General features: G+C 41.9%; 10 protein-coding genes across 28 annotated transcripts; 8 read left to right on the top strand and 2 right to left on the bottom strand.

Annotated features, from left to right (window-relative positions):
• The first annotated feature begins 18663 nt into the window (after positions 1–18663).
• ZNF148 (zinc finger protein 148) lies at positions 18664–59014 on the top strand. Of its 3 annotated transcripts, XM_082057335.1 has the most exons (7): positions 18664–19118; positions 38042–38387; positions 39597–39722; positions 42710–42833; positions 43507–43590; positions 49394–49512; positions 49838–59014. In XM_082057335.1, exons 2-7 carry the CDS (start codon positions 38058–38060, stop codon positions 51428–51430), a joined length of 2376 nt encoding a protein of 791 aa, XP_081913461.1. In that variant the 5' UTR covers positions 18664–19118; positions 38042–38057; the 3' UTR covers positions 51431–59014. The 3 variants fall into 3 exon arrangements, with proteins under 3 accessions (XP_081913461.1, XP_081913463.1, XP_081913462.1); XM_082057337.1 differs by lacking the exon at positions 39597–39722; XM_082057336.1 differs by lacking the exon at positions 43507–43590.
• Positions 59015–70238: 11224 nt separating this feature from the next.
• SLC12A8 (solute carrier family 12 member 8) lies at positions 70239–119413 on the top strand. 2 transcript variants are annotated; one of them, XM_082054899.1, is made up of 13 exons: positions 70239–70450; positions 71313–71459; positions 74323–74514; positions 78198–78429; positions 95553–95666; positions 103510–103597; positions 105342–105429; positions 108293–108439; positions 111164–111833; positions 112705–112802; positions 113812–113929; positions 116115–116175; positions 118057–119413. In XM_082054899.1, the coding sequence occupies exons 1-13, from the start codon at positions 70379–70381 to the stop codon at positions 118220–118222; spliced, it is 2193 nt and encodes a 730-aa protein (XP_081911025.1). In that variant the 5' UTR covers positions 70239–70378; the 3' UTR covers positions 118223–119413. The 2 variants fall into 2 exon arrangements, with proteins under 2 accessions (XP_081911025.1, XP_081911026.1); XM_082054900.1 differs by lacking the exons at positions 70239–70450; positions 71313–71459 and adding an exon at positions 74105–74170.
• An 8888-nt stretch (positions 119414–128301) lies between these two features.
• On the top strand, positions 128302–182515 carry HEG1 (heart development protein with EGF like domains 1). 3 transcript variants are annotated; one of them, XM_082057100.1, is made up of 23 exons: positions 128302–128629; positions 147894–148169; positions 149208–149438; positions 149794–150087; positions 150661–150858; positions 151359–151667; positions 152078–152392; positions 153455–153781; positions 155024–155332; positions 156148–156468; positions 156918–157217; positions 157744–158070; positions 159524–160891; positions 163122–163241; positions 164823–164917; positions 166156–166214; positions 166677–166837; positions 168590–168724; positions 173202–173244; positions 173356–173393; positions 173937–174024; positions 175490–175664; positions 176315–182515. In XM_082057100.1, the coding sequence occupies exons 1-23, from the start codon at positions 128449–128451 to the stop codon at positions 176462–176464; spliced, it is 5820 nt and encodes a 1939-aa protein (XP_081913226.1). In that variant the 5' UTR covers positions 128302–128448; the 3' UTR covers positions 176465–182515. The 3 variants fall into 3 exon arrangements, with proteins under 3 accessions (XP_081913226.1, XP_081913225.1, XP_081913227.1); XM_082057099.1 differs by having other exon boundaries at positions 156145–156468; XM_082057101.1 differs by lacking the exon at positions 150661–150858 and having other exon boundaries at positions 156145–156468.
• A 5111-nt stretch (positions 182516–187626) lies between these two features.
• Positions 187627–213314, top strand: MUC13 (mucin 13, cell surface associated; the record flags this gene model as incomplete). Of its 2 annotated transcripts, XM_082056825.1 has the most annotated exons (20): positions 187627–187684; positions 192488–192544; positions 192960–193016; positions 193803–193859; positions 194273–194329; positions 195116–195172; positions 195571–195627; positions 197092–197148; positions 197565–197621; positions 198702–198755; positions 200075–200194; positions 201119–201225; positions 202802–202860; positions 204569–204714; positions 206019–206144; positions 207754–207865; positions 209456–209493; positions 210158–210245; positions 211039–211216; positions 212389–213314. In XM_082056825.1, 20 exons carry the CDS (start codon positions 187627–187629, stop codon positions 212437–212439), a joined length of 1593 nt encoding a protein of 530 aa, XP_081912951.1. In that variant the 3' UTR covers positions 212440–213314. The 2 variants fall into 2 exon arrangements, with proteins under 2 accessions (XP_081912951.1, XP_081912952.1); XM_082056826.1 differs by lacking the exons at positions 193803–193859; positions 194273–194329.
• Positions 213315–225179: 11865 nt separating this feature from the next.
• On the top strand, positions 225180–286709 carry ITGB5 (integrin subunit beta 5). Its single transcript, XM_082055492.1, has 15 exons — positions 225180–225446; positions 229442–229527; positions 237345–237549; positions 241350–241599; positions 245417–245585; positions 251230–251391; positions 253044–253139; positions 254194–254283; positions 258191–258325; positions 262055–262484; positions 279418–279640; positions 280301–280404; positions 284131–284247; positions 285423–285589; positions 286191–286709. Exons 1-15 carry the CDS (start codon positions 225341–225343, stop codon positions 286284–286286), a joined length of 2436 nt encoding a protein of 811 aa, XP_081911618.1. The 5' UTR covers positions 225180–225340; the 3' UTR covers positions 286287–286709.
• Positions 286710–298399: 11690 nt separating this feature from the next.
• On the bottom strand, positions 298400–304318 carry UMPS (uridine monophosphate synthetase). Its single transcript, XM_082055114.1, has 6 exons — positions 304132–304318; positions 303629–303782; positions 301410–302078; positions 300558–300733; positions 299883–299997; positions 298400–299099 (listed from the first exon to the last, which is right to left on the bottom strand). The coding sequence occupies exons 1-6, from the start codon at positions 304270–304272 to the stop codon at positions 298918–298920; spliced, it is 1437 nt and encodes a 478-aa protein (XP_081911240.1). The 5' UTR covers positions 304273–304318; the 3' UTR covers positions 298400–298917.
• Positions 304319–305594: 1276 nt separating this feature from the next.
• Positions 305595–818757, bottom strand: KALRN (kalirin RhoGEF kinase). Of its 8 annotated transcripts, XM_082056725.1 has the most exons (60): positions 818670–818757; positions 657549–657623; positions 644544–644658; positions 618231–618423; positions 615608–616120; positions 593873–593995; positions 583836–584027; positions 576711–576842; positions 571242–571472; positions 548026–548148; positions 525039–525230; positions 510537–510706; positions 501755–501929; positions 489636–489831; positions 483756–483922; positions 478402–478521; positions 476159–476377; positions 472673–472822; positions 471616–471730; positions 468886–469001; positions 468194–468316; positions 465505–465687; positions 464274–464392; positions 463007–463073; positions 462030–462139; positions 460543–460612; positions 458851–458940; positions 453896–453988; positions 453522–453633; positions 451699–451889; positions 451178–451279; positions 450329–450471; positions 448864–448966; positions 406241–406487; positions 365069–365352; positions 364104–364208; positions 360068–360163; positions 358346–358476; positions 354580–354646; positions 353169–353272; positions 350729–350798; positions 350060–350146; positions 349186–349278; positions 348038–348088; positions 347621–347698; positions 346530–346715; positions 344070–344241; positions 339207–339445; positions 338034–338281; positions 334649–334772; positions 333285–333344; positions 323283–323310; positions 322719–322890; positions 320424–320545; positions 319055–319186; positions 317119–317283; positions 315664–315742; positions 314264–314464; positions 313204–313342; positions 305595–310984 (listed from the first exon to the last, which is right to left on the bottom strand). In XM_082056725.1, the coding sequence occupies exons 1-60, from the start codon at positions 818740–818742 to the stop codon at positions 310439–310441; spliced, it is 8922 nt and encodes a 2973-aa protein (XP_081912851.1). In that variant the 5' UTR covers positions 818743–818757; the 3' UTR covers positions 305595–310438. The 8 variants fall into 8 exon arrangements, with proteins under 8 accessions (XP_081912851.1, XP_081912844.1, XP_081912845.1 ...); XM_082056718.1 differs by lacking the exon at positions 360068–360163; XM_082056719.1 differs by lacking the exon at positions 360068–360163 and having other exon boundaries at positions 364104–364205.
• A 34114-nt stretch (positions 818758–852871) lies between these two features.
• On the top strand, positions 852872–862864 carry CCDC14 (coiled-coil domain containing 14). Of its 2 annotated transcripts, XM_082055687.1 has the most exons (13): positions 852872–852969; positions 853631–853686; positions 854167–854242; positions 854910–854982; positions 855077–855217; positions 856035–856274; positions 856374–856468; positions 857464–858019; positions 858558–858699; positions 859322–859401; positions 859840–860058; positions 860136–860268; positions 861521–862864. In XM_082055687.1, exons 1-13 carry the CDS (start codon positions 852937–852939, stop codon positions 862503–862505), a joined length of 2829 nt encoding a protein of 942 aa, XP_081911813.1. In that variant the 5' UTR covers positions 852872–852936; the 3' UTR covers positions 862506–862864. The 2 variants fall into 2 exon arrangements, with proteins under 2 accessions (XP_081911813.1, XP_081911814.1); XM_082055688.1 differs by lacking the exons at positions 852872–852969; positions 854167–854242.
• A 26257-nt stretch (positions 862865–889121) lies between these two features.
• MYLK (myosin light chain kinase) lies at positions 889122–1097492 on the top strand. 4 transcript variants are annotated; one of them, XM_082056742.1, is made up of 32 exons: positions 889122–889329; positions 951114–951271; positions 976793–977000; positions 978719–978767; positions 980156–980321; positions 983627–983792; positions 986584–986620; positions 988552–989126; positions 991194–991397; positions 992531–992665; positions 998183–998335; positions 1015799–1015936; positions 1016605–1016802; positions 1017996–1018242; positions 1024794–1024874; positions 1025230–1026329; positions 1035989–1036105; positions 1038059–1038142; positions 1049479–1049529; positions 1050719–1050846; positions 1054058–1054211; positions 1066448–1066753; positions 1070203–1070238; positions 1070335–1070428; positions 1071428–1071631; positions 1076481–1076698; positions 1081948–1082071; positions 1089902–1090054; positions 1091072–1091195; positions 1092424–1092553; positions 1093424–1093543; positions 1095383–1097492. In XM_082056742.1, the coding sequence occupies exons 1-32, from the start codon at positions 889167–889169 to the stop codon at positions 1095637–1095639; spliced, it is 6078 nt and encodes a 2025-aa protein (XP_081912868.1). In that variant the 5' UTR covers positions 889122–889166; the 3' UTR covers positions 1095640–1097492. The 4 variants fall into 4 exon arrangements, with proteins under 4 accessions (XP_081912868.1, XP_081912867.1, XP_081912869.1 ...); XM_082056741.1 differs by having other exon boundaries at positions 991182–991397; XM_082056743.1 differs by lacking the exon at positions 889122–889329 and adding an exon at positions 892008–892094 and having other exon boundaries at positions 991182–991397.
• Positions 1097493–1099862: 2370 nt separating this feature from the next.
• HACD2 (3-hydroxyacyl-CoA dehydratase 2) lies at positions 1099863–1123705 on the top strand. Of its 2 annotated transcripts, XM_082056073.1 has the most exons (7): positions 1099863–1100034; positions 1106123–1106240; positions 1106591–1106609; positions 1110767–1110855; positions 1116736–1116857; positions 1117504–1117682; positions 1119916–1123705. In XM_082056073.1, the coding sequence occupies exons 1-7, from the start codon at positions 1099904–1099906 to the stop codon at positions 1119996–1119998; spliced, it is 741 nt and encodes a 246-aa protein (XP_081912199.1). In that variant the 5' UTR covers positions 1099863–1099903; the 3' UTR covers positions 1119999–1123705. The 2 variants fall into 2 exon arrangements, with proteins under 2 accessions (XP_081912199.1, XP_081912198.1); XM_082056072.1 differs by lacking the exons at positions 1099863–1100034; positions 1106591–1106609 and having other exon boundaries at positions 1106139–1106240.
• Positions 1123706–1132348: the final 8643 nt, after the last annotated feature.

Below are 1132348 nucleotides of genomic sequence, written 5' to 3'. Positions count from 1 at the left end.
ACAAGAGAGAGTGAAAATTCAAGAGCTATCAAAGACATGAGTATATGATACTAATGATAGTATCTAGGTCTGAATGAAGCATGTGACGATGCCAAGTTCAACACTGATGTTGTAATGTTTCTCTTGAGCTCAGAAGAAGAGATTTAATTTGTCTAATATTTTGTATCTATTTTTAATATGATGACTTTGAATTTTTTGGATAAATGAAGTAGGAGAAGAAGGTTCAGTCATCAAAACACAGCATAATTGTTGCAGACACCCTGATCCTATGAACACCGGCATGATCAGCCATATGATCTGGAGGCCTGTGGGCTGATGCAGCCCTAAAAACAGGTTGCCCCACATACCACAAACATCCCAGGGACTACGATTAATAACTAGCTTCTTCATCTGCAGTAAACGTTTTCTTTTATCTGTATATATTGTGGCATATGATAACACTAATTACATTCTCTTCTGTGGCCACTTACAGCTACTCTCTGAAGATGAAAAGCGACTCCGTGGTGAGCCTCCCCGGGATGCTAACGTGGAAAATTATGTAGTTGAATGGAAAATGCAACCCCGACCGCCCTCTTGTGGGTCTCCAGCCTGGGCTCGCAGGGGCCAGGATAAAAGTCTGCAGCAGGAGGGAGGCAAATGCCACCTATTCCCCTCCTGCTGCTCAGAGGTGTAAGGGCCATCGCAACAGCTGTGGTGTGATGGATGCTTAAATACAAAGGGATGGTTATCCTGGAACAGAAATCCATGCAGAATTTGGTGATGAGTTTGTGTCTTGCTGTAGGCTGCTAATGCTGATGTTACGCTATGATTTGCAGCTTGTGTGCAGGTTCCTTGGGCAGCTTTCACAGCTGCTGCGAGTTGGACTTAGAAGGTTTCTGAGCTGGCAGTATTTTTTTTCCTTAAATAACGGTGTGGAAGCAGTACTGGCTGTGTGGTCAGAAGGAGTGCTCTGTGACCGTGTAAGCTGCACTCTGCTATCAGAGATGGGAAATTCACCTTTGCCCAGAGCTGCTTTGAATTCACTTCTTCTGAAGCATGTCCTCTCTGATCCCAGCTTTGAAACTCTCTGGTGACAGAGAGGCTGAATTTCGTGATGGTTATTCCAGAGGCTAAAAGCATAGACTTTAATTCCAGTCTTGCTTGTCTGCTTTATCTTCCAAGCTAAGTGTGGGTAGGCTCCTGAGATGCTCAGGGGGCAGCTCTTGCCTCTTGTTGGCACGATCCCTCCGGGGCCACATGTCAGAGCCACATGTCCCTCTCTCCCTGTGTTTGCCAAGCTGTAGCGGGCATTGCAATAGCTACAGCAGCGTTCCTGCTTCTGCAGGTGACGTTCCCTGCTCTCCCGTGTGGATCACATCAGCTCCCCCGGCTGTCACTGCTTGTTTCAAGCCACGTCTGGTGCTTCTGTCTTTCAAAATGGCTTTGGGGCTGGCACCGAGCTACTGACCATTTGTTTCCATCGGGTGACTTGTCACTGCTTCTCAGCAGCACAGCCCCCTCTTCCACTAGTGACTCCTTCATCTCTTCATCTCCATCACCCGTGTGATGCTCTGACTGCAGCTGTTAGTAAAGATGCAACAAGCAGCACAGAGCCAAGGTGAGACTCTAGCGGGACCCCACTGCCCCAAAGAGCTCCCATTTCCAGTTACATCCTGAAACCTTTGGCCAGATTTTAGTTTAATAGCTTGGCTCTCTGCTTTCTTACTCAGAGCAGAACTGGCCTAACCTGAGTGAGGAAAGCTGCAGTAAGTTGGATTGCTGCATTAATAATATTGCTCTATCAAGAAAACAGTAGTGTATTAAAATGAGTATCGATTTGACAAGATCTGTTTTCCACGAACATGTTGATTTGCATTAATTTATTTTAATTCTTTATCAACTATTGTTTTCCCAGGGATATCTTTCAATCTGAGACAGGACTATAATAATCCAATGTCACTAATTATACATTATTATAAATAGGCAAAATGTTAGCCTTCTTCTACCCTTGTGGAATTTCTCCTGAAATTCAGGACTTGTTGAAAAATCAATGTCTGTGGTTCAGAGGTCTCGTATGTTGGGACTTCCATAAGCTTGAGAAGAAGCTGTATGGATCCATAGATACAGGGAATTTAGGAAGCTGAATTTTAGTGCTACACCCTGGGTGGGACTCAGGAGAAATCAGCTCCTCGTGATGGAGCTAACGCACAGCTGTGGTTGTGACGAGCACACACAGAGTATGATTTGGTTTTAGCATGCTCCTCAATGAAGTGAAAATAATATCCTTATGTAGTTTAACATGTTATTACATTATAACTCTATGCTGTTGCTGAAGTTTGACCAAACTTTCAGACATCTCCAAACCCAAGTGCTGAATTAACCTTTGAGCCATGTAAAGTGTTAGGAATATTTGCTGGCAGAAGGGTTTCATTTGTGGACCAGGAGATACCATTTGCTCTGGGAGGCTGAACTATTAGAGGAGATGAGGAATCCTACCTTCAAAATCTAAAATCCTTCTCAGTGTTAAATCTCCTCTAAGTACATCTTGCTTCCTTATAGATAATTTTTTCCTAACCTCTAACTTCTCTTTATGATTAGCTTTACCCTTCCTCCATAACACTTTACCTGTTTCTGTTTTGCCAGGATAAGGGTTTTGACATGTGTTGCCTTTTTCAATTCCAGGGCACTTACTTAAAATATTCTGAAATAATTGTTGGCGATCATTTGCTTTCTGTTCAAACTCCTCCCTGCTGATGTAGTCACTGCTATTTATAGCTTTAAAAACCTAAATACATAGTGCTTAGCTGGGTCTTTTTCTATTTCCTTCCAACAAATACAATGATTGCGATTATGAGGCAATTTAGTGGTTGCTTGGTTTCATGTTACTTTTAAATTTGAAAACATTTCCTCTTTCTCATGTTAATGTCCACTATAGAGCTTCCTGTGCTGGAGTTAAATAAAAAAGATGGTAAGTAGGGATTCAGGGCCCTATTGCCAGCAAACCTGTGTGTGCAGGACAGACACTGCCTTGAAGGTCCTCAGCAGATTGTCCTGGAGAGTTTTTGACTTGATTCAGGTGGAGCTTCTCCTTCCTCCCTATGCCCCACTACCAGAGCGGGGTGTTTTTGGTGCTGTGCTACTGGATATTCCCAGCAAACAAGAATCAGGGAGCTCGGTCTAAGGAGGATGCTCCTGGAGGGTCATGGGGCACCAGGTTGCTGTTTGAGGGTGTTGGTGAGATTTTTGTCCGGTCTCATGCAAGTGGAGGGTGGTGGAACCCAGCTGAGGGGAGGTGGCTTCAGGAGCTGAGAACCTCTGTCTTGCAAGATCCCACTGTGGGTAGTCAGATAAGGATGTAGAGGGGAATTGAGCTGTTTAAAAGGAGTAGGTCTGGAGGTAAGCACAGGGAAAGAAACCACAGAGCTCTGCAAGCCCAGCTGGAGGTTTGGGTAAGGCTGGGTTTGGCAAACACAGGCTGAGCAGGTGGAAGAGTTTATTTATAGATTTGGCTTCCAGGACTGACTTGCACACGAACATGCCATAGTTAGATGGCTCAAGAGCTGAGCTGGGGTAATTTTTTTCATTCAAGGAGCAAGACACGGGATGCAGGTGCCCTGGTTCTGAGAGACAGAGTGGGGTTTGGCACCTCAGGTGAGAGCAGCCTGTGTGGGGTGAGAGGGCATGTTTTGGTATCCTGGGCAGATTGAGCTGCCTGGGTAGACACAATTTTTGGTTCAAAAGTGGTTCCTATCCTTTTTACCAGAGGGTGTATCTTCTCTTCCTCTCTCAGAATCATAGGACAGTTTGGGTTGGAAGGGACCTTCAAAGCTCATCTAGTCCAACCCCTTGCAACAAGCAGGGACATCTTCACCCAGATCAGGTTGCTCAGAGCCCCGTCCAGCCTGGCCTGGGATGTCTCCAGGGATGGGGCATTGACCACCTCTCTGGGCAACCTGGGCCAGTGTTTCACCACCCACACTGTAAAAAATTTCTTCTTAATGTCTAGCCTCAGTCTCCTCTCCTTTAGTTTAAAACCATTACCCCTTGCCCCGTCACAACCTGCCCTGCTAAAAAGTCTCTCCCCATCTCTCTTACAGGCCCATTTTAAGTACTGAAAGGCCACAATAAGGTCTCCCAAGAGCCCTCCCTTTTCCAGGCTGAACAACCCCAGCTCTCTCAGCCCGTCCTCACAGCAGAACTGTTCCCACCCTCTGATCATTTTTGTGGCCCTAATGATCAGAGGGATGGAGCCCCGCTTTGTGCCTTCCATTGGTGTCAATGCTCTGGCATGTGACTCTTTCCACTAGGTGTTGGTAATGCCTCTGTGCCAAGTCTGTGCCTGCAAATGTGTCACAACAACTGATTTTTGTGCATTGCCTGTGCTGTGGCACTGCTGTGTCAGCAACTGGCCTGTTTCCTTCATTGTTTTTGTTCTGAACAGCCTGGCTCAATGGCTGCTCCCTTCCAACCTCCCTTTACACCAGTTAAACACCATTCAAGTTGTTTAGTCTGCCTGAGGCTGCTGCTCAGAAAATTGGGGTGGCTTCTCCTGATGTGGTGCTCATGCAGGATATACAGCCTCCCATCCCATTGGAACAGTGTGCCAAAACCTTCTCATCTCTCACTTTACAATGCAGCTTCGTTGATTAAGGATAAAGAGGGTCTCAAGAAACCCGTCTGAGCTACCTGCTTCTTCATGTGGTGCAGAGTCCTGTAAAGTCCTCACCAGCACACCCAGTCTCCTGGGATGTACATTGGCATTGTCAGCACTGCTGCTCTACAGATGCCTCCATAGCCAAGTGTCCTGGGAAGTTTAATCTTAATTACATAAGTATTGGCTCTAGAGAGGCAGGAACCGTATCCCTTGAAGGCTGTTCTTCTGTTATCCAGAAAGAAATGTTTTTGCAGTGGCTAAAGAGCTTTCTCTGTTGGCAGAATGCATTGCCTCTCAGGTTGGATTGAACAGCCATGTTCAGTAGTGCGTTTCCATTCACCATTTGTCATTCTGCCCTTTCCTCTTCTGTCTCCAGCCCACAGTGCTTTGTCCTTTTGTCTCGTGGTTAAAACAGACCCCTGCTTAGCTTTGACATGAGCCATGACCCTTGCAGACACTTTTTCCCTGTCATTTTTACAGCACGGGTGTCAAGGCCTCTCCAGCTGGATTGTCCAAGAATTTTCCAGTTGCTGAGTCAACATTTGCCTTCCAAACCACCGATTTTCTTGTAGTACAGTGACCAGTGTTCATTTATCAGAGAGGAAACCTCCTCCGCTGCAGGTGGAAGATGTGGACGCTGCAGCAGATGAGAGCTGCGCTTCCCCGGCTGGCTGTCAGGAGTGTGTCCTGTTCTCTTTGTGTGCTGGCACCTGTCCCTCAACAGGGGACATTTCTGGATCCAGTGAATGGAAAAGCAAACTGTTGCATGGCTGTACGGGAACACTAAATCCAGTTATTAGATTGCCATAATCTGGGGGAAGGAGGAGGAAAACGAAGCACAAACCATGAAATTGGTTCCTCTCACTGACTGATCTCACCGTTGCTGCCAGTCCCTTGGGTCAACATACGCCAAAGATATTTCTTCAGCTCCAAGTGTCTGCAGTGGCTAATATTTGGAAGGATAAGCTGCTCTGCAATGTGTAAAGGGGCGGTCTGACCCATGCGTTGCGGAAGATAGGATCTGGAGTTACTTCTGTGTAGCATCCCTGGATGCTGGGCGTGAGGATTCAGTCACGTCCCAAGGTAGGTGTTCAAGGTAGGCTAAGGAATTGCTCCCTGGAGATCCTTTTCTGTCTGCCTCAACTGCACAGGGAGTTGCAGAGAGATAATTAGATTTCAGATGTGGTCTACCCTAAATAAGGAATAGAAGCTGCAGTGGATTGCTGTGTATTTGCTTTTGAAGATTTTTGGCCTCTTTCTCTGTAAAAATTAGAAACTGGGAATTTTACGGATCCTTCTTGGATTTGGGTCAGAAACACCAGCTTTGCTGTTCTGTAGGAAAGGGAATCTCTTAGAGATGTTTCTTTCTCTCTCCCTCCAAAATAATAAATAAATAAATAAATATAATAAAAATCGGAGGTCAGTATGCCTCTGGTGCCTGGATTTATGTGCTTGATGTGTAGGGCACTAATCCCCGAGGCAGCAGACGCTGGCAGGAGAGCTGGCTGCTGCTGCTGTGTAGGTGTTTTGCCCAGCGGGACGGCTGCAGGCTGGCAAGAAGAGTTATCTGTCGGTATCTGGAGTCAGTGTGTTCAGAGCAGCTGTTAATCCGCAGACGAATGTGTTCCAACAAGAAAAACAAATTCTTGTCCGTACCTGTGCTCGTTTGCTCCAGAGCCAAGTTGCAGCACCAGCCACGTTTCTTGCCTGGTCCCAAGTCAACGTCATTCCTTGTGTCGGAGGCTCTTGTGCAAGTGGGTGCAGCTGGGGGGTCAGTGCCAGCATGTGAAGGCACCAGGATAAAGCGACACATTTGGGGTTTTGCAGTGTGATCTCTCTCTGCTCACGCGTCCGTCAGCGCTCGCTTACCTGCCCCATCGCGTCCGCAGCACGGTTTGCTCATCGCTGCTTTCCAGCTGTCTTTGCAAACTTGTAATTCACAGCCGTGTCACCGTTTCTTTGTCTCCCAGGTGTTCACAAGCGTATTTGTGAATCCTCTCAGATCTCAGCACTTTAGCACAAACGCTGGTTGATGCTGCTGTCACACCCCTGTGCCGCTCCCGGGGTGGGTGAGCCCCAAGTACGGCTCTGGTGACAACGCACGTGGGCAGCCAGGGAGCATGTGGAGCAAACCCATGCTGCACACCGTGTTCAAACAAGTGCCTTTTCATCCAACACGCTTCAGCAGAGAAATCCAAAACTAGACTAAACAAAGCAAAAAAAAAAAAAGTAGAGAGGTTTAAGGTGTGTTTTCCACAAGGTGAATGGTTGTTTCTGGGTTTCTTCTTTGTCTTTCTTAGCTAGCCCTTAGCTTTTCTCTGAAAATCAGACTACTTGTCATGAATTTGGGGAATTTAAATAAATCTGAGGACCTTGCCCCAGTGCGCAGCAGCCGCTGTTGCTGGGTGAGCATTTGCAAACGGCAGCTGTTCCATTGGCATCGGTGTGGTGGGGAACGCAGGGGAGGAACAGCCGCCTCTGCCCCTCACCGGCACTCACAGGGTAGAGGTGCCCGCCAGGCAGGCTGGTTTGTGAAAGAGGTAAAACAGCAACAACAAACGCTCCCCCCTCCAAGTCCTCTAAAAATAGAAAATGTCATCTAAACCCCAAGAAAAGCCATCTAATGCACACTTATTGTTGGCTTTGCCTTGCAAGCTGGTATATTGTCTTTGCTATAACCATGAGAACAAAATCTTTTAGCTCAAATTTTTCCTACTGGACAGTGTCTCTGAGAGAAACCATTTCCATTTCTGGGCCTGGAGAGTTAAAATTACAGGAATAGCTCCTTTGCCTGTGGCTAACCTGTCAGAGGAGACGCAGATCTTGGCCATGATGCTCCCAGCCCCATCCAAACTTCCTCAACTTTCGGAGCAGACAGATTTCAGCTTTTCTGTTGTATGTGGCTCCAGATGCAAAACTTAATTCCAGCTGCTCTGAGATGCCTTTTGGATCTCCTGCTTGGCTGCGGACCATCTCTTGACAGGAACTTCAAGAGCAGAGTCTGGACTTGTACCTTCTGTTTAGAAAAAAACCCCAGCAAACCAAACGAAACATCCCGGGGTGGAGAGCATGTAGTCAAGGTGCCCCTCTCTCCTGCAGCCTTCTTCTGTGCTGCCTTCTTCCAGCCCAGTGGGAGATGCTTCTTCCCCTCCTCTTCTTGCATAACATCAGCTGCAGTCAAGCCCTCTTTTTTTATTATTTTTCCCATCCAATTATTTGATTATTCATCCACTTGTTCCTTGTGACATGCTCCTCCACAAACAGCTCCTGGCTGCAGCCTCCTCTTCATGCCCACCTTCAGCAACCCTTTATTTCATCCACAAAGCGGGTGCTGCAGCCAAGCCTGACAGTGTTCAAGAAGAGACTGGACAACACCCTCAGACACGTGGTGTGAGCTGTGGGATTGTCACATGCAGGGGTAATAGTTGGACTTGATGTCCCTTGTGACTCCCTTCCAACTCAGGATGTTCTGTGATTCTATAGTGCCATGTTTGCTGTACCCTGGCTATGCGTATTCTTTGGTAAGTGCAAAATCAAGGGTCTGGAATAAAATCCAGCTACAAGTTAGTGCGCATAGTGGTGTGACAGCGGACAGTGTCTTATCCCACCTTTCCCTGGTTGGAAAAGGTCCCTAGGGGAATAAATCTGGGTCGCTGGTAGCTTCTGGTGGGCTGTGATGTGGCCTGAAATGTCCCTGTGGGAGGAAGCAGTTTAAAGAGTGATTTGAGGGCGTTGGGGGGAAGGCTGGGGACAGGATGGACCTGCAGCCATCTGCACTGCAGTGCGTCCGTCTGTGAGGAGCTGCAGAGGAGTGAAGCATCGCAGGAGACCGGTTCCCATCTGCTGGGGAGCTGTGGGAGCGGGGACACGATGTGGGCTATGCAGGACCTGGGCACGGCGCAGTCAGCAGTGTACAGGGCGTTTCAAAGCTGGCTCCAGGGGTTTCACTCCTCAAACAGGGCTTGTGAGCACGTTTTGAGGCTTGGCTGCTGCATCAGTGGCTCTAGGATCAAACGGGGGCATGTTGTGTAGTCTGAGTGTTTTGTGAACAATTAAACTGCAATTTGTGCCAGTGTGATTGCTGTTACAATGTGATGACAATTAAATGAAGTGCAATGTTTAATGACCAGTATCTCGTTTTCTAGAGGGCAATGGAGATTTCTTTTTCACACTCTGATGCAAGTTTCTTTAAACTTAAGATCTACTAGGAGGAAAAGGGAATGATTCCTCTAAGACAAATCACAAAAACTTGCTAATTTACTTAGGTTGTGTGCTCTGTGTTGCTGCCGTTTTGCTACTACAGACTTTCCTCTAGATCTGAAAAAACTTCCACCATGCAAAGAAGTTTATTTTCCTGGACACAGGAGCCATGACCCTCACGAGAAACTCTGCAAGCATGAAGGGACGGCCTGACCATGCAAGGTGGTGCTTTTACCAGCAGCTGCTGTCCGGGGTCAGGCACATCGTGGGGAGGACCATGGCAACTCCCCGCTCTGCCTCTCTCCTCCCCAGATTCCCCAGCTGCGGTAGGTGATCTAAGGTTAATGTTCCTTTACTCGTTAATTTAGTTGTAGCTATAAATATAGACATCTTAGAGGGAATGGTAAGAGGATGTGCAAATTCAGCAACAAGAGATCGAGTACATTATATTCCTGTTGGTGGTCATGCCTTTATGTGCTATAACAGACTTGAGGATGGACAGACCTCTCTATTTTGATGGTAGTGTCCAGTGTGGGCAGGTCTTCAGTTCTAGCAGGACCTCTCAGGTAGTACCACAACACCAATTAGTCAGGAATGATTTGATGTATTAAAAGATTTGACAGGTTGAGACTATCAACCATTTCCAAAAGTAAACAGCACCTGTGGTTTTTTCGCTCTTTGTTGTTTGTACCACCCTGAGCCTCTACCTGTAAGAATTTGGATCTGGTGTAACTGGGAGCAGCTGGTGTTTGTCATCGGCTTCAGGTTACTGCTCCTGCAAAGCCAAGTGAAATTATTATACCTTGGTCTTTCTATTTTAGTTTCAAAGAATACTTTCTTGTAGCTCTAAAGTATTATGAAAACCATCTTTCCCTAGACTAAACTTTGAAGCTGCAATATTAACCATTTTATATGCCTGTGATCAGCATTTCTGTGCTGAAGACACGACATTCACTTTCTGTTTTAACCCACCCCATTTGCTATTTTTGCATTCAGTATTTTATCTCTCACCCTATGCTACACCTTACTCTTCTAGTTCTTTTATTTGTGATTCAGATCACTTATGTATTACTAACATAATTATTTCGATAACAGATTCTATTCAAAAGAAAAGCAATGTTTCGAGCTTGCATTGTGTTTTTTCACTATCTTCCCCCCCCTAAATTTTATTTCTCTGCTTTGGCACTAAGTAAAACCTGGTTTTCTTCCTTTTTAAGGACATTGACTTACTAATTTCTACATGAAAAATTCACCAGCATTAGGACTACTCATTAGTATGCACAGTTACAGCACAGGATGTTTTATTTTTTGACAGCTCGAGCTTTGTAAACTTCTCTGTAAACTGTGGGGAAAAAGCAGCCATTTTAGTACATAAGTGGGCTGTACTACAAACAGACACATTTCCCAAGCAGAAATGGATCTGCAAAATATTTCCACTCTGCATGGAATAAGGAATGAGATTGACTACCGTATATTAAATATGCTGAGTGGATCACAAATGGCCAAGCTAACAAAATGAAAGTATCCTTGATCTATATCTAAATATACTTTTTTTTCCAAATTAAAACATAGCTTTCTATCATGCTTTCATATTCCAATAGCTGTCATTGATTTCAGCCTGTCAGCTTGCATCTACTGGTGTTGATTAAGAGTCTTAGACAATATGCTGATTTTTAAAAATAAAGCTATTTTCCCCCTCTCAAGTTGTATGGATTTTGGGGTCACCTTGTTGTTTTTGCCCTTTGGTATTCAATGAGTGGCCCAGAATCTCCTGCTCCCCCCCCCTTTTTTTTCAATTTTGCAAGGTTATCAGCTAGATATTTCATCAGGGTGTATTTTTCTCTGTGCCTCTGGGTTCTGAAAATTGGGAGTTAACTTTGTCTGGCAGTTTGGACCAACTGCACAACTGCCAGCAGCTTTGCAACATTTGTCAGATGGGGCTGTGGAGGAAAGGGAGAGGAAAGGGAGAGGAAAGGGAGAGGAGAGGGAGAGGAAAGGGAGAGGAAAGGGAGAGGAGAGGGAGAGGAAAGGGAGAGGAGAGGGAGAGGAGAGGGAGAGGAGAGGGAGAGGAGAGGGAGAGGAGAGGGAGAGGAGAGGAGAGGAGAGGAGAGGAGAGGAGAGGAGAGGAGAGGAGAGGAGAGGAGAGGAGAGGAGAGGAGAGGAGAGGAGAGGAAAGGAAAGGAAAGGAAAGGAAAGGAAAGGAAAGGAAAGGAAAGGAAAGGAAAGGAAAGGAAAGGAAAGGAAAGGAAAGGAAAGGAAAGGAAAGGAAAGGAAAGGAAAGGAAAGGAAAGGAAAGGAAAGGAAAGGAAAGGAAAGGAAAGGAAAGGAAGCTGCCTCTGCTCTTGGGACAAGGGTTCTCCACACAGCTTGAACTCAGGTTAGAAAAAAAATCCAGTCCATCACAATTTACTGGCAATATTTGTTCTCTCCAGTTATATGCGTTTATTCCCTCACCAGCTCCTTTTCCACCTGCCCTTTGAAGCAGTGATGGGACATTTTCTTCCACCATATACTTCTGCTCCTCTCAGGCTGGGCAGTGGTCCCTTCTTCCACCCAGGGACCGGTTTTTCTTCACCCACACACATCCAGCCAGCAAACGAGGCCAGTGCAGTTTACAAACAAACACAGTTTTATTTATTAAAAGCCATTTAAAAACATTCATTTGACTTCTAAATTATCCTCAGCATTGAACCCTCATCTGCTTTGCAGATGGAAGGCAGCACTTAGCAAACAGCCTTTATTGTCTGGTATATCCCCAGCCCAAGTCCAAACTGTTTTGATGTTCTTCCGGCCACTTTCATTTTATGTCGTTCCTAAGGCTCAGCCAGGGTCCCTGGATTTCCCAGGTGGGCGGTAATTGGTATTCTGGAGGCTTTTTGAGCTGGCATTATACGTCTCAGCCTCCTGACAGACCTCTGAGGCTTTCAGGGCATCAAATTTGATGGTGTGCTGTCCTTCTCCGGGGTCTCACCTCCAGGACACAGGTTGTTCTCCTTGTTCTTTGCCAAAGCCTTCTAGAGGCTTGAGCCAGGGTTTAAAAACACCATGCCAGACGTGATGCTCTGGAGCCTGTGAGCTCTATGAGACCAGGAGAGATGGTGCTTTTCCATCAAGCTACTGTGTATGGTTTGAAAACCACATTGGTGCTGTTAACTTGAAGTAATTTGGTGTTGCAACATCACCAGCTCTAATGTTAAAAAACAACTGCTGCCACTAATGAGACCACCTATGGAGAGACTGGTTTATGTGCAGCATTGCTGCTTTAACCAAAGTGGACCCAAGGAGAGAAGCTGAGGAGGGACCTCTTTTCCTATGTAAAATACTGTGATGTATCAGCATTAAAAAGGTCCCATTTTTCTTAATGCCCACACACAGCACCATGTTCCTTCCTAGAAATTGCTGTCTCGATGTCTGTTTTCTATTTTAAACAAATTTCTGGCAAAATTTCTATTACATCTCTGAAATGTGGCCTTAAACTTACCCCACTTCGAGCTCAGTTCTTCACAAGCACCAGCTGAGATGTACAAATAATTGAAAATTTAATGGTTGGAGTTATTCAGTAATAAATAGGTTTGTTAAGTTAACTTTGGGTAAGACTTTGCAATTAAGGCCTTTGCTCTTCCTTTTTATAAGTGCTGTTGATGCTGTCATCCAGGTTGGAAATCATTTGTCAATCTTTATTTGTTATTGGATAAACCAGACACACAGAAACAGCTAGATATGCCTCCTTGATACATACACTCAGTTTTCTTAGCATGATAACAAGGCCACAACTTTGCAAAGTTACTGCTTTGGGGCAAAACAGTCTTTCTGGTCCAGGACACATTATGTATCTCAGGCAGAAAGCGCTTGGATCAGACCTGTTCTCTGTTCTTACAGTGATGTACAAGTATAACCAGCCAGTCCTCAGCCTACTGGGATGAAGTGTCCTCTAAAAACAGATAGTCCTCCTCTTTGGTCTTTTAAAAGAGCAGTGTCTGAAACTTAAGCTTTTTGGCTGCTTTCCCCCATTTTATTCTGTGGTTCAGGGGGCTGCTGGCTGGGGTGGGTTTGGTGGCTCTTGCCTCGGTCCTTGGGCTGGTGGGAGCACCATGGCTGGTAGCAGAAGTCCGTGTGTCCTTCCTTCAGCGACTCCTCTTGCTTGGCTAAGGGAGAACTCTGAAGGGACGGAGCACAGGCATGAAGGGCCCAGGAGGGACAGCACAGAGTGGTGCAAAGGGCTGATGGCAGGCAAACAGAAGATAACATTTTTTCACAGATTTTTAACGTGTCGCATATAGCTATGTTGGCAAGCCATTTTCTTTCTCAATCGTTTTGGTTTTAATGTCAATACTTTGGATATACCACCGCAGAGTTCTCCATTTTAATCTCGTGTTGTCCAATTACTTTTTCTTTTTTAAAAAAAAAAAAAGTTTGTTTGTTTGGTGGTTTTGTTTGTTTTTCCTGTAGTGTTTGCTGCTGTTGTTGTTTGGTTTTCTTTTTGTTTGGGGTTTTTTTGTTGTTGTGTTTTTTTGTTGTTGTTGTTCTTTTTAAAAAGATTTTTAATATTAGTTTGATAGTTCAGATAAGGTTCCTTTATTCTACAGAATGAGACAGGAAGAACAGAAGTTCCTGATCAGTCTGTACCAGACATTACTTCATGTACTTTTACTTGGTCTCCTTTGTTTTTCTCTGAACATAATAATCCCAATCTTTTCAATCTTTCATGAAGTGCCATGACCTTCATCCTACTTGTTGCTCTTCTTTGAATCCTCTGAAGTTCTCGGTGTCTTGGAGATGGCTGGACCACAGCAGTCTGCTTGAAGTTTTACCACAGATCTATGCCCATGCATTCTTTTTATTGTTCTTCATCCTATTGTTGCTATTATAAAAGCTGAAAAATACCAAGCCTAAAGCTTCCTTGCTGCAATTTACATCTTATATACCTCCCATGGGCAGGGAAAACAGCTTTTTCCACTCATCTGTGCAATGGCCTCTTGCATATTTGAAGCCTCTCATCATGTTTCCCTGTTAGCATTCACCTCAGGAACAAGTGCTGTTCAGTTCGGCCTTTTTGGTCACGTTTTGTAGATCTCGTAATTCCCACTGTCCTCTCTGACTGAACCGTGTATTCCCAAACCAGGCTCAATACTTCTAGCTGAAATCATAACATCGCTATGTAGACTGAACAGAAATGATTCCTTCGTGTAGCAGCCTGGTATCCTACCTGCTCTTCGAAGCTTTCAGTCTCGCTTTTAATCAGGTAAATGTTAAACTCATGAAGAGATGTGAATCTGAATTTTAAATGCAGTAGTTGCTTTGCACAAATGCTCAGCGCATGTCAGGTGATGTGATGCAGCCTACAACATTTTAATGTAAACCAAGAGTATCGACACAGAGTAGATATGAAGTAGCTGGTGACTCTGCACTGAGTAACCTCCCCATGCGGACAAGCCTTTAGCTCATGGTTCAGCTAATGCCATCTTTCAAATTAGATCCACTGTGATGCTCCAAACTAAAGAACTTGGCTACAGTGGGACACTTGGGAAAGATTAAGATGAATTAAGTAAAGGTGTGACATTAAATTGCATTAGTTGAAGCCCACCAAATCCCTGGATGGGTGCTCCCTCTTTTACAGAGGAAATATCCCTGTTTTCCTTTACATTTAATTCTGAAGGGCTGAATTCTAAAACGCTCGTGCTGGGGTTTAAGGCCCTCTTAATTTCCCATCTGCAGTTAATTCAACTTAAATGTCTTAGGCAGACAGTGGATCTAAGAGTGGATGGTTTTCTGCTCTGCTTATAACTTGTGTTTTAGCGCAGAGAAATGGTTCTCTAAATTCTGCCTCATTGTGTCATTTGACAATTTATGTTAGGCAGAGTATAATAATTATTGTTGCTTTTTCTGCCTATTAGGCATCTCAGCATGGGACATTAAACATACTCTTTTATTTTAATCTGGAGATTTATAATGCCAGTATTACAGGAATGCCATGTGGGACCAAGTCAAACACATTACAGATATCTGAATATCTCGCATCTACACAAAACCATCCTGACTGACACTGACTTACTGTCTTTCTTTTTTCAGACAGGTATATCTCTCATCAAACTATTACTTTTCATTTTCTCTGGGGTTTTTGCAGTGACTTCAGCTCAAGTTTTAAAGCACTTCAAGCTGCTGTGTTATTGTAAAATAAGTGAACGAGTCAAGTCAGGTATATTTGTAGCATTAGAAACTAATCTGATATGAAGGCTTCTTCAGAGCTCAGATGGAAGCTAAACAGTGTTCTCCTCGAAAGAGATTTGGGAGCAGAAAATATTTTGGAACAGAGCCAGGTGACTGTCATGTACCCTCTCCTCCTGACCAATATTTTCCATAATGAATTCTTTCTGTTTACAAGCATCAGATGCACAGGTATTTTCACACATACCATATCATCCCATTTCTCTGCGTTAATTAATGCCAGGACCAGCATACCGTACAACTCTGCGACTGAGAGCATGACGATTGATTCCTGATCTGCTACCACCATAGGGCAATGCAGACAGTTAAGTCAGGTTTATGTGGGATCATGAATTGCAAGCCTGCTATTAAAAAAAAACATAATTTAAACACAAATCCAATCAGGGATGCTGAAATGAAGAGGTGCAATTTACAGACAACATGAGTGGATGCTCAGACAATGGACTAATTTAATTTTCTGCACTGAATATTTGTGCTAGTTAAAGCCCTGGTGAAATATGTGAATTGGAAAAAAAAAAGGATGGAAGTAGATTTTCTAGCTTTCAATAGCAATCATTCCCTGATTGCATCCCCTGTTGAAACATCAGGCGTCCATCTAGTCATTTCTGAAGCATCCTTCATTGTATTGCTGGCACACACCAGTATGAACCAGGGCTACACAGACCTCAGTGCTCCAAGGAAGAAGGAGAGAATTTGAAGGAGGCATTTAGTTTTTTTGTGATTCAGTATCTCATAGCTCCATTTAATTCAATGGGATATTTGCATGTTTGAAGCTACAAATGTGTTTGGCTCTGTTGCTGAACATGGAATGAGAGATAAATCTGCAATGAGGATGAAGTAGTGTTCATCTCCACTTCAGTGGCAACAAGCCATTTTACAATAAACTAGTTCATATTTACCTCTTGCTTTCTATCCTGATTTAGTTCCAACAATGATTACTGTTCCTTCATGCAGTCATGATCTGGTACTCATTTTTGTCAGTGTTTCCAGACAAAATTGCAGGTGGTGCCCAGAATGTAAACTGGTGAGACACACAGACACTAAAGCTTAAACTTTCACATTGAGAGTAACTCAAGTGAGTGGGGGAGAGCACATCTGTTATCTCTGAAAGTCAAGTTAATCATCCTGCACCCAAGTTATAACCTGCAATTGTTTGATGATCCCACAAGCACAGAAAAGGCTGGTTTAGCATTGTTTGGGAAAATGAATTGTATATTTCCACACCTTAATGCCCCATCCTTTCTCTTGGATTTACCTTGGTTTTGAAGTTTCTGTTTGCAAATGCCTTTTTCGGAGAACATAAAGATTTTTCAGGCAGTATTCTCTTATCTATAAATTATTGACACAAATTCTTCACTGATAGTCTTAAAGTCTATTTCTTTCAAGATTTAGTGTGGTTCAGTTTGTCACGCAGGAGGCCAAATGAGACGGTTCTGCTTGTGCTAGAGTTGTTTCTGAAGCCACTTCCTCTTTAAGACCTTTTAAAACACATGTATATTCTCCAATGACTCCCCAAAAGCCACTCTTTTTAATATATAGCCTACTTGTACTTCCTGCTTTTCTTGGTTTCTGGATTTATATAGAAAAGGGGGGAGAAAAAAAGTGCCTTTCACTTTCCGTTATTAGCCCTCCTAAAGAAGGGAAACCGAAACGTACTGAGCTCCACGCTGTCCATATGTTGCCTTTTAGTGGGTTTCTCATGGGTGGGCAACTTCTGGAATTCAGAAGGGAGAGGGAAAATGATATTAAGGACTATTAAATTTTTCCCTAGGGAAAAGCAGAATTTGTCTGCTATTTACAGAATAGCATTAAAAAAAAAAAAAAAAGGTCAAAATGCAAGCACTCCTTCGGGCTTCTCGAGCTATGGGCTTTATCTAGTCCTTTTCTATTTTGTTATGTCAAAACACTAATATAAATAAATAAACACCGCAGTACTAAATGTGTGTCAAAACACTAATATGAGCAACAACTGTGACTTGGTGAGGAATTACCATCATTTGAAAATGTGGCCGGCAAAGAGGTAAAGGTCCAAGGTCTGACACATCCTTTTACTGCTCCTGCCTCTGTGGGGACTTCCAGGTGAACGAAGCGCTTCAAGATCCTCATTCAACCTGACCATTTGTAGGTGCTCAGTTCATCTTAAAACAACGGAAACCTCCAGCCCAAACCGAGATTTGAAAACTGGGGCATGCCTTGATTAAGAACAGTAGGAGAGTAATGAACAGAACCCAAATTTGCTGAGTCTTACTTTGTTGCTTTAAATACAAGACAGTCTTTCTTCTTCATATTATGCTGCTAATTGCCAAACAACATTTTTTGAAAAGCAGGTTCCAATTGATGTGTCCTTGGAGAAAGACTTGTGCTCATCCTGCAGAAAGCTTTAATTCCTCAGTGTATTTTAAAAGAGGTTTTAGCGCCAAGCTTCCTGACTCAGACTTAATGAAATTCAAAAGATTTTTTTTGACAGGTAAAAATGAATAGTCACCAAATTAATTGTCTTTGAAGGGGAAAAAAAAATAAAAGCTGCATAAATGTACATCTTCCCTCAGTCTCTAAAACTATTTTTGGAAAATAAAAGTTTCCCATTTTATTCAGCAAGCATGTTAATGACACTTCTTGTATTTATGCAAAACTGTAGATGACTGCATGAAATTTAGCCACATTTTATTAACTCCATCCTCTGTTAGTACAGACTGAGTACTCAGTGAAACGATTTTGAAATATACACATCACATAACGTCAGGGCAAACCTTGAACCTGGGTCTTAACATCATTACTATTTTCTTCTTAATGCAATTTATCACACTGTAACTGTATGGCACAACCTCCGACCTGCATGAGGATGCAGAACCTTATTGATGCATCTTGTTAGAGGAACCAGAAACCCTACATGAAGCTGACTCACCAGTCAGATGCATCTTCTAACAGGACCTGAACAAAGGGCATTGGCCTTGTTGCAGAGACAGGGGGATCCTGTAGGACAACCTGGGAATAACTAAGCTTGTAGCAAAAAGCTTTGGGCCACTGCTGATTGAATGACTCACGAAGCTAAGCCCTACGAAGCTGCTAAATTTCACCCAATAGAGCTTATGCAGATTTTGGCTTCAATCCAGCAGAGCACTTAAGCACATGCTTAATTGTAAGCAAGTGACATAAAGCAACTTAGTTAAGCACGCACTTAAGTACATTGCCGGGCTAAATACTTTAGAGAAACGCAGAAATGCTGGTAACCGCTGAAAGAGATGAAGTTGAGAGACACCAAGGCGCAGCCAAGGCTGTGAAGGCGCAGACGGTTTGGGTGGAGAGCTATCCCCAGGAATGCACGGGCTTCAGAAGACCTGGCCTCCAGCTACTCTCCGAGTTGTTTACTGTGGGGTCATGGCGAACACCACGATCGTGGAGATCACACCGCAGGAAATTCACCTGTGGGAGTCACTCAGCCGCTCCTCCGTGTGCGCACCGGGGCCTCCTGAGGGATCGGGTTTGCTCCAACCTCCTCCCGGCCACCGGCCACGGCCCCTCTCCTCCCACAGCCCGTGCTGGAAACGCAGGCGCGGGAGCGGCACCGGGGGCACTCGCCGCCCCTCCGGCCCGGCCGCCCCGCAGGCCCTGCCCGCCCCGCCTCCCCGCAAGGCCAGCTCGGGGCAGCGCTCGGCCGCGCCGGCCTCCTGACCCGCGCGTACCCCGCGCCGCCCGCCCCCGCCGCAGCCCCGGCAGCAGCCCGGCCCGGCGCAGCCCCGCTGCATCTCCTCCGCGCTTCGCCGGCCCGCCGGTCCTCCGGGCGTGTTTCCCATGCTGCACCGCGGCGCGGCGGCGCTCTGGCCGGGCTGTCGCTGTCACAGCCAGCAGGAGGCTGAGGGAAGGCGCCGCTCGCCCCGCCGGAGCAGGAAGAAGCCGCCGCCGCCGCCAACTTCCCCTCGGCCTCCCCTCCCCCGCCGCCGCCTCCCCTCCCCCGCGCCCCGCCGCCGCCCCGCCATGCCCGGGGCCGCGGCACGGGCCCTCTGAGCCGCCGCCGCCGCGCCCCGGCCCGGCCCGCCTTCTCTTCGCAGCTCTGCAGCCGGTAAGTGCCGGCGGGCGGGAGTGGGGAGCTGGCCGGGTCCGGTCCGGCCCGCCCGCCCGCGGCGGCGGCGGCGGGAGGTGCGCGGAGGGAGGGCAGAGGGAAGGGAAGAGAAGGGAAGGGAAGGGGGGGCTGCGGCGCGGCGCGGCCCGGCCTGGCGCGTCTCGCCCGCATGGGCCGCGCTCGGCCCCGCCGGCGGAGAGGCCGGTGAGCGGGGGATGAGCAGCGGGGCGGCGAGCGCCCTCCTCTCCCCCTCCCCGCCGCGCAGGGGGGCGCCGGGAGCTCCCTGCCGCTGCCCCCGGCCGGCGGCGGGGCTGCCCCGTCAGAGCCTCCCCCGCGCGGCGGGCCGGGGCCGCGGGGCCAAGCAGGCCTCGGCGGGGCCGTGGGGACGGGGCCGGCGCTGCCGGCGGGGCCGTCTGACAGACGGACAGACAAAGGGCTGGGGGAGCCGCGGACGGACGGACCGACAGGCGGGCGAGCAGCGTGTCCTCTCGGCCCCGTCCTCCCGGGCGGCCGGATCCTCCCGCTGCCCGCCGCTCCATTGTTCCTGGTGTAACATAGGTGAAGTGTGCCGACTTGTGAAGATTAGTTTTATTCTGTGGGTTTTTTTAACAACCTTTTCCGAGCCTCCTTTCAGCTGCTCGGGGGACGCTTTTGCAAGGGACCTCTCTGCAGCATCGGGAGCTGGTATCAAGTGCCAGGCTGGAAGTGCCTGGGAGGGCAGGGGGGACCAGCAGGAGTTGAGGAGAAATTAGTTTGGCTTCAAACACTTTCACTCTTCATCGTCTTTCCTCCCCCAATTCCTGCCAGACCTCAGCTGAGATGAGTGCAGCAATGTCTGTATGAAGCTGGTTCATAAAAAGGGAAGACATTTACGTTGCAAATGTAAATCATCTCTCTGATCACTTCATTTTCGTAAACTGTTCAGAGCAGCTGTGAGGGATTTTGCACAATGATGAAAAAAGTAGATAGGTGGAATCTGGTGATCACAGCTTTAGTCTGGCTTTGAAAGCCTCCCTGTGGCATGACCTGTCTCTCTGCACACATGTGACATTCTAGTCCAAGAAGTTTTCGATGGGAGAGATGCCTTATTTCTGATGAGCAGCATCTTTGCTGTTGGTATATGACAAATAACAGAGGACTATGTTTTTTCTTTTGAGTAAGATCTCAGTTGCGTTGTTGATTTGCCATACTTATTTGCAGATTTCAGTAATGCTTTACAAGCTTACTAGGAATATGTCCCTGGGCCTGTCATGCTTAAACTTTTTGGAGTGTTCAAATCAGATTTCATCCTTGTAAATGATATAACCTTTGCGGTTGTTCTCCATGTATTTGGTGAAGCCAGGCCTTATGAGGGAAAGAGGTGGAAAAATAGACCTAACCTGTATCAGTTTTTGCAGGTCTTCTTATGCTGTACTCAAAATCAGACAAGATAAACCAATGGTCTGATTTAAAACTTAAAATCTGTCCCGCTATGTAGAAAAATTGCGTACCTTTGGGCAGCATTAGTTTTCCAGTGTTCCAGTGTTTGGGATTCGCGCACGTGTCCAGTGACAGCTGTCACCTGCGGGAGCTTTGGCTGCGCTGGGCAGCTCTGGAGCTCAGCCGGCTGCTTTCCTGTGGGTCTCACGGCATCTGCAGCCTCCTGGTGCAGGGCAGGGATTCACAGCAGAGGCAGGCAAACCCCGCTGTTGTGCTGATGATTCAGGAAAACTCTACAAAATTAATTTTTAGTTGCATGATTTCCTGCAAACTGTTGTTGTGGCCTTTCTTGATGAATATTCAGCTCTATATGTGTGTGTGTGTGTGTGTGTGTGTGTGTGTGTGTGTGTATTCAGTTTCCAAAAGTATTTTCTTTATAGTTGTTTCTGGATGTCTGCATGCCCCTCTTCCTCAAATATACGTATAGTTGGCCAGTGAGCGCGTATAACAGAATAAAGTTAAAAAAGATGCATCTGACCTCTTGTATTTAACTGTCATGCGCACGTGTACTTTTTCTGTCTTCACTCCTCAGTCCAGGGCCTGAGAGAACAGGTGTATATGTAATCTGTGTTTCTGTTATTGTCCTTCTTGTCCATAAGTGCTTAATTTCTACTATATTGCAAACATATTCTATTTATGGAAAATCCCTAATATGATGGATCATGAAATCAAATCGTAAGTAAGTAAGTAGCTACTTGAAGAACCACAATGGTTAAAAACAATGGATGAAAAATTATTCAGAATGCAAAAAGTTGTATTGCAGGCTGAATTGTTCACCCGAAGGAACACATAGTTCTGTAATATTATTATGGAGCTTCTCAAAAGATGATTTTTCCCTTTCAGTTCAGTGTATACAAGTTTGTGTGAGGATTTAAGGCTCTGTGGAGTGTGTGTGTGTTTTCTAGAGACAGTATCATAAAACCATTCAGGTTGGAAGTTCTCACTTCCAGCCAAGAACTTCTGTGTACCACTAATGTTAAGAGTTGAACTATGAGAATATTAAGAATATATTATTCTAGTGAAAGATAGTGACAGTACACCTAAAAGAATTTAGGTAATTTCTAGAAGAATTCTTTGCACCACAGGCTCAATAATGTAAATTTGCAAATAGTGAAGTTCAAGGTATTGATTGTTAGTGTATGGATTTGGGTAAAAAAAATTAAAATGTACTATTGGGGAGGAAGGGTTTGTTGTATTCTAGTATTTTGGGGAAAAGCAGAGTGGGATTGTCTTCTGTATGTGCTGCTGGAGATTTGTGATGTTTTTGTGATGGGGATCTTTGTGGATTCTTCCTCCAGTCAGGACTGTTATGTTTGCTGTTGTTGCGTTGCAAATATTACAGATAGAGACCTGGCTGCTTGGAGGAGGTTGATGGAGTGGGCCTTAAGCTATCAAAACCACTTCAACTGTTTAGCACAATTTGGGATTAAGTTTTATTTAGTTTAATTTTGGCTGTAATATAAAATACATTTTTCTGTGTGAAGTAACAAAAGTTAAATAAGAAATAGTGATGTTGGTATAACGTCTTTGATAAATAAACATACTACTATTGTTCTGGAGACCCTAAACATAGAACTGAGGTGTCCAACTTTCTTGTCCAAACTTAACAATGTCTTTTATATTAAATGAATGGGACAACAAATGAAAAGTGGATGCCGTTGGAAATGCTTTTTACTTTGAAGACTCTTATGTCGATCTAACAGAACAATAGGAATGTTTTATTTAAAATAAGTACTTCTTGTGCCTTTGCCTGACATTTTATTGATAGCTGCCTTTCAAGCCAGCATCATTTATGATGAAATAGATTCAGGCCTTCAGCCTGCAGTCTGATATGCATAACTGAGTGTTTAAGGACAAATGAAGCCCCACAAAGCCTCCATGGATCTAAGCCGGCATAGGTGGCTGCTTTTTGCAGGTTGCAGGGCTTATTTGAAGGATAAGTACTGTGATTAACTTGCACTTTAATTTGTGTGGAGTACTGAGATTCATTAAATATTCTTTCCTTTTCTGTGTACTGGAATTTATGCAGAAACCCTTGAACTAGTATTGAGTTTACACCTCTAACTTACTGGTTTTTAAGAGCTCAGACATAGTTATTGACAGGACATGTCAGCAGAACACAGTCATTGGCTATAATATAGCTATATGCCAGGCATAAATTTCTGCCCAGCAAAAGAAAATCCATTCAGGTTTTCATGAGATTTATTTTCATTTACACAAACGCTGTTAGTTACTTTATTACAGTAATTTCCAGTGAAGTTAAAAACACAGCTCCATCTGTTTAGCTCATTAGTACTCTATAGACATTTTAAATGTACAACATTTTTAATCATAGAATATTTTATACATCAGCAATAATGCCATAAACTATACAAGTGACATAGGTTTAACCTATTTAAATTTCAAATTAAAATACAATAACATATGTGAGTTTTCCAATATTATGAGTGATTAAATTGTCTTCCCCTGATTTCATATACAGATATTCTTCATATTCAGACATTCAGCATGTTGGATAAAATATCTGGAAAAATCCGTAATACATTCTCACAGAACTTGATTATAAGCGTGTCCTAAGGGGAAATTCAGTGTCTTTTAGAAAGACTTTGGAAAGCACAAGAAGCAGAAGGGTTAGAATCTCCTGATAACTTCTTCCATACTGTCAGAACTTTATTTTGGGAGCTAATGTAGAGACTGATACTGGTTTTGCTCAGAAATAATTTTTAGTCTACTCTTACGATATTATCAGTGTGTTAATGTATTCAAGGCTGCAATATCAAGAGATAACAGTGTGAATACTGTAATACAGTTAATGTATTACTTATTTCTATTACTTTGTGATTTCATTGCACTTTGGAAAACAGCAAGACATAGCTCTTTAACGGGGTATGGATATTGGCCTGATCCTGCATTAGATATACTCTAGTGGCATATTAGTATTACAGTATCTGCATCTTGTCACCGTTTATGCAGAAAACTTTAAGGCAGTATTGTCTAATTCTTCCCTGCTGACTAGGGTGACATTTTTATAGGTGCAGAATTAAACAGTCTGATAAAATGAAATCTGTGTGGGAAGAAGTTCCAACCTGCAAACAGCAGTAGGGTATAATTTATGAACAGGCTATCAAATATAAACTGTCTAGATCTCTGGTACTGGAGGATGAGGCGGGGAGGGAGCAGGGGGAAAAACACACAAAAAGAACCAAAAATCAAGTTGCCTGTAAAATGTCTGAAAACAATTTCTAGATGTAACATGTGATATTACTAATACATAAAGCTGTTGTGCTATCTGTGTGAGCTCGGATATGTGGTTGATAAGCCTTCTGCTCTGAAGTTATTTCAAATGGCAGCTACACTCATAAGGTAAAAATGTCCATTCATAAAATTTTTGACAAGTATCAATGCTTTGTAGTAATTTCCCATAAAGTTTGTATTAACTTTTCCTACTTATCTATCCGCAAATGGATATGAAAGACATCATTAAAAAAGGTTTATGATGCCAGTGACATAATGACCAGGCCATGTTACCTTAGTGCAAGAGGTAAAGTGAGAAATATTGATGTTGAGCAGATTGGACATTGTTCACTAGTGATGTTTAAGAAAGGGAAAACAAATGTCTTTGTACACTCTCTGTAATTTAACCACTACATGTTTGCCCTGAAAAATTGTCAGACTTCTTTTTTTTTTTTCCTGTTGTTGGGGTTAGATCTGAAATGAGAAAGTGGTGATATACTCCTAAAAGGTATGTGTGTGTATGTAAGTATATATAAAGCTCTTTTAGAAGGTATTTATGGTGATCTCTGGCCTAAAGCTCTGATCACTGAGTATGAGAAATGTTCAGCATAAAGTGAAGTTTATTTTACCAGACAGTAAGCAACATGTTATGCGGGTTAGCTGCCTGGGATGGAGCTTTGTTTTGTAGTTTACTGGGAAAGGGCAGAGCAAACACACAACTTATACATTCACCGGCTTTGTGCAGATTTCCTTTGGTAGTAAAAACTACTTAGTCTTGCTTTCAACAGTGAATCTGTAGTATTGCATTGCAAACATTCTTCAGTTTTGTGAAGGGAGGGGAGAAGGAGCAAAATGAATATTAAAGCCAAGAAATGAGTGCATTTCACGGGATCCATGGGTAAAGTTTTAGTCTATAACCATTAAAACAGTCAGAGTTTCCAGATGCAGTAGATGATTTCAGAGTTTTTCAAGTAGGAGTACTCTAAAGCGAATTACCGTCTCTGTTGCTGACCTCCTGAAGTACTAATCTCCTGTTTTTAACCACATACACAGTGGTTCCCAACATAGGTCATTGTTATATGTGAGTATCTGTCAGATGAAATATATGTGAAAAGGATTACAATTGTCAAGCTTTTAAGTCAGGTATAGCACTGAGCACTTCTAGATACAACAGTAGCTATATAAATACGTTTAAGAGATCTTTTCAGTTTGTGTCCTCAACGTTTTGTTTAACAAAGAAGTTCTTCATGAAAGATTAGTAAATTCAACCAAGTCCTTTTTTCTAGAGTAATCTTACCCTTCTTACCTTGAAGAAAATTTTGTATTGACCACAGTAGATCAACTGTAGAGGGAGGCCATCAGTCCTCAGGGTACCAAGATGTGGCACAATTATTTTAGACCACAATTACTTGCAGATTTTCTAGAGGTTTCTGTGGAATACTGGTTTTCAGCTTACGTTTTGACCTTATGACTTATTTTTGGGGGTTAAAATCTAGTGTGAAGGTTCCCTGTGTGGGTATCGCTTTAATGATATCGAACAAAAATGAATCATTCTTTTGGGAGAAAGACTGGCGTCATCCCTGAAGGAGGAAAGCTTTATTAGGCTGCTGTTCTCAGGAGCTTCCTCCGTCACTAGTAAACCTGACAGTTGTACTCTGAGATGAATTTTTGTCCGAGTCAGCAAAAAGATGTGAAAGTTATGGGATTGTTTTCTGAGGAGCGGGAAAGCTTGTGTTGTTAGGGGGTATAAGGAAGGAAGGGAAAACTACTTGGCTTTAATGTTGCTTTTCCCTTCCAGAGATTAAGGATTTTTTAAATGAATGGTAGAAAATAATTGTTATGTATTTAAAATGTATTTTTATGATCACAAATTATTTATCCCCAACATGAAATTAAGGGATTGGGAGGGGGAATAAAATAGGGTTTATAGGAAAGGACCACACAGAGGATGATCATCCAGTTGTCATAGTATATTGCTTGAGTATATAAAATAAATAGGAATTTGTTGGCAAAACCAGTGGCCTTGTTGTCTTAATCTGACTGTTAAAAGTAGATCACGCAAAGCAGATGTGCTCCGGCTTTTCTGGTGCATCTTAGGAACCTGTGCTCCATCTTATATACACCGTAATGGATTAAATATTAATACAAGGCAGATTTGAGTCTGACTTTACATTGCTGTTCTTGAAAAGTGACAGTCAAAGGACAAACTGAGAGAAAACCTCTCAATTCTTTGCATGACCTTGCAGTTTACTCTCTAGTGAGTTGTTGTGTTGTCCCCAGCTTACATTCCTTATAGGTCACAGGGCAGGGGCTTTCCACAGTTGTGGTGATGAGAGCGTGGCTGCAAAACCAGAAAGCATGGGATCCATCGTAGCTAAGTGTTAAATGCCTAAAATTTGCTGTAACGTTGGGCAGCTCTTCATTTCCCATCTTCGGTTGGACACAAGTTCAGCGCAGCGGTTGTGGCTCCAGCGTTTGCATCTTGGGCGCCTGGAATTGCTGCCCTGTTACCTGTGGGACACGTCTGTGCATCAGGGGAACCTGGGGAGTGCAGCTGCACCTGTGATTTGAGAGCTTGAGGACTTGAGACTCTAGATATGGTTGGATGAGAAATTAGTATCTGGAAAGCAGTCCATAAACACAGGACATGCTGGGTTTTTCTTTTACCAGAGTCCTGTAGGAATGTTTACTTGTTAGATTGCTTTGCTGCTTGCTTTGTAACATGGGTTGTATTGAACGTGTTTCGTTAGGACTTGGCTTCATTGTGAAGTTTCTTGACTATGGATTCTCAGAAATTCCAGGCCTATTTGGGATGGCAGCTCTTAATTGTTGGCCTGTGAGTTAATAGCATCAAAAGCTTTCAAGATTTTTGTTCCTAATAATTACAGCAGTTATTATAAACACGAAGCATATCTTTTGATCAATCTGAATTTCTGTTTTAGTGTATTCTAGCACTTAATTAGCAAGAACTAGCTGCAGGGTACCAAAGTCATTGAGGTAGAATCCAATTTTCTCAATCTTTTTATTCAAAAGGGCACAGTCCTGAGAGGTCTGGGTTTTATTTTTTGGATTATTTTCAATATTGGTTAATGGGCCAGGATTTCTCTGTTATTATTGCTCTTATAAAATGGCTTCTAGACATCTCATGTCTTGGCTTGCCTTGATCTGAAGATGGGTTGAAGTGTTTTAATGTTTTCTGAGAAATGTAGAACTGTAATGAGGAGTAACCACCTTGGGGTATGTGATAGAAGTCAGCGGGATTCCTTGTTCATACCATTCTTGGAGTATCAAGGTGAAGAGTTACCTGGCAGTTCTTGTTGAGGTTGTAGATAGTGTTTTGAAGAGGATACGCTGCAGCAGCACATGAGATTTAGTAGTTACCTGATTTGACTTTTTTTCCTTTGGCGTGAGGATCAGCCAGGTTAAAAGAAGCTGACTTACAATTCTGGAATTTTATGTAAGCACCATAGGAGTAGTTCTTAGTTGATTTAATCTGACCATAAATCTTGGTTATCAGTAGGGAGGTGGTGGATTTGTTGCAACAAAGTGGGCAAAAAAATCCTAACTGTACAGAAGTGTACTCTTGAAAAACTTCTTTATTGCTTTGATAAATTGTACATGGTCTGTGACACACTTATGCTCCAAGAGGGGGTTTTGAGAAAGTGACCTGGTTGCTCACTTCCATGGATTTAGAGTTTATTTCTGCTCCTTTCCCCTCTGTATGATTTCGTACTGTCTTTAAATACTAATGTGTCCCTTTATGTGCTGACTCTTCTGCTTATTCTTGATGAAGATGCTCAATACAGTTGTGATGCTGTTGTAAGTGTGTTGGTCAGGCCACAGCAAGAACTGATTCCTCCTTGGTGCCCAGTTCATAACTGGTTGAATATTTTGAAGAACAGTGATAATTTTTTTCTTGTTGCTCACCGTTGGTCAGTGGTCTCTCTAATGGAGCATCTCAAGATCCTTTGCTCCTTATTTTTTGTCGTGTTGAAGGAAAGGGCTACACCAGAGCATATTGCCTGAGCTGCTGCTTCTAACGATACCTAAATCATTGTGACTTCACTGTTTTTATGTGGTTATACAGCTGCCATCTCTGAAGGGCACCTTATGGAAATGTCTTGTGCGTTACGATTAGGAACGGTCACCTGTGTTCTTTTTTCTCAGAGGGTTATTATATGGCCTTATTTTTTCCATCAGCTGTGTTATATGTGTGTTGCCTTGTGTTTATGCTACCAAAGTGAAGTACATAAGCTTATTTATGTGTGTTGAAGTAGTTTATTTTCCATGTTTCATTTTTAGTTGCTGGGTGTATTGGTCTTATGGAATAGGTCCCTGAAAGGCCTTTTTTATTGTGAGGATGGCAGACCTGTGGTGTTTGAGGAGTGGAGTGAAGCAGTCAACTCAGATCTATATTGTTGGGCTTTAGGGAGGGCTCTTTCAAATCTTCCGGTCCACACCGCTGGTGGATTTGAAAGATAGACACTGAAGCTAACACTGTTGTTTGAAAAACAATATAGCAAGCATAGGATTTGCTTGGTCTGCCTGCAGTGAATCTTTTTAATAAAGAGGTATTCATTCTATCACGTTTTGGACTAACTGGGTTTTTTGAGTTTACTGTTCCACATGTAGGTAAAAGCTATGTTTGAAACACAGCTGAAAGGCAATAAATATACATTAAAAATTTATGCTGGGATATGACACTGCTTCCTCAGCAGGTTTAAATGGGAAAATGTTCCTTGCCTGTACCACCACTTGAAAAGTTAGTCTACAGAGAGCCAAGGATATTTCTCAAAACTTTTTAATAGGTGTTACACAGAATGTACTCTAACCCTGGATGAGTTTACCTTAATGAAATTAGGGAAAAAGATGTCCACTTAGTGAACACCGATGTCCTAAAATTGAAATTGCAGCTTAGGAGAATGTTTCCTATATTGTAAAACACTTGCATTGTCCTCACAGCCTGAGAGCCTGTGTTGAAATACTGCTTTCGAATGCTGAAGTAAGATCTAGAAATATTGTGTGTGCTCTGTAAGATCTGTTTTGCATCCGTTATCCACATCCTTCTCACCTGGGGTTTAGTGTTGGTATTTCCCTGAAAGTTTTCCTTACACTGTAATGTATATTAATGAGGGTCTGTCTTCCACAATCTCTGAGATGGCTTTTGCTGATAACTTCAAAGCTTTTGGATCACAACTTTCTTGATTATACTTGAGTTAGCTTATTGTCCAATGTTATTTAGTGTACGTGGGCATGTTAAGGAATTGGTTGAACTTTTCTGTATTTACTATTTTTCTGTAATACATATCCACAGCCTTTTAGAAAACAATGAAGCTGAAGATATTACAGGCAAGAAAAGCATGCCCTTTTAAAAAAACAGTTTTAGGTGTAAGTCAAGCACGCAAACATTAAAATTGCAGCATTGAGCTATACTTATGTCACCTTGATTTTGCCATCCTAAGTGTATGTACGTCACTATATTACTAATATATTGTACCATATTATTATATTGTAGTCTTTCGTGCTACCCAAACACAATATTTTCCCCCTCCAAAAGCCCCTACCTTTTTGACTGCACAGGATACATGCTGCTCATTAACTGAGCAGCTGCTCTGTAATTTGCTTTCTTCTCATTGCATAACTTGTGTTCTCTTCCTGTGCTTTGCTTAATCCTGTTCTGAAGGCAGAATGAATATATTTCTTTGTGAAATTTCCGTAACTGTTACCAGTAGGCTTGTGAGGCCATAGATAGTTCCTACTGTTCTCTTCACGCTTAAATCCTAGGTAGGTCATTGCCCCCATTTCGGGGACAGGGAGGTGGCAATACAGGGTGGGGAATGATTTGCCAAGATAACAGATTTGCCCAGCAGCAGTGGCAGAGCTGAGAAAAGGAGTCAAATCTCTTACAGTTCTGTTACGACATCATGGTGGTAACCACCATTTCTCTCTTCAGTCTTACCCTCATGCTTACCTTTTCTCGATCACAGTCCTACCCTTTGTGCCCTCATTCCTCTAGTGATTCTCCACCAAAGTAGCTACTGTCTGTTAGTTGGAATCCTACTGATTGTGCTTTCTGATCAGTGAATAGGTCCAAGGAGAGGCCGGACCCCTCTTGCCCACCTTCTGCAAGTAGTTACCAAAGGAACTGATGTGGGTTTACCTTTCCATTGACGTGTGCCACGTGGCCACAGGAACATGAGCACTGTAAACTGATTAGTTCACCCTTATGACCTATATTGAATGTTGCTTATTCTTACAAGTATTCCACTATGTCTCAGGGAGAGGAAATGGACACTTCTTATTATATAGTTGGAGAACTGATACCTGGAAGTAAGATGAAAATTTGTGTTTGGTGTGGATGTCCATTGGGTCTCTTTGTTTGCCTTTAAAAAAATAAAAAAGAAAGGAATATATAGCAGTGCCTCCATCTTTGCATTTTCAAACTGTTCCTGTCATTGATTTAATTGCAGCCTTGCATACTCAACATTTAGAGTAAATCTGCCCCAGATGTGTCAGGGTAAGCACCCAGAAAATAAGGGAAGTGTAATTATTGATCATCTATTACAAAATAAACCAAACAAAACAAAACCAAAAAAACCAAACAAGTTTGGTAGAAGTGGCTTGTATGGACTTGTGCAAGATCTCTGACAGGATCCTATTTTGCAAGATAGCATTCAACTGCTTAAATGGTCGTGACTTTCTTTTCCTGCTCTCTGTGTCTCATTTACATGTTTCAGCACTTGCAACAAATGGAGCAATGATATTATAAACTATCTTACGAATTTCACCTGCTTCTATGGAGCAGTTCTATCCAGTGTGCTGAAGGAAATGATTCTTTGTAGAAAAAAAAAATATATATATACAAATACACACACATATATTATTAAAATCACAGTGCCAATAGGCTAGAGAGGTGAATTTTGATGAACCAGGGTACCTTAGATGTGGTAGCCCTGAAACTTCCATATGTTTGCATGCAACTTTTTATATTCTTCTGGGGGTTTTAGTGTATAATGTTTTCAGGTTTTTTAAAAAGCAACCTGGAAAGAAACACCAGAAATTCTGTTATATATACAGACCTTTGCCATTTAGGCCACTAGACAGAGTAACTGACAGCAACAGTGGGTTGTCATCTTCTGTAAAACGCAGCATAGTGCTAGTGACGAGGGGAGATGCTTCACAGACACTTGCAGATAGTAGAGGAGTGGTAAGACCCAAAGAATTTAAGGGCTAGTCTAAAAAAAAACCCAAAACAAAACCAAAAACCCCCACAGTTTTTAAAAAGCAACAATTTTTTCTTTTCTGTTTATTTTCAAGGTGAAATTAAATAAGAGGGCCCACTCCTGCACCCTGTTTTGAGCTGCTTCTGACACACTGTCTTTATGGTAAATCCAGTCAGTGAGTTAATCTGGCAGAAAATTAATAACTGGGGGAAAAAAAATTGCCAGGCTGATGGAATGTATAAACCAATATGTCTTGGCATGAGCATCAGAGTAGGCACAGAAGACAGAGTGAACTCTTGACAGAGCAGGGAGCAGGATTGCCCCTTGCAATGACAATTGGCTGTCAGATTGGCTTGGCTTTGTCATACAACTGCACTGTTATCAAAATCAAATAAACATTTGATCCAGTATCTGAAATATTTTTACAAAGATTCAGCTTGAGGCTTGCATGCAATACATGACATTTCACAAAATTTTAAGCAGTTGGTCTGAAGTTATAAACTACTAGAAGTGCTTAGAGTATGCTGGGTAGCCTTAGTTGTGTGCAGTGCTTGCTTTTATGTGTATAAATTTAGTTGGAAATCTCTGGAGTGAGCACATTTGAGTGCCTGAGTTTCATAGCGTAAGGGCAGAAATTCTGCCATTGTTCTTCTGAGGTTTACTATACAGTGAAAGAAATTCCCATAAAAATTCTCAGAATTAACTGTTTTCTAGTAGTTTATAATTTAGTGCCACAAAATCAGTGGGCTGTTTTTCCAGCTAAAAAGTAACATTGCCTTTGGGTTTTGGAATATTTAAAGTATGTTTGCTAGACTGATGACATCCCTGTGAATTTTGACATGTACCTGTGGCTTTGTGAGTATGGTGTCGAAAGCTTTCTGATACACGTTTGATATTAGATTATCGTTATACTGGTGATGATCTAACACTTATTTGAGGATAAACAAGGTGGCAAAGATTTTCACACATGGGTAATTTTATGCATGATAAGTAGATTTTCTGCGAGTAATCTTGTTGATTGTAATAGGACTATTCACAGCTCAGTACGAGTGTAAATCTTGGGGGGATCAGGCCCTGTACTGGCACATGTTCAGCAACATGGAGCATTTAGAAATAACTGTGCAACTAGTCTAAAGAGTGTTTGTATCATATGTTACATTTTAGAATGTGTTAATTTTATGATCTGTGAACCTTTTCACAATGACTTATATTTGATTATTTTCTTTTTGCAAGTCAACACATTTTAATTTGTTCTTACAAACACTTGTCTGTTAATTTCAAAATCTTTCTTTTAGCTGTCTTATTTTCCTGAGTAGGGAGAAGAGGTAATTTTATTTAACATTTTTTCTTTAGAACCATTAAGTAGGGTATTATTTTTTACTTTTGAGTATGCAGTATGTTAGAAATTGAAATTTTGATATTATGAAAGCTATTTCCTTTTATATTGGACTATATCCATATTTTAATAGTGCAAATATATTTTCTAATGTGAAAATATTCAATGGTTCATGGTCTGGTAGGGTTGTTAAGTGTATATTAGGAACTTCTGAAATTCTGATTTTTTCTATTGGAGAAGGTTGTGTTGATGGCTGTTTTATTCGTGGTGGTGCTTAAACATAACTAGTTTTTAATGTGCTATTAAGCCATGTTGCTTTCTCTATCTTTATTAGCATTAGGTATTGAAGAATTATTTGTGACTTCTAGAATTCCTTTTAGGAAGAAGGCATTTGAGAATGTAGATGTATGTTTTTCTCTTGATCTAATTTGGCATAGCTGTAAGGTATGTTTGCACGGCAGCTCTACCTCCTTCATTTGTGTTGTGTACATTGCATTTGCAGAGCTGTTTCACAATAGGCTTTGATCTAATCTAACCACCGACTGCTGCTGAAAGCCGCCGTCCTTTTCCCTCCTCCCCGCTGCCTCACTCCTGCATCTCCCATCCACTCTGCCTGCAGTGTCCCACTGCTCCAGAGGAAACCTTGTGGCTTTTCTGGTGGGCACATTGTTTCTCGAACTCCCTTCTGAGTTGCGCAATGCCGTGCTCAACCCACGGAAGGCAACAAGAAGGTCTGACAGGGGGAGAGGTGCAGGGTATTACTTTAGGCAGGTAGCCCATGGATCAAATTGTTTCCTGCAGCTGTATCCTTGAGAGCTGGGTTGACTTTTTCTAAATAACAAACCACACCAAATGTCCCATTGGAATGGCCTTTGGGTTGGTTGAATTTTATTTTTAAAGTGAATCCAATTAATATCTCTGGGCACTTGCTCATTAAATTAAATAATGCTTTACAACTTGCTTAGGAAAAGAAGAGAGAAGACAGAATAACCCTTACCTGCCATCAGTCGAAGTGGAGAAAAAGAGCTGGACAATGTGTTGTCCTCCGGTGGCTAAAAAGTTCTGCCACATTCCTTCAGGGTCTCTGTTCAGCTTTACTTTGTAGCAACCACCATCCCAGCAGGCTTTCTAAAATCCATTAATATTTTCTTTCGATTGTATTTTAATTTTTGAATTGGAAAGGTTGTCACACCTTTCATTTAGTATATTTTTGTTTAAATGGCTGTTTCTTCACTTACGAATACTGTTTTTACTACTTAGCTCTCCAACTTACTGCACCAGGAACCTTTGGAAAAGCTGGTGTCAGGGTTACTGAAATGCACAGTTCTGTATTACCGCCACAGGGTTTGGGGTGGCAGCCGTTTGTGGTTCTCTGACTGTAGATGTTCCACAAGCAACTGTGGGGCACTGAACAGAAAAGGTGCTGGGATGATCTGGGAGACTTTTTCTGTGCAGTTCCGCCCCTTCTCCTTTCTCCTCCCCCAAAATGTCAGCACACCAAGGAATCTCTGCCTATGGATGTCTCTTGTGAAATGCTTTGCCTAGAGTAAAGGTGTTGAGAACCTCTACCAAGTTTGAAGATTTAGTTGAAAGCTTTTTCCCCCTCTTAGTACACAGAGAAACTATAGATTGAAAGAAAAATCGTGATTATTTGGCGTAGCTTAATAAAAGTTCTGAAATTCTTCGGAAAACATCTCTGCAATAAGGACAACAATGTTTTATGCCAAGAAACGTGCTTGTGTGTATTAGCATGTGGTTTTTATTATTGTAGCTTCCCTGAAGATAATCTCAAAATACATTGATCTTTATTTCACAGATGCATCTTGCACTTAAAATATTTATTTAATGTTCTCAGCCTTGGTAAAGTGAACTTGTTTGAATGCTTTTAACTTACATTTTCTTTATCATGCTGTCATTCTTCCAAGAAAACTTCTTGTCATCTTCAATTTAAATGATAGGATTCCTTTTATGTGAGCCAAAAGGAGTCAGTTGACAAATTACACATTCTACTGAGTTGATTGCAATTGGGGTACTTCTTGTTTGGATGAATAGCTTATTTTCGTTTGTGTTTCTTAATTTTAGAACAGTACCTGCATGTCATAGAACTTACATTGTGTTTCATCACTTAGAATATGCAGCCTAACACGTATGAGCTCTCATTATTTTTCAATGAAAAGCCAGATGTTTGCAGGCCTGGTTTAATAAGCAGAACACTCGCTGTACCAGCTGCTGATATGACTCAAGATTACGACTGGAAAACAACTTGAGTGCTTTCAGTTGCATGACTCTACTAAGCCTACTAGTCAGGGTGAGAAAGAAAACGTTTCCATATCCTTGACAACTGAGAGAACTAACAAGACCAATAAATACCAGTACCCTGCTGGCCTCGTTTCTGGGCAGCTGCTGGATCTTGCCAGCTGTGCTATGATTCCGCAAGTCACGAGTCTTCCCGCTGCTGTTGGTGAGAGCAGGAGGCTCTTCTGCAAACACTCAGCCCCTCGGTTTGCACTCGCCTGCCTACCTTCCTGCCAGGAACTAGCTTTACATCCAGGATTTCTGTAATTCATACCTAATTTCAGAGTGATATGGCAGCATCCTCCATGTGGAACAACCTTCCGCGCCGTTCTCGTCAGTGGCTTGAGCAGACAGATTAGGGCCACCGCGTTCTCACACTTGGTGCTGTTTGTTCTCCCCTGTGAATATCTTTCAGCATTTTGAGTTCTTGTATTCTAGTACCTGTCCACGTCATTCCTCTTAAGAATCTGCAGTGAGCTTATGCTGTCACATTTCTGTAGTGTGGAACAAAAGCATAGTGCGTGATGATCTGTGTGAGATGTACTCTGAGTATGGATTAACTTGGGATAAAGGCTGAAATGAGTAAATATATGTGCTTGTTTTCCTTCAAGTCTGTCTTTCATGCTGCATATTTAAAATGCCCTACCTAAGAAACCAGTCTCAACCTTAGATCTTTTGCATGTTCTCTTATCAAATAATGGCTCCACAGGAGACAGATTCTTAAGAACTTCTATTCCTTCTCACATTTCTTAGTTGGCACAGGATAATCCACACTGATAAGATGATAAATTAATCCTCGTTTTCTTCTTTGAGGAGCACTAAGGTCTTTTGTTGCAAGATCTCTCTGGGAGATCTGCATTGGTGGAAAAAATACAGCCTTAGTGCGGTGCCAGGCTTGCTTTTTGTTTGTTGTTGTTATTGCTGAGAAACTGTGAGTATGGTATCCCAGTTATCTCCACAAAATACTTCATGATTTACACAATGTCCACAGGTGGCTGTGTGGCATACCGTACGTGCGTTTTCCCTTGGAGACATGCGGAATCTCATTCTCTTACTATAAAGTGGATTAACTTGGGGGTAAACTTGTCACCTAGCACTACCTGAACTCACTTAAGGCATTGAAGAATTGTTGTCTGTATTTGAAGACAGTTGTTGTGAAAATCAAGAGTCAGATTTCAAACTTCTTTGTGTTAGCATTGCAGGAGAACAGGAAAGGACAAATCGCAAGCAAAAATGTTCTGAGCAGAATTTTTCCCCATGCTCTCCTCTCGTCACAGGCTTTTTTTGATCCCTAGAATGTGCTAAGGAAGAATATTACAAATTTAATAACATGGTCATATATAAACACATTTAGCTTGATGACTCTGTCCTCCTGACTTAGAGCAGAGGAAGGCTCACTAAAAAAAAAAAAGTAATTGACTGAAAAGCTTCTTTCTTTGGCTTGGCTCTTAAATATTTGAAACTTGTGGAAGTCAGACCATCCTGTCTGTCCACCTTCCTATGTTCAGAAAGTGAGAAGCTGTCACGATAGAGAATAGGGATAGCACATGAGTTGCTACCAGAAGGTGTTAATGGGCCTTTTTTTTAATTTGTTAGGGTGTGCGGTGAGTGAATTTGTTTGTTTTTAAGAAATTGAGTGAATTTCACTTTCAGAACTTTAAGAACTATTAATAGTATTTGAAACAAATTATAATGTAGCCAAATGTTGAGATCTTTTTCAGCTGTCTCTACTGGTGGCTTGCATTCTTACTGAGTACTCTAGGATCTCATCTGAAGACAGGCCACTATTTATTTTGTAAACTCAGTGTAGTTTGGTATAAACAAATCTTCACAAATGTTTGGATAGCTGCGGGAAGATAGAGGGATGAAGGAGGGATGTCTGTCTGTCTGAAGGAGCAGACTAGAGCACTGTGGAATGGGTAGGAATTATGGGCCTGGGGAGCAGGGTGCAGGAGGCTGCCTGCTGTGTACACTGAGGAGAAGAGACTTAGGACTGTCTTGCATATATAATAATAAGTAGAAGAAGAAGATGCTGCCACTTCCAGCTTCACAAAAGCCTGCCGCGCTGTCTTAAAAAACAATAATGTCATGACACTTGTTGGAATATTATTTTGTATCTGTGTACCATAAGTCAATGTAATGGTATTACTATTCATGACTGGAATTCATATTTCCTGACTAATGTTCCTGCTTAGTGTGTGTGAAAGTGAACGCGTTTTTCATAAGGAGATTTGACATCTCTATAGTCTTCATTTGGCCTTTACCTTTAGCCAGAAAGTTGCATTTTCATAGAATCATAGAATAGTTTAGGTTGAAAGGGACCTTCAAAGCTCATCTAGTCCAACCCCCTGCCATAAGCAGAGACATCTTCACCCAGATCAGGTTGCTCAGAGCCCTGTCCAGCCTGGCCTGGGATGTCTCCAGGGATGGGCCATCAACCACCTCTCTGGGCAACCTGGGCCAGTGTTTCACCACCCTCAGTATAAAAAATTTCTTCCTCCAGTCTAGCCTGAATCTCCCCTCCTTTAATTTCAAACCATTACCCCTTGTCCTATCAAAACAGGCCCTTCTAAAATATCTGTCCCCATCTTTCTTATAGGCCTCTTTTAAGTACTGAAAGGGTGCAATAAGGTCTCTGTGGAGCCTTCTCTTCTCCAGGCTGAGCAACCCAAACTCTCTCAGCCCATCCTCACAGCAGAGCTGTTCCAGACCTCTGTTCGTCTTGGTGGTCTCCTCTGGCCCCTCTCCAGCAGGTCCATGTCTCTCCTGTCCTGAGGATCCCAAGTGAAGCCTCACTAGAGCAGGGGGCCAGAATCACCTCACTCGACCTGCTGGCCATGCTCCTTTTGATGGAGCCTGTTTTTTTCTCATTTCTGGCTATTAAGATGTTCCAGCAGTGACAGTGTGCCCTGGGCAAGCAACAGTGAAAGGGCACTTAAAGGACAAGGAACTAGGGAAGACACCACCAGTGTGAATGAGGCATTTGTCAAAGACAGTCAAGATAGAAAAAGGGAACGGAGTAAAAAGGGTACACAGGAAAAAAAGTTTTCTAAGAAATGAGAAGGGGAAATTAACTATAATTTAATTACCAGTATTTTGCCGGTAATCAGAAGGCACGTTGATTTGAAACTTTTTATTTGAAAGTGTTCAATTGTGTACACATGCATGTATGTAAAAGGAGAATCTTTTAATGTTGAACCAAGATATGCAACTTTTCGCTGTTATTTAGCTACCACTTTGAGGAGTGCATGTGTGTGTGCTGAGTACTGACTGAGTTCTTATAAAATGTTTTTAAGTAAAAAATTTTAAGCAAGAGCACCAGTTGTAGATGTTTACTATTAAAACTTTCTTTGTAGGTTATTGCACTTAAGAATGAACATTGAAGACAAGCTGGGAGGATTATTTCTTAAATGCGGTGGCATAGACCAGATGCAGTCACCCAGGGCTATGGTAGGGATGGGTGCAGTATCTGACCAGACTGGAGTATCGGGAGAGCGGCAAGAGGCAGTGCTGCAAGATCGGACTATGGCGCACCAAGAAATTCTTGCGACGGATGAAGTGTTACAGGAAAGCGAACTTCGACAGCAAGAGATGATTTCGCATGATGAACTCATGGTCCATGAGGAGACGGTAAAAAATGATGATGACATGGATACGCCAGATAGACTTCCTCAAGGGATGCAGTATGCTGTTAATGTCCCTGTAAGCAATTTCTTTGTGAAATATTGGAGAAATTACTAGGCAGCTTGATCTGGTAGTCTAGTGCTACTCTGGCAAGAATCTATTAATTGCTTGTTTGGATTTTGATTATCAAAATATTTATGAATGGATGCTATTTATGAAAATGTCATTTGCCTCTGGCTGTGGATAAGTTTTACCAATTAAGTATAATATTTAAGTGTCTGTTTTATAAATATTTTATAAGCAGGCTGTTACCATAGAGTTAATGCATTACAATGTGCTCTTTTAAATATATTTAATGTTTAAGGGTAACTACAAACCAGAATAAATAGCGTTATTAAAAGGTGCATACTGTTTATGCTGTTCATAGTACTGTTTAGTTTCTTTTGCTATAGGAAGCATCTTGTATGTTTTCCAAGTATGTGGACGCTTAGCAATTGCATTCACGCTGCAGGTTGGACTGTGACACTTCATACATGACCATAAATTTGCCCCTCCTCGATGTCTCATAGACAGTGTCCCTCAGCTTTCCCAGAGAGAATGTAGATGACTTCCTTTTTGAAAACAGAGCATCTGTCTGTAATGCAGCACATCATCACTGTTACCCTTCAAACATCAAAGCTAATTACCAGGACTTTAAAAGTAGACAGCCGTATATACGAAGAATAACCTTTAGAAAGGTAGCATTGTTAAAACACTACTCTGTTAGCTGTAGATCAGGTGATTCAGGTGTTAGAAAAATGTAAGAGTATCATGCTCTTTGTTAAAGTTTACATTAGATTATTTTTTGGAAAAAACCCTTCATCAGCACTATTCTTGTTTTCTTAAAAAATACTTCTGTCTTAAATATAAAATAAACTATTCCGTTAAATATTGCATTGACAACACATGGACTAAAGTAAAATAGGTATGAAAAACTGAATGGTTTTACAGATGGAAGTGATTTTAATATAAGAACTGATCTCAAAATCACCACAGGTCAGAAGGAAAAAAGACTTTGGAAGATGAATGAAAGGATACATCAAAATGTCACTGTAAAAATTAACTGTGCCCTTTTTGTTTGAGATACTTATTATTCCTTTCACTTAAATTTCTGAAAGAATGAAGCCACAAGATAACTCCCTTAGAAAAAGGTTTTCTGTTTTCAGCAGTTTGTCATCTTCTAAAATTGAAAAATTGCTTTTCTGTAGTGAGAACCTTACCTGAAACTGGCACTTGGTATCTTAACAGATCAGTGTAAAGCAAGAAATTACCTTTACTGATGCATCTGAACAACAGAAACGAGACAAAAAACAAATACGAGAGCCAGTAGATTTGCAGAAAAAGAAGAAAAGAAAACAGCGTTCACCAGCAAAAGTAAGACATTGATTTGGCAAAACCAAGATTAAAAGAACCTGAAGATTTGGTTGACTATGACTAATTTCATTAGCATTTGAAGTAGTTAGGCTGGAAATTGTTTGTTTGCTCAGTAAAGATGCAGTTCTGAAGTTCACCAGAGACCCAAATCAAAACCTGATATAACAGTGTTTTTCTTTGAACTCCTTTTAGCAACATGAACCCTTGACATACTTTAACATCTGTCTCTCCAGGCAGTTCTCTCTCCAAATATTTTTTTTGTAGACAATTTATAAATTGTTATTCTGTACCTATCTAATAATAGTTGTGCTTTTCTGTCAGCCTGATAATTTTACATGCTTCATGCATAGTAGTGAAAAGTTTTTAAAAAGAAATCTAAAAGGGTAGTTTTGAAAATTCTAAAAAGTTTACTAATATATATAAAATAATTTACCAGTAAGGAATATTCCTGTGGTCATAATCATCTTCATATATGTATTTATTTATATCAAAAGATTCTTACCATAGCTGCTGGTATGTTACTTCAAAATTTGTTTTGTAGATCCATTCATGAAGAGTATGTATCCCTGTATGTCTGAAAACAATTTTCTTCTATTGAGACGCACGTCAGATAAAACCAGAATCATTTCACCTCATGAGGTAGCAGTGTTATATCTTCTAGTAATTCCCCAAATCAGTATTAATTTTCAGACTTAAAATAGAACATATACAGGCTGCTCTGATAGGCAAAACCCAGTTCTACATGATCACACAGCAGCATTAAAATAAGCCTACTCTGAAACCAACCCAGGCTGTGTATACATTGAAGGAAAACTCACCTTAACACCAAAAAACCTCCAAAACCACCTTTTTGTTGGCCTGGGAGTGGGAGCCCTCAGTCCTCCTCAAAGCACTGCCAAATTAGGTTGCACCTGTAGTATTCTTGGAGAGTTGAGTAATTGTTTCAGATTGGGTGTGGAAGCAAGTTCCAAATCCTGTGCTTGGAGATACTTCTCCCTTCGGTAGGAAAAGGAGCTCTAGGTTGAGCACCTCCACAGGTCACTTCCATGGAAACCCGGCGAGGTAGGCGAGTTATGTGTCCCTCTTTCTACAGACTCGTATTTGCATGCTTCCTTTTTACCTCCCAGTCTGTCAGTGTTAGTCTTTTGAGGTGACAAAGATTGAAAAATGATCAGGAGTATCTCTAAACAGGTTCTTTTTCAGTCTCTCTTCCCCTTTTTTCAAACTTGTCAGCATAGAAAGGCAGAAAGAAGCTGAAGGACTGACATAGGTGAGAGCCTACTCCAGTTTTAGTATTCCCAGAGTAATGGGATTGATTTTCCATGCAAACAGCAACTGGGACTTTTACAAATGGAAGTCAAATAACATACTGAAACATTCTGAATTCTGTTTTATATTAATGTAGTCATCACATAAATAAGAAGTCAACAGCTTTCATGAATCCTCTCTACTTTTCCCTCTTCCATGCACGCAAACACATGCGCACACACACACACGCACAAGCTTTTTTGTTGCTTTTATTAGGAAAACTGCACTGGCAACGTTAACTTTCTTCATTTAAGAGGTGGTACAATGAATGGATGCAGTACAAGAGCCCACGTTTAGGATAACTGTGAAATTAAATGTATTTTCTGCACAGTTATTAAAAAATTGCCATATAGTCTATGAAAAACATTTCATAACATGCATTTAAATTTATTTTAAATAACCAGTCAGTGTTTCATTAGCTGCATGTTGTTACAGAACAGAGCTTTTATAATTGTCTGTATCTGTGACTTACTGGAGCTGTAACATACCACTCTTACAAACGTATGAATGTGCTTGTCCTTCAGAGTGAATGCACAAGACTTTGTTAGCTCAAGACTTTCACTCTTGCTCAGTTTTGATGCAGCAGAATTAAGAATTGCTTAAGTAGATGCTACAGTATTTGCTGTTATTGTAGAGATACTATTTCAGTTATTGACTCTCTCTTTCTCATCACTGTCATTATCATAAAGCCTAAAACATTGTAGGTAATCAAATTGCAGCTGTGTTTCCCCAGCAGACTTATTTTTTGTTGATAACAAGGGACTAAACTGTTTTGTTTAAGGTTACTTAAGCTCTTCTTTATAGTTATGCTTCTAGTTAAGTAAGACTATTGGAAATGTAATTTGTTTACTGGTTTTCTTATTTTCTTGCCAGAGATAGTAGAGAGTTGGGGCTTTTTAAAAAATTATTTTTGACAAATTAGAGAAAACATATGATGAACTTTATTGAATAAGGTAGATATTATGTAATTTTTTTCATTTCAGTTTGTTCAACTATATATGAAAACAGCGGCTTTGTTTGACAGCAAAGCAGTTGAGTGTGGCAAGCTGAATTTGTCAAGGAAATGCTCTAATATGTATATTGAGTGAGCAATACTTCTCTGAGTGAAAAACCTGAAAGGGGAGAAAAAGAATATTATATTCTTGATTGTTTGGTTTTGGGGTTTTGTTTTTTAAAATATAGTTTTGTCTCCGAAACTATTGATATTATGTAGATTTAGAGAATTTGTATGACTATCCTGGATAAGTTTCAATGCCTTTTAGCAAACGTCAGCTATCATGACTTGAAAAAAGAATATAACTTTTCACTTCTGCTTTAAAATATGATTATCCATGGTTCAGTGCCCAGAGGTGATTTGGTTACTTTGCATCCTTTCCAACAGACGGACAAAGTAAATAGTGGCATGTAAAGTGACTCAGCTGTGAATGGGGGAGCCCTAAGCTGATTTTCCGTGAGCTGCTTTTGTGTCCGTCCTGTTGAAATATCTCTTAATACACAACGAGGCACAAGTTGGATTAGACTGCAATTGGAAATGTATACTAGAAGCCTAACACATAGCTTTGTAGAAATTAGCATTGTTTTACCTGAAATATTTAAATTTGCTGCTTTTTTTTTTTTTGTAGTTAATAAGGTATCTTTAGAGGGTAGTGTGAGAACAAATTTTACTCTTTTTAAAATAGATCCTTACAATAAATGAGGATGGATCACTTGGTCTGAAAACCCACAAATCTCATGTTTGTGAGCATTGCAATGCTGCCTTTAGAACCAACTACCATTTACAGAGACATGTCTTCATTCATACAGGTACTGCTTGACTTCAAATTTGTCTTTTCTACTATATAAAGAGTTGTTTACTTATGTTAAACATGTTTTCAGCTCTATGCGAATTTCAGTTTTAAGAGTGTAGCTAACTTGGCATCTAAGCTTAGAGATTCCATGCACCAAAGTGTCAAAAGAATACCAGAAAAAAAAAAAAATCAACATATGTTTAATAAACTGAAGACCTAACTGTTTACAAGGTTTCTTTTCTTTCTTTATCAGAAAGTAATGGGTTGACTTGTAGCCTAAGTGCCAAAATTGACCCCTTTGTAAAATGTGCTCCGGCTGCTTATTTGCCTGATGAGGTATCTCTCTGGTTCGGAGAAGTGAAAAAGGTACTTACCATTATAATAGCTTGCCAGTATCCTGAATGCAGACTTATGCCAGCATCATGATTGATCTTATTCATGAGGAAATTACAGCCATTTCAGATCACTCTTCCGTCTTAGTCTTAATGTGACTCTTAGGATCATGGAAAGAATTCTGCAGTTCATATACTTAGTAAGGCTAATGTGGGTTTTTTTTGGTATTAAGAGTATTTTTGGAATTCGCTCAGATGCTGGTTTTTTAGTAGACATTTTAATATTCCTCAAAAGTAGTTATCAGAAACAACAGTGTGTAGTTATTAACTTATGGATCTGGAATTATATTGTTCAAGGTGAAAAACCATTTCAGTGCAGTCAGTGCGACATGCGTTTCATACAGAAGTACCTGCTACAGAGGCATGAGAAGATTCATACTGGTGAGTATAGTGCCTTGAGTATCTTTACTGGCGTGCTTAAAATCTGTTTCCCCACTCAGGCAAGGTTTCTGATCATAAATATGCAGCCTAAAACCCTGTTGTAGTTTGTTTTAAGTTTACGTATGTTATAAAACTATAAAAAATAAGTTAGTTTTGTGCTTTCAACTTGCTCCACTTTTCTTTGGCTGTAAAGTGAGTATAAAGTCTAGTAAGCAAATCTGAAAGTAGTATACTATGAGTAACCCCAAAGTAGCAAATCCTGAAGCTTGTGTATTCATCAGTCAAAGGTTTGTTAAGCAGTTCTATCTTTTGTTGTATCAAGTTAATTCAGACAACGGGGACTTCTAAATTACATTTCAGTAGATTTATTTATTTACTAATTTTGAATTTGATGGAAAAGTGCCAGGACTAAAATGGCCAAAATGCCTAACCCCAAAGGTATTAGTATCAGCTTTCCTTTTCACTTTCTTTTTTTAAGTTTTAATTCAGATCTGTTCTAAAAATAAGAGCCTTAGTTTAAAAATATGCAATATAGGTCAAATAAGGCCCGAAGTTTTAAGCCAAAGAGAGTTAAAGTTTATACATGTTTATTTTTTTTATCTTCTTGCACTGCACAAAATCACATTCTTTAACAGGTTTGGCTTCGTTGGGTTTTTGGCATTTTGGTGCATGGCCTTTCAATCCCTCTTTAAATATTTTGTAATATGGTCCCTTTGGACTAGATGCCAATTTCTCAGCCTCTTTTCAGAAAAGCAGAGCTGGTGAATGTGCACAGTGTTTCTTGGCTGTCGCATTTAAATGGATATGAAAGCTACTAACACGCAGTGCAGTGTGTGCATGTGTACGAGTCGAGAGGGAGAAAAAAACTCTGCAAAATGAATTTTCAGAGCAGTGTACAGGGAGTTACATGCACAAATGCCCTGTTGTTGATGGGATTTTTGTATCCTAGGTTGCCATGAGTCCAGACTAAGTAGGTTTCCTTCAGCCAGTCAGCCACAGAAGAGTCTGCCATTCTTCTGCCCAGTGTCTTTATTCTGCTCCTAGTCTTCCCTCTGGCTCTGAACTGGTGAACCATGCTGCCTTCACTTGGTGGAGATATTATTCCTGACAAGAATGTTCATTCATTCTCTTCCATCTGTCTGCTCACTTCTCCCTCCCTCCCCAAAAAAGGCAAAAATTTAAGTGCAGTCTTCACATTTTTCAGGAGATTTTTTTTTTTTGTTTAAATGAGGATTATTCCCTGTACGTGGCTTTGAAAATGAGAGTCTTGATTGGAAATATTTTTAAATGGATTTAATTATCTTTTAAAATTCAACTTGTAGCTCTAACAAGAATTCTGTGTTGATTGTAAGCTTTGGAGGGAGGGGGTGTGTGTGTGTTGGGGGGGATTACAGGGTGTTTTGTCAGCTCTTACATATACTAGTCTTTGTTTAGCAGAAGAAAAGCTGCCATTTAACAGATTAACCATATTGTTATCTGACCTTTTTAGATAACTGTTTTCTTCTTTTCCTCAGCACCCTGAGGTATAGTTTGGTTGTCAGAAAATTGAACATGGTGATTATGCTTAAATTGTTGAATTAAGGGTGTTTTCCTAGGTGCCAGCTAGTAGGTGGTTAGGAGAAAACACGTAAGACCCAGCTTCCAGCAGTGGAAAAAGCTTTTTTGAAGTACATTCCGTTAGCAAGTATTTGACTACTGCTTAATTTTTTACTTGGCCCAATTATAGTACAGCTAATTGGCATTCTACATACCTGTCTGTGCTTTCATTTCTATATGACAATATCCCCTACGGGGCCATAGCTGTTTGTGTTGCTGTTCTTCAGGGCTGTATAACTGGACCCATCCAGAAAAGCTGCATTTCCAGCTTTGCTTCTCTCACCAGAAGGTGAGCGGTGGGTCTGTCTCTCACTTTGATGGAAGTAAAGGAAAGGTCTCTTTGTATTACTCATACTCTTTTAAGAAATATTCCTTATGAATTCGATACTATATTTTTCCTTTTTCTTTTGCGTTTTTATCTCTCCGAATGACTGCTTTTAGCGCCAGCTTTTGTACGGTGTTCGAAACACTGACAAAGAACAGGATGTTTCTTACTCTTTTAAATATATCAATTTTCCAGTTTGTTTTTAGCCAATGGAAGGCAGTGGTAACACTTAGAAACCCCATTTTATGACTGTTACAAGCCCTGAATTTACACTCCAGCTGGTTCCAGTGTGGTGTGAGTTTGGGCTCCTTCAAGTGAAATGTTATGAGGGAGTTAGGAAGCAATCAATGAACAGCCTTATTCTGTGTAAATAATTAAATAGTTGCATCTAAAAGCAGACATTGCATTAATACAAAATTCACTTACTAGAAATAATTGTATGTAGAGGAAGGCAGCAATGCTGGAACCCCGCGGCTAAAAAATATTCTCATATTTTTAGTTCACTGGGCTCATGAAGATGCTGAATGTTTGGTTGTGGGTTGGTTTTTGTTTGTTTTGCTTTGTTTTGTGTTTTTTTTTTTTCCCAATATGTCTGCTTCTTTTTGGTTTGAGATGCTTCCATACACCTTACCCACTCATGGATTCATGTGTCCTGATTCTGTAACCCACCCTACTTTCCATTTTAAATACAAAAAAATGAGATTACATTTAAAAAAAATAAAGCAACATTGGGGCTGACAATTCGAGCACCTTATTATTCAATCATGCTGCTTTTTTATTGCCTCCCTTGGTATTTTATCATTTGTATTTTGTCTGTTTGAATTTTAAAATGCCTGGGGGTTTATAATTTTACAGCCTTCCTACACATAGTATTTGTACCACACTTTACAAGTGGTTCTATTGCTCAATTGTCATAGATTTCCAATGTAAACACAAAACATAGTCTATTTTTGTAAATAATTCATATAATTATTGTATTGCACTTTTAAATTTTGACTTTTTTTCCTATATCGGATTCTTTCCCACTCACCAAGATATTTTAGAAAAATATGTGCTAGATTCTCCCTACATTAGCAAAGGGTTATTATTAATGATATCCTCCATTTGCAATAGGTACTGTTTGAAAAGTACAGCAAAGTTTTAGAAGGCCTCTGAAGTTCCAGGCTTCTGCTGGGAGAAAATTATTATAGGAAGCTTATCTTCACATTAATTTTTAATCTTTTTTCTTATACTAACTTGCTTATTAAAGCAAGAATTAAGTATGGTATCGGTTTCACAAAGTGTTTCTTAATCTCACTTCCAGAGTGTTCTGGAATTTTACTGAAAAGTATCATTTTCTGTGTTGTGCCCAGTAAGGCAAGGGCAGTGTCCCCAACCTCCTTCTCCTGCTGAGGCACAACCAGCAGTGCCTTCCTGCCTGCTCCCAGCAGCTCCAAAATTGCTGCTGGTGGTTGTCCTCTGCAACGAAAAACCTCGGCAGCCCTATTTGAGCCTTGAGAAGGGAGCAGGTAGCTGGGAGAGTCTTCTGGCAGCAAATAGTCAGCCTGAGGAGACAAATGTTAAGGAGTTATGTGACCATCTGAGCAGGGGCGTGGGTGTGAGGCTGAAGGTAAGTGCATCGGTGACAGCGGGATGGCTGTTGCAGGGCTCTTCACAGCTAGAACAGGACCAAGCTGTCTTGCTTCTCTAGCTTGGTTTGGCTGCTGTAAGGCTCAGGATAGTTTTCATCCCAAACAGCTGCTCCTTTCTCTGAAAAACCTCTAAGAGAGTGAAAGCCAAGTTCCAGATAACATAAGGAGAGTCGTTCGAAGGGGTGATATAAAAGAGACCCAAAGTAGAATAGTGAAGCAAAGGGAAAGAAAAGAGGATGAAGTGGTTGTCTTTGGGAATGGAAAAATTCCTGCGTATTACACGAGAACAATGAGACCTGAAAGTCTTGCCTTGTCTTTAAAAGCAAAGACAAGGGTTGGAATTTTATTCAGACAGGCTTGGTGCAAGTGAAACACCATAGCGTTAAGGGTAACAAATGGATTAAGAGAACGTGAAGAATGAAACTGGAGTTTGCAAGTTAAGAAACAAGTGAGGGAGTAGGTTTTGCTTGTAGACAGTATGAGAGAGGGTTATATGATAGGTGCGATAATGTATAAAGGGTGCTGAAAAACCCAAAATTTTATGGTGATTATAAATAGGGAAGAAATGGTAAAAGTTAGTCTTTGACTAAATGTGAAAGAAGAATTTGAATGCTGAGGCTGTGGGCCTGGAGAAAAAAGAACTGATGGAAGCTGAGAATCTTAGGAGATAATTTGATTTAGAAGAGAATAAATTGGAATAATTTCATCTAAGGAAGGGATTGGCTGAGAAGCCACATGGAAAGGTAAGAATTAATAATTAGAAATAGGGCATAGGCTTACAAAGAGAGAGATTTAGAAATTGCTTGGAATTAAGAAGGTTGAAACTCTGGGCATTAAAGACCAGTCTGGGAGCAAACGAGTGGGTGATACAGGTATTTTCCATTCTAGTTTCTATAAATACCGGTGTCTTATTTTAAGGTACCATATTTCCGTTTTTAGAAGGATGTGGCTAAATATCTCTGTTCAGAAAGGAAAATATACACTCCAACAACATTTCAAAGAATAAATTAAAATGTATTAACATTTAATTAATCATTAGTAATAATTTAATAAATCGGTTAATAAAATAAATTCTAAGAATAAAACTACCTTAGAAAAATAGAAATAGCTTGCATGTTTCTGGAAACAAAAGATAGATGGTTTATATCCCCAAAATCAGTGCAGTACAGTATCCAGAACAAAGAGGATGTTGCCAAGACAATCCCTGATCTCTGTCAGTTCAAAAGATTTCATAGTAAATATTGAGAGGAAAGTTTACTGTTGTTCAGGGTGGGTTCTGTTAAATAACAGTGAACTTTTCTCAAAGCAAAACTTGAAGTCAATGCACTTGAACTTTTAGTTTTTTTCAGAGAAACCTAGATAATAAAAATATCAGATGGGAGATGCAAGGTAAAAGTTAAACAACATAAAAATAGAGTTACTCCATGTTCTGAAAGCATTGATGCAGGGCTTCTGTGTGAGGAAAAATAAGGGGAAAGCTGAAGATTAATTCAGGGCGATGAATATTGTCTGAGCAAATATTTCATGAAAGTGAAAAACAAAAACCAAACCAACAGAAAGAAAAACCTGTAAGTATGCAAATGCAAGTTCAGCCACAGGAATTCCTTGTTTTCAGCTTAATTTTTAAAATTAAATGCTTTTAAATTATTTTTTTTAAATAAATAAATCTGGTTTCCAACCAAAATAGGATTTTTTTTCAGAGCAGCTATTTTAGTTCTACAGACAGATATGGGGGAAAAAAAAAGAAGTGAAAAATACAGAGCACCCTATAAAAATGCTAAATTAAAAGCTTGGAAATGCATAATTCTGTTGTAGAAGGGATAGGTTTGAGTTAAATAAGTTTGTGAGAGAACTGAGGAATTTTTATGCAGTCATCTGTCCTGAAGAAAAAGATCGTGTAGTAGCAGTTGAGGAAGGCTGCCTTTGTAGTACTTCATTTGCTGGGTTTAAGGCAGATATCTGCACCTATATTAGAAAGAAGGGGCAAGAATTTAGTTCTAAAGTTTGTGGGGTTTTTTGTTTTTTATTGTTTTTTTTAATGTAAAAGCTTAAAATAATTTTAATGCATCAGCCACTGAGTACTGGGAGAATAGTGATGTGAGCAACCCCTATGCTGTTTTTCAATAGCAACAGATTAAATTATCTTCTTTATTATTTCTAGTAAAGAATATAGTATATGACCTGGTAATTTTTTGGAAGAATATTGATTTATTTTTTTTAGATTAACATTGCTATGTGTTTTTTTTATCAGGTGAAAAGCCATTTCATTGTGATGAGTGTGGTATGAGGTTTATTCAGAAGTATCACATGGAAAGGCACAAAAGAACTCACAGTGGAGAGAAGCCTTACCAGTGTGAATATTGTTTGCAGGTAAGATGACGTCGTGAAATCACTTGCAATTAAAACCAAAACACCAGTCAATTCCCAAGTAGTACAGATGGGGCTTTCTTCAAGTGTTGTAGTACAAATAAATGTATAAAGAATGTTTTTTCTGCTCTGGCGGGCCGTCTTGGTGCGCAGGCGGAGCAAAGTCACAACTGTCTGCACTTGATTTTATTGATTATGTACTGTTGTTTGACACTTCATTAGAAATCGGTAAAGTGGATAAATTGTCAAGGAAATGAGTTAGACAGCAAGGTTTATTTTCTTTTTGCTAATGTATTTATTTTTGTATAATAATAAAAATCTTTTGCAGTATTTCTCCAGGACTGATCGGGTGCTGAAACATAAACGTATGTGCCATGAGAACCGCGACAAGAAACCGAACAGAAGTGCCACCAAAGTTGGCTTTTTGCCATCGGAGGAAGATTCTGGTTTCTCTACGCCTATGAAAGACAACTCCTTGCCAAAGAAGAAAAGGCAGAAAACAGAAAAAACAAAATCTGGGGATAAGGAAAGTGCAGATAAATCAGAACAGAAGAAGGACAAAAATGACTATTTGCCTTTGTACTCTTCTAGTACTAAAGTAAAGGATGAATATATGGTAGCGGAATATGCTGTTGAGATGCCACATTCTTCGGTCGGTGGGTCGCACTTAGAGGAAGCAAATTCTGGAGAAATACACCCGCCTAAGCTCGTTCTCAAAAAAGTTAACAGCAAGAGGAGCCTGAAACAGCCGCTTGAGCAAAGTCAAACCATTTCACCTTTATCTACATATGAAGACAACAAGGTTTCAAAGTATGCCTTTGACCTTGTGGATAAACAAAGTTTACTGGACTCCGAAGGTAATGCTGACATTGATCAAGTTGACACGTTACAGGAAGGGCCCAGTAAACCTGTACACAGCAGCACTAATTATGATGATGCAATGCAGTTTTTAAAGAAAAAGAGGTATCTACAAGCAGCTAGTAATAACAGTAGAGAATATGCCTTGAATGTAAGTACCATAGCATCTCAACCTTCAGTAACGCAGGCAGCTGTGGCCAGCGTCATTGATGAAACTGCTACAGCCTCGATATTGGACACACAGGCGCTGAATGTTGAAATTAAAGGTAACCATGACAAAAATGTCATTCCAGACGAGGTACTGCAAACTCTGTTAGATCATTATTCGCACAAGGCTAACGGACAGCATGAGATTTCTTTCAGTGTGGCTGACACGGAGGTGACCTCCAGTATATCAATCAATTCTTCTGAAGTGTCTGAGGTCACCCAGTCGGAGACAGTCGGAACAAGCTCGCAAGCTTCCTCATCAGATAAAGCTAGTATGCTACAAGAGTATTCAAAGTTTTTACAACAAGCTTTGGACAGAACTAGCCAAAATGATGCCTACTTGAACAACCCGAGCCTTAATTTTGTGACTGATAGCCAGACTCTTACAACCCAGCCAGCATTTCCTTCCATGGAGAAGGTCTACACGTCTATACCCGTCAATAGCTTTCGGTCGGGAATGAACTCTCCGTTAAGAACAACTCCAGACAAATCTCATTTTGGACTAATGGTTGGTGATTCGCAGCACCCTTTTCCCTTTTCAGGTGATGAGGCAAATCATTCTTCTTCCTCCTCTACACAGGACTTCTTGGATCAAGTAACTTCTCAGAAGAAAGCAGAGGCACAGCCTGTTCATCAAGCATATCAAATTAGCTCCTTCGAGCAGCCCTTTAGAGCTCAGTACCATGGGGCAAGAGCTGGAATATCATCTCAGTTTAGCACTGCCAATGGACAGGTGAACCTTCGGGGACCAGGGACAAGTGCTGATTTCCCAGAATTTCCCTTGGTGAATGTAAACGATAGCAGAGCTGGGATGACTTCTTCACCTGATGCCACAACGGGCCAGACTTTTGGTTAAGAAATCTTTGTAAATAATACTGGCACTTTAGAACACATTTGTCAAGAGGGGGTTGCTCTGTATAAGATGGAGTTCTGTACAGCTTTTAAGAGCACTATGTTAAAACAGAAGTAAGATGATATTAGCAAGACCAATAACTGCTTCTTTCTTGTTCTTTTTTCTTTTTTTTTTTTTTAATTTTTTTGGTTAGTCACCAGTCATTGAACTGCCTGTTGTTGGTGCCCCTAGCAGAGGCAGTTTTTTATTCACATGTTTGAATCCAGAAAATATTTTATCTTCTACGAAATTTAAAGTAAAAAAGCCAGTTCCCCAGGTGAGGCTTTCCCCAATGATTATTTCCTGCTGGTTTCCTTGTATGCTTTGGGAGGACAATTTGCTGTCTGATACTATTCATATTGTCATTTCTAAGCTTGTCAGCATAGCCATTGCTCTTCAGCAGGGAGTTGACATGTACTAAACACACAAAATAAACAAGAAGTTTTAAAGTCAAGTAAATATGGCTTTAAAAGATGGCATTTTCTAGAAAAATAATCTTTCTTCCATCTCTTTCAAAATCAATTTTAGACCATGTGCCCTTTACTTCTGCTTTGCATTACCTTGAGTTGTGTTTGGAGGAAAAAATGAATTCTGATAGGCTAGCTCTACTATTTAAAAGTCTAATTAATTTAAAATACTTTAAAAACTTTTTTAAGCAAAATGCCTAACTGCTAAAGCCTTTACTTCGTTCCTGAAGTAATGTGTATTTCTTTGTACAGCTGAATCTAGATGTAACTTTTTAATGACTTTTTCATACGCAGATATCAAGATTTTGAAGTTTTAGTTAAAATACTCTGTAGATTACATTCCCAATTGCATAATGCTTACACAAACTGTGTATTCCAAGATTTAAAAGCTTAATTGTACCTTACCCTACATACTCATAATGATTAACATAGAGCACTTAGTCAACTTGATAGTTTTTTGATTTCTCAAAAAATAAAACCATGTTTAGATTTTTAGGTTTGACACGGTTGCATCATTTTCATCTCATACAGCTCCAATAATTCTTTTCAATATACTTGAGATGGGGTGTTCTTCGCTTCTGTAAAATCTGTTTTAATTCTCTCTCTAGAATTTTGACAATTCAGATCATTAAATTTATTGAAGTATTCCCAAAAGCTGAAGAAGTGGGCATTCAAATTCCCTCTTTTTAGTGTTTGCTTAAGTGAAAGTCATTACAATTTTACCAACCAAAACCGCTGATATGCTAGTGAACAGGGTTTCTTTTTCCAGCGTAGCTGAGTGATCAAAGTTTTTGTTGCATTTCACTTTATAAATAAACTGCAAAGTTTATCCCTGTACCATGAATATGTTTTTTTGAATAGTACTTTGTCTTGAAGTATACAGTATGGTACGATAAGTAGTTCTGTGTGCATTTTTAAGGTGGTAAGATTTGAGTAGCATAACTATTGTGTAGTTTAAGTTAACAAGTTACAGATTTTTGAACTGTATGTTCATTCTATTGCACCTTCCCTAAAGGGACACTGTCTGGTAGTTTAAGGCAGTTTAAGCCTAATGTAGGCTGATTAACCAGGGAAAAAAACACACACACACGTGTATATATATATGTAGGTATGTATTTATAGTTGGGGTTTTTTGAGGGTCTTTTTTTTTTTAATAGGATTGCATACATCCTTTTCCAGCACTATTGCTAGCTGGTATCTCTCAGATGAAGCCATCAGCTAGGAGAAAAGACTGCATCTCAAGGGGCTAAAATATATCCTGTGTTTTAAGACAGGACTTGAGCAGGACATACAGCAGTTCCCACCTCTTCCCAAAGCAGTAGCAATATTTTTCTTTATTTGTCATTACTAGGAAACTGATCCTGCTCTGTCTCTTTTCCCTTACGGTACCACTATTACAGCACTAAGGTCACTGGGTGCAGTTGAGGGAGAAAGTGCATTTCTTATCCATAGGTTGCTTCTTGTATTGACAAGAAATACAATTTACATGAAATTCCTACTTAGTACTTTTGTATAAGGAAGCAGGTTCTGTTCTCATTCATTGACCCTGTGTATAATATAGGAACGTGTTCAAGCGTGCTATGTCTTACCAGCAAATTTGTCTGAATATTTGGCCCTGAGTTAAGAAGAATGAGCCTCAAGGGAGAATAGTAAATTCCTTATGGATTATTAATGATACGTGTAAATGAATGTCTTTGAAAGAATATTTTTAAACTGATCCATGTGTGTCTGTTTTTCTTCCTTTATGGTCAATTTGTTTTTTTGACTTTCCATTCTGTTTTGCACAGACATCATTTGTATGGCCCCTATATGCCAGGAAGCCACCTCTTGTAACGCATGTTTCGTTTTCAGCGCTTCATTTCCACGGCACCCTAGTTTGTGCTGCCTGAATGATGCTGCGTTGGCATCTTTGCTCTCGTGTTCTGTTTTTGCAAGTAGATGGCTGTTAATCGTACTATTTGTTAAATACAACAAGCAGCAAAAGCAAGAGTTAAAAAAAAAATGAAAAGGCTATATTATTACTGCACTTCTCTGGCCCCATAGGGAGGCAACAGGAATAAAGTCACCTTCCTTGTAAGGAGACTGACTCAGCCTAATTTTAAAAAGTTATCGCATTGATAGTCTGCGGTGAGAAGGTGCCTGAGGAGGAGGAGGGAGCAGCTTTTGCTCTCGCTCCATGACGGCTTCTCACAGTCGCTGCTTGGGGTGCGAGTGAGCGAGATCTTGTACCGAGCGAAGGAACTTGCTCTTCCCCGGAGCAAAACGGGAATCATCCGAGGAGCTGTTATTCCTCATGGCGCAGCTGGTTCCCCGGCCAGCTGCTGAGCTGTTCCAGCTGTGCGGTGCCGTTCCAGCTGTGCTGTGCCTTAGGACAGGCTGTGGAGTCCCAGTCTGGCCCACGGGGACTTCTCGTGGGGTTCTTCTTCCTGTACAGTTAATGTGGTGGGGTGAGTAGTCGATCTGCTGGTGCTTGAAGCTTTCTGTACGAGAGGATTTAACCAAATATACTGCTCTGATTTCCTGAGTACATGCCCTCTTATTCTGGAATAAGCCTGTGCATAGTTCTGGGGGGGTTAAACTATGTAAAAAACTCTTGCTTGTGTAATAATTATATTATTTAATAACATTTTCCACTGTTCCTGCTGCTTTTAATTTGCTTTAGATGCACACTCTTCATCTTGATCTGGTCAGTGTTCATTTCTTTCGGTTTTCTGTGTATGTCTGGAAAAAAAGTGACTTTTGCTTTCAGTTCTGTTCTTGTACTGATATTGTTCAGTCGCTGAGCATGAGGCTGGGGTGAGCATTTCTACTCCCCAGCGCTACCAACAGATGTTCTTGGTTAAAGGTCATGCAAGCACTGAATATGTATGTATGTGCCTATATGTGTGTGTGTGTGTGTGTGTGTGTGTGTGTAAGGTGGAATTTTTGGGGATATCTCCTAGTGACAGAGCAATGGTGATTTTAAAAAAAGAGGAATTTGATGACATTTAATACCAAACTATATATATATACAATATGCATATATATATATGCACATATTAATAGGCCATATGTTGGTCCTAAATTACTTGACAGTGTCCCTTTTAGCATGAATCCTTTGATATGTTTTACCATTAATATAACAGACAATGAAGGAATCAGCTTGTAATGGTATACTAATAGGCATTTACATTTTCTCCATTTGATTTGAGAATGAATTAAACATAAATTACAAGGTTTGGGGAGAAGGATTAACCATGTGTATTACTGTATGTTGGTTTGCTAATAACAACATAAACAATTTCAATTGGATGATAAAAGAACTATGTTTATGATTTTGTGTCTCCTAGCGTTGTCTTTAGGAAAATTGTATTTCAAGAAGAAAATAGGACGAGAAAGTATTCATGTGAAGTAACACTTGTATTATTTTTGTATTGTACTTGTCAATTTTTTGGACGATGAGAGCTTTTCATTGTTAATTGAGAAGTACAGTAAAATCTTGCTAATTCGCTGACCGCTAATCCGATAGGTTTATACATCCCCGATGGTCTCTTCCTCACCTCTCTGCAATGGTCTAAAAAGTACTGTAGCGAGGTCTCATGTTAGTAATCCTGTACTACTTCGCCCAAGTACACTATAGAATCTATATGAGTATACGGGGAGGTACAACAAGTATTGAGAACTAAATTGCAGTTGTCAAAATAAATGAGCAAAGTACATTTTGTGATGTGACATCCTTGCTTTCGTTGCCTGCTTCTTCACTATTTTCAAAATTGTCATTTGTAGAGGGTTTCTAAGGCATTGCTGCGAATTATTGGGGTTCTACTGTAACTTTTGGAGTTTATATTCCTGTTCTCCTATGAAAACTTTCCAATTGGACAGATAACAGTATATTCCATGCTTGTTCAGAATATTTTTATAGTATTTGTATCGTATGTAGTAACTATTTGCAATGAACCAGAATATTTGGATGAACGCACTCTGAATTTTGCAGCATTGGATTACATTATGTATGTATATTTGCTAACCAAATTTTATTGCGTTTGAGAGCTTTGATTTTTATTCTTCTTTCTTTGCTTGTTTTAATACCATTACAAACCGCAGGGAAAATCCTAATACTCCTGGGAGTCCGTTTGGAAATTTTAACAGGCAGAAATATGCTTATGCAGTCGGTACCAGTACACATGTGAACTTTCAAATTACATGGTTGGTACTGAAGCAAATGAATAATGTTACGGTTTCCTGGTTTGAAACGTTTTACTGAAGTGAAGCCTTGTAACTTTGAAAGTTCATTCGACTTTACGGTAATGCATGTTTATGTTAGGCATGTAATGCGTTTAGCTAAAGCTCACTTTGCAAAGGACAAGTACTAAGAAAGTATTACTGCTAATGAAAAGAAATGTCTAAGTTAAAATTAAACCTCTGTTCAGTTTTAAATTGCTTTGTGTCAGGGAAATAAATTTATAGTCGCTTTTGCTCTACTCGGCGTATAAAACCTTATGTTTCCTTTTTAAAATGGCATCTTTTGGTAGGAAACACAAACTGAGGCAAGCAAACATTTCTAAGAGTTGTTTCTTGCTTTCCTTAATCCAATGGATGGAAAGGTAATATTGTGTAAACAACATTATTTTATTTTTTTATGCAATATCATGCTGTAAATATGATTTATCAAATAAGGATGTACCTATGATTGAATCTTTGATTCTGCACAGCTAGAGTTTATATATAAATATAAATGTGTCTTGACAATCAAGGACTTATGTCAGTCTTCCTTTATGACGTTTCTTATTGTTATGCATTCCATTTGTTTGACTTGAGTATTTGTATTGTCTGTAAAGTATGTAATGTTTTTATAGCTTGTTTAAAAAGACAAACAAAAAAGCCTGTAAATGCGTAGGAACTGATGACAGTACCGCTCTGTTAGAAGGCACACGATGATGTCCTGTTTGTAAGCAATAATACGTGACAGTGCTAACTTTCCAAGTAGCATGAGGATAAGTTCCAAAAAATACCTTTGGGAGTTAATAGCCTTGTTTGAGTTCATGAATATTCTTAATCAATTTTTTAATCAATCAATTCAGCTGTCCTCCTGCTGGAGCATATACCACTGTTTACACAGCACAGTTTCAGTCACAGAGGGGACAGGCTTTAGATCTCTGGCTCCGTCCGTGCACGCTCTGAGTAAGAGATGAACGGCTGGGCTGCACTTGTGCGGGAGGAGGGACACCGCGAAAGTCGGAGAGCTGTGTCTCTAAAGGAGGAGAGATCCTGTTCTGCTTCTGTGCTGATCCCTGGCAATTCCGCTACTTAAACGTGGAGTCTTTAAGTCCTGATATTGAACTGATGAGACTTGGCACTCCAGTAGAAAGGAGTAGTCCTCTTCTTATTCCATATGCAGTAAACAGTGAACTTACAAGTCACCTCGCCATTTGAGTTGTGTATTTTTCAAATTAGGAGCTATGAGATGGGTTTATTCCGATAAATAAACTAAATGTCAAACTTATAGTTTGAATTGAATAGGTATTAGACTGTACAGAGCAGCATAACTATTTGAACAGTCATCATTGCTTTAGAACCCCCCAGCCCCGGTTTATAAATGTATATGACCTACATTTTATAGAAAAAAAATGTTTTTAAATGCTAGTCATTTATATAATATGTGCTTTGAAGGATTTGCTAGTCCACTTCTGTCACTTTTAGTACACTGGTATATTTTATATGTAATGTATGCTTTTTATTATTATTATTATTATTATTATTGTAGTAAAGCATTTCAGTAGGAGGAATTTTGCAACGGTATGAGGAGTTGAAATTTTCATTGTCAGAAATGAATTAATTATACTGGACTTTGTCTGTGTAGTCCTGTCTTTCTTTTAATGCTCTCTGGAAGGGAACTTGGTATTCAATAAAGCAAGTGACCTCCTTTTCTTTTGAAGGCATACTATGTACTGCTGAATTGGACCTGGAAATATGGATTTGGAGACAGAAGAGTTAGTACGAAGTTTAGTGTTACAAAAGAAACTGTGTTAGGAAAAACGTGATGATCTATTTAGTGGAACACTGTTACAGTGGATTTTCTGATATAGTGTTATTTTCCTGAAGTCCATATGCCTTCTTTGTATTTCAATTATTAATAAAAAAAAAAAAAAACATATAGATAAATTTAGGATAATAGGTTTATTTCAATTATTATACAGTGTTTCTTTATCCTGCATCTATTCCGTCCCTTCATTACCAGACAAAAGACCGTAGCCTGAATTCCATCAGTAAAAGTATGTATATAGGTGAGAGACGGTTTTGTAGGAACGTGAAAAGTATGAATTTGTATATTCCTTATGTTTCTGACAGAAATCAGTACGTGAGTCTTTCTTAATTCCTGTGAAATGAGGATTTTCCTGATATCAAGACTGTGTGTGTGTGTGTGTGTGTGTGTGTGTGTAGGTACATGAAAGGTGTTTGGCAAAAATGATACAAGTATAAAAGGATTTAACGTAGTTCAACACATCGCTTACATTTAATATGTAAAACATTTAAATTTCATAATTCAAAAAAGACAAAAATAGTTTTGCAGGAAACAAAACTATTTGGATAGCAGGCTTGACCAAATGATTTTTTTTTTTTTTTTTGGTTAAACTTGATATATTTTAAATGATTCTATTTCTGCCTTTATTTCTGCCCTAAAAGCAACTGAAAATATTTTGGGAGTTACTCTTCCTGTTTATTTGACTGTGAGTGTAATTTATATCATGGTTTACAAAATGTGGCATGAAGGATTTGATTGTTTTATCTGTATAATACAATGAAAGATTGGTTTTTTTTTTTTTTTAACATAATCATGGTAAATGGTATTGTATTCTTAGGATTGATTTATTCATTAAGTGACTTAATGAGTTTCATCACTTTTGACATTATTGTTTTCTTAATGGTTAACTTAGTATTTTGGGGTTTATAATACCCTTCTATGTATTGTGATACTAAGGGAAGTTATGTTTTTGCTTTATTTTTAATTAAACTAATAGTTTGATAATTTATATTTGCAAATGATGCATTTTAAATGTGGTCACTTGCTGTTTGAAAAATAAAAATATAGAATACTGTTTTATGAATAGACTTAGCAGCATTTTTCATGTTAGGTAATTTCCAACAGAATCTTAATGAGACAGATGAAGGCGTGCAAGGATACGTATCGTTGTGCAAGAACTGAAGTGGATACTTTCAACAATTGAATGAAATCTTTAAATATTGGATTTGAGACATATAAAACTTAGTTCTGAGTTTTCTTCCCCTTTGGATATCCTTCTTGCCTGCTTTGGTTATAGAAAACGGAATATCTGACCTTAATTTTAATCCTGGACTTCTTGAAAATTGCACTGGAACCACTTTAACAGAAACACCTTGTATTAGACCAGCTTTCCTTTGGTGATCCCTGTTTGCCCCGGAGGGCACGTACTCAGTGTCAGCAACTCTTCAGGTGAATGAGAATCAGGACTTTGTTTTAATCTCAGTTGTAAGAAAGTTCTTAAGTCTATTGGATGACAATATGTCATGTGTGCACTGCATCATTTTGTAGCTGTGTAGTATAGAGTATTTGTTACATGAATTTTTCTATCGTTGAAGGAAATATTTTAAAAATCTTGAAGACGGTAGCATTTATGCACTTACAGAAGCAGAAATGTGCCCCCTAGCACCAATTACTGATAATTTAGTTTTCTCACCTTTATTTATTCATGTGTTAAAGGCATTGTTTTCCTTGAATCTTTTGGTAGGGTCCCTTCTGATAAAGACTTGATTTTTGTGACATGTGTGACTCTGTTGATTTTCCTTGGCATGAGAGCAAGTTTTGTATAAGAAAACGTTGAAAGTCGCAAAATACCTTTTAAAAAGGGGAAAAAAACAAACCAAAACAACAACTTGATGAAGTTCTGTGCTAAGACTTGAGCCGTGATCAGACAAGTGCAGAGTAAGTGGGGTTGGGTGCCAGGGGCTCCCCATGTGTGTCACAGCAGGTCTGGGAGCCCCTGGGGCTCCATCAGCCCCTTGAGCTGAGCCCAAGGAGCTTTTTGTCTGGGCTTGGCCTAAACCCCTTCTGAGGGGGTTTAACCCAGGTGACGGAATTGGTGTGGGAGCAGAGAAAGGGCGCTCGGGAGATCTGCTCTGGTGTCCTCGCCGGGAACAGCAGCCGCAGCAGAGGCGGCCGCAAGGCAGCGAGGGATGGAATGGGCACGGGGGTTTCTGCTGGGACCGGCCTGGGGGAAACTGTCCCACTCCTCCCGTTCCCCTTCTCCTGTCCCCCTCTTCCTGTCCCCTTGTTGCTGTCTTGTGGTGCCTTTACCTACTTCTGAAGTCCGGAGCGAATGCGGCAACGTGACTTGGTGTTGACACGGAGCAACGTGACTCGATATGACTTGGTTTCACTACTGCTCTAGTGTGCCATGTTTTGGTCTTGTTTTGAAAATAACCTCTCAAGAACTTGCTGTGGTGTGGTAACATCCAGCCAGTATAGTAACTGCTTTTAATTGTGTCGTGTTTAATAGTTTTAGATTGTGGCTGCACTCTGCAATATACCTGAGCGAGCAGTGCCTGAGTACTCAGCCACCCTGCTTGTCTTTAGTTTTGTTATGTTTGCTTACATTAGTTATACTGATTTTTTAATTTGTTTTTAATTATGCAGTGGAAATAAGAAATCAAAGCTGATAGTTTCTGCGTATTGAATTTCATTATTAAAATTGTTGAATAGTGAAGTGATAGAGAAAAGACGACATTTTTCAATATGTTGATGTTAAAAAGAATTGCTAGAGCGTACATTTTCTGTTGAGTGTGAAAAAAAACCAACATTAAATTAGCTTTACTTTTTGCTAGGAGAAGGAAACAGTTTTCAGTTAAAATGATTGGATATTTGTTTATTTACAGGGCTGAAAAAATCTCTCTCTCTCTCTGAAATGAGTATTTTTTTGCACTGTGCAGGATAAACTATTTCGTAGTTCCAGGATAGTCAGAAGTTTATGAAAGTAGATTTGGAGGCGGGTTGGTTTAGGGAGGTGTTCTGGTAGAGTGTCCATTTGTTGATTATCTTCTGCATTGCACTTGCCGAAACAACAGAAGATAGTTTCCTATAGAATGCTGTTTGCTCTTTTGTCTGCTTTAGTTGTCGAGATACGGAGTTTAGAGAAGAGAGCGTTGGGCTTAAAGCAGAGCCGGTGCGTGTTGTCCGCAGACACCGGCCCTGCCCGGCTGCTCGGGTACATCTGCAGCACCTTTCCCCTCTCGCATCAGCGCTGGGCTTCGTGTTCGTGACATCCCTCCTGCAGCATCTTTTCTAACACAGTCACATGCACATATGCATCAATCACTGGCAGAAATTAAACATGATGATTTGGTGAGGTTCTGTCTTAAAATGGGGGGGCGTGTGCATATCTTCTGCAGTCTGGCAAACTAGCTGGCCGGTGCCTGTGTCGGCCGCGGTGCACATTGTACAAAAAGCACGGCATCCCCTTCTTCCCTCTGTTCTTTGTGTTTCCTTCTGGGTGTTTGCTGGGTGAACAGGTAACTGCTGGTTTTGCCACTTGGAGTCCATGTCCTTACACAGGAGAGCCAGAGCACGTTTCTGCGTGATAATCAAACCCCGCTGCCTTCTGGTAGCAACACGGCTCAGCTTTGGTGTGGCAGCGGCTGCACCTTCCACACCTCAGCTGGAAAGGTGGGTGCCTGGTCCCAAACCAAGCTCTGTGCTGGTATATTTGGCGGTAGCTTGTATGTAGCTGCCTTCATTTAGAAGAGGTAATACCTGCTCTGAGAAAGGTCAACTGGCCCAGTTATAGAAATGCAGGCTGTGCCACTGAACATGTTTTCACTTTCATTTATAGATAGGTTTTTCTGGTTTTTTTCGTGGCTAGGGCCATTTCAGAGAGGCAGAAATAACAAGAGTTTTTCTAGCTGCTGTTGGTTCAAAAGCACGAGCCTGGCTTAAGTGAAACCAAGAGGATTCCATTATTTTAGCAGTGTAATTTATAATATATATTTATGCATTTTAATAAGAATAACAACCGTTCAAGATGTATATTTTTTTATACTCTGAAAGCTCTTCAGGAGCAGCACTTCCTTAATCAGTCTGTCTTGTCACAAGATAAACTGAGTCACGAGAGATGATGAAGTGACGACCAGGAGCGCTGAGAATACGTTCGGGGTAATTGCAAGGTAATCGCGACCCTGCGGTAATGTGTGAGAACAAAGCAGGGGATGTCACCAGAAGCTCAAAGGATGACTTGTTTGTTTTCTCTCAAGGCCTGTATTTTCCATTTGTCTTGCCAGTTCCTGAAAGCTTCTTTTGTTATAAAACTAATGATAGATCAGAACAGCCTAAGAAAGTTACAGCTGGGAAGACGGATAAACAAGGTAAGCGATACCAGTGTGCCAAAGTGATCTTTTCTTCCAAAACAGGACTCAGGAGGATTTTCTTTAAGATGGTGATTTGTTAGCTTAAAGGAAAGTGTCAAATCAAAATAAATGGGATGTTCAGTCACCTACTCAAGTATGTAGCTGGAATGGTGGATGTTGCAGCTAATTGAAAATGAGCCACGAGTGCTCCCGTCGGGTACGGAAACACACCTTGGCAGTGCTGGCTCTGAGAGTCATTCTTGTTGCCTGGAACTCTCTTTTAAGGAGTTGAAACAAGAATGTTGTTTGTGGCGATGCTCAGGTGCTATATCGATAACCGCTGCATCCACGAACTGAACAAAATCGGGTAAAATGCATTTTAAAAGCAAATTATTTTACAGATTATAGCTATGAGCAAACTTGAACAGAAAAAGGCTGGGTCTTCATTTTGTCTAGGAATATACTCTCTATGTGTAATGGCCCATTTTACTGTTGATGTAGGGTTTGTCGGCAGGTCACAAAGAAATGTGATTAGCTAAATGGTGCAGTTTATTCACAGTTCGTGCTGTGTGTGTGGATGGGAATCAGCTTGCTTGTTGCTGTGTTAGGAAAGACGGGCATGTCTGGCAACTGAAGAAGATGTTGATAAGGTATGTGATAAATCCATTCTACTGAGAATCAATCCTTCCCACGTTTCACGGGATGGCCCAGACCTGTGCGTGTTCCAAATTCACACCTTCTCTTGCTGACTGACCCCTGTGCTGCTACTTTCTCTGTTTCTGGGGTCCATGTTTGTATCTTTTGACACTCCTGTATTTTACACTTCAACTGTTTTATCCCACATAAGCTTTTGTCACCTCCCTCACTCTTAAATCCACCTCTGGTTGCCATCCCCTGGAGCAGTTTCCACCAAGTGACACCACATGGACTATCGAAAGTTCTCAAATCACAGTTCGGGATGTCGAGTAGTCAGGTCTGCCAGGCTTTGGATGCTGCACCTGGCAGTCCTGAGGACCTGTGTAACCCAAGGGGAGGGATTCCTGCCGGTCTGTGCAATTTGCAGCATTCACTGCAAGCCGTAAAAGCACACAGGATAAATTGATAAAACCATTTTAGCTTTTAGTTGCATTTTTCTGCCCTTTTCCTCCCAGTGCAGCTCAGGTACGTGGCATAAGGACAGAGAATTTTTCATTAGGCCTTTTCTAAAACTTTCTCAAATGGTTTGCGATGGTTTTCCTGGAAGGTGGTGTAGACCTCGGGGCAGTGCAGAGGAAGGCTGGCATGAGCACAGCGGTGGCCAAACCCGCTGTGTGTCACACAGCCATCCCGAGCGTGTGCTGAGGCAATTTATACCATTCCACATCACCACATATTTGTTATGAATAATCTTGGAGCTGCTTCTCTTGCATTCAGGTTACCTCTGTATGTGCAAAGCCCGTTCTCTAAAGAAAGCAAACCGCTTTGCACAACTGCCACTTGTTGATGGCCCTTGGAGAAGTGACGGCGTACGTCACTCTGCGGTTTTGCTCGTGTGCTGAGTATGGAAAAGCAGCGTGTTCCTCAGGAGCGCAGGCGGCCCCGCTGCAGCAGTGCTGCCTATTGGGTTCTTTTGCCAAGAAGGAAAGCGTCGAAAATTGCCGTGGCTTACACAGGATCAGATGGAGACCAAGGACAAGCACTCCTGAAAGTGCTTTTAAACAGCGGTACTTGGTGAAGAATAGTGAGGACAGCAGGACCAGGGCAGTGATCATCCCCCTATACTCAGCACCAGTGAGGCTGCACCTCAAATCCTGTGTTCAGTTTTGGGCCCCTCGCTACAGGAAAAACATTGAGGTGCTGGAGAGAATTCAGAGAAGGGAATGGAGCTGGTGAAGGGTGTGGAGCACAAGTCTGATGAGGAGCAGCTGAGGCAACTGGGGCTGTTCAACCTGGAGAACAGGAGGCTGAGGGGAGACCTTGTCGCTGTTTACAACTACCTGAAAGGAGGTTGTAGCATGGAGGGTGTTGGTCTTTTCTCCCCAAGTAACAAGTGACTGGACAAGAGGAAATGGCCTCAAGTTGCACCAGAGGAGGTTCAGATTGGATATTAGGAAAAAAATTTTCAAAGGGTTGTCAGGCATTGGAACAGGCTGCCCAGGGCAGTGGTGGAGTCACCATCCCTGGAGCTGTTTAAAGGCCGTGTAGATGAAGTTCTTACAGATGTGGTTTAGTGACAGTGTCAGGTTAACAGTTGGACTCCGTGATCTCGAGGTTCTCTTCCAACCAAAATGGTTCTGTGGTTCTATGATTTTAATGTTGATGTGTTCCTTGAAAATACCTTTTGTGGGATTCCCGCAGTCTCTATTACCTGTTTGGCTCTTGTGTAACGTGCGCACACATGCGTAGGGGCAGACGTGCCTGCAGGCAAGTCCCAGGGCTCGGTCCTCAGTGAATTACTGACTGTTCACCAGTTCTGCAAGAACTGAAGATACTTACTGCACATTTTGCACTGTCCCTCAAGATGAGATAATGTGGTTGAACCTGTTCCTGGATAGTTGTAAAGAGTGTAAAGATAACGAAGCTGGCGGACAGCTTCCACAATATTGCAGAAATGGCATGTCTTGGGGAGATACCTGCTGATTTCCTCAGTTAGGCTTCACCCCCCTTTGAGAAGCACCTGTCTTCTCTGAACTCTTGCTTTCCTTTTCTGACACTCGCCCGTCCTTGCTGTGTCTGCCCAAGAGTAAAGGCTTGTTTACATGTTGCCTCCATGGGACACTGGAAAATTCAAGTGGGTTCACTAGATTACGTGATGTCTTGTGTGGGTACTTTATTGAAAATTAAAATGGCCCTAACTCATTTTGGCTGACTTCATTTTGGAAGTAAAATAAGTCAGTGACTGCTATTCAACCTCTAAGGAAGGGTGTCTAGCTTTAGATTTAATCCTGTTTACATTGAGACTATCCAAAATTCGTGCCTTTAATTCAGACGGAGCTTTGTCTATGCAGGGTCACAGGGCTTCTTGGCAGCCCTGAACAGGGAAGTTACGCTGAAGTGAGTTCGTATTGAAACCAGGTTGCAGCCGCTCCTGTGCAGAGCCGGAGCCCCATGTCCCCGCGGTTGGCAGCTTTCCCTCCTGCTGAAACCAAGCAGCTCTGAATTTCATTATTTTTATTTTTTGCTGGACTCCTGAGAATGTCAGGTTTAGTGGAATTCTGCTCCTGAACCCTAATTAGTTCGGCTTCCCGCACTCAGCGACACGTGTGCCGCTGCCCACCGCTTTGGCACCGCCGTCTCAGCCCCTCCTGCAGGAACCACCCGGCGCTTCCTCCGGCCCCGAGTGGAAACGCTCGGAACCGGGTCGATCAAGCGGCCCCGGCGGGCAGGGGCTGCCCGGGACCGAGCTCCAGCGCCCGGCCGGGGGTGGCAGCGCTGCCCGGGTAGACGTGGCAGCGCCCGGGGCGGCCCCGCTCGGGAGGCGGCGCCGCGGGGCAGCGGGCGCGGGGCGGCGGGCGGGCCCGGGCGGCGCAGGTGAGTGGGGGAGTGGAGCCGGGGGAACCCGCGCCCCAACGCGGCGGGGCCGAGCGGGGGTGCGGGGGACACAAGGCCAAGCGGCGGGGACCGTGCGGGGGACACCGCGCTTTGCTTTACTTTGCGTTGCTTTGGCCGCTGCTCCGTCCGGTTGGGGTGGTGCGGTAGCTCGCTCGGGGCGGGGGGGGGGGTGTAGGAAATGGGGGAAAGAAAAGCTGAAGAATAAAAGTGGAGGGGGGCGGGGGGGGGGGGAGAGAAAAGAAAGGCGAGTTAAAAGGAAAAAGGCAAAAGGAAAAAAAAAGGTAAATTAAAAAAGGTAAAAGAAAAAAGGCGAATTAAAAGGAAAAAAAGGCAAAAGGAAAAAAGGTGAAAGAAAAGGGCGAATTAAAAGGAAAAAAAGGCAAAAGGAAAAAAGGTGAAAGAAAAGGGCGAATTAAAAGGAAAAAAGGCAAAAGGAAAAAAGGTGAAAGAAAAGGGCGAATTAAAAGGAAAAAAAGGCAAAAGAAAAAAGGTGAAAGAAAAAGGGAAAAAAGGCAAAAGAAAAAAGGTGAATTAAGAGGAAAAAAGGCAAAAGAAAAAAGGCAAATTGAAAAAAGGCAAAAGAAAAAAAGGTGAATTAAGAGGAAAAAAAGGCAAAAGGAAAAAGCTGAATTAACAGAAAAAAAAAGCAAAAGATGAATTAAAAGGAAAAAAAGGCAAAAGGAAAAAGGGCAAAAGAAAAAAGAAGGGCAAATTAAATGTAAAAAAAGGAAAAATAAAGGAAAAAAGCAAATCAAAAGAAAAAACAAACAACAAACCAAAACAACCAAGCATACAACAACAACAACAAAAAGCAAAGGAAAACAAAAAAATCAGGGAGAAAGGCAGGAAAAAAAAAAAGGCAGAAAAGAAAAGGAATTAAAAAGAAAAGGAAGAGCGCGCAGGTGCTGCCGTGTTCTCCGGGAAGGGGGCGGCGCAGCCCCGGGGCAGCGATGGGCCGGAGGCACGAACGCGTTGGCAGCACCGCAGCCTCTGCAAAACCGAAGCCGTCTGACCGCACCGGGAAATTAAAGCTGCTGGGGTGAGCCCGGGCTTGTTTCCTGCCTCTCGTGTTCCGCAGAGTTAGTTACGCTGCAGAGATATGTAAAAACAATAAGAGTTTGGTAATTCTCCTGGCTATTGGAGTAAATGAATAACTGGGAATAACCGAGCGCTCCTGTGCGTGGCATTACCTTCTGGCTGCTTTATTTCCCTTTAATTCCTGCCTTCTTCAGGGTCCCCTAAATTAGATGTTTTTAAGAACTTGACCTGGAGAGGAGTTGAGGGGATTTATTAAAGCTGAAGTGCTGTTGGCTGCTGGGTCCCTTGAGGAAGGAGGTTTGGAAGCAACTCCTCTGGCAGGGACGGGGGTCTTGGGGGTTGCGGGACCACCCGCAGTTGTGCTTGGGAAGGCGTTAACCTTTTGTCTTTAAGATCAGCCAGCTGTTGAGTAGCTCAGAGCAGCGACACTTAGCTCAGAAGTGGCTTTAATGTTACAACTGATAATATATTATTGCTTTGAAAGGAAGGCAGGGAAGTTTCACCTGTAGGAACCTGGTTTTGTAATTAAACATAGAAGCGTTGCAGGAAAAGGAGATGAGGCTGTGTAGTGTTTCTACGAGGAGCTTTGCTAATGCTGTTCTGCTTTCTCGAGCGTAAATGGTATGGAAAGGTTAAAACAACCATTCTTCTTTCATTTATAGACCAATTAGCGTCTTTGGCAGAAACTTCATGGAAAGTAATGCAATTAACTTGTGAGTTAGACACTCACTTATATTAGAGGAAATTTGTGCCTGTTTGGCTTTTTTGGCTGGCTGGTGCGTATAGCAGAAAAAGCTTCTGCTGGGTCGGTGACCTAGATAGATAATACTGCCCAAAACCATCTCTCTGCTGTGCAGCAACGTAAAAACTCTTCTGTGCTGGTTGAGTGCTGCGTGGAACGAGAGGAAGGCTCCTGCCCCAAGGACTTTCCACTTTCAGACCCCAAGATACGTGCATGTCGCGTGGACTGGGACGTGGCTGCATGTGCAGCTGCCGTCTTGGCATGTTTGCTCAGCTCTCCCTTCTGTGCTTTACACCGCTCCTGTGTTTGCTTCGGTTGCCACGCAGGGCTGAATGGATCCATACATTGAGGAGGGATGTAAACAATTTCAGAATTGAGTAATAAGTTATTAAGTGGCTGGAAATGCTGTGCAGGTGCAATAGTGGAGGGGTAATTTCCTGTGACTTCAGAGGAGAAAGCGCTTACACTGACACAAGCAGGAATAAGCTGAAAGAGCACAGGAGCACAGGGCAGGAGGGGTGTTTTAACGCTCAGAAAATGGAGGGAAATTGTGACATAGGGTGTTTTAAATGTCCAGGAGGGTAACATTTAATGGTTGGACACAATGATCTTGAGGGTGTCTTCCAGCCAAAATGATTCTATGATTCTATAATTTCCTGCAAGGTGAGTTCCAGGTGTGAAATCCATGCAGCCTCCCTGGGCTTTGCCCATCCAGGAGTTTGAGTGGCCACAGTGAGCCCTTTACTGAGGGAAATCTCTGTCGAGGAAGGGCTATCTTGGGGAATTTTAGGAGAATATGGCTGTTATAATCTTGTTTCCTGTTGTGTATTTTTTTTCTTTTATTACTACGGCTATTTGCATAAAAACATGAGCTTTGTTTCTTTAGCATTCATCTGCTCCTGCTGCTTTTGCCCTGCTTGAAGCCCCAGTCTCCCCATAACAGCAGTCATTTGTGATACTGTGAAGGGTTATTTGCTTCAAAAAGAGGGGAGGGAGCAGCAGGGAATCAATGAACCCTTACGGCTTTGGTGCTGCTTAACCGGCCACGTAGACAGGGTGAAGAGGAACCTCCTGTGCTGGCCATTGTATCCCAGCCACAGGAGACCTTCTGCAGCTGGAACACCGTGGTGGAGCAGCAGCAAGCACTGGTTATTTATTAATGGGTATTTAAAAATAGAATAATAAAGGCAGGATGGTGCAAGTGCTAATCTGGGAGCTGAGCTTCAGGCCTTGATGGAAAAATCCTGAGTGACCCGAAGTAGTTTCTGTATGTCTGTCCCTGTGAAATAGGAAAAGCACATTTCTTTTGGTTGTCTTGTCTCTGTGGGTTGTAAGCTCGAGGAGTCAGAGATTCCTGCAGTGTGCCCATGGTAAATTTGGCCTCTAGTCTGAAGAAAGGTGTCCATCCACTGGTACAAGCCGTGTGTGACCATGGTTGGTTCTTATAAGTGTGTGAGCTCAACTGGATGGGAAACTGACAGCCCCAGGAGAGCCAATGATCCAGACAAGCTGCCCTCTCCACAGCTGTGGAGCACGTCTTGCTCGCCCCTGGCTGCAGCCCTCCTTGTCGTACCTGGGCAGGATCTACCTGTGCTGAGGAATGGCCAGAAAAGCTCTCTTGGCAATTGTCATGGGAGACGGTGGGCAGCTGCTTGCTGGCCATCACAGAACCATTTGGGGAAAGTTAAGACTTGCAGCCGCCTGGAGAGAGGTATAGAAAAGCAGCTCTCCACAATTAGAGAGAGAACTTAATGTAAAAACCACCCCAATGAGGAGAGGAACCAGCAATTTTGAGGCAGAGGAATGCTTGTGCTAGCTTTCCCCTTCCATAAAGATGGTTTAAGTTGTCCTTGAAATAAAGCCTGATGCTGCTTTCTTGGTACACACATGGTGTGTATAAGCCTGACCCACTGCTAGAGTCTGCCTGTGGCAGGTAAAACTCTGAAGCTGGGCCACTGCAGACAAGACGACTGTACCTCCAACGTGGGTATGACCATGGAGAAATGCTCCTGTACATCGGTGCAGGGGATGTGGCTGAGAGCATCAAGAAATCAACATGTGGGTCTGTGGTGGTGGAGAGTTTCAGCTGCTCCAGTTCCAACTCTGCCTTATACTGGAAGAGGGACAGAGTGGGGTAATGAGGTCACTTGTCAGGGGAGAGATTACATTGATAGGACTCTAGTCTGCAAAAGGTATGGCTGAAGGGGGTACGACCAAGGCAGTGAGGTATTTAGTGGTGCTGGGAAGCGAATGGTCCATGTGTCCTGTGTCACCAGAGAATGGAATGAAATTATCAGGTGCGAGATGTGAAACCAGCCAAAGGAAACACTTTTCGCAGGCAGCACACAGTGAAGCTGTGGAGCTGGTGCTGCAGGATGCTGGGAATGCCAGGGGTGTGGATAGATTCAGAAAAGGCCACCAAAGACTGTTAAATGTGGGGCTGATGATAGAGCCTGTGCTGTGGGCAGGCTCTGGGATGGTGCTGGGGGAGTATCGCTCTCTGCTTGCTCTGCTGTCACCCTGTGGTTCAGCATCTTCTACAAGCTGCTGTCAGCTCTGTCTGGGTAATAACTTTGTGCTTCTGCAGGCTAAGAAAGTGACAGTGATGTCTTCTGCCTTCCCTGCTTTCACAGTGACTGCAATAAAATAATGAATCTTCTACAACGGAGGATCCAGCACTGCAGGAATTCGATGAAGGAGAATAGCTGACCTGCTGGGATCAGCCTCACCCATTGTAGTGTTAGAGCTGCGTGTTGGGCAGGTGGAGGCAGCACCAAGGATATGATGTTCAGCCAGAATGGTGCCAGAAGTGAGGGATATGTCCAAGAGCTGTTCCACGAGGAAGCACAGCAGGTATGTTGGAGAGCTATTTCTCCTCATAGCCCAATTTTCCCTCTCTGGTGGTCTCTGTACCCCCTCCTGGTCTCTGTGGCTGGTAAATAGGGCTGAAATAACAAGGCCACTCTTCTTGCAGCGATGTAAACCTGAGAGGCTTTATTTAGAAAGGGAGAAGGGAGGTTTGACTCCAGAGTTTTAGTGGGAAAGCTGCACTTTCCCTATAGTTTCAGCTCTTGGTTCCAGCACCTCCGAAATCCGCTGGTGTCCTGAGTACCAGAGTCCTGTATCTCCTCTAGAAACGTAATGTCCTGAACCCCAGATCTGTGGGAGATGGCTGCGTGTGGTGGCCAGGCCATCTTAACCTACTCTGTCAGTCCCAGTCTGTCCAGCCTGGTTTGTCATCTCACCTAAGAGACTTTTCCAGTGCACTGAGGACCCTGCCTGTCTTGGTGGGGTGCTTGGCAGGGACAGAAGGAAAAGCACAACATACAGCTGCAGGCTTTGTGAAGGACCCCCTTGAATGGTGTCTTTGATTCATTCAACCTCATCTAGGTGTTTCTGCTCTGGCAGGGAATTGGACTTGATCTTTCAAGGTCCCTTCCAGTCACTAACATTCTGTGATTCTGTGATCATCAATGGGGTTAATTTGCTGGTTCTGCTATAAGAATATAAATAGGATATTGCTGGGAACCATCTCTTCCAGGGCCCAGGGATCCCAGCAACTCTACTACCCCTTCATCTTGGAGATAATTTGCAGCATTTGATGTCTTAGCAGCTCATGGCAGCCATCCCGCTGCTGGTGCCTGCCTGTTCCACCTCTTCAGCAGCCTGCCTGTAAAGCACAAGAAGTAAAACCCAAGGCTTTGCTTTCCTCTAGGTATCTCAAACGCAGACCAAGCCCTGGTGGAAGATCCAGCTCTTTGTGTGGGAGCCAGTGCTGTTTGGAACATGGGATGGTGTCTTCACCTCCTGCATGATCAACATTTTTGGAGTGGTTCTTTTCCTGAGGACGGGATGGCTTGTGGTGAGTGCCGACTTGGTTGAACATGTGAATAAGCATTTTCCTCCTCACCTCCTTACTTTGTACCTCTATCGCCACCCAGGTGTTTTGTGTTCTGTGCCGCTCACTTTATGCATTGCTTATGTCCTATGGTGTTTTTTAGTATTTCAAAAAGTTCCCCTAGAATGGAAAGCTAAAATGGTCTTTGTAAGTGGTTTCCTATTTTAGCTTTAGGAGAGAGAAAGAAAAACACAGCCAACCTTGACAATGAACAGGGACACTATTGTGTCATATTGTTGAGATGAAAAAACTGCTTTTCAGGTAGTATATTGCTGTAGTCAGAGCTACTCTGCCATCTTTGCAATGCCACTGAAGCGGATCTCTTCTGAACACAGCAGTGTTGGAGTCCCTGATGTCTTGAATGACAATCCTTACTGAGGGTAAATTGTCATTGCCCTCAAAGGGATGTCAGCTTATGGATCCAGAACAGCATCTCACTGAGGGTCAGAGCCTGGAAGAGTGTCTCTGTGTCCCTCCGGATGCAAAATGTTGTATTATCCCTTAAAACTTCCCCTTAGAAGAAGGAATGGTCCTCCAGGGACGACTGGAATTTGAGCTTTGGGCAGAGTTCATGTCAGAGGCATAAGTTCATGTCACAGGCATGGTGGACATCTTCCAAAAGGAGCAGGAAAACACTTGCTTTCTGTATTGAGAATGTCTTTGCTGGAGGCTTTGAGGGGAGCTGTGGCCATCGTGGTGGAGAAGTTGGGATGATTTTCCTAGCTCCCTTTTCCACTTGATCTTATTTTCTCCACATCTCCTTTGAAAGCAAGTTACTGCTGGAGCGAATGCAAATAAAAATAAAGCCAGTAAATAAAAGAAAAACTGAAACAGCTGGAAGCAGCATGAAAGGGAAGGGAGGAGAAGTTGGGGTTGGCAGGGAGCTCCCCTGGCAGAGGACGGTCACATCTCCAGGCGTTTGCAGAGTCAGGCTTTTGCTATAAATTTCCAGAGCTGGGGCTGGTAAAGCTTTGCAATTCCAGGAGACCCAAATCTTGCCGAAATGTCCAACAACTATTGTAATGCTGCACTAACCCCTTCCAGCACGCATGCATAAATAGGCATTGGTGTTTAATGGGGCTTTTTCTTCTCACTTTCTCTGCTGGCTGGTGTTGCTGTGGGTCCAGCCTTCCACCCTGGTCTTTGTGTTAACCCTTACTTCTGTGGGAATGATTGCATTGCCCATGGACTTGCTGCTGCCATAGCCTAATGCCACCAGCAGATCCTGGAAAAGCCCAAGGCTACGTGTATGTTTGCCTATGTGTGGTATTTTTTTTTTAACTGAAGCGTGTCGTATTTATTAACCCTTTTAACCTAAGTGTAAGTTCTTGAAGAAAAAGAACAATTGTCCTTTTAAAACAGGAGTATGGGGTTCTAGTGGGCTGCGGTGCTGACCCAGCCAGCAGCTGCATTTTTAGCAATCCTTGGCTCCATTCCCTACTGACCAGCTAAAGCCCCTGTCAAAGGCAGCGGGATGCTGAACCAAAATAGGATTTTATGAAGATAGCAACATCCTGGATATGTTTCTGTTTTTTCACCAAGAAAAATTAAAAATCTGGGATTTCAACCAACCCCAAAGTTGAGAAGCAGCCTTTTAGTGCTGGCGATAAGCAAACCCCATCAAGACTTGCATGACCTCAGAAATGAGCATTGCGGGAGCGAGGTTGGAAAGGAGGGACGTGGAGATGGGCTGCGATATGAGTAAAGGCAGGGGAAGGGAAGCCAGATGCTAACGAAGCACTGGGCACTGGAGGAGATTTCTGATCGAGCAGTTGGAATTGCTGTACACGGGACTGAGCGATTTGTCAGCAGGGGAAGGTGGGCTGGAGCACAAGGGAAAACTTTTGACCCTGGAAAATAAATCACAGCCATGTGCAAGAGGGTTGGGAGGTCCCGAGCTCGGAAGAAATGCTTGAATGCTTTTGGGGATACTAAGTGACTTCTCTTTCTGAAAATCTGACCCAAATGGCAAACTGAACCCCCAAAATAGGGGTGATTTTGCTAACCAGGGACCTGCTGCTGGGTTTGTTCAGAGGCTTTTGCTCCTCACCCCGCAGTGGGACCATGGCTGGTGCAGCAGCTGCTCCCAGGGCTCTCCCTCCACTTCAAGCAGGATGGTTGTCTGTTCAGTGGGGTGAATCCTCTGGCCAAAGCTTTCCTGTGGACCAGGAGAGCGAGAGCCACCTGCCCCTTGGCTTATGTCCTGCAGAGAAGGGCCAGCATGTCCTGGTTTGTGAGACTGTTATTAATCTTCCACACCGTGTTGCTTTTGGGCTTTTGTTCTTTGGTGTCTCATTGTTTGGGAGTATCAGAGCTTTTAAAGATAAATGTTCTGAAAAATTAAAATGCAAGCTTGATGCTGTTAATAAATCAGTTGTTGCAACTCCCAAAGGTTCTATTTTGAAACTATTTTTCGTTATGATGGTGGCTTTTTTTTTTAAGCATGTTGTTCTAAAACATGCAAAAAGGTGGTGATCCCCTGCCCATGGTGGCTGAATCATTGTTTGACCTCCTTCTTTTTGAACCAGAGGACAAAATGAGTGATTCATGCAAGAGCCTGGTGGCGGAGCACAACCTGATCATGCAAAGGTCTGTCCAGCCCCAGGATGAGTCAGATCTTCTTCAGAGGGGTGTTAATTTGATCTGTAAATCTGGCAATTGGTTACATTAATTAGGTGAGTAGGGGTGTGTGGTTTTTATTTTGATCTGTGGTGACTCCAGTTTCATTGATGTGACTAGGAGCAGATAGGTCCTTTATCTTTCTTGACTGATATTCATGGTGTGAGTTGAACTTTACTTATGGGTGTTCTCTTTTTTTTCATTCCAGGGAAACACAGGCATTGTAATGGGCATGTTTCTGGTGTCCTTTGTCATCCTGGTTGCCCTGGTGACAGTCTTATCTGGAATTGGGGTGTGTGAGAAGTGCAGCATCGGAAATGGAGGAGTCTACTCTATGATTTCTACTGTCCTTGGAGGTCAAGTGGGGGGGACCATTGGCCTCCTTTATATTTTTGGCCAGGTAACAAAAAAAAAAAACCCAAAACAACAACAACAAAAAGTTACTTAAAGAAAATTTAGAAACTTTGCAATGACGGTATTAATCTTGTGCTTTCCTGGCACAAGTACAATCCCAGTAATGCTCCAGCAAGGGAGAGCAGCGCAGGGACCATTCAGCCCCGCTCTGCTCCCCACAAGCAAGCCTGTGCAGGGCAATACACCACCTGGCATGGGTCACAGTGGTGGAGGAACTGGGTGTTTGAACATGCAGGACCTGCCCTCCCATCCCAAATTACCCCTAGTGCCAGGACATGTCCTTGCTGGTGAGAGATTTGATTTAAAGCAAAAGGGGAGAGGCCAGGGTGGCCACCTAAAGCCCAGCGGGCGGCTGTGGGCTGGCAGGTTGGTCTTGGCGTGTTCCCGGTGCCCTCAGAACCAGGCAAGCCTTGGCTGCTTCTCTGCAGGAGCCGCAGGAGTGGAGCTGGTGTGGGAGGAGAGCTGGGCAGCGGTGAGGGCCACAGCTGAGTGACTTCTGGAGATCCAAAAGTCACAGTTCTGGGTTTTCTGAAAGGAGCCGTCATGGTGGTGGAGCACTGAAATACACAAGTACTAAATATAAAGAATGGAAAGTAATCTCTTAAACTCACAGTAACTTAACCCCCTCCCCCTATAAAGATATTATGAACAGTATAAAATGTGGTGAGCAGAGAAGCATTTATATTAAGGTTTGATTTTAACTGACTGGCTTGCAGCAATCTCCAAAAACCCTTAAAAAGCCCCAAACCAAAAATAATCCCCTCTTGTCCTTTCACTGCAGATTAAAAACAAGTGTCCATAAAACACAAACTGAACGCAGTTACAAGCCAAGATATGGAAATGGGCCACACATGAGAATCCTTCCTGTCATATTTTCCACTCTGGCTCTCCGAGCAGACCCCGGCTGGGAAAGCAATCAGGCTGCAGCCCGTCCTGGGGGCTGTAAAAGCCATGGCTGCCGCAGCCCCGGCCCAGGCACCCCCTGTGTGCAGGGGGCTGTGGGGTGGGAGCTGGCAGCTTGTTCAGGATCACTTTGTCTGCTCCCGAAAGTTGATGCCTTTCCCTTCTCTTTGGCTGTGCTTTCTGCCTGACGTGCTTTGCACCAGCTGCAGGCTGCTCCCCTGCTAGAGATGCTCATGGAGCACTGTAACCTCCCTCACGAAGTGAGTCTGTCCAGCAATGGGCCTGTTCCCTATCACCTGGTCTGACTGGGGTGAGTGGGGCATGACCGGCCACATGCTGCTGATGCCTTGGGAGATGGGAGGTGGCTCAGTGCCCTGGGGCTGCTGCAGAGATCATAGAGTCATAGAATAGTTTGGGTTGAAAGGGACCTTCAAAGGTCATCTGGTCCAACCCCCTGCCATGAGCAGGGACATCTTCAACTAGATCAGGTTGCTCAGAGCTCCCTTCAGCCTAGCCTTAAGTATTTGTTTCCAGGGATGAGGCATCAACAACCTCTCTGGGCAACCTGGGCCAGTTGTTTTACCACCCTCACTGTAAAAATTTTCTGTGCTGCATTAGTCAAGGTGAGCTGAGACCCAGCTGGGCTTTGCTGTCCTCCTGGGATGTTCCATACGAGAGGCTTAATCAGATTGTCCTAAACCATCCAGCACACGTCTACCAGGTCTTATGAGACTGACGTGTTTGGTCACTGCAGCTCTAACCACGAGGCTGGGGTTTGGTGCCTTTCTCCACAGTCTTCTTTCCTATAGTGGTTTTCAGTAAGACCTATCTGTGCAAGCAGAGGTTTTCCAGTGTCCAGCCCTGAAATCTGAAAAGTGAAGACAGTGGCAGTGTTTGTCTGTGTGTTGAAAATTGGTTATGTTCCTCACCCAGCAATTGCGAAGCCTTGTAAGGGACTGATTTCTTCAAATTTCAGCCTAGAACTCAGTTCTCATTTCAAGACTGGTAGTTCGTGTTGCAGTGCTGCTTGGCCATGGCTCTGTGCAGAGCAGTGAGGGTTTGTGGGCACCCAGCTCCTCTGTTCTGCTGGTGCTCCTGGTTCATCAGAGGAAAGGTTTCAACATGGCTTGCGTTGCTGAGGCTGTGTCAGTGTCTCGCTCTGCTCTTCAGAGTGTCCTTGCACATTGCTGTCCTTGGCATGAAAGGAAAGAAAGCTTATTTAGTTAAGAAAATTTCTTCAAAAGCTGACATGGGTCAGGTGGGGTTAGGTGATACTGCTGTCTGTCCACAGGGCTTTTCCTCATGTGAGAGGCAAGAACTGCACCTGGTTTTAACGCATTTATCAGAGTTGGATTCTGTTTGGGGCTTTTTTGGCTTCAGGTCAGAAGTGCAGCTTTTGTGGATGCCCCAAGAGGAGCTGTGCCGGTGTGGGGTGTTGTCCTCTGCCAGCTCAGGAGGAACCCATTGTCCAGAGAGAACACCTGTGTAGGACGTGCATGGTCCACTCAGTGGTGGTGTGGGCCATGCTGAACACAAATAAACAAGAATACTTCTACTTACCTCGGGACTTCCTTGCAGAGTCTGAGGCTTCTCTGGTGGAGATGTTCATAGTGAGGCTACCAGTGAGAAAAAGGAGAGACTTTCAGCATTTTAGTTCACCCAATCTGTGCTAAGTGTCTGTCTCTAGAGGTGAATCCTTCTCCAGGATCTTCGAGTTGTAGGTGTCCTAGTCTGAATAGGTGAGTCCCACACACCTTGCTTGCTGAAAACCACACTCGAACCCACAGCTCTTGGTTATGGGTCAGGTCGCCCTGAACACTCTCAGTGGAGCAGTGCTGGGTCAGTCCAAGAGAGTTCTGCAGCGAGGGAGGGGGCTGCTCTGAGTCTTGCTGGCTTGGGTGGAGGTTTTCTCCCTTCCCATCGTGTGGGAGCTGTGCTGCACATCCCTTGTCTGTGCACGGGGACAGTGGGGTGGCAGGACCCGAGGTCACACCACCCATGTCAGTGTGCAGCCATGTGCCCAGACCTGTTTTGCCAGGGATGCTGTGCACTGGAGAAGGTTGTTGTTGAGATGTCAGCTGGTGGGAACCTCTGGAGGGAAATGTTCTGGTATTTAGGATTGCCCTGCAGTGGGGTTTGAGGCCCGAACCTGTGTTGCAGATGTCCTGTCCTGCAGACTCTCAGCCACCTAGGGCACAGCGTGTGTCCTGCTCTGCAGCAAGACAAACAGACAGCTGTCCCGGCAGTGCGGGAGGCATGGTTTGCACAATGTGCACTCCTCCAAAGTGCAGGCTCTGTTCCAGCAGCGAGATGGGGAGCTGGTGAAACCTCAGACTTTACATCCAAACTAAACACTGAGTTAAAAATAACCCCTGGGAGGCAGTGAAGGGGGAAGCAAACTGCTGTTCTTCAAGCAGGTGTTGAACAGAGAAACAGAAGAAGGGAAGAAACATAGAGGTTGACTCATCCTTTTATCCCTTGTAGAAGCCAGTGTGGTTTCTCCTGTAGCATTAATAGAGGGTTAATTTTAAAGCCAGTGGAAAGTTACTGGGCTAGTGCCCAGCCTTCTCTGTTAGCCTGGGCAGTAGGTGTGCTGCCCTGGCAGCATGCTGTCTTACAGCAATAAGGTTCAGTCCCTGTAGGCCAGAGTGACATTAAAGACTGTATTGTGACAGCAAACATCTGTCTGTCTGAACAGAGGCCCCCCAGCCTGGCATGGAGGCTGTGGATGGGGACCTCTTGTTCTCACAGAACTCTGTCCTTCAGTGCGTTGCAGGTGCCATGTACATCACTGGATTCGCGGAGTCCATCGCAGATGTCCTGAGCCTCAGCAACATCTGGGCGGTGCGCGGGATCTCCCTGGCTGTCCTGCTGGGCCTGCTGGGGATCAACCTGGCCGGGGTGAAGTGGATCATCAGGCTCCAGCTCCTGCTGCTCTTCCTCCTGGCTGTCTCGACACTTGACTTCGTCATCGGGTCCTTTACACATCTTGATCCAGGTAAAACTGGGGGTCAGGAGGTGTTAATCCTCCAGGGCTTTCTCCTTCAGTGTATTAGTGAAGTTACACATCTGGGCAGAGGTGGAGTTCAGTGCTCCCAGACATGTCCCCTGTCCTTTTATACCGAGCTTTTAGAGGCAACTTGTAACTTTGCAAGGAATAAGAATTTCCAGAGCATGACTGAAAATGCCGTATTAATTTAGGTGTTTAACCACAGGAACAGGTCTCAGGGTGTGCACTTGCTATACTTGTATAAACTCGGAGGTTTTCTAGCAACAGAGAACGGCTGCATTAGCAATCGCTCTTTGTAGCCTTCTGCTGTCTAACTCTGAGCGTCGTGTCCAAAAAAAGGAAGAATTGTGACTGTGGATTAAGGAGCTGTTCTTGTCAGAGACCCTTGGAGTCACTCAGACCCTGGCAATGGTGGGCTGTGTCCCCAGCTGCACACTGCTGGATTTACTTCCCCAGCCTGACTTCAGCCTACAGCAGCTGCTCTAGCTTGGGCAAGGCAGAGGTTTGGGGCTCCCACCTGCAGCCCTGCTTGCACCCTGAGCCCCTTTTCCCCTTCCTCCAACCTCATCCATGAGAGGCGTTTGCAGGGAAACACATCTCAAGACGTGGGGAGTTGTTGTGGATGGGGTCCATGCGGGCCGCACCGGCCACTTTCAGCAATAACGAAGTGTAATTAGCTGAGTAAACAGAAGGTGTCACCTTTTTCTTGGCTTCCCCTGTGTCCAGCAGCAGCTTCGGGGGTTGCAAGGGGCCTGTTAAAGTCGGTTTAAAGGAAAGATCTTGACTTTTGATTTACGGTCAGGATTCAGCTGCCGAGTGGGGCAGCGAGAGGTGAATCTCATAGGAGTTCACAGTGCCCATGGAGCGGCTGCCTTTCACACTGCTGGGGTTTTATGCTGCTGGGACGGTGTGCAGGGACACCGGGGTGAGCGCAGGAGCTGCTGCCCCAGCAACTTCTCCCCTCTCAGAGAGCCTTGTGGAAAGGCATTTGCATTTTATACTTAACAATTAAGAAATGCCCCAAAGGAAAGCTGGTAAAATTCCCAGCAGACACTTGCAAATGAGAACGAAGCGAGGACGGTTGTGGTCCCTGTGATGTGTCCTGCAGAGAAAGCAACTGACCTGCTCCAAACAGCTGCATTTCATAGGAAGTTGTTTTCTAAAGGAAATGGGGCGGGGGGGGAGGTAGTGTTTTGGTTGTGCTCAGAGGAGAATTTTAATGTGGACCTAGAGACCTTTCTAATAGTAGAGAGAAGATGAATACTCAGGGTAAGACCTGATGGTAGGAAAGTAAACATGGGATCAGGAGGAGAGAATTAGAGGAATACAAACGTCAGCAGGAAGCAAGCCCAAGTTGAGGTCAATGTAGTTGTCTTTGATTTCCTCCACTGCTGAGCACTATGTCATTTTCTTCTCACTGAAAATAGAGAAAGGAAGGGAAATGAGGCTGTTGAGCATTGCAGATGCTGCAGTTTAGCTGTGGCTGGCTAAAGAGAGGATTTTCAGTGTATGGAAGAACGTCGGGCTGATGGTGGCAAGATCCAAGCTCCAAATGCCAGTATCCCAGAGCAGTGCTGCCCGTACAGTGGGACCTATGGCCATGAGACTGGCTGGGGAGACCTGTGGGTTTTTCTCTGCTTTTACAGACAGCCTCTGTGTGAGAAAACTGTTCCGAGCCAGGCTGAGTGCTTGATTCCTCACAAGTCCTGCACTTCCCCAGAAGGCCTCTGAGTGGTGTGTCAGCACCAACCGTGAGAGCTGGGCTTCAAGAAGCCTCCTCACTCTGTCTTGCACGCTTTCTGCACGGCGTGGATGGATGCTCGTCTCTTGGGCACAATTGCACCCATCAGGAAGCATCCCTTCTGCGAGGAGGCTGCGGGTGGGATGTGCAGGTGTGGGTGAAACTCCATCCTCGGGAGGCGGCTGATGGCAATGGTGGGGTGCAGTGCATCTGAGCCCAGCACCTGGGGTAGCATTTGGGACCTTTTTGAGTGAACAGTCAAGTGGTCACCTCTCGGCAGCCTTCACCTGCCTGCGGTTGTTTTGGGTTTGGTTCTTTGGATGCAGCCGTGACTGAAATGCAAAGGGCAGCATGCAGGGAGAGGTAATTTTTGAGGATGGACCTATGAGCTGGAAAGAGTTCAGCTGACGTCTAGTTGTATCCTTGTTTAATGACAGGTTTATGGCGTTTCAGTTCACAGACTCAGGTCTTGGTCTCTGAACCTGTAGAATGGGCCTTGTGCGGTCACCCTGCCATTCTCACTCCTGCCATGGCAGCCTTTTCCATCACTTTGCATTTCCAAGTGCTGCACACATACCAAAGGACTGCACATCTGCCAAGCAGCAGTTATTTGGATTGAAATAATCTCCAGGAATGCCTGTCCATCTTGAAGGCCTGAAACGGCTGCCTTTGTGCGGTTGGGCTGGGTGGAGTCCCCAGCTCTTCTCCCCGTTCCCTCAGCGCACACCCAGGCACACACCACATCGGATATTGTCCAAGCACTCACTCCCTTCCTGTGGTTTGCCTTTATTTTTAGCCTGAGGATGGAGCGTGTTTACACAAAAGGGGGCTTCTCAGCAGGGCTCCCCGCTGCTTTTGCTCCTTTTATTTTTTTTTTCCTCCCAATTGCCATGGGTTGCTCCTGCTCTGAGAGCCATCCAGGCTCTTGCAGCCTGGAGCTGGGGCTGGAGGAGCTGAGCAGCTCCAACAAACAGGGGATGCTCTGGGTTGTTTGTCCAGATGCTGCTGAGACCGCAGGCAGACCTGCCTGCTCCCTGCCAGGCTGCAGCATCCCTCTGCCCGGCCCTGAGGGCTTTTGCTCCTTCCCGCAGGGTGGGGTGGGACTGGCTGAGTTTTTTGGAGTTAATCCTAAATCCTCCCCTTGGCTCTGGCCGACGCTTCCCCTGGGAATGGGTCACAGTCCCAAGCTGGGATCTTGGCCAGGGGTGGGTATTGAGGAGAGGGGCTCCCTATGCCGTCTGAAATCCAGCCTCATTGAGCTGTCTCTGGCCACTAGCCTTAAAATTCAGTCCCATCTGTAGAAACATGTGCTCTTTCCTGGGGATGGAAAACATCTGTATTCCCTTTCTCCTTAGGCCCAGCTTACTTTTTTTACCAAACTTAACACAGGTAAATTGAAATTGGGCAGCACTCGAACTTCTCAGTCCCTCACCAAGACCCAGCACTTGCTACAGGTTTGCACAGTAGCAGCACAGGGGTTTTGTGGCTTGCGTACATTTGTGTTTTAATTCTAGAGGTCCATACCTCAAAATCAGCCTGAGTCATTTTGGGAGGAGCAGTGAACGTGAAGGAGAGGATGCTCCTCTCCGTGACCAGCTCCTCAGAATGGTATGTGAAACTTTTTGGCCTTTTCACGTCCCGAACATTAGAGTCACGGAAAAAGAAGATAAGCCCGCTGTTAATGCCCACTCTTTTATTTTTCTAGCATATCTCTGCTAATTTTTGTGTAGGGTGACTCCCAAATACTCCCTTTCAATTAGGCGCCTGCTTTCCTGTTTTGGCAGTGGCTCTCAGGTGCCCCGTTGAAGCCAAGCGGCTGCGGGAGCGGATCGGGGTGGGGGTTATTTGGGGAGGGCTGGTGTTAATTTGGTTGTGCTTTGTTGGGGAGATGAAAAGAATTGCAACACGCAGAACGGGCCTGACAGCAGCTTCTTAAATGCCTGGGGAAAATAAATAAATCTGTTGGGAATTCATTAATTTCAATAATTGGGTCCGGTTGGCCTGGGACTTGCCAGTCCTGCAGCACACGGTACTGTGTGGCTGGGGCAAGCATGGAGCCTGGCGGTGTGGGGCTGAGCCCTTCTCCTCCCGGCTGGGAAACCCAGTAGTTCCTTTCTCAGGGATGCGAGGAGGTTTGAAAGGCATCTTGCTGTCACAGTGCTTCTGCTTGGGATTATTTTCCATGCAAGCCACATCCTTCATGTCACTCACTTGGGTTTTAGCTTTCCAAAGTTGCTCACGCAGAGCCCAGAAAACTCATTTATCATCCTCTCCTCCTCATCCTCTCCTCCTCATCCTCTCCTCCTCATCCTCTCCTCCTCATCCTCTCCACTTTTCCCTCCGAGGGTGAGTTCTTTGGAGGCTTCATCCCCCTCAGGTGTTCTGTGGCTGAGCTGGGGAGCTGATGCTCTCCCGTGGGTACCACTGGTGAGGAGCTGTGGGAGATGATCTTTGCCAGGGGCTGTTCCAGCAGACAGGGAACCTGCAAAATTGTTAAAGTGATTTATGTATATAAACACTCTGGTATCGTAAAGATCCCTCAAATGGAGCCTCAGGGGCTTTGATGTGTTGAATTAATTAAATATATACTCACATATTTGATATAAAAGTGATCAAAGCATTGTAATTGGGGGCTTTTGTTTGGCTCTGGATTGTTTTGTTTTATTTTTGGGCATGAGGGGTGTGCTCCAATTTCATAAGAGAGGGTGCAGGAAGGATGTGTGTGTCAGAAGATGATCTGCAGCTAATCCCAGAGGCTTTATCCAGGCTGATTGCTGACTTCCTGGCCTGAGACACATCTGGAAACTGGCATCGAATTCCACGTAAAAATCATTGAGTGAGCGGCAGCAGAAAAAAAAATCCCACTTTGCTACTGAACAAGGTAGACACCATGGTGAATAAAAGCAGGAGGCTGCTAATATGCTCTTTATTTATTAAAAAACACGGAATTGCTTTCCCCAGGTTTTTCCAATTATAGCACATTGAATGGCCCTGACATCACTCTTGAGCCTGGGCCAGCCTATTCAACAGTCTGGCGAAGACATTTATTAACTGGTTACCTGCCAATTGTCTGGGCTAGGAGCTGTGGGACAGATGTGTTTTGAAAAGTGATAACATTGTTAGGGGCCTTATTTAGATAGTGAGAGGAAAGCTACACCACTCTGTCCAGGCTCTCTGAAGTACGTATTTAAAGCAGTTTATTTAGAAAAAAAAAAAAATCAGGTTGAGATGTAATTCTGCTGTGATAGTTCTACTCTTTGTAGGTAGGTTTTCACAGTGTTTCCTTGCTGGAGGACACCCGGCGGTCAGGCTTTGTTGAGGAGCTGTGGTCCTGCTTGCTGGGGGATGCTCAGGGTGTTGGTACAGCTGCAGCTCGCTGGGGGCCGGGGCTGCATCTCTGTGCCCCGCTTTGCTGAGGCCGCCACCCTGAGGCATCTCCCAGGAGGTGGGTGAGGAGGAGGGGAGGAAGGCTCAGGGTCCTGCCCTCCTGCACCCATTGGGCTGTGCTGGGGATGCCATCTGCATGTAACCTGCTCTTCAAAATTTCCAGTGATGGATCCTCCGCTGCATACCTGGGGACTCTGCACTGGTCACAACTATCTCAGGCTAACCCCTCATTCCTGCAGCCAAAACCTTTGGGTTGGCTTTGGGTCTCTCTAGGACTTGGAGACTAGCCGATGTCCTTCCTTTCTGTGTTAAAGCACCTTGCTTGGAAAACCTTGTATGCTCCCCTTCAGTCTCCCTTTCTTCAGGCTGCACCGTCCAAGTGGCCACGTGGAGCTGGGAGCGAGCTGCCCCCTGCCACGTGCTGCTGAGGAGGAGGAGGGTCCTGGTCTCATTTGACACCCAAAACATGCTGCTGCACGGTGCCACCAGGGCTGGGCTGGGCTGTATCCATCTCTGGAGCAGGAGAGGGTTTGCTGAAGCTGTTGCAGGTTTAAACTTGCTTATTAGATAATACTGCTCCTGATTTATGTACGAGATTTTGTATGCGGTTGGTTCAACCTGTAATTTCTTCACTGTTGCCCTGCAAGGCAATGCTAAGCTTGTCTTCCTAGAGCTTGTAAATAAATCCTGGAATACCTCGTCTGGCTCTGTCCCTGGCTAGGCACTGCCTTCCTAGGGGCTTTCCCCACCCGCTCCCCCCATAAAACCCTCCCATTCAGCAGCGACTTGTTTAATGCTAGAGACCTAATAAAACTGACTGGCTCGAGGAAGATATATGTCATCCCATAATCTCTCCATCTCTCCCCGTTGCTTTGTTTAAACTGGACAGCTTTATTTAATTGCATTGATTTTTTTTTTTTACTTTTTTTTTTTTGGTGCCACTACATAATTGCTTTTAAATGGTGGAGATATTTTAAATCCTCTTTTTTTTCATTCCCCTGGTGTTTAACTCCAGTCACACTTCAGCTGTGCCCTCAATCAGCTTTCCTTATTCAGGTACTTAATTTATGAAGATGATTTCTAGAAATTAGATTCTTTCTGCAGCTGCTTTGTTTCTAGTTTGCATTCCTCCCCTAGGCTAAAGAGAAAACTTTGCGTGGGGCATGGGTCCTTATCTGCTGTGCATCTTCTCTGCTGGCTTGTGTTAACAATTTTGGGCCTTTTTTGGCTGTAGGTAAGAGATTTTAGCCTGGTTCTACCTTCAGTGGCCTGGATAATGATCTGGTGATTCTTGCTGGTTTTCTGTTCTACTCAAAGGGGAAATACATTCATTGAAAAATGTGATTTTGGTAGGGAAAGTGTATTCTCTGATTTAAACTGAATTCAATTAATAGTTTCAAACAAACAAAACCAAAATTCTTTTAGGTGACAACACTTCGCTCAACCTTTCCAAAATCAAACACTGTTTGATTTCCAGTTTGATTTGCATTCTAAAGTCAAAGCTGTAGCTGTGTGTGGTATGGAAGATAATGAAAACCTCCTGAAAAATAATCAAACTATCATTTTGGACACAGAATCAAAAAAATCACTGAATGGAGTAGTTTTAATTTGAAAAAAAACGTTGTCATCTGGATAATACATCCATAACCTGGAATAATGGGATGATCCAGTGATGAGTATGGCAGAAGACTCTGTAGACCATGGCAGCGTCTGGTGGATAATTTTGGTTAACTGCTTTCTTTTGAAAGATGGAGATTTGGTGGACGTGGATTGGGATGTGTCCCAAGCAGTACATGGAGTATCTCTGAGTTAGAAAGGAGGTCACTCCAGTGGGCCCAAAGGATGTGTGTCATTGTCACTGCCACTCAAATGCTGTTCATTTTCCTCCAATTGTTGTGCCTTGACTCAGCCTAAATTCTGATTTCTCAGAGCTGGGGTTTTTCATCAGAGAAGTTCTGCAGAACCTCCCACAACCAGGGACTCTGGGCAGGACTTCCAAGAAATACCACTCCATAATTAATAATAATATCCCTTTGCTGCAAACTATTTTCCTAGAAAAAAAGATGAAGAAAGGAATGTTTTACTTCTTGTCCTCTTTGTAATGAATAAAACCATTTCCACTGGCTGGTTTGAATAGCACTGAACAAGCCAGGTAGTGAATACCACATCAAAAAATAAAATAGTAATGGAAGGATTTTATATATTATGGCAAGTCTGGTGCTTAGCATTAAATAATATAAAACATGAGTGGACTTTATAGAGGTGAAATACACATGTTAAAATATCTTCCTTTTTTCTCCTAACCAAAATTTCAGATTTTCCACTTGCAGAAAATATACATTTTTTGTTTTTTTTGCAAAAAGTAATTAAACCTCACCAACCTGCAGAGACAGAACAAGTGCCAAATAGCTCTGCTAGCTAGTCCCACAGGCACGTTTCTGAGTTTTCTTTTATTTAAGCAGTACTGAGGTGCTGTGCTTTTGCGATGGGGGCCTGTGTGTGCTCTTGTGTACTCCGGTGGTTTTCCACTTTTTCACCCTCTTGGGAAGCCGAGGTGGAGATAGAGCAGGTGCATGGGGAGTTGGGCAGAATTTAGTGTTTCCTCCCACCCAGTCCAGTCCCGCAGGAGATGTGATGTGGCTGGGGAGGGCTTGGGGGAGCATAGGTTGCTTCATGATCTGAGAGGGGTGACAGCATCCTGCAAATGAAATTTGCCCCGTTAGCTAACTGTGAATTTTGGAGTCCAATTTAAGCAGCTCCCTTTGTATATTCTGCCATGTGCCCTATTTTTAACTGTTGGCCAGAACCCCTTATTGCAGGTCAGTTGGCTTTAGGAGGAGTAGGATGCTTGCGACCTGATGGTCGGGATGCTCCGAGGTCTTTGGACCGTGAGGAGGTTGGTGTGGGGTGTGAGTGCATTTACTGACTGTCACCACTCCTGAGGCTTGAGTCCCCATCTCAGCGTCCCCAAGCCTGATGAGCTGGGCAGAGGGGGAGGATGTGGATTCTTGGGTTTGTCACATATACAAAGGACTGATGGTCCCTGAGCGTTTTTTTTTCAGGTTTCTTCAAACAGATCACCCCCCCCAGCACTTCTGCTGTAGGTTTTCTTGCTCGCTCGAGGATTTTCAGAGCACGAATCCCTTGCTCCTCCATGCCTTCTGTAACGCTGCAGACCATCGCGCTGGTTGGTGTTAAACCTCTTTCCGAGAGCACCAGGCTGCAGGACGCGCTGCCGAAACCCCCAGCAGCTTGAGAAGAGGTCGCCTGCTATGTCCGGAGACTTGGGAGAAGAGCGAGATGGGAAAACAGCCAGCAGTTGCTTCCCCTCGACAGGGCTGTCAGTCTCCACGCTTGCTGATTTGTCTGCTCAGCTGAGAAATATTCATGCACGGGGGTGATTCATCGCCCTGCAGCAAGGTTGCTGGCAGCCATCGACGTGATGCCTGTCTCCATGCTGGTGCTCCAAGTGTGATCTAAACACCCCGTTTTCGTCCCCGCCGGTGGTAGCCGGGACGGACAGGTGCGGTGAAGGGTGTTTTTCGGGAGAGGGTTAATGGTGGGATCCCTCGGAGCCCGTCAGCAGCAGGAAGCCGTATTGTGTGTTGACTTTAAACAGGAGGTTTGGGAGATCAGCTCTGGAGCAGAAAACAGGGGTTGGGAGGAACAAACACTTGCTGCTTCAGAAGGGCGGCGATTTCCTTTCGGGTAAACACGTCATTAATCTCAGGGAGCACATTCTTTTCCATCGAAAGATAAGGGATTCAAGTTGCCTTTCTCAGGGCTTGGCCTTTTTAGATTGTTTTAACTGTGGCTTTCACTCCTTCAATTACAGACTTTACATAATCTCTCATTTTGGGTTTGCTGGGCTTATTATGGGTGCAGAGAAAGTCTTGGGCAAGGGAACTCCTTTCCTTCTTTCTTTGAAATTGCTCTGATCCTCCTCCCCCCTGCTGCCGTCTTGCCAAATTGTTTTTTCACTAAAAGCTATCTGGTTTTTGCTACTTGCAGCTCTGACGAATTTGAAACGTAAGCATGTTGTTTGTCCCAATGTATGAAACCATCTCCTGGTGCTAGCGATAGAATAGGCGGTTATTTGTGCACCACCACTGGAAAAGCAGCAATGGGCTCCTGTCCCCACCCCTCTTGCTGCTGCTCAACTTCAGTTTGGTGTTTTTAAAGATGCTGCTTGCAGTGGGGAGATGTGGGCTATGGCACCCAGGGCTTAATTTTAACCTGACACCCTCCTGCCATGGGAGGAGGCAGCAATCACTCCTGCTGCCTGTGGCTTGGGGTCTGCAATTGCTCTGAGCTCTTTTGATAGTAAATGTGTTTATCTGGGATTTCAGGATGAAATTACAGAGGGAATTTGGTCCCTTCCCGTTCTTACCTCCTCTTCTTCCCAGGACTTTGTGCTTAGGGCTGCCAGCAGCTGCATGGGTTGGGGTGGGGTAGAGCAGGACCTGGGAGCTCCCGCATCCCCCATCTCTCAGTGTCCCAGCAGCTCAAGCAGATGCTCTGCAGTCTTTCTGCCCTGATCTGTCAGCGTGGCCATGTGCCTTTGCGTTCGCTGCATAATAGCTGCGTTTTTATCACTGCATAATCATTGACCTGACTGTATTCCAAACAAAAATTCCTCTCTATTTTTTCCTTCGCCTAGTTTAAGACTCCCACAGCAGAAATACCGAGGCTGTGGGAGCTGCCAGCAGGTAAGATGTGATCCTGAGAACACAGATGAACCCATCATTTGTGACCTATGGAGGGTGAATCTTCAGGGACAGGTCTCAGAAGTTGTGTGTTTGCTTTTCTCCATCTGAGCTGGGCTGCACGTGCCCCATCTCCAGCTACAGGGCTGTGCTGCTGCCCGCAAGTCGGGCACAGAGCAGATGTGCTGTTTGCTGATCTGTGATGACTCACATGGCACACGCGTGGCACTGAGGCTGCAGAAAAGGGCAACCTGGGTTTGGTGAATGCAGTTCCCTGGGTGGATGAGTCCAGGAGACAGAAAAATCGATCTGCTCGGTCTGTCCCATCCTCCTCCAGCTCTGCTCCCCTGCAGCTCTTCTCTTTTCCTTCTGTTTCTTCCCAGCCTTCCAGCCAGAGCTTGTATATCCCAAGGCGAAGCAGGAGATGTCCTGGAAGATGTTAAAACAGTTTTGTATACCTGTACAAGTTCAGCGAAGGTTGTGTTTATTCTCTGTACCTGCCAGCACAGCTCTGCTTCTTACTGCACTTTGCTTTCATGACTCATCAGTTCCTTGTCTCTTAGAGGACTGGGACTTTCTGGTGAGAATCTGTTCATGCATCTCACAGGCCCAGACTCAGCCCACAGCAAGTTGAGCAGTGGACTGGTAGTACAGGAAAACCACCATACTGTCCATCGACCTCCAGTGCTGCTTTCCTCTCACTGTTTTCCTTCCCAACCTTTCCATGTTCTCTCAGACATCTCTGCCTGCCCTGTCCCAAGCTGTCAGGCAGTGCCTGGGGGCAGAGGTGGTTGTGTGGGACTGGCCTGGGAAGAAATATTGGGAGGACCTCGGGAGCTGGTGCTGGGTGGTTGCAAAGGCAGGGCTGCAGAAGCACCCTGGCCTTGCAACAGCATTGGAAATGCTTTGATGATTGTTGATGTCAGTGCTAAACAAGCCCAAACACAGGAAGCCAAGTGTGTGCACAGAGGGATGTGCAGGGATGGGGTTTGCGACTGCACCACTTTGATTTTTTTGTTGTGTTGGGAAAAGTGATACAAGCATTATTCATGACCCCAGTGCCCTTTTCATACCTCTTTGGTGATGCCAGACTACTGGAGAGGTGCATCATTTTCAGTGACCTTCCTTGGGTGTTCTACATGACGTTGCTGGGCTGTGGTTGCAGTCAGCTGGACCCATGTCTTTGTACATCCTGTCTGAGTACCCCCTTTGCTGGGGAAGCCCAGCACCATTTGGAGCATGGCTATGTCAGTACAGAGCATCCTTCAGAGCTGTTGTGTCAGAGGATCCTGTGCTGCTTGTTGCCTCAAATTAAATTTCAGTGTTTGCATAGCATGGGGGGAAAATGAAGTTAAGAAGATCATGGGGTTTGGATGACATTCATGGCTTTGCACCCATCTCTTCACATCCATAGTCTCTATGTGGAGGGTTAGTCCTGGGTTTCTGCAATTGCACACCGAAGTGCTGAAAAACCTATTGCTGATGGTGGTTTGGCATAAAAATATTGCTTCATTAAAGCCAGGCGTGCCTGACTTTGCCTTGGCAAGTGAAGATGCTTTTCTTGTGTGGCAGGCGATGGGTAGTAAATATGTTTTGGTGAGTTTGGTGACCACTATACCATCCATGGATAAACTTCTGCAGGCAGGGGAAGAAGTAGTATTGGGCTTTGGGTGGGAGAATTTCACTCCTTATGTGCTGTAGAGAACTTCAATCTGGGTAGAAATTAATTTGGTTTACCCCCCCCCCCCCCAGCTGTCATTTGATAGACCATAACTTCTGAGAGTTACCAACCTGACAGGGCTTGACTTGCCCACTGGAGAGTTAACAGCTCAGAATTCCTGGCCTTGTACCTTGCCCTCGGCTAAGAGTTTGGAGGAGGAAAATGCAAGCATGTGGCTGGTGAGGAGTGAAATGTTATCTTACTTCAGAGGTGTGTGTTCAGGTGAGGATGCAGCTGTGGGACCAGGCTGTGACCATTCCTGTTTTTTTCATACTGATCTGCCTGGGTATCTCCAACACCTTCACCAGAACCTCGCTCTGGGTGTGCACTTGAACTGTTGTCCAAGGGGAATGACTGGATTTTGGAGCTTATGCCAGAGGGTTTAGAAATGGAAGAAGAAATGGCAAAGAGAGAGAGGGGAGATAATTATGCCAAGGATATGTAATTACTCTTTGGCTCTCCGTGTCTTACATCGCACAGGATCCTGAAAACGCTGGGGTCAGACCTGGGAAATGTGCTGCAAGGCAAGCACTTCCAGCTGTTCCTCTGAAAGCAAATCTCAGCAAGTACCTTCCAGGCAGGAACGTGTGGGCTTACTTATTTAGGAAAAGAAAAAAAAATCTCACCAATTCAAGACTTCAGCATCCACCTTCATAATTAAAATCTCTAATCACAAGCAGAGTGCAATACGTGACTGTCTTCTGGGAGCTGTTTCTTAAGGTGGTTTTCCATTTTTGCATTATTTAGCCCCTGCCTCGATGCCAGGGTTTACTTAACCTTAAGCTTGCGAGCAGGGTTATTGAATTTGGCCAAGATTTGACTAATCTGTAATGAACTCCAGGTTGCCTGGAACTTGGCAGCACCGTCATCCTCTGTGCCGTTGTATAATGGCCTGACCCCACATAACCACGGCTTCACCTCACGCCCCCTTCTCCAAACACCTCAAGTCCCGCTCTGAAACCTTGGGCTTCACGGAGGGGTCACCTTGCTAAGGTGGGTCCCAGGTGCTGAAAACAACCTTGGCTGCTTTCATCCTCTTCCATGGGATGAGAGGTGGGATAAAGTGCAAGAAAAGCTCAAATATGGAAACCAGTTGAGATGGAGGGGGGATGCAGCGGTGGCGGCCAGGGCTGGTGCCTCCTCCCATGCATCTGTGGTGGCCAGTGGGACAAGAGAATCCTGGCCATCTTCCTCCTCCTCTTCCTTCTGCATCAGGCTGATGTGCAGCCCGCTGTGGTCCCCCTGCACTTGTGAATGGAGGATGCTCATCCTGAAAACTCTTCCATTTGAAACTTGCTAGATGGTTTTTATTGTTTATTACATCATTTTAATAAGGGCAACTGGAAGGACTGAATTTGTAAAAAAAAAAAAAAAAATCACAGGAATAATTCAAGTGTTGCTCTAAGTCAATTTTTTCCCTGTTGTTTATTTACTTCAGCTCAGCCACTTGAGAAAACCATTATTTGCCTGCTCCTTATTGAGTATCTAATGATGAAAATAAATTGTTACCACTCTTTATTGTGCATTTCCCATAAGGCTGACACGGCACAGAGAAGGAACCAGATTATTTTCCTTCTAGCATGACACTGGGAAGATTGTTTATAGCACTTCAGCTCCAGCTCTCTGCAAGCCAACCGAGAGCAGGATCATTAAAGGCAGGATTTAGAAGCTGTGAGGTTGCATAAATTAATTGAGAGCAAAATTTGTCAAACAAACATTTTGTAATGAGTGAGGAGGGAGAAATCTGGCTTAGGTCTCATGTACCCAGCAGTAAACTGGAGGAAAAGATCCTCTAACACACACACACACACACACACAAAATAATTGATAAAATGATCTTGCCTTGTTTGGAGATCAGAGAGCCAAATATAGACCCTATTGCGTTTCCTTCCCTCCTCCTTCCGAAGCTCGTCCTTTTGAAGTGCCCTTTCAATGGGATGTGGATAATTGACTCTCTGAACAACCGACTGAGTGCTCTGTTGGTTTAACCGATTGGTCTCAGTTGCCGATTACTGTTTTGTTTTGGATGATTTTCAGTCCAATTGCCCTGTCAGCCACAATTAGTCCCATTAATACAACAGCGGAAAGGTCGCAGATGACTCGCTCCGGTGGCAGGCGCGAGGGCGGCCGGGAGATGCTCACAGCGAGTTGTTTTCAGCCCCGCGGTCGCGTGCTGGTAGCTTGGTTAATTTGATGGCTATTGCGAATCCTGGTAGTAAAACCTGTCAAAAGGGACGTGAGATTTGCTTCATGACAGGGTGATTGACTGAGAGATGAGGTTGCAGTGACAAGTAACATTTGGATGAACTTTTGTTTAATTAGAGAAGAAAGCTCCTGGTTCTGTACAAAGGGGAAATGTGGAATGGCCGGGCTTCCTCTCGCCCGCCAGAGCCGTGAGGAAAGGAAGCAGAAGTGGGAGAGAGTTGTAGGTGCATCCTGTGGCACTTTCAACAAATCCACATCTGTCTTTTTTGTGTGGTTCCAGTGACATCTACCATGGTTTTGGGATTTGTCTCTTCCACCCAGGATTTACACTTTGGGGAATAAAGTGGGAAAGGGAACAGCAGACGAATGGTGGAGCACAAGGGATTGTTTGGCTTCTTCAGATTAATAGGGCCAGATGCACACAGGTGCGGGTCAGACGTTGGTCTCGTGGGTTTCATGATCTCTCTTTGGCCATGGTATGGCCAAAACAATATCACGGAAAATGTAGTCTGGTTGTACACTCGTCCTTTTGTATGAGAAAGGCGACATAAGGCACCCAAAGTGCCTGGATCAGGTCATGGTTGGATTATATACCTCAAAACTTGGTTGGAAGATGCTGTTTGGAGATGGTTCACTCTCAAAGCAGGACGCCGTGCCTGGTGAGGTTCTGCAAGCGTCTGGTTTTGGTTTGGTATTATTTAGTATTTTCCTTAACCGCTTGGATTATGGAAAGAAGAATATGTAGATTCAATTTGCAGATGGCTCCCAGCTGGAAAGGGCTCGCAGCAGCCTGGGTGAGAGGGTCAGACTTCCATAGGAACTTGCACAAGCTGGGGAAGTTGTGTGAAAAGGATGATTTGTGGTTTGATTAAGGCAAATGTGAAATTTAATAGACAGCACAAATGGTTGACTGTTGCAGTGCAGAATGGGGACTGTTTCCAGTAGGTGAAAGAATGCTATTAAAAATGCAAATAGCTTGTGGATCGGGAAAGAAATCACATCGTGAGCTTCAAACAGGGTGATTTTGGCTGGACAGCAGGGGAAACTTAAATGATAAAACCAGGAAAATATGAGAGTAAACCATCAAAAGATGCTAGAGTCCACTTCACAGGCGATTTTAAGAGTCGGTGGGGCAACTTTTGCCAAGAGTGACAGATATATTTGATTCTGCTGCTGCAAAGCATGGGTTGGAGAAGGTCTGCAGATCTCCTCAGGGTGAGAGGAATATTTTACCCACTTCTTTTGTTTTACTTAACATTTCTATGAGGAGCACAATCTTGGTGAAAAACCCCTTGGCTAGGGACCAACATTTTCCCCAAGCAGTTTGGTGGGAGCTTTGCAGCCAGGCCCTGTGCCGTGGTGGGCATGAGTTCCAGTTGAAGGAGCTCAGCTCTGGTCTTGTGCAAACATACAGCCTACACAAACCCCCCCTTCTGTTTCTCCAGAAGCCACACCTTCTGCGGACATTGTGGGGTCCTGAGGTCAGTGTGCTGTGCTGAGCTTGTTCCCTTTAAATCTCGCCTGGGACTTGTTCTAAAAAGCCCAGCAGCAGGAGACCTTTTCTATTAGTGTGTTTCCATCCATGTTCGGGCAACACAATGAATGCAGATGTAGTAGGAAACTTTTGATTATCTATAGGATTTTTCTGTGGCAGCTTCAAAGGTCTGTGGTTAGTTATATTCTGAGACTTTAAATGGGTATGTCTTGCGTTTGGAACTCTGATTTAATTTTCCGGTTTAATCTATTGTCCAAACATCATTAATGTTGTCTTTGAGGCATGGGACAGCTTTGATGGATCTTTTTTTTTTCTTTTAATTTCTCGCCGTCACCCTGTGCAGCCATAAACAACATCCTGCCTGCTAATGAGAAAATGCAAGTTATTGCAGCCACATGTCTTGTGGAAATAGATTGTAGTGGCTGGAGGAAAAAAGGAACCGACTTTGCTCACCTCCCACCTCCAGCTGGCACGAGGATTTGGATTACTGACAGGGAGGAGAAGTTTCCACAGATTAACATACTACATTAACAAAGTTGCCTGTTGAAAAATGAATTATTAATTTTTTACATGTATTGTTAATTCCTTAACCTGCTTTCATGAGTTCTCTTTGCTACCTATAAGCATCCAAAACCTTTCCTAATGAATGCTCGGCCAGCATGTCAGCTGTCGGGCTCAATTACTCCTAACAAATCCAAGTTTATGGAATAATTTGACCTTTCCTTCCAGCATGAACTGAGGGAGCAGGATCCTCCATTACATACCCAGTAAACCAGTTGCATGATGTCGATATCTTACCCATTGCTCTCCCCTCTCTCCCATCTCCTGTAAAAGTTTTTATTTGGGAAATAAAACTTGTGTGTGTGTGACCTTGGCAAGACTTGGCAGGAGTTGGTGTGGGGAGCAGGGTACAGCTCCAGCTCTCGGCATTTGCTCCTTGTTGCACCATGAGAAACATCTGCAGGAGATTTGGGATGGGGGTGGCTGGTTGTGATGCTCAGCCCTGTGTTTAGCCCTGGTTTAGAGATAACACAGCAATGGGAGAGCAGTGGCATCAGGAGGGTAAGTGCACCATGTGGCATCAGAGAGCAGTGGGCAGTTTTAGGGCACGTTATTCCTTCTCCACTGGGAAACCCATCTTGTAGGGGAGACCCCCTCTAACAAACTGTCTGCATTGGCTCTGGGCTTATTGGAAACCAGTGTATAAATTTGGTGTGTTGGTAGCATCTTCACAGCGTGGGCACATCTCAGATCTTGTCTGTGCAGGAGCTTGACTGGCAGAAACACGGAACTGGGGTACAGTGTTAGGGCTTGCTCAGGATTGCAGTTGTCTTGTGGCAGCATAGAATCATGGAACACTTCGGGTTGGAAGGGACTTTCAAAGGTCATCTAGTCCAACCCCCCTGCAATGAGCTGGGACATCTTCAACTAGATCAGGTTGCTCTATTTGGAAAGAGCGTTTAAGTGACATGGATAAATATGTATAAATATTAGCTGATCCTTGTGGCCGGTTTTCTTCTGTGGACAGGTTTTACAGGAAGGCATCCCACTTGCTCACGGAAAGGACTCAATATGATCCGTGTTTTGTCTTGGTGAGAGCCTCCCAGTCCAGTGGTGCTGCTCAACACGCTGGGCTCCACTGCTGTGCCCATCATCAGCTATGCCTTGCACTGGCATCGACACACTTGCAACCACACTGACCTCTTCCCTGCCAGTCACCCTTTCAAACCATCCCTGGAAACAGACACTGCTGTCACACATGTTTAGAGCATGGGTGGTTGCCAGGACCAAACTGGAGGGTCTCCTGCGGTCCTTATGATTTCTGAAGTTCTCCTCTTGCCCTTTGTCTCTTCACAGAGCATGGCTTCGTCGGCTACTCTGAAGAGCTAATGTTCAACAACACGCTGCCAGACTACAGCCAGGGGGAGTCCTTCTTCACTGTTTTTGGAGTGTTTTTCCCAGCTGCCACAGGTACCGTATTTTTTATCCTTCCTGTCTTTCCTTCCACAGTCACATCATGGAGACAAGCAGAAGCAAGGGGAGTTCCTCTGGACTGCTTGGCGGGGCAAGCGGGACCGTACTTGACTGTAGCAGACTCAGTATGATCGATCCCAAATGTTCAGGCTTTCCTGCAGCACCTCAAATTTTGCACACTTCTGTTCACCTGAATGTGCTCTTCTGTGTCTCTGTGGTCAGAAACTGCTGGTCAACTCCATGGGTTGATGTGGTGGTGTAAATCCCTCCCCACTCAGGACAAGGCTCAGGCACTGATCTTGGCCAATGCTGTCAGGTATCAAGCCTTTTTAAAAGTGCCATTCAAGCTTTAGCTTACTAGATAAGCCGTATGATTTGATTGCCCTGGGAGGGTGAGAAGAATTGGGCTGATGCCATCGCTCACGATACTGACCCACCACTCTCTTCACAATGTCATGGATGCATCCTTGCCTGTCAGCAGATCTCAGCTTTATGAGCTTAACTGGATGCTTTTTCATATTATTCATTCCCTTAAATTCTCAGGGAGATCCATGTCCCCTTTTCAAATGTGGCAGTCTCCAGTGGGAATGAAATCACTATCGATCGCAGTTATAATACCTTTTGTTGACGCTGGATTTTTTAAGCTATAAAAAGTACCAATTATAAGCAGTTTCCATAGCGAAGAATCCTTGGATTACAGAATGAATTTTCAGAGGATTAGCTCTAAGCAACTCGCTGGAAGTTGTTTGCAGAATTGCTGCGGTACAGGGAGACAAACTAAAAGTTTTTGTGAAGCAGATGGGTCTGGAGGAATCATCTGGTAGCAGAAGTAGTCACTTCGTCACGTGCACCTAGTGCAGGACTTCAAATTTTCCTTTGAAATCCTCTTTCCCAGCCTATCAGGCTGGCTATTGCCTCCATGTAGACTTCCTCCTGGAAAACTCACCTGCCTGAACTATAGGCACCATGGAGAATTTGGCTCCTGCCCTCTTTATTTGTCATTTCTGCCTGGCCTAAGCAAGACCCTGGCCAAAGAAAGAAACCTTCCCTGTGAGCCCTGCCTCTGCAGGAAAGCAGATTTTTTCCAGCTCCCTGATTGTAGAAGAAGGAATAGTTATGACAAAGCTGTGCAGAAAATTACCCTGATTAGCCATATTAAATGGTTCTTCATCACTGCTAATGCTTGGCTGCTAGGAAGAAGGCCAAAGCTAATAGATATAATTTATTTAAAGCTCTGGCAGCCTGTTGCTTTGTTAGTTAGCAGTTGTAATACCAGTAGTAATGTTAAACATTCTCTGAAAATACAGTCTGGGCTGATGTATAATTACTTTGGTTGCTGCACAGCTTTTTCATGTGTTCTTTTTAATTGCTTGGTTATTTACAGGATTTAAATTATTCCTTCGGAGTAGCGGTGCCAGTAGTACCATATAACATCGCTATTGCTCCCGTTATTGCTGTTTGTAGCACTGCGGAGTTCAGGAGCCTCATAAAATGTAGGGTTGGGTTCGGTGCTCTACGTGGAAGAACTTGCGATTTGATTAAGAATTTTGTAAGAAGGTGGGAGTCAAGACTTCTCTGCTGGGGGTCACAAATGGGGAGCCCGGTGCAGCTTCAGAAGAGCTGGGAATAAAGCTCACATCTCCTCGGACTGGGTCAGTGAGTGAGGGCTGGTTCCTCCGTGTCCCTCCGGACCCATGCTGGCTTAGCTCGCCTCCTTCCACATGATGGGGTGCGATGCTGGTGCCGCAGAAGGGACCCTGGATGCTGGATCAGAGCCGCTTCCCACCACAGTGCAGGGGCTGCCTGGGCGAGCCTGAGCCCGCCAGCAGGACAGGTGGTCCATGAGGTTGGAGATGACAGTTCAGGGGTGGGTTTGGCGGCAGCACTGATGTCATAGCAGGCTGGGGGGATGTGAAGGGATTGCCAGTGGCTCTAATGCAGGGCAGGCAGAGTGATGCAGATGGCGAGCGAGCGGCAGTGTCCATCCTCAGCACCTCCAAGTGAGGAGGAATGGCAGGGACACCTGAACATCACCCCCAGGCTATCGCATCCAGCCCGTGCTCCTGCCCAGCACCATCCCAAGTGGTACCTGCCTCTGCTGGGACCCCCACAGTGATCCGGCCGAAGCAAAATCCTTTGTGTTAAGATGCAAAGGAAATTTGGGGAGAGTTTCAGTAAAACAATATGTTGTTTAGTTTTGAGGAGTTACTTTGAGGCAGTCTGAAACATTTCTTTGACCCAAAGCAATGTTCTGTTTATCTTTGATTATTAAATGTTGCGTTTACACTTTTTAATTTTTAGCATATGCTATTTACAATCTAAGATGCTGTTTTGATAAGGAAGTTTTTAAAAAAAAATGTTTAGGAAATTGTGAAACAAGATGTTTGGGCCTTTCTGAGATGAAATGTCCCTCTTTGAAGTGAAACTGTTTTGATCTCTTTGGGATAAGCTCTTTCCCTCTGAAATGGTTGTCTGAAATCAACCGTTTTGTCTCTGGGATGTACTGAAAAGTGGTTTTCAGTTACCCGTTTCCACCAGAAATCGCAGTGAAATGGAAGCTTTGGATAGCTGTAGAAGCAAAGAGGGGCAGCCACTTTGGGAAAGGGGAGCAGGACCTGCAGGGAGACCCTTCCCGGGACCGGGTGGGCGGGAGAAGCAGCCAGATCTGTGCTTTGTCTGGAGTGGTGGGATGGTTGTCCCAGCCTGCCATAGACCAGCAGTGACATGCTACCTCCTGTGAGCATCCTCCTTGGATCGTTTTGCTCCAGGTCGGGTTGTTTTCTCTGTTTCTCAGTATTTTACGATTGAATGGTGCTAAGCAGAGGCTGGTCCGTTTGCTTCCTGGGTGAACGCTGTTTAAACTATTTCAGCTGGGTGTGCAGTGCAGCTGGCTTTATTCCCCCGAGTTTGTCATTTAATAATAGAGAAGTAGCTGAGCGATCCAAAACATACATCTAGAGTTGGCCTAAATGCGAGCACATGGGTATGGAAGACTCGGATTTGCTGGCTTCAGTCGAAAAGACTAACATACTCGCTACAGAATGTACGCCTATAGATATTCTGTGCATTAACCAGATATTTTTCTGTGTTTGTAAATACCTTCTTAATGCGTATATTTTGCTGCCATTCTGTGATATGCAGACACCCAGTTACTCATCTAACCAGGGCTTTGCACGGAGAAGGAATCTTGCATTCAGCTCCTGGCAGCAGCCATGCAACCGTCAGTGCATTTTAAAAATGAAGTTAAACGTCGTTTCTGTTGTGCAGAGAATGTTTTTCTTTTTCTGCTAAATCCCTGAGGTTTTCTGTCTAATGAAAGAAGTGTGTAGTCATGTGATACAAGAAAGTAAGACCACGTTTGAAGCGGCATTAGTGGAAAATATCATCATACTGAAATCAGTTCTGAAATAAACCATATTTGGCACTAGCAAAATGACAGCAAATTGATTTAGAAGTTTTGGGCTGAGTTATCAGATGATGTAAACTGGCACAACTCCATTGAAGTTGATGGAGAGGTGCCAGCTTACATCAGTGGAGAATTTGGCCCTTTTAAAAAATTAGCTACAATTCTTAGATAAGATTTTCCATTCTTCATCTCTTGGGTGAAGGAAAAAAAAAAGCCCTTTTATATTTTATAGTAAATTCACTGGAAAATGCTATGGGTGTTTGAAAGCGGTCATATCTACAGTTATAAACCATAGCTGGTGGAGCTGATGGTCATATCTAATGTACAATGTAGGTGGTCCCCTCGTGCACATATCCACCGCCTGGATGATACCCAGGACAGGATTACGCTGGGAATAGCAGCGATGTACAGACTGTCTCAGCCATAATTTCCTGGCTGAGTTGACTGTGTTTTAATGCTTCCTTGTCCAGAAGCTTTGTCATTATCTGCTGCTCTCTGAGATAATAGCCAGTGTGGAAAATCCAGCCTGCTATCTCACCGAAGCAGAGAGGTGGATAATTTTCTCCATGGACAATCTGCAGATATGATTGCTTGAGTTCAGAAGGGATTGGCCATTTCCCTAGGGACAGGTCTGTGTCTGGAGGAAGGCACGTCCCAACTTCCCTACGTTGTTGAGTTTTATATACAAGTGTTGGGTTTTTCTTCTGTTGAGTAGCTGGGGTCTCTGGAAAGGCAGTCTGTGGCTATTGAAAAGTCAGACCAGTTCTCTGAGTCTATGACTCAGTCTATGGATGGTGGAGATTGTTTAGGTCTTTTTTGAAAATTAATCAGACTTTCTTTAAATTGAAAAGTGGGGTGGTTAGTCTGCTGCTTGCAAAAGACCTCCTCAGTACTGCTTTTTGGCAGCTGTCATCCTCTCTGGAAAATTACTCTTTGGCTGGTGGTGGAGAGGTGGCTTCGGCATTGTCCGTACATCTGTACTACCAGGCTGTCCATACTTTTGTAATAGTCAGGTCAGAGGAGTAGTTGCTGCATGGAGGAGATGGCTTTGGCCTGAGCGGCTGAGCTGTGTTGGTTCTCTCTGTGGTGGCCTTGTCCTTTGACAGTGGAAGCCATGAGACTCTGGTGACCTCCTGGTGGTCATGACAAAAGCTAATGGTGTGCACTGGCCTGAGTCTGACCCCTAGTTGCTGCTGGGCAGGAGGTCAGTCATTGATCTCAAGATCCTGTTTATGTGGGCTCTGGCAGGTCATCTCCTGGCTGCTCCTGGATATGTGTGGATCTGTGGGAGGGACACAACAAGATGGCCTGGGCTGTGCAGTCATTGCTGTGCTGATGACTCACATCTTCAACTTTTTTAATATTCAGTCCAGAAAATGTCATTTTGGTGCTTCCCCAGTGCTTTGCTGAGGCAGGAGTTTGGATGAGGAAGAGGTGAGTCAAGCTCAAGCTCAGGTTTAGAGGTGGTGCTAGATGTTTGGGAAACTCGGCCAAGAGGCACATGAGATTAACAGCTGTCCTTCTGACAATAGTTTCCTCCCTTTGGAAGAAAAATTCAGAGTATTCTCAGCTTTCTGCTTTGCCGCTGATTGGCAAAGTAGCATGTAACTGAAGAGTGCTTCGTAGGGACTTCATTCAGCATGAAGGCCAGCAGGACCAGGGCAGTGATCATCCCCCTGTACTCAGCACTGATGAGGCTTCACCTCGAATCCTGTGTTCAGTTTTGGGCACCTGACTGCAAGAAAGACATTGAGGTACTGGAGAGAGTTCAGAGAAGGGCAACAAAGCTGGTGAGGGGTCTGGAGCACAAGTCTGATGAGGAGTGGCTGAGGGAACTGGGGCTGTTTAGCTTGGAGAAAAGGAGGCTGAGGGGAGACCTTATTGCTGTCTACAACTACCTGAAAGGAGGTTGTAGCATGGAGGGTGTTGGTCTCTTCTCCCAAGTAACAAGTGATAGGATGAGAGGAAATGACCTCAAGTTGTGCCAGGAGAGGTTTAGATTGGTTATTAGGAAAAAATTCTTCACTTAGAGATACCAAACATTGGAACAGGCTGCCCAGGGCAGTGGTTGAGTCACCATCCCTGGAAGTCTTTAAAAGACGTGTAAATGTGGCACTTAGGGACATGGTTTAGTGGTGGACTTGGCAGTGTTAGATTAGTGGTTTGACTTGATAATCTTAAAGGTCTTTTCCAACCTAAACAATTCCATGATTCTATATTCATGACCATTTCCATGGACTTCTGCCTTCCTAACTTTTCTCACCTCCAGCTAGGCCTATTGTGTAGCTGTTTAAAATGAGCAGTGCTTGAAGAGCACTTGGAAGCTTTATTTAAGGGAAAAGCACACCAGTTGATGAACCTTTAGCAGTGCTGTTCAGAAATACATCCACAGAATAGTCTTCCAGGAGAAAATTAAGAACTCACATTGATTTGTAATGTTTTTGGTATGGTGTCAACGGCGCAAATCTGGTCTGAATCTGGAAGACAGCTCTTCCAGGAGCTGAGGAATGGTGAGAGTCTGTGGGGACCAAGAAGCGGCTCTTGGGGCTCTGGCTCTGTGCTGGAGAGGAGGACAGAAAAAGATAGCTGGTGAGTGGAATGATCAAGGGAGAAAAAAAAAAAGATGATAAAAGGAAAAATATTAATAATAAATACATAAAGCTCTGGATGTTTAGCTGATGTGTTTGGCAACATGTGAGTGCCTTGTGCTCATTAACGTGCTATCCTCATGGCAGCACAGCGAGGAGAGGAAGTATTACGATTCCCATTGAGCAGATGGGGAGATGGAGCTATGAAGATGCACAGCAAAGCCTGGGGCAGAGCAGGGAGATGAGCCTCTGTTCCTCAATTAGCAGCCCAACCATTGCTCCCTGTTGGCAACCCATAGGTGGCCAAGCAAGGTCTGTAGGGAAAGCATTGATCTGACTGAGCTGGGTTTGTCCCCTTCACCCTGAGGTTTGTCCCACGGCTCTTGTCTACACTTCATCTTGGGAGAAAACCCTCCCAAGCAGCAATCAGTGTTTGAGCCTTAAAATGCAGTGAGTTTTTGCTGATTTAGAGCTGTAGTCACTCAGTTTTGCAGCCTCAGAGGCTGACTTCGTCATTCTTGTGCCCCCTGAAAATGAGGAATGACTGCTGGGCTTGGCAGCTGAGCAGCAGGCTGACGTGTGGCCGGTCCCCTGCTGCTGGGGCTGGCAGATGCTGCGAATGCTGTAGCGTTGGCATCCTCCTTCTCATTGTTGTTCTGTGGTGATCTCACCCCGGCTCCCAGGGACCGTCCCATGAGCACTGCTGGCTGGCACCTGGCCCTCGCATCCTTATGCAGACATTAGTTTGACATCTGAGGGGTGGGACAGTAATGGGCAGAAGTTAGTGTCTTAAAGAGGCGTTTCTGTCCTGCCTTCAAAATGCCCAAATTCTCATCAGGATTCTAAATCACAGGGTTTTAATTTTTTTTTTTTTAATTTATAGCAGGTATCTGAAGTCTTCTAGGAACACTTTTGGAATAATATGACAAGAGAAATTGTGTTTTCTTGCAAGTCTGGTATGACTTCACCTTCAACTATAGGCAAAGCCTCTCAACCAATTTGTACCTCAGGTTCCCAGCCTCAACGTGGAGACTGTAATCCTTCGCTCCATCCTGTTTCCCTTTCTTGCTTCTTTAGATGGTAATTTTTTAGGCTAAGAACTGTCCCTGATTGTACAATACCATGTACTCTGGCTTAAAACAACACTTCAGTACTTTATTCTTAGTCCTACCACGTGTTTTCTGCGTGACACTGGGAAAATCACTTGCCCTCTCAGTGCTTCTGTTTTCCTATCTGCAAAGCAGAGATAATGCCCACTTCCAAAGCAGATCCCTTGGCTGGAAGGTGCCACCTACGTGTTGAGCACTGTTGTTCCCTCTGCTAAATGTGCATGTGATTGTCATTAAACATGGACAGGACAGGACAGGACATTTTGTGACGGCAGTTGTCCCCCGTGAATGCAGGGACCTGTAATGGATCTGGTCTGGGGAGGTTGTACCACCTGCTGAATGCGCTGCCCTGATGAACGGTAGCATTTTTCTTTTCAACAATTAGACAGCATTGTCTTCTGTGGGGTTTGCTTTAAGATAAGGTGGGTTTTGTTCAGATTTCTGCTTTTTTTTTCCTTCTTTTTTTTCCTTCCCCCCAGCATTGTTCAAACTGGACAAAGGGCTCTTTATAGATGTGTTAGTGGTGGCTTGCCTCTATTGAAGACACGAACAGTTTCTTACCAAGCAATTGATGAGGGCCAGTGTTCGTATGTGCGCAAGTGCAATGAAGTGAAATAGTTACTGTTCTGAAGCAATCAATTAACTGATTGATTAATTTTTATTGCATATTATAATGTGTATTATATATGTTATAACTTAGATTAACTCTAAATTGCATTTCTATCTACAAAATACAGGTGTAATGGCTGGGTTCAATATGAGTGGAGATCTCCAGAAGCCTGCTACCAACATCCCCCTGGGGTCTCTGGCTGCTATTGCCACCTCGTAAGTCATAAATTGAGGAAAATTCACTCTTTCGAGGCTGCCCTGGATGTGACCAATCCATTTCATGTTCCCATCAACCTTTTATTACTCAGCCATCTGGATAATTAAAGTCTGGCTTTCATTCAAATTATCATCTGTTACCACCACCTACTCTGGGTGGGTTAGAGGTTCATTAGTGTGACTGTAATCAGTCCTTCCTCTGATGGGTGGGATGTGTGTTGGTTCTGGAGCGGTTGTGCTACTGCAACCTGGCTGTCCCAGAGCGGGATGCAAAGTTCTCAGAGGCTTGGGGAGCGTGATTTTATCACTTATTGATGTTGACTTCCAAGTGTTTTCTTTTTCTATATACATAGAAAATATAAAAGATATAAAATGCATTAAAAATATAATTCTTAGTATTGGGAAAATGGGGCCAAGACAAGTGATATGACCTACGTACCTGCAAAGCCAGGGGAACACAGGAGCCCGGGATACCTGAGCAGCGCTGCTTTCCAGGAGTAAAATACTGTTATGCATTAAAAAAACTCAGTAGGTTTTCCTGCCTGCTTTCATTGTCACCTAGATTGCTTTTGAAATTATTACTTTTAATTGTGTACCAAGGTTCAGAAAGAAAGGATCTTCAGAATTCAGAAGGATTCCTGCTGAAGAGGGTTCTTGTTTTAAGTGAGGTGATGCCACAGGACACAGAAGTATCACAGATGGATGGACTGTGGTCATTCATATCTCTGGTGCCTGGGCTTTGCAGACAGACTAGCTTATCCCTCCACCTGATTGCTGGAAAGGCCAGAGACACCAGAGGAGGATCATGACTGAAGTGGTAGATCAGGCTTGCTGCTGTGTTTTTATGTCACTGCCAGATGAGGGGACCTGTGTATCTACAGAATCATGGAATGGTTGGGGTTGGAAGGGACATTTAAAGGCCATCTAGTCCAATCCCCTCCAGTAAGCAGGGACAGGAAAGACATATTGAATAGAGTCTGGATGAGGCCACAAAAATGATCAGAGGGCTGGATTACCTCTCCTGTGAAGACAGGATGAGAGAGTTGGGTTTGTTCAGCCTGGAGAAGATAAAGGCTCCAGGAAGACCTTATTGTGGCCTTTCAGTACTTAGAGAGGGCTTATAAGAAAGATGGGGACAGATTTTTTAACAGGGCCTCTTGTGATAGGACAAGGGGTAATGGTTTTAAACTAAAGCAGGGGAGATTCATGTTAGATATAAGGAAGAAATGTTTTACAAAGTGGGTAGTGAAACACTGGCCTTGGCTGCCCAGAGAGGTGGTTGATGCCCTGGAAACATTCAAGGCCAGGCTGGATGGGGCTCTGAGCAACCTGATCTGGTTGAAGATGTCCCTGCTCATGGCAGGGGTTGGACTAGGTGAGCTTTGAAGGTCCCTTCCAACCCAAACTATTCTATGATTCTATGATCTTCAACTATCGCCTGAGGCCCTACTGAAAAGTCTGTTCCCAGGACTGGTTTATTCCCCCCATGCACACATCAAGAAGGCAGGTAGCTTCTCTTCAGGGGTACCGTATGGTCATGCTGCAGCTGTCCCTGGTACATTGTGGTGGGTAAGTAACATGGACTGATGTTAACTTCAGCCCTGAGGCTAAATCTTGCAGGAACAGCCCATGCAGAGTGATTGATGACCCAGCTTGTAGGTCCTTGACCTGGCTCTGCTAATGGGCAGAATTGTCAATGGTCTTGTCTTGCTGGAGGAAAATAGTTTATTTTTATTATTTACAGGTGGTTTCTCTACATGGTCTTTGTTTTTTTGCTGGGAGCCATTTGTACCCGTCAGTCGCTCCGCTATGACTTTATGATAGCTGAGAAGGTAAGTTGTTTCAATAATCCAATGTGGTTTTGTATAATGGTGCTTTTGGGTTGTCATCTGCCTTACTAAATGCTTGAATTTTCCAAAAGCCTAAGGAATTTGGGTACCCATCCCTCATTGAAATTCAGGGGGATTTTCCCATTGCAAATCCCAGTGTACAATTGATTTGAATAGCTTTGCATTCACCAGCATATCCAGTAATGCTGAATCTTGGCATAATCACCCAGCAATAGCTTTAAGAGCTAAAATATGCTAATGTGGCCTAATGATAAATGCTGTATTTTATTCATTGTATCCTTTCTCATTGGTGAAAGCTTAGACCAAATTGAAATCTCTAAAGAACCCCACTGCTTATCTTTACTAAGTCAAGCGAAGCTTACATTTCCATATCTAGTGGGCTGTAATTGCAGGGTGAGCAACAGGATTATTAAACTCGAGACATTCCACATGGGTGTATATATGTGAGGGAGGTTTGTCATTGCAAGCCTTTAAAAAGAGAGATTTTGATATGTGCCATTGTCTTCCTTTAGATGGGATACGGAAGGGCTAATTTTCTGTTGTCAGCATTATCCAAAACCACCGGTTCACCATGTTTGACGCTATTTCTTGTGATTAATTTAAAATTAGGTGTTTGTCATTTATTTGCTTTGTAACATGGTTTTAATCTAAAATATCAATTTGAAACTCTGGCTTTGTTTTCTTCTAAGTAATTTGTAGCTCCAGCTCCTCAAAAAAAACCTCCAAATAATTAGTGTGGCTCCTGCCACTTCCTCCTAAAGTAAAAAAATCATTTCTGTTTCAAGGGGAAAAAGGAATGAGCCTACCTTCTTTGAGGCAATGTCTTGTATGTCAGTGACTTAATGGGTGAAAAGTACAGTAACTAAATGAATCAGCTGAAGAGAAAGAGATGGTTAAAGCTGTGTTTTAACTTCAAAACCCTCGGGGTGGGGGGGAATGAAAAACCTCCCAGGAAAGAATGTGAAGATATTTAATAATGTTAAATACAAAAAAACCCCAAGCAAATAAACAAAACCCCCAAAAAGCAGATTCAGTTTTCTTTTCCCTAGTATGGAACAAAACAATGGTGTAGTCCAAATATTCATGTTGCTTGTTTGAGTTATTACAAGCTGCTTTAGATTTTAGTGACTTTGGAGAGAGGGAGGGGGGAGAGATCATTACCCATCCACACTCTCCCTTTCTGTCACTCACAGGTGAGTGAGGGCTTGGCTGCTTTTCTCCCTTACAATACTTGTTTGGCTTTTTAAACATAAAAATGAGATTCAGTAATTTCACTTCTAATGAGCTCGAAGTGCCAATTTCTTACAAAGTATTCACACTCTCTGTGCTCACAACTCCCAGCAAAGCATTTCATCAGCCTCGGTGAAAAGGACTCTTCCCCTCTAACACTGATTTGAATGTCAAGTAGTACATTTAAATGCAAGCATTTTTGGCAGCTAAAGTAATATATGATGTCTGGCACAACTGATTGTTTCTTCCAAGTATTTGTCAGGGCAGGATTAGAGGCAAGGGAAGGGAAGATTCCCCATCGAGTGTCTGTCTGTTGTTCTAATGGAAGCTGATATCTGCTCATCTTTGCCTCAAGTTTCTTCCGTCCCACAAAATAAAATTCACAAGGCCAAGTGGATTTTCATGGGAAAATAAACGTTGTGGTAGGAAGTTTGTGTGATTCTGGACCACAACATTAATTTTACATGACTTCCCCAAACACCAAGCATTTTATGGCTTTTTACCCAACCTCCTTTTTGCTGCATGCAGATTTCATAGATGAGGAAAAGGCAGATGTAGCTTGAATTGTCTTTAGCCACATAGATTTTTGTAATTCCTTCCAATAAAGCATGTGCCACCTGACTTCAACAGAGGCAGAAGCTGGGAGGGCCTGTGTTCATTTGGCCTTTATTTTCTGTGAGAGGAGAGGTGGGAGCAAAGGACTTGTGGGATGCAGGGCACCCTGCCCATGTCCTTACATCAGGGTACCAGCAGCACTCCCGTTTCAAAGCTTTCTTGCACACTGTTCATATTGTGGGGTTCTGTGTATAATAGTTGGGTGGGGGGGGGTTGTTAGATATGGTGTGTGTGCTTGCAGCTCTTGACAGTGGGGACCCCAGTCCTCACTTCCATGTGACAGACGCTGAGCTGCCCTCCTGTTCCTCCACGCCCGCAGGAGATGCTCCCGATTTGAAAGGGCACTCACTAAAAACCAGTAATAAACCCAGCCTTGTTAGCACTGCAGCTTTAAAGTATTTTTTTTAAAGTTTCGTGTTGGCCAAAGGAAATTCTTTTCTCATTGAAGACAGGAAAATAAGGTCATTGTATTATATCCTTCAGAGCGTATTTTTTGAGATGGCATTTGTTTAAGTGGCAATTTTGATTTGGTTTCACTGTGTATTTTCTTTCAGGATTGGTTTTCCCCGCTGGGACACAGGGGTTTGTCTTCCTGTTTTGGATGATTGAAAGCCTGGGCAGCTTTTCCTGTATGATGTGCTCTGTATATAAGTGATTTCTCCTGAAATAAACTCACTTCCAGTTACTTAAAGGGAATCTAATAGCTGCTGCTTTGCTACAATTGCTCTAAGTGGCAAAGAATTTCTTGGATATGAGCTTGTCAAATGGCTCTGTCGGTACAGGATGTTCAGTATTAAATTACTTCTATGGGATAATTTTCCTGTGTTAATTACTTGCACTTTATACCACAGACCAGTTAAATTGCTGCTTTCCCAGGGCTTGCTCTGTTTGTTTAGCAAGGTCACAAAATATATGAGATCTCTTAAAACACATGTATTTAAGATTGCTTGGAGGGTCTTTAAAGAACAATATAATTTTGTATTGTTTACGCTTCTTCCAGGTATCCTTGGTGGGTTTCTTGTTTTTGCTAGGGCTGTACATCTCATCCCTGGCCTCCTGCATGGGCGGGCTGTACGGAGCACCCAGGATCCTGCAGTGCATCGCCCAGGAAAACGTGATCCCCATGCTCGCCTTCCTGGGACGTGGGGTCAGTTGTCCTTTCTCTGAGATTGCTGTCAAGCCTTCACCTGAGGGAGAACCAGTGATTTGGGAAACTGGGGTTTCTGTGTGTCTGTCTGGAGAGATGAGGGGTCTATGAAAATTGAGGAGGGGAAGGCTTGGGATCTGGTACCCAAGAGTAGGCAGAAAAGCTGGGAAATGAGTGATTTTTATAAAAATGGTCCTTTCCCACCCTTCGACCCACTAAAAGGCTCTTACGATATAACTTTACCTGCGATTTCTTTTTTGGAAACACCTTATCTATGCTGGTGCTGATCCTAACCATGATGGAGGGAGGTACCGAGCTCTTCTCTGCCCTCCCATCCAGGGCAGAGGCCTGAAGCTTTTGTCTGAGCACTTTGATGAAATAGCAGCTGCCTCTAAATATATATTTCTTTTTTTTTTTCCTTTTTTTTTTCTTATTTTTTCATTTTTCTCTATTTTCCTTATTTTTTCCTTTTTTCTCCTTTCTCTTTCCTTTTTTCTCCTTTTCCTTTTCCTTTTTTTTTTTTAGTTTTTCTTTTTTTCTTTTTTATTTTCTTTTTCTTCCCTACACTTTTTCTTTGAGCTCTTCCTGTCCTCTTTGGTAACCTCATAGCTGAGTATGTGACTTGTCCCAGTGCAGCAGATTCAGTCTGCGTGCACTGGAGGGCACTTCTTTGTAAGATAAGGTGCCTTTTGGACACGATAAAATAAAAACAAAGAATAGATTTGAAAGGTTAAGTTAGGGGCTGCTAAGCTTTAGATATGCTTTGAAACAAAGCCTTGCTTTGAGTACGACAAGAGGCTTTTTCCTTGTCCTCATAAGTAATCCTCGTTCACATGAGTCGTTCCACTGAGATCAGTCAAAGTACCAGTCACTAAGGACTTAAGCTATAGATTCAGAGCAAACTATTTTTTATGTCTTACTCTTCTTCCAAACAAGGAAGAAATAATTCCCTTGCTCTCAGTAACCTGCAGCACCTGTCTCTACTGAGCAGCTTGAAAAATCTTACTATGTTTTGCTCCTTTAAAGCAGCTTGTAACTAGAGAAACATATTTTACAATATTGGTATTTATTAATGTTTTAAATATTTAAATGTTGTATAGTTATAATAATTTTCTAGACATTTTTCATGTTTCTCAAAGTAATTTTCTAAAATTGAAGTAATAATAATAGCAATAATAATAATAACAATAATAATAAATTGTAGTAATTACAGGTGAAGCAGGAACAATAACAGTAAAACCTTCCAGCTCCTGACAGCAGTTGTCAGACGATCTCAGAACAGGCTGTTCTCCACTTGGCAACCCTTTGCAAATTCTCAGTGAATTAGGAAATTTGTCTGCAAAGCTGATTCCTTCTCTTCTCTGATAGTTTTCTGTCTTTCTGTCAAATTTTCTGCTCTGAACTCTGTCCGGGCAGGCTGCCACAATGGGAAGGGCTCAAAAAGAGGTGAGAAATCAAAGGCAGATCACTTCCCTCATCCTTCTCTCTACCACCATGAAAATTGTCTAGATTTGGTTTATGGAGAGTTAATAAATTTAGTTTGCCCTCAGCACTCTGTTGCGCATCAGTTCTTCTTTTCCATGGTTGAAAAAAGTGTTGTAGTCACCATAACCCCAGCTGCTGTGAAGAACACGAGTTTTTTCTGTAGGGTTAAACCCAAGCCAGAGGTATCACGAAGTGGTACCATCTGTTCCCCATCTCAGTATGCCTTTCTGATGCTGAAGATGCTTTCTGAGAATGGTGTTCCTTTATCCCTGAGTTGCATTTCTATTTCATTGTGAGAAGGTGTAAGGTCCAAGACTGGTCCCTTATTTTATTAATAAGTAAGAGTGGAGGAAATAGAAATAGTTTCCGTTTGAGCTGTGTGTTTATTAAAGAAGTGCATGCAGTAAGTGAAAACCTAAGATATTTTGTAAGATGTCTTGTGAGATGTTTTCCAGTGAGGCCTCTATGCAGCCTGCACAAGCTTCTCAGGTACTGAAACAGCAAGACCATGTCTGGTCCAAGGGAGGGAAGATTAGACCTGAGATTAAAGTTCAAGAGCTGATAGCTCAAGTCTTTCCGCCCCCCATGCCCTTTGCTTTGTCTCTCTTTTTCTCCTCCCCTCCCTGCCTTCACCCCACCCCGAAGGAGAGGAGCAGGCGGTGTTTCTCCTGCTGCCCTCCAGCATCCTCGCTGCCCAGCGTCTCTGCTGCTCTCCTGCAGAGGCTGGGTGGGTGCGAGGAGGGAAAGCCCAAGTGTAGAGGCCCAGCAGACAGTGGATTTAGCTCAACCTGTTGTCAGGGCAGGGCCAGAAGCTGCTGATGAGGAGGTGGGCAGCGATGCAGAGTGCTGAAGACAAATTAGAGATGAACAGTTAACTTTCATTAGCACGTTTTATTGCCAGACTTCCCATAAGCCACACAAATCTCTCCGAAGGTTTATTGCTGCTTTAACGACATTGTTTTACCGTGAAGATACAGAGTAGGAATGGATGAATTTTCCAAAGACAAAGCTTGAGTGAGGCTCAGTGGTGAGGTGGGAACTTGGCAGCTTTGGGCTACCAGCCTGTTCTTTAATTTATTAAGCTGGAGTCTCTGCTTGCACATGCATTGCATGTATTTCATGACTGAGGGGGTACTGCGGACTGCCCAGGTAAACGCCCATGGCAGCTGAACAAGTGGGGAATCTTTGTGGTAAGACTTACGGTAATTTAAATGTAAGTTTGTTTTATTTGTGAACTAGAAAGGACCCAACAAGACTCCAGTGGCTGCGATTTGCTTAACCAGTCTCATCACCATGGCTTTTGTCTTCATTGGCCAAGTGAACGTTCTTGCTCCCATAGTCACCATCAACTTCATGTTGACATATATTGCGGTAGACTATTCCTATTTCTCAGTCTCCTTGACTTACAACATTCAGCAGAAACCCGATGTGACCCAGATGGAAAATGTTAGACCTGCTCACCCTTCCCAGCCTTTAATTTTCAACAAGCCCTCCGGCCGTGCAGTAGATGGAATAATTCAAACCAGATCAAATGGCACCTTGCTGGAATTCACAAAAGACATGGACCAGCTTTTTAAACCATTTCGTAGTGAGCCAGGTACTTGCAAAAAGGAACAAGCCGAGAACTTAACCCGAAAGGCCAAACAAAAGAAGGCAAATAAGCCAGCCAAGCAGACGTTACAAGACAGCTTTCTTCTGGATCTCCATCACGATGCTCTCTCAGCTTCATACAGCTGGGATGGGACCATAGAGCCCCACCTCAAGAGCCAGCAGGACCTGGATGAGCAGGTCCATCAGAGTGACGTGAGTCCGTCCTCATCACTTGCTATGGATGCCCAGCGGACTCCTGGGCTGCTGGAGCCGGGGGAGCAGCTCTGCAGCGAGGTTCTCCCTGGCCAGCGGGGAGAAGGTAAGGGCTGTAGGAGATGGACATCTCTGTGCTGACAGGGGAATGCTTTATAACTGCTGTCCTCTTGGTACTTTTTCAGAAGCAGGCGTGAAAACAGTGTCATACGGGGCTGTCATTCAGTGATTCATAGCAATAGTATCATTTATTCCAGGTGAGGGTAGAGTTCAGCTCAGCGCATCACAGGAGAAGCTCTGATGCAATTTCCTACGGAAGATTAATCACAGGAAAGCAGGCAGGACTGCATTTAGTGTAGGGTTGTTTACTATATACTCATTATTCTACACATGCACACTTAGTGCTGTACATTAAAAAGATTCTGAGTGTATCTTGGGGTTTACTTCAGCCTGTCATAGTGTAGAAGAAATGGAGCCATGCGAGTCTAAAGCTCAGGCTATGAAAATGCAGCGATCCCTGTGCCGCAGGTGGGGTCTGTGACTCCACATCCACAGCTGCGAGTCTGAATTGCTTTTGTTGACAATGTGAGTATTTGATACCGTGTGTTTACTTGGAGCTTGTTATCTCAGTGCTGTAGTGTTTTATCAGCGTTAGTCAATTAAGCTTCATAAAACCCTGTGGGAGAGAAAAGTATTATTTATCTTTTTTCACTAATATGGAAACTGAGGCAGATGTGGCCTACCAATGGACTCAGCACCAGAGCTGGACACTTCTTCTTTTCTTGAACTTCTTTTCTGGTTTCATTTTAGAGGTTTTGTTTTAACTCTGCTCTACCCAGATCTCAGCTAGAATTTCTGCTTTGTTGTTGTTGGTTTTGTTTGTTTGTTTTTTGCTTTGTTTTGAATCTGGTAATGTAAAGTAGAAGAACAAAACCCAACATTATAGCTCCTTTCTATATTTTTTTCTCCCCATGCAGAATCATCTATAAAGCAACAAAGTCCAGAGCTGGGAATTCAACAATTACCAGAATCCTTCTACTCCAAATTCTGCAATCACTGGGTTTCCTTTGCTGGTGTAAGTAATTTTCTTTTATTTTGAGGACCAGTTTGTGATTGTAGAAAACAGAAGGAAGTTCATCACTTACTACAGTGTAAATACACTCTAATATTTTAAAATGGCTTTTGATTCTAGTATTCCAGGTCACCTGAGTTAAGTCCTCAAGGTACCATGCATCCAGCAGTTCAAATTCAGAGGAAGCAAGATGGCATATTAATTACAACAACACCAGGAAAAAACAAACAAGCAAACAAACAAACCCCAACACAAAAGTAAACAAAAAACAACCCCCAAACAAACAAACAAAGCCGAAGCCAAATTAAAATTAAAAGTCTGACATCTTAGGACTTGAGAGTTGCTTGGCTGGCTGGAAAAAAAAAGATCAGTGTCTCTCTTTTCACCACGTGCCAGCCTGCTTCTTCTTGCCCTGGGATGGAGTGAGACAGCAGCTTCAAAGCTGTTTTGCTTTTATTTATGAGCTGTTTTCTGCAAGCTCAAGGTGGGTTTTTGTTAGTGCTGACCTCCTGATACCAGCAGTCCAGCTGTGAAATTCCACCTTTTGAGGGAGGAAAATGGAGCATTCCTCCAGCACGACACTTTAAAGAATAAATTTTCGATAGCTTCTGTCTCAGGCACTGAGGAGTTTAAGACATTTAAATTCATCTTGGGAGGATGGATTAATGGGCAGATGACAGGGAGAGGGTCAGATATGCATAATGAATGAACCATATGGCTTTGCTGCATGGATGGGGATTTTGTGGCTGTGTGTAAAATGTAACAAACCTATTCAAACAACGCACCAAGTCCTTTTAGTTTAATACTTGGAGTTGTAAAGTGCGCTCATCTTGCAAGGCTGAGGAACAAGCTGTTGACCTGGTGTGAGGCTGTGTGAGAAGGTGAATAGTCCTTCCCAGACACTACCAGGTCAACAGAGCTGCTGAGCTTTGCAGAAAAAGGAATGTCAGCTTGTCATCAATGTGTTCTCCTACAGACTCAGGGGTAACCCCAAGCCTTGTCTTCCCAACAGGCGGTCGTGTCCCTCATCATCATGTTTGTCATTCAGTGGATCTACACCCTTGTCAGCCTGGGTGCTGCTCTTATTCTGTATTTCTACATCGGCCAAGTAAGCCCAGGACTCCCCCTTGGTGAGCTTTTCTTTTTTTAGTGTATAATTAAATCTGCTTAAAAATTCATTAAGCTTTAATTTAATTAATTAGGAATCGGGACTCTTGTGTTTAATATGCAGGTGACACAGTGAATAATAAGGTTTTGTTTCATTGCTAGATTTAATACATTTTCTCTCTGGCTCTTTAATTATATATTGGATTCTAACGGTAACTAGCATGTGTTTGATACTATGAACCTTGTGCTTATTGCTTTAATATATTGTACTTTAAATGGCAAAACCAGATACTAATACTAAGACTTAACAGGGATGGCAGATTGTAAATGTATCACAGCAACGAGAAAAATCTGCCGTAAATACATTTTAATAAAATTAATCAATCTAAACCCACCTGAGAAAACTTTAATGAAAATGGGAATTATGAGTAGTATCTCATTAAATCTCAGCATTCATAACTGCAGAACAAGAGAGCCTTTTGATTCCAGAACTAAACAGGTTGAATGTGTTGGGAACGTAATCTGGGAAAATACTCTTAGGCCGAGGGCATTAGAAATGTCTCCGCATGTGATCAGCTTAAACAAGTTCAAAATTAAACAGCGAAGCACATTTAGAAAGAAGCTTGTGAGAGTCTGCAGCTCCCTGGCACGACCATGGGAGGGGTTTGCATTGGGTTGTGTCTCTGAAGGGAGAGGGTGATACACACGCAGTGTGCATGTACTCGTGTATTTACGCATAAATATATATGTAGGTGCACACAGACCTAAGTACCTGCACGTGTGTACATGCAATTTTTTGTCCAGGATGAGAAACCAAGACGAGAAGAGTCAAAAGAACCTGAGTTTCTGTCTTCTAAGCAATGTAGAAATAGCTGCCTGGGTTTATTTAGATGAAAGGTTATTAGACTCTAGATAAGTAGGTACCAGGTTTCAGAAACGCAAACAATAAGAAACCAAAAAATAGCTGTCACTTGGTAATGACCAAAACACCTCTCACCAATGCTTCTCTCTGTACTCTGATTTCTTTTCTATTTATCTGTATAGGGTAGTAGAAAATTGCTGACACTGTGGATAGTACTTGCTAATTTGGATCTTTTGAGAGATATCTCAGTTTAACAAAGTTTTTTATATATTAAAACACAAATAAGGTTTTCAGACTTTGGACTTTTCTTTGCCTTTGTATATTCACTATGTGATATCTCTCTTATCTGCTTTTGAAATATTTACCAAAGGTGACTTCAGAAAGAATTTCCTAGTCAGTGTGCAGAGGATTTTGGAAGGTGATCTAGGGAATGGCAGCATAATTAGACATTTTTTTTCTTGGTACCCTTTGCTCATGCATTCCCACACATAGAGTAAAACAACTCACAGCAAATAAGTTAGAAATGAACACTCAAAGTTCAGCCTAATTTTTATTTGTGAGTGAACCTTATTTTGCAGCCACATAGCATCCAATGATCCATGAGTTTGTTCTCCAGAAGACTGAATGACCCTTCTGTCTAGAAAGGTTGGGAGACGCTGGCTTGAGAGATGCTCTGGATTAAGGACTAGATTGAGACCTTGGGAGCAGAAATGCTCTGGGATTTTGACACATCCTTTGTCCTCTCTCTTTCTCCCCAACAGCCTAAGCCAAACCCAGCAGACACTGCCAGGTCTCTGCTCTCTTCCCTATCCCTCACCACAAACTTCTGTTGCTTTTGCTGCCAGCTCCGGCACTTCCCTGCCTCTGCAGTGAGCCAGTGCAAGGAACTAATTCTACAGAAAAAAATGGCATTGGTGTAATAAATTAAGCCAGCTCTCCATGGGGTGAGAGAAGAGGGGACAAGTGGTGAGACCACAGCCACCCTGGTTGAGGTGGGTCGAATGGCTCCTTCTGTCTCCCCATCCCTGCAGTGGGAACATCTTTGCCGTCCAGGGAGGACAAGGTCCCGCAGCGGGTGTGTGCGCTTTGCTCACGGCTTTACTGGGCTTTTCACAAGCTGTTGGTCTGGGAAAGGATAGGGAAATTGGGGTTAAATTTCTTGACAATCGTTTAAAAGCCGCAGTGCATGGGGAGATTGCAGGATTGTTCTCACCATCACGAAGCCTTTGTGTGCTGAAGGCTAACAACAAGCATATTAGTTTGAGATTTTATGCAAAAATTCAATGGCGTAATGCTATTATGAGAGAATTAGCAGCACACTGACTTCTCGTGCCTTTTCTCTGCAGGAGCAGCAGCAAATTTCAGTTTCTTCAGCTGGATTAAGTCGGTTTTGATCACCTCGTGCAGGTTGGTACCAGTCACTTGGCAGTGCCGGGGTGGTGCTCATTGTTCTCGTGACCCACTAATGTGCATAGCGAGGGGTGGCAGGGTTGACTTGCTTGTGACCTTACACAGTCCCTTCTCATGTACTCAAAGTAATTCTTAATGGCAAAAATAACTGTTTGCTCCCATTAGCCTGGCGTATGGCTAGCCACATAAGTGGGGCACCTGGAGACTCTGCCTTATGGGTGGACACATCAGCTGCCAACCGTATCTCGGCGTCTGAAGCTTTATCCTACCCCAAAGGTCTGTGGCTCAGGTTGAACTGGAAAATCTGGTAGGAAATGAGGCACAGGAGACTCCATTCTCCATCTCTTCCACCGACCATCCATTGAAAGCAAATTACTGGTGGTAGTGGTGGAACAGGAGCACATGGCAGCTGTGCTGGAGTTTCAGAGTGGAAGTCCAAGGGGAATCTGCAATAGCTACGGGACAAATACAATAAACAAGGTCTTCAGTGAAGGAACCGTTCAGTATTGAGTCTGTATGGGACTGCAGTAACAATGTCTTGGGATTTTCCTTCCCAGAAGACCTCCAGGTTTTTGTTTGTTTGGTTATTAACTAGTTTTTTTAATTAGTTTTGATCCTCTTAGTTATTAATTCCATCGCATTTGAGTTTCCCACGGTGGGTAGTGACCATCTCTGCTGCTGTACAGTGCAGTGGGATTTAAGGTTCTCGGCCTGCTGGGTTGCTTTTTCATTGTGAGTGAGCACTATAGTACGGACTGTACAGCACAAGCTGCCATGCATTATGTGGGCAAATTCGGTGGCTTGTTTGAAATAAATGAAATTCTAGGCATTTAAGCACATTGGCATATGCCTGCACCTGTCTTGCCAGCTCCTGCCTCTGCCTGCAGTCCCTATAGTGTGGCCACATGCCTTTGATAGCAGAGGTGTTTTGGAGAGAAGCTGAGGGTGACGGGACCTCTTTTAGGTGCCCAGGGCAGGTCTGTGGCATGGCTGAGAACAAGCAAGTCTGTTCTCCCACGTCACATCCATCCCTCTCTCTGCCAGAGCGGTGGATGTTTCTGAGTATGAACAGAGACTGATCCCATTTCTCTCCTCACTGGGTGCAATCTCGGGGTCAACCAGCCAGCTTGGTCACCTTCTCCTAATGCCAGGGCTTCTGCTCATGCTGGCATAAAGACAAATCTGGCTCTGCTTGGGGGGTTGGGTGGGCATTATGAAGCCCATCTTTGTTACACAGCAAGAAGTTGCATTGAAGTTCTTTACAGGTTTCCTAAGCTCTGTTTTCTTGCAATCCAGGGAAGATATTTGAATGAGTTAGAGGTAACGAAGAAATCCCATTAAACTGCAAGAGAATTGGAGCCAACCAAGGATCCTTGATACCTCTAAGGCTCTTAGGTGTTAAACAAAGTTTGAGTCAGTGCTACAAGCTCTTACAGTTTCGATTTTCAGGTGTGCAATAAGCTTTTCTTAAAATCAGCCTCTGGGACAAAGAGATTGAAGGAAAATCTCATTCATTTTAAAGAGTTACAAAAATAATTGTACACTAAAGCTTAGGAAATGATAAGAGTATTTTTATTATAAATGCTTCAAGCTCCTTCTCCTGCTGCACAGTGTGGGAAGTGTTTTCTATAACCAACGTCCAAAGAGGAAACTTATTTGTTAAGAAAATGCATATTTTCCAGTGTTTGCTGGGGGAAGGGGATAGATTTCTTGTGTGCCTTCTAAGAAGAGTGTTTTCAGATTAGCTCCCTGCCTCCCAAGGGCACTGAGAAGGATTTAGCCTCTTCACAGCAGTGGTTTGGGCTGGTTTTGTTTGCACAGCCACTAATGGATGGCAAACAAGGGCTGATGCGGGCGCCTGTGCTGCTCTGTTTGCAGGAGAAGGCCATCTCCCAAGGAGCAGATCGTGGTGACACCGTCCTTTGCAACAGTTGGCATGGAGACCACGCAGCTCACCGAGGAGAATGCCGACTTCGCCTCGCGGGACCGCTATCACCAGTCCTCGCTTATCAGCAGAGAGGAGTTTGGGAATCAGTTCCAGTAAAAGACACACACACAAAATAACAAGCCATTACTTGAAAAAGCATTTAGAAATGCTAAATGGCTGCCACAGTGCCCTGTGAAATACTTGAATATATATGGAAAGGATGTGAATAGTTATTTATATATTTGAGGCTTCTTTGTGAAAAGTACATTGCTGGGTTTCAAATGTTATCCAAAATGAGGGAAAAAAATGCAAATGAAAGGGCCAGTCCAGGGAGGTGATGAGTTACTGAGGACAATATAATCCTTTTAAAGAATTCAATTATAAGCGCTATTGAGCTCTAAAGAGCGTTGCTGCTATAAAAGCTTCCAACACCCCATTTCAAACGTCCTCTGGGTGACAAGGGATGCTTTGTGCCTGGGAGCGGTGACCTCGGCAGCAGGAGCCAGCGCCCCGTTCCCAGCTGTGCCATGGATGGATGCGACCTTCCAGGTCAATTCACTTCTCGGCATGAATTTGCCTGCTTGTAATACAGTAATTTTCTACCTCAGCATTTCAGTTTCCAAGGTCTTAGAAAGTACTTTAAGGCACTAGACAATAGGCCAGAATCAGTGGCAAGTGCAAGAAGATTATGAAGTATATTCACAATTGGAATCACACATTTAAATGCAGTAATGCAGTCTAATGACCTCTACTGTGAAACTGTAAAATGATGTCTTAGAAGCTGTTCATAGTGTTTTCCCACATCCTTTCTGATGTGACACCTGGGGCCTGACAGCATAGCTGGGTCTGCATAGAGCATCTCCTGGCTGAAGGTACAGATGATACAGAAGTGCCTTAACAAAATATGTTTAGCCTCATCTTTGGTAATTTTGCTTGAAGCCCATCCCATAGTGAGCTCCCACAAGGAGCTGTTTCTCCATCTGCTGTGATTTGGGATGCTGCAGGGTTTCCCACGCAGACCTTAGTGCTGGCGGGGTGGGGTGAGGTCTTGCATGGACACCCCAGTCACCATGGCTTCTGCTCCCCGGGGAAAAGCCCCTGGCTGAGCACTGTCCTGCCTACGGGCAGTGGTCCTGGCAGACACTTGGGGAGGTGTGAAGGAGGGCTCAGGGTTGAAGCAAGCCCCAGCACTACAAATCAGTTCTGATGCTAAAAGGAGGGGGAAATCACTGCCTTTCACTTTATTTCATCTCTCATAATTTCAGATTATTTATTTTTCCTTCTGTGCAATAAAAACTCGAGGCACCAGGAACTTGTCTCTGTGCTTGCTGTGGTGACACTCAATGCCTGTGAGCACCAGGGCTGCTGTTCTTGCTGGCGTCCTGGTGTTGGTGGCTGTGGGGGACCCCCCTTCCTATCTCATGGGACGGATGCAGCTTTGGCTTTTCCAGTTTTCTTACAGAGGGAAGCAAAGAAGGCTTTCTGCTGAAGTGAAGAAGACAGTGATCCTGGTGTGCTGCAGAAAGCATACTCATTTTTCAAGGTCACAGGTATTTTATTAAGTGTTTTTAACCTTGATTATCTCAATAGAGGCAAGAGGGTGGTTATGCTTTGTGTGGCCAGATCTGAGCCACATCAAGTCGGTCGTTCTGTGTTGGAAATGCTCCTTCCAGGGTTCTTTCCTTCCATTGCTTTTTGCCTTTGGTTTCCAAAAAGTCTGGATCTCCTGTGGGGATGTGGCTCTGTACTGAAGCTTCTCCTGTGTTCCCTGGGACCAGTGGGTCCAGAGAGCCTTCCCTGTGCTTGTAAGCATCCTTGTATTTGACAGGTGCTGCTGTTGTGCAAACTTCAAGCACTCCTCGGTGCTGATCTACCACTGGCAGGCTGCATTGTGCTGTGTTATCACACAGTTTGATACACAACCATAAGCCCTTTACTGTAAAATCTTGTATTTCATGAAGTCTTGTCACATCAAAATATTGCCTGCGACAGGAGTTGCCCAGAAATGCATTTATCTATAGGTTGAACAAAAGAAAACTCAAGAGCATGGAAAGAAGTGATTAATGGGCAGAAATTCCTGGGTTAACTTTTTTTTTTAGCTCCTAAACAATGTAATTCCCTTATTAAAAAAAACCACAGCGATCAGGAGATATAAAGAGGGAGGATGGGGAAGGTCCCTTGGCCATGTATGTACCTTGCCTGGGAGCTGTGCTGGGTGAAGCCAGATGACTCAGTGGTGGGGAGTGTTTGCCTCTGCGAAACTGCTGTCCCTGCTCATCCCCAAAACTGGGATGTGATGGGCCAGAAATGAAAGCAGCTTCTCCCTTGGGCTAGCAGTATTAGGAAGGTGCCCTCTGGCTTCGCTTTCAGCTAAGTTCACAGCAGCTGTCCCCTTCCACCACTGGTCCTGCCCCTTTAACTCCAGCAGCCCTTTGCATCCGAATGTCCTCTGGAATGATTTTGGTTGTGTTCACCTGCTGGTGAAGCCTCCGGCTGCCGAGGAGACTAAGGGGGGACCTTATTAATGTTTATAAATATATAAAGGGTGAGTGCCATGGGGATGGAGCCAGGCTCTTCTCGATGGCAAACAATGATAGGACAAGGGGTAATGGGATCAAGCTGGAACACAAGAGGTTCCACTTAAATTTGAGAAGAAACTTCTTCTCAGTGAGGGTGACAGAGCCTGGAACAGGCTGCCCAGGGGGGTTGTGGAGTCTCCTTCTCTGGAGACATTCAAAACCCGCCTGGACATGTTCCTGTGCGACCTCACCTAGGTGTTCCTGCTCCAGCAGGGGGATTGGACTAGATGATCTTTTGAGGTCCCTTCCAATCCCAAACATACTGTGATACTGTGATACTGTGCTGTGCAGGGGCCTCGTGAGAGGCTGTCCAGTGGGTTCTGTGATGTGTAGGGCTGGGTCGTACCTTGGTATTTCTGGAAAAAGGCAGCGGCAGGGTGGGCATCAGCTCTGGGTGACAATAGCTGCTATCGGGGCCTGGCAGTGGCAGAGATGCTCTGCAGAACACGTCGTGCCAGGGAGTTCTGGTCTTTGGGCTCCAATTACTGCTGCTGATGGAGAAACTCTGCCACCTCCTCCCCAGGCACCACCAGCACAGCAGGAACCAGCTCCCTGGTCCTCAGCTCCCTCTGCCACCTGGTGCTTTCCTTCCCTCTGTCTGCAAGTGAGGAACGTGTCACGTGGGGCTGGTTTATTTGCTGCTGTTGCAGGTGATGAGTAGAGCAACTTCCCTGTTTAACGCTTTAAAAGGGTCATTCTGATCTTTCCTGGAGTGTTAGCTCTAGTGTAGTTAACAGTAAGAGTGGAGGGAAGCCTTGTTTTAGCACCAATAACCCCACAGACTGGGTAACGTCTTGATGAGTTCAGTCTGTACAGGTATGCAGGGCTTTGCACATCAAGGAAGCTTTTCCAGCAAGAGAGCAAGCAGTTGCATTGCCAAAGATCGGGGTGTTATGTCAAAAATGTTTGTAGCTTCTGTAGCACCCTAAAAGTTGGATGAAATTAAGCGTATGAATTTATCAGCTTCACATTTAGTGGCTGAAGGGAAGCAATGCAGGTGGAGATTGTTGCTGCGAGTGGGAATGTCCTGCCTTCACCCCCAGGAGCCAGGATGTGACTCCAGATCCTGCAGCTTTTGTGAAGCTTCAAGTTTCCTGAAGGTGGGTTTGGGACTCAGCTCTGAGCATCCAATGTCCTGTATAAGTTGCAGATTTGTTAATGTCATAATGAAAGGACTCCTATCTTCTAAGCCATGTGAACTTTCTTAGCATCTATAATTCTTTTCAGTTGGAAATTTCATTGGTGAATGATGATGATGATGAAAGAAACAAGAATGTTTTACAATGGCTCAGAGCGTGAAAACATTTGTTTTCAAGAGAGATATGGATGTAAAAGCTCTGGTTTTGTTTCTTTTTGAAGATTTCAGCTGTAAATTGGTGGCCCTGGTTTTCATGGCTTCCTCTGCAGAGCACACAAGCACAAGAAGGCAGTGAGGGATAAATATTTTATTACTTGCCTTTCAGTATTGCCTGGAAGCTCATGCTGTGTTTGTAATCCCACAACTCTAAAAGGGTCTGGAAATCAGAATCTTCTGCCTCAAAAAACCTGCAGCATAAATAGTCAACACTAAGAATGGGCAGGAGAAAAGTGAAGTCTTGTTGTGATATTGGCATTAAGAGACAGTTGCTCAGTATAAATTGTCATCATCCACCTGGATCTTCCTCTGTGTCCTGTTAGGAGCCTGCAAAGGGAGAACCAAGCACCTTAAAGCCACAGCTTAGCTCAAACCCATCTTTTTTTTTTCTGCCCTCTTTGCTCTCTCTTGATCAGCTTTGAGTCTCCTTGGATGTTCTTTGGTGTGTATAGTGGCCAAAAAAATCACACGCCTGCCGTAGGCACCTATTCATAGCAGAAAGTTATGACCACAGTGTTGAAGTAGCAAAGGATGACGACAAAATATGAAATGATGCTTCTGTGCAGGACCAAATTTAGGCATGGGGGGCTCTCTGTGCCCTGTGAGCTGGTACGCTCTGGTTCACACAGGCAGAACTTTAACCAGCATCGTACCTACACCTGTGAGGCTGTAAAAGATTTGCTGAATCACAGGAGCTAGCCTAGGATTAACATTTAGGTTAGTGAGAAAATGAGGTTATTTGAATTATTGCCCTTGCCTAGTAAATTTTAGAAAAGGTAATTAATGGGACAAAACAGAGAAAATTTTGTAGGCAACCTATAAATTGGGTAATTCCATATAAAAGAGGTGTATATTGGACTTCCTTGTATTCTGCAGCAGTGTGTCTCTGAGACCCAGATTTGATGTAGCATCACATAAACCTGAGACGAGTTGAGCCCTCAGCAGTAACAGCCTTAAATCTGTGGACCAGAGGCTCTAGCAGCAAACTGCAGGCTAGAAATAAATAGCTTTAAATCCCATACGGCACAGGAGGGGCTCCTTCCTTTTCCACCTTTGGCTTCTCATGGCTTTTTTTCCACGTGATTTTCACACACATACCTCCCAATGCCTGGGATTTGACTAACGAGAGCGAATGGAAGCATGGGCGCACTCCCAGAAACACAGCGGTGAAAGAGCGCACCTGTAACTCCGTTGGATCCAAATGTTGCTCGTAAACTTTGGCAGGGGCTTCTTTTTGCATTTTAAGGGTGCTACTGCTCAGTGTTTTGCTCAGCTCTGAAATGGCTGAGTTTTTCTCGATGCGCTCCAAACTGGAGCTGGCTGAAAAGTGAGCTAAAAGAGATAAATCAGAAATTTAGAATTGCTTCTTCCCAGCTAGATTTAAATGTCTGATTTATTTATTTATTTCCCCCAGAAAATACAGTATTTGTTTCCAGTGACAGGATTCAAAATTCAACGTAATTTTAAATTGTTGTGCATTTTTCTGTGAGGGATGAGAAGAGATCACAAGACCTGTATCCATCCTGACTTCCAAATGTCAAGTATCTGGAACAAGTTGCTTCCAAGGGAGGTCAAGGCAAGCAGTTCTTATAAAAATAAATCAATAAAATACCACCACCCCTAAACTGTCAAGAAAAATGGTCAGGTACTAAGTGTCTTTTGGATGATTGGGATCCATTAATGGATGGCTTACGGCATTGAGAGGAGATGGGAAGGTAATTAATTACTCGGTTAGGAACTATCTGTCCACTTTGGAAACTGGAGACTTTTAATAACAAATTCCAGCAGTAGAAAATATTCACTTTGTACCTTAATTCATCATCAGCTTAAAACTTGTCTGAGGTTTATGAGCCTGATCCAAGTTTTGGACAGATCTGGGCTGAGTTTCAAGGGAGCTGCAGGAGTTTCATGACATTGGCCGGGGCTGTGAAAGGCTCCTATGGAACCAAAGAGAAGGGTCCGGTCAACATAATCCTGACAAAGTGCTACAGAAATGCTTTTTCTGTAGAGACTTCTGGGGGTTTTGGTGATTTCAGACCAAAACAATGGAGAATTGGGCAAATTCAGCCATGTGTCTCCAGCCCTTCAATCTGGAGAGCAGAAGTCTAGGTGAAATAAAAATATGCCATTTTTTTTTTCTCCTCAGACAAGGTGATGGGTGGGATTCAATTAATCAGCAAATGATATCAATCCATGTTTTATGTAGTTATGTCAGAGGCTTCCTGTGTTGACAAGGTTGTTGTTGGATTGTTGGTTTGTTTTTAACTCCTTTGCGTGTTGAATGTGCTGGCTGCTTTCAGATGAAAGTGTTAAACGCATTTTATACATAATTTGGGGAGACATTTAAGGTCGCAGCCTCTTTCAGGAGGATATGGTGATATTATTTTACATCAGGGTTTGCCCGGTCCAGCCGACTCCGCAGGCATGATTTCATGCATTTAAATCTCCTATTTTGTGCTCCGAAGGAGGAGGGGAGCACCCTCAGCCCCGAGCTGCCCTGTAACGATTATTAGCGGGATGCAGCAGCGGAGCGTGCAGTGGTGCCAGGGGGATAAACAGCTCCAGGACCACGTGAGGTAAAGCCAAGTGCCGGTGGCCGTCACTCAGCTCTTGTGCAGCTGCCTTCATCCTGCTGCTGTGCATCTTACTCATCCTCCTCCCACCACCCATGCTGCTTCTGTGGCCTCCTAGTAGGGTGTGTAATGTGGCATGTGGGTGGTGTCCTCACCACACTACCCTCCGCAGTCCCAATGGATTTAAAAAAAAAAAAATCTTTAAAAAAAGTTAGTGTTTTTTTCTCACCATGTTCTCATGTGGCTATTGAAGCTGAAGCAACAATATCAGTAATAAATCTATTTCTTTGGTGCAGGAGTATTCCTTTGAAGCGATGAAAGTTGGAATAAAATAACATGGCAGGAAAATACAGTAGCTTTAAATTTACAGCCGCTAAACCTTGGCAAATTAAGCACCTGGCGGGGGAAGGGATCGCATTTGGGAAGCCTGAAACTGCCTGAAAATATCGGTGTTTCCTTTCCAGGTGCTTGTGAATAATGTTCTGCTCGCGACTGGAACCGTGACAGCAAGAGAAACGATTTCCTCATGGTAAATACTGGTTTAAACACAGGGGGCCACACCGCGGAGCTTTTGCCCCGGTGGGGCAGCGAAGGCAGCAGCCTCACCGCTGCTGTGTGTGCTGGGGGCTGCAGCGGGCCATCTCTGGCCCGCCAGTGGGTTTTCCCACCTACATTGAGCTCTGCCGGGATGTGGCCGGTTCAAGGGCAGTGCAGGGCCGGCGTTTCCTGGCGCTGGTGTTGCGTATGGGTGTGCGCTCCTCGTGGTTACCCCGTCACGGTCAGAAATGCCTTGTTTGGTTCAGCAACCAAACCTTACAGCAGGTTTAATGGCAATTTGGGAGAGGGTCAGCTGCTCCCCACAGGAGGGGTTAATCCAGGTCTTTGCTGCTCACAGCATGGTGGGTCGTGCTACAGCTGTGCTGCAAGAGCAAGGGGAGATGGGGCCATTTGATACGGAAACTGGTTGTTCTTTCAGCAATATTTGTTTTTCATTTGCCTGCTTTTGCTATTGCTCTCGGCGTGCCTGTTGAGTAAAACAGTAGGAAGAATTTATTGATATTTTTTTGGAAAAGCATTTGATACCGTGCTTCCAGCTGGTTGGATTTACAGCTTGGGAGGATGCAGTAAGAGCAGGGAGCTGCTACATAGCTGAGATGTTGAGGAAATCTCTTGGGAAATGTGGTAGGAAAGGAATGGGAGCTGTAGGCTTGGTGTTATGGCCCTCACGCTTGAGAGTAAGCGGACACAAGAGCATCCGTTTCGCGGCAGGGCTGGGTTTGGCTTTGATTTGCCCCACACAGCCCTGATGGTGTGTTATTGATTTTGGGGAGGTTTCTCTGCCTCTGCTGCCTCACCTGTATTGCATAGTTAAAGGATGCAGAAAAGTGTCAGATTTGCTTATTGGCAAGACCTTTGTTTCAGGGACTAACAAGACTTTCTGAAGAATCATTATTATTAGTGATACTACTTATTTTCTTGGGAATTGGTAACGCAGAGTCCTGTGTTTCATGTATAAAGATCCACAAATATTTAAGCTGCTGCTCTATGCTCCCTGCGCCACCTCCTGAAGTATCAAAATACTTCACAGCTCTTCACCTGAGCTTTAACTCAATCCCATGATGGCACATTACTTAGTTTTGTATTGGTCTCTCTGTCTTATCAATGAGGAAGCTTTTTTTTCACACAAACTATTCCATAAAGAATGGATAAGTATATTGACATAGGCTGAAGGAGCCTAAAGATGCCCTGTGTGTATTATGCACCTTGGTGGTAGCTGCCTGTGGTTTCTGGGTCACTCAGGTCACCCCATTTGCCAGGACTGGGATGCTTCCTTGTACAATTGAAGCGACATCGTGATTTGTTTGTGTTTTATGTCCCAAACTGACACTAGCTTGACTTGTTCCTTGGGTTTAAGCGAATCTGAAGCAAGAAGGTGCCAAAAGTTGTGGGGAGTAGAATAGAGAATGGGTTGACAGAGGTATGCCTCAAAGGGTGGTCTTTTCCTGGGCTTCCATCTATGATTCTGCAAACATCAGAGTGGAGATTTCCAGTGTGCCTCATCACAAAGCTGCGTGGGAAGGTGCAGAAAGGACCCGCATGTTGTGAGAAACGCACAGTAGCAGGGAAACCAAGTTCTGTGCCTGAGTAAAGCCAAGGCATTAACATGCTGGTACGGGCTCATGAGTGCCACCTTTTGGGTGAAAAGAGGCTTTCAGGAGAGTTGGTGTTTGTCAGCTGTCGACTTCTGGTTCTGGTGAGGGCAGAAATGGTGAGTGGGGGGCTGTGGACCAAATCCCGGTTTTGCTCAAGGTTGCAGCTGTCTGGATGTGCTGTATTGTCACTTGTCACCCCACTTTAAAAGCTCAGATTCTGCTTGGCTTGTGGAAATTAAGCCTCATTCTGAAATAGCTCAAGAGAAAAGGGCCCAGGAGCATCTCAGAGGGGAGAGGCTGCCCAGGATGGGTTTCTGTTCCGCAGGGAAGGAGAGCTCAGCTCAGGATGCCAGCAGCCTTGGCAAAGGCCGACCTGCTGCTCCATGGCATATTCTCTTAGAGAACCAGGAGCATGAAATTATGAAAGGGAATTTCAGAACAATGAAGGGAAATCCTTTGCCTCCCATACAGCCCAGCCTGGGAAATTCACCACTGCAAGAAGTTGCAGGCTCAAACGCTGCTGCTGGCATTTAAACCAGAAAGGGTTAGCTTTGTAACCAATAAAAGGTTTGAAATTATTTGGCAAAGGCTTTATTTCGGTGGGCATTAAGTTTGGGGCTATCTAATTCTCACCAGTTTCATCTGGAAAGAAACTTTTCAATCTTGCAGTGCAGCAAACAGCCAGCCAGGGTTTCATGCGCTTCAGCAGCTGTATTGGTGGCAAAGCAGAGACGCGATAACGCACTCGATCCATCGGTCTGTGGCTTTGTTTCCCCGTAGCTCAAACAAGAGCGCGGGAGCGTAACGGAGCCGATTTCCCGGTAGCTCCGTGCGGGCCCCGGGCAGGGCGGGACTCCCTTCCTCCAGCCGGCTGGGTTTGGCCCGTTCTCCCCCCCCCGACCTCCGCCGCGCCTGGGGCCTGGAGCACGGAGGAGGGGAGCGCTGCCCTGGAGAGCAAAGCGGCTTCGTGCGGCAGCTGGTGCCGCGGGGCGGGGAGGGGGAGCGGGGCCGCTGCGCGGGGTGCGGGATTTGCGCGCTGCCTGCGTTGAAGCGCGGTAGTGATAAGGCTGCGGCAAAGAGAACATCTCCTCGGCGGCTTGCGGCTGCGGGTGGTGGGCAAAGCGGGGGGAGAGGGTTGCTGCTCACCCGGCGCGGCTGGGAGATGCATCAGGAAAAATAAAGTAAAAGTAAAAATTAAAAAAAAATATGTATATATAATAATAGTAACGATAATAATGATACTGATGCTGCACACAGCCGGGTGAGGGAGCGGGCGGCCCGACGGCTGCGCGGGGCGGGAGGGGGCGGCCGCTCGGGGCCGGGCCGGGCCGGGGGGGGCCGTGCGGAGCCGGGCCGTGCCGTGCCGAGCCGAGCCGCGGCTGGGTGATGTCAGGCTTGAGGAGGAGCCTCCGCCGCCTGCCCTTTTACTTTCGGGCGCCGGCACTTGGCCGCAGGCTGCTGCCGCTGCTGGCCGCCCCCCCCACTCCCCTTCACCCCCTCCACTATGGGCACTCCGCACTTTTAAAGCCGGGGCGGCCGCCCTGTGCGCCGCCCCGGCGCGGGGAGGGGGGGGCACGGTGAATTGATTAAAAATCGCTATTTACGTGGTTATTCATTGCCCCGCTCCGGGCATGTGAACAACCACCCCCCAAAACACCCCCCTCCCCCATCCACCCCCAGCGCCATGCCGGCAGCCTGCACCCTGCTGCTGCTGTTACTGGGGCTGGGGCTGGTCCCGCCGACCGGGTCGTTGCCCCTCGCTTCCCCCCGGCGCCTTCCTCCTCCTCCTCCTCCTCCTCCTCCGTCCCGAAGCTGTCTCGACCGCCCTTGCTCGACTCCCGCCGCGGGACTCGCCGGCAGCTCGGGTGAGTGGGGATGGGATTTGGTCCTGGTAAACAATCGCGGGGTCCCACGCCGCGCGGGGCCCCGCGCACTCTCCACCGAGGGTTGCTGAGCATCCCGACATCACCCAGAGCTGCATCTGTCCCCCCAAATCCCTTTTTAACCTTGCCCAGACCATCGTGGTACAGGCAACACTTCAGTGGGTGAAGGTTTGGGATGGGAACCGTGGGTGGGAAACTGTAAACATGTCGTAGCTGCATGGACTTACTTGAAGGTGAGCAGTAGAAACTTCATAGTGGAATTTAAGGAAGGCTCTAGTGGGTACCAGAGGCATGGCTGACACATGTCCACCCACCAAAATGTTTCCCAGGTGGGAAATCGGTGGCTCCCATACGTCATCTTCAGGATCTGAGTCGCCTACTGTTCATCTCTAGATGTGCCCTCATCTCACCTTGGGTGCTGACCCACATCCAGGTGTGGGGACAGATGCCATCAGCTCTCTATAAATACCCTGTCTCTCTGTGTCGCCTACAGAGTGTCAGATTAGTCATGTATAAAGTCACATTTTTCCTTGCATGTCGCATCTAGTGTTGCTATCAGGAGCAATGACTGGTTTGGTGCTTTACAAATGATGCTGAATTTGGTTTCAGCACAGGATAAACCATATTTTTCCCAGAACAAGCAGGGCTCATTTCAAATGTCACCCAGTAAACTGGTTCATTTACTTGCTGAAGAAGACACATAGCTCTAAGGATGACTAATTCTTGATGAGTTTGCAAAGTGCTGGGTGTCTGCAGGTGATATAAAGAAATCCAATATGTCAAATTAGTCCTGTGGAGGTTTTAATTAGGTTTTAGGATTGATCATCTGCCTGAGCTGAACTGTCAAATTTCATCTTTTAATTCCCAATGGGAAGGCAATATCATGCTTTGCTTCTTGGGGTTAAGTTTACTTTCATGGAGCTACATAATTTCAGGAAATGTGACAAAACTATATTTATAATATTTTAGTTTTCCTCACAAAAAGCATGCCTTTGTAAGATACATCCATCTTAAAAAAAAACGTACAGTTGGGGATAACAACTCGGAAGTACCCTGCAGGGGATTAGAAAACTCCTAACAGCGTTTGTGTGAGAACAGCCTGTTAACTGGGATTCTACACCGGAATTGAGGAGATTTGGGTCTATTCCCAGCTCAGCCACTTCTTTGTGCCACTTCAAGTGTCAGTTTGCCCTCCAAACCAGGAGAGAATAACGCTGTCTTACCTGCTATCAACCCCGCGAAGATAAAATCTGCAACTTGCCAGCAAACTCGCCTATTATTTGATGAGAGCTGCGCAAGTTCCTTGGTGGACAGAAAAAACTATTTCATTTCATCTCAGATTTCAATCTGGCATCTTTTCCTGTGACCTTGATGACTCCTGAGAGTCAGCGGAGGAATGCGTTTCCTTTGTTAAGAGTCTGAAAAGCTCAAACTCTCTGTCTGCAGGCTGGAAAAGCCATTTGTTTGGCTACCAGCGCCTGGCCGCCCGGCTCAGGATTTGCTCCATGCTGCCCGTGCTCGGCAGCCACAGGTGCTCATGAATCATGTCAACCCCATCCAGAAGGAATGGGGGATGCATCGTGAAGGAGTGATAAATAACCCGGCAGTAGCTCACTCCCCAGCAAACGGCATCATGAATTACGCGGGGTCCTGACAGCCGCGATTCACTTGCTGTTAGCTACAGCTCTATGCTTGTCAGTCAAGGGAATTGTTTGGTGTTACGGGAGTGGGCTGATGGGATCTCCTGAATCATTCTCAGGTTGAGCTGTTGACGCTTGAGAAATCCCTGTTTGTCTCACTGCTGCTCCTGCCCTTCTGAGATGTTTTTCACCTTTGAAAACACTTGAAGCAGGGGTGAGAGCATTTCTTGTGAACCCATCACCCCGGCGCTACGTGGAAATGAAGATTGCGTCTCTGAAATGAGTCTGAGGTTAGGCGGCAAAAGCCCTTTCTCAGGCAGGGCTTAGTGAGCAGATGGCGAGGCAGTAGGTGTAGAAATGGGGCTTTTGAGTCTCTCACAAAGCGTGGGGCGAGGGGTTGGGGCGGGAGCCGGGCTGCCCTGCGGAGCCTCCTGCCTTGCCGGGCCTGCCTGCGCCTCCACACATCTGCCGCCCCTCCCGGCCAAACCCACCGGGGGCTTGTCTGGTGAAGAAATGAGGACAGATGGCTTTCGTGTGTTGTTTAAAGTACAGGCTGAACCCGGGGAGAGGAACATAGGAAAAAAAAGTAGGTAAAACAGGAAGAAAGAAAGCTGGTGAAAGTGAAGTTAAAGCATCATCAAACCTCTCTGTGCAATTCCTCCTGGCAGCTGTTTTACGTGGGCACCGGGTGAGCCAGAGGGCATCGTCTGCTGCCAGCCTGGGTCGGATGGGGGTTTGGTTCCAACCTCTGTCCTCCTGCTGATCTCCTTATTTCAGGTTTGCCATCTGTAAAATGGGAATAATTCCAGTGAGACCACAGGGACAGTGGAGGTGGCACTGCGCCCTCAACAAAGTCACTGTGGCTGGGATCTCCTCGTGTTTCTGCAGTGTCCTTTTCCCCTTTACTTCTGTCCACGCTGATGCTCTGCCATGCTGCCTGGCATAGCACAGGGCCACTGGCAATGGACTTGCCCTGAGAAGCTGATCTACTTTTCTGCCATCTGTGTCTGTCCTTCTGTCCTTTCTCCCTCTCTCTCGTGCCAGCTGCCGCCTTTCTTTGCAGCTTTCCCAGTGGGAGACCTGGAAATAAGGTGTGAAATCACCCGAGAAGGAATCAGCTTAGCTTGCAGCAGAGATTTAGGCTGGCTGCTAGGAGGAACTCTCCCAACCCTCTTAGAGGGACAGAACAGTCTGCATTTATTTATGGTTTTGTTATTTTATTTTAACTTTCTATCTTTGAAACTTTCTGTGTGAAGAAGCAGCAAATTTGGGAGGGAGGGAAGAAGATTATGAGGATGCTTGTTTGCAGTGATGTATGGTGTTGCCTCCAAACCTGCCTCAAATTTCACTGTATGTATTTTGTGGCTCCTGAGGGGCAGAATCCCGGCTCTCTGTGCAGTCACACTAATGCAAAGGTAGAATCAGAGGATCATTTGGGTTGGAGACGCTGCTGTTTAGCTTTGGTATGACTTCAGGTGACCGTGGGTGGTGCAGGAAGGATGCTTCCTCCCCCTGTGGTGTGGGGACAAGGAAGGATCCCGCGCCTCTGCATTGCTGTCAAAAGACCCATAGGCTGCAGGGTTTTCCTGTCTTGGGCATCTTCGCTGCTCCTCTCTGTGAGCTGTCAGTGGATTTGGTTGGTGTGCTGCGAATGTGAAGTCCCTGGGATTGTATAGATTTAGCTTTTCTTCTTTGGAGTACATAATTAAAAGCAAAAAAAGAAAAGAGAAAAAAAAAGGTGTTTAGAAAAGGAGGGAGATAGGAGATCGGCTTCCCTGCCTGTTCCCCATCCTGAGCCCCTGAAGATAATGAGGGTCATGCGCTGACCAGCTGGGTTCGCATCAGTCTGTAAAAGCACTTTGCATTATATTTAAGTGGTAAATGAGTATGGTCCAAGAGATAATTGTGTAATCTGGCTGGCAGGGAGCACATAGTGCTGTGTATTGATTTACACCTCCGTACGCACTGAATGTGAGTGCTAAGCTGTGACCAGGGCACAGCGGGTAAGGGGAGAGCTGTAGCTGAAGCCTGTTACTGGGCTCTCCGCACAGTTTAATTTCCCAGTAGCAAACCGCCAGAGCTAGCCCACACCTGTTCGTCAGGTGTTTACAGCTCACTCTGCTCCTGCAGCCATCGCCACTTCAGAGGGATCATTAAATTTGCTTTAATTTTCTCCCATGGCTGGGAGGACGAGGGAGATGGGCAGTTGCTTCTGTGTCTGCAGGGGTTGATGCCAGCCTTGCTGGTGCAGGCGTTCCTTTCTCACAGAATGTTATTTTCAGTATCAAAAGTTGCAGATATTGGTGAGTTTAGAGGAGCATGGGGTTTCTGGGACAACTTACTTCCTTCACTTGCTGTTACAGATCCCAGTTTTGGGGCTGACAGCCAGAAACCCTCCGTGATGGAGCTCCCAAGCTGTTCTGTGTGCTGCCTCTGTCATCCCCATCCCATTCATCTATAGGGGACATGTCACAGCAGCTGAGCATCGTGCGGAGGCTGATGGCTCCATCTCCATCACATCTCTCACAGGTGGCACAGGATGCTCACTTACCAGAGGGATCATGCTACCAGGCTAGAAGGGCAGCTGGTCTTGGTGGTGTTGTAGTACAAAACTCGAATGGATGCTGCTGTGGCTGGAACTGTGTCTGTGCAACCAAAATGGTGCTTCTTCAAACCTGAAGCATTTCAGGCAATCCTGGAAGAGGGGTTTTGGGAGGTGTCTGGGCAACAGGAGCAGGGAATTGCTCTGGCCCACTAGCTACCAAACCAGGCACTGAGCCCTCCCTTGGGTGAAAGCAGAGGTGACTGTATGTGCGTGCTGGCTGCTTGTTTGGTTGCTGCCATGGCCAGGCTGGGCTCTGGAGCCGGGCATGGCTGTGTGGGAGCTGCTGCTACCCCACTCACTGTTCGGCAGTGGTAGCATCAGTCTGGTTGTGATGGCTTTAATGAAGCATTCATCCCAGCTAATAAAGAAACCCCAGAATAAAGAACTATTTCAGTTAACAAGTTAATCAAGCCAATAAAACCTGTCGGCGTAGCAATAGTGTTTCAGGGCTATGATGTAGAGACTGAGGCACCACCAAAGTGCTGCAGGCTCTCCAGCAATGGTAGCTATGTTTTATTTCCAAAATAAGGATAGTACAGGGCTGCCTTTTTGCAAGACAAAAATGCTGTTGTTCTGCCTGTGTCTGTGCTGCTGTGGGGAGGCAGGAGGGGGCATGTCGTGCTGCACCTCATCCGGCTGCCCCTGACATGCATGGGGTGCTCAGGCCAGGGCTGCAACCTCCTAAATACACCCTGGGGAAATGATCCAGAATTGGATGGATCACAGATAACCCGTGTGAACTCTCTGCATTCTGACTTTGCTTCCCCATGTAGTTTGAAGAGAGTTTCTCAGATGTGGGGAGTAAGGAGGGTCTGGTGGGTCAGGGTGTCTCCACACAGATGCTCATGCCTGGGCTGATGTACTCAGACATGCACGGAGCTCCCCTGGGAACAGACATGGTCAGATCCTGGCACCTTCTGTGGTGTCTTTTCTGCTGTTGCAATGCTGCAAAGAAGTTTGCGGGGCACTTTGACCAGCCAGAGAGTCAGAAGGTGCTCCAAGTGAATCACAGGTTGGTAGTTTGTAATATAATATTCCCCTGATAATGTCCAATACAAAATCCATAGTCTGTAGCTTGTGAGCAAGCTCATCACGAGACCTTGATACCCCAACCACAGGCCGTGTTATTTACATTTGATTGAAGATGTAGGTCATACGATATTTTTTTTCTCTTTCCTGATCAGCTAAGCATAAAAGGCAGAATCCAATTTTCAGTGGCAGCAGGCCTGATTACAAATTCAAATTTTTATTTCTCTGAGCTGTTTTGTGACATTTGCATTGTAATTTGCTGTTTCCATAAATATTAGTGGTTCTTTTGCTGGGATATTCACCCAGAGCAGATGCAAGATGGCTACGAGCACAGGCTTGGTGAAGAAATGAAGTCTGTGGGGACCTGTCAGGAGAAAATGGTTTTGTCACGTCTGGCCACCCTTCTCTCTCACCCTTTTCCTCATACGTACAGCTGATGCATGTACACCCATCACCATATATTTTTTTAATGCCCAGGTGTTATACCGTAACATCCCGCTGGTTCAGCAAGGGGCACAGTTCGTTTACAGCTCTTTGATTATGCAGAGAGTTCGCATTCATCCTTTCAGGCTGAAATCATTCGCACCCGAGGACAAGGAGAGAACTTTCCCACCCAAAAGGGAAATGATGTTGCATTACTGAGTGGCCAGCCCAAGAAATAATATAATCTTAGAAAAATGCAGTTCCCTTGAGTAAAGGAAGCTCTGTAAACTTCAGCTCCTCCAAGCTGTTAGCATAGCTGTTGCCTGTGTTATAGTAATGCTGCTGTCAAACCCAGTCTTCTGAAATGCTGAGGAAAGAACAGAGAAAAAAGAGACTTAAGAACCAGTTCCTGCTTAAAATTAGGACCTCCTGTAGGATCTGAATACTGTAATGTTTATAATGCAGATTTTAGGACTTTGCGTCATGTCCCTTTGCTTTTCATCTGAGTTGGGTGCTGGATGGGGTGATGGTCACCCCTGGTCTCAAAGAGCTTGGAGAAGGGGCATGCAGAGCCAGGGTAAGCAGAGAATGATCAGTTGGAAGAATGTGAGGTTTCTACTCACTGGGTGCTGAGGTCAAAAGTCTGTTTGTGTCAAACCAGGAGAGAAAGAGGCTCATTTTTAGAACTGTTGGTGTTTGGGCAGACCCATGCAATGGAGATAGATGTGATAAAGTCACATCTACAGCTGCAGCTGTGGCTTGCTCTCCTCTGCTTGCCACAGGGTGGGTGGCACTAGCGTGTGACATAGTTTATTCTGGGCTCTGTGAGTGCTGAGTGTGTACAGGTCCCGTGGCCACAGTGACCATCCTTGGGCTCGGTGCAGCAGCTTCTCAAGCTGCACACTCGAATCATGGAATCACAGAACAGTTTGGGTTGGAAAAGACCTTCAAAGCTCATCTAGTCCAGCCCCCTGCCATGAGCAGAGACATCTTCACCCAGATCAGGTTGCTCAGAGCCCCATCCAGCCTGGCCTGGGATGTCTCCAGGGATGGGGCATCGACCACCTCTCTGGGCAACCTGGGCCAATGTTTTACCACACTCATTCTAAAAAATTCCTTCCTCATGTCTAACTTGATTCTGCTGTCCTTTAGTTTAAAACCATTACCCCTTGTCCTGATGTAACATGGCCTGCTAAAAAGCCAGTCCCCATCCTTCTTGTAAGCCCCTTTTAAGTATGGAAAGGCTGCAATAAGGTCTCTGCGGAGTCTTCTCTTCTCCAGGCTGAATAACCCCAACTCTCTCAACCACTCCACTCAATAGAGTCTTCTTGAGCAAAGTGCCTGTCTTCATGGAACCTGTAGGAACTTGCTGTCCTGGAGGTCTCTGCCTTCTAGGCTAATTTGTTTCAATGTGCTGGGGGGGATAGATAGGAGGACAAGACTATGCAGTCTCAGGAGCTTCATCTCTTCAGAAACCCGTATAAAATGTGTGAGATAAAAAAAAGTCTTTTCAAAAGTGCCTGAAATGCAAAAATCCACCTATTTCCTATAAGCAGGGCACTTACAGGGATTATTGTACATGCTGTTGCTGCTCCTGTGCTGCTGCCCCCGTCCCTCCTATGGCTTTGGATGAAGGTGTTCCCTGTTGCCTGTCCTCTGCATGGGCAGGGCTCTTGAGGAGGGTTGTATCTGCTTCTGCATCTGCTGTGCCCTTGACTTGGAGTCATTTGATAAATAGTTTTGCAGTTGGTTACTTAAGTATCTCCCAAGCTGCAGTGAGCATCTCAGCTGTGGGTGAGGAAACGCTGCTGCCAAAAGTCAGGGTCTGTGCTGAGAGCCTCCTCAGATTTGGCTGCCTTTCCTTAAAACCCCAACTCCTGGAGTTGTCGTTACAGGAGAATCGCTTAGAGGGGGAGAAAAAGAGCTTTTGGCTGTCCAGGTGGTAGATAAAAACTCCCTGAAAACGTGAGCTGCAAATCCAGGAGACACACCAGAAGTCCAGGTTGGCTGCATTTAAAAATGCCTCTAGTTCAAAGCTGATCTCCAGAGGCTTCTGAGTCCAGACAGAGGGGCGGTTTCAGACACCCTTGCTTGATGGGGCTCTGCCTGCGTGTCTTCAGGAGAAGTGCAAACAAACCTCAGCTGTCTTAATTGTCCTGCTCTGCTAGGAAAACAGAGGGTGTGTAAAGAGGTGCTGGACAATACAGCAGGAAAATTGGGTGCAAACTTAGTGGTTTTCTGTCTAGCTCTCCAAATACCTTGACCTTGGCTGATCAACTCTCTGCTGAGAGAAGCAAACTCCATCTGCCTTTTCATTCTTTGTGAGGATGTGAAGTCTAGGAGGACTTTTAAAACTGCGTTTGCAGAGTCCTGACTATGGTCTGTCCAGTTTAAGCTGTTTGAGGGTGACTGTGTCACTCACAATGTGACCAGGTCCTTCTCTTTGCCTTTCTGCGTGCACACCCTGTCTTGGGGTCCCAGGTCAGTGCTTGCAAAAAGTCCTCTGGAAATGCCATGACCTTTGTGGTTCTTTCGCCAAGGCAAACAGGGAGATGTTTGAGGGACCTTTTGCACAGAGGTTAGATGGCAACGAGGATCTTGCAGCTGAAGTTTGGGAGAAACTGCCCTTTTCTTTTTAACCCTGAGCTAATTTAGCTCTGGAGTGAAACTGGCTGGGAAAGGAGTGAAGAGAAATTTTGAGTGATCTGATAGAAAGGCATGCAAACTGTGCATAAAGGGTTAACTCAGCAGGGTTAATGGTTGTCCCAGGGGTGCAGCCCAGGCTGCATCTCCCAGAGGACATTGTGTTGCACATGCATATTCAGGGCATTTTTCTCAGCATTTTTCAGCATGCTATGATGGCAGAAGTTTTGAAGGCTTGCCTCTGAAACCAAGCGGACATCATTGTCATTTCTGCTACCAGAACCACCCTCAGATTCCCTCAGGGATCTCTAGACCATGGAATAAAGCCCATGCAGGAGTTTTGGACTGATGGACAGGTTCCTTTGAGTAGCAAAGGAGGGTTCTTTTTATCCTGAAGAGCAGGCTAAAAAGCACTTCTGCCTCTGGAGTGACAAGAGGAATTTGGATCTATAGAGCACAATTACCCACATCACCGGTTGTTAGGACACTGGCGTTAACACCCTTCCTCTTGTGGAAAATCTCTTAAGCCCCGAGGACCAGTGTGAAACATCATGCTCTGTTGAACTTTGCTGAAATGGGGATGAATCACACTAAGTTGAAGATTTGGCTTCAATATATTATCAGAAAGATAGCTTCTGTGATAGCCGAGCAGGAGGGTACTGCTGCCCACCCAGGGTGGCAGGATGTGTTTTGGGGGGAGAACAGCACTTTTTGGACTATACGTATATTGGGGGGATATAGGTTGAAATGTGGATATTTGAGGGCTTTTTCATTTGGTTTTGGTTTTGAAGGCTCTGTAAAAGCAAAGGGCCAGTCTGAAAGGGGTCTCAAGACATCTCCCAAGGGATTTCAAGATGTCTCCCCTTGCAGGATCATCTCAGAAGATGTTTATCTAATACATTTTAAAAAAATTACGCCAAAGGAGGGTTTCACAGCATCTCTGAATAGCTGTCCTGCTACATCTGAGCCATTATAGGTAAGAAAGCACTTTCTTATCAGGGAAACTGTAGCTGGTAGTTAAACCTTCTGCAAAGAAAGATATCCCATACAAGTGGTGGCCAGGTTTGACCCTGCATAACTTGTAAGATCTTACGAACTGACAAGTTAAGGTAATTTAGCAGTCTGAGGAGGTAACACAAAAGGTAACCCTGTGTATTGAACTAATTTCTAGCCCCGTGATGAGAAAGAATTTCCAGGTGTAGAAAGATCAGCAAACCCACTGCGCATGATTTGCTTTCCTTGTCAATCGGAATCAAGGACCCTGATTGTGGAGCATAATACTGCTCTTGTAATTCAGCTTTTATCATTGTGCCGGAGCTGGGCATAATCGTATCTGTGTCTGGAGGGACAAGGCGAAGGCTTTCAGTAGCTGGTACTCACAAAGGCATCTTTGGAAAGCTCCATACCCCTGGTACAAGCTTGGAAGAGCTCAAATGAAAATACCCCTGAGTAGCTTTAGGCATTTGAACAGTCATCATTGTTTGATTCGGATTCAGTTACAGGACTAACATCTAAATGTTAATTCTTTTTAGGACATTATCAGCTCTTTTAGCGAATACAGAATGGGGCTGCAGTATTAGACTGGCAGCCAACTCTGCAGATAAAAGCCCTTTGAAAGGATGTTTCTTAGGAGGGAAACTTGATCAGAGGGTGCAGAATAATTGTGAAGATGATCTTTTCTGAGGGGCATGAAACAAATACATGTGTGAGGAAATCCAAATGAGGACCAGGAGGCTTCTGACCAAGGCAATGGGACTATGAGCAATTTTGTGGCCTCCAAGAACTGTGCATACTGTGCAGACAGAGATCCCCATAATCCTGTCCTGCAAATTGCTGGTATGTCCGAAGATTGTCTGGTGCTGGGTAAGGTAAGACCAAAGTTAATGGTCACTTGATGGCAAGAGCGTACCAAGGTGGTCGGTGTGAAGTGGCTCTGTGCTAGGTCAGTGTGTGGTAAGATGGGGTTTGGGTGCAGATTTCTGTCTTGTTATCCTCTGCACTGCCTTTCTGAGCACGCAGTGCCCGTATGCACCAAGGCTGTGACCTAACCCTGACTCCTTAGTGACAGCTTGGAGGGTGACAGCCCAATCCTGCCCTTCTCCATCACCCATTTCCACTGCTGGCCACAGTGCTTGGTGACGGGGCTGCCAGCTGCAGAGCAGGGACACAGCCAAAAGAAGGCGTCTTGTTTACAGCCTCTCCAAAATGTGGGCAGAAAGGCACTGGAATTGGTAAACCCCTTCCCCGCACCGGGTTCTCAGAAAGGAAACGTGTGGCTGCAGAGGCAGCGAGAGAGCGGTGGGGGCAACAGGAGGGACACCGGCTCCAGCCATCCTGGGTCATGCTGCTCCTCCACGGTGGCAATGGTGACCGGCCAGCGGGTGCCAGCGGGGAAGGACCTGGCTCATCCCCTGGAAGGAGGAGGTCCCGCACCATCCTGAGTGCTGCCACCACCACTTCCGGCAGCAGATCAGCACGGTGTCATCTAGGAAATGCGATTTAGATCATCATCCTTTCGCAGCAGATGGGGGGAAGGGAGGTGGGGGCCCTTATCTCGTCTGATGATTAATTTCTCTTTAAGCTGCTTTATTTTTTGCCTGTTTACCTTTTTCTCCATCGCCTCTCAAGTCACACCATCCCTTGCTGGAAGAGCAGGAGCCATGAGAGGATCTATGGTTCGCACTGCTGTGACACCATGCCCTGCACCCCACCTTCCTCTGGGAGACAAGACCTGGGTATAAGGCTGGGACTGCTATCATTTTTCCCCTGGGGTGAGGCTGTGTTTTGCTAGGCCACATGAAGGGAAGAATCCAGTGAGCCTTATATCTGTGTGTCACCAAAACGCGCCCACCCCTTGCTGGCCTCGTGATCCTCCTGCATCTGAGAGGACTCTTCATCCCCACAACATCCTTGAGAAGTTGTTCACTTTCCAGGTTGGTCATCATCCCCAATGTGGCTGCTGGCCAAAAGAGCTCTTTGGTGTGTGCTTAGCGTTAAGCATGGAGAATAGTTCCCCGAGGAGCTTTTCTTAAGTGCATTGCTGGAGCAAGGCTCTGGTCAAGACACTTGGACCAATGCCCACCCCACAGCGATGGGCAGCATTGCTCTGCTCCTGGGAGCCCATGGCAGGCCCTGGCTGCTCCCAGCATGGCCTTTTGCCATGCCAGTACCCCTTTTCCTACTCCCTCCTCCATCTTCGCAGTATTTATTGTCCCCTCCTGGCTGTGGGAAGCAGCTCCTGGGCTCAGACCAATTTGGAGCATGGACCTGTGGTTTTGTTTCCAGTGTCTGACATGAAAATACCACCTTTTTTTTCTCCAAAGCCCTTGGCTCCTGGGGCAGACAGCTCCTGCTGCACATGCACTTCGCACCGCTGGGCATCACTTCTTGATGCACGCTGAGGTTTTGTGCAGAAAAATCTGTGCTTTGGCCTGTAGTTTGGGTGGTTTTAAGCACATTCCCAGATAATCACAAATACCAATTGCTGGGTGTTTTTCCCCTGCAATAACCATTTAAGTCAAATACAAGTCACTGAGCTTATATTGGGAGTAAATAAGCTACACAGAATGTCTTTGGTTATACATGAGGTCAGACAGAATGAGCTAATGCTCCCTTCTGGCTTTGAAATTAAACTTTTTCAGAAAGCAAAATTTCATCCTGCAGCTTCTAAGCTGCCTGTGCCTTTCCTTATGGAGGAGCCCGAGCCCTGGGGCCGCACAGCTCTCTGCACCTTGTGAGGCTGCTCATCCTCTTATCACCCAAAACCAGCCCTGCTTGGAGGTAGTTTTCTTATATTACCCAGTTTAAATGAGCATGAGCAGGTACTGGGGGTGTCTGATGGTGCGAGAAGGCTATACGATGATGGACTGTGATGCCCTAGTTAACGTGCAAAGGGTAATTAACCTCTCCGTAGCAGCGACAGGCTAGCTTCCCTGGAAATATTGTTCTAGCAAGCCCCGTGTGAGATTTTTACAATTGCAAGCCTTGGAGACAGATTCCAATTTTCTGGAGTTATTCATGTGAGAGCTCTGGAGAAAGGTCCATGTTAGAAATAAAGCTGTGTGCTTACAAAAGCCAACAGCGGCATCGTCCTGCTCTCTCCAGCCCAGTTTCTTTCCACTTAACCAGTACTGTACACACTACCATGGCTTTTTTCCTTCCCACCCCCCTTTTTTTTTTTTCAGCCAGGATGTTTTTTCTTGCCTTTTTATTGTTCCAGTGACCTAGCAACTCCACTTTGGTGGAGCCCTGCCAGGAGACTTCCTCCCTGAGCCGTCTGACAGTCTCCAGCAGCGCTGCCCTCGGATGGGAGCACCAGTTAAAACCACACCGGACTGGGTCCCTGCATGGTTTTCACTCTGCCCTTGCAAGGACCGATGTGGTTACCGCTGCCTTCCCGCCGAGTAAAGCTTCCAGGGGACTTCAAAAACCCTGGAAAGAGGAAGGAGAAGTGTTGCGTGGGTGATATTTTCTGTAACTTTTTTGCAGGATGTTACTGAAAAGCCTGGAGGGTTTTAGAAGTAAATTAGGTGGTGCTGGGATTTGGGCTCTGCAGTGCAGGCAGGGTGGCTGGAGACAATTCAGCATCGCAGGGTGGTGGGAGATGGGACAGAGAGGAGGTGCAAGTGCTCAGAGAGCTGTGACATTTGGGAGGTTATTTTTTTGGCTTATTTTTATCAATGTTTGCTGAAAATGGTGAGAAAGATATCCCTTCAGTAAGTGTTCCTGGGGCCTGTCAGCTGGTGCTGGGGCAAAGCTGCCTTCCCACCCCTGGGGCTGCAGGGGCTTTTCCTGCATTGACACGGGACAGGACACATTTGAGGTAGGAAATAGATGAGCTGACAAGCAAATGAACACAGCTATTTTGGGCTTTTTGCTCAGGAAAGTCATCAGGGACATGGGTTCCAGGGCCTCTCTGGGGCTGGAGGCTCAGACACCTCTACACTGGCTGTAAGGATGGATTGCTTGGGATTTTACTAGTGTCTCTGCATGATTATGGGGTTTTTGAGGAGGGAGGGTATGGGTAGTCATGAGACAGCTTACCCCTGTTGGAAGCGGACTTGTATTTGAAGGTGTTTTCCAAAGACTCAACAATAGAACAAGACTTTTTTTTTTTTTTTTTAAATTCAGTTGCCAAAAGGTATTTGAAAAAAAAAAAAAGCTCATGAAAAGAGGTTTAGGGGACTGCTCTGAGCCCTGGGCTGGTGGTTTTCAGGCAATGTAGGTCTGTACGATCCCAGGGATTTGTGCATTGAACCCAAACTGCAAGAGAGATAAATAAGAAGCTCGGTATTTCGTAGGCTTGGGCTGGTGATCTGGGACCCTGCACCTCCACTGGGAAGTGTTTAGGACACCAAAATTAAGAGACTGGAAACCACTGGATAAGCAGGACAATATTCTGTCCTCCACTGTGCAGGTTTTATCCCTGGTTGCAGGTGGGCCATCTGCTTGCACCCCCTGTTTTTGGACATGACAGCAGCTTTCTGTGTGCTCTGTATTTTGGAGTACCTGTTTCTCTGCTTTAGGGTACTGCTCTTAAGAGCAATAATTGGGTCATTTTTCTTTTTTTTTTTTTTTTTTTTTTTTTATGGCATCTCCAAGCATCAGGCCCTGGTATCACGAACACACCACAAATAAGAAAGGGTAGGAAGCAAAAATCGCCTTTAGCATCCTCCGTGGTTTTACAGGTCCCGGAGGGGAGGTGTTGTGGAGGCGCAGTCTGGTTTTGTCTCATAAAGCAGCACTGCAAGCAAAGTGCCATGGCCTGGCATAGGAGGGGCTGAGGATGATGCTGATGTCCCCAGCCCCGTGGGCATCTCTCACCCATAGCAGCTGGATGGGCATTAACCACCTGGACCTTGGCACTTGGTGCTTGCAGGGGCTGCTGCTGGCATTGAACCCCCATCACCTTTCTCCAGCTGACATATTAAAGCTCCAGTCACCTTTGGTGGCTGTGTAAATCTTTCGTATTATGGTTAAAATGATTTAATGTGCTGTGAATTGCTGTCCTGCTCTGCCGGGGACCCAACGGGCAGAGGATGAGGAGCAGGAGGACCACAGCAAGGCTCTGCCAGGGGATGTGTATTAGGGCACCCCATCCAAACCCAGCCCTGCAGCATGGTGGGAGGTGCTGGCAGGGCTTTCCTGCACCTCTTCTCTTCCCCACCCACCCTCTCTCACCACCTTTCTTCATCCAGCCTGCATAATTCTGTTTATTAATATCGAAAGAATTAGCAAAGAGGGTTGACCACATGTGGTTAAAAACCTCTCGTGTTCTTCCTGTGCTTAGTGCACTCAAGGGACCTTCCCCAAGCAATATTATCAGCATGTTTACACTGAACTGACCCATCTCAAGTATGATTTTTTTTTCTAAGCTCCATTTCACACACCCCCCATCCTCCCCCCACCTCGAACTGCTTCTTTCAGGGCAAGAACAAGGAAGGAAATTGAAAATCCCAGAGAGCCCTGGACAGTCCAGATTTAGGGCTGTAGCTTTTGTTCGCACAAACTCACTTGGCTCCGAACTAGCCTCCACCCATGATCCCGACATCCGCAGCAGCCGTTCAAAACACGGCGCAGAGCCCGGCCCCGGCAGGGACCGGCAGCCACCCGTGTCACCCGCCACAGGGCCACCAGCCCCGCTTGGCTCCCTACTTCTCCTCCCTCACACCCTGCCTTTCTTCCTAACCTTTACCTACAGCCGGCAAGGAGTTTTCTAAGTTGCCATGAGTTTTTTTTCCCTCCGCGAGCCTCGGATGATATTAAGATTATGCAATGTTAACAGATGTGGGCTTTATAATTATAGCTGCCTGTCCTCGGGAGGAGCATGCTTTAGCTTCACACGTGCTCAGCTCAGCATGGGATGCTCCCAAGGTGGCCGCAGCTTTGGCAAAACAGCCGCTGCATGGGCGGCCGTACTGGGAATGGTCCCCAGGGAATCGCCACCCTCCCGAGCAACCACTCTTGACTTTCCTTGTGTGCAAACACAGATTTAAATTGCATTCTGTGGTTGAGGGAATATTTTTCTGCCCTTTGAGGAGAAAAAAATCCCTTCTGCAGGAAAGCAGCGGGGCTCGGATGGCTCACGGTGTACTTTGGCTGGCTGCGATGCTCCTGCCAAATGTTGTCTGTAGGGATCCTGCTCCCCCGGTATTGGCAGCATACACCCCTCCTCACTCCCTGCCCTAAAATGTCTGTGAGAGATCACGGCCACTGCTGAAAATTTACAGTATTGTGCTTTTGGTGTTGTGTTGTTCCACGGTTGAGCCTTGAGCATCCCCCTGACATTGTCCTGGCAGCAGCCACCTCCTGGCCCGTGCTGCACCCAGGGATGGAGACAAAAGTCCCTGATGCAAAGGGAATTTCTCAGGAGCCTCACAAGGTAGACATCCAGCCGGGCTGCCAGGGGCAACCCCAAAGCCTTGAGAAATCAGCTGGAACTTGATCTGTTTGTCCTGGCCGCGCTATAACTCAGCTCCCAGCAAGCCATGGACTTGTTATGCTTACGAAGAAAAAGTGACTCCAAGACTCGACCTGTCTGGTGAGCATCACTGCTAGTTTTAACTGGGAAGGAAAACACCAGTCTGGTGGGTGGCTGGAGGGTTTTGTGCTGGAAGTCAAATAATACCCATGGCAGCTGTGGTTGTGTGAAGCTAGAATGTGGAAAGCAGTTGGCAGCTTAGGATGTGATGACATTGTTAGTGACAAATCGGTACCTGAGCTAAAGGGCCATTCTGCTTTAAGCCTTTAATGTATCAGGCAAGGCCATACGGTCCCGTGTATATTTTTTTTGAAGAAGTTTGCATCTGGTCCATCTACTTCAGCAGAGGGCCATATTTGAAGGCTAATTTCTGCAGGCAAGTTGAAGAGGAGATTGTGGATGTCTTGCACTTCTGGCAGGCTTGATGGCTCTGTGATCAGCTGACACTACATGTCTACTTTGTTGAGCAGACTGATTGTTTTGAATTTCCTTAATACATGCCGTAGGTTGGGTTTTCCAGCATGGCTCGTGCTCTGCGCCCACCAAACCAGGGAGCAAGCCCGTGCTGGCATGTGGTTTTCCTCCCTGCACTGGGCCTGGCATACCTTGCAGGGCAGAGTTAAAAATGCCAGATGACTCTAATAAAACACGTGTAAATAATACCTTTGTATTCAGCCCATCCACTCCCTGGCTGCACTCAAAGCCAGGTTTGCTGGCGCCCATGATAAGGGAAAGAGTTTTGCTTCATTTTAATCCCAGCAGCTCTGCAGAGCCAAAAGAGGAGAGAGAAAACTTCGGGGTGGATTTGCAGGGAGAACAACAACCAGACAAGCAACCAGCAGCGTTATACTTTCAGACCAGTTGCTGTTCAATCAGGGGTCATAGCTGAAGGTACTGCTTGCTCCTATTTCCAGGGTTATTTTTAAGAAGTGGCAATTAAATGCCTGCTGCATTGCCCCACTATATATTTTAGCATGCCTGGCTGGAATGCTTGTTGACAAATGACTTGGCAACCTGAGAAAGCAAATTTCCCTCTGTCTACTCTCATCCCCTAAGGGTTTCTTTGAGCAACTGCTGCTTCTCCTTTATTCTGTGCAGCCAAGCCGGCTGCTGGGGCATGGTAAGCATGGGTTGCACAGCTGAAAGCTTTTAGCGAGAGGGGAGCAGAGGGAAATTCAGTGTGCCGCCCTCCAGCAGCACACCCAAATTTTTCAGCATCAGGGCTGCTATAAATGGACTTGTGGGCTACAATTACAGGCTGGGCACTGGCTTGCAAATGAGCATAGTGAGCATCCCCTGAGACTTTGCATCCCTTAATCCAAGGGGCAATAATGAGCAGCTTGTTACGTGGGACAGGAGTTGGCTCATGGGACGGGGCATGATCCAAGTGGCAGTGAAGATGTTTGGAGGGATGGACATCGCTGTCATTAAAGGCATTCAAGGGGGCTCTGCTCCACTGCAGCTCTTGTCTTCTTGGGCCTCATGGTGCTCAGACTCCCAGGATGAAATGCAGATTGTCCTACCTACATACCTCTCTTTTCTTGGTGTGTTCCTGCTGAAGCTATTGCAGAAGGAGAGAAGAGACCGCTCCTGAAATTGCCACCTCTGGTGTGGCAGGTACAGCACCCCAAAAGGAGACACGAGGCAGGGAAAGTGGGTGTTCCTTGGGGCTTTCTCTGAGGCACAGCCTTTAGCCACTGCCTGCGTTTCATCTGCAACCCAGTTTTGAGATGCCATGGGTGTGCCAGGGAGTAGAGCAATGTGGGCAGGAGGTGTACCATAGCCTGGTGGATCTCCGAGCTGCAAAATGGGGAGGGTTCACCTCCCTCTATTTGACTTTCCTCGATTTCCTGAGGGGCTTCCAGCCCAGAAATTGTGTTTTGGTTATAAGGAAGATGGGCAAAATGGGGATCTTGCCATTTCAGATGACACGGCCATGATTTGAACTCGCTTTGACTTGCAATGGACTGGCAGTGCCTGTAATGTAGGGCAGGAACAGTCGCTGCTGGTTTTCACATGACTGATGTGCAGGGAAATACTTGTGCAGCCCTGGCTGGTACCAGAGCCTGGAAACCCTGATTCCTCCAACAAATCTCACTGGAACCACTCATGGGAGTGAGTGAGTGAGATGCTCTGCTCCAGGTGGTATGGGGCTGGGTGGCAGACCCAAGGCTGAAGCTACAGCTACTGCACTGATCCTGCTGCTGCTGCCGGTGGTCAGCATTAATGATTGAGCTGAGAAGTTGCCTGTCAAGTAATGTCTTCAGTCCTTGCTTAGGGCCTAATTTGAAAACACGTTTATATTGTACTGTAAAGCATGTGATGCCTGTTGACTTCCTTGTGAGAAATCACTTTTGGGTCCGTGAGATACTGCAGGTGGTAGAAATGCAGGAGAAACTTGTGGAAAGAGGGGATGAGATGATTGCTTGGTGGGGAGCAAACGGAGGGAAGAGCTAGCTAAGCTAAAGGGTAATGCTGGCTTGAGAACCAACATTTCTTCCATAAAAGTGTTTATTCATTTTCTAATGAAATGAGAAAATTATTCTGGGTGATGGAAGGGCTGGGAGTTCTGTGCAGCCTTCCAACAGGAGCAAGAGAGCAGACCCAAATGCTTTTAGGATGAAGTAGGGACTCTGGCAGTGTTAGCTCACAGAAAATAGACCTGTAGGTGCACAAACTTCTCCATCTTGTTTCTCATTTTCTGGTAGACATTAACATCAGGTACACCAAAATGTGCCTTGTCTTGGGGTGCTTCAGCACCTGGGTGGCCAGTGTGATCCACACCATACATTGATCTCTTCTGTCCTGGTGCCCTGTGGTGGCTGGATGGGTTATGCCAACCCTCCTGTTTGCCCTCCAGTTCTCAGGCAGCCTCACGCTGTCTCACTGGAGGCAGTGGGATTCGAGGCCAGTGTCCAGCAAGCACTGGACAAGTGGAGAGAGGGGAAGAGCTACGGGGCCGTCCCTGCCCCCATCACGCCCTTGGGATGGGGCACACAGGCTGTGCTGGTCTCCAGCTGACTGTCAGCTCTGGACACCTCCACACTCCTCCATGGACTCTCCACACCGCACATATCTCCATCAGTTATTTGTTTAAGGATTTTTTTTTCTTCTTTAAAGATTTGTTTCTCCAAACACACACACACACACACACACACACACGCAGACACACACACACAAAATCATGGGTGTGCTGAGTTGAATTAATCTTGCTCACAAAGGTGAGTTTTGGCATTTGGCCCCAAAGACCAAGAATTTCCACTGGTGTGAATCCAAAAATAAATTTCATGTCTGTGTTTTGATTATGCAAAATTTTCTCTAGTGTACATGAGATCAGAGCTTGGCCTCAGTGTTACTGCAATGAACTGAGCCTGCATGTCCGGCACTGATGGATTTTTAATTTTTTTTTCTTGTATTTCCTTTCAGTCATCAAAAGCAGCCATCAGGCGAGAAATTTGCACATGGAGATGAGGACTTCTGGGACTCTCGTGGACAGTGTGGAGCTGGTGACGATGCTGGGCAGGAGCGGGGAGCGAGCATCACTGCCTGCCAGGCACGGTGCGGTGCTGTCAGAGAGTGGGGTAATGAGGCACATTGGTCACCCCCCCAGTGATGGAGATGTCACCCCACCAGGAGCAGGACCCCCAGGCAGCTCTTCTGCTGGGACAGCGACCCTCCTGCCCACCCACAGCCATCCTCCTGGTGAGTTTTATCAACGCGGGAGTCTCCATTTGCCATACCCATCCCGTGGACCGAGCGTACCTGGTGGTTAGGAAGTATTCTCGCCCCGCTGCTAGAAATTCAGATTTTTAGAGGAAATCCAATCTCAGGAAAGCTGGTTTTTTTGGTTTTGTTTTGTTTTTTTAACGCTACAATGAAGGTGATTCTTGGGAGCTGCCCCTGTTGTTATTCACCACCAAGCAGCATCCCAGGGAGTCCCTGTCCATCCGCAGAGCTCAAAGGCTGCGAGCAGAGCTGAGCCCCCCAGGATCCCCAGGGCTCCTCCTGTTGGGACCTGAACCCCATCACGAACCCAACAAGTACCCAAGTTAATAATATCTGACCAACTGCATTGGGATTTGTAGCTGAGGTACTTGTGTGAAAATCCTGCAAGTGAACACTTAACCTTTGGGCTTTTTCATAATCTTCACCACATTAGGTGGGACTGTGTTCATGAGTAAACCAGTGTAGTGTTTTTAAGCATGCATGAAATTAAAGTCTGTTTCCCACACCAGTGGGACAAGGCTGTGCTGATTGCCCTTTCCCCACTTTGTTTTTTTTCTTAATATTCCTGCATGAAATAAGTGTCTTGCTGAGATATGACCATAGAGATTTTCCTTAATTTTTTAATTTCTCTTTTTTTAATTACTTAGGGATTAGCATGTGGAGCTGGCATGCCCAGGCTGCCAGCTGCTGGCTGTCCTGGCATAAGCTCCTTTCTGCCTTCTGCATTTTTAATTTTTTTTTTTTTTTTTTAAATCTATGTTTCTTTTTTCATGCACAAATGAAGACAGATTTTGAAATACTGATATTTTTTGATGATGGAAAAGCTCTGTTCCCAGCAGTCCCTCTTGCAGTACTCTCTGTATTAAATAGAAGGAACACGGGGGATGCAGCTGTGACCCTACCTATTGCATATCCTAGGGCTGGGTACCACTGTGGGTGATGCTGCTGCCACCCCGATGAGAAAAAAATTAACTTGTCCAGTGGTAACATGACCATCTCTACCTTGTTTTCCAGCCACTGGAAGCCATCACCATGCTGCAGGCAGCTGGGAGAGAGGCAAGAGGGCTCCGGCTTCTCCCAGCACCCCTGTAGATGCTGAGGGGACACCATGGGTTTTGACAGCCATCAGCACCAATTCAGCTGAGAGTATGCTGGACAGGCACCGAGGGACCTGGGACGTGGCAGGGTTCAGCAATGCAACGAGGACAGTGCTGCTGCCTCCATCCATGGAGACTCGTTCCCCAGGTGAGCCATCCCAGTTCAGCCTAGGAACAAGGTGGATGCTGTTTGCTGGAGAAACAGGGCACTGGTTAAGCCTGGCTTTCCTGCATCGCTAGAGCTTTTTGCGCTGGATCCAGCCCTCATTCCTCACTGATATGCTCAGGCAGTTTTCTGTTTTGCTTCATGCACGAGGGTGGAGAGGAGGATCCATGTGGCTTCTCTTGGCCTTGAAAATTAGGAATTACTCAGTGCAGCTCCCAATACCAAAGTTACTGTAGGCAGAGTACAGGCAAGGGGACTACAGGCGGAGAGGGAGGATGCTGGGTGGGCAGCTCAGCCCATCTCGTGCTCTCATTCACTTTCCCCCATTGCCTTGCAGGCACTGGTGGCCCTTCTCGACCGGAGAGAGGATGGACAGGCACGGAGCCACCTGGCAACCCAACCACGGGCACCACAGTCCCTTCCCCCAGCCCCTCGGGGAGCGGCAGAGGAACACTGCGGCCCCTCCCCAGCACCCCCCTCCCTGGCTCTCCAGGACAGCCCCAGTCATCCCCCCAAGCTTCCAGTACCCAGACCGGTGCAAAGCACATGGCGCTACACCCCAGGGATGTTACGGGGGACCCCACAAGCTCTTTGCTCACAGCATCGCCTGCCACGGACAACACTTTCAGAGGTGAGCTTTGCTGGCTCATGGGTTTGTTTTGGGGCTTTAAAATGTCTTTATATAGCTTTTATTCTCTTGAAAGAAAACAAGGAAGATGCTGTGTTTTGTACACTCTCTGTGTTTGTTACAAATATGCATGGTTAGCTGAAATGCCCTGCTGAAAGCAGCATAAAGCAATGGGAAAAATAATTTAAAAAAAAAAAACCCTCAATATTTTCCATAAAAAAAAAAATTAAAAGGTTAAAATATTTGGACCTTATGACCATGTTTCTACAGAGTGGGAAACCCTCACTCATGGCCACGCCGGGTGGGTTTGCTCTCAGCTACACAGGGTGAGATGTCTGCGCTTCAGTAACCTGTATGGGACAACAAACCTGAGATCCTTGGGCTCCATGTCTTCCCCTCACTTGTTTTGCAAGCAGCTATTTCTGAAGCTCTCAAAACTAGAGACTTTGCCCCACTCCACATGAACTTATTGAAAACCTCTAAGTTGCTGAGTCCTTATCCAGTGCCCAGGGCTTTGCAGGAGCAAACACATCTCCAGAGTTCTCACATTGACATGTGACGTTCCCTTTGCCACAGCTGCTGGGAGCAGCAGTGGGGCTGCAGAAAACCTCAGCTTCGGTATCCGAAGGGCAGCATCCAGCTCCGCAGCTCAGCCCCCAGCGTCGGCATCCTCTTCGATGGCCCCAGCATGGAGACGTTTCCCTGGGCTCTCCACAGAGCACCAACTTGGCCGTTCTCACCCAGCCGAGGAAAGCACTGGCACAGATGAGCTCGGTTAGTCTATAATACGTTGTTTTATCCTATTCTGTGCTTCCTTAAGCATTTTTCCCCATGTCCCATTAAGCCTTGGGGCGTGTAGTGAGCTGCAGGCTCATATGGGAACGTGGCCATGCTAAGGTTTCTCCCCTTTGCTGTTTGATGCTGTGTTCAAGCTCCAAAAAATTACTAAGAGAGCCTTGGCTGAATTCCACTAGTCTTAGAGCAAGGTGGGATTTAAAGGCAAGTCCCTTCAGTCCTTGTCCCTTGGGGTTTCCTCCGGCCGAGCCGCCCCAGCTCTCACAAAGCTGTGCTGTCCTGGCAGCGAGCCCCGGGTTCTGTGCAAGATCTTCCTGCAGCAAGAGGATTCAAGCCTTTCCAAAAGAGCACTTTGTCCAGATTGAAAACTTCCTATGCTTAATATCCGTATGTGCGCTGTAAGCATCTGGGAAGAAAATGGTTCCATCTGTTTATAATTTCATATGTATAAATTTAGGTTTTTTTTTGTTGTGCCGTAGCCATTGGAAGCAGCTACCATCCGTCCAGCATCTTGGCCATGGAGAGAGGAGTTTCGGATTTCCCCACCACCAGCACCTCTGTTTCCACAACAGCCACCAAGGGTGGAGGGAGGACGTTGAGGTCTCTGCCAGCCAGCACCAAACTGGCCGGTTCAGCAGAGATTTCCACTGCTGGTATTGAAATCACCAGCAATTCTGACCAGACCTCATCCCCTGGGGTGTCTTTGGGAGCCCAGGGTGGTGGTGGCAGAGGTGCCACAGACCTGTTGCTCACGGACTCGCCGTCTGCTTCGGAAAGCGCTTCCATGAGTGAGTTTTGATAGCTAGCTGTATAACTCAGAACATTATTTAAAAACTCTTTTTATAAACAAAATACATCCTTTTTATTTTAAAGAAAGGAGGAATAATATTGTATTTGGCAGATTCTGTACATTTAAAAACATTTCATAGAAATGAAAGTATGGATAAATATTATTCTTGTTGGAAGAGGAGGATAGATTTTCCTTGAAAACTTTCAGTTGAATTTTGCAAGCAATAACTTGAGGAGTGCCTATATAGAGACTATTTTTTCCCTGTCTTAATGATTTCCCAGTATTAAATATTTCCGTATTGAATATTCATGTATACGTTGTCTAAATCTACTGATAGGGGATTGAAACCTACCCAGCTGTTTTCATTTATGTGTATGCAGTTCTACATTTCTGTTCTCCTTTGTTTAGCCTCTAGCAGCCATTATGAACCCAAGAGCATCTCAGCTGCAGAAGAGGTGACACTGAACTCAGATCCCCACGGTGCTGACGTGCCCAGCGTGGCAATGGGAGTTCCAGGATCCCCTGCAAACAACAGCACAGCTGTGGTGACAAGGGGCTCTGCCACCAGCACCAACCCCACCAGCTCTTTCGGGGAGACCTTCTCCTCCTTGGGGACCAGGACGCACCGTCATACCAGCTCACGGGAAGCCACCGATCTCCCAGCACCTCCTGAGAAGCCTTTGCTCACAAGCTCCCTCTCTGCCTCCGAAAGTACTTTCAGAGGTAAATTTGTTAGTCTGAAAGTTGGCTGCTTTGTGGCTGGATGGGATTTTGCATCCCCATGCTGTTTTTCTTCAGATATGGCCATCAGTCGCTATTGGCTACGTGGATGTTTTTGTTACTGGCTGAATGGGGCTGGCAGCGGGGCTGGGGGGAAGGGTGGGAGCGGGTCTCAGCTTTTGGGTGAAAAAGTGAAAAAACATCCATGTCCTCATTGCCGATGAAACTCCTGTGATCGGAAAAGCAGCCATTGCTTAGAAATATGTACATGCACTTTTTCCCTGTCGGAGACACTTTTGCTGGGGATTTGCAGCCGTCACCTGGCGCTGCCTCTGCTGTGCAGGTGATGTTTTGAGAGCCCCCACAGCCATGACAGTGCTGACTTGCCCTGTGCCCTTGCAGTGGTCCCTGCTATGTTATTTTGCCCCATAGTTCACCATTAATTCACAATTAAGCCCATCACTTTGCGAGTCACAGTGCAGCTCCTGCTCCCGGTGAGCTGTTGAATATCGGCATCCCCAGCTCGGGAGAGCACTGGGGCAGCACGTCTCCTAAACATGGGGAAAATCAGGCTGGGTCCAGCACCAGGTTGGGGTGCTGGGGTGTTTCTGGGCTGTGTCTGACCCCCGCGTGGCCCTGGGTGCCCAGTGCTGCAGGGAGCAAGGTCTCTTGGCTGTGCCATCAGCCTGGCACTGACATGGCAGCTTGACTTTCTGCACCATCACTAGAAAACCTAAACTGGGCCTTTTTTAGCTCATCATCTAGATTTGCTTTGAAGCTAAAGGTATACACTATTGATTTAAACAGGCTCAAAGGCACTTTTAATGCATATATCCAGTATAGTGCACAGCCTGCAGTTATAAAACTTGTTGAGATTTTCATGGCTTTTTGTAAGCCACATGTGCCTGAATGTAAAGAATTCACATCTTCCCAGAAGAGTGCCTTTCCCAGACTGAGAATTTGATCTATTCAATGTCTCAGCAAGCAGTGTACAAACATAGACTGTGCGAACAATCCCTCAAATGTATATATGCATAAATCAAACCTGGTTTTATTGTATCTTAGGTGTCAGAAGCAGCCACCGCCCAGTTAACAGCTCAATGACAGAGAAAAACCCCCTTGCTTCCTCTCCCACCAGCACTTTCATTTCAGCCATGGCCTCCAGCAGTGGTGGGAGGCCCCTGAGGTCTCCCACGGGCAGCAGCCCATGGGCAGCAGAAGTCTCCACATCCAGTAGTGGTACATACAGGACCTTGGGCACAGTCCAGTCCTCATCCATGTCTTCTATGGGAGAGACCTACAGAGGTCACGAGGCCAGAGACACCACAGATTTCACCGAGTGGGTGGCAGACCCTTCGCTAACACATTCTCCTTCAGAAGGTCCTTCCACAGGTGAGCTCAAGTTAAAAGTGAAAAACCATTTCTCTTGCAAGTAAAAGGAGGACAGTTATTGTATCTTACACTTGCCTGACTCTTTTTTGCTGTCAAAAGATGAGACTGCTGCACAGAGTATATTGTTTGGAAGGATGCAGTGTGATTTTTTTGTGTCTGAAATATTTCAGCTCTTGCTTGACCAAAAATTGTGGTTTTGGATTTTTACAGAAAGGGCACATGTGTGGAATCACAGAATCACAGAATCGACGGGGTTGGAAAAGACCTCAGAGGTCATCGAGTCCAACCCTTGGTCCAACTCTAGTCCATTTATTAGATCATGGCACTAAGTGCCATGTCCAATCTGAGTTTAAAAACCTCCAGGGCCGGCGAGTCCACCACTTCCCTGGGCAGCCATTCCAATGCCTGACCACTCTCTCTGTAAAGAATTTCTTTCTAATATCCAGCCTAAATTTCCCCTGGCAGAGTTTAAGCCCATGCCCCCTTGTCCTATTGCTAACTGCCTGGGAGAAGAGACCAATCCCCACCTGGCCAATCCCCACCCTTATGCCAATAAAAATAATTAACTTTCAAATAATGATTCTTTTTTAGCTATCGCCAGTTGCTATCTCCATTTTATAGGCAAGAAAACTTGGCAACCAAGGATTAGCTCATGTCCCTGCAGTCCCAGGGACCAGACTTGAGCTCCTGCCCTCTGTCCTGCCCCTTGGACCATGCTGCTTCCCAGGAACTGAACCAGCTCAACAAATTTAAGGCAACTTTGAATGTGATCTCTGAGGTCCTTTATGCTGCTGTTTGGTCCTAGACCCTGCTGCGGCACTGAAGGGGTCTGATCCTCCAACCCCATTCTTCAGACTTCTTTACTAAAATGTGCACACTGCTCAGCGTTTTGCCTTATCTGAACTGATTTTCAGGCTTTTCTGGGCTGTTACAGTACTTGTTTGTTCTAGCAGCATGGAGTGCATTCAGACACACAATGGTGAAACCAAGTGCACAGTATCTGTAGTTCAACAGTTTTTATGTAACAGCACTTTTCTCAGCATCAAACAACATTTTTTAGGAGACAAATGTCTGTCTGTAAGGAGGTTTCATGCCTTTGGAAATTTTGTATTTACTCTGGATTGACATCTCATATTTTCTACTTGTGCGTGTACTTGCTGCTTCTGGGTGCCACTGAAAGAAAGCTTGTCTGTTTATTTCACATATGTAAAACTGTAAATTTTTTTCTTTATCACATCTTAGCTACTGGAAGAAGCCATGTGTCGTTCAGCATCCCATCAAGAGAGAGAAGAACTGATTTCCCTATCACCAGCACCTCAGTTTCCACAACAGTCACCAAGGGTGGAGGGAGGACGTTAAGGTCTCTGCCAGCCAGCACCAGACTGGCCCAAACAACAGAGATTTACACCACTAGTACTGGAACCACCAGGTCTCCAGACAATACCCATTCCTCCTTAGGAGCCCAGGGTGGTAGTAGCGGAGATGCCACCGTGTCATCCATGGACCCATTGCTTATGGGTTCACCAACTGCTTCAGAAAGTGCTTCTCCAGGTGAGCTCTGACCTGTGGAGCTTCTTCCCGTAGACTGCAAACATCTGCTCTGTGTGGAGTGAGGGCACGTCAGAAGATGCTGGATGATGGCATCAGGCATTATGGAGGAAAATTTCATGCATTACGTGTTTTTCGCCTTTGGTCACCAGAAAAAAACAGCCTTACTGCATGAGTAGTCTGTAGTACTGCACAGTAGTAGTGTGACCCCAAGATTTGGAAAAGTGGAGGGGTAATGGGCACAAGTTACTCCTGAAGTGTTTCTGATTGGACACAAGAGGGAAATTTTTCATGATGAGAACAATCAGCCACTGGAATAATTTCCTCAGGTGGATTCCCCAGTATTGGACACTTTCAAAATTCAACTGGACAAGGCACTGGGCTATCTTGTCTAGATGGTGCTTTTGCCACGAAAGATTGGCCCAGATGATCCTTGAGGTCCCTTCAAACCTGGTATTCTATGATTCTGTCATTTGGTGTGTTTTGTGTGGTTGTGCAGTGGTGGTGTGGGCACTGCAGAGGTGATGTGGGCCCTGTGCTGCTCATGGCTGGACTGTAGCTCTGGGAGCAGTGCCCAAGGGAAGCAAACCTAACAGTGCTGCCACGACTTGTTCTTAGTGCCTTCTTCAGGGTGTCCTCCTGCGAGTAGCTCTTCCTTGCACAGGAAAGGATTGTGTCTTCACAATTTCCTCCAGGCTTAGATCTTCTGCCATGTTATATCTGTACTGTCAGCCCAAGGGTGGTGATTGAAGAGGGTGTGCCTACCTGTTTATGGCATAGTGTGTATAAATCCATTTGCCTTTGTCCTTTCCCAGCAGAAGGCACCTCAGGAGGACGCCTGCCCAATGCTCCTCTCACCAGTACGCCCAGGTTGGTGATGACCACCAGCAGTGGGGAGAGGACCATGATGCCTGTGTCAGACACCCGTGCAGCATCCAGTGCAGCAGGGAGCTCTGCTCCTGCTTCAGCCCACACCATGTCATTGGACGTGGTCCTTCTGCCATCCTCATCAGCAGCAGAGCCCGACAGGCAGAGTGATGTTTCACAAATCGGTGCCGGACTTGGTGAGCTCACCACAGAGCCACTGCCTCTGTTTTCTACCAACAGTTCCATGCCTTCGCCTTCACCAAGTGCTTCAGGTGGGTCTTGTGGTTTACCAGTTTGCCACAGAGGCATCAGTAGAACTTTAGCCCTTCCTTAAACCCCAAGTATCATGTGTTTCTGCCTCCACTCTGCTTTCAGGGTCCCACTAGAGCTGGTTTGAAACTTGCTGGTCCTCCTAAGGGAATTTTCTGCATGATGTCCAAGACCAGGTCCTACCTCCATGCCACCATTCTCTTTCAGACATGCCATGCATCCCAATCCATTTTATTTTTCTGGTGTAAACGGGGAAAGTACAGATCACCTGGGAACCTCACTTAGCAAATAAGTGATGTTGGTCACCAAGTGCCACCTCTGCTGTGGGAATTTAAACATTCAGATTTTAGTCCCTGTAGAGGCCTCAAATGTATTGTTAATATATAAAATATATAAATTTTTATATATTTATATAAATGTATGTATGTGTATCTCTGCTTTGCAATTCCAGAGAGAGGAAAAAGAGTTTCTGGTGCTCCTACTCAGACCACGTACACCTCGACTGCACTCTCCAGTCATGAGGAGGGGACATCTCAGGCTGCTGCTCACCATGGCACATGGAGCACAGTGGCAGCAAGCCCCATGTCTCATGTGGACATGGCTGGGGAGCCCCGCACCAGCCCCCTGCCATCCTCCACGGCATGGCCTGGAGCAGGACACGTCTCGTCTGGCCGTGCGGGGTACCCGGAGCCGGAGGTCACCCTTTCATCCAGGGTCTCCACCTACTTCTCAGCTGCTGGTGAACCTTCTAGTGAGTTTTTCTGAACTTCAGGATGGCATTTGAATTAGGAAAAAACCCACTCCCTCTCCCTCTTTTGTGAGGTTGATATGACCACATGTTAGAGCAGCTGTGGGTGTCATGGACAGGATTTATAAGTGGTGGTGATTCTGCTCTTTGGTGTTGTATGTCTGCAGCTGTTGGTGCTTAACAAAAAAAGTCTCAGGAATGAGACATGTGTCTTCTTGCTGTGGGAGACATCTGCTACCTGCCTGGGTTGGAGTAATAATTATAAATAACACAAATATGCTATTATGACTCTAATGGTACTGCTTGTCATACTGTATTTGGAGAGTCCTGTTTCCATGGAGTAGGCTTTGTGTGTTAAATCCATATTTAAGGTGATAGATATGTGATATCTTCTTAACCTGTACTTAATCTGTGTTTATCTGTGCAATTTTACTAATCTGCCTTTCCAAACAGAATTACTGTAGAACTCCCAAGTGCTCTCTGCTCTGAGATGATAAAATCAAATGCCTGCTTTTCGATGCTATTCCAGCTGTGGGCAGCAGCCATCGCTCCCTACGCAGCTCGAGTGCTGAGGAAAGGACATCCAGCCCCATCACTGACCCTGTGTACAGTTCATCCGCGTCTGCTAGTGGGAGAGAGAGGACGCTGCACCCGGTGACAGATGGCACGCTGGCTGGTGGCATGGAGACCTCCGTATCCTACGCTGAGACCTCCAGCTCTCCAGGGCCAGCTGAGCCGGCATCAGTGGAGCACAGTGGGATGGCCAACACCTCGGTTGGCAGCGTGGGCTTTGCGACAGAGACGCTCTTCACACGTTCTTCCAAGATACCCACTTCTTTCCAAAATGATCTCACAAGTAAGTTAGTGTCTCCCAGTGTATACTTTTTTGGGGAAGTTCATATTGTCCTGAATTTATCTGTATTGTATACAAAGTTTTGAGAGCCCTCAGGCACAAGAAAGACGTGGACATGTTAGAGATGGTCCAGAGGAGGCCACAAAAATGATCAGAGGGCTGGAACACTTCTTTTGTGAGGACAGGCTGAGAGAGTTGGGGTTGTCCAGCCTGGAGAAGAGAAGGCACTGGGGAGACATTATTGTGGCCTTTCAGTATTTAAAAGGAGCCTGTAAGTAAGATGGTGACCTGTTGTGATAGGACAAGGGGTAATGGTTTTAAACTAGAGGAGGAGAGATTCAGGCTAGACATGAAGAAGAATTTTTTGTAGTGAGGATGGTAAAATACTGGCCCGGGTTGCCCAGAGAGGTGGTCAATGTCCCATCACTGGAGACATTCAAGGCCAGGCTGGATGGGGCTCTGAGCAACCTGATCTGGGTGATTGCAGGGGGTTGGACTAGATGACCTTAGAAGGTCCCTTCAAACCCAAACTATTATGTGATTCTGTGATTAGTACATGTAATGCCACCTGCAGTGCACTCAGTGGGATGTTTTCATCAAAGGACTCAAAGCCAGACCCCACCTGGTTGGCAAACCATTCTAGAAGTGAAACTATGAACCCAAGCAGGGAAACTCTTATGTTTTGATGGCCACATAATTTTTTTTTGCAGCCTAACTGGTTTCTGTTGGATAATGTTTTCAGAAGTGTTTCATGATGACCTAAGTCAATCGCAGAATTAAACCACATTTTCAATACCCTAGTTTTTGTTTTTAGACATTGCTGAACTTAGCTGTACATCCTGAAATTCATATTATAAGACTGACTGCACCTTTTATGGTGAATAATCTGATTTTTTTTCAGAATGATGTGGTACTCCTTTAGGATTTCCTGACTGCAAAGCTTTCAATCAATGAGTTCATGATAAGCTGCAAATTAACATAATGTGATAATTTCATCCTGCAGAGGCATGAAGTTTGCTGTGTCTAAAAACAAAGTGACTGAAGTAGATGGATGTTCTTTATTTGGAGATAGAGGATAGGAGGGAGACGATGTGAATTTTATGAATTATGAGTGATAAAGAGAACAGATGGGTTTTCCTGCTTAGCTTGCTACAAAATATCACAGAATGCTAAGTGCTCAGTCCTGTTAGAAAATCAACACTGGAAGAATAGTATTTTAGAAACCTACAGGATTCATGGGAGCTTTGTGTCTGTCTGAGTTCACCATTTTAGAATGAGCTAAGAAGTGCAGAAGGCTCCTAATTCGATAGCCTTGCGTGGTGCTCTAAATTGTTAGAAGAGCATGGACCAGTTCACAGACAGCACATTTAATGTATTTAGCAAGTGATTTTAATATGACACCCAAATGCTTTCCTATTACTCTGTCTTTCTGATATGTTTTGTCCTTTTACTCCAGGCTTTTCAAGTAGCCATCAGCCAGTTGGTAGCATCGATGCTGAGAAAAGGACCTCGGTTTCTCATACGGATGGCACATACATTTCAACCACATATACCAGAGGAGGAGAAAGGACCCTCCTGTCTATCTCAAATAGCAGCACCTCGGCTGACTCCTCGGAAAGTTCCACCTTTTTTTCTGAAATTTCGAACCCTTCTGATTCATTGAAGTCTTCTGTGGCCCAGGACAGGAGGAGGAACGTATCCAGCGATGGCAGTTTTGTTGAGCCATCTACAGAGCCATTGCTGGTACACTCTTCCAAACAGCTGACTTCTGCTTCTGCAGGCAGTGTACAAAATACAACTCTTTTCAACACTGACTCCGAGTTGTTGACCACTGATAGATCATCTCTATCTTCATCAGAATTTCCAGCCTCTTCCTCAGTGTCATCACTGCATCACTCTCTGTCATCAACACCACCCCCAACTTATTTGTTTACATCATCAGAGTCATCTGAGCCACTCTTGTCCTCTGTGATGGCAACCTCACCCCCTCTGCAGGCTTTGTCATCCTCCTTGCCTACTTCCTCGTCACTTTCCCCATCTTATTCATTAGCATCTTTATTGCCTCTGTTTTCATCATCATCATCTGTCTCACAGCCCAGCGATAGTGATCAAGCAAGCACCTCTGTGGCTACAACTGTGGTCAGGCGGGTACCCTCCACAGCTGCTGTGGCCAGGAGCTCACCTAGAGGGACCAACAAGAACAGTGTTACACACCAGCCCCAAAACAACACCACCTTCACCTCCACCAGGTCTCCTCCTCTCCCCACGTCACCCATGGAACAGCTTGGTGGTCATATTGTGTCTGTGTCCACTCCCATGACAGTAACAGAGACTGCCTCACTGAGAGCCAGCACCATCCAGGGAGGCAGCTTTGCAAAGGCAACATCGCTGCTCACCACAGCTGGTGATGCCCCAGGGACTGGGCTGACAGATGCACCCCTTAGTCCCTCACCAAGTGCGACAAACCACAGCGTCATTGTCCCTGCATTGGCAGTGACCACAGTGAAACCTCCTGTGCTGACAACACCAGCCAGTCACTGGCCAACCCCAGGTGATGCTAGCACCACGAAATCTCTCAGAACTCAAATGCCTGCTACCACTAAGCACATGTATACCACTGGTGAAAGCACAGAAGCTGTGGATCCCACCACTGCAAGGCCTGGTAAAGTCACTGAGGAAAACAGCCCTGTTACGAGTCCTTCTGAAACTCCTCCAACCAGCAAGACCACTGTGAGCATTGCAACTACTTTGGCTGCTACCAAACCAACCACTGTTCCTCTGTCAAGTAGCACAACTGGGCTGAGGACATCATCTCCAGCAACAGGTAACATGTCTAATGGCACTCATCAGTGGTGGGGCCAGAAACACCTGGGTCCCACTTCAGGGGTTTTTGAAGGGTTATGTATGTATGTATGACAAGTCTGTTGTCAGCAGGGTTTGAGGATAAGAACTCAGTCTCCACGTTGGTATTTTTAAACTAAAAGTTTAGCAATCAAGTTGAACTGCTAGAAAAGGCAAACATTTCTGATAGAAACATTGGGTTGAAATTTGAGAATTTCAAGAAAATAAAGCTGGCTGGTCTTCCAGATAAGCATAGGATGAATTTTATATTTGTCAGTCTCTCAATGATATTGATTAAAAATTCATGAGAAAAGGTGCTTGACCAACACTTGGTATTCGTGTTGGAACTTCTTCTGTTGTTATGACGTAAGGTTGTTTTCTCCGCTCCTTACTAAATAATTTCCTACTGATGGGCCTGTTGCTTCTCCTGGTAGGCTATGTATTGCAATCTTGCTGAGTGTGGTGGTACAATAATTTGTTACTGCTCCAGGTTTCTTATCTTCTCAAGTGAAAACACTGACTGAAGTTTTATACAAATGGAAATCGATTCTGTGTTTGATTTCAAGAGCCTGGCCCTCAGGCCACTGTGGGATACTGTATGTGCTAGTCGCTTTAATCTCAGTGAAATACTGGCAATAGTATACATTCAATGCAATAATTAAGTATTTAAAGGTTATTTCTCAGGCTGATTGATTTTAATTATAGCTATGGCTTCATGCAAAATAATTAACTGTAAGTGAATGGATTTTTTTTTAAATCAAAAACTAATGTAATGTATCCTTTTTACCAAGTGATTCACACTTTTCCCGAATTACTCTTTCCTTTAAATACCAAAATTTGCATTTAGCAGAATGAAAAAGATCCTTCTACTGCTTGAGATGTGGTGCTTTGTACGTGGGGGCACTCACTGCCATGAGAGAAGGTGCTGCCTCGCTCCCCACTGAATAAAGTGCAGACTGAAGGACGGCAAACTGAAAGGCAACGTTTTAAAATACACCCCCTCATTTCTGGCTGCTTAGATTAGAGACGCCAGATCTCCTTCTCACTGATGTAGCCATGCCAGGCTAGTTGAGACACGAAGATCGTGACAAGCAATGTGTCCCAATGCAGATATTGGCTCAGGACTGTGTGATGCTACGGGGTATATGGTGCTGTCAGAAATACACACACACAGCTGTCCCTCACACTTTGGGCTTTAACCGCAAAGCCCAGCCTCCCTGCCTCTGCTACAGCACTGGGCAGCAGCTGCAGAACAGGTACAAGTGGCATGTAAGCTGTCTTGCTTGCCCTGTAGCTCCTTGTCACCAACAAGTCCACAGTCCGGCCCACGCTCTGCACTTGCATGCATGTGGGATGTGCATTTGTGCCTGCGTGAGTCATACACATGGCAAGAGGAGCATTTTTGACCAGGACTTTTTCTTTTTTTCAAAGGGAGGTACTGGATATCTTCTCCAGAACTTGCAGGTTGAGTTATCTTATCACACACACAGAATGGTCGTGGTTGGAAGGGACTTCAACCCATCTAGCCCTAACCTCTGAAGCATCCGAGACTACCACCATTAATCCCCTGAAACACCATATCTCACAGCTGGTGTCGGCTCGCCAAGCCCTTGCTCACCTAGCGCGTGCATTGTGAGCAGTGGCACAGGCAGATATCACTGCTGTCACCATCCCCAGCCTGGCGTGGAGGAGGCTGCAGCCCCAGTGAAGGAGGTGACAGCAGCCAGGGCTGCCTCTACCATTACTGGGTTATCTCCAGACTGCATCAGTATTCAAGCACTAGCTTTGGATCATGGAAATAGGCATTGGATGAAAAGGGCAGGACCTTGGTGAGGAGCCTGTGCTCCCATGTCTAGCTCTTGGTGTCAAGGTCCATTCTTCGATCTCTCCATCCATAACTGTATGGTTGTTTGTCTTTGAAAAGCACCCTGAGGTGTGCATATGAACAGTGCTGTAGGCAAGCTGGGTGTTCATATTAACATGAATCAACACTGCATCACAAGAGCTTTTGAATGAATATTCAAGAGAAATTTCAGCTCCAACAGAATAATTAGGAACAGGATAAACAGTAAGTACAAATTATGCAATGAAGCATCCAATAATGCTCAGGGGGTCACAGAACAGGAGACAGATTCATCATTTTTAGCCCAACCATTGATGATTTTTTGTGATTCTTTAACTATAGCCTTTTTTTTTTTTTTCTACTTTTCTAGATGTGGATAAATGTCTTTCCAACCCTTGTCCTGCACTGGCCACCTGCAACAATACCCGTGGCTCCTATATCTGTCAGTGTCCTCTTGGATATGAACTGGAAAAAGGAAAGTGCAATCTAGGTAGGAAAACAAAAGTGAAAAACCAGGGGGAAAAAAAGATGGAAACAATTATCTTTAATCTAAAATAAATTAACCTAGGCTTGGACTAGTTCAGGAGCTTAATGTTCCTCCCAACCACGACTTCTAACAAGAACCTCATAGTGTTTATACAAGTGCATTGTCTAACACCTGTCATGTTGGGGTGCCCTGGGGAGCAGGCACAGTGATTAAAGGTTTCTTAAAAACACAGCAACAGAATGATGGGCTCAGACTTGTTAGTAAGGATGTGCCCCTTCTGTCCCTAATGTGTTTTACAACCCCCAAAAAGCATTCAGCAGTTTATCGTATCTCCCGGCTCTGCAAACCCTTTAGGAGAAACGCATGGAGCTTCTGCGGGATTGGCCATGTGCAGAAAGTTAAGCAGCCGTGAAAGTCTTTGTAAGATCAAGGTCTCGTTTCATACCTTTAGCATTTTTCTTGCAGCACAGTTATTAGTTGGGACTCAGATTTTGACCCCGTCCTTTCAATTAGAGGACTCTCAATCTCAAGGACTTACAATGTCCCATTGTAAAGGGGAATTTGTTTTCTTACAATTTCTTCTGACCCTTAATCAGCAAGGATTAGAGGCATGGAAATTTTGCTAAGGAAACATGAGTGAGGCGTCTCTGAAGGGTGTTTTGAAACATTTATTCAAGTTGGAATGTGACAGCTTCTAATTCAGAGAGTTGTTTTGATTATGCCTTGAACTGGGATACAGGCAGATTATGTAAATACTGTGAAGGTGATTCTTATCTTATTTTTACCCAGAGTTGTTACATTAGAGCTGTCCGATATAAAATTTGTGGTGAAGATAGGCTCTGTGGATGGGAAAAAATGGGAGGCTTTATAACGTTGTCTGCAACCATATTTGTTTTTCTGGTGGAACATAAAACTGGAGCTCTGAGTTCTAATTTCCACCAAGTATCCCATGACACTTAATCCAAGATTTAGGGATATTATCTCTCTAAGTCTGGACAATTTAGATGATTGCATTCTGCTGCCATGAATCAAGTATGAATCTAAGCACAGAAAAATGCATCTTTTGGACCTCTTTTCAAATGTCATTGCTCATTCTGTCCAACAATTTGAAAAATGAAAATGTCCTTTCTACAGTGCTTTATTTTGACTTGCTGATTTGCTTTCTTTCCATGGGAGGGAGGAGAAAGAGATTTAACACCTTTACCCCAAATTATTTCAAATAGCTTTGGTACCTGAAACTGTTATGCTAATAAACTTACCCAACTCTTTCTGTGTTCAGAGATCCTTTTAAATCAGTTTGTGTTTCCATTAGAAACGTATGAATGCTGCAGTGAAACACTGGCTGTTCAGCAGCATTGAGCTCTGGAATTTGACTGGGGCTGTGGGAACATCACAGAAACCCTTGGGAAAAATCCCACAGGGTCTTTGCTTTATTGGGGCAGTGACTCTCAGGGCCAAGTTTTCTGTCCGCTGTATGAAGGGGTTTTCCATGCAGACAGCCTCTCATGTAAGGCAGATGAAACAGCAGCTACACGTGCCATGGGGGCACGTGTTGTAACTAACTTGTCTTATTCTCCTTTCCAGTAAGAATGTTTATCGGCCAGGTCCCCCTGAAACTTAATATTACGCATGGGAAGTATGCAGAGCTCCTCCATGTCGAAGGTGAAATCCTGGCGATGGTGAGTGTCATTCTGGGGATTTTGGCATTGCTGATGGGCAGGTCCCCTTTGCTCCTCCTATGGTTGTTATGGGAAGCCACAAGACTCTATAGTGTGGATTTAGCCTTTTTAATTGTTAAACTATCCTGGTCCAGTGTAAGTAAGACTGGTGAGATGTACATTTTTAAATCCTGGCATACCTCTCTCGCCTGCCCTGCCCAGGCTGTCAAGCCGGCAGGTGCGAGATCTGTCTCCTGTGGGGCTTAAGACAGCACGTCTGCCCAGAAAATCCTACAGCTCTTTTGTGAAGAGGTGAGGCTGGGGTCACACTTCTGTAGCCTCCATCCTTTAGGCTGCACTGTCTTTTCCAGACCTTGGAAGGGCATTAGTGCTTCTCCAAGCTCAAACATTAAAACAGTAATTCTGGGCTTCATCGTTCATCAGTAAATCTGATGATTCTGGCCTGCTGGGACAAGTGTTGGACTGCAGCTGGTGCCATCTTGCTTGTAGCCAAACCCTGTGGGATGAAGTGGAGCAGCAGCAGTGTCCAACCAAGTGTATCTTCCTCTTGGTGGAGTTTTCCAGCCATGCTGTCATAGACACATGGCACTTGATCAGTTCAAAGGAAGTGCTGGGTCACCTTGTGACTTCCCCATACTCAGTGCCATCGGTTGATCCAAAAATATCCCTGGGATGGGGATAGGTGCATCTCTGATGCTTTATTTCGCCAGATCATTGCATGCATGGGTTCATCCTGTTAGCAGTTCTGGGGCTGGCTGCAGTTCATTCCAACTCTTTTTGGAGTAGGTGATTTGGAGATGCCATCAAAGGAGACAGGGTATCCGGGGTGAATTGTCTCTGTGCTGCCTGCATGGCTTGTGCTGGGGAGAGAGCACAAACAACTGCATGGATCTGGGGAGAGAGAAGCTCCTTAGAAGATGCACAATCTCTGAGGGTGCTGCTTTGAGCTCGGCCTCATGCAGAGCTCTCTCCCTGCTGGCTTCTGGTCTTCATTCTTCTCCAAGGGTGTGTGATGGTGACTTCAACTGTCCCTTGCTGGCAACAGGATGGCACATGTTTCTTACTGAGCAGATGAACTGCTGGGATGCTCAGAGCTCCCTCAGCCTCGTCAGGCAGCTCTGGTGAATGCAGGGGATGGTGTTGGTGACCTGGAAGGGCTGGCCTGAGCTGCATCCCACTGGGCTGCCTCCCTCCATCGTCCTCCAGGGCACTAACAGCTGCTCTCTCCTTCCTTGCAGCTCGATGCAGCACTGTCAGCTTTGCCAGGCTACCACCGCTCCACGGTTAAGGTGACCAGGTAAGGCGAAGGCTACCAGGGCAAGAGTGAGGAACTCAAGCATTTGGGTTCTTCAACTTGAGATCCACATTCCTCATTTTGAGTCTGTGCTGGGCATGATGCAATCTGGCCCAGTGGTCGTGCGGGATGGGGACATGCCTGACCGCTCTGCCCAGCTCACCCTGTACCCTCCTCCTGGCCTGAGCAGCCTTGTCATGGGCTTGTGAGCTGCTATTGGAGGGATTCGTGGCTGGTTTCAAAGTGACCCACCAGCACCCCTTCCAGGCCCAAATTTACCTCTCTGTCTGTAATTTTGTCCTATTTTTAAGGTCTTTTACAGTGCACGGCTGTTTCAGTATGTGTGCAATATTGTGTCTGAGTGAAGCATCGCTTGTGTTAATAAGAGTCCTATGTATAACATGCTAATGATGACATCAGACTGACCTGTGATACTCAGGGATGTTTTGTTTTGTTTTCTGTTAGGGAGGCAAATTTTGTGCACGTTTCAGTGCAATCCACGTTCTCTTTAGCATCCAATGTGACTTTCTACGATGTTGTCAGCAGTGTGAAAAGCTACATTCGAGCATGCAAATCCCCCACTGAAGCCTGCCAGTTCATCTCCAGCCTGAAACCACTCCACAGAGGTAAATGGCATCTGGAGGGATTGTGATGGGAAGGGAAAAGGATGTTTTATTTGGCTTTTTTTATAACAGGGAGAAAGAGAAAGATTTTTGGCATTTAGAAAAACCCCTCTGGATCTTTTTAATCTTATTTAAATGGGAGTCATCTTAAGAGCCCCGCAGTACAAAAGGGATGCAGATATCGAGCCTGATCTTTGCCACATGTGTGAGAAATCTGCCTCTCTGTGAAAACAGGGTACAGCACAGGATTAGAGGCATTGTAGGGCAGCCTTTCATCTCTGGGATGTGACACTGGGCCTTGCCCAGATCAAAAAAACATAAGTATTATTCTGCCTGTGCAGCCGGGAGCCAGGGAAACAGCGTGAAAGCCAAGAGACAAAACCCCCCAGTCAAGTCGATTAGAGCTGGTGGAGGCTTTGCAGGGAGCTCTGCTCTTCTGCCTGCCAGATTTCAGTGCTGCAGGCTGTAAGAATAGTTCACAATTAAGAGCTTTCTATTTCTGTACCGAATCCTCTACCTGCTGAAGGGCAACGTGGGTACGGAGCAGAGAGACCTGGAGAAGCACACCAGTATTGTGCAGGACCTTCTCCAGGTGGGCCCCATCGGTGCTGGTGGCCCAGTGTCCTCCACCTCCTGCTCCTGGCTTTCTGAGGGAGCAATAGTGGAGATTTAGCCAGGAGAGGTACCAGTGGGATGCAGGCAGTGAGCATCCTTGGAAGATGGGCCTCTGCAAGGAGCTCTGCAGCTTTGGGGTTTGAGGCTTCGGGGTTTGGCTTTGAGGATGAAGGGTGGCAGCATTTAGCTTGGGTATAGTGGGAAACCCCTCAGATCATTTTGGCGAAGTAAACATGAAGATGAGAAATTTAGCATGTGCTTTTGTTTTAACGTGCTGTGTTTTAAAGCCACACTCCACCACGGATTGAATTAAATTATTTTGGTAGACCCATTCAGATTCTGTCTAGTTGTTACCTCTGACACAATACTTCTGGTAAAGTCTACTTCTAACATGAAATAACCAGCATAAGAAACAAATTATTTTCTTGTGTAAGTACTTAAAATAAAAGATGTTAGATTAAAACAAAAAAGATGTATCTAACAGGGAGTGGTTTATAAAAGGTGAGTGCCAAATGAGTGACATGTTTTCAAAAAAATTCTGTTTCTCATGAATATTTTTTCGTTTGTTCATTCTGTTTAGTCTGACCTCCTAGTAAAAAATGTAAATTTGGTGACATGATTTCCATAATTTACCCACAGTTTTGCTGAATGCTCTTTGTAACAAATCTGTCTTTCTAAAGTAAAACACCGCTTCGAAGTAATGTAAATGAAAGGACAAATTCTTTGTTTGAAAAATGAAAAAATCCGGTGCTTAATATTAAAATGGAAAAAAATTGTTTTAGGCTGAGCAAAATGTTTTGCTCGATGTGAACTTAAAAATTGATTTGTTGAACTGTCTCGGGGAGTGAATGTCTTTCAGCTTGAGCCAAACCAAATTTTTCTTTTCCATTTCTCCTTCTGCCTCCAAGCTGAAACATTTATTATTCGCCTCCTCTATTTGCCTGTACAAACGATGGTAGATATGCAAGAAATTGTGACATAATGTAATGTTGACTGGCTCCTAATGGAACAAATATTATTAAAAAAAAAAAGAGAGATTAAAGCAGCACATGAGCTGAATGTGATGCCTGGGGAAAGCAAATGTGCATAATGGTGTGTTCAGAGAGAACTGCGCTGATGTTGGCCGCCTCTTCCCGGCAGTTGGCAGCTTGTGCAGGCAGAAAGACCCTGAGTGTGACAAGGAAACATCCGAATGCACCGACTTCGATGGGGTTGCCCTCTGCCAGTGCAAAAGTGGGTACTTCAAATACAACAAGATGGACCACTCCTGCAGAGGTATTGCTCTTTTTATGGTGTGTGTCTTGCCTGAATTTTGCTTAATTTTTTTTTGTTCCAGTGGAAATGAGTATGTCTGCGCATGCAAGAAGCTCAATATTATGAATAAATATTAGCAGCTCAGGTTTCTTTCATTTAGTTAGGGGACTTTTCAGCAGACACTGGAGATACAGTCTCTCTCTAGGAATAATATTATCTCTTTCTGGAGCACGCTGTGAGTCACAGTGATCAAGGAGAGGGTGAAAGGGGCCCAACTGCTTTGGGCTCCAGTTCAGTGGCATGGAGCAGAGATGACGTGTGGCTTTGCCTGTTTTGATTGTGTCTGAACTCTCAGCGAACTTAGAAGTGCTTGAAGCTCACAAGCTTGTATTAATACATCATTGATATTTTTAAAAGAAGTATCTGAAAATGATTATTAATTCATTTTTCAGCTGGGTTCCTAATAGAAATTTTAAGCTTAAGGCTTATGATATTTTTTAGCTACTCCTTATATCATGAAATGTGGTTTTGTTACATTTTAAACAAGGTCTTTGTCTATGTGCCAGTGGTCAAAATGACTTCTGTAGGATCAGGGTGTACATTCCCTAGTTCCAGCAGTTGTTGTAGGATTTCTTAAGAAGCGCAGTTTTCTAATGACATATCCGTCAGAATTGCAACAGTGGTTATATATTGCTTCTGACAGTGTCTGCTGGTTTGCTTTTGAAGTAGGAGGAGATGCTTTGTTGATTCTAAATATCATCAGAGAGTGACAAAAATGTGCCTGGAAATAACTCACGTTCTGCAGGCTCTGGGTTGGACATCTCAGAGATGGGCATCTCTGGGTCTTGTGTCATGGTCCTGCCTCTCCTCTGCTCTGTGGCTCCAGGCTAAACCTTTCTCCTTTGTGTTTTCCTTCTCTACCTTCATCTTATATGTTGGGGGAAGGATTTCCATGAGGAATTTCTATGAGTATCTCCACTGACCCTTGAGAGGCAGAGAGGGGCTATGTAGCTGAGCTGAAACCCCGGAGGCTTTTGCCTAATTCTTGTTCCACCATTGACAATGGGGATGCAGGGCGAGTTCCTCCCTTTTTCTTGTCCATACCCCTTGCCAAGCAGTGTTGTGAAGATAAATACCTGCAAGACTGTGAGGAACTCAGATGAGATGGTTACAGAAGGCTAAGAGATCTAACTTTGTGTAAATGTGGTTACTCCCTACTTATGGGTCTTGTTTGCTCTGCAAAATGTAAAAAACCCTGCCTGCACACAGTGAGGCCTCAATTCCACCTTCAGCTTTCTGCTTGGAAACATCTTATTGACCAGCTTGAGAGTATCTGAGGGATAGATTTGATGTGGGATTTAGGCTGCAGTGCAATGGTATGAGGGTAGCACCGAATGCATGGCGCCACACTTGGGCAAAATACCAGATTTTCAGCATCACTTTGTTCCCATCTGGGTAAGCCAGGTGGTTGAGATTTTTAGAGGCTTTTTCAAAAGCCAAGGTATGGCCCTTGTTTGACACCTAGGGCTATTTTCTGATAAATATAGCATACAATATACCAGCCTCTTAGAAAATATCTGTCCTCTTAGTGACTAAACAGGAACTGAGGTCTCCTGAGTATCCGACCCTCATTGTGGGTCATGAAAATGTGGCGCGGTAACTCCAATTATAGTATTTGCAAAGAGGGAAACTGCTATTGTGCTGCCCTGTCCGGTCTCCCCCGTGGGAAGGTGGGTGCGGCTGGGAGAGCTTGTGGGGCAGGGGGGATCCACTGCAGATTGCATTATTGCCTCACTTTGGTAGAAAATTTGTTCCATAATGTTTTCAGTCTCCTTTGTGAGTGAAAGGAGCAACCCATCCAGTCCTATTTTGTCAGTGGCTCTTTGTTATGAATGAGCCAGGCAAGCATCCTTTGGGATTTACTGCTCTTGCCCTGGCTGTTGTTGGAATGAGGCTCTTATCTCTTGTCCGGTTATCTCTGGTCTCTCCCTTGACTTCAAAGAAACCATCTTAGAGAAAGAGAAATAAATGCAGTACAAAAAGCATCATGAAGAGCTGCAACAGGGGACCTATGTAAAGAGCCTCACCATCGCCAGCTCTGGGAGAAAAAATTGAGCAAAGAGGTGGTGGAGGAGTAGTGAGGCTATATAGGGCAGAGAAAGGGGTGCAAGACCAGCTGCAATGGAAATCAGCTTCCCCATCACCACTGGTGCCAATTGCTATCGCATGTTTGTGCCCAGAGTTGCAATATTCACAATTTGAATGCATCACCCATCTGCACCCACACACCCCACAGGCAAAATGGCATGTTTGGTGACAAGGTGCTTAGTAAAAGATATAGGCAAATGGCATTTCAGGATGACCACAAGCAAGGCTGGGCATCCAAGAGCAGAGTGCCAAACACACGGTGGGTCATGTCTCCTGGATCACAGGGGCTTGGGCAGAGCTGTGAAGGGAGCTTGGAGGGTAAAGAAGAGGTCTGGCTTGTAAGGCTAATATGGTCCCTGGGTGCATTTATGGGGCATGGGCGGGCAGAAGAGGAAAAGTTCTGTTACCCTTGGGCTGGTAACATCTTTTTCTGAGAATGAGAAGTCAAAAGGGCCAAAGAGAACCTGTGAACATTCAGAGAAAAGCTGCAATAACCAGGGAGACTCAAAGATCTCAGTGCCCTTGGCTATATTAAAGGAAGATGATGTGATGGTAAGGAGGAGAAATGTAATCATATAACCTTTCCCAGCATAGCAAGAAGACATCCAAAGTCTGGAATTTGACACTGGGTTAATTCAGACCAGAAAGAAGGTGAATGTTTTTAGTGGCTGGAGAAATTAAGTTTATGAGCATTTGACCCAGGGTTGTGGTTGATTGTCTGTCACTGAAAATATTAAAATCAATCTTGGCTAGTTCTCTAAAATGTAGCTCCAGTTCAACTATTTGATTTGAGACTGGAATTAAATTTAGAGAAGTTCTATGACCTGTATTATGAGGGGGAGGTCACAGTCATATTGCTCCCTGCTGGCATCAATATCACTTGTTATTGGTGCTGGAAGAGCCATAAACTTCTGAATCCAGCCAGACTACTAGTGCTCCCTCTAGGTTTACTATATGATACTGCCAGCCCGTCCTTGCAGACAAAGTTGCATGTATGTCTGTCTTTTCTTCCTACTTCCCCATCTGTGCTAAGTGCTTCTGAAAATACACAGTCATGAGCCATGCAAGAGGGGAAAAGGCATTTGATGTGCTGGGATCAGTGGAGGAGGAGAGGAGGCACAGGCTTTGCTGTGGCTCATCTGAGACCTCTGCTGGAAGCCTCCTCTGCTCCCCCAAAATTTCCTCATGCTTGCTGGGGCCAGAGACCACCAGAGCTTTCGGCTGTGGGTTGTCTCTACAGTTAGAGAGCAAGGCAGAGGGAAAAGGACTTAAGGGGAAAAAAATCCATAGGCATGTTTTATTTTTCTTAACAATCTAGTTTTGTCCTCTGTGGAGTGAGTTGCAGGGATTTCCCAGACCCCTGGGTGATGCCTTGCCGACTCTTGAGGGTTCCTGCACATGCCGGCCCTGGCTTGTCCCTCTGCCTAAAGTGACTCAGTCCGTGTCACTCCTGCCCAGGTCTCTGAGCTGTCTCAGGTGATCACCCTCGCTGACTCCGCAAAAAGCAGGGGGTCTGCAGGAGCTCTGGTGAGAGTATTGCTGAGAAAAGTGGTGATCTTATCAGTAGTTTGAAGCTTACAATTGTATGTTCAATGTATCATCACCTTTGCTGTTCATCACAATTTTCTCAGCTAATTCAGGTGATGAGATTTCTGTCCTTTGAGCGCAGCAGTTATTTGGAAGCAATAGTTTCAGGGTTTTACCCACATTTTGTACATAGCAGTTTTTCTGCATTGTTTAGTCTAGTAAAAAAAATAAATTTATCTTCTATAGTAAAATATGATATTTTAAAATTTTATTTAGCTCCAAATTTGAAACAAATATTTAAAAAGGTGACATTTTTCATGAGGCAAAGCATAACATATCACTTTGGGTTAACCGTGAGTGTTTGCATAACATTTTGTTGCAGCACTAACATTTGAAAGCAACGAATAACATGTATCCAATTCTAAAGTAGCACTGTTAAAATGAGGTTTCAAAATAAACACTTGGAGACACTCGCAGGTGTTTTACACTGCTATTTAGTGGGAAGCAAGACAAGTGGGCAGTGAGTTTCCATTTGGGCAAAAAAATTGTTCTGCTGGGAATCACATTACCAGCTGCTTACCCTCTGCCAGGAAGCCCTGAAATGATCCCGTCAAAGCCAGCGGGAGGTGAATTTAAGTGCATGGTGTTTTGCCTAAACCAGAGGCGATATTGCATCACACCAGAGTGCACTGTGTTCCTGCTGTGCCGGCTTGTCGGTCCCCGAGGTGGTTTGTGGTGAGGCTGGGGTGGGAAGCAGCGCAGGGAAATGCTGCCCGGCACCACTGCGCGGTGCTCACGGACCTTCTCTCTCCCCTGCTTTTAGCCTGTGAAGATGGATATAAGCTGGAAAACGACACCTGTGTGAGGTATGGTGACCGTTCTGCCCTTCTTCTACCCCATCGTCCTTCTTAATGTTGCTGTGATGACCTATCAGCACAACTGAGCCACTGAAACTCCCTCTTGTTTTCTGTTACCAGCTGCCCCTTTGGTTTAGGTGGATTCAACTGTGGAAACCGTAAGTACTGAGTTTTGTTTCTTTTGAATTCCACAGTGTCAGAAATGGGAAATTTGAAACAAATAATTGCAAATTACTGTGCCTAAAATGCAGTAGTTACATGCCACTCTTGTCAGTGTGGGGTTTTTTTTCTTAATTTCTATTGAAAATTACTTTGTTGACCTCCTTTGACAAAGTTGACTTCATATTATCTCCTAAGGATAGGCAATCTTCTTTCTCTGCATACTCTGTCATGATAGCACATATAGAGGGCACTCTTGAAGTGAAATATTTGGAATTGAATCCGTGAAATATTGTTTGAATTATTCTGGTCTATCGGTGAAGGGAATCCATCCCTGAGGGAAACAAGAGCTTGTTCTTCCTTTAGCAGATCACAAACTCCACCCATTTCACTTGAAAATTTAAGGCAATATTGCTTACAGAGGGAGGGAAGATGGGAAATAAACAGTTAATCCCTTTGCATGAGGACTGTGGATGTGTTCACATCAGTATTTACAACCACATCGCTGTTTCTAAGTGAGTCTCTGTCTTTCTCCTCTGTAGCGTATCAGCTCATCACTGTGGTGATCGCGGCTGCAGGAGGGGGACTTCTGCTTATCATGGGCATAGCGCTGATTGTCACCTGCTGCCGGTAGGTACTGCCACCAGTCCTGGCTTGTGTGGCATCTTTTCACTGGGTTACACCACACTTAATGCTCCACACGTGAACCCCGAAGGACCAAAACATAGGTGAAAGCATGGGATAGCTAAGCGGGTGGGTTAATCAGAGATTCTAAAGTATTATGTTGTGCTTTCGTTTGGGACATATAGTTTTTTTTCCAGCAACCAGGCTAAAAAATTGGACTGGGTGTCTCTTAAGGATGTGCCTGGCAATCATGTCTTCTAAGGATGGAGAGGCAAAGGAGTCCTTCCGTCTCAGAGCTGTAAGGCAGCCAGGGAGCAGCCTCCGAAACTGCAGGCTAAGTAGAAAGGAGAAGTTTAGGCAACAGGAGGGGTTACTGGCCATTACTAAAGTGATGTTTGGGTGTATTTAAGGCTATTTTCATTTTCCTTTATGGACAAGTCCTGCATGTGCTCTCACTCTGTGTGTCTCTCCCTCTCAAATGAGCACACACACATATACACATGTAGTTCCCATACCAGCATGTAGTTTCAGACTAGAGGCAAGAGGTGCTGCTGAGAAAGCTCTAATTTATGATTTATAAATCCTGAAAAGGGCTGCCTTGTGGTAACACCCTCTGCCCTGGGTTCCAACTCCAAATCTAGGATTTCAAAGCTCTCTGACTAAAGTCAGCAGCTGGATTTATCAGTAATGTAGATGTGGTTGTGGCTGGGTTGGCACAGTGGTGTGCACTTCTTCCCATGTGTCTTGAACCAGGGGCATGCCAGCAAGCCCCAGACAGGACACGTGATGGCAACTATACCTCCAGGCTCCAGAGTGCAGATCTCTGCAGGGCTAGACTGACTTCTGGCTTTTGGCAGGTTATGTGACATCCATGAGGGTACTTTGCTTTGAAATGAAAGTGTTGCCAAAGTCCTCTCATACGACTCAGTAGTCATGTAGGGGCATTTGGTCTCATTCAGACAGGCAGCTTGCAGGTCTTCCTTCTTAGGAATTAACATAGTGCCCAAAAGCGCTATAATTATGTACTTGGAGACTTGAATAACATGGGGGCTCCCATACATTTTTCTTTCTTCCTAGGTTTCCATTACTTTTGCATTGACTCATGTGAACACATGCACCTTTAAAAGGCAATGGGCATAAGTTGGAACAGGAGAGGTTCAAAGTGAATGTAGGGAAAAACTCGTACACCAAGAGGACAGTAAGGCAGTGGAACATGTTGCTCAGAGATGTTATGCCATCTCCATCCTTGGAGATTTCAAATCCCACCAGATAATGCCCTGGGTAGCATGATCTGTCCTCATATCTGATTTTGCCTTGGAGCAGAAGATTGGACTATGGCCCTTTTTAAGTTATTTTGTTCCCAGTCAGGGTTCATAACATGAAATAAATCTCCTGAAATCAAATCAGAAATGCATACAAGATTGCAGGATAGGCTGTATGTTTTAACTTTCCTTCATTCTTCTATAAACAGGAAGAATAAAAACGACATAAGTAAACTCATTTTCAAGAGTGGAGATTTCCAGATGTCACCATATGCTGAATATCCGAAGAACCCACGGGCACAGGAATGGGGCAGAGAGACCATTGAGATGCAGGAGAATGGAAGCACCAAGAACCTGTTGCAGATGACAGATGTGTATTATTCGGTATCTATCTATAGCTTAGCTATTAACCTTTTGTGCTTGCTACAGCAAAGACACATTACTGCTTAAAAGGATTGTACAGTCCTGCTCTTAGACATGAAAGTTCCTCAACTGAGTGTCCCCAGAAGATTTACTTAAGAAAAGGAAAGAGAAAAGAAGGTCAGATCACTTTGTATTTGACATATAATTCAAGTGGCGGTGTTGGGAGAGTAGGTAACTATGGTTAATGGGGAGAGAAGTGCTCCCAAGTAATACTCAAAGCAGGACCCTAACTCTGATTTTCTAGAAGAGTTTCCTTTAAGTATGGCTCTGTGATGACATCATTTTCATGAGAGTTGTTTCGATTCCTGAGCTCATCAGCACAATTCTCTTGGATTAAAAATTAACTGTGCACTTATACTGCGTGTGGTGGAGTCAGTTAAGTAAACTTCAAGTCTGCTAATTGGCAAGATGTCGAAACTAGATTGCATCAGAGCAATCAGAATAATCCCTTCAGGCAATGCATAACTCCTTCTGGGTTATGGACATCATTAGTGATCATGTTGTTCCTTCTAGCTACTGAAATAACTGCTGGGAAAGGTGGTAAGGCTGTCCCTGAAGGGGGATTTGAGTGTGAGAATAAGACCCTTTTTTTTTGTTTTTTGCTAATACAGCCAACTGGACTGAGAAATCCTGAACTGGAAAGAAATGGACTTTATCCTCCCTACACTGGTTTGCCTGGATCTCGACATTCATGCATCTACCCTGGACAATACAATCCATCCTTCATTAGTGATGAAACTAGAAGAAGAGACTATTTTTAGTGGGGAGTGGAGAGGGAGCAGCAGATCGACACAATTTTGTGGCCCTTGATCCCCAGGTACAATCTGTCTCCTGGGTGGTTCGGCCCACATCACTCTGACTCTTCCCATTTAACAGGAAGGACTTTGAACTCCACGCCGAGCGTTGCTGTCCCGAGGAACAGTTACACTTGCTGAGCAGCAGGAAGAAGGAGGAGGGAATGACTCAAGATGCACATCACTGAAAGACCCAGATGGAAGTTAACACACGTACTCCGGATTTGTTCTGTGCTGCTTTTTCCACTCTTTACGCTACATGGCAAGCATGGATCAGCACAGACAGATGAACTGTGCCCAGCACTCTGCGTTGAATACCACTAGGGAGTGTTTTGTTTACAGATCATGCTCACTGATGACTGTGCTTGTTGTCTTGGCCAGCCTTCATGCAAAGATTCACTGTGTAACTCCTTTGGTAGGGCAAGTTTGTCTACTTATTCCACTGCTGCATTGCTTTCTGTTTTGTACTTGACAGGCAAGCTAGCTGGTCCTCTGGCCCTCATGTTCTTACTGGTAGAAGTTCTCCAGATGGCTGGGTCCTTGCTGAAGCCTGGTGCCTGACAATGTTGGCTGAATTTGTGGGCTGATTGTCTCCAAGGAGTACAGGAAAGTTAGTCATTCCACTGCAATTCTAACTGAAAAAGACACAGTTGATCCTATGGGCCACTTTGAAAACTTCCTGTACATAGGGAAGAGTCCAAGTACATTATTGTTTTGTCAGCCAGAATTGTTCAGAAGTGATGTCACTACATGCCGTCATAGTGCTTCCATGTAGGATCTTTTGGGGCTCTGTTTCCCTGCAGGGTTTTAAATGCCTGTAGAAACAGAAATATCATTTTAAATGGTTGCTCACAGGAAAGAAAAACATGAGCTGGGAATTCAGCGCGCTCTTTACAAGGAATCTGTGAAGGAGCAATAATGCTATAGCCCTGGCTGAGCAGGTGGAACCTGAATTCTGGGCACTGCAGGTGGGACATAGTTTTCAAGCCTCCACAGCCCCCATCGACTTCAGTCGGTGCTGTGGAGGCTTTTGATATGTTGGAAAATGAGGCTCGCTGCAGTCAGTTCCATTTAAAGGACAGAAAAACATGATGCCTTCAGTTGTATCACAACAAAGATCACTTATGTTGAACTGTTTTGCTTTCTTCCATCATAGTTTCGATTCATTCAAACCAGATAGGTTTCCTCACCTAGGTATGTTATTTCATATTAATCACTGTGGCAAAAGGTGAAGAATGTAAGATATTACATTTCTCACCAAAGATTAGATTAAAAGCTCATGGACTGTATCCTGATCTGAACTGGGTGTTGAAAGAGATCTTGTTAATGAAGTATATTTACCACTTATGTAGTACACCTACTGCTGTGTGAACCTGAGTCATCCAAACCCCGTCCAGATATGGATCCTTCCCGTGAATGTGACTGTGCTTTTAATTCAAGATGGCTACTTGTGTGAGGATAAACCAATAGCTCAATTCCTTAGCCATTAACCCACCATCTCTGTAGTGCACACCTAAGCTAATTTCACCAAAGGGCACATACTGTCCAATATTCCCTTCTCCCTTGCAGTGCTCAGAAAGACACGCTGCCTACAAGCAAGTTCATAAGGTAGGCTGCCGAGGACAGTTTGCACTTACATGATTTTATGGTGACGATACATGCAAGTTCATGTCTGTCTGATCCATAATCAACCTTGCAGGTGGTAGTACACAGCTTATCTTAACTGCAGGGAGGAAATGAATGGATGCTCGTGGAAAGTACAGCTGCCAAAGGAGCTATATTTAAGGAGAACTCTAGTTACAGTATCCAAAATAGTGTAACAGGTAAACTAGGTGTTCCCTGCCAGGCTGGTCAGTGTTGCTAGTCCGTGAATGATGTTCTTCTCCCTTTTGTTAGCAGCCAATATCTTAATTACACAGGATCCATTGGATGATGTGAACTAAGGGCCTGACTGCTGTGCCATGGGGTCCTTCAAAGAGGACATTGGCAGGGTCACTTCTGTGCATGTGAGTTGCCTCTGTTTTTGAGAGTGCCTGAGACAGAAGGAACGGCCTTCCCCGTGGGACAGAGGAGGGTTTTGTCTGTGTTACAGGAAAAAAAAAAACAAACGGGGGTATCTGGCATTCATGCTAAATCTAAATCCAAAGCATATAGACGAGCACTGGGATCTGCCTCTATTTGCTAAAGCAGATTAGCAAAAAGGAAGGGTATCCCAGCAATGGTGATAGGATTTAACCACGTGCCAGTGTTTCATCAGATAGAAAGGAGTTTAGGCACATGTTTATAGGCAAATTCATTTAATTGCTTGGTTAGTTCAAGGACTGGGAAATGTTCCTGTGTGTGCCAAGTACGAATGACAAAGTAGGAAATATTAACTCACAATTGCAGATAAATCCTTCTATACAAAGAGTAACAGGGATTGTATGAACAAATTTCCTGGTCTGTATCTCACAGCAAATTGTGGATCACAAGGGATTTGAATGGAAATCAGATAGGACTATTTGTAATTGAGATTACATGAAAGTTTGCAAGTAATTAATTTTCATTTCTTAGTGATCTTCAAATTCTTCTTAATGCTATATCTGAAGTGAAAGAGTCTCCGTTAACTCGGGAGGATTTTCTTGGACTTTGCCAAGCGAGAAAACTTTATTACAGTGAAATTTTCTCTCTGCTAGAGCAGGTAAACTTTGGAAGATTTCTTATAACAATGTGTCTATTGCAGCCTGACCTTTCTGTTGGCTTTGGCAAGAAGGGGGTCATGGAGCCAATGCAGGAGGAGAAGGGTCTCTTCTGACCCGCAGCACCTTCTCTGGGTGTCCGAGGAGGCCCCGCTCAGCAGGCAGGAGAGGACTTTGGCAGATGTCAGCGCCGGGGTGAGCAGAGGTGTTTTCCCACAGGGTGCTGCAGGAAGTCTCTGTGGAGCTGGCAGATATAGCCTGGGCTGCTTCAGACCCCGTGGCCTCCACCAGCCCAGCCGCTCCCTGGGCTGCGATGCTTCCGTCTACACAGCAGAAAGCCTGGCTGCTGTGCGGTGTGTTTTGACATAACTCATGACAGTTATTTTACAGCAGTTATTTACAGCCACATCCCAGCAGCGATGGGCTTGGTCAGCCTTGGCACAGATGTGACCTGTTCCTGTGCAGCTTTTCTCTTCAAGCTTCCACCAAGGTCTGCTGCTGTCTCTGCCATAAACTCAGCACTGTCTGGGAGCGGAGTGGGGTTTACCACTCCTGTCAGATGTGAGAGGTGTCTTCACATGCCCTCAAGCCCACTTTCAAATGCAGATGCCTCTCTGTTCAGTACCTAACTCCCTATAGCATGTCTAAATAAATGCAGCTTATTTCTCAGGCTATTTAGATTACTTCTGGCTCCCCCAAATTGCAAATTTTGAGCATACTGTATGTTTTTGCTGAGGGGAATTGCTGTCTGCTGTCCAAGAGGATAAGATAGAAGTGGCATGTTTCTTGTAAGGAGGATGCAAGTGGTTCAGTCGGACGTGGGGAAAGGAAGAAAAACTACACCAACACTGCACTGAAATTTGCTCTTGCTCTTGGCTGCTGTGGAAAGATAGGGCAGCAGTCGGCAAGGGCCCACGGGCAGTTGTGTGGGTGTATTTTTTATCAACTTTGGAGAAAAAGTGCTAATTCTTTTGCTTGACAGGAAAAGATATGGGAGGCGCATGTTTGCTGCAATGGTGTTCTGCTGATTGTGCTGACAAAAGCCCCTCACCCACAGAAGTACCCCCAGCAGTCAGCCCAGGAGAGACAGTCCCAGCAAACAGAGCAGAAAAACGTGGATTTGAGGGGTCAGTCAAAGGGACATTTGTATGTGCAGATTTCCAGTGCTGCTGCTTATCCTGGCCAGCTGCACTGCAAGAATCAGGGGGCTCTTGCACACTGTTGAAACCTCACAGCACCGGGTTGGGCTATATGGGGAAAGAGCAAGACGGGCATTTGGATGCCCTCTGCCCTCAGCATTTAGAGCATTGGGTGACACAGCAGCAATGAACCTCATTGCTGCTGTAGCATTTCCAGTAAGTGCCACTGTCACAGTCATGTATTGAGTCATCCCTTGTGACCAGCCTTTTAAAAGGTGTTTGCCTCCACACTGAGCAATAGCAATAAGATAGCAATAAATAGGAGTTAGAGAGAGGTGTTTGTTGTTGCAAAATTGTTTGTTCCGTTACTGGTAAAGGTTGTTTGTCATGAGGGGAGCGAGCAGCAGGGCAGTTTGGACATTGCTGCAGGCACACCAAGTGCTTCCCCAGGACTTGTCTCTAACGCTGGTCACTGGCCATATCCCATCCAAATCCAGCTGGACTTCTCATTCCCTCACAGTGATGTTTAATCTTTAGTTTTCTTCATTAAATTAGCAAGAACAGATGCATTTTACTTAAATGCTCTTCCTATGCTGACTTATGTTTTTATCTCTTTACACACAAAGGACCTAATCCAGCATCTATTATAGTGACCAGAGTAACTCTCACATGGACTGTAATGAAGTTTTTTATAGGCCTGAATTATTCCACCACCAGGGTCACCAGTGTGTAGTACATGCTCTGTGTTCTGCCTATTTCTGTGATAGTGTTGCTGGCTTTCCATGTTGCATTTATTTTTTAAAAGTATCTGTATTACTGGAGCAGGACCTGTATTATGTGGGATTGAACAAAACAGGTCCAAGAAGAGAATGAATGTGAATTTTGTGAAGTTCTTTTACTGATCAGCCAACCTGTTTGCTATTGTGTAAGATCTTCTAGGGACATAGAGGTGCTTTCTGCAGCCACAGATAAGAACTACTCGTCAGTTCACTCTTACTTTTTCATTCAGAAATGGAGCAAGATCTCCCAGTTTTGAAAGGGGTATGCACTGTGTGCTTGTAAGATTTTGGAAGCTTTGCAAGGTGTATTTAATTCTTTGTTCCCTTGAACTGTTGCAACTGAAAAGCGGGACAGAAATCCATGAAAGAGTAAAAATTAAAAAAAAAAAAAAAGAAGAATGGAAGGTGCTTACTTGTTTTGCAGAAGTAAACATCTAAAGCGATTGTGGCTTCTGTACTGTAAGGTGGTATATGGGATGACACCTCCTCTGTGTCTAGTTTGTGTTGCATGAGTGCGATATCCTTGTTGAGGGAAAACCTAGAGAGGGTGTCCAATGTTCCTCAAACGTAGTAGGTAAATGCTAAGTACCATGGTCTTTATTCTGGTAAAATGCTAAAAGGGATGAGAGTCTTGCTTAGGTTAACGACTGCAGCAGGCAGCCTCCAGATCTGCAAAATCCTATATCGAAAAGTAACGTGAAATACATTAAAACCTGATAACTTCTCTTGAACAATTCCCCTGACATAAAAGGTCTCGAATAAAAACAAACCAACCAACCAAAAGAAAACCCAATGCAAACAAAAACCAAAACAAAACCCCAACAAACAAATAAAACCCAAACAACACACAAACAAAACAAAACCAAAGTAAAGCAACAAAGAACCCCCACAAAACAAAACCAAACAAAAACCCAGAAAAAATATTAAATTGTTTCCTTTTTTAAAAGGAAATTCCGTTAAGCTCAGTCATTTGTTTTAAGCCCTGTTAAATTCTATAGGACTTTCCCCTAACAGAAGGTCAAACCTGGTGTGTAAAATTATAATGGTTTGTTTGAGCAGCTTTCAGAATTGCAGTAGTAAAGCTCACCTCTTGTGAGCTTTATTTAAAAGGTAAATTTTCAGCATTTGTTTGTGCTTCTTTTATCAACCTGGATGTAAACCTGCTTTATGTTCTTGACGTTGCCCTGTTTCCTTCCCTGTATCGCTCAATGTTTGCTTCCCAGTTGCTGGGGTTCTGAGGACATTTTTCAAACCAGTATTATTTAAAGTTGTATCATTTTTCAGCCTCCACTAATTATACAGTACTGTAGTAGCAAAATATAATTTTTAAGGATTGGATTATTTTTATACCTGCATCCAATATTATTAAATCTGGCGTTCTAGTCAGTATTATAAAAGAATACAATAAAACTATGAATGTTACTCTGTCTCAGCTTCTTTATTGTGTTTAGCTTTCCCTGTATAGAGTTGCATACGCAATTATAGATTATTTTAATGATAATTAAAAATCTAATCTATAAAATAAGAAACTTTATCGTTCTGGTTGTGCTCAGTGATTGAATAACTAAAATGAAAAGCACAGGGAAAATGCATATCTTCTGTTATTTGTGCTAAATGAACTTCTGCTCACATTAAATACAAATTCTGATATTTATTTCAGTAGCATTAAGCAACCCAAAGTTTAAAAATTGCATCAATTTCCTGCTGGAAATGCAAGAGAGTTGGTGAAGTTGTGTTTTTGCATGTGTGAGTGCATGTTTGGAGGGGACGAAGAGCTTGGTGCAGCAGGGCTGTTTGCGAGGGCAGGGGACTGGACCTGACCACAGTGAGATCCATCCTACCTTGTTACGTTCCAACAGGAACATCCGAGTGTCTCTCAGAGGAAGAAGGAGGGTACCTTGGATCCAGATGAACCCAGTGTCCAGCCCAGGTGGCTGGGCAGAGGCGTGATGTGGAAGAATATCTGGAGGAATGGCAGGTATGTTTATGTGAGACAATCTTTTCCTGTGTTGCTCCAAAGGAGTGCAACACTCAACTGCGACAGCAATCGGTGGGCTAAGGTGAAATTCATCTGCCCTACCAAAAATCAGGTGGCTAGTTTGAACCCATGTCTCCTCCAACAGCCATGAAAAGAGACAGAAGGTAGCTCACCCCATGGTAAGGTATCCCTCGCCCATGACAGAAGTGTCAAAAGACCCCACACTAGATAGCTGCCTAGATGAAGTGAGTGCCACTTGCAGAGAAATGGTCACTCTACAACATATTTCTCACTACATCCTGAAATTTTAGTCTACTTTCTATGATGATATAGTACAGAATTGTGTTATATGCCTGCTCTTGTCTAGTAAGACCCTGGTGGGAAAATAAAGCAGAGAGTAACCTGATTAAATCCTGAGGTTGTGTTAATTTGCAAGAGCAGGACTGTTACAGTGCCTCAGTTTTATTACTGATACTATTACCAGGGGTTCTGTTTTCTTAGTGACATTGACATCTTTTAAGGAAATTGGCAGTGCAAAAGGACTGGTCACAGCATTGCCATGGGACTAGGTAAAAAATCTTTGCAGTTATGGGCAATCACATGATTTAGTAGTCCTGCCCACTTCAGATTTGCATACCAGTGCTTCTGAGACCATGGAATGCATCCATAGTGTGTGTCCTCAACCATCTTGGGAACCACCTGAAAAGAAGGCAAAGTGCATCTGCTTTCCCTGATTATGGGTGCATCTGTATGTATAGCACTTTGATTTAGACTTCCTGGAGGTTTTTCTTAAAACTTTTAGCTAATTACAACATATATTTCTACTTGTGTATGTAATATGCAATGGATGAACCAAATTTATGAGAAAACAAAATGTATAGGAGTCCAGTAAGGAACAGGATTGAAAAAATACACATGAAGAATTCAGCTGATACACATGATGAGCTATAAAAAGATGTTTGCTCCTACTTTAACGTGTCTTCTGGCAGCAGGACTGCCCCTTGATTGCATGCAATTTGCAGGTAAATGGGCTGTGCAGGACTATGTGCCTTCTAATAGATAAGCAGGGCCTTTTACCTTTGTTACTTCTTTTTCCTGCCATAAAAAAAAAAAAAAAAAACCCATAAAGAAAAGAGAACAACTACTGTGTTTGTTACTAAATATAACACACTTTTTATTCCATTATAATAATTTGTCAGTGTTCTTGATAGCCGTATCTGAGCTTTGACGCACAACAGTTTGGTTTTACAGCTTCTGGAAAGTTATTTAGTTATTTCTGCAAGGGATTTCTCTGTAATACTTCAAATGACATCACAACTACTGTGGTTGTGCAAGTCTGTCTGAACTAATGGTCAGCTATCTGGTCTAGCTATGTGCTTAATAACGTCACTAATAATTACATTAGGGTCCCTGATGTTTCACTGACATCTGTTCTCCTCTTTTCGTAATTCTGTATTTCTGTTCTAAACCATCAAATCTCTATTACTAATTCCCCAACAAATTGACAAGTAATGGGGCACAATACAGCCTGTCACCCCTCTTCTCTCCAGGGAAAACCACCGGTGTGTCACAAAATCAACAGTGAAGAGTAAGCAGAGATTAAAATATCTGGTATATGAAGGTGTATTTCTGTTCAGCACATTATTTCCTGGAGGAACTGGTGCCTTTTGCATTGCAAATGATTTGCACTTCTCAAAGCTGTGATGGTGATAAACAGGAACGATCAGGTAAGAATGGAAGTGAACTCTAAAATTATGGTTAATACACTCACTCCTGATGTGCATTCACTGTAAAGAACAGTTTTAATGTACAAGACTGCACCCTCAACCAGTGTAGCCAGCAAAGCTGCACCACTTACACCTGCTGAAGACCTGACCCTTGTTTTTCATAGTGCTCTGGGAAGTTCTCTTGGTCCTACACACTCACTTCACAGCCAACAGGGAGGTTTTAAGACCTAGATTAGTCTACTTGCACCTTGAGGCAGCATTGGAAAATTGGGATGTATCACGATGACTGAAGAGTCTAGATGTGGGAGATGAACATCACCAGAGGACCAGTGGCACAGAGCTCTGCCAGACACCTTCCACAGACAGGTTTGTTCTCCTCCAGACAACAATTCCAGCTGAAGCACATGCTGTGGCTCCCCAAATGGCTGGTGTCCGGGGGTGCTGGGTGTCCCTGGAGGCTCACAGCAGTCTGCTCAGGACTAAAATTCTGTATTCGCACAAGACTTCAGGTTTAGTTCTTGGGTGCATTGCGTGAGGCGAAGCTGGGAGGGTGGTAGTGACCTGGGGCAGAGGGTGGATGCTGCCCAAGCAGAGACAGACAGGGCTTTGGTGACAAACACCTCCCATGCATTCCCTTCCCCATTTCTGTCAGCTCCCTGGCAAAGAGGAATTTTAAGGAGGGGCTCAGAGAAACTGAATGGGCTGGCATGGGTGACTGGCATGGGAGTGAGCAGCAACAGGGGCAGGAGCTGGATCCAGCATGGGCTGGAGGGGTGGCTGGAGGTTGAGGGGGGCTGTGAGAACCTCCAGCACACCCCAGGCCACCCAGGTCTGGCTCTGGCTCTGGCCCTGGCCCTGGCCACCCTCTCAGGCTGGTTCTCTGCATGAAGGCAGTGGGACAGAACCTGGGTGGCATATTGAGATGCCAATACCAGCCTCCCACCACACACAATGACCCTGGTGACCATGCAGGGTGTCCATCATGGGGCTCCCTCAGGAGCCAGGACCAGGCTGCCATGGGGCAGGGCAGGTGCTGCTGGGGGGTCATTGTGGGAACTGGGTGTACGTGTGGAGAACAGGCTGCACTGGAGGGGCTTTAAAGCCCGAGGGACAAAGGAAGATGCAGCCAAAACACCCCATGGTTTGGCTCAGCACACTGGCAGAGTGCAGAGGGATGAGGCTGGCAGAGAGGCACCGAACCATTTTTGCTGTCCATAAATCCACCGATGTTTCCTGGTTTGGTGCAAGGTAACAGTTTATGACAACTCTAAGCCCAAGAGTGACTTGAATAATACTTCTGGTCTCTCCCACCCTCCTACATAAATGAAGAGCCACCCTCTGAATATATGAGATTAGTACACAAGACTGCATATCTTGCTTTTGAAACAGCACCATCAAACAAAGGCAGGTGAAGGAAGGGGAGAGGCGTTTAACACACAGAGCTGTTACTTTGCATTCAGAAATGTATTCATGACCTGCCAGTGTTGCTCGCAGCAGAGTTTGCCAGAAGAGACAAGCTCCACAGCCATTAGAAGTGGCTTTGCAGGGAATAGGCTGATGGGTTGCTCATCCTTCTTGTCCGTGTCTGATAATGATAGGGTAACCTGTGTTTATTTCACAGAAAGACTTTACTGGCAGTTGTGGCAGCATCCAGGGTCACCCAGACCTTCAAAGTGAGAGAAATGACACCTTTGCCTGAAAAAGAGGAATGCAAAACCACCATGGGGCCTTCCTATTTCTAATGGTCTCCAGCAGTGCATTTTATTGGAGCACAAAGCAGAACAAACACAGTGATCAGCTAGAGAACTTGTGCAGGTGAGACAGCTAAAAGTAAGAGGGTTTGGGAAAACCAGACCCTACCCACAGAGACTTTTTTCCCCATCCTGGTCTCTATCTAGCAATTTTCAGAGGCTTCCTGGGATACAATGTTAAAAAGTCTCTGTCTCCCACCTATTTTCCCTGTGTCACAGGTATATTATCTGCTCTATGGTCTTCTGGGCTACTTCCCATTTCTAGATCTGCTGTAGGCTCCCTGCCTGAGCCTGACCATCCCTGCTTCCAAATGTCTTCTCGGCATAAACACGCTCCCTCTCAAGGAAAGAGGATTGCCACCCAGATAAAGTCAAACACCTGCCAGCTGTCCTGCCCGCTCCTCCTTCTCTTGCCATGTGGCTTTAGGGAGCCCATAACACACATAAGATAGCTGCAAACAAACTAGCCATAATCGGTGCCAGAAGGGCCAAGGTCAGTCCTGTTTCTTTGATGTGAAAGATGCAGGTGTTGCCTGTTGCTTTTTACCCTGTTGATTAATAAGTGTTTGGGCATAAAATTTTGCTTATAAGGAAAGAATAATTAGGGTCTGTACTGGTAATTTATTGCGAAGGAAGTGAGTATGTGTGTTTCAGGTACTCTACTCCAAGTACATAATTAGCATACCTTGGAATGAGATGGCTTTTTCCACTTTAAGAACAGATTACACAGCACCCTCCATTGAATTTGCACTGAGGGTGTCTGTATGGAGAGCTGCCAAGGGAAAGCTGGTGTGCTGTCAGTTCCCACATCAACTTATTTAGCAGTAACTTCCTTGTGTCAACAGGTCTCAAGCATTTATGACTTAAAGGAAGAACACTGCAGGTCCAGAAATCTCCTCCCATCCTGAGGAGGAAGAAAAGCATAGCTTGGATCTACCATTTGCCACCTGCCACCATGACGTCATCTCGGGGCTGAACTCTCCACCTGTAGCTGGGACCTTAAATGAGCTGACGACAGAAGAGAAAAGCAGTTTCTCTTACGTTTAGCAGCAAGTGGCAGCAGCAACAGAAGCGGCAATGAGACGCTGTGTATTCCTTGCTGTGTTGCTCGCCCTGGTGTTGAGCCTTTCGAAAGGTAAGAAACACTATCTTCTGGTTTGGGATTTATCAGGGCAGCTATTCTGTGACAGTGAATGGATTGCTTAGTACTTTCAGCAGCTGCTGAAAGGCTGAAGGTCAGTGGCAATACACAATTCAGCACGTCTAGATTTTGATTAATCAATGATGAAAAATGTCGCTGCAAGACAACGGTTTTCCTTGTTCACAGAACAATGCAAAAGCACTGGTGCTTATGATTAACCTAAGGTAGCCTATTCCAAGAGCAGTTTTCAGGACCTGCATGCTAAATCCAGGTAATTCAAGCTCTGTTACAGTCATCACAAAAGGTGCGACTGTTCCACCCCAGTACCCAGGGAAAGGAGCGCAGCCGCTGGCCTTCCGGCCAGAGGCTCCTTAAATAACCGGTCTGGAAAGCAGTACCGCCTGAGCTGGCTCACAGAGAATTTGTTCCCTCCCGTTGAAATTGATTAATGGGAACTTCACCACCAATCTCGGTGGCAGAGGGTTGCACTGTGGTCTATTCAAAACAGAAGGGCAGGTGTCATTCCTTAAGCCGCTTACTGTTTTTTCTGGCATTGTGACGAACTGGGTAGTTGTGGGCCAGAACCTCTGCCCAAACTTGCCTGTCCCTGATATTCAGTGACAGATACAAGGGAGTGAAGGCATTAGCAGAAGTAGAGTTAAGGCAACTATATGAAGAGTTTCATGGTGACTTGAAGCAGTGAGAGGACTTGGAGTCTCAGCGAGTATGAATATAAAGTTACAGAGATATGAGCCAAATTCTGGTTCATGGCAAGTTCAAAATGAGCCAATAGTGTGCCCTGGCAGCCAAGAGACCAACCGTGTCCTAGGCGCATCCAGCACAGCATTGCCAGCCGGGCAGGGAGGTGATTGTCCCGCTCTGCTCTGCACTGGTGTGGCCTCACCTGAAGCCCTGTGTGCAGTTTTGGACGCCATAGGATAAATAAGGTTATAAAGCTACTAGAGAGTGTCCAGAAGAGGAACGAGGTTGGTGAAGGGTTTGGAGGGGAAGCTGTATGAGGAGCGTCTAAAGTCACTTGGTTTGTTCAGCCTGGAGGAGATTGAGGGGAGACCTCATGGCGGTTACAGCTTCCTTACAAGGGACAGAGGAAGGGCAGGCACCGAACTCTTTCTCTCTGTTGACCAGTGACAGAACCTGAGGGAATGGCAGGAAGATGTGCCAGGGGAGGTTTAGGTTGGACATTAGGAAAAGGTTCTTCACCCAGAGGGTGGTAGAACAGGCTCCTCAGGGAGGTGTCACAGCCCCAAGCCTGACAGTGTTCAAGAAGAGAATGGACAACACCCTCAGACTTATGGTGTGTACTGTGGGGTTGGCATATGCAGGGACAGGAGTTGGACTCGATGATCCTTGTGGGTCCCTTCCAACTCAGGACATTCTATGATTAAGAACTTCACTGATGTTATTAAGCTTTCCACTGGTTGTGGGTCTCTGTTGACTGCTGCAAGTGAACATATGCATTTCTGGCTACAACTACAATGTGCTACAGACCAATTTTTAGCTATAAATTATAAGCATAGGAGTCTTCAAGATTGTCAGTTGGTTGGTTTTCTGTTTGGAGTCTTGCAGTTAACAACAAGATATGAAAAAACGTGACCCAAGAGATACTGAAAGCAATGTGAGTCTTTCACTTACTTGGAACAGACTTACATCTGGATGGTCCTTCCCAGAAACCTTTTTCATTCTAAGCAAACATTGTAAAAGCTTCGCAGGATGTGTCCATTTGATTAGTACTGGCACAGGCCCTGCCCTGCTCAGCAGCCAGATGTCTCTGTTATTCCATAACCTTGCTTATAATGCCGTCCATTTCTCTATCTCCGTAGTAAACGCCTAAGTCTATTAATGCATCCTGTTTCCTTACACAGAGGTTGGGTCTAGGCAGAGTGAGCTGTAAAATGGCCACCTAGGCTCAGGTTACCTCTCACCAGCCTATCAGCAAGGTTCAATCACAGCTCGTGTGCTCTGTTATCACTACAGATGTGATTCTTCTTGGGTCCAAAGGGTACTCCGGGACAATGGCAGCCAGAGCCTCTGCAAGGCTAACAGTTGTTGTAGGCTAAGGACTAGCTCTCTAAGAGGATACTGGCCCAATATCCATTTTGACAAGGCAGTCTAAACCTCTATCGGAACTAGCGTATCCAGCAGGACCAGGGCAATGATTGTCCCCCTATACTCAACACCGGTGAGGCTGCACCTCGAATCCTGTGTTCAGTTTTGGGCCCCTCACTACAAGAAAGACATTGAGGTGCTGGAGAGAGTTCAGAGAAGAGCAATGAAGCCGGTGAGGGGTCTGGACCACAAGTCTGATGAGGAGAGGCTGAGGAAACTGAGGCTGTTTAGCCTGGAGGAGGCTGAGGGGAAACCTTGTCTCCCTCTACAACTACCTGAAAGGAAATTGTAGCGAAGTGTTGGTCGGTCTCTTTTCTCAAGTAGCAAATGATAGGAGGAGAGGAAATGGCCTCAATTGTGTCAGGGGAGGTTTAGGTTGAATATTAGGAAAAACACCAAAAAGATTGCCAATGATTGGACCAGGCTGCGCAGGGAAGTGGTTGAGTTGCCATCCATGGGGGTACTTAAAAGACATGAATGTGGTACTTAGAGACGTGGCTTAGTGGTAGACTTGGCATTGTTAGTTTTACAGTTGGACAAAATGATCTTAAAGGTCCTTTTCAACCTAAATGGTTCTATAATGCTAATACTCCAAAACCATGGCCTCTGGCCAACATAGATTCACATTATCAGGGTTATAGGAAAAAGGCACATTTCTTTACATTGATGGGAACAAATAATGCTGCCTATAGGACTCGGTAACCAGTGGAGGCAGAAACCTTGGCAGAGGACTGGCACAATTGCTCATATCTCCTCTTCACCTAGAGGAGACCAATGTATTACTTCAGGAGTTATCTTTTTGATATACCTTTTCTTTATTGATCAGAAGAACAAAGTTTGTAACATTTGCCTCACTCTGGATTTTCAAAGCCTTAAAAAGTGGGTCTATTTTTCAAATGTTTGTTGAGATTTGCAATTTTTTTTTTAATATACCAGCTTTAAGAGTGTGTTAGTGCCAAGGATTTTAGCCACAAATATATTACCCTTGCAGCTGCATGCTGTTAATGATTTAGATTGCATTATGATTGTAGTGGCATTAACTCTGACTAAATATGTTTATTCCTAACTCATATATTAACTAATTCAGATTAAAGTTAGATCATATGATCCCAACTGGCCATTTGTCAGTATCACATGTTTAACAGCAAGGCTGGTGTATTATTTAATCTCCTTACTTGTAGATAAAAAGAAACCTCAAACATTCCATATGCCAAGAGTTAAGAAAAACACCATTTCAATATTAAATAAACATCTTAAAAATAAATAGATAAAATAATTCAGAAGACTGAACACAGTAACAGATAATGCTGAAACCAAAATAAGGGGAAAATTTTCTTCAACTATTGCCTGGTGTCAGCCAGGTTTATCTTTATTCAGAAAAAAAATGTATAACGAGGAAGAAAAAGAATGACAAAAAAAAAAGTGTACTGTCATAACCAGATAGAGGTGTAGTCTTGGCAGAAAGGGTCTTGATACCACTGATAATTTGGCAGTATATGCATTCTTTGAATAAAATAATCTGCTTTTATTGTTCACTTGAATTTATTACAGCATAATTGAAGGTGTTAGCAGAGGCAGCCATTCTTCCACTGCTGCTCTGAAAGAGTTCATATAGAGAGTTTAATGATGCTTCTCCTGAGAGCACCTTCCAAAGTTGAAAAGTATCTATGTATGTATACCTTGCAGTGATTGAATTTTTGTAGATTTAACTGAGCTATAGAGCATAATATGAAGGGTCACTGTGAACATGTTAACTGTGGAGTGCAGTGTCATGTAAATCTATTTAATATAGGTGCAACAAATGAAGATGAATTATGATAAAAACACTGCTTGTTTAAAGGGCTGAGAAAAGCAAATTGACATGACAAGGGAAGCGGGCAATACTGGCACTAGGTCAGGCCAGAGCTCTGCTGGCTCTAAAGCTGAAGTATGAGCACTAGAGATGAGATGTCTCTGACTCTACTCCAGCAGTCAGTGCTGGGTTTGTGGTGCTGCCTTGGGCAGGCGGAGGGAACTTTCCTGCAGGGAGACACACGTGTGCCCATGGCTGAGCCGGCCGCGGCCAGGGAGTGCAGCTGAGCTGGGGCAACACACTGCCTGTGTGGCGCATGTGCTCAGGCACTGGGATGTGGTGGGAGAAGGGACCATGGAGACATCAGACTGCCCAGGTGTCAGCACCTGGAGACCCCAAAGGCCAGGCAGGGCTACCCTGGGCTTTGGCTGCTCAGCCCCTTACCTGCTCAGAGTTTGTCCTGCACACAAATAGGGTTCCCCAAGACTTTTCCTCCGCACTATGCTAAGCAGTGCTAACAGCTCTCTTCTCTTCATCAGGAGAGAATGCCACCACACCCACAACAACAGACACAGACACTTTAGGAGGACAGATTGGGGTCACCCATCCTGGGAGCTCTGCAGTCCCCACAAGAAGTAGGGATGTGCTCCTTGACCCAGGTTTCCCTGGGTTCATCTCCCATTGGAGACAAAGTTGCCCGGATCATGGCTATGAATCCTGTCATCATTTCACTCTTTCCCTGCTGGCCTTTCCTGCGAGGGAAAAGGGCTGGGGAAACTTTGATGAGGCTGCTCTTTGCCACCTGCACCAGTCCCAGGTACAAGAGGGTTATGGCAGATGAGGTGCCCAGAGCAAAACAAATCTCTTCTCTTCTTCAGGCTCAAACTCTGACACAAGTGCTGCCACAAATTCGACAACAGCCACAGAGAATACAGGTAAGGAGCAAAAATCTCTCAGTCAGACCCTCAGTATCATAGATTGGTGTCCCTCATCATGGGAGATCTACAGTCCCTACAGGCAGCAGGAATGTACTTTCCTGCCTGGGTAACCCCAAGTTCGCCTCCCCAAGGAGAAAAAAGTTGCCCAGATCAAGGCTGTGAATCCTCTCCACTCTTCCCTCATTCCCTGCTGACCTTTGCTGCCAGGGGAAAGGGCTGAGAAATACTTGAAGAGGCTGCTCCATGGAGACCCCAAAGGCTGTTCAAGGCTGCCCTGGGCTTTGGGTGCTCAGCCCCATGCCGGTTTCCCACTTACCTGCTCAGAGTTTGTCCTGCACGCAGAGTTTCCCAAGACTTTTCCTCCACACAAAGATAAACAGTGATACCACATGTCTCATTTTCCCTTCCTCAGAATCAACATCTGGAACAGATTCTGACCCATCTTCTCCAACAACCACAGAGACACCAGGTAAGGAGTAAAAAGCCCTCAGACAGCCACTTACAAGGACATTCTGGAATAACTCAGTTTCAGGGAGCTCTGTAGCTCCCACAGGCACAGACATGCTCCCCTGACCAGGTTTCCCCAAGTTCCTCTCCTGGTGGAGTCGTAGAGCCCCAGATCAAGTCTGCGACTCCCTCTCTGTCTTTCTTCTCTGACCCCCCTGCCCCTTGCTGTGGGGGAAAAGTGTTGGCGTTGATTTTGGCAACTCTGCCTCCTCATGCTTGGTGCCTTGTCCTCCTTCAACAGACCTCAAGACCCACATATGTTTCCCACATCCTTGCCATGCAGGAACAATTACTACCTCAGATTTCCCAAAACAGTGTTGCCAAGCAGGCCATCATGGGTAGCATTTTCATGGGATGATGGTTGCCCTCAGCCTGCTCTGAAGCTGTGCTGAGTGTGTGGTGCTGCCTTGGGCAGGTGGAGGGAACTTTCCTGCAGGGACACAAACATGTGCTCATGGCTGAGCCGACTGTGGCCAGGGAGTGCAGCTGAGCTGGGGCAATACACTGCTTGTGTGGGGCACGTGCTCAGGCACTGGGATATGGAGGAGAAGGGATCATGGAGACATCAGACTGGCCAGGTATCAGGAGACCCCAAAGGCTGGGCAAGGCTGCCATGGGCTTTGGTTGCTCAGCCCCAGTAGGTCCCCCCTTACCTGCTCAGAGTTTGTCCTGCACACAAATAGGGTTCCCCAAGACTTTTCCTCCACACAGTGCTAGCTGGTGGTACCAAATCTCTTCTCTTCTTCAGGCTCAAGCTCTGACACAAGTCCTGCCACAAATTTGACAACAACCACAGAGAATACAGGTAAGGAGCAAAAATCTCTCAGTCAGACCCTCAGTATCCTGGATTGGTCTCCCTCATCATGTGAGATCTACCATCCCTACAGGCAGCAGGAATGTACTTTCCTGCCTGGGTAACCCCAAGTTCGCCTCCCCAAGGAGAAAAAGTTGCCCAGATCAAGGCTGTGAATCCTCTCCACTCTCCCTAATTCCCTGCTGACCTTTGCTGCCAGGGGAAAGGGCTGAGAAATACTTGAAGAGGCTGCTCCATGGAGACCCCAAAGGCTGTTCAAGGCTGCCCTGGGCTTTGGGTGCTCAGCCCCATGCCGGTTTCCCACTTACCTGCTCAGTGTTTGTCCTGCACGCAGAGTTTCCCAAGACTTTTCCTCCACACAAAGATAAACAGTGATACCACATGTCTCATTTTCCTTTCCTCAGAATCAACATCTGAAGCAGATTCTGACCTGTCTTCCCCAACAACCATAGAGACACCAGGTAAGGAGTAAAAAGCCCTCAGACAGCCATTTACAAGGACATTCTGGAATAACTCAGTTTCAGGGAGCTCTGCAGCTCCCACAGGCACAGACATGCTCCCCTGCCCAGGTTTCCCGAAGTTCCTCTCCTGGTGGAGTCGTAGAGCCCCAGATCAAGTCTGCGACTCCCTCTCTGTCTTTCTTCTCTGACCCCCCTGCCCCTTGCTGTGGGGGAAAAGTGTTGGCGTTGATTTTGGCAACTCTGCCTCCTCATGCTTGGTGCCTTGTCCTCCTTGAACAGACCTCAAGACCCACATATGTTTCCCACATCCTTGCCATGCAGGAACAATTACTACCTCAGATTTCCCAAAACAGTGTTGCCAAGCAGGCCACCATGGGTAGCATTTTCATGGGATGATGGTTGCCCTCAGCCTGCTCTGAAGCTGTGCTGAGTGTGTGGTGCTGCCTTGGGCAGGTGGAGGGAACTTTCCTGCAGGGACACAAACATGTGCTCATGGTTGAGCTGACTGTGGCCAGGGAGTGCAGTTGAGCTGGGGCAATACACTGCTTGTGTGGGGCACGTGCTCAGGCACTGGGATATGGAGGAGAAGGGATCATGGAGACATCAGACTGGCCAGGTATCAGGAGACCCCAAAGGCTGGGCAAGGCTGCCATGGGCTTTGGTTGCTCAGCCCCAGTAGGTCCCCCCTTACCTGCTCAGAGTTTGTCCTGCACACAAATAGGGTTCCCCAAGACTTTTCCTCCACACAGTGCTAGCTGGTGGTACCAAATCTCTTCTCTTCTTCAGGCTCAAGCTCTGACACAAGTCCTACCCCAAATTTGACGACAACCACAGACACTCCAGGTAAGGAGCAAAAATCCCTCTGTCAGTCATTTAGGACAGATTTGGGTTACCCATCCTGGGAGCTCCGCCTTCCCCACAAGCAGGGATGTGGTCTCCTAATAGGGTTTTCCCAGTTCATCTCCCCAGTCAGGAAAAGGATGCCCAGATCAAGACTGTGGGTCCTTTCCATTCTCCTCTCTTTCCCTGCTGACCTTTGCAGCCAAGGAAAAGGCTCAGGGAAGATTTGAAGTGGTTGCTGCGGGGAGAGCCAAAAGGCTGGGAAAGGCTGCCCCTTGCTTGGCTCCTCAGCTCTGCAAGTTCCCCCATCACCTACTCAGACATTTTCCTACCCACCCCGAGTTCCTCAAGACTTTTCCTCCTAAGCAGTCCTCCCACATCTCTTCTTTTCCATTCATCAGATGGTCATGATCACCTCAGTGATACTTCAAATACAACGAAAAGCACAGACACTCAAGGTAAGGAGCAAAAATCCCTCAGCCCCTTAGGAGGGTAGATTTGGGTCACCCATCCTGGGAGCTCTACTGTCTCCACAAACAGGGAAACAGGGATGTGCTCTACTGGCTGGATTTCCCTGATTTCATCTCCCAGGGGAGAAACTGGTGCCCTGCTCGAGGGTGTGAGTCCTCTCCACTCTTCCCTCTTTCCCTGCTGCCCCTTACAGCCAGGACAAAGGATTAAGGAAGATTTAAAGAGGCTGCTCTTTTCCTGCTTGATGCCTTTGCCTCCCACACCAGTCCCGGGTGCAAGAGGATCATGGCAGCTGAGGTGCACAGGGCAAACCCATGACCAGCAGGGAGTTGTTCTTATGGCTTGTTGGGGCATGAGCAGGGAGGGATCTGAGGCTCAGACCAATTGGACTGAGTGCTAGAAGCTGTGACCTGGCACCATAGAGTGGTCTCTGCCAGGAATCTTCCATGCCCTGCCAAGCCACCTGTCCCACTGTGGTGTTGGGGAACCCAATGCAGGTGGGTCCAAGCTCCTGCAGGTGTAACACTGAGGAGGGAAATCCTGCCCAGTCCTTGAGCTCTTGTTCCATCATGGGCACGGACAAGCACATCCATCCTGCCAGCACTGCACCTTCCCATCATGTCTACCCACCGTCTGGAACGAGCAGCTGACTCACACTTTCCCCAAAATGATCATGGGTAGAATGGCATTGTGGGGGAATTGCAGGATGCAGTCTGGGTGCAGTCTGATGGTGTCCTTGACCTGCTCTGACATCCAGTGCTGGTGTGTGGTGCTGCCCTGGGCAGGTGAGGAAACTGCAGGGACACACACGTGTGCCCATGGCTGAGCCAGCCATGGCCAGGCCAGGAGTGCAGCTGAGCTGGGGCAATACACTGCCTGTGTGGGATACATGCTCAGGTCCTGGGATGTGCGGGAGAAGGGACCATGGAGACATCAGACTGCCCAGGCACCAGGACCTGGAGAGCCCAAAGGCCAGGCAAGTCTGCCCTGGGTTTGGCTGCTCAGCCCCAGCAGGTCTCCCCTTATTGCTCAGAGGTTGTCCTGCACACAGAGGGTTCCCCAAGCCTTTTCCTCCTACAATGCTAAGCTGTGCTAACAACTCTCTTCCCTTCATCAGAAGAGAATGCCACCACACCCACGACAACAGACACAAACGCTACAGCTAAGGCGCAAAAGTCCCTTAGTCGACCCCTTAGGAGGATAGATTGGTGTCACTCATATTGGGAGCTCTATAGTCCACACAGACAGCAGGGATGTACTCTCCTGCCTGACTAACCCCAAGTTCATCTCCTCGGAGAGAAAACATTGCCCTGGGCTTTGGCTGCTCAGCCCCAGCAGGTACCCCCTTACTTGCACAGAGGTTGTCCTACACACACATAGGGCTCCCCAAGACTTTTCCTCCACACAGTACTGAGCAGTGCTAACATTGCTCTTTTTTTTCCCTGCCTCAGAATCAACATCTGAAACAGATTCTGCCACAACATTAACACCAACCACAGACACTACAGGTAAGGAGCAAAAATCCCTTAGTCAACCCCTTAGGATCATAGATTGATGTCTCTCATCCTGGGAGCTCTATAGTCCCCATAGGCAGCAGGGATGTGCTTTCCTGCCTGGGTAACCCCAAGTTCACCTCCCCAGGGAGAAAACGTTTCCCAGATCAAGGCTGTGATTCCTCTCCACTCTTCCCTCTTTCCCTGCTGACCTTTTCTGCCAGGGGAAAGGGTTTGGAAAAGACTTGAAGAGGCCACTCCAGGGAGAGCCCAAAGAGAGGGCAAGGCTGCCCTGGACTTTGGCTGTTCAACCCTATGTGGGTCCCCCCCCACCTGCTTAGAGGTTGTCCTGCACTCACATAGGGTTCCCCAAGACTTTTTCTCCACGTAATGCTAAGCAGTGCTAACAGTTCTCATTTTCCCTTCATCAGAAGAGAATGATACCGTAAATACTAGCACATTCATGACAACAGCCACAGACACTACAGGTAAGAAGCAAGAATCCCTGTCAGCCCTTTAGGAGGGCAGATTGGGGTCACCCATCCTGGGAGTTCTGCAGTCCCCACAAGAAATAGTGTCTCCCAGTGGAGGCAAAGTTTCCAAGATCATGGCTATGAATCCTGTCATCACTTCATTCTTTCTCTACTGGCCTTTGCTGCAAGGGAAAAGGGAGGGGGAAATGTTGACAAGGCTGCTCTTTGCCCCCTGCACCAGTCCCGGGTGGAAAAGGATCCTGGCAGATGTGGTGCCCAGGGCAAACCTGTGACGGGGCCCTGCAGGGAGTTGTTGCTGTGCCTCGTTGGGCATGAGCAGGGAGGGATCAGGGGCTCATAACAATGGGGCTGAGTGCCAGGGGCCGGGGACCATATCGTGGTCCCTGCTAGGAATCCTCCATGCACCACCATGCCCCTTGTGGTGCTGGGGAACCCCATGCAGGTGGGTGCAAGCTGCTGTTGTGGTAACTCTGAGGAGGTGAAGCCTGCTCATCCCCTCAGTTCTTCCTGCATGGTGGGCATGGACAAGCACATCCTTCCTGCGAGCACCGCACTTTTCCATTATGCCTGTGTACTATCTGAAAAGAGCAGCTGCGTCAGGCTCTTCTCTAAATGACTGTGGGGACAAGGCGACTGTGGGGGAGCACAGGGTGTACTGGCTGGGTGCAGACTGATGGGTGCCCTCAAACTGCTCCAGCAGTCAGTGCTGGTGTGTGGTGCTGCCTCAGGCAGGCAGAGGGAGCTTTCCTGCACGGAGACACACGTGTGCCCATGGCTGAGCCGGCCATGGCCAGGAGTGCAGCTGAGCTGGGGCAATACACTGCCTGTGTGGGACATGTGCTCAGGCACTGGGATGTGGTGGGAGAAGGGACCATGGAGACATCAGACTGCTCAGGCATCAGGGCCTGGAGAGCCCAAAAGCCAGGCAAGGCTGTCCTAGGCTTTGGCTGCTCAGGTCTGTGTGTTTCCCCCTCACCTGCTCAGAGTTTGTTCTGCACACACAGAGTTCCCCAAGACTTTTCCTCCAGAGAATGCTAAGCAGTGCTACTATCTCTCTTCTTTTCACTTTGTCAGGAGAGAATAACATAACTGCTACTACACCCACAACGACAACTGCAGGCACTACAGGTAAGGAACAAAAATCCCTCAGTCATCCCCTTAGGAGGGTAGATTTGGGTTACTCATCCTGAGAGCTATGCAGTCCCTTCCTGCTCAGGTTTCCATGAATTTGTCTCCCAGGAGAGACAAAGTTGCTGAGGCTGGAACTGTGAAGCCTCTCCACTCTTCCCTCTTTCCCTGCTGGCCTTTGCTGCAAGGGGATAATGTTGGGGAAGATTCCAACAAGCCTTGTTGTCTTCTGCTTTGGATCTCTTCATCCAGAAAAATAATTTGTCTTCAGTAGGACCTCTGGAAAGTCAGTATCTGGAAATGAGCCCTCTAGTAAATGAAAGTTCATCAAATGTTTTGCTTTCCATTTTTTGGGGGATGAAAGAGTGTTAGTGCATTTTTCCCCACTACACATAAAATCTCTACCTCATCTATGAGAAGGTACCGATGGAGTTAAGTGAAAGAAACCAGGCAGGGTGAAAAATAGAATTTAGTGACTTGGAAGAGAACTGTAATTACCATCCTATATTTAATGTCTATTGAAATATAACTTTTAATTACTTATAAACATATAAATTATGTATAGATATGAAATACATATTATAAAATCCTTACAGAATATATAATTACTTAACAAAAGTATTATGGAGACCATTTTAGGCAAACCCTGTAAAACGTTACTTCTCCCTAAATTTCTTTCTTCTGATGGATTTACTATCACATCTTTGTGTTTTCTCTTTCTTATTGCTGTGCATGTTTCCAGGCTAATCTCTCAGAGGATGATTTTCAAGGAAGGATTAGCTGGAAGTTTTCCTATAGTGCTACTCCTCTTCCAAGTGTATGAACAGATTGGAATTGGGGACGACCCAGGTTGGCTCAGAACAGTGACATAAGCTGCAGGATTCTCTGAATACACTGAAGATGCTGTGGGAGCAGAAACAAGAGCCTTGCCCTGGTCTTGGAGTAGCAATGGCAAGCTTGGCATTGAGGGAGAAGGGTAGATAGGTGGAGCCTGCAGGGCTTTTGGACAGAGGAAATTTGCAGGAAGAAGGCAAATCAAGTGGAGAGAGGTTGCTGGAGAAGAGGTATCACAAGCAGGCGTACAGGTTAAATCACACTAAGCAACAGGTTATAGGAAATAAGGGTAAGACACCGAATAGGCTAAAGGGGGAGGTAGAAGGAGGTTTGGAAAAGGTTTTGAAGCACCATATCACGCTGTCCTTGATGGCCTCAGCATACTCTTTAGTTGTATTTATTATCTATAAAACATACCTGATAGTAGAACTGGCTATTGCACTTTCATAGAAATTCTGACATCAATATCTTTATCTTTGTATCAGGGGATTTCTGCAAACCAAACCCTTGTGGAACAAATTTGGCTACCTGTGTTCTTTTAAACACCACTTTTACCTGCCTGTGCCAATATGGATTCTACTACAGGGACAATGATTGTCACAGAGGTGAGCTGCAGAAGGGCAATCTATATTTTGAATTACTTCTACTCAGGTGAATTTTTCTTTCTGTATCCCTTGTTCTCATGTTATAACTGAAAACATAATCAGTCTGGGAAAGTGGCTGCTGAATAATGCCTGGCTTTGCAGACAGCCACCAATGCAATGACCTAGATTGTTATCTCACAAAACAGTAACAGCCAAATAGGTTGATGTGCGAGGAAAAGAAGGTGAGGTCTTTGTCAGAAGTGCTGGAGATTAAAATGAGTGAAAAGCAAGAAAAAAAATGCAAGTTTAAACCTGACATCAATATTAATGGCCAGGATTTAAAGGGGCCCAAACACATGAACACCTCTGAACAACCATCTTGATTTTCCCAGTTGCTAAACACTCATCACAATCCTGTTAAAGTGTATCTCTGAGATGCTGCTAATGATCAAGTGTGTGAGCAAATGGAGCTTCTCATTTAAGTCCCAGCAGGCAGGATTCTCAAATATACTATGAGCCTAAAGAAGGAGGTAGATACCGAATCACTTTCTCAGATATGGTGAACCACATTAACTGCTTGGTGGCTGTGACTGCAAATTTAATGTCCTTAATATAGGTATTCTCTCACCAAATACTGTAATATCTCAGATGAAATATTTTATTAGCTGCAGCCATGCTTACAGTTTAACATAATTCAGTTTCATAGTCTGACCGGTTTGGTTGAGCCCAGGATCCTGCCTGCTTCCCATTAGCCAGAGTACATTCCTCATTGTAGCTGAATTGACCAAGCAAACATTTGTCCCCTGCTGATTCCTCCAATACATGAAAAACAACACTGATTTCTGCATTGTGTTTCCACATCTCTGACGGCCTGAGAACCCTAAGGTAAAACCTGATTTACTTGCATGCTTTCTAATTAATTCATATTCTCTGTTCTTATTCCAGGGAAAATATTCCCAGGAGTCATCACACTTCAAGGACCTTACGATGATAGTGTTCTAACTGTAAATTTTATGCAGTATGAAGAAGTTTTAAATAATATAACACAGTTTGTGAGTGATAATTTTTCAACCCTTTCTGTATATTTAATGCTTTCTTGAATCTCATGCAGACAGGGGATACACATTGCTTTCGAAGTTTAGCCTAGGAGAGTTTCACTTGAGAAATCTACTTCTTTCAAAGCATGCTTCATACTAGTTTAGACCTATTCATGAAAAACTTGAATTTTGCCCTCAGATGAGTACATGCATGGCTCTTGCTGAAGAGATTCACCTGAAATAAGTAATATTTGCATTTAAGTGCCACTTGTATTCTGGGAAGTTCTCACATCAATTGCTCTGTATCTTTCACCATTCCTGCTCCAAAAACCATGGGGTTGAGCAAAGTTTTCCAGCCCATTTAGATTCTGATCTCCGGTGTTTGCTGAGGAATCAGTAATACTCATTGGTATAATAAAAAATAACTTTTTTTTTTTTTTTTAAAAAAAAGAAAGCTATCATTTCCACACAGCACAAACTTTTCAGAAAGGCTGTCCAGCTGTGTCTAAATACCTAGATAATAAACCTCTTCCATAAGTATACCAGTATTAGTATTTCGTTAGTGAAATGGACATTACACATTTTGAGCATTCTATGATTAGAGGCAAAATCTTGTAATGGATTTCCTGGAGAAATAAGATGAACAGTTACATTTATGCTATGAAGTTCAAAGAAACAGATTTACTTATGTTGAGAAGAGGTATGCAACTCTACCAGACAGCTGATTAAAAAATATTCACCAAAGATTAATCAGAATTCATCAAAAATGGTTATCAAATTCATGTTATAATATTACTTCCTATGAATGTTTTATCAGAAAGTAACCAAAAATTGTTTCTCCAAAATGTTAAAAAGTATTTTCTTCAATTTACTTGTCCAGCATTTTTTCATGACATGGCTACAGAAGTGCATATTTTGCAGCATTAGGATATATATGTCATAGTATGCAAAAGCAAAAATAACATAGAAAATAATTTTTATTTTATTACAAAGAAAGGATAGCTTATTTTTTTGGTCAACCAAGACATTTTATCCTTTTCTCATGGTTCCTCCTGCTTGTGTGGCAGTTGGAGGCAGCTACCTCCACCAGTTGTTCCCTGCTTCACATGGGATGAGGGAGAGAAACCCCCAGCGCTTTCATTGGTGCTGCACTTCTCCCCACAGGATCAACCTCTGACAGTCCCACTTCACTGCATCTTAGGGACACATGCCATCTGTAAGGATGCTCACTTGTCCCTCTTCCCTCTACTTGGACATGGGTTGGTGATGAAGGGACGCCCTTTTAAGCGATGAGCCTGCAAGGCTGTATCTGTTGCTACCTGGCCAGGCAACCCTAATGCGCTGCCTGACATTCATTCAACTCATGTCTCTCCATCCCTCCACTGCGCTCCTGTATTCCCTGTTCACGGCACCATGCTGCTGCTCCTCTTCTGCAATACTTTGCACAGTGGATGTGACAGATCAGCTTGCTTTATTTGTGCTGACAGTGGCATATTCTGGATTAAAATTTACAGCTGAAGCCTCAATGCTTAGTGCAGTTTTGGTTTATGTTTCTGCTTGCCTTTAACTCAAATTCATTTATTTTTTACAGTTCAAGTATGCCTTCGAGAATTTAACAGGCTATGAACAGACGGTCATTGTGGAAATTCAGTAAGTTTGCCAGGTTGGGTTTTGCACACTGTGTGCTTCACACACACCTCATTTTAATCTGTTCCCCATGGAGTACTCAGCTCAAGAAAGGATATGGGATGAGTTCAGTTCATAGAATCATAGAATAGTGTGCATTGGAAGGGACTTTCAAAGCTCATCCAGTCCAACCCCCTGCAATAAGCAGGGACATTTTCACCCAGATCAGGTTGCTCAGAGCCCCGTCCAGCCTGGCCTTGAATGTCTCCAGGGATGGGGCATCTACCACCTCTCTGGGCAACCTGGGCCAGTGTTTCACCACCCTCATTGTAAAAAATTTCTTTCTTATCTCTAGCCAGAATTTCCCCTCTATTAGTTTAAAACCATCACTTCTTGTCCTATCACAACAGCAGTATGCCTCCTGTTAAACGAGGGCATTCTTTTTGTATTTTTAAAGCTTTTGGGATGCTGGCCCCATTTTTACCCCATGGATTTCCAGTATGTCTGTGAAGTGGGCTGTGTGAGACATCTCCACAGTGGATCTCCCACTTACAGCACCATGTAGGATACAGCACTGTGCTATAACTAGCAGTCCCTGTGATATCTGACATCTCTGAAATTGTGACAGTTAATGCAGATGTTCCTATGAGCAGGTCTGACTTGGAGTCTCACTAGTTTAATTTAAGAAACACCTCCATTACGGAAGCCCACTGCATCTCATTGTGCATTTGCTGGTCTCTCCTGATGGCAGGCTGTGCAAAGATGTTATTTAAATGGGCTGTGGTTACTGTAGCTGTGGACATAGGTCCTCTGCTGATGCAGGTGGACATCGTGAGATGTCCCTCTCTTCCCATCCCCACCTGTTACAGGTTACTGTGCCCAGAGCTCTGCCAGCTTCTCTGTGAGTGCTCCCTAACCCACATTAAGCAAAGGCCGGCATGCTGGCACACACAGCAGTGTAAACCCTTTCAGCGAACCCCATGCGTTAAGCAGAGAAGCAGACTGCTGTTCTAGCAGAGATGTGAGGGCAGTAACTTCCAGCAGAGTGGTTGTGACAAATAGATGGGGCACAGTAACATCTTGAAGAACTACAGCAGTCTGCCACTTAGAGATACTTGCATGCACATCCCAGAAGCATGAAGTTCAGCTGAAGAACAAGGTAGTCACTGCTGTTCTGCACCTCACCGCAGGAAGATTGCTGTCCAACTGAACCCAACCCAGCTAGCATGCATGTAGCATAGATACCTCTACATTTCAAAGAGATCCTCCCAGATTCATTGCAGACATACCCTGAATTATCCTCACCATGTTCAGGATGGGTTCTCTATGTCATGCCTGGATGACACCACATGCTGATGTGACCATGGGAAAGTTAGGGTCTAATAGATGAGGTCCTCCATGCTGCAGCCAACTTGAGGTTAGCCCAGTAAAAAAAAATATCAGCACACAAAGGAGGGATGTTGTCAGCACTAAATCCAACAGCCTTTGCTTACCAGCTACCTATTTACACCTGGATCTACCAGAAAGATGGCCATTAATGGATTCCTAAGCAAGGCTTGAACTAATTTTCAGATAAATGAGACTTGAGCTCATTTATCAATACCTGCTTGTGGGATGAAAGAAGCTGGGGAGAGAGGTGGGTTAGGCAGAAATCTTATCTTGTCTTTGCATCTAGCTTGCTATCCATATGGATTATATGAGGCTTTAAAATGATGCTATCTGTATTTTTCAGACCTCTAACAGAAAACAGAGCTTCTACTAAAATAAAGGTAACAGTGATAAACCTGTTTATGAAGAACACAACTGCAAACAATGAGACAGTTAGTTCTGCAGTAATGAATGCAACAGATCATTTTTCCTTTGTCGTTGGGTACACAGGTATGTGATTCCTTACTGTGAAAGTAAATAATCAGTAGAAACAAAGGTTCCCATCTTTGAAGCAGGTTAGAACATTTCTGTGTGCAGCACAGACCATTAGAACATCAGTCTTGTTGATTTTAAGGAGCTGAAAGTTCAATCTTAAGTAATTTTGAATACTCAACCATTCAATGCTGGGCTTTTTTGTCTTATTAAGGCTTTTTACTTCCTACGTAAAGGAGAGAAGGAAAATACTTATTCCCAAGTAAGCAATGGCCTGTTGATTTTAACCTGCTGAGTGTTAACTGGCTGGAAAAATCAGGACTGAATATATACATACATATGCTGTGTTTCTGAGAATAAGCCAGTATCTTACTGGCAAAATAGGATGAAACTCTCTTTAGACTTATTCTTCCATAATTAACCATGGTAGTTGAAATTAGGCCTCTCTGAGCTAAGTAATTTATTTTTCTAAACCAGTAAAGTCTTGCATTACTGAAAGTGTAATACTTTGAGAATGATTTTGTAAATAAAATGTAGATTTTTTTTTTCTCTTTTTGCTCCTATTTTGAAATCAGCTTTCGCAAAAGGTATAGCTAATAATTAAAGGAGTCCATTTCATGACTTATAGCCTGAGTTTAGTCTGAAGGTGATTGTATCTACGTCAACCATGATGTTTCCTGTGTGCTAGTCCTAATCATAGGGGAAAATTAAAAAAAAAAAAACAACACACTTGAGAGCTCTCAAAGCACCAGAGTAGTCGCATCCCTACACAGAGGTTTGTAAACCATCCCCACCACTCGAATATGGATCTGAAGAGCAACATGCTGGGCAAACAGCATACTGATATTGCTCATGAAAGGAGTTGCATGCCCGTAAACATTTATATCTACATAGAACTGTGTAGGATCTGGATCTCACAGTTTAGTTGTAGAAAAAACTAAGGGGATAGTGCTGGGTGGTTTTGTTTGTTTGTTTGTTTTTTTTAAGGTGAGTCAGAAAGTCAGTGTCCAGAATATGAATTTATAGGCAGAATTTCCCTCTTTGTGGGCTGGGGGGCAGAAAGGTTTGGAGGCAGTTGGAGGAGGCTGAGAAACAGAAGTTCAGGGGATGTGATGGAAAAATATGCCTTAACTGGTAAAGAGCAAGGGAAAAGAAAGTGTTTGGTGTGTGGATTGTTTGTTTGTGTTGTGGTTTGTTTCCTTTGTTTTTTCCCTCAGCATTGGTAAATAATTGTTTTATGATTCACTGAGCAGGTGTACTGCTATCTATGAAATGAGATTATTAGTACTCAGGTTTGTTTCTTGGTTGTTTATCTTTTAAAGGAACATCTTATTGTGCAGTTTATAACTGTGATCCTGAAACCACAGTGTGTGAAGACTATGAGTTTCCACAATGCACATGCAAAAATGACTTCTCGAAAACAGAATGGGATATTCTTTCTTGTTCAAGTAAGAATCATAGAATAATTTCGGTTGGAAGGGACACTCAGGATCATGGAGTCCAACCATAACCTAACTTCAGCGCTAAACCATGTCCCCAAGAACCTTGTCTGAACACCTTTTAAACACCTCCAGGGATGGTGTCTTCACCACTTCCGTGGGCAACCTGTTCCAATGCCTGACAACCCTTTCTGTGAAGAATTTTTTCCTAATATCCAATCTAAATCTCCCCTGGCACAACTTGAGACCATTTACTCTTGTCCTATCACTTGCTACTTGGGAGAAGAGACCAACACCCTCCATGCTACAACCTCCTTTCAGGTAGTTGTAGACAGCGGTAAGGTCTCCCCTCAGCCTCCTTTTCTCCAGGCTGAACAGCCCCAGTTCCCTCAGCTGCTCCTCATCAGACTCGTGCTCCAGATCCCTCACCAGCTTCATCACCCTCCTTTGCACTCTCTCCAGTACCTCAAAGTCTTTCTTATGATGAGGGGCCCAAAACTGAACACAGAACCTTGCTACTTTACCTTTTTCCCTGTCTCAGTCCCTTTTTGAAAAGGGCACTCCGCAAATGTGCTGATCTCTAAAAATCAGGGAATGTGTGTCTTATTGAGAAAGCCATAGAAAAACACATTCTCACATTTAACTTTAAACGCATCCATAATTCTGCTCCAGTAGTAAAAACTACTAAAACCTAAGAAAATTATAACTGAAAGCAGAGAATGGGCAATTCTTTAAATGCATTGTTAAACTCTTGATATAGAATTGAAACCTAAATAGGGAAAGGATGGAACATAATTGAATCCTATATTCACAGCCTTTTCTTCTAGGATATATTTTGGGAATAAATTCTACATGTTACATAGATGCACCCATGGGGATGCTGACATAACTGGAAGTCTCATGATACACTACAACAATCTGTTAAAGCTCTGTCTCTTGTTGACAGTTCTAGGATTTCATTACCTGTGTTTAGACAGGTTTTTGTGGGAAGAATGATTTGTGTGATTTTTAGGAACTGTTATTGTTGAGGTTTTATTTGCTCACTGGTTTTGAGTCTTTTAATGAGTACTCTGTTTATATTTTTTAGCTTTCTTCCAGAGCCATAAGATGTACCTCATTTTCTTCTTATGAAAACTAAAATTTTCACACTAGCCAAAAAAAAGTCTGAGATATTAAGAAAAACAAAAAATATTGTAGGCATTCGTGATAAAATAATGAAAGCTGGCTACAATAAAGACCAGTGAGATGTGATCCAGTGTAGAAGTTTGTGGCCCCTAATTGTCTAAATCTGATCCAGTTTTAGATCAGTTGCAATATGAATTATCTGCTGTGAGATCGAACTGCAGGTTTTACTGCGTAAGGTGCAGCCTAGCCAGATTTACATTCTGATGAACTAGACGGTTTGAACTAGACCATTTACTTCTAATTTCATGCTTTTGTATTTCAGTTTCTATTCTACATAGATATGGCCCTAAAAAAGACATTCTGGTGCTTTTAAGCACAATGAAGTTTTGTGTATTCACAGTGCAATAAACAAAAAGAGGGCAGGGGGATTTTCTGCAGCGTTGATTTTTTGAGGGCTGTCTTCACTCTGCTTTTTTTCCCTCTGAAAATACAGATTGCAGTCAAGACTGTTTTCAAAGAGAAAACATGTACTGTGCAAAAGAAGATGGGGCTCCAAACTGCACATGCATTTCTAACTTCAAAATGAAGGGTGAAAAATGTGTACCGTGAGTACTCAGCTTTTTCTTGCTTTCCTGTGTTCTGGCAAAGGCAGGGGAGATGAACGTCTAACATGGGGTCACCCTCGCTCTAGAAGAACAGGATGCAGCTACATAAGTCATAGAAGTGCCCAAGGTAGTTAGCAGGTGGACAAATTCCCATGGTGTCACAAGTTATAGCATTTTAACTGCTTGGTGGTAGTTGTTGGTGTGCTCTCATAATACCTCAGAGGAAAGTCAAGGAGATCTAAGATAATCTGTGAATTAGTGAAGAGGATAAACACTCATATGTTGTGGGTTACCCACATAAACATAAACTGAGTAACTGAGCCATGGGAACTGGTATGCTGAAGTGTTTAGTGAGCAACAGGTGTTAGAGACAGATTTTCCTCAAATCCCTGGAAAGTTTCCACTGCTATCAGTGGGGACTCTGTTATTTCATCTCCATTTTCCCTCTGTGGGTATTTCTGTCGGCTCGGGATCAGAACAGAGTGCTGTTGTTTGCTGGCAAAGCTGAGTAGGTGACTGGTTGTGCTCTGCTCTCCAAGCAGAGGGACCTCACCCCCCATATCCATTAATTTAGCTCTTTTTTTTGTAGTTACTGCTGCTACACACTGAACACTTGTTACCATAAAGTCAATATATTTTAAATATAAGAAACTAGTATGGGAGGAAGATAAAGAGCTGCCAGTCATTACAGACCTTATATAGAGGCTTTTCATAAAGACAGTGGGTAGCAATTCCAAGTGGCTCAGAGGTATAGGGTTTAGGTCTTTGGAGGAATTAGGCCCTTTTAACATTTTTCAGGCTGACAACCTGAAACTTTGAGTGCCCAGCTCACCAATCATTCTGAAAATGTCATATTGTTTTACTCTAACAATGAAACTAAACAATTCAACACTAAGATAGCATTAAAGAGGAAACCTAAAATGAATGCACCTCGCAGAGAAATTGATAGTAAAACGTGGATATACACTGTTGTTTTGTGATCATCTGCTTAATGACGTTATCTTTCTTTTTTCTTTTCTTTTCTTTTCTTTTTTCTTTTCTTTTCTCTTTTCTTTTCTTTTCTTTTCTTTTCTTTTCTTTTCTTTTCTTTTCTTTTCTTTTCTTTTCTTTTCTTTTCTTTTCTTTTCTTTTCTTTTCTTTTCTTTTCTTTTCTTTTCTTTTCTTTTCTTTTCTTTTCTTTTCTTTTCTTTTCTTTTCTTTTCTTTTCTTTTCTTTTCTTTTCTTTTCTTTTCTTTTCTTTTCTTTTCTTTTCTTTTCTTTTCTTTTCTTTCTTTTCTTCTCTTCTCTTCTCTTCTCTTCTCTTCTCTTCTCTTCTCTTCTCTTCTCTTCTCTTCTCTTCTCTTCTCTTCTCTTCTCTTCTCTTCTCTTCTCTTCTCTTCTCTTCTCTCCTCTCCTCTCCTCTCCTCTCCTCTCCTCTCCTCTCCTCTCCTCTCCTCTCCTCTCCTCTCCTCTCCTCTTCCCTTTCCTCTTCCCTTTCCTCTTCCCTTTCCTCTTCCCTTTCCTCTTCCCTTTCCTCTTCCCTTTCCTCTTCCCTTCTCTTCTTTTTTTCTTTTTCCTCTCCTCTCCTCTCCCCATTTTTCTCTTATGTAGTTGTCCAGTGGGCTACTCTGGAGAGCGATGCGAGAACAGTAAGTACAAGGATTTCTGATTTTTAATTACAGCGTGAAAAAGTACGCAGTAATGTTTAATCTAGCTGAGATAATAAAAAGAACAACCAGGAGCATTTAGGGGTGCCACTGTCCTGTATTGATATCAGGAAAATATTAAAAAAAAAAAAAAAAAAAAAAAAGAGAGAGAGAGAGAAATTCTACTATTGCCTTTAAGGAAAAATCCTTATTGGAACTCATATTCAGACAGGCGGTAGTATTTCCTCTAATGATCTCTGCATTAAGCCAAGTAGTTTTTAGCCAAACACAGGTTATTTGATAGAAATGCATTTAGTCCTCATCTAAAGATATGCAATACTGAACTCAGCACCACTAGTGGATTAGTTTCTTCTGTAATTAATCACTCCCTCTATTGAAATGTCAGTGAATTACTCTCATTTGAAGTGTTTCTGCTTTAATACCCAATCACTGGTTCTTGTTTGTGCTTTACCTTGCAAGCAAGCACTGCATAGTATCTAGCATTTTATGCAGGTGAAGAGATGATGGTCCTGACTGTGTTATCCCATAATTTTAATCATCTGGACAAGCAAACCAGACTGGTCTTCCAAAATTTTTTCCCTTTTCTGAGTCAGTTTTGCTGAGAGTTTTCAAATGCTGTTTTTTGTTTCCTTGTTTGTTTTTCCAGATAGTGAACTCATCCTTATAATAGTGGGTACAGTGCTTGGAGTGGTTGTCCTGTGTTTAGCCATAGCAGTCACTGTGGTTTCAATAAGGTAAGAGCATTACTGACAATAAAACAGAAGCCTCACTGTTGCATGTTCCTAGAGAACTAAACAGAAATTCAGAGAGGATTGGGCTGAAAATGTTGTATTCTAAGTTAATTTAAGTAATGTAGACATTAGAATCTGGTTTTGCTTCTGTATTTATTCTCTTGCTAAGAATCTGACCATGAAAACTTCAGCCAAGTCTTTCAAAACTCATGCCTGAACCATTAATCCTAATCCTGCTCTAGTCAGTACTGATATGGCGTCTGTATCAGCCTGAAGAAGGATGCAGATGTTAGAACACTGTGTGGCCCAAATTCAGACTCTGCATCTTTCCCTGCTAGGACTTCAGCTCAGGGCCTGGCATGCCCCTTTCAGCTCAATACAGGTGGCATTTCCAGCCAAGCATCTCTTTACTGCTTGCTATTCCTGGTATAGTGGCAAATACCCAGTTGCAATGGCACCTCTTCACTTGTCTCCACACTATAAATGTAGAAATACTCAAGCAGGTCCTCTGTCTTTGCTCTCAGCAGAGCCCAGGAAAAGATGCTTGTAAAACATCTTGTGTGACCAAGGAAACTCCTTCACTCTAAGAACTAGTTGAAAAAGGTCAAAGTCCGCCTCTATCTCTCCTAGAGCTTAGCCCATCTATGATAAGAGATGCCAAACTTTGCACTCTGTCATTGATAACAAGGGGTTTGCAATAGATATGCTAGAAAAACCTGTTGCATGTTGGACTTAATAACTAAAGGACAGCAAAAGGTCTTTTAAAACCTCCTTTGTTATTTCATTTCCTCTGAAGAGCTAAACACAAACAAGATCCAGAGAAGAAGACACTGCTAAGATCAGGTTATTCCAACCCAAATACCTCTGAAGACAGACAGCCCACGATGTTCCCCAGAGTCCGCACCACTACTGGCCATACAAACCCCGGATACCAACCAAACAACCCATATGAGATGCGAGATTTTGATGATTTGGTAAGTATTTCACACAGGCCTACGGGAACTGCATTCCTAAGCTCTAATATTGTGGGTGACAGACACTGGAACCTAAACTCTGCTCTGTCTATCCTCCCTTGATCTAGAAGGCCAAAGTGGTATTAAGGCAACCAAACAACTATGGCTGCAGCTGAAAAAATATCCCAAATACAGAGATCAGCACTCATCTTATGAAGACCTTTCTAAAGGTCCTTGAGTAACAGGAGGGATATGTGGAAAGCAAGGGTCCAAGCAACAGTTTGGCTGCCCAGTGGTCTGCTGTGTTGTAGGACACTTGTCTGCATTGACTGAACACGTCCTTCAGCATAGGTGCACATTCAGACATCCCAGGCTGTAACAATGTGCGCTGCTTTTAAGCCAGATGTAGCATCAACAGGTGCTGCGGTGGCGCTTCCCAGTTCCAGCCTCCTGCAAGGTTCACACTCAGCTTAACGTGGCAGAGCTGCCCAGGGCTCAGTGTCCTCTCACCTGCTCTGCCACCATCTCGTTCACAGCAAAAGCCTCTGCAGTTGCTGTGGCATTGCAAAGGGGTAAAGTGTCACGAAAAATCTAGCACGGCTTTTGTATTTATACAGCCCAGAAGAGCCTGTTCAGTGGAGGCGTGTCATTAGCCGTGCTGAAAAAAATGTGGTTTAGCTTGAACTTTGCAAGGCGGCTGTGCATGAAGCAGGGGCCTGAGAAGTGCTGCTCTGTGATATGATTGATTTGCTGGGTTCTGCATGCATCCACTAAATAAGAAGCACGTTTTCCATTCCAAACTTCCTTAAACGACATTTTAGCAACACCTCTGTGGTGCAAGAGACTATCCCTGTTTAGTGAAGAATAACTGTTTAAATGTAATACACTCACGTGTTTTGCAGAATTGAATCCTGAACAGTGATAGAAGCAACACAGAAACCTGATGTTTGAAAAACAAACAAACAAAAATTCTTTTAAAAATCTGGTAGTTAAGAGAAGAAAAAATATCTGTTTAGTTAGTTGATTGGCCAGATTCACATGGATTTTGACATTTATAACTTTCCAATGAGGGCTGGTGTGTCCCAGAGAGAGTGCTATCATGTGCAGTCTGCTATATGTTGAACTATTCTGAGAAAGGAGTTTTCTGACCCAGAGCTACTCTTTATTTCTTCTCTTCTCCAAATTCTCTGTAGTATGAAGCATCACGGGAGCCTGAGGGCTTTCGGATACACAGCAGAAACTAAGTGACCAGAGTGGCAGAAGGATGGACAACCACCATGACAATGGGTCAGACCAAGGAGTTTCACAGCATCTCACCAATGCAGTTACTTCAGCAGAAGGGACAACAAAGTCCACAGCCCCAGATTCTCTGAAGATTTTCTAAAGACCCTGCTTGGAAGAGATCATGGCCAATTTCCCTGAAATAAGGAAAAAATGAAGGGTAGGGAGAAGAAGAGGATTTTAGAAGAATCATAGAATCACTTAGGTCAGAAAAGAATAACTATATGGACTTCAAAAACATTGGACATTTTTAGGAGGCCAGCACATCAGCAAAAGAGCATGTGTAGACAAGATATCAGGATTTTAACCCTGCTGCTTTTCAGTTCTTCTGGAAGATGCTCCTGGCAGAATGTGTGATGCTGAAAAACGTCAGCTTCCAGAGCTTTGCCTGTATTTGTGTTCACTCCAGCTACAGGCAGCCTGCGTGGCTTTGGGCAGATCAAAGTGAGATCAAAACTGTTCTTCATGAGAACCTAACCTCCTTCTCTTTTCTATACCAGATAGAGTCTTTTCTCCCTCCTCAGTCCCTCAGTGTTTCCTATCTGAAAGCATTCAGTTCAGATCTCTGCTGACATGTGTTGTGTGAGACAATGGTACTTGTCTGACCTTTTATGCAGCCTTCCTTCCCAAGACAATGGCAAGAAACAATATCTTCATACAAACATTATTGTTCTCCATCTTTCACAATTATGTTGATTTTACCTTCTCAGCTCCTGTGGAAAATGTTAGTGTTGTTTTTTTTTTTTTTCTCTTGCACTCTTCACATTTTGATTGAATCATCTTACATCTTTTTATTTTTCATTTCTTACGTACACTCAATAAATCCCTCTGTAAAAGAATCCCCATTTTACTGTATTTTGCTAAGTGTGTGTTATCTATTGACTAGAATTAGCATTTCCTTATATATATATAAAATATACATATGCACAAATATGTACATATATTTATAGGCTAAGCTCATTTAAAGTATCATTTAAATCTATGTTATATACTGTGTTTTGGTTTTTATATACTCAGATTAACTTTTCCTATTAAACATTATTGTTTCTCAGTACCATGACTTTCTCATGTTGCTGCTGAGTGGTGTAAATGTTTGGGTTTTTTACAATTCCAGAGACTATTTTACATTGAAACTTGTGCAGAGTTTAGATGCAAGTGTGTACAAACTGCTTGCACTGGCACCCAGCTTTCATTCAGTGGTTCCAATCGGAAATATTAGTAAGTCTTAATGAAGCTAAAATGTTCATTGTTGCAGGGCTGGCAACGTTTTTCTGTGATCGTTTTTGATGGGAATTGCGTAGCTAGCGCAGCTGTGTCTCCTTTGAAGATGCCAGACAAGTTTCTCTCTGTGGTGGCAGCTTTGTGTGGGTCAGTCTGTTAATATCATGTAGCTAAAATAAGAAATCTCTTCCAACTTAAATGGCAGGTTTAGGGGCCAGTGACAGAGAACACAGTGTGTGGCTGCAGAGGTTACCAGGATGTGCATGCAGATGGGTTGTTCCAGTGCTCTCGGTGATCAAAACCAGCTCCCACTTGCCAGTGATATGGTGGAAAACTGGGGACTAAGCAGTCCTGATCCTTCTCATGTGGCTTCTCTAGCAGAAGACAGACCCTGCTTTTTTTGGACTGCCCACAACAAGCAGTTCAGAGAAGTAGCCTGGGGAGAAAAGGTGCGAGTTTCTCTCTGTTGTTTTCCTGGGTTTTCACTGTTAACTGGCAGAATTTCTTTCTTCCAGTTGACTCCTGCCACCTTTGCTGGTGCCACCTGGCTGCACAGCGCCGGCCCTTGCCAGGTGTCTGTAGGAGACCAGATTCTGGTGGCCTTCACCAACCTCCACTATCTGTGTTAATCTCAAAAGGCACAAGGTGACCTTCACTCCATGCAAGCATGGATAACTGGATTTAGCTATTCATGATTCCTTACTCAAAGGATTGTAGAGATTTGGTCTTATTTTCTTAAATTTTCCTCTGGAAGTACTCATCTGTGAGGAGTGAAACAAGGTGTGGTGGCTGCACTTAGCACATCCTTCCTCCAGCTGGAAAAACCCTACGAGAGGGACCAGCTCCCTTCCCACCAGTGTCATTAGTGTATGTCACACTCTGCCTGCTGCCCCTTTCTTTTTCTTTGAGCCCTGTGTGTCCTCACCATTCCCTGGGTGAAGGAGACGCTCCCTGCCTCTGATAAGCCCTTTCCTTTTCCCCTTTTTCCTGAGTTTTCAGGAGCAGGAAGAGGTTCTGCTGCCAGCAGAATGTGCTGGGGAGTTTGCATGGGGTCAGACACTGAAAAATGGGTGGGATATGGGCAGAACAAATGGCAAAAAGTCATGAAGTTCTGTGTAGACATCTACTTTGTTCAGCCAGATGCTTTTTTTTTAGATTCCCCCTCCTCCCCTTGTTTGTGTGGCAGACTGAAACTTGGAGATACCTGGAGTCCAATAAATAGGTTTCTCCATATCAAGAGTAACAGCCTGTGCACCATGGTCTTTTATTGAGGTAAATTGCCTGGTTCTGTCAGCTTAGAGCAGAGGATCCTTAAAATACATGTAACAGGACCCTGCTGTAGTGGCACATGAGAGGGCTTTTAGGTGTTATCTCTTATTCTTTTGCAAAGCAATAAAAGTTGGAAATATAGCTGAAACTGAATGATAGATGAAACTTCGATGCAGTAAAACTTTATTGAGGGTGTGATACCTAGACCTTTGTTGTCATTGATAATAAAAGCAGCAAAAATAGTCAGGTGTTTGCGTCATTTAACTGCAGAGGAATTTTCATTGCTCTAGTTCAAAGCTAATTTCTGCAACTGCAACCAGTTCTCATTTAGCCTGTGCTGGGGAGGGACTATCAGATACTACTGTAAACCAACCACTCGTTAGCATATCAAAGGCTGCTACAGCTATTTTATCTGGACTGGAATTCTGTACAGAAAGTGCAAACTCTCAGATATTTCACTTCTGCTTGGCTATTAGCAACGCGTGATTATGTTGGGAAATGCAGTCATGGAAAATAGCTCTTTGTGGTGTTTTATGACTGCTGTTACTTTGTTTCAGCTGCCCATCCTTGAAAATCCAGCTGGGTACGGGAAAGGGAGCTGAGCGTGACCCTCATTCTTCAGTGCGAGAGAAAACATGCCTGCAGACAGGATGAGAAGCCACAACTCCTTTTGCATCCTGGGTTCTCCCATCCATCATGCCCCTTGGGATACAGGGTGTCCTGCTGGCACGTGACCCCCAGAGGCGGAGGGAAGATGGTGCTACTCAGGTCTACCACCTACTTTTATCCTAGACCAAAAAATTACACTGGAAAACATAGTTGCCTGGCACATCTGCACAGGATGTTACTAAATGGCACTAAAGGAGTTGGGACAGAGGTTTGCTTGGTTGAAACACATACTTGCATAGAGGTGTTGGGATCACTTAAGTCACATGCTGTTCTTCATTTATTTGGATATACCTGAGCACGTTAAAGCGATTCTGGGTGGTAGGGGAGGGGCAGAGTGCTGTGGATGGCCATGGGGTAAGAGCCTGGGTCTGGGCAGATGCCTTAGAGGCTGTCCCACATTAGTGGGATGGGACAGTGAGGTAAGGATGGGCTTAATCAGGCCTGATAGATCTTGTGCTGTTTGCACTGCCTATGCCTGAAACCAGCCACAAAAATGAGACATAAAACTCTGCATCCACACACTCCCAGCAAAGCCCTGACTCCAAACTTGCATGTGAAAGGCAGCACCTTTCAGGCCTGAAAACAGGAAGCATTTTGCATTTTCTGGTTACCTGCTGGTGAAAACCACCCCTTGTTTCCTTTGTGAGACTGTTTTCACATAGATCCTGCATACTAGAGACATAAACAAGCAAAGGCAAGCAGTGAAGGTCAGATAGTATTGCAGATCCAAGGGCTTGACTTTTCCCTTCTTGTCTGCTTCCTTAGACTTTGATGGCTTGATGTTTTCTAGATGAATGATAGCATACCTTCCAACAAGAGGAAGAGGGTAAGGGAAAAGGAGCCTCCTCTCTAGCAAGAAGTGCTCCTCTTCTCACTTGAAACAGCTTCCCCAACAGAAACCCCAGGTCCGGAGAGCTTTTAGGTAAACTCAGGTGAGGGCTGAAGGGATGCAGGCAGATGCCCCGGTGAACATCACTGTCCCTACCTGGTTTTGAGGAGACGGCCCCGGCTTCATCCCAGGCTCAGGAGGGCGACTGGATCCTGGCACAACCCAGGGACAGATTTCCTGCTTGAAATTCTGAGTTCATGAACCCAAGGCCACAAACCACAGAAAAGCAAAGCAAGCCTAACACTGCCTCATCCTAGCACTCTGCAGCTTCTGTGAGAGGAGGGCTGTCATTTGTCAAGTTTGGCAAGTCGTCAGTCGCTGTTTTTCTGCAGTTTCCCACCCTTTACCCTATTTTATTTGATTTTTTTTTAGCCCAATAATGCTTCCTGTTTGAAAACCTCGTTTCTGGTGTTTGCAGACAGAACAGCTTTGCTTATTAAGGGTTCCCAGGAGGATTAAATTTACTTCTCCCATGTTTTGGAGTGCAAGTCAAAGATACTGATTTTTTTTTTTTTTTTTTTTTTTTTTTGCAGCAACTAGTCAAAAAAATCCCCCAACCCAACCCTAAAATCCCAAAGCAGTCTAAGAACAGGAAAGTCCATAAAACATGTCAGGCCACAAACAGGAAATAAATAAGGCTAAAAATAAGAATCTGTAAATTGCCTTGCAAAGGTTGCTCTAACTGCTGATAAAGGGCTCTTTAAATATACCAAGACTGCAAAGGCAGCTAGGAAATGAGTGAGAATGCTGATGAGAAGGGTATAAAAGGGGCAGATGGGGATGATGAAGATGAAGCAGAGAAGCTCAGTGATTTCTTTGTGGCTATTTTTACAGCTGAAGCTGCTGGCCATCTGTCACACTCTGCAGTGGATCAGCCAGAGGAATCAGAACAATTGGAAGTAAAAAGGTAACGTGGAATAAAGAGGTAGCAAAAGTAAATGAAAGTGAGTGAAGCGACTAGGTAACAGGAGGTATAAGGTCAAACAGATAAAGTGGTTGTTAATAAGTGAGCAGGGCCAGGCGGCACTGACCCAGGGGACCCAAAGGAGCGCTCAGCCCAGCAGTACGGGGAGCTGCCGTACCCAGCTGTGTTCACATGCACAGCCAGCCCATCACACCACATAGACTCACTGAGACACGCTGAGCCATCATTGATGGATCTCTGAAGTCATTGACTTGAGGTGGTAGCTGAACACCAGCAGAATCTGAGGGCACAAAAAGCTAAAGTAGGTCAGCGTAAAGTAGACAGAAAATAAATACTTAAAAGGCACAGGTGGTGACCTTTCTGCCACCATGGGTTGCGGACACTGTATCTGCAGGTTCAAAAAGATATTAGGCAGATTCAGGGATACAAATGCATGACAGAGATGTAACAACAGGCTGAGAAAGTGGGGGTGCTGGGGGAAGGGGCTGTAAAAGGAGACAGGTCCCCAAGGTAGCCCCTTGTGTTGCAGCCCCTGGTACAGAGCCTGGGGCTGGAGGGACAACCTGGGCCAGGGGACATTTCTCACCTTCTGAACTCATTGACCTGCTTTGTTCAACAGCAGCATGGGCTGAAAGGTGATGCCTGGCACGTGTGTACATAGCGTGTCTTGCACGCCCTAATTATGCCCAGGCTGTTCATAAACCATTGAGAGGCCAGGTAAGGTGCTGTACACTGGGCTCTTTATTGTTTATGTAAAAACAGTCTCATAAAAAAAGCAAACAAAACAAACAAAAAAAAAGGGGGGAAATTTTTGCAAGCTCCAAAAACACAAAATGCTTCCTGCTTTTGCGTCCAAAAGGTGCTGCCTCTCACACAGAAGCTCCAAAGAGCAACCTCTGGAGAGCAAAGTCTATTCCTCTCCTCTCCATGAAAAGCAAACCAAGACAACAGCTCCCACCCTCCCTCTCCTAGTGGAAGCAAACCAGCTTGTGAAGGACCTGGGCCTTACTTGCGTCCCTCTGTCCCCAAACCTGGGGCAGTGTCCCTCATGGTACCTGCCAAGGTGGGCGACACCAAAGGGAGCATAAAGAAAATACCTGCCCAGCTGCCGGCCCAAACACACCAGAGATTTCCCCAGGGCAGCTGGGAGACTTGCAGGGCCAGATAAGGTGGAAAAGGAAAAAAAGGGCACTGAGAGGAGTAAGAAATTTTGCTCAGTACTCCAGTAGAGGGCTCTGGAGGGACCAGCACTGTTTTTGGCGGGCATATATGGCAACAGAGAATGTTCTTTTTTAAAATTTTGTTTTATTTATCAGAGTAATGTCTGACATATTTCAGTGGGGTCCTTTATGCATAGAGATCTTTTTATGGGATAAATCAGCTCAAACTTTTAAAAATGTTACATATCTGGGACAGTCAATGAATTCAACAGGTTATTATAGTGCTAAGGTACCTAATTCACTCTCAAGTAGAGGAATTTTTAAATTGGTGTGAATCAGGGCAAGTCTGGGCAGGTATTTCACTGCCTGACTTGTATCAACATTAATAGGAACAAGGGTCCCTGGGGAGTAATTGTGCACCAGACCTTATGTATCATTCCTATAAATGAAAAAGGGCTTGTGTTGCCCATGTGTTACAGTATGTTACTATTCTTTTCAAAGCAAGGTAAATTTTTCATAATTTCTCAACTTTTTTGTTCTTCCAAGGTTGGTGTGAACAAATTCTGCAGAAAGCTCATGCTGGGCAGAAACCGTTTGCCAGAAAAATCAGCAAAATAACAGAGTCCAAGGATTTATTTCAGATCGTGATTAAATAGCCAAGTGTCAACCGAAATTTGAAAAAGCTGAATGGGGCATTGGGAGACCCAAACCACACAGATGAGGGTGAATTTCTTGGAAAGTACCTCTGCTCGCCAGGGTGTTCGGGACCTGGGATTTCACTCCATTCAGTGGGAATTTTGCCAGACATTTGAGTGGAGCGAAGCCTAGCTGGTTCTACCTGCTGACATATTAAATCATATTTAATGATGCTTCCCCCACATGCACATGTATGAAGGGAGTCTCCTTGGGCTTTCCATTGCTGGATGCACCCAGTGAATGCTCCTGGCTTTTGTGGCTCTCACGGAGTGCTAATCAATATGAGTCCAGTTGTTCTGGGGTAAGATGTGCAGGAAGGGAGAATATTTCTTAAAACACTATGCAAGTCTTTAGGGATGGACCCTTGAGGCCGCCAAACCCTCCTCCCGCTCCCTCCTCCCTGTGACTCGGCCGAGTCCTTGGCCACAAGATGGAGCTGGTTCTTCGCAGTTGCGGGACAAGCCCCTACAAAGGCAAAACCTCCTAATGAGCACATTCTAATTGGGGCTAACCATTAACAAAGACGATGGGCAGGTTTCCAGTGAGCTGCTAATTTTTAACTCTCTCCTGTGTCACAGCCTTGTGCATCTCCATGCCCGTCTCTTTGATGGGACGCTCCTTAACTCTGGGGTTTGGGGCGTATTTTTCAGGGTGGCTCATGGCTGGAGATACCTGTCACCCATTTCAGGTCAGCACATCAGTGAACCCCTCGTGAAAACAGCTGCTTGGGCAGCCAAGTGCCGCCCAGCCTGCTCTGGGAGCTGGAGGAACACCAAAAATCGACAGATTTGACCTGGCTTCATCACCACTGTTGGAAGGACTCAGGTTTATGCACCTTAGTGGCATGAGGAAAATCTCCTCTCTGTACCTCCCTTGTTTACCAGCCAAACAGCTCCAGGCATGGACTGGCACAGAGTCTGAACATTCTGAACCCTGCCTTTTTTCCTGTAGGAAATGGACAAAACTCGGCAACACAACTTTAGGTGCCGTTCTCTGCTTCGCAGTTGTATTGCAATGCTGCTTCTCAGCAGGTTGGGAGAGGTAGTGTTGCTGTTGAGCAACTGAGCACAGAGATTGGTCCTCAGATGGTAAAAATAGATTTTTTTAATCTATTTTTATAGCAGGCAGCAGCAACATGAGCAGCACATTTAGCTGGAGGAGAGCACATATTGCTTAAGAAAGGACGAGAGTAATGATTGCCATTTTTTGGCATCTGATAATTGCCTATTATTGTGTGAACTGGATTTTTTTTTTGTAACTTCCATGGGAAAAATAGGAGACAAACTTTTTCCATGGTTGTGAACACCCCAGTATCCAGGTCTGTGGGCTTGTGGGGAGAAGTAGCATGGGGATGGTGAAGCTGCACGGTGCCCATGGCGTGTGCCTCTGCGCTCCCACTTCCCATTGCGATGCAGCCAGGAGAGCAAACAGCACAGTAAGGAACTGGAAAGGAAGAGAAAGTGTTTTCTTAACACAAGCACTGTTTGTAACATGGTGGAGGTCCCCAAGGTTCAAACAAGTTTGCATTTTATTTCATACCCCTAATCCTACCCCCCAGCTTGACCCCAGCTATCTCCAAAACTCCATTTTATTAAAACCACAAATCAGCCCAACCTGATCATCATCTAGGTTCCTGGTTTGCCCATTTTTCATTGTATGGAGAGGTGCTTTGACCAAAAGGCTGAGGGACTGGCAATGCCCAGGGCCAGACTGCATCTGGATTCCTCTTCCAGCCATCACTGTGACTTCTGGAAATGGGTCATCTCTGCTGGTCTTTCTGTCACACGAGAAAGCTGTGCCCAAGATCCTATGGCTTCTGAACTTACTGCAGATATGGTGGTTGAACAAGTTATATCCAATAATGAGGTCATAATGAGTTATGTCCAGTTAGAAGATGTCTCAGCTGGAGCTGCTAATAAGTAACAACCCTAAACTTATGCCACAGAGTTTCAAAACAGAAGAAAGTTGGAGATGTTCCAGGATTTTATTGCAGGATCAAGGCAACGGTTTGTGAAACATTGAGGCAAAGGTCAAGTGTCACTCTGACACAGGCTGTGGCCGTGGGCTCGTGCCCCATGACTGGCGTTTTGCTCAGACTGGTGCAGAAAGAGGAGTCATCTTTGAAAATCTAGAATGTTTTCAGTGCCGTAGCAGACATATAGATGTGACCCAGATGCTTTCATCCACCCTTCCTGCCACAAGTAAGATATGACAATGAAAACTTATCTTTAAAACACCCAAATTATCTCTAATAAAGCATTTTATTTGTTTTGACAGAGGATAAAAGAGCCAAAGAACTAACTTAAAACTGCATTGCTTGCAAATGCATGCCTAGGTCATCTACACTGGGTTTATGTCCGGCTTTGACAAAAGCTTTAAAATGCAAGTGATAAGAGAGTAAGCACAAAGATTGGACCTTTCCAGCTGGGGGTTTTCCTCCCTCTGTTCAGCAGAACTGTGTGATGATACTCAAAGCCCAAGTTCTAGGGCCTCTGTGACATCTAAATACTTGAAATAACCTGAGGGATCTCAGTCCCATGGACTAAGTGATCCTCAAGAATGGCATTTTGTATACAGGAGATGTGGTGGTCAAGAGAGAAAAGGCACAGGCAGCAGTGATGGCTGCTCCTGGAGATCAAGAGTGACTTTGCTGTAGACCATCCTTTCACAGTCCCCAGGAGATGGAGTACTTCTTTGGGTTCCTAACCCAAAATCATGGAGCTGCCTCAAACTCATCTTTCACTGGTTTGTATGATCCTTTTGTCCTTAATAATTTGTTAACACAGGAGCACTAAAAGCTTTCTTTCTCAGTCCCTAATTCAGCACAAGGTAATCTCAGGAGGAAGATGAAGGGCTCATCTGGTTTCATACATGGAGGCAATCTTCACTTCGGACATCTTCTGTCACTTCGTCCCTGACTCCAGAAATGCAGCCAGCACACATTGGTCCAGTACCCACATCACAGGTAAGCAGGAATGATTAAGGCAAATGCCTGCTTTGAGGACCTCATTTCAGGCCATACATAGCTCTGCTAATTCCTAATTTCTTGGTCTGCAGCTGACCTCAGGGGCACAAGGCTGCTTGTTTGCTCCGGAGCTGAGCTGCCCATGGCACAGGGGTGCTTTCCATGTTAAACGACTGCAAAGTCCCCCTCTCGAGGTTACAGCTGCTTGCTAGGTCTTTAATGCAATTATACTACTTTTGCTGATGCATGCAGGGGCAAGAGCATAGTACTGGCTTCAGAGAAGGGTATTAACATCGTTCCCATCGGGGAAGCCACAGCACTTCCACCCCTGTAGCTCTTGGGGGTCTTTCCTTGTAAAGCCCTGGACCCACCACATGGTCAGTGGTGGTGTATGGGGATGAGATACATGGCTTGTGAATCTGTGGGACTTCCACGGGGGTTTGGCTTGAAAGATATAATGATAAGGGTACGTGATTGATAGCAGATGTTGAGTGCTGACAACTGTCCACGGCTCAAAAAAATGTGTAGTAGCTGCTCCTGACCTTCCCCCCTCTCTCAGGAGTTCCTCATGGGGGCTGTGGGTTAACGTCAGCCTGGGCACGGTGGGCACTGGGTGTTCATGGCAATGCCACAGGTGCTCACAGAAAGTGAGGGCAGGAGCTTGACCTCGGCTGAGTCCAGCTAAATATAACCAGTGACTGGTGAGCTCCTACGCCTCGCCCCGCTCCGGTCCCGCTGCAGTGCATTCCTTCTGGAAGTCATTCCCCTCTTCCTCAAATCCTCTTCTCTGCTACTTGAGATGCCACAGTCGAGTCTCACAAGGTACTTTTCTTTCCTCTGAGTAGTTTCCTCCTCCCGTGAACCTGCTTTTCCTCCCTGCTTTTCCTTTCTCCCTCTTGCTCATTCACCACTTGCCCCTGTGCATCTGCTCCTTCCCCGCAATGCTTCCTGGGGGCATGGCAGGACACAGGGGTGAGGGACGGAGGACGAGAGTCTCCCTGATCCTACAACCAGGGTGATTAAAGCTCACACATCTATCTATGCATGTTTGTACATGTGGTTGTGTCTTGGGGTACTTGGGCATGGACAGAAGATCTGAGGAGGAACTTCTAGATCCACACGAGGCTGCTCTGGGCATTAAGGCTCATAGCAGATACTTTATCTTATGCAAATGCAGGATCTGCATTTCATTTTCTTTCTTTTCACAGCAATATTAAAAATACACCACAGAGGAACAACCCACTTTGAAGTCTCTGTACACCACGTCCTGCATTTACAGGTCAGTCACTACACGACCAGTATTAAATTTATTATTAATTTTATTATTACTAAAGGGTGATGGCATGCACCTTATCACACTCTTGGGTTAAGAGGGAGAGCTGATGCTGCCCCTTTCCCCACACACAGCCTGGCCCCTGCACCACATTTCTATCATAGCAGAGGTTTTGGTGAGGCTTTTAGTAATATTTTTCGCACTGGTTGCAAGCAGTTAGGATTGTGATGTCCCTACGGCCACACCAGGAGTTACTCTGTTTCAGCAGCACCAGGACAGTTAAAATGTTACAACTTTTGTAGGTGGTTTTTCCTAACACAACAAAGAGTCACTTTAAACCCAAATCAAGTGTGTCCCAGGGATACTGGGAGTCTAAAGAAATCAGCGAGTTTTATGAAAGCAGTGTTGGAAATCAGTGCAAATAAGGGGAAACTTTGGCAGGTGGCATTACAGTTAATCATTTCTTTCTGAGAAAAGCAATGCAACATATTGGACTGAGAGCATGTGTTTTAAACAAAGTCTAATGGTAGGATCTAGTAGACATTACGCTAAAGTGGCAGGAAGGTCTGCAGGCCATGGATAGTTAACTGTTGCTAGAAATTGCCTTTAAAATCAGTGATCAGGTCTACAGTTGATTTATTATTTATTTTAAAAACAGAACACATCAAGCTCCCCAGAAACCCAAACACAGTAATAAATCTGCTGTTTCCTTTAGATCTGAAGTGTTGCTGTGTGGACAGTGCCAAAAAGCTGGCAGGCAGGGCTGAGCTACCCGAGTGCCCTCGCATAGGGAGCCCTTTAACAGATGGACCCAGTTTGTTTGCACATAGAAAATCCCTGAAGCAGGAAAATGCCATGTAAGAGCAGCCAGTGACCCGTGGGGACATCAGTGCAAGCACTGCTGGGAGCCAGGAGAGGAAGAAGCACATTGTTCGTGTGCCTGTGGGTACACGTATGCCTGTGTGTCTGTGCACACTGTGCATGTCTGCCTGTAGGTACGTGTCTGGGTGTGCCTGTGTACGTGCATCTCTGTGTGCAAGTTACGTACACGTGTGTATGTGTTCCTGCATCTGTGTGCAGGTATGCACGTATATATGCACATGCAGGTGAGTGTGTATGCACGTATGTTTATGAAATGTGATAGGACAAGAGGTGATGGTTTTAAATTAAAGGAGGGGAGATTCAGGCTAGACATGAGTAAGAAATATTTTACAATGAGGGTGGTGAAACACTGTCCCAGAGAGGTGGTCGATGTCCCATCCCTGGAGACATCCCAGGCCAGGCTGGACAGGGCTCTGAGCAAACTGATTTGGGTGAAGATGTCCCTGCTCATGGCAGGGGTGTTGGACTAGGTGAGCTTTGAAGGTCCCTTCCAATACGAACTATACTATGATAACACATGTGGGCATGCAAACACGGGCGTTCATGTACCCGTGTGCCTGTGTGTGCGTGTGTGCAGATGCAGTCTGTGTGTGTGTCCGTGTCCCTGTGCACGCTCATCCACACGTGTGCCCGCCTGCGCCCGCTCCGCGCCCGCGAAGACTGGGTTACGCCTCCCTGCGCGGCGCGGGGGGGAGGTGGCAGCGCACCCTCGGGAGCGGGACGGACAGATATACCGACACACGGACACGCACGCCCGTCCCGCCGCGGAGCTGGGAGCTCAGCTCCCGCCGCCCCCGCGCAGCTCCGCGGCGCCGCCCCCGCCTCCTCCTCCGCCGCCGCCACCGCGGCTGCACAAAAGGCGGCGGGGAGGGCCCGGCCGGGAAGGGCTGCCCGGCCGCCCCGGCCGCCCGCACCATGCCCCGCCGAGGGGGGCTGCCGGCCCCCGCCGCCGCCCGCCGGCCCCCCCCGCTCCTCCTCCTCCGCCTCCTCCTCCTGGCCGCCCCGCTGCAGCCCGGCAGAGGTAAGGGCCGCTCCGTTCCCCGCCGCTCCGGGCCCCGCAAACACCGCCCCGGAAGGCGGATTATCCCCCAAACCCGCTTCGGTGTACTTTTGTTAGGATTTACATTTTTCCTTCTCTCTCCCCCTACTTTCCGGCTGCCCCAGACCCGCTCCCATCTCCCCACCGGCGCCCCGTGCTGGATTTTGTCGCTGCGCCCGTTCCCGCTCCAGAACCCGTGCCGACGGGACGCGGTTCGCTGCCCCCCCTCGGCCCGGATGCGGCCGGTGCCGGGTCTCCCTGCGCTTCCCCGCCAGTCCCGGGACGTCCCCAGCCTCGCTGGGCTCCGAATCCGGGGTGTCCCCCCCCGCACTGGGCATGGAGCGCATCCCTGGGCTTTGCCGTGCAGGATCTTACACCGTCGCATTGCAAAGCGTGGAACTGCTGTGTATACACATCTATCTTGTATACATATACTTTAATGGAGTCAGCTATAACCACCTCTATTAAGGGAAAAGAACCTCCCTGGCATGTTTGTCTCAGCAATGTGTATTAATTGATTTGCAGCAGCATTAAGCCACAAGCATTTGCTCTGCTAGTGACCCATTTCTACGCTCTCACCTTATGTCGTTCCCCCACATAAGCTTTGTGCCCAGGGAGTGGTCCTTGTCCCCAGCAGGGATGCTCTCCTGGATGTACTTGGAGACTGCTGTGCAGTTTGTGAGTCTGCTCTAGTACTGCTGGAAATGGGTTTCAGGGAAACTTTTTATATAAAGGGAGCCCACAAAATGCCTGAGTCCACCATTCCGGTACTTACTCTCAGTGCTTAATGTTTTAATAAGTTGTCTTAACAAGAGGCTCATCTTACAAAGTGCTGTGGCACGCAACTGCAAAACCGCTGAAGAGGTTTTCTTTGCTTATTTATTTATTTATATTGAGAGTCTCATCCTTGGAATTGATGATTTGATAATGCAGTAGACCATCTCAGTGAAGAGACTGTTAGAGTGCTTATTGTAAGCATAAATAAAATGATCTATTTTCACCCTTAGCAGAATAAAGGCTAAAGTACATAAGGTTTTTTTTTTCTTCCCTCAAGCAAGCCAGTACATTAATCTCACTTCGAGGAGCTGCCCAAACTAGGATTTCTTGCAGAACAGGTTTAAAATGAAGTTGGATTGCCCAGAGCATCTTTATGAGTAAATTTGCTGAGCACCTTTCATGAGAGTTTCCTATCTTGCTCTGCATCAACAGTTTTATGTATTAAAATCTCAGATGTCTAGCAGGATACACTGTCTTCCTTTGCTTTTTTGGGCTCTCCGGTGGCTCAGCCCACAGGAAGGGTGATGTTTGGAGATGCTCTTCATGCCTGCTGGACACCGCTCTGCAAAACGAAATAGGGTGCAAGGCTTAGGAGTCAGTGTGAGGGTGTGGAGCTCAGTGGTCCAAGATGGGTGGGTGATTTTCCTCTAGAGTAATGCCAACTAAAACCTGGATGGAAATTTCACCATTATAAGATGTTTAATCAAAGTTTAAGTGTAACTTCATTAAATATATCAGAATCAAGGAGCAAACTGAGTTTCTTCCAGCCTTTTCTGGTGACTTACCCCAGCATCTGGAAGGATCTGGACTAGCATGAGCATCTTCTGGACTAGCATAAGCATCTTCTGGACTAGCACAAGCATCTTCAGGTCCTTCCTTTGCCCAATTCAGGAATGACTGCACTGAATCAAGCACAGCAAAGCCTTGCATCTGGAAAATCCAACTGAAAAAGCTCAGGTTTCAGTCCAAAATCAGAGGGCTTCATAAAGCTCCATTTTCACAACAATGCTGGAAATGGTTTGGTTTTGCTCCAGAGTGGAAAGAAAAGCATACTTGGAAACTTCAAAAGCCGCCACCAGGAGGAATGTCACCCCGTGGCCGGCCACAGGAGCGTGGGCTGCTTTGGTCATGGCACCCGGTAGAAGGAGGAGACCTTGGTTTTTGTTCAGATATCACCGTTACTAAGTAAACTCTCAAAAATCCAGCAGTCAGAAAGGGAGGTAAATATTATCCTATTTCCATGCAGATGGGCAAGTGAAGCTGTGGGAGAGCCAGGGCTGGGGAGCCAGGGTACAAACGCAAGTCTTTGCTTTGTAAAGCCCATTACTTTTGCTGTGTTTTCCAGCACACTGCTACCAGAGCAGTGGCTCTTGAGGAAGAGTTTTCAGCTGTATTGTAGGGTCTGCAAAAACAAGCATTAATCTCTGTGCAAATTATAAGTCAGTCAAACAAGTTATGTTTTTACTTTATTTTACATATATGTTTTTGAGCTCTTGCAATGTCCAGGAGCTGGAGAATAACTTCAGAATGTGAACAAGGAATGAAATGCTTGGGTTGTGGTAACAGCCAGCAAAAGCAAAAAGAACACAACACCCTAAGAAGGCTCTTGTTCAGTATGAATGAGCCCAAGCAGCCTCTCTGAATGGGGGCCATAGAGAAAGTCCAGGGCTTGGCGCTTCCGGGTTCAAGTTAACTACCTTGCGGGCAGCAGAGACACGGCAGGGCAGGGTTCTGACACGGTCATGCCTCGATGATGACAGAGAATTACTGACAGGACCTACTTATCCTCTTTTTGCTTTTACTCTAGGGCATGCTAAGTTCTCCTGCAGCTGTCCAACTTAATTCACTGCTTCCTGCGCTCACAGCCCATCCCCGTATGGGAGCAACCCAGGCAACCACTGCTTTTAGTTTTTTGGTGCAATATTCAGTTGGGACACAGTAAAAATCCCTTTTCCAAAGCTCTTGGGGCAGGAAATTCTTGGGACAGGAAAAAACTCTGTCTGGGGCTTCAGGAACCATCAGCAAGTCTGTGCCATCGGCAGTTTAAACCCAGCAGCAGTGTGGTGCAATGGTATCTGCAGATGCAAGTGGCTGAAAATAGAGGCCTGACAATACTTTTATTGACATTTAGGTTGGAAAAAATAGTGGACTCGGACTTTGAGCCTGAGGCATTTTGTTTGGAGTGTGCAGCCTCTGTGCTGAATCCTCGGTTGAAGACTTTTTTTTAATCAGTTATTGACACTAGAAGTTAATAGCTTCACCCCCGGTAGCTGTGGCATCAGTGGTGTGGAAGGGCACATTGATAGCCACAGGCATGCTTAAACAAGCTGCTGCATTCACAGCTGATACCCCTGATGTTTGTTTCGGCTTCATTTGTGTGGTTCCGCTTTATTTTTTGAAACCTAAAGCCTTGTGCTGCTGGACACCAGCAATCCAGGAGCAAAGAGCATCGCTGCTGCCTCGGTGGGTGCAGAACCCCTGCCAGTATCGTGGGCAGGGAGAGCCCTCGGTCGCTGAGCGGTGTCTTCCAGCCCGGCCAGCCTTGGATGTGCCCCAGTGCAAACACCCTGCCCGGCTTAACCTGGATATCCTGTGGAAATGGCTCCTGTCATAAATTAAAAGTAATTTACTATAACAGGAGTCCACTGTGGAAATCACCTGTATGGAAGGGAGAGGCTTCCAAGGCTGCTTTAGGTGAAAATTTTGGGGAGGGACCCTCCATACATTCAGCTGGAAAAATAGAGAAGATGTGCCTAGTTTGAGTTTAAAAATTGGCATATTGGGGCATTTTGGACAGCCACCCTCTTATTTCAGGCTAATCGAATAGCTATTGCATTCTGTCCACATTGATGGGAGTATTTTATTGGGAAGATGAATAGATGAACTCTTTCATTAACCAGAAACTACTGAAAAAGAGGAAAGAAAAATCACCAGAGTTGTATTTTGGTTATTCTAGGCTCCTCCAAACTAGTTTCTGTCCTTTTTGTTTTTCTTGAAGGAAAAGAACAGATCTCCTTACAGTGAAGAGATGTTTATTCCTTCTCCAGCCTTTTAAGCTCCCAAGAGATTCCTTGCTCCTGACAGTTTGAACTTACAGTGTGTTTATCATTAAGAATATCTCAGAAGACCCCTGAACAGTTTTTTGGAGTGGAGTAACTGCTCAGCCCACCTCACTCTCTGTTTTTTCTCTCTTGCTGAAGGTCTCAATCTGTGCACGAGTGGAAGCGCCACGTCCTGCGAAGAGTGTCTCCTCATCCATCCCAAGTGTGCCTGGTGCTCCAAGGAGGTATGGGGGCAGACTTCGTTTGTCTTGCATGTTTTTTGTAATGCAGAAAGGGAGCTTTTCCTCCCCCCTTGCCTGTTCCTGACACCCTCCTGTGCCAGAAGGAATGGGTGAGGGCAGCGGGCATTCTCATGCCGAGTGTATTTTGGGTGTATGTGACTCTTCAGCTCTTTGTCACTGTAGGAAATAAGTCTTTGACCCTGCTGGCCCCTGTGCATCCTCAACAGAGCAGCACTGTTCCTTCAGTCCTTCTGTCCCTTCAATTACCTTCTTGTTTTTGGTGGGTGCAGGGTCCCTGCATGGGCTCTGTGTTGCAGGGAGCCTTGCTTGAAAGCTCTCTCCCTAAAAAGCCCCAAGCCCCCAGCTGGTGTCTCGCTACATGTCTCTTGCTGCATGGCCTGGCATAGCACAGGCTCTTTGTCTATAACAAAGATGATTCTCCTCTCTGAATCTATTGTGTTGTTTTAGGAGCCAACCCATGTCTCTGGCATCTGCATTGTGCTGTGGTGATGAGTTACAGAGCTTAACTGCGTGCTTTGGGGTGAAAATGCATCCTTCTGTTGGGTGCTGAACCTCCTTGCCCATAATTTAATTTGACCTTCTTGGTTTGTAAGAAATTCCAAATATCCTTTCCTGCTTCCTAAGGACTACTCATTAGTAGGAGAAACACGGATGTTTACAGGCGTGTGGAAAGACTCTGTTTGCAGGCATAGCTGCTGTGTCAGGAACAGCTTTGGGCTGTAAGAAGCCCCAGAGCAGTGCATGATCTTCAGCTTCATGACAGGCATGGCCAGGAGCGATGCTCTCCTGTTCCCTGCCAACCTTTTTTCCTTCTAGTGTGGCCATCCATATTGTTCTTTTGGGGGAGGCAAGTTGTGAGCACACACCACCTCACCATAGCTGGCGATGCAGGGCTGAGGATGGGGGTGCTGCCTGTGTGTCCCTCTGCTGCTCCTGTCCCTCTTCCTGCCTCAGGATAGGGGATGAAGATGGGGATGGAGATAAGGATGGGGTGAGGGGGGGTCTCAAGCCCCATGGTTTGTAGGGGTCTTGGGAGGTACCCTGGCCTCTGGCTCTCCAGCTCTATTTTACTAGGTTTCCACTTGCTTGTAGGCACAGCCACAGCTCTCCAAGAAGAACTCCCTAATGCTACTAATGTGCTACCTGACAACATCATGGCTTTCATGGTTTGCTTTTTTTTTTCCCCCAGCAAGGAGAATGGTGTGCAGAAGGGAAAGGGTAAAGCAATAGATCTCGCTTTGAGACATCTTGTAAACAGCTGTAAGAGCTTCTCTTCCAGCCAGCTAATCTGCAGTGGTGAGATTGGATCCAGGAACGCTGGCTATTAAGCTATGGGTACCCAATTGCTTGCCTTTTTTTTTTTTTTTGGCATCTAAAGACAACTTTTTGCAAAATGCTGCCAGTGGAAATGTTTATCTGGTGGTCGCTGTGACCACTAATTGTATGGCAGCTCATGGGGCTGGCAGCCTGACTCTTATCTTGCAAACGAGAGAGTTACCAAGAAAAAAAAAGTCCTAAATGGAATGGAGGGGCCAAGAAGGAAGTCGGCTGTTTACAGGGAAGTGCTGTAATACTTCCTGACCTTTAGTGGACAGCAGCTATTTAAAAATGTGCCTCAAGGTGTTTAGTGCCAAGAGCTATGTGTTTAAAAGCTGCTGTCCCCATTACATGCTGCATGCTAAAACTTAGTGACTTCTTATTCTAATTTTTTTCTTTTTCTTTTTTTTTTTTTTTAAATAATTTGCTATTTGAAACTCTAATTATTTCTCTTTAACTGAGATCATCAGGTGAGGTAATAGGATTGCAAAAGATACTAGAGGTTTTTGACTTCAAAAGTTTTCAGGTAATCCTATAAACTCTTAATATCCACTTTCTTTGCATAGTCATTTCACCACAGTATTTCCCTTCCCTCTGCCACAGCCTGGTCAGGTATGCTTATTAAATTGCTTTTAATCCATTTTCATTAGCTATTTGCATTAACTGTCATTTGCTATGTATGTTGCCTGGGTGTGTATATGCCAGTCAAATCCTATAGCTCTGCTGCTGTTTAAGTACCAGGGCTAAGATATTAAAGCAGTTTATACAGATGTTAGTTATGCTGTGGCAGAAACACAATTAGCTGATTAGTGTGTATTTTCTGCTTCCTTTGCATTTACTTAAGAGGTTTGGGTGCAAACTGGGCCAGCTGTTGTCATATTTGTAGGCAGCAATTGATATTTTTTTCAGGAAGTATATATAGTAGAAGTCTATAAATATATATAATATAATTCTATATATAATTATATATTTATAATATGTGTATATGTATTATATATACAGGAAGTGTAGAGATGTCTATAATATATATACACAAAATATATTACATATATTAGTGTATCTTCCTTCTTATCTATAATTATCCTTACTTTGGGGAGTAACATCACTTGGTGGGCCCATCATACCCATCTGTTCTTTATCCCCCTGGGTGCCCGGCAGCGCTGATACTGCAAGGGACCCCTCGGCTGTGGGAGAGGAGCAGTTTGGGCAGGAAAGCCATCCTGTTTCTCAGAGAGGGTCATGCTTCATGCCGCCTCCTGCACTGTTGCATTCTCCTCCATGTCCCCTTGCGCTCCTGGATCCAGGCTCTGTACGACCATAGAGGAATAGAGAGCCTCTAGTGCTCATAAACTGCAACTAGGGGCTGGGAGTGAGTGAAAGCAATTTTGGGGATACAAGGAGCCCTATCCCGATGGTTTTCCAACTGGGATAATGTTCCTTCTATTTACAGTGCCTTGAATTGTGAGGGTAAGAATGTGTGTATGGATAGATGCTCACAGCAGAGCAGTCAAGATGCTATAAATTTATGACTATACCTCCCAACCTGTTAGTACAGGATGCATCACATCCCCTTGGCTGGAATCATCCTCTGTTCACTTCTGCTTGTGTTTGGCATCTCTGCTTCCATCTGAGAGGAGGGTGACGATGGATGAGTTGATGATAGCAGCTTCTGGTATCCGGCAGCCCCAGAGCCCCCAGAGGCTGCTGAGTTAACCACAAGTCTTTGGGCTGTTGGAAATTTGGAAGCAGACATGGATTCTGTTGGCTCATGGAAGAATACCTTGAACAGCAGGACATAAATGAGGTGATCCATTTAAATGGCACTTAAAAGAGGTGGTATGAATGTGTGGCCTTAACCATCTCCTGAGCATGCCTTGAAACAAGACTGTCTGGGGGACATATGTGACCCTTGTGTGACGGAGACTGCTGCAGCCTTTCCATCCATGCTGGAATCTGAGGAGATTCATCAGCCTCTCCCGCAAGGTCCGGAAGAAGCTGGAAATGACTAGAAATTGCTGACATGTTGCTCATGAAAGACTCTGTCTGGAAGCTGCCTGCTGGCCCGTGGGGCTGCTGTGATCTTTGTGGCAGCCTGGTTTTCATGTGTGGGAGATGAGGATGCTTGTTGGATTTTTGCAGTGGCATCAAGTCGCCCAGGCTTGGTGGGGCTTGTCGGGCTTGCTGGGGAGAGCAGAGAGCTCTGCAAGTGGCTTCAGTGCTGTCCTCTGAGCTCCAGGTGGGGTTTGTTTTTCAAGATAAACCTGGGAGTCCCAGTATGGGGGGAAAAAATTGTCAATATGTTGCTGTTTTCTTCTGTTTGACATTTTGGGGAGCAGCATACCAGTGTGCAGAGGCTCCTCTTGTTTCTTAGGTGTGTGTAGGTTGTGTGTACATGTGTTCAGCCATGCATTACCTATGTGTATGCATTTATCTGTTTTCCAGCAGGTTGCTTGTACCCCATCCTCTCCCATCTCAGGAATACATGAGGAGGGAAAATCAAGGATGTTCCTAGAGGAGACATGACAATTTTTTTAAATGGATAAAGTAGGAATAGTTCAGACTGAATTAATGCACAACAGGATTGATTTAAGCAGAAAATGGTAGGAACATGCCTAGTCAGGAGTTAGATATAGTCAGTTAGACAGTTAGTGCTATTCTCCATTTTTATGGCATGAACCAAGCAATTTGTCTTAAATCTGTCAAACTGATGAGCATGTCATTGTCACATTGTTGTCTCCATTCACTCAGGCCTGCTTGTGTCCATTTACTTTTGTAAGCTTGTGAATGCAGAGGCTGGGCCGCAAAGTGCCCCTGGGGCTGTGAGCAGCCAGCCTTGTCCTGCTGATGGGGACGTGGTGGGACCTTCCCAAAGCAATGCTTCTGTAGCACCAAGCCATGCTTGGGGTGGTCCCTGCTTGCTATGGGGTACCTGCCGCCTTTCTCTCTGAAGTGGGGATGGAGGCAAATGGTCGCAAGGTATTTGGGCACACGGAATTGCTTAACTGACTGTGAGGTGACCTCTGGTCAGGGGGAGCTGGGGTTTGAATTTGTGCCTTATGTGAGCTGGTGTGGGGCTGCCTTTTGCTTGGTTGCTCATGAATTATTTGGAGTCCTTTACTCCTCAAATGTTCTCATGCTTTTTTCCTTTCATTTAACCTCCAGGAGTCTTGATTTTTCTCTGTCACAGAAAACTTTTCACTTGAGTTGGATGGTTCATGGTAGCCACAGTTTTGGCTTTGGGTTTTGACCTGTGGGTGCAATACAGGGTACTGAGGCCATTGATGGGGCTTTCCTGATGCCACTGTCCTTTCCCTGCTCAGTGTCACCCTGCTGGGGTTTGAAACCAAAGCAGAAGTAGAGATCAGTCCTGCAGCCCCCGGGTGCTGCACTGCACCCCCATTCCTGGGGCATTTGCACACCTGAGCATTATTTTTTTTCACCCTGGGTAATTCAGCATTTCACCAAACAAGAAAGGGCCTGGACTTGATCTGAGCTGCATCTTGTTCTGTGGCAAGTCATAGAATCATAGAATCAAAGAACAGATTGGGTTGGAAGGGACCTGCAAAGGTCAGCTAGTCCAACCCACCTGCCATGAGCAGGGACATCTTCACCCAGATCAGGTTGCTCAGAGCCCTGTCCAGCCTGGCCTTGAATGTTTCCAGGACATCAACCACTTCTCTGGACAACCTGGGCCAGTGTTTCAACACCCTCATTTCTTCCTCATGTCCAGCCTGAATCTCTCCTCCTTTAGTTTAAAACCATTACCCCTTGTCCTGTCATAACATGCCCTTCTAAAAAGTCTGTCTCCATCTTTCTTATAGGCTCCTTTTATGTACGGAAGGGCTGCAATAAGGTCTAATAAGGTCTCCCTGGAGCCTTATCTTCCCCAGGCTGAACAACCCCAACCCTCTTAGCCTGTAAAGTCCTCTGGGCCCACTTTAGAAGAAAGTTTAAGAGAAAATAATGGGGTTGAACAAAAGGGACCTGTGCAGAGGTGCTGCTGACCTGAGAGCCTTGTGCAGCTCCTGCGGGACTCACGCAGGGGTTTTCTCCTGACCTCCTGGGCTTCTACTGGAGAACTTCAGTCACAGAGGCTGCAAAAAAACACATTACAGCAGTAATTGTTTCTCACTGCTGTGCAAATGGACAGGCTTGCACATGCCTGGCAGGTCCCACACAAGTGTGTTCCTCACCCCTTGTGCCAGTGCTGTCTTGTCCTCAGCGTGTGGATGCTGCTTTCCTGTACGCCCCTCGCTGGGATGATGAACATCAGTATAAACAGTACCAGAGCCGTCTGTCATGGTGGTACGAGCTCAGCTGCTAAAGAGAAGCAGCAGGGGGAGGAAGCCGCCATCCTCCTCCCCCAGGGCTACCCGCCCCTCCTGGCTCTCCTGCTACCCCAGCCCCAGCCGGAAAATTAAACCCTAATTCAAAGCCCTTTGAAGTTGAGTCTTTCTGTTCACATCAAGAGGCTTTGGAGCAGACTCCAGGGAGGATTGGAAATGCCTGATAAAGGCTGCAGTTGCATGAGCAGCTCTAAATATCATCCGATTTGGTTACTTCTCTCCTTCCTAGGGAATACTAAAGGTTCCCGGCTGCACTCCAGGTGCTGTTTGTGTTGCTTTTTGCACAACCAGACTCTCCTTTCTAATAGGTGGCAGCAGAAATGAGCTGACAGAGGTGCTCAGCAGGAGTCATGGTCCAGGCATGGGGACAGCAGGAGAACATCTTCCTGTGGATATCCTGCTGCTGGGCAGACCAGCCTGGGAGAGGTCCTGGACCCCACCGGCTTTCCTCTGACTTTAAATCAAACCACATCTGAGAGAAACTTTTCTCCAAGGTCTGCCTTAAATGTCCTGCTCTGAAAGGCTGGGCATTGTTTTCCGTTTTGAGAAGGATTCTGATTTTTATTTTGTCATGCTGGGAGATGATTTAAATAGTCCCAGTCCTCCTTTCTTGGAAGTTCATATGTTTACACGACACGTTCCAATGAATTCATGTTCATATCCATCCGACGCGCTGTCTCTTTGGCTGGACTGCACTGTTGGATGCTGGAATGCAGATCTTGCATTTTTCAAATAGCGTTGGGACCTTGTAGTGAGCAAATGCAGCAGAGAGCCTCTGTCTGTGTCCTCAGGGCTGCAGTTGTCCTCGATGCACCCCTGGAGCACCCTGTGGGGTGTGAGGGGAAGATCTGTCGAGCAACCTCTCCCTCCTCAATGTCTTCCTCATCCTCTGCCATGCTGGAGCATCAGCAAAAATTGGCGTTTATTCAGCCCCATGCTGATTTTTGGCTGTGCCACTGAAGGAGGGACTGTGAGCATCTTCTCTGCATTATTTAATGTCATTTTAGTCCATCCGCCCCATAGCAGAAAATGGTTGTCTCTATTGTTACAGTGCAGAAATAAGTAGGAATTGGCTGTTGAAAATTCAATAAGTTTTAGGCATGTGACTCGCTCCCTTTGGCCCTTTTGGCAAAAAAAAAGACATTTTAACAAATGGGCTCTTTGCAAAAGGCCGCATTGTGCAGCTGGTTGTCCCTGAGCGCCGCCCCACACAAGGCTGCATTGTGTGCCAGGCGTGGGGCTGGCAGTGAGGGCTGGAGCTCTGGGGACGGGCACTGGGATGGTCCCTGCCAAGGCAGCCCATCCTCTGGGACCCAGCGGCTGCCTGCGCCCAGCTGCCTGCAGCCGGCAGGGACTGCCTTCTGACCAGCCCCCGTGAGGGTTCTCCCACCTCCTTCATTCTCCAGCAAAGCCTGGGACAGCCTGCCCACGTCAACCTGCTCTATCTGTGCTCCACCTCAGGGACTGCTTGCTGTGGTCAGTTTTATTCCCGATGTTGGTGTCACACCAACGCCCGCAATGCAGTTGTGTGAGGGGCAGGGGGGACTTGAGGTGCTGCCATGGGGACATGTAGTGTCTCGCCCAGGGCTTGAGGGTGCAGGTCCCTGGAGCCACCCAGCTTCAGTCTGCAGCTTCACATCCTGGCTTGGCTTTCTGGGTTGGTGGGTTCATCCTGCTTCCCACGGTGTCATCTCCTTGTCCTCTCTTTTCTCTTTTGCAAAGCTCCTTCAAAGCAATGCATGTGCAAAAACTGACAGCTTCTCACCTTTTTCCTCAAAGAGATGGCAACTGGCTGTCCAGGCAGCAAACCACACACTTTGCCGTGCCTTCACAGGGCTGGGAGCAAGTGCTGCTGCTGTGGCTGGGGTGAAAAGCCAGGTTTAGCTTTCTGCTGTGGTGGTCTGAGAGCAAATTCAATTTCCAAACCTCTGCAGGATTTCTTTTTTGATAGATCCCTTTGACAGGCTCAAGGCTCAGTGCAGGCTGCTTTTGACTACATCCACCACAAATGACACCAGCTTCTCCTTGTCATCTCCTATTTGGTACAGATACCAGCACGTCAAAACAAAGCTCCTGCTGTGGGATTGATTGATTGTTTCTGCCTCCCTTTCCCTTTTGTCCGCTCTTCACCCCCAGGAGTTTGGCAGCACAAAGTCCATCACGTCACGCTGCGACTTCCTGCAGAACCTGATTGCAAATGGTTGTGCTGGAGCCATTGAAAACCCCAGCAGCAGCATCAGTGTGGTGGAGAACGTCCCTCTGAGCAGCAAGGGCTCTGACCAGACCCACCTGGATGTCACGCAGATCACACCTCAGAAGGTCGCCTTGAATCTTCGTCCTGGTGAGTCCCCAGTGGCTCTGAGTCGTATGCTGGGGTGTGCTTGCTGGGGGTGAGAAAGGGTGTCTGGGATGTGCCCGGAGTGTGTTGCAGCCCATGACCTTGTAGCCCACTAAAGAAGGTGGCTGCTGGCCCCTTCCAGAGCCCGTGTACTTCAGTGGTACATCACGAACAGGCTTGAGGTTGAGGTGTATGTTCTTAATGAGAAGACACTGCTGTTGTGCAAAGTCAATCAAATCCCACCCGAAACGCTTGTCAGTACTAGTCTTAAGCTTTGCATGTACTTAAAAGGAACCTGCTTGACTTAAAAATGTAATCGCTGGGTGAAAGGAGTTAAAGTAAGTTTGGATCCTCCAGCAAGCTGACAGTGCTTGACTCTAAACTGAGACAGCTCTTTCTATAAATTGGAAAAAAACCCCACGTATCTGTTTTCTGTCAGTATGCAAAAGAAACGTGGGATCAAGGCTGAAGATGGAGATTTGAATTTGTGATTCAGATCTTGGACTGTGGCCAGATCCCTGTTCCATTGCCCTGAGCCATCACTTTTCTTCAATCTTTTAATTAAAAATTAGAAAGGAAGGGCTAGACTGAGGCATGCGAGCATGCTTGTTATCAAAAGTTTTTGCATGGTGGGGGGAGGCTTTACTGTGGGTTCAGAATTCTTGCAAAAATTTGGCAGCTGATATTTCTGAGGGGAGGAGAAAAAGCTCTTTATTGCAAACTTAAGAAGCAAATATAAAAGCTTGATTCATTATAAGCAATTGGTGTGGGTTTCTAAGGTTTATAGTTTTCTGACAGCTCTCATGAGCGTACAGAAAAAAATGAAATATGTTGTTTTGCCAAAGAAAAACAGGAGTTTGTGGGGGTGCTCACATAACCAGCACTCTTCCAAGCCTACCAGTTGCTGCAGGATTTTTTGTTTTAATTCTATGCGATGGATGTCACAATGTATTTTAATTAACTCTTCCTCAGCAGTATGACTGCTGTCATCAGTCAGACCCTCAAATGTAAATAAGTTTTGCTTCAAAGCCTTAAAAGCATATACCTGAGGGTAATCACCACTGGATGTACGTCTAGATGCAGGGCTTCTGCAACCAAATGTTGCTGATGAAAGAAGTTTGCTCCCACACAAAAAAGGGAGTTGTTATTATTCCTGTTTCTTGACACAATTCCTGCCAGAAAGGGCTGGCTCAGCTTCCACATCTCAACTCCCGCGGTCCCTCCTTCATGCCCAGTGCCCTGTGCTCAGCAAATTCCCCTTTCCTAGTACCCGGCAGTTTTGCCAGCCAGAGGGATGCCACCACTCAGCTCTGCAGCCATGTGTGGGTGTCTCTCTCCCCATGCCTTCCTGGGGTCTTGCTGTCCGATGCTTTTTGGCCAGGGAGCTCCCCTCCCTGTGTACCTGTCATTGGAGTCATTGCAGGAGAAAGGACATACCTGGATTTTTGCAATAACATCTCCCATTTTTGCTCTCTTTTTGATGCTGGGTGGCACTCCATCTTAGGGCTAATGACTTCCTAAACCCTTGTATTAACATCCTGAGTTTAAATTATCCATTAATCCTTGAGCTTGAGAATGGGTTTCACCCTGTGAACCCAAGACAAAAAGGAGACAATGTTGATTTAATTTTGGGCATGAAGGGTGTACTATTTCAAAGATTAATTCACATGGCAGGCTGTGGCAATGGTGATCTTTTATTCTTGGACGGCTAAGCAGAAGCAGAAGGGAGTGAATTGTCAATTGTTCGCCATTCCCACCCAGGCAGTTTGATCTAATCGTCCCATGGCAGAAGTCACATCCCCAAATCTCCATGCCCAGAGCTTGTTTCCAAAGGCTTTAAATTGATGTCCTTCATATTTAGTATTTATAATACTGCTTTTTAATCTTGTGTCCAGCTATAAGGTAGAGTGTCATGGTTAGATGAAAAATTTGAAGAGTGTAGAAGGAATTAAAAAAATGAATAGATTCAAGTTGTATTGTCCATCAAACCTCACCAAGCAGAAAGAAGAGGTTTTTGTGGATAAGCATGATTGTCGAGTTTGCATTTGTAAATGGGCCAAAAGCAGTTTTTCCGTTTTCTGCACTGCCTCTGTGTGGTGGTATCCAAGACACATTTCTGAATTCAGTTTTGAGTCTTAAAATTTTTCAGTAAGAGCCCTAAGGAGAGGATGGTGGTGATGGTGTGTGGGGAAGAAGGGGGCTGGATTATCCCTAGAAGTGTGGGAGTAATTCTGTGCACAGAGAATAATAAATTCTTCTGCACTTACATCTACACACATGGATCTAGGGAGGGTTTTTGTCCCTGTGTGCAGTTCGGTGCAGCGTGACCCCAGGTACCACGCAGGGCTCCCGCCTGCTGGGCTGCAAAGCCCTTCGTGCCATGTCTCATGAGCACGTCAGTTTTGGGATGGCGATGCTGTTGCTGCATGTTGTTGGGCAGGCAGTAAGTGGGAGCAGCTGTGCTGCTGCGAACAATGAGAACAATAAAATGGTTCAGGAAATGTTTTCATAATACTAAAAAATGTTTCATTTCTGGGTAAGAAGAGGGGAAGCCATGAGTGTTTTGCAGAACCTGCCAGTGCCTGAAGTTCAGCCTCAGCTGTGAAGAGCTGGGAGAGGTGGGCAGGAGGGGAAGCTTGGTCTAGAGAGGATCTGAGTCCCTGGGTCTGAGACCACACTGAGCTAGAAAAGGAGCTGGTGTGGCAGCTGGGGACACAGGGTCTCCAAACCAGCCTGGGGTTTGAGGGTGCTGAAGTCTGAGTTTCCATTTAGGCCCCCCTCTCAGGAATGCAACCATTTGCCACCTCCTCTCTACTTCCACCAAGGTCCATCTGGTGCAAACTTGAGTTCACTTTGAAGCCACTTCACCTTTTTTGAGGCGTGGGCAGTGCTGGTGGTGGCCTCCTCTCCTAGGTACCCCTTCTGGAGGGCATCTCTGGTGAAAGCAGTTTGTCAAAGGGGAAGATCAGAGGAAAGGTTTTCCTCTTCTTCACATTTGCGCAGCCTGTGACTCAGCCCTGTCAGTTCCTTCTCTTGTGGTCATCGCCTCAGGAAGCTTCATCTCTGTCTTGGTGCTTCTTCGGGTGACCCTAACAACCTTCCTTTTCCAGTGCACTTCCCTTTTGCCTTGCTTTCTCCAGCATCTTGGTGGCACAGCTCTTTTTTCGGGGAGATGTCTTTTTCAAAGTCATTTCTTCTGTGTCTGCTTTGACTTGACTTCCCTGCACAGCTCAGAGGACATCTCGTATTCATCTCACTGTGGCTGTTTTCTCCTGACCCTCTTCCTTCTACTGCTCCACTTCTTTCTCTCTTTTGTGCAGGACTTCTTAGACCTCTTCTGGTTTGCATTGAGAACATACCCAAGTAAGCATGTGCAGGTTCCCTCTTCCAGTTGTCTATGAAACATCCATTTTGGGTTAATTCTGCTTGCTTTTATTTCCAGCTTTCTAGGAAAATCCTCCTGGACTGTACACAGTCCAGGGAAGTAGCATTTTCCATGTGTCTTCCCTTAGACGTTCTGTCAGCTGAGATGGAAAGACCCTTTCCCATATCTTCAAAATAAAATAGACATGGACTCTATAGATATAGTGTCTTTCTTGCCAGCCAGTATGTTACATAGCTTAAGAGGACCCAAACTCATTACCTACTTTCCTCTTAGTCTCCTAAGGGTAAAGCTTATTCTCCTCACTCTCTTCTTTGGAAGTGATCTGTCTCTGCAGGGCAGGAAAGCAATGCCTGTGGTCTGGATAATCTGTGTGCAAGGAGTTTCCTTTTCACTGCTCTCAACTCTTGTGTGTTTACAGGTGACCGGACCTCCTTCCGTGTTCAGGTTCGGCAAGTGGAGGACTATCCCGTGGACCTCTACTACCTGATGGATCTCTCCCTGTCCATGAACGATGACCTGGATAATATTCGCAATCTGGGGACCAAGCTGGCTGAAGAGATGCGAAAACTCACTAGCAATTTCCGTCTGGGATTTGGCTCTTTCGTGGACAAAAACATTTCTCCTTTCTCCTATACGGCACCAAGATACCAAAACAATCCCTGCATTGGGTAAGTGGTAGGTGTACACTGAAGGGACAAGCCCTGTGTTTGCAAAGAGCCTGGCCGCAGTCTTCTCTTCCCATTCTTGCTTTAAATAATGAAGCACACTTAAGCCCCAACTTTTGGGAATGCTGATTAGCCATGGCTGTCACTGTGATGCTCTGGGGCAGAATTTCCAATTTTGCAGTGGCTGTTGGGAAATCTCTGCATCTAGAGACGGGAAACTGCTGTATCGGGAGGCTGAAACTATTATTAAGTACCTGAAGACGATGCAGGCATAGCAGGCTTTTTTACAGGCTTTAAGAAAAAGGAGCAAGAGCCAGAAATTCCTGATTTCTGATCCTAGCTCTGAGTCATAGTTGGACCTTGAGTAAATCAATTAAGTTCTTTGTCTCCATTTTGCAGATAAGGAGACCAAGGCAATGTAAGTCCTTCCCAAGAGAAGTGGTTGGGGGAAATGAGATTTGTGACGGCCTGTGGTACTGATTAGTGACTTCTTGTAAAGTGTTTTGAAGATGTCAGGCAGTTTTTTTTCATCTTGATTGCCGTGGAAGGGAAGCAAACTAACAGTTGCAAAAGACACAGATTGTGTGGTTTGCTTTGTGGTGATATCAGAGCATTTGATTTTTTTTTTTCTTGTGTTAGTGTTTTTGCTAGAGCCTTTTCATTTGCCTTTTAACCACTGGAGCTGGGATTGAGTCCTGTGTATTGGGGATTATGCCAGAATGAAACTGGATGTAATGGAGGGTACCAAGGCTCGGATGCATAAAAAGGTTGGCACAAAAGGATGGATACAGCAGCAAGTGCCTTCCTGGGAGAATGTCACTGTTGACACCTTTGTGGTCCCCATCTTCACCTCGTCCATCATTGGGGTGCTTCCTAGTCGTGTAAGGGCAGTAAGATTAACACTTTTATTTGAGACGTTTGTGGATACTTACATTGCAAGATCAATGCAGAAATGGATGCCAAACTCTGTGAGTGTGCACCCTTTAAGTTTTCCGTATGAGAGGCAGATTAAAGAGGGCTTGCATCAGCTATGAGTTTCTAGGCCAGCTTTCAGCATTGACCAGGCAACTGGCATCTCATTGCACATTGACTGTTGACCAGACAAAATTATCTGTATTCTCGTTTCGTCGGTTCTGTCCAAAGAGGAAGGTCAAATGGATTTGAACACTGAAAACTCGTGCTTTGGCCATGAAGCACAGCCAAAAGTGACCATGCTGACTGAGCGAGGGAGCTGACTCTGCCACCATGGCACCATACACCATGCTCTTCATAGCTCTTTCCCCCAGAAATCTGTCGTAGCCTCAGAGAGATGCTCTCAGTTGTCTTTGTTGGCCTCAGTCTCCATCACCTGCTCATGTTATTTGCGGGCTGGGGACAAGGTTTGCTCCAGTTGGGGAAATCTTGGAAACTTTGTGTGTCTGGTGTGTGATTTAATTGAACTGACATGGCTTTTGCAGAGTGAAACATGCAGGAGAGGAGGGAGGAGTGGGAGAGGAAGAAAGGGTGGAGCTGGACAACTCTACAGCAAGACATGCCTGAAACTGCCAATGCCCTTTCATTAAGGGCATCCAGAGCTGTCACCTCAGCTTCTCCAACCTTGATCAGGCTATCTTCATGTCCTTTTGGTTTTAGCTAGTTGGTTGCTTTTCTGTTTGAGTTACATTAAGCCAACATGCTCTTGGGAAACCATTTATGAAGGGTTGCCCAAGGCAGCTGAACTGGTGGGCACTCCCTTCCAGTTGCCATCTGTCTCCTCTTCATCCAAACCAGGGGTGCTGGCTCCCTGTTCTCCAGCAGGATCACCTTCCCCTGCCTGCCATACCAGTGGGCTGTCGCTGCTGCCGAGGGGATCGCTGATGTGCAGTGAGGTGGGTTGTCACGTGTGGGTTTGTTTGCAGCTCTTTCTAGTGTCAAAGCAGACTTTGTCCAGTGGCCTGCTCGCATTTAGAAAAGCTGCAAGTAAACATAAGCTGTGCTGGGTGTTTTTTGCCCCTGATCCAGGCTCTCTCCTCCTCCTTCTTGCAGTGATGGCTGTCCTGCAGGTCTGGGTGGGGTGCAGCCCTGTTTTTATGTGGGGTCTGGCTGGAATCCCTTGTGCCACCTCCATCTCACCCCAGTTCACTGCTTGCCTCTGCTCCTGGCTCAGCATCCTGTCTGGGACCTCCTGAGGAGCCAGAATGTGGCCTCTCGCAGCCACAGTGTTATTTGAGAGAGATAATTTGAAGGAAACAAACACTAAATTTAAAAAGATAAGGAAGACAGAGGGTTTGACAGAGAGCCTACTTGCCCATCTATCTGTGATAGGACTTGTGGAGGTCACAGCCTGAGATAACCCACCCTTAGTGCTGGGTGCATAGTCACTCAGATATCCACCGTCTGTCCTGCTGCTGCCTGCAGCTGTTGCCAGCAAACCCAGAGTGTAAAACAAACAAAAAAGGATTAAATTATAAATCTTCATGGGAGATGGGACTCTTTAGTGTGTCAGGGTATGCTTTCTGCACCAAGGCTCTGGCAAAGCGAGCATCCTGATGTATCATATGGGTGCTGAGACTGCAGCGCAGTGGTTTCAGACGTTGCACGCTCCTTGCCTTGGCCCTGGGCAGAAGCGGGATGCAGGTCTGAACATGGGGCTAATCACAAGGGATGACTCTAATTGCCAGCTTGGGGCCGGGGCAGCACGTCCTGCCCCTCAGTTGGGTGTGTGCATGGCTGTGTGTGTGGAAATCCCTGCTCAGGGGTATCTTGTGAGGGATTTGAGTTCCCAGTAAATCTTAAATACTGTTTTGTGTAAAAAACCTCTTACAACTGCCCCATAGCAGGTCATGTGTCAGCAGAGGCTTTTAATTGTTCTTTGTTCTTATCTTTGAAGATAAGAGTGAATTAGTGCCAGCCCAACTCGTTTTAAAGTACACTTTCTTCTTAAGCCTTCCCGTCATCCCTCTCCCTTGCAGGCTCTCAGTGATTTCCCACGTTGCAGGAGCTGCTCTGCTGAGCAATTCCTGTCGTGCAGTAAGCATGGAACCTGCCTCCTCATGGTTTTGCACAGAAAAAGAAGTTATCCTGGTAGCCTGCCAGGCTTTTCTCTGCCTTAGGGTGCCACTCCTCCCTTTCTGCTCCAGCAGAGCTCTGGAAAGCAGAGGTGGCGTTTGCTCACTGGCTTGCAGGGCAAGTGGGAGGATGCATGAGTTGGTGTTAGTTATTAATGCACGTCATGTTTGGCAATTGCCAGGTGCCCGGTGACATGCAGTGGGTGCAGGGTGGCACATACTGCCAAAAAAAATGGATGACAGAGTGAAAGTGCATATTGAAAAATAGGGGAAAAGCAGCTCTCAGCAGTGATGCTCCTGTGTGGTGCTCTTTGGCACCAGCTCACTGTTTCTGCAGGCGTGGGACATGGTTTGCAGGTTGGGAGGGTGCTCTGCCAAAACACACCCTCTGCATCACCATGGGTTGCATCTGTACTGCAGATTCCCAGTGTGAAAAACACTTTATGATTGCTGAAAACTGCAGACCTGCATGACCCAGGGTGGGCTGGTGCTTGGTGTCTCCAGTCCTTACACAGAGAGTAAGTACTGGTGGTATCTCTGAAAGCTTCAGCTACTCAAAGCCCCTGTAAGGAAACAAAAAAATATGGGCACTACTGAAGGGTTTTGTGGATAAATAGCCAGGAATCAAAGTGTCCAAACATGAAGCCTTGTGGAAGTATTTTGTCCCTCTGAACAGAAGTTTGGAGACCAACCTGGCAGAGCTGGGAGCTTCTGCAGTTCTTGGCTGCTGCTGTGGTTCCTCCCAGCTGACCACTCCTCTGTTCCTCCCGCAGTTACAAGCTGTTCCCCAGCTGTGTCCCATCCTTTGGCTTCCGCCACCTCTTGTCCCTAACGGATAAAGTTGACCGTTTCAACGAAGAAGTTCAGAAACAGAAGGTTTCCCGCAACCGAGATGCTCCTGAGGGCGGTTTTGATGCGATTTTGCAGGCTGCTGTGTGCAAGGTGAGTCCCTCTGATTTCTGGGGTTTTAAAGCAAAGGAAGAGGTTCCTTCTTCTCTGTTTGTGGACCAGGTAAAGCTTCGGTATGCCATTTCTTGGAAGTAACTACTACACTTTTCTTGCAGAAACCATGAAAAATGCCTTGAAACGTAGAGGCTATTATTTTCATGTGCTTTTGTACATGAACAGACAAAGAAAAAAGGTTAACATTTTCTGTAGTTTAAAGGGGTAAAAGCAGAGCTTTTGCAAATGCAAGTTTAGGGCTGAGATTTCATCCCATGGTCAGACTTGTAGGTGCTAATCCCTTAGCACCTGGTTTGAAATCCTGTAAGATTCATGTGCACTTGTGTGCAGCAGCACCGTGCATTGGATCTTTGTGTTTCTTAAGTGTGTGTCAAACACGTCTTGCAGCAGTTGGTCCACGCTGAGAGTTGGAGCTGGTTCCTACAGCTCATCCCTGCCCCTTTTGTGCATGGGGCTGGATGATCCCACATCTGGGCGCTGATAGCCTGCTCTCCTCTGTCAGCAAACCTGGAGCTGTTAGCAGTAATTAAAGACAGAGTTCATTAGCTTGGTGCCTTGTTAGCCACATCCTTAGGGTTTTTGGAGATCTTTACTTGAAGATCTTTCTGGAACAAGCAAGTGGATTGCTCCATATCCCTTTGTGAGTCAGGGATGGAAGTGTTTGCTCTCCTCTGCCACGTGGCTGAGCTTTCCCACTCACCAAGGATGGCTCCGGGTGCTTTTTAGCCTCTTCACATAGAGTTAGTTTTTTGTTTGCTCCAGCCTTGCATAGTTCTTTTGCTTGGGTGTGTTTTCTTCTGGGTCTGGATTTTGGGAGCTGGGAGATAAGCATCGTCTGCAGGAGTGACGTGATGCAGGCTTATGGGAAACCAGATCTTCCCTCGCCTGGGTTGGCTTCATTTATGCTTCATGCCCTTGGCAGGGCTGAACCTGCCCTGTTGGATCTGATGCAACCCAATAGACTACTTCACTCTCCCAGCCTGGCATGGATATTGTTGTTGGCACAACTACAGTGCTGCTCCCTGTGGTGCAGAAATACTGTGGTGTGTGCCACAAGGGCTCATTTGGTAGGTGTTGGTGGAAGGCAGGAGACCTGCAAGATATTTCCTGCACATTTGTGCCAATCTCAAACTGTTGGTAAGGACACAAATCTTTGACTGTCGCTCTTGAGTGCACAGCCTGGTCTTTTGTAAATCCAGAAGATGACTTTAGATGCTGGCACCATCTAAATCCCGGACTGAGCATCCTCTAGGAAGGGTGAACAGAGGTGACTGTGTGTGCTTGCATGGCTCTTGGCATGATGTGGCAGGTCATGACAGAGGAATTTCTGCAGCCGTGGTGGTTAATTAATTAGCTAGAGCTAGGGTGTGGGAAAGAAATTCAATGGGACTGGAGCATGAGGCAGGAGAACCAGCTGCACTGTAACTCGCGCTGCCATGGCAGCCCCTTGCTGTAGGTGGAGCAGCTGATCACAGGCATGAGCAGCAAGGGCTCTGCCCAGCCAGAGTTAGAACAGCCAAAATTTCAGGCCAGCTGATTGACCTCCTAAGCCCCGTAGCCGAAATGGGAGCTTAGAGATTAATTTCCCTCATGGTGGGAGAGTGATGGCCCAGGTCAGTCAGTGGCTGTGGCTTGTGGTGGGCTCAGCACCATCAAGGTGGGTGGATGTGGTGGATGTCTGGAGTGACAATGAGGTGCTGCTTCCTGATGAGGATGCTTTTTGCTCCAATTAATCGTGCTTTGCATCCAGCAGTGATTAATGAAGTATCGTGGGGACTAAACCCTGCACAGCCAGTAGTTTCTAGTAACTCAGGAACTGTTTTCCGCCAGAACAGGGGGACCACCATACTGATACCTTGGGGTGGGTTTCCTCATCAATACTGTGAGACCCCATTGCTACTCGCTGCCGTGATCCAGATTTTTCCAGCTTTCACCCTCCCTACCATATTCAAACCCCAAGAATTAGGGCAGTTATGACCTTAGAAAGTCTCCCACCTTGAAGGTGATTCAGTGTGTTGGCCATGAAGTACTTTGTGCCCAGCAGCAGAGTTTGTGGCACCAAGGGGAGCATCCTGGGGAGAGCCGGTTGTGTCATGGCAGAGCCTGGCTGTTTCCAAGCCACGGTGTCCAAGGGTGGTTTTCTCCCCTTCAGGCGCTGAGGTGGCAGAAACAACAGCTACTCTCTTGACTAGGTATTTTTATACTGTAGTTCATATCAGGCATTTCTTCTGCATGAGCTGTCTAAGAGCTCTGTAATGCTCAAGTCATATTTTGGCCTGGTTTTCAACCCGAGGAGCGGGAAAAGTTTGTAATATAGACTAACAAGCAGGCTCAGGGTTTGGCTCCTTTCTGAAAGATGAAGATATAGTACAGGTTATTCTGGAGGCAAAGAAAGAACCAGAAACAATAAGCCTTTATCCTGATGCTAAAATTGTTAGCCAGGAATATTAATCAATGTTTTGTAATTACATTTTCCATTTGCAGTATTTTGGTTTTCTGCCATTCCTTAAGTGCAAGCGTCATATGCCATGGTGGTATGTATAAGTTTCAGATCTTATACACTAAGATGCAGTGAGGAGATAACGCTGCATTAGAAAATAAAGTGTCTTTTGAAACAGTTTTGATCAGTGTTTGCTAGACACTGGCACAGGGACATGGCCAAGACATCTGGGAGACATTGAGGTGCCTTTCAGAGCTACGTAAAATGAAGGAAGTTTTGGCTTTTAATCTCTATGGCATACTTGTCTTGCACCTGTATCTGTTTTTTGCTTCCAGAAAGTTCTGCACCTGAGAAACTGGTGGGGTTTTAGATATATAAATTAATCCAGGGGTGTCTCCTGGTAGTTGATGTCTTGGTAATTGAGCCCATTTTACTCAGGACCCAAAGCATAAATTTAGATACTTATTTAAGGCTTGGAAATACTGATGCAGGGTTTTGCAGCCTTTTCAGTAGGATTTGGAGGGCTGGGCTGTGCTCCGACCGCTGTGGCGGTTTTGCCAGTTGCTGTTGGCTGTAAGGATGGAGAAGCTGGACTCTTGGGGTACGGGAGGCAACTGCAGCTGGCCGTAGGAGTAGGGGCAGGATCTGTAGCGTGCCCAGCCCCGTGGAGGCACGTCTTCCCACTGCATTTGGCTTTTTTTCAGGTCCCACCTCTGCTTTCAAAATCCTTTATATCCCATGAGGATCAAAAATCAGATGAAGGGGCAGACGTCAGTGCAGTGTGGGTTTTTTTGTTCAACAATTGCAGTCCAGTAAAAATAAATGAAAGTCTCTTTGGTTATTTGTTTTAAAGGGAGCAGAGCACTGGTCTGGGTTTCGCGGTGGAAACTGCGTGCCGAAGAGCTGGATTTTCCAGTGCCTGCAAGCCACTGGCAGAGGAAGCATAAGATGCAGCAGCTCCTTGGTGTGCCAGCTTCTCTGGGTGCTTTTTCCATAGGTCTCCAGCTTGTTTGGTGTGGCATCAGCACCGGCTCAGCCACCCCACCTGAGTCACCCTGGTCCGATGCTTCAAGACATCAAATGCTCTCAGTGCCTGGTTATTGGCACCAACACTGGGGGTGCTCATTTATTTTTGGAAGTGAGTTCCTGAACTGAGCAATCAAAGCATTTCTGATGTTGTTTATGTGGGAAAGTGTGTGTTGGAAACATGGAAGGTTTGTCTGTAAAAGGGTGCTTAGCCTGCTGGGCTTAGCAGGTAGGTGAACAGAAGCATCATCCCTGAAGTGGCTTCATAACTGCTGCTTGAATGCAGCTAGTTTTCTTTGTGCATACTGCATTTCTAAGGAAATGAAACTCAAATTAATCCTTTTAATCTCTTCAGCAGTTTCTTAGCCTCAATTGTTTAAAAATAAATCAGCTTTGGACATGCAAAGGAAAGTGAACTGGATGGGCTTCAGTCTGGTGGCTGAGTAGACCAATAACCGCTTCTTGCATTCTTAGAGCCATAAATCGCATTTGGGTTGAGTTCTTCAGAAATTACATTTTGGCATGAAGATTTTGCCTTTTGTTCAGTGGGGTCATCTCAGTGGAATGACTCCTGCTTCCCAGAGCAAAACTTGCCTCATGCATAGTGAGCTGGACTGTGATGTGCTGGTACATGGCAAAGGATGTATGTTGCCAAAAGCTTCTTCCTATGGCCTTACCTGTGTTGCATGTGTCTTTAAAGTACCATTAAAGAAAATATATCTTCTGCAATAGGGAGGCAAAAGAAACCTACTCTGGAAGAATGTCCCTGAAACAAGAGTTATATTTATCGGAATGATCAGCAGGCTCTGGGCTATGACTCACGTTTACAGGCGAAAATTGCACTGGCAGCCGTGATTTGGGCCTCTGAGTCGGGCGCTGTAGGGAGGTGGATGCTGAATGTTTGTGGGCAGTGGAGGTGCAGGGCTGTGTCTTTGCCGGCAGAGGGGCAGGCTGGCCAGCCCAAGGGGAAGCTCTGGGAGATGGGGCTTTCTGGCTCTGGTCTCTGCCATAGTTGGCAGGAGGGACCTCAGCCCGCCCGGCTGGGCATGAGCTGGCAGTGGGAGCAGCCAGCGAACGCAGGGGAGTGTGCTGCAGTGCTGTGGTGTCCAAAAATTTCCTTTAGGCTTCTCTGTTTCCTTCCACTTAAATTGCAACAAACGTCTTCAGTGTGCTGTTGTAGGAACAGATCTGCTTCTCGGGCAAATGCAAAGCCAGAAGCCTGGGGAAGGTCTGAGGAAAGGAAACATTTATCACCTAAATCTCATCCCTTTACGTGGAAAAAATCTGTCCCTGCATCTCGCTCCATGCAAAGATGGTGATAATGTCTGGTCCTTGCAGTGAAGGACCAAGGAGGGTTCAGAGGGCACTTGTGTTGTGCTTGACATCTCAGTGCTCTCGTAGGGACCACTAGAGCATGGCTTGGAATTCACGTGTTTTTAGATACACAGAAGTTGCTCACAGAAGAGCTGTGTGGGGCAGTTGTGTGTGGATTAGTGCAAGCAACCACAGCCAAAGCTCTTCTGGGCTGTGGTGGAGGGGGGATTGAGCTGTTCAGGGCGCATTTTGTGGTATACAATGAAATGGCAGGAGGCTTGGAGGCACCACTGCTTCCAGAAAATGTGTGCAGAAGGGGGACCAGGGCAGAGTGCCTGTACATGCATATGGGTGCACTAAAGCCAGTTCCCTTGGACAGAGACATCATTTGGTGCATCCCAGCTCAGAAACAGCCTTTATGAGCAGGCAGTAACAAAAACGCTGAGCGGAGATATTTCAGCTCTTGCTGTTGCCTTGGCTGCTCTACAGAGTTGAAGAAACAAGGTCAGATTAAATGTGTGTGGAGGAATTTGGCCGGTCTCCTTTGGCTATAAAAGCAGCTGAAGTTCTTATTCTTGGATCTGGGTAGAGAAGGTCCACATACCTCCTCATGCCTTTTAAAGTAAGTGTCTTGGAAGGAGATGCTGGGAAACATTAGATGGGCCCCTGACATTTTGTTTTCTTGCCAGAGATGGGTGGACAGGAGCATGGTACACTTCTAATTAGCGATAATGGGTCTGCTGCTGGATGGGTGTGTGGCTGGGACCATGTGCAGGGTGAGCGGTGGAGTATGGGCTTGGGAGGGGCTGACCGACTGTCTCACAGGGCTTGTTTTTTCCCCAGGAGAAGATCGGCTGGCGTAAGGAGGCATCTCACCTACTGGTCTTCACGACAGATGATGTGCCCCACATAGCCTTGGACGGGAAGCTGGGGGGCCTGGTGCAGCCCCATGATGGCCAGTGCCACCTCAATGAAGCCAACGAGTACAGCGCGTCCAGCCAGCTGGTGAGGGGACAACATGAGGACCCAGCTCTTGGAGACCTTGGGTGTTGGTGGACCTCTCTGGAGACCACCCACCCTCAACTCTAGCAGCTTTTAGCAAATGCAATGCCTGACCAGCATGGTTTCACCTGGTCCTGCAATTTGCAAACAAAATTTGCCCTTCCCATTGGGCATCCCCCCACAGTGATTGCTCCTGTGATGCTCAAAAATGAGTTAGGAACTTAGCGAGTTCCTTCAGAGCTCATTTCAAGGAAGGCAAAACTAATTCAGCGTCCTGAAGAGCATCAGATTTTGCCTGCAAAGTGTAGAGGAAACATAAACATGTCATCTCTTTTCTATAATGTCCAGTGGACTGTCAGCTTCTCCCTGGGGAGTCGGAGTCTACCCTGATGTGGCTACACTAGCAAGCACAACAGGATGCTCCTCTTATTCACATCCTTTGAGCACAACACCAATGTAGCTCTTAGCAGTATATATGCAAACTATCCTTTCTAAAACATTTAAACTCAGTGGAGGAAACTTCTGGGATGAATGTTTGCCTGCCACCTCATTATCACATCCTTCTGCAGAATGGTGCTTTGTTCAGCAGATCACAAGCACTAATTATGATTTTTGTTCCTGGATGGATGTCACCCTGTAAGGGGAGGTGTTTTTGGATGGCTGTGTTATGGTCAGAGGCTATGCTCTGTGGAGAAACCTGCTTTCCACCCACCTGTGCAATCCTAGCAAGACTATAGGTAAGGGAGTACAGCCCCCATACTGACATGGAGTTAACACTGGGGAGCTGGTGTGGGGATGCTGGCCCAGTGGTGAAACACTGGCCCAGGTTGCCCAGAGAGGTGGTCGATGCCCCATCCCTGGAGACATTCAAGGCCAGGCTGGATGGGACTCTGAGCAACCTGATCTGGTTCAAGATGTCCCTGCTCATGGCAGGGGGTTGGACTGGATGAGCTTTAAAGGTCCTTTCCAACCTAAACTATTCTGATTCCATGTTTGAGTCTTGGAGGCTCTCAATCAGCCCTCCAGTCTGCAAGTAAACAAGGCTTTTTTTTTTTTTTTGAAGGACAGCACTTTAGAAGCAGCCAGGGCTTCTAAACTCAACCTGGTCTCTTGAAACTGAGCCCTGGTTCATTATTTTGTTGCTTGTGGGTAGCTAGAGCAGTATCTTCCTGCCATCCTCTCTGTCTGGGAAGTCTACAGAATTAAAGAGCTCATCATAATCTCTTTATGGTTCCAGGATGCAGAAAGAAAAGACAATGGATGTTTCCACTTTGGGAGATAAATCATATGTTTCTGCTTACTGCAGTTCTAGGTCTCTCTGCCTCGCATCCCTGGAGGCTGCAGCCAGTGTGTTACACATGCATCTACTGATGGCAAAACAGAAAGAAGAAAGAAATCCAGTGTTTCAGGTGTTGCTGTAGCTAACAGTGTCATCAGTCATATATAGTGAAGTGTGCAGCAGAAATATTTAAGGGATGACAGAATTTCTACCATTTCAGTTGGGATTGTGCTGGCACATCAGGGACTTCATCCTGCAGCTGAACATGCCATGGGTCTGGAATGAATTCTGCTGTTGGAAGGAGAAAAGCAGTGAAATTAATCTTTGTTTCTGTGTTCCCCACCAGTCTTTCTGTCTTTTTTTTTTTTTTCCGTAGGATTATCCTTCTCTGGCACTTCTTGGAGAGAAACTTGCTGAAAACAACATCCACCTGATTTTTGCTGTTACGAAAAGTCATTATGTCCTGTACAAGGTAAGTACTGCTGAGCCTCCTGTGCCTTGTGAAAGCATCTTCCTGCTGGCACTGTGGAGCAGAGGCAGCAGCAAGTGTGCATGTGTGCAGCAGCAAGTGTGCATGTGTGCAGCCGCAAGCACGTGCTGCCCACAGGGGCTGACAGGGGCAGGCAGATGCAGGCAGGCAGATGCAGGCAGGCGAGGCTCAGGACACCATCCCTCCTTTCAGCAAAAAGCACTAAAGCTTCTTAGGGCAAACAGATATATATGTTAGCGAGCATGTGAAGACTTAAAATAGACTCCAGCTTAATCGTGATGTTCGGATGGCTGCCAGCCGTGCAGCATGCGAGGGAACAGGAACCTGTTCAACCCATTCTGCAGTGACTTAATCCCATTACCTAATCACACACAGCTTTTCTGCCCAGCTGTGTTTTTCCATCACGGAGTCCAGGGCCCTGATGTGCCACATACAGTTTGAACTCCCTCGAAAGGAAAAGGTGACTTGAGCCTCAAGGGCCGGCTTGTGTCTGGAGCTGCCTCACAGGGTTTTGCCCCTCTGCAGATGCAGGGGAGGTTTTTCAGGCAGGGTTGCTTTCAGAGTCTTCTGTTCTGGCTCTTGAGGCTCCAGCAAAAACAACAAGCAGCCACGTTGCTACGGTGGAGATGCTGCTGCTCGCCTGTGGAGCACAGCAGGGCTGAGCTCCTTCTCCACCCCCTCTCCTGGGGATGCTGGTGGGTGGTGAGGCCAGATGGGGTGGCTGCACGTCCCTCCCCTTGGTGCCGGCTCTGCCCCGTGCACAGCAGCTGGATGTTGCCGCCTCCAGCAGCAGAGCCGGGTCCATTAATCCCCATCACTTGGCCACGAGCTTTGTTTAATGTTGGATGTACCGTGTTAGCAATGCTTTGCTTTCAAAAGATCCATGTTAACAGGAGCCATGCCATACTGTGCACACCACCACATGACAAGGCAGGGTGGGTGGCCAGTGTCCCCAGCACAGCGTTGGTCCCTCCTTGCCCTCTGCTTTCCTCTTTGCATCTCAGCTTTTTCTTTTTTTTTTTTTTTTTTTTCCTAGAACTTTACTGCCTTGATTCCTGGGACAACAGTGGAGATTTTGCACAAAGACTCCAAGAATATCATTGAACTGATCGTCAAGGCCTACAATGTAAGTGCATTTTAATGCCGCAGCTGCTGTTGTGCAAAGCACCAGGAGCTTGGCCAGCTCACCCCTCCCTGGTGTGCTCCAGCCAGCTTGGGCGCCTTCCTCCCCGGTCCTTCACATGCAGCCAGAGCTGGGGCATCCACTCTGGGGAAGGAAACAAAGCATGTGAGGTGGAGAAGGAGCATGGGGCTACCCAAAGGAGCCTGAGGCACAGCAGAGGTTTCACTCCATGTCTCCCATGTGTAGAATTACCCTTAAAATACCGCCCTGATCTAAACCAGTTCTCTCTCAGAGCACCCTGCTGGTAGAAAAAAATAGATTATTTCTTTGCTATCTGATGTTCAGAGGCCTCACAAGGACATCACCAGGCTCTGGCTAAGGTTGCATTATTTCGTTGGTCTCCATCCAGGAGGAGTTGGTCTTCAGCACTCCATGAACATCACCATGTCTCTTGGTCCCAAAGGAACCCTTTCTACATGACGTTGCCCATGCAGCCAGCCCAGCCATGCTGGGCCCCATGGAGGACAGCAAAGGACCTGCAGTTGTACCACTGACCAGACACTGTGCATTTCCATGGGGATTAAGGGAGCAGATCAATCAGAAACAGCTAAATGGCATGTTCGTTGCATAGTTAGTTGTCAACATTTCTGTTGACTTCTCCCTGAATTCTTATGGATCAACTCTTTGTGCTCCTGGAATGATATTGCTGTGCAGGTGCTGGTCATGGAGATCTGGCCCCATGATGCACCAGCCTTCAGTTAGGGTTCTTCATGCATTGGACTTGAGAATGCACTTTTTCCATAGTGGCAAGCTCTTCTACTTGGTACTGTGCTCATTAGGGTAAGGGAGTGAGGAAGGACTCTTTTGGAGCAGTTTACACATCCAGTGGTCATGTAGGATTGTGTTATGCTTTGTGTGACCTGTAATGCTCATCTTTCCTTCCCCCAAAGTTCCGGGCAGTTAAAGCAGTCTTTGGTTATGGCCTTCGGAATAGTGCTTCCCAAATGCCCTTCCCAATAGTGCTTCACCCTCTGAGGAAAGGCAGTGAGCACTTAATGCTGTTAATGAGGCCCTGGAGATACTGCAAATCAAAAGCCCAGTCGCCCCGGTTTTTCTCTTGGAGGAAGGAGGGTCTTGTAGCTAAGGTGCTTGGCTTGGGAGAAAGAAATGCAAGTTGACTCTACGTTGACTTTGCATGTGGTCACAGCACCATCATGTGAAAACCTCCCTTTGCCTCAGTTTCCCAGTTGTAACATGTCCATGTCTCCATTTCCCCACCCCTCGAGCCTTTGCAGACAGGTGTAAGCTGATGAAAGCCACTGGGGATGTGATGCCCCCAGCCCTGCTCTGTCCTTCTCTTTGTGAGCTTTCTGGTGCAGCTGTCTAGAAACCACCAGGATGCTGAGAAGGAGCAGTGCAGGGTAAACTGGCAGGTACAGACTGGGACAGCCTGCGTGTTGCCTGGAGCTGCCTGTGCCACAGGTAGCCTGGGGCCACAGGAAACCTGGCGCCTGCCCAGCCCGTCTCCTCTCGGTAGTGTTGGTTTTTCCTGAAATGAAGCAGGAAACTCTCACTGAAGGAGAAAGCAAAAATTTCTGGTTCTCAAGGGGGAATGAGCCTTCTTTTATTCTTCATGGAAAGGAAACTCTGAGCCTGGAGAAACCCTTCATCTGCAGCAGGGACTGTCTTCTCCTGCAGGGTGGCAGTGGCTGGTGCTCTGGGCCTGGGGTCAGCCCTTTACATGCTTTGGCCATCTGGTCCTTTCTCATCTGTTTCTCTTCACTGATGAATGCATCAGGCTTGCTCAGGGTTTACATTATCCCTAAGATTACTTTCCTCCATCCCTTCATCTTCCATCTCCCTTTTTCTTCTGCCCAGCATGCTGTCACCCTTCCATCATCCTGGAGTGATGTGAAGCCAAAGAGAATGGGAATGGCTTTTTTCCTCTGTTCTCACTAAGACAAAACCCTTCCCCCAGATTCTGACAGGCCTGTGAGATGGAGAAGCTGCTGGGGGGCTGTGCCCAGGCTGGCACAGCGCTGGGGGTCTCTGCCCAGACATGCAGGTTTGATTTGGACCAAAGGCAGCAAGCAGGACCCTGGTTTAAAAACTGCTTTCCTAAACTCAGTTCAGGCAGGTCTCAGATGTGTTTCTCATTACACCACTGATGGGTTTCCCATGGTGAGTAGCCTTCATGTCAGCCATGCCCAAAGCTGCTGCCAGTTCAGGATTTCCTTGTTTTTGCACTGGAAGTATCAGCCTTTGAATTTCGCAGCTTTATTTCAGGCAGCGAACGTTGCTCCACCTCTGGGACAGGTCCTTCCTCTCTCCTGTGCTCTCTGCTCATCCCTGAAGGCACAGCAAGCTTGGGGCCACCAAACAGCACAGCAGCAAAAGCTGCTGTAGCCCTCAGTGGTGGCTGAGGTGCTGTGAGAAGGTATTGCTGTGTAACGATGTGAAGTGGCTAATAATAATAGCATTACAATTAAGCTAATAGCATTACTATCTAGGGCTAATAAGAAATGTTAGCATCTGTATAAGAACACTGTAGGGGCCCATGCAAGGTCATAGTGAGGGCTGGCCTGGTGTTCTGTCTTCTGCTGTGCCCTAAATTAGATGCTCTGGACAGGAAGATGAGAGGGAGTTATCAGTGCTACAGCTAATTCCTACAGGATAATTTTGGGCAAAACAGTATGTTCAGTTTTACCAACACGTGCGGCATTCAGCCTGCAGGCGATGGATGCTCCATATGGTCCAAATTGCCATCCCATGAACAGTTCTTCTGTTATTGCAGGGAGACCGGAGATTATCCCTTTTTTCCTCAAGGGCTGTTTAGATTCGTCCAGCCAAAATTCATTTATTTCCTGCCCATTTCCAAAAGCATTAGCTATTTGCTGGTGTGTGAACCCTGGTTTTGTTATCACATTGACTGACAAAAGATCTGAATTAGCACTTTTCCTTAATCTGGCCACTTCGTTGAGGGCTGGGGACAAGGGGGAGAGGGACGGAGCTGCAAGCTGGCTTTGGAAAATAAATGTGTTTGTACAAAAAGCTCAATTTTGGAAACCTTTGTCTTTTTTGGATACCATTTGTAAAAATCAGTTCCAGCCATTGCAAGAATGAAACAAAACAACCTCATTCTGAATTAATACTTATAAACTTCATTTTGTTTTGATTTAAGAAGTCTGTGTGTGCAGCAGGGTGGAGAGATGAGAAGCAGAAGGAAGAGGGTAGGAGTATACCAAAAACCTCGCTGATAGAAAATGATTTTCACTTTGAAAAGTTTTGTAGATTTTTTTTTTTTCCATGGTGGTGTTTCCGGACGATGCATCCGAAATTGTACTTTTGTTTGGCATTTTCTCTGAAGAGGGAAAATACATTTTTCTGAGCAGTTGGGTGAAATCAATAAAGCAGGACAGAGGCAGAGCAGTTTTACACCTTCCCTGTGCAGTGCGGTGGACACAACAGGACAACTGCTGGTGGAGCATCAGGCTTTGTGCCTCGCTGAGGGGCTGGTTTGTGGTGAGGAGGAGGTGCAATTGTGTACACAAAGCTCTGACCTTTGTCTCAGAGATACTTCATGGTTGAGAACCTTTTATTCTTTTTTTTTGTTGGGCATTCATATCTTTTCAATACTGGCTACAGTGGTCATCATGACTATCCTAGGGGGAATAAGGCATCCACAGGGGTTTTAGGTAGCTTCTCCTGAGTCTAAGCTGTATTCATCAGAAGTCTCCTGAGATGGTTAAGTTAAACCCACATGTCAATGTGTGTCCATGAGTGATTTGTTTTCATATAGGTGCAGAGATGGCCTAGCTGCCCTCTGAAAACATGAGGAGAAGAGACTAACACAGAAGAAATCCACCCACCTTTGGGAAGCTGATTGTTTGCTTTCTCATTTTGTTTCTAGAGCATTCGGTCTAAGGTGGAGCTCACAGTCTGGGACAGTCCTGAGGACATTGGCTTGACCTTCACAGCCACATGCCAGGATGGATTGTCCTATCCCGGGCTGAGAAAGTGTGGGGATCTCAAAATAGGAGATACGGTGAGTCTGCCTTTTGGTCCATCCCCTGGAGATGCTGTTTCTCCCCATGTGCAACTACTTGCCTCTCTTGATGGGTGGTCCTGGGTGATAAAATATAGCTTTGTTCATCTTCCTCTGCTCTCCTCACGCTGTGCCATGTCAATATGGAAACCCACAGAGAGCAGCTCTGCTAAAAGTGACTCTGCATGGTATAGATCAGCCCAAGGTCAGCTGTGAGTCCAGAAAATGGGAATACAGGAGTCTTGTCTACAGCTCCCTGAGCCAAAACTTCTTTATCAGGAAGCAGGATGCAATAGTCAAGAATGGGCTTTTTTTTTTCCTGTAATCCCAGATATTCACATCACTCTCTTGCCTGTGAATTTTTTATTGCTTTTGTCTTCTGGTCTTTTCCTGGTCTGTTAAATATTCAAGGTTTTCTTGTTATTGTTTGAGAATCCTGGCATGTATTAGCATCCTGGCATGTATCAGCACTAGTGTGGCCAGCAGGACCAGGGCAGTGATTGTCCCCCTGGTACTCAGTGCTGGTGAGGTCCCACCCTGAATCTGGATTCAGTTTTGGGGCCCTCACTACAAGAAAGACATTGAGGTGCTGGAGAGAGTTCAGAGAAAGGCAATGAAGCTGGTGAAGGGTCTGGAGCACAAGTCTGATGAGGAGAGGCTGAGGGAACTGGGGCTGTTTAGCTTGGAGAAAAGGAGGCTGAGAGGAGACCTTATTTCTGTCTACAACTACCTGAAAGGAGGTTGTAGCACGGAGTGTGTTGGTCTCTTCTCACAGGTTACAAGTGATAGGATGAGAGGAAATGGCCTCCAGTTGCACAAGGGAAGGTTTAGATTGGATATTAGGAAAAAATTCTTCATGGAAAGGATTACCAAGCATTGGAACAGTCTGGCCAGGGCAGTGATTGGGTTACCATCCCTGGAGCTATTTAAAAGATGTTCAAATGCAGTGGTTAGCAACATGGTTTAGTGGTAGACATAGCAGTGTTAGGTTTATGGTTGGACTCAATGATCTTAAGGGTCTTTTCCAACCAAAATGATTCTGTGATTCTAATCTAAACCTGTCTTTCCCAGAGTGAGAAGGTCACAGTTAACTTCGGAGGTACTGCAAAAATAGTCAAGGTGCTCAGAAAGGCAGCAACCCTCCTCTCGTCTGTTCAGCTCCCAGGGTTACTGGATGGCAGCGCAGACTGAAAATATGGTTTGCCCCTGATGTTAACAGTATACATGGCATAATCCATCCAGTGTTTTTTTAAATAAAGAGCAGAGACGCTAAGCTTTGCTTGTTAAAATTTAGTATTGATACAGAGAAATGGGTTGCAGGAGGGCTCAGACTAACGGGGAGCCCCCCTGCCCCTCTTCTCTAGGTTTTTGCTGTCTGCAAGGACATGGGTGTAGATTCATTAGCAGCCTGATTGCCTTATTTGAGAAGACTAGCTCTGCAAACATACCAGAGCTCTAAGCACTGAGGCATATAAAAATAGTTTGGAAAAGTCAACAGTAGGTGGATTTTTACCCCACCAAATAAGGATCATGAGAAGTGTTAGAAAGCAAGGTGGCCCTGGCATTTGTAGCTGACTTAACTGGATCTCCGATGGGTGGGTAAAAGCAATCCCTGGAGTGCTGCCACGCTGGGCACGTGCCCTCCTTGTTGCCACAGCAAAGCCTGAGCCCCCAATGTAGCAGAGTTAATCTGGTGTTTGATCCTGGGCTGCTGGCTTTGGCACGAGCAGGCTGGTCACTCCAGCCACTGTAGCTCGTGCTGTAAAAGGGTTTGGCAGTGGGTATGTACATGCCCGTATCTGCAGAGGCTGATGGCATGAGTGGGAACGACTGGTTCTCCCCATCAGGATGAAGTGTACCAGGTGTATCTTCTGCCCAGGCAGCAGAAGATTTGGGGTACAGCAGGAGCTGGCACTGGTGCCTCTCCTATTTTAGGTGCACCCCAGTATCAAGGTGCCTGCACAGGCAGACATGTCATAGGATCACGTCCTGTCCCTCCATTCCCTTAGGTTCAGCGTTTTTTTGCCCTATTGTTTCCACATGGATCAAGATTTGACTACTTCTAAGAAAGTTTCCCCGAAGAGGACAGCGCTGGCACCAGACCCTGATCCGCTGGGGTTCAGTCCTGGGGGCGTGGGTGTCAGTGGGTGAAAGGGAGCAGGATTACCTTGATCCCCTTAGCTTGCTTTCTGATCTCATTCTTCTCTGTGTAATTTGAGCTTGTTGCTTAATTGCTTCAGGCCATGGGAATAGGAGGGGGTCACGAGAGCCTTCAGGGGGTGCAGCTTTCCCGGCTGGGGGTGGCTGCTGTGCTGTCATCTGCATGTCACCCCTTGGCATGTGGGGCAGTGCAGGCAGGGAGAGCTTGAGGTGACCCCAAATGTCTCCAGAGGCTAATCATTCCCTCCTGATGCACAGGAAAGGGGATTGTTTCTTCAGAATAAGGTTAATCTCCTTTGCTAACCAGCAGCTCCGGGCAGTGCCGGCTGGCCCGAGACCCCCAGTGAACAGCAGGATTAAATCAGGGGCCAAGCAAGTGCTGTTAGGACAGTCTTGGTTTCCCCAGGAGAAAAGCTTTGACACTGGATTGTAGCAACAGAAAGTGAGGGAGGGTGTGAACTATAACCCTTCTGAAGCCAGTCTTAATAGAAGCATCCACCTAAAATGGCCTGTTATCAGCATGCTGAAAGCCTGGGACTGTGTGACTGATACACATCTCTATGTTCAGGCCAGGATTCCATAAAACCTTATAGAGCTGCACTCTTGTAGGCATCTTGGGCCCTTGTGCTGCATTGGTTAGTTCATTGCTAGTGCTTGGTTTCAAGAAAGTTTTTATTTTTGATAACATGAAAGCCAGGCTATTTGCTAGAGTTTTTCCCTGTTTATTTCATGGGGATAGACAGAAACCAGCAGTTCTTCATAGGCAAAATTACTGCCGATGACTGCCAATTGAGAGTTTTGAAATGTTAAGACTGCTGAATCCCTTTGTGCATTGAGCTGCAGATGCCCTTGCTAGAAATGCAATTTTTTTGTTTTGCACACCTGGGAGTGAAGCTTTACATGCTGAGTGTGGCCCCGCTCCAGGGAGTTCCTCCATGGAACTCAATATGTGAGGCTGCACCTCAAATCCTGTGTTCAGTTTTGGGCCCCTCACTACAAGAAAGACATTGACGTGCTGGAGAGATTTCAAAGAGGGGCAGAGAAGTTGGTGAAGGGTCTGAAGCACAAGCCTGATGAGGAGCGGTTGAGGGAACTGGGGCTGTTCAGCCTGGAGAAAAGGAGGCTGAGGGCAGACCTTATCACTGTCTACAGCTACCTGAAAGGAGGTTGTAGCATGGAGGGTGTGGTCTCTTCTCTCAAGTAACAGATAGGGACAAGAGGAAATGACCTCAAGTTGCATGAGGGGAGGTTTAGATTGGATATTACGAAACATTTCTTCATGGAAAGGGGTTGTTTGGCGTTGGAACAGTCTGGCCAGGGCAGTGGTGGAGTCGCCATCCCTGGAGCTGTTTAAACGATGTGTAGATGAGGTTCTTAGGGATGTGGTTCAGTGCCACAGTTAGGTTATGGTTGGACTTGATGATCTTGAGTGTCTCTTCCAACCAAAATGATTCCATGGCTTTTCCTCGTGACATTTCCCCTTCCATCCTGCCTTTCTTCCCAGAACACCCTTAATGGTCATTTTGGGGCCATGCATGTTAACTTACATCTCAACTTGCCCGCCATCAGGTGTCCTTCGAGGTGGCCGTGGAGGCCCGGATCTGCCCTGCTGAGGACACCTCCCACATCTTCACCATCAAGCCCGCTGGCTTTCGGGACACACTGGAGGTGGCAGTGACCTACAACTGCCTCTGCGGCTGCACCGGCCGTGCTGCCCCAGCCAGCGGCAAGTGCAGCGGCAACGGGACCTACGCCTGCGGGCTGTGCGAGTGCGATGCCGGCTACCTGGGGGCCAGGTGTGAGTGTGAGGAGGGGGCCAGCGGGGACATGCACCACGCCATGTGCCGGGAGGCAGAGGGCAAACCCCTCTGCAGCGGGAGAGGGGAGTGCAGCTGCAACCAGTGCCTCTGCCACGAGAGTGAGTTTGGGAACATCTACGGGCCCTTCTGCGAGTGTGATGACTTCTCCTGTGCCAGATACAAGGGAGTCCTCTGCTCAGGTAGGAGCCTCTCCTCCCTTGCACCCTCTGTTTTGTGGGAATGGGGAAACCGCCCCAAAATGGGGAAGGCTGCTGGGCTGGCCCACACAGGGTGTGCGAGGGGCTGTGCCTGCCCTGCCTGCCAAAATCTACTCTGTTTCTGGGGGGAATCCACCCTCCCTTTCTTTTTCTTACAGAAGGTTTAAGTGCATCTGTACTAATGAGCAGAAATTATGTTATCTCCATCAGAATGGAGTTTCCAGTGTTAGAGTGACAGGCTCTCTCCTGGCAGGCTTGTCAACTGCCAGCGTCCCACAGAGATGAGCAGAGTCTTGGCTTTGGTGTTTTTATTTTGATGTTAACGATGCACATTGCTTGCACATGGAAGTATATCCCTAGGAAGGAGTAAACCAGCACAGGCTTGAATCATAGTATCATAGAACAGTTTGGGTTGGAAGGGACCTTCAGAGCTCATCTAAGTCCAACCCCCTGCCATAAGCAGGGACATGTTCACCTACATCAGGTTGCTCAGAGCCCTATCCAGCCTGGCCTTGAAAGTCTCCAGGGATGGGGCATCAACCACCTCTCTGGGCAACCTGGGCCAGTGCTTTATCACCCTCATTGTAAAAACGAGTGGTAAAATATGCTGAATCCACAGAAGTTTTTGGTGTTGTCTCACTTAGGATTTCTGTTGCCTGTGCCATCCTTCCCTGTGGAGGCAGAAACAATCTTTTTTAAAGGTGAAGCATTTGAAGTAATCCCCTGGTGCAGCACAGGTGAAAAGAAAGGTTGTGTTTCAGAATGTTACTTATTAGAGAAAGCCTGTGTTAAAGATTCCTAAAGGTATTTTATGTATAGATTTTTCTGCCCACTGGGAATACAAGTCATTCACTGAGAAAGACGTAGTGAGTCAGGCTTGCTTAAGCAAAGGTGGAAGACTTATTTAGCTGTGTTAACTAAAATCACTTTAATTCCTTGTCAGTCCAAGGTCACATAATTTACCTTGCACATAATTGCCTGGATTAGCTTTTGGACATAATTGCCTCAGTTGGAACTGGACAGAAGGTTATTTTAAAAAATGCTTTCAAGCAAGTCAAATATTTCCTTAACTGAAAATCTTGGGCAAAACTTCCAAAACAAGTGTAAGTTTGGAAAAATAGCTATTTTTTATGCTGTTGCTGAGGAAGTGGTGTTTTTTTCCCCACTGCTTATCTTGCCCTGCATGTTTCTGAGCTGGGCAGTAACGGATGGGGCAGCTTTTGGTTGCACATTTCTGGCTGGTTGAGACAGGTGGTCCTGTTGTTAGGCAGGTAGAAGACGTTTGTACCCATATTCCTGTAGCCAGGCTAGTGATGTTTCGGCACTGCCGAAGGTGGGGCAGGTGATATTTTGGCTTTTGGCATTGCCCTGGGGATGCCCACTGCAGAGCAGTGAGAATGGCCAGTACCGCCCCCCACAGGGAAGCAAGCTGTGTGCCTTCTGTTGCACCTGCTTTCTTCTGTCCCTGTGGAGGGCTTCTGGTGCTGGGAAGAGCAGCATAGCTGGTCTGGGATTTGCTGGAATTTTTTAAAGTGGCTTTAAAGTTCTTTTTATAGCTATGAAAGAAAACAAAGGATAGGCTGAAGCCAAGTGGCCTCCTCTTTGCTCTAGGGGTGGGATGGAGTTTGGCATGGCTGCGTGGGGTGGTTCTCCCTATGCCTCCTGTTATTTCCACTGCTGTTGTTTTGCTGGCTTTATTTTTTTTTTTTCTTTTTTTAATTCCATAATTCCAGCAGTTACAATGCTAAATCTGAGCTGCAGCAAGTGCTGTGCCAATGATGTAACGTTTTGAAGTGGTTTTGTTAGCCCAAGAGGCTTGGGGCTTCACCAGCCCACCCAAAGTGTCTGAGCTTGCAGGGGGCTGTGCCCAAAGCTTCCCCTAATGCAGGGGTGTCAAACTCGTTTTCACTAGGGGCCACATCAGCTTCTCAGTTGCCTTCAAAGAGCCAGATGTAATTTTAGGACTGTATAAATGTAACTACTCCTACCTGTACATAGTCCTAAAAATACATTCGGCTCTTTGAAGGCAACCAAGAGGCTAATGTGGCCCCCCCAGTGAAAATGAGTTTGACAGCCCTTCCTAATGAATATCCCTCTGGCACACAAGTGTCTCTGGTGGCTTCCAGCAAACACATGATCTCTCCTCACTATACATGTGGCCTTCTTGAAAAAGACCATACGTTTAGCTTGACACTGAACATCTCAATCCACCAGCATGTGTATACTTGGCAGCCAGAGGAGTTTGGGTCACAGCTTGGGTGCAGGAGGTCCTGTGGCATGATCATGCAGGGTCTGGTCACTGCTTTTCTTTCTGTAAGGGGGAGAAATGGCATCCTGACCCCTCCATCTGCTCTTGGGCACAACTTATGTCCCTGAAAGACCCCAACATCCCGGTGCCCACCACTCTTGAAGGGTGAATCCTACCGTGAGGGAAGACTTCTGGGTTTTAGCAAATGCAGAAACCAAAAAAGCAACCTGGAGGGAACTGATGTCTTACTGCAGATTGTTGTTGTCTCACTTGGGAGTTTGGCTTGGACCCATGAGGGGAACTCATCGCTGTGGTCATTTATACTGTAGGAATCTTCTTGTAGCATAGAAGATGCTTTGTGGCCTGCAGTGAATTTCTAGTGAACATATTTTGAACAGTGTTTTCACCCCAAAGAAACCCAAGTTTTATCAGATGGGCTGTGGTGTCCCCTGTTAAATGCATTTATGCCTGCCCAAGCTGTTGAACAAGACAGTGTCATGAACCTGTGAATACCCATCCTGGCCAGAGCAGGAGGGTCCAACCTGACCTCAGGTTTGTGGGAGCACGAGGGGGAATCAGGAGGAAAGAAGAGTTTTCCAAGCTGAGCAGTGAAAATCCATGCATGCAAACTGCTTTGCACACATGTGGCTGTGTATTTTGCATGCCTCAGACACCACAAGCCCATCGCCAACCAGCCTGGACATTTCTTCCTTTTATGATGTAGTATCCTGGTCAAGTCACAGCCACGGCACAGGGCTGGGCAGCAGATTGCAATCACACATCACATATTCCCAGCAAAAGCCACAGTGGGCTGAAATGAGCCTTGAGATTTTTGTCTCATGCTACTCAGACCTCTGACCAGCAAAGGTGTTTTAATTCATGGGTCTGTTTATAGATATTAGCATCTCATCTTGTCAGTGTTTGAGAGGAGAGGTAACTGCTGACAGTGCTGCATATGGCTCCTGATTTTTTTGTGGCCTCCTGTGAAGTACAGAGGCAGATTTAGAGTGGAAGATAATCTAAAGGAGAAGCAAGAATTTGATTCCAGTTAGTGGGAGGTTTAACGTGCCTACTGCTTCTGTGAGGCAGGCAGGAAAAGGAGTCATTTATAACATGTAGTAAATGTTGATTGAAGTTGCATCCAACTCTTAGTCAATGCTGTTAAGTCACTAATAAGTAGCATTTGTTCTGCTGCTCCGTGACTCCAGTTAACAGTTCCAGAGTAGCTGTTTCAAACTATTAATCCAGCTTCTGGAAAGGCCATTGGGTTGGCTTGCAGACGTGATCTGTTCCTCCAAAAGAGGTGTAACTGGGTTATCCATGGGATCATGCTCTGACAAAGCAGGCAGTTGCTTCCCAAAGTCCTGAACGCTTTGTTCCCTGTTTTGATCTGGATGGAGAAGTTGCCCTCTTATATTGAGAGCTTCAGCACAGCGCTTGGGCCTCTGCTCTGAAATGTGGATGTCTGCGGGAGAGAGGAAGAGAGTCCTCCTGCCCGCAGCCTCCCCTCCTGCCTGCAGCTGGGCTGGGGAAGGGGCAGCTGGCTGCGCAGCCCAGCAGCTTTTGAACCCCTTGGCTGCCTGCCAGGCAGTTTGACAAAGGAGGAAATGTCTCAGTGCTAATTGCATTCCTGAAGGTCCCATAAAACTAGGTGGCAGGAGGGAGGAGAGGCCCCCGTGAGGGCATCATGTGTTTGTCTCTAATGAAGAGAGACTAGCTTGCTGGAGGCCAAGCTTCATTAGCTTCAGTGCCTCAGACCTGTTTTGGAGGGGGGACGTGCAGGGTTGTATGGCCTTGTCTTTACTTCGGTGTCTCTAGAGAAATTTCCCCTTAACCATCATTACTGTCACCCATGTGGGTGTCATCTGTGCACTCTTCAGTCCAGGACTGTGGTTGTGTTGGGACTATGCAGGAAGATCACAGCCTCAAAGTGCTACTGAAGCATCAGGACAGAGCACTTGCCATGCTGTGAGCTGTTTCTCTCACTCAAACATGAAGGATCTCATCCCAAAAAATCCATACTGCCTGAGCAACTGCTGGTGTTGGTGCAGCTTTGCAGGATCAGGTCTTTTGTGGCTTCTCTTTTCCTTTTTTTTAAAGTAGGCAATGAATCAGATTTATAAACACTTTGCCATTGTAAATCAAGCCTTTCAACTTCTCTTTACCTCTTAAGCAGCTGAGATTATCTGAAGTGGTTAAGATGGCTAAAGCATGGTGAGATGGCAACTGACCTCGCTTGCCAGTATGGGGCTTCCAGTGCCAAAAAAAGCTCAAGTCTGTGATAAAGTATTGGGTGTCAAATTTGCAAATACATGCAAGTACCAGAATCACTTCTGAAGTGGGATTGGGAAAGTGACTGCTCATTGAAAATCTGTGGCTTATTTCACAGAGAATAGCCAAGATGGCGTGTGATGCAACGCCAGCCGCCGTGCAGAAACCACTTCAAAAACTGCTGAGGATGTACAATCCTCAGTATTTATTTCTGAATGCTTCCCTTTCTTGGTTTTATTAAATGGGGAAGGACTGATTTTTTAGCCTGCACAAAGGCCCAGTAAGATAAGGCTTCATGTGTTTGTTTTAACACAGCCTCAAATTAGATATCACACTCCTGCTTCTGCAATTCGTTTTGGGCATTCCCCGTCCCAGGCACAGTAACAGTGTTTAATAGAACCATGCTTGCAGGAGGTCTCGTGAGGTGGTGGCTCTGGTGCCAGCACGACAGTTTCTGGTTGTGCAATAGAGTCCCGGGCTTTGGGAGCAGCGCTCAGGTTTGGTGGTACCACTGGTATCTCCACCCTGGGGTTTCTGGTGGGGTTTGTTACCATACAAATCACTGTGCTCATGGGCACATCTTATGGATATAGACTTTTTTCCACACTTGTTTTTGTAGTTATTATTCACCTACCCAGTGGTAGTGCCTGGGTGGGGGATGCTGGTGTGTAACTGAAGGCTCGGATGTGAGAATAAAGGTGGCCCAGCTTTAACATCTTTTTCTTTTCATAATTATCTTAATTCCTAGTGTGTAAGCTTTTACCAGATGCTGCTCTTAAGAAAGAAATGGGTAATATTTGGTTTATTAACCTCTGAGGTGCAGGCGATGGGTTGAGTGTGGTTTGGGGAGGGAGTTTGCCTGTGCCTGCTGCTTGTTGGGGGTGGCATTAAACAAATGTAGCCCGTGACAGAAGGGAAGAGGGTGGCCTGGGGAAGGAAATATAGGGAACAGAGCCTAAACCACATCTGCAAAGTTTTCTTTGAAATTATGTCAAGTCTTGTTATCTTTATGTTTTTGATTTGGGGGATTTAGGGGGATTTTTATTTAGTTTGTGCAAAAAGGTGGAATCTGAGCACTGCCTAGGAAGAAAGAACCTGAAGGGGAGATGCAAAAGGACTGTGTAAGACATGGAAGATAAAAATAATCCTTTGGTTGTTGCTAAGTGCTTGTGCAGCACAAGCCATTCAGCTGTGGAGGAGATGTGGCTCCATCCCGGGGGTGGCTGTCCTGCGGATCGGTCCTGCTCTGCCCTCTGGGCTGGAGGAGGATGGGGAGCACACGTCTACCAGCATTTTTGAGGCTTATTTTGGTGACAGAGAATGCAGTGTCAGCTCGGGTCACTGCAGTGCAACATCACAGCGCCGGTTGCTTTGTTACTGGTCCCAGTGATTAGCAGCAGGTGGAGGGTCTGCGGGGGGGCAGGCAGTAGCTGTGTGTGCTCTCAGGGTGGCAGGGTATGGGAGGGTGGTGTGGGGTGAGCTGAACTTAGTAAAGTCCTCTGAGACTTTACAGGGTGCCCATCACACTTTCTCAGCAGCCAACAAGCCTGGTTTCAGGCATCTTGAGCTCTCCTGCCTACAGAGCTGTTACATAGCCCAGAGGGACCTTGTGGCTAGAATAAATAGTGAGAGGATGGCACTGCGGTAACATCTCTCTTTTAAGATGTGGTTAAGACTTAGGCTGTACATTTATCCTTAAGCTTCCTAAAAGCCAAGGCCAAACAGGAATGCAGCAAAGAGAAAGGTTTTTATCATCTGCAGAAGGTGCCCAGCAAAATCCCTTGCCCTGAGACATCTGTGCACCTAAGAAGAAATGCATAAAACAAAAAATCCTCCCAAATAAGAGGAAAAAATAAACCTCTGGCTTGCTGTGTCCCGTAGCAGTGAGGAACTGAGGCCAGAGCACCTGTGCCTCGCATTACTGCTGGGTGGGCATCCCCTCTCCAGCTTGCATCCCACCTCCACCTGTGCAACATTTTGGCTCCAATAAGAATTTATACAGACTGCAAACATTTAATATGAAATCGATAAAATGGAGGACCTCTGTTCTCTTCATTTTTTGGGGTTAAACTGCAAAGCTGGGTATGTTCCACTTCCTCTTATCATGTGGATTAGTGTAAAGAAATGTGAGGTTTGGGTCAGCTCCATGTACTCCCATCCTGTGGGTCAGCCTGAAGAAAAGTAAAGTCTGGGTCAGCTGGGGCAGGCAGGGCAGAGGGCTGTGATGGGGATTAACTGGAAGAGCAGTCAACTGAACTTACTTTCATACTGCTCAGACTGATGCCACTCTCGCCCTGCGTACAGGCTCCCTGCAGAAGCTGTTTGGCTGTGAGTCCAATATCATTTGTCTGCACAACATCTGAACCCCAAATCAGGGAAACTCCTATTTTTTTTTTCTTCTCTTTTCTGAAGTGTGTTTGTATAAACCAGATCTTTTCTGATGTCAGTTGTTGATATTCCTGCATTCCTGCTTGACCTCCTGCAGAGTGTGGGGGCTGTCGTGCCATTGCAACACTTTGATGATGCAGAGGGTGGTTGCTCAAGTGGTGATTTGGAAAACATTTCCACAGGCGGGGAAGGAACTGCGGAGGAGCTGGCTGCTGCTGTCACAGCTCAGAGGCTGGCTTTTAGGTCTCAGTCCAGCGACAGGAGCCAGTGGTCAAGCCCTGGGGTCATCCTGGGCTGCTTCTCGTGATGCTTTTTCAAAAGGTTGTGTCTGGCTGTGCTTGGTCTGAGAGCAACACTCGAAACCTCTCAGCCTTTAATAGGGAATGTCATTGAGAAATTCTCAGCTCTTTATACAGTGTGAAGAGCATGAGAAAGCACAGAGAAGTGTAGAGGACATGCTTACCTGCTGTGGACAGCCCCACGCTTGAGTCCTGCCCCACACCAGGGTGGCACATTCTGTGGTGGGAAGCAGGGACACCAAGCCCCTGGATCCCAGATAATTTGAAAGGGTGGAGAGAGGGTCCCCAGGAGCTGTGCGAGTAGCTAGCAAATGTTAGCATCCCTCTTTAGCAGTGTTTGAATTTTTCTTGTGAGTGGTTCCCAAGCATCAACTACCATTATTTTGGAGGGCTGTGGTGAGACAGAGAAATGGGGACACTCGCGTTGATGACTGATACCTGGTCACCATGTGTCAGTGGACTACATGTTATTTTGTAATGGAGAAACCAGGGAGGTTTTTTATTTAAAACACATCCTCTGCCAATGCAGGCTTTCTGGGTCACACAGAGTGGCTTTGTCTTGGTGCAAGCCTCCCTCCTCTTGGCAGCCCTAAACTGAGAGAGAGAAGCACCCCATGAACTACTGCCCTGGAAGGGACCTGTCCTTAACACTGCCTTGCTGGCCTCTGTGCAGCCAACCTCTCCTGGCAGCTCCTTCACTCTTCCCAGGTGGTTTTGAGGTATTTCTGTCCATAAAGTACCAAATTCAGCAGTGTGTCCCATGAGTTTCTGGTTGTGCTCACCTCCAGGAGCCATGACTCATAGCACCAGTGCAGAGAGGGTGTGAGAGCTGGGTGGGAGGTGTTTGCTTCCCAAATTTCATCTTCATGAAGTCTCTATTTCTCTGGCACGCAAATCCTCAGTGACCTTTCAAAGGAGCATGGCAGTGCCTCAGTGCATGTGTTTCCTCACATCTCCAGTCCATGGGAGGCTCCTGAAACCTCCCTGTTGCTTCCCCCGGGGCATCATTTCCACCCTTCCCCAATCTCTCCCTTCTGCTTCCCCTCCGAATTTATTTTTTGCCCTTTTAACCTGGTTTCTGTTCTCTTTCCAATTTTATCCTGAGACATGTGCTGCTCTCCTCTGAGACCGCACGCCTCCCCATCCTGCTCCACACTGGCTCAAAAGCCTGAAGATCCCAAGGGGCTTAAATGGCCATTGTGCTGGGGCAAATGGCACAGGGTGATCCTCGTTCTCTGGCTATGACCTGAGAAAGCATATGCAGCCCGTGCTTATAGCTGCAGTGTGTAAAAATGCCCAGCTCCCCCCTCTAATTGCTCTGCTAATGACCTCCCATGTCACCCTGCACAGCTGTGGTTCAGGTTGGCGGTGGCTGCGTTTCAGTGCAGGTGGATGGTTTTTAGCTAGAATGTTCTGTGCTTGATGTATATGCTCCTCTGGATTTCTTCCACCATAAGGAAATGCAGTATTAGGTATTACACCACAAGGCATTACCGTTACGTCATTGTATGTAAAATATTGTTGATTATTTGGAAGTTGGACTCTATGATCCTTATGGGGCCCTTCCAACTTGAGATATTTTATGGTCTTTGCACGGATTTCTCATGGGAACACAAATGATATTTCCATTTGTGTTTCTGCTCCATACTGTGTTTATTCTTCATCTTCCTTTGTGTTTCTGGCAGCAGGTATGCCCTGCCTGAACTGCCTTGCTCACACCAAGGCTTTGTGTTGGTTGTACGCACCAAAACAGCAATTGAGTTGGACTTTCTCTCCCCAGCAGATCAAGTATTGCCTCACCAGAGTTTCCATTCCTGGCACGAAAGGGCAAAGCCGCCTTTTTTTACCCCTCCTTTCCCCCTGCCAGGGCCCTCATTGCTGTCAAAGTCTTGCAGCTCTCCCCAAATCTGGCAGTAGCTCCTTGGAGTACCAAACCTCATACAGCGCTGCTGTTCCTGCCTCTTTTCACTGGGATTTCTCCTTGTCTTTGAGTGGACCTTTTGCAAGCATTAATGCATGCTAATGAGGCACTGAATGCCAGGGCAGAATTGAAGAATAAAGAAGTGACATCTTGGACATCTTTACGGGAGCCAGAGCTCTGTCTGTGGGTGTCTGTTCTTAAAGCAGCACAGTGTGTTGGTCACAACCAGGGGTGTCATCTGATGGTGCATGGATGTACCCAAGCTCCCTGTCCTGCTGCCCCTAAATGCTCTGCCTTTACAGCCAGCATCCCAATGAGTTTGGGGTTTGGTCCTTCTGATTATAGTAATTAGCAGAAATAAACATTTGGAAATGAATGCTGTATTTGGGATGTAGAGGCACATGAAAGCCTCAGACCAGCAGGTGAGTGAAATTCTGGGTCTCAGCATTTCTTTTTGACATACACTGACAACCCATGAATTTTGCTCAGTTTGGTTTAAAAAACTGAATTTAAACAATTGACCTGAAAGGGAAGTGCAACACAGGCTGTAGGTTTGGTTTTTCTCTTCTATTTTAAACAATATTCTTGCTTCTTCCAGATTCTTTGGGAAGGGAGAGATCAGTTCCAAAACCATGGACCTTTGGTGAACTTGCACCAGATTATGTGTTTGCATCCAAACACAGAGCTGGGCAAGGCTCCCAGGGCACTGGATTTTGCAGAGGAAAGATCCCTCTGTGCTTCAGAGCCCACTCCTCTTAACGAGGTCCAGCTGAAAGGACATTCAGCCCATTTGGGCTTCAGCAGAGTGGAAATTATCCTGCTTTTCATTTGAAGGATGAGCCTGAACCATAGAATTTGGCCCTGGAGCGCAGACATTTGGGATTGTGCAGCTTTGTTTTGGAGCCAGGTTTTATTTTAAGAACAAATCTGGAAGTTTTTTGGTGGTAGGATGTAGTAGGAGCCTGCTTGGGCACCAGAGGAGGGAGACGAAACTCATCCTTCCTGGAGGCACCATGTGTAGGTGGGAGGGTTGTATTTCATCTAATGGATGGTCACCATATGTCCCCTCATCTTTTTAAGTCTTCCAGAGCCTTCATGGTGACAAAAACTGAAGGCTAGATGTAGAGTTGTATAAGCAGACTTGGGCTAAGAGATGGACCAAAAAGTATATGTGGGGGAGAAGCTCGTGTTCCTGGACCCACGGACATTGGTGGTATCTGGGCAGTGTTGGGAGAGCCAAGTGGAAACTTCTCTTCCTCAAGCAATTTTCTTTGTCAGGCTTTTTGGGGAGAAAGGAAACAAATGTAGGGAGCTGCACTGAGGGGGTTTTTTGAGTAGGTCTCAGGGAGAGCTGGCTGGAGAGAGGAGCGCTGCCGTGGGAGAGGCACTGGGGTGTCCCATGGGAGACCAAATAAACACCTACATGTGAATGGATGGAGGTCGATGGAAAAGAACAGTGTCACAGAGCCCTTTTTGAGTTAGAGGATTGCAAGGAAATACAGCACAGGGAAAAACAGAGGATTCCAACCCCCAAAGACACTTTCCTGTCTGGCTTAAGGAATAATAAGAATTATTAGCAGTTTTGGCAGTGTGTTCCACATCAGGTGCTTACAGGATGATGAAGCCAAGAATGAGCATGTGCCCAGTTTGGTAGGATGGTATTTGGACCCATAACTCAAAGGGAACCATCACACCCATCCCAATTGCCCCCTTTCAGGATGTAGTGCTGTGTCTCTGGGGGGGGGGTCTGGCAGCCGCCCTCACCCCGTATCACTGCATCAGTAGCAGAGTTGGCAGCAGGACCTAAAAGCTCTAATTCCCAACTCTGGGTCTCCATCCAAAAGGCCACGTGTGGCAGGCTCAGCTCAGGCACTAACGTAAGCAAAATCTGAGAGATTTGTGGAGTGCTGAGCTTAATTTAAAAAAAAAAAAAAAAAAAAAAAAAAAAAAGGCTTTATTTTAAGAAATGCAGCTTTAGATCTCCTTCAGGAAATGACTCCTTGCTACCCATTTTGGCTTTCTGGTGGATCATCAGCCATATCTTGTGATTGCATTTCAGCTCCCCTTCTGTAGCAAAGAGATGGAAAATGAGGAAAGTCTGGCCAGAGCTGCTGCAGGAAATCCGCCTGCCCCTGAGTGCTTTCAGCTGCCTTCATGAGACAGCAGTTTCCAAAGCCCTGTTTTCCCTGCCCAGTTCTCATTTAACCCAGAAGTTTCCAAGTGAGTGAGAAATTTGGAGGCTGAGGTTTGTTGTTTATTTTTGTAACGGCAGTGCTGTGACATGGGGGATGCTGGTAGCAATGTGGAGCTGGTGATGGGCCTGGTGGTACCCAAGGCTGAATTAGCAGCTCAAGCATGTATTTATTCCTTGGCCTTTGCCTTCATTAATTAGTCTTCATCTCTGATGCCATTTTTGATGATTAGTGAGCTCAACCAGTGCTAGGATTGAAATAAAGGCTTATTTAAAGCCTTGTTGATTCTTGGCCAAACCTGCGTGCTTCAAGACATAAATACGTATTGAAATGAATGCAATGGGAAGATGTGCAGATGCATGGTGCATGATATCATTAACATACAAAAAAGCACTATTTACTTATTACTAGCCTCTTAGTGTATCCGAACTTGTGTTTTAGTGTTGTCAGAGTGCTAAATAATTCGGAAAAATCCCATTTATAGTTGGTTTCTTGGCTAAACTGTTCTGGCTAGATAAAGTCTGTTTGATGCTTGTTGCCTGCCTAAATTAACTTTTGGGGTTCCTCCATGACATGAATGCAATGGGAAGATGCACAGATCTGTAGTGTCTGGTATAAGTAATGTACAAAAATGCACTATTTACTTAGTACTAGCCTCTAAGTGTTTGTTTTGTTGCTTTGGTATTGCACTGTGGATAAATAAGCATGGGTGAGCTCTCTTCTGGTGTGAATGGAGGCAGTTGGTGGATGCATTTTAGAAACTCCGGACCCTCGATGTCTATCTGTCTTAGTTTATATGGTAATAGTAACTTTCATAAGGAGCTTGTTATGCTCTGTAGGCTCCAGGAGCTGAGGTTGCTCTTGCCAGCTTGCTGCCCTTGTTTTCCCTGCCAGACAGGTGTGACCTGGAAAATGGATCCTAAGCATTTGAAATTCCCTGAGCTCTTCCTGATTTCCTACCAGTGCCGACCATGTAGCTGTGAACCCAAGCTGTGCCACGGGCCGGCTGCCTCGCCTGGCCTGGCCTCTTCATGTGCAGCACCAGCTCCTTGGAGTCATGGAAAGGGATTAGTGAGGAAGTGGATGATTTATTTGCCTAAGCAGGCACTGTGTCTTACCATAGCCCTTTTCCAAATGGAAAGGTCTATGTTTTCCAAGTGTTCAAAGCCTCTTCCACTGCCCTTCCTCCTCCCACTCAAAATGTGCTGTTACTGGAGCCTCTCCTGCAGACTTTGGGTGCTTTTACTGGGAGATTGGCTGGTCTTGTACAGCAATGATGTTCAAGCAGTGCCCTGTGTTGGTAGGATTTGATTTTTTTCTTCTCTCATAAGCAGATGGTTTTGGTGCCTTTGCCCCTCAGGAGTACAAACAACATTCGGCTTCTGTATCGGGGCTCTCCGAGTGACGAGCACAGTGGCCAGGGCTCCTTAAAGTGATGGATGGCATCAGGGAATCTGGAAATTTCTTACCATATTCTTAACTGGTTTTCTTGTGGTGTTTTCGTGGGATTTTTTCAAACTAGTTGTTAAAGTAACCAAAAATGACAAAAGCACAGAGCATTTTGAAGGTCCTGACCCAAAGCCTGGATGTGAGCATGAAGGCACAAAAGTAAGTTGGCTTGATTTAATGGGAACAAAATGCAGCATGACTGTTCCCCTCCTCAGTGCTCAGAAACCAAAAAATGGCTTAAAAATTATGAGGATTATTTTTTCTTGTATAGTAGGCACATCAATTTAATATTCCAGAAGGTGGGGAAAACAAGAAGTGTTGGAGTGGTTTGTTTTCAAACCCTTTCTCCCCCTTCGTAACAGCTGGGATCATTTTTTTTTTTTATTTCTCTCAAAAGAAAGCTGGTATTTTGTGGTCTGCAGAAGTAGGGGCCGTTGGGAAAAAACACTTTCTGTAAAAGACCTAGTGACAGAGCTTTTAGCACATTGAGTTTCAGACCTCTTTGTGCAGCAGTGGTCAGTGCAATTCCTAAAAGGCAAGCTCTGGTATCACAGAGGGCAGATGGGCTGCCCCACCGAGTGCTCAGCCACCGTGGAGGATGAAATCAGGGTCAGAGGCTGGAAGTTTCTGCCAGGACCTGCTACCCCAATTCCTGCTTGCTGGCAACAAGGGCAGTGCTGGGGCAAAGCCTGGCAGGCTGCAGAGGAGCGGCCGGTTGGGGACTGCAGCCGTGGTGCACAGTGCTGGCAATCGCACTGCCAGGATGGGCTTGCACAGTGCTGGGGCAAGGGCAGAGGGGATTTGCTCTGCGGCTGTCATCCCGAAGGGGAGAGGCAGAGGCGGATGGGGTGAAACAAGGACAGCTGGGTGTCCTGCCAAAAGCTGCCTGAGTGACAGTGAGAAGTGCAGCGCAGCTGGGGCATGGCAGTGGGATGGGGGATGTGTTTTGGAGTAGGGAGATGGAGTCACCAGCTGGGCTGCAGGTCTCCATCCACCTTGGTGGCTTCCTTGGGAAGAGGCTGCCTTCAAGCAGTAGTTCCTCCCACCCTGCCAGAGCCCAGACTAGTCCAAACTTAGTCTGGAGACTGCTCTGTCTCCTCAGAATCATTGCTTTCCTCTGCTTGCACCCTCCCTGCATGTTTCTGCAGCCTCCCTGACATGTGTTTTGTGTTAGCCCCCCCAATGATCGAGAGCTGGCTGGAAAGTATGTTATCAAATTCAGAGGGGGCATTTCATTTCCCAATTAGATCTGGATCTTTTAAACATCTAAGCTCATCTCATTTCAAGGATGGGAACAGAAGAAAACATCTCTTGTTATGTTTGGAGAACATAATTAATGTCTTTTGGCTTCACAAGCCAGCTTTCACAGAAAACATGCGAACTCAAAGAGTTCAAGAGGGTTAAAAACCGGGGTAATGTCCTGCACCAGGAGATTTCTGCTGGTGGCTGGTGCAGAGGTGGCTTGAAACACATCCTCCTCAAGGATGTGTTTTCATCTCGGAAATGAAAGGGAGAAGTGAAACTGTCATCGTCGGCATAGGGGTGGAAGGCTTCCTGCAGGCATCATATTACCACAGCAACTGCTTAACCACATCTGCACTGCATATGACCGTAATGGTTTTACACTAAAGGGGAGTAGATTCAGATTAGAGATAAGGAAGAAATTTTTTACTATTGAGAGTGGTGACACTGGCAGAGATTGCCCAGGGAAGTGGTAGATGCCCCATCCCTGGTGACATCCCAGGCCAGGCTGGATGGGGCTCTGAGCAACCTGATCTAGTTGAAGATGTCCCTGCTCATGGCAGGGGGTTGGACTGAATGAACTCTGAAGGTCCCTTCCAACCCAAACTGTTCTATAATTCTATGATTTTTACAGTGAAATATGAGTACCAGGTAGCACCCTGCATGCCACAAGCCTCAGCTCTGTGTCACTGTCACAAAAAAACACACTGAGAAAATAAAAATATCCCAGTCACCCACCCATGTTTCTCCAGTCTTCAGGCTGTGTGGGAGATGGATAGAGAACACTAGAAGTGGAGCTCGTGGTGGTTGCAGGAGTGGTCACTCTTGATGCAGGCAGTGAAGATTGTAACATCTTTGCTGTTAAAGGTCAACATGGAAATTCCCACTCTTGGCACATTCCCCATGATGAGCTTCAGCCAGTGACTTGCACATTGAGCCAGTGTAGCTGAGGCAGAAAACACATTTCAACATGTTTTTAAATTTCAAGCTCACACCCCACACTTAGTCACCCTCATATAGAAGGGCTTTTTCTTCTTCCCCATCAATAAACTCAACCTTTCTCTTTTTTCTTTTTTTTTTTTTTTTTTTTTAAGATGCTGGGTGATGCATTTTTTTTGGAAATAGCTGTTTCTCTTTCCCGGGGCAGTTGTTCTGGGCTCCATCCCCAGCCTGCCAGGGGATGGAAGGGACATGCTGGCCTGGCGCTGTTGGCTTTAAAAACTCTACCATTTAATGAGCAATAACACTTGCAGAGAGAGATTCTCAATGGATTTGCATCATGTGCTTGTCTCTGTGGTGTCCAAGAGGGACCAAGCTCAGGCTGGTGGTGCAGTGGCTCTGCTGCTCTGCCCAGGGGTGGTTCCCACCCAGGTTGGGGCCATGGGTGATGTGAATGCAATTGGCTTGCTTCTCTTAGCCCTCACAGCTCAAATTCAAGCATGAGCACATTTACTAAATGCCATATACACAGATTCCAAATGCCAGCTTCCTTGAATTCCTTGAAAACTATGATTTATAGCTCATTTGTACACACACATTGCCACGGAGGCACCAAACTTGCTGTGTGCAAGAGCCGTATTGCCTGAATTAATTGTGAATAAAAGCCAGCCACCCTCTTCGGTTTGCTTGTGAAGCAGAGGGGACGGGGGGGTCCTTGCTCTACAGCTGTGCAGCAGTGGTGGTGGATGTAGCTGTGTCCATGGGATCGAAACTGGAGCTTTGTAGGGAAGGAGCAAACCAAACCCACCTGTAGGGATGTGTCTGGAGAAAAGGCAAGGCTGTCATTGTGAAGGCAAACAGAGCGAGGGATTTTTACTCTCCATCAGATGTAGGCAGGGAAGGAGGTCACCTCTGGAGATCTTGTAAACATAACGTTCTCTGTCTTGTAATGTTTGAGTTTGCAGGCTGGATCCAAAGCAAATGGTGGGAGTGCAAAAGAGGCTGTAGGAGGGCAACTGGGACATATGAAATGCCTAGTAAAACAGAAGGTACTCCCATGACTTCTGGCAAGGGATATATAACTTGGCAATCCACAGCCTGTCTGGTAATTTTGGAGTGATGGGAGAGACAGGGAGATCAGCGGTTTTTGTGCTGATGAAAGGAGTGTGTATATAATTTATCTTGTCTGAGGTGCTTGAGGCTGTTTCCAGTGGGAAAGCTGAGCTGTAATTAGGTTGCTGATGATCCTTGTATACAAACCCTTCAGCTCTATAAACTATGCCTTCAAAGGCATCCCTTCTCCTAGGGACCGACCAAGGAGGAATTTGAGCAGTATTTCTAGTGGGCTGACGGGTGTCTTTCTGAAACTAGATGCTTGGCAGCTAGCCACTCCACTTACTGGCCCTGAAAGCCTTGAAGCCCATTGATTTTTCTCAACCCATCGCTAAACCCCCTAACTGCAGGGGGATGCTTCGGGAGAGAAGTGACCTTACTGGATGGGTTCCCTCATCCATGTCTGCTGTGAGCTGCCCTGGACTACATCCTGAGGGAGGCTCAGCTGGTCCCAGCAACCTTCATGGTCCAGGCTGGGACACAGAGGTCTTGTTTGGATGCAGGATACAGTGCTTGTTGATTTAATTGTTTTTAATGTGTTTTAAGGTTTTTAAGGTAGCTGCCCTGTTCTTCCCCGTGGTCACCATTAGTGCTTGAACCTCCCAAGGGCAGTGTGTGCCCCTGTCCTGTTCACCTGGTCCCACCCAGGAAGGGGGAGGTGTCCATTTGTTTTGAGCGATGGTAAAGGGAAGATGAAGGAGCTGCAAGTAGGTATTTTTTGCTGCTAAATACAGATAATAATTTGATATCTAGGTGTTTCCTACTGCCATCTGTTTGTCACTCTGCCAAGTGAAGTCTCTCTGGCAGCTTTTCCTGCTGGGCTGCTGATGTGTCACCCTGCTCTCACCTTCAGGCCATGGAGAGTGTCACTGCGGGGAGTGCAAGTGCCACGCCGGCTACATCGGGGACAACTGCAACTGCTCCACTGAGACGGACAGCTGTGTTTCCAGTGATGGGCAGATGTGCAGCGGCAGGGGCACCTGCGTCTGTGGGAAGTGTCAGTGCACCGAGCCAGGGGCTTTTGGAGAGACGTGTGAGAAATGTCCCACCTGCCCAGGTGTCTGCAGCACTAAAAGGTACACACAGAGGCATTCAGGAGGGATTTCTCCCTGGTGGGAAGGGCAGCTCTTTGGTTTCTGGGAGGTTTTTCAGCTGAGGAATTACTCCTTCTTTGTTAAACAGGGGTGATTAGCCCCAGGCAAGCCTGCAGCTACTCAGAGCCCATGCTAAGCAACCCAGGAGTATCCCAGGTAGAAGCAACAATTGTTGCTGCCCAGGTGCTCAGGGAAGTTACGTCCCTGTTCATTTCCAGTGCTGTCCTGCTCTGGGGGAGAGACTGGCAACCCCAGTTTTGCCACACTCTGAGCTGCACATGTCCGGGCTCAAAGAGCTGTGAGCTGTAGAGGAGGGGAGGATGGGGACGACTGTCTGCCTTGCAGCGATGGAGGTGCCTTGGACATCAGCCTCAGTCTGGCACAGAGCAGCAAAGCTATCTGCCTTGGGCTCAGGCAGGATGAATTTTGCAGTAGCTGATGGGCAAACAGTTCCCATCCACCCCCAGAATAAATCCCTCCTTGAGATGGAGATGCATGGCCCTGAATCTTCTCTTTTCTTCTGCTGTAGATGTGCACCCTCTGAGCCAACAACCAGGGAGTCCTTTTTTGAGGGAGGCATCTCTATATTCATACACGGTTTCTGATGGGTGCTTTATCTTCCCATCCGTTGTCTTTCTGCAGGGACTGCATTGAATGCAAGCTGTTTAACTCAGGAAGACTGGCTGATAACCAAACCTGCCAAAAGCACTGCAAGGATGAGATCATCACCACAGTGGATGTTCTTGGTAAGTAGGCAGCAGCAGGACTGCAGATGATGGGAGCCAATGACTGTGGTGTTGAACTACTCTTAAACCCTACCATAGAATCATAGAATGATTTCAGTTTGAAGAGACCCTCAGGATCATCAAGTCCAACCATAACCTAACTCTAGCACTAAACCATGTCCCTAAGAACCTTGTCTAAACGCCTTTTAAACACCTCCAGGGATGGTGACTCCACCACTGTCCTGGGCAGCCTGTTCCAATGCCTGACAACCTTTTCTGTGAAGAATTTTTTCCTTATATCCAATCTAAACCTCCCCTGGCACAACTTGAGACCATTTCCTCTTGTCCTATCACTTACATATTTGTAAAGAAAGCCTCAGAGAAAACCTAGTATTTATAAATGTATGTCTGTATGTAGTATGTATATATGCATATGGGGTATGTGTGACCCTCTATCTGGGCTGTAATCTATAATGAAATAAAAAAGCCTTTGGTTTTAAATAATATCTTAAAATCAAGATTTCTGAGGACCACTACTGCCAGTGCAAGGAGCAAAGAGGGTAGGATGAGGTCAGTTGAGCCATGAGAGAGAGTGCAAAAGGACAAAGTATCGCCCAAAAAAAGGCATTCTCTAACGTTCTGAGAATTTATCTTGGATGAAGGGAGCTTGTAAGAGAAATCAAAGCTGTTTTGGGGAAGATGAGTTCTGCCTTTGTGGAATGAACTGGTCATCTCCTCCCCTTTATGTCCTCTTCTAGAGGTCACTCCGCATGAGCTTCACTCAGCAGATGACTTTATCTTCCTTCTTTTCAAGCTCCTTTTTGGGAGTCACTAGTTGCTATTTGGGGGAGTAGAGGGGACCCAAACTGTGACAGATTTAATCACAGTCCTGACCCCAGCCTTAGCAATACCCCTTAGAGGGAGGGATGGAGATCACGCAGAGATAAGTAACTGTCGACATCTGACATTTCCTCCTCTTCCTATAGTTTATAGAGGAAGAAGTGCTCTACCTCTCCCCTTCTTCTCAGCTGCCTGCAGGCAATGTTTTTCCCATTGACTCTTCTCACATCCAGTGTCTAGCTTTTAAATTATGACCAGCGGGGTTTCTTATATTTGCCTTTGGGAGACTTGCTCTTGTTCCCTCCATCCTCCCTGCAGCTTAGTGGGGTGTGCACCTGAACCAGCACACTGCAAGAGATTGCAAGGCACTTGCAAACCACTCAAAGCTCCTTCCTGATGCCTGGTCAGCCTGTGTTTCTTGGAAGCCAGAAAACACTGGGGGTTAAATCTCAGCCCTCCTGCCTGGGTGTTGCACCATGCCAAAGCCAGCTTTTGTGCTGGCTGCACCCTGGGAGGTGAGGCTGGGCTGTGGTTTGCCAACCCCCTGCATGGCTTTGAGAGACAAACACAGCCAAATTTCTGTTTAAAGACATTTGGGGGAATTACCCTTATTCCTCTGTTCAACTATGGCAGTCAGATTGTGGGTGGTTCTGCACTCTTGGTAGGTCTGGGCACTCTGCAGCTTGGAGATCTGGGCTGCTGGGGAAAGAGGTAAAGCAAAATATTCCTAGAGAAAGTGCTTGTGGACTATGACTTCTTTACAGGCAAACTCAGCCAAATCCTTGTGTTCAAGGGGTTTTGTGTTATGTAGCACATGTCAAAAGTCCCTGCTGAGAGGTGAACACTGATATTTGTCACAGAAGACACAGGTCTGCATTGTTCTGGCAGTGGAGGATGGGACCTTCTTAAATATCAAATTCCAATGAACACACATGCCTTTTGGCTCTGGGTGTGAAACAGCCAGTGCTTCAAAGGTTAGTAGAGCAGGGGCATTTATCATTGGACTGATGAACTACAACGATGCCTTTTGGGAGGTTTATATGACTTGCATTGGATTCTGCAGGGTCACCTACACTCTGTAACATTACATTTCCATTACTGATGGTTCCAGAAAGAAGCTTTCATCATGAGAGGAATGTGACAGGTCCAGTGCTGAGCTGAACCTGCCAACAGCACACATCAGTGGACCTGAAAACTCCATGGGGCCATCACATGTCTGTCTGTGGATGTGTGATCTCTGAAACCTAGTGAAGACCAATAGAGATCATCACTATCAAGACTTCAATCACAGCCTCTTTTAGCAGAATAACGGTGCAAATATGGGATTGGAAGTAACTGGGCCTGAAGGAACTGGGATTTGCTGCTCAACTCAGAAGGGCATTAGTCAAAAAACGTGAAAGTTTTATCTATATTTATCTAATTAGTACTTTGCTTTGTAACAATCAGCACTTCTCCAGCCCTACCTTTGATAACACTGTGTAGGTAGAGCAGGTCCTGAGGGTAGGAACAGCTGAGGTTTGTCCACACCAGAAGCCCCACCAGGACTCACCAGAGGGGCAGCTGCATCTGGGCTCAGAGCTGTTGAAATGGAGGGAATTAATCTTTCAGCTGAAAGCAGGTCAAAGGCATTGGAAGGGAAGACAAACAGACAGGAGAGAGATAAAGGGCTGGAGTAGTAGTCCTCATTAATGAGATCATTTTTCAGTGTGACAGACGGGCACAGATACGAGTGAGGAGAGGGACTGCAGGAAGCATTTTCCAGGTGCCTAAGCCAAGGCCACGTCTTTGCCAACCAGTAACACTGTGTGCCCAAATCCTTTCCCATCCCTTGACTCTCTCAGTCTGTACATCCCTACAGAGATGTGCTCCTGCAGAGCTGCCTGGCATGGTTGGAGATGTTGCCCCATCTCCCTCTGTCACTGTCCCTGCAGTGGGGACACCCCACAAGCTGTGGCCATGCAGGGTGATGGCTCTGCTGAGATCCTCCCTGCAGTTAGAGCTGGAAACCTCAGGTGATGGCTTTGCCAAAACTATGTAATGGCTTTTGTGAAGCAGCATTCCTCAGGAAGCATCTTATAGCAACCAGAGCAGCTACAGGCTCTGCCTGGTGCTGTGATATATTAAACAGGCAACCAAACTGTGTCCATATGGCCATGGGAATCAAGTAGTCACATATCTTGCTTGACCCCCATCTCTGCATCCTCTCCTCCAGCCAGGTCCTCCCTTCCCCCTCCCTCTATCCTCCTCTCCCCATTTTCCTTCTATCTCACCCTTTAAAAACAAACTTCTCAACAGTTTCCGGAGCTGGAGCTGTTCAGCACAGCTGGAGCTTGAGCTGGCCATGGGCTGCTGCTGCTGATGGCCCTGGTTGTGTCCTTGCAGGCTGAATCTCTGCCCCTCACTTTCTCTTCAGCTTCCACCCTTCAAGAAATTTAACAAATGAGAAAGAAAATGGTATTTATTGCCAAAGCCGACTTGTGTGAAGGAAGGGCATGTGTGTGTGTGTGTGCGAGTTGTGTCATGTTTGACATGTAACATTTGCTGAGTGCCACATTTTCTCATGCAGTAAGTCTGGATGCTGCTCAGTTACAATTTGCATGAATTGTGATCAATCTGTGCTGCTTTCCAGGCTTGCTCCCTGTTCCTCTGCTCCTGTGGGAAGCCCTGCTGAGCTTGCAGAGGAGAATTGTGCTAATTCCTAATATTAAACCTGCCAACTAAGCCAGTCAAGTGCCATATTGCAACTTTAGACATATCCTGTTAAAAAGGGGGACTAGGTCAAAATCAGGGGAACCCACACCATCAGAAGTTGTTAGGGAGGAAGTAGCTTAAAAAGAAGAGAGTATTGGAAGCATTTGTGTAAGAACTTAGGATACAAAAGTTCTGCAACTCTGCATCTTGTTCCAGAAACAGATGACCCGAATGCAATCCTCTGCGCCTACCCGGTGAACAACTGCGTCATGAAGTTCACCTACTCGGAGCTTGCCAGTGGGAAATCCAACCTCACCGTCCTCAAAGAGCCAGGTTAGCCCTCCCTTGGGTTTCCTTTTGATAGCACAGGCTGCCTTGGGGGAGCTGATGGGCTGCTGGGGAGCCTGGCAGGCTGCCAAAAGGCTGATTTCACTGCCTGCACAAAGGCACCCATGAGCAGATGAACTGGGATGATTTAAAAAGATAAAGTGTTTTACAGTGCTGAAACCCATCTCCAAATACTCGTAACTCAGTAAATAGTGAAACGTGCACCTGAGCTGCCAGCATTGCTAGCAAGCAGCTGAAGGGCTTTTTGGCAGCTTGGGATGCTGAAATTAAACCCAGCCTATTTACATAGCAAAAAGTGTGCCATTTACTGGTTTGGAGATATAGCCATTGAGAGAAAAATAAAACAGAAGGGGAGATATGGTCCTGCTGCTGGTTAAGTCGGGATGTTAGGAAAGCCCCAGAGCACCTATGGATTTCTGCATTTCTGAAGAGCTCGCTCTGGGCCGAGCAGCACAAGGGCTGTGTGTCCCCGCTTCCCTCCCAGGGCTGCTGCAGACAGCTGTGCTTCCCAGAGTTATTTTAATCACGTGCAATGCAGTTTCTCAAAGAAAACCCCACGTGGTCCTGCAGGATGAGCTGGCGAGCACCCAGCAGTAGCTTCTTGCGATCTGCTCTGGTCCTTTGAGGCACAGGCCAGTATGGGAAAGACTGAGGGACTGCACATTTAATTTTATTTGTGCAGTAGCTTCTACTTAATTGAAAGACCAGTTGATTAGCTGACAGTTAATGTACTTATGTAAAGTGCCTAGTGATCACCTGCGTCCATGTGGGCCAGAAGCTGATCTGGTTTTTGCCACAGGCACCTTAACCCTCTGTATGCCACATGGGCAGCCTGCATTAAAACCGGGCATCACTCTTGGACAGTGGCATTGCGGCACAGCTTGACCCTCAAAGCATGATGATGCATCCTGGCCCCAAGTGATGTCTATGGGACCTGTGCCTTTGACCTGTCTCTAGTCAGCAATTTATTTAACTTTTAAAAATCCCTTTGGTTTCAGAGAGGACTGTTGCTTTTCTTTTTTTTTTTAATTTAGTCACTGCTGCTAGCACTGCCCTGAGGTCACCTGCTCAGTGGCTGTGGTCCAGGTCATTACATCCTAGTATCCTGATCCGGGACACACTTGCACCAGAACTAATTATCTTCTCCTCCTTGTTACCAGCATGCAGCTCAGCCCCCAGCGCCGTGACCATCGTGCTGGCGGTGATCGGCAGTGTGGTGCTGATCGGCATCATCCTGCTGGGGCTCTGGAAGCTGCTTGTCACCATCCACGACAGGCGGGAGTTCGACCGATTCCAGAGCGAACGTTCCCGGGCCCGATATGAAATGGTGAGCCCCGGGTTGGGGTGCAGCTGGAATATGGGCAGGGGCTTTACTGCTTTTGGAGATGAATGCACATTTCAGTCAAAACCTCTCCTATGAGGACAGGCTAAGAAAGTTGGAGTTGTTCAGGCTGGAGAAGAGAAGGCTCTGGGGAGACCTTATTGTGTGTTTTGATACTTAAAAGGGACCTATAAGAAGGATGGGGACAGACCTTTTAGCAAGGCATGTTACAACAGGACAAGGGCTAATGGTTTTAAACTGAAGGAGAAGAGATTCAGGCTGGACATGAGGAAGAAATTTTTTTACACTGAGGGTGGTGAAACACTGGCCCAGGTTGTCCAGAGAGGTGGTTGATGCTCCATTCCTGGAGACATTCAAGGCCAGGCTGGATCAGCAACCTGATCTGGGTGAAGATGTTCATGCTTGTTGCAAGGGGTTGGACTAGATGAGCTTTGAAGGTCTTTTTCAACCCAAACTGTTCTATGATTCTAAAGCATTGCTATCACCCAATTGCTTGTCACAGGAAGGGGGAAATAATACACATTTTTGCCATGACATGGGTTTTGTTACTCACCTTTGCTCTTTTTGTCTGCTCATTTCTTCAAAGGCATCTAATCCTCTCTACCGAAAGCCTATTTCCACGCATAACGTAGAGTTCACATTCAACAAGCTCAACAAGTCTTACAACGGTACAGTTGACTGATGGGGTCTTGGCGCCTGGGACTGCTGTGGACAATTGCTTGACTGTATGTGCTGCTTCCCCACTTGAAGACGGGATCCTCTTCAGGGGGGAGAATCCCTCACGACAGGACTGGTCGATGACCAAAGCCTGTTATTTGCACAGTAAGGAGAAAAGTCTGGTTTGTTCTGGAGGCACGGACATGAAGGCAGGCTCCCCGCCTCTGCCAATGGACACCAAGCCTTTTGTGACTCCATACACCAGCTTTCTGGATGTATTAAACCTGCCAACTAAGTCAACTCAGTGCCATATTGCAGCTTTAGACATATCCCGTTAGAAAGGGGGCCTAGGTCAAAAATCAGGGGAACCCACACCATCACAAGTTGTTAGGGGGGAATTAGCTTAAAAAAAAAAAAGGGTGTTGGAAGCATTTGTGTAAGAAATTAGGTACAAGAGTTCTGCAGTCTTTAGGATTTTTTTTATATAAAAAAAATAAAACTATTGTGCATATATGATGCTGAGAGTAAATTGTTTCCTTGCTGAACTCCCCCCACCGACAGACTAAACAGGGTCTTGTGCTTGCAAGCACAAGTGGTGCTGCCTGATTGATTTATTAATAGAGCCTTATCGGTAAAAGCATGGCTATAAAAATAGGAGCTGGAGCCGCAGTGACTGCCGCAGAAGGTATGTTGATTTAATACCCTAGTGTTGACCCAGGGTGGGGGGTGCCACAAGGAGCTCTTGCTCTGTGCCAGCAGTGTTAAACAGGCCAAGGGAAATGGGAGTTCAGGCTGAGGAAACTAAATTAAACACCTTTTTCTTGAGGTGTGCAGGTAGGTATCTGGCATGAGTGCCTGCAGGAGGGCAGCTGGGAGCACACAGCCGCTCACCCAAACCTCTGATGTTTTACCAGGGGACAAGAGCTGCGGGGTGCAGTGGAGACCAGCTAGAAAAGCAGGGGAGCCCTGAGCTTTTGGCTGGGAAGAGGGCTGGATAAAACTCAGTGTTGTTGCTTCACAGCATACATTTTGCTTTGGTTTTGTTGGTTTTTTTGCCCCTCAAACTGTTCTCCCAGCCTCATCTGTTTTCCTCTGGAGCTGGTGTCTGGGCTACACTGGGTGACAGCTGCAGCTTTAAACCCACACAGGGTTTAAACCCACACAGTCACCTGCAGGAGAGAGATCTGGAGCAGTTGCTACTGCCTGGTTTGTTGTGTTTTTTTTTCCAACCTTTTTACTTGTCACTTTGCCCTGAACAGATCACGCAATAGTCAGCTGAAGGAAGCTTGCCAAGGAAAAGCAAAAACAAATAGTGCTCATTGTTTTGACTTGCTCTTCTCATTGGAAAAGGGCCATGGGCCCATCCTTCCGGATTTATTTATTCTTTATTTGGTTTTGCCTCTATAAACAGAAGCTCTTATTTGCTCAGTATAAACAGCTCTCCTTCAAGAATTTTATGGTCTCCCCCTCCTCCCACCAGCAGCACTGAAGAAATGCAGCAGACCACACTAAAAATAGCTCGAAACAGGGATTTTTAGGAGTGCAGCAACTGGCAGATTGGCAGCATCGGTGCTGATCAGGTGAGGTAAAAAAAAAAAACAAAACTAAAATCCCAAACAAATTAAATTTGGGCTCTGTCTTCCCATTTGATTCCACTAAATTTACCTGAGCAGGGGAGGAGGCTGCATACATCCTGAAATCAAGTGCCAGGGCAGCCTCTGGTAAAATGCTGGTTCTGCCCCTGTGTAACCCACCTGTGCATGGGCTGGGGGCTGTGCTTCCTCCCCATGAAGTGCCACAAGCGACAGGACAGGCCTGAGCACTGCAGAGAGGCAGCTCTTCAGAGTTCCATGTTTCCTACACAGTATTGAAGTTCAAGGCTGATATTTACAGGCTGAGATGTTGTGTATTAAATACCTAGGACTAATGTTGCCACGTGGGAAGGAGCATCCGTGGGATAAATAAGGTTTTTATGACCATCCCACTGCCTAGTGCCAGGCTGGCAAGATAGATTTTGCCAATACCACGAAGAAAAAAATAGAAAACAGTCAAAAAATAATCATCACAAGTAAACAGAGCAAGTTTCAGCTTAGTTCATGTGACTGTCTCATACAAGCTGTACTGCCCCAGGCATGGAAAGGGGGAGCAGGAAGGAAAGTGGAGGGAAAGGAAGGGCAGGAACACTTAAAACCAGCTTTGCCATCCAAAGCAGCAAGCACTGTGAATACAGATCTGCTGCCATTAATTCATGAGAGAGCAAGTAGTTTAAAAACAAAACCAACCCCTTCATTTTCTTCTTTGCACTCCGAAAGGAAAGGCACGGGCAGTGCCCCCTGCCACCCTTTCCCTTGCAGATTACCTTTGTGCTGCGGCATTTCCCAGCAGACGGGGTTAGAGCTGAAAAAACAGACAATTAAGGCAGTGGTAGGGAGATGAGGGTTGACTCATTGGTTGAGTAGGGAGGGTGCAGAGGAGGAGAGCAAGGGCCTCGGGACAGGACTGCAGGTGCCCTTCCCCTGCATGGGGACACTGGGTTGTAAAGCAAACTGCTCTGTGAAGTAGCCAGGGAGCAACATGGGGAGAACGTAGGTGAGGGAAGAGAGCCACAGGATGGCCTCACAAGACAGTGCAGCAACAAAGTAGGAAATAGGGTTGATTGCTGTCAGCAAAGAGCATCCTGCTGCCCACAGCTCTCGGCCAGGCAGCACGGAGCAGCCCCCCAAATTTAGCTTCTCCACAAGGTTGCATCTAAAAAAAAAGAAGGAAGTGATGCTAAGAGCAAGAAGGCTTTGCTTTACTGTGTAAGCAGATACGCCTTTACCCTTGCAAGGTTAATGCCAAGCAGAGTCATGGGAATGGTGTATTTCAGTCAGCAGCAGTTTATTTGTGTCTGTAAATACAGGCAGCCTGACCACAGCGAACATTCCTGAATGAAAACTTCAGCAGAAGCCATTGAAGGGTCACATGTGATGGAAAAATATCAGTGCTTGTCTGGCCAAGCTGGAATCCAGATGCCATTGCAACATCAGCTCCTCCTGTTTCCCGAGCCACAGCTGGTGGCTGCTGCTGCATGGCCTCAGGGCTGGGGCTCCCCTGTGCCTTTTCCCTCTGTTGCTGGTGTTCCTGGGGCAGCGAGCATCACATCACGCCTTGGGAAAACTCAAGGCCAAAGGCAGCATTATTTGCTTTGTTAACCATGGAGACACACCGTAACCCTTTGCTGTAACACCAGCCGGCGGGAGGCACGCCTGCTTTGCATCGTCATTGCCCTGTATGGTGGAGTGAGAAGGTGCTCAACAGCTGAAGGCTGAGCCCAGGCTTTAGAAGATGAATGTCTCACACTCTTTAACCTGTTTAACGTTGCATTTCTTCAGGCAATGGAGCTAGTGTATTGAGGAGAGGGTCACTAAGATTCCTGGAAAAAACACCAAAGCGAGATAACTGACTGTATTAGCAGCATGGTAGCATCTCCTGACCTTTATATTCAGCATCACCTCTGTATCCGAACACACTTTGAAATGGAATTAACTATTTTTTTCTCTACTTCCTCTTCACTGTCAACCTGCAAAAATCCAAAACAATACAATGAGATAGAGACACAGGATTTCATCTCATCCTATCCCTTTCTCTATCCTCACTAGTTAGTGCTGGTATCCACTGGATGCAGCCCAACAGAAAATCCTCCATTCTCCTCCGTCATGACCCAGAAGAGTCACCCAGCCTGTGGGTGGGCAAAAGTTGTAACTGTGGGTTTGCAGAACTCTGTCATGCACAAGGACAGGGAAGATTAATTTCCTACATTACTTTATTACATTTTACTACAGGTCATCGCTATCAAGGCAAGTACGCTTATGATTAGTATATGTACTACAAATTACTACTGGAAAGGAAATATATATTTCAGCAGTAGCATAATCTATATTAGTAGCAAGTCTATATTTGAATATTACAATTTACTATAGAATTACCACTAGTAAAGCAGCAAATATACTTATCAGTAATTACTTACATGCATGCCTCTCTCTATATATATATGATGTTACCTGTACCAAGTGCTTACCAAACCCATCTCAGAAGTGGGGCCAACTGGACAAAATCTCACTTGGTCGATGATCCGCTCATGGAGCCCGGAGTCAGCCCAGCATTCCTGGCGAGGGTCCACTCCGCCAAGGAAATGTCGTGGGGAACAGAGGTTCCTGCATGGACAATTCTCAGAGAAAGAGGATCCATTTTGGCTAAAAAGTAAGTCCTTTTTATATCACAGAGGCATAAGAGGTTGAAGGGCACCACCACCTGGAGCAGCTAACAGATGTTGCTAATCTTTTTTTCACCTGGCACAGTCAATAAATGATGATGCTTTCTACTCTTTCAGACCAATTTTTGTATTTCCAGACTGTTTTTCTGTTCTGTCAGTTAAAACAAACAATGACAGTTACCAATTCTTCCTTTCTCAGGATGTTTTCCCCCTTTTCCAGACTTTTTTTTTTTTTTTTTTCACCATTCCAGATGATATGTTACTGTTATAGTTCCTTGGTTTTGCACTTTGCATTGATAGTATCTTGGGCTGTCTTCCGTTTCTTGGTACCCAGCTGCACTTCAAAGATGCCAACTCTGCTCCTCAAGGATGGTTCTGGTTCCCAGGCTGGCCTACAGCCCTTGGCCTACAACCACTGGTAGGTCACTAAGATTGAGACTACACCCTTCCTGGTGTGTCTCTCTTGCCTCCTAATGCGTGAAGTGAAGGATACTCATGGCTATGTTGGTCCCAATGTTGTTGCAACTTCTGAGAGGGTTTGTTGGTTGAGGCACAAATATACAGTACTGGTTTGGATAAAAGTGACCATGCTTTGATATGATACACTGCAGAAAAGCATGAATGCTACAGCTAGGAGGAGAGCTAATGTCACTGAGATGCACGGTGACCATGCTCTGCGGTCTGGCAGCAAAGATGATTGCCATGGCCGGCCCTGGGCGGGGGCTGCTCTTGGGTTCTTTGGTGGACATGCTGCTGAAAAACATTCACTTCATGTTCAAGTTGTTTGACTTTGTCAGTGCAGAGCAATGGATACTATTCATTAACACATAAATAACCCCCTGAGAGCCTAAAAGATAATCCAAGACCCAGCCAATGTGGGTAGCTGTGGCAGCTGCACCACTCTGTTCAGACAACACCAACATGCAGCCTGGAATTAAACCAGCCCTGCCATGTGACCCGTGAGAACTGTGCCAGGCCACATCTCTCCAGGGACCAAGGAGCTTAGGCCACATCTTAGCAGGACTAACAGCACCAGCCTGAGCTGAGACTAGACAAGACTAAACCTGCTACAGATACACCAAGAGCGGGTTGTTTAGCCTGGCAAAAAGGAGGTTGAGATGAGACCTTATCAATGTCTACAACTACCTGAAATGTGGTTGTAGCACGGAGGGTGTTTGTTTCTTCTCCCGAGTAACAAGTGATAGGGCAAGAGGAAATGGCCTCAAGTTCCACCACAGAAGGTTTAGATTGGATATTAGAAAAATTTCTTAATGGAAAAAGTTATGAAACACTGGACCAGGCTGCCCAGGAAAGTGGTGGAGTCACTGTCCCTGGAGATGTTTAAAAGATGTATAGATGAGGCTCTCAGGGACATGGTTTAGTGCCAGAGTTAGGTTACTGGCTGGACTCAGTCTTAAGGGTCTCTTCCAATCAAAATGATTCTATGACTACCACTCCATCACTTTATGCTATAGATACCTGCAGCCCCTGAGCCCACTGAGCTCTCCTGCACGGCAGTGGGCTGCACAGAGCTGATCTCCCCTTGGGCAGAGATGCCTCTCAAGGTTACTCCTCAAGGCTGAGAGACCCCTTACACAGCATGCGATGTCTGTAATGAGGTAAGTGACATTTTATGTTAGGCCTAAAGGTAAATTGCATGCTAACAACATTTATATATCCACCTATGGCTTAATTATTAGAAACGTAGTAAGTAGTAAAATGTTTGCTGCCTAAATCATCATCTAATCACCACCTAAATTATAATTTAAATAATATTTTAAATCATTGTTAAATCACTGTTTAGTTAACATTCAGTTATTGCTTAATCACCATTTGATTACTATTTGTTTTTCATTTAATCATCAATTAATTATCATTTGATTGTTATTTGATCATTAATAAATCCTTTTAGTTAGATCTGCAATTATGATTTCTCTTAATACTTCACATGTAACAGTAGTCAATTGTGAGAGGGAGTTAATCTCTGTCTGTTGGTTCCTTAGCAGCACTTTGAGTAATTTCAAGTGTAGCAGAAATATCAACAGCAGCTCATTCTAATTCAGTGACACACACATTTGGAAACACACGTACAAACTTAGGAAGCTTAGATGGTCTTGTTACAGTGGGCTTATACACTCTTCCCTGATTACCTACAGGGTAATGGTTGCATTGAAAGACAAATGTCCAACTTAGAGACCAAAATGTTTGAGGAGTGAGATGTGCTACGGTACAAGTGTCAACTGTGGTGGTAGACTATTAGAGTGCTGCAAAGCCAGAACTATCCAGGTGTTAAAATGCTGGCCACCAGCTTTGCCCAGAGTCATTGCCATGTTTGCAGAATGAATTAGAAAAACACGGATTAGAAAAACAATTCAATTTTGTTAAGCACATGAATCAGAGAGTCCAAAAGGGGTTATGATCTATACAGCCAGATACATTGCTTGGACCATGCATGTCCCCATTATCATTTATACTAAGCCAACCATTACTCTGTAGGCAAGAGAATGTAGAATTAGGACCAGTGAGATTATAGTATCTTTGACAATTCCTGTTATTAATGTTCTATGTAACATGCCAGAGTCCATTAAAACCCCTTTTGTTCGTAATTGTTCATTCATTATTTCAGGTCCATGGGGTTTCCAGAATCAAAACAAGCTTGTGTTCTGTCTCATTGACATTGAAACAGTACTTGGGTGTGATTGTAATATGAAGTGTAATTACAATTGCTTGTTTTCCCCACCCAAACTGAATTTGTGTCCTGAGGCTTCATAATGCACTGTGAGGCCTTGAATGTGCTTTGGAAGGTTGTTGTTAATAATTTGGTGCATTGGGGAGTAAGTATGCCAAATTAGTTTGATATCAAGATGCTTCAGGGATAGGTTCTGCTAACCACCAAAATTTGGCATCTAATGATTGAAGGTGGTGTAAGCAATACCAACAATCCAATTTGTCATCTGCTTGAGAAACTGTGTTCATAAATTGAACAGTGTGATCACTATTCCATCCTTGACATAAGGGAACAAGCCTGTTCCTTGCAGGAAATCCGACAAGCGTCTCTGTTGCTGGTCATGCTCCTGTTTGCCAGGGCATTGCTCTGTGTTAGATTGATTAATTTCAGCATTTTGAGCATTTTGTCCCTTTTTCTTATTCTTCTGACCTCTCTTTAGTGTCTCGACAACCCTGACCTGGCCTTGCCTTTTACAGACTATCGTTACAGGAGCGCTTCACCATCCTCTTTGCCTCCGCATAAGGGCTGTCCAATTTCACAGCCCTTGGGCCATGACGGTGTCCCAGTCCCTCATTCTTTGGCCCTCCAGACAATGCATTTTGCAAGAGTTTTCGTTTCCCTGCTGCTGCTATTCTACTGCTGCTTTTCTACTGCCTTCTCCCAGGAATCCACGGCTATCACAGAAGTCCACTTCTGATGCCAATTAATGCCACAACCCAGAGGGTTACCTGGTCTGCGGGTGTGCAAAGAACACAGCTGTGGCTTTGCAGGACTCCGTCATGCACAAGGACATGGAGGATTTATTACCTGCATTTCTTTACTTCATGATGGTTTACTACTGTCAAGGCAAGTATCGTTACAATTGGCAAAATAAGTATACCTATACTACAACAAATTATTACAAATTAGTACCAGAAAACAAATATATACATTTTTCACAGCTGCAGCAATCAATATTAGTAGCAAGTCTACATTTCAATATTACTAGTTATTATCGTATTACCACTAGTAAAGCAGTAAATGTACTTATTAGTAATTACTTTTATGCATACCTATATCTACATATATTCAAAAATATTACCGGTAGCAAGCGCTTGTCAAACAGATCCCAGCAGTGAGGTCAATCAAATCCATCCCAGAAATGGGGCCACTCAACAGTCGACAAAGTCTCACTTGGACAGTGATCCACAGCACAGACCCTGGAGTCAGCCCAATGTTCCCTGTGAGGGTCTGCTCCACCAAGGAAATTTTGCTGGGAAAACGGGTTTATGTGCAGGAAAGATGCTTCCTTTTGCATAAAACTGAAGTACTTTTTATATGACAGAGACATAAAAGGGTGTAGGACACAACCACCTGGAGCAGCCAATAGATGTTGCTAATTTCTGTTTTTCAGCTGGCACAGCCAATAACTGGTGGTGTTTTCTATTCTCTCAGACCAATTTTTGTTTTATCAGACTATTTTTCTGTTCTGTGAGTTAGAACAAACATTGACAGTTACCAGCTCTTACTTTCTCAGGATGTTTTCCCCCTTTCCGAGACATTTTTTTCACTTTTCCAGACGATAAGTTGCTGTTAGAGTTCCTTGTTTTTCACACTTATCTCGGGCTGTCTCTGCTTTCTCGGTACCCAGCTGCACTTCAAAGACACCAGCTGCACTCCTCAAGGATGCTTCTGCTTCCCAGGCTGGCAGCATTTTCTCTGGCAGTATTTGAGCACAGATCGTCTTCTGTGCAATATTTTCCCCGCTTTATAGCCAGGTCACCTTTATGGATTCTCCCATCATCAGCCTAAAATGATACCTCTCAGCAAAGCAGAAATTATCAGCTGCAGGGGACACTGCAGAATTTCCCCCTCTAAATAGCTCTATTTGTGAAAATATCTTTTGTATGGCTGTTAGGTTGGTGCAAAACGAATTGTGGTTTTTGCATTGTTGAAATTTGCCGTTTGATATTGGATACATTCTTAAATAAATGTGGTTATGTCATATATCATTTTAATGCACTTTTCTTGCTTTATTTTTTGTGAGAGTTTGTTGTTTTTTATTGTTGTTGGGGTTTTTTTTGCTACTGACTTATTGCTTGCTGTTTATTTTTTATTTATTTTAGACTACGGAAATGATGTCATACAAAAAGCAAATTTGAGTGATTTTCTTATTCGAGTTCAAAAATGGGTCATAAAGCAGTGGAGACAACTCACAACATCAACAACACATTTAGCCCAGGAACGGCTAAAGGATGTACAGTGCAGTGGTGGTTCAAGAGGTTTCATGAAGGAGATGAGAGCCTTGAAGATGAGGAGCATAGCAGCCAGCTATGCTTCAAAGAACTCAACACTGACCATTCTATGGTTATTCGGCATTTGAAGCAAATTCGAGGGGTGAAAAAGCTCAATAAGTGGGTGCCACATGAGATGACCTCTTGCCAACCTACTACCATTTCTTCAAGCATCGTGACAACTTTTTGCAGGGAAAAGACTTCCACAACCAGCAGGATGAAGAAAATGCTTTCCAAGAGTTCGTCGAATCCCAAAGCATGGATTTTTATGCTACAGAAATAAACTTCTTTCTCATTGGCAAAAAATGTGTTGATTGTAATGGTTCCTGTTTTAAATAATAAAGATGTGTTTGGGCCTAGTTATAATTATTTAAAATTCACAGTCCAGAACTGCAATTACTTTTGGCACCAACCTAATAGAAACAGGGAACCAAGACAGAGGACAAAGTCAAGCCGAGACGCAGGCAGGATCGCAGCTCCCAGCCTGAAAACGCTTGCCAAAAGGTCAGAGGAAAAGCTGGAGCTGGAGTAGGCACCAGGCTGAGTTTTAATTTGCTGCGGCATTCGAACATGAAGCTGTACTTGTCACTGCGGTACAGACCGACCAAGAACCGCCAGAGTGATTACAAAAAAACAACAGATCCAGCCTGTCTAGCCCACAGCCCAATCATAAATCTTCCAAAACAGACCATTTCCCTGAGTCAGTGACCTCCAAAACTCAGATCTGGAAACAAACTTCCTCCGGGTGTTTCAAATTCCTTTGGGCCTGTTCCTTAAATGCAATGTTTATGTTGCTTGCTAAGAAAATCCACAGCAACAGGCTTTCCAAATAAATGTAAGGGGAAGTGATTCAGTTATTTTTTTTCTGGCATTGAGTCCTAAATACATGTTCACAGAATAGGCTATGGAAACAATAATATAACCTGTCAATTATTTGTTAATAAAAGCAATGCTGATACTGTGATGTACAAATAATACTTCTGAAGACAAATATTTTAACTTGTCTGGTTTTAATTCGGTGCTGGGTTTATCAAGATTTTGCAAGAATTTGAAGCCTGTACTTAGGCAGTTATACTGATTAAAGTGCCCACGCTGGGTTCTCTTGACACAGCACTTGTAGAGATAGCCACAGCCTCAGTGAGATAATAGCGTGAACTTTAAAATAATCAAAAGCTACATAACAATTCCTTAATGGTTCCAGCTTGTGCTGGCCTCACACGCAGTCCCTGCTATGACTTGTTTAGAAATAGCAGTAAAGACAGCCCTCCTTCTGCTGCAAGCACTGACAATGCTGGATCACAGTCTTATTTCACCGTGACAAGTGTGCTGTCCTTTCATTCTGTTATAAACCACACTCATGAGTGGATTAAGGGTCACAACTTCACATAAATACCAGCTATTAAATCATGTGCTAACCCAGAAATTTAAATATAGCCCTATGCCGCTACTCCAGACTCGAGCAGATCAGAGAACAAACTGCAAGACTTTCAGATTCATATATTATGATGCAAATGAGTTTTGTGAATTGTGACCTAGTTCCCATGTTAGGAACAGTTGGGACCGACAGCAGGAACTATGCCATGAATGAGAGCAGTGGGGGTAAGCAAGGAAATTAACAGTTGTTCTTAATTTGAAATGGATTTTTAATCACTTTCAGGTGCCTCAAAGGAAGTGCACATGCTTGTTTACTGTAATCATTCTGACAGAAGAATGCATATAGGAGGCAACATTTTTGTTTTGCTAATTGAAATGTTTGTGACATTGGTGTCAAATGAGGCCCCAGAATACAGCTCTTTCTGGATGATTTACCGAGTGCACAATGAAGGACTGTGAAATGAAGTTTTCCAACCACTTTGTTCCTCACAACTTGTTTTGTAAAGAAAATGAATTGCAAATATCCTCTAAAAGTGGCTGGATATTACATCACCTCCGTCTCTCCAAATCCAGTTGCTATTTTTTCAGCTAGATGCCTGATAAACCAGCTCTCAGAAGACCCTGCGTGGACATCAGCTGCATAGGTGTCCAAAGTGGCTCAGCATAGTTAGTAGAAAACACTGAACTCACAAAATTCTGCATGTGCTGTAACAGTCACACTACAACACACAGTGCTGAACCCCAGCCAGAGGCAGTTACCTGGTAAAGTCTGCTGTTTTAAATGAGGGCATCAACAAAGATGTAATTTGTTGAAAACCAGACAGATTATAATTTTAAACATGTCTAGAGTTGGTATCATCATTGGGAACTATTAGCTGATTGGTGTCAACTACCTTGAAAAATAGAGTCTCTGCTCCCTCTGGTGGAAAATTTTCTGCACACTAGTGTAACAGGGAAAGTCAATACCATGAAATAATTAGGACGAGACAGTCAACAGATCCCAAATTCTCCCTTCACTTAGAAGGCCTGGAACTTCTTAGAAGTTGATAGAAAATATCACAACTCATAGACCACAGCAGGGCATCTGCGTAAGATAAAACACACTTAAGTTCCAATTTTCCACCAGCATTCAGATTAAAGAAAATCTAAGCCTATTTCCACCACACAGAGAGTAGATACACTTAGGGTTATACCATCCTTTCTTGTCAAAGTGAATCATACAAGGTATTTCTACTTTATGCTAAAGCATGGAAAGTATTTCCTGGAAGCATGCCAGTTATTGTAACAAATGAAGTCAGTAAACAGGAAGTACATTTTTTTCTTATTAGAGGAATCAATGGCTCCGCTGTAATTAAGTGCACAATAACTAGTTGGTCTGACAAATTCTTTGTAGCTCCTGTAAGCAGAAGCATAAGTCAGACAGACTAGAATGACTTATTTCTACAAAACTGGGGTTCTGAAAACAGTATTTCACACCACTGCAGAAAGACAACTTGTAGATCAAATCAAAAGGAAAACAGTAGCAAAAGTATTTATTAAACAATGCATTATTCAATTTCACAGTGTGGGATTAATTTCCGCCCTTGTTCCTTGGAAGTGGCAGAGCTGAATACTCCTGTGAGAGCAGGGTGGCAGGTCTGGTCTGCAGGTGAAGTTTATTAAAAACAGTAAAATGCTGTTTCCACAGCAAGACAGAATGTGAGGATGGGAAGGAGAAACAAAAGCAACAACAGCAAATGAAATGTCCTTGGAATGTTTAACTCAACATTTTTCAGCAGAGAAAAGCTATTAAGGCTAAAAACTGGGCATCGAGTTTTGGTTTCATACATTCAGATATTAAAAAAACAACCATGGCACGTACAACTTCATCTGCATGTGTGCAACTAAAAATAATTTAGTTGGTAACAGATTTTTCTCCAAAAGGGCAGTTTTCCACTGGCTGGAGTGTCTATGTATTTAACTGGAAGCCTCACGATGACTGCAGCTCCATCAGCTTTGCATATCGATGAGGAAAATGGCCCTGCTTTCAATTTTCTGCTTGAGCGCCAAGCCTGCTTACATAGCTCTCCCAAGCTGCCTTCCTGTACTTCTCTGCTTCTTGAAGAGGGTCTGAAGCTGACAAGATGCCACGTCCCACAATAATGATGTCTGAACCTTTTTCACTAATAACTTCCTTGGGGGTTAGGTACTTCTGTCCAAGGTTATCGCCTGAAACAGAGACACCTTTTTTTTTTCAGTTCTTACACAATTATATCTACTCAAAACCTTCAGAGAGGTTCTGGAAGAGAGAACAGGTATGCTGTTCCAGCTCTCACCCTAACAATCCACGGACATAACTAGAAATTTTCTCCAACTAACAAACCCCCTACCTATTACACAGATCAGATTTGACAGAGCACACCCCCCTTTTTTCATGGTTTAGCAGTTACAATAGATGGGACAGTTACTCAAAGCAGCACTGATCAGGATTACTGAAATAAGCCTTAGCCCTCATATAACAGGCAAAGCCCCCAAACATTCAAGTAAAGCTTGCGATTTCTCAAGAATTAAGTGCTGCAGTGAAAGACAACTTCCTAACCTGATCACTTGTTTTGTCAGTGTAAGACTTCCAATTCATTGATATTGCAGCTATATCAGTACCAACAGTGTTAGACTTCTGTTTTGTTAAAAGCCTTTTTTTTTAAATCCTACTGAGTAGCTGTACATTTAACCAAACACCAATCTAAAGAATTTCACATTTTTCAGACTGTACTTTATGTGCAGACCTCAGAACAAGATCTAACAAAGCTGCAGAGGCTGCTGGTTGCCTTTCAGAGTTCCCAGGAAAGGGGTCAGCATACCCAGAAATACAGAAAGCAGCCCATAACAGCAAAAATAGACTCCTCCCACCAGAGAATCAACAACCAAACCCTCTTCAGAAGCCACTTTTTCACTGAAGGCTGTATCACTTACTGCATGTACAAACAGAATCAATATTTCAGAAAAAGTTACCTCCAGCTTGCAGCTGCACCCCTGGAGTTAAGTGAAGAAATTCAGGTTTATTACCAACTCTAGATCCAGATATGAATCCAAAAACAAAATCTGAGTTATCTTCAGCCATCTGTACCTGAAGAAGATCAGTAGAGAGTTACAAGTGACATACCTAAAATTAAGCTTGACCAGCAATTTGTTTCTGGTCCACCCATTGACACATTGAGCTGTACAAGGCAGGCATATGAAACACCTGGGCTAACAAATTCTAACTTTATCAATATAAAGTCACTTCGAGCTGACTCACCCCCCATTGATCTTGCTATGGTTGCAGCCAGGAACACAAACGTTATGGGGTTTATTATGTTATAATACAATGAATGAACTTAAACTATTTTTTGAAGTAATACATTTCTAATAAGTGGCAAATAAACTAATTATTAAGTAATAAATAGCAAACCTGGCATGTTTACTAGAAACTTACAGTGTGGACTCCAATTACCTTACACTACCAGCCTACAGCTGCAACCTTTAAACATCACACTGTCAGATTTCTGAGTTTCCACAGGAGGAAAAAAAAAAACAAAACAGTTGGAGCTGGAGAGACCTTTGGAAGTGCAAATATTAGAAGCACACAAAACCTCCCCCTCACAACACTATACAAACTTTCAACTTAAAACAAGACTGCCTACTTACTGCAGCTTTGGTGTATTCACCCGTTGCAAGCGATCCTTGGGAACTCATCTCGGCAACCAGCAGACAGCCACGCCGCAGTGGCAGACCCACCTCCTTCAGACCTTTCACAACTCCAGAGCCTGGAACCGCGTGGGCATTAACGATGTCTGACCAGGATGCGATTTTGAAGAGACCGCCTGAGAACATGGATAAGATGACACAGGCGAAGTGTCATTAGCAGTGTTTCAAACAGGAAACACAAGTCAAACAAAATAAGCTGCACGCTAAATCATTCACACTTTAAAAGACAGGTTTACTACTGAAGCTTGACAGTTACTAGTTCAGCCTCATCAGTCCTCACTGCTGCCTAACCACAAAGAGTAACCGCTCAGTTTTACTTTTCACAAACACTTCTTAGTATCTCACCTTTAATATTAATTAAGGCATTAATTGTAACCTAAAAATCCACTGTCACAGGTGCTACCTTGCAATACAGTGTGCAGATCATATAGGACACACAATCAGAAAAACAGTTCTACAATTGCAGATGCAATATCAAATGAAAACCATAACCAGCACACAGACACGTGATAATAGGCTGCCTTCAGAAGCCATGCTGTGTTTTCTCACAGTAAACTCAGAAGTACTTACTGAGCACAACCATAGATTCAGAAAAAGGTTTAGGTTGGAAGGGACCTCTGGAGGTCATGCCCTCTCAGCACTTCAAAGCTAGATCGAGTTGCTCAGGAACTTGTCCCCTTGAGTCTTTTCCCATTCTGGAGATTTCACAATCTCTCCTGGCAACCTGTGCCAGCATTGCAGTTACACACAGTGGCAGCAAAGTTATGGTAAATCAAGGATGATGGTAATCACCTTCATATTGATGTTTCACTGTGTTTCCAATGTCTGCAAATTTCCTGTCTTCAAAAATCAAGAACTCATGTTGATCTGCAAGTTTTCTCAACTCTTTTACTACCTCTGGGGTGAAATCATTCAGGATGTCTATATGAGTCTTCAGGACACAAATACTGGGGCCCAGGGTGGCAGCCAACTGCAGCAGCTCTTTGGAGCTGGTGACATCTGCAGAAAGGCACAAGTTCGTTTGCTTCTTTTCCATGAGCGTGAGAAGCCGGGCTGCAGTAGGATGCACCCCCGGTAGCTCAGCACGAGCGTGGAAGCTCAGCTCTTTACACAGTCTCTTCACAGGCGCAGGACCATTCTGAGCCACTGGCTCAAACATGTTTCCTTCAATGAACTTCTTCACCTTTTCAACCATCTCAACAGCCACTTCTCCCTGCTGCTGGAGAATCTCCAACACCCCAGACAATGTGCACACAGAGTGCAGGCGAATTCCACGTTCCTCTAACCTGGCCTTCCCGCCCTGCTCCCTGTCCAACAGCACAACTGCATCTGTGACTCTCAACCCTTCTTTCTGAAGGACTTCTGCAGTTTCCAGTACACTAGATCCACTTGTTACCACGTCTTCAATGATCAAGCACGTCTCTCCTGGATTAATGGTGCCTTCTACCAGCCGCTTAGTACCTTAAAAATAAAAGGCAAACACTCCAATGAACAGAAGAAAGTTTAAAAGACCCCCCCCTAAAAAACTTACAGTATCAAAACTTTAACTTGCTATGCTAATGTAAAGATCATACTTGTTCCACATACAAGCATATGCTGTTGCATATGCTGACATCCAATGGAATTGGACTTTAATAGGAATTTCACATTCACTGTCAGTATGGAGAGGTAATTCGTTTAGTTATTACCTGATAACAGTCATCACAGCTCTTACCGCAGGTCAGACACTGATTTGTAATTCAATTGATACTGTTACTTTTCCAAGTTAATAAAATCCTTCCTTATATTTCCAGAAGTTACATTGCATTAACAAAACTGACATATTGTTAACTGCATATATTTAAATCTTTCAATGATTACAGAAGTTTATTATTGCCATGAACTGAATTCTCAGTATTACAAAACTATTTTCCCCAGTTCTTTGAAACATCTTTAAAGCAGCTGAGTTACTGGTACTCCTCAGCATATTTCCTATTTTCCACAAGCATTATTCAGCAGTTAATATGCCTGCTGGAACAATTAGAAGGAGTAAAGCTCCAAATGCCTTTGCCCTAACCAACAACAGGCACATGTCCATGAAAGGCCTCCTGGGGGGCAACAACAAAGGATGGCCAGCTTTCCCAGGAAGCAGCGAGCTGTAGGAGAACATTATGCAGCCAGTGCGGTGCTTAGACCACGATGGCCCAGAGAAGGGGGGCAACTACAGCCTTGCAATCCATGTGACACTGGAGACCTCATGCCAGGCAGTTAATTGCTGTCACAATTGACTTCACAAGAAGGAACAGCAAATGTTTTAATGAGTGGCACACTGACTAACATGGGAGTAACATAGGAATAATTACATACTGTTGGAAGAGTATAGCTTTCACCACATGTATAAATCCAGTTGCTACAATAGCTTAACACTACAGTCTTCTCTCCCTCTTTCCTTATCAGAACCAAATAAACAGTTCATTGGGTAGAGAATTTGCTGCTTCTCACACGGTTCGCCTTGCCAAGTGATTACAGGACTATAGGACATGACAAAAAAAAGGGGTTTGAGAGGTAAAGAAGATGAGACTGGAAGGGTTCCTCTTAAGAGTTGATACGCGAAAAAACCTGTTTGGGGCGAAATGTAGCACTGGTCTGAGCATATCAGAGAAACTGAGTTATAAATCTTGGTTTCTGGAGAGGCCAGTAACCCAGAACCATGGTAATGGTGCCAAGAAAAAAAAGACACTGCTGAAAAAAAGAAACTAACAAAACCCCACAAATGAACACAAAGAAACAAAAATCCCCCTCAAGAATCTCCAAATCTACTACAGTAGGGTTCAAGCTGCAACCAGCTGGGACAGCCTGACCAGGCTGGGATGCTGTGGGAGACACTTTTTAGGGAAAAAGGGGCTGCTTTTTGGAGTGGTAGCCTTAAACTGGAATGGAGATGCTGCACATTACAAATGAACCAGAAAATCATGAAGTCATTTCCCAAGCAAGACAACAAGTTGACACAAATTCTTGATTTTAACGTTTACCATAGTCTTTTGCTTCCTTCCTCCGTATAAGCATTGGAATCTGATTTTCAGAGCAGATAATCGTGGCCAGGGGCAGCGCCGTGTAAGGAACGCCACACACGCAGTCGTACTTGAGACCAGCATCTTTGGCTGCTTGGAAGAGAAGATCTGCAACCTGAAAACCAAGCATTTTTTAAAGGTCAGGCTGGCGTGAACGCGACTAAACCCGTGCATTACCAGGAGTAACAATGCAAATACATTAAATCCTCTCTCGACGTGCCATCGCCGTCCCTGCAGCAAACAGCCAACCTGACGTCCATACCCAGCGGCCCCAGGCAGGGCTCTGTGGGGAGGCCCCGGCAGCGCTCCCGTGTCTCCCCCTCCCCCCCTTACCTAAAACAGACCCTTTACCCCGCTGAGAGACACCCCAGAGCTCTGGGGTGGACGGGCACCCTGAGGCACCGACGGGCGCTCTCTGGCTCTGCAGTCAGAGTCAGGGCCCGGCCCCTCGCCCCTCCCCGCACCTGGCGGAGGAGCCGCGGGTGCGAGACCAGGCCGCGCAGGTCGATGTACACGGGGGACGCGCGGCCGCTCTTCAGCACGAAGTCGCCGAAGCGCAGCCCGCCCGCCTCGCGCAACGCCGCCGCCGCCCGTCCCGCCGCCATTGGTCCCAGCCCGCGTGCCGCTCCGGCGCCGCGAGATGACGAGACAGCGCTGGGCGCATGCGCAGGAGGGGCGCGGGGCGGGGCCGGTGAAGGGACATCCCGTGTGAGGGGACACCCGGCTTCAGCGCGGCCGATCCTGGCGGGGACCGGCCCCCTCTGCATCCGCTGGGGTGACTCCTGAAATGCCGCTTGGTTCCGGGGTTGGTGTGTGCCAGGCCGAGTTGGCCGGCGCGATAGGCCCTTGCTCTGGTCTCCTGTTGTAAGGAGCCGTGGAAAGAGGAACGTTGTTTTTTTAAAACTGAGGACCTGGCACCTGACCCCAGCTGGGGGGAAGGACTGAGAGACATCGGACTATGAATCTTTAATGTAAAACAAAGTCTCTTTGAACTAATCACAGAATGTTAGGGATTGTAAGGACCTCGAAAGCTCATCCAGTCCAATCCCTGTGCCAGAGCAGGAACACCCAGCTGAGGTTACACAGGGACGTGTCCAGGCAAGTTTTGAATATCTCCAGAGCAGCAGACTGCACAACCTCTCTGGGCAGCCTGTTCCAGTGGCTGTCACCCTCACTGAGAAGTTTCTTCTCACATCTAAGTGGAACCTTTTGTGTTCCAGTTTGCACCCATTACCCCTCGTCCTGTCATTGGCTGTCACTGAAGAGAGCCTGACTATATCCTCTATCCTCGTCACACTCACCCTTTACATATTTATAAACATTAATGAGGTCACCCCTCAGTCTCCTCCAAACTAAAGACACCCAGGTCTCCCAGCCTTTCCTCATACGGGAGGTGCTCCACTCCCTTAATTCCAGAATGCAAACTGATTACTGTATTTTAAAAGTTAAGCTAGAGGGAAGGGTAGCCAGAGAGCCAGGAATCTCTATTTTAAATAAATCTATGAGGGGAAGGCGGTTGTTAGAACTGGATGAATGAGACAGGTAAGCTGAGGCAGGCATTGGGTAGTCTGTAAACCCTGCAGTACCAACCAGTGGGGAACAGGGAAGGGAAATTGCAGCCGGAATTTGGGGGAATATAAGCAGGGGCTTTTTGTCCTATTATGTGTGCCTACCTTTAGGTATAACACCCGATCTTGCAAAATTGTTATTAAAATATGCTTTGCTGAGAGATCCTGCCTGGGCCTGTTGTATTTGCAAGGTAATTGTTTCCTACACTAACATCCCTCCAAAAAAGATGAGCTCAGTAAAGTAATCAGTGAGCTCTGAGTCTTCCAGGCCTCAGAAACATGGGCACACATGTGAAATAAGACTGACCGGGTCTTCTATGAACAAATGTATTTAATCAAAAAAGCCCAGAAACGGAATCATTAGTATATTCTATTTATAGGAATGTAAGGACAGAAAATGTACAGTTTGAAGCTACATCCGTAGATGATCATATATACTGCAGTACAGTAATAACGACATGGGACAGCAAGTAGTCACCTCACAACAGTACACATGGGTGATTAGACTTACAAAGGAAATATTTACAAACTTACCTTTACAAAACAACATTGTGTGCATACAAAATGAAATTCGCAATAAAACTGAAGACACATTTAAGGCAGACCAGCAATACACTGAAATAGTTAAGGCTGTGGAATTACTTTGCACCTTGAAAATGCTGAGCTGTTAACAATACTGTTTCTTTTTTCCTCCTTCAATTGATTGTTGCAAAGATTGAAAAGCGTCAATATATTCCAACTGTTTGCTCTCATCTCAGTGAGTAAGTCTGAGATTGAATTTTTTTTTTTTGCATTTCCTATTACATTTGCCTTTCAAAAGTTATCAGCAAATTGACCTCAGTTGCAGAGCAAGGCTGAACAGTTTGGTAGAAAGAGAAGTAAAAGCACCAGCATCAGAAGTTGGACATGAAGGTGAAATATGGCTTGAGAAGATGTTGTTTTTTCACTAGTTCCATAATAGAGACTACAGTTACAGTGAATAATCAGTATCCTGATGCTATGGTAACACTCACCACTATACAGATCCCAGGACGAGAATTCATCACTTGATGGCAGTGTGCAGTCAGCCTAGTAAAATGGGATTTTTATTTTGTTTCCTTGGGAAAGCACCATTTTCTGATGGGACGTGAAAGAATGAGCTGGAAAAAAAATCCAAGCCCTGTTTTAGAGGAGAATCTACCTCTGCAGTGAAAGGAACAGAAACACAAACCAGGTGGTTAGCCCCTGTGTGGATTAATTATCTGTTAGACCTTTGTATATACAGACCAGCCTTTACATCTGTCTCTGAAGTTTATATTATCCTGGGTCACTTGATGCAGTCCCCTCATTGCAAGGGTATTAAAGTATGGTTTCATATAGTCAGGTCATTATGTGCATTTCTGTATTCAGCCTTTATTTATGGTATTCGTAACAAAGGCCCAATAACATTGTTGGAAATGCTAATGAACTCCACTGAAGCCATAGAACTTGTATAGGTTAGTTGAGGGGACGGACTTTGTCTCGGCATTAACTGACTTTAAAGATAAGATGCTTCTAAAGCTAAATGTTACTGAAAAAAGTTAATTTTAAACAAAAAAGCAGCAAGACTAAACAAGACTTGTTGGTACAAGTAGGAAGAGGGCAGTTTTATAAATTTTAAAGCCTGCATTGCTTTAAAATATTGAAGTTTAGAGCCCCAGACTGGCTGTGTGACACCCCGTAGTAACACGTGTAGATGCCTGGAGCCAGTGGCTCTGTGTGTAGTGCCGGTCTGCACCCAGCTTGGGCTGCTCCATTACTATTATAGTATTTCTGTTGGTCTGAAGAAGTTTCTGCAGAAGCCAGACAGTGCAGCTGCCATCACACCTTCCCTTGGCTGCCTTGGGAATACCCTGAGTGGTAAAGCTGCAGGTGGAAATCTTCCCCTCGGAGTCAGCTGCTCTCCAGGGAGATTTGCAAAGGCCTAACAGAGCGTGATGGGAAACCGTGTTTCCCCATGTTTGTTACCGGCAATATTTCACGCACAAAAAATCCAGTAGTTGCAGAATACTGCAAAGGCGGGTTGGCTCTGATGCTTCTTACTCAGTGGACTTGCTCCAGGCCTCCTTACTGAGCTCCTGTAACCTCTTTACAAGAGAGTTACAGTTTACAACAGTTACAGGACCCATTGGATCTGCAGAGAGGCCACAGATTGGCTGGAAAAGACCTCAAGAAAGCAAGTCCAGAATATTTCCTCTGTATTTATCATACTGCAGCATTTCATGTCAAATTGGTATTATGCAGGCAAAATAAATCTTTGAGATAAAATGCAAGAACAGTTCATAATCACGAACATATCTGGAAGTAGTTACAGGTTCCAGTTTTCCTGAATGGGCTGTAAGAAGAGCAGTGCTCAGGAAGAGGAGCTCTCTAACATGAATATGGGAAAAAGCAGAACCGTAATGGAAAGCAACCTCGTGACATTCAAAAATCCTCAGAGTTCAACACCCTCAGAGTTCACAGCTCTCTCTTGAAGAAGAATCACTTTTTTGAATCCGAGCACCAATACCTAAACGTGTCTCATCTTTCAGCCTGTTGGGGTTTTTGTCTGTTATTTGATAGCAATTGGACGCTTAAATATTCCCTTAAACAAACCAGCTTTCCCATCCTGTGCTTCCAAAGTGTCTGCTGTTGCAGTTTGAGATGCGAATGCAGGAGGCAGGAAAATAAAATGATAAATAACTGCAGCTTTCATGTGAAATATGAGAAGTTGTTTGTTTTAATGCCAAGCAGAAAGACTGTGGCTTAAACTGTACCCACAGGCGTCATAAAAGTTGTGGGTTTTGTAAACCACACTTCTATAAACATTTTTTGTTAAGGGCAGCACGATAACAGCACCAAGAGCCAGCTTTGACAAATAGGAAGAAGTACAAACAGTCCTGTAGGGAGAAAGTACCTGAGGCCGGTGCTAACTAAAGATAACCCTTGATGACTATTGTTTGAAGGCATTTCAGTTGCTAAGAATTGCCATACCTTGCACTCTTTCTCAGGATGAGAATCTGGTCTTTGTCTAAGAGGTGCTGCTGGATTGCTTAGAACATCAGCTGCTGCACTGCAGAAGGGAATTGAGATAGGTTCTACCTGATCAGAAGGTTTAGCCTTTTGTGAACACGCTCTTGTTCAAGCCTTTTCGCAACTTCCCCTTGTATTAGATGTCTCTCCATCGGCACATGGCCTCCTACACCACGTCTGACACTGCTTGGGTACCCAGGCTCACCCTTCTGACTGTGGCTTCCCAACCTCGAGGTCTGTTCTTGTATCACATGCACGCAGTGCTGAACGTTGTGTCGTTTTGTTTATTTGTTTGTTTGGTTTTTGTTTTGTTTTGTTTTGTTTTTTGCTATGCCTCCTTTCTTCTCTACTAGGAGAATACTGACGACTCCAGCGTAGTGAGAGCAAGCACAAAGAGAAGGGCCAGGTCTCCTACCAGCATGCCGTGAAACTGAGCTTAGAGGTGGATCAAAAAAGGGCTGGCAGAGTCCTGAGAATTTAACAGTACTTGCAGAATATCTCTACCACCTGCTGGCAGAGACAGCTTTTGCTCCTGCAGATATATTGCAGCCTTACAGTGCAGTTACTCGGCAAGTGAATTAAATCTGACACTTGCCCTTACAAGAGAGTCTCTGCTGAGCACACATGGTCAGATCAAGCCCTTTTCCTCAGGAAAACCTTTAGTAACAACTGACATTTCCCATTGCAGACACAGCAACGGCACTCAGCACCCAGACAAAGTCCTCGCACGCCAGGGGAAAAAAGAGCAGTTGGGGAAGTGTTTCCCCTCCCAGTCCCACTGCTAGAGAGGAGGATTTGGCCAGCCTATGAACTGCTGTTTCGTCACTGCAGGCTCCCTGCCTTGGTTGTACTTAAGGCTGGCTCTGTAACTGTAACATCAATGTGATGATGTTGCAACTTGGCTTGCAAGAGAGAAATTATTTAATTGTGAATATTTTTTATTTTATTACAAATTAGGCTTTGGACATAAAAATATCCTCACAAATGCTTTGGTGATGAGGTGCTAACGGTGGCTGAGAGATATTTACAAGTTTGGAAATGAAACAAATGACATACTTTAAACACTGAAAATTATTTTCAAGCTGTAAGCACAAAGGTGAACTCACCACTCCTACTGTACTTGGAAAGGCTTAGATGGACTTTGGGCCAAGCAATTCTGAAGCTAGAAATGGAACAAGATCCTTTATATATATATATATTTATATATATATTATACAATCTATGTATACTGAAAACCTGTGATAGAAAAAAATTGTCTTTGTCATCATCATCTAGTTTACAGATACTGCAAAAATTGGACACAGCCTTTTCTCAATGCACAGGTTTTGCAAAAGATTTATGTACAGTGTGTATAAAATACTTTTAAAAAACCCATCATAGTCCCATTGTGCTTAGTCAGAACCAGCTCTATGCTCCAATGAATTCATTGCCTTCATCGTACCTCTGAAAGGTACTGCACATTGACTTGACACAGCAGAAAGCCCAGGGATTAACGGGGGATTTTGGTCTGAGCACTACCACATGATGAGGGTCTACCTAAGCCAGACCACCACGGAGCCAGTCCAGCAGGGACTGGGGCCTGGTCTTGCATGTCCTGCACAGGCGAAGTTCCCACCAAGATCACAGCAGACCTGGGCATACAGGGTGTGCAAAATCTGTCTGCTAGCCCGGAGGAGGCTTGCAGTGACTTCAGCCCAAACTGACTTGGGTCCAGTTCTGCAGTACACACTAAGGTTAGCCTAGTCTCACACCCCCCACTACCCTACTCCTAATCTATCATACATTTTGAAATCAGTTCAGCAAGATCAAGAGGATTTCTTATAAGGCTGCCTCATGAAGATTAAGGCAACTGCAATTTTGGCTCTTGTTTCCAGTTGGTGTTTGCTTCCTGCAGTCTGTTTTTGGTGGTGGATGCAGCAAAAGTACATGTCCCAAGAGGAGCCAGCCAAGGGGAGGCAGCGGGTACCTACTGCTGTTCACCCCGCTTCGCTTTCATCCCGTGGAACTGAGCAGGTGCTACCACCTCCACTATGATTTGCACCCTGCGATGAGGGAAGCCACGTGAAATGCAAATGCTGGAGACGGGACTATGTACAGACAGATCTGCCTTGTGCCTGCTCGCTCCCCACGCCCTGCCCCAGGACTGGCAGTGTGGGACCCTAGGGACGAGGCGTTACGTGCCGGGGGCCAGCCTGCTCATCAGGAAACTCTTGACGCTGGGGACGGGGTGCACGTCGTACTGGTGCCTGCGGCGCTCAATGAAGGAAGCCAAGCGGGAGGTATCCAGTGGGATCTTGGAATAGCTGCCGTTGTGCGGCTGCAGCCATGGATGCTGTAAACATGTGGCTGCTGTCGGCCTTCTCCTGGAGTCTTCCTGAAGGATAACGTTGATGAAATCCCTGGCGGCATGGCTCACGTCGGAGAAGTACTCAGGGGGAAAGCTGAAATCTACTCTGCACACGTTGATGCAGGTCTCCTCTCTGCTTTCATCCAGGAACGGAGAGACACCGCTTAACATGACGTAGGTGAGGACACCAATGCTCCAGATATCCGTGCTCAGGGAGACGGGAAGGCCTTGGATCACTTCAGGAGCTGCAAACTCTGGGTTTCCGAGGAGGTGGTGGACGTGGTAATGACCTGTGATCTGAACTGCATCTTCCAAATCGATGATCTTCACACGAGGCACTGGGATCCTTAAATCAATCAGCAAATTTTCTGGCTGTTGAAAAGAAAATAATAAAAAGTTAATTATGTTTTTGTCTAGATTTCATTCTAGATAAGCGTCTATCCAAATATTTAGCTTTGCTTTTTAGGTTTAATAGCCAATCAAAACTCACATTTAATCAGATGTAGGAGGTACAGATCAGGAAAGTGAATGACAAGGAGCCAGCTCAGCTGTTCTTAACACTGCTGTAACTTCAGATCAATGCTGAAATTGCGATGACAACATCCTCATTTTGCACTACGGCAACACTGAGATTTTGTACATTGCCCCAAGTACTCCCAGTTTATTTTCCGGAACTAACCTCTACAGACTAAGAGCACTGACAGATTTTTAAATTTTGAACCAAGACTTGTGTATCTGGTCAGTTTATCTAGATTCCATTTGTTTAGATGACTAAATGGCTACATAAATGTGCATAACTTGTAGCAGAAATATTCTTCATGAAGTAAACATTCAACTTTGCTCCCACTACCACATATGCTGGGAGGGATGCTGGTGTGTGCCATTATGGTTGCTGTCAGTTGACATGGATGGAGCTGCTGGTGTTCCCTTATAAGCCAGAATGCAATTATATTTCATCCTGGTTGGTTTTCCTTCTGTTTTATGAACTCTTTCAGTATTTAAGACCTCTCTCTCAGTGGGAGATGCTCTGGGGACTGAGAATGGATTTTCCTTCCTTTGTTGGCTCTGATGTAATTTCTGAATTTACTTCTTGCACCCCCTCTAGACTCACTTTTCTGTCCTATAGCCCCTCATCGTCATAAATATTTTACTGCTGCCTCATGGCTATATATATAAAGCAAAGTTCACTACACTGCTGTTTAAATCTCTCTGCTTGCTCTTCTCTTGTGCAGTCTGCACATTCTCGAGCAGGATCTTGGGACATGACAGCCCATGGCAAGGTCTGCTGTCACTACCAATGCATCTCCCACTTCCCACTTAGCAACAGAAGGTGCTTTATTTAGCATCCCTCATTCAGGAGAACTGTAAATAGGTCACAGAAAATTGGCTTCCCACCTTGTTTCTGGGAAGTATCTTATGATCAAATAGAGAATTCAGTGCAGTTTCTTACCTCCCAGTGATACCTACTTTTTGACAGGTCCTATAAATACAGCGAAAAATACAAACAATTTTACTGAAAGAAAACAGCATAATTTAGCCTTTTGGGACTAATGTTCACATAAGGTATTGTGCAAAAGGAATGTTTTTTTTTTATATAGTGGTAATAGGCAGCAGAAGAATTAAAGCATCGCTTCATCTGACATGCCTGGGGGTTGGGGAGTTGAGAAGAGACCTCCTTGGAGCTGGCTTGTTCACTATATAAGAAAGTTAAATTCATCTCTCATTCTCCATTTTTAATTGGCATTTAAGTCTGAGAAAAAATACAGATTATCTGATACCCCTGGCAACTTGAATTGATGTTGCAGATCACAAAATTCAAAACATTTGATCATAACTTCAATCGCCAATTCTTTCTCATCCAAGACAGGTGCGATGTTGGTGAGGACCGCAGTACAATGCCTAATCTGGGACAGTGCGGTGCCTCCTGCCATGTGCACTAACAAAAGGAGGTATGAGCTGTGCTGATCTAGTTGAGTGTGACATTACACACTGCCTGAATTTCTTATCCACAGTGCAGCTTGTTCTTCCTCTGAGCCTCTCCCTGCATGTATTTGCCACCCAGTTCCCTGCTCAGGCTCTGCAGCACAGTGCTGCTCTCCTTTGGCCCTGCCAGCCCTCCCCAGCACCCTCTTCTCCCCTTGTTTTGGGTTCTCCAGGGCACTGCTGTGGGTGTGAGGGAGACGAGTTGTCTTCCCGACCTGCCCTGAGCTTCCTGGGCACAAACCAGCTCAGGAAGCTTGGTAGCTAAACTGGTACAGGTGTGAGCCCAAACCATTCCCGTGGATTTATCTCATAACTCCCTTTCAGTCAGGTGCTAGTGACATCTCGTTCTTGTCTCAGACATCCTCCTTTTCCTTCATTGAATTCAGAAAGCCCTTGAGAACAAGCCCATCATGAAGGAAATAGGTGCATCTCTTGTCTGACCTTGCACTGCAGGTCAGCAAGGCCTTTCTCTGGTCAATAGGTCTGAATGATAGTGCTTGTCCATTTGGTGATCATTGCTTTGGGGTACGGACTGCACCTCCTTCCTGTCTGTGCAGCTGGAACTCTCTGTACGAGAGAACTGAATAATAGCATCGTTCTCTTCTCACCTTTATGTCTAAGTGAGCCACTCTGCAATTGTGAAGATACTGCAAGGCTTCCATTGTGTCTCTTATATAGAAAGCGACTTTTTCTTCCATAAGTTCATCATGGTTCATTAAGTAATCTAAGAGACGACCGTCATCCATCCTACAAACAAATCAAATTCTGCACATGAAAGATCACATGGTATCTCTAGGAACAGTTAATATTTGAAAACAAATTTGCAATGGAAACTTCATGACCTAAAAATAGAGGAAACTAAAATGCAAGGTCTGATTAGTATTTAAGTGATATCTCAAGCTACTGCAGGCCATGGAAGTGGTAGAATGATTAACCTCAATTTTTATATCCAGCCCTTGAAAAATTTAGCAAGTCTCAAAGTAAACTCATTTGTTTAAGGATGGATTCAAGAGATGAAGGTGATTCCTTTGAAAACAGATCCTCTTAATTATTTGGATTCATCTATTTATTTATAGAGCTGGTTGCATAATGCAGAAAAGAAATCAGTGACATTTTCAGCTGGTAATATATTTTGTGGGAAAACTAACCCAAGAAATGTTTTCCACCTAGTTTTATTTATCTATATAAATAAACAAGCAAATAGCTCAAATATACTTTGTTGGATATACTGTAACAAAGAAGCATTTTGGATCTTGGTTGTTATTTCTCCTTATAGGGACAAACATAGTTGCTATACAGCTTTTTTCACCAGGAAGTATTAGAATAATGTAGGGTTCAATCTAGCTGAAACACATTTACTCAAATATAAAAATTGGACAAAACTGCCCAAATAAATCTCATGCTGTTCAATGGGACAAACTAACTGCTGATACAATTACCTAAACTTCACCAGAGCAGAAAGTTTTATTTGTCCCTCTGAAACTTATTTACTGTAAAGAAAAGGCAGTAGAAGCTCTGCAGAAAATAGCTATGGCATTTGACGTCACAATCCATAAAACACAGATGAGAAAATCCTTGCCCCACTTAAATCAGGGTGAATTTTGTCCTTGGATTTAATAGGGTTGTGATTCCTACCCAGACACTTGAATTCAAGCTCCGCATACTTACAGTTCCAAAACTAGGATGTAAGAAGTAGGAGACTCGTAGGTATCGTGGATAGTGATGTACTGAGGATGCTGTAAGTGCTGTAACAAAGCTGCTTCATGTGCTGCCTGCTCTTTCTTTTTCATTTTTTTACTAATGAATTTTACAGCAACATCTTTCCGAGTGGCTTTGTGAATGCATTTCTTTACTATGGAGAATCGTCCCCTGAAAAAAACAAAACAAAACAACAAAAACCAACCACTGAATAATGAAGCAGCCTCATGAATAAATTATGCTTAGTTTTCAGTGCAAGAACAGACTGATTTTCAAAGTGTGATTTGATTCAGTGCATTAATATTTCATAAAGAATCAGACTTAACTAGTTGTTCATAACCTTTTCCAACAAAGAGCCTCCGTCTCTTACCCTGGTTGTAGAGATTCTTTGGGGATTAGCAAACACTGAGAGCAAACAGTGTTGCTGCTTTGTGCAGCCATACTGACGTCCTCTAACAATCTCCCCTGGGTTCAATTTGCTGCCACTTTCACAGGTTCTGTCTCTTTTTTGTTTTGTTTTTAAGCTGTAGGTCTCCTTTCTCCAGTTGCTTCAATAAAGAGCCCAAACTTTCTCAGACAACTGAAAGACTTGTTAAATAATCACTAAGCAATAATTTTGTCTCACTGTTTCAGGCACACAGTAATAAATTAAGAAAACAGCTGATGTGAAAACGTTTAGGAAACCTACACAGGCTAGTGCCTAGTACCATTCCTGAAAGAAAAACTACCCAGTGAAACCATGTGCTGAACTCTTATTAACACATCACTCGTCTTTCTGGAGAACCAGACAGAATCCTATCCTTTCAGCCCCAGAGTTACTCGCCTCTGATGTCTGAGATGAAGAACTAACTGCATTAACCGGAGTTGTTTGCAAGCTCCTTATCTGTTGTCTGCGCAGAGCACCGAGGGCTGACAATGCCTGCAGTTCCGATTTGCGCTCCTGTTCAACTGACCGTCCCAATCAGTGTGTGATTTAAGTCACATGCCCAAGTGCTTTGGCAAACTCAGTCTTTGAGGTTAAGCTTATCCAGAACCAGCAAATTGTCTTGACTTCAAAAGCTCACATCAAATCAGAGATGTCAGAGAAAGATACCAGCGAGAGCTAGCAGTGGCTGTCAGAGATTTGGCTGCCTAATTACTCACAAGTTTGCCAAGCTGCAATCTTCAGATCACAACTGATCTTGAAAAACAGGATTTAGTCCATATTTTACCAGTCCGTATTTTAGTCAGTGCTTAATGTGCAATACTTTTGAAAGGAACAGCAGTTTTCAAGCTAGCTACAGAAAGCAACCTAAACTTTCTTCCATGGAAAAAAACTTCAAACCATTGTTTTGGTGTTTCACTGCAGTGATAAGCATGGTGAATCTTACCTCCCAATCTCATGCAGCTCTGCGTAAGCAAGGTCAAAGTTTTCCTTCCACGAAATAGTGGCACCATCGGCAGCAGAGTCTTTGGGAGAACAAAACACATTCAAGAAAGCATAAAGTTAATGACCATTTCCTGTAGACTATAAACTGCGTATCATAAAATTATATGAGACTATATTTCTTAAAACAGCAAACAACCCTAGGAATCCAGTTTCATACTGCTCAGGCACATCTCCAATGTATTGCACCACTAAAAGACAGAGCTCCCAAGGGGAAGGTATGGATAAGGTGGATTAAAACCTGTCCTTGCAATTTTGGGCTGAAAAGGGCCACACAGACAGTCTAAAGTCATGTCTGTGTGTAACTGGGAGCTACATTGTGTGAGCTCTCATTTCATCCAGCACAGACTATCCAAGCCAGTCACAGATCCGGTTACTGACTGGAGCTACTGAAACGTGGGGCAATGTGGGCTCTGCTCACAGCACCGTCATGAGTGAGCTTTATCTCAAATTCCTGCAGCCCTGTGCGCTGAGGGCTGCCTCCATCACAGCCTTCCTATGTCAACTGCATTGGTTATAGAATAGAATCATAGAATCATTTTGGTTGGAAGAGACCCTCAAGATCATGGAGTCCAACCATTCATCTAACTCTGACAATAAACCGTGTCCCTAAGAACCTCATCGACACATCTTTTAAACACCTCCAGGGATGGTGACCCCACCACTTCCCTGGGCAGCCTGTTCCACTGCTTCACAACCTTTTCCATGAAGAAAATTTTCCTAATATCCAATCTAAACCTCCCCTGACACAATTGAGGCCATTTCCTCTCATCCTATCATTTGCTACTTGAGAAAAGAGACCAACACCCTCCATGCTACAACCGCCTTTCAGGTAGTTGTAGACAGCAATAAGGTCTCCCCTCAGCCTCCTTTTCTCCAGCCTAAATTGCCCCAGTTGCTTCAGCTGCTCCTCATCAGACTTATGCTCCAGGCCCCTCACCAGCTCCGCTGCCCTTCTCTGAACTCTCTCCAGCACCTCAGTGTCCTTCTTGAAGTGAGGGGCACTCAGGGGGGCACATTTAGCAACCTGACTTGGAGATCCCAGCTGGTGCTGCCAGCATTGTGGAATGGCAGGGAGGACACCGGGTATGGTGTGGAGCCTGTTGCCCAGAGATGAAGGCAAGAAATGGTCTTTGGATAGAAAGCAGATATCTGGTAGCAAACTGCAATAGCTTCTGTGACAGAGTGAGGCTGTGAGCCCTGCTGTAGAAGCAGACATGAAAAGCCTTTCTAGTAGCAGGAGCTGGCTCTGAGCATCTCCCAGGCTTTCTCTTGTATTCCTGCCAGCTCCAGAATCAATGTTTTTATCAGGAGCCATCAAAGCACAAATCTGTCTCACCATACAGACTGCATAAGTGGACACCTGTGCCCACCAGCCCCCTTGCCATGCCCCACTCACCGTACTCCGGGAGCCTCACAAATTCAGACGGGTCACTGGGCAAGCTGATCCCCCAGGGATTGCTGGCGCTCACACGAAACTGATACTGGCAGCCTGGGGACAGGTCCTCAATGACGAGGTACGTGTCCAAAGTGGAGGCCACTGACTGCTGCCAGACCTGCGAGCCTGTGGTTTACGGAGGGAGAGAAGAAGAACTGAAGTAAACAGTCTCAAAATGTGAACTCAGAGCAGAGACCAACTCTGCCCAACTCATGCAGTACCTTGGGAGGTTAAAATCCACCAGGTTTTTAAAAGGCAACGTTATGTCAGACTGATGTATTTCTGTTAAACCAGAACCAGACCACAGAAATCTATTTTGTGTTGCAGCCACCTTCCAGTCTGGTTAAATGAGGGAACAAAGAAATGCCCCTGACCTGACCGATAGCGATGGAAAAACTGCAGCCCAGGGACAAGCTGATCTCTCAGGCAGTCTAGCTGTGCCTGTGTACTACAAGTGATGTCTCAGGGCAGCGTGATAAGATAGGAACAGAGAGTGAATTTGATGACAGCTCTGCTGTGAGAGAAGCGGTGGCAGCAATACTGCAAAAAGAAATACGGACAAGGGAGTCCCAGGTTAAGCTGAGACAGGGAACCAGTGCAATCAAAGAACTTTTGTGGATGATGTCTTTCAAAAGACATGGTGGCTCCAGTGAAACACAGAGCTACAGGAGGAGAACCAGCTTTCTGAGGCTTAGTATGGGCTTTTGCAGATGAGCAGAATTGCAGCAAAGAAATGCCTGACTCTGTTATGTGCTTCTGCTTCTAACAGAAACAAACCCAACCGTTGCCTAACTTGTGGCATCCAAAGGTGCAATACTTTATTCATCTGCACAGAACAGAAAAGGACCCCTGGGACACTGAGCCCTGTCACAGCCCATGATTTCTTTCAAGAGTATATAAAACTGTATCTTATTTTAGTAAGTCCAGGGCTTTGTACCTTTACATTATTTACCATGACCCATATATTTTATGTGCCCTGTGGGGAAATTCTGATTGCCAGGTCTCACAAGGTCAAGGTTGATTTTACAGGAAAGAGTCAGTGATTCTTCTGGAGTGGGAGCAATACTGAAAACTGAAAATACTGCTGCTTTTTTGCAGTTTGTTTTGGTGGCTGTTGTTAACAGAAGAGCTTTTATTCTTCCACAAAAATGCCAGTCACACTGATGACACAGTGAGGGTCAAGGCAGAGTATTTGCTAAGAGAAGGTATTAATATGATGGAATGATTAAGTTCGCACATTTACTAACATGAGGTAGGATTTTTTGAAGAGTGAAGGGGAAAAAACAGAGGTGACATACCGACACACCTAAGGCAAGGTTTAGTGCCCAGGGACTCTCACACCTTTGTAGGAAGAACACAAAAAGGGATGCGAATCACTTAAGATGCCCTTTTCAAGAGCACATGCCTGTGCATATTGGGAAAACAGTTCATTTAATATCTAGTTAATTATTCAGAGGAAAAGGGTGGTTGGATTTAAGAAAAAATGGATTTCAGAGCTGAGTTTGAAAAATATGCAGGGAACTGCAGCTCTATCTAGATAAAAAAAAAAAAAAAAAGGCTGCTTTGTTTTTGTATTCCAAGGAAATATCCACCAGAATGGATGGATACCATGGTGGTGGAATGCAAATGATGAAAGGATGCCTTAGTGATGGATATGTTCTAGCTTAGCACACTTTACTTGCTGTAAGTGACTAGAAGAAACAGAAAGGTCTCTAATATATGAGAAGCTGGAATGGATTATAGAGGGGCTTCATTTGACCTGACATGTTGGGACCTGTGATCAACGGTTAGTGGCACCACGGTGGTGGCAAGGATGATTTCAGGACCTGTTGTGCCATGGAGGTGACTTACTTCGTTCTCATTCTCCCAGGCAGTGAGTACAGCTCAAACCACTTACCTTCTTCTCTGTACTCCACAGTGTAGCCTGAAATGGTGCAATTGCCTGTACTGGATGGGGGTAGCCAGCGTAGGATCACAGAGGTGCAGCTTCTCTCCTGAGCAATGGGGCGATTTGGGGCAGCTGGAACACCTTGGAAGAGAAAACACGCAGCAAGTTTGGCATCGTGTCAACAAGTGCTAGTGCTTCATTCTGAAGATCGGGTCTTAAGTACATCAGGTGGCAGCTGTGCCTTGCAGAGGCAGCGCTGGTTTTCACTGGGTTACCAGCACAACCAGAGAAAAGGCAGTGTCATGGTCCCATTCACCTACCGCCGTGAGTCTGAGACCTCCGTACTAGCAGCTAAGAGAGAACCATGCTGCTTGCAAGCCCTGCTGCCTTGACATGGTATCATGGTACTACAGCACAGGGGGAGATTTTTCTTGCTCACAGCTGGTGGTCAACTGTACTGCAATGCCACAGGGAGCTCCCTTTGAGACTGGCTGGGAGAATCAACCCTTGGGTGCTGATCTGTCTGAGCTCAGCTGCTGCCAAGGCAGAGCCTCTTTGCTTGCCACCTTCTGCTGCTAATTTTTCCTCCAGCTCAAGACCCGATGCAAAGCCCATGGAACTGAGGAAAACAAATATTCCCACAGACTTCACCAAGCAGCGAGTGAGGTTTGAGAGGTGGGGAGGCAGTTACCTTTGAAGTGTCCAAAAATGACACAAATAAGGCATTCAAAGTGCTTCTGTGTGTATAGTGCTTGGTATGTTTGGCAGCAGATTGACAAATGACCAGTAATTCTTCTGTGTTTTGCTCCTTCAGCACAGGAGTCGTTAGTGCAGCCACTAACTTGCTTGGCTAAATTAGGGAAATGATATCTCTAGGGCAGTTTGTGAGACCAAACAAATTGTCTTTTAAATGCTTGTGACACTCCTGCATCTGTAAGTCACCAGTCAGACATTTGTCTCTGTGCCATCTCCTTCAACACAGCAAGCACCTCTCATCTCTCATGCTCATCCCCATAAGCAGCCAGGACATCATCACTGCCAAGGGCTCGGCAGCTCGAGGGAGCTCAGCTTCCCCCGGCCGACCCTCCCCAGCCCCTGGGAAGCAGCGCTGCCAGCAGGATGCAGGAGCTGAACCAGTGCCAAAGCATTTTTGTTTCCCAGATGTGATGCTTATGATCAGACAACTTAATCAAGTGCAAAGAGTCTGTGATGCCTTCAGCCATCAGTGGGAGTTTTGGCTGAGGAACAGTTGTATGATTTTAACGTCTCGATTCACCTGGCACAGCTCCATGTCTGGCTGCCTTTGCATCGGCTATTCCTGTGTGCTCCCTGCCCCCACCAAGAGAAAAACCCTCGGTGTTGAGGTCAGATGTGCTACCTTGAACTTTGATGGTCGCTGAGGTTGATGCGGTTCCATGTTCATTGGTTGCCACACAGGTGTAAATGCCACTGTCCTGAGGCATCAGGTTGCAGATCTTCAAGGTGAGCTCCCCGGAGTCACTGCGGATGCAGAAGGCCCAGATTATAAAACGCTGCTTCACTTGCTAATGCTTTTTACACCAGTTCCTGCCCTGCCTCGTTACAAACACACCTGCACACAAATCCTGTTAACTCATTTGAAGGGGCATCCCTCCAGCAATCTGGTACCCAAGGGCAACCCCTCCATATATCAGGATTAGGCAATTAATGAAACCTTTGAGCAAAATGGTCCAAATTGCCTGCCAGGCAAATCTGCTTGTGTACCTTGGAGGAGATGGGGAAGGATCACTTGAGCAGCAAGCAAAGTCCAGGAGCTGAACATTTACTGTGCCTGTCTAGAGCCGGATGCTTGGACCCCTGTATCTGGAAAGACATCTCCAGGCACATCTTTCCTGTCTTGGAAGATGCTGAACTGCTGGACCTTTGCAGTTAAGCCCAACACTGGGTGTGCAAAATGGGCTTCCCACAGATGCAGAAGGCAGTCACACAGCACAGGGTGCCTGACATTTCTGGGAAGCTTCAGACCCCAGCAACATGTGCTGTTGATCTAATGAGGCTGCCAGGCCCGTGGTCAGAAGGCTGGACATCTCACAAGAGCTAGGGATAAAGAACGCCAGCATCGACTTCATGAGAGACGCTCAATCTTTGGGCAACATGAGCAAATAAACAGCTCTGCAGAGTCTAGTGAATTTATAGCAGGTCTGTACACAGTCACTTCAGTTTGCATGTTGCGGTCTTCACTGTGCAATTTAAAGGAGTTGGCCAGAATTAAAGGATTTTGCTTGTGTAACTGCTTTAGCTGTACTGGAGACCCAGCATAAAGCCAACAATAAATTCTCTTGATGGTAGAACTAGACTAGTTCTTGAATGCATAAGCTGTTGGAAACTGCAGAAGGACTGCTGGTGTAACTGCCTGCACAGTGTGGCTTTTGCTGATCTGAATATGCTCATTTAAAACAAGACATAAATATCCCCTTCCCCCGCAATCCGAACACTCATGCCAGCAAGATTTGTAAGACAGCCGCTGATCTGCTGGGCCCCTCCTTGGCAGGCAGTGTCTTCACTGAAAAATAAATACAAATAACAAGACAATACAAGTGCTGATAGCGCACAGGGAGCCAATGCACAGGCGGAAGACTGTGATGGAAAACAGAACTCTGTATGGAAATATTCCCTCAGCCCAAGCCCAGCCAGAGGCAGAAGATAACGCACTAGCGATCAACTGAGTAATGGCTAAAGAGATAATTTTGGGTACTCTGGGGCAGCTGCACAAGCCAATGGTCTCTGAAGGAAGCTCTTGATCAGCTGTAATTTTTTTTTATTGAACATGTAAAATCCCTTCTCTCCTAGTGTTCGTTTTTCACTTTGAGTGACTTTGTACTCCCTGGATTCATGTCAGGCTGCACCAGAAGTGCTGAAAAGTTTGGATGAAGGATTGTGTCCTGGAGATTTCCACTGCAGTTTGGCCCGAATCGCTTATATAAGCCACAGATGAGCATCCAGCAGCAGGCTGTTACCTGATCTGAATTCAACTCCAGATCTTTTGGGATCTTCCCAGTGTTTGTTGTAAAGCTGGTTTTCTTGCCCCCTCCCCCCAGTCTAGTCAGGCTGGGAACATCATAACAAGCATCTTTCTATGCAAGCACAGCCAGATCTAGCCTTCCCAGGAGCAAATGTAGGCTTTTTTAGGAACAGCTCAGGAAAACTGCAGGATAACTCCTGCAGTAACCCACCTCTGCCTATGAAATGAGAAAATGCCCAATAAGCTATAGGTATTGCAAATCGGTGATGGTTTGCTTTGCTCCACTCCTGTTCCTACCAAAGGTGAGCATAGCACTGAACTCAAGCAGAGGAGGCTCAGCAATGCAGAGGCAATATTAGCCACACTAATATGTTGGAAACATTAGTTGCTTCTTATTTGCAGCTGACACATGAACTAAATCAGAGAAAACTTGTGTCTGCCAGCTACACACACTGTGGATATACCCTACATCAGCTTGGGAAACCATAGAGCCGCCTGGGCCCCTAAGTTTGACCCTTTCTACCTGACGTGTGGTGCAGTGATGTGCAAATACACCATGCCAGACCCTATTAAATGCATTTCTGATGAGCCTTGTAGCCTGTCTGGTGCCACATTTGAGGGCAACATGACCATCACACACAGCTATGCTGGGACCCAAAGGCAGGACCTTACCAGGATGACACTGTGTAAGTGGCCGTGCTGTTGTCATTGTCAAGAATGTTTTGATCTGGTCCTTTCCAGGTTATTGTTGGTTTGGGCCGCCCACAGACTTTGCACTGCAGCATCACTGTGTCGCCGAGCAGGCAGGTGATGTCCACTAATGGCACAAGAAACTCTGGAGCCACTGGAAAAAAAACATGGGGACACACAGATCACACCTTCTTATATCTACAGGTGAGAATGTTCTCCATACAAGTCTAGAGAACACATTATAGGAACAACTATGGAATTGGGGTCCCAAACAGCTGGGGGTTGTGGGATTGTGTTACCAGAACTCTCCCTTCACTGAAAACCAGCTGTTGAGAGCTCAGCAAAGGAGGCAGCGGGGACTGTCTGCACTGCAGGCCTGTGCTCTGGCAGGAGCGTGAGACTTAGTGAAGGCAGGTTTGGGGGGTTGAGCCTCACAGCCTTTGCTGCAAGTGCTGGTGAGTGCAGAACATGTGGTTGTACCAGGGGGAATCACAGTTTCTGACTTGCCCCTCCGTGCCTGTCACCGCACAGCTGTCCTTAACTCACCTTCTTGAATGAAATTGGGGTTGATTATCTGAAAAATACAAAGAAATAAAAGCATTTATTTTTCTGAACAGCAACAATGAGGCGTCTGGTTCCATACACTATCGTGGTGGACCTCTGACTAGGATCACAGAAGCACCGACCAGTGGCTACAACAATCTTGAACACCCTGCAGACACAGCAAGCTCTAGTGACACCTGAACAAGCCTGTGCACAGGTAAATGAAAGCTATGGCTTCTTGAACTTTGATAAAAAATCACAGGTAACAGGCACAACACTGAGGCTGAGGAGGGTGGACACGCTTTCTCTTTGCTTGAGTGATAATGCTTGAGCCATTAACTCCTTTATTCCCAGAGGTGGTGTGTGCCCATCGGTGGCCGGCTCCAGACCCATGTCACGCAGCCCCTGCAGTCACCATGCACCTGGGACATCTCACCAGCGCTCTGGCCACTAACCAGTTTTGGGGAGATGTCTCTTAACTTCTGCTCAGCTTCAGTAAAAAAAAAAGATAAGGCACTAAATCAGAAATACTGACTTCTTTTTTGCCTTCTGACATGTATCGGTCCTGCAACAACTCTTGATCCGTCACAGTGAGTGAAATTTCATTCATTTTGTTGGACTGCTGGAAACTTTCCAACCTGGACTGAGGTTTGGCTAACTGGGAGTTATTTTATCTAACTAGTTAACTGATCAAGTTATCAAAGACTTGAAAAACTACTGTCTTGCTGTGGCCTGTATATGCCAATTACCTCATGTAAACCCTGGAAGCGATGGTGGGAATAGTGAAGGCAATGCCAATAAGTTCTCACATACAGCATAAATCCTAACTACATAGTGGTGTACAATAGTCTAGATGTTCTACCCTCATTAAATATTTAAATAGTCTCATAAGGCCTTTTTATCCAAATTCAAACTAATAATTTGATATCAAGCACCATAAACACCAATGTGGTTTATCTTGCCCTAAGTATCTTTGTTACTATCTATTTCAGAGCTATTTTGGAAGATGCCAATGAAGCAGTGACCTAATTCATGGTCTGCTAAAGCTGATGGGAGTTTTTGCAGTAGTTCAGAAACCAGGCCACAAAGCAGAAGCAATAACCTTTCAAAATACCGTAGTTACATCTTAAAGATTTATATTTCTGTTTTGGCTTTATAAATAGTTTTCCAAGGTGAATGGCTCAGCGTGCCATTCAAGGAGGCACTCAAGCATATTCAGATTCATTTTGGTTTCACAGCTCTTCTTCCTAGTCCCAGGCAAATCTCTGGTACCAGCAATGAGAACTCAGGTATGTTTTCCCCTGTCACCACTAAAAATCCCAAACGAACGAGGCATAACATGGACTCACCACTCATGAAGGTTCATTTTTTTTTCCCTACAGAAACATACCTTACGTGGACAAATTCCTCTCCATCTGAGACTGAAACTATCCTTTTCCTAGCAACAGGCAGAATTTGATCCTTCAGGACACATCTACAGAGACCACGTTCATGGTACTGGCTGAAACAACCGGTCAATGCAAGTGCTTTGCACTCCGTGCTCCAGAAACAGGTAGGGGCTGCTGCCTGTGGGCAAAGCCAGTCTCAGTTCCTACCACACAGCCCGTCAGCCCTAAAGGTCTGTACCTTGTGGGCAAAACTGTGATGGTTTGAATTCTCAGATGCTTCCAAGAGTGCTGAGATTTCAAACATTTCATCCCCAGCATCCCGTAAGGAGTCAACCTCTGCCTGCATGCCCAGAGAGGACTCTTTGAGCACTATATTTAAGGCTTATTTTTTAAGCAATGTAAGAGGGCACTGGATGAAGAAGAACATCTTCCCTCCCACTTGTGCATGTGGAAAAGGAGAGATGGATCTTTGTGATTGTGTCTCTCATACAATACAGCAAAGGAAGAAAAAGCTATTCTGTGGATAATCATTGCTTTCCACTTTCACTCAGTGAGACCATCTACATAACAGTTTACTAACCTGAGGCAACAGCTCATTTGCATGTACATCTTCATTTTTTGTAGTTTTTGGCTTAACTGGAATACACATCCATCCTCCAAAGCTCTCTCTTCCCTGCAGCATGCACTAAATTCCCTTATTATTCACTGATTTCTATCCTTGTAGGATTAGAGATCAGGAGAAAGAAATGCTACTAACACTTTATATTAATTTTATAACTCTAAAGGATTCATTAGAGTATGCAGCTACAATGATTAATGTAATGGATATTTCTATAAATAAATAATGCTACATTTCTAATGACTTCCAGGGCATCATCATTTATAATAAATGCCTTACCGATGTTTTTTTCCCTTGCCTTACCATGGGAATATCAGAAAGCAAATTACTGCTGTTAGATAATATTGGAAGAGTCTATGGGTAAAATTTACATTTCCTTTGCTAAAACTTTATCTGTTAATTAATAAAATGTTACATAACAACACTCCCCAGCCACATTGCAGCTTTTGCCTGCTGTAAGTTTAGACAAAAATAGAAGCCTGTTTGCAAGAGCAACGTTTAAGTGCTACCAAACTGATATAATACATCGCTTAATTAGGGAACGGGACTCGGTCTGCTTTGAAGGAGGGGTCAAATTATGGGGTGAGAAGTGCAGAAGTAGGAAAGCAAAGCTTCACAGCCAGCTCTGCTGGCTCCCACGTCCGCTCCCAGGCCTGAGGGTTTACTGCCTCTCTCTGCAGGTTGGATGGATTTCCAGGCTATGGGCAGATGACAGGAGATGACACTCCACAGAATCCTTCTAGATTAAGTAAAAGACCTTTGGAGATGATCTTTTCATTTGCCAAATAGATTTTTAAACCCCATGGGTGGAGAGGAGGGCTCCAGAGCGTGGCCCCGCTGCCCTTGGAGGACGGGAGCTCACGTACTGCTTGTCTGCACATCCTCCTGCCAGTGCTGGGGCTGGTTTCCCTTATGGAATGACTTGCCAAGCACCTCCCACGGCCTCTTGAAAACGATGGTGTGTGCAAAAAGCTGGAAAAGCTGTAAAAATGCCTGCAAGTAACTCTTCCCAATTCTCTTTCCCAGGGCTTTTGCAGAGAGATGAAATCCATGCCACGCTGCTCTGAAGAGCAGAAATCCCTGCCAGCGAGGGGCCCAGGACAGCTGCTGGTGAGCAGGGTGAGGTGCTGCGCCCTGAAAATGGGGGCAGGGGGTGCAGCTGCCCCACAGCCACCGAGACTCAGGGGCCAGTTTGCTGCACCTGCAGCACATGCTGCCAGAGATGTCTGCATGGGCAACACAGGGGGCTGCAAATCCAAGGGACTTCTCTCTCAGAGAAAAGGAGGTGAAAGGTGGCCCTCTCCAGCATTTTTCTCCTTATGTTAAAGCCCCTGCTTGCCCAAGGGAGCTCCCACACAAGCCAGAGGGCAGTGATGATGTTTGTGGGGGAGATGCAGGACTCCTGGCTTCTGTGCATCTCTTCCTCAGGGAACGCTCTGCACTGCTTTGAGATTACCAAGTGGAAAAAAACCCTGCTGGTTTTTGCAGAGTTTTACTTTCCTTCTCTCTGAAAAGCAACATGAGGATCAGCCCTGAAACCGCACTCAGTCCACAGCCATTTGAATGAGGATCTCACAGCCCGTCTCTCAGCCGAGCATCCCCGGCCATGAGCAGGGAAGGGTGACCCAGGGCCTCTCGCTGACAAGGGCTCCCTGCAGGAATCCCAGCAAACACCAGCTGCACCACTGCAGCTGCCAGCGAACAAACTGGTGGAGGTGGAACTACCCAGTGCAAAAAATGCTCATATCGTCTTCAGTGTTGATCCACAACAGGTAAACACAAACCCTAAGGGAAGAAATTCAGTTGGCAATGCAGTCACTCCTCAGGTAAGAAACACAGTGAGATTTTTTTCTCTAGGAACATTAATTTAGCTGAAATGAGATAGATTTATTTTTTCCATTGGATGAAATAACTGTAGCTCAGTCCAGGGTAGGTGAAAACTTCTAATGCTCCCTCCACAGCTAGGAGGTTTTCTGTTTCAAACACAGTGATAGCTAAAAACAGAAACCACGGACAAGGTGACAAAGACAGACCATGAAACGGCCTCTGCTTGAGTGATGTGGGGTCTAGTGCTGACCAGGCACAGACAGGGAGCTGGAAGGAGGGGGGTGAGAAGAAGAAATGGGGGGATGGGCCAGGGTTATTGAATAAAAAAGCCAGAAATAGACCTTCCTTCTCCCTCTTCCAGCCTGCGCTGTTTCAGGGCTCCAACCAAGAAAGGCACATGAGGCGCGTACTTGAATGCCTTTGGGGACCTGCAGGGATCTAAGTGACTTAGATCTGAGTGACTTAAGTAGAACTTAGTGTAACAGTCAGGCTTTAGAAAAGCACCACAGCTGCTGCATCCAGCAACTCATTATTTTGCAGTACTGGGCCACTTTTTTCCCAGTTTGTTAAGCTCATGTTATAAAGATAGAAAGGCATCTGCAGCAATAGCAGCAAAGTCCACTTGCAAAGTGACTCCGACCGCCCTAATTCTTAGCAAGAGCTTATCTTCCATTTGTGCACACACGCTATATCTTTTGGGGGGGTGGGAAACCATTCTGCAATGCCAATGGCAAATGGTCTGCAAGCGCAGCTTGGCTGCCTGTGAGGGCTTCTCACCTTGGCCAGGCTTTGCTGAGCTGCATCTTGCAGAGCTGTCCTCGCCATGCCCAACCCAGCTCCTGGAGGAGGCTTGAGCCCAGCCCGGACACACGCAACGCACAGAAGAACCCAGCGGATGCCTCCATTTTTCCAGTGTCACATTTCAGTCCCATTTTAAGGGAGTGCATCAATACTGGGACTGAGAATATTTTTCCCCCAAAACCATAAGGCTGGGCTGCAAACAAAGCCCTCTGTAATCAGATCCAAGCTTTATTTAAACAGTAGAGGGCATGTTTACTCCAAGACAAGCAGCTCAGCATTTTGTAAACACCTCATGGCACTTCTCTTTCACTGAGTTAAAATAAAATATTGATGCATTTGCACATGTTGGTAGCAGAGTCAGCAACATGGTCCTTGCTTCCCTCCCCATCCCCCCCAAAAAGACAGATATTAATGATTCTCAAAAAAAAAAAAAGAAATTAGTTACAGAGGAATGAAGCCAAATCTAATTTGTAGGAAAAGATCTATTAATCCATCTCTGACTAGGTCAGCTCAGCTTTGACTTTGAGACTTTTGGGGGGACAAGCTCACAGTGTCGCCAGCCTCCCCTGCCCCCTAAAAGAAACAAATTAACAAGAGAAATTTTTTGATAAAAGGAGCAAATGAGGATCCCACTATACATGGATAGATGCTACCAAAGGGAAAAATATAATTTAAAATGGGAGAATGGTACCTGATGGAGTGTCCCATGACATCAGCCTTTTGGTGGGGATGGGGGATACCTTCTGGCACCAGCATGGATTTTTCAGCTGCCTTTGAGACTGATGGAGGAGCCTCAAGGGATGCTGACTGTTGTACATGCACCTGTGCAAAGCAGAAGTCCTCCTGCCCTCATCATGCTCTTGCTGCGAGGCCCTAATGGCTGGTGTGCTTCAGTGAGGATGCTGTGGGATGTCTCTGGTGCTCCAGGCACCATGTTGTTGCACTCTACCACCTTTCTGCAGATGAAATAGGTCACTTTTTTCTTTTCCAATAGCTAAACCACCGCACCTGTGCTGCCAGCTCAGGCTACCTCACACCTGATGAGCCACCTTCCTGGTTGCTCTCAGCAGTCTCTGGCCACTCAGGGCAGCAGGACAGTGGTGTTGCCCATGGAGGCCACCCCAAGGGAAACACAGGAGGTTCTCAGGATTATACTCATTCATACTGTGGTAACAGGCCAGGAAAGGCTTTCTTACAGTATCATACATGATCTCACAAAGACAGTATGTTAGGTCTGCTCTGGAGATGGAGAAGTCAAGGCAGGGGGTGAAGGCATTTGCCTAAAGCACTTGGGAATTCTTGGCCTGAGCTGAGTGTTGACTCGGAGCCAATGCTGTATCTACCAAACCATTACTTACTCAATGACTTGGGCTGCCAGGGTGCTAATACAATATTCTTCCCTACAGGATGTTTCCTAGGGCTTATCTGGCTCTAAGTATCTCTGAGTAGTTCTTAATGTGCTAAAATGTCATAACTGAAAAAAACAGATTATGAAACCCAACTTACGTCCCTTGGCAGTGTCCCAGCTCACAAATCTAATGATGGCACTTCCCCACTGACTCGGGGTGGGCCTGGTCTTCATCTCTCCTTTGCACAGCTGAGGAACTGGAACACACACTAGACGCTGGGTGACAGTTGTGTGGTGATCAGGATTATGTGTACCGTGCTGCAGTTGGAGTCATGCTGTGCAAAACAAGATGTCTGGACTCATGTCAGATCCCTCCATGTGAGGTCCACCCCAAAGCCTGGAAGAGCCGCTGCTGAGTTTAGTGAGGTTTAGCTCAGTCACGTCTTCTGACTGCTGGAAGGACCTTCACTTAGATAAAAGAGGTAGCCTGGTGGGATTTGCACAGTTGATTTATGACCCCTTCAGCAATACTGAAACCCCATGAGACGTTACAACACAGAATTACAGAGCAATTAGTTGTGTCATTGTCCAGGAGCCCAGACTTGGGTGTGGATGATATTTACTGATTCACGAGTGCATACACCTTCTTCCCAGAAGCAGAGCTGCCTGTCCCAGTGCAATTAGCTACAGATATGTGGAAAGGGAGTATCTGATCTTTCTTAAATATAGGTTACCTCTATCCCTCACATGGCTACACATGCTCCTCAAGTGCCTGCTTCTACACTCCCATGCCTAACAGGTGAGTTTGCACCTCCTGTTTGGTGAAACAACAGTGCAAAGGAGAAAACAAAGGAAAAAAGCCCCACATTTTGTTTCCATCTTTATGCAATTTGATTACATCTTGATAAACAAAGAGAATAAACAGTCACTAAGAAATGCTATTTCTATTCAAAGTAACAACGAATGGAAAGTTTTCCAGGGCCAGCAAGTCCCTGTGTAGGCAAAAACACAGTAATGGCATTTTAGCTCTTTTAAACAGTCACCCAGTATTTCAGTTTCCTGCTCTCATTATTTGTGTTCTCCACATTTCTTCCTTTTTATGTTTCCCCTTGAAACAAAACAAAGCCAAAGCACTTCAGAAATCTGCAGTACACTGAACAGATAAGTGTTTCTAGAAACAGCAAGCAAAGCTGGATCTGAAAGACCACAGTAGCCATGGGACATCATAGATACTACAAACAGCTTACCGACTTCTTGTGCAGCAAGTAGGCTGGTGGTAAATTGCACTGACATTTCCAAGCGATTAATACGGCTCCTTTGCAATTAGAGGCTGCTCTCTCTATTCCAGCACAGGGTGCACATTCTCATGCATGATGGGAGGAGGGGGGACGTCAGGGGTGACAGTCCTGTATGAGAAGCCAGGTGACTTGCCCTGTTATTACCTGGCTGTAATAACAGCTGTCAACAACTCCTCCTTAATGAAACATGGGGAGGGCCTCATGCACATCTGAATGTTGATGGCCAGGACGCAGTCCTACCAGCACTCTCAGTATCAATAACATCCATCATGAGCTGAGCCAGGTGTGAGGACAAGGTCTTCCCCCTCCTCCAGTTCCCCTGGGAGCTCCCCAGTGGCTCCACTGGGATGGACCACAGGGAGCAGGGAAAACCAGGTGAGATACTCATTTTCAGTGCACAGGTAGGCTGGGGGGGGAGGGGTAGCACAGCTGTTTAACAATTATTTAAGCCTAGGACACAAAGCATGAAAGACGTGATGAAGCCCTAAACCTTGCCTCTGTTTTAATGAGAAAAGACTTTAGCTCCCAAGGCCTTAATCTAGTTCATTTCTCAACATGTTTGAAAAAGGACCATCAAAACACTTATAACGAAAGGAAAGGGAGAACAACTGTGGTGAATTCCAGTAGTGAATATCACAGACCTTTAGAACCAGGACTTCCCAGTGGCCACTACTGGGGCTGTTTCCCTCATGAACATTTTCACAGCCTGCCCTTGCCCTGTTCCCTCTGCATGATTTTGTTTGGTTTATACTGGGTTTCAGCAATACCTCCCCCTGCAAATTTCTTAGCTGGACCAACAAGCTGATCACACTCACTCCAGGCTGCCAATGTACTAAAACCAGCACAAAGCGAGGGCCATGCTGCTACTTGCAGGGCAGCGTCACCTTAGCTTGGTATTCATCAACCCCAAAATTGCGCTCATTTTCTCTCCCTCTGCCCTTTTAAACGTTTGCTCAGCCCCAAAGTGTTTTGCTCAGAGGCAGACTTGAGCTCTCCAAGCCACGAGGAACATTGTGGCTGCTGGGGCCTGCAGTGCACCACAGTGACACTGTCACCTCCAGTAAGTGACCTGGGACATGCAGGACTGGGTTTCTGAGTGTCAATCAGGTCACATTCATACTACAGCCAAGACTTCAAATTAGCATCTTTGGGTTTAAACAGAAAGAGTCTTACCTCCTGAACTGAGGAGCAGGCAAGAACAGTACCAGGGTAAAAAAAAAAATCAAACAAACAAAAAGACCCATGTGGAACATGCCAGAGCTGACTAAAAATGCCGACAGTGTAAGGACTCCATTCACTATTGTAAAACATCTGGTTTCCCTCCTATTGAGCACAGTCAAAACACAGAAATCCTCTGCAAAAAGCACGGTGATTCTCACCCAGCTCTGTACATGACCTGTATCTCAGCCACCTTTTACCCCACAGAGCAATTTCCAATAATCTCAAGTTTACAGAATTACATGCAATAACTGGGAACTGCCTTGTAACAAATACATCTAGTTGTTTCCTGTGACTGGCAAAATGCTCTTTGAAAATGCGAACACACCCCTGAGAATAACGCAGCTTTAGTGGTAAAGCACCGTTCGATCTTCAGAATGTCAGCTGGGTCAAAAGCGTTCTTTTAGTACACATCCCCTTCTTAAAGATGTGTTTATTGACACCAACACAATTAAAATAAAAGACTTGAGGTTAATATCTGAGGTGGTGCCTCTCAATACGTTTCTTCTTTTTTTTACCCTCCAGGAGGAAGATCAGCTTTCTCTGTCGAGGTTTGTAGTGCAGCCTGGCTGGCAGCATCCTGGACGTCTAGGACACACAGATATCCCTGTTCACCAATGACCTGCCCTGTTGACTCTGCAAAATAATTCTGTCTCTCTGACCCTTGTCCTCGCCTGTTTCAGTAGGAAGCACTTCCAGCCTCGGCACAATGTATACAAATGCCTGGTGCGGTCACTATACACAGAAAATGGGTCCTGCGAAGTATTAATTGAGGAGAACCAGATATATAACTCTCATGATTTTAAGCACCTTCAGGCTCTCTCAGCAAGGCATGTCTCAGTCACTCCACTAGAACTGGTGGCTTCAAACTGGAAAAAGAGGCATGTAAGGTGTCATAATTTGGGTCCACCCGTCTGCGTCAGCCTTCTCTGTGATACAGGTACATTCGTGCAAACAGTTTTAGCATTCTCCTTCAATACCTTCATAGAAATCCAATTTCCCACTCTGCTGGGAGAAAAAAAGAGACGTCGTCTTTTCTTATCTTCTAGATAAGTTAAAGCACTAGTTGTGGTGCAACAACTTTTGCTCCAGTGATTCATAGGACAAGCCTGACCAGCAGCTCAGTGTGTATTGCCAGGACAAGGGGTGTTTTTAATATAGAAAGGTGCCACATTTTTTGGCAGCTGACATGGACATGTTATCATTTCATTGAATGAGGTCTCAGGTGGGGAACAGCAGCTGAGAGGGGCTACCTGAATCCCCAGCTCAGCAGGAGCTTGTTCCCCAGCTTCCTCCACCGCTCCCATCACAAAGGCAGCCCAAACTCCAGTTCAACACTTGACAAAACCAGAATTGGCACTTTGTGCGACTCACACTTAATTGGCACGTATGTCCATGAGCGATACAGACCCACCAGCTCCCCTTTCAACAAAGGCATTTCAAAATGGGCACACGTTCTTGGAAATAATAATAATAATAAAAAATCACAAGGATGATTGTCTCTACCTCCATGCTAGTATTGGGGTCAAGGTCATCACACTCTGATTCCTCTGAGCTGTTTGTCTCCTTGTGTGGCAGCATGAAGAGGAAGAAAGAGAACAAGAGGTTAGAAGAGAGATTGGTTAGACAGGGCAGAGCAGCACAGGAGTTGTGAGCAGCATGGAAAGGGTAATGGTACAGAAAATGCTCAAAAAAACCCCCCCAAAACAAACAAAACCCAAACCAACAACAAAACATGGGAAGCAAAGACATGCTTTTGCCAAAGAAAAAAGGCAGTGATTCTGCAAGTCGTTCAGGTAGGAAAAAAAGCAAGGACGCAGGAGGAGGAAGAACTGTGGCCACCACCATGCTGGAGGAACCGCTTCTCTCAGGCCCGGTCCCTCCCGGCTGTGCAGGGGGTGCCAGGGTGGCCATGGCAGGTCCCTCCCTTCGCACATGCCACGGCTGTGACACTAGGCTTACAAGATTGAAAGCCTCTGCAAAGGAAAACACTTAATCCTGGGCTCTCCTGGATGGGGGTGGACCCAAAGGACATGCTCAAGTGCTTTCCTGAATCAAGGCTGGGCTTTGGTTGTGTCAAAACCACACCAAGTGTTTGCTTGCCTCTGTTGGGAGGGAAAGCCCCAGCTTAGTCCTGAGCAGGCCTCATGGTCCGTTTATAGGGATGGATCCTCTGAATTGGAGCACAGTAGTCAGGCACCCAGAGCAGAAGATGGAGCTTAACCCCACAGTTCTCAACCTTTTCCATACTGGGAGATCTCAGAGAGAAAGAGACAGACACAGACGCAGACACACACACACGAGATCCTCTCCTGGTAAGACCAAGTCAGCATCTCTGCGCTGTCTGATAATAGGGAAAGAAAAAGGTCATTGAGACCCTCTCCCCAGACCAAAAGTCTTAAGTGTCTCAAGGTTGAGAACCCCTTATCTACTGGCCTAAAGAAAACTCAGCAACTTCACTAAGGCCATGGGTTCACCCAGTGGCTTCCTCACCGCTGCAGCTGCTCTGATGGAGCTGCAGACTGAGCTCACTCAGAGGTCAGTAAACCACTGTTGTCCCAATTTCAAGAACACTTATTTAACCTTATATATGAAGATTACTTACTTGCATGTGGGATACCCGGGAAAAGAAAATGAAAAACAAAGGCTGCATTTTATCTTGCATGCAAAAATCCTGCTAAAATGGATACTACAAAAAAAAAAAAAAAAGAAAAAAAAAAAAAAGATAACTAAAGTGGAAATAAAAAAAGAAAACCAAAAAACAAACTCAAAATTGCTGCCCCCTCCCTCTCTCAGGAGAGGATGCTATAGGGGGTGAAAAGAATGGGAAGCAGGAGAGCAGCACACAGCTTTCAGATGGCCTTACTCACTTTAACAGAGACTTTGTTCCCCAGAATATCCTTGGATTTACGTGGCCCATTGGCTTCATTTTTGCCACTGCTCTCCTTTTCCGCCCGCTTTCTCATGCGCAGGGTATGCCATGAACATGACTTCCTGTTGTACCAAAAAACGCAGCAATCAAATGGCAAATCAGAGCAGGAAGGAAGGATTTGGAAATGGGAACCAGCATCCACATTTGTGATTACTGCAGTTCCCTAGAAAGTGAAAGCCACCGGCGATATGCCCATCTCAATCTCAGCAATGAGAGTTGAAGTTAAAAACCAAACCAAACAGTTCTGCGAAGCAGATGTTGTGCCACACTTGCTGTTTAAATGCGTGGAGCAAGAAAAAAAATGCCCATGATGGAAGCAGGCAACTAGAACTTGGTCATCTGGTTTCAGGGACTTTGCCACAAAAAGAAATTGATTTTATTTTTCCTACAGTTAAAAGGTCCATTTCGTCCTCAGTATTGTTGGTTAAAAACAGTGGAACAAATGTAAATATATGAGAATGGTCTTGATAGATTATTCAGTAGAGGAAATAAAAAAATTAAGAAACTCAAGGTGTTGCTTCCTACATATTGCTCAGAGCACGAATAGCTCAGCAAATAGGAGCTACATCATTAACTTTTCAAGAGATGTCATTTCCCAGAACAACAAGCTCTGCTGTGCCTCTCAAGACCAAGAATTTCCCATTTAATTTTGCCAATTTGGTTAGAGAGGACATCAGTCAGTCCATGGCTTTTGGCTAACATTACAGCAGGCAAGATTTCCCCTACATTTGTCACCCCTCATTACTGCTCCTATGATCTTACTCTTGGGAAAAAAAAACAATAATAGACCATGTCACCCTTTGTAAGAGCAATGCCGTGTCTATAACAAAAATTGCATATCAAAGAAGACATAAAAAATTAAGAAAAAAGCAAAACAGTTCTTAATATGGATTTCATTTGGTTTAAATAGTGGACAGGGAGGCGGGGGGGATATTTGGGAAGGGGTATGTTGTCCAAAGCAGAAAGCTCTCAAAACAGCAGTGAGATGAGCTGGGATCCAGGTTCAAAGCATCTGCCCACCTTTAACTCATGCAAATTTGATTTGCATGTTTAAGCCCAATGTTTGGCACATGTCACGTCTACAGTACCTTGATACATTTTATAAAGCAAGTTGCCTGTAATCCAACGATCACCTGCGATGCCAACAAAACGCAGTATGTTAGCAAGGTAGGACTCCGAGGACGCCCCACACAGCCAATACGCCCCCATGAACACTGCGGCTGAGTCCTAAGCATTTTTTTGTTATACTTCAGCACCTGATGGGAGCTGTAAAATAGCTCAAATTAAAAAAATATATAAAAAGAGTAAACTAATGGCTTCCCAATAGCTGGCTGCCACTGACACAAGGCTGAATTGGGTCATATTGAGTGTTTTTGCAACCAGGATTGGTGTCTCCACTGCAGACAGCTGGCACGAGTGGTCACGTTTGAGCACAAGGAGCACCAGAGGACTCTGCACATCCCAGCTGGACAGTAAGTGCTGTCTGACATTTGGGTGTTTCTGGAGGAGATCCAAATTAGATGTGCAGAGCTGGGTAAGTTATCCAACATTGCAGGACTTACGCGTTTCTTTAAGTTAGGGTAAGAGTCAAGGATGTGGCTGATGCACTCCCTGACCTACCGGGGAATCATACATGGTGCCAACACTACTGCATCGACCACATATTCTGTGTATAGTGCCTGTCAATGAAAGAAACAGTTTTATTATGTCTACTAATTAGTAAATATGATCTGACAGACTAGACAGACAACACCTGCTCCAGGTCGTTTTTTATCCATGGGGCTTCTATTACTCAAGTATCTTTTTGGTTTGAGGGTTGTTTTGGCTGTTTGAGTCTGAAGAGATGATTTAAGACTTTAAACCTCATTGCAGAGAGAAAGAGAGGAGTGCAATGCATGTGCTTTTCAATTTTGTTATGCTTTCCTGGTCGCAATTCATATGACTACATATAATTTAACACAGAATATGACTGTGCAACTGCCATGAAATCAGAGTCTTCACCAGGAGCCTGGTGCTGTGGATGAATGTATGGGCACGTGGCTGTATCTCGTGGTTAGAGAGGAACGGGAACGGCCGTGGCGGTTGTGCAAGAGACATGCTAAGCAATTCCTTTGGCTTAACATGCAACTCATGGTAGTATTCACTACTGACAGGTAAAGTCGTCATTTCTTTTAACTGAAACTGCAGCAGAGATCAAATTATTATTTTTAGTGAATCTGTTCCTTATGTTCAATTCTGCACCTCAAGATACTCGTGTAAGGTAACACAATTCATAGCATACATCATGCATTACCATCTAGTCATTTTAGATGTTAAAAGAAATCAACAGGTATTACTGAAAAGAGGGTTGTACCTTCTGTATTTAATACCAAAAAAAACACTTTCTTGCATTAGTCATTTCAGACTGACAAACTTCTAAAAATCAGAAAAGAAAAATATATATCCACACATTTGTTAAATAAACAACAGAAGGTTATAAACAAAAAAACCCAAACAAACAAAAACCCAAACAAAACCACAAAACCAAAAAAGGGTCAAACTGGTTCTTATACCTCATTAAAACATGCTCATTGTGAAAATTTATTTTACATATTTAAAATAGTACATTTAAAATTAGTTACATTACAGATACAATGATGAACATTGCGACTCTCCGTTATATTGCACAACCTGACTTCATCAATATGAGTTTGTTTCTCTTCTTTTTTTTTTTTCTTTTTTTTTTTCTTTTTAAATAGTGCAAAATACTTTATACAGGAATGTACTTGGGTGGGGGTCTTGCAAACCAAAAAATATATTACAAAAGTTACTGTGAACAGAAAAAAAACCAAACCAAACCAAAACCCAACCCAAAATAAAATAAAAAAAAAGATACAAGCTGTACAAGGAAATTGCCATAGACAGGAAAATCTCTCCTCCTTGAGAACCAAACCTCAGTCCAACATGGGGCCTGGATGTTTTTGTGGGGTTTTTTTTGCTAGATGTTGTTGTAACCAATATATAGATTAGTAACTTAATACCACATAAGTCCAGTCCAAGCAGGTCCATGTTGTTGTAAAATGGTGTAACATAGCTTTAATCGTCTATGGTTTTATGTTTCTCCAAAGTATAAACAAAACCCCACAAAATGAAAATAAGCAAAGCTTTAGCTATCCACCATGGCTGCCTGATGCTGCAGGTTGACCACTCAGCTTGTTCCAATGGCACTGTAGATAAAAATCAGCAGGAATTCCCTACCATTTATGTTTTTATTTATTTATTTTTTTTATTTTTTCCTCAAAAAATCCACATAGCGCTCCCAGTGAAGCCAACATGGCACTTACTTGATGCTTCCGTCGCTATTATCTGTAGTGGATTTAGTGAGGGGAGCCAAGATATTGCCGGGGATCCATCCTTCAGCGGCCGGCGAGTGGTCGTTTGCAGGCTGGTACACCAGGAACATGTTCTGCTGGTTGATAGCAAGGATCTGAACCACCTCGCCTTGATTCACACAGATCTCATCCTCCTTCAGTGCATAGTAATCTTTAATCACCACCATGGAAGAGGTCCCATTGCACCCTCCCAAATCAGTCTGCGGAAACGGACACAACAGAAACCGGTGAGCAGGCAGCACTGAGGAACCTGCCTTTCCCAGCAGCAATCTCACCGCTTCACTTCCAGCCTAACTGTATCAGGGAAAAAGATATAAAATACTTAAAGTTTACATTGGAAGAAAAGGATTTTAAGGATATGAAAGGCAGCAGTGATCTGATACAAACCAGCCTGATATTTTATATTAGATTTCACAGCTGCTAGTGACAGTGCCCCAGCCGTGGGGCACTCATTTTGTCTCATTCTCATTTTGTCTGGTGTTACAGATGAAAGATCTGCGCCGAGTCAAATGGGGGGAAAGACCAACGAAGGCTCACATTAGAAACCAAATGAATACTCACACATCTTATGATCTTAAATATGGGTCATGCTGGAAAGTGGCTTTGGTCAACTGCAGCCAGCAGTGGGGTCCAAACCTGGCTGATGGTTACTGGCTCTTTGGTGGCTTGTGTGCAGTGCACAGGCACCCAAATTATAACCCTCAGCAGGCACCCTGAGAGCTACTATGTGGGAAAACAATCTAAAATCTTCTACACCGTCGGAGTAGACCTCTTCAGGAATGGGTGGTTAATGGATATCAGAGAAGCATGAATATAGCTGTTGCTAGTACTGCAAATGGAAATTCAGTTCACCAGGTCTGCAAACACAGCGCCCTGAAAAGTGCTGGGTTCGGCCCTCCAGGCTCCAGGGTCAGGCTCTGCCTCTGTTTCCCAGCTGATGTGCCACCCATCTGGATGCCAGAGCTCTCACAGTCTCCGTTTAATCCCAAATCACATTTTACACCATTGCTTCAGTGTGTTGATCCCCGTTGACCTGGTTAGCTGATAATTAAAGCTAACTTCACAGATGGTCTATGGTATAAGAAATGGGCTATGAGATCATGTTTTATCAGATGAGCTCAGTACCTTGCTTTGTTCATACTTGTCTCCGGGCTGTGAGTGTTCATACCCTGTGCTGCCGTTGGAGGTAGATATCTTCAGGGGTGGGAGAGATGGGTTACGGCTTGTAGCCTTCAGAGGTTTCTCAGACTCTACTGGAACAGAAGAATAGGGTCTGCTGTTGGGCTGAGGAACCCTACTGGTCTGTGGCCTCAGCACTGCTGAGCTGCTCTCTTTGCGCTGGTACTCTATGGGGGACTGTAGCGCTGCAAAAAGAGGACAAGAGTTAGCTATGTGCTTTCAATGACATTGCCAATGGCTGCAGGGAGCATGTGGGGTGATTCAGTCGGAACAGACACACAGGTTGCAAACCAAACAGGAACAGGAGGTGCCACCCCTGGAAGCACACAGCATGTTTATAGGTAGATGGGATGCGAGCATTTTACACTGTCCTGCTCATGAACCAAACACAGCACTCCATGCTACTGCGAAGAACAGCTTCTCTAACCAACACACTGGGCTAAAATATTTGCTCTTCACAGCATACTTAATTGCATTCACTTTCTTTGAAATCACACAAATTAATCACATCCTGTACTTAAAACAAATGAAAACCTCAATAAGAGATGCACAGCTCATTTACAGTGAATTTTGCTACCATTAGAAAACACAGGTCAAGATCCATAAGTCTCGTTTGTGTATTCCCAAGAGAGTGTGACTACTAAATACTCTTCAGACATGATGCACTGCAGCTTGACTCTCTTATGTGCTTTTTATATTAACTACTTTGATTCAAGGAAATCACTGGAAATTGCCAGCAAGTGAAGAAGTATAGATGGCATGAAGACATTAATCCCAGCAGTCCAGACCTCTCCAGAAAATACCCATAATCCACATTAAACTGCTTCATAAGCCTTTAAAAAAAGAGAGTCTCCTTGTGAGAGTGTACATTCCGTAGTCCTGGAGAGAGCTTACACTGGGAAAAGGAAGGAGAAAAATGCCAGATGGTAAAGAAATAAAAAAGCTGTTGTGTTTGGAGAAGGGATCAGGACTGGGACTCACAGTGAACGGGAAAGGAACAGATTTTCTAGGCTCAGACTACCATCCCCAGACCTATGGGTTTGATTTTTGCATGTCATGTGTCTTTAATGGATGATTTATGGTCAGTTAATGCTGTGTACATGCCCCAGACTAAACCTACTGGAATGCAGAGAGACTAGTCTAGCAAGAGGCAGACAGAGGACACAATATCACCGCATCAGCCCAACCAGGGAACCACAACAGAAGGAATGTCTTTCTCAACAAAAGAAAAAGGAAAGAAAACCAGAAAGGCTCAGCACCACACAGCATATTCTCTAGCTTTGCCCTTCTAGAGAAAGGGAGGGCTATTCCAACAAGAAATCACATAATACTAAGGAACAAGAGACTTAAAGACATATATATATATGTATATATATGAATCAAGGAGCATGCCAGATCACTGTTTTCTCCAAAAGGACACAAACATAGACTTGTAGCAATCTGGAAGATTACTTGACTCCAAAACCTATACAGTGACCCTTGTCACAGAAGTGACCCATATTTCTGCCACAGTGACTCCCAGTTTCACTCGCTTACCTGAGCTGCACCTGAAAACAGTTTGATCCTGCTGCAGATCAGCCACTGAGAAGGAAGGCTGGGGAGAACTTTGACAGTGATTTTGATAGTGATGGTGACATTTTTCTAGTATATACAGTACACTAAGCTGCAAGGTCTTTAGCCATAAGGCCTGAATAAATACTTATCTATCTTGAAACAATCCATCCTACTCAGCGCTTTTAAAGGGTATTTAGCTGAGTGTCCACTTGTGACTACTAATTCCGCCATTAACTATCACAGCGATGCCTGGATTCAGCCTCCTGTTCAACATCTGTTAGTATTCTTACAGGCTTCTGGCAAAAATCAGTGTCTGCGTACTTGTGTGCTCTCTCTTTGTCTCTTAACCTCCCGCCCCTGCCCCTGCAAAACATGATTTTAAAAAAGGTACAGATCAATGGCATTTTCCTTAGGAACTATATTCATCAGTGACATATTTTCTTTACAGCTTGCTTCTTTAAGGAGAACAACAGTCACTATAGCAAATGGTTTGGTGCACACTGTTTCTCAAGCTAGCAGCTTTTGCTTTTTCAAGGAAAAATCTGAAAAGCTTGAATATTGCAGTGTAATCACAGCAAGTTTTACATTTACGACCAGTGGATACCGACACTATGCTTTGTACATAGCCCCTTACTATATAGGGCTTCCCTGTTGAAGAGAGAAAATCAGAGACAGCTTGGGCAAGAACTCACAGGGAATATTTTGTTATTGAGTTTACAGAGCATTGGCTCAGTGGGGATTTAATATGATTTTAAAGACAGAAAACATCCGCTTTAATGAAATGCAAAGCTAAAGAACATATTTAAAGATTAGTCAGCTTCAACAAGATTACATCCTAAAAGCCACTTAAATTGTTCTGGACTGGACAGGCCCTACTGGATACAATATCATTTTCTTGGATCTTATTTATAGGTTTAAAGTAAAACCTTAAGCCTGTGTTTTAATATAAATCTATTTTTACTTCTAGCTTTAGAGATACTGACGATTATGTTCCTAAGCCACCAAATTCTTTGCTGGCCCTAAATAGGGGCTATGAAGATGCTTCAGTAGAAAAAGGGGCTCAGGAGGCAGTAAGGCCTGAGAGAATAGGAGGCAATACATAAAAAATAAAACAATTAGTAAAAAAATATTTGGAAGGGGCACAAAACCACTGCAGTAGTTGTCTGTGGAGTCCTCACAGGGCATAAAAAAATTCTCAAGCTAATCATTATTGTCACTTATCCTTATACCAATATGCCTTCATTCAAAGCCAACTGCACTGACACAAAACGGGCAAGTTTTGTGACCAGCTGGTCAAACTGGAGAACTCAGATTGCTCATCTCACCAATAAATTTAAAGAATCATTTACATGGTTGTATGAGGCCCTTTCTATTCCAAGTAATGAAAACTTAACATCAAGGTTTGGAATCACAAGTGAAACACCATTTCCCTTCTCAGGTCAGCCATAGTTTTCGAGCTGTCACAAACAGCTTTTGCATGTAACCCTTTCCCAGTCAACTTCTGAAAAGAAAAATGAAGCTAAATTAAAATTTCAAAAGGACTACAAAACCTCCATGTTGAGGAAAAGGGAACCTTTTTTTTGATATGAATTGAAAGACCCTCTTCAGTTTTTGCAACAAAAAAAAAATCCACAAAACTGAATACTAAAACCCCCAAATAAAAAAGCTAACAGATTGTGCCAAGCCAAAAAAAAATTGATTCAAGCAAATTCATTACTGAACATGTATTACAATTTTTAAATATAGAATTCTTTTCTAATATAAGCTCCATTAAAAAAAAAAAAACTGTTTTGCAATGAAAAGTGAAAATCTATTTTGAAAGCTTTCAAAGTAATGATTTCCACTTTGTTGCTTCTAAACAGACAGAGATACTATTTTAAATATTTTCGTGTAGTTCTGGTTCCTCCTCTTTTGCTCACTCATGAGCAAGAACAAGCTAAAATTGGTAACTAAATTTGGTTCCTCTGTATTTTCAAAATCCACACTTTCACTGACCACGTGTGGTTTTTGGGTTTAAGAAACACAGCTTTAATTTGAAATATTATTTCAAACAAGCCTGAATCTATTCCTAAAGCAAAGGTGACATTTTGGAAAGGCCCCTGTTCATGCACAGCTCCCATGTTTCCAAGAAGAAACATGCCCAGATGTTTCCTTGCCCTCTCGTTTTTTGCTGAAAGCAGCTGCTGCCTCACCAAGTGTGGACCTGTAAGGGGGTGGATGGTGAGGCAGCCTTTGTCCCACCTCACGTCCTCAGCCTCTAGCACATGGTGATGTTGAATAGGAGGTTCCTGGGGATAAGCCTGGCTCTAACTAAATGGCAGATACTGTGTGGATACACTGGCACCCTGGCTGCAACATGGTCTTGGGAAGGAAGCAGATTTAAAATCTCCCTGTAGAATGGAAAGCACCAGGCGATACAGCCCCGCAAACCTCAGCATATTTAAAGGATCTTGCACAAAAATACCACCAAAGGCACGTCAGTGACAAGAGGGACTTGAGAGCTGAACGTGAACCTGACTGGTATATGCAAGGTAGGGACACAGATATATGCTGCACAGGGACACACTATCTGTTTAAGTAAGCTGCCGAAAACAGTCCAGGAGGTGCTGCTAATGGAACCAGGCCAGAATGACCTGCAGTCTTTAATGCAACATGGGGCTGCAGCAGCTTCTGAGGGCGGGCACCAGGGCCACACAGCAGTTCTGAACAGGCTTGTCTGCCCTTCTCCCATCCCTCACGTCCCCACCAGGCAGACCTGGCATGCAGGACAGAGACCTCTGTACAGTGACACCAAGGTGGTTTCTTTTCAAAGACCAGCTGTAAATTATTAGGACTCTTTCCTTGTACTCTGTGAATATCACTTAGAATCATAGAACAGTTTGGGTTGGAAGGGACCTTCAAAGCTCATCTAGTCCTGCCCCCTGCAATGAGCAGGGACATCTTCACCCAGATCAGGTTGCTCAGAGCCCCATCCAGCCTGGCCTTGAATGTCTCCAGGGATGGGGCATCAACCACCTCTCTGGGCAACCTGGGCCAGTGTTTTACCACCTTCACTGTAAAAGATTTATTCCTCATGTCTAGAACTTGATCCATTGCTCAATGACAGGCAGACTGGGTTCTACTTTTCTCCTTGGGATTTTCCTTATGAAAAGAAGTTGCTGAATGTTTTTCTCATAGAAGGAAAAAAAGAGACAAAGATTCTAAATCCCATTTAGTGTCAGAGTTTGGGAAACAAAGCAAAGACCATGTACGTACCATTTAGGAAATCTCTTTGTGTGTCCAGGACTTGGTTGATGTCCTGTACCCAAGCTTGTTGAATTTCTGGATTAGCTGCCTGTAAAATGACTCTCTCTGATGTTTCCCGGCTCATTAGAGCAAACTTGCAGGGATCATTGTCCACATTTTCTTCAATGATAAGGTAGTTCATCTGAAACAAGCCAAGGTAAGCATGTGTTACATAGAGCAGGAGTGAATATTACTCAAGAATCAGAATAAAATTGTTGTGAAAAGTTCCTGAAAATATAACAGTTGAGTCCAATAACTGACTGTCAGATGGTAATCAGAATTTGCTTCAGCTAGATTTAGGCAGATAAATCTTAAGCTTAAATATGATGCTTAATAAAGCCCTGACAGATGTACCAGACATCCGTCTGACTTGTCTTGAATGACAACTCTATTTTAAGTTAACACGGACCTGACTGATGTGCTAAAAATTTACCACAATTTGTAAATAGAGTTAAAATGCTGCTATTGAGATGTTAATAAAGTCTATAATTCCTCCAATTTAAAGAACTGTTTACACTTCTTATCCTCCATGGGAAAGTCCCAGTCATTAGAGTATTTTAAAAATAGAATGGACTGTGCAAAGGGATATAGAGCAATTCTCCCCCGATGCTCCAACAGATCTTCTTATTTCTAGCAGATTACACTGTCATCTGTGTGCAGTCGCTTCCCCTGACTGTAGTCTCAGATACTCTTTCTGGAAAGCTCATGGATGGCAATTTTGGCTGCTGTCCTGCCCTTGTGAGGCTTCTGTTTAAATGTAACCATAACTTTAACTTTTCCTGGGCTACTTATATCTATGATAGCAAACAAGAATATGTTGGCATGTCAAAAGTAGACAGCTCTGAAGACTAAGGCAATAACGTCACTCTAGAAGAAGTCCATCTCTAGTTGCTCTGAATATCTGTCTGTGCTGTAGGCACTCACAAGAGAATGAGCCATTTGCCAAATGGAAGAAAAGAGGGACTAACACAAAAGAGGAAACGACACAAAAATTTTAAACTCAAGCAGTGGGAACAGCATTACTTTCGTAGGCTGTTTAACTAGAAGAGCAACTCATACCCTTGAGGCACACTCATTTTATTGACATTAGAGAGATTTATTTTTCTCTCTTTATCTACAATATACAATTCAGGAATTGTTTCCTGCAGATGAAAGCCTCATTGTAATACACAAATAAACTGAAGTAAAAATGATTCATGTTATTCCCATCTCCAACATTAATAATGATTTAAATCAGCAATAAGATAAAATCAAAGCTGATCATCTAAATCAAAATGATTATTTATTTGTACACTTTAGGTTTTTCCTTTATAGCTTATTATTTGGTTGGAAACTATGAAATACACTGACTTACAAATGAATATAGGCTTTTCAGTAAATGCTGCAGTTTCTGTCAGCCAAAAAGATGACTTCATTTCAGTAAATATGCTGTTCATCATAGATTTGTTTAGTTCTATATGGTTAATATGCGTTATTTCACCTGATATTGTTCTCTTCTATTTCATATTAATGTGCAATTTAAACATTGTGCAAACACAAAGCATTCTCTCACATCTCTTTCTAACCTGGAACTTTGAAGAGCAAATCAATCCCAGTCTGGTTTCTCAGTTTTGAACAATCAAGACATTCAAATGAAGCAGTGACTTTGCTCTTTTTGCAGGCACGGCAAAGGCTGTTCTACCAGGAGAGGCGTAACATTCATTTATCTTCATTTACCATTTCAGAGGTTAACTTTGCACTTGTTAAACAAGCATAAAACCTCTTAAACAAACACATAAACAAGTAAGTATTTTCCCTGATTACTTTCAGTTTTTACTTTTAGTCCCAGTCCCATCATCTGGAAAGATTATTTAAAACCAACATTAATTTCTTAAAATGTCTTTATAGTTTAGCTGGGTTTATAATTCCTCATGGCTGCATTTTTAGAACTGTTTGTATTTTTGTTTGTTTTTCAAATAGCTCTGTCTTCTTGCAACATTCATGTTTGTACTAAGAGCCTTTCCCCCAGTAGGGAGAATATTTCCAGTAATATCATGGAGAGGCTTAATATTGACTTACAGTTTGGCCTAAGATGATTGTTTTGGATACTAAACTTTCCCCCACCTTTTATGATTGTGCTTAAAAGCAACTGTTGGGTACTTCCTTTGACTACTGCTGGCTTTATAGCAATATTTGCTAAGTCAGAGCTATGAATGACAGAGGACCTGTCCTGGCTGTGTTCCTTGTAAAACTTTTCCAGTAAATTTAGACACCCAGTAGTTTATTTAGAGATAGTCTTCAATGGCTTCTGATCCACTGAAAGCTAAAAGCAAATTCTTTCTGGAAATTGTTGTCTACCTATGACAAGATGGACCAGTCTCACAGCATAGAAAATTGGTAAGATTTCCTTACGTAACCATCAAACAGAATTTGCCTCTCCCTATTTCTTACCTTTATGCTTTTCTTGAACATGTAGCCTGGTGTTAAAGATCCTTTCCTAAGGAGTTCGCTGAAGATAACTATTTGCTCAAAGAGAAACACCCTACGCTCCTTCGGTCGAGACTGAACTCCAGAATCCTGCTCTGTCACGTAGAAGGTGTCCTGCTGCAGCAGTTTGCCTTGAGCTGTCAGCTTGCCCTGAGAAGCACACAAGGCACCAGCATTACAAACCCCAGCCCACCACCATCCCACGAGATGATCTGCTATGTTTCATGCAGTCCAAGTTTTCTGAGCAGTACTGAGTTAATGTGAGACATATCCCCTTAAAGTTATCAAAGCAGCGATCTTGTAAATGAAGTACTCAGTTTAAGGAAAATAACATAGGTTTTATTTGTTTTCATTGCCACTGATTTTGCATATAAAACCAAAAGTAAGAGGTCTCAAGTAGACTGCTTTGTTCTTAATTTCAAACACTGTTCCCATTATGTAGTTTTTGTGGTGCCTTAGATTCCCTCTAGTCATGAGCTCTCCATTACCCCTGAAGCCAGTGACACAACACTCTGAAGGTGCAAAAAATCAGGACCTACCTGTTTGCAGGAATGCTACAATGCATTAGTAAGACAAACTTGACTTCATTTTGGAGATGACACATCTCCCCAGGACTGCCAATGTCTACATTGGCTTAGTTACAAACCACAGACTGCAACCTGTGGGGTTATAACTCACAAGGTCCCTCCTGGATGTTGCCAAACTCAGAGGGAGCTGTTAACATGTTAATGCTGGATGACCTTACTAACAGGCAGAGCAGTCTGGTTCACTGCTTGTTTCGCTCTGGTAATAGATTTAAGAAGTGCCATTCAAACTTGCAGAAGCTTTTACAGACCTCACATTTTGAAGAAAAAATAGATAGATTTTCCCAAGTTTAGAGTGAGAGCTATATAACCCCCACCTTTGAAACCTCACCGAAGCATGGAGCTCAGCACTGGAGAAGAACATGCACGAGATAAACAGCATGGTGTAGGGCAGATTGTAGAGACAATCATAGAAAGATAAAATACTTTTCCTTGCTTAGCTGTTATTATAAGTAGAATGCGAAAGCATACCTCAAAGCCTTGGAGGCGACCCAGGTTCATCATATCATTGCAACGTTTCGGTACGAGGCACATTAATTCAACTGCTTTCTGTTAAGGAAAAATGATGTTGTATTGTTACAAGAGAATCAGAGGGTTCCTAAAAGTAATGTGTCAAATAATGAACTTCAATAGCACGATCACTGCTAGCAATTATTCATGGTGAGGCCCTCGTGCACTGAAGATGTACGGTAATGTCTAAAAGAGGATGGTGCACCTACAATGTAGGACTGTGCCTTCATCTTTTACTTCTGACTTAAGCTAAGAGAAATATCACATTTAGAACACCAGCAGGATCTTTTTTGTCAAAGGAATACTGGGGTTTTTCATTCCTCCATATAAAGTGCCATTAGATAACACAGCACTATTGTCCAGGACATTAATACGCACCTCTATATCAGAGCACTCCAGACCAGCTTTTTCACTGTACCTCAGGAAGTCCTGAAGAAAGCAGAAAGGTTTGTATTAAGGCACTTCAGAAAGAGAAAACAAAAGATACCAGTTTGAAAACGAAACAAAAAAAGGCATATTCAGCATGTGATTTTCTGAGATGGAACATACTAATATTAAACTCTTCTTCAAAGGTTGCTGAATGATATAACCACTTTATAGATATGGAAAAGGGGGGTGGATGACCTCTGAAAACACCACAGAAAAAAAGACAATGCTGGGATTAGCCTTTGGGAATGTTGATTTGTTCCCTTTCTTAAGCCACAAGACCACACACACTTGAAGATTTTTCTTTTCCCCTTGGCATTTGAGGGAACACGCTGCTGGCTCTTTGCTAGCGTACAATTACCAAACTGTGGGCTGATGGCATTCTGCTTGAGACCGCTTTGAAAAAGAGAAGAAACCAGTTCAGAGCCCCAGTATTGCTGGAGATTACAGGGTACAGTTCAGACATGCCTAATTCTAGATATTAGCTTGAGAGCCCTAGGGATGAGTTTTTAGAAATACTGAATAACTGGCATCATGCATAAAGTCAGCAGAAGCCAGAATGGTCAGAGTCCTCAGAAAAAAAAATTGCAGTGGACTCCCCAAATTATAAGATACCAGGATACTCTGGAGGTAAGTTTCTTATGCTAATTTGAAGAGAGAGAGTCAGAAATGGAGGCCACAGCACTTATTAGAAGCATGCCATTCAGCACCAAAGACAGGCTTTAATAATACACTTGTGCATCTTCATTGCAATTTCAAAAAAAAAAAAAAAAAAAGAAAGTTTGTTCTGAAACTTCAGAGGAAGAAAATTCCTATTTGAAGTTAACTCTTCTATAAAAATTGCAATAGAAAATATAGAAAATAATTTAAAAAACCCATTATATTATCCTAAATTGCAAACTACTCCCACCAGATGTGGCCCTCCTGCTCTCTGGACATTTTCCATGGGCCTCTGTCATTGTATGACCATGTATAAGCAGACTCCTCTTTCTTTCTAATTTGATGAAGTTATTCCTCAGTTAAAACTAAGGCGGATTAAAAATAACATCTAACACAAGATGCAGATTACAGTTTAGTCCAAACTGCATCTTTCCACTCACCTTGAGAAGAAGTTGATATTTAGTTATTCTTTGAATGGGTTTGATCAGAAAGTCACTGATGGTTAGCCGCTGGCTTATTTCCTGTTGAACCTCCTAAAAATTGAGGATTAAAAACAATTGCAAACAATCACAGAGTAAGACAGAGAACACGACAAAACGTCTCAGCAGAGACGTGTTTCCACAGAAAGTTAGGCTGTTCTTAATCTTTTGTTTGTGAGAGGGAATTTTGGAGGATTTAAAGATCTGGCATATCCTATTTAGGCAAGGACCAGGCAAAAGTCATGACCGAGCTGGAAGGCGCTGGGAAGCACAGGGTCCATCCCCCCCGAGCTGAGCCAGCGGGACGGGAGGTCAGGAGGCTGCTCCTTCCACTACAGCGGGGATTAGCTCACAAAGAAGTCCTGCAGAGTTTGCCTCATGCCCTTGGGTGAAATGAAACAGCTTTCCCTTGTTAAACAAGCTGCTTTCACATTACTATCTAAATGTGTCTAGTACCAAATGTTTCTTGAAACAGACAAATTTACTGGGAATTTATGAGGGGCACAACCCAGCTCCAATGACTTTTACCTCCTGCCCTGCTTGTAGATTACAGATTAAGATGTCTATTTTATTTTGAACGGAAATCAATACACTTGTGGCACTCTGAAGACCACAGGCAGTCAGTACTGGATTAAGTGTTTGTTAGAAATTAACAACATGAGAATTTGAAGTAAATGAAATAACTTCTTTTTCCTGTAGCAGAGACTTTAGCAGCATGTACAGTAACAAAATCTTCTAGAGTTTGTTTTAGATAAACCCCACAGGTTACAGAATGCTCCACTTAATGAGGACCCACAGCCATAAGTAGCAGTAATGTATAATAAGCAATGCTTACCTCAAAGTATGCCTCATACTCAGCTACTATATATTCAGATCGTGGCTTGTTTTGGCAATATACCACGTACATGTGTAATCGCCGCTCCTGTGGAAGCAAGATGCACAGCAGCCTGGTGAGATACTGGCTGCTGTTTTGTTCTGCTATTAAAAGCTGGCAGAAAGTTGCTAAGATGTTCTGCTTGGCCTTCCCCATTTTCTGTTTAATCAAAAATTTAGTTTGCTGAAGTAGGAAAGTAAATTAACAACTGGTTCTTTTCTCCACTTCTGCACTTTAGGCAAGGGGAGGTTTCCATGGAGGTGGCCAGCTAGAGGTGTCATCCCCACACTAGTAGGTCTGAAATTTGCTGTAGAGTTGTGCTCTGGCTAATATGACACAAACGCATCAATCATAGCAGTTGGCAAGTATTTGCCATAATTATATCTCAGCAGATGTCCTTGGCCACATAAAGTTTGCCACCAAAATAAGAAGTGTACAAGAAGGCAATGTTTAATGCTTTAGTTCCATCCAGCTGCTCATTGAAGGTGCATAACTATAGGGCTACTTTATGTTTAAGTTGAGTTTAGACATGTAAAAATATGAAGTTGATACAAGCAGATTATTTTGGAAAAAAGTCATCACACCCTAAATGATAATTATACTATAGATAGGTAACAAAATAAAACTCACGTGCTTAATAAAAAGTTGTGCTAAACGGTCAGGTTCTTGAAGACATTTTTCCAGTTCGGCCAGGAAAAAGCTGAAAGAAAGGATATCAGCATTTCAGAATACTTCTTCAGGTCATCTCAGCAGCAAGCTAGTTGACCTTCAGAGATATCAGCACAATTTTAGCTTTAGTATTCAGTAATAAATGAAAAGGTAAGCTTGGCTTCAGCCCTTAATGGTGGCATTTCTAAAACATTAGATGAGAGCTGTGAAATATGGAAGTCTTGTCTCGCAAACTGTCTGCTCTTCTTTACTATTACAGTGGCTTTGATTTATTTTAAAGTGTCAATTACTATCTAATTGCAAGAGTTGCTTTCCTTCACTAAGAACTCCCAAAGTAAAACTTCTCCATAAACCAAAATGTTTGTGAAAACTCAACTGATGCTTTACCAGGAGTTCTCAGTTGCATGAGCAGATTTGAAGTACTGGTCAACGTGAAAGAGATGAAGAAGTTTCTACTTGAATAAACAAATCAACACATTTTTGCTGGTGGAGTTTTGGTATATTCCATTTTTCAGTATATTACTACTAGTAATATACTGTAATTCATCTTCGTAATTAATAAACACTGACTCTAGCTTGACCTGCAGCTTTGGGGAGGTCATTCATTCTAGCTTGAATGACCTTACCAAGAATATCCTGGGATGCCTAAAAGTGAGGTAAAAGCAGCTAAACTAAACTTCAGAAATACTGGTAGGTTTTTCTAACTGGTAAGCAAATATTCACAACCTCCCTTTCCATGATCTTCCTCTTTTTTGCTGCAGGATTTCTAGCTCAAATGTCTCCATGGATTTGCTACAGTCGCCAGATTTGGTAAGAGGACATGCCTGCAATGGTCTGATCTCAAGAAGTCCCAGAACCTCAAAGAAAGATGCACATTGGACAGCTGTCCCAACTAGCATCCCTATCACTATCATCAGATACAGCTATTTCCAAAACTCAATCCTCTCTAAATGTTAAATTCAACTGCTTTTAAATAGATTTCTTGACCCAAATATGCAGAATTAAAAATAGGGAATTTGTCCCTATATGTTACAGAAAACTCCTATCATCACACTTAAACAATGAACAGCACTGGTAAAAACACTCTGTTGCCAGTATCAACTTAATATATCATGAAGATTTTCTGACTTTATTTTTTTTTGTGCTCACAAGGGCATCTGTCAGAACATAAGGACAGGCACAGGCTGTGAGATAAGCACCCATGGGACACATGATGGGAAGGACATTTCCCTCCTCGGTGAGGGAAATGTCCAGACCTGAAGGAAGATCCAGCCTGGTGTCCATTGCTCAAGTCTGCACATGCATGCTCAAATTCTAGTTACCTGGAGCTCTAGAGTGTTTCTGTGTGGCAGAATTGAAATGATGACCATATTGTCCATAAACAAGATATTGCTGCTCATTAAGTTACAGCAGAAATGGCCCAGGGTTTCAAATATGTCTCATGTTTCCAGCAGCTTTTAAAAATCTACTCATATGAGTTACATTTTCAAGGAAGAAGCTCCTAATTCAGAATCACAAGCACCAACTAGACCACAGCATGTCAGAGCTTTCATGTGTGAAGGATCTAGAAGGTATTTTATCACCCTGCTAGCCAAATACTACTGGTATGGTCAGCCTTCATGATCATATCAGCTGCATGTGGACATGCTCATGTTGCTGAGAACCATAAGACACAGGAAGGAAACCATGACTTTCCAGCACTGCTGCTGCTCCTCAGCGGGATGCATTGAGCTGTGACCCAAGAAAGACAATTTCAGCATCCTCAGGGGCTTTCCTGAGGATTCAGCAAGTACACCACAACTCTCTGGAAGCCACACTGGGACTGCTTATGAGCAGTAGCTCAGGAGCTGGGGATGGACCACAGTGATATCTCCCATTAAGCCTCCTGTTGTGGCTCCCCAGTGAAGAGTGGCAGCGCCGCTGGCAGCACAGCACTGACACAGAGCACTTCTGTCACACTGACCAGCACTCCTGGCATGGCGTAAAGCTCTACCTGTGATCAGAGACAGCGCGACAAGCACCCTCCTGCAAAGCCAGGCAGCAGAAAGCTATAGCCCAGCAGAGGTTTTTTCACTGCATTATGCAGTTGTGCCAGCTTTGGCTGGGTGGACAAAGCCCTGTATCAGGATCTAGCGTATCATGGAACTGTGGCTAAAAGCACATGAGTTAGAACATGTTCTCAGGATTCCCCAGGTAGCCATGATGAGTAAAGTTATTAAGCAGCACTTACAAACCAACAGAGACCATTTAGAGTGAGGCAATGTCCTCTGGAAGTTCAGCCCTGAATAACCTGCTGATGTTCAATTAAAAGCAGCTTAGATGTACAGACACCATATATCCCAATACTTTATGAACAAGTGGCTAGAAAAGTGCTTAAAAAGGAACGAAACAAAAAACTTACTCTTTGTGCCAGTCATAGATCTGGTGAATATTGCCAAACACTATCTTGTCTTTCCCTTTCATATCTTCAGAAACTCCTTTTTCTTCTATCCTCTTCATGAAGCCCTTTAGGATTAATGATCAGCGATTAGCAAAGGGTTCATTTGAAGGGAGAGCATAATCACAGTCTTTTTTTTTTTTTCTTTTCAAAGAAGCAAAAGTTTAATGTCAGTATTTTTTACACTGGAAATACTTAAAATACCTTTTGCACAATTTAAAACCAGAAACCCATCTAGATACTTTAAATTACAGAGTTTGCTTAAAAGAAAACTTTAAAGGATTTATTCTGAATATCTACAATGCTTATACAAACTGTTATTAGATGTCATTGAAGTGACAAGTGCAATTAGTAGATAAAAGTTAAACAAAAGCAGTTGATCAAGTTCTTGGCTTCTCTGGTAAGAGGAAGAAGACAGACTGTACAGAGTTCTCCCATTCATCACCATGAGTATTTACTAGGAGCACAAAGCCAAGCAGTAAGTTTGAAGAATCACACGAATAGGATTTCTCACACCTCCTGAGAGTTTCTTTATAAGTCTTTGGAGCACTGCAGCCCTGTCAGGTTTCCCAGTGGAACATGGTGTAAGCAGAAGATAACACAAAGGTCTTCAAGCCTGGAGGCTGCTGAAAATGACTGTTAGATGGGCTGATAATTCTCCTTGGACTAGTGAATGCCAAAAGCATTGCTGAAGGTGCATTTCAATCAAATGCCTCCAGTTCTGAGTCCTTGCTGGGAAAAAAGCCTGGACCCTGCATGTGAGTTGGCTCTGAGAGGTGATTCCCAGGGATCAGCCAGGTCTTTACAAGTTGAAGCTTAAAAAACGATGACTGTTTTTTTTAACAGAAAAAAACCAAACTCTATTTTATCTCAAGGGGTTTTTTGTTCATTTGGTCGGTTTTGGTTTTGTTTTAAATAATAATCCACAGGCCATAAATGCACCTCAGATGCAAACCCAGCTTCTGGAAAGGTACTCAGACACAAGACTGTAGTCCAGGTACACACTCAGGTAAAGTATGTATATACCATTACTCAATATGATGGCAAGAAAAACGTGAAAAAAATGGTAGGAGCATAAGTTATTCTCCACCACTGCCCTCAAGGCTGCATTAGAGCAGGAAGAGTTTGTCACAAGCAGGGTAGCCAAGAAAAACCTTTGCACACTGGAGCTGAAACCTAAAATACAACATTTGTTAGATGGAAACAAAAATAGTTTCCAAAGACATTTCTTCTTGTTTCTGTCAACATGAGAAGGGGACCATGGAAGCAGAGTGCAAAATAAAGCACTTTGTTTCTCATGCAGTATTTTTTGTTGTTGTCACTTTTCAGCATGGTGCTTTTTAGTGGGAAAACATTTTGCGCGGTTTCAGCTCACCTCCACGACAGTTCCCAAGTCTTTGACGTAGTCTTTTTCAGTCTGTACCAGTTCATTTAAGACAAACCTAAATTAAAACAGAACACATACATATTTTACCATATTCCTTGATATTACTGCTTGTTCCCCTCACCACGTATTACGCCACCATCATTCCAGGTCACGTAAAATAACTCTTCACTCACTTACAGCTCAGTGGAATGTAAATGACAAAAACATCACATTACAGGTCAGGGTAATTTCAGTTCTCCTAATCACTCTTTTCTCCTGCCTCTCTTCCCTGCAACATCCCAAGACAATGGAAGAACAGCAGCACAACCAGTCGCCTGTACTTTGAACTCCCCCTATCCACTGCTCTCATCCACCCCCTGTGCAGCCCTCCTGATAGCGATGGAAATGTGTCCTGACCCATTCTGCAGCAAGCAGGAGGGGATTTCTTGTCCCAGTCCCTCCAGTTTTGCCCAAGATTCAGCAATTAAGTTTTAACTTGGAAGTTTCAAACATTTGCAAAACAAAACCCCCCTCCTGTCATAACCAAGAGTTTAATCTTTCAGACTAGGTAATCTATGTGTGGGTGGCAAATGCTTTACGCTGATTTCAGAGCTAATAATCCTGGGTGGGAGAGTCATCTAATGAAGGCCTGATGCAGGCAAAAAACAGCAAGCTAAAAAAAGCTCCGCTGTTGTAAATCAAACTGACTAATCACATAATGTTCTTTCGAGGACAATTTCGAAAAGTTACAGCTTGCTGCAGACAGTTTGCCTCTCAGTTACGCCAATACACAGATTTGGCACATGACAAATAAACTCCATCTGCGCTCAAGTTTGCTACGGCAGTAACAAGGCTAAAGAGATAGAGGAGTGCTTTCATGTCTAATATTGTTCCATTCATATCAATCAGCAGACTGACCCACTTGAAACGATAGGGCTGAGGGCAAACAGTGCTAAGATAAAAGCCTGGTTGAAAATACCTAGAGAAAAAAAAAAAAAGAAGATGGGCACTACAAAGAGAGACTCAGTTATGAGAGGTTACTGAGAAAATAAATCCTGCTCATGCTGCGTTCCCAACGTGTCCCTTCCTCAGAGAGAGTGGAGAAGATACTTAGAACACGTGGCAGGAAGAGGTCCAACAGCTTCTTGGTCATTTGAGAGTGAAATCCAGCCCCTTGGCAGAAGGCAGGGCTGGCAGCGGCGATGCCAGATGCTTGTGCTCTCCGAAGCGCCCTGCCAAGTTCTGTACCTGGGTTCTGAACACGTGCAGGGCAAAAGGCTGCTCTTCTACAGAGCAGCAGCGTGTGGCCTGAACAAGTGTGTGCTGTGCAGTCCCCCCTCGCTGGCTGACCTGCAGTGCCCTTGCGAAAGGCTTGTCACGTCCCCTGACGTCCCCTCTGCGGGAGGAGCTGTGCTGGGAGGTTACTTTTCTGCTCGCACCACCTCTTGTCTGTGTTGTCCCCATGAGCTGCTGAAAAGATGGGGAGAACATCTCCCACACACCCATGGCCTCTCCCACACCTGGACTGCTCGGGTTTGAGTCACTGCAAGGAGACGTCTGGCCAAGTCCTACTCTAAGAACAAAGCAGCGAGCACTTGCAGTACATAATGCTGCAGCACATGCGGGCAGGTGGGTGTGAATTAAAAATCAGTGCAGCAACCTGCCAATTTAAACCTCTGTTGGGAAACAGGGTCTGCACCTCCACTGCCTACCTTACCCTCAGCACCAGCATTCCCCCAGCTCTTCTCTTTCTAGCAAGCAGAAAAATCAACCTTGACCCTCTCTGTTAGTTCTCTGAAGCCCACCCTGATACAAGACCTTAGAAGTACTCCCAAATTTAAGGTTCCTAAGATGCGTGCTGCCAAAAACTTGAGTTCACTCATCTCCTCATCTGATAACAAGGAGCATGGGCAGGCAATTGCTTGGAAAGTGCCTGCCCTGGCCACCAGCAAGAATTGACTTTGCAGATGTATTTAAAATGGCGTGAACTGGAACAAGGATGGAGGCTCCTCACTTCTGAAGAAGTCTGAATATCTGGATATCTTGGTAATTCTGTATTAAATCTATACTGAACAATGCTACTCAATGAGACTATTGCCGCATTGCTCATTGGAATGCTCATAGCATTGCTCATAGCAATCAAGTCTGATGGAATAGGGGTTTCCTAACCCTAAGGCTAACTGCTGGAATGTATGTGCTGCCACAGACACGGGAAATTACCGCCCAAGTCTGTGCAAGGATTCAGCTGCTGTTTTGTGGGGAATGGGGGGGCTTACAGCTCAAGTTTGGAGCTCAGTTGCCTCATATGGCTATGGAGTTAAACACAGTGAGCCATAGAGATACAGAACAGAGACACAAAGGAGCTGGAGAGAAGACAGATGTCTTGTGCTGAAAGCTACTAGCAGGTGCTCCTAAACATCCTGGCGTGTAGGAAATCTGTACGGGGGCAGCCACTAATTACACATGACATGCTGCCAGTCCCCCTGCCAGAAGCATCACACGCTAGAAAGCGTCACTGTAGTTACACTTACAGGGGCGAGCAGCAACCTGCAGTTAGTTGTCAGTTGTCTAATTGATGAATTGCTACCAGAAAAACCCAGGAACTTGTAATATTGAGGAGCATTTAGGAGACAGGTGTGGGCAGAGATGCTCCCTGTGGGAAGGCTGACAGATCTCTGGTAGAAAACTTTTCCCATTCAGAAACACATCCAGGAGTGTCTGTCCCTGCCTGCTGCTGGGAGGTGATCCAGCCCCTCACTGTACTCCTTCACTGGCTGCCTACAACAAACTGCAGGAGCCAGCAATGGTTTTCACAGACCTGTGACACTTTGCTCCTGCTTCCCTGTTTCCACTTAATTACCCCCTTGTCCTCCTCTGACTTGGCTTCCTTCCCTGCGAGGCGTCTTTCCCAAATGGGCTGCTCTTCTCCTACCTCTCACCGCACCACACTCCTATGAGTCCTGTACATACCGTTACTTTTCCCATCAATGTATGATTTAATTAGATGATGGCAGTTACCAATGTTACTGTAAGAGGCAGTATAAATAAAACAGCTACTTGAGCTCTGTTTCATGTAATTCTTGATTTTGTTTCTCAAATTCTCTGTGTCCTTCAGCTGAAGTATGCATTTAACAAATGCTTTAATCATAAGAAGCTTTGAAGGCACAAGTGTTTTTTTGTTACATTTGTGGAAGTGTATAGATAATTTTAAAAAACAAGTTTCATGAGCTGTCACCATTTCTTTCCTCTCCTATTACCACAAACATCAGGGTTTTTGAAAAGAAACTTTCTCTTCAGTGGTGTGTTTCACCACAAATGCATCTGAATTCTGCCTCTTCCTTTGCAAATAACTGAGGCAAAAAAATATTCTCTAATTCAAAAAAATCCTAGTGGGATTCTCTGTTCTTTTCCTTGAAGGTAGCTAACACGGTCAGCCACATATCCCACTCTGAGAGATGATTTCACATCTGGAAGTGCCATCATTACCAAGGCAAACTTCTCAGTAATACTTGCCTAGCTGTTCAGGGGCTTTTACAGCAACATGTATTTGCTATCTGGGGTAAAGGCTGTACATTTAAAGAGTGACAATGACCTTCCTGGGTGCGTAAGTGCTTTCATAAAGTATTTTTACAGGTTAAGACAAAACAGAAGCAAGCAGAACACAGTTTTACTCCCAGTGTCTGCTCATTCACTGACTACAAACTATTATTTCAGTGCAGCTATGTATACTCCTTGGGTACATATATCAGAAAGAAAAAACAGCAAGACAACTTACATCCTGCCTCTCATTGCTTTGGCTTTTTGTTCCTCTTCAAGGTTTCGTGGGGGAGTCGAAGGCGTCATTCCTTCATTTAAGCAGCCAGTGGCATCTTTTAAGCTTCCTCGGTAAGATCCTCCTTCAAGGGTCTAAAAAAACCCCAAAGAACAACAGAATAAACATTATCCTGTAACTCCAGCAATACTTTCCCATAGGACTTGGTGAAACACAACCAAACTAGTTTTAAGCTGATATAAGACCCACCCCCATCACCCCAAAGCATTAAAACAGAGAAGATGTCCTTTTGCTAGAAGGTGGAGAAAGATGTTCCAGTAAGCCTAGGATGAGAAAGCTCTTCCAAATTATTTCAAAACAACCTGAAAACATCATGGTGTCGCAGCCAGAACCAGTGGTAGACTACACGAGGTCAGTGTTTCTCTGTCAAAAATGTGAATGGGGATACTTAGTAGCAAAGTAAAACACAAAATGAAACAAATAGATGGATACATAGTAACATTCCACAATAATTAAGTTTCCCCCAAATCCCTGGAAAGTAATCGCAATTGACCTAACAGCCTGCTTGTGGGGGAGAGAAAATAAAATATGCTCCGAAAATACATCTAACTGGAGTAATGAAATACTTCTCAATTTGTTAGTCCCTCGATGGAATAAAACTATTTTGAGTAAACTTTCTGGGAATGTCCTCGGTTTCCCATGTCACAAAGAGCTCCTTCATCACTTACTCCTTACGAAGCACCCTACGAACGTTGACTATCTTCATCTCAAGCCAAGAAAATACCAAAGCCCTCTCAAATGATTCGCTAGATAAAGCTGCTTGCACAGAGTTACAGTAATTTAATGATCACTGCAGGCTTTTTTGTTTTGTTTTTACTCTCTTCATCCTTTCAGTATACTTAAGGAAATTAACCTTTGCAGGCTTATCATAATGCTGCTTTAATCCTGACTTGTTAATTAAGTTAAACTTGCTCAAAGCAAGCATTTATCTAATTTTAGAGGTCCTGGGACATATAGAAAAAGGTTTATCTTTTATATTAATATTTTGAATTGTTCCAGGGAAAACTTAAGAAAAGTCTAGATATTAAACCGGATGTACTCTATGTCCAGCAGACATGGAACCAAACAGGGAGGGAGCATGATACTGAGATTTTTGAACAAATTAAATCCAGAGCATTTTTATTGCTTATTCTACTCCCTGTCAGAAAAAGTTGACAAGGCAGATTAAAAGCCACACATGAATCTTTGTAAAATAAAAGCACAGCTGTGATACTTCAAGCAGTTCTGCTCTTTAGAGGGTCTTTTCAAGGAAGCCAGAATACCAAATAAAATCACATGTTGGGTAGAAAACTCCTGTGCCTCTGAACAAGCTTTAAAACAAAGCAAACAAAACATCCCACTGTGTAAAACGTTTGGAAGAACACCAACAAGACCCCAGAAAGAGTACAGAGTATTAGCTCATTCTCTGCAAAGCCCTCTCCAAAAGTGCTTTTTGACTATGCAGAGCAGGGTCTACAAAGCAACGTGAGATGCAGGTTTCATCTCACATGGGGAGCAAAAATATTAGACTGTGTACTGAGAAGCAGAGCACACAGGGTTAATAAAAGCAAAGCAGGTGAAGGTAAAAAGCAAGGAAAACAGAAACAGGAGGCAGACCTTATAAAGCCCTTCCTTAGAGTCGTATTAGGCCTGGTGTGTACACAGTTTTCACAATACTAAACTTACCAGCTTACTTTTGACCAACTGTTCTATTGCACTGACAAGATCCGCAGCGGTTGGGACATCGGAGGAGCTCTGCCGAGCAGCTAGCAAAGAAGAGGACTGCAAGACACCAGGTTGCAAAGGAAAAGCAAGTTAGCAGGATGAGAAGGGAGGAGGAAACCAGTGGTCAGTGAAGCAGCTTCTGAGAGAGGAGAACAAACATGGATGGGGAGCAGGAGGGTTAGAGGACCACATGCACAGTCAGGGCAATGAGTGCCATACTATGAGACAAGCACAGAATTGCTGTATATTTCTCTGCAGCAGTTCCAGGGCTGGGAACCAGGGAACGGCATCGAAGAACTGAAGTTCATTTGCAACCAGGCTACAATATTCTTAATGTCTGCTGGTTCCTTCTTCAAAGGACAACTACAGTCTTGCAGGCTCCAAAAAACTGATGTAAGAAACTACCCCCTCCCCCATACATACATATTCAATAAATGCAGTTAAGTACAAGGAGCACATGGAGCTACAGGCAGTAGGGGAGGGAGACAGGGGGAACAAATCCCTTCCCCACAGATCATTGCAACCCTAAATGAACTCAGATAACACCTCACATTCATGCAACTTCAGCCATCTAAAATGTGCATCTTTTCTCACCCCTTTCTGCAATCAGTGGAGAGAGAACATCCCTATGTATCTCATCCATCCTAGGTACGTGGCACAGGAGGGCAGGCACACTCTGGAGATGCTCACTTTTCCCTATTGACATTAGTTAGAATATTTTCAAACCCACTTCTCTATGCCTGCCTGTTCCTTGCAGGTATTCGATTTTTGGTGCCTGACATCATGTAATGCCTTTGAGTGTCTCCACACTCAGGTAGCCACAGGCAACAGCTGCTGGTTGTTACCGATCTCCAGAAACACTGAGACCTCATCAATGTGCTACCCAAGCATCCTCCACGGCCCTGCAAAGACTGGTCTCTGTGTGAAATATTCAGATTTAGTTTAAGGTTTTTGCTCTACGTGGGCCTCTTCACCCCTTGGTCTTTGCCCTAAGAAACCTCACTTTGAAAACCCACACTCATGAGATAGCTATGGGAGTCAGGAATTATTAGCTCACCTGTATGTACATTTCTTCTGAACAAAATACAGGCATCAACTAAAACTATGAACCCTTTGATAACCTGCTTTTGGCAGGCTGATGTGGGCTAAATATGGATAAATGATTATAAATTCTACATTGAAATTATTAAAAAGCATATTCATCTCTCAGCTGCCTAATAAAGGATTTCTGGAGAGCAGCTATTTCAGCAAAGTCATCGTGCAGGTGCCAACGAACATGCATCTGGATTAAATAGTGCTGGAGAGAGAGAGGTGGAAATGTGATGGCAGGAATTAGGCTGCTGGCCACCTATTCCAGCAGCCCTGTGGAGTGACACAGCCCCAGGAGGAGACAAAAAAGGCAAAGGAGACCAATCCCAACCAGAAGCCTTGTGAGAGATCAGAAGCATGAACAGCCTTCCTCTTGTCATCTAGTCTTTCACAAATAATACATCTAATCAACAGTTCTAATTACAACAACAAAAACGACATATAATCAGGCTGGTAATTGAGGAATTAGGCTGGTAATGCAGGAATGTCATAAAAATTTAAAAGATCAGACAGCCTGTTTCACCTGCAATGCAGACAGACGAAGGAAAAAAAAAAAACCCTGAAAATAGGGACTTTGAAGAGATACTGGACAAATACATCAACAATAACTGTCAAACATAACCATTCTAGCAGGAGGAGCCCAATTTTGGAGGCACTAAACAGCTGTTGCTCTCCCTTCTTTTAACTGAAATTGCTCAATATCTCTCAAAAGTAAATAACTGCAGGATTTTGAAGGGAATATGGAAATATTTGCTGCCTACAAGTCTTTCAGGGCAAAATAAAACTCTCCTGTGATTGACGAGAGAGTCTGGCTTGTGTGGGACAAATAAAAAAATGGTGTTTCTATTCCCCAGGAAGGAAATCATAGATTTATCATAGGAAGATAACTTGCAATTCATATTTATAAGAGCCTCCAGGAGCAGCAAGGTACGATTATTGCTGCCTTGCAGACGGGTTTGGGGAAAAGTGCCATCCCTCCACTGTGCAGACATCTCCCCCTGTCCCTGCCACCACCCCACGCTGCTGCTGCTCCAACCTGAGCCCGTGAGCTGTAGTAGGACATGAGCCTTGTGCCCAAATTAACACTGTTAACGAGCTTTTGGCTCCAGCATGGCTCAAACATTGCTAATGCAGTGCTCTCATGCCAGGGAATTCAGAAGCCATGTTTGTGAGCTTAAGTTTTTTTCCCTCCATGGCAAAAAGTGAGTAGGGGAAGAAAAAGAGAAAGAACAAGAGCTTCAGATGCATCTTGCTCTATTTAAACTTCTCTTTAGGAGTGGGTGAAGAAACAGGATGCCAAAATGCTCTATAAAGCTTAGACATCTGGAGCGGAAAACAGTTTAGTTCCACAACATTGGTGCTGTCAGAAACGTATTTAAGAAATACTGAAATCACATGGCATGTTAAAAATCAAAAATAGTGACCCGAGCTCAAGCAGTTATGCTTTTCTTTGAAACAAACATACCAACCAACTAAACTCCCTCAAAAAAAAAAAAAACAACAAAAAAGCAAACTAACCCAAAACCATTTAGCTAAACACCAGGGGGAAGAAGCCAGGAGCAAATGCTGTTGTGCTGGGTAGGGATCCACCGCGACTCTGCTTCACCGACCTTTCGCCTCTGCCCCTCGTCAGCCAGCAGCACACGCGGCGCTCAAAGGGCGAGAGTCCGCGGCTCCAGCTGCTTCCTTCTGGCCTTGCTGCCACCACAATGTCACAACATTTCCTGACAGATGAGCAGCAAGCCCCTGAATCCTTTCCTCCACCATTCTGCTCTTCGAATCCCATAAATATTTGCACCCTTCTCTCTCTGTATTTCCAAACTCCTGCTTGAACCTTCCCCAAGAACATTCTGGGCTGGTTTTGTGTTGTGGTTTTTTTTTTTTTTTCTGACAATTTATTAATCTCCCCTATCCTTGCTTCTTTGCATGCAGTAATTACAATCAGAGGATAGAGATACAGAAGTGCAACTGCTAAAAACAGATGCCAGCAGGAAAGCAGGAAACAGCTACACAGGAGGATGGATTTCACACCAGGAAAGGGTGTGGGAGGACACCTGCAGACAGGACCCACTGACTGTGAACACAACCCTCCATCACAGCCGCATTCACAGACTCTCACCCCAAGTCCAAGAGAGCAACAGAAGGACTCTGCAAGCCACAATACCATCTACCACAGCAAGTTCTGACTTAACATTCAAGAGACCCTGGCTAACAGCAGAGAACTACCACCACCACCATGAGCAGACCAAAGCCTTTTCCACCATCCTGAGAAGGACTTCAGATGCCTTGTGGGCTTCTGAACCAACTGGAAGTGATGGAACTTTCAGTGATGATCAGCCACATACCCCAGAAATGCCAAACAATAGCACTGGGGAGGCTTTTCCATCTGCAAGTTTTAAAGCACTTCAAAGCAGAGAGTGGAAGGTGGGGCACAGACTGACGACATCCCTGGACACACACGGCATCCCATCACACACAAAGCCTGAGTGGAGAGCCCGAGCTATCTAACTCTTGGTGAAGGTGGGATTTCTGAATTTAAGCAGCCTCCAGCACCTGTCCTGCTCCTCAGGCCCAGACTGACACCAATTACTATTTCTGTTGCTACTGCCAGACACCAATGGCACTTTTAAAACAGACGTGGAGAACGTATGTTATCAGCCTGCCTGAAATTCCTGGCCACACACAACACAAGCACATGATTGACCTGCCATGGAATGGGATGCCAGGGCTAAATTGCTTATCTGGCACTATTTGTAAATCCAGTTGGTGAAAGGCATTAGATTATGATTTGCATATAGGTGTCTCTTATAACTGCAAGTCTAGGCACTGGTTACTAGAAGACCACTACAAGATGGCTACGTGAGAAATGCACTTAAACAGCAAACTGGTATGGTAGGAGAGGTCTTACCATCTCATCTTGGGTTGGATCATTGTCAAAAATCTTCATAGGAGGAGGAAGAGGTGTGTGAGACTCTTCGTCTGGTTCATCTTCTCCCCAACCTTTCTTGCTCTTCTGAAGGACAGTGAAATACAATCAGAAGCAGAGACGGGTTTCTTTTATCTTTTTAGAAATCTGAGCCCTACTACCAGGCTTTGAGTCTGTTATAATAGTGGCTCAATATTGCATTGGATAGAGAGAATAGCTGGTAATGCTAAGCATCATGAAAGAAAAGCAATAAAGATGTAAGGTTTTGCCAGTTAATCTCGGTGCATTCTATGAGTTACAGAAATACAGTTTATAGGTCACCCAAGCAACTAAGGCAGTTACAGCTGTCTCTGTGCTGATGGAAAAGCACTTTTTAATTTCAAGGAGAATGGCTCAATGTACAGTTTTAAAAAATGTGCTTCTCTATTTGCATTCAGTTAATATCTTCTCCATTTTCAGCTTGTAATTCCATATTCACTTTATCAGGAAAAAGCTATTCTGGCAAAGAACATGCCTTCAGAGAAACTGCAGTTACAAATACACAGTAGATTTAACAGAAACATGGCTATTTCTCTGAGCATTTTCTTTCAATAAGGCATTAGACTGCCATGGTAGGATAAAGATGATATGAACCTCAGCAAAAAGTGATAACAGCTGCTCAAGAATAACTTCATTTCTATCCTTGGCAGCTTTCTAATAGGCCATTTAAAAAAATCTAGTCAAAGGACAATAATATATGCAGACTTTGAAATGCTGCTCCCTGTATATTCCATTGCTCTTTGGATGACAACGCGTTTTGCAACACAGCTTCAATCAATGCAGTTTTATAAATGATTCGCTGTTCCCTCTAGACCCTCAGGGAACTGCGTTTACTCAAGCGTGAATCACACACCATGGAGGAGACTATCAGAGACATGGTCTTCCCTGCAACAAACACCAACACACACCTCATCTGCGCTGTCTCCTTGAGGAGTGGTTTCATCTCCAGTCTTTGGTGAGCCGAGATCAAAGCTCTTCCTTCCATCTCGCACCTTCTTTTGTTTCTTGATGTTGCTCTCGGTCTTCCCACTGTTCAGCCGGCGCACAGGACTCGTCAACCATTTCTTCAGTGTGTTCGTTGAGCGCTTGGGACCAGGAGAGCTCTGGATGGAGTTGAGGGATGGCTGAGGTTGTAAGTTGGCCACTGAGTCAGACTTGCCCCCATTGTCATTGGAAGAGACTGAATATGCATCTGGAAGAAAACGATGCCGGTGAGAGATCATACCAGCACCTCCTCTATCTCCTAGTGCACACCAAGCACTCGGCAGTCCTAAGCATGGAAATACAAACTGCCTCGATAAAAGGTTTTGTGACCTATGGACATTGTGCAAAGTTTATTGCACACCAAAGAGAGGAATATGCCCTGCAATGGGCGTTTTCCACAATCTTAGACACTCCTCTCATTTCCTGCCACAATATCTGTCCTTATGAAAGATGACAGACAGCAAAGTTATCTAGTTTTAGCATAAAATTCAAGCTTTCATCAAAGAGCTGAATTTCTCAGCTTCCTCCCACAGAATTCATTGTGAATTGCCAGGAAGAAAATAAGCACAAAAAGCAGATTACTACAGGAGACATGACAGCCACCAACACTTTGTCAGTTTCCAATTCCATAAGTGTTTCTCGGCCATTTCCAAACCCAAATGACATTAGTGTTAGTAAGAATACCTATTAACATTTGAAGGTTATTTGAAGCACCTTAAAATTATCTCCTTTGCCCCTGAGAGCAATTTGTCAGAAGACTTTACACCTTCCCTAGAACGAAGAAACTAGAAAGAACAATTAAAAGATATGACAAATTGTTCAAACCAAAGGAAACTCCCAAAAAAGAGATACAAAACAGGCTTAAAATGTAAAAAAAAATCCATTATATCCAAGCAGGAGATTCTGCTGCACTGTGTCCAACTGCGATTATCAATACACATGTTCAGACTAGCAGCTTAGAAATGAATGCAACCTCCTGTACTTCCCACCAAAGCAACACACCAAAGATGTGCCCATGTTAGTAAGTCTTTAAAACCAATGCAAATAAGTTGCTCAAAGATTTCTCAATTGCCCTTTAGGAACAAGTGCCCTGCTTTCACCTTTCTGCAACCACTGCAAGGCAACTAACTGCCTCCCCAGGAGCAATCAGGGGCTGTGATGTTTAATCCCACAGAGTTTAATTGTTGTTTTGTTTTGTTACATAATTCAGAAATTGTCACACTTCCATAACATACATCTCAGATTGTACATCAGAAAACAGTCAGCTGATGTTATTAAACACTTTTCTTCACAGAACGGGTTGTCAGGCATTGGAACAGGCTGCCCAGGGAAGTGGTTGAGTCACCATCCTGGAGGTGTTTAAAAGACATGCAGATGAGTTTCTTACGGACATCGTTTAGTGCCAGTGTTAGGTTAACAGTTGGACTTGATAATCTTGAGGGTCTCTTCCAACCAAAATGATTCTATGATTTTTAGATGGTTATTTCTGAATCTCTTATCCACCCCCGCAGGAAAAAAAACCCATAAGTTACAACACACGAAAATAGCCTGGTGCATACAGCTATTCCCGGTTCAACAATAAATATCATTAGAGATATTAGGTAGTACACATGCTGAGGGAGCGCTACTCTCCTGGAGAACAGTTACCTGTATTGTTTTAGAAGCCACTTCCCGCTACCTGCATGCAGAGCTTGTACCCTGTCAGGCAGAGCTGCTGCTCACAGCCGGCTCTGCACCGAGCAGAGATTGCAGCCTGCCTTGTCTGCCAGCTTGTAAAACACAGACCGAGAGAATTATAATGTTTTATGATATTTCATAATCATAGTCAGCCTCAGACAGAAGTTGAACCAAAAATTTATTACATACCTGGGGTCAAAAGTGAGGTTTTCAGAACACATGGAAATAATTGAAACAAGCTAGAGGAAGTCAAAGTTCATTTCCCAGACAGGAAGAAAATCCAAGCATCTGTCTTCTGATGACAAGGGTGAGCGTGAGAGGGGCTGGGAGGAGGACAGATCCCAGATGGAGCTCCTGGGGTTTTTCTGACATTCCTCCATAATGGCAAAGTAGCAGTCTTATCTCAAAAAGGCCTGGCTTTACCCAGCTCCCATTGATGTTATTTCATGCACACAAAGTAGCGTGAAATCAGCTAGTGCAAGATAATATTTGCCAGTGGCCATCTTATCTCCCACTCAATAGGCTTTAGATAGTCTCCTCTGGCAGACTCCACGTGATGCTTTGGGAGTTTATCAGCACACCTTGCGTCAGCAAGTCAGCAACGTTCACTTCAGGGTTTCGCGATGGTGATTTTGGTTGTGCAAGGGCCCTGGCCCCTCTGTCCCCCTGGCTTCCCAGTAGCACCCAGAGCCCTGAGGGCAATGGGGGTGGCTCCAGGGCTCCTCGCCAAAGGGTTGCATCAAGTGGGTGCCCCCCATGCTCCCACTGATGCTGCTGGAGGATTAACTGGGGGAATTACTGGTGCAAAGGAAGCCAGATTGCAATCATGGAAGGAGAAACACTGGAAGTGATGGGTCTGTAGAGGCTGCCAATATCAAGGATGATTTGGGGTAAGTAGCTGTATCATGGGCTCACTGTCTTTGCTGGGGTCTGGGCTCTGGGGGAGGTTGAGGAGAACTGAGGACAACCTGATCTTTCCACATTTTAATTGATTAATGTACAGGGAGGTTTTCACTACAGCTTGGGAGTAATACAGCCCAAACCCCTACCTCCAGTCACTGGCACCTTGGCCATTTACCTTTTAGTAAGGGAAAGGAGCAGATAAGAAGCTAGATGGAGCCTGGGACAGCTTCCTCCTCCCCAAGGATTTGTTAACAAGACATGCAATCCCACCTCAGCCCAGCAGGTTTAAGGCAGGGCCAAACCTGGGGACACTGAAGTCCAAGATGGAAGGGGTAGAGACCTCCCTTCCCACCAGGAAACACCCCTGGTTTTACAAGCAGGGCCAGATCTGGCCTTGCTGCCTCCCTCCCCTCTCCGCAGGCGGCAGAGCCATGGCCGGGCATGGACAGCACCACCCACACCACAGCATTCTTCACTTGAGGCCATTCTGCGGAAGTGATGGTCAGTCATTGTCCCCTGTCATCCTGGTGAAGGCCGTAGGTGGGCAGAAACGGCCCAGATACTGAGCTGGCCCACAGCCCAGCCTGCCAGATGGCAGGAATTTTGTCCGAAGTTTAACCTAAAGCCAGGAACCCTCTGCAGACCGAACATCTGGCCTCCAGAGCTGTGAGCCATGACGAAAGCCAACCCAAAGGTTTTTCCAGAGGGAGGTGTGTTACACCAGGCAATAATCCCATGTGAACAAGGCTCTGGATTTTCCCAGTCAAGGTCATGCCTTTAGTGACAAAAAAGGCTATTTACCAGAGGGTTACTAAATCTCTGTTGTGCCACGCTGTACACAACCCTGGCAGATATTAAGTCTCCTCCTTTCTCCTTGTTCGCTGAAGTGCCCTGGCTGACCACTGTAAACCCCCTAGGACAGAGTCTGGAGCCCAAGGCTGGGAATGTGGCCTTATCTTGCCTTTCATGGTAACGTCTCCACTGGCTGGAGGACAGGCAGGAAGGTGGAAGAGAAAGGCTGGTACAAGTCTCTCTGCTCCCCAGTCACCATGAGAGCCCCTCAGACTGGGGTGAGTTTGCTCTACCCAGCACGTTACACATGTACAAAGCACTCCCACCTCATCCTCTCACTGCCCACCATCACCAAACATGCACTGTCCAAAAACCACACTGAGAGTCCACACACAACATTCATGACTTTTTTTCCTTTTCTTTTTTTAATGGAACTGCAAATATGGACGCATTTGTGAGCAAGTCAAACTTTCCATTTGCCAGCCCTGCTGAGAATGATTTCCTTTGCACTTAAAGCAGGTCACCATGACACGGTCGCAGAGGCAGGAGTGGAGCTCAAGGAAGAGCAGAGCTCATGAAATGAGAGACAGAAACCTGCAGAACAAAAAATCTGCCAGGAAAAGACTTTGGAGACAACCTCCTAAGCTGTGCTTGTGCGAGCTGCACTGCTTCCACAGCACGTACAGCTACAAACACATTAATCATGACACTTGATACTAGCCTGAGATTCAGACACCAGGTGGATCAAGCGGAAGCGAAGGACACGTTAATGTGCTCTAGCACATATGTGCTCTGCAAACCCTATTGGTAGAGCTGTTTGGAAACACAGTTTGCTTAAGAAAAGCCAGAGAGCACTTTGGAAAAGATGCAGCAGCAAGCAGTCATCCTGCCCCTACTGTCCTGGGATACACATGTCTAAAAAAAGGTATTTGATGAAGCGGAATGGGTGTAGGGAGGTCAGCAGACTAGTGTGGCTAGATTGATTTCCTGGCCAAACCATTCATTCAGACAGAAGAAATGATGGTTTCCAAAACACCCCTTAAGCAAATCTCCAAGAAACTTCTGGCAATAAGACTGTGACAGATACTCAGCCAGACCGAAGAGTTTTAACATTCAGAGCTTTTGCACTACTTGAGGCATGAAATCTTTGTTGTTGTCGACCAGGTGAACTGACATCTATAAAAGCACAGCTCTTCTACTTGAAACATGTAAGGTTCCAGTTCTGTGCAACCTTGGGTGAAAGGAAAAATGAAAATCTCGTAGACCTGTTTTAGAGGCACAGTTGTATTCCCATTTCAGTCAGCAGGAATTACTGCTGGAACATAAATACAAGGCATTTTATTTTTACCTCCCTATTCCCCAGAGCACGCCTGGGAGGGAAGGTCTGTCTGATGAGGCTCATGCAGCACTGGACTCATCTGCAGGAACTCAGATCTCTAATGGGAAAGGGAATGGCTTCTCAGAGCAACACAGAAGAAAACATCAGGTTTCTGCTTTTGATCCATACTGACCAGAGATTATATATGATAGGAAGGAAAGATGCTTCTACAACCACAAGTATAATACAGAATATAGCTATGGAGACAGGTGAGAGGACACAATTTTGGCTTAGGTGACAAGAGGTGAATCTTCTGATTTATGTATGGCTCCTTTTTTCACCCAGAAAAACAGCCTGAGAGAAAAGAATTTTTCCACAGAAGTCAAAGATGATGGGCCAGAATGGGAACTCTGTAATCCTATTAGCATGTGCATTTAATTTTTTTTGCAGAAATAATTCCACTCATGAATGAAAGCCAATAATGACAATCTGACCAATGAGCAAATGTATTAGCTCTGCTATTCTTGACAGAGACCATTTTCCATATTTAGTGATTCCTGTAAAATAACATTTCTGACAAAGATGGAACTGAATCAGATGTGGGTGAAAGACCAACTCAGTCTTTACTCGAGCTATTATTTCCTGAAGAATGGGAATCTCTGCACCAGAAAATCTTGGAAAGCGGGAGTCATCTAGACGCACCCTATGCACAAACAAAGTCTCTAGGTTAGTATTTTACACTAAACAATAAGAATCACCTAAAGCATCAAAATACACCCTCTCCTGCCTCTTCCGAGTGCATCTCCTTCACCATACAGGCTGTAGGCTCCAGTTCACAGCTCTCAGTCCTTTGAGGCTTTATACCCTCCCTGGGGAAGCTGCTGTGAGAGCCTCTTCAGATCTGCTCAAGGACCTTCAGGGCAAAAGCTCTACTCAGAGGATGCAAAAATGGCAGAATGAGGTATGAAAGCTGCTGCTTTGGTCCTTCTGTGCTTTTGTGTTAAATGTCCAAACCACGCTCAGTGAAACATTTTTATTGGCACAAGTCAGGGTTACAAAACTTTGTGGCTTAGGCAGATGACAGTACTGATCCCAGTTTTAGCGGTAGAGCCTATTCTGCCTGGAAAATCTGGCATGGATTTGCAAAAATTTGGGAGGTAACAACATTTGGATAATACAAAGTCACTTTACAGCTATTCCTCAAGTGAAAACACTAGTTCCTAACAATGTAAATAATGAATCTGACAAATTTTAATGTCAACAAATAAACTATCTCCTCAGGCATTGCCTCTGAAAAAGGCTCCAGTGAAGAACATAAGTGAACATAAGGAAATTTTCAGTGCCCATGACAGAGGACAACTGCCTTGAAAAGCCCTTTAGATTAGAATTATGTTAAACTTTCGCAATGGAATCGCAAAACTCACCCTGGAGTTGTCCATGGCTCCTCATCCAGTCCCAGCCCCGCTCAGCCCCCTTTACATGTGTCCAGCCCCAGACCTGCCCCGCACTTCGCTTCGGGGGAGAAAGGAGATGAAACCATGTAGAACCCAGTTTCACACCAGAGGGTAAAGACACATTCAATTTATGCCACTGAAATCTAAATGCAAGTTTTGCTCTGTGGTTCAAATGTTTTCCCTAACTTTAATAATCTCCTGCAAATTAGCAGAATTGAGACTGTTCATCTGAATTTTCTGTTTGCGTCTTGGAGTATCATTTGAAGTTTCAAGTTGGAAGCAACATCACAAAGCACAAATCAATCTGGCAGGATTTTCACAATTCCATTTATGTGGATGAAATCACTTCTTGTCCAAACTCAAGAAGAGTGGTATAGAGTTAAATATTTTATGCCAAAGTTTCTAGTCCAATAGAGAAAGTAGCCTACATGGCTAAAAGCAGACATACTTGACAAACTTTCCAATTACTGTAATGTAAAAACTCGAAATCTGACTTTCTGCTCCTCTGCCAAGCATGCAATCAAGACTAACTTCCAAAAAGAACAGGGGGAAAAAAAGGACTACAAATTGAATTAGTCACATGACATTCAGAATACACTGTTTCTTTATTAAATAGCTGATATTTCTTGAAAAGGGGCGAGGAGAACTGCTTTGAGATAGAAGTTGACCTGCGGAGTTCCCTTCAGCTACACTGCAAAGCATGGGATGCTCCTGGGGGATCTTGCATAGGGGTTTTGCTTTTGGGAAATGGTCACCGATCCGTTGGTTTTAGTATTCAACATCCTGATCATTACCTAAGGCAAAGAAAAGAAGCCCTCACCCAGCTGGGGCCAACGCTGTCACTCAGAGACGCTCATTTTTGTGGCAGGCAGCAGCTCACCCCAGGCTCTCGGCAGACAAGGAGCCGCGGGTGCTTTTACCCGAGGGTGATATGGAGTGGGAATTACCCCATGTAGTAGCCTCTCTCTTTCCATTAACTACGGAGGGAGTCCGAGGAAATTACACCCTTAGCTAAATGTAGTTATTGTGAATCCCCTTCCCACATTTGAGTACGTTTCATACCAGGCCGATCTCGCAGCAGGAAATGATTAGCCGAAGTTAAGCATCTGACAATTCACTTTAATGAGCAATAACTCATGGCAACCCGCCATTAGCTTCGGTTGAATAGCTTTTATTTTTAGCTGGTGTTGCTCAGATGCGGCTTTCATCCAGCGTGTGCTGGGAAAGCTGACATCCCAAAGTAGTCTCCAGGTCTTGGTTGTACCAGCCGGAGTGTCAGGGCTCCAGAGCTCCAGTTCCTGGAGGTCAGAGAAAAGTCACTGCAGTTCTGGGAAAGTTTCAAAGAGCGAGATAAAACCAAAAGCCTGGAGAAACAGCACAGAGGCGCACGGTCTCTAGAGACCTTGCAAGAAGAGTTAGCGAAATCCCGAGAGCGTGCTGAAGGAGCGAGCAGGGTCTGCAGAGAGAGAAACAGCACAGCGAGAGAGCCTGCTGGAATAAAACGTGGCTTTGTTGCTGGCCAAGAGTGCCTAGTGAGAGGAACAGCTACAGAAGTCATCTCTATTGTATCTGCTGCTTCATGTGCACCTAAAGCTATTGTCAGACATAGGGAGGCCATGTGGAAAAGAGGAAGATGAGTCCTCAGATGAACAGAGGGCAGGGTCTTGTTTCCTACAGACAAGCACTTAACCAAGGAGCTGCTGCGTGTGAAAGGCTGAGCATGCCCTTGTGCCTCTGGAGAGACTCTCAGGAAAGCACGCAACTCAACCCTGCAGCATGAAGCACTTGAACAGCAGCTGAAACATCTGCAGTCTTCCTCTCTTGGTGTCCTGCTCAGAAATGTGTTTCCATGTAACAGCTTACAACTGTGACGGGTATCTGTGACTTCTCCAGTGGGAGGTTTGAGCCCTTTTCTCTCCATCTGTCAGCCTGACAAATTCATCATTCAGAATCCCATCCCACTCCCCAGATAAGCTGGCCTGGGCTCATGACAGGAATAAAATGAGAACAAACATCCACAGAGTAAAGTCACCAACACGTTAGTAAGTGAGATACTCCTAGCCAGCTCCTACCACCAAATACCATGAGATAGGTATGTTATTGGCCTGCCTTGAGTCCTCCAAGGGAACTTTGCTTATCCCCCCAACAAAGCAACAACATTTTAGAATAGGTTTGTACTGAATTAAAAGGTGTGGAAAAGCTCAGAAAAAAAAAAATAAAAAACAGCAGTTGCTTCACACAGCAGAGTCTGAGGCCAGATGCAGTATTTCTATGCACTCAATTTCATTCACTCATTCTCCTGCCTTCCCGACCGGCCCAGAGCACAGTGAGAGCAAACCCAACACATCAGCTGGGAGAGCACATTGGAACAGCCTTGTCATAATGCCCCACAGCTGGGAGAGTAGATTTCAGAAGTCAAGAGGCACGCATTTTGCTTTAGCAAAGAAAGGAAATAAAAAGCCAAGACTAACAAGATCCAGAAAGGGCATGGTTTTGTTTTTTTGTTTTTTTTTTTTTGGTTTTTTTTTTTTTGAACAAATCAACATTTATTTCAATTTAGTCAAACAAATTGTTGAAGCACTTCTCTAAGTTCTTCTACTTTACATTTTGTATATACACTGTCCTCATTCTGTGACAAAAATAAAGTAATCCCCGACCCTGAAGTTTCCAGAAAAAGTGTCACTAGCAGCAAAAAGAACGAAGCCCCAAACACAAAGCAAAAATCCTCCTTGATATATTTTGATAGGAGACTTATGCATGTTCTGTAAAAAAGTCTTAACCCTGAAGTTTTATGGAAACTTACATGGGAAGATGAGGAGGAATATGCCATGTTTGAAGCTGAACTGGAGCAGCAGCGTTTGCTGGCCTTTGCAAGTACACTGTTACTTTTAGCATAAGAAACTGTGAAATGCTTAGACACCCACATAGAAGCAGACTTTTTAACTTTGATCTAAGCAGTTTTGCTCAGCTGGGAGAGTAAGGGCACCAGAGTTGGCGAATACCATCTTTTATCCTGGTGGTGGGCACAAAATCAAACTTTATTACACATGGTTTCCAAGCAGCTGTTAGTACAACACAAGCCTTATTCTTTTGTGAAGGGTCAGGAGCTCCCAAACTGAACTACTGTAAGAATTTTTCCACACTTAATGAAGTAACTTCTCAGTTAAATTACATTGTTGCTAATGTCAACTTTGCCTTACTCTTGAAGCCAGCAACCTCTATGACAAGGTGGACCACTCTGCTGAATGGGAGGAGAGAAGGGAGGAGGACGACATTTGAATATTGTATTAATGTCTCTCTACCTCAAAGGAAAATGTGGCTATGTCCCCAAACAATGCTTCATTGAAACACCAGAAGAGTATTGGTGACAAAATAAATTGGAATTGGAAAAAAACAAACAAAAAGCAAGAACAGAACCCAAAGCTTTTTGAGACAGGAAGAAAAACTGCATGTTGAGAAAGAAGGGATTGGTCATTAAACTTTCCAGGCACACACAGGGCTTGGAAAGCACAGAAAACAAGCAGAACAAACAAACACAACTGTGTGCATCTTAGCGTCAGCTTCTTTTGCCAAATGCAGTAGCTTCCAACATTCAGCAGCTGTCTCTTGCTTTCTAGTGCTGTGGAGTTCTCTTTGGTACTTGGAGGCTGTCAGGAGCTCCGGGCAAAGAGAAAGTCTTTGTCCATTTACCAACCAATTCCAAAGGCGTTGATCTTGAATAACTTTACTAAGCAAGACTGACACAGATGACTAGGAAAGGGGGCTTTTCTCTTAGTAAAGTTGTGGTAGGTGCAGTGGAAACCCAAGGCAATCTACATGCTTGTCAAATTGTGCCTAGGTAAGAACAGAGTCCTCCATGACCGTCTCTCATTTGTTCACTCTTAAATTATTCAGGCTCTGACAGCCCCTGAAAAGAAAAGAATGGAATAAGAATAAGTTGCAAGTGGTGCAGGGTGAGAGCGGACACCACGTAACCAGCAAGAACAACGAGGTTGGGGTGTTTGACGACAGACACACTGCAGCCAGAGCCTTCAGGGCTGGTGCCCAAAGCAGCTTTCTCCACACCCTCGTCTTCCAGAAATACTAGCGGAAAATACAAGCTCACAGCAAAGGTACTGGTTGGGATGAATTAAAAGAAGTAATGAATGAAGTAAATGCAAACAGCGGTTTGGAAATAAAACACACAGATAAGAATTGCTGGTGCTTGCGATGTTTTGCTCTTTGAACACAGCACAGGGAAATGGCTTAGCAGCTAGGAGACTTTTCACTGCACACTCAAGACTGTCAGTTAGAGGAAGCTTTAATTCACTCAGCTTAAGTAGGAAAATCAGAACATCACTTGCCACCCCATATAACAGGCTCACACAATCTACGTCTTGGTTTTTTGTTTGACAGCTCTGCAGGGCCGGGAGCAGTTCATTGAGGAACCTTTGTCATGCTGCCGGCCAACAAGTTCATCAAATTTCAGGTGACGAAGTCACTACGACACTCTATCTGCGTCAGCAAGCAAGACAGGATGGGAACTTGAAGTCTCAGAGAGCATCTGCTGCATGTGAACAGGAGAGTGCTCCACAGCACCCTGCCGAGGGCTCAGCCCTCTGAAGCTGCACAAGTGCCTTGACCCAGCCACCAGCCTTCCCAACAAGGTTAGCTCTGAGAAACGCATCGGTTTTGACTTCTGGAAGGCCACATGGAGCCTCTCACGGCTTTCACGGTGCCTACACCATTGCTCCTTACCAGCAGCCTCCTCACAGAAAAAATTATATGTCCAGCTTAGCAGAGATGTGCAGAGGTGCACTTCATAAACTGTACCACTTAGTTCCCAGCTATATCACTGCACCTAATCACAAGTAGCTGTAAAAAAGCTGTACCAAGCAACATGTCTAATAAGAGATTATCATCACAAAATCCATTTTCACTGTTGCTGAGTAGTTACTTTCTTTTTGACACATCTTTCAAAGTAGCTAAGAAAAATAAATGCTTGAACACAACAGCAAGGGCTGGACTGGTCTAGCAGCAGAGGCTCTTTGATTCTGAAAAGACTTTGTCGAATATGGGTGATCCCTTACTGCAATGTACAACGTCTGATCACAGACACCCACCTGCCTGATAGTTTAGTATCTCCAGAACAAGTGACTTCAGTGAATATTCAGCAAGCATTAGCCTTTAGATGTTTGTCTGGAGCTTGCCTTGCTTGAGGCTTTTCTTAGACACACTGCCAGCTCAAATTTTACAGTAGCACACCTCTGAGCAGCTACAGCCCTTCCTGAGCAGCCTGGGGTGTTCAAGCCTGAGTAATTTCTCTGATACTAAGACAAAGTCAACTAAGATGCTGCCGTCTGCTCAGCACCTGTGCCCTGGCAGGAGCTGTGCTTTGCTGTTGCTGTGCTGAACTCATAACTGTAACATTCAAAGTGTTTGCCTCCTTGCCTAAAGCTATGATTTTCCTTCTGCTGCCCTAGAAAGGATCCCTGTTGATTAATACTTATTCCATTTCCTAAAGAAGTCTATTCAGCCTTCACATGCTTCAGCTGAGAGAGATGTTTGAACATCATGTTGATCCTCAGGGTTCAAGATACAGAAGGTACAAAGAATACCAGACTTGAGGCACTTCAGTGGTGTTAGCTGTGAATCATCTTTTTACATTGTACTGCTCAGATACATTTGGATCTAAAATACATTTGCATTTCTAATTAAAACAGCTTACCATTAGTAACTAAATAATGTCTTAAATCAGAATCCTTAGGCCATAAAAGCTAATTGCATGATGCTAAAACTAGATTTCAAAAATATACATATTATACCCCCTGCAGGATTAATTAGGCAACATCTCTTCAAAAGAGTTCTCAAAAGCATATTTATTCAGCATGTGGTTAAATTAAACTGGGTTGTGCAACACTTTTCATAGCCTGCCCTGGTGCACGCTTCTGCGGCAGCAGACAGCTGGGGCCTTGTTCATCAGGGCTGCTCAACATGGGCAAATCTGATTCAGGACCACAGCGAACCCCAGCTGATGAGAAGGAACACACGTGCTGGTTTGTGCTCTCTGCCTCACAACCCCCAAGATGTTGCCTTCACCCCTAAAGCAGCCCCCTGCTCCCCGCTGTGCAGCTGAGGTGGTTTTAGCCACAGTTAACCGGTGCTTCTGGATGAGAGGATCTCAGCTACGTGTGAGATGTGCTTCCTAGGACACGCAGGCCTATAAAAAGGCTGAAATCAACTGGTGGATATAAATCTGGAAGCTATAAGTACTGGTTATTTGATGCTTATTTTGTTGCCCATTCCCTGTGTGACTTCGAGAAAGTTTCAGAGTGCTCACTGAACTGTAATGTGTTTTCAGACTGGTTAATACGGCACAGGAAAAACACGGACCTGTTGGAGAGGGGCCAGAGGAGGCCACCAAGATGATCAGAGGGATGGAACACCTCTGGTATGAGGACAGGCCGAGAGAGTTGGGGTTGTTCAGCCTGGAGAAGAAAAGGCTCCAGAGAGACCTTATTGCAGCCTTTCAGTACTTAAAGAAAGATGGGGACAGACTTTTTAGAAGGGCCTGTTATGGCAGGACAAGGGGTAATAATTTAAAACTAAAGGAGGGGAGATTCAGGTCAGAGATGAGGAACAATTTTTTTTACAATGAGGGTGGTGAAACACTGGCCCAGGTTGCCCAGAGAGATGGTAGATACCCCATCCCTGGAAACAAATATTCAAGGTCAGGCTGGATGGGGCTCTGAGCAACCTGATCTGGTTGAAGATGTCCCTGCTCATGGCTGTGGGGTTGGATTAGATGATCTTTGAAGGTCCCTTCCAACCCAAACTATTCTATGAAGACTGCACTACATGTCTTGGGGATGTGAGAAACCTCTGTTCCCTAAAGCTGCATGTGCATTATGAAGGGAGGAGAAAATAAACACTACACAGTATACCAGGGCACAGCCTCGGCTGCCAGAATTTGTAGCTACAATTGTCAGCAAACCTGAACTGCACGAAAAAGTGTCCTCAGTGGATTTCGCTGTAGCTGGGGATGTGCCACTCCCAGCTCTCCTGGTGTGCTGAGAGCTGCTTGCTCCAAGTGAAATCTGAACATGGAAAAATGCCTGGAAAATATAACAGTGGAGACACCTCCATGGTCGCTAAAGCCAGTCCCTTCTTATCACAGCTAAGAGTCCATCACTTTCCTAAATATTTACTTCAGTGTTGTCTTGTGCTAACAAACAAGGGATCTTTGCTCAAAACTGACTTACAGACTGTACTTGTGCTTTCCTGTATACAGCAACATTAAATTTCCATGTTTAATTTACAGCTGTCCAATACAAAAGATAGAAGTCTCCACCAGAAACCACCCACTGCTTCCTCAGGATTGTATTTGCTAATGGGTTCCCAGCAAGTCTGGCTTCACCCCTTCATGCAACTTCACAGCCTGAAAGATAACTTCATAGGGATCCAAAATTTGAGAACTGTTGAGCTGCACCAGGACTTGCAATGGTTGTAACACACAGAACAACCAAGTGCATCAGGGTGCAATACGGGCAACAGAATAGCAATTACCAACTGTTCCTGTGGCAACACACAAAACAGATGGTTTTTTTCCATTTTCCAAAAGTACTGAGCAGCCATGGTTCCCATGCAGTAGAGGAGGAGCCATAAGCATTGGGAAGTGCTGGGAGGTGAGGGAAGAAGAAACCAGACAGAGCTATAGTGGGCTTTCTGCACTGTGATGTTACGCATGCTATATTAGAGAAAAGCAAATGACAAGTATGTAAACTGAAGCGTATATAATGCCTCTCTCCCCATTAAAGAGAAGAAACCCCCACGGCTATTCTATTATTAACTGCTGTAATTCACTTTGCAAGTTCTATTTCTTATCATATTAGGACCTGACTGGTGAAATTTTGTTCTAATTATCTGAAAGAAGCCCAGGTGACTTGTGTGATTTCAATGTTCCCAGCTTTCTGGGGAGAGGACTGCAGAGCTGGTCCAGGACAGGCTAACAGATTGAAAGGCACATCAAACTTGACAGGAGACCTGATGGGATGCACCAGCTACCTTTAACCCAAGGAATGGTGTGTGTTCAAGCATAATTAGCCCCATCAAACATTATGAACTAAAAGCAAACATGTTAGTTTTTGGTTTGTGGTTTTCTAATGGCAAAGAACATCAGCCAAGGGAAACATTTTTGAGCATATCTTGTTAGGTATTTTCAAATAACTCTTTACACATGCTGAAGTCCTACTTATGATCTATAGATCTTTTTCAAGAAAACAGTCAGATGTGCTTCTGTAGTTGTTTTAAAAAGTATCTTTACATGACATTGAATTGTGTGATGCAATATTAGCAATTGAACTGTTCTGCAACAGCAACTGATAAGCGGTGGCTAAACTGGCAGAGAACCGGAGTTCCTTACTGAATTGCAAACCACATCTCTAGATCCCTGCTGTAATCATTAACTGCTCAACCAATTCTTCTGTTTTGAAAAGAAATCGCAACTTTTGCCAAAGATGAAATTGTTTTTATAAAATCTTTTAACAGATAGGAATTAGACTGAAATGTAACAGTGTTCAGGTGCTTCGGAAAAGTATCTTTAAGCTATTTTTAGACTGAAACATTTTGAGGTTTGTTTTTTTTTTAACTTTAAATGATAGATTAGTTTTCCTAATATATACACAACTTTAACAAGGCATATACTGAAACACAACAGTTTGGAAAAAAAAAAATCCTTCTGGGGTCATGTGAAATAACTACCCTTTTTGTTTCACTTCAAAATGGATAGATTCCATGCATTGAATTCCTAAACAATAAATCTATCTGGAACTTGTTTTATAGGAAAGCAGCATGTTTAGTTACACCATGCTTTTTACAGTGAGCAGGGAGTAACCCAAGCTATATTTTTCACAATTATCTGTTCTCTTTCCCTTAAAATAAAGTCTCCCTTCTTCAGGCTTTTGACAGGATGAATAAAGCCTTGTGAATTCTTATATGCTTCTTGGAACAAATGGGAAGTTTAGGAGCTTTGCCTGCATAAAAGCAAACCCCATGTTTCTTGAAAGCTGGATGAATTTGTGGAAGTTGAAAACAATGCAGCAATCTGAATAATAAGGATCCCTATCACGCATTCACCCCCAGACTAGTAACTGAAAGCTGGTCTTTGTAGAAGCTCTTGCTATCAATTTAACACATTCAAATTAAGATCTGAAAGTTTACTTTTCGTACATGTTCTGTCACATCCTGTATAACCACATTGCAAAAGATAAGGCTGCAAGAGCAGTCATGAAAGGGAGACACAAAACTGGAGGACGAGGGGCTAGCTGGTGTCGAGAGAATTAGAGCTGCCCAGCAGTGTGTGTAACTTTCAAAAAAAAGAAAGAAAAAAAAAAAGCTAGTATTACTTGGATCTTGGAAACTGAAAGTTGTTAAAGCATCCCAAACACTGGCACTGATACAATAAACATCAGATTTACAGAAGGTGGCTCGTGGAAGATGAGAGTGGTGAGCAGTCGTGTGCAGCAACCTGCACCTTGAAAAACCTCAGACCTCCTGTGCTCTTGGAAACTTTATATTTTGCAGTAACAGACCCACTGAAAACATGACCTGCTGTATCCATGAACAAGGTTTCTACCCTCAAAAAACCCTCCTGCAAGCAGGTAAGATTTAACAACACTTAAAACTGAACAATCACAAAAAGAGCTCACTGTCCCCCCAGCCTGCCAACAGCGCAGTGGCCATGCTTCTCCTTCAACTGTCCACGTTCAGAGGTTACTCATCAACCTCAGCACTTCTGCTGAAATCCAACTACGTCTCATTGCCACGTTCAAGGGAGGACAAGCCCACGCACAAAAATACTGACAGGTTCATAACCCCAAAAGACTGGCATAGGGACTGTCACGCAGGCTTTTGGGACACCCTTAACTCAGGACTATCTGTCAGGAGGGCGTAAAGCAGGTATGGGAAAGCACATTTCCACACTAACAAAAAGAGCAAGTTTTTGCTAACAGTATTCACCTTGTCATGTTAATCCTGCTTGCTTATAACTGAGCAGCATTTTCATCAACTCTTTTGTCCCTTCCAATAACTATCTGCCATGACCTACTCTGACTCCTGACTCAGCCTGCGGAGGTGTGGAAAACACAGGACATTTGGAAGAGAGGTTCCTGTCACGGGCTTACCAGATTTCTCTTAATAGAACTGGAGGAAAATAACAGCAAGTCTCCCAAACCTCACCACAGCCATTTGCTTGTGAACCTGCCACGAGAAAGAGCCAAGCACAAGTCTGGCACAAGAGACAGACTGCTGACAGAAGACCAGTACACTTGATCCCCTTGACTTCACTGAGATGCAACTAATGAGCAACAGATGGACTTCACCCAACGAGTATACTTGTGGAAGGTAAGAGTTTCCTCATTTCTCATTCAGGAAGGACCAGGAAACTAAAAGAGCTTGGGTTGACACCCTTGATTTTACTATTGTTTTCTCTTCTGCCTCAATTCTGACGGAACTGCTTTGGCCATGCATTCCATTATGCTTTACACAGGGTAACCATGGCTCAGCCTAAAACACTAAATAAAATATGTTCAAATTAGGAAATGTTATGGGCTTGAATATAATACTGCAGATCACTTTCTTGCTACCACTCAGCACAAAGGTACCAGTTTCCTTAGAAAAGCTCTGCAGCTTGCTGTAACACAGTGTCAGCACCTTCTATAAAAAGCACCATCAGATCTCACTTTTTACCTAATGAAGAAATAGCTTTTATTAACAGGCTGTTGACAACCCTTGTAATGATGTCAGTTTGCCCAACTTCCAGTTAAGGCTCTGTTTCTGACCGGCTAGCAAAGATGTCCAAGGTGGCTGGCTGCACTCCCTTCGCTGCACATTAGTCACCATCACTGTCAAGAGGAGCTTGCTTACTCTGTTAATCTTACAGCAAAGAGGTTCACCAGACTGAGCCAGTAACAAATCAAAGACTCAGGGAAGGCTGGCAAGAAGAGGAAAAGGGAGGAAAGAAAGAAAAAGAGGACAGTAAATTGAAAAAAAAAAATGCAGAAGGAAGAGCAAAACTACAGGAGATAGGAGAGAGAAGCCAGAGGGACAAGAAATTTAAATAAGAACTTTACCAAGAGCTTAGCACAGACACAAACCCACTCAGTCTTTCATTTTTAACACACTGAGATTAAAGGTTTGACATTCAGATTAAGTTTCTTTTGTTCCGAAAGGAAAAGTTTGGATACAAGCGGCAGCCTGCTCAGAAGAGCAACTGCTCAAGGAGGCAGCGGGACACATTTTTTGTTGAAGCCAAGACAGTGCATCCATTTAAATCCATCTTCCCTGTTTCTGGCTACCCTCAAGTAAAAGTGTTTTATATTCTCATCTGAAGCCACTCTGCAGCCTAGAACAGGGTGTAAGGTGTTGCACTGCAAAGTTATACTGGCAATAGACTACTTTTAACCACAGACCCTCTTTGAGCTGTACCCGAGGCACTCATAGGCAACTTCTCAAGTCCAGTATATCAGAACTTCTCCCTCCTTGCATTCAAAGAAAAGCATTTCCTACACTTTGTTAGTGCTTTCCACCCTCCTAGTGCCCCTTAGAGCACCCCACTGTGCTCCAGGTTGGGCTAAAACCAGCTGAGCTTAACTACTATGAAGAAATGTCCTCTAAGTAAGGCCTGGGGTATAACGCAGCACACAGAATTTAACTTGGAGGTTAAATCTGAATCGCCAAATATTCTTTACAGCCCCTCGAGTACCAGAGCCCAGAGTTCGGTCCCCACCTGACCCAAGCTCCATGCACACTCTGTGCTGAAGGTAGCACAGAGCGGTGGCACTCACCGCAGGACTTTGCTCTGTGTTTAAAGACAACAAAGTTTTGACCTTGTCACGTTCAAGGCACGCAGCTGACCATGTGCTTTAGGAAAGACATTTCACAAAGCAGGAACCCCTCCAATTTCTCTGCTTTCCCTCATCACAACCCTTTTAAAGGAGCCTCTAATCTGAACCACATAGATAACTGAGGAGCTGGACTCCATGTTAAAAGAAAATAAGCTATATTCACTTGCAAATCCTGGAGTGATGTCTAAGGACAGTTCAATGACTTCCTTGTTATCAGGAGACCATCAGAATTTGAACCCTCCTATCAATCTGCTTTCAGGGCCAGTTTTGCAGCACTGAGCAGCATCCCATTACACTAGGTCACTTTGCATTTGTGCATTTAGGAGATACTGCAAAAAGCCTTGCTTACCCCCTCTTGTCTGATTAAGGCCATTGGCCCGAAGGCTGTGAGAGTCGCCTGCTCTTAACTACCCCTTTTTATGGCTGAAAGCAAGTGACAGACTCTTGCTCTGAGACACTCCTATATTAGGATTCATATCTCTCCATACTTCAGAACAGACAAATAGTCCTTATTTAGTTTATGCAGGGGACTATCGGTGTCAGAGCAAAACTGCAAATGGTACTAAGTGTCAGTTGCTTTCTCTGGATGGATCCCAATAGCTTTGTACACGGGCAAAGCTGACACGACAAGAAACTCATCCAGTGAAACAAGCGAAATAGTAATATCAAGGTCTCTACTGCTGTAAAAGCCAGGATAAGATTGCTGTAAAAGAGTAGTATGAGTTATTTGTCAAAATCCATCAGATAAATGCCCAGTTACACAAAATTTACACATTTCATGATACATTGGGGACCTAGGGTTTGGGTTTTCTCAGCTCTGCATTATTGTTGCTATTTAGGAGATCAAGCATCCACATCTCTTCCAAGTTCCACAGCAGGAAAAGCACTGACACAGCTTGTACCAACATAACCTCTGTTTGAGCACAGGCTACACGTTCATCTTCTCAATTTCTCTCACCGGATGGTTCTTATTGGCACAACAAAACCTACTGAGTTCTTGCAAAAGATCAAGATACATCAGGCATCTGTCACCAGGAAAAAGCAGAGCCACGTTTCCAAAGGCAAAGGGAAGGTCATCTATGGGGCACCAGTGAGAACAGCTCCAAGATGATTCACATCCATCTTAAACACAAACTACTGTCACCTCTTCATACTGCAAGTCTGAGATCAGTGAGAAGCCCTGGGATGAAGAGCGTCCCCCCAGAAGCAAAGATGACCACTGACAATGCAGAATACATGAAATTAGAGCCTCAAAGGTCTGGTTGCCACATTAAAGTATCTCCAAGCTTAATGGCAGAAGCTGTCAACAACAGCACACTAATGCTACTGTCCGGGGCACCCACATCCCTCATCAAACATCAGATTTGGTACCTGTTTATATTCAGGGAGTATTTCCACCATCTGACCAGCTCTGGTTTTCTTTAATAAACAAACCATAGCAGATATAGCCTTTTACAACTTTTTAACCAAAGTTTGCTACCAAGCACAAGAAAGAAGTTAAGCGATCAGTATCACAAAACACCTTTTGTTACTAATCTGGTAAACTGGAACTGCAAACACAGTTAACATTTCAAAAGGAGAGAGAAGAGCCAGCTGTTTCCCCTTCCCCCTTCTAGAGAGGTTTGCAGTCCAGGCGGCAGGGAGATTTTAATCTGTTAGAATCAACGTTTTAAAGACCAGGGCAAAGTCAGAGAGCTTGAATACTGCTCAGACCTGCTACATGGGCCAGCACATTAAAGCACAGGCTGTCAGAAAGACATGGCTTTCACAGCACTTTAGTACCACAACCTTCCTGTAGTAGCCCTACCCCTGCAACCCGGTTATACATTCCGTCTCAAAGGCTGCAAAACAGCGGGGGTTTTGTGCATTGACCTCAAGAGTCGCTTCTTTGGCATGAAGTAGTGTGTTCTTCCCAGGCTGAAAAAGATCAACATCTTATGAAATCATGGCAAACTTCATCACCAACTAGTGTGCTGCTGTCACCACATAAGCGTGAGTCTAGTTCAATAACCGAGGAACCAGGCTTCAGCATTGCAAATGTGTGCCTTGAGAAATTGGTAAGCCCACCCGTCCTCAAGTCATCTTTATCTGGGGATGTGTGAATGGATTCCACGATTACAAAAAAAAACGCATTTCAGGGCTTTTTTCTTTAAAGAAAGGTGCCAAATCAAAAGAAAAGGCAAGTTTTGTTTGGGGTCTTTTTGCTTAGCCGTTCAGAGAACAGGAAACACTGAAATAACACGCACAGATCTTCAAAAAACTCACATTATCCAGAACAAGTTCAAAAGCTGTATCAGAGCATAAAGACTGTAGGCTAGGAAATCTTCAGTCAGTGCATCTGAGCTGCACCGTTCCTTGTAAAAGGCAGGTATTTATTTTATTTTTACGAGGCGCTCTAGCTGCTGTGGCTTTCCCACATCTCTCCCAGCGTTTCAGCTCAGCCAGCTTCCCCAGACCTTCCCACAGAACCATTCAGAGATTTGTGAACTGTGAGAAACAGATGTTCTCAAAGCATTTCGCTCCTCTCTAAGCCCAAGAAAGACTAGAAAGGAGGAAAAAAAAAAAATCTCACTGAAGCAAATATTTCTCTCCGCCCTATTGACCTTACAGTCCCAGGGTGTTTCCTACCAGCAACGATAAAATGTATCCATGTATCCTGTCAACTTCAGCCCTCTCCCTGCCCGTGGCCGGTTCCCCGCCGCTCCCTGCCCCGGGGCTCCGGCCGTGCCGGGGGGTCCCGGCCGCACCCGCGCTGCCCAGCGGGCTGCGGGACACCGAGCCCGGCTGCTCTCCGCCCTCACCTGCCCCGTCCCTCCGCTCGCCCCGGGGCACAGCGGGCAGGCAACGGGGGGATGCTGCCCCACCGCGGGCAGCGCTGAGCTCCCGGCCCCCCGGCGCCTACCCCAGCCCCCATGGGGGAACCGGTCCCCGGACTCCACCGACCTTTGCAGGAGCAGCAGCAGCAACACTTCGCCAAGAGCCATCCTACACCGGAGCGGGCGGGATAGCCGCGCCTGCCCGCTTTCATGCTGCCTTCGGGCTGCTCATGGCAAGGAGCCACCGGCCGGCTTGTGAAAAACAACAAATCACAATTTATATTAAAAAAAAAAAAAAGAAGCCCTAAAGCCTAAATGTTTTAAAATGACCGTGACAAGCGGCCGCGGCGCCCGGCAGCCGCTGTCCCCGCCGTGCCCGCCGCGCACCTCCGGGGGCGGGGCTTGGCGCCTGGGGGCGGGGCCCGCGGCTCCGCAGCGCCTCCTGCAGCGGGGGGGCGGCGGGTGGAGCGCCCTGCGCGGCCGGGGAGCGGGGGGGCCCTGCGGCCAGACGAGGCTCCCGCCGCTGTCTGGGAGGAAAAGGAGTTTTCAAGGGGAAAAAATGCTGTCGCTGCGCTCAGGCCGCGGCTGCGCGGGCGGCGTCCGATGTCGGGAGCGAGAAATAGAACTGCCCGGGAGGAAGTTTGCTAAAAGCTCTGATACGGTGTGGAGGGGGGTTCCTTCAAAGTCTTCAAACGGCAAAACTTTGTATTGCTGGTTTTTCCTGTTGCTGTTCACAACTTCTTTTTTTTTGTTTTGTTTTTATCCTCTTCCAGCCCCATTCCTTAGCTTAAGCATCTGACAGCTAAAACCTTTTACAACTAGTTCACATACCAACCAGCCTGTCGTGACCCCAGCCACTCCTGTCTGCTTTCTGCAGCAGACCTGCCTGAAGCACTGCAGGGTTAGTGCTTACTCTTCTTGACACATGGACCAATAAAGCATAGCATGCTGTGGAAGGTGCCAACCTGTTGCATTAGGAATTCCCACCTAAAGCATGGAAAACTGGAGGTGCCAAAAAGGTCCCAAACCTTGCTGGAGGCGGCTGGTAGGAGAGGTTGGGCAGGATTCCAGACTGGCAGCATCATAGCTTTGCACTCTGGGTATTAAAAGCTGAACGAACCTAACAGGCTGCTTCTCCCAGGCAGAAATACGCATTGAAAGGGAACAGCAGAGAGGGGAGGTGGGCTGTGCTTTGTGCCTCTGTGCGAGGACAAGAGAAGGCTCCAGGGAGACCTTATCGTGGACTTCAATACTTAAAAGGAGCCTATAAGAAGGGAACAGACTGTTTAGCAAGGCTTATTTGCAATAGGACATGGGGTAATTGTTTTAAACTAAAGGAGGGGAGATTCAGGCTAGACATGAGGAAGGAATTTTTTACAATGAGGGTGGTGAAACACTGGCCCAGGTTGCCCAGAGACGTGGTAGATGCCCCATCCCTGGAAATATCCAAGGCCAGGCTGGACGGGGCTCTGAGCAACCTGATCTAGTTGAAGATGTCCCTGCTCATGGCAGAGGGTTGAACTAGATGAGCTTAGAAGGTCTTTTCCAACCCAAATTATTCTATGATTCAGCCTGTGCAGGCATGGCTGACTGATGCCATAGGCTGGTGATCTGGACTAAGGCTTTTGGTTTGCTGTGCAAATGCTTTGGGGTAAGTGACACTTCATGGGGACAAGGGCCGTTTCTGGAGAGGTTGGTGCCGATAGATTCAGCACAGCATTCACAAACCCACATGGGGCTGCACCCACCCGGTGAGTGCTGTGGGCTGGGAGGAGGCCTGGGCTGGGTGATTTCATGTAGCTGCCAGGTGAGATCCTGCTGACCCTAGAGCCATCCTGGCACAGGACCCCAGTACCAGGTGCCAGGGGAGTGCCAGAAAGCTTCCCTGAGAGGCTCCCTCCACCGCAGTGGCAAACACAAAACCTTCCTGCTGCACTTCTGGCCACATTGTGGGAACTGTTCTTCGACTACAGCCTCACTGGAAGGACTAGCAACCTCATAAGGAGCCTGGGGTGTGCCAAATTTTCCTGCCAGTGCCCTTAAGCACCAAGGTGCTTTTCAATATGTAAGAACAAAGGGAAACTTTACTTTGTTTCCACTTCACTGTGTCTTTCTTTGACTTGGGGCTTTGCCTATCTGGGACATGCAAGAGAATGTCTCAGGGGTGCACCCAGGGCTCTTGTGCCTGCAGCAGGGTGATAATATGTCACGTTGGAAGCAGAAACCGCAGCTGCAGCCAGAGGAGTTGGACTGGGAACCAGCCAGGACACCCCCACCCTTCTGTGCCTCTTCCTTTCCCTATGGACCCTTTGTCCCTGCCACAGCACCCCAGGCTGCAGCCCTTCAGGTGGCTGTTTGGACTGCACCAGGCAGTAAGAAGGCACCAGCTTAGGGCCTCTGAGTGATTTGGGAAACTTATAGCAGGGTTCTTTGGCAAGGCAGCTCTTCACTTCGCTGCTTTCTGCTTCGTACCACATCTCACTCTTTTCTAATCCACTTCCTCACACCATGGCCACCTTCTGCCTTATGGGTTGGCTGCCACCCACCTAAACTCAACCTGCTTTGTGCAAACAGAAAAAAAGGGATAAAATGAACATGCTCTTCACTGACATCTCACTGTTCACATGGTGTCTGCCTGGGCAGGCATTACGGTCTCTGAGGCAGGAGCAGTCCATCACTGAATTCTAGACAATGCCCAGCACACCGGAACCCTGCTCTTGGTGGGTTTTAAAAGTCATCAGGAGAAAAACTTTAAGATTTCTTGTGTAAGAAACTAGGAAAATCCTAGAAGTAGCATTTCACCCCTAAATCCCGGTGACTCTTGGAAGAGCTGGCCACTGTGAGGACCAGCAGCAGCCTGGGCTGCAGGGTTTGAGGGTCCCCAGTGGTGTTGGTGACTGGAGGGATGGGAGGGGACACTGAGCCGCAAAACCCGACATGTCAGGTGGACAACCAGCTGCACTGCAAGGAGTGCAGAGGGCCTGGGCTCATCACACTCCAGGAATGTGAGAGCCATCAGGCCAAGAAAACATCAGAGAGGTGTGGTGTGTGTTACACCAAAGGCACAGCAATAAAACAGTGTTTATGGCTGAAGTTTTGATAAAACAGCTCTAATGCAGTGAAGTCTGAGACTTTCAGGAGGGTTTTGAAAAAAGTTTGTAGCTCTTGCGATTGCAGCCAAACTTTAAAACATAATTGAGGTGCAATCTCAGCTCTGAAAAACTGTTTGCTTAATTAAAACAGAATTGAAGTCATTACTGTGTGGGGAAGCAGGCTTCCCCATCTTCCACTCCCCTCCAGCCTACAGTTCTAGCAATATTGTGAAGGTTCTGTCTAAAAACTTACTCTTTCAAAATATGAATAGCTATGCCTACTCACTAATGAATTATACACACAATAAATATTTCACAAAATAAGATAAGACAGAAAGACATACTCTTAAATCTCATCTTATCAACTAGCTCCTATAAAGCAGAAGAGGAGACATGCTGTGGGCATGGTCTAGCTCAGCTTCAGCCACGGCTGAGGAAGACTTCTGTCATCAGCATCAGTGGGAACACTTCTGCCAACTAAGCTTCAAGTAGGGATTTTGGCCCTTGGGAAACAGAAGTCTTGCAGAGATCACACAGGGGAAAAAAAAGTGCGCACAGTCCACTTGCCCTAGGTGCGGAATGAGGAGGTGCTTGCCTGGGACTAGAAGGGTTCCTTAACCTCATTTCCCATGTTCACATTATATTTTTCATGTTATTATTGGACAAGGTACATTACTGTGTGACTCTGTGGTCCATGAATAACCTGTATGTCCCCTGGCAAAGAAAGCATCCCTGCCCTTGCACTAAACTACACCCAAGGCACAGGAAATCTTCGAGGAAACATCTCCTGGCACCATGGTCTGAACACAATTGCTGTTATCTGTAATGGAGTGGCTGAGAAAACGTCAGGGTCCTGACCTGCTGCATCTGAAGCTGAGGCCCTTGGCAGCGTGCCTGCGCTGCGGGCCAAGTGTGCTGCCCTGCTGTGGGCAATGGAAGGGAAGTCATCTCCGTCTAATGTCAGGATGACGAGGAAATTAGTTCTGTCTGCTCTTAAATACACCTCTAGAAAGTCCCCAGGCATGAGTTGCTTTCATATGAAATCTGAGAGAGTCTGTAGAAATTACTTTTGCTGTAGAGGGGGAATAAGTTATAATACTTTTACCCAGTCATCTTCTGCAAATTTTGGGTGAAGATGGAACATATCTATTTTTACATTGTCTCCAGTGCTCTCTCATACCTGCAGCAGCTATTCAATTTCTTTAGGTTACAAATGGAGAGGCCTATCTGAGGGAAACATGGGACAAAATAACTAGAGGATGTAAACTGGCATGGCTTCATTTGGGTCACCAGAAATGCAGTGAAGTATGCCTGGCCCAGATTGCCCTGGAGGTCTGTAGTGCAGAACAGCAGCAAACACATTTCTGCCATGGTAACAGGTGCTGTTTCCTTCCCCCCCATCACATATAGAGATGAATAATGTAATAGCCACCAGGAGCATCTGTTCATTACTTATGCAAGTCAATCCTACATTGTGCTTTAGGGTGTAAAGTGATCTCTGCAGAAAATCCATCCCTACGGGCACCGCTATCACAGCTGATTTATTTTTTTAATCCAATGAAGCTTAAGTATTAGCTACTCATTTCTTAGGAAGGAATAGGAAACCAGCTGTCTAACAGGAATAACTCATGGATGGCAAAAGGAAGATAGATTCATCCAGTTTTAAATACATCATTAAAATATGTGATATAGCTTACAGAGACGTATTCAGATAGCGCAAGGACATGCGTGAAATTTAAGCTTTGTTAATAGGGACAATTAGGTAGGTCCCACCTCTGCAGAGCAATTCAGATGGTGCCACCAGGACAGTAAACAGAGACCTGCCAAGAACCAGTCAGTGAGAAACAGCAGGAGCAAGGACTCAACAGAACTTATTTTCTGATTATGGGCTTGTCACAGTTCATGGGTAAATCAAGAGTTACATAGAACCTTAAGGAGCCCAGTAGATGCTAGCTAACTACTTTCATTACTGATCCTACCAGTTGCTTTCTGGGTGACTTTCGGATGAAAAAATGACCGTTACATGCCTCAATTTTCCCCATGTGCAATAAAAGGATATTAGCATTTCACATTCCCTTCAAAGTGGTCTGAAACAGAGATTAGACATCCTACACTGAACAACAAGAAGAGCTCTTATTGTTTGATGTGTCTTGAAATGTGTGGCAAAATATGGCTCTGACATTATCAGCCTTCAGATTTAGTGTTAGAAAGCACCTCAATCATACGTCTTGCCTGCAAATGTTACTCGCAAAACCAGGTAAATCTGAACAATTGGAGGGAAAGCAGATTGGCAGAGAGAAGCAATCATTGCTCAACCAGCACAGTTCAGTACATTATTCTTGGCTCTGGCTCCAGAGATTTTCAACAGCACTAAACATTCATCAGATTAAATCAAATGAACCACATTCTTTAAAAATAGCCAGAGCCTTGTCGGGCCAGTTGGAAAAAACAACAACTTTATTAGGTATTAAAACAGATCAAATAAATGAAAAATAAATAAATAAATAGAGTCATATTCCCTCCTGGAGCAAGGAAGCACAATTCCAAGGAGAGGTTTTTGGCTCCTTGGTTCAGCACAGCAGTAGGTAAAAAAAGAACATTCTCAACTAGTTAAAACAAACAAATTAGGAAGAAATATAGACCGTCCAGCACAAACTCCACACTGAATTGCAATGTAGGCATATGTTCAGCAAATGTTAGAATATGTCTTTCCTGATCCCTCTGCTGTAGGTGGTAGCATGAAGTAGGTTTATGGCAACTAAGAAGAGTTGCCATGACCAAAGAGCATGCTGGTCCACCAGCTCTCCTGTACAGCCTCAAAGGCCACAGCCAGACCTGTCTGCACTGCTGAGTTGAACATCAACTACCCACCTCACCCCAACATCAGAAGTCCTCTACTGACATTAGCCTGACTTTCTGTCCTAAATTACAACCCATCTTTTTTCTTTCTCTTCATCATATAAAGAAGGAAGAGCCTATTAAAAAAAAAAAAAAAAAAAAAAAAAAAAAAGGAAAAGTGAAATTGCTTGGAGATTTATCCACAAAAGTATCTTAAGAAGATCATCAAATAAACAGCATGAGGATGATGGCTGTAGAGCAGATTGCAGAATAAGATACACATGCTTGCTTTCATGTAATTCAGTCTGTTTCAAGGGAACCTAGATTTGTCCCCCAAATATTCACGTAGGTATAATCTAGGATATAATCTAGGAGAGTTTGACTCACTCTCAGGAGCAGAACAGACCTGCAGAACACACATGCTCCTTCAACCTCTAGCCTAACTTTGCCTTTCAGATATCTCAGAACAGATTTCTACACTGTCCAGTTCCTTTGTTTTCCTGGGCACAGGACCAAATCCACTATATATGAGGCTTTTTCCTATGCAAGGACTATTTTCTGACAGTGGGTTGCTTAGAACAGTTAGAAGCTGGTGTGCAGTCCTGCCCTGCTGCCTTCCTTCAAGACCTCAGCGCAGGTTCACCTTCCCCTGGACTGGTTCTACTGCTTCAGCAAGGTCTTGTGTGAGCACAGAGGACTTGTCTGACCTACCAGCAGTATGGCCAGATGAGTTACGCTCAGATGAGGCTGCAGCAGAGCCTCACCTCACAAACCAGTTTAACATAAGAGGTCCAGTAGTGGAGCCACCTACCACATTATGTTAGTAGGGTACTATTTGTTGCTTGAGAACTATTCTGGATGGTAGACACAAGCTGAACAAGCCACTGGTCAGAATAAAAAACCCAGCGGTTCAGCAGAAAAGAGTGAAATAAAAATTTAAAGCAGGTTTTGTGTTCATTTCCTGAAGCACTTATCTCAATTAGAGCAGAGACATGTCTCTGGGAGTTACTGCAATAGCCAGTGATGGAAGACACAAAGCATTAAAGCACTGCCTTTGGACATGTTTTGGCTCCTGTCTTACTCTGTTGGGCCTCAGTAGAGAAATCCTGAGCCTATCTCAGCCCATCATGGTCTACTTTCCAAGACAAACAGGAGCCTCACCCACTTATGCATGACAAAGGTGAGCTGTTGTTTTAGCAACTACAGACTAATAGTGTAACAAAACTATTTTTGACCTGCCTGTCTCAACTTGCCTGAAGTTGCTCTATTTGGACGGTAGAAACCACAGCCAATTTTCTCCTTAAATGGCATTTCTCCTTCCTTAAAGTAAGGTGCTACCTGTTTTGTTTACTTGTTTTTGTTTGGTTTGGTTGTTCTTGTTGTTGGAAGAGTATTCAGACTATTTTCCTGAGATGTTCTGCAGAAAATTGCAAGTTATATTCATTATCTATCCCTTCCCACCCAGTATCTAACACAATTACGGTTCAAGGCAAGCTAAAAGAAAAACTAAAAAATTGGTACACACCATTTGCTAGGTAGAGAGAAAATTTTCTCTGTTTGCCCATCTGGAGGAATTAGACTTGAACTAAAATAAAATTCAATATCAATATTGTAAAAGACTTTGTTTATTTGGGCCAGATTATTGCATTAACTGTGTTTTCCACCTCCTTTTTTTCCTAGGTTAAGAAGAGAATGCAGAGTTCTTACCAGCCAATGTTTAGGATGGCAAAGATTTCTGATTTACAATATCAGGTATAAGACAAGCATAAAAGAATTTGTAAAGCTGTTATTGAAACTTATGGCAGGTATAAATAGCAAAGGCACACATAACAGGCAGCCTGCTGCGCAGAGAATTTAAAAAATTAGTTTTTAAGCTGGTTTTATGAGCTGGTGGAATAACTGGCTAGAAAACAACCCCTCTGCTTTTATCAGTGTGGAGCACCTCTGCCTGCTTTCATTCTTTAGTGTCCACAGACCAGCAATAATGGCATTTTTAGGATGCTACCTCTCTGACAGACAGGATTTCTGCTGATGCCCTTGTACAGAAATGCTGCTCCTGGAAATGTCAGTGACTAATTGCTAATCTAGCACCAAATACTCTAGAAACCCCTCTTCTGCTTGGTACCATCAGACATTTCCAAAAGCTGGACTTCTACACAGTTCTGGTGTCTGTGAGATGGAAAAAATCTGTTGTTTTGTGTGAGAGGGACAAGTACATGATGTCATGGAGAATCTTGTAATTTCTATGTTCAGCTGATCTCTTGGTACGTAACAGCTCCACATGACATGATAGTTCCATGAGTACCAAGTTGTCAAGAGCCAAGAGCTCTGCCAAAGCCCTTTGTTGCCTTTTCTGTCCCTCCCAGGTGCCTGCTCCTTCCTGTCACCTCCTCTGTGCCAACAGAAATGTTTGTGCAGCCTCACAGCAAATCTGATCCACAAGTGAATCTAGGTTAAAATTAACTTAGGGTGGAAAAAAAAAAGTTAATTTTAGCCCAGATTGGTTCTTTGCTCTGTCTTGGTTCTCCTGTTATTACTGTTCAGATTTTACTGCAAAAGCCTCAAGCTGTGTGACTGATGCATCACCTGCACTGTATTATCTCCTGGTCTCAGTGATCCCACTTGCTATGGCAGGTCCTGATTCCTTGGGTAGGCACAGAGGACATACCTGATGCTCAGAGAGGTTCAACCTCCCCGTGCGAAAGAGAAGGACCACTTCCATCTGGCCGACTATCTTTTACTCAGCAGAGGGAATTACCAGCCCGCAGCGCTGCTGAGATCAGACCCATCTCTGTCATGCCTGAATGTCCCTTAGCGAGTTTTATGATGGCAATCAGGAAGCTGACGGGGAATAGAACATGTGTTTTTGTATCTTTACGTGCAGAAAGGCATGTTTGTGAAATAAGGCTGTAACAGATTGAATATTGCAGAACGTGTGTAATCCCAGGTAAAGGCTGCGTACAAAGCAATTGCTCTGTGGAGCAGCTCTGTGTGTGCACAGCATAACTACAGCAGATTTGTCTGAGCACATGTGCAATGGCCATGAAGACTACTGGGGTGTAAAGCCTGAACCACCTTCCCCTGCCCATGCACAAAACTTTTTTTCACTGAGCTTTTTCACAGGTTAGAATGGCCTTCCTCTGCAACAATAGCACCCTGATTCCTTCACACCGTATGGCACTTGATTTGACTTTTGCAGGCTGTGGAAGGAAAAATGCTCTTATTTCCCTGAGTCTTGCAGAGTTAATAAATTCTTCAGTGCTTTTCTAAAGAATGCCATTTGGCTCTTAAGGCCACAATATTCTCTGATACCTAAATGTAATTCCCACAGATTTCCAAGGAAACTGAGTATATATTTCTTGGCAAAATGCAGCTATTGGCTTAAAATTCTGAAGATATGTGAAATCTGCAGAGCAAATAAAGAGCCGGGTACAGTTTGGAAGGAGTAAAACTGAAACGTATGAAGACCTAGGAATACTTTTGAAAAGTCTGTCTTGAGCTGAAAGATTTCAATATCCCTTCCTAGTCTGGAAAACAGAAAAAAGCCCTTGAAATATAAACAGTGGGTGCTACCATTTAATTTTTTAATCTCTTTTTCTTGCAAAAGCAATAGGAAATAAAAACTTGTCACTTGGCCTCTGGCAATTCAACATTGCTGGTAAGAAACATGGAGCCTTAGATTTACTTCATGAAAACCTGAGTCACCAACACACAGGAGCTGCAAATTGCCTTGCTGTAGACAAGAAGTCAGGGCTGCTTTATTATGTGAGGTGTTGGATAGTGTGTCACTGTTGTGTCTCTTTGAAGATGCACCTTTAGAGAGGCTGGAGGCCATTCCAACCTTTAGCCCAATATGCAAGCAATAATCCCTCCCCTCTCTTTTTTTTTTTTTTTACGCTGTCAGAAATGTAATTGTATTTTGCAAACTCTAGAAAGAAAACAAATACTTATTTCACTGCATTACAATTCTGCAGGATCAATAATTCTTCAGTGCATTTATGAACAATAAGTATGTATTTTACGTATGTGAAATAGAGCCTTTTAATAAATGCTGAGGACTACAAAAGACAAGAATGGTTTAACCTCTCAAAAAAAAGGGAACTGTTCTTTAGCTGTTCTGAACTACGAGAGACTTATTTAAAGAGATATAAGGAAAATACTGTCAAATATGGACTCTGCCTTAAATAAAAGAAAAATGCAATTAAGGAGTTAAAGGCAACATTTGTAAGAAGAGATTGAGATCAGTTAATATGAATAGAAAATAATACACTGGCATTTATGTAAACAACCTCCTGTCCTAGACTTTTAGACTATAATAGTGATAATAACATTAACTCTACTTTCTAGAATTCGGGATTAATCTGAACTAAGCAAAGTTGACATTGGTTTGGGCTCTTTTGCAAAATGTGCAACCTGGGAATAACTGCTCTGACAAAATGCTTATGTAAAGGACAGGAAAATCAGGCTTCTTGTGTCAAGATCAATATATCAAATCTGTGCAGTGTGCTGGAGCAGATATACAGAAACATAATTTCAATTACTTGAAATACATTATTTAATACACATGTGCTTTGCATTGCAGTTTGCCTGTCTCCGGCTCAGACTGGTTGGGGAAATGGGATTTTTAGCAGAGCTAGTTCACTTCAAAATATACTCATAAAATATTTGTTTAAGATTAGCAACGGAAGGACCAGCCCAACAATGTACAGGCCTTGCAGGGTGCAAATGCTGCATTTAGGATTAGTCCCTTTAACTGCCTGGAAGCTGAAAGAGTGAGGAGGCAACACTTTGGAGAAGCCAAAATTCTCAGTCACTCGTGTTTGTGTTACTGCAGTTCTTGCAAGTACCAGTTTTAGGCTCAACCTTTGTGAGATGCTCTTGAAAAGTACATCCACAGTTTGATATTAAGATAGTGGGGATGTCAGGCACAAACCCAGAATCAGCGGTTTATTTTTCCTTTATGTTTTAACTTTGAACATGTCAGGGATAGGGATCAGGCAAGTAAGTTACAACATATTCAACAAGACAGAAATGAGGAACGTAATAATGAATTGCAGCTCCTTGAAGCTGGTTGCACAGTAAAAAGCCTAGGCAGACAATCCAGATTCTGCTCTTCCCCCAGTCCCAGGTGGATTACGGTCCAATGTCCATCTGTGAATCTGCTAAATTTAGTCTGGCCTCAGAGGAAACACAAGACACAAGCCATCCACATGCTCCCGTCGCTCTTTCGGGATGACCTTCCTGTGAGCTCAGTGGGCCAAGTGCTAGAGAACAACTCCCCCCTTCCCACCACACTACATGTATTTCCAGACACGACTAACTACAGAGGAAATAGATTTTACTCAAGAAGCTATTTATATACCGTTCCTCCGGGCTGCTTTTTTTCACTACTGGGGCAGATGTGTGGAGATGTTATGGCTACTGGCTTCAGGTCAGAGCAAGTATAGAACCTCATGTATAAACCAAACTCTCTACTCCACCTGCTTACCCTGGTGTCTACAATCCACCCAGGTACCACAGCTCAGAGGAGGAGAAGAAACAGAAGGCATCTATAGAGTCCATAAGCAGTTAGTAAAAAGAAACAGGCATCATATTCAGACCATTTTCAGTAGGTGCCTCTGTTGGAAAGCTGTGCAAAGAGCCTTGGGTAATATTTGACCTGGATCCTTGAACCTCAGTGCTCCAGGAGGAACTTGAGTCCTAATCAGTAGAACAACCATTGCTCAGGCTCAATCAGCACTTTTCATGGGGTCCCTTTCAAAAGCCTCGCTCTCTGCTCTGACCCCACTACACAAAGGAAGGCTGAGCTCAGCCACCTTATGAAAGGACATGTGCTGGGAACACTGGGACAGCTGAGGACTGGGCAGGACAGGCCTTCCCTGGTTTAATGTTCTTTCGATGGGAGATGCCTCTGGTCTTCTCCAGGCAACACAGGTTGCTGCACAGCCCGGATTATTCCAAGAAATTATCTCACTCAATGAAATAAAAATACAGTATTTCCTTAGTAAAACTATCTTTGATTTTTGTGATGTCCCAATGGTTGGGACATCATAGAGTACCAGGTTGGAAGGGATCTCAAGGATCATCTAGTCCAAACATTCTGGGCAAAAGCACAGTCTACACAAGATGGCCCAGCACCCTGTCCAGCTGAATCGTAAAGGTATCCAGTGTTGGGAAATCCACCACTTTCCCTGGAAAGCATGGGCTGGCCCTAGAAAAGGGAGCTGGGAAAGCAGGAGGGCCAGGAGAGCATGGAGAATTTATGACTCTGATCTTCACAGAGGCTGTGGGAAGAAATGCAGTCCTGAGCCTAACACAGAGAGGGACTCTGCTATATACCTTTTCTTCCTGTTCAGAAGCATGAAAATACCTTCTAACAATGACTTTGCAAGCAAACTTCAGCAGCGAGTGAGAGTCTTAGAGAAGCATCAAGAGTCAGAAGGATGCATGGCTATGTCTCAGCGACTCTGTTCTCTTTCTCTGCCTCATCTTAAAATGCTTAGCTACGCCTCCCTGAGTATTCCTCAGACAGACAGATATAAGGCAAGTGAAGAGAGAAAATAGGTCCAGGGAAGCCATAAGAGAAAGCCTCTTTAGAGCTGCATTCCCTCTCCACCTTCCCTTCACTCCCTAAAGTTCCAGCCACCAAAAAGAAGACCTGGTCTGGCAGCCAGCTGCATGCTCAGCTTCACCACCCAACCCTGACCTGTCAAACCATCATCTCTCCACAAAACAGAAGAGCTGCAATAAGTCACTCTACCCTCTTCCAAAAAGTGCCCCTCCAACAAAGCCACAAGCATATCTAAAGGAAACAAATGACCCTTTATCTCGAGAGAGATTTTTCATTTTGGAAACAGACATCTCATGAGCATCACTCTGCTCAGTGTTGCCAGCAGCCTGCATAACAGCGATACACTGTGGTCATTGTTTCCTTCTGTAGAGACTGGCATTTAACCCTCCTGAAATGTGAATGTTTCTGTCCTCTTACAGATCCACACAAAGTTTGGAAACAACCTGCACTGCATTTTCAAGGATGCTTTCTTATTTGACCACCATAAGGGTTTCTCTGCTGGTTTTCCTCTTTTTGTCAGCTGGCCTTGACTAGTGTGATGCTAAAATGAGAATGATTTATTATCTCGATAGGCAGCAAATCTATCTCATAATTGGTCACAGCCTTGGATGATGGTGCCAGTATGTTAATGATGAGATACAGGTGATCAATATGGTATCTGCTACCAGGAAGCACTGTTTTCTGAAAGCCTCCCAGCCAAACTAAGTGAAGGTCCCAAAGGTGCCATAAGCTATGCATTAGAAAACTGAGTCACATGAGTCGCACAATAATAAAGCTGTCAGAGACTGTAATGCCAGAAGGGGCTTTTAGCTCAGGTGCCTTGAGCTTTATGCAATATCAGATACTGAATTCTGCCCAGTTTTATCCTGTATTGTTCCTATTTGCCATATTTCCCAAGTTGCTCCTGGTACAGATGCAACAAAGTGACCTATGGAAAGGATGGAGGAAGCAGCAGGAAAAGCAGGGAGGTGGGTTCCACACTGGGGAATCAGGCCCAGCAAAGAGTGACATGTCCCAACATTACAGAGTCAGTGGTTTAATCCTGATCGGACCATTAGTGAACACAGTATGTGTGGATTACAGCACTATGCGTACCACTGCTGGGTTTGCCCTCAGTTTCCCTGCCAGACCGGGTGCTGAATCCTTTGGCATTCTTGATGAGTTCAGCTGGACACAGCATTTTAAATTCTCTTACTTATTTTTTTTAATTGGTAGTTTTTGGTGAAACAAACAGCATGGACACCATACAGTGAAACTTGGGGTTAAGCTGACATGGGACTAGGTGGATAAAGTTTTACCCCCTGTCAGAAGGGGAAGCAAATGCAAAGTAAACAAGAAAATTTGCAGGCCTTCTCTCTTTTAAACAAAGACTCCTGTGTTTAAAATAATAAAAATCCACTGTACGAAAGCAAAGCAACATCCCCCAAAATAGCCTTTCCTGTTTTATCAGAGCATTCATCAAAATTGTACTTCTCCACAAAAATAAAGTTCCAGGTAGAGCACTGGAGGCCTTTTGCTTTGATTAGATAAAAAAGCAGCTGAAGCAATAAGTATAATTGACTTTACTGGTACCCGATAAATCCTAAACAAGTCCACATGGCTGAATCTAGCTTCAGATATCTAGTGATGCCATATTGAAAATAAGAAAAAATAATGAAGTAGAAACGCCACGTCAGAGAAATATGGGTATTCACAAGCCATCAGAATATGGCTCCAAAAGCCACAATGTGCATATGTGACTTTTAGCTGCTACAACTTACCATGGAGGATCAGTATTTGCTATTTATCTAGTTACTCAGGTGGTGTTTGGACTGATGCTGCCTCTAGGGCTTGACTATGCAAGGATTTGTCAGTATAGTTAGTCTTCTTGATGTACTGATGTACCCAACAGGTGAAATCCCTGGCAGAGCTACAGTCATAGTGATATGAATATCCCCCGTCCAGCTTGGCTCATCTTCTCGGGCTTGACTTGGCCTGCCTCTTAGAAACAAGGAAAATCAGACCTCATCACCCATATTGGCAACAGTTGCTAAATATTTGTTCATTTTTTATTATTTTGGAAATGAGTCCAGGAGAAGCTGTAAGCATGGACAACACCAAGGACCTATACTTTATGGGTATCTGAGTTCTTCCACAGGGTAACTATGAAGTAGGAGGAAGAAGTCTGGGATCAAAAGATACTAATAGGTAGGGGAGGAAGGCAACAGCAGCTCTTCAGCACCAGGACAGACATTGCCCACTGAGCCAGAAAGGAGTGATATGGTGAGGAGAGGCTGTGAAGGGCCCTGAAGGCAAACAGCCATGGTTTGATGAGAGAGAGGAGGGAGACACAGCGAAGAAAAAACAAGGGGAAGGGTGACCTGATCGAAATAGCAAAGTCAGTTTGGGTTATTTCATCTTTCTATTCCCATTCCTTCCACGAATGCATGGAGCCACACTTGTGTGCTCATGTGGAGCAGTGTCCCCAGCTGGGCCCCGGCAGCCCTCGGTGTCACCCCCAGAGAGCTGCCGTGTTGCACCACGCTGGTTAGCTGACTTGGTGAAAAAGAGTGAAAATGCAGCAAGAACTTTCCTGATGTGATTTACCTACGTAAGCCTTGTCCTGAACTTGTGACAAGGATGCCATGACAGGAGGGGTCCACATGACCTTTCTTGAAAGACAGTCTATACTATGAGATTTTGACTCTGAATACCCTTGTTGGAACTGTATTAGGAACAGAGGTGAGGGGTTGTTTTTTTTTTATTTAAATACTGTGTATTTATATTGACAATGGGAGCCTTAACATTGTTTGCTTAATAGAAGGCCCATGGTCTGTTTATGTGCCAGTTAAATCAACTGTATTACCTAATGAAATGTTGCTTTTAGTTGAGAGCCTCACAAACATTTTAATCGACTGCTCTTAATTAAGACTTTTGAAAACAAAAACAAATTCTTAGCCTCTACAAGGGTGACTGAAGGTTTAACGCAGTGCACTAAAACTTCTGAATCGTCCTCACATATCTCCCCTGGGATATCAGGAATCATTACCATCGAATATGTTTCACAACAGAGATTGTTTAAAACACAATAGAGAAAATCCATGAGCCAATGTAGATTGCAATTTAATACTCAACAGGAACAGAGACACAATAAAAGCAGCCTAGACTCTTTTCCCCCACTAAAATCCAAGATGTTCTTAAAAACAGAGACGTGGGAAGAAACAATTATGCTTTTCCCTACATGGATCACTCTTCTGAGCAGGAACTGGAGGAAAGCGATTTCCAGCCCCAACAGGATTGGATTAGCCTCACCAGCTTTGCACACTAATCCGTTAAATGATCTGCTCTTTCCCACAAAGAGTGGTCACAAAAATCGAGGTCTCAGTGTGACCTCTTTTTCATCGATACCACTCTTCTTCTCACCAGCTTTGCTAAATCCCTTTTCTGCTTCTTTTTGTCACTGCCCAGCCTGCCATCACACCTACAAGCCACAGGCGCTCTCTTGTCTGTAGGATGAGGTAGGTGACGCCCTAAATGTCCAGGCTGTCACCTGAGCAGCACCAAGACTCCTGTCCCTCCTGCCCAAAGTGTGGTGCTCTCCCAGCTGCTGCACCAGGGCCAATGTGACCCAGCTGGGAGGTGCAGGCAAGATGCTCACCCTGCAAACATGCACCTTGCAAGACGTGTGTTCCTTCTTCAGCTGGAAGAGACCCAACTGTTTCTCAGTTTGCTCTGTTAGAAGGACCCACCACTGCCACCAAAGCCCCGCTGTTAAGTGGCCATCCGCCTGCACAGCAAGATGTTTGCATAGCATCTTGAAAAAATATATTCCTCATCTCCTCCAGAGATACATACCAGACACAAGTGTCCTGTGGGCAGGATCTGGTTTGGGGCCCTGAACGGGATCCCTTTGCATATCGTCACTTCAAAACAAGCGCCATAAACCCCTACTTTTTTAATGCTTTCTTTTTCCTTTGCTGATGGAGACTGCTTAAAATTACTGCAAGCACTAGACTCTGACTCTTCGAACTACACTGTGACTTCAATGTTACAAGAAAAATGCTGGGTGAGGCATCATAAGAGTTTTAAGATCAAGATTTCATCTAAATGTTTCATGGTCCAAATTCAAATTTGGAATCACTCAGTCAAAGCTGACAGGCTGACACCAGGAATACGCTTGTCGCAGTCTGCTTAATGGATATTGGCTAGGTCATTAAGTTGCTTCCCATCCATGTGGATTTCTCTCTTAATTTGAAATTTATAGCTTAATACCTTAGAGCTCAATTATAGGGTAAAAGAGACAGGAATAAATGTCACAGCTTTCCTGTAATTAGCCACGTGGGATAGTTCAAACAGAGGTTTATTCCTAGTGTCACAGGTCTCTCTTTTTACTTCCTAGGAATGCTAGTCAGAAACCAAAAATAATCCCATAAATTCTTGAGTACAGTAACAGAGACTACAGACAAGTTCCTTTTACTCAATCATCTGCAAATCACTCACAAAAGGTGAATCCCTGAAGCCTGTTTGCCTTTTTACAGAAGGCAATTGCAAACACCCACAGGTCATAGGGAAGGAAGGACAGGCAGACCTGCATTTGGGCTCTGAGCTGTAGTCAAGTTATGGAAAAATCAAATGTGTATCCTCCAAAGGAACACAGCCAGCAGGCAGAGCAGTGCTGAAAGTCTCGGCACTTTTACTGACCAACAACAAGAGAAATCTGTAAAGATATTTCATTACAAAAGGTAGAAAGTGTTCTCTTTTGTGTTTGTTCTCGTATATTCACACCATGTTGTTCCTTGTGCAATATTCTATGTTAGTTCTTTACCTTTTTTCAAAATAATAGTTTTAAAAAGTGAGGATGAGCCAGAGCCCACACTCAGTTGTGAAGTTTGGTTTTGCATTTCCAGTGGCTTTCAGCGAGGCTGTTTAAAAAGGCTTATTTTTTTGTTTGATGAGGACTTGCATTGATGTTATACAAAATGTTCTGGTGATCCTACCAAGTCCTTCAAGCCTTAGTCTGTTTAGATGTTGGCTGAGATATTACTTATTTTTCTCTTTCATTTTAAGGATGGTAGGTAGCTTCTGTGAGCCACATGTTTTACATTTATAGTCCACCATAACTTATAATAGGGCCAAACACAGTAATTTGCCATTTCCCTCTAAGCAGATGCAACTGTGTTTTAATTCTTGTCAAAACTCTGTGTATTTCTATCATAGATGGCAAATTCTATTATTAGAAATGTTAAGTTTTTAGTATAATACATTCTGTTCTTGAAATTACAGTGCTTGTAAAAACAAAGAATTATGTGTCTCCGGAACTGCAAACTACACTCAGCTATTAACCTGCTCTTCTGCAACTGTGAATGTTTACATACTTGAAAAAGACAGGAGACACCATTTGATGTATGTATATTATAAAGTGTGCCAATATTTGTTCTGGGTTGTAGAGAAAGGCCAGAAAGTTTGGAAGCCTTGACCAAGGGATTCCCAGTCCAACCCATACCTAAAGCTACTGGAAACAGAGAATGACAAGAATCTGAATAGTCAGAAGCTATTTATCATGCTTATCCTTCCAGCATCTCATGAGACCAGCAGGCTTTTACAGTGACTACTGCATTTTCCCCTTTAAACTTAGCCCTCGTTCTTTATTTCCAGCATCTGTTCATTCAGTTTAAACAATTTCCTGTTTTCCTAATAGAGGGAGAGCTGATTCGACACAGAACCTATTTGCTGTACTCTGGCCAAAATTGTGGATTGGATGGTTATTTTTATTATTTCTAGCAGCACTTCTGGATATCCCATTAACACTGAGGCTCCCTGATAAAGCTTTAGTATGTGCAGGAAGAAAATGAGGCCGAGGGGGAAAGAGGCATCAGGAAACAAAGACCATGAATACATGGCTGGAACCAGCTGGCCGCAGACTCGCTCTGCACCTGCCTGGAGATGATGGGGTGCGAGCCAGCTCTGACCTGGAAGTAGTCACAGGGTGCTGCATGATCTAACCTGCCCCACAGGCAGGCACAGCATGCTAGCGCAGGCTCGGTGCTGTGCTGACCCAGGCATCAGTCAGCTGTGGTCCACCATCTGCAGCCTGGCACTGTGACTGTCACACCCCGCCTGGGGTCCAATTGTGCCCTGAAGCTCACACAATCGTGCCAGAAGCAGGGTCCCTATGTCCCCTGCCAGCCCTCAGCCTCTGCACCTCACTTTCTACAGTTTACTCCTGCAATTTTTAGTTCTCTTTCATTTGAGGGAAAGCTCTACAACCTACCGAAGTGTGAGTGGTGTTCTACAGTGTCCTTCAGCAGAGGACCCAAGCCCAACTGCTGGACGATGCACCCAGCAGACACATCTCTGCCTTCCTATGAGTCATGCCAGGCGGTGACTGCTCTTATGCACACCAGATTGATTTTCAGCTTTACTTTTCTGTTTATTCACAGATTTAATTTGCATGTAGGCAATTGCAGTGCTTCTCAGGGGATGGCTAAGGACCAGGTGAGGCTCCTGCAGCAGCAGGAGCAGGGCAGGGCCTGGGTGTGTGGCAGGGAGTGGCCACGGGTCTAAGGAGCGCGTGATACATTTGGAGTTTGTACCGCAGACAGAACTGACAGCCAGCGCTGACTTCACCTCCTCCCTCTTGCAAAGTAAGGCAAGGGGAAGCACCCAGCCAACAGAGATCTGCTGAGGGGATCAAATCTGAGAGGAATAGCCAAGCTCTCCTCCCCCAGGTTTGGATCAGACAGTGTTCCCCACTCCCAGTCTCTGCAGTGGGAGCGCAGGCAGGGAGCAAGGACAGACTACAGCCTGGATTCAATGCTTTTTCTCAAAACAAACAAAACCACCAAGCTTAATTTGCTCAAACAAGAACAGATCAAATTCTATTTCCCTTAATACAGAAGGAAAAAAACTTTAAAAAGCCAGTTCAGGTTACGGGCTTGAAGTCAGGAGTGGGATGACAGGAACCTTTCCTCCCTGGACCTTACTTGCATTGTGCATGGCCAAAAGTGAGGGCACAGCCTAAAGGAGACCTGCTGTGGCCACGCTGAACCCAACCAGTTCTGGTCTATCACTCTAGAGTGTCTCCTATGCCTAGTTGCATGGATGCTATATACAAGACACACATTGCTCAGAACAGAACACCAAGTAAATAGGCTACAGACACCACAGAGACAAACAATATTTCACCATTCATTGCAGGTGAAGCCCAAGCTCTCAGGATAATACCAGGGATGTGTTTTGTTGCACGCTAGTTGTGAAGGATTCTTTCCCCACTGTACTGTGCCATTACACACAATGTCTCAGTTCATGAGTCAATAGAGGGTAATAGTACTCACTGGTGGCTTGTTTTCAATAATACACCAGCAGCAGGGATATACTAAAAAACCACATACTAGTGTGCACTGTGACACTCATAAAATAACATATCCACAATTTGGGGCATCCTGGGTGTACACACAATATGACTTTCCTTCCCTCTAGGCGTTTAGGCATGGAAAAGGGTCCTTTTGTTGTTTAAAGGTTCTATTTTTGTCCAGTGTCTCAAGACAATAATGATTGCCACACAGCAAAAGATGCACACATACAAACATCGATACATGGAAATGGAGTTAGGCTAGTGCAGTGCTGATTCACAGAGATCTGGAAACAAAACTCACTGACGACTAAACAGCCTTTTACCCACAATGACTGCAAGAGCAGCCCAAGCAGCTTTGCACTTACATGATACAAAAAGCGAAATCTGAAACAGAGTTAAACCTGCCGGACTGTTGCCTACCTTTTCCTGAAGGGAAGAAGCAATCCATCTCCACGCTGCTGCGGGAATGGGAAATGCAGAGAGCGCTGCTGGGGACCAGACCCTCTTGGGGTGGGCTCCGATCTGTGGTCCGGACCAAACACCAGCCCGGCCTTTCACTTGGCCTCTCCAGCAGCTCCACCGTCTGCCCCACCTGAATGCTCAGCTCGCTGCTGTGGCCCGCTGTGAAGTCCTGGAGCACCACGGTTAGTTCACACCCTCCAGACAACTGGCCAGGTTCAACAGGAGAAAAAAAAAATAAAAGAACAGGAACAGAAGTTAGAGAGGGCAGGATGAAGGCAATCATCTTTGCATCATATTTACACTGGCAAAGACAGGATTTGTCTTACTCAGAAGCCAAGTTAATGATTTCTTTTGTCAAAGTTCAACGTGTTGTGGCCCTGGTTTCCTTTACTTCTTACTGATTCTGCTGGACTGAAGTGAGAAATCAAAGCTACCCACCCAGTTAACTTTTGAATGCTAGCTGTGGGTGACTTTTCTAGCTGTGAATTTTCTAGCTGTGGGTGTCCATCGGAAACCTTGCTTTTTTCTTGCTTTAGTTTCTGGGGTGGCTTTCTAGACTGTCAATAGGCCAGGCTGCCTTGGCGCTGTGCCTCGTGGCAGGACAAATTCCATCTCACCCCTCTACAGTGTGAGCTAGACACATTCCCACATGCCACCGGTGTAGTGAGGATACAGCTACAATGTTTTTGCAAGGCAAGAAATATGGCCTCATCTTCCCACACTTGCTCTAGGGACCTCTTGGGAGACTAGGGAATCCTGACTGGGCAGAGCGGAAAAGCTCCTCCCATGCTCTCTGATGGAAAGCAGAGGTGTAAATTTATAAACGTAGAGTGATTGATTATATGCTGACTTCCAGGGTTTGTAACTAAGAATAAAAGTATCGTCTTACTTCCGTACTAAGTGCTGGCAACCTGCTGCTTTCTTTCAGCCTCACACCCTGTGAGTCTTGATGAACACCACTGGTCTCTGTTTAATTATAGTCTCTATATAGCCAGAGACCGGATATATAAGAGCTTGTATGTACAGCAGAACAAAACAGAAGAAGCTACTGCACAAGGCGCAGAGCTAACGAAGCTCATTTTCTTACAAATTTGGATCTCAGTGTTAGATTCTCTGGAGCCTAAAATGGTGTGAGCACAAATCTAGGCTTTTCTGGTGCTCCATTCTCTCAGTGCTCCTCTGCAGTGTGGATTTCTTGCTGTGTGCCCTGTCGTTAGGGACCCTCGTGTGGGTCTTTCTCCTCTACCTGCTGCCTGCATCTCTGAAACATGTGGGAATCTTTGAGGTTCTTAGTCAAATTTGAATGAAATTAGTCCACTGATTAAAAAGTTATTAAGATGAGAATAGTACACAGTCTGATTCAAACGAGTGTAATACCATAAATCTCACTTTCTTAGTATATGAAGCTAAAACAAAGCATATTATAAAAGGTTTTTAAAGGAACTACTTGTAAAACAAACTGAATTGGGATAAATCTTGTAAAATGCTGAGTATCTCTGTGAAATCAATGAGAGCTGGGATCTGCTCATCAGCTTGAATGGGGGAGACCTTGAGGAGAGCACACTCATGTCTACAGACCTCACTCTTCACTTGGGACAATCTTGGAATCCCTTATTTTAGCCCAAGCAGCCCTGAATGCACACTCACTCCCACGGGAACAGCCTGTCTCCCCACTCAGTGGCACAGGGGTTTGTGTGTCCAATGCAGATGTGAAAGAAATCCCATTCACAGGGGTGATAATTACAATTACAGAAAGGGGTCAGTGGACAAGGACTGGTTCTCACCTGTCCTGTGTCTCTGCCGTAGACGAAATGCTAGATTTGGGGAAGAAGAAGGAAATATTTCTCTGAAAGATCATTTGTAAATAAATAGAAAAAAACCAAACAAAACAGACCACGGCAGCTGTTCGAGGCCATTCAGACAAAGTGTTCCCATTAATCCTGTCAGAAAGAGCTCAGTGGGTTGATGAAAGCACACGAGAGATCACTTTAGCACCAGCTATGCAGTTTATCAGCAAACCCACCATTCATCACACTGAAATAACCTCCCCATAACTGAAGTGCAAACATTCACAGGTATGGGAAGAATAAAACAGTGCTATAATATTTGCGGAGGTTTCTTTGTTATGGACTAATTTGAGGTGTAGAAAATATTTCTGATCCAATATGGTACCTGATGTGGTGTAAGATATGTAAGACACAACAAGAAACACAGTTACTTCTTGGTAAATACACTGACAAATCTTACCAATGTGATGAATTTCCCCTAATTCTTCCACTGCTCCTTGCTAAGTACATTTTATATACTGTACATTATGCTATCTATTATACGTTCTCTGAAAATAATAAATTCTCTCCTTCTTTTAGAGGAAAACATGTGAACAAATATTCTGCTGTATCTACTCTCCTGGAGATAAATTTAAAGCATCTCCATGCTCTGCACTCAAATACCACTAGGTGTCCGTGTTTGCCATCAGACAACAAGCTAATTTGCTATAAAGAATTAACTCTCACTTGTCCTCAAAGTGCTTATCTAAATATCATGTGCGGGGTCTGGGGATGAAGGAACTGGTTCAGACAGTATCCCAAGACCCATCATTTACAGTGAGAATGTTCCAGAATATTAAAAAAAAATTCTTCAGATGGTTCAGGTTGACTTTTAAAAAGTCGTTTTTGTTGCTCACGCAGGAAAGGTCAAATAGACCTGAAATATTCCAAAGAAAAAGCCTGATGAAGACAACATTTGGGAAAGTTTGGGACTAACAAGGCACTTCCCAGGGAGCTCCGGCCTGGGAAGTGCCACCCTAAGCAGCTCCTCACTCCCTGCTCTCCACACTGACGGGTGGGTAACCTGAAATCAGTCTATGGCAGGCCTGTCAATCCCTTCTCAAATACCTAAACTCTGTGGTACACATGCATCAATTAGGGCAACACCTGTAAACGTTACCCCAGAGGAGGCAGGTGTGCTCTGTGACCCTCACATACCATCCTGGCCCCCAGCTCCTCTTTTCTCTGATTCATTAAAAATAGAGATCTAATATAATGAGAATTGGAAGGAATTGTCCCCTCTAGGAGCTGCTCAGCACCTGCTGTGATCAAGCTCTTCCTCAGCAGGGGAGATAGTCTCCCCCTCAGCTTTAGACCCTGCCTTTGATGTGAGGCTGGGGGAGCTGGCTGCCCCTGGCTCCCTGAAACCGTCTGAATTTACATCCCTTGCTCCTCCAGCATCCTCCGGATGGAAACACAGGCCATAGCTTCCCCCATGTTCCAACTCACCCCTGGAGGAGCTGGAGCTAAAATAATACACTTTTAGGGAAAGACCCTTCCTCTTTGGCAGGAGGAATTAAGCAAGTCTCCCTATACAGGTGCAGGTGGTAGCTGCACACTGTCAGCTCAGGTACGGCCCCACTGAGAGCTTTTAGGTGCTGGCCACAAAGAACAGAAAACAAACTCCTTCTTTTTGCCCAAGGACTTCCAAGTATTTATCATGACTGTTCTGTGTCTTACATACCACCACACCACAAAGAACATTTGCTTACCAAATTAACCCACAGCAAAGTAATCTCTCTAGAAAGCTTACATTATACTAATACGTACACAATTTCTAAGCCACTGAGGAATAATGCAAATACATCTGATTCCCAATGACAGAAATCCTTTCACCTATGAAGTGATCCCTCAAGCTATTAGTTGCTTAATTTGTTTTTAGAGAGTAACTTTCCAATCTCAGATAAGTACATCATGCTTCTTTCTACCTGGAAGCATGCAAATTGGAATACAAATGGCTTGCTGGTTTCTTACACATATTGTATTTGGTTTGGAAAGAGGAAGACAATAGAAATTGCCTTTAAGGTTGAACTTCACAGGTAAATGGCTTCATATTTTAACATGTAACATTCACTTTTATTATTCCTGTGATAAAACCCACTGACCGGATATATTTAAAACCCAGACAGTGGTCTAACCTTTGTATGGTACAACAAGATTGGTGAAAGACATTAAAATAAAAGAACAATGCAACATGTCTTTGCAGAGTACAAGGCATAACTGAAAGATCTGACACAGGAACAAATCTAATGAATCACACAGCAAGCAAAAGCCTTAAAATCAGGAAGAAAAGGAAATGGCAGAAGCAAATAGCAAAATGCAAATGAAGAAGCAGGAGCGCCCCAAGCAGTCCTGAGAAAATGTGCCGTATGTTCCGAGAGCAGCTGGCAGGAATCCCAGCCTTCTCCATGCTGCCTGCACCAGCAAACCATCTCCCATCCTCTGTGGTCACTTGTGCCTGTGCTAGAAAGCATCACTGTGCATTCAGTGTGTGTTTTCATCAGAGTGTTTTATAGAATTGTAGAATTGTTTTGGTTGGAAGAGACCCTCAGGATCATCAAGTCCAACCATAACCTAACTTCAGCACTAAGCCATGTCCCTAAGAACCTTGTCTAAATGCCTTTTAAACACCTCCAGGGATGGTGACTCCACCACTGCCCTGGGCAGCCTGTTCCAATGCCTGACAACCCTTTCCATGAAGAGATTTTTCCTAATATACAATCTAAACCTCCCCTGGTGCAACCTGAGGCCAGTTCCTCTTGTCCTATCACTTGCTACTTGGGAGAAGAGACCAACACCCTCCATGCTACAACCTCCTTTCAGGTAGTTGTAGACAGCGATGAGGTCTCCCCTCAGCCTCCTTTTTTCCTGGCTGAACAGCCCCAGCTCCCTCAGCCACTCAAACCTGAGCTATGATAGAGCCTTGCCCTGTGTCAGCAGTGCAGGCAGGGACTCAGCCACACAGGGACTGACAACTCCTCTCTGTAGCGCAGGACTTTGCTCACAAACATCTGAGTGCCGGTGCAAGCAGTTTATGTCAAGCACTGGCTCTGGTGAATGAGTTCTGTCATGACTTGTATGAGCTTCTGGGAACATCCAACCAAGTGCCCATCAGCCTCGGGAAGGTGAAGTGCAAGCAATCAAAATGATCCCAAGCATGGACACATCCTGCTGCGGGGTACCCAGGCTGCTCCAGGGACCAGCAGGTACCAGTTAGTGCAGGATTACCCTGAGATGGTCTTTTCTGAACCACGGTATGTGTGCACAGCCACTGCTGCAGCTGTTTAGTTTTCAGCCACACAGCAGCAGTCAGAGGTAGCAAGGCTGAACACCACAAGCATATTATTATACTGCAGATGGAAAAGACCTATCAGGTCACAGGCTGTCCTTCCTTCCCTCTAAAATAGATCTTATGTAGTACTGAGTCCACTTCAACTGAAAAGAAAGTGGGAATGAATAGCTCTCTAATGAGGTAAACAAGGATTTGGGAGATGGGTATCTGAAGGATTCTTTGGGCACTTCTTAAATGAGTGACTAAATGATTTATCCTGCAAATCATGAAGGATCTCATACTGTCTCTAAAACATGAACCCAAGCTCTGACAGGCAGAGAACTAGCAATAGTGACCCTGGGGTCATTGTATCAGCATAAGTGAATAGATACCCCAGCAAATGTAGCAGCATTTCAGTTGTTTGTTTCTACAAGGGTGCAAAATAATGGTGTGCTTGGCTTTCCCTCCTGTGGCACAGCACCATAATTAAGGTTTTAGTCCTTTTCTAATTAAGATCTTAAGCTTCTTAGAGGCTCGCAAACCACATCATTGTCTGTGACATGTGAAGGCACATAACAGAGACAACCTGTCTACCTGTTCTGCCAGGGAACTGCATTTGATGCTCATGGGAGTACCTGTGAGCAGGACAACAGCCAGGGTTTTAGCGCTGCCGTCCCCTCTCAGCCAGCCCTGGAGCAGATGCTGCAGGTATCTGAGCAGTTCCTGTGGCTCAGTGCAGTATTTGAATCCCCATACCTTTGCCAAAGCCTATAGACTATCAGACTGAGGGCTGGCAACTGCCAAAGATGCTCTGACAGTGCATGTTTAAAAATAGAATACAATGTAAAGAACCATGCTCAGTCCAACTCACTACACTAAATTACCCAGTGTACTCTGTTATTAAAATTGCTGTATCGTTTCTTCTTGTTTATCTCCCTTCAATTTCAATATTTTTTTCAATCACAAAATCATATTCAGAAACAGAATCAGCAGTGAACAGCATCTACAGTTATATGTAAAATATACTGTATTTCAGGTAGCATTTCATGTTGTTTATTCTGCAGTACAAATCTCAAGCCAACATCTGATTTTCATTCAAAGAATCAGCAATGGAGAATGAATCTATCAGGGTCAGAAGAGCTGCTCAGAGTATTTAAGTATTCTAAAATATGCCTACATCATTGGAAAAAATCCACACTAGCTAGTTATTTACATATATTCAATAGGACACAGAGCTCTGCTAGTTTAAACAAAGCATTCTGTGTGGTGCAGTACTCTGTCCTAATAAAAATTGCTAGTTTTCTGTTGCTCTTAGGCTTTCTGCCTATCCGGTTTTGGATGATAGCCAGTTTTGGATAGATGCATTTAGTCACCATAAACAGCCTATTTCAAGAGGGTGAGAGAGGCAGTGGGAGGAAGAATGGGATTGAATTCTTATCAAGAGATTAGAAAAGGTGAATAAGACCACTCAGATGTTGATTCTGTCTGCACTGAAATAGATCCAGGAGCTTTCACACCAGCTGGGGAATAGGCATGAGAAATCTTCTCCCCTGCAGAGTTCTTTGTGAAAATTTCTGTAATTTTGTAGAGATTTTCTTTTTACTTGGAGGTTAGAGAAAGAGATCAAATTCAGAAGAAGCCTTTGAGGAATTTCCGCACTAGAGAATGGCTTTAATTTTATTACTTTGTAACAGGCTGTTAGGAGCTCAAACACTGAGTCACCCATGTTCTTCCCTCTGCAGCTCTAAAGGATGTTCAGCTGAGAGCTCTGGCAATTCTGATGAATGCTTCATTGCACCAGCATGGAGGTGCTTCTGTGGGGACAGACTGTATTTCAGGAGCTATGGGCTGAACCAGGATTAACTTATTATGGGCACCAGAATTGCTCCGGACTGAGTTCAGGATCAGAAATTCGGTGGAGAATACCTGGCTCATCTCTGAGTCTTCCTGAGTCCTCAGGCCCTTCTAACATTAAGATGGAGTTGTTGCTTCCCACCTTTTCTTTTGTCTGACCAAACAAAGAGGAACACTGCTCAAGCTTCAACAGGAGCTCTCTTTCTATTTAAACAATTAGTCAAACACATGGCTGGGATCATGGTGACAGCCCTGTAGCCCAAATGTACCAACTGTGTTCCTCTCAGCAAGGAGATAACAACAGAGCATCTGGATGTGCAGTATTCTATCAATCAAGATATAGTAAGTTGTTCCACAGCAGGAAGAAGAGACAGAGATGGCACGTGGGACACATAAATATGCTAACAGAAAGGAAATCTGGTGTTATGGTCTCAAATAGCATATATGTTTCCTGTCCAGCATCTCTTGCTGGAGTCCCTACTAAACGACTGTATCCTGATTGTGCTGGATTTTGGACTCCAACACATACTGACATCTGCAGAACAGCTTGAATGGAGCTGTCTGAATTATTTCTGGAGGCTTTTTTTCCCAGAAAGTAAGAACAAAAGTTGACCAAAATTAAATAGCACATACAACTATAAAAATACTTTGAAGATAAAGACAACCAGACTTCTTTTTTTTTTTTTTTTAACCCAACAAACTGAATCAGAGCATCAGTCTGTGTTTGATCCTATAAGACTGAAGGTTTTCTCATGGCATTTGGCTCAGGCAGCTGGTACCCAAATTCCATTCCTTTCCCTTTCCTAGAGAAGCACAAAATGGAACAGATGTAATCTGTTTCCTCAGTGACACAGAGCCAGCACAACTGGCTCCAAACCCCTTTGCTGCCAGTGTTACAGAGGGTGAGAAAGGCAGATCACTGAAACTCTCCAAGGTGAACCCCTACCTGCTGTCTTTTGCAGCCAGAAGATGTTCTAAACTCACCCAGGGTTAATAAAAACACAAGAATAGACTGAAATTAGGGAGTACTGACTAGTTGCTTTCTTTTGTATGTCCAGTATAGCCTGAGCAAAGCAGAAAATCTTGACCTGTGAGGTTAAGAGTTTCAGTCAACAGATGATTCATCAGACATCAATTCCCAAGACACTGCTAGCAAGTACATAAAATCTGATAATGTATTCTGGCCAGGAACTTTGTAAATCGTCTTCAGGTACAGACAACACAGGCAAAGTGTGGACAATAAAAGGTCTACATAGCTTGAGTTTAAAACAGAAACCTAGTTGTCACCATGGGAGAGATACTATTGGAGAATTCAAATCCAATAAATGTTTTAGGAAGACAATGACATAGAATGGGACAAGCACACGAGCCCTTGCAAAGGGTGGGGACTGTGTACATGTGTCTTTAACTGGGGAGTTCTGCCCTGGGCAGAGTTTTGAGAAGGAAGGAATGAAATCATTTTCCAGCAGCCTTGTTCCCTCTTCAGTGTTCCCACCTGGGTATAACCCCCACTATTTGTTTGTCAGCAGAGAACCTCCAGCTTCCCTGATGTCCTCATCAGGGAATAATTAGGACCTAGAGAGCCCTGATGAGGTACCTGTGCTTTTAAATGACACTGAAATATAAGTAGTTACCTGAAGAATTAGGAACAATGGCTCACAACAACCAGAGGAAAGACCTCAGGAGATGTCCTCTTGAGAAGGAAGCAAATGATACTCAGAGAAAAAGGACAAGATCACCCTAGGGATGCTTTAGAACAAGAAGAATCTCAGTTTGTGCACTGGATTAAATTTGCTCGGTACACATATGCCCAGATTATATTTCCTTTATAATCTAGATAATTTTAGACAAATATGTTGCTGTCTGAACAGTGACACTCTTAATGGAGTTATGAGAAGTGTTATAATTTTGAACAATACCTGCAACAGGTCTCTCCCCCTTGTCAAATATAAAAAGCAGATAATTCCAAGATGAACAGTTGTAGATTGCTTCAAAGCTATGTTTACCTGCTATGGTCCTGCCATAAGAAGTGAGTGTGTGAAGGCACCTCTGTTAGTGTGCAAGGATCCAGATCTAATGGCCAAGTACCCTTATATTTTAGATGCATATAAGCTTGATTACATGAGACAGATGCTCTCCCCAGTGGACATGGATGCTCAGCTCCCAGCACTGCTGTGAGAGCAGCGCACGGGGCTGATGGAGGATCTGCCTCCCTGGGTCTCAGCCCAGCTCCAGCGTTGCCCCTTCCTCACTGACCTGCCTCAGGTGCTGTGGGATCCCCTGAAACACAGCTTTGCAAGGGAGGCTGGATATCTGAAGGTAGTATGGATGGGGAGCCCAGCACACAGAAATGCAAAACCCTGCACTGATACTTGGTAGCATCATAGGGAACCACAACACTCCTCCTTCAGGAATATCAGCTCCTCAGAATGGGTAAGGATCTGAACAGAGAAACCGAAAACCTGATGAGGGATTTAAAGTATTCCCTGATGTTCTTTTTGCCCCATTTGTTGAATTCACAGATGTTTTATATAAAGTTGACTTTATTTTTAATTAGAGGATATTATTTAAACTATGTATAAGCTGTATGGCCATGTAAGTTTGGCTTTCCTCTGCCGCTACTGGAGAGGCTACCTTGGCATCCCTCTCCTTTTCCAACTCATTTACTTTTTAGAGATTTAATAGCTATTATTTTTCTTTTTTATTGTTGGTCGCCAGGTCCCATCAATAGAATAAATCAGGGCCTTAGGTCTAAATTTAACTCAAAGGTGGATTTGGATAAGTTGCTTTTAAGGATTTTCAGTAGTAGGTTGGTCTAATAGAACATAAATGGAAATGCAGACTTGAGGCGACAAAAAATGCATCAGGAAGAGTGATGACAGTAAGTGCTGTCAAAGGAAGACCTGGTCCTGGCTGGCACATTTTCCAGTTCCATTTCCCCTTGCAGGTGTCACGCTGCAGAGTGGGAATTTTCAAAGGGATTTGGTACATACTAGAAAAACCAGGGCATGTTATTGACATGACTGTTAGACCATGCTGGATGCCAGGAAAGCTTCAGGCTGAATGAACATGTGATGGCTGAAGGCATTGCCCTGTCCCAGCGCCGTACCGGGCACGTGTCCGGGCTCAGCGCAGCCTGGCCCCCTAGTGCTGCTTTCCATCACACCCAAGGCAGTCCATGAATTTTCATCAGCTGAGAGGAAGCATGCTTCTGGGAAATTTAAATCACATTGTAAGAGGCTGAGGCTGCAATGTTGACTCTGGACCCTCCTTGGATGAGGTGGTTGCAGTTAGTCTGACCACAGCCGGGCAATCTCACAAACCCTTTCTCCCTCTCTCCCAGGCTGTTTTTTCTAATATAACAACCAGTAAACTGCAGGCATTCAAGTCTCATCCTAACGATATGTTCCAGCTCAGTGTTCCCATTAATCGCTATGTAGAAACATACTACTGCAGCTGCAAATAGGCTGCATAGAACTCCACGTGAAGCGATGCTCATTCTGAGCAGTGGAGTTTGTAAAACTATTGTTCACCCACACCCGCAGTCACTGTTTTGCACTGTGGAAAAAGGATCTTGAGGGAGATGATTATTTGTGTTTGAGTCCTCCCTGTTGCTTGCCTTGTCCACTGCACCCACTGAGCCTTTTCAGCATAGCTGCATCATTTTCAGCTTGAGTCCTAACAGCTAAATCCTGGGGTTTTCATTCTCTTCTCCATAATACTGCTATTTACTTGAGGTGACCTCATTTGCTAAGTGATGTAACAGGGTGCCCGATCGAGCCTGGCACATCTAAGCAGATGCTTGCAGTGGACACAGAAACAGCATTATGAAACAAAAATATCGCCTAAAACCTGAGCAGCACGAGAGATTACAATGGCCTTCATGCAGATCAGCTTACCTAAAATAGCGTTGAAAGGCCTTTGGCTGCAGTCATATGCCTCCCCCTTTGAAATGAAAGACTGTTGCTTGTACTACTGTAATGTGACTCCCCAAGGAACCACCAGCTGCAGGTTTTGAATTTTATAATTCTTGGCCTCTCTGTTTGATAGACTTGGCTGGAACATGCCTAGAAGACACTCCTCCCATAAAACTGATCTCTTTCAACTACAATAACAAAAAAATGGTTGCAAACTTTTTGTGTGTGTGTTTTGTTTTAGTTTCTAACAAGGTAATAAATTCTATTTCAAACAAGAATATAAATCCAAAGAGTTTGATAGTCTATCTGACTCGCTTTGTCTCAACTGAAAGGAAACACTCATTGACTTTGCCATTTACATTTGCTGTCACGTCACATTATCAGGGAGGGCTAAATATGGATCAATGAAGTCCAGCACAAACAAGAAGAAGATTGAGGGGACCCTGAAAGAACTTGCTATGTTCATTTACCAAAGGAAGAGCAGAATAATAAGGTCTATTGATAAGCACATTGCCAGCTCCTGCTTAATATCTTTCACTAAAGACATTTCAAATAAAATACCCTGCCCTGTGCAAATGCTGTTATGTGCAAATTGTTCCCGAATGAATACCTTTGTTTCTGTTCTTGCTGGACTCAGTTTGATCAATACAGAGGCCTCAGTTTTCAAACACAGATGTCTGTGTTTACCCACAACACTCATACATGTGTTCTTTTGTTCCCCAAAAACACATTTCTCTTTTGCATGCAACACATGCTCAGGAAGGTGATACGAACTGAGTTTAAAACATCCTCAGGGTATTTGACAACATGAAATGCAACAGTGTCCAGGATAAACAAAAGATTTTGGTAGGCAAGTATAAACTTTTCTGCATGATATCCAAGTACACTTAAAGTTTGATATTACTGTCTGTAAAGCCATGTGGAGAATGCGTTCGGGGCAGCTCCACCAGAGAGCTACTGCTGGGGATTTTGAAGGCACAGAAGGACGGAGCCTGAAGTCAGTGAAGTTCAGTGTGAACTGAACATTTACTTCCTCTGGGTTTCTTCTGAAAATCCTAGGCTAAATCTCTCTTTTATCCTTAATTGGCAGATATAAAGATATATGCTCAGGGGAGCTACATTTGAGTTTTTGCTAGTGACTGGGAAATAAACACAAACTGTGCAAGAAATCTTATTGCAGAAAGACAGTAAATCCATGGAATCTGGCAGATCTGATTTGCTTTCTTCAGCTGGAACAGCAAAGGATTTTGTGGCATCCCAGATGTAGACGAGAGGGACAACCAGAGCCTGTGCACGAAGTGGAGGCAAGAGGAAAGCACAGATGGCAAAACGAGGGCCTGGGGGTGGGCAAAGGAAGATGGTGAATACTTGTAGTGGTAACTAAGAGGTCAATAAACAGCCCTCAGTGCTGATCAGCACTTGTAATGGAACCAAGCAATTCGTGTACAATAACTTGTGTGAGATAATTTCACAAACTACATATTGGGGAACCCCAGAACTTAGAAATAAATTAACCTTTTCTTAAACTCCATTTTCTATTACTCTTAACAGCCACAGCCTATCATCCATACATGTATTTGTAAGGTGTTAGCATTATATGAATTGCACCTACTTAACCTGAACAGCCAACAGGACACTTCCTTGGCTGAATCTCTCTTTTTCCAATCACAGAATTATGTTCCCTTAATACATTTCATTTCACTAATTCATTTTTTCTTCATCTATGCTGTAAGATTTTTGGCATGAGCATCTGTTTCCTTTCATAAAATGTAGGCACATTTTGGACAAGAATGATAATGATAAATAATAAGTAAGCAGTTTCCTTTACCCCAGGCAATGCAGTAGCAGAGCTGTCTGTCCAAACCTCATTAACCCCTACCCATTCTAAAGAAAGCACTGCTGAAATGCTCTGGTTACCACAATGAGTTGTAAGTGGAGGGAAAATGTGCTTGAACTAAAAGAGAATGAATTCAGCCTTTACTGCACGAAAAGGGATTTTACCATTGCATCACCACATGTAACACTATAATTATGAGCTAGGGGCTCTTTCAATTATGAATTTCTGAAAAAAAATTATAAAAACACAATGTAAAAATTTTGTTTCCTTCTCCGGGGTCACATGCAAGGCCTTAGCAAGTAGTGACCCTATTAAGAGCATGTACATAACTTATCCCAGCCTGCACTGTTTCCTTCTCTTCTTTCCAATTCTCCTTTCTTTCCTCCAGCAAAAAAAAGCCTCTTTATCACATTGCTCTGTATTGCACCATAACTAACGTCTGGATTGATCCAAGGTGCAGATAAATGAATTCACCTCCTTCCTATATCAAAGATATTTTCGTTCGTAATATGCACCATTGAGACATGGGAAAAACACAAAGAGAGTCTGAAAATTACCAGCAGAAAACAGAGGAACTCAGGGGATTCAGGAAAATGCTCTTGCCAAAATTTTTCTCCTTTTTCAAAAAATCTCTAAATTGCAGGATTCAGAGAGACAGTTTGACACAGAAAGCTTAAAAGAAAAGCAGAGGGGCAAATGGCCATTTCAGTACACTAACAAATGTCTCTTTCATGATGCACCCTGAATGTACAGAATTTAATGCAAGAGGCATCCACTGTAGGACTAATTCAGTAGAGCTCCCACACGTATGCACAAGTGCAGTAAAAATCAATAGGATTTAAATTGTAAAAGGTGGCGGGTTTTTTTTTTGTGAGTCAGAACTGATGTGAGTACCTGCAATCAGGACAAAACAAGTACTGAATAAAAGCGGAGAAGCATTTAGTTTTTGGTGAGACCATTAGTTCATGTGATTCTGCAGTGTTTTAATGGATGGGATGATATTTTACATCTGCAGAGAGGGATGGGGGTCACTGAGAAATAAAAGACTTGGTTCTATTCCTCAGCCTCTTGTTTATTCTGTGTTACACCAAGCACATGGCAATTTCATTACAGATACCACAGTCATGTCTCATGGATATTGATGATGAAGGCAAAAGGAGCACCTTCAAAACTAGACCACAGATGTGCCATGTCTTGGTTTCCCTATCCCATTTCCAGTGGTAGTAAGAACTTAGTCTTATTTCACAAATGTCTCTAAACCTTTTTCTTGTCTACCAGCCACAAAGTCCCCAAAGAAAAGTCAATGATACTACACTACAGAGACTTTAGATCACACCAAATATCTTTCTGTCAGGCTGAAATCACCAGAAAGAAGTTTAAAAAAAAAACATAGAGGAGTGTACAACATTTTCTAAACTGAAGCCAAAGAGAATTACAGTTCTTCATAGATATTTCCACAATATTTACACGTACTCGCCACAATGGCAATATTACTGATGTAGCTAAACCTTATTTCTTTCATAAAAATGACAATTTCATCTTCTACAGAAAACAAAATGTTTATCACCCAGTTTTACTTTTTCTACCTTCTTGAAACTTGGCAGCCATTTGACATCATTCTTCTCCCTTAGGATGCCATGGGCTATCAGCTGAACACCTATCTTAAATCACTGGCTATTTGGAAAATTACAGGTGGTTCTCTCTTCCAAAGATTTTTACAGCTTGCTAGCTCCACTACATACATTTGGTTTCTATTTGTATAGTAAATGTAATTTCCATTGGCTGGCTCTGTTTTCCTTTTCTGATCACCTTATGTCATTTTATTTTCAGCCTTAATTCCACTTTGCAACCCAATATCATTTGAATCATCATCCATGACCTCTTACAAACTATATGATAGGAAATATTTAGCTTCAGGTATATTGTTTAGCAGTAACAAGGACACACGTTATTAAAATTATCATATGTTATCATAGACAAAAATGAAACTAATGTAAATCCATGTTTTAGCCATGGTAAAAGAAATTATTAACACAGCACAATTTTTTAACTGATTCAAAGTCTTCTGAAAACACAAAATCTACTATTTTGCTAGTGAACCTGAACAGTCCAGCAAAAATGGACTGCTTTCCCTGCTAACACATTTTTCTTTTGAAAAGAAGGGAATTTATTTTCAAAGGAATTGTTAGAGCATTTTTCAATTATTAGAAATGGGACGGTAGTCAAAAAAGCAACACTGAATGCAGTGAAAAAGTGATCTAATCTCATTTTTCAGAAAGAAAACATTGTCAGTCAACAACACTAAATGCAGAAGTATTACAGTAAAAATTGGCAGAAAAACAATCATTCCAAAAATGGGCTACAGCTTATTGCTACATATCTACAGCTTATAGATGTGGTGTGATAAATATAGGTTCAGTTTTCTCTTTTTATAGTAGTGTTTCTAAAAATCTTGTTTGGTAAATGCTAGCAAAACTTTTCCTCTCAAGTAATGCAAACACACAGAAGGAGTTTTGTGCTCTTCTTTTGAGGTACAAGTCTGATCTCACCACCCTCCAACAGGATACCCCAAAATCAGAGTGTCTGTAGAACGGCATTGCTTGAGCAAATGCCTCTTAGCTGGATTTCTTTGTGAGTGAGAGCTCTGGCACCACCTACTCACAGGATGGATCTGTGGCAGCTCAGGAAAACTGCCCTGGGACTGGAATAACACTTTCTAAACCTTCACCCAAAGTTGTTTAGAATCAGGGACGGAAAATGTAAAAGCTGACATACCTTCCCCTCTGGCAGTTCAGCAGGTGTGTACTATATTAACTAACCCTGTCTCCGTGCCACTGCCACCTTGACGTCATTGTTACTGGGTTGACAAAAGGTTTCCATGACAAATGAGAAAGCTGATCTGTTATCTCCCCTCTGGAGGAAACCGAAATGCCCTCTCTCCCATATTCTGCTAGAACCACCCATCTTGTTTTTGGCACGTAGCACAGAGGGTGCGTTTTTGTGATTGATTTCGATTTCTCTCTGCTCTGGAAAAGAGAAGCCAAGTTGTTTGTTGTTTTTCCTCTAGCTTAAAATAGAGAGCGTCACCCTCCTCATCCCACTGTGATCCCACCCACCTCACCCACGCCACAACCTTCTGTGCAGGCATGTTGACTACCATGCTAAAAAAGAGAACAGATAACACTGAAAGAGGACAAACACCAAAGCAATGAACAAAAACACTATTAAGATATTTGATTCTCTTCTTGGCTATAATTCATTACCTCCACTAGCAGGCATGGCCCATAATAGTTAGCAGATGTTTGAAACATCTCATTTTGAACTTTGTCTAAGATTAAAGAGGTCTCGTACTGTTTAAATAGCAGCTGCAGAATGAAATAAGATTTCCTTCCTAATGTGACATAAATGTTCATCCTAGCCTTAAACGAGGAGGATTATTTTATGTTCTGTAAATACTGAGGAAGCTAAATCTCTGTGCACAGGCACCCACACATTATAAATTTTATGTGTGTCTAATTTGCAGCAATTTACATGAAAAAACCCTGATGGAAATGGCCAGCCCCAATCCCTGAACACTTCTTAGCTTTTTGCTAGAATTTACCCCAGGCCTAGAGCTCGGGCCACTAACACTAGATTAACACATTCACAGGGCCAAATTTATTTATTATTGTCATTGCTGTTCTCAATTCATCAAGGGAGAACCAAGCAGTCCTCAAAGAGCATCATGTCCTGGATATGGAAACAAAACTAAAGAAACTTCAAGGCACAATAAAACATATTTAATTCCACCTGTGCATCCCTGCCAGCCTTACTTCCAGGCTGGCCCCAGCAGAGATTTTACCCTCTGCAGCAACAAAAATTCATCTTTTATTTAAGCACTGGGGCCTGATGCTAAATTCAATCTCAGGGGCATAGTCCCTGTGAATCCTCCAGAACTACTGATTCCCCTACCTCTTGTTCTTACAATGAATCAGCTTTAGCCAAAGGCTAACTAATTAACTGGAACAGGTGGCTATGCTTCTGATTTGTGGAAGTTAACATACAGACAGCTAATTTAAAAACAGGTTTAGATCTCAGAATGGATTATTTTTCCCTTTCATACTGCATGCATTTCTTCTTTGCTTGGCAGCATGGACACTTCCTGAGTTTTTCGTGAATTCCCCATAATTGCAGGTTTCTTGATGGGCACAGACAGAGATTTTATGTGGCAGCCAACCCTGGTATGAAACAGATTTTGAAAGATCTGCTGTAGTGAACAAAGATGGCCCTAGCATATATGCAGCTGGTTTGAGTTAGTATTTTTATCCCCTTAAAATACACAAGATTTTTTCCTAAGCTAGGCTTTTCCTAGTACACGTCTTTTTCTGATTTTAGTAACAGAAGGTTGTAATATACTGTTCTCGAACAGATGTGATTTTGGAGCCTGTCCCGAGGAGCAGTGCACACCTTCAGAGGGAAGCAAACTCTAAAGCAACTGTATACTATTGTCTTTGAGAAAGACAAAATGCCTTTCTTTGACTCCCGTTAAGAGCATTTTAAATTCTGCTGCATGATAGATGGTTGCAACTATGTGGCACATAATATTAGAGAATATGAAAATAACACTTTTGCAAATATAATCTATGTATTTAATTAATTGCCCCACTGATGTTCACAACTCTTAAGACGTTCACACCAGTGCAGGACTTAAAAAACATGCACTTAACCTCAAGCCAGTGCTAACTCTCTTCCTACTGAGCAGAGCACAGCACAGCATATGCTTAACATTAGGGGCATGTGCTTAATGGGCTCATGAAATGAGCCCTGTTTTACGATTCAGCACAAGCAATTTGCAGCTCTGTATTTGTCTTCCTTACGACCAGTAACGGTGCCATGAAATTCCGACAGGCTGGTGGCAGGAAACAGAGCACTGGTCACATCAAGGGGATCATCAGGCTGAACGAGCACGGCACACAGCACCAGTCCAGGACAAGACGACTGCTTCAGCCCTGGTGGGAACCCCTGGTCAGCATATTCAATTTACAACCACAGAACAAACAAAAGAAAAGAACCACAGCTAATTAAACATCATAGCTATTTAGCATAAACAACCTATATGCAGGAATAACACCCAAAGAAGTTTTTACTACAGATTTACAGTAACTCCACCACTCCCGGCAGGTGTCAACACTCCCGACGTGGAGAACTCATCGCCTGCATATATTTTTTATTTAATTACCATGTTTTTCAGAAATTTGCTTTGCAGTGCTCAGAGCAGAGTCATTAATCTTCAGTAATCTCTTTGAGCAACAATTTCAACTTTTATGAGCCTGGAGTCCCTCTCTAAAGCAGTGGCTGTATTGTCTGAACACTGGATTTAATACAAGACAGTTGGCATGGCAACATGATGGGGAGGGGGGAACCCAAACAATAACTGAGCATCAAAGAATTGTAAGTGAAGGTAAAATTCAGAACAAGATTCCATATTAGAGCTATAGGCTGTCCAAACTGCAGATTTTCAAAGCTCAGGAAGACTGGATATTATTAGACTCTCTCCTGGGGATGGCTGTGTTCCAGTAATGCATTATCACTGATCTGTTCCCATTAGAATCCATCCATTTCACTGAAAATGACATGTTTGTGGGGCAGTGGAAAAGCAATCTGAAAGGAACAATTGCACATCTCTGCTTTTGGTAGAGAAAAGAGAATGAGGGAGGAGGGAAAAAAGGTTATAATCAAAACTATATTTCAATAGCAAACCTGACTGTTGTAAAAATAATAATGGTCTTGGCTAGCTGCTTGTTGTGAAATAATGAACCTTCTGCACCTTTATAATATTATTGCAGGCATTCTATAGTGCACTCTAATAAAAATGGATGGCTAACGAAATGAGAAAAGGCTGCGGCATTGTTTTATGAGGCAATAATCCAGTTCCAGAATACATAAATCGTAAACCCCAAACCAAAGAGTTTATAACAAGAACACAACACAACTTTGTTATTGTTGCCCTGTTGCTCTTGTATATGCTGTTACAGATGTGTTTTCAAAATAATTAAAATCTTCAAGAGTTAGCAACAGAACAGACCATAATTATCTCTGAAAAGTGGTGAGTGTCCCAAGCTGTTATGAACTTTCATATAAGGAAGGGGTTTTTTTATGTTCACATGGATTGGTTTGCTGCTTAAAGATGGGAACATACAGATATGGAAGCTAAAATAACCTAACAGAAGGCCATCGCCTGGGACATAGAAGATCTTGGTTTTAACTCCAACTCTGCCTCTTGTCCAGTGTTTAACTTGTTTGCTCTCCTATATCCCTTCTGGATCTTGGAAACAGCCATAGTGCTGGTCACCTTTTCATGAGACCAGGTAAAAGCTTGCATTTGGACCAGTGGGTATTTTTTACAAGTAACATTCTGTTTGCATTAGTACTTTTCTAGCAATACAAAAGCCATCACGACTTTGGTAAAATCACCAGTCTCCTCAACACCACTGCTAACTCATGTCTGCAAGCGTGGCTGATATTCTCAACTCCATGATGATGAGATTTGCGTGCATTAGGCCCTGTCTTGTTTACCTACGCAAGCTTACCAAGCTATTTGGATCAGTAGGCTGTTCTCTTTGCTCCTGACTGTTCACCCAGCTGCAAGCATTAGTGGCATACTTTTATTTGTTTTTCAGTTTCTCACAGATAACTAGTAGTCCACATGGAGCACAACCAGCTCCCCACAGATCTGGGCTGTGTGGTCACTCTCCAGGTGCTGCTTTTTCTGAGGCTTAAGCATCTATGAGATCTCTCAGCCATATGGATTCTCTAGGAACGTGTGTCCATAAATATGTGTGTTTATACTACTGCATTTCTCCTAATCAGAGCAACTTCTGGGTTTCTCTCCTTATCCTTATGCTGATCTCCACAGAAATTATTTTTGAGATAAAAAGATTCTGTCGATTAGCTTGAAATTTGTCCAATGGGTACAAAAGGTACTAGAAGGCAGAGCAGAAACAGATGTGGAAAACATGAAAGGAAACCTTGTTTTCTTAGAAAATGAAGTTTAAAACTTTCTCCTATCACAAAGGTAAGGACCAATCTCTTTAGGATTTCTCCACAAACTTGGCTGCCCTATAATAATTCTATTTATATCTGTAACTGTCAACTAGCCAGGTTTCAATCCATTTAATTCACGCCATGTTTATTTTCTATTGTTCTGCTTTGTTAGTAAAAATATCATGTGGCCCAAAACAAATGCCCACAAAGGTCTATCACCGAGACACTATTTCCTCTATTAGCTGAATTATAACCTCATTAAAAAATACCAAGTGAGTTTAATTTCATTTTCTACAAACAGGTGCTAACTGGTATTACTTATATGAACCTGATTTAATCCATCGTTAACTCACACTCTTTATTTGTAGTTTCATTGTTATCCCTGGAGTCAATATACCAGGTCTGCAGTTCAGTTGTGTTAACTTAAAATGAGATGTAGCAGATTTTGAGAACTGCAATCTCTTCATCAAGTCACAGCTGAAGTGGAATGATTTGACACTTATAGATCCTCTTAATGTTTTCATTTTTAAGTCAAATGCAATTTCTGAAGGTATTTCAGGATATTTTGTATTATTTCTACCTCATGGAGGAACATAGATACCCATTAATATGTCATAGGAAACCACATCACTTTTGACTACTGTCAGACAGATAATTCTTCTAGAATGAGAGAATCAGCTATGGGAACTTGAACAGAAATTGTAAAGTGGCTCCCTAATGGATATGACAATGCAGTCTATTCGTGACACAGACCCCTTGCCCCATTCCTCCTGGACAGGACCAAATGGTTCTGTTACATTAACACCTTTAAAAGTTGTCTTGCAATGGAGGTCTAGGATCACCTGTGCCCGACAGCTGAACTGTACTTTAATGTGAGCCGTGAACACTGGTGGGTGAAGATGACTCAAGATGGGGAAGTTGCTCAATACAAGTGCGTAAGTGCAAGCAGAGGTGCACGTCTGTTTGCTTGCACACTGTGGTTGTTCTGCTAGTGCTTCCTTTTTCTGCGACATGCTAGAAACAGCCTGCACAACCTACGAGATGGAACAGAACTGTCAGCGATTGCTCAGCACAAATCATTCAGGGCTCTTTTTATAGGTTCAGGATAAGCGGCTTCACTTAAACACTACTACAGCTCTCCCACTGCCTATCAGACAAGACAGTCTATGGCATAATGGCTTGTTTTACTGTATCCATTTCTGATTCAGTATTCCTTGGCTTTACTGCAACCATTTTATGCACGTTTAGACATTTAAAGATGCTTCTTTCCCAATATGCTCTCAGCTGTAATAATAAAGCATTATTTTGGATGGTTTGGCATGTGATTAATAGCTGTTCAGATTGCTTTGGCAGTTTTAACATATGCTAATTGGGTTAACAAGGTACTAAGTGCTCCAAGGTGTTATGCATGTGCTGTAAAATCAAAAGCTCTGCTGTTAAATGCATTCATTACTCATGGTCTGTAATTTGCAACAAGCCTACTCCAAAAGACAGTATTCTGCTGTTTCTCCTACTCTTCTGTGAAAGACATCATCACAACAGCACAAAATGCACCTTGAATGATACCATCACATTTCTAGAGAAGGAATCTCAGCCAACAGGCTTCCTGGTATCTTTGGAGGGTGTCGGATTCCTCTTCAGCTGCAGCTGGACAAGTCACAGTGGGCCTCTTGCCACAGGTTGCTCTCAGCAGGCTTCTTTGGGACAAGCAAGCCACGTTTGGCCACCTGGGCACAGCCAGTCTCCCAGGGGGCTGTGGACACAGCGGGGCTTTGCCCATCTCACTGCTCTGCGAGGGACCCCCACCCACTGCTGGGGGTGTTCCACATGCCCTCACTCCCTGCTTTTCCCCCCTCCCAGCCTCTAGGCTTTATTACTGTTCCCATTCTTCTGCTCCCCACCTTTTGGTCTTTGGGCGTGATTCCTCAAGTCCTGCCTCGTGCCACCCAGTCACACTGCATGTGTTTCTGATCTTTGCAAAATACCAGCCATGGCACGATCAAACCAAAGGGCTGTCACAAGCACCCTGTGCTCTCCATTTTACAGGTAATCTCAGATGAAACAGCCACATTACTGTTCAAGTTGACAGAAGAGAGCAGAAAGTCACAGTATCACTTGTTTCCATTGCCTGTTTTGCTGGAACACACCCAATTTATCTACTGACATAAGGGACAGGTTCACCTGATACCTCGTCCTCCTGCTAGTTCTCTCTTTTTAAAATTCATATCTCTTGCTGTCAACTTGTGGAACTGAGTAGCCCATTATTTACTGTCCTCCCTCTTCCTGTTCCTTTCCCATTAACACAGAAGTCTTACTCAACAATGCTGATATTGATTTCTGCTCTATCTGTAATCAATAAAAGAAGATAAACCATATATTTTTGCCTGGTTACACTTTGTGACAAAAAGATCTCTGCTTGCAGGTACAATCAAGTCATACCAGACTGAGTAACTGTGCCAGTTGTTTCATCCAGCTAAAACACTGGATGACATTAAGATGAAATGGTGGAACTAAAGCACTTAATTGTCTAATTGGCATCAGTGAACAAAGATCCTGGCAATGAAGAGGCTGAGTCTTACTTCCTAGATGTATGAAGCAGTGAAGGATAGGAAATTTTATTTGTTTCTTAAAAAATGAAAAAGGAGTGAACCACTGCACACTCTGCAGCAGACAGGAGAAAAACACATGGATACAAGAGATCAGGTAAGGAATGATCAACCAGTCAAGAGTTTGTTTGCATAAGACTTAATCACCCAAGAACACACTTTAGCGGAAGCTGGAGAGGAACGGACAGAAGATGACATGTTCCAAGGAACAGCTGACTGTAAATGGTAGCACCTCTTTCTGCAACTAACACTCGTCAGTGGAAACAGGTGTGACAGCAGGAAGGAAATGTTTAATCTTCGGATCTAAAATCGTGACCTTTCCTTGCTTGACTAAAAGATCAGTGTTGGCTCAAAGCCATATCAGGCTCATAAAACTCTCCAGTTTCAAGCATAAAAGTTCAAAGCAATAACCCGCTGCAGAGAGGAGACAAATTCAGGCCCCACTAGTCAGTCCCCACATGCTTAGAAGGGACAGGGTTTGGCCAAAAGTGGAGGTAGGAACACGCAGGTGCTGAATCCAGGCAGCTCATATGTGCACTTTAACACAACTGAATTCCATATTTGCTATATTGCAACTGATGAAAAGAGAAAACATTTTTTTTCTGCATCAAAAAGATAACTGTGACCAGTCACACAATACAAAATTGCCAGCCCTCAATCAGCTCCTGGAAGAGCCACTTGCGCTACCACGTTACCCCAGCTCGTAACGCTGGTTCTAACCTGGCAATGAGAAGAAGTAACTTGGCATAACGACAACTTGACAAACAAAACACATGAGGTTCAAATCTCACTGACTTCACGGGACAATAAATGCATACCCAACACTGAGCTTATTTTGTGCTGAATCAAGGCTACTGTTCCCTTTCTGCCTCCTGCTCGTGACGACTGAACAGTTTGGCCACCTACCCTCTGTGGTGAGCAGATGATGTGCAATTCAAGCTCCACATCCAGTTGCTGTTTCCAGTGGCTTCTTCCCTCCTGCTCGCCCACCACAGCCCCTGTAAGATGCCCCTGGGCTCTGCAGGGGGAATGGTTGCAGCTGAGTAATCTAACAATCCTCACCCTTTTGGCTCTAACAATTTAAAGGAATGCACATAATTTGTTTAATCCTAAAATCCTTCTTATTGTAAGAAATAATAGATACGGCTATGTAAAACATTCCAAGCATGGCACCATAAATAAGAAAGCATTTAAATAAAAGAGTCTGCAGCAACTGTTCAAATCCAGTACCAAGATTCACTTCATTAAAAAGGCAATGTATTAATCTCCACTGTTGTATATTTTAAAGACGTGAAAAACAGATTCTAAGAGCTTCTGAGCACCACAAGCTGCTTTCATGTTTTGAAAAGAAAGAAGAAATAACATTAAATCTGCTTTTTAAAGGCTTCTCCTTCCTTTGCCTGTTCTCATATTTTACAGCACGTTTCATTTGTAACCTGGCATTCAGCCCCAGAGATATTTTTTTTTTTTCCCCCAACTCAAAAATGCTTCCAGGAACAAAACAAGGTTCTTGCTACACTTACAGACTTCTGCTTAAATCTACAAAGCATCAAACCAAGCCTTGCCCAGTGCTTTCTTAAGAACATAAAGTACATAGAAAAAGAAGTAGGACATGGCAAGTGACTCTCTCTCAGCCCCTGTGGTGGAGCAATGATGGCCAGCAGCCTCTGCAGCCCTGATGGGTAAGTAAAGTGATTTGCTCTTCACCCGCGTAAATGCAGGTAAGAGCACAACTTCAGCTCTGCTTCAAGAAGGCAAAACATCTCATATAAAATTCTACCTCAATGAAAAACTTCAACATGGATTAATTAAAAAAACCCCTCACAGTTCATTGTCTACCCTTGACTATATTAAATACAGTCTGATTCACTATTCATTGCCCTTCATCCGATAAAGCAAAACAAAAAATCTCTTTCCGATTTTTGCTGTATGGGTCACATGATGTGCCACTGGCGCGGGAAGCCAAACCTTGTTCAGGAGTCAGCAGGAACACTCTATTCTCCTGGCTTGTTCACCTTGCTGCTTGTTGCTTCCATAGCTTTCAGGCACAGTAACAGAAAGCTGAATAATTCCTTAACGAAGTTAGGCTTTAAACTAAAATAATCTATTTGCCACTAAAATAAGATGCTTAACAAAATCGCTGAGTTCAAATTCCAGCCTGGAATCATAGAATTACTATGTTCCTTGGAAAATGAGCATTTGAATCCAGAAATATAATACTTTTGTGGCTCACCTTTAGCTTTTAATGGATCCAAAATATGTAGACACTAACATTCCTTGAGCAGATAATTTGTTTCCAGATGGGATGGCTATCTAATCCTTCCTGAAATGGGCAGAATTTTTCTCTCAAAACAGAAATACAAACCCTGTCTGTGAAGGTTTGGCCTAACTAGAGTTTGAATAATGAAAACAGGTAAATTTGGTCCTCTAATTCAGACCCACCTGAAGGCAGTGAAGACAAGACACACACAAACTACATTTTGAATTGTACCACCAGAAAGATGTCAGGAAAACGTTTGAACTACTGTCCATTGATCTCCCATAAGAAAGGGTGCCCAGTGGATTTGGCACAAAGTGGGACTGAAACAAAACCTCTTTGTGCCAGGGCAGCAGCCTGAGCCCTGGTAAATCACATCACTGCTCTATGACCTGGTTTTATCAGCCGTAAAATGACTCTGACTGCTTTGCAGTAGACTGAGATCTATGAATACAGAATGCAAGATAGACATACCATGCAACTGAAGTCTGTCTCTTGCAGCTTGTCTGCATATTTGTTAAAACAGGATTTACCATCAAAATAGAACAAACAGGGAGACCTCTCCTGTTAGTGATGATAATGTGAAAAAGGTAAAACCTCTTCCTAATTCTGCCATTGCTCAGGACTCATTTAAAACTCACTAAACTTCTAATAGCTGCCATAATTTTAATTCATTTTCCTCAATCATATAGATGCTGCCTTGGGACACCCAGAATCACTCCTTTGTTGTTCCCCATCAAGAATTTATTTTAGGTATTTAAAATCACTTCTCTTTGCTAGATTTATTTTCTCCTCTACAGCATAAAAAAATTTGCAAGAGACTCAGTCTGTTGTGATTAAAAAGGAAAGTGTTATAGCTCTTACGATAGAATTTTATACTGTTTCCCATGAGGGAAATTATCTCCATTAGTGGTGACTGCAAATCCCTGTGTACTGGGACATTAGCTTCCCTTATGCCTGTTACTGAAATGAAAGAAGACAAATAAAATATTACAGAGCTGCTTTATGAACACTTATCCTATTAAGTCACTTAGCCTTTGTCTTTCTTTACATAGGGATGGGATGCCCAGAGAATTCTTTGGGGGATTTATCAGATATAATATTAAGAAATGCAAAGGAATGCCCTCATTCATTAGGGTCCATTTTAGCAGTTACTATATGTCCTGGTTTTGTTAAAAACAAGTTTCTCTTTCAGTGAATCTTGCCTGTCAGCTAAAGCCTTCATATTAACTGCATTTTCCTGGAGAACCAGACCCATGTTTTGGTAAACATAGCAATGGAATGCAAACTTATTGATAAGCATGGATGGACATCTCGCGAGAGGGGCGACGAGAAACAAGTGACTAAGAAACTGACCAACTGTGTATAACATTCCATTCACGTGAATACTTCATATAAAAGTGGGAGATCACGAGGATCTCGTCCCTTTTTCCTTATGGCCGACCTTAGGAGAGGATCTGGCTGGTTGTCCCTGAGAACTGAGGCCTAGTGAGAGACTGAATCCAGCTCCGGTTGGCTGCAGAGTCTAATCCAGGACTTTGGTGGCCGGCTCTGCAGTTGCTGAGACTTTCAAGATTGGTTTTGTATATTTTGTATTATTTTCTCTATTCTTATTAGTAGCATTAGTAAAACATCTTTAATTTTTCCAACTCTCTTCTCTCTGTCCTTCTTTCCCTCCTGATCGCCTGTCCTTAGTGGGAAGGGGGGAGAGGGAGAGGCAAAAAGGGGGAAGTGGGGGGGGAGAGGGGGTTAACAATACATCTGCCAGGGTTTGATTGTCACCCCGCAATCTTAACCCTCAACACTATATTACTGCTATCAACAAAAATACCAGGTTCATGGATGCAAGTGGCCATATTGCAGAACTGCACCCTGGGAGGCACATCCTGGTTCTCCTGAAATGCAGCAGTGCTGTTCTCTCCCTCTGGCAGCAACCAAAGACTGGGAACCAGCACATGGAAAATAAGGTTTATATTTGTTTAGAAGACATCTGCTTTAGCCCAGATTTTACTAAACTATTTTTATTTCTCTATCTACCCCTCGTCCCCAAAGAGAAAGTGTTTTGTTCAAAGTCTGGAGGCAAATCCTGCTGCTACTACTGAAACAAAACCCTGAGCAGCCAATGGGTTCCTGAAGGCCTTGATGTAGTGTGGAGTTACGAGATGCTCAGTGCTGGATAATCACCTAGTGCACAGTGAGGTGGTTTCCTTTAGCCAGTGAAGCAAAACTCACATTTCATCCTGTTTTCTTTCCATTTCTTCAAATGACTTATTTTTTTTTCTGCCTTGCACCTCTGACTCTTGCAGCTGCCTAATCCGGTGCAACAGCTCTCATCGTCCCCTTCCTCCCTCTTTGCAGTACCACATAACTAGCTGCATTTCAGTTTCAACAATGTCATCCTTTTTCGTGGAAATGAGCAGTCAAATTATCACAAACAACACATAGGCATCACACAATGAGAGGTTCATTAGAAGGGGGGTGGTTAGTAGATCGAGAGAGGTCCTCCTTCCCCTCTACTCCACCCTGGTGAGACCACTTCTGGAATATTGTGTCCAGTTCTGGGCCCCTCAGTTCAAGAAGGACAGGGAACTGCTGGAGAGGGTCCAGCGTAGGGCAACAAAGATGATTAAAGGAGTGGAGCATCTCCCTTATGAAGAAAGGCTGAGGGAGCTGGGTCTCTTTAGTTTGGAGAAGAGGAGACTGAGGGGTGACCTTATTAATGTTTATAAAATATAAAGGGTGAGTGTCACGAGGATGGAGCCAGGCTCTTCTCAGTGGCAAACAATAATAGGACAAGGGGTAATGGGATCAAGCTGGAACACAAGAGGTTCCACTTAAATTTGAGAAAAAACTTCTTCTCAGTAAGGGTGACAGAGCACTGGAACAGGCTGCCCAGGGGGGTTGTGGAGTCTCCTTCTCTGGAGACATTCAAAACCCACCTGGACATGTTCCTGTGCGACCTCACCTAGGCGTTCCTGCTCCAGCAGGGGGATTGGACTAGATGATCTTTTGAGGTCCCTTCCAATCCCAAACATACTGTGAAACTGTGAAACTTGATGAGCTTGAGAAAGCATTGATTTTTAAAGTCCTTTCTCAGTCCTGAAATTTCTCTCCTAGAAAGCTTTAAGGGCAGAGGTTTCACAAAGGCAAAAAGTACCAAAGGTTCAGCTGCCAGGGATGCAGCACAGCTTCACGGTCTCTGCAAAATAGCCACACGTAGCACTGAGACCAGGACCTCTGAAAGAATACAAAACATCAGAGGTTTCAAAAGATAACCCACAAAAACAACCCTGAAGACCTGGTTCAGACCTCTTACATTTCAGCCACAGAGGGAGGGGGGATGCAGCTGTCGTCTGCTCATCATTGCAGCAAAAGTCAGAAGATGGTTCAGGAACCTCAGCCATCAGGCCTGAACCCACACCCTGCAGCTGTTTAAGACAGTACAAAGCTGGGGGAAGGTGTCTCCCGGCTGGCTTTGCTGCTGGGAAGGTGTGGGGTGGCAGAGACTGGGTGCTTCCAGCCTTCAAATTGCCCCTGCACACACTGGCAGCCTGCACAGTGGAGCTTCCTGCATGACGTGTGATGCCTACCCGTGAAGACAGCTGAATGCTACTTTTCCCATTTTATATATAGCAACAGATCCAGAACACAACCTTTCTAAGAAGAATCAGGTAAATTCATGTGAAAATCAGCTCTCACTGCACTGTCTGTAGCAAGCCAGAAAGCTGAAGTTTCTCTGTGTGTGTTTCAATTTGCTTCTCTCCCTATAAATGTCACATTTCTAACTGGTGGTTTAACAACTCCAACTCCACTTTTAAAGGAACATCACATGGTTTGGTTAAGGAAAGTGTTCCTTCCCTTGGGTAGACCCCCTGCTGTCCTTTTCTATCAACTCCTCAAGATCACGCAGTAAACATCAACACTGGAAAACTTTTAGAGTTAATATTGCCAAGTGAGGCCTGAGACCTGTGAGGCACAGCTGGTTCCCACCCTCAATTCTTCCTGCAGCCTCTGCAAGCTGAGAAGGCTCAGCACCTCAGGAGCTGGTGCCCTAAAGACACGACAACAAACCCAACTGCCTCTTGTGAAAATAAATAACCACCAACCGACACACAGCTTTTCTCCACAAGAGTGGAAAATATGCATGTGTGGTCCAGCCACGTTCTTTCAATAATTGTTTATTTGCAAGTACAGTCAGGAAGTGATGCTGTGGTGTCAGGAAAAAGGGATCCAAGGAGAAAACGGATTGTGGAATTGTGCCATACGTTTCACACCCCTCTGTTTCTCACCCACACACATTTGAGGAGTGTGAGGTCAATTTTGATTGTTGGTGGTTTTTAAATTAATACAAGATCCAATCAGAAAAGTTATATTGGTCTGGATAGCAGTAGCACTGTGATTCTGGAAACCAAGGCTTGGGGGAAGCTTTGGATATCTCTCTCTCAGCTGTAGGTTGCCAGTAACAAGGCATGCACACGGTTTACAAGGTGGGGAGAATGCTGACTCCGAGGCAGGGAAATGCCTCCCGGGGTATCCTGCAGCAAAAATACTTGACTCCAGAACAAATACTGCCTCAGATCACTGAAAAGAGTGTGAGTTTGTGGACTAACAGAAGCAACCAGAATAGTCCTCATCATCACTCAAAGCCTTTTCTTCCCAGCTTGACCTAGGCATGAGAAGAGGTAAACTCTTCCTGGGGACTAAGGGGAAAGAGAAAAAAAATTAATGATACATTATGGGGTGTGATCTCTTCCTCCAGTCCCCTCACATCTAACATCTCCACTTCTCACAAAAGCTCTTGCCTCCCTCAGCTGCCTGCCCAGCTCTGTGCTTCGCTGTGGCTTGTCCTCCATGTTCCTCTGCCTCCTTCTATTGCCTCCCCCTCCAGTATCTATGCTCTTGTGATACTTTGTGGTCCTCCGTTCTCACAGCTGCACTCAACCAGGCAACACACAAAGAAATAAAGTCAATTAACTCACTGTCTGGCCCCTTCTGCTCATAATCAGGCATTGCACCTTTTATGAGGGTATGCCATTCAACATGAGAATGTGTGAATGAGTTTTATTTAGGTTTTATATACACGTTTGGATGGAGAAATGGTTACCAGCAGACAGCAGCCTGAAGAGAGGAAAAGTACGAGCTGAAATTTTCCCAAGAACTGTGATCAGCTCCGGAGACAAGCAGTCTTGCGGAATCCCCAGGAACTGATAAATTCGGTGTACCAAGAGTCAGCCAACTATGGACAAGGCCACCAGCACATACCAGCATCAACAACTGGTTGTATAAGTAGACCACAACTGAGAACTGCTGTATGCAAAAATACATATACACTCGATGAAAGAAAGGACTTTCTGAGACTTTCTGAATACTTCAGAGCTACTGCACACCACTACAGCCCTCCACTCCTGAATTAAAGGTGTTATAAATATTGGCTGTGATCTGTGTTTTTCTGAATTGATCCCCTATATGAAGAAAAGAGAATATGCAACTCTTTCCTTTTGTGGGGAAACTGTGTGTGTCCTTCACACACAGTTTTGTTTCCAATATCAAACCTTGCTACTATTAATGTTGAACTTGGACAATCTCCAATGTACTCTATGTCCTTGATCAGTGTTGCTCAAAGACCCGTTCTGAACCCTAATTTTTGATCACATTTAAACTTTTCTCCCTTTCTAAACAGTTATTCTGTGTGATCCCTATATGCCCTTTGGAACTATGCTGTTCCAAGGTTTTCTAAGTTTCTTGAACAAACCTGGCACTTTACAGCTAATAAGCATTAACCACATAAAAATGATGAATTCTAAAAGGAAAAAAAAAAATCTTTGCCAACAAGAAAACCTATTGTTCCTCCAGAGGGATATATTTAATATTGTACAGCCAAATCAAACAAACACGCTGTAATCACCAGAATGAAACCTCAGAAACAATTCAAAACAACAGCACAGGATAAATAAATATGAACTCAAATTTTTTGAAGAAAAGGAGAATGATCAGGTTTAGATGAGGAACAGCTTCTTGCTTAATGACAACATGGAAGGTAGAACTTGAAATGAAATAAAAAAAAAAAACAAAACAACAACAAAAAAACCCCAAACCAACGTAAAATTCTCTTGTTTAAACTAAGTTTTGAATCCTGCTTGCTCCTTTCTTTCTAAATGTAGCACTTTAGATGGTCTAATTCCTGGCCCAAGAATGGCTACAGAGACAACCCCAAATACTCATGGACACTTCCTGTTCTATTATATTTATGTTCTCATTTTGAGAGGACCATATAATCCATGCACTTTTAATTAACCCTTTTGTCCTTTCTGTCAACAAATTAACAAAACCAGCATGATGCTGAAACAGGAGTATTGATTTCATGTCTTCAGCAGGCTTGTTCACAAAGTGGTGCTCAGACCTTTCAGACCGTAGGTCTTGGTGAGTGTCACTGTTTCTCTTGACAAGGCAACTGAGTCTGAGGAGTCACCTTAGTGTGGTTGTAGCCCAGTATCACCATCCTATGCTGTGCCAAAAGTGCAAGAACAAAAGTGAAAAGGAATTGTTCGGGAGGAGAAAGGGAAGAAATTAGTGAATAATTTACAAGTCACTGAATGTTGATTTTGATAAGTGATAATAAGGAAATGGCCTTTAATAACTTACAGCTCAGCTTGCGCTCTTATTAGCATATATTTAGAGGAAAAAGCAACTCAGCCACTTGATCTCTTAATATCTGTATTTTTGTCTAGCCATTACAGACGGAACCTTGCTGGGAAAAATAATATTTTTGACTAATATGAATCAATTCTAACAGCTTTCAATTCAGTCAAAGATAAATTCAGATTGAGAAGCTCCTATGCCATGTGAAGTCCCACTCAGTTCCTCTCGTAACATAAATGGTAGCAAATCTTTGACATCTGATTCTTTGAAAACCACAGCACATTTATAAAAGTCAAGTAACATCTGGTCTATCTTTAGAGCAGAAAACCAGAATATCCTTTAATTCTTCTGTGGAAATCTATAATTTATTTAAATCCTTCTATTTTAAAATGTACTAAACTTGAGTCGGTGATGACTTTGAAAGAAAGATAGGGATTTTCCTGTGCTTCCTTCCTTCTTATTCTGTTTTGATTGCATCAAACTGATTCACTTAAACATCCCCATAACTTCAACAACTTCTTTTCTTTGTAGCAGGCATCAAAACTTTTTTTATTTGGTAATACAGATTTATTCATATGGATTGTGATTTATTTCCTGTCATTTAATGCCACAATGTAGTCCACAACTGGGTTTCAACCACCTGTACAAGGGCAGAATTCTGCACCTTATTTCTGTACGCTTCAAAATTACAGCCACCCCATCTAAGCAGGATCATGTGTTATTCAGAAATCTCTTGTAATTGAGAGATACCACATTTGCAGTGAACTTAGTGTACTCATTATATCAACTAAGACAACCTTTAGGTGTGTGCCTTGTGCCCGTAAGGGGAATGTGTTCATCAGCACATTAGCGTGTAATCTGATTTTCACACTGCTTGCAGGAATAGAAAGAAGAAATCAAGTTGGCTGCCACAGAAATTACATTAAAATACCCTCACAAGAATGTGTTGACCCTTGATATTCATAGCTACAATGTTCTCAGGAGAGCTTCAGCCTGAAGAAGTCCTATACACTTGTTTTATCATAGAGGGACTTGATTCACATTTTCAAACGTTACTGATTTACTTATTTTCCACCAAAATATGCATTAGATTGAAATAATCTAAGAATAAGTCTGAAATCAGACTGAATGTCCCACCTTACTTCCTTAATGGAAAAAAAAAAAAAAGTCATCTATGAAAATCAATAACGAATGTTCTTTATGAAATTGATAGTAACAGAAAAGAAAATTTATGAAAGAATGAACATTATATTATCTGCCCTGGATGTAACTGCCAGTCATGCACGGAGGAAAACGCCAAAAAGAAATCTTTGAAAAATCTGTTTCCCTAGGACTGCACTTCCAGGGACTTTCAGCTGGATCTTTTATCAATGACTGATCACCCAAATGAGTCTGGATTCATATCTGCAGTTATTTATGGCTGCAAATAAAAAACTGGGAGAGTTGTTAAGAAAACATCCCTTGCTTCTGCACTGATCTGGAAACAAACCTATGATTGCTGACGAGTTACCCTTCACAGACCACCAGAGGAATGGCTTTCCTTTGGGGACAGAATTGTGTGCAAGCCTTTTGGAAGCAGGGGTCCTACTTAAGTTCAATAGCACTTCCAGAAATCTCCGCTGAAATATTTAAGAGGCAAGGCAAATTTCTGCCATGCCTTTTATGAAGCTGTTTCCTGGGACTATTACCCCATGAACAATATGATTTCTAGTCCCATGGATACTACAGATCATAGAATATCTCAAGTTGGAAGAAAACCATGAATATTATCAAATCAAACTCCCTGTTGCTTGCAGGATGACCTAAAACTAACCCATATGAGGTAGAGTGTCATCCAGATGCTCCTTGAGCTCTGACAGGCTTGGTGCTGCGGCCACTTCCCTGGGGACCCTGCTCCAGTGACCGACCACCCTCCATGAAGAAAAGATGTTCCATGTTTCCAGATATTGTTTTTGTCCATGAAATGAAGCCAGAGCCTGCTCCACCGTTAGCAACGTCTTGCAAAGCTTGTGTGTTCTTCTTTCTTTTGTTTTGGTTTTGCCATATTTTCACAGTGATGAAGCCAGGGTCATGTGAAACACTCAAATCTCTGGGAAATTTCTCACTAAAATTCAACTAAAAGACAAAAAAACAAGGAGCCTTTGGTGAAATTCATCTACCATCATCATCTCTCAGGTAACTGTGCAGGAAATTGTCCAGCCATGCAGTACAATAAGAAATGGATAAGGCTCCACTACATGGTTAGGAATTCAGACAAACTTCCTTGAGGAATTACTATGAAGTTTACAAGTGTTTGCAATGAGTGTGATATTTTAAAAGCAGCTGCTTGTATTATAATTTGTTTTTCAAAAGAACATACGCACTTTTGCTGAGAAACTGTTTGAAACAAGACAGCCTGTCTTCAGTGCTGCCTCCTCCCACAGCTGCGACAAATACTTGCTGGCAACAACAAGATAAATGCCCCCACTCTCAGCGGCACTTGCACCCTTGACAGGTCGCTTCTCAGAGGTAAATCTCTTGATCAGCTACTTGTTACATTTATAAATGGGTGTCAGAAAAGACAGATAACCTGTAATTCAGGCCAGGATTAAAGCTGGCTGAAAAGCAAGGTTGGTAAGAATTACTTTTTCCCTTGTTTTGAAATCTAGTTCCAATCCAGGGAAGACAAAAGTGCATTTTTCCAAAGTTCTCAGAGGAAAAAAAGGCCAAAAGCTTCAGAATTCTTCAAAATACATCCAAAAAACCCTGTCAACTGACTCTGCTTGTAGATTACAGGTGGGTAAATTCCTGTAGAGCTACAAGTCATAGTGACCAGTGTAGAGACACAAAAGGCAATGTGAGACCTATCATCCATTTCCCAAAAGAGAGACCAAGTGAGAGCATAGGCCTGGCATTGACTCTGAGCAAGGAACAGTTCTAACTATTTGGATCACACCTGGGGTTTGGTTTTCTCTGAGTACCCATGTATTTTGTACAAGGAGTCAAATAAGGGGCATGTAGCACTTCAGTCTTAGTTGGAAATCTAAAGGTGTAACCTGAAACCTATCTGAGTGTGTTATATTTCACTCCAAGAGCCTCAAGATTTTTTTCCAAAAGACTGAAAAATCTCAAATGGAGACAGGCAAGTACAGCCCTGCAACTTAAAAGCTGGAACATTTAATGATGCTGGCAGTGCTACATTTGTGATAAGACATACAGAAAGAAAGGTAAAGTCCTTACTTAGGAAAGAGAGAACAAAGTGCCATAGTAGTGTTACTGAGCATGAATGATTAGAAAGGCAAGTTCACATCAAAGGTGGTATTGCCAGCAGAGGTAAAACAGTCTTATTTTATCAGTTCCCAGTGTCACTTTAGTGACTCGAAGAGTTGAATTTACAGGGGTCCTCACCAAGATTCAGAGCAAGAATTGAGAGGCAGTCTCCCAAAGCCTAAGGAAATTTTAAGAAGCTACTATTAGAGAGAGAGATGTCAGCTCCTGGCTGAACAATTTATTTCCTTGATAAGATAAACATTTTGCTACTACATGACAGTATCTTGAAAAGAGTTAACAACCTATGGCTAGTAAGCACTCAAGAAGGCTAATTACAGTGCCAAAATGTTTTACATCAGGATTTCCTCTGCTGGCTATCATGTTCTCCCTTTTCCACAGGTGAGGGCAGTAAGAACTAAGTGCGATAACCTCACTAATGCTAGGCAGCATCCTGGTGATATAAATATATCCTCGTAATTCACTCCTCTTTTCCTTATCATGTCTTCACTGGAAAAAAATCACTTAACAGCACTCATTTATATTACACAAATTTAATTTTACTTGGGGTACCATAATTCATTAGTCACTATAAGTGAGCAGCACTCCAGACAGTACACTGCTGAATTCTGGCACATCACTTGCCTTTACAGAATCAGTGCAGAATAATCGCAATGACACTTACATAAATGAGACCAAACCAATCCCTTCCTTTGCCCTTTAGAAACTCACACTTGTTAAATCTCATCTAATCTACTGAGAGTAAAATATATAGGTTGGAGGAGGAAGAAATCTCTTCAAGTCAATACCCAGCCTCACCTGGCAGACAACTCTGTATGTGTCACCTTTCACCAGAAAACAGGCAGATTTCTAAATAAATACTCCAGATTCTGTATTTAAGTGGCTACCTGCTTTACCACTCCATATTCCCATGATCATGCTCTCCCTTAGCTCTACCATAGTCAGAGTTTATATCACACATTCCAACTTCCTGCGCATGGTCTACAACCTGTAGCAGCCATTTGCTGCCATTTGCCACTGGCAGAGGGACTTTCCACTGACACGTGTTTTCTACTCAGTTCAGTCCCAGTGCTCAAGTACTGCTCAGACTCCAGTTGATGGTGACAGATCAAACTCATTTTCATGGGGGGTCACATCAGCCTCACGGTTGCCTTCAAAGGACTGAATGTAATTTTAGGATTGTAGAAATGTAGGAGTAGTTACATATGATAGATATCTTGACCATACACAAGAACTTCTGGGGCTCAACAGCTCTTGTTCCTTGAAATCCCTCCAGTGCTGCAGTAGAAATGTATCTCTTGCACATGACTCAATACAGAACTCACTGGCAAAGGTGAAAAAGGCCAAAATTCAGATCATGGGATGCACAGATTGTGCGATGATAATGCCAGAGGGACGGAAGGTTTGGATCACTAGCTGTGTAAATATTTGATAACAGCCTAGAGATGATTTAAAAAGCCTTAGTGCCAAAAGTTCAAAGGACAAAAATGCTTCAGAAAAGTAAAGTATATAACTGAAAGCTACAGAATACTTCAATAGCACTGAAGAGAGACAGAGATCTGCTAGCTAGTTTTTAGTTCCGCTTGGTATATGAGTTCCCTTGCTGAGAAACTAACTAGAAATTTAATTGTCAGCTCAGTCTTAGTGAAAGAGCTCTTGTTAACAGAATTACTCTACGCATTTATCTTACGGTACTGTTTTTAACTTCTCTGTGCCTTTAATTCCTTTTCAGAAAATGAAGATATTTCTAACTTTTATCCCAGGTCTGCATTTTCTGTATTTGATAAAGTAATATTTCATATTGACATTTTTTTTTCCTTATGTTGATGTTCTTATTTCAAGGTTTCAAGGGGATTTTCATTAAACTATTATTATTATTATTATTTCATTATTTTGTAGCAAATGCTTTAATTTCTTTAATTGCGCTTTTCCAAATCATCCCACCTTTGAGAGGAACCTTAGGCTTGCTGCTGATTTCAGGCCAGCCTGACAGCATGGAAGAGAATAATGCTATTAGTACCAAAACCAGAGAAATCTCTGGTGGAATCAGTTTTATGGTCCAGGTAGAGCTGATGAGCAATGCTGGTGGTAGCCAGGATTATGGTCCCACTGCCAGTGTGCTCCAAGGGGCTAGTTCCACTTCCAAGTGGCGAGAGATCTGGGCTCATTTGTAAATACAAATTTGCAAGTAGATCCTACTCTGAAGTGCCTGTGTCTCCATGTAAACACAATCCATGTGGAAACTCACCTTTTATTTGCAGGATCCATGTCTTGTGACAGGGAGAGCAGGGCATGCACTGTGCTGGGTTGTTAGGTCAGCTCTTCACTACAGCGAGGGACAAGACTTTTCCCTTGGTGACATTTAGTGAATGAAGCCACAGCCACCGGCACCCACAGCTCCGACTTCAGAGTCAGGTTTCCACCTCCCACTGCTGGGAGCAAGTGGCTGAACTCCAGCTGATGGGATTGATAGTTTCAGAGAAGAGAGTATTTGTAAAGTTCCTGCTCTTCTTAACTTCATTTCTTTATAAGCTGCCCAGTCAAAGTAGGATTTTGACTTTTCTACTTTTGTTTTAGGCACTTTAAATTAAATATTTAATTTCCAGATTAATTTATGCTGGGAAGCAATGACTGACCACTTTGTGTTGTATATGTTGGTGGTGTCATCTCATATACACAGTAATTTTCCTTATGTCCTCCTTGTGAGGTACATAAAAAGAACAAGTTTCCCTTATTATTGAATGAGTGTGCAATTCCATTTGGTTTTGGGTTTGTTTGTTTGTTTGTTTGTTTGTTTATCAGCACATATTAACACTAGGCAATAGTTCAAGGAAATAATGCCTATTTAGAAAAACATGCAGCATGCTGGTGCACAACTTTATGGAGTTCAAACCTAAAATAACTAGTAGCCTCAAGTGGGATCAAGGCATTCCTCATGTCTGTGTTACTTGGAAAAGAAATTTCCAAGGAAATGAGAATTCTTCCTAAGAATCTGAAGCAGTACCTGCTGCATCAGCTCCTAACTTCTGCTGCAGTAACAATACCACAGGGATAAAGCTATTTTACCTTCATTAGAAGCCTCCAAGCAAAGAGAAGCTGCCCTAGGTGATTTGTTCCAACAAGTTGTAATTCTGAAATCTCCCCTCTTATACCAATTACCTTCAATTAGAAAAATCATTATTCCCAGATTTTATGTAACACCACTGATATCGAAGAGGTCAAGATTTCAGTCTCATGACTGCTGAAAGATGAGCTGAGTCCAATATCTAATGGAAAAGATAAAAGTATATAATGTATATTTATTTTTAGAGAGTAAAAACTTTTCAGTTCACATTTCAAAGCTTTTTTCTAGTCCAAAAACAACAGGAGAACATGACAAGTGCTCTCCTCAGCATTCTGCAAAAGCCAACAAAAAAAAGCCATTAGAAGATGGACCAGTATCACCAGAAACAGCTGTTTTACAAACCAATAGATCAATGGGCTTAACAAATGAGAATGCCCCGCATGCTAATGTTTCCTTTGAATCCAGATATAAAGACTGAAATCCTGTCTGCTGTAAATTGAATAGGGCGAGGATTTCTCCCAGAGGATTGGGTTTTAGATGGCATGCTGAAGAAGGCTTACAGTACAGAACAAAAGCCGCCCAGATTGCCTTTTGGAAAGGATGAAGAAAATTTGCATAGTATGTTACCTGGGACCTGACTTGGATGCTCAATAGGAATGACAGTACTCTTGTCTACTGGTTCTTTAGCACTGAGTCTAGTTCATGAACCACTTTTCCCCCTCTATATTATATTTATATAATACCAAATGACAAACCAAATCGTTCTTTTTCTGTGTAGGAAACATTTTAGATTATAGATTGCATACAGGAAAAATAATAAGATTGTAAATGGAAAAATAATAATTTTACATATTCTCTCTTTCCTTTTACAGAGGTGTAGACCTACAAACCTCACTTGAAGTCTGTATTTCAATTATACAGTATTTAATGAAAATGAAATGTTTGAATCCAGGGATAATTGCTTTATATATTTTTGAGAGAGAACAATCCAAGAAATTAAAGATTTTTAAGGACTAAGATCAAGATTTAATAAGCTACTTACACATGTATTTAATTTAAAAGACAGGAGTAATTTTTCTATTATTATTATTTTTTAAACAGACTTGGACTTTTTTTTTTTTGAAATCTGAAGAGTCTCATATAATCACCTGACCACTGCCTGCAGCCTGGAAAACCTTAATATTTAAAGACTTTGTAGCATTTCTGAACTCAGGCATATAATTAAGAATATCTTCAAAGCAGAGTCTGCTACCACAAAGATTGCCGTGATTTTCCTCCAATATACAAAAATGGCTTTGAATTCGGGTCTGTATCCTGCGTTGTTCCAATGCTATAATTAATGTACAAAGGTAATGTTTGCAAGAATCCTTGTCTCCCCTCCAAATTTCAAATCCAAACAAGAAAAAAAAAAAAAAAAAGACAAGTGCAATATGCCATCAGGCACAATTTGTGGTGAGATCCAACATGGGAGTGACAGAGCTCAGGACTCAACTCTTCTGGTGCTCTATCCCTTGCGCTGAATGTTCCCCCTGACAAATGTTACAGCTGTGTTCACCTGCCTTGAGAGAAAGCAAAATCCTTGCTGAATTTACAGTAATGTTATCTCATTGCCGCTTAGCAACAAAAAAGCTTCTGCCTTTTTAGGAGTTTGAAATGCAAAAGTAAAGCTTTGCTCTAGGGCTGCACTGTGATGAGAGAGAGAGGAGAGAGAAATCGCTGCTTGCAACCCAGAAGGAGCTAGCTCACAAACAGGTTGAAAGAAATACATATCACTTGAGGCACAAGAAGTGTTATTAAGCAGAAGTGCAACTTAAAATTGGGAATCTTTGAGAGGCTGTGATTTTCTTTGTCTAAAATGTTGCTTGGCATTCTTGTCTGAACATTCAACTAATGTGTTAGGTAATCCTCAGGTGTAATAGCAAGATTTAGGGAAAGGAAAAAGAGTGTCAGCTAAATCTTTGAATTCTTTTGCCTTTGGAGAGTAATATTAACTCTTAGATTTTACTTGACAATTGTTTCTGGCACTGAGTTAATGTTAATACATAGATTGTCCTGGTGCAGGATTAATCTGCTGCCATCCTGGCACACTGCTGGCACCGGAAAGCACTTTGCATATGTGTGTAAACGAGGCTCCTGTGAACAGCTACAGTCTTTAAATCATAGAATCATTTTAGTTGGAATGCTCAAGATCATCAAGTCCAGCCATTAATGTAACAATGTCACTAAACCATGTCCCTAATAATCTCATGTACACATCTTTTAGATACCTTCAGGGATGGTGACCCAATCTCTTCCCTGGGCAGCCTGTTCCATTGCTTCACAACCCTTTTCATAAAGAAACGTTTCCTAATATCCAACCTAAACCTCCCCTGGCACAACTTGAGGCCATTTTCTCTCATAAAAAAGAGGAGCTCTTTCTCCCGGCTCCTCTGGATGGAGATCTCACTGGGGTACACAGAGAACTCACCCATGGAGCCTGCAGCTGTGACAAAACTCAGAGCCTGAATCTGAATGTCTGGGAATAACTCTGCTGCCTATGCTGGAGTTAAACAGTCAGGGAAACCACTACTTGCTGAATGCATTACTTATTGGTGCTGTTACCAGTACCACATGACTTAATTACAGTGTGTATGTTATAGTGTTTACCCAGTGCTAACAACTGTGTCAAGAAACCTCATCAAGACAGAATGATATGGTACAGCCTTACAGTGCCAATAACTCAGTACCAGTCTATGTGAGGAGGTAAATCTTCCTAGTCCAATGCGATTTACTCAGACCATCCTAGAAGATAAACTCAACTACAAACTGGAGGAAAAAAATCCCATTTTAAAGATGAAGAGTAAAATAACTTGAAATGACAGTGAACTGTTCCCACATGGTAAAATGTCACCGCTGAGAGTCTTGTGTCTTGGGTCCTTGCTCAGCTTTGGGATCTCTTGACACCGAGTCCCCTCACAGCAGATGTCAACATGTGCTAAGGGTTTCGTGCAAGCAGCGTAAGAACTGATATTTGAGCCAAAACTGAACACCGGTGTGCTCCATGACGCTTCAGTGGGGAGTCAGACACCTCAGCTCCGTCTGTTGTTAATTTGGGTAACGTTGTGCAGAAAAACTGAGAACTATAAAGCAATGCAGGGAGTTCATTTTTCTTGGAGGAAAGACACAGCAATGCAGCACCCTGGGGGCTAAATTCTCCACAGTATTCTGGTATTAGCATCAGTGAAAATCAGGAAACTTTTTAGCAGGAATTGCCTCTCTATGGTGATATAGGTCTAGCACCTGTATCTAAGGATGATAGCTGCTCAGATTCAACAAAGTACATACAAGCATATTTAAGCTTTAGCTATATACTGGACACACAAACACACAGATAGTCTTAAGTCAGCAAGTGAACCTACCCACCCTAAAAAAGTAAAAAACATGACACAGCCCCAGAACTGAATTAGCCTTTCCTTGTACCATCTGGTGCTCAACTTATCTCATACGTATTCACCATTCAGTTCAAATAAGGTTTTGGATAGAAATTCCTGTAACACTTCCTTTCCAGTCTTGCATCCTTAAACCAACTGTTGCCATGATGGTCTGTCTTTCAGGGTACAGCCTAATAGTCCCCTGTGCTGTTGGCACTGTAGATCTCATATGCAGGTACAGCATGCAGTATGGAGCATTTACCTAGACCTTGTCTGTCTACTATAATACATGCAACTGACACAATGGACTTGGGGCAAATGAGCAAAGCTTATGTGAATGCTTAAAATTAAGCATGAGCTCAAATACTCTACTAAGTCAGGGCCTTTCTCAGGAATGATAAATGTGAAAAACATTGAAACACAGGGCAAGCCCACATGGATTGAAGACATAAGAAAACACTTATTTGACATCAGGCAAAGTATTTGCATACATTACAGTGGCCTTTGGATTGTGAGGATTAATACTTCTCTAATACACAGTACAGGTCAAAAAAGCAAAAGCATGGGAACTTGCCTTTAATATAAATATAACAGTTCATCTTACAGCAGTAACGTATTTGCAATTAACTCCTATTTCTGTGTCCAGCTTTCAAAATAACATCTGCGCTGAACCTTACTTGTGAACTTCACAATCATACACTTGAACTCTGATTTTATGAACACATCCTTTACCTTGTGTCAGTGGCAACAAAATTAGAGCCCTGACAGATAAATCCATAATGGTGCTGTAGAATTCATCCTTTTGCAAGTTACACATGATTTCAAAACAACACATGAAGAGAATATACACATTCTTTCAGTGGATGTGACAAATTCCATTAGCATAGCTAAAATAAATCATTACTAACAGCCCATTTACTCCTACCATCAACTGTTAATTCAGCTGAAGACTGCAGCTGGAGGTATCAGGGTGACAAATACAAGTCAGGCATCCTAGTGGAGCTGGGAATCTGGGCTCAAATCATCCGATAAGTAAAACAACGAGTACACACGTGCTGACAGTGTGAAGCATTCCAACAGAATCTAGCATGTCTCGGGGCCTTCCATACGCTCCACCATATGTCCACGAGGAGAGAGGTTCAGAATCACAGCCTCTGGAAAGGCTCCCAGGCTCTCAAGATATGAGCCAGGATCCCAATTTTGCTATATTAATTGGTGTGTAAGCACCTGTATTCCCTCCAACAAACTACTAATTTTAGCTCAGAGGACAAATATGGAACACAACCAACTGTTTGCTGATTCAGAAGGTGGCTCCCACAGGGTGAGTTGTACTAGGGAAGAAAAGGTTGCTCTGGGCTGTGTTTCTTCAGAGCCAACTCAACCTCTGTGTATTAACCACAAAGAAGCTGCAGCAAAAGAGATGTTACCATGTAAAACAGTACTGACGAGCACCTAGGAACAGATTGGATTTTAATAGCCTAGTTTAGGGAATATAAGTTTTGACTCATGTAGTAGAAGACAGGTTGCTTCATTTTGCCTTTTATTCTACTCTCCACTTACATTTTTCTGGCGGTAATCACCTGCTTTGTATTTTCACATTTCAGTCCTACCTTATCACTGTCCACTGTGTTCTGTGATGTCCTGGATGCAATGGAAATGGTGTCAGGTTGACTGCTGCCATCTCCTTGGCTGTCTGCATCATCTACTCCATCTCTGCAAAAAACGTAACAGGGAAACAATGATGCTTACTTGACACACCACTTTGGAATGCACACAACCTTATAGATTGATCTGAGAAGTGCTGAGTCAGCGTGCTAGACCTGGCTTTGTGCTAAAATCGCCTCACTGATGCAGCTCATGTTGCTATGTGGCTTGCAATTTTAAATTATGTCATGGGATGAGCGCATAATCATGAACTGTGTTACTGGAAACAGGATGGGCACTGTCTGCATATTTACAGCATAAGAGACCCCAGTGTTCAGAAATAGCTCTGTAATGAGTGCATCAGGCAGAAATTTTTCCATCAATTAGATTTTTGCCTTAACTGAAACCATCCAGCCCAGGATACATGTGTCACTGAAATAAGGGGTACTTCTCTTGCCTCACAGGAACCACATCTTCAGGGATTTAATACTAAGCCATAAAAATGATATCCAAGCAAACATGAACAAAAACAATATAGAGTGCTACAATTCTAGCTCTATGAGTCTAATAACAGAGGGTGTTTTACTCTCTTTTGATGCATATACATCATTCTCTTAACTTTCACTAGTTTTTCAAAATAAACATTTAAATAATGCAAAATACATATTTAGGGACAAAGAAAAATATTAAGATCCCCATTCATATAAGAAAACTCTTGTATTGGTGCATGTCCCCGGGAAGAAATGTTTGGATCTCTGCCTTGCTGCAGGTCTCCTGGGTGACCTTGTTTACTTACACTTTGGATGCCTCTATCATACAGCCTGGAGTAAGAGAATGATAAAACTTGATGAGGAAATGGATATGTGAAAGTTACAGATGGCTATTGGGAATGCCAGCATGACAGCAAAAGAACAATTCATTTTCTATAATTTCCACATAGTCCAGGATTCAAGTAAGTTGGCAAAAAAATAATAACATTACTTCACAGGCTGAAATGAGTTTGTGTTTGCTGATAAAGCACAGATTCTACACTGCAGTAGTATATTGTCATGACCAGCTGTGACTGACATTGTCAAACAATTCAAAATGCCAAACAGGAAAGAAGAAAAAAAACCAACCAACCTGTTAATACTCAAATGTGGAGTAAATTCTACTTCAGGAAAGAAACAAACTTGGACTCTGAAGTATTTTTACTGTTCACTTCTCTCTAATACTTTGGAATATTAAAATAAAAGACCTTTGTATGTAGATCATAGAAAAGCTTTCTAGTTACTTTTCCCAAGACAACATATAAAAAGCAAAGATGACGAAAACTTCTTTTGACTATAGTAAGAAAAATAAGTGAATGCAATAAAAAGCCCATAGATACAGCACTGCTGCTGGTTGAGAAAATGCTAGTGATTTCATGTTGTATGAAATGAGTGAGGTTACCTTCTACTGTTGTTTCGCTGCTTTGCTGGTGTCTTGGGGAGCTGAATTGGCTCTTTCAGAGCTCCTTTCAGATGGATAATCCTTTCTTGAATGACTTCCCGGATATTTTTGATCCATTCCTGTTTTGTTTCGATACTGGATGCCTAAAGTTCCACAAGGCAGAAAGATAAACACTTTACCATATTCTCAGCATGTCACCTCTTACGTAGAAGCATCATGGCTGACTGATGAAAATGCATCATTAACTGTTTCTCTTCTCTGCTGTATTATTTTAGCTGCTGAAGTACCTTGTAACCCCAGGAGAACTGAGGGTATTTTTACCAGCCCTACTTGGCAAGCAACAGCAAATCAGCTAAGCTCTGGATAAATACATGTAATGCTAGTGATACAGCACACTCTGTAGAGGGGAAATAGGTTATCAGTGCACAGCTGGGATTTCCTCAGGAAAAATAACTATAACATGAATTCTTCACTAGAAATTCACTTGACAGACATGGCTGTCAGCTCGGGAGGTTTAAGGACTAGGTTGATTGTTGCTAAGCCCAGTGGCAGAGGACTAAGAGAATTACAGTTCCGAGCCAAACACCCCACGATGTGCCCTGTGTCAGTGTGCAGCTGCCCAACCCAGGCTGCAAAAAGAGATGCAATTTCAGCCAGGCAGCACAACTGCACTGTTGTTATTCACACTGAGGCCTTAGAACTGAATTGTTCCTGGTGCAGGTTTGACCCCACTGACAGACATGGGAGCCACATGAATATGAGGAGGGAAGAAACTAACCTTTCATTTAGAGCTCCCAAGGCCTGAACTACCAGCTCTAAAAGCAAAGAAAACAAGCAGAAAAGACTCACTTTCAGCACTGTTTTATTGTCTGAGGATGGTGTTCGTCCAGACCACAAAGCAAATTTACAGGGATCTCCTTCAACGTGTTCAGTCACTCCCAGCTCTGAGGTCTAGTGTGAGGAGAGATGATGAGAGATTTCACATATAAGAAGCCTTGTGAGTTCCAAAAACTTCACATTTGCAGGGAGGAGTGGGGAGGCAGGGATGGATCAGGGAGTAAGATCTTGTCCCTGCTTTGCTACACACAGGTAAAAGAAACAGAAAACTAGCAGAGGATGGCAGGGAAGTGGATGGCTTGAGTGATCCTCCTTGCTTTTCCAACCCACCCTTCACATCTCACTATCTTAAACCTCTCCAGACTCACTGTGAACTTGGCTTTCAGGTGAGCCTTGCAGGGCTCGGAGCCAGCCCTTCCAGGCGCTATGAGTGTCCCCAACCCAGCATGGGGACATGCGAGCCATTCCCCAAACTCCACCTCTACCTACAAGAAACACAACATCCAGAACATATTCTTTGCAGCCACACCTACCAGTAGCTTGTTCTTGTAAACATATTTTGTGTGTCCTGAAGAATCTTTGATCTCTTTGCTAAACACCAAAGAGATTTCAAAGAGAAACAAATGCCTCTCACGGCCTTTCCGAATGAGAGACTTGGGATCCCACACTTGGAAGGAGTCCTGAAGAATCAGCTCTCCCTGGACGTCCAGGTTCTCATCAAACCCTAAAACCACAAAATACATTGGCTTATATTTGTTCTTTGGACCAGTAATGGATATTAATGAGAATTCATTGTCCCAGTAAAGATATTTTTCTTTTTTTCTCCTACTGCAATGATATAATTATTTCATCAGAGGCAAATACACCATATGTGCTAAATGAGACTGCTGTGAAGTGCAGTAGCAATTACTTAAAGATATATATTATAAAGGTTTCGGTGGTGGTTACTATATACAGAACTGCAATGCAAGGTATCTTTTGTATGTCAACACAAATTCAGAGAAACATAGTGTGTGGTGGCTGGAAGTGCCCCATCATACCAAGATGCCTTCATACAAGCTAACCCAACCTTCAAGGGCCTGTGAGTCCACAGCAGGTGCATGGGGAGCTGCACCTATGAGAGCAAATTGGTATGGTGTCTGAATCAAGCTGCCTAGGAGGAGGTTTTAATCTTCGAGGCTGTATGTTAAAAATCTTCACATGGCTGAGGATCACAGGACTCCCTTCCCATAGCTGGGAGGCTTGAGGGAAAAGGGAGCCCCTAGTGCAGGGTGCCCTCCAAGCTGCTGTCTCAGCAGCTTGTGGGTCACACATCTCTCCAGAGCTGTGGGCTGCTCCTCCACCAGCACAGCCTGCTGTTGCTCATGCCAGATAGCCCCGGGAGAGCAGCACGCAGCCCTAGTCCCTGCTCCAAGTATTCAGGGATAATGTTTTATGCAGAAGACAACTGTCCAAGACTTTGTCTACTCTAACAAAGCCGTCCCTGCTTCTTCATTATTGCATGGTGCTGGTCATCTCATGGGGACAGGTTATCCACATGTTATTTTGGGACCCCCTTGCTTTTCACCAGACACCATAGTTTAAACTATCTTTACAGTGTTTCTACCTATGTTGGTTCAGTCTACCCCACTGCAATTTTAGTTAACTGGTCTTAATGTGCTGCTTTGCTACTGGCAACATTTCCTTTTTCTTGCCTGTTTTAGTACTCTTCTTGTTTCCTCCTTCTGACTCAAGCCAGCCCAGAAATGTTTTTCCCAGGTCAAGAAAAAGTTTGAAACACAATGAAGTATATCTGTCCAGAACAAAATTTTTATATTTTAGAAATACTGTACACATCAAAAAGCCAATAAAAGACTTTGGGGCAAAGTACTTTTTTCCTAATTTTGAAATACTTTTTAATAATACATTTTATTCATTTTCATTTTGAAATGTTGAGACAGTATTTAGAAATGTTGTCATCCAATAATCATCATGGCTTCTAGCAGCTAAACTGACACTGTTTTTCAGGAGCGGGAGTTTTGTTTCATTAAGTTAGAATATGTTAAACAAATATGCATATACATTGCATATGTATACATATATATACACACATGCATGCAAGCACATATATATACACATATAAATACATGTATACACGCATAAGACATAAATAAATAAAACCCCTAAACTTCCCAGACAGCTTTATTCTTCCAAGACTTCTGGAGAAGTATCAGAAAGAAGCTAGGAAGGACCTGAAAATTATGATCAGTAAACAGTATTGCTACAGTCAGCCTGTACTAACTTTGCACCCAAGTTACAAGAAGGCTTCACTTATCGGCGGGTCCCTCCCTGCCCCAGCCACCTGCCCATCTGTTACCTTCCAGCATGCTGACGTGCATCGCGTCGTTGGCCTTCTTTGGGACACTGAGCATCACTTCCAGACCATCTTTGAGTTCCCCTTTGCCCTCCTCGCAGCAGGTCAGCAGTTCCTAAGAAGCAATACAGGACAGCTATGAACAATCTCTGGCAACATGCCTGCTTTATCTCAGATTGATTTTCTTGGCAAGTAGAACACAAATTTGCAACTGCTTTGCTAACAGTGAGAAGAGAAAACTGAACTGCATCAAAACACACAGTGGATGCTCACAGGAAGTGGGGATCAACTGGGAATGACTATAAAGCAAGATAACATAAGGTGCTCCCGAATGAGACTCTGCACTCAGAGCCCATTTAGGCAGCTCACTAAGGTACCTTCAGTAGGAGTTGATATTTTGTGATCCTCTGGACAGGCTTGATTAAATAAGAAGAGATAGAGTTGGCCAGACCATGTCTTTGCTGAATTTCCTAGAAGAGATAAAACCAGGAGTCAGTCAAGGAAAACTATTAACCCCCTGCCAGACAGAACCACCCCTAACTAGTTTTAGCTCTGGATCTCTGTATTTCTTTTAGTTGTTTAGCTCTCTTTAAGCTCATATGCAAATAACGGTGGTTTCAGAGAGGCTGGCAATAAACTGCAGAGTCCCCCAAGGCCACTCAAACTGCAGGGGCCCTGTGCAAGTCAAGCTAAGGCTATGTTGAGTAACCTACAGAGGCTTCAATTTAAATATGATTTGTGTCAACTGGTTTCTCTTATCTGTGCAGGCTGAAAGCAGTGTCTTAACATTCAATTAAAGTGGAGTGAAATTAAATTAAATTGCATGCGTAGGGTGTAATTTAGCTGTCTAAACACGAGCATCTAGTACCATTTGATTACCCTGGGGTAGCTGAAACACCCACATGGGAGTACCAGTTCTGGCACAATGCTGACAGACCTGTGCTGTTCTGAGGTGGCAGCTGAGGGCCAGGAGAAATACCCTTATGATGTCTTTTACAGCACTGAATAATCCTGGTTTGTCGCCTGAATCTCAACCAAAGTGCCTGTGCTGATCAGTGTCATGTGCCCATGAACTTCTGGAGACATCACAGAGGCACCTGGTGAGGTCTGCAAAGGGCCCAGCTGCCTCCCTCCAACTGGTTCCAGTGAGAGTTGGGAGCTCCTGAAAACAATACAGGACGCCAGTGCACATATTTAACCATCTAAAAGACTTCAAGCTCATGGCCTGCAGGTGCAGATTCTCTGCTGAAATACGACAGGTTGAAATTCCTTGTGTCTCCATCAGGCCATGGACATGCCTCCCCTTGCTCCTGGCTGTCAGGAAATCCTCAGTTCCTAAAGGCGCAGATGGGGAGGGGAATGTCACATATGTCCAACTACTGAAGGGTAAATTTAAGGCTGTAAAGGGAAGAAGTTACAGAAGATGAAGGGGAAAGAACTGCCAAAACCTGAGATTTTCTTTCTGTATACAGTCTGATTTTCTGCTGAGTACTAGGGAGGTTACCGGGTTTTTTAGCTCCAGTGTTTATGCAGTGATGCAAAAATAGCCATTTTTCACACAATATGCCAATGGATTATTTATTTATTTATTTATTTATTTATTTATTTATTGGGTACTTGGCAAGTTTGTTTTAGAAAAAAACATCTCTGGTGCCATGAACAAGACCCCAAAGGGAAGGGGCTCTGCATGGGGCTTGATGGGGTTTGCACAAAGCTGAATCACAGCTGGCTCTGAGCAGGGACAGTGCCTGCAGAGCACACAGCTGGGACTCAATTAATAGCTGCAGGAGCCAGCAAGACCTTGGCCATGTCTGTGAACTTCCTGGAGCTGGCTCAGTACACTTGTTTTTGTAGGATCCAAGTAATGAATTTAGCGCTATTCCTTCCTCCCAGCTCTCTGCACAGCAGGGCTTGCTCCCAGCAAGATGCCTCCCCTTGGGGCATTCCTTGCTCTGCCAGGATGCTCCCTGGTCAGACTGTGTAGAGACAGAGGGGGCTGGTGGAGTGACATATGTCCCTGCTGCCCAGGAACCTGCCGCAGGGAAGCAGCAGCACTGCTACGTGGCAATCAGAGAAATACACTGCTGGAAAGGGACATTCTCCTGGCAGCTCCTCCCTCTAGTCCCTGAAATGCTGGAGAATGATGGCACCCTGCTGGAGCATGTCTTGGGTTGGCTTTATAACAACTGGAGAGGTTTGGACTTACTGGAGGTGGAAATTGGAGAGGTCTATGCAGGGGAGAGCACAGTAGCACAGACATTCCTCACACACCTCTAAGTAACATGAAGCACAGAGATATCTGAGCTGGCTTTGAAGCAGCTGTCAGGGTTCAGAAGCAAGGTAGCCACAGGACTCAGTGCTTTCTACTTTGCTCTGCTTCTTGTTTAAAGCAAGCTTGGCTCACATTATAGTGCACCATGGCTCACCATTAAAACCAATTTCAGTTATTCCTTGGGTGGAGAAGCGTCCCAAGGGTCTGGAAGAAATGAAGGTACCTGATAGGTGCCATGTGCTGGCAGTTGAGTGTTGCAAACCAGGTGAGCTGCAGAACAGGATCAATGTGTAACCTTACATGCAATGATCCCAGACAAACACCAAAAATATCTTCTGTGTATGGCAGCACAGGGCCCTCAGAGGCCCTTGGATGGACAACATAGACAAATTAACAGGCATACTTAAATACAGTTTCATACCATAGCAATTGCTGTGTTTACCATGAAGCAATAATAAAGTGTCCAGATTTTGTATCAATTGTCTTAAGAGATTCATAAATTAAAATCTCATCTACATTTGTTTAGAAGAAGGACAAACCACATCCTGAACTGGGTGGACAGACCAATGGCTTGCTGAGTAGACTGATTCAGCACTAATATCCTTTGGTGAGCCATTTCAGAAAAAATATTACTAAGGAGAAACTGAGACCCTGCTTGTGCCTCTGCCTGTTTCCTAAGGGACACTCCAGCTCAGCAAAGAAACTATCCAAGAACCATCATACATGTAGAAACCCAATGCACTGCAGTACTACCAGCCAATGAGCTTTACCATGCCTCACTCTGTAAATGCTGGACATGTAAGCTAAAGGTGTCCTGTGCCTTCCTAAATATAAAAAACTGATCTTTTCCAAGATTTAAAGGAAAAAATATTCAAACTAATAGAAGCATATAGATGACTGAACCAAACTCTGTCCTGAGGACCAAAGCTTGCTTAAATAACAGACACTAACATCAACTCAATCACCTCAACAATATGCTGACTTTCACCAGCTGAAGCTGAAAGTTAACACATGCTGGTAATCAAAAATACATCTTGCTAGCCTGAGGTATATGGTATTACAAATATTAAAAATTGCTGAATACGGTAGGCATCATTTATCTTTGAAATTACTGAATGAAGAACACAGTTTTAAGTAATGTAGTAATACTCTCAGATGATGAACAAGAGAGATAGAAAAAGTGAAAGAACCAAATTAATGAGTCTACTGCAGTTACGGAAGAGTAAGCACACTAGTTCCATTCCCTATGCAATTTCCAGCTAATACAAAAACTTCCAGCTAATTCCAACAGCTTTTGACTTTTATAAGCAAAACATGATCTGTAAGCAGGGAAGACAGCAATCTTTATCCTTTTTTTGGACTAATGCTATGGGAATAACTAGTCAAGTTTTACAACTGAGAGTTTCTGCAAAATTTTCCACCTGTATCAATTGGTTTAATATATGCTTTTCTCTGCACTTTCTCTCTTCACTTATGTCCTCAGAACATCACAGCTATGATAACATCGCTAATAAATTTCTTCACAGTTTTGAATGAGATATGTCACTTATCTTTGCTCCTTCTTCTAATTAGTTAAGTCTTGCAACGATCCTGGAAGCTGCAGATTTTCCATGGTCTAGACAGGTTCAGACTGATTACTAGGGCTGCTTGTTTTCATCTCAAAGGTGGCCTTCTATGAAACTTAACACAATTTGAGGGGTTGTACACTTGTGACCTTCAAGCCGGCTTTTTACTAAGGAGTGTTATTCTAGACAACTCATTCTTATCAGAGTGTTTTTGGAAATTCCAGGTTCTGCCTGGAAGAAAAGAACAAACCATTTCCTCTGTATTCCTCAGGCCAGGCTGTCCCCTGTCCTGTAACTTAACCACTCCCACTCCAAAATCAAGATAAGAAGGACCTACAGGTACTTCACACTACCTTAGTTACTCAGACTGAGTGACTCCTAGGAGATTTTTTGGGGGAGATAGCCGGCTTTCTCTGACACATTAGTATTCACTATTAAGCAACATCAGGCAGGTTTCCAGCCCATGTACTGAGCTGGGGTGGAAAAGCTTAGTAGAGGAACTGCATTTAACCTGTGTGAACAATATCGATAGACACCTAAGGCTACTCAAACCTTCCAGGAGTCACCCATCAGTTCAAGCCATTCAACAGGCTCAAGCGCCATCTCCTGGAAAATGCCTTTCAGTTCAGTTCTACTTTTAGGCCACTTGGTTACAAGGCAAAAGAAAAAGGTGTTCATCACTTTTCTTCTGGCTCATGTGAGACCTTTCAGTGTTGAGTTTAATCAAAATGCTGTAACCATTGGCACATGCAAAACCCAGAGGAGCTGATTCACGTCAGCTGCCAACCACACCACAGGTTGGATCCCACTGAGTGGTTATATCTAAAAAAGATTGTCATTGCTTTGGGAAAGAGGTCTTTGCAATTTTTTTTTTCTCCAAAAGGCAACTAATTAGAGCTATAAGGTAGCAGACCATCATGGCAAAATGGATGAGGTTCCAAAAATCAGAAGGAAAGCTTAGTTTAAAAGTACACCAAAACTTTAAAGCTTTTTCTCAGCCTACAAAACTGGGATTGGAGCCTGCAAATGTTTATCACCAGGTGTAGCACTTGTAAAGGAAATAGTCTAATTGTAGTCAGTGGAGCCCCTTACTAGACTGATGAAGCAAATGTTTAGTATGGTGGGTAAAATCTGCAGAACAGGAAGACAGGATCTTGATTTGGACTTGGACATTTCAGGTCATAAAATATAATGGCATCTGCTTTTCATTTTATCACTAAACCCATAAGTAGAGAGTACATCTAAATGGGATCTTTAGAAAGGACTAAGTCTGAAAAATGCACGAAGGTTCCCATAAGAATGTATGCCTCCATTAAAAACAACTTGCCACGCTGATGAAGGTCACACATCACACCACAGCCTATTGGTTTTCACGGCATGTGATACCTGCAGTGGAATGAAAAACCCAAATGCCAAAGCGCCAAAAGGACCCCATTGCTCAGATGTGTTTCAGCTGTACCACACGTGCTGAAGGAAAATGGCAAATGCTGCTTACATCAAAGAAAGTCCCCGCATGTTCCAGGATGAGCTGGTTGGAGTCAGGCTTGTTTTTGCAGTAGGTGACATACATCTGAAATTTATCTGCCTGTGAAAACAAACATCAAGGGAAAAGAAAGTTAAGCTATTTCTCTACTTGCACAGTCTTTCATTCAGGCTCACCAGGATAAATGCAAGCGATAAACCACCACCTCGCAAAGCAACATAAGAATTGAAAATTAAGAATGGAAGATTTATAGATTGTTCATATCTTACCTGAGCAGTTCTGAGGGGAATGAGGTGCACTGTTCAGCAGCTATGGGAGGCTTTCTTTAGCAAGTGTCACAGAGAGAAGGCCTAAAACTTTAATCTAAGTATGAAATAATTTAAAAGCTCTAATCATATTACGCAGATTGTATCCAAAAGTCTACAGGTCTTAAAACCCAGTAATGAAGCGTTGGCTCTATCACCTACTTGCAGATAAAGCCAGTGTAGAAACTCTGGGCAAGAGACTCATTTAGCTTAAACTGGCTCAAGCCAACATTCTTGACTTGAGACTGGCTGAAATCTGTGATGCTGGCCCCAAACTTGCCTTTCCCACTTGGTTCAGACTTTAACACCTCAAACTTTATGCTGTGCTAGGAGCTTTTTGTATCTAGTTTCCTAATTTATTTATTTTAAGAGGAAATCAAAAGCATCTGTGCACTCCTGCCTTAGAGCAGCTTCTTATTGCTGAACTCTGGTCTCACGGAGAGGCAGGCAAACAGAAGAGGATGATGGCCTCCTTTCTTTTTAAACTACTGCATTTTTGATACCAAGTATCTAAATTACAGGACGCTGCAATTGGGTAGGCAGCTTTGTGTCCATCTTTCATAAATATTTAACCTCTTCTTTGCAAACAATATTTCTGAATCCATTTCATCAATATTTGGCACATGTTTTTAAATTAAAAGCCCATTTTAAATCATCCAAACATGCTTATTTTTCTGATAAGTGAAAAATTTGCATAATGACTTTTAAAATACTAATTCCCAGCTTTGAAATAGGAATAAAAACATCAGAGAAAACAAAAAGATGCCTGACTTGCCTGGTAAATATTTTGAAAAGGGAACAGATTTCATAGAGATAAATTACTGTAGCCAATTCCTGGACCCTCCTATGCTCATGAAGACTCTTAGCATCAAGATTTCAAAGTCCTGTTAGAAATTATCCTGACATTGGATAACGAAATGAGAGAGCACAGTGGCTCAGCAATTTGACACCAATTTCTGAAGAAAAATGTTGATTAAATATATTCATGCTTTTGTAGCAGTCTCATGGCATGACTAAATTATCTAAGGAAGGTATATTAATATTTTAAATGTCTGTCCTCCCAGGGCCCTTCACAAAGAAATGGATGTCACTCCCAAATACAGGTTTGATTTGACGAAGTCCTGTTAAATAGGAACCAGTAGAGATAAAGTCTGTGCTGGTCAGTGGAGAACAAGGAGAGAGGCTCTGGAAAGCCTTTGCAACACTCCTAAGGAGAAGAACTAAGGGAAGAAACACTTCCCCCCGGGAGAGTTGAAGGACAAAGCAGTCAGTAGCTACAGATCAGCTCGTAATCTCGCTTATCACTAAGGATTTAACCCTTGCACCAATTCCCAGCTTGTTTCTGTCTGTGCTGGAAGAATTAATTTGAATAAATAATGAAAAGAAGAAGCCTCATTACCCAGGTGACAAAGCAGTGGCCCACATCCTCAGGCAGTTGTTCGTATTTCTCTAGCTCCTTTAGAAAGATGCTGCAAAAAGAAGACACCAATGTAATTAGTTACAGTCAAACACCCAGGAGAAGCAGAATGACCAATGAGTTTATCAGTGCTAATGATCAATACTTGTATCTTGATTACCAGGCTAATCAGGTACCCTGCCAGTGGAAAAAGTGTGTCCTTGCCACTTTGGCTTTTTGAGCACAGTCATGCCTAACTCTACTAGAAAGGATGAGGTTGGAATCCCTAGTAGGGGACCGGTGTGTTCAGGACAGTAAAGTGATATTCAAGAACCAGACTGAATCTTCAAAAAGATCTTGTGCAGTGGTTCCGAGGAAGAGCAAAAAGAGAGGCCCCAAACTGCCAGCTTTCCATCACTAAACTCAGCACACTGGGCAAAGGACAACAATTTAAACAAGCTTGACACTTCATAGGTAACAAGTAAATCCCAAAATACAGATTTTGTAATCAGCTCTCTTCCAACATCTGTACCATGAGTGACATCTCTGTTTGCAGATAGAGCCCTATACAATCCCTGGTGGAAAGAGGAATGTGCAATGGAAGCTGAAGAAGGCGAAGCAAGAGAATGTGCTGTTTCTCCAGCCCTGAATCAGGCTGGGAAATGCTTTAACATCACCAGCCAAAGGAGAAGATTGTGGAGGATGCTGGTGGAGGCAATTTATTTTAGCATTGCTAGAAGTTTTAGTGGGAAAAGGACTATGCAGATGCAGCAGGCCAGAGGTGGAGGATGGATCAGAGAAAGGAGAAATGACAGGAGCAGGGAGCTGAGGGGCATGACTGAGGGTTGAAGGGGCAGTAGCTGGGAGCAAGGGAGAGTCAAAAAAGAGAGCAATCAGATGGTATCAGTCAGGGTCACTAAAAAGAACACTGAGAACCACAAAGAGAGTGGAAGTGGGAAGAGAATTTGGTGATCCTAGCATAGTTTTATATAGGAGAAGAATATTTACCTGTATGAGAGGGCAATTCTTGTGGGCTGGAAGTCAATTTATCTATTACTTAAAGGCCTTTTTAATGTAGTATGTAGTTTGAGTCTACTATTGTGATATGCTTTGAAGCTGACTGCACAAAAGCATGCATATGGTAGCCTCTACTGGACCATATTTATATGTATGTGACAGTGAATTTATTTGGCTGAAGCCAGAACTTCAACAGGGTTTATGATTTGTTTTTCAGATTGCTTTGGTTTTGGTGTGTAACCTGAAGACAGACTTTGAAATTCAGAACTAACTTGTGGGATTCAGCACCCCTAAACATTAAGTTATTAAAGAAACACAAGAAATCAGACATTACTTTGCAAATCTGCATCAATTACTTTACACTCTTGGGTGCACTGTACTGTAGGTGCAGACACCACATAGGTGTGCAGGTATACAGATGCCTTTGGTTTCCTTAGTAAGTAAACATTAACAGAACTATAAGGAAAACTTACTTGTTGTGAAAGTCATAGATCTCCTGAATATTGCCAAAGATGATGTGTTCTTTATTAAGGATCCCAGCAGGTATTTCTTCTACTCCACTTGTCATTTCCCAAAGGTAAGTCTGGAAGACACCGGCAATTCTTAGCTTTGTGAATAAACGTAGTGGAAAAGGAATAGATCTCCCTGTTTTATTGCCAAAGGCACAAACTGACAAGGGAACTGTGTATTACTTTGAGATTAAACAAACAAGCTAAAATAAAAAATATTCCAGTGTCACAGAAAGCTCTCCAGAGAAATTCAAAGTGCTGACGCTTAGAAGCTGTCTGAGGAAAAAGCAGAAACATGTCAACACCACCTGTCTTTGCTGTCCAACTGATGGTGTACACAAACTGCAGGCAGAAACAGCTGAAATATAAGTCAGATTTGCCAATTCAGTAGCATTAGATGCATAAAAATCTCTTTCAAACTGGAGGGATGTGAACGCTGACAGATTTCACTGAAATACACTCTGCTTTTTGCCCTGAATATCACAGTCCCCTTCAGGAACACCCTACTGTAAAGCTAGGCAAGGTATTTGACAGCGCAAATCCAAAGGAATAGATTTGAATTCTTAACAAAATGCCCCATGATTCAAAAGAATACTAGAAACGAAGAAATTTCAGGTCAACGTCCAAATACATTGCTCTTTGCTGAGTCCCAGTCTCCCTCTGCAGGGGTGAGCGCAGCTTTGTCAATAAAGGTGCACTCAGGTGTCCCCGGAGGTGCAGATGTTTCCAGCCACGCGTGAGGAGCACAGGACATGGTTCTGTTCATGGCAGACAAGCTCGCTCAGCTGCCACCTGCAGGACATGGCTCTGCAGCTGCCACCGATGTGGGTACCCTCACATGGGCTCTTGTCCAGGTCACCCTTTGCAGCACAGTGAACATCACCGCAAAAGATACCATCTCCTTCATGAAAATATTGGAGACTCCCTGTGCTGTAACTTACCTCTAAACATTCATGTAAGTCCCTGACGTAAGCTTTTTCTGTCTGAAGCAGCTCAGCCATAATGAACCTGGAAAAAAAGAAAGCATTTCAGGTGTTTTGGACATTATGGGCATTTGTACAATGAACAGAAAACAAAACATCCTTCTGTTGTCTTCATGAATCAATGTATGTCCACTCTAAACCTTCATCTGTCTCACGTTGCACATTTCAGCTCCACGAAAGAAATACCACTTCATACTCTACTGCCTTGCAGGATTATTTTCTAAATAACTTTTCTCCACAAAATTACATTAAGTTGTGTTTCTGCAGCCCTGAGTTGTGATTCACTATCTACATGCCCATCCTTAACAGTCAACTGATTCTCAGAACTTTTTTCCCAGGAGTAAGGACTTGAGCTTCACCAACAACACTTGCACCTTTACTAATAGTCAGTGGAAAGTCACCCTGAAACTTGACCTTCAGTGCAATACAGATGGATTTCGAAGACACCACTAAATCGAAGAGGCTTCAACAGCTTGGTATCTGACTGGAGAAAATCCAGACTGCTGGGAAGCACAACAACCACATCTGTAGTGCCTGAGTCTGAGCATCTTCAAGTTTAAATGCCCAATGTTTTGAAAATCTGACAAGTGTAACCACTGTTCCCTAAAGCAGAAACTATTTCTTATCAAGGTTATTCACCGTAGTGCCAATTTCAGAGGGTTAAGAAGGACTGTACGTACAAATTCCTTCCAGAATAGTTTCACACAAAAATTAGGACAAAATACTGTGAAATTTCACTGTTTCTAGATTTAAGTGCAACAAGCACTCTCCAGATATTTCATCTAGTGTGAGATATTTCCAGTTGTCTAGGTTCTGCCCCCCACCTAAGCTTCAAGTGAACTTTTGTGTCACTGAAACCCAGTTAACTCCTCTGGATGTCATTTGAGTTCAGATAATACCCAGACATGTAAAGATGCTTTTCATTTTTTCCTGTTCATTTTACTTTTCACATACACCCAGGAAGAAATCATGACAATGAGTCTAATCAAAGTTCTTGACTCACTCCTTTCCCTTTCCAAAAGTAACTTCTGATTAAAAAATACAACCTGTATGTTCTGAAATTCTCTAGCCTACAAGTCACAACGTTTGCTCTACACCTGTAGACTTATCTCAGTAGCTCTGCAGCTGCAAAGAGTTATAGGACTGTCAGTTCTGGTCATACAAATATCACAGAACCACTCTTAGATAATGTGTCATTGTGGACTGTGAGCATTTGGGGACATACTCCTTCTTTCTGGCCGACTTTCTTTTTTCTTCATTGACTTCATGATTTGCGTCTCGCAGCTTTACCTCCCGGTCTGAAAGACTTGCTGGAATAATATCTAGTTCTAGGTCCTTGTTATCCTGGAAAAAGTGAGAGTGCAGATTTTAAATTCATTGTAATCCTACTGTTAAATTCATTGTAATCCTACTGTTAAATTCATTGTAATCCTACTGTTGTTGTGCAAAATGCAGCATGTTCATGAGATCAAATGGATGAGGAGGGACAAAAGTAAGATAAAGATACCAATGTCAGAAAGAAGAAAATTTAAAGAGGTAAGAACTAAAGTAAGAATGGAGAAGGTGAGAGGGAAATTTTAAAAAAAATGTATTGAGATTTATTATTGTCTTCACCGTTACTCCTATCTAGGAACAGGTATTGATGACAAACATCTACATTTTACCTCACTCCTTCACATCTAAATTAGTTGCCTAGTATGGGACTTCGTAAATACTTGGATAAAGTAAGGTGCTATCCAGAGACAATCCAAACTACCAATAGTCTTCTGCCATGGAAATACCTTACCAGACTGTGGTTGTAAATTTGTGTACACCAGAGACCCTACAAGGAACAGTACATTTAAGGTATCTTGAGGGTGTGAGGGAATTTATTCCTCCTTCTTTGATTTTGAAGGATGGTGACTGAAAGGTGTTTTTGCCTCTGGCACTCCCCCTTACTACTGTGACCAGGGAATAGCCTGAGACTCCAATTTTTGTTTCTCTTGTATTGCTCTATTTCACCTAAAAGAGCTCAGAGATGAGGTTGGGGATCAATTTTTTGGTTACTTTGAAGGGTGAGAGAATGGAAACTTACAGTCAAAACCTTTGTTTGATTCAAAATAATGGTGTGGGAGCAGGATTTATGGCTTATGCTAAAATTAACAGAGACTTTTATTCCAACAATGTGTTTCCCCTCCTTTGCAATAGCTGTATGGTCTCTTGGAGAATTATACAAACATTTGCTTATAAAGCCTTTCTGATCTTCACCTATCTACTCCTCATATCACTGATCTGCCACAAAAACCCACACTTTTTATCTTCAGAAACAGTTCTGAGCTTGGCTGGGTTGGTTGGTCAGGTTTTAAGTGGTTCTAATGAACACAGGATACCCTGCAGCCTTCATGCCATGGGCTTCACTGCCCTTTGTGACTTTCAGCTTTGGTATAAAACCCCAGCAGGACACAGACTTACAGTACCTCTGTATTGATTCCAAGGGCTTTTTCCAGGGAGTAGCGGTATTTCCCCATCCTGAGAGAGAAGTCACGGTAGCGTTTGTCAACGGTGGTGACCCACTTCCTAATTTCAGTGGCGTGTATATGTCCTTTTTCTACAAAGCTGTCGGCCAGCTGGATGAGGAGCTTCACTTTCTCCTTTGTTTGCTGCCCAAAATACGATCCTCGGTTATATTGCATCCTTATTATTTCCTTTGCTTTTAATTCACACAGCAGTCAGAAGCAGCTCATAATTTTTTACACATCATTAAAGCATGCCTGTACTTCATCTAATACAGAATCAGATGCTTTAAACCTTACCCAGTAAAACATGAAAGGAATGACATTTTAATAAGAACACTTACGAAACTGAAGGAGATAGAAAAAGTCAAGTTTTTGAAAACACACACGCACAAACACATAAGGAAAACATGTTGGAAGTTAGACATGCCTCCTTCCCATAACCAAAAACTTACTTTCTTGTGAGCTTTGGAGTAGAAGACAAGATTTGAAAATCATACCTCATAAAATATAACAAGTTATCCTGAATCTGTACTGGGGTGGTTCTGCAGACCTGTGTGGGCAGGTCATTAATACACCACATATCAGTCCAGGAAGTGAGTTTGAGTCAGTGCTGCTCTTTTTCAGAAACAAACAGAATTTAAATCCAACTTCCTGGACTACTATAAAATCACCCATCAGTATTTTAGTTGGAGCATTACAAACCAAAAGATCCCTGAACTTCAAGATATAAACTGAGCCCCCAAACCTTCCAGTGGTCTTTTGTATTCCATTGGAGCTCTGACTGTCCCTTAGTCTCTATGGTTTTTCATATTGAGGAACTTCATGCAAATCTGGCACAAAGAATAGTTATAAATTTTAGCTTAGATTCCAAATCTGCCTCAGGAACTAAAGGTGCCTGGACCCTCATTTGAGCCAAATCAAGTACAAAATGTTTTAAAAACCTGAGATATCAACTGTATAGACTGCGCTTCAGCTGTAACACACATTTTAATCCTCAAAAGCAAAAGGAAAATCAGTCGTATTCCCAGAGGTAATGGCAAGCTGCTTTTCAGAGATGGGGAGAACTTTCCACTCTGCCTGAAGTGAGACATCCTGTCAGTACTTGACATTATCAGCAGTCTGGCTATAAACGGGCAAATGCATGTCAGACCAGAAAACATGTAGCAGATTTCAAAGACAAATCTAAATTCAAGACATTTCACCAGCAAAATAAATTCACAGCAGAATGGGAGGCCAGCTTAACAAATTAACTGAGTTCTTAACCAAGGTGAGGTATGGAGAAGTAAAAATCTGACTTCATATTTAAATATTTCATTCCCAAAAGCTACTGGTGTCTTGCTTTCCAATTAGTTTGCTCCAAAAGTTATTTGGATGAGGAAGGCTTTCAGTTACAGCCTAATTTGAGAATAACATCAGTGTGGGAGCAATAGGCATTTACCAGATTCCACGTGGCAGGTAAAATATTCTAGGTCAGCAGTAGGAAAGTGATTTACTAAAGCCCTAGGGAGCAAGACAGGATGTGACAGTGTAAGGAACAACCAGGAATAGTCGGTAAGGAACAAGTCATAAAACTCACTTCTAGGCTGATTCAAGAGTAGAAATAGTTTGGAAATTTCAGGATGAATTGGGATTATTCTGATCAAAACTAAATTATAAACTGGAACATGATTTTAGGCAGACTGATTATGGGTGCTTAGCAGAAGTACTGTTAAAGGAATGTTGTAAGGGTCCTGTCTGACTAAATTAACTTCCAGATACTTCTAATTATCTCCTATTCTCACAAATATGCAAGCTAAGGAAAAAGAAAGGGGAGAAGAAGAACACAAGGGCTGTGAATCAAACCCATGCAAGCATGGACAGCCTAATGAGGAATTTAAGGATTACAGAAGATCAGTCTCAGGACACAGTGAAATGAAGCTACATAATACCAAAGCCAAGGCCTTGCTGCAGTCTGACTTTGCAATTTAAATCCTTATCAGTGACGGTAATACCCCTATGGATTCATTGTCTGTGAATTACCTATGGTTTGAATTAATTTGTCTGAAGCAGATCCAATCACCATTCCTTTATAAACCCCATCAGATTTCTAAGAATTGCTCCTTATAAATGAATAGATTCTTGGTAATGAAGCTTTGTATTAGAAGTGTTCATCCTGGAGTTCACAAACCCATTTATTTTAAGTATTTTGTTGGGATCAGCACATTATTGCAAATGAGATAAATGATCATCTGTGATCAAACCAGCTGGAATTAATGAACCAAATTGTAGTTGTACTGACAGAAGAAACAGATAGGGAATCCGAGATGACCTTGGATATGTTCAGCTATACCATTCTTGTATGATTGAGGATGGAATTAGAGTATGTCTCATTAGGTTGCTGTGAATTCTGTATGCAAATGGAGTTTTCCTTCTGATCAGAACAAAAATGCTCCAAAACCAATATAGACCAAGGGGCAGAAAACTTCATTTTTGTGCCTGTATCTTGCTAAAACTGAAAGATCACCCTTCTCAAAAGACATTTCGCTTTTGGGCTGGGAATGTCATGAGAAAAATACAAAATCATGATAATATTAGTACAAAGATTTAAGGCATTGAAACAGGATCATAAGCATAGATTAAAGCATATGCCGTAATTAAAATTGTTGTTTACCTTGGCAGGTACTCTGAATTCCCCGTATTCCTTCAGGAGTTCCTGAGTTTCTTCTGCTGATTCCCCTGTGGAGGTGTGAGTAGAGAGGTAATATTCGCCTGTTTCTTGGATCCAGTCTAAGGCCTGTGAACGTCAAAAACAACCAAAGGAAAAACAAAACAAACAGTCTTTGTATTTCAAGAACTAATCCTCTGACAAAAACATCTGCCAAATAAAGGATATCAAATCCATTGGGACTTAATACTGTGTACACTAAAACATTTTCTAGGAACACATAAAAAGAATACAGTAATCAAAGCAGGTGGGAGAGGATACAAAAGGTGCAGTATATTTCCTAGGAGAAAAAGGAGTGTAGGGAATTCTATCTATATACAGATACATTTGCATGCAGGGAAAGCCGTTTTCTCATTCAGTAATATCTCAATAAAACAAGTTTGCATTTATATTTGTTTTCAAACAAATGAACAAATCCAGAAGTTAATTTGACCTAGCGAAAATACTGAGTTCTGTTGTAGAGTTTTGGCGTTTTATTTAATTGTTTTAAAAAGCTACCTTTGCCATGTTTTCAGAAGTTACAGTTCTTAATTACAACCGGAGATTGTAACAGGAACCCCACACAAAAGTGTTACACAGGTACAAGAAATATTTACACGCTGCCAGGACAGAAAGCCAAAGCGGGGTTTTTACACTACCTGCTTAGCACTGCGCTCAAAGACAACATATTGTTGGCACTGGTCTAATCTTCGCTTCTTCAGGGTCCAGAAGTGAAGGACCCGGTTCTCCCTCTGCAGCAGCTCGCTCAGAATGGCTGAGGGCAAAGGAAAACATCTGCATGATTAGTGATTCTGTGAGTTCCTACAGAAATAAGCAACAAGAAACTGAATTTACTCACTCTGCCTGAACTGCATTCCCAAGAGCAGAGCCCCTGAGATTGTACTTCTTAAAAACAAGTGCTAATGCAAAGGGCTGCTTTAAAACAACGACAACAACAAAAGTACAGTTGCAGGGTTATCTGGTAAAGAAGAAGAGGCTAAACCAGGGTTTGGGATTTACCCCACCAAATATGCTGGTGTACATGATCTCTAGTCCTTTCGTTCTTCTCTGGTGCTTATTTCAGGAGCCTAGTACTGGTTGATATAGGAGAAGCTGCCCTTTTACCACCTTCACTGTCGCACTGGCTACAGCTTCCCAGCACGTGGCACTGAAGTCTGCTGTCCCATTCAGACCTCCAGTCATGACTGAAAATAATTCAGGCCTGAGCCCCAGGTTTGACATACCTGGTAAGGTTTCCTTATACAGCTGTGCTGCCTGGTGACCCTCTGTGTGCTCCCTCTGCAGCTACTGCTGGGCTACGACTTCGGGTTGTATTGGTTCTCTAAACTGTTTTCTATGTGATGGAGATGTGACAGGCATCCAGATTCAGGAAGAGACTGGCAGGAGAACTGCTACTCCTTGGAGTCTAGGACATACATGTTCTCCTTGAAAATCCAAGACTATATCAACTTGATAGAAAGGCATGATTTAGCTCTTTAAAAAGTATCATGGGTTTAACCGAAAAGACTGCACACAGAGACAGTGCAAGAGATTTATGTTATATTATAACACAAACCTTAATTAAACCTGAGTTTTTCAAATTAAACTGAGTTTAGCCATGTGTGGCTGGCAGCAGAGTGGCTCATCCCAGCCACGGCTGGGTCCGGAGCTCAGGTTGACACCTCGCAGGAGGCGCGGGGCCACCCTCCTGCCCCATCCTCAAAGCCCAGCATCCACCAGGGTGGGCTCAGGCACAGGCAGCCCTGTCAGAAGCTACACTCTGTTGTATCAAAACATTGAGTCCGGCTTCCCAACCACTTGCAGTGACTTACAATCATCTGCAGCACCTGTTAAAACCTCTCTCACCCTAAGCCCTTTCTGAATGTATTGATATTCATTGCTTATGTATTAATACCAGTGGCAGCAGACAAACTTGGATGTATTTGTCCCCACTTACAAGTGTGACACTGATTACGGTCAGAAAATCTGTAATACCTAAGTTAATTGCAAAACCTAGCCCAGTCTCTGCTGAGGGCAATGGGAACTTTGAATGACAAAAGGAACTTGAAGATTGTCATGAGCATTCTAGATGAGAGCTCTGCATAAACAGTTTATGCCAAAAACCCTAGTTTTTTTCTATACTAATGACTTTGATGTGGAAGCTCAATAAGTATCCTACTAAATAGTGCTTTTATTCTGAACTAAAGTGCTCACTTCAGAGATGTTCTGTGGATAGACTTGCCAAGCATAAGAATTACACTTTTAGCTTACAAAAAGGCTAATATACAAGCTGATATTTATACAAGTGAGTTATTTCAAACAAGCCCAGTGAGGAACACTCACAAGCTTATATCAGGTGCATATTTGAGAGTTTGTTGAGTCAGAGTTTAATTAAGTTCCCCATGATTTTCAACTGAAGGGAACAAGAGTCCACAACAACAACAAGCATCTGACACGTTAGAGGAGGAAACTTGAACAAAGAGCTATTAACATTGAAGAAATGGTACTGTAAGAAGGGAAAATAATCTCTCCAGTAGCACCATTTTAATCTTCTGTGCATAACCAAAGTTCCCATCCCTCCCACACATATAATGGCTGCACTGCTTTTACCCTGTCTTCCTATGGCCTGTAAGAAAGCCAATAATAATAATACAAAAAAAAAAAAGGGTTAGTTCTGCAGAATCACTTTCCTCATTCTTATCAGTACCTGGCAGCATTGCTAGGCATATATTAAAAACTGTTTAATTAAGCAGAGGAGTGGAAACATTTCAAACATCTCAGATGTATCATCTGATTGTAAACAGTGCTCCTTTGACCAGAGGAAAGTTAACTACAGGGAGATGCTTTTGCTGGTGATTGTTTGATGTGGTAGCACACCAGACATGATTCCAGGGACAAAAGAAAAACCAGCAGAAGCATCCTAGGAACAAACGAGTTTGGGGTTAATTTTTTTTCCAGTGCTCAGCAGTAGCAGGATACATAGAGATCTTGTATTTTATATGTGTGTATTTTTAATGCATTTTAAGATATTAAGGCAAAATAGTGTCTGATCATCTCAGCCGACAACCTACATGATGAGGGATGGCACGGTGTCACTCCCACAGACTCTCCTGACAACAGAAGCCAGAGGGAGCCCATGTTTCAAACCCTTTTCCTTTTTTCCTCCTCCACCACTTGCAACAGCAGAGTTCTGTAGAAGAACGCACGCCCAGCTTTTGAGAGACCTCGCTAACACTATGAAAGCTGTCAGGCAACCATATCCTTTTAGTGACAGTAGGTGGCAAAACTTTAGGTGCCTTCTCAGCATGTCCACAAGCTTTAGGAAGACCACACAGCAATGGGGGAAGCAAATGAGACCTTCAGTGCCATCATTGCACCAGTGCACCAACCTTTCACTTGCTGCTCGGGCCCCCTTGTATGGCTTGCTACTCCGGGCATGCTGACGTTGTTCCGGTGGATGTACTTGAGGAATACCTCAGCGTTCCTTCGTGCCAGTGTACAGGCCTAAGAAAAACAGCCCCCACCAAGAGCAATCAGTAAAGATGAGCAAAGAAAGCAAAGGGGACTCAAGGGAGTTATCTGCTTATTTTGCAGGGAGAAGTTCTCTTTCATTTGAGAATACGAGAGCTTCAGCTAAGAGTCTATAAACTCAGCCAATAAATTAACAGCCTCATAAATGTATTAAAACACAGAAGTAATTTTGATTATACTGGCTGATTTTATATAGTAAGGCTAATTAATGACAACAATAAAACAACTAGCTTTATTACTGTCATTATGTCAAATATGTCACTGTCATATGTCACATATAATTTCAATCTAACCAAAGCTAACCCATCTCTTGAGAAAAGTACACATTTTTTCAAAAAATGCACAATCTAGAGGCATAATTTCTTAAGCCTTGACTGCAAGAGTGGTTTCATGTTGTGTATCAGTTTTAGTGGAAGGTGGAAGGCTGGTTGTCTGCCTGTCAGATCTGCAGATCTTACAAAGCAGCACCTGGAAGGCAGGAGAAAAATCTCTGTTTCCATCCTGGTGCTGGCTTGCAGAGACACAGTTGCTTCAGTTATTGGCTTGGAGGACAGAATTTAAATGCCATACTGTTTATATAAGCCAATGCCAAAATGTCATATAATACCTGACATTTATAATGCTCATAGTATGCAGTTTTGATAAGTTGAACTTTGAACCAGCACAGCTAATAACCTCTGGGTGCAATGCAAACACCGCCTAAATAGTCCTGATGACATCTCCATGAGATGTGCATTGATAATGATGTATATCACTTCTACTATAACAGTGTGAAACTGGCCTAGGGTTTATACAGCCAGCCAGTAGCTGATCTAGAATTACACCTCAGAGCCTCCTCTCAAACTCATTAACACTGCTTTAAATTGACTAATTAATGGGGAGTTTTCCTGATTTATTAGAGAACTAAAATGAGACCTTAAGAAAAGCCTCCTTCTGTTCCAGATGTTTGCTGATCAGAGGGATGACGTGGTCTATCTCTGCTGCCGGTCCAAGTTTATCTCGACCTCCACACCAGTCTTCATCCCGTCTGTATTCTTGCTCCAAGCTCTCTAATACACTGCACACCTGAAACATGCCCATTGCACAGCAATTCAGTTATCTATGATCATAATCAAGTGGAACATGTTCGGTAAAAGTCTATGACCAATAACATTCCAAATCGAAATGCTTTGGACTGTGGGCCATGGCATGGAGGATAAATGGGTATGAAACAGGCTCTGGACAGAATGATCTAGCAGTTCTTCTTATCCATAGGGATCTCTACTGTTTAGGATGAAATTCATCTGTTTTAAGGGTGATAAATCTTTCTTCGATTCCAATGGATAGTGATTGAGGAAGCTCAAAAGGTTGAATCAAGGCTGGGGTCAGTGTTGGCCCCAGTGGATCATTCAGGAAACAATCCCTCTTCTGGAAGGGTGGTTTAGATGTGTTTAAATCCAACTGAAGTCAAGGGACTTAGCACATACTTAAATAAAAACACATGCTTAAATACCTTCCTGAAACATAGTCTGAAGCTGGAACTAATTCTCTTCAGCTGCATGTTAGCTGCTCCCTATACAGCTTTTGTACAAACTGATGGAAACTGAAAGACATTAAATCAGTGTTGCAACCCAGGTGATTGCAGGTGTTCCACAGTACAGTGCTAACACAAGTATCTTCTGTCTTGGTAGAATAATGGGAAACAGGTAAATAAACCAAAACAGCCTGCAAACAGTATGCGCAGTGACCTCAGACAAGGCTGAGTCTTTTGTGTTGTGAATCCCAAGAATTATTCTTAGTGGCCTGTTCAGATACTGCAAAAACTGCCAAAGTTTTCATGGCTATTTGGGACTTCACTCTTCTGTCTCAGAGGGCTCTTCCCACACACTCCACCGCTGAGATTATGCAAGATCCAATCAGTTATTGCTAGGGGTCCAGATATCCATGTTCACCCTTTTCTTGCTTAATTCTGCAACTTTTATATGAACGCAGTTATAATTCAGAGAACTCTACATGCTCAAGAGCATAGTCTGGAAGAGTCTCCAGTGCCACCCACCAATCTTCTCCACTATCACAGGCCATTTTCATATAATTCCATTCATGAACACATCAAACTCAGTTTTAAAACTGGTGAACTGATCAACTTACCATGCTGTGACGCTGTTAACGGACCTTACGTGTTTGAAAATCTGGAACCATCTTCTTGCTTGGATGCAAACCAGCATTCACCCTCAAACACTTATGAAGAGCAAATGCCCTTGTATTTTTTAGGCACAAAAAAGCATTTCCATTTTACTACTTAGTTCTTGAAAAATATGGTACTCTATTGAACTTTGGAGACCTAAAAAATGAAAGAAGATGGACTGCCTGGGGTCCACATCTTTCCAGAAAGGATGGTCCTTGCATATGCAAGTATCATCTCTCTGCTCAGACAATAAGAAAAATTAATGTGAAGTGGAGTGTCAATGAAGTCAAAGAGAAACTTGGCTACTTGAAAGCCAGGATTCCACCAGTTATATCAAGAATGCAGTACGCTTCGTGAAGACAGGCATGAAAAAGTTTGGCTGTGACAGTCTCTCCACCCTCTTAGCTGCTTTTTCTAGATACTCAGGGAATTCAGGATCCAGTAAGATATTCAACCCACTGTCATCCAGTCAGGGAGCAGACTGCTAAGGACCTTAGATCAGTTGTGTAGCCCAAGAGAAGGCAACAGAGTTTATTAAGTGAGTTTATTAAGTGAGTTTATTAAGACTGAGTGATCTTTGCCTTAAACATTTGTTGAGTACACGCAACCAATGAATGAACTGGTGAGCACTGCAGTATATTCGTCAATGACTTGGAAACGGGTAGAGAGACTGAAGTGATAAATTACTGGCTGTGCACATTTTGGCCAGCATATTTGACTGTCTAAAGCACTAATGAATCCCTTAATGGTTTTCATTTCTCACAATCCTCCACCAGCAGTAGTTCATTTCAGTCCTGAATGCATCAGGGACTGTAAATCTGTTTGAAACTCTTCACAGTGAAAGACATTCATTATAATGAATGAACTCATCTTAAACAATCTTAAAAATGCATTAAACAAATGATACCAAATTGCGGCCCAAGGATCATCTACAGCCTTGATGTTAAGGAAAAAATAATCTCTTTCTTTAATGGCATACTTCTAGTTGTGATTTAGCACAACATTTAGTTGTGCTAAAAATCTTCCCATGTCTGGTTTTCTCTAACTGAAGAACTAATTTTGTGATAATAACAATAGAAAATTTAATGGAAATCAATGCTGCCTTCTGTATAAAAGCACGGGTTTCTGCAGTGTCCCTGCTAACATGAACTGCCTGGCTGCAGTAAATTACATCAGGCAGGGCTATTCGAGTATCCACATTGTGACACTAATTCCCACTGACTACAGTATAAATGACACCTGTTTGTGCAAGTGGTGAAAAATCTCACCATACCAGCAGCCATCTGGAATGTTTGCAATTCATAGACACCTGGAATGAAGTAAAGTGTGTCAACATACAATGGTTACTGCTGTAATTATCTGTGTTGCAGATGGATTTAAGAGCAATCCCTTCATATCTTGTACTGCATGCAAAATAACAGGTCATTAATTACAAGCAGTTCTCAAGGAAAAGCAGATTTATATTCTTCAAAATTAACTATGACATCATGTGAACATTAAACTAAAATGGTGGGATGTCTGAAATTCTTCCTATTGGAAAGGGGTTTTTTTGTTTGTTTGTTTTGTTTTGTTTTAAACCAACTTCAAGAATTTTATTGCTTTACTGAAAACTTTAAGGTTAAAGTTATTGCAAACTACTGCCTGCCTTTGTTTGTTTGGGGGATTTTTTGTTACAATACTCCTCACAGAAACAATTTGGCTAGTTCAAAGTTCAGTTTCCATTAGTGGTTTAGCCAATGGAACAAGTTCAGTTAATTTTGCCAGTGCTGTGACATCATTTGCTGGCAGAAGACCCTCTGCACTCAGGGTCAGAGTAGAAACTCCACACCTGCTAATGCTGCGACATCATGGATCACACTCATGTTGGTGTTTACCAGCTGGGAGCCAAGTGAGGGCTCAACACTGGCCCTGTTCAGGTGGCAGAAAGGTTTATAGGCACCTAATGTCTGGATGAAGACATGTAAATGTATGTAAAAGGACAAAGGGCAGCTATTAAGGTCAAGCAGGGCTGACTAAAGCCATACTCTTCCTACTTTTAGGATTACTTGAGGAAAAGGGAGAAGTACAAGCACTGATCCTTAGTGGTATTAGCAGAGCAGGTAGTTGGAACAGTGGAAGAGTGGAGAGACTGCACCGCTGATCTTGTCGAGACGCAAGACCTTCGTGCTATACCCTGGGAGCTAAATCCCAGGCTGTGGTACTCTGCTATGGCACAGATATGACCCTGTTCAGCTCACCTGCTCAGAAGTTTTATAGAAGGCCACCGAGGCGTTGACAAGTTTGAGCCTGTCCTCCATCTTCAGCATCAGCTGCTGCCAGTGCAAGGCCACCTTTTCGGCACACTCTCTGATAGCATCGGCATCATAATGCCCAGCCTGCAGCAACACTTCAGCCTTCTGCTGGACCTGCAGGGCACTCTGGTGTGTCTTCTGTAAGGAAGTGGCATGAAAGAGGGACTGTGTATGGGGGAGGAAAGAGAGGTTGCGTAGATGTGCCAGATGTATGGTAGAAAGGTGAAGCGAGGTGTGAGCATGGAGATGCGAGAAGAGTGAAACATTTTCAGTGAGTTATCTTAACAGTTACTTTACAGTTAATTTTAATTTCAATTTCAATTATTCACACACATTTGCAACATGTTATTAAAGCTTGGGACAAACAAGCACTGGCTAAGGTTAGCTACTGGCTAAGGTGGATGAGCTGTTGCCTCTTGGGCCACAACCAGGGATGGGGTTCCCAGGGGCTCCATTTTGACAACCCTGGTGCATTCTGCTGTTGTACTGAGTTCCCACCCAGCCTGCACTCAGGGCTGACTGCAGCCCACACAATCTGCAGATATCAAAGCAAACACCAAAGAGCTGGCAAAACACGGGCCTAATCACCCTAATTTGACTCTTGCCAGGCTGTTTGTTGGCATCGTCAGCTTTACTCATTTGTGTAATTGTCCTGCCCATGGGATACAAAATGTCAACCCCAGATGACATGAAAATGCCTTACTAAATGGCACAAACTATATCACAAATATCAGCCCCTACAAGATATCACAAGACATGAAAACACCTTATTAAATGGCACAAACTATATCAGCCCCTACAAGAACTGAAAATTAGTACTCATATGGGAACTACACCATGCTACCTTGAAGGGTAGAGCTGGGGGAAGTCAAGCTATTTTCTCCACCATTCTCAAATTAGTAGTCCCTTTATAGGCAGGACTGGATCATCTGCCCCATTCCCCAGCCTACACCACATCCTCTCAGAGTAACCAAGTGCTGGTTCCACCATCCTCTATGGGTTGCTGAGAGGAAAATAGCCCCCAGCCCTTCACAGCCTCCAGAGTAACAGTGTTCAGGCATGGTTTAGTCCCATATTTGATTTTAATCTGCTGAGCAGAAGCCCTAAAATCTCCCAAAGACTCCTCTGTTCTGCATCCCATTTGTAAATGCTGCTGACAAATTCTCATGTGATACTTTTATGATCTAATCCTTGAACCTGGAAAGAAGCTTGAAATCATCTGGTAATACACTGATGAATAATGCAATGTAGAAAAAGCTATTAGCACAAAAAGGATTAATACTTGGCAGAAACATTTAGGAAGAAGTTCAAGAACAACTGGTTAAATTTAATATCCAGCTGCTTTACTGATGTTAGAGTTGTAATACTTGTTTTGAATAGACTTTAAAGGATTTCAACTGAAAATCAATTCCACATCTAGAATGCCTTTAGAGAACTGTCTGCCCTGTGTGCTTTACTGATCTCTTCCCCATATTGAGCTTTAAACACTCTAAGTATTTGATCTAGTGTTTTCTCCCTTTGCAAACTTATTTTCCCCTTACTGTGGTGTAACCCTCTTCTCCTTCTGTGATTTGCATTTACCACCAAATACAAAGCACTTCCCGAAGGGCAGCAAAAATACAAAGCACTTCCCCAATGGCAGCAAGCTGTGATAACACAGCCAGGGGGTGTCTCATTTCCAACCGCTGTCTGGTGATCGCTGCCAATATGTGGTCAGCACAGCTTGGTACCAGCCAGCTCATACAGAATTGATAGAAAACTTCTCCCTGTTCCCTTAGGAGCTGTAACAGCTGCTCTCTCCTCAGTGTGAGTGGAACTGGATCAAAATAGGTCATTAGGTGAGATTTAAGCTCTATACTTATTAGCAACACTATAATGTGGATTGACTTATTTAAAGTTTACGAGAAGACATAAAGACAACAAAATCAAGCATCTCTTCAAATCTCCATTAAACTATGAAAATAATATTTCCTTAAAGTTTGGTTTAGTTTTGGTTATTTTCAAATATATATAAATAATTTATTCCACTATTAACCTTTGACTGCATTATGAGTTTAATGATAAGTTGATTTTCCAGATATTTGATTCCTTCCCTTCCTTCAAGTAAACAATGACTGATGCCAAAAGGATAACCTTCTGTATGATCTTCACCTCGTAAGGAAAAACAAAGTTAACTTAATTCATGTTACCTCTATGGCCAGCTGAAACTGCTCATGCTCTCGCTGGAGCTGCTCAGCTTCAGAGAGGGAGCTTGCATTGACAAGGCTTGCATTCAGCATTGATTCGCCATTCCGGATCCAGCCAAGCACCTGGAAAGAAAGGATGTGCTTATGCAAAGGTTGCTTCAGTACAAAGGTTTATGTTGTCACCCGTCAGAAAATGCTTCAGCCTGGCTAACAAAAAGGTATTTTGCCCACTGTGGCCTCAGGCTGAATCAGTGAGCAGAGAGAAATCCCAGGATAAGGACTTAATGACAGAGTTTTAGAGGGCAAAGATCTTCCTGAAAAAGTTATTGCTTGAAGAATTAAACTCCTAAAGTATTTACATGGATATTCAGATTGCAAAGACCTTTCATTTCCAAGGTTTGACCACAAAAATGAATGTTCCCCTGTGCAAATAACCCAGGGCAAAACCACAAAATGTAATGAGGGAGATTTGAAATTAAACATAAAGATCCTTTTCAAATTTCCAACTGGAATCAGGGACTTTGCAACTCCTTTCTACTCCACTTGCCTGTGCTTCTTTCACACAAAAGTCAGAGCTTGGGGTGAAGAGGGAGAAGACACAGTTGGTTTTATCTGACACAGAGTTAAGATGCAGTGGAGTTTCCACCTACATGCAGAGCTAGGAAGAAATCCCAGGTCTTGCATTTTATATTTAGTCAAGAGTCTTTACTTCAGGGATATTCAGATCATTTGCAGACATGCAACCCATGCTGTAATGACTGCAAAATCAAATCATAAATATACATAATTAATCTATCAAGCTTGTATTTCTCCATTTAAGCAGCAACATTTTCTCCAATTTTAAGACACCTGTTTGGAAAATTAGCATCCAGAACACACATGCAAGTTCTTTGCTCTGCTGCCTCAAAGCCTATTTTCTACCTGTGTGGGTGTCAAATTATTCCAGTAAAGCCAGAAAGTTGCTGAATTCAGTTCACAGATGGACAGGAAATCTTGACTTCCCAATCACTGCCCTAAATTTAGCTTATGATTTACAAAGCTCCACAATTGACTTTACTGCAATATTCTACACAGTATTTTCCCTTTTGTGCCATCATTTTCAGCAAGTGATTCATTAAATTGTCTGAAAGAAATAGGGATTTTCTGTTGTTTTGGTTTTTATCCTTACATCCTGTATCACCCTAGTAACAGTCATTCAGTTCTCTGTAGGGTAAGAAAATGAGTTAGCCCTAAGAGAAAGAAAGGGAAGCCATCTACCCATGTCGCTGACCCTAATTTGTAGAAAATTACATTCTGCTCAATACAACAGTGTGGAAGATTTCATTTGCCAGCTTTCCCTCCTTCATCAGCAGGTGTTATTGTTCCCGTGGGAAATGCAACAAAGATTTAAAGGAAAAGAAATCAGGTTATCATATGGCAATCATTTTGGCTGGCATCTTCTATAATCCATCAGACAAGAAAGCTACATGATTACCTACTACATGGTACCAAAAAGCTGAAGTTAACTGAAGGATCAATATGTCTGGGAAAGACTTGAAGTGAGGACATCATAAAGCAAGACATGCTTTCACATTTTATGTACTGTGATATATCCTAGCTTGGGCCATTTAGAGTATAGAAAATACTAATTATGCATGCTAAAAATGCAGCAGCCTTTTTTTAAAAAACAAACAAACAACAATACAACCAGGGCATGTCAAGGTCCTCTTGGGAACAGCTTTAATTTGAGCTGCCACCCCTGAGTTGTTCCCCTCCCGCCTTCCCCTGAATTGGGGGTTCAGGTCCCGGGAGCACTCAAGCACTAGAAAATTTTGCTTGAAAGAATTTAAATAATGACCCCATTCTGCTTCCAAAAGTCTTACACTTATTTGGGATTGTATCATTTGGGATTCTATCAGCTTTTTCCGTAGTACTGCTATTCTCTAAAGTTTTTTCCTTCTCTTCTTGTGTGTGTAGTTTACATACAGTAAGAAAAAACAGTTGTATAACCAAACTTAAGTCTAAATGCCAAACCCAGTCACCTGCAAGACCTTTCATTGTGCCACAGGTTTGGGAGAGAGTATTTACATATTAGAATCTCTTTACAAGACCTGCTCACAAATAGGTTCTTACTTATATGGTGCTTAATACTTTTTCATTAAAATACATATAGAAGCTGCTAATACAGCACCAAGACATTCCTCTGATCATTTTCTGCATTAATAGATTCACCATTAGCTAGCAAAGTGCAGACAGGCCAACAGCAAAAGACGGCTTTCAACAGAACTTTCCTACAAATTACAGATTTTATCAACTCTGTAAAAGCAGTGATTAAATAATTCTGGAGTTAAATAAACCTCCAAAGACTGTCATAAAAGCCTAATCTTTTTTATAATGGAGAAGCAGAAACATATTGACAGACACAACCACCAGCAAGGACACCTTCTGTTAATTTTAATCAAGTTCAAAACTGCCCCAGGTTTCCAGGAGTTCTGTAGCATTAGATTGGAAAAAACCCAAATATATTCAGTGTTTCTCAAGTGACTACTTCCCATCATCCTTTGGGCATATTCACCTGGAAGCAAATCTAATGCCAAACAGCGGAAGTGGGTAGTCTGGATAACAGGCACATGAAAAGCAACGAATACACTTCAAAACAACCTGGAAGATCAGTGTAGTGGGACACTGTGAGGATAACTGGATGTAAATCAGGTCAAGTTCAACAGCTATTAAAAAAAAAAACCAAAAAAAACCAAAACAAAACATACAAAGATAAAATAAGGGGTTAGGGAAGCCAAACAGCTGCAAGCACAGCATTAGAGAGTTTGTTTTTTAAACTGATCTCCGCAAATCTACTCTGCTATTACTTTTATGTAAGCAATCAAGCTCTGTAGTTTCTTTTGGAAATGAGTGGGATCAAAATGAGGGGAAATCAGTCTTGGGCAGGATCTTTCTTAGTAAAGAAGAGCTTGTGAATCACTGATCTATACTATTTCCACTCTACAGCAGTTGACAGAACATCTCATTTGGATTGTTTCGCTTTAATGGCCTCAAACTTCGATTCATTGTCTTGGCATTCAAACCCTTGGTGCATATGATATAAAGCAGAAATCCCTGGTAAATGAGACTTAAACAGAGACAGTTAAGGAGTTTGTGTTTCCATGAGCCATTATATCAAAATGCAAACACATGTACATGTAGCAGCCTGGACCAATTTTACTATGTCAGCAGAACTTAACCACAGCTACAGTAGGTGTCTTGCAGGAACCACATCTCAACTGATTCACAAGAGTGAGAGCAATTTTGTAATGAGATCATCCTTTGTCTCAGATGGACTAAAATGAAAGTGAAGGAAAACTGGACTGGGCTGGAGATTAACTACCAAGTAAAATCAGTGTATTTCCCAATTTCCCTAAATGGCTTGGAATATGACTTATCTGCAGGAAATCAGATAGATAGGGCACAGACGTATTTTAACTTGTGTCTTTCTAAGGGAAACTGTAGCTGTGGTAATTTATAGGTTAATAAGCAAAGGAGTCCTTAGCATTCAGCTGAACAAATAAAATGATTCTTCACTGTGGGTTTGCTGAAAGGTCACACAGTAATGAAGGGTTTGATGGTCCCAAGCTCCATTAAAGAAATCCTAATTCAAGGCAGCTGTTCTCCTCTCACAGTAAGTATTCGATAGTTCTGTTCTAAAACCATTTCCTTTGGTTAGATTTTGGTTTGTAAAATAGTTAAGGCCCAGCAGATACTAGATAATTAGGCAAGTAACACCAGGTACCTGCAGAGAGTGCTGCACTGCTGCTGTACGGCCCCAGGAGCAGCCACAGGGCTGAGCAACCAGCGCTTTGTCCTGGTCAAGTGGGCCAGTGATGCTTGGTCAGACAGCCATAACCCGTGCTTTTAGCATTTCTGCTACACATATTACTCCTCTCTGTTTTCTGTTGTAAGTTCAAATGACTCTATTTCATCATAAATCTACTGCACAAAACTTCAAGCTTAGCTAAGTTGTGTGTAAGAAACTTTGGGAACCTACGGAAAAAAGGATACACTTCATAATCAGATGAATGTGGTGATTATGAATATCAGAATCTCTTTCTCAGGAGAAAAGCAAAACACTTTATAGAGCTGTGCAGCTTCCTGAGAAGCTGGCTTTCAATTATCACAAATGCAAAATGACTATGTTTTCAAAATAAGATTTTAGGAGAGTTCTGTGCTATTTTCATTTAAAATTCCAAAATATTCACATTAAAGGGGACTCTGAAAGAAAATGTATGAGCTGGTGTTGGTGTTGCAGATTCTAGCTCAAGAGTTATCTGAGAATGAAGGACTTGTCATCAATGATAAAACAATTCAGATAAAACATCATTCAAATATTCAGTTTTGAAGAAAGAATAACTATTATAATGTGTACTGAGCACTCAGTGTATATATATACATATATACATATATATTTAGTAAACAAAGCAGCAAATCTTTTTTCATGAACACCTTGTAGTATTTGGAAAAAAAAAAAACTCACAACCAAACAAAAAGCCCAAACCTAAAACAAAACAAACCAACACAACCCTCCCCATTTGTACTGGTAAATGGAAGTCTGAATATCCCAGGTGTCTGTAAAAGTGTTCTTGGTTTTTCTAATGAAACCAAGACCATTCCATTCAAATCCAGGTATACACTGAAGTGTGAAGCCACCTATGGATTAGTAAGAAGGAAGCAAAGTGTTATCCTCTGTAGCAAAGGAAAAGAAAGAAATGTGAGGCATCCAAACTAAATGTCAGGGGAAACCTAGGGAAGCAGAACAGGACTGCCTACACTACAATGAAATCTGGAAGAAAGGCAATGTAACATTACTAAGATGGCTAAACAAGTCCTAGGATCTAGAGTACACAGACAGAATTTTTTATCTCACCCAGATGTTTAAGGCTCCTGCAGGTCAACAGATGTGTAGCAATAAACGAAAAGGTGAAACTACTGTAATGTCATACTTAGACCTCACAGCTCAGTTATACTTTGCTTTGGGCCAGTTCTCCAGAATAGCTTAAGTCTGGATCCCAAATGAAATAATTATAATCCCAGGACACATGGAGTTTGAGGTAGCTTCTCCAGTTGAAAATTTACAGAGTCAGTTCCGTACAGATCTCTCATAACTATTCTTGAAGCCAAATACATGCACATTAGAGGGAACAGAGCCCATTGCTATTTCTAAAGGGTCATGCTGCAATCTGTCAGCAAATCAAGTACTGTTAAGGAAAGGGGGATTAAGATTGTCCACCTAGAGGTATGTGACTTGGCAGAATCTGTTTTAACAGTTTGCATGTATGTAATGGCTGGAAACCCATTTAAGACCCTTAAGTGTGGTTAAAATCTCTCACCTGCTTGACTTCGGCCTGTAGGTGCCGGAGCTGTAGGCACTGCTCTAACCTCTTGTGAGTTTGGTCAGCATTAAGCTCCAGCTCATGCTGTTTCTCATGAAGGAATTCCAGCAGTTCTTGAACCTGTGTCGCAAGATCAATGTCTTTTTCACAGATCAGCTCAATGCCTGCAACATGCAGAGAGATGGATCATTGCACTTATTTGAAATTTCTGTTGTTGCACAAATGTAACCATCAAAATTTTTTGCCACCTAACATATTGATTTGCAACTCTGAATAATTCTTTCCCATTAAATTCTCTCACATCTAAAATTTGACTTTCCCAATTTTCTATTCTGCATCACTACGTTTTTCTACAAAGTAGCATTTCTCTGGTGATCATTGCCCATCTCACCCATCAGCATCTGGCTAGTAGGACATGATTTAATCACAGCCATGCTCAAAAAGAAGAAAGCCTTCCTATCTTACAGTAGTTCATTAACGTATACTTTAGAAAGGCATGTTGGAAAGAACTCAGGAGAGATAAAAGATGAGGAAGAAAACAGAAAAGTGAAATAAAAGAAGCAAACTCAGACCTACAATAGGGTGACAAGTGTGTGGAACTCCACAAAATTTTTTTCCGTCTAGCTACTTTATAGGATCATTAGAGACAATTTAGTTTAAACCAACCTATAGTTCATTCAGAATCATTCCACACCCTGGCTTTCACCCAGTCCTCGCATACCAGACAGAAAAGGTGCCTTAGTACCATGTTGCCCATCGCTTGCATCCTGCATGAAACTGACAAACCCCTGAATGACCTGGTATAATTTTATAGCTGACCCTGACTTGATCAGGAAGTTGAAATAGAGACCTCCTGAGTCCCTTCCTACCTCCTGAATTTTCTTATGACCCTTTGAGCCTTGTGTGTAGTGGTTACATGCAATACAGTGCAGAGCTTCACAACTTCCTTCTTAATTACACTGGTGTGATAGCATTGCCGGGTACATTACCAGTATAATTGTGAAAATTTGGCCTGAAGGAAATATTACGTCATCCCCTGTTACTGTGATCCCTGTGATTATAAACTAATAAAGACATGACTCTTCCTTTATTGAGATCTACTGGAATTTTGCCATTGACCTCAATACAGGGAGGTTCAGGAACTTAACATAAAAATAATCAGATTGCAGTAATGCTGAGAAAAGATTACACTTTCTTCCAAAGCCATTTTATCTCATTTAATGGAATAATAGGACATTAAAAAATAAATGTGTTAATTAGAAGCTGCTGTGCAAAAGACTTGGACACTATTTTTAAAACCCATTTAGAAAGATGTCTCTTCTTCCCCCTTTACCGTCTGCAGAAACTTGTGATTTTCATTCTCTCTCACAGTGATATCTACAGAAGGAGAGTACACAAAATGAATATGACCTTATGATTGACTCTATCCTCTTTTCCTGGTTTGTGGTTTTACCAGTAAAAGCGCATGAGAATGCAAGTGACTGGCTTATTCCCTTTCCCAGCCAAAACAAAACAATTTCTTCATTACCAAATAAAGTGAAATGGCCCCTGGCTTCCCATTTAAAACTGGATATTTAATATATGTTTCTATTCTTGGGAGTGAAGTTCCTTTCAATTGCCAGACACCAAGCATTGTTGCTACAATTAGCCTGCATATGGTTCTGTATACTCAGGACATGATGGCTTTTTGTATGCTTGACTTCACTACACCTATTTGATATTAAATGCAGAGTTTTTTCTCCATGCACACTCAGCTGGCATGGTTCTGATTGTGCAAACTCATCAGTAGCAGCCAGTGAACTGCCTGGGACGCTATTCAAGGGCAGTCTGTGCTCCCTATGATGAATGATCTGCCCTTTTTTTCTTGTCATATGTCACACAGATTTATTCTACAGTGCCAGTGCATGCTGTGAGTGTACTTATTCTTCTCAAAGATTGGTTTGCAAAATAGAAAGCCTTGTTTTCAGAATAATTTCACACATGTTATCTTTACATTGTGTTCTGATAGATAGAGAAGCACAGCTGATTTTCTGATAAACCAAACTTGATTGCCATTTTTTTTTGAATGCCCCAACCAGCGCAGCAGATATCAAGTAAAGGATAATGAACTGAAAATATTATTTAAAAAATATCACAGAAAAGATTACTGAGCCACACTAACTGGCATCCTACAAAACATACATTATTTACACCTGAGCTAACCACAATGTGAGATATTATTCAGTATAAGGAAGGAAGGAGTATTGCTTTTTGATCTGTACAAAGCTGTTTTGAAACTGCTTGGAAGCTGTTCTTAGGCTGAAGTATTAAAAGCCTGTGGCAGGCAAGTTTAGTATCCTCTTTCTTGCAATATAAACTATAGTTTTAGCTAACTATAAGTAACATCACAAACAAAATGAAATAGCTTTGCATTTCCCTTTTGAGCAATGCAACGCTGGGAAAAGAAGTGAATGATGTTAGCTTGACAACTAGCAAACAAAAGGGCTTTGAATTTTCCACATAACAGGTAAGACTGAGTAAATTTCCCCAACATCAGCTTTGCAGTGTATTTCAGGCTTGACTTAGACAAATTGCTTGTAAAACATGAACAGGTAGCTCTGTAAACCATGAGTGACTCCTAACTGTGGTGCTCATTGCAACAATGGTGCTGACAATGCAAATGGACTTCAACAACCAGAGAAAACTGTGCAATCAATTAACCAGTTATTACAGTATAACTAGTTTTAGTACCTGAGAGCAGAATGGCTAAGGTGTGTATAGTAATGAACTACATGAAGGCATCATCACTGCAGCCCAGGTCAAGATGTTAAATCACTGCTGAATTATGGTCCTAAACTTTCTATAAGAAAAGGATTTCTCAGGAATGCTTGAGTTGCCATTTTTGGAAACACCAGGTCCTTTCAATATATCAAGTTAGACACCCAAAAATCAACAACCATTTTTGAGAATATTTGCCCACACCTTTAGGTTTGCTATCAGTAGTAGAGCTACAATCAAATTGGAAAACCGGAAGACAGGTTCATTGAAATAAAAAGTGCTTGCTCATTAAAAAAGTCCAGTCTTCTTGAGAACACTGTTATAACATTTTCTAAATGCAAATATGTTTCCTGAAGGACATACATTTTAGTGAGACATGAAGACAATTTGAAAGTACCACAAAATTTCGGAAAACACAACCTGACTTCCAGGATCTTACATATTCCCTAATAAAAACAAACATTTCTTTGAAGAGTAGTTGTTCTGATGGTGATACAAACCAGGCTCACCCATATGTGCTGGAGTAGTGGAATAAATGAAAGGAACATAATTCTGAGCTGTGTGGAGCTTTGGAAGTACAGGACTTACACAGATTGCTCACAGGACCACTGTATTTGTTGTACCAGCATGACAATGTTCCCAGGGATTTCCAGACATTCCACAGCCTGGTAAGAATCACTGCTCCAAATCCGCATCAGACATGCAAAAATCATGGGCAAATGTCTAAAAGCTTCTTCTTCTACCTGCACAAGATTTCTAAGTGAAAAAGGCATCATGTGTGCAAAAACCTGGATGTAATTTTATCTGACAAACTTACTAACTTAAAGACCTGCAAGCCAAATGCCAGAGTGATAAAAATTGAATCAGTTTCCTGAGTGACATGATAAAAAGAATAAAGCTCAAAGAGAATTATAGGCAAGGGAAGAAACTTGGTCAGTTAAGAGTGGTTGGTTGGGTAGAATATCCCTGAAGAATCACATTTTTTTCTGGCTTTATCTTCTATGGTTACAGCTGAATATTGACTGTAGCAGTGGTGACACTGTACAATAGGAAGCAGCAACAGCAGCTGATTTCCCAGAACCCCTGCAAGTTCGCAGCTCTGGCAGCAAGAGCAATCACCCTTAACTTATGCACTGAATGACTACAATATAGGATTCAGAAAGAGAGAGTAAAATTAAATGAATTTTTTATGGAGTATAACAGTCCTTTATTGAAATAAGAAACAGTAGGCTGCCTAGAGCAATTTTTCTCCCTTATTTTGCCATTCTCTCAGCATTTAGCATTCTGTGCATGGTAGACATGACCATTACCTTTGATTAACTATGGTTACATCCCCATGAGGCTTCCGCTTCCTTGCCTTTGGGAGCAATGGATTTTTATTGTGTAGGCTTTGTAGAAAGTGATCTTGGATAATGTTATAAAAACATTTTAAAAGTCACTTCATTTAGTTGGTAATCTTTTGTCTGCAATCCAAACAAAGTTGTTTCTAACTTCTTGACAAACACAGTTTTAAAACAATTATTGTTATTTTTTCCCAAAAAATCGGTCACTGAGACTCCTGACTGTGCTCTGTTCTCAAGCATATTCTTTACTTCCCATTAATTCCTACTCTTATTAAGATTCTTTCAGGATGAAACAAACAAATAAACAAACAAAAAAAAAAACCCAAACAAAAACAAACCCAAAGAAACAAGCAAACAAAAAACCCCACACACAAAAACCCAACCAACCAAAAAAAATAAAACAAGCAAGCATCTTAACTGATGTATTAGGACACCTTTTCTATCCCAGAAAGCACAGGAGCTGAAGCACAGAACCAGGCACAGTGTGGGTAGATCTCATCGAAGCTCAGACACACAGTTCGCACAATGCACCAGATTGTCTAGTCCACAACATACTCTTGCAGCAGAGCTTAAGTCTCTGCTGAGTAAAGCTTGACAAATCAGGCTGAATACTGGCAGATTTTTTTAAAGGTGAGTGCCTAAAGGTGAAGTGTTTGCCAAAGAATAAAGACATAACAATCTTTTTTTATTTTGAAAGTGCAAATTGGAGGGGAAAGAACAGGAATTGTTCTTGCTTTGCACTCTTTCCAGATATTTAAGAAGGTTAAAACACTTCACAAGTAGCTTTCACTTCTGGACTTTATGTAGTGATTAATGTGAATTATGATATTCCTCTTCCAAATGCAAAATGCAAGGATACAAAAATCCTGATTTACAGGATATCTTAGAAATTGGATCCTACTGCTGAGAAGCAGAGTAAAAGTATCACACAGACACCCCATCAACATGAATCAAATCTGTCATTTCAGAGCACACGCCAAAGGTTTGGGTTTTTTTTACATTGAAGTTGCTCCCTTCAACTTTCAAATACATGCTGAACAGGAAAATTCCAGTATGGCTTATCATATTCCCTTTTTATACAAAATATTTCCAATTAGAGTTGGCTGGAAACAAGAGTTCCTTTTCATGACTGGTTTCGTGGCTCTCATGTTTGGATTCTTTCCCAGAGGGTTTTTGGATCACTAGCTTCTTTCTCCCTTCACCCTCCTCTCTCACTCTCAGGCATGTCTGCACCCTAAAATGTGGCACGGAGGAAAAAAACTCAGGTCTGCGGAGAATGAAGCCAGTACATCTGCTCAGTTTGCCTCTCAATGGAGTCCAGTTGCAGAAAGGTTAACAAGCTTAGGGGTCTATAATGACCGGACTTCATCCAGACCTGAGGTCTGATCAGCTGGCTCAAGAATCTGAAGCTCCTGACTCCCTGCAGTGCTTGTTCCTCAGCTGGTGCAAGGACAAGGACCTGCCAGTGCAACTTGTCTTACCCTGTCCTCTCCATCCGCTTTGGAATTGATTGTGAACTCCATCCTGCAGTTGTAAGACTTTCTGAACAAAGCTTGAAAGTCAACTTTTTTTCCTCAGTGAGTTTCAGTCTCAAAGAAACAGCAATTTCTGACACATAATGCTGAATCATAGAATTCCCAAAACTTGTGCAACTGTTCTGGGAATGAAGAGACACGTATTGCTCAAACTTACTTATGTTAAAAGCTGATGTATTTGGTAGGGTATTTTTGCTTGATATTTCTGTTTGTTTGTTTTGTTTTGTTTTCATTCTGCTCACCTGAAGCCTGGACCTCCATGATGTATTGGTGTAAATCTTGTCCTTGCTGGATGACTTCAAAGGTCATGTTGTTCATGGCCAGTTTCCGCTCAGTGTGACGCTGCAGACGCTGCTCAGCCAGAGTGAGGTCTTCAGTGTTAAAATCATTCATTTGTCTCAGTAGATCTTCATTCCAGGCATCTAATTCTGCTGTAACCTTCATAGGCAGAAGACAGACAATGTATTCACTCAAGATGAATGAAAAAAATCTTACTCTTAAACTATATTTTGGATCATAAAAGTACTTCATATTTTGACTCTGATCGAGAAACTCCCAAATCACAGCCTCGGTATATTCTGAATGCTGCCCACTTAATGGTCCCACTTAACATTTTGCGCAGGTGAGGACCCATAAAAAGATTATTGATCTAACAAGAAATCTTCTTTTTTCATTACAGATTAGAAAGGACACTGTAAGAGAAGACTCACTATATTCACATGGATGGTAGAGATAATATTTCTGAATAAATTCAAATTAAAATGAAGAAGTAATGCTTACGGAATTGCAAAAGAATTTGTAACACCTGTGACCACATAATCCCAAAATAGCTTAAATGTTTCTAAAACATTTTAAAACACACTATGTTACATAGTAGAGATGGAAATATTTTTTTTTCTGGTTTCATATAAGTGAAATTATAATATGCTTCCATTAAGCCCTAAAACAGGGATCACTAACAGATTTTTAGAATTATTGATAGAAAATATTGTGAACAGTAACTACCCATTATTCACAGAAAATGCATTTTGAAACTAAATATTTTATGGTGAATTTTGTGAGTTAACCCCCACGGCACTGATTGCAGCTGTATAGAGTCGTATGTTGGGCTTTCAAGGACTGACAGTTTTTTATAACGGTCTTTCTGTTGTCTTCAGTGGACTTGGGAACAGGCCCTGGAGAATTTTTTTCTCCTGTGGATCTGAAAGTTTTTACAGTGCGAAATGAATATAAACAATTTGCTTTTGCAAAGCCAATAATATAATTGTCAATATAAACAGTGTGCTTTTGCACAGCACAGAAACATCATACTCAGGAGCTAGGCGAATCACCAGTGGCATCACAAATCATACCTGGCTCTAACCAAAGACCTATTTAACCTGCCAATAACTCATGCAAATTTTTCTGTGGCTTTCTCTGCTTCCTGTTTATAACACACAATCTGATGATTTTAACAATCCATTTACTTTATCTTCTTTATTTTACATTTTAGCCCACAAATAGCTAACCAACATCAAAGTCCTCCTCTGTTTTTGCCTGTTGAATTAAAGCAAGATCTACCCTCCATCCAAACAGCACAGTCTCGCCTCAGTCTAAATTCTGCTAATAAGAAAAAAAAGAGGGGACATGCTAGTGACAATGAATGAGTGGGGAGACAAGGGACATGGGAATTAAATCATGCATATAGGCTAGTACTGTGCAGAATACATTTTAAAAAATATTTTTAAAGTGTTAAATAAATGCCTTAATTCTGACTCATAGGTCCATTTCTCATAGCTAGGTTCAGAAGAGCTAAAGCTAGGTATCTAAATTCCCACTTGTGCATGTTACAATGTAGTGAAAAGTTCTCTGTTCCTCACTGAAGTTGCTCTTCAGCTCCTGTGTGCAGTGAGATGCTTAACTTCCTAATTAGCCAGGATTCAAAATTCTCTATTCATTTCTCCTTTCCAGAAAACATACATTATATTCAACTCAGGCACAGGATGGGAACCCAAACAGACCACCTCTCATTCCTTATCACATTAGCATGGATGGGAGTGCACAGTTTTGTATTAGAAGGGAAACCACAAGCAGTTTTTTAGCTCTTTTATTTTTTGAGAGAAGCAGAAAAGCAGATTTACTCAACCAAGAACCTGGGACCTCAGCTGCACGTTGAAAGGCAGAGTGTGGACATCCTGAGGGGCTTCTATTTTTCTTCAGCTTCTTCCATTGCCCATTCCACTCAATTACCTTTAAATAATAGCTATCTCTACAGTCTCTTTGGCCCCATTCCTGATTCCAGCAGCCTCTGATTTATTCACATGTTGTAGCTGGAGTTGTGAACTGTGGAGGCTTATTGACAGATTTAATGGCTACGGAGAAATGGCCAAAGTAGATGCTGCAGATGGATTTTACTAGGTATATTTGCATTTAGAGACAGATCCTCAGCTAACAGTAATCAGAAACTGAGGTGGTCTTGACCTTGTTTCAAACTACAAACAACTGAATGAATTTAAAGTAAGTGTAGGTTCCTACAGTCACGACAATAACACAAAGTTTAATGCAAAATACTTGATGGTGTGTGATACAAATGAATCAGAAGAATTTTGTTTTTTATGAGGTACTAAAATATTGTCTGTTTGAATTAATTGCATTGATTGTCAGGCTAATGAAACATAATGATTTGACATTTTGCAAAGACTCACAAAGTACTTCCCAATTTCCTGTGAACATTCCCATGCATGAACATTCATGGAGATACCTAACAGCATTTATAAGTGAGAGTAACAGAAAAGATTAAAACAATCAAAGCATGTGTTACATTAGTTTTCTCTGACAGCCATGATGCTACAGTTGGGGGATTCTGATCAAAACAAAATCCCTCCATCCTGTTTAGGTCTATGGACATCATCCCCAGGACAGGAAAATGCAAATCTTCCAGAGGGTTGAATTGTCAGGGGAGTCGATGATGAACACAAGAAGGAATCAACAAATGTTTCCACAAGTAAGCTGAGATCCAGCAGTTCTACAAAACTGTGTGGGTAAACCTGCCTGCAGTGGTGCTGTTTCTCTTAGTGACTTTACCACTTGGCCATGGAAGAGACACTGAGCAGCATTGCTTTTATCAATAAATCTACAATAATTTCCACTCAAGTACAGGGAAATGACTGTCCAAGACCCAACTCTAGCAGAGAGGTATCATCATTCATGATTAGGGGCCTAGAGCATCTTTCTTATGATGAGAGACAGAGAGAGCTGGGTCTGTTCAGCCTAGAGAAGGCTGAGAGGGGATCTCATCAATGTTCATAAATATCTCAAGTGTGGGTGTCAAGAGGATGGGACCAGGCTCCTTTCAGTGGTGCCCAACAATAGGATGAGGGGCAACGGGTACAAACTGAAGCACAGGAGGTTCCATCTGAATGTGAGGAGAAACTTCTTTACTTTGAGGGTGCCAGAGCCCTGGAACAGGCTGCCCAGAGAGGCTGTGGAGTCTCCTTCTCTGGAGACATTCAAAACTCATCTGGACACATTCCTGTGTGATCTGCTCTGGGTGAACCTGCTTTAGCAGGTGGGTTGGACTAGATGATCTCCAGAGGTCCCTTCCAACCCCAACCATTCTGTGATTCTGTGATCCAAGAGACAGATTGCCTCCCAGCAACCAATGCTCCTTGTGCTCATGTTGGCAGCCAGCTTTCCCCAGGATCCCCATGCAGCAGCAGCTGCACCTAAATATTTACCTGTCCAACCAGCCATTGCAAGGCACCAAAGGGTTCACACTCTGTTACCCGCACTCCCCAGCTCAAATCTACGGTTCCAATGAAAGAAGAAAGGACAGTACAGGCAGTCAGGACATGAGTCGATAAACTCTTTGGGAGGCAAGGCCAGTCCAGGGGGGGTCTATCTCACATTGCCAGGACTGGCAACAGGGGCTAAGACTGCACCTGGGTGGCTCTGGACAGTGGGGCTGGTCTAATGGGGCTTGTTAGCTCAGGGTCAGCTCTGCCAGGACCAGGAGCACGGTCACCAACGGAGGGGACAAGGAAGGAAGGATGGAAGTCATCCCCAAGAGGAGGCTGATGAAGGAGCGACAATCACCCCATGTGCTGGGTTAGGGGAATGGAGGAAGAAGTCAGGCACAGCAAGAGGTGGAACATCACCACATTTCTCAGGCAAAGCATGTACAGGAGGGCTGGGTACATTGCTCTGAGTAACTGAGACAAACAGATGGCTGGAAGGGAATCTAAAGCACACAAAGGCAAAGAAGTGATAGCAGAGCTGTGATAACAACCCAAGTTTCCTGAATCCCAATCTGGTGTCTTATCCCAGAGATCATTATGCTTTGCATATCTCATTAAAACATTTCCTTTTCTGTCTGTACAGCCAATGACTCCAAATCTCAGCATTTTCTGTACTTTAAACCACACTATTTGGAAACAGTCCCAGAGTTTGAATTTGAGACCCTAACTGGTTTGACTTGGATATAGGGAAAATGGTTTATTTTTCTTCAGGAAGAAGCTGTAATTAGGCAACTCTGTTAACTACAGATGTATATTTTTCAAGTCTAAGAAAGGACTTTGGATGCTTTCACAGATTGGTCAGGCATTGGCATATCTGGTGAAACTTGGACTGCATCAGATAAAAGTGTCCTATCTCCTAAGCTGTGGTAAGAGCCAACAGCACTGGGTCTGTGTCAGGAATTGTCTCATAAATGAGGCTCAGTTGGCCATGACCTTCTTTAATTCCCTTTTGACCCAGAAGAATGGCTGATTAGAGTTTACTTGGTTCATCTGCTAGATTTTTGGTGGGAAGAACTGAACAGCACTTCTTATGTTTATTCACTTTAGTCCCCAGTGTTTGTGATTCTAAATAGACCTTAGCATCCGTCACATGCGCTGAGAGAAGAGAAACCCTGAGCTGTGCTCTGTTCTGCTGTGGCATGAAAAAGAAATCGTACCAAAGCAGAAGGGTCATGGGAGCAGCAAATGTGGCAGCGCACAGGTCTGCATTAACAAAAGCAGCAGCCTCATCCCCAGGTGCCCACAGTGCTCCCAGGAAAGCTGCAAACATACCTCATTCTCAGCCACACTCTCGCTGACTCCTCAGAAGAAGCCATGCTCCTCCCTTGCAGGTCATTCAGAGTTGGTGGCCAAGAAACAGCTCCCCATTACTAAAGGAGGGCCAAGTGACCCAAGAGTACCAATGAGGGACAAAGACACAATGAAGCTCTTGATTGAAAATGAGCCTAGAAAGCACATTTCTTCATTCTTCACCTGAAACAGAGGCTCCTGCTGCCATGATTATGGGAAGGAGACTAAGGCTGGTAGGGAACCAAATCCAGTATTAAATGAGATATCTGAGATATCCTTAACAGAGCAGTGGAGGCAGCACAAGAGTTAACTTCAGCAGGTGAGCAAATACTGGGTTTGTGCTGAGCTCCATGCTACTCTGACAAGCTCTAACAGATACACAGACTAAGTCAGGTCTGTTTTTCATGCAGACACAGCGACCACAGTCTAGACCACATACTCTTTAGGCAGGAATTCTCCTAAAGGAGCAACTTAATATACCCAAATTCTGACTGCTGCAACACTGATGCATTTGCTGCTTCCTGGGTTTATCATGTTGCAACACCAGCAGATAACATGACTGAAGGGAGAGGGACAAGTTCATCTTCAATTCTGGAGAAATAGGAGAGGTACAGAGAAGAGATACACTGGTACAAACTAATAAGAGTAATAAAAACAGTAGCAGACCACCCACCTCATGCCTACCTTGCTTGCTTGCGAATTAGGCCAAAGAGCCTACCCAAGCTGCAACAGCTGCTGTGCAGGCAATTGTACATCTCCAATAATTTCTAAATCCTAAGTATCTCTCTCGTGTTTTTTTTTTTTTTTTTTTTAATACTGCTGCTGAGATTTTCTGCAAAATGCTGCCGCTGAGCCTTGAATGCTGCATGCTTGGCCTTAATTCAGTGTTTGAAACCTAAAGTTGTCGTCTTTAATGCCAACCAGAAAATTTTGTTTGCCAATTAAAGGAGGCGGAGAGGGGAAATGAGGAATCAAGCAAAATAAAATATATGGTATATGATGAAGAATGAATCACATAGAAGCTGATATTTTAAAGTATGGACTGAGGAAGGGCATGTGAGGAGAAGGGAAAGAAAGTTCTATCCTGGGAGCAGAAGCTATCAACACAAAGAGAGTGGGCTCACAAGAAGGATCTGAAAAAAAGCGAAGATGCTTGGAAGAACAAGCAAACGTGGGAGGTAGGTTGCAAGAGAAATGTTGGTGCAAGTAGGAGGAGGAGCAAAGGTGAGAAGAGTGGGTAGAGCATGGACATGAGGCAGGACAGGAAGAACAGTCACACAGGCACAGGGCAGATCTGTACAAAGCTCAGAACTAAGAAAAGGGAATATCACCTAATTTCTAGAGAAAAAAAGATGTGGCAGCCATATAGCTGGGATGAACACAGAGTGAGGATGGATGAGAGGTCAGATATGATTCAGGAAGGAACCAAAAAAGGTAATTCTGACTCCTGGATCCCAAGGGAATGTCTGCAAGTGAAGAAAGAAAGGCATTATAATGGATTCTGTGATTATGGGAGAGCAGACCTCTAAGGCACATATTAGAGACTGGGCAACAAGAATGCCAGGAGCAACAGCACTTGGCTCTGCTTCAGCGTTCAGGGCAGGCTGGAAGAGCAGAGGACTTGATGTGACAGTATAAGTGGATCTACGAGCAGATTACTACTGAAGGTATATGGTAGAGAAGTTGTAGGTAGGAAAGGATGAATCAAACTGTCACTTCTACAGATCAGGAAAGCAGAAAGTTCATTGTTCTCAGGTCTCGTTGTGGGCTGATGCTGTGCAGTGTGACAATACTGTCACCCGTTTTTTGACAACAGACAGAGATACCACACTGGCTTAGTGGGGACCTGGGCCACTGAAGTGTGAAAAGGCTGTCACAGTGATGATTCTGCTCTGGTGCTTTTGGCTCCTGAATCCCCAAAATATCAAGAGAAACAATGGAATTCAGCTCCAAAAGACAGGGAACAAGGACAGCTTAGTGCTTGCCTTTCCTTAGAATGAAGTGATGTGCAGTTTGAAAATGAGCTAAATATGGAAAAGAAAAAAAAAAAAGCTCACTAAGCATGAGACATTATAGGATTCCAGCCTATGAACATTCCCTTTCTTTCAAATGTATCTCAAGATCTCTGTAACTCTTAACTTCTAATAAACAAACTCACATCTAAGTGTCAGCTGCAAGTCAGTGAGGGATTATAAAAACATCTTATACATTCACACAGGCTACCAATTCACTTGAAAGATTCTGCTAATATTATAAACCCGAAATGGGAAGCTCAAGTGAGTTGTAAATAGCAGTGAAATAAACTACTGTGAAAGCTGGTTCCTGTTCGCTTCTAAACTCATGCTCAGGGATGGATGCAAACAGCCAGAAGAGCCAGCAAGTGAAATCAAGGCTGAAAAATTTAATTAGCAGGTGAAATGGAGCCAAAGAGATTGAATGGTGGAAAATGAGATATCCAGCAAGTGAAGATTTTAGTGATCATGGGGCTTTTTGAAAGATAACAAACAGCATACAAAATCAGATTTATTTTGTACAGTGGGAACCCTGATAATCCTTTCCAGAACTATATCTTGGCCTCGAAACCAGGTTGCTCTAAAACTACGGTGCTTAGGCTCTGTCTGGCCCTGCACAGATCCACAGGCATCGCAGGAAACAAAATGGCACATGCAAGGGAAGGAGCTGGGCAGCTCTGGGAAAGGGAAGCTTCTTTGGAGGTAACAAACAAATGTTGTCAGATAGGTATTGGCAGAGATCATTCCTGTTCTCAGAGTTTGAGAGAGGCCTACAGGTGAATTTGATCATCTGTCTACAAAAGATATAAAGAAAAAACATGCAGAAAGACTCTGGATCGCAGTAATTTTGTTGCGGGTTGCAACTCAGTGCATTTTACCATTAATTTCTTAGGCATTTACTCGGCATTTTACTGTATATTTGCATTCATTCAAACACTGGTTAACAAGCCTTTCAATAACTATTTTGAAGCAAGGAACAAAGTATACTTGACAGATTTTGCTGAGGATATAACTCTGGGATAAGACCATGCTTCACATGTGAAATGTGCTCAGTTGGGTTCCGACACTGCCGCTCATGTCTGCCAGCTATCTTCCCTTGAGTTGTACACGCTATTTCCTCGTGGTGGATCAGCTACCACATTCACATTCCATGAAATCTCCTGAGTTACTTGCTTGGCTGCATGGACTCAATTGAAGTCTGTATCATATAGAAAGATCAACCATATAATCCTAATGATCACATCTTGTCTTGAAACGGGTAATGTCTTGGTAAAGGAATAAAACATATCAGGCATCAAAGTTAGGCACATTTCCTAAGTAAAGAATGGGTTGTCATTTTATGGTTTTAAAACCTAAGGTAGAACAGCCTCCCCTAGGGATAGTTGGGGTCTCTTGTGTTTCTCTTATGGCTGTTTCCAGGTGTTGTCATAGTTTGGATTTCATAATTTACCCCAAGAACCCAAAGTGCAAATATCAGTCAATGTAATGATATTAAGGCAAGAAAGAACAGGCAGCACATGCTATGTGCTAGTGGGTTCATATCCAAATTCATATCTGCCAAACCTTGACTCAAGTACAACACAAAAACTGCCTGTGCAACTTAGAAGTCCTTACAAGTCCTAAATGAAGGCAGCTGGTCTGCCCTGCCAAAGAAATAAGCAGGTGTCTTCTTTTTATGTAAAATACCTTTACTGAAGACAAAATGCAACAATATTTGGCAGATTTCACTGGAGTAAAAGAAAAGGTCCAATGATGACTAAATAGATGGAAGTAAGTGTTGCTCATGCAGTAATCATTAATTCTAAGTTTGTCTGGACTCCAAACCTCTGTCAAGAAGAGAAAATGACAGAAAGGCTCAAAAACCAGGAGAGCTACAAAGCAGATGGGTACAGTGCAAGTTCAGAAACAAGTGCCAAAGGAAAGAGTTACGTGAACCATGGCATGGATTTTCATATCTGGGGAGAAAGGTAAAAGCAGGAAAGTTTCCAAAGAACAAATGACAGTCAGACACTTTCTAAATAAAACTAAAGGCAAATCACTCAATTGTGATTTATGAGTTTGAACGAATCCTAATATTTTTGTTTGCATTATTAATTACAAAGGAGAGAGAAAGGGTGGTAAGGAAAATAAACAGAATTAAAAATGCTTGGTACCAAAACTGGATGGAAAGAGACAACATGATATGCAACTGTTCTCTGAGAGTGAGCTCTCATGTGCAGCCTTCCCTAAAGCTGTTGGAAGCAGATGGGCTCCCACAGCCACATCCCTCTGGCTTCCTCTAGAGAGAGGCCAGATTTTCCTCTCACCAGAGTTCCCAGAGAAGGGTCCTCATTGTAAGGGATTCCCTGAAACACAAGAAGCTGAGAACCAAGGGTGAGAACACAGACCTGAGGGGGGACAATGGGAAACTCAATGCTTGACAAGGCAGAAGCAATGAAGAGGACAAAGATCTTCATGTCTGGGAGGTGGAGGGCCAGCTTTCTGCAGATGTTTTGATTTGTGTGAGTGCAGGAAGGAGAGGGATTAATGTGGCTGCAGCAGGTAGAGGGGTTTTGTTAGGGATGTGGTCAACATGGCACTGCTCTTTGGACAGATGGGAGGGGGCTTATCTATGCTAGAAAAGGAGAAAGTCATTTGACAATCATACTGGTACACAGTATTTCTTAATCTATGCAGATCTAGGCTATTACGGAAAATTAAAAGCTAAATACCTTTCCAGTCATAGCTCAAGCTACTTGTCTTCAGTAGAAAAAAATACTTCATTTCCTGTTTTAAATTTACTCATTTTCCCTTAAAAGCTCAGAATAGTCAACCGTCAGAAATACTACATGCTTTTTAAATATGGTAATGAAAAAATCTTTTTGCTTCTCAACAGTGGTATGAGATTATTTTGTTAATTTTGATACCACTTTCTTACTGATTTGGAATTTTTATTACATGGCTGAGGCAACTGACTGCAATCTACTTTATAAGGATCATTATTGTGTCAATTTGAGCCAATTCAGCTGTCGTTTGAAATGCATAGCATACATGTGTCATTTAATATTTTATTTGAAATTGCCTTTTTCTTCATTATGCATCAAACTGTTTTTTCTTGTTTAAGCACTAAATATAGTTATAAAATTTAATATACTGACCTGGATGTATTTTTCATTGTGTGTTCACTTATAAATTAAATTTAACAATTACTCTAAAATTAAAAAATATTTTTCAGATAGAAGGAGCTTTCAAAATAAAATCATCTGCCTATAGACTCCCTTTGAATTATATTCTCAGATTTGCTTGTAATATGAATGCTGCAGAGGGAATTCAGATGTTCTTATGATAAAAAATAGTAAATCTAGAGTGACAACTAAGTGGTGATTTTCTTCAAAATCCTTTCTAGCTAATCTGATTATAGAAGACTCTAAAGCACATTTTGAATTTTAAATATCTTCATGTATCACAGCCGCTCCAAATGTGTCTGTGAATACACAGAAATAGGATTCATGCAGAAACAAAACAGAGGGATCTGCATAGTATTCTCATCTCTGGTACCACGATAAGTCACGTCATCTGCTGATGCCTCAGTTGCCCCATCAGTAAAGCAAGCCACGGTGGTAACAGCCTTTCGAGTTTTGATTTAAAGACTATGTACAAAAAAAAAAAGAATTTGAAAACAGTATTTTTTTTTTTAAGATCTTCACTTAAATTAGCATAATTCTAGGCTCAGACCTAGAATTTGCAGTGAAACAGGCTGAGATCTTAATGAATGACTCACATGGGTTCACCATGTACAGCCTACAGACACATTTGGGTGTTCCAGAAGAACATACTGTTTTTTTCACTTTTTTTCCCCTTCACTTTTGAAAACACAGGTGCCATTTATAGCTACATCAAGTATATGCATTCACAGTCCATGTATATCTCTAGAGTAAAAGTCTCAATTATTCAACATTTGCCACACCATTGTATCAAAATATCATCTATTTAAATATAGGAGATACTACTGTTACTGCAGGCTCCAGAATTTTGAATGCAGGATTCTTGAGATGAAGTATGTTATCTGACAGGAAATACATACATTTATACTTATATGCACATACAAACAATACTGTCTCTCAAGAACAAAGAGGCTGTCTATAACTGGTAAGTAAAATGGAACTATTCTAATTTACATACATAACAAGCACTGTGGAACAGACTTCAGTACAGTACCTAAATAAGCAGTCACAACAGGAAAACTTAGATGCTTGGTGATTTCTATTCTGGCAACAAATTATAGACCAAGATGCATAAAATCCTCTGTTTTCAGCCTTTTATTCCACTGTTATTCATCATGCCATGTCTTAAAATAAACACAAAGTACAACACAGCATTCTAAGGCTCCCATTAATTACCAATACTCACCTTGAGATTACCTACAGATTGACAGACACCACCTTCAGGCACTCATCATAAAACACTTAAAGTGGCTCCATGAACTGACAGTGGGAAACAGGAGTAGGAACATACCCCAGAAGGGACACAAGCACTGACACATGGCTTTCATGGACTTCGTGCACAAGTTAACATACATGTTGTTCTTTATGCACCATGTTGTATTAGAATTACAACAGGTAATTAGTGAGATTGGCTGGAGTCTCTTCGAAGTTCCTCTGTCCTCAATTATTAATGCTCTGATGAGTTTTCCATCCAGTGCTTTTGATTTCAAAACAGAAGTACAAATCAGAACTGAAAGATCATTTTTGCATGAGGCCATAAAAATATACTTTGCCTTTCCTTTTTTTTTTTTTTTTTTTTTTAAATTTCCTTTTTAAATAAAGCTACTGTAATGGTTAGAAAAAGCTCATATTTTAAATATCCTTTACTTTAATGCATGAAGTGTTTTTTTCCCTCAGTGGTTTAAAACCAAGCACGTACCTGTTTGTATGCATCTATGTTTGTATGTAAAGAGACAAACCTCACTTATGAGTGATACAGAACTTCCAAATCCCTGAGTGACTGCTGTCAGTAAAGACTTATAACAGGAACATCTTATAAAGCTTCTCTGCAAAGCAGGCAGATTCTCAGCATAGTCAGTTAAGCAGACACAAATCTATTTCAGTGTATTCTAGCTGTATACCCTAAAGCACATTTTTAGTTTCAACATGCCTAATTTAAAACCTGCTTGTAACACTTCTTCTTCCTCACTGGACAGCTGAGCAGAATTAAACAGCTCCAAGTTTATCCTAACAGAGTGTGTTTACATCCACTCCCTCTCCCACAGCTCTACCTTTCTCAGGTCACGCAGCCAGCTCTTACCTCTATGGTGTACTGCTCAAAAATCCGGAGCTGAAGGAAAATGTCTAGCTTAATTTTCCTCTCATGGAAGAGCTCTTCCATCTGTACTTGGGCCTCGTCGAGCTGCTGAAGGACAGATTCAATGTGGCTGATGGAGCTATTGTGTGGAGTCTTATTGTTGGAAACAGCAGAGTCCCTGTAGCAAGGCAGAGAGCGTGGTTAAAGCTGAGCTTTAAGGCAGGCAAAAGAGCAAGAACTACACGTTTGTGATTCTGCGTGCTGCCGAGAAGCAGACCCAGGCACAAAGGGCTGAGGTGTATGCAACCCTCGTCTCTTCTACTCGCTGAAATCCTGCCACTCCTGAGCTTGGCACAAAGTTTGAACAAGAGGGATCATCTTTTCTTGTGTCATGACACTGTGACCTTACACACTTGGGAGGGGAACAGGAGGAAAATGGCTCTTCAATCTCAATGGCTTTCTTGAGGAGATTGGCTGGCAATCCCCTTTCATGCTACAGGGTTGCCTGCTCCAGCCTACCCTCACACCAAAGTTGGGGATGCTGTTTAGCCAGCTTTACAAATTAATTTTGTGCATTTGATTTATTACTTACAGGCTAATGGAATCAGAATTAGCAGCATTTTAGACCAAGGGGTAGGGATGCCTTATTATGTTATTATGTGATACAGCAATAGATGCAGAATATGGTGCAAAAATCTCCACTGAAATAAAACACCTTTTGAACACTGCAAAACGGACTCTGATTTGTTTTTTCACTAGGGTAAATGAAATGAGACATGCCTGTGACAGGTCAGATACTGCTCCATCAACAGGTTCCATATACAGGCAGCAGAAAGGAGGTGTTTCATGGATAAAGAGGTTTTGCAGACATAGCTGAAATTTATCCTCAAATGTGCCACACAAAGTCCCCCAACTTTAACAAGAACCAGAAAGGAAACCCAGAAGCCATAATTTAATCTTAACTTTGATACTTCAGCTAAAACAAGATTTAGATGCAATGGTTTTCTCTCTCCATGCTTAAACCAAGCCAACTGAAAACCTGTGACCTGGAAGGTTAACAGGATGAAGACGGTAAGCCAGCAGATCCATCATAAGCCATCAATATTTCCTATCGATCTCCAGTTCTGCCTTAGAGAATGTGGTGGGGACAATTACAACGCCAACAGCACATACTGTACTACTGGCACAACAACAAACTCCTACGTGTGCAGAGAACCGACTGACAATATTGGAAGACAAGCAAAATGCTGCCAGGTCACCACGTTGTCCCACAGGGACCAGATGCAGCTGGGAGCCATTCTTCTGGCCATCTAACCACGGCTGCAGAGTAGAGGTGTCTGTGAAATCTCCCTGGTGGTGGAAGAGTGCTCATACGTTCCCAATTTTTAGCTTTGTATTTTCCTTTTCTGGGTTGAATTTTCCCTCCGTAAACATCTACCAAAGCATTTGTAGCTTTCTACAGAGTGCTTGTGCTTTGCTCTTTGTAAATTATCATCACGTAGGGTCAGATCAAAACAATGTACAGTCAAATGTTAATTGAACACTTGTCAGTGAGCATAATTGAGATTAAAAAAAAAAAGTATAACCTTTCACAGATATTTTAAATTGAAACTAGGCACTGACACAAAGTAATTTCAGGTGAGTTTAAAACACACCTTAAAGGTTCTAAAGCAACAAACCACACATATTATTCTGTTTTCATGATGTGTCTTAAAGGAACAGAAGAAACATTTGCCTGGACATCTGAAGACAGAATAAAATTAAAAAATGCAGAATAGTATTAACTGCATAGTGGTTTGCTCTTTGGATGTGTTTCACTGCTTCTTCCTCAAATACTTTTTGTTTGATAGACTGAGATTCAGATGCTCCAGCATTATTGTGAAGCAAGTACTACCACCTTTCCTTGCTTATAAGGGAATATTACACCAATATTACTGTCTCCAGGTGATACAGTTCCTGCCCCACTCAGTCTTGTGTTTTCACCTTTTTGGTGACCACAAGATCTATCTCTGCCTCCACATTAGAGCTATACAGAGACAGAATGAAGATAGCAAGTCGAGATTTTGACACTATGGATGTACTACAGGCCTTATTCAATCAAATTCTGTTTCCTTCAGTCAGCACCTGTCTCCTGTGAAAGGACATGAAATATGTCTTCATTCAAATGCGGGATTATTCCTAGTCACATATTATCTAAATGACTCAATGAATTATTCAAGACTGGTGTTGAATAATCTCTCACAGGATCTAAAGACACACTTGATTTTAGAAATTATTTTTAATTAAACATTTCACTCTTCAAATCACAGTATCACAGTATCACAGTATGTTTGGGATTGGAAGGGACCTCAAAAGATCATCTAGTCCAATCCCCCTGCTGGAGCAGGAACACCTAGGTGAGGTCGCACAGGAACATGTCCAGGCGGGTTTTGAACGTCTCCAGAGAAGGAGACTCCACAACCTCCCTGGGCAGCCTGTTCCAGTGCTCTGTCACCCTCACTGAGAAGAAGTTTCTTCTCAAATTTAAGTGGAACCTCTTGTGTTCCAGCTTGATCCCATTACCCCTTGTCTTATCATTGTTTGCCACTGAGAAGAGTCTGGCTCCATCCTCATGGCACTCACCCTTTATATATTTATAAACATTAATAAGGTCCCCCCTTAGTCTCCTCTTCTCCAAACTAAAGAGACCCAGCTCCCTCAGCCTTTCTTCATAAGGGAGGTGCTCCACTCCCTTAATCATCTTCGTTGCCCTACGCTGGACCCTCTCCAGCAGTTCCCTGTCCTTCTTGAACTGAGGGGCCCAGAACTGGACACAATATTCCAGATGTGGTCTCACCAGGGCAGAGTAGAGGGGAAGGAGGACCTCTCTCGATCTACTAACCACCCCCCTTCTAATACACCCCAGGATGCCATTGGCCTTCCTGGCCACAAGGGCACAGTGCTGGCTCATGGTCATCCTGTTGTCCACCAGGACCCCCAGGTCCCTTTCCCCTACACTGCTCTCTAATATGTAATCTCCCAACCTATACTGGAACCTGGGGTTGTTCCTGCCCAGATGCAGGACTCTACACTTGTCCTTGTTAAATTTCATCAGGTTATTCCCTGCCCAGCTCTCCAGCCTGTCCAGGTCCCGCTGGATGGCAGCACAGCCCTCCGGCGTGTCAGCCACTCCTCCTAGCTTGGTGTCATCAGCAAACTTGCTGATAGTACACTCAATTCCCTCGTCCAAGTCGTTAATGAATATATTGAATAATATTGGCCCCAGCACTGACCCTTGGGGCACTCCACTAGATACTGGCCTCCAACTAGACTCCGCACCATTGACTACCACTCTCTGGCTTCTCTCCCTAAGCCAGTTTGCAACCCACCTCACTACTCTATTGTCTAGACCACACCTCCTCAACTTAGCTGTGAGGATGCTGTGGGAGACTGTGTCAAAGGCTTTACTGAAGTCAAGGTAGACAACATCCACCGCTCTGCCACCATCCATCCACCTTGTTACATTCTCATAAAAGGCTATGAGGTTGGTCAAGCATGACCTACCCTTGGTAAAGCCATGCTGACTGCCCCTAATAACCCTCTTATCCTTGATATGCCTTGAGATGGCACCAAGGACAAGCTGTTCCATTACTTTCCCAGGGACAGAGGTGAGGCTGACCGGTCTATAATTACCCGGGTCCTCCTTCTTGCCCTTTTTGAAGACTGGAGTGACATTTGCTTTCCTCCAATCCTCGGGCACCTCTCCCGTTTCCCAAGACTTGGCAAAGATGATGGAGAGCGGTCCAGCAATGACTTCAGCCAGCTCCCTCAGCACCCGCGGATGCATCCCATCTGGACCCATGGATTTATGAATGTCCAGACTATTTAATTGCTCCCTAACCCAGTCCTCATCGACTAAAGCAAACTCCTCCATTGACCTGGCTTCATCCGGGGTCTCAGGGGTACAGGGCTCCCCAGGACAGCCTCCGGCAGAGTAGACAGAGACAAAGAAGGCATTCAGTAATTCTGCCTTCTCTGTATCTTCTGCCACCAGGGCACCCACCCCATTCATCAGTGGGCCTACATTGCCTCTGGTGTTAGTTTTATCTGCTATGTATTTGAAAAAGTTCTTTTTGCTGTCCTTGACCCCTCTCGCCAGCTGTAATTCTAAGGAGGCCTTGGCTATCCTAGCTGCCTTCCTATATCCTCTAACAGCAGCCTTATATTCCTCCCAAGTGGCCAGCCCCTGCTTCCATGACCTGTAAACTCTCCTCTTCTGCTTGAGCATACCCAACAGCTCCCTATTCAACCACGCAGGCCTCCTGGCTCCCTTCCTTGACTTCCTACGTGTGGGGATGCTCTGATCCTGAGCGTGGAAGAAGCAATCTCTGAATGCCACCCAGCTATCTTGGGCCCCTTTTCCTTCAAGCAGTCTTGCCCATGGGATTTCCCCCAGCAATTGCTTGAAAAGGCCAAAGTTAGCCCTGCTGAAGTCCAGGGTTGCAATTCTACTTGCTATTCTGTTCCTGCCACATGAGATGCTGAACTCCACCATCTCGTGGTCACTGCAACCCAGGCAGCCCTCAACCTTTACTGCTTCGACCAGACCCTCCTTGTTAGTGAGGATGAGATCCAGCAGTGCACCTCTCCTAGTCGGCTCCTCCACCATCTGCATGAGGAAGTTATCATCAATGCACTGGAGGAACCTCCTGGACTGTGGCTGGCTAGCTGAATGGTCCTTCCAGCAAACATCAGGGAAGTTAAAATCACCCACAACAACCATGGCCTGTGACTGTGAGGCCACTCTCAGCTGCCCATAGAAGGCCTCATCAACTTCCTCAGCCTGATCTGGCGGCCTGTAGCAGACGCCCACAACAGTGTCAGCCCTGCCAGCCTGCCCCTTGATCCTGATCCATACACTCTCAACTCGCTCGTCATCCGCTCCTGGGCAGAATTTAGTACATTGTAGTTGCTGTCTCACATAGAGAGCAACTCCACCACCACGCCTGGCTGGCCTGTCTTTCCTGAAAAGGGCATAGCCATCCATGACCACATTCCAGTCATGTGAACTGTCCCACCATGTTTCTGTAATTGCCACCAGATCATAATCTCCCGACCGAACATAGGATTCTAGCTCCTCCTGCTTATTCCCCATGCTGCGCGCATTGGTATACAGGCATTTCAGGGAGCGAGCAGAGCACACCAGTTTCTCCCTAGGGGCATAGGAGGCCACCCGGTCCTCATCAGTTTTAGATTGCAGCCCCACTGGGACAAGCCCAGCTACAACCCCATCCCCCTTCGAGCCTAGTTTAAAGCTCTCCAAATGAGCCCAGCTAATTCCTGCCACACTTGCATTTCAGTGGCTGATGCAATGCAAAAATCAAAGTGTAATAATCTGGTATTTTTTCCACAGTCTCCTCATACAAGGCCTTGGCAATCTCTGTACGGTCTGATTTAAGAAAGATCTCCTTCAAGAAAAAGAAATTTCTGAGATTAGATTCTTCTGCCACAAGATTTCAATTTCTTACTCTGTCTGGTGACGAACAATTCTGGGAAAGAATTCATGGGAGATCCTTACTAGTCTCAGAAAGAACATGCAAGAGAGCTATAAACTGCAAGGAAATTATGGGAAAAAAATACAAAATAAACTTTGGGGAATGTAAAATTTGTCTTGCTGCAATGCTGTTGAGTTTGTTCAGAAAGAACATCGTGCTTCTGAAACCACTTCCAGTACTTTAATGGGGAGAAAGCTTGGTGAAACACACCTGTTATCAACAGCTGAACTACTGGAAAGAAGGAAAGTTATGTAACTCTTCACTGTCTTTTTTTTCTTTTGTTTTCCCCAACATTCCTGTTCTTTTACATCTCCCTGGAAAAAGTCATTGTTTTGCCTTTCACAGATGTGCAGAACTACTGTCCCCAGCAGCGTTTCTGAAAACACAGTTCAAAAGATTTGCTTTGGTGTTGACTCCTGAGAATGATGATCACCTCAGCAAAACACTGATAAGGAAGCATGAAAAAAGTGTTTCCAATGCTAACCATGACATGTACAGTGCTGCTAAACAGGCCTATTTTATTCCTGACAGGTATGGTTGACTGATGCAGAGCCACAGAGGCCCTGAAGACCTTCTGTGAAGAGCAGTCCCAGGCATTGTATTTAACTAGTTTAGGCAGCTGAGCTTTTCCTAAGCTGTCTGGAGGAGACACAAAGTGCTACTGCATACATGGTCTTCTCTAAACCAGTTTGTGTTCTCTGAGAGCTGACGACAGGAAATGTAAAGTTTTTCAAAGTCCCATTAGATTTATTTGGTTTAACCTGTGGTATGGCATGTGTGGTAAGAGCAGTGTATGTCATTCTCTTCATCATCGTAGCATTTCCAATCTTCAACTATTCACATCAGGCACAAGGTGATTCACACTGCAATGCTGTGTTAAGGAAAGACAGCAATTCTAATTTTTCCTCCTTTCCTTTACCTGTGCGTTCTTTACTTTTGCCATCAGCCACAAAAGCTGTTAGAGTGGGTGCACACAGAGACGGTTTCACGTTTTTTCTTACACAGTTCTGTTTCACTTTTTGAAAGAATCCAGGGTCGCATTACAGGCTTTGCAGTTAGGGTGTTCCTGACAATTCGGATCTACAAACCTTTGCATGCGCTAAGGGCTGCTGTCCTTCAGACAACTGTTCTGTGTTTAATCTGAACTTTATCAGAAGCAGGGGATCACTTTGCACAAATATGTCTACCCTCTTTGACCTTGCTCACTGCTCGGAATACAAGCCAGACCCCCAAAACAGCGTTTCTTTGTTAAATACAGCTGCCACAAAACCTCTCTTGGAATTTCACAAATGTTTAGGCATGACACCAGTTCCAACAAAAGTCTGAAACCTGTGGCCACCCTTACTTTTCAAAGACTGAAACTAAGAATTGACAAAGTATACATTAACAAAAGCTGAAGCCTCACACACCATCTCCCAGTTCACCTCTTCCACTGCATGACCTTGCAGCTGCCACCTCAGCCTTTCTCCAATAACTGCTCTTTATACTGATGTTCCACCAGCTTCTTGGTTCCAAGTATTGCCCTGGCCACTCTCCAACTCCACATGCCACTTTCCTACTGACTCAGGTGTAGGCAAAAGCTTTTACATCAGTCCCACAGTCAGTACCAGGACTCCTTCAATAGATACATTTTCTGCAACCCTACACTCCACCTGATGTGCTTATATAGGGTACCTTGCAGGCTCTTCACCATGGGTATTCATGCTGAAACGATGTTATATGAATAGATGGGATGAACAACAAAAAAAATCTTCTCACTGCCATTTTGTGATCTCATAGAAATGCCCTAAACTTTGCAAAAAGTTTCTCTGCATAAAGGGTAATTACCATGCAGACCTTTGCCTGACCTGTTACGGCTGGCCATACATACATTCTTATCTAAAACCCCCTCCTTTTGGCAGCTCACTTACTTATCAGCAAAGATGGATGAATGGAGCCTACCTGTGTCTACTCCTGATCCTTCTTTTCCAACTCTGATTTCAGCAAGCAATACCACAGCTTGAGTTCCTGGCCATGCCCCTGTGATGTGGACAAGCCACATACAAGAAGACTAGGGATTTACACAGGCTCTCCTTTCAAATCTCTTTTTTTTTTTTTTTTCCTGACCCAGAGGAGAAGATTGCATCCAGGGCGATAGGAAAAGATACAAAGGGAAGCTCAGCATGCGGCTGTAGTAAAAGACTCAGGGACTCCAGGAGGGCTCTGAAGGGCAGAGCTCCACCAGGGTCCTTCATCATCTGCTCTGCTCTAGAGAACCTCCGGCTTTTCCTATCATGGCTCATGGTTTTCTGCACTTCTCATGTGAGAACTGAAGGCATCAGATTAGGAAAGCTCAGGGTGAGGAGAATGACATAACTCTCTGGGACAGTCTCCAGTGAAAAACATAAGACCTGGCAGATTTGCCTATTCTGTATGTATACAGAACATACATACTACGTACATGTAGATAAAGACAATCTGTAACAATACAGAGATCTAAAGAATAAGTGGTGTGTTGGACTTGGTTTTCAGCTCAGTAGCAACTCTAAAGGGCAGGAAAACTCCACTGCTGTCAACAAAGTTAAAGCCACAGAAAACCATTGTAAATAACCACAAATAAGAGGGATCTCACAAGTCTTGTGTAAGCTTACTCTGCAAACATTCATTCTACTACGCTTACAGACTGAGAAAGCAAAAAAACCCCAACTTCTTGGACCCAGTCTTTTAATATATTTTTAATCAGGTAAAATGAGCTGTTTCAATTCATAATGCAAGTAGAACTGGCAGTATAAGAGCCTCTTTGACAGCATGAATAAACCCCACATGGACAAAGATAAATAGAAGGCTGCTGCATGCAAAATGAAGGAGTGAAGATTGTTAGACACGTGTATATTTTATTAAGAGGAATACATTTCTACTTCAGGAGTACCCATATAAATAATAAGGCCTCAGCTCATAACCATTTAACAATCTTCTATAAATATAAACTAAAAATATTCACATGAAACACATTTGTTTCAATACACTTCACTGTGGCTATAAATACTCTCTCTGTCAAATAGGAACCCATGCTGATCCACAGACTAATCAGTCCACACAAATCACTCCTTGCAATTTCAATAGAATACTCAAACAATTTGAAGAGTCATAAATAAGCAAATAATTTAAAAAACTCTCTCAATTAATCCTAACTTACAGTTCCCTGTTTATGCACATATAAACCACAGGATACACCAGATTTCTCAGCACCTGTCCTCCAGGTGGATGCTTACCTGAGCTGTTGGATTAGATCTTCCCCTTCTTTAATAACATTGAGGGTAGCATCCAAGGTGGCTGTTTGTTGCTGCTGAAACTGTTTGATAAGCTCCTGAACCGCATCCACAGAGTCAGCACAGACATCCTCTAAGAGCTCCTTCTGCAGATCTTCCATCCATGTCCACAGCTGGGAAGGAGGGGAGGGAAATATAAATCACAGAGAGATTGAGATTTAACCCTTTTGCTCTCTAATTCCAGATCAGTAAGCATTAACTACGGTTGCATGTTTCACATGAAAACTGACCTAAAGTTTGTAAAAACAAAATGATGCACTGGTCATTGATTTTGGTTGATGCAATTCCACTTTAAAGCAACAAGTAATATAAATATAATATCAATAATAACAATTAATTTGCATATCAGTTTATTGTATGACAACAACTAATTATATTATTCTGATTAACTCATTACAGAAGCAACAAATTACAATGCCCTACAGCTGTGATAATCTGACCCTTTCAGGAGCTGTGTGCTATCAGCTGATACTAATTTCACATGCAGCTGAAGCCTGTTGCAGAACAGAACTAAAATCTTTGGTAGTATGTATGGTACTGGCTGGAGTCCAGCTGTGCTTGCTCAGTTATGCCTTCCCAGGCAGAGGGTTATGTGGAGGGTTTATGGGGTTTTTTTTGTTTGTTTGGGTTTTTTGTGGCTTTCTGTCACTTACTCCCCTCCTCAAAATGCACTTCAGATTCTGGTTTTTAACTTTGGGAAAATCCAAACATAAGATACAGCAATATCACCAATCAATCCCCTGCAGATCCATTAATTTTAAATAGTCTTGACTAGCAATTTCAAAACAACAACAAATCATTTGAGTAAGTGCTTAGATGAGAATTTCCAGCCAGCTGTTCATCAGAGATCTGGACAGTGGCAGGCAAACCCCAGCAGCCTTTCCTTGGCTGTAAAGGCTTAAAGCGAACGGAGGTTTCCCCTTTAAGCTTGCTCTGAAAAGCGAGTGTAAAATTGCACCAACCGAGCTGGCAGTCTGCCATCAAATCCTAATGACTCCACCGGAGAGACTATTTTCTGTGCCATGCCTGCCCCATTAACCCACATTCTGCTGGTATATTCTGCAAGGTAGCATAGAAGTACAGGAGTGGGAGGCAAGACATTACCCCAGCACAGGGGGACATGTCAAAGGATGTGGTGCTGGTGGCAGCAGGGCTGCACTGCTGCCTGCCCAGCCTGGGAGCTGCAAAGCAGTTTGTCTCCAAGGGAGAGAGAAGTACACGTGAAGCAGGCAACAGACGTCGTGTGGGGGTGGCAAAAGAGCTGGTAAAATGTTCCTGTTCAAAACAAGACGCACTGGATCCCCATCCTACCGGATTTCTTCTGGGATTGTGAATTCCACGTGTCCAAGTAAAATGAGAGGAGGAGAGGGACTGTGTTAAGCATCAGCTGGCAAATCTTCTCACAATTAGAGTCCAAGCCCAAGGCCGGTCATCAACTGTTACACTATATGCACACTACTGACTTCAAGGATATCATCCTGATCTAAACCAAAATAATCAAAATCAGAACCTCTCCCATCACTGCTCATGACACCAGAAATGGGAAAGCCCAGCTCCCTGTGCACTGTCCCCACCTCTGCTACTGGGTCCTTGCTGGAGAGGCTTACAAAGCCGAGTTTTAAAACATATCCATAATTTGAAGGCTTTTCAGTTAGATTTTCAGAGTCAGCTTTAAATATTTTGGGTAAACGCCTCTGTTTATTTATAAACAGTATCATAATGGCCTACCCACCTACTGGCCTAAAATGGAATGTCTTTGCTCAGATTATTTACATATTCTCACATTCTCAGAAGTACATGATACTAAAAGGCAACTATTAATAAAAGAAACAAATATAACTAAGTAGTCAGGCTTGTGAAGCAAATTAATAAAAACATGTTTAAAAAATCAAATACAGAGCTTTTTCTTTTGTGGCCTCAGCTCCAGGTGCAGAATTTTGGGAAGCCCTCATAAAGGAAAATGCATTCATGCCTTTATATATTAATTACATTCAGAATCTTCCTGGTTTTGATCTGATCCCTGCACCCACTCAAAGAGCAGGGACAGCTGGACTATAACAGGCGAGGATCAGGTTGTTTGGGAATATTGCTTTCTCTGCTTATCAGATCTTAAAGTAACAGAGCACTTTGTAAATAGAGAAAAATGGCCATGTGTGTAAATCATCCTTCTGTTGCAAGTTGGGAAAACCAGTAGCTTTTTAATTTCTTGCTGTTCTTAATAATATTTCATTTTTCCACTTAAGATAACAAAAAAAAAGCACAGGGAATTTCCTTCAAAAAAGAAAATGAAATAATGAACTTGCTTCATTATTAGAAACCTGGTCTTTTCTTGAAATTATCGTGTTAGAAAGGGTAGAGGAAAAAGTTTCTGATTCCCCACTGCAACCTCAGAGGAAAATCCCGTTTTCAGAAGTATCTCTGGAACCCAGTTTTCAGCAGCAGTCAGAAGGATTTGGACATTTAAGATCCTAAGTCACTTTTTGAGTATGCTTTTAAATCAAAGCTGTTTTGAAATACTTAAACATGAACTGTACTGTACTCACCTGGAACCTAAACACTCATTAATTTCAGAGAGCACTCAAATATATTAACTCTTATTAGCTTCAGATGTTTCCATTAATGACCTCTGATTGTAATGCATAATAAAATCTATCAGAATTTAGGTCATCCTTGACTCAGAGGCCTTTAATCCTTTAGACTCCACCAATCCCTGGGAAATCCTAATACAAAGAATCAGTCAATATTAACAAGATTAGGAAGATATTTCAGGAACCATTTACAATAGGAATCTGTTTCAAAAACCTCCTAGGTTATACGCTACAACTAACAGCACCTGAAATAAATTACTACCAAGCCCCACTTGTGAATGCCACAGCAAGAAAAAGATGAACTCCATGTCACTGCAACACCAATGTCAGAAGAGCTGTTAATCATAAAATAGAAATCCCATCCTGTTTGTCACAGCTCAGGAAAAATCAGTCCTTATTAGGGCTTGAGGTTTAATTCCAATGCATCTATTAAACTCTTTTTAAACAATCCTGACTAAACTCCCAAATCAATAGACACCTTGTGCATTTCCTAATTCATGCTTCAGACAGCTAACTACCTGAGATTGAGTGAACTGTTTCAGTTTTTCATAGAAATTTGGCATATTATACAGGACAACTTTTACCTCATATTTGCAGAAACTTACTTTCATCTTTTGTTCATAGCATGAGCAAAATTTGTGAGCATCTGTCCCATTCACATATATATTCCAAACTGCTGCTGCTGTGTATCACTCAATCCTGTACATGGGATGTATGTAGATACATGCAGACAGTTCAGATACTAACACAATATTTCCACATCCAGCTGTGGTGACTTTTACTAAACTTGCCAGTAATACACACATCCAGAAAAGGCGATAATCTCTGTCTAGTATTACTTAACACGTACTAAACCAAAGATACAGAATCCTGGAAAACAATGTAGAAATAACACAAAAACAAATTTTGTGCTTCCTTCAAATTGATCTATGATTTGGTATGATTAATTGGATATGGAAATACTAATGCATTATGTGGAAGATCATCAGAGAGATCCAGCCACAAGTCTGACTCATACAAACTACATTTAAAAATGTTGCAGTTGTCAGCTACACAGAAGTCTAAGGCAAATATCTAGCCTTAAAATGTCCATGATGAAGGACCACAGAGGCTTCAGAATTGAGGTTTTATTTATCAAGGTAACCATGGCTTTAAACAAGAAAAACAATTCTGTACTGATTGTTAAACCAGTGGAAAAGAAGAATAACCTCCCCCCCTCCATTTCTTTTGGGGGAGCATCTGGCACCTCTCATGCGTTGTAACAACTTCTGCGTCTTTCTTGGATGTAAAACACAGGCAGTTTTCCTCCATCCAAGAGACAATACAGCTCTTTATTCCCAGCTATTTCATCTGATGCAATACCCTTAATTTTACTCAAGTACTTAATGAGACCACTTATTGGAGGTTTGAAGGACATCTGTGCCTGTTACCTAGAAATTAATGCTTCTGACTTAGAGCAAGGGACCACTTTAAACAAAATCTAAAACCTAAAGAGACTGCTAAGAAAATCTTGCCTGCGTGTTTGGAATAACTACTAAACACCCAGTGTTTATATGCTGCTATTTGCAAATGCCAGAGATGAGTTTTAATCCCCTCAAAACCAGTTTAAAAACAATGAGTAATGAGACCAGTGAAAAGCAAAGAACAAGTCAGTTCAGTCCATGAGATCCACATTTTTTGCCAGTCATTCAAAACACAATATTAATGGAAACAAGCAACTTTCCAGGGTTCTATGTCAGAGAAGTGTCATGTGTTGCAGAGCAGTCCCCAAAGGATGCTCATGCCAAGTCACTAAAGTGAACATCCATGGCAGCCATGAAGGCTAGAGCAGAATGCAGAACCCAGTGAAATATGGGGACCTTCTTTTCCCACCCGATTTACACTGCATCCACTCCATGAGTTGTAACATAAATGTGCAGAAAACCAAGGTTGAGGAAAACAAATAAACATACAAACCAACCCCAAAACAAAAAAAACCCCACCAAGCATAGAGTTGCTCCAGAGAGAGATGTCCATCAACTCTATTTTCCTCTGCTACTACGCCAGGTTTATACAAACCTAGTCTAAGCTGTAACATCTAACTTTTTCATAATATGCATGAGCAAGTCACATAGACTCCAAGTTCAGGTTCATTTATGGGAGGACTTCAGCTTGTGCTGAAGCACCTGTTCAAGTTCTGTTGTGCACCACTGCACAGCCCTTAGGAAATTACCTTTTCTACCATGATTTCCCCACACCAACATGGTGGAGATAATAAAACTTTTCTGCACAATTAACCTTTAGCAGTTGATGTTTATTCACACTTAGAATGCATCCAGTGCCATTTCAGTTGAAAGAACTGATGGCTGTTATAAATTGGAAGCATATTTCAACCACATTGTCCTAAGTCACTTTCAAGGTCTCATGAAGATGTCAACAGAAACATAGAAAACAAGGTAGGTAATGATGAGCTGTAATGTGATTGCGTGCCACCAGCAAAGTGTCACACAATGACAGTAACAAGATGTGACAAGATGGGATACAACCAGACACTACATATGAAATGCCACAATATGCGACTTCCACAGTAAGATACAGGTGATGAGACACCCTGGTGCAAGAAGCAACATTATCAGATACCACCAAACTGTTGGGAAGAAACCACAAGTGGAAAGAAAAGGAACATTCTGTGAAGAAAAGCATCTGATCTCTTCCTAACCTTTTTCTTGCTTTTTCCCTTTTCCTTGCCAATTCCTTGACATTCATCCTTGGTTGGGCTGCATCTGGTGCTTCTGTATTCTGACACTTTTTAATTAGTAACCTTGCCTATGGCAAAAGGATTTGCAATGCCTAAACATCTGATGTTTTTTCCAAGTCCTGCATGGACCAGATTGATATAGCACAAAATAATCTCCTCTCAAGGGAAACGTGATTTGGGTAGTTAGGCGTACATCAGGGAGTGTGTAGATCCCCAGCCCAAGGTCATGTAAATGTAATTCAGGGATTATTCGCTCTGGGAGACGAAGTTGGCTTTTAACTGAAGAATCAGGTGTGCATGTTCTGTGCTGCTTCTGCTAGCGTCATGAATTGCAAAAACATGTTCCTCTTCTAGTATGATTTTAATGTAAGTTATTTGTAATTATGAATCTGGATGTAATTAACTGCAGTAATTGCACTAAGCAAATCAAATTCTGCACTTGATCATACTGATAACAGGCTTGGAGAAGTTCTTCCTACGTGAAAAGATTTACTCAGATTTACACTGGTGTAATACAGTACAATTTGGTGCAGAAGGAGCTTTCCATAGCTGTATAATATACATGACAAATTCAGCAATTTACTTAAATATATGCAGGAACCATCTCATTTTTCCCTAAATTGTTCACTGGTTCTGAACGTTTCATTACTTCTCAAATTGGAGTTGCATTACCTCTTCTCTCTGTGCTTTTTCCAGTGACTGGCCATATAATTTGCAGTCTTACCCCGTTCTGCTGCTTTAAACCTTTTGTGCAACTTTGTGCATTATGCCATAGGAATCTCAGAAATAAATCACTTGCAGCAACCCTGAATCACTCGGAAAACTGCAAAGGATTAAACAAACTATAGGACCTTGGGACTATGGGACATTCTTACTGGGTTCATCAGCCTGAACCACTACACTGACGCTAACCATTTTAAACTAGTTGTGCAAGACTCCATTGCATACGTGAACTTAAGTTGCAACAGAATGTGTCTTTTGAGTGAAGAGTGAATTACAGGAGTGTCCCTGTATGGCTCTGATGAAGATTTACTCAGTATGCAAATTATCACAGGCACCGGTTGCCCACTGTGTTGCCTTTATACACAGCAGTAAAAGCTGCAAGCCCACACAGTGGAACCGGGAGAAGCTCATCTTTGTCAGCTTCAGGAAATCGGGAAAATGGTCTGTAATATGACTAATAAAAAGGTACTTTGTGAGAGTTGGCACATTCTATTTAAAGGTGCTTGCAAAGCATCCTCTAGCTGCAGCATGAACGACTGTTATCTGGAGTGCAAGGCATATAGGCTGGAGACCCATCTCCATAACACACAAAACATGTGCAAGGACCTTCAAAAGCCAATTATGGTATCTGAGTGAAGCCAAGCAGTCGGTCAAAAGGCTGCTGAATGGCCTTAAAAATGTGGGTGGTAAAGAGTGAACTTAAATGCAGTCTACGGGAATCCTTTGGAGAGCACATGGCAGAATGGCAGAAAGTACTTCTCTTCCATCACCTGCCCTTGGTCTGCTTCACGTTCAGCTTCCTAAGATATGGTCTATATGGCTGCATTTACAGCATTTAATTCTTATTACCTTGATTCTGTCTCATGATTTTTTACCATCGCAGATGGCAGAATTTTATTCACTAGCCGTCTGGCCGTACTTCAAACTCCCCTGCTCAAGAGCGGGATGTGCTGCCAGAATACCACAGCTCTCTCCATTCCCAGCTTCTTAATCCTTCGTAAAAAAAATCCTCGTTTCTAGACAACAAATGGACAGGAAAGAGGGACACCCCATGCCACCCCAGCTGCCCTGGTTCCTTGGTCCCAGATCTTCTGTAGCTTTACAGAGAAGATTTAACTCTGCAAAGAGACCATCAATGTGAATGACTAGTGAATGTTTGCATTTTGATTGAAGCCACAGCCTACACTCTGGAGTCGGAGAGGGATTTGCTCTTATTTTGCTGCCTCATGGTAAATGATTGCTGATAACCCAGAGGGAACTTTTACATAGCTCAAACAAAAATAACACTTGTTAGAGCAGCAGAGCCCTCTCTATAGCCCAGATTATCGGAATAACAGTAAACTGGCAACATATCTGTCTTCTCCAAGGAATCTGCCACACAGGCAAAGGACTGCACACACGTTACCTGTATGTGGAGCTCTGGCCGTTCATTTCTACCATCTCTTCAATTCCCTGCATATCTACCTCTGATGGGAATATCAGAACGTATATGAACTGAGCACTTTAAAAAATCACCAAACAAACAAACAAATAAACCCCCAAAACAGTAAGAAAAAAAATCAAACCAGCAGTTACTTAATCTTTTATAAAAGCATTTTTTTTTCACCCCCTTGTCTTGTGATTTCTCTGCTTATAATATACTCCCATCAAGCTACACTGATTCAGCTCCCAGCAAAAACAACATTCATAGTTGTAAGAGGCATAAATTTAAGGTGTGATGTTTCACAGCCCTGCAGTGAGAGGAGGGGCAGATATTTTCAAAGTCTGATCCTGTATGCTGCTTGGCATGTATTTCAGCTGTTCATTTTATCCCATTGAAGTAACAAAATGTCTAGCTTTTGAACAAGGCAGGTGGTGCTTAATTCTAAACCTGAAAAGTGGTGAGATGTGAAATGACCAGTCAGTGAATACTTTATATGCAGAGAGCCAGTTTGGGTCATTTTTGTGGTTTAAGTTTTCATTGTTTTTTAAATCTGGCCATAATATGAGAAAAAGAACAAAAGCACTGTCCTGGACAGTAGTGTACAAGTGTGTGTAAGATCAATACTTTGTGGTAGACATTCAGAGATCAAGACCTTTTCAGGACTTCTAGAAGTTGTCAGCAAGTGGAATTGCTAAACTGATTATCACCTTCATCACAAATCTCTATTATCTAATGTGCGATTGGTCTGAAACCTCAACATTAACAGTTAAAAGTCAAACAACAAATTATTAAGTTCCATAACATTAACTTTGAATCCTGGGTCAATTTACAATGAATGACAGGATTTTACAATATATCCCAGAACCACTGTCACGTTTGTGTCATGATTAACTTTGATTCATTCTGTCAACTCTTCTGAAAAGAATCAACAGCAGCAGACCTTGGCCCCATGAGCTTTCTGTTGCCTGCTTCCCAGCAACTCTGCCACAATGCGAGGGCCAAGCCCTGTCAAAATTATTGACCTATGCTGAAGTAGTCTCCTAATCATGATATTCAACCGAAGCAGAGAGAATTTAATTTCACAGGCCTTGGTTATCAAGTAAAGTTAAGTTAGCAGTGCCTGCAATAAAACAGTGTTATTGTTCCTAAGTGACAGGGTAAACCCACTCCCATTACTCACTTGAGTAACCCAACGATATCTATGGGGTGACCAAGGTGACCTGCTGAACACAAATAATCTAGGTCTATATAGGAGGTTGCCTGACTCTTAATGGTCCAGGACTTTGCTTTCATTTTCTCATGGCCTTATCAGGCAAAGCTGTTCAGAGTGAAACTTTCCATACCAGGTATCTGCCTAAGGCTGAACTTGATGAATTTTGAGGTAAAAGGTCCAGAAAGAGAGGAAGGGGACTTACTTTCCCTGTGTTAGAAAAGGAGTCTTATTTCTTCGCACATGAGATGCACCAGACCCTCAAACGCTTTTAAGAGAGGGTTTGAAATTTTGCAGGGTTTAGCCTTGATGTCAAGAATATGCTCTTTGTCATCCCTGTGAAAATTTGCCCAAATTTGGTCACTCAGAAGATATCTGACAAGTTTCAGCTTGCACATGTTCAGTAAAAACCCGTTAAGAGTTTGGCAGTTCATTTTTCTCAATATGAAATATTTCCTGAACATACTTATCCCCCCATTCCATGAGCTGGGAAGTCTTGTCAGGCTCCACAGTGAGCTGCAAGCACTGAGTACCTTGTCCTATTGTTCTTCAAAACTACTAAGGGACAAAAAAGCACAGGGCACATGGCCTGAGGCCACACTACTGTCCCCTCCTGCTTTTTGCTCCTGTCTTGCAAGACCCAAGGCAACACTAAGGTGGCAATCTGAAACAGAGTGAGGTATGAGAAACCTGGAGGTGATAAAATATGCTTTTTGTGCCCTGAAGAGCTATGAAACAATTGCAGAACTGCTTTGCAGTTCAGGTAAGACCCATATACTGTAAATGGATCTAAATTGAGTGCAGTTTCTTCTTGTTCTTAAATCAGTAACTTCATTATCAGACAATACAACAAGTAACACAAGAAAACTTTACTTCCATTATACAGAGAATACACTGAGGTACATACACCTGCTCTTAAACACCTGCATTAATTCTGGAAGCTTAAAATCCTGTTGACAAAGCCAAGAATTTATTTGGGGGTAGATCTCACACACAGCTATCTATGTGTAGCCTCATCTCAATGCTTACTTGACAAAAGTAATTCCAAGGCCTTTCTATAACGTTGTTTAAATCCCCAGCACTGAAGCTGTATCAGAGACTGCTGGTAACCATATTTCCTGCCACTGTAAGCCAGGCAAAACAAAACTATGATTTCTAGAGAGAGGAAAAAACAATCTTTATGGAAAGTAAAGACATTTACAGGATGCTAAATCATCATTTATTTATGCAAGAGGATTTTCAAAGTCTTTAATGATACACAAATGGTGACAGTGCTCTTTTGTGTCTAAACTGTAAAGCACACTTCAGAACCATAAGTATAAAACTGTGAGACCAAGGTAAAATATTAAGATTGACACTAATTACAATGCATTTTTATTATTTGCCTTGAGGTTTTTGAGTCTTCAGGGTATGGTTTTATCACAACTGCAACCTCCCTCCAGGAGGCTCAAAAACTATTCTCTTTTAAACAAAATTAAATAACATCCACGAATCCTGTCTCATCATTTAATCCTAGCAGCTGAGAGCTCACAGAAAAACAAGAATTATCATGAGATTTGTGATAAAACTGCAAGATCTGACAATCTTGCCAATAACTGATTCAGATCTGAAATCACAACCTGAATTCAATCACACTTAATCCTGAGAGAAATGATTTGGGTATAAGTCTGTTAAATGTATTTATCCCACTGACAATAATTTATAACTTCACCCTGCCATACAGATAATTGGATTTGATTTTGAAAGTACCAGGTTTCTGCTCACACCATCAGGAATGTCTTGGCCTGAAAGGGTATAAAAATATTGACCTAAACTAAAAGAGCATAATGAGTACTGTAGGACAGTGGGACACACAGCATCTCTTTTATAGCCATGGCAATAGCACAGCTACGTTACTCATGAGTTATGACACTAACAATCACTTAGGGGACTGCTTTAAATTTATGCCTGTAAAATGTTTTTACCACACCAGAAAGTCATCATTTCAGCCTATTGCATGTATTCTTAAGTAAGGCCACTTTAAAAAATAACTCAGAATTATTGTTATGCTTAATTGACAGCTTTTTCCATATTCCTTCAACCCCATAAGTCACTGTTTAGCAGAAGGAATCCTCTTATAATGCTTTCACATGAAATGAGAGGTGATTCGAGGAGTCTACCATAGTATAAAAAAACCATTCTTAACTTTCATTGCTCATGGGATATCTGGATTTAAATGACTCCCTAATTCAACAGTATATATTTTACTGAAGAAATTCTAGCAAGGCAGATTACAAAAGCAAACATTTCTTTGACAAGTTCACATTCTAAAAGCAGGAGCTGTTAAAATATTCTTGGGTGCTGGGGATCTGAGTAGTCACATATGGGGATGAAGAGGTGGGCAGAGTATAGATGAAGCAGTGAGAAGTTCACAACCAATGCACTTACCTATGTCTGGGAATGATCACATCAGTAATGTAATTTATCTGTGCTAGTAACACAGTCAGAAGCAACATGTTCATTGCAGGAAGATATTTAGAACATTCCCATAAAAACATGTCAATAAGACCAATTATTTCTACTTAATTCTGCCTTTCACCAGTTCTGTCTCAGTAGATTAATATATCAAGAAATAATGAGTATTTGGGAAACTTAGATGAAAAATATGTCTAGGCCATAGTTTCCTGCATTATTGCCAAGAAAGCATGAAGGGAACTGCTTATTCATTTCCAGTGACATAAGAGAAACAGTTGTCAATATTTTAAGAAATTATTTTAAGAACTGCAGAAGATGAAATGAATAATGATGGTTATTATGAAGTAACAATGCCTTCTAGAATAATGCAAAATATGGCAGGTGTTAAACACGTTAACATGCCAGCCAAGCTACTTTCTCCTTGCCCCAAGACACTCCCAGGTGATGTCTTTGGATGGTCACAGGACAGTCCCACACCAGGCACAGCATGGCTGGTAGGAAGGGCAAGATTAATCAGGGAGGCACGTGTCAGCACCATAACTGGAACACCTCCTGGTAAAACAGCAGCAATGGATATCAGATATCTCTGTATTTTACTGCTGCGGCAAAAGGATTTTTTGCCCTGGCTTCTGCTAGAATTCACATCTGAATCCAAACTCTAACTCAGTTAAAACTGCTATTGACTTGAAGGGAGTTTTGCTTAATAAATCAACTTTAAAATTGGAATCTAATGTTATCTTTGTTGTTTGGGACTGAAATCCCAGAAAATACAGTGAATTTAAGCAGTTTCATAAAATGAGCATGAAGCGTGCAGATCTGACCTAGACACGTGGGCCAGTGGTTCGAGCAAGAGCCTGCATTTGGCCCAGCCCAGCCGAGCACATTTCCCAGTCAGAGCACAGCGAGGAACCAACTGAGATCAGTTGGTATGAAACAGATAAAGGACATAATACTGTCATAGGCATGGTGGCAAAGGAAGGACATTTGTATTTTTTCATTTTTTCTGGAACCCAGCTCCCAGTTTTAAATTCGTATTGAAGAATGACGATTACATTGGTTAGTTTGCCATTTTACAAAATACATGAAGGGTGAAGCAAGGCCAAGAAATGAGTCACTTCTACTTGAGCCAATGTACTTATAGCTTAAAAAGGCATATATATATTCAAACATGTGCAAAGGCTGTCTTGTTGTAATGCTTTGCCCTTTGCACCAGGCTCCCCCGGCAGTCTTTGGTTACTTCACTGTGTCTGTGGGGATCCCCACAGCTGGCAGACAAATACTAAAACCACAGTGACTTCCTCACTTATTATTTTTGGCAAAAAAATGAGGTACTGGGCTGTGTGATTCCCACCAGTGCAGAAACATGTCACTGAAGGAAGCAGGTAGTGACACACAATGAAATTCAGTGAACCTGCAGAAAAACAGTGTTTGGGCCTGGCAGGAGTGAATTACTCCAAGGGTAAGGAAGTGAAAACCTCTGTTCTGGTGCAGAGCTGCTGTGCATCCTCTGGTATTGTGGAGATTGTAAAAACTTTAGCAGCCTCTTTGCACCCAACCCAACAGCTGCCATTCATTCGGATGAATGGGGATTCCTGAATCCACCCAGACTTTGCTGATGTCCCAGTTCTATGCTACAGCTCCCTCGTCTGTTCCTCTGGAGAGAAAAAAGGCACTTGCAGTCCGTCCACTCCAGATCTCCCTTAGACTGACAGCAAGTGCTTACTGAGCTTTCCAAAAAGGCATCACAGCACCAATCTGTCTCGTGGGTAAATGTCAACAGGGCAGAGATTTAGAATTTATTCTCAATATCTAGTAAACAGCATTGATGCTGTTACCAAAGACTAGGGTTTTTTTTCCCTGTTTTTGTTTGTTTGTTGGTTTGGTTTGGTTTTTTACAGTTAAAAAAATAAAGTGCATTTTTATACATCTGCCTTTCTGTATACCAAAACAGGGCTAATTAAAACAAGGTGAGCAGAGCACGCAAATTCCCTTCTTGTTGAAGAAGGGTAGCAGTGAGTAAAGTGCTCTGCAATCCAAAACCCTTCATACAGGAAAGGTCCAGTTCCCAAAGCCAAATTAGGCTACACAGTACCAGTAATCATCAGAAGAAATTTAGATGATAGAAAATATATTACACTGATAACTTCCTGGAGTCCTGCCTATCTTCATGTTACTAGTCACCACCTGCATAGGTGAAGCAAGGTTAATCACAGTAGGAAACTGTTATGGAATAATTTTGACTGAGGAAATAACCAATTAAGTTTTCCCTGTGGCAAACAAGCATAGCTGCAAGCATCTGAGCTACTCTGGAAACAATAGTACTATTCACAAGCTTAAAGTAACTACATTTTAGCAGAAGTAGGATATAAAAAGAAAACCTTCATGTGTCAACAGCTATAATGGACACACTGTAACTCCATCTATCTTCCAGATATATATGAATGTGTGCATACTCCTTCTATCCAAGGAGGCTCCTCAACACGCTGAAGTCTGTTATACACAACTTGTTTGTAACGCAAAAATCAACAAACACAAAGTTTTCAGCATCTAAGAGCGTCTTTCTGATCAAGTGTGTTTTTGCAAACAGATGCTGCAGAATATGAAAACAACCATTCTGACTAATTCCATCTCTCTTAGCAGAAACCCTGTCTTTAAAAGTCACTCATCACTGAATGTCCTTTGGTTTGCAGAAAAATGCGAAGTATGCTTTAATTGCATCCCCTGTGGCCTCACATTTGATGTCTTGTTCACTGTATCTCTGTCGAGACAGCCTTATCTCTGGGTATTTTTCAATTACACTAAACAGCATTTATTCGGGTCCTCACTGATTCACTGCATCTATATGTGGCTATTTGCTCTTTAACTGTAATTTTGAAAAGTGAAGTATGCCTCATTAAACAATGTAAGATCTCTAGTAACGCTTAATAATAATGGCTACATTAATTAAAATTATATTCAAATGGAATCCCTCTGAGTATACGTACCACACTGCTAGCATGTTTATACCTAATGTGTTAATATCAGCTCATGTTCTTATAAGAAAATTCTTGCTTTATAACAATATATTCTAGTTGTGAATTAAGCACTGCTTGATACATTAGATATGCTGTCCCTACATTTTAATTTACTATATAATTCATACATATTATTCACATTTTGTTTCCACTTTACAATGGCTACTCAAATGCATCAAATGAACTGGATATCAGCCCTGTGCAGTGAAGACGCCTTTTCTCTATCACCTGAGTTTTCACAATCAGCTTCTTGCAGCACTGCAATACACAGATAAAATCCCTCATGCACATCTTACCTCTTTGGTGTGGGTATGGAATGAGACTGACATGTCCAAGAGAAGTTTCCTCTGTTCCACCCTCCGGACAAAATCCTGAATCCGTACTTCCAGATGCCGGGCTGCTTTATAGATCTCTTCAGGGTCACATTCCCCAGTCTGAGCCAACTGCTCTGCAGCCTCCAAAAGCTTGTCTGCATTGGTGTACGTATTCTACCAGCAAACAAAGCAAGAAATGAAGTATGAGTAATACAACTGTGGCAAGTAAACCCCTGAAACAGGCTGTTTATACTTTCAAAGGCATGAAAGCAAGTGATTACTAGAGTTTTAAAACAATGGTAATAATTCCTGCTGGCACTGCCATCTGTGGAAGGAGAAAGTATAAAGTCACATAGACTAATCCCTGAGTACATGTGAAATAATTTATTTTCTGAAGCACACCACCCCAGCCCAACTCTGCCAGGCACAGCAACAGGACTGTGCACTTGTTTATTTTCAAGTTCCCTGGAATTTCTCAAAGATAATGTAATGAAACAAGTGGGACTAACTACGTCGGATGCCTATGGTGCCTCACGTGATCCTCGGCTACAAGCTTGTTGCAATGGCCTCCCAACAGCTATCACATTACAGCATGTAATGTTAGCCAGAGATGTTTCAGCCTCAAGAAACATTTGCCCTTCCCTGGCTTTTGTGAGAACTTGAGGAGCCTGTGCCTTCGAGTTCCTTCTGTGTGTTTTCCTCTGGTCTACTGTTCTGCATCTTGTTTCTAAACCAAATAAGTCTATTTGATTAGCTCGCAGATGCCAATATGTAACACTCAGGTTGTTTTGGAGTTGATTTTCATTTTCAGTTGATCCAAGGTGTGTACCTGCCCTCCATTGCATAAGAATTTGAACGCTTCACCATCCTGAATAGGTTTACCCCATAGTCATGGCCTTTGTGATATAAGACGTATTACCCCTGTTTCACAGAGAAGGAACTGAAGAACTCAGCAACTAAGCGATGTGCCCAAGACATGTCAGACTGTGGAGAAACAGAGGTGAATTCCATCAAACTTAGCTTTCAAATTACCTGCCCTTCCTTTCTGTTGTTCACATTTCTGGAAAACACCACTGAACTAATACACCGGAGAGTCTCATGAATACCAGCAGAAATAGAAGGAGAGTGCAGACATCTTCTCCATAGACATGGCGTTACAATTTACTCAGATATGTTTAGCTAACTAATCATAGCCAGTCCTTGCTGTCACAGAAAAGCTTTCTTCATTTGAGTCCAATAGCTCAGTGGTGTTTAACACTTAACAAAAATAAGGAGAGACAAAGACATCTGCTCAAGGGTGTTTTCAGTACCGAGTGAGATTTTCAGAAATTCTTGGTGTTGGCCGAGTCCTGCTCCCACTGGGAATTTTAACCTCCCCATCCACAGAAGCAGTTGTAGCATTTTCCTTTTCAAAATCCTACTAAGAATTCTCTTCAGTTTAAAAGTGCATTAACTTTTTACATATACACAAAATACCTTTGAATACTGTGGACACACATATTTTTGAGTATTAAAGGAACACTGTGAAACACAAAAGCCATGAATGAATTCACATTGTTCTTGCTTAGATAATATCTTCCTGCAGTCAATAGTTGTTGCTGGATAAAATATTCAATACAAAGATGGAATATTGGCCTCCAAGTGTTTAATGGGGGAAAATATTTCCAGTCATAAAAAGCAGAAAGAAAACAGCTCTTTCACGGTTCATTTTCCCAGTTTCTGAGGGCTGAATATAAATATAGAGTATTTGCATTACTCCTTTTGGACTGTGAAAAACACGTTCTAGACAGTTTTGTTACCAATAGTAAATTTTTATTCCCTCACTTTCAGGCCACAGCTGTAATGGTTAGGCTGTTAACAGTGGCAAAATATTATGTTTTAATAATCATTTTTTGGAAATCTCTTTAGCTGAGAATTTGTAAAAAATGTTCCATTTAATATGATCTGAATTAAGGTCCAGTTTCACTTAACAGCATCCTTTCTGAATGATCCTGTTCCAATGGTATTTGGAGCAAATGCCAAAGCTAGTACTATTTTTCAAAGTCTAGTCCACTCTAGGGTTTTTCACACATTACCACTACGACAGCTCAAACACCAGTCCAGCTCCCTGGGGAGAAGGCTGTCCCCTGCTTTTACTTGTAATATTTAGTATACTTTTAAATGCATTCACTCTCTTTTTATGGCACAGATTTGAGACACAAACACCTTTGCTGAAATACAGTATGAATACCACTTTGCTGCATTTGTCCCTAACACACTTGTGTTCATCTCTACTGAAAACTATTATAAGTTTATTGATTCCAACATGTGACGTACTTAAGTACAACTAGATGAGGTGAGTTCACCAATATGAGGATCATATATAAATACACTGCATGGTGAAAAGGGCACAGGCCAAGCCCTAGACTTTGGGGAAAAAAGAAAGAGTGCAGGTTGCCCTCAACAGAGGAACTGGTCACTCTGCACAGGCAGTAAAAGATCCAGTGGTCCTGCACAAGTTCATTTGCATTGCACAAGGTTCTCCAAAGGCAAAGAGGATTTTCTGCAAGGAAGCTGGCTGGATGAGGAAGGAGGTAAACACAGTGTTTAGCCTGGGCTGTGCCAAGCACTGTCAGTATACAGTGATGTTTCCCTGAAGCATTCGTAGCTCTCTTTGGACATGTTTGTTTAAATGCATCATGCACAAGAAGCCTGAACACAGCACATTTTAAGCATGGCAAAACTTTTGTTGACCTCTTTCTCTATCTTTGCCCACTGAGTTCCCATCTAAGTGTCTGGGTTTTAAAAACAGGTGCAGTTTAAGATGGGAAAAACACTAATGGATTTATTCCTGTCAGGCCTGGTGCTGAAAGATTTCCAGTTCACTGTTGCAGATTTAAGAGGTTTAGATACATTTCAGATAAGCAACCACATTTGGGAGTTAACCACACTCTCCTTGAACTTCAGAATTTGACGTATTCATGAAAGGATTGACATCTGCTGTCAGATGAGCTGTAAACACAGTGCCATCCAAATAATCTAGACGTTAGTGATTTGTTGAGGGCTTGCTCTACTTTTGTTCTGTTCATTTGTTTCAAGTGCACATAAATAATATCTGAAGTTGTTACGCATATCAAATATTTTTGTGGACATTTATTTCTCTACAAGTGCTGAACTGGGTCTCTTTAGCTTGGAGGAGACTGAGGGGTGACCTTATTAATGTTTATAAATATGTAAAGGGTAAGTGTCAGGAGGATGGAGCCAGGCTCTTCTCAGTGACAACCAATGACAGGACAAGCAGCAATGGGTACAAACTGGAACACAGGAGGTTCCACTTAAATATGAGAAGAAACTTCTTCTCAGTGAGGGTGACAGACACTGGAACAGGCTGCCCAGGGAGGTTGTGGAGTCTCCTTCTCTGTAGACATTCAAAACCCGCCTGGACACCTTCCTGTGTAACCTCATCTGGGTGTTCCTGCTCCGGCAGGGGTTTGGACTTTCAAGGTCCTTTCCAATCCCTAATGTTCTGTTATTCTATAAAGCTTTGCTGAAGCCAGGAGCTCCATCCTGGTTGGGACTATAATGCTGCACTGCTTGCCTGCTTTGTACATTTTTGTCCTGAGCCTGTTTTCTTAGTGAGATCTTCAAAGTACAGACCCTTATTTCATTTATTTGAAGCACTTCATGCTTTTTTGGTGTGACGTAACCCTGGATCAGGCAGGGGAGGAATCCAAGAGAGAATTAAGTCTCATGATGAAGAAAAGTGTACAATGCCTCCTTGTCCTGCTACTTCCAGCCAGAAAAGGCTACCTCAGACTCCCAGCCCTTCTAAGATCTGGAAGTATCTACTAGGGGCACAGGATGTAGGTACATCTCCAAACTGGTATCAGGATTAAAAACTGTGGAAGAAGGTAAGAGCTAATGCAATCACAGAAGGAAATTTTTGCTACTAGAAGGACAATCATGGTTGTCCCCTTTTCTGCAAACTGCAGACCCATGGAAGGTTGTTTGTGGCATCCTGGGGAAGGTGACACCAAAAAGGGCTAATACATCCAGAGGGAAGATCCCACGAAGAATCTCGCTTCTACATCTATGGAAATTAAACAATAACAGCACGAGTTCCACAGAAAAATGATCTATGAGTTATAAAAGGATATGCTCTTCCAAACTACAGGTGTGTGTGGTGTTTTTTCTTAATGATGCATTAACCCTTGAGAGAATTGTTACGTGTAAACCCTTGAAATTCTCACTGATCTGCTAACTGGCATTACATACTTCCGCACCATTTCAAGGAAAACAAAACAAACAAACAAAAAAAACCCCAGAAAACCCCACAACCAAACAAAACCAAACAAAAACAACCAACCAACACAAAAAAACCACCAAAAAAGCCCAAACTTCCATTTCAAATCTCTTAATAATCTTTCTATACTAATCTTTCCATAATCACCTATTTCAATCATGAAATCTGCAATCACAAGAAAATGAAACTGCACCCTTCAGGTTTTAGAATGGAAATGGCTGTAATATATGCTTTTGGAATTCATTTTATAATAGACAGAACCAGGAGACTTTAACAGTTCTTCTGTTTCTTGCAAATAACAATAAAGAAACACAATTATGGAAAATAAATAGACTAACAATAACTACACAACAATCCCTATCACAATTCAGAACTGCAGGTGATTGTTGTCTTAGCCCGTGGCAATATTTACTAACAGGATTTACATAACTGTGGTTCATTATTTGTTAACAATTTGATATTTTGTAGCAAGTTAAACCAAAGCGGTTTATGAAACTGCTGACGTGAAATTTGCCTGTTACATTTATCATGTTTCCCTTTACATTTCAGACCAACAAACGCTGAAATGTCAGGATGCATTTCCATCTCTGATGCAGGCAGCAGATCTCAGATGAGATTCCACCGTGTCTCCAGGTTGATGCGTATGAAGCCATTGCAGCGTTGCAAATGCACTCTTTCATCAAACTGCCTGAGAGTTTTCCTTAAAGTTGAAGGAAACATTACTTTGTCCATATCTTTGTGCCAGAGAAGTGTCTAGTCAACTGTTCTCTCCAAATCTTTTTAACCCAGAGCAGGAGTTGCGCTGGCTGCCTGCAGTTTGTGCTTGGCCTTGTCTGTTCCACAGGAAATAGCACTGCAGTGTTCAGAACAAACCAACCAAAGGGCCTCAACTCTGGTTTGAAAGTATTTGGCATATTTTTCCTCATTAAAAACAAATAAATAATTAAATTAAAAAATACTGAATAATGCATTAGTTAATTCTTGGACCAATATAAGGTTAGAGGCAGCAAAATAGAAATATTTTGCCTTTCTTATTTGTATGTGTTGCAAGTCACTTAGAAACAAATTAGAATGGAACGGAATTGAATAGTTCAGTCTGCAGGAACATACAATGATCACCTAGTCAATCTCTCTGACCAGTTCAGGGCTGACCAAAACTTAAAGCGTGTTCTTAAGGACATTGTCCAAATGCCTCTTAAACACTGACAGGCTTGGGACATCAACTACCTCTTTAGGAAGCCTGTTCCAGGGTTTGACCACCCTCTCTGTAAAGAAACACTTCTGCATATCCGGTCTAAACCTCCCTGCTGCAGTTTTGAACCATTCCCATGCTTCCTATCACTGGATCCAAGGGAGAAAAGCTCAGCACCTCCCTCTCCATGTCCCCTCCTCAGGAAGCTGTAGAGACCAATGAGGTCACGCTTCAGTTGCTTTTTCTCCCAACTAGACAAACCCAGTATCCTCAGCCACTCCTCACAAGACATTCCTTCCAGCCCTGTCAAGAGCTTTATTGCCCTCCTCTGGACTCATTGAAGTATCTAAATATCCTTTTGAAATTAAAAAAAAAAAAAAAAAGTACCAATCATATATTAATATTTGTGCTTCTCACCGACTCCCCTCATCTGCTGAAGGGGAATGAGGCAACACTGGTTTGCTTTATTCTGTGTTAATCAAGTTCTGGGACTGTGAAGGGAAGTTCCAGGAAAACGTTCCTTGGTTTGATTCAGAGAGATTTTTCACCATGTAAAAGACACAGAAGAAATGGCCTCTCTAGGGGACAGTAAGTTCTGACTAGAGAGAGAACTTAGCTGACTAGCTTAGATCTGACCTTCTTGACTAAAGACTAGTGATGTGAATCCCATCTTAATGCCTGCAGGCTGAAGCTTAGGAGACTTATTAGGCTTTCTCTGATGTGATATCTCCTTTATGTTCTTTAGAGTCGTGACTTGACTCTTCAACACCAAAGATGAAATTGCAGTGTTATTCGCAGTATGAAGATGGGATGTCGAGACAAAGTTCAAAGCTTGATCCATGTCTCACTGAAAACAATAGAAAGGATCTCACTAACTTCAGTGAGAACTGGGTCAGCCTTCCAGGCATTTACTTGAGATCACAGGAGACAAAAAATGGCAAAAGGCTAAAAAATAGAACTCCGAAGGGCTTGTACCCCTGTTCTGTGCATAGATGGTGAGTAGTACTCCTCCCTGCAGAAACTACAGCATGGTTCACATTCACAAAATGATAATTGCATTTCTTCTCAGTATCTATAAACTATTGTTATCTTTAACTATGAATCTCAGTTACTGCTATCGGATTCTCTGCTCAAGCCATTTTGTTAAAATTAGCTCCAGTTTTTTGTTTAGGTTAAGTGATCTCACAGTCAGGCTTTGGTGAAGAATTATATCTTTAGTAATTTGATATTCTAAAGCTAAAATGAGTGACCACAATGAAGCATTTCTTTGATAAATAAATCTGGGGTTTAAGGACGCATCCATCTTTGTCAAAATTCCTCCTCCCTTAAGAAGGGCAAAGGCTAAGTGCACATGATGATCTAATGTAAGATGTGATTTGATTCAGTTTGAATTTCACATAATCAAATCAAGACCTGTATTCTTACTTGTGCTCTATTTCTCTAATTCAAAGCAGACTTACCAGGAATTACAGTTACGGAAGTTGAAGGCAGAACATCTCTCTGGGGTCATGCAGCCACTTGCTCTATGAGAACAGGGTTGTTCCCTACTGTACACTGCAACCAAAACTTCTTCAGACCTTTTTAAAAAATATCCAGGTTAATGAAGTTTCCAGCACCTTCTTTTGCAAACTATTCTTCCCTTAGATATGCCAATTTATCTTAAGTTTCTCTTGTCAGAATTCTGCCCCACTTCTTGCACTGTCCTTGAAGTCTGAGCTCTTCAAACACTACAGTCTATTATATTAAACTTTTGATGGGCACATAAGAACATGACTACCTTTAAATGAGTGAATCATATCTGTTTAAGTAGTTTAACAAATGAGGGTCTCAGGCAAGTTTGAATGCAAGCATGTGTGTATGCCCAAGTATCAACCACTTGACAATTTCAACAAAATTACTGTGATTCCCAGAATTGCATCTATTTGCAAACACAGTCTAGAAACCAGAGTGCCAGGAATATCACCTACACTTCAGCACACGAGCAATGCATAGACAACCTCTCTGCCAGCTCCTGGAATAGCTACCGTTGCAGCTGGCACATAGGGTTGAAAGGTCCTTATGCCTCTCATCTCCCATTGTGGGACTGTGGCTCACTCACAACGTTTTAAATAATTTTTCTTCAAACATTTTCTGGCAGAGCATCTGTATTTATTGATCCATTGTTACTTCATTTCTCACTGACATTTGAAGCTCAGCTCAGTTCAAGAACATCCACAAATTTGGGGAATGTGAAGTTTGTTCTCATTTCAAATGGCTAAAAGGCCAGACATACCATACTGCTACAAATTACTACCTGGATTATGAAAGCATAAAGGATTTTTCAGCATGAATGAGAAATAAATAGTTCTCAGGAATGATGAGGTGGGTATCACACAGCATCCTCACTAACCATCGCCAACAACCAGATATTTTTCCATGTATCGTTATCTTTTATTTATGATTTTCCCTCAGGGTTTGCATACAAATTGAGATGAATTTATTATTTGAATTTAAAAGAGTGACACTTACACATTACATCAAACGCTGAAGCCCCAGATAAATTGTTTAAAAGCTACCTCAGACCTTCAAACCCATAAATAAGCAAGATTAGAATTAACGGCTGGAAATACATTAGCTAAGAGAATTATTTGTGCTATTTTATATAGAATGCTTACTTTAGATTTGAAAAAAGTGTCACCTGTGGTATATTTTATCACATCAACTGTTCATCTCCCTCAGGAGTTGTGTTATACATCAAATAAAGAATACTTTTATTACCAAAATAACTCTAATTAACTCCAGTGCAATCACAACCAACATTCAAGGGAAATGCCAGTGAAACACATAGTGAAATAAAGTTTTAAATGCCATCTAATATCACACAACATATCCAATGTCATATGTCATATCCAATATTAATAAGTATGCAGAGACACATAGATACAACATGCATGCACATACCACATATACACAAAGAACCTGCTGACTTCATAGCTCCATGTGGTCAGCTTAACCATCACTGAAGTTTTCTGTCACTACTGAAAAGAACCACCTGTGCAAGGACTTGGCTTTTAGTGCCTCAAAAGCTATTTTCTTCTTCTAAATCAGAATACTCAAAGCATGTTTGGCAAAGATCCAGACTTTTCAAACCTCTGCTTAGATTAATTTTTTTAATGTTGCAAGACTTCTTGTTGTTGCTGCAAGGGAGAAGAGAAGGGATTTCATTCTTTTTGTATGCAGAAACATTACACCCACCAAAGGCTTCACCTGGAACCTTTCAAACTTCCTCTTTCCGTTCTATTTTATCTTAATAAGTATATATGTTCAATGTCCTCTACTGAATAAACCACTAAGCACTTGCTTTATATCTTTCCAAGGTAGCAGCCTCCACAATTCATGTTATAAGGAGGGCATATCATTGAAGGATTACATTGGAGTCTGATACACACCCTTGAAGAAGTTTACCAGTTTGGCAGAAATACATGTACCTTTATGCTCTGTGAGATGGGCTTTAAAAAGTTTTGATCTAAAAAACTCCACATAAGAGCTGGAAAAACACCCCTTTGGCATAAGAATGAAGCTTTAGTTCCACAAAGGCATTTTCAGCATCTTTCCTGAGGCAAGAGGCATTGCCAGCTAGGACAGCAGTGCTGCCCCAGGAAGGCTCATCCCCTTGGTCTGACACACAAACAGCTCCATTTACAAACTAAAGAACCATCAGAGGAAACAATTTTTGGAGAATGTGTTGAAAAAAGACAGTTTTAACTGAGGTGGTTTCACAGCCCTTCAAAGCCACTAGTTATACCTATATACCTATACGCTACTAGAATTAGGGAAGATATCTGAAATTGATGATTATTGGCCAAGTTTTATCCTAACATTTGATCCTTGGTAATATCCATAAAAAGACCTTGATCCCTTTTCTTTGGGAACATCTTTGCACAGTAACAGACACATGGAAGTGAGCAACAGAAAGGACAAGAGAACAAAGAAGACTATATAACCAATTGAAATGCCATTGTGCAGTAGTTCTGGTATCAGACATGAAGTCAAAGTGGTTTTAAGGCCAAAAAATATTACAACCTGATATTGGTTGGTGTTATGCAGCACCGTGAGTGTACCAGTAAAACAGTATTATCACTCCACAATGACTTGATGATTTGGTAATTAGCAGAGTGTATGAATGAGAGCTGCTCAAGTGACTGTAAGGTAACTGAGCCTTCCTCAGAGGTGAGGAAAGAGTATGTTTTTTTTGTAGAAACAACAAGGGAGCACAAGAAGGCAAACTTTCAGGGGTGAAATGCAGCATTTTGAAAGCTTCTCGAATGATAAATATCATCAATAAGCCCAGATAGTCCATAGCAAAGCCCTACAACTTCCTTATGATGGGGGGAAGGTGAGTGAAGAAACAAAGAAACCTGTGGCAGCTCAGAGCTGAGCAGCAATCTGGGAGGGCACAGTATTGTTTTCTGTCCCAAAGGCTCAGCTTGTGTCTTTTCCAGGCCCTGCAGACATCAGTACAATCATGACAGCTTTATCAAGTCCTGCCGGTCTCCTGAATTGAAATAACTTCAGGATTCTAGGTTTAATATCACGCTCACATGCTTTCAAAGTCACAGCAATGACAGTATTAAAAGGCTTTGGACTGTTTACAGCACAAAGAGTCAGAACCAAATACAACTGGCAGCATTGCTACCTTGAAAATGGAGGCAGAAATAAACCTATGAGGACATGTATTCTGTAAACTGCCTGGCCTTGTTTCTAGTGTCTAGGTTTTTATGAAATCTGCTTTAAATAAGAGAGTAAAGCATTTCCTCTCCGTTTCCCCAACAGCCACTAACCCAACTCAGCCGTGCCTTTACTTCCATTAATGTAGAGACAGGTTATAATATCTTTCCTGAAGCACATTTTGAGTGACAAGGGACTGTTTATAGAGTGAGGTAATGCTTATCAGAAGAAAGTTCAGCAAAATTTTGTCCTGAATTCTTCAAAGCTTTCAGTTTAAGAATTGTTATATAGCCAAATATAGAGACTAGGCAGTCTGGAGCACAGCACAGTACTGCATATACATCGCATAACAATCATACTTTCTTTCTGTCTGGCAATATGTGACAAAAATATTACTATAGGTTGTTGCAAAAGATAAGTCTACTACAAAAGCGTCATAAGACCTCAAGATTTGCAGTGAATGCTATTTTGCCATAAGTTAAAGGCCACGTCTGACAAGCACACAGATGTTTGACCAAAAAAGTATGGAGGAAGATACGCCAGAAACTTTTAGCAGAGTCAGTGCACTGCTGCTACCTCAGGAAGGATACAGAGATTTAATGAAATTTTTGCTGCTACTTCTTTGAAACACAGATTACCTCCCTGACACACTGCACTGCATCGGCTCCTATGCACCGACCCCACTGGGAGCGGTGCAGGTAATGGGCATCACGTCCTGCAGTGCAGCTGAGCTGATGCCACATGCTATCACTGTCAATATTCCCTCCAGACTCAGAGGGAAGCAGGGAGTCCTTTGTTGTTCTCCTGGATCCCTTCTACTTGCCCAGGGAAGTTTAACTTGTAGCAGAAATTCACTTAAAAAATTATCTCTCCATCGAGAGTAAACCTCACACTTCAGTACATTTCCTGCTGGAGACAAAACACCTAGTGAGAATAAAACACCAACACCTCTGTTTTGTTGATAATTTGGATATTTCAGTTTGGGAAAAGGAGGTTTCTCAACATACCATGTGGACAGGAATGGTAACACACCTCCTGCCCACCAGATAACCTACATCCCCATCCCCCTACTCTCTGGACCTCAAATAACTTGATAGCAAATGCCCCTCTGTTGTCTACAAGAACAAAGCAGCCTCCTCAGCTTCAATTAAAGTTTAAGTAACTTTTTACTTCATCTCCTTATTCCAGCTCAGCATCCTTAAGAGCATGTCAGCAAGATGGTTCCTTTGGATTCCAAACCTCTTCACTATCTACACTAATTCAGCCCTCCATCATGGTTTACACATTGGAATTTATTTCAAATGAGTAGAAACCATTCCCTGTATCTTATTAGATTTATAAACCAATTTTTCACCTCCGTTACTTGACTGACATGTGAGATGTCTGTATGGCTTACCCATCAAATTATTCTTCAGATGTGCCACCAGGCAAAATGACTAAAGGTTTTGTCTTCCCTAAAATTTAGAAAGATTAAATTCTTCTGCAGCCGCCAGTGAGACGTACTGCGTATTTATAATGAGGAAGAGTAAAAGGGATTTTAACTACCCTGGAAATAATAAACCACTTTTATATTTATTTATTTTACACCAGACTTATTAATATACTTCAGAAAAGTTCCAGATGGGAACTAAAATTTTTCATGTTGGTCAGAAAGCATTCATATGGGACACATTTTAAAAATGTGTTCTACCATGTGAAATTCAATTCAGGTTATCCATAATCACAACAAATATTTAGAAAGATAACATTTGTTTTATTTCTGGCTCTTATTAGGCGGCCACACATGATCTCAGATAAATATATTTTAGTAATGACTTACAGTGAGAGATCTGGTACAGAACAGTATTCCCACCAGAAATCTTTGTACTGTAAAATCTATCAATTTTTGGCATGTAGTAGATCTCCAAGAATATTGCAGGCATATGAAATACTGCCTCTATAATCAACATCTGCCAAATTTTTTACTATAAATAATCTTGAGAGCTTTCTAGTGTATTCTTTATTCAATGTTGCCAAATCCTTCCCTCTCCCTATTCAATCCCCCTTCCTCCAAAAATCCCAAATCAGGCCCTCGAAGGATAAAACTGAACATGATATGAGACAAAAATGAAGATCAGAGAAATTCTCATTGAGTTGTCTTTTGATGTCTCTCTGCCTTCTACCCCAGATCTCAGTCTTGTGCCAGACCCCAGGCAGTAGGATCTGGGCACCTGTCCCCAGCCCTGGAGATGTGCCCAGCGGGTCCGAGCAGCAATTCACACTCCCTTCACCATTCTCATCCCCAAATAATCTCCTTATTCTGTGCTCATAGCCTGGCACACCAATCAGATTCTGCTCTGTGCTCTGAAGTATCTTTTTTTTTTTTTTTCTGTTCCACATTTACATGTCACTACAAGAAAACTAAATTTATGGTGGTTAAATGACCCAGTGACCCAATTACCAGTCCCAAGGGGGAGCACACGCTCTGGTGAGTTGACCGGGATGTCAGCGCGGCTGCACAGCCCCGGCTGTGCGGTGAAGCTTCTGCTCTCCTGCTCGGTTTTCAATGCACCACAGAGGAGTGGAGCGGGAACGGAGCCCATCACTCGGTGTGCACTGAGGAGCTGTGCTTTGGCACAGATAAAAGTATTAATTCTTTGGGAAAAGGCCTGGCAACCGGGAGGGACAGCTTGCCACTCTGTGCAAAGAGTCAGCAATGGTTACTTTTTACAAAGGAGGAATGGTGTGAATACATTCCTGGCTGGGCAGTATTTGTTTGAGCCACTTTTGTGGTGGGAACAAACACCTACCTCTGATTTAAAAAACAATTCAACTAGGTCTATTTTGAGCCTAAAACAAACCCCAGAAGAGAAAGTAACGCTGAAATTGTACTAGACCTCTCTCCCTGCTTAATATCATCTATTTCAAAGTAGAACCGTGGAGCACTGCAGGTTTCAAGTCCTTCCTACACTCAACTTTGATGTGTGGGCACTGACAAATCTGAGTTCTGGTTGTCAATATAAATCCTGGCCACAGGCAAAAACCCAAGGAACCAGCCATCAAGAACTAGCGTGCAGCCATCTCTCCTCTCCGTGCAGAAACACCCTTCATTTCACCCAACACTCAATGCATTCGCTTCAGCTCTCAGGCTGACACATTTAACGTGATGGCTGCACTTTCCATTCCCTGATATTAATGAGTCACAAACACCCTTTTACGCTGTGGACTTTTGCAGTGAGCCCTAATATTACTCCATGGGAGGCAAAAGCAGGCTCAGCTCTCTGCTTGCTGCGTAGCTGTGGATCTCACTAATGTCACGAGGAGTTACCTACACTGTGCAGGAAAAAATAACCCTTATTAATTGAACAAAGCATTCTAACAATAATGGGGCTTGCATGTTAATAGAACATCATGTTTTGGAGCACATATTTGTTTCTTTCCTATTAGCTACCTGCTAATACAGGCAACCATGCTAAACAAACATCTGTGCACATCCTCACTGACAGTTCAGAAAGAGCTCCTGTCTCTGTCCCTGACTTCTTGCAAATTCTGCAATTTCTTCTCCCCAAATAAGCTTCATTTTAAGTGTGGTGACATGAGAAGGCTGATTCTACTTGCTTTTCGCATCTTAGAATTTCTCTCCCTAGCTCAGCAAAGGCAGTACAGGGAGAGGACCCTGTGCATGTAGTAGTGCTCTGAACCAGACACTCTAAACAAAGATGCTGAAATGCCTCAAACCATATGACATTTCCATAGTGATGCAAACCAGTGCTTTCCTGGGGCTTGGTTAGGCAAAACCAGACCTCGCAGCCCACAGTTATGGAGGGCAATATTAATGGCTACATTACACACACTGAATCAACAAGTGAATTATTTATACACACATTAAGATTTTTATCCCTGTTCACACACATGTAATTCCAAAAGACCTCTATAAATCTACTGATGTTGCCTTATTTCTATACAAGAGAAACTGAGATCCAAACTCTATCCCAGGGAAATAAATTTTGAAAATAAGTTTATATGCAATAAAACATTGGTTGAATACTTTCCATATCTATATAATCACTATAAAACATTTTCAATAGTTTCATTAGGCAAGTGTAGTTTTTAGACAATTCAAATGCCTGATGTGAGAATGAGAGGACATCCTTCATCTGGACAATCAGGAACTGGTGGCAGGAAAAGAAGAGAGGGACAACCACGTTGCCAAGCAGCTTCCCTGCAGTGTAGATACAGAGATTAAACTGGATTCTCCACTCCTCAGAACAAGTTAATTGTAAGCAATTTCTCTGTAATTGGAACTGTGATTTTGTTCTAAATCTTGTGCAGTAGAGTGATCAACTGGACCCAGTCAGTCTATTCCTAGAACATTTGCACAATGATAATGAATACCCCAAATCTGTCCCTGAAAATTATTTTACTCTGTTACTGAATACAAATCACGTTCACATTGGCTTAATCTATATGAAATTTCCTTTACGAAATGTCTGCAAAGCAGCGTATTTGTGATTTGCAGCAGTGTCATAATTCAGTTGCTGTGGCAAGAGACCACTGGCTGGCCTGGAGGCAGCAGCACAGCCCTGGGCTCCTTCCACTGCCCCATGGCAAAACCAGAAAGTGAAAATGCTGATCAGAGTCATAGTGTCACCTTTTTTCCCCATGAGCCTTGCTACTATAATAGCTACAGGAAATTGAACTGAAGAATACTAGTCCACCACCATTACAAATGAGATTTGGACATTGCTGCAATTAGTCTTCCTGAATCAACAGGTACAGTTTGATAACCCACTGATGTGCCAATAAGGTCACAAAGAAAAACACTAGAAGGGATCAAAAAGCCTTTATATGACAGTGGTCTTCACCAACATACACAGGTCAATCAAAACAGCAGTGGTTCATCTCAGTGTGCATGTTTCACAGAAATTGTCAATGGTAATTATCTTCTGCTTCAGCTGTTTCAGTTGAGACATCAGTACTATATTGAACATATTTTTAGTATGCATGTTATAGATCACAGTGTTATAATTTCCAGTGTTGTCTTTAAGAAATTTATGGGATTGAAAAAACAAATTCCATTATTTTTCATCTTTAGGAAATTTTGGCTTTCTTTTCTGATAGAAAATTAAACAAATTGAAAAACTCCAAATTTCCCACACAATAGAAATTCAGTTTTCCACAACCTCTAGAATTAAAAATAAATCTTTCTTGAACAGCTTCATTGTTCTCCCAGTCTGCCATGGGAGGAGCATTTTGCATTTATGGGCAAATTAAAGGAACATATTTTAAAGACACAAAAATAAACCTACCCAAATAATCCAGGAATAGGAAGTGAGCTCCTGGCAATTGTCAAAAATGAATTGTGTTGCCAAGCCTTGAGATTTTATAGGGAGTATTTAGATTGTGAATCATGCTGCAGGCGGTTTAATGAAAATATCCAGCTGTCATGTGATTTTGGAAGAGAAGAAATGGGAAAGAAAATCAGCTCTATCTTGAGGAGAAACGCAGACTTAGAGACATGGTGTAATAGGCGCAGCCCCCAAGTGACCGTCACAAAGATTTTTGTGTGCTTATAGGACCTCTCTAAAAACAGGTTCCCAGTTACCATGAGATCGTGGAGTACTAACGGCCACCACTTCGATCACGTTGCTATCCAAACTGTCAGAATATTTGCCAAGATGCTCTTTCAGCATTCTCTGCTAATGAAGTCTCCGTAGGCATGTCTGGATCGTGCAACAGAGCATGATATGGGTATCCACAGTGTACTCTGAGGAGTGTCACACTTCCTCAGGGAAAATATGTCTTAATTGACCTGTTTCTGATTTAGGTCTGGCAGTCGAGTCCCCAAAGCATCACATCTAACACTGCTGTACCACTCAGCCCTCTCTGGCTCCTGGCTCAGGCTGTGCAGAACAGTTTCAGTATCTCTGCACTTCCAATGCAGTTATGTTCCAAGTCCCTCAGAAGCTGCTAGACTTCATGCAAAAAGTTACATCATTGCTTGCTTGACAAACTATCTGGCTCTTGAGCTATGCTGCTAGAAGTTTTTAGATCCAGAAGTCCCAAGATAACCTTCACAGACAACCCCTATGTAGGCAATTTCATTTTTGCTCTGCTGCCGGTGGCTGCCAGATGCAGCCGGCTGCCAGCCAGAAGATATTATACCAACAGCTCTGGAGCCCAGATCTCCTGCATCACGATACAGAGACCTGTGTAATCTGCTGACAATGGGCATGTTTTCCTTTTTTTTTGTAGAAGTGAGTACATATACATAAATGAAGTTAACAGGAAACTGCAGATTATAGCTTAAGCATTTGCCAGTGACCGTGCAAACGATGATGAAGATAAGAGTAGGGCTGATTTTTTGTTGCCTGTCTCATGTTTTTGTTATTTTTAGAACTGTTTGGCAGTATTGAAACCACAGTTATCAATGCTAACTTTGAGCATAGTTTTTACCTGGTTTAATGGTCTGTTTTCTCCCTGTTTTGGCCTAGTGTTTCATCCTACATAGAATTCTAGTTATTCAACCCAAAGGGAGAAATCCAGTATGCCCAGTGAGCTAATCCATGCACCAACCAAGTAGGTCACAAAATTTTTAAAAGTAATAATAACAAAAATTAAAAATCAAAACAAAACAAACAAAAAAACCCCAACAAAACAACAACAACAAAAAAGGCAAACCAAAAACTAAACAAACACTCTGGGGCAATGCTTCCTAAGTGCTCATTATCAACACGGGCTCCTAAGCTATGCCTAGCTGTTTTACATCAGTACTGAAGTTCATGCCAAACTTTAAAACAATGACATCCAACAGAGCTGGAATTTGTATGTGAAAGCACTAGGTTTTTATCCTGAAGGCCAAACAAGTAGCTGTTCGCAATTCTACTTTGGCCTGACTATACCTTTACCTCACTTAACTTTTAAAGCAGTTCAAGTGAGACTATGTGGGGCTGAGAGATGACAGAACACCATTTTTACCTGCAACACTTCTTACTTCATCCATTGGATATTTCACATGACAAACAATATAATCATATTTTTCAACATATTTACACTTGAAGTTCTTTTGATCTCAAAGAGCTTTTTGGAAACTCTGAACTGACAGCATTTCAGGAATAGTACAATGAAGGAAGGGAATACTCCAGACAGGAACACTGGAGCACAAACTGCTTCTGAGATGAAGAATATCACTAGATCTTTGATTTTTAAGGGAGGACACAGGTTCTTGGCTTCCCGAATGTCCTTTGAAAGCCTTCCTTTACAGGAAATACATTTACCTCTCCAAGAGGAATACAAGGAAGAGCTGAATCTTAAAGGAACTTTATGTGTACACATAAGGTTAACTTGGATGGTTCAAAGCTGGTGTTGAGGTGTTTAATCATCATCTTCCAAAAGTTCTCATGAAGGAAAGGAAGCACAGATACCAAGAACAGGAAAACTGAAGAACTTCCCAAGTAGCATACTGCAAAGCTCAGCATTTTTGCTTGCATTTTGTCTGGCTCTCCTTCTTCGCAATAATTCAAGAAAAGTCCATGAATTGCATGCATACCTTGGCAAAACGGAGTCTGTAAAACTTCCCAAGTCAGGAATACAGGATCCAGCTATGTAGCTAAATCAAAACTGCATTGGATGTACAGACAAGTGCCATGAACTTCAATGGCCACAGCTCAGCCTCCTGTCAATCTTCTTACTGTGTTCAATAACAAGGGACAACTCCACACATTTTGAACCAAGGCTGTTCAGAGTGTGTGCTTTGATGCATGCTGGAGTTGTGGTATTTTGCTTTACAAACATCAGTGCCTTTGGATTACTGCAAAAAACAAAGCAACTATTGCATGCAGTGTGTGCACAGGTAGTGAATACAGAAGCTGGTTGTAGCTGTGAGCATTATGTGGCCCAAAAGCCTTGAAAGCAGCTTCACAAATCTGAGAGCAGCTTCTCCCATAAACACAGATGGCAGGCACCACCTTGCATTAAAATATTGACCACTCAAAAAAAGAAAAAAAATAAAAAAGAACCCCAAAAACCAACATCATGTGTTTTGGCAGGGGTGGGAGAACACCAAAGGGACAGTGTGTGAGCCAGCTTCCGCTTCTGCTTCATTTCACTTCGAGACAATGTTTGGTCAGTTTGGATTAGACATCAGCTCTGTTTACCATTACGGGAACTAAAGGCTTTTACGATGCACTCCGAGTGCCATCTGCAGGTTGAAATACGTACTGGTGGGCGTCCGCGTCCCCAAAATGCGGATAAACCTGCCTGATAGGAAATATTAGTAGTGCATCTGATGGAGAAGCTGATAAATGCAGAAAGACTGCAGAAATGCTTGTTTCAGATCACTGAAATCACAAAACCATTCAGCATAGCGAGTGGGATTAACAGAGCTGTTTTCTCAGAATCTTTCCTAATTCTGTAGTGATGCTCTTTGTGAGCAGAGATGTGGAGAAGGCCACCTAAACCTCCCATTGCCGAGAATTCCAGAAGGGAGGAGAACGATCTGTGGTTCCTCTCTTCATATACAGAGAGTAGGAGAAGAGTTTCCAACATGTGCATCTCAACTGACATGCTGGGAGATTTTGGGAACACAAGCCAGTTAACAGAGTTTTGCAAGTGGAAGACACACTGGTTTTCAGGATAAAAGCCCTGAATAAGGAAAATATAATGAAATTATCTGTGGATTTGCAATCATAGCTGGATGAACTATGGTTATCTGATTAACACGGAGTAACTCCAGGCAAGCAAAGAGGCTGTCACCGCAGGAGCATTGCAGCTCCACCTGCAGAGTGCTGTTTCTTTGGTGATATCTTGACACCTAACTCATTGACAATGCCCAACAACTAAATTTCCCCATGTGACAGGGACTGTGCCCAAGGCTGGCATTTTCAGGATGGCAACCTGTGAACAGTATCAGCACTGGCTGAGAAACCATTGCAGGTATATACAAGATAACAACCTCTCTCCCAGGAGCTCAGTCTTTTTAATCCAAATTCAAACATCTGCCATCTGTGCGTTCCATGTAGTATAACTACAGTCAGAAAAATTGCCAGAGCATTGTCTAAACAGCAGTTATGAGAGAAAGGGACCCCAGATTATATTTCCTATTACCCACAATGCAGCACTCTAAAATCACTGACATTTTCAGAGCACAGCTGTATGCAGGAACATGATCTATCTGGGCCATGCCTGATTGGATCATTACATCCAGATTTATAAATCTGTGCAGTTTCTAATCAGACATAGAGGGAACACGTTCCACCTCTCAATCTAGTGCCTTGACAGGTCAGTCAATCAGAGCATTTCTCAACAAAGCAATCCCAGACACACCACTCTTCTTTACATGCAGCACTCAAAAATGTGACTTTTTCGCCTACTATTGAAAATATCAAGAAAACTCATGAAAATTGCTTCTAGGCTGACCTTTGCAAATGCCTTCCTGAAACAGTAGAAGATAAGAACAAATATAACAGAGCCAAAAGAAAGTAGATTTTAGAGAAAAAAAATATACTAAGGATAAGTGGAGTTGTTTTGTTTTTCAGAGAACTGCCAGTAGAAAATTCTGTACTGTCAGTCTCACAAGGTATGTCAGTACTGCACTTTTTATTTTATTTTTTAAGAAAAACAAGCACAACTCTCTTTATTGTTGTTAACAGCAATTAACATCCTGATGAGGGAAATGGGCAAACTCAGTTTGTTTCAGGGTCTCAACACATGTGTTTTATTATTTGGGTAAACTGGGAGGAAGCAATGCCAGTTATTCACCCCAGCAATGGCAAAGGTATTCACTATCTTGAGAAAAATGACAAATAATTAAACTAAAGTTAGAAGTAGTTACCAACCAACTCTTTGGAGTACAGCGTCAAGAAGGTAGTTAGGAAGAATAAAAACTGTTCATATTCAGAGTGAAGAGGAGAATTACTTCCCAACCACAAAAACCAGCCTCACTAGAAGCTTCTGCATAACTCCAGGTGTGATAAATTTATGGTTGCCCCTCTTACCCTCACTATTACTCTTTCCAAAGCATAGAGCGTTTATGCTCTCAAGTCCTTGACCTTGGATAAAGCCTGAGATTCCTCTCCCTTCCCCTCAGCGCATGTCCTCATGTCCAGTTCCCACCACCGCATTCCAGTGTCACGCTGCAGACAGGACTCATAAATTAGCAATTGTATTCTGGTGTAAATGCACCAGGGGAAACTATTCCCAACAAACCCAGGGATAAAGCAACCCATTTTGACTTCTGTCAGTTATTTCTAATTGGGGGGCACCATAAATTTCATACTTGGAGTGCAGAAGTGATTGTGTTTGTTCACAATTGTCCAGGCTGAGCAATTAAATGCTCATTGATGATACCACATAGGATGTAAAAGAATTAGAAAGGGTGTCTGTAAATGTGTCTGAAGTTATTCACAGAGAGATACGCTGAAATAATATAGGAGAAGGACTAACAGAAGGGTTACAAAAGTCTTAAATGACATATTCTGGTTTGACTTACCCTAGTACTTATGCATCGGAGCTGCATATCTGTAAATTTCCCAAATCCTGATAAGGGAATATGTCTCTAAATTACATCATCCAGTGGAGCAAGCCTTAAGTGAGCTGTTGTTTCCATGTGCAGACAGTTACACAGCTTGCTCTCATCTCTGTTGTCAAGACCATGTAATTTTTCTGTCTTTTCTCACCTGTTCTTAATTTGTTTCCTACATCTCTAGACGTACTACTCAAGAGGAGGTTAAAAAGAAAATAAAAAGCTAACTGTGAAACAGAAATGGGAGATGTAACATGAATTATGAAGCCAATGTGCCACATTATAAAAAAGGGAGATTAAGAAAACATTGATGCCATAGAGGACATAAAATCATCTAGTTTCAGCTCCTGTATATTAAGTCATTGTAATTTTCATTCATTACTCCAGTATTGTACTCAGTAACAGCTAACCTGAGCACATCTGGGAAGGCACCTTATGTTGATTTCAGCATGAAACCTGCCACTCCCTTGTGCTTTCGGATGAGGCCCTGTAGAGCCAGGGCTTACAACATCTAGCTTAAGGTCTGTTTTAATAAACTTGCAAAAGGTAATTCTAGAAATTCAAGCCTCTTACCAAAAGGCTTAAACCCAGAAGAGGTCTCATGGAATTTTAGAGACACGCCAATCTAGAACTACTGCTTTCAGGCTGTGTGGTTTGTCAATGGCAGACAAAGACAACCCACCACAGCTGAGAAGTGACACTGAAGTTCACTAGCAAGCCAAGCAACAGAATATTCCATCAACGGCTGAACATCTGATTAAAAGAAGCATGTTGGCAAACTGAACGGATCCAAAGAAATAGGTAACAAAAGATATTTAAGGGATTGGTTAATAAGAACACACTAGCAGAATTAAATATATTTAAAATGGTTAAGAAACACATAGGAGAAGACATGCCAACATTCTTTCTCATTAAGAAAGATAAATAAGAATAAAGGGATATAAACAAGCGGGGAAAAAAAAAATGGAGAAATATAAATTGAATATGAGGTATAGAAAAAAAAATGATCTAGCCAGTAGCTGCCATGAGACAGTGAAACAGTTTCCCTGAGGGTCCAGTATGTTCCTGTTGCTGGACATATCTTAAAGTAAACTAGGCCAGCACATGGGAATGGTGATACCGAAAACTAAAATTGAAGTCTAATACATTTTTGTCTTATGACAGAGTGAAATATTGGAGCAATAACCTGCCTTGCGTACATCAGGAAGACAAAGCATTTGATACATTCAGCTTTACACAGATTAATCAGGATTTTATCTGAAATATCCAAAGCAGAAGTACCTTTACAGAAGATCACTTTCTGATAGAGAATGCTGCAAATCTAAAACATAAGGGTGTAACATGATCTGTCAGCCAGAGCTGAAACTGAATTACTTCTGGCAATAAGATACTTTAATAAATATAAATAAATAAATAAAATAATAATTATGAACCTCCCTCCCCCCAAAAAAAACCAAAACAAAAACCAAAAAAAACACAAAACCAGAACCAAGCAACAACAACAACAAAAAAGCTATTCAGTCCCTGGAAGAAGTTATCAAAGGTTCTGTTCCTTTTAAATTCTATAAATAAAGACAGGATGTATGTTTAACCATGACTATGGTTCAAGGAAAAGCTATAAGCTTTTGGCTTCCTATCAAAATTCCCAGACAAGCCTTGCTTACACTGTGCTATGAGGAAAATAAATGAATACATACATACGTAATGTAATAATAATAATAATAATAATAATAATAATAATAATAATAATAATAATAATAATAATAATAATGTGTACCTGTAATGATTCCTCTCGTTCAAAACCAAACAAAAAACCCTTACATGTAATATGCCGTACTCTGCAAAGGAACGGAAGGGTAGTTGCCCTTACTGCAAACACACTCCAGCATTTGCCCTGCTTCTTTGCTTGCTGCTGCCTCCTACCTTATTCTCAAGGTCTTCAGTTTCCACTGTAGGAGTTACAATTGATTTTTCTATTTCTCTCACTAATAACCATTCTCTTCTATGTCCCAACACTTTGCATTCCTGTGCCATAAATTGCTTGCAATTTCCCAAAGGCTTTGAGAACTGACATCAACCCAGTGTAGTGATTTTCCGATGGCAAGTCCTGCTGTTACCATGTTCTGCAGCGTGGATGCTAACTTTCAAAGAGAAAGGATCCCGGTCAGCTCCAAATGTCTGAAGAGAACAGCGTGACCCAAAACAGCAAGAGTGTTTTTTTCTCAATATACAAGAGGAGTAACAAAAATGAAAGCAGAAAGCAAAAGTCTCTGATTCAGACCCTTACCTGGGCTACCTCTTCAAAATCATCGTGTCTTTTCTGCAGCGCGCGTGCTCTGTGTAGAGATTTCCCCACTCCTGTATGTTTACTCAGAAAGGCTTCCCCGTGATTTTCAATCCAGTCCAGTACCTGCCAGAAAAGAAGAACATCCAATTACCTCTCCTGTCAAAGCAGCACAGAGAAATTCTCAGGGTGAGGATAAAACAGCTGCAGAGGTATTGCTTCGTGCCTGGTATGGCTGAACACAAGCAGATCTGTCAATGTCCATTCCAGTGGGTTAGAAGATAAATGTTTATAGATGTTACTGGTAAATTAGGGTTATAGATTTTTTACTATTCAATTAGCTTAGTTACTTGAGCCTGAAAGATACTAAATATTTACTTTTGCATAAATGAATTTTGGAGAATAAGAATCAGAAATCTGGAATCTTTTAGAGAAAATACCCTCCTCTTAAGAGCTCCTTTTGTAAACTGGAAAACAGTCATAACTGATTTCACATACACAGCAGATCTCAATGTGAAGCATTTGAAGTGAGTCCAAAAGCACAGCAGAAAGATCAATTGAAGTTTATTCTGATGTGGAGAGAAAACATTATCAGAGTAACTAGAATGAAAAGATTAAGAATCCTTCACTGCAGCCTATAAAATATTGATGGTGTGCACCCTCCGAGTACTCCAGGTTTTCACTTCCACATGTAACTGATTCTTCAGGAAAAGTAAAGTGGTGAATCTGATATTCTGAGGGTTAAAGAGGATTTACTTTTAAAAATAGATCAACTGTATGAACACCATCCATTTGGAGCTCCTTCTCACAATAACACTGGCACTAAAACTCAGATCGAATCTGTCTGAGGTCTACTACCAGCTGGAAAAAAAAAAATAACTTGGCAATAGGAGCCTGGAAAATTTCAGGATGTGATCTCCACCCTTTCTACAACTCTTTCCCAACACACAGAGGCTAAGAGAATAAACAGTACTAGATCAGTACTGGTATTTCTGTAAGTAGGTAGGACTTCATTCAGCAAGGAGCCCTGCACTCACAGTGAGTTGTTGATCCTCGCTGATGCTAATGAACTAGCAACAACAGCTGATATTTCTGTCACACTGAAGGGACAAGACACCATAAACATTCCCAGAATAGTGACACAGCCACAGAGTGCTGGACCCACAAACGGCCTCCGAACTGCATCCCAGCACAGCCTTGGTGATGCCGGGCAGGGGCAGCTCCTCAGCCTGGCCTGAGCAGGGCTCTGGTACCCACTGGTCTTGGGTGGGCTGATCAACGAGCAGATATTATTGGCTAAGCCTAGAAAACTAAGTCTGTATAAATGGAAGATGTGATTATTTTTTTAATTTCAGGTAAGTAAAGCTATTTCATGGCTTAGTTGTACAGAATCTAACCCACCCGGGCTTTAAGTCTTTGCTGTACTGTAAATCCCAAGCATATTTTTATAAGAAATTTCAAATATAAAGCTTTATATGCATATAGTTATTTCCCAACTCTACTTCTTTGCTGGAAAAAAAAACCCCAACATTATTTTAATCAATATTTTGTGCTTAAAATGTATTTTTCATCCACAAATAATTTCACAAAATGGGGTATCGAAGCACTTGATGTCCTGCAGGCACAACACATGTTTGGCACAAGTGTCACTGTGGGGAGGAGGAAGCAGGACCAAGTGTGTTGGCAGTTCAGTCATCGCTTGCTGCTTCCATTTGTCTGACCAGTTTGTCTCTCATTTGCTCCAGATAGAGAACCCCAAATACATTCCCTCAAACTGTTTGACAACCACAGGCCAGTGGGTCTGCTAAGAAAGAGCTTCTCTACAATATATTCTCGACCAGGAATCTGTATATAACTTGTTATAACATTAATTATTGGAGGGTAGCCTTCTAGCATTTGTGTCATTAGCAGTCTGTAAACAATTCCATTAACATACCCTTTCCTCTTGTCCAGAGTTTTCAACTTATCTTTTAAAAATGGAACCAGATCAAAATTCGATTTTAAAAAAATGTCATCTAATGAGGCCTCATTTTAAAAATATTTTTTAAATGGCGAATGACTTTGATTTAAACAATGTTTCATATGAAGTTAGTATGCAGTATGTGCTTTCTATTTATTGACATTTGATAGCCATTCACTAGAATTCTACAGCAGACTATTCTAATAATTTTTTAATGCTTATAGCATTAAAGTAGTAATCACATAATAATAAAATTTCTATCCCAACCAGTGTCATATTGGGCTACTTTAGTCACTATTAGATGATTGTTGACAGAGATTGCCTCTTCTATCTTATAAACAGATGTTTCATTACATGCTTCAATTCAGAATAAGAAATACAATATATGATGCCCAGTTTAAATGAGGATGAAAATAAAGGCAATGAATCGAGGCCAGAGTACTGATCAAAATATGGATACTTTACGCTCAAAAAAACCCTCAAACCAACCAAAGTGCTAGAGCATTAATTCATAGGGGATAAACCTTGCTCCAGGAGCCATGCAAGAGCTTGCAACTCCTGCATCAATGCCTCATGTTGCATTTGGGCAGTTACTCCATACAGCCCAACACAGAAGTGCACCACCTGGTGATTCACCAAATCCTTCCTGAAACATGAAAGCTTCTCTTGAAAGTCACCTATGCAGGTATTGATTAGGTTTCCAGATCCTTTAGTTTATAAGATTAGATATAAAACATGCCATAAGGATAACAAAATTGTATATCCACTTAATAAATCAACATTACATGAGCAGATAAGATTAAATATATATACATATAAACCATCCACTAATGACCGTGGTTGTAACATCCTGTTTGATGACTTCTTTCCTATGCCATTTCTCTGCTTAGAATGCCAAGTCTCAGATTTCATGGACCCTATCTGCTCTTTAAAAAGTTCTGGTTCGAATTGTTCCATAAACTCTGCTTCTGCCACAATTCCCACAAGAAAAAACTCACTGCTTTTTAAAGAGTAGCTTGCTTAACAGTATTTTCTGTGGCTTTCAAACCCACGTTAACATATTGGGCCACTCCAGCCTTCAATGTATTTGTTTGCACAGCCATTCTGTGAAACACATAAATGCTATAATTTCATTTTGCCTAGAAGGAGGGGGAAACATATTTGTATATATTAAGAGACTGAGTGAATTGCTGAGATGTCCAGGAAGTTGGCAGAATACAGGATGTTAGCATGAGGCTCTGATAATCTGATAGCCGTAATCATGAAAAGAATCCTCGGCATTTATATGAGCAGCTAATATGCTTTCTCTTATATAAAGCATTTGGCATTTAATGAGCTCACAATAATCTGCAAACGTGCAGAAACATCACATCTCTGTTTCCATCATATAAAGCACAAAAAGATTGCTCTAAATGAGAAGCTGAGGTATGGAATAACTGAGTGAACAAAGCAACAGCAAGAATATAAATCTGGATGGATACAAAGCACTTACTCCCCAGTGAAAACAATGAGAAATGTTAAGCAATTAGTCTGTGGCAAATGCAGGAACAACTCTGAAAGGTCAAAATTAAACCTGAAATCACCAGCACTTGTAAACATCTACCTGTCAGTGTGTTCGGAGACATTCTCCCTTACCCTGAGGAAAGGAAATGTCTTCAGAACTAGCATAACTGTGTAATAATTTAAGATAGACATTAAACATTTTAATTGAGAGCACAGACTGGGTAACTTGCTCTACTGTCGAACATTAACATCCTGAGATACAGCTAGTCGTTGAAGTTACAATGACTTAGTTAAAATAATTTAATTACTCCTTAAAAATGTAAACAGCTTGAAAACACGGTTAAAAATGCAATTAAGAGTGTTTTCCAAATTGCATCTTCAAATTTCCTAACTGCCCTTCATTGCAAAGCTATTTTTTTCTCAAAACAGCTAGAAAAAGGCTTCAAGTCATTAATTCTTTGGAATAAAAATATTGTGCTACAGATAGATCCATCATGTTAGTTGTTTCTTGAAACTTAAAATATATTTTGTAACTTCAGTGTATGTCAGCTCTCTTTTTAGTATGCGTTTACTGTTGCACTTCCACTAGTTTGAAAGCTGCTTGGGACAGGGGCCAGGACCTCCCTTTGCTTTGCAGCTCCTAGAACACAGGAGGAAATAAATGAGCTGCTCCGTTTACTATAGTGGTAGCTTGCATGGGACTCCAGCAAGTGTGCATGTGAGGCTGGGAGGTGAGGAGGATGCAGATTTGTAATTCTGTTTCAATCCCAGCTAGTAAAAGTTTATATAGCATCAGGCTCAAAAGCATGAAATGTTTGCTAGGAGCCTGTTAGCAGAAGGAGAACATAAACCAAATGCTCAAGAAGCACATCTGATGGCAGCAACATTTATTGGTGGGAACGCTACAGGATACACATCTTAAAAATAAGATTTTAATATTTCCTTTTTTTTTTTTCACCTAGTTTAAGATCAAAAGCAGTAGGAGTGTTATTTTCTTTCTATGATGATGTGCATCTCCTGTCTCCTTATCTCCTCAGGGGCACAATTACATACCCAACAAAATAAGTGGCAAACCCAGGTCACCAAGAAAATCAAATAAAACTCCAGTACAATTACAGCAGGCTGACTGCGCTAGCTGTTACCGTCATTATGTGGCTGGATAACCACAAGATTCAGAATGCTACCTGGAGGAAGAATAGCCGTAACAGTCCCTTTTGAATGATCTATGGAACTGCAAAAATAATAATAGTGGCAACTCAGTTTTCATCTGAGCACAGCATCAGGAAGCAGGTGCTTTGAAGAGAAACAATTCCAGAGGCATCTCCTCATGATCCAGCTCTTGCTGATGGGAAGTCCAAGAGCTCTGGCACACCTGAACTGGCACAATAAATACTGCCCAGGTTACGTTAAGGAAAAACATACCTGAGAGTCCATTTGCAAGGAATGGTGATAGTTTGTACAGGACAGAGTAGGAAAATGTAAGAAGAAATAAATGGAAAGATGTTTTTAAAAAAAGGTTGAAGAAGTAATCAAGCAATAATTAAGTGAAGTTCTGGGATGGTAATTGCTCTTCCTCTAGGCTAATTTGTATTATAGGAATATGGCAAGATGATTACATTAGTGCAGTTAAGGTCAATTATTTTAATAGCTTCAAAAGTTAACTTTATTTTTAAATTAAAAATAAAAACCCATGACAACAAAACCACGACAACAAAACCACCACCACCAAAAAAACACTCAACCAAAATAACTAAATGAATGCCAAACAAAAAGCCCCACAAAAATGATGGGCACTATTTTTAAAGGGTAGACTTTTTCAATGTAGCTCTTTGAAGCCTCTTTCTGCAGGTATCTTTCCTAATCAGTAAATGTCAACACTATGGACCACCTCATAACTTTATCTGACTTTAATTTAAAGTCCACTTGGAAGGCAACTCTTCCCTTGCAAGTTCCCATGCTCTGCTCCCATTTTACATTAATACAACATGTGAAAGGAGTAGCAAATTAATTACTTTAAGGACCCATATATGTTGTTTAAGTTACTTGAAAAACTTGTGCATTTTCACATCTTTTAAATTGTATTTCTTTTAGTAGCATTGGAGGAGGATGAAGTGAGAACGACTTGGAGAAGGACACAGAAGCTTGTTCAAATATACCAGTCACTGAACCCTGCCCTTGTCCTACAGGAGGGCGACGAGAAGTGTAAGCTGGTGATTAAACCCACATTAATAAATGCAGCGTGTTGTGCTTGCAGTGACAGGGCATCCCGACTTCTGTGTTTGACCCAGGCTGGTGTTAAATATTTTCATTGCTCCTGAGTGAGATGACACATTGAACTGCCTTGGCCAAGGGAATTATTAATCTTTGCTCCTCTAAGACCCACTGTTGTTGCCATAGTGTCTCCTAAAACTAGGTTACTCTGAAAAATGAAAATAAATTATACCATTTTACACTTTAAGCACTAAAGAGTCAGATCTTGATCTCAAAACTGTACAAACCTGGCACAGCTCAAAGGGGTTATGTTAACTCTTTGGTAACTTTAGCAGAGTTGTAATAAATTCCAGAGCAACTCCAGTGAAGTATACCAAATTTATTCAGCTTTAAATGAGGCCTCATTTCAAATAGGTGCATAAGCATTGCCTAACTTTAAACCCATGAACAGAGCCTCTAAAATCTGCTAGGCTTATGCCAGTGAAAGGAAGCCAAACAGTATCGAGTTGCCACTGTGTGGACTTTATTGCTTGCTCTTAAGATACTATGGGCTAACTAGAGTCCTGGTATAATACCAGAAATTCCTATGGCATTTCAGATCTTGTGGGTTTAAAGTCTCATCACCATTTGCACTCACAAGAATTGAAACTTATCTTTACCTTTTCTGTAACTGCTGACATGAATGCTTAGTAACTCAAAGGCCCTACATGTGCAGAATCCCTATTCCAGAAACTCTGCCTTTGCAAAACACGCTTTTTGTAACCAGGAAGTGTAGTTAAAAGGTTCCTGTTTTGGATTGTGCTTTAATAGACAATTTATATCCAAAGATTATTGAAAATGTTTTATTTTACTGTACAGCAACAAAATCTGATCTTTTCTGTCAAAGCCCTTCAAAATTGTACAAGCCTAGTTAGTAACACTGACAGAACTAAAATTTGCAGATACAAGACAGAGAATCTCTTGGCAGAAGATAAATAATTCATTTTCTTACAACAGAAGAACTAGAAGCTACACATCATATACACATGAGCAACACAATTCAAAGTAGGCGTTCTCTCAGGATGCCCACAAACCACTCCCTTCTTGGGAGGTTAAAGGAAAGAGCATTTAAGTGATAAAGACTACATATTTGCCAGGGAGATCACTGAGTGACTGGGTGGAGGCAGTAGCCAGAGTGGGATTGTCAACTTCTATCCATTGGAACCAAATCTGCTCCTGGAAAATGTTGTTCTAACAGGCTACATGGGCAGCCCAATGCCTGGCTGGCTACCAGGCCGCCTAGGAGAATTTGGTGTCAGCAACAGCACCAGGGAAGACAGAACAAGCACTGAGAATCAGAAAAAAACAAAACAAAACAAAAAATCCCCCCAAACCAACAACAACTCAAGGAAACTTAATAAATCCCAATCCTCTTTAATGAATAAAATGCACACCAAGTCTGATTTAAATTAAAACATAGTTTCTTTGTTGAATTCCACATCATTGCTGAAAATAGATTTCTTTCCCCTCCTAGTCCCAGCTCTGTCACAGCAGGGTAATGTCAAGTAAAGGTCTAGCTGAGAAAATACACCAAAACACAAAGGAACTTATCCTCTAGCTTTTCCTGCTATTATTAACGGTTTATAATAGAACCCAAACCAAAACTCAGCCACTCTCATTTGTAGTTTTTACCTCCTAATAAAAACTGAGCTACTTTTTTTCACTTCTTTCTTCATTATAATTTTACGTTGGTGGCACGGTAATTTAAAAAACAGTTTTTTGAAGAAGGGAATCACACTTCACGTTTAAATGAGAAGCGTCATCTTTGGCTCCCGTGACATTATTTTTAATTTCACAGACGTCTATATCTGACTCTAAAAACTCAGATCTTGTTCCAGCTAAAATCCACAGCAAAGTTTCAGCTGCCTTCAGCAAACACAGATCAAAGACCCCATGTTTGTAAAATCAATAGACAGGGGCTAGTTATGCATCAGCAGAACCTGAGCCTCTGGACACGTACTTGAACACAATGTTCTATTTCCCATTTAGCAGCTTCTGAACACATGTAGTTCATATGACAGCATCTTACAAGTTGCATAGGCTAATGCAGATACCTGCTCTCCTAATGTACAGATACAGCTCTGTTAGTGCAGTTCAGTAGTGATAGAAGGAAGCAGCAACTTACTCTGTTCACTCTGGTTAAGCATGACAAATTATGCAAGAGTTGTGAGAAATAAGCAAAAAGCAGCAGGACTTCATATCAAAAGTAGGCTGGAATTCAAGTGATTTGGTTCAATGCCCAGCGCTGCAGTTCAGCAAATGACTCAACTTCAATGCCTTCATTCTCACTTCTAAAATGACATTAACCACACTTACAGTCAAAACAAGCAAGGCTGACAAATAAAGTGTTTAGAGTGAAAGCTGCCTTTAAGTTTTTGCAGCCTCTACCAGTATGTGGCTTCACATTTAGCTGGGTGTTCTAGGAACCTTTTCCAGTACAGGAACGTACTGAAATATTATAAACAACCTCATGGCAGCTGTACAAAAGTGAGCAGGCAATCCATTGAAAGGCAGGGCTTTAAAATCAGGTGCAAGACACTCCAAATTCACTGTGGGATAAATGTCTTATTGCTGATCATATAGCTATAAATCCTGAAATATCCTAGCTTGACCTGTCCTTGTGAAGATGACTGATTCATCTTCAGAAAATTATATAGCCAGGCAAGCAAGTTCTTCTGTACTTAATTCAGCTTAGATGGTCAGTAATATGTCACTTCTTTCACATTGACTTGAGATCTAAACAGCGTATCCCACTATCACCAACCAAGCAATGTGAGGTTTCTTCTTCTTGTTTGTTTCTTTTAAAGTAAGGGTGGAACTGAGTGAACAAAGCTACACCCATTAACACAGTCTGAAGATTGGACAAGAAAGTTTAATTTTGATACTTCTTCAATCTTTTATCAAGGAAGATCTCTCTTAAAATGCTGCAACAGACAACCTTGCCCGGAGTAATTCAAAAATTTGTCACCTACATTTTGCCCTTCCTTTTCATCACAACTCCTCCATGTGGTATGTATATACTCAACTGTGCCTGGGTCTCTTTCAAAAGAGAACTAATGCAGCTGCTATTAAGTATGATTTTTTAATCACTCCCTGCTTTTCCTCTCTAATTGTAGTTATTCCAAATACCACCACATAATTAAAGCGGTCTTTTCAAAAGAAAAAAACATGCAGTCCCATTTACCCTTGAAGGGAAAAGCAACCTTACAGACCTATCACTATTTTTCTGTATAGTGCAACTAAATTAATGAGGGCAATTAAATGCAGAGCCAATTACAACATTTAAAAAATTTCCTTTATTCCCTTGTCTACATTCAACCAAAAAAAGAAGCCCCCATGAAATCAGATTCTAGGTGTTTTTATTAGCTTCCTGGACATTATGTGAAAGTTTCACCTCTGCACAATTTCTCATTTTAACAACAAAAATCTAACCCCTGTATTTTTTAAAAAATCCACTAGTTTGCCAAAAGTTCTTTGCAGTGGAGACAGCCTTGCAAAGTGCAACTTTTACTAGTGAACACAATAAATTATACAATTACTGAGACATGTGGATCCACCAACACAGAAGAGTGTCAGAAAAGTCCTCGATATGCAAAAATACATGCACATAGTCTTATTCAGACTCCTCACTGCTTCCAGCACCCACAGATATCCTACAACCCATCTGGAAACAGGACTGTAGGAGTTTCTCCAGACAAGACAGTCCCAGCAGCAGGATCCTTGTTCATCAACAGCTTCTACAGTGGAAATCACTACAGAATAACAACTCCCCTAGCTACCCTCTTCTTAGCAGCTTCTATTTTAAAAGTATGCAAAAACACTTGTGAAAGGGCTCCAAAGTTAGCAGCATGATCAAATGAAAGCATCCTAAATGTGTCCCATGGCAATGGCCTGAGAACCCACAAGGCTCAATGTTTCTAGTAGAACTCTCAGAAGTTGATGGTGACTTGCTGACTCAGGCTGTAGTTTGCAGTAGCTCTTCCATTCCCCAGCTCCCCCCAAGAACTTTCACATTACTGTAGATCTATACAACAGTCATAAATACTTTGCCTGCTCCCAGAAATGCCACCCTCCCATGGGCAACAAGTCTACTCACTTCTTGCTGTGATGAGGTGTGCATGGTTTCCCACACAGCTGCTCCAACTTAACTCCTTACCTTTTCACAGGCTTACAAGGCAAAAATATCCCCATGTCTGCTTTCTGCATATGGCTATTATGTACCGGTACAGTCCTTCACATCTATAAACATATTTTGGTGGTTTGAAACTGACATGCATTTGTAGAAGAGGAGAATATGATGTGTTCTGGTTCCATCCATCTTTACTCAATGTAAAGAAAAGAGCTGATCCCACCCCCAGTAATGAGTGAGATGCAGGATTTAGTCATGTCTCTCCCTTTGGAACAGCATGTTCAACTCAGGTCTCTGGCAGAGCTGGCTGGGTGTAGCTGGGCCTTTGGAGAGCAGGACTTGCCCATTTCCTCTGGGCACTGGCTGAGGTCACACAACCCCAACCTGCTCCTTCACTAAATGCTGTCAGCTAGGATGCAAGCTCCCCAAAAGGGAGTGGGAATACATGTACCTCTCTTACCCTGGGAAAGAATTTCTTTCAATTTAACATTGCTTTCCTTTGGTAAAGTTCCCATTCATCAAATGTATCTCACTTATCTTCCATTTTCTTGATTAAATATTTTACTTGATAATATTTGGCAAGTGCCTCTTTAAAAACATTCCAAGGAAGAGAACAATAGACAGACAAAAGAAGAACTAATGTTTCTTCCTTAATGCCTGGATTGTTACTAATGTTCCCAGAATATTGTTTTTAAGGAAATTAAAAAAAAAAAAAGAAAAAAAGAAAAAAATCCTCACATTTAAAAACCCTGTTGTATTCTTTAAATGTTGAACTTCTTTTAGAGCAAGATTCAAAACTGCATGTGGGTGGAGAAGCTATAAATAACTACATTTCTGCATGTTCCTTCTGTACAAGGCTCAGAAAACGTGCTCTGCATCAGCATAGCAAGATGCTGCTGTGCTCTGCATGAGGTTTCTCAGGGCTGGCAGGTAGATTATTTCTTTTGCAGTTATGCTGCTGGTGCTGCTGTTTGTGAGTCTTTTCTCCAACATTTAGGAATCACACCTGGCACTTGGCCATAGTGTGATGAATTATCAGTACAACTAATCAGTCCTCTCAGTTTCTTACCAGTGGTTGTACATAGAAATACAGACATGTTTTCTTATCTAGGGAACACAAAAGATTTTAGTTGTTGTGGTCCACAACACCAGTTAGAACAGTGATTTCATTCTTTCCAAGGCTTTTCTTCTGCTCCTTCTGAGGCTATTTTGCTTTCTCCAGGTCTGCATTTCTTGTTCCATGTTTGTCCTTTCAGATTAGTTTTATAGGGCACAACCACTGGGTCAGTCAGGGCTGGGGCCAGCTCTAGTCTTAGGTCTGGCTGTCCCCAACTGGGTTGTTTGCTTGGACACTAAAAACTCATGGGAAAAACAAACAAAAACCAACCAACCATCACCAACAAAAAAATTAAAACCAAAACCACAATAAAATAAACCCTGAACACACTTACTACATGTTTTTTCAGCTCCAGCTGTAACCAGAGCATAACCGTGCTAGTGTAGGCAGATGTATAATAGCATAAAGGTAAGTTGGGCAGGCACCTACCTTGGCTATTTAGTAGGAAAAGAGCAACCTACTTGGCTGGCTCCTAATGTCAGTGCTCTGCCTCACTGTCTGGAACTGCTATGACTGCACTAACCTGAGATTGCTCTCCTAATTTAGACAGTACCATCTACATTTTAATGGTATCAACCCACCTAAACTGTTACTAGTTTAGACAAGATATTTAAAGGCAGTTAACAATCAGAAAAGACTGATGAAGCAAGGATGAGCTTTACAACAGAGCAGTCTTCAGTGCAAGCTCCACACAGGCACTGCCCACTGTGCTTGAGTTCGCTGCTTCACCACAGAGAAAACTGCCGACTGACCAGGATTTTAAATAAAGTGCCGCTTTAGGTTACTGTTGGGAATAAAGTATTTAATCATCCTAGTTTAACAAAGCTTACAATCACAACACACAGCAAAGACAGGTTTAGTAAGAGAACAAATCCCAACTGGGACAAATGGGTCTTGGTACATAGTCTCATCGCAGTAACAGAAAATCTCACCAGGATGGCACAACACTGCGGTATCTTAAACACCCTGCCAGGGTCAGGGCCCCTTGGGGCTGAGCATCATGCCAGCATCTAGGAAAACATAACCTTTCCTCCACAGGGCTCTGACCTGATTTGAGACTAGAGGCAAAATACAAAAGTGCAAACCGTGTAGGGAAGGAGAAGCAGAACAAGGATGAAAGAAGCATCCTGAACGACAGGAGTGGCTATTCTCCGTCTGGGACTTTCCCAGAATCTTGTCTTTTAAATAAATAGCCTGATGTCTCAAACATTTTATCTCGCAGTTTAAGATACCCTCATGTGTCAGGCTGCGTGCAGGGAGACAGGAATGTAGCTCAAGGCTGTGTTTGACCTCCTGGCAGAGCTCCTCTGTCACTGGGTCCTGCCCAGGGATTCACACCTGTACCACGGCATCTCTCCTGCTGTAGGACCACTGCAGCATCTTTTCTGCTTGCACTGCTTGTCTGTCAATCGCTGCTTGGGCAAACCTGCTGTGCTTCACACATGGTGATCCAGGGCAGAGAAGTCACAGCTCAGTACTGCAGATAAGTGGGGAAAGGGCTAAGTTGCTGTGGTGGGTGAGAAGCTTTGCGTGTAGCATGCAGACCCCACGCTGAGCTGGGCACTCAGTATGCAAGACACAGAAGGGCTGAAATAAAAAGGCTCAGGATGTTTTCATCACTGTGTAATCTCCCACAACTGTATGGTTGATCTCTTCTACATTTCACAGCAGAAGTCAATCCTGTGAGGTTTTTGAAGGGTGAAAGGCCTTACAGATTAAACAAAGGAGACTGTGGATAATGGCAACAAGAAGCTGTTTGTGGGGATGCAAACAAATGGATGCTGAGCCCTGAGTGCCCTGGCAGATTGGTAAGGCAATAATAAACTAGAATATATGTGCAAGTAGGACCAGACTTATGAAAAGCACTTTCAGCAAGGAACAGCCTTAAGCTGTTCAAGAGAAAAGAAGCCACCTAAAAGACTCCAGGAGTGAGAGTCATGGGAAGAACGAGAGGGGCAGAAGTGGTTTGGGACTTCCCCTGAGAGCACCTTTTCAATGAAAAGTTCAGTTTCTCCCAAACTGAAGTTTTCTGTGAAAAACTGGTTGCTTTCTCATGTTTTTCTCCTAGCTTGGTGGACCCCAGAATATGGCATCCCATCATCCTGAACTTCCTTCTCTTCAGGTTTCCCGACACTTCATTCGCTTTGAAATCCTGAGGAGGTAAGCAAGCAGAAACAATACCCCAAATACATCTTGATTGTTTCAAGTTACATTTTGCTGGAAGAAGAGGGAAAAAAAAAGAAAGTTTCATTTAGTGGTTCCCCTCCCCCTCAACTTTTCCTCCTTATTTGGGAAGGGAACTGTCTCAAGGTCAGAATGTTTTGGATGTTGCTGATGCCAAAAATAAAAGTAATTTTCTCCATCCTTCAGAGCACATCCCATCCAAAAAAGTTCAAAAGTCGGGAAAGAAACAAGTAAAGAACTATCAAAACAAAGGGAGGAGAAAGGTAAAACACTAATGGACAGGCCTGAAATACGTTTGTTTTGCATGTTTTCACATTTGAAAGGCATTTTTGTTAAAAGGGAACCATAGAGTAACATAAAAGAAAGTTTATGGCTGTAACAGTATACCGGAGTTTGAGCCAACCAGCTCTGTCTAAAAGTGCCTGAAGGGTCACCCCAGCCTAGGCAATAGCTTCCAGAACTGCAATCCAAAGATTACAACTTTAAGAAACAAGCAAGCAGCTTTGTGTGAGAGTTCCCTATGAGGAATATGAAACAAAAGAAGTTGCTTAAAAGTCTCTGCTGAGCTAAAACACTGTGTTTAGTCTTAAATAGTGCACAACCTCTCTTCCAAGGATAGAAATACCAGAACTCATCAGTCAGGTTGGTTAGAAAGAGCAGCTACTGAACTAAGGCACAGCCAAGAGGAGAAGCTAACAGAGTAAAGAGCTGCTGCAAAGCACGGCCGTACGGAGCATGGCTACTAAAAGTTTGTGGTGTGGAGTAAGGTAGAGCTGCTAGACGGAGGAGAGCTAGGAGTAATGACTCGCATGGAGAGCAGCAGCCAGCAGAAACAGGTCATGGTGTCAGATCAGCTCAACCTAAACTGGGCCTTGCTACCCAGCAAGACATAATCATCTCAACTCATGAGTGCAATTAATTACCAGAGGGGAAGACTAACCAACTGGCTGAGCAGCTGCTCTGTGGAGGAAAACACAGTGAAACTGTTATACTTCAGGTACTAGCTATCATTATGCTCTTTGTTGCCTGGCTAGTTTTTTTCCCACTTCAATGAAAATACCTTTTGTCGGCCATCACTCAAAAGCAATATGAAAGAGGACTGATCACTCTGAGTGACAGGCAGGATCATGAAAAAGCTGTGAGGCCATATGAGGAGATAATTGGGAGGAAAGATCACGGGAAACAAATGGAGTAGAAAAGAATGACTATTTCAGATTCCTAAACCAATGCCTAAAATAGCATATTTGTTTTTTAGCATAGCAGAACCTTATTTCATTTTTAGATAGTCCCAATAAATCCTATAAGACCTTTTCATAAGGGGTAAAACTGGAGTAGCACTGACTTTGAGGGTTTAGAGCAGGGATTTGTGAATCAGACATCCTGACATGAAGAGTTCTAGTCATAAAGTTTTCAGTGACCTTTGGCAAGTCACTCAACATCAACCTTTTAGAAAACCCATAAACCTGAGATGAAAGAAACAACAATAAGCAAGAAGCACTACTGTTATTGTTACTTCTTAAAGTTACAGGGGAGAAAGCCTTCTGGCATTCCAGCCTACGTTTATTCAAAGAGGTTATTTTTCTCCATGTCCTTGGTGACAATTACTCATACTAGCAAATGCTTTCAAAACTTATACATATTTCTGGAGAAAATTCTACTTCATTTCTCTTCCTTCACTATTGCAGCCCTACTATTTTTGTAGGCCTAATCAGTAACAGACAATCCTGATTCTTTCTCCTCCTTTGCCATGACAATGAGAGCCAACGATGCCTTTCAGAAACAATAAATTACATGTCATATTTTCAGGGATGCTGGCACAGAAATAGACAATGAGGATATGCTATATAAGGACGATTCTGCTAAAGCATCACAGCAAATTTTAGCAGTTTGCCTGGGACTGACTTCCTTGCAGTTTGCTGCGTAGAAATCCTGGGCTAGAAAGGCACTAATGAGCCTGGTATGATGGTTAGAGGTGCTCTGCACCATGCAGGACTGGGCTCTTGCATCCTTATCCATCTCACCAAACATTAGGTAATAAACGGAAGGTCTGATCTGAGGACCCTACCTTATCATTATTTCCCTGACAGTCAACAGTAAGAAAGGGAAGTATCCAGGGTATAATTTAGATCTTAAGACAGACTGAGTCACTCTCTGAAGATGTCAGTGTCTCTCTGTTGACTATAAAAGGAGACTGTGCATTAGGATCATGACTTGGATGATTCAGTTATACTCCTAAACACAGGCAGGATAAATCTAGACCATGGATAGATGCATCTACCTACAGAGAATTAGCTGTGCCTTTATATCACCTTCTCCATTTTTTCATACTATGACTTAAGTCCTCTTCATCCACTATACGATAGATCCAAAACATCAGTGAGTAGGATGCTGGAGGGATTTCAGAAGGCTCTCAGTAAGAATCTAAACATTTGCAGTTCAGGAAACAGCAAAACAGACCATTTGAAAGGACTAGGTCTTGAACGACAGACTGCTCTAAACAAGAAAAACACTTTTGGGGGCATAAAAGAATTTTTTTTTCCCAGTTCCTCTTCTCACTCCAATAGGTTCAGAGATCAAGCTGTCTGGTTCAGATGTCTTCAGATCCTATTTCCCAAGACAGCTGTGGAGCTCATCAAAGTGTTCTTGCACTGCTCGTACATCAATGCTAAGTAAACTTCAGTTGGTAACTAAAGACGGCCCCTGAAGTTTGAGATCCCTAGTACTACTGCTCTGTGTCTAAATTAAAAAGTGATCATTATTATTTTTTAATCAGTGACTCTTGAAAAGCACAAAGAACAATTGTCTGCTGGGCTTAATAACTGTATAGATGAAGAAAGACACAAAGGTTCTTTGCAGATAATTTCAAGTTATACTTTAAATCAAATTATGAAGAGGATGGAGTATTGTTAATCAACAGCCCTTAAGGAATTTCCAGAATAAATATCATTAAATGAAAATGTAACAATTTAAGCCTATAGTTCTTTGTGAAGAGTTTTGGCACAAAAAAATACAAGATGATACTGATCTGTTTTTAAAAAGTGCTGTCAGAAGTTTAGAACAGAGTTCTCAAATGAGTTTGAAGTATTTAAAGCAATTAACTTAGGTTGATAGCCTGAGACTTCTCTGAGGTGTCCCTATGCCACACCTTGATCACTGGTTACAGGTGCAAATGTGACAGCCTGGACAGAAACACAGACCCTTGCTCTATACCAACAGCCATTGTCTGAACATACTCAAACATCAGTGTACCACGTATTTGCACTCCCCACTTGTGAAGCTATGCTGTGGCCATTCGAAGGACAGATTTTTGTGCCAGAGTCACTGCTGAAGAGGAAAAATGCATGTTATTTCTTTCAGCTGTGTTCTTTTACCAAGAACCCTGTCCTGTTCAGTTTGGACAACCATGAGCATACTGTCTATACATGCTCCATGTCTTTGCAAGCTAAAGGAACTAGAGAAAGATCCATATGAAATCACCAGAAACTGAAAAAATATGTGGGCAATATTCTCCTTCCTAGCACAGCTGCTCGTGTGGCAAAACCAACACAACCTGATCATTGAGCAGTAGAGATTGTATAGCTGTGCAGGGTCCTTTTATTCTCCTGCTCTGTCTGCCAACCCAAGATTTTAGACACACATAGTCAGTAGAAATCCTCTGAAAGTCCTGCATAATCCCACGCCTCTGTGGGTTCAAATTAAGGAATTACAGTCCTTTTTTAACAGTTCAAAATAAGCAACTAATTCACTCAGCAACCCTTGTGTTATTTAAGTGGTCATGCAATCATTAATTTGCAGGATACTAATCAGCACAAATATATTACCACTTTACTTTCAAACCAGTGTCAGTGCTGGTTAGTTGTTAGTTCTTTTCAGAAGGTGAGTGGGGCCACAATTCTCTTCATTGCCCAGACTTGCACTGATAGTGCCTGAAAATGTGCCAGCTCCTTTGGCAGAAACAAAAGGAATGGCATGAAAATCGCTCTAAAGAAGCTGTTGCCGAGATGCTTTTATTGCATGGTCTGTGACCAAGAGTGCATGGTAACAAGCAAACAAAAAATCCTTTTACTATAAAGGTACCATCATTTACTGCCTAAATAATAAAGCAGACAAGTAGTAAGTAAGAGGATGTTATGGAGATAATGTGGGTTTGGAAACACATGCACATCTTATTAAATTAGTGTTTTAGAGCCATGTAGGTAAAACTTGTATGGTCAATACAGAGAAGTTGTATGATCAATAAGAAATGTGAGGTGAGATATTTATATCAGGTAATAAACCACACGTGGATTCCACAGCCTCAACAATTGCTAGAAGGACAGGGTTAGTGAAAACAGAGGTACTTGCCTCTTGGTCACAGATAACAAATGTTGTTTTTTATCCTGTGACATCCCATTGGGAGAACGTTGTCAAGTAGTTTCACCAGTATTGGCTCCTAAGTTTCTTTTTCATTGATTTTTGGGGACACGATAAGCATAATTAGAGCTTCTCAATATTAAGTAATACTGTAATCTTGTAGCTGGTAAGGTCACATATACCTTCTAAGTTCAGAGAAAGTACCTCAGTAATACCTCGAAAATGTAAACATGTAAACATTAACTGCATCTCATTACCTGATAAAGTTATCAAAAGGACTGTGAAAATTCTCTAGCATGCTTTGAATTGTAATCTTTTCATTTCTAGACTGTCAGTGGTAAGTATTTACAGGCTAAATCTGCCTAGATGGTGCACAGATCATGTGATGCATTTTCCCAGGGTGCTGTGGCTGAAGTTATACGGTAGTAATGGCATTATTGTAAACAAAAAAATAGAAGGACGTATATAGTCTGATTTCTTCTGTCTTGGAAACAAATTATGACAAGTTGGAAAACTACAGAATTTTGGAGAACTTTTCATTGGCTTGAAGTGATCAAAACAACTGAGTGTATCTGTGCATGTGTGGGGGTATATACAGAGCTAATCCTCTAAAATCTTGTGTGAGAGCTAAATGAATCATGAACTGCCTCAAATAGCCCAGCATTCTTCTGCAAATGGACTACATAGATCACACATGTTCAGTATTCCCAGGTAGTGTATGGAGACAGATGGATGTTGGCAGGACATTTTTCCATACAAGTGATGTCAGGACCATGCCCTGATCTGTTTTGTCGGCCAGTAAAAGCCAGACACATCAGAAGCTGAAGTGCTTGGTTATGAAGAGAGACAGCCTTTCCTCTGCAATACTTTGCTGTGTCCACCAGAAATGGCAGCTGGTAAATGTAATGATATCAGTATGCCCACATGGTCTTTTTATACATCACCAGAGGCAGATAACCACAAAAGGAAACCAAAGCTACATCCATTAATGTATCTGGGCATGAAGCCAACAAAACACAGATCCAGAAATTTAAAGAAATCCAGGTGAACCTGACACTGGTTTAGGCTGACCTTTTTAATAACCAAGAGGATTTGAGATACCCCTACAGCTGGCATGGCAACAGTGCCAGCTTTCTTCTTTCTTCTGCCAGTAAGAGTCTGTGTTATCTCACTGCTTACCACCAGCCTTCAGCTGACCTGACAGGCCTGTTCCATTTTGCCATGCAGAGCCACCCCAGCTAACTCAAGGCTTTGTACATAGCCAGGAATCTCCACCAGCACACACAGCACCTCTACATCGACCTACTTTCCAGCTTTTCTTTTGAAGGTAACTATCACAACAACCAAAGTGAAGCGAGAAGAAAGTGGCACCAGAAGTGTCTCTGAGAAAATCACATGAAAAAGGCTGCTGGTGTCATGCTAAGTGTTGGTGTCTGTGTATGGAAATGATGGAAAGCCAGCGTTTCTGTGAGAAAGAATGATGCCTGCAGAATAAGCGTAGCAGTTTGACTATTCTGCCACCAAAGTGCTTTAAAATTCCAAGTTCAAGGCTTGCACAGACCATTTCAATAATGCATCTGATGTGTCTCCATTTTCCTTCTACTTTAATAGGTATGCTTCAGGCTTTACAACTTCACTTGAATGAGTTTATGAAGTGAGAGAATTCAGACAAAATTCTTGCCTATATGGAACAAAAGTGATGGGGGAGGCAATGGGATGAAGAACAATGCTATAAACTTACTTTAGCTGTTTCTGTGGCTGCTTGGTAACATCTGCTCATGGTGCAACCCTTATGCTACCATTGCTGTTTCACAGTGTTGCTGGTCATTGGACCAAAGGGAACATATTAAATTGGAGAGATGCAAGCAGAGGCAGACAGAGTAAATCAGGATGTAACAGTGGAAACTGGAGACAACAGGAGAACAATTTCAAATATCAGCAGAGATGGAAATGGGGTTAGTTTGCTGGTAAATAGCCTAATTTGCTAGTAAATAGAAGGGGAAGACCCAGAGCAAGGAGAGGCAAAAAAGAAAAGCTATCAAAAATGGGCTGAAGCATCTGCAGGAATTACAGAATATCAGTATGAATGTCAAAGGGATTTTTTCCTCCCTTGCACGACAGAATCTCAGCACCTCCTCCCACATCTGTGTTCTAAAAGGATCAAACAGCCCAGCTCTTCCCTGTCTGAAATGGACTTCCAAAAAACAACTGAAGCAGTGAAGTATTTTACACACTTGGCAACCCAACATTCCCATAATAAACCTAAACACTTTTGGTGTTAAAAGAGTTCCTTGTCAGTTTCTGCCTGTGTAGGACCTCATAACAGCTCACAAATTGTCTTATCTGCTATCTCTTTTGTATGAATGGCGCTCCATTTCCTGTGAAGGCTGCAAATGCAGTTTTACACCATTTTTTTTCTTTCCTTCTTTAAAATGCTATATATTCATAACTCAATGCCCTTAGTACACCATTATTTAACTTAGTTTGCATCTGCAAATTTATGTGATTTTGTTAATACATAGATGTCATAGCAAATAATCTTGTAAAATGTCTGATGTTGTGAGGTAGCGTTTACCTCTGATGACATTTTATAGCATAACATTTCTTACATTAATATTGTGACTTGGCAATCCACAGTGTTTATTTAAACGTTTTTTCTATAGCACAACTTGTATTTGGTTATGACATGACTGCAAGGACGCCTGACTTTCTTTCCCAGAATAAAAGTTACTTTTATTTCTTCTATCCTTCATTTTCAATGTTTTCAGGTTTTGTGCAGTTCAAACTGAAACGTAGCTAGTGTCCGAAGAATTTCCTTAGGAGTGGGGAACTATCTGAGAACACAGCCCTGACCTACCAGTAATGCATATAACATGTACTCTGGCCCTGCTAATGGTGCAAAGTACATTCAGGAATTATATGAACAAGTCTGTTTAACACAGCTTAACCTTTAAATCAGTCCAAAAGGCACCCACCTGGCCTACATAAAGCTCTCAAGCAGCTAACTAGTTTTACAAGACCTCTATATGAACACTTGATAGTGCACACCTAAACACTTGATCCCTCTTGGCAAGACTGACTAGAGTAGTTAGTTAGGTGAGGAATAATTGATCTCTCAAGATTCATAAGAGATGTGTCTTTACTAAAAGCTATTAATGCCATTAATGACAGACTTGAGAGGATGCAAATTAATCCTGGAGTCTGTATTAAGAGCATGCAACACAACAAAACCTGTCAAAATCTATTCACATCTGCTTTTAAGACAAGATTGATGCAGAACAGCTCACATGAAGAGAAAGTTACAGATGAACAAGTGAGAGAGTGTAAATTCTGACATGGAGATCATTCTTCCCAGAATTTTTACTGCACTGGTCAACAGTTGGAGAGGGTGGGCATGGGACATCCTTACAGGGAAAGCTGCATCTGGAAGAACACATTCAATTTTGGGCTGGGTCAAAAGGAGAATAGGAGCATCTTCCTTAGAGGAACTACACTGTATCATTCCTTGCCTAGAAGACAGTGAAGTCTGATAACTTGGGGCTCTCCTGTTAGTTTTTTTTCTCCCAAATCTTCTCTTTTTAGGCTTGAACCAGGAAGAATTTGGTTAAAGTTTATTACCTTTTGCCAAGGCAACAAATTATTGTAGGCAAATGTTACTTTTGGTTAGTAACAACATACAGGCAGACATCTTCACCTGCCAACTGATAGGTGTAATAGGAACTGCACAACAGATATATAGGAGATGATTATTTTCAAAAAAACACCATCAACATAGTCAGATATCTTCCTCCTCCTCATGGAATCTGCACTTCATATTTCTGTTTAGCTGATAATTTCATTTATGAATTACAAAGCATTTATGTTGAATAGTACAGATGTTTAGTGAACAGAATGATTCATCTCTTCCTCTCCACTTTCTGCAGGACAAAGATATTCCCCCGGTAAGTGTGTGCTAGAACAGAAACATGTCTGTCATTAAGTTGTCGCTTCCTAGATAATAACTACCCTTTAAGAAAAAAATTTGGAAAGATTGCTGCCAACAGAACTCACATAGAGTGATGCTCTCTAAAGGGATTGTACTCCAGTTACTTTTACTGTTTATTCTCCTCACCAAAAGTCACAGTACGTACAAAAGATGTTCCTTTTGAAAAGCAATGACACAGCCTCATTGCTTTGCATATGTGGGAAGGACAAGTCTGAATGGGTTTCATGAATCAACCTGATAAATACTTCTACTGATTTCAGAAGATGTAAGAGGGAAAGTTTTGGGCTGGAAGGATTGAACAAAAGTGTAAATCACCCTAGGGGATGAAGAATACTCAAGATAATATGGATTCTAATTGACATTATATACCACAAGTGGAAAAAGCATAATAACATCAGAATTTACAACCCTTAATTTTGAGATTGTAATCCCAAAATTGTATTAAGACAATATGCCAAAATTCGTATAGTTTGCAGAGAGTATTCTAGCTGAATTCCAAGTACATGTTCTATTTAATATACAGCTTGTGAATTTCATTAGCATGCAGTATGTTTGCTGACATGCAACAAAAAAGAAGTTGCTTAAACTTAACATCTGTTACATTCAATCCCAGTTTTAGTTAAATATATGGCATGAATATCTGTGTGGTTTTATAGGAAAAAAATGAGCAGGTAGAAATTCTGACAAAATTTTCCCAACTGCCAAATAAATGGTCATGCGTATCTGCAAAGGATATCTACAGCTGCTGTCTGTGCTGCTGCACTTCAACTATGGCACTACCAGGACCAGAAATTTGCATGTTGAAGAAAAGTTCCCCATCTCCTGTCCTGGGCGGTTCACATCTATTTTGTATGTGAGAGCTTTGTCACTCTGTCTCCACCTCATTTTTCCCTTGGAGGAGGGCAATGACATAAAGAACCCCAGGGACATTAAAATGCTCCATAAACATGATTAGAGCTTTCAGCCTCTTCATTTAAAGCAAGTACCATATTGCTACCAACATCTGCTTCAGGCTGTAATGGGGGTCCTTAAACAAGCCAAAACACCCTCGACGAGCAAAGTCCTGTAACATCTGTTGATTGTGCATATTTGGCAGCTACAAACATGGCATTTTATACTTACTGTCAGTTATGCTGTTGTACTGGTATTCAAATGGATTCCTTTGGGAGATAAAAGTTATTCAACTGAAGCCTGAGTTTTCAGAAGGTACCATATAAACTGTAGAGAACTGAAGTGGGGTCTGCACATGGGGGTATGCAAGTTATTTAAGGCAGCAAACTTATAGCACAGATGTGTGGACTCCATAAGTGGTAATAATGCAAAGATCATCTAATCACCACTAAAAGGTCTCTATCTCTATTGTTTCCACATTGGAAGGTGAAATATGCCACAGTTCAATTGCTTTTTACATTTGAAATTCTTTTTCTGTTAAACATCATTTTTTCAAGAACAGTACAGTACCTACAGCTAATTGCTCATGTGTGAAAAATTAACCATGGAAAATAGTATCACATTGTTGTGGGGAATGGACTGCTCAATAACCAGTGTACTGACTGATAATTTCCAACATGAAACTGAAAACTACTGAAAGGCACATTAGGATTTTAGCATATTTCTAGCATAGATAGAGCTGCATGTGAAATCTTGATTATGGCAGTATCCTCAAGATGAGCCACCAAACAATCTTTATGGTTGCAAAGAGAGGACCATTCTTTAACTCCCTCAGTAATGACATTACCTGTTGAACATCCTGCTGGAAAACGCAGAGCTGCAGCCTTTGATGGAGCCGGACCTTTCTGTGTTGCCAGATGCTCTCTAGGCGCCGCTGGTGATGCAGGACTTCATGTACCACATCCAATACCTGGTGAACAGCCTTGGAGTAGTTTGCAGTAGCAGTGAGGGATTCAGAGTTTCCAGGGCTCAAGGGACGCTGTAGAACATCCAGCAAGGCTTTTCCATCCTGGCTCACCTGAGTGAAGAAAGAAGTCTACTTCACCGCACTGATACTTTAAACACCCAATAGCTTTTTTTTTTTTTTGCCTGTGTGTTCTCATTTTTAAGTTAAAAAGGAAGAAAGACCTAATAACATCTCTTTTTGACTTGTACTTACACATTCAGCACTTTCCTTCTCTTCCTAGCGGGCCTGCTGTGTCCCTCAGCAGGAGCACAGATACGGCACTGCTGGGGCTGCACACACACACAGATCCCCAGATTATATTACGTTCTGACATTTGGGCACTGAAAATTCATGACATATACTAGTTGATGACAGGTGGCATTTGCAATTGTGGGCCTATTTTTCTGAGGAGGTGGCATTTTAAGAAAACCACAGATGGCAGAGTCATTCATATTCTGTATGATAAGGGAGAGTCCTTTCTTCGTAGGACTACTAAGTACGTATATACATCGAGAAGTATGACATTCCAATTCTGTATTTCATTCAGGGGTAGTGAAAAACAAATTTGTATAAGACAGTGATTCTTTTCTTCCCCAGGAACAGCTCAGAAGGACCCATAGTCTTGATTTTCAATGGGCTACAAAGTTTGCTGGCAAATGCAAAATCCTCTGCACACATGTAACTTTTTTTTAGCATATTAAAAGACATTTGTGGATGCAAAGGCATTTGGGCATTAAAAAAATAGAATGTCATATTTTTTAATACCAGATTTTTTCCTGGAACATTCCTAGAGCATTTCCATATTGCAGGGGCAAAATGAAAAATGGAACCATAAAAACCAAACTGCTATTAACAAGAGTGTTCATGCACTGGTCCTCTAAATATGCCTTTGGGAAACACTTTTCAGTTGCAGATTGCAAAGTTAAAACGTCCTGTTTAAAAGAAATTGTAAATGAGGACACTACTGGAACCCTCCCTTTCTGTTTCCAGCCCACTCTTCTCTTTCCCCTCTGAAACAAACAGCAGTGAAAATGACAAGAATTTTTTAAAAACTTTTTTATATCTCTGCAATCACAATCACCAACCTTGCCAGAGAATGGTTTAATGAATATTTTTCATCCAGTTTAAATTTTTAACATTATCAGTCAAAGCTAAAACACATCTCAAGGATTTCCAAGTCTCATTTATTTCTGTATAATAAGTTGCTTGTCCAAATGTAGCAAATATCATTTAAGACACAAACGTGTGTCTTTTGGCAAGCCATAACATGTCCAAGTCTGTCATAGCAGTGTAGATCTGGTGCATTTTCAGAGATTTATACTGACAAAAGTGGGAGTCAAATCTCACCATATTTATGAGTATTAGGTGGGCTTACACAGATTCTTGGAGATTTTTTAAATATTCAGGGCAATTTGGAATTAGATCAGGAAATAACTGGAGACTCCATAGGGAGTGGCTTTTTATACTCAAATTCAGTTGCTGCTGAAAACCAGCTGGAACAATTTGCACATGCTGGAGCCTGCTGGGGTCACTGAGAAAATGACTGTACTTGCCAACAGCAGCAGATAGTGGCCACAGGAGGGAGGATTTTAGGAGGAAACACTGGGGCACAGGTGTTACCTTGGCAACATTATGGAGGTGGCAATAGCTGCTAGGCAGGAAGAAACGGCTTCTAGACAGGGAAGGAAACAAGGCATACCATGTCCTATTTTATCTGTGGGAAGATAATCAGCAACAATTTGATTGCTGGAAATGGGAAAGCAAGGCTATGCACACACTTGGGCACAGCTAATTAGACCAGAAGTTCACTTTTTGCACTGGCTAAAATTCACTGTGTGGATTCCTTATGTTCTGTTCCTGGCCTTTGGTCTTCCGGTTGGTCTGAATCTGTCCCTGGGTGGTGTTACAATGCTTTTAGTATAGTCCCTGCTGATTTACACTGATAGAAATCACATCAGAATCAGGACTAACAGTAAAGGTTCAAAAGTTTACCAGTAAGAGATATGTGACTGCACAGACAATATAACAGACACGCTTTACTCAGGACAACTTTCCTGGAAACCTTATGCCATAATACAGATCTATTCATAACTACACCATCTCCCAAGTACAGGCCCTACATGTTGGTTTTTGCCTACCAGAGGTATAAATCTGCAATTCTTTCATTTTGAGGGGTCAGATCCTTGGGTGAAATATTCTGTAACCTAATTACAACTGATCAAAACACCAGACTAAATTCAGCCATCTTACAAAAACGTGCTCTTCCAGAGCTGACTAGTGGGAGAACACAGCTAACAAGACCTTTTCAATAAAGGGTCTCAGTGGCAGGAGCAATGCAGAACAAAAAGAATGTTTCAAAGACAACAGGTTACATATCCCTGCTTCATCCAAGCATGAGGCAGGACAATGTTCTCCCAGATTTGTGGTGTGAGGAAAAGAGCAAATACATTTCTGTGCTCTTTCTTACCCCTTTTTCTTGTACAAGATTTAGGCTTTTATCTATTGCATGATAATTTTTTCCTGTTGTATGGTGATATTCCTGCATTTTGGCTTCATGGTAGGAGAAGAACTAGGATGGGTAGTATGGAAATACTTCTGTAAGAAATTACATCACCTTAGGTGAACCAGAAAAAAAGTCTATGTTGTGCTGCTGGAATAATCTCCACAGATGCTGTATACATAGCTAGGGAATAAGTCAAAATCTGTAGATATCCTATATAGTAGGTCAAAAAGATCTCCAAAGACTTGCAAGTGACTAGACTAATGGTGCCATCTGTGAAACGGCTACAGCTTTCACTAGGAAAAAAATATTGGTCTTTAGAGCAAATATGTCATGCCTCTAGGAAGAGAGAGTAAACTATCATTAATCAAGTCACAGTGAGCAAGATGCTCTTACCATCAAGCAGGCTTGAGCCTGACTGGAGAAGACCTTTCTTTCTCTCCCTCCTTATCTTTCCTGAATCAACACTGTCCTCAGTAGAGTGGTCCCAAGATTCTCTCCTGCTGTTCATCCACTAGAAACACCCATGAGTGCCACCTCTACTATTGCTGAGCTCCACTCAAGTGCAAGATAGAAAAGAAAGCAATTAATTATGGCTAGAAAAATGGTAAGATGGAAAAAAAGCACCTTCCTAAGATTCTTTGGATGTGTCTTCTTAGGTTCCTGCAGTGAACCTGAACTGCTTTTTTTATGCTCTGTAGTAGAACAGAATAGGTGCATATATCCTAATAAGTGTTAATTAATATCCTATCAAATATCAATATTAAATGGTTATTCCTAGGAACATTCTATTCCAAATCTATGATAATTATCAAAATGAAAACTGAGATTTTCAATGACTCTGCAGGAAAATAAAGAAAAAGCTACAAACTTCATCCCACCGTAGAGAGCTCTGAGGAAAGAGACATTATTTTCTATGGGCAAGGGGCATTATCTAGTTCGGAGAAACAGGCATGTAGATAGGAGGCAGGACTCCTAAGTCTAAATGCAGGGTTTTCAGCTCACTATGTAGCTGTATGAAAAAGGATGAACATTTCCAAAATAACAGACTGTAAACTTTCTGGCAATTCTATGTACTGTTTAAAATGGTACTTATTCATAAAATAATATAGAAATGTTTTAAACGTCTGAGTCTGCAACAAGTTATAGCTTTCTGAGGAAGCAATATGCATGTTAAAGGTTGCTTTTGGTAATGAGTATTAAATGAATTTTCATTTCACAATAACTAAGATTGGGGCTAATAAACAAAATGCCAGTTTCAAACATTATTATTTTTAATTTAATCAAAGTTTTACTTAATTTTTAGAAATAGTTTTTAATGCAATCAAAAACCCCTTAATTTTACCTGACTAGGTACATGTTGCAGCTAGACGTGAACAGGACAGTTCTGTGTTTGCTCACGTAAACTGATGTTCCTGAGAAGCACAAGTATTGAATAAGGAATCGCCCTTCATGATAGCAATCAAGACTTGCTCATTCTAATTGACTAGCTCCCAAAGTCTTACAGGTCATAAATAAGAGATTTCTGTCTAACATTCCTTGCACTCATCATCAAGGTATGTGCACAACTTGACTGGGTAAGTGTGAGTGCCTACCACCAAGCCTAGATTAGCAAATCCTTTACCCTTGTATTTTATACTATTTATACTTCCATGATGACCAGAGAAAGGCCTGAGTATGAAGGAGAGTTTTTATGTTCTGGAGTATTCATGTAGTAACTTACTAAGTACAGCAAGCACTACCACAGTCCTGTCCCTTGATAGGGAGAAAGACAGTCAAGCACAGTACAGGGAAATGAAAAATACAACTAAACTCAAGCATTCAGGTGATCTGTAGGTTATTTTCCGACAAGCTTGAGTCCTGGAGACAGGAATAACAGAATAGAACTGATAATGTACATGCTCAATAAGATCAGTTCAATGGATAATGTAATGTTCAATAAACTAAGGCAGTCTAGTCTGTACCAGTTGCCCTCTCCCAGGGTAATTTGCAGGTTGGCCTCTGCCTGGGTAAACATCTAGACTAGTCTCACTCCTAAAGGAGTCCTCCCAGGTGCCAGGGAGGTCCTACAGCCCTTTTGCAAGGTGAAGTGGACAGAACACAGACCCTGGGCTGCACAGTAAGATGCACTGAATGTCAGCTGATTGTAGTATCGTTGTCAGCTGTAGTTTTTATTTCATGCTGCATGAATGGGGGAAAAACAAGTGAAGAATTTTATGGGTTTTCTTTTGACAAAATGACAGAGTGTATGTTTTAATATTTGCATCGTTGAACCCCCTTTTAAAGGAAAAGAACACATACCCTATTTAGGTCTGAGATATTTGACACAACTGTATACAAATACATCTAAAGCACAGTCTCAGTGTTCACTGTAATGAGGACCTGACAGCTCTGTGACTCGGTACATTGAAGGAAAAAGCCTTTGGCATCCTCTGTTCCCATTAGCACACCTGTGGTAGAGCCAGGACTCATTTGCAGAAGGAAAGCAACAGGAGTAAAGCTACTGGTGCCTTAAAGGGGTTCCTTGTTCAGCAAAGGCAGTGAAGTGGCTCTTTTTTGGGGTGCCAACACTAGTTCTAGACTTTGTTTTTGTATGGGGTTTGTCCCCCACATTGTTCTTTTGTGCCCTTACAAGCAGATTGCTGGGAGTCACATCCTACAGCCTGGGATCAGATCTGACTCCTTCTTCGAAAACGTTGCAGAAATGGAAAGCAGACCCTAACTGTTTTAGAAAAACTAAGCTCCAAAATGCAGTCACATGTCTGTTATCACTTAACAGATACTCACATGATTTTCTGGGAAGAACATACCTCTGTGTAGGCTTGTGTTACTTGTTCGTACAGGGTCTGATGATGATGGATGGCCAGTTCCAGGTCTTGCATTTCTGAGGGGAGGCCTCCTTCACTGCACATTTTGCACCAGGCGTCCACACCTGAGAGGAACTGAAACAATTCCAGGAACAATGAGCAATAGTGACACAGAATAACATATCAACATTAGAAAATTTTGTTTGTAGAGTGCCACAGAAAACTGCAGCAAGGACTGAGGAAAATGTAATAGTTACAAAGGAGTCCTTTTGGGCACCTTGGGACAGCACATTCCTGTCACCTCCTCAGTACTTGAAGAGCACCTAGATCCAAAGGAATGTTTTCTGTTTCTTCTGGGTTAAAAACAAATGCTCCTTTAAACTGACTCAGATATCCAGGCTCTAAAGGTGTTTACAAACCACGCGGGAAGGCTACAACATTGCATTGCAAAAAAGGGAGTCTGCAACCTGTTTAGAAAAAAAATCAGTTTGAAGCACAAAAGGACAGAGTTACAAATCCAGCTGTATTTCGCACTGTCTCAGCTCTCAGTCTTCCCTCAGTTGATTACCAGTCCTTAACACTACTAATTTGAGTAATAGAAAACTCCCATTAAAGTCATTCATTTCGGTGAAAGGTAGACAGTCTGTATTCAAGCAGTCTCCAACCCAGGGCCAGCTCAGTGGGATCACTAACAGGATATCAAGGCTTCAAACCCCTGGGTCACACATTTGATTCTGGCCCAGGTCAGCAGTGATCAGATGCCATTACAGTCTGACAGCTGCCTAGCAGCCAGTGCAAAATGAGCTGCTGGTCTCAGTCCAGTTCCTGGTGGGCAGGCATCCATGAAAAGGGAGAAAAAAATCATTGCTATTGCAATTGATATGGTTTAGCACCTTGGTTGGAAGCCTTAAACAGACAGTCAGAAACTGAATGGCTTTGGGCAGCAGAGAGATGGAAAAAAAGAAATAATCCACTCTTAAAGGCCTCCAGAGCAGTGCTGATGTACTTTGACAGAACAAATTGGGGAAGCTCCCCTGGGTGCCGCCTGTTCTTTAAAAGAAAAGAGGAATTGAGTCTCTAAGGTTCCCATCCTGTTTTTCTTTTAAGCAGGGCTTACTTCAATTACAAGCTCACATGTTCATATTTCGTCCATACTTACTGCCTAGTGCCACCTCATTACTTCTCATTAATATTTTCTCTTCCTCCACCTTTCCGCTAAACCAGCCTGCCATACTTTTGGGCTATTTATAAAAAAGAACAGCTAACTATACAACAGATGCTGCGCCCTGTAGGGTGAATGTATAATGCCACAAAACCAACCCCAGGATCACAGCCTTATCCACTCCTGAAGTGTTCACCTGTGGCTTGTTAGTAAAGCATTCACACACAGCACGAAGGGCTGTGAGATTCAAAGCAAAGAATTTCAATTCAACCCCGGCTCTGGCATCAGCATCCTTTTTTATTAGCAGTGCAAAGCTATTCACCATGCTGCTGTGTAATGAAGGCTATAAAGTATTTGCATTGTAAACACTTCTTTTCAGTGCACAAAGATTCAGCGACAAAGATGAATTCCTAAACATTCATATCTACAAAATATAAATCCACCAGTGAAAATTATGCTTTCTAGAAGGCTGGAGGCAAGGATGACAGGTTGTCTTGTGTTGGTTTGACTCCTGATCTGCTGAATGTCTTCAGATGAAATCCTCCAAAACACCCTTGCATAAAGCTGAAGTCATCATATTTTGTGCCAAGGTAGTGGAATTCACATCATTTCCTATTCAGTTTTCAGAGCACGGAGCTGAGATCAATCCCTTTTGGGGCTGTTACATGAACCTCTTGGTTGAAGCAGTGAACAAAAGACCTTTACACCTTATAGACCAGCGTTCCTGCTGCTGGAATCACACTGTTATTGCTCTTATCAAAACTGCTGAATTCTACCAATTTTAGTACAAGCTCTTAATAGTCAGGTTACTCACTCATATACTCATATCCCCAGACTGTGATTCACACAGCAGGTGGAAGAAGTCTCAAGAAGATCCTGGGTACATAACCACATTTCCAACTTGTTGTCTTATGTCTCTCTTTCATTTGTACATCTATTGTATATAGACAATGTCACATCAACAATTCCATCAGTAATTTCACTTCTGCCACTAGCAGGAGCAGTTGACATTATCTGTTTTAAAAAGTTTTAAGGAATGCAGGCTGTCAGCATTTTACTCAGATACCCCAAAACAGTGCATGGTGGGGTGTGCTGCATGTGCAGATTCATGCAGGGATATTAAACGTGGTTTTAAGGGTTTTACAGTTCATACCATAGAACTATCGATTTAGGTATTTTGAAAAAAGCAGCTATGCTAATTTTTATTATTTGTCACATACTGTGGCAGACACAAAAAGCTGTTAACGTAACCATTAATGCTAGAAGATATGCATGTGACAAAATCACCATTGACTGAGTTGAAAAAACATGCATTTAAAATGGTAAATTGTTAACTGTTAGGTTGGAACATAGCTGTTACTGTCCACTGGATACTCAATACCATTTAAATTAATTGCTTAAATTTCTAGTTACCTCATAGACTAGACTATCTCCTATTTGGAACACAAATCTCTTTAAATATTATTTGAAATGGCAGGTTCCAATAATTGTCCATGTTTTTCAAGACTCCAGGAAAGATTAAGAAAAATTTCTCCTAAAAAATAGAAAAGTCTCCCAGGTACCTTTGTGCCTCTGATCCAAAAGTAACTTCAAAGTAATGACCTATACTTACTCCTGACTCACAGCCTATTCACCTAAGTTGCAAATTCTGTATTAAGTCAGGTAATAATGTATTATCAGAACAATTCTTACTAGCTTTCTTCAGGGACTGCTGTGCTGTACCACATAGTTCCTTCAAAACACAGCTCAAACATTTTTTAGTCCATATTTCTCCACATTTTTTGCACAGTCCTTGCTTACTGCTTATTAGGCCTCTGAGTGGAAGCTGTGGGAAAACCAGGGTGGTTCTCCTAGCCCCCAGAGAAATTAAAACCAAAGTCTAGTGTACTTTTGTGCTCTGGAACAGCTGTGGGGAAAGATGGGAAGAAGGTCATGAAACTTTTCCTCAGCAACCTATAATACCTCTTGATGCCCTGATTTTTTTTTGTATGAGGCTAGTTCTATATTTCGTGTTGTTTCTGCAATTTCCCTGTCTAATGCAGAATTTATCTTGGCCTTACCCCTGCATCTTACAGATATCAATTGGCTTTTCCTATCCTCCCTTTACTCAGATTCTTTCTCCCTTTTTTCTTTTCCTCTCTTTTTTCATTTTCTTTCCTCAAACAGGGGAGATTAGTATGTGCTTAGAAAGATCCAGGCAGAGATGAGAACAGTAGCCTTCCTGCTTGGGGAGTAAGATAATATTGAACAAATGGTCAGGGGTCAGTTTTTAGAGAAGCAACATAAATGTCCGCTGTGTGCACCTGAAACACCTACTATCTTAAATAGTAAATCTGCTTGTGCACTACTCAGGGTAGACTCTCACCCAGAATTAATTGGTTAAGATCTCTTGCCTGATTGAAGACATTAATTGGTTCATTCTGATAGCATCAGTAGAGTGAGCATCTTATGAATTCTTTAGCACACTTTCAGAGATTAAATCCAGGAAAGGGAGGACACCTGGTATGTCTGCTTCCCCCAGCTGGCAGTTAGTGGGCAGGAATCTCATCTGGAGTAAATCACCAGAGCTCTCTTGAAGCCACAGTGAGATAAAACATGTTGTCCTACATTCTATTGTAACTTTGAATAGCCTCAGACATACCTAAAGATACAGAAGCAGGTTCTCTTTTGTGCTAGAATATCTGCATGGGAAAGGGAGGGGGGAAAAAAGAAAAAAAGAAAACAAACAAAAAACTCCCCCCCCCCCGAAAAACAAACAAACAAAACAACAACAAAAACACAAAACAAAAACAACACAAACAAATAAAAATACCAAAACAAAACAAAAACAACCAAGAGATTTAGGAAATACCTTCACTGAATATCTTGAGTTGCACCTTGACCTGGACATAGTGGTTGTTTGGAGTTTAGTTTACTGGCTTTTGATCAAACACATGTGCCAAAGGAAGCCTAGCTGAAGGCTAAGTTGGTAAGATCTTTCCTCCTCTTCCTTCTTTCCTTTCCTTTCCTTTCCTTTCCTTTCCTTTCCTTTCCTTTCCTTTCCTTTCCTTTCCTTTCCTTTCCTTTCCTTTCCTTTCCTTTCCTTTCCTTTCCTTTCCTTTCCTTTCCTTTCCTTTCCTTTCCTTTCCTTTCCTTTCCTTTCCTTTCCTTTCCTTTCCTTTCCTTTCCTTTCCTTTCCCTTCCCTTTCCCTTTCCCTTTCCTTTCCTTTCCTTTCCTTTCCTTTCCTTTCCTTTCCTTTCCTTTCCTCTCTTTTCTTGATGATGGTTTACTATGTACAAATTGTGTTTAAAAAATAAAAATTAAAAAAAAAGCTTTGATCCAGGAACTCATTCAGTTGAGTCCCATTCAACATGCCACATGTATCTGCAGTAAGAGCCAGAAAAGCGATGGGATTCTGAGGCACGTGAAGACAGATGTGAGGTTCAATTCTCAGCAGGGTTGACTCAGCCTTTCATCCCTCCAAACCAGACAAATTGTATTCTGTGCAGTTTTCTGTGTGGGGTCTTTTGGAAGGGACCTTGAAAAACAAGTTGCTTCCTGCTCAGCTTGCATATTCTAGAGATTGTAGAGTTTTTCATTAATCTCTGTCCCAAGCCAACAACTTCCTTGCAGGCTGGGCTGTGCCAAAGGCTGAAAGATTATGGTCCTAATAGACTTGCTTCCTGTTGGCATCACAGAGAACTTCAATCAATAGGAAGGAATGAACAAAGAGGCTGTAGCAGCTTATCACACTGGAGAGGGAAAGGCAATCTGCGTGTCAGATCGGTATGAGGGAAGCAGGGGTGCACTGTGGGAGAAATGGTTGGATCCGCAGCAAGATTACTTTTATTGACAGAACAAAGGAAGCGAAAAAAGATTTGATCTGCAACAAAGAAAATAGTGGGTTTATCTACATCTTTGCTTCAGAGATTTAAGCTGTGTTTATTGTAAAATAACAAAGACCTGATCTGACTTAAAAAAAAAATAAAAATCAATGCTGGGTGACGCCAAATAATAAAGAGTCACCTTTGGAATGAATGCTTGGTAGACAGCAGACTGAGTTAGAGACCAAATCCCAAACACCTCATTCTTTATACTATACAGAGATCAAATGACTAAGTTATTAGCATTCAAGTTATTGGTTTATCCTACCAGAGTTACTAAAGCAAGGCCAAAATTTTAGTCCTGGCTAATCAACACGCTACTCCCACGTTTCTTTCTTGCAGCAGTCTGAGTTTACAGGCTTCACATTGGCACTTGTCTTCCACTGAATTTTCTCTTATTGCAAGTGAGGAGCAAATGCTGTTCACAATTAGCAAATTCTCCTGTCTGGTTAGTAATGAGTGAATGGCTCCTGTCTGGCAGTACAATGTTAAGTTCTTTATGAAGAGGTGTCAAGGCAGGACTATGTTTTTCACACCCATTCATTCAATTGTAAAGAAAAAATGACCCAAGGCTGGAAGTGACATTAGAGTAGCTTTTTTTCAAGTTAAAACTGAGGTAAAATACCCATTTTGACAGTGTTCAAAAGGTAGGAAGACAAAAAAAAATTAGCTTGACAGACAGTTCAATACAGCTTTCTATTTTATTGCCTTTCATGCTATGCAATAGCTCAGCAACCCCTTCATAAACTGCAAACAAGTCTGACACTTCAGAAAATTATGAGATTGCTCATAAAAAGAAAAAACAAAACAAAACAAACAAACAAAAAAAAAACAAAAAAGGAACCCCAAACATCAAACAAATTGAAACAAGCAAAAAAGAACGAATTTATTAGTAAAAATTCTCATTTTGACTGTTGAATCAATATAAATTCTTTTCTGATTTTTCTTTAAGAACATATGATGACTGACAATTTTTAACAAGAAGAATACACCTAAATACTACAGTGCCAACTCTACATGGAGAAAATTACTTGTACTGGGCATCATCTTGGTGCATCAGTCCCATCAGAGCCACTGAGTGGCTTACATGTGTAAGTGCCCAGTAGGGTGAGTAATTGCTCTATGCTGTGGGCTGTTGTCAATAGGAAACACAAAACAAAGAAAAATCCATTATAATTCTATGGTCAGAAACAAGCAATAAAGAAAATCTTTACTGTTCGAGCTAAGCTTTTCCACACATATATTCTGGCTTTTGAGGCAGTTTCTGGGTTATCAGGTATAATTTCTTCTTCAGACACTGGAAGTATGGTTCATTTTATAAATATCAAGCACACCCACCTAGTTTTTTTGATATTAACTACTTGGAAACACAAGCTCACAACCATACTGAAGAAAGCCCCAAAACAGTGTTTGTCACTGGAAAATGAATGTGATCAAAGTTGAACCGTCACTCATTTTCACATTTTTTTAGCTATGTAATTATTGAATAATTCTGGTAGTTGTTAAAGACACAAACCAGAGTTCAGGGACATGGAAGATCTTCTTGGATGTTCCTAGCTGTCTTTCAAGCCTCTACTTAGTGAAGTCTAACAAGGTTTGGGACTATGGAGAGCACTGCAGGAGTAAGTAGTGGAATTAATTCTTTGAGATTCATTAACAATTATATTCTTTTGCTTCTAGAAATTGTCTGCTGGTATGGGTCTATGTCATGTGTGTGAATATTCCCGTGCACATCGCACATACAACATCGGCATATGAGTGCAGAGACATACCATTTTCTTGACCATAATACTCCTGAATTTATTTGCAGCACTGATGAAATATTAGGCAACAGAAATAAAGCAGCATGTTAGTGCACTAGTGCACTTCAGTTATGATCAGATTCTTTCTCATTACTAAGGCTTAAACATTTTCTTACCCACTCAGGGAACATGTACCAGTTTTTTGGGAGAAATGTTGCTATTTGGTTTTGAGGCACTGACCCACTAGGAACAAGGCTCTTAACCTCTCTGCACATTAGCTAAAAGCCATCATCACCATTTGCAGCATCATCATTACCAAAGTAGCAGAGAATCATTTTGCTAGTCGCAAAAGCATCTCACCTGTTCAGCTTTCTGGTGAAAGACTGCAGACATGGCTAAGATGGTGCTGCGCTCATCCAGAGCTGCAGCAAAACTCTTCCACTCTTGATCCAGCTGGCTGGATATTTGTTTAATTTGCTGGGAAGCATAATGGCCTGCCTCGGAAAGCCTTGACGCAACAGACATGATCCGATTGATGTTGACATAGGCATTCTGAAAATTAAAAAGCACACATAAATAAAGAGAAGGAATAACCGTGACCACCCTCTGACTTCATTATGCATTCCAAACACCATCAGTTGGAGTAAAGCCAAGCAGTTCAGTCAGAGCAATCAACCACACGCTTAAATATGTATGAATAGCAGGCAGACTAACTTCCACTCTAAAAATACATCCCTCAGGAATCTTTTTGCACATCTATGCCATCATCTAACACCGTTATCTCCCCCTTTCCACTTGAATTTATTTATGTAAAACTAACTTGCCATCGCTATTTACTCACCTGTTAGGGCCTACTCATTGCTTCTATCTTATTCTTGATATTTATGTTGCACTACTTCATATTTCTGGATGCTAAATCCACATATTCATAAGTGAAATGTTTGCTTTCTGTCCTTTGAGAACTCTCCGATAAACCTTTATAGACATGAAGCATGAACAAATGGAAAAGTCTTACAGAATTTAAAAGAGTTCATAAGGATATTCTACAGAAATATAAGAGTTTCCATAGAAATTTATATTATATTATATTCTTTGGTTAAAATGTTATCTTTTCTGCAGGTTATTTTAAGCTGTTCTCCAGCAGAGATACTGTTTAACTACATTCTGAATTTAGAAGGAATCAAAAAGCCTACTAAAAGAGTGACATTTTCTGTTCTTTCATAAGAATTTTCCATGATGGTTTTTATTCAGCCTTGAAGTAGTGGAAGGATAGTTCTTTCTCAAACTGAACTATGGACAGTAATGTAATTGCATTAAAATAGACTTGCTCTGCATAGGAATGTAAACCTGAAAATAGTCATCATGACAGTACCTTACAAAGATGCACCATCAAAAGAAAAATGACAGCTGTCTTCCCATTTTCTGGAATGGTATTTGATATAAACATTCTCCTTTTTCTTCTCTCCTAATCAGAGGAAAGGAACATCCCAGAATTTGAGGTATTTTGCTAACGTTGGCTAACCAATTTCTTGATTCACTGAAGTATTTGAAAACAATTTTGGTTTTCAGAATTTCAGAGAGTAGAATCTGTAAGACCCTTATGCACAAGGACAGACAGAGCCTGATGATTTTAACAGTATTACTCATGGGCAAATAATAAATCAGAGGTGGAAGTGTTGGAGCAGGATCTCATCATAGTGAGTGGGAGCACAATGTGGAAAGATATCTGCCAAGCTAAACATGAAACACAACAGAGCACTGCCAAGGTGGGCACAGGTCCAAACTTAGTTGGGAAGCAGAGTGAAGTGTGTCTGCAAAGTGTGTGGGATACCTACAAAGTACACTCGTCACACCTGTAAGTGCTCAAGGAAATAACGATGGGGCCACAGCCCTTACAGACACTCTGCTCTCCGTGGCAAAACCATGACTGTGACAGCTGTCACATAAATAACACATCTAAAGCAATACTCAACCTCTAAGTTTGTACTTTTCTTTTTTTCTTTCCCCCTTATCATCTAAGCCTTTTCTTTAAAATTGGATTTGGTTCTAAATTGTCAGATTAAAGGATTTTTTTTTTTGTTACAGTTAGAGAAACCAATCAAAACTATTTTGGAGTTTAAAGTGTACTAAAAAAAAGATATTATGATTTGGAATTTTGACCACCAGCCACAGTCAAACACTTCTTTGTGTCTCTCTAAGTTAGAAACTAGAATTTAAAAATTTAAGCCTTTCTCCCAGAAGGTCGCAATGACTGAGCCTCAGCCAAGATAACTTTGCAACATTTCAGGTCAGTTCTTCTGCTGGAAAGCAGTGTAGCATCGCTATGGTTGCTGGAGGTTGGATGAGTTGCACCAAATGAAGACATGGAACTTGGCTGTGTTTGAAGGAAAAGTTCCTGAAGAAGTTTAGATTTCATGTTAAAAATAGTTGCTTTCATCTTGCCTCTTTTTTCTCTACACACTTATCTCAGACATTGCAATGCAATAAGGATGGAGGAAAACAACTGTGAATTCCTTGGTTCCCCATAGCTACAGTATACAGATGTACTATAATAACTAGTAGAAGGGTAAAGGTAAGATTAGTTGAAATACAGCAGATGTTCCTAGAGTCTGTTTTTTAAGTTAGGGGGATTTATATATTGTTATGTCTGTTTGTTATATTTTTATACAGAGATGAAGAATTTTATGGATGAAATTTCACTTTGTTAGATGAGGATTTTTCATGGAAGAGTACCAACGTATCCTGTAGCCAACCCCCTGACTCCATAGCTCTTCCAGCAGAAAGCGAGTAGCAGTTTGGGAGTCACCTGCTCACACCTCCATTCTTGGTGCATCAAGGGGAACTGGCTTGGGAAACAGAGACTCCAGAGCTCCTCCTGTTGTTTTCTGAGCAATAAATGGATTCAAGTGTAATATCACACACTATGTGCTCTCCTGTATACATCGAACAGGTAGTACAATGGAAACACCTCCTACTTCAGGGCATGCACTCTACCTCTGCTCTATCAGTCCCACCTCAGTGAAGCAGAGACACCGAAGTGGGGCTTGGACACATACTACTTGTCTAAGGTTTCACAGAAAAACAAGACAAAGACTTGGCTAAAGATCTATAACTTGAAATAGCACATCCTACCAGATGTAACATATTTTACAGTCTCAGGACCCTGACCCAGTGACACTATTATTGGGAAAGATGACATCTCTGGGAAAGATTGGGAAAGATGGGATGACTGTAGTGGATTGAGGTAAAACGCAATATGGCTTCAAGGCATTCCAGAGTTCAGTTTCAGGAGAAAAGAACATTTAATCAACCACAATCCACAACATGCAAAATATTTCTTAATACAATAAAATTATAAACTGCTTTTTTTCATCTTTATCTGCCAATGTGTGATGTTCTGAGTAAAATGGAAGAAAAATCTAGGCTGCCAAAATTCAACTGTTGACATTTCACAAAGTTAAACCTTCCTTTCCCCTCTGGTTTGTTCACCTCTAAAAATGAATAAATGAATGAGTGAACAAATGAATGAGTGAACAAATGAATGAATGCAGATTTTTCTATCTCACTGTTATATAGATCTTCTTATCCTAACAGGAAGTAAATTAAATAATTCTTGTGACTGTTTTTCCTTTAGGCTGGAAAATCCACTACTAGTAGGTTCATAGAGAGTCTCACTTTAAATATAACCTAAGGGCGTCATCTTTTTTCAAAACTGAGAGGTGTCCCCAAAGAGGACTGCAAGAGATTACAGATTTATGGCTATACAGGACCACAACAGGTCAAACAACGAGCAAACAACATACTGGTGTTTAGAAGTAAGGGTAAAAGTACTTCAGTTGACATTTTGTTGTAGCAACACTAGGATGTACTCAATTTTTGGCTAATATATATCCTTTCTCATCGAAAACCTTTATTTTAGATGGATTTGCAGACTTTGCAAAAGCACTCCCCATGTTAGAGTTAATTTTTCATTGACTTTATTTCAACTTTGCAAATTTAGTCAAAAAACAGGATTCTTCCATTCTAAAAACCCCTTGACTGGCAAACAAAAGAAATATTTCCCTACATCTACATCAGCATTATGATATGCAAGAGTTTCTTTTGCACATCAGGAAAGCCTTGTGCAATGCCTCACAAGTGTGCATACCCCTCTTTGTCCACCAATTCTCTAGTCCATTTCTGTCACGTAAACAAGGCCTTAATTCTGGCCATCAATGTCTATAACAAAGCTGCTCCTTCCAGCAATCCCTGGTAAGGTCCCTAACACCTGGCAGGACAACAGCCCTCAGTCTCAGCAATAAGCACTGACAGGAGTGGAGTTTCGATTGTGGAATGATCTCCCACAGGGGAATAGACTAATTCAGCCCCGATCATCTAGCAGATATGCTGGGAGAACTTTCCTCTTAATTGAACCCTCCAACTCTAGCTGGAACAGTCCATTCTTCTAATACACATGTATAAAGAATACCTTACACTCACAAAAGAAAAATGAACAGCGAGAAGCATTAAATCTGCAATAAACTTCGCTGTGCTCATCTCATTTCCCAGAGAACTAGTTGAGATATTGTGATGGCAAGCAGTGAAGGTGAGATGCATAAGAAGGGTTTTGCAGATTAATCAAAGGCAAAATGTGATTGTTGCAGAGTTGTCCTTTAAAATATAATAAAAAACCCAACCAGCTTCCACTGTGTTTCTGTGAGTTTAGAAACCATCTGTGAAATGAACCTAACACATAAATCGAAAGCAGAGTGTTTCAGTGACAAAATAAACTCATAAGGTTTCTTTAAGACCTTTAAGTTTCAATAAAAAAGCCAATTCTATGTAGCGTGTTGCAGAATAATATTGGATGGCATTTTAACTCAGCCTACATAGAGAGAAATACCATTCATTTAAGAGAAATGCTGGGAATTTTCAACAGACATCATTAGCCTTTACATGATGATTATAATGTGTTTGAAATATATTGTGACTTTCTTGGGACCTCTATCTAGTGTCAGACAGCTCTAACTCCCTGACAGCAGGGCAGGCAGCAATGCCGGCACTGAACGCTGCCATTTTTATGTGCACCCCACAGAAAGTGATAACTCATTCTTTAAGGAGGTTAACGGATCCAGGCATAAAAAACTTCTGGCAGAGGAAATACAAATAACTTCAGTCGGAACAAATGGCACATATACCACGTATCCAAGTAGAGAGCTACAACCAGTATGCCTTGTGTCATATTGAAACTGTTTTTTTTTTTTTTTCTTTTTCTCTAGTGAATTTCCTGGATTGAGATTACTCACAAAATGTTGGAGCTAAATATTCATCTCTGTGAAAAGTATTATTGCTTCAGTATAAACATTATACAGCTGTGATAAAGACTAACATAATTTATTTTGAAACTGAAGCGAAAACAAGCACTGTTTGAATCACAAAAAAAATATCTATGGTCCTTACGTGAAAGAAAAATACCACACTGCAGTTTATTACCTCAAATACATGACTTCTCCACATCCCACAGTGTTCATTTAAAAGAAGAATTATTATTGTAAAAAACAGAGTAACACATTGTTTTTTTGAAGAAGGAGCTTTGGTCACAGCATGCCTGCAGAGATGTATAGGAAGAGCATGGGACAAAAGGCATGACCCAATAAACATTTTGAGAGTATATTTTATAGAGGAATTGAAGATAATATTTCAACTATTAGTTATGTCAGGCTTATAGAACACTAGGCATAGTGTGAAGAAAACAAAACACCTTAGAGATCCAAGATCTGATCCAACTTCCCCTGAAGTTTGTAGGGTTTTTCCCTGCAAAACATAGACCCATCCTCAGATATGTTTTCTGCCTCATCTTCTCTCAATACTGATTTTAATGTATTGACAAAACAAAATAAACCCCAAAGCCATAAACAACCCAAAGCACCACAGCCAATAAGAGTGCTTCAAGTTCTTGCTATTTTGTTACTCAGATTCACAATAGTTAAACTATTCTCAATCCAGTTGCTAGGCCTAATATACTACCTAAAAAAATTAGATCTAGTTAAATTATAAAACAAATTTCTAGCAAAATCACAATTATAAAGCAAGCTCCCAGAGAAAGTTTATAGTGTGATCTAGTTCACCTTTGAGACTCAGAAATCAAAAGATTTAAATTAAAAAATTCAGCACCACTTAAGTGGGTTTGAGAAGTCATTCTTCTTGAACTGATCTCCATGTCTGAGGCATAGTAGCTAAATATTTGAGTTTTGTAATTACCACAAGAAAGCTTAAAGGCTCATCAGATATTAATATAATTTGAATTTTTAATTAATTCAAACTCACCTGAATCTTAAGTTTTCAGACTTGGGTGGGTCACAATAATCTACTTGGGATTTCAAACAGATCTGGGAGTAATAACCTCCCCATTCTCTGGTAAAGAAACAGGAAAGGATTCCTGTTGTTTTCTTTTTGCAGCAAAGGGTATTACATGAAGAGATTGAAGAATACTGGATTATAAACACAAATGAGTACATACAAAACAGTAAATTCATCAGAGTTATAGTTTTCTCTATAACAACTTATGCATTATGTTACTTAATCCTAATCCTTAACTTCACAAATATTTATCTTAGTGCAAGACAATTTTTGATGTGCAAAGGTAAATAAAGTATATAAATATTGTAGGAGCAGAGCCTTTGGCAACAGACTGCAAGGCAAAACCCATTTCTTCCTTTGAAAGTGTGTAGCAGTGACCTAAACTTCATACTCTTACTACAATACCAATATTATCAAATAATATGCACTAGCCATTTTGCAACAGTCTCCAACAAAGACCAAATGGTAGCATGAATAACTGAACTAAAGATGTTGCCACAAAAATAAGGCAGATGAATGAAGGCAGTTGTGCAGTAGCAATCACATGATTATGTGTTTGTAACATCACTGACTGTAATTTTCTTAGAGAAAACTCTACTGTATAAAAGAAACCAAAACCCACAGCAGACTGTGCATCGGGAAACCTGGCAAAACACATGGACCTTGTACATCCCGCCTCAAGAAGCTGCAATTAGTTGTGGTGATTCTTTCCTGCTAGTTTCTCCATTTTCAGCAAGATTTCCCTTCACTAAAGCAGTGTTACACATAAAACAGATCTGATTCATATTTCTAGCCCCATTTCTCCAACAACCCAAGCATGACTCAGATTGTTGTGTAGGCTTGGAGTATGTAATGTCCTACCACTATGTCCATAGTCATAATCTCTCTTTCTCTGTTTTTACTTCATTCAAGTAAGTCAGTCTGTCTTGAGTCCATTGCTAAGCGTCACTGACTCTTGCCTTGAACAAATCCTCACCCTCAGTGCAGCGTGTCTTCACATGGGTTTGCACAAGCTCTTGTGCATGCCAAGAGACAAAACCATCTGCCACAGGAGCTGCCTGTGGCCAGGAAAGGGTCATTTTAGTTTCTATCTTCTCCAGGTCTTCCTGCATGCTTTACCACAACTGGAGTGACTAGTATGCAGCCCAACACCCTGATGCAGTAAGCTGATGTCTCCTGCATGCTAACGCCCTCATATTCACAATACTGACTCCTGAGCAGAGCAGAAGTCACTCCACATTTTTCTAGCAAAAAATCTGTTCCATCTACAAAAGACCATCACTGCTGACAGCAGCACTATGCTGGCATAAGAACAGCAGCTCCAGGTTGGTTCAAGTAGCCTGCAGCTTAAGGTTATTACTCTTTTCCCACTATTTTCCAAATGTCCTTTCAGCTTGATACACTCCCACATCTGCTATTCCAAAAATAAGATGCCGAGCCCTCTGCAAGGCAGCAGCCCCGTTTAATTGCCCAAGTCAACCTCACCAGGCTGTAAAAGTCACTACAGTTGCCAGCCTGTGCAATGCTAGCATTGAAATCCCCTCTAGAAACATCATAGTGCAGACACATAACCCAAATACAGGCCTTTCAGCATCGTGGAAACTCTTGAGAAACCTATTTGATCATGAGGAATTTCAAACACCAAGTAAAACTGGTATTCCTGATAAACACCATGAAGGCTTCATTTAGTATTAAACAAAAAAATAAAGAACGGAAAATTGTAGCCCTGAGTTGCATCTGTATCCTGAAGTATTTCTGTAGTCTTTTTGTCTTTTTTATCCTGACTTTGTCATACTGTCACTAACAATACCACAACTCCTTATGTAACCTCTGTTTGACAGGTGAAATCTAAGAAAACCAAGTTGAATAAACTGTGCCTGTTTGCCCTCTGAATAGATGTTTATCCTAAACCAAAATGAAACATCACGCCATCAGAGGGGATCCAAGGTCTAAAATTCAGCTAAAGCTAAAAGAAAAGGAGAATATGGGAAATGATATACAGGTACTGCTCTTTTTCAGTTATGTTTATGTGCGGATTATGTGAGAACAGATATATTTGATGTATTTGTTATACTGTGGGGTTCCCCCACACAATCATATATTTCAGTCCAATGAGTTAGAGCAGAATTGAGTGTCACATCTCACTGTACTTATAGATTGGAAGTGAAAAGTGCTCACTATTCATGCCCTTCCACATAGGTCCCCTATGTGGAGGATAAAGAGGTGGAGGATAAAGTCTTTGTAGATTCATTCCTGCTGACTGTATGGGCTTTCATATGACTATACATGTGTGTGGGTTATACTGGAGATGGTGTAAAATGTGTGGCACATCATCTGTCACACTCTTTCCCTCAGCAGAAAAGGTCTCTCTCCTGGGCAGCTCTATCAGATGGGAGTTTGGCAGCACTGAGATGGCACAGCACAGCCACCAAGAGAACCCGGCCACCAGAAGTTCCCCCAAGATCTTTGCAAATGTCTGTTGCGGACAGATGTAAGAAAAATGGAGGAAAATAACTTTTCTTCAATTAGGTGGAACCCTCCCTGTCACCCATTAATTTTCTATTCAAACTATTTCCAAGTTTAGCTCTCAGTTATTTTAATAAAATAATACTGTACAGCACCACAAAAAGGATAAAGTGAGGTCCTCCTGCTTGCCTCTTCTAGTGATGCTCTCTGAATAATTATGATTGATTTTGCATCTTTCATAATTCAAATGACGACTTTTAATACACTGACCTTCAGGACACGTATTTTTTAGGATTCTGTGAGCAGCAGTATCATATGAAGGCCATGCTGTCCTGCATTTTGCTAGATGGTGTTGTGATAGCAAGCTTAACAATCAGGTGCCTTGAGTCTGTTTTTCAGTCCTCCTTTCAATTATAATCACAATAAATACATTAATAGCCATTATAAACATTTCTCACCTTCCACTCTTATACAATGCCCTAGTGAGGCACAGTGCTTTACTGAGCAATAGCTAGGTCAGTAGAAATGACCAGTGGAATTTAGGTCAGAGAAGTTAATTACCTGATTTGGGATTTGGCCAGAATACTAGGGTTAACATCTGTAATCATGAAAGCAGTATGTAGCCTTTAATGACCTCGGGTCATCAGGACTTTTTTCACATTTCAGATGACTGCTCTCAAGTACCTTGCCCTTTGGCAGCACAGTCAGATATGGTTTAGTGACTTATACCACCAACTTAAATATCAGCCACCACCTTGGAGGTCTTAGCCCCACTGCAGCTGTACTCTGAGGGTGCACAGCATGAAGAGGGACACCTGCAGCAGCCGCTTCACTCAGGACAAGCTTTTGTGCAGGTGACAGTGAGCGTTCAGAGAGGGCTCATCTCTGCATTGTGCAACTGCAGCAGGGGGTATGCATGCATTTTCATAACCCAGTGCAACAATCAAAACACCAATACATTCTGTCCTCATTTCTGTGCTGAAAGCACAGCAATTTCCAGAACAAACACCCTACACTTGAAAAGAATAAGAAAGTGAGAAAAGCACTTATAAATGTATAATGATGTTTCAAAAAAAACAAAAACAGGAAAAAAAAAAACAAAACAGAAAAAAAAAAACCAAAGGTAAGTCGAAGCGCATTCAAAAAGACTGACCAATTAACTATTGAAAAAGCCAAACTGCCACTGTGGCCACAACTGACAGCTTGATTAGCTTCTCTTTTCCAAGGTTTTGAAAAGTACCTTTTGCAGGGTGTGGGGGCAAAATCATAAATTATTAAGCTGCCACCTACAGCTCTCATTAATTCCCAGTCAAAGAAATGTCAGAAACATTTAAAAAATATTGTATTTCTTTTCCAAAATGCAAACAAAATCCACAGGACTGTGCTGCTCTTAGTCAAGAAATAATCATGTACCAATACCAGTGCCTGGGTGGACAGAGCAATACTCTGCTTCCCAGAAATCGGGCTGCTACAGCAGCCCAGCCTGACCTTCCTCACTTCACCTTCCACAGGTCTGCGGTGCTCTCGGAACTGATGGCCCTTTCCTCACCCATGTGCACAGACCGGCTGTTCACAGCACGTCCTCAACTCACCATGGAATTCATGGCAAAGTGGTTGTGCTGCGTCTGGAGGTCAAGGGCATGTTGGTAGCTCACGCCGATCTCCGTGTGACTCTGCAGGAACAGTTCTTTGTTGTGGCTGATCCAGTCGAACATCTAGAAGTATTCACATAGGGGAAAAAGAAGTGTTAGAAAAGGATGAAAAAGCAAGAGACAGTGCAGAGTATAAAAATCCACAGCTCTGAGACACACGTATAAGCAGCACAGAGAAAAACCCCTCATCTATGTTCTTCATCAAAATAAACTGTTACTGAGCAATGGAAGCATTTAAGTTATCGCCACATTCTGTTATTAACAGAATGATAAGTCAGGAAACATAATTCATAAAGCACGTAAGCTGGTCCTATCATATTCTTATAAGTAACAGGAATTTCTTATATAGAAAGATGGCAGCAGAGGGACCTAAAATCAGGGTTTCCTGATTCTAGGGTATTATATTAATGTCGATAAAGAGTACACATTTAAACTTCACCCACTTCCAAATGTATTTCCAAGCAAAATGGATAGTTCAGGTACTTCAGACACAGATATATACTGAATAAAGTTGATTAAATTCATTCCTTATTTTGTAGCACGTTAATGTAACACTTCAATCTGCAACATGTTCATTCATTATTAGGCATCACAAGTCAGCTAAGAAATAGTGTGTTTCTGTTTTGGCTTGTTCTGTGCTGTGCTAGAGACTAAATGCTTTGGAAGTGAGAACTTTCCATTCTTTACTCCTGTCTACAGCTCTTCAGGCATTACAATCTCAGGTTTCTTCTTTTTTGTAAACATTTTTGTTACAGAATCCCTTCAAACCACGTTCTCTTATCTCCATCCCAGCGAGCTGCGTAACTATCCATTTAATAATGACTCTTTCATAATTAAAACAAACAAACAAAAACCAAACCAAACAAACAAAAACCCCACTAAACACACTACAATCTCCCCCCGCCCGCACATACTTATTAATTCATTATAAGGAAAGAAAAACTAATTATAGAGTATAAAAATCCACAGCTCTGAGACACACGTATAAGCAGCACAGAGGAAAACCCCTCATCTATGTTCTTCATCAAAATAAACTGTTACTGAGCAATGGCAGTGGAGGTCACGTCAATACAGCCCCTGGTGTTAAATAAAGTGTTTTAAGGTGAAAAGGCAAGTGATGCAGCTTCTAAGCAACCACCTTACAGTCCAGATCATTGTTATAACATTTAGGTGTCCTCCAGTCAAGAACTGTTTTGTTCCTTAGCACTGAATAACATTTTTTGACCTGTGACAGCTGAAGAACCCTCCGCGCCCACGGCTCAGGCGCTGTGTGTTGCTCAGGGCCAGTGACCTCTTCCCTGTAGAGATGATGCTCCCAAGAGCAGAAAATAGGCCCTGTACAGATCACATATGATTCCTGAGATAAACTTGGCATTTTGTGCTGAGCATTCTATTCTTCACAAGATTGCACTGCTTTTATGTAGGGGATTTGCAGAAACAATATTGAATATCCCTTTCATCAAAAGGCAAATAAACATTGCAATTGCTCCAATGCCATCAGACACATTGCACTGACCTGGTCCCAGAAATCTGTTACGTGTACTTGACTTCTTAATCTTTTATTTATAAAAATACACTTGCAACCACAGACTCTATACTGGCTTGTATTTTGTGCTGATCAACAGTCTTAAAGGCTCAGTTTGGTTCAAGTTACAATGATGCAAGTCCACAGTAATATCACCGACACAGCTGCTTTCTCATTTGTACCCGTGGAGCTGATCAAAATCAGACATACCAGAATTTTTTCGTGAAGTATAAATACCAAGATTTTTGCAAGAGTGAGGTCAGGGGTTTCAAACATTGCTGACAATTAAACAGAATGAAACAACCTACTATAACCTGAAGATGCACCTAAAGCTTTCTCATTGGATTCCTTTTTCTTACTTTATTAAGATCTAATAAGCAACATAAGCACAAAGTATGTTGTCACACTTGTGGGCTCAAAGAAAAAAAGAAAGCCATAAAGCCAATAAAGAAAGAAAAATTCCATAACAGCAGAGTTCATGTCCCAACAACAAGATTTTACATCTCTGCTGAGAAACCAAAACAGATTTCTTGTAAGTAGATATATGTTTGATGTGAACATTTTTTAATGTTTTAAACAACCTAAAGACATCCAGGGAGAAGAAAATTGGCAGCAATCCACTAAAAATAAACAGTAAATCTAATATTTTATGCTGAGCAATGCCAAATCAGGATCTTTTTAAGACAAGTAATTTAAACTAGTAATCTATTATTCTGTGGATAGGGAGCATTTCCTCCATCTAATCTATACACGTATTATTGGATGAGAATCTAGGTTAAATTAAACTATGCTTCTGCCTTTCAAAATACAATAATAAACTACCAAGAAATTAAAAATAAACTTAAAAGATGATTAATCTTTTTGTCTTGTTTAATCAATTGAAATACAAAATAGCAGTTGAAAGGATTACCTTTAGGAAGTTTGAGAAACAGACCTCAGTGATAAGATCTGTATCACCTTCCAAAACCGTGTATTTTTAAAACTTCTGTTCATGGTCAATAGCAGATTTTGGAAGAGACTCAATTTCACTTTAGACTTTGAATATTTCTATTGCATTCTTTATAAAAAAATGCTTTGATTTCAGCTGGCCTATGCCTGTAGCAAATTATGCTCCATCAATGTGGTCTGAAGTATCTTCCTGACTCTCTCAAGCCTCACTTGAAAGCTCAAAGAATGAAGAGTTTTGAGTTTAATGTGGTTTGGAGCAGGGAGGAAATAAAGCAAGACGCCTAGGAAAGAGCAAAGAGAAAAAAATATGCAGATTCACTACAGTCTAAGGTAGGTTTAATGATGCACTCTGTGCTGTAAAAAAATTTGTTATTCTTGGGTCTTAATGAATAATAAGCAGTATTTACAATCAGTCTTGCTTCACCCAACAACCAGGGCTTTGCAAGACTGCATACCTTACAGAATGCATTACTGTATCTGAGATAGCCAAACAAGTTCCAGATGAACTGGTACCTCTGCATGACAGAGTTTAGTGCTGTGTGGAAATACTAGCTTGACCCCCAAAACCAAGACAGCCTGGACACATTAGTGCTTGGATTTGTCTACATAGCTTGTGTTTCCAGGGCTGGTTCATTCAGAGACTTCTGCAGTATTTCTGCTTAATGCTTACTTAACTGTAGACGTTTTCCCAAGTACCCAGGAGAGAGTACTGGTTTTTCTTTATTGCTCAGGTCTGGCACCATGGGAAACTTCGTACTTTCACCCTCCTAATGAAGGATATATGGAAATTATAAGTATCACGCAGTCCCACAGATCACAAGATTTGCTTAATAATCATGGGATTTAAACAAATGAATAAATAGATCAAAATGGAGTCTTACTTGCTTTTGAGATCAAATATATTGTGTTTTCAAACTTTTCTCCTCAACCACAAGATCTACAAATAGACTTAAACTATTTTCTTGTAATAATACAACCAGAAGTTGACGATCTAAAAATACCAGATGTTGGGTGACTTGTGATGCTGCTGCAAGAGTTCACAATGTGTGGCCAGGAGGTTTCAATATGAAGGTCTGTCAACTATGCCTGGCCTGGCCCATATTACTAGCAATATTTCTTGAAAGCTTTTAAGTTAAACTTGTTTTCCACATGAGAAACACTGACCCTTCCTATGTTCCGGAGTGAGTTTGCTTAATTAAAGCATACCATTAAGGATGTGAGCATGGCAATGACCCAACAATTGCTATTTCACTCAGCCGTGTGAGGACCACCTCACTTTCAAGGGGTTTAGTTGGGCTCCTGGAAAAATGTTAAACATCCTTTGATAAGTTAGTTTTCCTGCCAAACAAATGAGTTTTTAATACAGTAAACAGCAGAGTCTGGAGAACGTGCCCTGTGAAATCAGCTTAAACTAGATACAGTGTCTCAGCTAAGACTGTCCATGTCATTATAACACTGATAAAAGACACTGTATAAATGGATCTCAGGTCATTTATGAAAAAAACTGCCCTAACAAACCTAGCCTAGTGATCATCATAAAAATAATGGATCTTCAATTTTTCCTTTGACTTACAGAATTCTTAGTTGGTGCCATACTGACTGCCAGTGAATTAATTCTTAAGTCTGCTAATCATTTGTGCACTCACAAATTCACACTAAAGAGGAGCACAGAATAAGTAAGATTGGACATTATGTCACTTAAAATACATGAACCAACTGTCCTCAATGTCTCCCAGACTGGCATTTCTCCACATTTCTGTAGATAATCTGGAGACTAGTTAAACAGTTAACAGTTTTCCAATGACTGAGTAGCTGGGGAGAGGGGTTAAGCATACTTAAAACAGAAGATAAACTATCAATGTGATTATCTCTTGTAGTCCCTGTTTCAAACAATACATGAAGGAAAGAAAGTGCGTATGCTGAAGAATGTTAAGTGCAACATTTAATTAATAAAATTACTCTCTTACAAGGGAGTTAGAAGAACTAAGAATGATCCAAGGGGTCTCTACCCGACACTCTGCTAAAGTGTCTACCTATCGTTAACGATCATACACGCACCAGTAATTATTACATGTGGGGTTTTGAGGTCACTTCTATTGAGAGTTAAGGTGTCAGATCTTAGCTCCACGTCAGTCGTGCTGGGAACAATGAGTTCTTATCCTCATGTTTTGTCATCATGGTTGATGAGTTACTAGAAAATCCAGGTTAAGTGTTAGACCAAACAGCAGGTCTCAAGCTGGTCATGAATAAGTCCTATGGAGGGACAATGTGTCTCCACACTTTCCCTGGATTTGTAACATCTGGCAGGCTAGCATGCAGAGGGTGAGAACAGCTGTTTTGGAACAGACAAGAAACATGGATATGGAACAGCATGTATGCAGACTGTGTGCAGTCCAGCCCCATCTCAGATAAAATGAGATTTATAACATCATTTCAAATAATAACTTCTACTCTCTGGCTTTTGTCAGAACTCAATGAGGAGTACTAGCACTGGATCCTGAAACAGTGGTGCAGAACACAACAAGATGAAGTTCCCATCACACAGCTGGCAACACACCCTATGCCAAGCGGTACCAAGGGGAGCATTACAGCCCTCATGTTTTTGGCAGCAAGTGAATTGAACGTATTTATTAATGGATTTTTTTATTCATGTTAAAAATAATAAATCCTAAATCCATCTTACACTATCCTAGGACTGGAATTAATTATGAACCTGCTTGTGGTAAATCATCTTCTCTGTAAGTTCTGAGTCATAAATATCAAAATTGTACTGGAAAGTAAGGACAGAACGGTAAGCATTATAACCATACCATCTTGAAGAACAATACGGGCTTCATGTCAAGAAAATGGTCCCAAAGGGACACTTAGGTCAAGTCCAATCCCTTTCATAAAGGGATGAAGTTCCACCTGAAAACTAGTCAAGTGCCACAGCTCAGGTCCTCCTATGAGAAGCAGTTCCAGAATCTTTTTGGTCCCATTGCTGAACTCTTCACATACTCTCTGACCTACATCAGACTCATGGCCAGTTTATACACGTTTGCTCTTAGGTCAACACTCTCCTTTGAGTCAAAAAAGTTCTCCTTGCAGGTGTTCAACCTTTTCCAGTGTGGACACGTAGAGTTCATTGTCTGTTCTGATGTTTGTTTTGCTAGAGCCCAGCTCTTTTATTTCTTCATATGATACACAGCCTCTCTCTGCACTTGTTCTAGCTCATGGTTATTTTTCTATCCAAGCTAAGGTCCTAAAAGAACTTTGTAGAATGTTTTTTTACTGGAAGTACTCCAACTGACATCATCTAGGATCACCTGTGCAGTGCTTCTGTCATCAACTTCAGAAAAGAAAGTGTAAAAATGGGAGAGCAACCGCTACTGAATCAACATTAGTACCTTCTGCATTACCTTGCTATCTTTTCTCTTGGTATCCTCCTCCATAAATATTGACAAAGACCTGTAGTGTTTACCAGATTTACTCTGACAAGCACAACTTGAATTGTGTTCTGAATAAGAAGAGCAAATTCAAGAGCACTTAGAAAAGAAAGGGTTTTTTAATAAACTCCAGTCAGTCTCACATGTAATACATAAGGCATAAATGTACACATAAATGTATTCTCTCAATATGCCTCCGTATGCTGCTAACAAAGATAAAAAAATGTTAATCTAAAAGAATATCTTGCTTGTAGTTGAGCAGAGGGCAGATGACTAATCATATGCCAGATGAAATCCCTATTAGGTCAGTGCTTTTCAATCTATTCAAATTTGCAGACCCCATAATGTTTTTCAAGGTAAGCGTTAGAGCAAATTAAAGTCTAAGGGAAACAAATCTGTTTTATCGAATACTTTTACCAGCTACCAAGGAACTTAATATCCATGATCCACAGGTTGGAAAACATTGGAGATAAGCATGCATTGCTTGTTAAGTAGAGGTCCATATAAGAGTCCATGTGCATTTTGGATTTTCAAAGCTATCCAACCAGTGTTAAATTGACTAATCTACAACAAGAAATGGAAAGTTTCACTCTGAGGGCATCTACAACTAAGCATTTTCATATGTTTCCACAATATAAACAAAATAATAACACACGTAGAACAGTAACTGCCAGAGTCCCTCTCTTGAGGTTTACCAAGTTTCCAACTACAAGGTCTATTCCTATGTCATTAAGTAAGTTGAAGTATTCACAACAACTCAATTAAAGATGCATCAAGCCGTATTCTTTACATCTCTTTCAATTTAATTTAGACAGTATTTGAACAAAAACAATACAGATTTGTCGTACATATGCAGTCGATACTAATACACAAGTGCTTGATCCTGGAAAGACTTGCATGTGAGCTAGCTTTACAAAACTCAATTAATCAAGAAAGTCACCAAGTGCCTCCAAACAAGAATTGTAACTATATTTTAATTGGAAACAGCTATACCTAAGTCACCTGTACATCTGGAAAAGGCCAACAACTCCACAAAGGAGCACATGAGAAGAGCCAACAGTAAAGCAGGAATGTCAAACTCATTTTCACTGGGGGCCACATAAGCCTTGTGGTTGCCTTCAAAGGACTGAATGCAATTCTAGGACTGCATAAATGTAGGAGTAGTTACAGAGCAGTATTCAGATTATCTTTGTGCAGATGTGGGCTGGTCAGTCCCCATGGTCATGAACTGCTTTCCCTTCCAGTGCTTGACACAAGTGCACAATTGCATGATGATCTTTTTCAGGAATGAAATTGTATGTTAATGAGATGTGTCAACTGTGAACTTCAGATCTACACAGACATTGTGGTCATACCTAAATGCATCTTCAGTGAATGATTTCACATGCTGTTTGAAGACTGAACACCAAGCTGAACTGAAAACCAAATGCCTTTGCAGACATATTCTGTTTATCAGGACACAGAGTGGAGAGAACATTACCCCATAGATTCTCCAGTTGTGCTTCTAGATCAGGGGTGTCAAACTCATTTTCACTGGAGGCCACATCAGCCTGGTCTAAAGAATCAGGATATTTTCCTGGAATACAGCAAAATCCCTCCACTCAAGCCTCTGAACTACATTCAGCAGAACAGATGGCTGATGCTGGCTTTCCAGACTAGCTGTTCCCTGACTGTAAGGAGCCAGGAACAAAAATGCAGCCATTAGGGCAAGGGCCTTATTAGTCAGAGGCTGTCCCACAGCCCCTGATAACAGCCAGGTTTAGTGAAGAGACCATCAGACAGGTTTGGTGACAAGTCCAAGCTTAAGTCAATCAGCAAGTCAGGATCAGGTCCAGCAAGGGCAACCAGGCTCAGACACAGCTCCATGATCACAGCACAGGTCCACAGGGACACGGCAGGTCCCAAGTCATGGCACAGAATCAACCGATGGCCAGGCAGGGGTCTGTAGAGCTGGAAGCTGGTACCCCACAGCTGAGCTGAAATGGGGCTTCTGGCTGGTGGGGAGGGGTTGGGGAGGTCCCAGGTGAGAATGATCAGAGCCTCCGACACCCAGCAGTGCCCACGGGGCCCTGACATGGGCTGCTTACATGAAGGGTCACTAGGAAAATGGCTGTTCTCAGACAGAAGTCTACTGCCCTCAGAATAAGTTCTGGACTTAAAGAAAACTTTGATAGCACATTTCATTTTTTTCATGAATCAACAAATTTGATGAAAACTGATGAAAACAGAAAAAAAAATCCCAATCTGCTATAATTCCCACTGCTGCTCTATAAATACAGCCTTAATTAAATCAAAGTACTTGTAGGTTTAAAATAGAACTCTGAGTACATCTAAATGCTGTGCTAAGCCAAGGCCTAAATACCAAGTTGTGTTTGGTTTTGTGTTTGTGTCTTGTTTACAGACGGTGATGGACAAGCCAACGCTTCTGCCAGATCTTTCCCTTTCACATGTGTTCAGCATGATCCACAGCCAGGGTAAACTGGTGTGGTTCCAATGAGACGAATTTACACCAGCTGAAGATTCAGACCCACAGCTGTATTTGTGTAACCTCAATGCCGCATGAACACAGTTTTTCCATTATAAATATCTGTGTATATGATTCATAGCATACAGTAAGTTTAAGCTACAGCACATTAAATTATTCCATACAATGGGCCCAAATGTCAACCCACTAGAAAATTAGCTAGATGTGTGACATGACAGATAGTTCTGTATTAATATCAGAGCACAACCTTCTAACATACACTGAATGTTCCTACTAAATGCAGGAGTAAGAGATCTGTGGTTTTTTCCTCACAAATATCAAGCCACAGCCATGCACAAAGTAAAGCATGTGATTCCTACAATGCTGAGTAAAGAAGCAATAGTTTTACTGTTGAAGGTGGGAAAAATTACAGATACTGACCACATAAATATGACCAATGATATTGGGTGTATTTTATACATCCGTGTGTTCGCTTTGCTTTTTTTGAAATATTGTACCTTTCCACCACAGTTAGTGACATCCAACACTCAGACATTCCTGGAAGAGATTTTCTGTTCCTTAAAATGGAAATAACCTTTCCTGGGCACAGATCATTTACAGAGAACTGCTTGCTGTCTAAGTGCAAATTAATTCATTAGCTGGGTAGGAAATGTAATGCTAAAAGACAAACAGACAACAGTCTCATGAATGGAAAATAGTGTAAATTATGAAAATATCAGAGTGTGTGCCCAAGTAGGAGATCTTCCTCCCATTTTTCAGAATCTGTGAGATACAATCTCATTCAGCTAAAAGTTCTGTTCAAGTTTGGTGAGTTTTTTATGGACCTTAGTTCTATTCCTGGCTTAATGTGTGACACTCCCATGACTCCAAATATCTGCCATTAAAAACAAAACAGCCAGGCAGATGTTTACTGCTTTGTATCAGAAGTGTGGCATTTCCCATCCCAAAATCACCTGTGTCTGAGGTGTTACACCTTTTCAGCACCTGTGTAGGACATAAGGCACCCAGGATTTCGATGCCAAATCATGTGGAGGGGCCTTGTAATACATGAAGGTTCAAGAAAACACTTCTGAATTAGTTTTCATAACATGCATGATACGTAAGAAGAAAAGCCAGAGTGACCTGGTTTAAAATGACCCTGATACTCTTGGAAATGATACACAGACCGTGCTCCTGCTTTCATCTCTTAAACCATCACCAGCTCCTTAGAAGGCAGGCTCTCAAATGCACTCTCACCGTTATCTGTTCCCTATAAACATATATGAAGGCTAATTTAAGGTATACATTAAAGACTCAAGCTCTGCCAAATGTGGGCCATTTAAAGGATTTCAGCCAGGCCAGAAAGACACTCATTTAGGAATGATCCCATAGCTACATCTGAAAGATGCTGCACAATAAGTCTATGAACCTCACACACAGTTTAATTACACTATTTCCTGGCAGCTAGGCTCTTAGCACCTAACCTTGAGGACTAAAGCAATAAATTAAAAAAAAAAAAAAAGAAAACAGCTTTCTTCTTATATGTGTGGGCCTCTTTCGTCTCTTTTTCTAGATGTGTGGGCTTTGTTGCCCGTCAGAGCATTTGGGTCGTCTTGTCTTCATTAGTTAAAGCAGAACTTCATGGTTATAATATGCTAAATTCCTCCTTAAAAATTAGTTTTAAGTATGTATTCAGATGCCAAAACACTTTCTCTTGCCATGCTGATCAGGGGAGCATTCCTGTGCCTCCCAGCGGTGCCAAGTTGGAAAAGCTGAAATGGCCTCAGAATGCTCTCTATCAAAATTGGCAAGTGAAATAAAGAGGAAATTTGTGCAAATGCAAAATTATTCCATTGGAACATAATGCCTTCAATTATTTTTGGACCCGTTCTAATGTTCATGGAGGAAGCAGGAGGAATAGTAACTGCGTATCCAGTGTCAGCAGCAGGAAACTACAAATAGCACAGCACTCCCCGTTCCAGTTCCAGCTTCTGAGCCGTTTCCGACAGTCAGGAGCAGACGGACTGTGAGGCGACTGCTGCCAGAGTCTGGAAACGTAACGCAGGAACTACGCCATCACTTGGTTAATGTTCTGCCCTCTTGCACTGAAAGGTCACAAGTGTGTTGGATGATCCAGTGCAAACGGGACAGAAAGTGGCCCCAGACTGCTGTAACTAAGCTATAGGGCACGCTTAGCATGAAGGAAATGCGTAAGTCTTCCTCATCCCTAGCTGCAGCAGTAGTAGCAAGGCATTGCTATTGTTTTTATATTCCCATCAAAAATATCAGATTCAATTCCAAGTGCTGTGGAGGCAACATATCTAGTTGCTTGCAAAAAAGAAGGCAGATTGGGTAGAAAAGGGCAGAATGAATTGCTAAAGAAACATGGAAAGCACTGGGATTTCCGTTTTACAGATCAGATCAGGACTTCCACTGCAGGACAGGCTTCCTGTGTGACATGATGCAAAGCAGTTAACCCTTATGGTTTTTAATTCCCAATTTCTAGCTTTGAACTTTGCATCCTTTGTACTTTTATTTTGCTGCTCCAAAGCCAATCCAGCCCAACAGCAATCAGTCTCTGGCAGATGATTGCCAGCTGTCCACATCTGAAAAATCAGCACCAGAAATGCCTTCGGAAGCTTCATACGTGCTACGCTTTTGGAGACTGGAGTTGGGTCATGGAAGCAATATAGGAGGAAGTTTGTATCCCCAGAGCTGGCAAACCAGCAACAGACTCACTGCAGCAGAAACAGAAATGTCAATGGTGGGCTCCAAAAGGAGTCCTGCCCCATTCTCCACAAGAAAAAAAGATGGTTCCAACAAGGGCAGGTGGCATTCATCACCATGAAGAGAATTTCTGATCTATATTTATCCATTTCCCTGTACTGCCCTGCTCAGCAGGCAAGGCAATCCCGCACTTCCTCAAACCAGACGGCAGAACTGGGTTTGTAGCTGCTTTTATTTGTAGGAGCAGCTCAAAGCAGTTGGTGTGTGCTTGCGAATTTGTCCTGTTGTAATTAAATTTGTCCCCAGACTTTCTACTGGTGGATGGAAAGGCAGAACAGCAAATATTCACAGTATTATTGGTACATAGTGGAAGACCCCCTGTGGCCTTGACTGATAAATAAGAAAGTAGCAGGAGACAAGCTTGACACTGTGAAAAAACTGCAAGATCCCACGGAACATCACTAATAATGAAGAACATTTTGATTTTACAATCCAATTAGCAGAAATGAGCTCTGTTTGTGCTTTGAGGGGAAGTTAAAAACTTCTATAATGATCTCCTGGTCTTGGAAAAACCTGTGATTTCCTACAGATATCAAGAACAGGATCTTATTAAGTGTGATCAGCAGTGGTCAAAGTAATGAACAGTTCCTACAGAGCCCCCTGTGATTACATCCCGGTCCAGCAACTCCTCACTTTAGATTGGGGGCAACAAATTGTGGATGGCATTAGCAACCTGTCAGAAGCCTTCTGCATATTAAACCAAGCAGATGTCAGCCACCTACGTCTGTAATTCGGAGCTATAGGCTGAAAAGACTGCAAGTCCCAGCATGCAGGTTCCTGAACTGAGAGACAGGCTATGCATGATTCATCTTTCTGTCGAAGATGAAGGTTTCTTGCATCCTTACAGATGCTGAAGAGGATTTACCCCACAGTTCCCTAATAATTCTTTTGTTTCCATGGCTAGGTGAGAGGGACTGCAGATTTAGCTGCCACTCTCAGAGCCTTTCAAAACAGAAGGTGCTGATCCCCCTCTGAAACGTCTTTAGCACATGACATCTAAGCTCACAGCATCACAAGGAACTGTTAACACACACTATGTGCACAACCACCCCTTGTTATAACATTTTTTTTCTGTTTCTAGGCAAACTTTGAGTTTTTGTTTGTTTAAATAAAAAAAAGTCTGAGAACATGTAAACCCAGTAATTTGAGGAATCCAGGAGCATAAGTCCTGTTTTGTTAACAGTGAGCTTCACAAAAAAAAAATCCATAAAAATACATTCATAACATCATAGTGTTTATGCAGCTGCATCAGAAAACCTCATAGTGGCTAATCCATGACAGAAAGCTCTGATGTGGCTCAAGACAAAGCAGGAGCAGCACTCAGTAGCAAGAATTCAATTATTTTAAAATGTAAAAAAACACATACACACAAAAACAAACACCACCATGATAGAGAACACGTTTGAATGAACACTGAAAATTAATGAAAAGCTGCTGTTACAATAGAGCTATTGCTAAATGCTTTCAATTCTCACCTGTTTTATTTGAGCCTCCTTTATTCTAAGATGCATGAAGTAATTAAATAAAGTAATTAAAGTTGGCATAGGTTCCTTTGGGGAAATAAACAGATTTTTAAGAATGGATATACAGCTTCTCCCTTTGACATGAATTTCCCATGTTAGTCCTTTGTCCTTTATTGATGCTATTAGCAAGGTCTTAAACAAAATATCTTAAGTGAAGCAGAATATTCCCAGAACATACTAAGGTAACACAAGTCATCTGTGGATATATATCTGTATTCAGTAGGAATGTTTCCATACCCTCACATCTCCAAGGGCATTTTTCAACTGCACATCTGCATTTCTTTGCTGGAAACAGCCAATACTCCAGCCAGATTCAGTACCTTACTGTGCTAGGTGTCATACGAACATAAACTTAACTATTGTTTCTGCACCCAGCTCAGTCTCAATTTAAGACCCTTTCCATAGTATCTAAGTATCTTTCCAACATTTTAAGGTCTGATATTGTAAGAATTTGTCCACCAATTCAACAATTTAGGAACCTATCTGCACCTATTTTCTGTGTTCTGCCTGGTATTAGAAATCCTGTGTCAGAGCAAACACTTCATGTTGAACATGGGGTTTGTCCTCTCTATTGTCATTTTAGATTCAGAGTGGGCTTAAGTACAAGGATGACACAAGATTATGATATTCTGTTCACACGGCATCTTATTTAGACTGGTAGCTGACTTTCCTTCCCAGCATTGGCATTCCAAGCCTGATTCTATTAACAGGGAAGAACAGTCGGCTAGTGAGAATCTCTATACCAAAAAAGGCACCATATGCCAAGGGAAACTTCAGATTATAAAAGAAAGCATTTTCACTGGCAGTATGAGAGAATAAATGCCAGATATGGAAACAAGGTTTCAAGAGAGAACAGACACTGTGTGCTCTGCGCAGGAGTCCATATGCATGAGAAAAGACAGAGAAAAAGAAGCTAAAGCAACTTAAAATACTTTGACTAAATGTTGCTCTTGAGCAATGTCTATTCACACAGACAACTCTATTGCTTTCCAGATCCAAAAATATAGAGAACTGTACATTTCTTCTATAGCTTAAAAATAAAAACCAATTGTGTCGTGAACATTTTCAAAGCTTATTTTTCTTCTTTTAGGACTATTACAAGCTGTGGCAAATCAGGCTGCCCATAGTGTTGCAAATATGTACTTAGAGAACTGGAAAATGGAGGGGGCACCAGCACAGTCAGCTGGAAATAAGGTCCCATGTCTGTAAGTTGCCAACCCTGCCATCAGCAAGGCTGGAGCCAGATACAGTATCTAGAGATGGTGGCTACACAGCTCCTGGATGTCGGGCTCCAACAGCACTGGTTTGCAGAATATATGCCAGTGGGAACTGTTACAGAGACCGTGAGTCTTACACTAATTTTATCAGAAGTTGAGATTCATTCTTCTTTACAGGACCGGGCCTCTGTCTTTTGAGAAACAGCTCAGGGAGATCTCGAGCACCAAAATGCAATCGGATCAGGAGATGCAGCTAAAACTAGCCTGAAACTGAGTTATTTCACATGATGAAGAGAGAAGCAGCTGCTTTGGGCTGGGAGGGCTAGGTATCAACAAGAAATTGATCTCTGGGAACTCTTTTTCTGGGACTATGGATGAGGGATTTCATTTGTACTTAGCAGTAAATTCTCAGTTACTCTTCTTACAAAGCTCTCTGCAGACACATGCATGTTCACAAATAAAGACCCTGGTTCAGTGCCTTTGCCAGGCAGCATCTGTACCCCAAGGCCCTTGTCCTTCTTTGTGTGCACAGGCATGTGGGATGGGCTAAGGATGAAAGTAAAGTGTTTAAATGAGCCTCACTTAGACCTTCCGTCAAATGCCTCTGCAGAAGACACTAAGCTTATTGACTCCTTTTATTGTGGAAGTCTTATGGAGCTTACCTCAGGTCTAACAACAACCCCTGTGTTCAAAATCTCCAGGAAAGCTCCTTACTGTGATGCTCGCTCGCTGTGCTCTTGTGATAGCTGTGGTGTAAGTACTTAGGTGGAAAATCCAGGACATGCTGAGTTCTGTATGCCAGTGTGGCATTCATGTAACTTAAATGAAATCTAAATCCTATGCAAAAATCCATGTCTAATCCATACTTATTATGCCTGTGCGATTATTACTGTTAACTGTTAAATACCATTCATTCAATAACAAACCCTTTCACACTGAAACAGCACAGAGGGCATATATACTTCTTAGTGCAATACACTATGAATGTGCTCTCATTATTAATCCTGACTCTGTTCTTTCCCCTCTTAATATGCTTCCTGCCTCCTCCCCAGTCCTAATTAACCACCACCCCAGAACCCATTCGCCTGGTATTTATTTCATATATGACAGCTCCCACCATCACCTTCTCAGTACTTTTCTCCTTGGTTTCTCAGTCTCATTCCCTGGGACACATCCCCCTTACAGTAATTTCTAAGCCCACATTTCACACAAAATCTTGGAGGTAATTGCGTATATGGCACATAGAACAGATAAAAGAGAGCGAGTGCTTCCAGCAGTGAAATAAGAGAGAGGAAATGGTGCTTCACTAAATGGATTTTATCTCAGTCAGAGGAGTCTGTCCCAGGTGTTATGACTTTTAGCATTACACAAATACTTAAGGGTTAATATGACATGTTGTAAATGGAAAAAACCCATCGCTGCTTATGTATCACTTCCAGGGTCTTTTGACACTGCTAGAAGAAGAAAATGTAGAGGTGATGGAAAATGAGGAAGGAAGTAAAGATGTTGCTGATCTTTTTAATCTTTTTATGCTGCTTTTACAGAAAGTCAGCTAAGACCATTTCTAGGAAATGCTTCCCCACACCACATCACTTCACTAAAGGAGCGGCTACAATTGCTTTACTTAATGGACTGTAATAAAATAAACTGCCTCCTATTAGCAAGAAGGATCATATCATCAGATTTGTAATGCATTTTATTACAGAACATACAGCATCAGAATTTTTAAGTGCAGTAGAAAGGGAAGTAATGTATGAAACAGTTAAAGTGAATATGTATCATACAATCATAAATGTGATGCAACACACAATCACAAATGCACTGATTGTTTCCCTTCTCTTAAACAGCAAGATATCAGTGTTCCTTTCTTAAACCCTTCTTTTTTCCCCCTAAACCACAGGGCATATTTCCACATTTTGCACTCCATTATTCCATCAAAGTTATCTTGCATGTTTTTAGACCAAGAGTAGCCTGCGCAGCATTCCTTCTTCCTGATGAACATGAACCTTTGACAGGTGTAACCCTCCAATAACAGTGTAAGCATGGTTCAAATACTCAGATTATATACGTCTTGGATAATCTTCTCTTCCATTGACTTAGCTGTAGAGCTAGAGGTTCTCTGTATTTTTCAACACTAATTGTATGGTATTAAGTTAGATTCAGAATCAAGAACTCTTGAATTTCATCTGGCACTTCAGAATAAGCATAGAATCATAGAATCATCTAGGTTGAAAAAGATCTTTAAGATCTTCTAGTCCAACCGCTAACCTAACACTGCCAAGTCCACCAATAAACCATGTCACTAAGCACCACATGTACGTGTCTTTTAAATACATCCAAGAATGGTGACTTAACCACTTCCCTGGGCAGCCTGTTCCAATGCCTGGCAACCCTTTCTGTGAACAAATTTTTCCTAATATCCAATCTAAACCTCCCCTGGTGAAACTTGAGGCCATTTCCACTTGTCCTGTCTCTTGTTATGCAAGACAAGTGAGCAGCAACCACACATGATAGGGTATATTGTGCTCCTGCTTAAAATCAATAGGACTTTCCACAATACTTTAATTCGGAATGGGAATAGGACATTGGACAGGAGTCTAGTACATCTGGTGTATCTGTGATTTTCCACCTTCCAAAACCAAATGTCTCATAATTTATTTCACTAAATGGATCCTGAGTTTAATAGCACCTGTCCAGTGGAATAACATATTGGTTCCCTTATTTAAGGAGACTGGACAGAGGCAGAGACCTGAAGCAGCACTGTGTGTGAGAAGGGAAGGATTCAGGATGCAGTCAGTGCTTCTTGGTACCATTCTCACTGCCCACACCTGCACAGGGAGTGGGATTCAGGAGAATCGCTGCAGCTCTTATTCCACCCTATTTCCCCTCAACCCTTTTGTGTATTCCTCCCATTCTCCAAACTTGCCTTCAATCACATGAACTTTGCATTGTTATCACATCCTTATCACTCTTGCACTCCCTGAAATCTTTCCATCATTCCAAGCTGACTTCACCTGGGAAATGGGAGCAGCAGCTGCTGTGGGGCAGGAGCCATGTCCCCTGCTCCCCCGTGCTGCAGCCACCGCAGAGCAGCGGCACCACAGCAGTGACCAGCACGGCTTCCCACAGCCTATTCCACAGGGAAAATCACAGGCAGGGCTGTGTTTTTCAAAGGGAAACTTCAGTACGGATGAGGCGGATGATTTTGACTGCAAGCCCTCTACTTCACCGCTCCTTGAAGTGTAGATGTGGCCTGTGGTTTGCCACTAGATTTTCTACAAAGTTGGCCATATCCAAATAAAATGTTTCTCCCACCACAAACTTCCAGTGAAATTCACTCGTGGCATTTTCTAGCTACATTGCCATCTTTTGGAGTTTGCCTTTGTGTTATGGACTCTGTAGAAAGTCAGGAAAGAAAGTGGAGGTGAGGACAGAGACAACATGCAGGGTGTCCTCTTGCCTCCCATTAGAGCCTGACCCCAATGATATTACAGCAGATGGCTCTTTCTTTGCTCTGGTGTTCCAAGTTTGCAAGAGAGAACTTTGGTTCAGTCCAGCTGATGACTATAGTGTTTACACTTAATGTGGACAATGCCGATTACATCATGATAACTGTTTTTCATTCACATACATGCCAGGGTAGTAAAACTGATATGGAACCAACCCAGAATGATGGGGAAGTTCCTAAAAAAGTCAAGTTGAGTGTCAGTTACAAATAATTCCTGGAAGAGCTGGTAAGTGCAGAGTGGAAAGATAGTTTTTTGTCCTTTTTTTTTGGTATTTATTCAAGTGCAAAACGTGTGGACTCTTCCTGAATTCTTCTCCCTGTCCAGATTTCAACCAATTAACATTTCTCAGATAGTTCTAATAGTTGGATCTATGCTGATTGTGCTTTTTTTTGTTTTAAACAATACCCAGTTTAGACAGGACTACATTTTACCATGTTACTGATAGCTAAAAGTATTTTCCCTGTTACCCGGTAAAAATACAGCGAAAGCTCAGTTCTGATTTCAAAATTATATATATACATGTGTACATACAAATGCATACTGGTTGGTGAGGAATGAATTTGTTGAGCAGTGAGTGTCAGGGCTGCACTGACATCTGAAATGTGTTATTTATCAGCAGATCATCCCAGCCAGCACCACACAGCATGTGAGCTTCCTCCTACCCCTCTGCCAAAACTCCCCACGACTGACCCACCTCCAGCCTTCAGCTTCAAGGAACTTTCAGTCTCCATCTGGGAATTCAATCTCACTGCACTGCTTTTGCCTATGCAATAGCCCAACTTTTCCTTTCCCTTGATCCCAACGTGGCAAAATAAAATCCAAAGGGCCTGACTTGGAGATGAAGGTTCTCCATAGAGAGTTCTGCTCTCTCCCACTGATTTGAGTGGAAGCAGCCCAGGGTGTTACTGCCACTCTGTCCTTTTATTTTGTCAGTAATATGAGTTGCTGAACGCACAACTATACAGGCCTTCTGTAAGTTTTAGTACCTGTAATTTGAATCATTCATGTGTCCAGACACTGATTGTCATTTACAAATATTCCAATAGAGGGAATATCTGAAGGAAAAAAATGAATTGATTTACTTTGAACATCTGGTATTTTAATACCAAGGGGTCCAAAATTAACCTACCTTAAAATGCTGTGTGTTTTTACTTCTTGTGTCCCCCCCATTTTTTTCCCTCCCATCTTTAAGAACTTTTTAGGCAATGAGGACACACGAAATTTTTAAAAACAGAAGTGTCCAGAAAATGGAAAATCCTAGTCCATTTTCTCCTTAATAGAACAGCTTTCCTAAAATATCACTCAATGAGTACACAGAGATATTTTAAAAGGCCCTGAAACCATATTTATATTCAGAATTTAATGTTGGAGTTTGAGCTTTCACAGGGTATTAGAGTTGTCATTTGATTAGCACTAAATGACATATCCAGGTTATAGGGAAAGAGCTGTGCCTCCCCCCAGGAGATGAAGACCATCCTGTCTTTGCTACCGTACCTAATTGTAGAGGGTAAAGTTCAACTGAGCAAATGGAGGTACCAGGAAACTTTAAAATTCAATACACAGACACACTGTGGTAGATATTTATACAGTGGAGACAGTGCTCAGACTGGATTTAGCACCGAACATTTTACAAGACAAGTACTTTCCAGCCTGAGATGGTCAGACTACTTCAAAGAGATCTGCAAAAGGCAGCTAAGGAGAATAAGCACATCCATATTTTACATCAGCCTACATGTGAGGAATGTGAAGTAAAAGGGTCTGCAGCCTTCCCTGGAAGAATTTCAGGAGTCACAAACTGAAAAGATTAAATAAATTGATTTGAGAATATAAAACAACAAAATATTTTCTATCTTTGGGAAAAAGTAATAGCAAGCAGAGAGACTCTGAGAAGCCAAAGCAAGACTGTGTGTTTCGTTTAGTGAGGTAAGTGAATAACAGATATCAAGAAGATTAAAATGCCAGTTTTGTCAATCAGGAATTGCTCAAGATTGGCAGTGTTAAAAGGCAGGAAATCACATTCTCACTGCTTCTTCCTTCACCTCAAATGTTTCATTTGGCTGCTGACTTGCGTAAACCTTACTGTTAAAAACCTCAGAAAAGCTCATGCCAAAGAACCTAGTTGTCACAATGCTCACACATGCATCACACCATCTTTTTTTTGCCTTTTCAGGAGATAAAAAGGAAAAATATATTGGAAACTTCCTTCAACACTACAGAACAGTGCTTAGCAACGAGAACTCAGACAATTACTTCAGCTTTCAACTTACAACATCAATAATACTAATGATAATTTGCTAAATAATAATAATAATAATAACAATAATAATAATAATTTGCTAGTAATATTAGCAAATAATAATGATAAAGAAAATTAAAAATTATGTTAGAAAGCAGCGGTCATCTGAATAATCCCAAAGAAACTGAAGTACTGACTGAAAAACAGCCACCATTGGGAAGGACAACAGTGAGTGACCTCCTTACAGCAAGTGACACACAAAGAAAAGGGAGAAGAAGAAAAAATGTTAGCATTTTAAAGAAAAACTCTGCTCTTATGCATTCTTGAGTGATGCTGCAGTGACACTCATTTTAGAAGGACTCATATGAATTCAAGGTTTTCTCAATAAGATGATTGATTATACAATGATGGAGCCTAGCATCCCTTAGAGATATTTAGTACATGCACTGAAAACCAATGCCTTGTGTCTTGCTGTGCACTACCGAAGATTATATTTGTTTCAGAAATGTGTTTCTCAATGAAGTTTCAAAAACAATAGAAAAACAGTCTTCATTGAGATCACCCTGCAGACGAGGTCTGCATTTCTTTTGCTATTCCAGGCAGACACATTAGTGAAACAACTGGATCATACGGTAAGTGGAGAAGATTCAGAGGTTGGTGCTTTTGATGGATATGCAGGCTAGATAAACATATGAGTCTGAGAGCTCAGTACCTCTCACTGAGAATACCCTGCTTCTGTAGCCTAGAAATGTGCAGCAAAGACTTCTCATGAAACCACCTAACGTGATGGCAAGCACTTCTGTGTTAAGAGAGCAAGACTGACAAGACTTCAGCACAACACAGTTTTCTAAAATAAATTCACCAAAATGAGTACCTGCATATACTTCCAGAGGCAAACAGCAGATTAATATTAGAAGTAGTAGGAGGCCTGCTTTTTGTGTGTTACTGAAATTTGTAGCTGGTAAGACATGCTTAGGGAACTCTGTCTGGCTTTTAGCCAGTCTTTTTAACAAACATCACAGGCTGCTATGAAGCTCCAGGTTCCTGAATGAGAATCTTCTGAAGAGGCAGGGAAGGGGATGTAACTCTGCAGTGATAACTCACACCTGTGCAACTGCAGATGCCTAAAGCCACATTACTTACCAGGGCTTCTGCTGCCCTGCATTCTTTTGTATACTGTAGTTCATTCTGAGACACCCTATGTGCTTTTCAGGCTGATATGCTGCATTACAAAATGTCTAAGAAATATGAAATTGCCATGTAGACTCTATGGAATAATTTAACATTAAGTATTTCTCAAATAAGGTCTTATGCTGGTGAACAGGATCTTGGCCACTGGCTCATTGTCAGGTATGAATTCAAATGCTGTCCTGATGTGTGTTTAATGCAAAACAGCCACAGCGAGTTTTGTGTGCTGCCCTCATTTCAGAATACTTTCTCTTGGTCTGTTTATATGTTTAACCCAAACACAGTCTCAGATCTCATGCTGTGGGAACTAAGTGGCCGTGTCCTTGCCACAAAGTTCCATTGCTAAAGATTTTACCAGTTGCAAATCCTATTGTGATTTCCTAGGAAAGGGAAACTCAAAATGTTGTTTGAGATAATAATTAGGAGAATTTAAACTACGAATTTCCCATAGACTCACAAGAAGTGCAAACAATAATCATAGTGAATCAAACTCCAAAATAATTCTTCTTTAGATGTTGTGACATGTAGATAAATACATTCATAAGCTTAGTAAAAGAAAATTGAAAGAAAAGCCTGATTCTTGTGCTAATGTCTACCAAACATACCCATTGTGACACAAGAAAGTAGATTAACTTCCATCAAAAGTGACACAGACAAGTTATTCTTGGATATCATTATGCCTGCTACATCCAACTATTAGTTCAGTGAATTTGGTTTACAAGTCATATGAAATGGCAACATGAGACTTACACCTGTGATGAAGTCCTCATGTTGTTAACTATAGAAAAAATGGTCACAGTGTCCTTGTGACAAAGTCTTGGTTAAAGTGTGAAAGGAACAGGTTATTTCCTACCTTCTCAGCATCTTGCTCAAAAAGCCGGAGTTGAAAGCACTGGTCCAGTTTCAACTTGCGGACATGCCACATCTGATGCAAGTGTTGCCGGGTAGAATGCAGCTTGTCTAAAAGGCTGGTGATCTTTGGCACGAGACTTTGAAAATCTGCACTTCCAGGAATGCAGTTCCTACCAGAAAAACCATCACTGCATCTTATGCATTGTAATAACCTCTGACCCTCACGATCCAGTTCTTCCACGGGAGCTTTAATTACTTTTTTCTTAAGCTGCGTATGCTCATCAATCAGCCTTCTTGAGCCTTCAACATCAACTGGAAACTCCTTCCTGGCCAACATTTCCTGGAGATCCTCCAGCCTTGAGAGTAAATGGATGGCACTGTTGAAAAACTCTTCCAAGGAGACACGCAATTCTATCCATTCATCATGGTTATAATCCAAGGATCCTTCAAACTCATCTGTCAGTTGAGAGGGATCTACGAGTTTTGCCAGGCCTTCCACAGATACCATACTTGTCTAAGAGAGGGAAAATTAGAGCATTTGAATCAGTGACTGTCTAACCAGAAATAACAGTGCAATCCATAAATAGCATGAAGGGATTATTCTCCTCATCAATGCATAACTGAAGGAGCATTCTAAAAGATGCTGAGGACTATGTTTAATTTTGATGAATTAGTTGGATTGAAAACTTTTCTATTAATGGCACTGATTTATTTATTTATTAAAAGACACGGAATTTACTGGAATAATGTCTACCTTTTCCAGATGGCTTATCAAAAACTTACAATGCTTCTTCCTTAGATAACTTTAATCCAGATGGACACCAATGGCTTCTTACTGCAGGTGTTGGATTCCAGACATGATTGTTCACTAAACAGATATTTGATATTACAGGGATTCTGCTACTTGTGTTACACTCAAGGTAATTAGTGGCTATACAGCAAAAATAGCTTTAGGCATGTGAACTGAAGCAGGTATTGTTACCTGCCAAAACACGGAATACGCTGAGTTTTTTCTCCAGATTATTCCAGTTAGCTTTTACCACAGGCAGATCTCTTTGATATGTGTGATCTATAATGTAATTAAGCCAAAATCAATGTAAAAGTGAAATGTCATTAGAGTATTAAGAATTAGAATTTCTTGCTAATAGAAAGTACTGCTCATGAATCATACACATTCAATGAGAGATCATTTTAATTCATTCAGATTCAGTAATGTCAGAGTTAGAGAAACACACTGGGTGCCCAGAAAGGAGATTACAGTTTAAGGACACAAAACCTGATGGCTGTTCCTATTTATTTTAGGTTTTGTTTTTTTTTTCTGAAATATGAGCATAGGGTTTCATATTTTACTAGAGATTTTCAGTGCTGTCATGTTAACACCCATGTTGGCAGCAGTTAAATGCTTGTGATTTTTATCAGTGACTGCACATCTATCCCCTAAAGATCAGGCCACTAAAGAATGTCAGAGTTTGTGCTCTTCAGAAGTGGAGGCACCCAATAATCACAGCAATCTTGTAAAAGTCATCTACAAAGAAAAATACCTCAAGTTCATTATGCTGATTTATGTCCAAAATAGTAGGCTGCCCACTGGTTTAAAGTTAATAATAGGCTTTTCTTCCAATTTGTATACATCTAAAAGTATCAGGTATCCTGCAATGTATTAAAATTGGGATTGTATTGAACTTACGCTCAGCAGAAAGATTATTTTAAAACTTCTTTGCAATGTTCCTTGCTTTGGGGAAGGGGAACGACAAACAATGGGAAGCTAAGTATGCAGCTTCAGGGAGATTTAAAATTTCTAAGCCTCTTGACCCGGACACTGACCCGTTGAAGATAATTCAATTTAGAGTACAACTGCCTGTCAAGAAAAGTCTTCTCTTCATGGCTAATACCTGGACACTCCCCCTGCAGTATGTCAAGCTAATGTAAGCACTGCTCTTCTCATGAAAATAATTTGACAAGATGGTATAGCAGAAAGGCTTTTCATTTTATGACTTCTGCAGCTAATTTCTTTGCTCAGATTTGTTTCTCTAAGGAGTTCTTGAAACTCCTATGAAAACAAGTTTAGTTAGGCAGGTAGCTAGCAAGATAAAGTAACTGTCTTTCAGGCATCACCCATGTTTTAAAAATCCCTTTGAAAGGCATTGCCCACTACTTAAACCCTTTCAGAAAGAGAAATAAAATAATTTTGAAGGCAACTCTGAATTAATGCTAACTAAGCTGCCTGGTTCATTCTTCAGAGTGACAGGAAGCTTTGGATTCCACATACATCAACCAAACGTCTTTGTGTGACAATCTGAGGGTGTGCTTCATTCTCTGGACTGTGACACAGAATCATTCTGTCAAAGCATCACAGCAAAAAACCCAGATCGTTACCCTTCACTAAGGGTCATACACTGCCCTGGAACATGCATAATGGTTCAATTAAGCTCAAAAGCAGAATCAAAGAGAAACAAAGGAAGGACTGAATGCAACACTACCAAAAATGAAAAACCACAAAAAAAACCCTCACCAATGTGGACTTTTTTCTCTCAATCACAGGTCTTGGGATTTTTTTTTCTTAGCTGAGGAAAATTTCTTATTAGAGATAATGCTTTACCATACATCTCTCATGTAGCTCTCACCTCAAAGATGAACTTGGAACTGCCGAAGTTTGTTTTCTGCTTCTGCCAGAAATTATCAGGTTTTATAATCAGGGCAACATGAATCTCAGCAGGAAATGCTTCTTGAAGGGTCTTTAGGAGAGGCTTGATCAAATCCCATTTGGATCCCCGCATATCAATAATAACAGTGAATCCTCGTTTACAAACATCTTCACTGTAGGAATAAAAGCATGTCAAGATAATTACAATTGTGGACAGCCACACTGACACTTAACTTTTGTTGCTAGTGTTCAGTGCTTCAGAGCAAAGCAAGAAATGGTATACTTCAAGATAAAAGGCAAAAGATAGAATAGCATAAAGGCTATATGAATTTTACCATAAATTAAGCTACACAAAATTCAAGTGTGTATATTAGAGTTTAATCTCTAATGTCCCAAATACATATAATTCAAATTTTCACTGAAAACATATGCACTTTCACACAATCAAAAACAGAATCAAAATGTATCTGTGTAGAAGCTACTTATGTGTACATACAAGGGATTCTGCTTTCAACATATTGAATTCAATCCATAGCAAAAGCCAACAAGTGGATCCTGTGCCTTAACATTGATGGGCACTCGTAGACTTGTATGCCTTCATTTTGAAAGGCCACTTTAAGAGCTTTTAAAAAATTGTCATTTCCAGAACAACCCGGCCCAGCAACCACTCCCTCAAAGAAAGGTCTTCGTGACACAGCATGTGTGCTGTTAAAATTGGGGCCTTTTCCCCTCCTAATTGATCTTACAAATGTTGCATGATCTTTGTCAATCTGCAGTCATGCTTTTCTGCTGGGCCATGCTCCTTCTGTCTCAAAAGTTCAAGACAGTTATTTGGCCTGCTTATTGGCAAAGCATGGGGCCCAAAAGTGCCAGAGCATTAGCTTGTAAACACATCTTCCCTTTTTCTTCTTCAGAAGAGAGGAGAAATAACAAAAGGACATGTTAATTCAAGTCAAATCTGGGCAGCTTTCGGCATAGCTTTTCCAGGAGTGTAGTATTGCTCCTCAGAAAAAGGGGTATGACTCAAAAGTGTTATTCCATCTGCAGCATCCAACATTCGATGCGATTTGGGAAGGTTCTACCTCTCTGACTGACCAGCTAATATATCTGTCATGTATGGCGTTGAACACTTGAGAACTATGGTGTCTGCTTTAGGCCTCAAGTACTTGCACAAAATGTGAAATTCTCTATCCTCAGTAATATTATTGGTTTGGCAAATTAATAAAATTCACTGGTGATATACTAAAACTGCCAGAATGGTCTACCTACTGATCTAATATACACATATTTTGAAAACAGAAAGAATAGTTGAGAAAGAAGAGAAACATAGTGAAATGTTAACATCTTTTATATAACTAATGCAACAGTGAGGTACAGAACAAGAAATCCTCTTTAATATATGAATATAACACCCTTGACCTTTCTGCAAATTGGCCATCACCATAAATAAGATCAATATTGTAGATATACAGTCATACGTAAGACAATTTGAAATAGCAGGTGTTGCTATCATTTGAATGAACCCAAAATATGCCAAGGACAGATACTATTAAACATGGTTGTAATGCAGAAATTGTAAGACTCTGTTTAGCCTCTACACGCTCAGTGGATTTTTTTCACTATACTGTACCTCTTTAAATCCTTAAAGCACTGTCTCCGCTAATAAAATCCAGCTCCTACATATATAACTGAAAACAACTCTATAAAGCTCGCAACTAGGTTTCTGGGCTGGAACAAGAGCAGGGGTGTCCTTTATTGGAGGCACACTAGATTAATATATGCAACAAAATTCCTTGGTGACCTTACCAGTATCTAGAAAGGCTTGTGCACAGATGGGCCACCGCATGGAAGAGGGGATTTTGCCATGTTAAGAGAGTTTGTTAACTTGAACAGTCTACACTTAGTGTCAGGAAGGAGCAAAGCCAAAAAGCTTGATCCTAGGCTTTACCATAATTAGCACATCCAGAGCACACTGCATATAACACTCAGTGCAAAGAAAAACTAAGGAGACCAGGCACTTCCAAACACTGTCAGGAGTATAGATCATTTTATTCTCCTTTTACCTACTGCTGAAAGGTCAGACATCTGATCCTTCCACACTAATGCCAAAAAAGGCTGTAAAAGAAGCTTTGTTGGTGGTGCTACTGCCTCTTGCCCTTTGGAACGAGAGCTGAGACAAAGAATCAAATCAGAAAGGGATGAACAAAAGGGGCTTTGTGTTTTGTTTTTTCTTCTTGCAAAGCATTGTGGGGTCTTCAGTAACTTCTGCCAAGTAACCAATCCCTGTTATACTGAAATGACTTTTCCAAGGACTGATTTTTCTTCAAACACTTGATAAAGAGATCCAGAAGCCATATGGCACATATGACACAAAAGTAGACACAGTAATACGTAAGTGCAACCCATCTTTTCTTAACTAGCTAACTAAATAAAATAAATAACCCCACATTACAACCACAGCAAGGCATAACTTATACTAACCTCATTCCATCTCCTTGTGGCTGCTGTCAACCTGATGACTTACCATATCTGATCTAAAACAATAATTTAATACTTACCAATGAACAACAGAAAAACCTGTTTCAGTAAGCAGAAGAGGAATGTCCTGGGGGACTTAAGTCTTCCATTTCTGAACCTGAACTAAAGTCTGAGATCCAAACAGCACCAAAATCAGACTCTGCTCCCAACTTCAGAGTGTAGGCAGTGTGATATCATCTTGACACTCACAATTGCACACCACCATGACTGGAATTTCAGCCTGTAGTAAGACATACTCCAGATAGGGAACCAAGAGATGTAACTACGGGCTGGATCCTGTATTTGACGAAGGTGTACAGCCTCCCTGGACTTTGGAGTTGTAGGGAAGCAGTGGTGGGAGCACATGATACTGCTGCCCATTCCTGTCAGCACACCACGTCTAAGCATGGATGTGTGAAAAAACACTCCGCAACACCCTAAATCCCTACTTTCAGGTTCATGGAGACTTCACAGTATGTTTTCAGTGGAGCAACAATGAGTAATGATTCACAGCTTTTTCTAGTGGACATAGGAGAACAGCCACAGCCCCTGCGGGACAGGCTGGGATGTCAGCCCGTTGCTAGGGGTCAGAATGCTTCCTGATTCTTATACGGATGATACGTACTTCTCATTTTGAGCAAATCTAACTCTGTTTCAAGAATGCTCGCACAGTCCTGCAGAAATGGCTCTGCTTGCAATTTTTTTTCTTCAGTGAGACGAATGGTACTAACCTGTAACAAGACCTGTGGGTCTGCTGTCTGTTTTACAGAATTTGTTCTCCCTGGCACAGTGAGAACTCCACAGGCCCTTCTCTAACTCTTTGCACAAAATTAGCATCTGATTTCTACACCCGCTTGTGATAAACTATTATTTAATGGTGTTTAAACTGTTGCAAGTCAGAAAGCTGTCTGCTCATTATTTCTACTTTCAGTTGCCGAGCATGCTGTGGAGAAGACTGCCTTTGAGAGCACTTATACTATTCAAGCAGGCAGACAGACACTAGTCAGATACTAATACCACTGAGAAAGAAGAGGGAGATAAGAAAATTATTTAGATTGTGAGCTTGTCAGGGCAGGGACAATCTGCCATACTGTGTTTGTATAAGGAGCCTGCCTTGGTGAAGGATTCTAGGTACCTATAGCCATACTACATTCTTCAGCTTTCTAGGATGAATTCCAAAAAGTTACTCTTCATGGATGCAAATGCAAAGAATTAAAAACAATGAGTAATAATAGTCTGCAAAAACACAACTGAACATGTATATGAAAGTACAAAAAGCTTACATGAATGCGGGAAGACCTCATAGACAATTTATTTAAAAAATCAACCAACCAACCAAACCAACCAACCTTAAAAAGACCAAAACTTAAGTTGCAATATCCAAATATTTACAGCTATTGATAGGGTCCTAAAAAAGTTGGCCTTATGTAGCCATAAGGAAGCTCCCATAAACTCTGGTGAGTCAGAGCAATCTGTGAACATTTGTCATCTTTGACAGTCAGTCGTTTTTCTTCAGTTACCTCATGTACTGAGGAAATGACCCTAAGTTCCTTTTGAATAGTCTTGCCATGCTCATTAAATTTATTGTTTAAAAGCAACAACTCAACCCTTTCCCAGTTTAGCAATTGATTGGAAAAAGCATCAGTAGCAATCAAGCTTCCTCCACACTGTCCAAGCAAGACCTGCCTTACCGCTGGCTCCCAACATCCTACATCAATCCACATATCTATTAGGCACAAATACTCGTTTTAGGATGGCAATTATAGTTGATTGTGGTGCTTATTTTTTTTTTTCTGGTATTGATATTTAACTAGAAAGTGAAGAAAACACTCAGATCAAGGTATTTGGACAATCCATCAGCCTTTTGACCATGCTCATCTGGACTAAATTTGCAATGGCGAGCACAAAATATTTGATAGTTGATATGTCCTTTCAGTTGCTACACTGCTTTTAAGCAAAGACCAGCTTCTAAGTTTAATAAAACATACCCTAGAATATTTGTGAAAACAATACTTACGACCCGGATTTTTTTTTTTTTAAGCATAAAATTGAAACTCAGAGGCAGATGTGATAATTTTGCCAAAATAAATGCCTCTATTTTGGTTTCCAGTGTACTTTCATAGGGTTATTTTCTCAAATTTCCTCCTTAATTCAGGCACATTCTAAATTGTATTTTCTTTGGCAAGAGCTGGCTTGCTGGGTACCAAATGAATTGAAGGACTTCATGCTTTCTGATTAATCTTTCAAATACCTATCATTGATTATGTGTACTTTTCATCCTTACAGTTTGACCAAAGCTTCTGGCATTTAGAAGCTTCAGCACTTGATTAGCTGAAATAATATAATAACTTCCTTCACATTTTGCAGTCATGAGATAATGATAAAGAAGCACATTTAACACGCTTGTTGGACCACCAAAAGCACAGATCTGGCATGTATGGCATCTCATTCAAAATATGATTTGTTAACAGTGAGAGCAAGATCTCCTTTAAGGAGGGTCAGCATAACCTTGTCAGGAGACACTCTCAGCATAACAAGTAGCTCTACAAGCATCAATTTGTAAGCACAAAATCTGCAGGAACTTAATTATTTCTGAGATCACCTTTCCTTTGACAAATGTGGCCGTAGCCAGCCAATTGATTCACAAGCTGAGGATGGAAAAGACAGAGAAAAAAAATGGGTATGTGAAAGCCCTCAAGCACAGACTTATCCCAAATGCCTCATTTTATACTGAAGCCAAACTAACTCTCCTGCCTAGTATTGATATCGAAATGTGCCAAGGATCACTTCAGTAACTTAAGTGTTAGTATTTTTATCTGTTGCAATTTTTTATTCATCTTGTCTGTGGTTTGTTTAGTGAGCCTGAGAAAGAAGCTAGATGGGAAGGTTTACAATCAGTGTCACTTAGTTTGGTTCTACGTTACCATGTTGAGCCTGACGATCACCACGTCAATAGAAACAGCCAGTCCTCTGTATTCATAGTGTTATTCCTAATACATTTAGAGGATCAGATAAGTAGTTCCTAATAGATCTGTCTGTCACACTCTCTTGAATCAGTACTATTTATTAAAATGTTTTACTTCATTTAATATTGCTCAGCAAAATGTACCTTGCTCATTAACCTAGTTACTGGGTATGTACCTCAACTTTTCCACCATCAGTCTGAGTTCTCACCCACAACCCCTAGTGACTTTGGCTGTTTGACATGATGGGGCAGGTTGTCTTCTCAAAGGTCCCAGGCCACCTGTGAATGCCAAGCCCCACATCTCCCTTATGTGCTGGTGTGCCAGTGATAGGTGGAGTGATGCACATCACGAGAGCACCATTACTGTGGAATAACAATTCACAGAAAGCTCCCAGCAGAGAACTTCAACTACCCCATAGACTGTAGGTAGACAGACTTCATCCTGAATTTTACTTCTTGCATTTTCTAATTTGGTTTCACAATGCTTTTTTGTAATTAGGGGAGAAACAGTCATCCAGCCTCCATTTCCAATTAATCCTTTCTTCCTTACTGTGACCTAAATTTGTTTCTTCTCTTTCAGCCTGAAATCACTCATTCTCACTTTTTTTTAAAAAAAAAAAAAAAAGAAAAAGAAAGAAACCAAAGCCAGTTTCACACTGGCTGGAGCTGGACATAAAGCAGTGGTCTAGAGAAATTTCAGTGACATGTTATAAAAAGACTTGGAGCCAGTGAGGTCCGGTCAGAGACAAACCTCCTGTCTCTGTTTTCCAGCCACTGCTGTTAAGGGACATGAGGTGTGATTGCGAATGGCACAAGAATGCAGATGTGTGGGCTGCACAATGTCCACATTCAACCCCCGCCTCTGGCCCCATGTCAAGAGGAGGGAACAGAAAGAGAAAAAAAACCCAAATATTTTGGCAGAAGCTAACCGGTGCCAGAATGGGTGCTCCTGCTATTATCAAGCAAGTAACTTATTTTGGTATTCAATTTTTACTTCTAAGAAAAATGGCTCTAAAGTCAAAGTAAATCTGTTGTAAAATGATGTAAGCTAGGAAGAACTCAGGCACCAGCGAGGTGTAAGAAAATCTTTACCCAATATCTAACCATGATCCTGTGAGCTCCTGAGGGTTGTTATGAGAGGTGCAGGTCCAAGATGGTGTCTCTGTCACAGTTCAGCAGAATTGCGTTGTGCCAGCTTCTACCCAGGTAAAAATCCTCACGTACATCCCTACACCCCAGACCAAAACTGGGACGCAGAGCTCTGCAGGCATTCGTCCTCCTATTTAATTGAGCAAATAAACACTATTTGAGAAGCTTCCTGTCTTAATTCAAATAGTAAAGATATAAAACACAGCTGTGTCCAAGAATGCATGATTGCAGCTGTTAAAGCCAAATCTGGAGGATGAATATTATAATTTTTCACATTCCTATTAAGTTTCTGCTGGTGAATGATGCCTTCATATAAACCCATTTACCCTCTTCCCCTTTTGTTGTTGCACATCTACTATATTTGGATCAATATCTGGCAGGTCTTCCTTGAAACAGCTGCTGAGATAAGTATGAAATTAATGAGGGTTTTGTTTTTGTTGAAGCAGGGCTCCATTTAAAGATTTGTTACTACAACAAAGAAATATTTGAACAGTAAGTACCATTCAACTCTCTCTTGAGCATTTAAAGTCTTGTATTTGAGATGATTTAGCAGAAACAAAATAAAAATGATTTACTAAATGAAAATTATATGTTATTAACATTTGCTGGAAAAAATAAATATTAGAGTTGTGTTGAAATATAAACACACCATTCTTGGAAAGGTTTAGATGAGCAGAGGCTATTGAGAATGTGTTCAGAGATTCAAATTCATTGGACTCCAGGTGAGAATGAAATATACATGGTTGTTCTTAGCACAGCCAAAACAGTAAGATTTTTAAAAGAAATCTCTTTTTTGCCTGCACTTCAAGCATTTTTTGTAGTTTCAGCAAGGAGACCATGAAGTCTATTTCACATGCAGTTGCTATAAAGTTTAGTCTATAGCCAACACCACCAAATTTTCACATAAGGAAAAGGATACTTCATCTGGGCAATGACTGTTGGGGGTTCTTAGACCCGGGACCCTGATGAATCAGTTCAAGGCATCAGTGACACAAAACGTGAGTGAATGGAGCGTGATGAGCAGCTCCAGGAATTCCAGTCATCACAGTAAAAAGCAGTCCCCCCAGAATGGAAAGTCTCCATATTGCAAATACATACATTTCATTTAAATGCATTGGGGGAGGCAGAGTTACCCATAGTGGAAAGACCTTTTATAGCATAAATAAGCCTGCAAATACATTTGGCTCATGCAAAGAATGATTAATGTAGGTTTAGACAGTAGACTGCAGCACCTGGTGAAATTCAATATATGTCCATGCCAAATTCAGTCCTGATGTCAGCAGGTATAACCACTCTGTGACTAGCACACTGGATCCAGGGGTCAATTGGGCTCATGAGGACAGGAAAAAACAGTCTTCAAAGATGTTAAAGTCACTTTTTCTAAGTAGCATTGACATTTATGGCAGTAAACCCTCATCAGTCCTCATATGCTGCTCCTGGCAATACAGGAAAGCAATGTAAAAAGCAATGTAAATCCATGTACAAAAGAGCTGTAATTAAGATAAGGAACTAAGAAGAGAAGATGAGAAAGATGTTTCATGATGAGTGCAGGTTCTCACAAAAGTGTATACTGAATTAAAAACTGAAAAAAAAAAGCTCTTATAACAGCAAAATATTCTGCGTAGGCCTTTTCAGATGAAATATTTAATCTTTTTCTTAATTTTGTTCCTTTTGTTTTTGATCAGACAACATAAAAAAAAAATAGAGCAGAAAGTTTGAATATTATCAAACTAAAATATTTTGATTGATATGATATTCTAGAGGTATTTTTTGTGATAAATTCGTAAAGCTTTTAGATTTTTCCATATTTAAAAATCTGCACTTCAAAATGGCAGATTCTTCCACAAATAAGTAACTTAGCTTCTGCTCATTTGCAGTGCAGAGTTCATAATGAGATTTGCTTTGCACTTTTTATCTCTTAAGCAGAAGTGATATAACCATTCTTTCAGGCTTACAACATTTTGGCTGGAGTCCACACATGTTTTATTTAAGAGCACACACTAGATTCAAGTGCACGTGTGAGGAGGAAAGTTTGAATGCTACATCCCAGAAACACTCTGCAGTCCTTGAAATGAGTCTGTTGTGTTAAGATAATATGTGAGAATTTGAGTTCTCTTCAGAAGTTTACAATTTAAAAGCTGATGCCTCCATTTTCCCCAGGTTGGACAAGGGGAACTGACTATGACTAATAAAATCAGTGGCACTTGTTTTGAGCTCCACCCGTATACAAGCAAAGCAAGTCTTTGTGGGCACAATGATTTACCCAAAATAGTTCACTTATCGGATAGATACGTCCTGGCTTGCCAGGGTGGGTGAAGACTGCCTGTGGTATTGCATCCAGAAGAGCTTGCTCTGAAGCTACAGAATCCACCTATTTTATAAGATACACTTATAAAATCATTTTTATTTATTCCTTTACACAAAGGACTTTACTCATTCTTTCAAATAACTACCATGATGGCATTGAGAGTCCTTTTTACTGAGTCCTCAAAATATGCTATTCACAATCCAGCTCCAAAACATCTGGCTCATATCTGATTTTTTCTGAATCTGTCTCCTATCAAGGCCAGGCTCTCTCGCTGTGCCTAGCATGGGGGACTAAGTCTTGCTAACGAAACTATTTGATGTGAGATATCCCTTATTTGTATGGAGACATAAATGTAATAGATGAAAAACACTGATGCTGACTGAGCACAAACGATTCCATGAGTTGGTATTTCAAAGAGTCAAAGAAGACCCAAAATATACTATTGACACCCAGAGTGGGAAAGCTGGGTCCAAAAGGGTTTTGGAGAGCAAAGATGAATCCAACACTTGAATAATGGAACTGAAGATTGGCAATAATCATGCAGACCTCGACTGAGTCCCTGAGCTAACACTCTGTCTTCCCAAGAGCACCTGAGGTATTTCTCCAGCCTCAGATACTCCCACCTTTGTAGGGTATTGAGCTCCTCAGATGACTGCATGTGGTTCCCTCAGTTTTATAGTCCATCATGCTAAGGCACTTTCTCACCCTGATGGGAACTCACATGTTGTCCCATCCCTGCAAACATTCAAGGCCAGGCTGGATGGGGCTCTGAGCAACCTGATCTTGTTGAAGATGTCACTGCTCACTACAGGGAGTTGGACTAGATAACCTTTGAAGGTCCCTTTAAACCCAAACTATTCTATTATTCTATATTTGTGTCATGCCAGCACACTTTAAGGTTGCTTCCCTTATCCTGAATTTCCATCATGACTACTAATAATTTCAGTTCTCCATCAGTATCTCTTCCTATTAGTCACCACTAATTGGAAAAACCCAGAACTGTTTCATCAACTATAGAAGGTTCGGAAAAATGTTCTGAAAAGTAACTGCCTGCTCTATTTCCCCTGTTAGCTATAGTGCTTCTCTATCAAAAGCACAATAAAACTTCACAGGCAAGCCCATCTACAAGTGTCACACGTGAATGTGCATCACCCTATTCGTATCAGGAACTGTACACCCCAAGTGGTGCTTTCCTGCTGCCAGATCTGAAATTATATTGACAAATTAATGTATACCAGCATAGGAATGATAGGAATCTGCTAGTCAGAAAACTCTTACAACTTGTTATAGATATCAGCCAGCCCATGGCAATAAAAATCATAGAGCAGCTTCATGGAGCACTGCACCTAGGATATTTAGCCTAATATTGAATGGCTCATTTGATCTGGAAGAGACACATCAAAGATATGTCACAGACCACAGCTACTCCACCAGACTAATGGATTTCCTACCTGTGAGTTAAACTAATGCAATATATCATCCTGTCAAGAAATGGGCCTAATGCAGCGGGTTTCTGTAGCAAGTTGAACCACTGTAGTCATCCCCATCCTGAGTAACAACTGGTGAGAAACAGCAGAAAGCATTTCACAGTCACTCTGCAACCCTCTAACCTCACATTAGACACACCACCCCCTACAAAAAAAAGCCTATTAAGTAGGCTGAGCTAACACAAATAACTGTAACTTCCTTTCAAATATAGCTTCAAAATTTATTCATATGTTAAATCTGGCTGCAGCACTGCAGTCCGGGGCATGAGACTGTGAGACAGGCAGTCCTGGTTGGGTTGCTTGCCTTCTTCTCGTGTTTCTGTGGTATAGCTCAACTCTACCTCCATTTTTTTTTTCATCTGTAAGATGGTTGTTGCAGTACTTTTCTTTATTGAGGCTAATGCATTCTTCCAATGAATGAATTATAGTTACCACATTTTCAGACACAGTTAGGATAGATAATTACAAGAGAATTACAAATTGGAAATAGTCATGGCTGCTTCATGGTTAATTCACAAAAGCTTAAGAGAGAGCACTTAATAATCTACGTGTGTGCTTATTTATGCATGTTAAGCAGTATTCTCTGTTACATGTGTGCTGATTTTATATAGGGAACACTTATTACTCTATACATGTGCTTATCTAAGTGTACTGAATACACATGCTTTCTTAAACTCATAAATGAGCACATTTATGGGTCTATGTGAAAGTAGAGCCCTTCATATTTTATTTATAAAGTGGGACAATAGAACTGCATTGACATAGAATGTCTATTTAATTCAGTGCATTTAGGGTCGTCCACAGATTTTGCTATTTTTTTGCCAGAATCAAAGCTTTTGGTTTTTTTAATTAGATTTCCAGCCCATCTGCTTGCAAAGATAGCCTTGACAATATAAACTAATGCACATTTGTCTTGCTGAGTCTGCAGCCATTGGAAAGAAACAATGAGACGAGGAGAACAGTGAACTTGCACCCTCCATCTTATTGCATGTTAACTAAAAAGCCAGTTCTGACTGCCCAAATACCAGGATTCTTAACTATTTCATTGCTGTTAATTTTGCCACCAAACTTGCAGATAAAAGGTCTGTCAATGCCCTGAATTATTCATATAAGCTCTTGCCCATTTTGATGACTGTGCTGCACAATCCAGGCTGTCAATTAGGACCAGACAAGTATCTGGCTAAATATGTAAGTCTTCAATTATAATCAAGGATTTTGATCCTTTTTTTAAATGTGTGGAGTAAAAGCATTGATCACAGCATAATCAGACAACTAGCACTAGCAGCCTATAGTGGAAAAGATTGCAAAACCATAATTATTCTGGATTTGATATAAAACCCACAGGAGCACTAGCCTAATGTATAATTTTAAGTGCTTTATGATATAAAATGAAGAAAAACAGATTAAAATCTCTGTTGCTATGACATGCTTTACAAACAGCACACAAAACATAGCTTGAATAGATGCAGACTTTTTCCTGCCACTTGAAAATAATAAGAATACTGCACTGGTCTGTTATGAGAGTGATGTTATACCAATTCATAGTCCTTCAACAGTAAAATCACCCACAAAAATAATGACTAAAAAGACCTGGATATTCCTGCATTTTCTGTAATTACTGATTCTAAACTTGAATCACTATTTCAGCCCTCTCTGACATAAGCTTTCCTAAAATCATTAGCAATGTGTGTTTTTGTCTATCAAGCAACTTCACAGGTTGCTGATATGAGAAAATAAAAAGGTAAGATTGAGTCTGAATTTATGACAGTGGCTGCTGCCTGAATTATCACACTGTGGGGATGCTGCACGGATGCAATCACATCCTGATACTGGGTTTTTAAAGGACAGGAATGTTCAATGGCCATGCTTCTTTAATCCTATGGTCTGTCTGATAAAAATATCTTCCATCTGGTTCCTGTTTGTATGGTTGTGCCTCACAATATAGGCAGCTTGATTAAGCAATTAAGATGGTGCATGAAGCACATGTTTACACTTGCTGGGTACGGATGGACTTACGCACACACTTGACTGCTTTGCTGGAGGAGGATCTCAGAAAGCACTAACAAGAATTAGGAAAAGACGAGGGAAGTAGAAGCCTACCAGGCAGGCAGGATGCCTTGTGCTCTGGTTGATCTCTTGCAACACCTTCCAAGTTTATTCTAGTGAATTAATGTGTTAGCTTAAAAAAGTATTGATACCATTTAATTTGTAACTAAAAGAAGATGTAGTGAATACATATTTCCACCTTTATGATTTCCCTCTTATGCCCCTAGCAATTTACAGAACAAATAAATAACTTTGTTCTGTTGTAAGATATAAGAGAGTTGTGGGAAAGTCCTAGGCTTAGTGAATGGCTGTCTAGACAGACCCTCTATTTTCTATTATTTTGAGACACATTTCTTTCTTGACTCTGTTAGCAGAAAAGTTTAAGTATTTCCAATACATTCAGATTCTGTTGAAGATGTCTGTAGCCTTGAAAAAACAACAGGTGAATCCTGTGATTTTCACATGAGGCACCTACCAAAAGTAAGATTAACTAAAGGTTTGATAAATCAACCCAGACCCTCTCATAAAATTACCCAATATATTTGTTTACGACTACGATCAAATCTACTAAAAAATCCTGCAACATCATCTGGTGATAACAAGTTCTTTGCTCTCCTCTCTTTCCCATCTAACTAAAATAGTTTATCATCAGCTTTGCTAGAACTTGACAGATATTTGAATCTACATGATGCAAAACATAAAGTGCCCTATACATTACTTTTAGCACTGGAAGAACAAACCTACATTATAAGAATACTGCCATAACCTGTTGTATCATCTTTCATCCTGAAGGATCTTTAAAGAGCTTTTCCATGAGTAATCTGGTGTTAGATAAAACAGAGTCTAATATTATGCTTTAGAATATTTCACTCAACAACAAAAGCAGAGGGAACTGCCTTTTTATATCAAACTCGGATAAAGAACAAAATACACCCCAGAAGATATTTGACAATTTTCTTTGAAAAGGAATTTAATTCTTGGCCAAGAAAATGAGAAACACAAGAAGAAAAGCAAGGACTTAAAAAGCTATGTGCCAAAAATATTCACAGGTGCGGGAAGTAGACTTTTAACAGAATCCTTAATTACCAATCCGATTTTTGGCATCTTTTCAAGGCAGCATGAGCACATTTAAAGTTCTTTTGTGTATTTGTGTCCTCCCACAAAAAAAGGCAAAAATGTGTTTTCCTTTGTAAAAAACAATTATAAATCAATTATCTCTAAGTGGACAAAGTGAACACAATATTGGCAAGATGGATTTCAGCTTCTGGAAATATTGACTTCTCACCCATTTTAAAAGCTCAGGAATGGAGATCAAGACAATTTTGTACTGTTATTGTATTCAATACATTTACTTGATTTATATTGCTCCACTTTCTGTACCTTATTCAAACATATCTGCTTTAATTTTCCAAGTGCCTCTGGGAATGTATGAAATATGTATCTTAACAGGAGGAGAATTAGCATCTTATTCACTAAGGGAAATGCTTCTAAACCTTGTATCAAAGTTAGAGCGGGTGGATCCTCAAGTGGCCTCTTTCTCGAAGGTACAGAGTAGATTTTATTATACCTAACAAAAACCTGTGCCTTATTCATATAATTAGCAGTGTCCAACAAGTCATCAGGAAAGTGCTGCCTATGTTTATACACCACAGATGAAATTTAACAGCCCATAAAACTACAGAGATGAAGTGTCCTACAGAATTCATTTCTAAATTAAAATCCCAGGAAACCTTTCTAGCTGATCCTATTTTCCTGTCACCTGCCATATGCCATCTGATACTGCAAAATCATTGGGATAGCTGTTCTGGAAATTAAAGAGAAACTGAGATTTCCAGTAAGCCTGGTAAGTGTGGAATTACACAAAGGTTGAGTTCTGTCGTATGAACAGAGAAGAAAGAAACCCTAAAAAACCCGTACATGTTGCTTGTGTATTTGATTCCTAGTCTAACAGTTCGTTAACAAAGCAGAGCTTCCAAACATTCTTCCTATGGGTAAGATTGCTCGCCACTTTCTTATGTAGCTGCTTTTTAATTATATTTTGGAATGGAGTCACAGCTCCTTCCCACAAATCTCCAGTGAGAAGCAAAATTTAAACTAATCTGTGATCCCAGAGATGTTTGCTTCTCCAGATGCAGTTTCTGAACTACATTACAAATGTTGTAGAAACAAAGAGAAATAAAGGGACCTAACCAGAAAATTGGATGTGATTTATCAGTGTTGTAAGAGTTCAGTTCTGTCTTGAGAATGGAGTGAAAAGAAGTCTTACAGAAAAATAACGTATTGCCTATTTAATTAATTCTTGGACTAACAGTTTATTAACAAGGCAGCATTTCCAGCCAGTCTTCCTGCACATAATATCACCCATTAGTATAACAGGTACCTGGTTTTTTTATTTAGATTCTGGTTTGGAATTACAGTTATTCTCTAAGTTCTACTCCCTAGACTCGCTGAATGGCAAACTGGTATATTTGTAATGAGATGCTTTTATCAAGTGCATTTTCTAAGGTCAGGAGGTGACACAGTACAAGGCCAATTTCTTATGCACTACTCCCAAGGCAGTAATGGGAAAGACAATTTTAAAGACCCTGCTTCCCAGAAATGAGAGGTCTACTTAGTGCATAATATTAAAGGGACCCATATTTCCATCTCATGCAGTGTAAATATAAGGAAAATACTTAAGGTTTTCTATCTTAAATATGTAAAAATATCAGCTAACTTGGTTTCCCAAACCTTTGTGAAGTGTTTCCTGGTAAATTCAGGTTATACAGTTAAACCAAGGGAGAAGAGAACTCAAGGTTGAGTCCAGAACTAAAACTCTTCAATCTTTAACTGTGTGTCATGACGGCACCTACCTTAGCACAAATGCGACTCAAATGCATGGCCTAAATTAAACCTGAGGCTCCCATCCAATTAACATGTACAAATATCACAAAAGACACAAGCAGAGCTGCTACTAAACATAGTCCTTAGTTGGTGGTCTAAACTAGCCTGTTAAGGCTAGTGAAAAGGCAAATTTAGTCTCCAGTTAGGATTGACACACAACAGAAAAACAATGGAAGGAAAAATTGGCATTGCTGCATTAAAAGAGGACTTTGCCTCTAGGGTGGTCAAGAATGAGATAGAAGAAACATATTAAATCATCCTAGCCAGAGACGTTGTTGGTACTTTGTCAAGAAAGAATAGCAATCAGTATCATAAACCTAACTTTCTTGCACCTAATCTTTAACTAACGTTAAATTAACATGCAAATAAAGAGGAATAATTGGAATGTATTTTAGAGGTATAGTTTCTACTAATACAGTTTCAAGAATATTTGAAAGTGTGGAAATATAAAAGTCTCCATCCACTGTTACTGAGGATATGTCTTTTTCATGTGCCTTACAAAGTGTAAGAGCATGGTAGATGCAATGTGTACAGGAAGCTCATTTGGATTTATCTGAGGAAAAAAGCTTTTATTCCTAGTGGGATGTGATATTTGCTCATGGAGCTGCTTAATACCATGCAACAGCTTTTCAGAAGTTAGCATTCATTCTCAAGCTGAAATAAAGTATTTTGCTGATCATCCCTCAGGACCAGCAAAGCCATTTATCATGCTTTGTAGAATGTTGATCTGCAGAGAAAATTTAAAATCACTGCCTGGAGTTCCAAAGTATCCCAGCCCCATGTATTACCCTAGATCATGGTTGTTCATCACAGATGTTGCTCGAGTATCAATTGCTCCTCTAGTAACAGGCTTGTTTTGCTATTTCACTGTAGAAATTATTGCTGATTGGTTGAATTGAGTGCATTTAAATTAGTGGTGTTGCTCCAGGATTAGTTTGGTACAATGTGTACTTTAATATGCTGTAAAGTTCCTGCTAAGGATTGTTATGTTGGTATCCTTTTTCATCTGTATTCCTTACCTGGACACATTAAATAACTGCTTGGATGCTGGACCCTGATTTAGGACTAGGTGAGGAAGGAGGTTACATTTTACCAAGCCAATTTTTTTTTTAATGAGTAATTCTTTCAAACTAAATTTCAAAACGTAATATTTATTTGATCCTCAATGACAACATCAATAGCAGAAGCATCTGGCAAGCCAGATGTTCATCTAAATAAATTAACAATCAAGCTTAACTCGCATTTCCATTAAAAGACTAAGTATTAGTATCACTCCATAGATATTAGACATTGTAAATTCTTCCTGTATTCTCATGGGAAACAGGATGATAGAAGAGAGCTACATTCTATCAACATCACACAAACACTGGACCAGTGCATAGGAAAAGCACAGAAAGCAGCCTGAATTTGACTGGAGATGAACTGCTGCTGCTGTTACAGTTTTCAGGGAAAGATGCAATTATTCCACAAAGCCAATGCTCCACTGTGTTTTCTATTCAATGCCTTATACCAAAAGGACCATAATAATGTCTCTTGTAAATATCACCCTGAGCCTACAGCAGGTTCCTGCTGCTCCTGCATGCTGTGCTGGGGGTACTTGGACCTGCAGGCTGGTTCCCTGTCTGCAGCTGCAGGACGAGGGAAAGCTGTTTGAGTGGCTTTTGCTTATTGGTGAAGTGCCACAAAGGGACTTTCTAAAATATTACATCACTGGAAAATTCTCCAGAGACTAAAGTTTCTCCTTAAACTTAGACATAAAATAAAACCCAGTGTACACAGGCAGGGAAACCAATGCTCTCTTGTTAATAGTAGAAAAGTACACTGTGGCACACGTTGCAGACCAGACAATACCTGCTGAGCCAAAAGCATCTTTGAGTTACACTTTTCTGGCTTTTCTTGGGGAGGAAGGAGAGATTCTAGATTTTTCAATTACTATTATTTATTATTTCATTTTGTGTTAAGTATTTCTCTCTTTTTTGATTTTTTTTTTTATTTTTAATATAAGTAGCCCAACAGCCTCACACCCCATAGTTACCATTACGTTTTGCTGCACACAGTGTTACAGGATCCACAGGGAACTCTGCAGCAGCGCCAGGATCCACAAGGAAAACATTAAATACCACAGACTGACTTGGTTAGGAGCACCTTGTGGAAAATGAGAAGAAACCGAAGAAACCATTGATGAGATTTACGACTGTCTACCAAACTTGGATACCAATTCCCTTTGCAAACAGCAGGGAATTGAGCATCCCAACCTCTGAGACAAGTTTTGCCAGTCCCAACCCGTACTTTCCATGCTAAAAGAACATCAGCCTGCTCAATACCACATGTTACCATGAATTGGTCATTGTTCTATTTTAGTATGATCCAATTTTCTAATACCATAAACTAGCAGGCACTTTTATGAGCACAGGAACTGCTGAACCCTCGGTGGTGGTTTGCACGTTGATTCTCTGACATCTAATAACACACTTGCCTCATCTGGACCTCTCATGCGCTCTGGAGATGTCCCCTCTACCTACAGTCTCTAAGAAGGCATGAGTTCAAAACCACCTTTCCCTCGCTGTGGACACTAATTAGGGCTCTTTCCTTGACACAGCTGTCTATTCTCATTAAACTTGTAGGAATTTAATATTCTTGAGAGTCTTTTCTGACAGATCCGGTTTAAACAGTGACTGACAGACAGCATGATCGTGTAAGCTTTTTATCACTCAGAGACAAGGCTAAAAATATATTCCTGAAAACACATCTCCTGTCCTACTCAAGCTGTGCACTGGGGAATCCAGACTTTGCAGCAGCATTCACACCACCTCCATCCATTTGATGAGGATAAGGACCAGGCAGTCTAGACTGAGCCAACTCCACCTCTGTGTCTCCCATTATTTGCTCCATATTGGCACAAAGTAAAGGTTTCATCCATTCTCCATAGGAGATTAGAAGAGCTTTCCATTGGTGTTAGGATTTTTTTGACAATATTGCTGTTACAAAACAGACTACAAATCACAGCAGTAGTTTTCCTGCTTCTAATGACATCCATGAAGAGGGTGGCATAAGACGCTTCCAAATTATAATAATTCCTAAGAGTGAAAAAGATGTAGCACGTACTGAAGTTACTGATGAGGAACACAAGCACCCATGTTGGAACAAGACATAGACCATTTCACAGTCTCTGCAAAAACCGTAGGAAAGAGATCACCAAAAAAACAGTTAGGACTGGCTGAACCACTGCATATTCTGCTGACGGCTTCAGGAGGGATCCGCACACAGCCGGTGCCAGCTCTGCTGCCAGCGCACAGCTCCCACAAAAGGTCTGTCTGCTAATTTTAGCTTTTCCGAATTACTGCTCACATTAGTGCAAACATGCCTTCTCCATGAAGTCTCCAGGTCGCTGCTGCCTGGACTTCTTGGAATACTGTGGAGCCACAAATCTAGTGGTTAAAAAGCCATGTAACGTGTAACAGATTTAAATCAGCACTAGAATGGAAAAGGCCAGAGAGGGCAGCGCTGCAGAGACTCACAAACCACTTGCCAGAGCCACTGAGGAAGAGGATGGAGAAAATGATGCTCTGCATAAAATTTGTAGCAGGCTATGGTGCCCACTGTCTCCCTCACCAGTGAACGGGCACAGGATATATCCTAGTTTACAAGTTGTTGCCTTTTCTCCATCACCTCTGCTCCTTCTTCCAGGCAGCAAATGCAAAAGCCATTTAGCAAGGAGGAACAATGCTGATCTAATCCCCAGACTGAGGGCTTGGATGGAGCTCAAAAAGCAGAGTGCAGCAGCGCAGCTCTACGTGAGACAGCTCAGGGGATGGGATCAGGCCCTGGACCACACCGGCACCTCCAGATGTCACTCAGTGATGGCGGCTCCTGCATCCCAGCAATGGTGGTGTGCATGGCATGGAGGGGATGGAGACGGTGGTTTTGCTATTTTCTCCAGGTTTGGAGAAATCTGATCAGAATCCTTTCCTGGCCCACATCACTTGTTGGAAATGCAGTCAGACACCAACATCGCTAACAAAAATATGGTGATGTGGGGAACTACTGCAGAGGGCAGGCACTCATCCTGTGCGGGAAAGCTGAGCAGTGTCTGAAGCTCCCCTGAGAAGACAGCTGGGGGTTTTCTCAGTGGTGTGGCAAAGCTCAGACCCCTGGGCCATCAACTTCTCATATCACCTTGAGGAGGCTCAGCTGATGCCATTGCAAGGGATCCCCATCCTTACAGGAGGGCAATATTTCCAGTTCAGCCCCCTTGTCCACCCCTTTGGTTGGAAGTGCTGCCACAAGCATCTCTACCTCCGCTGCATTTTAGGAGCACTCCAGTCCATCCTCTCCCAGTGAGAGAGAGAGAAGAAAGGTGCAGTGATGCTGTGGAGTTACAGCTTGGGAGCAGCAGCCTGTTCTTGGGGCTTTTTTCCTCAGTGGACCTGGGAAGACAGGAGCTGCAGGTAACGACTCCACTCACTGTCATCCTTCTGGCTGCTCTGAACTTGCAGCCTGAATGTGCTGCCTCCGATGAGGAGAAACAGCCCACAGGCAGGACAGTAGGGCTGGAGCAAAAAAGGGCAGACCAGTAAAACCAAAAGAACCAGGTAGAGATATTTTCTTTGCTGTTTGGAAAGAGCAGAAAATAAAACAGTGACCTTTTATTCCATCAGATTTGTGCCCCCGTTGAGTCCTGTCTCCTGACTCTGCTGAAGAAGGCATGACAGCTCCCAGCGGGCTGGAAAAGTAGCGTGACACCGGGTCTTCCAGACCTGTGCGTTTTCTTTGTATGTTAAATTTGGCCTGTAGTGCTACCTCCGCAATCCTAAATCTTCAAATGAGTAACCCGCTGGAGAATATTTATGTTGGAGATGTTAGGTGAACCAGAAAGAACCCAATATGACTTTGAAATCTCAGCATGAGTCTGCATGGTTGGCAGTACGAGAACACTGGGCCCTCTCCCCTCCCCTCTAAAAAAGAACAATTGCCTTGGAAGTAATTCAGACACAATAAATGAGGGATTCCTTCATATTAACTGCTTTCAATTGCAGATTTATAGTCTAAAATTAAGCAGATGTTGAGTGTTGAATAGAATGCTTAAAAACACAATAGCAAGTTGAAATCCTAGTTTCTCTGCATGTGGCAGTCAGTAATTTCATTATTTATTGGAATACAACTAATATATAATAAAATGGAGCAAACTACTACTTAAAATATAGAAATATTGAAGAAGTTAATATGAAGAAACAGTAACGGATTTTCTGATCTTCTAAAATGGAGCAAACACTTTTGGATCCAAGCTGGACAATTTACAAAGCATTTTCTGTGCCCTTTAAGGAATTTATTTCAAATAAGGAACTTAGTCTTGAAACAACATCAACCTTTTTTTGTGTGTGTGTGTTCCCATGTTTGATTTTGTCTCAGCATTACGTTACTCCCATTTGCCTCTGTTTCACAATAGGGAGACGAGAGATGCTTCTGCTAGACCAAATAGAAGATATTGATAGTTGCTGGTAGAAGTAATATGCCGAGCCCAGCTTACCCTGACTTTTATTAGTCTGTAGAAAAAAAAAGCTACGTGAGCTGCACAATTCACAGTACATTAACTACTAAGCTCTGTATCATGCTATTTTGTGGTGTTCATCACAAAACCAGTCTGAAAACACTTGCAGAATTGCTCAACTGGAAGGCAGAGCATGGCCCAGCAGCTAACAGAGCTGGAACCAGTCTAGGAGCACGCTCAGCTCCTGCCGAGGAATACAGGACATTTGTTCTAGGTCCAGAGCGGTGCAAGGTTGATGCTTACAGTATCCAAGAAAACAGCATCAGGCAATGAAAGCAGGAAGTGATTTGGAAACGGATTCAGAAAGCTCCCATTTACCTTAGGTTTGGACAAAATTTCAAAATAAATCCAGGGATTAAAGATAAACACAGGAAATTTAAAACTTGTACCTATTTAAAAATAAGTCCCTCTGCTGCAAGAGAGGAGTGACAGTACCTGGGTCATTTCTGATATGCCTTCTAACAGGGTCTCAAAGATGCTACAAGAAGCCAGCTTAATTTCTTTGATCTATTATTTTAACCCATTTCTTTTTGTCCCATTTGCCATGTACACTGAGATAAGATTATTTCCTTTACTTCAGTGTTGCATACTGGATTGTAATCACATAGCTTTCACTTTCTATCTCTTTAAACCAAGCATCCCCAACACCTTGAATCTTTTCTCATAACTCCTGTTTCCCAGGTTCTGACAGCTCCTGTTACTCCCTCTGCACTTCTAGGAAGTCCAAATTTTCCAGCAGTTTGTGGTAAACAGGGCAGCTTGCTGGGATGGCAACTGTAGACACTGCAGAATTTTGACATCTGTTATAGCCACGACCAACTTCTCTAGGAATAAAATGCCTCAGCAGGTTGTTACTACAGCTGGAAGGAAATCAGAGATCTTCTTTTGAGGAGCTGATCTCCAACAAGAGATAACCTATCACTTGGTCCCAAGGTGGCCAGAAAGTGGACACAGGAACCGTAATAGAGTGATGTGGTCTGAAGCCTTTTAACAGAACAAGGTGAGACCACCAACTATTTCCACAGAAGTCCCCCAATCCCTAACAGATGGCAAAAGTAACATCACATACCAATACCGCATACAATGGAGGCTGGATTTGTACTGGTTATCAAGTGACAAAAGGCTTTTAAATTCACTAGCATTCATATCAGTTATATACTCCTAATACACTTAAAATATTAAAAAAAAAAAAAATAAAAATCAAAGTATATCTGAAGAAAATACTAAACCTCCATTAGCCTCATTAGCTGTGCTGCATTTTTTACTGTGGTATTTTTATGCAAGTGTATGGTGGAATAATTATCTTACGGATAGCACCAGATATTTGGTTACTAAAATTAGTACGAAGTCCCTGGTGTTATTTTTAAAATACGTGGTTATTTTTGTAGTGTTACAAAAGAGCCTCCAGAAAAAAAACGATCCTCAAAAGCTTCTTTTGTGTTAGGATCATGTAACAGAAAGTAGAGCTCTAGGGTTTAAGTCCTATCAATCAGCGAAATGAGTTTCATGCTACTCCCAACTAGAGGAGCTAATATACACCTTGCCACAGGTCATCAGAGAAGATCTTAAAATAAATCCAAGATTGGGCACGTATTGCTACATGTTGCAATACGCTGTATTGTTCATCTAATTTTAAGAGGCCTCAATCACTGAACTAATTAGTAGAGGCACATAAATTGTTTCATGGATCCTAGAACCTTTCATCGAACTGGGGCAGCACTGCTGAGCTGTTTAAACACAGGGCTGTTCCTCGGAAACATTTTGCTACTGTTATGAGCCCTGGACGTCCCCCAAAACAGGGAAATATTTGAGTAGGTTTTTAAACAGAGGACAAGTAAGAAGTAGATGTCTTTAAAAACACAGGCCCCCAAGGCATCTCGGGTTTCCCCCTCTGCAGACAGCAGAGAAGACTGCTTATCTTGGCTCCAAAACAGATTGATGTGTTCAGCCGGAAGATTCACTATAGCTGACAGAGAACATTTCCTTCATCATATTGCTTCACCATGCGAGGAGATAACTCAGGCTAAAATTATTCTGTCTCCTTTTTATCCTCCTATAGCCTATGCATAACTTAATTCTTAATTCCAAAGGGCTCGCAGAGGAGATTGGCCTGGTGTTAGTTTCATTTACACATATATAAATCAAAACTCAGTCTACCGGAATAGATGGTACTGCACTGGTGTTAAAAAATAAAACCCACAGTGAGGCCAGAAAATTCCCCCTCAGCTCCCCCAATCACAAACACCATATTATCCTAGATTCAGTCACACCCTCCAAATTTCTAAACATCACATCCCGTTTAAATTTGCATTTAAATAGGAGCTATCCTGACTCAGAAGATATACAGCCTTGCCTATCCAGAAAGCATTAGTGCAAATGTAAAACAAACAGAAAATGGCAGAGTGGGAGAAGCCTGGCATCCATGGAAATTATCTTTACTTCTAATGAATAACATATTTGTTTCTTAGTAATTAATTATAGTGGAACTGTTTGGAGATACAGACTCGATATGCCTGAAAGAACCAGTGTACAGTAGCAAACCAGGACCACATTTATCCAGTGTCAGATAGCCTCTCGCTGTCTTCTCCTCCTAGTATCCAAGACTGCAGGATCAGTCCTTTGAGTCCTATAGGACCCCCAAGTTACTCCAGGTACTACAGACTGCAAGGTGACCATTTTGGGAGATGAACAAACCCTGTTGCTAGATCTAAAGACTTAACCCCCCAAGCAGTGATCCTCAGCCACGCAGGACACCCCCAACTGCAGGTACCTGCCTGATCAGGACTCCATGCTTCATGAAAGCACTCGCTACTCGTCTCTACCTCAAACATACATTGATACTTTCAGAAAAGCCACATTACTGTTCTGGTTTTGAAACAGGAATTGAGGAAAGCTGAATCACAAACTGTGAAAGCTGCTAGCAAGACCCTGGTTTCACTTACCCTAATTTATTAGTGTATATCATCACCAATCTCCTACCTGCTCCAAGCTCCCAGCACTGCTCCCAACTCTGCCCCCTCCATTAAGATATAAAACAAGGGTTAAATGACAGATAGTATCAATGTGGAAAGCAATCTGTCTGACTGAGAAACCACTGCATTGAGAATAAAGAATTATTATACTAGTGCCAATATGATAAATTACAGTCTTACTTTTTTTCCTAAAGAAGAATTTCTAGTTTTTCTACTAGCACAGAAAACTTGCCCCCTTTCAGCACTCTGAACATCAGACCAGTTTCTCCCAACACCCTGTTCAGAGTCTCTGCTGATGAAACTGTTTATTTTGGTGGATGGCTGATGCAGTTATTCACTACATCAACTCATCCTGGAATGAATATGAACTGTGAGCCAGTGATATGAATTCAAACTGTTCCTTTCATCCACTTGTCTCCAAAAAGTAAATCAGTTTGAAAGCTCTTCTGGCTGCCCTTGTTGAAGTGAACAAAATATTTAGGGAAAAAGAATTTTCAGAGTTTTGTCACACCACACAAGTTACACAATCCCACGTGCCGAACCCACAAACTTTGTGATCACATTTCCCTCCTACAGCAGTGAGTTCACAGCTGTGGCACCAGGCAAGACAGGACTAGGAGGAACTTAAAGAAGTCACCTCCTGATTCATTGCCTCTCTGTGACAACCGTACCCACGCCAGAGGTTTGCCTGTAGAGCTGTGGAGGAATTTAAGAAGAAATTAGATGACTTATTCTAGTGCTAATGGGAATTCATCAGAAATCTTTCCCTCATATCCAGACTAAGCTTCCCTTGCTTCAGGATAATGCTTTTCTTTCTTGTCCTAGCCCCACAAACCCTTTCCTTTTGCAGCATCACAACATGCTTTTAAAGACCCTACTTATTCTCTTCTGTTCACTAGGCTGAGCAACCTCTACCCTCTTCGTCCTTCCTTGGCAGGTCACTTTTTCCAGACCATTGATCACTCTTGCTGCTTTCTATTCCACACCTCTCAAAGTGTAACATCCTAAACAGAAGACTGCACTTTGGCTGATGCCTCCACAGTACCAATCTGCAAGGATCCTTGGGAAACCAGTGAAAACGCTTCATGAGTAGCCAGTCTCCCACTGCTGGGCACATTTTCATGATGGGAGGTTGTACCACAGAGCAAGAAACATTCTCAGGTATAGCTAGAGAGAGGTCCTTCAAATGCTTCAAACATCAGGGCAGAACAAGGCTTTGCAGTAGAGACCATGAGGGAGAAAGCTTTTTTTGTGTTTTTAGCACAACAAGCAGCTGGGTCTTGTATGAGCTCCTTCAATGTGCACCCCAGATTCTGCATCATCTGAGAAAAATAATTGCTGGACTGATTCAGAGTGAGGCAACGCAAAGCAGCAGCAAAGACTGAGCTTGACTTCCCTCTTGACTTCCAGATGCAGCCAACTCCTCTGCCCTCAGGTGTTAACTTTGCACTCTGCAAAAACAGGAGCACTGTACCCTAGGTTTTAAAAAGTGGGAGCTCCTGGGTGGCACAGGGTGTGTCATTGCAACGCTGAACATCCCTTCTCAGCACCTCACTTGCCCTGGCATAACCTTCACCTCAATAACCAGTGCAGTGGTTATTGGGTAAGGATGTTTGGCAAACTTGAAAATAGGGAAAGGAAGGTGGATGAGGATGTACACAGCCTCCTACTCTCAGAGACGTTAAAATTTGGCTCAGAAACACCCACCTGGGCACTGAGGCCTACTAACTGTCTCCTAAACCTTGCAAAGATAAATATGCAGTGGCAACAGATCTGTCCTTCAGCATCCCTAGGAAAGGGATGGGGACCTGCATGTTGGAGAAAGCACATGTGGACTGATGTAGAGAAAGGTGCTGGTTTGCATGCAGAACCATTTGAAGTGCCTTTCTTTGAATGCTTCTCCCTTAGTCCACCCACTTTTCTTCCCAAGCCTGAAGAAAGCTCTGGCAAGTGCCAGAGCAGGAAGATCTGCCTCCTCATGTGGGGCAAGCTCTACTCTTCAGCAACTACTGCCCCCTACCCCAGCTTTCCTGAGCCTCCCACAAGGTACTAAAAAGCAACAGCAGGTTCTCCCTAGCTTGTTTTGTTTAACTGCAGACCTCTAAGCACTCTCCTCCCTTTCCACTGCTTTAGAAAACCCACACAGAAGCATGAGGGATGAGAGCTGCTCCTCGCTGCTGTCACGAGCCTGAAGACTGGGTTTGCTCGCAGCACCTCCGCTCTGGGGCTCCTGTACTACCATGTGCACGATAAAATCCATCGGACCATACACAGGAGGAGGAAGAGAACACTTTTGTTTCTCTGTCCCAAGAACTAAAGGTACTAAATGTTAATACTTGGAAATCAGCAACTGCCAAGAACAAGTTCCCCACCCACCCATCCACCCTGAGCTTTGAAGTGTTTTCTTTCTAGCTTTACCTTGGCACACTGGCCAAATAAGTCACAAGTTTCCGAAGGTCTTCCTGTCTTATTCTGTCGTGATTGCTGCGGGCTGGGAAGGTCAAGACAGGACCACCTCGTTTATCACGGCCACCTGCGGAAAATAAAGGATTGTTAGAAAATCGGGCAGGAAGCACATGTCAAAAAAACTATGTGCGCTGAATTGATAAACACAAATTGCAGCACATTCAAGAGACCTTGCAGTCTTTGTGGCTTTCAGGCTTGCCTAATTAAGGAAGAAATGCTTGCAGTTGCTGGAGCTTCAAAAGGAGGAAATAGAAAAAAAAAAATTCCACATTTCTTCTGATTTTCACCTAATCCCATCAAATCTAATATAACTACCAATCCAAGTAGGCAATGCTAATGAAATCACACTGTGAGGATAGTTTTAAACTGGTCCACATCAAGAAAGTGAAAGTATTTTTCACTGTTATTCAGTGTGCTGCATCATTCATTGCCAGATAGTTTACACTGTCCTGCCAGTCAGAAGTGATGTATCCCAGCAATGTGTAGGCAAGTTAGACATTCTAATCCATGGATGTCAAACTGCTCCTACATTTATACAGTCCAAAAATTACATTTGGCCCTTTGAAGGCAACTGCAAGGCTGATGTGGCCCCTGGTGAAAATGAGTTGGCACCCCTGTTCTAATCTATCTGGCAATTCAATTAAAATTGAAACTCTAATTTTGATTAGAAATTCATGCCTTCTATGCTTTCTATTTAGAGAGTGTTGTTGGCAATTAGAATGATTTTTGGTTTGTTGTTTTTTGTTTTTGTTTTTGTTTTTTTTTTCCTGTAGCTTTCCTGTCTTAAAACCCGTTCCTTTTCAACTGCCAGTCTCTGACACTTAATGTTTTACAGCAAGCATCTAAAAGTTTAGCCATAAAGGAATGACTCTATTCTGAATCATACAATCACAGTGGTGAATACAACCTATTCTACAAGCACCTTGTTTTATTTTTTGCTGGGAATAAAGTTTAATAAGCTTGAAACTGAAATCTAGTGCCTTACACAATGCACAGTTCTTTCTTGATATAGTATAGCAGGATTTTTTCAGGAATTGTGTGTTGTTAGATACATGTTTACATTGTTATCTAGGGGAAAAGTCACAGCAAACCTACAGTTCAAAAAGCTAGCACAGAACTCCAAGGACTTTGCAAACAAGCTGTAAAAATGCAGATGAGTTTGTGCTTTTCCATTGAAAATACAATCCTTTGAACAGAAATACTGCTTTTGAGAAAGGAAAATCACCTGCTTCTCTGAAGTGAATTACCTGGCCAACAAGAAGAAAAAGCAATACAAGGACATGCACATCTCTAGCACCCATCCACACTGCATTCTCTAGTACAGAGCACAGGACAACCCCAATCTGTGGGGCCATGACTTCTATAAGGCTCCTAAACACCTTTGTTGGGTAGGAAGAGTCCTAAGAGGCTCTGCTGTCAGAGAAGCACATGTGTGCTTGGAAAAATAGTAACCTGGATCACCACAGGCGAAGAATTGTTCTGGGCAGATTTTAGATCAGGAATCAAGGAGGTGCCTCATAGGGCAGGAGTTCCTGCAGGTGCACAAACTAGAAACCAAACTGATGAGATACATAGATGTATCACCAAGGCACAGGTTTTCCAGCTCTCCCTTTCTACGGAACAGAGAAGTCACTTGTAGATCCAGCTCCCACCTGACAACATACCCCTTTGTCCATTTTATTCTGAAACTGTCCATTCAGTTGATGCCACAATAGGTACAAGCTCACCTTCTAGCACAAAGTGTCTCCCTACATGACCAGGTCACACAGGAGCAGCTAAAATAACAATGTTATTATTACATATACATTTTTTCAAAAAGGTATATCTTTTTTCAATGGATAATATATACCTGAAGGGCTACATTGTGCAACTCTCCATTGGAGACAGGTCATATCTGATTTGTACAAATAGAGAAGCAAAGATGTGCCATCTTCATTTTGAGCCTTCATGCATCCAGGAACACATATAGAGTACAAAACTGTCCTGTCTAAATCTCTACTCAAATCTCTGTGCCTGATGTTTGCCTTTGGCTTCACACCATGAAGGTCAGGAAGATCTGTGGGAATTTGGTCTTACCTTGGTTGATTCATGCACCTGCCAGCTGGCATGAGAACAGGGGTATAATGTAACAAGGAGTCCATTTGCAAAGAAATAAGCTCAGTTTTATTTTGAGACCTATGTATATACATATGTGTAGTGGGTTGACTCAAGCTGGACATCAGGTGACCACCAAAGCCACGCTGTCCCTCCCCTCATCAGCTAGACAGAGGACAAAAAATATAATGAAAAGCTCATGGGTCAAGACAAGGACAGGGGGAGATCACTCACCAGTTATTGTCACAGGCAAAACCAGACTCAACTTAGGAAAATTAGTTTAACTTATTACCAATAAAATCAGACAGGGATAACAAGAAACAAAAACTAAATCTTAAAACACCTTCTTCCTGGCTCAACTTCACTCCCAATTTCTCTACCTTCTCCCTCCCAGCAGCACAGGTGGACAGGGAGTGGGGTTTATAGTCAGTTCATCACACATTATCCCTGCTGTTCCTTCCTCCCCAGGGGTAGAACTCCTCACACTCTTCTGCTACTCCAGCATGGGGTCCCTCCCGTAGGAGGCAGTCCTCCACAAACATCTCCAATGTGATCCCTTCCCACAGACTGCAGTTCTTCATGAACTGCTCCAGTGTGGGTCCCTTCCATGGTTCAGTCCTTCAGGAACAGACTGTTCCAGTGTGAGCCCCCAGTGGAGTCATTAAGTCCTGCCAGCAAACCTGCTCCAGCGTGGGCTTCTTTCTCCATGGGGCCACAGGTCCTATCAGGATCCTTCTACAGCCCAGGCTTCCTACGGGATAACGGTCTCCTTTGGGCACATCCATCTGTTATGGTGTGGGGTGCTCCATGAGTTGCTGGTGGATGCCTTCTCACCATTAACCTCTTGTTGCAGATGGGATCAGGCTTAGCCAGCAGTGGGTCCCTCTTGGAGCCAGCTAGCATTGGTTCTGTGAGACATAGGGGAAGCTTCTAGCAGCTTCTCACAAAAGCCACACCTGTAGCATCCCCACTACCAAAACCTTGCCATGCAAACCCAATACAATATGTGTACAAAAAACCCACAACCCTCATTTTAAGCACATTCTCCCTTTGTGGAGATTATTTCACACACTGTACCAATGCCAAAACCATTATATCATACATGACGTGTCCAACAGAAAAGCAAGCCAGCCTATAGAACAGCAAACTAAGGCAGCAACTAAAGCTGGAGGGAATTTTTTTTTTCAACACAGGAAGCTTTTCAAGGTTTTGAAAAATTTCCTGTCATATCAAGATGTAACCAAGGCTTTCAAAAGTTTCCAGATATTCACTGAAGCAGAGGCCTGAAGTTGAATTGCATCCCAGAAGAACACGCTACTCGCTACTCAGTCAGGCTCCCTCTCCTCCATTCCCAACTATTTAAATAATTCTACAAAATGGAAAAGCACTAAGAGATGAGATCAGGAAACATCCAAGCCCACAGTTACAATCGTCTCCCAGGATATGAAACACCCACAACAGGACATGAGCTTCCCACAGCCCAGTAACCCTGTAATCACTCCAATGCTGCCCATTCACCTCAGCTTGGTAAATGAAAAGCTGTGTTTCTGGCCAGGGGCCCTTTTCCACCTACAGTTCCATCAAAGTGAGCTCTGCAAAGAAATATAAATTAAAAAACATTATCTAAATACTGGTAGACTGGAAAAGTTAAATCAGAAAATTTTTGACCCCTTTTACTAAAAGTAACACAAAGATTTTGGCTACAGAAAAGGAAACAGGGTCCAGAACATTCCTGTCCTGTCTTTGCTTTAGGATACAAATTGTCCCTCAACAGTTCATCTAAACTGTCCTCAAGGGAGCAGGATAAATAAGGCTCTAGCACAGAGTCAGAAGTTACCAGGACAGACTGGGGAAAATGGGTTAATTCTCTTTGGAGGAGGAAGGATACACAATGACCCAGTTGGAGGTTTCTAGATGATAGAAGGTTGAACAAGCATCTGGACCAATTCCTTCTAGTCCTATGGCACAGAAGAACAAGGAGACATAGGGCAAATACCAAGAAATGTGAGGTTTAGAAACAAATGATTCACATTTGTGATAAAAGTACTGCTCCATGTTCTGAGAAGTAGGATGAAATTATTATTACAAGTGCATCATACAAACTAAAATCCTTCACTTGTTTCCAAATTATTAATGAGCAATCCCTAATTTTTATGAATACCTGCATAATTTGCAATTTTATGAAGAGACTGTACAAAGAATTCTACTATTCTAAGAAACATCAGGTTTCTTCCAGAACAAAGCATAGTATGTCTAATTCACCATAGGACTTGCAGCATTCGGTAACTGCACTTTACTCTTAAATACTAACAATATGTAGCTTTTCCATTGTACTTCATAACTGAAAACTTCAGGGTTTTTTTAGGCAGACTAAATAAGATATTACCACCATCGAACTTTAGACACCCAACATGCCTATATTAGGGCCCTCATCCCCTCTAATGGAGCCTCTAGGTAGGTAGTAACAACCACTAGAGGAGAAGAAAATCTTTTGGCATTGGCTGTACAGGGACTCTATACCTTTTTTCCTCTTTATTATCTCTTTAATTTTTTATTGAGGGGAATACAGAGGTACAGAAAGTGGAAGAATTTCAGCCCAGATGCCACAGCATTCTTCAAGTCACTTGAAGAACCAGGACCAGAAACAAGGTTTTCTGACTCTTAGTCCACTGTGTTAGAGCTCCATTGTGCTTAGGCTAAAATTCAGCAACTGAAAACATTATAGAAACTCTGTCTCTGCTTATAAGTAATTCACCCAAGGATGATAATATTGCCTCAAGTCAGCCATGATCTGAACATCAATTTTACATGTACAGTCTCTTCAGAGAACTACCCAGCGTATTGTTTTGAAAGGAAATAAAAAAATCGAAGGGAATAAAGAGTCTCAATTGCTCTAATCAATATGTCTCTTCTCCTGCCTCCCACTGGGTTTACAGACATGGAATGCAATAATCAAACATGTCATTAGGTTTGCTAATCACAGTTATTAAATGTTAAAACAAACAGATGAAAATTTCTAATTGTTTTTCAAGGTGGGTTTTCATGGGCTTTGCTTTGATTTAGAGAGGCAAACAGATGGTCTAGTTATTAGTGCTCTGGAAAAAGGAGTCAGAAAAACACATGTTCTTCAGGGCATAAAGTACACTGAGAACAACTATTTAGCCATATATGTCTTGCATTCTTCCTACAAAATCCTTTCTTGATGGCTTTGCCCGTCAGTGGCTTGCTTGCCAGTTCTTCCCATCTCCCTTTCTTCTAGTTTTTACAGAGACCATTCAGCTAAATTCAGCATTTCTTACCAGAAGTAGGATTACATCATTTTTCCTCCACAAATCATACAGGGATATTGCAGTGATGGCACAAGGCATACTGCATTAAAAGAAAACATTAAAGAAACCTCAAAAAACCTGCATGGAAACAGGCAGCAGTCAGTGACCTTCTGACGACCACTTCTCTGGTCAAGCCTCCAATCAAGAGGAAAGGGACTCCAGACACAGGATCCCTGTCCTGACCACTGCCTGAACTGACATCTTAATCCTCTCAGTGGTGGGCACAAATGTTTTTACCTATGGTGGCTGCAGCTGCCCACAGTTAAGCCATTATGTTGGCCAACCCAGAGCATCATTAACCTGAATTCTGTGTAGGAGCCTTCCCAGTTTCAAGTCCCAAGGCACATCCAGCCCTGATAATACACAAAAACCTGAAATTCCAGCTCTGCGTAATCCTATTTAGAACAGGAAATTATCAGTGTCCTTTAACGCAGACTTCTTGTATACAGCAGATGATTTTATGAAGCTCTGCTTTCAATCTGCATTTCTCCAGTTCTATCAGCCATTCCACCACGATACTTACCTGCTTGCACTTATCTATATTTAAGGGATTCAAGCCCTCTGCTTCCTTTCACACTCTCTTTATAAGCATGAATTCATAAGGATTAGCCATAGAAACAGACAAACATGTAAAAGCTCCTGAGTACTTTGTCTAAGGTCCTGCAACACACCAGCAACAGAGACAGGAGTAGCACCCAGCATCTCTGGCCTCTGTTCAGATGTCTACTGCAGTTCAAATGAACATGCTGCTTCATCTGACCCCCATAGATCACAAACTGATCAATCTTGATGTTGCAGACTCTGCTGAAACCATAAGTGAGTTTCCAGAAGAGCTGAAATACTCCTCAAAAGGTATTTCAGTCCAAAACGTCCTGGAAAATGAATGATAATGAAGAGACGTAGGCGACAGAACAAGCTCAGCTGATGTCAGGCACTTCGGTAAACTGACAAACAATATGCTCTGGACTTCTAAATCTAATTGACAGACTTCCTTGGAAAGCAAAATATCAAGGAATTGGTATCCAGAGTCTTAAAATAATATTCCTTTCCCTGCCATAGCTGAACTCTATGAGAGTCTGTTTGCTACCAGACCTTGTGGGAACAGGCTTCTATACTAAAACTACTCCAGCTTCAAGAGGGACTAATTTTTTGTAAGGGCAATATATAGCATTATCTGTGTGACCACCTTCAAACTCAGTTGGTTCCAAAGCAGGTGATTCTAGTGCAACAGCGACAGAAATTAAAGATCCCACAAGAAGCCCACCTGCAGCTAATGCAGCTGTAATGCATTCACCAGGGCCTGATTCTCCAGCATGTTGTCCTTTGCAGCATCCCATATCCCAGAGTCAATTGTTTGAATCAAATCCTAACGGCCAACATTTGCAACATTACATTTAGGGTTAATGATTCCAAAAACAAGGCTGTATGTTCCCACCAGAAGTTCCCTTGGCAGAGCAGATCAGAGACTGTAGGCAGAATGCTCAGCACAGCCACTGGAGAATCCCATTTCCCACCAGGTAGATTTGTTCTGCAATCACCCAGAGCCAATAAATGGATTTAAAGAGACCATATGCTGTGGCTTGTAATACACCATCACTGACTTATGCAAGCATTTTTGGGTACTTCTTTAATTTTAAATGTTGACTTGCCAACAAGCCACTTGGAAATGTGTCTCTTTTCCCATGGAGAAAGTTATTGCCCCAACAAAGCAAAACTAAGGACAAGTGAGACTCATTAAAACAAAGGAAGAGCTTCTCTGTGTGGAAGGCAAAACCTTCAGAGAGAATACAGAGGTGCCCATTTGTGTCTCTGGAAGAAGCTGGTGAGCTGTGAAGTATCAAGGGAGGGAGCACCAGCACCCTCCTCTTCAACACTGGCCCTTACACCTACACAAACCTCACTGCCTTTTTTTGCCCCACGCGCAAATTAGGTTTGTTGATCTCACCTCTTCTGTTGCAGAGGTATGGCAATAGTGCTATATATTTTAAAAAACAGTAGAGAAACTGAACAAAGTAAACCCCAAATCAAGCTATTGAATTTACATAATTGATATTAGGTAATCTTTTTCCAGTCTGGTTTTAAGAAGAAATTTGGCCCAGAGCTGGAAAACACTGGCAGATTAAAATGTTTCTGAAATTGCACATTCCAGCAAAGTATTTCCATTTCAAATAGCTTATATTTTCCCTTTTTTTTTAAAAAAAAAAAAAAAAAAAGCTTAAAAAAAAACCCCACCATTGCTAATACAGAAGGGGTGTCCTGTGGTGAATTTCAGTTCTTCTTGTCAGTTAAAATTGATTCCTTTGGAAAAAACATAAACCTATGAACCAAAGCACTTTCACAGAAATAAGGAAGTTTTCAAGGATGATGAGTCTCATTAGTAGGACAAAAGAGCACACCTTACTGTAAAATGACCAAAATGGCTGGTTGTTGTAACATTAATTATTGCATATGCTAGAATCACCTCCCTGGGTCCCTATATTGTTTTATAAGCTCCCAGCCTGAATTTCTGTAGGACAACTCTTGACTCCCTGTGTAAATGAAGATGAGACATTTGCTGAGATACTTATAGAGATCACCATGTCTTTAAAGATTGGATCTTGGCAAGCTGTTGGGTGTCCAAGAACCAGGACAGTATGTTCTGGCAGTGAGTAGATATTCTCCACAGAAACTGTTTAATTCAGTCCATGGTTATGGTTAAAATTTATGGAAAGAAATAGGGAAACTCATTCTGCACACTATATTTACAACCTGTAAATGAAATCAGAAATTCCAGGAAACATTTTTATTTCTGCTCTAACCTTAGGGTCTTGATGAGGACACCTAAAAAGCACCTATAGGTAAAGGCTCTTCTCTAGCCTCAAAAATGACCTAAGAATCTTAAAAAGCAAAAGGAAAAAAAAGCACCCCCAGCAGACTCAGACCTCATCAAAAGACCTGGAAGCTTTGCAATCTAAGCTTTCTCATTTTCTTCTTCAAAGAAAAATCTTCATAATGCAGCAACAAATTCTAGATGAAAGCATGATGGCCCCAAACCACTAGGAAAATTCAACATCCAAGCATTGCTATGTTTTTCTTTTTGGAATTTCCGTTGATTTCAAACTACGTCAGGGAATGGTATAAAGAGGAAGACATTTTTCTGTAACAAAATATAAAAGTGTTGATGTTTCATTTGAAATTTCCATTCCAGAGGAAGAAGAGAATGGAAACTCTAAATTTAAATAAAAACATTTTGTGCAAATATAAAATATTTACATCATTCAGAAATTAAATATTTTGGTTAGTTCTATTCCCAACCCAATACAAATCCCAGTGTCCACAAATCAGTGTTTGAGGCTCCCTGAAACCTGGATCCAAACTCTTCCAGTGCCTGGAGGGCCCTGGGATCTCATTTCAACCCTTCTTCTGAAGAGTGAAGTGCAACCATCACAGAGAAAGCAAAACATGCTCCTGCACATGTGATCCCATGTGCCTATGGCTCAAAGTGACCTGTGGTGTCTTCAGACAAACTTTTGGGAAGGTCAGTGTCTTCCCCTCTGAGCCTTCTCTTTGAGTCATCCTGCTGGCCTAAATTTAGTGAAACCTATTTGCAAAGTTGTCCTTCCATCTGATCTGTTTACACTGAAATTCATCCTCTCAAATCTCTCTGTTGTCCCTTCAGGCTCTCAGCCAGGCTCAGATGTCACTGTGACCCAGCTCCAGAGACACACAGGGTTGAGGACAGTGGGCTTTTTGAAGGATGGAGGTGGCCAAACCTTTACTGCACCCACTTCTCCCTGCCCTGCGCCTTTTGTTTCCCAAAGTCCATAGAAAAACCTCCCACTGCTGAACACACAAGCTCTGCTTGTCACAGCTGCAGCCGCTCACCAGCTTGTTAGCCCCTTCTGCTGTTGATTCTTCAGTGCTCAACCACCCTCTCAGAAACCTGGCCAGCCTCCTCCTTTGTGCTCCTGCCTGGGCAGATGAGCAGACGGTACCTGGGTGACAGGTGGAGCCCACACGCTGCGGCTCTTCTGCGTCCTGCAGGGAACAGGAATTGGTGGGGAGGATTCTGAGAAACTCTTCTGAGTAGGATGTGGGGAAGGGGCAAATGCTTTCAGTGAGACCCACGGCATTGGTCAATTAGTAAGCTTTTCATAGCCTAAGTGTATGAAAAGCTTCATGCGGGGGAAGGAAACATGGTAACACTCTTCCCTCCCTCTCCTGAGAACTTCATTCACTTCCTCCTGTATTTCACCAATCAATAGAAAGTCTCCTATAAATATAATTAAGCAGATGAATGACATCCCAAGTTAAAACACTCTTCTAAAACAGCATCTGTGTTTCCTAGGAAAGACTATAAGCCCAGCTTCCAAAATATTTCACCACCTCTCACTGAAAAAGAACACCTAAAATAATCTACAACTTAGTTTATTTCTTCTTCTCCGTGCTCGGCTCCTTCTCACAGTATAAAAATCAGTCTCTGGTCTGTAGCTCACTCCCTAGTGGTTCCCAAAGCCATTCCGCTGCTGGAAGCAACACAGTGAACCACCCAGGCAAAGCCAAGATTTTATAAGGGTTTAAGCAACAAGCAAGTGGCCAAAGGCTCCCCCTCGCCAATCCCTTGTTTAATCCACTTCATGAGGTCAGTGATGGAAGCGATCAGACAGCAATGGCCAAGACTCACAGTCTTACTGACTTTTCAGGCCACTGTTCTGCTTATAAGTGCTGGAATGAGATTTTCAGGTGCTGTTTAGACACACACACATGAACTTTGCTTGGGTTCAGTCTAGTTCGTACATGAGATCACTGGAAGAAATCAAGAACCAGTTCCAGGAAAAAATCCCAATGTTACCCACGCCTGAAGTCTCCCGCTGTGCAGGGATGTAGATGCAGAGCCCTGAGCCAGCTGAAGGAAAGCGCCAGGCACAGAGCCCCAGACAACATTTAGGCTGGATGAATCCGTGCCCAGCTAGTTAACGCTGTATTTCGACTCTGAAATTAAGTGCACTTCTGAAAGCTCAAGTGCTCCTCTGAGATGCCACGGCTGTGCAGGCAGGTCCTGCTTTGCCTGCTCTGGAGCAGACAGCACCGGTCTCACTCCATGCCTGCTCTGCCATGCGTGGTTCAGGTGTGGAGCATCCACAGCGCTGAAACACAAAGGATGGTACAGCCCCCGTCTCGAGGAGCTTGTCTACTCTCTGCAGCTTCCCTGTTGAATCATGGACTAAAAGACAAGCTGGTGAGCCACAGCAGAGAAGAGAAATAAGCTTATATAACTGAGGTGCTCAGCTGAGATTTTTTTTGTGTGTGCTGATAAAGTCTGCTAGTGTAAGGAGAACCCTTGACAACTTTACTGTACTGTTATCGTTAAAATTAACTGTAGTATAAAACTCTGTAGAAGACTCAATAAAACTCTCCTTTTCCTTGAGGAAGCCTGATTACTAATGCTATGTGTTCCCAGAGTCTGTGCTAACTACAGAATGACTTTTTTTTTTTTCATCTTGAGAAGTCCAGCTATTTAATTTTTTTCTGTTTTGGCAAACGTTTTCTCTTCTGTGCTCAAAGCATACATTAGGAAGTTATTCCACTTTAATTAAAAAGAACCTAGGCATCAGTTGAAGTGCTCAAATACTTTCTTAATCTGCTTCATTAAAACAACCCGGGGGAAGACTGAGCAGTACTTAAACTCTGGGCTGGAGGGTGATGATGGAGTTATTGCAATAAGACACCAGCAGCTCAGAGTATTTTATCTGCAAAGACCCCTGACAATTTTTGCCTCTTGTTGTTGCATTTGGAGACCAGGGACAGGAGGTGTAAATCCTAGGACAGCTATCTATCTAGCTGCGTCAGGAACAGGCATATTTTGAGGAGATACAAGTCTGGAGGCTGGTGAGTCTATGAGGAGCAAGGTGTTGCTTGCTTGCAGCAGATCACAGTGCAAAACCCCAGGGGATCATGATCATGTTGATGCTGCTCGTTTAATGCCCCCCACAAGGCAAGCCTGGCCCAGGACAGCATCTAATGAGCTGATGATTTGGTGCGAGACCCTCTAGCTCAGAGCTGAAGGCAGGCACCGTCACTGGAAAGGACTATATAAATGATCCAGAGAGGTTGTAGTTATTAAATATTCCATGAATTACCAAATGATCCTGCAGTTGTTTCCATGCGATGCAACTATAGGAGCCAAGAACTGAATTCTTCCCGAGGGTGTCTGGTTCAGCTTTGTGTCACAAACAAGTCTGCAGGTACACTGTGTTGTCATGACTATGTTCCCCTCTTCGGAGCAGTGAAAGACAACCACCATGTCAAATGTTTCAGGACATTCTGAATGAGACACCAGTGAGCGGTAAAGCAGTCGAGCGCCTGAGTTCTGCTGGGATAAGCTTGAGTTTTCACACGAGGCTTTTGGGACCTCACAAACTTCCCTCAAAGTCCTGGATTTTCAGAAAGTTTAGGGTTTATAGAGTCACTAATGGTTTGTGCAAGTCACTGCTGGATTTATGATCCCTGAACAATTTAACTGTTGTTACAGGGGAATGACATCTCACACCAACCACTAGTCAAGGCAAAATATTTTCCTGCCTGGCCAGGCATCTCTATGGCTCGGCAGGGTAACAAGCCCCATTCCTATGGATCCCACTTTAGCATCCATGGGCAAATCGGTGAGGAAGAGCCTGGGCACCTAATGGCCTCACTGCTGCTCTCCTCCCCTCTGCAGTCAGCATTACTGCAGAGACAAAGGAAACAAAAAGCAGAGACTGCAAACAAGGGGGCCAGCTGCTTTTGATGCAGGTTTTCTCATTGCAACAAGGAAGATCATGAAAAGCAGCTTGAATGGTTTGCAATCATCATAAATGCTGGCACTAGAAATACCCCATTTTTATGCTGCCAATTTGAGTGACTTCATGTAAGATTATGATCGCTTCAGACTTTCTCTTCCTCCTCTCCCTGACAAGTTGCAATTCACCTCAGAAACAATATAATCCAAGCCATTGTCTCTTCTTCATCCACCCCTAGGTCCTCAAGATTTGTCTCCAGAATGAAGGCTGTAAATCTTTGTACAGGATGGCAGGAGATCTTTCAGCATCTGAGTTATTATGTAAATGCAGCATCAATGGTGCTTTTAACTGCAAGTTGATTGGGATTGCAAATGAAACACCAGTGATTTACAGGTCTGAGTGCTTCCTACAAACAGGAATTAATGCTATTCACTGACCTTGAACCCCAAGCAGGATCCCTGAACCATTCTGAATGCTGAGACAGCACACATCTGGGCTGGAGCTAAGACACTGCATTTCATCCCACTGTGCTGGCCCATTTATTTACCCTTTTTTCAGAATAAGAAGAAAATCACCATGGTCCAGTTTCCAACACTCTGAGTATTACTTCCTAGTCCTGTTCCACATACAGCCATTTTTTAGCAGAAGGGTTAATTTAATTGCTACAAAGTCCAAACACAAAAACGATCCCTCGTGACCCTGCAGCACCATAAGGACCAGGATATGGCAGGCAGTGCTCGTGCTGGGCTAGAAGGACCCAGGAAAGGTGTGCTCACCTGATACAAAGGCCACCTTCTCCTTCAGAATAGGGAGGACATCAGCAGCTTTTAAGCCATCATTTCGAAAAGAACCTGCAAAACAGAGCAAAACAGGAAAGCCACATTAGAAAAGAGCATGTCCTTGCTCCCAGCTTCACAGACACTCCATGTTTCTCAAAATTAGACTAGAGAAAGTCTATAAATTACATAAAAGCACCAAGAGCCAGACCCTAATGGCTGATACTCAGACAGCATAAGCATCAATAGAGATGTGTTTATAAAAAGAAAATACAGAGAATCAACTCATCACTTTATTCTTCAGGAGTTATGAAAAGTTAAAAAATTTCCCATCAAGGAACCAGCTTTATTCCCACTGCTTTTTTCACAGACCATAATATTGAGACTAAGAGATGCCCAGGTTGCATGTTGAGCCAGGAGCCCTCTCCCTTCACTTTCTGAACACAGTCCAGGCAAAACTGCAGGGAACGTTACAGCATATACACGTCCATTTGGCATCAGCCCTTGAGACAGATTTGCAAGGGGACTGGGTAAGGTTTTTCACCTTCCCTTCTTTCTGCTCTACACAGCGCAGCTGGAGATGTAACAGCTCAAGGTGGGAACTCCACTTACACTTCTTACAAGCCAGCCAAAGTTTTCCCTGGTTTGAAGCCATGGCACATCCTCATGTAATCCATGTTGTTTGATTATGAGTTAAATATACCTGCACAGGCCATTTGCTTTCCATGCAGTACCAAATTATTTCATCTCTTCTGAAAGTTCACCAAAGAAATTCCAGATTTTCACTCTTCCGGAAGCATTGGGCAAAAAAATTGCCAATGGTTTCAGCCACCACCAACATCCCTCTGTTTTTCAAAAGACCAGTGGTGATGGATCAGCCCACGGCAAGCCAGACACTGTTATTCCATCAGCACTATTACAAAACAAAAGGTGGGTTTGAAGGACATCTTTGCAGTAGCTCTGAAAAATAACTCATCCATCAGTGGGTAGTGAATATCCATCATGACAAGTGAGCTTCAATATGGCTTTAAATCTATTCCAGCTCACCAAAGAGTACAAAATATTTGCAACTGTATTTTTACTTTCACAGGCAGGCAGCAATAACCATTCTTCTGAGATGGTACCAGGGAAAGAGTGTCTTCTCACTAGGCAGCTTTACTGACTGGCTAGAAACAGGGCAACCTCACTCCAGCCATCACACCTTCCTTGCTGAACACCGCAGGCGACACCTGACAACGTGTGTCTGAATGTGGAAATGGGGAGAAAAGCCCCCCGTCACCTGTTTTGTCATCTACTTCTTATATTGTGCAGCCTGCAAAGGTACAGTGATTTGATCCACGCAGACATACGGACCAGACAAGATGAGGACCATAAAAGCCATTTTTGCCTCCAGCTGGACCTGAGTTTTAATATTGTTATTATGGTTGAGTTATGGTTAATGGCAAGTGCGGTAGCATTTGCCATTCACAGTCAGCTTGTGCAACAACACTGCCTTGTACATGCAGATATGTCCTTCACTAGTGACTTTTGTGCATTCTATGTTAAACATATGAGACTTTGCTATTAACTTATCCTCCTAAAAAGAATAACTTCCCAGATCCCAGGCTGTGGCTAGTTCTCACATCAAAGGCAGGAACTGTTCAGCCACAAGCAACATTTAGAATTTAAGCAGCTTTGTATATAAGCATCTCATCCACGAAGCAAATGAGAACCAACATGCTAGACACATCACGATGGCTTGAAGACACTGAGGCAGAGTACTGGGCCAAATTTATCCAGCTGCAAGTTCAGCAGTGTCAGTGCAAGTTGAGTTTTGGCCAATATTTGTTAAATTTGTCAAGGAAACAGCAACGTCTATTCCCAGGCACTTAACTGTGAACTAGATGTTATACAACTGAAGTCTTGGTGAACATTACCAAAAAATGTCAGTGGGTATGATATTTGTACACGAAAAACACATAATAAGGACTTCCTAGCAGAAGACCACCATAATGAGGCCTGAAGGGCAATTTCAAACACTCTCCTTCCAAGGGAGTACTGCATCTCACAGAGACCAGAAGAAAAATGTATGACTTCTAAAGATGGTCATGTCCTGAGCTGCAGCAGGGCAGGCTGCAGGCAAGGGGTTCACTGCTCATGGCTCCAATGTCCTGTCTGTGCACAGGAAAGGCAAGAAAAGGCATGAATAGGGGCAGTCCTGCCAGCAGCATTTTTCACCTTTCTCAGTATTCCCCAGAACAAGTCAGTCACGCTCCAAAATGATGAAGGAACAGGAAAACTTTGAGCCCATCCTACAGCCAGGGAAACAATGAAAACTCCCATGAGCTGCAAAACTTTCCTTAGGATGAGGGAGGAAACTCCTGTAGATCAGTGCCTGAAGCCTTTCCCCTACTCTGGGTGATGTACATGCTCACCCAGCTGGCAGCTCATGACCCACAGATGAGGCTGTGGCCACTGGTTTCAGAGGTCACTCCAGCTCCTGACAAAATCCTCACTTTAGCAGCTACATCTCAGAGCAGGCTGCCAGGTTTTCCAGTAACAGCTGGGGGAAGGGATGCATAAATGGCAAAACCAACGGCTGTAATAATGGCTCCAAAAGGAACAGCAAATCTGTCTCCAGGAGGGCCCAGAGCAGCAATGTTGCATTCCCCAATTCATAAGTTATTATAAGCATACCCTAATAATGCTCATTTTCATCCTATCCCCCAGCTGTTTCTAATACACTTGTTTTGTTTGTTTGCATGCTGGATCCAAAGCAGTGTCTGTATAGAATGGTCTAATTTTTGACGCGGAGTCCTGGTTATACAGTCATTTAGCCAGTTCATTTCTAGATGACGGCGAAGGCTGTATTTTGTATCCTGCCCTACACCTCTCTCCTACCCCTGTAAGACCCAAGCCCTTCTACAGCAAAAGGACAGAGAAGGGCAGAGATGAAGGAAGGGCAAGCTGAACACTGAGCCAACCTGCCCATTGTTCATGCACGGGTTTGCTGCTTCACCACCATCATAAGCATGGGACTACATGACAGTGCCCCTCTTGCCCTTCTACCTGCAAGCCTCACCATGGTCTGTGAAGAAGCTTAAGCATTGCAATTGCCTCTTTATCAAAAGAGAGGTGCAGAGAGGACAGTGCCATGTCCCAGTCACCCTGCAGCCCCTCACATCTTCATCACATCCTGGCTGGGTGTACTATCCAGTGATATGTGACCATCCACAAACTTGTAATACTCCAGTTACACAAGAAGAAAACACACCATGCCTGAAGGGGCCATTGACAGAATAATGTGAACCTGGAAGCATTAAAATATTAAAATAAGCATGACCGATCCATGTTTCACACATGCCTCACACATGCACAGCCCTTCTCTTAGCAGGAATTCCCTGCGTGGCAGAAGCAGCTCAGAGTTTTAGGTAAGATGCTGTAATGAGAAGCCAGCTGGGTGAGACTGGAAGCTTAAGGTACGCTTCCACATTAAATGCAGCAAACCTGAAACTGAGAAAATTCCATTTTTCCTGCACAAATGCCTCAGTTGGCCTGGTGAACCCGCTGCCGCAGGACACAGAGGTCAGCAGCTCACGGGTCTTCCCAAATGGGTTAGGGATCTGCAAACAACAAACATCTCAAAGGAACTGTAAAGATTAATAAAATAAGCAATAGTTTTGGAAAGAATATAAGCTTAGAGACTTTATAGTGAAAGCCAAACTCTGATTCTTGGAGTGAAATATAAATTACCTCTGGAGAGAGGCCTGTGGGTTTTAGGATTTCTTTCTGTAAGCAGAGTGCAGGGTCTCTGTTGGAGGCACCATCTTGGGCTAGATGGACACATGGTCTGCTCCAGAGTGGCTTTTCCTAGAAAAGCTTCAGTTCTAATCTAAAAAAATGCAGCTATTGGCTTCAAATAAAGATCAGCTGCTGGAAATATGGAAATACTTTCTATACTTAAAAAAAAAAGTATGCGTAGGCAAGAAGGCGGCCTCCTGGCAGAGCACTGCATGGGGCTTAATCACTTGGCTCCTGATGCCTTCAGCAGGAGTTGTTCATCCCAAGTCCCATGCAATGTTTCAGGAAAGGCAGCCCACATTCTCATAATTCTCAGAACATATTTGACTATTTAAAAACTTTGGCATGAAGTTTCTTTAACCAAACAAAACTGAACTCCTTGGGCTAAGCCCAACCCTCGAGGAACTCTACTGGAGTCCAGGGTGCAACAGTAGAATTAATCTGGTCCATATTGTTTCTTTCTTCTTCCCTCAGTAAAGGCCTCTCCTGTATTTTTTGTCCCCACCTACCCTGTTTTTTGGAGCAGTTATCTCTTAGGTTTATCATAGTCTATTTGCCTTCCTATGTCTTTTTTTTTTTCCCTCAAAGCCTCAGTGGATTTTATTTTTGTTTGCAGTATAGTAACATCTTGGCTTTCTACAACATACAAACAGAAGGGACATCTGATGTGAGCAGAGGGAAGAAGAACAAATGAGGCTTTATTATTCCCATTGTAGTGTTTGCAAACTGAGACACTGAGAGATTGAGTTGTCCAGTGTCAGACAGAAAGTTTGTGCAGAGCTGAACCTTCATTTCCCCAATGCTTCCCTCATACAACCATCCCTTTGTTTTCTAGGAAAATATAATCCTTTTTCTTCTCTTTACACTTCTTGCTTCCTCCTCCTGCCCTTCTCTCTCCATTATTCCTTCTTTCTGCATTTCTGCCTCAAATATTTACATTTTGAGCGTGCTAAACCCTCTTTAACCCCTTCCTTCCTTTCTTGCACACTATTGTCTGTCCCCCCAGGGCTGTGAGCATTCCTAGTTTGATTTCTCTGATTTTCTATGAGCCATGGAGAGGGGCTTAGCCGAGGGCTGCTGAGGGCCCTGCCGTTGGGATTTTGCTGGCTAAGGCTCATTGGTTCAGAGGCAGAGAGGCCACAGCATGGCCCAAGCATTTGGTTGAATAGAAGCAACATGTGCTCTAGACTAGTATTTTAGCACCATCTGGCAGAGATAAATGGGGCTGGACATTCTGCATCTGCCGATCACTCCTCTGCAGACAGCAGACACCTTCACTGATGCAAAGAAAGAGCATTTTAGTGCCCTGAGACTCCCAGGAGCCTGCGACGCTCTCCTGCTGCCCTTCCACACTGCAGGCAGCAGGACAGGTTTTGACAGGAACGACGGACGGACATAAGGACAGAAGGATTGAATCTGAAGGCAGCACCACCCAGAAGAAATACAAAATTCACCTGTAAATATCATTATCAGCTGTTACGGAAGATTAACCCAGAGCGATACACTTAACTAACAAAGGTTATTATTCTCCTTAACAACCAGTAAAAAGTAATACTAGCCTCACAGGAAGCATTTACAGTCCTGTGACTGCAGGTCAGAGTGTGGCAGGGACAGGGGAAAAGGCAGGTTAGACTAACACCATAGCCCCAGGGCAAGGATGGCAGCTGCCTGGCTCCACTCCAGGTTCACTTTCTCAAGCAAGAACTTCTGACCTGGTGCCCCCGACACGTCCACTCTTCCTAAAGGAACAAGTGCAGCAAACAGACCATCTGCGTTCAGCACACCTTGAGCAGTAAGTGTGGCCATGGTATGCAGCGCTCATCTGGGGAGATCAGCAAAAGCTAGCACGGACACTGCAGATATTTTCTGTTGAAACACAGCTGGTATTGGCTGTGTTTCTTACCCTCTGCAGAGCAGGGGCTAGGGCATCACTCTTCAATGGAAATGTAAATAATTCCTGAGAGCTTTGTAGGCTTGTGATGGTTTTTCCATGCTATAACCAAAGACCCACACTTCATTTAAACTTGTGGTGGAAGTCTACTAATTTCTGCATGTGTAAGTGTATATAAACACAGGACTACAGACATAAATGTATGCAAAGTACCTAACAGGTATCTGATGGATGATCCAACCATGAATCTGCTACAAATCTGATCTCTGATACTCCTGCTAGTCGTATACAGAGTAAAGGTTTTTATGCCACCAGATCTAGTGTGCAGACTGACACACAGACCCACACTACGGCCTCAAAATTTGCAAGAATCACCAACACCAAATAGATGGTTTGCACAGAAGACAAATCCTTTGCAATGCATGCCAAGCATTTAGCACAGCAGAGATGAAAGTTATACTCATTACATCACTGCATTTATTCTAAAATTAAAAGATTAATTTGGGTTTTATATGTAATACTTGGGCTCACTCCAAGACTAATATTATTTTCTCTGTGTTTCCTTATTCTGTCCTTCCTTTTATTACTCATACACCACTACTGCTGGCTGGAGCGTCCTTTTGAACACACCTATTGGGTGGCAACCCTACAGGCTCCCTCTGCTCCCAGGTTTCACCAGTGCTTGTCAGAGGTCCCACAGCTTTTCTGCCCCCATTACAGTGACAGGTCAGTCCCTCTGATTTCCCACTGCTTGAATCCCCATGATGGGAGAGCCCCTGCCAGCTCAGCATCCTTTCCTCCCCTGCCTGTGACATGGAGAGAGGCAGGGCTGGGCTTTGGGGGAGCTTGCTAATTGCTGAGATTGTTATTCCTTCCACGAGGTACTTGGCAGCATCGAGCCTCCCAGCACAGCCTTTGAATGTCCACACATTTAAACAGTAGCCTCAGTTTGAAAGCACGCCAAAGAACAGGCAAGGCTTCAAGAAAGATACAGCCGCTTGCAGCCAGCATGCAAATTCATTAGCCTCTGTGCACACGTGGTCTTTAATAAGCTGTGTTCAGCGTCTGAAGCCCAAAACATTGCACCCTGTGCATCCTACCTAAGCCAACAGCTAGGCTTCGCCTTTTCATACATTTCACAAAACCATTCAAAGCACCAGGATAATGAATTAATGCACAACCTACAGCAAAGCCTCTGCTTCATCTCCATCCATGAGGGATTTTCATTTTAAACACACACTAATGGAGATGCTAAGAGAATGCAATGACTGTGAGTCAATCTTTTACACATTTCCTTTTTATTTTCATCAGGACTTTGGAATCAGGCTGAGATCTTTCAGTTCCTACCCTTAGAAAAATAATTAGATGTTATAGGTAGCCCTGTGGATAGCACATTGACTGCTAGTCAAAAGACTTGGCTCTATTTGTGGTTCTGCTCCTAAATTGCTTTGTGATCCTGAACAAGTTGTTTTAACGGTGCTAGATTTTGCTTTTCATCTCTACAGAACAGAAATAATGACTGCTCACATTAGTAAAGCACAGTCAAGTTCATAGACCTCAAAAGCACCTTACAAACACGAACTCATTTTGTCTCAAAAAACCTTTCTGAGGCAGGGAACTGTTGCAGTGTACTTTTAAATACAGGCAAAAATGAGGCACTGACAGCAGGAAAGACTTGCTCTGGTGATCATAGAAAGGACTTTTGGGACAGAAAAGGGATATGTTAAGAGAATTGGAAAAATTGGGTCAACTGACACAAAATCCTGTGTTTAAAGTGTGCAAGGGATGGATGTGCTGTCCCAAAGATAAACAAGCATATTCAGTACCTTAAGCTTTTAGTCATTCAGTATCTTGCTGTAGATTGTACTACACATCAGTGACCACCCAGATGCAAGAGTCTTTTATGGCGCTAATAAAGAGCTATGGGCCATTTGTAATCTGAAGTCACATTTTAAGCATGCCCATAGTTTCTACCCAAGCCTAGTGTGCATGAATATTTTCTTTTCATTTCACTCCTCTCTCAGTTACAGTTGGATTCCTTATGGAAACATTCCTCAGAATTTTATAATCCTATAAAAAGTTTAGAACTGCTGATAGATTTCTGCAGGAAAGATGCAAGTCCTCTGTGCAGTTGGAGGTGTTGGGTACCCAGTGTCTCATCCTCTATGAAATTCTGTAGGTTAGCATCATTTCCCCTAACTGGTATTGGTTCAGTTGACAGGCTTTCTCCAAAAAGCTGCAGCAGGGCATCTGCCACCACCTGTCACATATCAGAGCTGTGCTTAGGGCTTCCCATCCGTCTCTCAGAAAGCCTACCTCTCAGATCCTGGAGGTCCCCAGCCGCCAGTAACTTCTCCAGGACAAAAAAAAATAAAATAAAATATCTAATTATGTACAACATTCAGGAGGCACTTTGCTAAAACGCCAGCCTTACAAAGGAACCATATGCCAGTGCCTCAAGTGTGCTTTGCAAACATCTGCCTCTCAGGGGGATTTCACACCAGACAGTAAGAAAGCAACTTTAATTAGAGGCCAATTGAGATCCTTGTTCCAAGGCCTGTGGCTTCCCTAAAGAAAAAAAATAAAAATAAAAAAAATCCCAAACCAGCAAAGCAATTGCATTTACTCCCATGTACATTTTCTCTTTTGCTGCAGACTTCTCTTCAGTTTTTCTGACAGGGTTCAAACGTGTCTCATCCAAACAGACACACAGGCTGACAAGGTTCCCATTGCCTTCAGAAAGATCCTTTCCTAGGAAGAAGGCTGTGTCTGGTGTGAGTGTCAGAGTGAGGTTTAAATGAGTAATTTCTGATTGTGGTTCATCCAACATTCACAAACTAACACCACACAATTAATCGGACTTACATTTCCCTCTGTCTCATCTCACCTCAAATCCCACCTGATCAGGTACATTTCTTCCTCTGCTCATTCTCTTTGTTCCCTCTTTCTTTCTGCTAGGGCTTATGATTTCATCTTGTAGCTATTGTGTCATCCTGTAAAGATGATTTAAAAAACAAACAAACAAAAACCCAACAAAACAAAACAAAATAACCCACAACCTGCAGCTCAAAGGCAAGTTTTCCTTTCCTGTGCATGAATTTCCTGGTTAGGGATAAAGCAAGATCCAAGTCCTGAGATCTTGAAAGGGGGCAGGCAAGTAGAGATGTGGGTACATGGGAGAGCAGCCAAAGCCCTGGCAGGATCGCAGGGGCTGTCCCCACCCCTGAGTGGGACACAGCTCATCCAGACTAGGTGGTCACAGGTCTCTGCATGATGCATGTCCAGGCAAAAACAGCAAAACCAGCAGGAAAGGCAGAAGAAAGCATGCCAGCTCGCGTCAGGTGCAGCACATCCCCACAGGGCACAGGGAAGGCTCTCTGTACCCTCACCTGGGGAGCAGGACCTCCCTTCACACTCCACCCTTCTGGCCTTATTTTAGTTTCCCAGTGTCTACCCCTCTGCAAATCAGTTTAAAAACAACTCAGCGCACCAACAGGGACTGTCTATAACCCATTTGCAGCTGAGTTCAGATTGCCCAGGCCTCCCTAACGAAGCACCGAACTGTAAAGTCGCAGCAGCTCCTCCGAGGGTCTCACAAAGAAACACTCTGGGTGTAACAGCGATCAGTTTAACTTACCCAACAACATCTTAAATCTAAATAAAACTGGGGCAAACATTTTACATACATCAGCGGGAGGGGAAGGCAAGACACTTACAGGACTAAATAATTTATCTGCCTCTCTTACGGATGCTGACATTTTTGACACACATTAAACATTAATGAAAATCATTTTATGGATGGCTGAGTCATGCCAGTCAAAGCATAATCTCCTGCCTCTCCACCTGCCCCTTTCACCCTCATCTGGCTCCTATCTCAAAGCGCAGCCACTTGTAACTCTGACCCCAAAAGAGGCTGGGCTCCCCCAGATGCCAAAGAGCAGAGCAAAAGCACTGAGGGGGCTGAACAGACCCCAGCAAGCATATGGGCAAGAACTGAGCCCACCGAGTCCTAACCCCACTGCTGTTAAATTCACAAACCTGCTGTTTTGTTAATTAGCTAACACGAGATGCTGTGAATCATTTTGGAAAGAAAATTACCTCCCTGATTTCTAAAAGCTTCCCAGCCACATTTTTTTTTTAACTTACTATTTTTTCCTTTTCTCAATGTATAAATGCCAATTAAATTACTGCCTGCCTCTGTTTAATGTTAGCCTACTCATACTTTCAGCCCCTCCCTAATGCCAGTACGGCCCCTTATGCACAAATCTCTTTAGCATGCTAGTATAAATGTTTATAGCCCTAAGACTTACTGCTGTAAGAAGCTTGACATTTTTTGTGGTAAAAACCTGCAATGTTATTATAATGTTGAATAGAAAAGGATCACCAGTGGGTTGAAAATGCAGCTTTCTTTTAGTTTGTTCCAGCTAAAGACACATATAAAGAGATAACTGGGATTAAAGCTTTTCTAGCTGTCTGGATCTCTTCCTGGGCAAGCAGTCCTTAAATTTACTGAAATGGTACTCACCAGGAGGTAGAGTTACACAAAGCCATTGGACAGCCTTGAGAGATAGAGGATACATATTTAATTTCATCTCACATATCCCATTAGACTTGGAGACTGGACGCCAGAGTTACCAGAAATATGTCCTTCAGCCCAAACATACTTTTCTGTATGGAAGGAGAGAAAATATATCTAACAAGATTATCACCTAAACTCAGTAAATTGGCTTCTTTTCACTAAGGGAGATCTCAGAGCTGCACAAATAACTGGCTGCAGGTTAATGAGATCTGACCGATCTCCAGAGGGTACAAGCTGCTGCTCTATAGATCCCCGACAGCTGGAGTCAAATGACCATCCAACTCACCCCTAAAACACAGGGAAATAGTTGGGGCCCCTCTTTTCAGCCCACTGTCACCTTGCAAATGCAACGGCCACAGACCTGACATTGCCTCTTTTTTTTACCAGAGGTGACAGAAGTACAATATATTGACAATGATTTTCTAATTTCTTCTGAAGGGATTTTACTAGTTGGTGATTTCCCTGATCTCAGTTCAACTGAACAGCATGCTCTGGAAAAAACAACAATTCCAGGCAGGAGAAAACTGTCCCATGCAAAGTGTCAGTAATAGTCCACAGAGTTCATTAGAAAGGTCTCCTAAAGATAGTGAAACTGCACATTGATCACAGACACCTATTGCAGCCTGAGGTTTCTTACCAGGATCTTGCTACAGGCAGCTATTGAGCCTTGAGTGTAATACTGAGGAGTGGACTGCAATCTAAAGCCAGCTAAGTCAAAAAAAGGAGATTTATTACCTTCAGTAAATTAGAGGTGAGGAGAAAACACCGCTCCTCCTTTCCCCCACATCTCCTACTACAGGTGATATTTCAGACCAGTTTTAATAACCCATTTTTATACTTTTCCCCAGCCAGGAATACTTCCTGCATACACATCTCATTCAAGGCATCCTGGCTCTCCAACACAAACATGCATCCACATGCACCTTTTCACATTTTGGCTCCAGATTTGCTGATAAAAGGTCAGACTTTGTCCATATTTCCAGCCTTCAACTTGGCCTGGGGTTACCATGACCTTTTCCTGCAAACACCAGCTCTGCTACTGGAATGACTTGTCCATTATGTTAGTTGTTCAATAACTCTTAGGCACTACCAAGCTAATATGGCCTTGACTAAATGACAAATCACAGTCAGAAGTCAATGAAACATTAGGACTGGTGACAAAACAAAAATGGCAGGTTCACTGCACAAAGGAATAGAAAGAAATGCGCTGATATATTTTTGCCTGCTTCCCAAGTAAAGGCAGAATGCAAGATGGTCTGGAGAGAGTAAATTCATCATGCTTTGGCTTCGTTATTATAATAATTAATTTATATTAACAGGTGCACATTAAGAAGATGTGTTTCCACCCCTCTGCCACCACCAGCTGGTACAACATGTGTGTGTCAGTCATAGGAAATAGTAGCTGTGCTGATGCCCCTTCACCATCCATCTTGTCTGCATCCTTCCCTGCCTGCAGCTTTCTTGTGGGGTCCAGTCAGCATCACTGGTACAGGGCTGCAGAACCACATCATGGAGAGCAGCTTCTACCCAAAAGTACCTAAAACGGCCAGAGCCAGCTATGGTTGGTGACATCCAAACATGTAATGGTATTTCCCATATTTCATGGCAGCTAACTGATAGCAGAGCGCAGATGTCATGACCAGGGATTTTAGGCAGGACATTTACAATAACCTTCTGTAAACCTGACATTTATAAACATGCACTGGAAAAGCAGGTAGGACTTTCCAGCCAGAATTCTTGTTCCTGAGGAACATATCGTGGAAATGTTCATGAGTCCACAGATCTCTGTTTTATACATCATCAGGTGGATCCCACCACAGGATTTGGCCCAGTGCCCACCTGAAGGGTTCAGGGATATTACATGGGACTGAGAAGACCAGAAAAATATCCTCTTGCTAACGCCTGCTTAAATTTTGTGATCTGATAAAAGGGCAGCCAGTGGAAATCCATCTACCCACTTGCCTGGGAATCCTTATCAAATGTTGCAATATCCATTTATAGCAAGGTGTACGTTAACTCTAGAAAGACAATATACATAACACTGATTACTAATGAAAGTTGCAGGATAAAGCAATAATGACATAATTGTGAATAAAAAAAATGCATACTAAAATATCATTAAAATAATGTTACCATGCAGGAGAGGTACAAAATTCAATTTTTCCAAGTGGTATGCTGGTTTAAATGATATAGACAAACCACCTTTTCATGGCCATGAGATGGTTCTCTGGAAATGTTTTGTGAACTCATGGAGAGAAAAACAAAGAGATAAATAGCCTCTTCTTCCCCTGCACTAAAGAACCACAGTACTGAGCACACTGCCTGCTATAAGAACACTGACAATTAAGGATGTGTCACCCTGAGCAGTATCTCTGTCTGCACATATCTAATCTGCCCATTACCACCGTCCTCAGCCACCGCAACACAACCGTGCACAGAAGTCCTACATTATAAGAATAAATATCCATTGAAGCCAAAATGGCAAGTCAGCTGAGCACGTAAATTGCCCAGATTCTACCCGAGGACAAGAATAATTATCTTTCCAAATCCACTTTAAAACCCTCACTAAAGAATACTTTCTGAAGAGGTCAAGCCCTGATGATAGCTAATACTTTCAAATGAATCTTTGTTATTGCCTAAATACAAAGAGCTGTTTTTACACATCACGACAGAAGAATACTTCCTCCAGGAGGGAGCTTGCCCCCATTTGTATAGATCACTTAAGTGTTCAGCAAGTCATATGACTTTGTGGCTTTGAAAGGTTGCACTTTGATGTCCAACAGACAGATGTCAGCATAAAAAGGTAGGGGGGGAAAAAGTACAGGCTCTACACAGCCAGCTCTAATTACCAAACAGCGGTGAGTTTGTGTGTGTGCAGCCCAAATAAGCAACAGCAACCGAGCTACCTCCTCCAACCTTTGCTGTTTAGCTGTAGTGTAGCTACAAAAGTGCCAGTAAGGTGAAGTGCCCTAAGACATCACTACCTGCTCAGCAACATAGCTATTAACTGCTTACGCTATCACTTGCTCAGGAGCACCCACCACTGCCAAAAAATAGCTACCCAGCATTATAGAGTACTTAAAGCTGTAACACCAGTTAGTCCCTCGGGTGTCAATTGTTTGAGGAATAGTATGGTGTAGCTTATGCTACCACTGGCTCTGTTGTTCCGGGGACAAACAGAAGGCTTCTGTCATCAGTGTTTTCAATCCAGGCCTTTTCACAAGTGCTGCTATTCAATTATAATGATTGTTTTGTTAAGTGTGGTTCTACTTGGAAAACTGACTCCATAAAAATAGGATCATGGAGTTCATGTTTATTGCATCTCAATGATTTCCAGATCAAACACAGTCATTTTACAAGAAAAAAGGATGTTCAGTTTGTTTTTCCAACTACCAGGTCTACAAACTCATGCTGGGATCTAGAAGTTAAGTTGTCATTTTTTTGGCTTGTACAACTGCAAAAGGAATGAAAAAGAATTTTGCTCGCCCACTCCCGAAATAGCTGCGTATTTCCAGCTTCAACAGAGATAATAAGGAATAAAAATGAGGACAATATTTTCAAACCCACTTATCTAATTCTGTGCTTCAGGGCTCTGGAAAGGTAATCTGATTTTAAAAGCTACTCCAAGGGCAACTTGAAGTGACAAAACTTAAGTACCATTTAAAATCTTATTGCATATTTAGGTACCTAAATAGTATGTACCTAACTTTAGGCACCCATTTTTCAAAACCATTCCCCTTAATTTAACCAGCAAATTAATCAGATTCGCATGTGATTACACATAGATAGCAGATCATTTAAGCAGGAAGGTGCTATTTTTATATAGACACTTGTCGGAGCAGAATTGCACGTTAAACTGAAATTTATGAATCCACAAGCTGAGTCTGTATGAACTATTTGACAGCTGCAAATTATTGCGTTACAGACACTGCCAACTTGCTTACACAGACACATGTGTGTACATGTAATTTAACCATTCCCCAGCTGTCTGTACAACCTCAGCGTTATAGGGGTTAGCAGGTTTCCCGTCTGGCAGCTCCTGTAATCAGGTATCTGAGGCTCACTATCATGAGAGAAAGAAGTGGTTCTAGGGGCAGAGGAACTCCTGAAATGTGTTTTGCTATAGATTAGCTTCCTACCATGTTGACAGACAGATTCCCAAACTGTCGTGTTCCCTACAGCAAAGCCTCCACTTTTCAGCCATGCCTTTGCTTCTCCCCATTTTATCCCCTCAATATGCCTAGGCTCTTTACTTTTGGGCTCCTGTGCCAATTGGTTTTGGATGCTACTGGTCGAAAAAATACTTTATCCCTAATGCTGCTCTGTAGATCCCAGTACGAGGATTGCCTTGTGTCTTGCAAAGATTCAAAGGAGTCTTAGCTAACAGCTGTATGTGAAACATGGATTTATTGAGGGTAAACTAAGGAAACCCATTAACCTGATGTCAAGAAGTGTTTCCCCAAGACCCATAGTACAGTCACAGTTATGCTGACCATCCTATCCACGTTCAGGCTTTGCCTCCTCCTGCCTTGTGCCTTTGGGAGTTAATTGCAACATCTGACAGCAACCAAAGAGATAATGCAGAAGAGCTTACAGGAAAAGTAGGCTGAAAATAAAGGCTGGGAACATGGCCAGCATTTACAGATGTTCTGAGTTAACGAGTTTGGAGGTACTTTCCAAAATATTACCTGGTTTTACACACCCGTTTTTTTCCACAAGCCAGAGGTGCCTGCTTGCATGGGCAGTCCTGCCAGACCGTTCCTGCAGCATTACTGCAGCTCTGTCCCCTTCTCCATCCCCCTCCAACAAGGACAAGCAAGGGTGTTTAATTAAATCCAAATGTTATCATTTCTAGCTAAGTGTAAAATTGTTGATTTGGAAAGCACTGTGCCTGGCTTTCATCATTAAGGAATGCTGTGATCAATGTAACATCAGGCCAATTACAGCAGTTACGGTGCTGAGAGATGTATTTCTGTTCCCTTTATGTATTCAGGTGCAAAGAAAAGTGCAGCAGCAAATGCTAATTGCACTGTTTAGAACATACTCACTCCCAAGGATCTCCTCCCAGAGCCCCTTCAATCACAGAGCTACTTAGTGCCAGGCAATTGCCAATTCTTCTCCAGTCCAGCCCCAGTCAAGGTCTTGCCTGTGATGGTGAAGTCTGCCTGCAGATTTTTAGAAACCCAAAACCACGCAAGACAAAGTAGTTGCTCCTGCAAACAAGCCACTGCTGACTTGCCTTCATAAACTGTCAGGGGGATGCTGAAATGAGCACAGCAAGAGGGAATGGGTGTACTTGTGGCTCACTCCATCCTCCAGATGATATTTTCCCAGCACGTAGTCACAGCTCGTGCTACTTGACTCATCCTCATCTGAGAATGCAAATAGTTCCCAACTGGTAATATAGCATTTCTGTTTTTAGGCTTAGATCTCAGCTTCTCTCATGATGCTTCAAGCTGAGCTGGGTCCTGGAGACCCGGGAGCTCTTCAATGTCAGAGAAAAGGGTCTGGGTATGTCCTTTATGCGCTTCACAGACAAAGACATCAGCAGCAGATCCTGAAACAGGGGCTGAAGGAGCTGGGAGCAACTTCCCATAGCACAGTTTGTTCTGATGTTTGCACAATGTTGCCCTGAAGACTAAATTTCTGCCCTGGAAAAGCTGCTCCTCGTGTTCTACTGTGCAAAGGGTGCTGTTCCAAACCCCAGTCTCATATCAATGGGATAGGCCTTGAACAGCTCTAATTTTCATCCAGATTGGGCACAGTAAGGGAAAGTCTGTGTTGTAAAAAAACTAGCCAGTGTAGCTGCCTGAGGAAGGATGGTTGGCAATAAAATGCCTTGGGGTGGAGGGAAAAGGGAGCCCTCCCAATACCACTGGATTTAGACTTTGGATTAAACCCTGTCCTTAGTCATGCCAATGCAGAGAGGAGCAGCTCTATGCCGTTTTCACAGAGGTATAGATTTATTCCACCAAAACCATGCTTTCTCTGTGAATTATTTTAATTCCTTCTAAGAAGAAAGGGATATGCCTTGCAGTCTACAGCAGAGGACTTTGCACAGTTACTGACTCAGAACTCAATGCTTACTGCTGGATTCCCAAGAAAAATAATATTAAGTTGGAGTTTAGGTTGAGTAAATTCAGATATCTGAAAGCAAAAGTAGCATTTTGTGGGAAGTTCTAATTATTGCAGACAGAAGATTCAGAGCTAAGTTAAATGTAAAAGCAAACCAAGATGACTAAGGTATGGAAATAGGTGTCAAGGCAACAAAATTGCTGAGACCCTTCAGGAATGCTAGAAAACAAGTGCACAGCTACAGCTATTGTGCAGTACTGATAGCTTCACATTAACTTGATATTGAAAGCCCATTTCATTTTTTATCTTTTCCTTATTAAATTATTTTAGGATGAGAAAAAAGAGACCATATATCTGTCTGCCAAGAGTATGCAGGTACACCACATTAATCTAGCAATAAAGCCGTCATGGACAATCCCTTGGCTCAAAGCCTGGTGATGTATACCCTACTCAAAAGTTGCTTATAAATTAATTTAGCCCAGGAAACAGTTATTGCCTCATGAACATGGGATGTTTCTAACCTTTCATTTACCTATTCTCCTGCAAAAATAGAAGCTGGCAGAGGTGCCCAGACATCAATACAAGTCCTAACCCTTTTTTGTGGCTGATTTAAGAAAGCTCTCCATAAATCAACACTGAACCCACACTTGCATTTTATTCCTTGGAAGAAAACAGCCTTCTCTTCCTTGTCTTACCCTCTCCAAATGCCTGTGGAGGATCCATGTCACAGCGAAGAATAAAAGCTGCAGGTGGTTCAATAAGTGAAACCTTCCCCCAGTTCCATGCAGCTCTGCCTGGGATCCTGCTGTGCCAGCTCTGGTCTCCAGGAAGCTCTGACATTTTCCCTGATGGTCCCAAGATAAGGAAGCATAACGGTTACTGGGGTTTTGCTCTTGAATCCTGGCCACAGACGTAATGTATGACCACACGCAGATTGTTTGCTTCTCCTGCATCTTGGTTCACCCATATGCTGAGGACATTGTGCTTCCTTACCTTCTCAGAGCAACCGCAGAGTCTGGAAGCAGCATCTTGTCTCTTTACTGGCCAAAAAAATTTCTTACCATCAGTGGTAAGTGGGTGTTTTCTCTGTACAGTTTGCTCTAAGGCAAATTAAAAGACAGAAAGAAAAGATGTAAAGCTGTTCTTGAAAGAAAATATGTCCATCTCTAGAAAACTGAGAAAATATTCAAGTGCCACTCACTTAGCAACGCTGCCAAGTAAAATCTCGAGCATAAGTCTGCTGGCCACTTAAACTTCATTGGGTGTAATCAGTCCAAGCCACAGGTCATTTCCAGCACATAGTGGTCACAGACAGTTGTTCTCAGCTGCCCTGCTGACTGATTTTGATCCAGTGAAGACCTTCAGGTGCAACCCACCATCCAGCACTAATTTTTAGTGGAGCAAATGAAAAATAAGAGTAGAGAATACCTCATTCAGAAAGAAAAGTAGCTTGTCTGAGTGATCCCTGAGCTTCCAGCACACACATCCTTGAGCAGCATCACTCATACCCCAGCACATCCGCCATGGAGGCTCAGAGGCAAAGTGATGAGCTGGTGAAGGAAGAGCGGGATGGGAAAGCCAAGTCTCTCATTGAGGTCATGCATGGGGTTATCACAGGCTCAGGATAAGCCCCCGTCCCCTTGCGCGGAGCCCTGTGCCTTGCGCCACCCTGCCTCCCCTGACAAAGGCCAGGACTGTATCCATCATTTGCTTATCCTCTACACTGCAGTTGTTTACAGGCGATTTTAATGAACACTTCAAAAAGGCACTTGTCTCAGGAGTCTGTTTACACATTCTCCATCTTCTGAGCTTTCAAACATTTCATTAGATCTGAAATTCCCACCACAGCAAGCAGTGATCTTCAGAAGACATGGAGTCTAGGTTCTGGAAGGGGCATTTAAGTGCAGAGTGGGTGTTAGCCCAGATATCTTCCTCCTCAAGCCTTCCTTACATCTAACAATGACTGCACCAAATTTCTGAGCAATAACAGCTCCAAAAGTTGGCAGATTTGAAAATAAAGCATGAGACTACAGACTCACTTGCCTGGGTGCTGTTGCATATAATTTCTCTATCTACAAGCTTGAAAGCTGCCAACACAGTTGCAGAAATGACCTGCAGCATGGGGCAACAAGCACAAGTCTTTTGTAAAATGTTTTTTGCAGGAGCAAGAACAACTGGTTGCAAAAACCACCACCTTCGACCTTTACGATATATGCCTCAACCCTGTGTGGGATTTTCAGTGAAATGAGGATGAAGACTTGGTCCTTAATAGGAAAACCTACACATTGAAATCTGGAGTAATCAGTTGTTGGTATCTATTCAGGTGATGCAGCTCTGACATGAAATTACCTCTAATTTAAAGCACCTGTCCCATATGGCTGCACGTGAGGTGCTAATCAGGGCATGGAGAGGAAGGTGGCAGTGGCTACAAAACCAAGACAGCTTCGGAAAAGACAAACTCTCCCTGATCCCAGTTTTCCAGTCAGAGAATCATCTCTAGAATAAAACCACTATTGCTAAAGAGGAGACTCACCAGAGGCACTAAAACCTCCCACTCTGGAAATATTGGGTTTGATGGAGAGAGTGATTTTAAATTGTGTCAGCTAACCAATACCGTCACCAAAGAAATTCAGAAGAAATTTGTATCAAAAATGAGGAAAAAATGGCAATGGGCAGCAGAGGAATGTTGTATGAAGATATTAATGACTAGATGATCTTTGTCTTTCATCCCAGTTTCCTGTGAGGGAAACCAGGTCTCACACAGGACTTCTTCTAGCTGTGAGCCAAATTGTTCCTTCAGACAGGAGAATGATCCAAGATCCCCAATGCATCTCTACCATGTTAGGTCCCAGCCACATGCTCTTCTGGCGCAGGAGTCCAAATTCCAGGGCCTTTTTTAGGCCAAGACCTGTTTTTTATTGTGAGGGGTCTTTTACTGAAAGTCAGTCAGTGAGTCATAAAGAGACATGCTCATCTCCAAGCTCTCCAGGCTGGAGCCGCATCGCTTTATAGGAGGCTCCTGTTAGGGAACTTGTGTCATCTGGGAGACAATGCTTATCATTTATTCAGGCTGCATACTTTTTTATGCAAGCCACAGATACACGTTATTGCTTGAAAACAGGGTAGTCCGGCTACCCTGTTTTATTCCTTTAAGCCAATGAGAATTTATATGCATTTAATGGAATACATAGGTCTTTCCTAAAAGAACAAGATTGTGTGATAGCTCAGAACTGTCAGGCCTTTCCAGCTGAAAGCTGGGATGAAAATGAACAATTAAATGGTGAAAATGAGGACAATGAGTCAAAAAAGAGAAAGCGAGAAAAGAAAACCCTCATGCTTTTTAATGAAAATATTATCATTCTGAACTGAGTTATTAAAAGTCAAAAGAACAAAATTTGAATGTGCTATGAGTTTAAAAAAATTACATTTTTATACAGTTTTTTTCCATCCTGTCTTCTAAACAGTCAATAATCTATTGCACATAAAACTGTAGGATGGTAATAAGAAACAGAGTCTGGTCCCATGGCAGGAAATAAACTCTTATCAATGGCTTTTGCAGATCTCAGTCAAACAGTTGGGAATTTGGTAGTCCTGAAAATTAATACTTAAGATCATGTTCTTAGAGAATGATATAGCAAATACACTTATCAGTAATAAGTCCATACTGGATTTTGTTTTTTGCAATAAAGATAACTGTTGAATAAGAAACTCAGCCATTTACTGGTTTGGACTTTGTCAGGGTTCCTGGTAACAGCATGGAAGAGAAAAACCCATGTAATTTGTTTGGCAAACTGAGACAGACTCAAGCTTCCAAGCAAGCACAAACAAGAGATTTTTAGCATCTCACGAGCCGAGCTAAAGACAATAACAGAGCATTATATAACATGACAGAAGCCCATTTTCACCACAATCCATTAGTGCAGCTGAATCACTCAATTCTGCAAACTGCAATGATCATTCAACATTAATTGGGGAAAATTACACCATAATTTATGACTTTTCTCTTTCATAATTACTTATGGAAGGAAATCGTGAGGAACTAACAATTAAGATTATGGGGGAAAGCTTCAGAATAATTTGCTGAACACGAGCGTCCTTTCTTTTTCTTCCCCTCCCTCTGCTTACAATAGACTAGTAACAACTTACCTGTTGGTTACTTGTTTCATCATTTACAACTATGTCCCAATATCCAACTCATAGAAAACAGAAAATTCACAGCCGCCTTTCTCTAGATACATGGATAGGACCTGTGTCCATACTTGTATGAGAGACACTCAACAGCCAGTGGACATCCTAGGGTGATACTATAGTGGAAAGCATTTTTAGAAGAGAGGAAAAAAAAAATGCAATCAGTATAGCAAGGAGATCTGGAAACCAAGGGAGGAATCCATGAGTTAGAGGCCTATGCATCATTACAGAGCAACAGTCCTGGCACAGTACAGCTTGTGCACAGGGCCTGTGCCTGTCTTTGTCCAGAAAGATGATTTGGACACTTAATGAAATCCAGAAATCTTTTCAAACAAGACCTAATAACTACTGCTTATCTTAAATGCACAGAAAAGGAAATTTAACTTAGACTCAAAGGCAAAATACATAGAAGAAGAAAACCTCTAGCAATGTAACCTCATAACCAATTATTTCTTTCACAGCCTATTATTCTTTGCATATTGTGAGCCCTCTTCAGCTAAATGCCCATGCTATTTCAAAGACTATAAATCAGTGCCAGTACAAATAGATGTTGTAAATTCATACAGATGAGGAAGACATACACCCAAGCCATAATTCTTTATTCCAGGCTAACTTGCTCAAGTTATAATCTTCATTTTTGTACACAAAAAAGGCCTGAGTGATCCATTTTTCCATGGTGATCAGAAGACAGGATGTGGGGTTGATAAGAGTGTCCTGATATTTGGCAGTAAAACCTCATCAAACCTTTCCAGACAAGATAATATTTACATCCAGGATCTGAAATAAAAGCAGTATGCAATTTCTTGCCCAAGCTGAAAATTCATGATCATTTTGCTCCCATTTTACTCCTGTCACACTCTGTTTTCTTAAGCAGAAGGCATTTGTTAAAGAAAAAAACCTAAAGGAGTTGACATGAATAAAATGGCTTTGGTTCCTACTCTGCCTTCCTGTTTATTAAGTAGCAAATCTTGTCTGAATTTCTCTACAATATGCAAAGATAACTAGCAGCTAAATAACATACTGAAAGCAAACATATTATTACAAGACCAAGTCAACACATACAATCCATGAAAGGAACATCCTCTGAACAAGATGAGAAATCTTGACATGGAGTGATTACAGATTCAGTACCAGCTGGTAGGATGGAGCGTATTAATCAGAGAAGTTGGTCCCTTAGTTTATATTTTTGAAGATAACCTATCTTTAAACAACAAATGAGGCCAGCTAGAGACTGGTGATAGGTTCAAATGATGGCTGTTTTTTCAAGGAAGAACACAAAACTGTGTTGGTGCAAAGGGTGATGACGCCTTTCCACTTCTTTGAGTGCAGAGTGGAGAAGCAAAGAAGGATTTTTGTGGACAGCTCACATGAGGATGTCTTCACATCAAACAGCAGTGAAGCGTGCAGATAATCAAGCAGCTATAAGTGCACTTGAGAAGGTATTACAATGAAATGCTTGGCAGAGTCATTGCTCATCTTCCAGGCAAGAGAAATGACTGTCCAAGCCTGCTGTGTCACTAGTGCTCAAGTCAGCCTCTCCAACCTCTTAGTGTCATTGCCACTGCAACCACAAGAACAACTCTACCATCTGGAAATTATTTCTTGATCCTGTTCACTGAAGGAACTTGGGTGTGGAATGGAGATATTCAGGGCAGTAAAAAAAGTAGAGCCTGAGCAGCAACAGCTGAGTATGGCTTCAGGTTGGAGATGCTCTTTGCTCTGTCCCCACAGTCCACCCTCACTAGTATTAGCCATGCAGGCCTGGAGAAGAGCCCTGAGTGAGATGGGGTTGTGTTATGTTCCCCTGTGTACATGGACCAATTTCCTTGTATTATGAGAGAAGCACCATCCTCCTAAGCCTAACGATGACACACATCCTTTCCTCTACCAAATTTCTCAGCTATCAGGTGTCTCTATGAGAAACAATGCTTGTTCCTGTTCTTGCCTATAGCAGCAAGCCAAAAATAACAAAAAGCACTACTGAGCATTTTGTGACTGTTTTGAAATACCACAAATGCTTCTGATAACAGACCAGAATTTTCAAAGGGATGTCCATTTGGGGAACCTAGTTTCTTAGCAACTGCAGGAGACCACTTAAGAAGCAAAGATTTTAAGAAGATGAGCATGCTCTAAACCTAGCCTCTTGTTAGGAGACTCCAGTAGGGTGACTTGAAAATATATTGACGTATCAAGCACAGCCTTCTGTGTCTTATCCCCTTTGCATCCTCCTCCTGCTCTCACTAAAGCAAACAGGTGTTTTTGTTGTGCTGCAAGCAGGTCCTGTTTCCATTAAAATCAATCTTTCAGCACACTTAGGAAGTTCAAACAAGCACTTGGCTCTAAATCTGAGGGTTTTATCCAGGCAACGATGTTAGCCTTTCTGTATGTAGGAAATGCTGCAGATTGACCTAACGCTTCTGAACCAGGGTTTTAGTACCTCTCCTGTGTCAGTCACAAAAGTGATCAGTGGAAAAAATGTTAATTGTTATTAAAAGGGAAAGTCAGTTCCCAAAATAAGATATACCACACTCCATCACTTCTCTGCCAAGCATTCCCATGTACTTAATTACTCCACTAGGAAAAGAGATTAAAGACAACTGTATAGCTTGGATTATCACATGACAAACTCTTTCAGCCTGCAATTCTGAAAGGATAATGTTCTGGAATCCCACCCCACACTTCAGCAGCTGGAATATCAGGTACAACCAAGGCTTGCTGAATCCACCGCTAGTGAGAATCAGACTTTACACTGTGATGTGAGTTTCCTTTTACTGTTGGAGGGGAGTTTTTCTATTAGTCCAAAACAAAGAGCAGCACAGCTGAGCAGAACACAGGGTAGTTTTGTCCTTTTCACTTGCCTTGCTGAATGGCCTGTCAGTGGTTCAGTCTATGTATGGTGAATGCTAAAGTACTGGTTCAGACTCGAGTCCTCAATAGACCTGCTGTGGTACCAGGCAGCCTTGTAATTCCCACTGCTGCAAGAGCAGCACAGCATAACAAAAAAAATCCCCTTCCAAAACCCCAAACATCCTCCTCCCACCCCCACATTTAGTAATGCTTCTGCTCTCCATTTCTGCCTCCTCTTTCTGCATTGCTGAATATACATCAGGGACCTGCTCAGTTGCATTTCAGTGCTGCGCTTTATCCCAGCTCTCCACTGGGAAACAGGAATCACTTCAGGTGCCTCTTCAGGCAAATTTATTTGGTAGCCTCCTGTTTCGCCCCTCTCCTCCTCCCTGCGACTTTTTCTGATCTCTGAATAATTTGTTCACACGCTATTTCTTCCTTTGGCATTAGAAGGCATAAATCAAAACACAAGCACTGCAAGGTCTTACATTTTCAGAATCTACTACTTTTTTGGTTTGTTTGGAAAAAAAAAAATCTATACGACAAGTATGATGGAGTCACAATTGCTCTTTTAACACAGGCTGATGGAAATTGAGTTTAACCCAAATTTGTGCCAAAGAAGAACCCTTCATCTCTCTTTCCTCCATCAATTTAAAAACAGAAGAGTTCCCCAAACTTCGGCTCGTTTTCTGCCAGCAACCATCAGGCTGCTGTTTGCAGACTGCTGCCCAGCCCAATGTGCCTGCCTGCTGGGCTCCTTCCCTCTGTGGTCCCACCACAGCCTCTGGTCTCCCTTGATCCTGGGACAGAGATTTGAGGAGGGCTTGGTGCTGAGTCCAGGCACCTCCTGTCAGCTTCACTATTTGTCACCACAGGGCAGCAGGAGTGATGTTGTGGATAGGGAATCACCATGACAAGCCTGGCTCGGGGACCCTGACAGTCAGGTTCAGTATGGCAGGACAAAATTACCACAGGGTGAGGAAGTGCTGGGCCAGGTAGCAGTGGGATTCACTCCAGTAGCTGCTCAGCAAGAGAAATGCTTACTGTCCCCTAAGATGTTTTTCCTGCTCTTCTGGCCAAAATCCCCTTTTGTCATTAAATTACTCTCACGAGATCTTTAGGCTGACAGGTCCAGAGTAACAGCACACATTATAGACCCAAAGATTAGAAAATCCCCTATCTGTACTCGAGAAATAAGAGAGCTGGTCAGCACGTTTTTATCTGTTAAAGGCTCTACCATCCTGCATCATCTCTACAATCTTCCTATGGAGAAATTCTGCCTGTGATTCAAGGACAAATGTTCACACTTCAGCAGTGTACCTCACAAGCATTTCCATCTGGTTTTGGACTCCACTAACCTAAAATCTGCAGTTATAAGTTCAAAGAAGTGACATGAACACAGAGCCTTGTTTAATTACCACCAGCCCTCAGAAGCTGTTTGATATTAGTGAGTGCTCTTCAGAAGGATCAACACCTCACATATGAGTCCCTGAAGCACATAATTCCACACCGAAAAACAACATCTGAAAGCCAAAAGTGACTGCCTGAGTATTGCAGACGACCTCAGTGAAAACAAACATGCACATACAATAGCACCCAACTATTGCAGCAACTTGAAGCCACCACAGCCAGCAAAGCCAAAGGTGAAGCTCAGTCACACTGAAATAGATTTTTCATCATGGCCCTAATCCTGAAAGTGCAAAGATGCATCTTGCAGAGTCAGGTCAGCAGGAAGTTATTTTGGCTTTATACATCCTATATCTCTGAGAAGAGGAAATAGTTGCAAGTAAGCAGAAATTTGTAAGGCATGTTACTTTGAAGATGGTTGTTATTCTGGGTTGCTTTACAGATGTCAGAATTAATTACCACATAATTTCCTTTCATTAAGAAAGTATTTTTTGTATCTGGATTTCACCAGCTGCAATGCCTGAGACAACATTTAAAGCATCCAAGAAGGGCTTTCACCACTTTAGAGCACTGGGGTTTGTAACCACTTCTACAAATCTGCAGAATTTATGGATGAAGTGTGTTTGTAAAATGTGATCCCAGATTCCAAGAAACAAGATCCCAAATAATTCAAAGCTAAACAAGGGCTCACACAAATGTTAAACTGTGAGGTCTTGTCTTTTAATTACAGGAGCTTCCACGCATAAAGGGAGCGCAGTCAGAGTCAAATCATCATCCAGCTATCTCTTCCCAGAACTCACTGATAGTAACCACTAGGGTCTGCATCCCTGCTAGAGGATGCTAGCAAGGCTGAATGCTCTGTTAATGATCCATATGCCATTAATAAAGATTATATACACACATACAAACTTCCAAAGGCCAATATGTTTTAGCCAATCTGTGAAAACTGGGCAATTAGTGCAAATTCTCCTGTTAAGAGCTAGTGTCCTCAGTTAACAATTCATGACAGATCACTGAAAACAATTACAGTTGTTAACATACAAGGCACTAATGACATTTACAGTGTGAAGTTATGTGGTGCCTAGGCACGATGTAGATATTTTATAATAGAGCATGTTCTAAACTTCCTCATTAGTGACTACCAGAAATGCCAGCTTAGGATCCCAATTCCTTTGAATAAAAATGTAAAAGGAGTAATACATTTTCTTCTGGTGATGCATACTACAGTTCACTGGAGTTGTCTGCTTAAAAACAAGAAAAAGAGAGAGAGAGGAGGCAAAAAGACAAACCCTTGTTCCCTTGGGACATCTACTCTCTGGACAGGTCTTCCCAAAAGGTGCTTTTAGCACCTGTCTAATTGGTGCTCTTCTCAGACTCCTGCTGTTCTCCAGGTCCCTGTCCCCATCTGCCATGTTTGCAGGGATGGGGAGTGGGTTACTGCAAGAAAACAAGAGCAATAATGGGCACACACCATGGAGATGGATTTAAAATTCAGGTCTCCTGGGCAATCCCTCTGCTTCCCCTCTCTTTTAAAAAAGCAGAGGAGTTCCCTTTGTGTAGCCAATAGATGGGATTTGACTCCTGTAGCCTTTTTTTTAGCACTCCACCAGTTTTAATTATGATGGAAGGAATGGTATTGCTCCTCTAGCTTTACAAATTCTGTTCCTAAGGGAAAGTCAAACAAGGTTGTTTTTATTCCAATTTTGAAGGAAAACAAATTTGGTAATGTAGAAATTTTCCATAAAGCAGACTTCCCAATGTTGACCAACTGTCATTCTAAGGCTTTAGTGGGCATTATAAAGAAAAAGAAAAAAAAAAAAAAAAGCTGAAACAGATGGAATACCTGGAAAAATTAAATAGAAACTCTTGATTTAAGAAAAATATAAATTGATGGAGTAACCTGCATTAGATGCAGAATTAAAATGCACATGGGAAATAAACTGGAATACCTTGCTCAGTTTTTGTTCATCACAGGTCATCAAGCTAAAATGAGAAAAGCAAACTTTCAGTGTTTTACTAACCTGAGTTATGGAATAGAAAGTGGTCTAGGACTGCTCCCAAAGCAGTTTGGAAAAATATGCATTTTTAAAAAGGCTGATTCCTCTTGGCAAATTCATAACAGAATATGGCCACAAGCTGTAGAGGACAGACCACACACATGCGTGCTGGACAATCAGCAACTGGACAAAAGTCTTTCTTCTGACTTAATGATATAAACTTGATGCTTACCAATATTTACTTAGTCTGTAAATAAAGGTCACGGTTTGGTAACAGTTCTCTGCTACGAGGGCTTATTTAAGCATGCTCTTAAACATTACAGAAAGCAATGGAATACAAGGACACAGTCGTGGCCTTTTCTCAATCAAAAAAAATGCCTTGTCACATATTAAAAGGAAAATCCCAACCCAAAGGAACACAAAGAAGATGTCAAAGAGTGCAAACTGAACTGAAGCTCAAACACAAAACACAAAGAAATTTGCCGTCAAGGCTTGAAAAATACATTTTTCCTATTTGCTAGGAGTGACTCAGTGGCTTTGGCCAGTACCAACATGTCATGAAGCCCTCACACACCTCTATGATTTTGTATTGCTCCTTTAAAACAACCTCTGGAAACACTGGAAACCCAAAGCAGACTTGTCAAAACTGACACAAAATCAGAGTATTTTCCTCCTTTTTTTCTCTTATCCTGGGAAACATACTCATTCTAGGAAAGCAGAAGACCCCCCCCTGCAAACCCCACACAGCCTTTTCTTTCTTTGTTTTCTTCAATGGCAATAGCAAGAAAGATTTTCATAGAGCACTGAAGATGAACAATCCAGTTAATAACATTGCAGGAAATTCACACATCTGGGATAAAAGCAAGCTTCATCTTGACAGCTGTTTGAAACGTATCAGATAGTCTCATTATGTTGAAAAATATCTTCTCGGTACAAATTTTAGATGACTCAGACAACTTTCTGTTCTAAATTTATTAACTTACAACGTAACGCTTCCTTATGAAAATCCTGCAAGTTAATTTCCAGAGACCTGAAGATCTCTGGAGACTTAAAGATATTCAACGGACTCCCAGTTAGAAGAAACCACACCTGAGCTAAGTGGGTGTCGATCCAGCGTAACTCCCCTGAGACATCCAGGTTTGCACCCCCCTACAGCAGTGGGCAGAGCCCTCTGTCCCCACAGTGGGCTCCACCAGGACATGTGGACATCACGTTTAACAACAGCTTTCTCAAGATGCAGAAGGTAAACCAGAGGAAGCTGCCAGTCATTCACTACATACATCACATGCCTGTGTAAACCGTTGCCATTCAAAGCAGTTTCTGTACCTATAGACAGTAGGTATATCCATTTGGAAATCCTTGTCCTCAGCATTAATAACAACTGTGCCATATATAATCTGCTGGTCCAGAGAATGACTTAAATTTACAACATGAATAACAATGAAACAAGAATTTTCTCCTTTTCCACTACTCAGATTCATTTCTTGTTCCTTCTTGCTTTTGATGTTGTGCGTCCAATATTTTGAGCACTACCTGCATGCTTAGAGAAGGCAAAGGCGCTGCCCATTCCCACTCACAAGCATCCAGATAAAAATTTCTGGTGCTACAAACCACTCCAAACTTCCTTTTAATGACCATTGACAGACTGATGTCCACCTAAAAAAAACTTCCAGCAGCTCCATCAGCAAAAATGATGCTTTCAGAAGAGATTTCTACCCAGTTCTCCAGACAAGAAAGATGGATCAGAACAAACCAAATTGTTTCAGCACAGGGGAGGGATTGGGCAGGAGGCAAATGTGAAGGCATACGGGGAAAATACACACAACACTAGTATTTGACTGCAGGGACCTACAATCTGGAGTCGGAGACATACAGGCTTTTTTTAACCTTTTGTTCATTGTTTTAGTAATTTTATCTCTTGATGACAGATAAGGCGGATATTGCTAGGAAACTAAATGATTTCTTTGACTCAGTGTTCTGCAGGGAGAATGAGGGAAACATGCCAAAAATGAAGAGAAATTTCCCGGGGGCAGAAAATGAAAAATTAATGAAATGCTAGGCAACACCCAAGTATGTCAAATGAAAGAAAAAAGGGATGAGAACAATTAAAATCAGACAATGCTCTGAAGGGGTCAGGAAGATCAGCAAGGCAGGAGCCATTGTCTGAAGAAGAACTTGTATGGTGGAAGTCCTTTACCTCCCCATGAGAAGCAGAAGGGGAATGTCGGGCTCCCTGAGCCCAGCTTTAGCACTGGGAAAAGTTACTGGCAGTAACCTGAATAAAGAGTGACACACATTCACAGGAGGGATGTCAAGGTGGACAGACGGATTGGCCTTTTATTTTTTTTCCTGTAGCGAGATGACCATGAAGACAGACCCGGTATGAAGAAGCTAATCTTGTTGACTTGGTTTTCAGCAAGCAAGTACTATCCCTATAATCAATGACAGCACTTGAAAACAGCGTAGAAATGTGGTAACTTATCAGTTAGAAGAAAAAGTAATATATGTGGGCTAATTTTCCTTATTGTCTATAAAGCTGTATATGTATTATTGTATACATAGGTGTCCTGTGCCCATGACATCTGGTTATTGGAAGGCTGTGTCAGCACCAAGCCCTAATTTTTCTGCTCCCATCTTGTAGCCATTCAGTTGCCCATGAGCTGTTTAGCAGAGTAGCTAACAGTTCTGAATCCCCATCTCTAACCTCATCATGACTTGGGGCTGCCAAAATGACTCTACATACTGATCCTGCAGTAGCCCCAGGGCCTAGTTCAGAAACAGCTCTCTCTCGGCAGGGGACAGCAGGAGAAGGCCACAGGCTTAGGTCTAAACTTGAGAAGGCACTTGGGCATATGGCTATGCCTCTTTGGGACAGGGCTGTTTTCCTAGATTAGTGAGTGACACTTCAGCTTGTTAATAATAACACAGGGGAAGACTAGATGCAGAGACATGAAGAAATGAAAAAATAGGTCAATCACCACTTCTGAGAACAGAAGAGAGGGGGGTAGTGCTGAAAAACAAATAGCTGAAAGATCTAAACCCAGCTACCTTGATGACGGTGCATGATACTGACTAAGAAAGCATCACAGGTGACAGAAAAGCAAAACAAAACAGGCCAAGGATGGAAAACAGACTGCACGTCCTCTATTAAAAAGTAGGGAAAAAAAAGCTTTCTATGGGCCGTATCCCAGAGACCAACATGTTCTGCAGGGCACAATCGTAGCCTCCAGTCTCCTTAATTCTCTCTTAAAAGGATTAATTTCCTAATGAGAGGACTTGCCAACAGGTCGCATGGTGAGCACAGCAAGTCTGCTGGTATCAGCCAGGCTGTGCTCCCTACCAGAGCAGCCAGCATTTCTCTTTTATAGAAGCAGGGCGAGGAGAACTGTCAGAGAGGTGCCAAGACTTCCTTGATGGAAGGTGATAGACAGGTCTCACACTTCTATACCAACTGTTTCAAGGCCTGATTTTTCAATCACTTTTAATAATTTCTTTTGGATCCAAAATAAATGTGGACAGATGACATGATACCCAGACAAAACCTGACTCTCCCAGCGGGAGGAGGAATATTCCTGAGGTTAGTAGGAACTCAAGGTTTAAAGCCAAAGAAAGTAACATTTTTCCTATAATGCAGCCATTACATTTCCTTTCTGTGCATCTTCTCCTTCCTGTAAAAGAAAAACACTCACGACTAAGTGAGATCCAATATATATATTTATGTATATATATAAAGTGTGATTCTGGAAGAAGTCTGCTGCCAGAAACCTCGGATGCTTTGGGGCCAAAGCTGTACTGCAATCAACTGGAGTCCTTCATTCACAGCTCAGTGGCATCTCCCAAAACCCTGCACGAAGCTGTAAACCCCAGAGCCTCTCCTGTGTGTGTGAGAAAACTCGTGAATTATACATTAGGAATGGCACAACATGAGAAGCAGTCCCATTCTTACCAAACTGATTGGCAGGCTTTTGTCCCAATTGAGTCTTTCACCAGTTCAACAAGAATAAACACATCATAACTGGTTGTCCACTTACAGCACAGGGGTAAAGTGTTGCTCACCCAAACCAAACCAAGTTAGACAAAAGGCAATGGGCCAGCTGGCACCTGTCAAAGGCAGCCAACAGTAGGAGGAAAGGTACAAGGTGGAAAGTCAAGTGCCAAATTTTGACTTCAGGTGTGTCTGTGCAGACTTGCGAAGCTGTGGGTTTGGAAGGGAGTTCGTGTAGGTGTAGCCAGTACTTTTACTGCATTTATCACAGCATCAGGTTTTAAAGCACTGGTACGACGGCACAATGGTGAGCAATGAAATCACAGCCCGGATTTGCTTTTGGATCTACAGCTGTTTATCTGAATTTTTGGCAGACATCTCCACGAGCTAACGTTTTCATTGGGCTCTTTGTTTGGTACTGGCCAGATCCTCAGCAGCTGGAGTCAGCAGCTGTAATTTCACATCACTTCAGTGAAACCCAGGGAGCTGTTATGATTTGTCCCAGCTGAGGGTCTGGCCCACAGTACGAGAGAGATCACATCATAACAGCTTCACCAGGGAGCAAGGCTGTGGAGCCATCGAGTCTGCCATCTGGCTTTGCAGCACAAGGGGTTGACACTTTAAAGGGAGGAGAGGAAGGAGAGATTCCATTGAGCTGCTACCTGGCTGCACAACCCTGCACTGCATTTGGGTGGGGAAATAAAACCCTGCATGGATCCTTTCATACTCTGAAGCACCTCTCTGCACTGGATAATGCTATGCGTTTTTCTACATTACAGCATCCAACACATATAAATAAGTTGCATCACCACAACTCTCTAATTCATTCACTGGCACAAGTGAGTCCTAAATAAAACCCAGCACTTTGCAGATTTGAATCCCCTACACAGAAAAAGGAGCAAAACCAGCCTTTTTACTTTTCTCCAAAATCCAACTCGAAGTCATGGCCATAGAAGGCTGTGAGCTACTTGGGCAGGAACCTCATAGACAGAGATGAACCTCAAGGTATTTTGTGCCAGACTAGCCCTGGACAGCCATCATGACACCTCTCATACACACTTACACAGACCAGCCCCCCCACTTTGATGGTTTTCCCTTGGTTCTGTTGCTTTCCCATTGTGTACCCTTCGGATGCTGCAGGGCTCATCTACCCCCATCTGCAGCAGTGCAGCAAAGCAGAAGGTGTTTGCAGAGTGCTCAGAGCCGGCTCCTATGCCAAGGGTGAGAGCTGCCAGCTGTGGAACTGAAATGTCTGTGGGGGAGAAGAAGAGTTGTGCAAGGGGTGGCTGCAAGGCTCTTGAGGGAGAAGCATCTCCAAAATCCATGGATTAACCCATCCCTTTGCATAAAAGATAGAGAAAAAGTTCCTGCGATTCAGGGCTCTTCAGCATGGAGAGGAGGGTGTGCAAAGCACCACAGTTTACCCCCGGGCCACTTTTCAGCACTTACATGTTGGATATCACATCACCCTGTGATGCATCCCGGCCCTGGGGCATCCCACGGCCTCTGTGTGGTCCTGGCTTTCTTCGCAGAGAAAAGTTAAAGAAAAGCCTCCAAAAAAATCTCAGCAAGAGGCTGGTTCATCAACAGGCATCTCCCCAAGCAAGCCCCTGACCCTTGACACATGGCTTGTGGGCCTCCCTGTCCCATCGCATAATTACAGAGAAAGCCAAAAGGATTTCTTTTTGATAAGCAGGTGTGTGTGGCAGGCAATCGCTAAAATAATATTTCAGCTTGTCAGAGCATCTCCTCGTGAGAAGATCTCGATATTATGAGGTTAAGAAAATCTGAATGTGAAGCTGAGCCACAACATAAAAGCCATGCTATCTGTCAAAGTCATCAGCAGTCTTGTTGGTGGGATTTAATAGTCAAAGTCCCAGCCCAGAGCCTGTCAGCTCTGTCTCACCCAGCAGATAACGTGTTTAGCAGCAAAACTCTTCCACATGAGACAAAAAAAAAAAATATATTTGACCACAGAAGTGAACTTTGGATTTCAGATTCTGCTTTTTTTAATTGGTGATGAACATGTAATAAAGGGGGGCAAAAAAGCAGTTGTAAAATGACTGAGAACCAGGTATTTCTGAGTTAGACTGGAAGCTTTTTCTGCCACAGGACTGCACACACCTGATCTGCAGCACTGCAAGGATTGCATGCCTAAAATATTTCCTAATTTAACAAGTAGGTTTGAAACTTCTACAAAGTAATAGCTGACCTTCATAGCCATTGATCAGAAAGCACTTTAGTATGGAGCGATTCTCTCATAACCTATATATAAAAGCTTTTATGGAGTTCCCCCCATTGCTGAGATGGTGGGGTTGGTATGGCTAGAAGAAAACAGTGCTTCTGCTCAGCCTCCACATCCCCATTGAGGAAATAACAGCAGAGTATAAAATAAAAAATGTAAATTAACCAAGGACCAGGACAACTCGAACCGGGGAACACAAAATGTCCAAAAACTAGTGCAAAACTCCTTCCTGAATGGTTGTGTTCACAGCTGTGAGCCACAAGCCACAGGACAGCCCCATCCTGAGCTGAGGGTGTGCGAGCAGCAAACGAGTTTTCTCTAATGGATGTCACAGAGATGACACAGCACTTATAGTGCCTGGGCTGCATCATGACCTACCACAATTAACTAAGAGCAGAGACAAGCCTGAAATCCCTCCCCTACCCCACTGAACTCAATGCAAACTCTGCCATTCCCTGAAAAAAAAAAAAACTAAGATACATCATGTGCAATTTCACAGTGATGCACAGCAGTCCCTAAGGGAGCCGGCGTCCTGCCTCCTGCCCACTCCCAATGCCGAATGCACTGGCACCACCACTTCAAGGGCCTCTGTGCCCACAGCCCCCTTGCTGTGAAAAAAGGAATATTTGACCTTTCTACCCAAAGGAGGTAGCAAATTAGTTCTGTAAACCTGCATCAATTGGGCTGCGTTAAAAGGAAGAGCCTTCATTCTCTGCAGTAAATCTGTAATTCAATCGACGTGCTGAGCAGCAGGATAAGAAGGGCATCTGACATACAACAGATGTCAGATTATATATATTTTTTTTCCAGCGTGTCTAGACAGTGGGTCTCACATGCTCCCACCTGGGGACACGTCTGTTTGATCAGGCTCATGGAAATGAGCAGTGATGCACCTTGAGTGGATCACCCAGAGGAACCTAACCTCTCAGGGGAGGGCCCACACCGTCACTTACTGATGATGACACCCCACCATGGGCTAGAAGCAGGATGCCAAGGCAAGGGTGAGCTAGTCTGCTATACCATTCAAACCAAACTCTGTCAAACCAGCGGCAAAACACCGTGATGTTCAGCAGAGAATAAGCACTTGCCTCAATGCCACAATACAGGCAGTGGAGTGTATCCTGTACAGACACCCAAACCAGCGGCTGGGAGCCCTTTAATGAGGACATGGAGAAAACAAGCTGCAAATCTCCCTCACCTGCTCAGTCTTTGAGATATTTGAAACACTGTCGTAAAACTCTTTGTTCCTTAGTGTTTGCAGGTCACCTCTTCAATAAACTAGTTTCCAGCTCAGTTTTTAAGGACAAGTGAGGCACTTGTGAGGTCCCAGGGCAGGGAAGCCCCTGGGCCAATGCTGTTCCGCAGCGCGATGCTGAAGGGGAGGGTGGGTGTCCCAAATCTCCACCAGCACCGTCCCCCTCCCCCGCCCCGTTCAGTATAATGAGAGCACGAACATTGCACCCTCAAGCCTAACTAGCAAAGTAGTTTAAGATAAGATAAGTGGGTCAGCTCTGCAAGGCTGCGAATGGCTTTTCCAGAAGCATGTTGTTATTTATATAGCACCACAGGGGACTTTGGAGATTCAAATACAAATAAATCACGACAGAGACCCTCCCTAAGGGGCTTTGTGATGTACAACTCAGACCCTCCGGGATGTTAAATGCCTCCTATGAGGTGCTAAGTGCTATCAGCTCCCACTTACTTTAATGGACATAAGGATGCTCAGCACCTTGAAAGACAGCACTTCCAAATGGCTTTCATCTCCAGCAGTGTGTCCACTTACCCGTTTTTAACATAATGAAGTAGCAAATGATAGCAACACCAAAGAACAATGCTCTGCAAAAGACAGATGGAGGACAGAAACACCTAGATTTTAATATCTAGCTTCTACAGTACAGAGATTTGCTGGGAAATGGACATCTCTGAGAGTTTGAACAGAAAAGTGCAGCAAGACACAAGTGAAAACACCACTAGCAAAGGTGACCTTCAGCAAGGGCATGACACCACAGCGATCTAAAGTGGTTTTGAGGTAATTCTTTGTTTGCTTTGGGTTTTTTTTGTGTTTTTTTTTTTTTAATATTTTCACTTCAATTGTTTTATGAATATTAATGGTGTCTTTACTAATAGCAAACCATCCACAGCACAAAAATTCCTTTCCTAACAGGTAAGTGATCCAGACTGAAGGGATGCAGGGGTGTCCTAGATCTTCAGACTATAAATCTGATTCAGCTGTTGCCCCCAAGCCCAATCTTGTAATTAAATTTTCTCCTTTTGTAAAGATTTGTTGTTTTGTTTTTTTTTTCCCCTCAGGAATCTTGAAGCAATGGGTTTGACTTTTTTTTTTTAATCTATAAATCTCCAGGTAATTTAAGCTGCTTCCCCCATGTAATCCTTGCTCAGGTCATTGCTACAATTCCACAAAAATTTCAACACACAAACAGATGGGTCCGTCCTTATAACGAAACTTATATTGCGGGAGTTATAATATCCGAGACACATAGTCAATGGATATTGATGTGCTCTATTTATTAACACGTTTGATGATGAATAGCAAAGGTTATTTGTGGGGTTTGGGTTTTTTAAGTCAAATTACTTTTATTTCTGTATAGTCAGGAACAGATATTGATGCTCTTTTACCAAGTGGTACAGAACCAACCCTTCAAATCACTAATCATAGAAACAAAGTCATTCTAGCATGTGCAGGAGGGAAAATATTGTTCATCTTTTTAGGACTTTCTATTTGAAGATCTTCAAATGTTTTGAAAAGATCAAGGATGGCAAAGAGCCAGTGTCCATTAAAGTCAATTAAAAGTTACTCTTTAAACTTCAAAGTGATCTGTATCCACGCCTAAGCCTTACAAGCAGAGACACAGCAAAATACAGTCACCAGGTATTTTGTCATCAGAAAAAAAACCCAGTAGAACCTCCATGTGAGGGAGCACACAGGTGGAGGAGCAGACACAGCCCCTCCAGCCTATGTGCCTGGAGAGCAGGATCCACCTTCCTGTGCTTCCAGCTGCAAATCTGCCCCTGGCACACGCACACATCAGCACACTGCTCTGCTCATCAGCACTTGGAGGTGTGACATCCACGGGGACTTTCACATCCAACTGACCCTAAGGACAGGGCAACTCTAGTTTATGTCCACAGTTTCAAAAAGTTTCAAAAGTCAATCCCCTAAGTACAACAACTACTGCTAGTTCCAGAAACAGTAATATAAACATAGGTAGTGTCCCAAAAATAAACCTCTTCCCAGGGGGAGAAAGACACGAAGAGTCAGAAGAGAGATCTGAGCTTATTTACAGACCAGTGTGAAACAGCAGAAGGCTTTCCAGCCCCGTCATCCGCTGCTTCCCAAAGGGCCCCTTAAACATGTTATTGTTTTCACTGGGATTTCATTCCAATGAGGGAAAACAATCCATCAAACATATTCACTTACTCCACTCTAAAATGCTGCTTGGCTTTATGAGGAAATAATAAACATATTCTTATTAAATTTTATTCCCGTGAAAGTCAAACAGCAGCACATATAAGAGCAGTTGCTCTGACTTAAGCTCCACGTTTTCCCAATTCGCTGACAAAACCAGATTTCCTTTCCATCTTGCATTTCATACAGGGCTAGATTTCAAATGAGGACTGCCTTTTGAAGGTGTATTTTTGCTTCCTACTTAATTAGGGCACCCCCATTTGTGTGCCAGCCTTTGAGAAGGAAGAGCCAGGCTGAATACTTGTGTTTCCTTCTGCTCCCGTGTGGCTGCAGATCAAAGACTTAGAGAATATTCTGCACCCTAAACTCATTTAGAAGGTTGAAAACCAAAAGAAAGGCTCAGGGCTTCAAAAGCCATACCTGAATGCTCTGCATGAACCGTCACCTCTTCCATGCAATAATTTCAAACTGCTTTGACTACTTGTTATGTAGATCAAACTCAGGTTTCTGCTCGTATCTTGTTAAGGCAAGCTCCTAGTCACCAGCGCAGCTCAGAGAAGGCAGCGAGAGCACTGCTTAGAAACTCATCCAGATAAAAAGGAAAAAAAAACTCAATATCTAAGAACATAACTTGTGTTATATATGTGGTGTACAGGCCACTCGCAAAAGTCAAGGTTGTGAAAGACAGCCAGAGGAAACTGAGCATGTATATGTGTGCATATACTTGTGTATGTACACGTGTTTATACCATGCGTACCTACATGTACGATTACATGTCAGATTACAGTCTCTGTAAAACAACAAAGGTGTGCAACACTCCTGGGAGCAGAGACAATTTTGGGAGATGCTGTTGCATGGAAGGGGCTTTTTGCTCTGCCATCCGTATCTGAGAAATATCCGGCTTTCGGCAGGACATAGACTCGCTGTGTGCTGCTCTAGCTCCCCACACGGCATGTGCTGCATGTCCAGCAGCAGGTCACGTTGCATCCATGGCACGATTCTTTTTGGCTGCCAGCTGATTAAGATTTTGTGAGTCACAATGGTTGATTCCAGGGGCTGAGTAACACTGTACTCTTACAGAGAAATGAATTATCCTTTCCACTGTAACTCCTGATAACTGCAAAGTACCTAATGCACTTTCCCTTAACATCTCTGCAGAGAACAGAAATATCACCCCAATTTTAGAACAGATTTGCTTATGTTTTGTACCTGAATACAAGAACTTACCGTATATTTATTTTTCAGTATGCAACAAGCAACTGAGCAACAAATAGCTTTTGACCACCGAAATGCCTTTGTATGCTTGGCAAGTGGCTCTAACACTGTTTCACAGCAGCTGAACTGGGCAAAATTGCCATTAGTTTTAGAATAATGGAGATCATAATGGGTTTATCTAATAGCACTTTAATTTGTTCCTATCACATACAGTAATAACATTCCATAGTATAGACAGTTGTCTGCATGCTCTGCCCCTCCGAAAAACCCAGTTTCAATTTCTATGAATAGGCATAACACATCCCACCTCCACCTCCATAGAATTCTCCCTTTATCCATAGTATGTTCTCTAGCAATTTTTATTTGGAAATAAAAATGCTTGTGAAGAATCATCTCATTTAATTAGGCCCTAAGCAAGGCAGATATGGCTTGAGCACTGGCTGATAGTTATCTGTCTTCCAAATAAAAACTGCTTGCACATATAGGAAAGCTGTCTAAGTGGCTTCAGCAAGACACTTGAGGTAATGTTTACACTTCTTTGTTCACAGATCTGTCCTTAGATGTATTTAAGGTTTTTTTCAAGTCTAGTTCTACCACTGAGTTGTATACTCAAAGGTCCCTTCTGCTATTGAGTAGAATTAAAAAACATCACCCCAAAGGATGTGCCATGGGCTCAGCAGTGTCCAAACACCACTCTTGGCATCTGCAACCAATTGTTGGGTGCTCCATTTTGAGGTTAAGAAAGAGATGTTTGCAGAGCATCCATCTGCAAAGAGTAAGGTAGAGGGATTCCTTGGCTTGGTTTACAATGCTGAGAATTGAAAGAAATCAAACATCAACTCATTGTGACCACAGACCTCTGCACACAGGAGGAAAATGCTAAGGAACCAGCTATTTCCTGTTTTCCTGTGTTGCTGGTCAAATCTGGCACTAGGAGATGTTTTCAAGCCTTCAGCTAGCAGCCAGTCTAATTTCTGAAACAGTATAGTTCTACAATGGATTATCTCAGACAGGATTTTCTGAAAAAGAAACAAATCAGAAAATATGAAAAGACACAAAGGTCAATAAAACCTCTTTTGGAGTATCCATCAAGTGATGTTTACTGTCATCAAAAGGTTATATTTCTCTAAGAGCATTACAAACTGAAGCAGTTTGTGTTGTGATGCATGGGAAGCAACAGGGATGTTGCAAACAACCCTTAGAGTGAAGAAGAGCACTCTGCTTTGGGCCAGCCAGGGCAGGAGGACAATAAATCCTTCTTCAATTCCACTCACAAGTGTCTGTATATCAGACTAAATCTGACCGATGAGACTGCCAGGAGCAATATCTTATAAATCTCATCTCCTGTCCAGCTTTTCAACACCCTCAGCAGGAGACTCAGCAAGTCCACCTGGGCATCAGCCAGTGAAGCTCATCGTCCTAAACGATCCTTTAAATTTTGGTAGCTGATCCACAGGTCAGGAAAAGGGATAAGCCTTGTGAATTAAATGGTGTAGCTCTAAATGGTTTGGTCACTTCTAAGACATACTTAGCAAAATAAAACACAGGACCTCAAGATATAATCTCATCTCTGCCAGTCTCACAAGTGGCAAAAATCTACTCCTTTCATTTAAAAATTCAAATGGAAACGTTGCTCATTTCAGAAAGGAGTTGTCAAAAATTAGTAGCCTCCCCTTCTTGCCTAGAAGAAGTAAAATCCATCAACTTCCATAAGGAAAAGTTATATCAACAACAAATGCATGTGGAAATACCAAAGTCAACATTTAAGTACCATGCTGTACCAGGTCAACAAATGAGAAATAACTGCACAAAAACATCTCCAAACACACTGTGTGAAAACCATTATAAATAGGTTCACTGTGACTGTTGACACAGAGAAGCAGTTTTCAGTGAAGTCTATGACTGTCCTTCTGCCCCAAACTTGCCTTACACCACTGACTCTTGTTCTGCTCAGAGAAACCATCATTTCTGTTTGAACTGAAGAAATAGAATTTTAAAGAAAAATTCAGGCAGCACTTAGGCTCACGATTATTATCAAAATTCAGGACTCCTTTGTATCAAGCTGAGTGCCTTTAGTTTCCCTTGACTTCAGTGCTGATTGCAGGCATTCAGTACATCACAGGAGATGCTTTTTATTGTGCATTACTATTGCCTTGAATCTATAACTCTTCAAAAGCTCAGCGCAAAACAAGAAGGCATTGGTGTTGTATGTCCTCAATAACACTACAAAGAGATACACAGGATGACTATAACTTGGCCTCGATAAACTTCCACAGAACCCAAATCTGGTTGTGCATCTATAGCCACCTCCCATGTAGCAGCAGAAGGAATGAAGAGCACACAGCAATGAAGCAGGACAAAGTGTAGGAGAGGACCTGAATGCACCGCTCCAAACAAGGGAGGACGAGTGAGTCTCTCTGGCACAGACAACTCCTGGATTGATGCAGCTACAGTCTAACCATAATAAACACAGTCTAACCATAATAAATTCACTTTCCAGAATCTCTGAAAATTGAGCCCAAGGCATAGGAGAAAAATCCTTGCATTTAAATTAAGCATGAAAATGCAAAAGTACAAATCTACTCTGACATAATGCATGGGAGCATAACATATCTGAATACCCAAGCATCAATTAAAAAACAGACACTTTTAAGTCTATCAAGCAGGTAGAAAATATGCCTGGATTGTCTGTGCTCCTCTGAAAGGAACAGTCTTTCCACCCTTAGTAAAGCTCATTTATTCATTTAAAGAAATATAATCTTAAAATACTTGCTCTAGCCTTTGATCTCTAGTCATCAGTACAAAAAGCATTTGGAGTACTGCTCAGAGTTAATTAGCTTGCTCCTTTTTTATACACGACCTCAGTCACACACTAATTAATCCATTTATAGTTAAAAATCTATCAGTCAAATCCCATACTTCATTCTTAAGACAACTTCAGAAATGGATCCACTCCTCCTCCTAATTTGTTGTACTCCTAACAACATCCACCCATCCTTTGGACAGTTACCTTGTCCTGTCCAAGAAAAAACAATGAAAAGCATACACCTCTGAGGATCAACTGAATTTGGATCACCTGGAAACAGATTAAAAAGGAAAAGATAAGTCTTATTTTATAAAAAAGGAGAACCGTGAAACACTGAGCCCCGCCTCCTGTATTGCACTGAGCCACTGCTGGATGGAATGCCAAGAACTGTCAAGAGATTTAATTAGGATACAAAATCCGGCGATTTAAGAATTTGCTCTCCTTAGAACATTCTTAGGGATTTACTCAGAATTAGAGGATGATTTCAACATTAAAGAGTTTTTTTTCCCCCTTTAATGAGATCAGCTGCATAGTGGAAAATGAGACTTTATTTATCTAAATATCACATGAAGAACTGAATAATTTAATAACCTCTTTCAACTAAGTCCAGCCCAATATATTTACGTCTTTTTGTGTGTGTGCGTGTATAAAATACTTATTTGGTATTTGACTTCCAATTTATAAACAATTCTTAGATTTACAAACCTTAAAGATAAATAACTAGGATTCTATATTAAAAATCAACTGTTATCTTTGCTAGTGATAAAAAGTCTTTAACTTTACACTTCTATTCAACTGTGAAATCATATGATGGTTATTCACTTAGGCTAGATCTCTTAATAAGTATTTCTGGACATAAAAACTGCAGAGAGTTTTTCCCTGTTTTTTAAAAAAACTTTCACCTCATTTAAAAGTATTATGTACTATTCTTAAATCAATTATTGCCCATTTTAGATCTAAAATAGCACTGGTAATCAATAACTAACACCCAATTGATCATTAGGGACCTAGGGACTCCTGAGTTAGGCATTCAGTTAAATACAGATTTGCAGAAAACTTTGACACTTCAAGGTTTGGAAAATTATCATCAATACTGGAAACCTTAAAGTCTAGTACATCTATTTCTTTTTGATACTGCTTCATCTACCACTAAGGCCAGATTCTGCTACCCTTTAAAACCATTAGTGTCTCAATGGAATGACCCATTTAATTTAGGTCCATTTAATTCAATAAAGTCAGTGTAATACCAGGAAGATTTGTTTTCTCCTTCTGATACATGAAAAAGAAATGGGTGTGGAAAACCAGGATCTAGTCACTCAGAGGGACAGGTTAACCAAAAATAATCAGTCTAGTTTATTACCTAGAAATAATACTTTAAACATTTTTAAATGCAAATATACTTGGATTAGCCAAAAAAAATCTCTTGCATCCACCACTTGTAAAGTAGCTTTACTTAACTAATACTAAAGCAATTCTACAGTGCAGGTTTTCTGTATTTCTGCATAACTGAAATCCTATTTGTATCCTTAGCAAGTTCGTTATAAATCATGAACCAAAAGTATGTTGATAAATAAAAAATAAATAAAAGTTGTTCTTTTCTAAATTAGTAAAACCTAAAGTTGAAAATATAAAAAAGAAACTTGAAGCTATATAATTACATTTCTGTATAGTGTGTTACCTTGCTAGCAAAAACTGCCAGATTTGGTATAAATTATGTACTTTGGCAAATCATCACATCCTAACTTTCACTAAATAATATAAAAGCACACCTCGTACATAAAAAGATTGAAAAGGAAAAAACAAAGAAACTTCTCATGTTAATTAGGGAGACTAGATGGACTCCTCGGTGTGATGACATTAAAGGTGCATCTGCCCACTTTGGTGCATCTTGTCTGCCCGTGAAATTCTGTGGCTGAGCTTGAGCTCAACAAATGGAAAAGCTGAATTTGTGCACAGCTGCCAGCAGGCACTCTGCTCACCAGCCTCTCTTTCTCAGCAGGAAAGCACATGCTTATATTAATATTTATTAAGGCCCTCTAATGGTGCAGGCCTATTTGCGTGCTTCCACTTCAATCCATGGTTGCCTCACAAAAGCATGGTATGAAATAAATCATTTCCCCATTTGCAATATCTGCTTTCTTGACTGCAATATATGGCTGCGCGTTGTGGCAAAATGCAAGCTAGGAGGTTTCCACCTCAAGCAGCTTTTCACTTCCAGCTGCAAATAACACAGAGTGGAAGAGTGCAGGTCACTGTGGTCTCTCACCACTTCCTTCCAAGTCAAAGATGCTCTGTGATCAAGTAAGGTAGGAGAAAAGTGAGGGAAATTGAGTAGGTTGCAAGGATGCACAGCACAGAGAGCAGCAAAGCCTGATGACTCTGTGTGGGCTCAGGAATATGTTCAGTTGTAGGTTTTGATCACTGCTTTTTCCAGTTCAGAACACTTTGGAGCATTCCCAACTCCTCTGTTCCTGCTGAGTCTTTGCTCTGCACAGAGCCATGGTGGGTGCAAGCTCTCCCTTCGCAGTGGAGCGCTGGAAGACAACTACAGAGGCCAACATTCAGTGGTTTTCCTTCGTTGGGTGCAAATGGCTTACAAGAGAATCAAAGGAGAAAACAGAGAAATGGGGCAATACAGGGTGCAATTCATCTTAGTTGAAGGACATGTCTAAAAAATATTGGATGAATCGCTCTCTCTGAGTATCTACATCTTGTCATAAACAACAAAGAGATTTCTAATTAGCCCTGATGCAGGCAGAAATGCTGTAAACTTCTGAAGCAGGATCCATCCCATCCACAGCACCTTCAGAGAGCTAAGCTACTTGGGTGTCTTTTGGTTTCCTCTGCCTGCAGTTTTGCCATTAGCAGTAAACAAGTTTAGGCTGAATAACATAACACAGGCTTCTAACTATGACATGAAGAAAGATTTTCCAAAGTTTAGGCAAAAACTGACAGTATAACAACCATACATATGTTTGAAACCTTTCCGTGGGCTAACATAAGCCACCAAACTTCGGGTGTCTAACACATGGTAGACACCCAAGTGCACTGTATATTGTCACCACTGTGTGGTCATCAGTGCAGCAATGAGCTCTGCCTTCCAATAGCCTCACATCAAGAGGTTTGTCTGCAGGTGAAAAGTCAGGTTGCACTTAGGATGAAAGTCTAGGTACATGGGACATGGCAGCCCTACCTCATGCAACCTCTGCTTGCATTAGCTGGGAGCCTGATGAGATAACAATTCCCAAGGACAAGACAATCTCTAAAGATAATACACACAGAATAGGAGAAAGGAAGGAGCACGGTCTTATTTATGCTATAAGCAAACTGCAGTGTCAGAGAGATGAAAAGTTGTGAATGAAACTGTCTCAATCCATCACAGGCAAGTGCTCCAGTAAAGGACTGTCCTTCCTTTCCAAGAGAGAAAAAAAAGAAAAACAAACAAACAAAACAAAACACACCCAAAAAACCCCCACAACAACCAACCAACCAAACAAAACAACACTTACTTGTATTTCAGGATACAAGTAAGGAGCTGACACTTTCCCAGCACTAGCACAAAACAGTCTCAAGATTAGCTGCAAATGAGACCATGTTATCACTAGTTCACTACCAGGTTCTCATAGTCTGCTTTTCATTTTCATCAAGCCTACTTCATTACCATTGCCTTGATGCAAATTAAAATAAAGTCATCAGTCTCTAGCTATACAATTTTTGTCAGAAAGGCGATGAACACGGTTCCTGTTCCTGCAAACAATTATGCAGTAAGCAGTCTGATTTTCTACAGATGGCTTAATGAGGTTGCAAAGTGTAAAAAGTTACCCATAGGCATATTTGCAGTCAAAAAGCCAGAGCTGTCTCTTAGCTGCAGGGTCTTCCAGAGACCAAACTGATTACCATTGTTGAGAGCAACAAAAGCAATGCTATGAATTCATCACTAAAACAAAAATTTCATAATTGTGCTTTAATAGTTACACCTGGTGCTAATATTTTTAATGATGGAGCATTATCCAGGGGGGAACCTTCCTGCATTTTGTGGTGATGGCTCCAGCAGCACAGACACAGCCAACCTGTGTGTCTGTGGCAGCTGCAGAGTCCAGAGAGCACTCAGATGCTGGGACTGCACCAACGGCCGAGCCTCAGAGCTGCATCCACACAGAGGGAGGAGAGCACCTTAAATTGATTCTGTGGGACTGAGGCAGAGACAGAGGGAATTAGCTGGGACCATAGAGGTAAATACTGATCGCACAGCTATGGGCTCCATCACCTACCCATCTAATGCCATCTCCTCATGAACAGACCTAGTCACATTCTGCTTCTTCTCATTTTCAAACGTGTCTCAAGACTCTTGGCTCCATGAAGAATTGGATTTTTACTGAGGAAGGATGGCTACCTCTGCAGGAACTACCTTCCCAGGGTGGCGGGCTATGTCCAGGCAAGGGTGGCACGGTGTGGTGGGGACACCAGGCATGTCTTCATCACATGAGTAGGAGTGCTGCTCATGGGGGAAACCCCAGCATCCCAGTAATGTCTTCAAATGTAGGGCATGCCCAGAAGTGTGCCAGGTGACAGTCAGGACATTATGCTGACAACTATTACAGTCTTTCTGTGACTGCAATGGGATGTTTTCAGGAGCAAGTCTAGCACTACCGTTCCTACATTTCCTCACTGGCTGCTCTCAGCAGGTGTCTTTAGACTTTTTGAAGGCTGAGTACGTTTTATCGGTTGCAGCCCTTCATTCTTTAGGACAAGCCAGCTGTGACACTTTCCACCTCTCCTATATAATTTTCATCCAAATCCTGACTGCAAATTGCATGAGAATGTATTTTCTCACTGCCAATAAAAGTTTCCACTTGCTGCTTTTTAACAAGAGGCACATCCCACAGGGCATGAGAAACAAGAATTTTTATCAATGACTGTCATACATATGTTACTTGGTTCCAGCACCGTGAGACCAGAATGACCAAGTTGTCACAAATCAGAGACGAGGCAGCCCCAGGTACCCCTGGGTGAGGCTGAGAGGCTGGAAACTGTTCCCTTGCAGTCTGCATGGAGCATGGACCCTGCAGCTACCCAGAAGGTGAATAAGGAGTACACAGCCCAGGGACCTTCAAAGAGATTTTGAAAGGAAACAGCTGGTGTTTCAAACTCCCCTGCATTTCTGAAAAGCGGCACAAAGCATGTAAAAGGAAAGGAAATATTTGTCTTTGAAAAGAAAACAAAAAGTCATTGAAATCTTGGAAGATGTGACGCCATAGGGGAAAGTAGATAGAATTAGTTCTTAGAAAATATATAACTTAATATTTGTCCCATTTAGGTGCCTAATATTCCTAGGCTCCCAAATTAGACCAGGATCCAGGAAGGCTCACTCCCTTGCTCAGATACAGACCAAAGACTCCTTTAAGAGCTAAGAGGATGAATGTGAGCTGGAACACACCTGTGTAGGAAGGGATAACAAAATCCACCCAAAATCTGAGGCAACCCCATACAGGAGACAGTGGAGGTAAGAGAAATGCTGCCATACTTGTATCTGTAGTATAGTTGTACTGCAAATACCTTACCTATAGAAACACGAACTGTAAGAGACTGATGGGATAAGTCCAGTGTTAACAAAAATAGCAATGTAAAACAGATACATAAATTGGGATGTTGTTCTGTCATGTTGAACAAATAGATTTTCTGGCTCTGGAACCAGCACTGTTGTCAAAATAATTATCAGTGAGTAAAGCAGAATGTATGGCCTGTTATGGAGATGAGCAGGATCCTCTCAGGGACCATTACCAGCCCAGTGTTAGACCTCATTAACCCTAGTTGAGACAAGAAGGATTATATGCTGCAAACCGGAGCTGAATTTGGCTTTAGATTGATCCACTTGTGTAAACAAGTGGTAAAACAGAGACCATTTCTGCTTCCAGACACCCTCACTGACCACTTCATGCTTCCCTGGGAAAATTCTAATAAAACAGACGCACTGTTCTACACTGGCACAGCACTTTTCAATCCTAGTCAGAGTGGTCAAAGCCCAGGTCTCATGCTTCTCTACAGAAAACTCTTGTCACCCTGCTCACCTTGCAGGGCATGCCAGGGGTGTTTGGTGTTCTGGTGCCTTCAGGAGCTGGGGAGCAGCCAGTTCCTCTTGCCTCCTCCAGAAGCTGGAGTAGGTGGTTTGCCCATTACATGGACACAGGTTGCATTTGATGAGTAAACTAAATGCAGGTTGGAAGTCAGTGCTCTTTGCTGTTGAATAAATGGTCCCTGGCAGGATTTTAGCTTGTGCTGAGTAGCACTTTCCTAAACGATTTCCAAGGAGGGCAGCACAAGCCACGGACTGTTCCCCCCACTAGCAATCTGCATGTAGCCATCCTGCTTTGGAGACCAAGTCATGATCTCAGAACAGACCTGGGATACTCCATGTCAGACATCATCACTGCTAGAGAACAGTCTTGACCACATTAAACTTGCTGGTTCAGATGTACTCCCGAGCCTCAGCTCAGTAGCTTTCTCAATAAAATGGTGATTAATTAGCCTTGTGCTGCAGTACGGGGATTACTTCTCCTTGATGTCTCATGTGAGCAAAACACAGGGGAACACTGGCTTCTGGTGTTGGCTCTCCTTCCCAACAAGGGATCAGACACGCAAGCCCTGTGCATGTTAGGATGGAGACAGCAGCCTTGCACAGACTGTATGTTCTTCTGCTGGGCACACCAAATTCCTGGCCCCACAACTTCACAAATCCTACAACCCTCTGGACCAGCTGGGACAAGGTGAAGGCACAAAGGAGACAGGGAGGATGACATTGCTCAGGTACAAACCAGATCTGTGCTTAAGCATCCCCCAATCCCTATTGCTGGGGAGCTCCAGCTCACCACATTTTTAAGAGATAAAGTGATGCATATCCATCCACTGCAAACAGGCAGTGACTCAGAGGGAAGCACACAGGCAAGCTGAGATGATCAATCTGCCACAGCTGAGCACATCCAAGTCCACTATTGTCACTGGGGGATTCATAACAGTTATGCTTTGGGAAACAAAACAAACAGCAGCATGATTCTGTATGCACCAACTCAGGCAGCTCACCAAAATCAAACCAGATGAGCAAGGACTGCTCAACCTGGAGGATTTAATTAGAGTCAACCTTTTGCCAAATCAGCTGAAGGGTTTACAGTTTTAATCTTACTAACCAGCAAATTTACTGCTCTTATTCAAAAGGGAAATTTGCCACCTCAAATGTCAAGAAGTTTTGTTTAATTTCCTTGTTGTGTTTTGACCTTCTCAACATGAGTGAAGTAACCCTTAAAGAACCAGAGGAGTATGGCTGCAGAGAACATTTACATTGAAGGGCTCCTGTACATCACTTAGGACAAGGCTCCATGCTGGGGAGCTCTCATCCATCTCAGACCCAGGAGATACCTCCTGATTTCAATGGACAAGTGTAGAACAAATATTAACATTTTTCAATAAATTTACAAAACCGGTGAATAATCTAATGAAGTCCAGTTCATATTCCAAAATGGAAACTTAACATTTAATTTCTAATTTATATTTTTAGTTCACTGTTTAAAACCAATAACTGGGTCCTCAGTTTTTTCTTTTTAGTGAATCAGCATCTCATGCAGCTGAGTGGGGTTATAATACAATTGACCAAGAACAACTTCGATGTGCCAGGGTGAATTCTGGATAGTTAATGATTTCCAGCTAAAATTTCCAGAAGCAAATAAATCATCAAGTTTCATTTAGAGCATTGCTGAAAATGTCACTCAAGCTGAAAGGAAGTTCATAAACATTAAATATTACTCCAGTTTCTGGAAAGAAGGGAAGAGAATGGGGATTTCACCATGTTTTCAGTAGAAAGAGAGCTAGCAACAGAAATACGGAAAATGTGAAAATCTCATCTGTCGTGTCAATTATGAGTATACCCTAAAACGATGAGGACAATACAGTGAAATTTCATCTAAAAGTGCATTTGCTTGGTGGCTAGAAGGCAGCACTCCTGTTGTTATTTCCATCCATGCATAGGCTTTGGAAGGGACAGATGCCCACAGGCCAAAAGCCACTATCACAACCTGCATTTTTGCTGGCAGCCTCAGCTGCAAGGTTGAGGAAGCAAATGTGTGTCGAAGATCAGCATGTCTCCCCTGCTTTTGCTCCCAGCAGGTTCACTTGGGGACACTTCTGTGCCTCAAAACAGGGGTAACACTGGAAATTATGCCCCTACGTATTGAAGAGGAACGTAAAACTGCAGATGTTGCACGCCAATAACTTCCAGCAAGTCACTTCCAAATCTTTTGGATTTCCACTTAGACAGCACAAGCTCCTCTACCCAGTGTTGTGTGAAGGGTCATTTCAACAATAGGCACCATCTTTTTGAGGTCAGCTACACCAGCTATTCAGATTTCCTTGCTGTTGCAGACACATACAACATGCTGTGTGGACGCAGGACCTTAATGCCAAGGAAAAATCCGTCTTCCTCTTATACCATCATTGCTGCTGCAGTACAGTGAAAGAGAGGTGAAACTCAACTGCTATGAGGAATCTGTGGCATCGATTTCTGTTGTTTTTCATCCATTGCAAGAGATCAATGAGGTGCAAGAGCAAAAGAAAGATGGCCCTCACTGGCATGAAGTTTTACAAGCATCCTCCCACTGCTTCAGCCAGCTTGCACATTTCATAGCATTATGCAGTTTAAATGCCACGGGATAGATCTGTCTGGCAATAAATTCAGCCAAAGGCAATCTCTTAAAAAGCCATAATTATGTAAGGGTGTGCTTGCTCATTATAATGAAGGATGGAAAATACAGTATGCGTCACACAGTGTAATTCAAAATTGATTTCCTATCGGGACACGTTTTACAGAGGCTATTCTGCACTGTGCCTTTGCCATAGTCTGAACTGGGACTGTTTTCCCACTTTTCTTCCCTTTCATCTTCTTCTGTTTGACCAGTGCAGGAGACTATTTCGAGGCAATGCCTTCATCTTCACTGCACATCAAAAGCAAAGCAAGCGAAGAGTGCTGCTCATACCCTGGCAGCTCTCCATCACATTTTAAATCTCTTCTTTGAACCAAAAAAGCACATCACTCATTTTATTTTGCTACTTGTCAAAGAAGACCTGGTTGCTAACAGCAAAAAGAGCCACTTGTGAAATGCGCCAGCTCCTGGTCTCATCCTGCCAGGAGCTCTATCATCTCAGTTCCCACCAACGCTCTGCTTCCTACAGGAATCCGGACTGCACAGAATTGGCTTCTCCTAGAGACTCAGATAGTGCAAGAGTTATGTTTCTACTTTGAAGGCTGTATAGAAACCCTGTCACAACACCCTCAATTTTTCAGCTGAGCTTTTATTTCTGTTTATTTAGATATTACCTCTTTAGTCACTTCAAATTTGTAATCTTTTAGTGCTGATGCTGCTAAGGAGGTCTTTTTATCCCCAAAATCTATTTATCACCAACAGTGCTTGGCACCCTTGTCTGCAAACTCAATAGAGGTGCCAAGGGCTATGGTGTAAACTACATTTCCCACCTTTGATTTTTTGTTGAAAGGTGCCCTTGGCATTACTGGTACTGTACCTGTACCCCTTCACAGGCTTGTCAAGTTGATGTTACATGCACACACAGCCATGTTTACATCTACATAAGAAGTTAGCTTCGGCCAGTGTTATAAAAGTAAAAACCCCAGAGACTGAAGTCCCTGTGGAAAGAAAATGCAGCGAGATACCCACAAAGCCACTTCAATAAGGTGACCTGCTACAATATCATGCTACGACCTGCAGCATCAAGCAAACAGCCAATGGGGCAGAGCAGCCTTGGGTGGCTCAAAGCCCTCTGCTCACCCCAGATCCCAACAACCTGGGTCTGGAAAGGCCATGAGCACAATTCAGTGATGATTTCTCAGTATTACAGCCTTTTCTCTAGCCTGCCCTATGGGCTGTGGTTATGCTGCAGCATGTCAAATATACAGTCATGCTCTCCATGTCCCTTCTATGCCCTTGCCTCCTAGCCAGCACACTTCACACCCTTCCCGCAGGATACTGGGGAGACAACTGGGTTCCCAGGCAGGGAAAGAGCCATCACAGTGGAGATCAGGCACTGCCCCGCTCCTTGCACTGGGAACAGAGCTCACAGGGCAGGATTAAGGAGCTTATACAGACACTTACTTGTACTTCACATGCTATAAAGAATTCCAATTCCTCACCTTCAAAACTTGCAGAAATCATTAAAAGATTATTAAATGCCTGGGGTCCAATGAAAATTGGACTTTCTGTGATTGCTATTTTTAGAAAAAATAATTGAACTGCTATTATTTCTATTCTGTAAGATGGAAAGTTCACCAACTCGGCATTCAGACCAGAGCAGCTCAGGAAAACAAAGCCGCCTGACAGCCCTACAAAGCCCATCAGGTTCAGTTCTTGAAATCCTGCCCTATGCTTGAGCTACAGCACCATACTTGGTCCCTTTTGTCTTCCCAAAATAGCAGCTAATAGGACTAGAGAAGAATCAGTTCCCAAGTAAATCTCATGCAAATTGAAACCACACAAAGGAGGCTATTAAACTGCAATGGACATTGGCAGAACTGCTCTCAGACCTGCATGACATGTTTCAAAAGAAGCTGATATTAATTAAAAATGAGGCTCAATTTATTTATGTTTCTTCCTACTGTGCTTTGTTACTTTAATCACTGAACTACTGAACAGTCGCGACCCATTCCATTGTACAGTTTTATTCATAATCAATACATGCACCTTATCTTTGAGTTACATTAAAATAAATATGGTGTTTTACCATCAATATAAGACAACAAATTAGGTTTTGTCTGTAGTTCCAATTTGTCCAATAGCCATATTTAAACAGATTTGAAATTAAACAGCACAGATGTTAACCAGATAGAAGTAGGTCTGCTGTACCTTTGCATGAGTAATGCTTCATAAAATAATTAAAATTTCACATTTATGTAACACTTTCCATCTCCAAGGGATCCCAGAGCCTATTAAGTACAGCAGAACAGACATATTTTGCAATATTTTGCCTTCCTGTGACAACTTCCTTCCACGGATTTCAGATCGTTTCACAAACACTAATCAAGCCTTCAACACCCCGCGATGTGGCTGCACAGTGAAGGCAATGGGCTCGGCAGAGGGCACGCAGTCCCGAGGATGGGGTGAACGGCAGCAAATCAGAGAAAAGGCTGACTTGGTACTAACAGCAAAGGTTTCTATTTGATAAAATACTTAATCATATGTTTAAGTGAGCTTTAATGGATGGAAGCATGGCCTCAAGCATCTTGTTGAATGTAAGCGTGTTGTGAATGAGGACCTGGGAAAGCCGAGGTGCAGAGCAGAGTGTGGCCATGAAAGCAGCTCCTCCCTGCCACCTATAAATATTTACCATAATCACTTTGGGTTAAAAGTGAAATAACCTAATGAGTTATTTTAGTTGGCTTTTATATGTGATGAAAACAACTAAACACCCACAGACCTATGACTGTTTTTTCTGTTCTGTATAAAGCCCCACATCTTTAACAGGTCTTGCAACTCAGCTTTCTTCCCCTGTATACTTTCCAGTTTTCCAGCTGACATTTTCTAGAAGAGACTACATTTTAAATCAAGCACAGTTCTCCCTGCTGAATCGTTGTACTTGAGTAGCACCCCATGTAATGGAGAGGTACTGGGTGAAGCAAGGGGAGAACCTCCCACCCAAGTGCTCTCTGAGGGAAGCAACAAACTGCTCCCAACCTGAGTTTCTCCTGCGCTGAGCACATCAATCCATGTCCATAGCTTTGGCCACTTGCCGTGGCAACCACTCTTCTAGGCATGAGGAAGAGCTGACTAAAAGCAATTCACTGTTATGTCTTAAAACTTTCTGTATCCGTAATAATGATGATTTTGTTTAAAAGAATATGATTTAGGGATCATGGAAAAAACATGTGTATACAAAAAATATTTTCACATAAATTGTTCATTACCACACTAAAACATTTCCAAGCTCAATTCAGAAGTCTGAAAAACATATTGATTTGTGGACAATGTAGAAACAATTGAATTTCTCTTTCTGAGGCATTAATGTAACAGCAGATGTTTTCAGCATCGTGTTGGAGAGGACACAGAGGATTCTGCCTAAGGCTTAACTGGAACGTACTTTTTTTTTTTCTGTATTAGCACCAAAGGATTGTATTAAGAGGCCCAGAAGACTACAGCAGAGTGAGGAATGATTATCCTTGCCTTTTAAGAAAATGAGAACAGGGCCAGGGAAGAAATGCCCAATAAAGTCTATAAATGTCCATCAAGATCTAAGCCAAGGACAATAAAGCCTTCCTCCTCTCTAAACTCTGTACTGACAGCAAACCACGTTAAGAAATATAATTATTATTTCAGCCTAAGGTTTACTTTGTTTTTCACTTTTTCTTGACAAAAGATGGAAGTCTGTGGTTAATTCATCACCTGTGACCAGACTTAACTGAATTCAGAAGAGGAACAATGATATTCTGCATTTTTACTGCCTATTATTAAGTGCTGGTTTCTATTTTTGTTTAAATGCCAGTTATCAGGATTCAATTTACCCCCTCTGAGGGTGATGTCTGGAATCATTCTGAGAATAATAACTGCCATATATTATGTTAATTGAGCACTAATAAGCTTCACTAATAAGCCTAGTGCTTTTGCTTCCAAACAGGAATGGAAATGTCATTTTTTAAATAGAGTGTATTAAGCACCTGTCTATACCTGCACCACCTCATTTCTGTATCCAATAATCTGAGGTAGCAACACAGATTTGCTGGGGACTGCAGAGACCACAAGGAAAATCCTAAAGATCTAATTTCTATTAACACGCTCTTCTTTAAACTCCAAGCCCTGCTTAGGAAACTAGGAAATCCCACATGAAGAATGCATTTCATCGGGATGGCTTCCCCTGTCAGCAGCCTCTAGTGAACTTTAAGTAATGAACTTTAAGGCTGTTGTCCCAAGTATCATCAATCTTAAAGACAAGGAGTCTCCAGCAGTGAATTTCTCTTCTGCTTAACTCTCAATAGAACTGTATTTCATGCAATTAATGTCAGATGCTGCTTGTGCATTTTGATCATTTCATTTACTTATAGCACAAGAAATGATCATGACCACAAATCTAAGGCATCTTTTGCACTCACTAAAAATTTGGCAGTAAGCCTGCAAAGTTATGCGGGCTTGAGAAGAATCTCTGGAATAAAAAAGGATTATACTAGTTATCCTGATTAATATTTTGTCATTAGACAGACTAGGGACAACAACCTTTAAAGATGAGCAAGAAGAATTCTCTTCTATTTCCAAAAGAGATTAATATATGCAATTATGTTCACTTGTATCAGTATAGATTTTGAATGTAACACATTGTGGTCATCTTGTATTTCTCATTTTGGCAAGACAAAAATAAATAGAAGGTTTAACACTGCTTCAATTTGAACCTTTGCAACAGAGCCAAAACAAAAAAAAAAAAAAAAAAAACAAACACAAAAACAAAACTCCACAATCTTGATTACTTGTGCTGCTTTAATGAAGGCAATGATACCTGGAGAAGCCGCCTTACTCCTCCCACCACTGGCTGCACTTCTCAGTACCAAGCAGATGATCCGGGGGAGGCACAGCCCCATGTGCATGCTGGAATCCCGGCTGCAGAGCCATCAGGGGCACAGCTGCCCCAGGTCTGGTAGCCCCAAGCCTCCCACCTCATCTCCCTGGGTACCCATCCTCCTGCCTCACCAGCTGGTGAGGACGAGCAGAGCCATATCACACCACCAACGCCTTTCAATTTTAAATTTCCCATCTACAGCGATGTTGTATCAGTGTAAAGCCGGCTTCCAGCAGCACACAGACTTTCCTCTGCTACTGCTCATCATGCAGACCCTTTAGCAAACCCTGCTTTCTTCCTTCCTCCGCGACCATGAGACCTACATGCAGCTCTTCTACAAAATCCTCTTTCTCTGCCATAGCGCAAATATCATAAAGTGTCACCAGAAAGAACCTGGTTGACCATGACCTCCCCAGCCAATCCACAGTGCAAATACACTTTTCTAGGTGTTTTCTTACTGCATTACTTGAGAAAGCTTCCAAGGAGTTTCCTGTCCTAGCAGCAGCTATTAAGTAAACTAGCCTACAGTTTTTGGGTTCATCTCTCGAACCATTTAAAAACTATTAAAAAATATGTTGTCTGGTACTTCATAGTCCTCAGAAAACTTTCTGGGTAAAGAGCTTTCAAACAGGTCCCTTTCACAGTTCCCAGGCTTTTTCCTCCTCTCTTACAAGACCTGTGGTCCTTTACTTGGAAATCAGAAATTTCAATAGCCTTATGTCTGTAACACTCCTACATGGAATTTCTAGGACAGAAAACTACCAGGAGTTGTTTTGGATGTGTCAAATTTGCTGCTCAAGTGTAGCAAAACTGGGCAGCAGATGCTGAATGGGTCCACCCCACACTCAGGCGCATCTGAAACCTGGCAGCTCTAGTCCTGCTTCAGCAATAGCTTTACCTTGCTTCAACTCAGTGACAGGTAGGACAGTGAGATGAACCCACAAGTCCCAAAGCATGCTCATTACTTCACACTGAAATTAAGAACACGCTTAAAAGCTTTGCTGAACTAAGTTTGCAATGATCAGCTCAATCTAAATAGGAAAACTGCATTCTTCACCTGAGGGGAAATCTGGTGTCAACTGGGAAGGGTGTGAGAAATCTCCTCAAAATCCTCCTTTGCTCCAGTAAAGCCATGCTCATGCAACATTCGAGTAAAGCCAGGATGTTTTCTGCTGAGCTGGGACTGGATGGTAGCATCTCATCTGCAGGAACATGCGTTCCTTCTGTAATGCATCAATGTAACTGATTGTTCATTTTCAAAGGTATACTGGGCACTGGGAATGATGCATCTTCTTTTACACATCATGCCCAATTGTTAACACCTCTTATCTTGTAGCCAGACGTTAAAGATACAAGCTGCCATTAAAATAATGTAATTTATTATATATCACATTCATTTAGAAATCCTCATTGATTTTTAAAAACCACAGGGGGAAGTAATTAGATTTAGTAGGTAGCAAAGCTTCTAACTGATGGTGTAGAGTCCTTTTTTTCAACACTCCCTACACAGAAAGTTGCAGAAAAAATAAATTAAAAAGCCAGTTCCTTCTCACCAGGCACAAAAATAAATAAAACAAAATCAACATTTCACCAAATGCATGAAATTAAATACGTGCTTGCTGGCATGTGCTGTGAGGGTGTCACTCAGGAGAGCATTTAAATGCATCTGCTTGTATTTAATGAGCTATATCAGACTTAGGAGTAGGTTTAACGTCACATGTGTGTGTCTGTCTTGGTGCACAAGGGACATGTGGTAAACCAAGATCTCAGGAGCTGAAGCACCCCAAGGGTACGGGGCTCAGCAGTGATGAAAGCCAAGCGTGCCTTGCTCCTACAGAACTGCTCAGCATTTTTCATGGCTGATCCCCCAATGTTTCACAGGAAACATGCACATTATTGCACTTTGGCTGTGCTTGCCAAAAACAGTCTACTGGAGCCATGTGGTGGTTCTCCCTCCACAAGGAAGAACAGCTGATACCTCCTTGTCTCACGATAACTCTTACCCCTTTAAATCAAGTTGACTAGAAGACATAAATCCCCACTTTTTTCATGCCTGTGGCCAGGTTCACAGATGTTTTCAACATCCAGGCTGAAATCATAAACAATGAGACAAATCTGAACCTCTGGAGGCTTGTGTGAGGCTTGATGTGAGAGAGGAGCTGCCTTCACCCAGGCACTACCTGCACTGCTGCCCCAACACTGGCAACTGAGCCACTCGACTGCAGTCTGGAGGATGCCTGAACCACGAAGGACACCCCCCACTCCCCTGTACCCACTCCTGACCTCTGGGCTGTCTCCTGGGATGTCTGTGATTAGATAGGGAGAGACAGAAAAAAAAAAAAAGGACCTCAGTTTCAGCTTTGAAATTAAATGAAAAATTATTTTTAAAAAGGATGATACATGTAAGTAAAAAGGCTAAATGCCTGAGTGATTATTTCAGTCTTCTGTCTAGTCAGCTTCTACTGCAGGATCCCAGCATAAAGTAAAAACTTCACACTGGATGGATCCCTCCAAGTCAACCTCCTGTTCCAGGCAATGCTTTTTACTCAGATGTAGAGAATTATCCTTCACAGAGCAGTTGCACTTGGAGGCCCAGAGAGGAGTCAGGAGCCAGCACACACATTACTGTGCAAACACACAGTAAAAGCCTGACGAAGATCTTGTCACAGTGCATAGGCACAGCTTGAGAAACGCGGGACAGCTCGAGAAACGTGGGACAGGAGGGGGCTGCAGCAGTGACGCCAGCTGCCTGCTGCTGCTCAGAGATGGCGGGGGCACAGCAGGACCCAGGCACCCGTCTCCACATGGAAAGATCCCCCTCACCCCTCTTGTTTTTTGCACCTCAGTTATTTTTTCTCAGTGAATTTTGTCCTGCTAAAAAGCTGTTCAATCTGGACACCCAGAGAACAGGGTGCCCCCTAAGAGGCACCAAAGAGATGGTCCTCACCACCCTCAGTGAGGGCCCAGCAGGACCATCTTCACAGCTATTATTTGCAAACTGGTGATGAAGTGGGGGTACATTTTCATTTTCTGCTCATTAAGAGGCAAAGGGAGTGGGACTACTGCTGTACTCCTTCCATGCACGCACAGCACTGGGCAGCTACCGAATGAGACAATGCTCCCTCATTAGGGAGAGGGGCGACAAATGCGTCTGTCATCCTTCTGTTACTATTTCCAAATGAACTCAATTAAGTTAATTAATTTTTTCAGTGCAACAAAAATGACAAAAAAGAGGCTGGAACATTAAATGAGAATAAAAATAAAACATCGCTCCTCCTTCTCCAACCTAGATCTCAAGATTGTTTGCTTTCAAATTAAAATAATTTTCAAAACATTAACTTGAAGAAAATCACTTAGTGTTTTTCTCTGTGGCTGCTTAATTTGAAAAGTCACACCCACTCTTCTCCCTGCGACCAAGTATGATTAATGCAAAGTAACATACATTCCTAAAAGAGGAACTGCTGTCACATTTCCATAATCTAAATCAATTATGGGTACTTCGAAAAACACAATGAGTTTACCTTTAATCACTACAAAAGTTTAAGGAAAAGATTAAGTTATGTGCTTTGGATATACGAGGATATGGGCATATAGTTTTCATGAGGACTAAACCTTCTTTTGAGGAAATCTGGTACGTAAATCACTCATAAAGCCACAATTTTATAACTGACTATTTCTGTTTTGCCTCCTGATGGAGTCTTTAAAATCAAATAGGATGCTAATACATTAGGACTTACATGCATGTGCCTATATGTTTTTCCTACCATACAGATTTCTAGAAAGTGGAGAAAGAAGAAAAGCTTTCAATTTTTTGTAATCTGCCGCAGGTTGGAGTTAGAAAAGAAAAAGGCAGGCAAACAGCAATGAGGCAGATTTATGATAAATCTTTAAATATGATTCATTTAAATTATTTCCATTTCATTGCTGCTTTATCCTTTTTCATGTTAAGGATTTGATGATTGCACCCAGCAAAGCCAAACAACTTTTTTTTCATTTTGAAGAAATTACAGTATGAGTGAACTTCAGTGCATGAAAAACACACTCCCTAGAAAAAACATCATCTTTTATTGATGCATTAAAAAGAATTATGGCAACAGGAGAGGATACCTTCTGTTTGTAAACTGGTTTTAGATCTCTTAGAAACAAAATCATGGATGCATATGGAATTTCTATGTGAAGTTCAATCAAATGCAAACAAACCCAAGAAGTTTTAGCCTGTGCATGTAATACATGCACAGGGACAACACAAGATCGCTTTCCAGATGAGGGCTTCACCATGCCATGCCCTGTATGAGACCCAGGCTGAAAATACAATTAATGCTTCAAGAAACCTTTCAAGATGGTCAGAAGTTGAGTGAGATTTCATTTCTTAATGCAGAAACGGAGTGACGTCAACTAGACAGAAGGCCTCACTTCCACCCCCTAACAAAGCTCTGTGCAACCACTAGAAAAATATCATCACCTTTGCTTCGTCGTGCATGTTCGGAGTCAACACCCTCATCATCTCTGATACTAATTTCACTTTGTGCTTTGCTTCCTCTAATGTCAAACCACCTAGGAAGCCAACACTCTCGCTGAGACGTAGTTAACTAGAATTATCCTCCATCTGGCTGGAACACAGCTGCAGTAAGCGAGGATGTTTTTTATCTTTTTGTCCCAGGTCTCTCATAACAGTCACTAAATGAGTTCTTGGAAGACTCCTACAATGCAGTTAATTACTGCATTGTTTCAGATCTAGAAAAAGGCATGTAAAAAAACCCTTAACCTTTAGAAGTAAGTTCTATTTTGATGCTTAGAGGCTCTAAATCACCTCTGGAGACTCCAGTGAATTTATAGAGATCACCTAAGTTGCTGGTTGAAGTACTCAGATGAAATGCCTAAAATTGGGATGCCAGTATTCCCTGTTGGAGATCAAGTTTCAAAGGTACTGCCTAGCATTGTAGAAGTTTATCCAGGTGACACCATCAAATAAATCAGGAAAAGCAGACAGTGTTTACATGGGCACATCTAAACTATGGTGTCTGGGAAATTTTCCCAGCTCCTATGCTGGATGTATACTCTGGCCACATCCCAACTTAATGTCAGGGCAAGTGCTAAGTCCCACTGTCTCCTCTCCAGGTCCTGTTTTCAACTAGAGGAAAACCTTGGTGACTCAGGAAACCCAAGTTATCCTCTGACACATTGGATGACCAGGACTGCAGGGCACTTCCCTGCCTGCTTTGGCACCAATTAAACCATTTGGGACTCCAGATTCATTGAAAGTTGAAAAAACTTAGACCCCAGGAAGATGATAAAGGTCTTCAGTGATTCAATCACCACTACATCATTTCGCTACCTTACCCTCTAGAATGCACTTACTATTTTCTAATCATTAATATCGATCACCCTTATTTAAGGAGCACATTTTTGGGGGGTCTAGTGAAGGCTGCATCTCCTTAACTTCACACAGAGAAGCTCTTAAGCAATCTCAGCAAGTGACCCTGCCCTGTGCCAGGAACAGTCCAGCAACCAAGGCCAGCTCTGGTTCTCAGGCAATTTTGTTTCTGATGTTGACGGGGGATGAGACCAGTGCCAAAGGGCCTGACTCATGGAGGAAATGGCCCATAACGAGTCCCTAACTCTGCCCTTACAAGGTCAGCCATTTGTCTCACTGTTCAATACTTTCCTGGCAATTCATGCCCCCATCTATCGTTTATCTGGTAATCAGCAAAGAATCCTGCTGGCAGCTCTTTCATGCTGCCTACCTACAGCCTGATACCGATTCACAAAAGCTTTCCTGTACATAAGCTTAATGGATAAAGCAATCAATACAAACAAAATCAGACACTGTCCAGCCTTTTTTCTTCACTAATTAGAATCTGAATACTAGATTTTTGTCTGAGCTGCTCTCTGGGTCCATGGCAAAAAAAAAGACAATATGGATATTTACAACCTGCTATAACACTTCTAGCATAATCATGAAATTAGGGTAATTTCCTCAATCCAGTTTATTGCCTGGCAAAACGAATCTCATTTGTGAAAACTAGTGTGGTGCTGCAGCACTACAGACCACCAGATAAACATGGGACAGCCTTTGAAACCAGTATTTCAGATGTCAGATCTTTACTTTATACCAGACTGGTGAAGTACAGATGAAGAATTCAGAGCTCTAGCAAAATTGCCTTTCAGTATCTGCTAAGAAAGAGAAAACCAAACAGCTACATGCACTTGCTTCCTATCAAGGTTCTCATTAGGTTTTCATGCCACCAGCAAAAATAGCAAAAGAGCTGAAAGCCAGACTTTTGATGGAGGTTCTGGGTTGTTTTGATCTACCTGTTGTAGAGAAGTACAGTGTGTTCTCTCTTATTCATGTTTTAATGTACTGCCTCCCCTGCTGTATTTCACCATGAACACACTCCCCACAAAGGAAAAATGGGGAAAAGATGAGGTGAGCTAGAGAAACTCGTGAGTAGCAGGTCCTCAAATGCCTGTAAAAGCACCATAACAACAGTGTGTGACCAGAGACTGCTTTTTTTCATATTCCTCTGTAAGGATGTCATAAAAACCTGGGACAAATGTTAATAAACCATTTCATATTTTTTTCACTCAAAACATTCTTACTCCAGTGTTTTCAGCCTGCTTCACCCTGCAACATACATCAGCAATACAATCACCAGGGGACAGTGAGAAGTTCAGTTTTCTGTCTCATATAAAGCCATGAACATGTACAGAATCCTACACCAAGACAAACCTGGGGGATGCCTGGCAGCCAAATGAGCAAAAGGCTCAGCTCCTCTCTGTCCTCCCGCTATGTTGCTGCACCCCCATCAGCCCTTTGGCAAGCTCCTTCACCCCTGCATGTCTCTCTTTACCCTTAAAGCTTTTGTCTGCTGCTTCCATTTAATCTGGAAGTTTCTCCAGACAGAAACCTCTTAATGTCAGAATGGTCCTCCACAATACCTAAAATAACCACGAGACATTTGCCAGTTATGATACATGGTTTTCTGTATTTTAAAACTTTTCCTTGCTAGGATTTAGACACTAGTTACAAATTACATGCCAGACAGGTCTGAAAAACTTAACAGAAAATCTCTTACTGCAATGGGCAACTGCCCAGTCACCAGCATTATCCCCAGCACACACCTGCGAGTCCAGCAGGGCACCCCACGAGGCAGAGGCAGGCGCTGCATTTTTGGAGAGCACAGGAGTTATTATATTATTGATTTATAAGACACTAACTGCCTTGCGAGGCGGTAATGATTTCCCGCAGAGGTCATCACAGACACTGTTTTTCAGTCTGCTTTGAGCGAATCCCATTAATAAGTAGGTGGCTGCAATGTTTATTAAGAAAATTGTGAGCCACACGACAGAGCCGTAACATTACAATTTCAATTCCATTGGATGGACTACAAATAAGTGGAACTCAGTGAAGTAGGTATTCCCGAGAGAGGAATATTAATTAGAGAGACATACATAGATAGCTTGGCACAGTTTGAGTGCTCTGAACTGCTGGAATTACATACCGCGTGACCACACTTTATACTTACCTTTCATACGTTGATCTCTGAGCTTAGATTTTACCTCCTTATCATTTCTTCATCCATCTAGCACATAAGAAAGATTTATAGCATGTTACACAGGGTGAAGCTGTGAAAAAGCAGTTACCATGGCAACCCAGTATTTCTTTTCTGTGTAAACTTGAACTACTGAAGCAGAGGAAGGCCAGAACTCCACACCAACTTCAAAGTTACTCCTTGTTCCTATTACGTTTTAAAGCAATCAAAATATTTTACTGCCAGCAATCAAGCGTAATAAACATGTCTTTTAAAACACTTTAAGAAAACACAGCCCTCATGGTCAGTTATTGCAAAGCACCTGAGACCCACAACATAGTTTGCCACACAATCGAACAGATTATCACAAAAGAAGTATCTCAAGAGATTCCCTGACTCCTGTGCAGAAGGACGTGAAAGTACAATAGGTCACTGCACCCCACCACAGGAATTCAGTAATACAGGTCAATTTTGCAATATTAAGATACTTCATAGTTGCATTCCTACTTGTTCCTCTATTGGATCACAAAGTTTAAGCTGCAAAGATGAATCATAATTGTATTTTCTAAAAGTATAAAAACAGAGGCTTCATTTCAGTGAATCATGACTATGCCTTTGCCCTGCCATTTATCACAGACTACTTCGTGTTCAAATGCATAGGCTTCACTTCCCCTAAGTTTATTATTTCCCAGAAAACTGCATCTTAATTCAGGGAATCCTTCCATTTGCATTGACATCAAGCAGATTTACTGCAGAAGACACCAGCAGATACCTTGGGGTCAAGTTGCTTGACACAAAGCCTTGAGCCCCTTCATGCCTCTACAATTAGCCACGGGGAAAAGGCAAGCAGAGCTGTGGTCCTGTCTGCACCGTGGAGCAGAGACTGTTCTCTATAAGCAAAGCTTCTCTGCCTGGGATGAGCAAGATCTGTGGCCCACACAGCACACAGAGCCCAACAGGTCCAACAAAAATAAACAGATGTGCACCAAGGTGGCCTAAACATCTGCTAGGACCATCTGTTGGGACCTTTTGATAGAAAACATTTCTTGAGAAAAAAAGAAAGAAATCCAGAAGGAAAAAAAAAAAGTAGTATGTTTCCAGGGAAAACCAGATAAATGGTAGAGCTACAAACAACAAGACAGCGACCTCTTTTTCTGTGTCCCTTTTTTTCAAATGGGAAACGCTGGCATAAATAGCTTCGGCTGCAGGATACATCACTCACCTCAAAATGTGGAAACCCAAATTTATAATTTATAATTTTGACTGGGGAACTTACCAGAGCTCAGTGTCATTCAGCAACAGGACCCTAGCACCTCCTTTTACCATACAAGAGCAACATGGAGCACAAGTCTGATGAGGAGCGGCTGAGGGACCTGGGGCTATTTAGCCTGAAGAAAAGGAGGCTGAGGGGAGATCTTATCGCTCTCTACAACTACCTGAAAGGAGGTTGTAGCATGGAGGGTGTTGGTCTCTTCTCTCAAGTAACAAGTGATAGAACAAGAGGAAATGTCCTCAAGTTGTGCCAGGGGACGTTTAGATTGGATATTAAGAAAAAAATTCTTCACAAGAAGGGTTGTCAGGTATTGGAACCGGCTGCCCAGGGAAGTGGTAGATACACCATCTCTGGAGGTGTTTAGAAGGTGTTTAGACGAGGTTCTTAGGGACACGGTTTAGTGCCAGAGTTAGTTAGGTTATGGTTGGACTCAATGATCCTAAGGGTCTACTCCAGCAAAAATGATTCTATGATTCTACGTGCTGACTCAACATGTGAGTAGATGGACTAGGACAGGGAGAGGCAACCATCTTGACTGCTTCTCCTTTTCCGTGCTGCAGTGTGTTTTCCACACAGCCAAAGCCCTTGCCGATGGCCTTCACTGCCTGTCTCTCATGTCCTTCCATCCCTGTGGTGGGACACCAGACCAGGCCTCTTGCACACTTCACTTGTTCTCAACTCCCTTCCAAGTGAAATCACTAAGTCTTTTTTTATTAATAGTAAAGGCTAAATTTCCTGTGGCGCTTGGTAGTGTGGAAACACAATCTCTGTTTCACAATATTGAAAACACATTTTCCAGTCAAAATTGAGAAGAAAGAGAGAGAGGTAGTGGGATACATGTGTCTTCCACTGAAGACAGCTGACCCTCAGAGAGTCACAGATAAATATGGAGGTACTGCCATCTGAGGGAAAAAGAACAGTGCTTTTTCAGGGGTCTGCTATATAAATGGGTTGGTTACAGCAAATACTACTTTTGCTGTGTAAACTCTGAGGTGACTGTCTGTTTTTTCACCTGCTGAAGTGTTCCTGTTGTGATGTGCAACAGCACTCTGTGTACAAAGCTCAGGTACTTTCTTGTACAGTTATTGAGGGAGACTGTTCCCAGTGAACCCCACAGTAACACAGTGTCGTTAAGCAGAGGCCCACTGCTGATCTCATTAAGACCGGTATCAGAGCAGAGTCATTCCTTTACACTGCGGAACTCCATTTTAATTTTATTTAGGGAGGCAGCATGATCTCATAGGCAAGGCATCAGGAGGTCTGGGTTGTGTTCCCTGCCATGCCATGTGATCACAGGCAAAACTTGCAAGTGCTCTGTGCTTTGCTTTTTTTTTTTGTTAAGTTGTCTGCCGCATGCTGGAAATGATCATTATTTACCATCAGAGTGCTCTGAGATCAATGAATGACGAACCCTAAAGAAATGCTAAGTGTTATCAATGAAGTGTGCAATTTTTATATGATTAGAATGATATAAATCAAGACTAACCCCAGTGTCACCAACGTAATGCAAAAATCAAGCCTCGAGGTAATCTGAATTAGTAGTAAAGTCCCTGGGAACAACATATGACCCAGTGAAAGTACAGTTTAGTATGCAGCACAAAAAATGATATAATGGTATAACAGACTTTGACGTGGAAGACAAAGTGCCACAAAACAAACAAACAAAACCAACCAAACAAAAAAGTGAGTTCATCTTATTTTGTTCACATTGCATCAATTTTCCTTTCCTTTTACAATTGCATTCCCCCACACACATATTCTGTCTCACTTTGTTCTGGCTAAGCTTTTTCTTGGTCTTACAGCCTTCTCCTCCCTTCCTCCCTTTTCTAAATTCATGCTGTGCATAAAATTGTCTCACTCATTTAGAGTAAGATTTACTCTTTTTGGCCTGATGCTCTGCTCCATTGTAGGCCACCAGTCCTAAAGCAGGGAGATTTAGCATGTGTTTCATAAAATATTTCAACTCCTAGTTCATGCTTTTATTCTTTTCCATTTCTTTTATTTTCCTTTTTATGGAATTTCATTAACACCACAGTATTGGTACCTGGGCTCTATAACAGCTGACTCAACCACGTGTTACCCCATTGTGCTCAAGATAGTACATACTAATGATAACTCTGTCAGGTTTGTTCCTTGTTAGTTTAAATCATATAAGACAGAAAATAAATGAGCATTGTTGGCTGTACCTTGAATCTAATTTAATCCACACAGTGGCATCACTATATCTATTATTAGTAACAGAACTCCCCACATCATAACATATTGGTGCTCTGAACACTTAAAAGTTGAAAGAAAACGGAAACGTTTCTGTATCAACATCTACAGATCTTGGACATTTAAGCCAGGTCTGTCACAAGAAATGCCTATTGCAATGAACAAACCTCATAACTCTTGGGCAAATCAGTTTTTTAAAAAAGTGGCCACTGTTTAGAACCAATATTGTTCCTAAGACAGAAAATAAGGTAATATGAGGTGCATATCTGGGCTTCATGTCACTGGGCTTCTTTCCCCGGGAGACAAGAAACTTGAACTGGAGGGAATACTACTAATGCAATTCTGAGTAGTTATGAGTCGTAAGCACTTCAAGCCATGCTAACTTTTCCAACAAGCTGGAAATTTTTATTATTAGGATTACAGCTATGACAGGGGACTTCACTTGCAGTTTTTTACTTTCTTTAAATACAAACACTTTTTGAAAGCCACAGTTTTCTGTTAAAACTTTATAGCAAAGTAGATACTGCAGTATCTGTGAATTAGTTCACTTCTATTCTGTATTTCCCTTTAAAAGCTGTAGAGTTTTGCAGGATCAAAGACAGCTCTTCCTATCTTTCTGGAGAGAAAAGGGTAATAGAGAACTACAGAACAGCCACATCTTTCATTGGCAGTGACCTCCAATATGCTGGTGGGACACGATCTCCACAAGAGAACTGTCATGTCCAGAGCAGGATTAAGCACAAGCTCTACAAGCCAGACCACTGTCAAATGAATTAATAGACCCAGCTTAGAGGAAAAAAATAAAAAGTCTTTAACTCTAGGGTGTGTATCTCAGTTACTGCCAGCCTAAACATGGAAGAGATTGAAATACCCTTTAGTGAAAAGAGGTTTAAAATCCCCCTAGTCTTCTATTTTGGGTAGCAAGTTCATTCGCCCAGATGGAAGAAGTGAGCTCCTAGAAGGCTCTGCTTACATAGCCAGGTAGCACCAGTGACAACTAATATAAAACACTTTAAAATACTGCAAGTGAACTTGTTCTGCTTGATTTTGAAAAAGAATCAAAAGCACTTCCAGCTTGCCATTGCCAAGTCAAATTTGGCCTATAACAAAAAATCAAACTCTTAATAAAACCAGAAAACCTAGGTATGTTCCCATAACCAAAAATGATTGAGCTGTTACAGCTCAGCAATTTACTGCCCATCCACTCACAGTTGCAATAACTATGTGTGCACTTTAAGCCCACTTCAGTACTGAAATAAAATACATTTGCTGAAAATGTGCTTCAGGGGATATCTGCAGCTGTTTCACGGAGTTTTAAATTCACCTTGTTAGTGACTGGAGTAAACTAAGAGCATACTAAAAGCAGATTAGCATGTTTTGACTGATAAACCAGAATTTGTTAAGCCACAGCTATTTGACCGCTTCCAACCATGCAAATTCACCATTACTCTGTTAGCAGAAAGATTAGGTGCTCACAGTGACATCAGCTCAAATTAAAACTGCTGCTGATTCAGAAAGAAACAGTCAAGACAAAGTCATAGGTCAACCAAAAGGTTTTGAGAGAGCTGCCCTATGGGATATGTGGCATAATCAGACATTGAAGCCACTAAAATTGTATGTTCATGTCAATCACACTTCTGTAGGTATATTTTAAACACACATATCTGAAAATTTGAAAACAAGACACGTTTCTGCTTATATTTTTAGAAATGAATGGTTCATTTGGTGGGGTTTCTTAATACTCCTGTATGCAAATCTACATGTTCAGAATTTCTGAATCACTCCCTAGAATACCATACATATGATAAATATTTAATTCTTTGCACTGACATTACAGGTTGAACCCTTTTATATTCCTACCATATTATTAAAGCCACCAACAGTGTGGAACAGACTGAAATAATCAATTATATTTGAACACTTTTGGCCATAGCCTACTGCAAGAAAAAATCTGCCAAAGGAAAGAAAAAAGTGAAAATACAAGAACATGACAAAGAGATTGAGAAACTTGTTTGTTTGTCATTATGTGACAGCAGCACCACATGCCTCCTCATGTCTACATAGAGAAACAGCTTACAACAGACTTCAGGAAACTTTTCTGTGGTCTCAAAGCACGTAAGTGGAGACTCATGGACGCTGGAAGAGACATAAATTTTTTCAATACCAGTAACCTTAAGGATAATAACTAAGCTATGGGCATTTGCTTCACTATCACTGGGCATTTGAAGCATAATCATGACCTTTTCCAGTGAATTCACAAAGATGAAGTTGGGAGCAGGCAACATAAACCCATCACATAGACAGGGATGAGAGACCTGAGGACAGGTAGGCTTCCACTCCAGCAAGCATCCAGGACATCTGATGGCAAAGCTCTGCTTTTCCTGCTGGGCAGAGATCCCATCCCGAGGAGGGAAGTTTTTTGCAGAAATGTAGTCCCATGGGAACTTCACATCAATCCACTCCCCTCCCAGCCCTGCGATCACAAGTTTGGACCAGCTGATAAGTCCCAGACACGAACTTATTTCTAAATCTCTCACACTCATGGGAGGGTCCCACTGTGACCTCTCTGCCTCCCTCCCTCTGTAACCAGAGCAGCAAACTGCCAATTTCTCTTCCAGCCCTTTTCAGTCTGGAGAGCCAGAACTGTGCTCATAGTGATTTTTCCATCGTTGTTCATTTGCAGATTATCCAACTGCATATGATCAAGACAGAGAGAAGAAACTAATAACATAGCACAGCACTTATAGGAACACTAATTGCAAACTACTGTTACATAATACATCAGCCCTCTCTTAATTATGGCATCTGATGCTCTCCTCAGAAAAGTGCAGCATCTCCTAATGTAGTTTTCCAGTTACTAGGATGAAGTTGCAGGGAAAGTGTAGAGTAGCAGCTCCTTTGTATCTTGACCTGCTCTAAGCCTAAGCTTCCATAAAGCTTTTTTTATATACTTCTTGAACCAAGACACACGCATTAACATCCATTTCTGAAGGAATTGGTACACTGTGAACCTGGTTTGCCTGAATAAGTTATTAAATCTTGTATCTCCCACTTATTTCCATAGGCTTTCAAGCTGTGACACTGTAAAGTCTGCAGATTTCATCTTTCTACTTGCTTTACTGTACCAAAATCCTTGCTGCCATTTTCTCCCTTTAATCTGCCATTTTCCTCAGTACCTGTATGAGGCACTGAAAGATGCTGAATAACTCAGAGCACCTCTAAGGTTTGTACTGCCACCCAGTTCTACACATGCCCATTGCCAGAGTTTTCAAAAGGCATCCACAGCTGTGAGCTCTTTAATATCCTCATATTAAGTATGAGGACAGCCATGACAAATTCTCAGCAGCAGTGAGCCCTAAGATTTTGCACCAGCTCTGGCATTGAAAACCAGGCACATTAGCTTCTGTACCCAAAGCAAATGGCCACCTTTGAAAAACATTAAGGAAAATTATTTTTGCAGCACTATCCATTATGTCAGTGGTGGAGCTGGAATCCAAGCTCAGCGCTTCTTGATTTAATCCCCTGGATGTTACCACTTCTTGAGAGCACCGCACTCTAAAACCTCTCATTTGAACTTTTAAACAACTCAGAACATTTACAACTAGATCTGTTCATTTCTGTCTATTGTCTAATATTTCCATTAGGGTTCAAATAAGTCGTGTTTAGCGCATAGGCCTGACATGCAAATAGAAGTGTAATGCAGCTTCCAGATGTACTGTTATGTATTAACAACACAGTCTTGCTATGGGATCTTCAGGTGACTGTATTTAGTTGGTCAGATGTCTCACCTGTAGTCCCATGACAGCATCACCAAACTAATAACCTAAATGAACCACCCTTCTAGCTCCAGCTAATTAATCACATATCTTTATCTGACAGGCACAGGCTTGAGATTATTGCTCTGAGCAACCATTTTTCCTTCCCTCAGAGAAAACCAGCAATTAATAATCAAAGGAAAAGAAAAAAGCAACCTCAACCTCACCGAAAATCCACATGGGCCTTCAAATAAATTTTTCAGTCTGTACTTCACAGGACATGTATCCTCATACTGACAAAACACAAAGATGGGCTTTTAAGTTCTCAGATGTGTTGACCTGTGAATCTCCTTGCCCTAACACAACCCAGATCTGAACAAAGGATAATATATTTTATTTTGAGTTCACCATTGGACTGAAAATCTTCTCAAATCTTACAGGAAAACCAGTAGAGTCAAAATATCTCTTTCAAGGTAGAAAAGGCGAGATGTTTGCTGGAGACTTACTTCCTTTTCAGAAGCAATCAAGGTCTACACTGGTTCCCAAATCATTCCATAAAAAAACATCTCTGAGATCTGTATATTGCCAAAAAACATTTCGGCTTCAATGCACAGCAAGTAGACTCTCTCAAAATGTTTCTGAGCAGTCATACCAGAGTTGCAGCCCCAGCAAAGCCACCCTTCCTTGGCACACTCGAATTTCCCTGCCACTGGCAGAGTGAGCCTGTTCTTGTGTTTCCTTAGAGAATGCAAAATAGAAAACAGCCCTCATAGATAATTAAATAGAAAATCTGGCAGACTTTTAGACACACTGCTACCTGCCTACGAATACAAAGCGGTTTTGCTTGACAGCCAGCTAAAGCACCGGCACCCCTGCCTGGGTTTGGGTTAGTCTACTGGAAGACTTTAAACAAATGTTTATGATAGATCAGTATTACACTGCTCAGTCAGTCTTGTCCAAGAGACAGGACACCCACATCAGTCTTTGATGGCTCAAGCAAAAATCCCACCCTTTCCCAGCAGCACTGTGCATGCTCCTTCTAGGTTTTTCATCTAAGCAATGTCCAGCCCATTTCTGGGTATTTTCACTGGCAATCCAGCAGATTCCAGGTATTGACAGCTCGGTTATTAGCTGGTGCTGCTCAACTGCATTTGTAGCTGCTTCCACAGGATTTCCACTTGTTCCAAACAAGGATTTTATCACTCACAGACCTACCATGGGGTCTATTAACCCCACAGTATCCAGGCAGGTATAAATGAACAACTTTCCTCTCTTCCCAGCAGCCATAACAGCTGAAGTGTTAAGAGCGTACTGAGGGCAATGCTCTTTTTAACAGCTCTTGGCACAATTACACTTTATTAATTCAGAGCTGTTATTTTACAGCTTAATTTGTTTCAGCCAATTTTATGTTTTGAAGGGTGGAGAAAGCATGAAGGAATAACAATTTAAGTGGAGCTCAGCAGATAGAGCACAAGTACCTTTTATTCTCTCCATTGCTGCTGAAAACAGAAGTATTCCACCTCACAGGGATCTCTTGCCAAAAGGAGTTAAAAATTCACCTCAGCTGCTACCAGAGCATTTGAACCATCACAGACAAGTAAGTTTTTTTGCAATATTGCATGGGGAGTCACAGCTGGGAAGGAGACAGCCACCTAAACAGCACCAAATGTAGCCAGCATAGTGAACCACATCTTCTGGAGACCAAGACAAACTGGCACTTTTCAGCCTCTTATTTTTCCTGACACACTGGATATAACAGGGGGGCAGCTGCAGGAAAATGTGACCTGACATGCCAGGTTGCCACACCTTCAGGCCTTGTGACTAAACCCCGGCATAGGCAGACCGCACTGCAATTAAAGGATCATACAGGCTCATGAGAGGAGAAAAATAAAGAGCTGTTTATAAGGGAAGTGTCACAAGCCACAGGAAGCTACATCACTGCCCAAGCTGGAGAAGGAGGGCAAATCAGCAGTTAAAAGCACATGAAACAAAAGAGACTTTAAAACACACGTCACTTTAAAATGGTCCAAAGGAGGAAAACATGCTGTTTCTAATGTAGGATATCACTAATTTACAGCTCAGCTATTTGGGCACAGCTGCAGTAGCCCCATCACAGTCAATGTCATCATGGTGAGTTGGATCTGGTGGAAACCCCCCATCTAGGAAGTCCTCCCAGAACATGGTGGTGGGACAGGAAACACAGCAAGTAATAACCACCCTGGGGGCAGGTACAGAAGCTACAGAAAGGGGATGGCAAACTCAACAGTCCCTCACCCAGCACCTCCCTAAAAAACAGAGAAGCAGATGTGGAATATAGTGCAGGAACCTGCCTGGGGGATGTTTGTTTTTCACTCTGCTCTTCAGCTCACTGCACAAAGTGCTTACATACCTCAGTAGTGAGTGCAGTATAGAAATGGCTCCAGAGCTAGATTAGATTAGAGACAGCCAAACAAGAATGCGGCAGCTGAAGGGATAATCAGAGCTACCCTCCGACAAGGAAAGGACAAGTCTCAGCACTTTTCTCTCTGTCAAATTGCTTCTAAAAATAAACTTGGGAGCCAGATTGAGGCCTGATGGCATAACAAGAGTTAAATTGCAGCACTAGGGGCCTGTAATGCCTTCTGTAGCTACAGAAGTGATTGGCTCAGAGAACCGTAATAATTTCTCAGGCATCCTCCACTATGGGCAGTGATCAGGTCCCAGCCAGTATACCACATCAGCTCACACCACCACCCTCCATTTCAGAGCACAGCTTTTCCTCTTCCTGGGCAATGCCAACTTCTCTTCTCCACTCCAGTTTCCAGTAGAACAAGGCAGCACAGGCTCAATAAGTTTCACTCAGAGCTCATTATCCCATGATTTTAAAATCTACCTTTTCTTGTGCTTCCACCTTAGTATCACTGAGGAAGGCAAGACGCAAACTTTCCTGTCAGCTGCAGCTAGGGGAGAGGAAAAACTTGTTCGATTCCCTTTCAATGAACTGTAGCAAACACAATTTTTTTTCCTACCTATGAAAAAAAATCAGTGTTACAACTAATAACACCCTTTCATGGGACCAAAGTAATCAGTAATAGATGTCTAGGCTGCAAAATAATACTTGGCAAACCCACAGTGCTTTAGGGTCAACAGAGAAATGTCATTCCTTCCTACATAAAATCATTAACACTGACGCCACAGATATGCTACTCGTAATGCTGGGTAAATATCCCAGAAAGATTAATAATATTTTTATTGAACTCTCTATTTAAAGGAATATAGAAGCACCATTTCATCCTTAAGCTGATAATAGGGTCCACGTGTGAAAACAATAAAATAATAAAAGCAACATGAATAAGATTTCAATGGAAAAATCTTTACCCACAGAAAAGTTTCTACATCAAAGCAGGTAGATAATCTGACAATATTTTCTTATACAAAACTGGATAAAGAAACTTAATGATTTAAATAAGATACAGTATTATAATTTTTATTAGTCCCTAAGGAGCTACAACTAAGCTGCAGGGGAAAATTGCCTTCCTTATTCTGGTGGGAAATCTAAGGTAATTGTTATTTTTTTTCTGTTTTGCATGATTGTGACCAGAAATGCAAATAACTGCTTTTCAAAAAATACAGCTGCAGTGGGTTTGGTGCAAAAGTACTCAGGAGTTGAAGTGTACAAGGATCTGATCAGTTTTTCAAATCAATGAGAGTAGGAAACACCATCCTCTTGCTCCTTGCACAGCTGTTGTGTTCCTTGACTGGCACCTCACACCAGAGGCATTGCCAAGAGGCACAGGACACTAAGGAAAGCAAGATACTTCTCAGGCAGAATGTTTCTGGGCTCATGAAGTCAGGATGAGCCTTTAACAGGAAAAGCTTCAAGCTGGCCACCTCTCCTAAGAGCAGCCAAGAGCTAACTGAATTCTTCTATTCTAAGAGGCAGCAGAAAAAACTAATGGACTTTCCTTGACTGCTTAAACAAGTGATATACATGCTTTTTGAGGGATAAGTATCAGTAGCAACATGTGCAATAAACAGCTCAGCTGCTATCAAGCGAGAGACATTCCTTGTCTCTCTATTGAGCTGTTGGATTTTCTCCAGTGTGTCTGACGTTTATGTCAGTAGCAGAGATGTGAGAGCAGTAAAGGTGTTGCCTTTTTAATAAGTGACCTATGCAGTAATTTGGTTGTCACAAGTGAAGAAACTACCTACAAAACTAACCATGGATTTAGTATCACTTTTGTTACATTCTCAACGAGCATTTTTCTCTTCCATTTTTTCACTTGCTGAATCCTTGCCACAGTCAGTATTTTGTTCAGTGGGGTGCATACACACATGGCATCTGAGGACAACCTGGCCCTGAAGTTTAGCCCTTCATCTATCTCCTGAGTTTTCCAGGCTCCCTAGGCAATCTAACTAAGGATGTTCAGGTTAAATATCTTTCAATAAGAGAGGTAAGACAATAATAACTCAACAGGAACAGAAACTGAAGTATTAGGACCAGAAATATATCTGTGAAATGAACATTCTGTAATGTAATCCCTATAGAACTGGAAATATCTCGCTCATTCTTTAAGTATAGATGTTACAGCTCTCCCTTGGCTCTCTGTATATACGTAATCCTGGTCATAATTACAGGCATATGTTAGATATTATTTATAATTCCATGACAAGAGGTAGATTTCATTTTTGTTTAATTACTACTGCTCTGTATGTTTGAGCTGCATAAAGCACAGATTTACTTTGCCAATCAAAATCTGATATCTGAGATTCCTATGGTCAAAACCACTTTTTTTTTTTTTTTTAAATCCTTCAAAAGCTTTTTCTTTATTCACAGTGCTCAAAATTCCTTCTTCTGCGTCTTTTTTCTTTTCTAACTTGTTGATCCTAATGCTTAAGCTATGCAGGATCCGTGTAGCAAAGGAGCCAGGGCAACTTAGGGAAAAACCTCCACCTCAGAGCCATACTCACCAGATCACTTAGGGGCCTTCTACACAAGGTTCAGTTTCTCACACCGAAAATCAGGTTTCACCCTTTCCCCTGTAGCACTGCGGTGACAGCACTGACAAGAAGTACAGGGAAGTCTCAGAATTTGGCTCAGATGCGGCATGATATGTTTATTTGTGAGCAGCACATCAGGAAAGCGACTCTCAGAGTCCATCTGCCTCACTACTGAGTGAGGGACCAAACCACAAGTACTTTGGACACAGATCAGAGCATCTCCTCTGTACAAACAGACTACAAGCAATCACTTCAGTCTCAAATTACAGATATTAATAGTAGAAGAAAAAAAAAAGCTCTATTGCCACAAGGCCAGCAGACAACTGAGACCTTTATACGTCCAAAAAGAGAGCTAAGGCACCAGGCTACAGAAACATCTTCAGGTATCAGGGATTCAGGAGGCAGAAGAGGCACTTGCCTGCAGCTTTATGAAACCAAAAAGTGTACCACATCAGCAGGCATCAGGTGCTCAAACTGTCCTACTTTCTCTAACAGATGGCTTGGGGACAGCCCAGTCTCCTGAAACTCTAATTTTGAAAGTGCCTCTGGTCTAATAACAATGCAGGTATGCATTGCTTTATATCATTAATGCTGTTTCATGGCACAGACAGCCTACAAAAGCAGAACCAGCCTGCTGAAGAGTTACTTGAGAGAAAAAAAATCTGTCAATGAATTACAGCTGGGTTCACCTTCTTCCCCTTTGGTTATTGAGCAGCCTATTGACACTGAAGCTACTTTTAGTTTTACTCATTTTAAGTTCATGATGCAGAAATCAAAAATACTGGGAGATTTATTATTTCACTTGTCCCTGAAGGAATGACAGCAGGCAAGTTATGTCCATAAGTGGATTGCTGGGTAAATGACAAGCAGAGTATACGTAATTCTGGAAAATCCAGTGATGCTAGCCAAAATTATTTAACTTGATCTTAATAAATATTGCATCAAAATTCAGAACAAGAAATAAAGAGTTTGTACATGAGATTTATGTTTCTACTTTATGATTCACATTATAAGTGATTTGATTAAATATTTATTCTAATATCCACTAGGGTTAAGAATTATACCAATCTGTCTGTACTTATCCATGCAGAAGCTCTTACGAAATCTTATTAATACACCAGAAATGCGTTATTAACCTTCTAGGTTTGTTTCAAAACCATGTGTTTTTTTCTTTCTTTCTTCTAAAAAAAAAAAAAAAAAAATTACCAATATAATTTGTTCCTTGCCACCGGTGGGCTATTCATCTTCACAGTTGTTGTTCACAGGCTAAATCAAGAGAGGTTTCCATAAAAAGAGAATGTGACTTAGACTCCTCAAATACCTTCAGAAGCAGAAGTTCAGTAAAGTGAACATTAAAGGAGAACTTCTAGAAGGTTGTAGGTAAGCTCTGTTGATTCACCATGCTCTTTGATACATTTCGTGATTTAGATTACACCCTTTGAAAAGCTAAACTTCATCCCTCTGACAGTTCCATTAACAACATATTCTTTCTGCTAGAGGGAATGATTATGATAGCTTGCCTTTTCTCAGATTGAAATCAGCCCAAAAGCACATGTTATTTTCCTGAGAATACAAAGAGATCAACAACATTTACTCAAAAAAGTGCGTGAATATTTAAAACTGGCAGGTGATGTTGAGAGACATTTAAGAATACTTGCTCTTAAAATTGTTTATGGCTCAGACTCTGAAAATGAGCTCATGTTATGCATTCCACTGTCATTAGTCATAGCGTAAAACAGAAGCCACAAGTCATGATTGAATGGGTCGATTATTGGTAGCTGACAACCACTTGTACGTGGAGCTGAACTTGAGGAACTTTGTTGTCAGCTCTAGCACTGTGTTATGGGGTCCTCACCTTTATTTTTCTTCCTCTGAATGAATTCAGAAGGTTATCTACCTCTGTTAAGTATTATAGACTTAAGAGACGAAAGACATTATATGTATTCCCACTGTGTTACTGTTTATTAATTAATGTAGTAAAAAGGCATACTTATGCTCTTTTTTTTTTTTGCTTAGGCACAATGGACAGCCTTGTGAAATAGTTTCAAGCTTCACCCCTGTTGATTTGATGAGGAAATATCATGTCATTAAATATAAAAATGGCAAGCACATGATGATTTTCTTGGTCTGGCTTCGCCAGAATCTACCAGCGGACTTGCATATATGGTCAAAAGTTATATGTAGTGAAAAATATTCAACATTTCTCATCTGCTTTTACTACAACTTCTGTCAAGGTTCTTTCAGCCAGCCTGTTCCTACTAATTAAACAGCTGTTTAATATAGCATACTTGCCTTCAAGTGTTCATGGGTCATTTCTGAGCCTTTTTTTTACGAAAGGTCTTAAAGGTCACTACAATAGTGGTCTCAAGAGGTTGTACTGTCTAGAAGCCCTTGAAGTTCCTTCTTGCATGTTCATACATGCAAAGCCATGGTTGCTTTGTCTCCCAAGCCAGAGTAACACATCCTGGCACAACCCCATTGCATTACTGATAGGGTACAAATTGCCCTAACCTGCTTTCAAGTACTGGATAGCATTCAGTCCTTGATGTCCTTGTCCAAGAAAACCTTTCTATCACCAGACCTAGGTGATCTGGCTGTAACCTGCGATCCCAAAGAGAGAGGGCAGTTAAGGGAGAAGTGAGGTGGCTCTCCAGCCTGCTTAGGGATATCATCTTCTCTGGAGATGTTCAAAACCTGCCTGGAAGCATTCCTGTGCAATCTACTCCAGGTGAACCTGCTTTAGCAGGTGGGTTGGACTAGATCTCCAGAGATCCCTTCCAACCCTAACCATTCTGTGATCTGTTAAGATCCATTGCTCAGAAGACAATCTCACTATACAATCCAGATTCCCTTTTTTCCTACTTCTCTGGTTCTGTGTTTTATAAAGCTAGATGAAGTTTTATGAAACTATAAAAATAATAGAAGATTATTTTACAGAAAATATGCTCAGATACTTCTCTCTCTCAATTCATCATATCAGATCCTCTCTCAAATTTGTCTCCTCCTGAGACTGGCCAAAACCATAATTATGCAGCTGTATGCTCAATAGCTCAGTGCATCAGTATTCACAAAGCATAATTTCTTTACTCTGCATTGATTAAAAGGAAGCTTAAGTAGAGAGAATAGTACTACAGACAAAATGCTGTCCCCAAATTCCTTCTTCTCAGGCAAAATATGGTGGTCAGACACAAATAGGACAATCCCACCTGTTGTCAGCTGTGGACAGGACAGCCAGAACATTAAACATATATCCAGGTGAGCACCGTCACCCCAGTATGTGCAATCGCACCAGCTGTCTTCATTTTCAGCTTGATCAAGTCATCAAGTACTGCCACATCAGCATTTCCCCCTCAGCAAGGAACAGACACAACAAACTGCCCCAAAGAACCAGGATTGTGTAGGCTTTACCACTGTTTCCCCTTGATTGCCTTTCCTTACTGTGAATCATGCAAGTGCCTGTGCAAGGTACTAAGGTTTCTCCATTGCTATGGGAACACGGTGCTCTGCAGCTACTGAAATATTCAAGCCCACCTCCACACAACACCAGGATTCACAGATGACAGCCAAATACCTGAGCAAACAAAGGTTTTCAAAAGCCAGTGTGGTATTAGCATTTAATAAGGAGAAACGAAGGTTATTCTTCCCAAACAGCTTAACGCTACATCAAATGATAGAATTGCTGCTGACCTGCTGCACCCAACAACTATGCCTCCCCCGCACCAGAGGTGTTCATAAAAAGGCAAAGCCCCGGCAGTAGGAAAAGACAAAAAGAAACATGTATTTCCAGAATTACACAAACACCGGTCATCCAAATGTGACTGAATATTTGTGGTCAGCATCCAGCCATGTGGCACCCAACAATTTGTATCATCTCTGCCCTGAAATTACCCTCCCACAGACCTCCAGGATAGGCACACAGAAAACATCCAGACGTCTGGCTTCTACCTCTGGGATGGGGTTAGATGGCATTCCTGTTCAAAGAGCTGAATATTTCTTCTTTTCTTTTACCCACAAACTCAAATATCAGAAGAAAAATAAGAGTTTATTTCACATCACTGCTGGCACAACTTTTATGTAATCTGGAACAATAAACAAGGACACTTGCATGGGATTTGGCTTTTGTTAGGCAAGGATATTACTGGGATTCAGTGGGTTTACTTCTGGTTTATTGGGCTATTCCACTTTAATAAGCCAGTTCTTACACAAACATATTTGCCTGTCAAGTGGTAAGATGAGGCATAAAAACTAAGTTGCAACAGAATTGAATTCAGCAGGAGGGGAATTAATTATTTCTCTTTGAACAAAACAAAGCAGAAGACAAAAAACTCTTCCAAGCCTATTTCCAGGATCATTCTGATTCTATCAACACCAAGTGGGAACCAGATGATCAACTGGATTACAGTTAAAAGCCCTGTAAAACTGCTCTCACTGAAACTTTTGTGCCTCGCTTTCCTGTGTTCCCAGTGATGGTAGGAGCTGTAGGGATTTAGGGAGTACAGGAGGACCAGCCATACCTGCAGCCTTTGCCAAGCAACACCAGCCACATTCTCTGAAGACCAAGGTCCTGGGCTCCGAGTCCAGCAGCATGGGAAGAGGATGGCCAGTCCATGACAATTGGCCACAGCCCAGGATTTGCTTCTCACTTCAGTGATAAACATCCATGATTTCCAGTGTCTCACACTTTCTGTACAGGTTGATTGAAATAACAGTCATGTCTGTGGCACCATTCAAGCCATGCAGCACATGTATCTAGTGCTTGGTAGGTCACAGGACCTTCCATTTTGTCCTGTTGCCTGTCATTAAAAGTATTTACAGGATGCTTGCAAGCCACAGGAAATTAGGTTACTCCAAGACATCTGATCTAGCCCACTAGACACTGGCCATGATTTGAAAGGATCCATCTGGATGTTTGAAGAACTTCACAACATTCTTACAAATGATGACCAAGTTCAAGCTTCCTGCTTCCTAGAAAACTCACAGAAAAGTTCAAAGACCAGTTACTAACCCAAACTAAATTGGCCTGATATTCTGGGACAATCTGGATTAGACAAGTTCAACCTCTTTTTGTGGTGTAGAAATAGATTATTTCCTCCTGTATTTACAGGAAAACAAACCTTATCTACCCTCAGAGTCTTCATTCTTTTAGATAAACAAACAAGCCACATCTTCAGTATCTTTTCAATGAGAACTTTATAGATCTTCTGATCATCCTAGTAGCCCTTCTTGGCACTTTTCTTGAATAGAGATGTCCAGGCTTCTTTATGTACTTTGTTAATAGCATCTTATAATGATTTGGAAGTACTGTTTATTTGTAGTAGTCCATTTTTGATTAAATCATACTAATTCCTTAAGCTATGGTAATATGCTGTCATGAGTTTCAGCTCTTCTTCAGATTGCCTAATGCACTACTGGAAGACAGCAGGGGACATGATGAGCACGGTACTCAAATGTTGGATAGGACAGGACAGAAGGGAACATGAGTTACTGGCCATCCTGTTAAAGATCACAATAATATCAAAGACTAAATGTTCAAACAGCAAAAAGCAAATATAACACAAGTCACAACAACATAGATCTTAATAATTAACAAGTAGATAGCTTCAGTTTGTGCCTCACACAAGTACATGAAATTATAGGGATTTATGTTTTTTAAACAAAAAGAAATAAGTATCTCAATTAGGCTTGTGGGGGAGGGAGTACTGGGCTTTATATTCAAAGCTTCATTTTAACCAGGGAAAATTACCGACTGCTGCACGAGGCAGGATTCAGCTTCTTTCCTTTGCTTGAGCAGGGCACCCAGCTTACCTCGGGAATCCAAACCCGGCAGGACGCCTTTCTGACATCTACCTCCTGACTAGCCGTGGGTGTATCCACTGACACAAAGCAGCATGAGATCTTCTCTAGGAAGCAAAGCCCTACATGAAAAGGTTTCACTGCAAAAGGAAGAAAAGTCTTTAAAGGGAAAACTACACAGCACGCTGCTCCAGAAGCCAAGTTGAGCTTTCATTTTAGATATGAGCATTCCGTAAGAACAGAGTGTTCATCTAGTTCCTACCGTAAATTACTTTCTCAGCTGCATATCTGTACGCTATAAATTTTTATATAAACTTCCACAGAAAAAGAAAACCCAGCAATTATCATCCTAGCAATCACGTAGGCCCTTTCTGCTAGACAGTAGAGGTTGAACTGTTACCAGTGACAAAAGCTCTGTGCCCTGAAAGAAGTAGGACAATGAATTCCCATCATGTAGAGATAACGAACCCCTCTCCAGGTAATGAAAAACTGAAAATATTGTCAGGCAGCATCTATGGGAAAACAAAACAAAATACCACCACACACAAAACAAAACAACACATAAAGCAGCAAGACCCAAAGGTCTTAAAGCCTAGCTAAGAAGCTTGGCCTGCAAATTACACCAAGGTAAAATCTTTAGCAGCAAACTAATGCTGTTCCAATATTGAAAAAGTACAAGCAGTCAGTTAGGACAACTACAGAGCCTGACATCAACCTCAGGCAGATGAATGTAAAAGTTAATACTCAATGCAATTGGTTAGGATGAATACAGCCAATACCTCAGAGCATACTTCAATCACTTGTCAAGCAAACCTGTCTTCATTCTTTAATGAGGTTGCAGGTTTGGTTGCTGAAGTCTCATTGTATTGATATAGTAAACTCAACTTTTTATAAAATATTTGATTTAGTGTGGTGCAATGCTCATATTAAAAATCAGCATGATAGAGTACCAATAAAGTGTAAATTGAATTAATTCAGACCCAGCTAACTGACAGATCTCAAAAATATTTATCAGTGGGGAATCACACACAAGGGATGGGTGTTGGCAGAAATTTCTTCAGGAATTATTATTATTATACTTGAAGCCACTGAACATTTTCATCAGTGTTCAGGAGGTAAAAGTAACTTTGCTGCTAATGCAAAAGGAAAAGAACTGGAAGAAGAACTGGGAAAATACTGCAGATTATAATAGTTATTGCTACAGTAAGACTGAAATTTTGGAAGTGATGCATAAAACTGCCATTAAAAAAACTCAAGGTATAGAAAAAAAATCTTAAATGAGGCTTCTGAAAGCTTAGTTTACATAGTTTAGAAGCAATAAAACATTTGACTGCACTACAGGGTCTAACTACTGCCACTTTAAAAAAAAACATTCAGATAGGAAAGACTATAGAAAGAGTGTGACTGGCCACAGGATTAGCTATAGGCAGACCTAAGTTAATTCTCCAGTTTCTCACTAGCTTTGTATCAAATGTTTTGGTTTGATTTGTTTTTTTTCCCAGGGAAAAATTATACATCACAGCCAAGTAAATTAAACTGATAAGATCTCTAATGACCCCCCCCAACTGAGTAAAATATCTTCCTTTAAAAAGTCGTACAATCAGTGTGAAAGTCAATAGGTGCATCCTGACTCAATCTCCTACTTAATCTAACACAAAGCAGCAAAGCTTAAAGGTGTAATCCTCTGTTTGTCACAGAGCAGACTTAACAATGACTTACTGTGAACTTGGTGCACGATAAATTCAGGTCTGGGCCCCTTACCTGGGCAGCATCTGCTGCACTTCAGATGGTGTGGACTCAATTAGTTTGAACCATTCAATTTGAAAGACAAAGAAAAGAGGGGAAAAGGCAAAAGAGATTGGTAGACATGAATACTCATAGCAAAAGACTAAAAAAAATATAAAAGGAAAATGATTTTAAATTAATAGTATTTTCCACCTAGATAAAGTGTTCATGGTCTTTGGATGAAATTAATATCTCCACTAATAGGATAAGTGAGTCACCGAAGAATTAGGACATGCTTTTCTCTGACCACTGTCAGGTCCCTTAACAACATATCACAACTAAAATGTGTTATAAGACCTAGAAATAAATCCACATTTATGGATATAAGACCATGGCATCTCAGACAGACCATGGAGACAGACCGTTCCATATTATCTTCAATTAACTTTGTGTGTAGCTTAATAGCATTTTTGTGCAGTTATTGCATAATAATAACAGAGGGCAAGCCAGCTACATGCTCAGTATCAATCAAACATAACATCTCTGGTGTCAGAAAGTCTGCAGTCCAGCTCCAAGAGACTCTAAGTCCTGTCCCAGGGACAGCAGCACATCACCAGTGGCCACTAGTCCCTGTCACACCTCCAGCCCCACAAACCTCCACAACCACCACCAGACCTCCTGGCTGCTCTCCTGAGCTTCTCACTGCTGGCCCAAAGTGACACTTTATATATGTATACATACACACACAGAGAGAGAAGGGGCTGAAAAATCTGCACACATTTAAGCTGCTAAGTACTATATATGTTGTTACACCAAATATTCACTGACCTCTTGCTGAACGCACTTTAATTGAGGTAATTATTCACTCAGCTGCTGGAACTCTATCCTGACATGTCCAAAAGTAAATGGCTTTTCAGATGGCTGCTTGGAAGGCTGGAAAGTATCTGCAGATTGATATGCAGCTGGGAAGGGAGGCTTCCCAGGCCTGCCTGTATTTTACAGCTTGTCTCATCAATTTATCAATAGGTTTTTAATGCTCTTATCAATGAGTTCCTCTTAGGTTAACACCCTGATGTATGGATGAAAAGCACTGTCAGGGAAAGGCTTATGGTTTGTCCATTTCCGGCGAGTATTTCCAAACTTTATAACATTCTCTTGTTTTCATCACTGTAAATTGAGTTTGAACTCTCAAGGTAGCAAGTGTGCTTCTTGAGTTTTCTTGTGAGAATTTTCTCTCATTAATTATTCAGTATGTTAAAAAGTTTGGGTTTACCAAAGCAATTGGCAAAGCTTTCACTGATTCAACTTGGAAAGATTTCACCCTACTCTAAAACACTGGCTTAGCATTTGTGCTTCCCTAGAAATAAGATGATGTTACAAAAGAGCATTTTTTTGGCCTTTCCAGTCTCTGAAAGGGCCTTATGCTAATGCTAGATCACGCTTCCTATAGGGTGAAATAAGTTCTAAGTACCTAAGTCCTCCTCATTTGGCTAAGACAGTCTCCAGGAGCATCCTCATTAATGAGAATATCACACCCATAGTATTGAAAAGTACATCTGGATAACACAAAGGCTAAATAGCTTTTCTCTAAGTAAGTAGGACAGATAACAAAACTTTTTAATGCTTTTAAAGATAATCCAAGAGAGTAAAAAAATTACCCAAGCAGTTAAACCAAGTCAAGGTTAGAATCAGCAAAAAAAGACCCAACCAACAAACAGATTTACTGCTTCCCAGCCTCTTGCTCTAATTAAATACAATCAACACTAACATTAACAATGGACATTTCTTATGTTTTTCTGTCTTGTGGAGGGGCTCCCTGGGGTGTAAGACACATTTCGATCCAAAGCCTTCTCTACAGCTTGGGCTTTCAGAACTGCCCTTTACAGAGATTCTCTGTGGTCTAATAATGATATAACTCGATTCATACTCAGCCTTTTCCCACCGAGCTCAAAAATTATTATCCAGAGAACTGACAGTATCTCTCAACCACCACAATGGCATTGGCCTTTCAGAAACTGGGCTAAAAAACAAACTGGATTTGTTCAGTTGCTTATCAATAAATTTTGCAAAGCCTTTTCTACATCTTCTCCTGCTCTGTATAGAGATGTCACAGTTTGCACATCCCAGGTATTTCTAAACATGTCAGAGGTTTGTCTGAGCTGATTATGCTTTATAAATAGCTAACTAGGACTATATAAACAACTGAAAACTTAGGCTTAAGAATATATTTTTTCTAGCAATTTATATCAGATCCATCACTAGGGATGATGGTGTTAAAATTCTTGACAGTGTTTGGTAGTTTAGTAACAACAGAGGAATTAAAAGATCTGTTTAGTTATTCAGTCAGGATTCCTAGCATTGTTTACAACACAAAGGGACTTATGTATACATTAATTACATTCAATTTTAAAATTTAAACCCGTAGCATCGCAGGAAAGATTTATAATGCAAATGACCAAGGCAAAAAGATGTTAGGAGAAGGAAGAAAATTAATTACAGAGACTTATGCAGTTAATAACAGCTTTGCACATAATACTATCATGTTTCTTTTTCATAAGTTAAAGCTGGAAACTGCTTGTAATTATTGGGGAGGCCTCAGCTCTGCTGATGTTGTTAGACCTCTGGCAATTGCACTTTTACAGGTTAATGAAAGGAGCAAATTACTCAGTTTCACATTATTAATAAAAATCTGACACTTTTAAATGCACAGTGAACTCCTCTTAGCCTTTGTCGTGGAACAATCTCCCCAGATAAGAGAACACCCCAAATCTCTCTATGACCATAGAGTACACACTTATTCCTCCTTGGTTAAGCAATTGCTTTTTATTAGTCTCTGGGAGGGCCTGTTAAGACAGTGACTTCTACATTGTCCCTGTAGGCACCAGAAATAAATGACTTTCTGCTTTATGATCCTCTCCAATCCAGCCTTTTTTCCATTCAGAAGACAGGGCCTACGGCTGGAAGGTGCAACACTGCAAACTCCCTCAGAGGACCTTTGAGCTGAACACAATCATTAAGATGCTGCCTAAAGCAAACACCCAGTGCTGACCACAGCCACCCTGTCCTTGAGCTGAGCCACTGCCTCCCCACCACCCACCATCTCAAGGATGGCTCATCCTTGAGCATCCCACAAGGGTACCCAGCAGTCCGCTTCCCCTGGGCTGCCCACCTACCACCTTTGCTTTCGCTTCATGTGCTTGAGAAACTTCAGTATATATAGATCCCACCTCTCCTGTGTCTCAGTCTGCCTCCTTGCCTCATGCTCTGCAGCTACTACTCCCCAAAAAAAGATATCTAACGGTTTTGCCTTCACCCAAACCCTGGTACAGAGAGTTCATGTTCCCCATGTATACTGACCTCTCCAAAAGGCTAATTTATTTTGCAAGCTCAGAATATACATTTCTTGTACACATGTATATTTTCTAAAGGGCTTCTCTGTCCCTTTGAGTTAGACAATGGATAAGTTGCCCAGCCTAATATATACTGACTCAGGTGCTTTTTTCTTTTTTGCATTTTCTAGGCTGTGAAATCCCTGAGGAAGGGATTATTGTGATATTTGCATCTCATACAGTGCCGTGAAAATTACAAGCACTTAACAAATACAGAGCAATATCCACATGCAAACAACCCAAACAGAAGAACCAAAATGGAAATGTTGCTTCTGACAAGCAAATGAGAAATATTAGAGTAGAGCATTGCATTCTCATGCTCTAACCCCTGTGTTTCTCCAAGCTTACTTTGGCAGGGAAGCACTACATTTTAGGGGTTCATTGCTGGCACTAGCAGGTTTTAAATTAATATAAATGAGTGAAAAATATTCTACGTTGAAATAGTATATGGCACTGTAATGAGATGTCAAATTTTAAGAGACATCTTGTCAATGGTGTTGGATGTAAATCTATAGGTATCTCATCTAAGAGACAGTACGGTATTTCCACAGGGCAAGAATTAAAACGTTTATAAATCTAATCCAAACACTCATTTCATACCATTGGATTTCAAGAATCCAGATTTCCTGAAACAAAGAAATTCTGCAAGATCTGTTTTGTGTACACCAGTGGAAGCAACACATCTGTTAATGCCAAGAGGTTTAGTTAAGCACATTCAGAACAGATTTGCTGCACAATGTTAGCGGCGCTGAACCCGAAAGCAATCGTTAGAGAAGGAATTTATTCTTGTGCTAACCCCAAGCAAGAGTCACCATCCAGCCAATTTAATATCAACAGCAGTAATTTCAACAATATGATACTTAACCACAATCCTAAAATGGCTCAGTCTGGAAGCGACGCAACATCAGCATCTGAAAGAATGCGTCTCCAGCAACATCTGAAGAGGGAGGAAAGATTCAAGGCCACAGTGGCTTTTGCAAGAGGTTGTGCACACAGCTTTTTCTTGACCTTTTTCTTAATTGAGGTCACAAAAGTGTATCCTGAGGAACGAACCCAAATACTGTTTCAGTCAACAGCAAAGACTTCAGAGGACAGTAACAAATGACAAGTTCTTTGTTGTTGGAGCATCTGAATACCACAACCTATGTATATGTCAAGGGATCCTCAGGTATCCATCAACCCTTTCCAGTTTTTACAGGTGAACCCCTAAATGCATAATCAAAGGAGATCACGAGGCCCACAGACTAAACCTCTTTTCCTTCTACAATTCCTACATATGCTCCCCTCTTCTCCAGCAAATTCCCCCTCCCCAGGGACAAATTCACTTCCACTTCTTCTCCTTTCAAAGTGCCCAATAACAGAGAATATTTTCTTTTTGTTCTTGTGGCCCCCTAAGCAATCCTGGCTCAGAGGAGCCCAGACTGTAGCCCCTCAGCCATATGAAGTTTTTCATGACAAATCATTTGGCCTTGAAAACTTTGTGGCTTTTGGCAGGAAGGATGTCAGTTCAAAAAAAGCTCAAATTGTTCAAATTCTGACTCAAATCTACAATGCCTTTATGAGACTTTCCTTATGAATCTTAACCTTGTGTCAGTATACTCATTGTGTGTCTTATCAGGCTACATGATTAGATCTTTCTGCATACACACACATCAGGTGAAACCCCATTTCCACTAAGATTAAGTTAGTTTTACAATGAATTTAAATGGCAGAAGATTGCAATCACTAATGAAAAGAAACAGATATACAAGCTGATGTAAACCTCTTTTTCTCAATAGCTGCTTCCAACAAAACGTACTGTGAAACTGTTCCACCAGATAGATTGATAATTATATGACAAATATAAAATCCTGAAATAAAATAGCAGAGCTGATTTTGTAACATGATTTATATGCACTTCCTTCTCTAATAAGCAGGGAAGAAATAAATTAAAAAGACCTAGAAAATGCAAAATAATATTAAAAACAGAGAAAAAAAGTAAAGCAACAGAACAAAACAAAACAAAAAAAAACCCACAGTCAGAAATTTGCTCTAAAGGGATTGTTGATTTGCTCTTGTATTGAAGTCTCCATGCTCTTACAAATCCCTATATTCTCCTCACCATAACATTGAAGAAACACTGTATTTCATATCTGGAATTTCCTTGTAGTGTTCTTTACCTCCTGAAGTTTATTGTACTCAAGATGCCACAGACAAAAGAAATGTAAGAATTTCTGCTGAAAGCTCCTTGACTAATTACCATGAATGCATCCAGCATACCAACTGGGTTTTCTCTCCGTGTTAGCATGTATTTCTCCTTCAAGCTTCAGTAAAATCAGAAAACTTTGCTGCTGAAGGAGACATATCAACCTTTTATCAGCCCTTCTGTACTACCCTGTGGATAACTTGAATGGCTTCAAGTATTCTATTAAATTAAATAGAATAAGTAGACACAAGTTCTTACAAAGGATCAGATAAACTTTAAGGTGAAAATAATACCAAATCAGTGCTTCTGTAGAGGGTCTCTTATTCCCTTATCCTTTGTAAGAAAACAAATGTACTGGTAAATCACAGACTTACAGCCTCCAGGAGCGTCTGGTTGTGACTAAGCGTTCCATCTGTCAGCACAGTAGCCTTGATTTAGCATTATCTAACCTCTGATTACACAAAATAAACATTCCCAGTTCTCACTCAAACAATGAGCAAAGTTATAATAAGACAATTCTAAGTAAACTGATTTAGGGAAATGCATCACCATGAAGAAGGAAGTTAACTACTTGATAGATGTTCTCAGTAACTTTAGTGTCATCTTCTTCAACCAACTACCCTCTACCAGACCCTGTCACTTCTGTCTGAAGCAAAAGGGTTACTGTTCTGTAACCAACACAGCTCCTAACTCTCCACTCATTAAGTCCTTCTCTTAAAATTTCCTTTTTCTTTCACTTTCTCACATGCATACACACCCACTGTTCAAGTTTACCATAGCTGATCCTGAGTCAAAAAAGCAATCTTCATTTTTATCACAGACTATTGTTGAAATGCACTACGTAAGCATGCTCTTCTGATAGATTGCTTAAGTAAAACAAAACAAACACCACCATCCAAAAAACCCACCCCAACCCCACACAAACTCATAACTGTTAATCTGAACCATCACAAAGGCATATTTTAACAATTCTTGTCTTCTTTTCTTTGCAGTTGCCAGAAAAAGAGAATGCTGAAGAATTAATAACTTGAAATACATTTGATTGTGAGACAATTTCAATACTATCATCTACAAATAGAAGGAGGACATTTCAACATGGTAGTGCATAGTTTAGATCAGTTGAGTCATGACTCATACTCCACAAACAGAAAATGATAAAACTGATAATTTATCAAAGCAAATCTAAATGGTTATTTACATGCACGCTTGCTATGGCTCATCAGGATTACATTTGCTTATGTGTCTGATTATTATAAATTCTATCCAGCCTAAAGAACTCACAGAACATTTCTACAATACAGAGAAGATAGTATGAGTACCAGAACCACTAAAGCTGTGACTACTCAGAATTCACTCTCCATTCTTCCCAAGAAATGAACCTGCTGGGACCTCCCCTCTGCTGCAGTGAGATTGCTTTGGTACCCACATTAGCTCAGGTATTTCTAACAGCTCACTGCTCAGGACTTTGCACCCATGAACACCTTGGAATAAAAAACATGCATCCTGGCAAGTGTTGCTCCTCTGAGCAGCCCATGCAGAGCTGAGCCCCACACGTGCCCCAAGCTGTCTGGTGAAGAGGAGGTCTTCAAAATGCAAGCTGAGCTGTGCTTAAGTTTACCTTATGCTGCTACAGATAGGTTTTTTTAGAATCATTGTCATTATTTTTGCAGAAGGTGTAAAAAGCTGAGGAGTAGATCTAAAATATGTCTGTGTAAAGTCCACTGTACCCAAATGTCCTATAAACCGAGCTTTTCCATGTGTCTTTGAGCTCTGGAAAAAAATATTGATTGATATATTGGCCAGTTTGGATGGAATTTCAAGATCACTTTTGATAGATATCTGGGAGGCCTCTGTAGGATATATGCTTATAAAGACTGGAAATGAGCCTTGCTGTTAAAACTTTGTAGTTCTCCCATTCACCTATAAGTGAAATGGAAAGAATGAGGACACCAGTTACAAAATTTGTCTCAGAAGTCCCATCAAGATTGAGTTATGGGCCCTGGAAGATGCATGTTTCTTTCTTAAACATTTTAAACCTATCTTTGCACAATGCAAAACCAGACCTTTTCTAAAATAGATCTTCTGGTGATCTTGTTGGGGGGCCTGACTTCTTCAGCACTGGCAGGCCCAAAATACCTTGGCTCTATACTTTGGATAGAGACAGAAGATGTCAGTGAGCCAAACTAAAATCCTTTCCAACCTTGCCAGGTAAATGTTTCTAACTGAGCCTTTTCTACTGCCGGTAAGGATGTCTTGAATATTTATGTGAGCTCCCTCTTCCAAATAGCCATTCAACACCCATTTGGTGCAGAGTCTGGCCCTGTCTCTGAGAGATTAAATTTGGAATTAAGAGCATGATTATAAGAAACTGGAGAATGCAAACATCAAAAGCTGAAGAACCAAAATATCTTAACTGTGTTAGGGTCTGTTAAATACATTTCAGTCAGAGCTTTCTGATTTTCTTGAAGATCCCTCACCTGGGGTGGTGCACACATAGGTGCTTTGAGTTCCCAGTTGGCCCTGGCCATCCCAGAACAGAAGCAATAATATCTTTTGTTTCCTTGCTATTGCACATGTCTGAAGTAGGAATATTGTGTCTGTTACTTAGAATTGATTCATAATTGCCAACAAACTCCCTGGTCAGATATCAGGCCAGGTTGGCTTGCCCTCTGGAATCCATTTCTTAGATATTACCTTTAGGGAACCAAACCTCATGGATTATCTAGAAATTGAGAAGAAATAAACCAGGATTTGGTGCAATAGATTAGGTCTTGTGCAGTCAAAATCACGGTCACATTGCCACCAATCACTGGATCAGTATGGACTTCACCAGACAGTAGAAAGAGTTATTCACCAGCATAAAGATAGCAAGACAGACATCAGAAGACTGTGTGAAGAGACAGTTCTCAGCTGGACACCAGAGCCTGAGTTTGTGTGAGGTTGTCTGTGCTCCCCCTCCCAGAGCAGACATGTGTTATGGAAACTAAGCAGAGATTAATTTGACATTTGATAATGATACACAAAGAGGATGCGAATTAATATCAGACAAGGTTTGTTTGGTAAATAGACAATCAACCAGCTCCAAATACACCACTTAGGAGCCTAGCATGCTGAATTGACATGCATGCAAGGTGGTGTGGATCCCAGCCAAGCTTGGCAAGATCTGGCTACTGAGGCTGTGTGAACTCATGAAGTGTTTCACAGGTTTCAGAGGGGACTAAAGTTCTTCTTGAGGAGCCAGCTGGCTGGTGATGTAGAATCAACACAGACACAGTGACAGTATTTCACATAGTAATACCAATTTTTCTTTGTTTTATTATATACCTAACCAAGCAAGAAGGAACTGGTCCAGAGGGATTCCTGACTATATTTTGAATGAATTGAAGCACTTGTACACTGGGAACAATGAACTGAGAGGAAACTCAGAACAACCCTGTGTTTACAGCATTGGAAGGAGGCAAAAAGCAAGACACACAGTAGCAGTCCCCAGATGCAAACACTAGAATCTCAGCTATTCCTTTCCTTAAAATCCCAGCTTGCACCACACTCAGAGCTCTGAGTTTAACTGTGACAGGGTCAGCCATGACCACAGCTCCTCTTCTTCTCTCACAGATGCAGAAGATGCAAGGGTCAAGCTGGTAACAGCCCATTGCTTTCCCCTGCATAGACCAGACTTGGACATGCAGATGGACTTTGTCATGTTAATGGTGACTCTTAGGGTCAAGACTAACTTAATTTGCATTCATACAGACACAGAGGTGTGGCATTTCTACATCTTATTGAGCAGCAGTTTGAAGCTTAACCAATTTCGTGCCTTCCCACCCCAGCTGTGCCTTCATTTGTGTCCCTTCTGCTCACCAGCACTTGCTCTCAGCTCTTTTATTTAACACTGTGCAATCATCAGGCCAAACCTACAGTCAGCTTGTCCCAAGTTTTCTGTTCCCACACACAAACTAACTTTAAAATGTTATTTATAATTTTAGGCCACCACAGACTATAAAAGAGATATATGGATGAAGAATGAATCACTAATAATAAAAAGAATGTCATTGCTCATTTCTTTAAAGAAACTACATGAAACAAATTAGAGTGTTTTTTCTTTTGAAACTCTTAACTATCAAAAACAATGATCTCATGCTTCTGAAAACAAAGAGATGTATTGAGAAATTTATTTTAAGAGGACAAAGACAGCTCCAGTGCAAATAGATTTAAAGGAAAAACAATATAGGTGAAAGTTACTAGATGGCAGAACTTTAAGTTATTTCAGTGGGAGTTATAAATGTCCTAAATGGCTCAGAGCCTGGCACTCACTGAACACCAGTGTGGGGAGCCTGCACTGTCTGCACATGGTGCCTGGCTCACATCAACATTATCCCATACCCCCACAAACACTAAGTACACCAAAATTAAAAATCAGTGAATACAAGGAAAAACTTTCCCTACTAAAACAAAATGGGTTGAGTAACATAAAACCAATACAGTTTTATCACATTAAGAAATTTCATAGGATCTTAGAATACCACGTTGGTATTCTAAGTAGGGTGGGTTAATGACTTCTTTATCTCTTCTGCTGGAGATGCCCTTGTTGATGCAGCCCAGTATCCTGTTGGTTTTCTTTGCCACAGCAACACACTGGTCACTCATACTGAGCTTGTTGCCACCAGGACCCCCAGGTCCTCTTCCACAGAGCTGCTCCCCAGCCAGGTAAATTATGCTTTCCTGCATGCAAAACCTTAACATTTGTCCTTGTTGAACTTCATAAGGTTCTTGTTAGCCCAGTCTTCCAGTCTATTCAGGTCTTCCTGCTGGGTGGCTCTCCCTTCTGAAGTGTCCACTTCCCCACTACCACAATTTGGTATCAACAAACTTCAGCAGGGTAGAGTTGATCTTATTATCCAGATCACATAAGAAGATATTAAACAGTGTTGGACCCAATATCGATCCCTGGAGGGCCCCACTTGTGACAGGTGGCCAGACTGAAAAGAAGCCATGTACCACCACCCTCCAGGTGCAGCCTGTCAAAATAATCTTGATTTTTTTTTCTTTTTTTAAATTCAAGAGCAAATAGAAAATTATTTTATATTTCCTTCCTGGTTTTGTTTGTGTGATGCATTGTTGTTTGGGTTTTTTTTTTTAGCTTGGTTGGTTTTGTTTGGGATTTTGTTTGTTGGTTGGGTTTACGTTTTTATGTTGTTGCGTTCTGCTTTGATTTCTTTTGGTTTTCTGTTGTTTCTTGGTGAGGTTTTACTTTCCCCCCTGCCTCAGTCAACTCTAAATCAAATCATAACTGCTGCTTGGAAGAGTTGTAGTTCATCCCTCCCATAGATTTCATCCTCTGTACTCCTGGGTTTGGCAACAGGACAGAAGCCAAGGTGACTAAGTACCGAAATGGAAGAGTTGAACTCAAGTGATGGAAATTGCTGCAGAAAGCCACAGATGTCTTTATTGTATTCTTACCTATGTCAGCACCATTTTAGCCAGGTTTGGAACAGACAGGACCACCACATTGGGGTAGCAGTCTGGGGGCAACACTCTGCTACCCAATGCTTTCAAGAGCATCCAAACCCAGGGAAGAAGCCTGGATGGCTCCCAAAGCACCCAGAGCAGCTTTCCCAATCACCACCTCCTCCCCACACCCTGGGGACAGCAACAAGCAAACAGTCTTGATTTCCACCAAGGATAAGAAAAATAAGGACTCACTTTTTCTTTTGAGATATTTCTTTTTTCATTGCCCCTCTAAGCACAGGGCAGTGTGGCTCTGAGTAAGATGGAAGCAACCTCTGGCTAAAGTCCTGTTTGGCTGGAAGTGAGTGTGCTACAGTGCCAGAAGGAATAACCCACCAGTAGTGAAGGCACCACTCACAGATGGGGATTCCAACAAAAACTTCAGCCTCAGACTTAAAAAGAAATAAGATGGACTTAACACTCTTAAAGCAAATAACCAGGGAGGATATATTGTGACAAGCATCATGCAGAAGCTTTAGGATCCATCAGTACTTAAAGAATTTCTCTCTTCACAGTTAATACTGAAATAGCACTACAACCAAGCAGTTAACCTTTAACTATCTCAGAGTTTAGTCCTACCTGGTTTTCACACACACACAGCTTCTGCTCCCCTAGATTTTATAGGATCAGACCCATATAATCTAAAAGTCTTGCAACCAGCCCCTGCTGATGTCCCCCCACAGCATCACTGACAACTCTGCTCTTGACAAGAAAAATAACTCCCTTCCCGCCCTCATGGCAAGACGGCTCCCAGTTCAAACGTTCAAGCTGTGTTGGGCTGGCAAAGGCAATGTTTATAGTTCAGTGGTACAGATGAAAACTTACACAACGCTTTACGCTGTCAAAGCAAAATGTGATCGTTCCAGACTGTGCACTGACATTAGTAAAAATATCCATTAAGGCCAAAAATGCACTTTTACACTGAGCTGCTTGGATTAGATTGTAACCAGCTCAAGGATAAGAAACACTGTTTATCTCAATCACATGTAAAAATCCAGGCCTCTGTATTATCCTCCCCCTCAATAGCCATTTCAAGTGACAGTAGGAACTCCCCAGTGGCTTCAAACAGATTTCTTTCTGCCAACAGATTCCTTCTCCTGTTTTTATAATTTTTAGGCAAATACTACCAACTCACAATCCCAAACAATCAAAAAAAAAAAAAAAGAAAGCAGAAAGAATAAAAAGTTACACATACAACACGAAACACGCAGGACAATTTGCAACACAGTGCCAAATGCTTACTTGCCTTCACTGGAGGTCAGTGGGGCAAATCGGTGGGAACTATTTGTAATTACAGGTTAGTGAGAGAAAAATGTGGTGGCTGCATGGTCTTTTAATGATACATTTTGTTCTAGTTTGGCCTTGGAGGTCTTACAAGAAATGGAAAACACCCAGGGCTCTGCAGGTTCCAAGGGTGTTTACTTGAATGTGGTCAAATAAGTCAGACTAATTTGTTTCCAAACTCCAAAATTTTATCTCAATAAAATCTGTGAAATATTACTGCATGCAGTTAAATTATGATCAGTGCATTGTGTTGGACGAGTATCAACAAGTCCCATTTGTATCTCATCTGGAAGTACATATAATACACAGAAAAAATTATGCAAAACTTCAGTTCTGTATTACTATTCATAGCGGACTTAGCATACAATATAACAGAGACTGGATTGCTCCTTATTTTACCACAAGCCTCTTCAAACTTTCCTAGAAACTCCGTTATCTATGCAAACTTTAAAATGACAGATCCTACAGGTTTAAATTCCAGAATACATATACAAAAAGCAAGCAAACATTTTCTGTTCACTAATCGTTTTTAAGGTATTGATGAACCCAACCCACAATTTTGGAAAGCCTGATGTTCACAACACTACATAAGGCTTCCAGCTAAACTACATTTATTAAATGATCCCCAGCATATGCCAGAAAGGAAGGTGAAACTTTGCACACGTAAACAACTTTGTGCCTGGTGAAGGAAGATGAGAGGAAGATAAGAAATAGCAGTGCAATTTAGAAACAACTATAAGCACAAAACACTTATGGTATTCTTTTAAGTTTTCCATTATTTGACATCTTACTCTGCTATTATTACTGGTTTTAGATCGGTACTGAGATACTACTGATGTTTATCAAGTTTATGCTTAATCAAACTTATTGTCTGAAGCCAAATTGTAGCACTTCTGAGGAACAAACTTCACCAGCGCAGAGTTCAAGCTGCAAAACTAACATTCAGATTTTAATTCCTTCAGAACTCAGTTTTTCTTTTTCTTTCTGCCACATATTATACACAGTCCAAAACATGCACCTCTACATTTCTCAAGTTTCAGGTTGAAGATTTTTGTTCATGTTTCCTCCTATGCACCACTGACTAGAAGAACTGTCGCTACTTTCTCATTTCCGAAACATGAGGTTTTTGGCCTGTGTAGGAATTTTTATGATACTGATTAACAAAAGCAGTCTAGAAGAATGGGGCTACCCTTGAAGAATCCTTGCCTCAGTGACAGAGGAAATCTGGACTTCTGTGTTATCAAGTCACATATTTCATTTAAAAATAAAAATACCTTTTAACAGAGAAAATAGCACTATCATGCCGCAGTAAACTGCTAGCCCCAAGCAGAGCACCCACATACAGAAAATACAAGCTCTTCCCTTTCTGTGCCTCTGACTTCTCACACCAACCAACTCCTGCAATGGGCACTGGGAGGGCAATTTTAGGGTGGAAAGAAAAACCAAAAAGCATGATTTCTGTGCTGTTTTAATAACAACTCTGTCCACAGCAACAGTTTCTATGTACATACAGACTGCAGAATAGTCAGGCTCTTGGCAGCCATAATCTGGTGGAGCAGCTGAGCATGTGGCTGTTAGCAGCAAGAACATCTCTGCGGCTAGAACTCCTCAAAGATCTAATGTTACTTTTACCACAAACAGACTGTTTAATATTAATAATTATGCACATTTCTGAGGTTTCCTTTTTACATGCAAAAAAAATACAGCTAACAAGGCAAACACTCAAGCATCCCACAGCTTTAAAGCCAAGGACGTGAACCATAAGGGCTTTTATGACATCCTGGGTGAGATCCATTGTGTAACACTGAGATGCTGTTTGAAAATGAAGAATGAAGGACACTCCACTCCTGCAGGCCTGATGAGACCATCAAACTCAAGCAAGAGACTTTTGGTTTTTTTTTTTCATTGCCTTTGATTCCTTCCTCCATTTTAACACCAGCCTGGCACCTCATGAATGCAGACCTTCCTTGGCTCTCCAGCTTCCTTTAATCAGGGAGAGGTTAGCTACTGAGCCTGAGATTTAACCTTTAATGAGTAAAATAGGGAAGGTTTTCCAAAATATATCCACATTAGTTTAAATCTATACATCTGCACTCAGACCCAGACCATGCTGATAGTTTCCTTCTCAAACCAATGTTTCTCCTGAACAAGAATCTTTGCCCAAAATACATGCCAAAACCTTCTTAAAGGCATAGGTTAAAATAGATGAAATATGAATTCAACAAAAATCTTTTACAGTTAAAAAAAGGAAAAGTAATCCTAAATTAACCTCATAATGTACTGAGCTTTAAATCAGGACTCCAGTGTAATGGGGAGAACTACACAAGGAGCAACCAGCTTCTCCCCACCATGGTGCCATCCCAGCGCCTCTCAAAAGCTTATTCTTGGAGGCTTAACTCTGTCCTGCACCAATTGACTATTTGTCCTAAACATGCAGCTGAAAATATGGTCTACATTACAGTATTGCACAGAGAGTCTTTTAAAAGCCTTGTGATCATTAATGTTAAAAGCCTGATGAATAATGTTGTTCTGTTTAAAGTATATGTGGTTTGCTTTGCCTCCTTGCTTTATTTTGAGACAGATATACTTAAAATAGTATTTTAAAAATATGGAGATTATTATCCAATCTAAGAGATTTAATTTAGCATTTATATGGGTTTTAAATGCATGCCAACACTTTCCTTCATTTCAGTGTTTGGCAACTGTTCAGTATTCACTATTCCAAAGGCTGCAGACACATGTCTGATCATTTTAGGATATTTACAGTTGTAGCCAATAAAGACAGTACTGATTTTAATTAAACTTCTAATTGCTTTCTGAGACAACAACAAGAAGCCATGGTTGCATGAAATTGTGACTGGCTCCTTTAAATAATAGCGGGTGCAGGTTGCCAGAAGCATCACTGTCCATCACTTCTTAATGGATGGGTATAAATAACTGCTAAATCATCACTCTTGATCAGATCAGTGGTAGTTTGGTATTCCAGCTCAACCGTAAACATCTTTGTTTCCAGTGGGAAACAGAATATGGACTGGACCAAAAAAAAAAAAAGCTACAAAAAATCCCACACAAACAACAACCTATAAATTAACTGTTCTGCCAGTCTATGCCTGCCTTAGGAAACTTTACAAGCACTGCAGCTACAACAGATGCCAATATACATTATAGCAACTCCCAAGGTGGAGTGGGACAATTCAGGTCACTGGGAACAGTGTGCAGTGTCTTCCATGTCACCAGTTCGAGTCTATCTCAGGTCTCTCAGCAGGAAAATCCCTGTGTTGTCTTGAGGCTGTTCTGTAGCATCCATGCCTGCCAGACCTTCCCAAATCACTTTCCCTTTTGCTCTCATTTAGGAAACACCTCCCATGCCATTCAAAACTGTCCCCACACCAGCGATTGCTTATATGGAAAACTCCAGTATTTCTGCAGCCGCTCTACAAGACCCTTTAGCAGCTGGAGGCACAGCCACAGCTCAGGGCTGTGTGTGTCACCCAGCCCAAGGGACAACCAGCAAGCATCCTCCCAGCTCAGCCTGGGAACTGCAGGTGGACAGGAGAAGCATTGGTGGCCTTTGGTCAGTTCCTCCAGGCACATGGCCATGTGAGAAAGTCACAGGACACCCAGGACCACTGGATCCTGTGCAGGCAGCCTTGGGTGCTCCTCATGCAGGGCCAGACACTGACTGTGCTGCTGTGTGCAGGACAGCTCTGTACATAAATAAATGACTTCAGCCTCCGGGGCTCTCACCAGCATTAAACTGCCATTTAACAACATAAACCACCCGCTCAGCCAGCCTGTGGATGATGAAAACTCAAGAGCCATCAGCTGGCATAGTCTGTGCCCCACTGTAACCTTTTGGGAAATGGAGAGGGGAACACTCTGCACCAGCCAGAGACATCCCACCGGCACTGGTGACCACCCCGAGCATGCTGAAACCGTGAGCAGGACCTGTGCTGCACGGGCAAGTGAGGGTAACATTTTATTTTTGAATAGGCTTCCTGCAAATCATACAGACAACCACTTACACATTTTACATATTTAAACATATTACATCATTCTGCAGGATTCTGGAAAGACTAGATTCCTTATTCACTACTACCACTGTATTTTGGAAAACAACAGCAACTTAGATATATCATTAGTATTTTGTGACAATTAAAAAGGTCTGCAAGGTCTGTCAGTACAATATATTTTCAGGTTCAAACATAACTGTGTGGGCCATGTCAAGAAACAGCCTTTTTATGTGGTTCTATACAGCATGGAAGTTGTTAGCCTATCTATAAATGCTTACCAAAGCATCCACATATAATTTACCTTTGTGCTGAAATGTAAATACATTTAGTCTTGTCTGTGGACAGGCAACACAAGATATAAGCTCCTAACCATGAGCTAATAATAATGTTTAGTTATTGGGAGCTCAAAGATGCTTACATAGTTATAACCAAAAGCTGCTTTATGAAATAACCTACAAGACATTAACACTGATGGGACCTTTTAGGTGTGATTATACAACTATTTCAGGCAAGAAAAGCCTTGCCTAAGGGCTGAAGAAATGGGCTTTTACGGTCAGCAATGGCTGGCGATGACAGTCCCACCCACATCTATAAATGACTAAAACCTCCCAACTCCTTCAATTGCTGACAACCTCCTCCTTTCCCCTACAGTACCTTTAAGCTGTTTGGCTGCATTTCCACAGACTTTTCTGTTATTCAACACTGAGTGTTCACTCAAGACCTCCTGTATCTTGTTTCATGTAAATCATGCAAAAATTCACACTCGGCCTGTTGACTTGCTATCCTCTACTTCGAGTGCTCATATGCACATCGCAAGGCAGCAGGAAACACTGCTTGCAAAATCTACAAATTTTCAACCCCCTTATTTATGGAAAAGCAGAAAATCCCACTCTATTGATAGAAAAAGTTCATGATAAAATATGAGAAGACCCATGCTAGTAATGATACTTCCTCAAGAACTGGAGATTTCCCACAAAGTAAAAATGAAATGCAAATTATTATTGTACCGCTCACACCAAAATACAGAGAAAGCCCTTCAACTATTTGGTACATCTACTCACTTTAGTCAACATTTATCATCTCAGTCCCATGAGCATTAGTGCCATTCATAGAATCACAGAGTAGTTTGGGTTGGAAGGGACCTTCAAAAGTCATCTAGTCCAACCCCCTGCAATGAGCAAGGACATCTTCAACAACTGGAACTTGGTAATTATCATTGTAACTGCAGGCAACATTTTGCATCTCCTCAGTGATACTACACCACACAAAATACAAGAGAATGTTCTGTAAATATCTGATCAAAGATCAGCTGGTTTGAGCCACTTCCATACCACAGATGTATTTTTCACATCTGTACAATTACATTGGTATCTGGACATTATCTGCATAAAGGAGCATCCCCACTACATACAGTTCAAAGTACTGTCCAAAACATGTTCTGAGTGTATTTGGGAACCTTTGCAACATGGTTTGAGTGAAAAAAATCACAACTTAACAAACAAAAACAGTTGAGGGAAGAAGTCTCTTAAGCCAAACAAACAAAAAGCAAAAAGTCATTATAATCAATATTTAGAAGGGTGGGAAAGAAGGGACTGAAACTCCCAAGCTCAAAACTTATTATTTCCCATATAATTTTCCCATTTTGGCCAAGTTCTGCCTGCAGTTAAGTCCCCCGTACAGTTAAATCCCCTTCAGCCTGAGTAATGCCAATTAGTTTACACAAATTTTACTGAGAATGGTACTTCTTTCCCGACTGGTAATATGTTTACTGAAAAGGCAGAATTGGGCATCAGTCTGCCAAAAGCTAGGAAGACCCCTGGGGAGGAACACTGCGAAACCTGTGCTTGTTCTGCCATTGAAACTTTGATATTTTCAGTGATGGCCTCATGGACAGGACTTACTATGTGTTGGCCACAGGAATCCAGGAAAAAGACCAGAAGCTATTGTTGCTCTCCATCTTCAAATTGAACAGGATATACATCAAATCAATATAGCATTGTTAAATTCCAGAGCATTTAAATTAGTATTCCTCGAAAGCTGTTGAGCTGCATAGGGCACGTAATACAATCCAGGCTAAGTGATTGATAATCTACCGTGCAGACCTCAAACATTGGAGCATTAAATTGAAAAGCCCTATAATTATATCTTACCTACTACTGTCTCCAAACTCCCAAAACTGTAACACAAAATAAAGAATGTGTGGACAATCCCCTTAATTAATTTCTTCATCAGCTTTTTAAACTGTTTGCATTATTTTCCACATGCTGCTTTGACAATTATTCCTATTTTACACTTCTAAAATATGGGTGTACACTGGTACTCAAACCCAAGTCCTAGGAAATACAATGAGTGTACCACCATTAAGTCTGATAGACTTTCAGGCAAACCTCAAACACCTACAATTTAAGGCTGTATTATCTAGGCATCTGTTTTATTCTCATATTTTCATGGAATATTGCTAAGTAGCTTTTTACACCAGTAACTTTTTCTGGACAGATTATTTAGCTCTGTATCTGAATGAACTTACAAGTAAGATATTTACATGTCTCTGATCAATACAGAGGTATAACAAAAACAAGAGTAATTTTTCCAGTTCTAGCTACAAATCACACTTTAGGTTCTACATTAGTGCAGGTGCATACTGCTGGCCAAATAACTACAATATTGCAACCTCTGTAAATGTCTATTTATGTACTAGAAAAGAAAAAATATTGTGCTTACACTAGCTTTCAGGAGTTCTACTGATGTGGAGACTTATGCTCTATGCAATGCCTTTTTTGTGTGTGTACTCCCAGGGCTGAATATATATTCATGACCCAATAGCACTGGGATCATCTATAAGTTGTCTGTGTAACATGATAAGGAAGCATTCAGAGCTCTTTGCTGGCCAGGCTTCCCTATATTTACCAGTGGTAAAACTTCAAATTTGACAATCAGAGAGGCTAAAGTAGGCTGACAATGAGGCCATTTCAAAATTCCTTCTCTGTATCTTAGAAATACCCAATATGACAACTAGAAAAGTAGTGCAAGATTTGCAATACATTTTGATACTTCTTGCCATAAAGAGATTTCCTGAATAGTCTGAGACTGTTACAGACCTATTTTGCAAGGACTCTCGGAAATAAAAAGGAGTCCATCTATTGCACTTTCTGACTATCAGTGACAGGTGGCTGTCATTTTACATAGACTAAGAACATTTTTCTCTTTGCCTTAAATACATCTTTCATATCCAATTCCCTCAGGTTCCTTTCACTTAACCTTACCAATGCCATGTATCTGTGTCAAAAACTGCAAACAACTTTGGCAGATTATAAAATGCTATCTTACTCCACCATAGAAAATTACTGGTAACACAAAGATTAAAATAATCTACACAGACATCTGTTGCAGTTCAAATTAACAGAAATTCTACCCAGTGAGTTAATTTTTCTATACTTCTTAATTTATTTGGAAGCTACATCACAATGAAAATTAAACCCTATGTAATAAAGATTAAGTTTAAATACTTCCTCATGTTTTCAAGTTAATGCACAACAGCAGTATGTCAGCATCAATACCAAGCAAATAAATATAATTTTACTATTTTACACAAAATATTAAAATGAGAAGACAGCATTAATTCTTTAACCATTTAATCTGATTTTACTCTGTGGTGCTTCTACAGTGTAATTGGGATTGTTTAGTTTCATAGGCTAGGTCTCCCTCAAGCAACCAATTTCAAAGTAAATGGTGACAGGTAATCCTACAAATAACAAGGGGCTTTTTTAATTTCCATTTCAAGGTAAGACCAAAGAACAGGGCACTGGTTCAATCCTGCTACATTGGGACCAGAAAGAAGATGCACAAGTCGAATGCCCTACAGAAACTCAGTGCCATTGGCTCTTCCAGACACAGGTTTTGTTAAAGCTGAAAAAGTTTCAACACTGCTTCTTGTATTTCCACATCCCAAGATCTAAACAAATATTTTCCATCTAAACAAGCCTATTTTATCTATGAAGAACCACTGCAATGGACAACCATGAGTCCTAAGAACAAATCTTTAAAGGCAGAACTTTTAGAAATATAAAGATGCTGTCCAACACATACACGAATTATTTCTACCAGGTAATAGTCACCTTAAATAATAGTGCTACTTACTGTTTAAAAGCATTTTGAACAAGACAAAATGGCACATTGATCACACCAAATACTACCAAGTGAAAACGAGTTTGGTCTGTGATCTAGATTAGGCTTGTGGTGAGGTAAAAAAGCAGAGCACTCCATCCGAGATCGCAGCCCAGAATAGTATGGGTCACATCAGAGGTAACAGGGAGCTGCTGGGGGAACTTCAGCACATCTCTTTAGGAAACTATATAACTTCTTGTAGGACACCACTTTTTTATAAAAGAAATTAAGCTAGGAGAGTAATTTTCACTCTTTCCAAATAAATAGAAGTGACAGGAAAAAAAAAAGCCATTTATATGCAATTTACAATAGTCAGACCATAAAATGATAATATTATTTATATTTGAGAAACACCTGGGTATATCAATCAGCCCTAGTGCCCATTGTGCTAAAGTCGTACACACATACTGGGCTCTGTTCTGGAAAGCCCAAACTCTGGATATGCAACCAAAGGATAAATGAAATACAAAGCAGAAGACAGAGAGCTGAGTCAAAGCTTAAGAGATCTGCCCATGGTCCAAAAGGACATTTATAGCAAGGAAAAGAACTGAACACAGACTTTCTGTTACGTAGTATAAACACGTTACCACTCCTCCTCCATCATCTTATGCCTCTACTTTAACCAACAAATTAGTCTTAAGTTCAAGCCAAGTTACAACACCTGGAGAAAAATACTGGTCCCCAGTTACTACAAAACATTCTGTCGCAAATCTGACAGAAATAAGTGGTTTATTTTTTGATATGTAAATAGCCTTCTTGTTTATTCTCTCTTCTTCCTGATCTTTAACACCTCCTAAATTACACACATAGACTGGTTCAGTTCTTTAATATTATCTGCATTCAATAGCGCTTATCCAAACAGTATTTTTAGTTAACATGAAATTTGGATAGGACTAGCATTCCAAATCTAACATTTATCTTGATTAGTTTAAGCTAACTGTACCCACAGGCTCTAAAATGCCAGTTTAGAAACTGCTCTGGGCACAAGATAATACAAGATTGCTAATTAACTAGGAAGTTTTAAAAGATCTGATTTAAGCCCTGATTCGGCAAACAAATAACATTAAGCATGAGTAAGCCTGTGAAAAACATGTGAAGTCGTTGCATAAATCACAGAATGTTAAGTGCACACTGAAGGCACCTTGCTGAAATAGGGCCCAATTTAAAAGTCTCATGTTCTCTTTAATGGAGCGTACTTCAAGTGCCTGGTGTGCTGTGGTTTCCTCTGCTCCATTAGGGCAAACGGTCTGAATGCCGGGCCAAGAGCCAGGAATTCCTGCTTGCTTAATCTCCTTCTGAAACTGTCTGTCTGCATTTTGGACAAGTCCCCTAACATGACTACATCCCAGATTATCACTTGAAAAATGTGAAAAAAGTTTCTACTCGGCAACCTCCTGTGCAAAACTATGGTTAGGGGTTAGGATCAATTATTTTTTTAAAGATCTGGTGATTCACTTTTAAGGTTTTCAAATATAACAGATTTTCTACTGTCCCTAATCAACTTTCTAAATTTATGCACTCCGTGCATGCATCTCTTCCTCTATTAGATATTTTTAAATTAATAAATATCATTTAAGGATTTTTTTAGTACTGACATCCAGAGGAACTACAATGGAGAAGCTGCTTTCCCATTGCAAAGATCCTGCACAACACAATGATGAGACCCTGAAGTGGGGCAGCATTGCCAGGAGATCTGGGCTGGCAGCTGACAGCCCTTTTGAGTAGACTCTGGCACCAACTCCATCATATCACCTCCATGTTCTGCTGCCGGACACCACAAATTCAGCTCTCGTGTTTGCTCAGGGTGTTCTCTCTTCACTTCATCTCCCTGATATCATCAACATTTGTTATGCCTTACAAAATTAAGAAAACAGAACTAAAAGCCAATAGGTCCCTAAGGACATATAACTTGCAATTCCAGTAAAATGCTTCAGATCTTCCTCAAGTGGGTAGTACTTGCTGACACTACTCATTCCACTGATTTTAATGGAAATGATCAGGCACTGACTTACTCACATGCTACTGGACACACAGCACAGTGGCATATATTAAGGAAAGGAAAAAGGAGGGGGAAGGACTAAAGATCACAACATGGGTTTCTATCTCTTTACATATCCTGGTGTTCCCTATGCTGCAGAACATCTGTAACTAGAGGTCATTACTGAGAATTGTAACTTCAGGAAACAGTGAGAAAAAGGGAGGCGATAAGAATAAATGAGGAAGAGATTTCTGAAGAAGGATCTGATACGAAGAATTAAGGTTAGAAAAAGAATACAATACTATTGTTTTTCTCCTTAGCAAATAAAGAATACAGATCTTGCTGTTCATTTGAGCTCATGGGATGGAATGTGTACCAAAAGGAAGGGAACTTCGGGCAAATAAAGGCCAATGGGAGAAGGCAGATGTGGCTCATACTAACTGAAACACATCTCATTTGAGTCCCTTCTTGGTCTCTCATTCTCCAGACAACAATACACTGAAAACATTCAACAAGTCCCCAGTAATACTCATAGCAGATATAAGCGTTCCTCATGATCCACTGAAGCATTATCTGATAATGAGCATGTTAAGAAAATAGAATATAATCACAGGCTTTGAGGCAAGACATTACTCTCTTCTTAACCATGATGTAGACATTTTCAAACAGTATTTCTCATACAAATATAGTTCAGCTGATGCATTTTTCTCATACACATTCTTCCCATGAAAATCAGGGATGGTGTCTAAACAATGTAAAGAACAATATCCACTAGTATTGTTATTACTAGAAAACACATTCCCACCATTACAGGTAGAAGAATATTTTTCAAAAGCACAAAAATCCTCACATAACTATAACCTACAGATAAATATTTTAATTTGAAGCTTTACCAAGACCTAACACTCATATATGAGGGAAGAGGGGGAGAGAGAGATGCAGGCTTCCCTCCCATCACTGCCTTTGAGGCTGATTTGAATTTGTTTTGAATTCAGGAATCTGTCAGCTCCCTGTCTCACCCTGAGCTACTGGAAGAACAGGCATGTGTGAGATCCTCTGTGTGAAGGCAGCCAGGTGAAAATATTTTGCCTGATCACCATATTTAGGGGTCTGTCATATTCCCTGAACAAGCTACAATTTCACTCATGACTGAAGAAAGCAGGTAGAGCCTCACAAATGTAAGCAGCTACATAATGGCTGCATCTGTTTTAATTTTTAGTGGCTTGTCAAATAATGATTGTTATTAAAACAAAGTGTATTTTGTCACAGATGCTTGCAACAAAGACTAAATGGCTGCACAATTACCAGGCTGTGGTTGAACAAGCACTGGTGCAGAAAGATGGGTCTGCCCAGGGTCAGCGCCCCTGCAACCTGCTCAGGATGGGGAAAGCCCAAGGGCCATGATAGGCTCCTGATTCAAGCTCCAAATAACATAATAGAGTTAGAAAACCACCTTGCATAACCAGGGCTTATTACCACCAGGGCAAAAATGCTTTGATTTAGATCATCCCTGGATTTAGATCTCAAGGTTTGAGTGTGCTAGAACATACTCTCCAAGTTCAGAAAGTTTTGGGAAGTGTGATGCCAGAGGAGGCTTGCCTTGTGAACCCACCCTGTGCGCAGCCCCATAAAACAAGAAACAGGAGCTGCCACAGCTCACTTTGCCCTGATGCTAAGGAGAAGAAAGGATGGAGCAGTGACCCTCTGAGCCATCCTTCGGTCCCTGATCTATTATACTTTGCTCAAACCTTAGGACAAAGGTTTTTATTCATGCAAAGCTTTCTTTGCTTCATTTGCTTTTAAATAGCAATACCAAAACTTGTTTTTCAGTGAAAGGTCTCATCTACTCAGGTTGCATGTGGTCTACATAACTGGAAACCAATATTTTTAGACAAACATAAATTTCTGAAAGCCTCTCATTACTCCAGTGAATCAGACCCAAACCCAACATTCTTCAGAAAAGGGCTTAAAAAGAAGTTTTCCATATTTTTAATTCAGCATGATTTGTCCTACTTTAAAAGCAATTTTAATTATGTTTCAGTTTTGAATTTATTTCCACAAGATTCATCAATATTATTCTTCATTTAGACTGTGTCACTGGAAGCATTTCATTATAGGATAAAAATCCCTGCAAGCCTGTCTGGCCTCAGGGTAGAAGTGACTGAAATGACATCTCTGTATTTCTAGTGAGAGAATTAAATGTATATGGGCTGCAGCTCCAGTCCCTCATGGCAGGCATCCTCCGGGAGGAGATGGCACTTCAGGCATCACAACAAAGGGAAGGGAACTTGGTGATGGAAGGCAGGCAAGAGACTAACGACAGTCAAACTTGCTCTGAATTTTATAGACACGTGGAAAAGCTCAAGGTAAAACCTTGTTGAATCTAAAAAGAAAAGCAGGAGCAACCATCTGGTATGTCTGATGGAATTGCATACAGGAGTCAATAACCCATAGGAATATATAGTGACAGATAAATTGCTAAGCATTTCTGCAACGTAAGCTGCTTCAGGAAGAATGAGTGAGGCAATTGCAGCAAATAGACTGAGTATGGGTACACAGTACTAACAAGATTTAGCTACCACTTCTGCTGGCCTGAATTCTCTGCCTTAAGATATATATATATTCAGGCATGAACAACACACCTCCCTTCACTCTGCATTCATACTACAGTTGAGTGAGATTATTCAGCATCCAAATTATGCACTCAGCAAGATCACCTCCATTTTGATAATTGCCTTATGAATGCATAACATGGCAGCGTGGGGATTTGTATTCCCAGGAACGTCTGCTATCAGGCATCAATTGTCAGTCTGCTGAGGACGTGGCACACCAGCTGATAAAGAAGAGTCACATGGCACTCTTGAAAGATTATCAGCAAGAATCTGACCCTGCCTGGTTTCACTGGGCTCTTTCTCCATAGATGCTGACCTGAAGGTAAATTTTAGGCATGGCCTAAAACTTCTATGTAAGTTACCTTTCCCAGGGCCTGTGCAGGAAAAGTCAGCAATTTTTGGAGGTCTGGTAGGTAGCACAGCCCTGCAAACCCCTCTCAAGGAAGATGCAGTTTGCAAACCTCTATGCCCTTGCACATCTCCAGTCAGTGCAAAGGGACATTCTAGAGACACTGCTAGTCTTGCTAGGGAAAAAAAAAAATAAAATCCATCTATTATAAATTCTTTACTTAAGGCTTGCAGATTACTTTTCTCCATAGGGTGTACACAGAGACAGGATCTGGCATCTCTGAAGTGAAAGAGACCTCAATTACTCATCACTCTCTTAACCTCAGATACCCCAGTAATTGCTGTGAGTCAGTGAGGCACTTCCAGTAAGCACTCGACACAGGGGCTGATATCCTCTCTGCTCTTTTCCAAAATAGCAGCCACTTGAGTGGGAGCAGCACTGACGTGCACACGGATGTCCCTGGGAGAGATGGAGGTGGAAGGACTTGGGGGAAGCCGGTTCCCTGCTCTTCTCCTGGCTGAGGGGGCAGAGCACAGCCCACGTGGCAGATGGCAGGGGCTGCACTGCAAGGTGGGGCTTTGCCGATGATGCCACAAGCAATCATGTCACACTGAGGAAGGGGAACATAAAGAAGTAGTTTTGGAGATCCATTCATCTCTCAGAAACACAATAATAGTTATTGCTGATTAAAAGAACAGAAGGGACAAATTGGCTGTGCAGGCAGTGGCCACTCACCTCACAAAGGTGAGAGTAGGTGCAGCTACTGTAGCATGACAGGGCAGGTCAAGAAAGCAATTCTGAAGAAATCTCCCAACTGCTCCCACTTACTGTGCTTTAATTTGTGCTGCCAAATGGTCTTATGGACACCCAAAGTGCATTATTTGATGACAGAACCCAAGTGGATGGCAGGAAGATGTGCCAGGGAAGGTTTAGGTTGGCCATTAGGAAAAGGTTCTTCACTCAGAGGGTGCTGGAGCACTGGAACAGGCTCCCCAGGGAGGCATCACGGCCTCAAGCCTGACAGTGTTCAAGAAGAGACTGGACAACACCCTCAGACACATGGTGTGAACTGTGGGGTTGTCACATACAGGGGCAGGAGTTGGACCCAATGATCCTTGTAGGTCACTTCTAACTCAGGACATTCTATGACTCTTTTGAATGATGCTCAAATGGCTGATGTACACACACACCACAAATGGGTGACCTGGGCATCCACAGGCCAGTCCAAAGTGCAACAGCTGAAATGCACAATGTGCAAATATCAGTTCCTCCACACCAACTGCCGGTGCAAATTTACTCCCTCTTGCACACTGTTTGCTACCATACATGTAGCATCATGTACCGGTTGGGGATTCCTCACCATTTCTGAGTGTTCTGAGCTCCCAAAGCAGAAACAGCACTCTGCCTCTTCCACAAGATGCATTTTTCAAGACTGAAAGTCCGATATTACTATTCTCTATCACTTAGTCAACTGTGGATTGGAAAGTGCTGAGCACAGCCAGTAAGTCAACAAAATGAATGTTAAGATAGATGGTTTCCTTCAGCTATAAAAAGAGGAGATTCAGATCTTATCGTATTCTACCCATGAAAACACATTCTACTGTAATAATTACAGGCCCAGCCAGGAAATTCCTGTTGTCACCACATTGTACCCTGTGGCTACTAAACATGCAGAACAGGGAACAGTCATGCACAGGTCTCCATCATCCATTTCATCATCCCAAGACACTGCTCTGAGGACTGGGAAAATCCAGTGCTTTTTCTCTTTTTTTCTGCATACAGATATGACAAAAAATCCTCCTACATTAGAGTTTCACATTTTTCTACAAAACAAAGACTACTTGAAGCAGACATGCAGCTGTCACAGGATTTGTTTAATTCAGAGGCTTGCACAACCTCAAGGGTTGCTGCCTCTCTCTCATAAAGGGCTGTGCTATTTGAGATGTTTTTTTCATGGTCTTGTTGTCAACTTAGGTAAGAGCCATTTTTCCAAGTCAGCTCAACATCACTGCTACTGAAGCATTTTCACTGCAGAACCCAAACTGTTTACTTCCATGAGACTCCATTCCTGGTTGATCTGTTTCCCCTGATGGAAATGCAGCTTCAATCCATACTCCTGGAAAAAAAAAAAAAAAAATCTATACATGTGGCCCTGATTTGCAACCTCTCTGCAACTCTACTTCTGAATCTGCTCCATTTGTTCAGTGGAAAGGGACAAAGTTATTACTGCAGGTACCACAACTCAGAGTTACAAATTACTATAGAAACAATAAGCCAGTGGAAGCAGTAACAGTCAAGAACCCAGACACAGATCCCATAAAACCAGCACTTTGCCAAACTTCTTACGCCAAAAATCCTTCAGCAGATGCCTTATGAGTAACTTTCAGAAATCCTAATTTGAAAACAATTGGACAGATCAGCAACTAAAAGATAAAAAAGAAAACCCACACCGTTTGGGCTTTCAATGATGTTCTTTTTTTCCCTATAAACATGCAGGACCATATTCTGTTCTTATTTATAGCCATAAGAATCACTGGTCTCAGCAGACAGCTATCCAAGATTTACATTCACAAAACACAGAAAAATTAAGTTCAGGTTATTTCTGTGGCTGAAACTTTTGTTCTTGGACACAAAGGAAAAGTTATGAAACATCTCAACAGTCTTAGCATAGCAAGGAAACACAAGAGAAGTTTTCTTATGTCCCAGACTGCTGCAACAATAGCAAGGAGGACTGAATCACAATTAGAAAGTAGAGAGGGCAGCTGGTTTGCAGATGAAGATAGAGATAAATTACTCTGTGGATGGGATGGAACAGAACAGGCAGTAAATTTCCTCTTTCTTGTGCTGGATCTCTTCATCCCATTCTCAGTTACTCAAGAATCCCATCTGAAAACTAGCAGCAAGTAAATATTATACTGTAGTATGGAGCAGGAAAGAATAAAGAGACAATACATGAATTACAACATTCAGGAAATGAAGGCATCCCAATCACTTGCATCAGAATTACAAGAAAATCATTAAATTGGCACTGGGCCACCTGGACCAAGCTGAGTTAGCTAAATAATGAAATGTTAATTCTTCAGTGTTGCCTTCTATTTTACCCAGTCAACTGTTTGCAAACACTAACTTCCCTGCTCACCAAAAAAACCCACAAAAAAAACCATAAAAACCCCACAAAACAACAACCACCACCACACAAAAAAAAACACACAAAAAAGCAACCAAAACAAAAAACAAAACAAAACCAAACATACATACACATATTGGAGAGATGCCAGAAAAGTGCAAATATCCAGAGGTCCAGAGCACACCAGGTCTTGTGAAAAATTGAAAGAACTAGGTTTCTTTTATCAAAAAGGACTATGAAAAGACACACTACGAGTTTTCAAAGATATTTGTGAAAGGAGAGCTTCAAACTTCCAGATTCCTGCTTAAATTTCTGCAAAGGAGATAGAGTTTGGGGAAAAAAATGTTTGAAAATGAGGCATAGTGAAGGGCTGAAGAGACTCCACTGTGAGGTTTGTGCCACCTATTTGCTGAAGCTTCTAGATACAAAACAAAAGTCACCATCACAGACTGAAGCACAGGAGGTTCCATCTAAACACAAGGAGAAACTTCTTTGCTTTGAGGTGCTAGAGCCCTGGAACAGGCTGCCCAGAGAGGCTGTGGAGTATCCTTCTGTGGAGACAATCAAAAACCACCTGGACACATTCCTGTGTGATCTGCTCTGGTGAACCTGCTTTAGCAGGTGGGTTGGACTAGATGATCTCCAGAGGTCCCTTCCAACCCCAACCATTCTGTGATTCTGTGATCCCACCATGAAGCACAGAACAGACTAGGCAACCTCTTGAGATCTATATTTTTTACCATTTGCTTTGCAAACAACCTGCCAACAACTCCGGTAAGCAACTTTTCTAAAGGTGATACACTGAAGACAAACAATAGGCCACACCAGTGTCCCCTGTCCAAGATGCAGGGCTTTCCTATATTACTGGTGATATAAAACTTGAGCATCCCCCTATGCAATATCCAGTTGCAAAACAGACACTTGACCGCATCACTGTCGTGACAAATCTGAATCACAACCAAAAGATCCAAGTAGTCTTTTAATCCATACATATTTCCTTTAAAATATCCTTATAATTCATTTTCCAGTGGTGGTAGCAAATGGTTGAAATCTAGAAAGGGTCATTTTAGGTAACTCTCTGAAGGGCAGCCTCTACTACCTGCAAGATATCCTTTAAACTTGGTAATGAGCCATATTTTATAGGTTGGGTGGAGGGGGGTGTTATAAGTTTAATTTGAAACAGATTGTCCAAGTAATGAAACAAAGTTGGCCAGTTGGAATTTCACCATGTGGCTCAAAGTCATCATCACAAGTACATGGGGGTGCTCAGGGCCCTGCGTCTGTCCCAGGCATTTGGCAAAAAGCCGGTATTCTGTTTCTACTGCCACATGATGCTTTTATATTCATAGGATTTAAATGTTTCCTGTTCCTGCACATCCATTTATCATTTTCTGAATGAAAATCTAACACAAAGATTTTAACAAGCACATAGTTATTTCAGGCACCTCAGTTTCAGGCATCAGCTAGAGACAACAGATACAAGAATCTGAATTATATGTTATTCATTCTAGCACTTAAATCTCAAGCTAAACCTGTCTAACTGAAGGCAAAGTACAGACTTGTATAAAAACATCAAGAACAATTCTGGACAGGACTGTATCCATTGTCTCTACAATGATATATCTATAATCTTCTTTTCCCCTCGGTATCCCTTGGGCACAGTAAAATCCTAACAGTGTTTTACCAAATTTTGCAGCTCCAGTTACTCTGTGCTTAATCAACCTTTGCTCTTCTAGATTTCCCATTTTGCAAAACTAATTATAAGGAATTGCCCAGCATGTACACGCACTACTGCTCTTCCCCATATCAAAGGATGACCCAAACACCTACTACAGGCCAGCTGTAAGTTAATAACCACAAACAAATTTGAACAGATGTTGTGAGTGAAGAGCTTGTGGGTTTGGAACTGATAGACAATACTCCGTCCTTGCTACCTTTTTCTAGTAGGACTTACCTTCCATTGCAGATAAGCTAGATCTTCTATCTAAATAGGTAGGTGATAGATAGCCATCTTCTAGATATTTAAGGACTGATTTTTTTTTTAAATTATCATCAGTAATTATCCACCGTATTCATGTTATTGTTACAGAAATATAATAGACAGCCCCCAGCATACAATAAATATATTCATCCTACCATCTGATTGGTAGGGAAGCAATAAACTACAGCCAGTTTTAACATGGATGTGCAGAGACTTTACACACTGATCCTAACAGGTAAATTTGAAGACAAAAATCTATGGTGAAAAATTACACCACTGTATGACAGAATATAGTAAAGCACTCGAGTGAAAAAGACTTACATTCAGCCTTGCAGCAACACTTAACATTTTTACTCTACAGAGCCAGATATCTGTCCCCAAGTATTTTTGCCTCTCTCATCTAGATTAGAACTCCTGCAGAATAGAAACTGTCACCATCAACATAAAAACATCCCCTGACTGCTGACCTGAATTTTTTTTTTTGTCCCCTAGAAAACAACCATGTGAAACTCCGATTAAACAGGATGCACAGGAACCTACTCTCTTTTCCCCAATGGTGACAAAAATAGCTTTTCTGAACAAGCACATCAAGAGTAAACACAAGCTGCTTCAATAAAAGAGAAAGTTTGATTTCATAATTCTTCCTTACGCAAGGAAGTCTTTTTAAAGAGAGTATTAGGTTAGGCAGGACCCTAGACAAAGCAGGGGAAGTCCCATGGCAAACACACAATAAATGGCAGCACTGTTAACATTAGGTCACAACCTCCATGTCACTGAGCCTTTGTGCACATTGAGCCTGGTGCGCTCGGGGCTGCCGACAGCTGTTCCAGGGCAACACATGGCCAAAGAGAAAAGCAGCAGCCAGCGAGGGGTTAAAATTGTTGCTTTGATGTTTTTTTGCTGTAAGCAGCACCCCTTGAATTCACTATTATCTTCCTGTCATCTCCTCTAGACCTGTCCAAAAACACAGAGGGTGATGTAGGTCTCTGAAGTAAACAAATATGCCAGGTGCTTTCCTTTCCAGTATAAAATAGCTGGGGCCTTTTCTGCATTTTATTTTAAAAGGTCATTAGTTTCAAGCACTCAGGAGTTCATCATTTGGACTTTTTCAAAGACATAAGTTTAGCACACAGATTATCTGCTCGGGAATTCCAACATACGAAGATTCTCTTTTTTCAGCAAAGAAAAAAAAGCATTTGTAAACCAAGAACTTCGAATTTCCTTCCTTCAAAACAGCAAGTAAACCAACGTGCTGCTTCGCACCCCAATAACAAGTTTATCTCAAACATCAGATGGGTCATAAACATCATCCTTACAGGCTTTTTAAACAAGATAAAGCAGCATTCTTTATGCTCATGGCTTTTCTCAAGGCACTGGCAATATATTATTTCTGAATATAAACCATTCCCAAAATGCTATCATTGCATATAATAAAAAGATGCAGCTTTTTGGGACCATCTTGTGGCTTATTGCCAAAAAGCATAAAACTATCTTCCTACCAGGAGTTCATATTTATTCCTGAGGAGCAACATGCACTGGATGGAGCTGATAAATAATTCAAAAGGGAAATACTCTTTCACTGCAACTAGAAGAGTGCTCACTCAGAATGAGAACAGGAAAAACCAGGGGAAAGGATGAAGTTGTGCTGGAAATTAATTCTTCAGGATGTCACAGTGACATTGCATAGGCCGAAACAGCTTCCTTCAAAACACACTTCCACATCTTTGTGGACTGCAGGGGAGCTTAGTGAGGCATATACCAAGGGGCCTTACTAAACAGGAGTGACATAAAATAAATAGTGAAACTGCAGAGATTTCTCTAATTCCCAAAGCCAGGTATGTACCCAGTTTTCCTCCACACGTGGCTGCTGGCCAGGGATGCGATTTTATACCAATACAGTTATAAGTACACTGTCCTAGCTTAACTCCTGCTGTGGACATCACTAGATGATTGCAGTTCTCACCGCTATCCACACTGGTAGGTCCTGACCTGAGAAATTGCCTTTCCTGTGAAAAGCACCTTTACCCCACCTGTGGCTACATTAGGGAACAACATGTTGCTTTAGTAGCACTGGTGGTCTTACTAATGGCACAAACTCCAAGAGGCAGGACCTCAGCAAACTACTACAGGTATCTAGCAAATTCAGGATGTGGTGTGTCCCTCACCATGACAGAGGCTGTAATCATAGTTTCTTGGCAAAATGCTACAGACTGAGGTCCCCGTTGCTCTGCAGAGTATATCATCAACAGCAAATGTAGCCAGCAAACATTACTGTGAGCTTGAGACAAAACAAACTTTTTTAAAATTTAAAAAAGCAAAAAGCAAGAAGAAAACTCCCTTAACTCTCTCATTCATCGGACATAAAAACTGTTTCATTTTCTATTAAGCTCTCACCTTCATCTCGTTGAATCAGACCCTTTGCCTTATGTAACAGGCCTGGCACTAGCCTTCCTCTCCTCTCCCATGCACAGGACAGGATGAGGTTCAAGACCTTGTAGCTCTTTAGTCATTCACTGCTTTCCAAATAATCTTGTCATAAATCCCCCATTCAAGTCATACATAAAAGCTGCACACCCATTAGTAACTACTAACCAAGTCTAATCAAATATTCTGGCTGAGTTTGAATGTTGTTATCCAGTTTGGGATGTTTAAACATAATTACAAGCAGCAAGACTTTTGACATGACAAATATTTTTTAATAACATTACCAGAATTGTTAGTTCTGTTTTCACTGTGAAAGCAAACAGAGCAATTCCAGCTGGAAAGTTAACATTTATTCTTGCAGTGGGCTAAAAAAGACAGACTCTGGCAGCCAGCAGCCAAGGAAACTGCTTCCACTAACCAAGGAGGGACGGTGCTTCCAGGAAGACTCTCCCACTGCCAACTTTTCTGTACTTCAGGGTAGTGAACCACTAGAAAACTTCATGTGATAATAGTTCATTCCCTTCTTTCATTGTTTTGTTTTCCCCCCAATTGTTTCATAGTACCCTCCTTCTCACACACAAGCCTTTTGACTTGCACTGGGTTAAGCCATGATGAAAATTATTACTTCTTTAGAAAGCTGAGTTACTCAACAAGGGAAATCTTCCGAGTCTAAGATGACAGCCTAACACTAAGAGCAGAGGAGTCAGAAGGGGGAAGGTGCATGTTAAGAACCTTTGCGATCAGAGCTGACAACAATAGACTTTTGTTCACTTATGTTCATTGTTTAAATTGTGTTCTACTGCAAGGAGCCTGGGCGCCTTTCAAATGTAAATATTTTACAAGAGAATACCATATGGGAGACACAGCTGTTTGTTTTTGTTAGAAAAAAAAATTGAATCCTTTCATTTTGCAAAGCTTTTTTTTTTTTTTTAAAGCCTGACTCATAGTTATATGCCAACAGTTAAATTATCTTAATTCATATTAATCCCTAAGTATTTGCAGGAAGTGTTTGAAGTTGAATTTTTGCAGTTGTAAAGTGCTTAAAGAAGTTGTAAAGGAAATCGAGATCGCAAGATGTTTATACATCAGTATGTTTCCATGGTTGATAAAAAAAAAATATATATATATATTTTTACTCCTTACCCATTACTACAGGTGACATATCTAGAATTTGATAAGGCATGATGACATTTATCCAGGAACATAAGTAACATCAACTACAAAAACATTATCTGGCCTAAAATCAGAGACTTAGCAAAAGCTTCAGAGTAACTAACTCACTTGCCAAATTAAGTATCTAATTTTGTTTACAGATGACTCAAACAAAACCTTGCAGATTTTCTCAAATGTGTTGCTGCTTAAAGTTATTTGCCAAATAATACCATTATAGTGAGTTACAGCAGAAAAAAGTGCTTCGGTTCTGTTTTTAAAGCTCAGTGTGTGCAGTACACACAGAGCCATGAGCAGGAACAGAGCACCCACATCCATGAGACTCACATGCCCAAGGCTCCCAAGAAGCTGCTTCTGTTTTTTGGGAGAGCTCTCACTGTGCTGATCTCTTAAGACTAGAAAGAACATACATGTACATACTTGTCTTACTCACTCTCTTCTTTTTGTCCTCATATTTTGCACAGCAAAAACTATATTTTTATATCACCCAGAAACAGATATCATACTGGAGAACATCAATGCTGAAGCACTACACTTGTTAGGCCCTAAGCCCTACCAAGAAAGGACATATATAACTACAAAAACCTCACAGAGGGAGTATAAGACCCAGACACCCGATGAGTGACCCTTCTCTAGAATGCTCTGCCAGCAGACAGGGGTTTAAGAGTTTTTCCTGAAACAAGTTCTAATTAAACAGTTATGTAAGCTTTTTTGCTAGACTTCCCTTTCATGAATTAATTTAATCCCTTTCTGCATCCATTTATAACTTTTATCCCTACAACCTCCTGTGACAAGGAACTTTCTAGTTTAATTAAGTGCTGGGCAGAAAAGGTATTTCCTTCACTTTAGTAATTCCCTGGCATGCAAGGTGCCCTCAGACTTGTAAAACATTCTGTGTCCTACACAGCCACCCAAAAGTAAAGGTGTTAATGCGAGGTCCAAAAGTGCAAAAGCTGAAAAGTGCCAAGAGCTTCATCTCCACATCTCTGGGAATCAATTGCTGCCCAGGACTGGGTACTAAACAGAGGTTAAAAAATTACACCCAAGGAAACATTCATCAACTTTTTTATTAGCTAGAGCAGCTAGGTGAGCAGGTCTGAATATCAGAAACCAGCCACTAAGTCATCATTTAACCCATCAGCTCACCATCACCCCAAGTCTTCCACTTCACAGTGATTGCTCCACTGCAACCCCTTCGCGTGCTGTTGAAGGTGATGTAAACCCTCTCTCCCCTTCTTGTACACCAGCCAAACATTTTCTGTTCCTCCTCATACTCCCACTGCTGCCTCTCTCATCCCAACCACCCTGAGGTTCATGTGATTCCCAGGAAACAAAGGCCAGTGCTATGGTGTTGGGTGAGGAAGGCTGTTGTACTCTGAGGATCCACACAATCCATATAGAGCAGGGAGAGCAGCCCCCCATCCCTTCCACAGGTCAGCAGTGCTGGCTGCCTTCCTCCCAGCAGCGGCCCTTTGCCTTTCTACTATTGTTTGCTTTAGAGCAGCAGCTAAACCTTTCAACTAAAATTGAGCTGGCCACCATGCACACAATAAACACAACATCCACTTAAGAGAACTTAAGATTTGGAATAAGATAAGCAATGGCAGAGAGAATTCAGGTCAACACCTCCACATCCCAAGCAGGGAGCAGCACTGAGCAGCCCAGGCTGCTGCAGGTGGATAGGGCCCATGTTGTCCTGAGAAGGTTGTTATTTCCATGAATTACACCCATTTGTCACTCCCTGTGGGAGGCTGTAATTCAGTACTTCTGCGCTGGCTTGGGGGCAAAATATGGTACAAACCGACCACATATCTAAAATTAACAATGTCCCTCAATATAGCTGGTGCATGTGGGTCAAGATGGGACAACTTTCTTTCAAAATAAACAGGCTTTGGCACAGCTTGTGATGGACAGCACGAACTACAGAGCAATGACAGTTTGCCTTGTATATGTTTATGTAAAGTAAATCCTGCCGATGTTCATTTATCCCTCCATATGGCCTCTGGGATTGTATTTTCTCCCCGATATGAACAAACCATTCCTTCCATACCAACACAGCAGAAACTTCTCTGAAGGAAAAATCCCTTATTGGGGAAAGGCTGAAACTCAATGTTCACTCATGCATCACCTTTTCACCTCCCAATACCTGCAGTGCCACAACCCCTGTCATAGCCCACCCCACGCACCGCTCCCCAACACAGCAGCTCCCACACAGCTCCAGGCTCTTCCTGAAGCAAGTGACAGTGGTGAGGCTTCTCAGTCACCACCTGGTAAGATCTGGTCACCCTACAAACACTGATGCCAAACATTAATTTACACGAACAAGAAGCAATCCATATACATTACAGCCTGTTGAGCAATGCCACTGAAAAGCCAGTCCACATGAGGGCATTTCCCTTTTCAGTGGGTTTGTGTTTGAAACTCAGTGACAGAATTCAGCACAGAGAGAGAAAAACTTTTTAAAGATAAGGAAACCGTATTTCTCTGGACAATTGGCAACAGATGGGTTACTGATGTTCAAATGCGTACTGCAGGCAAGAGCTGGCTTTGTGACACTCTGCCCCAAACCATGTTGTTCTTATAATAAAACCATTCAGGCATCAGTTGTAAGGTGGAAGATTGCACTGAAATAGTACTCCCCAAACTGTTTCTTTTTCATTTGCATTATTTACTGCTGGGCATCTGAAAAGAAAGGATGGCTTATGTAAGAGCCTTACCCAGGTCTGGGAATGTTTTTCATTTCTCCTTTGACACAAAACCTTTCTTCTTAGAAATGGAAAGTTGAACTATACAAACTCAGACATTTCCTCTTTCTGGTTGAAGTATTTTGTAAGAGTAAGAGCAGTTATCACTTTGGCCCCATGTTGGGGTTGAGAAGCATGAATAATCTCTTTGATATTAATGAAAAACTAACATCTGTGGAAGGGGAGCTCTTCGGAATGACCTCTTTTGCCTACAAACCTACCTGTAATGACACAGGGACTCTCTAAATTTAGTGCTTGCAGGAGTGATGCAGGATCTCACCTCACAAGCATTTATCTCCTGCCAGCACAAATGGGCTGCACATTTTGAGGCCGTGTTTGCAAAACTGCCCCAGGTGTCCACTGCTGTTGTGGGTACCACTGCCCTGCTAGGGCATCAAAACTAGCACTAGGCTTCAAGAGACACCCGATGGCACAGGAATCCAGGGGGTAACACAGGTGAATTTACACCTCAGAACACATAGAGGTTCAGTATGTAACTAAACAGCCCTTCTTAACAGCTGAGCTGACTGCATTTGAGTACCAGCCTACTTCATTGGCCACAGTTACTTATTATTTCCCTTCAAAGGTGTAAGACTGTGTGATAGCTCCATCTCAGTGTCTTGCTCCAGCAGTTTGAGAGATTATATTAAATGTGTTTATCAGGGCTGAAAAGCATTGATGGAAATTTGCTTTGGTTTCTTAACTCAGTTTGCACCTCAGCCCTCCTTTGTCAATATAAAACATCAGTTTTTGTGTGCAGGGCACAGCTCCTCTACCTAACTCAGGAAGGAGTCAGGCTGAAATTTCCAAGAGAGCCAGAGGAACGTGAAACAGCCTTGAGACCTTACTGAAAATAAAGGGAGATGGATAACCAGTGACTTGCAAACCCCAGGGAGAATCCGCACCACATAACGTGGGTCACGGAGCCTTGGTGAACCCCAACTGAGGGCAGCCACTGCTGATGGGCACGGGTACCCTTCTGCACAATGTGCTACACTGCTCTGACTCTGGTGTCACACAAATTGGGGCAGCAACTCCAAAAGCATAGCAAGACAAATGCAAAAGAATAGATTCAGGCAGGGGGAGAGGAATACCATACGTTCCCCTTTTAAATAAAAACCTGCTGAGAAGCAGCACGCAGATGTACAGCACAGTGAGTAAATAAGCACTTTGTCCTTCAAGGGTTATTTTCTCCCCTTCAAGGTTAGCTGGTGACCAAAGTCTCCTGATCCTACCCTGAGGTCACCCTTACTCAAGCAGAATTCTTCAGAGAGGTACAGACAGCTGGAGTGTCACCTGCCAGCTTTTAGGGCTTTATAACACAATCTCTCTTCCCCGCAATTTGTATGCTTGGTCTGTGACAACATGAAGTTCCCCCAGCAGGTGAGGTCTACCTCAGGTGTGAATGAGCAGCCACTAATTACATAACAGGACCCTGAATGTGGCTGTTCATAGATACCATAATACCAGCAACACAACTGTATGTGATGATGGGATCTCTGCTTTTCCTTGGATTTTGGATAGGACTGTCTCCCTGCCAAACTTAGCTATTGGTTACAGCACCTATGAGAAACATTCAGTGAATAACTAGAAGTTGGAGTTCAGATCTACATTAGTAACAATGACAAAATGAAACACATAAGTTTCCAATGTAATTTGTTCAACGTCATCAGAAAAGAAATTGTTACCACTAATCCAAATTTCTACATAGGTCATTGCCCCTATATCCATCAGTATGCAACAAGCAATCAGAGAAGCTATTCCAAAAAAAAAGAAAAATACATTTTGCATTAGCAATACATTTGCTACAAAAGATTTTCAGTTAGTCATTAATAATAGCATATTCCCCACTTAGGACTCAAGTGCCATCAAATAAAAATAAGCTGCTGTTGCCAACTGGAAAACTGGCTCCATATGTGTCTGTTGGAGTTAAAGCAGCACAAGTGTCCAGGTGTAGAGGTTATAATTTTGGCAAGGAAAGACCTATCACTTCTGGAGGTACGTAATCAACATGACCACAACTCAGTGTGCTGTCCCCCCTGCTGCCAGGCCACATCAAGAGGATTGTGTGCCTCAGCTGCAGCAGCTAACGCAGCAAAGCACAGATTTCAAAAGGCATTTTCACATGTGACTCATTAATTTAAGAGTTTACGTATGGACTGTTATTAAAATACTTGTGAGGCTACAGCACTCACTCAGTAGCCTGCATCCATACAACCTACTTCATTTTCACTGCCTGGATTAGTAAGGCTTTAAATATAAAGAGTCTAGCTACTGAAATCAACAGAAAATAAGTCTATAAATATTCTGCTGAATCTAAATCCTAAATTCTTATTCATTTCAGTGTGACCTAAGAGCCTAAAATAAAAGTTAGATGCTTAAATTAATTCTCAAATATGGATGCCAGGCAGCAGGCATTTGCATAGGGCCTGGAAAACACCTTAGACCCTTCTTGAGGCTTTTGGTCTCACCAAATGATAAATAAATAAAATTATCAGAATTATACTTTGCCTGCTGTCATTAGCTCATATGGAATCAATCTGAAACACCAGGAAGGCAACAGCACTGAAACCATTAGGAGGGTAGAAAGAAAGATCAAGTTGATGCTTCAAAATATGGCAAGAATGAGAGGAGTATATTATGCTAATATATGACACGTTTTCTCCAGAAACGCAGTATCATTCATACAAATGACAGAAAGAAGCGAGGCTAGAAAGAGCAGTTCCCCAGTGTGCAATACTTTTTTGGTTAGTTCAAACTATAGCTGAGATAGCTAACAGTTATTTCTTCAGGATAGAAGAGGCCATGAGGCCAGTCTCTCACAAGCTGGTGTAGTATCAAGTCTTCCCCTACTGATAACTAAAGAGATCATAAAGGCTTTCTTCCAAATCCTCAGCAACCTTTTTGTAAAATAAAAAAAATAAATAAATAAAAAGTAAATCACAGGTTTACAGATACTATCTATTTAATCACTGTAAATGTCACTGAAATATCAGACAAGATACCTACACAAGAAGGGGGAATCAATTTTGCTTTTTTCTCCAGATTCTCCTCGGTTTTCAGTTTGTTCTTGCACTAGTATCAACTCTCTCATTGGCAGGTGATGTTATAATTAAATACACTGTGATCCCCAGAGTCTTCATGGTACAAAACTCTCCTTCCCATGCAGCATCTCAAGAACAGGGCTGGCATCAGGGCAGGACATGGGGCTGACCCTGGGAGCCCAGCACAGCCACCCACCTTTCCTGCCACGCAACTAGACAGGTACACATCTCCTCCCAAAATATCCACTTGATCAGAGCACACTCACAATCCTAATAACTAGAACACAATCTGGTTCAGTGCTTAATAACTCCATTATGCTGCAAATTTGTTCTGCTTGTTCACGTCTAACATGAGTGGGAGCACAATTTGGGCACAGCAGCTATATAATGATGCCCTTTTATAACATTCTTCTGACACCAATAGTTGATGGTAAAGTTCTTTGGGAAAAGTTCCTTACGATATGATAGAAGATCTGCACAGAGTTATTCTTCTGCCTTTCGTAATATGCCCTTTCACAGTTTCAGTTTACCAACAATAGCTTCAGAGTTGACACTTTGATTAATACTTTGTGAGGTTTTTATCCTCACAAGGTATAAGAACACATATAATTCAAATCTGGCAGCTACAGGTAATCATTCAACAAATCATACCACTAGCCAAGAATAAACAAGGAACACTATGCCAGTGAACCTCATCCATTACCAGAAGGAAGCAAGGACGTGTTACACTGGATAGTTTTTACAATAAATTTGCAGCACTGCAAATAAGTAATTTGACCCCCATTGAGAGAGACACTTGTGATAGAGAAATGAAATATCCAAAAGATCATCATGCCTTATGCACACACATCCACCAAAATCATACAGATCCTTGATCAGAAATGCAAGTTTGAAAAGCAATCTGAAAAGCCCATGCAGCGAGACATGCCACAAACTGTAGCTCCTTAAATTAATACTGGAATTGTTCATTCCTAAGAGAGTTGAAAGGGGCTTCACCTTCAAATTAACTTCTTTATCCATGATTTACCAAACAAAACTCTGAGCATCACATCACTAGGTATAATCAGCCCATCTGACAGCTTTAAGTTAAAACAATGGCTCAGATATCACTAATCCTCTTACTGGAATTCAGTCAAATCCAGAATTATTTGGATTACATAGCAGTTTGGGAAATCCAGTAGCAGAAGACCATTTTCCTTCCAATCAAGAACAAAGAATCTGAATTCTCTTTCAAGAGAAAAAAAAAAAAAAAAAACATGCATTGGCCTTGTATAAAATTGCTCAACCGAACAAACTTGTAGCCAGCCTGGAAGCTTAGTGACTGTGTCCCTGTGCCAAGCCACATCTAAATAATTGTCCTTGTCTGCTGCTCCCATGGCTGAGAGCACTCAAGAGACAACAGAAGCAGCCTGCTTCAGAGCAGGGTACATCTCATGTTGTTCAGCAATAGGCTGCTTTGGCCCCAACCTTATGGCCCAGGAACTACAAACTAGACAATAAGGAAAGGCACTACTAAGATTTGAAAAAAGCCTTGTCATGGTCTTCTGTGCTTTCACATTGGTTTATCTCTCACAAAGTTTGAGGGCTGGTACAGGAAAGTTCATCAAAAAGGGAGAGAGACAAGCCCACCCAGCCCAGAGAGCTGGCAGCTCAGCATCTGGACCAAAGTCCTGGATGCTCAAGTATTGGACTTGTAAAGCAGACTCAAAGCCTTACATGAGCACAAGCAAACATCTCGATTTCCATTTATGTCAACAAGGGCTGCAGAGATTCAGCATGTCTGAATCCAGCATGTGTTAATGGCATGTCCATATATGGATTTAAATGGCCAAGTTTTTAGGATGCTGTGTTAAAAATATTGGCCCTTTCTCCTCATAACTGTTAGCACCCGATAATTCTTTAGATTGAAGCGAGAGATTTCTTTTACTTCATTCTTATGACAATTTAGCATTGCTGGCTTCAAATGAATTATAACAGAGTAAGCCCAAGTGTTAACAGTGAAAATTTAGGCCCTAAAATTACATTTATTAACTAAACAATGCTGAAGTGAATAAACCAGAAGACTTGACTAAGAGAGCAATTTAACCAGCACTGTCTGTGCTTTTGCTAGGCTATAAAGGAGAACTTGTGGATGTTGTGACAAAACTCAGCTTGAAGCTATTAATTTTCCAAACAATGACATACCCTGAAGCCGATCTGAAAGCTGTGAATTAGATGGAAAGAATTTCTGACTTTCAGATTCTATCACATATTTTCATGGTGAGGAAAGAAAATAAATAGTTTTGTTTTCCTCATCAGAGGCCTGTTGCATCTTTAGGAAGAGCTTTCCTTTTGTTCGGTGCTGTCATCTCCCTGTGCAGTGTCATTTAGTCCCACACCGTGACACTGCACAACAGGGCTACACAGCCTGTACAGCTCTTAAGAACCACTATGGAAAGACACCAAGATTAAAAGTAAAATGACACTGCTACAAACTTCGCCTTGAGCTGGAAGTCAAGTTCATTTTTTTTTTTCTGGCTTGTGCAACATCAGTAATAATACAAATCCTTTCAGGTCCAGCGTTGTGTAAATCCATTGTACGTTAATTATATCCCCTGTGTCATCTGGCCAACCTTATTTCCTTCTTTGGGGTTTTACACATGTCACTGCAAGCACAATTTGAATGCAATGAGCTAGTAAATTTGAAGAAAATTAGTTTATACAGGTGGCTTTGCAAGATAAAAGCAGATAACAGTAATTCTGATAGTGTATAAACTAAGAAAGGCTTCAGGTGTTTTGATCAGACTTGGGGTGATTCGGTAGAGCAAACTTCAAGACCTGATTTTCACTGTGTGCAGTGAGCAGATCTCTGGAAAAAGACCAGATTATGTCATTTCTTTACAAATAACTGTATTTTAATCACTGGGGTTGTCATGGTTTGGGAAAAAGGAAACGGGAAAGTAAAGGCTAAAAGCAGCACAAAGGAGGTGTCAAAATGCCCACATATTTTTGCCTGCACACTTGTGCCCACCAGGGATGCACTGAGGTCTTTACTCCAGCTCACAGAGCTGTGCCAGCACTAGAGTTTCACACCAATGCAATTAAACCGAACTGTGCTGATGGGGCTTTGGAAGCAGCATTTATAAGTTAAAAAAAAAAATGTAAAGTTGCTTGTCAGATTTATTCTAGTCTTTTCCAGGGAGGGCTGAGCACAGCTGTGCTGGTAGTGGTACATTTGTGCAAGCGCCTTTGGCCAGAGGAGCTGTGATGGATACAGGAGCTCAGTGGTGACAACCACATGGCATTGAGGCTACAACTGGTCTGGGAAGTGATTGAAAACCTCACATCAAAAACCCACATATCTCCCTGATGGCTTTCTGAGCAATGAACTGTCATGCCCAAGACCAGTTTGTCCTCAGGCCCAGGTAAGAGGGAGCAGCAGCACTACAAGTAGTCATGAACAGCCCAGAGCTGCTCCCAAGGAAGTCAGTGACAAAGTTCCCAGTGATCCTGATGGAAAGAGAAGCTGGCACAAAATGCTGCAAGTCACTGCATGTCCTTACTATGACAGTACTCTGTACAAATCAATACTTGGGCTGAATTTCATTTTGCAAATTAAATCAAGGATTCCATTCCTCTGTCTTACAGGAAATGTCTCTGCCTTACAAGATACCAGAAGCTGAAAAAGAAATAACTCAAACATGCCTTCTAATCATTTGTGTCTATTCTAGGACCACAACCACTAAAATGCCTTAATCACATATTTAGCATTATTGCGGGGCATTAGTATAAAGTGAATTATTTGACTGACTTAATTGTGCATTTCTTATCATATCATAGAGATTTATTTTAAATGTCTCTTTAACTCCTAATTCCCTGTGCTTGCAGTACTTAGATCTGAGGAAGTTATGGTATGATACTCCCACCCTCCCCCAGTCCCCATGGGAAGGAAGACCTGTCTGGGATTGTATAAATCCAAATGCTACTCTGGCTGTTTACTTCACCAGACAATTTGGCCCAAAGTATGTTGTAAAGCTCAGGATGGGAGAAAGGAACAGCATGTTCCAGCCCAGAAAGCAGGTCTGAAGGACATCAAGCCCCTCCTTAGTTGTACTTAGATTAATGCAGCTGATAGTGGGAGTGTCCTGAACACTCTTATTCACTCTACTCCTGCTAAAAAGTCATGTGATGTGTCGGGGTGGAATGTTAATTTTGAATCACAGTACAATCAAACATTTTTAGAAAGAGGTCACTTCTAGTGGGTTGGACACAGGGCTGCTGAAAGCCTTGAACTCATGGATGGAGGTGCTATCCCAGCATCGCTCATCTCCACGCCTTTGGGAATGTATTTACCCACCCTCATCCCTCATGTCTAAAAGGACAATGAGATTTAAGATTTGCTGAGCTTGGTAGTCAAGATGAATTAACTACTGAGCTGGTTCTTCCCTTAGTTATCTTCAAGTTTGATTTCACCATCAGTCATGGCTACAAACATTTATTTAATTACTCAGTCATTGGACCTCAGGAAATCAAAATACCTGCCCAACGTAAGAAACAGTGGCATAATATTAAAAATAACCTGAACCATATTTGCAATTATTGGATTCAGAACTAGCTCTACCCACCTGCTTCCTTCCCATTCCCACCTCCAAGAGAACTCATTTCATTCATCTTCCATGAGCTCCCCATACATCACAGGTTACACAGCAGTCCTTGTTTCCTCAGCTCAGTTTCAGATTATCTATCAGCTACATTTTCAAATGATGCAGTGAACTTCACTCTTCTGACTTACTAGAAATTGATGAGAGTTAAAATAACTTTTGCTATTAAAAACACAGCCAAAAAAAAAAAGAGAGCATTTTACTTTGGAGAAAATCCATTTGGATGCACTCTCTTCTAGAAGTCCTAAACAGCTTGATCCAGGAAACTGGATCCAGGATCTTTCTAAAAAGAAACGTAATTTCTACTTATAGCAGTCTGAAGAAACTTTTCCCTTGGAGATTACATCACTTTGATTGGATGTTATGTTTTCCACCCCAATCTCTCTAGTAAAGTGAAACTGTAGGAGAAACACATTACTCATTGAAAAGCTGCATACAAGACTACTGCAAAACAGGGAGAAAAATACCAAAGGAAATAGAAATCACTTGAGCCAAATTCTTTCCTAATTTACCCCTCCACTACCAGGGTTCAACTGAAAAGTGCTGTCTTCAATATGACAAGGACAAAAATCAGTAACAATTTCCTTTGCATATGAACGTTAAAAATGCTCAAAAACAAACCCATAAGACAAAACAACTCCAGCATGAAATGAAGAACAAATAACCAGCTGAAATCCAACACTAACATTACAAAACATTTATTTTAGTTTATACTGTGTGCATATAAATAGAACACAGGGCAAGCATCACTCTGAGGCAATGACAAGGTTGCACAAAATCACATTCAAAAATCAGGAAATGCCAGAATTAAGGTTTCCCAGGCAACTTTAATTTTACGCCCCCCCCCACCACCACCCCGTGCATATGCATTTTACAGCACAGCCTTTAAATACACCATAGCATTCCATTTCTCAAATAGAATCGCATACTGAGGAAAGCTCCTAATAGCAACACCAACTTGTCATGTTGTACATGTTGGCAACTTTTGCTACAGGGAGGAAGCAGATTGGTCTGTAATCTGTCTTATTGCAAGAGTGAATTAATTTCACCTCAAATTTAGCACAAAAACCTTCCCCAACATCCATCTGAGAAGTGATTTTTCAGCTGTTTCTAAACCTTGGAAAGCAAAATTATTTTCATCCTGGCATAAAGTCTGGTACCGACATATTTTAAATAAATATACCTGTGTGGGCAATGTAGGCTTTGCTCACAGTTGAAATTAGTGTTCTCTTGTGCTAAACAGATACCATGTTTGCCCTACAGTCAGAAAAAGCCTGGGATATTGGCATGAAGAGACTAGATGAATTAGTTGAGGCAAACTCAAAACTTAAGCTTTGCTAATTCGTTTCTCCAACAGGTAAAAACTGGTCCAAGGGAATAAACCAGCCCCTGTGAAACAAGAGTAAAGAAATCCCCTTTCCTGAAGGAGCTGTGGATATGTAGCATCATAGCGCTGTAGAGCAAACAAATACAAGCACAGGAATGAAAGTAGTAAACTTCATACTAGTTGATGAAGTTAAGGAACATTCACTAATAATTAACCAAATGAAAATACACATTTCCTCCTCTCCAAGACAAGCTCATGAATAAAGAAACTCAAATCACAACCACCTTGAAAACATCTAATTACAATGGTGCGTTTTGTTTCCAGGAACATTACTTCTCTCTCTCCTGTTTTAACACAGATCTTCAACATTTCTGAAAAGCCATCAGGAAAAACTTCAATTCATTTGTGTTTATCTTATTGGCATTCTGCCACACAGCACATTGAACTATTCAGCATCAGGACAACTTTGCTGGGAAGGCAAATGGTTACTCACAGGACCAGATAAGCCAAAGAAAAATGGTATAGGTGGCTTCTATCCCCCCTTTAAAAGAGGCACTGTAGCTCCCCATTAGACAAGAGTTTGTCCCTTCTCCTGCTGCCCTCAGACAGCAAAAGGGCAGATAGTGCTCCAGCTGAAGTCAGTTTGAAAACTCCCTCCCTTCCATCAGAAGAGAACCAAAATTAGTCCAGCATAGGACAGAGTAGTGTGCTTGGGAGCACTGAACCTAGACCAAACAGACTTAGCTGTGTTCCTCATCCCTGCCAGCCACTCCAAGCAAGCTGTGTCCCTTCTGCACACCCTCATCCTTCACCTGCCAGCTTTCCCTTATCTGCCTATTTAAATCACAATCTCTTTGGGGCAGGCTTCCCCTCCAAGTACCTGTTTGCACAGTGCACAGCATAGTAAAGCTGTGATCTCAGTCAGGGTCTTGAGGTACAATTGGAATACAAATAATCATGAAAAAAACTAGCAATAAGAAAAAGAGCAACTAAAGCAAAGACCTTGACTGGTACAAAATAATCCATGGCTTGAACAAACACAGCTTGTGACAGATTCTTTCCTACTGTCATAAAGTTGATGGCAAAGATCCCATTAGCCTTAATGAGAGCAGGATCAAACCCAGCCTGTGTAGACTGAAAACTTTAAAAAAGCCAGAAAACGTCTAGCTTGAATGATATACATCACCTCAGTTCCTACGGAAATTTCAAATTCCTATTGAGTGTGTGATGCAGTGAGGCCTGAGCCATGAGTTACATCCATTTCCAAGCACAGAGGCTCCTCAGGGACACAGGCACCTCAGAAGCACTGTGAGCTTTATGAGAAACTTCAATCACCTAGACAATAATACTTACACCAAAAATAATATTTTCCATTCTCACATATTGCTAAGTTGTAAACTGTTCCTTAGATACCTGGACATGGAGTTTATGAGAAACACATGTAAAATCTTCACAGGCAAACCTTGTTTATACTCTTACACAAAATAACTACTGAAAGGACCAATTTTCAGAAAACGCCTATCGGGACCTGTCAAGTATACAGTATGCCAAAGACATCATGAGGCAATGCACTTCAGACACTGTTCTGCTTTCCCCATGATGCATGCCACCCCCAAAATCTCCCTTGCTTTTTTTCCCCAGGGCAGATATCACCCTAATGGTTGCCTTCAAATGTCACCAGTGACTCAATAAGAGCTTGCTGAGCTTTCCCAGTAAAGGAAGGAAAAATTCTCAAGTTCGAGATAAATCCTCATAGAGTCCACTGTCTGTTTTAAATCACTACTGAGTGAACTCCACATCTTTGCAGTGTTCGCTGGGACACGATAAAGATCTTTCTACTCAGCTCAGAAGATGCAAGACCTGATAAGCATCTCTACATTTGCAAATAAGCCAGAGGATTCTTGTGGACTACATAACATCCCTATTTTAACTTGGAACACCAAAGTAAGGAAAAGTCAGCACAGTAAGAACTTTCTCTCTCAAAAAACTGTAATTCTAATGACACTACTCCATCCCTTGCTGACTACTTATGAAGTGGATTAGAACAAGTAATAGGGTACTTGTTTTGGATTATTTTCTCCTGCTGTATCTTTTCTGTATCATCTCATAACATCCTTTGGTTAACTTGACCTTTATACTTTCCAACAGAGCAAATGAAGAAGCACATTCGAAATTGGTTTTGTACTTCTTGTAGCAATGCCTCAATGCAACTAAGCTGTTTTATATGAATTCTAGGATGACACAAAGCTGTTTTGCCCTGCTTAGATACACATACTCATTGAAAGTACACCAGGCAAATATTCCTTTCAGCTTTGCACTGTTATGTCACTTTAACCCCTAGAGCAGTAAACTTGCCTCGAATATATGACTCAATACCTTAACCGATAAAAATGGATTCACTGTAGATGAGCAGTGCTGTAAGAGAATAAAACATGGTGCTAGAGAGCCTGGGTTTACTCAGCAAGAAATTTCATCTCTTAAATGGACCGAAATGTGTCCCCCTATCTAAAATTAGGCCAGAACATTAGAGTTTCACTTCCAGGCTCTCGCTCTTACCTTTAACTACCTAAAAACTGTGTCATAGACAAAAGTAGTGCTATAAAACTTACATTCCAGGCAACACAGTCTCTTCAAAATCACGATCAGAAGAGTACCTTTTTTGATGTCATTTCAGAGGATTCAATACACTAACATTTAGTCCTCTAAACCACCTGGTATCACTATCTAGCCCACACACAAGCTGGCTTGGCATTCCCCATATTTTTAGAGGAATTCTATTTCTCAGTCCATTTCACAAGTTGTGTTTGTTTATTTATTAGTGTGCAGGTAAGAAAAATCCTGAGAAAACAACTATTCTCTGTAAGAAGCAATAGATGTGCAAATTAGACGTGTCTCTTCTCTGTTGAATACAAATAATATTTTTAGCATGAAACCAGCAGCATAATGTCCCTACTGAATCTAGGATACAATTAGAACTTTGTTGTTTTGGACCTTTGGTAAATACTCTTTGAAGATTTGAGGCCCTTTGCAAGCTGAATCTGTTTAAATCAGCAGTTATAAATATAAATACCTAATGAGGATGCAGAACAAACAGTACTTTGACTAACTCTAAATTATGAAATTGAAGCTTGGAGATGACAAACTGAGTATTAACTTTATCATACACATAGAAAAAGAGCAAAGTGGGTACACCCTCCCTCACATTGTTTTTAGAATTATGCGCCAGTGCAATGCTGAACATGAAATCCCATCCATCACCATTTATCTAAAAGAGAAGTCTGAAACTAGAACTTGGAGAATTTCAGCCCTTTTAAAAGGCTCTGAAAAGCTCTTAATCCACCAGGCTCTTTAAGACATGAGGATGATCGTCAGCTGCTCAAAATCACCCTCCAAAACTGTCAGTGAAGTGACAGCTGTGCCCAGGATACAGAGAAACTCACTACAAGACAACACAGAAAAAGGAAAGAAAAGAGAAGGGAATCCCAGTGGTCCTGTCATTGATGTATGGATGAAGAAAACAGCTCTGAGTGGAATCTCAGTATTTCACTCTGTGCCAAATTCTCCAGTCGAACAAGCTCAGAGGGACATCAATATGTGATTCCCTAAAACTTAAGTTCTTATTTCTTAAGACTAGAGTGTAGTGCTCTGGAGATCACTGCCTCATATTTATATGAAGACTGTTTAGAACTGCATTTAGTGACCTGAACACTTGTTGGTATAGACTGTCACATATTACCTGAATAACCAAGACAGCGAGATCTGACTGAGGCATCAATTTCTTTCTTTACTTATGAAAAAAAAAAAAAAAGTACCTCTGCTTTCCATCAAACCACAAGGATAATGACTTCACCATCAGTGAGGGTGTCAAGAAGTTCTGTCGTCTTTTAGAGGAAAAATAGGCAAGGAAGTTAGAGGAGTCTGGGCAGCGTAGTTAACATTAATGGGACAGCATGAAGGTTTTCTTGACTGCCTGGCAGACGCTCATGAGGGTAACTATTATTATTGTAGTATTTCTGTTCTTTTCTTTGAAATCCAACAAAGCAGGCTCAGGCTGTTATGATACACACCAGTATATCACACATGAGAAATCATCTTTCTGTTGGAAACGTGTGCATGAGGCTGCCAAAATAGGCAGATACATTCCCCTCTCACTTCCATGAAATGCAGACAGATTTTCTGACCATCACTCTCCCAGAGCCCATCTGAGCTTGCTACACAGGTGACAGAGGGGTTATTTCACCTAACACAGCCAGCAGTGTTCTGCTTGCTTGAGGCAACACAAGGAGGAAGCTTAAGGGAGACAGGTCAACCAGCTCCTTACTGATTTCTTGGTTGTAACCCAGTCCATTAACAGTCCAGCAACCCCTCTGAGGTTCCAGCTCTGCAAAAGCCTCTCCCTGTCCTTCTTTACTACTGAGTCAAAGTATATCAGACAAAATGCTCAAGGAAAATCTGGACCATGTGAAAGCCAGGCTCTACTTTCTATTACAGGAGGCTGCAGTGGCAGAAAGGACATCCTGCAGTTAAGCAATAGAAAACTGGATCCATTTCTCTTCCCCCACCACTGACAAATCCTAGCATTTCATCCATCTCCCAGGACTTCGGTGCCATCTGTAAAACAGAGATGCTAATAATCCCCCACATCTCACAGCTGTTCTATAAATTAACTCACCAGAGCTCAGCAGTGCTTCAGTACTGGTGACGGGAGCTAACAGGACATACACAACATCACCTCTTTTCTTTGTCAGCTTATTAATTATCCTACATATTCTCCAGGTCTTGCAACTGAGTGTGTTTCAATGGATGAAATAAATAAAATAACCTTTCCCTGCCTATAAATCAAACACCTGTCACATTCCTGGATATGACAAACCTCTAATCAATATATAATTTTCACCCTGTTTTAATGAGCATGGCTGTGTTGCTACCTACTGCAGATTGCAGCTATGTGTCCTGTTGGACTTGTATTAAAAAGTTCTGTGATAGGAGATGATGCCAGCCCAGAGCCTTCATCCCTCTGTTGTGCCAGATAAGCCTGAGCACAAAAAATACATGTTAATACTACATATTTTACTCAGCTTCCTAAACGGGAGACAGCAACAGTTTTATAACCATAGCAGCTCCTAGAAATTAAAAAGCAGTCATAGACTTTGCAAAACCTTTTCCTGGAATAACCAAGAAAGTTTTCATACAGTTTGTTTCAGACTAAACGGACTTCTCTCACACTGTCTGGGCTACATCTCCTTCTGTCGGGATTTAAGAAGCACATTAAGCGAATGCTTACATAGGAAACATCCAAGGAACAGTTAACTGTTGAGAGAAGGGGATTTGAGATGGTCCTCTCCCTTTTGGGTCAGGTATAACTAGAGCTAGGAAGAGAAAGAGGCTGTTGCCTAATGCAGGATATTAAGATTTTAAAAACCTGGTTTTGTTCCAAAATAAAAACGGGGCCCTAGTGGCTTGGCAGCCTGTTCCTGAGCCACAGATCCTGTGATGTCAGGATCCTCAGCCCCACAGCTGTTTCCATGGCTGCCCTGGCACCACGTACCCTCTCCCAAGTGGGCACCACCAGCCCCACAGCAGCTCTCACAGTCACTGAACCCACACCAGGGACCCTGGGAAAGGTCCCACTTCTGTCACAAATCCAGCAAAATCAAATCACATCAGCAAAATACACAGCTCCTTTCAAAGCAGGAAATCCAGTGCAATAAATTTATCTCATCAGCTTTAACATAAATCTGACAGCTCAGGATGGTGTGGGTAAAGTGAGATCTCAAACCATCTCAAGTAAGAACAGGTTTGTGGCCACACGTGTTTCCTTGCATCTTGTGCAAAAAGAGCCTTTGCAGTCCAATTTGGGTCATACTCTGCTTCATGGAAAGTGTGACAGGAGATTTAAGAAATTGGAAACACTGTAATTGAATCTTATTATAAACAGCAAAAACAAAGAGAAAGGCCAGAATCAATAAATAACCACCTCCAAATAAATAACTAGTTCACTCTCCATATTTCCATATCATCACCCTACACACAAATATGATTTAAAGTTTAAATTCTAACTTTCCTACTGCTCCATGCTGCAACAGACAGAAAAAACGGCAGAGCAAGAACATGCTTCTTCAGTCCTGGCACTCAGGAGGATGCACAGCACTGTACATATGATGAGAGGAGCAAACAGGCAAGCCCCGTCATTTCACTCACAGACTATGACCTCTTAACATTCAGTTCTATTTTTTGGTCCTCAGATGATATAAAAAGCACTGTGGGACTCAGTAAGAAGACAAAATTGCAGACAGGAGCCATTCTTCAGCTCACATAAACTGTCATAGACATTTTGTAGGGGGTCAAGTGTGAATAAATGGCAATGGACAGAATGGAGGATAGATGGAGTATACTTAAGCTCACCAAAGCACAAGACACCAAATAAAAGCTCAAACATTTCAGTTGCCTTCCCAACAGCCCTAAACCGTTCATACCTCATCCTCAAGACTGGGAAAATCCAGGTCTGGAGGTCAGCTTGGCAACAGCTTCAGCTGGTGCTGGTCCTCAGTGGTGCTGAACCCCACAGACACATGCTGAGACTTTGCTTTCCTGGTGAAAACCACAGTGCTGAGGGAATTTGATGCACAGCACGAGGCTTATTTCATGTGCGAGACAGCAGAGTCCATGCTCACTGGGACAGCACAGCAACAAGGGACACCAAGGCAAGAGACTTGGGTTTCATCCCAGATTACACCCTGATCCACTGCAAGTGAGGTCCTTGCATCTCCAGGAGGAACACTCCCTCAGTCAAAGGCATGGAAACTCAGTATGGAAATAAATGAAAAATATCATGATCTCTAGTGCCTCCATCACAGGATGCAAAAGCCACTTCTTTCATCAGGCTACCCACAAGGAGACCATATAAAATCCACCACTTCACACACAGATAAACAAAGTCCAGATGGCACTGGGGAGAGACAGAGGGAAACCTCTCTGTATGTGCACACTTTATAATTTGGGGAAAACCTGCAGATAACAGGGCGCAGAGCTTTGATACATCAGCAGACAGATGTGAATTGAAGCAAGTCTCCAATATCACTGCTACACTGCTGCTTTTAATCTCTGCTGGAAAGAAAGGATCAGGCAGCTAGAGCAAATGGTATTTTTGGTGGTTGGAGCAGACCTGGCTGGCTCAATACACCACTGCTCTTTCTGCTCCTCTTTTCTGTAGGACGATCTAACCTTACTGAAGGGAACAGCAAAGCCCTCATTGACTTCACTGGAAATAGGATTACTGAAAACAGCTACACTAGAGGTGTCAGGAACCCAGATTCTAACATTTTAATGACCTACAAAGGCCTTGCTTCTTTAAAGAGTATTAACCTTCTACAACACTGACATTTTAGCCTGTTATGAATGCACCTCATGAAGAGCAAATTGGGGCAGAAAAGGGTCTAAGACACATCATTTAATACTTATCAGAGCTGCATTTGTCATTCTAAGCTCCTAGTGCACTGTTTAGAGAAAACATATTTTTCCATCTTAAATTTTCTCTGCACTTGGCTCCTGGCTGCATATCTGAGACATTAATTGAACTGCTCTATCACAGCACCTGATCACCAAACTAAGCAATAACAGCAGCCATGGATAGCAAAAGTCACAGAAAATTGACCTTTTGTTGCTACCACAGCCTTATTTGGTGAGGAAGCTCAAACATGCCATTATTAATGAATCAGACCAGAAGTATTTCTGTCTCTCTGCTTGTTCAGAACAGACACAACTACCTCATCGCTTGTGCTGCACAAGCACTCAGCACACCAGCACAGGCTGCTCTGCACCAGTCCTGCCCCCACAGTGAGCACAGAGGTGCTCCAGCTGCCACCAGTATAAGTTGTTCTGCATCCCACACACTCTGCCAACTACTTGCCAAACTACTGCCAACATCTTGGTCACTTAACATTGGACACCTATTGCACATTCTTGAACAAGTGACTTCATTTGCAGAAACCAGAGGGTTGTGTTATTGCCCTTCTCCAAAATGCAGTCTCAACTCATATACAAGTCCAAAATGTACTCATATGTCTAATATTCAGAACTGAAATCTGAATCTTTAGCCTAAGCACCCATTAGGCTCTGGTACCAAAACTCATTTTCACAATGGTGAGGAAGAGACCTGTGTTGCTTACAACTTGCAGTATTTGGTACTCATAATACTTTTGTTACTATAGGTACTCAACTGGGCAGATTTGGGGGTTTTATTTAATGAACTGGTGATACATAGTGTGTTAGTTACCAAAGGCTCACAGTAATACACCCTGTTTCCCCAAAAATAAGATAGGGTCTTCTATTAATTTTTGCTCCAAAAATTATTATTTTTTTACATGTATAGCTGCCTGGACACTATTTAAATTGACCTTTTTTTTTTTTTTTAAATGAACTGTAACTAGGGCTTATTTTTGGAGTAGAGCATCTATTTTGAGTATTCTCAAAAATCCTGAAAAATCAAGTTAGGGCTTATTTTCAGGGTAGGTCTTATTTGGGAGGAAACAGGGTAGCAAATTTGCCAGCACACATACCCTTCAGCAGCCAAGTGAATGAAGCAGTGAGGTTTCATATTTTACTAAAATGTGTTCAGATATCAACAATTCCAGTTGTTCTAAGGGAAAAAACAACAGGTAACCATAAACTGCTGCAATACCTGATTAAATACCCTAGGTAAAGCAGAAATTAACCTTCAGAAAGCTAAGAATAAAATGCTTCACCCAAAGCACAGTATGAAATGATGCTAATCCACAATCAAAGGCACTAGAAGATGCTCAACACATTTTACTATCAGGTTTTAAACAGAGCTTTACAACTTCAGAGGTGAGCAGGAAAACACATATCAGGCTTTTTTTTTTTTCCCAGTACCAGAATTTCTTCCTGAAGTACCAAAAATATACAAATAATATAGAAAAGCAAATATTGCAGACATTCAATTTCTGGTTCCTCTATAGACAAAGGCATTTAAGAAATCCATTAAGCACAAAATAGCAGTGAATGTCAAGATTTTCAAAGCAATGATTTTTTTTCCTTTTTAGGACATCTATACTGAACCAAACTATAGTGGTCTCCTTTTCAGAGGGCTGAGTATCTGCATCAAAAAAGCATTATCATTTAAGATCTATACACAGAGCAACAAAGGGTAAAAAAAGTATACACTGGGCAGAAGTCCTACAGAATGAAGTTAAGTGTTACAAAAGACAGCTCACAGCAGTACATCATGCCACCCAGGCAACATGGTAAAGGCAGAACATACACTAGTGCCAAGGCAATCCAATGTGCACATGTAAGTCATGTCCAGGGTAGATGAGGCTGTAACTATTGCCAGCTCTTCTAAGCAAACCAAAGGAATCATCCCAGCCTGAGGGATGGAGCATGGTTCCTGATGCTTTAAGCCAAAACCAGTTCAACATTCTCTCTATGGCTCTGGTCATGCCAGTGCAACAAGTCAAAGAAAAAAAGTATATTTGATTTTTAACGCAAAACTAAAACTCCTAGAATAAAAAAGTTTTATATTCCACATCTTCTGCAAGCCATGATAATAAAGATACTACCATTCCTACTGTTGCTTTTCCAGAGCACCATGTCCAGCATTCCTCTTAATTATTTCTGTTCCCCCTCCCAGGACAAGGCCAATAACTGCCCATGCTTTTACACTGTGCTATCCAGACCAGCCCTGCTGTGTGAATACTGAAACACATGAAGAAGCACTGAGGAGCATTAACACAACTCACCCCATAGAAACAAAGAGGACGTGAAGACAAGTTAAAAAGCTGGAACTATTCAAACACAAGTAAGCCTGGATGATAACCAAGCCAGGCGCAGAGCAAATAAACCCAGCTTTCCTAGACACATTTATTTTTCTAAAGAGCTGTACAATAAATTAGACAAGAAAGTGCAACCATGAGGTAGGAAAAAAGAGAGGAAAAAAAAAGACATTTGTCAAGAATACTCTAGAAACTGATTTTCCACTTTCCTATTAAGAAAGTAATAAGTATTTTGAATCACCTGTAAGATTTTTAAAACAAATTCACTGTAACATCCAAGTGTCATATGGATTACATTTTTCAAAGAAAACACAAAAGTGGTAGAGGAAATTACATAATAAATTGATTTTTTTTTCCTTTTAACTCTTCACATTTTACTTCAGAGACAGAAATTCATTCATACATACAGGAAAATATACTTTTCCTCTTAGACATCCTAAATCACATTCAGTAGACAGATTATGGGCACAGGGATCTGCTGTGAAGGTACAGAAGAGAAGAAGGAAACTCTTTGCTTAAGGCAAAAGCTTCTGACATGAACAGTTATATATATGACCTCAGAATGCAAATACTAACAAAAAACAGCACAAAAGTGTGGACTAGCCGTGGTCTCTAAACACTTCCTTTAGAAACTATGAGTGGGACCCAGAAAACTTAAGAATTTCAAAGCAACTACTCAAAATCTTGGCTTAAAAGCCAATTTCCAGGTTTTTTTCCCTAATTGCTTCACTTTAATGTGGCACAGCTCATCTTTCCGTGTGAGCAGACACATGGAACAGACTCCCAGGGGGACCGGGCTCGGGTGGCCTCCTGCAGCAGGATCAGACAGCTCTGAGATGTTACTCAGCACAGGATTTTGACAGCTGCTGGAAGGAAGGCAACAATTCACACGTGAAAACAATTTCAATAAAGTTGAGATAACCCCATTGCAGATGAGCACCACTCATGTTGTTCCGAGTGAGGGTGGGGATGCCATCCCCAGCAAGTTGGAGGTTGTGTTTATCACTGCTTTGTACCTTGCCTCCTTCTTCTGAATCATCCAGGTGAGGTTTTGTTTTCTTTAATAATCTGTAATCAGAGGGGAAACTCCAAATTCATACAAATAAGAAAATTAGGCTCCATTTACTTGTTAAACATGGCTTAGTTCTGCTCAAGTTTTGCACTCCATGACAAAATAAATAAAAAACAGCTTTATCTCACCTAAACTGCTATGAGACGTGACAGCAAATATGTCAGTCTCATAACCCAACACCACATGTATCTGTCTTGCCTTGCCATAAATTTCTGCTTGAGCAGCAGGAATATGACAGCTGCACCATGAACCGGCATATTCGCAATACTAAACCTCTCCAGAGTAGTTTGATGAAGGGATGAAAGCTCCATATCCCTTCGTGAAACAAAGCAAGCCAGGGAGAGAAATCCCAAAGCACCTTGGTGGCTAACAGCACGTTGCACAGTTTGGTGAATAAATACTGCTGGAGAGCAGGAGGGAGCAGAGTTTGCAAACTTCAGCTTCTGTTGTCCTTCTGGAACCGTCATACTTTATGACTTCCAAATAGCTAATAAATTGACTACAGCTATGTGGTAAATTGCTACTTCTGCCCCGTCCCTTCCCGCCCCCCCCATACACTGTATATTCATGCAATATTTGTCAATGCAAGCAGGTGTTATTCTTTTATTTCAAGACTTAGCTTTGAAGTAAATAAGTGAGGGAAGGGCAAATTGTTATCTTAAAATAATTACTTATTCTTAGATGTACTGACTTCCAAGCATCCTACACAGACAGCAGCCCCAGGACCTCTTTGACCCACCAGACTCCCAAAATAAAGTTTAAAAAATAAAGTATAAACAGACGCAGGGAACTAACTACATTTTGTGAGAACCTTTCTTTTCCTTCTACTTATACACCCTCCTCCCATGCTGTAATCATACAGGCAGTAGTTGATCCAAATATCTTGAGGTCTTTCAGCAGTCTTTGAAACTATTCCATATCCACTGGTGGCACAGGTCCCTGAAGACCAGTTCCTCCCATGTTGTTAAGTTTCTGGTCTTTTTATGTGCTATTCAGAGCATCAGTTGCCTTTCTGCCTAAATTGCTATGCCTAACCCAAGACCTCTAAACTGTCCTTGTCTTTTAAGATATTTATTCTTGCTAATGATGTAACCAAGGGCTTGCAAATATAAGAACATGCTGAGCTGGCCCTACCATAAATAACTATATATCAGAGATAGTAACATCTAGCAGGACAAACCAAAGAACCATTTGCATCAGGGAGATTATCTGCCCTCATCCCACAGGGAATTGAATAAATAGTGATCTGGAGCATCTTTGTGACAAGGAAAAGCTCTGGGCTCTTTTGAAGGCATTATGAATATCTTTCACAAGGAATTATGTCCACAGAGAGAAACTTTGCTTTCACATGAGCTTCACATGCCTGTACATGAAGCAAAAAATTCAAGTAACCATCACATCACATAACATCTAATTTGGACAGTGCATCCACGAGGGTATCTTGAAGAACTCTGCTGGTTGCATCCACACAGGTCCCACAAGCTGGCTCAGGAGCAGACAGGAGCACAACAGAGGCACAGATCTGCCTGTCTGTTCTCTACACAGGGGCTCCCCTGCAAGCTGCCTGGGGAAACTTCTGCAAGCAGACAACCAATAGCCCGTTGTGTGCTCCTCGTACCCTCTGACCCATGTCTCTGTCATGCTGTATCCACACCAAAATGCCAAGTATATCCACACACATCCACGCAATCCCCGACGGCTCTGAGATACAAACCCTATCTATACTAGTACTGCAGGTTCACTGAAATACAACATGGCAACTTGGTTTGACTGGTTGGTGCTCCTCTAAGGCAGAGGCACACTCATCTCCAGGTAAAATTCTTCCTGCCGAAATATTCCGATTGACCAGAAACACACCAAGCACTTCAGAGAAACACAGACATAACCCCAGCCCTGTCAGTGCTCAGAGACAAAAATAAGACAAATCTGTATTAAAGTGCATCATTATTCAACAAGTGGAGGCATTAACATGCAGACAAGACAGAGAGAGAGGGAAGAGGCAACTGCATCAGAGCACCCATCAATCGCTATGGCACGAACAGAGCTGACAGCTCCATTAACTCTGGCACGTGTAGGTCCCAGGCTTACTTGCTTGTTTGTTTCTTCGATATATTATCAGCCTTGTTTAAAATGTAAATATTAAAGCATGGTAATTTATTGGTGATGCAAACAATTTTTTTTTTAGAAGATGCTTTACCAACTAGCTAGACGAAGAGGGATGAACAAGGAGTTTCCAGCAAAATTTTCTTCTCACTATGAAATATGATTTTGACTCAGCAAAATAATCAAAGGAAAGTGCCACTTGTTCTCAAAAAAGCTTTTTTGTTGGAAAATGCAAACTACTCATGAACTGAAAGTTTCTGTTTGAAAACCTCTTAGAAGGTTAGGATAGAAGTTTTCAGTTATTGGTGGTTTTTTCCAACATGTGAAATTATCTGGGGTTTTGGAGGGTTTGTTCCAGCTGAAAGCTGAAGAGGTTTTTCCTGAAACCATCAATAAATATGGACATTTTTACTGTTAGCACCAGAAATTTCAGGATGAGATGATGTGGAGACCACTGCACTACTGGGAGGCAGAGATAGCATGGAAAAAGCATGAGAAATGGTAAGTGAAACAGCCTGAATACCATGAAATTGGACTGAAATTCTACAAATAGAAGACAGTTGTTGCAGAAAAGCACAGTTTAAGGTTAGAGGTAGCCAATCCCAGCTCAAGCCATGAGCTCACAGAGTCCTGGCCTCCAGGCAGGTATATAATTTGAAAGAGACCAGACAGTGCTATGAATGCCAAGTATTTCCAGAAAACACAACCAAATCATAGCAAAAGCATCTGGGATGCAGCTTTTCCTGTGTTTTTGCATCAATTAAACTTGTTTCTAGAAATAAACCATTCATGCACAGAGTTTTCCAAAATGTTGAAGACAGCCTGTGGGCTGGGTATAGGCTTGTCCCTGCATTCACCACAGCAAGCAGGAGGACCTGGACTGGGAGAGCACATGCTCATAACACAGGAGAAAAATGAAGATTTGCCAAATGCAACCAGCTGATTCCAGACTCCGCTCAGGGACTGCTCAGCCCCACTGGTGTTCTGAGCACTGCTGTGGATTTCACATCTCATCCCCACAGGTGTAATTGAGCCCAGAGGGTGCACAGCAGCAATGTCAGCCCTTTGGGTTGTACTTGTGGCTGTTGCCTCATGCTACAGTCATGTGTGCACAAGGGAGCGTGCTTCAAGTATGAATCAATTTCTTTCTCCTCATATGAATAATGCCTATTGACAAAATCACTGGCTTTAAATGACTACAACAAAATTAAAACCAACAGAAACAAGCTGATGGGCTGAGATGAAAGATATTGTATTTCTTCTGTGAATGACATGCATTCAGTGACCCAGGAAAACATACAACATCTAGGTCTGTTCATTACGAGTAGGTGTCAAGATAGCTGAAAGACAGACTTTGCCTCTGTCAGCCAGAGCCGGGGAAGCACTGGGTCAAGCTGTGAATGTATTTGAAAAAAAAAAAAAAAAAAAAACACCAACTAGGAAAAGTCATTTCTCTTTGGCTGTCACCAGCTTCAGGGCTAGAAGACACAAAGCTATCATACACCATCATCAACACACCTGCAACATGCACCAGATGGGACTATTGAAGGCAATGGAATGGGCACCCCATCCAATGGCCCGAGCACCCCTCCTCACCATCAGGCACCACACACTTCACAGCAGCATGGCTTCCTCACTTCATATGGATACTCAACTCTTCTGAATGAGCATATGCACCAAAATAGGATTCCGCTACTGTTGCCTCCATCAGAAACTGAAAGAGGTCACAGGTTGGCCAGAACATGCTGTCTCGCTGAGGAGCTGGATCACAGCACCCGGTGTGTGTGCTGTGGGAACACAGGGATTGTAGCTACTGTGCAGGGGAGACAGGGTGAGAAGATGCTGTTTTATAGCTGAGGGTATCTTGGAAATGTCTGCTGCCAAGTGACACAGTGGTGGCTTATTGTGCAGACAGGTCACAGCATGTGGACATGACCTGCATAACCACTGCCAACAAGTTACCCAAGGGGAAAGAGAAAGTATCCATCCCTTGAGCAGGCTGAACTCATGCACACTGATGTTAAACCAGAGTAATTGAGTCTCAGCACAGCAGAAATCAATGAGATCACTGTCTAGTCCAATGTCAAACACACATATTTACAAAACTTGCCCATTGTAGCATTACAGGGATTTTTATACTGTCTTCTGTGAACTAAAATCTTGAATGTTTCTACTCACTTTTTGCAGAAAGCTTCACTGTATCTGTCCCTTACCAGCCTGTTTACAAGGCTGTGAAAACTCATGAAGCATCTCATGTCAAGACTACATGTGTCAGACATGTGCACAAACACCTGAAAAATCACAGCTGTTACCCAGAAAATATTGCAGTTTAGAAGAACCTTGATGTTGCTCTAAATTGCCTGTAGTGGAAAAAAAAAAAAAAAAAAGAGCCACTAGAAGTCCCTCGTGTAGGAAGATATGTGCACATCTACTTTAGACGGCAGGCTTCAAACTGATAATCAGAGGTCAACCTGGGAAACATCAGCTGCATTTCTAGCCCTCTAGACAATTTTATCATTTCCTACAAAACAAGGCTATCATACAGAACAAAAGTCAGGGCGGCCTGCTGAACACACCCACAGTTCACGTTACTCAGCCTGTGGTCCAACTTGCAGCTCAGCTGCAGAAGAGCTGGGTTACCGCCCCCTCCAATCTGTCATTCTATCTGTACACAGTCGCTCCCTAACCCGGTTGTGTCAAAATGATCCAGGCTGGCTTACTATTTAAAAGCATGAAAGGTTTTCTTTAACCCAGATCGTTTTGACTGATTTGGGTTAGAGAATGACTGCACGTGCAGCTACACCTGCAGGTACCCACCCTGCAGCAGCAAGGACAGTGCCCAGCCACTTTGAGCCTGGCTTGGATCCAGAGCCTTTGAACCCAGCTCAGCCACAAGCCATGAAGCACATCTGGCCACAGCTGTAGATACTGCTCAGGAAAAAAAATTGCATATGAGGCTGCATTCAGTGTCACAGATGAACTATGTAGTGTAAAAAGTTAGGATATGATTCACAGGAAACACCACTTAGCTTCAGATTCCATTATGACAATAAAAAAAACATTTGTACTAGTGCTCTTAATTTTTCAACTAAATTCTTCATTTTAAGGTAACTAAGATTGGCTTGTTAATACTACACAGCCAGACACAGATATGCATCTCTTAGTACAGGGAATGGCTTCAATCAGCTCTTGAGCCACGGCTAAGTGTGTATTTGTTTCAGACAATACAACTCTAGAAAGATGATTTTTAAAATGGAAGTATGCTGGAAGAGCTCAGATGCTTCTCTCCCACAAAACATGCTATTTGTTACCTGTATGGTAGAAAGGCAGCTCAGCTCTTTCTCTCCCCTTGCGCTGGCCGCTCTCTCACACACCAGAGCCCTTTCCTGGCTTCCCAGGCATGGGCAGAGCTCCCCAAGGGACACATGCAAATATAATTTGGAGCTCAGAGTGAGAAGGAAACAGTTTTGCGTCCTTCTTTTCTTCACCTGCAAGAGGCATCAGCCCCATGTCCTGGATAACATTCAAGTCAGGGTCAAGAATAGTGAGACCAAGAATCTGTTCCCCAAGTTTCTGCCTAGGCACACCATCTCATGTCATCTTCCAGCATCCTGTGCTACCAGCCTGACATGTGAGCCAGGTCATGTCCTCCTGATGGCTAACATTGCTGTGAAATGGGAAATGACATTTTCTTGCTTCACAGAAGTTTGGTTAGACTGAACATATTTGGCTTAGTAAAATATATCAAGATCCAGAGATGAAAGATGTTACTTAGGTAAAAGAATCCAGTAATCCAGAATTTGTTTGGGGATGTTCTGAAGGATTATACTCTTCAGATCCACTCAAACAAACAAAAAAAATGGTTGCGCATATGCTTCAGCATAAAAGTATTTATCTGACATCCAGCCAAAACCATGTATCTCTGTAAGCAACCCTTAAACACTGCAGAATGCATTCACTGCTTTCATTACCAAATTACTTTTTAAGAGTTCAGCAGGTAATTGAAGCTCCAAATATCTTAAACTGGTTTGGCAACACAGAGATTTTTTAATGGACTTGCTATCCAAGGACTTTAGAGAGAAAAAATTAGCTGGATACTAAATATGTATCCTAAAATAAGACAGATTCAAATTACACCAAGTAGCTGGCTTTTAAAGAGAGGGAATATTTTAAATGAAGAGTGAAGCTCTGCTCAGAGGTTGTTCCATGATGTTGAAGCTTCAGCTCATATTCAAAAAGACAGGGTAAAAAATCCTGAGAATTTTCCAAAGACACTGTGTTGGCCTAAATCTGTTCCTGTTGAACTCTGGGGCTGTTAATTTTCACAGAAAACTAATTAGGACAATGCTGTCCTATATACTTTGTACTATTCTTGTTAAAAACAGAGATCTCTAAAACTTTTTTCCTAGATAAAAACCATTTTATTTATTACTTTTCCAACTCAGCCATAACAGCAAAAGGAACAAACCTAAAATCTTTTCCATACACCCAAGTCTTGTGCAGTTGCCTGGCGCTGCGGTGCTGGGATGCGGGCAGAAGGGTGACGGGCAGCATGAAGGCTGCAGGCTGCAGCTTCAGGGTCTAATGAGGACTCTCGCCCCAACTACATCAACAGCTTTTGGCAAACCGTTTTCTGCCTCGGTTCCTCACATTTATGAAGTGGAGATGATGACAGTGTTCTGTGTTAACTGTTATAGGCACTGCTTTACGTGTTATCATTTTATAGGGCTTTTCATCCACAGCCAATTACTCATTGCTCAGAGGGAGACTGAGGCACAGAATAACACTAATTGCTTGATGTCATCCAGTAGGGCACAGCAGAAGCAAGACCTTCAGCTCCTGAATTTTGCATTATCCACTATACTTATCTACAACCTTGGTACTACAAGGTGAAAATCAACTTGCTGTTTGTCCAGCACTTCCAGACAAGGAGATACTTGCTTACTTGTGCTAACATTGCTATTTGCAGCCTATCTCGTTGTTGCTGTTTTTCCTGCAGAGAAAGTACAATATTTGATTTGTAAAAATCACACCGTAAGGGAAGACACTGTGATAGCAAATGCAGGATTATGGTCTCACTGCAGGTTCCAGCAGCAGGGAAAGCTGATGATGATGCAGGCTGCTCACAGTCTAACACAGAGAGCTTTAATGATGAAAAGAGGAACACAGAACTACAGGACCAAGTGTTTTGATTTTCACAGCAGCAGTCATTTCTCTTAGGATTACTCTAACGCAAAGGAAAAACAAGCTTGTTCTGCAACAGATCGGTTTTCACAGCAAGGGGATAACTGATATTTAAGATGAACAAGAATAATTGAGGAACCTTCAGGTCTGACATGGACCAGAAAATATGAGATGCATAAAATGAAAAGCCTAGTAAAAGATGCTGCTCTAGCACATAAGATTCCAGAATCCAAATTATGATTCCCACCAAAAGGCACAACTGTCTTATCTTACAGGGACATGACACTCATCCCTGTAACACAGCCTTGCTGCTGGGGCATTTCTATTGCAACGCTGCCATGTGTGAACATAGCTTGGGGACACCTACAACTTCAAGACAAAGGTTGCTGGCTGCACCTAGACACACCAACCCCAACAAAGTAAGCCATTAGAAATATTGATCAAACTATCTGTCAGGTAAAGCACACCAGGCATTACCTAAGGGAGCCTCAACAAAATTATGGATGCAGAAGCTCAAGAGCTCCAGTCAAAAAAGCTTGCAATTCAGTTGCTGCACCCTGATGTATAAACACTACACACCAAAAAGCAGAAGAGGGCTGAGATGTTGAGTTCTCAACTGCAGCCAGCACCAGAAAAACCATCCATTTTGGGACACTGGAGACAACCAGAGCCCGCTTTTCCCCTTCTTTGCACACAGCAGGTGTTCACTCACAAGCCTCTTATCAAGCAGTGGAAACTGGAAAGCTCTGCCTGGTCAACACATGGTGTTTAACAGCTTATAAACTTCTTTAACAACAATAACATAATTTCACATTTTACAACTCCTCTCGTGCTGCAGGGCCACGACACACTTTGCCATCTTAAACAATGAGCTGGACAGGAAGAGCTGAAGACATGAGGAGGTTTCCTTGAGGCATAAGGCTGGGACGTGACGCAAGGGAAGCCCGTGTCTGTGTTCCTGGACAGCTTCGGTAGCAGCCGGGAAGGATGGGGTACCTGGACATGGTGTCTGCATGTGCTGTTCCTAACACAGAGCTGCCAGAGGCTGTATTTGTTTTACCTTGCCTAAAACAAGAGAGGTTATGCAAGGACAGTGGAGGTGCTAAGAATAGCAGGATCTTAACCCCAAAGCCCTATGGAAGAGTCACAGATACAAATTACTTCTCAATACTAAAATGCAGCAATTCATACAGTCAAATTCAGCAAGGATTCATGCACACCAGCATTGCAAAGCATAACCTCAGAGTAGAAAGGCAGTAAAGCAAGGGAAAACTATAGCTATCCCAGGAGGAATCTGGCCAGGATACTAGTCAGCCTTACTTGCCAGAAATTGTTCAGCAGATTCCATCAATAGCTTCAAAACTGTGAACCTCAAGTCTTAACTTCAAAAAAAGTGCAGTTAATCTAAATGTCTCTTAGGGGTTCAGATGGATGGATTTCAATAACAGAGCCACCAGCACCTACTCATCCATGGAGCTTTTTGTCTAAAAAAAATCCCATTTATCAACAGAGTCCCAACAGTATGATAAACACCTCTGTAACAAGCCCTAAACTTCCAAGTGAACACATTCATTTACTTCCCCATGTGTAAAAGTATGACACTGAAACAGACAGCTTTCTCTAGCATCAATACCTAATCCAAAGCAATGCATTACAGCTTTCCCATTTGTTTCTGGATTGAGAATAAACTCAAGTTACTTTAGCACAACGGAAATATTGTTAAGAATTACACAATAGATATCTTGAGACAGCGTCAAGAGACTGAATACAAGATTTATATTCACTCCTACATGCTGAATGCCTCTTCTGAGGAGATATACAAGAGCAGGCCAGTGCCTACCAAAGTGCCATTGATGTTGTGAGGAGCTGTGCAAGGATGTGTCCAGATAAGGCATCAGGGACTGATGCTGCAACAGCCCCTGGCTCTCTGGATCAAGGTTGTTCAAGTTTCATTTACTGTAGCTGAGAGGTATGGGTGTTTGTAACTGGTGGCTTAAGGTCTTACATAGCTCCTGTATCTGTAACTCTATAGCAAAGTTAAGGATTAAACTTATGTAAACTCCTGCATAAACTGTTCGGTCACAGAGGATTTTTAAATCATTTTTTACTGATGTCAATTTTTTTTTTTTAAAAAAAAAAAAGGTAATAGTGTTTCATAAAAGATGACAGCACCAACTCCGGACTCCCAGCACCTGAAGGGAAACAGGACAGCCAAGACACCACAATATGACAAGCATAGCATTGCTTTCCCAAACAAAAGATCTGCAGCTCTCCACTATCAGCACACAAGACAAGCAGGATAGAGGATGTGGAGTCTAATTTGTTGCTGTCCAATACAGAAAGCAGATAGGATAGCAGTGGCAAAACAGCAGTAAGGCTCCTGTGGGTTCAGTCTGCGGGAGCACAACACGTGTGTGCCCAACACCAGTTCAAATCAGGTCATAAAATCCAATTCAAAGTAACCTTTTAAAAATAGATTGCTACAGTTGGCTTCCTCTGAAACCTGACTACTTCAGGCTGCTACCCAAGCCACCGTTCGCAGGGTGTCCACACACCAAAAGGAAAAGTAATAACTAGGGAGGTTTTAATTCAGTTCCTGGAACAGCTCTCAGGGAAAAGACATACATAGATTGAAAGAGCAAAAAGGGAGCCAGGAGAGAAGATCCCTTCAGAAGTCATTAGCTGCAGCTGTTAACATAGCTGCATGTTAGATAGGGGAAAAAAAAAAAAAAAAAAGAGCTTAGTCTTGCTTTGTTAGCCTGTGCACTTTGCACACCTGCTAGGTAGGTACCTTAAGTCTGCTCTCCATGCTATCCTATCAGTTTCAAGGTTTCAGTTTAATCTGTATGGAGTTTATCTTGTCCATTTGACACACAGCTATTTTATTTGCAGAGGGCACTGTGCACCCTAGGAGTAGGACAAGAGGAAAAGGAGTGGCAGACTCCCCCCCATAGCACTGTCTTGTTGAGTTCTACACAACTGAGGCCCACTTGGATTGGGGACACCTAGAAAGAAGACAGAGCCAGGGAGCAGGTTTGCTCCCTCTTAAATCTTCCAGGTACAGATTAGCCAAAAGAAGCTCCTGCTGGGGACCTACAGCCAGCAAAAGGTAAGGGCTGTGCTCTGGACTGGGGTGTAATGGGGGGACAGTGGCACTCACAGAAGGAGAGAGCTATTGCACCAGCCTCTGCACTCCACGGACTGGTGACACTGCCTGTGCTATACATTTCACAGCTTCTGTCTCTAAAGAACAGAAATACAAAGATAACTTCCAAAAAGGAAACTTTCCTTTGTCCATATATTCCCACAGGAAGATGAAACGTGACTTTCTTTTCAGTGTGAAAACTACTCTTCAGAGTAGCACTTAATTACAACTCATTACAGTTCTCTCATTCACATGTTAATTGGGGATCGTTACTGGTAAATACAGGTGGAATGCACAATCAACTCAGCACTCTTAAGAAGGCCACCAGTATGTACTCTGCCCTGGACAATGCCACATTAAGCAAATGGCCCCATTTGGAATAGTGACACACAGGTTTTACATTTGCTATTATAGATCTATTCCAAGAGGAAAAAGTAAGAGGAAAAATGAGACCAAGAAAAGGAAATTACATACTATGTTTATAGATCTGTTAAACTCTGCTGTATGGAACAATTCAGAAGGTACCTTCCCATGCCCCAAGTAACTAACGCACCCATGGGAGACATCCACAGCATTAACTTCACGGCAGAGTGGTTGTCTCTGTAGCGAAAGGGAATCTAGAACTCGTGAAAGACAACAAAAGCAGGATCAGAGTTGTAAATGGCTTCTGACAGCATTCTCTTCATGAAGAGATCTCTGTGAAATGTGGAATATATTAGCAAACCTGGGCTGGAAAGCAAAGCATTTTTAGGTAGGTGGAACTTTTTAATAGCATGTCATTAAATCTGTCTTACATTTTGCATTTAATAGATGTAACTTTCACAGCAGCACGCTCATTACAAAAAAGGCACAGGGGACCCTACCAAACAGCAAGCAGAACAGACCCAGAGCTCAGTGCCTTGTTTTGTCAGCATTCAGGTACCATGGTGATATGCAAAATAATCTGGATATCTTAGCACATTAAATTAGAAATATCCTTACTCTGCTGCTAGTCGTGTTTGGCCTCATCCTCACCTGAGTCTGTGAGCTGAACATGGGCCAAAATCTCCGTCTGTGTAAATTACTGTAGCTACTCTGCTGCCACTGGCATTGGGCCATTTTTTATACCAGATGTGGCTCTGACCTACATATATTTAAAAATAGGGTCAGGGTAATAAAAATCTTAAGACCCTTTGACTGGTTGGTGTGGACATCAGCAAGGTGTGTTAATCCCATTTCCAGGACTAAGGCCAAGATGTATAACCTGTCTGAAGTAGGTCACCTGCATCCATATATAAGCACCCTTATCAAGTGGTTTAAGAAGAACTGAGTGTTTGCACATCTCCCAGATATCACTTGTCACTTCAGCCATGACTTTTGACAATCCTACAGTAAAAGGGGATTGGTGTGCTTTTCCCAGGCTTTGACTTGCCAACAGAAGGTAAAACCATGCAGCGCTTTGTCAGGGTTTGCTCCACCACCAGGACGTGGGTTTTTCCAGAAAACATACACAAAGTCTGTATGACCTCAAGAAAACCTTACTTACTACAGCTTTGTGTCTGATTATCCCCTTTTTATAGATGGGTTGATGAGACTTGCCTGTTCTACACAACTCTATTTAAGTGTTCTGAAATGATGTATTATTCTGAGTATTACTTCCAATTACTATTATCTCCATTACTACTGCATACCAAGGGGAGCTGAGGATGGCTGAGCCAACCAAAACAATGACTGTTCATCCTGCACATCTCAAGCCCTGCTTGACTTCTGAGGTGGATCATCCTCAAGCTGTCCCTTGACTACCCAAGCAAAAATCTACCAACCATTGGTTTTTAACTATTGTACATGAGCATTGTGAGGCTCCTAGGCACAAACACTATGGATTAAGCACTGAAATCAATCCAAATCACAGCAAACATGTCCAAGCTGCCAGTTACAACTTGCTGCACAATTCAATGATGAAGACAAGCAATTATTTTTTAAAAAAATTTTTAAAAAATCACGTGATAAGGGTTTACATGCTGAGAAGTGTCTTTTTTTATGAACTCCCATTACCACACAGATCACTTAATTAATCTGAACTCATCTAACAGCAGGATTTTCCCTCTGTTCAGTTTTAGCACTAGAGGTGTTTTAAACCAAGCCAGTGTTAACAACTTTCTCCTGGCCTCAAATAGTTCAAGACCATCTCACCAGGAATTTGATAAATAACTTCAAGCAACAGACAGAATACAGACTAGCAGGAACCTGTAATAGACAGCTGACCTATTTAATACCCTAGGTAACTTTCAAGCAGGATTGAGTTGAATAGGAGCAAGCTGTTAACTGGAGATTCGCACACCATAGATCTAAGTCCTCCAAGCTCACAAGATCATTACTATTTACCCGGTAGGCCTGACTTGCTCCTTTGGACTAGATTTATCCAAGTGCTTCAGACTGACTCTATTAGCATCACTTCTGAACTCTCTGCCTCAGCACAGAAGAGCAGAGCAGGAAAGTTAAATTGCTGCAAACACAGTGACAGTCAGATCTAAGGAGGCTGGCTCTTCATGACATATTTCTATGAGCAAGATGCATTAAATGTGAAGCCAAACATCCAAGGACTTTGGTTCTGTGTCTTTGTTTCATAGGGAAATGTCTTCTCTTTGCAGAGTCAGAGCAAGACAGGCATTTGGTGCAGTCACCATTAAAAGACTGCAGTGTGATAATAATGGTCTTTGATGCTGAGTGGTATCTCCTAGAAGAGAAAACCTTGTTATTTCTCCTGTGCTTTGCAGTACCTATAGCTGCCTTCCCCATTCTGAGTGTGGTACATGCATAGGCTTCACCTGTTCCCTCCCTTCCCTGTGTTCCCAAAGTCTGCCATTGCTTTTATCTGAAGTATCAGAAAACCTACCTTTGGCTTTCCATTCCGAAAGCTACAACTCCAATCAAACCACTTAGTGTCTCATTTCTGCGAGTTCCTTTGGCTTCTGTCCTTCCCCACATCCCTTCCACGGTGGATGCAGGCTGTGACCCCTTTCTCAGCCAAGTGCTCTTCAGCTCTGAAGTGCTCTCCTAGATAACTTTGTTGCAATCTTCCATGGATTTTTAAAGTCTCCATACAGTTTTCTCATTTCTTCCCTATTTTTCTGTTTATATCTTATTCTCATCTATTCCTTCTGCTCCACACCCAGCGCTAGACTCTGTAACTCCTCTGGCTTGTCCTTCAGACATGTTTAAAAGCAAAGCAAAGTGAAAGACAAGCCTTCTGTTCAACAAATTCACAATTCACTTGACAGCTTTTATCATAAGCACTTGATGGCTGGGATCATCATTTTGTCCAGTGTTCACACAGCATCTGCGTCAGAAGCAACTAATCACTGACTGAGACAATAATACAAATAAAACTCTAGCAGAGAACCATCGTAACATAATGACAATATTGTAGGTCCTATAGGAAGACAGCCCTTTTGAAACTTTCATTACATCCACCCACAATCCTTCAAAAGGTCTCCTGTACCTATAGCTTCAAAAGCCACACAGACTGACAGGTACACCACTTGAAGGGCCTGCTGAAACCAATGGCAACCCGCTGAAACTTTTCATCTGGAGTTCACACTAAACTTGTCCCGTGGGAAAAGACAGTAGTAAACAGTGGAAAAGAAACACAGTCCAGACATTTCCACAGAAAGTAAATCTGCTTCCACAGAGTACTGCATATTTTTTGCTAGCTATTATTTTTAACCTCTTGCAGATTTATTTTTACTACAATTTAAACGTATCTGTTATATGCCATAACATTATTATTACAAGAGACACTAGAACAGCAAAGTATTCTAGGCACTTGATACCATTTGACAAAACAGGGAATTAAAGCCAGCAATGACAAAGCACTGCAGCAGCCACTGGTGCACATGAGCCCCTTTCAGCCTCACTTCTTCAGCCTCTTCTGTGGACAGAGGAAGGTGAACAAAAATTTTGAATTACTCCCAAAGTTGTGGTGTGCTTGCACTTGCTGTTTAACTAGGGGGGAGCAAAAAAAGAATTAAAATGCATCCCGTGGGATGAACTTCTACCTGCTGCTACCTGGCTGTGGGCACAGCCTTGGGCTCACAGCCCACAGCCACCAGCTAAGCCTACACATCTCACACCAAAAACTACCTGGGACTGGTACATACCTTAGAAACAGAGTGGTTTGGGTCAAAAGGGACCTTCAAAGGTCATCTACTCCAACCCACCTGCCATGAGCAGGAACATCTTCAACTAGATCAGGTTGCTCGGAGCCACATCCAGCCTGACCTTGAATGTCTCCAGGGATGGGGCATCCACTACCTCTTTAGGCAACCTGCTCCAATATTTTACCACACACATTATAAAAAATTTCTCTCTCGTGTATGGCCTGAATCTCCCCTCTTTCAGTTTAAAACTATTGCTCCTTATCCTATCACAACAGGCCCTGCTAAAGTCTGTCTTCATCTTTCCTGTAAGCCCCCTTGAAGCACTGAAAGGCTGCAATAAGGTCCCACTGAAGCTCTTCTCCAGGCTGAACAACCCAAACCATCTCAGTCTGTGCCCATAGAAGAGGTGTTCCAGCCCTCTGATCATTTTTGAGGTCCTAACCTTGAGACTTCCATTCCATTTTTCACTAAGCTGTTTTAAATAAGCAAAAGTTTGTTTGCACAAGGGCCTCAGGTTCTGGCTTCACAGTGTATACTCCATTAAGTCTAGTAAAATACATTTAAATAAATAAATTCTCTCTTCGTTAATCAGCTTAGCTTTTCAGTGCTTCAACACTGAAGAACATCTATTTGTGTCAAGACAAACTACAGCGGAGTGTAACTTTCCACTCCTGAAAAACACTGCTGCAAAGCTCTTTGTTTTCAGCTTGGATGCTGTTTGGCACAACAGTCTGACGTTCACTTACAAGACTGGTGAAAAATATGCACTGCTAATTTTCCTAAGTGCCATGCCAGCATCTCTGGGGGCCATGCATTTGCCTACCTTCCCATACAGTAATATGATTTGCTCCCAGCTAATAAAGTGGACTTCACATCAGCTAAGGAAAGACTTTAGTTAGAGCATCTCCTTCCTTCGTTATTGAAGGATATATTCATGGCAAAGAGCTAAAGTTAATAAAATCTTTAAAATGTATTTTTTTTGCCTAACATGGGGGATACAAGCTGATAATCCCTGCAGATCTCCTTTTTCCCCCCCATTGCCCCCGTGGTTTATCATGTCCAATTAGCCATCTGCCATGGCTGTGCTGCCATACAAAGGGAGCCGGCTCTCCTGCACCACAGCCCAGCAGCGGGGTTTTGTCCTGGCTGACAAACAAGAATCAGACACTATTGTTTCCAGCTGATGATGCTGCTCCCAGTGTAGGCTGCCAGTTGCTATTAAAACAGCAGGAGCACCAGGGCACTCTCCAGGAGTCAGGAACCATGCCAGCAGCATCAATATTACCAGGGAACCTTTACAAAGCTTTTTTTCAATATATATATATATATATATATATATATATATATATATATATATATATATATTCTAATGTCAGGTAATAAACCAACCTGGGCCAACTACCACTCTTCACATCCCAGCTGCTCTGGAGCATGCCTGACCTCCTGCCTTCACTGTTTTACCAAGCACTCACCTTGCAAAGAGAGGCTCACAATCCCCAGAAAGGAGTAACATCTTGGAGTCAAATCTTTCCTTGGAATAATTATTTTTTTATTTCAAGGCAGGTCTTCTGCCACTTCAGCACAGCTTATTCCACACACACACACCAGAAGTAATTTAAAAACCCCAAAAACTACACTAAGTCCACATGAGTACAAATCACACAACGAGGTTAATTTCATTTTTCTCATAAACAACACACGCTCACCCTTTTTCCCAAGGCCACTTCACTAACAGAAATGACCAGAGCAGCTGGTCTGCCAGTCACCGAGATGTTAAATTGAAGATCATTTCCTCTTATTATTCTCAGCAAAGCATGATGTGACCTTACGCTAAAACCTACAGCCTGCCTAATTATGGTAGTTTTGTTCCATCAGTGACACTGAAATGCTGGTTCATATAATTAAGGTTACAAAAAAGAGAAATCTCATTTTTAGTTTTAAAGGCAATTTATTGCCTTGAAGTGGGAGTGTGACAAATTAGGCCTATGTACCTGTATGTTCTCAGTCATTATATTGTGTAATTTGGAAGAAACAGAAAACACTCCTAGATTTTAGTAACAAAGCTACACACATTGAAAAGGAAGAAAGAACTAAACCCACAATTTATTCTGGGCACTAGTTAATGAAATCAGTTTCATTAATAAATAAATAAATAAATAAAATAAAATGTTTATATATAGAAGTAGAAACAAATCTATTTCCTAAGCTCTTGATTAGGAAACAGGAATTGTTTATAATTCAATAAATATTTTACATGGTATTTCACACTCCAGCATTGAACATACATAATTTTAATATACTACTTTGAATCTTCTCTGAATAGTTCAAAATAAAACCAATGAAAAGCCACTGAAACTAATGTTATTCCACAGTAATCACATATGTAACGACTTCTGCAATAACTTACAATAGAGGAAAGTCATTGCTGTAGATTCAAATACTGGGCCTATTCTGAACGAAATCCAAAATACGACATGGAAACTTAAATATTTTGCTGAAATACTACTCTATTCTTAGCACAAAATGCTCTAAATCCCATTTCAGCACACCACAGTCACACACAGGTGACTGACTTGAACCTAGATTTACAATTGCCATTGTGGTGTCTGGGCCATGTTCTGTTTTCAGTTACATCCATGAAAACTCCCAAACAATTCCTCTTAAGTCAACAGCAACACAAACTGTCCCAAAAACAAGTGGGGAAAAAAAAAAAAATCAGAATACCATGATTTCTTTATTTTACAGCCCTCCACACTTTAAGGTTCTCCATTCAATCATATTTGACCTCTCTTTTCATATCCAGCTTTCTTTTGCAACACATGTATTGTAATATTCACTGTTATTCTTGCTAGATTCACTAGGCAAAATTCCCCAAGTGGCAGAGTCCCTTCAGTTAAACACAGGGTGCGTGTGCCATGCAAGGCTGTAAAACGGGAGTTGTTTATCCAATGAAATATTAAAAGCAGGACACCAGTCCAAATCAAACAAAAGCACGAATACCTCTAAGTTGTTTCATGACTTTAAGTTCCAGCCATAAAATGCAGAGCACTATGGGTTTATAAGGCCTAATACTCCGTAAGTATTTTCTTTGACATAACTATGAAGTACTTAAAATACTACTGGGTACTGTACCATACATGTCACCATGGAGCAATAAAGCTGCTATGCATCCATAACCAACCTTCCTAGGGACCATAAGGTCACAGCAGCTGAAACAACAGAATACTTCACCCCCAGACTTCAAGAGGCCCAGAGCACCTGTCTGGCCAGAGGAGTCCCCAGCAGGCTCTTAATACAAGGGTGTGCTTGGAAATTAAACCAAGAAAAAAATCCCCACCAAACCCATCAAAGCTGCTCCCATTTTTAAAACCTCATGTTTCCCCAGCAGGTTGTTATTATGAGACTTGGTAAAATACAGCATGGGAGGTAGGTGGTGGAAAACAGCAATAATTACATTTGCCTGGCCAAGCTGGATGCTTACTTGCATCTGTACAGCTCATCATCCCAAGACATACATTGCCATCTAAGGCCATGTGCAAAATGCTCCACAGAAGCACTAGGAGGGCTATACAGGGCTCCTCTTTGATGACTTTGGGATAGCACTTTTCTTCTTTCAATTTCAGCCCCAAAACACAGCACAGGCAACAGCTTTCCCCACACCCACACACACACAACTTCTGCAGGTACCATATTAAGCCTCATTGCATTGCCTGTGCACTTTACTAATGCCTGCGCTATAAGTTTACATTCCCTATTGCACCCTGTCCTGCAAACCAAGGATTGTGAACTTCAGTACACACCAGTTCTGAACAGAAGCTGGATGTGAAATGCCTCTTCCTCTGGAAGTCATTCTGTTCAGCATTAATTGAATTCATATCAAATAGAATAAATATCTTCCTACTGGGCTGTAACACAATGCAATCTCATCAAGAAGAAATACATGGTAAATGACTATCAGATGTCACCCCTGTTGCCCTGTATGTACTTCTGAGTGAGGAGGAAGGAAGAAGTATAGCAAAGAAACACTCTTTTGAACATAAATCACCAATTTAAATTGCTCCCTTCCAGGATCAGACGACAAAAGATCCTTCCCTTTTGTCACAAGATGCCACAAATCAGCAGGTTCTGCCCCATTTCTGTCTACATGCCAATTCCCAGGCTAGCAGAGCTCCTTCCAAGAGTCCTGAGGAGGAAGAGATGGGACAACAGCAGGGCAGAGCCACAAGACCTCCCCCATGCACTGGAGCACCTGGTGACAGAGACTTGGGAGGATCTCAGTCCCCACATGTAGTGAATCAATCACATGAAAAAAAACACCCACATCTGACAATAAGGAATGAAAGGAACAAAAGTCATATTCCTGACAGGGTCAGAGGTCAAAACATCCAAAGAGTGACATGGATTTTAATTAACAATATCACCTTAAAAAACACAGGAGCTTTCCAAGCAGTAGACACGATCTGGCAGTCTTTCCTACAGCAGAGCCGTCTTTATCAGCACATGTTACCAGACCAGGCCTTATAAATTATGAAGTCTCAAGGTGAGAAAGCCAGGCATCATCTGAACACCTCTTCCCCAGCGACATCTCGATTGAATCAATTTATCTGCTCTACAAGAAGACACTTGATTCCATCAACCTCGAGGAGCACTTCTCTGCAGACATCATTTCAAGCACATCTATTGATCAAACAGCCTGGCCCCTGCCAATCATTTTAAAGTTATTTAGTAGCAGAGCTGTCAGTCACTCATACACAAATGAACAATGCTGGAAGCATAACTGGCTGGCAGAAAGTAAAAAGCAAACAGATTAATTCATCCTAGTCAAAGGAGATGGAACAATATCAATTTTCAATTCACTCACAGGAAGTATTGATGACAAAGTCAGTATCTTCATATCAGACATAATCGATGTTACACTTAAGTGCACAAAAAAAATAAATTAGAAAATAAAACTCTACCTGCTAGTGGATAAGAAATATTGATGATTACTCTTGCCAGTAATTGGTAGTTTGCTAAACTGTTCTGTCACTGACCTCTATAAATATTTAAAATTTTGGTAAAGGATTTCCTTATGTTTCACCTTTGCTTCCAAAACACGCTGCAGAAATTCCTGCAGCTTAGGCATGGAGGTAAAGCTTTCCCCCTGTGTCTGTATCCAAGGGATACCCATCATCTGTACACTTTACAAAGTGACTTTATGTTTGAAACAACAACTATTTGGATTTAGTTCCATGCAATATAAAAGTCTTGGTACACATTTAATATAGACTACTGAGACTTACAGAGAACTTGCTGATATTTTATCTGTCCCCAAAATAAACACACGAAACTTAATAAGGCATACATAGGCATAGATTTTGTTTCTTAATCAAACATGAGCTCAAACAGAAAAGATAGACATCACACAGAAATTACTGCCTCAATTCAGCAGCTGGTGTTATCCCAGAAATCAGAGCTGGAGACTGCAATAGTCATTCCTGCCCTTAAAGTCCCTCTGCCTGCTAATTTTTATCCCAATTACATGGGAGTGATTCTCTAAAAGAAGATTGAATTACTCTCTGCACATATCTGATGGTGAAAATTAGAATAGCCCCTACCCTGCCTGTCTCCAGGGAGGTTTAACTGACTGCCAGCATCAACCATGCAGGTGTTAAATCCACCCTTTTCTTAAAAGTCATTCCTAGTTCTCATCAGTGCAAGCACAAGAACAGACGCTCTTTTTATTACCTTGTGTTAATTCCTTCAGTTTTACTTTCCAGATACAGCTCAGAGATCTGCTCTCTCAGCTGTCCTGGCTGATAAGGGACTGCCACCTCGGGTGTCTGGGTGCTGCTGAAGGAGCTGCTCAGTGTGCGGCGCCATCCCCAGCACCAACCTCCTCTACCCGTACCAGAGAGCAGCCTGTCGATCCTCCCGCTTGAGTGCAAAGCCCAGCTGGTTGCTAAAAGCCTCTGAGTGAGACATTAGTTGTTTAGACTCCATTTTTTAAACTGATAATAATGAGTTCATGCATTTCCAAGTAGTAGATATGAATTTAGGAAGAGTTTAGGCAGTTCAGTGTATGTCCATGCTATTGGAGCAGCTAATCTTTAAACGACATAGATTCATTTTTTATTTTATGTGAATACAAGGTGGCATGTAAGCCACAAGAGTTATGCTTTACAAATCCAGAATACAAATCAGGACAGAAGGAATAAAATAAAAAAGGCTAACATCAAGGGACAAATGATGCTAAGTTAATGCAGAACTCTGCAGCTATCACACATCAGATCCTACCTCACAGTCCTTACTCAGGCAAGATCACCACTGACAGCCCAAAAGAGGAGTGGGAGAATCAGTTGCATCCTGTCTAGAGCTGTTCTCCTAAGCCCCACAAGAGCCATTCTCTCTGCCACCCATTAAAACCAACTTCAGACAGGTACAACAGCAGTGCACAAACCCCAGCAGCAAACAGTGCACTGACAACACCAGAAACCAACAGTGCAATTCCACACGAGTTGTGCCTGCTCACATGCTTTTCCTCAGTGTTGCCTGGCTATTGCAACAGCTGACAATCAAGATGAATTTCTAACAGGTCTGGGTTTTTTTCCCCCCCCAGGTCATCTTTTTGGACACAGGATGCTACATAACAGTACAGAAACAAGTATTCTGCCATCTCTTTCAAGGAAGCTTGAGGTAGATGAAACAAACATCAGGGATTGTCTAAGCATATGTGCATCAGTGCAAAGATGAGGCCCAAGCATCCCTCTTCCAGGCCCAGGTTCCTCTGATTTTGTTTCTTCAATAAGCAGAAGTGTTAGGAGACTTTCTGAAATTTCCAGGTTAAATGTATAGGAGAGGTGACAACAGTTTCCACATATCTACAGGTGATATTTCAGGTGAATGAGGCAGACTGGGAGAAATGCCTAGTCATGTGGCTCCCTGAGCTTTTTCCACATTTAGGACTACTTTTTTCCAAACTAATTTTGCTGACATGCTTATGTTAAGAAGGCAGAGTCACAGGGAAATTATTCAGCTTTGGGTGAAGAAGGGAACAGAGAGAAATAAAGTGGAGAGAACCTTAATCAACAGGTTCCTTTTCAAAGGAAAACTGGTGGGTTACTTCTTCTAAAAGAAAAGCCAAAACCACAACACAAAAATTGTCATTGTTGAGACTTAGGAAATTAGCTTGTAACCAGGTAGGCTATCAACAGGCAAATATCCTATGGCTTAATGGCTCGTGGATCACAAGATACACACAGCTAGACCTTATTATAGTTATCCTCCAGATCAAAGGGTTTTCACATAAATGGGGTGCAGTCTACCATAGCAGGGAGCTGCTGCAGGCCTTCAAGATTTTACTTCTTTAAAGTTTTGGTGATTGCATAATTGTTTCTTTGTAACTGGAGCTCAAAGCACTGTGTTCAGCTAATGAGCAGGTAAAAGGAAGAAACCAGCTGAAAAGCGAAGTCTTGACAAACAGCTGTGTGAATAAGTGTCAGTTCTAGCCTAAAAGGGTCAATCCCCTTATGAAACAAGCATTTAATCCTTTACAATTTTTAATTAAAAATCTACCAAGAAGCCTATAATACTTCAAGATTTTGTCAGGGGGAGAATGGAGAGAAAGGGGGGCAGACCACCAGTTGTTTCAGTTGAGATGCTGATCCTGTGCAAAGCCATGTTTCAGAGCCAAGGGCTCCCACACGAACACTGCCTCACAAATGGGTAGTGCAGTGTGGACCCCAGCACGTACCCATTGCCCAGAGAATTTAATTAACTACTACATCATTAGCGAAGGCCCCACACCACGCTCTACTATAGTCCAGCTACACTTCTGCTGCACTTCAGCATCCTCTGAAACAGGAGAGCGAAACAGTCGGCTCTCACGCAGCCCGGAGATACTTTGCGAGCCCATCCCCGCGCGGTCAGCACCCCCGGCCGGCAGCGGGGCTGCGGGGAGCGCTACCCGCGGCGCCTCCGCCCGCCGTGCGCACCCGAGGGCGGCTGGGGTAGCGCCCGGCGCTTCGCCCGGGCGGAGCGGGACAGCCAACCGGCTCCCCTTCCAAATACCGGCCGATACCCGGGCGGCCACCGCCGCCGCTGCCAGGGCGGGGACCCGGCGGGGCCCAGCCTCCGGCGGGGACGAAAAGGCAGCGGCTCTCCCCGAGCATCCCCGCGGGGCTTTTGTGCCTGCCCGGGGCGGGGACCCAGCCGGTCCCTTCCCAAGGCGGTAGGCGGCGGGAGCGCAACCCCGCGGTAGCATCCTCCGGGCGCGGGAGGGGTGACCAGGGGCACGGACGAGCCGAGAGGCTGCGGCGGACAAAGCGAGGAGGCAGGCAAGGACCCCCCCCTCCGTTCCCCTTCTCTTCGCTGCCGGCGGTGCCCGCGTCGCCGCCGCCAGCCCCGCATCCCGCGGCGGAGGCAGGGCCGGCGCTGCCCCAGCCCCTTCCCCGCGGCTCCCCTACCTGTTCGGAAGAAAGCATCCACCTCGGAGTCGGGGACAGCGCCTTCCTCCGCCGCCCCTTCGGCGGGATTCATGGCTGGGGGAGAAGCAGCGACGAGCCCGGCGGCTGGTAATATCCAGTGAGTTAGGGAGGAGGAGAGCCGAGAGAGAGAGAAAGAGGGAGGGAGAACAGGAGAGAGGGAGGGATGGAGGCGCGTTTAGCAGCGAGTCCAGCCGAGCGCCGCCCGGATCATCCCTTCCGCGGTGCCTGCGGGGCGGCTGCCCCGGGGCTGGGCTGCGCTGCCCCCGGGCTGCGCTGGGCGGCGCGGCCCAGGGCGGGGTGCCGGTGCCGAGCCCCGCCGCCGCCGGCCCCCTCCCCTCCACCCGCTATTGTTCCGACCTGCTCTGCTCCGCTCCCCCCCGCTGCCGCTGCCCCTCGCCGCGCTGACAGCCGAGCCAAACCAAGCCCAGCCCGGTCCCCGCCAGCCACCCCCGCCGGCTTCCCTACCGGCACTTCCTGGGCCAGGCCGGGCGCCGCTGGGGAGGCTGCTCGCCCCCCGCCGCCGGGGCAGCCCCTCCGCGGGCGCGGCCGCCCCGCGCAGCAGCGCGCCCCGGGCGAGGGCCGAGCTGCTGCCAGCAGGGTAGGGCGGGCACAGGTGCGGGCAAAGGCAGCCCAGTGGAGGGGTGGATGCTTTTATTTCCTACCCCTGTGCGCTCCGTGTTGATGTGCATCACCGGTGTGCACCGCTGCCATGTCTCCCCTCTGATGACTAACCACGGCTCTCAGCTGGGCAGGTACTCGGGGAGAGAAAGTGAACACCGGTGTGGTTACAGGGAAAAACATTTCTTTGTTTCGAGGTTGGTGGGGTTTTTTTTTGTTGTTCATTGGCTGTGGGGCACGATCGCTTTGGAAACGATCAGTGAAACTGCATGTTGTTACAGGTATGCCTTCATATTTCATTTTTTTACAGTTCTAGATGACTAGGGAGCCAAAAAAAAGGAGTTTGAAAAGCCAAGATCCTGGTCCCAGCTCAGACATCGATCCAACTAGGTAAATTATTCCTTTTTCTCTACTGTAGCTCCAATATTTGTGATTTGGGACAATAATTGTTATCTCAAAAGGAGTGCCGCAATGAATACTTGCTTGTACTTTGTTAGCAGCTGTGTTAAATATTATTCCCTGAGCCCAGCTGATCAAGATTTCAAGCACAGACAGGCAGAGATAGATAGAAAGACAGATGTTTGCCATTTGGGCACTTTCCTTTCTTCTCCTGTTCACCTGTTTGAAGTCTCACCAGCTCCTCATTTTTCTGCAATTGCATAACAGCTCTAAAACTAGCAGCCTGCTTAAGGAGAAATATTGCTGTTCCACCTATTCAAAACACCATTGTGAAACAGGAGTGTTACTATCACACCTCACAGGTGTTTGTCTTTGCTACCTGTACCATGAGAAAGAAAAAGCAACTGTTGGAAGAATCACCCCTCTGGCTGTATTACCTTTGGATAACCCATCCTTGATGCAAAATCACATCTCCCACTCACAAGAACAAGAGTCTTTTAGCCAGCATGTCCCAGTGCCCTCAGTGTCATTATCCTGTAGGGGTAATGTCCAATCACCACTGCTTTGCCACTGAAAAACTCTGCTGTTCAAGGGACTCTATAGGTGCACAGGAGGAACTCAGCTGTAGATTTGGACAAAGCATCTCCAGGAACCTGGTCAGCACAGAGGGACCCACTTGAACAGTTTAAAAGAGCTAAGTATCAGTCTTGTGCATCTCAAGAAAGAAAATACTCTGAATAGCAGAAATCTCAGAGCCAACTGGTTGTAAGTGACACTGGATCAGATCTCAGTCTATCAGGTAGGTTAGTAGCTGAGCCTGGCAGAACCTTTTCTGTTTAAGCCAGAATATTTTAGACAACAGAAGAACATGGGTTTCCTCCATCTGATCTTTTCTCAAGAGAGTGTAGAGGAAGGCTGGATTTGGATATATGCTCACTGACTACATATATTGCACTTGATAAAAGGGCTGAAGCTTTCTTTGCAGAAACTTAACTGTCAAAACAGCACTGACCAGGCAGGCTGAGCACAGAGATGTCAGTCACATTTTCTCTGACTTTCCTGTTTACTACTGGAATTGAAACAGACAACACAAAAGCTATGTCAAGGCTGCCAAAGCTCATTGCAGACCTGAGCACTGCCTCTGAGCTCACCTCTTCAGCACAACCAGGATGCAAGGACTACCGCTGCACCAGGAACACCTGCAGCAGGATGTTACCACAGCACAAGCACCTGAATACAATCAGTCTTTTGAGCACCAGTCTTTCTTCAGTGACCTTTCACCCCTTCTTCCACATCACACCACCATGCAGAAAAGCCTTCAGTCTTCCAGGCTCAAGCAAGCTGCATCATCTTAAATCCCATCTCAAGATCTCTGAATATTCACTACCCGCAGCCCAGATTCCGTGCTTAACCCTCATTGTCCCCCAGACTTTTACACAGAGATTGAATTGTGAGTGTGGGCTAAAACCCTGGTAGGTGGGAAGAATGTGGCTTCCTTGTGAAGTACTTTGAATCCACTCGGGATTTGGTACAATCTAGTGGTGTTTAGAGTCAAAGCATTCCTCCTGCAGGAGCATCCTTAAAAGCTAGACAGGAGTTACCCATAAGCAGAGAAGGTTTAGCATCATCCAAAGGGAAATAATGTTGTCAAATACAGACAAATTTATATTCCCTTGTCATTATGAACCCTGCAGGTGTGGCCTACAGCATCAGTTGTAGAAATCATATAGGCTACAGAAGGCATCTTTGTCTGTATAACCTCCAATCAAACACAACAGAAAATGCTGAGGGAGGCACAGCAGTTCGTTTAACTGACCTGCCATTCTGATACCTACATGGATTCTTGGTTAATGATTAAACCAGTTAAGGAACTTATATTTAACTGTATAAAACACTGTTATCTTCTGAAAACAAACTATTTTTTTCTTCAAAGAACAATTTCATTGGAATAAGAATGGTTCCAGGTCTCTCATACTTTGAAAAAAATGGGATTTTCCACTTTTTAAAGAATAAAGTTGTTTGTTTTGTTGGTTTGGGTTTTGGTTTTTTAAATCCATTTTCATTAAAGTATACCAAGATTTAGTCATGCATTTTTGTTGCCTGTCTCTGCTATGCAAGGCACAGCAAGTTTGTTCTTCTGTGCTTGCAGCTCCATAGGCCAGGGAAGCCCCAAACACAATATTCACTGTTTTCATGGCATTATCATTGAAGCACCAGTCCTGTTGTTGCAATCTGCACACGTCTCCTTCATGCACACACCATGGCAATGCAGGACAGCGAGTACCACATTCAGATACCACCAAATTTTAGTGCAACCCCAGACATTAAGCAAGCTACTATTTTTATTAACATTGCAAGCAAAACAGGGCTGTCACTGTAAAAATATCATTAACAACTACGAACCACCATGACTTCAGTCCAAGTCTCGGCAACCAGTTTACAGTTTTTGTTGTTCAAAGAAGAGCTGTTAAATATAGAATGAAATACTTTCTGCAATGTATAATTCACTTTTTAGATATAATGCTGAAGGCATCTACAGATTCCTTGCAATATAAAACATGAAATAAAAAAACTCCAACCTGTAAAATTACATAAGTCAAAATACATGAGTTTCACTGACAGACACTGCTTTAATCTTTTGCATGGCTCTGCTTGACAAATACCTCAATCCATACCAAACAACTTAGTTCAACTAGGTATGAATGTTTTTATTTGTGACAGCCCCTAAAGCTGCTCAAAGATCAGAAACTGTCACACAGGCTTTTGATTTAAGGCCTCTGATACAGTCACATTTTTCTATGTGATGGCAATAGATGGCATCTGAGATGAAACATTTTTTAGCTAAATCTCATGAGCTTGCAAACTATAGGATAGGAGGAGGGAGAAGAATTTGAACAAGAAATCAGTAAAATTCATCTTTCCAAGACAGCAGATCCAAGACAGGAGAAATGTATCTGAAGGCTCTAGGAGAGCTGCACTGCTGGAAACAGTATGGCACTCCAAGAGAGCACATGCAATGTGGGTGTCCTGCACAAAGGATCAGGAGTCAAGTGCTGCAAAACACAGTATATGCACCAAGGGTTCTAATTCAAAAAGGGACAGGGAGAAAAACCATCCCACCAGGCTCAGCAGCCAAGCCGCGGTCTGCAAGGTGCTGCAGAGACTGTTATTTGTGCAGAAAGTCCCTCCCTTTCACTGTCACAGCAACATTTAAATAGAGAGTGTTAATAGGTAGGATCAAAGAGAAAACCTGAACAGCAGAGCAGGAAAACATACATCTTAAAAACACCTAAGGCTGCCTTCTTAAAAAGTTATTTGCTGCTACATTCTGGGGTATGTGAGAAGAATTTCTCACACCCAGACACCTGTTCAGACCTATGTCTAGGTGTCAGGGCTGAAATTACTATGCTCTTAAATTTGACCAGGCACAGGGAGGTGGAAGTTGCCATTCATATTTCAGGCTATAAGGAATGCTGCAAGGGAAATTCTGCAACTCCCCAGAAAGACGGGGTGCAGAGGAACCTCTGGGGCAGCACGGTGGAGGTAGAAGGCATGGTTCATATGCTTAGACTCAAACACCCATTCAGGTACCAAAGATTATTTCTGTGCTTACTAGATGGAGCATGCACACTATGTTTGGCTTTACAGCACCCACATATTTATTTACACATGTAGGGTAGCCCTACGCTTCACTCAGATATGGAACAGCTGTATGGGCAGGCATAGAGCAAGCTCTAATCCCATGCCACAGCTCTTGTCTCAGCATCATCCCTCCTATTGTTATCCTCCCCATCTGGATCAAAGCTGAAGTGGGACTGTCTCCTCAGTCACCATCTAATCTCCTGCTTCCAGAGTCAACTTTTGTTCCAATTTCCCCAAATTCAGACAGAAAGCTGAGCAATAATCACTCCTCTTTCAGAAACACCACCCCATGCAGAAGAAAGTGATAACAATTAGCAAGACAGTCTTTAAAAACATAGTTTTATCACTGTGGCCATGCAAAGGTTTGCTAGCATCAGCAGACAAATGTGCCTCTTCCATAAGATACAGAACTGCATTTGCCACTCTGGCCACAGAAGCTTAAACAGAATTAGCAGCAAACAGAATAATTGATGCATCTAGGAAGAAGATACAGGCATTTCTCTAAGTTTACAGATATGAACTTGGAAAGAGTCAACAGTGACTGAAAGTCTTTTTCTTCCTGGTAACTATTTGGATTCATTTGTTAAATAAGTTGCAAGTGCTAATGGATCACAGATTCTGTTAACTGATGAAAACAGAAAAAGAAAAAAACTAAAACAACAAAAAAACACACACAAACAAAAAACCCCACAAACAAAACCAAACAATCTAACAAAAAATCACAAAGGTAGTATCCCTTAGCCTTGCTACAGCAGGGTAGAAGATAGAAGCTTGTGTTGGCCAAGTCTACACTGTACTTTTATGTACATAAAGAACATCAGTCTCAAGCACTGTTAAGCTGGAACATTTTATTCTAACTAAGTTTTCTGCAAACATTTAATCCTGATTCTACAGTTGTGCCAGATTCTTAGCAATCCTGAGCAGTATTTATTTACCAGGAGCTACTAAACTCCATGCAACCTCCCAAGAAAGTTCTGCCCAGTGCAGAAATGGTTACAGAACTAGGCCAGAAGAAGGAAGTATTAAATATTGAAGTGTTTTAGGAAGAATGTAAATGTACATAGTAGCTATTCAGAAAACCAGTTTTAAGGTGAAGCATGCATTAAAATTAAACAGTGACTACGACTTTATTACCACAACCATTCATTTCAGTGCACTTGTAGGATACTAATTTCACACATGGCTGGACATAAATACTAACCTGTTTTCTATTTCACCAGTATAAATTAGTGTGAGAAAGAAGTTTCTTCCTGGGATAAAAGTCATGGTGCTGTATGCAAAAAAAACAAAACCAATATGAGCTCAGTGCATTTTTTTTTTATTATAAAAAGTTAGAATACTGAATTATTCAATCTCTAAATTTGTTAAAGTATTTAGGCTTTGGATTCTCCTAAGAAGCCCTAGTAAACCTAAAATTAATCACCTAACACACTGAAAATATCCTTAAGACATCAAATGATTCATGTATTCCTATTGAATCAGGTGGTATCATCTTCAACAACCTTCCAAGATCCCCTGGACCTCCTTACTACAAACTACACTACACAGGCCTCATAAATACTGCCAGCAATCTTTACAGACCCTATACCTGGCAGCTGTTTATCCTGTTCAATGGTTTGCAATACCTATAACACTGAAAGTGTACATTGTAATGCTCATACCAGACTCCAGTAACTGGAATGTCTTTTCCCAAATTACCCAAATTAATAAGGTTAATCAAATAAATTTTGTTTTATTTATAAGTGAACATCATAGTATCACTCGTAACAAATTTGGATAATTCTTATCTGCAGAACATCACATGAGGAACTGTCACAAGATGCCCCTCAGTTTTGTTTTTTTTTTTGTGGTGGTTTGGATTTTGTATTTTTTTGAAAACAGGATTAACGTTACTGAAGGGAGCAACCAGTAAATTACCGAGGCCAAATCTGATGGACTGGGATTGTTCAGTTTGAGTTCTCACCCCCCTCCTGCAGGAACACAGAGCCATTTGTTCCACTAGATCTCAGGGGCAGCCATAACTCCTCCTGACACCAGGAGCAGAGGTCAGGTATTCAGCATCTCCCTGCTTTCCAGTAACTACTTCTCTCCAGAGAGCTTTAAGAGTCTTGCTAAGCAGATCTCTTCTGCCACTTACCCCAGATATCTTTTCAGCCTGGCTTACAGCTATGGCTGGAGAGTTTCCAGATGTTCTCCTTCATTTATTGTCCTTCTGACTTTTTCTTTTCCACCCACCAGCAGGTCTCCTTTCTCTGCTGCCTATAAACAGAGGTTCACAAGGATGGAGAGTAACTCCAGCTTCCTCCCAGTATTTCTTGCTGCAGGTAAGCGTGAAAGAAGGAAGGTGTTGGGATACCAGGAGTACAAGAGAAACACGTGTGACTGCAACCAAAGACTAGTAGCTAGTCAAGGAGGAAGATGTGTCCAACCAGCCACATCCTTGTGCTTCCTGCCCCACCTGGGCTGGGGACCAGCCTCCCACCCAACTGCACAACCGTTACAGACCTGGCACTTAGCTGCTTGCAGCGGTACTTCAGATCTCACATGGCTCAAAGCTCAGCTTAGCTTTGGACTTTAAAAGTAGGTCTCTACTGCCACCACATCTTGCTTAGGGTATCTTACTCTTTCCATGCATTAAAAGGTCAGGGAAGGAATCCCATGGTTCACAAGGAGACCTAGACAGACAGATAGGGATGTCAATATGCATATGGTATATTGGAGATTCCTGATGAGGTTTGTGTCAGTTCAAACAGCTTCAGATATGAATGTTTTTCGCCCTGCAAGAGAAGCTTCAGTGGCAGAACATTTAAGAAAGAACCTCAGTACCACAAAGAGACCCGAAGCCTCTTGTATAATTTGGGTTTTCAGTACAAATCGCCACTTTGATATTTGCATTTTTAGTTCCAGTGTTAATGGGACCAAGATTCAGACCGAAGTGCAGATCTGATGTGCTAAGAGCTAAGGAGGAGATAAAATTAGGAACCAGATGGGAAGTCACAGATGATACTGTTCCACAGAAGGAGCAAGAGAGTATCTGAAGATCTTATTTTCAAAACAATATTATTCCTAGCCTCTGTGATGCTTGCTCTGAGGGAGGTCATTTATATGACAGCAGGTAAGGCTGACATACTTTGTGCAGCAGAAGAGTTGCCTTCAAAGTGGTATTTCTATAGCCCAATCTGTCAGTCTGATAGAGGCAGGTATCAAGATTGCCCTTTAGGAAAGCTGTGCTATAAATTCTTAAGGACCACACATGATTCTGAATATCTTTGAAAACATAATGCCTCACATCTGCTGGAGGTGAAGTACTCCTTTCCTTCAAAGGGTAAGCCTTCAGTGGTCATCTGGATCTGTTTAGAAACACTAATATCTCCTAAAAGGAAGCTCTCTGTATCATTATGACTGATATAATGAATGTAGAAACTGTACACAAGTACCAGTCATCTTCCTTTCTTTGACTATGTCATGTCAGTTCTTCCCTGTGCTCTAGAAGAGACCATCTAGAAGAGACCAAACCCATGCAATGCTATGTTAGCACACTTAATCTCACATGCAGCCCTAGGCAGCTCACACTCCAGAGCTGCAAGAAGTCCAAGCCATAGCCACAGATCCAGCATCTTTGGACCAAACAGGGTTTTTCAGCAGCAGACCTGGGGTACAACACAGATAGAAGTCTACAACGGGCTTTGTGCACTATCTTGTCAGTGATTAGAGAAAGCATAACTCATTTCATCAGGACTTCATTTCTTGGGTAGAGCTGTCTGGGGCAGCAGCAGGGAGCTCAGGAGACCAAACAAATACCCAGAAAGAGAAGACTGGGCAATCTTTCTCTTTTCAGTGCAAGGCAGAGTTGGGCTAATATCAGTTTTTAACATCTAATAAATCTGCAGTAACACACAGCTTTGGCAAAACTGACTGAAAAAATTCTGCTAGAAACAGGGAGAAAGAATTCAGAATGTTTTGCTTTAGAAATCTGACATTTTGACTCTCTGACTGAAAATGTTTTTCTTTGCTTCAGACTTTTCTTTTTTTAATCGTTTGTGGTTAAAGACAAGCCAAGTATCCTGAAAGTGAAACAAATACAGGATACCTCTGCAGCTCGAGCAGTTATAGCTACTGGAAAAAGTCTGAACCTGCGCACATGCAGTACAGTGATATTCAGTCACATGTAGCCAAAGATAAAGTACTTTTACACCAGTGCCAAAACCAGAACAACAAATATGTATTATAGGTAGAAATAAATATTGGGAGTAAGGACTCTTAGATTCAAATCCAAGGTTTCTGTGTGCTGTGAACTGTGACCTTCCAGAGAACAATTACCCCTCTAAATAATAATTAACCTGTCTGCAAGAGGGCTATAGCACATTCAGGGAAAGGCTACATTCATTATGGTTCAGTGAAATATTCCTAGATCTACAGCTGACTGACACACTACTTCAGGGCGAATTTTACTCCTATGGGAAGCCTTAGTGGATCCTTTGCACAGAGGTGAATTCCACATTCACATTTATGGCAGGTGGTATGGAGGCATAGCAGGATATTTTGGTGCCCAAAAGATACACATTACTCCCCTCAGCCAGCACTGCAGGCAGGGTCTGGGCCACATTGGTGCCCATTTGCTCACAGGAGAGACACCCAGAAAACAGCCACCCCTGCTCCAAGTCTGATGTTCTGGAAGTGCTAAATAATATCGGATTGCAAGTTCTGCCAGGAGAAGCTTTTATCTCAAAGATAAATATCTTCATCAGTTATAAAATGGAACAGCGCAACATGACAAATGAATTTAAGATTCAAATGTCAATATTGTAAACATACGCGGCTTTCCTAGGCAACAGAAGTAAACACTGCAGTCATTATTATCATTCACGCAGTCAAATATTTGAAATCCATGAATTCATATTTGTTTATATGTAATGGCATTTTAATCCTTTTATTTTAATCTCTTGCCAAGGCCGTCCTTCCTGCTCCCTTTATATACAGGTGTATACACATATATATTAAGGCTGATTCTCTTCCAGTTGATGCAAAGGAGAATTTCACACACACTTCTTTATATATATATATATATATTTGTGTGTGTGTGTGTGTGTGTGTACTTTTTTGTTTGTTTGTTTTTAAAGTGTGGGGAACCCAATTAAAACTAACTTTGGCAATGCAGATTTAAGTTATCTACTAAATATTTTTCTTTATTTACTAATTTACTGAGTAACTTTGTAAGTACTAATTGCTTACTTAATTTACTACCTTGTCTAACTCATTAGATTATAGAGGCTTTCTATGCCCTGTACCTGCAACACTGGCACAACAGCAGCATTTAGTTTTTGTCAGTAGTGTACGTAAGTGTTGTAAGTCTACTATTGACTTCAACTGTGGAACTGGAGTAAAATCCGAGTCCCACAGAAATTAAAAGCAAAAGCCCCTCTGACATCAAGGAGACCAGATTCCATACAAGTGCTTCTCAGCCTGATCAGTATATTGTTTTTATTGCTGAAAATCCCAGGTTCAAATCCTACTACCAGCACAAGTTTTCATACATTTAGAGTGTGAAACTAGAACTAATCTTAGGAAGTTTAGTCAGGAGCAATGTCTCTTACTTGAAGCAAAATCAACATTTATTGTATCATGTATGTTTCTAGTAAATGGTATTGTTCAGAAAATTATCCTTCCACCCTGTACTAATACCCTCCAGGATCTCCCCCCGCTACTTTCTTCTGCATCAGTTATTAGACTTTGCACTACCCACGATAACACCAAATTCTTACACTTGACAAGTTGCAGCTAATTCAGAATTCATCAGTGCACATGAGCAACTTAAATTATTTTCCCCAATGCATTATTGTGTGTTTATCTTCACTGAATTTCATTTGCCATCACACTGCCCAATCAACCAGTTTCATTAAATCCTTCTGGACATCCTCCCAGTCCTCCATACTTTCTTGCCTGGTTTCACCACCTCATTATTTAATTAATCTTCTAAATCATTATAAGTGTATTGAAAGGTATACTCTCTACACTACAAAGTGATTATTCTTAAGATTGAATTGCTTTTTGCTGTAATATATTTAGCAGTGCAAGAAATACAATCATGAAAGCATTAGAAAAATACTCGAAGATACATCCCTAAAGAAAATGAAAGTTAGGTGGACTTCCCATCCTCTCCAGGGGCTCAGTGGTTTCTTGTTCCAGGACCAATAACACTTTGGTGGTTTATGGTACACCGACAAACCATCACACAGTTAAAATAGAGCCTGAGGCTTCCAGCCTCTCCAGTGCAAGGGAGCTGAATATCCCTGATGTGTCAGTGAAGCTTGCATTTGCTTTAGTCTTCCTTGTACTTAGGAAGAGCACCACAAGCCTGATACCGCTCACTGACATGTGGTCCCTCCTTCTAGGAGTTCTTGCCATCTCCTGCAAACCCAGGTGGGGAGAAGGAGATAAGTGAAAAGGAAAAGAGGAGGGAAGGAAAACATCACCACAATGGGATTATACCAAGATCCTGGTAGACTTAGGCACTCCACTTCGATTGCAGTTCTGTAGACATGCCAAAGACCATGAAAATAATTTTGAAAATCCCTAAAGAAATTGCTGCCACACTTTGCCAAGGCGTGGAGCTGCCCCCTTGCTATGCTATAGTTTTGTCCGTAACAGTGTGGGTGGACATTTTTAGACATTAACATCAGGTGATGGAATTACTGACTCGGAACTAGCTTGTGAACTTTCTATCAACAGGAGTCAACTGCAACATCTCCCTCTGGAAAATATTTTTCTGCAGCTTCCGAGAAACTGATCCATGAAAAGGTTTCAGAAACCTCCAGCTGAGCCTGCCCAACAGACGTTGCTTTCTGTCCACCCCCAGCCAATGACACACGCTTCTTCAGAGCCCGGTATAATTTTCATAGAAGTCAACAGAAAGACAGTTCAAGCTCCAGGGCTGCCACTTCCTCATTCATTTTGGAAATACTCTCAGCTAAAGCAAAATTGCTATTGGCCTTCTTCCAGATCTCAAACAGAGAAGAACTGCAGAGTTTGACTCTTATTTGTAGTTTCTGATTCTTGCTTTCTGTTTCCACGCAATTGGCAGTTTTCTACCCATGTTTTCAGAAATCTCATTTTCCTATCTTCTTCTCTATTATCTTAATGAAAGACAAGGTATCTAAACAAAAAATGAAATTGGAGGTTGATCAATAAAATTCCACAACTGTGAGATAGAATTGTCAGAAGTAGGTGGAAGCGCTTGATGACCCAGAAGTTCCCTCCCACTCCTGTGCCCTTTGCTGCCTTCCAGTTACACTGTCCACAAGGGAGAGACAGGGCGGCTCTGGTCAGGAAGAACACACTGAACATGAACACAAAGATTTGGATTTTTTTTTTGTCTTAAAGGTATTTTACCATTTATAAGATTTTAAATGCTCCCATATTTTCATACATAAAGCCTCTGAGAGATTTGCATGTATATGAGCGGCTGTGTGTGTGTGCGTGAACACACATTCTTAGACACTTACAGGAATCTCTGGATCCTGTAACAATTATGCTATGGATTTGCAAAATGACCTCCAGCAATTCACAGTTCTGTGCGTCTCTCTCATACTTTTGTAAAATGGGTATAGTGATACTTATTTGCCTCACAGGAGTGGCAAGGAGCCCTTGTTCCGGTTTATAGTGTTCCAAGATGCTCAAGGAGTGCTAAAGAAAAGTGGAAAGTTAATTGGTTCATAAATTTTCAACCTTGTGGTCATCCTCTAGGTTAAAAATAGCTTAAATAAATCACTTCTTTTTGAGTTAACACAGAAAAAGGCAATTACTTATGACAAGGTAGGAAGTTGTGGCTTGTTCTTGGGTTTATTTTCTGAAATGTACCCAAACACTAATTAGTGTGTAAATATTTATTACAAACTACCACTCTTCAGAGAATTGCAAACAAACTTCACTACAATCCTAACAAAAGCTACAGCACAGACTGCTATGCACACATCACATATATTTTCTATAACATATTATTGCAATATTAATTGCTTCAAGACATTATGACGTAATTATAACACCGTTACGGAGACAAAACAATGATTCCATGGTTCTGTTAAGATAATGTTATGACACCAGAATGAAATAATGTCAGCATGTATGGAGGCAACGCTGAATTGTCAAAGTGAAATGAAAGGACGACGCTCTGAATCGCTAATGAGCAACCTTTAACAAGAAAATAGCAGTGACACCAACACAGTTCTGCAAAGACAGCATGATGTCCAAATTAAATACAACAAAATTAGAGACATTCCATTTAAATCATGTTATGAACAAGAGCATTTATGCATTTGTGATTCAGCTTTTTAAATGAGTCAGTTACAACAAATGACAATGTTTTGACAGTTCGTCTCGAATGGCAAGAGGATCATCTGAGCCATGAGTCTTTTTTTCTCTTCCTCTAATCACCTTCCAAAGAGATTATAAAGTGCATTTCTGGTAAGAAGAGTGCTTTCATAAAGACAGCACTCTGGAGATCAATATTTATTCATTCTCAGTGACCACCAGAGAAAAGCTCTATTCCTACATTTTTTGGCCTATAAGGTCTCATTTTTACTGTAATATCTAGAGACTGAGCTAAGATCAGAGCTTTATGTTGCCACATACTATCTAGGCTGTGTGTGCAGACAGTACCTGGTTTGGAAGAGTTTGCAGCCTGAACAGCAGAACTCACTGCGAAGTTTCAGTCTAAGTATGACATTTAAAGGAAAAATAGTCTTCCAAAGTTCAAAATTTTCCCAATAGGAAAATTCCAGATGAGCCTACCTTTTTTTTTTTTTCCTTCCATTTTATGATGGAAAAATACAAATTTGATTGTTTCTTTCTTTCTTTTAGGCTAAATTCCTCACCCCTCAATTTTTACCTAAGATTAGTCCTCCAGCCTGCACTGCTTCCCATGATGTGTCACATCTCTACCCTGAATAAGCCACCACATGTTGCAGGAGCCAATCTGTTCAGAAATCTCAACCCACATAGGAGAAACATCCTTCCTGTAACTGCACGGAAGTGAAGATGGTGCAGAAGCTGCAATTCAGACCAGCTTTTAGGTACATTTCTGTTCTCAGCTGCATCATCCAGATCTGCGCATCTGGTGAGGCATCAGCTCAAACCCTACACGGGTGCACAGCGACTGCAGCCTCCCACAGAAAACTTCAGCTGCCATGTCAGTGCCAAGTGCATCCCCCTCCTCCTTTTCAAGAGGCTCTTTCATGTGAGGAAATACATTGTACTATACAGAAATCTTTCTCAAGTGACTACCCAAAGCATTAGTGAAAATGGGATGCCCAGTAATGGCATTGATTTCTCTTTGACCTGCAGTTAAAGTCCAATATGGGAAGGCTGATGAATGTATTACAAATAGCCTGTAAGGCACATTGCACAGAATCGAAGTCTTAAGACACATCCTGTATTAAGATGCCTTTTCCCAAATAATTTCCTAATTTTTCTGATTGCCTGTCGCTTAAGAGATATTTGGTTGAACAAAGAGATGCTGAACTGCCAACACCTCTCCCACTGCCATTTGAATGTGCAGAGAATCCACTGGGTGCATACTATATAACCTCCCAATTTCCATAGCAACACCAGAAGAGTCTTGTTAACCACAGGTAGCACAAACACTCACAAATGTTTTAAACCATTCTGCAAGCCTCAGAACCAAGGTGCCCAATACGCTGATTATAATTTAAAATTCCTGATAAGAGCATAATTTTAAGGTAGCAATTGACAAAAGAAATTTCTTTCAGGTAGAAACAGTATTGCTGTTCAGCTCATCCAGCTGTACTGTTAGACAACTCCCTAAGCAAAATTTTCTATTTCTTATAAAATAAAGTCTTATTTAAATAGTTATTATGAATTGAGGGAAACTTTACTACAGAAAAGACCACATCATTTCATCTAGGTAGTTGTTGTTTTTCTGTAAATCTGCTATACAAAGCTATAACACAGATGACAAAGGGAAATAGAGCAGCAACGGTGCTATTGCTCCCTCTACTGTAAATATTCATTATTTCTTATTACAGGTGATACAAACTAAGTCATTAAAAATAATTGAACTAATAAAAAAAAAAAAAAAAACAAAAACCTCCCATGTTTTCAGAATGGCATAACCAAATTTTTATGTTCTCGAGTAAGGCAGTGGAAAGAATATAAAATGATATAAGATGCCTTTAAAAAAAAAATATATATATATATATATATATATATATATATATATATATATATAAAATTGCCATGTATCCATAGGTTTCAATTCTAGCTGTAGTCACAGGTGAGCATTAAATGGACAGTTACATCCATTACCTTAAAAAAATAAACACATGAGCAAACCTTTCTGTCACTGAGCACTCTTGCTTCCTAGTGGCAAAGGGAAGACAGAAATAATAAGTGCCTAGTGAGAGGTATTTTGCCCTTCTGAACAGCCTCCCATTACAAACATCGGCACCGAGGAATTCAAGGATTTAACCAGGAAGAGTGGAAAATAAACAAGAAGGTGATTCATGAGGAGATTTAGCGAGCTGAACTCTATGTGCATGGGAAAGCAGATTATTGAGTAACGCACAGCTTTCCATTACCAGAACTGCCTTATTTCTCAGCTCAGGAACACACTCATTGCCAAGGTGCCAGCTTGACAGAGAAAGTCTTCAAACAAACTCTGATCCTCTGTCAAAGACCAAAAAGGCTGAACATAATTTTATCCAAACCACCTAAAATAGATTGCTATTGAGCAGAGGACAGAAAGAAGTTGCCTCAGCACCAAATTGCTGTCTTCAGAGGCTTTGTTCCTTTGCAACCAGAGATTTGTAATTTAAGAAAAAAGCCTCCTCCATCTTTTCTGCAATATTATAGTAACGGACAATGAGAATGTAGCTGCTAGATTTATAGTACAAAATTACTGCTGAGAGGCAATTTAAAATTGCCTTCCCTCTGTCTCAGTCCCTGCCGTGGCTCGCAGCAATCAGCAGCAAGGGGAGCCCACGGAAGCGGGGGCCGAGGGCAGGGAATGGAACCTCGGGGTCTGGCTGGCATCTGCACAGGCACCAGCATCTGTGACAAAGATCCCCAAGACACACAGAGAAGAGACGATTCATACACCTCCAAATTTCTAAGCTACTTAGAGAGCAATTTGAAAGTTCATTGCCCTTTTATACTTTCTCTAAAATATTTCTTTACAGGAAGGAAGGAGATAACCTTCGTTTTCTACTAATTTTAATTACACAGGACAAGGTTCCTCAGCTGTTTCGTTCTAACACACTCTCCACTCTTTGGTTTGGACAAAGCTCCTTGTTTTAGCACCGAATCAAATCAACAGAAAAATCCTCACTGATTTCCTTGAGCTATGGATCAGATCTTTGCCCTCTGCAGCCTTTAAGGATCTGAAACTATGACTGTATTTTAACATAGAGTTTTTCCTTTTGCACAAGAAAGTATCAGTCAGGTGCTTTGGGGAGAGTGTTTCAAGTGTCTTATTCACTCTGTGCTCTGCCTCTTGAGGAAGCATTTTGCTCTTTGTGTTTGAAGTCCCATAAATCTGCATTAGTTTAAAATAGACAAATGTGAATCATTAGCCGAAGATTTCAGAGCCAGTAAAAAAGAGCACAAGTTCAAGATCACTTCCAAGCATTTCTGAATTTGACATTGTCATGACTGAGAATAAGAAACACCATGGTTGCATACTTAAAGTGGGCCACTGACCACTCTTACAACAGCTTTTTCTAGGGATAAATTGGGTATTAAAGTTCAAAAACATTTTGTATGTTTTTTTCTTTAGAATCTTCACAGAAAAAGATATTGTGAAGATTATATACCCAAAATAGCAACATCAACACTTGAATCTAATTAAAACCATTTGTCAGAAACATATTTTAAAATTCAATGAGACCTGCACACCCAGCCTTGAGTTCGAACTACAATTATCTTGCCCTGTGTATAATTAGAATCACAGGGATTAATGAGCACATACAATTACACATTTTTTCCCTCCACGCAGCTTTTTCATTTTTGAGGAGGAAGGAAACAAGTCATTGAGGAAGAAGGTAAAAAATAAAAGGAAAAGTTGTGTATTTCAGACCACACTGAAGTGAAAAAGCATCCACGGGGAATAAATGGGATTTTGGTGTGAAAGAAAGACTTGGCAAAGTTTGGAAATATTTACAAAACTTTAACTTCTAAACTGTCTTCATGACATGGCCAGAAAGATTTGGGATTTAGGTGTGCTCATCTTTAGACACAAGGATTATTGTCTTAAATTAGTGTTGAAAGTCCTAGATGTTTAACTACTGACTGAATTAATAAAAGCTATTTATTTCAAGTAAAGAGGAAACAAAAAAATACAAGGACATGAGATAAAATTCCTTCTTTACAATGCACCTCCTTTCCACTTTGTTTATTCCTTATCTAAAGGCAAGAAAAAAGGAAAATCGGATGTAATGCCAAAGCGTCTTTTTACAGCCTTAATGCTGATCCTGCTTCAGGCTCTGACCAAAACCTCACAGGTACTCCAGCGCTTGCTTTCTGTTGGGTTGTAAGGAACAGAACAACTAGAAAATAGTGACCTCTTATTAAAACCTCTCTCCCCCACCATAATTTATTAACTCACCTGACATTTCTCCTACAGTAGGTTAAAGGTGGGGCAGCAATGAGCTGCTCCAGCTGCTCCACATCACAGAGGATGAGCAGAACTAAATAGGATAAAATGCAAAGATCCTAGATCTTAAATCACACAGCTATCACAAAAAGACCTATGGTCTGCAAAGACAAGAAATATCGTTTATTAGTTTGACAGATAAAATTGCAAAACATCAGATACGCTTTTGGGTGCAAAAGTCTTCCTTCAGGCCTTTGCAATACTTTTCCCTGAAAGCAGGCTTACATTCTCTAAAATACGTCTGGTTTTCCCAATACTACCATCTGTCCTAACAAAATGTAGCATGTTTTGCTACGTTATTTTCCTTGTCTATACCTTTAGGCAGCATTGTTACAGCTACTTCACAAACTCTATAGCAAGATTGAATTCTTCATTTGTTGTTAGCTCAGCAGCAGGTTGGGCAGGCACCGGTATCCTTTCATCACTCAGAAACAGTTTTTCAAATTATAATCTTATAAGATTTCCAGACACAAAGAAGTCTGAGGTGATAAGAAAGTTCCATGCAAGTGTAAGTCCAAAGCTCAGGACTCCAATTAAGTCCTCAGGGCTGCTGTTTTAATTCCTAGGTGCCAGGCCTTATCAAGGCTATGCCTTTTCATGACCTTGTACCCCTTCTCTTAACCTGATCCAAAGGTTGCTTTTTCACTAGCTTTTCATGGACTCTGGTTATGACTAAGTTAACTCATCTGATTCAGTGAATAAAGAACTTCTCTCTCATTGGCATCATACAGCTTGCTTCTCTTGATTTTCCCTGAGGAGATGCTCCTTTAAAGGCTTGATGAAGACTGAACCCACAGTACATAAAGTGTGGATATGCAGATTACTTAGGTTTTCATAGCTTTTCTCCATATACATAATATATGGTGCTTGCATGGTGTGGGCAGAGCTTTGCTACTGACAGCTCATCTTTACAACAAATGCCTCTATTTGTTGTAAGAAATCCAACCACTTTTTGCAAAGCAAAAGTAGAAAAAAAGCAGACTGGCTGCAGCCACGCTAAATAATCTGAACAACGGTGGCTTTTTTTTTTTTTTTTAGTTCAATCAACAGTAGTTTCCTTCCAATTTTCACTGCCAAGTCATTTCTTTCTGTGGTCATTATGTTGCTATTTGTCCAGTGAGAGCTGCTTTACAGGAGAAGTACACGACACTGCTTCTTTTGCCAGCATCAACAGGCAATTGGAAGACCACAGCCCAGACCTGAGAGGATGCACTCATAGGTTTGATTTTTTTTTCAGTGCCAGAAGAGAAATCAGGCCTTCATTTTCAAATGATCCAAAGGAAAAAAGGGATAAGCAGCACAGGGAAGACAAAAAAAAAGGACTTAGCTTTGTAATGACATGATTACATGATTCTCTAGTTTTATTGTGTGTTCAAATCTATCCGCTCTTTTTCTAAATTAAAGCTGTAATTTAGTAGCCTTCCTGACTAGCAAACAACTGCTATATATTATAGCAAGATATGTCTGTTATTTAAGTATCATTATTAGACCCAATCCTTTTCCCTTGCTAGCAATTGTAGGCAATTGCTAAAGGTTCTGGCTCCTTGTATTTACACAGAAGATTTTGTCAATGCTTCTCTGCCAGCAGGGATCACCTGAGACAGGACCCAGCTTGTGTCCCTTTGGCCACTTAATCTTCAAAGTGAAGGACTTTCCCGCTGGGTGCTCTTTCTCTCCCCCACCCCATGGCTCTGCACCAGAGCGCCCCCAAGCTACCTCCACCTCCCACCATCTGCAGCAACCAGCTGCACCCCAGGAACCACCACAGTCTGTTTGTCTCAACCCCCTCATCTACCTCTTCCCTGTGTACCCCATTTCAAGACCTAATCTTTCTTCCAGGGCATTGTAATTTAGGTTTAACACAAAACTTTAAAGAACCATGTTTGATTTCATCTTGTTTAGCCAAAGGTAGGAGGCAGACTTTCTGGATTTAAAGGGTTTACTATGGTAGGTACCTGGGTCAGTAAAGGATTTCATTACCATACTCTTCAAGTTTATGGAAAGGCAAGGTTTTATTTTATTTTCATTACGAAGCTTGCAGTCATGTTGCATTTCTTCTTGCTTATTGAAGATAAGCTCAAGAGTCTTTCTGAACCTTAACTACATTAAAATAACATGGTAAGAATGAGGTCATTCTAATTCGATCATTTACAATGCCACTTACTGAAATGAGCCCTGTGGGTAATTTGGGAAATAAACAAAGTGACAGTTCAACCCCAGTTGTCTTCTCCACTGTCCCAGAACATCTTTCCTTACCCAGCATGGTAAAGCTAGAAACTCCCATCTCAGCTGCAGAACTCTCAAAGTTTTGAAACTGGGTAAGAAAGAGTCACCTTGGGCAAAATGTGGGACAATAGGGACACCTAAACTTCAGAAAAACATATTGTAGAGTAGGGAGTTAAAACCCTATTTCCTACTTGAAGGCTGTCACACACATTATTCAAACCCTATGGATAAGGTCCCAGGCTTAAGCCCTGACAAGAAGGGTCATTGATGCCTATGAGCAGCAAGTTTGAACCCCCGACTGCTCTTAGGGGAGCACTTCCAGTTGGGAACCCTTGCTAAAACTCTCCTGCTACTGCTGCCTCCTGGGCAGAAGGTGGCCAAAAGCCCTGACTTTTTCATCCTCATGCTCAATTGCCACATGCTTATCTCAACATGTCATAGAAAATTTATAGTTTTTATGTCACTATCCCTTGATATAAATGACAACATGCTTCTCCAGTTAGCAGCCACTTTTCTTTGCTCATCGCTGCTGTTTCCCCGACAAGTTCTGTTTTACTATCATTTTTTTTATTTAGTACCTTTCAGTTTCTCTTTCCAACTGTGCACCATTAAGGCTCCTCTATTCTAGTCTTCTCCTCAACTGCTGAAAATTATAATTCTTTCTTCTAGTACTTGGCTTCCTACCCTTTAATCCTTTTTTTTTGCCTTCCTAGTAAGCCACCTGATCCTTTCATCCTTCCTCCACCCCTTTTTCCTTCTTAAACCTCTTTCTCTTCTTTCTTAACTACTTTCATCTTTTTTTATCTTCATGCTCTGGCTTTCCACTATCTCTTCAGCTGAAAATGTAAATTTTTTCCTAGAGCTTGATAAAGCCCAGAAGTCAAACCCATCATCTTTAATCTTATTTTCTGATTTTCAGCATGGATTCTTTTCAAATGGAACTGGGGGTTTCCACTTCACAGTATACTGATGCAACATTATCAGCGTTTGTTTGTGGAACTGAAAGGAATTAAAAGCCAAAGCAAATTTTAGATCCTCTAAGTATTTTTCTAATTTAGAGATTAGCTAAAACAATGTATAGATGTAGATACACCATCTCCATCTTTCATTATGTACCGCTCTTTGAAATTCTCTTGTCTTTTTTCATTAGTGAAACAAACAAAAATAGTTAAAGCAGACCAGACCAGGAGATGGTTATCCAAATTGGCAGGTTTCTGTTGGTGAGCAGGGGACTGACCAAGCTGTACAATTGGAGAATAAGAGTCCGGAATGCAACATTTGCCAATGGCCTTTGTCAGGCAACACACGCGGATGGAGACGGCACCCAGCTCATCAGGTCGGCAGTGTGGGCCACCCAAACCACTCAGTGTGATCCCACAGAGGGATGTACAAACATAGAAGAGGAATTTACCTCACCCTCATGTTTTTGTTTTTTTTTTTTCTTTTCCTGCCAAGTATCAGAGCAGCCAGTGCTGCAGCAGGTGGCTAGAAAGGCTCAGGGGTCTTTTAGGATGAGTGAGAACACTCTTTGCTTCAGCCACGGACACGTTATCCCTGTGTCATTCCACCTCCACTGGAGAACCAGGGAATGAAAACACTGAAGCCTGAAGGAGATGCCCTAGTGAATTTTGCTGCCCCTGGATTGTCAGATTGGATGGCAAAAAAATAACAAGATCAAGCAAGGAACTTACAGTAAATAATTTATTTAGACCTCCCAGGCTTGCTGAAAGATGTACCCTTGGGATGAAGATAGGAACATCTGAGTTTCAAAAATGTATTCGGTATTCAAAACCCTCCACCTACATACATATTGCACCCCACTAAGGTCCAGGAGCAGACAATATATGCAAGGCTGGATGTGCAAGGCTATTGTTTCCCTTGGCTATGGCTACAAATAGGGAAATAATAAGCATTCAACTCTCCCCTCTCTATTGAAGGATATGGTGATACAAAATCAGCAAGTTCCTCTGTATTGTCTTTCTCTTGTGTCTCTCATAGACTATTTGTTCTTTCCGAGAGACAGGATACAAACACAGCATGCCTCCACTGCCCCGGCAGTTTGCTTCTATTTTATTTCTGTCAAATGATCCCAGTGTTCCAACTCATGGAGTGATTACCCCCTTCTCTCTGTTCACCTTCTTATCAAAACATGGATTAAAGAAGGGGAAACCACTAGGAGCAAATCAGGGGAGGAAGGAGCCTCAGCAGAGCTTTCCTAACAGTAACAGCGAGCATGTCCATAGCAACCTCCTGCCTACTTGCTTCCATTAGCAGTAATGTGGTTACCACACAGCAGCTTTCTGAGAGACGCTTCCTTTGCACACCTTGTCCCACTCATCATTATTAAGCTTTTGTTTTTATCATAACATTACTGTGCTATGCTAGTCAAGAATTCATGTTCCTCTGTAGATTAATTAAATACATTCCTATTAAATAAGGTTTATGAATTATTCTGAATAGTAAGAAATTATGACAAAGAATAATAAAAAAATATTAATCATTACATGAGGATGATTTAATCAAACCCAAATAAAACTTGTTTAATTTAATTTTCTCAAGGAATAAGTGTCTATATTTGCAGTTCCTCAGATTGATTTAATTCATTCTCCATAAGCTTTGTTTCTGCTCTTAGAAGTCTGCAGAAAAAAAGTTACTGTGCCCATGTTCTATTGCATTTGCACCCTCTCAGCAGTGATATAAATGGTATTAAGATCCCTTGACAGTTTGTCCAATACTTACAGATTATTGCTGGGTTTTTTTTTAACCCTGGGGCAATCCTGTGTCAAAAAACGTCTTAAAGGAAAAACAGAATGAAACACGATGTTTCTATTATTATATTCTGCCTTACTACAGCACACAAAATCTGATTTAAAATTACCTGCCTGTTAAAGCCAGTTTAGATAGCATTAAGTTTAATAATAAATATGTATATCTAAATAAAAATAATTATATCTATTTAGTCAGGGTGAATATTTTCAGATAATTCAAATGGTTTCTGAGTATCCTGAAGGTGAGGAAGCCCAGAGATAGCCGTTCATTTCCCAGGTGCTATGGGTAGTCTACAAAGACAATAAAACCAATCTTCTGGTTTTAATTTGTACCAAGCTCCTATGCCATTTTATTGAAACAGTGCTTTAGGAACCTGAAGAGAAGAAAGTCCAACTGCTGCTGAGGCCAGTGTCTCTTGCAGATTGTGGACAAGTGTTAGAGACAGGGTCTCCTGCACCTTTTGTGCAGCGGGGAAGGAGAAGTTGGCTTTCTGCTATTTCTTTTCTGATGGAGGAATCTCACTGTCTTTTGTTTACCTCCTACAGAGTTTCCTACAAGGCAGCATGATCCAGCCCTCGATAATTAAGATGACCATCCTCTTCCCACCACATTCAAGTACAAAAGCCTACTCTGACATCAATAGGAAAGAGAAAGTAACATTATTAGTGCTAACTGGTTAGCAACAAATCTCTCTGGGCCGTGTAAAGCCTATTCACAGTTACACAGGGGAACATATAACAGCATGGGAACTCCATTAAGAATTCTCAGTGAGCCTGCAACCAGTTCAGCACAGACTTCAGCTAGCTAAAACCAAATAACCAGTATGCTTTGGTGAATGACAATTTGGCAACATTATTTAGCTTCTTATATCTGTGGAGAAACAAACAAACAAAAAAAACAACAAAACCACAAAAACAAACAAACAAACAAACAGAGTGTCTATTCACATTGTTTCACTTCCATAAGCAGCAGGCTATCTCCCCTGCACTTCCTGACCTTCAATGATATGCCACAATGCAATTTTACACAAAAGCATCAGGAAGGAAAAAAAAAACTTTGTCTATAGAAATAAAATAACCAAATAATAATTTCTGTTTCATTTGTAGACTAAAACCACATAAAGAAGTATTGTCAGCTTCTGCTGGAAGTTATTTAGGATTCACCTCTGGACCAGCTTCACTGCAGTCAAAGTGCAGCACAGTTCCTGTCACCCAAAATGAAGGCTCCAGCCTCCCATAAACTTAAAGGAAGATTGCAGATATATAATATTCTGATAAAAATATTTGAGTTTTTCTATCATAATAATTACAAAAATGAACAATTTCTGTAGTTGTTCTGCTCTAATTACTGAATGATTCCTTTTTCAGAGCAGCACATTATTATTATTTACAGCTTTCTTTTGTCAGATATCTAGTTTATATCTACATCACTATATTTGCATCTATTGTGTTATATACTGACAGCACATATTAATAATTCAGAAAGTATGTACTGTATTTCTTGACTCTAACTCTTCATCCTTTAAGACGTTTTGCATTTGAAGGTTTTTGACTGAAGCTTCCAAACAATTTCCAAAGGCGATACCCAATCCATGGGAGCTGCTTGTATCATACCTGTTTGTTGCTCTGGGGCTAATGCAATGTACCATTTCAGGGCAAATGGACAGGAATCAGGCCTCAGCGTGACCTTGCCTTCCCTTGGAAAGCTTTCACTTTTCAGAACTCAGATGACCTCCTGGAGTTATTGCTCTTAAGCTATCTGCCTAAAATCATTCCACTTGAATCAGGATTTTAAACAGGGGATTTGGGGGATACACAAACATCGTGAATATGTATCTTAACATAAAACATGCTCTAATTTAAATATACAATTCTAGAAGCTGACAAGCCAGTTTGACATTCGAATAATATTGTGCTGCTGTCCCCTCAGACAGTCACACACAGGTTCACAACCCCACTGCAGACTGCCCTTGCTTTTCTCCCAACTCTCTGATCCCAGCGCAGCCCTTGTCTCTCAGATCCAGAGCTCCCCAAATCAAGGGTCGCTCTATTTTGTACAAATGTGTTTGCAAGTTCCCTGAAAAACTGCATGCAGCGTCCCTGTCACCCCACTACATTTACACACCCCGTGCTACCTTTAAGTATTCTGTGGTATAGATTGCGTAAACCAATACCTTGCCTGTCCCCAGAGTCACAACAATATTTCGAGGTGGCCACCCTGAAGGATTCAAATACTCTCTTCTTTGCTGATCTCTGGTGTGATTACAAGTAGCTTTTTTTCTGGAGCCCCTGTGACCTGACCAAGCTCCCCAGCCTCACCCTTCCTTGGCGACACAACACCCAGCTGATGGGACCACGATGTTTGTGATTCGCACATGAAAAAGGAGCCTCACTCCTGCCAGTAGGATACAGCTGGGATCACAGAGGTGCTGCTAGAACCAGTGGTCCAGTGGTTCCTCTCCTTAAGACTGGCCAAGCTCCATGGAGAACACCTCAGCCTCTGGTAACAATGGAAAAGGGGGAAGAGCTTGGCATTGGGGAGAGAGGGCCAGTGGGTGTGCAGGCGGGGGGGAGGGACACAACTGGAGTAGGGATAAGCTTGAAGCAGAAACAAATTAATAAGCAGAGGACAGTGGCAGAGAGGGTGGTGTTAAGGTGGGAAAATTATGAAGAGGTGAGATATCTGCATGGACATTCATCATGGAACGGGACGAAATTGTCTGCTACAGGACAGTTTTGTGACGAACCGTATGTTTAAGAGCTCAGGGAGGTATTTCAGGATGAAGACTTGCAAAGGGTTGGGAAGTGAAACAAGGAAGGTGGAATAGTAGAGGAAAAGGAGCTAACTGACTTGAGAACTGCAAGGTGGGAATTATCTGATACAGGGGAAGTTCCACTAAGCAAAGCAAAGAATACAGGTAGTAATGTCATATGGGATGGTAATTTTACACGTGTAGAAATACAGATGTTCAAACCCTGGAGGAGCTCAAGCTTTTGGGATATCAATTTTGTCATTTTTGTTAGTGTGGTTTACGAATCTGAAAGAAGTCAATACCGTTGCCTTGGCATGATTTCTTGATCCACTAGTTTAATTAGCATTCTGCACAGTAGAAATTCAACTCCAGAAATGTTTTTTCTTTTACTGTTTTTGACCTAACACTTTCCAAGTCCTATTTTGTCTGTTAGTAATCACTTGGGAGATTATGATAACATTCTTTGCATTCATTTCACTTTTAATAACATTGAATAGCAAAAGTAGATAAAAAAGTTTCAAGATGGTAAACAGTTGTCTTCAGTTTCATCCTCTGGTTCTCGTGCAGAAACATAATCCAAACACTGAATCAAATATTTAAAATCAGATCTGCTTTCCTGACTTTTTTGTTAAAGAAATAAGACATTTATTTAATATCAGGCACTGGAAATCTTTAGGAAAAAAACTACATTTTGAGTCCAAGCTGCCTAATATCATTTGAAGCACATTTAGAAGCCAATCTTTTAAAAAGGTCTATCCCACACATACTGAAGTGTTTACTAAGCTCAGAACATGATAGCACAAGTCACAGTCCTCTCCAGAGGAGACCAGATGGGACAGGAAGCAAGAAGCCAGCACTGAACCTTGTAAAGGTCAGTCCACTGTAAACAAAAGGCTGACACTTTTGGTGCAAGATAAAGGCAAAGAAGCAAGAAATAAACTAAGGGACATGACAACTACTGAACTCAGAATGGGGATTAGAGACGAGAGTGAAAGCGAGGGATTCTGTGGGAGACACTGAGCACAAAACCAGCTTATTTTAGGCCAGCAAACTTCTTTCACATGTTCTGACACAGATGCTAAGACTGAGGCCACCACTTCCATCTCCGAGAATGAAACTGGAAATGAAGCTGCAAATAAGTTACAGCTCTGGAAATCAAACCGAGTTGGAAAGGGAGAAAATCCAACATCTTGACAGAAGCCTAATAGGGGAAAAAAAATCCAACAGGTTTTACTTGAAAGCCAGTACAGTGTCTGGATGTCAGGTCATCCTCTGTGTGACCAAGATGACAGGTCACCTTGGCCTAATTCGACCCTGAGAAGGAGATGCTTGTCCACCTGATGCAGGACTCACAGAGCTCACAAGACAGCCAGTCCCATGATACAACAAGCGTTACAGCATGTCTGAGTTTAAAGTCAATATTGGCAACTTGTGCTGCTGGAGAAGGACAGAGGATGTAGCAGTTGCCTTAGAGAAATTCTCCTACATAGCTCCTTTATGTCTTCCCATATGAAGAAGCAGAGACACCTTGAGTTCAAGCTTCATTGGCCTAAGCCAGGTAATGTCCCTCAGCAGTAATCTGAGAAGACTCATATTACAAAAGAAACATAAGATTTTGAATCTTTATATTCTCAGCCTTCTCTGCTGTGGGAGTCATAAATTATGCTAACATATTCACTGGAAAGCAGAGTGAGATGACTAAACTCATTTCTCTTAAGAAAACAAACAGTCATGAGATAGGAAAAGATCTCCAGTCATTTTCAGCACCAGGCTGGGCAAAATTGAAGGAAATAATTTCTAGGTGACTTTTTTTCCGTAAAAGAGAAATGGTACAAACCCTGAGAAAGGTTTTGTAAATGTTTGCACTAAAGTTTAAGGAAATATGATGAGGATGGTATCCATAAAGGATTTACATGGCAGTTCTATAAGTAGAAGTAAAAATGATTGCTTTAGAATTTTAGCTGAGAAATATTGAAATGAAATAGAAGATAAAAAGCAGACTTTCCAAGTAAAGACTGTGTTGGAGCTAGATGAGAAAAAGTGAAGCACAGTTCCCATCCTATAAAACAGGTTGGGCGAACCCTATTTTAGAGGATAAGTGCTTTTCCTCAATAATTGCTTTTTCTCAGATAAGATAATTAAGGTGAAGGTGACCATATTGATGATTTAATGGTCTTTACTTCTACTGAATAATTTAAGATGAAAGCAACATTTTACCTTCAAGCTGTTACTTGCATCCTTTGACATAGTCCCAGGCCTAAGGAGACATAACTAAAAGTTGCTTATTTTCAGCCATTTCCTATAGTGTTTCAAGGAACAGATAATGATACATTTTCAGCACTATTATTTGGCTTTTAAAGAAAATTATCCCAAGCCTAGTATTAAATAAATAGTAAATTTCCTAATTACTTCAAATGCTTTAGGTTAAGGTCTAAAAAGGGTAAAAAATACTTAGACCTCGAATAAGATCAGATTCAGAAAAGTCCCAGTGGCTAAACAGGAAATACAGGACAGCTTCCTAGCTAGGGTAAATATTTTACGTCAGTTGCATACCTGGCGCAGCTGGCATTCCATTTTAAATGCACTGTAGCATCAGGCTCATGTTTTACCTCATACACTAGAAAGATAAGAAATGCCATTTAAGCAAAGCTCATCACTTTAACAGGCAGAATATCAGGGAATTTTTCAAATTGACAAAAATAATATTAATTAAAAATATAAGTAAAAATCATGCAAGCACAGTATGTACAATTAATTACAAGATTTGCTGCGAACCTGTTTCTCCATCACCCCACTGCCATGTTTTGAAGTCAATCCACTGCAGTAGCAACTCTAAACTGGAATAACCAAGCAGTATATATGGAAACAGAAGTAATACACTGATTTTTTTTTATAATGCCTTCTGACAAAATGTATTCATCACACTATGGTGTTAGCATTGAATTGAAATGATAATGGAAATGTCTATGTTATTAATTACTTTGCTAATAGGAAGGGTAAGTATTTGATAGAAGAAGTGGGTAGAAGCAGCTACATGTGGGTAGATTAAAGGGAGCAGATTCCAATCCCAAGGACCCAGGCGATGAAACCTAAATTAAAAATTCCCTTAACATATTTTTAACAAAGTATAGAAATATTGTGGGGAAAAAAACCATAGCCATTCAATAAGGGGATGGGCAAAATTCTACATTGAGTCAGGATTCAGCAAAAATATACTGGACATAAGGAATAACTGGATAGCTCACCCTGTTGCAGAAAGTTTTGAGGAGTACTGTGAAGTTCAACATCAGTTAACAACACTGTGCTTTTGCAAGAGAAAAACACTGTACTGAGAAATATAAACAGGGGTATCATTTATAGAGAGATGATGTAATTCTTCTGTTATTCTTAGCATTGGTAAGGTCTCAGCTGGAGTGTTTTGTCCAGTTTTGGGCATCATATTTCAAGAAAGATGTGTATCAGCTGAAGACTCCAGATGAGAGTAACTAACATTTTATGGAACATAGCACACAGGCAGGACTGAGCAATTTCAGGTTGTTTACCATAGAAAAGAGAATATTAAAGGTGTCACGGTAATTGCCTTCAAATCTTTAAAACACTACTGAAAAGAAGAAAGGAAAGTTATGTTCTCCAAGTTCACGGAGAACAGAAAATAAAATGGCAGGTTAAAATGCAGCAGGGAAGATTTAAGCTGGGAGTAGGACCAGCTTTGTCACTGTGAAGCACTACAACAGATTGCTCAGGGGAGTGGTAGCATCAGAGCACAGTGGGGCTGGCTGCTCCCTGAGGGGTGGGAAGCCAAGAGCCAGATGCCACAGCTGTGAGGGCAGAGACCTGCCAGCCAGGGCCCATCCCACTGCTCCCAGAGAGGGTCCAGGGCAGGCCAGGGGAGGCACCCTGAGCCCAAGACAACAGGCAAGTTCCTGATGATGAGGCAGGTCCAAGGTCCAGCCAAGGAGTCAGCTGGCAGACTGGGATCAGGAGAGCCCATGGACAAGCCAAGCAGGGCTGTGGTGGAGTCAGAGCCTGGCATTGTTATAGGACAACAGGTAATGTTTTTAAACTAAAAAAGGGGAGATTTGGGCTACACATGAGGAAGAAATTTTTTACAATGAGGGTGGTGAAGCACTGGCCCAGGTTGCCCAGAGAGGTGGTCGATGCCCCATCCCTGGACAGGGCTCTGAGCAACCTGATCTAGTTGAAGATGTCCCTACTCATTGCAGGGGGGGTGGGACTAGATGAGCTTTAAAGGTCCCCTTCAACAGAAACTGTTTTATGATTCTGTGATCCTACGTTACTGCTGCGGCAGGGACTGGTGGCCCCAGGCTGGGCTGAACCAAGGGTCCTGGGCCCAAGGGCAGGCAAGTGGGCTATTCCAGGGGGGCTGGTCAGGAACATTCAGGCCACTGATGCCCTCTGGGCTGCAGCAGGTCCAACACCACATAGAAAGACTGGAGGTCTCCAAGAGCAGGCTAGATGGGTACAGACATCTGTGACCCATGCCTTGGGGCAGAAGAAGAGACCCGATGACCTCTAGGCTTGCTGTCTTTATTTTGACATCTTAAGTCTGATGACATAGCTCTGACCTATTGTACATCTGCTGTGGCCCTTGGTGATGTTCCCTGAGACATCTGGCAGGGATGCCTTGGACAGAATGAAAAGATGTCACACCAGAGATCTAAAAGGTCCTGAATCAAATAGCAAGAAATATCTTCCCTGCTTCTGGGGCAAATATGTAAGGCATTGATAATTTACATCCATTGGCTTTTGATTTTATTATTATTCCAGTAATATTGCTACACTTACTACATTTTCAGTTTGGATTATCTGCTTTCACCTCTATGTCCATAAATATTCTATATGCTTAACATAAATAAAATGGATGGTGAATACTAATGTATTAGCTGTTTCTATACGGTAGAAAATCGATTATTTCTTCAGCTGTACTTCCTTTGGCCCTGAAGATTTATGGTTTTCATACTCAGACCACTTGCTGACCCAAGTCACAACACTGTTGCCAAAGAAAGAATACACATGAATTAATGTCCATAACAACATAACAAATTTAAAATTATAGTCAGGCCGCACTTTGGTAAGATTAACATCCTTCCAGATGTTACAGAAGTAATTATTTCCTGTACTCACACTGTTAATTTTAACCATATTTTTATAACTTGTAATCATTATGTGCTTCCGCTTTTTCTTCCCATTTTACTTATGGAGTGTTTTCAATAAAATCTTTCTTAACTATAGCCACCAAATATATGCTTTAGGCATCCAGTAAGTCTCTGATATCACTGATGCTCCCTACACATCTAGCCCCTAATCATCACAGCACACTTCAAGAAGAGAAGCCTGGGTCAAGCCCAGTTCAAGTGTTTTGGGTGTGATATTGGATTACAGAAAACTTTGTCTTCCTCTGAATGAAGGTGAAATAGTGTGCATTTGCCCACGATGCACTTTTCGTTTATGCTTATCTTCATGTGGAAAGGAGAGCTATAATGCATGTAGGTTGACTGGCTCACTTGTGGGAGGCACTGAATCTCCCAGAACACTTATTTGCAAGTGTAATGAATATAGGACATTTTACTGAAGAAACTGAGTGGCTAAAGTTTTTAGCCCTGGCATGTAAACTGGCTGGAGTTGTAAGTTTATTCATACTTTCATGTTGTCCTGGATGAATATGCTGTATGTTGTGATCTTGGCTTAATGTTTATGTTGAAAAAGGAGACCAACTAATCACATTTTAACCAGCCACTGTTTTCAAAGTCAGGAGAGAATCTTTTATAGGAAAAAGGGAATTACTTTAACTATATTCTTTCAGGGATCGATGGAGCAAGAATAATGATGGTAGGTTCTTTTCCAGCTTTTTCCTTTCCAGACAATTTGCAACAGATTAAGCATTGGAGCAAACAGCTGGAAGGACAGGGATAAAGGTTGTAAGCTTCATCTATCAATTTGCTAAAGCCATTTATGCAGGGCTATGCTGTAGCTGTAAGGGTAAACCCAAAAGAGTTCCTTTATTTGCAGCATCACTCAGCACACATGACTGATTTAATGTATCCTGGTTTTGTCTTGCTATTCCTTACTCACTCTGATTTTGCATAGTTAATGTGGGTGACTGGAGCAAACTTCCTGTGTCAAAGGAAACAGGTCAACATCTTTTCACCACTACCTAATAACCAGACAATCTCTGTCAAAGAAACCCAAGAATATGGGAGAAACTTAGTACATTAACACATGTTTTCAGTTACTGAGAAAACCAAAGGCCAGGTAGTGGTTTTGGATCTAGTGGCACTGGATAGTCAAATCATATGGGAAGCAGATCACAGTCTTCTTGCATAACGTCAAGAAACCGGAATGTAAAAGCCTGTCAGTGAATGCTGACAACCCAGCAAATGCTGTCACAGATTTCACTATGGATTCAGAAAAGTACCTAGATACTTCTCATAGCACTTAAATGGGTTGCTTCTTAAATTCTTTTAACCATTTAATAGAGAAAGGAAAATGCATTTGTGATTTTCTATTATTAGTGGAAGACAACCAGGTTACTGAGCTGCCATGACTACTTAGATGTATTGATGCGATTGATTCACTTGCAGATTTTAGGAAAGACCTCCCTTTCTCTCATCCCAAATACCAGTGCTGGGCAAGCATTTACATACTGAAGTCTACATATTTCCATAATTCACACCTGGGGCCATTTTGAGGATTCGCAGAGCACCAGTTACAGCACAGTTATATTGGTATAAGTGACTTTATTCTCTAGCTCAAAGCTTTAATTCAGATGATATTAGGCCATGGATGTGAGCAAGGCAGTAGATTACACTGAGGTAAGAGTGGACTTGAAGGAAAAAAGTGAAAGAAAAAAATTCTGAATCATAATAACAGAACCATCTAGCTTGGAAGGGTCCTTGTGAGGTCATCTGAATGATCTGGTACAGCTCAAATGGAAGTTAAAGCTTCAAGCAGAAATTTGTGGTTAAAGCTCTATTGTGTGTGTGCAATGGAAGTATACTATTTTAAAAGTCTCTCAGATATTATAACTTATCTATGGATCTGCTCCTAAACCAAAAACAGTACAAGATTTAACCTTGATGGGATAAACTTCATTGACCCTTGTCTTCAATACTGTCACCACTAGCACTAATTCCAAAACCTGCCTCACAGGAAATCTGGACAAATGCTCTAACTAGAGACAAATCTCTTTATTTGATGTTCTTCTCTTGGTTCATTTCTTTTTCTAATTTAGAATTAAAATTATAAGTGTTTTGAGAAATTCACCTGTTGTTACAGTTTGCTCTTCCCCTAAAGCCATTGGATTCTAGATTTTATTATACTTACGTACTGTGAAAATAGCCTATTTGTTTTTAAAGATCATTTTGATGTCATGGTATATTTTATATGTAGTAGAACAATAAATAGTCTCATGAAGTTTTAGCCCAAAATTACTATTTTTATACATACACTTTGACTAATAAAGTATTATTCCTGTCAGTAGAATTGTCTGAAAAGACAAGTATGGACAAAGATTCCATGAAATACCAGTGGAATTGTCCTAATGTTACTTAAACAAGGATGTGCATTGATTTATCTTAAGGAATTAGGGAATCGGGTTTTGGTTTAAATGCAGTTATTATTCTATGTTCACGTGGTGCCATCTTGTGGGAGTTAAAGCTCATGCACAAGTACCTTGTGCAGCATTATGTCATCAGCTTTCTGAAAAATCTGGGTTGTTACTCAAAATGCCATCAGCTCAGAAAGGACAAAACAACTTGAATCTCAGTGATGTTTCCTACAACACCCTTCTTCAATACCTTTATGATCTTGTCCTTGTGAGAACTTCTCAAGGTGAAGAGCATTTAATGTGCTTTACATAAGATGCTTCACTTAAATGTGGGCACACAGGCCAAAGCTAAGTTCTTTTTATTTTCCCACTATATTTACATATTTAGGGGAAATTCACAGCTTATACACCCATTAATTCCAAATACATCACAAAATCAAAATCTGGTGACAGGCCTTTTAAACCACAGAGATCATGGGTCTTCCATGCAGTGAGTCCTGTGGCAGCCTTCAATAAGTATGATTGAACTAAAGCATCTCTTTGACTGAAACATTGAAAATCGAGTATAACACTTTGCAGATTATTTTCAAACCTATTTTAAAGTTGGACCACAGTTTTAGGGTCCATAGCATCCAGCTTAAACTACACATTACATATCTCAGTTTCTGCTTCCTCAGTATTCTTATTGTGATCAAGACATCCCTTATCCTCTTTTCTGTTTGTTACACGTGGATTGGAGAATAGGTTGACAGACAAAAAAAGTTGTTCATTCTCTTTCTGTTAGCCAAGTTGTAGCTTTATTCCTTAACTGTAGATTTGTGGGGGTTTGGACACCTAACAAAACAGTCTTCAACAATAATCAGTTATCATTGATATCCTTGGCCTATTTGTCTCATAAAAAGCTCCTGATTTTGTAAAACACTCCCTTGTTAAGCCCACACAAGTTTTTGATTGTAACCCATTCAGAGGACAGCTTAATATTGGTTTGTGCTCGTGCTTGATCGTGCTTAGGTTTTACCTTTAGTGTCCCTGGGGACCTGCAGGACACGGGCTGCACAGGCAAGCAGAGCCCGTGAGGCAGTTTTATGAACAGACCCACACACACGTCCGAGTTCTCCTTCAGGGTGGCCGACCCACGTGCAAGGCCCGTTTTTCCATGTATTTTATGAGTGCACAGAGCCCCTGCTCTACAGTGCCTGCTCCTAAACGGTAAGACGCAGCTATGTGACGAGATTTTATTTTTTCTTATTAAACAGAAAGGCTGGTGCCAGGGTTGCTCGGCGAGGGGCGTCCGCGGAGCACTAACGAGAAACAACCACCCCTGACGGAACCAGAGGCTGCAACTGCTACCGGCCTCACAACCCACCTTAGCCCCGCCCATTACCCCTCTCTCCTCCGATTGGCTTCCCGATGCCATTCTCCACCAATCCCCAACCGCGCTTAGCAACGCCGCTCCTTCCCCTTCCCGCGCCAGCTGCCGCCGGCGCGCGGGGGCGGAGCAGGGGCTGTTAGCCCCGCCCCTCCCGTAACGGCCGTCCCGTCCGCCAGCCAAGCAGGCTCGGGATTGGTCGGCGCGGGGCGGAGCGGGACGGCCGGTGGGGCTGAGGCCATGGCCAAGGCGGGCGCTCCGCGGCCCTGCAAGGTGCGTGTGGGGGGCTCGGGGGTTCCTCTTGTCTGCAGTCGGGTCTCAGCCCTCTCTTTCGGTGCCTCATTAGACCCCTGATGTGCCTGGCGGAAGGAGAGTGTCCCCGCCGGGTGCGGAGCTGGGCGGTCCGCATAAGGATTCCTGGGGGGCAGTCGGGCCTTCTGGCCCTGAGCGCCTTTGCTTCCTGTGCTTGGCCCAGCAGCCCTTCCTCAGGGCCCAGCGGGTTTAGGTGTGTCGGTGAGGGGCGCTGCAGCAGTCTTTCCGTTAAACGGTTCTTCCACCTTGGTGTATCTGTGGTTTGAGCAGCAACTGTAGCTTTAAAAATCCCCACGGTTCAGGTGTGTATCTATATGGCTTGGCTGCAGTCTGGAAGCTATGTCTGTATGTCAGCCTTTGGCCGTATTGTTTAGTGAATTGCTGTATCTATGGAATGCTGTGGGAATTAATGAAGCTTCCTGCGCTAAAGGCATGTTTTGTGAAGTGAAAACTATAAGATTCAGGCCCTAATGGCAGCGCTGGGCCCCCCTCCTTGGTCTGAGAGCTGTAAATTAACTGATTTGCTTCAGCAAAAGTTATTGGATTTAGTGGGCAATGGTACTCTTCAATTATGTTGTGAAAGTACTTAATGAAAATCAAATTATATTTCTGTAATCAACAGGTACTGTCTTCTGGAAGGCTAACAGGAGCAGCTAAATTAACAAATGGAAGGAAACAGTAAGACCTTAATCATGAATACAATCTAAGATTGAGTGTATGTGTGAGAATTGGTGAACCTTATACTTATCATACCTTACAACTAGCCAAGAATTCTTTGTATATATCAGAAAGTGTTTTTAGTTAAAAGGCAGTATGGCCAAGTTCTAAGCAGCCTGTGAGCAGACAGGCACAAACTTAACAGAAATTTTGACTGCAGAAATACAGGATTGATTTTGTGTGTTTTATTAATAAAAGATTGAGGTTTTTTAGTTACTAGCCATACATAAGACTGTTGAGTAAAGACTGGACTCTCCTTTGATATAAGCTGATAATATCTGCTAAACATGTTAGTTGCAGCAATGCAAAGTTTTCAGAAAAAGAAAAATATTTTGTTTCTTGATGAAGTTAACTTTAGTTTGTTATTATTGAACAAAAGTATTTTTTTGTTTTTGTTGCATATTAAGGAAGTAGTGTGAATGGTGAACTTGACTTTTTCAGGTTTAGCTTAAGAAAAGGTTGTCATTCTGATGTGGAGTCTGGGTACTCTCTCTATTCTGCTGACTCTGATGATCAGGTAATTACATTATTTTTTAATACAGTCATCACTGTTATCTAAGGAGAAGAGAAATTGGAATATCTTGAATAATAGAACAAAACCAGCTTAATTTAGATACTGCTGCATCTGGACTAGAAATAGCAAAGCTAGCAAGAGTGTCTGTACTGCATCTTGCAGATACATGCAAGTTGGCTTTGTGTGCCTTGAGTTTGGCAAATCTCATGAAGGCACAGAATATATTTTGCAAATGCTGCTATACTGTTCATGGACAAGGTCTGGCCCTGGCAGAAGTATAGCCATATTTGTTAGGTTTTGTGTCAAAAAGAGTGAGTTATTTGGAGTTAGTGCTGCAGCGCTGTTTTCTGTGTAGTGCTGAGTCAATTATCTTCGAAGTAGAAACAGGCTGTAGATGATAGCTTAACTGTACATGGAAATAAAAATAAAAACCATACACTTGCAATTACCAAACAAAATCTGGCAAATAGACAAGTGTGCAGGAACCCAATTTAGGTGTTTTGCAAACTTCTATGTAATTGCAAAGTAAAACATTGAAAATGACATGTTTTTGCTGGTTATCAGTTGTTCTTTTTTCAGGTGGCAGAGTGGGGAACACTCTCCTCTAAAATAATACCTTGGTTTACTAAAAGAACCCCAGTATTTTCTGACCGCAGTATTTTTTGTGCAGGTTGATACTCTTCATAATGGACTTGACCGTTGTGCAGCTTTACTGAAGAATATCTTACAAAATGAGGCTACAGGTTGTACCTATTGAAAATTCAAGTTAGATTTTTAGTTTTTGTAGGACTGTTTTGATTTGTTTTGTTGACTGGTTTTTCTTTTGACTAATACTAGGAAGGGAGACTGCCTGTAAACAACCTGGGAAAACAACTTCTCTTAAAATTGCTTCCAAGCCTTTGCTGACCAAAGGAAATACTTTAAAGAAGAAAGGGTTGAAAAAAAACATTACTCCTGCCCACGTCCAAAGAGAAATTGGTAAGTGGGCTTTCTTGGGCTTGCTTTTTTCTAAAACAACATTGATAGACTCCGCAACTCATTGAGGAGGTATAACAAGGTTTCAGATATTTGTTCTAGGTTGCTAGAAGTTGAACCAGGACTGGATCCACAGAACGATGTAGTCATTTCTCATTGCCTTTTAGAAACCTTAAGTGTTTACTGAACAGTTACTAAAGTTCACAAAAGTTTGAGCTTTATGTGCAAAGAAGGAAGTTGAGTGTGTTTACAAGTGTGTTTACATCAAGTTTAACTGCTAGGAAGCGTAGAGGAGAATGATATTATGATGTTATAAAACTCATGTAGCAGAATGCCTGTTTTGTGAGTTGTAGAACGTGAGCACATTGCTGGTATCTTTTCAGCACTGTAAAAATATGAAGTTTTAATTATACCCAACATAAAAAAAATTAGGTTTGGTGAGTGCTCTAGTATGGGTTTTTCCGAATGGTGTAAAAGCTTAAGAAGCAGCTAAGCAGAGATTTTATTAATTGTGTTTTAAAACTGGCCTTCTGTCAAATTTAATCTCTGTGCTTCCTTCATGGACAAGTGTCTGTCCAACTGGGTTGGGTTCCTCTGTCTGGAAGAAAAAGGTAATGGATTGATTTTTCTGGTGAGTAAAAATCTGACTGAAATCTTAGGCTGTAGGATCTTTTCGATTTCTTTTTGAAATGATCTTTTCATTTTCGTTTTCAAAGTAATCTGCCAGAGTCTGCCTGACAGCATAATGAGTTTGTGCAGACTGAGAAGACAGGCAGCTTCAGCTGGGCTTTTTGTTCATTCTTTCTTTTTTTCTCTATAGTGCCAATTTCAAATAGAAAACTTGCCTCATCCACTGCACCTTCTGCTGAGAAAGAACTTTCCAGTGCAGTGCAGAATCAGATGGTTCAACGAATTGATGTGCCTTGCACTCAGCACTCTCCTGTGATGCATCAGAAACTGTGTGAGCATGTGCAAACCCAGATGGCTCTGATAACTTGCCAACCACCACAGGACAGGAATGAAATTCCTACTGTAACTCCTTTTTCTACCTCAAATCATGGTTAGTGGAACTACTAATGCAGAGCCTGCTATTTTACAGTGTGAGTTTTGCCTGAAATTAACCTAATATATGAGTGTTGCCTTTTTTTTTTTTTTTCAGGATGTCAGAATGTTACAGCTTGTAATTATCAATTGCCCATCTCCACACCAGCTCTGTCCCTGCAGCAGTCAGCTAATCCCGTATCTACTCAGTCAGTAAGTAAAAGTTTGATTCTGACTATTAATAAATGTTTTAAATTAGAACTGTTTATTTATTTATACATTTGTTAAAGTGTAGGGGCTTTCTTGGGTTTATGTAAATTTCCTTAAAGGAAAAAAATTTGCGTATTTCAACTTAGAGTGATGAACAGAATAAATAATGAGACAAAATACTGCTATTTAAAATATATTTTATTTAGACATCAGAAAACTAAATTAGAGGCATTTCAACTGGCTGCTTGTTTCTGCGTGGTGAATTCTGTAACGAACGGCGAACATGGAACGTGCAGGAAATTATTCATTACTGTTAATAATTCCATTCTCAGTAATGCTCATTAGGATTATTAACCAAGTCCTGATAAAAGAAATCATGGCTCATATGTAGCTTTTCCCTGCCAATGATCAAATTATTTCTTGAGACACTGTGTATTATCTTCGAGCCACATTTTAAAATACTTGTGTATTTCAAGGTATAGAATAGAGCTAATGGAGGGTACCAATTGCCACCTTGGGAAATGTGGTAAAGGGCTTTCACCTTGAAACTAAGGCTGTAGACTTACCTTCCATCTGCAGACAGTCCATGTATAGTTAGTGTTGTCCTTGGATTTTAAGAAATTAATCTGCTTAAAATATTGAAAGGTAACAGTGTTGTCTATTTTTTTTTTGGTCTTCCCTGTACTGGTTTGATTCAAGGAATGAATGTTCATAAAGAAAAAAAAAATCCAAAACACTGCTGAGGTTTTTTCTTTACAGAACAGCTGAAAAAGAACTGTGCTTTAATGTGGCCAATAATATGTAAGATAAAGGTAATCTAAACCAGATTTACATTTTGATGACTCCTTAACATACTGGAAAATTGTGCAATTAATGAGTTGTAGTTGCTTTTATAATTTGCAAAGAATGATCAAGACTACTTGATCATTGAGTTAGACGAGGGGCTTTTTAAGATTAAAAAAAATCTTGTTAACTTTTTATTAATATTCTTTACGCAGGATGTTCCTGTAGACAGTGGCAATGAACATGTGGTTTGCCCAGTAGTTTCTGCTGCTCCTGCTACTGCTGCACAAATACAGCCTGCCACTGCTCTTCCTGGTGCAATCCCTTGTATAGCATCGGGTGCATTGAGTAACTCTGCAGTGCCTATGTTCATCCCATCATCTTCTGGCAGTGAGATGACCCCAAACCATGAGCACCTGATAAAAGAAGCAGATTTGATAAGATGTATACAAGCTCACCTGGCCCTGTTACAGTCACATGAAATGATGAACGGCAGGGCTGATCAGAAGCACTGTCATCATTGTCCAGCAAAACACAATGATTCAAGTAACAAGGAGGAGGATTCTGCTGAAGAACACAGTGAGGACACTGTCAGTGAGGAAGATGAACTGAATGGACTTGACATAGACCCAGTGAAAGATACAAACTGTAAGACAAGTTTTGTGAGGAAAGTTATAAAATCTAGAAAAGAAAGTCCTGAAGAAGCAGCCCAGAAAGTTACGACTGTAAAATATCTTCTGGGAGAGCTCAGAGCACTCATAACAGATCAAGGTGAGGACATTTTCATTGGACAGTGGAGCACTTACATACAAATAACACAAGAACTGTGTTAAGTGCTTGAGCACTTCTGTTTCTTGGAGCTGCGTGTGTCAGATGATAAGGTGACATCTGAGAGTGGTTTTCCACAACTTTAATAGCTTCATATTTTGTTCTGGATAAGTATTAAATTATATTTTGGAGTATTTTAACATTACAGTAACAGCCAGAATAAAGTTGATTTCATATTATTTCATATACAATGTTTTCCCCTGAGAAGGGGACCAGTGTAGACAGTTTGTAAAAGCAATGCCGCCAAGATCAGTCAAGAGATGATGGGTTGTGATTTATCAAGAACCCAAAGCAAAGTTTTCATAGTCAATCTTAAAATTTTTAAATAAATAAATATAGCTAGAATAAATGAGGTTTTATTAAAAAAAGTAGAGGATACTATTAGATCACTTTGTAGATTAATTAATTGCATATAAAATATTGCTGTCTTATTACAGGTTTATGTGTTTATGGGGTCTTTTTTTCCCCTCACATCTTGCAGATGACTCAGAAATGTTAAGGTTGATGAGTGAAATAGAAGACTGTGTATCATTGCTCCCAGCTGTAGTGGGAAGTATGAACATACAAACTGAAATAGCACTGGCATTACAGCCTCTCAGAAGTGAAAATGCCCAGCTGCGTAGGTTGGTACCTCGTCTGTGATTCTGTATTTACTGCACACGTGCCTAAAGCATCTTTAACTGGTCTGCTCTAAATCTAACTTTATCATTATTATTGTGTCAGTGTTACGACCCTTTCATTCTTGTTTGTGCGGTATTTATATATAAGAAAGGTGTGTTGCTAAGACTATACAGTTTAAATAACAGATAGCATGACTTCAGTTAATACTGATGTTTTAGTAGCATCAGTTACATCATGATTGGGCCTTTATCTAGGTGGGATTGATGTATCTTTCTTTCTGAAAACTGCAGTATCAACATAGTTAGCCTGCTTATATTCTTCTTATAGTGTATTCTGAAATGCAGAAATGGTTCTTATTTCGGAGGAGCTCTCGTATACATAACTGGGTAGCGCTTTACTTCAGAAGAGAGGGAAGGATTTCTCCCAGAATTTGCAAAGGGTCTCTTGTGTTGAGGAAATATAGGCATGTAAGAAAAATGCATTAATAAAACGTTTTATATTTCTGAAACATTCTGTGACATTTACATAGGTAAGAAGTTGCTACTGAGAATTAATGTAAAATGCAGTGGTTTTGAACTTATTCTGGACTTCCTGAATTTGTGCTTTTTCACAATTCACATTTAGGAGACTGAGAATATTAAACCAGCAACTCGGGGAACGAGAAAGAAGTGAGAAGGCATCTGGACAGAACTGCAACTATGAATGTAAAGTACTAATAGAGAATTACACTTGTTTGGGGGCATTTTTCTTAAAGCTTTATTTAAATAAATACAGACATATAAAGATACAGATATATAAATAAAACCAGGACATATTGTGGCCTTTAGTGGCAACCGAACTAAGTGTTGTGAGACTAATCATGCGACTGGATTTGCATGGATTGTTGTACCTGTTTAGACTTCACATAGTGAGACTCAGCTTTTCAGCCACCAAGATTATTTATCCTTATGTGCATCTTAAAACGAAGATGACATATTAGATAATTAAGAAAACAGCTTGAGTTTTATCTTGCTGCCTCAAAATCCCCTTCCATCTGTAAGCAAAATTCATAATACCAAGATTTTCTAAAAACTTATTTTGATTTAGAAATTTTAACTGTACTACACAAAACACTGAAACTTTTTATGATTTGCTTTTGGTAGTAGTTTCTTTGCAATCCTTGAATATGATGCTCCAGAGTCAATTGAAGGAATCACTGAAAGGCCTTGAGTCACTGCAGGCTAAAAACGAAGAACTACTTAAAATAATAGAAAATCAGAAAGAAGAAAATAAGCATCTTGCAAAAAGTATTCAAGATAAAGAAGAAGAGTTGCTTGAAAACAAACAGCATTATGACATTCATTCCACCAAGCTCAAGATTGGTATGTGTTTTGAATTTTATTCTTCATTTAGTGTTTTAAAACTTAAATAAGTAGGTAAATTCTTTTTGGTGTTTTAGAAGTGGAAGAGGCATTAGCACATGTGAAGAGCCTTCAGTTTAAGCTGGAAGCTTCAGAGAAAGAAAATAAGATTTTGGGCATAACTTTACGTCAGCGTGATGCAGAAGTTAACAGACTGCGTGAATTAACCAGGTACTCTTTGCTAAGTTCTTTTTTTGTCTCTTGACATCGCTTTTTTTTATTTTTTTCCTTCATACTTTGAATTACTGTAGTCTTAGCCTACATGACTTCCTATCACCAACATACTAAAACTTCTCTTTGTAGTTTCTTTTACAATATTGGTGCTATCGTTTAATTAAAGGAGCTGTCATGCTCCATGAGTTATGTTCTGTTGTAAAGTAAAATGCCGTTAGTATCTGCTGTAACTTCTGTGACGTTTGAATAGCAGACGTGCTGATAAGGAACTCCATAGGAAGTGCATGGACCTGAAAACCTACTGATATTTCCCTCGAAGCCATAGAATTTGGAAGCTAACTCTTAACCTGAATTAAGGAGGGATTTCCTCCCTCCCTCGCTCCCTTCCTCCCAGAAGTTGGTCTGTTTTGAGAAGAACTTGCAAGGTGTCTTCATGGCCCACAGCAAGCTCTTCCTGTTGGAGTGAGCAGCCCTTTCTCCAATTGTACACACATATGAAGTAGATTATGCCTAGATATTAGTTATGGGTAAATGTGGGAGTTCTTGGGTCACTGAATGAATGTGGCGTTACTCACAATTTTTTAAAATTACTACTGTGAAGTAGTATGTACATAAATTTGTTTGGATGCGATGTGCACAGGAAGTTAAACTGTCTTGTCGTGTTTATAGTTGATACTAATTGGAATGTCAGAATATTTTTAATTAACACTTCAGATTCTTTAAGAGACATTTAGACACATTACTTCTATGACTACTATACTGACCACCAGATGGTAGTATAATTATGTCTTATTACATATGTATGTGCTATATACATGAGCATTTAAGCCTTCATTTCTTTTGATGTGCAAAGCAGAAAATTGAAAGAATTGTTTATTATATTGTTTTATTTAGATGCAATGAGAAGAATAATTCAGAAAAAAATTCTCACTTGTTTTGGTAACTGTTTCTATATGTTTTGTAACAGTTCCTTGACATCAGTTTTTCATTTTGTAATACTTGAAGCAGGTAAATCAGGAGTAATCTCAAGAGCTTCATTGGGTTATGCTGTTCTAGTTACCTTATAGGCACATTAAGCTGAGCTGAAGAAATAAATTCAGGAAACTTGGAATTGGTTCACATTTATACTACATTTTATGATAACATGTAGAAAGAGTATTATGAGTTTGCTGCAGTTTGATACATCTTATGTTTAACTATTTTTTCAGTGACTATTTTTGAATCTGATTAATTGATCTAATCTTAACAGAACCTTGCAGGGCAGTATGGCCAAGCTTCTGTCTGACCTCACAGTAGACAACGTTAGACCGAAACCTGAAAAAGGTCTCTCAAAGTCTCTTTTGGAAGACCATGTAAAGCAGATGCAACCTGATCCATTTCCTGGCAGTACTTCAGTAATGACTTACCTTAAAAAATTAGAAGTGGATCCTATTTTGACAGATACAGAACTTCAGTTCTCAAATAAAAGCGGAGAATTAGAACTGCGAAATCTAGTCTATGAAAAGTTTGCCGCCGGAGAAAATAAAATAAACAGTACTTTCTCAGAAGAAGGAGTGTCAGCTCCCAGAATCCTGCAGACCTCACTGAAGCAACATGCAGAAACAGTTAGTGATTCTGGGACTTTACTAGATGACCAAAACAAGGTGGATGAGACTGTTTATATTCCATTGACTAGCAGTGCCTCTAAAAAACAGCAGCCGATCTCTGAAAGAACTGGTGTGCTACCCCAAAGTAAGGGGGCTTGTAAGATATTGGACTACCAGTGTGAGCTCTCAAGCTCTGTGCAGCAGAATGGATATGAGCCATCAAAGGATCCGACTATTCTGGATAAATTAAGTGCTGGGTACAGTGTAAAAAAGACTATGGAAAACACGCTTGAAGTTATGGGGAATAAAGTGAAGCCAGAAGGAGACAAAGTCCAAATGAGGCCAAAAGGCATTCCAGGTGGAGCTGCAAAAGACTTCACAGACAAACCAGACCAACCTCAGCCTGATACATACCCTTGTGTATCGCTGCTATATCCGAAAGAGACTTTACAGAAAAAAGGCAGTGAAATACCTGATTTTGGTTCCTTTGCATTTGATGATATATCAGGGAAGTCTGAGTGGAGTGCATCTTCTTTCTCGACATTTACTTCTCGAGATGAAGAGGACTTCAAGAATAGCTTAGCAGCCTTGGATGCCAACATTGCTAGGTTACAAAGAACTCTGCAAAATAGCATTATGAAACAATGAGTGTAAAGGAACAAAATGAGTGCACTTGTTTTGATAATTTACATTTTCCTGAATTGTATTAATAAGTGTGGTACAGATATGAATATTTGGGGGTTTCTGTATGGAATGACTTGTTCCTAGCTGTTTAAATTATGGATACAATTTGTTCCTCATTAAGTTATGGTGCTGCTTCTCTTGATGTGTACAACTTGAAATAACTGCTATATATGCCTTTTTTAAAAAAATATATGTTTTTTTAAATTATGACTTAGGTTTCTACTCTTTAATTGCAGTTAGTTCTTGGAACATCACTGGGTAACTGTTTAAGAAACCGCTGTGCTCTTAGCAATACAGTTTTTTCTATTAAATGATAAAGGCCACTTGCATGTTTTTTCTGCGTGCTTTTTCGAAATATCAAGAACAGGATTGAGAGAATGCATTTCAAGTCAGTTACAGAGGTGATAAAGAGGAATTTTTATTTCATTTTAATTTGACTTATAAAATTGGCTGCATAGTGATTTTCCTTGTTTGTGACCATGTGTTTCAAGAAACTTACTTCGTGTTCTGGTTCACCATGAACGTGTGGAAGGAGTAGTGTCAACATCAAGGAAACAGGCGGGCAGGACTTCTTATTCAGCTGCATTGCTTCTTAGTCCAAGTTGGCTTTAATCAAGAAGTGGGAATTTCACTGGTAAAAGTGGAGCTGCCTTGAATGTAAAAAGTATTCTGGTTTGACTGGGTGTATATCTTAAAGTTGTTTTTTGGGTTTTTTTTTTTTAAGAGGAATTTTGGTGCAGAAGGCTAAATTAAACATTCTTGTTTACTACTGTTTTTTCTTCCTCAAAGAATAGTTGCAAGGTACCGTGTATGGGCAAGAGGTTCCACAGGTAGAGGCCAGGGGAGAGCTAAGAGCAGCTCTGCAGGAATGCTGAGAGTCAGGATCATGCTGTTAAATAAAATGCAGCTATCTTATGGGATTCACAGTATATGGTAGATCCTATGAAATACATGAAGTAATCCTTTTTTTTCTTGTCACTGGTAAAACTCAATTTAAAATTGACCATTGTCCTTGAAGAAATAAGGACAGTTTACATGAGGGCAAGTAAAGATCCATCAAAGTTCTGTTCTCTTCTAAAATTCTGTTTTAGGTCATACTTCACAGAATCAACTGGGTTGTAAAAGACCTCAGAGATCATGCTTGATTTTATCTAAAGTAAAAAAGGATATAGTACCAGTGGATAAACACAGAACAGCCTAATGCTGAGAAACAGTCAGTAACAGACTTCAGCTGACACAAAGGAGACAAATTAGGCATTAGTGAAAGCTGGCAAACCGGTACAGTTAGTGGAGCACCAGAATATAAAGTGTGAGGAAGTCATGGAAATTCTACAGTTGTTGAGGTGTCAAACATCTATTGGGCATAAATAGAGGGTGTCTGGACTGAGTCACCCAAATTGGCTCTCACAGGAATGGGAGCGGAGTGGGGAATTATTCCACTCCATTCTCCTTGGAAGGTCTTTCCAGGTCTCAATGTTAAGAATATGCATCATGCAATTTTTTAAGTTACAGGTGTGGGAAGGTGGTAGTACCATTCTGTTCCTCTTACACACATAGCAGTACTGGAACACTGTTTTTCATGACTCGTGTTTTTTCAGGAAAAGTATATTTGGAAAGGGAACAGCAGTGTAAGGACCTGAATTTGAGACACTGCTTTTTCTGCAGAGTTGCTTATTTTTTTTTTCCTAGAAAACATTACTTGATTTCCTGGTGCTGACCTTTTATGTTTCCATGTAGGATTAAAGTCTCAAGTTTTACCACTTTGAAGAATTTTATTCGTTTCCATGGTTAGTTGCTTGAATGAGCCAGTTTTAAAGTGAGGGCCCTGTCCATGCATTGTGCTGTGGAGCAGTTCTGTGATTATTTTAGTAACTGGTAACTGAGTAATAAAAAGGTACGAAGACAACACGTAGTACAGAAGATGCCAACTGGCACTCCTGCTTTGAGAAAGGAAAGTTAGACTAAATAGTGACTTCAGTGATTTAGAATGCTTTTAAGGCTTGGCCTGGGTTTCTTACTACACTCTACACTACTTGTGCTCAGATTCAAAATAAGGTTGATTATATGAAAGTGAACAGGTTTTAATTAAATATTTACAAGCAGTTTCGGTGTAGAGGCAAAGCAAGATTTAAACAGTGATTATGGTGAGGATTAAAGACAAGCTACAATAAATTCTAGTATTTAAAACTCACAAGAAGACAGAGAAAAGATTGGAAGAATACTCATTAGTAGACAAACTAATTCAGTTTTTTTCTTGCAGCTTTGATTTACTCCATTGGAAGGAGGATATTTGTCCTGGCCAGAGCTAGTTGTGATGTGCATAAAGCAGCTGTGGTGTCATGATGCCCAAGCACGTTCTTCTCACATTGAGAGCATTTATATTCACTTTTATCTCAGCAGGGGAGGATGTTACACCATCTTACTTATGTCCTATTCCTCATTACAAAGTTAGTTCTATCAAAGCATGAGGTAACTATTGGAAAACCTCTTGGGGATAACAAGATTTGAGCAGGTTTGTAATGCGTAACCTTCTTCAAAGGAGGAGAAGCTAAGAAATAGGAAGGAGTCGTCTTTTAAATACAGTTCTTTGTTTTGTAATCAGACATGTCAATCAGAACTATAGCAACCTTAAATATAAAATTCCCTATATATGGGCATTATGAGTGTGCACTGTTGTGGAGGCAAAAGCCGGCAAGATCAAATATGTAAGTCTGTAAAGGTGGGAAAACCTTCCGGGATTCAGCTCAAGACAAGGATATTGGAACTATGGAAGTCAGAATTACTCTAGAGTTCAGGAAGGCTGAATAGAAGAAAAATAATGATAACATTTCTTACAAACTTAATCTTTTAATGTGTTGTATGGGGTAAATAATCCCTACAGAAAATAAAGGAAATCCTAGAATTTGCACATTTTATCACATATTTTGACTACTCAAATTTGCCTTATTTGCTGAAGTGAAGCCAGTGCTGCGTTTGCATGTGTGTAAAGAAGTTACCTGGCACACCACGTGTGGTCAGCAGCAACTTTGTTCAGCTCCATATGGAAGGAAGGTGTTACAGCTCATGGTGCGTTTCATGAAACACTGATGATTGCTACTGGTACTTCCAGTACCTTTCTTAAGTTACTTATCCAGGCGTCCTTAATGGGTGATTTTTTTTTTCCTTATAAGGGAGGGAAAGAACATTTCCCTGGTTAGAATCTGACGTGTTAGATCAGAGAAACAGATTAAGGAAAAAAAAAAACCAAAACATAGGTTTAGTCACTTAAATGATCTCCCCAAATAAGGCAGAGGAATATTCAAGCTTGAGTGGGCCAGCCAGGACAGATTTGCACACCTACCACTGCACCACAACCTACCAGAAGAGCTGAGAATGTCAAGTCAGCTGTGGGGTATTGAAGTGGGTATGACAGACAGTTCAGCCCAAACACAGATTTAGCTCTAAACCATCCTAGGTAGATCAGACTACCCGCATTAGTGACCTGTTTCTGATTAAGCTCAGTCAGGCCCTGTTGACTGGTTCTTGATCAAGGTTAATGCAAAGAATGTTAGAGATTAGTGTCCATCTTCCTCAAAATTCAGGGAATCTCTTCAGTAATTTCTTTGCAAAACAAAGTCCTAGAGTTAATTTTCCTTCAGCTAGATCCAGGGATGTTCAGTAGTCTTTAGTTATATGAGTGGGTCAGGGATTTTACCTGCACAGCCTTAGGTACAGGAGAGTCAAACGAATAGCAGATGAGGTCTTATTGCTAAGCTTACTTTAACCTGTCTGCTTTTAAGGTGAAATCAAGAGTGTCAATAATTTCCATTATAGTTCTTATGATTTGAGCTGTAACCAGACAGGAACCTGAACAGAACCACCTGGCCTTTTACCCAGTTTTCAATTAGTATTGCATTTAATCAGCTCTTTCTTCACCATAAGAATAGTTTATGTTTTGGGTTTTTTTTAAAGGTGCACACTTATGTGTGTATGGCGTATACACATACACAGTGCATAAGCTGATAAATCTTTTTGGTAGAGAAAAAAATAGTTTTCTCACTTTTTATTCTCCAGATTTCTCTTAATCTGTGGAAATGAATGGGTTTTGTATTTTTTAACAGTCTTTGTAAGTTTATTCATTTTAGCTCTTTTCACCTGTTTTTCAGTGCAGGCAAGGGTAAGGTACCTCTCCATAAGTGGTCCAGAGCTTCAGTTCTTGGCAACCCCGTGCTACACTCATCAAGAGTTCTCAAAGGCTTCCCAGTAAACTATGGTGCAGCTGTGAGCGGAGCAGTATTCAGATTATCTTTGTGCAGATGTGGGCTGGTCAGTCCCTGTGGTCATAAACTGCTTTCCCTTCCAGTGCTTGACACAAGTGCACAGTTCCGTGATGATCTTCTTCAGGAATGAAATCATACGTTAATGAGATGGGTCAACTGTGAACTTCAGATCTACACAGACACTGTGGTCATACCTAAATGCATCTTCAGTGAATGATTTCACATGCTGTTTGAAGACTGAACACCAAGCTGAACTGAAAACCAAATGCTTTTGTAGACATATTCTGTTTATCAGGACACAGAGTGGAGACAATATTACCCCATAGGAGCTCTGGTTGTGCTCTTAAATGTTCTGGCCACACACAAGACTTAAGTGAAAGTGCACAGCCATGCAACAATCTGCAGTCATGAAGTGACACCAGTAGTATTCCAAGTTCACTAGCAATGACACCTGCTGAGAATTCTCCTTTTTGCACACATGTAAACATCCATTACTGAAGTTTTTACACTGTGCTCCAAAACCACTGTGAAAGCGGTGCTTTGCTGACTGGAAAAAGAGCAGCTTAAACTACTTAAAGTGTAGTGGCCATCTGTGCTACAGTTAACATTATGTGGTTTATAGGACCTTTAAGTGTTTGCATGTCTAAAGACCACTTAAAAGTATTATTTCTTTTAAGACTCCTGGTTTTGTCCAAGCCCATGATGAATTCTGGCTACTCCTCTGCTGCAATCATAGAGCCAAAACATATATTTTCTTACTGCCTTCTCCCAGATTCTAATCTGCATTTAGAAGCTAGCAGTGATGGTTTTGGATTTGCAATGATGATATTAAGCTAAGTGTAAAATATTTTTCTTGGCATAAGCTAGAATATAAATAGCTCTAACATCAGTTTCAGGTTCTCTTTATTCCCCTAGGCAATGCCAGTTCTCTTTCATAGGTATTCTCAGAAGTAAGATCATCCCAACATCACCCTCGCCCCAGCACCCCCTTTCCAAGAAACACAAGCAAAGCAGAGCCCAGAACTCTTCTCTGCTCCCCAAGAATTCAGACAGACAACACAGAATTATTGCTCTGTGCAGCTGTTCCCATACATTCCCTCCATGTTCATCCTCCTGCCCTCCGGCCGCAGAGATGCAGCAGTTTACCATGACACCGGGTTCTCTCTGGCACTAGCACTGTCCCCAGCCAAAGTTTGCGTTTTCTCTTCAAATAGTTTTTCACCACAGTATTTTTCTGTCTCACACTGGCCCCTGGGCCAGGGCTTGAAATTCAAGGGCTACTGATTTTCACCTTTCTTCTGTAACACCAAGCACAGAGGAATGATGCCAGCTTGTCCAGCTTTTAAACCATGACCTTCTATACGAGAACACGGTGGAGCATTCCTGCGAGTAATGGGACTAGAGTTGAAGTGATTACTTTCACAGCAGCCATTGACTAAGGAATGACAACCTCAGATATGATTTTTCTTTCAAAAGCACTTATATTTTTATTTATAAAACACTATGTGTCATCAATCTGATTTGCTCAGTGTAGCATATACTGAGCAAATATAGGCATTTGTCTCTTCAAACTTCCTAGTTCTTCCCAGGAGCGTTCCTGAACAGAGTCCTGCAACCACTGCTGTGCTGTGAAGACGACTCTGGAGATGTCCCACTTCAAGGAGTCACCAATACCTACTGTCCCTCTGCTGTCCCTCCACAAGCATAGGCAGCAATGCTGACAGCAATGGCAGCTGGCACAACAGCCAGCAGTGTGCAGAGGAACGGAGGAGTCACAACCCATCCTCAGTCACTCCCTGTGTTTGATCAACACACACTTAATGATCCCTCACATGCCATCGCTGGCTTTACTCCACTTTTGTCTCTGCCATCTCGTAGCCCCACCCTGATCCTTGCAGAAGACTTAAGATCATCCCCAGAGAAAGCATCGCTTGGGGGGGCAGGCTTGGAGTGTGTTCACTGCAGCAGAGCATCTCTCCTAACAGCTGGCTGTGGAAACGAGAGCAAGAATCATCACCACAAACCCGCCGAGGAGCCTCAGACCCTGTTCATGCAGCCTGTCTCAGGCCATGTACGGAAGAGCTGCTATTGTTAGTACCACTCAGGAAATATTCGAGGCAGTGAGTAATTGTTTACGCTCAGATTCTTTTATCAACGCTTAATTAACTGCAGTTACAACACATGTTCACCATTAATATTTTAAATTACTGAGATGTTTTTTAAATCTATTCTGTCAGTCTTCTTAGAAACTTTCACCAGAGGTTCCAGCAATGATAGGACATAGTCCTGTGCTTGTAGTACTAGCCCTTTCTAACTTCAAGGTCTTCAACTATGATCTTGCATGAGTTCTACATTTCAGGCTCATTACAGCACAAAAGGGACCGTTTCTAAAAATTATCTGATGCTGATTTAATTTTCTTCCTCTGTAAACAGCTCCAGGCATTTCTAAAATACTGTTTTACCAAGCTACAACAAAAGCTGTTGTCATCCAGCCATGCTGCAGAAAGTGGTTACTTTGGATTTGGCCACATCTTCCAAATACACCGTTTCCTCAGTCATTTCATTCCACAGAAGAAGCCACAATGAGAAACATTTTGCTTCTAAAATCCAGAGACCACTTCTAAGAGTCTAGAAATTTTCCCCCACTTGGTTTCTTCAGCTGCATCCCCTCTGCTGAAGTAACTGAGCAGCAGCTTTTTCACCTTTTAAATAGGAACATACCTAGTCTAAATGTATTCAAAGACTAGTTATCCTTTTACAGAGACCTTGGAGGACTTCAAAAGAAAGACATTTTACAGTGCCTGGGTTTTGTCGAAAAATCAGCTAGGGGTCCAAAAATTAGCCAAAAAACCCTCTTCCTGACGATTACAGGCTTGCAAGAAGATTCATTATGTGGGTCACAAGGCTTGAGCTGATCATTCGAAGCCTATGCTGTAGATGATCTGTCTGTGCAGTATGCTTAGTGATTAAAGATTTCATGTTTGTGGTTTTGCAGGGGTTTGGTATCTACAGGAGTCATTCTGACGGTTTAAGGGGGCATCAACTAGTCTTGTTGTTCCTGCCCACCTCTTGCAAATATTGACAAGTAAATAAAGATTACAATTAATGCATTCTTTCTGTGCATCGTTGCACTTACAGTTGATATACTGGCAATCAAATCTGGCAACATCATTCCATTAGCATTGAGAATACTGCACTATTTTTTCTGGAGTAGTTGTACATTTTTTGGTCTAATCTGTGTGGCTTTATGCTCATATATTACAGCCTCTCCCTTTCCTTCCTGCCATACTTCCCTCCTTGCAAGTATCATGTTGTACATGGTTCTGCTCCTGCCTCCCTTCCAGTGCAACCCTTATTGGATCACGAGTCTTCCTCGGTTACCCACTGGAGGAAACAAATTCCTACCATAATGGCATCTGAATGTCTGTGGGTAGTTCATTATAAACCATGGCTCTGACTTCCAGGGACATTATTTCCAAGCCAAGTTCCCCAAATAGTGCTCATAAAAGTTTGGGCGCTTCAGCTCAGTGTAAGCATCTGCGCTCCGAGCCTGTGAAGGCACTCTGCATCTCAGTTTTACAACAAGACCGGTGTTTGTTAGATTCGGCAGTGCTTACACTACCTAATAGAGACATTAATAGCTGAAGGGGTGCTTTATTTCAGTTATTCTTGTTCTTTCTACTCCATAATAGATAATAAATTGCAATATTCTCATGCTTCAGTCCAAATGTGTTTACTGAAGGCTTCCATTGATCTAGATAATATTAGGACTACTACTAGAGGGGTATCCACATTTTAATGAAAAGTTATTTTTTCCACAGGCAGGAAAGGACTTAAAGGATCATTTTAGAACAGTTAAAGAGAAAGATTTAACTTCATATCCTTTAGCTTCTTTTGCTGTGGGCAGCAAACATTTTATCTACATATAGAGCACAACCAGTGATAATCACTATACTGAAGTCTGTGCAACCCGTACTTAGGTGTTCTGTTGATTAATTCGGAATTGCTGAGATACTCTATCATCACTTCCCCCAATGGATCAGTACCAAGATGACATCTCCTGATCCATTTCTTACAAAAGAGCTTTCCCATACACTAAAAACAAAACAAAACAAAACAAAACAAAAAAACACACACACAAAAAAAAAAACAAACCCAAATGAACAAAGATTGGAGACTTTGTGATAAATGCAGATTTTTGTGTCTAGTGCTTCTGGGAAAAAAGGAAAAAAAAAAGTGAGGGTGGGCAGTTTGATAGTAAGAAATGGACTCTGTCATGTAATGTAACATTAAAGGGCTGCCTTTGCACAGCCATTCTGAATCTGCTTCCAGTCGAATCAAGGACTGATACTTATTACTGAAGCTACGCACAATCCAAAAAGATATGAATCTGAGGCATGGATTTCAAGTTTAAAAAAAAAAAATCCTTCTTCACCTTTTCAGTTACATAGTAGCTATAACCATTATCTAGTAATAAAAATCTATATTACTTGTACTGAGGAGTTCCTTGAATATTCCCATTTTTTATAATTAGACTGAGCAGGGAATTATTGTTAAACTTCTTGCTAAACTCCAGTTTTCAGCAAGATTTTTCATATGCATTTTTACCTTGTGTGTGTGCATGGTTTATCTGACAGTGGGGCTCTGCCAGCAATTTTTGACCTGAGAACTGGACATACCAAACACATTTTTAGGAAATCATGCCTCATTAGTTCTACTTCTAACAGAAATATTTGAGTTTTGTCCTATTTATTTTATTTTCAACTTGCTTATGTGTTTTGGAGAAAAACAAGCTTCTTATATGCCCTGGGCATCTGGAGAAGTAATGAGTAGGTGAATGTGGTGGTTCTGGTCTCTCAGGAGAAATTCCCATGTAGAGCTGGAGCTGCCCTGGGAAAGGTCTTTGTCCTGCACCCTGAGCTCTAATGCTGGACCTGCCGCCTGCATCGTTACATTTGATGTGCAATTTTCCTGAAGAGCTCAAAGCAAAAATGAAGACACTAAGTTTTTTAAGACACATCTACAATAAATACTTCTTGTGTTGTGCGACTTTGGAAGCTTTATAGCTGTCCCGCTGTCATTCTTATTATCCGGAAGGTCATTTAAGCATGAATGAATGCTCTACAGATTGCAAGATAAGATATTAATGCCTGTCTTACTGGATATATAATTTCTTCCATTATTTTTCAAGAAAAGGGCAAAACTTATGGGAATGAATGGCAGTGAAATTCAGACTGGGAATTAAAACAGCAGAGAGAGTAAGATGAGAGAGAGAAAAAAAGGCTTTTGTAGATGAAGGAGGAAAAAAACATTCTGCGCAATCAACAGCATCGTGGAAATTACCTGTTTCCTGGATGGTTGAATCATTGAAACACTTGAGGGACAACTTAACAGTTAAGTATCATCACAATTTATATTCTCTTACTTTTAGGCTTCTCCTCTGTAGTTTTATTTTCAAATAATTGTTGCTAGAATGCCTTTGCTTTCTTTTTAAGCATGCCTGGTCCCACGAAGGATTTCAGTTAGCTCTAGCAGGCATGAGGTATGCTGTTTCTTTGGAAACATCAAATCTAATTAAAAAGGTAGTGCAGAAATAATGCCCTTGAGTGCCTGCAACCTAAGGCTTATCTGGGATGCTGGGAGATGGGATAATCTCTCATCAGTCTGTAAAGGTCACTTTGGGGACTAGTGGCATCACCTTCCAAGACACAGAGAAGCCAGATGTTAATAATGCCTTGGAGCAAGGGACAGAAAGCGGGGAGAGAAGCAATGACACCAGGAAGCCTTGGATTGTCATCATCTACCACTATTAATTGTTAGTGACTGCTTGACTTCTCCAGCAGGCATAATTTACCCACACTGTTGGGAAATGGTGAACCCAGTGCCCAGAGCCAGCGCTCCAGAGGCAGGCACCAGCCCTCCCTGCCTGCGCGCTTGGTGCTTCTCCACAACACCCCTTTTATTTTGCATTTGTATTTTCTGTTGCCATGCCACATTGCTGTTCGTTACATCGTTCAGCAAAACTTTAAAGCTTTCTTTTACTAGTGAGGTGTTACAAGCTCCTTCCTACTCTGGACAAGAATATTTTCTCTTAGATCTGTTAATTTGTATTTTCCAAAACTATGTTTTCCTTCTTTTATTGGCTTTTTTTTTTTTTCAACAATTCCTAATGTACTGTGAATTTAAGATTTTATTATTTTTGTGTTTTCTCTCCCTTTAAATCTTTTTATTAAAGTTAAATTTGGCTCTACTTTACAGCTTGTTTCCCATCCTTTAGAGAACTTGCAGTCTGACTATAGTGCTCCTGTGCAGCTAATGGTACATTCTGAACCATGAGTTTATATCCTGTGTGCACTCACACAATCTACTACAAAACTAGAGAAATTCTTAATATCCAAATACGTAGCTATTTTTTTTTAATTCTTTTAGCCTTTTGGCTTCAATGATATGAGACAGAGCACTCTGGAAGATATTTATATTCTGTAATGGTGATAACAAGCAGTATTTTGTTCAGTTGTAAATACATTGCCTTGGGGTTTCAGTTGATATTCTGTAGTCTTGTACTTGCAGGCAAGATAATGAGACAGCTTGACATGCTTTCTTTGGTCCCATACAGAATTTCACAATCCTACTGTCCCTTCTTAATTACCTTCTCTCCAGACTGCACACATACATAGCCACATTAAAACCAGATGCTGTTACATACATAAAAATGTTAAAATTTATTATTCAGCTTTATTGAAGCCAAATGAGTTCTGGTCAAAGCTTATGCCTTGGATAAAGGTTGTGTGTGAAGAGGAAATGGGCTTTCCAATAGCAGCTGCAGAGCCTAAAGCCTCAGGTAGATTGTCAACAGTCAATCTGTTCATACTTAGTCAATTTTTAATATATAATGAAAGCATGGGGATTTTTTTGCTTTGATTTCATTTGTTTTTTTCTTAGCATGTGGTTTCAGATCTATTTGATTAATTGTTTTCAACCTATCATTACATTTGCCTTAATGAGATTAACTTTCTAAAAACTGTAGTTCCATGAATAAACTAATTCATTCATGTGCTCGGTACTTTAGACATATAACAAATTATTTTGAAATGTTCTCAGAGAAGAAAATCTATTGCACCAGAGAAACTGTTCAAGCTTTTATTACAAGATTTGTTGCAAATCATTTAGCACTTGAATACTTCTGCTGATAAATAGCAATCTGATCTGAGTCTCTAGTTTATGCTGTTAATTAATTAAGGCCATTTTTCTGTGAAGTCAATGTAATTATTAATTTTGTTATGAGGCTAAAAGACTGCAAACTCAATTCTGTTTTAGAAGATGAGGGATACATAGAGAAAAAGGCAGCGCAAATCTTGTAATCCTGAAAGTCTAGTACAAATAGGCCAGGAATATGTGTAATTAATTATTATTAGAACCTCCGTTTAAAAGCAGGGAAGCTGAGATATGGAAAGCTACCCAAATCAAATTACATTGTAAGTCTGTGGTAAAGAAATTTAAGTGTTTCTTTAGCTTCACAGATGTGGTGAAAACATTTCACTTTGATGTGACCAGGCTACCTCTAATTTCCAATTTTCTACTAACATGAGAGACACATTTATGTAACTAATGAACTTGTTCTCTAGGATAAAAGCAGTATGTGCAACATCTAAATATTTCAATCAGTTCCATTTGAAAATGAAACTCTAGCAGCAAAATGTATAGATTGAGGGGGGTTTTCCTGAGTTTTATTTTGGGGCTTGATTTTGGAGTCTCTTTTGGTTGTTTCTAACCCCAGCCTTTTGGATGTTTCAGGGTGCACTGAATCAGGTGTTTCCACTGAAGCGAGCATGTTTGCCAGCTTACACGTATTCAGAGAAAGAGAGCTGGCAGGACACCTCTCTATTTTCATTAAGGGGTCAAATTGCAACTGATTTTCTTTCATGCCTACAAAAGCATTGGGAACTGACAAGTCTCGAGACGGACACTTTCTGTTCACACACAGAAATGTCCATTCCTCTTCTATGACTTCTATCACTGCTATCTAGAAACTGTAGTTGGTCAGCAAGTTGTCATTTCTGTTGAAACACTTGTCATTTCTGAGAAAGTGATGCATGAGGGTGCTAAATCAGCACTACTAGTGAGATAAGTAGTCTGAGCAATAATCTGGTGTAAGAATAACTAAGATGTACCCAAAATCCTTCTAGATCTTAAAAAAACCCATAACATGCTTCATTAAACAGTCAGGGTACCTTTCAAGAGACTCTCTCTGTGTGAAAGTAGGTTCCTGAGTATGGGAGTGTCACGAAATATTACACGGAGGCACCCCGAGGTTAATTTAAGGGACAACAGAGTCCACAACAACTTTTATTAAACCAGTGAGAAACAGGGTTCTTGCACTCCACAAGTGACTTAAATACAGGTTCGGATATCAGTTGAGGAAATAATTTAAAGGGGCAGCAACTAATACAACAGGCGGTCCACAGTGTGCATGCACGTGGCTGCACCAAAACAATGCCGGAGCCGGCCCTGGGTCCCGGGGAAGCACACACTTGCCAAACACGGTGCAGGATTATTTTTTAAAAGAGATACGCGCACTCGTACTGAGTACGGGAAGTGTACACTCGCGATTCCGCCAGGGTAAATTTATAATACACTCGCAATTGTGCGAGGAAATAATTTACTTACACGTGCTAGTGTGCATGGAATCCTACACGTGCTTATGTGAAAGCACGGGAGGAAAATACACTCGCGATTGTGCGAGTATTAATTTAAAGTACCCGTGCAAATGTGCACGGAAAATACATGTGCAAATGTGCACGAAAAGTGTAAATGTACTCGCAATCCTGCGAGAAGTTTTACTTACACACGTGACAGCAAGGCCAGCGGAGTCTCCATCCCGGGGAGCGGGGGGGGGGGCCGTGGCTCCCGGCGGCAGTGGCCAAGCTCGTGCTCCGAGGGACCCGCACAATGGGCGGAGTCGCCGACGAGAATCCCGTTTTTATACTGGCTGATCAGATCTGACCTGTAGGCATTCTAGAAGCTTCTCTGCACCCCCACACTGGGTCCTTGACACTCCCTTCTCATAATGGCCCTAGCCAGGGTGCTCTGGGGCCAAACAAAAGAAGCTGTTAGCCTCAAGTACCAGAGAAAGAGGGAGATGCGCCCACTCCTTCCAAACTGAAGGAGGGGGGGGGAAAGAGGGGGATTGCATTCCGCCACAGGGAGAAACACTGAATCCCATTTGTTCCAGTGAGCATATTGATAAACAACCATATGCAATCATAATTCATCTGGATCTCACACCTTTACTATTGTCTTATTTTGGGGCTGGTTTTATTGCTCCATCTTTTTGGAAGATATTTTGCAACACACAAGTAGAAACATCCTTCATGATGAAATGATGCCAGAGATCTGGGGATGTAAAGAAGGTGTTGTTAGTACATATCTAAAAATTCAGGAAAAGCTTGAAAATGGTGAATCTGCTGTTTACGATATTTCTGCTCCACTCTGCTTCACTCCTTTATTTCTGTAGTTCATCAAAAAACTTATTCAGCCCTTTGAGCTGCTACGGCCATCAATCCTCAAATACTTCAAGCTCATTCAGAAGAATTATTTTTGAAAACAATAATCAGAGTTGACATCTGCATAGCAATGACATCTTAGTCTGTTTTGAAGGTCAAGAGGCAAACCAGCAGCCTTTCTCCAGATTAAGGCTTGGAAAGAGCTCAGTCCTCTGCTTAACGACTAAATATTGCCTTAGTGCTAAACACAGTCACATGCATATACATATGTATATTTATACATGTATGCATCTAGCAGCAAAAAAATCCTACAGCCACAACATTGTTTTTAAAATACTCTAATATTTTGTTAATCCTTATGGCTGAATAACAGAGCATTAGTCACAGTTTTCTATATCAGAAGCATTTCCAGAAACGAAATCCACAAAGTACACACTTTTGCCAGAGTCAAATTCCAACTCCTCCAGCAGGGATATACACTGAATATCTTAATGAATGCCAGGTACCCAATACCTACCCACAGCTGCCTGCCTTTCCCAGCTAACAGCTTGTGTTGGAGCAGCATCAAAGCTACAGGCGCAGCAAACGTATGCACCTGCACAGAGTAATTACCAGAGCTAATGCCAGTACGTATTAGCTTCAGTGCTCTTGTGAAAAAAGTATGGATTAACTCACAGTATTCAGCTTATTATAGCTGTCTCACTGCACATCCAGCTTTTATGAGCACTTGGAAAGCAATATCCATCTATGTTCCTTTTTTATTTCTGATGATGGAGTCCTTCAGCTGTGACATTGGAGTGTACTTCAAAGATACTCCATTGTCTGCTTTTCTCCCTCCTTTTTTTTTTTTTGCATTTCAAACCCAGTGTTACTTTGCAGGTTACTACTCATGTACTACTACCGTGCATACACCTATTGATCTATTTGCAACTTTTCTTATAATATTTACTTTCAAATGTCTTAATACTGGTTTCTTCCTCATCATCTGGAACCAGTGTGAAGATTGCTAAGCCCCAAAAGACAATTTAGAGATCACTTCTAAAAGTCAAAATGACTTTGACAATCAGTGCTGTCTGCAGCGGGTATTCATCTAATGAGAGCTGAATTTAAACATCCATTACTTCTGACCAGTATTGTCCTATACTGGAATAAATCTGGAAACATAGAATTGAAAAGCTGCTACTTCTCTAACCATTTTCTTTAGCTGTCCCCAAATCCACTTAAAATTATATATCTTGTAAAGTTTCAATTCCTTTCCTGTGAAAATGGAGTAAAGATAAAAATAAGTTTGAGCTCTAATACCCTGCCTGTCCTGTGTATGCCTGTTTTGTCTAGACTGTGAGCAATGAGAACCAGACACCATCTGAAATGTTAATTTAGTTTATTAAGGAAATTAGACTTATATGATCCTGATGTCTGTCTATGTCCTCTTAGTCTCTTTAGAACTCATTTTCTGATTTCAAGCAAATGTGACAGAAGTGGGAGAACAACAAGCTAATTAAACTACTACAAATTCCATGAAAAGTAAAAGTTGGATAGAAGAGAGCTATAAATGCCCTGAAAGCCTGCTGCAAGAATGCACATGTAGTCTGAGATTAAAGAATTCATACAGTAAAGTTCCCTTATAAATCTCATCTCTGCACCAAAAAAAACCCTAGAATCTGAAGTTGCAGTTGGTCAAGAAATAGAAATAAAGAGCAAACCAAGCTTTATTAGTCTGGTGCCCAGGGAATTAGTCTGCTTATCTGTCGACAAACAGCAATGCAGCCTGCGATGCGCAGGAGGAGCTACCACTGCAGCGTGACAGGGCTCAGATTGTCCTGGTGCTGGCTGGGGCTGGCAGCCTGCGGAGCTGGCGCGGCTCAAACAGACACCGAGCTGCAGAAATGCTGTCTGAAAACAGAGTGTTTACTAGAATTGTACTCACTTGGATTTGGCTGCCAAAAACTTAGCAACTACAAGGGCATAAAGCAGCCCTGACAAAAGTAATTCTTTTGATCAGAGGTGACTTGAATACCCAATGTTTCACTGCAGGGCTGCAAAGAAAGGGGATGCCAACTTGGATGTGTGCTGGTTCGCTGCTGCAAGGAAGACAAGTCATTTTTAAAAGACTCTTTTCCTAGCATGGGTGAAAGGAAGAGCATAAGTGGTATTAAGAAGCTGCCCCTGGAACAGTAATTCGTAGTGACACTGGAGCAGTGCCGTGAGCAAGAGCAAGCAGATATGGTGTATTTTACCCTGAGCATGTGGGATGGGAACGGGAAGATGAACCAAGAAAGATCTGAGAAGAATGTAGTTGCATTTTTCTTGGTGCTACGTGTATCTCTAGGCTGTTAGTCATTTTTGTGCTCAGTCTCTCCCCATTTTCAGACCAAAAGTTCAGGGCCACTCTGAAGTCATTTTGCACTTGGCTTAAGGGTGGACACGTGGCAGAGTCAGCTGCTTTTCATCTACCTCCCATCTCTTTGGAGAGCCCTGTTCCACTCCTAGCAGAAAAGGGAGTCCTTCCTCTGAAGATGGAGGAGAAGATCTAACTCCTGGAATAAAAATTCGGCTGTGCACATGCTGATGGTGTCGTGTCAGGCTTGTAGCCAGGCAAAATAGCCCATTAGCCCCAAAAAGATGTTTCCTAGGTATCAGATTAAAAATGCAACTGTGTCCTCTGCAACTGCTAACTATAATTGTCACATAACAAGTTCTGGTCGTTGTTATTTTCTGCTGGCTGGAGTTCACTGATCCGTTCTGTCAGCCAATCACTACTTTGGAAGTTGTTGAGACAGGGAATGATTTTATTTAGAGTGTAGTTTATTCATTTTCTATCCATAATGAAAACTAGCTCACCTGCATGCTTCATCTTCTTCTTCAAAGCACTCTGCTGATGTAATACAGCTCATCAAGGGGACCAGAGGGTTTATAACCAGGGGTTTTTGTTTCATCAGTCACGAGAGGGCACTGTTAATCATGGTCTCCGTCCCTCTACACAGGGGTTGCCTGCAGGAATATTATAGTTCGTAATACCTTAATGCCTTGGAGCTATGGCAAACAGTTATACGTTTTAGAGTTACACTTTAGACCTGCCTCCTCTGGTGGTGTAAGATGCTGACAGCAGAAGGATATATTAATTGTTTATTTACTGATAAGGAACATGACTACTGTAATTTACTCATTGCTTTGCAATCACAGAAAAAGGAACAAGAACTTGCCTTGTGTAGTTGTCAGCCCTGCAAGCAGATTCCAGGCATCCCGTAACCTTCCTTGGGTGGGGAGTGGAAGAAGGCAGTAGGGTGTTTTTGTAAGAAGCAAAATTTAAGCTAGAGCAGATTACTTTTCTGATTCTCATAAGCTGTATTGGAAATGCAACAGCCAACATTTGTTTAAGATACATTTTCTCAACACAAGGCTACATTATGGAACTCCTTGCCACAGGACACGTTCGGTTCGGAGAACTAGCATGACTTGAAAGAATCTGAATGTGTCCATGGACACCGGCAAATGCCGAGTCTTCAAAATTAGCACAAGTAATTTTGAAAGGGTATTAGTAATTCTTCTGTAGCTTAAGTCATCTCTTTAGAGAAGCTATATGGGGACTTGCTGTTATGCATTGCTTGCCGCATGGTGGTTGTGCTGCTCTGGCGAGTCCCAGGTGGGTGGCACAGCGCTGGGCTCACGCGGCTGCAGCACCCTCAGCGCCACGCTGTCCTGTGTCTCTGCCCAGCCACTTCTTCACACTGCGACCGAGGAGGACCCTATATCCTACACTATCACTCTTTTAAAGCTCGTACCTGGAGCATTACTCCAAAGTCTGTGAAGGTAACAAATACTGATTTGGCACCCCCAGTTTCCTAAGGAATTATAAATTTGGTAAATTTTCCCTTATGCTAAGCTTTTTGTCATGCAAAGTAAGATCAAGTGAGTTCTAGAATTCAAGTGAAGAGAAGCAGGGACCAAAATGTTCTCTATTGCTTTTTCTTATTACTATTCCTCATTTTAAGCATCTGAAATGCTGTGTATGTCACTGCCCATGTGCCGAAGTTCTTAAATAGCTGCTTGTTTGTCCCATGAGCAAATGGAGGCCTTCACTCTTAGTTCTCTAAGTGCTTTCTCCTCCCTCATTCCCTAAGATGTGTATTAATAAAATACACGAATGTGTAACATAGAAATGCTTTGAAGCAGGTTGTGTTTAGCAAAGCAAATTACCTGACTTTGAGCAGTTGGATATTTGTACTGCAGGAGGATTGTGAAGTCCCACTGGGTGAGGTATTGTCACAGGTCTACAAAAGAAAAGACACTGTTTTGGAAGGACCCGGGAAACACCTTGTATCCTCCTTGTGTTACACCCGACAAGTGAAGTCTGACTGTGAATTGCCTGTTTTATCTGAGTCAATGAGCTCAGGTAAGTGGACAGGCTTGGTCTCCCAAAACTCCTGTCGTTACTGCCTTGCGTAATTTCTCCAAAGACTATATTGACACTTACAAATAGGATTAATTCCTGGCTTTTACTGGTTGCTGGTAGAGCTGAGAATTACATGTACTGCCTTTAGGTGTGCTGTGATGGTCTTACTCTTTCTATGAATGATACTGTTTGCTGTGTTAGGACAGGTGAGTGCCATTCACTGTATGAGGAAAAGCAGGGTAATAATACAGTCGGAATGTAGATCTTGCCTTAAAGAAGTGAAGCTTCATATTCTAGCCATAGGAAGAAGAGCTGCAAATGTTGTTTAAAGCTCTTTCAAAGAAAAACTTGATCCTGCAAAAGGAAGCTGGAGTCCACAATAGAAAGTCAGTGGGATTTTTGCAGGGGGAGGATTCTCCAGATGGACTGTAAACTTCCAACCTGTTCTCTACGTTTGAGAACTCACTGTGCCTATGGTAAGGATTTGCTCACTGACTACATGCTTTTAACTGCTGTGGTGGGATAAGTGGATTTGAAACAAACATATGAAATGTTCATGGTCTTGTGTAATTCTTGGTATGTTGACAGAGCAGTAATGAAAGGCTGTTTCAGCTGACCAGTTGGAATATAGATAGAGAATGTGCATGTGGCGAAGAAATCTGCATTCAATTATCATCCTACCACAGACTGGCTGCAGACAAGACAATTATTTTGTGCCTCAGTTCCCTAATTCTAAAACAATGATATCCCTTTGTCTAACTTGTCTACTTAGATGAGATGCTCCTTGGAGCACTGATTGTCTCTTTAAAAGTTTTTTGTTTTATCAGTTAATACAAAGCAGCTCTGACTATCTGTGCACTACTAGAATTATATTGCTCCCAATCAGAAGAAGTGTTTAATTAGTCATTTGTTATCTCTGTGTTTCATTTTTGTTTTCTTTATCTAATGCTGGCAAAAATGCTTTCTTCTTGGATAACACCACCACATGGTACTTTCAGAAAAATGTCTTACATTATGTCTTTATTTACCTTTCATTCCATTCCATCAAAATTCAAGAATACCAGCAATGGCAGTCCAAATTCCCATTTTAGACCATGCAGACAGTTTTTTTCTTAGACTAAAAAAGTTTGCTATAAACAAACATATTTGACCATGACTGCAGAGCCATTTCATTGCTACTTAGCCCCCTGTGCATAAAGGTAGGTTGGTGCTTTCAGATTAAATTTAAAATGCCAAAATGTCGCTAACCTAGGTGAATTTTAATACAGTCTCTTCTGCATGTGTGTTATTCACATTAAAAATATCACATTGGCACAGAAGCAGCTTGCGCTGGCTTAAAAATATTTGACCAGATAACAAGGAGACGTAACAGTCACTGAAAGCGTTTCTAACTTGGGATATTTAATTAGACCTTATGACTGAAAATTCTTACTATCATCAGAACATCAACATTCCAACATACTCCTGGTCGTGTTTATTAAATATTCCCTTTTTTGGTCCTAAGTGTGAATGTTTGGAAAAATGTTAAGTTAATACAACCCACTTGACTTCACTGGCACATTTCACAAAAGGAGGAGGAAAAAATGTGGAAGCCACTGAAAACTAAATGGTTCTTGCTTTGGAGAAAAACAAAGTTCAAGCCAATGCAACAGACTGGCTGGAACTCTTCCACAGTTTTAAAAGGAAAAGACCCTATTGAAGACTCTTTTCACAAAACTCCTTTGCTTCCTTTGAATAAAAGAGGAACCAAGCACACTTAATACTGTGTAAAACACATTTCTTTCAGAGAAGCCAGCTTTATCTTCAAGCCCCAGCTCATTAATCTGTTCAAACTCATTTTTAACTTAAAGTCTCAGAAATCTGACACACCACAGGGACTTAAAGTTTTTAGTCTAGATGGAATTTGCTGACAATACTCTCAGCTAAGGCACTGATATAGCAGGATTGGTTTCTCTCATTATGTGTGGTAAGAATAAATGTTTTTCTCAGGGCAAAAAGAAGGAAAGGGGACAAATAAAGAATTCATTTTCTCTCTCCATAGATCTGTGAACTGTATTAGCTACATCAATATGGTATACTGCGACTTATATACCATTTATGAATGATGTGTAAATACAGTTGTTCTAGAAGTGGCTGGGAAATCCTGTGTGAAGCATTTCCCCCCACCAGTTGCACATTTTCACCTGCTCTGCAACAGAGGTCTAGCTATAAATTCAGAAGCCTAGGTATATCTACAGTGTAATTGGAGTTGGCTTCCAAAATATAGATGGTGAACTATTTATGTGGAGCTCCTGCTGTGGGTGGTTGGCAATCCCAAATGTACACAGGAGCATAGTCAGACATGTGTTGCATTTCCAGGTAACTATAAAATCCTCTTGAATTTCTACTGTTTGACTATTGGCTGATAAGTGCAACAGAATTTCCTGGCAAAAACTTTTAATTACAAATTATATGTTACTCTCCTGTTAAAGTTACCTAATCTGAGCTTTGCCAAATAACAACTTCATTGCCATGAATTAGTCAACCTTCAAATATACCTTCGCAATTTATCATGCTTTCTTCTTCAGGATAATGAATTTGTGTTATATGAGACTTACCAGCAGTAGTTTCTATCACACTGTTCTTACCTTTCATTCCCAAGGCTTGGACTACTTGCATGGCTCTTAAGCTTTGTATTAAAAAAAAAAAAAAAAAAAAAGGGCAAGAATATTGTGGACCTCTGTAATCATGCTGTAGCCATGTAGCCATTACCAGTAGTTCTTTCTTTAGGTTAGAAATTGAGATTAGAGACTGAAGGTTGTAATAAAAGTAAATTATACTCTGCAGCTGGCTTGGCTGGTCTCTGTATGGAATGGGAGTGGGCACTAACTGCATATGTAATGGCAGCTCTCTAGTGCTCAGCTATTACTTGAGCAGAAGGTCAGTATGATCTGGTAGAAATGGTTAAGAAGTGTGTTTGCTGATTTTTTCCAGCCTCTGATTCAGCTCAGAATCCCCTTATCAATTTGAACTTAGTTCTGCAGAAGTGAGAGCTTCAGAACAAAAAGCTCTGTCTTTCCCATATGTGCCAGTACTATATGTTTCCATTTCATGGAGAAAAGGATAAAGCTAACTCCGTGATGCAGAGTGGCAATATTGTCTTTCTGTTGATTGTCTTTCATTTGTGGGGTTAATCTGGCCTCAGTCAGTACCTGTTTCTTGATGCCTTTTTGCGTAAGACAGAGTAACCAACTCACTTTATCCACCACTTGACTCACATTAAAACCAATATGACTCTGCTAATTGATTTAATTCAGCAGTAGTCAGAAGTAGTTAATGTTTTTAATGTTTTAATGTATGGAAGTGGAGGTTCTCTGCCACCAGCAGTGGTTTTAGAAAAATGATGGTGCAGAACTTCTGCAGCCCAACCAAACATTTGGTCTGCTAGTCTGAACAGTTGTACATTTTAGCTGCTATTAAAACCAGTGAAATTGCTAGCTTTTTGCTGTTTATGCCACTAGCTTATACATTATTGCAACCTTTAAATACAAGAGGATAAAACAGCTGCTGGTTTTCCAAATCTGTAATTTCCCCAACAGCGAAACATTTAGTGCCCTGTTGCCTTTTTCCAACAAACCTAAAAGTGTGAAGACTCCGATACATGCACACGTTACCAGATATGCCTAAACTGCCTATGTGGTCTTTTGCTGACAAATCCAATTCATTTTTCTTGCTCTTGAACTGAGTGAACTAATGCTGTCCTAAACATTATATGTCAATGTTAGCACTCATTGTGTCTGACCTCTTGGCTTCCTCCCTCCTTAGGTACTCAATTTCTACTTGCAGCATGAAACCTACAGGCTTCTCAAAGCTTTCTATGTGTTCATGGTCAGCAAAGGCACAAGCAGGATAGGAGATGATAATTTATTCTGCCTGTGGATTTGGGAAGATATTATAGTAGCACACTTTTAGAAGATTATCTTCTAATCTCAAGAGGCTAGAAGCTGCATTGCTTTTTAAAATGAGTGCTTATATTCTGCAAAAACAGGCACTCATATGACAGGAAAAAAAAAAGCTCTGGGAAATGGATGAATGTGTTCCTTCTCAAAAAAGTTACTTCCTAAGCATCTGATTCTACCAGTTTCACTGTTTAATAAGGGGTTGTTTCAAGAACAACCCCTATACTTAAGCAATTCCTGGAGCAGAAGTTTAAATGAGAAGGAAGCACATATAAAGGTTCAATTGTTTTTAGGCACCTTCTGAATCTTACCCCGAAGGGAGCCTAAAAGATTTTACAGAAAGATTCTGAGTGAGATAATGAATCAGGAAGAAAGCACAAGGCAAAAGGAGAGGTTATCTTTGCTCCTGTATGCAGCTCTGCTCCTCGTACTCCTAATCACCTGATAATAATCTGAACCCTATAGTTCAGCTTCAGTAACTCACTTTTCCAAACACTTCAGCCAGGTAACTTCATCCTTCATTTGTTTCCTGTGCCTTGCCCTACAGAAGCTATATAAGCTCTCTGAGGGTTTTGCTGATTATAGTCCGTGGCTTGTAAGATACAAAAATCTAAATGTAGGTCAAGATGAGTTGAAATCTTTGAAACGCAGCTAGCCGCTGTTTCCTAAACATGTCCCTGGAGCAGCTGCATGAAGGGTGTTTACAATTAAAAAAAAGCCTCAAGCAGCCCTTTAAGAATGCACGGGATTATTCTAGCCAGCAGCATTAACTAAATGTCATATCTGAATATTCATTATCTTGAGCCTGATCTGATTTAAGATCAGCATCTAAAGAAGTGGTACTGTCGACTTCCAGCATCTTAGAGAGCTCTTAGGACAAAGACCCAGCAAGGATGCTGGGAAGAAACTGTGACTGGACATGAAGTGTTATGTCATACCGGCTTCTACTAGGATGGGAGATCCCTCACTTTTTTTTTTAATCTTTTTTTTCCCCTTCTTGATCTGACGTGTGCAATCAAAAAAAACCAAACAACAACAACAACAACAAAAAAAAGAAAACCAACAAAAACCCCACCAACAACAAACAAACAAACAAAAAAGGAAAAAAAGAGAGAGAAATGTGTGAGCTCTGCTGAGAATGAGTCAAATGAGTCAGTCCCTTGAAACAACCCAGCAGGGGCACCGTCTGCTCTCCTCATGGAGCTCAGTGGCTTTCATCTCAATTCAAGTGTCTCCCACCCGCCCCTCTCAGCTGAAGGCAGATGTGGGTTCACTGGCAACACTGGGCCTTGTTCTTTGTGAGTGTTTAAGGCCTGAGCAATCATTTTAAATTGAAAGCAGAGATGCTGATGCTATTACAAGATTGTCTAGAGCAGCAATTCCCAATTGGTAAGACATGAGAACTTTTACAAGAAAGTGCTTGTATGAAGTCTAGGCTAGGAATCAGCAAAGAAAAGCATGTGCATTGTGCAAAGCAACATCTTCTTGGAGGGAATGCTTAAAAATGTTGAGATGAAAAGTCTTTCCCGAAGGTTGCCAGCACAGACTTGGGTCAGTTGTGTCATGGAGAAGGTCAAACCAAGCTTGTGCCAGGCTCTGTGTGACTATCTTGGGGTTTCATGTTCTTTCTGTATTCTGATGCCAAATAAACATCTATCTGCAGAAAGAAAATGTTTATATAATAAGCACCTGTCTTTTAACAGCTCATGTGCCAGTGGGAATGTATCTGTTTGATACTGTGCACATGCACTGCCATTTGAAATCAACTATTGATGGAGAGTCACACACTTCAGCAGAGATCAGGTCGATTTGTTTTGGACTAAAGGGAAACATATCTGTACGGTCCAGAATACACCACCTGGCTGTATGTAATTAGCAAAGTAGATATGTACAGTTGAATACTAATGCTATGAATGGTGTTACTTGGTGCCATATTACCTGTGAAGTAAAATGACTAATAGCTGTCTTTAAAATTTATTTGTACCAACTCTACTTACCTTTTTTTCAAAGTCCCAGAGCGTTTAAAACAGGGTATCTTGTGCTCCTAGCAGACAGTCAGTCAAAGGGAACCAGGAGTAACAAAAGTATCCCTGGCAGCAGACAACTTCCTATTGCAGGGGCAGCAGCAATTCCTCCTGGTTCACTTGGTTTGTACTGCACCTGGAAGAGAGAGTTCAAAGTGATGGGTACAACTTTTCATGGACTCATACTGGTAACCGCTCTTATCTTTTGCAGATGCTTGTGCTCAATAAGACAAACAATGTACCAGGAAAATGCAGCATCTTGCCTCCTTATTCAGCCTAATCAGGTTGCAGGACACATCCTCTATCAATGGCTGAAAAATTCACCTCTGATTCAAAATGAAAAACTTTCAGGTGTCTGCAAATGTAAAACTCCTGACATTACTGCAGCAAAGTACAGCTTTGCTGTTACTTGCTTATCTTGGGCACATTTTTCTGAGTTGACTGCTGTTGAGTGGAAACAGAGTGAGGGAAAAGAAAGAATTAGAGACTGGACTGTGGTTTTCTCCATCACCCCTAGAGGTACTTCAGAGCCTGGTGAGGAGGGAGGCTCTCTGCAGCCTGTGTAGCAGTTAGGAACCCCATTTTAAGGTACCTAGCAGTGATTTAATTGCAGCCCAGAAGAATGCAAGATGACAAAGAGGAAATGCTTTATCCATAGAACCTGGGCTTTTGGTGTGCTATACCCTTGTGTGTTTATTACACTATAAATGCATTTCAGATAGAAAGTCAAGTTTTATTTATATGGTTTTTTATGTGTAAATAAAACTTTTCAAAGTACTAGAATAAAAAGGCTTTACGTTTGCAATGTACCTGGATTTCCCTGCCACTTCCCTGCAGGGCTTCTAGTTACACATTATAAAGCAACAGTTTTAAGCTCTTAGTACTGAAGAGGATGCAGTTTGTCACCATCTCTCATTTGCTTTTCCTTCTACACTACTTTAGCACTTAATTAACTGTAAATGGTTTATTAAACTAAATCCCCTGCCCAGACTGGGATGTCCCTAGGCAGATGTGCCAGTGCACCAGCCCTAGCCAGGCTCTGGGGTGGGGGAGGGAGGGGACAGCCCTGAGTCCCCTGTCTGCCTGAAAGGGTGCCTCATTGCTGGGATTGGGGTAGGGGGTGGCAGGACTGCAGCTCTATACAAACCCCTACTCTCTCCATATACACTCAGCATGGGTGTGGTGGGGAGCAGCTGAGGGACCTGGGGAGTTCAGCCTAGAGAACAGGGGGCTGGGGCGAACCTTCTCGCTCTCTACAGCTGCCTGAAAGGAGGTTGTAGCATGGAGGGTGTTGGTTTCTTCCCCCAAGTAGCAAGGGATTGGACAAGAGGAAATGGCCTCAAGTTGAGCCAGGGGACATTTAGATTGGATATTAGGAAAAAAATATTTGTGGAAAGGGTTGTCAGGCATTGGAACAGGCTGCCCAAGGAAGTGGTGGAGTCACCATCTCTGGAGGTGTTTAAAAGGCATTTAGACAAGGTTCTTAAGGACACGGGTTAGTGCTAGAAATAGGTTAGGTTATGGTTGGACTCAGTTATCCTGAGGGTCTCTTCCAACTGAAATGATTCTATGATTCTATATGCACACCCCTATAAACACACACCTTAAGCATCCTATTCAAGTCCCGTACAGACCTTCACATACATCCTCTGTGCACTTCCCCTATACGCAAGCCATACATTCAGCCCAGAAAACATATATACATTCCAGACATATTTCACTCACATCCCATACAAGACTATAAACACATCTTGCTATGCTTCCCTATACAGTCTCCATACATATACTGTTTACACCCCCCATATGCACCTTATGCAACAGCCACTTCCCTATACACTCTCGCACACATCTCATATAGCACCCACAAGCACCCCTATACAATCTTCACACACCCCACATACAGAGCTCTATACACTCCCCCACACCCAGCCGCCCCACCTGTGCGAGCCGCACTCCACAGGTGCTGGGCTGCTGGCCCGGCATGGCCGGCCCCTCCCCACCACCACCGCTCGCTGTGGTGAGCCCAGGACCCCTCCAGCCCCGCGGCCGCTGCCTAATAAGGCTCCGAGGCGGCCGCCGGCCCGCTCTGGTGGGGCAGGGAAGGAGTTAAAGGGAGCCGCGCCGACCGCAGCGAGTATCGCCGCTGGGCACCGCTTCCCCCGCGGGCTCCGCGCTTCCCCCGCTGCCGGAGTGCGCGGGGCTGTGGCTGCCGGCTGAGCCGAGCCGAACGGCAGGTGGGCTGATCCGGAGGCGCCGCGGCCGGGCCGGGCTGGGGGAGTTCAGCAGTGAGGCGGCTCTGGTAGCGCTACCCGGACCCACGGGGTTCGCCGTGCCGGCTGCGCTCCGGGACGCGGAGGGAAGCCCGGGGCGGGTACCCGTGAGGAGCCCGGTGCATCCTTGGGGCGGAGAAGGTGGAGTAGGCGGAGAAGAAGGAGGGGAACCTGCTTCTCCAGAGGGACGGGCAGTCCCGCTGCAGTGAGCCGGCCCAGCGGCGCGGGCTGCGGGCACATGCTGGGCTTGGAGCATCGGAGCCGCGGGTTTTCTGCGGGTGTTCCAGCCCAGCTCCCGTCTCTGCACCCGAGAGAGCGTCAGTCGGGCTCCTGCAGGGAGAAGGGCTCATCTACGGCTCCCCTCCCAGAGCGCGTTAATCTGAGAGCAAGTAAACCGGGCAGTAAGTACTTGTCATCTTTTATGTGTGATTTGTTGTAGTTTTATTGTTCTTTGTCGGCAAGTAGCGAAGGACAGTTAAGAACAAGCATTTATAGGCTAGGCTGTAATGATAATCTCCTGGGCTCTCCCTTAGATTTCTGAGCCTTTCAAATGTAAGGGTGCATATGTGGAGATGTATGCAGAAATGTTCCTTCACTGCACATCTACATCTTTCACGTTTCAGATAATATGTATGCTTTTCTTTCAACTTCTGCTGTTTTCAAAGTAATTTGTACCCTGTTACACAACACAGTGCCTCAGTGAAGTATAAACCCTGGTGACACCACTTAAACATATTGCATAAGGATGGGAGAAGGAGATGGATGCTTAAAATCATTAACTTAGTAGAGGGGGAGGAGGATGTGAAATCATTTATCAGTGTGTTGCCTTCACGCTATGGAGCAATTTGCTTTTTGGGATTCTTTGCCATTTAATCCTCTTTCCTGTGTGTGCACATCTGGACTCTGGCCTGGCACTGCTCCTTGCACTTGGACTGGGAGTGGCACAGCAGATGAGCAGGAGCTGGAGACCAGGGACAAAAAGACAGAGAATCCTCCCCTTCCCTTGCAGTTTAAAAATACGTTTTAGCCACAGCTCTGTTGTCTCCAGGGTAAACCCATAGGAGAGTCAGGAAACAGAATCAAAAGTGTTGTGAAGCATAGATTATGTTGTCTACAGAGGGAATGGCTGAGAGGATAAATGCAAATACCTGGTTCCACACACCCTGCTTCTGAGAGTTTTCAAGCACTGAACCCTATGGAGGGTGAGCATGGACTTACATGACATGCAGAAGGTGTGTTCCCCACTAAGACTCTCCAAAATGACACCACCTCTTAGTGTAGTGCTGGAAATATCATTTCTGTCAGGGAAGCTGTAAGGGAAGGAATAATTCCTCTCACGTTTTAAATCCCAGACTGAGTGACTATCTCCCTCCCCTTACTTCCTACACATGTTTATTTTTTTTTTTTCTTAGTGACTTGCATTATTATTTGTCAAATATGGTATGTGTCTTCCTGTGCAACTTCATATTTGCTGAGATGTTTCTGGTACTAAGCTCTAAGAGTGCGCTTTAGGAGCTTTTTCTTTTTAAACCAAAATTATATTTACTAATAACTGTCAGATGGCATGAATAGTTAATTTTATACTGACACATGTTCACAGTATTTTATGCTTCCTCAAATGATACTCCTGTAGTTAGTTGCTATACGCACGGTAGTTTTGTAGCTTGTGCTCACTGTAACACCTTCCCGTAATACACTTATGTTGCACTCATCCTTAGCATTTTGTGTTCTAACGCGATAGGACAAGTGTTTTAACTCCAACACTAGTTGGGTGACTTTGATCGTAGTACAACAATGTTTGCCACCAGAGGACCAGCGACTATAAGGATTGGCAGCACATTCTGTGCTGGTGTGTGGTTGTGGTGTTTAACCTCTGTAGAGAGACATAAGCAGAAAAAATAAGTGCCTGGTTTAATATACATCACAGCTAGGATTTTATGTAAATGTGGGAGGCTCACACTAGTTAATATCACTGACCCAAATTTTATTGGTCTTGTAGGGAAATTTTAACAGGTCTGCTGCAAAGAAAGTTAGAAATCTGATACTTTGTTGCAAGCATCTCTCCATAGCTTTGGTTGCCTTACTACATGGTGCAAAGGAGGATGAAGGAAATAAGTCAGTGAAGTTCTGTTGGTTTGCATGTATAATGTTGAAAGGGAATTTATACAGTCTGAAACAAGCAGTGGTTATGTATTATCATTGGCTTAAGTTAAATGTAAGAGATGCAGGATTTTTCACCAGTTTTTGGTCTGTTTTGAGTTCTCCCTGACTCCTCCTCTAAGATCATTAGGACTTCCTCTGGGCGATGATCCTATTTTTACAGTCAATCAAAATCCATACCAATATCCTTACGCAGGCCAAATACACTGTATTAGAAAGACCATAAACCAATAGCTACAAATTACTTTCAGAGCTCTCCTAAAACAAAATGCAGATGTAAATAGAGTTCAGAACTGCTCCAAATGCTGTTGTGCTTGTCTAAATCTGGAAAGTGTGCTCAGAAGCTCTGTTTGAGAGCCATGTAGGGAGAGGGATGAAGTTTTTGGTCAGACTCTGGAGAACTGGGAGTCATAGTCTGTGGTTGTTGGACTTGCCTAGGTAGTTTGGGTTCAGGCCTGAGCATGGGCTGGAGGGGATTCTGGACTGTTTCATCCTGTTCTCGCAAAAAGACTCATCTGATTTCCTTCATAAACCTGCCACATTCATAAAAAAATACACTGCAGTTGTTTGCTTTTGCTCTTTTTAGAGCTTTAGAGTTTAGAACTTTGCTCCACAGCTATGAGTTAGGAGGTAACAAATGTAATTTTTTTTTCTCTGTCTGGTTAATACTCTCTTTTCTCTTTGACGCTAAATTATTCATTTTTAAGTTCTCATTGGAAGATAGGGTGTTCTTTCTCTCATTGCACTAGAAACATGTTGCTACACCTGTTGCAGTAGACTTCTTAAAATGTTTTCTGAGCCTGAATAATGACAGTGGCATCCACTGTTCCAGACAGGATCTTAGCAAGCCTTGCACAGCTGCCTTCATCCCCTTCGCTGATGGAAATGCTTCTGTGATGTACTTTAGGATTACATATGCTGTTTGGATTTCAGCTCTGCGTGCAGAGAAGATATGATGAATCTATAGTGCTGAAAAGGATTCACTAGTGAAAGCAGATGGAGCCAGGTAGGATGGACTCTTGACTTCTTTTGTTTTTTAGTGGGTTTGGTTTTTTGTTTTTGTTTTGTTTTTTTTTGTTTAGTTTTTCAGAGCTTTAAATGTCATTTATGTTGTCTGTGATTATGGTATGAGTTTTCCTAAAATATGTGTTTTTCTGAGCAGTTGTAAAGGGTCTGTTGAATGTCCTACAGCAAGGTCTGTCTCTAATAATGTCTTCATTAAACCTTTCTACAAACAGAAGAGTATACTAATTGCCAGACTAACATGTCATTTGGCTCTGTGAACAAGCTACTGAATGTTAACTTATGAATGGAAACTTAGAAGGATCATCTACAACCTGCTACATTAAAGAAATGCCGAAATAAAATTAAAATACATTTCAACCTCTCTTGTTGCTGTTGCTAATAAAGCTGATATAGAATTCCAGTGTAACTTTACTGGGAATCCTGACTAATTCAATAAACTTTTTTTGCCTCTGACATTTCAGCAGCTGCTCCCTGTATAAAAGCTAGAAATAACTGGTTCTCCTTTGGTAAGAATGAAAGGAGACTTGAACTCTATAGAAACGAGGAGATTAGAACTCCATGAGGCATATACCCATTTAATGCTGCTGAAAACCAAGCCTGCTTGAATAATCTTAACTCTCACTTCTGGTGAGCAGAAATTCTAGGGAAAAAAGAGAAATTCCCTCAGTGACTTATTAACAAAAGCTTTTCAGGTTTACTGGGATTTATCATGTGAGCCTAATCTACCTTTTGTTCATCCAGTTGGCAGGCTTAAGATTTAAAAGGGTCTGCAGAAACTCCTCCCCCAAACTCCTTATTTAATTAAAGAGGCTTTGTGCGTTATTTACCTTTGAAGCTTCCATTTATGTGGGAACTCCGTGTTGGGGTTAAAATATTGTAAAATATTTGTGAATTATGCATTATAAGCAGAGACGGGGGAAAAAAGCAGAAGCTCTGGCTGTACCTTCAAATTTACACCAATTTACATGGGTTCATTCAGAATGTCTGGAAATGAGGCCACTCCTACATAAATACTAAAGTATAAATACAGGTGTGTAAGTACAACAAATGTCCCTGACTCTGTGGGTGATTAAAGAGTCTGGATGCAAGACAGTCTTCATTTGCTTCTGTGGGAGCTCTCCACAGTAATCAAATGTGCAGTTTTGGCCTTGCACGTGCCAATATTTTATATATTTTGCTTTGGTGGTTCAGCAAGACAGGCTGATAGCTGCAGTTGGTTCTCTCACTAGTTCCCCCAGTTTCTTCTCCTCCCCCACTCCATTCATTTCTGTAGCTGTGAGCATCAAGTTGCAGATAGAGCAACTTCTGAGAGAGCAATGGGATGTGGCTCTTGCCAAAGGCAATTAAGTGCTTAGGATTACAGTGTGCTTTACAAAGTGTGTTCTTGCTGAATCCCTTTCCTCTTCTGCTTGCTGGCACAAAGCAGTTTCTTGGCACTTTCCTTTGTAATAACGAGTCTGAGCATTGCTAAACTTCACTACAGTGTGTCAGCTCTCTAAATAAGTCTAGCATGCTGCAGTGCCTTATGTTTTGAGGACAGTCTTGCTGGTGTTTCTTCAGCAAGAATCAGCTTGACCTCATCACCTCTGCTGTAATTGGATTAAAATCACTTGCTTGCCAAAAATATGGCCAGCTGATGGCATATTAATTATTCAGACTCAGGTGTTACTTTTTATGCACAGGATTCTTGGTTCCAAAGGTATTTTTAGGGCTTGTGATGCAGATGATGTGCCATAGGATACAGAATTGTCACAGATGGATGTTTTCAGTTATGTTCTTCATCAATAAAGGATTAAAACAGGCCACACTTTCCATTTGAAAGTAGAAGGTATAACCTGTGGGAGAAGGAAAAGATGCGCTAGTTGCCAGTCATGTGCTTCACTTGCTATTTTTTTCTTGTGAAACGTGATAAATTGCTGAGAGTCTACAGGTGGTCTGAGGCTGCAGACCTCCTGGCTGAGGAAAGTGAGTGATGGCATGTGGTGTTTTACATACCCACTGCAGTTTATTTCTGATTGCCACACAGCAGGTTGAGACCATTGCTCTGAGTTGTCTTTTTACCGCTGCTTCTGTTATTCTTCAGCTGCCTTGTGATCTGAGGTATTTGCAGAGCAACAGGATGATATCTGAACAGAAAGATGTGCCCAAAATGATACCAGAACTGTGTAGTGAAGGATAATCTGACCACAAAGCCTGTAGTTTCATCCCAAGACCTTTGATATAGTGTTTAAACCAGTGTAATCCAGCTTTTAGTGGGAAACGCCGCTAAGTAGTAAAAACCGCTATCCTGATTGTTAACCTCAGGAAAATATTAAGGGATGAGTGGGTAGTGGGGAGACCAAGGACTGAGTTGCAAATACTCTTACAAAGAGGATCAGGATTTGAGTCGCTGGAGAGACACAGCAGTACTTGGTCTGGCACAGGCACTCTCTGAGATATTTCAAAATGTGAAAGGCTCCCTGTTCTGTGAGTTAGCTGGTCTTATCTGCCTGGAAGTGCTGCAGGTTTCCTGTTTGCTTCTAAGGCCTCTAAGAATTGAGTTTTGCAGGCAAAATGAGTGAAAGTAACTACAGCTACCAGTTCTTAGTTCTGGTCAGGACATCATTGCATCTGATTTCACGGGGGTGTTGTTTTTTAAGTGCTATAAACTGATGAATACTCATGGTGCAAAATGATAGATAAACAAGGTGAGATGGGGATGTAAGATTTTCCGTACCTACTAAGCAACAGTCACGATTTACATTTAGAGCGTAAATATGCAGTGTAAATAATAACAAGGATGCATGCTTTAATACATTATCAAATGTATATGGTTGTGTAATAATATTTTCTGCAGTGTTAGCTCTTATGAAGTTGCTTCTTGTCTCTTAATGGAAGAAATGTATCATTCCATTAATATTTATATTTTTTAATTTTTTTTGGTCATGTATTTGGAATCAGTGTTGTATAAAAAGAAAAAAATAAATCACTGACCATCTCTCCTGAACAAGGATTAACAGTCTGACTGGATAAAGTGTGAAGGCACGTTCTGTAAGAAGAACTCAAGAAGTCTGGGTCAGGGAACCACTCTTTGTATGGTCTTACACTGTCAGTTATATCAAAAGGGAAGTTACAAAACCAAAGCAATAAGCAGACTGTGTTTAAAATACACAGGAAAGAAAAAATTGTCAAACATGGTCTGCTTTGCTCAGGTTCTTTACCTTGATCTTGACTTTCCCTTTGGTGGAAGAAGAGGAAGGTATTATGTTAATACTTCATGTCCGAAAGTGTTACAAGGTCTCCACTTCAGTAGTTCAAGTCCAGTCTAGTTTTCAAAGCAAGAAACCTCTTCTGTTTTGTGCAGCATAAGTTTACTCCGGCGCTGTTGTAGGTTGGATTGGTGGGATCTGCTGTTGTTTAAGCTCTGACACTGTGGTTGTGGTGGCCTCAGGGGGTGTATCACAGGCAGAGCCTGTGAAACCATTGGCTTTGAAATGTAACAGCTGGTGTATGGGTGTCTCACCCCCAACATCACAGCAGTGCAGCTCCTCTGACCTCAGCCGAGTTGCAGCATTCATGGTTTTCAGTAATGTGGGAGCGAAACTGTGCCCATATTCTTTTAACTGGTCTATTTAGCAGCTCTCTTCCATATGCAGTCTCCATGCTAGTGACAGGAGCTTCCTGGAACTGACAGGAGACACAAAAGACCCTCTTCTCTAAATCACTGGACCTTAAGAATATTGAAAGGATGTTACAACAATCCTCATAATACACCATTGTCAGGCTCTCTCTGAAGATGCCTGCAGTGGTATCGTACCTCTAAGCTTTCCAGAGGGGGTGTGATGACCCCACATGGAAGAAAATAGAAGAGTAATGGTTTGGGTGGCTGTGAGGAATTTTATGGTGCTGCTACCCCGGCTGTAACTTGAAACCAGCTGGAGGGATTTAGGGCTGACTGAACTCATATCAATATGACACAAGCAAATATCTGAGCATGTATCATGCAGTTTTTTTAGGAAGAGATCCTGGCTTGTGTGTCTGGGTGCACCTTTCTCACACACAGGGTGTGTTGAAAGGTTTGTTTCCTTTTCTTCCTCATTCCCTTTTCTCCTTGCTATTCATTTTCCTGTTCTGCTGCGTCACAGAAGTTTTTCATCTTGCTGTGAAAATGTCCATGCTCCTCAGTGAAGTGAACACATTTGAATGGAGAGGGATGCTGGTTTTTGAAGTCTGAACCTCAGTACTCCCAGGGGAGCTGCAGAGTTTGCATTCTGCACTTCCCTCAGCACTGCTCAGGGATGTGCCCTGGCACTGTGTATTAATAGTATTCTCACTGGAGAGTTCATGGCAAGCTACCTCTGTGCTGCTGGCAAAACAAGCTTGAGTCGGAGGATTTAATGTCTTATTATTTTCTTGGCAACCAATACAAACTTGTGACTGCTGATTCACATGCTGAGGAACAGGACCACCACAAACATTTATGAAGTCACTTATATAAATACTTAGTCAGCCCTTTCCTGGGTAGTCTCTGTTGTCTGCACGCTCACTGCAGGTAGCAGTATGGTGGCAGTGCTGAGGCAGGCTGTCCCTCAGGGTGCCATAGAATGTCCTGAGTTGGAAGGGACCCACAAGGATCATAGAGTTCAACCCCTGTCCCTGCCTATGACAACCCCACAATTCATGCCATGTGTCTGAGGGTGTTGTCCAGTCTCTTCCTGAACACTGTCAGGCTTGGGGCTGTGACACCTCCCTGAGGAGCCTGTTCCAGTGCTCCACCACCCTCTGCATGAAGAACCTTTTCCTAATGTCCCTGTCGTCTTTGCCATGGAGGACCTCACAGAGTGTCCCCAGCCCTCAGTGGCTGCCATATTATTTCCCTGACTCCTTGTATCCAGGTGCTTCTCTGGCTGAGGGAGGTTTTGGTGTGCGGGGCTCTGGCACACAATGGTTTTCCCTGCTGGGGACCCCTCGGCACCAGAGCTGGCAGGAACTGGCTGCGACCGGCTCAAGGTGGCTCATGTTCTCCTGACAGACCATCCTGCTGTGCAACTTGTCACTCACACCAGTTGCAATGTTGCTATGTGAGAGATGTGAATAAAGGTGTTGGCTATGGGGATGGCGGTGAGTATCCTGAGGGAATCCCCTCATGCTGAGGGGCAGGTGGGGAGGTAGGAGCTGTGCTATGTCCTGCAGACATGATTGGCATGAGCATGCACCATTTTACCTCAGCTCTGACCTGTGAGGCCTAAGCTTTACTGCAACTGAGAAGAAATTTTGTCCAAGTAACATTATTTTATCAACCTAAACATGGGTACTGGGCTACTTAGTGTCAATTAAGCACATCTCATGCAGAGTAAAAGTCAGTGTGGCTGTTTAAAAGGCTGTTTTATGCAAATTTTCTTCAAACACTTCTAAACTTAGTCAGCAGAAGTATTGCTCCTTCATTCTACTTGAATGTGTCATTATCTAGTTCATCTCAGATGACTAAAGTATTTAGTTTTCTATTCAGTCTATTTAGCTCTTATATGATGTGAAACTTGAAGTTATATTCCATCTGCAAGGTATTTGCAAGCTATAGCTGTGGACGTTGAGGTTTGGAGATGAAATCGTTAGTCCTGGTTAACCTGAACGCAAGTGGGGACTTGGTTCCTGACTGGACACAGTCACATCCAGAAAATGAGGTTGCAAATGTTAACAGCTGGCATGCATCTCAACAGCAAGGGCAGAAAGTGAGAGATGTAGGAATGGTTTTCCAGGTAAAATAGTGTGGACCTTACTCCTTCCTCCATGTGCATCATCTTGAGCTTAGACTTAATGTAGTGTCCTCTAATTGCAGAGTCTTTACCACTTGATCTTTTTGTGTTGTCTGAGATGGTAAATGTAAACATAAACATGTAAATATGTTTTAATACTGGATGTTATATTGTTTTGGTGTTTGGGTTTTTTAATTATTATTATATGGTACTTTGCTTGACAACTAAGGTAACTTGCCTTGAACTTGCTGTGATTGCTCATCGGTGCATGAGCACCGTGCAGTGCCCTGTATTTGTGCCACATACCTGTATAACACATTAGCAATGGATGATTACTGGTACTGGTGTAGGGAAATGCAGTAACATAGCCTACTTCTCACCAAATTAAGAAGAAAAATGCTAATGGTGTTTCACGTCTGTTCGTGCCTGTTATCTGTTCTGCAGTGAACAGAATTTACTATACTGCTTTCTAGTGCTAGTTCCTTTCTAGCCTGTTTTATTACAAACACAAGTTTTTGAGACAGTGTCGAGAGCAGGCATAAGAGTTATCTTTGTCAAATCTTGTTAATTTTTGGTCTGTATAGCATAGAATTATTTTCCCCAAGAATCAAACTGTAATATTTTCTTTTAAGACTGTAAGAGTTACAAGAAAATGAACTAAATTGAACCTTAAAACAAAGGATTTATTGTCTTGAAGACAAACTCACTGTAATTGGACTTCTTGTAAGGTTTGGTTTTTTTCTGTCCAAGCTTAGATTTCACTTACAAGACAGGAAATACAGTTTAGATTAAATTTTTTTGAGATATAAATAACTTATTCTCTCCAAAGATTATGCTAATTTAAAAAATGCTTCTACAACAAAACTTTGAGTTAACAATGAAGCTAAAAATCTTGATTTACCTGGTTTGGTAAAATAGTTACTTATGGATGTTTGGAGTGTGCGTACAAATGTAAAAGGTTCATTCAGGGGGAAGGGTGCTAAAAGAAAGGCTCTGGCACCTATATCTGGTTTAAATTAATTTCCTATTCTTTGTTGTTCTTGTCTGTCCTTGTCCCACCCCTACCATGAGAGAAAATGATTGTTTGTTTTCTATCAACCTGCTCCTTTGCTGGGGTTATACAACAGATAAAATAACAAAATGAATCCAGAAGCTGAACAGGAGGAAAATACCACCCGTGTGTATATTTTATTTTATTGTATCACTTATGGATAATTATAATTTGATACAAGAGACAGTGGTCAGCATGTTGGCAGAAAGCAGATCTCTAAAACAATATTCCTGTGTTTAGCCAAGCAGTGAATTGTAGTTTGGTTGTCACAGTGGCAGGAGGTCCTTTTCTGAAGCCCTAATGAATGTTGGCTATTGCCTATCCTCCATAAGTGGTGTTTTGTGTGGGAATGCTGAGTCTACCTAAAAAATGAATAGCATTAAAACTGCCTCAGCATTCCAACTAGCACAGCATTGTGTCTGAGAAGTTGACAGAAAATTCTTTAATAGCCACTTTTTGAGATCCACTTTTCTACCTACCTCTCCAATTTTCACAGGTTTTGTGTTAAGAGTATTAGAAGATATGTACAAGTATCCAGTTATGGATGTGTTATCCAAGAGTTTGTCTAATCCCTTTTTGAGTTGAGGGACATCCTTTGCCTTCACAGCCTAACGTGACAGAGAGTTCAAGAAGCTCGAAACCTGCTGTGTAAACAATATTTTCTATCTAAATGAGTTTATTGCTAGTATTGGTGAGTACCACCTTGTCTTAGTGTTGTGGTGTCTGGCAAGTAAGTTCTGCATTCAGCAGCCTGTGGGTTTTTTGTTATATCTGGTCATATCCACCCTGAGCCACCTTCTTTCCAAACTGAGTCGTCCCAGCCTTCTTAGTCTCTCCAAGTAAAATATCTACTTCATTCCCATTTGGTTGCCTTTTCCTGCACGCCTCTGACATTACGATATCCTTCTTGTTATGCAGAAAGCAGATCACAATACTCTGAGTAAAGTGGCAGAATGGCCCTGCTTGGCTCTCAGTAGCCCTATATTTTGCCTGCTTTTTTGACTGCCACTGAATACTGAGTCAAGGTCTTTAGAGAACTGTCAAGGATGGCTCCAGCTTCTGAATAGGAGTGGTTAGAGCTGATATTGCCTAGATGAATAACTTGGAAGTTTATCTTCACTAAAGCCTACCTAGCAACCCTTTTTCCCAATCAGTTAGTTCTCTGATTGATGAACAAGCTGAGTAATGTCAGTGCCAGCACTGATCCCAGGGATTGCACTGCTCTCAGTCGTAAAAAATGTTTAAGCTCTGTCCTTTGCTTTCTTATTCTTTTTAATGTGCTTGCTCTCACTGTGAATGAAGTTGGACTTGCCAGAGAGTGGTTCTCAGGTTCCCCTCCTGTAGTTGGAAGTTAGGCAGGCAGGAGCCTGAGTCCTCTGCACAGAGGCTTTCTATAATGCTGGTTTACACCCTGGCTAGTGGTTCTTCAAATTCACATCTGAGTTTCTTCAGAACTTGTGTGAATATTGTTCTGTTCCAGTGATTTATTAACATCTAACTTCCTTGTTTGGTCTAGTGTTTCCTTCAGATTGATCTGGCTCCTCTGTCAGATTTGCTACAAAGAGTGCAGTGGGTATGAAAATCTCCCTCAAGATTTCAGCAGTAAAGACTGATGTAAAGAATTCACTGAGCTTCTCTGCTGCAGCGTCTTTGCTACATCCCCATCTGCCCCTTCTACACCTTTGTCATCCAGCAGTTTGACTGCTTTCCTGGCTGACTTCCTGTGGTTGATGTATTTAAAGAGCTGTTTGCTAGAACTGTGATCTTCCTCTGCTAACACTTTTTGGATTGGCTTTTAGCCCTCTTAATTTCCTGCTAACATTTGACTTGCCATGTTTTATGGCCTTCCCTGTCTTTACTCAAGCAATCCATTTTCTAAGAGCTGACCTATGCCCTGAAATACTCTTAACTCTCCCTGAGGCTTCTTGCTTTCTGAACTGTTCCTCTTTAGTGTCCTTTTCTTTCTTGCATCATCCTTATATAGTTCTTTCTTGAAATTGAATATCTGTACACTGGCTTTGTTTGATGACCCTAAGTATCAGTGCCATTCTTTGTGTTACGTAACTGGCAGCCTTTAGAGCTTCTTCTGTTTTGGATTGTACCCTATACTTTTCCACTAGAGAACTGCATATGGATCCAGAATAATGACTGATACTGTATTGTCCCTTTCTTTTCCAAATGGGCAAATACTGAGTATTTCTTAATGTCCTCATGTGTTGTTGATATATGGCAGCTATTAGTATTTTAATACTCTGTGGAAGCAATCTATTAAAGTTGGGAGACACAAGTTGGGCATGAAGCTGTTCTGGGTGTTAACGGAGCTACATATATTCCCTTTGCACATGCACAGTATATGCATTTACACATATTCTAGCCCAAGGTTTCATAAAATTCAAAACCCCTGCACTTAATACATGAAGGGAGAAGATAGCCTTGTTTTTCTGTTTTTGCAGATGTGGAAAAAAACTGAAGAAGAATGCTCAGTGTTTATACGAGAGGTCTCTGTAGACATGTATACAAGAGCTGAAGTGTGTTTATATTAATTTCTGTGCAGTTACCAGAAGACTGTCCTTCTTTCATAAAACACGTGCATGCATTTGAAGGAGCAGTACGGAAGTTTATTCTGTACAAATGTACTTTGAAGAGCTGTTTTTACAGATGCAATCCAGCATTGAAACAAGATATACAAACAAGATATTGTTGATTAGTATTGCTAAGCTAGTTGAAGCTAATATTAAGCCATAACATCTAAACAGGCAAATAAACCTAGTGTTGTGTTCCCTTTGCACTGCATCAGCAGAGTCATCTATGTTCTTTTTACTAGGAGCACAGGAGTGGAGTGGGTTTTTTTTTTTTTTGGTTGATGTTGGGATTTTATTTTTTGGGGGGTGGCTTGGGTGAGAGGGAGGGATTTGTTTTGTTGTTTGGGTTTTCTTTGTGTGGATTTTCTGTTTGTTTTCTTTTGATTTTTGTTTTTCTTTTAGGTTGAGGCATGTCCTGTTCCCTGCTATAGCAATCACCTTGCATTCTGTAAATAGAAACACCTGAATTTGCAGATCTTGCCTGTTTGAGCCTTTATTTAGCCTCTCAGTACTGGACCAATCTTGCTTCAAATCTAGCTATGCATCTGTGCTTTGTTGTTGAAGGTCTTGGATTCAAGCCTACTACATATCAGCCTGGACCAGAAAGCTGTTGGAAATTTATACACTGTCTCTGTGTAATGACTTTTCTGATGAGTTGCAGGAGTTTCCCATCATATGAGATAAATAATGAAGTACAGTTGTATACTTTAAAAGTTGCCTAAAAAAAAATGGAAGTGAAATTGTCCAGAACAATTTTTTCATCAAAGCTGACTGGAGTAACATCTGTGGTGAAAACTTGTACCTCATCACTTTGTTGTAATATGTGCAAGGGTAATGATGTTAAGTGAAACAGTTGCATGACATAAAGTGAAACTGCACTTCACAATACAGAAGACTTCTTCCAGTCCTGTATCTGACTAATCTATTCTCGTGAGTTATTACTTATCAAATTAAACTTCAATGGCTGTTGGGATCTTTTGTGATCATTGGCTTCTATGCAAGTATTTAGCTGTGGAATAGTTCTCAGTGCCAAGCTTCAGAAGGATTTTGCTTGTTATCTAGATACCATTTTCTCCTTTACAGTTAGACTGGTAGATTTATGTAGCTGTTCCAGCCAGACTTCACTTGTCTGATATTTAGGTATTGATAATTTCAACAGCACACTAATTTGTTTTTCAAATTGTAAAATACCTTCCTTAATGTGAATTATTTGCAGGATTTCTAAGGGTCTCTGAGGCTCTCTAAGATTTTGCCCTGTACTTGCTTTAGTATTAGTTTTGTTGGCTCAGCTGCATTAATTATCTCAAAAATATGTAATTAATTTAATGGAGAGCCAAAATATTAATTTCTTCCATAATGGGAGACTCAATGTAAAAACAGTTTTCAGAATTTAACTCTGACTTCATGTTATCCGTAGCTATTCCACCCCATCAGCAGACCAAGATTTTTAGATGCTTATCAAGTGGACATGAAGCTATTACTTGCTACCTTTGGAAATCTGTAGCCTGAAAAATAAATAATCACTCTTTAAACTTATTACATGGATTCCTTGTATCTTGCCCCTTCCAGATGACAAAGTTGTCCACTCTTTCCCATCTTCACATGAGAGAACCTGAATATGCTTTATAGGAAAACCACTCTGCAAAGTTTCCAAGCTTACAGGGAAAAGAAAAACTTCTGGAAACTAAAAAAAAATGAGCTTACTAGAAAAATAAAATCTTTGAATTATTTGACAAATATGGAATCTCAACTTGTGAAACAAAATCTGAGTTTAGGTTCAGTGTCGCGACTTGACACTGTTTTGAACAGTTCTGGTTAAATCCAGAGCAGGAGCTGGCTGCCTCTTTTTGCATTATGGAGTACATAGTACAACAATTAATTTTGAGTTGTGTTATGCCAGATGCTGTGCAAACACTGAGGAAGACCTTATCACTGCTCCCAAAGAGTTTTGTCCAAGATAATGAACAGCTGCTTACTTCCAGGGCAGGGATATTTTGTGTATATATATATATATATATATATATATATATATGGTGAACTGTACTGAACTTATAAAACTCAGTAGCTGTGATTTGTTTGATTCTTTAATCTAGGGGAATTTGATGTACTTCTACTTTTACTCCCTGCTTTTCAGAAGTGTGTCTTTTCATTGGTCTTATACTCAATAACTCATGTTGTTAAAACCTATTTTCTAGAAAACCACCTGGATTTTTAACCTGAAAAAGATAGGAAAACAAAATTGCATGTAGTTGTGGTTTTGTTTGGTGTGTGGTGTGTATTTGTTTGTTTCTGATTTGTTATCTTTTCCTCTTGCTTTAGAAGAAAGGCACTCAAATTTAGGCTTCTGCAGCTTCAGATTCCAGCCCCTGGGTTTTGGTATGTCTTTCTCTGAGATAACTTTAGCATCTGGTACTGCTAGTCTGCCTCTGAAAGTACTTCTGCTCTGCATGATAAGAAACCTTTGTAACCATCTTAAACTGAACTTTGTACATTTTTTTTGGCTACAATAAACAAATGTATATATTTATATTTTTAAAATATTTTTCCCAGTCTCCAAATCACTGTCATGCCCCCTTTAATTCTCTCCAGAGTTTTTCAATGCCCTTTTAAGTGTTTACATGGATAACTCTACTGTCAAGGCAGAAGTCTGTGGCTCTTCTGGCTCGTGTGAGAGGACTTGCATTTGCTGCAGTGAGGCTGTAAACATTTTCCTTTATGTGTGTGTACATCAAACTGAGACTCCTTGTTAGCACTTCGAAGTTCTCTGAAATGGTAAACTTAAACTCAAACACTGGGGCAAAAAGGTGCTAATGTTGTATGTTTTTTAAAGAAAAAAGGAAGAAAACAAAGGAGAGGAGGGACTAACTAGCCCCCTGGGGAATGATCTTGACTGTGCCTTATTACAACAGCTTTATCCTTTCCAGTTCTTAAAGATGTTGTCAGTTATTGAACTCTGATGACCTGATTAATGAATTGGAGGGATGCCTATAGATTGTGGTACTGATATTGTTTCCAGATGGTCTCCTGGCAAGCAGATTGGCAGCAAGATGTCATCTTTGTGGTGGCAAGGCAGAATAGTGTGGAGCTTTTCTCAGCAAATAAATACCAGTCATTGGGTCAGTTGCTCTGTAAAACAGTAGCCTTGTGGTAAGATGAACTCTGTAGATTTATTGGAGTCTATAGAGTAATACAACAAAAGGATATGAAATCTGTATTGCTTGCAGAGACTTAAAAACCCTGTAATACCTGCCTCTCCTTCAGTCAGCAGGGAGATGTCTTTTGAAGCTGCATGTATCCTGTGCATGTGGAATCTATGGGATAATCCCAGATATGTTTCTTGGGCAAATACTGGATTTCACTGGACTTAATTCAGAGAAGATTTGAGTTCAGTCAGTGCAGCAGCTCTTAGGAATTCTTGAGACACCCCTATTTAGGATTTGTCTCCCACTATGTTGTGCTTCATCCAAGTGGCAATGATCAGTCTCAATAGAGGTGTGAAAGGGTTAAACTGAGTTGCTTACAGTGTCCAGTAGATTGGAACAAATAACTGTCCCTTCTAATGTTCCTCCCTGTCCCTTTGTGACAACAGTGTAGTATGCTGTCCACTTTTCTGTGCTGCCAAGAAAGAGCTTCTTTTTAGGGACACACAATTTTGTTTGCATGATGGTCACATGTACAGCTGGTTCCATTTAACCCATGAGACTGAAATAGTTTAGGAAGTGGTTTCTTATTTTTATTGTTAAAGCAAAGATTAACCTCTAATCTCCTGTTTCTTACAAGGGGATTTCTTCCATATATCAAAACATAAAATGAAGACTTGTTGGGCGGAAGAATCATGTGGGAGACTGGGAGCGTCACAATGCAGTTTCTTCTTTGGATCAGAGTTCTTTTGCTCCCAGAAAAATGCTTCCCTTCTCTGAAGGGAAAGGAGCTGGATTCGGTGCAAACTTCCTATCTTAATAAACTGAAAATTACCTTACTTTCTTAGGGAGATTTGCAAGCTGTCCTGTTTCACTGTCATAACACATTGTAAAACTACTTCAGCTATGTCTAGAGGAGCTGTCCTCTGTGCAAACAGTAGTGTACGTATGTTCTATGCATCGTAACTTATACGGAATGAGATGGAAACTTGCTTTTTTTTTTTTTTTCTTCTAACTTCATTGCCTTACTGTTTCACACCACATCCACATAAATGCATGATTCTACCTATGGACATGCTAGGGCACAATTTTCTTCCTTTCTTATCTGTTGGTCTAATTTAATGTCAGAAGAGATCAAGATAGAACAAGGTGATGTGTTTTGCTGACCTCAGGGCTGCACATGACCCCAGTGGTCTGCACAGAAAGGTTTTTTTAAAAGGTGGGTGCTGTATCTCTGGACTGTTATTGCATGTTTACATATAACCTAGGGAGACCATTGTACTGTTTGACTTTTAACACTGGAAGAGAGGGAGATAACAAACTGCTATAGGATGCAAAGCCTTGGCCAGAGTTTCAAAATTTAATAACAGTTTTTGTTGCAAGAAAGCTCTGAAATTGCAGTGGTGCTGAGCCAGGCCATGCTATAAATCTGAGATGTTAGAGGCAACTTGCTGATCATGTTCTCTGAGATTTCTTACAGAAAATGTGGTTCTTATTGCAATATGCCTCCTCATTCCAAGAGGACTGGCAGCTGGTTCTACTACTGCTTGTGCCAACAAGGCTGTGACTCTGTTTTTATCATCAAGTTAATTTTCTTCTAGCCCATGAAACAGACTTCCATTTAGACACAGGTTTAATGGTGGGTTTAAACTTGCTGCAGTCTCTAGGTTGGTAGTGTGCAGTGTAGCAGGGAGAGGCTCATGGCTTTGGCAAAGCTCCACTTATCTACTTCGCTTACATTCAGTTTATGGCCTGTCCTCCATCAGCTTCAATACTGAGTCCTACTAACTCTATCTACAGCCAGGCCAGTAAAAATGTCATAGGAGTTTGAAGTGATGCATACAAGACACAAAGCCAACTCCTGCCATAGTTCTAAACCAACTAAATCACTAGTGACTGATTTGTGTCTTGTGAATATCTGGCCAACTGTTCCCATGTAGTAATTAATGGCGACTGTCTAGTGAGCAATCTCTAGTGGAAGGATCGCTAAAGCTTTCTGTGAGAACTTTCAAGGCCAACCAGTGTTCCAAATTCATTTCACCATTTTGGTCATCTTCTGAGGATCCACAGCAGCCTGAAATACACAGAAGCAACAAAAGCCTTGCTCCAGTTTGCATTACAAAATTGAATTACTGTGGAGAGAAAATGCACATCAATGTCATTGACTAGTGTCTTCCACAGGAGAAATTACTCCAAAATGGGTTCATTGCTATAGATGTTTGAGAGGGGCAGGGAGCATCTTGGTGTACTCAGTCTAAAGCAAGGAAATCTGAAATAGAGATTTATGTTCCCAGCTTAATTCTTAAAGCTGTGGGTAGGGAGGGAGAAACAGAAGTGTATTCAGTGGTATGAGGCTAAAGGCAAATTGCCCAGATCTGCCCTCAGAAATGTAAGCACAACTTTCAGTAATTTCAGAGGGATCTGTGTGACATAATGCCAGGATAACATGATACACAGAAGTATCCAACTCTGGTATTATCCTTGCAGGGAGTGAGACCCAGTGGTCCAGGGGGCCTTGTCCAGCCTTATTGATAACTGTGCCACATAACCTCTCATACTCTGATCTTTAAGAGGAATTAACCTTCTTTCTTTAGTTAATAGGAAGCTCCTCTGCCATATTGGATGTATTTTTCTAATTTCTAATCTAAATACATTGACTGTTCATTTTATACCCGTGACTTTTATGTCTTTATCTCAGCCCCTTCTTACTTGTAATTGTTCTGTTGAAATATATTTCTGTTTGATATCTGTGAACAGTAGGCTATTGAGAGTGGGGCTAAAACCCAGCAGGGGGATATTTACAGTGAGAAAGAAAATGTTAGATTGCAAAGCTGCAGCTTTGGGTGTAGAACTGTTCCTCTCGGAAGGCACAGCTGACCTCTTCCCATGTTCCTTTGCCACCTGTGCAAGAGGAGGCTGGAGGCACTGATGGCCTTATACACATGGTTCTTGGAAATGTCCTGGTCTTACCTAGTGAAAGGTGATCTGTGTCCAGAAAATAAATCAGCTGGGTGCTTCCTAGTCCCTCATTTTATATGCCAACTTAAGTCCATGAAAATTGGCAGTGTATTTAGTCTTTCAATGGCAAGAGATGATGCAGAGTAGTAGGTGACAGAGATAATTAAATAGAAATGTGAGAGGTAGCACAAAGTAACACTTTATTTTGTGCCAAGTCTAGTAGTTCCTAAAAATGAAAAGAATTCTGCCTTAGTTCAGTACAGATGAAACTGGAATGTGTGTTATTTGGTTTCTACCTTTTTCACTTTGTGTAGTAGCAAAAAATATTTACATTCTGTTGAACAACAGTGGAATTTAACATAAACCATCCAAGGAGCTCTCTGAAAAATTTGTTCTCTGTGAACTACATTGCTTTTACAATGACTTTGGAGAGAGGGAATGCTCCACTTGGGAGCAGGGATCCTACCTGCTTTCCTGTGGTTCTCCTGGGTAAGGGCTGAAATAGAACAGCAAGTTCCTCATCCATGTGGAAACAGGAAATGAGTCTGCTGTTCCATGCTTAGATGAATGTAAAAATAAATAAATAAATCAGATATAAGGTTTTTGTTTAGGTATGCAAGTTCTCTCCTTGGCTATATCTCAAATTTGTTCCTCTTATTTCCATTTGAAACAGTAACTGAACCACAGTGAGCATTGGTGTGAGCTGTGCTGCTCCTGCCTCCATCGGACAGCGTGCTCAAGGAAGGCCTAGAAATAATGCAGTTAAATATATAAAGGGGGAATGTTTGAGTTGTATGCCTTCTTCCAGTTTCACCTTTTCTTAAAGCATCAGCACACACACAGTTGTTTTTTCCCAGTGGAAGTCTTCAGCACATTTTGTTTAGTTCTTCATTGTGAAGCTCACTTGGATAGTTAATTGCAATTGCCTTTATATTTATATCAGTCCACCTTGGGAAACTGGAGAGTCACAGCATGTCCTGGGCTACTGTGTTGCCCTGTGTTGCTACATATTCTGCTTCCTCAGCCAACCTAGAACACTGAAGGTAGTAAGCAAAATAAAATTGTTTTATAACTCACATCCTCCTCTTCACACAATTATCATGCAAGCTGATAAGATTCACTCTTCCCCCAAACCGGAAAGTACCAGAAACTTCCCTTAAGACAGACGTCTCTCATAGCCTTGCTTTAAATTACAGTTATGGGCAAGTATTACAAAAACTCTAAGGTTATATAATGTTTGGCTCATATCTACTTGTGTGGAAAATTATAGTATGCATTCCACTTACTACTGCAGAGGCTATAGCATTTTGTTAGCTTGCAAAAAACCCTGCTATGGCTCTTGCCTCTGCACCAGATCTGGATGCAGTGAGGGCAAACCCAGATTTGCCTTCTTTCATTTGCAAAAAATGACCTTGAAGCTTCCCAACTCCCCTCTTGTTCTCTGTCCCCAAAAAGTATCCTAATATTAGGAATTTGGAAACACAGAATTTGGGATTCCGTATGCATCTGGAACTGAAACTCTGTTATTACAGAGATGTACCTCTTTATACCTCTAACCTAGGAATTCTCTAGACAAAACTTACCGGCACATCTGATGTAGATGTAAGCAGATTCCTAACAGCTAAAACCAAAATGAAAAAGTTTCTGTTGAATGAGTCGAATTTTCATTGAAAACTGTCACTAGGGTGGGTGTGTGTGTGAATAAAAAAAAATAGTCTGCTTGGCAATAAATATACCCATAATATTTTTGAGCTAGAAACTGAAGAGATGCGAGTCAAACAAAACTTGTCAGATGGCATTAGTGGGTGAGAGAACCTTTTGGAAGACACTGAGTAGTGAAAGGGGGGTGTAAAAGAAACTCCCAACAAACCAAAACCTCACCCTCTTAGATTACTTGAGGTTCAGCGAATGGCTTTGTTGAAAACACAAGAAAAGAACTTAAATAGAGAAGGCCTGATAAGGTGCAGGGCATCACAGATCTGTTTCCATAGTGACATTGTTCAAACAGAGGCTTAAAGGAAGATTAATACCATTGCAGCTGAACTCTACCCAAGATACCAGTCTTCCGATGGGGATACTGGCTTCTGTTTTTTTGATGTTTTTCCTTATTAACTGGATTTGGGAAAATGGTGGCGAGGGGTAAACAAGGGCTTAGACAAGTAATTGGCTTGACAGGCTCCTGCTTTCTGTATTTTACATGACTTCTCCACTCATTTTTACTTTGACTGTTGCAATTGATAAAGATTGCATTTAAGTGTTTTCATAAAAAGAAATAGACACCCCCGCCCTGCACTCACCTATACTGAAGCAAATACAACTTTACAGCAGTGTGGGATCCTAAAATGCATGTTCCTTCGTGACTGTGTTTGTTCTTCTTTCATAAAAAGGTGCAACTGAACCATTTAGTCAAAAGTGAGTGTGGTGTGAGTGCAGCACAGTACATTTAGTATTTCCAGTTGCCCACTGTCCTAATCATCCTATATCCATTTGGAAATCCACCAAGCATCACCACCTTTTCATAACTGATACTTTTCTCTTTGAAAAGCAGTGTCAAGTTCTGGTTAGAAAAAAGCTGTTTCATGTTACAAATATCATGGTGTTGAAGTTCTTGATTCCCTTTTCTTCTCAAAATTGCCATTCTGCAGATTTTTCTTAGTTAAATGTACTCTGGAAACAAACACAAAACCCTTAAGTTATAGCTGTACAGAACATATTTTAAGATGAAAAGTATAGCAGTCACATCTCTGTCTAAATTATGATACATTTTCTTAAAAAAAACAACCCACACACTTTAAATAAAACCACAGTAGTTCTTGAACTTGAACTTTTTAGTACAAACTGAATACACAACCTCATAAGAAGAGAAATATATGTAGAAGGAGGATAAAAAAGCTCTTTGTGCTTCTTTAGCAGCTTGACTTCAGTGCATAGAAGAGTGTGGCAGTATGGAAACATTGATTTTTCATTTATGTATTTATTTATTTTTAAAATATGTGAATGGCCAGGTTTAGATAACTCTCACTCAGACATGAGCAGCTTCATATTTTGGATGGATCAGCTGATTCTTATCATTACTGTGACTGTTCCTCTCAAAGTGTATGAGACTGTGTGGAGTCATTGGAGTTGCACCCAATCAGGATCTGATCATTAGCCTGTTTTCATCTAACAACATGAGTAGTTTGAAGTGAGAACATTATGTGCTCATTGAATCCATTGACCTTGAGATTTAGGGAGAATTATCTAGGGAAGGGTTTTAGCTTTAGTGAGGTAAATTGATTATTTTTTTTTTTCCTCAGACTGATTAGTTGACCCAAAATTTTACCTTTAAAGTAACTTGAATGCATTTTGCAAAATATTAATTTTCCATATGTTGATTCAATAGCTGCTTTATGAAGACACATCCCAAAGGTGCTCAGAAGCAGAGGGAAGAAAAACAAATTATTGTGAAAGTGTGGTGTCTGGGCATGAACATGCTAACTGTAAACATGCTATTCTAGTTAGACTGTGTGTTTGTTTTGGTTAAGGAAACAGGCTTGTATAAATGTCCTGCAATAGCATAAATTCGAGTATTTAAGTTAGACTGTGATAATGACAAACTTGAAAGACAATTCATTTTAAAATGGATGTTTCTGCAGAAACTACTTATATTTTGGAGAGAAATCAGTTTTTACATATTCCATTTGTTTCTTCCTCTCAATAGCAGCCCTTCTGAGTGCCAAAACAGCAGATAGTACTCACTAAATTCTTCCCCTTTTCCACCCCCCACCTTCAGGGGAAAAATGCTTATATTGATATTTCTTATTTCACTTCTTGGGAGGGATAGAGAGCTGGGAATTACAGACACCAAAGCAAAAGTTATTCCTCTTTAAATAGTGTGGAAGCAAAATGTCAATTTTAACTAAACTCTGCTTTTACGGAAAGGTGCTGTTTTGTACTGTGCTGTTGTATTTACTACAAAACTATGTAAATTAGCCAGAAACTGAAAATTGGACTCTTCAGTTTCCACTTTTCTCTCCAAAGAGATTTCATTGTCAAGTGTCTCCTGCTCTAGTGGGAAATTTTCAAAGATTTCATATATAGGCTTGCTACTGAGCTGTCAATCAAGCAGCAGCTTACATTTACTTGAAGGGGAGGTACGAAGACAAAATGGTCAAGTTTTTCTTAGTAGTAGCAGATGGAAAAACGAGGGGCAGTGTCTACAAGTTGCATCTTGGGTGGTTCACGTTGAACCAGAGGGTAGTTCAGGACAAGAACTGGTTACTCAGAAATGTTATGGCACCTCTGTTTGTGGAGGTATTTGAGGCTTGTCGAGACAAAATTCCAGCTGATTTGATCAGGTGTTGATGGTAGTTCTTCAAGTGGGATGTTGGGTTATGGATGTGTAGAGATCCCTTCCACCTAACACTTCTGGGGCTTTGCCATTACATTATCAGTTTATCATGTTTACTTCTTCTGTCCTCATCTCTGGATAAGATAAAGAGCTCTTACAGCATCTCCCAAAATCTGGTGAACTCTGAGTTCATAGTTTATAAATTTGGATGGCTCGTTCTAAAGTGTATGAAGCTGTCTCTATAATCCCATTTCTGAAATTTCCTGGATCTCAGCAAACAATGTTAGTTTTTGATCATATTCTCACTTGTGTTTTGTGGTTGTTGTGGGTTTTTTGTTTGGTTTTGGGGGTTTTGAAGGGATTTTGTTTGTTTGTTTGTTTTATTTTTTTCTGATAAGACAAACAATCTCTGTCTATCAACCTTTCATGGAAATGATAATGTCCTACGTCTCTTAATTTACTGCCATACTCTGAGCCTAAAGATGCATATTCTTAAAACTCTACATGGTAACTGTAGAATATTTACTTAGCTGTTTGGAGTAGAAAATACAAGTGATCCTGGCTTTAAATATGGTGAAAACATACACATTTTTAAAAACAGTTGTCTCATTCAGTGTCGTGTTTCTTACTGCAGCATGTCTTTTTGAAGTCCTTTTTTAGGAGTACAGTTGCACTTTAACTGCCTGCCTTGTAGAGCCTCTTCAGCCATATGCTTCTATAATAACTGGGTGGTTTGTTTTTGAACCTGAAAGGACCATTATGTTTTTGACTAGAGTCAAAAGTAGTACAACTCAGGTTCTCTCTCTGGAGCTTGCATTAGTGCTTTGTTAATGTTGGCTTGGCTTTCTGTAGGCAAACACTTGTCTGTGAAGAAAGTACATGTTGGATCATATAATTACACTGTCCTAGTCTATCTGAGCTGACTTATTGTCACAAGCTCTATAGCTGGGGTTTGAATCTGCCCTCTGTTGCACTTCATGCCAGGAAGGTTCTTGTTTTGATAGTTTACTTATGCATATGCGGATATCTCTACTGTCAGTGCAATTCACTGAAGGTGCCACCTGTCTCTTTTGGATATTGGAGAAATGTACTGGAAAGCTAAACATGACAAGCACACTGTCATATGCTTCTTTTAAGGCTCATTACTCCTTCCATAAGAATGGGATGCCTTTTACATTTAAATAAGCCTTAATACTTTGAATCAAGTTACACTGAATACAAATATTTCTTTTAAAATCCAAAATATGTAATACTGTTTGAAAGATTTTTATAAAGACATAGGCAACAAAGCTGAGAAAATCATACTTCCCTGCCAGATCAGATCTTCTCTAACAAACAGAAAATGAATGCTATGCTATGATTCTGATGATGCAGTTAGTTGTCCAATGTATATCCATGCAGGAGAAACTTGGCTTAATACAGCTTGTGAATTTTATTTGTCCTGTCTGGGATTTACCTGAGGATGGCGGGTCATCTGACAGCCCAGTAGGAAGCAATTTTGCCTCTCCTCACTGGTACATAGACAGTTTCTGCCTCTTTGGATGTGCTATTGTCACTTTGGTAGGCCAGATACAGTCATCTAAGTTTTACCATCCTATTATAATAAAAAAAGTGATTATTTTGGTGTCCCTTTTCTTCACACAGTTAATTGGATACTTCTTTCCAGTGTAGCAAACACACCTACTGCTCTGAGTGCACCAAAGGCTTATTTAATGTATTAGGAAGAGTGTGACCAGCAGGTCGAGGGAGGTTCTCCTTCCCGTCTATTCTGCCCTGGTGAGGCCACATCTGGAGTGCTGCATCCAGTTTTGGGCTCCCCAGTTCAAGTAGGACAAGGAATTACTGGAGGGAGTCCAGGAGGGAGCTACAAAGATGATTAGTGGTCTGGATCCTCTTTCTTATGAGGAGAGACTGAGAGAGCTGGGTCTGTTCAGCCTGGAGAAGAGAAGGCCGAGAAGGGATCTCATCAATGTTTATAAATATCTCAAGGCTGGGTGTCAAGAGGATGGGACCAGACTCCTTTCAGTGGTGCCCAACAATAAGATGAGGGGCAATGGGCACAGACCAAAACACAGGAGGTTCCATCTGAGTATGAGGAGAAACTTCTTTACTTTGAGGGTTCCAGAGCCCTGGAACAGGCTGCCCAGAGAGGCTGTGGAGTCTCCTTCTCTGGAGACGTTCAAAACCCACCTGGACACATTCTTGTGTGATTTGCTCTGGTGAACCTGCTTTAGCAGGTGGGTTGGACTAGATGATCTCCAAAGGTCCCTTCCAACCACAACCATTCTAATTATCAAATTATTAATTCACTGTGTGGTAGGTTGTTCTATCTATCCTGAGTATTGCAGTAAATGTATTTCATTATAGCATGACAAGAGACTGCTGAACTGTATACAAAAGTAGGCTTGAATTAGTTAGTGAAGTATGCTACCAGCTTTTACTTAAGATTAGACATTAATTTGGCATCATGAACCTATGTCCACACTCTGTTTACTCCTTAACAAAGAATATAAGGAATATTGTGACATTAACCTAGAATGTATTTCTAAAACAGCATGTAGAGAGGGACCTTTGAAAAGATCCATCTTGGAACAGATGAAGATATTCCAACTCAAAATTCTGGTCATTTTGAATGTAATGTGATTATTTTTTATTTTTCTTTCTTCAGTCCGGATGCAGCTCCCTCTGTGCTTGAGTGAATGCTGGACTTGGTAAAAAGGGAAGGGTAAAAATATGAGAATGGGTTGGTGGGCACAGTCAGGAGGGGTTGAATGTAGTCATTGGTATCAGCTGCTACAGCTTAAAACCACAAAGGTCCCATCATTTAACAAGTGAAGAGATGAGGAACTCTGTCCTGGAAAGATGAAGTACCCTGACAAAGATCACTGTAGTTACCCCTTCTCACACAAACTGATAGTGCTTCAATTCATGTCTTCTGAGTCCAGGGCATTACTGCCAAGCCATGCGTTTCTTTCCCTAATGTTTTCTAACAGTGTAGTCAACAAAACAAAGCTGGTTACCAGGGAGCTGGCAGAGACCTTCCCTGTGCTGTGGAGGGACTGTGTGTGCATATTCTGTTCCTAGGATAAAACTACAATTCTGCCTTCCAGGAGCCTTTGAAAATAACTTTCTCTCATTTGCCATCCAAGCAAGCAGCATTTAACTTGTGGATTTGGGATCTTTGAAGTGTCCTGAACCAGTGGTTATTTCGGGGCCCAGTATTGCATGCACAGAACGTGGAAGCACTCAGTGGGTGAGAAAAATGTGAACTTTTCCAAGTATCTTTCAAGGTATATACGGAATGATCAGTTGTTTTTTTAAGACTGGATTAATATTGGTCGGTCTTTGTCTGAGTTAACATTGAAGACTTAGTGAATTAGGACCTACTTCCAAAGGAATCTATGTTAGTTTTAGTTATTCTGGTTGTTCAAAATGAGAAAATTTGTTAAAGTCATGTCATGAGGGAAAAAATTATTAAAGACAATTAATAATCTTGCAAAGGAAGTGTCCCACTGTGAAACCTGACACCAGTGTTTGGGGTTTTTTTCATTTGTGTGGGGGTTATATTTATGTTCTCCCCTCCCATCTTTAGTCACCCCTCTATTTCTAAGTGATGTGGAAAATGTTGGTGCCAAAAATAGCTAAATGAAATATTGATAAATGTGGGAATTGCTTACTTAGAACAGAGGCAAATTAGAAGGCAGCTGGTTTTCATCTTTTCTGTTAACTTGGGAGGTTAGTGGGTGTGTGTGTGTGAAGAATTGAGGCTACTGATTTATGTCCCCTTATGTTCTTGGAGGGGGGGGGAAAGCAGGAGTGCTGAGAGTGAGAACTGAGCACACAGCATTTCTTCAGGCTTCTATTCATTGTAGATTGACTTCTAAGAAATGGAGGGAATGGTTTTTGCAGCTTTTTGTCTCTGCTTTATGTCAAATGTCCTAAGTGCTAGGGATGATATGAGACTAATTCATGGTATGCTTTATTCCCAAACAACTTTCTACTTGAAAACTTTACTGAAGTGGAATGAGTGCTCTCCTATGTTTACAATGTTGAGGAGAAGTTGTGGTGCTGCGCATGGTGTCTGGGAAGGTATTGTAGTAATAAATACAACTGAGGAGTTGAGAATCCCCACACAATATGTTAATGGAGAAAGTAATTTAAATTCTTTCATTTGAATAAAGGGAGAATTCAGTAAAACTCAGATGATGAGCTTAGAACAAGTTTGTGTTTTGGTTTGTGTTTTTTTTTTTTCTTTTTAATACAAGACATGTGCAATTGATTGTAGAACTCACTGCAACAAAATGTCAAGAAAGCCTAAGTGGGTTCAGGAATAGGTTAAATTTATAGAGGTTAAACTCAGGGACTATGAAACATGATGGTCTGGCTTCTTAAGTCCATAAACCAGTCATTGCCAGAAGGGTGTATTTGGGAAAGAATTGCTGTAAGCTTACTCTGGCTTTGTGTTCTTTCCCAGGGCAAGTGCTACTGATGGTCACTGGAGATAGGATATGCATAAGAATTGGACATTGGGGCAATTTTATGGCTTGTTTTCCAACATCTTTAGCTGTCTGACTCCCTTTACAGACGTGGTATTTTGGTAACATTCCACTTAATGATCAAACTACATATTTGTATTTATTCTGTACTCTCTTCATATATCAAGGCGTACAGTAGCCCTTTCTGCCAGAGCATCATCTGGGAACTTCTCTAAGTTACCTTTTCACTGATTCTATGAATTTCATGATAGTGATGGCTTTGTGAGGTGCTGATCCCAGTTTTGGTTTGCCTCTTTTGCAACATCAATACACTCCGTCTTCACTAGCTGTCACTTTAATCATCTTGGAAGCCTTTTCCACTTCTATTTATTGAAGTTATTTACTGTTGTTATCTAGGTCATTTAGCTGTTGCTTTCCTAGTTGGGACCCATACTTGTTTCCAGCCACTAACCTTTCTGTTTGTCCACTTCCAGTTATAAGTATTCATCAATTGAAACGGTGGGTGGGGGAATTTCCTGCTTTTGTCATGGAAGGGATAGAAGTGTGGTGTTCTGGTTCATGTTTGTGAATTTGAAGGAAGCAATACTGTAAGCTGTTAGTTCTGTAAAGCTCCTTTGACAAGTAAGAGACAATTGTATTTCACGTGGGCAAAACGCATGTGAGATTTTGTTATTCTGGATTTTACTTGTTTAATCCTGTAACTTCCATGAGTGGAATTCCAGGTCAATGCTCTTGTCACATTAGTGGTGTGTGCACCAGTGCAGTGAAGTTGCAGGGGCATGCTGGTTTGTTAATCTCTGTACTGGTGTACTTAAAAAGTGTGTATATTTTAGCTGCTGTCTCAGAGACTGGGAGTGGGAACTTGGAAGTTTCCCACTACAATCAATAGGAAACCAGCAAGTACTTAGGAATGAGAATTGCTTTCCTTTCTGGTATCTGGCCCACTGCCTATTTTTGTGATTTATGTGATATTCCAGCATTCACACTCCTCTGGGGGTGCAGAGGTGACTGCTTCCTTCCCTGGCCTTGCATATTAAAACATGGCTTGCATGCAGTATGAACATACGCAACTCTAGGCAAGCCATCTTCAGGGACCTGAGGAAATTTTGTCATGTTGAAAAATGCTGTCCCAAGGAAAAAGAACTGTGTCTTAAATGCATGACTTCCAAACTAATGAGGTATGCTTCCTTAAAAAGGACTAGCTAAAGCTTGGAGGCTACACAGATGTCATAGTTCTACTCTATTTTCTATGACCAGAAGTTTTCAAACTAACTCTATCTTTAAAAGGTTTTTTTACAACTACTGAAGAGTGACCAGTATGTTACTGCTGCAGCCATAGCCACCTGAGTTGGCAGGCAGCCTGAGACAATAAGCCTTGAGGTGTGAATTCCTTTCATTCATTCAATGGATGGTTGATCCAAATGGCATTGATACAACTGTAAAGGTGAACGTTAACTGTTTCATTGTGCATCAAAGCAGCTAGAAAAATGGGAAGGTATGTAATGAAGGTGGGTTGTGTTGGGTTGGGCAGTCTTTTAAGTGCATAGGCTGAGCTAAAGACTTGGCTTCTGAGTATCTGTGCAGCCCAAGTCTGCTCAATTAAAGAAACATTAGCTACGGATGAGCAGCAGTAAACAACAGAAAGTATGAAGTGAATAAAGAGAAAGCAAAAAATAGACCTTTGACATAATGTTTTGACTGGAGTTAGTCATGTATTTGCTTGCAGGCATTCTCACGCTTACAGAATTCTTTGACAATCTTGGCATCAGAAAGAGGTTGCCTCCTTGGTGGATGTGGGGTTAGTACCTACCTGGTTTGAAGGAGGTAAGTCGAAGTTCGAGATAAGGAAGTACATGCTGTATTTTGTTGCTGACAGAGGTAAAGAGTAACTTTGAGATTTTACTTTTTCTTTCCATTTAGCACAAAATGATGGGTTTGAGAGGAAGACATTTGTTGCTGTGTAGTCTGGCTCAGGAGGAACTGGCATGCCCTTTTGTGCTCATCTGAATTAGAGAATATGAAAGAAATCTACTGCATGAGCTTTTGTTTTAAGGCAGCTCCAGCTACTAAATAACCATTCTGAGAGGCTGATATGCATCTAAAAATCTTCTCTTTCTCTATATCAAACATAATTGCTCTAATTACAGATTGTTATTGATATTTTTCAAATTGCTGTTATGTTAAAGGACTTCAGTGTTGTAGTCTGGCGAAAAGACTTCTAGCCTCAAAGTGCTTCAGTCTGGAATTAAGTCAAGTGGTATGAAAGTAGAAGAGGAAAGTGGTAAAGCTTTCCAAGGCATTCAGTGTAGATAAATTATCCAGGAAGAACAGCTCTTGGATTTGGATGGAAGTCAGTTCTGTATAAGCCAGGAGCAGATAGGCATTGGAAACTGTCAGCAATATAGGAATACTTGAATATTTATAATTAATTATAATGAAATCCTCTTAGGCTGTGTCCTCCCTTTACAGAAGCTCATTGAAAGCAGCTTCTCCTTGTCCAAATTCATTTGGACATTAATGACAAAGTACATTTTTGCCATGAGGCCTGGAAGGTCAAATAGCATCCAGAATACATTTGCTGGACAAAATTATCTTAATTCTATTCATTAGGCCTTAAAGAGACCTGCAGTTACCTCAGGAAATTTGTGTCAGTTCTGGGTTTGAGTTGTCCTGGGTGCCCATTGTCAAGTACTGGTCTTCAAAAATTATACTGCAAGATTTTTCTGTCCCAATTCAATCAGTTTCCTAACACGTGCCCTACCTTTTTTTAGAAACTCAAAACCACAGTGAAAGAGGCAGTGCAGTTTTCACGTGTATATGCAAAATTGTCAGGGCCACCTTAAAATCTGCTTAGCTTCACACTCTGCCTTGAGTCATTACTTTTCCTGGTGTATCACATGCACTTTCCAAAGGAAGGGGCCAAATGCTGTGAAACTTATTGGAAAGGTTTAAAATCTTTGACCTATTCTATGTTCTATTTGTTCCCATTTTTCTTAGACTCTACAATTGGTAATTCCATTCAGTCTGTCCCATATTCTTCTAATCAATTCTCTCCTAGATCTTTTTCCATTTGGCTGTTCTTGGAGACTTCTGATCTTGTTGCCACGAACTCCTAAACTGGTTCATTTTCATTACTTGTGTTATAAAATTTTTTTAAGGGTGGCCAGTATTTCTCAAACTCTCCATTCCTTTTCCAATGTCTGAATCTGAGAGCTGCCCAGTCATTTAAGCTGATGCAGTAGCTACTGCTGTCTGAACTGATCCTGCTAACCTTGCACAGCTAAAGCTGAGCATCCCAACTCAGGGATGGCTGCACTCCAGAGCTGGATGTAACAATTAATGTATAAAACTACAATACCTGGAAAGCAGCTTGGGGCAAAAAGGAGATGTGAGCGTGTCCGATATTAATGTCAGTGTTCCTGGAGGCCTTACTGTCTCCCCAGTAAAACAGGTCCAGAGATTGGCTTTGTTTCCCTGTGACAGAATTCAGCCAAGATCATGCCCATCCAACTTCTTAAGTGACTTGAAAACACTGAAATAAAATGCTTTAAAGCCTAATAAGTAATTTCTGTTACTAAGAAGGATGTATTCACTGCCAGCATGGTACTGGTGCTGAAAGTGGATTACATTAGCCTTTTGTTTGAAATCAATTGAGTTTACAACTCCACTTCAAAGTCTTTAGAGCTTTAAAATAGAGCCAGCAGAAACTGTTTAACAAGTCAATGATGCCCTGGGATTTGCATTGTTCTATCTTTAGTTGTGAGGTAGAAAGACTTAATTTTCCTCTACTTTCACTTTATCCAGGGAGAGTGGTGCAGAACAATAAGAAGCCTTTTCAGTTTTGCCTCACCACTGGTTTGTTGGGTTTTACCTACATGCAGACGCCTCCCTACACAATGAATTGTAATTTCTCTGGAGTTTCAGAGTGGTCTCACTTTAAATCTTGATTTATTTTTAGATAAAACTGTCCTTTTTGATTGTTTCAGTTTTCAAAACTCTAGTTATGATGAAGAATCACTTAAAATAAGTTGATGGAAGAGTGGAGCCTTTTAGACTTCACACATTAAATTCTTATTCCTCTTGTACAAATGCAAGCTCATTCTTTTAGTGACTCAGGGAAAAGAAGAGCATTAGTTTAAAGCACAGATGATATTCTACCATTTCACCCTACCACTAATAAACCAGGAAGCCTTAGTTTAAACATCAACTGTTTCTTCTGAAGTGAGGGAAGCATTTTCTATAAAATAAGGCCTTCTCTTTAACCCACGCATAATTAAAAGACTTTTGTCAACATAAGTAGGCAGAAGGGGAAGAAGAGAGCGAGTGGGTGAGAACCATTGTTATTTTAAATGTTTGTCTTTGCGCTCTCATTTGTGGCTCAAGAAGTGAGGAAGGTGAAGCAAGCAACAGAGTGCTTTTTACCTTAGTGAAAGGCTACATCAGTCTTGGTTGTCTTTTCTAACCTTCCTTGGTCTGTGTTGTTCCAACTCAGGAGTAAAACTTCCATATTTTGCAAGGGTCACTAACTTGGAAGAAGATGAAGTGAAACATCAAGTCTGTGGGAACAAAAGTCATAGCTGTTCCTTTTTTTAGGACTGAAGCAGTTTAATCTCTAGTTTGAGGAGAAAGTGTAGGAGCTAGGTTACTTGTAGAGCCTGTCAAAAATGGAACAGATAGTGAAAAGCAATACATACTCAAATGAAGCCTCAATCCTTATGTGTTGAGCATAAAGGTGGCTCTCTGTGGCTCTGCTGCAGAAGGAACCCCAGGCTGTTTCAGATTCCCTCCACCTCTTTTACCTCAAGGACAGGAGCAAGGGGCGATACAAACTCATTATAGGCTTACCATTAAAAGGCCTTTTAAATTCATTGAGGCACTTCACATGAATTGAGCCATGTAGAAGACCGAGGTTCAATAGCTGGTGTGTGATACAGGCAGAACCTGAAGCAGACTCTCCCACAGTCTCTGAATATTTATGTTCTCCTGACTCCTTTGGGGTAAGTCCAGGCTGATTTTTTCACTTTATTCATTGATAAGAAGTTGCCTTCTTCAGACTAGCATTTATCTTTCCATGAAATGCTTTAACAAAGAGGCTGTTTCCTTAAATGCCAGAAAGGTCCTCATTCACCCTACTCCCATCCCATTAGCATCCTGTCTTTTTCAGAGAAACATGAAAAAGCCTTGGTTATCCTGTTCTTACATGTGATACCTCTGGCACCTTAACACAAGGCTCTACCTTGTTGCACGAAGAGAAGCAAAGTTAAAGTAGCCTGGCAGAATGAATCACTGAAGTTTTGGACTGCCCGTGGTGTTTGCTGCTTAGAGTTTCCTTGTTCCTATAGCAAACGCACAAAGTGCTGGTGATGGAACAAACTGATCTTGGTGTACGTGTGGAAGTGATAGTGGATAAAGCAGTATGCCTCCCTCTGTAACTGTTGTTTCTCTAAAGCATGCATATGGATTTCTTACATCAATGATTCACAGTACTACCAAAGGCAAAGTAGTTACATATCAAGTAAGCAAAGCTTTAATTCGATTTGATGCTCTGAACTTTTATCTTATGATTGTTAATATTTCTGCATTCTAGGGTGCATAGGATTGATAAGACTGAAGGTTGTGAGCAAAGTATACTTATTTTTGCTTTTTCCTGAAGACTTGTGCAAGGGAATGGAGAGAGAGAGGTAGCAAAAGTGTAATAAACCCAAGCCTTGTGTTTAGATCTTGGGGGGGGGGGTTGGGGGGGGAGGCGGGCAGGGAAGTTAATATCAAAAAAATGGCTTTAAATGAGAAATAACTGATATTTACAAATAGTGTCTTCTGTTGGAGTGCAATTTGCATCCTAACACAAGCTCTTCATTATAAGCCCTGGTTTCCCTGTACTGGTACAGAAAATGCATCAGTGCCTTGTGCTGCCAAGCACACAAGCACAGTGGTTTTTCAGAAGGAAGAATAAGGCTTAATGCTATTTGTTCAAGCCAGCCAGAGATCTACTGTTTATAATCTGAAATATCATAAAAATGTGTTTTCAATTACCTTGTGCATATTTTTAAAGAATTAAATTTCCATCAAAGGATTTCGGGAGCTGTTTGATCTTGCTGTGTCTAAAGAGCCCAATCTGACTGGAGATAGTTTTGTCTGAACACATATGGCACAACTGTAACAAATGTGCCCTTTGAGTGGATGTGACTTTAAGTGAAATCAGTCAATTTATTACTGAGAGAAGAGAAGAGAATGGTAGGGGGCTAATTTCTAGTGTTAGCTGTGGAATAAGTAGCTAAAGACTAAATGTGTGGAGGGAGCATGGTTCTTTTGTGCTATATGGCTGACTTGAGCTTTTGTTTTCTTGTGTGTTAATCTGGATATACTATTCCACTTTCCAGACATCTTTAAGTGTGAGACAGAGCCCTACCCTACTGTGAGAACCTGGAAACAAAAGATGTAATATTTTTTTGTTGTACTGAAAAAGACTGCTTGTGATGCCATTGTGCTAGGCTCTGTACAAGCACAGAGATTCTTTGCATAAAGCAAAGATAAAAGGAAAAAGAAAGAAAAAATGAAATAGTTTTATGCAGAAATAGTGTCTGATGTTTTAATTCCTACTATTTGATAGTTCTGCCTGCTAGACTGTGTTGTCTTTCTGGTGTCAGGCTCTAAATGGTTTAATGATAGAATTCAGATTTCTGCTGCACCTGAATGGAAACCGCATTTCCTGAGCTAGAAAAGCAAGACAAAATATTGAGAATACATAGTTTTGCTTTCTGTGCTGATACATCTTACACAAAAAACACCTGGAAAATTTATCTTGGGTCTCAAGAGTGATAATTAACCCAGTGGATTAGCATGTTCATGTTGCTATTTTAGCTTTGGAACTGGCCTGGATATTTTTATAGGACACTGTACTGCCCTGATTAGGCTTATAGGAGATGTAAGAACACCTATTCCATTAAAGTAGCTGTTATGTCTCCTTTTTCAATGCAGCTATTTAGACATAATTCTCCTACTGCAGTAAAGCATATATTATAGCTTTTGATCTCTTTATCTCTAAGGAATCTTGACACAAAAACAGAGGTTTTTTTACGTGTTTTGCTTCTTCCCAGCACTTACTGTTCACCTCAAATCCAGGTCTTGTTTTAGCTCAACTGAAGATTGGGTAACTGTTGCTATTGTTTTTTCTATGTTCCTCTTTTAGAAAGCTACGTTTATCTGCATTAACTAATTAAAGAAAATGTGTATTACATGAAATTAAACTGAAATTAAATTGGGAACACTTGATTATGTGTGTTTGTGTGGTGGCATTTGACCCGCCTTTTCCTGACATTGTAATTGTTACTTAGGAAATGCCAATGTTATCACAAATAGATGTCAGGTAGAAAATAAGCAGCAGTAGGTGAAGCCTTAAAAAGACAAAGAGCCTTTTTGTGCAGATGTTGTCCATTCTAAAAAGAAAGAAAGAGAAAGCCAGACACTCTGTACAGCAAGAGCACAGTTATATCTAAACAGAAAGCTGCCCATTTTTCCACAGTTTCCAGCTAGTGATAGTAATGAGATACAGAACTGCTTTCCATCTTACTCTGCCAATTCAGCTCCAACAAAGATGCCAAATAAGTTTCCATGTATGAGCTTTTCAGTAGAAAACAGCTTTAGCAAAATCTGTTTTTTTCCTGCTGAAATTGTCTTTCCCAGCTTGTGATATTTGCTACCTGTCTGACTGTCATTAGCATGAAGCAATGGAAGATTTTTTGTAAATGATATGTATGGAAAATCCCTAAATCATTCACTAGCTGTTTCTTGGTATTTCTGGAAGGGAAAAAAGTGACATCTCTAGGGATGGTTTTTCTATCAGGTAAGCCTTCACTAACGTGATTAGCAGGCTAAGTACTCCAAATGAATCCATCACTGGCATAAATTGCATCAGAAGTGAATTTTGTTCATATATTAATACATCAATAAAAACCCAGTATTCGTTTCCAAGAATCAGTGGAAATGGATTAAATTCAATATTTATTTTTATCCACACTGTGTTTCAAATTAGTGTTTCAATATAACACGTACAAAACCATTAATCTCTCCTGACCTTTGCTTCTACCAAAATCTTACGGGAAATTCCCTCATAAGAGAAGCACTCTGACTGCAGTACACAGTGTTGTGATGCTAGACAAATGGTTAATTCTAAGGTGTTATTGACACCATGCAAGCTTCCATGGGGAAGAGTGGGTGTTTTTTTCATTGTTTGTTTTGTTTGTTTGTTTTGTGGTGTGGGGTTTCTTTTAATATATGTATTTGGGGTTTTAAGCCATATTATTATACATATTCCTTACATTATTGGTTAAATATATTCTAATTTGGATCTTATTGCAAAGCAGACGTTTTTGTTAACAGTCACTTGTTAGATCATGTATATGGGAGCAGAATGTGGGTCACAGAAAATGGAATATTACATCTGAGAAAGCAGCTTTGGAAACATTTTGGGGCTAGAACTGGATAAACAAGGGAATGAGGATTGTTATTGTGATGCTGTAGGCAAGAGATCTGATTAAACCCTTTTTGAGATGTAGAGAAGGGAATGAAACATCAGTGATGAGAGAGCTGACGGTGTTACTTTTTTGTAACACTGCAGAGATCATTATCCACTTAACATATCCAATTCTAGTAGCCACAGTTCATGAAGGAGGCTGAAACTGGAAAAGATTCAGGGAAGAGATAAAAGAATGATTCATTGTCTGGAAAAATGTCTTGAAGCCAGAGACTAAAGCAGCTCAGCCCATTTAACTTTACAAAAGGATAAAAACATGACTCTAACTGATTATAATTGTACCTACCTGGACAAGGGGTACAGATTGTAGGTGGTAGAATTAGATTCATAGGTTGAAATCTGAAGGAGGGTTTGATTCTCGCTAGAACTGAGATGCCAAAATGTTTAATGATTTAAAAAAATTAATAATGACTTTAGAGACGTCTTGGGGTGATTAGACATCTTCTCTAAAGAACCTTCAAGTGGACAAATTCTTGCATTGTTTCTTTGGGTTGTGTCCCACCAAGCCCAGAAAAAAATGATTGGAATAATCTCTTCTAACTTCGAACTCAATAGAAGTTATCAGTTGATGGTTTGAATTCAGTTCAAACTTCCAGTTTGTGGTTCAGTTTATAGTCTATCTGAAGGCCTATTAAGATGCTGATTAGTGTTGTCTTATTTTTGGAGGACAGATATCTGTTAAAAAGCATCCTTATAACCAGTGCCAAAGGAAAGTGTCATTAGAGCCTGCATTGCTTTGATAATTAATGTCTCTATTGCTGCCAGATTGTTTTAACTCTTGAGTTCCCACAGGCTGTCTTTCTGTAAATCACGTTGAAAGACTCATAGGCCAAATGAAGACTAAAATCTGTTTGTACTGCAGTACAGGTGAGCTAGGAAAACACTGGGGTATACAGCCAGACTTAGAGCATAGAAAAGGGACAAACTTTTGAGCTTGAATCCCACTTCTGCAGTGGTTGAGAACTCACTTTGGCCAAAGATGTTATGAGCGAGTGAGCATAAGTGTGTGTGTCTGTCCAAAACACGCTTAAGTACGAGATTTATGTAGAACAAGCAAGGGAAGCTTCTGTTAGGTTTTTTTTGTGTGAAGCAAAGAAACTTAGGGGAAAACTGAAGCTTAATGAGAGTGGTTTGGGTTATTTTGTCCACTGTAGCTGTGACCTTTAAAAATAATAATAGTTATTTGATGGAAGAAAGCTCCAAAGAGGAGCTGGAGGTTATTACTGTTAGGTGTCCCAGTCACAGGAAGGCTGCTGTCTGTCTCTGTCAGGGATATGGAAAAACTGGCAATCTTTTAAAATACCTCACTTCTCAGCTCATACTCAAATTGAAGCACAAAAGAAAAATAAGCTCTCTCTATCCTCAGTCTGTCTGAGGAGTTAGCTACTGATAATGAAAACATATATGCTATTGCAGAAGGAGAATTACTTACTTTATGAGCACTTTTGTGATCTTTTAAAGAGAGTTGCCACTGCATTATTTACCTATATAACATCTAATTAATAATGTATTCATCTGAGTTTGAGAGGAAAAGCTGAAAAGCAATCAGGTTTTATTAAGCAAAACTTTGAAGGATAACAGCACAGTATTTCCACCACTGAGTGAAAAATTGGCCTCTGATAGTGCTTTTCATGTAAACACGTACTTTTTTTCAAGTAACCTTATTTCATGAGACCGTTTATTCCAAAATACACAAATCATTCTGGGTGAAAGCTACAAACTTTATCATATTTGTTTTAGTTGGAAATGGTCTTGGTTTCTCTCAGATCCATAGAAATTGAATAGTCTAGTGATTGGCGCAGTGGGGAAGAATTTAGACTTCCACATTGCAGTTACCAATATACATGGAAGAAGGATCTGTTTTCTTGGGCATTCTGGAGAACAAACCATCTTCAGGGAGGTGGCAAATTCTTTTCTATGTATGCTGCCAGCATCTACACCTCACTCTGCTTACACAGTTTTTGTATGTCTCTTGGAAATAGCTGGAAATAATGGGCCCTACAACATGTTTTTAAACAGTTTTTTTGCTTCATCTGTGTTCACAAAGCCCAAGCATACAAGCAGTAATCCTGAAAATTTTGCTGAGTCCTAATTTAGAAGACGGATGCCCATACTTGAAGTTCTGCTCTGGAAGCATCTTAGGGTGAATTTTATTCCCTATAATAGGATGTCATAAAGCTAACACCACCAGGCTTGACTGAAAACAACAGTGATTACTCTGTGGGTTTATTTCTAACATATGAATCTGTTGTCTAACGCGCTCACCTTTTCTATTTGCAGATTACTCAATAATACAGAGAGCATAGTCTGTTTCTGACCAAGGCACTTTCTTACAGGGCAGGTTGTCTCATTTGTATTTGTACTATCTTACCTATCATTTTTTTCTGCAGAGTTCAAGGTGTAGCAGCCACTTTTGCATGTAGCTGGAATTAGCTATTACAAAGGAGAAGCTGGATTGCACCTATATTACTACTGTGCCTGTTATCCCTAAATGGGGTGTGATACTGCGCTAGACTAATCTCAAGTCTCACCTTATTAACAAAGCACCAGAACCAGTCTAAGTTTGAGCTTGGCACAAAGAGAATGTCTGAGGCACTGTAACTTGGCCATGGCATATTATCTTTGGGAATGGCAATACACTGTCTAATTTGGATGTCTTAGAATTTAGAGAAAATGGGGAGGGGAGGTTCTCCTGTGGGCAGGCTTGCTGTTATAGATGGGAAACACTTTTCCTTGCACAGTTCTTCAAAGAAGAAATGAAATATTTCTTTGGGGAACATGGCGTACAAGGGATTTTTTTTTCTAGTTATTGAAAATTTCATGGTGACTAGGAGTGGTTCAGGTTTGTTTCTTTACAGAGAGTGGCACATATTTTTGCCAGACATGGCTCAGCTCTGATTAATTTAAATCCTGATTAAAGGGAATTTCACTATATTTTATATGATTGAACTTTCCTTCCCTGCTCCCTTTCCCATCCAAAGATCCCCACAGTGAAATAAAAAGATTGTGGGCTCCCTTTAAGAAGCTACGTTAAAGGAACTGTACCTCATAAAAAAACCTGATGCAAGTCATTGCAATCTTTCCAGTCCCCTTTTGTGCATGTCTGCTTCTCAGGTGGATTCAGAAATCCCCAAAGGATTTTAGATAAACAAGATTATATTATGTAATCAATAAAAGGAGAAGCAATGAACTATTAAGAGCATTAAACATGAACATCCTAGATTAAAACATTTTTGCAAATTATAATCTTAACAGTTTTAAAACTACTGAAAGGTCTCGGGTTCTTCTTTTTCTTCCTTTTAATATTAAAATTTTAACCTGGTATAACCTTCTTCTGGTTAAATGGGTATCAATTATTACATTTTCAATTACCGTATTTTCCACTTTTTATGAGTGTTTGGACCTCTAAATAGCACCTGTATAAAACTCTTAAAGGCAATAGCACCATTCCTGTAAATTCATTAATTCAGTCCAGTTGGGATCTTGAGTCCTGTAAAGTGCTGTGAATTGAACTTGCAATGAATTTCCATTTTTTCCCTCTTATTGGGTGATGTCATTGCAGGCATAAAGAAATAAAATGATTATAGATGGAGAAGCCAAAATTCACATGAGCAGAATATGCTATTTTTTTATTAGGCATTCATTCCAGAGAATTAAGTCTATTTTTCCAGCATTTAAAGCCATTATGTTCCTATTTAGTATTGGTTTTTTCCCAAGTTTTGGCACTGGTTATAGGTCAGGAGCTGACAAAATCTGGTCACAAGCAGGTATTGCTTAATCTGTTTTCTCTGCTTGTTGATGATGCGGTATTTCCACTACAGAGCCAATCTCTTGATGAACCCCATGGGATCAAATGCAGATATTTTGATCCTCCAACAGCTGTAAAATCCTGATTTATTTGCAGTTTCACATGTCCAGTTTGAGTTACAGTGATAAATATGCTTTTTCAGCAGGAAACAAAATATCAGTTATACTGAGTGAAGGCAAGTCAAGATAGCTCCTGGTATTCTGAAGAAACTCAGTAGTTCAAGTCACGTATCTCTCTTTTTGTTTCTACCTAGTAGAAACGTGGAATGTGCCAAGAACAGCCAAAAGCTTTTTGAACTTTTAAGGCAGGAGGTGCTTTGCAGGGCTGTCAACAGTAGCTTAATTGGGTCTTCTTGGTTTTGGCTTGGTTTAGTTTTATTGATATACTTTTTTCACCATTATTCCTGTGATGCAGGGATTTAGAGGGTTACACAGGTCTTCATGACTTACTCATTGCATTGTATGCATGGTCCCTCATTAAGAGAGGAAGCTGATTGGAGGTGCAGTGGTGAACACCTTCAGTTCAACCACAGGAAGGTGCCATTGCTGTCTCTGTCAGATATCAAAAACCTGTATGAATCCTCAGTGCTGAAAGCACACCAGTTTCCAGGCAGTTAATACAGTAGCTTTATTAGCATAAAATTCACCTGTGTCTTTGGGGTGTTATTGGATATGTTTTTTTCTTTCGATATCCCTTCTTAGTGAATGAGCTTTATCAGGTACTTTCTCTGAAGCAGTGATACGCAGGCATAACTAGTGTGCCTAGTGGAATCAGTCCAGTTCAGAAAGTTGGGTTGAACCTGGACATTAAACAATTTGTTAGGATGGAAAACTAATACTCTGAAGCTGATCTTGATTGTTCTCCTTTAAAACAGTGAAAGACATTCATATGTGCTGGTTTTCCTTATTGGTTTGTGCTAGTAACCTCTGTGAAATAAATTGTGACAATTAAATTATAATCTGGCTTTTCATACTCAGATTGTAGAATGGACTGGAGTTGTCTCATCTTGAGTCGTTTCTAATGGCTGGAATGCAAAGACTATTTACTGCCTGTATATGCTTACTACGTGTTGCTACTGCACTGACTCAGCTCAAGGGAAGCCTCTATGCCATGGCCAATTCTTTTGGTCTGAAAACTCAGACTACAGAAAGCAGTTGACTGCAGAAAATGCATTAATAGGAAAACTGCTTGTACTGGGAAGAATTTACAGCTGTAAATCTAGCTCACATTTTTAATTTCTTACTCAGATTCCCTTAAAGAAAGGTTTGGTCTTCTAAGCACGTTAACCTTGAATGCTGCATACATAGGAGTACAAACAGGTTGTATGTTTTCTTTGTAGATTAATAAGTTTGTCTGTAAAGTACTTTGAAAACACTATAATGTTTATCTGGTTAAATAATTTTTGATTGTTGAGCCTCTGGTGTAATGGTAAGCATACGACCAAAATTATGATGTTCTTTGTTGCTAGGAAATATGTTCCTTTTAAAACATAACTAATAAAGTGACCCCTGAGAGCAGAAAACGGGAAGAGGGAGAAAAGGTAAACCCAAATAATACACAAGTACAGGTTTCCTCAAGCTCCTGGCTGGACAGTTCAGTTTAACATATGTCTTTCTGCAAGAAGCATTATAAAGGGGTCTTTTCCTAATGCTTTAACTAACAACAGATTTTCCTGATTATTTACATTTATTTGTAAACAATGCAAGCCTGTTTTACCCTGTGGATGAACTGAGTAGCTTGTAGCAGATGTTCATGTGCTTAGATTGTACTGGATGTCTGTTCCTGAGCCTCACACCTGTCAGCAGTGCCCCGGTCTGTGTCACAGTGGTGCTTTTCATGCCCTGTAAGTTCGGAATCAGTCATTGCCGTTAAAGCATTTGTTTTCCTCAATGTTTGCTTAACTCAAATACAAAAACATTGCAAAGGATTCAGTTCTGTCAGACCCAAATAATGTTACGCCTGAAGACTGCAGAGGATTAGGCTTCTTCTGATTGAAAGTTGTACTAAGGCTTGTCAGATGTGTTCCATGGTTGTAGCTTCATTTTAATTTCTGTCTAGGTGTGCATACTTAATATTGCTTGTCTAAATAGACTCACCAAATTCATAAAGAGCTTTATGTATGTGCAAGGTTGTGCAGCAAGCAATGAAACTTGCAACAAAGTCCTTAGGGAAAGGAACTGGCATTAACTGAGATTAGCACTTAGGGAAAAAATTTCAAACCAGAGGGCGCACTATGTAGCATGCTTTATATGGTGTGCATTTATCTGTTCTATTTAATGAACGTTAAAAACGCAAACCTCCCATTGATATTTTTTTCCTATCGTTCAAAATCACTAAAAAACCCACAAACCTACAGGAGTTTACACTTCAAAGTCAAGTTGACAGTCTCCAAAGGATGGGAAAAGAAGTAGCTTTGTAACAATGCTGAGAGCCTGAAGAGGCTAGAAACCTGTAAGTAGTCATTTTTCTGTTTTTCATCATTCACATTTTTTCCTGAAGCTACATGCCTTTGAGAGGAGCTTGTTAGTTTATTTTGCCTACTGACAATCTTTATTTTGTTGGAACAGTAGCGACATCTAACAGTTATTTAAGTGACATGTAATTTCTTCTGCCTCTAACAGACCATTTGGGACTTGTGTGATTTGAATCTTCCATGCAGAAGATGAGCAGCTCTGCATAAGAGGGGTTAAAATCTAGATAGTACTTCAGTCTAAAGAAAGTAGCAGTTAAAATACACATAGCATAGGGAAATCTGGCAAAAAGAAAGCCCACAAAAACCCTTTTCTGCTCTCTGGCAGATTTATAAGGTGCCACAGGACCCTCCCAAAATAAATTAAAATTATTTTAAAGATGCGGCAAGACATCAGGAAAGTTACCGCTAGCACTTCCTGAAAACTTAGATGGAAAGATGCGGAACTTAGATGTTTAAGAACAACAAAATCCAGATCCTCTAGTCCTCCAAAATAACTACTACTTTAAAAACAAAACTGCTTGGACAGGAGTGTTTCATCAAATACTCTTCCAACAATCTCCAGTTACTGCAAGAATACTTTCCACTTCTCTGGGTGGATGTTTCGCACCTGATAATCTGGAAGAGTGTTACTGATGAAGTTTGCCAAAAGGCACAATCAAAAGTCTCTTAAATTGGAGGAACCTTCTCCACCCTTGAATGTGAGGTATTAACTCAATTTTAAGTTGAGGCTGGTTAGAACAAAAGCTAAGTACGAAGCTATTCATTACATGCCCAGTTTTCACTGCTTGTTTTAAAGTCACAGGCCTTGACAATATAAGGTCCGTTCCTTGACAGAATTAAAGCCTGGCACATAGTTAAAATTTTTAATATACCAGCTTTCAGTTGATCTGTCTTTCTACAAGAAAGTAGAGAACAATTCAGGCCCTAATACTGTGAAAACTTACTTTCATGATTAGTTTGATTCAGAAGTGCAATCATATTGATCTTGGCCAAAACTCTTTCCATGCAAACTTTCATGCTGTTTGGTGTTGTGCACGGAGGCTTATGGGACAATCTCTGACAAACCTTAGCAAGCTGAGCAGGTGATGATCAGGACTGTCAGAAAAGTGGCCCATGGATGAGATTTTACATTTATTTGTTCTGGCTACTGAGTGATTTGTTTCTTCCTCAAACACAATAATATTTGTTTCTTTTGAACTTTAGGGAACTGACATAATGTAGCTCTGTGCTGCCAGAATCATAGAATTGCTTAGGTTAGAAAAGACCTTTGAGATGATTGAGTCCAACTGTCAACCTAACACTGCCAAGTCAACCTCTAAACCATGTCCCTAAGCACCAGAAAGCTGGGCAGCCCTTTGGAAGAGGTGGTTAGAGATCTGTCTCTTCACTTAAGCTTTGTCACCTGTCTGGCTTGAGCAGTACAGTGTGTTTGAGCATGAAACCATCAGGAATTAGGTCACTGCTGCAAGTATTATAGAAAACACTGAAGCATATACTCTGCAAGACAGGCTACTATCAAAAATTCAGATTTTATACAACTGTATAGAAAACCTGTCTTCTTTAACATTCTTCCCAAGGATCAAACATCACAAGATAATTTGTCAGTGACTCAATATGTGAGATTTTGTATTATGTCAATGACAAGCAAAGCAAATAATAAAATCTGAGTCCTGACATAACCACTTGGTAAACCTCAATCATTCGGCAGCATATCACTTCAAGAATAGAAGTCTCAGCTTCCAGTTTGTATAAATATAATTAGATGTGCCCCAAATCTCTTAGTCTTTCAATTGGATAGTGTGTTACTTTGTATTAATAATTTAATATTATAGATAGTACTTCATAGTATCATAGAATGTCCTGAGTTGGAAGGGACCCACAAGGATCATTTAGTTCAACTCCTGTCCCTGCATGTGACAACCCTGCAGTTCACACCATGTGTCTGAGGGTGTTGTCCAGTCTCTTCTTGAACACTGTCAGGCTTGGGGCCGTGACACCTCCCTGGGGAGCCTGTTCCAGTGCTCCACCACCCTCTGGGTGAAGAATCTTTTCTTAATGTCCAACCTAAACCTCCCCCAGCACATCTTCCTGCCATTCCCTTGGGTTCTGTCACTGGTCACCAGAGAGAAGAGTTTGGTGCCTGCCCCTCCTCATCCCCTTGTGAGAAAGCTGTAGCCATGATGAGGTCTCCCCTCAGTCTCCTCCAGGCTGAACAAACCACGTGACTTTAGCTGCTCCTCATACGGCTTCCCCTCCAAACCCGTCACCAACTTCACAGGTCTCCTCTTCCTATCTAATGTTTCCTGTGATTACCCCTCCCCCCACATCTACATATATGGGAGATATAGGTCAGAAAGAAAACAAGAGCATATGTACATAGCTGGTCAGTTATGATTTGTTTATGGTTTTATAAATCTAGATTAACTTTATCAATACCAATGTATTTATTTCACTTTCAGGAAAACGGCATGCATTGGAGGACTCTGCAAATCTGTTTCAAGGACTTAATATTTAAAGAGTATTAATATTGACTTTTTAAAAGCATACTTTGTTTGATCAGGTATTTCACAGCAGTTACCCTTGTATTGTTATCTTTGTGTGATCCAGGAAACAAAGCAAACACAAGAGTTGTTTTTTATATTCTCTATCCTTATTCTAGTTTGGAAAAGCATTATTTGGAATATCTTCGGGCCGTGAATTTCTATTTCTCCTTTTGATGCTCCACTATGTAGGAAGAATAACCCTCCCCAGGACAGAAAGCTAACTGCTAACATATTAACATGCAATAATGAACAATTGGAGATTTCTTGTGTGCTAGTAGAGGAACTTTCTGGCAAAAAGCTGCTCTGAATCTTGATTATTTTTTTTTTCTTTTAACCAGCTAGCATTTTTAGTTTAGTTCTAGTTCATTATTGCTTCTGGATAATGCAAAATACATATCCTGGCTCTGGGAAGGCTTTTTTAAACAGCTTAAAACAAAGTCTTACTCTCCTGTGACAAGTGCTCTTGCTCAAATAAATGCTTGCCTCCTCAGCAGGTGTGTCTCTGGTCTCTTTAAATGCTTCTCTGGTAATTTTCAGTCACTGTGATGGTGTTTTGATGCTCCTCTCTCACCTCTTCAAAGTCCTGTTAAGAGGAACGAATCATCACCAGTGGTGCTTTACATAGAAAGTTTCTAAACTTATAAAGCAGAGTGGTAGAAGTGCAACTGGCACCTTTTCATAACAATGTCTTGAAAATTTGAGGTTGATGCATGAAAATCCAGTGTGACTGTAGTTCCTATCTCCTGTCAATGTGAGAGGAGATAGCCCTGCTGCTCTCCTGCCATCTGGTACTGTCCCATGCTGCCCTGAAGCGACGGAGTATTGCTGAGTGTTGATATTTCCATTATTCCCTTCTTGCTTCTAAATCCCTTTGATCATTGGATCCACATGGTTGAATGCAAGTGGAATTAATATTGTTTTAAGCCTCCAGGCTTGTTCAATTTAACATGTCTCTTCCTTCATATGTATTCAATATAGAACCTCCTGTTGAACTGAAAAAAATAGTGTATTTGTCTGCTTAATTCATTTTACAAGCTTCTAAGAGCTTATGCTGCTGTGTCCCAGCTAACATATGTTAAAAAAACCTAGCAGAAGGCTAGCTTCATTTTTCTGTGGCTTTGTGTGGCACAGGAGCAAAGCAGTCACTTGCTGAATAGGACCAGTAGTTTTTCAGCCAAAAAATGATTATTGTGACTAGAGCAGCAAGAATGTCTGCAGCTTTACTCATACAGGCTCAGCATGGATCTGTTTTATTCCATTTCTGCTTGATGTGGGTTTGCATTAAGCTTGGGTTTCAAATTCAGGGAAAAGCCAATACTGGAAGGAAAAACTCGGTGTGATTAGAGATGGCAAAGGTAACTGAAATGTTTGCCACCCTCAGGAAATTGGCCTAAGTTTTAGACTTACAAGAAATCACTTTAAATTGGGCAATTTTGTTCTTAATTCAAGTTTTGTTCCAAGGATTTCCAATTGTGGTATCAAAAACCTGTAAAAATTGGTTTACTTCTTATTTTCTCTTAGATTTCTCTTCATGTGTACCACCAGTAAACCCAGAGAGAGTCTGTCTTTTCCAGCACAGGAGCAGCTACCTTTTTGTAGGAAATGGTTAATGATTGTTTCAGATATCTCCTGGTCTTAGATAACAGTGCTGGGAAAAGATGCTCTTTTCTGTTAAACCGACAAACCAGTTCTTATTTGGAATTCTTCTGCATCCTGTTATTTGTTCTTGCTGTTATTCTACATCAGAAATTTAAAAATAGAAAATAGGGTAGTAACAAGTTTCTCTGGTATCTCTCCTGACTGCAGGAATTGCGTTTTGCTTTTATTTCTTCTCCTCCTTTTTTTTTTTTTTTTTTTCTTTCCCCTGACTTTTCAAGAAGGGAATTATTTTTCTCACTGTATTCATGACTCTGTTTGTGTTAGAAATGCTGATGCTTTGCTGAACGTACCATGTAATGTCATCTTCTAGGATTCTAGAAAACCTGTTTTCTTCCTTGTTCAGCGAACCACTCGGATGAACGCTGTCAAACCGCACATAAGCAACAATGTTGCCTCTCATCACTTGGACTGAAATGTCCTCCAAACAAAACTGCATCTGGCCACACACTTCAAAGCTTTCAGAGTGTATTGTGGTGTTCACTTTAATGATAAAGCATAAAGCTTCAATAGGCACCTCATGAAAACTTGCATAATTTCTATCATCTATTTTATAGCTAATCTGTATTTCTGAGTGCCTCAACAGCTGCTTGCTAAGGGCTTCTTATGTAGAAATTGTTTGGCTGTCATTTCTAATCGTATGAAGTTGACATGAATGAATGGCATATATTGTGCAAATACTAAAGATGATTAAAAACCAAAGACTCAGGCCCTACCGATTTCTTGCAGCAGAGTTTTGATCCAGAGTTGTCAAGCATGCTTTTAAAGAACTCAACTCTTAAAGCCATCTCTGATTCTTGTACCAACCAGAAGATGCATTGAGACAACAGTGGCAGAAAAAGATCACAAATTGAGAGGGAATCAAGATCAGAAGCAGAATCTGGAAGTCTGAGCTCCCTGTCTCCTCTTCAAATTACTAGATCATGTGTGGGATTTGCCTGGATTACTGTTTCAAGGTTATCTATTAAAGCAATGGAAAAGATACTTTGAAATATCTCCAGTGTTTGAAAACAGGATCATGCTATTTAATCTAAAGAAGAAAACTCTTGCTAGCTACTCTACTTCTGGTTTCAGATAATCTAGTCATTCCAAATATGAGGCTGTTGCCTCAGAGGCAGAAATTATCCATTGTCCTGTACCTCACCAGGCAGATTCCTGGAGGATGGTTTTTCCTGCCAGATAAGAGAATAAATAAAGCAGGGTCACTGTGATTGCAGATCTCACAGAACTGTAGCACTGTAGCTCATGATTAATGGGTTTACATTGAGCTGTCAAAACTTTTACAGGAAGATGTGTTACCAGATCCCTAGCCAGTGTAAACTGGTTCACTTCTGTAACTCCATGAAAACAGACCGATTTACATAAGCTTAAAACATAACTCCTTACCTTAAGACACTCCTCTCTCTTACAGAAACATGATAATACTAATCATAAATAACATTATTTACCTGCGCTTGTCTGGCCCCTGTGCTTTACCTTTTGTTTTAAGTAGTCTGGTGTATCATGAGCCACAGATTTATTAAGTCATCAGTAATGATGTCTGTAGAATACACCACTCTACTCCCATACTGTGAAAATGCATCTGACAGTGATGTTGTTGGAGCATTGTGTCACTGGAAATAGTAGGAAAATGACTGCAGTTACAGGAAAAGCAGGAATTGTATTTGAGGCATAGGGGGAAAGTTTCCTGTGTTGTAACCTGTGACATCCTTACGCTGTTTGTTTGAGCCCGTGTGGCAACGCACTGTCGGAATTCTACTGCAGACCTTGAACTTACTGTGCAAAAGGCCTTTGTGCTTTTTCTGACATCTTGGCTTCCTGTGCTGTGGGTCCTAGAGGTAGTTACTGAGGGTTTAGGATTTGCTGATTCTTGTCAAAATATTGCTATATTAATTTGGAGTTGTTCAGTGATGTAGGTTTCTAGTCTATATATTCTAGTCTATATATTCTATATATTCATGTGGTCTTATTTTTATTAATAACCTTTAGCTCTCTGTCTTGGCAGCTAGATTCCTCAGAAACTATATCTGATGTTTAAAAAAAAAAAAAAAAAAAAAAAAAACACCAACCTCATTTTGATGCATTTAGATGTAATTTAGTTATCTTTTTCTGGAAATGACTGGGTGCTGAGGTGTTTGATTTCTCTTCATGAGTGTTTGTGCTTACAAAATTTTTTTTCAACGATCGATTATTTTGCATGTGATTTTTGGAGGCATCTTTTAAAATTGAAGCCTAAGCATTCAGTGATCAGCAGACTTGGATATATATCACATGAGGTGCAAACATTCCAGGAATTTCCTCAGCAAGACCAATGAACTTTCTTTGTGTACCTTTGCAGTAATCAGTGCAATGACTTCTGCTCCCTGTTTACTGGTTCTGAATATAGATTATCCTTACAGTTGCCTTTTATTGGAAAAACACTGTTTTAACAATTTCTATGAGAAAATGAAATGTTCTTGTGTAACTGGCAAAACAACCCTTTGCTATACAAGTGTCTGTGCTGTATCTGTGGGTCCACTGGGAAAATCAGTTTTCTACCCTTCTCTCTTCCCCCCTGCCTCCCCCACCCCCAGGCTGGTTTCAAGCTTTGTGGCACAGAGGTTGTTGGTTTTGTTTGGTTTTGGTTTTCCGTTTTTGTTTGGTTTTGTTTGTTTGTTTATCTAAAAGGGGACTTCTGTGGTTTGCAAAACTCTCATTTCCATTTGACATCTTCTGTGACAATTTCATAAGGTAACTTTCTGCTTGCTCCTGATACAGGAAAAGAGACCCTGCTTAAGGGGAAAACAGTATGGATTTTATTGATGTTTTCTCAGACCCCCTTCCCAAGCTTTACAAAATTATTTAAACTTTTAAATGCTGTTTATAATAACCAAACATCAGGTTTCCCATTTGTTTTATTTCCAAGATAATTAAGAACCCTTTCTTCACAGACTTCTAGAACTGAGGCACACTGTTCCTTTTTTAATTTATCAATGACACCCCAAGGCACGTCTGCTTTAGAGCTTCTCTGCAGACTTTAAAAGTGGACCCAGTTCTAAACTGGTTTTCAGAGCCCGCATTGCTCTGTATTGAGTGTGCACAGAAGTCTCCTGGCAAGTGTTTGTAAATGAAGAGCTTGCCTTGGGCCGGGTTCCCTGCTCAGCCGTTCATTGGCAGCCTTTCTACTGACTTCAGTGAAACTGAAGTGCGAAGTTATTTTGTCCGTTGCTCACCTCAGATATACTGCTTGTGGAATAAAAATGTGTGACCAGGAACAAAACACAGAAACTGGCTGGGTTCTACCCTCTCTCTTCCATGGCTGAAATTGTTTTTCAGAATAAATTTGAGGGAGAGAGATTAAATTTTAATCTCAATTAAGTCTTCAGTATGCTGGTCTTCTAAGAAGTCTAAGTGTCTCGGTGTGGTGGGGAGGTAACTTAAGGGGAGGAGAGAGATGATTCTCTTAATCTATTATTAAAGAATAAATATCTGATAAGGACTGCATACAGAAGGAACTGAAAAGAGAATGAAGAAAACATGAATAATTCTTGTTTATACAAAAATATGCAAAACAGATAACAAGATATGACATGTTATTGGCATGTGTCGCACTAGATTTTTTCATATGTGCTTTTTAAACATCTTCCTTAATGCTTGATCTTAGAATAGTGACGAAAGCATTTTTCTGTTTTTAATATCAACATTGCACTTTTTTATTCACATCTGTGTAAACACTTGGATAATTGGCACCTTTCTGACTTGCTCACTTTCAGTATTAGCATCCAGAGCAGTTGTTGGGATCTCATCTAAAGTGAGTGAGGCACTTGGGTGGGGAGAAATAAAAAATGTTTTGCAAACACCAAAGCTTAAAAAAAGTAGAGGAACATGACGGGGAACGACTCTTCAGCAACCTGACTTTGTGGGTGAAATTCTGTCAAAAGAGGTTTGTATGAACCTCAGTCATTCTTGGATTATTTGTCTGTTCTTTTACGGGGTGGGTGGAATCAAAGAAAATGTCCTGTTATTCATTCAATTAAATCTGTGGAATTCAACAATGGAGCAATCATGATTCTCAACCATACTGCCAGGACAGCTGAGAATTAGCTGGCCTTTGACAGTCTTCATCTTATGTTTCTTGTTATATATTCCCTCTGCCTGTGTGAACAAACTCTTCCCTCCCTCCTCAGTACCTCTCTGCATCTTCAGACAGTTGTCTTTTAATCAACTGTTCACTTATTTTTCCTCCTTTTTCCCTTTTTTTCTTGTTCTTAGTCTTTTTTTCCCTCCTTCTTCTCATCTGTTTACTCCTTGCTGGGGATCATCTCTGCCAAGTAGTGACATGAAATGGAGTTCACCTCCGATCTTTCACTGCCTGTGAGGAGAGCTTGGCCAATTGAGCCCAATGTGATAGACAAATTGATGTGACAGACAGGATCGAGCCTCTCTAGAACATCTGCATCACAGTGCTATGCTTTGCTCAATTTTGGCCTTTTAAAAGGGGATAGAAAATTATCGCTTTGTAGACACGATGGAAAAAATTTATTATTCCTACCACATTTTTCCTTGTTGAAAGTGTAAATGTTGATGTGTTCATTGAACGGATACACTGTGTAAAGAGGGACTGAGGATTGGATGGGGCCCAGATTTCATGAGAAGAGCCATTCTGACAAAATTCCATGTAGAAGAAAGAAAATGGGCCCTTCTTGGGTCTGTCTCCCAGCTGGAAGCAGAGCAGCCAGGACAGACTTCGATCTCAGACTGAATTCTTCTGTTCACACTGGCCCCAGTGAAATGTAAATAGGGTCTAAACCACTGTTCTGCATTTGCATCTTCTTTTACGTACACTTTTAAGCTGATAGCTTCAAGAACGTGCATTGTGGGCTTTTGTAGAACAGAGCTGAACAAATGTGATGTGATCTAAGTAACTTACTGCAGCTTTCTAATTTAGAAATGCAGTAGGAAGTACATATAAAAGAAGCTTTTCATGCAATAAGATGTTCAAATGTAACCGGGCAGTTTATGTTTGAAAATGGAAGTATCTTTAAAGGCATTAATTTCTTTGCCTGCGTATCCCACTCTCCGCAGTCTCAAATGAAAGCTTTGTTCACTTGTTATCAGAAGTGGACATTTGGCTGAGATTTGCAAACTGGTGCTTAAGATTAAACCAGATTCCTTCTGTCTGCCTCCTTGCTAAACTCTGCAGTGTTAACTATTTGTATATTGATGCTGTTGTGGTTTTCGTAGGCTTTTTTTAACAGTTGTTTCTTTTCAGATTTATAATGTCCTCTACAGAATAATAGTTGTTTTACTGGCCCATATCCAGCATGTGTAAGGCTTATATTGTAGTCCAAATTTAACATCAATTGTCAGATGAATCATAGAGTCATAGGACTGGAAGGGACTTCAAAAGGCCATCCAGTCTTTCCCATGTCCAAGGCTAAATCAGCTGTACATGTCATTCCTGACAGACATTTGTATGGCTTCCAGCACTGAAGACTCCACAGACTCCTTGAGAAATCTCTTCCAGGATTGCTTCAATTTTTCTTTGTTAAACTTTCTCACTAATGTCTAAATTGTCCCTAGTACAATTAAAAGCTTATGACTTCACATCTTATTTTTATGTACATTGAGAATAAATTTATCTTAATTTTCTTTGCAGCAAGCTGGTAAGTGTTTGAATATAATTACCACCTTAACTTCTCCTCTTAGTAGGGCCAATTTGGGGAATTATTCTGCTTAAGAATTTACAAAAATGCAACCACTTCTTGTTCGCTTGTTTCCAAAGTCTCCAGCTGGTTCATGCCTCAAGTGCAGCTTGCAGCACTGGATGTGGAACCTTACTAGTTGTAAGAAGAGGAGACAGATGGCCTCAGTGTTAGGAGTTGGTCTTGTTTGTTTATATCTTTGCTAAAACCTGGACAGTACAGGTAAAGTAGAAGTCTCCAGCTCAAAGGATGCATGGAGAGGTTCACATCTCATCACCTGAAGACTGCTTTATCTTCTGGTGCAGCTCTCCTGGATGACACTCTTTCATTTCTTTCTATGAATAAGGACAGGAGGAAGATGACAGGAAGGTGTCCCATGTCAGATGGTAATGTGGGATTTAGGGGGTTATGGTTAAGCACATTCTCTACTAGTAGACATTGTTTTAACCTGAAGTTCTGAGAGATGTTATCCCTGTAGAAAAACTTTTGCAATCAAATTGTAGATGTCCTTGTCAGTGCTGTAACTGACTGCCTGTAGCATCTTGCAGCAATAAGTTTTGCATGCTTTCTTGTGCTTTTGTGAAATAAAACCAACTCTTTGTTAATTAAGAAAAAATATATTGTCATTGTATAGCCCCATCTCACAGCTAGGTTATAACTTTTTCAGTAAGGTGGTGTTCCTGTTTTCCAAATACTTTAAGGATTGATGCATAACCAATGATTGCTGGAGTATGCTGGCTTGCATACATGAACAAAACTGCTGTTTCCAGAAAAAATAAACTTGCAAGGAGAAATTATGGGCTGGGTTTTCTGCTGACAGTTAATGGGACTTCATAGAATGGAAGACAGCACAGAATTTGGCCTTGTGCAGAGTATCTCAGCATGAAGAACCAGTGGCTCTTTCAAACAAAGAATCTAATTCCTTTAGTATTAAGTATTTACAGCATAATTTGAAACTTAGTGATGTTTATCCATGGCCCAGTCCATCTCTGGCTGAAGTCAACAGTTTTCTTTCCAATGTTACCCTGGGGTTCAAACACCTCAGCCAGCAGAGTGCATGTGTTCATTTTCCCAAATGGCACAGGTCTTGGCAGACTTGCATCTCTCTTTGGTTTTGGAGTTCTGGCTATATTTGAAACTAAAGCACAAAGCAAAATTTAGAGGCTAAGAATTCTATGTTTTATGAACCACAAATCTTTCATGAGTCATCTTTCATGCAATTTTATGGTCCTACTGGCTTGGGAATGTGCAATAGCAATTGGCCACCTGCAGCATCAATATCAAGTAAAATTAATGTTGTGGTTACTCTTTGAAATGTGGAACCTAAAAAAAAAAATAAATAAATAAATAAAAAACCCAACAGACAACTTCACTGTAAATTGCTGATTTTGAGAAAATGTTCTACTGCTAAGATATTGGAAAAATATGATATTTTCTATAAGACTTTTAATTTGGATCAAATTGTAGGCAGACCTTTCAAAACTTGCTCCAGAATTAAAATTGTTAGCTCTGCTAGAAGCCTTGCTGAAGCCTGCACTTGGGTGAATGGAATTACCTTACAGAATAAATAGGAAATAAGATTTTTCTTTCTTTTAAAAAGTTTCACTTTTTATTCAGTCCTTGGATCTTCCTTGATTTCAGTTTTATTTTGTTGTCTCCCAGCTTTATTGTCTTATGCTAAATCATTGAAGCACTGAATAGTTCTTCTTCCTTAATACTGGGAGAGTTAACATGTATAAATGACTTCTAAGGGGCTTGGATGGAAGGTATCGTGGAAGTGCCAAGTAGTGCTGTTAGCAAAGCAATTTCATTTGGCTTGTGGATGTGAATAAATTCTGAAGCCAGAGCTGTAGCTGTGAATTTGTGCTTGTGGACTTGAAACTTCATGCTATTATCAGCTTATACTGAAAAACTTCACCTCCACATGGTCACCACTAGCACTGAAAGTTACTCTAGAATGGCAAGTTACATTTCAAGATGGGTTTAAGAGTCTCTCGTCCAAATGTTTCACACAAGTCCTTTTAAATCTACAGTCAGCTGGGATTGCCAGGTGATCCTCAGGTATTCTGTGTTGTTAGGTCACTGATGCCACGTGGATCCGAGTTAGAGAGGAAACAGGTTGGAACTTCTCATCTATTGTGTGAGGGTGACCTGAAACAAATATCTTCCTATAGGTTTCTCTGCTACTTGTATCAGTGTATATCCTGAAAGGCAGCACAGCACAGGGAAAATTGTTTTGCTTCCTGAAATATAGGTTAGAAGTTCAAGTCCTGCTGTTCAGTGATCAAGGTCACATCCACACCTAGAATTCACCATGAATTTTGAATAATCTCTGACAGGTGCATGTTTCTATCATGAACAGCAACTTCTACCAGTTATTTTCTGTACTTGTAAAGCATAAGATGTAAGGTGTAAATTAAATACAAAGGTTTATTGGTGAGATGAGGACTGGTGAGATCTCTCTTCCTTCAGATATTATGACAGATGTGTGCTCTGCTTATCTTGAAAATCCTCCTTCAAGGACTATGAAAGGTATTATTAGAAGTTGTTCTTTTATGGGGCCAGCTGCCAATGATGAAATTCAGATTGAGTTTTTTGATTGCAAGCCTTTTCAAGACTGAAGTGTTTGGATTTTGATACATATTCAGTACTAGAAATGACTCTTCAAAGGAAAAGCAGTGTACTGCTGCTTAGTACACTGAAATCCTTTCTGTAGGCCTTGGTCTTGCCCTTTTCTTTTTTCTTTTTTTCTTTTTTAGTTTTTCTTTTCCTTTTTAAATTTTTTTTCTTTATTTATTTTCTTTTTTCTTTTTTTTTTCTTTTTTTTTTATGTTGCTTATGAACTGGAGTCGTAGCAGGTTTTGAAGTCAGATTGAATTACTCTTCCCAATGTGCCACTTTGGAGTTGGCAAGAGCAAGCCCAGCTTGCATCCTATTTGCCATCTGGATTTACCTCTGGCTTCAATTTTCTGCTACAAAATAATTCTTAGGTATGGATATTGTACTGAACCCACCTAATGCATGTCAGATTTAGTTACTCATATTTCTTCCGAGATAACAGATGCAAAGATGTTTCTTGTGGTCTTCCCTGATTTACTGCTTCTTAATCTGATGTTTCAAATTAAACATGCAATGTTATGAGTCTTAAAGTGTCATTGCATTCTTTTAAGACACATGTTCAGCTGCTTTGTAATGGGCATGTTTTTTCTTGAAGTTTAATGCTCAGTGGTTATGGAATAATTGAATAATGTAGCATGTCTGTTTATAATCAAGATGAGTATATGTTATCAAAGGTATACATTAACTTTCTCTTTCATATGTTTTTCTACATTCTTTCTTGTAACTGGCACACCCTTTGCAGCTACTTTAATATATATCAATAAACCATTAAGGTGCAGTTGTGCAAGAGCACATATTGGGGCTCATGTTAAATGTGTTCTGTTGCAGCAACATGACTACTGACAGTAGGTGAAGTTAGATATTGGTACAAATCCAGTGGGCCTGGTATCTTTGAGTACCCCAAACTGCCATGTTAAGTTGAGGAAAATTTGAGAATCCTTACAACTGTCTCTATCCACAAGGAAGTCACATCCTTGCTAGTGATTTGTTTGCTGGGCAGCACAGTGGGCTAGGGAGCACAAGGTTTTCTTTCTCATTTAAAAGAACAAGTAGCAATTACTTTTCCTTAGATGATTTATATATAAAAAAGTTTTTATGACTGCCATCCTTCTTGAGCTCTAATAAACCTATCTTTAAATAATTGTAGGTCACTTAGTATCATCTTGAGTTATTCTTTTATATAAAATCAGGATTAACTTCCTCACCTAGCTATGTGATTGTACCACAGAGACCATTTCAGGTTAAAGCCTATACTTCATTAGTTATGCAAATATAATAAAAGCACCAAATGTATTTATTAGATAAATTCTCTTCTCACTCCTCCCTCTGATCTGCTAAAAATAGCTCAGTTCTCTGTCACACAAACTGTATGACAATATCTTTTTGTCTCTTGTACAGACTTGTCAGCTGAATATTAATTATGGAATTTGTTCTCAGTCACACTGGGTGAGTTACTTTTGCCTATAGGCACTTTACAGTTGCCACTGTTGTGATTTGCTTATTCAACAAAAGCTAATGAACTAAACATCACAGAAGCCCTGAAAGAGTATGTAGGAAGAGCTGTTCTTATTTTTTTTGCAAAGATACCCAAGACATACAGTAGACTAAAAGAAATCTGCCACAAAATGCTTTCATTCTCCTCTAATCTCAAACAGTGCAGCCCAAACTCACAGAAGATATTGCGCAGGGCTACACAAAAAACAATGTAGCTTCATTTCAGAAAGCTCGTACTGTACTTCATAGCTCAAGTTCTATATCACAGTCTCACATGTGTACATCTCCTTTGGAGCTTGACATGATTTCAGTCTTTAAAACAACCCGGAAAATGTTACTGTGCCGGAATGAAACATAGGACCTGCAATAGTGTTTTGTTAAATTGAGCACCTGGAACAGCTTGAACCTGTACTTTCCTTTTTCTGTGTACAAGCAAGATCCTTGCTAATGCAAAGTCTCATGGCTGGCTTGCTGAGTGTGAAATCCAAGGCACTAAAATTATGACATTTGAAGAACTTGCTTACTTCTGAGAAAATCTTTAACATCATGGTCCCAAATGGCATTGTAATTTTATTTGGAATTTTTTTGCTGTCAAGTTAGTAAGCCTAAGCTTTAGCACAAATTGCAATTTGATCTATAATTCCCAGTTGTGTGGGACAGTTATGCGAATGCATATTGTGGGAACATGCCCAGGGATTTTACACGCATGGTGTTGCCAAAACTGAAGCTTGCAAACTTTTTGGAGTTGTGCGTGAAGATTTGGCATCTGATCCTGTGCCTACTGCCCTGTCTAATACCCGCTAGCAAATTTTACTGGGAAAAGGACAGGACATTTAGGGGTCTGGGTTGAAAATGCCTTGAAAATTTTTATGACAAAAGGGCTTTTCTAGAATCTAAGTATGTAGACAACAAGAAAGATGACGAGGATCATTTGTGGATGAAACAACAGAGGAGGAAATCCTAGTTGAGTCAGGTCTGACACAAAAATCTCACTTGCTCCCATTGTGACACATTCTGAGGCTCTGCTTGACCACAACACTCAGCAAAACCTACAAATAGCAGAGCACAGGCACAATAAGATCTGACAGTATGTGGACAGTATCCTATTGTTCCCTTAGAAAAAGGAAAGGTCTGTTTCTCTCATATAACATGGCCAGTTCAAATTATTCCTACTTGCAGCAGCATAATCTTGTTGTTGTTCCTTTTCTAGAGGCCTCTTATAATCACAGCTCTGAAGGAGAAGATGCCCAGCAGAGTGCAGTTGCCATTGCGGGGGCTTACAAGTGCCTCAGTCCTGTTCCAGCTTCCAACCTCTTCCTATCTGCTAAATCTACACACGACTTCATCACCTTTGCTGATCCTCCCTGGTTTATTGATCTCCCTATACGTTGTTTCTTGAGCACTGGTAGCTGACAGAGGCAGGATACTTCCTTATGTGGCCTTGTAGGGCAAGACTGAAAACACAGTCGCAAGTCGTACGACTGCAAAACATCATTTCTGTAGCTCTGTGGAGAATGCATTTGGTTATAGATTTGTATAGAAGTACGGTGACCACATGTTAGGCCTTGTGGTAAAGAAAGAAGTTGTAGGAAAGGAAATAAGGTATGTGAAAAGGGGAAGCTGTCAAGCACGCTTAGAAATGAAAGAAACTCTTTTAAATACTGGAGGTTTCGAAGCATGATGGATAACATTTAGTCCTTAGTAAAACCCTGTTGAATTCAGGGATCTGTGTAAGGGGATAAATTTTGCCTGGTGTTTTAGAATGTGTGTCTTTTTGAAAACACCTCCCTGATTGATTTATTAAAAAAAAGAAAGCTATAATGAGATCCAACTTCCTATAAGTTTATTGTAATTTTATGACTTTTACTAGTTATGCTATTTTTATTATATGTGGTTCTATTAGTGTAGCCTGACTCCCACCCTCTAATACAGTTATCCTCGCAGCATTTCTTTGTGGTAAGGAAGTACAATAATCCCCACTTTACAAATGGGGAGCCACAGCAAAAGAGAGGCTTAGTGATTTGCCTGAGGTCACATAGGCCACCCATTATGGAGCAGGGAATTCAAACAGGACTCTCAAACAACAGACAAATGCTCCAGCCCCTGGGCTCTCCATCCTTTTGCTCCTGTTTTTAAAGAGCTCAAAAGGTTCCATCCAGATTTCAGAGACGGTTCAAAGGTTATTGAAGGCAGTCTGTGTAAAATAACAGAATAGCTGGACCGAGTGAAAATGTGCTGCTTAGGTGCAGAGTTGCACTATGAGTGAGTCAAATAGAGGTTTTTCACCTGGCAGCTCTGGTTCCCTACAGTGGTTCCCTACAGCTGCACAAACTTGCTCTCTCATATGCACACACACGCCCCTCTGCAACTCGTTTTTATTCTGCCTCCTTTGGTAAAAGGAAATTAGTATAATTAAATGGTTATGTAGGAAGTTGAGGGTAAGTATTTGCTTATAAAATAAGTAGAGGAGAAAAAAATATGAGGTGGATTTCTTGGTGTCTGCCTTTTGGGGTTTATTTTTGTGTATTGAGGGACAGAGATTTGGTCCCAGTAGAAAATGTTTGAAACACATTAGTCTGCTTCGGTATTAGAAAGATTAGAGGGCACACTGTGAGAATTTGTAAGGATTTATGTGCTTCTAAGAAAGGATTAAGAATAAAAAAAATCCAGATTAGAAATGCTGTCTAACCACATCACTGCTCTACAAGCCAACATTTGCATGGTGGTTTTCTTTTATGTTTAATGCTGCAATGTTTGTATTGCAACTTCAGTTACAGTTGGTTTTCTTTAAAGACCATAGTCTAGGTGTGCACAGCATGTGAAAAGTTGTGACTTCATGTAGCATCCTTGAAATCTCATTCAGCAGCAAGCTCAAAATAACTAAAAAAAATAATAAAATTTAGTGATAGACTCATTCTAGAAAGTTTCTTAAATGGAAAAGAAAAAAGAACATCAGATACATTCCATAACTTCTAAGTGTCTGTTTTCTTCCTGCCTATCAAATTTTAAGCTTGAACAAGTTTGTGTGTTTTTTTTTTTTTTTCCTGGAACATAATTTCTTTAACGTATTTGGACATAATAGTTCCATAGTAACACCAGACTGCACAACATGGAATTATTTGTTTGGGAACGTAATTGTTAAACATCCTCTAAGCTAAAAAACAAAACCAAAGAACTTACTAATTATTTACTAAAAGCATCTTCAGCATACATAGCTAATTAAATTCAGACTACTAAGTGTGGATGATTAGAGGCTTATGTTGCTAGAAAACTGCATGTGCTGACTTGAGTTAATAATCATTTGTAAAGTCAGTCCTGTTCAGACACTTTATTTAGGAAAACATAAATCCATGCAAGATGTGTGCTGTTACTTTATTTTATACTTTACATTCTCGCTCTATTAGACATCAGTTTGTTGACAGTTTTTGACATCTTGCCAACATGCAATAGAAACACAACCTGGCCAGTAAGAGCGGCTGTCTTAGTTTCTTAGTTTTCAGGATTTTAAAAAATTTCTACTTCCTCCCCCTACCCTTTGGGTTTTTTTCCCCTTCTGTTTCATTTTGTGTAGAGTTTGATCAAATAGGCAGAGAAATCAGTGGAAATAGGATGTTGGGCTCTAGATCAGTCTTTTCTTCAAGGGATGTTTCCCAGCCACAGGACTTCTCACTGAATGCAGTGTGGACACCCCTGAGCCCAGTGATGCCTGGAGGATCAGGGTGTGTTGGATATGGTCCATTTTCCAGGCACGTGCCGGTGCCTCTGTTTCAAGTACTTGGTGAACTTGATCTTGTAGCATAGCCAGTGTGGAGGTTTCTATGTGTGAGCAGGTGAGGTGCCCAACAAGTTCCTTAAAGTTGCCCGGCATCAGCAGCGCATGGTACCTAAGGATGGATACTGGTGTGTCTGCAGTGCGTACAGTTTTCTTTCTTGCTTGTGTCAGCCATTGAAATAGCATTGACCAAAAGGGAGTTCCTTTTGCATGGATGAATATCCAGTTTGAGTTAGATTCTGGATGTTGGTTGTTGGGCTTTTTTGTTTTGTTATTGATTTTGCAACTCCTACAATATTATTTTTAAAACAAAATTTAGGGGGTTATGTGGTTTTTTTTATGATGTTTTGGCTTTGTAAACTCTGCAAAGTTGGTACAGATGTGCGTGGAAGGATAGGTTTATTACTCTCTTATGGAATCAAATGCATCACTGTGTCTTCAGATTGGAGAAGGTTTTCATAGCATCTGTATTATACCTGTCATGTTATTGTCACTACTGTCACTACTGAAAATTTTACTGCAGGCTTGTGTTGGCAGACTGATTTGTTAGCTAAGAGTTTCACAGCTAGAGAGACATTGCAGATTTTGGCATTTATTTGCAATGGAAAGGTGTAGCTTAGCAGAGGAAAATAACATGTTGGAAGAAAAACTGAAGATTGAGTTGTTAGTTGAGCGTGTTGAAAAGTGAAGATCATCTGTGGAAAAGAGAAATTCAGGGAAGCACTTTGAGAAAGAGGACAAAGGAAAAGGCATTTAGGCCAATTCAGAATAGGTAAGCAGATACAAAATTATCAATGTCATATACTAAAAGTGACTAAAGATTGTTGTTGATATTCATGGAAATTTGAGATTTGAAAAATATTTGTTCTTAATCTGTAAAAAAATGTAAGTTTTAAAAATGTGCTGGCAAACATGGACTCAGTATGCACTAGTTTACAGCTATGTAATTTATTGAAAAGCTGCTGGATAAACTTTGGGTTTAGCTGAGTGGAGAACTAAGCTTACAGTCTTCTCCTTAATGAAAGAATAATTTAATTAAAAGGATAATTGTCTCACTTTTGGGGGCAAACGGTTTTTCATTGCAGTGGCTACAGCTGTGAGAGACTTTCTTTGTCTGTTTATGGCGCTAAGTACATTTGTTAGAAAAGAAGCAAGTCTTCAATTTTAATCCCTTGTCTCTGGAATACAATCAGTTTCTTTTTTTATTTAAATTATGTTTCCATATGGTTCTTTGATAAGTTAATGTCCAAAGATAATTTGTTTTTGTGGGTTTTTTTCCTGCTTGTGTTTTAAAGAGGTGGTTATACTGGAAAGACTTAGCTGTGCTCTCAGGTGACTGGATGTCAATACAAAAATTCACTGCAAGATTAATTACAGTGTAAATTAAAACAGAATCTCTCAGTTTTAATCCACTGCATCATGGTTAAGGAAATCCTTCATATAGTCAGAAATAGCGGGACCCTAGTTGAATTTATTTTTCTCTTGTTCAATTTGAAATTTCCATGCTGATTTACTAGTCTATGTACTGTAGAAAGATTTGCAGTAGAGGCTTGGAATTTCTGCAAAAGTATTTGTTATGTACTAGCAGTGCTTTAGAGGGAGATATCCAGATATTTCTTAAGATCTTAAAAGCATGGTATGAAAAATCAGATTTTCCACATTCCCTCTTGCAACTTAAATCCAGTGCAAACAGAGGTCTCTTTATTTCATAACCACTTGTTTAACATTGGCTCTACTTTTGAGACTTATTGATTTTGGTGTATTCCAGGCCAGGAAAATCAAAGTCACGTTGTGAAAATATCCTCCTGAAATAAGTTATTACAATTTAATACAGTTGTAAAGGGTGACTTTTTGGTTAAGGCTCTGGCCTGGGACTTGAGAGTTCAAACTGAGTTCAGCTCAAGGCTGTGACCCTGACCACAACTGTAGGCTCACCAGGCAACCTTCCTGGGTCTCGGTTCCCCACCAAGAAAATAGCACGCTTTACCTTAGGCTGAATACTCTTACTATGTATATCAATAGGGCAGACATATAGAAAAATGTGCTCCTGATCTGATTCTAAGCTGCACTGAAATGTAAGTAACTAATCATTGTAACTTTTACTTTACCACTTGTTTCTCTTTTACAGTCCACATCATGGGGGATGTGAAACTGGTGACATCTACTCGAGTCTCCAAAACCTCCCTGACACTCAGCCCCCCTGTCCCTGCCGAAGCACCAGCATTTACTCTTCCTCCTCGGAACATCCGCGTGCAGCTGGGAACCACCGCAAGGTTTGAGGGAAAGGTAAGAAACGGAGATGATTAAGGGCTTTTTCATTTGGTTTTGCCCTTTTCTGAAGCTGTCTAGTAGGCTGCAAAGACATTGAAATTACCTCTGCAATATGGGACCTTTACTCAAGAAGAATACACCAGGGTTTGCCCTCCTGAGGGGGCAGGAACATTACAGGTCTCTCTCTGAGGAGAGTGTTGCAAAAACCTGAGGATGTACAAAGTATAACCTAGTTGAGCATGCCAGGCAATGAGCTTAGTATCAGTGGGTAACTACCTCAAGAGCTGTCTTTAATCAGAGAGTACGTATTCTCCTATTGCGTATTTATTTCCCTGCATCCCAAATCTGCCCGTTTGTGAAGCTTCATAAGTAACCCAAATCTGTGCTTCAGCATCTGTTTCCTAATAGTCAAGCTAGGATTCTGTAAAGAGAGTTGTGATGGTTTTGTATCTGTACCACCTCCCATACTTCTCCCTGATCTGAAAGCAAAAAGAACATTTTCAGAGGAAAGATGGGTTGATTCAAGGTATTTTGTTAACCGAAAGGGTTTAAAAGGATGTATAGTGGTGTATGTATCTCAGGTTCTCCCCTTCCTCTCATGCCTGGGACACTGAATTGTCCTTACTGGCATCCATATTTCTTTCATGCTTCAGTCCTGGTATGATTTCTTCCTTGTTTCAGCTATTTTCCTTTCTCCTTCCTTAACCCCAGTCTTTTTCCTGGAATTTTTCCTCTCAGCTTCCTTCTGCTTGTATCACACTCTGATTGCATGCTGACAGCTGTATCATCACACTGACCACACTGTAAATCTTTGAAGTGGTGGGACTTGTCTGACAGAAGCAGGAAACTGCAACTTTACTGTAACAAAAGCAAGGGCTAGAAGGAATTTGGGAAATTCCTAACTTCTGAAACTCAAACAGAAGGCCAATAGAGGGCATTTGATATTTATTTGTTTTTGCAAGAGCAGGCCAGGAACTGGGATCTTACAACAGGAACTGGGTAGAAAAACAATTTTTGGAGTATATAACTTTTTAAGTGCAAAACCAAAACTCAACTCAGAAGTAGTTCTTGGATTTGACTTTTTGGCAATTTTCAGAGGAAGCAGATAATTTCAATGAAAGTTTTTAAACCAAAGAACAGGTTTATTATCAAACCTTTAGAAAAGTTCTGGTTTGTTTTTTTTGTTAGCTTAATTTTATTGTGATTTTTAAGGCAGCAGCCAGAAACTATCTGTGTGCCTGACATTGGCCAGTCCCACTGAGCATTCTGTTTCTTACTGGTTTTATCTTTTTTTCTTTTCCCTCTCATTATTTCACCTTCCTTTGTTGTAGACAGTGGAAAAATGACAACGTGTTGCTACTTTATGGATGTGACACTTACATACAATACTATTTTAACTCTGGCTGGTTCTTCCAGACAACACTGCAACTGGCAATAGCAGTACAGTGAAATCAAAGTTGAAGCGTGTGATGTTGCTAAGATTTGTTTTTATGATTCCGTGTTTCCTAATTAAAAGCTCAAGCGGGATATTTCCAATTTTCAGTTCACTCTTCAAACTTTTTCTTATTAGTCACGTGGAAGCAATTGTAAAATTGCTGGAGTGTTACCAGCGCTTTGCATTCTTTTCAGATCTGGTTTTAAAGTGTTAATTTTTCAAGGATAACTATCTCTTTTTAAAATTTGCTTTGAAGCCTGGAATGGTAAAGGGGGGGGGGGGGGTGTGCGCCTTGGAAAAAAAATACACAAACTCAATACTAATCAAACTGACAGGCTTAAGTTCCTTGAAGGAATGAAATTTTGACTGAAGTCCTCATTTGAACCTACTTGATGAAAATCTAAATTCCAGTTCTGCCTATTTGGTATACGAGCGTGACTGAAACCTTTAATTTTCCATCCTTAAAATGGGGATGATAATATACTAGTTGCATGCATGCCATATAGCTGAAATAAATCTTCAGTGCTCTAAGTGCTTTTTAGAGTGTCAAACATTAAGAGCACAGCTCCACTCAAATACATGTGAGATCTGCAATTACTTTGTGGTGAGTAGCCTGCCTTAATGGTTTGGCAAACCAAGATTACACAGTTACGGCCACTGTCTTTGACACTTCAGCCTCTTGCTATGCATGGAGCATTGCCTGGTTTTTGTTCAGTGCAGCTTGCTGCCCTGAAGGAGCTTTGTTTTACCTTTCAGGTAACACAAGTGTGAAGAAATATAGGACAGCTGAGACATGAAACAGTCAATCTTTATCATTATGAATCAGTTCCAAATCTCCTGGAATCCACCCTAGCTGTTACTGGGGGCAGGGGGAGTAGGGAGAACAAGCTACATTATAATAATTGGATACAGAGAGTAATGGAGCACAGCATGTTCTTCTTATTATCTTATGCAAGAAAAATTAATTTTAAAATTACAATACCAACTATTAAAATGAGTCTGTGTGATCAGTTGTTTATAATTTAACACAGTTGGGGAGATTGTGTTTGGTTCTGCTTTTTATTAGTATGTTGTTTGTGCTCCTAGTCTAGTAACATGAGCAGGGTGAGGGTGCATGCAACGGTACAGTTTGAAAGATTCTGTCACTTAATCACTGCAGAACTACAAGATTGCAGCCCGAGGGGCTTGTATCATTCGGCTCCATCTTCAGCTGGTTAGTACAAGGCTGTTTCTTCTGTCACTTGAATGTTCCAGAGGTTCAGAAGGACAGTGGACCTGTTCAGAAGGACAATCTTAATAAACACAATTTATTAAGAATTAGTAATAAAAGTAGCTACTGAACTTATCTAGGTTTTTCTGTCCTGGGAAATAGGCTACAGATGTCACGATGGGTTGTTGCTGATATTCTTGCTTCATCACACAGTATAAATATTAAACTAGACTTAGGCTAAAGAAAAATAAAAAAAATTTAAAATGGCTAGACAGGAGATTTTCTTCAAAGAGCTCCTTCGCAGTGGAATTTCTTATCAGAAAGAACAAACATTTTGAGAGTCCAAGACAGGATATAAACCTGATATTTTGATGATCCTGTATTCTCATTAATTTACAAGGAAGAGAAGACGCCAGAGTCAAACTTGTTGCTTTTCTTTCCAGCAGCATGTAAGATAAGTTGTGTGAAATGGCAATTCAATCGAGGAGAGTGCAGAAAATGAGAAATAGCACAAATGTAAGAAAATTGAGGTAAAAAGGAACTGGAGTTGCTATTAACAATATTTTTTTTTTTCTGTTCCTCCCACTGTCACGCTGGTTTTCTTACTAAAATATCAGTGAGTTTACCTTTATCTGACTGCAGTTCTCAGTTGTCCAATGTGGCCTCAGTATAAAAAGTTAGCTCATCATCTTTGAAGTGTATGAGGAAGATTTTGGCCTGGAGCACAGCCTGAGGGGTGGAACCCCTTAGTAAGGCAAAGGCAAGGTTACCTTCCCTAGATGCTCCCCAAATGTCTGCTGTTCATCAGTCAGTTGCTGAGGTGATTTTCAGGGAAACCATCCCAGATCATTCTGAAATTGTGTTGTAGGTTCTCAGCTTGTTAGGAAGTGACTGATGGGCTGTTCTTCAACTGCACATCATGTGTGAGGTGGACAGGTCAGAATAGTAATCTTCTGCCTTGTGCCAAGACATTGTAACTTGTCTGTCAGATACAATTGGAAAAGGAAAGCAGGCCAGTGTTACCAGGCTTTGTTTTAAACTGTTTGTTTCTCCATTGTATTAATCACTGGAATATTTATCATTGTTTTGCAACATTAAATTGGCATTGTATATTTTCCTTTCTAATTCAACTGAACATCACTGGATTTTGCAATACTCAATGGCATACTAATGAAGGAGATTAATTTCTTTGTAGCAAATATCATGGGGGTTTCTGTGTCAAGTGTCACATGAGAGGACATGGAAATTATTTACAACAATAGCATCTGAATAAGCATCTGTAAATTATTAGGCAAGGTGGTATTTTGATGCTGTTGATAATATTTTATTAATTCATAATCCAAGCATGGTATCCTATCAAAGTCTTTCAAATTTTGAATGTTCCTAAATTTTATTTTGCAGAACTGTGCAGGATACTTCAGTCACAACGTAGAACATGTTAATATGCTGACCTACGAGTACATATCTAGTTTAAAATTTAATTTGTTTGTCTCTCTCACTCCCATGCTCAGCTGCACTATTCTACAGTAAAAGTTCAAAATGCCATAGTAGATCAATATGGAAACTCCAGGTTCAGTGACTTTGGGACATAAGACAAGCTTCAGTCTAAACCCCATTGTTTTTGAGAAGACTCAGTCCTTCATATTTAGATATTTGACTCCTAAATCTTAGACAATTTCATTTATCCAGCTCAAAGTTCCCACTGTAACTGGAAGTTCCATTGTAAAACCTAGCAGTTATTGAAATGTTAGCTGACTCCACTCTGCATCCACTTATAACCACAGCTTAAGTGTTGCTCTCAGCCTGAATTGGCTCCAGTTAAGCTTTTGCTTGGGTTTGTGAACCTTGCCATGTGTGGATTAAGATGGTATACTAATCCTCTGGTTCTGTTTCTGTTCTGTCTGGGAAGTCTTGAAAGCAGGCTGGCTTTCTGTGGCAGAAGAAGCCCGACACTGGAACCATGAAGTGCTGGTGGTATGTGTAGTGTAGGTGAATCGAGCAGCAGGAAGGGCTGACCCCAGCAGGGCTCTGCACTGTGACTGCCAACCTAAGGAGTCAGTAAATGTTGGTGCTTTCATCCCTGTTTCCCTAGTCCATGTTAACTTCTGTACAGAAAGATTTGTTAAGGCCTATTGAGATTTACTGAGGTTTCTGCAGCAAACTGATGGAGAAGCTGAGAACAAAAGATTAGAATCTTTGCCGTTCTCTAACCGCTGATCCACATTTTCTTGATCCTTCCCTCCCTATTTTAAGCTTTGGGTTCTGGAACCAATAAAATAGTCTGCAGCAGGGTTGCTTTAAAAAAAAAAAAAAAAAAAAAAAAGGTGGTTGCCCAAACCATTTGTAGTTGATAACTATGTGATCAGCTGCCCACACATAATTTTGCCACACTTAAATAGCAATAGGCTCACATCAAAAATATAGCATGAACACTTCTGGTTCTTTACTGTAATGTCGCTGAGTGTCAAGCAGTGAAAAATGACATGTCAAAGGACCGTCAGTTTCCAACAAACCTTTCCCTGTCCAGAGTGATATTAACCTCTGCATTTGATTGTGGCAAGCAGTTAATTCAACCTGCTTTGGCTGCACACATGTATAACTTTTGAGGGTAATATTGGTGGTTATTAATTTTATGAGCCTCAAAAATACTTGTGCTACAGCTCTGCTAGAGAGGAACAGCCAAATGTCGTGCTACAGACTGCAGACTGATTGCCTAGGGGTCAGGAAAGAATTTTTCTCCTTGGATAGAGCATTGCATAATTGGCAACAGTGCAGTACAAGTTGTTTTTCTGTTTCATGTGAACCATCATACATGGTTGATTGCCAGAACCAAGATATCAAACTACTAAATCTAGTCTGGTATTCTAATCCCAGGGAGCTTGATTTCATGGATTCACATGTAGTTCATAGTCTGAGTAGATGTTGGGGTACTTAGTTCAGCTGCCCAGTCAACAGTTACTGTTCTGCTCTTTCCCTTCCATTCCTCTCCAGGTAATGGAGCTGGATGGTCAATTTTAAGGCAAGCTAGGTCCATGTCAAATCCTGCCCCCAGTTAAGGTGCTTTCTGGTTCTCCTTCTATCACCCTGCTGTTTCAACACCCTGTCTGTATCCGTTCATATCAGTTAAGTCCAGTGATGTGCATCGATTTGCCATCTTCTCAGCTGCTTTTGCTGCTGCTGGTTGCACAGGTACTCTCTGAAATATCATGCCTTAGAAACTGAGACAAGGCAATGAGAAACAAGAGACTGTGGGAATATTGACAGTGATTCTGCCATCTGTTCTGAGAGAGAGGAGACCCATATATGTGGTGTGTTAAGATATAAAGAGTAGGGAAGCATTAAAAGAAGCATCAAAGGGAACGCTGCCACAGCATTTGTAAATCCTATCAGCTATCTGCTAATAGGAAAACCAAGATCTAACCAATTTGTTTTACTGTGGCTGCTGCACTAGCTTTGCATGGCAAAACCTTTGTTATCCTTCCTTTGCTTTGGACTTCAAGCGGCAATGTGTGCTCCGTTTCCAAGCTCCGGTCAGCAGGCACTCCACAAGTATGCCTTAATTACATTGTATGTCTACATTTGAGATGGCAGGCTCTGAAATGAGAGAAGCCCATATAATGGCAGAGAATGATGACATGACACAAAATCCTCTGCTGTAGGCAGGAAATATTTGCTGTTACAAAATGTATTGGGCAGTTAATTGCAGGAAGCTGCCAGCAGGTTTGGATCTGCACTCTCTGGAGGGGTGACTCTGCTGAGCCACATGAGGAAAAACCTCAGGAAAGATCTGTGTTTTCACATGAGACAGTTGTCTGAGGAAAGAGAATGCTGTGGGAGGACTTGTACTGATCTGTAACACTACCGTGCTCTGAGGTGCCCCCAGAAACCTGATACAAAACACTGAGGCAAGTTTTGGGGAGAAAAAAATAGAAAAAGTTATTGATTTGACTGGAGATTTGATTTGATCTTTTTTTCTACATACCAGTGGAAAGAATTTTTCTTGGGAAAATTTGGTCTGTTTAGAAGTTACTGAAGCATGCTGTATCAAATAGGCATTGGGGTATAGAAAGCTGAAATAAAAAAAGGAAAACAAACACAAGTTAGGTGGATGCGAACAGCTTATAGCACATGCTTTTTCTGTTTGAGTCTCCTGCTATTTCTTTTTCCTTGCTGTAACTAACCTCCCCTTATATTCGCTTACCACAGTACTCTTTTTTTACCCATTCACATGTTCTTATGAATAATAGATGCATTATTTTATTTTGTTTTATTTCATTGCATAACTCTGTCCTGGCATATAGAAACAGCAGCTTGAAGAGTTTCAACTTTAGACAAGGACAAAGTGAGAGGGGCTGCTCTGCTGGGAAGTGGTTAAGGTGGGATTCAGGCAAAATTGCTTCCCCACACACTTCGTCTGCACCTAGAATTATTCAATGACACTTCCCTTCATCAACTGACACAAGCATCCATGTGTGGACACCCATTTTCCCTGTTTTGACATGATATATCCTTTAGAAAAAAACTGCAGAGGTGTAAGTGACTGCTCAAGGAGTTTCTAGGTTTCAGACAGAAGTGATGGTCTGTGAGCTCTAATTCGGTCTTTCAGTCTCTTTAACTCATAAATTCATACCTGTTTCCCTGTCACCTATGGCTTTCATAGTTATACTCAGGATTTTCCAGGTAGAAGTATTTAAGCATTCCTTCTGTAGCATGTGTGCAGGATATGGACTTGGTCCATCGTCCCATACAACTGATCTGTGTATGTGTGCTGAGGCAACAGCCAAGCTTTCTGGGAGTTTGGCAGCAAAGTTTGGTCAGACCTTTTGCAGAGTTGCTCCAATATGCCAGACATTCAGAAATCCTAGACAATGCTGAATATCTTCAGATTCCACCCAGACAAAATTTCTAAGCAGGAAAGAGGCCATGACTGGGGAAGACTGGACATGTAGTATCCCTATGCTCAGTTGCCCTTTCTCAGGGTTGATTTTTATATATATATATCTGTATATATAGATATCTATCTTTATGTGTATATATATATATACACATACACATAAATGAGCCTGTTTGCAGAAACTCATCCCCAAACCATAGAAGAAATGTGTTATTTGCAACTATCAGATTTGTTATACGGTTTGCTTTCTATCTCCTTTCCTACCTTAATTGCTTGTCTGTAACCAGTTGGGGACAGGAGTACTACTCTGCTATCTGTGTAATGGCAGGAAGAGTAGCTCCCTACTCTTGACTAATTTGATATGAACTACTGTAATTAAAGGAACATCAAACCCATTTTTAAAATAACAACGTTAATAATAATAAAAGTATTTTAGAACACTTCAACTAATGTACATATGGAGCTAAAGAGAATCTCTTATTATTTTGTGTAGTATCTACTCAAACCAGCATCGTTTTAGCTGTAGCCAGACTCTGCATTTGTGCTGCTCTTGGACACTAATTTTTCTTTCCTTCTTTACTTTTTCTTTAATGTGTTTCCAATTCTTTTGAATTTTGAGACGGAAGGAATTAAAATCACATAAGGAACTTGACAATAAAATCCTGTGTGATTTAATTGTATCTACCCGCTCCCAGTCCGAGTTGGGGGAAGGAACTAACTGTTGATTCTGAGAAGTTTATTGTAGGTATCTGTTTTGTGATCACCCACTACTGTGATGTATCTTCGTGAAGCATGGTTTTGTGTCAGCTAAAGAAGGCAAGTGTGTTTTTTCAAGGATTTATTCATAGTGATATCTCTAGGGTTGATTTGGAAGAAAATAATTTACTTCATTAGTAGGGATTTCTGGCCTTCTATTTTTCTATAGTCCTCAAATAGAAATCAGAGAAAAACTTAGATATTGTCAACATTTTTTTTAAATATTGCAGCTTTGCAGAGGAAGAGGAGATGTGAAGTATTAATACTGTGGTTTAAAGGAGGTTCGGTCTTTTTAAAAACTAGTGATGGAATACACGCAGTGACTAATCATGAAGTCCATTGTTTGTGGATGATAAGATAAAAATATCTGAAAAAAACAATAAAATAGAATCTAGCTGTTTTCCAAGAGAAAACCCACTAATCAGCACATGCTAAATAGCTGAACAAAGATATGTTCAGGGATTGAGTCCATATAAGTCAGGGTAGAAGGGGTCAGTATAATCCTTATTTTTCTTGTCCCGTGATGGTCAATCATGAATCTCTCAAATTTCAACAAAGACTTACTAGATTCTTCAATTCTGTTTTTAATGCAAAAAAATATCATTATCTTTTCCAGGCTAGTTTCCCTTGCTACTCTGGGCCAGTGTGTCCGTGTGGTCAATTCCACTGGCAATAAAACTCATCACGTAGCATTGTGCATTCTTATTTAAATAAATGTTCTTAATAGTATGTGAAACATGACTGCAATTTATCATTATGATGTTTTAAAATTGCTTTTTTGGGGAATTGATTCTTTTCACAGTCATAATAGGTTTAGAGGTTAAAGACCCAGTAACTGGAACAGTGTGAGCAGTTTACTTTCTTTTCCTTGTGCTACAAAATAGCAAATAGTGGTGTGAAAGGGTTTTTGTTATTGTTGTTGACTTGGGTTTTTTCTTTTGGCTTTGGGGGCGTGGGGGGGGGTTGGGTGTTGGTTTTGTTTTTGTTTTTTCTTCCTTCCAGAAATACGTCCCTAGCCAGAAAAACCTAAAATTTCTTTTTTCTAGCTGAACCAAAAGTTAGGATGGGACACTTATCATCAGACAGGCAGTCGACTAACTAGCAATGTATGTCTTCTCCCATTATAAGCAAGGCTTAAACTTCACTCCAGCACCTTGCTTTCATCTGGCTTAAGAAACCAGTGAGGTCAGGGAGGGGTTCAGTGCCATATATATAACTGCAGGACCATGTAAAATAGCAATGTATGTCTTTGACTGTCTATAAATGTGTCCCTGAGCATTTGACCTAAATTACACTGGATGACACCAAGTCACACTTTTTGGTATAATTCTGCATTTCCCCTGTAGGAAAATAAATAGTCATTAACAGACAGAAAGCAATGACGCATTCAGAATCATTGCAGAAGGCCACATGTGGAGAAGGTTTATAATCAAAACACATCATTATTCACTGCGGTTTTGCTCAGTCCACACTCACTCTAGCACCTAGACTCCAAAGCTAAAAATTTCTGCTTTTGACATGTTACTTGGCTCTGTTTACTCATCAACACAGTATGAAGTTTGGAAGCCTACTGGGCAAAACCAGACAACATACTTTTTTTACATGTAACATCTGGATTCCCTACCATTTAAGTGCATGCCGAACAGAAAACAACACTGCTGTGAATTGTGTACAGTTCAACACATTCATGCAGGAGAGAATCCAACTTGTCTGACGGGGAGCAGCACGGGCTGGCTGCTCCCAATGGGAGGCTGAGCCGGGAGCTGAGGGTGAGCCGTGCATGGGCTGTGCCATCCCCAATGGGCCGTAGTCCCACCAGCTCTGAGCAGAGCAGTCAGGGCCCTGGGCTCTAACAGGGTCTGTGATGGTCCCAGACACAGCCAGCAACAAATTGGGTTCAGGATCCAACCAGAGGATGCAATCAGGAGAAAAGTAGACAGGGCCAGACAGTCCTTCCATAGATCCCCAGTCAGTTCTTAGTGTGCCGTCTGTAAGATGTTATCACTGCGTTAGTGGAACTTACTGTATCTCTAGCAGGTGCCAGAAACAGCACATATTTCTGTGCCTAAGCTGCCAGAGTTCATTGTTTAGTGTGTGGGTACAAACCTGCATTCATCATGATTTTAAAATAAAAAGTAATCCCAGTTCATAGTTCAGTATCACATGTGAACAGATCTCTCTCTTCGTTCTTCTGTTCCATGAAGGAAATAACCTTTGGAAGAGGAGAGAAGCTGGTGTATTGGGGTAGTGCTTGATAAGGGGGACACTACTACTCCTATTGCTGTCAAATGTGATTTGTCAAAGCTCTCTGCACTAGTAGGAGCCAAAGAAATCAAGGCGTTCCACTGACTGGTCATCCCTGAGATGACTAGTCCAGTATAAGGACCCTGAATTGCCTGTCTAAATATGTTGAATTCACTGTTCTAGGAAACCTGACAACTAAGTTATTGGTTGAGAATCAAATAATGCTGTTTGACTGACAAGTTAGTAATGTGACATCTGGGCTAGCCTTCGTACATTAAGGATACTTTGTGAGATTCTAGAGATGATCTAAGCTCTTACACCTTCCTTCCTTACAGGAGTTTTAGGTATATGCACCACTTTGCATGAGAGAGTGAAAACCTGGAAATGTTCCATTATCAAAAAAGAATATTAGTGTAATGCATGGTATTTTGTAAAAGTTTTGTTAAAGCACCTCCCGCATACAGTAGTATCTGGTATCATGTATCCGAAGTCTAACTCGTATCACATTCCCATACCCATTAGGCAAACAATCAGTTAAGAATTTTTCTGTTCTGGGAACACCCTGGAACAAGAGTTTAATATACTTAAGCTTGAATCTTTTGTCTATATAAATTCTGGTGTTCCTTTATAGAAGAATATCTCAGCAGTTTGTGTCTACAGGGATGCAAATATAAATATTTCAAAACAAAGTGATGTTAAAAGGCAGGGCACTGGAAGAAAAAGTATGATAAAATCTTGGAAATACAAAGAACTATGGTAAATGGTATTGATTTTTCCATATTTCATGGTGCCACTTAAACAGCCCAATTCAACTGGAGTCCTAGCATATGTTTGCTGTGAGAGTATTTAACACATACATGGGGCAGACCAGAGTTGGACCCTTCCCAGCTACCAGAACACAGGAAATAGTCATTGTTACCCTCTTTGACATTCATGCGAAGTACTGAGGCATGGTGAAATTTCTTGGTTTGTGCAAGATCACGCAGAAATATGTGTCTGGATTCAGAATTGAACTGCTGTCCTCTAGAAGTTCAGTTCCCATTTGGTACCTTAGACATAAACCTATCCTTATGAGAGATAAATAGCTCCTGATTTTGGAAGAGAAAGTTAAGATTTGTAATAGGAGCAAATTTCACCAATATTTAGGTGGCTGCTGTTGGATTAAGAGCATCACTTAATGAAAATACTCCGCCAGAATTAGGTCCTCAATGTCTTGATGCAAAAGCTAGTTTGCTTGCCTGTTGGGATATGCTAATGGACAGGGTAGTAAACAAAGATTTGTCTGCTCAGGACACTCATAGGTTTAATGGAAAACTTTATGTTGAATTTGTTCAGATCTCTCAATAGGAATGCCAAAGACTGCAGCTAAGTGGAACCCTATCGAAAGCATTTGCAGAACAAGCACTTTTTCTGCAACCTAAACAAATATAGCTACTTTTGAGTGCACGTGTGTTGCTTTTACCAAGATCACAGCAATTTTAGTTTTGAGAGAAAGCATTGGAAGAAGAGACAAGCCCACAAAATTTCTCTTGAACTCAGCATGTCTATAAATATTTATTCTGAGCTGTTGAACTAGAAATTCATAGCCATATTAATTCATACTTACTATTTCAGTTAGTGCTTTGAGGGTTTCTTCTTCTGAGTTGTTTCTCAGCTCTTGACTTTTATTTTAAACATAGCTTTATATTGTACTGTATGAGTTATCTCTACTAAGCTCTTATTAAAAAATATATGTGTGAAGCCTTGAAAGTTTATAGATTTTATACACAATTACAGGATAAAAACATCACTGACAGTTGCTAATGAGCAGTTGCTGTTTTGCAATAGGTTTACGTATGGAAGTACCTAATTATTTAATGCATAGCAATAAGATGCACATAGAGGAATAAACAATGCAATTAGAAATGCTGGATGTTTAGGCTGTATAATGTATTTGTATCTTCACAATCCAATGTTATATTTTTTTATCTCTTTGTAATAACATTAATTCTACTTTTTAATGAAATTTTAAACAAATGCCATTTCATGCACTTCATTAACAATTAATCAGCACTTATAACTGAGGAGAATTTTTATAACATATCCAGAGCTCTGCCTTTGCCAGCAGCATTCGTAACTGCCAGCAGACAGTCTTTACATGAACATACAACTGTGCAGTCAACTCAGCAACAAAATCTAGTTTTAGCATTTCCTGTGACCACTGACAGACTCCTAAATTGCAGGAAATAAATCTTGTCTGGCTGGAAATTGATAAAGTACTGGCGTGATCATTCAGAGCAAAGAGTTTTTATCACCTTACACTCCAGATGTGGATTGTTGCCCTTAATAATGAATTTCATAGCGCCAAACAGTAGCTTTGTGTTTTGAGCACAGAAACAAAACACATTTTCTTTTTTTATTAATTTTCCACAGTAGGTTATGCAGAGTGTGTGTGCTCCTGTAAATGTATAGAGATTCCTTACCTCTCGATAGTATGCATTGGTATTGAATTGCTAAGAACAGCATCCCCAAACTAGGAAAGTATGAAGCTCTTCTGGTCAGTGGCATAGTTCCTACAGTGCAATAGGGCCACTAGTATTCAGCAACGTGTAAAAATCATGTCCTATTAAGACAGAAATTTCTCATCAGTAAGAAAAAAACTAATCCTTGATTCTTCCAGAAATAATATGCAATGGAAAAATTATTGGTTTACAGGTGTTATTACAGTGAATGATGGCTGTTTTCTTGAGAGAGGCAAGAAGCAGAGGGGATAGTATTATTTTTAAAGTAACTGCCAATTCAAACCCTAAAAATTTTTGTTATGAAGGGATCATTGCTCTGAAAATAATTGACGTCATTTAGTTTTGCTATTGTTGTGTGGTATTAGCAGAGTTTTTTTGATCTGATGGTTCCCCAGTCTCAATGTGAGCCTCATTGTGTCTGGATTTCATGATCAGTTCTGTGAGATAAAACAGTTAAGTATTTATAGTTTTAAGTGGGAACATACACACATTTTGCTAATGACAGAGCATAATGTTGGTGTTAATTTCATCCTGTATGAGTCATGGGGCTTCCTAGTACTTTAAACCTGTGTTTAGACCTGTGCTTGGTCTAAACAAGCTTCATCCACCTTTCTGTGTTGTTGCTGAATGAAGAATTCACAACTGAAAGTAAAAACATTAGTCAAGAGTTAAAAGCTAATCTTTTTGTGGTGGGAAGTGGGGAGACAGTTTCCCAATGGTTTGTTTTTCTTGTGTTTTAAATTTCAGCCTTTCTTCTAGTGCTGCCAAATAAAATTTATGAACACAGTAAATCAGGCTGTCCCATTGAAGTGGAGATGAATGAACTGCTCCTGTTCTGACAGCCCTTGCAATACAGTGAAACTCTGGTCTGATTTTTTAAAATCTTGTTTTCTGTAGTAAAGGTTCCTGCTGCTCTGAAGTGAACACTGGCCTAGCAGGAAGCTTCTGGCATGCTCTTAAACTCATTACTATTGACTTAAAGCAACTGCTTCCTTTAGTAATATTTTATAGACATCTTAATCCAGAATCACCAAATATGTCAACCACTGTGAACCCTCCTTTGAAAAAATGTCAGAATTTCACCACTCTGCAGAGACCTTGTCATCTTTTTGTGCCAGTGTAACTCATCAAAACGTGCAACAACTGCAAGGGAGTAGGAGGGAGCCAGGACAGCATCTGGGTGGCAGTGAGGAAATAGCCTAAGCTTTCTTCTAGACTTTAGCTAAGGTTTATGGCATCTGACTGCTTTTGAATTGCCAACCTAGACAAACTTTTTTTAAAAAGGGGATAAAATGGACAATGACTAAATATAAATATAGATCTAAAAATGGACAGAGATTCAGTCTGTTTATAATCCTGTCTTAAGTTCAGAAAACTTGTATCTGCAGAAAAAAGGTCCAGGTGAGCTATATGGGTGGTTTGCATAAAACACCTCATGCGCTTAATGGCCACAGGTCAGCTGGCTACAATGCAGGGAAAGTACAAAGGCAGATGTTGCTGCTGGTAGAATGATTTATTAAAGCTTCATCAAAAAACTGCTGCCACTCTGAGACTCCAACACCTGTGTGAAAAAGCCCCCACTAGTGTAACAGAGGTTTACAACCTCTGATCCACTTGCTGATTGACATTATAGCTACATGGAAATGTGTTTCTCTGTGTGGTGCGTTCCTCTCATGTTCACTAGACTGGAAAGCATGGTCATCCTTAATAGTGTTCTATATTCCACCTGAATGATGTTTCAGGTTATTTTAGGGCTGTCTGAAGACTGAAAATGTTACTTTAAATGCCATAAATTAAAACTGATTCTTTAAATAAAATCTAATTTAGAAAAAAGCATGTATGCATGTGATTAAGACTAAAAGACCTAAGTAGGGCTTATTCATTTTCTTAAGAGCTTCATTAATTGGGGCTGGTGCTTGAACTTAGAAATTAAATAAACTCAAAATAGTTTGATACCCAATTCTGCTCTGAAATTCCATTTCAGTCCTTCAGAAATTATTTATGACAGATGAACTTCTAGATGTTATGGTACCTGGGAAGGCAATGCTTTATTTCAACAGCTATACTCTGGTGACAGTGCAAAGCCAACACTCCATGCACCTCTGGGAAATCTCCACACCAAATTTTACAAAAATAATATTATTAAATGTAGAAGATTGAAGAAGAAACAACCTGCAGCTGCTGCCTGCTTTTCAGTTAGCAGGTCATGTCTTCCACAGATAGGTCATAAATACTTCCCTGCTGGGAGTACCATAAATGCCAATTCCCCTAAAGAGCTGTGGTAGTACGTCTGCAAAAAGGGGTTCAATAGTGAGCTAACAAAATTTGCAGGTAATGCAGAACTACTTTAAAGAGTCAAAACTAAAACTGTGGTGTGCCATTTGCAAAAGGATCTCATTCTGTTTAATGCCACGACAATAAAATGTCAAATGTGATTTGGCATTGATGAGTACAAAGAAGAAAAACAAAATATACTTAGTCCAATTTTTATTAGCTGTTACTATTCAAAAGAGAGATCTTGCACTGAACAGCTCTCTGACTAACCAGCTCAAAGTGGGAAAAATAACAAATAATGTTTAAAAAAAAAAAAAATGAAAGAAAAAAATCAGCTGTATCAGTCTAGGAGTCTGTGGGTTCCTGCATTTTGGATACTACATGCAGTTCCGATGTGTCCTTATCTCAGGCTAGAAAAGAGACAGAGAATTTGGCAAGGATTATCAGATGTGTTTCATGGCTCCTAGTACATGCACAAATTAAAAAACAATGGCTGTTCAGCTTGAACAATACAAGCAGACAAGGATTTTAAATGAGTCTATACAATCATGAATGACATGGAAGGGAATAAAGAACGTTTATTTACTGTTTTCTAAAATATAAAAAAATAGGAAGCCACAGTAAAAGGTCAGACAACAAGGTGAGAAGAGACGGTGCCTTGCGGGCAGGCTGGGAGCCCTCCTGAGCCTGCCCTGGTGATGGACGCAGGTGCTGCACTTGCCCAGGTTTGTATCCTCCAGAGCGGAACTTGTGGCTGTTCTCTAAATTCTGATGATAAGCATGAAGTAAATCTGGTTTTGCAACCATCTCATAACTTGATATTTTCAGATGGAAAATTCAAACAAACTTTATTTGTATCATTTCTGTAAAACTTCACAGAAACGTAGGCTCCAAAGCGTTCTTACAAAGAAGCACGTTTTTCATGAATTCCCAAGTGCCTTACTGTTTTGGGAACCTTTCTTTTCTTTTAGTATCTCTTTCTCGTGACCACCATAATGGCTGTGTTTGTGTAGGTGTTTTCTGTATGTGTGTTTCTTTATGCATTATAAGATGGAAGTTTTGTCCTTGGCTACTTGAATTCTTGCTTAAACAATTAGGAACTGTGAAGTGTGCTGGTAGCTCACTAGACCAGCTACATACTTTTCTTCTAGATTATCTAAGTAGCATGTGTGTAATGTCAGCATTTGTTTATGATCTGAACTGAATGCACACTTCCAGCCAAGTGGAGCATTGCGGAGTTAATGAAGAAAGATCAAATGAGTTTTTAGCAGAGTCAAAGAATTTTGTATAAGATAAACTTTTGTATTTTTGCTACAGCATTCTAGACTGTCAGTACTCGTGTCAGGGACGGAATATGCACAGAAGCATGGCAGAAAGTTATTTTTCCATGCGAGCAAATCATTCCACACTTTCTAGGATGAAGGGACTTTTTGCCAGTTTCCTGCAGAAATCCTTGCACATTGCCAGACAGCAAAGTGAAACTCTATGAAAGGATCTCTCGTGTGAAAATTCAGAAAATCCTTTAACTCTTTACTTTCCCCCTCAGCACTTACTATCATGCTTTAATGTAGTGAAAACTACACATTACATAGCATCTTCTGAAATTGAGTCACAGGTTTTTCCATAGGACTAGGAAGAGATAAATTCCATATAGCATAGTAACAGTTGCATTGAAATTATAATTTTAAAGGAACAGTTTTTACTAAATAGGAAGAAGGTGGTAAGTCTCTCTTTCTTTCTGACTCTTCTTGAATTCTATGAATTGTATCTCCAGGTTATTCTTCCCTATTTTTCATCAGGGCAAACAGGACAATGATAAATCTTGCAACCTTTGGATGTTAGTGCTGTGGCATATGATTTTTCTACTCAAGGCTAAAAGAATACAAGATTTCCTTCACTCACGGTGCTAAAATTAGTGGTATCAAGGAGTTCAACTTGGCAAAGATTTTCCTTTCACTGCTACAAGTGAGAATCACACAAAATGTGTACAATTTGACACTCGTATAGGTGAAACTTTGATAAGGAGCTGGGCATAATTATGCATGGTCTGATATTCCCTAAGAACAGAATGCAGTGATTGCCAGGGATGGGCACCTGAAGAATGAGTTGTGGCATTTGGTGATTCTTTGCAGATGTTTGATTCTACTTTTGATTATTTTTTTTATTTTTTTTTTAATTGTTGCTGAGTTTGGTTGGGGTTTGTTGGTTTGTTTGTATGTTGTTTTTGTTTGGGTTTGAGTTTTTTTATGATTTTGTTTTGGTTTCTTGGGCTTTTTTTGCAAGACAAGGGTCTGTTCAAAGGCCTGTGTTGTCATTTTTCTCTCCATGCTCCACTCCATTTGGGAGAAGGAACAGATAATTTCACACACCATTTGTGAAGACTTACGTCTTCAGGGTTGTGTTCCAGTTAAGGTTACGCCCAAAGAACTAATTTATGAGAACTGTGTCCATGTGGAACAAGAAACCTAAACACATACGGTGTACCAGGGTTCAGCTCTTAAACAAAAACATACCCAAGGTTTATAGAAAGACCATTATTGTTTCCTGTACACACAATAGGTAATGCTTTGAAGTGAGCTATGTTTAGTCCTAGTATGTATTCCATTTTTGCTTTAAATGAGGCAACTGTAGATTCTAGACCGCTCCTTTGTTTGCAAGGTCATAGCTAAGTCTCCAAATATTTAACATTTTCATCTTTAACCTTGCCAGGCAAGTTCTGTTTTAGAAGCAAGCTTTTAGAATAGATAAACTATTCTTGAGATATGGTTTGTGTGTGTTTAAAGTCTCAGAAGGAGCTTGACAATGTATCATGTCCACTTTCCTTTATCAAGAACATCTGCTGTTCATTTGTTAAAGCAAACTGCAGTTTGAGCCTGACAGAAGCTTTGTTACAAGACTTACAGAAGAGCTGCACGGGTCAGAACCATGCATTACTCCAAAAATTTAAATTAAGAAAAAAATACACCACCTTTTAAGTGGAGTTGTATTCACAATGTTCATGTTGTAATCTCCCACAGTTTTGTAGTACTTTTTTTTCTTAAAACTGACATTCAGAGTTCCTATCAGTACGAACTATTACAACAAGAAGTGGCTTTTTTTTCTTGTTAGATAGAACAGCTCTGTCCATGTGGACAGAGCACATTGCAGAGTATCCAGTTCTTAGACCCCATTGCTAAGTTTGTTTTCAAGTACTGCATTCCCCGCACAAGTCTTCTGGTGAAAGTCCAGATCCGAAACCTCTTGGCTCTGGATTCAGGGAAGACAGAGGACACTGGCCAGAGTCTGATGATGGTGGGAAACACTTCTTCTTTTGTAGGACTCAGGATGAGCCTCATCCACAGAATAGCTTTTACTGTATGGATTGAATGTCTTGGGGCTGCATGAGGGCCTTTAGACGAGCCCACCTAATATATAGCCTGTAATAAAGTGGATAATGTTCCATGTTTGCTGATATCTAGACGCTGGAAGAAGAGGTACGCTATACAGTCTATACTGCATTTAAAGTGTAAGTGCTATACATTGTTTTTTCCTGTATCTTCACTTCTTTGAGCAGAATTACAGTTACAAAATTTGTCATGCTACTTAATCACATTTCTTCTGCTGTTTTTTTCATACAATCCAATGAATCAACACTCCAAGTTTTGCAAAAGGTGCAAGCAGTTTATGCCCTGCTAATAATATTTGCTTGGCCAAGTCCCTTCTATTTTGTGTCAGGCTTTTGTCTGCAGTCAGCAGAATAAAGGTCAAAGTTTGTGAGATATACTGAGTGATTTTCTGCATCTCCCTTTATGTCTCCTCCTGGTGTGACTTCTAATGATCTGTCCAAACCATACTCTTCGGGAAGCTCAGTGGTAACATCTGGCAACTATAACTGAGGCTATCCTCTTTTTATCCCTTACAGCTTCTGATCTCTGTGGCCTTTTTTGAGTTGCAGTTCGCAGAAATGACTGGTTTCTGGTTGAAAGTGGGAATGGAACAAAGTATAGCTAGAAACCCGTTTCAGAAAGTTACATCACTCTCTGGTGTTCCTTAATGTTAAGACAGACAGGCAGCCAAATAAGCAAAACACCTGCTGTTCATCTAAAGGTCACTGCTGTGAGACATCATCTACCAACCCAGTGGCTAGTTTCTCATAAAAGTCTATTGCTTGTCCTATTTACTGTGGATATGGGAAACAGTCTATTCTCTTCTGCTTTGCAGGTATCTTTATGCCTTTATGCATTCAAAGCCATTTCACATTACCTCCATTCTCCTTGAGAGACTTGTTACCCAGGTCATGCAACCTTTGTTTTCATGTTGTTTTAATGCTTCCAGACACTACAGTCTAACTGTAGATCTACCTACACTAGTAACCATCAGCATTTTTGATAAATGATTTCTCTGTGTTGCAATGAATGAGGTACAGGCTGAGAGCATAACTTTTAATAGCCTCAAGGGCTACATATCCCTAAAAGTCCCAAGACAAGTGGAAAAGTCTATTTTTCATAGCCCTTTATCAGTGCGTATGTTAATTAAAATAACTAAAACTTCCATACACTTTGTCTAAGTAGTATATTTGGTATTTTTCTATCTGAAACATAAATGGGTGGTTTTCATACCAACTTCTCACTGAAAATCAGGTGTCAAAAAGCAGTGTTACTTAGTTGCAGGAACAGCAAACCTGCCTGGTTTAGGCTATTAAATACTACCTACTATACCATGTTATTCTTTAACAGCCTATAAAGGAGACAACCTTCCTCAGGTATGCAAATTGGCTTGACAGTTACATTTTAAATAGCGTTGAAGAATACAAAATTGAAAAGAGAATATTTCTGGCTTTCAAACGTAAATTCAAAATCAGTTTTCATTTGATGGATTGCACCACCCAAATACAAGTGGTTTTATTCAATGATTGAATACTTCACTTACACAGGAATAATTCTGGATTTTGTGGAGTTAAAAGCAGAGGTAGTATACAGAAGTAGCAGGACAATTGAACACTATGTGCTCAGAGAGTCTAGATGTTTTAAAATTCTGACTTCATGGGAGAAAGATTGTTTCTTGAGAGGAATGTTAGTTATTAGGGGAATTCATATTGCAGCATAAGAAATCATTTCTACGAGAGTTAGTTTCAGTAGCAACTTCATAACAGTTGTATCATTGCCAGTATCAGTACAACTTTGAACGTGTCTGTCCATATATGGTGTAATTTGGGAGGATTTTGCAAACCAAGACTTCTTTTTGGTAGCTGTTTTCTTCCTAATCTCATTGTTCGTGTGTTGATGTTACCTTGAGCAGCAACACAGGACATTTATGTCATCCTTAACATCAAGAACTGCACACCTCAGCCACTGTAACGAATGAATCATGTAATGTTTGCCATAATTTCCAATAGTCTTAAAGTGTTACTGTCAAAGTGAGAAACATTCATAACAGTATATAACTCATCAGTGTTTCACAGCTACTTACTTACGCTTCGGTTTATTGTCACTCATGGGTGACTCTTTTTGGGTGCTGTGAGTTGCGTTTATTGTTATCCTCCCTGGAGCCAGCAACAGTTATTACAAAGCTGGATATCTGTTTTGACTTAAAAGCAAGAGCCAAAAGAGTGCACCTCATTGCCCTAAACTGCTACAACTGTGATGCATTTAAGTAAGCAAAACTATGGTTTTCTGAAATTGGTATATAAACTGCTCTTTTATGGAGCAAAGATACAGCCCAAGTTTTAGATAATCTTTCCTGCACTTGCAAACGATAAAAAGGGTCACTGAACATATTTGACATTGGTGATCACCTTTAGGTTTGTGACAATAGGAACTAGTTTGTGGCAGCACATTTTTTAATAGTACTATCCTTTAGTGTACAACTTCAACTGTATTTTTTCTCCTTATTTCTTTTCTTTGGGAACCTACCGCCATCCCTTTTCAATAGTGTTCCCCCAGACCTAGATGCAGAACTGAATCTGAACTCTGGAAGTTTCACAGGCAACAGGTTCTCTCCCAGCACTTTCTACTTGCTGTGTTGATGCATGGAGCAGAAGGCCTGTTTTACCTTAGCAGACTTTTCCAGCAAGGCTCTAAGCAGTTGATGGATCCAGACAAAATCTCAAAACTCATGTTTGTGCTAATACAATGGTTATTTGCTGCTTCCTGTCAATTTTCCACTTGTTAGTGTTGTAGAACAGGTAAAGAATAGCTGTAGCATCCCTGGGACTGGCAACACTCACACAGACCAAGCTGTAAATAAAGGTTATAGCCTTCTGCTGCTGGGCATTAAATAAGGAGATAAATTTCTTTTTGCTGTGGATTTATTCAAGGCAGATGTTTTTAGTGAGCTCTGGAAAGGTTAAGAAGGAATATAAAACCTGCTGCAGTTCTGGAATTGATCCATTAGGATCAAAACCTAGTAACCAGTGATTCGTTTAAGGGTCCTTGACACTTTTATGGCAAGACTATGTATTTCAGAGAGGGCTGGCTCAGTTTGAAACACATTCCAAAACCAAACCTGAAATAAATCCTTGCAACAGAGCAATTCTGTAAACTTCTGCTTTCCCATCATTTCATTTTTGACAAAAAATGAAAGAAAAAAAATACAGAATTTGGGAAGGGAATGACTTAACGTTTTGAAAGGATATGGTATGCTGATCACCTGTGTTTGTAATTTTCTGTGTGGCATTTTCTCAATGTAGAGTTGTAGATGAACGGAATAATACAGACACAGCAAGCATAAAATAAACACACATGGAAGGAATGGAAAAATACTTAATGCAGGCTCAGCCATGTGATACTGGAAGGGCATGTATAGTGGTCTACTAGAGTTTGACGGTCAGGTAAAAATGGCCATGTGTGGTCAAGAGAGACTTAATAATATCATCATAGAATCATAGAATACCAGGTTTGAAGGGACCCTGAGGATCATCTGGTCCAACCTTTCTTGGTAAAAGCATTGTCTAGACCAGATGGCCCAGCACCCTGTCCAGCTAAATCTTCAAAGTGTCCAATACTGGGGAATCCGCCACTTCCCTGGGGAGAGTGTTTTCATTATTAAAAAATACTCTCTTGCATCCAATCAGAATCTCCCCAGGAGTAACTTGTACCCATTACCCCTTGTATTTTCCATGTGATTCCTTGCAAAAAGGGAGTCTTCATCTTCTTTGTAGCCACCCTTAAAATACTGGAACATGGTGATCAGGTCTCCCCCTAAGCCTTCTTTTCTCAGGGCTGAACAAACCCAGTTCTCTCAGCCCTTCCTCCTATGGTGGCTGCCCGTTCCTTTGATCATCTCTGCCTTCCTTCTCTGGACCCTGTCCAGCCTGTCCATATCTTTTTTGTATAGTGGCGACCAAAACTGACCGCAGTATTCCACGTGTGGCCTGACAAATGCTGAGTAGGGTGGGTTAATGACTTATTTGTCCCTGCTGGAAATGCCCTTGTTGATGCAGCCCATCGTCATCTTGGTTTTCGTTGCTGCAGAAGCACGCTCGTCACTCATATTGAGCTTGTTGTCACCAGGACCCCCAGATCACTTTCCACAGAGCTGTTTCCCAGCCAGTTAGACCCCAGCCTGAGCTGCACTCCTGGATTATGTTTTCCCATGAATTTAAAACATCATGTTAGATCACATATATTGACCATAATTATCTGCAATATGGATTTTTCATGCTTTAATAAGCCAACAGCTATTTCAGTAGTGGAATGCATAGCTGATAAAACAAAAAGAAAAATTGGAGGAAGGTGTTTCCCATTACTTCAACCCCAATTGTTCTCTGGGACAAGTGATGGAAGGTTTATGCTAGAGAGCTTTCAAGCTGGGTTGAATAATACATAGAAGAAACCATCAGAAGGAATGATTGTGGACTGGAAAACACATGGACTGGTGTATAATTGATGACTTGTATTCACAGGCCAGGATCTTAGCTGTTAAGAGATGGGACTACACTAATGTTCATACGTGTTTTTTCATACCAATTCAAGTGCTACTCGGTCATTTTACTGTATTGTATTACTTGAAATTTACTTACAGTTTCAAAGCCATTTTGCCTCAAATATTTCAAATCCAAGAAAACCTTAATATCTAGTGAAGCAAAAATGAAAAGTAAATCTCCACTCTAACATACTCTCTCACTCTGGATAAGTCACTTAATCTCTCTTTTGGGTCCTTAATCTAAAATGAAAAGATAGGTAGGAGAGCACTGACAAGTTAATAGTAAGAAAGTCACTTTCTGTACCAGTGAGCACATTATCAACTAACAAGAGTTACACTACTGTAAAAATCTCATATTGATGCTTTGCAACTTCCATCTTCTGATAATGAGATGTGCTGAGAAAAATACTTCTAGGAGCCTGCCCTCTGAGTAAGCACGAAACCAATACACCAGAGTAGCACTAAGGAGCATGGTTGAGTGGAAGCTGCTGTTTTCTGTAAGGCACAGCCGCAAAGAGATTTAGAAAGATGCTATAGTATTTTTAAATAGCAGTCAACTCCCCACTGCACAGGATCCCACAGCATATTCTTTATAGAACGTGGCTCTTACTCAGGTAAAGATAGACTAAGAAAGAACTTGAGAAGTTTGTACCAGAAGTGGAAAGTTTCTCCAGCTTATTCAGCATATTCATGCTCTTGGCAAACATTAATGCCCTCTATATATATATTGAGTAAGCAGTGCCAGGAAGACAGGGTTGCCACATCAATGGCAAAATTAATTTGTCTGAACTGATACTGAAGGAATTAAAGGAAAGAGAAAAATTTCTGACAGCTGTTGGTTAAGATCCAACAGATGAGAAACCCAGCTGGAGACAGGTGGGGCTGGATTAAAAATGAAAGGTTTAGGAAGAAGAGAAACTTAGAAAGGGTAAGGTTGGTTAGCTAAAGATTGTAATTTGGAAAGTAAGTGCTGTGCAGTCAGAAGAAAGTAGAGCTGAAATGCTGATTTGAAACTGAGAGGAGAATGCTAGGAGGAATTTGTGCAAGCCACAACCAAGCCTTCTTCCAGTTGAGACAGATCATCAATATTTTACCCACCTGGAGGTTGAAGGGACATCCTGTTCACTTGCCAAGACTGGATAACATAGTTCAAAATGCAACATTGCTCCTTTCCCAGTGAGCAAACACAGCCACAGCTATTACTCATCCCAGCTCATCTTGATCCACTCAGTTACTTTATGACATGTAGGCAAAGGATCAAGGAGTCAGAAGATGGAGAAGTAACACATCAGAGTGGGGAAATAGGGAAGAAGGGGGGGAAATATTGTAATAAGGAGTTGCTATGATGACTGGGGAAGTGTGCTAAAGTGACCTTCAAAGAGGATGACATCTCTCACAAAGCAGAGGAAGAACCTTTACCGGATGCGTTAATTCTTTCTTGGAAACTGGTGTATGTCTGCTTTTCCCTTTTTTAATGAAAAAAATCCGCAGATCCTCAGCAGGTTTCAACAGTTCAGCTGAAATCAATAGCTCTATTCTCAGTTATGCCAACTGAGAGTCTGCCTGCAAATCTGAAGGTATCATTAATACCATAGCAGGCAAGGATATATTAATACAGTTGCTGTTTAATGAGCACAGGACTGGCTCATTTTGTTGAAAACTCTTCTTTGGGCTACCAGTAGATCACAGTAGATCACAAAACTCTTGAAGTTGAGCAGTGTGTTTGTGTGAATACCTCTAGGTCTTTATAGTCCTCCTACCACTGTAACATGAGAATGACCCTTAATGGCACTTTCTCAGATGGCAACTCCTTATCTTCTGCTTTTAAAGATCAAGACAAATTTTGGTATGTGTCTGCATTTCTTGCCTGTATATTGTCAGCAGCTAATATATCTTAGCACATTTGAAAACTGCAGGGGTCCATACAGATTTACAATATAAGCCTGATCCTTGGCTAGAAACCATGCTGGAAATTTTTGGTCTTTCAATCTTGCATATTAGAGAGATAGTAGCACTACAGCCCTTGAGGATGGGGACCCAGGTGTCAGAATTATTCATTGGCACTGTCATTGTGCTTCTGCAGGTAAACCATTCTAGTGGGAAACTTTTCTGTGTTGGTATCTGTCTTATGATTTTAACAGTTTGACTTATCCAAGAGTTTTTTCATTTTATTATGTTCTGCCATTTGGCTTGCAAAGAGTATGTGTTTAACAGCTCCTGTGTCAAGAATTTTCCACTGCATTGCTAAATGTCCAACATTTCTTCCTAATGCCATCATCTGTTGTGTTTGCCTTCTTTCTTCGCTCTCACATCTTCCCAGGTCAGAGGCTACCCAGAGCCTCAGATCACATGGTACAGAAATGGGCACCCTGTCCCGGAGGGGGACCATTATGTCATGGACCGCAGCATTCGGGGGATATTCAGCTTGGTAATCAAAGATGTACAGGAAGGTGACAGTGGTAAATATACCTGTGAGGCTGCAAATGACGGTGGGATTCGTCAAGTGACTGTGGAGCTGACAGTGGAAGGTAAGAGGGTACTTATAATGTTGTGATTATTGTAGCATTTTATTAAATGAACAAGCCGTGTTAAACTGTCTCATTAAAATTGCAACTGTACACACATGCTTTCTCACTGCTGCAAGAGCTGCTTTTCACAGCTTCAGACATTTTGCAGGGAGCTACGATCTCTGGCTGGATAAAGTGTGTGTTCAGTTTCAGATATGTGTGATGATGCTCAGGTAACAAAAGACCAAGCTTTAAAGACTTCTCTATAAACGTAATTTCTATGGACACCACCACTCGGGACACAACAAAGGCCTGGAAATTTGGCATTTTCTCTCAGGCAGTAAAAACTGTGGCAATCTTGGTTCTTTCACAGCCTATCAGACAGGCACACTGAGGCAATGGGTTTCTGGAGTTCTCCATGCGTGCTTCCATTTGCTAAGCTGAACGGCTGGTTGTAATTGCACGCTTAATGTCACACAGGAAACAGCCAAGATCAAACCCAGGAATTTTTAAGAGAACATCTGCATATTAGATAGTTGCAAACTGCCAAATTTTAAATGTGAAGAGTGACACAAAGCCAGGGAAGGATGGAAATCAGTTGTACTGCTTCTCTCTTTGGTCATGTTAGAGATCTGTTGAATATCAAAGCTTCTCAGGTCAATACTTTGTGTTGAATTCTTGAAGCAAAGCAAAAATCCACAGCAATCCTGAAACAACCAGCATTTGGGTTTATTCAAAGTCAAAATCTCTAACAGATATCCTCAGAGTACATACTGAAATATGCATGGACCTGACATGATTGTTACTGCCTTCTGTTGTAAAAATTATGCTTTCCCCCCCCCGCATAGTTTTAAATTGTGACAACTTCTATGAATGACAGTTTCCATGGAGGTAGAAGATTTTTTTAAAGCTGTTTTTATAACAGCTTTTCTGACCTGGGCCTTTCTGCAGTTTAAAAGCAATTTCATGGCAGTACCCAATGACTGAATTTCTCAGAGTTTAAGAATTACATGCTCTTTGTTCTAAAAATCCCTCTATAGAGCAAGATAGCAAAGAACAGGTTTTTTTCCTGTTCTCAGCAAAGATATCACTATGTGTTGTTGACTGCTACTTGAAAAAACAAATGACTGAAACACAATCTACTTTTTCTATCCTGCATGGCTGTCCTATCTGACAGCAACATAGATTCTTATAAGGCTCCAGAACACTTATTTTACAAGAAATCCTGTGTGCAGTAGATGGCGCTGAGCTTACACGACTTCTTACACCTCTCCCTGTTGCTCACTCCAGCAAGCATTATAAGCTACTGTGCTTTAAAAAGAATAACTTTACAGAAATGGTAGCCTGGGCTAGTACAGGACTGAAAAAAAACAAGTTAAATAAGACCTCTTTCAGAGTCCAAAAACTTATTTTTTTTTCTGTATTAATTTGAATTACTGCTGTAGAATTCAGACACAATGTTTCATTCACTTGTTTAAAAATATTTTTGCATGAATACTTTGCAGTGTTGTTACTAACTGAGGCCAGAGGTTAGACGGTAACTATGGTAAAACTTGTTTTTGAAATTGGAGAGCCTAATTTTGGGCTGCAGATGACATAACTTTATACTGCAGGTGTTGCATTCCTCCTTTATGTGTGAAACCTGGAGAAATGCATATTTTACATAGTCTTTAGTATCTGTAATTCCCAATGGTCTTGATAGGCTCCTCATCTCCTGTCTTTCTGGTCTGTGCTTACAGGAAACTCCTTGAAGAAATATAGCCTGCCATCCAGTGCCAAAACCCCTGGGTAAGAAGTCCACTGGCTTTGATGTTGTTTAACAAACACCTGAGTATGTTTTAGTAGGAAAACAAGTAAAATTACTCTCTCTAAAGGATAACCACTTCTTCCCATTTTAAGTGCCTCTTGCGCTTCTTTAATACACATTTATGCTCCTTTTTAGTGGTAACATGAGGAAGATGATATTAAAAGCTATCAGATATTTATATTATATGATGAATATACATTTTACAGTCACTTTTCTCTCCCAAGAATTTTTACTGGTCCTCTTGTCCATGTAAATCCTTTCATTATGGTATCATCTCTTACTTAGAAACCTCAAGCTGCCTATATGGCAACCATCATGTCTTGGCAGCACCATGGACTAAGGCGATGCAGTCTCTGTTAATATCTGACACCTGGTAGAAATGGTGAGGTATTGTCACATCTTACTTGCATGTGGTAAAAGACCATCTGGAAAAGCAGGTCTTGAAAATGGTTCCATTTGCTTGAAATTAATGCTTTAAAAAAAAAAAAAAAAAAAGAGAAATCACCATCTGCCATCTGCTAATATGTGTCTGTGGTACCAGGGCTTCAGAGCAAAGAGTGTGAGTGTTCCCTTTGATATTAACAGACTTAAAGTTGCACCTTTATTTTTTGTCTTGCTATAATACTGCCTGATGTTTGATGTTTTATGGCTGTGTCATGGAGGTTTTTGGACTGCAGTCACTGATGTCAGGGTAGTTTCATTCCACATGTCGTTTCCCAGCTGTCCCATCCAAGTAAGTAGAGCTCGGCATTTACACTTAACAGACGTTTACCCTGGATATGCATGTATTATACTTTGGTTTTGTGCCCTTTACATGTTTGCTTTGCAAACGTTGTAGTGAATGAGATTCCAAACAGAAGCCTTCCCCAAACCAAAAATCTTTACCAGGACATGTCAGAAATGTCACAAAAGCAAATTGCTGATTCATAAATCAGAAGTTACTGTGTCATTACACTCAATGTCAAAACAAATTACATGATAAAGAACTGTGAACAGTTATGCACAAATAGCCTTTTAGGAGGCAATTAAGAAACAGAAAAGGGGGAAAACTAAACGTATGCAGTGTTTTCTTTCATTTGGTTTGCCCGGCTCTGCTTATAAACAACCAAAATTGTCCCCAGGATGTGTTATGTGAGTTATGCCTATGCTGGATGAGGGTGTGTAACACCACATTATTCAGTTGCATGAGGAATCAAGAACAGTCATCACCAGCATTTCCATTTCTTCCATTGGCCAAAACATAGTGTAACTGTAATTTGCTTACCACCAATTATATACACTCATTGGTCTGAAATGCTTCCTGAAGTGTGCTCTAACCACAACAGCTTCCAGTTGTTCTGTAGAACCAGGATGTCAATTGTCTTTCCAGGGGAAGACTCACTGTTCCATCTGTGGAGCACAGGCCAAGCATCTGGGGAGAGAGTCCACCCAAGTTTGCTACAAAACCCAATAGAGTTGTTGTGCGTGAAGGCCAAACAGGCAAATTCTCATGTAAAATAACAGGACGACCTCAGCCTCAAGTAACTTGGTTTAAGGTATGATTTTTAAAATAAATAAATAATGTTTTCTTTCTGTTTTGAAATTTTCTGGCTTGAAAGGATGAAATGCACTCGTCACTGCAAAACATTATGGTGGGAATTTACATACAAGGAGAGAAATATTCTTCCTCATTTTTATGCTGAATGAGCACACAAAAGATAATTGTGTTCCTTCTCAGTATAAACTTCTCCTTTATCTGTCTCATTGTTGAAAATATCTGCTCAAAAAAACATCTGAAAGTACCAAACAAGAACCAGGTTCCATTATAAAACAGCAAGCATGCGACATACCTACCCAAAGATCTTACTAAATAGATAGGAAAAATAGACAAAAGATGGCAAATGTGAATATTGTCATAATCTCTGTTTTACAGAGAAGGTCTGAAGGGATTTAATGCTTTGACTGTGGTTGCAGAGGAGTCTCTGACAGCTGTGAAAATTACAGCTGTATTTCCGAAGTTCCATGTCAGTATCTCAGCCATAAACTGCCTTTTTTGTATCGCTCACATTGGGTTTTGCCTGTACATTAGAATGAAGATGATGTTTGTAAAGAAATAAAATTGGATTGTAAAGAAAATTTACTGTTAAGGAATTAACAGATACGATTGGATTTCAGCGTGCATGATTATTTTGGAAAAAAAAAAAAAATCCAAGGCAGATGAGCAACAGTTCAACTGCTTCAGTCTGACCTTTGCTGAAATAGTGATGGCAGAAAAGTGTCTGACATAAATAAAGGAGATCTGAGCTATCAGTTTCAGATCTGCATTAAAATGGGTAATTGTGAGCATTTGTCATTTTAAAAAAATATATATATTAAATAAGCAATATTTACAATTCATTAGGCTTTTAAAGCAGCAGTGCACACTGAAGCCCTAGTGCCCCCTTTGGGCATACACAAGATTTCCAACCACTTTTTTTTTTGTTAATAAGGAGAGAGCTTTCGGGTGATAATTAAATACTATGCTGATGAGGCCATTGTTACTGAAACTATTAGTATTTTAGAGAACTGTAATTAATTTGGAGGAGCACATATATGACTTCTCTGCTGGCATCCTGCTCCCCTTCAGCCTTCATCAGACAGTTGCCGTATGTATAGTAAAAAAACCCAACAACACCACCTGCTTCCAGGTCATTGCTTTATTCCAGACTTAGCCATGTTGTCGGTAAGACAAGAATGACAGGACACATCTCGGAAAACAAGCAGCCTCTTGCTGCGAAGCACTAACTAAGACAATAAGACTTCTCCTTCAGCTGGGGGCTCCATCTGGGGTCTGCTTCTCCCCCCAGTTGCCAGCAGTTCCTTTGGGGCTGCTGGCTCCCTGGGCAGTCTGCGCCACAGCTGCGCCACAACAAACCGCTTCCAGTCCCACTGGACTTGCTCAGGTTTTCCAGCCATGCAACTCAGCACAAAACAGGATTTGTCAGTCAGTTCTCTTTGTTCAGGGCTGCGTAGTAAACAGCAAGTAGTGACCAGCAATCCAACAGTTGGGATCTACACCTGGTACTTCTCCATACATGTTTTTGCAGTTTGTTAGAGGTTATATTATATATTTTGCAATTGTTTGTCAGCTTCCCTAAGGTGTTATTCTACAATCTGGTATTCATTGCCTGAGCAAATGAATGAAGTATGCAGAGTTCTTGCTATTAGCAGCTCCATGAGTTCTGTTCATGTTTATGTCCTTAAAAATCATATTTCAAGACTTCCAGGTCTGCATGTACTATTCTGTAAAATACCACAGGTGTGTTGTTCAGGAGTTGAGTAGTCATGCCATTGCTGGCCTGCAGACACCTAGTCCACTCTCTTGAAGTTATCCTCAACCCATTGCTTTTGTTTAAATTTATTTTATTTAGGCTTTCATAACATCATTTTAGCACCTGTTTTGAGCACCATGAAGCTGTCTTTCAACAATTCATATACTCTGTAAAGTGCAAATATGCTGTTGCTTTTTAACAGAGTTTTATTTGTAGGCTGTTGTTGTGAAGCGTGTTTTTGCATCCCTGTTCATAAGGCATGGGTTAACAGGTAACCATGCATGTGCTTTGGCTGGCTGCAAACAAGCTCAGGCACAAAGTGTTTCTGCTCCTGTCAGGATGGTGCTGCAGGGTCCTGCGGAGTGGTAGGAATTTCAGCTCTGCCTCAACATCATGGGAAAGAACTTACATGACTGCTAGACCACATCTGGCTAGTGCGCAGCCAACACAATCACCTCCCATCCAGCACGGAAGCTTTATAAACAACTAAAATGTCACTGTTTAGAAGTAATGAGTAAGCTTTTGTGTACGTCTTACTCTGCTTATTGTTTTCTTTCCCCTTTTCTCATTGTTACATTGCAAAGAACAGAAGCTTCTACTGTATTGCCACCAAACCCCTGATGTGAACTAGCTTTTTTTTTTTTGTTCAAATAGGACTTATAGCACCCAGGTAGAAGTACATCGATAGAGACTTCAGCAATGACAGTGTCTGAAAACATTGTGGTGTTTCCCAAACGTTTACTGATCAAAGCCCTACAAATCGTAGATTTGTACACTTTCCCTTCCTAAACTTAGGATAGGAAGATCTGTGGTGCCTGGTAGCAGGGGACTCCTTTAACTGATGGTGCTGAAGCAGAAGCACTGATTTACTCACAAATGAGGTGTTGGTCAATTATTTCATAGAATTTAAAGGCAAAAATTGTCATTCTGACCATCTAATCTGTGTAACAGAGAGCATAGAACTACATGCATTTCTTCCTGCCTCAAAGCTGTAGCCTTTGTTTTAATTCCTGTGTGGCACCACAAAGGAGCTGTGTTGTAGCAATGCCTCCTAATGTATGCCTACTGCCTTCTGCCAGCCTCACCTGGCCGCTGATGAGGTCATCTTGTGAAGAATTTTTTCCTCTTGCTGAAGTGATACAGCATAAAAGAGTTATTGAGGGATAGAGGACTACTCTCCAACTTGGAAGTTTTTGCTTAAAAGTGTAATGTTTGACTTCCTGGAACAAACATGAACAGAAAACTGTTGAGTTTCACATACAGTGAAAAGAAATTTTTCTAGGTATATGGATACAGTAAATAATGAAAAGCCAAAACCAAACTGAGATGTGTGGGTGGCAAAATGCAGATAAAAGCAACCTCCTGCAGACGTGAGTTATAGAACTTTTGGACACAGTGTTTTGTTTATACCATCTGAGTATTATTGATTGAAGGAATTTGGCTAAAAGATAGGAGAAAGGCATTTTGACCTCATATTTTACCAAAAAAGTTCTTTCTCCCCTTTTCTTACTAATAGCTAGCTGTCTCATGGTGTCTTGTGATATTTGCAGGGTGATATTCTGTTGCAGCAAAATGAGCGTTTCAACATGTTTGAGAAAACAGGCATCCACTTCCTGGAAATCCAAAATGCTCAGCTCGCTGATTCAGGAGTTTACACGTGCACAGTGGTAAATAGCGCTGGGAAGGCATCTGTGTCTGCAGAGCTCACCGTTCAAGGTACAGCACAGAGTTTACAGGACAGAGCACAAGTGAACCAGATATTGCTTTACAATATCTTTGGTTGTGTTCTCAGTATAAGCATTTGGTTTTCCACACTATTTTCCTCTCTCTTCATTAAATGATACTGTGATAGCTTGCAGTGCCATCGTGTTAGTTCAATGGGAAAAAGGCTATCCAAATTCTTGGTAACAACCTTCTTTAAAACCAACTTTTTATTTCTACTGTGATTTTTGACCTCCATATGTGTTGAACATATATTTTAATTTCAGAGAATGAAAGCCTTGTGCTTGTCATTATAATCAGTAATTAATTTTGTATTTGTTGAGTACCAACACCAGATACATGTTTATACCAGCCCCACTTTGGGAAACAAAATTGTATCTGTATTTGTAGACCAGGAAAGAAAAGTAAAGGAGCATAAGACTAAACTGTAAGAGAGAAAAAGCAGCTTAATAAAGTTAAAATCCAGGCTTTCTAACTCCCAATCCTGCTTAATTTCACTGCTGTTAAAGGAAATAAATGTCTTTGTATAAATAATTTAGGAGACATATATATATATATACACACAATCCATTTTGCAGTTTGGTGCTGCTTAGTATGTCCTTTGCATCAGCCTAAAAATCATACAGCCTTCAGCAACCACACTAAAGAGGAATTTCATCAGTCAGTGGGTAAACAGTCACTGGACCCAACTAAATAATTAAGTCAAGAGCTGCTGGCTTCAGCTGTAGTCATAAGATCAGTGGGTTACACACACACCCAGCAAGGATTTTTTTGATGCAATATTTTTAGGTTCACATCAATCCTGTCACTCTGTAAGACATCAAAAATAAAAATAACAAGAGGATTTACACTTGAGATTCTCAAAACCACAACTAGTCTTTACGAGTTAAAGCTGTACTTTTTATCTGTAAGTTCCCGTCTGATGAAGCCATTGTGGAAGGAGCTTCTACAGGTTGCCTATTCAACTGATGTTTTATAGAATGGGCCATTTTGTTCAATAAGCCTTTTTTTCTAAACATGAAACTCAATCCTTACTTGCTCTCCCTGAAGTGTTGAGCTGTCTGTTGTGCAATGGGTATGTCTGCCTTGAGAGCTGATGCGGAACTGGGGTCACAAAGTCAGTTGTGGTATATGTTTGCTTCAGATGCTGACCACATCTCTGAATAATGCAGGCATTCTTTCTTGGATTAGTACAGGTCACTAAAAAGGGCACTCTCTTGCAATGTACTTGACTAATCGGATGATTCCACTTACCTAACCACGATATATAATACCTAATTCTTTCATTATCAATTAAATCAGGTCATAGGAGGTGGTTCAAGGTGCTAGCAGACAATCAAGTGGCTCAGAATTACTACATTTTATTTTAAATCCATGCAATCTCATATATAGATAATCTTCTTCTAAGAGTTAAATTTTTCCCCTAAGTTCCAATAGCAGAAAGTGGAGAGGAAGAGGAAAAATGTTCTTTTAATTGACAGGGTTGCATGGTATTGTTTGCAACAAGAAATAATTCAACTTCTTCTGTATTTATCCAGTCTCTTTTCAGCATTAATTTTTATATGAAGAATTTAGTTTACTGTTTATTGACAGGTTTATTTAAGTGAAGCCAATGAATTATTTCCCTCTCTCACTGCAACTATTGTGTGTGTGTAAATATATTCTTTTAGTCACTCTGAATAGTGTGGCAAGTTCAAGCATTTAGATGTGGATTTTTGCTTGCAAAACACAGTGGAAATCAGGGTATCATTCATCATATGTTTTTTGACTTTTTCCTGAGGAAAAGACTCTGAAAGCATTTTTGTGGAGTATTTGTTGATGACTTGCAAAATTTATTATCTTGTAAATTCATTATCACATGTATCTCTGCTGTAGTTTCTAGTCTAATAGCTGACAACTGCGTAGATGCAACCTTGATCTGATCAGAAGAAAACAAGCTGTATCTTGTAGATTTAACTAGGGAAAAATCGAGAGACTTGGTTAGTACTTGACCTGGGGTGGTATTTCTCCCCTCCCAACTGTTTATTATCTCATGCTGCCCCCCAGACAAACAAGTACTGTCAAGGTTTGAGAGAATGCATGGAGGATTACACACATATGAACTAAGAACATGCCCTATTACAATGAGGAAATTGATGAAGTACCTTGGCAAATCCATATAGCTCAGGCATTTTCCCAGATTTCCTGGTGGTGTCACAAAGTGAAGAAATGTGATATATAAGATTTTGTGTTATTCATATTAAACATGATAATACTTGCTACACACCCAATGAGTTGGTAAAAGTTTATAGGTGGGCGCAGGTTTGGGGAGATTTTACTACCGTTAAATTGGGTTTGTGTTTTAGCAGAGGACAGCTGCAGCTTCACTGCGGGCATGCCCAGATGTAGTACTGATGGTTTGTCTTTCTCCAATTCTACAAGCTCTGTGGAGTTCCCATACGATTTGATGAGCTGCCTCCAAGCTGGAATCTCTTGCTTACCTCTCACCCCTAACAAGGACCCTTTGAGGTTCACAGAAACTTTAGTTCTCAAGGGACTTGGGAACTTACCTGACCCAACAATGTCTCAAAATGGATCAAGCCCTCTTTGTGTTTCAGCCAAGCAGCTTGCTCTTGTCCATATAAAATTTCAGGTGTGGGGATAGTGAATCTTTACTTCAATTGATTGAAAATATGAAGAATGAAGGTTCTTAACTATATTATTTGCTTAAAATCTTTCAAATTTATGGAATTGTGTACAGTACTGTATGTTTAAGTTACCTGTTTTTTCCTTTTTTTTTCTTCAGGTCCAGATAAGACTGACACGTATGCTCAGGCACCATGGTACGTTTTTACTAGAGTACTTTCTCAGAATATTTAATCGCAGTGCACTGATTTTGACATTTACGGCATGAGTCTTCCTCACAAAATGATAAATATTTTAAATCAGTCTGTATTTAGAAGTTGATGTTTACTTGGGATTAGATTCTCTCTTACTGCCAAATTCAGTTGTCCTGGTAGACTCCTATGAAATAGTTGGTGGAACTGGTGGCAACACTATGAAGCACAGAGTTCTGGTCTGTTTAGGAAAGCAAAATTTAGATGGCTTTATACTCACTGTCCCCATGTAGCCAAATACTTACATATAATCTGAGCAGAAACTATGTGAGGAGAAATGGTCTGTACCAGTTGAACAAACTTCCTCTTTGGAGTCAAAAACCTGCATGCAACTTGTCAGTACTGAAGCTCGTTGTTCTTTGCTGCCATCAGTAAAACGTGGTATGTCCATGGTATTTGCTGATGTCTGAAAATATATACAAAAGTATGGGTAAAATAACAAGAAACAAAATATTCCATATTTTAGGGGTTTATCAAGATTTTTAAAGTTAAATGACCATAATTAAAAAAAAAAAAAAAAAAGAGTAAAATGCTCTGTCTTCATGAATAGAAAATGAAGGAATTAAATGCTCTAAGCTGACTATGTAAGATGCTTTCAGGAAGGCCCGTTGCTTTACAGTCTTCAGGGTATTTAATCTGTCCTCATATGGCTTGGATGGGATTTCAAAATGGCATGTTTACATTGTCCTAACTCCATGTCCACTGCAAAGTGGATCTGAAAATGCCGTGATACCCTGTTTTTCAGGTCTGTGTGAGTTTTAGGAACATACCTTAAAATATGTTTAGTGTAAATGAAACTGTCCAGCCCTATAGCCAGAGCTCCCTGTGTTCTGGGTTCTCCATTGGAGTTTTGCCTCCTCTATCAATTTACAAAAAAAAAAAAAAAAAAAAAAAGAAGTGTGTGTGTATATATATATATATATATATATATGCATCTTACAGTTGTAACTGCAAATCTCGTAGGCATTATTTCTCTAGTACATTTAACTCTGACTGAATAAAGTACCACAATAAATATCCTGAATATCCCCGAGAGAATAAGTCATTGACACTAAGCATAGCAAAACAGAGCAGGGCTAGAAATTACTCCTCTAATTTCAAATATGTCCCAATTCTGCCATGGAGTAATACTTTGGAAGTGTGAGATAGACACAACACTCGACAGGTAAGAGCTTAGTGGTCAGGGCAGTCAACTTCAATGAAGGAAACTTAGATTCAAGTCCCAGTTAGTCAGCTATCCTTGTGCTCCCAAAATACTGAGCAGAAGATCCATAATAATTCCTCTTCCTAATAAAACTGTAGCTGATATTGTTATATCCAGTCAATTGATTTTTTTTTTTTTTGACAAAACCCCTCTCCCTCCCTTAGACTTTAGTCAAGTTTTCTGATCAGTTCTCTTTTGAAATCACCTAAATTACAGGATACCATAATTAGAAACAGTAAATTCAATGCAGAATTTACATTTTAATTTCCCTTTAGGGAACAATGCTATGTGGCATTTTGAGCTATAATTATATTTGACCGCAATTTATTAAAGCATGAGGCAGTGTTACATCATGGTCACTCCAGGGCCTTCTGTAATTGTTCTCTATCTAAAGCAGTGGATGCAAGGTCAGTGTCTGAATAACAAAAAATGTCAGAACCTGAGCAGTGGATTTGTATCCAGAAATTCCAGTTATGACAGTGTCTGAGCACGGATCACGTACTATGAAGCTTTGTCATTCACCTCTTTCAACCATGTTCTTAATCCGTATGAAGGAAACTAAAGGCTAATTAGTTCATCTTCTTTGCTAAGGGCTTGTATGTTTATATTGTTGCTGAGAGTAGTTAGTCTTTATTCACTGTCATATATCTTTAAACTTATCCTTTTCCTCCAGCATGCCACCAAAACCAACAACACTTGCTGTTAAAGCTGTTGAAAGTTCAGAATTCAAACAGGCAACTAGCAATGGGATTGCTAAAGAGCTGAAATCCAGCAGCACCGAACTCATGGTTGAAACCAAAGACAGGGCATCAGCAAGGAAAGAGACCTTGTACATCACCAGAGAAGCCAAAGACAGTAAGCAGGGACAGCACCAAGAAGCCATTGCAGTGTCTCCTCCAGAACCTAAAGAAGGAAAAAAGGGATCTCAGGTCTTGCAGAAAACTTCAAGCACCATCACACTACAAGCTGTCAAACTGCAGCCAGAACCAAAGGCAGAACCCCAGGCCACTTTCATCAGACAGAGTGAAGACAGGAGAAGGGCTGTGCAGCCCCTGGTGTCAGCTCAACAAACCTTGTCTCCGACAGGGCAACTCAGTCAAAGGAGTAGAGAAGGAGAAAACAGATCTGGAGCCCGGAAAACTGTAATGGAGGAGAAGAGAGAGCCTCTGGGAATTCCACCTCAGTTTGAGAGCCGTCCACAGAGCCTGGAAGCATCAGAAGGCCAGGAGATTAAATTCAAGAGCAAAGGTAAAGAGATGAAAGTTATCAGAGCCCTGGGGTTAATCAGGTTCCTCTTCTACGTGTGGGAGTGGGGAACCAATTCCTTCTTCATTGCAAGTTGTTCTCCTCCTAAAGCATTTTGGAAATAGGTGCAGAATCTCATGTTGTTTCCACAATACTCTTCTCAACGCAATGTTCAAAATATTCTGTACCTTAATGTCCATCCCTTCTCTTATCTGGGGTTTCCACAGGTGTATTCAATGCCACTCTTTCTAGGAGGTAGTTTTAGGGTGTCTTATATGAGGGTGCAAGAGAGAAAATGGACGGTACCCTTTCCATAAGTGTAATCAGTTACATGGCCCTCGAGCCAAAAAAAATGATCATGTAAGAATCTACAATCTGTCACTGCATTTTCCTTGTGGCATCTACATATTGGGTCAACTCAAGGCTGGTCTGCATGCTTCCTAGCAGCTGAAATGATAAAGTTAGAATTAAAAGGGAGGTTTAGAGTTTACTCTGCAGAATTTGTCTGGGTTTTAACCTCTCAGAAGAGTAATGAGAGCTGCATTTTGCGCAATCCAGATAGTAGACTTGGAACACTTTTTTTAATTACAGTTTAAAAGAAAGAAATTATCAAACACTTCTCTACTATTTTTTAAAGTAATATTTGCACTTTAAAGTGCAAGTGAGAGAGGAATTGTTTTTTACGTCTCTGGAGGAAAAAAAAAAATCACTACAAAATCACGGTAAATTATTTCATTTCTTGATAGTTGTTGTCCCATGAGTAAAGAATACGATTTATGTGACAAGCCCAGAGGATAAGGAGAGAATAAAATATTCCAAAGATCCTGGCACCTTTTGAATAGTTTGTTTTTTCAGGTATGTTAGTACTGGGAACGTGTATTGACTTCCATCAGAGCATCTCAAAAACTTTGCAAGCTTTAACTACTTCATGGTCCTGTTTGGTGGGGAAATGTAATCCCTGTTGCACAGAAACCAAGGACATCATTCAGTTGTTATTGAAGTCGGTGAATGCCTTTGCATTTGGCTTTGGACTCAAAGCACAAGCTCCTATGTCCAAAGGCAAGGGAAGTTACAGGGGAATGTCCCTAGTGTGCTTTAATAAGTAATCTGAGAAACCCTCTTTCCTGAGAATCCTCTCCGCAAGGGGTGACCAGGGTTGGTTTCAAAGCCACCTCTGATGCCTGGTTGCAATGGACAAATGGACAATGGAAATGCTGTTACACTTTTAAGGAGGCTTCTACCTGCCAGGCTGGATTATTTTTTTCTTCTCTCCCCAGCTTTTGGAGGTTCTCTCATCTCAACTGTTCTTACTAATTCTCTGTGGATTCCAATGTCCTTTTTCTCTACTGAGCAGGAAAGAGAATATTTTCTGAATAGTAACTTCTAGTGGAGAAAATGCACAGAAAAAAAGTACATTTCCTGCTTTCTGATGTACGCAATGGATATTCCAATTTTTGCTGCATTGGTGGGTGCAACGGTAATCTGCCCCCTTCCTCAGACAGAATCTCCTGTGCTTCAGTTTGTGCTCATCACCTCTAGTCCTATCACTGAAAAGAACCTGGCTCTGACTACTTTACACCTTCCCTTCAGATATTCATATATATTGATGAGAGCCCCCTTCAAGCCTTTTCTTCTCCAGGCTGAACAGTATCAAAATAGACAACCTCAGTCGTAGGTTCCATGGATTGCAAAGTACTGCTAGGTGCTCAAAGAAAACAATTTAGCAGGGTAGGAAGGAATGGGGAGAAATTTATTTCTTTCTTTCTCCTCTATAATATCTCATCACATCCATTTTCTCTCTGACTTCTAGAGGAACATTTTTCAGATAGAGGTGCTTGGAGTTTTTCAAGTTGCCAGATACTTGCTGTGTTAAAAGATGGACTGGCTGAGAGGTTTTGGAAGATCAGAAATATCAATCAATCTTTTTGAAGATAGTTTTGTGTATTACTTGCTCATTAAGGTTTGCGTAGTTATATAAATGTTAATTATACCTAATGTACACTTAAGCAAAAACAGAATTACACTAAGGGGAACACGTGTTCATAAGAATTCAAATAGCTGATTGTCTAGTTTCAGGGAAACCAAAACCGGATGTGGAGTGGTTCAAAGAGGGTGAGCCTATTAAAGCTGGAGAAGATGTCCAGATATATGAAGAAGATGGAATTCATTGCCTATGGTTAAAGAAAGCCTGCTTGGGGGACAGCGGATCTTACAGCTGTGCAGCTTTCAATCCCAAAGGCCAGACTTCCACCAGCTGGTTGTTAACTGTCAGAAGTAAGTTCTCATGAGTCCATCTGCACTTTGAAACCTGTGGTTGGGCTTTTCTAAACTGTCAGAGGATGGTGACGGCAAAATGTCTATTACGACTTCTCAATGCAGGTTAATTCTGATTCCTAGCTCTGTGAATAATGTGATGTAGGACAGCCGACAATCCACTTTCTGGATCAGTTTCTCTTCTGACTTGTTGTTGTTTGTATAGATAAAACCATCTCCTTTAATGTTTGTACATAGGGAGGCCTTTTCTCCACTGAGGTTTTTAATTAATGCTTGTATTCGATACAGGTTGCAAAAGATTTTATTTCGTTGTTCAGTATTCAGTTCTTTTTGAGGTATTTAGAATTTCTATAGGACACTGTATATCTGAAATGCTTTGCAAGCACAAACCAATCCTGTTCAGTACAGCAAACATGAAGAAAAGTGGAGGAATGAGAATTGTGTCCTGCTAAATTCAAGTTAGTTTCCCAGTGACAAATTATTTTGAGCTTGAAGGCACTGTCTTACTGGTGTGGTTGAAAGCTTGGTTGGCCTCTTAGCAAATCCTGTCCTCAATTCTCATCTTTTCACCTGGTTTTAGGTTTTGACCTGGAGCTATGATAATGTATGCAACATTTCTCTATTTGCTCTGCCTGAGGTTAAACCAGGATACCCAAGATACTTTCTTTCTGTCTCATGAGAGACCAGTAAACTGCATCCTTAAGCCACCCTGTTTCACTGCCAGCCAGGGGAAATTTGAGAGAGGGACTGGGAGAAGACAAACAAGAGGAGAGAAGAATTATCCTTCCTGTTCTTTGCGCTGAGTTCTCTGGTAATATGTCGCATACACTGATTGGCTGCAGATGGTGGATTATGACATAGAAAACCACCATGTAAATATAGTTTGAGGGCTGTCAATGCCTGCCTTGTAGATTATAAAAGAACCCTCTCTTTATACCAGTCCATTGCTCAAAATTATTTCCCAAAAAAACATTTCACCATGGTTTTGATTTCTTTTTTCTTGCTTGTTTGCATGTGATGAATCTGTTAGCCCAGCCACTTCACCTAAGCATACCCAGAGAAAGTCACTAAGTGGTAAACATAATTTTTTTTCATTTTGGGTTAAAGGAACTCTTTTCATTTTGGTTTTAAAGGGCCTAAAGTTCAAGAGGTTGCTCCATGCTTTTCCAGTGTCTTGAAAGGATGCACTGTGAGTGAAGGGGAAGACTTCGTGCTGCAGTGCTGTGTCGGAGGGGTACCTGTACCTCAGATCACTTGGCTTCTCAATGGTAAGGAATCCCCTGCACACCTGCACGCACTTCCATCTACAGTCCCAAATGCCACTCTGACCACTACATAGCAGGGCTGCAAATACTCTGCAAAGCACTTTAAATCACTGTAATATAATCCATTAGAATATCTAAGAAGGGTAGTTTTCTTGAGCAGTTTTCTGTCTTACTGCAGTTCTCCGGACTGCCCAGCAGGGGACTCTGGTGACAAGATTGTTCGCAGATGGGTTTCCTGGGTTTTGTTAAACACAGCTTCAGACCAAGCTGCAGCAAAGCTTGTGTTGCTGCTGTATCCTGTGCTGCCCCCGCTCCTTCTGCATGGCCTCTGCTCTGAGAGTAACGGGTTGGCACCATCATCCTGCAGGGATAAGTAGTTCTAAGCAAAATAAGTGCAATATATCACTCTTTATGGTATGAAGGAAACCCACACCGCTTAAGATCAGAGTTGGGCCAAAACATCAGTGTTTTGCTTAGATTCCAAGTTATTTCAGAGATCCAGGGAATACACACTTTGGTTAGGGGCTCTTTCTATTCAGAACCACACCAATTCAACACTAGACAGATTTATTCAGTTTAACCCTTGATCAGCTCTGTTACTCCTGAAGCGCAATTGATTTTTTTGCAGACTCTCACCTACCTATCTTTGTGTGCGTGTGTGTAATTTAAAGACAAAGAATAACATACTTTGCCATAAAGCTGTTTTCTCTAGGATTGTTTTAAAATCAATTATTTGCACATCACCTCTGTTTTTCTTTGGCTATTTGGAGTAAATGGGATAACTGAAAAAAGTGGCAGGGCAAAAGAACCATGACCTTGAGACTGGTATGTTCCCACAGCCTGGTCTGTTCCCCTTCCCAATAGCTCCATGTCTGGAATAGAAAGGCCACTGTTTTATTTACAACATGAAACATGTGAGTAAAGGCTCTGACACGCTCCCATTGGAAATAATTTGTTTCTCTGTTGAAAGGCTACTCTGCAGTTCCTCGTTTGCAGACGTGAGTAGAATCACTGCTTTGCTATACAAGAATTACATCCTGCAGCACAAAAGAAGCAGCTCTGACTCACAGGGTCAGTCATTTCACCTTCGTATTCCAAGGGTACTCCCTGCTTGTAAACGGTTCCCTTAGTCAGTGATCGGTGTAGTTATACCCAGTTGTCTTCCACACACAGAGCATCTCCCTGTCTCAAATGACTTTCTGTGTTACATTTCATCAGGCACAGATACAGCGCCTTCATTCATGTAATGGTGTTCTGCTTTGCTAACCAGAAATCCATTGTCTCCTGAAAAATACAGCCTGGAGATCAATAAACAACATGTTTCTGTAGACCTCTGGCATACACTGTGCCCCCTGCCTTTTTTCAGGATTCTGTTCTGCATTTATCTATCTTCTCACTGATCTCAGATGAGTCTGCCCCGTTCAGGTATAACCAGGTTTATATTACATCCAAGCTTCTAACTGCAATTGGATCAATATCACAAGGAGGCAAAAGCAAACTTTTTTTTTCATTTAGTTGGATTTCAAACCCTTAGGGTTCTGTAAGTGAAAGTCAGTGCATTGACTTTGCTCTAAAGTCAAAATGCAGCAATGACTCTGAGTAACAGAAACCCAAGAAATTATAATAATAATAAAAATTAGGGACATCATGTATTATTCTAAAGATATAAGCACACCACTTTCATTCCAGGCTCCTAGAACAGACCACTATAGTTTAATGCTTTTCTGTCTTGCATCTGATTGTGATACATAACTGTTTATACACCATTTTGATACACACTTGAATGGATTATAAACAGTAGTTTAATGCTGATAATTCCATGTATACTCCTAGGGTCATTATTTTACCTAAGGATCAAATTAACTATTGTGATATCCATTTGAATGCAAACATTTCCTTCCTGTCTACCAGCTAGCTAGATACTACAAACTTCTCATATTTATACCCCTTATAAAATAAAGGAGAAAGTTGTGTTTCTGGTCCTGAAATATTACTCCAAGAAGACCTAACAATGTTTTTGGCAAAATGACATGATGTAGTCTTTCATCAACGGGCCATATGAAGAAAACCATATATTCACGGTATATAATTAGAGGCATGCAGACAAATTTTGTTTTAGAAAAAGATGTGTTATAATCTGTTGTCCTAGCTTGGATATAAAGCTTTTTACATCCACAACTGATAGTCTGCGGCAGAGAAAAAAGCAATCTGCTGAGAGCAATCACGCTGCTGCTCAAAAGACAGCACTTTTGTAGAACTCCATAGAAACAATAATCATATGGGACAGAATGTGAAAAGTTCACAAGAAAATATCAAACGCAAATTGTCTTCCCAGCATGACAATGATAACGGACTAGAATTAATTTTTGAAAGGAAGTGAGAAAAATATGTGTATCTTGGCAAAATAATTAATGTAAAGACCAAGTTATCAAGTCATAAGAAACATGAACAGAAGTTTGCTTTGAGAAACAAACAAAAAAAAAGAAAAAAGAAAAAAGCAGAACAGTCTCACTCTTGGGCTGCCCAGCCCTTGATGCTGAACAGCTGGTGCGATGTCTGATCTGCGATCTCTGAGAAATCTAAACCACCTGAGAACTAAAAGACTTGCAACAACTTCTTGTACAATGTTACATACAAGTACTACTTTAGATACTGAGCATGTTTACCAGCTGTGACTATGTACAAATTTAAAACATTTTCCAAGCCCTTGCATAGATAGACCTCTCCTTCAGGTCAACCAAGACAAAAACTACATGATGTATGTTGTGCATTGTCTACAATTACTTCTTAGCATCTGTGAGGATAAGTAGTTTTTCCATATTCATAGACACTGGGCAAATAAGAGCTACCTGACTGAACTGTGGATTTTATTCGAGCTCTTACTCTTCTCTGCAGCTCTACCATCTTCAGTTTCTTTCTTATACTTTTCCCTATTTTAATGATTTAAGGCTTTTTTCCAACTTTTTCAAGATGGTTCTTCTGTTCCATTTCTCTCACTCTGCCCTTTATTTCAAGTTTCTTTCTGAATTTTCACTGATTTACTGGCAAATAGCCTCACAGTAAATTTCTTGTGTTTAAGTTCTGGCCTCACCAAAATGTTATAAATAACTTTTTACTTGTGCTCTCTGTGACAATACTTCAATATGTAGCACCAATTTACTTCAGCTTCTTTAAATACTTTCTTGGTAACTTCTTTTTTAAATTACAGGAATAAGATGTATATGACTGTGTTTTAAATATCTTGATTTTCATATTGCTTGCTGTGTATGTTTTTATTTCCCCTAAGCTGAACTGGACCTCTTTCTGCTCAATTTAAAAACAGTATGGCCATGACTTTAGCATAAAAATTCTCCAAGTAGTGTTTGGTTTTAGGATAGCTTTCTGATCTGTCCAGAAAGCTTCCAATAAATAGGCCAGGGGAAAATTTCCTTTCTTCTGGCATAACATGCCAGCAGAAAGGTATTTTTTGTTATTGTTCCTGCTGCCAAGCTGTCATGAAGATTTGACTGTTCTGCCTCTGGAGAAGGGAACATTTCACTACTGGGAGGGATGTTTTTATTACCTCAAAATATAAGTATAATGAATATAACTTAGAATCTTGCTGCAGGTTATTCCACAGGGCTGATGTGTTTGTTTTCTGGGGTTTGATGAAGAGGCTGTTTTGTAAGTGAATTCACTATTGTATGAACAGTGCTAAAAAATAGTCACAGTTTTGCTGGGAGCTGGAGTGGAAAAGAGGGTGCTCTGACAAAATTTGAGGACACAATGAAGGAGACCACATTTTCTTTTTCCACATAAACACTTGCCCTATTCATTTTCTTATTTAAAACAGAAATAAAAAGGCATTGTTCTGGGTTTTATGATGCAGCTTTTACCCTGAGTGTATTTCTGATACGGTTATCACCACAGCATCATTAAGCACCATTCATAGTTTTGCTGTCAGAATCCCAGACAGGACTCCTGTCAGTTTAAACATTCTACAGGCAGACCAGGAGGCCAGTCCGGTGCCCCATGGCCTCTTACAGAAAGCTTTGTCTGCATGGGCTTAACTCCACATGTGCATATTTGAACGTAATGTTATTCCCACTTGCAAAAAATATGTGATTGGACCTCATAGTTACAACAGTAGCTGAATGAAAGGGAGCTCAAAGGAACTGGTAATAATATGTAACCTGTGAAGAAGGTGGAGAGAGTTAATTCTAAAATTGGAGTCTGCTGGGAAGTTGACTAATTGTTGAATTCAGTTTTTCATGCAGTAGAAAATTTGCTAACTTAACGAACAGATGACTTATAAGAGAACTGAAGACACAAGATCATCGGTGACATTTTACAATATATATAAGTCTTGAATCACAGTGATTTTGGCACATGTTTGTATTTCAGAATGAAACTTTGTATGCAGATAGTGCATAGATAATGACTGCCTGATTTTGCTAATGTTGAAAATCAGACGTGAGAGAAATATCTGTCCCATCATGTAATTTATCCTGCTCATAATGCAGAGCTGGTCATTAGAAACCTCTGAGTTTTGTCCTAATCTTTTAGAATTATTTTAGCAACAAAATCAAGTTTGATCTTTCCTTTTGACCATGATTTCCCAAGTGACAGGTATCTTTGATCAGTCTTGTACAATTTCTTCGCCATTTCACCCTCTTCTCTTAGATGACCCTAATTTATTTTTCCAGCATGATGCTTATGCACAAATATTGGACCCTCTTAAGCATTGCATGCACTGGGAAAGCAACTGATGAGTCAGTATTGGAAACTATTTAATATTGGGAAAACAGATTGCAGAAGCATTTCAGAAAGTAAGGCCAAGATTGATGACAGATCTTGAAACAATAGCAAAGCCACTTTAACCACTTTACACTAACATTTATGCATGTTCCAAACCAATTCAAGGATCAAGTTTTTTAAAATGAACTTATTTAATAGCGATGTCACCATAGGTCTGACTGTACCTGTCTGTTACCAAACTATACGTACTATAGCATAGATTGACTGCTCATGTAAATCAGTCTCCTGGCTCCATTGTAGATTTTGCTGTCTCTCTTGTGATGTCTTCCACTACGAAATGCTTGATGGAGGACTTCAAGAGCTTCTCCATGACCAACACATTTTGCACATCTAGATGATAATGCTAATACCTAGTTCAGGCAAAGTGCAAGATAGAGACAATGGCTGAAGCAAACACACAAGATATTTCTTTTCTTATCCACCTGAAAGAGAATCTATTTAAACTACAAAGATTAACCCTTCTCCTCTTGCTGATACTCAGGCCAACACCAAGTGAACCTAATGGTAAGATTTGTCTGGCAGCCAAATTCTGCTTTGTGTTTGGGATGCTGCTGTTTATAGTCACTAGAGAGCAGTGGCTGTGCACTCACCAGAGAGCAGGACTTGGCTCTGCACTTTAATACACTAGCTGGTGTTAAGTATCCAGATTTCGCTGAAAACAAGAAGTGGTTTTGAAACTTGTGGCTGTTGTATTAAAACATTTCTCTTCCTTTCTATCTGCAGACCAGCCAATTCAGTATGCCGATTCCACTTTTGAAGATGGAATTGCAAAATTGACTGTCCAAGATGCCCTACCAGAAGATGATGGCTTTTATACCTGTCTGGCTGAAAACAACATAGGACAAGCATCTTGCAGTGCTCAGGTCACAGTCAAAGGTGAATATCTCAGCCTGCTGTAATTATTGTAATGATATCTACTATAGTATTTACAAAAAAAAAAAAAAAAAAAAAAAACAAACCTTGGATCCTTAACAGAGATTGTTGTAAGTGGATTCTGCATTTTTTCTAAGCTGTTGTCAACTGGGTACCTTTTATCCCCCTTGAAGATGTGGGCAACTTAAATGTTTAAGGACTGCAAAATGTTAAGTAACATGGATGTTTCATAAAAAGCTATTCATGCTCTGTCCTTACCAAGAAGAGCTTTGTGTGGCACAGAGCAATGAGGCTAAGTTTTGGAAGAAGTGTACCAGTGTAGGAAGGTACTGTCCCTGCTGAAAGCAAAAATAAGTGCAATATTATCAGTATTACCCATTAGGCAGACAGTGTTATGGTGAGGAGGCAGATGCTACCCCTTCCTCTTGAAAGGCAGAGCACAGAGACCAGTGCCAGGGACTGCAATTATGGTAGCAAATGCCAATATTCTTGTTCTGCTACCAGCATTTATCAGACATAATTCTGAAGAGGTATATATCAGGTAACTGGGAGAAGTATATCTCTAAATAGGCAGAATTTTGATAGTCAAGGTACCAAAAGAACATTGTAGTGAGCAACTGAGGAGATCTGTTGTCTCTGAAATCTGAGAATAACCTCTTTGCAAATATCAATTATTTTATACCCTCAGTATTGGTTTAACATAGCTGATTTGTCCATGAAAGCCATAATTCTACACTAGGATCTGAACAAACACAGTCTAAAAGACCACAGTGAAGACAAGATGACAGAATCCCAAGGATAAATTGGACAGTGAGGTAGTATCAATCAGTATTATGGTCTTTATTCTTGTAATCTCACCTGATATCAGTTTATACAGGTGTTTCGCTTTATGGCCTGGAGATGATCAGTCCTCTCCCTCTACAGTTCTCCTCCCTCAGACTCCCCATCCATCTGCAATCAAGCCTGTATTTGGTACTTGTCATCTGCAAATGATTTTTTCCTAAAGTTGTAATAGTTTGGCACTGCCTGTGCAAGAGACTGAGGAGTGACAGCTGTTAAGGGAACTATTCCATTTGTCTATGACCAAATAATATCTGCCCCAAATTTGTACACATAGTTGGTGGGAAATGTATCCTGATCCCTGGATCCCAAGATTTGTTCTTTGTTTGCCAGTGTTCTGTGGTGCTTGTCTACAGCACTTCAGTGATATGCCTGCCCCTATTCTGTCTGTATGAATCCACTTAAAACCCTAGACAAGCTTAAAATGAAAACAAATTCTGGTAAACTTATGAGCTACTTTTTTGATTACCGAATTGGAAATGCAGTCAACCCAGCCCAGCCCACCCTCTCCTCCTCTGAAAAAAAAGGCACAAAGTAGGAAAGCATTGATTTAAAATAAGCCTGAAACGAATCTGTTCTCAAAGCTGTCATTTATAATTTATCTGAAGCATTTCATCTGCATTAGCTGAGGGCCAATCAAGAGTGCTCAACTTCAAGGGACCTGTCTTTGCCATAGGACCTGCTGATTCTTCACTGGGATACAGGAATCAAAAAATCTCTCTCTTACTAACGCTTTCTGAGTTATTTTAGGGCTGATGTACAAAGCTAATGTGGGAGCAATAGTGCCCCAGCCTTTCCATAGGCTTGCGTACTCTGCTGAGCTGTTTCAGGCTATGTAGCTGCTGGTTTATGAGTTGGTTTCCTTCTGTACTTTAGCTAGAAGGCTGCATTGCCACTTTTATGGGGAGCTGTTCCTCTATTTTACATCCCATTCTGTTTTCCGGGAGTCATGGGGTGTTGGGGGAAGAACAAGAGCAGAATTAAGAACATGCGTGACAGGCTGTGAAGCCACGTGTTCAACATTTTTACAGCTTTAGCTATCTCCTCCATTTCCTCCCTAAACTCATTATGTCCCTGTTGCCATGAGGATTACAGTAACTTTCCCCAAGACTCAGATCAGTGTGGATTTGCCTGCCAAAAGTAGTACAAAATTTAAAATCACGATTTCCAAATGTCTTATCTGTTCATATATTTTTTATATCAGATCCTCTAGCAAATGTTTATTGGCATTAGAGTTCTCTGAGACTCTGAATGCTGCTGCTAAGGCTTTTCCAAATACTCAGCTTTTGCAGACAGATTACAGTAGGAAATCAGTGTACACACAAAAAGAGCGAAAACTTTAAAAATTCCTCTCCTGACTGGACATTGATTTTTGGAATAAAGTGTGTAAAAACTGTTTCTGAATTGTAATCCATCTCTCTCCAGTTTCTTTTCCTCTCCAAGATGATCTAGGGTTTTCAGGTTTCATGAAGTGCTCAGTTCGTTCATTCATTGCTATAGAAATATTTTCCTTTTGTATGTGAAAAGTAATTTGTATTTGATCTAGGAAGGAATGGATGTTCCTGGCATCAGTATCAGACCAGTGTCAGAATTCAGCTCTTCCTTAACTTGCTACTGTGGTCCTTGGACACATTTCTAAGTCTGTCTGGGTCTACATTTCACTTCATATTCCCATTTTTGGCTTTGCTGTCCTAATGGAGCAAGCATCTCGTGGAGGGGCATATCCACAGTGATCACTGGGGAAACTTTACCTGGAATGAACTGTCAGTCTTAACAGTAAAACTCAATTTTATTTTCAAAGCCAAAAAGCTCCACCTTCTAAATTAAATTAGGCTCACAGATAACTCAGAAAAGTCCCATACTAGTAGGAAGGACAGACAGTGCCAAACTGTTCAAAGGGGAAAAAAAAAGCAATCACACGGTAAGCCTCATGTTTGGATTATATTACAGCATGATACTTAAAACTGCTAAGAGGTTACAGGTATTATCTGGCCACATATTTTGTGCATTTTGTCCTTTACAAGATCTGTTGCTTTGTTTCTGTCAAAGAAAATTCCCTTTTGTGGGATTCTTGTAGGAAACAACATTTTAAAGGCCCTTTACCCCATAAAGGGTGACTGCTCCAAGTGCTGTCAAACAAAAGGGGGAGATTTTTTTCCAGTACTTTCAGTACGCTTTGCATTGGGCCTTGGATAACCAACTAGGGCTATTGTGGCATAGCATTCCTTCTAAGTCATCAGGCTCAGATTCATTTATGGCTGTCTTTTGCTTCCTTATTATTAATCAGGATAAATTCTGCCTTTCACTGTTTTTGTATGAAAAATGCTGAAGGTACTTAGTTGTTTGTTGGAGGCTTTTGGCACTGTGTCATATGGTTCATATGACAGATCACATGGTTCATATGACAGTTCATATGGATGTGGCATAAGAAGTGCAATGGTCATAAAGAATTCAAACTAATCTGTCTCTGCTTATTTAAGACAAGAAAATATTCAGATCACTTAATTAAGTGATCCAAAGGCTGACTAAATTGGGATAGATCCATTAGGTAGTCTGTGGAGAAACTAAGTTAATCAAGGTGAAGCTAATTTTGGCCTAAGACTAAGCAGACTAAATTGAAACCTGACAGCTGTCTTCCCTGTGACAGTGGTTTCTTACAGCTGAAATACAGGTAGAGATGAACTACAGAGAATGAGCAACACTTCTTTGGGAAACAGTCCTAACAATTGTCTTCACCTTGAAAACTTTTTCTAACTGAACTTTCCAGTGAGTGGGGTTCTCCGGATAAAATGCTTTAATTAGTCTAATGCAAGAAAACCCAAGACATGACAAACAGGGTCCAAGCTACTCAAACATTCAATGCAGACATTCCTGAAATGGTACCATTTGCAGTTCTGCAAATGTTACTTTTTTTTTTCCTTTAAAATTATGCATAATTTTCTATACACATAAGTGATAATAACTGGTATAGTTGGAAGGTAAGGCCAGCTCCCAGTCAGAGTAAGTTTTCTTTAGGTCTTCCACATACCTGAGATAAGCCTTCTGATATGTGGTTGTCTCTGTCACTTAACTAATCACTGACAGGAAAGGTCACATCCACCTGCAGAAAAGATGTGTTAAAGGGTTCTTTAACCACCTGACATTCACACCAATACCTGGGTGTACTACACAAGATTACAGGCTGGAGGGTGAACAGGAATAGGGATGGGACGTATGATGGACTCAATCTACTGTTGCACCAAACCAAATTAATACTGTGTGTAGGATACTTTTTTTTCTTTTGCAAACAGACTCTGCACAGAAGAGAGGCAGTTAAGTGCTTTTTCCAGCATGCTTTTTCCATCGTACCTTTTTCTAGGTATGGTATCAAGCTGGAGTGCTTGTTATGAGTGCTGACTCCTAGGAGAAAGATGTCCTTGTCTCCTGCAGCTCTGCAGTAGATGACAAAATATCTCACCCACTGCAGGCTTCTCAAGAGTTCTCCAGCCTTCTCCCAGCAGGCAGCATCTTCACAGATTTCAAGAGGAAGGGTACAAGGTGTGGGTAATGATAGTAGCTTGCAGCCAGGGTACTTTTCTGGACTCTAATGCTCTGCAGCCCCCCATTTTGCTAATGCTTATCTCCCACACATTGCTTTTTTGAATAGAGGCCTAATACTGCCTCCCTTGGTGAGCAAACGCTGTTCAGCAAATACCGCTGCTCCTGCTCTTTGGCTCTTAACCTCATTTCTCCTTCCCTGCCAGTGGTGCACTTTCCTGACTTCACATCTGTTCCCTTTTCTCACTCACCACTTTCTGTTGACTTTTTTTTCTGACTTTTTTTTAGTGCAGCTTCCCCAGCACAAGTGTCTATGTTGGGAAGTCTGTAGCCCTTACAATCCAATTACTGTAGTCATTCATTGATTGTTGGATGAGCCGATTAGAGTCACCTGAAAGCCTGTCAGAGTCCCTGCTGTAACCAGTTTATCAGAGCAAGGTGCTTTCTGGAAAACCAGTTCCTTATGTTCCGGTCATTCTTCCATCTGGTGTGAGTGGGACCATAAAATATAACCAGGTGGAAGAAAGGCTTTCAGGTAGGAGTCTTTTCTTCCAGTCATGAGAGATGCTGTCTTTAGACTATGGTTGCTTTTCTTTCTATCTCAGAATGACCTCTCTTAGACCTTAATCTTTTAAGGAAGGTTATCACTGTGATAACCAGTCTCTCTTTGGAAACTTAATTGAGAGGCTACAGTTTTGTTTCTCTGAGATATAAAAACTTCTGCCTAAGGTAAACAAAGGATGATGTCTTACTTGCCTACAGTGATCAAATATTTGTGACAACTTTTCAAAGTCACTATTTATTTGAAAGCATTTTGCTGTATTTTAAGTGCAACATTAATATAAAGGACTATAGAAGACTTTCCAAAATATACAAGTCTAGTCTTATTACATGTCCAAAAAGTGTTCCACACCAGTAGCCTTGTGGAACCACTTGGCTGTGTAAGAATTGATTATGAGCACCAAAGGAAAGGGAGGGGGGTTTGTTGCTGTACTGAAAGGTCAGAGGTAAGATGCTGTGAGCAGGGCTAATATTAGCCATCAAAGAAACTCTGTTCTAGTGCTTTCAGGAGTGTCCCAAAGTTCTCAGTCCAGCACTCTGTGTGGGTCACTAACAGCTGTAATCCTTGTAAGACTGAGTTTTCTTTCAGCATCTCAAGACCAAACGTGAAACACAATGCCGGCCAGAAACCAAAAATTAAGGACAAAAGCAAAACATGTGTGGCAACTTTTAATTATATAGGATTTGTGCCATCAATATAAACAATGTTTTCTAAAGACAACTTCTTGGTATAAACCATTTTCAGTAAAAGGGAAACCAAATTTGGATGCAAATGAGGGATGGGTGCTTGCAGAATGAGAAAAGTTAAATGGCAGGAATTGCATTAATATTTCTTATAAATGAAAAACAAAGATGAGATGCTGCCAGAGAAAAAATCTTTAATTTAAAAATAAAAGAAGAAGAAAACCCTACATTTGATGGTGGTTTTGACTTTGAAGTGATCAAATGCAGTGAATATGAAGCTATTATGTACCAGAATGACAGAAAACAGATGGTTATTACAACAGTCTTAGGAATGGCCCTGTACTGGCCAAGGGGTAAACTGCCCCAACTTGGATTGCCAAATTCTATAATGCTGTAGGTTTCAGCTGAAAAGAAGTAGTCATCAAAATACAATTAAAACCTGTAAATTGAATATATGCCAGAGTAATTTTGAAAGCATGAGCATGATGTTACCCCAAAGAATGTTTCCAAGAGCAGCTGATGTGGATTAGCTAATGGGAACTCAAACAGTCAGCCATCAAACTGTCTTATAGGATTACCTCAATTTATAAAATTCTCCAGAAATCACTGTTGTGCAGGTAGATTTGAGGCACGTCAGCTGAAGGATGGAAGGAAGCCCTAATCAGAATTAATCACTGAAAACTGGCCCTGAAGCATCTGAGACCTGGATGTAGTGTGCGTGTATTTTTCTGGAGGAAAATGGACTTGGTTTCCGACACTAGGCATCATTTCTGTCTGCATTTGTTTTCTGGCCTTTTTCCTGGTTTTCTCATGTAGTTAAGAATTCATCCAGTTTATATTGCTTCTATGAATTGACTTCCAGCATAGCTTCACTGAGCTTCCTTTCCATGACTGCTAGATTAACTTGAATCTATCAAAACATGGTCTTGTTCTGCCAATACTGTTAAACAAATGACAAAGATCAAATGCATGTTTTAGTCACTTGTATACTATCAGTCATGATACATCAGACGCTGTAGTCACCAATGGGAGATGTAGTCTGCAGACTGCTTATGTGACAACTAAAAACCACTACATAGCCAAGAACATCACAGGTAAAATGGTTAACTAAGTGTTAAAAGGTGACCTGTTTTCACATCTAAGATTTTCATCTCTAGTGCCTCATATTTAGGTAGAGTGAGAGTCACAAATGGAAAACTACCTGTGGGATTGACGTTTGCCTTTAAACCACAAATCAAAAGGTGAAATACATCTTTAAAAAAGTTGTTTCCCAACATTACAATTAAAATTCTAGAGGCAGCAAGACAGACTCTAAGGATACATCTGTACCTATTTTTTTCCATTTTATTTTTTAAGATAATTAGCACATCTGTTAGTGTGAGTTTTTTTCCTTTCTATTAATTTCTCTCTCTTGGGTTTGGGAACAGACATGCTGACAGCATTTAGAAGCCTGTGGAATACCTTGTATTGCCAGCTGATGTAAAACATATACACACATAAACGCACATTCTCCAGCACAAAAATCTCATGGAAGCTTCACTTACAGGAAAAAAGATTCTTGCATAAGCAGATGAGCATGACCAGTGCTTACAGAGAAACGGAAGATGTCAGGGTCTCACAAGCATTTTGTGTTGTGTTCAAGAAAATAATAATTTTAACATGGTCCTTTATCAAAGGACTCAGTGAACCGAAGGGATTGGTTTGAGAGTAGGGTAATGAGCATGTTTCTGCTCAGTATAAATATTTTTGTGAATACCCTTATCAGAAGTATAGGGAAATGGAAGAACTACAGAGAAGAGTTGTGAATGTATAAGCAAGTTATATGCAGCTCCAGCAGAAACAGAAGAGCTGTAAAGTTGAGAATGACAGAATTGCTTTAGGAACAGCAGAGGCAAGAGAAATAGGGTTGTAGGAGAGGAAGGTCCAAGTGAGGAAAAGAGGAGATGAATTTTCCTAAGGAAACCACCGTACTTTGACTAAAGAGAAATCTGATAATCTCAAGCACATAAGCTGGTGGATATAGAGCCAGGTAAGGATGGTAGGTTCTTAAAGGTATATGTCTCTTCAGTTCAGTTCTACAAATTTAACAGCATGTTGCTCAAGCATGTAACTGTGCTGCAGCATAGAGTCCCTGTGTTAGTACAGAAAACCAAACTTAAACAAAGCTGAAAAAAGAAAAAATACAGGGTTCCCATGCTGAAATGTGGCAGGTCCTGGCTTGTCCTTACTAGTTCTGCATGTCTGTGCAGTTCTCTTGCCCTAAAAGGCAAAAATATCAAATGTCCATGTAACAGAAGCAGCATAACAGAATTTTTTGTATGTACATTTGGGAGAGAAAATATGTCTAACTAGACAGTGTGCCACTCTAACACCTGCTTTAGCACTTCTTCTTCAGATCTAATTTTGTCAGGCAGAGATACCTCACTTTTTGAAGATTAAGGTTGCTATTACAGACTGAAAAAATGGGCAATACAGTGTCTAAACACTTTAATACAGGTTATAGTGTGAGTCCTAATGAACAGGTCATTCCTTTGCAGTAGAGAAAAGAAACAGAGGGCAGGAACTTTGCAGAGCTGCACACTACCAGACTTAAATGCTAAACAGCCCTGCTTCAGAATTCTTTTCTGACACCAACTTTTACCCAACAATACAATGTTACTGTGTATTTTTTTCCTTTGGATTAGTCTAACTTCAAATGTTTCCTTGCTCTCAAACTAAGTCTTGTTTGTCTCATTTGAGTGGTTCCTTAAAAGCATTCTTAGTACAGAATTGTTTTGATTACTCACTCAACAGATTGAGCAGAAGTATTTTAATATTACCACAGGTAGCTATTCTGTTGCCAGTGTGGATTTGTCAGAGGAGGGAAGGGCTGAGAGGGCTGAAACTCTTTATATTAGTGGCATCCTCTTTGCACTTTATGTGACTGCCTGTTCCTACTGTGCTTCCATTGCATTTTAGCTCACACACAGTCCAGATTTTTTCCTAATGGCAGTGGTATCTCTATATATCATGATATTCTGCAATTAAGTTAAATACTACCTGGGCAGCCACACAAGAAATTGAGACTGAACACGTGAGGGCGTGAGGGTGAAATTCTGCCTCAGCAGTATGCACATTTTCACAGTGGAGCTAACCTGGCTTGATCTAGCGTATATAAAGCACCTTTTCTGCAGTTCTCCATGTCAGACTGGTATCTAGTGCCGGGGAATGTGTTAGCAGTGGGGCAGCTGAGCTGCCTTTTAGATGCATTTAGTAGGTATATGCACTCTCAGGCGTTCCACAGAGTTGCTGTCTGTGGCAGTGACAAAAGAGCAATTACTTGATGTAAATAACTTGCAAACAAGGTTAGTCATTAATAAGGCAGACAGCTCTGAAGGCAAAAGCAAACACACCACCACTCTGGCTGCAAAAACTTCCAGTGAGACTGTCTCTGAGGAATTTGGTCTGCTGACTGCAAAGTGATCTGAATTCAGCTGCATGCCTTGTATCCCTGTCCACTGCACTCTAAACTGAAATTTTCCTGAGGAGGGGAAGAGGAGAGGGAGGTGCTGGTCTCTCCTCCCTGGTATCTGGTGACAGGACACATGGGAATGGTCCAAGGCTGCACCAGGGGAGGTTTAGACCAGACATTAGGAAGCACTGATTTCCCAACAGGGTGGTCAAGCTCTGGAACAAGTCTCCTAGAGAGGTGGTTGATGCCACAAGCCTGTCGGTGTTTAAGAGGCATTTGGACAATGTCCTTGACAACATGCTTTAACTTTTGGTCAGCCCTGAATTGGTCAAGGAGTTGAACTGGACGATCATTGTAGGTCCCTGCCACCTGAAATAGTTCGTTCTCTTCTGTTTTGACTGTTTCTCCCAAATCATGTTTCTTATTGGTGTATTCAGCCTTTTGACAGCGGGATTTCTGGGGTAGCATCTCTTTAAAATGCTGTGGGTTGCAGAACAGACTGAGTAGACAAAACAGAGGTTAAAATGCTGATGATCTGGTGATAGCCCATACAGAAGGAAAGATTTTGGAAACAAGGAGCATACGTGGAGTTGCAGGATGGGCTTGAAGACTAGCCTGCAGTAAAATAAATAGATTGCCAGACTGGATAAAGTGGAACTCGGCCTCTTTTGTATGTTGTTAACCACCCTTAGGCTTAGGTCATTGTCAATCTTGGGTTAACAGTTTTTCTGTGTAATGCAAGGCACAACATCCAGACTATACCTTGGCCCAGCTCTTCAGGGAAGGCATCTCCTAAGGATATTTAAATCTTGCCTTCCATTTACAAAAACAGATTATAACTGCAGAAATAAATTATGGGAGGTAGATGTGTAAAGAGCACTGCTAGGTCATTAGCATCTAGTTCTCATGACCTAAGTTTACAAAAAGACATACCAACCTGAGATCTTTAATAATGCAGAAATGTCCCCACATGTCTCAAGAATGGAGAGGTCTCGTATTTTTTCATGCCAATATAAATCAAGTTTGGAATTCTTGGAAAACTTGCAGGAGATATTTTGACCATATCGCTTCAGGCCTGGGACAGAAAAATACTTTACAGAAAGAAAGACAGATGAGATGAGTGTCCTAATATCCATTTTCTGCCTTATAAAATCTGTTATTTTGTGAGTCAGTAGCATTGTTAACATGAAATCTGATAAGAGCTAGAATTATTTACATTGAAAATATTTGGAGAGGTGAAACTCATTTCAAGATCAAGATCTCTGTGTGAGCTCGAGTCTTGCTTTGAGAGATGTTAGTGGAATCTGCCGCTTCTCTCTCCAAGCTTACTCACACAGAGAGCTTTTTGAGTTAAGCATTCTCCTCAGCTCAGTTGACTTATTCGCCTCTGAGCCAAAATGATATTTAAACACCATAAATGGTAAATGTTGCTGAGGCAGTCCTTTCGCACGGCTCAGCCTAGGCACTATTTGGCAGCTGACCACATGACTGGCAAACAGATTCCTCGTGGATAATTAAATCTCTTATAAGACTAAACACCGCAAGTTGTTTGCAGTGTTCTGAACGTAAGGCAGCAAACTCTCTATTCTTTGCGTGTCTTTGACTCGTAACCAGTTGTAACCCTGACCTTGTGCAACGGAGCAATTGCACGGCAGGTGTGGATGCGCAGGGCTGCCGCTGATCCTGCCCGAGCCAGGGGCTGGACTGGACCATTTCCAGAGGTCCCTTCCCAACTCAGTGATTCTGTGCAGTGTTGAGCATGCTGAAGTCCTGATATTTCAACAGGAGGTGTCAGCATTCTGCAGCTCGCACTAGAAAAAAACCTTCACTACATCTGGGTAGGCAAATGAACAAGAGATTTTACTAGAAGAGATGATGTCTGTAACATTAACTGTTTTGACAACAGGCAGGGTAAACCCAGGTCCAGTCTTTGAAACCTTTTTAAAGTTCCCAGCCTGATCTGGATTTTCTTCCTCACTCCGGTTTCAAGAGCAAATCTGGGAACGGAAATGCCAGAGTGCAGTTATTGGTTCTTATTTTCCTTTTCTCCGAGTGTATAGATTTATCTCTGTATTTTACCCCAGAAAGTAAATAGCTGGGTGCATATTAGCACTTAAACTCATACATGTCTCTTGTATAATCAATTTGTAGCAAGTTAAGTGTACAGTGCAGCATGATTTTTCCACTTTTTCTTTTACATATATGTCTTCAACACAACAACTCACCCTTGCTTGTCAATATAAAGATGTTTACAGCTATGTTCAAGCATCAAGTTCTGATCCAGGTCTAGGTTTTAAAAAATGCAAGTGGATTTTGGCCTAGGCCCATAGCTGGCATTAAGATTTCTCTTGCAATAATTTCCAGTCTGCAGATATGTGTAGGTTAAATGTAAGGACTCTTTAAATCCTGGATTGAGAAAAGTCACAAAAATAGGAAAGCATTTTTTTATCACCTTAAATTTCTGTTAATACAGCTTAATAGAAAAAACAAATGTTTGATATGCTAGCTTTATATGGATTAACTTACTATCGATTACACGAACACAGGAAAACAGAATAAGAGATTAATAGAAATGGTTGTGTATCAGAGGCAATATATCTCTTTTCCCGTTGCTATACAAATACACTGAGAATCTGTATTTTTGTAAGAAACTGGAAGAGTTTCATTTCTCCTTAATCTCTGTGGGTTTAATGCAGTAAGTGGCTTTTTAAACATAGATTTGGATGCTTATTAGAGTGTCTTTCTAACAAAAAAAACCAAGTCCTTAGGGGTAAGGGAATGCTGTGGGAAAAGCCTATATTACTTTTGCTTTGTAAAAAACATATGTGGGTATATAAGGTACCTTTCAAATGCTTTACTTACTATTTCTGGTCTCCCAGACTGTGTTTCCCACTGAGCTGTGCAACTTATTATTTGCTGTTTCCCAACACTCGTGCATATTAAAACCTAAAGATAGGCAAAAACCACAGGAACCATATATGTGGTGGACTTCTAAATCAGTCACCTTGTGTGATGCCGTATCAAAAGCCTGTTGCAATGACAGAGACCCCTGCTCACCAGAGAACACCCCAGCTGAGTCTAGATATGATGCCAGACCACAGCTTTGTGCAGAAATTTTTAAACTTTTTGATCTCATAATTTTATAACAGCCTTTGAGAATTCAGTGCTCTGTAAGAAGCCTTTGGGAAAATCATAGGATCTTCTATACTGTCTTGTATGATTTGACCTGCACAAAACCAGCTACGTTTATAAGCTACTGTAAAATAAACTATTTGCATGGTCAGAAAACTAATTATTGAAATGTACCTGTGATTTACCAAGCCCAGCCCAGGTAGTGCTTTCGGATGTTCCTCATTAATTGCTTTGACATGATCCAACTGGGGGAACTCACTGCAGCAGCAGCAATTTATTGGGCAAAGGAAAGGGAAGGAGAAAATTAACTGCCTGTGGTAGAATTTTTTTAGTCACTATGGCAGTACTGCTATGTGTTAACTCTTACATTATTTCTTTTCATTCTTAGAGGTGTACCTACTCCTACTCAGAATTAATAAGAAGTAAGAGTGGTGAGGAAGATTTTAAATTGCTATAGGCGATTACAGCATATTAACACATTAGGAAGAGATCCGATCTCCTCTTTTCCACATCTATTTGAGTGTGCCTGAGGACGCACAGATATATAACAAAGTCATGCCCTTATGCTGATGTCAGACAAACTTTTTCTCAGGTTCCAGATTTTCTTTCTGGTGCCAAATGTGCCATATTTTTATTGTCTGTAGTTTTGGCAGCAAAAATCCCCTGCAATGTTGTGAAAGAGGTTGTCTCAGCCGTAAGTGCAGTGGCTCGCAGTGTCTGAGCTGGGAGCTGTACCTCTGCTTTCTTCCTTCTCATCCTTCCCCTTGCTCCAGGCTCTGAAGCCAGCTGCCTCTGGAGAGCACATGAATTTTGAACCCTACCAGAGTTCTTGTGGTGAAAGAGGCTTTGGAAGAATGAGGGAAAGCAAGTTCTAATACTGGCCCTTCATTATACACAGCTTGCTTATTTGTGTCCTGTCTTTCTTGTTTCTTTGCCCCCCTTTTTCCTGGTGCAAGTCACAGATTTTGTTCCCAAAGCAGGAGACTATCCAGCACCTCGCTGTGGCCAAGGAGTGTGAACTTGCATTGTTGTTACACTTTCTACAGCTACCCTTTTGCAAACAGTGCCTGTTTTTTTGGTGTATGGTTTTCCTTGTACTACTGTAATAGCAAAATAATTAGCCAAGTATTTCCAAAAATAAGTAGAATCACACAGTATCTTGTCACCTTAAATGGGGTTGGGATAATTTGCTTAATCTTGAATGAACAGCTTCCCTTTTCCTAAGTGCCCTCCAAAGTAAAATTGCTGTTTTTCCAAACAAGAGCTGTAAATCCTAAAACTGAAGAAGCTTTTAGGTGTATTAAAATAACTGGTGAAAATGTACAGTGCTGCTGTCTCATGGTAAAACTGTGAAATTGTGAAGCCTTCATCAGAGGAGCACTGAGTCACTGCATGGTGCTATGTAAGAAACAAACAAGTAAAAGCATTTACAGGCTTCAGAGGAATTTGAAAATAAGTAACATTCAGGCTTTAAAATTTGGCCTCTGCATGATTGTATCAGTCTCTTCCGAGAAAATGCAAAGATTTTAGACTAAGACTAAATAAAACTAAATAAGATATCTAAAACTGGCTGTGTTGTCTTTCATGAAACAGCTGTGAAAAACTAAAGTTGTCAGTAGGTCGGTTTAGTTTTTTTCTAATATCAAATTGTGAGTAAAGGAAGAAGAGTTACATGAAATGAGCCCCTATGGTTTCTTAATGAGAAAATAGAATTTATGGATTAGAACTTTAGTATTTTTAATGGTTGCTGCCAAATCAAGATCTATTAGACAATTTTTGTGGTATTCTACTTAGGTTGTTGGTACAAGAAACATATGCTACTGATCAACATATACTACAGAACAACAGTAGCATAATACTAGAGTTCAACTTTAAGAAAAAAAAAATAGCGGAGAGTGCTTGTGTTTTGAAGCAAGCCTGTTCAAGTTGCCATGGAGTCAGTCGTCAGGTTTTTTAGCCAGATATTTACTGTATCCTGGATGTCACAAATTTGAAAAGGAATACTCATTGCCTTAGCCATGATAGTTTCTAATTTTTGAGCTCCTTCATACAGCAGATTTCATATCTGTTAGTAAAGAAATGCCTTCACGGCCCCTGTGCACCAGAGAACATCAGCAATAGGAAGGGAGACGTTTTTCTCCTGCTATGTAATAGTTATTGAGAAATCAGACAATACTTTGAAGTGTATGTGCATTGGTATTCCATAGGTTCACAGGGACAAGAATGTCTATGATATATAAAGTTGCCTTTGTTTATATTCCTGGAGTAATCCTCAAGTTTTCAATATTTCAGATTTAATAATCCATCTTAACATTCTTCTGCATGATTACATTCAGATTCCTCTAATGAAATAACTCTTCTATCTCTCCAGTAACTTCTTGCACTGTTGAGGCTGTACCCCTTAAGGTTTTTACTACTCGTATGCCATAGACTTCTGGTTTTTCATACCACTATAATTTAAGCACAGAACTGGTATTCATACAAGAGATCAGCATAAACCTATGCAGTGCTTATATTTAGTGTAAACACTATTTGTAAAATTTGCGCAATGCTGAGGCAGGTTCTGGCCCCTTCATTTCAATTTGACAACTTCACTTACAAATAGTGAGCACTGATAAGCAACAATACCAAGTTGTTCTTCATCCTTTAATCCTGCAGGTCACTCTTTTAAGGGTAGAGTCCTGCACCCCCAGAAAATCTTATTAATGTCACTCATACCAGCAGGTCTCCTCACCAGCATAGGATACATCTGCCCAAGATAACTTCGGAAACTAAGACCCAACTTTTTTGTAATCTTGTTGGGTTTGTGATTCATACATGCAATTACTGTGAATTATTTGCTTGCACCCTTTTAATGTTTATGCAGCTCTGTGCAAGAAGATGTTTTTATTTCAGTCCATGAAACTTTCATTTCTGCAGCACATATTTTGGAGGAGTTGGCAAATCCTTTTGGGAAATGATTTTGCTCTGTTCCTTCTGTAGTTGCTCACCCATTTCTTTTTAATAAGCTGAGGCTATTATACTGTGTTGTCCTTCCTTGATTACAGAAAACCATTTATTTAGACTACATGGAACAGGCACATCAGTCTAATAAAGCAAAGAGCCAGTTGGGAGGGCTGTGGAGAGCACTTAAGTTGTTTGTACCAGGGCTCTGCTGGGAGCAGCTCAGTCTCTTTGGAGACAATTGCTGTTAGGGCCACTACCAGGAAATTTGTCTTCTGGTGACTGTTAACTTTCTCATGGGAGCTCTTTCATCTCTTTTTTAGTTATCTGTCCTCTGAAGGCTTGAACTACTCCGATCATACTCTGAGTGTGTATCTCTGTTGGTCTAGAACCACACCTTTGATTTTATGTTTCTTTTCCCTGCTTTCCTTTATTGCATATCTGCCTTCTCAGTTTGCAATGTTATGAATTATTTCAATAAAAAGGATAACAGAAACATCATCATTTAAGTGTCCTTTTCTCTTTTTTTTTTTCTGTGTCTTTTTCCTGTCTTATTATTTTCTAGGTTGTTTTTTTTTTCCTTTTCTTCCTTTCTTCTTATTTGCCTCCTTTTTCCCATCATATGGATTTCTGCTTTCCCTCCCAGGTCTGTTCCAGCATGACGGACAGAGGAATTTTTTGCAAGGCATCCAAGTACTGAAGGAGCATGTGCTGATATTGCTTAGTATAACAGTTGTTTGAAGCTGTTTCCCTGAATAAACAGTACAAAACAGAGGAATATGGTGAACCACAGCAGTTTATTATTGTAGATGGGATTGACCCAACTTCATGGCTATTTTCTATACAGCACTAGTCACTTGCAAGTAGGTGCTATAGGAAGCCCTAAGATGGATCAACGTGGTCTGATGGTGAACCAGGCATTTCAGAGAAGTGCACAACCCTGAACTGAGTGGGTCTCAGACAGGTCTCATATTTCCATTCTCACATGCATCAATGTCTTGCTGCTCAGTGCCAAGAAAAGACCTATGACATAAGCCAGAAAGACAAGATTTTTGGCTAGAAAAAGCTTTGCTAGAGAAGAGGAAAAACTTCCTCTCCAGACAGCTTCCAAATTTACATTGAGCTCAAATAACCCTGGGACAAGCTCAACTTTTTGCCTCCAGGTAGCTCAGTGGACTTGTTCAGTGAGGTGCTTTCAGTTCTTCTAATCACCATCCTTTTATGATTGGTGGGTTTTTTTCCAGTCTGGCACTTTGTGTTGCTGTAGTACTGTTTTGAGTGATCTTGACATACCTTTGAAAATTTTGAAGGTAGGAAAAACCAAAACGAAACTATTTTCATGTGTGGACAAAAAATAGAGTTAGCATTTTAAAGGCAAGACGTAAAAGGTCTGAACTCAAGCTAAACAAAACAAAAAGTGTATCCAAGTGACCGATAAATATTTATGACTTCTTACATTTGGTCATGGCCACTGCTTTGGCTTCAAAAGTGTCTTTGCTCAGGTTTTTAGAGCAGTAGTATCTTTCCTCGTCTGGTTTATTATATAGATCACAGTTAAATGATCTTGTTTCATAGCCTCTGAATCCAAGCCAGAGGAAACCACGGGGGCTGCTGGAAATCATATATCTTATCACAGATAGATTTTATTTTTTAAGAGTGATTAATTTGACTCTAACAATCATCATTTTATTGTACAGCCTGGAAAAACAAAGAAACAAACAAACAAAAAAATCCAATAGTTTGTTTTGTGATATATGTTGATAACCTCAGTCTTTCCCATCATCATTGGCCCAACGTAATACAGGAGGGGATATGGAACTTGAACCCATTTGATGTTGACTGTCCAACAAACTAAATGTTTTGTAGTTTCATACAGAGTGGTAAATCCTATATTCCTGTGATTTTATATTTTTAACTCATCAACGATTAGCAACTTGTAACATATCTTAAGATTTTATGTGAATTTAGCAGTGATTAAAGGCATTGAATTGCCGGTTACAAGTTCCTTTGGGGTTTGTGTTCTTTCTTTTGCACCTGAGTATGTGTACTTGGGAAAAATGAGTTTAAATTTCTGTGTGATACTCTGTGATATCTGTTAACAATTATTTAGGAGGATGCCTGGAGAAAAGATAGTTCCATTCCCATTTCTTGACTTTCTGCTTGGACTACTGGAAAGGCAGAACAGCTGTATTGGGTGGTTTCAATTATTTCTGCCTTCTGAGAGCTGAAACAAGATCACTGACTCAAAACCAGTCTGAACCTAAGGACAGTCAAAGTTTGTCATGAAAATTTCCCCTTTTGTTTTCTTGACTTCACAGAAAAGAAGAGCAGCAAGAAGGCAGAAAGTACACAGGCTGCCCAGTTAAATAAGACTTTTGCACCCATCTTCCTTAAAGGGCTGACTGACCTCAAAGTAATGGATGGAAGTCAAGTGATAATGACTGTGGAGGTATCAGGTGTGTAGCTATAGAACAGTATTACTTAAAAAATTTAAGTCCTGCTGCAAAGTGCGTGCTTTTTTCCACTGCCATTTTCTTTTAGCAGGTGTCTTTGCATTTGTAAATAACATTTCAAGGAACTAATTTTTTAAAAATAAATAATAGGTTTGTCTAATCTGATCTTCAGCATGGATGAACATTGTCCAGTGTTAATGTGTCCAGACCTGTAAAAGTGTTTACTTAATGGAATAATAATAAGAATGATGTTATTATTGGGTCCTGCTGTTGAACTAAAACTAAGTCTCAGGGTACTTGTAACAGCTTTGTTGTGAACCAAACAAGACTGAATTCCTTCCAGCTGGAGTAAAATTAGTGCTGCAGAAAAGAGTAGTCCTGGTATCAACTTTGGTAACAGAAACCCTTGATAACCACCTTTGTGGGATCTAAAACTCATTCTCATTGTCTGTTGTATACACACTTCACTTATCATTTGCATTTTAACTGTAATAAGACAAACTTAGAACTATTCCACATTACACAGCATCGACAGAGTTAATGAAATTCCTGAATTTTTTGAAAATGAAATTGCAGAATCAGTTGGCAGACAACAACCAACCTTGTTTGTTTTCTTAATATATGGCGGGTTTTATGTGTGTCTCTGTTTTTTGTTGTTTCCTACTTTTCAGCTAACCCACCTCCTGAAATTATCTGGCTGCATAATGGGAAAGAAATCCAGGAGACAGAAGATTTCCACTTTGAGAAGAAAGGCAATGAGTACAGTTTGTACATCCAGGAAGTATTTCCTGAAGACACAGGCAAATACACCTGTGAAGCCTGGAATGAATTAGGAGAAACTCAAACCCAGGCTACATTGACAGTACAAGGTATAAAGTTCTTCTCCACCTTAGGGAATGCTAGAAGAAAATAATTCTGATGTGCTGGAGGACTGTCTATTTAAAGTACATGAGTGTTTATAAAGTCTGTTGTGAAGGATGCTAGGAGTTCTCAGTCCCTGCATCTGAATTTAAAAGGATATTGAGCAGAAGCAACTTTAAAAAAATCTTTTCCCTCTGGAACATTATGTTACTATTTCAAAAATGCATTCCTGAGTCCTATTCCTAGGGACAGTGCAAAACTGCTAAATGCAGCTTCAGATTCTAACTCTTAGTTAGCTCTGGACTTAATGTAAACCATTTAATGATGTTTTTCTTTCTAATTAAAGACCTGAGTATTTGGAAAAGCTGTCTAGGAGGCAGGTATCCTGGCGTTCATGTTAGCGTTGTAGTGGTATCAGGTGAGGAACACATGATTTCTGCAATTTGAGAACTAGCTCCAAAAAATTTGGCTTTAATCTGCATGCATAATGTAAATCCCACAGTAAACACTGAAGTACCTACAAACTTCCTGTGATTGGGCTTTCACTACCTTCATGACAGGGGACTTAATCTAATCTTACTGTAGGCCAACATTTTCCCATAGTCATTACTGAGAATTATTGGAAATCAATAGGAGACCTTTATTATTTTTAATGTAAAGGAACTTAACCAAAGGATTTTAGAGAGCTGTGCCTCCAGGGGTGGGTCCGTATCTGTTGTCACTGTCTGCTCTGAATTCAGACCTTCCTCTATTCTCTACAGTCCCCTGAGGTCTGCCCTTGTGATCAGTCTGCTATATTAAATGCAATTTTATGCAACTGTTAATGATGATTTATTTCATGAGCTCTCAACTGCACAGCAGTCATAGTACTGTCTCTTGCCCTTGAAGCTATTCCTACTCTTATTCTCCAAGGACAAATCTTCCAGATTCCTTTTAGGGCAGCTTTAAAGTCCTTTTGTTTTGCTCTTAATATAAACCTGGACTGAGCCAGTAAAGTGCCAAGTAAATGATTAATTTTAGTACCAACACAAGTTACTTCCAAAATTAAAGCCTGACTTATTTTCAAATTAAAAACTTATACCCTGCATGTTCAAAATAACTTTGCTTTCTGTGACTCCTTTCCCTGAAATTATTTATCTTATTAGTTACAATCAAGCTTGGTATTTTCTCCTGATTTGTAAACTGTGTTTGTAAACTACAGAACCTCAGGATGGTATTCAGCCCTGGTTCATTAGCAAACCAAGATCAGTGACAGCAGCTCCTGGGCAAAATGTCCTTATATCCTGTGCCATTGCTGGAGATCCTTTCCCCACTGTTCACTGGTTTAAAGATGGGCAAGAAATAATGCCAGGAATGACATGTGAAATCCTGCAAAATGAAGACATCTTCACACTGATCTTGAGGAATGTGCAGTCCCATCACGCAGGGCAATATGAAATTCAGCTCAGGTATGTTTGCCATGAAAAGAGTTGTTCTCTTGGAACAATGTTATATTTACCCTCACACTGAAATTCCCACCTACTCGCACAAAACAGAAGGGTACTAAAGAACCACAGAATCATAGAATTTCAAGTCTTCTTTCTAACATTTGTGACGGTAGAACCACAAGGGCCGTTACCTTTTCGCAAATAAGCTCTTTGTTAGATATAGGCCCTTTGTACTCTACAATAAATTGTGAACTGACCTCTATGTGAGAGAGCGACCCAAACTCTGGGATTTATTACCTGCTGCTGGTACATTTCCACACTTTGGTTTGTGCCCTCTGGACATGGGCATCTTCTCTTATGATATGCTGGTGGTTTCACTTGGACCGAGAGAGAATCAGCTATTTCAGGAAAACTTCAGGGACAGAAGAGGGAAAGAGAACAGGAAGAACAAAGGAGAGCCAAGAGGGCTTTGCGGCAGATTTTGTTGTTGCTGAGTTGAACAAGTGAACAGTAGTGATCTGGTGTAGTTGTTGGTCATCCAGGCTAAGTTAATCGCTGAAGGCACTTGTCAAAGTGAAAGCCTCGTGACTCTAGAATATAACAGAATGTACACTTAGAATATAAATTGTTTCAGAAAATTAGCAGAGAAGAACAATTTTGGGAGAGTGCAGAAGTAAAATTGTAGCTAGAAAACAACACAGCAGATTAAGTGCTAGTTTCACTTATTCCCTAATCCTTTTACTGGAGAAATAACTGGGGATTCCACAAAGATCAGTGCATTCATGTTGGCTTTTTCTAATCCACATTGAGTAAAGCTATGTTGTAATTAGAGCAAGGGGAATGCAGATACCTCTTTTTACCTTGCTGTCATTTGTAAAATTCCTGTTACTCTTTGGGGAACAGAAAGCCATGTGCTTTTAGGCAATTGCTTATTACTGTGAACAACAGAGTAGTAACTGCCTCTGGAACATCCAAGGAGCCAAATGTCAGCTGTATAACTTCAAGTTTCCAACAGAGCTAAAATAATTTTCAGCAGCAAATAATCTTGTCTAAATAGCTTTTGAACTCCCTGCATTTGTCTTGAATATTTGATTGAGAATCGTTTATATATTCAGAAACAGTCTTAACAGTACCTGAGAGGAGAGCTGTGTTTTCTGACTTTCTCTCAAAAAAATCCTATAAAGTCCATTAAAAATATTGAATAACTGAGAAACCACAAGTCAATTCACTGAAGAGTTTATGGAGAAGTTGACAGTAGTCTATTTTTAAACAATCATTTTCTTTTCAAATAAAATGTGCAGCTCTTTTCATGTATTAGTTTTAGAAGCATGTTGCATAGCTGCTTTTAGGGAGTCATTCCTTCTCCAACTCCCTTAATTTAGTCTGGGCATGGTTTCCTACCAGTGTTAATTATTTCCCAATTTTCTTCTCCATTATTGTTAAGCTCTACATTCCATCCTAATACCACCACAATTCTCCCTTTTTGTTGGCTGCTCATAAATTAAAACACTGGTATTAAAAATTTGGATTTAACAAAAGATCTATTTGTCTCTTCATAGTTCTTTGTCCTTTCATCAGAGTGAAATGACAAGGGTGTGTAGCCCAGTGTGATTCTAGTGTGATCCATCAATGATTGCTGGCTGGGTTGCTTGCTTTCCCTCCTTCAACGTTATTTCGAAAATGCGTTTGCATTGAATTTTACTATATAGCAGACTACCAAGTCTGACTTTTAAGAGGGTAGTCATTGTAGTCTCTCCCAGTCCTTGTTTAAAAACTACACAGACCTCTGATTCCTCTACACTTGCATTCTTTAATTGTCCTTATAATGTTCCATTGAGCCTTTTATTACTCTGGCCTCAAGGAATGATGTTGCATAAATATTAATATAAAAAGAACAGAATTATCCACTATAGTGGTTCATCCATTGAAATTTGAACATTTTACAGCCTGCAAAATGCCAGCCCTTGCAGTTGGGTCAGAGTCTCTGTGAAAACATCATGACTGAGATGGGAAATAACAATCATTTTTTGATGCAGAAAACCAGAGACATCATATTCTGCTCCTGTCCTTTGCATCCTTCCAGTGATGCAAGCACTGGTATCCTTTTATCCCAGTATGACTTTCCCACGTTCTTTCAGTCAGAGGGTACATCATAAATGAAGAGGTAAGCAAAGAAATGAGCAGTACTGGACAGACATTGACTTTGTTATGCAAAACCTTTATAATAGCACTGTCAACATGAGAGACCTCAGAAGTCCTCCTGCAGTTCCTTAAACAAATCATCTGCTTTGTTAACCTTTGTCTTCTCAGACACTGAGTATTTATCCATAAAAGTTTGATTAGTGTTGATTAATCTCATTTAGAGGTTTTGGTAATCTGATTAAAGTCACAGACATATATTAATCTTACAAATCAGTGGTACCTCAAATACTGTGCGATTCAGGTTATATAAAAATCAGTTGTAAGTTTACATTCCATTACACCAAAGAGTAAACATAGTTCTGTCTTTTCAGTAAAACATAGTTTGCAAACCTTGTTTTCAGATATCAACACATTGTCTGTTTTTAGGAAAGAAAACCCTGACTCCTTCCCACTCCATTCTCCCACTCAATGCTGTAAAATGCAAACAAAATGACTGGTCTTTCAGGTATAAAAAGTTTTTGGCCAGACCCTCAAATGAGGTAAATCAGTGTATCCTCTTTTAAGCCAGTGGAGCTGCTCTGCTTTATGTCAGCTAAAATTGTGATCCAGTAGATTAGTTGTTTTCTTTGGGGTTAAAGCTTCATGGAGTCTGGACTTTCTCTCCATTTAACTAACTCACAAAAGAGTCACAAAACTTCATTCTGAGGCCTTGCAGTTACCTGTACTGAAGCATCAGCTATAGCTGGGATCAACTTCTTTGCCCCCTTCAGTTCATTCTTAAAAAAATGTGATTTACTCTGCAATACTGGTTTCACATTTAGTAGCCTGGTAGGATTTTTGGTGTGTCCCTACACTTCAACTAACAATGTGTTTTTTTTTTTCCTCTTCCTCCAGAGAGTCCTTCCTAGGGACACGCAGACAATAAGTCTCATCTAAGGTTCAGTGAAAATATTTTAATAGATTCTGCCAAGAAACTACTATTTCAAGATATTTTGAACATAAAAGCCATTCCAGGGAAAACTGATCTCACAATAGGACAGAGTGCTATTTTTAAAATTGCTTCAGGCTTTGCAACTGGGGTTTTATTTGTTTTTGGTGGGGTTTTTTTATAATTACTCCTTGACATTCTAAAGATAAGTCCTGTGCATGAGCATTCTACAGAAGAATACTGCAAAAGTCAACACTTCCAGACACTTCTTTATAGCATAGCTGCTGAGCATAGGTTTTATCCATGTCATTATTCTACAATAACAGAGCCACTAACATCTGTCTTTGTCTAGGGTTTTGTTGATAAAATGCCAACACAGGGAATCTCAAGTTGCAGAAGTAATATTGTTATTGCCAGGATTCAAAACAGTGGAGACGTGAAAGACTTTGTGGTGCTTGTGTACTGCAAAACTGTTTTTTCTAACTGCCCCTGTGTATCTTGCCTTCCCTAGATTCTGAAATTACGTAAATGAAAAAATATTTACAAAGTTTCCATAATTATTCTTGATTTAATTTAGCATCTAAACCATCCAGTCCTTCTTAATTTTTCTTGGCTCGTTTCTCTTTTTCCATCTTGTGATCTCCAAGGTGGGTCAGTGTTATTAATTTCACCTTTTTAGACTCTGCAACTGAATTCAGAAGACAAAATTAAGTTTTCCCTGCTCCTAAAATCAGTAACAAAACTCACTTTGATTTGACTGGGAGCAGGACTTGCCCTGAGAAGGCTACACTTTTGAACGGGGATATGATGAATCAGACGCAGACTTGAGATTTATATCCAGTGGTCTAGTTTTCAGCCATTCACTTCAATCAGAAATCATAATTAAGATCAGAAAACTACCTTGTGAATATTTTTTTTCCATCTAGGTACTTCTATATCCCACTCTTGCCATAACTTGTAAGTGCTTCGCAAGGTTTTAAAAATAGAAAGAACAAAATGCTCTCCTGCTTTCTTACCCCCTCCTTTATTTTCCAAACCCTGTGAAAAATAGCTTAGTTTAGAGAGGTTTACTTTGCTTTCCTTAGTTGCTTCTTTGCATATGTGAAGAATTTGCAGAAGGAAAGATGCATTGCAGAAATGGGTCCTGCAGAAATGCTGTTATTCCTCACAGTGTTCAGGACCGTGTTCAGTATCCCAAGATCCCTCTCCTGGGAGAGTACTGTCTTTGTTACTTTAACCTCTCCCATTGGTGACACAATTCTTGTGGGCAAATATTTTTGCCATACAGTCATGATAGAAGCTGTGCAGTGGTGCCTCCCTATTTGATGTATGCTGTAAATTGTCTATACTTCAGCTTGCATGGCTTCTCCTACTTTGTCAGCTTTGGATTGGTTTTAAGTCCTAAAGGAAGAGTAATTGAGTTCTAGGAGACTTATAGGAGGGATCTGCTGGTAAAGCAACATCCTGCTAACAGCCCTGTAGCACTGCTGGATGAGAAAGTACTTGAACAGTTTCAGAATGTGTCTGCTTTTCTTAAAAGCTTCTGAGAGCAGAGAAAAAAAAGTCTTGAGTTTCCATATTGGCAAAAGGGAACAGTTTGAAATGCATTGTTTAAAGACAACAGGTTTTCAGCAGTGTTGGTACCCTGCCATCATTTGATGCCAAGCAGTACATTGGGAGGATGTGACGTGCAATTCTTTATTTTTCTGTCTTTGCTTCTTTCTCTTTCTCTTGCTTCCAAGTGGAAGTCACACATAAGAGGAAGTAAGAATGGCAGATCTCCAGTGCAGGACCGAGTTAAATACTCTTAGCATTGGCTTGGATCCTCCCCTGCCATTTGGACAGTTTCTGTTTGGTACTTGGAGGTTCTCTAGATTCTGTATTGAAGGAAATGAGGGCTGTGGCTTTCAGTGCTATCCTTGTGCATTGCCTTCAACAGTAGTTTCTAGTGTACATATTTGGACTTGTTGGATATGAAGCATTGAAAACATTTCTATGGATTCTTGTTCTCAATGCTCTCAAGGTCAAGTAAGGTGTGTTCCTACCAGCAGGGCCTTTACTTTGCAATCCAGTTACTTCAGTCAACCCTTCCAATTTCTTGTTAGTGTTAAAGGCTTGATTTTCATATCAGGCTGATCCACTGTTTCATTTTCTAAAGAAACAGAAAGCAAGGGAAATACCTCTGAAAAGGTGATGGCACTAATTGCTGCTATAAAGATGTAACTTAGTGCCGCACCTGTCTTAATGATCCTGTGTATGCATACTGTGTGACTTCATTGCAAGTTGCAAATGGGTGAAATTATAGCTTATTCACACAAACAGGGCCGTATCTAGGACTATATTTCCATGGACTATTTAAAAAACAGGCCAGACAATATGTTTATGGCAAACTACCAAAAGGTACTCCTGAGTCTGTGTTTTAAATGTCAGGGCAAAGTAGACTTGAAGGTACTCTTATCTAGCAAGTCTTTTGAAAGCAGAAAACAGCTGGGAAAACCAATCTCTCTTTCCTTCCTCCCCACTACACAGATGTTTTGTTCATGTCCAGAAAATGTTTTCAGTAGCAAAAATTATTTTTGCTTGAAAAAGAAAAATCATCCAGGACTATGCAGTCCATTTACAAGGTTATACCTGAATTGGGAAGGACAAAAGTGTTTTCACTAATGAAAAATATCTGTAGCCCTTAATCGATTCAAGTTTGGTTTTTTAATAGCAGTTCAGGGGAATGGTGGCAATAGTTACACAACTGCTGCCCTGGGAGAGTTAAATTTTGCTTTTGACATCTCCTGTGTTGAGTCGAGAAGAGCTGTTTGGGGCTAGAAGAATGATATATATCTGTGGGAGGGAGGGAGCAGCAGGGGTAGGGAGAGCACTTTAAATGAATTCTTTAATGGGAGCCCTTTCCAGAAGGCATCCGTGGTATTCCTCTGCAAAAGGAAGAATAAGTACTCAGCACCATATATGGTGACACTTTTATGTTTTTTAATATAAACACGTACAGGCTGGAGCAATCCATGTTGATGGGTTTTGCTGATTGGTTGGGCTGGGGGGGAGGGAAGGAAATGAGACCCTGCTTTTAGTATCTTAGCATTAGAAAACTTAAGAGCTTGGGTTTGAATAAATAAACAGTAGGCAGAGTCGGAAAGGTTTTCAACTTTGCAAAATAGCCCCTTCCCCTGCCCTGATTTTCCAGCTTTTATATTTGTTTTCCTTTAGCTTGTTTGTTTGCAGCTGTTTCATTCTGTAAATTGCTTTGATTTTTGTTCAGGGAGTATGTTGTTCCCAATATAGACAGCAACAGATCAGTAGAAGTTATTTGAGATAGCTTGGCTCCAAATATAGGGGGACCAAATCCACGCAGTCAGCCCCCACTGGGCACAGGAAAGGAGGGTGCCCGCTGGGTTTGAGCTGCTTTAGTGCAACACACAATCACTTAGCTCAGGCAGCTTGTAGTTTTGGAGGGAGAAACCTCTGCTTTTCTGATTTCACTTAAATATTTCAGGAACCAAGTTGGAGAATGCAGCTGCCAGGTGTCTCTGATGCTGCGGGAGAGTTCAGCTTCCAGAGCAGAAATGCTCAGAGAGTGAGTATTTTTCCCAGGGACTTGCATGGGTGGGTTCTATTTTTTGCTCCGTTAATTCCCTGCCCTTACGGACCCAGGCTGGCTGCTGTTCAACCTAATCCCCAAATGTGACCCAACAAATTGTTTTCATCATAAAGTCTAAGCACATTGCACCAAGCCAGAGTAGAGAAGATCTTTTTTGTTTGTGCCCTTATATGGCTCCTGAAGTCATCATTGATGCAATAAACTAATGGAGTGTGCTGCTCTAATCAACCTCCCCTTCTATAAACACATTTTGTTCCTGCTCTGAGATTGTTCCCTGACATTTTTAAACCAGCCCCTTTCCTGGCTCTCTCTTTTCTTTTTCGGATCATAGTGGGAGGGAATCAGCCAGCTCTGGAGAGCAAAGAGATGGTGGAGATCATGGTAAACTAACATTTGATAGAACAAGTGGCTTCAAAAAGAACAACAGTGAAAACAGAGCAGCTGAGGAAGAGCAGGAAGACGTCCGAGGTGTGCTGAAGAGGCGAGTGGAAACTCGGGAACACACAGAGGAGAGCCTGAGGCAGCAGGAAGCTGAGCAACTTGATTTCCGTGATATTTTAGGCAAGAAAGTCAGCACCAAAAGTTTTTCTGAGGAGGAACTGAAAGAAATCCCAGCCGAGCAAATGGACTTCCGAGCAAACCTGCAGCGGCAGGTCAAACCCAAGACCTTGTCAGAGGAGGAGAGGAAAGTTCATGCTCCTCAGCAGGTGGACTTCCGCTCTGTGCTGGCCAAGAAAGGCACCCCAAAAACCCCATTGCCAGAGAAGGCACCACCTCCTAAACCAGCCATTACAGATTTCAGATCTGTGCTGGGTGCAAAGAAAAAGCCACCTGCAGAGAATGGCAGCGCTAGCACCCCAGCAGCAAATGCCCGCACCAGTTCTGAAGCCCAGAATGCAACCCCCAATTCTCAAGCCCCTGTTGCCAAACCAGCAGTGAAAAAAGAAGAGAAGAATGACAGAAACCGTGAACATGGGTGTCCCGTGGTGGATGGTGGAATAATTGGGAAAAAAGTTGAAAACAAAGCAGCAACAAGCAATCCACCGGCAAGCAAACCACCAGTAAGCAATCCACCAGCAAGCAATCCACCAGCAAGTAAACCACCAGCAAGCAATCCACCAGCAAGCAAACCACCAGCAAGCAATCCACCAGAAAGCAAACCACCAGTAAGTAAACCACCAGTAAGCAATCTACCAGCAAGCAAACCACCAGTAAGCAATCCACCAGAAAGCAAACCACCAGCAAGTAAACCACCAGTAAGCAAAGGAACAGCACCTTCCTTTACAGAGAAGCTCCAGGATGCTCAAGTAGTAGATGGTGAAAAATTGGTCTTACAATGTCGGATTTCCTCTGATCCCCCTGCAGCTGTCACCTGGACTCTAGACAGCAAACCCATCAAATCATCAAAGTCCACTGTCATCTCCCAAGAAGGTAAATTAATTGCATTTGAAGGCAGCTGGATGGCACACTGTTATATCCGGCTCTTGATTAATAATATTTAGTTCATTAAAGGTAAAGCAATACTTTATTTAAGTGCTGTGCCAATAACTATTTCCAGATGCAACTTTCTTGTTATTTCAGTGGAGTACACAAGGAACAGTAGTGTTTGACATTTCTTGCAGATTCTTCTTTAACAACCTGCAGATGTAATTTTTATAAAGTTGTCTTCTTGCATTTTCAAATGCTGTTTACATTGCTAACGCTGTTTAAGGAGCTGGTACATGACATTTACTTAAGCTGTACTTTAAGGTTTTAGAACATTGGAAACAGAATATTCTTGCTGGTTTACAAATTCTAATTTAATTCTTCTGCATGTTTAGTATTTCAGGCTTTTTATTGCAATAAGAAACACAGAAGCAAAGAGGTGTTGTGTTATAGAAAGATATTACAACAACTTCTAGTTATATAGTTAAGGTCAGAGTTGAGAATTTATTTCCAGTCTATTTAATGCCCCACCACAGATGCATCTGTTGCCTTTACAGACACTTAAATATTTGAATCCCACTGGCCTGGCAACTTTTAACTAATGTAAGAATAGTACAGTGTTTGGTAAAAGTCCTCAGAGAGAACACTTACTGTTGTCAAATTGAGTGATCTTTTTATATTCCACATTGTGAATAATGAAACCCTACTAGGCTGGTTTTGTATGAAAGTTAATATTGTATCTGGACAAAATATGTTTTCCCTGGGACAAAAATAGGGAGGATAACTCCTAATACAAAAATATTATTAACTTCATATTTCTTTCATAAAACACTGAATTATACAGAGAATGACACTGTCCTGCACGTGGTAGTAAAAAGTTCTTGTTCACAGTAAGAATTATAGCTTAGCATAGTGGTGTGCACTCTTAATTGTGAATCTTTTTAATCCAGACTATTTTCAGTATTATTAAATGAGAACCAAATGACTATGCACAATGGTTCACCACAAGAGATGAATCCCATTGCAGTGTTCCAAGCACTGAAACATGAGGATCCCTTTAAAGTGGATGCAGTCAGAAATAACATCGCCTTCAGATAGCATGGGGGGAAAAAAGGTACCCAAGTGCTACATTAAGGGGATACCAAAGTAAGTAGACAGAGAGAGGGAAATGGTAGCAGGTGTGTTGTGTCTGGCATGTGTCTGAAGTAGCATTAAAAAATTATTTATGAGTACATGATGATTTGCACCAGAGCAGACTGTATAGAATAGAGGTAACTGTCATGTATGTGAGAAAAAGTTGAATGATGGAAATGCCACCCTTGTAAAAATTACTGACAGGATCAGGAAGGTGGAAGACTGCAATTTAATCAGCCTTACACTGGAAGAAAAATTTCAAGGGTTTTCTTGGAGTTGCTCAGAGTGAAAAGAAATTATGCATCTCAAAGCTTCATGTCTCCTACCAAAGTACATCAGATAGACAGCATCCCTGTATCAAAACTTCTGAGCTACGGTAGAGCCTCCTAAAATTCCAAAACATTAGTGTTGCCATGCTGAAGAAACACGTTTCCTGACAGAAATAATCTGAGTGCTTACCTGTTACAAACTCCCAACTTATATTCACTTTATAAAATGATGCAATGGAGCTGAAACTCCAGTGTAGTTGTGTTTACAGTGGAGTGATCATCAAGTACAGAGATGCTCTAGTACCTGCCTGAGCAGGGCATGTGACTTATCCCATGCAGTTTGTCTGGGCTAGGTGACACTCTTTGTCAAAACACTCCAGAGCTGCTATTTTGTCAGGATGTCACACTTCAGCAGTGCTTTCCGTGGAGGCAAGGAGCACTGGATAAGGAATCCACACTTTCAGGACAGCTTCTTGCAGGGAGTGAATAAACTGCCCTTATGTTTGAGTTTTACCTGCATTATTACACTAGTATACTGCTTAGGCAGTCAGTACCACCAGTACTTCAGAGTTATGCTTTCTTTCGCACATATTTGCAGAGGATCTTAGAAAGAAATACCACACAGGGAAGTAAATGGTAAAATTTTCTCCCCTGATGGAAAGAAATGGAATGAGGATTAGAGCTATTATTTATAAACCTTATTACATGCCCTCTGGTACACTGAGGGGATGCCTTGCACGATGGTGGATTTAGGGTTTTTCCTGACAATACCTGCTAGCTTTGGTACTTGGAGAACAATGTGTTGCTGCTCTCCCGCTGTGAGATGCTTTTATGCCAGCTGTTAAGTAATTAACTAGGTGTGCATGATACTCACTTTAAGTAAGTCCCACTTTTCTCAGAGATTGATTTTTCTCTTTTCCCCTCATGAGGAACACATAAATAGTTGAAAGAACCAGAGGAGGAGAAGGAATAATTAGAGCTGCAGACTAGAATTGAGAAATAACAAATTCAGGATGAATATCAGGAAATATTGTTCAACAGAGAAACTGTATGGATTAGTCTCACCGGAAATGTTTGGTGCAGCTTTAAACATAGAGAGCAACAATAAAACTGGATGCAGGACTCAGCAGCCCAATGCCAAAATCCCAGATTCCACCTTTTGCCCCAAACGCTGAAAAAGCAGCTTTGTCACACGGGGAAGGTGTCATGTCCTTCAGCAGCAGTTGCTTTGGCCAACCTTGGAGCAGCATTTAATGGGCTCTGGAGATAATCCCCTAGAGTCATCCTCAGCTGAAAGGAGGTTGAGTCTGTGGGGAAGGAGAGGAATTCAGAGCAAACGGACCTAGCTCACATTGGCATGCTTAGATGTTGCAAAGCCATTTTTCATTTCTTCAGTATAACCTTGCTCCTCTTGTGTTCAGCAACAAAATCCACTATGGAAGTGGATAGACTGAGTCTATTCTTAGCTATTTCAGCAAACAGTTTCGTGCTGCTGTGATGCATGGTAACCACTTGTTCTCAAGTATGGAAAATTGTCCAGAGATACCTCACAGAAGAATAATTTACTTGTTCTTAGTGAGCTGGATACTGGAAAATCCTCTGTCTAGAGTAAGACACATCTATCTGCTTCTAATCATATTACAAGCCCATCTTAGTATGTTCAGTATAACTGTTCAGTATAACCAGCACATGAACCAGCAGAATGCCATGTATTTGTCTTTTGGAAATTCAATATACCCGCTCTGACATTGCTAGAAATAGATAACAGTTTCCTGATGACCTGGTGAAAAAATATTGCAAAGATAAATATATAAAATCTCATTTCTGGAACATGCCCACCTGATAAAACAAATGGCATATTTGGCCAGGAAGGGCGGACTTAAAAGTATACTTGTGTGTAACAAGTTCACAGGATCGACAAACAAATTAGTCCCTTTATGTTTCACTAAAAGTAACTTTCTTTGGCATATTTGTCCCAGCTGATAGTTAGGCTCTTTACCTGTTAGAAACAACCCTATTCACTCATCTCCTCTGTGTTTAAAGACATGAACACTGCATTGCCTGTCCAAGGCTGTCCAGCCATTAGTGTGCAAGAGAAGGGGGGGATGTTAGCCCCACTTCTGTGCCATTGGAGAAGCCCAAATTCAAACACCTGGAGCAGAATAATTGCTGATTAGTAAGGCAAAGGAAAAACTAAATCATGCCTCAAAAACGACCTTCATCTTCAGGTGTATTTATACAACATTTCTGTTGTACTCTAGTAATTAATCTAGGGCTTGCAAGGATTCTATTATTCCAGAGTTAAGTTTCCATTAGTAATTAGAAGTCAGCTCTGGGCAGCATCATACTGAATGTCACAATCACAACATATTGAAGATCAATCTCATTCCTTCCATTTTGCATTTCAACTAGTAATACTGTTTTGTTTCCCTTTGAAATCGTGGATGTCAGTACTTGTTTCACCATTTTTCTTAATAATTCCCCAAATAGTATTCGGTCTGTTGATTGGTATGAGTGATTTGTTGCTTTAAGTATCATTTTGGTAGGAGTTTATTAATGCTTTGATTTTACTTTTTTCTTGTTTTAAACACTTGTCAGAGTGTGGTTATCTACATTCCCGGCATAGATACTGATGAGATTTTTTTGTCTGTGAAATCTCCAAATAAATGGTAACTGTAACAAACAAACAAAAGAGAGTACTTGTAGATTAGACCATCATGCAGTTATATGGACAGGTTAGATGGTGTATGATTAAAAGGCAGTTGATTTTCATATGAGAGAGTTTTTGTTTGAAGTTACAGGGGGCTTTTGTTTGGAGAAAAGTTTTTAAGAAGCTCTAGCAGACATGACAGTGGAGTTAGACTTATAAGGACTGAGTAGAATAAGTTTCCTCACACAGTGAACTCTTTAGAGCAGGAACCATTTTGTTTTACGTTTGTATGGTACTTGGCACAGCAATGCCCGGTGCTAATGTCCTGGTGTGTGACTCAGGCTTGGATAGAAAATCCAGATAGAAAATTTTTGCATGATTACGAAAGTCGTTCTAGAAGATGACAGTGAAAGGGGTTTGGAAGCTGGCGGCCTTACTAGACTGGAGAATTGAGGTGCACAATGAATTTAAGCAAAATCTGGCAAAGTTGCCGTTTTTTTAAATCAGCTTGTTCTGCTTTCTTTGGGTAGATTCAGTACCATGTGACTATACAGATGGAAGAGGAACTACTCACTGTAGGCTTAGGTAGTAGGGATGGTGTAGCCCAGAAATGCCCAGAGTTTGTACAGCTTTGTGCAACACAGCATTTTTTTTTCTTGGCAGCTATAAAAAGTTGGTAATCTTGTTAGCAATAATGCCTTAACAACTTTCTTGTGACTTAACTCCTAAATCTTCCTATCAGTTGTGCAAGTCTGTGTGTGTCAGTCTAACTAGGATCTGCCATGACTCTTTTTATTCTTTGTAATTAACTTCGAGCAAGACTTTCATGTATAATTAACATAACTGGGTGTACTGCTGAAAGTAAGTATATTCTGCAGTTTAAAAAGAGCTTCACAAAGTTTAAGGCTAGGGAGATCATCTGAGCATCAGTTCTGACACAGCTCCATGTTTGTCACATGCCACAAAATTTCCCTCTATACTGCCATTTTTGTCTGAATCTTTCTTCCAGAAATGCATGCAACACAGGTTTCAATATAGCAAAAGAGAGCCATTTGCTATAATCAGTGGTAATTTATTGCAATGTCTAATTATTCGTATAAGTGTTTTGGTTTTAAAGCAAGAAACAAAGCAATTACTTAGTTCTAATTTGAATGTATCTGGTTTCTTCCTCTGTACACTTGTCTCCTTTCTCTCCTAAGCCAAAGAGCCCATTTATACTTGATAGAATGGCTGTGACTCTGTAATGAAGATACTTCTCTGTCTCTCTTTTTTCTAAAACTTAACAAGTCAAGCTCTTACTAACTTTCTCTCCATAATGTCCTTTATCCAGCCCTTGGAGGCTTGGGGTCATTTTTTTGTTGTTTTCCTGTTGTCAACTTCTTTGTGAGATCTTTATTTGGGCAAACCTAACTCTCCCTAACATGAAAATCATTAATATAGAAATACAACAATATAGCATTAATTACAGGCAGAATAATGTAAGCACAAATATTTCAGTAAAGACGAAGAAAATTGCCTTTACACAGATACATTTGCCAATTAAATGTGTAATCTCATGAACAATTAGAGTTCTACATTGTTTTCCTCAAAACACCATCAATTAGCAATAACTCAATTTAACAGTTTTTTATCTCTGAAATTCATGTGAGCTTTTCACTGCTTCTCCTGTTGTCATTAGAACTGTAGTCAATATTTCCAAGTCAACCTACTTGCCATTTTTACACAACTATGACACTAGCACAAATTTGTACTTTCCCCAACAATTTGTGATTGATTATGAAATTAACACCAACGGGCCAAAAAGTTCCTTAACAAATTTGTTATGACTCCAAGGCACAATTTCTCATGGCTTAGTATTTATTTATTTTGTCTAAATACTCTGTAGTGCTTCTTTATGCCATGGGATACCAATGAGAAAGGCATGAACTTCAATCTGCATCATGGATTAGAGTCAGGAGTTTGGCCAGCTAGATGCCAGTGCAGGGAATTAGACTCAGGAGCTTTTTTGTGTTGGTTTGTGTATTTGTTTTATATCTGAAGTTGACTTTCTGCAGAGGTTCATGGAAAGAATGCAGAAGCCTAGAGATATTTTAAACTGGCTTGCACTATTTTTGAGTAAGTCAGAAAATCCTTTAATAGCTCAAAATGCAAGGGAAAGGCTTTGTGTATCTAAAGCAGAGCCTCCAGTAAACTGACGGCTTCTGTGGCTGTTCAGGTCTTTTCTAGACCTGCACCAGTTCCGATGTCTAAGTGGAATATCCCCTTATTCATCTTTATTCCAATCCTGCCCTTTGTAACAGTATTTTAAAGACTGTCCATGGGCTGGTTACTTAAAAAAAAGGGATGAGGGAACTAAATTGATAACAAATTCTTTTAGTTGGGCAGGATTTGAGAAGTGCAAGGATTCAGAACAATCAACTGGAGTAACCAGTCTGGGATTTCTCGCAGTTATGAGAAAATAAGCTTGTTTCAGGTCATTAAGGGTTTTTGTAGAGGAAATACCAAATACTTCATTGAAAGACATTTGCCCTTCTAGCCCCGGGAATTGCCTGTAGCTCCAGATCACAGAGTATAGGCCTGTTGGGGAGTTTCCTGTCCTTATGAAATCTCTTCAAGTTTTACCTGTTTCGGTTTCTTTTTTCTGGTTTTCTATAGCCATGTGCCCTCTCAGCCTTCCCTTACACTCCTGACCCAGCCTGGATAATACTTTTTTGAACCATTGGCCAATTTCACGCTAAGTCCTAGAAGCCCACAGTTTCATGAAAAGTAGTGGCTAAATAAAGGAGAATGATCCAAATTATCCTGTTTCCCCTTCACTCCTCCACTGAGAGCAGAATACCATCATTGCATTGGGTGGTAGCGACAATCCCAGCAATCCCCATGTACTTTGTATGTGCTGTTCCAGTGTAGTTGCTGGGGAGTATAAAGGACTGGAGGAAAATGGGATGCAGATTACTGCTGCAGGGAGCTGGAAGTCAGGAGAAAAATGATATAGTCCTTGAAAAAACAGGTTTCCTTCACTATTCTTCTCACAAAATAACTTCATTAAAATTCAAAACATACAAATATTATTTTGGAATGAGTAAGACACTTTATTTCATGAGGACTCTGCCTCCAGTGGAAGAAGCTAAAGGCAGATTCAGTCAGACCTCTGCTATGCAGCCTGGCCAGGGCTAGATTTTAAATGCAAAACTAACACTGAACACGCATGGCAAGTCAAGGATCATCATGAGAAAAACATAGGATCTGCTTCTAGTTTTCAGTGTAACTGTGGGGAATGACTTATTGTTAGGGTGAGATGTTTCTATTTGTATATGCAGCACAAGGAATTGTTTCTCATAAGGTGTTATCTTGCTGCACTATGGTGGAGGGACAACGCCGCAATGGCATGGGTGGTAAGGGATGACTCCAGGTCACATTAGTCTTCAATCAGCTGATTGGTGTGCAGGTGAGGAAGGGCTTTTGAACAAGTAGAAAACTCCAGCAAAAACTAAATAAGTAAATGCTGCTTTGTTCCAGTCCCTTAATCATCCAGTTGTCCTTACAAGTCAGACTCCTTCCCTGCAGTAAGGGAGACAGAGATCTCCTTTATAGGTACGTGTCTTTGTTCTGTAGTTTTATGTTCGTTTTCAATAGCATTTTTAGGTTCTAATGTGGGATCTTTCCTAATCATGTTATATAGATTTGTACAAATTCTCAGACTGGAAGTTATCTTTGGCTTGCTATCCAGTTGTCTCTCTAAACAGCAGAGACATGTGAATTTATGTTTGCTAGATGCCTGCAAGAATACTTTTCTAGTGTCCCTCCTCCATTTGGAATGGAACTGCAGCTCGTGACATTTTTGGCTCAGCCTGACTCATGGAGATGAGCTGCCTCAGGGAAGGCATGTGGCTTTTCTTTTCACGCTGTTATTGGCTGAGCACAGCACATGTGAGTGAGGGTCAGTGGTCTTCATCTGAGATCGTTTTCACATCATTTCTCAGGGGAGAAGTTGTATTATTTAGAGCTTCTTGATTTTGTGGAGGATGAGGAGGTGGGAAAAAATAATTTTCTTCTAACCCTTGTACGTGTCTGGCAAACCCCATTTGTTGGGAACCATTTGAATGTTTTTTATAAGATTTGTCTTGAATAATAACATCCAGTTTTACAATGAGGAAAAATCTCAATGCCAAAAGCATAATTGCCATGTCAAAACTGAGGTCTAGTCTCCAAGGGCAGTCAGTAAACAAAGTTTTTCTGACAGAGGGTTGTTCTTCCCAAGGACCTTTTGAGGTCCTTTTCAAGGACCACTGTCACCTGTGCCTGTGCCATCTCCCACATCACAAGTGATACATTTGATGGGGAGCCTGTGGTCAGGCACTCTGGAAGGCAGAAGGCAACCTTTGGTTAACACAGAGAAAAGTGGCAAATAGCAAGAGATGCTGGGAAATTTCCTTATGCCTCAGGACATGGAAGAAATGTCTAAAACATATCATCTATACAGTCTTGCCATTAACTAGGAGAGCCTGTGTATCAGGTGAATGGAGGAAGGTGGAAAGGTATTACTGTGGCTGAAACAAGTGGAGGGTGGTGGTGTTCTGGACGAGCTCATAGCAATGGGTGGCAGTGCACAGTGCCTCAGGCTGTGTTTAGGGGACAGGCCAGGCTTTCCAGTGAGGGAGGAGGAAGTAAACCCACACTTCACCCTATGTTCGGAAGGGGATATTTGGAAAGGGAAAGTCTGGAGCATTTTATTTGGGATTCTCCCCAGAGAGCAAAGTACTTCGTTGTTCCAAGCAATGGGAGTGAGCATTAGGTAAACCACACTTCTCCTTCCTCATCCCCCAACTACTGGGAACAGCTTCTGTTTGGGTTCACAGAGTTTTATTTGTTAAGAGGAAATGCATTTCCCTTGGGTCATCCAAAGTTTCCCTTGGTAACTACAGAGCTTATGTTGCATCCTGTTTCTGTAAATCCAATGAATTAAATTTTTGCTTTTTTTTTTTTTTTAAAGAAATTGATTTGTTGCAGTGACAAATTTGACTGCCACTGTTATACTGGACTTTTTAACAGATGTTTTACAATATCGGACACTTGTTCTCTGAGTAATTAAAGCAAAAAGAAAATGGCTCTCTGTTGTATTTAAACTTGGGCACTAAGCTGGTGTACTTTCACACGTGGATGCTCATGGGAGTGGTACAGATAAGGTTGAATCAAAATATTGCAGATGGTCAGTTGACAGAAGCCCTGTTATTTATGGTCCTACACTACTAGTACTTTTGGAAAAAGACAATCAGAGTGAGGGCTTCTTATCCCTGCTATAAAACAAAGAACAGCAGCAGAGATTCTGCTTTGGCTCTTCTCTGCCCTCATCCATTAACCACTTTAGAGCTGCAGGGACAGCTTCAAATTTCCAATAAGATTAATCTGTCAATGTACTTTTATTTTATTTAGCATTAATAATGTTCCAATCCTGATGTTGAATTTTTAAGGACAAAACATCTTTTTTCTAGCTGTGAATATCACCTGTAGTAAAGGACTGGATCATTTGATGCATTCTGTTCCTTAATAGCACTAAGGTATTTGTGAACTGCAACATAAGATCCATTTGATCTCTCCTTCCTTTGTCTTAGGGACACTGTGCTCACTTACCATTGAGAAGGCTGTGCCTGAAGATGGGGGTGAATACAAATGCATAGCTGAGAATGCAGCAGGAAAAGCTGAATGTGCTTGCAAAGTGTTGGTAGAAGGTAAGTAATTTGCTGCATGTAGGAAAACCTTTCCTTCAGACTTCCTCCTTCCCCACTTTATTTCCCAAAAACGGCCTTTCTGAAAAACATACACACAAAAGAACTCTGCCTCCTCGCCTCCTGCACTTTTCAGTCAACACGTAATTCAAAGTCTACCATGAAGGAGCATGAGCAGAGAGACAGTGGTTTTTCCTTCGACTTTGTCTTCTGACCTCCTTCAAGTGGTCGCTTTTCTTGCTGAGGTCTCCCTTAGCATATTTCCCACTTCTTATTTCCTGCTGGGCAGTGCACATTCTAGGAGGCTGGAGGTAGATTTTGGCTTGCAAAGTCTTGATCACGGGAGGCTGTCAGCTCATGACATATTCATTGCATGACAACGTGAATGGTGTTAAACCAGCTGCCAGGCTCACCCTGATAGCAGCACCCATGGTGTTAGGAGCTCCCTGCCCATGCAATGTCTGACACCAGAATGACCACGTTCCTTGTCTTGATACTGGCTGCCTCATCTCTCTTTTCCACTCATTCCCTACCGGCATGCTGCTTTGTATGCCTGAGAAGAGGTTTTTGATGAATGGCAATAGAGCAAACCCCAGCTACTTAGGAGAGACGCCATTTGATAATTCATGTCTGTGACTAGCAAAAGGGGTGCCTGTTATTTTAAAATAAGAATACTGATCTAAAACAACAATTAAAATTGCTCCCTTCTACTCAGTCTGCTATCAGCATCTCAGACACTGATTTTTAGACTCAACAAGTAATCATAAATATCATTATATTCCATTTGGCCCCATCGACTCAAGTTAGACTAGAGGAGTGTTTTACTTCAGTTGTCAAATTAGCTCAGGGACCAATCCCTAGAATCTGAGTGTCTGAACTCAGCTCTAGCACAGCCCTCCTCTCTGAATTGTTTGCTAGGATATTCTGTCTTCCCATGTTAACTTTTTGGAAACTTAGAGACACCCACTTTCATGCTCTGGTACCTAAAAGTAGGTGACTGAAGTAGATGGTTTCATAACATTTATGTTACCCTTTCTCTGGTAACTAAATTTCAGACAGCTATCTCATGCAGAAATCCTCTGAAAGATGAATACTTGAAAGCTATAAATGAATACAGCTATTGCTGAGATCATAATCCAGATTTGGGATCTTTCTTCCAAAAAGAAATCTCAAGATCAAACAGTCTCATATGTGGAGCTCATTAGAATTTGAATTACATCACATGCTCAACCTGGGATAACCTTGCTGAAAAAAAGGTTTCACCTTCTGGTTGTGTGTGTCTCTGTCATATGAGATACATGTGGAAGGGAGCTTGTACTGACTCCCCGCTGCTTGTGGAGCCTGTAGTGCTGAGTAGTTGCTGGATATGAGCTGTGTAATCTTGAGAACAAAGAAATCCATCAAACTTGAGTCCTGTGTTGTCCCTTTCATCATTTTTCTATAAGAATGAACCAATGTGTAACAATAACTTCTTGGAAAGATTTAAACATACAAAGGAAATGCTCCTTTTCAAAATGTGTTCATCTACGTAGATCACATAGCCAATGGAATAACCGAATGACATGGCAAGAGGTTCTTTTTGATGAAATGATGCTTCAAATCTGCCCTTCTTTCCCTCTTCCATGCACTGCCTAAAGCAGATTTGCACACATTGTACTTTGTTTCAATCAGTTTTAAAAGACCTATCAGTTTAGATGGTGTTTCTTGTCTAGTTGTTTTCTTAGGTTCTCAGTACAGCTGCTTTCACAGAGGGCTTTTTCTTCTCTGCTCCCTCTTCCTTTTAGAATGTGACATTCTCCTGGAAGTCTGTCCAGAAACTATTTTCTTAGAAACTAAAGGGGCAGCAGTTTCCTCTAACTTTGCAGAAAGATCCTAAACAAACTGATGTTAATAGGCAGCTTTTTCATTATTGATTTTTAAATAGGATTTACATTTTATTGTTTGTTTTCATTGCAGATGCCTCTGCAAAGACCTCAAAGTCTGCTGAGAAGAAGACCAAGAAGCCTAAGACCACACTTCCCCCTGTGCTGCCAACAGAGAGTAAGTGACAGTGATTTCTGATTACTTCCTTTACACTGGAAACAAAAGAGTGCTTTGGGATTCTGTGGTCATTCCCTTTTGTTTGCAGACACAGTATCAGAAGCTTGTGCTGTTTCTTTAACCCTTACACATAAGTCATGCGAAATGAGTTTTTGCCTTGTGGGGATTAGTGTTGAAACTCTGAGTTCAGACCTAGCCCACTCTATTCTCAGTTTTCCATAATAATGCAATAAACTTATGACACAGATTTATTTTTGGCTGCTTCCCCAAGAGCACAGAAATTCTCGAGTAGTTTTCTTCAACTTGTGTTGTGTCCTGTGTAGACAAAATACTGTCTTACCATTGGTAGTCAAGGTATCTTGTCTGAAATGTCCTGTGGTATAATCTGTCCTTCTTTCTATGGCCATGGGGAGTGGTTTGGTGAGTGTTACGTTCCTTGTTTAAAGCACAGATTCTTTAATTGCTTTTAATGCTTTCTGAAATAACAAATGAGCCATAAATTCCCATGCTTACTGTTCTGCATACATGTGTTTTAAATGGTAAGGTCAACAAAATAATGTCAGTTTAGAAATTCTTAATACCACTACTGCTTTTGAAATTAAGCGTCCATGGGATACAAATCTCTCTTAAATCAAACACTGGACTTTGAAAGTTGTTTTTGTATTTCTAAGATGCCCACCATGTGAGTTCCTAAATAAGATATGAAACACGGTCCTAATGGAAACATGAAATATTTTATCCAGCTCTCTCAAATCTAAAACAAAACAAAACAACCCACAACACTATAATCTGATTTTCCAGCATGGAACATTTTCAGCTGTTTTCAGCAGGGCTCAGTGCAGTTTTGTACTGATTGATGATCACAGGTAGTAATTGTACTTCTGGAATTGTTGACTTGCACAGAGCTATACCCTGGGCTTACAGCTATTTCTGAGTTGCTGGCTGAGCATTTTAACTTTACCTACACCTCATCGTTCGGGGTGTGGGAAGGGTCACACTGACATGCTCCACCTCTGCACCTGGGCTTCAAATGCTGTAAATAATAGCAATTAAGAACAATCATTTGTTCTTGCAGATCAGCAGAAAAGAACGTTTTAAAGCTATTTAAAGCTCCACAGGATAGTGTTTTTAACAGTGTTTTCTATGCCCATGAGTGTGTACGTTTCCTCTGATCCTCCCAGCAGTGTTATCAATTGCAGCTTTCCCAGGAGAAAGTGTGAATCAGGAACTAAGTCTAAATATGCAGATACATGTCATGATCCACATCCTGCTGAAATCACTGCTTGTCTTGCTGTTGATTTTACTGGAAATTGGATATAGGTAGCAAAACAGAAGCTAGCAATTCTGTCTTAAGAAGTTATTGGGAAAATAAAGTTGAAATACCGGTGAATGGTTTTCTTAAGGTTGTTCCATAGCATATTGCATCAGTGATTAAAGTTCTTGAACTTCTCATAAGCTCTTTTTTCAAAATACATTTAAAACATCTTTACTGTTGAACTGAAAACATCAAGGTAACCAGAGAGAATGTTAGGAAGTTGGGCTTTGGAAGAGACTTTGGAAAAATGCATATTTAATTTTAAAAGGATTTGGCTGCAGAGATTCCACAGGTGGTGTTTAACATCTCAGCCTCGGTCACTGAGGATTGCAGATATTTTTCTGCCTGAAATGAGTGTTGTGTTTGTATGTTTGTCAGGGGCAAAATATACAAAACTGATCCAGTAGGCTTCACAATTTCAGTTTAAACAGAAACTCTTTTCAGACGCAGAGATTTTAAAGTTCCTTACCTGAAAGAGAATGGGCTTAACAAGTCAGATACTTGCATCTTTACTGTATTTATCTTGAAAAGAAGGTTAATAAAGAATGACTGTGAAGTAAGATGTCCCTATCTAATACGAAGATAAATTTTTAGTCAGATGTTTTCTAGTCTTTGTCACCACATCAACTCACCAACAGTCCTAATGGCAAGTAGAGTGTGGGGAATAATATTGAAGAAACAGAGAACAAAATTTCTTAATAAGCCAAATGAATAATTTTGAATAGTGAACAGTGAATTTGGTCACAACAGTGTATACTGTATGGGGTACCGAAGCTATATACTCTGTTATATTTAGAAATACTTCTCAGGGGGGGGAAAAACCATTTTCTGTAAGAAAGTACATGTCAAATTTCATGGTTACCAGTTATGTCAAACTTTTCTCCTTTCAGATAAATTATAAGTGATCCACTTCCCCCCCCCTCCAGGAGAAACCTTCAGAAAAGTAATTAACTTTTAGTTCCAGAAAGCAAAAATTGATACATTTCTTTTTGTGAGAGATTGAATGTTGTCAGTGTGTTTAATCTGTAGACTTCATCTCACTGTGGGAACAGCTGCTGACCCAGGTCATTTGACTGCTCATTCTGGCAATGTTATTTTATTACTGGAAACTTGGGGTTTGTAAGCTACAGAAGTCCAATCATAAGTAAAATTTTGAGCATTACCGCTTCTAAAATGCAATATATAGTAGACTCTGGTTTAGAATAACCAGTTTTTCTCAAAAAAAAAAATCTAAGAATGCAGTTTTTAACAGTATCTCTGAATGGATGCATGCAGTGTTTATGTGCATAAAGATTGCTCTCATGCTAGTAAATTAGGAAAATTACGATATATTTTTTTGCTCACAATTATTATTCTGCCACCAGAATTTAGTAATAATTATGACTCTGCAGAATGCCACTCTGTAATGATAAATAGAATAGCACTCGGTAATGATAAGTAGATTAAATAATAATGTTTATCAATCCTGAGGAAGAAGGAAGGAATGACACCTCTTTTTTAATGTTGGAATTGGTTCATTCTTCACTGACTGTACTGATTTAGGTTTTGTCGCTTGTGTCTTTGCTATGTGGATGTGAAATGCCACTGAGTTAGAATAATAAAGTGTTGTATTTCTTCTGCACAGATATAAAAGACTAGAAGAAGCAGTGGAAAATTGGAACCTTTCATTATTTATCATACTCCATGCTATGCTAGAAAATCAGTGGATAATCTAAGGGTCTTCTAGTTCGACATAACCCTGCAGCAGAAATACTAAGCTAAAAATTCTCACCACTTGAACATTTCTCTGGTGAGCACCTGCTGTAAAGGTCTTTGGGCACCCTATCCCCATTGAAATAAGATGTGCAGTTAGCCCAAGATCACACATTCATTTGCAGGCCTAGAACTCAAATTTCTTCATCCTCCGTCTTTCGAGTAGTTTGCTTGCCACATCCAAAATACTACAGTGTTTTTTTAAAAAGACATCCCAAAAATTTACATAAAACATAAGTTTTCCAAAAGGCAGATTTTTTTTAATCAATTTTTTTTTTTGAGAGAGAGGTACTGGGGGAAAAGACATATTACAACAATTAAATGTTCTTTCTTGAACCTGACCAGGGCTGAGCAAAGCAACATAACTTTACTATAGTAGGAAGAAGCTTTATCCCGACCATTGCTACTGAGAACAGAATGGGCTTTAATGTTTTAGAAAATAGCCCACCTAAATCTAAGCATTGGATTAAAGTGTTTGGAAAGAAATGCCCACTGGTTTTTGTAGGGCTAATTCACAGCACTACTTCCAGTAAATATTAAGAAATGGCAACTATCACTTGTCATAATCAGTGGTATGAAAACCTCACAGGATATCCTGGGTTCCCTCATCAGAGTAATACACTTGTTAAACCAGCTGTTCCCATACCCAATCCACACATATTAAAGGGATGACCCAGTGCAGAGCCTCATTGCACAAATAAAAGTTCTTCTGCTCAGTTAAAAGTAAAGTTATATCAAAGAAAATAACTTCCTCCATACACCTTCAAGTAAAGGGGCCCAAAATACATTACTTAGCAGTATTTGGTATCTTGCTGATATAAATCTGTTATATCTGCTACTATGTAAAATCCGTTTGATTTCCTGTCAAACACATTTTTTGGTTAAGTAATGATGCATTTTCTTGCTGACAGTTGTTAATAAAATGTCGCCGCTGACATTGTCCAGATCAAATCTTCTGCAAGGCTGCACTGTTATCTTCCCATTTCTTGACATTGTTCGTACTTGAACAGAAGGCTGAGCAATGGCATCTCTGAAGGAGCGTGTCATAAATGTAACTAAGTCAGACAGGACTCCTTGTCATTTATATCTTATTTTCCATAGCGGGTGGGTTTCTAGGCATTTTAATTGCCATGGAAAAGTTATGAGTCAGTGGCCAAGTGATTAGTACGCAGCTCTGTTATTTACTCTTCAATAAACAATCTTGTCAGAGAATCCAATTCCAAAAGCACCATCATTAAAACATTAGACTTGATGTGCCCAGTTTAGATAATATATAACTAAATCAGTAAACATTTCAAGTGTTTTCTTGATTTCCATTCTATCAATATAATATGAATACAAAACATTTCCAAATCTTCCTTTCATGTCACATTGTTTTGTCCTCACTATAGAATGTGCTGATTTCTAAGGGAAGAACTCAGTTACTAAGGGAGTAAATAATCAGGCCAGAGATGTTCTTTCAATCGCAGAAATAAGAGCACTGTGTAGCAGCTGTAATCTGGTGATGGTGCTGCTGCTGTCCTCTTTGGTCCCTGAGGGAGTCTGAGATGCTTTTAAGGGTCAACGAGGCCGTTCATATCAGTTCTCTCCGTTCCACTCATTTCCCAGTAGGTCCATGCTGCTCTGCTCATGGCTGGTGCAAAAAGAACTACGAGATTTTCTGCACAGTGAGTGCAAGTACTCGGTGTGTTGGAAGAATACGAGTTACATTGCCAGGGAAGGCTCTGACCAAACTTTTTCAAGGAAAATAATTAATGTTTTTTTTTTTCTAAGAGAAGCTGAAACTTCCTCTTTTAGTCTATGTAAATACAATTGCCATGAGCTAGTTTTGAGACCTAGACTTTATTTCTCTGAAACTCGGAATAATGAAAGGTGCTGATATCATTCCTCAGGACTGGAGTCCAAGAATAAGGAGCTGTGGCACAAGGCCAACCACACTAGCTGAAGTTAGAAGGCGATGTAAGATTTAACTTGGTGATTCTGAAGGTTTATTGCCTCCACAGATGGAAAGAAAATTCAGTTACTGTACGTTTAAAGAAAGCAATGGAGAAACACTGATTTGTTGTGTAAATCACCTCTCCTTGATGCCCAGTTCAGCACTGTTTAGTTAATGCCAGGTATGCATTTTGAATCTCTGCCAGCTTACTTTACAGCTTGCACCAGACTGACATTTTCTGAGTTAATATTGGCACAGAACAGTATTTTCCATGTGTTTTTCATACAGTCCATCCTACATAGCTGTATGTTGACAGAAGAAGACAGAAATGTTTATTGGCTGTCTCATGCAGAGAGAAATGAGAACAGTTTTTGCAACGTGGCCTTGAACTGAGGAGATGCCACACACAATTAATTCCCAGTTCAGTTATTGACTAGAAATGGCAGCACTGAGGCATGTAATAGAAGCATTGACCAAAGTTTCTCCTCTATAAAACAGGGACCTCAATCTAATGGCTTAATTAATGTGCAAAAATATATAACATCTAGCTTTTCCCACTGAAAGCATTTGGATCTTCTGAATGTCCAAATGACCTGACAGTATTTTCCTACTTACTAGACTGAGTATCAGGCTAGTAATCTAGTTTAGATTGCTGTTCCTGCACACTTTGGCACAGCATTTTAGCATCTAATTGTAGCTGTTCTCACAGGACACGAGAAATATGAAAATGAAATCTAGATTTAAGAAATCAACGTTGCTGTCTTGCTCTCAGCAGAACTTTTAGTGGAATGCACGTGAGCTGGGTTCTTTGTAAGCTCTATTTGATACTGCAACTTTTCTGCTCAGATCAGCTTTAATTGCAGAAATTGCTCAAGCACTGTCCTAGGAAAGTGCTATGGAATTGATTCTTCCTCCAGCTGAGCTGTTTTAAAATACTGAGTCACTTTCACTGTACTGTCTTGCATTATTGAAGCTCTTAGTGTGCTCGTATACGTGAGCTCTCTCTTGACTGGAATGCATGAGTATTTCCGGGATTTTAATTTTTATTTTGAGGAGGTGGCTGAATTTTTTTTCAATTAGAGGACAATCTCTGCTTGATTTAGAAAGTAAATATGGGATGTTGCAACAAAATGACAGTTGTTTCTAATGAAAAATATAAAAGCTATTAAAAACTCTTTTGAAACATGCACACTCAAATAAGTGTCTTGTATGGCATTTAGTTTTTTAATTTCTGTCTGTCATCAAATTTAAGCCAGAGTTGCTTTTTATTTTATTGTATGTAGATAATAAACAGTTATTTGGAAACAGTATGGGGAATTTACTCTTTGAGAAGCAATGAAGCAGCACTGTTCAAGCATTCAAACCTTGATACAGTGATCAGGCTACTGGTGCTAGTGCATTGTCACTGTCATTCTTCCCTGCAGCAATTAGTGTAGGTTCATGAATGTATGAATAAATTGGTAAGTAATGATGTGTTGTCTTTTTCTACTACAATTGTAGCAATCATCTGTCTCCTATTTCATTTTGTCTGTGCTAATGCCTATAATAAGTTTCTGTACCATCAAGGAAGTCTATAGCAGAAGATAGAACTAAATAATTAATTGCCTTGACCATAAGGTCAAGTGTTTTATTTTTTCTGTACTTCTAGGTGTCAGTCACTCCTTTTTTTCCAGCAGAGCAGTGAGTAGTGAAGCTTTACAGACAACAGTCACCTTTGATTCAGCCTCTGATATCTACCCCCAGAGGGATCTGAAGGAGGTTGCACAGTGATTCATTTACACGTGGGAGAGAGAGACTTCATAATGTCACATCCCACATGTCTGAAGCGTTCAAGTGAGATGGGGAAGAAGGAGCAGAGACTTGAAGCTGGGTTTTCCATCTCCTGTATAAATATTCTTGTTACCATGATATGTGAAGACTTTGCAGACATGAGTTCTTTTTTTCAGCTTCTCTTAAAGGAAACTGAAAATAAACCGATTTAGATACTCTCAGTAGATGAAATCTTTAAAAGTTTTACGTGAGGAGAAAATAGTTTCCTATGTGTCTATAGTATTAGAGTATGTCATTAGCCCTTCTGCTATTCTGAGCTAAAATGAGGCTATTCCTGTAGCAGAAAGGAGCAGAGAAATGTCTTGGTCCTTATGCTAATGGAGTTAGGTATTTACTATACTCTTGCACAAGGTGCTGAAATCCATCACTATTGAAGACATGCGCATAATTTTAGGCACGTCCCTCAAGGAAGACAGTAGGAATTATGGACTGGTTGGAAATGCTATCCTGAGTACTGATGTTTTTTTCAGATTGTAAGGGTTTTACTTCATGCTTTATGAAAGCAAGTTGTGCAGAGAGCGATTTCAGGGGAGGGCTATGCCTATTTTTAGTAAAATTCCAAAAAAGGGAAACAAAAAAGAAGGATGGAGGCTTCTGAACATATCTGCTCTCACGAATTCAACATCAGGACAAAGAATGGCACAACCAAACATCCCACAGCTATTGGTCTATATGGGATCTTTCCCTTTTTTAGTTTATGTCCCCCTCCAAATACAAGCTCTCTAAGAGGCAAACCTGCCTATAGAGTTATGTAAATACCAGCCCTGTAATGTTTACATTAAGTTGTTTCTAGAAGGCAGATTCATTTAAGGAGAAAATATTATGTCCTTTTTCTTCCAGACTGGTTTTCAGCTTCAGCCTGTTTCAATGTAAATATCCAGAGAGACAAACTGCCTTTTTTAAAAAAAAAAAAAAGCAGAAGAGGCAGACTTGAACTAAAGTTTCCAAGAGGCTGAAATATTTTAATGAAAACAATCATTTGACCTTGTCAACTTTGGGTAATCTTATTAGATTTTTTTTACTAACTGTCTCCAGCAGGTTTTGAAATAAAAGTTGCATTTCAGAAAAAATGCATGAGATGAGCTGATATTCTCAAGGAAGACCTAAGAACAGTGGAGTGTGCCCTATTAGCCAAAGAAGGCAGCTGCACAGACCCTGAGACACATCCTTGGATTTATCCCCTTCCACACTGCCCCTGCCTTTCATTTCTGCTCAGGGCTATTTGTGTCTGCAAAACAGGATATTCAGACAGACCTTCCAGCAACCCTTTGCAATCTGCATGGTTTGATGAAGTCCAGTGACAGTCTGTATATCCTCAGTTAAGTGAATATAATGTCCTGGTGGGTAAAAACTAAACAACAAACACATTTTTTTATATTTGCATATAAAAAGTAGTACCCTAGCTGAATGAGGTGATGGATTCATGTTCTTTGCTTTGCCGCTATGGAAATCTTCATTTTGGTGAGGGCCTTTTGAACTGTCTTAAGCAAAGCCCTTGGTTTTCCAGGGCTAGAAGGGACACCATGCATTTATTCCACTTACAGGGTAAATTAATACCTGGTGGTTCATTATACATCCTATCCTGTATAGAAACATTGTTCTTTATTAGTGATGAGTTGAAAGTCACTGACTGTAGTTGTGAATGCACAGATTATGTTATTGAGGTTCCTTCTGTGATTAACTGAAAGTGGCTGATAGAAGGCAGAGAAAATGAGAGTAGTATCTTGAGTACATAGGTATCCATTCTTTGCATATATTGTGCAGAGGCAGAGAGTGACATTGTTAGCCAGGAGGAAAAAAAAAAATAATAAATTAAAAATAACATCTTAAGAATCAGAATGAAACGTGAACATTTGGAGAGTGTGATGATTCCACAAGCACCTTGCTTGTTAACTTAGATGCTACAAATAAATGTACAATGTAGACCAAGAGGTGATAGCTGATTGAAAATCATGCTGGATTAAGGAATTTACTTTTCCTCCTATTTGTCTGCGGTGACATTTCTGAAAAATAGCAGTAGTATCTGCAGCCCAAGATGGCACTTGACAAATATGGTGGTTTTTCCTCATTGTTGGTGCTCTTTGCTCTTATCAGGCTAATGGAGTGTGGAAGTAATCAAACTCATGTAATTGCTTTAGCTTGTATGAAAAGCCATTGTAGTTCTGAGGAGATGCTCAACAGCTATTTCATTCTCTGTTTAGAGAAGAGCAGAGAATCTGATGTCAAATACAGCACACGTACACACACAAATATTCACATGTTTTTAAATTGTATAACTGAGCTAGTTTCATGGGATTACGCACCTAATGAATACCTAAAGGATTACATCCATTAATAGGGATGTTTAACAGCAGGTGATAGGCCAGACTCCACAGCCCTTCCAGCTGGTACCTGACCGTATAGGCAGTTTCATCCATGTAACTGTAACTACAGCCTGAAATAAATGAGAGAGAGTTTTAGCCCAGGGTGTGACCATAAAACAAAACACCACTTGTCGCCTCTGCTCATATAGCTTGAGCAGGACAGAGGAGCTGGAGATGTATTTGCTGTCACTACTACAGCAGCTAGGGTACATGGCAGTCTGTTGGTGGCCCAAAATGGGTCTCTTTAACAAGCAGTAGTGCTCTTTGAAGGCCTCCAGTTAAACAGGAGGTCAAATGGAAGACATGGCAGGACAGGTACCCAGATCATGGCCTGGTGGTCCACTTATACTGAGATAAACACCTCACAAGTATGAATCTAAACCTTTAATTAGTTCTGTTAAGCCGATAGTCATTATAGAAGGACTTCTTGGGACACATCTGACTATTCATTTTGACTCATCCATAAGTACTGCAAGAATAGCCTACCTCTGCGATGTTGCATTTCTGGTTACAACAAAATCAATAAAGACAGAGCATATAAAAGCTAAGCATACTTTGAGAGAAAATTACTATGAAATTAAAGTTTAAAAAAAGAAGGTGGCAACAGCTTCTTCTATATACAACGCATAGTCAAATATTCCCCAAAATGAACTGAAAAAACTGTGCTGTTAACAGCTAAACCATAATATATTTATTAAAGCATTTGGTCTTTTAACAACCTATAGCACATCAGTTACTATTTCCAGTGACTCTGAAATTTAAAATCAATCTCCACATCTGTCTGTTGCTTGAGCTGTAGTGTTATAATGTGAACCCCATGGCGGGTTCACAACTGATGGCTCCTTATTCATGGGGCGCCAGGTGATGTATTCCCTGGGTAGCATGCACAGCTGGGAGTTTGCTGTGGCAAAGGGGGTTAAAATAAAAGACTGCCTGTATTGGTTTGGAGTTTTGAAGATTTTTTTTGCTGCTCAGTGTCTTTGATATAACATAAGTAAACAATGAACCGAAAAATTCAGACCTTTTGAGATTGTTATGACTATCACTAGGCACATATGTATATGCTGCCAGATATTCAAAAGCACTGAGCAGACACTGCCTTCATCAGAGGCAATAACATCTTCAAAGCCAGACTACTTCAATCAAGCTGCCTGCTTGAGCAGAAGAAAATAGGAAATGTCCTTTCAGAGCAGAGGCCATCCTCTGACAAGGATGCTTTGGATAGCAGATAAAAAGAGAGTGCTCTCCAAGGAATGAACCCCTCCACTTCTGGAATTCAGTGGTTTGAAGGCATTCAGACTGTTATATTTAATGGCCACCACTAGACCTAACTCTGAACCTTTTGAACCTGTTTATGTTTTTGTCTTGCAAAACATTACTTGTCTGCAAACATATCATATGTGTGCTATATTTTTAAATGCTTCTTTTGCTACTTTCATGCCTGCTGCCCAGTAACTTAATTTGGTGGCCCTTAGTTCTACTTGTGAAAAATAGCTACTAGTCATTTTCTACCTACCTGTCTTCTCTTTCTTTCTACCTACCAATCACAATTTGTTGAATATTGTCTTCCCAATATTTGTGTGCCCAGGTTTTAAATTCAGTTTTGACTCTTTCTTTTGTGAATAAAGCAAAACGCTGTCCCTGCCCAAGGAAGAGGATGAGGCAGAGGGGCAATACTAGTGTTTACTGCCTGTATATTGCTTATTTGCTAGCTCACCAGTGGTGTAAGAAGTAATATGTGGTGTTAACTGCCCTAATTTTAAGTGACCACATTCAGCATTGACAATGCTGGAAATCTGAGCTGAAATTCAGTATGAGACTGATCTTGTCCCTATGTTTTCACCCCAGTTAAACCGCTATAAGGAATGGAGTATCACAGAGTATAGGAGATATGTAGCAAATTGCTTTGATTCTTTAAAAAGTTCCAGATTCGACTGTGAGTATTCTGAGGATCATTCAGGATAATAAAAGGGGATTTTTTAAAGTATTTTTAATTCTTGAGTTTAATATGCTGAAAGAACATATTAGATTCTCAACTGCCAACAAAGTATCACTATGGATGTAAGCTTTGCATTTAGGTTGGTACCTTCCAAAGTTCACCTTTTAATTAACTTTTTCAAAATTTTTTTTAATTAACTAGGTGAAGCAACAGTGAAGAAGAAACCAGCTCCAAAGACTCCTCCAAAAGCAGGTAATTTGTTGCATGTGTCATCCTGTAGGAATAAATAAAAAACAATAATGTTTTAAAGAACAGACAACACATTTTTAGGTAGAGCTGTTTGCCTACTAAATTTGTTTGGATATGTGATTAAAGGGTGAGTATGAAGTTTTATGAGGAGAAAACTGGAAAGCAAAGTCCATTTTTCAAACTCGCCCTTAAGGTTACATTACACTAAGACTTAAATGATGAGCATGCAAAAAAGTTTATATTGAATAAGCCATAGCAAGATCCTACCAAATGTCAGCAGTAGTATTGCAACAACACACCTGAGCCATCAGTGAAAGAGATTTCAGTGCCTTAAAACTTTGTCAGACTTTCCAATTGTTCAAGCTCATTTCTTCTCATATGTGTGCCTCAGCCTAGTTTGCTTCATGAGTTTCAAATCACAAAACACTTTTCAGAAAACGAGTCTAGGGGAAGAAGAAAAAAAACAAAACAACAACAACAAAACCACACTTTGTTTTAATTACACTGAAAAGAAAAAGAAAGCACATTTTTCATACCCAGTAGCCCTGTGCTTTGGACAGGAATGTTACATTTGCCAGGAGGTCATTCTAATTTTGGAGAATGCCATTGATCGTTTCTGTCAAAGTGTTCTCGAATCTGCTCGCATACACATGCACACAAACCCCCCCAAATATTTTTTCCACTGTGCTGCTCCTGTAAAGCAACAGAAGAGGTTTCACTCTGGAGTGGTCCAGGCTGTGATATTTCTGGCATCTGTCCTGAGCAGCTACCAGGGCTCTGGCACACTCAGTATCACACCCAACAGCTGGGGAGCAGCACATTAGCAAAAGAGATGTTCTGCCATTTGCTGATACTCAGGCAGTGAGAGGGAAGAGGAGGAGAAATACCTGATCCAGACATGGAGTAGTATGAATATTTGGAATTGGTGGTAGGTCTTAACACTTTGGATTTCTGTACATTGATCTTGCATGAGAAAACTTCTGATGGGTAGACTCCTATTGCTTCACTACAGTAGAATTAACGATGTCCACAATTGTTTCATTGCAAGCAACAAAAGAATACTAATCTGGATTTCAAATGCTGCTCTGAAACTGTGCAGCTGAGAGGTGTATATGTTTTGAATTTTAAGAAAAATAGGAAGCACAGTCACCTAAAGAGAGATATTTTATTTTTTTTATTTTTTTTTCATCAGCTGCTCCTCCTCAGATTACTCAGTTCCCAGAAGACAGAAAAGTCCGTGCGGGTGAATCAGTGGAACTGTTTGCCAAGGTGGTAGGAACAACACCCATAACTTGCACCTGGATGAAATTCCGTAAGCAGGTAAATTGTTTTCTGGTCCATTTTAAAGACAATTGAAAAAGTAGAGCTGGAAAGAAACTCCAATGACCCACCTTGTCCATCTCCCTTCCCTAGAAACTGGCAAAGTCCATTGTAATTCCTACCAGATGTTTTTCTCACCTCTGCTTAAAACTTTCCAATAATAAAGATTTCACAGCCTCCATTAGCAGCCTATAGCAGTGCTTAAATATCCATAGTTTTAGAAATTTCTTCCTAATGCCAACCTAAATCTTTCCTGCTACAGTTTAAACCCTTTGCTGCCTGTCCCCTCCTATAACAAATGACCGTTCCTTTGAGAAAAGCCTTAGACAATGTAATTAAAGGGTAGGTGATGTGAAAGATATGGGTATCTGAAAAGTCCCTGTCACAGAAAATGCTTCTCTCCTTCAAAAATAACCTCTTCTTCATTCATGCTTGGTCTAAAGTTATGTCAGAGGGGCAAAATGCCATATAAGAAGCCTGAGTGAAATGTCTTACAACACAGGCGTCACCAAGCAAGACACAACCGGAATTATGCTGCTGTGAGTGCTCTCACCCCTCAAAGTTTAAAGTTACTCCTACTTGAATTAATTTCCTTGAACTATATTATATGTGTCCATAAGGGCAGTTTCTAAAGAGAGTTGCTTTAACAAATAATAAAACCACTCTAAATCAAATAACCCAATATGCAAGTACAAACTGGAAGATGAAGTGCCATGTTAGGACAAGCAAATGTAAATATGTACTGTAGATGCTCTTCTGTTTATTTCATTCTGACCTCATTATGCACTCTGTAGAACATAAATAACAACATCTCTTCCTACAAGAAAGTTTAGACTCTAAATCTAGATGTGTCAGCATTTAATTGAAAGAATTCAAAACAGTTTGCTAGTGCAAAGAGTATTTCAGAGTCCATCTTTGCTAACCCTAAATAAACTCTTACTTTAGAGGAAAGGATGTTTGTTTGTTTGATTTTTTTTTTACTGAACTCCTACATTTTCTTAAAATTCTCTAGTTTCAAGATTGGAGTTAAAAAGTGGCCTACTCATTTCTACAAAAATAGGTCTCAGAAGCTCCAGTGACATTCAGTGTCCAGTTTTGTTGAGCTTTGTATTAACACATGGGTAAAATATAGTCTTCAAAAGAGAGTTTCTGGTTTGTGCAGAGTTCTGAGTTCATTGTTGAATACAGCAATCCTATTTACACAGATTTCAAGGCCATTTCTATATATGAAATCTGTGTGATAACAGAGAACAGCAGCCATATCAGATCCATAACCTGTGATTCTACACCTTTTTTTCTTTGTAAAAGGTTATTTTTACCATATTTATACTTCATTTAGTTATTCATTATGAGACAATCGGAAGGTTTGCAAAATCATACATTAAAATGACATCTAAATTTTTTAATGGTGATATAGAAAGGAAAAAAAATTCAGGAAGGTTAATAAACAGTGTATGAGAACAAGTGAGGGCAGCAATCTTTCTTTTATTAAATTAAATGGGGAGCCAGTGACTATGTATCATGCTGCAGCATTATTTTTCTTTTTGGCTTATACTTACCACACATTGTTTTATTCTTGGATTTCTGCCTCTTCTATAAACGTGGTTGATTTCAACTCTGTTCCAGTCACAGTTCTAAAAGTGAAAATCACCCAGGTGTTCTCACAGTTTTCGTGGGGGCTATTTGTAGCAGTGATCTGAGCAGATTCAGGAAGTGGTGAGCTGTGATTTCAGCGCTGCCACTATGTGCTGCAGCATGCAGGAGGGATGGCAGTCTAGCCGAGGGATGCTGGAACTGTGCTGAGCTATAAAGGGTAAAGCCTTTGAAAGCCTCTTCTTTAGCAGAGGAGCAAAACCCATCGTTTAACACTGGTAATTGTTGGAGATTCTTAGCTACAACCAGTGACTTTCTTTTGGGAATATGGGGATCCAGCTGAGCATCCTTTCACAGCTTTCCATGCATAATGCACATTTTGTTCTAGTAGGCTGATTTTTTTATTGCTGATACCCTTCGACTAATTCTAATGAAGCAAAATATATAAGACAGCGTAGAAGCTCAGAAGAACAAAGTAGAGGAGTGGGGAGGAACAATTTTCAGTATAATTTAAACTGTAATCCTACATAATCCCATTCATTAACTTTCTATTCAAGTTACTGTAAGAGCATCTTTCTCAGGTTACTTTTGGGCATATAATAATGTATGTGTCTCCTCAGCTGAGGAGAAAGCAGCACAAGTCCTGCTCTTAGCCTTGTAGTTTCTTATTTTCTGAATATATGAGACAAGATAAGGCAAACTAAATAGCCTTCATTTATAATGAAATTCTGAGAATGAGCTGCAAGGGTCACTTATCTAAGAAGGAAGTTGTGGGAGGAAGAAGGGCATTGACATTATGTTGTCTGTTTCATAAGAACGCAGTGTACAGCTTCTATAATTGCAGTATAGCATTATGAGGTTTTTAAATAATGTCATGTCTCAAGCTAATACTGATTAAAATCTAAGTCTCCTTGGGCATTTATGTTATGATAGCTTTGTTTCAATTAAAAACTAGTTCATAATATGCCTATAGTATTCAGCTAAGATTTTGATTTTTGCTATAGGAGAGCTAATCTGCTCTTTGTATGTCTCTCTACACAGCTGTAGCATTGCTTAATGATCTTAAAAGTCTTTTCCAACCCAAATGATTCTATGATTCTGTCTCAATTTCAAGCAGTATCAGCTTCAATTGTTTAAACCAAAGGAATTTTTACCCTGATTTATGTGGAAGTACAGAATAAGGTTGGTTAAGACAAGATGGTAAAACTCACAGCTAGGGATGATTTGTACACTGGGCCTCTAAAACAGAATGGCAAATGAATTAGGGTATTTAGAGCTAAACCGTTGTTCCACTGTGGTCTCTGTGAGATATGCGAGACCAAACTTTGTTCTTTTGCCAGTTATACAGTTTGCACTTTCAGCCTGTCAAAGAGGAGCCAGAAAGTGAAATTCTTGTTCCAACACCAATGCTCCTCTTGTCTTTGTAGGACTGGAGCCAATATAATATTCCACTGCATTTCTAGTTGTTTTGTGTCATGAGCTGCACATATTCACTGTTGTAATAGAGTTATCTGCAGGTAGCACTCAATATGATAAACTTGTATTGTAATTTGAACTCTTTCAGATAGGAAGAGCGTTATATCATAAAATCTTTATTTTTTTCCTTTCAATTTGGCAGATTGAAGAAAATGAATACATTAAAATCGAGAATGCTGAAAACAGCAGCAAGCTAACAATAACATCAACAAAGCAGGAACACTGTGGATGTTACACGCTAGTTGTAGAGAACAAACTTGGCAGCAGACAAGCACAAGTCAACCTTACAGTTGTTGGTGAGTCCATAATAATGTTTGAGACATATACTCATTCTTCAGACATCACTCTACATTTGCTTTATATATGATGATATGCAAGGAAATAAATAAAATAATCAGATGAGTTAAGAAAACTGAAATGAAAAACTAGTACTTTATAAAATACCTGGGCTGGACAGTGACATTGTAACTACAGGCATTTTGACTGTAAGCAAGTTCAGTAGGGCTGAGTTTTATTTTGAAAAATTACTAACTACAGCTGGAGGCACAAAATAGCGTGGACAATAGCTTTTTGGTTAGATATCACATCTTCTTCCCATTTGATGTTTGTTAGACTGCAAATTTTAACACTGTTAGTTCAGGAAAGATTGGAGTGCTTTCTGTTAGACTGTAAATTTGAAAATATCCTGTTGCATGGGAGAAGGGGATTTTATTCTTTTAACTGAAATTCCCATCATAATCTACTCTTTCATAGTGGCAGAAAGCAGTGAAGAAAGGCGGTCAGGTTTGAATATGGAGGACTTAATATATGGGCTTTTACACACATGTATTTTAAAGCTCCAGCCAGCCTTGTCAGATGACAGGTTCAGGGCATCAATTTTGTTGTAGGAGGCTGTGGGCAGCTGCAGATGGTTCTACACTGGTAGACAGTTGCAGTATGTTTGCAGATAAAGCTACAGCCTGAATCTAGACCAGCTAGCTTGACTATCAGGCAAAATCTAGAGCTGTGACATCTAGCTCTGAATGGGCTAATGAACCCACCCTGGTGTGGAAACACAGCAAATGGTTTCCATGGAAATCTAGCAAAGTTCTACAAGCAAGGATGGTGATGTGGTTAAAGAGTTAGTCTGTGGAATGGGTGTTTCTGGGCTCTGTTGTCTGTGGCCTGCAGAGGGGTTTTGACACAAGGTGAGGGCGGGCAGAGCTTGCCTGGGCTTTTGGACGAGTTCTAGTTCAACCAGCAAGGCTGCATCCTAATCGCACACTCAAAACTGCCTCGGCTCTGCTGTCTGAACTGTTATGTAGGCTAGTGAGCAAGTAAAGAAATGCAGGTGTAAGGTCAAAGATGAAAAACTGACTCCAGTGAAATCAATGGTAAATCTCATTAACTGAAGTTGGGCTGGAAATTCATTCCAGCAATCCAGTGAATAACACACACAGCTTAATGAACAGAATCACACTTACAAGTACAATATCCGTCAGCTGCATACTGCTGTGCCTATTACCAATAGCAGCCTCCTGATTATTTAAGTGAATTTCACCTGATTCGTGGATCTCATTGCAGTTAGAAGATAACTGAATGAATGAGTATAAATATCAAGTAGATTCCAGCAACATGCCAGAGAATTCACAAATAGAAGAAAACAAAATACGTATTCTTCACATGATGCACAGATAAATTGCACTGCCCCTTCCAACAGTGGGCTGTGTAGGTCAGAAGTATAGCTAGGTTAAGAATAACAACCATGAAAAATGGGTCCTTGAATAAACATAAAATACATTGTTCTGGGTAGAGCTTTTGGCTCCAAAGCCCAAACACAGCTGATTAGCAGCGAGAAGAATGGCAGGAGGTTAATCGCTCTTTATATTTCCCTTTTTTTCACTCTTTCCTAGGCGACTGCTGCAGGCTGTGAACTGCAGCACGTTATTGGGCAAGGTGGAGTTTTATTTAGCTGACCTAGGCTGACAATTCCTATTCTCTTGTCACTGTGTGAGCCTTGAGTCATTATTATATAAGTCACTGGTTTATATCCTTTGTAGTTAATTGGTTTGAAAGTCTTTGAATTCTATAACCTTATAAAGCTACATCTCAGCCTCCTGCCTTGCTCTTCCATAAGAAATGTGCCAGGGAACCATGGGATTCCCAGAGATGCTTTTGGGACAGTTAGTGAAGAATCCTTACAATGTGCTGGAGTCTGCCATGTGTTTTCACTGATGACAAGCTATCTGTTTCCAACTGAAAAGAATAAATTCCCTCTTGTAAAATTGCCCAGCTCTTCAGTGAGACATCTCGCTGATGTCAGCACTGCCAAAGGCATGACAAAGCCTCAAGATTCCTAGTTTGCTACACATACACGTGTTTTAAGGCCAGATTCTTCCACCTGGGTACTCAAACGTGGGAGAAAGGAACAAAATTGTCTTTCTTCTAGGAAGTGGGTTGGAATCTCCCTCCTGAGATAAAATCCTTCACCCTGTTTGCACCTTGGAAGGTGTTAAGTGTTCATGCAAGTTGGAAGGTATTTTTCTCCAAAGTCTGCTCCAGTCAAAACAGGGAAACTATATTTCAAATATGCAAAATGTGAGATCTCTTAGTCCATCAAAGATCATCTTTAGTTCTAAATTCCAAGTTGTCTTTTCTCTCTGCTCCATCCAAAGTACTGGGAAGAAACTTGTCCTCTCTGCCCTGACCCCACATTCATAGCAAGTGTTTCTGGAGCAGGCCATAGTGCTAAAGATCGGCTCTGTTTGCCTCAGCTGTTTATAATAAGGCTTTAAACTGTGTGAGCTGCCTCGCTATGAGTTTACTGACAAAAGGCACATCTATGTGTATGCCGTGTGCTCAAAACACTGCTGACTGACCACAGTTCACAACTGAGTCTTGAATGTATTAAGGGAAACTACAAATAGAGAACATCTGCTCTCTGGAGGAGTGTGTTTCAACCATCCTAGAGCTATGTTTCTTAAAGAGTTAGCCAACAGGCTTGTCTGTCTGAATTTCAGCAAATGAATGGCATTTGTTAAAATATAAAATGAAATAAATAAATATTTCTTTTATTATTACTCCTTACAACCATGTGGGTTGCAAAGTCTTCATGCTGATGGGCGAGCTTCTTATGTGAAAGACTCCAATAAGCATTGCCTAAACTAAATTTAGACTACAACACATGCAAGGGTGCAGGTTGCCCAGAAAGGTTGTGCAGTCTCCACCCCTGGAGGTATTTGAGTTCAGACTGGATACGCATCTGAACCACCTGGTCTGACCTTATAGCTGACCCTTCTTTGAGCAGAAGGTCTAAACACCTTCCTGGGAATATTTAAGATCTTTGTTTTATGCTTTCAGTTGTCAAAGATGTTTCTTCACAAAAAATAGCATTATTGACTTACCTCCAACCAGAAGACAAGGGACTGAGTTTATCTGCCAGGACTCAAATCAGAAATGATCCTGCTATGATTTTAACCCTGGGTCCCAGCCTGTGAACTATAGCTGGGTAGGATTATTGTAAATGATTTTTAATAATGACTTCTAGGGGAAAAAAATCTACCTTGCATTCATTTGAATTTGGCTCCTAAAGTCTTAAATTGAACTGCTCACAGTGTCAGGCTCAGATTTCAACTGCAAGCTTAACTGAACTGAGCCGGGATTCTGACACAGAGTTTGAATAGTACATGATTCAATGCAGTTTGAGCCTTGGGAAAAGATGCTCTTGAAAGAACCCCAGATTTATTCTAAGTATTGCTTCTTTTCCTTTGCGATTTTAATTAATATCATCAAACAAAATATCCATTACCCTCAGCCTAGAGCATGGGCTGTTTGCAGTACACACACTCACTGCAGAGATCTGTAGTCAAGTTAGAGGACACTGTTAATTGATGGGCAGTGCGGTGGTGATGAGCACACAGCAGTGAGCCGCAAGGTCTGCATCTTTGGTTTCACATCGATTCATTGTGTAACTTTGTCTGTATAAGCACTAATAACACTGGGAGAGCGGCAGTAGAACTGAGACATCCAAGTTAAGCAATGCGTTCTTTTAAAGGGTTGACTGGTCCCAAAATGTCCATGTGAGCTCTCCTCTATTGTTATGATTAGCTCTCTTAAAAAAGCAATTTAATTAGCCAAGTGATCTCTCTGGGGAAATTTTGCAACATGTTTCTGCTCCAAAACCAAAATGGTCTGATGTGGGACTGAGCTAATGATTTACAGCAGACATTGTCAGATTAAAGAGGACTTTTGTTGCTAAAGCTACATTAAATGAGCCAGTGATGAGCTTAGTGTAAGACAGGACTGATTTAGGCGAAGTAGAACCCTCAGTCTACAGTGCTAGTAAGGAATATTCATTGCTTTTATGCCATTTATTAGATGTATATGGGTAAATTTATCAATTTCTGGTTCTGAACATTTTTGCTATGTGACAGGAATACCCCAATCTGTAGCCACTTTTGAAAAAGGAACTTGGTTTTCATACTGGCTAAATCTTGATACTGTGACAAAGAGTCAAAAGAATAATGGAGTATTCAACATGGAGAATTTGGCACTAGAGAAGGGGCCTGTTCTGCAGCTATGCCACAAGATTCCTCCATTATTGTGGGCAAACTGCTTCATGTTTCCATGCTTAGTATGCAGGGGTTTCCTGATGATCGGTATTTTATGAACACTTTGGATAAGAGCAATATCATTATACCCTGAGAGGCCCAATGATAATTGTTGTGGTGTTTTTATTAATGCAGGCATTTGTGCATGTACCGTGTGCTGTGTCCTCATGCGCTGTTGAACAGTGATAAGCCAAGTACTAAAGGAAACATATATAAGCATGCTGCACACAGGCATGGAAATAATGTAACGTGAATTAACTAAGTAATTCCTGCTCCTCTGCATGAGGTTACAATTCCATACTTGATTTGGGATGGAGAAGTTACTTCCTGTAAAGAAACTGTTACTCCTGCGCCTTTAACAGAAGCTGTATGAGCAGGATCTTCCCAAGTAAAAATGAGAAAATACAGTTTTAGCTTGACAACAAGATCTGATCATCACTAACACCTGTAGTCATTGAATATAATGGTAGAATTATTAATTGCTTGTCTTGGCATCAGTTCGTTGCCCTGAGACTCTATTAGAAGTAAATGTGGAACCATAACCAACAGTTCAGAGTGGCACTACTGGTAGTTTTGGTGAGTGCCTGAGAAGGCTGGCTCAGCGCTGGTCGTTCACCCTGAGTGGCTCCAGGAGCGGTCAGAAAATGTGCATTCTCTCTCTGGAAAAGCAAGAACAGACATCTGTAAGGAGAGAGTGAAGCAGAACAACCATAAATGCTTCTACAGAGAATACTGCAGCTCAGCAGTGCTAGCATGAAACTTTATCTTCTTTTGAGAAGCATCTTGCAGTATCCACGTGATTCCCTGTTTACAGTTCGGGTTGAGAATGCAGTGAATTTCCTAAGAATATGTGGGTGGACTCAGTCTATAACCTTTAGCTTTTTAAATTCCTCTGGATTGCTGAAGGATTTTTGTCACCAGTTTAATTGTTAAAGGGCCACTAGACTGTGGTTAAGGAAGAGATGTCTTACGTTGCTGTTGCTGCTGTTGTAGTTCAAGTGTCATAACCTCCCCTGTCAGCCTCCCCACTAATGCTTGGTGGCAAAACTCTGCAGCTGTATCAAAACAGATAACAATGTATAGAGGAAAACAGCCTACGTTGTTCTACGCATCAGTGCCGGTACATTGATCCAGATTTATTCTTTGAAGGGCCATCTAGTTTCAATGTCATTTCTATTAGGAGAAATTCCAGTAGAACTCCCTGCCTAGTTATTTTCCTGGTACTTAAATTCACCTTTCTTCTAATGAAGAAAAAGAAATATCATGACAGTATTTCTCCCAACAAAATTCCTGTATTTTACCTGCTGTTAAATCCTAGGAATGTCTTAGTTACTAAGAAATTATTGATCACAACTCCTGCACATGAACATGGGATTCCTAGGACCCAAAGTCATGCCGGTGGAGACGTGGAATCTGCCAACAGTCTTACTAGGGAAAGTCCTAAAATTTATTCTGCTTCTCAGTGGACAGGTATCGGAGCTCTAATTCAATCAGTTATCAAACCAGATGTCTAATGTGTAGCGCATGAGCAATCCAAATAGCTTGTTGACTCAGGCACGGGAGCAGATGGTTTAGAAAAAAAGGCTCCTGAGAATACATTATATATTTGTTTGTTCCATTAGGCCTGTGGCAGAAGGAGATGTTCCTGCGCTGAGGGCATTTGCGTGGGAGTGGTGAGCTCTGGTTTCGTTCCCAGCCCCACTCGCCTGTGTGTCCTTGGGCAAGGTCATTTTAGTCTTTTATGCCTCAGTTACCCCAACTGGCAAAGTGGGAACAACAGCACGGGGTGGTGCTCTGGGCCCCCGGTATTTGTGAGCTACTTTATCCGCAGGTCTCAAAAGGGCAGCTTTTAAATAACTTCATTTTATGTCAGAGTTGTCAGGAAGGGCAATATGGCGAGGGATCACACTCGGAGGCGGCCAGCAGCAGTGTGTGTTACAGGGGAGGGGCGAATTTCAAACTCTGGTCCCCTGAGCTAACTAACCTTGTCCATGTGGACATCGGCTCTGCTGGGAAGGCTGTTTCATTAGGAGAAAATTTCTGCTCAGCTTCTCCTGTGTTGTTTTGCAGAATGCAAGCATTTTTCTCTAGTTTAATTTTATGCTAAACCTATGGTACACTAACATGTAGAAGGGTCCTAATGGGTGCTACAGAGTGTTAAGGGGTAATAGTATCTCTACTTGTAGCACTCCTCTCCCTCGGAAAAAAAGCTGCAGGGCATAGTTTTCCGAGCAAAGCAGAGAGGTCTGCCATGACCCCGAGCCCCGTCAGCAATAATGCAGAGTTCAGTTATGGCCTTTTATGGTTTCGCTTTTCTCCTGCTGATGAATTTCAAATGAAGGCTTTGCCAGTGCTGTCGGCATGGACAGTGTTCAACTGGCTTTTGCAGCATATTAAATACCTTCTCTGGCTAAACAGCTTGTGGAATGGAATTAAAATGTTTCTTTCTGTCTGTTCTTTATCTGGCAGACAAATATCACCATAGCTAATAATAGTATTATACAGTAATACGATAACTGGATTTAGAAAGAAACCAAACCAATTTTGAGAACAGATAAAGAAAACTACTTCAGAGACATTGTTTTAGTGCTGTCTGTGTTCATAACAGAAATAATAACTTTTTTCAGAGGCTGTGGTTATACTGTTCTCAGTTTTCAGAGGCTTTCTGCTGGAACAGCATTGCTGCTTAAGAGCCCAGCAGAGCCCTGCAAGCTCTTAATGTGCAGCAAGTCCTGTCGCTTTGCTTTAGCTCGGCCTGACCCTCAGAGCAAGTAGCAGAACAATTTCTATTCCCTGCGCTCAGAGTTAGATAAGGAGGTTGCTGCCTTTTTTGGTCTCCTGGAATGGTGCTTGTGTTCTGCGGACTCTGTAAACCGATCTACGTGGAAAAGGCGGTGAGATCTGGATAGCATGGTTTCATGTTATGTGGGCATCCTGTATGAGCTGTGGGTTCACCACCTATGCAGAGAGAAAGTCCCTTTCCTTATCAGGAGAAATTTTGGGTTACACACCACTGAAAAAAGAGACAAGGACCTCAAGTCAAATTTTTCTCATAAATAACAATGATTTAAAGGCTGAGCAGGCTTATGTTTTATGCTTCTCAGAGTGTACAAATACAAATTAACTGAAGGTTACTGCAGGCTGTATATCAAAACGTGTTTACAAAAATACTTCTCAGACTTTGTCTGAGGAAGGAGTGCAGCTGAATTCAATTTGAGAGTAAATAAGAAGTGTGCGTTTCAATCCTGGTATGGTCTTAAATGTGGCTTATACATTTCATGTGAGGCCAGCTCGTGACCTTACCATCTGCTGTAAGGAATGCATGCCACAAAGAATAAACTGGAATCTAACCTCCTTGCTCTGGGGTACTGGTAATTTATGTCTCCCTTTGTTGGGAAGTATTTTTTTTTTACTCTGTGCCTAGTTTGCTGGAGCACAGAGGGAGAAAGGAGTAGAGTCCTCCTGCACAGCACCTCCACTCCCCTCTGACTCCCCTATGCATGATGTATGGCATGTATGAGTGGCTAGTGCTGTTTCCTCTGTGCCACTAGTGTCAGTGACTCTATGCAGTCCCTGTGCTGCTATGCAGAACAGTCCCTGAGGTAGAGTTAAGGCCAAATTAGCTGTTTGTCCATCTTTTCTGCCTGCCACTAGACTTCAGGAGCCAGCTCAGGCAACCTGACTGATACTCCTGTACAGATTACATAGGGAGCTTTGTGCTTGAGTCCTCCTCAGCAGTTAATTTTGCAACCTCTTGCTGTCTTGTTAGGCTCTGCGGTCATACTGTTCAGCAAATGAGATGATCATGCATCCTAGTAAAAGAGGTGTAAGTACTGTCTCCAACAGAGGAGGTGGAGTCTGTAGGGTTCTGACGAAGTTCAACAGGACTGTGGGGATACAGCCAATCTGACCATGACAATCTAGAATATCATTTTGGTGTTATATGCGCGCTGTAAGTTAGCCGAGACTGGACTACACCTAGTTTCATATAGTTAAGACATCTCACGGTGGAGAATATAGAAATGTTTTCTGTTTTCTTTTGTTGCATGTAAGAGTGAAAACGGAGTTAGAGCTCAATATTTTAAATTAATTGCCTTCCCTATAGAAATGTTCACAATGAGCGGTGTATTTTTGAATGAACTTCTTTCCTTCTAGTTCACATGTTGTGGCTATGGTTTGGTCCAGAATAGGGAGAACAAAACTACGGTCTGATGAAGCCTATGTAAAGCCCTCATAATATAAGCATAACTATGAAGTATGGTTGTGTGTGTAAAAGACCACACACGAGATGCAAAGGAAGTATTGAAGATGGGCAGCTCAAGGACATCAAGGGTATACTAAATATGAAAACAGAAGGACAAAATAGAGAATTGTGCTTGACTTCCACACCCCTCCTCAACCCACTGGATATTTTTATTGGAAGCAGTTGATTGTGCTGATAGAGATTTCATATTCCAGAAGGGAATGTTATTTGGCAAAATATCCTAGCTTTCAATACAGACAGATGAATAAAGAGTAACCTTTAAAATCCCCATAGAATAAACTGTTGAGAAACAAAACAGACACATGGAGAGACTATCTGCAAATTTTCTGAATGTGCAGAGCTGTAGAACACCATCCGGTCTGATACCAAATAATTTTAGCATGGCAAAATGGTACATATACATCTGTCATATTAAGAAAGAGCAAAGATTAGGCTTTTGTTCTTGTTTATGATCTCCCATAGCAGCTACTACCCCAGTATTTATACATTGAGCAGATCTGCAAGCAGTGGCACATGGTAGACTTCAAACAAAAATGTACATCTTTGTGGCTCAAGAGAGTCCAGCCGGGATTGCAGGTTTTTGTCTTTGTCTACTGGGAAAAATCTATTAGAAGAAATACTCCCAGGGCTGGCAGATATTCGACTAAAGCCATGCAGCATTTTCTTTACTGCTGATGTTCCCTTGGCCATGAATATTTTCTCTCCAGTGCTCACATACCTGAGCCTTGGTTTTGTAAACTATGCTGGCCAAATGGATTGTAGTTATCTAGGTGAGTCATGGAAAGAGAGGTCACTAAAGTAACTGTGGCCTAGGCAACTAATAAGTCATGCCCAGAGTTACATCTGGAAACAGAAGTGTGTTGGAGGTCAGCAAAGAGAAGCTGTATTTTCAGGTCCTGCATGGGAAGCAGGCTACTGTGCTCTGCAAAGACTGAAGCATATGGATTCTTTCCTCCTTCAGTGTAAAATTCACTGCAGAGCATTAGAGTAAGCTAACACTTTTTTTTCTTTTTTTTTTCTTTTTTTCTTTTTTTTTTTTTTTTTTAATAAACACATACTGCCCATATTTAGCTGTGTGCATATCTGCACTACTTTGACAAACCCGAACAGATGCCTCTGGAGGGTGATAGGCTACTGGCTTACCTTTTTCTTCAAAGTATTGTCCTCTTGCTATCAGCAACAGCTCTTTTCTCTTGGATTTAGGATAAGTCAGCTGTTACTTATCCAAGTTCTTCTCTCGGCATCTTGGGATGGTGTAATGATGATTATACAGGAGGATAACATGACACACAGCTGAATATTCTTCTGATTTTGAAGAGGACAGAGGTTGCATCATTCCCTACAAGGTCTGCATGGATAATAAGTTGTAGTGAGAAGAAGATGGCTATATCTGCTGTTCTACTAAAATCATATAATCCACATGTGCCTCACAACCAGATCCCTGGTGGCTGCTGTAATATTGTCCAAGGATTCTGATACTGCGAATGGCGTGAGCACTGAATTTGCATTCTTGCAGCTCTGAGGAGGCTGGGGCAGGACTAGTACAGGGAAGAGGGATGCCACTGTTTGGGAACCAGGAGATCAAGATTCAGTTCTCATCTTTGCTACAATCTCTCTTTCTAACCTTGGACAAACCATTTAACCCATCTGTGATTCAGTTCGTGATATCTACACTATAAATACATTCTTGTTTAAATAGTCCCTTTTATTCTACCAGAAAATCAGGAGTGTAAAATGTGACAACTAAGCAGGGCAAGAAGCCATTCCAGAGGTTAAGGACATCTGGTCTCTGATTTTTGTGTTTAACAAGGAATGTTCTGTGTAACGATGACTCCTAGTGGAATGGTGTTTTAAATGTTGCCAAAATGCATAAAGATAACCTACATTCTGGCAGTCTCTTTTTCTCCTGCCTGATCGTTCTCATGCTGAATGCAATGGCAAACCCTTGGTGCCCATCTCCCTCCTTCCCAGTCTTTTCCCTCATATTTAAAAGTTCTATTTATTTATCTTCTAATCTGTTTTAGTCGTGCAAGGAGATGGATTTTCCATCACAATTGAACTGAAAGGAATTTAAAAGTATTCTTCAGGCAAGTCATTAGTCAACAGAACTTGCATTCTTCCAAATAGTGAACTGCTGTTTAAGTGTCTTGATCAGATTAGATTACCCCATCTTCCCTTTCTATAAGTGAAACCACATCCGTCAGAGAAGTCCCTCTGTCCAAGAGCTAAAAACATGTTTATGGCAAGCTGTGGCTATTTCTGTCTGCTTAGTGGAATGATAATTTGAGCATGGAGAGATAACTGATACAGCCTCCCACAGTAAGGCTTTGATCAAAGTCAACAGCAGTTTTCTCCAGCATTTGGATGCTTTTGTTGCTGAGAAAGTGGCTGTATTTTTTGGCTGGTTTGGCAGTTCTGCCTTTCTTAAAAAGTGACAATGTCTATTAGCAGTTTTAACCAGCAAAATGGGATGAGATTTTATCAATCCATGTCCAGTGTAAACACCATTTGTAGCATCTCATGATTTCTTTCTTTTTCTTTTAATCTTCTGTCACTTTATCCCTCCTTTGATTTCTCATTCAACCTTTGGCCACTAGTTCATCCTGATCAACATCATCATTATTTTGTAGGTTTTGCTAGATTACCTCTGAGAGGATTATTCCCAAGGAAGATATTTGTTCCCTTTAAAGTCTTTTGAAGTACTTAACTTCCATAATTATTTTCTCAATCAGTGGGGTTTTTTAAAAAAAAGTCAACACTTTTCTGTCTTAGGAAAACCTTCATTTCAACAACTAAGTAATCATTAAACTTCATTTTGAAAAAGTCATGTAACTCCAAGATTTTTGTATTTGTTGGATGTTTGCATAGTCGGTTGCTCATCTGCACACCCGGTTCTGCTGATATTGGCTCTATTCATGCAAACAAGGACTGTAGGAGAAAGCCTCCAACTGAGGAAAAACAGAAGTTTCTGTCTTCCACCTCCCCAACAAATTCCAAAACGCACATGAGATTAAAAAAACCCTCAATATTTAAATGATGTATTCTAAGTTCAATTATTTTTTATCAAAAAGTGCACTAAGCTTCCAAAAACTGCACATGGGCAAAGTTGGCACCCTTCAAGATCTGTTCTTCTACACCAACAAACTGGCTTTGGTATTGTAGATACACAGGTAGAATCAGATAAGTGTCACATTCTGAGGCTGTGAAAGGTTAATGGTGGCCCTGAAGTCTGGAAGCAGATGAAAGGAGCTGGAAAAAGAGCATCACAGCTGTGGTGACTGTTACAGGGGTAAAGTTCTAAGGAAGTTCACTGCGGAGTGGTTTGCCCTATTGGGGGAGATTTGATTTCATTCCTTGTAGGCATAGCTGTGACTGGTTTTAGTCTCAATGGCTTCTGTAGTGATAGCTGTGAAGGGCACTGGGTTCAGCACGGCTTAGCAAGATGCCCAGGGAACTGGACAGCCCACGCTGAGGCTCATATGGGACCAGCGTCCGTGTTGGCTAATTCAGGTAAGTCTGTCTGTGCTGCAGTTGTTCCTTCTCGCTGTAGCACAAACCTCTGAAGCAGAGCAATGTCAGCGAAAGAAAAGGGCTGTTTGGTAGGGCCAGTAATACCCCAACAAAGTCTTACCTCTTACCTTGACTTCATCTAATGTGCTTTACATGTATATTTTTACAGATAAACCAGACCCACCTGCAGGAACGCCTTGCGCATCAGACGTACGGAGCTCCTCCCTCACTCTCTCATGGTACGGTTCCTCTTACGATGGTGGAAGTGCAGTGCAGTCTTACACTGTGGAGATCTGGAACTCAGTGGACAACAAATGGACAGACCTCACGACCTGCCGCAGCACCTCTTTCAACGTGCAGGACCTGCAGGCTGACAGGGAGTACAAATTCCGTGTGCGAGCTGCTAACGTGTACGGCATCAGCGAGCCCAGCCAAGAATCCGAGCTGGTAAAAGTTGGAGAGAAACAAGAAGAAGGTTAGTTTTTAAAAGAAAAAAAATTCTAAATTCAATTAAGTGATATCTTAACAGTTCCCCAGTGAAGTCGGGCAGCTGTGCGCACTCCTTTGCATGTGCGTCTGTGCAACAAATGCTTATGCCGGCTGTAAGTGCTGAAGTCCCTTTGCAGACTTCACGTGGGTGTCTATGCATGGAAGTTTTGCATGCATCCATTGTGGAAACCTGTCTTCAGGTATTTCAAAACACTATCTTGTGAAATCAACCCATAATTTAACTTCTGGCTTGCTGTGTGAGTGCTGGCTGACAGACTTGTGTAATTCAGCACACAGTTAATGGGAGATTAAACCTTTTGCACATAAGCTACATGTTCAGACCATGCCCAGTTGGGAAATTATGTTTGGTGGCTACCTGAAACATACTGATGGAGTCATTATAGTCTGTACTGGACACATCATGGAAAAACAAGCCATAAACACTATCCCAAATTTGCTCTGGGAAAATGAATTAGCCTGTCATACCTAATTGTAGTTTTTATGCTTCAAATCTCAGCATGGTAGTACACCTCAGTCCTGTTGCCACCAGTGCACCAATCTTGTGAATTCAAGGCTCTCCTACTTAGTAGGTTGGTTTTGCAGCATTATGGGGTTTTTATTTTTTATTACAGTTGCACACACTTGTAAAAATATTTTCCAGTATCTTTTGGCTCTTATTTTTTGCTTGATTTTCTCAAAGGACTAACAGAAGAGATGGAGGATTTTAGAAATCATTCAGAAACTGGTACCAAAATTTTAAACACACACAAAATTCAGCATTTGATAGCCCTACCACACCAAAAAGCCCAGACCTGGACTAATGTATTTTACCATTTTTTTTTGTCTTTAAGGGGTGGACTGTGAGTTGTATCTCTCCCACCTTACTTCCGTACGCAGGGCTTTGAAGTTTTAAGTGTCCCATATAAGCCTTTTGATGTTATCTTTTATTGCCACAGAAAGATAAAATGATAGCAAAGTGGTGCAGCATCATATAACTGTGCAAACCTCTCAACAGACATTTCCAAACAAAAGTAAATCATATTTCTTTTCAAGTGCTAAATTGGATGCATTCGGAGAACTTATTTTCCTCTATTTTAAAGATTTAAAACCTGATCTAAACCAAGATGCAGCTTCTCTTCAAAAGGGGGAAAATAACGCTAAGAGTACCAATAAAATTGAAAGGAAGCCAGAAGGTATTGGCTCTTCATAATAAAATTGCCTGTGTTTGCATGCCCTCTTTCTTCAGTTGCAGGACAAACACCTTCAACAGTTTGGGACCTGACTTCACTATATTTGTTTTTGCTCCAGCAAGCACTACTTGCACTGGAGCAAAGTAACAAGTTATTTTTCTGTTTAAGACTGAGAGTTTTCTTACACAGATTTACCAACAAAAAAAGTTGTTTTGAGTGAAAAGAAAATGTACTCTGTTTGCAGGATGGTAGGTTGTCTTGGTGCTCTCAATGCCAGAGCTTCTTGATTTCAGTTCTTGATACCACAGCTAGCGTGGAGAAAGGGCAAGTCATATAAAGCGTGATTTTTCAAGTGTGTGAACGTAACTAGTGCTTTAATTAAGGACAGTGGAAAATGTATGTGTTCAGCACCTCTCAAAGTCAGGACTTTAAGCTGTCATCTATGTAAACACTGAGCTGAGTAACCAGGGATTTTCCATTGCTGCCAGAAAGACTGATTACTCTTTTTCGTACTGAGATGGCCAGTGCATATTAGCAATCTCAATATACTCTTAGCGAAGAAAGTCATAGATAACTTTTCTTTGTGCATTTAAAAAAAACAGCTATTAAAATAAGGTTGCAAGCCACGACAGATTGCCATGTTTAAGGAAAATTTGGTACTGTTGACTGAGTTCTGAGAAAGGTTTTAACACAGCTATTCAGCACTTACAGGCTCAGCTATGTTCCTCTTATCTAATTTAGGCTTCCACTGATGGACCAAAATGTTTCTAGTTCATGTCTTCACCATAGTGTCGTAGAACCGGGAACTGACTTCTTTGTCTAATCAGTATTTGGCAGACATTAAGTACTGGCAACGTGGCTGGGATCAGCTCCCTTATGCAGCCCTTAAAAGGGGAGGAAAATGTGCTGTGCTCTGTGCAAGAGTGGTTTCTAGCTGGGGAAGATCTGAGGACAGCTGCCCCTGAGCGGGGAGGGCTCGTTTCCCGCCCTGCTCCTCTGGTAAATCGCTGCAGACCAGCTCCTCTGTGCTGGGACATGCAGGGGTTGCAAATCCAGAAAAAAAAAGAGAGAAGGGCTTTAGTAATAGATTATATCTACTTGATTGGCTTTGCCGCCAGAACAGAGATGCAGCATTATGTGTTGGATGTCAAAAGGTGATGCCTGTGCATCAAACCATCTATTGTCTTACCCTGCACCCTTTTCTTCTGTTGTTTTCTTCTCATCTGCCACATATAAATCCAAACTCCAAAGCACCCAGCAGCGTCCGGAGTACCGCATCAATGTTTCACGACATAAATCTGTTGACACAGCAGGGATAAATCACTTGGTCAGGCTGGCGCTCTATGATGGCGAAGTGCAGCTTCAGCAGCTAAAGGGAGAATTGTACAGGTCACTGTGCAACTGCCTTTGCAGTTTCTCAAATTACTGGCCATAGCCACAGGTCTTAGGAGCAAGCCCAAGCAGTGTAAGTAAAGGTACCAACAGTCCAGCTACAACCCCTTTCCATTCATACCTGCAGGCAACACAGGGAACAACACACAAACTGCTGCTACTGACAGTTCATGCACATGAAAATTAAAAAATAAAATCAAGGCACTCAGACCAGTTTTTATTCTGTCTTATGTCACTGGGTTTGTCAACACCTCTGCCGGCCTTTGAGCCTGCAGAACTGAGGCTTCATTTGGACCTCAGTGATTTCAAGATTCAGCCATGCTCAGGAAAGTGCATGCTGTCCAAATTTTCTAGTCATCTTGAGTCTGAAAAATTTGTCTGGATGCTTCGTAGGAAATCTTTTCATATACAAACTTTCTTAACTTTTGGCTTTCCAATCCCAAAAATGCATAGAAAACCCAGAAAAGGCTGGCATCGAACATGAAGCGTTGTTATTGATTTTAATATTTTAAATTTATTTCCTATTTCACTTAAGTATTCCTGAAGCTATTTGTTAGATGACATCAGTGAGCTGATGTTTCTAGTAGGCAGGTAAAATAGACAAGTACTGCAAAACACATGAACTTGATTTATTAAGAACTTCTGACCAGATTTGATTGTATAGTCAATAGTTACAAGGGAAGTGGTAAAGAGATTTTAATTATTAAGTTTATGCCCAAACTCCCTGACTGCTTTTTGCTGTTTAGCCATAGGGTCTACCAATTGCCCATATGACTCTGAATAATTTCACTGTCTTCTGTAAGTACTATAGCCTATATAACAAGCTATTCATGCCTTTTTATTTTCATTGTAGAACTTAAAGAGGATGAAGCGGAGCTGTCCGATGATGGTAAGTTCATGTGTCAATCAGGACAAATGCAAAGCTGTGTTTATAATTCACGTTTTATGGAGTTTTTTAATCATGGTCCTTAATACTTATTTACAGAAGGGAAAGAAACAGAGGTTGAGTACCGGACGGTTACTATCAACACTGAACAAAAAGTTTCAGATGTCTATAATATCGAAGAAAGACTGGGATCGTAAGTACTGTATTGCACTTTTGAAGACATGGAGTTTTCAAGGCTGCCAGTCAATTATAAGGATCATGTGTATTCATGTGACAGTGTCTTGCACTTTCAACGCTCCGGCTGGGCTCCTCTGTTGCAGTTAAAGTAGATTTTAACATCTGTTCACCTCCACTCCATAAAGATCCTTTATTATTATTATTAATCGATAATTTTAAATAGGCACTACATGTGTTTCTGGCAAGGAAAATGGAGCCCACAGATGAATAAAGACAGAACATTCATTCGTTTTTAGTGTTCCAAGAGCTAGCAGAAAAAAAGGCACACATTGTGTACTTGCATTTCCATTATATCCATTAGCGGTAATAAGATTATCCTGCCCACGGGCTGGAATCTCTGTTGACAGTGGTCATAATCCCAAGAGCATTAATAGTATTGCTCAGTGAAGGTCAGCGATTAGCCTGGCTGGGTATCTCTGTGCTCCAGCTCGTTGTTATGTGAGCTGCATGCCTTGATAATCTTTCAGCAACTTGTGCTGCTGGTGGTGCTGAAGGCCAGGGAATCCTATGTGTGGCTGTTAATAAATCTTGAGAAAAGTATCCTAGAGGTAGAACTGTACATATAAAGCAATGTGAAATAATAGTACTGAAACCTCTAGCATTCAATTTCTGATTTCATCTATATCCTACACCTGAGATGTCTCCTGCCTGCTGCCCTTCTGTATGATCTACAGAAAACTGTGCACAGAAAGACTCGAGTCACATGAATTAAAGCCTGGTAGAAGTCTACTTTTGAACCCACTTAAAAAAAGTGCTAATTGGAATACTGAGGCATCTCTAAATATGGCACTTATTCAAAAGTTCCTGCACAAAATCAGTACAGAACAGTACTTGATATGAAGACATTTTTATTTCAGAATGGAGTGGTTGTGCTGGAATATTTAGTAAAATGTTACTATTCATGGTGCCCCATACATTGCAAAAATGTTTTACGGAAATAGTTGTGTATTTTCAGGGGAAAATTTGGACAAGTCTTTAGGCTTGTTGAAAAGAAGACTGGAAAAGTATGGGCAGGAAAATTTTTCAAAGCATATTCTGCTAAGGAAAAAGAAAACATAAGGGATGAAATCAGCATCATGAACTGTCTACATCATCCAAAACTTGTCCAATGCGTAGATGCCTTTGAAGAAAAAGCCAACATCGTTATGGTCTTGGAAATGTAAGTATAAAGTGGATCACGCTAACATAGCTAATAACAATGAAAATAATTGTACATACAAAAGTAGCAACTTACCTAGACATGGCACTGTGAAAACTTCAGGATCTGCAGGGTCTGGATGTTTTTAACCAATTATTTATCCAATTTGTTTAAACTGTGTAAGTGAATCTGTGTTGTATCTCTTCAAAATCAGAGATGTGTTACAGTCTTTATTGTCTAGTTTGTTTGGTTTTTAATCAAGTACATGTGCTGTTTTTCTGCAGCTCACTCATTTATTGCCAGCTTGGGAGGGGAGAAGAAAAAAGTTAGCTGCAATTTGCGCTTGCATTTAGAACTAACAATATGTTTAAGGAGGAGGAAAAACGTTCTCTAGGCAGTTCTAAACATGTATCAAAGAAACTTGTGTCAAACTCCGCTTAAACACTGATCAGTTGCCTCTTGCAGAGACTTGAATGTTGGTGAACAACAGATTGGAGGGGAGAAAGATATGCTTGAGGATGCAAACATCTAAGCTACAATCTAACAAAATTGTTGAATTTCTGTGAAAAAAATTTCCCAGTCAAATTTATAGCACTCAACGGGTATTTGGAACGCTTTTCATCAAGTGCTATATCCAGGTTTTATATTTGAAGAGTCCTTAAAGGATACTCTGATTGCAAAACATTTATTTATAATAAAGCAGTGCTGTCTGAAAAATCTCTGCAGGTGAACACAGTGAGTGTTCTAAATCTAGATCAGTAGAAGCAGAAAGATTGGACATACTCATTGTTTCACCAAAAAAAACCCTAATAAAACATGAATTGATCTGTCCCTAATGTCAACATACAGATTCACCACGACAGTCCAGGCATGGCAGTTGTAAAAGGGGATTTCTCGTTTACCTGAAAGACATCATACTCTTCATCCAAAGCTATACAGTCACGCAAAGCTGAATTTCAACCCAGCCTATCTTGCTGTCTTGTTCTTGCTGAGCAAGGTAGCAACAGCCCCCAGAAACTGTTTGCCTTGGGCTACTTATTCCACACCACTGTGCGAAATAGCAGAAAAGCAGCATGAAAGCATCTCACAGGGCTGTGACTTAAGTATCTTTGTATTTGAAGATAGTAGATATTTACTTATAGAGAAAAGTAGGTTCAGAACATGTTCTTCATGCACCAGAATTCATTATAATAAAAGAATCTGCGCAACACGGGATGGAAAGTAATGGTCAGACTTCAAAACCAATAAGAATGACCAATGCAGCCAATGTTTGCATCATCCAAACGCACCTGCTTACTGTGATTCCTGTACTTATAGCCGTAGCAGCTGGAAAGATAATGAAATCCTGATCTGTGCTGATTATTTTCCCAAAAAGTTACATCAGTCACTGTTCTGCTGCCACATCTACTTCATGTGCTGTCTACTGCAAGAAGGGGAAGCAGGTTTTTTGCTGTCTGGAAGTGGTGAATAAGATATAAATTGTTAGGAGCAAAAGAGACTACATATCTATTTTACTTCCTTGGCACTCACCTACATTATGTGCAGACTGCTATTGCAGTTGCATATTTCAGAGACAGGATGCCCATTATAAAACCTTGGTGCTTATGTGCAAGAAGGTGATTTTATTTTTAGATTCAGCAGTTGAGCAAGCTGATGACGGTAAGGGCATGGAGCCCTACTTAGCTTGGAATTGCGAGCTGGCAGACTTAATGGAAAACGAGGAAATGTATAAAGAGTTTTGAATAGCATATGGCTTTACACTCCATTAGTACCCCCCTGCCAACAAAGGGGGGGACTTTTTAAAAAGATAGAAAAGTGCAATCAAATTTAAAGTAGTTTTGTTAATTAGTCTAATTAGGATTTTAGTTTGGGGTGGCCACCTTTTCTGGCTATTGAATCCCCATGCTGAAATGTCTCTAGAGAGCCACGGGAGGAGAGGTTCTCAAAGCAGGACACGGGCAGGCGGGAGCAGCCTGTCCCTGCTCTGGACCAGCTCTGGGCAGTGAGATGCTTGTGTGACACCATCGTGCCAGATGACTTGGTTGCCTCCACACCATCACATGTTACTCAGCTGACACAGTCCTAGCACGGCACTGCCACTGACGGATCCTTTCTGGTTTAGCTATTAAGCTCATATTCTGCGTATCAAAGAAGTTGTGGGAAATACCTTCAAAATTCTTAGCATCCAAGCTGCTTTCTTCATTCCCATCAGGGTCTAAATGCGTAGACTTCAAATGGGTCAAGCTCCTTTGCCCATCAGTCTCCCTTTAAACCATATTTTAGCAGTGACTGGAATTTAGCAGCTGCCCCCCACTCAAATTGGAGCTATTGATGAGGAGCAGCACCTTTGGATTTTTCTTCCTGATATTCACCCTAAAATTTTCATTTTCATTTTATTCCCATGTGTTTCTTACAACTTTTTGAACTTTTTCTTCTCTCAATATTTGTCATGCCACTAGTTTGTATGGCTTGATTTCATATTTAGAATAAATTTAGACATTTTCTTCATTCATTTATAGTCAGACACTATAAGGATTCAAATCATTTGATGTGCTCCTACCTGAAAACCCTCCCAACTACCATTTGCTGCACGTCAGGGGCAAATCTCAGACATTTGCTTTTCAAATATAGTGATACACCTGTTCCACAATAAGTGGAAAAATAACATCTGAAAAATAGTAGCACATTGGGAATGGCATTCAGCATTGGGAGCTAAATGCCTTAAAGTGTTTTTATAATTCAGGTAGTTTATTTTCACATTGATCAAAAGAAGATTATTGTATTGCAAATTGAGGTTACTAAAGCAAAATTTCAGCAGTAAACTCCATGTTTCTCCATTAATCTGGTGTGATTTAAGTTGGCACAAATCGCTAAGGTTTCCTCTTTGTTTTGAAGGGAGATTTATTAAAATCAAGGGTATATTTGCCTGGGCAACCCTAAAGTAGATTTTTCTCACTGTTCTTCCATGACCAAAACCTTACAATAAAATATTTTAAGATGTGTATTTTGTGACTCTATATACAGGAATATTTTCTGCTGTGACCTCGTTTAGAGAAGACTAAAAAGAGGAGAATCAATAAAAGAATGGGACATATAGATTCTGACCTAGTTGTGACTGTGTGAAGAAAGCGCACTTCTCTGTATATGCAAAACCTCATCTGCATTGGTTCAGTTCAGCTTCCTAACCTGGCAAAAATTAAACTGGATTTGGTTCAGGATATAAATGCAAAACCACACATTCTATAAAGGCAATTGCAGTTTAATCCAATACAGTTACCAGAGTGTCTAGACATCCCAGGGTAAAAATGGCATGCACATGTATTAACAATAGTTAATTTCCAAATAATATGTTAAAAAGTGGTGCTTGAGACAATGGTATATTTTCTGAAAAAAAATCAATTTAGAGATTTGAAAAATATGGCACTTTTATAGGAAAAACAAGTTGTCATTATCTGTGTTACACAGTCAAAAACAACTGATAATTTTTATTATTAGTTGGTTATCATTTGGAATTGCAGAGTGTTCTGGATACAAACATGCTGTTTTCATGTTAATAGGAAACTGCAGTAGCATTTCTAAGTATATATTTTCTGAAATCTTATAGCCAAAGCAACAAATGTGCACAGAACTCCAGATGTCTCAATTTCAGTTTAGTACACAAGGGATATAATATTATATCTGACAACCTGAAAACATTGCAAGGCCAATTTTCAGTTGTGTGGGTTTTCTCTGTAACTGAAATGTACAATTACATTTGGCAATAAGCATGAGCACTGCAAAATATTAAGCCATATAAAGAGCATGGAGCATTTAATTTAGAACAGAATTCTAAAAGCAAAGCTGCTCTTCACCATTTGCTCCTTTCTATATGGGTCATTCATCCACTGCCTACAAAAACAGTATTTCCCCTCTTTGGACATAAGCAGATAAAGCAGTTGGGTGATTGCTCAGAATTTAAAAAAAAAAAAATAAATAATAAATTGCAACTAAAATTTTGCTTTATTAAATCTATGTTAAAAATGTCCCGCTTTAGTTCCACAAACAGTTCAATCCAGGAGATTGTACCCTGGAAAGACCAATTATTTCTCATCTTAAATAAGCACAAAAAGGGAACTGACCTACAAGGAGTGTGAGGATGGTTCAACTAAAAATACCAGCACTGAAAGACTTGTGGGTTACATTCTTGTCCTGTCATAGCGAAGGAGGAAATTCCCTCTGAGCTCATTTGGGTCAGTAATTTATCCTTTGTGCTTTGCGTTCCAATAACCCAATCATTTCAACTCTTACTTCTTCAGCCTTTCTTTGTCATTCTCAGTCTCTCTTCTACCGAAATTTTTGCTTATCTACTAGTTGTTTTGTCCACTTTTCCTGGGACCCATCCCGTGTATTTTCTTTTTCTTTATTTCTAAGTTATGTTATCTGCCCTTGTGTGGTGCTGGAGCACAGGAGGGAAGGCAGCGGTGTGAACCACGAGCGCCGAGGCTGCAGCAGTGTTATAAACACCCGTCAGCAGGGTGACAATCACATGGCGCACGCTTCCCTGCCAGCTCCAGGTGGCTGAATCCTAAGGGCTGGATGTAAATCCAGCTCTATATCCCTACTGCCTGGGACAACACTATGAGTGTTTCACAGTCCTAACCTGGGAAAGAAATGCAGAATGGAAAAGATCTATTGATTCATACCACACACAAGAGGTGATTCTTCCTAGATAATCTGTCTGTCGATGGAAAATGCAAAATCACAAAACATAGAGGTGTCCCGAAGTGGCTATTGAAAGCTTGAACTATCTGTATTTGTGTAAAGGAAATAGTTTGATTACTCTCAAAATGAAAATGCTAGAGAAGACCTCTTTTCATTCTGTCTTTCACAGGGTTTCTGGAGGAGAACTCTTTGAACGAATCATTGATGAAGACTTTGAGCTGACAGAGAGAGAGTGCATTAAATATATGAAGCAGATTTCAGAAGGAGTTCAGTACATCCATAAGCAGGGTATTGTCCACTTGGATTTGAAGCCAGAAAACATTATGTGTGTCAACAAGACCGGTACAAGCATCAAACTCATTGACTTTGGACTTGCAAGAAGATTAGGTAATAACATTTCTGCCTATTTCAATATGACATGGGGAAAAGGGCAGGACAAGCAGTAATTAATACTTACTATTATATTTTTTTCATGTGTAAAGAGTAGGTAACTCTCTAACTGTAAAAAATAGAACAAAACCTTGCTCTTAATGAACACTACAAATCCTTGACCTTTTGTAACAGTGGCAATTAAGGTGATGTTCTAGAAGACTTTCAGATATGGATACTTGCATACCATTTACATTTGCCCATTAGTTTTACCATTTCTTACCCTGAACACCAGCATATTGTCATACATGTTAAACATGGGAGGAACTCTACAAGGAGCTGTGTTTTGGTCATGCTCAAAATGATTAATAAAATAGCACAACTCTTAAAATAATGCAATGGGACTGGGGGAGAAGGGGAGAAAGTTGCATTTGACACACTCTTCCTAAGCTGTTGTGAGCTGCTTTCTGTCATTCAGTTTGGCCAAAGCTTTCCAACATGCTCTGCAATTTGAAAGCCAAAGACCTTGGAGGGTTCTTGTCTTCATATGGCTCAGTGGTAATTCAGCTCTAAAAATCAGCCCTCCTGTTGTGTTAGTTAGTGTTAAACAATACTTGTATTTTCACAAGAGAAGAAAAAAATAATTCCAGGAGCTACAACGTGCCTAAATACTTTCTGAACCTGTTATATTGGGCAAGCTGAAATTTGTGGCTCTTCTGTCATTAAATTGACTGGGGCAACTCATATGTATTGCTACTTTCCATACAATGTGGCCCACAGACAGATTCATAGTTGTAATCTTTCACATTCCCTCTTTAAATAAAATAATATTTAATACTTTTTGAAAATAGAACAGTTATGTTTGTAAGAGTAAAGTTTGGAATTACACCTTTCTGGGGTTTGTTATCTGCCTACATGCTGCTCATCCTTCTTCTTTGACACTTAACTAACAGGCTACTGCACACCCAAGAACACATTTTTTCTAAAACACGCTAAAAATTATATGTTGAATGAATAAGGGAAAATAAATCTGGTTTTCAGATTTTTAGATGATGTTCAACTCCAAAAGGGTATTACATGAATCCTGGTCACATGGACAGTGTGAACTCGGAGATACGGCATTTACTTCATTCATTAAAAAAAAATCACTGCCATTGTGTTCCTTCACCAGTATGGAGCTATAGTTTTCTGGGAGCATGAACTCGATTTTGTTCTTGTTGAGGAAACAGATGAACTGTTAAGTTCCAGTGCTGAAGGGTTGGGTTTTTTTTATTCAGAGATGTGTGAAAGACTTCATCCCATGACATTCCAGCTGTCAGCCTGAAAACTATGCATCTATTGCTAAAGTGAGTGGATTTCATCAACAAGGGAGATAATGTAACCACAGAATGGCCTTTCTATAGAAATTTCTTCAACTACCTTTTTATCTTCAAACCACAGTTAAACCCACATTTAGCAAAAGGAAGACTCTATTTTCAGTAGCCTCTTCCTATCCATCAGCTTTTCCATTTGTCTATTAATCTCCTGCCATCACGGTGTATGGCACAGCTGACAGTGGCTTGTGAGCTGCTAGAATCATGCCATATGTAGTAAATCTCTAACCTATATATAACTTTTCTTGCTGTGGAAGGATGACAGCTATGGGCACTGACACCGATTTTGATTTTACAATAATGTACATTCATTTGGCTTAGTATGTTGCTAAATCTTGCAAAGTTACATTATAGGCATTTACTGTTTCTTTCATTGCTCTGCTGTTCTGGAGAACGCGGAGTGTGGGGCATTTCACTAGGAAAAGAAAGTGCCCTCCTGTTCCATGTCCACAAAGCAAAGCCACTATGTTAATCATGAAGAAATATATAACATTTTGATCGAGATATTTTCCAAAACTAGAACACAATTTTTACTGTTGCATTTACTTACAAAAATTGCTAAAAGCGCCCTTCACAAAGTGCCCTCTTCTTGCCTGTTTTTTCATAAGTTGCACTGAGGGCATGTTCCTCCACTTGTGTTACTTCAAGCATTGTGATTTGAAATTGTCCGTCAAATTCACTTTGGCTTCAATAGATATGGGATTGGAGCCCTTGTACTATGGACCTGACCCCGACTGAGCAGAAATTGCTCAACCGAGGGACTGCTAGAGGGAACAGGAGCTGAATTTGCACTTCAATTTGTGAGATTTACTTTTAACTTTTTGTAACTAGTGCAAATTAATGCTTCTAAATATTCAGTGTTTTGATCAAGTTTAATGAAATGAGGATCACTCCTTCTGCAGTCATCTGCTGCAGCTAATTAGTTCTCCTACACTGTCAGGAAATACCAAAGCTGCAGTGGGATATTTTCCTGACCTTTTTTGGTGTGCTGAGGAACCCATGTAAAAAATTGTTTAAGATAAACTTCTTAAGGAGAAAAGAGAATGGGTTTTGAGTACTGTAAAGATTTTTTTTAAAACGGTTGATTATATACAGTGTCGGCAACGGTTTCCAGCTAGCTTGTCAGCTTTCTATCTGAACTACAGGATATCCAAACACAGATCCTACTTGTATACTGAGCTTGTAAACATCTGGGTAAAGATTTGACATACTATTGCATAGAAAAGGTCTTATTTTTTTTTCTTTTTTCTTTTATACACAGAAAATGCTGCATCAGTTGTTTCACACCGTATGCTTGCACTCTAGTGCCATGTTTTCAAAAAAAACATTTCTCGGACCTACGGGCAGCACATTTCATACACCAGCCTTTTGCATACACAGTGGCTCGCGGTAGTTTACACAGAGCACAGAAAAGCCTCCAAACTTGGATGTGAAAACCTGAGCCTGAGATTTGGATGATCATGCTGAAGCTTTTAGAAAAATAGGGTCTTTGTGACAAATTTCAGTAAATTTTCGTAAGGACGGTTAGAAAAGAAAATCTAGGTGTTGATCTTACAAAGAAGGCAAATGGGAAGATGGGATCTTAGGCTTCCCGATTGTGCTTGGAAAAGGAAGATCAATCTCCCACTCCTCATTGTCCCTGTGGAGAAGACATTGCCCTTGTTTTAGGCTACATCAGTTTAGGTTGGATACAAAAAAATGATCCTACCTTTTGGGGTAAGAAAACGCCAGTTATGTGAGTGTAGGGATGTTGGGGAACAGCTTTTGAATGTGCTTTTTAAAGGCGAGTCAGACATACGGCAGGAAGGTCTTGGTGATGGTGAGCCTGCAGGGGATCTCGGTGCTTTCCTGGGGCTGCTCCCAGGCATTCTTCTGTCTGTCTCTAGAAATGGGTACTCTCTGCATGGAGGGGTCTCTGAAGGCATGATAACATGTGGAAATGAGGTTTCAGCAATTAATTCACTCTCACCATACTTGAGCACAGCAAAAAGGGTTTCACAGCTTTTAAAAGGGGGAAGCTGGCACAACTGAGTGAATTACTGTGCCAGTGCTTAGAAGTTACTCCAAACATGCTGCTCAGTCAACAGGCAAGTTATTAACCCCATATATCCTTCAATTTTCATTCAGTAAGTTGGGGATTTGCATGCCGCCAAAGAGTACAGTTGATGACTGCATTTTATGGAATGGCTTAACAGCTTTCCATGGAGGAAACTAGTTGTGGAGTCAGTCCTGGGATCAGCATTTATGTTGCAAAACTTGGTAGGGGAAATTCTAGTAACCAGAAATATCCTGTAAAGATTCAGTGTTGTGGACAAGTAGCTTCTATTGTAGTCTTCTCAAAACTTTGATCTTCTGCTGTTTGAGGTTTCTTAAGCTTTTCTCTTGATCATAGAGCTACAAATCTCTGTATTTACTGTAACCTTAACACAGGCAGGATTGGAATCTGTTACATCTGGTTTTCTTCCCATTCATACCTTTTTTGTTTAGATGGCAATCTCTTTGGGAGAGGAATGGTTCCTCACTATGCCATTCTGCTGTGCTTAACCTGGATGCTACTCTTCCACAAAAGATAAATATAATGCAATGAATCCAACATAAGGCAAATATTGATTACTCAGGCACATGTGCAGACTGGACAAGAGTTTCTCAACCTAAATCCAAGCCTATTTCAAATCAGAAACAATTTATTTCCTGACATTTTTATACTTTTATAATACAATTTTTTTATTGTGATTGTGTTTTATTTTCCCCAGTCCCTGATCTATTCCTTAGTTTCCTTCCTTCCTGACCTTGCTTGTTCTTCTCCTCCTCTTCCCATCCTATTCAGAATGAGAATCAATGAAAATGAGCCCATTGAGATTTGCCTAATAATTGCCTAAATGATTTGCATTGTGTTTCACACTATGACTAAATGTTAGACATACCACTCACAGTTGCACACTGGCAATACCAGGTTCTGAACAAGCGGTTATTCCACCTTCATCACTGTATTTCCCAGTAGAGCAATACTGGTGGGTCAGCACAAGAAAGATGAAGAGCACATTCATGTATCCCATGACCTCATTCTTTCAGTTCCTATTGCTAGCAGCACCTTCAGTGTAGCTCATTTTAAAGGCATCACCATCATGTTTAAGCAGAGCCAAATGTAGGACACCTGTGCTACAGACCAGCTGGATAAAAGTTTGGAGTGGCAGCTGTTGACTAAGCACTTGTGGTCCCCCTTCACCAGGCTGGAGCTCCACTTGTAGGCAAGCCTGGTTCTGAGAGCAGGCTCAAGCCCAGATTTACTGGCAAGGCAGTGATCTGACAGGCGCACGGCATCTGCTTCTGCTCTTGTTTCACCACAGACCTGTGCCACTTTATAGTTCAGAGACATGCAACCCAGTATTGATTTTCTTGTTTAAACTGTAAAATGTGTGTTGGATTAAAATAGTTTTTTCTTAATATATCACTACTGTTTCTCTTTACCATAAAACGCAGATCCCTGAGCTTTGATAAAACTTCAACTTCTTTCTAACACTGGAATCCTGAAATCTGCTTGTGCAACTGCTGAAGTGATGGAGGCTCAAACACTCTTGTGCTTCAGGACATCCGAATTCGAATTAAACACTAACAGTTCTCCTCATTCTTAGACTTGGTGTTGTGGAAACTCCTTGCAATAGGAACCTTATTATGTGCCTTGTACAGTGTTGTGTGCTTGCGGATGCTTAATAAATATTTATTGCTATACATGTATCAGCTGAGAGAATAGCAGTTCAGGCATCATTTTTTTTCTGATAAGGATCTTTAAAAAAAAAATCACAAATACAAAACTGGTTTTCCTGCTATTGGGAAATAATTGCTTTTAAAAAGCTACATGTAGCAGTTAATGTTTTTCTCTTTCATTCTTCACAGAAAATGCAGGTTCTCTGAAAGTTCTGTTTGGGACACCTGAGTTTGTGGCTCCAGAAGTTATAAACTATGAACCTATTGGATATGAAACAGATATGTGGAGTATAGGAGTTATCTGCTACATTTTGTGAGTACCTTTGCTATTCTTAACACAGATCCTGACAGTTGCTGAACATACAAAATTTTCATCAGCTTCTGAATTCTTCTCCAGTTTTCAGGCCTTTTGTATTCTAATTAGCATCTCCAGCATGTTTAATAAAAATTCTCTGTTCTCTGATGAGTGTAATTGGTAAATTGCAGAACTAGAGTTCTGGAAATTCAGCCATCTTCATCATAAACAAGTAATGCTTCATCTCATTTAAAAAGACAAAGTGACAGTATTTTATTATTAACTTTAAACTATTTTTCCTTCCTAGATGTTGAAGAGAAATGTTTGGACATACACTAATAACTGATAATTCCTATTCTTTTATTCCCAAGAGAAAAATTTCTTCTGAAATTTTGGGGTCTTCTTATTCAGATTGGGTCACCTGTGGGACAGACTAAAGTATCCCAGCATTACTGTATCTGTTCACAGTGCGCTTTAATTTATTATTAAGGACAAACTATTGGATAATACATTTTATAAGCAGCATAGATCAAGCTCATGGAAATATTTTAGAAGATGGTTGGCTGCAGCTCTCGGTTACATATTTCAGTACTTGATTTGATCTTAATTTGTGATTTGATAACACATGAAGATAAACTTCAATGTGTCTGGAGAAATGCATATGGAAATAGGATCTCCATGCCTAGAACAGCAAGTGATCTTCTTCCACCTGTGACTTTCCACATTTGATGCCATATAAACAAATGAAAAGAGAAGCTCAGTTTGGAGCATGGTTCTTCATGTTTCAATAATAAGTAAACGGCAGATCTGCTTTGCACTTATTCTTTTAAAAAGCAGAATTTTCTCAATACCTTACGTTCTTTTTTGAAAGCGCCTCCTCTGCCCCGGCTACCCTCTTCCTTCACACCTGGCAATGCACAGTTGTTTGCCCCATGTCCACTCGGTCTCTCTGTGATTCTGCTTGCCCTTGTACTTGTTCTCATCCTACTCTCATTTCCAAGCTAAGCAACATGATTTTCTTTCTTGTCCTGTGCAAAAGCTACTACATCAACTCTCTTACTCCCAGCAAAGACTCTGAATATTTCTGTTATCTTCTGCTTCTTATATGAAGTGTGCTACACTCTTCAAGGTCACTTTACTCTGCCAGTTTATTTACAGGATGCTTATTTTCCATTCACTTCCAGCATTTCTTTCTAGATCTTGAAAGCTCGTTTGGATCATTCTGTAGTTCAAATAATGCAGACCACACAGGCAGTACTCAGATGACAAATTCATGTATTTCTCTGGCTGTTGAGGCCTCCTGAGTTGCAGAGCACAGCAGAGCGGTGTGGAGATGCCGGAGTGCCCGCCGATGGGAGCCCAGCCGGGACACCAATGCTGCATTGCCCTCTAGAGGCCTCTTCTCTGTGATGGAACCAAACATCAAGCGCTGTGTTACACACACATTTGGGGGTTTAGCGTCTTTTGCTGTCATTTGTTATGAAAGTAAATGTGAGGGTTTGTGTGTATGCAACATAAGCAGTGACATGTCAGGCAACGCAGGCAAAAATGGGTGACAGCAGCTGTGTGTGCTCCTAAGGCACGGAGCCAGGGTTGCTGCTCCAGTATGGGACGTGCTGGAGAACACCGTCATCGTTTAAGTAAACAAGGCAAAGGCAGCAGGTGAAACAGGTGGAGAACAGGTGAAATGTCTTGCCAAAGACCAGTCTGCCAGCAGTGGCAGAACTACTGCTCCCCAATTTCTCTGTGCCACCAGAAGCCAGATATTTGAATGCTGTAATGTTTGGCTGATGGGACTGGAGTGGTGTTACAGTTGATGCAGATGATCCAATATGCCTTGTGAAATATATTATGAAATTACTTGTTCGCTAAGGTGTCTTTAAGCTTATTCAACACTTCATGAGGGGAAAATTGCATTATTCAAATGCAACAAAATATCTGGTTTTTGATGTATAGCAATTGCTGCAATAATGATTAACAGTAATAATCAGCTTTTGTCTTTCTTGTGATAAGAACAAGGTAACAGAACTCGGAGAAGACCTGTGAGTCATCACTTGGACATTCTCTCCCCCTCAGAGTGACAGGCCCCCAATCTGTCTTCACTTCTTTAAGGCCCAGCTATTTTTGCAGACTCACCACTATAAGCTGTTATCCAAAATGGAACATCACATCATCATTACAGAATGCAAATAGAAGTCATTGAGAACTGCACCTCTCTTTAGCTGTAGCTCTGCTTTCCTGTTTTGCGTATAAGCTCAGAACTGCCAAATCTCACGTATAAAGTGTAAGACTTGCTCATTTGGTGTCTGTCTCACGTACCATGGCTGCGCCTGTAAGCCAGCATTGCTTCCCCTGTCCCGCTGCCATGGTGAGCGGGGCCATGGAGGAAGAGATGAGCACCGCACGAGCACCGGGCTGAAGGATGGGTCTGTGACAGGCAGGTGATGGCCCAACACTGTTGTGTCTGCCACTTGTCCCAAGTGAAGCTGCAGGGAGTGTGCTGTGGCATGCCCTGACATAGCACCATGAGGGAGGGTTCAGAAGTGTTGAGAGACTTGTAACCTGCCTAGACAGAGAATGTGTTTCCATTATGTCCTGTGCAACAACAAATACAAGCCAGGTTTAGCAAAGAGCTGCTGAAGAGATCTCTGTAGGCAAAGGGTCTTCCCTGAAGAAGAAAAATGGGTGGGATGTAATCTCACGTAGGAAACAGGGTAACAGTGCTCCTCCAAAACCCTGCAGCTAAACCTCTCTCCTGGCCTGCTGCTGTGCAGGTGTAAGCACAGAGATCACACTCTCTGTTGGGATGCTGCAAATGTCTTCCTTATGGCATGGCTGACTTCATTCCATCCTGCAGCTCATGGATTCCCTTTCCACATTTCTAAGCTACACATTAAATCCTTTTAATCTTTCTTGATAACTTATTCAGTCCCATCTCTTCATCAGTCTTTGTTCTTCCTTAAATTTCCCTGTTTGCATTCTCCACCTCATGTTTTTTATCTTCTGCTTTTATCTTGCTCTCTGTCCTGTTCTGCATCACAGTGCTGTCCCACATACTTAAGCTGATCTATTGCCTTTGAAGTAACAGCCACAAATATTATAGCTTGTGTATATCATCTCCATTTATGTCTACTTGAGTTTTTCTTTTTGCATTTAAAATAATCTTCATCTAATGACAGTTAAACCTCCTGAATTCTTTCCAGCTCCCTCTGGCCCATTTATTCTTCCAGACATTGCTAAATTTGTTTGTTGTTTTGTTTTGTTTTTTTCCTATTTCTAGTTCTTTTCTGATGATCCACTTGAATAGTTGGTGTTTCCAGCAGTTAGCAATCTGAAACAATTTCTAAATTCTGTTTTTATTTCAAAACAAATTTTGGTCTAAGCCTGTAGCACCACATGTCCGTACATTAAGATAGTCCTTTTCCTTCTGTCACCATGGAGTCTGACTACTTTCAGTGAGGAACGGGCTGTAGCTGATTCTTTTGCTTGCTTTCCATTAGTTCAGCTTGCATTATCAGTGCAGGCAGTGTACATCTTTTCAGAGTAGTTGATCTCTGTCAATTAATATTTTTAATATGCTATACCTTAGGTTGGTTTTTAATATCATATTTGTTCTTGCTGTGTGCTCTTTTCCTTCAGCACCTTCGTAACAACATGCACCCCGATTCTTCAAACATTCCCTTCCCTTTTATCTGTTGTGTTATTCATCACTGCTGTTATTCCTTGTTTGGCAGTTCAGGTTGGTTGAAAGATCTTTTGGCATCGTTCATCTTCTGGATGTGCTGACTTGGGACTTCAATAAGACAAGACACATTGCTGACTTACACTTGGCCTCATGTTGTACTAAAAATTTAATCCTTGTTAATAGAAAGACGAGAGAGCATTCCTTGTTCTCTCAATAAAGCAAGTTAGGAGGGCTCTAATGTCATGACTGTACTGCCCAAAAGAAAATGACTTATTTTTTCAGTGGCACTGGCAAATTGTGATTCCTCATTAATCCACAGGGCATGTAACAGAAGGGTGAGAACAGAGTAACCCCCTTGCTTCAGCAATGAGCCGTCTTCCTTTACATGGGTTCAATGGTCTGTTTTACCTTGAGATGACCCATGTGGAGTCAGTCTGCCCTCAGCTGAGGAAACGGTGGTTTTGTCCAGTGGGTGTGTGTCACCCACAAAGTAACCTGAGACTATTTGTTTGATTTCACTTGTAGAAGAACTAAATTACTACATAATCTCCAGGGCGCAGGCATGGTTGTGTGCTTATTTGATATGACCTGCACAGGTGTATCATAAGCAGATATTATGGTACTCTTCACTGAAATCAGCTACTTTTTTCACTGCTAATGTAATGCAAACTGTAAGGAGGAGCTCATTGTCATCAGCCCAAATCAGCTGCTGCTGCAAGCATTGCTTGCAGAGGAGTGCTCAGGGTCTCACTTTCTGAGACATGCAGCAAATTCATCTGTCCTGGATTAGTGGCAGTCTTAAATGCAAAGATTTCCGAGTGAAATGCTATGGTGTTTGTTACATGGGCAGTCAGACTGGTGACCACATTGGACCCTTTTGATCTTAATATTTCTAAATCTGTACTCAGAGCTCTGTTAGAACAGAGCAATACATGTTAGGGAACTTTGGAGGATAAAATATCTTCTTTATTTAGAAGTGGAAAATGTGAAAGATTTTCTAAACAAATGGTTCTTAACATGCCAGGAAGATGCCTGGTTAAGTAGCTGGAAAAATGTTTTCAGTAAACAACTCACCGCTTGTCTAATAGTAACTTTGCAGTGTAAGCTCAATATTAATTTTCTGGAGCAGTTGCTCATCTTTATCACTTAGCCTCAGCATTCCAAAATGAAATTGTTTCCATAATCTGTCAAAAGAGTTGCTGAGCCATTATTACTTTAAATGGCTATTAAGAAATGAACAACCAAGGCTGAGGTCAGTGAAATCTGTGCTAAAGATAAGAATTTCCGGTTATAATCCACATTGGTTGCTGGATCTTGTTTTCTGACTATAGACAAGGATCTATTTCTCCTTAAAATGTTTTAATGACAAGGCAACTGATTCACAGTGTAAAACTGTGGTAGAGAAAGAAAATTCTTTTAGCCCTATAAATTTGCAACAGCACGTTCAGAAATACAAAAATAGGTTCATTGAAATGTTTGAATGGGTACTGTTACACTGGTGTTTGGAAATGACAAAGCAAGCGGAGGCTTAACCGATACCCATCTGGTAATTTACCAAATGCATGGAATGGGTCAATCCTGCCACAACATTTAAGATTTTATCAGATAATTTTGTCATGCAATTCTTAAAAAAAAAAGCCAACAAAAACAAACAAAGTTATTTTTCCTCTCTAATCTCCTTCTATTTAAGCTCATCCCTCAAAAACTGTGTGTGCCATGCAGAATCCCTTTGCCCAGAAAGCCAAATGTCTTTACAGGCACTGCCCCCGATGGCAGTGCGGAGCAGTGGTGCTTCCACATGAACTATGTCTCTGCATCTATAGCAGTCTTCTCAGCATGAAAATGATCTCTCAATATTGCAGCTTTAATCTGTGGAAACAGGCCATAATATTATCACAGGCAACACAAGAGCTGCACAATACTATTGGTGGTAATAGCGTGCAGAGGTCAACTTTGCAACACTTCCATCAAGTATTGGGGGGAAACAGGTTGTCATTGCTCTGGCTGCCCAAGCGTGTCCTCTGGAAGCTCACCTGGGCAAAGGGAATATGTGCAGCTCCTGTGTTGACAGTGAACTGAAGAAATACTTTGCAGACCCTCCATTTATATAAAATGTGAACCTTTTGAGCAGCTGCTGAATTGCCTGAGAAGTTGTTGTACTTACTACATAGTAAAAAAAGAGACAACTTGGCAATCAGTATCTGGAACCCAAAACTTAGAATGAGATGAGATTTTTTTCACTTTCTAAAATATTATAGAGAATGATGGCATTGTCATAAATAGGAAAATGTTTAAATATTGGAGTGGAAGTAGGTTTAAGGCCCTGCAGCAGTGCTTTGTGGATACCAGAATGGAGATTCTGCTTCAACAATTTACCTGGCCATGACGGCCCATGTGCACAAGGACAGAACAGTCTCTCGTTGTGCTGCAGCTACACCAGCTCTCCAGTGCTATCAGGCACAGACCTTGTCTCTCCTGGTGAAGGAAGAGTCAAAGGCAGGGAACAGCTGTGTTAAAGTTGTTTTATGTGAGCACTTTTTGGCACCTTTATCTTTCAGCTTTCTCTAACTCATGCCTATTATATGTTCATAAGTGGGTCTATGCCACCTTATACATTTACAAAGTCATGCTTCACTGTTGCATTTGAATGCACCCCATCTAATGGAAAGTTAGACAGCAAATACCTTCTGTTCTGATTTACTTCTTCCTGCCTGAGAAGAAACAAACCTTTCATCTTTATCTCATGTATTATTACTAGCAAACTTCTGAAGTATACATGTAAGATTCTGGACTCTGCTGTACTGCACACAACTTCCAGAAATGGTAAAAGCTTTAGTATCTGCTTTGTCTGAGGCTTCAAAGAGTGGGTGTTTCTGCTTTGCTTATAGAAACAAAATCCTTAGGAATAAATTCCAAATCAGTTTTTGAATCCAATTAGGAAGAAAAGAGTAGCAAAGTAACTTTGGAGGAGGGGATTATGCCAATATTATTAATCAATTAGCTCACTGGATTTGATCCCAATCTCTTTTTCTACCAGCCTGTTCTGTGATATTCAGTAGCATCAGGATATTCATATAGTACTATATCCATACAGTATTTTCAGAAGCCTAATAAGTTCCACTTACTTTTCCATATTAAAAAAAATGTACTACTGTTGAGATGTAATTGGTTAACATGATTGCACAGAGGAAGCAAAGTCTGTAAGATTTCACGAAGAATAGGTTATTATGTACATTGCATGTCAGGAAGAAGACTTGGAAAACTGAATAACTTGTAGTTCTAAGGAATAAGCAACCTTCCACCTGAAAGTTTTTACTGAGAGAGTGATATATACTGGAATCAAAAGTATCTGGAAGCACAAAGGTACAGTATAATAAAGGACAACTCTCAGCTGGAGAAAGATACTCTGCAAAAATGACACCATGTTGTTCTGTAATTGCCTTTCACTGGCAATTTATCAGTTTTATTGAGTAAAAAGCCTTAGAAGCTCAACTTAGGTTATAAAAGAGCATTATTTGCATTTCATGCATCGTCATGACTGATTGAGAACATAAAGACCAAATCACTTTTGGATGCATCTGCATAACCCTACAGCCTGCAGTGATGTAGCACTGTTTTATCTGGCTGTATCATTCAGGGTGGTTTTGTTTACAAAATAGCATTGTGGATTTCATGATTTCACAATGCATCTTTCTTCTTGGGCTCTGTCTGCAGGAGTAAATGGAATAAAATGTACAAAAAAACCTTGTTTTGACAGTAAAGGCAGCAAAGCTACTCTGAAAGCACCAGGAAAAAAAAAAAAAAATCAGCTGAATTTGGTGTGAAAATTGCAGGATTATTTATGCAGAACTAGACAAGTCATTTAACAAACTGGTGTGCTCCACTTTCAGCTAATTCTAGTTCTCTCCTCAAAAATGTCTTGGGAAAAGAGAAAGAGCAAAAATCTCCCGTTCAGTTTTGCAGTCAAAATTCTAGTTTCCTTCCCAGGAGACTGCCTGTAGTTAGCTTTGAGTCCTGGTTTTTGTTTTTTTCTTTTAAGGGAGCTTTTACTGATAAAGATCTGCAGAGCCTTGGAGATGTCACACACAGTTTTAATTTGCTCCTCTGATAATTTGCAAATTCATGTTGTTTGTTTAGTGTCTGTTTGTCTCTTCTACCCCCAGGGTCAGTGGACTTTCTCCTTTCATGGGAGACAACGACAATGAAACCCTCGCCAACGTTACCTCAGCAACCTGGGACTTCGATGATGAGGCTTTTGATGAAATATCTGATGATGCCAAGGACTTTATCAGCAATCTACTTAAGAAAGATATGAAGTAAAGTTGTTGGACTTGCTGCACTATGTTTGCATTTAGCTGAACTTGTCATTCTTGTTTCCCCACTCTGAATCTGCACGCTGTGGAAGCAGGCATCTCTGGCGATACTTTATAAGGAGCTCTGTGTGTCCGTCTGTCTCTGCGTGCAGCTCTCGCTTATTTTACGGTGCAGGGTCTGAATGGTGCACTTGCTTCCCATCGCCTGCTCATTCTGCTTTTCCCTTTCCTCGGGCACGATGCAGCCTGAGGTTTTCTGAAGCTACTTTTATCTTCACTGTAGTGTGATACAGACTCCTGCATGACATGTTCTGTCTTGACCTGAATGGGTTGCAGCTTTGCTAGATTTATTTCCGTGTGTTGCTTTTAAGTGTGGTACCTCCAAATAGGCAACTTTCCTGTAAATGTAATGATTGGGCAAGAAAATAAAAAATCAGAGTAGGAGCCATGTTTACAGCAGACTCCAAACAAACCAAAGAAAGAGAACGTACTTCTTCCAATGAGTTTGAAATCAGCTGGATGGAGAACAGAGGGTTATTTACCTGTGTACCAAGAACAAAGTGAAGAACGGGCGTGGCTTCATTGGAGATTTGGACATTTCTGCTTTCTTAAATGTTCAGTGCTGCAGGGGAGGAGGGTATTAAATGGTGGGAAAGGGGAAATGTCTGTAAATGAAGGAAAGGAGATCTAGATCAGGGTACTGGCAGCATGAGGTAGCTGAATCATTGCCATCGTGGTTCTGTTGCAAGTGTTCCATGCCTAAAACATATGGCTTCCCGTGCTTTGTTTTATAATGTTTTATTAACACTTTAAAATGCACAGTTTTCTCTGAAAAAACCTACAGAAATTGTGAAAGTGAGTTTAAGAAGTAAGCATGGCTGGGAAAGCAGTGCCATGTGATCTATGTTGCTAAATTTAGGAAACAAAAGACAGCTTTCAGCAAAGAGTGCAAAATAATGTTAAAGCAGGTAGGTTCAACTATCATTAATGGCAACACTGACTCGTCTTTTTATGTAACAGGAGTCGCTTAAATTGTACTCAGTGTCTTCAGCATCCTTGGCTGCAGAAAGATACCAAAAACATGGAAGCAAAAAAACTTTCCAAAGATAGGATGAAGAAATATATGGCCAGAAGAAAATGGCAGGTAACGAAGAACACATAGAATTGGGCCAATTATCCTAATAAGTTGCTTTATTTCTAATGCTTACGATTCTGAGAAACATCTTCTACCAGGTGTTTTCTGCCGCTGGTGGAAACTCCAGTGTGGTCAGTGTATGAAGGTTTGGTTTGGTTTCTATGGGCGAGCAGCAGAAGGCTGCACAGCTGCATAGATGTGACACGTGATGATTCCATTTCAGGTTACTAAAAGGCGTACTAGCTCAAGTAGAAATTTTCCTGATCTTTTGGGAAGAAAACCCCACTGAGGGCTGGGGAATTATGTTATCCTTCACAAACCCGAACAGCTAGGGAAATGCTTCTCCGCCTGGCCTCTCTACATATACCTCATTTTGCGGTAGTTTCATTCTCCTAAGCCAGTAGTTCTGTCCTGTTGTAGTACCAAGCTTCTCATGGATTCGGTCAGATCGGTTTAATAATTTTCTTAGATGTATTCAACCTCTGTATCTTCTTTGTTCTTAACCCTGGAAGCATTAAGTAGCAGGTCCATCTGTGCTGTTCTGAAAGGTAGGGGAGTTGATGTATAAAATCCTGGACCCAGTCATTTGAGTAGCCTACAAAATATTCATTCATGTAAATCTACTTTGTATTTCCTCTTACAGTCACAGAATCACAGAATGTGAATCACAGAATGTGTTCAGTCTACTGAACATGTTTCTTAGGAGCTCAAGCAAGTTATAAAAAAATACAAGTGTCCATACTACAGATAAGGTAGTTTGAGCATATTTTAGTATCCTGGTGGTTGATTCTCAAGCCTGTCAGAGGTCTGCTTCCATCATGCAGATAGTGCTTTCTCATTCATTTCGTATTAGCTGGTTATTCGTCCTTGGTGAAAGCCGGTCCAGCCCATATGGCTATTAAGAGAGCAGCCCGCCACCAGAGTTAAGTTCCAGTTAAACAGGACAAAGCTTTTCGCTGGCCCTCCTCTCGCACAGTGCTTTTTATCCGCAGCTAGCAGAGACATTCATTTAGGTATGAGTTCATCAGGGGAAGTTTATATCTGCAACTAAATTTGGTAATTCGGACCAGCCTGCTCTGTCTCTCCTAAAACAACAGAGCTATATATAAGCAGTTTGTCCAACAATTCCAGCGAGGTCCGCAGAGATCCCAGATAATTTGTGCGAAGCACGATTGTTACAGAAAATCACATGCCTTTTGGATTGGATTGATCAGAAGCCTTTTATGTTATGTCTTAGAAAACAGGCCATGCTGTGAGAGCAATAGGAAGACTGTCGTCCATGGCGATGATTTCTGGTATGAGCGGGAGGAAGGCCTCCGGGAGCTCGCCCACCAGCCCTATAAATGCAGACAAAGTAGAGAACGAAGGTAAGGATTTTTGCTGCACCATATTTTTAACCTCTCTGTGAATCAGTCTTACTAAAACTTTTAGTGAAATGCTAGAGATTAATCATCGAGATGGTTATTCCTGCACTGGCGCTCTCTCTCTGTTTTTATGGTCTTTTTTTATGTTAAAGAAATCTATGAAAAATTCATTGTTCTCATATTGTTCTGTTACTTAAATGCCCCAGTATAAGTATGGGCAGTAAACTCTTCTCTTTTTAAAGCCAAAGAATTTAGGCAGCTTTCTCAGCTGCACTTTCTATCAGTTTGGGAATGCATGTTTATACAAAGATTACAGTGATGAATTACCTTCTCAAGCAAGCGAGCAAGCAAGCATTAACACTTGCTGTAACCACGACGTACCCTGCATAAACCATGCTGTTCAGACAAGGGAATTTCAGAACGAAAATCTACATTATACCCCTAGGTCCCCATTTGAAATGTGGATTTGGGGTGTATAACAATCAGAGGTGCAGCTGTTTGACACTTGTGAAAATCGAGCAAGTCATTTGGACATATCCACATCAACTGCGGGCCTGAGACAAGTTGAACTGGTTTACCTCTCTGACTAGCAAAAGTTCAGGTTCAATTAGAAACAAATTCAAGAAAAAATAAAGATGATTTGTAGCACGGTGACCTGCATGTTGATTTAATTCTATTTATGGTCTGAATCTTTGCCCTGTTGCGAAAGTTTGGCACAGAACTAAGTAGCGAATGTCCTCACAGTGCCATTAGGCTTACAGAATTAAACAAAATAAAAGATGCTTTCATTACCATCTGATAATTAAAAATTAAAATGCATCTTTTGAGAACATGCCCTATAAAATAATTAACTATCTCTTCACTCTTCTCCAGATGCTTTTCTTGAAGAAGTGGCTGAAGAAAAGCCCCATGTAAAGCCATATTTTACTAAAACAATCCTTGACTTGGAGGTTGTGGAAGGAAGTGCTGCTAGATTTGACTGCAAAATTGAAGGTACTTTGAATTAGCCTATCTCTTTCCTTCCTTCCTTCCTTCCTTGCCAGCTTTCTGCATCATGTTGTTGTTTAACTTTTTCAGTTTTTTCCTTTATTATTGTTGAGTTGGTGCCATTTTGCTTTACCAATATCTGCATGTCACGGCTTGAATGTGTTGCAATAACAGGAATTATTTGGAGCTGTACGGGCTTGTTCTGTGCTTGCCGTAGAACCGAAGTCTCCAAGAGTCAATGTGTGAATCACTAATTCAGAACAACAAGGGGGAACTGTAAGGTGATTTTTGAGGGTAGAAACAGTAAAACCAAGATGCAACATGGTACCATAAATTGCAAGAGTACACTCTGAGAGACTGCTAACTGGAAATAATAGGTAGGAAGTCACTTGTCTGAAATGACAGACAAGTTTCAGGTGACCTCAAGATAGCTTTAAGCCGTACATACATTGTATAAAAGGCAAAGTGGTCCCTAACAGTGTATTTGCATGAGAAGTAATGCTAATATAATTGCACTGGTTACAAAAATCATAACTATAAAATACTATATTACTGTTTGGTTTTTGGTTGGTTTTGTTGTTGTTGTTGTTTGTTTGTTTGTTTTTAACTTATGAGTTCAAGAAATTAAAACTCAGACTGGAAGATGCAGATAGAAAGAATAAGTTTATGAGAAGACACTTGAGGACTTGGCTTTGCCAGCCGAACAGCCTGCAGGCCAGGACTGTAAGCACTGGTACTGCAGTGACACTGAACCTTCTCTGTCACAGCTGCTGATGCTGTTAAAACGAAATGGGCAGTCAGTGCCATATTGCATGTGTTTGTTAGACAATTTCTAATCTTAAAATGAGGTTCAGAAACTGCCTCACTGACCTTCTGCTTGTTTGTTTCTGTGCTCCTAATCTCTTTCACTGCTGTTTCCTACCTCACAGCGGAGATGTGAGGATGGATTATTGTTGCTGATGGATGCTCAGCGTGAGGGGTATGTGCATAAGTACTGCGTGGAATAAAATAGATGGATCTACCACGGTTGATGTTCCAAAGTTTCCAGTGAATCACTGTAGTGTTCGTTGTGTACCAGGGATTCCTGCAGTTTATTTCTGCTCAGCGGGAAGTCACAGCCCAGAACTTGGCTGAGACAACGAGCCTTCAGTTTGTTATAGCAGCCAAGAGTACTGTATAAGGGATTGTTCTCCAGCATGCAAAGCACAGCCCTGCTCCGGATGCTTGAGGACAGCAGCCATTTGCTTCACAAAAAGCTCCAAAGCTCCTGTTGAGATGCATAATCAAAATGTTTCTTTTAGACTCCCTTGCTTATCCTAACAAACACAATTAAGAAATAGGACAGGTCAGTGTGTAAGGAGCAGATTAGGAGGAGGAAAATTCAGAATAGCCACAATGAAACAACCTGAGAAGGAAATTACACTGTAGCTGTTGCCCCCAAACACCTTATCCTTGAAATTCTAAATCTCAGTGTCAGAAGCTCTGGTTTCCACAAACGCTGCAAGGTAAGGTAAGCCTCGAATACGCTATTAAGAGTCCTTTGCTGGCTGATGTCTGAGACACAAACAGCTGCCCGGAGTCACTGCAAAAGTAGTGGAAAGGGAAATCTAGTGAGTACCTCAGTGCTAACTTCCAATTTTTTGCTATTCATAATAAAGCTGTTTCAGGTAAACGTGAAGCAAAAAGGCCTCAGATCACCTACATTTATTTTAAATAGAATTCAATGAAATATCTGTATAGCAACACATTGGCACGTCCATACAGACATGGAATTAAAGCTTGAAGTAATTACAGATAAGTCAATACCCATTCATTGTAATTGCTGTTCTCTCTGCCCTGTTGCAGGCTATCCTGACCCTGAGGTAATGTGGTACAAAGATGATCAGCCTGTCAAGGAGTCCCGTCACTTCCAGATAGATTATGATGAGGAAGGGAACTGTTCTTTGACAATTTCTGAAGTATGTGGGGACGATGATGCCAAATACACCTGCAAAGCTGTTAACAGCCTTGGGGAAGCCACGTGCACCGCAGAACTCCTTGTGGAAACAATGGCAGAAGGAGAAGGAGAAGAGGAAGATGAGGAGGAGGAGGAGGAAGAATGAAACAAGGCTCAAACAAAAAAAAAAAAAAAGAAAAAATATATTTAAAGACTTTCCCTTATAAGGCTCAGAAAACCAAGTTATCAAAAGCACCTTGTGTGATACATAGGTATTTGGGGGTTGTTTTTTCAGCATGATCAGTTGATACCTGTTTGCTTTATGTATGGGCATTAATTCAAATCAGCAGGCAATTTTAAGTTGCTAGCATGATTTGATTTACTTTAAGCAAGTCATCAACTAAGTTGCCCAGTATATTTTGAAAATTAAATGTATGGAAAACAAGTCTACAGTTATTTTGAAAGAAAAAGTCTATTTACTGAGCTCATTGCTCTATACTATTACTTTCCTCAGCCAAAACTGCACCTAAGTTGACTCCCCAAGGTCTTCTTTACAAGGAATCATCTGACACAGCCAGAATTGAAATTTGTATGTTGGTATGGTTCATTTTCCATTTGTTTTAAACAGAATTCCACAGCCCTAACTTCAAACACATTTCCTGCCCTTTCTCAGTGCACTGTCAGTGCCGTTGCAATACTGGCTCATGTTGCACATCCAGGTGGTTTCCTGAGAAACTCGGATCTTGCTTTTAACCAGCTGATCACACCCTTTCACCTCTGCCTGTCACTCAGTGCAGTCACAGCTGACTACTTAAGAAACAGACCGAAAACACAAAGACTGACTATATTTTCTGTTTTTCTGGTCAGTCTAACGATGATTTATGATTCATATATATGCTGCTGTGAAAAAAACAGGCTATTGCACAATCAGGAACTTCTATGTTCATGTGTGTAAACAGAATCCCAGGTTAGCTAAAGTTTTACTTGTATTTATTTGGCAACTGCAAAACAGATTTCAACTGATAAGCTGGAAACTCCCACAGATTTTTGGAGCAGTCAAGAAGATAGTAGCCTGGACTACAAACTCCTCTATACTTAGCAGTTTCCAAAGAATTTTAACCTATATAGGACCTGTTTCTACCTTATGAGCTTGACTGTCTTGTTTTTGTCTTAAACCTGCACCAATAAGGCTGCTGAGTTTTTTAAAACTGCAGAAAAGCAAAACAAAACAAAAAAATCCAAGCCCTGGGTTTGTTTTTGGTTTTGTTTGTTTTTGTTTTTGTTTGGTTTTTTTTTTCTCAGAAATGGTTAATGCACTCAGATTTAGTAACTTTGCTTTCCTTTCACAGTATTGGCACCTTTTTTTTTTTTTTGCTGTTGTTCAGAGGTAATATCAGAGGCTGCAAGGTGATTTGCATCATCTAAAACCAGTGTGTCTTATATCTGTGTATCATTCCAAAAGTGATTCTTTTTCTTTTCCACTTTTTGTGCATAAAGTGCAACCATTTGCATTTCCAAGGTTACCTCTTTTAAAGAAAAAAAAGATTACCTTAAATCCTCACCACTAAGTAGTTAGTGTACTTTAATACCGGTGTGTACCATATCGACCTTAGGTTGTTTGATATTACCTAGTTGTGTATGTGTTCCATATGATTTGCTCTTCTACATTGAAAGCCCAGCTAATGTGGACGACACAATGGGTTTTAACTGCTTTACTCTTTGCTGCTAAGTTCAGATTGCCAGCATGTCTTTTCAATTGATAAAAACCTCTTGTTATACTAAACACAGTATTGCCACAGTTCCTTATACAGAAAGGTTTTGAATCTGATTTACAGCATACAAAGCTTTTCTCACGTTTTGGTTTTTTTTTTAATGTTTTAGGCAACAACGGGGTGTATTTTGTACCTTAATAAAAATATGCTAATATTCTCCCAGTTTGTTAAACCATCAGAATTGCAAAGATGAGAACGCTACGGCTGTAGTTACTCACAGTTCCTAAATAAATAATACCACAAAGCACGCTCCGTGTATACTCTATTGCAGGCGTCACTGCGTTCATATTGGCTAATCATATCGGTAACAGCATCTTCTCCCATTCTGTCGCAAGACCCACTTGGCACAAAAATGGATGAGGTGGCAACAGTGAAACCTTCTGGATCTCTGTGGTACTGCTGCGCTTCTCCTACCCCACGAGCGCAGACCAGGGCGGTGTGGAGGCTGCTCTGCCCCAATGCCATCAGGTACAGCCCAGGCGGACACTAGTTATAGCCATGTGCTCTGCCACACGTCTCCAGCCTCATCGCATCATTCACAATGAACAATGAATTGTTGACATGGATGGGGCACCAGGACAGCTGTGGTTTTCTTTTATAGTTGAGAATTACCTTATGGTGGGGGAACGAATAAATCAGAAAGACTGTAAAAGCAAGAGAGAAAAAATTCAGGGAAGTCTAAATGTAGATGTCTGCTTATACTAATGTTCCTAGAAAGGGTAAAGATGAAGATATTTAGCAAATATGCTTGCGCTGCCTTTATGCAGACTTTGAAGGAGCAGTCCAAGCCACCACAGACCATGCAGGACCACACAGAAATTCCCTAAAGTGAAACATCCTGCTTGTAGCAACATGTCTCTTGAGCAAATTTGCAGCCCTTGAAACAGTCACCTTTGCAAGATGGGCTCTGCTGCCTTGTGAATGTTATTCACTGTTAGCTTTTGTTCAGGCGGGCACATGTGTAAAGCAGTAAAAGGTCTGGCTCTGATGGCCTGGTCCATGGGCATGGCAAGGTCTTTGGGGACATATACTGAGTATCAAAACCCACAGACTCAATATTGGGTGTTCCAAACAAATTTACCCTTCCTTCTCCTTCTTTATTAGGGTCTCCATGTCTCACAGGCTATAAACTGCCTGTTGTTCTTTTACCCAAGCGATATATCTAGCTCACCATCTCCCTGTTGCCTCCTATTAACATCCCTTATAGTTTGCAGGAAACAATCTCTGCTTCTAAAATGATGTGATACGTAGTGAATTCAACTCTGAGCAACTGACTCCAACTTGTATTCAACCTTCGATTTTTTGTTTTATTTGAATAACAGAATTCTATATCCACTTGAAATCCTGTCTCACATCCTAATGAATCTAATAAAAGGTATTACCTCTTTCTATAGACCTTGTCTTGCTTGTATAATGTTTGCAGAGACCCAGTCCTGGGGTGTGATAGGGCTGAAACAATCCTCAGTAACTGAGGTTATGCAGGACATTGTTACTGCCCTAGATGGACCACTTCATTTTTGTATTTCTTTTGTATAAAATTCAGTCTTCTCAAGAGACATGGAAAATCTGGGATTGTTACTGGTTTTCACTACTTAGGTTTCTGGATTTGCAGAAAGTTAATTTACCTAAGGACAGACCTGTCCAGCTATACAAGCAACCCGTGTATATTTCTGGAGGATGAGGAGACCTTTGCTAATTGTGTGGCATGCAAAGACTTCCGTAGTGCTGTTTCTCTTTGCTCACAAGGAAGACAGCAGAGGACTTCTTAGCTCTCGCCACTGGAGTGAGTGTCAGGCTTTTAAAACAGACATTTCTTTTAGTTGCTTACATGAACAATCTCTTTCTCTAAAATTTCTTGGAGTATTTATTGAAACATTGTACTAAAATTTCATGAAATTCTCGTAAATCATGTTTGAATTTTGAGCCCTATTGACTGCAGGAGATGTGCACCCAACACCATGAATTTATTAGGCCACATAAAGACGTCAGTGAAAGCAGAATTTGCAGGCTGGGAGGGAGACCAATGCTGTTACTCTGCACTGCTCAGGAAGGCACTGCACTATAACCAGCATGAAAACTGAAAATTGCTTCTGGAAGTTGAGAAGTACTTCCCCAGAATATTTAGAAGTTCTGTAGGAAAAATTAAAAAAAAAAAATCATTTTAATTCTTTGGAAAGGTAGTTCTGCTTATATCTCCTCTATAGAGGATGCTCGAATTTGTGTTGCTATGAAAGTAACACTATCCAAGGCTTTGCCATTCTACAAAACTTCAGCAAAAAATGAGTTACAGCTGCATTTGTGCCCAGCTTCTGTGGGTTATTAAACTATAGAAGTGATGAAAACCTACTAAGTACTCCTAAAATAACCTTACCTGGAAAACTAGCCCTATTAATTTCTCTAAGGAAATGACAGACCTATTTACGCTGCAGGACTGAGGCCCGCAGGGGGGCGTTTTTAACCCGGTTTAAAACTTGACCGAGAACGCCGTTCACCCCCGGCTAGGGAGCAGAGCGCTTGAGGCGCGGGGCGGTGCGTCTGCAGAACCGACACCTGCGCACAGCGCCCTGCCCGCCTCCAAGATGGCGGCGCTGGCGTCAGCCCCGCCCCGTGGCTCCACCGTAGGCTGAGAGCGGGCGGAAGCTTTGGGAGCGCTGCAACATGGCGGCGTCTGGCAGCGGCAGCAGCCGGGCGGATAACGGCTACGGCAGCCAGCAGCCGCGGCGGAGGAAAGGCCCGGGCGCCCTGGCCACGGCCTATCTCGTGATCTACAATGTGGTGATGACGGCGGGGTAAGGAAGCGTGCGGGGAGTCTGCCTGGCAGGGGCGCCCCGCTGTGCTCCCCGGGGCAGGGGTTGCCGCCGCTCCTCTGGCCGTTGCCGCTTTTCCCCGCACTGGGGGAAACTTTTTCCGCACTGGATGTTCTCCGCCTGGCGGGGGGAGGGTGGCTGGGCGCCGCGGGGCCGCCGCTGCCGCTTCTCATTGCTTCGGTAGCGGTTCGGGCTGTCCCCGACGCCACCCGGCTCGGCGGAGCCGTCCCGTGGGAGGCGGCGCTCCCGGCGCGGCGCTCCGCGCGGTGCCCCGGCGGAACGGGGGCTCCGCTCGGACGGGCTGCGGCCGCGTGTGCCCGTGTCCGGCTGCCGGCCCTGGCGCTGTCCCGGCGGGGCTGTGCGGGCAGTTCTGCGCCGCGGGGAGCTCGGCGAACCACGGAGGTCTTTCCTGTCGCTGTGCCCTTTGTCGTCTGTCCCCGTCTTCCCCTCCAGTGCTCGCAGCTTCAGCCGTGCCTGCCCGAGGGCCGGATGGAGGCGCGTTGCCGTTCCCGTTGTCCCTCGCGCTGTCAGCGATCGTGCCTCACACTTCTCATAACGTTAAAAAAGCACAAACAACCCCTCTCTTGCTGCTTCTCCTGCTGGAGAGGGGTTTCTTGTGCGTGTGTGTGAAGCTGTTTTTGTTCTCTCCATGGCGTGCCATGGCGATGACCCAGCGCTGGGAGCGGTTCGGTGCCGGGGTGTCCCCCGGGCCGGGTCCCTGGTGCGGCCCCTGCCCGACCTCGGCCGGGCGGCAGGTCCCGCTGTGAGCCCGCCCGGCACCGGCTGAGCCCCTCTGCAGTTTGGCCCCTTCCACACGCCCCTTGAGTGGAACAAGTGAGTGTTCTCTGGGAACTACGGCGTTCTGTAATTGACACATTAATTCCCTCTGTGACTATTTGTCGCCCAGGTGACTGTGCACACCCTTGTTCTCGGCTCACCACGTCTGTGGTGTGGACTCCAGCACTTTTCAGTAGAGGTGAACATGAACACGGGGAAGTTACCTGTAGCAGTAGTTAAGAATGCAAATCTGTTACCCTTTGGAGCCCTGTGAGATTTCCCCGTGTACCCCTCAGTGGGTACGTATGTGCTTTGGGTGAAGTTGAGAGCTGCTGCTTGTGGCCTGTGAGCTTCTGGGCCTGCGTGCGGCTCTGCTCCTGCCCTGTGTAGTGAAACGGAAACTTGGGCAGGTTGATGCATGCTCAGGTGTGCTCTTAGTGACAACTGGGGACTCTCAAATTAAGAGAGAGAGAGATATATATATATACACACACATACATATATTTCTTTTTTAAGAGGCTGTAGAGTCTTTTTGGAATCCAGATAAAAATAAAACTGTCTTTTGAAAGACTGAGGATATTTGGGTGAGCGGAGAAAAGAGCCATTAAAATGGATCCAGAATGAGCCTGGTTTTCCTTAGATACATTGTGGTGGGTAAGGAGTCAGGCAAACAGACCAGTCTCACTATTTTTGAGGAAGATTAGTATAGAATTAATATAGAAATTTATTTCAATAAGGTAACTGGACATGATGATTCTTGTCTGCGTGGGTGACAGCTGGTGGTATTTCTGCTTGTGAGATAGTTACATAGAACAATGGTAGTTCTTGTAAGGTGCTTGTTACAGCCACTACCCAATAGGTGTGTTACTCTGAAGTGGAACTGCTAAATAGATTTATGGCTCTATATGATATTTGCAGGGTATTTCACCCAGAGGGGAATGATAACTACCCACCAGTTTGATAAAAGTGAATCTTTGGTTTCAGAAGTACTTAATGACATGAGCAATACAACACAGTACAGGCAGGCAGGTCTCTTCAGCTTTGCTGTGATGTCCCTGCACAATGTTAAGAAGTTAACCTCTCTGAGTTCTTCTTAGAATTAAAACATTTGCCTGCTCATATTTAATTCACTTAGGTTTCTAAAAGATCTCAAAAACCTGAGAGAGAAATTGCAGCATACATGATTTCTGGACATGATTTCTGCAATTTGGGGAGCTAACTTGGGAGTCCTGTGATCAGGGTTCATATCTCTGTGTTGTCACTCACCGCCATTCTTTTGGGGTGGCTCACTGAGGGCTCTGACTGATAACTTGTCTTCAAATGAATGAGGGTTTTGCACTTCCCCTGGACACTGCTGAAATTCCACAATATACAATGTTGAGCTTAAGAAAAAAATCACAGTTATTTTCTTATTTTTAAAAGACTCAATGATCCTGAGGGTCTCTTCCAGCTGAAATGATTCTATGATAAGAAGGTAGTTTTTCAGGAGTTAGTTGGCAGGAGCTCAGTTGTTCACGTGAAAAGGTTGATACACAGCTGGTGGCAGTAATTAGTTACTGTCCTTGTGTCGGTCAGAGTGGTCAGACTTAGGTTCTGAGATAACACTGCCTTGGATAGAGAATTGTGAAAAGAAAGCACTGGGAATTTGAAAGGTCCCCAGATTATGAAGTGATGTTGTAAACGCACATGGGATTTTTTTGTAAGTGCGTTTTTTGGTTTTGTTTTACAAAAATGTGGCTTTTAAACTGAAGCACACAACAGCTTTATCATGTGATGAACAAGAGTAAATGTTTTAAAATCATAGTTGCCCTAGTTATTAGCCTTATTTAAAATAGGTCAAGGAATAATTGAAAAACCTTGTTATAATTATTGTGTTTACTTTGCATTTATCTTGACTTAGCTGAAGAAAACATATCAATTCTAGAAATAATACATCTTATTTCTTAATTTATACTGTAGCGCAGGTAGTATATGGATTCCTAGTAATACAATTGCTTTTGCAGAGCAAAACAGTAGAAAAAGTATAGATACCTGCAGATCCCTAAATGAAGCTACATACAGGTAGCATTTGGTTCATATGTTTGGGTTTTTTTCCTCAGAAAAGGGACCAACATGACATAAGAGGGAATAGCCGATCCTGCAGTTGCTTCTCAGCTGTGCTTGCTTGGGGTTTTGTTTTTTGGACCATGGTTTAAATTGTTAAGATATAGAAAGCATGGCTTCTTTCATCTCTTGCATTCAGTCAGACTACTATTTTCCTGTCATGGCGTGACATCATGTAGTCATGCCTGACCTGGCATAGAAAGCTCATTCTGGAGGCATTGATGCAGCATGGAAATTATTCCCTAAAAACTGTGGTTGACTGAAATCACTGAATCAGGGGAGGTGAGGAGGAAGGGCACGCTGTTAGAGCTGAGTGTAAATGTTTGATGAGCTGCTTTAAAATGTGATTTCATTTTTTATTGTTAGTCAAGTGCTGTAACTGACTAGTACTTCTGGGTAGAAGTAGCCAATGGTAGTATAAGCAATTAAATTCAACAAGATAGATCTTTATGTAATAGCTTTTGAATTCACAAGGCTTTGTGTTACCAGTGTTGAGCAGAGTGTTCTGGGTTAGAAGTTTGTTTTCCATGTCTTCAGTGACTGGTTGTTAAGAGCCAAAGTACATTTCTCCCTTTTCAGGTTTGTTCACTGCATTGCTTTGTTGTATTCTCTTGCATAAATGATGCAGAGCCTCAGTAACTTTGCATAAGAAACCACCTTTGCATAATGTAGGAATAGAGGGAATTAAACTGAGGACTTGAGCATGAAGCTTGCTTATCAAATCTGAGCAACTGAAAGTGAAAAAAACCTAAATTATGTGTTTGCAGGATTTTCCTTAGTTTGGGTTAATCAAAGAGTTTAAGAGTCTAACTTAAAGGTTACAGGCATGGTAGTGGTAATTTAGTGAAATGTAACTCCAGCTGGTGTATTGAGTAGACTTTAGTGTCCAAGTCAGAGAAAGCTGGAAAACTAACTTATAGTTCAGATTTCATGTGACAGTGGTGGCTTTTGCTGCACTTTTAAACTTCTCACCAGATTTCTTATTCAGTTTATCTTCCTTGCTTTCCCCTATTCCTGTTCTCTTTTCTCTGGTCACAGAGGGTGAAGAACTATTTAAGAATCACATAAGAAGGACAGGGGTTTTAAAAGCTTCAACACAAAGTAGGCACAGCTTTGAATTTTGAACAGATTAATATTTTGATCTGTATTAATTTTATTTTTTTTTTTTAAGGACAGTAATTTTATTATTAAAAGTGAGATGTGGTCTTTGGGAATGCAAAGTATACTTTTTCTGGAGTCAGTGATCTGGCAGGGAGGGTGGAGATGAGCAAGGGGCTGGAGCTCCTCTGGGAGCCATGTACTTTACCAATCACTGGGTTAAGGTGGGAGCAGTCTGCAGGGGACAACAGTTCACAGGCACAACCAAGAACTGGTATCTTGTGCAACCTCAGAAGTTGCTCAATTCTGGGAAGTTTCTCAACACAGAAGATTAGGAAAAACTGAGAAATTTGACCAACAGGACAGTGTCAACCTGCTTTGATACAAAATTCTAAAAGAGAAGCAGACGGTGTTGCAAGGGAAAGCCATCAATTAATACTATAGCACTTACTAGTTTATTCTGCACTGAAGTCCAAATACCAAATTCATCCGATGATTCTTTGTAAACACCAATTACTTGGCTAATGTTTGTCTCTTGGTTTCACAAGATAGCTTTAACTGAAATAAGCCCTCCCTCTTTTCAGTAGTGACAGGTTGTTTCTCATTCCACATTTCTTTTCCCCACCCTTACTGCTTTTCTTTGGTACTCATCTTCTGAGAAGTCCAGACAGAAATGAAATAGCTTATTTTTCATTTGTACTGACAAATGTTGTTACGAATACAAACTTGCATGCCAGAGTTACTTATTATTGAAAAATCTGAACCTTACAGTATTTCAAACAACTATTACATTTGAGACAATATCTGTATATACTTCATAATACCTAAGCTAATGCTGTACTTGTAGGCGTCTAATACACTGTAAATTAGGGAATTTCTTCATCTTCCCTGTTACAAAACCACAGCTGCAAATCTTTTCCGAAGGGTAAAAAGCTATTGCATGGATAGGAGGCTTTCTACATGTCTACACACACACTGTCACTGAGATGGACTGTTTCTAGCAGAGACACTTGGTGACTGTTAACACAGGCTTTGTAACAGCACTTCTGGGTTTGGATTGAGCGGGAGGTAAAGTCAGGGTGGCCTTAGGAATAGCTGAGGGCAAGACAGCCAGGGTGAGCCTGTCAGTGCAGAGTTTGGGAGCTGCTGGTAAGGGTTCCCTCTTCTTGTTGATAAATCCCTTCTCTCTGTGTTTGCCACAAGCAATTGGAAATGAAAGTTAACTATGATGCTGATTTCAAATTAAAAAGTGTTTTACCAGGCTGTACCCACCTTAGTTTTGTGGCTTGTCCTAGACTTCACTGAAGAATTTCTGAGATTGTGGGCAGTCACCACCCCTGGGCAGGTGTGGGAGTGAAAGATGTTACTGCATCGGCCAGGACTGCAGGAAGAATTTTTGGCGTTGCTTCCTAAATTACCTGAGGGGAAAACCAGCAAGGTTAACAGGTCACATTGTTTATAGTACATAGTTGCAGTTACATAAGCCAAGATATATTAATATTTGTTGCTTTAAAAGGAAATGGCCATCACTCCCTTCAAGGCTTTAGCAGGCTTGGCTTTCTTGCAGCTAGTTGTCCATAACTGTTCCTCAAAAATATATATGCTAGCAATTAAGCTGGGTGGTCTGTCGTGGAGTCTAAGGGTTTACTTTGAACTGAAACATTAATATGAATGCCTTCTGAATCTTAATGGTTTATGTCATACCTCTTTAAGTTATGGTATGATAAGAGATCTTTGACTAGCACTAAATGGTTTTCTGCTTAAACTAAGCAAAATGTGATGCTAGTCTTCTTTAAAATGTCATTAATACCTTCCATAATTAAATAGTTTACTGAAAAATAAACTTAAAGATATTGGTATCATGTTGGTGCTGAAAGATGCTTAAAAAGGCATAACCTTTAACTTTGATAAATTTGCAGAGAATCCAAATATTTAATGTTTTCAGTGTTGCAGAGGGCAAGCAAAAAGTTAGTATATTTCAGGACAGTTATATGCCTGTTGTGTTCTCAGATACCGAAAGGGGGTTAAGGATTTCTTTGTATTTATGCTCTGTTTAATGTCTCCTTATCTTAGACTTTTTTCTCTCTTTCAGATGGCTTGTTATCGCAGTTGGTCTAGTTCGAGCATACCTGGCTAAAGGTAGCTACCATAGCCTCTACTATTCAATAGAAAAGCCCTTGAAATTCTTCCAAACTGGAGCTTTACTTGAGGTAGGTGTAGTCTTCTTCCCTAGAGTTACTAATAGTTGCATGAGTGTTTTCTTTAGGAGAAATAAGGCAGCCTCTGAACAGTGCTGTCTAGGTACCTGGTTTTTCATTAGCATTTACGGAGTGAATAGAAGGTGAACATAAGAAATATGCCTCACACAAATGCTGAATTTTGCTTTTCAGCAAGCGGTGAGGGTGCTTACTGTCTGCTATTTAGCTTGGGGAGCAGAGCTAAATATTCAGCTTAATCTTTGAAATACAGATATTGAATCTTAAGCTCTTGTAGAACTACATGTGTTTCTGAATCTTTTCATTTGAAATGTTAGTGATTTGTATTTTTCTTTTTGTTCTAGATTCTGCACTGTGCATTTGGTAAGCTTGCAAATTTTCACTTTGTTGCTTTATAGAAGATTGTAGTTTCAGCAACGTATTAGCATCAAAAATGTTATGGTCTGTGAATTGCCAAATGTAGTCCCTGCATAATTCACTAATTTTTGCTTGAAGCACATTCCAAATTTTTACTAAATAATTTGGCAAGTTAAATCACAAAAAGGAAAATAGCGTAACACGTTTTAAATTACTTGACATTCTGTTTTTATCTTGATGCTTCCAATGCTACAAATCTTAGAGCAGTTGATGAATGTTTTATAGCATTACTCTCCATCTCTACATCCTGTAATCTTCTGTACTAAGGTTTCTTTCCTCAAAAAAAAAATTCCAGCTGGAAGTAATTTAAATTTCAATAATAATAGTATTTCAAGTACTAGAACTTTGCCCACATCCATAGCCATAGATATGTATTGTAAAATTAAGAAGGGATAGCCATTCTCTATCCCAGAGTCAGCTGTGCTTTAATGGAACTGTTTGGGAGAATAAGAATTAGGATTTGACTCGACAACTGTTGTTAGCCTGCACTGTGAGGCTTGTTTGTTAGCTTGGTAGCAGGAAATCAATTATGTATATGTGGCCTGGGGTCAGTAGCACTGTCGTGGTTCAGTCAGCCTGAAGAGCCTCATGTCTGAGGGACAGGATTGCATCTTGTCTGGTTTGTTAGTCCTCATGAGTAATGAACAATTTGGCCCCAGCTTTTGGATGTTTTGTTCATAGAATAGATGATGTGTCACAGTCTCTCCAAGATCAAAGCTGTTGTGCTATAAAAGGAAGCAGTGCCTGTCTATGTACCTTTGCTTAATTCTGATTTTTTTTCTAAACAATCCAGTCCTCACTAAGAGACAGTCTTTTGTTAAGGTAGTTGGTCTTGTGTTTTTAAATACAGTGTTTGAGCTCCTCTCAGTATTTGCAAACTACTGTTAAAGAGTAAGATGGCATTAAGGTTCCTAAAACTGCAGCTACAAACCTGCTATTTTTCATGTGTTAGACAAACAATCTACATACTGGAGGGTGTATGATACAAGTAGGTTCATATTAATTCCTGTGCAAAGGATTTATATTTTTTTATTTAAATAACCAAATGTGGTAGTTGGAAAACTTAATCATATACATAAATTTGTCAGCAGAGGGCAGTCTAATTCCGTATTTGATAAGTAGTTCTGACCTTGCCGAATAACTCAGTTACTCTGGAAATGTTATCTTATGACGGGCAGTTTGTAGGCTGTGCACAGCTCATCCCAAGAAAGGAATGATCATATACTCCTCAAATTAATGCAAAGGTGTCTCAGAGTAAACTATTCGTGTCATATGGTTGCCTGTGCTGCCAAGGCAGTCATTCCAATACTGTTTTATATTACTAAATCTCAGTTACTGGTTTTTACCAGAATAAACCATACTTACTTTATAAAAAATAAAAAAATAATAATAAAATGTGAAATTTTTCAAGTCTTGTTTAACAAGGGGCAAGAAGAACAAGTTAAGTCTTAGAACACTAGGAAAAAAACTTGCAAATAAAATGCTATTTCACCATGCTAAATCTATAATGCTCTGTTTTCTTAAGCTAAACTTGTGTGCTGATGCCAGTGTTTACTTGTACTGTATCTAAGAAAGAGTGTAAAAATGTGTAACTGGATTATCTTTTCCCCACACTTCGGAGTATATGTCCATCCAAACTGATGAATAGCAAGAGGGAGTCCTGTGTTTCACCTCCCAGGCTGGTGCAGAACAGCAAACAAGATGACTGTACCAATTTGTCTGTGTGCAAAACTAATAATCCTGGCTCAGCTGATTTGAGGTGTGGATCCTTAGTCACACAATCTAGGATCTATGAAGACAGACATTAGCAGAATGTGGCAACGTTTTATGCCATTGTAACTCTTATCTTTTTGCTTACTCGAACAAAGCTTTTGTTTACAGAAACCCCACTTATTATAACTGTTTGGAGTTTTTTTCTGTTAATGGAAATACTTGTCAGTTAAATAAATTGAGGCTTTTTTGCACAGCTGGATACCCTGCTGCTGTCTGCTGTCGTCCAACTGACTATGGTAAAAGTTTCTATGCAAGGAGAAACAGGAAATTTGCAAATTCCTTTGCCCCTGCTAAACTAAGTGCTACAACTAGGGCTGTAATAATCTGTCACTAGAGGAGCTTATCTGTGACAGATGGCTGTATCACCGTAACTTTTCTCTCCACATCTTTTCAGTAGAATCTGAAATGTTAGCATCTGTGAGGCAAGTTCTTCAAAATATGAAGACTTATGGGGAATGTTGCTGTCAAGCATGGTTGAGAACAGAACTTTGGCATGTGGCAAAGATTTAGAAAATTAAGAAGAGCTCTGCATGATTAGAGGAAGTAACGTGTAGCCCAGAGACCAAGAGGAGAGACTGAAGGACAGGCAAATGGAAAGTGAACATGCAGTTCCTTGACTTGTGTAGCAGACAGAATCCAATTGTATGAATGGCATCTGTAACAGGGAAGAGCTTCTGCCTGGTGGAACTTGGTATGGAAAGAGGTGTTAGGAAGATGGAAGGCTTGGTCCAGGACCTGGAAGAGTCTGGGCATGGCTTAGTGGCTGCTTGATTCTGGAACTGAGCGCCTGTCAAGCACCACTCCAGCACGTGCAGTGTTGGATAAGTGCTGAAAGATGTTTTAATAAAAAATACCAAGTTTAAAATGGTCTGTCAGGTACCTTTTCAGGGCAACGTGGAAATAATTAGAGGCAAGTTAAGCTGAAATTGTAGCTGGCGAGTTGCTTATTTTGATCTCCTGTTTTGGCATAGATTGGCATTGTCTCGGCTGTAATGAAAAACCTTGTTTGTCTTACTTGTGAGATAATCTTGGATGGTTCCTACACAGTCTTTTTTGGCTTATTTCTAGATTCTTTTGCAAGAACATTAGTTTATCTTACTTAGGAAGGGTTGATGTAAATTGTATAAAAGAAAAGCTCTGTTGTATCGTAGGACTGAGCCTTAATGAGTACAGATTGTGGGATTTTATAGCACCCCCTTTGTGTTGTCTGAGTAATAGAAATTCTGCCCTGAGGTTTTACAACAGAAATTAGATTATGAACAATACATGATAAAACAGAAGAGAACTGTTTGTAGGATTTTTCCCTCTTTTTACTCAGAAAGAAGACTAACATAATGACTGTGACTGAAAATAACTCTAATGAAACTTGCTTTTGGCTTTTCTTGTTCTTCCTTCCTCTTCTACTTTCCAATTTGGTCTTTACATCTTTCTGAGGCTGTTGTGTTGCTTGCTGTGATTTGCACTAGTTTTAGAAGCACTTTTTACTGTGCATTAGGAGCTGCAATTGCTCTTCATTTGTCTTCGTCACGCCATTGGAAGAAACTAAAACTTTGTTCTGTGAAATTTAGAAATTTTGTATAATCTTGCAGTCTAAAACTATTTCTGCTCTGTCAGACATGGGTGTGTAGGATCCTTTTAGTGATAGTTTATTCAGCACCTCAGACCTTGCTTAGACGAACCAGTGAAATCTGCTTCTTTGAGAAAATCTTTATTTCTTCTATACTTACCAAAGCATCAGCTATTCCTTGTGTGTGTGGTGGGGCTGTTTTGGTTTGTGTGTTTGTTTTATTTTGTTTGTTTGTTTTTTAGAAGTTGTATTCCCAAGAAGGAATTAAAAACTTTGTACCTATCAGAATATAGACTAGATCAGTGTTTCTTCAAAGAGTTATACTTTTTGCTTGCTGTTTTTTGGGATATACTGTGCAAAATGTCTTTATTGTTTTTACCTTTTAAATCACAGTAATGAAGAGTATCTGGGATATTTTAATCAAATGGGGTTTATTTGTAAGATTGTGTCCCAAAAGCTACTTGATTCAAGTTACCTCATCTTATTCAGCTGTTTTGTGTAATAAGGAATGTGCTATGATTGCAACAAGACTGACTGCTTTTATTTGCATTTTGATGCACAAAGTCTTGTCAGGGGATTGCATTGTGTTAGGCTGTATAAATGCACCAAAGGACAGACTTCATACTCTCAAATAAAAAAAAAAAAAATCAAATGTTTTCCTTCCAAAAATTTCAAGTAATTGGATTTTGGTTCAGCTGTGGTTTATTTCCCCACCCCCACCCCAATAGTCAGGAATATTTACTAATTGCAAAATATCTTCCAGGCATTGTTCCCTCTTCTGTTGTACTGACTGCTTTCCAAGTGATGTCAAGGGTTTTCCTGACGTGGGCAGTAACACATAGTGTAAAAGAGGTAAGTTAAGCTAGAAAATAAATAGAAATCTAATGACCCTTAGGGAAAACCAAGAGTGTTGATCGCTGCCTTATTTTCTTAAAATGACTTATGTTTGTAGCTTAATGTGAAATTGTTTATGTAAATTTCTGTGGGTCAAAATAAGTAAAAATAAATATAAAGCCATCCTTTCTTGACAAATAGACTGAGGTCTGATTCTCTCGCTGTATGATGTCTTGCTCCCGAATAGGTTTTGCAGTGCTCAATGAAAGTTAAAGAGGTTCCAGTGTGTAATATGGAACCTGTAATTTGGGACAGCGTTCTAGCACCTATCTCACTAGTGCAATAATTAATTGCAAAATCTCCTCACTTCCCCCTTTTTTCATACACAATTTGCTTTCTCTACCACGGCACATGGAAGCTCCTCCTCAACTGCTTCTGCACAGCAATGCCTGGATGTTCTCTGTTGTCACTTTCCAGGATAGTCTTCCCTGTGTCCATTCATTTTTCTTACATTCAAGCATAGGTGGGCTTGGGGGCCTGTGTGTTTTTTCTCAATGCTTACCACACCGAATATTGCCGTACTTTATACAAATCTCTGCAGAATCTTTTGGAAGCAATCTTACTTGAAAATTATTCCTGGCAGCTATTTTAAAATATAAACTTGCTTTAATTGATACAGATCATGACTGACTGACTCTTCCATGTCATCTGAATGTCATGTAGTAGCCCAGATATGCCACATCTGTGCTGTTACTTTAGCCAACCAATCTTACTGGTTTTCTTCTCATTAAAGAAGGAAATTAGTCTTGATGTCAGTGTCAGCATGGCTGCCTGAAATAAGTGATGGTCATCTAGTGTCATTATATGCGTAAGATCTTTTGTGACTTGGCATGGAGAATGTTTTAAGGAGCTTGTCTCATTACCAAGTCTTCAGGGAAGCTGCTTTCTCCTTACTGCAAGCCTGTTATCACAGCAACCACCCACATGTAGAGTAACGTAAGTCACTGTAGTTCCTAATAATTAACAGCCCTTTCTGATATTACGATGCTTGTTATGTGGAGCGTTCGTTTTATGCTATTTAAAGTGGAGGAATGTTATTTTTCTCAGACTCAAAATCTTGTAAATACTTACCTTGTGATGGATTCTACTTTTGATGCAAATAAATGTACTTCAGTCTCACTGGAAAGAAATACTAGATTTCTTTTAAAGCCATAATGCCAAATCATTAGATTTTTAGATACATGTATAAAGTACTTGTAAAGAAATACACCTTTAGTTTTGCTTGTTATCTGTATAATGTTGCATACTCTGTTTTTGTTAATTGCTTCTTGATTTTGAAGTAATCCAAATGTTAAAGTTTGAATTGCATGGATTAGAATTATTCCATGTGTTGACTGTTAGACATCAAAGGGAAGCCTGTAAAATGATTGTGGGTTAGGTTTTTGAAACTTATGCCCACATTCTGACCAGAGAAGACCAGCAAAATGGGAGAAAATGTGGGCAACAAGTTCAGCCTAACATTGAGTTTTTTAAGAAGGATTTTTTTAACAAAGATTCTTTCACACAGTTTTTTCCTCACGCTTGCGTGGCCTTTTGATTGAAGTCTTTCAAGAGGCTATATTATGTGTTATTTTTTTTTTTTAATGTCTTAGGAATTGGGCATAAGAGTGGTGAGGATGAGGAATTGTGTGATGAGTTTTTCACCTGTGACTTAGAGCAAACAAATGAAATGCAGAGGCTGTGTTCTGACCCCTCCCCTTCCTGCCAACCAGAGAGCATGCAGTCGCACCTGGGGAGATGTATTGAAAGTGTCACAAGTGTTCTACTTTTTCTGAAGGGCTGTCTGCACAAGTGAGCTCCATGGTGAAGTCCAGGATTAAATTCTCACAGCTTTATGGAACTTGTAAGCTATGCAGTTGCATGATGAGGTTCTTGTAAAATAAAACGCAGTTTTTCTCTTTAACTTTTTGAGTGAGGCTTGTTCAGTATCTTCTTTTCCAGACTGTTTTCATATATAATATAGTTAAAAGAAGAAACATCTGTATTGCATCACTCCTTTCTGTCAGAATACACTTCTAGATATGTGATGTGATTTGAAGCATGCTTCTTGCTACTAACATGTTTGTGCTTTTTGTTAAATTTAGTGCTGATGTGTTGTTAAATTCAATATGAAAGTATTTATAATAAATGTTAAAGCATGGCAAATGTTAAAGCACTGCACACTACTTTGGGTAGCAATGAGATTCCCCCTACCTCCACCATACGAGCTGTGTTAGCCTAGTGGAGGAGGGCATGGCATGTAATACAATGCTTGTAATTGTTTTGTCATTGCATCAGAAAGGAATTGGTTTGGTGAATTTTACTGTTTCTCCTACAAAGGAGGGAAGAGAATGAGCAGACTGGCATGAAGGGCTAGAAGAAAGTAGGCATAGGAGAACAGAAGGTGCCCTTGGGTTCAAAGTTGTCTTTTTGGATTTGTGTGAACCAGCTGGCGACAATGTGACCTTTGCAGAGTTCCTTTCTGATAGGTAGTTAAAAAGTGGTGTCAGCAGTGACTTAATGCTTATCCAATCGTGTGCAGTTACTGATAAGTTGCAGATAAGTATAGTATATATTTAGAGGAACCTTTCTATAACACACAATTAAAAGGGAGGTGGTGTGAAGATGACATGCAACCTATTGATCTGGTAATGAAGACTTCAGTGTCTGCAGTTGTGAACTAGTATCTCCAATCACTAGTGAAGCATACTTAATTTCTGATATTTAAGACTTAAGTTGGAAAGTTCAGAACTCTTAAGTGGGTAAGCGCAGTTGAAAGGCCTCATTCATCACTGCTTTACATCTATGTGAAATTTCAGTAATACTGTATAACACAAATGTCTGTCAGGGCCTTTGTGCCCACTGTGAAGCTTCTTTTTTTTTTTTAATTGATGTACCAGAGAACCAGCGCTCTGGAGGGAGATGTGCTGTTTCATCATTACAGTTGCATAGTGCTGCTGGTTTTACTCTTCTGCACTGGATTGCTTGATTTTCGTGTTAGCTGAAATTTTCTGCAAATCATTTGTCAAACTGTTGCTCTTAATGTGAAGAAATCTATAGAGTTTCCTTTTACATCCATAAGGAGAACAGTAAAAACCTCTCAGGCTCTATTTTGTCAGTTCCCAATTGTCATTGCATCTTAAAAGGCTACTGGTTCTCTTCTATTTTAACAAACATTGTCTGCTCTACATAGTATTGAAGATAAGCTAAAATATATTCAGAACCCTCCTTGATGATAAATTGGTTTGAAACATCTGCCAAAAAATGTGTGTGGTGTGATTGACCCTTATTAAGGTAGTTGGACAAATATGTTGTAAATAAAGTATAAAATGTGCTTTGACTTTTGTTTAGCACCTCCTTCAAAGACTGGCATGAAGAAGTAGAGGAAGAGAAATTGGGGGTTGAGAGCAGTATTTGGCTTAGTGGTTTATTAAGGATCTACTGTTATTTGGCTGTGCTATCCCCTATATCCTCAACTTGGAGGAGGAACGATAAAAATGCAGCATTAGCAGTGCCTGAATGAGTAAGACTCTTGAGAGACTGTTTTGTAAATCACTTCCCAGGGGTGCATCTGAGACATCTTTATTTGAAGTATTGAAAAATTGTCAGTCTTCAAATAGATGTACTAATAGTGACAGACTTATGACAGATCTTTTAGTGTGTAAAGAACATACGTTTAAATTATGAGATGTGGAATGTAGCTAAAATACGATGATATAATGCACTGCACAGAATGGAACTATGAAAGCGGTATGGGTCACTTTTGGATGAAAACTACCACCAATTTCCAGTATTCTTTCTTCCTTAAATAGGAACACAAGCTATAGAGGCACAATCAGTGATTCTTTAAGTGAACTTATAAGGGTGATGTGTGTGTATTTTATAATGGTGTGAACTGTTCTAATAACTTGTAAACACAGTTCTAATATTAAAGTAGGTGGGAAAGACTAGACCTGAGAAGGCAGTGTTACAGAAGTCCTGTGATATAACTAGATTATAACAGCCAGATTTTCTACTTCTACACGGATCATTCACTGTTAGCTTCACCATTTATTGTCCTTGCTCATGTCCTGGGATGATACTTAAAGCTAGAAATTTTTGTTTGTTGGTTTTACTGACTTCCATAGTTAGGGAAAGAAGTGAGGTTTCAAAGTACAGGTTGAAGTCTGTGACATGTATTTAGATGAGCTCACTAAGCTGCTGCTCCTGATTTGACCAGAAGACGCAGCTCTGGTGTGTTGTGAAGCATGTTGCTCCTTGGGAACAGAATTATCTATGAAGTGCTGGTAACTTTTCCAGGTTGAGTACTAAATCCTGCTTATAAAGCAGACATCAAACAAGATTAGGATCCTGTAGCAAAGTAAAAGTAGATTTGGGTTCTTCTCTCAAAATCTTTAAATAGGTTTTGGATTTTGTTCTCTTATGATGAAGTAAGGGAGATCAATCTATAAGTAAATTTATCAGAGTTTCATATGGAAAAACAAGATGGATTTGCTGCAAAATGCAATGAAAGTGACTCAAAATGCTGTATGCAACAGAGTATATAGATTAACAGCAGGTCTACATTCCAGGATATCCCAAGATTTCTGCATAAATCTTTCTGGGTTTTTTAGTCTGTAACAGAAAGCTTCTTATGGGTAATCCTTGTAACCTTTTTTACACAGAAATAGATGATCAGTCCTCTCCTATTAAAAGGTTTCTGATCACCCATATATTTCCTTGTTCCATTTTTCATTTGCACATGTACTTTGCCCAAGATGAATAGAGTATTTCACCCACACCTACTGACTTCCTTTTCCCTTTTTTCAAGAGTTGGAGGAAAAAAGAAAATGCAGGCCCCTGTGGTTGAGCTCTTTTTGTTCCCACGGTCCACTGAATTTGGGCTCAAGGTACTCATATAGCTGAGAATTATGTTGAAGGGGGACGGAAGGATGGGGAAGGCTATGTAAAAATCCTGTTTGTTCTCTCAAGACTTTGTAGTGCAGGTATGTGACCCCATATACTACTTCATCAGTGATACTCCATCTGAAATTAAACCTCATAGTTATGCTCCCAAGTCTAGTAAATCTAATATTTCATTTAAAATTACATGCTTTTGAAGGTTAACCTTCAAAAGATGAAGGCAATAAAAGCTGGTTTAGTGATGTGTGTCTGAAATAAAAGCTTGAAGAGGTGTAAAGCCGTGAAACATAATAATGCCTTGAGTGTAACACTAGAGGAACTATGCTGGATACAACATGCTGAAAAAGGAGCAAGGAGCAGTGAAGCAGGTAGTTGTCAAGTTTGAGGTGAGACAATCTGAGCTGCTGTTTTATCTCTCCTCCCAGCCTGTGTCCTGGTGTTAGCTGTTTTGCTGCTGTTCAAAATTAAGACCCGGGTTTTCTTTTGTAGAGAGAGGAAAACAGTGCTTCTACTAAGAAGCAGCATGGACTAGGATCAGAATATAAAGTCTAAACCAGATATCAAGCATTAGACTAATGTGTTAGCATCCTTTCTGCTTGCTGCACTAGGGAGGAGTCATAGGACCTAAATAGAAGCTGGTACTATATCGGAATGCAAAGAGTTTTGAGTTGTTCTCAGCGTTTCGTTGATGTCTCACACTGATTTACCTTGCATAGAATGGGAGATCTTAAGGTCACCAAGCAGAGCTATTCTTAAGTGAGTAGAAAAATATGGAGCATGATAAGCGGTTTTACTGTTGTTACTAATGTTGCTTTTAAACTGATTCTTGGAGTCTGTTCTCTAAAATGAAGCAGTAAAGCACAGCCCATGGGATTTGATTTCTTTGGGGTTTTCTGGGGCTTGGGGAGTAACTGGTAACATGTGAATTCATACTGAGCTTTTTTTTCTCTCTTACAGGTACAAACCGAAGATAGTGTCCTGTTGTTTGTGGTGGCCTGGACAATCACTGAGATAATCCGGTATTCTTTTTATACGTTTAGCTTGTTAAACCATCTCCCTTATCTCATCAAATGGGCCAGGTAAGTGGCATAATAGAAATCATAGTCTTAAAGCACTGATTTAACAGGGTTATTTATCTTTTAAACTACTTGCAGTACAAAAAATTGGATTCTCCCTGGATCTAATTGCCCTGTTTGTGAATGTGACTTCCTAGCTTCTTTCCAGCAGATTTCTGGGTTTAAAAAGTCTATTACATTTTAAGCTGAAAGAGCAGTTTTTCAAAACTCAATCCCACTTACAAAGTGATTGTTTGTCAGGAACTGGCATTTAATAGTAACCCTTGAATCCAAGGGTTGTATTTGAAACAGTCTGTAAGCTCATTGATAAGTATCAATTGTGTTTTGCCCTGTGTTAAGTGATATAATGATCTCTACCAAAGAGTTCAGAGATCCAAGTAACAAAAGGTAGGGGACAGGGTGTGGAGAACAGTTTTAAAGATATTTACAGGTTACCTTTGCAAATATGAAAGTAATTCAAACTGATTGCTGATTTGAATACTTACCTTGCAATAATGTTCATGCCTTGCAATGCTCTAGGCAAATAAGAGCTAAGGAAATAAAATACTGAGTTGAGAATTAAAAATGCGGCTATCCGTAGCAGCATTTAACAACTACTTTGTCAGAGTTTGTAATAACTTTAATACTTTCTCTAAATGTTTTGCTCTAGGTACACTTTGTTTATAGTATTGTATCCAATGGGAGTCTCAGGTGAATTACTTACAATATATGCTGCATTACCCTTCGTCAGGCAATCTGGATTGTATTCCATCAGTTTACCTAACAAGTACAATTTTTCTTTCGACTATTATACATTCCTGATCCTGGTTATGATCTCCTACATTCCAAGTAAGTATGAGGTTTAGATTTATTATTTGTAATACTAAAAAATGTAATAGGAAAAGCTAATAATTGTGGGATTAACATACATGTAACTAATTTTGCAAAGTTAGTTTTTAAAATTATCTAAATAATAAAGAGTTAAAACTGCAGGGATTGCTTTCTACCAACACCAGCAAAAGAGTAATACATGTTTTTTCTGTTATGCTTGGAATATAAAGTAACTGTGGTACTTGTTGGCAAATGTTGACATCTTCATATTTTTCCCCCTACTTAAAGACTCTTAGGAGAACAAAGCTCAAACCAGCTTCTTAAAATTTAGTTCTTTATCAGGAATAAGAACATTGGGTTTGCATTAGTGGGTCGGGAACCATTTCTGTTCAATTAACTTGAATTGACATAATCTCTGGTTGATGTTTCTGTAGATGGAATGAAGATTTGGCTTTGCTTTGAAATGGGGAATAGGAACATGGAAGCCTTTAGCAAATTTAAATGTGCAAATAAAGTATTGCATGCAGAATAACGTGTTGATGATGTGCTCATGTTAGCTATCTCTGCAGCTGTCTTTATATAAACCTGGTTGTTTGTGCAGAATGATAAATTCAAAGGTTTAAGTTTCAGTAATGTGGCTGTCACTGTAACACACACTTAGGCCTTCAGTGCAGCATCTTGTAATTCTGACATCAAGGTTCATAAGTTTTTCCAGCTGTTCTTAAAAAAAAAAGAAAAAAAAAAGCACTTTTCATGCATTTGTTTCTCCTTGTCCCCCTCCTCCAAAAATGGTGATGTTACTAACTCCAAGCAGTCAGAATAATTTCTTTTGTTTTAGTCAAAATAACCACAAGTATTAATTCCTTCTTGTGTGGTAGCTAGATTAATGGGCCATGTGGGAGGGAACCTGCATTGAACCCAACTAACAATTTTAGCCTGCTTTCTTCATTAAAATTCCTGTCTCTTAAATGAGGTATTTTCTGTGAACCGTTATCATTTGCTGCATGTGTAACTTGCATGTGGTTTTTTTTTTTTTTTACTTGTGAATTGGTATATTAACCCTGAGAACCAACTGCTTGGACTTGAGCAGTTTTAGGTGCCTTTTCACATGAAGGTATTCCTGTGGTATTCTTGAGACAGAAGAAAAGCAATGTTCATTGCTGTCGTTGATTGTACCGTAGTTCAGCTGTTCATTCATAAAAGCTACCTGTGCAGGAGTTGCGTGTTCTGAACTCACTGAAGATCTTGGGAATTGAAAGCAAGTTTTGAAAACTGTTGTTAAAAATTGAGTTTTTACATTCTTGATAGTTGCATCTTACCATTTATCTCACTTCAAATCTCTAATTTAGTACTTGTCTGTCAAAATTGACATCTTGCAAGAAAAGATGTCATTAAATTATTTGCATATAATGGATCCCCGTTAGTTAGATTTTTAACGGAGAAACCACATGGCTCCGTATTCTGCTATGTTTCTGGACAGCCATATTCACTCCTTAACACTGGTGGAGTGAATCAGGACGGGGAAACAACAAGGAAATGAAAGACAGGGTAAAGAAAGCCAAAACAAAAAATGTTGACCTAAAAAAAAATAAACAGACTTTGGCCTATATGACAAACACTTTGCATGTGTAACGGATATAATTTAGGCTCTTGCTGACCTTGTTTAATCTTGGTGGTTCACAAAGGTTTAGTGTCTCATGGCAATTTTAGCTTTTGCTGTTTATGCATCTATGTTTTCCATCCCCAACTTTGTTTTTTTGCAAACCTACTGTGTAATGTAGTCTTAGAAACTGCAGCAGAAAAAGCTTTTCATGGAGGAGAAAGAAGAGATGAAGGAGAAACCAGTTTGTATCAAGTTCCTTCTATTCTGAAAAAGTGACACCAGAATTATATGAAACGAAACAAATCTGGAAATTTCATTATTTTGGAAGGACTTTTTTCTCCCTGCAATGTATTTTCTTTCTATTGTCTGTGGGCATTTCAGGAAACTTTTCTCATCCTGCTTGTACATGCAGGCATTTTGCATTTAATTAAAAATGTGATTGCTTTAGCAAAAAATAAATAGTACCTGAAGCCTAAGGAAATAATACTTACTCTCTTTAAAGAATAAAAGCCAATAGATTGTTCGAGTGTAAAGCAGATAAGCGCGTTTTCTTTCAGTAGAGAACTGGTGACCTTGAGCATGTGACTGTGCATCTTACATTGACATTGACACTTCATCTGTATTTACTTAAGTCTGTTTTCTCTTCAGTTTTTCCTCAGCTGTATTTTCATATGCTACATCAGAGGCGAAAGGTGCTCTCCCACACTGAAGAACACAAGAAGTCGGAGTAATTCCAACTCTTTTTTCAGAACTTTTCAAACATCAAAATGCTGCAGTTTTTCAATACACAGCACATTTATAAAGAATATACCAAGATAAAACAAGTCAGAGGTAAAAGACCAATAATTTAGCAAGAATAACCAATAAATCTGATTTCACTGAAATTCCACAATGTAAAACATTGAAATAATTTTCAGCTTGCAGTGCTTCAGAAAACTTTTTAACTTTGTATGGCTTGGCAGTTAGCCTTTTCCTTAAATGATGTGCTAAGTGGTTTTCATTTATTACTAAATGCTTGAAGGTTGCAGTATGAGCGATGAAGTTGTACCCACTAAATGCTTGAATTTGGATTATATTACTGATACCTCTCTCTTTTTTTTTTTTTTTTTTTTTTTAAAGTGCTTGACTGCATGCCAGAAACTGTATGTATTGCTGTGAAAGCAAACAATATGCTCTGGAGTACTTTAGGGTTTTGTCGGAGACTCCAGTGGAGAATGTAATCTGGGCAGAGTATTTGTATTTAGAGAGGTGGGTTGTGTATTTAAAAGGTGATGGGAACAAGAACAGGAAAACAGTTCCTGGAAATAAGGGGAATGTGGTTCTTTAGGAATTTAAACAGTAGGGTGTCTGACCAGAGAGTGTTCTCTGAAGATCTTGTTTAAGCTGATTACTCAAATGCTAACGTTAATTCAGAGGCTATAATGCTTATCTGAAACATTAAAACTCCTCTTAAGTACTGCATCCCTGGATACTTTTTTAAATATTAAAAAAATACTAACTGTAATATTTCTAGTGATATTGGCAATGAATCTAAACAACATAAGGAGGCATGCCCAAAAACAGGTGCAGTTCTTCATTTTTTACTTAAAATTATCATCTCTAATGACTGTCCACTGTCTCAGTGGTACTCCTCTTTTAGTGTTGAGGACTATTTGGTCTACTGTGGCATCATTTGAGGGCCTTGTTCCTCAACCTAACTTTTCTCAAGTGACTAATGGGTATCACTGGCACATCGAAGCAGGCAGTTCCAGGCATTCAGCTTCGGAAACGTTGCAAAGTCATAAGCTCCTTCTTTGAAAGCAGATTATCTCATGTGTTACCTGCTGCTTTTGCAGATTGGACAAGCCTTCCCTCATATGCTCTTTTGAAAGAGCAAGAGACCGTGGAAATCTGAATTTTCCTAGGTGCTTTCTCTGGGTTCTCAGGCTAAGCCTTCCCTTGGGAAGGTAAAACAGAAAATGAAAGAACTGAGAAAAGCTTGTGGTGAGGCAGAAAGCAGTAATGCTGTGTGAGCAGTGCACCAAGTTATGAACAAACCCCTGGGGGCAGGGGTTGGGGAATGGAAGGGACAAAGAGAGCAGGGAAATGAGCAGATATCTAAGCAAAGGCAAAAGGAAATATAGGTTATGGCCTTTGCTCTGTTAAGAATTGATAGTCATATAGTCCTATCTTCACCCAGTCAGAGCCACTAGACAACAACGCAAGGGCTTTTCTGGCTTCCCTCTTGTAACATCAGAGTTAGTGCATAAATGAGGAGTGACCACTGCTGTAGTACCTGCAACTCTAGTCTTATGCTGTGCCGGCCAGCACTTCCCCCTGGACGTGGCCCATACCTGTGTGCCAGTTGCCCTTGACACATTGCAGCTTTCCCTAAACATAGCCAGGAGGTGCTAAGGGCACAGGCTGTCTGTTGTAGCACTTGGAGAGAGCTGGATTTACAGTTATTTTGGTGTGGTTTTGTCAGAGCTATATTAAAAACCAAAACAACAGTTGGCATTTTTCAGTAATTTCCTTTGGCTGTATCAAAAAGTCCGACTGAATTTTCCTACCACTCAAGTAACGCATCTAACACCTTTCCTGTTCAACAGCACCATTGTGAGCAGGGAGGGGGTAAGAGACAATAATGATCTTTGCTTCTATTGTAAATCTTTTGGAGACACTTATTGGCTGTAATCAAAACACTATTACTATATACAACCTCAAAGTGGTTTTGCATTCAAAGATGCAACAATTGCAATTCATTTTTTCATTGGGTTATATGGTGCTTTGTTGTAGTGATCTGAGAAATGTTGCATTAGACACAATTCATTGTTCAAAAGTGTAAACTTCCACCTCTGAACAGAACATCTCCTTTTGCTTATACTTGCTATCGAAGGAGTTAGTGCCAGTATTTCTGTAGGATGTCATCTAAAAGATCTGATTTCCTGATGTACTTGGGTTACTTGATATTGTCAATGCTTAGCTCCTGAACTTTTCTTGATTTGATTTCTGTGCCCAAATAAAATACTTGGTTTCAAATTTGTTGCTCCAGTTTGGAGGAAAAAAATGGCTGTGTAATATTCCTGTATGAAATGAACTCATAGCTCTGATGAGAAAGATGTAGTACAGATCTGTATTAGATAGCATTGGTACTACATAGAAGCAGAGAACTGCTGAAGGGAGTACAACAACATCTTTACCGAATAAGCTTTATTATGGAATATTTCGTTTAATTGAAAACACTGATTTACCACACAAATGCAAATAAACTACAGCCTTAAAAAAAAAAAAAGTTACTTTTCCTTTTAAAAGAAGATTTCTTCAAAGCAATTTATTTTTATCACCAAAGTTGGTTTAAAAATTATACTCTAAAGTATGAACATGCAGTTAGGATATACAAGAACATCAGCACTTCAGCTTGCAGTGCTTTTTAAGTTTAGCTTCTAGGGAAATCACTGGAAGGTGATCTTGAGTAAGAACTGTAGTATGATACCCTAGTACTGTTTGGGTGTTTCCCTAAAACTGACTTTGGTCACATGCGTGGGTTTTGTCCTCTTCATAAAATAAGAACAAATTGTAATGTGGTTTATATGAACTTTATAATAGAAGCTTTGATTAGTACTCTTTGTCACAAATCTAGAGGTTTGTTGTGGGGGTTTTTGGTGTGTGTTTTTTTGTTTTTTTCTCATAAACTGTTTCCTCGGCTTACATGTTTTCTATCAGCATCACCAAACGTGCAGCAGACATGTTTTCTGCTTTGTTAGTCTTTGTCTTACATGCACTGCCTCTGTTAACAATAAGTTCTATCATGCTGGCATTGTTTGAATTAGTCATTATCCTCTAAAAGACCAAGGTTCTTGCCAGTGTATAGTTTACAACTGGAACTGTAGAAATGTTGATATTGTAAATTATAGTAAGATGGAGGTTACAGTGCAGGTAAATTATAATTTTTCACAATGTGATGTTTCTTTCAAAGTGTTTTTATTTATCAGTAGAAGGGTTGGCCTTTGTGTGGACCAATCTGCTGTGACATTTTAAAACCTCTCTTTCAGCTTAAAATCTTCATGAGTATACATCAAATCATACATTTTGATGTACATTTTATATCAGTGAAATTTGGGTGAAAACTATATACAGTCATTTTTGTATTTTTTTCTATGTTGTGAAGAATAAAATTGTAATTTTCTAAGTCTGATTCACTAAAATTATTATAAGTTAAATGTATTTTTTGTATATTTAGGAATCTGGTATTACCTGGAGCTCTGAAAGATTAAGCATAGACTTTTTATGCATGTTTGGAAGATATTTCTACCTGATAATGCAGTGAAATGGTTTGTATGCTAAAATACTAGTCTGTGTTGTTGCCTTGTGAAATTGATTCTGTGCTCTCTGCCTGGATTTGGCCTACTGATCAGTGATACTAACTGCTGTAATCCAAATAAAGTAATTCTGAACAAAATATGCTGTAGTGTTACTGTTTAAGAAGCAAAAGCAGATACTTTAGAAATGTGAATTTATGTATTTTTATTCATTTGTGTATGTGTACCTTGCAATTTACAAGATTTTTTGGCATACGTAACTTCTGAGTGCAAACAAAAGAAGTAAGTGTCTTGGTACTGTTATGAATGCTCTGCTTTTCACTTTAAGAGGTATTCATAACCACATGTTGAATGACTATGTTAACATTGAAACTTACAACTTCCTGAAGGATCCTCAACAGAATGCAAGCTCTTTGCTCTCCTATTGTCTGTACTCTATAGATGCTGATGGCTTTCTACAAAAAAAAAAAAAAAAAAATAGTTTGAGGCTTATAGTGGAATGCTTAACTAAGGCAACAGAATACTTCAGAGTTCATTTACTAAATATAATATGTCTGCTACCACGGCAACGTTCTTAGCATTTTTAACACTTCCTAAGAGAGATTTAAATACCATGTCTAGATGCCATTAATGCTCGTAAACAATAAGTTATAATTTTCTAATGGGAACTGAGTAGTTGCTGCAGAGTGAGTGCTGTTATTCTAGGCATATGCTTGTCATAAGATTGCACAACTACAGTGATTTTTTTGTTTGATTGCAAATGGGATGAAGTAATGTTGTCATCCCAAGCTTCAGCACATGTCCTACGCATGATAGCTGTGATATAGCGCTACTATGTAATTAAAAACTCCTCTTTGAAATGTTACACCGTGAAGAGTGGTGCTGAGCTCCATTTGTGCCTTAGAAGAACTATTATTAGTTGTATTTCCTCTTCCCGTTTTGAAAACAGTATGTGTGGAAACACTTTCAGTTTCCTAGAGTAACATTTAAAAGTCTGAAAAGCATAAGGATTCTGTGTTTGTAAGCAAATTAATTTCAAAATAGTATTTCAAGCACATCTTAAAGCATTGGCAGTTCTTGATATAAGACGTGAGGAAAAGATCGGTGCTGGTGTGTTGAATGTAGAATAAAAAGTTGTGAACATCTGTGTGATTCAGTTTCACTTGGTATGGACCGAGCATTTCTAGAGTTGGGATTGACTGACTGATTCAAGCCACCTGACTTCCTGGAACTTCCATTCAATATTGTGGCTTTTAAATTCTGCTTCCCATCTCCTAAACAAATACTCTTCAATAATTGCCAGAAGGCTTCTAATATTGTAGTGAGAGAATTAATAAAGCTTCTGCTGTGGTTTTTAGGGCTACCTTGAAGTGATTGGAATTAAAAATGTGGATAGAAAATTGGGAACTCTCTTAATACTTTTGATCACTGATTTCCAGACTAGTACTTCCCTTTACAGATGTGAAAGATCCTAAAGCCCTTTTACGTGTTTACAAGGGCATTAGTATTGTCAGAGGTGTTTTTTTCTTTGATGTGCTGACTTTGATAATCTGCTAATATTAGGGAAAGATGTGTTACTGTCAATATTATATAGTAATTTGTCTAGGGTTTTATGTAGATGCATACTATTTCAATCTCCCACTATAAAAGCAAAACTCACAATATTTAGAAACACTTCCATGTCTAGCTATACTTGTACAGATTTTGTCACAAACTGCCTCTCTGTAAATTAATTCTTTATAATTTGTACATAGAAGTTTTGCATTACCTGGTACTACAGGAGGATGTTATTATTGGGAAATACATTAGTGGAAGTTTTCGCAGAAGCTTATTGAGCCAAATTGTGAACACAGCATTGCATTTTGTCCTGTCTTTTCCCTCTTGCTTCAGACAGTCTGCACAATCTTCTGCAAACCATCTGTAGCTGTCATTTAGGCACCGTTAGACATTATACTCACCATGTATAAATATCACTTGCAACAAGTGTACATTAAAAACTCTAATACTGACATTTTCTAATTCAAACCCTTGAATTTGCAGAGCCATATTTGCTATGTAATCTACATTCAGCCTCTTGGACACTACAGTGGGTTAGTCTCACTCTAAAAACAGTGATAATCTGAAAAAAAGGGATTTCAGGTATCTTCTTTAAAACTAGTTTTAAGTTGATATCCATTTAAAGGTCAGCTCTTGTTTTTTTCTGCATCAGGCATCCCTACGGAAAAATTCACTTGTGGAGAGGATGTAGGACGTGGAGGGCCTTCCAGTAAGCCCAACAGTAGATCACTTTTATGAATTCAGTTTGCCTTTTAGTTAAAGATTTCTTCAGGTAAAATACCTCTTCACTTACTGGATAAGAAAAAGATACTGAGTGCTGGTCTTCTCTACTAAATGACAGTCAATAAAAGGATGAGATAGAAGAAGAGGAGAGTTACTAGAGGACACAGAGCTACCATTGTGCTTCCCAAAGAATATTTGGGACTTAACAAAATATGAAACTTTCTTCCTTTTCTCCTTTGGTGTCCAGTAGCTTGTGGGTTTTTTGGTTGGTTTTGTTTGGTGTTTGGTGTTTTTTGTTTGTGTTTTTTTTGTTTTGTTTTGTTTTTTTGGGGTTTTTGGTCGGTTGGTTTGGTTTTGTGGGGTTTTTTTTGTTTGTTGTTTTGGGTTTTTTTTGTGGTTTGGTTGGTTTGTTTTGGTTTTTTTGGAGGGGGCGGGAGGGATGGTAGGAAGTGTTTTTCGGTTTGTTTGTTTCTTATTTTTGGCAGGAGAACAGCACTTAATGGAAATGCTGCAATGTTTTGTCATGTGTGCTGATGACAGGAAGTCCCTTCCATTCTCTACCAGCTGTTTTTTGCATGTTTATGGGGAATGGGATGCACTGGCTTAGGTGCTCTACTTTAGTCCTCTGTTCCTGTGTAAGAACTACTTCTGGGAAAGTTACTGGTTTGAGTAGTAAATGTGTTTCCTTACACAGCTTTTTGGTGAAATTTAAATTAAGTAAAGAAAGCAGTTTAACTGTTCTGAAGTTAGCAAACTGGAATAGTTTGCATCAGCAAGAAAACCTGAAGTGAAATTGAAAGTAGGACATTGCTGTTTAGTTTATTTAATGAGACTGGAAATAAACAGTTGATATTGTCAAAGCCCTACCAGACGTAAACAGCTTGCCAGATTTTGACTACATAAATTGCTGGTGGAAAGATGAACTACTCTGTACCACTGGTGTTAAAAATAATATTATTTATTTATTCTCAGTTACATGTTTTAAACTGATAGTAGTTTGCATAATAAACTATCATTGGAATCCTGTTATGTGAGTTATTCAGAATAAATGTACAATGTATTTTTATCTGCCCATTGAAGTTGTGTAATTCAGAATTACTTTTCAATAAAAAATGTCTGGGTTTGCATATTTTTATTCAAGCCTGGCTTTCTCATGAAAACAAGGTAGACAATACTTTTTTTTTCTGGCCCATTTACCCGTTCTTGACTGGAACTACAGTCAGTAAAAAGTACTAGCCAGATCTGAAAGAAGGGTAGAAGTCTTGGAGAAATTCTCAAGAATGACAAATTCCTACAGCTTGTATCTGTGCTTGGCTTCAGAGCACCTACAGCATATGTTAATCTCATGTCAGAGTAAACAAGGATGGGGGTCAACACAGAAAACAAGGTGAAAACATTTGAGACATAAGTTTTGCGAATCTTGTGCACAGAATAACACCTTGTCATGGACCCTCTTGTGGTTCCTTACGTAATTATAATGGTATCAATCTGGGTTGTGGTTTACACTGGGTTTTTTGGTGTGTGGGTGTCTTTTTTTTTTTTCCTTTTGCCTTTTTTTTATCGTCGTTGTTTATTTGTTTTTAACCAGTGTAAATTCGATGGGCAAAATCACCTGTCACTGGGCTCTGTTTTCAGGTGACTGAAGCTAGGCTTCCTGGTAGTGGAAGTCCAGGAGTTGCTGGTGTGCTTAGTGCTATAATGACAAGGCCTAACACACACTTCCATTTTAGACACGTGTGACCTTAATTATTTGTGCTTATACTGCAGAAAAGTAATTTTGCAATTGGAACTTTAGACTGAGACTCACTTCAGTGTGTGTAAAGGTATTTTATAAACTAGCTTAAAACTGTATAGCTTACATGCCAAAAGCATAATTGTTCTGCTCCGAGTTTCATACTGGCTACAGGAGTCCACTTGAGACAAATATTTCCGTCATGCTAATATTGCTCTGCTATTATCCATAGCTGAGTTAGCAGTCTTTGTAAAGAATTGAGATCCTTGTCTACTTTTTTCTCAATGTCAGGATTTTGTGAAATCCCTGTGAATGACTACCTGAATTATTTGCGTTATGGTGGATTTTATGATGCAATCTTCATGTATTGCATATATGCATGTGTTGCAGGTCTGTGTCCCAGCTCTAGCTTGTCCTAAACAGCATAGAAATGCAAATATTTTTAGTTTTGCGTTTGGGGTGAAATGTGGATGCTGCTGTGAAAAAAGCTGACAAATCTGATTAAATAAGTACCTTCTCTTACTAGGCTTCTTTGTACCACTAGGAAACCTAAAAGTCATTCATGAGACAAGTTGTTTTGGGTTGGGTTTTTTAGTTTTATTTTTTAAGTGACTGTGGTTTTGTGTTTTGAGAGTTTTTTATTCACTTTTGGTTCCATTCTTTCTGAGTCATCAGATTATGGAGGGGAAAAAAAGAGACTAGATAATAGCTGCTTGTTCGGTTTCAGTATTTCATGACTCCGTGTTGAATTCTCTTATTAGCTCTGGGTTTCAGAGGGCTGCTTTGGACTATGCAAAGATAGCTGGTGTTCTGAGGTCACTGTCTAGATGTTATTCCCCATTTTAGGTAAATAATGCAAAGAATGCTAATATTTGTCTGCTGCACCTGTTGTAATAACAATAGAGTAAAAATGTTTTGATAGAGGTTTATGAGGCCACATCTGAAGTCAGAATTTATGTGAACTGTTTATGTGTTGAAGAACTTCAGGTCTGTGCTTCACTTAGCTCTCTGATCATACTTCTTGATTCTTTCATGGCTTCCAGAAGGATCTTGCAGAGGTGATACCATTCTAGTCATTTTGTGCTAGCGTTCTCTAAATCTTCCATTTAGTTATTATTTTAACTAAAGAAACACTTTTTGGAAAAGAGAGAAGCCCAGAGAGGCAGGGTTCCTAAGGGAATTTTGTTCCCTCCAAAAAGGAATAGCTTTTATGATTGGGCAAATAGAATTTGGGAAGGCTAGGCTAGGGTGGAAGGTGGAACGTCAGCCTTTGTAGATAAGGGATAGTAAATGTCTCTGTTTTGGCACTACACAGTCATGTGATATTTGTGTTCGTTGATCTCTATTAGCAGAGCAAATAAATATTCTCATTTTGCAGATTAGAATGCAAAGAATACTTGGATTGATTAAGGTCATAATTTGTAAATAGCCAAGTTGAGACTGAGATATAGAGGCTTCTCACTTTTACAGTCATTCTTCAGAAACTGACTAGACCAAAACACCAAAGGAAAATGTAACTTATCAGTGTATATTTTATTAACAGAGAATGATTGCCTGAATGGTTTTATAATAAATGTTGGACATTTTAAAGTTACTTTACAGCCATCCAGGATATGTTGTTTTGTTGCATAACTCTTTTGGGTGAGACCAAACATAGGTCCTCATCTCCTGTTTATAATCAGGTTACTGAATTAGAAACAAGAAGCCAGGGCTTGAAACAACTGCATGTTAGAACGAAAGCTGTAGGTAAACTGTCCATATTATAATCTGTACCCTTAATATTACAATATCCTACTTGTTATCTTTCTTCTACTACAGTTCTGAGATAAAAGATCCAGTAATATGACCACCTAAAAGTAGGCATTAGTTTTAAGATTTTTAGTATCTGTGTGGAATTTTCTTTGTCATAGCTTTCTATGTCCGTATTGCGTGAAGTGCCCGATTACTTGGCACTACTCTTTGCTTCTAATACAGCATCCTTATTGTTTTCACAAGTTACGGATTTCTTGAACAACCTCTTCTAACTGCTCCTTTACCTTTCTTTAAACTTGCCACCTCATATTTACTTACCTGTTTTTAAAGTTACAGACTTCTGGTTGAAGACTTGATTCCCCCTGTAGCAAGAGCAAAGCTTTTTTCCCCCTCTGGCTAAGGATTAAAACAAACAAACAAACAAAACAAAACCAAAAAAAACAACAACCACCCAACTCTGATGTCTTCAGCTTCAGCATCAATTATTGTAACATTAGAAAAAGCAAAACTATTCATATGTAAAAATGTCATGGTGAACAGAAACATGACTAATACTCTAGAATTGAAAGTAGTGGTGTCTGGGACTTGCATATGTAAACTTTCTGGAGAAGGGGCTATAGCTTATTGTACAGTGAAATCCTGCCTTGCTAAGTAAGACCTGACTTGGTTCCAGTGGTGAAACATAACCTTAAAATTATTTGGCCTGTTACCTGAGCAATGCTTTGTTGGTACCCAGAACTAAATGTAGTAAGATGTCGGTGTTGGATCTGCAACGTGCCTGGCTCTTATACAAACCTACTTAGTAATTTTTTGTGAAGCAGAATTAATTTTAAACATTAAGTTGTTGTGGGTCATGTTTCTCCTTTTACTTGATTTTATGGTTGCACATTTTTGTGAAAAGGTGAGATCTTTTTCTGCTGGCTTTGAGAGAACTCCAGAATGGTCCTTTGTGTACAAAACAGCCAGACTAACCAATCATGGAATTCTTGAGTTTTGTTCTATTCTAGTGTATGGATAGTGGCAGCGTTGTATAATATCCCAAGAAAAGATAAATTCCATCTGAAAGACAGTTGTATTTAAATATATAAATGTCTCCTCCAGGAAAAGGAACTGCGATGGCAGTCTTGATCAGCTGGAGCGTATAGCATGTAGCAGGAAAATGCCATATAACTGAGCGCTGCTGTAATTGTTGCATGCATTTTTCTAGTGAAAATCTTGAAAATCTTGATCTTCCTGGTGAGTAAAGGATGCTCCATGAAAGCTGCTGAAAATTCAGCCCACGATTTTACAAACCTTCACTGAAATGTAGAAAGACCTAAATTGCTGTAGTTTGTGGAGTTACTTGCAAATGTAAAGGACACATGAAGGGCTTGTGTTTGGAAGGTTATCTGTTTTTTCCAACTGTATCCACCCATGCTGTCTCTCTACAAACTTTGCATTATTGCTGTGCCTTGATATTTCAGGCTACTTGTGAGCAGGGATTTTTCGATGTTTGGACAAGCATCTAGACAATTGTCAGTTTCAGCTATGTAAGCTAAGCAGTTATCTGATTTCACAGTTTTTAATAAAACATGATACAGAACATCAAGTGATAATATTCTTAGTACATATGGTGCTTAGCTTCAAGACACTGTCAATTGTTAATTGGCTAACTTCACTGCAGAAAGAGTGGGTTGTTTGAAAGAGCATTGTAGAAAAGTTTAGTGGTTAGAACATGTTGGGAACTGCTGTGGAATCCTCCCCATGCCTCTGGACCAGTCTGGCTAACCAGGGTAGAGAAAATACCCTCCAGTAAGACTGTCACGATGTTGTCAGATGAAAATGTAGGCTGTAGTTTAGGGAGGTGGGGGGGGGGGGAAGCCTTTATTCATATTTTAGCCTTGATTGCTGTGTTGGTAGTAGGTCTGTTAATAAGTACTGTGGTTGGGAGAGGTTTCTTTGGGGCTTTACCTTCCTCTGTTCACCAGTGTTTCAGTGTTCCTGTCACCTTGAACAGGAGACAGCTTCCCTTTCCCCTTTTCTCCAGGGAAAACTACCACACAGGAGCCCGCAGCCTTGAACATGAGGCAGGACGCGGAGATAACCCCGTCTGCCTCCTGTTACGGTGGTGACTGGTTGATCCCCGGCTCTGGCTGGGTGTGACGGGCGCTCCGGGCGCTGGCCCGGGGGCACCCCAGAGAGGCGGCGGGAGCGGCGCCTCAGGGAGCGCCCTCGCGAGGCGCCAACGGCCGGCGCGGCGCGCGGGGCGCCGAAGGAGTTAACGGCCACTCGCCCGGCGGCCCGCCCGTCGGCCTCGTGCATTGGGGAGCCCGCTGGCGGCGGCGTCCAATCGCGGCGGGCGGCGGCGGCGGCCGCGCCAATGGGGGCCGGAAGGGGGCGGGCGTGGGGGCCGGCGCGGCCGGCGCCCGGTTGAATGGGGAGTACAAAGAGGCGCGGGGCCGGGGCGGGCCGCTGCCGCCGTGCCTGACAGAGGCGCGTGGGGCTGTTGCTGCCTAGCCCCGCGCCGACGCCGCTGCCGCTCCGCTCCTCTGACAGCGCAGGGGAGGGAGCGCCGAGCCCCCGCCTTTTTTTTATTTCTTTTTGTTTTCTTTCTTTTTTTTTTCTTTTTTTTCCTTTCTCTCAGATTTGCTCGTTTTTCCCCTTCCCCGGTACCCGTGGAAGAGGCGCTCCCGCCGCCGAAGGCACCGCGGCGTAGCGGGAGCGGCAGCCGGCGCGGCGGCTGCCGTGTGCATGAGCAGTGCGGCTGCCGCCGGCCCTGTCTTGCCGCCGGGGCTCCGCCGCTGGGAAGCGAGCAGAGGCGGGGGCACCGCTGCCGCAGCCCGGCCTGCCTCAGGCAGCCCCCCCGCCGCGCCCAGAGACCCCCCGGCAGGGGATGCTCCCGCCGCCGCCAGCTGCCGCGGCCCTGCGAGCCTGAGCCTCCGTGCCCTCCCCGCCCACCGGCCCGCGGTGAAGCCGCCCGCCTCCTTGGGGGGCGGCCGGTGCCGCTGCCCGCCCGGCCCCAGCGGCGGGTGCCGGGCCG

This window comes from Streptopelia decaocto, assembly GCF_964273445.1.
Source record: "Streptopelia decaocto genome assembly, chromosome: 6".
In the NCBI taxonomy this organism is placed as follows: domain Eukaryota; kingdom Metazoa; phylum Chordata; class Aves; order Columbiformes; family Columbidae; genus Streptopelia; species Streptopelia decaocto.
This window is presented reverse-complemented; position numbering and strand designations above follow the sequence as displayed.

What these genes read in the sequence shown, in the direction of transcription:
- ZNF148 (XM_082057335.1), top strand. Translation starts at nt 38,058, where the DNA reads ATGAACATTGAAGACAAGCTGGGAGGATTATTTCTTAAATGCGGTGGC. An exon ending in AACAGCGTTCACCAGCAAAA is followed by an intron (nt 39,723 to 42,709) that starts GTAAGACATTGA and finishes TTTTTAAAATAG; the next exon opens with ATCCTTACAATAAATGAGGA. An exon ending in AGTGTGAATATTGTTTGCAG is followed by an intron (nt 49,513 to 49,837) that starts GTAAGATGACGT and finishes AATCTTTTGCAG; the next exon opens with TATTTCTCCAGGACTGATCG.
- SLC12A8 (XM_082054899.1), top strand. Translation starts at nt 70,379, where the DNA reads ATGATGTTCAGCCAGAATGGTGCCAGAAGTGAGGGATATGTCCAAGAG. An exon ending in TCCTTTATATTTTTGGCCAG is followed by an intron (nt 74,515 to 78,197) that starts GTAACAAAAAAA and finishes TCTGTCCTTCAG; the next exon opens with TGCGTTGCAGGTGCCATGTA. An exon ending in CTGGCTGCTATTGCCACCTC is followed by an intron (nt 103,598 to 105,341) that starts GTAAGTCATAAA and finishes TATTATTTACAG; the next exon opens with GTGGTTTCTCTACATGGTCT.
- HEG1 (XM_082057099.1), top strand. Translation starts at nt 128,449, where the DNA reads ATGCCGGCAGCCTGCACCCTGCTGCTGCTGTTACTGGGGCTGGGGCTG. An exon ending in CTCCGAAAGTACTTTCAGAG is followed by an intron (nt 152,393 to 153,454) that starts GTAAATTTGTTA and finishes ATTGTATCTTAG; the next exon opens with GTGTCAGAAGCAGCCACCGC. An exon ending in TTCAGAAGGTCCTTCCACAG is followed by an intron (nt 153,782 to 155,023) that starts GTGAGCTCAAGT and finishes ATCACATCTTAG; the next exon opens with CTACTGGAAGAAGCCATGTG.
- ITGB5 (XM_082055492.1), top strand. Translation starts at nt 225,341, where the DNA reads ATGCCCCGCCGAGGGGGGCTGCCGGCCCCCGCCGCCGCCCGCCGGCCC. An exon ending in CGCCTTGAATCTTCGTCCTG is followed by an intron (nt 237,550 to 241,349) that starts GTGAGTCCCCAG and finishes GTGTGTTTACAG; the next exon opens with GTGACCGGACCTCCTTCCGT. An exon ending in ACAGCGCGTCCAGCCAGCTG is followed by an intron (nt 251,392 to 253,043) that starts GTGAGGGGACAA and finishes TTTTTTCCGTAG; the next exon opens with GATTATCCTTCTCTGGCACT.
- UMPS (XM_082055114.1), bottom strand. Translation starts at nt 304,272, where the DNA reads ATGGCGGCGGGACGGGCGGCGGCGGCGTTGCGCGAGGCGGGCGGGCTG. An exon ending in ACCCGCGGCTCCTCCGCCAG is followed by an intron (nt 303,783 to 304,131) that starts GTGCGGGGAGGG and finishes CTTGGTTTTCAG; the next exon opens with GTTGCAGATCTTCTCTTCCA. An exon ending in GAAGGAAGCAAAAGACTATG is followed by an intron (nt 302,079 to 303,628) that starts GTAAACGTTAAA and finishes TTTATTTTTAAG; the next exon opens with GTACTAAGCGGCTGGTAGAA.
- KALRN (XM_082056725.1), bottom strand. Translation starts at nt 818,742, where the DNA reads ATGAATCCCGCCGAAGGGGCGGCGGAGGAAGGCGCTGTCCCCGACTCC. An exon ending in GGATGCTTTCTTCCGAACAG is followed by an intron (nt 657,624 to 818,669) that starts GTAGGGGAGCCG and finishes TCTGTTTTGCAG; the next exon opens with GTTCTTTTCGAAATGATGGC. An exon ending in ACAATAAAACAGTGCTGAAA is followed by an intron (nt 450,472 to 451,177) that starts GTGAGTCTTTTC and finishes GTGGAACTTTAG; the next exon opens with GCATCCAGTATCGAAACAAA.
- CCDC14 (XM_082055687.1), top strand. Translation starts at nt 852,937, where the DNA reads ATGGCCAAGGCGGGCGCTCCGCGGCCCTGCAAG. An exon ending in GCGCTCCGCGGCCCTGCAAG is followed by an intron (nt 852,970 to 853,630) that starts GTGCGTGTGGGG and finishes TGTAATCAACAG; the next exon opens with GTACTGTCTTCTGGAAGGCT. An exon ending in GAAAATGCCCAGCTGCGTAG is followed by an intron (nt 858,700 to 859,321) that starts GTTGGTACCTCG and finishes ATTCACATTTAG; the next exon opens with GAGACTGAGAATATTAAACC.
- MYLK (XM_082056741.1), top strand. Translation starts at nt 889,167, where the DNA reads ATGCTGGGCTTGGAGCATCGGAGCCGCGGGTTTTCTGCGGGTGTTCCA. An exon ending in TGGAGAGAAACAAGAAGAAG is followed by an intron (nt 1,066,754 to 1,070,202) that starts GTTAGTTTTTAA and finishes TTTTCATTGTAG; the next exon opens with AACTTAAAGAGGATGAAGCG. An exon ending in AGCGGAGCTGTCCGATGATG is followed by an intron (nt 1,070,239 to 1,070,334) that starts GTAAGTTCATGT and finishes ACTTATTTACAG; the next exon opens with AAGGGAAAGAAACAGAGGTT.
- HACD2 (XM_082056073.1), top strand. Translation starts at nt 1,099,904, where the DNA reads ATGGCGGCGTCTGGCAGCGGCAGCAGCCGGGCGGATAACGGCTACGGC. An exon ending in TATCTCATCAAATGGGCCAG is followed by an intron (nt 1,116,858 to 1,117,503) that starts GTAAGTGGCATA and finishes GTTTTGCTCTAG; the next exon opens with GTACACTTTGTTTATAGTAT. An exon ending in TATGATCTCCTACATTCCAA is followed by an intron (nt 1,117,683 to 1,119,915) that starts GTAAGTATGAGG and finishes TTTTCTCTTCAG; the next exon opens with TTTTTCCTCAGCTGTATTTT.